This window comes from Symphalangus syndactylus, chromosome 20 (assembly GCF_028878055.3).
Source record: "Symphalangus syndactylus isolate Jambi chromosome 20, NHGRI_mSymSyn1-v2.1_pri, whole genome shotgun sequence".
Taxonomy (NCBI): domain Eukaryota; kingdom Metazoa; phylum Chordata; class Mammalia; order Primates; family Hylobatidae; genus Symphalangus; species Symphalangus syndactylus.
Genome location: NC_072442.2, coordinates 27310474 through 28405698, shown reverse-complemented (window position 1 = coordinate 28405698; position 1095225 = coordinate 27310474). Strand labels below are relative to the sequence as shown.

General features: G+C 42.4%; 14 protein-coding genes, 1 long non-coding RNA gene, 4 other non-coding genes and 5 pseudogenes across 61 annotated transcripts; 13 read left to right on the top strand and 11 right to left on the bottom strand.

Annotated features, from left to right (window-relative positions):
- Positions 1 to 18082: 18082 nt before the first annotated feature.
- Positions 18083 to 26326, top strand: CRYBA1 (crystallin beta A1). Its single transcript, XM_055257503.2, has 6 exons — positions 18083 to 18201; positions 20506 to 20570; positions 21557 to 21675; positions 23918 to 24059; positions 25485 to 25627; positions 26039 to 26326. Exons 1-6 carry the CDS (start codon positions 18171 to 18173, stop codon positions 26184 to 26186), a joined length of 648 nt encoding a protein of 215 aa, XP_055113478.1. The 5' UTR covers positions 18083 to 18170; the 3' UTR covers positions 26187 to 26326.
- Positions 26327 to 27976: 1650 nt separating this feature from the next.
- NUFIP2 (nuclear FMR1 interacting protein 2) lies at positions 27977 to 66359 on the bottom strand. The gene is made up of 4 exons (XM_055257480.2): positions 65956 to 66359; positions 57834 to 59555; positions 39734 to 39766; positions 27977 to 36702 (listed from the first exon to the last, which is right to left on the bottom strand). Exons 1-4 carry the CDS (start codon positions 66230 to 66232, stop codon positions 36650 to 36652), a joined length of 2085 nt encoding a protein of 694 aa, XP_055113455.2. The 5' UTR covers positions 66233 to 66359; the 3' UTR covers positions 27977 to 36649.
- Positions 66360 to 113030: 46671 nt separating this feature from the next.
- Positions 113031 to 113399, bottom strand: LOC129469627 (large ribosomal subunit protein eL33-like). Its single transcript, XM_055256423.2, has one exon. The coding sequence runs from the start codon at positions 113397 to 113399 to the stop codon at positions 113049 to 113051; it is 351 nt and encodes a 116-aa protein (XP_055112398.1). The 3' UTR covers positions 113031 to 113048.
- Positions 113400 to 165395: 51996 nt separating this feature from the next.
- On the top strand, positions 165396 to 165519 carry LOC129470785 (uncharacterized; annotated as a pseudogene).
- A 1648-nt stretch (positions 165520 to 167167) lies between these two features.
- Positions 167168 to 336362, top strand: TAOK1 (TAO kinase 1). Of its 2 annotated transcripts, XM_055257474.2 has the most exons (20): positions 167168 to 167844; positions 233284 to 233508; positions 251267 to 251338; positions 259212 to 259313; positions 261202 to 261247; positions 261790 to 261886; positions 263797 to 263910; positions 265610 to 265701; positions 273560 to 273653; positions 276013 to 276094; positions 279769 to 279936; positions 282542 to 282745; positions 287035 to 287169; positions 292751 to 292987; positions 295721 to 295849; positions 302944 to 303147; positions 307745 to 307984; positions 315852 to 316064; positions 317716 to 317898; positions 326739 to 336362. In XM_055257474.2, the coding sequence occupies exons 2-20, from the start codon at positions 233377 to 233379 to the stop codon at positions 327198 to 327200; spliced, it is 3006 nt and encodes a 1001-aa protein (XP_055113449.1). In that variant the 5' UTR covers positions 167168 to 167844; positions 233284 to 233376; the 3' UTR covers positions 327201 to 336362. The 2 variants fall into 2 exon arrangements, with proteins under 2 accessions (XP_055113449.1, XP_055113450.1); XM_055257475.2 differs by lacking the exons at positions 167168 to 167844; positions 233284 to 233508; positions 251267 to 251338; ... (2 more) ...; positions 261790 to 261886; positions 263797 to 263910 and having other exon boundaries at positions 265611 to 265701; positions 276039 to 276094.
- On the bottom strand, positions 227138 to 227238 carry LOC129470793 (uncharacterized; annotated as a pseudogene).
- Positions 327801 to 327986, top strand: LOC129470777 (U2 spliceosomal RNA). The gene has a single exon (XR_008653312.1). It is a non-coding gene; the product is annotated as a U2 spliceosomal RNA (small nuclear RNA).
- Positions 336363 to 344555: 8193 nt separating the features above from the next.
- On the bottom strand, positions 344556 to 351428 carry ABHD15 (abhydrolase domain containing 15). The gene is made up of 2 exons (XM_055257499.2): positions 350063 to 351428; positions 344556 to 347068 (listed from the first exon to the last, which is right to left on the bottom strand). Exons 1-2 carry the CDS (start codon positions 350941 to 350943, stop codon positions 346543 to 346545), a joined length of 1407 nt encoding a protein of 468 aa, XP_055113474.2. The 5' UTR covers positions 350944 to 351428; the 3' UTR covers positions 344556 to 346542.
- A 539-nt stretch (positions 351429 to 351967) lies between these two features.
- TP53I13 (tumor protein p53 inducible protein 13) lies at positions 351968 to 357101 on the top strand. 5 transcript variants are annotated; one of them, XM_063628715.1, is made up of 7 exons: positions 351968 to 352021; positions 352228 to 352438; positions 352981 to 353049; positions 353281 to 353322; positions 355540 to 355668; positions 355806 to 356006; positions 356091 to 357101. In XM_063628715.1, exons 3-7 carry the CDS (start codon positions 352984 to 352986, stop codon positions 357018 to 357020), a joined length of 1368 nt encoding a protein of 455 aa, XP_063484785.1. In that variant the 5' UTR covers positions 351968 to 352021; positions 352228 to 352438; positions 352981 to 352983; the 3' UTR covers positions 357021 to 357101. The 5 variants fall into 5 exon arrangements, with proteins under 5 accessions (XP_063484785.1, XP_063484784.1, XP_063484783.1 ...); XM_055257500.2 differs by lacking the exons at positions 351968 to 352021; positions 352228 to 352438 and adding an exon at positions 352456 to 352793 and having other exon boundaries at positions 356091 to 356646; positions 356756 to 357101; XM_063628714.1 differs by lacking the exon at positions 351968 to 352021 and having other exon boundaries at positions 352057 to 352438.
- A 354-nt stretch (positions 357102 to 357455) lies between these two features.
- On the bottom strand, positions 357456 to 373955 carry GIT1 (GIT ArfGAP 1). Of its 2 annotated transcripts, XM_055257478.2 has the most exons (21): positions 373614 to 373955; positions 367826 to 367959; positions 366912 to 367024; positions 366685 to 366790; positions 365913 to 366130; positions 365728 to 365822; positions 365323 to 365365; positions 362944 to 362970; positions 362712 to 362760; positions 362280 to 362352; positions 361628 to 361725; positions 361118 to 361229; positions 360847 to 360980; positions 360506 to 360658; positions 360204 to 360434; positions 360062 to 360115; positions 359797 to 359883; positions 359615 to 359688; positions 359277 to 359459; positions 359066 to 359129; positions 357456 to 358901 (listed from the first exon to the last, which is right to left on the bottom strand). In XM_055257478.2, exons 1-21 carry the CDS (start codon positions 373663 to 373665, stop codon positions 358689 to 358691), a joined length of 2313 nt encoding a protein of 770 aa, XP_055113453.1. In that variant the 5' UTR covers positions 373666 to 373955; the 3' UTR covers positions 357456 to 358688. The 2 variants fall into 2 exon arrangements, with proteins under 2 accessions (XP_055113453.1, XP_055113454.1); XM_055257479.2 differs by lacking the exon at positions 362944 to 362970.
- A 110-nt stretch (positions 373956 to 374065) lies between these two features.
- Positions 374066 to 399994, top strand: ANKRD13B (ankyrin repeat domain 13B). Of its 2 annotated transcripts, none has more exons than XM_063628683.1 (15): positions 374066 to 374169; positions 392672 to 392807; positions 392917 to 393041; positions 393126 to 393171; positions 393784 to 393927; positions 394019 to 394208; positions 394288 to 394354; positions 395611 to 395692; positions 396569 to 396633; positions 396866 to 396996; positions 397106 to 397263; positions 397390 to 397542; positions 397644 to 397807; positions 397879 to 397955; positions 398344 to 399994. In XM_063628683.1, exons 4-15 carry the CDS (start codon positions 393147 to 393149, stop codon positions 398570 to 398572), a joined length of 1485 nt encoding a protein of 494 aa, XP_063484753.1. In that variant the 5' UTR covers positions 374066 to 374169; positions 392672 to 392807; positions 392917 to 393041; positions 393126 to 393146; the 3' UTR covers positions 398573 to 399994. The 2 variants fall into 2 exon arrangements, with proteins under 2 accessions (XP_063484753.1, XP_055113452.1); XM_055257477.2 differs by lacking the exon at positions 374066 to 374169 and adding an exon at positions 377424 to 378036.
- CORO6 (coronin 6) lies at positions 399965 to 406435 on the bottom strand. Of its 13 annotated transcripts, XM_063628705.1 has the most exons (11): positions 406176 to 406435; positions 404634 to 404756; positions 404044 to 404173; positions 403774 to 403955; positions 403033 to 403152; positions 402485 to 402604; positions 401923 to 402027; positions 401687 to 401832; positions 401267 to 401324; positions 400933 to 401163; positions 399965 to 400845 (listed from the first exon to the last, which is right to left on the bottom strand). In XM_063628705.1, the coding sequence occupies exons 1-11, from the start codon at positions 406371 to 406373 to the stop codon at positions 400720 to 400722; spliced, it is 1539 nt and encodes a 512-aa protein (XP_063484775.1). In that variant the 5' UTR covers positions 406374 to 406435; the 3' UTR covers positions 399965 to 400719. The 13 variants fall into 13 exon arrangements, with proteins under 13 accessions (XP_063484775.1, XP_055113462.1, XP_055113464.1 ...); XM_055257487.2 differs by lacking the exon at positions 402485 to 402604; XM_055257489.2 differs by lacking the exon at positions 402485 to 402604 and having other exon boundaries at positions 399965 to 400842.
- LOC134735224 (uncharacterized) lies at positions 404792 to 411361 on the top strand. The gene is made up of 2 exons (XR_010118077.1): positions 404792 to 404964; positions 411167 to 411361. It is a non-coding gene; the product is annotated as an uncharacterized lncRNA (long non-coding RNA).
- On the bottom strand, positions 411203 to 726307 carry SSH2 (slingshot protein phosphatase 2). 10 transcript variants are annotated; one of them, XM_055257466.2, is made up of 16 exons: positions 725999 to 726304; positions 642607 to 642687; positions 586996 to 587039; positions 490835 to 490938; positions 481301 to 481365; positions 470329 to 470450; positions 463737 to 463802; positions 462884 to 462949; positions 458012 to 458206; positions 452479 to 452572; positions 452216 to 452344; positions 440662 to 440708; positions 435741 to 435887; positions 433051 to 433251; positions 421226 to 422060; positions 411203 to 418200 (listed from the first exon to the last, which is right to left on the bottom strand). In XM_055257466.2, exons 1-16 carry the CDS (start codon positions 726059 to 726061, stop codon positions 416110 to 416112), a joined length of 4350 nt encoding a protein of 1449 aa, XP_055113441.2. In that variant the 5' UTR covers positions 726062 to 726304; the 3' UTR covers positions 411203 to 416109. The 10 variants fall into 10 exon arrangements, with proteins under 10 accessions (XP_055113441.2, XP_055113440.2, XP_055113443.2 ...); XM_055257465.2 differs by having other exon boundaries at positions 463737 to 463805; positions 725999 to 726303; XM_055257468.2 differs by lacking the exon at positions 642607 to 642687 and having other exon boundaries at positions 463737 to 463805; positions 725999 to 726302.
- Positions 426399 to 426509, bottom strand: LOC129470804 (U6 spliceosomal RNA). Its single transcript, XR_008653332.1, has one exon. It is a non-coding gene; the product is annotated as a U6 spliceosomal RNA (small nuclear RNA).
- LOC129470836 (uncharacterized) lies at positions 565591 to 565716 on the top strand (annotated as a pseudogene).
- LOC129470093 (large ribosomal subunit protein uL6-like) lies at positions 649553 to 650248 on the top strand (annotated as a pseudogene).
- Positions 678198 to 678301, top strand: LOC129470861 (small nucleolar RNA U13). The gene has a single exon (XR_008653381.1). It is a non-coding gene; the product is annotated as a small nucleolar RNA U13 (small nucleolar RNA).
- EFCAB5 (EF-hand calcium binding domain 5) lies at positions 725928 to 897446 on the top strand. 10 transcript variants are annotated; one of them, XM_055257459.2, is made up of 24 exons: positions 737602 to 737899; positions 738301 to 738363; positions 739664 to 739748; positions 765778 to 765846; positions 766135 to 766354; positions 790118 to 790274; positions 793240 to 793288; positions 796820 to 796890; positions 831928 to 832083; positions 839375 to 839474; positions 841599 to 842432; positions 844213 to 844290; positions 844389 to 844481; positions 846006 to 846220; positions 847894 to 848050; positions 866437 to 866726; positions 868294 to 868463; positions 868952 to 869180; positions 871086 to 871238; positions 874206 to 874309; positions 877537 to 877790; positions 878987 to 879273; positions 879955 to 880051; positions 896828 to 897446. In XM_055257459.2, the coding sequence occupies exons 1-24, from the start codon at positions 737858 to 737860 to the stop codon at positions 897016 to 897018; spliced, it is 4164 nt and encodes a 1387-aa protein (XP_055113434.2). In that variant the 5' UTR covers positions 737602 to 737857; the 3' UTR covers positions 897019 to 897446. The 10 variants fall into 10 exon arrangements, with proteins under 10 accessions (XP_055113433.2, XP_063484713.1, XP_055113437.2 ...); XM_055257454.2 differs by having other exon boundaries at positions 737698 to 737720; positions 737815 to 737899; positions 765778 to 766354; XM_055257458.2 differs by lacking the exon at positions 737602 to 737899 and adding an exon at positions 725928 to 726029 and having other exon boundaries at positions 765778 to 766354.
- On the top strand, positions 856780 to 860762 carry LOC129470514 (syntaxin-18-like; annotated as a pseudogene).
- Positions 897447 to 903721: 6275 nt separating the features above from the next.
- Positions 903722 to 978620, top strand: NSRP1 (nuclear speckle splicing regulatory protein 1). Of its 5 annotated transcripts, XM_063628700.1 has the most exons (8): positions 905791 to 905825; positions 906263 to 906293; positions 907029 to 907122; positions 964114 to 964170; positions 969937 to 970065; positions 970958 to 971165; positions 972780 to 972888; positions 976766 to 978620. In XM_063628700.1, exons 4-8 carry the CDS (start codon positions 964162 to 964164, stop codon positions 977823 to 977825), a joined length of 1515 nt encoding a protein of 504 aa, XP_063484770.1. In that variant the 5' UTR covers positions 905791 to 905825; positions 906263 to 906293; positions 907029 to 907122; positions 964114 to 964161; the 3' UTR covers positions 977826 to 978620. The 5 variants fall into 5 exon arrangements, with proteins under 5 accessions (XP_055113460.1, XP_055113458.1, XP_055113457.1 ...); XM_055257485.2 differs by lacking the exon at positions 906263 to 906293 and having other exon boundaries at positions 903722 to 905825; XM_055257482.2 differs by lacking the exon at positions 907029 to 907122 and having other exon boundaries at positions 905757 to 905825.
- Positions 978621 to 986363: 7743 nt separating this feature from the next.
- Positions 986364 to 1025508, bottom strand: SLC6A4 (solute carrier family 6 member 4). The gene is made up of 14 exons (XM_055256147.2): positions 1025345 to 1025508; positions 1014072 to 1014538; positions 1011271 to 1011405; positions 1010599 to 1010818; positions 1009648 to 1009786; positions 1008567 to 1008701; positions 1008096 to 1008199; positions 1005167 to 1005294; positions 1003764 to 1003876; positions 1002972 to 1003103; positions 1001576 to 1001675; positions 1000192 to 1000292; positions 995671 to 995838; positions 986364 to 990770 (listed from the first exon to the last, which is right to left on the bottom strand). The coding sequence occupies exons 1-14, from the start codon at positions 1025392 to 1025394 to the stop codon at positions 990696 to 990698; spliced, it is 2067 nt and encodes a 688-aa protein (XP_055112122.1). The 5' UTR covers positions 1025395 to 1025508; the 3' UTR covers positions 986364 to 990695.
- Positions 1025509 to 1041128: 15620 nt separating this feature from the next.
- BLMH (bleomycin hydrolase) lies at positions 1041129 to 1086539 on the bottom strand. Of its 2 annotated transcripts, XM_055256152.2 has the most exons (12): positions 1086154 to 1086539; positions 1085656 to 1085853; positions 1083746 to 1083855; positions 1082158 to 1082299; positions 1081163 to 1081251; positions 1079753 to 1079845; positions 1067852 to 1068007; positions 1066552 to 1066710; positions 1066372 to 1066439; positions 1065087 to 1065204; positions 1060732 to 1060801; positions 1041129 to 1042093 (listed from the first exon to the last, which is right to left on the bottom strand). In XM_055256152.2, exons 1-12 carry the CDS (start codon positions 1086164 to 1086166, stop codon positions 1041942 to 1041944), a joined length of 1368 nt encoding a protein of 455 aa, XP_055112127.1. In that variant the 5' UTR covers positions 1086167 to 1086539; the 3' UTR covers positions 1041129 to 1041941. The 2 variants fall into 2 exon arrangements, with proteins under 2 accessions (XP_055112127.1, XP_055112128.1); XM_055256153.2 differs by lacking the exons at positions 1083746 to 1083855; positions 1086154 to 1086539.
- On the bottom strand, positions 1082428 to 1082534 carry LOC129470813 (U6 spliceosomal RNA). The gene has a single exon (XR_008653340.1). It is a non-coding gene; the product is annotated as a U6 spliceosomal RNA (small nuclear RNA).
- Positions 1086540 to 1095225: the final 8686 nt, after the last annotated feature.

Genomic DNA, 1095225 nt, shown 5'->3' with positions numbered 1-1095225 from the left:
TGTGTGAATTTGAAATATAGATCTGGGAGCCACCAGCACAAAGTAGTTATTGAACTCTTGGGAGTAGATTAGATTACCTCAGGAGAGTATAGAATGAGAAGCTAAAAGAAGGCCAAGAACAAACCCTGAGCAAGACTGACATTGATGGAACTGGAAGAAGAAAAGGAGTGGACAAAAAACAGTGAGCGGGAGCAGCAGAGAGAGGTGATTTGGAAGTCAAGGGGAAAGAGGTTTCTAAAGAAAGAAGTGTTCAATAGTCTTAATGGTGTAGAGATATTACATATAAGAAAAACTGAAAAAGAGTCCGTTGGGTGTGGCAATGGAAGTCACTTGTCTTCCCTACCAAAGCCGTTTCGGAAGAGTGGGAAGAATAGAGATACGAATGCTATGATTGAAGACTGAGTGGCCGATGAGGACATTGAAATGGCCACCATTCTTTTAAAGCCTGGGGCTACGAAAGGCAGAGTGAGAATGGATGATTCCCCAGAATCACCTTCCGGAAAGGGAATTAGAGTCTTTGGTGGGTTTTATGTTTCATTTTGAGATAAAAGAGATTTAAGCATGTTTACAGGCTGAAAAAAAAGGATCTTGAAAAAGGATCAGTAGAAGAAAGTTTAAAATTGCAGGAATAGATCGTGGAGACCAAAAAACAGAAATTCAAACTAGTAGATATAACTTCTTAGATCTTTTTTTTTTTTTTTTTTTTTTTGAGACGGAGTCTCGCTCTGTCGCCCAGGCTGGAGTGCAGTGGCACAATCTCGGCTCACTGCAAACTCCGCCTCCCGGGTTCATGCCATTCTCCTGCCTCAGCCTCTCCGAGTAGCTGGGACTACAGGCGCCCGCCACCACGCCCGGCTAATTTTTTGTATTTTTAGTAGAGACGGGGTTTCACCGTGGTCTCGATCTCCTGACCTCGTGATCCGCCCGCCTCGGCCTCCCAAAGTGCTGGGATTACAAGCGTGAGCCACCGCGCCCGGCCAACTTCTTAGATCTTTAAGACGAAAAGCGAATGGGAGTCTTTAAGGAGGGGCCATAACTCACCATTCCGTAAGTGGGGGCTGTGCACGCTGACTTTCTTCCAAAGAAGGCAGTAAAAAGGAAGAAAATAAAGTAACTTTTTAAGTGGAGAAACCTGACAAACTACCTCACACCAGCGATAAGTCACTTGATAGTACGTATCCTTGACATGATGTGATGTGATATGATGAGAATGGCTCTTTCTGTCTATGATCTTCCAAAAACATATTATACCCTAGTCTAATCATGAGGAAAACAACAGGCAAATCTTAATTGAGAGATAAAAATATACCTGACCAGGCCAGGTGCGATGGCTCATGTTTGTAATCCCAGCACTTTGGGAGACTGAGGTGGGAGGATCACTAGAGGCCAGGAGTTCAAGACAAGCCCGGGCAACATACTATTACAAAATAAAAACAGGCCGGGCACAGTGGCTCATGCCTGTAATCCCAGCACTTTGGGAGGCCAAAGAGGGCAGATCACTTGAGGTCAGGAGTTCAAGACCAGCCTGGACAACATGGTGAAACCCCAGCTCTACTAAAAATACAAAAATTAGCCAGGCATGGTGGTGACACCTGAGGTTCCAGCTACTCAGGAGGCTGAGGCATGAGAATCCCTTGAACCTGGGAGGCGGGGGTTGCAGTGAGCCAAGATCACGCCACTGCATTCCAGCCTGGGCGATGGAGTGAGACTCCATCTCAAAAAAGAAAACAACAGCAAAAAAATAAAAACAATTAGCCAGCCAGCCATGGTGATGCACTCCTATAATCCCAGCTACTTGAGAGGCTGAGGCAGGAGGATCACTTGAGCCCAGGAGTTCAAGACTGCAGTGAGCCGAGATTGCGCCACTGCACTCCAGCCTCGACAACAGAATGAGACTCTGTCTCAAAATAAATAAAATAGAGATGTCTCTATTTTATGAGACATCTAATAATGTCCTCCTTTGGGAGGCCAAGACGGGCGCATCACGAGGTCAGGAGATCGAGACCATCCTGGCTAACATGGTAAAACCCTGTCTCTACTAAAAATACAAAAAAAAAATTAGCCAGGCGTGGTGGCGGGCGCCTGTAGTCCCAGCTACTCTGGAGGCTGAGGCAGGAGAATGGCGTGAACCCGGGAGGCGGAGCTTACAGTGAGCGGAGATCGCGCCACTGCACTCCAGCCTGGGCGACTGAGTGAGATTCTGTCTCAAAAATAAATAAATAAATAAATAAATAAATAAATAAATAAAATAACAGATTGGCAAAAGAGTTTGTGACAGAGAGAATTATGGCCCTCTAGAGATGTCCACATCCTAATCCCTAGAATTTGTAAATATGTTCTTATGTGGCAAAAAGACTTTACAGATGTGATTAAGGAACTCGGGATAGTGAAGCGAGATTGTTCTGAATTATCTTGATGTGTAATCACAAAGATCCTTATGAGAGAGGCAGGAAGAAAGGTCAGCGTCAAAGAGATTGAAATTTGAAGATGCTGTGCTTTGAAGATGCTTTGGAGGTGGAGGAGTAGGCCGTGAGCCAAGGAATGCAGGCTGCTTCTAAAACCTGGTAAAGGCAAAGAAATAGATTCACCCCTACAGCCTCCAGAAAAACAATGCAGTTCTGCTTCTAGAATTGTAAGATAATAAATTTGTGAGGTTTCTTGTGTTTCTTTGTTGGAGACAGAGTCTCGCTCTGTCACCCAGGCTGGAGCACAGTGGCACAATCTCGGCTCACTGCAACCTCTGCCTCCTGGGTTCGAGTGATTCTCTTGCCTCAACCTCCCAAGTAGCTGGGACTACAGGTTTCCGCCACCACGCCCAGCTAATTTTTGTATTTTTAGTAGAGGCAGGGTTTCACGATGTTGGCCAGGGTGGTCTTGAACTCCTGACCTTAAATGATCCACCCACCTCGGCCTCCCAAAGTGCTGGGATTACAGGCGTGAGCCACTGTGCCTGGCCAATTTGTGTTGTTTTAAGCCACTAAATTTGTGGTAATTTGTTTTTAAATTTTTTTTTTGAGACAGGGTCTCACTGTGTTGCCCAGGCTGGAGTGCAATGGCTCAATCTCGGCTCACTGCAGCCTCGACCTCCCAGGCTCAAGCAATTCTCCCACCTCAGACTCCTGAGTAGCTGAGACCACACTCTGGGACCACAGGCATGCACCACCACACTTGGCTAATTTTTTTTTGATGTTTTTGCTTTTGTTTTGAAATAAGGTCTTGCTCTGTTGCCCAAGCTGGAGCGCAGTGGCGTAATCTCAGCCCTACCAGTCTTTTTTTTTTTTTTTTTTTTTTTGAGACAGAGTCTCGCTCCGTCGCCCAGGCTGGAGTGCAGTGGTACAATCTCAGCTCACTGCAACCTCCGCCTCCCGGATTCAAGCAATTCTCCTGCCTCAGCCTCCTAAGTAGCTGGGATTACAGGCACCCGCCACCACGCCCAGATAATTTTTGTATTTTTAGTAGAGACGGGGTTTCACCATGTTGGTCAGCTGGTCTCGAACCCCTGACCTCGTGATCCACCCACCTCGGCCTCCCAAAGTATTGAGATTACAGGTGTGAGCCACCGCACCCGGCCTACTGCAGTCTTGACCTCCCAGGCTCAAGCAGTCCTCCCATCTCAGCCTCTCAAACAGCTGGGATTACAGGTGCGAGCCACCACAACTGGCAATTTTTTTTTTTTTAAGTAGAGACAAGGTCTTGCTACATTACCCAGGATGGTCTCGACCTCCTGAGCTCAAGCAGTCCTCCCACCTTGGCCTCCGAAAGTGTTGATATTATAGGTGTAAGCCACCATGTCCAGTCATTTTTTTAATTAAAAACTTTTTTTTAATTTGAATAGCTTTTAAGGTACAAGTGATTTCTGGCTACATGGATGAATTGTAAAGTGGTGATGTTAGTGCACACATCACCTGAGTAGTGTACATGGTACCCAATATGTAGTTTTTTTATCACTCATCTCCCTTCCACCCTCCCCCTCCTGAGTGTCCGTAGTCCATGACATCACTCTGCGTGCCTTTGCATATCCACAGCTTAGCTCCCACTTCTAAGCGAGAACATACAGTATTTGGTTTTCCATTCCTGAGATACTTGACTTAGAATAATGTCCTCCAGCTCCATCCAAGTTGCTGCAAAATACATTATTTTGTTCTTTTTTATGGCTGAGTAGTATTCCATGGCTGGGTGTGGTGGCTCATGCCTGTAATCCCAGCACTTTGGGAGGCCGAGGCAGGAGGACTGCCTGAGGTCAGGAGTTCGAGACTAGTCTGGCCAACATGGTGAAACCCCGTCTCTACTAAAAATACAAAACAATTAGCTGGGTGTGGTGGCGTGTGCCTGTAATCCCAGCTACTCGGGAGGCTGAGGCAGGGGAATTCCTTGAACCAGGGAGGTGAGGATTGCAGTAAGCCAAGATAGCGCCACTACACTCCAGCATGGGTGACAGAGTGAGACTCCTGTCTCAAAAAAAAAAAAAAAAGAAAAGAAAAAAGAAATCTCCATACTGTTTTCCATAGAGGTTATACTAATTTACATTCCCACCAGCAGTGTGTAAGTGTTCCCTTTTTATGGGGCAATTTGTTTTAGCAGCAATAGGAAATTAATAGGGGTTAAAAGCTAAATCAAGGAAATCTCTTAGAAGTCAGAAAAAAAGGCTGAGAGCGGTGGGTCATGCCTGTAATCCCAGCACTTTGGGAGGCCCAGGCAGGAGGATCACTTGAGCCCAGGAGTTCGAGACCAGCTTGGGCAACATGGCAAGACCTCCATCTCTACTAAAAATACAAAAATTAGCCAGGCACGGTGGCGTGCACCTGTGGGCCCAGCTGAGGTAGGAGGATCGCTTGAGCCTGGAAGTGGAGGTTGCAGTGATCTAGATCGCGCCACTGCACTCCACCCTGGGCAACAGAGTGAGACTCTGTCTTAAAAAAAAAAAAAAGGTCACAAAAAAGACAAAGACACTTAAAACAGTAGAGATATGTAAGAAAACTGGAATATCATTTCAGGAGGTCCAACATCCAACCAATAGAAGTTGCAAAAAAAAACCATTAAATACAAGTGAGAAAATGATTTTTAAAAAAATTACAGGACTATTTCCAAGAATTGAAGAACATTGATTTCCTAAGGTTGGAAAAGTCTACTAAATGCCCGGAAAAATAAATAAAATATGATTTTCACCAAAGCATAGCCTCAGGAAATTCAGATTTTTAGGGATTAAAAAAAATCCAAAAACTTTTAGAAAGAAAAAAAATCTTACACAAAGAATCAGAAATCAAAATGGCATCATACTGGCCAGGCGTGGTGGCTCACTCCTGTAATCCCAGCACTTTGGGAGGCTGAGGCGGGTGTATCACCTGAGGTTGGGAGTTTGAGACCAGCTTGACCAACATGGAGAAACTCCGTCTCTACTAAAAATACAAAATTAGCCGGGCATGGTGGCTCATGCCTGTAATTCCAGCTACTCGGGAGGCTGAGGCAGGAGAATCGCTTGAACCTGGGAGGTGGAGGTTGCAGTGAGCCAAGATCGCGCCATTGCACTCCAGCCTGGGCAACAAGAGTGACACTCTGTCTGAAAAAAGAAAAAAAAAATAGCATCATACTTCCCAATAGCAACATTGCACATAGAAGACAAAGGGGAAGTATTTTAACAATTTGTAGAGTACTGTTACTGTACTCTATATCCAGCCAAACCTTCGATCAAATGCTGCTGTACAAAAATACATTTTTAGACATTCTGATCTCAAAAAAAGTATCTCTATGTACCATGTCTCAGGACACTATTAGAGAATGTGCTTTACCAAAACAAGAAGATAAACTACGAAAGAGGAAGATATAGAGTTCAACGCTGAAGGCAAGCAAAGGGAATGCCCAGGACATCAGTCAAGAGAAATCTCTGGGCAGTAGCTATGCATAGGGAGTAGCATAGGGAGAAACTTCCCCAGATTGGAACCAAACAGAAGCTTCCAGGCTAGGCGTGGTGGCTCACACCTATAATCCCAGCACTTTGGGAAGCCAAGGTGAGCGGATCACTTGAGCCCAGGAGCTTGAAGCCAGCCTGAGCAGCATGGCAAATCACCATCTCCACAAAAAATTCAAAAATTAGCTGGGCATGGTGGCATGCATCTGTAGTCCCAACTACTTGGGAGGCTGAGGTGGGAAGCTTCCTGAAAGGAGGTCTCCTGGGGGAAAAATGGAACTGAGACATGATCTGACAGGTTCTAACGTAGACTATCATATTAGAAGTATTTTTTTTTTACCTTTTTTTATTATTATACTTTAAGTTCTATGGTACATGTGCACAACGTGCAGGTTTGTTACATATGTATACCTGTGCCATGTTGGTGTGCTGCACCCGTTAACTCATCATTTACATTAGGTATATCTCCTAATGCTATCCCTCCCCCTTCCCCCCTCCCCCCACCCCACAACAGGCCCCGGTGTGTGATGTTCCCCACCCTGTATTGGAAGTATTTAATGAAGATGCTGGGAAACTGAACCTACGAAAAACATTAGGCATTTTCTTAACTCCAGAAAAAGCAAAACATGGTTCAAGAAAGGAAATGTTATTAAATTTTACTTGGTCAGCAGTGAACAATATTTACAAACTCATAGGCAAGGAAATGCTGAATATGGATTTAAGTAAAATTTATAATACATCCATAGGATGGTGGGGAGGGGGAGAGAGCCACAAAAAGGATAAAATCTTTTTTTTTTTTTTTTTTTTTGAGACAAGAGTTTGGCTCTTGTTGCCCAGGCTGGAGTGCAATGGCGCGATCTTGGTTCACCGCAATCTCCGCCTCCTGGGTTCAAGTGATTCTCCTATCTCAGCCTCCCGAGTAGCTGGGATTGCAGGCATGCACCACCACGCCCAGATAATTTTTTTGTATTTTTAGTAGAGACAGGGTTTCTCCATGTTGGTCAGGCTGGTCTCGAACTCCCAAGCTCAGGTGATCCGTCCACCTCGGCCTCCTAAAGTGCTGGGACTACAGGTGTGAGCCACCGTGCCCGGCCCTTTTTTTTTTTTTTTTTTTTTTTGAGACAGAGTCTCACTCTGTCACCCAGGCTGGAGTGCAGTGGTGCCATCTCAGCTCACGCAACCTCTGTCTCCTGGGTTCAAGCAATCCTCCTGCGTCAGCCTCCTGAGTAGCTGGAACTATACGAATGAAACACCATGCCTAGCTAATTTTGTTTTTATTATTTGTAGAGATGGGGGTCTCACTATGTTGCCCAGGATGGTTTCAAACTCCAGGGCTCAAGTGAGTCTCCCACCACGGCCTCCCAAAGTGCTGGGATTATAGGCATGAGCCACCACGCCTGGCCAGAGGGATAAAATCTTACCTGTCAAAACCTATAATATATAATGTCAAAATCGATGAATACCAGAAAAAAAGCTTAAAAAGTTGAAAATGGTAACCTCTGGGCAGAGTAGCTGCTGGGTTTTGTTTTGTTTTGTTTTGTTTTTATTGAGACGGAGTCTCGCTCTGTCGCCCAGGCTGGAGTGCAGTGGTGCAATCTCGGCTCACTGCAAGCTCCGCCTCCCGGGTTCACGCCATTCTCCTGCCTCAGCCTCTCTGAGTAGCTGGGACTACAGGCGCCCGCCACCACGCCCGGCTAATTTTTTATATTTTTAGTAGAGACGGGGTTTCACCGTGGTCTCGATCTCCTGACCTCGTGATCCGCCCGCCTCGGCCTCCCAAAGTGCTAGGATTACACGCGTGAGCCACCGCGCCCGGCCGCTGCTGGGTTTTAAAAAAATATGTAGGCCAGGTGCGGTGGCTCACACCTGTAATCCCAACACTTTGGGAGGCCGAGGTGGGTGGAAGATCATTTAAGGTCAGGAGTTTGAGACTAGTCTGGCCAACATGGTGAAACCCTGTCTCTACTAAAAATACAAAAATTAGCTTGGTGTGGTGGTGGGCGCTTGTAATCCCAGCTACTAGGGAGGCTGAGGCAGGAGAATTGCTTGAACCCAGGAGGCAGAGGTTGCAGTGAGCTGAGATCGTGCCATTGCACTCCAGCCTGGGTGACAAGAGAAAACTCTATCTCAAAAAACAAAAAATAAATAAAAATAAATAAATAAATAATATATAAACATATACATATATTATATACCTTTGATCACCAAATATTTATTACACAAGAAAATATGACTTCTTTTTTTTTTTTTTTTTTGAGACGGAGTCTCGCTCTGTCACCCAGGCTGGAGTGCAGTGGCGCGATCTCGGCTCACTGCAAGCTCTGCCTCCCGGGTTCATGCCATTCTCCTGCCTCAGCCTCTCCGAGTAGCTGGGACTACAGGCGCCCGCCACCACGCCCGGCTAATTTTTTGTATTTTTAGTAGAGACGGGGTTTCACGTGGTCTCGATCTCCTGACCTCGTGATCCGCCCACCTCGGCCTCCCAAAGTGCTGGGATTACAAGCGTGAGCCACCGCCCCCAGCGACTTCTTAAGTTATACATAATTTTCTAACGAAATATAGTAGTTGCTTTTTAAAATACTAGATAAAAGGGGGCTATTGATTAAATGAAGTTCCTGAGATGGTAGGAAGGTATATAATCCAGGACAGGAAGTGCTGATCATCTGGAGCTGGAGATAAAGAGGTGAGGTGGGTGTGGTAATAGATACTCCTGCAGGTATTGCAGGTTCCAGGGGCAGAAAGTTGAGGAAATCCATGCCTGATGAAATAGGTTGTAATGTCACCTGCTGGAAGCAAAGGGAGTCTAGGCGTTGAGCAGCTTGAAGACAGTGTGAAGGAACACACACATGGAGCAGGATGTTACTGTGGAAATTTCAGGCTGGGTGTGGTGGCTCACACCTGTAATCCCAGCACTTTGGGAAGCCAAGGCATGAGGATCACTTGAAACCAGGAGTTTAAGACCAGCCTGGGCATCATAGTGAGATCCTGTCTCACAAACATTTTTAAAAATTACCCAGGCATAGTGGTGCACACCTGTAGTCCTAGCTACCCAGGAGGTTGAGGTGAGAGGATCGCTTGAGCCCAAGAGTTCGAGGCTGCAGTGAGCCATGATCGCACCACTGCACTTCAGCCTGGGTGAGATAGCAAGGTCCTGTCTCTAAAAAAAACAAAAAAGAAAAATTGGCTGAGTCACCAAAGTGGTAGATATTAGAAGCCAAAGTAGTGAGTTGTGCAACAGACCATTATGCAGAAATTTCTTTTTTTCTTTTTCTTTTTTTTTTTTGATACACAGTCCATTCTGTCACCCAGGCTGGAGTGCAGTGGCGCGATCTCAGCTCACTGCAACCTCCACCCCCAGATTCAAGCCATTCTCCTGCCTCAGCCTTCCCAGTAGCTAGGATTACAGGTATGTGCCCCCATGCCCTGGCTAATTTTTGTATTTTTAGTAGAAACAGGGTTTCACCATGTTGGCCAGGCTGGTCTCCAACTCCTGACCTCAAGTGATTCACCCGCCTCGGCCTTCCAAAGTGCTGTGATTACAGGCATCAGCCATAGCGTGTGGCCTACCCTTCCTTCTTATACCAAGAATATAAAAGAATTGGAGACAGGCAGAAAGAAAATTTTGGGAGATAGCTGTGTTGTGAATCCCACTGCCCTTCACGGGAAGGGGTGAAGGAGCTTTACTGCAAGGCAAAGGAGAAGGCTACAAGGGGCCGACTCTGAAAGCTTAAGATGTGTCCCCTGCAGTTTAGAATCTAAAGGTCAGAAGTTAGGCTGGGCAACTGCTGAGGGATGAGGCCAAGCAAAGGAGGCTGATTGAGTAAGAACAAGCCCACATGCCAGAACTGGCCACAGCAAAGCATGTGTGAGTGCTTCCCATGGATGAGAGGGAGGTCATGCCTGAGAGGGAGCTGGAATGGGGCTGTAGCGACTCAGACCTGGAGGACTGATGTGTCCTTAGTAGAATGACACTGGAGGTGACCACCAGGTGCCTAGGAGCTGTAGAAGGAACAGGTAGCTAGAGTGGAGATGCATAGACCTAGATCAAAGTTATTGCAAGTGGGGGCTCTCCCAGGAACCATTAAGTGCCCACAAGACTGACAGCTGTGAAGAGTTGCCAGATACAGAGAGTGTGAAGCCATCTAACCACAGGACCAGTCAAGGAAGAAATTTTCTGCCTCTTCCTCTCTTGTTCCTTCCACTCCTGGAAGGGTCAGAAACTGGTGAAATAGTGGGAGAAAGAAAAAAGGTTCATGCTGGGTGCGGTGGCTCACGCTTGTAATCCCAGCACTTTGGGAGGCCGAGGCAGGCGGATCACGAGGTCAGGAGACTGAGACGACGGTGAAACTCCGTCTCTACTAAAAATACAAAAAATTAGCCAGGTGTGGTGGCGGGCGCCTGTAGTCCCAGCTACTCGGGAGGCTGAGGCAGGAGAATGGCGTGAACCCGGAAGGCGGAGATGCAGTGAGCCGAGATCGCACCACTGCACTCCAGCCTGGGCGACAGAGCGAGACTCCGTCTGAAAAAAAAAAAAAAAAAAAAGAAAGAGAAAAGGGTTCACTTTCCCTGGGTCCCTGGGTCCAGGATTTCTGCCTAAAGCATGTCCTGTCTGGGATTACAAATAGACGACTTACTTTTGAATGGAGATTGAAGTTTTGGTTGCTACCACCATACACTGAACATACGCATTTAAAATTGAGGTTGTCTTTTTTGTGATTTAAAGTAACCATCTAGGCCCAGTTGAGGTGACTCAGGCCTATAATCCCAGCATTCTGGGAGGCCGAGGCAGGCAGATCACCTGAGGCCAGGAATTTTGAGACCAACCTGGCCAACATGGCAAAACCCCATCTCTATCAAAAAATACAAAAATTAGCCAGGCATGGTCGTGGGTGCCTGTAATCCCAGCTAATTGGGAGGCTGAGGCACAAGAATCACTTGAACCCAGGAGGTGGAGGTTGCAGTGAGCCAAGATCACACCACTGCACTCCAGCCTGGATAACAGAGTGAGGCTCAGTCTCAAAAAAATAAAATAAAATAGGCTGGGTGTGGTGGCTCACACCTGCAATCCCAGCACGTTGGGAGGCTGAGGCGGGCGGATCACCTGAGGTCAGGAGTTTGAAACCAGCCTGGCCAACATGGTGAAACCCCATCTCTACTAAAAATACAAAAATTAGCCAGGCGTAGTCGTGGGCGCCTGTAGTCCCAGCTACTTGGGAGGCTGAGGTGGGAGAATCACTTGAACCCAGGAGGCAGAGGTTGCAGTGAGCTGAGATCATGCCATTGTGCTCCAGCCTGGGTGACAGAGCAAGACCGTCTCAAATAATAATAATAATAAAATAAAAATAAAATAAAAGTAACCATCTAACTTTTTATTACCAACAAGTGTCCAGAAAAGCCATGAGACCATCCAAATTTACATCCAAGGCAAAGAAGAGAAACTAGCCCCACCAGAAAAAGAAAGAAATAAAGGGGCCGAGGAGATGAGAATAAAGTTGCTTTTCTGGCTACTCTGTTGTTCACACAAGTCAAGAGGAAGAGGGACGCCTATAAGCAACATGATAAAAAGATACAGATTTTTGAAACAAGGATAATTGAGTTTGTAATGTGGCTCTGCCACCTCCTAGCTATGTGGCCTCAGGTTGATAACGTAAGTTCTCTGAGTCTGTTTTCTGCATTGGAAAATGGAGCTAGTTAGGCATATCTCCCAGGGTTATTTGGGAGCACTAAACTAGATAACATTTGGAAAAAGACTTAAAAACATATTGGTTTTCTTCCTTTCTCCTGTTTGTTATAGGATGCTGTGTTTGGCTGGTTGGCCTGGGTAAGCCAGGGAAGATTTCCTGCAGGTGGTGACTCTTTACACTGTCTTCTCCTAAGGACAAAAGAGAAGCAGATTGGCAGAGGCGGATCATGGGATGCTCCAGACAAAGGCAAGGGTTGGCAGATAAAACACAGGATACATACCCAATTAAAGTTGAGTTTCAGATAAACAACAAATAATTTTTTTTTTTTTTTTTGAGACGGAGTCTTGCTCTGTCGCCCAGGCTGGAGTGCAGTGGCACGATCTCGGCTCACTGTAAGCTCACACCATTCTCCTGCCTCAGCCTCTCCGAGTAGCTGGGACTACAGGCGCCCGCCACCACGCCTGGCTAATTTTTTTTTGTATTTTTAGTAGAGACGGGGTTTCACCGTGGTCTCGATCTCCTGACCTCGTGATCCGCCCGCCTCGGCCTCCCAAAGTGCTGGGATTACAAGCGTGAGCCACTGCGCCCGGCCAACAAATAATTTTTGAGTAGAAAAAAATGTTTGAGATCTACTGATACTAAAAAAAAAAAGCCATTATTTACCTGATATTCACATTTAATTTAGTGTCCTATATTTTTACTTGCTCAGTCTAGCAACCCTGAATGATACAGAGTTGGACTGCTTGGCTACAGTGGAGAGAGTGGGCTGAGTGTCACACAATAGGACAAGTCTCATCCTTGTATCTACTTTTCTAGCTGTTTCATAGGGGTTCTAGTTGAGAGGAAGTGACTAAATCTGCAGCATTGAGAAATTCACTTAGACTGAGTTGAACTGAGATGCTCTGAGTCATTTACACACAGAGCAAGCAGGCTGTGGAGGCTGGGCCCTCAGGACAACAGCTCTCCCAGCAGGTTGGCATCCTTTATTGCCTGGAAGCAGAGGAATGGATGACCTCAGAAAGCGTTCAGAAAGAAATGGAGGCAAGTTCTCCCCCAGTGCCTGCCCTACTGCCTTTTCAGGCCCAGCCAGGCCCTGGCTCCCCTGCCTGTTTAAAGAGGTAGAAAGGCACAGGGCAGAAAAACAAGATCCTGCAGCAGCAGCCCCTCATGGGGGAGGTGGGTGCAGGCTGAACGCTGACTGGGCCCTTTGCTTTGTACCCATCCTGCTTATTCCCACACAACAAAAGTGCTGCTCAGCCGCCTGGCCAGCTCCATTGTGCACTTACCACAAAGTGCTGAGCCCAAGGGCTTCCCTGGCCCCATGACCTCACTCCCTCTCCCCCGGCAAAGAGGCAAGGCCAGGGAGTCCAAGCCATCCGCAAAATTCCATTGAGCATCTATGCTGCTTGGCATGTAGCCCTGGTGTCCAGAAGCCCGAGGTTCGAACTGCCCCAGTTACATATGGGGAGCTGTCATGGTCCTCTTAATGTCAGATATCACCTCTAAATCTAACAGCGCACCCCGCTGGACAGCCAGTTGTCTCATTCAGTTGTGCAATGAGTGTGCAGGCTGAGAACACAGTTTGCCACCTGTGTGTCCCCAAAAGATCCATGCCCTCTAGAAAACTAGACTGACAGAATACGCTGCTAAACTTTAATAAAGAAAAATATCGGAAAACAAGAAAAATGGAGTGAATTTTCCAAATTCAAAGGAAACATTTTTTATCCGAATTTTTTTCTAAAATCTGTGCTGCTTGCTCCCACCTGTCTCTATGAGAATCTGGCAAAAGATGGTATCTGACTTGGCACAATCAGTAATGCAATTACCATGTGGTGATGAGTTCTGAGTACCTAGCATTGCTCTAAATCCCTTTATTTCCCTTCATCTGATAGCAGTGGTTAAGGTAGATATTATCACCCTACTTTGTGCCAGGAAGAAAGAAGATGGGCTTTGCAGTCAGATAGACATGTACTGAAGTCCCTGCCAGGTTCCCTGGCCCAGAACTTCCCTGGCCTCTCAGAACCTCAGTTAGCTCATCTGTAAAATGGGTATTATTATCTACTTCACGGCATTGTGGTAAGGATTACAAAGGCACTATCTGGTTTTGCAGTCAATTCTCAGTAAGCTGTAGTTACTATTAATAAGGATGAACAGGAGAGACCCAAACTCAGCCTGGGAGAAGGGATTCCAAGCTGGTTGCTCCCTTCATTCCCACTCCTTGAGTGGCTCTGCTTTAACTTTCCTGGAACGAGATGGGGCTGGGGGCTGCCACAAGGGAAGCAGCAGTGCCAGACAATGTCAGAGGGGGAATCCGCTGGAACACTGTTAAAAACTATATCGAGTTGATATTTGGAAGGCTTGGTGGTCAGTACTGGAGAGCTGAGAATCTTCAATCTTTCGTGAGTTAAGGGGATTGGGAAAAGTGGATTGAGGCCAGATGAGGACTTATGACTCCAGGAATGTATGATGGATATTTGTAAATTGTTCGCACAATAACCCTGATTCCCACCCGACCCCCACTATAGTTCTGTGCATGTGTGTTTGGGCTTTTCAATCAAACGTAAAAGCCCCACTTCTCTGCAAAAATTAAAAATTAGCTAAGTTGGTCTCCATGTACTAGCAATTCAGTAGGATGTAAAGCCCCTATATTACGATGCTGAGGGTGTGTGAAGTCCAAGCAGGCCAGCTGTGGCTGGGCTGAGGCCAAACTCAGTCCTCATTGCTAGGGTGCTCCTAGCAATAAGGACTATGCCACCGGAATCACAAACCATTCATTCATTCATTCATTCATTCATTCATTCATTCATTCATTCAGAATATACTTATTGAGCTAGAAGTTATGCTTAGAGCCGAAGATGTAACAATGAACCAGGCAGGGTGCAGTGGCTCACACTTGTAATCCCAGCACTTTGAGAGGCTGAGACCAGCGAATCCCTTGAGTCCAGGAGTTCGAGACCTGCCTGGGCAACATGGCAAAACTCTGTCTCTACAAACAAATACAAAAATTAGCTGGGCATGATGGCGTGCACTTATCATCTCAGCTACCTGAGAGGCTGGGGTGGGAGGATCGCTTGAGCCCGGAAGCTGCAGGTTGCAGTGAGCCATGATCGTGCCACTGCACTCCAGCCTGGGCAACAGAATGAGACCCTGTCTTAATAAAAAAAAAAAAGAGAAACAACCAAAAAAAAAAAAAACCCAGTGAACTAGACAGATGAGGCTCCTGCCCTTAGAGAGCATGGAGCCTAGTGGAAGAATTTGATAGGTAAACAATGTTTTATTTTTTAAAATCACTTTGTTTTAATAGAAGATATTTTCCCAATGTTCAAAATTTAAAGATTACAGAAAAATATACTATGAAAAGTCTTGTCCTATATCTGAGGCCCAAGTGCCTCAGTTTCCCCCAACCTTTGGAAACCAGTACTTCTAGTTCCTAAAGCAATTTCTGCAGCATGATCAATGTGATCTTGTGTAACTGGAAAAGCACAGGATGCCATAAGGACACACTGTGAGGGCCTAAGCCAGCCTGAGTGGATGATTGAAAAAATGACTAAATGAGTGTTTCCCAAAGACCCTAATTTTGAAGAGGAAAGGAAGGAGGAAGAGAAGGGAAAGGAAAGAAGAATCACCAACCATAGACAGCTAGTGCTTTAAGCCCTTGCACAGCCACCAGGTGGCCAGAGCATGCTATGATACCAAAAGCAACTCTGTCCCCTGCCAGACATCCGTCCAGACATCACAAATTAATCAAGGCGTCAGAAACATCCTTGGGGTGATGTGCCATGCTTAGCATCAGATTTATATGTCTAACAGCAAGTTTGTCCAACCAGCAGCCTGTAGGTGGTATGTGGCCCAGGACAGTTTTGAATGCATCCCAACACAAATTAATAAACTTTCTTAAAACATTATGAGATTTGTTTTGCAATTTTTTTTTTTTTAGCTTATCAGTTATCATTAGTGTTAGTATATTTTATGTGTGGGCCAAGATAATTATTCTTCTAATGTGCCCCAGGGAAGCCAAAACTCGAATACATACCAGACCTCACCCCCTGATTTTTGGTTCTGAAAAAAAGGGGGCACTGATGAAACTTGAGTCGGGGACTGGAGAGATTGCAGAGGAATTGGGAGAACTTTCTTCTTCTCTCCAAGCTGCTATGAAATTTTCAACAGTATCTTTCATTAGAAAGAGAGTAGGGTAAGGAATCATAAGCCTACAATGTATCAGGCAGATATTCTCTCTATTTTTGAGGTTGAGAGAGTCTGAGTGACTTGCTTCAAATCTCCCAGCCGGGAAACTGAGATTTGAACCCACATCTGCCTGGCTCAAAGCCCTCCACATCCATTGCAGCCTCTTGCTTCTCACAATATCTGTGATGTTTGAAGAACACATCTTCCCCTTCAGGGCCCCTGGGGAGGCCCACGATTCCCCTACCTTACCTTCATCAAGTGTCCTGAAGTTTCTGGGAGAAGTCATTTTACACTTTAAGGTACTATACGCATAGTAACTTGGGCCTGTGAGATTTCCAAAGACCTAAAACAATACAGAAAAACCTCAAAATTGGCCAGGCGCAGTGGCTCACACCTGTAATCTCAGCACTTTGGGAGGCCAAGGCAGGCAGATCACTTGAGGTCAGGAGTTCAAGACCAGCCTGGCCAACATGGTGAAACCCTATCTCTACCAAAAATACAAAAAAATTAGCTGGGCATGATGGCAGGTGTCTGTAATCCCAGCTACTCAGGAGACTGAGGCAGGAGAATCACCTGAACCTGTGGGGTGGAGGTTGCAGTGAGCCAAGATCACACCACTGCACTCCAGCCTAAGCAACAGAGCAACACTCTGTCTCAAAAAGAAAAAAAAAATTGGTTTTGAAGGTGTGGATGGCAGGAATTCTCGCCCCTGGCCTGGGTGAGCTAGAGGGGAGAAGCAAGGACATCTAGGTCCCTATCACCGCTTGCCTAGACAACTTCACGGGAAGGCCCCTGGGAATCTGAGATGGAGCAGGTGAACCCTTTACATCTAGATGGTGAGTCCAAAGGAGGTATTCAGAGGGTTGCCTTCTTCCCCTTCCTACTGCTGCCGAACGATGACCCGCAGGCTGAAAGAGCCCTTTCCTCCTGGAACCTGGCCTGTTTGGGAGCAGAATGGTGAAAGGAATTAACATGGAAGACAAAGGGACAGGCAGCCAAGATCATTTGAGGAGGAAAAATTGCTTCATTTCTAGGCTCCTTCCCCTTTTGAAACAGATAAGTTACATCCATTATATGCTCAGTGTTTATATTCAGAACTGCAGTTCTAGCCAGGGGGGTCTCTTTCCTCTCCCGGAATTTTTTGGGCCATTTATGCATTACTCCTGAGGGAGGGGCAGTGCAGGACAGTGACTTTGGTGTTGGTTAGAACTGGATTTGAGTCTTGGCTCTGCGATTATAAATATTGTGACCTTAGGCAAGTCACTTGATTGTTCTCTGTCTTAGTTTCTTCATCTGGAAAATGGAGGTGAAAATAGCACTGTTGTGGTGGCTGTGGAAAAGTATTTCTTTCTTTTGTTGTGGAAAAGTATTTAATTCAAACTTTTTAAGTAAAGCACTTAGCACATGTCTAATATATAGGAATTATTCAATAAATGGTTTAATTCTTTTTTTAAAAACCCAAAAGTTATAGCTCCAAAATTTTAAAAGAAAATTGCAAAATTAAAAGGAATATTTAATAAAATAGCTACAGAGAGACTCATGTCTGCTAGTCAACTATAATTGAGGTCAACTCTTTTTTTTTTTTTATTAATTTTTTTTGCATACAAAAACAATAAACATTTTCTAAAAATACATACAAACAAAAAGATGCGTATCAAACATATTAGGAAGGTTGCACATGGGAAGTCGGGGAATAGAAATGGGGGTGGGAGTTAAAATAAATGAGAGAGGGACTTTATATGGATCAGTGATAATAACTCAATCCTCTATTTGACAAAGAAGAGGGAGAAGGAAGAGGAAGAAAAAGAAAGTGGGATAAAGGATCAGAAAGGGAGGAAAATAGAAAAAATTAGAGTATGTAATTGAGGTCAACTCTTACATAGTTATATATAAATACAGCATAATAAAGATTCCCAAGAATATAATGAACCATTTTTTCTCATATTGAGTTTAGAATTACAATAATTCTTTCACATTTTTAAACAACAAGAAATGCACATCCTGTATGGAAGTGAGGTGCATTTTGATGTGTTTTATATGACATGGGGTCTCCCAGGGTCTTAGGGTCTTAGGAAGATCCCAAGGTGGTGTGAGGAACCTGGGGAAGGACAAGAGACAAATACTCATGGCAGAGACCTCTGTCCTCACCCCCTAGCTGCTCTGAGATTAAGAAAGGCTAGAGCAGCCAAGGCCTGCAGCAGCCAGCCATGCCCACAACAGAGGGGCCTCTCTGGATTTCTGTATCCCTGGTTTAAACAAAGGCCCGAGCAAGCTGAGCCACCAAAGCTCTGGGGATCATGAGGAACAAAGGCAGAGGGAGAGCAGAGTGCTGACAGGGCCAGAGGCCAGAGGCCGCAGGGCTATAAAGAGGAGAGCCACAGAGCAAGTGGTACCAGATGGAGACCCAGGCTGAGCAGCAGGAGCTGGGTGAGTAAGGCCCTCAGGGTGCCCTTGCCCTTCCTCTCCTTGCCCTGCAGAGACATGCCCAGGAGAGGGCCCAGTTCTCCTGCCTAGTGTGTAGAGCCTTCTAGGGTGGCTGGAGAAGAGTGGGGCACTCTGGCGGAAGGCAGCCTTCTCTTGTCACCCCAAGAGGAGTCACTTATATAGCAATAACCACTGCCCTAGCAACTAAGGCTGGGGGATGGGCATGGGCCCCCAAGAAATGAGCAGGGAGAAGGTGTGGGGGCAGGACCTGGGAAATGTTGCTTATTCAGAGATTCAGAATGGAAAAATATATTACAGAGTTTACATGCGTCATTCCTGGGCCCAATACCAGCCAGGAGGAGGGCCATGAATATCTGTCCTAAGAAACCTAATACACACCTGCCTGTCTTCCTTCTTCCCTTCCTCCGCCCTCTTTTCCTTCCTCTTTCTTGCTCTGTCCTTCCTTTTTTTAAACTCATCCTACCATCTTTACTATCTACCTAACCTCTGTGAGCCTCAGTATCCTCATCTGTAAAATGGGGATAATGATAATTCTTAATTCATAGGCTTTATGTGAAGATTAAATGCGTGAATGCATGTAAAGCATTTAAAACAGGGCTGGACATGTGGATAGCCATTGTTGAGTGTTAAGCATTGTAACTCTTTTCTTCTTCACTTTCCTTCAATAAGTCTTTTTCAATGTCCCCCAATCCCTCATCCCCACATGTGCTCAGCACGATGCTATACCAATCCCCCAGAAGACCCAGGCCTTGCCATTGAGGTGCTCACCAGGACATCCAACCAGAACACAGATTGGTACTGTGATGAGTGCTAGAAATCAAGAAAGCAAGCAAGTGGCTGTGGGCTGGAGAAGGCAGGAAAGCCTGAGGAGGCAAGGTCAAGGCTGGGTAGGATCTAGGAGATAGAAAAGCAGAAAGGAATGGCAGGGCATGGTGGCTCATGCCTGTAATCCCAGCACTTTGGGAGGCCAAGGCGGGCAGATCACCTGAGGTCGGGAGTTCAAGACCAGCCTGACCAACATGGAGAAACCCCGTCTCTACTAAAAATACAAAATTAGCTGGGCGTGGTGGCACGTGCCTGTAATCCCAGCTACTAGGGAGGCTGAGACAGGAGAATCTCTTGAACCTGGGAGGCGGAGGTTGCGGTGAGCCGAGATTGCGCCATTGTACTCCAGCCTGGGCAACAAGAGTGAAACTCCATCTCAAAAGAAGAAAAAAAAAGAAAAAGAAAAGCAGAAAGAGGCCAGATAAGGATGAGACCGTGAAAGGTTATGAGGGAGTTTGGGGCTTGGGATCCTGGCATGGCTGGCTGTTTGGCCAGTCACATGAGGGGCCTGGCCTAGGTGGTTGCCAAAGAGTTTATATTGCGGACAGAGGCAATGCTATCATCTGAAAGCAAATGAGAGGACAGGGTCACAATGCTTGTCAGTGCTTTACCTGCATTATTGTTTCTGATCCTTGTTTTGTTTTTGTTTTTGTTTTTTTTTTTGAGATGGAGTCTCACTCTGTTGCCCAAGCTGGAGTGCAGTGGCATGAACTCAGCTCACTGCAACCTCTGCCTCCTGGGTTCAAGTGATTCTCCTGCCTCAGCCTCCCGAGTAGCTGGGACTGCAGGTGTGTGCCATCATACCCGGCTAATCTTTGTATTTTTAGTAGAGACAGGGTTTCACCACGTTGGCCAGGCTGGTCTCAAACTCCCGACCTCAGGTAATCCACCCGCCTCGGCCTCCCAAAGTGCTGGGATTACAGGCGTGAACCACAGTGCCCGGCCTATTATTTCTGATCTTTACAATAACTGCATGTCGAAGCTTTACCAATGGAAAAACTGAGGCTCAGGCTGGGCGCGGTGGCTCACGCCTGTAATCCCAACCTTTGGGAGGCCGAGGTGGGTGGATCACTTGAGGTCAGGAGTTCGGGACCAGCCTGGCCAACATGGTGAAACCCCCATCTCTACTAAAAATACAAAAACTAGCTGGACATGGTGGTGCACGCCTGTAGTCCCAGCTACATGGGAGGCTGAGGCAGGAGGATCACCTGAGCCCAGGAGGCAGAGGTTGCAGTGAAGTGAGATTGCCCCACTGCACTCCAGCCTGGATGACAGAGCAAGACCCTGTCTCAAAATAGCAACAACAACAAAAACCCCAAGGCATAGCTAGTGAGCAGCAGAGCCAGAATTCCAACCAAAGTCTGTCTTGCAGACTTCAAGTCTCCTTTACCTTTCGAGGCATTCCCTCACCTCACCCTCCTCCCCAGAGGCCACATCATTCGTGTGTGCTCTGTCTTCCAGAAACCCTTCCGACCACCAAGATGGCTCAGACCAACCCTACGCCGGGGTCCCTGGGGCCATGGAAGGTAAGCCCACCCCCATCACATCCAACAGGGCAGGGGTGAGATGCTGCACAGAGCAGGCCCCAGGCCTGTGCTCGTCCATAAGGCAGTGACTGACCAGAAAAACCCCAGTTTGTAGGGGAAAGGTCCACACAAGCTCCAGTGCTGTCGAAGGAAGGATCTCTCTGTGGACGCCAATGATGAGTGGGAGATGATACCTAGTTTCCTAACTCCTCTCTCCTCCCCACTAAAGTCATCTTAAAATACAGCAGCCCAGCAATGGTTATGTCCATGGAGAAAATGAGGGCCCATAAAGATAGCGAGACTCCGTTTCAAAAAAAAAAAAAAAAAAAAAAACAAGATATTTACTACTAGATCCCAAATAAATTACAGGACTCAGCCTCCCAGCCTGAGGTTGGCTTTAACCATTGGCCGAAGTGGCTGACCCTCAGGCCTCTCATTGGCCTCTCTCCAACACTCCCCACTCTCCTCATTGGGTCAACCCTGAGGCCAGCTCACAGCTTTGGGAGTGGTCCTCTGGCCAGGTCCACAAGCCAGGTTTTAGCTCAAAGTACAAAAAGCGTTGACCATAACTCTCCTTTACACTCTAGGTTTCTGTAGGGGGTGTGGCTGGAGAAGCTAAGAATCTATAAGGAGCTCCTGGGACTCCCAGAATCCTGGCCTCTGGGTCATGCTTATGAAGGAACTGTGGTGGAATGGGAGCCCATAAGTCCTTGGCCTGTCCATTGGTCTAGATATTATCCCTGGCAGACCATTTCTATCATAAACCAATCCTCCCTCCACCTCATCCCTACTCTGGGCAAATGAACACCAACTAGTGGCATTAATTCAAACCCCTTCCTGCCCTGTCTACCCTGGAAGAGACCCCATCAGGCATCCCGGGCTACAGCTGGTAACCAAGCAAAGAGTCAGACTTAAGTTAAGCTGTTGACCTGGGCCTCTGTTTTTCCTGATGTTCTAGCTCTCTTGCCCATTCAATCTCATTTCAGATAACCATCTATGATCAGGAGAACTTTCAGGGCAAGAGGATGGAGTTCACCAGCTCCTGTCCAAACGTCTCTGAGCGCAGTTTTGATAACGTCCGGTCCCTGAAGGTGGAATGTGGCGCGTGAGTATGGACTTCTGCAGAACCGCAGCCCCTTATTTCAGGTCCCTTCAGACATGGGACCATAGAGTGGGGATAGGGGAAGAAGGATGTTCCCCTAGGCTCTAGTCATTTCTCGGAGAGAGGCCTCGAAAGAAATCACTACATGCATAATTTAGTAAGCCAAAGCTAGAAGGAACATGAGGTTCTCAGTGGCATGGTACTAGATTTCAGGGGCTGGATAAAGAAATACATACAATGGGGTGGGGCAGTGGCAATAATCAAAATTTTGCTTCTGGAGCTCACAGGCTGCTACCTCGGGTGCCCTCAGAACAGCCACAAGACCCTTGAGTTTTTCTTGCCTGCAGAAAATTGGTAGAGAAGAAAGTGTCAAGTGGCTGCCTTTTCTTTTTTTTTTTTTTGAGACGGAGTCTTGCTTTGTCGCCCAGGCTGGAGTGCAGTGGCGCGATCTCGGCTCACTGCAAGCTCCGCCTCCCAGGTTCACGCCATTCTCCTGCCTCAGCCTCTCCGAGTAGCTGGGACTACAGGCGCCCGCCACCACGCCCGGCTAATTTTTTGTATTTTTAGTAGAGACGGGGTTTCACCGTGGTCTCGATCTCCTGACCTTGTGATCCGCCCGCCTCGGCCTCCCAAAGTGCTGGGATTACAAGCGTGAGCCACCGCGCCCGGCCAAGTGGCTGCCTTTTCATGGCTAACTCTCCTCCTGCATATCCCAGAGCAGACACTGTTAGCTAATTTCTTTATGAAAAGAAAACCTTAACCCCATGACTCCAGAGACATATTAGCTCCTGATTCATCTTTCAGGCAGTTTCTTGTTGATGGTTAATCTTGGTGAGGGAGACCCTCTCATTTTTCTCCTCTGACTCTTGGCAGAGTAGTTGAGGCCTTTATCATTAGCCTGAAAATACCTAAGGAAAAGACTCCTCCTTGACTAGGCAGAATTGGCCTTGCATGTGGATAGGCTTCCACAAGTTACTTGCCACCAAAATTAAGCTCTTCAGTCCTTTAAAAGATGTAACACTTTAAGGTGTCATCACTAACTGAGACCCAATTGTGAAAAACTGAGGTGAACTCCATCTTCTTGCCCTGAAAGTTCTCCTGATCATAGATGGTTATCTGAAATGAGATTGAATGGGCAAGAGAGCTAGAACATCAGGAAAAACAGAGACCCAGGTCAACAGCTTAACTTGAGTCTGACTCTTTGCTTTGTTACCAGCTGTAGCCTGGGATGCCTGATGAGGTCTCTTCCAGCGTAGACAGGGCAGGAAGGGGTTTGAGCTGAGTGTTTCAAGTTTTAAGTATAGGTATGGGGCACTAGGAGAAAGAACTCGCAAGTCACAGGAAAAAAAAAGACTAGTAATCCATCAGTTGCTTGTTCATCCCTGTGCTTTCTTAAGAAGAAGCCAACAGGTTTGGCTTGAGCCAAAGCAATAGTCCAGGGGTGTCTAATCTTTTGGCTTCCCTAGGCCACACTGAAAGAATTGTCTTGGGCCACATAGAGTTAACAACAACAACAAAAAACTCATAATGTTTTGAGAAAGTTTACAAATTTGTGTTGAGCTGCGTTCAAAGCTGTCCTCAGCTGCATGCAGCCCTTGGGCAACAGGTTGGACAAGCTTGCAATAGTCAGTCACTAGATCCTGAAACAGGTAGAGAATAGGTGATTTGGAGAAAAAGAAAAAAAAATGTTTTTTTGAGACGAGGTGTCACTGTTACCCAGGCTGGAGTGCAGTGGCACAATCATGGCTCACTGCAGCCTCCACCTCCAAGGCTCAACCCTCAGCCCCCTGAATAGCTGGGACTGCAGTAGTGGGTCACCACGCCTGGCTAATTTTTGAGTTTTGTAGACGGGGTTTCGCCATGTTTCCCAGGCTGGTCTCCAACTTATGGGCTCCAGCGATCTGCTTGCCTTGGCCTCCTGAAGCGTTGGAACTACAGGCGTGAACCACCACACCCAGCCAGGAAATATAATTTTAGATTGGCTTTGCTAATACACTTCACTCAGACCAGTGAAGTAGATAGACCCTTTCAGTGATAATCCCCAAACAAATATTACATTCACTAACCTGCTTAGTATACCTGTCAACTCATTCCTCAATTCTTGTGACAAATTACTTCGTACAGCTCTACTAGGATTGGCTTGATATTTTACCCCACTATTAACTTATCTAAAACAAAAGATGCCTTCTCCCCAAGACCATATAGGCTTCGAACACCATGAACAAACACTACATGTCTTTGGCAGCTGGATTGGTTATGAGCATACCAGCTTCTGTGGGCAACAGTTTATCCTGGAGAGAGGAGAATACCCTCGCTGGGATGCCTGGAGTGGGAGTAATGCCTACCACATTGAGCGTCTCATGTCCTTCCGCCCCATCTGTTCAGCTGTGAGTCTCTGAAATTTCCACTTCTGTGCATATGAGGGATGGGACAAGAGGGTGTGGACAGACTGACGTTCATGCTATTTCTCATCAGTTATGCTGAATGTGGCAGGAAAAAAGACAAAAGTAAAAAAAGAGAAAACATCACTTTATTCTCTAAGCCTGCTATTTGATTTTTCTCCACCAGGTGGTACTTCCCTTAAGCTAAAACTAAGGGTCTTACAGGTGGCAATAAGTGGATATTCAAGAGCCCAGTAAACTTGTGAAACACTAGTAAATGAGTGAAAGTGCTTACCCTGTAGCAAAAAGTAAACCCTTGGCCAGTTAAATTTCAATCTGTGTAACATTTTTACTGCAGAAACAGGAAAACGCTGAAGTAACCTTTCAGTAAGTGGGAATGATTGAAGAAATAGGCAAGTCTTCCAGTATCGATCTACATTGATTGACAATAATCTTCTTGTTCTGCACACTTAAGTATTACTCAATAATGCATCAGGCTGGGATGTTTCTGGTCTTTGGAAATAGTTCAAGCAGAAAGCAGGATGACCTTAAGGGGTGTGTTGAAAATGATCCCTGTATTAGGAGTTAGGTTGAGTTAGAACCTTTCCAAATATTCAGTCTATGTGTGAGTTTCTCGTGATTTTGGTTAATAATCTCACCTTGGTTCAAAGTCTTGCCAAAATTCAACTGGTGGAGAAGTTAACCTAAATAGCTCTAATCCAAATAAATAGTTCCCTGTCTGGAAATTATTTCAATCTCACTTTTAAAAACATTTCATTTGCCCACCCTAAGGTATAACTGACATACAGTAAAATGCACAGATCCTAAGTGAATATTCTCATGAGTTCTGAAAAATATATAGATCCATGTAACCAACACCCTAACCATATAAAGAACATTTCATCATAGTTCCCTGGTGTCCCTTTCCACTCAATTGCTCCCCTATCACTTTCTATTACCAAACAGTTTTGTCCATTTTTTAAGTTCATACAGGTTAGTCTCTGCCTTTTTAATGCTGTGTAGTATTCATGTCCCCTACTGGACATACAGGTTATTTCCAACAACACACATACACACGCAAGCGCACACATACATATTTGGGCTTACTTTTTGTATTAATTTGTGAGATCTTTTTTCACATTAGTGAATATTAATCCCTTGGTTGGCTGCATTTTGTTAGTACTTTTCCTCACTGTCAAATCCTCTTCATTGTTCCAAAATAGTGTATCAGTTATTTGTACATTCTAAATGTTATGGTATTTAAACTGGAATAAACAAAATTATGGGTAACTTTTTTCTCACAAATCTGTTGCCTTTATCTTTTTATCATGTGCTTCCTTGTGTAATCCAAAAAAGTGTTTCAATTTTGAAACATATGATGATAGCCATAGCACTAGTACTAAACATTTTTAAACAATTTCTGAATTACAGAATCATAAGGAGTCTAAGATGACTATCTTTGAGAAGGAAAACTTTATTGGACGCCAGTGGGAGATCTCTGATGACTACCCCTCCTTGCAAGCCATGGGTTGGTTCAACAAGGAAGTCGGCTCCATGAAGATACAAAGTGGGGCGTAAGTACAAAAACAGGGTTGGAATATATTTCAAAGTAACTCCTGGGGTTGCATCAATGGTTATGTTTTAATCAGATTTCATACGTATCGGTATAGATGTCACATTCTAGTTCTACATAATTTTGAATCTCAAGTTATTTATACCAACTACCACTTAAGGTTGCAGATTTATCTCCCCCAGACATGCCTCTATGCAAGAATTTACGTTTACTTATACCTCTTTTGATGATTAAGGCTAATTAGCTATAGCCATATTATGCTTACAAATAGTGCCTGACACATTTAGGATGGCTATTTTTTTCTAAGCCTAAAAGCATCTCATACCATTGTGTTGAGTAAAGAGGCTCAGGTTTTGGGGTATTAACCAGATTCCTAATTAGTTTTAATAAAAATGTACTTTGAATTTCCTAGCTGGGTTTGCTACCAATATCCTGGATATCGTGGGTATCAGTATATCTTGGAATGTGACCATCACGGAGGAGACTATAAACATTGGAGAGAGTGGGGCTCTCATGCCCAGACTTCGCAGATCCAATCGATTCGCCGAATCCAAGAGTAGCTGATTAAAAGCTCCAAGTACGATAATTCCTCAAGCATGAGACCTTGCTAAGCACTCTAGAATAAGTTTTATGTTCTGCTCACAGACATTGCTTTCATGTTAGCTGCTGAAATCCACAATAAACGTCATTTAAAAAAAAACTTTGTAGACTGAATTAACTACCATGCTTCACATAAATCACACCTAAGTGGATGAGAATTTTTTTATTTTTTATTTTTTAGATGTTTTGCTCTTGTTGCCCAGGCTGGAGTGCAATGGCGCTATCTCGGCTCACCACAACCTCCGCCACCCTGGTTCAAGTGATTCTCTGTCTCAGCCTCCCGAGTAGCTGGGATTACAGGCATGTACCACCACACCCGGCTAATTTTGTGTTTTTTTTTCTTTTTGGAGACGGAGTCTCGCTCTGTGGCCCAGGCTGGAGTGCAGTGGCGCGATCTCAGCTCACTGCAAGCTCCGCCTCCCAGGTTCACGCCATTCTCCTGCCTCAGCCTCTCCGAGTAGCTGGGACTACAGGCGCCCGCCACCATGCCCGGCTAATTTTTTGTATGTTTAGTAGGGACGGGGTTTCACCATGGTCTCGATCTCCTGACCTCGTGATCCGCCCGCCTCGGCCTCCCAAAGTGCTGGGATTACAAGCGTGAGCCACTGTGCCCGCCCTAATTTTGTATTTTTAGTAGAGATGGGGTTTCTCCATGTTGGTCAGGCTGGTCTCGAACTCCCGACCTTAGGTGATCCGCCCGCCTCGGCCTCCCAAAGTGCTGGGATTACAGGCGTTAAGCCACCACGCCTGGCCTGTGGATGAGAATTTTTTTTGTTGTTGAGACAGGGTCTCACTGTCACCCAGGCTAAAGTGCAGTGGTGTGATCTGGCTTACTGCAGCGTCGATCTCCTGGGCTCAAGTGATCCTCCTGCCTCAGCCTCCTGAGTAGTTGGGACTACAGGTGCCTGCCACTATGCCTGGCTAATTTTTGTACTTTTTGTAGAGATGAGGTCTCACTGTGTTGCCCAGGCTGGTCTCGAATTCTTGGGCTCAAGTGATACACCCACTGTGGCTTCCCAAAGTGCTGGGATTACAGGTGTTGAGCCACTGCACCCACCTGGATGAGAATTTTTTAAGTCAAGCTTCCATAAAACTCCACATTCTCTTTTGTGTCCTTGCAAGTCACTCACCAGGCCAAGGACAATTATTCCTTATCTCAAAGAACAATAAAGCATATGACCTAAATGTTATCAATCTCTATAGTGACTGACACTTTTGGTAAATGTTTTTATGTCCTTTCCTCCCGTCTCCCGCTCTTTCTAATAATGTTGAAGTTGGCATTGATTTTCCTTTCACCTTGTGACAAATCAGTACTAAAGAAACAGGAAGTTTCTCCAGTGTGTACTGCCACATATTTCAACATAAAGTTATGAATAAATCCAGAATCTTGGCAGCTTAACATTCTAGTTGCTCAACTGCTTAGCTCAATTTTGATTTATTTCAATTGGAAGAGCATAAGGCTTAATGTCCTGCAAAAAGGCAGGATAGCTCTGGATTTTTCAATAAACAAGCTAATTCTAAGCACTGTAAAAACCTGTATGGTTAAAAAAATTTAAAAAAAATCACAGGACCATAGTACACTTAAGACTTAAATTCTTCACATATTTGACCCTTTGGAAAAAAATCATTATCAATGTCACAAACTTAGTTTTCAGTTTTTTTTTTTAAATTTTTTATCAGCTGAATTTAAGATTAGTCAGTAAAGACTTTTTAAAAAATTAAAGCACACAAAAGATAACAAACACCTCAGAAACTTTAAAATTTTTTATTCAACAATGTACACTTATTGTCTCTCAATTTGATCTACAAATTTCTCAAGTTTTTTTTTCTGATAAAATAAGTAAATCTGGGTATGGTTGTAGAGTGTTTGTAATTTATATTTTTAAAACACTGAACATGATGAAGACATCAGTAAAGGAAGATCATCACGTAACTGACACTTCCTCAGAATCCATGACATCAGAAACAGCTACAGCAAATACCTAAGCATTTAGCAAAAAGGAAAATTTCTGGTCACTGTTCTTATATCTAGAAAAGATCTATATTTTTGACTGGGCAAAACAAACATTGAAACTTTTTTTTGAGGGGGGGAACATCCTTTAACATAACTGTACTCCACTTATTATCCATTCCCCCAGATTAAGAGGTAACTCAGCTCCTAAGCGCCTCTGCACAAGACAGAGAAATTACTTTGCTCTTCCAATAGGTTCTAAGACTGAACATAAAGAACTACTGACAGATGCGGAAGAGGAACCATAGCCATCTAAATGCCTGCTACACTCCTGCATTTCTGCCTCTTAAGGCCATGCAATTAATTATGGGTCACCTTTTGAGTCTTAACTGGATAACTTAGTTTTTAACTGCCACTATCAATGAAGATACATATAGAAGGGTTTTGCTGTGTCCTCAAAGGCAACAATATACTTGATGAAGAAGTAACCCTCTTCTGTATATTGAAAAAGCTATAAAATTGAAATATTTATTTTATATGTAGGAGCATAGGGAAAATGCTATCAGTAATATCTTCTACTTAAACATATTAGCCTCTCCTACAAAGGTTCTGAAGCAATTAAAAAAAAAAAAACTTTAAAAAAGATGATTTGACAAAACCTGGGTAGTACATCTACACATTATAAGTACACATACACAAAGTAAAGCTATTTAGTACATGCAGATTGCAGCACTTGAACCAAATGTACCCAGTTTCTAAACTTGTTCTAATCAGCTTGGGCAATTTTTTAAAAGATACACGTTATCTTTAAAACAACCTGTGCTTTGATCTTACAAACAACTGAATAATTCTAATCTTAAACCCGTCAATTCAGTAAACCAAATTTATGCTAAAGCCAAGGTAAAAGGCTATCCTACCTTTAAACCAGCTTAAAGACATAAAATCGTCACCAAGTTCCATATGACAAAAAAGGGTCTTTCAGTTTGAATTACTTTCCATTTCTATTTGATCAAATAAACCAAAATATTACTAAGGAAGAGCATCCAATGATTTGTAAAGCTGATAAAACTGCCCTGTTTCAAGAAAAGCCCTTTAATAGATACAAGTCAAGCTCTCGTTTAAATTGAACTTTATTAAAATAGGTGCCAGTTTTCCTCTCTCCTAGTTCCACTGATGAGCTAACCCAACTGTAACTTTGAGCCAAGTTTCCAAAGATGGTAAAGCTAAGAACAGCAAAGTATTAAGGACAAATCGGTCACTTTTGGTAATGACACACAAATTAAACTTTCAAAACATGTGCATAGCTTTATTCATCTACTTAGATCTAACCTTTTCACGGAGCTTCGGCAAAATTCAAGTGTGCAAAATGCATTTCTAAAACGTAATGCAAGCAAAGCTTTCACATTTACACTGGCAGGAGATACAGAGAGAAACTAACAAGTCACATTAGGGAAAATTCAGATCTTTTTTTTTAATGACAAGAATTGCACAGTTTATTATTTTGAGACAATTGTTGCAGACATAAATATTTAAAATTTTCTAAGCAAGGTGCTTTTAACAAAATTTTTAAAGTTGGAAAGAGCTGATAACTTGGATTATAGCTCACACAGAATTCCAAATTAAAGTGGACTCCATTATCTCCCTATATTTTGCAAACAATGCTTTGTATAACACTTCTTTAAAACACTAAGAAACAGCAAGCTGAAACTTTTTTCAAAGCACACAAGAAATGTTTACTTGAAGAAGGTGCCGAGGGGAGAAGAAAAGGGAGTGAAGAATCCTTTTACTATTTCCCACTACAGGACAGCCACTAACAGACTAAGAACAAAAAAGATACAACAAAAAAAGTAAATCACTTCCCCAGCTTATAAAATAGTTCCAGTTTGACAAGATCTGTAACTTTAAACAGAGAGCACCAGTTGGGCAATAGAATGAGCATTTCATACTGCATAAAAATTAGTGAGGTGGTAAGAACCATCAACTATCTCAGGTATTACTACATGGCGTTTCCAAATTTTTTTTTTTAATATACATGCAAGGCACATTGATATAAAAATAGATCTCTGGCCAACAAATATATTAAATAAGCAAATTAAAATTTTGGCTTTGCGATATTGGCAACATCAAAATATAACCAGACAGCTTTGGCCCACACATCTTTCTCATATTCCTCCACCTCATTTGGTGTTTCCCACCCATTATTTTGGGTTCAATCACCTTCAAGTTTGGGTATGTGCTTGAGAAATGACTTTTCTTCTTGTCAAGTAGCATTAACTAAAGTTTTCCTTTGCTAAGTAACAAGACAAGAGAAACAGATAGTTGGAGTTTTGACTGATTTGATTTAAACTAAATCTGATTGGTTCAGGGCAGTATTATTTCTCCTCTATATACAAACAAAAAATAAGTCCCCAGCTTACATAGACAAATGTTTTCTAAAAGATCAGCAACAAATCAATGACACCACGTCCTTTAAGCCATTCTTCCCAATTCCTCTTTCTGAGGCAGAGAGAGGGAGTAATAGAAACAAAGCTAAGATTTAAACTATTTTCAGTAGTAGAAGACATTTAAGGCCAAAAAGTGTACTATTAACAGAATTCTTATATTCCTAAGTTATTGTCTTTCATAGGACAATATCAGCTAAGAATTAGTTACTTGTACTGATTCCCTCCCAAAGAGAATTTTATAATTCACTCACTCTTGTTAGTGGCTGTGCTACACGAAAGGTATCAAAGCAACCTATGGTATATGTATGGTATATAGTAATGTAAAAAGTGCATCACATTCTTGATTTTCAGTTTCTCATAGCAGCAGCAGGATTAATCTAAGACAGAAAACAGTTGTATTTTCATTCTTAAAATGCAACAATATCTAATGAAATGTATTCAAGATAATGAAAGGATCCTCCTCTATGAAGGATAAATGAAAACAGATTAATAATAATAGACAAACAGGGTAAACTAAAGGCATTCATTCATATTTACATATTAAAACCACTTTTGTTAACACCAAATCTTTACATCTAGCAAAAGAAATAAGCATTTTAAGAATAAAGCAGACATCACTAAAGCAGTATCCATTTTCAGAGCCTTTGATTAGCACCTGAGGAAAAAAGGGTACATGGAAAGCTATGTAATTTGCCCTCAAGTTAGTTTGTTGGAAGAGTACAACTTTGATATGCACTGAAAGTAAAACTAAATTGGAAAATAAATGTAGTTAGTTTAATAAGGCTGTAGAAAAGAGATACTTGGCCGGGCATGGTGGCTCACACCTGTAATCCCAGCACTTTGGGAGGCCGAGGCGGGCAGATTGCCTGAGGTCAGGAGTTCGAGACCAGTCTGGCCAACATGGTGAAACCCCGTCTCTACTAAGAATACAAATTAGCTGGGTATGGTGGTGTGCGCCTGTAATCCCAGCTACTCGGGAGGCTGAGGCAGGGGAATTGCTTGAACCAGGGAGGTGGAGGTTGCAGTGAGCCAAGATTGTGCCACTGTACTCCAGCCTGGGCAACAGACAGTCCGTCTCAAAAAAAAAAAGGGGGGGGGGGGACACTGCAGTATTATAAAATGGCTTTACAACTCTGGACATAACAAAATTGTATGGATAAATAGGGAAGTCTGAATCAGCAATCCCATCACATATGAGGATGGCTATTCCATAGTTTCTAGCCCATAACTGATTTACCATTCCCAATAATGCAAGAGCAACATACCAATCATGCTGCACTGGGTGTTTTTATTATGCAGACAACCGAAAATTCTATTCGCACTATTGCTGGCATCCTTTAACTACTTTAAGACCTTTCTTGAGCAGCAAAACAGTGTGAAATTTAAAACTCAGTAAAGCAGTGCTTTTGAGTGGAGCCAATGATTCATCACTCTCCCAGGTGGTCCTGGTTCTCACACAGGTGATGTATATTTTAAAAGAAACATTTTAAGATACCAAAACAGAAGCCCACCCTTTTCACCATGAAAGAATCTTGGCGCTCTGTTGATTAATTACATTAGTAAAAATAACATCGATATTAAGAACTGATGTTAAGCTATGTGCCTCTGGCAAACTTAGAGCAGCTATTTATGCTTCTAGTCTTTTCCTCTGCCTCTCCCTTTTAAACAAATAATCAAAATTTTGTGGCAGGTAAGGGGAGAAGAGCAAATCCTACGTTTTCCTTTCAAATCCAACAGTTAAGTCATGGGTAGGGTTATTAAGATACTGCCCTATTAGACTCTACCTTGACTGGTGTGGCATCAACCGATCTGACCCTAATGACCATTAATATTTGTCCTATAACATAACTGTTCTGCACAGTTAACATACAAGAGGGATCAGCTGTTATTTGAGGATGTGGCCCAATGGCATAACTATACTAATACCTGGAAATTGGACTTTTAACCTATTTCTCTGAAGAGAGCCTTGCAGGAATGACTCCCTCCTTATTTACAATGGAATTAAAATTGAGTAAAGTCCATTTCCAATAGCCATTTGCCAGTAGCCATTTGATACATGACGATTTCACACTAAATGGCTTATTTAAAAAAGTTTACAGCAATTACAAAAGATAAATCATTAGATGCCTCTGATGTGGGGAAGCAACAAGCCTAACAACCAAGTATGATATTATCACTATGTAACGTTTTTTCAAAATTTTTATTGTGGACAACTCCCATAGTTGAGGTTTGTCATATTTGCCCTACAAACTGTTATTTGTAAAAACAATGCAGCACTTTTCCTTTATGAAGTTTCTGCAGATTAATAACTAGGTAAGAGACGATTAAGGAGGACAACAAAATTCTAAAATGGAGAAACTCTCTGGCCATTTATTTCAAAGAAAAAAAAAATCTGTCATTAAATTCCTAGTTACTGGCTATCCCCTCCTAGAAAGTAGAGGAGGAAGGGCTGGCTACTATAGATGCTGTACACTTTACGTGAAGGTTCATTACTAAGGAGGTTAGAAGAAAGGCTATGTAATTAACTTCAGTTCAGCAAAGTGGGGGTGAATAAAGAGAAAGATAATACACCCTGTGTATTTTGTGGGAAAAGGGGATTATTGAGGACACCTACAAGAGTGGTATGTGACACAGAAGCCTACAATAATCAAAACAGATTTAAAAAGAAATCTTCACCCATAATTAGTATCTTCATAGCTATTAAAAAAATAGGTCATAATTTCATTCTTAGTGCCATTTTTCAATACTACCCTTTTAAGGATTTAAACCACCTGACTTTTTTCTGTGTAATGAAAACAAATGGCACAAAATAAATACAAGTTCATTCTCTGAATACTAATGTCTTATACACATTCATTTACTAATTTTTAATATCTCCATCTTTTCCTCACACACACTCAACACACACATACACACACACACACACCCCATTTTCAGTCTTTATAATGGAGGGATGTTAAAAATCCCCTCTAGACTGTATTTGGTTTATGCTACAGTACTAATACTCTGAGTTGAAGGAAAATTCTTTATACCAAACAATAACACGTTATTTAAATGTGCTAAATTGATCACAGCTGAAGTTTGTTTAGAAGCTTACACAAAATAATCAGAAAACAGATCAACTCTTAAGATTTTTTTTTTAATAAGTGCTCTGTAAGGAATTGTGTGAGGACGTAAGGAGAAAAATTGCAACAAATAGAGTTAAGTGTTACCAAACAGCACAAAGAGATTTGTCCCAAAGTCCTGCTTGTACCTAGGCAATTAAGTCTATTAACCTAATGCCCCCAAAATACTGACAGTTAATATGATGGGGCACTAGGGTTCTCAGAAAGTTAACAGACATTCCTAACTACATACCTCTAACCATATGATCAAGGAAATTTCAGTGGAGAAATCAAAGTGAAATGTTGCATTGTTTCATTTAGAAGTGAGACTCTCAAAAACCTTTGGACAGACAGAGAAGTGATACATTCTTTTTGGCTTCTCTGAACACTGAGGCCTGAGGGATATGGAAGGAAATTAGAAAAGCAATAGCTTTCTAAAGATGTTTAATCAAGTGTTGCTTCTAAGTTAAAAAGCCCAATTCAGGTGGGGGCTGGGTTTGTTTTTTGTTTTTTCCTTTTCAAATATATATTCATTCAACATCTGTATGTCACAAACCCAGAAAGTTTCTTGTGAGTTGTGAGACAGAAGAACTTTTAAAATTCCAGGCAAGCAAAATGGACATTTAAAAAAAGGGGACTGGAGAGGGGAATCTGGCCCTAAGGCGACAAGTGGTTACACAAGGCAATTGAACACACAGCAGAACTTTAAAACCTGTAAAACAAACTGGAGCCTTTTTTCCCTTTAATCAACCTTATATGTCTTTTTTTTTTAACTTTTTGAAAATTTTTATTTAAAAAAACACAAAAACACAGACTTTTTTCACTTCAGTTATGTGGTATGTTGCATTTTCCAGTTTGTTCAATGCTTTAAAGCTCAAGGATGCCTCTGCTTTCAATTGTACATGGGCCTGAAGCATCCTAGCTTTTGGCAAGCAGGCAGGAGACTCAACAAAAATCAAAATAGGAACAAGGCAGACTAAATGCAGGGCACATCTGTAAACATATTATACATTTGAAAATTACAATATCAGTAAAAGTGATACAGTTTACAGGTGAAATGAAACTATCTGGAACTGGCCTACCACAAGTTTCTGAACCTGGACTGATACAATAAGTTATTATATATATATATATATATATTATGTATAAAAAGTTTTGTTTACATCAAGTGGAATTGGCAATCCATGCTTATACTTTTAAAATCTAAGCAGGGCAGAAATCCAGACTAAAAAGATAGTTACTCTACTCTATGTTGAGTCCAACAGCTTCTTTCATGAACTACTTGTTTTAAAAGCCTCAAATAATCAACAAAACAAGAAAACCCATCCATACTACAGTCACTCAAAACTGGACATTTCTAGGGGTAGAGCAAAAGTAGTTACTTTCTCCCCAAATACCCCAGGGGATCCAGTCTACTTTTATCAGAAGACTACAACTCTTTATATAAATGCCCTGATATTTTAACCTGTATTTGACATACATGGATATACTAATTTCTGTGTGTGTGATGTGATGCTGTGTCAGGCCAGACAACTTGTTATTATGCTACTAACATCACCCAATCTCAATTGGACCCTTAATTTCTGCACACACACACACAAATTTATTTTAGCATGCTATACACAAGCTGCAGTGCAACAGGATGGCAATGTAATGATAAGACAGGGCTAATGTTTTTCTCTGCCCCAAAGAAAATTTCCAGAATTTCACATTATTTTCCTTAAAAACCCATCTTGCTCTAGTAATAAAATATATTTATTAAGATATAATTAGAAGCTAACAAGCTCAGAAGTACAGTTTGCATGAAAACACACCTTCTACAGTCAGGGTTTATTACCTTCTCACTGGCTAAAAACATGAAAAGTTTTAGTTTTCACGGACTTTTTTCTTCCCCTTTTAGATTTTGCTGAGAAATTAAAAGATAATTTACAGAAAGGTCTAAGTTTGTCTTAAATGGTTGATGAAAAACAAGGAAAACAGCACATTTAGTGTTAGTGACAGAGAGCAAGTCTGGAGCACCTACAGTTGAAAAGCAGAATATATTTTTGCTCCCAGTTATACAATTACATTAAAATATGGGCACAGGAATATTTTTCCAGATTGTATATCTAAGCCAATTGCTTGTTCTGAAACTTTTCTTTAAATGACACGCATAGATTCTTCAGTTGTTAAAGTCCAATATGTAACCGAAGCCAAGTTAACTATGTACCATCAACTATTCCAGAATTGTAGAACTTCAATGCCCTCCCCTATCCCCACCCCACAAAAAATAAATGGAAAGAAATAAAGTATTTCCCCAACACCCCACAGAGGCCGCTTAACTCCTGGCAAGACATGCAAATCATATTCGCTAAAAAAATACACCCTGCTAACTTCAAGGCATTTATCCAGCATTCTCGCAGGGCTTAAAAGTAAAACCAAAAAGATCAAGGGAGGAGTGGGGGGAAAATGTTGAATCATTCTGGGTTCCCCGTGATTAGTGTATCACTTCAGTCACAGAACAAGATACAGAAATCTTTTAAGTGGATTTGCCTTTCCAGTGGGTCATTTGTTGCCCAAGTTGATGACAGCAGGAACTTTAGAACCACACTTGTTAAGTCTGTATTCATTAATCACTTGCATTCACACTTAAAAACAAAAACTAACAGAAGAAAAAAAACCTATTCAGTACCGGAGATTAAATAACCATGTGTAGTCTCTTGAAATAAATTTGATTCCTTAAGAAGTCTAATTACTTTCAGTTGCCTTTTTTAAATAACTATATATATATATATATGTATATATATATATTTGTATATATTATCCTGTGATTCTACTTATGGTTCCTCTGCTGCGTTGAAGATCTAGGAGCATAAAAGCCTTGTGTCCCCCATGAACGATGGCTCTAATGCTGCAGAAAGGTTACAAATAGGCAGTCTGGTCCTTCATTGATCTGGACTATCCATGGCTTCATTGTAAGTGATTATCCTTTTGGGATCTAGAAAGGTTAAAAAAATAAATAAAAATAAGGTCTAGAATCTCAAAATGCCCATATTCCAATAACAATCCCAAATAACCATCATTTAAACTGCCCAATTTTTTTATGAAAACAGCACTTCAAGCCCATTTCCTCTTTGTACTAACACATGTATGATCCAGTTTCTCAACCTGGAAGTAGCTATTTGGAATTCCAATGAATTCCAAGTACAGGGTCCTCTAGCCAGTGAGAGCCTCAACTCCTACAGATCAGAGATGGTTGAGTTCACTTAAGGGTTTTATGTACTTCTACTGATTACAAAAGCAGTGTATTTGAAAACAGCAGCCAAAGAAAAAAGCTTGTCACCAATAATCCAATATTAAAAGAAACACTTGGATTTTTCTTTTGCTGTTCTCAGCAAATGAAGTCAAAATTTATTTTAACCAGTGTGGGAACTATCTAAGTAAAACCTGGCACCAAAACTTGACGTTAAATTAATTAGCAAAACTACCAATTCAGTCCTAATCAAGACTTACTCAATCTCCCACAGTAACACCAGCCTTTATTCTCAGCACTAACAAACGACTATGGATCTTTCAGATTCAGAATATAAAACTGTTAGAATGTGTCTGGAAAAAGACTCCAGGGTTATTCTAAATTCTTACTATTTAGCTGCATGCTCCCTTCTTCTGGAGGGGCACTGTTTTTATTATATATTATTATATATATTATATATATATATATATATACACACACACACACATATATAATTTCTACCTATCCTAAGAACTTTTTCAAGTATACATGCTTTAAAAAAAAAAAAAGGCAGGCCGGGCATGGTGGCTCACGCCTGTAATCCCAGCACTTTGGGAGGCCGAGGCGGGAGGATCACGAGGTCAGGAGATCAAGACCATCCTGGCTAACACGGTGAAACCCCGTCTCTACCAAAAATACAAAAAATTCACCGGGCGTGGTGGTGGGCACCTGTAGTCCCAGCTACTCAGGAGGCTGAGGCAGGAGAATGGCGTGAACCCAGGAGGCGGAGCTTGCAGTGAGCCGAGATCGCGCCACTGCACTCCAGCCTGGGAGACAGAGCGAGACTCCGTCTCAAAAACAAACAAACAAACAAACAAAAACAACAACAAAAAAAGGCAAGAGTCAATACAACTGGTCACCCAATGGAAAATGTTAAAGGCTTGAAAATAATATCGGAAAAACTCAAGTCCACTTCAGCTAAGAATCAATCCAGTTTAGTCCAGAGATAATAATATCCTTTCTGGGATTCCTAGGGCCACCCACTGGAAATCTGCCATGAAGAACATGCTCATTCCTAAGAGTTAACGGCCATTTTACAGTAAAGACAGGTAGGTCTACTTTGCAGGGTATATTTTCTTTTCCTTTTTTTTTTAGACGAAGTTTTGTTCTTGTTGCCCAGGCTGGAGAGCAATGGCGTGATCTCAGCTCACTGCAACCTCCATCTCTCGTGTTCAAGCGGTTCTCCTGGCTCAGCCTCCCTAGTAGCTGGGATTTACAGGCATGTGCCACCACGCCTGGCTGTTTTAATAGAAATGGGGTTTCACCATGTTGGCCAGGCTGGTCTTGAACTCCTGAACCTCAGGTGATCCACCTGCCTCCGCCTCCCAAAGTGCTGGGATTCCAGGCGTGAGCCACTGTGCCCAGCCTGCAGGGTGTATTTTCTAGTCTACGTTTTTCTCATTTGCATGGTAAGATACACAGAAAGTAACTCCAAAAGAAAGAGCAATGTTGGGAAATCAGGGGAACCTACATTCTAGTCCTGCCACTTTCTAGTTTACAGGAACCTCACTGGACCTCACTTTCCTAATATGTAAAATAAGAGAATTTCTACACATTTCAAGTCCTGAAATTCTAGGAATTTCACATCCATCTGAAATTCACTTATATTAATTAGCAAAGTAAATGAGGAATAGGATACAATTCAGTTACATGGTTCTAAAAACCCAAATCTACTGTGACTACTACAAAACTCTCACTTTATTTCATGTATTCCACAATAATCATATTTTAATATATTCAAGAAGAAGGCACACAATAATCAGGATAATCTATTTTAATTTCTAACCATCTTTTCAGAGAATATCCAGCCCAGATAAGGCTCCTATAACAGCTAATATTTTTCTGAACTATGAATTTCAATTCTTAGGCTATTTGTTGTCTACCACACAAATACAGAGAAAGACCAGCCAAAAGTGGAAATACTTATTCATGTTGGTTTCCTACATTAATAACATTTATGGCTTGTCTTACTTTCATAACCAGGAGGGGAAAAGAAAACATTCATGTCTTCATCTAGTAGGTAAATAATACTTTTATCTGTTTTTTTCACTTACAGTATTGCCCCATCCTCACCAGTCCTGGTACGGTAGTGTCTTTTTGTTGCTGTTTTCTTTTTTCATATTCACTCTTAATACTATTTTTTTTTTTTTTTTTTTTTTTTTGAGACGGAGTTTTGCTCTTGTTGCCCAGGCTGGAGTGCCATGGCACAATCTCGGCTCACCGCAACCTCTACCTCCCGGGTTCAAGCTATTCTCTTGCCTCAGTCTCCCGAGTAGCTGGGATTATAGGCGCCTGCCACCACGCCCAGCTAATTTTTGTATTTTTAGTAGAGACAGGGTCTCACCATGTTGGTCAGGCTGGTCTTGCACTCCTGACCTCGGGTGATCCACCCTCCTCGGCCTCCCAAAGTGCTAGGATTATAGGCGTGAGCCACCGCGCCCGGCCCTACTTTTTTTTTTTTTTAATTTAAAAAATAGAGACGGGGTCTGGCTATGCTGCCCAGGCTGGTCTTGAACTCCTGGACTTCAGCAATCCTCCCACCTTGGCCTCGCAAAGTGTTGGGATCACAAGCATGAGCCACTCTGCCCAGCTGCTAGTGCCTTTTCATTGCAGTTATTAAATAACTCAAAATACAAAGTCTATTTGGTAAATTACCACCCATCTGTTAATCCCACCCAAAAATAATGTCCAGTTGGTTACTTATTAGTGACATCTTAAGTAATCTAATCATTCTTACCTTGCTTCTGCAAATTCCAAATAGATTCCATTTCTGCAAAGAAAAAAAGAGAATTACATACTAAGTTTTGGTGAGCAAAGTCTGAAGCGATGCTTTTCATTTTAAATCTAAAAATCCTAGACTGATTACTGCCAGACTGGAGGTAGGGTTGAAAATGGCAAAATTCTATGAAGTTCAGACAAAGCATTCACATTTTCCTATAATTTTTTTTTTTTTTAAAAGAGACAGGGTCTTGCTCTGTTACTGCAGCCTCAAACTCCCAGGCTCAAGTTATCCTCCCACCTCAGCCTCTCAACTACAGCCGCATGACATCACACCCAGCTAATTTTTTTTTTTTCTTTTGGTAGAGACGGAGTCTGTTGCCCAGACTGGTCCTCCTGCCTCAGGCGTGAGCCTGGCTCCTGTAGTTCTTCTTTTGACCTCAAGTGATCTGCCCACCTCAGCCTCCCAAAGTGCTGGGATCACAGGCGCGAGCCACTGTGCCAGCCTGGCTGGCTCTTATAATTCTTAAGTGTCATGTAGATTATTATTATCTGAAATCAAATGCCAGCATAATTTTGTCTTCACAAATGGCAAGGATATGCAAGACACATGCTACAGATAAAATAATACTTCTCATAACAGCTCATCATTATTTAAAAAACACCAAGTATTTCTTGGTAATCCACTGACTCCTCAATGAGGTGCCCAAATTTTTTGAACAAAGCATTCATCAAGTTTGACTAATTAAAATTGATGTTTAATTAGTTTAACCATTCAGGCAAATGGTTCTAACCTCTAAACCACACCTCTTTTTTATTTTTATTTATTTATTTATTTATTTTTACCCCCGACATGGAATTAACTCTTGTTGCCCAGGCCGGAGCGCAATGGCGCGATCTCGGCTCACCGCAACATCCGCCTCCCGGGTTCAAGCAACTCTCCTGCCTCAGCCTCCCGAGTAGCTGGGATTACAGGCATGCGCCACCATGCCCAGTTAATTACGCCCAGCCCTAAACACACCTCTTATTTTAACCTTTAAGGTCAGAATGCCAATCCACATCTATTATTAATGGCACACAATCATTTGTTCTAATTTCATCCAAAATGTCTACAATGTGCTTAGTTTGGCATCTTAAAATGAGAAAATTATGTACATGTACAAATTATAGTGACATACACAGAGAATGCAGTTAAAAACTCTACCTGCGATACATGAAAGCTTCGGGGGGCTGTATATAGTCAACAGTAATTGACTATTACACAAGAACCAAAGAATTGGACCTTGAAAGGAAATATTCTATCTGGAGATTAACACAAACTACTTAGTAATACAAATGAACTATAACAAACGTTAAGGATAAGTAGTCTTCTGTGGTAATAAAACTATCATTTTGGAAGGACAAAAAGATTATTTTAACCCTGCTTAACTATTATATGTAACTACATTCCAATTTAACAGCAATCAATTATTAAAGAAAAGTAAAAGTGAAACTCATTAAGATGGGATACATCTAGACTAGGGTTACAGTTAAGGCACAACATAATCCCTCCGTAGGACAAAATAAGATACAGATCTAAAATTATTATTTTCTGATTGTATGTGTATAAATAGGGGTAGGGAATGGTAGAATCATATTCCTATCTCTCTCCCTACTCCCCTAGCAAAAATTAAAACTCTATGTAAAAACCATTTTTTTTTTTTTTTTTGCACAGGGGGACAAGGTCTCGCTCTATAGCCCAGGCTGGAGTACAGTGGCATAATCATGGCTCACTGCGGCCTCAATCTCGTGGGTTCAAGCGATCTTGCCTCAGCCTCCCAGGTAGCTGGGACCACAGACACATGCCATGTGTAGAGATGGGGTCTTGCTATGTTGCTCAGGCTGGTCTTTAACTATTGGGCTCAAGCAATCCTTCCACCTCAGCTACCAAGCCTGGCACTTTTTTTTTTTTTTGAGATGGAGTCTCGCTCTGTCGCCCAGGCCGGAGTGCAGTGGCGTGATCTCAGCTCACTGCAAGCTCCGCCTCCCAGGTTCACGCCATTCTCTTGCTTCAGCTTCCCGAGTAACTGGGACTACTGGTGCCTGCCACTACGCCTGGCTAATTTTTTGTATTTTTAGTAGAGACGCAGTTTCACCATGTTAGCCAGGGCGGTCTCGAACTCCTGATCTTGTGATCCACCCGGCTCGGCCTCCCCAAGTGCTGGGATTACAGGTGTGAGCCACTGCGCCTGGCCAAGCCTGGTACTTTTAAAAAATATTTTTTACAGTACTCTCAGCTTTTTGAAAATTTGTCAGATCCATATACTGGGATCAATTAATAATTCAGGATGAACAAGATAATTATCCAGATAAAATCCCATTCAAGATATCAGAGTGATGAAACCAAATCTGGGAGTATGCAGTAAAGGTGCCAATTGTCCAAGCTTAGTTGTATGGTATGTCCATCAAATCTCTGCGGAGACACCTATCCAAAGAAAGGCAGGAAAATTCCCTTTCTCCTGAGATGTCTAAAAAGGGGAGAACTATAATCAATCTAATCTGGAGAAAAAAAAAAAAAAGATGATGCTCGGGAATTCTAGTCACAGAAATCACACTTAACACTCCAATATAATTTCTTATTCCATTAGTTTCAAACAATGAGGAACAGTTAAATGGTCTTTATTATCTTACAAATTTCTGGATTTCAGAATGGCTTATTTTAAAAAGTCCAAATATAAGCCTTCTCTTGGTTGACCTACTGCAAAAAAAAATTAATCCAATACAACCAATATTTTTTATTTTAGTTAAAGCACAGAAATTTCATATTTTGTAGCAAATAAATTCCTGAAGAATTCTGTATATAGTAATAACTTGATATTCACTTTGTCTACTGCAAAGATAAATCTATATTTAGTCATATGTTGAAAAAAAAATAATTGGCCAGGTGTAGTGGCTCACACCTGTAATCCCAGTACTTTGGGAGGCCAAGGCAGGAGGATCACTTGAGGGACCAGCCTGGGAAACATAGGGAGACCCTGTCTCTATTATTAAAAAATAAATAAAAAAGAAAAAAAGTTAATCCAACTTTTCATGTTAACCACCTATAAGTAACATTTCCTTTTTTCTTCCCCACTGGAAACTCAACCTGTCCCTGCACTTTCCCCTTTTTTTTGAGAATACACTTCAGTTACAGTAACAACACTGTTTTAAAAACAAAGCAAACATACGCATTTTAGAATAAAGAAGACAAAACAACTATTTGCAAACACCCAAGTTGAAGATACTTCTTTACTGCAGCTTGAGGTTTTATTCAAATATTATACATTTAAAAATGATTTATGATAAAATGTTATTACCCTTAAATGTGAGCTCTAGAGTAGTGAGTTTGATCATGACTTCTAAGGGGGAAATAGGGATGTATGATGTACCTATAAAACTAGCTATGAAGCCAAGCTTCTAGCAAAGAAATCAATCAGCATATTCCCGGTGCAGTAGGGCTCACACCTGTAATCTCAGCACTTTGGGAGGCCGAGGCAGGCAGATCACGAGGTAAGGAGTTCGAGACCAGTCTGGCCAACATGGTGAAACCCCGTCTCTACTAAAAATACAAAAATTAGTCAGGCATGGTGGTGCACGCCTGTAATCCCAGCTACTGAGCAGGCTAAGGCAGGAAAACTGCTTGAACCCCGGAGATGGAGGTTGCAGTGAGCTGAGATCGTGCCACTGCACTCCAGCCTGGGCGAAAGAGCAAGACTCCGTCTCAAAACAAAAAAAAGAAAGAAATCAGCATTATCAGAAATGCTGAACTAAGAAGTGAATGCAATTTCCCTTCATGTTACTTAATATTAATTACTTCTTTGACTACTAGCAACTTCATTTACTTGATCAAAATTTAAAAGTTTCCCTGAAACTCAGACAAGGTTAGGATCAGAAAGGGAAAATTAATCAAATAGCATTTGCATGATGCTATGCTTAACCTTAACAAGACTAACAAGAAATGACATGGCCGGGCGCGGTGGCTCTCGCCTGTAATCCCAGCACTTTGTGAGGCCAAGTCAGGTGGATCACCTGAGGTCAGGAGTTCAAGACCAGGCTGACCAACATGGTGAAATCCCATCTCTACTAAAAACACAAAAAACTTAGCGTTAGCCAGGCGTGGTGGTGGGCACCTGTAGTCCCAGCTACTCGGGAAGCTGAGACAGGAGAATCACTTGAACCCGGGAGGCAGAGATTGCAGTGAGCCCAGATCACACCACTGCACTCCAGCTTGGGCAACAGAGCGAGACTGTCTCAAAAAAAAAAAAAAAAAAAAGAAAGAAAGAAAGAAAGAAAGGACATTATCAATAGAACACACAGGAAAGGGATGACATTACATTCTGTCCTTTTAGGTTATGAAAGTCTCAATTCAGATTTTAAATATGAAATGTGTTCATTTGTGTGTTTTTTTTTTTTTTTTTTTGAGACAAGAGTCTTGCTCTGTCACCCAGGCTGGAGTGCGTGGTGCTATGTCAGCTCACTGCAAGCTCCACCTCCAGGGTTCATGCCATTCTCCTGCCTCAGCCTCCCAATAGCTGGGACTACAGGCGCATGCCACCAAGCCCAGCTGTATTTTTAGTAGAGACGGGGTTTCACCGTGTTAGCCAGGATGGTCTCGATCTCCTGACCTTGTGATCTGCCCACCTTGGCCTCCCAAAGTGCTGGGATTACAGGCGTGAGCCGCTGTGCCTGGCCCCTCGTTTGTATGATTTAATGTTTTGACTATCCCTGAGAAGGAAAACAAGTGAATAGTATAAAGAAGGCTAAGGAAGGCAATTTGAATTATACAAAATCATCATACACATACGAGTATCCTTATCTGAAATGTTTGGGACCAGAAGTGTTTTAGATTTTGGAATGTTTCTATCATATTATTGGACAAGGAGCATTTCCTTTTTGAATATCTGAAAAATTCTGGATCTCTAAGCATTTTGGATCTTAGATTCTCAGATTTGGGATGGTCAACCTCAGTAACTGATTCTTTTTCTTTCTTTTTTTTTTTTTGAGAGAGTCTTGCTGTCGCCCAGGCTGAAGAGCAGCAGTGGTACGATCTCAGCTCACTGCAACCTCCACCACCTGGATTCAAGCGATTCTCCTGCCTCAGCCTCCCAAGTAGCTGGGATTACAGGCACATGCCACCAGGCCCAGCTAATATATATATGTGTATATATATGTATATATATACGTGTGTGTGTATGTATATATATATATATGTATATATATACACACACACACGTATATATATATTGGAGACGGAGTCTCACTCTGTCGCCCAGGCTGGAGTGCAATGGTGAGATCTTGGCTCACAGCAACCTCTGCCTCCCAAGTAGCTGGAACTACAGGCGAACGTCACCATACCCAGCTAATTTTTGTAGTTTTAGTAGAGATGAGGTTTCATCATATTGGCCAGGCTGGTCTTGGAACTCCTGACCTCGTGGATCCACCCGCCTCGGCCTCCCAACGTGCTGGGATTACAGGCGTGAGCCACCGCGCCCGGCCAATTTTTGTATTTTTAGTAGACACGGGTTCCGCCATGTTGGCCAGGCTAGTCTCAAACTCTTGACCTCAGGTGATCCACCCACCTTGGCATCCCAAAGTGCTGGGACTACAGGCGTGAGCCATCGCGCCCAGCCTTGATATTTTAACACTGCTCTCTTCTACACACACACACACACACAGCACAAAATCTAACTTGCCAGTTCTTTTTGAAGAGTGATCACAGCATCTAATTATGCAAATATTTATTGAGAAATGCCCACAAGGCCAGACTTAATAGAATCTAAGTAAAAGTTTTTGCTCTTAAGATATACCCAAGTAGGCAATTAGACCTAATAGAACCTAAGTGAAAGTTTTTGCTCTTAAGATATACCCAGTAGGCAATTTTGTCAAAATTCTGTATTTTAAACCACTACCACCACCCAATCTGAAATTTCTTTATATCAAAACTTATATTTAGCTATGCCACTCAAATGAAAAGTTAATGTTCAATTTCCTAGAGCAGACTTTCTACATAATACCTCCCTATCACAATGCTTCCTATAGCGAAATGTCCAGTTATCCACAAGTTCTTAATTCCAAGTTGATTGAAAAAAAAAAATACTACTCACCAGCTCAGGGTATAGATGCAAAACCAAAGAGTCTGCCCTCTGTGAGCTTACTCTAGTAAGCAACTTCATTGGGACGGTGGGTTATCAGTAGGAGCATTAGCAATAAACAAAGGTCGGTGGTATGTGTGTGCTTTAACAAGGTGTGTTTGAGCAGGGGTGAAAAAACAATTACTATGCAACATCTGTTTTTGCAAATAAAGTTTTAATGAGGGCCTGTGCTGGTTCACACCTGTAACTGCAGCACTTTGGGAGGCAGAGGTGGGAGGATCACTTGAGACCAGCCTTAGCAAGATGGTGAGACCCTATGTCTACAAAACATTTAAAAACTAGCTAGGTGTGCTAACAGCACATGCCTGTAGTCTCAGCTACTCAGGAGGCTGAGGCAAGAGGATTGCTCAAGTCCAAGAATTCAAGGAGGCAATGAGCTATGATCATGCCACTGCACTCCAGCCTGGGCAATAAAGTGAGACAACCGTGTCTTAAAAAACGACAACAAAAGTTTTAATTGAACACAGCCACACCCACTGTATATGTACCATCTATGACTGCTTTTGAGCTACAATGCAGAACCAAGTATTGAGTGGTTGCAACAAAGATGCTATGGTTCACAAAGTCACTAAGAATGAGAGATTTAGAGAAAGAACATTATTCAGGGGACAGAGTAAAAAGCTACATATGAAGTAAAGTTTGTTATTCAATTATATAGGTGAAGGGAAGCCACTGAAGAAATCTAAGGTTATTGTACTAAATAGTGATGATTCTTCCAGGTAATGAACAGAACAGATGAAGTAACAATACACAGAGGGTCCAATAAATGTTAAGAAGACATGAAGACAGTATGCGAGATAGAAAAAAAATGGAGATCTTAAGAGAAATGGTCCATATCATCTAATGACAAAAAATTGGGTTAATGCTAATTCACTAAGAGCAGGAAAGAAAAAGCAGGTTTTGGAAGAGAATGAATTCAATTTAATATACATAGAATTGCAGCAATGATATGGAATATATATGGTCTGAACTCAGTTTTTTTGTTTGTTTGTTTTTTTGAGGAGTTTCACTCTTGTTACCCAGGCTGGAGTGCTCGATCTCGGCTCACTGCAACCTCCACCTCCTGGGTTCAGGCAATTCTCCTGCCTCAGCCTCCCAAGTAGCTGGGATTACAGGCATGAGACATCATACCTGGGTAATTTTTTGTATTTTTTTTTGTACAGACAGGGTTTCACCATGCTGGCCAGGCTGGTCTCGAACTCCTGACCTCAGGTGATCCACCTACCTCGGCCTCCCAAAGTGTTGGGATTACAGGCGTGAGCCACCACACCTGGCCTCTGAAGAAGTCTTAAGCCTAGTATATATAGTAACAGAACTGGACGAGATTATCTAGGGAAATTGATGTAACATGAAAAGGGAACTCAAGGAACAACATTTGAGACACAGAGAATGACCCCAGGAGGGTTATAGTAAAGGTGTAGGATATAAGAGTGGGTAGAGTCAAGGAAATTCAAACTAAGGAATTTACAGAGGCAATGTTTAACTCTGGTAAATCTTAACCAAAGGTAAGACACTTGCAACTTTCTAGTTATCTATCTCTTTTTCTCTAGCCCAATGTCATTGCCCTGGCTCAAGCAGTAGTATCTTTTGAACGTTTATGCAGTTGCCTTTTAACTGGCCTCCTTTGCCATTACTCAGGCCTCACTTTCTGTCTTCTACAACCGGGCTAACCATTCTTTTCCTTTAAAAATGTAAATCTGACAGCCGGGTGCAGTGGCTCACATCTGTAATCCCAGCACTTTGGGAGGCTGAGGCGGGCAGATCACTTGCCATCAGGGAGTTCGAGGCCAGCCTGACCAACATGGTGAAACCCTGTCTGTACTAAAAATACAAAAATTAGCCAGAAGTGGTGGTGCGCGCCTGTAATCCCAGCTACTCAGGAGGCTGAGGCAGGAGAATCGCTTGAACCCAGGGGGCGGAGGTTGCAGTGAGCCAAGATCGTGCCACTGCACTCCAGCCTGGGTGACAGAGTGAGACTCCGTCTCAAATATATATCTGAAAGTGACCACATTGCTCAAAACTTTTCAATGGATTCTCACTGCTTACAGCAAAAGCTACTAGCACTGTGAAACTGAATTTGTGTCTCCTAGCACTTGACACAATAGCTAGTACATCAACAGATTAATTAGATAACTAAGTTAAAGGACTTTAAACTTGTACCATTCACCTTCCTTTAAACAAACTGAATGGCTGGCAATCTTCAAACACTATTATTTCCCTCCACCGAAAGTAATCTTACTCTCTGGGCACAATAAACAGACTAACGCCCACTTCTTTTTGGAATCCTGACTGCCCTTCCCTCAGCCTGCCCCCATCTTAGGGGTTCCAATTACACTTGACACAATCTTGGCTCGCTGCAACCTCCACCTCCCAGGTTCAAGCGATTCTCCTGCCTTAGTCTCCTGAGTAACTGAGACTACAGGCACGCGCCATCATGCCCGGCTAATTTTTGTGTATTTTTTTTAGGAGAGATGGGGGTTTCACCATGTTGGCCAGGGTGGTCCCTAACTCCTGACCTCAAGTGATCTGCCACCTTGGCCTCCCAAAGTGCTGGGATTACAGGTGTGAGCTACTGGGCCCAGCCAACAATAGTAATACATTTCTTTCCATATGTTTCACTATTAGACCAAGTTTCTTAATGACACGAACTCTCACCTTTCATCTATTTATCACTACTGCTTCCCACAGGGCTTGGTGCAATAAGCGGATACTGATTTGAACAAATACTATTCATAAGTCAGCCAGGAAGTAATAATATAACTGTAAACTGTATTAGGCAGACCCATTTGGCATTGCTCACACTCAACTTCTTCTGACCTACAAAAATAGCAATTTCATATAGTCAAACTGAACAGATACAGCATTTAGTTATTAAATCCCTCAAGGAAAAAGACTGAAGCTAAAAGGGCTAAAACCAACTAGAAGCTTATTTTTTGCATTTAAAAATGAATAATACTATTGTCTCAGCTAACAGAACATTTTGTTTGTTTGTTTTTTGAGACAGTCTCGCTCTGACGCCCAGACTAGAGGGCAGCAGCACAATCTCGGTTCACAGCAACCTCCGCCTTCCAGGTTCAACAGATTCTCCTGCCTAAGCCTCCGGAGCAGCTGGGACTACAGGCGTGTGCCACCATGCCTGGCTCATTTTTGTATTTTTAGTAGAGACCGGGTTTCACCACACTGGCCAGGCTGGTCTCGAACTCCTGACCTCAGGGGATCTGCCCACCTCAGCCTCCTAAAATGCTGGGATTTGCATGTGCCACCGTGCCTGAACCTAGAACATCTTTCAACAATTAACATCTAAATTAAATGGCTCCACCAGAGATAGATAATAAACCAACATAATGCCAAACAGACTGACTCCCACAACTGAGAACCCCCAAATCAATTTATCACTAATCATGCCTTCCAACCCCTTATTAAGCCATTTTGGATCAAATTCTGTAAAATTCGGCAAGGATGGTGACATGGTAAATTAAAATTCTGCTTTTCCCCTCCTAATTCAGATTTGCCCATTTTATGGATGATTACAGGTTATTATACCATGTTTTGCTATTCTGATTTCCTTTTTCTTAACCAGTCTGCCATACTTGCCTATTCTTTTACAAAGAAGCTTGTCAGAAATTTCTACCACCCCTTTTCAATTTGACAATACCCACAGAGAAATATAGCATGTTTTCAGGCCAGGTGCGGTGGCTTACGGCTGTAATCCCAGCACTTTGGGAGGCCGAGGCAGGTGGATCACCTGAGGTCAGGAGTTTGATACCAGCCTGACCAACATGGTGAAACCTCAGTTTCTACTAAAAATACAAAACTAGCCAAGCGTGGTGATGCAAGCCTGTAATCCCAGCTACTCAGGAGGCTGAGGCAGGAGATTACTTGAACCCAGGAGGCAGAGGTTGCAGTGAGCCGAGATCGTGCCACTGGACTCCAGCCTGGGCAACAAGAGTGACTCTGTCAAAAAGGGAAAGCGAAAGGGAAAGAAAAGAAAAAGAAATACAGCATGTTTGCAAGTAATTCTGAATTAAGGTAGTTAGAAGTCACCACCTTTTCAGTAAACCTCTTAATGAACTCTTCTCTGAAGCTACAACAAACCAGGATAAGAAGAATTATCCAGACTACTCCTAAATAGAAACTTGGAACTCAAGTTGTTTTTGTTATTTTTCTCTTTTCTACTGCTCTACTTATTCTAATCCCGTATACTTTATTATTATTATTTTTTGAGATGGAGTCTTGCTCTGTCGCCCAGGCTAGAGTGCAGTGGCACGATCTCGGATCACTGCAAGCTCCACCTCCCGGGTTGGTTCACACTATTCTCCTGCCTCAGCCTCCCGAGTAGCTGGGACTACAGGCCCCCGCCACCACGCCCGGCTAATTTTTTGTATTTTTAGTAGAGACGGGGTTTCACCATGTTAGCCAGGATGGTCTCGATCTCCTGACCTTGTGATCTGCCCGCCTCGGCCTCCCAAAGTGCTGGGATTACAGGTGTGAGCCACCACACCCGGCCCCCCATGTACTTTATAAGGGTAAAAGTTGCTTGGAATGAAACTGCTACTACTATGATAGTAATAAACAATTTCTGGTTTTGCTACTATCATTATAGTAACAGTGTCTGCTCTTCTTACAGCATAGATGGTTATTTCCCTCACACTCAGGACTTAAGCTAGTGAAATTGGAAGTTAAATTTTAACTTCCAAAAATTCCTTACAAGTGATCTTTCACCAGTATCAAGGTAAATTTATTATTACTGTATTCATAAAGCAGACATCATGAAACATCAAGCAGTCAGTATGGGTGCTAAACAGCCAGTATAAGTTCTCTCACTGGGAGAATGGGGACCTTATCCCCTATTAGGAATTATTTGTTACATTCATTCCTATATGTCCCACATTATTATATCCTCATAAACAGGTATCCTTTCCAAATCTAGGGAATCCAACCAGGGCTAAAATCAAGGCAAATCTTAAAATTGTCAAATTTGCAGGCGCACACTAATAAAATTATTAGAAAGACAGCTGTGATGCCATAGGCATTCAGGAAGCAATTGCAATAAAATGCAGTAAACGTGAAAATACTTATTCACATTGTGTTTAGAAGAGAAAATTTAATATTCAGATCCTTCTTCGAACAAATGTCCAAACTGTATACCTAGTCCCTGTCAATTTTATGGATTAATCATAATTTGTCTCTTCATATCCTGTTTCCCAAATCTTGTTATGTAATCTTATCTGTTCCCTTATGCCCTTTCCCAATCTAAAAGCTTTTTAAAAAAATAAATTATTTTTAAAAATTCAGATCATTTACATGGTTGAAAATACAAAGCAGAAGACCTTTATTATACCTCTACCTGCACTATTCCAAGAAACTGATCTTCTAGTCAACAGAAAAATGGCTTCCAGTCTACCCAAATTGGTGCCATATTAATCTACCTCAACACAGATCTGTAAGCAATTGCTTAATACCGACTGCTTTATGTTTTTGAGACAGGGTCTCACTCTGTTGCACAACCTTGAGTGCAACAGCATGATTATGGCTCACTGCATCTTTGACCTCTTGGGCTTGGAGATATTCTCCATCTCAGCCTCCACATGCCACCATGCCCAGCTAATGCTTAAAATTTTTTTGTAGAAATCAGGACTCGCTGTGTTGCCCAGGCTGATCTCAAACTCCTGGGCTCAAGTGATTTTTCTGCCTCACTTCAAAAATGCTAGGATTACAGGCGAGAGCCACAGTACCCAGACTATTTTTAATTTTTTGAGGTGAAGTCTTGCTCTGTCTCCTAGGCTGGATAGAGTGCAGTGGTGCGATCTCAGCCCACTGCAACTTCCACCTCCCAGATTCAAGCGATTCTCCCACCTCAGCTTCCCAATTAGCGGAGACTACAGGCCTGTGCCACTATGCCTGGCTAATTTTTGTATTTTCATAGAGATGGGGTTTCGCCATGTTGGCCAGGCTGGTCTCAAACTCCTGACCTCAGGTGATCCACCCACCTCGGCTTCCCAACGTGCTGGGATTACAAGTGTGAGCCATGTCTGGCCCCAGCCTATTTTTAAATGAATATTCCAAAATGTCAGCATTTCAAATGCTTCATATCCTTCAGTGCCATAATAGCCATGTAAGACAGATCAACCCAGTTTAAATTGGCACTTTGACCAAACACACAACTCATATCAATTATTATTTCCAAAGACTTGGCTTCAAATGACTTTCAACCATTTCAAAATCAAAAGTTTACTTCAAAGAGTTAGGATCTAGTGTTCAAAGCTTTTAAAGTCAAGTCAAAGAGAGGCTTGCTAAGCATTCTGAGATAACTACTTTTAAGAAGGCACAGTTATATGCCCCAGGTATGTACACTAAGAGCCATCACAAGCTAAGCATGGTGGCTCATGCCTGTAATCCCAGTACTTAAGGAGGCTGAAGCAGAAGGATCACTTGAGGGCAGGAATTCCAGACCAGCCCAGACAACATGGGTGGTAGCGCGAACCTATGGTCCCAGCTACACAGGAGGCTGAGGCGGGAGGATTCCTTAAGCCCAGGAGTTCAAGGATGCAGTGTGCTAGGATCGTACCACTGCATTCCAGCCTGAGTCACAGGGTGAGACCCTGTCTCTTAAAAAAGAGCCATCACAGCCAGGTGTGGTGGCTCATGTCTGTAATCCCAGCACTTTCCGAGACGGAGGTGAGCGGAGCACTTGAGGTCAAGAGTTCAAGACCAGTCTGGCCAACATGGCGAAACCCCGTCTCTACTAAAAATACAAAAAAATTAGCTGGGCACGGTGGTACACGCCTGTAATCCCAGTTACTCGGGAGGCTGAGGTAGAATCGCTTGAACCCAGGAGGCAGAGGTTGCAGCGAGCCAAGATCGCACCATTGTACTCCATCCTGGGTGACAGAGTGAGGCTCTGTCTCAAAAAAAAAAAAAGGAAAAGAAAAGTTAGGACAGGCATGGTGGCCCATACCTGTAATCCTAGCACTTTGGGAGGCTGAGGCAGGAGGATCCCTTGAGGCCAGGAGTTCAAGACCAGCCTAGGTAAAATACACAGACACCGTCACTATATGTGTGTATATATATATATATATATATATATATATATATATATATAAAATACAAAAATTAGCTGGGCAGCTGGGCACGATGGCTCATGCCTGTAATCCTAGCTACTAGGGAGGCTGAGGCAGGAGAAATCGCTTGAACCTGAGAGGCGGAGGTTGCAGTGAGCTGAGATCACGCCACTGCACTCCAGCCAGGGCGAAAGTGCGAGACTCCATCTCAAAAAAATAAAAAAATTAGCTGGGCATTGCGGTCCCAGCTACTCAGGAGGCTGAGGCAGGAGGATCACTTGAGCCCAGGAGCTCTAGGCTACAGTGAGCTATGACCACACCACTGTACTCCAGCCTCAACAACACAGCAACACCCTGTCTCAAAAAAAAAAAAAAAAAAAAGAAAGAAAAGTTAATGGCATAACATATAACATATATAAAAAGCTAAAAGAGGCCAGGCATGGTGGCATACACCTCATACACCTGTAGTACTAGCTACTCGGGAGGCTGAGGAAGGAGAGCTTGAGCCCAGTTCCAGGCTGCAATGAGCTATGATAGTGCCCACTGCACTCCAGCCTGGGTGACAATGAGATCCTGTCTCTTTAAAAAACAGCTAAAAGGAAAATCCCAAGAATTAGAATCCACACAAATCCCCCACCCCTCTTTTTTTTTTTTTTTTTTTTGAGACGGAGCCTTGCTCTGTCGCCCAGGCTGGAGTGCAGCGGCACAATCTCAGCTCACTGCAACCTCCACCTCCCGGGTTCATGCCCTTCTCCTGCCTCAGCCTCCCGAGTAGCTGGGACTACAGGCGCCCGTTACCATCCCGGCTAATTTTTTGTATTTTTAGTAGAGACGGGGTTTCACCGTGTTAGCCAGGATGGCCTCGATCTCCTGACCTTGTGATCCACCTGCCTCAGCCTCCCAAAGTGCTGGGATTACAGGCTTGAGTCACCGTACCCGGCACAAATCCCCTTTTTATGCTCTACTGTATCTTTACTTCATACCCTCAATTGTACTTAACACTCAAATTTTTAAAAATCCATAGTACGCTTAAGGTTCCAAGTAATTGCTTAATCTAAAAACTTCCTGTATACAAAAAAGCCCTTGCCAGAAGCTGCCGCCATGCACTTTGACTTCCCAGCTGCCAAAACCTTGAGTCAAATAAACACCTTTCTTTGTTGGGTGCAGTGGCTCACACCTGTAATCCCAGCACTTTGGGAGGCCAAGGCAGGTGGGCTCACAAGGTCAGGAGACCAGCCTGATCAACACGGTAAAACCCTGTCTCTACTAAAAATACAAAATTAGCCAGGCGTGGTGGCGTGCACCTGTAATCCCAGCTACTCAGGAGGCTGAGGCAGGAGAATTGCTTGAACCCAAGGGGCGGAGGTTGCGGTGAGCTGAGATTGTGACACTGCACTCCAGCCTGGGCGACAGAGCAAGACCCCATCTCAAAAAAAAGAAAAAAAAAAAAAAAAAAAAAAAACACCAAAAAACAAAATAAACACATCTTTCTTCATATAAATTAAATAAATAGCGCACCATTCTTAAAGAAGTGGCATAATGCACTCTCTTACCCACTATTTCCAAATTAAGTTGCTGAAGGGCTTATTTTTGAAGTCAGGAGAAATGCAGAGAACTTCCAAATCCTAAGCCCAACTTCAACTACTCAGAGATTACTACTGAACACTTGAAAACTACACTAAAGCACAAAGAAAATAATACAGATGTTCTTAAAGGATATTCCAGTAGCCCAACTGATTATTACTTCTTTTAGAGTTAACTTAAAAAAAAAAAAAAGCCTTCACTTACAAAAGATCTTCAAATCTAATTCAAGTAAAGAAAAATGAGTGGCCAATGGACCACTAATGGACCAATCAACATTTGGCAGGAATTCAAAGAACTTACTACTCTGGAACCTAACTGAACTGAGTATTATTTATTGTTCTAGAGGGGTAAATATTTTGATACCAATCTAATTTCCAATCATGTCCAAATACAAAACTCAAGATGACACTTTACCTAAAGCAAATTTTTTCATTAATACCAGCAAAACTAAATATAACTGCACCCATATAGGGGTATTCAGCTTATCTAAATACCACTGATTTCATATTCAGTTAGCTCATGGATAGGGAAAATGCATAAAGAGTAAATTCAAGTTAACATTCCCATTTAAACTATGGCCTGCAATTCCACATAATAGAAATTATACATAAAAACTATTAACCAGTTACCTAATGGAACATATCCCACACATTTTGTTGTTTTGTTTTGAGACAGGGTCTCACTCTTTTGCCCAGGCTTGAATGCAGTGGTGCAAACATAGCTCACTGCAGACCTGGATCTCCCAGGGACAAGTGATCCTCCCTCCTAAGCCTCCCAAATAGCTGGGACTACACATTGTTGCCCAGGCTGGTCTCAACTCCTGAGCTCGAGTGATCCTCCCACTTCAGCCTCCCAAAGTGCTGGGATTACAGACATGACCCACCACACTGGGCCTCCCAAAATATTTTGGAGGTGGTAAGAGAACATAACACAACCAGATATCCTCTCAGGCTCACACAATGATCACCAGTGCAAAATACTTCGGTAAACATTTTCCAGTAATAGTCTCTAGAGGGCAGACGGCACAGAAAACAATACCAAAAAACCCAACTCTCCTGGCAGAGGTTAACTAATGTATAATACATGTCTTAAAAAACAAAGCATTTATCTTTTTGCCCTAACATTCCTAAAAACAACCAACTCCTGTATTTACCTCCAAAGAGCAGAGCTGGAGAATAAGTGAAATCAGGTAAATGTTATCTGTGAGGATTCCTGTTCTTAAACTTCCATTAAGTAATTCTACTACTTCCATTTTTAAGGAAGTAAAATGATATTAAAAGGACATCTATTTATTATACTCAATGTCTTCCAGCTTGCAGATAAGGAAAGGTATGCAGACTAGGAAATTTGCTTAAAAGTCACATAAATCGCTTTGTTATTCATCCCTGAGGCAGTATTTCTTCCAGAGAGAATATGGTAATTACCCAGTTCCCACAATCTGGTATGGTCCCCTTTCCCTGCAATTCCAAGTCACTGCCTAAATGAGCCATTGTTAAAATGGGAATGTGCACTATGTATTAAGCGTGCACATGCATGCATGGAGTATGCATTTCTGTTAGAGAAAGGAGGAAGAGGTAGGAAAGTACGGGAAGACTGAAACCCACTGTTCTCAAAAGCAAAAGGATATAAACATCATCGTTAAACCTCATTATTTGCTCTAAGGATTTAGATTACAGTTATGTCATACAGCGAATTTTGCTTTAAGACACAAATCACATTCTAAGAAAGTGATTAACGTGAGGCCTGGCACGGTGGCTCACACCTGTAATCTCAGCACTTTGGGAGACCCAGGTGGGTGGATCACTTGAGGTCAGGAGTTTGAGACCAGCCTGGCCAACACGGTGAAACCTCATCTCTACTAAAAATACAAAAATTAGCCAGGCCTGGTGGTGGGCACCTGTAATCCCAGCTATGTGGGAAGCTGAGGCAGGACAATCGCTTGAACCTGGGAGGTGGAGGCTGCAGTGAGTCAAGATTGCGCCACTGCATTCCAGCCTGGGTGACAAGAGTGAGACTCCATCTCAAAAAAAAAAAAAAAAAAAGAAAAGAAAAGAAAGTTATTAGCATGAAACTCGAAAGATACCTGGTTCCCTTTAAACTTGGGCTTTAGGGCTATGAAAAGGAGAATCCCAAGAGCCTGGTCTCAACTATGCTAATCGTACTTGACACTGTAATTTGTCTAACTTATTTTCCAGTTACAAACTGGCATCCATTACTCCTTCTAAGACTTATCAGACTCCTCTTCAAAAACAGTGCTTCTACTCATTTTAATCAAATTAGAACTATTAAATGAGCTCACTAATAAAGACGCATATGATATAAAAAGCAAAGGAGAGGCTGGGCGCAGTGGCTCACATCTGTAATCACAGCACTTTGGGAAGCAGAGGTGGGCGGATCACGAGGTCAGAAGTTTGAGATCAGCCTGGCCAACAGGGTCCGTCTCTACTAAAAATACAAAAATTAGCTGGGCGTGGTGGCACATGGCTGTAATCCCAGCTACTCGGGAGGCTGAGGCAGGAGAATCACTTGAACCCAGGAGGCGGAGGTTGCAGTGAGCCGAGATCGCACCACTGCACTCCAGCCTGGGTGACAGACTGAGACTCTGTCTCAAAAACAAATAAACAACTGGGCGTGGTGGCTCACACCTGTAATCCCAGCACTTTGGGAGGCCAAGGCAGGTGGATCACAAGGTCAAGAGATCAAGACCATCCTGGCCAACATGGTGAAACCCCATCTCTACTAAAAATACAAAAATTAGCCAGGCGTGGTGGTGCCTGCCTGTAATCTCAGCTACTAAGGAGGCTGAGGCAGGAGAATCACTTGAACCTGGGAGGCGGAGGTTGCAGTGAGCCGGGATTACGCCACTGCGCTCCAGCCTGGCAAGAGAGTGAGACTCCGTCTTAAAGAAAAAAAACACAAAACAAACAAAAAGGCCAAGACAAAAAAAGCCACGGAAGGAGAACATATGCTCAATAAAATTTTTTTCAAGCACTCAGTCAGGAGAAAATATAACATCAACAAACTTTAAGCAAGTTCTCCTCACTTCTATTCTTTGAACCAGGTAGGTCAATTATGTTTGTATTTTTTAAAATCCTTTTAAGTTGGAAAAGTGAACATTTCTTCTAAATTTTAATCATACTAGTTCCAAGGACCCTGAATTAGTTTGACGCCAGCTGCTTATCCACATTGTCATTCTCTTAAAATACTCTTAATATGAACAACTAATTCTCTTAAAATTCTCTTAATATAAACAATATACTAAATTGGCCAATAAAAATCTTTGTATAGGAAACAAATGAGTTACCTTTAGTGTGATATACAATAGCAGCCCTCAGGTCAAAAGAACCCCAGCTATCATTCCTTTCTAGGCCTCTCTGGTATCTCTGTTCTTTGGCAGAGCCTAACAAAGTGTTCGTAGGAGAGGCCAGAGGATTTTGACTTTCTATCTCGTAGTCCTTTGAGAGAAACACTAAAGCACCTTGACTACTGGTGTCTGCTTTCTGCAGGTCACCTATATGACTGGGTTCCAAGGATAAGGCTCCACTCTCACTAGTAGTCCCAGATTTTAGAATGCTACCCAGAACTTGAGGACTAGTCCGTTTCTCCAGCTCGTAAGCCTTGGGAAACACAGGATGCTCAGTTCCTGAGGGAATTATTTCAGCACCCTGTGAGACCAAAGCGGCAGGATATTCTCCTTGAAATGTCACCTCCATCACTTTATGCTCTGATGACTTCCCAATAACAGTCTCAGGGCCAGCACTGGGCTCATTTATAAATGATAAACCCCACTGATTCTGGAAGATATCCCCCAGGTTTTGCTGATCTGTCTGAGAGGGCAGATCCACTTGTGCTGTGCTCAACAGCATAGTTTGCATATTTGAAGGATAGATAAAAAGGCTAGTCTTAATTTGTTCAACAGCTGCTGAAGTTAGACTCATGTCCTGGAGAACTGAATCTGTTCCAGAAGAGATGGGTGTTAGAGTACTAGCAGCAGTAGTTAGCAGTGGCTGACCCCCTGGAGGATAAACATTTGCATCAGTCCCTGCTAAAACAGGCCCATTAGAAAAGTTGGCAGAAGTAACAGATTTCAGCGCTGACATAGGGACCTGGGATAAGCGACTTGATGATTGGGTCTGAGTTTCCCCAGTAGATGATGATGATGAAGATGAAGTTGGTGACACAGAAGAGTTCTGTATAGTTTTGTTGAGGTTTTCCTTAACTTTGCTTGCATAACTTATTTTAGGAACTATTTTAGCACTGCTATTGTCCACTGGAAAAACTGGGGGTGGTTTAAATAGGGTCCACGAGTCCTCTTTGGAGGCAACAGCTGAAGCATGCTTTCCTTTGGGCCGATCATCAAACTTTTTGCTGCTCACACCAGGTTTACTATCTGAGCTTTTCCGAAGCATATCACCCACAGCAGGTTTTCCTCGACTTCTTCCTCCAGGCCCAGTTTCATACTTCCAAATGGGCTTCGAACCATCTACTCGATTTCCCTTTTGTTCACTATAGTCAGGCTTGAAAGTTTCAAGTCCCTGTTTTAAGGTTGGGACACTGGTCTCTTGTTGCATTATTTTGTCCTGCACTATATTAAGGTTTTCACAACCCTTGGCACTATTGCGCCTAGCTTTCCTTTTTTTAGGAGTTGTATATCCGCTCTCAGATCCACTACCATCATTATCTGCTCCTTTACCCATATAACCATTAGTAATATAACCAGAATTATTCGTTACCACACCATTTGGAATTGGTATAGTATCAGACTTATCTACAGACTGATTCTCTCCAGATTTATTTTCATAAGACTTCCCATTCTTTTTGTCCATACTGTTTTTCTGAATGAAATTCTTGGTTTTAATTCCTGCTTTCCCAAAGGTGTTGGCCTTTACAGTCTGCTTCAGGCTAGTGTCTACAACTTGCTGGTTGCCATTGAGGACCCTGGAAATAGGGTTGGTGGCTTCATCAGAACTCAGATTCTTTAAAGATATTTCTCTTTCTCCAGCATTACCGTTTAGTTCACCATAGCCTAGGGGAGGGGAAAAAAAAGGGTTTATTAAAAAAAAAATCACAACATGTAAATTACACTAATACCTAACATTTAAGAACTGTTTATTTACTGTATGCTAGACACTATGCTATGAGCTGTAGCTTTATATTATTTAACATCTCTATGAGAAGACACCTGTCAGCCCCATTTTCAGACTAGGAAATGCAATCTACTGCTAAGTAAAGCAAGAGGTAGAACTCAGCCAAGATTCAAACCAAAGTCTGAGGCCAGAGAAAACAAGACCTCTTAAGCGGTATGCCAAATACCTCTCATCTAACAGAATCAATCTACCCATCACTCTCACGAGGCTGTTATAAAATTTTCTTTTTCCGAGATGGAGTCTTGCTCTGTCGCCCAGGCTGGAGTGCAGTGGCGCTATCTCTGCTCACTGCAAGCTCCGCCTCCCGGGTTCACGCCATTCTCCCGCCTCAGCCTCCAGAGTAGCTGGGACTACAGGCGCCCGCCACCACGCTTGGCTAATTCTTTTTTGTATTTTTAGTAGAGACAGGGTTTCACCATGTTAGCCAGGATGGTTTCGATCTCCTGACCTCGTGATCCGCCCATCTCGGCCTCCCAAAGTGCTGGGACTACAGGCACGAGCCACGCACCCGGCCTAAAATTTTCTTTACAATTCAGAGCAGAGATGCCCTCTGGGCAAAAATCAAGTTTTATTGAAACAGTATTACAAGGAAATTAAAGACTTCATTTCTACAAAACCATAAATAGCTGGTAGTCACTATCAGCAGTTTCCAATGCATCTATCAGACAAATATCTAACACTTGTGAACTTTTTCTAAAGTATTCTTAAATTGCATTTTGACATTTCCCAGATATTGGATCATATTGTTAATATGTGAAACCAAAATATCTATGTACCAAGGTTTCCAACCTTTATAAAACATATTTTCTTCATTTTACATTCGGACAAACAGACTTTAAGAGAGATGAAGTAAACTGCCAGAGTCAAAGTGACAGAACTGGAAATCTGAGCTCCAGTCTATCTGCAATCCATGGTTTCCTACCGCTATGCAATACTGCCTTGACTCAAAAGATGCAATGAGAAAATATTTACTAACAAAACTACAATAAAAAGCATCCAATTTTTTAGTGTTATGGTATTCAGGTTTAATTAAAAATCTTCAACTGCCAGCCTGGGCGCAGTGGCTCACGCCTGTAATCCCAGCACTTTGGGAGGCAGAGGCGGGCGGATCACGAGCTCAGGAGATAAGACCATCCTGGCTAACATGGTGAAACCCCATCTCTACTAAAAATACAAAAAATTAGCCTGTCTGGTGGCGGGCACCTGTAGTCCCAGCTACTCGGGAGGCTGAGGCAGGAGAAAGGCGTGAACCCGGGAGGCGGAGCTTGCAGTGAGCCGAGATTGCGCCACTGCACTCCAGCCTGGGTGACAAGAGCGAGACTCCATCTCAAAAAAATAAAAAAAATAAAAATAAAATAAGTATCTTCAACTGCCAGTGGATCATGTCTGTAAACATAGCACTTTGGGAGGCCAAGGCAGGCGGACTGCTGGAGTTCAAGACCAGCCTGGGCAACATGGAGAAACCCTGTCTCTACTACAAATACAAAAATTAGCTGGGCGTGGGGCATGTGCCTACACTCCCAGCTGGGGGTGCTGAGGGAGAAGAACAGCTTGAACCCAGGAGATCGAGGCTGCAGTGAACATGCACTGAGATGCCACAACTGCCTTCTAGCCTGGGTGACAAAGTGAGACCCTCTTTCAAGAAAAAAAAAAAAAAAAAACCTTCAACCACCATAAAAAGTCAATTCTATTATAGGTGATTCAAATAGTTTTCCACTGTAACAAAATGGTGCTATTAGTTATCTACCTTTTTATGAAATGTTCACAAAAGCATCTTGAGCTCAAGTCATTAGCAACAGATATACAGGCCGGGTGCAGTGGCTAACGCCTATAATCCCAGCACTTTGGGAGGCCAAGGTGGGTGGATCATTCGAGGTCAGGAGTTCGGGATCAGCCTGACCAACATGGTGAAACCCCGTCTCTACTAAACATATAAAATTGGCCAGGCATGGTGGTGCACGCCGTAATCCCAGCTACTTGGAAGGCTGAGGCAAGAGAATGGCTTGAATCCGGGAGGCGGAGGTTGCAGTGACCCCAGATTGGGCCATTGCACCCCAACCTGGGCAACAAAAGCAAAATTCCGCTTCAAAAAAAAAAAAAAGAAAAGAAAAAAGAGAGATACACAATAGACGGACACTCCACACACATTTAAGGCAGCAGAAATGAGGAGTCTAATAGGAATACTGCTATTTTCATAAGTCTGAGAACCATTGTTCCAAAATAAGTTAATGTAGAAGTCTATTAGATTCACAACAGGACTTATTCATTCTACATTAGAAAAAAAGGTACAAATACTAAAACTGAACAAATAAAGGCATTTTCTTCTACTGTATTAAAGTAACCCAAGAAAACATACTCAAGGCATAATCATTCCTAAAACAGACTGGCACAAAACTTGTACCATGAGAGAATACATCTTGTAAGAGTTTTTTTTTTTTTTTTTGAGACAGACTCTCGCTCTGTGGCCCAGGCTGAAGTGCAATGATGTGATCCCAGCTCACCACAACCTCCGCCTCCCAGATTCTCCTGACTCAGCCTCCTGAGTAGCTGGGATTACAGGCATGCACCACAATGCCCAGTTTCACCATGTTGGCCTGGCTGGTTTTGAACTCCTGACCTCAAGTGATCCGCCCGCCTGGGCCTCCCAAAGTGCTGGGATTACAGGTGAGAGCCACCACACCAGCCCCTTCAATTTCTTAGAACTCTTAAGAGTTCTTAGATTCCACAGGGTTACATTTTTAAAAATTTTTTGGCTGCTGGAAAAGCTATGATAGCCAATCAAATCAAATTTTTGGTGGCACAGTTTTAACTATGAAACAGGAAGAAAGAGATGATTGCTTAGGATGTTTTCTAAAAGCTTTTTTCCTCAGAAAAATGCCAGATGCAGTGGCTCACATCTGTAATCCCAGCACTTTAGGATCCCAGGCAGGTGGATCACTTGAGGTCAGGAGTTTGAGACCAGTCTGGCAAACATGGTGAAGTCCTATCTCTACTAAAAAAAAAGAATTAGCTGGGCGTGGTAGTGTATGGCTGTAATCCCAGCTACTCGGGAGGCTGAGACAGGAGAGTCACTTGAACCCAGGAGACAGAGGTTGCAGTGAGCCGAGATCATGCCACTGCACTCCAGCCTGGGCCAGAGTGAGACTGTCTCAAAAAAAAAAAAAAAAAGAAAAGAAAAAGAAAAAAAGAAAGAAAAGCATAAAGTTCCTAAATAAAGGCTCTCATCATTTTTAACAGATGTAACTTTATCTCCTTACCTAACTCTGGAGGGAATACAAGACCTACCTATATCATTTAACATGCTAACAGGTTAAACAAAGGTTTATATCCTTGGGCCCATTAGTCACAACTTTTCAGATTTCAATTAAAGATGAGCAATCTGAAACAGCAAAAAATCCAATCTCCAAACTGAGCTGAACCAAAGCTAACTAGAATAATTCTTCCTAAGATTACTAGTATGTAGTGACTCAAGATATTGGAAATCACCAAACAATGCAAAACCGGCTTAGAAGCCACTGTGCTCCCACCCGCAAGTTTTAATAACAACAAAAAAAAGAAAATCTCGTTTAACTACATCAAGTTTTTCTCATAACAACCTTGTTGATATGTATGAAGTATGCCAGAAAGAAATTTTCTTTTTAAATAGTAGATATTTAAGAAAAATGTAAACATTATAGAATGAATTTAAGAAATTAAAGGACTCCTAGCACTTTTATTATTTAGGGCTGCTTATACTAACCCGACTTCCAAAAGACTCAGCGAAACTTGAGTCCTGATAAATCCAGCTTTTCAATTAGAAACAAATTACTCAACACATTTGGCCGCCTCTTGCGCCCTCTTCTGGATAAAACAAAACTGTTCCTCTTTAGGTTTGTGAGTAATGGATTACCAAAGCCTACCTCAACATGTTACAGATAAATTTCAAAAATATTGTAATGTTTTCTTGGTTATTAGCATTATGCATGTCAAAGCAACAGTACTGTGACCAAACCATACATTCGCCCCAAATTGTTTACATTCTGTCAAAACTGCTAATTCCAGTTTCCTCCTCTTTATTCACCCCTTCCAAGATAAGAAATATTTGGAGGAATACCACCTTGAATGGTTCAGGGGTTGCTTCTTTATGTAGAGAGAAGTCCGGCAAGAGTATATTAACCTGACCGATGAGATACAATTTTTCAATCTCAACAGTAATATTGCCTTATGCAGCCATAATATGGTAGTATTTTCTCATCTTTTGAACAAGATCTAATGCTAAAAAATCTAGTTATACAGTCCCTAACAGTTTTTAAACTGTTCCAAATCTTTAGGATTAAACACCTAACTCGCGTGTATGTGTTCACTTCTATTGCATACTATCGGGTCCCTACGAAGTCCCAAGATGGAAAATCTGACATTCTAATTTCAGTCCTCAAGTTACAATCTGCAATAAAAAAGCACTTATTCTCCAGCTCTCAACAATTCCTTCTATCAAATTCGATATGCTGGGTTTAACATACGCTTTCTTACACTTCATTTCTCTTCAATTTATAAAGAGCCCTTATTTTTTAAAATCTGCATGTGTTATAAACTTTTAAACTCACTTCTCGTGAAATACCTTCTTACATGACTTTTACCCTCAATTTCTCGTTTGTTAAGATTAGTTTGGGGATCAATATCGATTTTAAAATACAGAAAACACCTTTCTAACACGGAGAGAAGCCTCATCCGAGGCAAGATGGTAGTAATCTAACCTCATGGATGAGCCACTTGGGTTCACCCTTAAGGACAAGAAAGAGGGGTCAAAAAGCTCGCACTCTTCCCCATTCTAGCATTTTTAAAAATCCCTCACCTCAAAGACACTACCCAAGCTCAGAAGGTAAGTGCTGGGTGGGGAGGGGAATGGAACAAGGTTTTTGGATTTTTTTTTTTTTTTATAGAAAATGAGCTGCTAGGAGGAAAAGGCCCAAGTGAAAGCCTCAGAGGCGGAGTCGTGAGCGAACCTGGCAGGAGAAGAGGTTCCTGTGGCAGAGAAACTCGTGACCGGGGAGCTGGGTTCCCGCTGGGTACCCCACCCGGCCTCAGGCACCGCCTCTACCCAAAATGAATCCCCCCGCCGCCCCCCCAGGCCTCCTGCCCTAGGAGCGCCACGGCCGCCGCCCGCGGCCTCCTTCCCCCTCAGCTCCGCTTCGAGGCCGGCTCCCCGGCCCAACTGCCCGCGCCTCCCGCCGCACCCGGGAGCGGGAAACGCGGCCGCTGGCGCGCGGGGCCCTGTGCAGGCCGCTCCCCTCGTGGCCGCTTCCCTCCCCCACCCCAACCACCCCCGCCCCTCACCCCAGGGACCCGCCCGGGGCCGCGCGCCGCCACCGGGTTACACAACCCCGGCCGGCGACGGGGGGAGGGGCGGCCGCGGAGCGGGGGGCGCCGGAGCCCCCGCAGTGCACAGGGCGAGGCTGCGGCCGGTGGTGATCCCGGGTCACCCGGCTCCGCCGCCCCGTGTGGCCCTCGACACCCTTCCCCCTCCGCTCCTCAGTGGGCCGGAGTCGGTGACAGGAATCGGCTTCCAACATGGCGGACAGGAAGCGGCCCCGCGAGGAGGAGAGAACATTCCAGCCGCGCCGGCTCTGGGGGGAGCGGGCGCGGGGTGCCGGCCTCGGGAGGAGCCGCGGGACAAGACTGCGGGGTCTGGCGCCCAAAAAGGGCGTTTAGTGGTGGAAATGACCCATGAAATGAGGGGTCCCAATAGCCCCCCCCCGGAGACGGGGAGCCCCAAGGCCACAGGTGGGCTTGGGGTGGCGGGTGAGGGGCACTTCCTCAACTCAGCCTACCTACCCACTCCTCGACGCCTGCAAAAGGGTCTCGCGACACCATCCGAGTCGGGATTCGCTAGGCCTTCCTGAGTTACACCTCGAGGGATTTTTTTGGGGGGTAGGTTTACCCCATCTCACGGCCCCCAAATTGAGGTAACTCCAGGGACGAAGGGAGGTGAATGAGAAAAGAATAATGAGGTTGGACTTGTAAGGCCGACCCAGCGGGTCTCCCTTCAGCCGGGGCCGGGGCCGGGGCCAGGAAGGTCACGCTGGCCTGGCTGGGCCTCTCCCATGCTGGAGGGAAGGAGAGGGCGCTGCAAACCCCATTGCTTAGCCGGAGCTCTAGAATGAAAGGGGCATCCCCAGAGCCGGAGGGGACACACACACACACACCCCGACCCCGTCCGCGCTTTTCGGATCCAGCCCCCACCCCCATCTCCCCTGTCCTCCACCCCCAACCCCCTTCCCCCACCCGTCCTCCCTCCCAGACCTGTTTTCTTCTTCGGCGTTTCCTGGTGCTGCTGGAGGGTGTGTTTCTGCTCATGTTTCAGCGGCTTTGGCTGGGCCTTGGGGCTGCCCTCGGCTCCATGCTGCAGGTATTGGTGAGGCTGCTGGTGGTGATGGTGGTGGTGGTGGTTGTGGCTGTGGTTGTAGAAATAATAATGGTGGTGGTGGTGCGGCTGCTGCTGCTGCTGCTGAGGGTGATGGTGCGGATGGTGGTGGCTGTGATGGTGCTGAGGCTGTGGCTGGCCGGGCTTCTCCTCCATTGAAAGCGGCTGGGACTCCCTGGCTGAGACTGCGGGCTGCTGCACCGTCAGGATCTGAGACTGCTTCTCAGGGTTCACTCAGTATATCTGAGCGCGTCTCGCCAGCGCACTGGTTAACCGAGCGATTCTGCGAGATTGGCAGCCACGATCCAACAATCAGGAGCCACGCTGTGCCGCAAGCCCCGCCCCCAGCTCAAATCCTCTTTCCTTCCCCTTCACCGCTGCCGCCTAGCCAACGCCACTTACCCTGTGCAACCTCACAGGGCCGGGCCTTCAACGTCAGCACTATGGCTCTCTTTTCTGTCGCTTTCTCTCCTTCACCACGCAGTCTGTGAACAGCACTTTCTACACTCCTCGCCGGCAAGCAAGCTCGTGTCGAGGGTAGCAGATTCCACTGGCGATTCCACTGGCGCTGTGAGCCATCTGCTGGCTTTGCACCTCTTAGAATCTGGTGTTTTTTTGTTTTTTGTTTTGTTTTGTTTTTAATCCTTTTCCGGGTAACCAGAAAGGGAAGCTCAATTCCCTTAACCCCGAGACCACTAAAGGGGCAATATAAAAAGAGGAAATAAATACATTTTTAAGCATACAAGAGCTTCACAATCCAGTAGATCATTTTGTATTCTGGATTCATTTTGCTTTGTATTCATATGCTAATCTCTTCCTTTCCACGAAGGGATTATAGGGTTCCACAATGGGGTATCTGTGTAATTTTCTAAAAGGGCACAAAGGGTTTAAATCATTGTTTCTTTGTAGTTGGAGGCAAGGGAGAGCGGGAGGAATGAAAATTTACACTGAAGGGTTTTTTTGGTTTTTTTTGTTGTTGTTTTTGTTTTTTTTTAATTAAACTCTGCAGGTGAGGTCAACTGTGGAACCAAAATAGGTTTTAGAATGAGAAGTTTCAAGAGCAAAGGAAGGGGAGAAAGAGCACTTAAAAGTTATTAAGTGGGGCTTTTTTTTGGCACTTATGGAAAAATTGCAATTAAAAGAAATATTCTGTAGCGTTTTGTAGTGTAGATTTAATTTATCCTGCATTACCGCATCACAGTATGATTTTCAAAAGCAAATGTTAGAGCCATGATAGTGGTTACTCAGGAAGGAAGAGGGTTGTGATGGGGAAGGACACAGGTTACTCTGATAATATTTCATCTTGGGGGCGAGGTGGTGATTATACATATATTTGCTTGGTAATTATTTGTTAAACTGAATATACAGGTAAAATGCACTTTTCCCAATGTATGTTATAGATTGGGGGATTTTTTTAATCATAAAATATTCATAATATAAAATTTACCATCTTAATATTAAGTGTACGGTTCAGGTGCATTAGGTACATTCGTATTGTTGTAGAACCATGACCATCGTCTATCTCCAGAACTTTTTCATCATTCCAAACTGAAACTTCATACCCAATAAAAATAAATGTCCTTTCCCTCCTCCTTCCATCCCTTGATAACCACTGTTCTGTTTTCTGTCTGTACGAACTTGACTATTCTAGGTACCTCATACAAGTGGGATTGTACTGTATTTGTCTTTTTGTGACTAGCTTTTTTGCATAATGTCTTCAGAGTAGCATACATCAGAATTTCCCTCTTTTTTAAGGCTAATATTCCATTATATGTATATACCACATTTTGTTCATTCACTCAGCAACGGACATATGGACTGTTTCCTCAATGTATGTTACGTTTTTGAGTTTTTAAAATGTGGCTTGAATTCCTACAACAGGACAACATTAAAGGAACAAGAAGCTTAAAAGCAAAAAGTCTATGCTATGAAATTAATGAATGTCAATGCAAAAGCTTATTTAAAACATAAAAGCTGGTTTCCAACAACAAATGTCATCAAATCCTGAAAACCATGACCAAATTTTGGCATGTTCTATATAGTGAGAATTTGTATTGCCTTGCTAAATTTTATTTTATTTTATTTTGAGACGGAGTTTTGTCCTTGTTGCCCAGGCTGGAGTGCAATGGCATGATCTCAGCTCACCGCAACCTCCGCCTCCCGGGTTCAAGCGATTCTCCTGCCTCAGCCTCCTGGGTAGCTGAGATTACAGGCATGCGCCACCGTGCCAGGCTAATTTTGTATTTTTAGTAGAGATGGGGTTTCTCCATGTTGGCCAGGCTGGTCTCGAACTCCTGACCTCAGGTGATCTGCCCACCTCAGCCTCCCAAAGTGCTGGGATTCATGAGCCACCAGGCCCAGCCAGCCTTGCTAAATTTTAAAGAAAAACCTCTTTGGGGGTACATTTACCCAATTTTGAGAATGAAAACCCTAATAATAATATATCACAATAAGTCTTTACCATTGGATAATATTCTGCCACGTTCCCAATTATTAAAGAAAAAACAGGTCAGATGTGGTGGCTCACACCTGTAATCCCAACGCTTTGGGAGACCAAGGCAGATCAGTTGACCCAGCAGTTAGAGACCAGCCCGGGCAACATACAGAGACTCTCTCTCTACAAAAATTTTTAAAAATTAGCCTAGCATGGTGGTGTGTGCCTGTAGTTGGGAGGCTGAGATGGGAGGATCACTTGAGCCCTCAAGGTGGAGGCTGCAGTGAGCTGCGATTGTGCCACTGTACTCCAGTCTGGGCAACAGAGCGAGACCCTGTCTCAAAAAAAAAAGAAGAAAGAAAGAAAAGTATATATACAATTTTGGATTGTGTTGGTATTTTTTGTTGACTTAGACATTTAGTTGGAAGGCTTGAATTTCTGAGTTCCGACTTCCCTGTCTAGGTTTTCTACATTATACTTGCAGGCAAACCAAAACCACTCATTCTGTATTTCTGATTTATCACACTTTTGCCTGCCTTAGCTTTTCACTTGCAGTTGTACTGACTGAGTTTAAGAAACCAAATCTTGGCCGGGCGCGGTGACTCACGCTTGTAATCCCAGCGCTTTGGGAGGCCGAGGCGGGCGGATCACGAGGTCAGGAGATCGAGACCACGGTGAAACCCCGTCTCTACTAAAAATACAAAAAAAAATTAGCTGGGCGTGGTGGCGGGCGCCTGTAGTCCCAGCTACTCGGAGAGGCTGAGGCAGGAGAATGGCGTGAACCCGGGAGGCGGAGCTTGCAGTGAGCCGAGATCGCGCCACTGCACTCCAGCCTGGGCGACAGAGCGAGACTCCGTCTCAAAAAAAAAAAAAAAAAAAAAAAAAAAAAAAAAAAAAAAAAAAAAAAAAAAGAAACCAAATCTTATTCTCAGACGCTCTAGTTACTATGAATGTTGCCTTAGTAGTATGCAGTGGTATGGAGAAAGGCTGATGATATAATGTAAGAAAAAATGCAGAATATTGCATTCTTGTATACATTAGAATCATAATCTTGAGGAACAAGAATTTTAAAAATAAGAATGGAAATACAACAGTAAAACATAGACCTTTTTTTTTTTTTTTTTTTTTTTTTGAGACGGAGTCTCGCTCTGTCGCCCAGGCTGGAGTGCAGTGGCGCGATCTCGGCTCACTGCAAGCTCCGCCTCCCGGGTTCACGCCATTCTCCTGCCTCAGCCTCTCCGAGTAGCTGGGACTACAGGCCCCCGCCACCACGCCCGGCTAATTTTTTTTGTATTTTTAGTAGAGACGGGGTTTCACCATGTTAGCCAGGATGGTCTCGATCTCCTGACCTCGTGATCCGCCCGCCTCGGCCTCCCAAAGTGCTGGGATTACAAGCGTGAGCCACCGCGCCCGGCCTATAGACCTTTTTTCTTCTTGATTTTTCTGAAGTTGTTTTATATAAAATATAATTGGGATTTGCCATGAATGTGAAATATTCCATTATAATAATGCCCTAGGCCGGGCGTGGTGGCACACTGCTGTAATCCCAGCACTTTGGGAGGCCAAGGAGGGTGGATCACGAGGTCAGGAGATCGAGACCATCCTGGCTAAAATGGTGAAACCCCGTCTCTACTAAAAATGCAAAAATTAGCTGGGCACGGTGGCACATGCCTGTAATCCCAGCTACTCGGGAGGCTGAGGCAGGAGAATCGCTTGAACCAGGGAGTCGTCGGAGGTTGCAGTGAGCCGAGATTGCGCCACTGCACTCCAGCCTGGAGACAGAGCGAGACTCCGTCTCAAAATAATAATAATAATAATAATGCCCTAACACTAAACTTTTGTGAAAAGAAAATAACTGGGTCTACTTATTTCAAGCATGTTTTTATAAAATGGAATCTGCATTAATGAAGAAAACACAAGAAGGGAATATAGCATAAGTCTGATGAAATTATAGGTGCCTTTTTTTTCTTTTCTCTGTTTTCCAAATGTTCTGTAGTAGTTATTACTTTTCACATACAGTTTTTTCTCTTTTTTGAGACGGGCCTCACTGTGTTGCCCAAGCTGGGTGCAGTGATGCCATCACGGCTCGCTGCAGCCTTGACCTTCCTAGCTCAGGTGATCCTCCCACCTCAGCCTCCCAAGCTGGGACTACAGGCACATGGCACCATGCCTGGATGATTTTGGGGGTTTTTTATTGTTTTGTTTTTTGGTTTTTTGTTTTGTTTTGTTTTGTTTTTGAGACACAGTCACATTCTCTCGCCCAGCCTGGAGTCCAGTGGCACAGCCTCGGCTCACTGCAACCTCTGCCTCTGAGGTTCAAGTGATTTTCCTGCCTCAGCCTCCCAAGTAGCTGGGATTATAGTCATGAGCCACTGCACCTGGCCTTGTGAAAATTTTAAAAGTAATCTATTTTTATATTTTTTAATTTTTCCCCAAAGATCTCACAAGTCAATTTTTTTTCTTCAATTTCTGCTGACCAGAATCCAGAAGTCATTAGAAATTTTTGCATTTTTCTTTTTTTTTTGAGACGGAGTCTCGCTCTATCGCCAGGCTGGAGTGCCGTGGCACATCTCAGCTCACTACAGGCGTTGCCTCCTGGGTTCAAGTGATTCTCCTGCCTCAGGCTTCCAAGTAGCTGGGACTACAGGTGCATGCCACCATACCCAGCTAATTTTTGTATTTTTAGTAGAGACGGGGTTTCACCATGTTGGCCAGGATAGTCTCCATCTCTTGACCTCATGATCTGCCCACCTTGGCCTCCCAAAGTGCTGGGATTACAGACGTGAGCCAGCGTGCCCGGCTACATTTTTTTTTCTTAATGAGAGTTCCCCAAAACCTGGATTCACCTCTACTTATAGTCATTTTGGAATTCGACTTAGAAGTATTGTAATTGCAGTAAGTACTTTAAAGGATTATATTTCCTAACAATACGGAAGAATGTGGACACCAGTAACTCAAGTACAAAAAGCAAAGCAACAAATTATATGTATGTAGTATGACTGCATATAAACTATAAATTCAGGCTTGGTGCGTTGGCTTAGGCCTGTAATTCCAGGATTTTGGGAGACTGAGGCGGGCGGATCACTTGAGTTCAGGTGCTCAAGACCAGCCTGGCCAACATGGTGAAACCCCGTCTCTACTAAAAATACACAAATTAGCTGGGCATGGTGGCGGTACCTGTAATCCCAGCTATTCAGGAGGCTGAAGCAGGAGATTGCTTGAACCCAGGAGGCAGAGGTTGCAGTGAGCCGAGATCATGCAATTGCCCTCCATCCTGGGTAACAAAAGTGAAACTCCATATAATAATTATATGTATATATATAATTTCAGCCAGGCACAGTGGGTCATGCCTGTAATCCCAGCATTTTGGGAGGCCAAGGTGGGTGGATCACTTGAGCCCAGGAGTTGGTGACCAGCCTGGGCAACATGGCAAAAACCCATCTCTAAAAAATGCAAAAAATTAACTGGGTGTGTTGGCATGTGCCTGTGGTCCCAGCTACTTGAGAGACTATGGTGGGAAGATCACCTGAGCCTAGAAGGTCAAGGCTGCAGTGACCCATGATTGCACCACTGCACTGCACTCCAGCCTGGGTGTCTCAAAATATATACATATATATTTTTTATTTATTTTTTAAAGTATATATAAATATATATATATATATATATATATTTTTTTTTTTTTAAGGACCATGAGAGAATTTGAAAAATGGAAGCAATTTTTTTTTTTGAGAGGGAGTCTCTCTCTGTCACCCAGGCTGGAGTGAAATGGTGCAATCTCGGCTCACCGCAACCCCCGCCTCCTAGGTTCAAGCAGTTCTCCTGCCTCAGCCTTTCGAGTAGCTGGGACTATAGGGACTACAGGCATGTGCCACCATGCCTGGCTAATTTCTTTGTATCTTTTAGTAGAGACAGGGTTTCACCATGTTGGCCAGATTGGTCTCGAACTCCTGATCTCAGGTGATACACCCCCCTCAGCCTCCCAAAGTGCTGGGATTACAGGCATGAGCCACCATGCCCGTCTGTAATAAATTGTTTTATTCATTTGTTCACTCACAAATATGTATTATGCAACTTTTATGTACCAAGTATTATATTTTTTAATTTTTTTCATTTATTTATACAACTTTAGAAATTGGTTAAGTATATTTGCAAGACTGTCTCAATTATCAAATGAAAATTTTCACAGGCCATTAATCTTATACTTTGTGTACTATGACAACCTGCAAGAGACAGAAATGTTTAACTCTCTGGGCTTCAGTTTTCTCATCTCTAAAATATGGAGGATGAGGTAGGTGGTCTCTAAATTTGTTTCTACTCTAGCATTCCATGGTCATATTCTCTGCTCTTTCTTCCCAAACCAGGCATTTATTTCATTATAATAAAACCATACAACCGCAGGACATTTTGCTGAAAAAAATCTAGTTTTCAACAGTAACAATTGGCTATAACTTTACAGAAATTGTAATCAGAAACAGTATTATGTAATTTTATATAAATGGAAATTGGCTCTCTGATGATAGTTCCAGTTTCAAAATGAGGCAAATCACTGGTAACATTCACTGTTTTATTTCAGGAGGAAAAGAATTTTATTAATGTATATTTCTTTTAGATCTTAAAATTTTTGCCTAGAAACACTAACTTCAAAAAATTTCAAAGGAATGGTACAGAGGTGTGGATAAATTAGGTTGGTCTTTTAATAACTGGAATCTGACGATTTTTCTGACTGAAAGTTTTTTTAAATGACATTTTGCATTTATAAAAAGTATAATGGGAAAAAGTTTGAGGGAGAAACTACAGCAGAGTGGTGTGAGCATAAGTTTTATAGTCAAACAACTGAGATGGAATCCCTTTCATGAAACTCCTCATTTTTATGAGGGTTTCACCATGTTGGCCAGATTGGTCTCGAACTCCTGATCTCAGGTGATACACCCCCCTCAGCCTCCCAAAGTGCTGGGATTACAGGCATGAGCCACCATGCCCGTCTGTAATAAATTGTTTTATTCATTTGTTCACTCACAAATATGTATTATGCAACTTTGGGCAGATTACTTAATCTCTCTAAACCTTAGTTTACTCATTTGAAAACTGAGGGTAATCTTATTACCCAACACACAAGGTTCAGTGAGGTTTAAATAAAATAATGGAAAAAAGTTGTCTAGTATAGTGCTTATGACATCAGTAAGTGGTACTAATTTTTTTTTTTTTTTTTTTTTTTTTTTTTTTTTTGAGACAGGCTCTGGTTCTGTTGCCCAGGCTGGAGTACAGTGGTGCAATCTGGCTCACTGCAACCTCTACCTCCTGGGCTCATTCAATCCTCTGACCTCAGCCTCCCTAGTAGCTGAAACTATAGGCACACACTACCATGCCCAGCTAATTTTTGTATTTTATTTTATTTTATCTGTTTATTTTTTGAGATGGAGTCTCGCTCTGTCGCCCAGGCTGGAGTATGGTGGCGTGATCTCGGCTCACTGCAATCTCCGCCTCCTGGGTTCAAGCGATTCTCCCGCCTCAGCCTCCTGAGCAGCTGGGATTACAGGTGCCTGCCACCACGCCTGGCTAATTTTTTTTTTTTTTTTTTTTTTGAGATGGATTCTCACTCTGTTGCCCAGGCTGGAGTGCAGTGGCATGGTCTCAGTTCACTGCAACCTCCGCCTCCCAGGTTCAAGCGATTCTCCTGCCTCAGCCTCACAAGTAGCTGGGAGTACAGGCGCCCACCACCACCATGCCTGGCTAATTTTTTGTATTTTTAGTAGAGACAGGGTTTCACCATGTTGGCCAGGCTGGTCTCAAACTCCTGACCTCATGATCTGCCCACCTCGGCCTCCCAAAGCGCTGGGATTACAGGCGTGAGCCACTGCACCCTGCTCGCCTGGCTAATGTTTGTATTTTTCAGTAGAGACAGGATTTCACCATGTTGGCCAGGCTGGTCTCAAACTCCTGACCTCAGGTGATCCATCCACCTCCACCTCCCAAAGTGCTGGGATTATAGGCGTGAGCCACCGCGCCCAGCCTAATTTTTGTATTTTTTTTTAAGAGACAGGGTTTTGCCATGTCGCCGAGGCTAGTACTAAATCTTAAATGTTTGTGATACTGAATTATTAGAGATTAGATATATAAAGCTAAGCTTTCAGATATTTCATTAAGGAAACTGAGTTTCAAAGAAATCAATTATCTGTTTAACCAAGGATAGAGTGTTTTCCCAAGTTTTGAAAGGAAAGGCAAATGCTGTCAACTGAAATTCAAGAGCACATTCAGGACGGGCACGGTGCTCATGCCTGTAATCCCTCCCTTTGGGAGGCCAAGGCAGGCAGATCACCTGAGGTCATGAGTTCAAGATCAGCCTGGCCAACATGGTGAAATCCCATCTCTACTAAAAATACAAAAAATTAGCTGGCCATGGTGGTGGGCACCTATAATCTCACCTACTTGGGAGGCTGAAGCAGGAGAATCACTTGAGCCCAAGAGGCGGAGGCTGCAGGGAGCTAAGATCATGCCACTGCACTCCAGCCTGGGTGACAGAGTGAGACTCCATCTCAAAAAAAAAAAAAAAGTACATTCAATCTCAATAGCAGTCCTCTCTAAGTGTCATATTCAAAAGTGACTTTCGGCCAGGCACGGTGGCTCACACCTGTAATCCTGGCACTTTGGGAGGCCAAGGTGGGTGGATCACCTGAGGTCAGGAGTTCGAGACCAGCCTGGCCCACATGGTAAAATCCTGTCTCCACTAAAAATACAAAAAATTAGCCAGGCATGGTCGTGGGCCCCTGTAATCCCAGCTACCTGGGAGGCTGAAGCAGGAGAATCACTTGAACCCAGGAGGTGGAGGTTGCAGTGAGCTGAGAGCACGCCATTGCATGCCAGCCTGGGCAGCAAGAGTGAAACCCTGTCTCAAAAAAAAAAAGTGACTTTCACTTTCTTCTTTTTGTTTGTCTATTTCTCTAAATGTTGAACATTAAATATGTATTTCTTTTCTGTAAAAAGAAAAAAGCATTTTTAAAGAATGAATTCAGCATTCAACTGTCTTATAAACGTTAATCTAAAATAAAGAACAAGGGGTTGGGCATGGTAGCTCACACCTGTAATCCCAGCATTTGGCGAGGCTGAGGTGAGAGGATCACATGAGACTAAGAGTTCAAGACTAGCCTGGGCAACATGGTGAGACTCATCTCTACAAAAAACTTTTTTTTTTTTTTTTTTTTTGAGACGGCGTCTCGCTCTATCACCCAGGCTAGAGTGCAGTGGTGCAATCTTGGCTCACTGCAAGCTCCGCCTCCCAAGTTCATGCCATTCTCCTGCCTCAGCCTCCCGAGTAGCTGGGACTACAGGCCCTGCCACCACGCCCGGCTAATTTTTTGTACTGTTAGTAGAGACGGGGTTTCACTGTGTTAGCCAGGATGGTCTCAATCTCCTGATCTCGTGATCCGCCCACCTTGGCCTCCCAAAGTGCTGGGATTGCAGGCGTGAGCCACGGCGCCCTGCTACAAAAAACTTTTTTAAGATTAGCCAGATGTGGTGGCCTGCACCTGTAGTTCTAGCTACCTGGGAGACTGAGGTGGGAGGATCACTTGAGCCCATGAGTTCAAGGCTACAGTGAGCTATGATTGTGCCAGCCTGGATGCACTCCAGCCTGGGTGACAGAGCAAAAACCTATCTCTAAAAAAGCAAACAAAATAAAGACCAAGGGAATTAGTATGCCATTTTGGATGCCATTTTAAATCTCCAGCAGACGTGATGAATTTATATATGAATGAATCAGCAAATATTTAGTTGTCAGCAGGTATACGCAGTATGTTGGAATCAATAGTCAGATGCATACAGAAGTTTGTCTAGGCCGGGCGCGGTGGCTCAAGCCTGTAATCCCAGCACTTTGGGAGGCCGAGGCGGGCGGATCACGAGGTCAGGAGATCGAGACCACGGTGAAACCCCGTCTCTACTAAAAATACAAAAAATTAGCCGGGCGCGGTGGCGGGCGCCTGTAGTCCCAGCTACTCAGGAGGCTGAGGCAGGAGAATGGCGTGAACCCCCGGGAGGCAGAGCTTGCAGTGAGCCGAGATTGCACCACTGCACTCCAGCCTGGGCGACAGAGCGAGACTCCGTCTCAAAAAAAAAAAAAAAAAAAAAAAAAAAAGAAGTTTGTCTAAAGGTGATCCCTGAAAGTAAAACTAGTAAGACTCAACATAAACTGGATTAAATTAGCCACTAATAAGAATCTAGTCTGTATGATTTGATGTCTAAGAAGCTATAAAAAAAACTACAACCTATTGGCCAGGCATGGCGGCTCACACCTGTAATTCCACACTTTGGGAGGCGGAGGCGGGTGGATTGCTTCAACCTAAGTGTTCGAGACCAGCATGGGCAACATGGTGAAAACCTATCTCTAAAAAAAAAAAAATACAAAAATTAGCTGGGCATAGTGGTGTGTGCTTGTAGTCCCAGCTACTTAGGAGGCTGAGGTAGGAGGATCACTTGAGCCCAGGAGATGGAGGCTGCAGTGACCCATGATCACACCACTATAGTCTAGCCTGGGTGACAGAATGAGACCGTGTCTCAAAAAAAAAAAACCCACAAAACTACAACCTATTGAATTTATTTCCTTCCTCTATTCTATTTTAATGCTTCAAATTAGTATTTCACATCGTATGATTGGTATTGTTAGTTATTGCTACTAACAATTTACCCCAAAACTTAGTGCCTTAAAGCAACAAACATTGACTGTCTCACAGTTTCTGTGAGTCAGGAATCTGGGTGCTGATTAGCTGGGTGCCTCTAGCTCAGGGTCATTCATGAAATCAGTGGAAAGATCTACTTCCAAGCTCACCCATGGTTCTTGGTAGGACTTAGTTTTCAACCCCATGAGGTGTTGGACTGAAGAACTCAGTTCCTCATGACTTTTCACTGGAAGTTTCTCCATAGGGCAGTTCACAACATACCAATTGTCTTTCCTCAGAGCAAAGAACAAGAGAAAGTTTTTAAGAAGAAGCTACTGTCTTTTTGTAACTTAATCTCTGAAGGGGCATCCTGTTATTAATACTTCTATATCCATTTGTTAGAAGTGAGTTATTTAGGCTGGGCACAGTGGCTCATGCCTGTAATCCCAGCACTTTGGGAGGCCGAAGCGGGTGGATTGTTTGAGGTCAGGAGTTCGAGACCAGCCTGGTGAAACCCTGTCTCTACTAAAATACAAAAATTAGCTGGGCGTGGTGGCACACATCTGTAATCTCAGCTACTGGGGAGGCTGAGGCTGGGGAATCGCTGGAACCTGGGAGGCAGAGGTTTCAGTGAGCTGAGATCTCATCACTGTACTCCAACCTGGGCGAGACTCCCCTGAAAAAAAAAAAAGTGAGTTATTCAGCCCAACCTATATACAAGGGGAGGGGATCACACAAGCTATAAACAGTAGGAGGCAGGGATCATTGGGGGTCATCTCACAGGGGTCAAACCCTACTACAGGTATAAAAGCATTCATTCATCAAACTTACTCTGCTTGCTCTGATGTCATCACCATATTCTGAATGTAATTTTATTTCATATATGAGTTGTCTACAGGGAGAGGGAGTATACTAACCAGCACACAGGTGTTCCTCATCATTTATTAAATTAATAAATATTTTTATATGCTTGAATTTTGTCATTTGCTAGACTTGTGATTTTGGTTACTGTGATTCGATGTCCCTACTGCTGGTCAGTATCTGAAACTGAACTTATGACCAGATCCAGGACTATAGTTCTGCCTTGAGATGGCCTACCTGAGCAGATAGGAGGCTGCTCTGGGCAGCAGAAATGACAATATAAAATGCATACATGAAAAAAAATGCATACATGGGCCAGGCAGATAACTTAACTTGAGCTACATTATTTGTGTTTAAGCAAATTTCGGTGTAAGAAACATTTCTCCCAACACAGCATCAAATTCTATAGTTCTATTAAAATAAATACCTGTGTACCTTAAGAACTAGATGACTTAATTTCTCAGCACAGTATCTGCGAAAAGATAATGCACACACAGACACAGACACACACAAATAAGTGCATGTGTAACAGGTAAAATCTGAATAAGCTCTATAGATTATACCAGTCTCAACTGCCTGATTTTAATATTGTGCTATAGCTGTGTAAAATGTCAACATTTAGCTGGGCGTGGTGGCTCACGCCTGTAATCTCAGCACTTTGGGAGGCCATGGTGGGCTGATCACTTGAGGTCAGGAGTTCGAGACCAGCCTGGCCAACATGATGAGACCCCCGTCTCTATTAAAAATAAATAAAAAAAAAAAGCCAGGCATGGTGGCGTGCGCCTGTAAACCCAGTTACTTGGGAGGTGGAGGTAGGAGAATTGCTTGAACCTGGAAGGCAGAGGTTACAGTGAGCCAAGGTAGTGCCACTGCACTCCAGCCTGGGCGACAGAGTGAGACCACGTCTCAAAAAAAAAAAAAAGTCAACATTTACAGAGGCTGGAGGAAGCATACATAGGAATTCCCTATATGTTTCTTTGCAACCTCCTGTGAACGTGTAACTATTTTTTTTTTTTCCAAGATGTAGTCTCACTCTGTCGCCCAGGCTGGAGTACAGTGGCTGGATCTCCGCTCACTGTAACCTCCACCTCCCAGGTTCAAGCAATTCTCCTGCCTCAGCCTTCCGAGTAGCTGGGATTACAGGCACATGCCACCACGCCTGGCTAATTTTTGTGGAGACGGGGTTTCACCATGTTGGCCAGGCTGGTCTTGATTTCCTGACCTCGTGATCCAATTGCGTCAGCCTCCCAAAGTGCTGGGATTATAGGCATGAGCCACTGCGCCTGGCCCAAAATGAAAAGTTTTTTGAAAAATAATCTGTTCCCAAAGTAAATTTAGCCCTCAACCTCTTCTGTAATTTATTTATTTATCTTTAAATGTAATTATATTGTAAAGCCTTACTTGCTGCCAGGCGCAGTGGCTCACGCCTGTAATCCCAGCACTTTGGGAAGCTGAGGTGGGTGGTCAGGAGTTCGAGACCAGCCTGGCCAACATGGTGAAACCCCATCTCTACTAAAAATACAAAAAATTAGCTGGGTGTGGTGGCATGCACCTGAAGTCCCAGCTACTCGGAAGGCTGAGGCGGGAGAATTGCTTGAACCTGGGAGGCAGAGGTTGCCGTGAGCCGAGATCGCGCCACTGCACTCCAGTGTGGCAACAGAGCGAGACTCCGTCTCAAAAATAAAATAAAATAAAATATCCCTCTCCTTAAAAAGTTTCTTTTAAGACAAAGAGATATGAATACTTATGGAGCATTTTGTCAAGCATGAAAGTTATGTCTACATACTTACATAAGGTAAAATGAAACTGTTTAGATCAAAGTCACTGTTATGTATCAAAAGGAAAATCATGGGTAACTTAGGAGTACAGCATGGAAATTTCCACAGGTGTTTGGTAAAAGCAGATTTACCATTTGTCAGTTATTTAGTAAATGTTCCTCCCTCTATATATCCGTCTATTGTTCCATCCATCAATTCATCCAACCATGTCTTCTATCTTGAATTTGCAGACCATTGTCATTTCTTCTGTCCATCAAATCTCCCTCTGACTCACTCTTACAGACACTTGTCATTGGATTTAAGGACCACCCAGATAATCCTGGACAAGCTCCTATTCTCAAAATCCCTCATCACATCTTTTCACATAAGGTGGTATTAACTCTTTTGCCATATGAGGTGATATCCATTGGTTTGGGGGATTAGGACATGGACATATCTTTCTAAGGACCAGCATTCAGTCCACTATAGGGGCATTATCTATAGAGAATTTTAGAATAATAGTAAAACTGACTAAAAGTCCACCTACTTTTTATTATCACCATGTGCAGGTAATTTTATTTATATTTTATTTGTTTATTTATTTATTTAGAGACAGAGTTTCACTCTTATTGCCCAGGCTGGAGTGCAATGGCATGATCTCAGCTTACTGCAACCTTCCCTTCCTGGGTTCAAGTGATTCTCCTGCCTCAGCTTCCCAGATAGCTAATTTTTGTATTTTTAGTAGAGATGGGGTTTCTCCATGTTGGTCAGGCTGGTCTCGAGCTCCCGACCTCAGGTGATCTGCCTGCCTCAGCCTCCCAAAGTGCTGGGATTACCGGCATGAGCCACCACGCCCGGCCTACTTTATTTATTTTTGTTTATTTATTTGGAGAGAGGATCTTACTCTGTCACCCAGGCTGGAGTCCAGTGGTGCAATCTTGGCATACTGCAGCTTCAACCTCGCAGGCTCAAGAGATCCTCCCATCTCAGCCTCCCAAATCATGGGGCACCATGCCTGGCTAATTTCATTTATTTATTTATTTTTTTTTGGAGAGACAAGGTCTCACTATGTTGCCCTGTCTGGTATTAAACTCCTGAGCTCAAGCAGTCTTCCTGCCTCGGCCTCCCAAAGTGCTGGGATTACAGGTGTGTGCCACCTGCCCAGCTAGCAATTTTATTTATTTATTTATTTTATTATTATTATTATTATTTGAAACAGAGTCAGTGAGATGGAGTCTTTCTCTGTCACCTAAGCTGGAGTGCAGCAGCGGGATCTCAATCTCTGCTCACAGCAACCTCTGCCTCCCAGGTTCAAGTGATTCTCTTGCCTCAGCCTCCCTAGTAGCTGGGATTGCAGGCATGCTGCACAATGCCTGGCTAATTTTTGTATTTTTAGTTGAGACGGGGTTTCGCCATGTTGGCCAGGCTGGTCTCAAACTCTTAACGTCAAGTGATCTGCTGGACTTGGCCTCCCAAAGTGCTGGGATTATAGGCCTGGGCCACTATGCCCAGCCTCCAGCTGGTAATTTTAATTGTCAGTGATAAAATATTCCCCATGGGAGCAGATCACTCCCAGCCACCCCACTTCTTGGTGCGCCACTACTGAATATTCCAATACAAGCTATTTGGCCTGCCTTAGCTTTTCAGGGCCAAATACTGCAAAAGACAATTTGGTTGCTCATCACCCCCTAATCTTGGTATGACTGACTCCCTATCCTTCACGAATCAGTAAATGTCACCTCCTCAAGGAAAGTTGCCCTAAATATCCTATCCAGACCCTAAGTACCATCCCCTGCTTTTTTCCTGTGTTTGTTTCTTTCACACCACTCACCAAAATTTGTAGTTATTTTATCTGTAAGTTAACTTTTTTCCATCTCCCTTACTAGTTTATAAGCTCCTATACTTGTCTGTCATGTTCTGAGTTATTCCCAGAGCCTAGCACAGTGCCTGGCACATGGTAGATGCTCAATATATGTCTATTACCATTGTGTTCTCCTCAGTTTCTGTGCTGCCAGCAAAGTGCATTTGCTCAACATTGGACAAATCCTTCTTTCTTCATCTCATGTCCATTACTAAAATAAAATAGCTGCTTGTTGTCTAAGATTGGTGAAATAGAAAGCCATTTAGCAGCATAATTCAGAAACAGCTGCAGCATCATGGATCTTAGTAAAGTTGTTTTCTCTCATTCCAGACTCCAACTCAGGCGTGATTAGGGATGTTTTATTCTGAAAATTCATGGACATACAATAAGACTGAATCATAAAATAAACTATAAATGTAGCATTAACATTTGAAAAGGGACCTATATATTTTGCTCAGGCACCACACTAGGAACGACAGGAACCCAGTCAGGACCCCAAACTTGTCAAGTTCCAAACATAAATCATCAATTTCCTCTCTAAACCACATGCTCCTCTTAATTTCTTTCAGCATTTCTTTTCAGTAACATAACTGTTCACCTGGTTAGTTCTCCAGGCTCAGTTCTGGGACTTCTTTTCTTTCCTTTTTTCCCTACCCTCTCATTGGTGCTGGTATGGGCTCTCTTTTCTACTCTCTACATTGTCTTCCTAGGAGATCTTACCCATTTCCAGGGCTAAGATATTATCCCAGTAGTGTTCACTCCTAATATATGTCCTCAGTCCTCTCCTCTGAGCTCCAGACATGCAATTGTCCAGTTGTGATACCTTTTTAGATACATCACAAGCATTTCAAATTATCATGTCCAAAGCCAAACTCTGGCCAGCCGCCGTGGCTCATGCCTATAATCCCAGCACTTTGGGAGGCTGAGGCGGGCAGACCACTTGAGGTCAGGAGTTTGAGACCAGCCTGGCCAACGTGGTGAAACCCCGTCTCTACTAAAAATACAAAAATTAGCTGGGTTTGGTGGCACGTGCCAGTAATTCCAGCTACACAGGAAGCTGAGGCAGGAGAATCACTTGAACCCGGGAGGCAGAGGTTGCAGTGAACTGAGATCATGCTACTGTACTCTAGCCTGGGTGACAAGAGCAAAACTCCATCTCAAAACAAAACAAACAAACAAAAAACTCAGTTTTTCTTCTCCAAATCCCTTTCTCGCTGGTCTTCACCATCTGTAATGATACCACCATTCCCCAGTGACCTGCTCTAGAAACTTGGGAGTCATACTTGTTTCTTCTTTTTCTCCCACCCGCCAACTAGTTTATTGATAAGATCTATCAACGGTATTTACAAATGTATACTAATTGGATTTTCTTCCTTCTATCTCTCCTCTACATTCTAGTCTAAGCTACAATAGTCTCCTAATAGGTCTCTCTACTTTCATTCTTTTTTTCCCCCTCAGTCTTGCTGTCATCCTATCTACTTTCATTCTCAAACTCCTACCCGTTCCCCCACAAAACACATGGAGTAATCTTAAAACATAAATCTAATCACTCCATTCCACTCTAAACTCATTTTATCTCACTCTCTGCTTGACCACTGTGTCACCACCATTCATCATGACTTTTAGGTCTTTGCACAAGTCAGAGCCTTAGCACATTCTGTTTATTCTGCTCTTCCCATAGTAGATTCCTGCTCATCCTAAGGCTTGATTTAAGTGTCACTTCAAATAATCTTTTCCTTCCTGCCCTGTCAAAGTATTTCTTGCCTCTCCTACTCTTATTTGCATTTATTGTATCCTATACATTTTCTTCATAACACCTTATGTAATTAATATATTTGATTAATTTTCCTCCCTGGGAACTATGTGTTGTCTGCTCATGTTTATCTAGCTCCTAGTGCAGTGTCTGGCATACAACAGGTATTTAATCAGTTGTTGAACAATTAAGTTGTCCTATTCTGTTTTGGCCTATAGGTTACAAGTGTGATACATTTGCACAACATTGCACGGAAGGAAGAAAAAAAAATTTTTTGAGACAGAATCTCACTCTGTTGCCCAGGCTGGAGTGCAGTGGGGCAGTCACAGCTCACTGCAACCTCCACCTCCCCAGGCTCAGGTGATCCTCACACCTCAGCCTCCTGAGTAGCTGGGACTTCAGGTGCACACCACCATGCCTGGCTGATGTTTTCTATTTTTGTAGAGATGAGATCTCTCTACATTGCCCAGGCTGGTTGCAAACTCCTGAGGTCAAGTGATCCACCCGCCTCAACCTCCCAAAGTGCTGAGATTACAGGCGTGAGCCACTGAGCCCAGCCATAAGGAAGAAATTCTTATTCCTTCATTTCATGTCCATCGCTTCTAAAAAGTCACATGTCTAAGACTAATGACCGAGAGAGCCACTTATCTCCATAGTGCAGAAATAGCTGCAGTGTCATGGATCTTAGTAAAGATAGTATCTTTTCCCACGATTAGGAAAATTCCATACTGAATCTTATAGAAATTTCATTTAACAATTGAATCATAAAATACAGGAAGGATTAATAGCATAAGGGGGGTAGAACAGAAAAGTTTTACCTGGCACAATAAGATATTTTCTTTAAACTTCTGAGATAACCATACAGATGTTTCTTTTTGCACACTTTCAAATCATCTCACAAAAATAGACAACATCTGTGGCCTGTGCTAGCCAGAAGTACGAATGTTGTTTACAGAGGCATAATTAACCCACCAAGAGGCCTTCATTTCCATAAAGAGGGGAGGCAAACTAATTTCAGATAAATCTGGTGTAGTAATTTGACCTAACAGAAAAGTGAGACTACATTTACCACTGTCTTTTTTTTTTTTTTTTGAGACAGAGTGTCGCTCTGTCAGCCAGGCTGGAGTGCAGTGGCACAATCTCGGCTCACTGCAACCTCCGCTTCCCGGGCTGAAGCAATTCTCCTGCCTCAGCCTCCTGAGTAGCTGGGATTATAGGCGTGTGCCACCACGCCCGGCTAATTATTATATTTTTTTAGTAGAGACGGGGTTTCACCATGTTGGCCAGGCTGGTCTCGAACTCCTGACCTCAGGTGATCCGCCCACTTCAGCCTCCCAAAGTGCTGGGATTACAGGCGTGAGCCACCATGCCCGGCCAACCACTGTCTTGAATCTTACCAAGATGACAGTGTCCAAAGCAGTGTCTCTACCCCAACTATACTTCAGAGCTGTTTTGCATACCAGGGCTTCCCAGCAACCAGGCCTCATCTGCTATCCCTCAAGCGCACACTCTTTGTGCTAGCTCTAAAGTGCTCAAAGCTATAATAGCATTCAAACAATAACAAAAGCCCTCAGATTTCCTTATTGTCTATCTTTGAACAGTTCAAAGAGCTTCCACATTTATTTTTTTCATAGTGCTTTCTCTGTCACACTATGACGTAAGAAAATCTAAGATTAGAGAATCTGAAGTTCAAATGGTTTGTTCAAAGCTGCAGTGAAATGAAATTACATATCATAATCAGAATCCATTCTCTCAATTCCCATGAGACCATGTAGCTTCCCAAGAGATTTGAAACCTTTTATGAAAAAATGTTAAAACTACATATAATTATGAGTCTTGAGCATTTTTTTCTAACCTTCTTCACACAGAAAAAAAGTGTTATTTTGTGGTTTTTAAATAAAATGGCTTTGCGAGGACAGGCTTCTAAATTGCCTCATTCTAAATTCACATTGAAATGATCAAAGGAATAAAAATAGAGGGAAAATTTTCCATATGCCAGAAACTTTGAGGAATTTCTGCTAGTTAGAATGTAGAAGGTCCCAATTAGAAGGAGAGGTCAGATCAAGATTCTACTTCTATAAAATATCTTATCACCCCATTAGAGTTCTATGAACACCCTATTACTCAGGGTAATGTGAGGGCAGTGGAAAGGGGATATACTAAGACCCATTCCAGTTCTTTTTTTTTTTTTTTTTTTTTTTAAGACAGAGCCTTGCTCTGTCGCCCAAGCTGGAGTGCAGTGGCACGATCTCAGCTCCCTGCAACCTCCACCTCCCAAGTTCAAGAGATTCTCCTGCCTCCGCCTCCTGAGTAGCTGGGATTAACAGTCATGCACCACCACACCCAGCTAGTTTTGTTTTTGTATTTTTAGTAGAGACGGGGTTTCACCTTGTTGGCCAGACTAGTCTGAACTCCTGATCTCAAGTGATGAGCCTCCCAAAGTGCTGGGATTACAGGCGTGCACCACTGTGCCCAGCCACATTCCAGTTTCTAATAGAATTCACCGCAATCTTCATTTAAGTATTATCGAAAGCTGGACAAGCATAGACCTCTTTATGTTAAGATGAGCAAGTGGTGGCCAGGCTCAGTAGCTCACGTCTGTAATCCTAGCATTTTGGGAGGCTGAGGCAGGAGGATCGCTTGAGGCCAGGAATTTGAGACCAGCCTGGGCAAGATAACGAGACTCTGTCTCTATGTCCCAGCTACTTAGAAGGCTGAGACAAGAGGATCGCTTGAGCCAGGAAGGTAGAGGCCACAACGAATCATGATTGTGTCACTGCACTACAGCCTGGGTGACCAAGAGAGACTATCTCAAAAAAAACACGGAGAAAAATCACAGGACTATGAAAAGATGCTATAGGCTGGGCACAGTGGCTCACGCCTGTAATCCCAGCACTTTGGGAGGCTGAGGTGGGCAGATCACTTGAGGCCAGGAGTTTGAGACCAGCCTGGCCAACATGGTAAAACCCATCTCTATTAGAAATACAAAAATTAGCCGGGCATAGTGGTGCACACCTGTAGTCTCAGCTACTCACGTGACTGAGGCATGAGAATTGCTGAACCCAGGAGGCGGAGTGCAGTGAGCCAAGATCATGCCAGGCGACGGAGCAAGACTGTTTCAAAAAAAAAAAAAAAAAATTATCTCTAAGGAACAAAAGTCAAGCTGGCCTCAGAATTCTGCAACTCTGTTTTTTTATTTTATTTATTTTATTGAGACTGAGTCTCCCTCTGTCACCCAGTCTGGAGTGCAGTGGCGTGATCTTGGCTCACTGCAACCTCTGCTTCCTGGGTTCAAGCGATTCTCCTAACTCAGCCTCCCCAATAGCTGGGACTACAGGCGCCCACCACCACGCCCAGATAATTTTTGTGTTTTTAGTAGAAAGGGGGTTTCACCATGTTGACCAGGCCGGATTTGAACTCTTGACATCAGATTATCTGCCCACCTCAGCCTCTCAAAGTGCTGGGATTACAGGTGTGAGCTACCAGTCCAGGCAGAATTCTGCAACCCTGTAAGCCACAAGTCATTAAAGCATGTAGTACAGAATTCTGAGGGTAATTTAAGAATTCTACATTCAGCTAAGTTGTCATGCAATTGTGAAGACCTCAGAAATAAGTACTCAGATATAAAAGACTCAAAACTGATACCACCCAGGTTATCTGTTCTGAAAGAAAACTGCTCAAAGATATACTTCTGCTGAATGAGAATTTAAGAATAAAAAAGAACTGGCCGGGCGCGGTGGCTCACGCTTGTAATCCCAGCACTTTGGGAGGCCGAGGCGGGCGGATCACGAGGTCAGGAGATCGAGACCACGGTGAAACCCCGTCTCTACTAAAAATACAAAAAATTAGCCGGGCGTGGTGGCGGGCGCCTGTAGTCCCAGCTACTCGGAGAGGCTGAGGCAGGAGAATGGCGTGAACCCGGGAGGCGGAGCTTGCAGTGAGCCGAGATTGGGCCACTGCACTCCAGCCTGGGCGACAGAGCAAGACTCCGTCTCAAAAAAAAAAAAAAAAAAAAAAAAAAAAAAAGAATAAAAAAGAACTATAAAAGAGGCTGGGCGTGGTGGCTCACACCTGTAATCCTAGCACTTTGGGAGGCTGAGGTGGGCGGATCACGAGGTCAGTATATCAAGACCATCCTGGCTAACACGGTGAAACCCTGTCTCTACTAAAAATACAAAAAATTAGCCAGGCGTGGTGGCGGGCGCCTGTAGTCCCAGCTACTCGGGAGGCTGAGGCAGGAGAATGGTGTGGACCTAGGAGGCGGAGCTTGCAGTGAGCCGAGATCATGCCACTGCACTCCAGCCTGGGTGACAAAGCGAGACTCCGTCTCAAAACAAAACAAAACAAAAAAAAAGAAACAAAAAAGAACTATAAAAGGACTTATACATAATAGAACTTTACTTAAATGTCCAAAATAACTTTTGTAAGAAAAAATTGTAATGTAAAAAAAGGAATGTCTTTTTCCAAGAGGAATAATAAAGGTTTAAAAGGACAAATAATATTAATAAAACCGAGCTGGGGGAGGTAAAGAATGAGGGAAAATAAAAGTATGCTAAATACCCCAATCATACACAGGAGAAATCAACAGCTGCTATTTCATTTTAATATTGAAAATAGGTGGGGTTCTTTAAAATTTAAAGGTAAGCACTTTTAGAATAAAACCCAGATGATTATCTTTTGAAGTAGACAGCATTTTAAAAGCAAAGAAAACAGTTCTTATAGAAAGAGACAAAAGGCCAGGTGCGGTGGCTCACGAGGCCCAGGCGCATGGATCACGAGGTCAGGAGATAGAGACCATCCTGGCTAACACGGTGAAACCCTGTCTCTACCAAAAATATGAAAACTTAGTTGGGCATGGTGGCACGCACCAGTAGTCCCAGCTACTCAGGAGGCTGAGGCAGGAGAATTGCTTGAACCCGGGAGGTGGAGGTTGCAGTGAGCCGAGATCGCACCACTGCACTCCAGCCTGGGTGACAACGTGAGACTCTGTCTCAAAAAAAAAAATTAAGATGATTAAAGTAATCTCAAACATCAGAACATCTATCCAATCTAGGCTATACCAGTGTGTGTATGTGTGATAAACAATATCTTATTAATTCATTTATATTCCTTAATCTTATAGATCATAAAGTCATGAAAATTAAGTTAGTAAAACATATGAAATGCTGTAAGAACCGGGCGTGGTGGCTCACACCTGTAATTTCAGCACTTTGGGAGGCTGAGATAAGTGGATTACTTGAGCCCAGGAGTTCCAGACCAGCCTGGGCAACATGGTAAAACTTCATCTCTAGAAAAAAATAGCCAGGCGTGGTGGTGCGTGCCTGTAGTCCCAGCTACTCGGGAGACTTTTTTTTGGAGAGGGAGTCTCGCTCTGTTGCCTAGGATGGAGTGCAATGGTGTGATCTTGGCTCACTGCAACCTCCGCCTGCCAGGTTCAAGCGATTCTCCTGCCTCAGCCTCCCGAGTAGCTGGGATTACAGGCGCCCGCCACTACACTCGTCTAATTTTTGTATTTTTAGTAGAGACGGGGTTTCACCATGTTTGTCAGGCTGGTCTCTAACTCCCCACCTAAGGTGATCCACCCACCTTGGCCTCCCAAAATGCTGGGATTACAGGCGTGAGCCACCGCGCCCGGCCTACTTCGGAGATTGAGGTGGGAGGATTGCTTGAGCCCAGGAGGTTGAGGCTGCAGTGACCTGTGATTGCACCACTTCACTCTAACCTAGGTGACAGCGCAAGACCCCATCTCAAAATAAACAAAATTATTTCTATGGTAATTCCGGTTTGATTTAAAACATAGAAATGTACACACAGCTATATAGCATAATGATTGAGATTATAGACTTTTAGATCTAGATTTGCATCTCAGATCTACCATTTACTAATGACATGACCTTAAGCAAATAAATTGATACTCTCAGCCTCCGCTTACTCATTTGTAAAGTAAGAATAAAAATATCTTCTCATATAACTATTGAGAGGATTACAAGAGGGAATATATTTAAAAAGGAAATAAAGTTTCCTGGCATATTCAGTAAATAACTAGTATATCCTTATGTATGTGATAATTTTTTTTGAGACAGAGCCTCACTCTGTCACCCAGGCTGGGAGTGCAATGGTGTGATCTCGGCTCACTGCAACCTCTGCCTCCCTGGTTCAAGAGATTCTTGTGCCTCAGCCTCCTGAGTAGCTGGAATTACAGGCATGTGTCACCATGCCCAGCTAATTCTTTTAGGAGAGATAGGGTTTCACCATGTTGGCTAGGCTGGTCTCCAACTCCTGGCCTCAAACAATCTGCCCACTTTGGCCTCCCAAAGTGCTGGGATTACAGATGATAACTATTATAAAGATATGTGTGCACCTACCCAAACATACACATAGAAATAAGGCTGAGCTTGCCAGGCACGGCGGCTCACACCTGTAATCCTGGCACTTTAAGAGGCTGATGCAGGCAAATTGCTTGAGCACAGGAGTATGAGACCAGTCTGGGCAATATGGTGAAACTGTGTCTCTACAAACAATGTAAACAATTAGCCAGGCAGCTGGGTGCATTGGCTTATGCCTGTAATCCCAGCATTTTGGGAGGGCAAGGTAGGTGGGTCACTTGAGGTCAGGAGTTTGAGACCAGGCTGGCCAACATGGTGAAACCCCATCTCTACTAAAAATACAAAAATCAGCCAGGCAGGTGGCATGTGCCTGGAATCCCAGCTACTCAGGTGGCTGAGGCATGATAATCACTTGAACCCTGGAGACGGAAGTTGCAGTGAGCTGAGATGGTGCCACTGCACTCCGGCCTGGGTGATGGAGTGAGACCCTGTCTCAAAAAAAAAAAAAAAAAAAAAAGATTAGCCAGGCGTGGTGGCATGTGCCTGCATTCCCAGCTACTCAGGAGGCTGAGTGGGGAAGATTGCTTGTGCCTAGGAGGTTGAGGCTGCAGTGAGCCATGATTGCACCACTGCACTCTAGCCTGGGTGACAAAGCAAGACCCTGACTCAAACAAAAAAACAAAACAAAAAAAAGAGAGAGAGAGAGAAAAGAAATAAGGCTGAGAGAAACTATATACCAAAATGTTAGCAAGGATTATCTCTAATGATGAGATTCTGAGTGATATTTTTTGTTTCTTTCTACTTTTTGCTTCTCCTTCATGCTTTTCTGTATCTTCTAAAATTTCTACAAAGAACATACTTGTTTTTACAATTAGAAAGAATACATTATTAAACTATATAATACAAAGTTTGTAGGATATCAGTACAAATAGAAATAATATATTATTTAGGCCGGTCGCAGTGGTTCACGCCTATAATCCCAGCACTTCGGGAGCCCAAGGCGGGCGGATCACGAGGTCAGGAGTTCAAGACCAGTTGGCCAACATAGTGAAACCCTGTCTCTACTAAAAATACAAAAATTAGCCGGGCATGGTGGCGCATGCCTGTAGTCCCAGCTACTCAGGAGGCTGAGGCAGGAGAATCGCTTGAATCCGGGATTTGGAAGTTACAGTGAGCTGAGATGGTGCCACTGCACTCCAGCTTGGGCAACAGAGTAACACTTCATCTCAAAAAAAAAAAAAAAGAAAGAAAAAAGAAAAGAAAAGAAATATTATGTCCATCCAAAAACAATGCCCACTCTTGGATACCTAAAATGCACAAAATTATCTCTAAATGCAGCTGTGTCTTTCATATAGTTTAAGTTCAGTTTTAGCAAAACAAAACAAATGTCTTTTCCTTCGCATGGTGAATGCCTTGGAGTTACTCCAGAATAACATTGAATTATTCACATTGAATGGTGAATGCCTGGAGTTAATCCAGAATAATGTGAAATCAAACTTTATTTCAGTAAGAACCTCTAAGCCTAAAATCCTGTAAACTGAATCAGTCTTGGTACATGTATCTGTTTCAAAAACTAGTCTCCAAATATACAGAGATTAGGGCTTGGCACTAGGAGATTAGATGTGGTAGACAAATGCTACTTGATGGTGAGGGTAGAGATGGGGTAACGGTAGAGGATGCTTAAACCCAACATCAATCATTTAAATATTGTTAGTAACATTTATTTCTACCCCAAGCTATCCTTTACCAGAGTAGCATGTGATAAACAACATTTCATTCATTCATTCATTTATTCTCTCAATTAATATGTATTTAAGAGCCTGCTATACATGCAGCATGCAGCACTGTGTTAGGCATTGGGTTAACATGAAGAACAAACAGATGGGGGGCCGGGTGCAGTGGCTCACGCCTGTAATCCCAGTACTTTGGGAGGCTAAGGCGGGTGGATCACTTGAGCCCAGCAGTTTGAGACCAGCCTGGGCAACATGGTGAGATCCTACTAAAAATACAAAAAAAAAAAAAAATAGGCCAGTTGCAGTGTCTCACACCTGTAATCCCAGCACTTTGGGAAGCCGAGGCAGTGGATCACCTGAGGTCATGAATTCTAGATCAGCCTGGCCAACATGTTGAAATCCCATCTCTACTAAAGATACAAAAAATTAGCTGGGCATGGTGGCGGGCGCCTGTAATCCCACCTACTCAGGAGGCTGAAGCAGGAGAATCGCTTGACCCCGAGAGGTGGAGGCTGCAGTGAGCTAGGATCATGCCACTGCACTCCAGCCTGGGTGACAGAGTGAGATTCCATCTAAAACAAAAACAAAAACAATAACAAAAAAATAGCCAGGTGTGGTGGTGTGGTGGTGTGGTGGTGCACACCTGTGGTCCCAGATACTCAGGAGGCTAAGGTGAGGTGGGAGGATCGCTGGAGCCCATGGGGTGTGGATGTGGAAGTTGCAGTGAGCTGAGATCACGCCACTGCACTCCAGCCTGGGTAAGAGGGCAAGACCCTGTCTCCAAACAAACAAAACAAAACAAAAAACAAAAAACAAAACAAAAAGACAACAACAAAAACAGATGGTATCCCTGCCTGCATAGGGCTAAGAGCCTGTTAGAGAAGACAAATACATACACAAATAGACATATAATTGCAAATTGTGATGAGTACTCTGGAGGAAAGTATAAAATACTGTGAAAGAGAATGAAGGAGGTAGGGCAGGAGAGGGATACCCAAACAGTCTCTCTGACATCTCAACCAGGACCCAAAAGATAAGAGTTAGGGGAAGGGCCAGGCATGGTGGCTCACGCCTGTAATCCCAGCACTTTGGGAGGACGAGGCAGGTGGATCACGAGGTCAGGAGTTCAAGAGCAGCCTGGCCAAGATGATGAAACCCTGTCTCTACTAAAATGCAAAAATTGGCTGGGTGTGGTGGTGGGCGCCTGTAATCCCAGCTACTTGGGAGGCTGAGGCAGAGAATTGGTTGAACCTGGGAGGCAGAGGTTGCAGGGAGCCAAGATCGCACCACTGCACTCCAGCCTAGGTGACAGAGCAAGACTCCATCTAAAAAAAAAAAAAAAAAGAGTTAGGGGAAGGATGGAGAAGAGTATTCCAGGAAGAGAAATGGCATATACAAAGGCCATTAAGATAGAAAAAAGGCTTGGAGGCTTGGTGTAACTGAAAGAAGACCAGTGCAACCTCTTATGGAAAGGCATGTGTAGGCTTCACTGTTCCTCATCCCAGTAAAAACAGAGCACAGTGCAATGATACAATGCACAGATGGCAGCAGCACAGGTCTTTCTCAGGTCTGACACCTAACTTTAACTTTATTGCTGGGCCTTGTTTCAGCATCTTCAAAATGAGAATAATGGATTTCCTTCCTGAACCCCTTGTGAAAATTCATTCTATTTCATCTGTACAATACTTGCCCTTTTTATGATGTTACATAAGCATGTATGTCATGTAATAATCAACAAAATGTGGCATTTTTACTATTAAAATGCACATTCTGAGAAAGAAGAGTAGAAACTCCCTACCAGTATAGGAAGTGAAAGGAGAGAATTATATTCATGCATTAGCAATTGTCATTCAATTCCAGAAGGCTAATTATGATCATGAGCTAGGTCACCTATTTTTGTGAAAGTAAACTGTTATTTGCAAGGAAATGGTCTATTTGAAGTTTCTCAACGGGAATCCACTGGCTTAGCCTGAGAGTTTTCTTGTAAGTTTTCTAGATCTTCATGGCTTTCACTTAAACTCTTGCTTTGAGCCATGTGGTACCTGGATAAGCGTCAGAATCAAACTGACAAGAATATATCCAGAGCGAGTCTCACCCCAACCTCTACCACCATTCTGCATTGGTCCTTAACTCCCATTTGGTAGCTCTTATTAAATAGTAGAAATGTAATACTAAAGTATCACCCCTTTATCACCTTATGTAGCTTTCCGTAGAATTTTGCTACCATAATTTGTTTGTTACCATAATTTGCTGAACACTTGCATGCAATAGTTTAGTTAAGCCTGCAACAACACTATGTATGAGACAGTGAATTATTGTTATTTTTAGTAGTTGTATTTTTTGTTTGTTTGTTTTGAGACAGAGTCTCGCTCTATTGTCCAGGCTGGAGTGCAATGGCGTGATCTCGGCTCACTGCAACCATTGCCTCCCGGGTTCAAGCCATTCTCCTGCCTCTGCCTCACAAGTAGCTGGGATTATAGGCATCTGCCACCATGCCCGGCTCATTTTTTGTATTTTTAGTAGAGACTGGGTTTCGCGATGTTGGCCAGGCTGGTCTCAACTCCTGACCTCAGGTGATCCACCTGCCTTGGCCTCCCAAAGTGCTGGGATTACAGGTGTGAGACACTGTGCATGGCCTATTTTTAGTAGCTGTATTTTATAAAGTATCCATGAACACTGAATAGCAAGCCATTGCTCCTAGGGGATACACAGGGTTATGTTCCTTCGAGCCTCTCATCACAATATTTTCTTTATTTTTTTTTTTTTTTTGAGACGGGGTCTTGCTCTGTCGCCCAGGCTGGAGTACAGTGGCGCAAGCTCGGCTCACTGCAAGCTCCGCCTCCCCGGTTCATGCCATTCTCCTGCCTCAGCCTCCCCAGTAGCTGGGACTAAGGTGCCCGCCACCACGCCTGGCTAATTTTTTTTTTGTATTTTTAGTAGAGACGAGGTTTCACCGTGTTAGCCAGGATGGTCTCGATCTCCTGACCTCATGATCCGCCCGCCTCGGCCTCCCAAAGTGCTGAGATTACAGGTGTGAGCCACCGCGCCTGGCCTCTGATAACAATATTTTCATCAACCAATCAAAGACATTATGTTCAATACATACTGTTGACTCCTTAACATTAAACCCATGGCTGGGTGTGGTGGCTCATGCCTGTAATCCCAGCACTTTGGGAGGCTGAGGTGGGAGGATCCCTTGAGCTCATGAGTTTGAGACCAGCCTAGGCAATATAGTGAGATTTCATCTCTAAAAAAATTAAAATTAAAATTAAAAAAATCATCGAACTCATGGCCAGCAGCATTATAACTCATGCTTGAATGAAGCTTATCTAACACACATCTTTTTTCCATCTTTTCTCCATCACAATTTTCTTGCACTTAAGAACTGTAGACAGAACTTCATCAATACACTTGGGGGCCATTTTAACAGTGAAATCACCAATAAAAAGCACAGAAATGTAAAAAGCATGGCACTAAATAGACCACAACGAGGATACTTGTTACAGTATGAGAGCTAAAACAAGAAGGCAAAGCATTGCCTTGTTCCACCTTGGCTAGGAACATGCATTTTGGGCAGCTCAAATGTTTTCCTCTTCTGTAGTGTCAAGCAATGAGTGAAAAAACATCATGAGTATTGATTTTGGGGTTACAAATAAATGTTGGCATGTAAGCAAATTCACAAATACAGAATCTGCAAATCATGAGAATAAATTATAGGTTAAGGATTTTCATAATTCAGATGAAAAAATTGAAGATGAGAGAGGTTAAAGTCACTTACCCAAAGTTACTCTGATAATAAATGATAAAGATGGGATTTAAACAGATCTGCCCAACACCAAAGCCAAATGCACTTGACCACTATTATCTTCTGAAGTCCTTTAATAAGGAACTAAAATTATGGTAGTAAAATTCTACGGAAAGCTACATAAGGTGATAAGTGGGTGATACTTTAGTATTACATTTCTACTATTTAATAAGAGCTACCAAAAGAGATCTTAGATGCTATACAAGGAATTTTCTATTTATTTCTTACTTGATTCTCACAGTTACCCTACGAAGTAGGTGCCATCAGAATTACCATTTAATGGATTAGAAAACTGAGGCACAGGCTGGGTGCAGTGGCTCACGCCTGTAATCTCAACACTTTGGGAGGCTGAGGCAGGCGGATCACTTGACGTCAGAAGTTCGAGGCCAGCCTGGCCAACATGGTGAAACCCTGTCTCTACTAAAAATATGAAAAGCCAGGCATGGTGATGCGTGCCTGTACTCCCAGCTACTCAGGATGCTGAGACAGGATAACCACTTGAACCTGGGAGTCGGAGGTTACAGTGAGCCAAGATTGCACCATTGTACTACAGCCTAGGCAACAAGAGCAAAACTCCGTCCCCCCTCAAAAAAAAGAAAAAGAAAAAGAAATAAAAGAAGAATCATTTCATTCTGTAGGTGTCTTATTACTAGCATGAAAAATCTTTCCTCAAAGACATTCTCACTCCCCCCAGCAGACCTGTTTTTATATATCATTAGCCATAATTATATCACATGCTCATGCCTAAACCTTGACTGGCTTAGACCAATGAAAATTCACCTCTTGGAGATAGGGAGGACCCAGATATCTGTATCTTAATAAAACTGGGATTCTGTTAGAAAGAAAAAAGTGGGAGGAGGTGTCTGGGCATGGTGGCTCACACCTGTAATCCCAGCACTTTGGGAGGCCAGGGCGGGCAGATTATGAAATCAGGAGATCGAGACCATCCTGGCTAACATGGTGAAGCCCCACCTCTACTAAAAATACAAAAAATTAGCCAGGCATGGTGGCACGCGCCTGTAGTCCCAGCTACTGGGGAGGCTGAGGCAGGAGAGTTGCCTGAACATGGGAGGCAGAGGTTGCAGTGAGCCAGATCATGCCACTGCACTCCAGCCTGGGCCACAGAGCGAGACTCCATCCCAAAAAAAAAAAAAAAAAAAAAGGAGGAGGGAACAATAGTTGGGTAGGCAAACAACAAGTGTCTATCATACTGCCCAGTGCAGTGGCTCATGCCTGTAATCCCAGCACTTTTGGAGGCCAAGGTGGGGCAGATCACTTTAGGTCAGGAGTTCAAAACCAGGTTGGCCAACATGATGATATCCCATCTCTACTGCAAATACAAAAATGAGTCAGGTGTGGTGGTACATGCCTGTAGTCCCAGCTACTCAGGAGGCTAAGACAGGGAACTCTCTTGAACCCAGGGGGCAGAGGTTGCAGTGAGCCGAGATCACACCACTGCACTCCAGCCTGGGCGACAGAGCAAGACTCCATCTCAAAAAAAAATGAAAAAATAAAAAAATAAAGAAAGAAAATATACTGCATGGGTACTAATATCCTATACACATTATAGATGTCATTGATTAATAATGGTGCTCTTTAATGAGTTATATATTCAACATCACAAGTTCACTTTTTTTTACAAGAATACTATAAATAACTTTCTCCGCAATTTACTTGGATGAAAGTTGACAACATATGTCCCATTACCCACAAATACAGTATGTAATTAGAGTGTAATTCCTACAAACATAAATATTCTCCTACATAACCACAATACAATTATCAAAATCAGCAAATGAACACTGATACATTACTACCATCATTGTCCCTTTAATGCCCTTTGTAGCTATAGCATTCAACCCAAGATCATATGTTGCATTTAGTTGTGTCCTTTTATCTGAAACAGTAGTTCCTCAATCTTTCCTTGACTTTCAATATCTTACACTTTTGAAGATTACAGGCCAATTATTTGGTAGAATACTCCTCAGGTTTGTCTGATGATTCTTCATGAATAGAGTCAAGTAATTTATTTTTGGCAAGATTATCACAGGAGTGATGCTGTGTTTTTCTCATTACATCCTATCAGGTGGTACACAATTTCAATTTGTCCTGTTAGTGGTAATGTTAACTTTGATCACTTGATTAAGGTGGTATCTGCCAGGCTTCTCCACTGTAAGGTTATTTTTTCACTTTGAAATTATGAAGTATTTTGAGGGGAAGTATTTTGAGACTATGCAAATATTCTGTTCCTCATCAAATTTTCACTCACTAGTTTTAGCATCCACAATATTTCCTGGCTGGTTTTTTGTGGATTTGTTTGTTTGTTTTGAGACAGAGTCTCAATCTGCCTCCCAGGCTGAAGTGCAGTGGCACGATCTCAGCTCACTGCAACCCTTGCCCCCTGGGTTCAAGCGATTCTCATGCCTCAGCCTCCCAAGTAGCTGGGACTACAGGTGCACGCCACCACACCAGGCTAACTTTTTGTATTTTTAGTAGAGACAGGGTTTCACCATATTGGCTGGGCTGGTCTTGAACTCCTGATCTCAAGTGATCTGCCCGCCTCAGCCCCCAAAGTGTTGGGATTACAGGCGTGAGCCACCGCGCCCAGATTCCTATTTTATATAATTCATTACTATATTATTTATTCTGATGCTCTTATTGTCCCGAATTTAATCCCATAGAGCTAGCTTCTGTGTTGTTTGACATGCTCCCATTATTCTTTGAATACTGTCTTATTTTGGCACAATATATTGTTCCAAGCTTATCTTGTACTTTTCATATCCCAGACCTGGAATAAGCTGTATTTCCCAGCATCCTTGATATCTTTTAACAGAGTACTATATAGAAACCAAGATATCGGCTGGGCAGTGCGGCTCACACCTGTAATCTCAGCCCTCTGGGAGGCCGAGGTGGGTGAATCACTTGAGTCCAAGAGTTCAAGGCCAGCCTGAGTAACATGGCGAAACCTCGTCTCTACAAAACAAAAACAAAAACAAAAAACAGAAACCGGCCGGGCGCGGTGGCTCACGCTTGTAATCCCAGCACTTTGGGAGGCCGAGGCGGGCGGATCACGAGGTCAGGAGATCGAGACCACGGTGAAACCCCGTCTCTACTAAAAATACAAAAAATTAGCCGGGCGTGGTGGCGGGCGCCTGTAGTCCCAGCTACTCGGAGAGGCTGAGGCAGGAGAATGGCATGAACCCGGGAGGCGGAGTTTGCAGTGAGCCGAGATTGTGCCACTGCACTCCAGCCTGGGTGACAGAGCAAGACTCCGTCTCAAAAAAAAAAAAAAAAAAAAAAAAACAGAAACCAAGATAAGGGCACTTGGTGTGCTCATTGATATTGGGTTGTTGCCACTCCCAGACCGTATATGAGCTAAAGGATATATATCTGCTATACTCTGAATATATGTGTCCTCTCAAAATTCGTATGTTGAGGCTCAGCATGGTGGCTCATGCCTGTAATCCTAGCACTTTGGGAGGCCGAGGCAGGCGGATCACTTGAAGTCAGGAGTTCGAGACCACCCTGGCCAACATGGTGAAACCCCATCTCTACTAAAAAATACAAAAAGTAGCCAGGCATGGTGGCGTGCATCTGTAGTCTCAGCTACTCAGGAGGTTGAGGCATGAGAATCACTTGAACCTGGGAGTCTGAGGTTGCAATGAACCGAGATCACCACTGCACTCCGGCCTAGGCAACAGAGCAAGACTCTGTCTCAAAAAAAAAAAAAAGTATATGTTGAAATGCTACCCCTAAGGTCATGGTATTAAGAGGTGGGGCTGGGTGTGGTTACTCATGCCTATAATCCCAGTGACTCAGGAGGCTGAGGTGGGAAGATGGCTTGAGGCTGGGAGTTCAAGATGAGCTGGGCAACATAGCAAGACTCTGTATGTAAAAAACAAAAAAATTAGGCCCAACACAGTGGCTCATGCCTGTAGTCCTAGTACTTTGGGGGGCTCAGGCAGATGAATTGCTTGAGCCCAGGAGTTTGAGACCAGCCTGGGCAACATGGCAAAACCCCGTCTCCGCAAAAAAATACAAAAATTAGCCAGGCATGGTGGTGTGCACATGTAGTTTCAGCTACTCAGAAGGCTGAGGCAGGAGAGTTGCTTCAACTTGAGAGGTTGAGGCTACAGTGAGCCATGATCATGCCCCTGCACTCTAGCCTGGGCAATGAAGCAAGACTCTATTGGGAATAAATAAATACATAAATGAATACAAATTTTAAAAAATTAACCAGGCAAGGTGGCTCATACTTGTAGTCCCAGGTACTTAGGAGGCTGAGGTGGGAGGATCACTTGAGCCCAGGAGTTTGAGGCTGCAATGAGCTGATTACACCACTGCGCTCCAGCCTGGGCAACAGAGTGAGACCCTGTCTCTAAAAAAAAAACAAATGACAGAGCCCTTGAGAATGGAATTAGTGCCCTTATAAAGAAGGCCTGAGGGAGCTTTTCGCCCTTCTGCCATGTGATGACATATAGAAGGTGCCATTTCTGAGGAACAGGGCCCCTTGCCAGATGTCAAATCTGCTGGCATCTTGATCTTGGGCTAGGAAGCCTCTAGAACTGTGAGTAATAAATTTCTGTTTTTTATAAATTACCCAGTATCAGGTGTTTTGCTATAGCTTCCCAAACACATTAAGACAGTGTCTCTTATACATTTAAATTTAAATAAATCACAACACTTAAGCTAGAGCCTCGCTACTCCACAGACCAGTATCATCAGTATCATCTGGGATCCTGTCAGGAATACATGACCGGGCGCGGTGGCTCACGCCTGTAATCCCAGCACTTTGGGAAACCGAGACGAGCAGATCACACGAGGTCAGGAGTTCCAGACCAGCCTAGCCAACATGGTAAAACCTCGTCTCTACTAAAAATACAAAAATTAGCTGGGCGTAGTGGCATGCGCATGTAATCCCAGCTACTTGGGAGGCTGAGGCAGGAGAATTGCTTGAACCAGGGAGGCAGAGATTGCAGTGAGCCAAGGTAGTGCCACTGCACTCCAGCCTCGGTGATAGTGCAAGACTGTCGAAAGAAAGAAAGAAAGAGAGAGAGAAAGAGAGAGAGAGAAAGGGAGGGAGGGAGGCAAGGAAGGAAGGAAGGGAGGGAGAGAGGGAGGGAGAGAGGGAGGGAAGGAATCTCATCCCACACCCTAGACCTACTGAATCAGAATCTGAATTTAACAAGATCCTCCCAGGAGATTCATCTTCATATTAAAATTTGAAAAGGATTGAGGGCTGGGAGCGGTGGCTCACATCTGTGTAATGCCAGCACTTTGAGAGGCCAAGGCGGGAGGATCACTTGAGCCCAGGAGTTTGAGACCAGCCTGGACAATATAGGGAGACCTCATCTCTACAAAAAAATAAAAAATAAAAAAATTAGGCCGGGCGTGGTGGCTCACGCTTGTAATCCCAGCACTTTGGGAGGCCGAGGCGGGCGAATCACGAGGTCAGGAGATCGAGACCACGGTGAAACCCCATCTCTACTAAAAATATAAAAAATTAGCCGGGCGTGGTGGCGGGCGCCTGTAGTCCCAGCTACTCGGAGAGGCTGAGGCAGGAGAATGGCGTGAACCCGGGAGGCGGAGCTTGCAGTGAGCCGAGATTGGGCCACTGCACTCCAGCCTGGGCGACAGAGCGAGACTCCGTCTCAAGAAAAAAAAAAAAAAAAAAAAAAAAAAAAAATTGAGCCCAGGAGGTCAAGGCTGCAGTGAGCCATGACCGTGCCACTGCACTCCAGCCTGGGTGATAGAGCAAGACTCTGTTTCAAAAATAAATAAAAATAAAAATAAATAAAAAGCACTGAGTTAGAACAGTCACCAGCTAGTAGCAAAATCTACTCCGGGTTTACTCACAAAATGTAGGTAGTAAAAGTTCATCTCTTCTAGCCCTAGAAGTCAAGGATAAAAGTATATACTCCTAGCCAGGTGCAGTGGCTCATGCATGTAATCCCAGCACTTTGGGAAGCTGAGGTGAGTTGATCACTTGAGATCAGGAGTTCAAGACCAGCCTGGCCAACATGGAAAACCCCGTCTCTACTAAAAACAAAAAATTAGCAAAGCCGTGGTGGCACACGTCTGTAGTCCCAGCTACTCAGGAGGCTGAGGCACGAGAATTGCTTGAACCTGGGAGGCAGAGGTTGCAGTGAGCCGAGATCACGTCACTGCACTCCAGCCTGGGTGACAGAGCAAGATTCCATCTCAAAAAAAAAAAAAAAAAAAGTAAATACTCCAGCCAGCAGTGGCATGCACCTATAGTCCCAACTCAAGTCCCAAGGCCAAGGCAGGAGGATTGCTTGAGCCCAGGAGTTCAGGTCCAATCTGGGCAACATAGCAAGACCCTACCTACTAAAAAAAAAAAGTGAATATTGTATCTTATTTCTTCCCTTGTACTACTATTTTTATTCCCTCACTTTCTTCTTCTCTTCCTATCTGTCTGCCTGCCTCATCCCTTCCTCCTCTCCTTTTTAAATGCCTCCTTCCCCTAACTAGGTGATACACAGCTTTACAATAAGAACCATTTGTTCTGCAAGTTTACAGTGTAGTAGGCAGATATCAAAAAGTCTGGCTAGTGATTTACACACTAACTTCAGGGGAGCTATATCTAAAGAGTACAATGAAATAAAGCCCAGTTAGATTGCTCTAGTTTCAGAATTAGCTCCAAATCAGAGGATAAATTATTTTTCATTATTTTTCTTACTAGAAAATGTTAGCATTTCAATTCTGGAATCAGATAAACCTGGATTCGATATCATTCTTCAACTGTGGGCTGTGTAATCTTGAGCAAGTCCCTTAAACTCTCTGAACTTACATTTCTATTTTTGGACTGCCTAAGCTCGTGAGCTTTGTAATTAGAGGGACTAGCTTTCAATCCTGCTTCTTCTTCTTCTTACTTATGCAGACTTGAGCAAACTATTTGCTCTTGATAAAATACAGACCTAGGCCGGGCACAGTAAAATACAGACCAGGCCAGGTGCAATGGTTCACACCTGTAATCCCAGCACTTTGGGAGGCCAAGGCAGAAGGATTGCCTGAGCTAAGAAGTTTGAGACCAGCCTGTACAACATAGTGAGACCATGTCTCTAGAACAAAATTTTAAAACATTAGCCAGGCGTTGTGGCACATGCCTCTAGTCCCAGCTACTCCAGAGGCTGAGGCAGGAGGATTGCTTGAGCCAGGAGTCTGAGGCTGCACTGAGATATGATCACACCACTGCACTCTAACCTAGGTGACAGAGCAAGACCTTGTCTCTAAAAAAAATAAAAAATAAAAAAAATACAGACCAGGCAGGGCGTGGTGGCTCACATCTGTAATCCCAGCACTTTGGGAGGCCAAGGCAGGTGGACCACTTGAGGTCAGGAGTTCGAGACTGGCCTGGCCAACATGGCGAAACCCCATCTCCACTAAAAATATAAAAATTAGCCAGATTGGGTGGTGTGCGCCTGTAATCCCAGCTACACAGGAGGCTGAGGCAGGAGAATCACTGCCAGGAGGTGGAGGTTGCAGTGGAGCCGAGATCACACCACAGGGTGACAGAACAAGACTCCATATCAAAAAAAAAAAAAAAAGAAAAAAAAAAAATGCAGACCTACTTCAAGGTTTATCGTGGGAAAATGTATATCAAGTACTTAGCACAGTGCCTTGGCACATATCACATGTTCAATAATTATTAACTTTATGTTCTTTTCTTCCATTTCAAAATAAGAGTAATAAAAATCTAGAGCAAAAGTGCTTGTGAAGACTTAGATGAGATGACACACAGTCTGAAAAGTATCTGGCACAAAGTAAGTGCTCAGTAAATATTAGCTATGATAGGCACACAGAGTTGTTGTGAGGACTCACTGGGATAAGATGTATGATACTCATACTCATTGTTGTCCTCTCCTGACAAGGGGAAATTCTCACCCTCAGTTCAGATAATTTTGACTATACTGTTTTTTGTTTTTTGGATTTTTTTGAGATGAGTCTCTCTCTGTTTCCCAGGCTGGAGTGCGATGGCGCAATCTCAGCTACTGCAACCTCTGCCTCCTGAGTTCAGGCAATTCTCCTGCCTCAGTCTCCCGAGTAGCTGGGATTACAGGTGCCTGCCAACATACCTGGCTAATTTTTTTTTTTTTTTTGAGATGGGTCTCACTCTGTCACCAGGCTGGAGTGCAGTGGCGTGATCTCGGCTCACTGCAACCTCCACCTCCTGGGCTCAAGTGATTCTCCTGCCTCAGCCTCCCAAGTAGCTGGGACTACAGGCACGTGCCACCAAGCCTGGCTAAGTTTTTGTATTTTTAGTAGAGATGGAGTTTCACCATGTTAGCCAGGATGGTCTCGATTTATCGACCTTGTGATTCACCCTCCTCGGCCTCCCAAAGTGCTGGGATTACAGGCGTGAGCCACTGCGCCCAGCCTAGTTTTTCATATTTTTAGTAAACATGGGGTTTCACCATGTTGGCCAGGCTGGTCTCGAACTCTTGACCTCAGGTGATCCACCCACCTTGGCCTCCCAAAGTGCTGGGATTATAGGCATGATCCACCACACCTGACCTTAACTATACTGTTTATAACCTGCGTGGGGTTTTAAAAAGCCATTCCAGGCTGGGCACAGTGGCTCACGCCTGTAATCCCAGCACTTTGGAAGGCCGAGTTGGGCGGGTCACCTGAGGTCAGGAGTTCAAGACCAGCCTCAACATGGAGAAACCCCGTGTCTACTAAAAATACAAAATTAGCCAGGCGTGGTGGTGCATGCCTGTAATCCCAGCTACTCAGCAGGCTGAGGCAGGAGAATTGCTTGAACCTGGGAGGCGGAAGTTGCAGTGAGTGAAGATCAAGCCATTGCACTCCAGCCTAGGCAGCAAAAGCGAAACTCCATCTCAAAAAAAAAAAAAAAGCCATTCTACAGCTTGCTTAATTCCTACACTTACCACTTATTTACATCCTGCGATGCTCTAGAAGTCAGCAACTAGGCATTTCATTTCAGACCAGTCTTGGTAGTATCCTTTTGATCCTAAGGTCCTGCTCCTGAAATGGCTGGTGCCATCCAGCTCTTCCCAGATGAATGGCTGGACCAGACGTCACAAAGAGAAAAGGAAAAGCAGATGGAAAGGAATGTTCCAAAATCTTTAAGATAAATGGCAAGGACTACGTCTGCCTGGGAAACCACTTTAAAGGCCACGCAAAGGATAAAAGGAGGACCAGTGGAAAGAGCAGTATCCAATTGCTATGGCAACTGAAATTTTGCAAATAAATACTTCAGCATAGCTTGTTTATCAAACAAACTGACCTATTCTTTCTGTTCTTTGGTCCCCTCCTTCTTCCTCATCCTTCCTTCATTAGTATACACCCATTCCTACCATACCTTGGGACAAAAGGAAAAGTACTCCCTCTGAGCCATTCCCCCCCACCAAATAAAATCTAGCAGTATATTGTTTGTTCATATACTGGAACAGGAAGTGTCTTTACTATATATCATGAACTCTGTCCCTTTACGGGTGTTGTCATATTGAGCTCCTAGGAAGTATGGTAAGCCAGGAACCTTTTCAAAATCCTGACGATCAAAGCCACACTGGTCTACTGATGACTAGCTGAGCCACCAAATTTCTCTAAGCCTCCCTTTCCCTGTGTGCATGAGGGAAATACTGCTCTAAATTATAGGAAATATGGGCAAGATTTGGGTCATTTGTATTCTCATTCAACTGACCCAGTTTGGGCCCAGTCTCTCTTTCTAGCCTAAGCTCTCACTGGTCTCCTGTGCCTTGGCCAAACACGTCTACTTGTTCCTGGCACACACAATTCTGTGCCTTGGCTCTTGTCATTCTTTCTGCCTGGAACGCCCTCTCTCCTTCTCTCCATTTCCTCCTTCTATTTTATTAAACTCTCGTCTGTCTTCCTATATGTCTCAAACCAAATAGCACCTCTTCCACAAAGCCTTCTCTGATTCTATAGCTGGTAGAGATCCTGCTTTTCTTATTTGTGTGCTTTTCTGGCATTTGTGGTTGCTTATGTGCATCTTTCATCCCCCCTGCCACCCCCAGAACAAATGAACACCTTGAGAGCAGAGACCATGTTTTTGCCTTGAGCACCCCAAATTATAAGTGGCCTTTTAATTAGATTTATCCCTCCCCAATTAACCTTTGACTTATAAGCTCTTTGGGACCAAGAGCTACTTCTTGTTCCCTATTATCTACCCAGCACCTAGCTCATTGCTTGGCACATAATTGGTGCTCCAAAATTATTGGTTAAAGTAATGAATAAAAATAGATGCTTTGTGGGAAAATGAAGTAAATTAACTTGTAAACTAGAGTGTTAATGGGAAAAGTATGTTGAGCAGTTACAGCTGTATGGGATTCATTCATTCATTCATTCATTCAGCAGTGATCAAGCCAATTTTTTTTTTTTTTTTTTTTTTTTTTAGATGGAGTCTCAGTCTGTTACCCAGGCTGGAGTGCAGTGATATGGTCTGGGCTCACTGCAACCTCCGCCTCCCTAGTTCAAGCGATTCTCCTGCCTCTCACAGCCTCTCGAGTAGCTGGGATCACAGGCACGCACCACCACACCCGGCTAACTTTTGTATTGTTAGTAGAAATGGGGTTTCACCATGTTGGCCAGGCTGGTCTCGAACTCCTGACCTCAGGTGATCTACCCGCCTCAGCCTCCCAAAGTGCTGGAATTATAGGCGTGAGCCACTGAGCCCAGTCGGCAATTTTTTTTTTTTTTTTTGATACAGAGTCTCGCTCTTGTTGCCCAGGCTGGAATGCAATGGCGCTACCTTGGCTCACTGCAAACTCTGCCTCCTGGGTTCAAGCGATTCTCCTGCCTCAGCCTCCCAAGTAGCTGGGATTACAGGCATGCACCACTACACCCAGCTAATTTTGTATTTTTAGTAGAGACAAGGTTTCTCCATGTTGGTCAGGCTGGTCTGGAACTCCCAGCCTCAGGTGATCGGCCGGCCTCGGCCTCCCAAAGTGCTGAGATTACAGGTGTGAGCCACTGCACCTTGCTGAAATTTTTTTTTTTTTGAAACGGTCTCACTCTGTCACCCAGGCTGGAGTCCAATGGCACAGTCATGGCTCACTGCAGCCTCGACCTCCTGGAGCTCAAGCGATCCTCCTGCCTCAGCTGGGACCAAAGGTGCATGCCACCCAACAGACTAATGTTATGATTATTTTTTTTTTAGTAGAGATCGGGGGTTCTCATTTTGTTGCCCAGGCTGATCTTGAACTCCTGGACTCAAGTGATTCTCCCACCTCGGCCTCCCAAAGTGTTGGGATTACAGGCGTGAGCCACCGCACCTGGCCACAAATGAGCAATGAGAATCTTGACTTTATGAAACTTATATTGAGGCCCGGCGTGGTGGCTCATGCCTGTAATCCCAGCACTTTGGGAAGCAGAGGCAGGATTCCATCTTGAAAAAAAAAAAAAGAAACATACATTGTAGTGGAACAAGTAGAGAATTAACAAATAAGAAATAAATAAATTCACATTGTGAATAAATAAACAGGGCAATGAAATAGAGTCATTTTCAGAAGGATGTTATTTATAGTATTGTTTTTAGGATTTCCCAACCTCTGCACTATGGACATTTTGGGCTAGATAATTCTTTCTTGCAAGGGGCTGTCCTGTGTACTGTAGGATATTTAGTAATATCCCTAGAGGCATGTAGTGGCCTCTAACCACTACATGCTAGTAACAAACAATCCCTAAGGTTGTGACTATCAAAAATCTTTCTAGAGATTGCCAACAATCTCTGGGGATCAAAATTACCCCTACTTGAGAACTACTGTGTTAAAGGGGTGCCTCTTTGAGTGAATGACATGAGCTGAGACCTAAAAGACAAGACAAAAAGAAACCTTCAACACTAGTGAAGTGTATTCCAGGCAGGAAAGTGGATAGCAACACAAACAATGGGAGCACCGTGGCCGAAGATAATGAGTGAGGAGGGGAGTGATATATGATGAGATTGGAGACAGAGGCAAGGACATAATCACATAATTGCTTGGAGCCATATAAGGAAACTTAGATTTCATTTTAAAGCAGTGGAGGCCATCAGAGTTTTGTGTGTTTTTGTTTTGTTTCGTTTTTCTTGAGACGGAGTCTTGCTCTTGTCACCCAGGCTGGAGTGCAGTGGCACAATCTCGGCTCACTGCAACCTCTGCCTCCCAGGTTCAAGTGATTCTCCTGCCTCAGCCTTCCAAGTAACTGGGATTAGAGGGGCATGCCATACAAAAATGGCTAATTTTTGTATTTTTTTGTGGAGATGGGGTTTCACCATATTGGCCAGGCTAATCTTGAACTCCTGGCCTCAAGTCATCTATTCGCTTCAGCCTCCCAAAGTGCTGGGATTACAGGCCTGAGCCACTCACTGCACCTGGCTGACAAGCTTAGTTTACTTAGCACAATGTCTTCAAGGTTCATCCACATTGTAGCATATATCAGAATTTCACTCCTTTCTTGCATCTGGGGGACCTGAGGCAGGAAAGGAAAAGAATTTCATTTTAAGGCTGGATAATATTCTGTGTATATATATATATATAATATATGCACTATATTTTGTTTATTCATTTATCTGTCCATGGACATTTGAGTTTCCACCTTTTGGCTATTGTGCATAATGTTGCTATGAACATGGGTGTACAGATATCTCTTCAAGACCCTGCTTTCAATTCTTTTGGGTCCTAAAAGTGTAATTGCTAGACCATATGGTAATTTTATGTTTATGTTTTTGAGGAGCTGCCATACTATTTTCCATAGTCTCATACCATTCTACATTCCCACCAGTAATGCATGAGGGTTCCAATTTCTCTACAATTTGACCAACATTTCTTGTTTTCTGTTTTTTGGTAATAGCCATCCTGATGGGTGTGAGATGGTATCTCATTATAGTTTTTTGTTTTGGTTTGATTTTTTTTTTTTTTTTTTTGAGACAGGGTTTCACTCTGTCACCCAGGCTAGATTGTAGTGGCATGATCAAGACTCACTGCAGCCTCAACCTCCTGTGCTCAGGTGATCCTCCCACCTCAGCCTCCTGAGTAGCTGGGGCACTAAGTGCATGCCACCATGCCCAGCTAACTTTTATACTTTTTGCAGAGACGGGGTTTTGTCATGTTGCCCAGGCTGGTCTCCAACTGCTGGGCTCAAGCGATCCACTCATCTCTGCCTTCCAAAGTGCTACAATTACAGGCATGAGCCACCACACATGGTTGACTTGTATAGTTCTTCATAGATTGGAAATATTAATTCATTATTCAATATATAGTTTGGAAATATCCTATTTTGTGGATAAGATGGAAATTTTAAGATTTAGTGCCTGATTAAGCAAATGCTGTGAAACAACTTCACCGAAACAAGCTCTAGTCTTGTTTCAGCTTGCTCTGGAGGTCTGGGTCAAGGTGATATTAAATAGTGGCTTAAAATAGTTCATGACTGGACACAGTGGCTCACACCTATAATCCCAGCACTTTGGGAGGCCGAGGCAGGCAGATCGCTTGAGTCTAGGAGTTCAAGAACAGTCTGGCCAACATAGCAAAACGCGTCTCCACTAAAAATACAAAAATTAGGCCTGGCGCAGTGGCTCATGCCTGTAATCCTAGCACTTTGGGAGGCAGAGGCGGGTGGATCACTTGAGGTCAGGAGTTCGAAACCAGCCTGGCCAACATGGTGGAACCCTGTCTCTACTAAAAACACAAAAAAATTAGCCAGCTGTGGTGGCGGGTGCCTGTAATCCCAGCTATTTGGGAGACTGAATCAGGAGAATCGTTGAACCCGGAAGGCAGATGTTGCAGTGAGCTGAGATCGCGTCACTGCACTCCAGCCAGGGTGACAGAGTGAGACTCCGTCTCAAAAAGAAAAAAAAGAAATACAAAAATTAGCTGGGAGTGGTGGTGCAGGCCTGTAATCTCAGCTACTCTGGAGGCTGTGGCATGAGAATTGCTTGAACCCGGGAGGTGGAGGTTGCAGTGCGCCATGATTGTGCCACTGCACTCCAGCTTGGGAGACAGAGAGAGACTCTCTCAAAAAACAAACAAACAGTTCATATCTACTCCAGAGAACCCCCCTGAGAAGCTGGTTGTGTTTCACGTTTACCCCCTAGATATTTTATTTTCCTCCTTAAAGATCAAAGAATCAAGGCAGAGGAAGCCATGAATGAGAGAGTCAAGGTAAGGCTGGAAATAGAAGACTGTCCTATTCTTATCACAGCTGGAGTATTCTCTTATTTTCTAACTCAGTCTGTAAGTTTCTTGATGGCAGGTACTGCTATATAAATTTAAAACCAATATTCTATTCAGCACCTAGCACATCAGCCTTTACATGGTAAATGCCCAATAAATTATTGTTTATTGACATTAATTGATTAGCAATTCCTATAATTCTAGAAGATTGTCATGAAGTGGTCTATATTGTCTCATATGAATAATAACAGATTGCATTCTTACTTGAATATTTGATATCAAATAAATATTTGTATAGAGTATTTATAAAATTATAAAATAAAGATATGCTACAAAGCCTCTTTTTTCTTTTTCCTTTTTTTTTTTTTTTTTTGAAATAAGATCTTACTCTGTCCCCCAAGGCTGGAGTGCAGTGGCACAATCATGGTTCACTTCAGCCTCGACCTCCTGGGCCCAAGCAATCCTCCCACCTCAGCTTCCCAAGAAACTGGGAGTATCTGGGACTACAGGTGTGTGCCACCATCTCTGGCTAATTTTTCTGTAGAGATGGGACTTCGCCATATTACCCAGGCTGGTCTTGAACTCCCAACTCAAGTGATCTGCCCACCTCGGCCTCCCAAAGTGCTGAGATTATAGGCGTGAGCCACCATGCCCAGCTAAAATTTATTTTTAAATTCAATAGACATGAGGGTCAGGCTCAGTGGCTCACGCCTGTAAACCCAGCACTTTGGGAAGTAGAGCAGGCATTGCTTGAGGTCAGGAGTTTGAGACCAGCCTGGCCAACATGGTAAGACCCTGTCTCTACTAAAAATATAAAAATTAGCTGGGTGTAGTGTCACGCGCCTGTATCCCAGCTACTGGGGAGGCTGAGGCATAAGAATCACTTGAACCTGGGAGGCAGAAGTTGCGGTAGGCCAAGATCGTGTCCTTGCACTCTAACCTAGGCAAAAGAGTGAAACTGTGTTTCAAACAAAAAACAACTTTGTTAATGACTAGACCTGTGATAGATTGGGAGGATTCAAAGGTAGACAAGGCAAATCCGTTGAAGAATGTGCAGTTTCATAGTTAAGTAGACAATAAGCAGCAACCATGCCATGATAATGGAGTGCTATAATACAGGTAAGCACTGGATGCCATGGGGCAGAACATAAGGAGCACCTAACTCAGTTCATAATTGGAAGAAAGGGAAGTTGGAAAGGTTCCTGAGCTGCTTCTTAAAAATAAGTATGGGCTGGGCCGGGCACGGTGGCTCACGCTTGTAATCCCAGCACTTTGGGAGGCCGAGGCGGGCCGATCACGAGGTCAGGAGATCGAGACCACGGTGAAACCCCGTCTCTACTAAAAATACAAAAAATTAGCCAGGCGTGGTGGCGGGCGCCTGTAGTCCCAGCTACTTGGAGAGGCTGAGGCAGGAGAATGACGTGAACCCGAGAGGCGGAGCTTGCAGTGAGCTGAGATTGCGCCACTGCACTCCAGCCTGGGCGACAGAGCGAGACTCCGTCTCAAAAAAAAAAAAAAAAAAAAAAAAGTATGGGCTGGGCACAGTGGCTCGCACCTGTAATCCCAGCACTTTGGGAGGCCGAGGAGGGTGAATCACCTGAGGTCAGGAGTTTGAGACCAGCCCTGCCAACATGGCAAAACCCTGTCTCTACCAAAAATACAAAAATTAGCCAGGTGTAGTGAAAGGTGCCTGTAATCCCAGCTACTTGGGAGGCTGAAGCAAGGAGAGTCACTTGAACCTGGGAGGCGGAGGTTGCAGTGAGTCGAGATCACGCCGCTGCACTCCAGCCTGGGTGACAGAGTAAGACTCTGTCACAAAAAAAAAAAAAAAAAAAGTATGATCAGTTCTTATGAGTACAGAAATAAACTCTCGCATTTATGGTCAATTGCTTTTCAACAAATGTGCCAAGATGATTCAATGGGGAAAAGAAAAATCTTTCCAACAAATGGTGCTAGGACAACTAGATATCCACATATAAAAGAAAAAAATTGGACCCTTTTCCAACACTATACACAAAAATTAACTCAAAATAGACCACAGACCTAAATGTAAGAGCTAAAACAATAAAAATCTTAGAAGAAAATATAGAAATATGTCTTTGGGAACTTGAGTTAGTTAAAATCTTCTTAGATATGAAACTAAAAGCACAAAGCAGCAAAATAAAATAAACAAAGTGAATTTCATCAAAATTAAAAACATTTGTTCTTCAATGAAAGGCATCCAGAAAGTAAAGACACCTCTCAAAATAGGAGAAAATATTTGCAAATCATATATCTTTTTTTTTTTTTTTTTGAGACAGAGTCTTATCCTATTGCCCAGGCCGGAGTGCAGTGGTGCAATCTCAGCTCACTGCAACCTCCACCTCCCCAGTTCAAGCGATTCTCCTCAGCCGCCTGAGTAGCTGGAATTACAATCACACACTACCACATTCGGCTAATTTTTGTATCTTTAGTAGAGATAGGGTTTCCTCATGTTGGCCAGGCTGGTCTCGAATTCCTGGCCTCAAGTGATCCGCCCACCTCAGCCTTCCAAAGTGCTGGGATTACAGGCATGAGCCACTGCACCCAGCCATGCAAATCATATATCTTAAAAGGGATTTATATTTAAAATATCTAAAGAATCTTAAAACTCGATAATAAAAGACAACCTAATTAAAACATAGTAAAGGGAAGGATGAAATAAAATCATCTTTGTCACAGATGACATGATTATGTAGAAAATTGGAAATGACAAAAGAAACACTTGGAACTAATAAGCAATTATAGCAAGTGATGATAGTTGCAGAATGCAAGGTTAGTGTACAAAAGTCAGCCAGTTGTGGTGGCATGAGCCTGTAATCACAGCTACATGGGAGGCAGAGGCAGGAGGATCAGTTGAGCCCAGGAGTTCAAGGCTGCAGTAGGCTCCATGGAGTGGTTCATGCCTGTAATCTAAGCACTTTGGGAGACTGAGGAGCACAGATCACTTGAGTCCAGGAGTTTGAGACCAACGTGGGCAACATGGTGAAATCTAGTCTCTACAAAATATACAAAAATTAGCTGGATGTGGTAGTGCGCACCTGTAGTCCCAGCTTCTTGGGAGACTAAAGCAGGAGGATTGCTTGAGCCTGGGAGGCGAAGGTTGCAGTGAGCTGAGATAACACCACTGCATTCCAGCCTGGGCAACAGAGTGGGACCCCCATCTCAAAAAAAAAAAAAAGCCAATGACTTTCCTATATTTTAGTAATGAACAAGTGAGCAAGACTCCGTCTCAAAAAAAAAGAAAAAAAGAAAGCAAGCACAATTTCATTTACATTAGGCACCCTCCACCCTCCAAAATGTTTTTTTTTTCTCATATGGAGTTTCGCTCTTGTTGCCCAGGCTGGAGTGCACTGGCACGATCTCAGCTCACTGCAACCTCTGCCTCCTGGGCTCAGGCAATTCTCCTGCCTCAGCCTCCCAAGTAGCTGGGGTTACAGGCATGCACCACGACACCCGGCTAATTTTGTATTTTTAGTAGAGACGGGGTTTCACCATGTTGGTCAGATTCACCCGCCTCGGCCTCCCAAAGTGCTGGGATTACAGGTATGAGCCCCTGAGCCCGGCCTGAAATGCTTTTTTACGAGAGCACAAATCCACTTTTATTTATTGACTTTTCATTAGTTTAAATCCTTGAAGGGTACAGCATGCGGGTACAGCATCACTTGGATTCTGTGTCCAATAGCCTTAGCAGGAAGATTGCTTCGGAATTTGGCACAAGCCATGCCACTGTTTCTGTGGGCCAGAGTTACCTTTCCCCAGATTACTCTGGTTTTGTTTGGTTTGCCGCCAGAAGTCACTTTGTTGTTCTTTGCTTTGTATACATAAGCACATCTCTTGCCCAAATATAATTCTGTTTCATCTCGGGCATAAACACTGTCAATTTTAAGGAAAGCTGTGTGCTGTCTTTGGTTCCGGAGACACTGCTTATAGCCAGCAAAAATGGCCTTGGACCACAGCCTTCCAGACATATTTTCTTTTAGAAGTCTTGTTCCACGCAGGATCCAAGATGGCAGGAAAAACCAAAATGAAATATTTTGATATAAATATATATATTTTTTGAGACAGAGTCTTGCTCTGTTGCCCAGGCTGGAGTGCAGTGGTGCAATCTTGGCTCACTACAATCTCTGCCTCCTGGGATCAAGTGATTCTTCTGCCTCAACCACCCGAGTAGCTGGGATTACAGGCACCTGCCACCACACCTGGCTAATTTTTTTTTTGTATTTTTAGTAGAGACAGGGTTTCACCATGTTGGTCAGGCTGGTCTCCAACACCTAACCTCAAGCAATCCACCCGCCTTGGCCTCCCAAAGTGCTGGGATTACAGGCATGCACCACTGCACCTGGCCTATATTTTGATTTAAATCTAACAAAATATGTTTAAGATCTATGAGGAAAACTAAAAACTCTGATTTTAAAAGATCAAAGAAGAACCAAATAAATAGGGAGATATTCAATGATTGGAGGTAGGAAAACTCAATTATCAAGACATCAGTTCTTCACAACTTGATCTATAGATTTCAGTACAATCCCAATCGAAATTCCAGCAAATGATTGTGTGGATATCAACAAATTAAGTCTATAGCCAACACAATACTGAAGGAGAAGGCAAAGTTAGAAGACTGACAAGGTCAGAGGACTGATATTACCTGACTTCAAGACTTACTATAAAGCTACAGTAATCAAGACAGTGTAGTATTGCTGAGAGAATAGACAAATAGATCAACGGAAAAGAATAGAGACCAGAAAGAGCCCTGGCAGAAAAGTAGAGGGGGAGGGTGGTAGGATGGGGAAGGGAAGAGGGTGGAGAGGAGCTAAGGGTGGGGAGGGGAGGTGGAGGATAGGTAGAAGATTGAAAATGGATAGAAGTACGATGCCTGGAATACAAACCAGGATGTGTTCTAGAGCACTTATGGATAGGCCTGGAGAGCAGGCAGGACTCTTTTTCCTTTGAGACTGGGGGGAAAGATGGAGACTGCTGGTAAGACAGAGATAATTTGTTCAGAGGCAGGGCAAGAAGTTGAGGGAATCCCTGACTGATATAACATGTTATTCATGCAGCAAATGTTTTTTGGGCAACATTTATGTGTCGAGCCCTAAGCCTAGTGCTAGAGTTTCAGAGATGAATAAGATAAAGCGCTTGCTCTCTCAGAACTTAGAGTCTGGCCAGGCATGGTGGTTCACTCTTGTAATCCCAGCACTTTGGGAGACCAAGGCAGGCAGATCACTTGAGGTCAGGAGTTGGAGACCAGCCTGGCCAACACGGTGAAACCCTGCCTCTACTAAAAATACAAAAAATTAGCCAGGCATTTTGGCGTGTGCATGTAATTCCAGCTACTCAGGAGGCTGAGGCAGGAGAATCGCTAAAACCCAGGAGGCAGAGGTTGCAGTGAGCAGAGATTGTGCCACTGCATTCCAGCCTGGGCAACAGAGCAAAACTCTGCCAAAAATAAAAAAACTTAGAGTCTAATGGTCTCTACTTTCTTTCTTTCTTTCTTTCTTTCTTTCTTTCTTTCTTTCTTTCTTTCTTTCTTTCTTTCTTTTTTTTTTTAAGAGAAGATCTCACTCTGTCACCCGGGTGGAAGTGCAGTGGCATAATCTGGGCTCACTGGAGTGATTCTAGTTGCAGGATATAGACATCCTGAGGCTCATGCGATTCTCCCACCTTGGCCTCCAGAGTAGCTGGGACTACAAGCGCCACAGCACCTGGCTATTTTTGTAGAGACAGGGTCTCACTATGTTGGCCAGGCTGCTCTCGAGCGATCTTCCTGGGCTCAAGCGATCTTCCCACTGCGGCCTCCCAAATGCTGAGACTACAGGCATGAGCCACTGCACCCAGCCCTCTACTTTCTTTATGAAGTAGAAGATAAAGTTTTGCTGGAAGGAGGTAAGTGGGAGAGGTAGGGGACTTGAGTAGAGTGGCGAATATTTAGAAAAGCCAGGTCTTTTTTTTTTTTTTTTTTTTTTTTTAAGACAGAGTCTCACTCTGTCGCCCAGGCTGGAGTGCAGTGGCGCGGTCTTGGCTCACTGCAAGCTCCGACTCCCAGGTTCACGCCATTCTCCTGCCTCAGCCTCCCGAGTAGCTGGGACTACAGATGCCCACCACCACGCTCGGCTAATTTTTTGTATTTTTAGTAGAGATGGGGTTTCACTGTGTTAGCCAGGGTGGTCTCGATCTCCTGACCTTGTGATCCACCCACCTCGGCCTCCCAAAGTGCTGGAATTACAGGCGTGAGCCACCATGCCCGGCCTTTTCCTACTAAATTTCAATAGCCCAGATGAAGTAGCAGAGGAGATTGAGGGATAGATTCACCTAGAATTGGAGGTTTATGAGGCAGTTGCAATAGAAGGACAAGGAAGAGAGAGAGTTGACAGTGCTGGCAAAAGAAGAATTGAGCTGATAAACTACTGGATGGGACATTAGTCTCTTTCAGTTGGCAAGAAGCAGAGATACCCTTAGTTCAGGTTATCACAAAGGCTGAGGTAGAAGATAATGACACTGAAGTAGAAGGCAGGAAGCCCAGGAAACTTGCTCCAGAGACAGGCATCGGGGAGAAACGAAAAAATGCCTAGAATAGGATGCAATAGAAGTTCTATTCTACTGAATAGAAGTTCACCCTAATGTCAGCTCTAATCATCTGGTTTGCTTCTACTCTCTCAGAAGTAAATGCCCATTTACTCCTTTTTCCAGGAATTCTCCCATATTCATAACTCAGCTTCTTACTGTCTAGTTTCTCTCTCTCTTCTTCTGCACATACTTACTACTTCTCCCTGTTGGTATTAATTTTTCTGTGACTTGCATCCAAATTCCCCCAAAAGAGGACTTATTGAGCCAGTTAGGTTCATCCAATATGGACCACGTTAAAGACTTCTGGTCTTCCCTTATGTTGAACCTATAAATGTTTATCTTCTGCTATTTTATAGATTTCTGATCTAATCAGCCACAACCAGGGTAACACAATGATGGTGCTGGAAAAAGGTCCCAACCCAGACCCCAAAAGAGGGGTTCTTGGATCTCATGCAGAAAGGAATTCAAGGCAAGTCACAGAGTGCAGCAAGAAGAGATAATTTATAGAAAGCTACTCAGTTACAGAGTAGGGCATCCTTAGAAAGCAAGCGGAGGAATGAGCACTGTCTTTGTTTTGTTTTGTTTTGTTTTGTTTTTGAGACAGAGTTTCGCTCTTGTCGCCCAGGCTGGAGTGCAATGACGCAATCTCAGCTCACCGCAACCTCCGCCTCCTGGGTTCAAGCGATTCTCCTGCTTCAGCCTCCTGAGTAGCTGGGATTACAGGCATGTGCCACCATGCCCGGCTAATTTTGTATTTTTAGTAGAGACAGGGTTTCTCCATGGTGGTCAGGCTGGTCTCAAACTCCCGACCTCAGGTGATCCGCCTGCCTCAGCCTCCCAAAGTGCTGGGATTACAGGTATGAGCTACCGCGCCAGCCTCCTTGTTTTAAACTCTTCTTATATAGAGGTCTTATCTATGTAAAAGCTAAGCTATGTCTACATGCAGGTAGGCTGACAGCATGACAACATTTATTAGTTTGTTGATTTAAAGATAGTTATCCTTGGCATTTTAGTGCGTAAGTACATCAAAGCATGACTATAATCATCTTAAAAGCATATATTGTTATGTGATATCGGGGCATCTGGACATTCTGTGGTTGCAGGAGTTTGTCCTTGCAGGCATTATTAAGCTGCTTTCTTAGCCGTAAACATCTTGTGACCGTGGGTCATGAACTGGTGAGGAATGTGCTTTGCTAGCTTTAAGATGGAGTATATTTTAAAATGGTGTCAACCTTGCTCTCTGATACTCCTGTTTCCCTAACAATTATATAACATACAGCATGGCCACCCCAGCCTACTTTTCTCAGAAAGGAATTGTGAGTAGAGCTTCACAGACCATGGAGGACTGCATCATAGAAAAGGAAAGAAAAGCAGGAGGGGGATTGATGGCCAGGTGTGGTGGTGTGTGCCTGTAGTCTCAGCTACTCCAGAGGCAGAGGTAGGAGAATCGCTTACGCCTGGGAGCTTGAGGCTACAGTGAACCCTGATCACGCCACTGCACTTCAGCCTGGGTGATGGAGCAAGACTCTGTCTTTAAAAATGTGTGTATATACATATATAGCTCCATAATCTTAAAGAACCGGAGTATTAGGAGTGGGGAAATGAAAGAGCTAGAAGGAACGATAAGGAATTTCAGATTGTTAGAAGAGTGAAGATAATGGGATGGTATAAGCCAAAAAATGTTGAGGACAGAATCTTAGGTGGCTCATCCACATGAATAAAGTTACACAACTCAGAAGACGACAGATGCTAGGTTGAAAAAAAGCCAGATTACCGAAATTTGCAACAAATGTAGAGGCGTGTCTTGGAAGTCAATACAAAACAATGATCAGGAGAGATAAAAGGTAAGGTGAGGAAAGCATGGACTGCAAAGGAGGATAGTGTAGCGGTTGGAAATGCATCTGAGGAATGATGACATAATCTCTCATCCCGAAGATGCAGGGGACATGAGGGAATGCATAGGGAAACATGTATGTTATGTAAGACAAAATTAATGCATAGTGTATATTAGGAGGTGCAGTGATCTGTAAAGTAAATATATAAGACACAGAAAGTACCATTCCATTGTTTCACAGCTTTTGTCTGAAATTAGTGTATGTGGTATAAGAAACATTAAATTGGCCGGGCACGGTGGCTCACGCTTGTAATCCCAGCTCTTTGGGAAGCCGAGGTAGGTGGATCACCTGAGGTCGAGAGTTCGAGACCAGCCTGATCAACAGGGAGAAACCCTATCTCCACCAAAAATACAAAACAATTAGCCAAGGGTGGTGATGCATGCCTGCAATACCAGCTACTCAGGAGGCTAAGGCAGGAGAATCGCTTGAACCCGGGAGGCAGAGGTTGCAGTGAGCCGAGATCGCACCATTGCACTCCAGCCTGGGCAACAGGAGCGAAACTCCATCGCAAAAAAAAAAAAAAAAAAAAGAAACATTAAATTTTAAAATTAATGTTTACTTTGCTAATAGTGTTAGAGATGAGGTAATTGAGCATCCTCATTTTACAGAAAGCTTCAAAAGGTTTCGTGATTTCCTTAAGGCAGGCAGGTAATTAAGGCCGCCCAGGCTGGAGTGCAAGGGCTCGATCTCAGCTCACCGCAACGTCCATCTCCCGGGTTCAAGGGATTCTCCTGCTTCAGCCTCCTGAGTAGCTGGGATTACTAGAATTTAGAAGTATTTTTAAGCACCTTGGCCTCCCAAAGTGCTGGGATTACAGGCATGAGCCACCACACCCGGCCTAGAACTTAGAAGGATTTTATGGGGAGGATGATATTGTTGGCCCAGACCTGTTAAACTGTTAAAGTGTTAAAGTTTGATTTGATTTTTTTTTTTTTTTTTGGGGACAGAATCTCGCTCTGTTGCCCAGGCTGGAATGCAGTGGCGCAATCTCGGCTCACTGCAACTTCCACCTCCCGGGTTCAAGCCCAGATTTTTGTGCCTCAGCCTCCGAGTAGCTGGGACTACAGGTAGGTGCCACCACGACAGGCTAATTTTTGTATTTTTAGTAGAGATGGGGTTTCGCCATGTTGGCCAGGCTGGTCTCGCCTGGCCAGGCTGGTTTGACAATGTTGGCCAGGCTGATCTTGACCTCAGGTGATCCCCCTGCCTTGGCCTCCCAAAATGCTGGGATTACAGGCATGAGCCACTGCGCCTGCCCCGTTTGTTTGTTTTTTTTTTTGTTTGAGACAAGGTCTCACTCTGTTGCACAGGCTGAAGGGCATTGGCACCATCACAGCGCATTGCAACCTCAACCTCCCTGGTTCAAGTGATCCTCAGCCTCCCAAGTATCTGGGACTACAGGCATGGGCCACCACACCCAGCTCATTTTTATTTTGTAGTGATGGGGTCTCCCTGTGTTGCCCAGGCTGGTCTAACTCCTGGACTCAAGTGATTCTCCTGCCTTGGCCTCCCAAAGTGCTGGTACAGGTATGAGCTACAGCACCTAGCCCTCTTTGTTTTCTTCTTTTTTTTGAGACAGAGTTTTGCTCTTGTCACCCATGCTGGAGTGCAATGGCACGATCTCAGCTCACTGCCACCTCCGCCTCCCAGGTTCAAGTGATTCTCCTGCCTCAGCCTCCCAAGTAGCTGGGATTACAGGCGCCCACCACAATGCCCGGCTATTTTTTTTTCTTTTTTTGAGATGGAGTCTTACTCTATCACCCAGGCTGGAGTGCAGTGGCGTGATCTCGGCTCTCTGCAACCTCTGCCGCCTGGGTTCAAGCAATTCTCCTGCCTCAGCCTCCTGAGTAGCTGAGATTACAGGCAGCTGCCACCGTGCCCGCCTAATTTTTGTATTTTTAGTAGAGATGGGGTTTCACCATCTTGGCCAGGCTGGTCTTGAACTCCTGACCTTGTGATCCACCCGCCTCGGCCTCCCAAAGTTCTGGGATTACAGGCGTGAGCCATCACACCCGGCCAATTTTTTTTTTTTTTTTTTTTTTTTCCAGACGGAGTCTCGTTCTGTCACCCAGGCTGGAGTGCAATGGCACAATCTCAGCTCACTGCAACCTCTGCCTCCCGGGTTCAAGCGATTCTCCTGCCTCAGCCTCCCAAGCAGCTGGGACTCCAAGTGCCTGTCACCATGCCCAGCTAATTTTTTGTATTTTTAGTAAAGACGGGGTTTCACCATGTTAGCCAGGATGATCTCGATCTCCTGACCTCGTGATCCGCCCACTTCGGCCTCCCAAAGTGCTGGGATTACAGGCGTGAGCCACCGTGCCCGTCCCAATTTTTATGTTTTTTTAGTAGAGATGGGGTTTTGCCATATTGTCCAGGCTGGTCTCAAACTCCTGACCTCACGTGTCTGGGAGGCCTGCCTTGGCCTCCCAATCTTTTTTTCTTAATAAACTTCCTTGTAAACCAGAGTACAGTTTTCAAGACCAGCTCCAGCTCCACTCCTAATATTCTAGTTCTGAGTAGCTCCAGCTACTCAGGAGACTGTGGTGGGAGGATCCCTTGAGGCTATGATTGCATCACTGCGCTCCAGCGTGGGTGACAGAGTGACATCCTATCTCTAAAAAATAAAATAAATAGGCCGGGCGCGGTGGCTCACGCTTGTAATCCCAGCACTTTGGGAGGCCGAGGCGGGCGGATCACGAGGTCAGGAGATCGAGACCACGGTGAAACCCCGTCTCTACTAAAAAACTACAAAAAAATTAGCCGGGCGTGTTGGCGGGTGCCTGTAGTCCCAGCTACTCGGAGAGGCTGAGGCAGGAGAATGGCGTGAACCCGGGAGGCAGAGCTTGCAGTGAGCCGAGATTGCGCCACTGCACTCCAGCCTGGGCGACAGCGAGACTCCGTCTCAAAAAAAAAATAAAATAAAATAAAATAAAATAAAATAAAATAAAATAAAATAAAATAAATAAATAAATAAATAAATTTCCTTGTAGCAAAGAGATACAGTCAAAATCAGTCTAATGATCTTCAAGCTGTTTCTAAAATTAGGAGCTACATAAATATGGTGGTTGATGATTATGGCATTTCTCCCATGGAAGGCATATTTTAAAGTAATGGTTGATGAAATACATCTCCCTTTCTCTTTCACTTTCCTCCTCTACACATGCAACTCTTGGATGACAACTTAAGCCAATCACTATATCTCGTATTCCTTTAACTCCTCTCACTCCCAGATTGGTTCAGGAACAGGAATGTAATCATATGACCCAACTAAGGATATTCAGTGCTAATAAGATTTAATTTTTGGAACTTTTTTCCACCTATCAGGGAAATTGAGTCTCTTTTCTACTGGATGGGAGTACATGCAGCCAGCTTGGCACCATGAAAGGAGAGCCTGCCCAGAAACAGAGTCATCACCAAGGAAGAAGATGTCATTTGAACCCTGGATCAAGTTTCTTTCAAGAAGAAGCAAGAATATGAGCTTGACTGGCATATGAGCAATAATAAACTCTTTGTTGTTGTTGTTGCTGCTGCTGTTAAATCAGTTCTAGTTGGATTTTCTACCATTTGTAACATACAGCCCTAACTAATACAGGTAAGTTCTGGTATACAAAACCATAGTAACCATGTTTCTTTTCTTTTTTTTTTTAGATGGAGTCTCACTCTGTCACCCAGGCTGGAGTGCAGTGGCGCAATTTCAGCTCACTGCAACCTCTACCTCCCAGGTTCAAGCGATTCTCCTGCCTCAGCCTCCTGAGTAGCTGGGATTATAGGTGCGCACCACCACGCCAGCTAATTTTTGTATTTTTAGTAGAGACAGGGTTTCACCATGTTGGCCAGGCTGGTTTCGTACTCCTGACCTCAAGTCAGGCCCACTTCGGCCTCCCAAAGTGCTGGGATTACAGGTGTAAGCCACCACGCCTGGCCATAACTATGTTTCTTAATACAAGTCTGCATTGCAACTAGCTATATACAAAGATACAGTTTTAAACTGTGATTTTTGGAATTCTTGAGACTCTTAACATGCCATCACTCCACTTCACACTTCATTGGAAAACCGTCAAAAAAAAAAAAAAGGCCATGTCTTAAATACAGATTTTAAAAATCTATTCAAATAATTCTATTTACCTGTATCTTAAATACAGATTTAAAAAATCTATTCAGGCTGGGCGAGGTGGCTCACGCCTGTAATCCCAGCACTTTGGGAGGCCGAGGCGGGCGGATCACGAGGTCAGGAGATCGAGACCATCCTGGCTAACACGGTGAAACCCCGTCTCTACTAAAAATACAAAAAATTAGCTGGGCGAGGTGGCAGGCGCCTGTAGTCCCAGCTACGTGGGAGGCTGAGGCAGGAGAATGGCGTGAACCCCGGGGGGTGGAGCCTGCAGTGAGCCGAGATCGCGCCACGCACTCCAGCCTGGGTGAAAGAGCGAGACTCCGTCTCAAAAAAAAAAAACAAAAAAAAACTATTCAAAAAATAATTTCCTCTCAATAAGATGGAAATCACTATATCCCAAAGTCAATTCAATGGTTGCAACAGATAAAGGATTTCTTTCCATTTTCTCTACTTTGCTTTCACCCAAACTTAGATTCAAATTTAAACACAGATGTTTTAAGTGATACATTAAAATACTGCTTCATATTTGCTAAGATAGATATAAAATCAATCTCTGACTTCCCATATAGTACTGTGCTTGTTTTATGCAAAAACTGGAAATAAAGAAGTAAAAAGTGGTTTTAAAAATGCGATATAGGTAGGTCTTAAATAAACATTGTTAAGCTGAGTAGTATAATACAGTAAGTGTCATAAAAGGGATATACGCAAAATGTTTTTGGAAGCCTAGAGAAGGGTAAAGTAATACCGGCACAGCCAGAGAGGAAGTGACATTTGAGCTATGCTAAAAGATGGGGAAGGAATTTGCCAGGCAGAGAAGAAGAAAATAGTTATACTATACAGGAGGAAGAGTTATGGCGTTTTCTTTTTTCTTTTTTTTTTTTGTTTTTTGTTTTGTTTTGTTTTTGAGAAGGAGTCTCACTCTGTTGCCCAGGCTGGAGTGCAGTGGCACAATCTCGACTCACTGCAAGCTCTGCCTCCCGGGTTTATGCCATTCTCCTGGCTCAGCCTCCGGAGTAGCTGGGACTACAGGTGCCTGCCACCACGCCTGGCTATTTTTTTAATTTTTTAATTTTTAGTAGAGACAGGGTTTCACCGTGTTAGCCAGGGTGGTCTCGATCTTCTGACCTCGTGATCCGCCCACCTCGGCCTCCCAAAGTGCTGGGATTACAGGTGTGAGCCACCGCGCCTGGCTGAGTTACGGCATTTTCAAAGTCTGTTACATAGCTAAACTTTTCTCTGTCTTAGAAGCTAAGAGCTGAAAATTTACCTATTATTATTTGGGTCTGGGGTTGATGACTGTGAAGGCAATGTAGAATATATAGATTGGAAGCTGCAATGCCTTTTATGACCCAGTCTCTGAACTCAAATACCATCACTTCTGCTGTATTCTTTGCATTACAAGCAAGTCACTAAGCCCAGCCCACACTCAAGAGGAGTGGGATTAAACTCAGTCACTTAAAGGGAGGAGTATCAAAGATTTCTGTGGACATATTTTTAAACCACAACAAATATCTAGCACACTGTTGCTCCTTGAGGGTAATCTTGGACACTCTTTTCTTCTCTATTAATCTTTTCTTTTTCTTTTTCTTTTTTTTTTTTTAAATGGACTCTCACGCTGTTACCCAGGCTGGAGTGCAGTGGCACAATCTCAGCTTAACCTCAACCTCCACTTCCCTGGTTCAAGCCACTCTCCTGCCTCAGCCTCCCAAGTAGCTGGGATTACAGACGTGCACCACCAAGCCCAGCTAAATTTTTTTTTTTGTTTTTTTTTTGAGACGGAGTCTCGCTCTTTCGCCCAGGCCGTAGTGCACTGGCGCGATCTCGGCTCACTGCAAGCTCTACCTCCCAGGTTCACGTCATTCTCCTGCCTCAGCCCCTCAAGTAGCTGGGACTACAGGCGCCCACCACCGCGCCCGGCTAATTTTTTGTATTTTTAGTAGAGACAGGGTTTCACCGTGTTAACCAGGATGGTCTCGATCTCCTGACCTCATGATCTGCCCACCTCGGCCTCCCAAAGTGCTGGGATTACAGGCGTGAGCCACTGCGCCCGACCAATTGAGCCACTGCACCCGACCAATTAAATTTTTTGTATTTTTAGTAGAGATGAGGTTTCACCAGGTTGGCCAGGCTGGTATCAAACTCCTGATCTCAAATGATCCACCCTCCTCGGCCTCCCAAAGTGCTGGGATTACAGGCATAAGCCACCTGCGCTCAGCCTGTTTTTTTGTTCTTTGGTTTGTTTTTTGAGACAAGGTCTCAATCCATCAGTGGTGTGAGCCACCATGCCCACCTATTTATTTATTTGTTTGTTTTGAGATGCAGTCTTGCTCTGTCACCCAGGCTGGAGTGCAGTGGCATGATCTCGGCTCACTGTAACCTCTGCCTTCTGGGTTCAAGCGATTCTCTTGCCTCAGCCTCCCAAGTAGCTGGGATTATAGGCGAATGCGTCACCACACCAGGCTAATTTCTGTACTTTTAGTAGAGACGAGGTTTCACTATGTTGGCCAGGCTGATCTCAAACTCCTGACCTCAAGTGATCTGCCCATCTCGGTCTCCCAAAGTGCTGGGATTACAGGTGTGAGCCACTGTGCCCGGCCTTCTCTATTAATCTTGATTTTCTTCCAAGCCTGGTTTTCCGTTAGCTTTCCCCTTCTTGATAAATGACACTACCTCCACTTAGTTATTAAAAGCCACAGTCATTCTTGATTCTTTTCTTTTCCTCAACCTCCATTCCCTAATAAATCCATCAGCAAAGATAAAGAATATACCATGTTCCTTGGTGTCTGTGGGGGACTAATTCCAGGTACCCCTTGGATACCAAAATCCATGGATGCTCAAGTCCTCCATACAAAATAGCATAGTATTTGCATATGGCCTACACATATCCTCCCATATACTTTAAATTATCTCTAGATTGTATATAATACAATGTAAATGCTATGTAAACAATTGTTATTTACAAGCATTGTTTACAGAGTAATGACAAGAAAAAAATGTCTGTACATGTTCAGTACAGATGCAATCATCCATTAAAAAAAAATTTCCATTCACAGTTAGTTGAATCCAGGGATGTAGAACCCACAGATATGGAGGGCCAACTGTATATGTCATTTGTGTATTCCCTCTTCTGGCCATTAATCCATGCTACCATTAACTCTTGCTTACTTCAGTGGCTTCATAACTTGTCTTCTTCTACTTTTGCCTCCCTACTGTCCATCTCCACACACCAGCCACCTTTTTTTTTTCAGAGACAGGGTCCTCCTCTTTTGTCCAGGCTGAAATACAATGGCAAAATCATAGCTCACTGCAGCCTCAAACTCCTAAGTTTAAGTGATCCTCCCACCTTAGCCTCCAGAGTAGCTGGGATTACAGGGGCACACCACTATGCCTGGCTAATTTTTAAATTTTTATACTTATTTTAATTTTTATTTATTTGTTTATTTATTTATTTTTGAGACAGGGTCTGGCTCTGTCACCTAGGCTAGAGTACAGTGGCGTTATCTCGACTCACTGCAACCTCCGCCTCCCAGATTCAAGCAATCCTCCCACCTCAGCCTCCTAAGTAACTGGGACTAGAGGCGCATACCACCACACCTGGCTAATTTTTGTATTTTTTTGTAAAGAAGGAGTTTCACCATGTTGGCCAGGCTGGTCTCTAACTCCTAAGCTCAAGAAATCTGCCCACCTCAGACTCCCAAAGTGCTGGAATTACAGGCATGAACCACCACACCTGGCCTAATTTTTTAATTTTTTGTATAGATGACATCTCATTATATTGCTGATCATAGGTGTGAGTACCAGTCTAGCCTGGCCAGTCAGCATTTTTGTTTGTTTGTTTTAAGACAGACTCTCACTCATTGCCTGGACTGAAGTGCAATGGTAAAATCATTGCTCATTGCAGCCTCAAATTCCTAAGCTAAAGTGATCTTCCTACCTTAGCCTCCCAAGTAGCAGAGACTACAAGTGCATGCTACCACACCTGGCTAATTTTTTTTGTAGAGAAAGAGTTTCTTCATGTTACCCAGGCCGTCCTTGAACTCCTGCGTTCAAGTGATCTGCTTACCTTGGCCTCCCAAAGTCCTGGGATTACAAGCATAAGCCACCACATCTGGCCCAGCCAGCCACCTTTTATTAAGCATGTACTTTGGGCTTTGCAGAACAATAAGTAATTTGCATGTATCATCTAATTTAATCATCACACCTGTCTAAGAAATAGTTATTACTATTTAACACCCTTGCTTAAACACCTGTTTTCACTATTATAAAGACAATGCATCTTCACAAATATATTTTTCCCTCTCCTGTTAAATTATTTTTCTTAGGATAAATTTTAGGAAGCAGAATTACTAGGTTAAAGAATATAAAGATTTTAAAGCCACCAATAACGCTTTTTCTATTCTTACTTGGAGGACTTGTCAGTTCTCTTTCTTTATATTTAATTTTTCACGGTGGTGGGGGGTGGTCCTCCATTTTCTGATGTCCTGTCCATGAGTAGATACATGTTCCTGGAAAATAGTCTAGAATAGCAGTTCTCAAGTTCAACTGCACATTACAATTACCTAGGGAGCTGTTAAAAATATCAATGCCAAGGACTCTAGATATTCTGACTTAATTAGTCTAGGGGAGCATGAGCATGGACTTTTTTTTCTTTTTTTGAGGCAGAGTCTCACTCTGTCACCCAGGCTGGAGTGCAATGGTGCCATCTTGGTTCACTGCAACCTCTGTCTTAAAAATGTCCATGCTTGGCCAGGTGCGGTGGCTCACACTTGTAATCTCAGCACTTTGGGAGGCCGAGGCAGGCAGATCACTTGAGGTTAAGAGTTTGACACCAGCTTGGCCAACATGGTGAAACCCCGTCTCTACTAAAAATACAAAAATTAGCTGGGCATGGTGGCAGCTGTCTGTAATACCAGCTACTTGGGAGGCTGAGGCAGGAGAATTGCTTGAACCCACGAGGTGGAAGTTGCAGTGAGCTGAGATTGCGCCATTGCACTCTAGCCTGGGCGACAAGAGCGAAACTCTGTCGAAAAAAAAAAAAGAATATCCTTGATGAAACAGAAAAAAATACATTGGTTTTATTAGACCCCTCAGAACATGTTTTTAATTATTTGGTATGACAAGATATGTATGCATGAAGCACTTCTGTTGCATATCAAAGAATGATTGGTGGTTGTCTTGAGGAAAACCGTTCTCTAACTCATTGAGCTATGAGCTGACCTTTTTCATTGACCACTATTTTTACTTGAAAAAATGACTAACAGACAAACTATGGCTATCAAAACTTGGGTATTTGGCTGAAATTTCCCCATAATGAAGAAAGTGAGCTTGCATGTCAAGAAAAATAACTGATAAACTGATATTGTTTCTTGCCAATGACAAAATTTGAGTTTTCAAACAAAAATTAGAATTTTGGAAAACTTATATCTACTATCATGAGCTTGACAGTGTCCCAATACTTAAAGATTTTCCTGATGATAATAAATGTGTTTTTTTTTTGGCGGGGGGGGACATCGTATAATGAAATGTGTCAACATTTGGAAGATATGCATATCTCAAGGAATTAATATTTTTCAAATGACTAGTGCATATATTAAATCATGCATGGGTAAAAGATCCATTCAAAGAGAAAGACAGACCAGTGGATTTTATTTTATTTTATTTTATTTATTTTTTTGAGATGGACTTTTGCTCTTGTTGTCTAGGCTGGAGTGCAATGGCAAGGTCTCGGCTCACTGCAACCTCCGCCTCCTAGGTTCAAGCAATTCTCTTGCCTCAGCCTCCCGAGTAGTTGGGATTACAGGTGCTCACCACCATGCCTGGCTAATTTTTGTATTTTTTTCAGTAGAGATGGGGGTTTTACCACGTTGCCCAGGCTGGTCTCGAACTTATGACCTCAAGTGATCTGCCCGCCTCGGCCTCCCAAAGTGCTAAGATTATAGGTGTGAGCCACTGCACCCAGTTCCAATGGATTTTAATGAAACAGAGGACAAAAGGTTCATTTAATAAGGTTTCAGATTCTACACTGCAACTAATTTTTTTTTTTTCCTTTAAAGACATCAGATCTCACTATGTTGCCCAGGCTGGACTCAAACTCCTGGGCTGAATTAATCCTCCCACCTCAGCCTCCTGAGTAGCTGGTTCTATAAGCCCACACCACTGTGCCTGGCTGCAACCAACCTTTAAGAAATTACCATTTGTTGGCCCGGTGCGGTGGCTCATGCCTGCAATCCCAGAACTTCAGGAGGCTGAGGCAGGTGGATCACGAGGTCAGGAGTTCAAGACCAGCCTGGCCAACATGGTGAAACCCCGTCTCTACTAAAAATACAAAAAAATTAGCCGGGCGTGGTGGGGCACACCTGTGATCCCAGCTACACGGGAGGCTAAGATAGGAGAATCACTTGAATCTGGGAGGTGGAGGTTGCAGTAAGCCGAGATTGCGCCACTGCACTCCAGCCTGGGACAGGGTGAAACTCCGTCTCAAAAATGAAAAGAAATTACCGCTTGTTGCATTTCCATGTAGTATCAAAGAATAACCATAATGGTCAGAAAAAACTATCTAAAAACTTCTTCCAGCTACATATCTGTGTGAAGCCAGATTTTCTTCATATCCTTCAACTAAAACAACATATTGCAACAGACTGAATGCAGATGCATATATGAGAATCTATTAGCTAAAGCTGACGTTAAAGAAATTTGTAAAAATGTAAAACATTGACACCCTTCTTATTATATTTTTTGTTTTGGAAAATATAACTGTTTTTCAGAAAAATATTTATGTTAATGTACAATAAGTTTGCTGTTATTTAGTTTTAAATTCTAATACAGTAATTGATAATACACATATCCCACATAAATGAAAGCTCATTAGTTTTTAAGACTTCTTGGTTTGAGAACTACTACTCAAAATTTTTTGTTTGTTTGTTTTGAGAGAGGGTCTCTGTTGCTCAGACTGGAGTGCAATGGCACAATCATAGCTCCCGACTATAACCTCAACCTCCTGGGCAATCCTCCCATCTCAGCCTCCTGAGTAGCTGGGACTACAACACCTAGCTATTTTTTTTTTTTTTTTTTTTTTTTGAGACGGAGTCTTGCTGTGTCACCCAGGCTGGAGTGCAGTGGTGCGATCTCGGCTCACTGCAAGCTCCGCCTCCCGGGTTCAGGCCATTCTCCTGCCTCAGCCTCCCGAGGAGCTGGGACTACAGGCGCCCGCCAACACGCCCGGCTACTTTTTTGTATTTTTAGTAGAGACAGGGTTTCACAGTGTTAGCCAGGATGGTCTCGATCTCCTTACCTCGTGATCCACCCGCCTCGGCCTCCCAAAGTGCTGGGATTACAGGCTTGAGCCACCGCGCCCGGCCTGCTATTTTTTTTTAAATTATTTTTAGTAGAGATAAGGTCTTGCTATGTTGTCTGGGCTGGTCTCGAACTCCTGAGCTCAAGTGATCCTTCTGCCTCAGCCTCCCAAAGTGCTAGGATTACAGGTACGAGCCACTGGGTCCTTCCTAGAAGTTTTACTAAATTTTAGAGGCCTAAAATCTGAAATAGTTAAGAACCACAGACCTTTGAAAAGGAATAGATGAACTGATTGCATATTCTCCATGAAGATTATTTTTCTCAGTTAAAAGCTTTTGAAAAGTATGAAATGGCAATGAGTTCTAGATTCTATTCCTGATAAGAACTTGCCAACAGCTCTGACATACCAATTAACTGCTGACCCTTACTATTAATGGGTTTTAAACAACTCTTAGATGTTCAAATCCCAATTCCTTAATATGATATACAAAGCATCCTGTATAAACTGTGCTTTCCAAGAATTAACTGATTTAATTTGTGACAACTCTATGTAGTAGGTACTGTTATCACGTATGATTTGTACATTCTGTTGAACAAATGAATGAATACAATGAGTAAATAAAATTAAGAATTTTTTTTTTTTTTTTGAGATGGAGTCTTGCACTGTTGCCCAGGCTGGAGTGCAGTGGTGCTATCTCGGCTCACCGCAAGCTCCGCCTCCTGGGTTCACGCCATTCTCCTACCTCAGCCTCCCAAGTAGCTGGAACTACAGGCGTCCACCACCATGCCTGGCTAATTTTTTCTTTTTTGGATTTTTAGTAGAGACGGGGTTTCACCGTGTTAGCTAGGATGGTCTCGATCTCCTGATCTTGTGATCCGCCTGCCTTGGCCTCCCAAAGTGCTGGAATTACAGGTGTGAGCCACCGCGCCTGGCCAAAATTAAGTAATTTTTATTTTTATTTTTTTGAGACCGAGTCTTGCTCTATCGCCCAGGCTGGAGTGCAGGGTGCGATCTCAGCTCGCTGCAGCCTCTGCCTCCCGGATTCAAGTGATTCTCCTGCTTCAGCCTCCTGAATAGCTGAGATTACAACTGCATACCACCATGCCTGGCTAATTTTTGTACTTTTCAGTAGAGACAGGGTTTCACCATGTTGGTCAGGCTGGTCTCAAACTCCTGACTTTTTGATCCGCCAGCCTCGGCCTCCCAAAGTGCTGGGATTACAGGCGTCACCGCGCCCGGCCTAAGTAATTTTTTTTTTTTTTTTTTTTTTTTGAGACTGAGTCTTGCTCTGTTGCCCAGGCTGGAGCACAGTGGCGCGATCTTGGCTCACTGCAAGCTCCGCCTCCCAGGTTAACGGCATTCTCCTGCCTCAGCCTTCCAAGTAGCTGGGATTACAGGCGTCCACCACCACGCCCGGCTAATTTTTTCTTTTTTTGTATTTTTAGTAGAGATGGGGTTTCACCATGTTAGCCAGGATGGTCTTGATCTCCTGACCTCGTGATCCGCCTGCCTCGGCCTCCCAAAGTGCTGGGATTACAGGCATGAGCCACCGCACCTGGCCAGTAATTTTAAAATCTAGATGTAAGTCCAGTTTAGAAAAGAGAAGCATTCTCAACTACAGCTCTGTTCATTCAATTAATGATCACTTCCTGTCTCTTTCCTCATTATTTGCCTATCTGCAGTTTTCTTCTGTGTTTTTACTGCCACCTGCCTCTTCTCTGTTTCATCTCTTCAAAAGTCTCACTGTTAATTCCTTTCTTTCTTGGGATTTTAGATCCCTCTAAATCTGCATGCACCTTTTGAAAACAAATACAGACATCACAATCTTTACCAACTAGTCTCATAAGAACTAACTTTCATGGAGTAATCACTATGTGATACATGCTTTACTGCATGACGTTACTTAGTCTTCATTGGGTAGCTATGGTACTATTTTTATCATCCCTATTTTACAGGGATGGGAAAACAGAGGTTAACAGAACTAAAATAACTTGGCCAAATCTCACAGCTAGATAGTGGTAGAGCCAGGATTTGATTTAAACCTGTGTCTTTTCCTCCTACAGCTTTAATTAGAAATAATTTATGAATTATAAAATTCACCTATTGTAAGTGTACAGTTCAATGCTTAGTAAATTTATAGAGTTGTGCAACTATCACCACAATTCAGTTTTTAGAATATTTTCCTCACCCCAAAAAGTTCCCTCGTGCTCATTTGCAGCCAATTCCTGCTCCCACCCCTAGCCCCAGACAACTACTAATCAGCTTTGTGTCTCTATAGAGTTGCCTTTTGTGGAACTTACATAAATGGAATCCTACATTGCATGTAAATGGAATCTTTGTGTCTGGCTTTTTTCATTTAGCATGATGTTTTTGAAGTTCACCCATGTTGTACAGTGTGTCAGTCATTCATTCCTTCTTATTGCTGAACAATATTCTGTTGTACAAATATACCGTGTTTTGTTTATCCATTCACAATTTGGGTCGTTTCCAGTTTTTGGCTATAATAAATAATGCTGTTGTGAACATTCACATACAAGCTTCCGTGTGGTCATATATTTTCATTTCTCTTGAGCAGTACCTAGGAGTGAAATTGCCGAGTCATAGAGTAAGTTTATGTTGAACTTTTTTTTGTTTTGAGACGGAGTCTCACTGTATTGCCCAGGCTGGAGTGCAGTGGCGCAATCTCGGCTCACTGCAACCTCTGCCTCCTGGGTTCAAGCAATTCTCCTGCCTCAACCTCCCAAGTAGCTGGGACTACAGGCGTGTGTCACCAGGCCCAGCCAATTTTTTGTATTTTTAGTAGAGATGGGATTTCACCATGTTAGCCAGGATGGTCTCGATCTCCTGACCTCGTAATCCACCCGCCTCGGCCTCCCAAAGTGCTGGGATTAGAGGCTGGAGCCACCACTCCTGGCCTATGTTGAACATTTAAAGAAACTCCAAAACTATTTTCCAAAGTGGCAGTATCATTTTATATTCCCACTAACAATGCATGAAGGTTCTAATTTCTCCACATCCTCATACACATTTGGCATTGTCGGTCTTTTTAATTATAACCATTCTAGTGAATGTGAAGTGGTATCTCTGTGGTTTCAGTTGTTATTTCCCTAATGACTAATGCTGTTGAATATCTTCTACATTTGTTAGCCATCCATATATCTTCTTTGGTGAGAACTCATGACTACAAAGTAAATGCCACTCAACCAATGTTTCCCAAACATGCCATACTCATTCTTGCCTCTCTGCTTTTTATCTATTTATTTTTTTGAGACAGGGTCTCCCTGTATCACCCAGGCTGGAGTGCTGTGGTGCCATCACAGCTCACTGCAGCCTCAACCTCCTGGGCTTGAGCAATCCTCCCACCTCAGACTCCCAAGTAGCTGGGACTACAGGTGCCCGCCATCAAGGCTGGCTAATTTTTGTGTTTTTTGTAGAGATGGGGTTTCGCCATGTTGCCCAGGTTGGTTCGAACTCCTGAGCTCAGGCAAACTGTCTGCCTTGGCCTCCCAAAAGGAGACCTCCCAAAGTGCTGAGATTACAGGCATGAGCCATCGTGCCTGGCTACCTCTCTGCTTTTATGTATACTCTTCTTCTAATCTAAAATGCTCTGTTATTTTATGATCAAAATTTACCATTTCAAAAAATTTATCGGCCAGGCATGGTGGCTCATGCCTGTAATCCCAGCGCTTTGGAAGGCCGAGATGGGTGGATCACCTGAGGTCAGGAGTTCAAGACCAGCCTGGCCAACATGGTGAAACCCTGTCTCTATTAAAAATACAAAAAATTAGCCAGGAGTGGTGGTGCATGCTTGTAATCCCAGCTACTCAGGAGGCTGAGACAGGAGAATTGCTTGAACCTGGGAGGCAGAGGTTGCAGTGAGCTGAGATCGTGCCATTGCACTCCAGCCTGGGTGACAGAGTGAGACTTCCTCTCAAAAAAAAAAAAAAAATATATATATATATATGCATATATATATATATATATATATATGCATATATATATATATATATATGCATATATATATATAAACTAGCCAGGCGAGGTGATGGGCATCTATACTCCCAGCTACTCAAGAGGCCAAGGCAAGAGAATCATTTGAACCCGGGAGGCAGAGGTTGCAGTGAGCTGAGATCACTCCACTGCACTCCAGCCTGGGCAACAGAGTGAAACTGTCTCAAAAAAAAAAAAAAAAAAAAGTAAGGCCAGGCACGGTGGCTCATGCCTGTAATCCCAGCACTTTGGGAGGTCAAGGTGGATGAATCACGGGAGGTCAGGAGTTCATGACGAGGTGGCCAACATGGTGAAACCCTGTCTCTACAAAAATACAAAAATTAGCTGTGTGTAATCCCAGTTACTAAGGAGGCTGAGGTGAGAGAACTGCTTGAACCTGGGAGGCAGAGGCTGCAGTGAGCCGAGATCGTGCCACTGTACTCCAGCCTGGGCAACAGAGCGAGACTGTCTCAAAAAAAAAAAAAAAAAAAAAAAAAAAAAAAAAAAATTATCCACAGATTCTCATCTCCTGTAAGAGTAATGTTGGTCCAACCCTTTACACTTCCTATCTGTCACAGTATTCTGCAAATAGCAATAAGACAATAAATGTTAAGTTTATGAATGAACTTTGACCTGGTTAAAACATACAAATTCTATTCCATTTCTGAGCAGAACAGATCGTCAATATATATTTCTTGAAAATGGGTACTATAGAAGATACAAAGACAAATAAAGCAAAATAAAATATAAAAATGCTTTATTGGCCGGGTGTGGGGGCTTATGCCTGTAATCCCAGCACTTTGGGAGGCTGAGGTGGGTGGATCACAAGGTCAGGAGTTCAAAACCAGCCTGGCCAAGATGGTGAAACCCTGTCTGTGCTAAAACTACAAAAATTAGCCAGGCATGGTGGCAGGCGCCTGTAACCTAGCTACTTGGGAGGCTGAGGCAGGAGAATCATTTGAACCTGGGCGGCAGAGGTTGCAGTGAGCCAAGATCACGCCACTCCACTCCAGCCTGGGTGACAGAGTGAGACTCCATCTAAAAAAAAAAAGTTTTATCCTCTAATACGATGCACAGATATGGGTCCTGCTCTGACTTGAATGTGTTCCCCAAGGAATACATGTTGGAAACAGTCCCCAACGCAACAGTGTTGGGAGGTAGGGCCTAATGAGAGGTGTTCAGGTCATGAGGATGGAGCCCTCATGAATGTGTTAATATCCAATTAAAAAGGGCTTAAGTCTGTGAGTTCTATGGCCTGCACTCACCCTTTGCCTTTCACTTGCCAAGGGATGACACAGAAAGAAGGCCCTCATCATAGGTGGGTCCCTAGAACTTAACCTTCCCAGCCTCCAGAAATAAATTTCTTTTCTTTGTAAATTACCCACTCTGTGGTATTCTGTTATAACAACACAGAACAGACTAAGACAGGCCCAAATGATGCAAAAGTATATCCTCTGCAATTGTATTACCACTTCGGGCCTAAATAAGACCCAAAGGCCTAGTATCCATTTATCTATTAATTTGTTTAACAATCATTTATTAAGCATCTTTAATGTATTTGCCGCTGTGTAATTGCTATTGTTAGAGGGAGAATAGAAGTAATAGATATGATCTTTCTATTTGTTCATAGAAAGATGAAGAGAAGTGACAGGTAATCAAATAATTTTAATACAATGATAAGTGCTATAATAAAGGTAGCTTCAGCCAGACACGGTGGCTCACGCCTGTAGTTCCTGCCCTTTGGGAGGATTAGGCAGGCGGATCACGAGGTCAAGAGATCAAGACTATCCTGGCCAACATGGTGAAACCCCATCTGTACTAAAAATACAAAAAAATTAGCCGGGCGTGGTGGCCCGCACCTGTAGTCCCAGCTACTCGGGAGGCTGAGGCAGGAGAATCACTTGAACCCGGGAGGCAGAGGTTGCAGTGAGCCGAGATCATGCCACTGCACTCCAGCCTGGTGACACAGTGAGACTTCATCTCAAAATAAATAAATACATAAATAAAGGTAGCTCCATCTGTAGGACTGCATATGTTATCACAGTGTCACAAAAGAAATGACTTTGATTTGGTTCTTTAAGAAAGAATATTAGCCAAATGAAACACAGGGCTTCCTGGTGTCATTCTGGCCCAGCTCTGGGTTTTTCCCTCACCACAAACTGTCAAAAAGCCTGATCCAATTTTGTATCAGTAAAATAATCAAGACATTCGAAAAAGTGCTGGACTGATCTGGGTTCCTGGGGTTATTGGGATAATGTCAACAATAGCACTTCCTCCCACGTTTCCCCTTTTCTGGACTCATTTCTAGGTATCATCCTGAGTTTTTAAGACACTTAAATAGTTTTAGAAATCAACAAGGGTAGTCTGGGTGCGGTGGATCATCCCGTAATCCTAGCAATTTGGGGGGCTGAGACCAGAGGATAGCTTGAGATCAGGAATTCGAGACCAGCCTGGGCAACATAGCAAGACCTCATTTCTACTAAAAACCAAAAGAACTAACTGGGCATAGTGGCACATGCCTGTAGTCCCAGCTCTTCAGGAGGCTGAGGTGGGAGGATCACTTGGGACCAGGTGATGGAGGCTGCATGAGCTATGATCATGCCACTGCACTCTAGCCTGGGCAACAGAGCAAGAACCTGTTTCAATACAAAACAAAACCAAAAAACACAACACACAACAACAACAACAACAACAACAACCAAAAAAAAAAAAAAAGGAAAGAAAAAAGAAATCAATAAGGGTAGGAGGACTTGAGGACTAGATAAAAAATGAACTTCTTGAAAAAGACTGTCTTTAGCAGTCTGATCTCTCCAAGCCTGGAGGAGAGCCCAAGAGCTGGAGGTGAGCCAAAGAGCTGGAGGCTCTGTATTGTAAATAGGGTTAGTTGTTCCCAGGTAAACCATTAGGTTTTTAGATCCCCAAATTCTGCCCATTGGTATTGCTCAGTTGTTGTTTGGTTTTAGCCCATAAGGCCTTTTATTTAAACCTCCCTTGGAGGGCTTAATCTGGAAAGCAAAAATGGATGATGGCCAAGGAAACAGAGAAAATATGGAATAGTAATATTTGTCCTGGGCATCACCATTCTGAATAACAGGAAGCTATTTCTGCGGCCATCAACCTGTTGTAATGAAAGACATTCAAATTTCAGTCATAATTTGAATACTGACGCTGAGACCTTGTTCAAACTACTCAACACTATTAAATCAGAAGCTCTTTAACAGAAAAATAATCTACTTTAAATTCTTTGGTGAAAATTAAAAGAAAGTATGTAGCAACCCCTCGTTATCAGTTTGATAATGGTGATAATACTAATACTTCTACTACTCACATTTATAGAGCATTGTCTATGCACAAGGCAGTGTTTCAGAGTGCTCTGTATGATAATGATGATTTGTTGAATTTCTAAGTCTCAGTTTCTAGTATTATATCGGCTCCCCACTACGCCTGTATGAAAGACCAGTATATTGTGGATCACTTGTGGACAGGAGTTCAAGATCAGCCTTGCCAACATGGTGAAACCCCGTCTCTACTAAAACTTCAAAAAAATTAGCTGGAAATTGCTTGAACCTGGGAGGCAGAGGTTGCAGTGAGCCGAGATCGTGCCATTGCACTCCAGCCTGGGCAACAGAGCGAGACTCCATCTCAAAAAAAGAAAAAAGGGCCGGGTGCAGTGGCTCACGCCTGTAATCCCAGCACTTTGGGAGGTCGAGGTGGACAGATCACCTGAGGTTGGGAGTTCCAGACCAGCCTGGCCAACATGGCGAAACCCCATCTCTACTAAAAGTACAAAAATTAGCCAGGCCATGGTGGTGGGCACCTGTAAACCCAGCTACTCAGGAGGCTGAGGCAGGAGAATCGCTTGAACCCAGGAGGTGGAGGTTTGCAGTGAGTCAAGATCGTGCCACTGCACTCCAGCCTGGGAGAAAAGAGCGAGACTCCGTCTCAAAAAAAAAAAAAAGCAAAGCAAAGCAAAAAAGAAAGACCAGAGTGTTGCTGTTTGTCTTAGGCAGCTTGAGGTGCTGTAACAAAATACCATAGACTAAGTGGCTTAGACAACAGATTTTGGCCAGGCGCAGTGGCTCATGCCTGTAATCCCAGCACTTTGGGAGGCCAAGGCGGGTGAATCACCTGAGGTCAGCAGTTCAAGAGCAGCCTGACCAATATGGTGAAACCCCATCTGTACTAAAAATACAAAAATTAGCCAGGCTTGGTGGCAGGCACCTGTAGTCCCAGCTACTTAGGAGGCTGAGACAGGAGAATTGCTTGAACCCGGGAGGCAGGAGTTGCAGTGAGCCGAGATCACACCATTGCACTCCAGCCTGGGCGACAGAGCAAGACTCTGTCTCAAAAACAAAAACAAAAACAAAACAGATTTATTTCTCAAAGTTCTGGAGGCTGGGAAGTCCCAGATCACAAGGTCAGCATGATTGGGTTCTTGGTAAGGGCCTTTGCCCTGGCTTGCAGATGGCCAACTTCCGGCTGTGTCCTCACATTGTGGGAGAGAGACACACACACACACAGAGGTCTGGTCTCTTCCTCCCTATCAGGACACTAATCTCAATATGAGGCTTTACTCTCAAGACCTCATCTAAATCTAATTACCTCCCAAGGTCTCACTCCCAAAACCCACCACATTAGGGGTTAGGGCTTCAACATACAAGCTTAAGAGGGGCATATTCTGTCCATAACGTCATTCTAAGAACTGCTTCTCCAACCTGGCTGCACATTTTATCATTCAGGGAGGCTTTTAAAAAATACCAATGCCTATATGCTAAACCAATTAACTCAGAATATCTGGAAGTAGAGCCTAGGTCCTCTTTGTAGATTGAACGAGAGTTAGAAAAGGGTAACTAAGGCCAGGTGCGGTGGCTCACACCTATAATCCCAGCACTTTAGAAGGCTGAGGCGGGCGGATCACCTGAGGCCGGGAGTTCTTGACCAGCCTGGCCAGCATGGTGAAACACAGTCTCTACTAAAAATACAAAATTAGTCGGGCATGGTGGCGCATGCCTGTAATTCCAGGTACTCGGGAGGCTGAGATAGGAGAATCGCTTGAACCCAGGAGGTGGAAGTTGCAGTGAGCCGAGATCGCACCACTGCACTCCAGCCTGGGTGACAGAATGAGACTTTGTCTCAGAAAAAAAAAAAAAAAAAGAAAGAAAGAAAGAAAGAACAGGGTAGCTCACATTCACATTTTCCCTAAGTAAGGAGCATCCGACTTTTTTTCTTAAAGCCTTAGTGGTCAAGCCCAAGGAGCCCTGATTTCACTCAATTTTCACTCAGTTTCTGGGTTTCTGTTTTTCCATGTGGGAAGAAGCTTCTTTGAGGATTTCTATGTTTTGTTTTAAGACCAGGTTTTGTTTTGTCACCCAGGCTGGAGTGCAGTGGCATGATCAGGGCTCACTGCAGCCTCAGCCTCCTGGGCTCAGGTGATCCCCCTACCTCAGCCTCCCAAGTAGTTGGGACTACAGGCCTGCAACACCATGCTGGCTAATTTTTGTAATTTTTTTTTAGACGGGGTTTCGTCATGAGTTCAGGTTGGACTTGAACTCCTGGGCTCAAGTAAGCTGCCCCCCCGCTTGGCCTCCCAAAGTACTGTGATTACAGGCATGAGCCACCGTGCCTGGCCAATTGCTTTTTTTTTTTTTTTTTTGAGACAGAGTCTCACTCTGTTGCCCAGCCTAGAGTGCAGTGGTGCGATCTCAGCTCACTGCAACCTCTGCCTCCCGGGTTCAAGCGATTCTCTGGCCTAAGCCTCCTGAGTAGCTGGGAATACAGGCGTGTGCCACCATGCCTGGCTAATTTTTATACTTTTTAGTAGAGACAGGGTTTCACCATATTGGCCAGGCTGGTCTCGAGCTCCCGACCTTGTGATCCGCCCGCCTCGGACTCCCAAAGTGCTGGGATTATGGGCGTGAGCCACCGCACCCGGCCACCTGGCCGATTTCTATGGTTTTTAAAGAAAAGATGTTTCTGAGGCATGATTAACACAGTATTTGCCTTTTCTCTTTTTTTCCTTTTTATTTATTTATTTTTTTGAGACGGAGTCTCGCTCTGTCGCCCAGGCTGGAGTGCAGTGGCGCGATCTTGGCTCACTGCAAACTCCGCCTCCCGGGTTCACGCCATTCTCCTGCCTCAGCCTCCAGAGTAGCTGGGACTACATGTGCCTGCCACCACGCCTGACTATCTTTTTGTATTTTTAGTAGAGACAGGGTTTCACCGTGTTATCCAGGATGGTCTCGATCTCCTGACCTTGTGATCCGCCCACCTTGGCCTCCCAAAGTGCTAGGATTACAGGCGTGAGCCACCGCGCCCGGCCTTTTCAGTATTTGCCTTTTCTCAGAGTCCTATCAGGTCTCTTATTATTAGTTTCTGGGATAACTTGTGTTTTTCTTTTAAAGATACTCTGCCCTGGATTTACTAATTTGCTTACTATATATTGACTGCATTCCATGCATCAAGAGCTGTACTGAGTGGTGGGGATTTAAAGAAGATAACAAATCTCTTATCCCTAAATAATTCACTCTTCAGGGTAAGAGACTCACACAAATAACATATAAAATGTGAAAAGTTAAAAAGTATTGTGAAAGGCTCTGGGAAGGGAACAGTTAATTGTGGACTATCAGGGAAAACTAAAAAGGGAATGCGCTTGCCCTTTGAGTTGAGCTTTAAGGACAAGATGACAATATGGGATGGGAAGTAGAGGGAGTAGAGGGGGGCATTTCTGGGAGAGGAATAGTGCAAACAGTGGGATGGAGGTGTGATGGAATGTTAAGTGGTCCAGTTTAACTCAAACTCAGAGCATTTAAAGAGATTATAGAAAATGAGAATAGTGGCCCGATGCAGTGGCTCACTCCTGTAATTCCAGCACTTTGGGAGGTCAAGGCAGGCAGATCACCTGAGGCCAGGAGTTTGAGACCAACATGGTGAAAACCTATCTCTACTAAAAATACAAAAAATTAGGCCGGGCGCAGTGGCTCACGCCTGTAATCCCAGCACTTTGGGAGGCCGAGGCGGGTGGATCACGAGGTCAGGAGATCGAGACCCTCCTGGCTAACACGGTGAAACCCCACCTCTACTAAAAATACAAAAAAAATTAGCCGGGCATGGTGGCAGGCGCCTGTAATCCCATCTACTCGGGAGGCTGAGGCAGGAGAATGGCATGAACCCGGGAGGCGGAGCTTGCAGTGAGCCGAGATAGCGCCACTGCACTCCAGCCTGGGTAACAGAGGGAGACTCCGTCTCAAAAAAAAAAAAAAAAAAAATTAGCTGGGTGTGGTGGCGGGCAACTGTAAACCCAGCTACTCTGGAGGCTAAGGAAGGAGAATCGCTTGAACCTGGGAGGTGAAGGTTGCAGTAAGCCAAGATTGCACCATTGCACTCCAGCCTGGGCAACAAAAGTGAAACTCCGTCTCAGAAAAAAAAAAAAAGGAGAGAGAATAAGATAGTAATTTCTATCTTATTTTAAGGAGGTAAAGATTAGAGGAGGATGTTTGAAGAGAGTGGTATAGCTTTGAAACAGCCATTTTGCAGAATGAAAAAGGGAGTTCACTAGGAATAATGACATCAGCTACCATTTATGAGTGCTTACTATGTGCTAGGCATTCTGCTAGGTTCACCATATATCTTGATGAACTAAGCAGCCATGGTCCTTGTTCTCATATGGAGCCTACAATCTAGTAGGGGAGATAGAAAACAAATAGGTATATTCTTTTTGGGGGGTGTAGGGGGACAGGGTCTCATTCTGTCACCCAGGATAGAGTACAGTGGTATGATCACTGCTTACGGCAGCCTTGACCTCCAGGGCTCAAGCGATCCTCCTGCCTCAGCCTCCCAAGTAGCTGGGACCACAGGTGGAAGCCCCCATGCCTTGCTAATTTTTTATTTACTTATATATATATATATATATATATTTTTTTTTTTTTTTTTTTTTTTTTTTTGAGACGGAGTCTCGCTCTGTCGCCCAGGCTGGAGTGCAGTGGCGCTATCTCAGCTCACTGCAAGCTCTGCCTCCTGGGTTCACGCCATTCTCCTGCCTCAGCCTCTCCGAGTAGCTGGGACTACAGGCGCCCGCCACCACGCCCGGCTAATTTTTTTGTATTTTTAGTAGAGACGGGGTTTCACCGTGGTCTCGATCTCCTGACCTCGTGATCCGCCCGCCTCGGCCTCCCAAAGTGCTGGGATTACAAGCGTGAGCCACCGCGCCCGGCCTTACTTATATATTTTTTTGAGACAGAGTTTCGCTCTTGTTGCCCAGGCTGGAGTGCAATGGCATGATCTCGGCTCACCGCAACCTCTGCCTCCCAGGTTCAAGCGATTCTCCTGCCTCAGCCTCCCTAGTAGCTGGGATTACAGGCATGTGCCACCACACCCAGCTAATTTTGTATTTTTAGTAGAGACAGGGTTTCCCCATGTTGTTCAGGCTGGTTGCGAACTCCCCACCTCAGGTGATTGGCCTGCCTTGGCCTCCCAAAGTGCTGGGATTATAGGCATGAGCCACTGCTCCCAGCCTGCTAATTTATTTTTATATTTTGTAGAGAGAGGGGTCTCCCTATTTTGCCCAGGCCGGTTTTAAACTCTTGTTTTTTTAGACAGGGTCTCACTGTGTCACCGGGCTGGAGTGCAGTGGCATGATCTGGCTCACTGCAGCCTCAACCTCTCGGGCTCAAGCAATCCTCCCACCTCAGCCTCCCAAGTAGCTAGAACTACAGACATGCACCACCACATTCAGCTAATTTTGTTTATTTTTTGTAGAGACAAAGTCTCACTATGTTGCCCAGGCTGGTCTCCAACTCCTCAACTGAAGTGATTCTCCCACCTCGTCCTCCCAAAGTGCTTAGGATTATAGGTGTAAGCCACCTTGCCCGGCTTAGATTAGTATTTTTTTTTTTTTTTTTTTTTGAGATAGAGTCTGGCTCTGTCACCCAGGCTGGAGTGCAGTGGCTCGATCTCGGCTCACTGCAAGCTCCGCCTCCCGGGTTCACGCCATTCTCCTGCCTCAGCCTCTCTGAGTAGCTGGGACTACCAGCGCCCGCCACCACGCCCGGCTAATTTTTTGTATTTTTAGTAGAGACGGGGTTTCACCGTGGTCTCGATCTCCTGACCTCATGATCCGCCCGCCTCGGCCTCCCAAAGTGCTGGGATTACAAGCGTGAGCCACTGCGCCCGGCCTAGATTAGTATTTTTTTACATAGGTCTCAAGAGGAGACTATGGGCCAGCCGCGGCAGCTCACACCTGTAATCCCAGTACTTTGGGAGGCCAAGGCGGGCAGATCACCTGAAGTCAGGAGTTCAAGACCAGCCTGGCCAACATGGAGAAACCCCATCTCTACTAAAAATACAAAAATTAGCCCAGCGTAGTGGTGGGTACCTGTAATCCCAGCTACTCAGGAGGCTGAGGCAGGGAGAATTGCTTGAACCTGGAAGGTGGAGGCTGCAGTGAGCTGAGATCGCGTCACTGCACTCCAGCCTGGGAGACAAAGCAAGAAAAAAAAAAGAGGAGACCTATGGAGTTTTGAAATAATAAGATATTGAATAAAATGGCATTCATTGGGCAATTGTCTCTTATACAAAATGCCTAAGTAGGGTCTCTGTAAAAAACTGTAATTAAAGGGGAGTGAAAACAAACACTTTGCTTACAGTTTCAGTGGGTTTAATGAAAATTTATTTATATGGATGAGCCAGTCCACCCCACATGCAATTTGTATCTAATGTATTTGGATTTAGAGTTCTTGCAAACAAATTCGAAAACACTAGAATAGATTCATTGTCTCTCCTCTTTTCTATAAGAGAGGCAGTACAACCTAATTGTTAAATTGAGGGCATTGACATTAGACAGACCTGGTTTTGATTCTTGCTCAGCCACTTCCTAGCCCTGGGACCTTAGGCAAGTTATTCAACCTCTCTAGGCCTAGTTTCCTCATTAGTGCTGTGCAGATAACAAAAGAACCTATTTCAAAGGATTGTGTTGTAAATATTAAATGAAAAAATTAAAGCATTTAGCCCAGTGCCTGGAAGGCAGTCACTGACACATTCCATTGCAGAAAGACATAATAGAAACAATATAATATCAAACACTTATTATGCCAGCTACTGTGCTAAGTACTTTAAATTCATTATTTCGTTTAATCCTTTGAGATAGGTGTTATTTCTTATTCGCATTTCACTTGAGGAAAGGGTGGTTTATGGAATTTCAGTAATCAGAGAACTATACAAATATCCAGTTAGCACAATCACCCTCAGGTGTGCACGTGTAATTTGATGCAAACATATGCATGCATACAAATGCAAGAATATTTACATACCCATTATTGCCTGACCATGTTTCCTGGCACTTCCACCTGGATTGATGGTGCTGTAATAACATAGTGGCATTAGTGGAACTGGCTGGAGGAGCACCCACTCAACCAGAATGGGTGTTTTATTGGAAAGAGTGATGTATTGCAAACGGCCCAACTCTGTTTCTACCTTGCCCTCAGACCTTGAATAAGTCATTTAACTAAATCTTTGGGCCTCAGTTGCCTCATCTGTAAAATAAGGGGGCTGGCTCAGGTTACTCTAATCAGCTCTGAATCAAAAGCAGCCCTCAATCCTGCCACGTTGTATAGGCAGTTCTATACAAACACACTCGCCCCCATGGCAACGGCCACTCAGCTCTCAGAAGCACTGGTATGCCGCTCTACTCCAGCCAACAGTACTATTTCCATCGCAAATTCCTGGGTAAATAGAGGGCTTGGATGGGGGAGGGATCTGTTCATCAGTAATCTTAAAGCCCCGGCATTAAAAGAAAGTCTAGAATAAATTGTCTGTGGGTGGTGCATATGTGCTAAATCAGAAACAGCATCAGCATTTAATTCACAATATTATCCTTCTAGGAGGTGGAGGAGCTATCTTAGCTGAGGTGAAATTTAGAGGGTCACTTTGCCACTGAAGTGCTGAGTCAATGAGTGGAGGAAACTGTGACCCAAGTTATTTAAAATTGGGGAGGATGCCAAAAGAACATTGCCAGAGGGTGCTTAAATCAATCTGGATTTTTGAGAAGCAATTCCAGTGTTTATTTCCAAGCTACATAGATAGACTCTCTTTTTATCTTATTACAGCAGACATTTATCAGAACTCCATCTTGGAAGCACAGAGGCTCTAGGGCAAAGGGACTGAGAGTAAAGATGCAAGAAAAAGAGAACATCTCTTTTCAAAAAAAGGAGGAGATATCCTTGAGAAGGCTGCCCTATATCTGCCCTACCCTCTATTTTCAAGCCTTCACCAAGTTGTTTCTAGAGTCTGTTGCTGATAATGGTGAAATGGTGACGATGACAATGATGAATTCATGGCAAGGATTAGCTCTTGCCTTTTCTTCCTCCACATTGCATAGATTTGAGCCAAAGGGGGCACTATTCTTTTATAACTCAGATGAAAAGTAAGCGGTTGCTCACTAAGATAGAGTTTGAATTGTCTTTCTCAGAAGGAGTGGTTCCAGGAGAACTGTAATAGGCACTACACTAGGTTTCCAGCTGAGGGCAGCCGTGTTAGCCTTTGCTGACTCCTTACGGCTGCCTACTGAGAGATCTGCAGAGGAAAGGCACTGAAAACAGGCAAACAATGTGAAGGTGGACTGGGAGTTTGGGAATCAGGCTGGTGAGAGTTCCCAGAAGAAGGCTGTCTGTAGTTAGAGACAGACCTGTGTCCATGAGCTGGGGGAATCCCGGAATGAATGGATGGTCTTTGCTGAGGATTGTATGAGCAGCAAAACTTTCTGAGCTATGAGGGGCAGGGCAAATCAAAGCTAGCTTTAAAAACCTGTGGAGTTGGATTTGCTATTTTTCCTCTTGCCACTAGAGGGTAGAATATGAAAAGAAGATTAGCGTATTTTCATCCTTGCCTAGTTAGCCCTGTAGGAATTCTAAGTGTTAAAGGATAAGAAATCTTGATCTTGCTAACACATATATCTGTCCAAGCTATTTCCTGGCTTACACATGTTCAATGGCTCCCTAAAGTTTCCAGAATAAAGTCTGAGTTGATGAGAATGGCATACAAGCTCTTCCCAAATTCGCCTTGGTCTTCCCACATAACTCTGCCCTTTAGTCCCCTGCTCTTCATCTAAAATACAAATCCTTGGGGAAGTAGTGTGGTGGAAGGAACACAGGTGTCGGAGACAACTGGAAGTCAGTTAATCATCCCAGACCACTTATTTTCCATCAGTACCACATGCAACTCACCACTAATTCCTGTCTATTCTATCTCTTAGAGAAACTCTTTGAGGGCAGGGACCATGTCTACCTTGCTCAAATTTATATCTTTTTTTTTTTTTTTTTTTTTTTTTTTTCAGACAGAGTCTCGCTCTGTCACCCAGGCTGCAATGTGCAGTAGTGCAATCTCGGCTCACCGTAACCTCCGCCTCCCGGGTTCACGCCATTCTCCTGCCTCAGCATCCTGAGTAGCTGGGACTACAGGCGCCCGCCACCTCACTCGGCTAATTTTTTTTATTTTTAGTGAGACGAGGTTTCACCATGTTAGCCATGATGGTCTCGATCTCCTGACCTCGTGATCTGTGCGCCTTGGCCTCCCAAAGTGCTGGGATTACAGGTGTGAGCAACCGCGCCTGGCCTCAAATTTGTATCTTTAGTGCCTAGCACTCTTCATGGGAGCTCATTAAATATTTATTGATCAAAATAATACATGAATGATTACATCCATAGCACTGTTGTCCTCCTAGTCCAAGTTAATACCATCTCTCACCTGGTCTGCAGTGGGGTCCCAAGTGGTCTCCCTACGTCTCCTTTTGCTCATTACAATCCATTTTATACTCTGCAGCAAGAATGATCTTTCCCAAATGCAATTTTGCTTTAAAACCCTTCAATGGCTTCCCATTGCTCTTAAAATAAATACCGTTATATTCTGAATATGACCCACAAAGTAAATATAATTTCATTTATTAGAGTTTGGCCACTTGCTAGTTATGTGATTATTAGAAAATTAGTAAATCTCACTGAGTTTTGGTTTCCTCATCTTAAAAACGTAAACAGTAGGCCGGGCACAGTGGCTCACACCTGTAATCCCACTTTGGGAGGCTGAGGCAGGCAGATCATTTGAGGTCAGGAGTTCGAGACTAGCCTGGCCAACATGGTGAAACCCCATCTCTACTAAAAATACAGAAAATTAGCTGGGCGTGGTGACAGGTGCCTGTAATCCCAGCTACTAGGGAGGCTGAGGCAGGAGAATCACTTGAACTTGGGAGATAGAGGTTGCAGTGAGCCGAGATTGTGCCACTGCACTCCAGCCTGGGTGACAGAGCGAGACTACATCTCAAAAAAAAAAAAAAAAAAAAAGAGGCCTGGCGCGGTGGCTGGAGCCTGTAATCCTAGCACTTTGGGAGGCTGAGGCAGGTGGATCGCCTGAGCTCAGGAATTCGAGACCAGCCTGAGCAACAGGGTGAAACCCTGTCTGTACTAAAAATACAAAAAAAGAAAAAAAAAATTGGCTGGGCATGGTGGCACATGACTGTATTCCCAGCTACTGGGGAGGCTGAGGCAGAAGAATCGCTTGAACCCAGGAGGTGGAGGTTACAGTGAGCCGAGATTGTGCCATTGCACTTCAGCCTGGGTGACAGAGCAAGACTCCATCTCAAAATGTATATATACATATATATATGAACAATAATTATTCCTACCTCATTGAATTGTTGAGAGGATTAAATAAACTAATACATACAAAATAATGAGCACAGTGTTCTGTGTTCAGTAAATGGTAACTACAGTTTTTAGCACCTGGATGACATAGTCCCTGTATATCTCTTGCTTTCCCCCTCATTTTCTGGCAGTCTCATGTTTCTTTCAGATCCTGGAATCCCATGCTCTTTTTTTTTTTTTTTTTTTTTTGTCCAGGCTGGAGTGCCATGGCAATGGCGCGATCTTGGCTTACTGACTGCAATTTCCATCTCCCAGGTTCAAGCGATTCTCCTGTCTCAGCCTCCCAAGTAGCTGGGATTACAGTAGCCTGCTACCACGCCTAGCTAATTTATTTATTTATTTATTTATTTTTGAGATGGAGTTTCACTCTTGTTGCCCAGGCTGGAGTGCAATGGCATGATCTCAGCTCCTTGCAACTTCTGCCTCCTGGGTTCAAGCAATTCTCCTGCCTCAGCCTCCTGAGAAGCTGGGATTACAGGCATGTGCCACCAAGCCCGCCTAATTTTTTGTTTTGTTTTGTTTTGTTTTGTTTTTTGAGACGGAGTCTCCCTCTGTCGCCCAGGCTAAAGTGCAGTGGTATGATCTTGGCTCACTGCCACCTCCACCTCCCAGGTTCAAGCGATTCTCCTGCCTCAGCCTCCTGAGTAGCTGGGATTATAGGCACATGCCACCACGCCCAGCTAATTTTTGTATTTTTAGTAGACATGGGGTTTCAACATGTTGGTTAGGATGGTCTCCAACTCCTCCCCTCGTGATCCACCTGCCTCAGCCTCCCAAAGTGCTGGGATTACAGGTATAAGCCACCGTGCCCCCAGCTAATTTTTTGTATTTTTAGTAGAGACAGGGTTTCACTATGTTGGCCAGGCTGGTCTCCAACTCCTGACCTCAGGTGATCCGCCCACCTTGGCGTCCCAAAGTGCTGGGATTATAGGTGTGAGCCACCGCACCCGGCCTGCCATGCTCCTTTTTATTCCTACTTCTCTATCTGGTCCCATGTGGAGTTTCTTTCGTCTAAGAAGCCTTTCTTGACATCCCATGTCTTGTTCGGATGGCCCTGCAATGGGCTCCCATGGCATCCTAACACTCATCAAAGCATTTGTTATCTATTCCTTACATAGTGATTGACATTTAGCAATCCTTCAGTAAATATCTGTTGAATCAACTCCAGACACTGCGTTTCTCTTTCCCATGCTCTTTGTACATGTTGTTTCTTATTTCTGTTCTAGACAGAACATCGTGACTGCTACATCCACATTTCCTTCCCAAGGAAAACTTTCCCACCTACAGCCTCTAGGTAGCCATAGTCATGTCCCTTTTGCCTTAGCTGACTGGACCAGAATTGGCATCTGATGCAATGGTGGATAATCCAGGACCTGGCTAGCAATTTCCAACATATCTGGCAATCAAAAAGGAGTAGGTTAATCAGACACTGTCTCTCCTTTTAAAAACATTATTTTTAAAAAATATGTGAAACGGGCCGGGCGCGGTGGCTCACGCTTGTAATCCTAGCACTTTGGGAGGCCGAGGTGGGCGGATCACGAGGTCAGGAGATCGAGACCATGGTGGAACCCCATCTCTACTAAAAATACAAAAAATTAGCCGGGCATGGTGGCGGGCGCCTGTAGTCCCAGCTACTCGGAGAGGCTGAGGCAGGAGAATGGCGTGAACCCAGGAGGCAGAGCTTGCAGTGAGCCGAGATTGCGCCACTGCACTCCAGCCTGGGCGACAGAGCGAGACTCCGTCTCAAAAAGAAAAAAAAAATGTGAAACGGGGTCACACTGTTTTGCCCACGTTGGTCTCGAACCCCTGGGCTCAAGGGATCCTCCCCACCTTGGCCTCCCAAAGTGCTGGGATTACAGATGTGAGCCACTGTGCCTGGCCCAGATTCTCTTTATTTATTTTATTTTTATTTATTTATTTGTTTTTTGAGACGGAGTCTTGCTCTGACTCCCAGGCTGGAGTGCAATGACGCAATCTCGGCTCACTGCAACCTCCGCCTCCCAAGTTCAAGCGATTCTCCTGCCTTAGCCTCCTGAATAGCTGGGATTACAGGTGTGTGCCATCACGCCTGGCTAATTTTTGTAGTTTTAGTAGAGATGGGGTTTCACTATGGTGGGGTCAGCCTGATCTCGAACTACTGACCTCGTGATCCGCCCCCCTCAGCCTCCCAAAGTGCTAGGATTACAGGTGTGAGCCACTGCGTCTGGCCTATTTATTTACTTATTTACTTATTTATTTATTTTGAGACAGCGTTTCACTCTTGTCACCAGGCTGGAGTGCAATGGCACGATCTCGGCTCACTGCGACCTTTGCCTCCTGGGTTCAAGCAATTCTCCTGCCTCAGCCTCCCGAGTAGATGGGATTACAGGCACCTGCCACCACACCCAGCTAATTTTTGTATTTTTAGTAGAGATGGGGTTTCACCATGTTGGCCAGGCTGGTCTTGAAGCCCTGAGCTCAGGCAATCCCCCTGCTTTGGCCTCCCAAAGTGCTGGGATTACAGGCATGAGCCACTGCACCCAGCCTCTCTTAATGTTTAAATTTTGAGTTAGCAAAAGGAGAGAATGCAGCTTTTTTTTCTTTTTCTTTTTTTTTTTTTTTTGAGATAGGGTCTCACTCCATCACCCAAGCTGGAGTGCAGTGGCACAATCTTGGCTCACTACAACCTCCTCTGCCTCACAGGTTCAAGCAATTCTCCTGCCTCAGCCTCCCATGTAGCTGGGATTACAGGCACCTGCTACCACGCCCAGCTAATTTTTGTATTTTTAGTACAGATGGGGTTTCACCATGTTTGCCAGGTTGGTCTACAAACTCCTAACCTTAAGTGATTCACCCACCTCGGCCTCCCAAAGTGCTGGGATTACAGGCATGAGCCACCGAACCCAGCCCGAGGATGCAGCTTCGAATGATAAGAACAAAAGCTGAAATGATACCTAAAGAAAAGCTATTAATATTAAAAATTCAGAGCCATGAGGAATCAAGGAAACCTACAAGGAAATAGAAACTATGAGGTAGAGAACATTCATCTGAAAGGAAAAATAAGGAATCATTTAGTACTGGTGGAAGAGGCCCTGCCAGGAGGAAAATAGCTAAGTCATGCTAATGAGTGAACATCAGAGTGAAAATATTAAAAATATCATCTCTTGCTCTTCTGGGCTCTTAGTTTTCCTGAGTTTCTGTGACATAGATCCTTAAAATAAAATTGTTGAACTAAATGGAGCAAGTTATTATTTGCAACCCAGAGTTCCTAACTGATATACCATTTCTCTGTTTTGGGAAAACACAGCCATACTTTAAGGGTAAATTTCTGGCTCCCTCCTCTGTTTTGTCTCTTCATTTAGAGAAGCACTTGTCACATTACCTACATATTGGTTTGTCTCTCTCTACCCAGAGAATATCAGGCTGTGAACTCTTTGAGGACAGGTTCCCTTGTCTGTGTTTCCCAGCAGCATACTGTGTCTAGTAGTAAACTTGATATACAAAAGATGCTCAGCATATAAAACCATCTACTGTTTAAGCACTTCATAGATTTGAATTTATTTAATCTTCCCCAAAATCCTCTGAAGTAGCTACTCGTATTTTCCTCATTTTACAGATGGGGAAAGTGAGGCACAGAGAAAGGCTTACGAAAAGTAGTAAAGTAGAAGATTCAATCCAGGAAATTTGGCTCCAGAGTCCCAGAGCTTAACTACTATACTATACAGCCTGAACTAAAGGGGAAAGAGGACAGGGAATACTAGTTAATATGAATATTTGAGCACTTATCTAAAAGCACTTTCACACGTATTATATGAGGCCATCAAGAGTCTCCTCATTGTGGGAAACTAGCCAGAAGTTCTATCCCTGAAATACCAAATACCCAGATTCTTCCTATAGGCACAGAAAAATGAAAATCAGTAAAGGGCACATGCAGACTTATTTTGTAAAAAATGCCATGGACACCTGGTAGGTAGGTTTGATTTATAGGCTAATGTCTAAAGAAGGAATTGTATTAGAGTATGAAAATCTTTCAGGCCAGGCGCGGTGGCTCACGCTTGTAATCCCAGCACTTTGGGAGGCCGAGGCGGGCGGATCACGAGGTCAGGAGATTGAGACCATGGTGAAACCCCATCTCTACTAAAAAATACAAAAAATTAGCCAGGCGTGGTGGCGGGCGCCTGTAGTCCCAGCTACTCGGAGAGGCTGAGGCAGGAGAATGGCGTGAACCCGGGAGGCGGAGCTTGCAGTGAGCCGAGATTGCGCCACTGCACTCCAGTCTGGGCGACAGAGCAAGATTCCATCTCAAAAAAAAAAAAAAAAAAAAAAAAAAAAAAAAAAAGAAAATCTTTCATATGAGGCAAAGCAGCTACTTTCTCAGCTATTCCAAGAACTGTGAGTCTCTCCCTAAAGCCAACAAGTGAGGGTGTGTATGTGGGGTGGTAGGGAGGGTGGATATAGTGGTGATTCCCTAGTGTATTATTGTTTTTAAAGGAGTCTGGCTTTAGGGAGCTCTTGCAGATGCCTTTATTGGCAGTGTCAACCGTTTCTTTTGAGTTGCCATGGCACCCAAAAGACAAAGTTGGGGGGCTGTCTATTAGTGAATGATTAGGAGCCAAATAAAAAGGAAAGTTCTTTGAGGGAAGGCTGGGGTTGTTTGGGGAGTGGGGTGGAGCTGGGTGTTTAGGTATTGGTATAGGGTTAATCCAGACAACTCTTGGCATGACCCATACACAAGCAACAAAGACCAGAACAAACAGGAAGGCTACCTAGGAGCTTTCTAGCATGGTTTCTTCTTCCTAATTGCCTATGTCTAAGAGATCTGAGTAAGTGACCAGAGGAGAGGTCTGAAGCTAGCAACTGTTCAGCACTGAAAATGTTAAGAATTATTAATGGTGCCTTGTAGGGACAAAAAGAGTCTTTGGGCTCCTCAGAAAGTGAGGGAACAGCAGGAGCTGCCTGTACCTGAATAAAATTCACCAGGGAGGTGAGATTTCTGTTTGGGATGAATTCCTGGTGACACAGCCATATGGCTTTTACTGACTGCCATCCTCCAGACAGTATACTCTTTTTGGGGAGCAGCTAAAGTATACAGAAGATTGTGCTTTCCTCACTGTCATCTTTAATCCCTCCCCCATCATTAGCTGGAACTCTTAAATGAAGACTCAAGTGCCCCAATCTATCCTTCCAGCCTGAATTCCTGCCCAAGATCAAGGGTCCTCCTTCCCTCTCCCCAAGCCACTTCCCCACATCTCTGATTTTCTCCCTAGAGTAGGAGGCTCCAGGGGACCACAGCTGACTCTGCCAGGCACAGAGGGTTGAGTCATTCTGCAGGCGTCAGAGCTGTTAGCAACAGCTCTGCTGATCTGTATGCAGCTCCAACTCCCTCTCCAGTTCAGAGTTTTGGAGCCGTCTTGTTCAAAAGTAAAGAACAGAACACAGATGGCTGGTAACAGGATCCCACAGGGGCCTCCTTTCCCACTGAGCCCATCCTGCTAATCCTTTTACAGAAGACAAAATAAATGGTGAGTGGAGAGAAAGGAAAAAAAAAAAGAGTATCGGCTTCTGCACTGTTCTGTGGGTCCTGGTGGAAGGTCTCTGGTAACAAACCCAAGCTACTCACTAAATTTCCCAGGCATATTCCCTTCCTGATCCTTCTTTCTCTTCATCCACTTCATTTCCCTTCCAATCTCCCATTCTCCAACCAAGTTGCCTTTTCTCTGTAGTATCTTTTAATCTGATGGAGTATTTTGCCCAAATGCCTTCTATCTGTGCCAGGCAATTCTAATCCTTATGTGTATAGGACAATCAAAAGTACTAGGAGTTCTTGGCTGGGCGCAGTGGCTCACGCCTGTAATCCCAGCATTTTGGGAGGCTGAGATGGGCAGATCACGAGGTCAGGAGATCGAGACCATGCTGGCTAACACGGTGAAACCCCATCTCTACTAAAAATACAAAAAATTAGCCGGGCATGGTGGCGGGGCGCCTGTAGTCCCAGCTACTCATGAGGCTGAGGCAGGAGAATGGCCTGAACCTGGGAGGCTGAGCTTGCAGTGAGCCGAGATAGCGCCACCGCACTCCAGCCTGGGTGACAGAGCGAGACTCCGTCTCAAAAAGTAAAGAAAATAAAAAAATAAAAACAAAAGTACTGGGAGTTCAGAGTCGCTCATTTCATCAACCTTATCTCTTGGGAGGTCCCCATAGTTCCTTCTCTTCTACTGAGGTAGCACTGTGCATTATAAAGAACACAGACTTTAGGTCAGGACGGTGGCTCACACCTGTAATCCCAGCACTTTGAAGGCCAAGGTGGGTGGATCACTTGAGGACAGGAGTTTGAGACCAGCCTGGCCAACATAGCGAAACCCCTTCTCTACTAAAAATACAAAAAAATTAACTGGGCGTGGTAGTACACGCCTGTAATCCCAGCTACTCAGGAGAATGAGGCTCGAGAATCGCTTGAGCCCACGAGGCAGAGGTTGCAGTGAGCCAAAATAGTGCCATCACACTCCAGCCTGGGTGACAGAGTGAGACTCCAAATCCTGTTCTAAAAGATACATAAACAGGCCGGTCGTGGTGGCTCACGACTGTAATCCCAGCACTTTGGGAGGCTGAGGCGGGCAGATCACGAGGTCAGGAGATGGAGACCATCCTGGATAACAAGGTGAAACCCCGTCTCTACTAAAAATAAAGAAACAAAATTAGCCGGGCGTGGTGGCGGGCGCCTGTAGTCCCAGCTACTCGGGAGGCTGAGGCAGGAGAATGGCATGAACCCGCGAGGCGGAGCTTGCAGTGAGCCGAGATTGCGCCACTGCACTTCAGCCTGGGCGTCAGAGTGAGACTCCGTCTCAAAAAAAAAAAAAAAAAAGTACATAAATAAATAAAAAGTTAAAAATTCTGCTCTGCCATTTACTAAAGATGTGAGCTTGGGCAATTTCCTCAAACTCTCTGAACTCCAGGTATGGCATCTGATGATATCTATAGTAGCATCTACTTTGCCAGTTGGCTTACAGATTAGATAGAGGTAAAACATACTATCTGGAATATAATAGGTCCCCAATAAATATTAATTCTCTCTCTATCCCCCTGTTGCTGTAAGTGCCAGGTCTTTTTTTTTTTGAAACGGAGTCTCGCTCTGTCGCCCAGGCTGGAGTGCAGTGGCGTAATCTCGGCTCACTGCAAGCTCCGCCTCCCGGGTTCACGCCATTCTCCTGCCTCAGCCTCTCCGAGTAGCTGGGACTACAGGCGCCCACCACCACGCCCGGCTAATTTTTTGTATTTTTAGTAGAGACGGGGTTTCATCGTGGTCTCGATCTCCTGACCTCGTGATCCGCCCGCCTCAGCCTCCCAAGTGCTGGGATTACAAGCGTGAGCCACCGCGCCCAGCCCAGGTCCCTGTTTTCAAGAACTGGAAAAAAAAAATCTCCCACTGAGAAAGTTAGCATTCACACTCAATTGCTGCTGATACAATTGAGGTAAGAGAGTGAGAAGTGTGGGTGAGTCTTTGTAAAAACTAGCATGTGAATACACTAATGTTGGTTTTCCCCAATATAGGGATTCTTGGTGAAGAGCGCTGGTTTCCTCATGTTGGTGCTGCAGCATGGTCGATACTAATTTATTTTCCTTAGAAAATAAGATGCCGAGGCCGGACACGGTGGCTCACACCTGTAATCCTAGCACTTTGGAAGGCCGAGGCAGGTGGATTGCCTGAGCTCAGGAATTCTGGACCAGCCTGGGCAACACAGTGAAACCCCGTCTCTACAAAAATACAAAAAAAAAAAAAAAGAAAAGAAAGAAAAATTAGCCGGGTGTGGTGGCAGGTACCTGTAATCCCAGCTACTCAGGAGGCTGAAACAGGAGAATTGCTTGAACCCGGGAGGCGGAGGTTGCGGTGAGCTGAAATCGTGCCATTACACTCCAGCCTGGGCAACAGAGTGAGAGACTCCATCTCAAAAAAAAAAAAAAAAGAAAAGACAATGCTGGTTTGCTGATTGTGTGGCTTTAGGTAAGTTCTTATCCCTCTCTGGGCTTCACTAGAACAAAAAATCACTGCTCCTCTTCACTCCAGGAAATTAGGAGGATTCGTTGAAGTTTGTGTAAACTCCAGGTGAAAAGTTAAGTACAGGATGGTATTATCCTTGGCACTGAGAATCCCGGAAGTGTTTTTGCACAATCAGGTCAAATGCCATTGTTCAGTTTATGTGATTACCAAAGACTCAGCTGACACAGAGTTATGGTTTGACATGGTTCCTTTGTTCCGGATAATAAACATGTGTAATGTCAATTATACTAATGTGTTTTGTTCTAGTCGAAACAAGAAGGAGGCTGGTGATGAGGCTGGGATATCATACTTCATTCTCTCTGACCAGGCGCATTCTGACAACACGTTTTTCCTGTCTCTCTTTGTAACTGGTAATTAGGTTTTCAGCTGAGCTGTTAGGAATCTTGATAGGTTTCCCAGGCAGTCACCATCTGACAATTTACAACTTTGGGCTTTTCACAACTGGCGTGTTCCCTTCCAGGGAACGAAAGTTTCTCAATCCTATGTTCCTCCTATCATTCAAAGAGTCTGATCTGAGAGAAATGCTAGCTTTCTCAATGCATTATCTAATTCCAAAGCAGACTGTTGGGTCTCTTAGCAGTGATGGGGAAAATCTCTGTGTTCATGTGTGTCCTGAGCAATAAGGGCTGCCCCTATGGTGTGATAATGGAGTGAAAGTCATCAAAGCCAGAAGTGGGACAGGAGTATGGGAATTTAACATAGCCTTTCAAAAGGAGAGGAAATAATAGTAAAAATTAGTACAGATGCTTTTTCTTTCTTTTTAAAAATAGACAGATCACGAGGTTAGGAGAGCGAGACTAATCCTGGCCAACATGGTGAAACCCCGTCTCTACTAAAATACAAAAAATTAGCCAGGTGTGGTGGCGCACAGCTGTAGTCCCAGCTACTCAGGAGGCTGAGGCAGGGAAATCGCTTGAACGTGGGTGGCAGAGGTTGAAGTGAGCTGAGATCATGCCACTGCACTCCAGCCTGGCAATAGAGCAAGACTGTCTCAAAAAAAAAAAAAAAAAAAATAGAGACGGGGGCCGGCCACAATGGCTCATGCCTAGCATTTTGGGAGGCCGAGGTGGGCAGATCACCTGAGGCCAGGAGTTCAAGACCAACCTGGCCAACATGGCAAAACCCTGTCTCTACTAAAAAAATACAAAAATTAGCCGAGCTTAATGGTGCCCACCTGTAATCCCAGCTACTCGGGAGGCTGAGGCAAGAGAATGGCTTGAAACTAGGAGGCGGAGGTTGCAGTGAGCCAAGATCGCGCTATTGCACTCCAGCCTAGGTGACAAGAGTGAAACTCCATCTCAAAAAAAAACAAAATAATTTTTTTAATTTTGTAAAGGTGTGATAATGATATTGTGGTTATGTTACAATAAAGGTCTTTGTTACAGATACATACGGAAGTATATACAGGTGAAATGTTATGCTGATTTACAAGAGGTTTATTTAAAAATACTCCAGGGGCCTGGGTGAGGTGGCTCACACCTGTAATCCCAGCACTTTGGGAGGCTAAGGCGGGTGGATCACAAGGTCAGGAGTTCGAGACCAGCCTGGCCAAGATGGTGAAACCCTGTCTCTACAAAAAATACAAAAAAATTAGCTGAGCATGCTCTACTAAAAACACAAAAAAATTAGCTGGCATAGTGGCGCATGCCTATAATCCCAGCTACTCGGGAGGCCGAAGCAGGAAAATTGCTTGAACCTGGGAGGCGGAGGGTGCAATGAGCTGAGATTGCGCAACTGCACTCCAGCCTGGGTGACAAAGTGAGACTCTGTCTCGAAAAAATAAATAAATAAAAATACTCCAGGGGGTGTTGAGTGGGTATGATGGCTCATGTCTGTAATGCCAGCACTTTGGGAGGACAAGACAGGAAGACTGCTTGAGTTCAGTGGTTCAAGAGCAGCCAGAGACACATAGTGAGACCCCTATCTCTACAAAAAAATTTTAAAAATTAGCCGAGCATGGTGGCACACACCTGTAGTCTTAGCTACTTGGGAGGCTGATGGGGAGGATTGCCTGAGCCCAGGAATTTGAGGCTGCAGTGAGCTATGATTGTGCCACTGCACTCCAGCCTCGATGATAGAGCGAGACCCTGTCTCTAAAATAAATTAAAAAAATAAACAAACACCAGCAGGGAGAATAAAGGTTTATGGGAGAAGACGTAAAAGAGAATGATAAAGTGTTTATACTAGTTGAAGCTAGGTGATGGACATGTGGAAGTTTATTATTTATTGCACTCCTTTTGAATGTTTGAAATTTTCCATAAAAAATTTTAAAAATACTAGGGAAAGCCTGAATCTCTTTCCACTCCCAAATGTATGAAATAACTAGAAGAGAACATTCTTGCTATAACAATTTCAGGAAAAGAGATCAGGATTGGAGGGGCATCTTTTAAGGGGTAGGTGAAGGAAGAGGACCCTGCCAGGACAGGAAGGTGGAAGGAAATCTGGTTTTGGGTGGTGTTGAAAAAGCCAAGGAGGAACACAGTTTCAAGATGGAAGGAGTGTCAATGATGTCAAATATTGCAGATGACAGGAAGAAAAGTATTAAATGACTTCACTAGACATTGCAACCAGGAAGTCAGTCTTGACCTTGGCAAGATCAATTTTAGTAGAGGTGGGTGGGAAGATAGATAATTTGGAATTCCAAGAAGCTTGGCTGTAGACAGGACAGATGAAAATAATCGTTCTTTTCTCCCCAAAGAAGAAGAAACTAGGGCATGTTTTTAATGCTGAGGGGGAGCTGCCATTTGAGAGTGGCTGACAACATAGGTGAAGAGAGGAATGACCAACTCAAAGAGCAAGGACCCTTACTACAAGAGGTAGTATTGAGAACAAATCATATACACATCCCACTGAAGCAGATAGCTTGCTTTTCTGATCCTTAGAGTTAATTTTTGTTTTTTTATTTTCAAGACAGAGTCTCACTCTGACGCCCAGGCTGGAGTGCTGTGAGCCACTGTGGCTGGCTGTGAGCTTTTAAAACAAAAAAAAAGCAGGTTTGGTGCAGCGGCTCACACTTATAATCCTAGCACCTTGGGAGGTGGAGGTGTGAGGCCTGCTTGAGGCCAACAGTTTGAGACCAACCTGGCCAATAAAGCAAGACCCTGTCTCTATTTTTATTTTTTATTTTTGGAAACAGAGTCTCGCACGGTCACCCAGGCTGGAGTGTGGTGGCACAGTCTCAGCTTACTGCAACCTCTGCCTCCCGGGTTCAAGCAATTCTCCTGCCTCAGCCTCCTGAGTAGCTGGGACTAGTCGCACATCGCCACGCCCGGCTAATTCTTTTGTATTTTAGTAGAGATGTGTTTTCACTGTGTTGCCCAGGCTGGTCTCAAACTCCTGAGCTCAGGCAATCCGCTTGCCTCGGCCTCCCAAACTGCTGGGATTACAGGCGTAAGCCACCAAGCTCAGCCTTTTTTTTTTTTTTTTTGAGACAGAGTCTTGCTCTGTTGCCCATCTCACTCAAACATGTCTACAGAAGGATGCCTGATAGAAGTGTGGTTTTACAGGCTGGAAAATAAAGCTGATCATGTACAGAGTTGCTTCTTGAGCTCTATATTCTCATATAATGTGATCCATTTTGTGAAAATCTTTTTAAAATGCCAATCCTTTTAAAACGCCCTGCACATGGAGGCAGCATATTCTTCTATTTTAACCCACGAGAATAGATAAATACTGGGCCAAGGTACGCAACAGTTGGTAGAATACAATTCAATATAAGAAAGTCCCAACCTAGGCCGGGCGCCGTGGCTCAAGCCTGTAATCCCAGCACTTTGGGAGGCCGAGGTGGGTGGATCACAAGGTCAGGAGATCGAGACCATCCTGTCTAACACGGTGAAAACCCATCTCTACTAAAAATACAAAAAAAAAAAAAAAAAAAAAAATTAGCCGGGTGTGGTGGCAGGTGCCTGTAGTCCCAGCTACTCAGGAGGCTGAGGCAGGAGAATGGCGTGAACCCGGGAGGTGGAGCTTGCAGTGAGCCAAGATAGCGCCACTGCACTCCAGCCTGGGCGACAGAGCAAGACTCCGTCTCAAAAAAAAAAAAAGTCAGTCCTGACCTAAAGACCTTTGAGTAACAAGTATCTATCAGATAAACATCTGCATCAAGCCATTAATAAGTTAAAAAAGCCACCTCAGGCCAGGCGCGGTGGCTCACGCCTGTAATCCCAGCACTTCGGGAGGCCAAGGTGGGCGGATCCCGAAGTCAGGAGATCAAGACCATCCTGGCTAATACAGTGAAACCCTGTTTCTACTAAAAATACAATAAATTGGCCAGGCGAGGTGGCGGGCACCTGTAGTCCCAGCTACTCAAGAGGCTGAGGCAGAAGAATGGCATGAACCCGGGGGGCAGAGCTTGCAGTGAGCCGAGATGTTGCCACTGCACTCCAGCCTGGGCAACACAGCGAGACTCCGTCTCAAAAAAAATAAATAAATACATAAAATAAAGAGGCCACCTCAGAGTCCAAAATAAATTCAGCCCTGAAGAAATAAAACAGTTGATGGAAAAGTAGTACAGTACAGCAGCAGTTAAAAACATTGACTTTGGGCCGGGTGTGGTGGCTCATGCCTATAATCCCAGCACTTTGGGAGGCTGAGGTGGGTGGATTGCAAGGTCAAGAGATCGAGACCATCCTGACCAACCTGGTGAAACACTGTCTCTACTAAAAAAAAAAAAAAAATACAAAAATTAGCTGGGTGTGGTGGTGTGCACCTGTAGTCCCAGCTACTTGGGAGGCTGAGGCAGGAGAATCACTTGAACCCAGGAGGCAGAGGTTGCAGTGAGCCAAGATCACACCACTGCACTCCAGCCTAGAGATAGAGTGAGACTCAGTCTCAAAAACAAAAACAAATTGACTTTGGGTTGGGCATAGCGGCTCACTCCTGTAATCCCAGCTACTCAGAAGGCTGAGGTACGAGAATTGCTTGAACCCAGGAGGCAGAAGTTGCAGTGAGCTGAAATTGTGCCACTGCACTCCAGCCTGGGCGACACAGTGAGACTCCGTCTCAAAAAAAAAAAAAAAAAGACACTGACTTTGGAGTTCCACTTCCACTTACTAATGTCAGTAGCTGCCCTTACTTTGTGTCATCCTCATAACCAAGCTGAGGATTCTTTCCTTTATCTGTAAAATGGGGTTAATATTACCTTCTTCAGAGGGTTGTGTGAAGATTAAGTAAGTATGATTAAGTAACATGTAAGGTGCTTAGCACCATGCCTAGTCCATGGAAAATGTTTTAAAGTGTTAGCTATTACTGTGTATGTGTAAGGAGGTAAATATTCATCCCACTTCTCTGACACTACCCTCTGGCAGGCATCCCATGATCAGTGCATCATGGTGGATTGTCTGGGACATCTGTGACTATAGGAAGGGTTGGGCAGCATGTTTGCGGACTGAGAGGTTTTTGGAATGTATCTTCAGGACCAGTTGGCGATTTTGTTATGCCCTTTGCTTTGGCTGACATCTGCCAGGATTTAAAAAAATCTACATGAATTCCTACCAGATTTCTGCCACACATCATATGAAACACAAACAGCTGGCAATCAAAACATAAAATAAGTTAATATTTTATTGGCTTGGGATTTTCTTTAGGCTTCCTCTTTGGACTTCTCTTTACTAAATAGGAATAATATACTAGTAGGAAGTCTTGGGGCCAGGTGCAGGGATTCACGCATGTAATCCCATGACTTTGGCAAGCCAAGGCAGGAGGATCGCTTGAGGCTAGAGTTCGAGACCAGCCTGGGCAACATGGCTAGACCCTGTCTCTACAAAAAATAAAAATAAAAAAATTATCTGGGCATGGTTGTGTGTGCCTGTAAGTCCCAGCTACTTGGGAGGCTGAAGCTGGAGGATCCCTTGAGCTCAGGAATTCGAGGCTGCAGTGAGCTATGATCACCACTGTACTTCAGCCTGAGTGACAGAGCAAGACTCTGTCTAAAAAAAAAAAAAAAAAAAAAAGAAGAAGTCTTGTGGTTGAAGGTGACAATTCAAATCAGCTTTTTTTTTTTTTTTGAGATGGATTCTTACTCTGTAGCCAGGCTGGAGTGCAGTGGCATGATCTCGGCTCACTGCAACCTCCGCCTCTTGGGTTCAAGCCATTCTCCTGCCTCAGCCTCCCAAGTAGCTGGGACTACAGGTGTGCGCCACCAAGCCTGGCTAATTTTTGTATTTTTAGTAGAGGCGGGGTTTCACCATGTTGGCCAGGCTGATCTCGATCTCTTGACCTCGTAATCCGCCCGCCTCGACATCCCAAAGTGCTGGGATTACAGGCGTGAGCCACTGTGCCCGGCCCAAATCAGCTTAAGGGTGGGAAAAAGGAAATACATTAGGCCTTGTAACTGAAAAATCAGTGCCACAGGAGCTTAAAAACTTTTGTTAAGTGTTTGACTCTGTCTCCCTTTTTTCTGTCTCTCCACACCCCACACCCAGCTCCCAATCCCTGGGTATTTTTCTCTATAGATTGGGTTTTGTTATAAAGTTGAGGGTCCATATTGGGGCAGGGGATACAGCTGGTGAACTGGGGACTTGGGTGCTTCCCACTGCTGCCAGCTAGTTTAATACACCTCAACACTGAATGCTGCCATGGATACTGTCTACACACAGGAAATGAATCAGGAAAATTTCTAATATCTGTTTTAATCAAATGCTTCCTTTGGCCAGGCGCAGTGGCTCATGCTTGTAATCTTAACATTTTGGGAAGCCAAAGTGGGCAGCTCACTAGAGGCCAGGAGTTCGAGACTAGCCTGGCCAACATGGCAAAACCCCTTCTCTTTCTTTTTTTTTTTTTTTTTTTTGAGACGGAGTCTTGCTCTGTCACCCAGGCTGGAGTGCAGTGGCGCAATCTCGGCTCACTGCAAGCTCCGCCTCCCAGGTTCACGCCATTCTCCTGCCTCAGCCTCTCCGAGTAGCTGGGACCACAGGTGCCCGCCATCACGCCCGGCTAATTTTTTGTATTTTTGGTAGAGACAGGGTTTCACTGTGGTCTCGATCTCCTGACCTCGTGATCCACCCGCCTCGGCCTCCCAAAGTGCTGGGATTACAAGCGTGAGCCACCGCGCCCGGCCCAAAACCCCTTCTCTACTAAAAATAGAAAAATTAGCCCAGCGTGGTGGTGCATGCCTGTAATCCCAGCTACTCAGGAGGCTGAGGCACGAGAATTGCTTGAACCCGGGAGGCAAAGGTTGTGGTGAGCCGAGATTGTGCCACTGCACTCCAGCTTGGTCAATAGAGTGAGACTCTGTATATATATATATTAAAAAAAAAATCAAATGCTTCCTTTACTGATATGTTGTATTATACCCCCTAGAGACAGTGAGTGTCTCAAAGTTCAGGTTTTAAACAACCTCTCCTACATAACCTGCTCTCTCCTACTCACTGTGGTGACCTCTCCTACATAAACTGCTCTCTCTTACTCACTGCCCAGAAACCCGTGAAGAAGGGACAGAGGTCTGGCCCGGTTATCAAATGGCACCATGTAAATGGTTATCATGAAACTTGCCCTTTATTTCTCCTCTTCATAAATTTACTCAACACAGAAATGTTAGAATATTGTAAATGTAGAATTTGAAGGCATTTGAGACTTTGTGAGGATGAGATCAGAACTTGGAGCTTATGAACCATAGACATGCTTCTATAAGCAATTTAAGCAGGCTTCACATAGATCATATGGAGGAAAGCTTGCATCTTGGTAGTTTATTTTATGCAACAGAGGGATGCTGGATGAGGGAGATGGGGTCTGTGTGGGAGGAACTCCATAGAAAGTCTAGATTTACATCATCCCAGTTTATGAGCCCAAAGGCAAAGCAAAACTTCTCACTCTCACAAAGCAGTATATAAAATCCAAATGAACATCTCTGAGTGGTCCAGCTTGGGCTCTGGGTCATGTACCCTTCCCTGGTCCAGTCGCTTCACCAAGGGGTGAGCTATTTTGGTTGCCCACGCTGTGACGGTGTGCCCATCTGTAGCAAGAGGCCCAGAGTAACAACCCCACAAGAACTCCACAGAACAACAGACAGGAAACTTCTCTAAGAACTGTAGAGTACTTAAAAAAAATTTTTTTTTTTGAGACAGGGTCTCACTTGGTCACCCAGCTTGAGTGCAGTGGTGTAAACAGGGCTCACTGCAGCCTCAACTTCCCAGACTCAAGTGATCCTCCCACCTCAGCCTCCCTAGTAGCTGGGACTATAGGTGCACACCAGCACACCCAGCTAATTTTTGTAGAAACAGGGTTTCCCCATGTTGACCATGCTGGTCTCAAACTCCTGAGCTCAAGTGATCTACCTACCTCAGCCTCCGAAAGTGCTGGGATTGCAAGTGTGAACCAACACACCCGGCCATAGGGTACTTTTTGCCAGAAGAAGAGGGAGAAATTTGGGACAGACAAGAACAACAGATGTTCACTACAAGTGGAATAGAACTGCTAGTGAGGCTAACTGATATGTTTTTTTGTGGGGATGCTAGCTAGAGTAGAATATATTAGCACTTGTGGTCAGGTGAAATAAAGCAGCTATCACCTGGATACAACAGAACTTTCATATCCAGACAGGATCTTCACCATAAGTCTGAGACATGGGTAGGGCATATTCATTTTACAGTATATACTTTTGGGAGTCAAGAGACACAGAGAAGCATAACAGAAAACACATCATTTACATGACAGGACCGGCTATAACTCTGATATGTACATCAGTTTGGGAAGCAGGTGACTTCCAGACATTCTTAGAACCTTAGACAATCCTGAAAACATCTGACATGTGTAAGACTTCAGAAATACCCATCGGCCAGGTACATAGCGCCAAACTGACAGTAACCTCCAGAGAACTCTAGCATGTGTGTACATCTTTTCCTAGAGTTCTCTGTCACACTAACCTTTGCAGCAGCTATTCTTCCATACACTCTAGGCAAACAGCTTTCATTCACTCACTCTTCTTGACATCTCCCACACCTAACCCAATTTCTGACACATAGAAGAAAATGTCTGCAGAATTATTGAACTGATAGCAAACATTTGTTGAATGTCATTATGTACATTACGCTAAGTTTGTGGACATAGATAGAAATAAGACAGACATTCATATGCTTGTGAAGATCACAGCCTGGTGGGAAAGGCCAAAAAATAAACAGTTCTGTGTGAGGACTATTTGGTTGCAAACAAAAGGGAACCAGACCCAACGTAGCTTAAGAAAAATGGGAATGTTTTAGCACACAAATGCTAAAAACTCCAGGGTCAGGACTGACTTCAGACAGAGTTAGTTCCAGGGCTTCAGTGATCTGGTTTTATCTCCAGAATGTGTTTCCCACTGAGTTGCCTTTGTTCTGGGGCTTCACAGCAAAAGGCAATAGCAATTCCAGTCCTTACATTCTCTCAAGTAAATAGAATGTAGTGGCTCTGAGAATTGCTTGAACCCGGGAGGTGGAGGTTGCAGTGAGCCGAGATCGTGACACTGCACTCCAGCCTGTGCAACAGAGCGAGACTCCATCCCACCCACCAAAAAAAAGAATATAGACCGAGCACGGTGGCTCATGCCTGTAATCCCATCACTTTGGGAGGCCAAGGTGGGTGAATCACAAGATCAGGGGTTCCAGACCAGCCTGGCCAATACGGTGAAACCCCCCGTCTCTACTAAAAATACAAAAATTAGCCGGGCGCAGTGACACGCGCCTGTAGTCCCAGCTACTCGGGAGGATGAGGTAGAAGAATTGCTTGAACCCAGGAGGCAGAGATTGCAGTGAGCTGAGATCGCGCCGCTGCACTCCAGCCTGGGCGACAGAGCGAGACTCTGTCTCAAAACAAAGAAAAAAGAAAAAAAAGAAAAAAAGAACATAGTGGCTCGGGGTGAAAGCTGAATTTGACAACTGGCTTCACCACAAACTGGCTATAAGAACTCTGACAAGTTAATCAAAATTCTTCTCTGTGCCTCAGTGCCACTCTTTCTTTCTTTCATTCTCTCTCTCTCTCTCTCTTTCTTTTTGACAGAGTCTCATTCTGTTGGCCAGGCTGGAGTGCAGTGGCACGATCTCCTCTCACTGCAACCTCCGTCTCCTGGGCTCAAGCAATTCTCCTGCCTCAGCCTCCTGAGTAGCTGGGATTACAGGCGTGTACCACCATGCCCAGCTAATTTTTTTCATCATGTTGGCCAGGCTGGTCTCTAACTCCTGACCTCAGGTAATCCGCCCACCTCAGCCTCCCAAAGTGCCGGGATTACAGGCGTGAGCCACCGCGCCAGGCCCAGTTCCACCATTTCTAAAAGGGAGTAATAATTGTACCTACCCAGTATGGTTATTGTGAGGAGTAAATAAGTAGATTGTTTAGAACTCTGTCTGGCATATAATCGGCACTCAATAAATATTAACTATTTCACTATTTTTGTTATTATCATCATCATCAAATTTCAGAAACTGCACAGTGGCAGTATTGTAACCAATGAGATTTATCCGAGGTGTGATTATTGCTCATTGAAAAATCATAGGCTGGGCACAGTAGCTTACACTTGTAATCTTAGTACTTTGGCAGGCTGAAGCAGGCAGATCCTTTGAGGCCAGGAGTTCAAGACCAGCCTGGGCAACAAGGCGAAACCCATCTCTACAAAAAATACAAAATTTAGCCAGCATGGTGGCATATGCCTGTAGTCCCGGTTACTTGGGAGACTGAGGTAGGAGAATCGTTTGAGCCTGGGAGGCAGAGGTTGCAGTGAGCCAGGATCACACCACTGGACTCCATTTTGGGAGTTCAATGTATATATTACATTTTTGGGAGAAAATAAGAAAGTTTCTTTCCCAAAAAGCCAGAGAAAATCTTATTGCACCCATCGGCTCTAATTGGATCATGTGCTCATCCCTGAGCCAGACTGGAGGAAGGTCATACATACACTGTATACACGGATTGCTTAAGCTTGATCAACGTGCTTCTTCCCTGGAGCACAGATCTACTATGGCCAGCCTGGTCTCGAACTCCCGACCTCAGGTGATCCGCCCGCCTCAGCCTCACAAAGTGCTATAATTACAGGCGTCAGCCACTGCGCCCGGCCCAGAGTTAATTTTTATTCATGAAACTCATATAACAGGTTTATTTATTTGAGTCGTTTTGTTGGTTAAAGAACCAAGATTTTTTATGACTGTACTTTGTGTACACTTTTAGGTTCTTTTTTTTTTGAGACGAATCTCGCTCTGTCGCCCAGGCTGGAGTGCAGTGGCGCAATCTCGGCTCACTGCAAGCTCCACATCCCGGGTTCACGCCATTCTCCTGCCTCAGCCTCCCGAGTAGCTGGGACTACAGGTGCCCGCCACCACGCCCGGCTAATTTTTTTCTATTTTTTAATAGAGACGGGGTTTCACCGTGTTAGCCAGGATGCTCTCGATCTCCTGACCTCGTGATCCGCCCGCCTCGGCCTCCCAAAATGCTGGGATTACAGGCGTGAGCCACTGCGCCCGGCCTTACACTTTTAGGTTCTTGAATAAGTACTGAAGGAGTTTTCCCTAAAAAAAAAAAAAAAAAAGTTTTGAGATAAAAGAATATAAACTCTACTTCTTCTCTGCATAGGAGTCTTTAGTTTGTTTGCTGCTCTCGTTCCAAAACTTCTCATTACTCAACCTACTAAACCCACAGACACTTTTCAAGAAGTTATCTCTTTTCTACATCACCAATATATAGGGTGGCTTAGATCTGTATTTCCAAGTCTTACTGTCGTTCCAAGAATTACTATCAACTATTAGAATCTCAAAAACTCAACTGCATACTGATTGCGCTGCCCAGTGTACCTCTGAATCCCACGGGCGAGGGGGTGTCGAACCAAGTTGTGCAGGAATGGGATATTCCACACTCCAGGGCAAACTTATTCGCAGGATCAGTGGCGGGCTTTGAAGGTGGGAAGCGGGAAGGAAGGGGAGTGCAGATAAACTCTTCTTCAGATCTCCGGGGTGAAATGAATGCACCTGACGCCCGCGTGGCATTAGAAGCTCCGCGAACTCAGTGAGGCCATGCTGGACAGAGGCTGGGACTCCGGACCACCGGGACAACTCCGTCCGTAGCAAGCCTTGCGCGCTCCTGTGAGGGCGCGCGCGCGCGCGCATGTAGTCGTGTCTCGCGCAGGATCCCGGCCTGTCAGGCGGGAAATCTCGCGAGATCGGCGACGGGGGATGACGGTCGGGAGGAGGGGAGTGGTGTCGGGGAAAGGGGGGGAACCTGGGCAGCGGCCGGGCTCTGTGGCTTCAGGGCTCAGGGAGAGAGAGGGAGGGTGGCAAAGAGAGTGAGTCGGTGCCGCCGCCTGCCTGAGGAGAGAGGAAGGGTCCCGCTCGCCCTGCGCCCTTCGCAGGCCGAAAGCACTAGGCACTCGCGAACGTCTGAGGCCTCCCGGCCCCGGGGGACCCCGCCCCGCCGTCCGCCGGCCGGCCCGCGGCCTCTCTTCCCTTTGTGAGCGCCCCCTTACCAGGGGTGGTGTTGGTGGCGGAGGGCTGCGCGTGGGCCCGCCCGCCGAGGGGCCGCGGCGGGGGACCGAGAGGGCCTCGGCTGTGTGAGGACTAGAGGCGGCCGAGGCCCGGGCCGGTTCCCCCGAGGCGGCGACGGCGACGGCTCCTGGCACTTCCCCGCGCCATCTTAACTGAGCCCAAGCGCTGAGGGCGCCTCCTCGACCCCGGTCGTCCCCTCGCCCCCCCCGCCGCCGCCGCCGCCGCCGCCCCTTGTTGCAGAGCTTGGGCTGGGCGGCTTGCTGGGGCTCGCGGGGGGGGGCGGCGATCTGTCGCCGGGCCCCCTCCTCCCCCTCACTCCTCACCCTCCAGGGTAGCGGCTACCGGAGCGCTGCAGGGGGCTGCGCCTGCCTGCTCCGCCCCAGACCTGTCGGCGAAAGGGTAAGGGCACCTCTGCTTTGGGAAAGGGGGATATGGAGGGGGACGGGGAAATTTGGCCCACTCGGGCCTGTGTGTGGAAGAAGGGATGTGGGAGTGGGTTGGGGGAGGGAGACAAGGAGGGTCTGTGATTCTGTGGGTGGGGTGAAGAAGCTGGTGAGCTGGGCGCCCTCCGGTTTTAAGGGGCGAGAGCAATTCCATTCCTTTTTCCTGAGGGTCACCGGAAGGGGTGGTGGAAGGGGGATGTTTCGAGGAAGGTGTGGCCCTCACAGGGAGACTGGGTTGATGTGCACCCCGGTTTAAAGGCGCGAGGTCCCTTTCCCCTCTGGTGCCTTTGCTCCTCCCGCTCCTTCTCCTTTGTAGTGTCTGTGTATTCTTGGGAAGGGAGACTGCTCTGGGTGGCTTGCTGGGTGGATTCCACCCCCTAGCACAGGAAATCTATACCCCTTTTCTGTAGGGGTGATGGAAGCGTTTCTCTCCCCGTACCCTTCCCCCTTCCCCATCCTCTAGTCTGCTGCAATGCTGCAGAAGTCCAAAGCAGTTTCTTCATACACAGACCCATGTATACACAGAAGGGAGGGGGAGCAGGAGAGGGAAGTAATGGCGCTTCCCTTGAAAAGGTTACTCTTTTTCCTTTGGTTTTAAATCGATGACAGTACCGTTTTAATACTCTTCCCCTGAGATCTGGCCATGGGAAGTGTATCTGTTCTGGTATTATTGTTGGGGGATATGGCCTCTCGAGAGGGACCCCTCTCCTGTTAGAACAGTTTTGATGTCTCTCTTTTTGAGAGATGTCTGGATTGACATTTTTTTGTGAGCAGGTTGGATTTTAGTTAGAATTCAAATAAAATAGTTTTGTACCTCCTCATCCTCGTTTCCCTTTTCTTTTTCTATGACTTTTGTAGTTCATGAGGAATTATTGACCGGGCGCGGTGGCTCACGCCTGTAGTCCCAGCACTTTGGGAGGCCGAAGCGGGCGGATCACGAGGTCAGGAGATCGAGACCATCCTGGCTAACACGGTGAAAGCCCGTCTGTACTAAAAATACAAAAAATTAGCCGGGCGTGGTGGCACGCGCCTGTAGTTCCAGCTACTCGGGAGGCTGAGGCAGGAGAATCGCTTGAACCCGGGAGGCGGAGGTTGCAGTGAGGCTAGATGGTGCCACTGCACTCCTGCCTGGGAGACAGAGCGAGACTCCGTCTCAAAAAAAAAAAAAATTATTAACAATTATTACATACAGACAGCCTGTCTGATGGGCATTTCTCCCTAAGCTGTGAATATTCAGGGTTAACACTGTTTCGCATAATATTGAAATTGGAATTTTTTGAAAATGGTTAGGTTACAAACCTTTCTGCAGCTGTTTCTTTGTTCTTATTAATCTGCCTAATTATTCTATGATCTATTTTCTGTAGTCAGTCATTTTTCACTTCTTTTGCTACCTATCATATTTGTCTGAAAGCAGATCATCTTATCTGGTTAACAGTAGTACTTGTTGGTTTTGTTCTTAGTTGAGTAGAAATAAATAAAAATTTAAACATTCTGGAAATGTGCTGCCAAGTGCTTTTTGTGACCAAAGAGTAGTTTTCAAGTCTCCATGTACTCATGATACATTTTTTTCAAGTGTTCAGTAAATACTGGTGATGTGATTTCAAAATATTCCACGTGTGACTATTAATAGAATTAAATAATTTTTTCCCAAAGTGAAGAAGACTAAAATGTATACAGATAATGGTGTATTTAGTGTTTTCAGCTCTACTTAGTGTCTTATTTTTAAATACTTCTAATGCCATCTACATTTTATGTTGTCATTAAATGTTGTCCAATAGAGCTTTTTTGGTGTGTTTGTTGCATTTTGAAACCTGTTTTAAGATAGGGATTTAAAGATGTTAGTAGTAGCGCTAGGCACTAACTTAGTTTCTGTCATTTTATATCATGATTTTGATGTAGGAGACATCGTATGTTAAATAAGTTTTATTATTTTTTTTCTCAGAAGATGAATTCTCTTTGCTTTCTTTATTCCCTTTTAATGGTCATCTCAATTCATTGAAATAACACTATTCATTTGAGTATTTATTTCATGGGACAAAGCTGCATGTTGTTGATATGTAGAGTTTTCTCCATTAATGGCAAATTATGCCGGGAAGTCTAATTCTCCGTATTATGGCTTGTTGTTGATAATTATTTCATATATACTAGCATGTGTTGATCGAAGCATACTGCTCAGTAAAGAGTGACTGCTTTTACCTTGAAAAGTTGTAGACAGAGAGGATTTATCAATAGAGGCTACAAAACTTAAAGGATTTACATAGGGTGTAGGTTAACTATTTACTTGCTATATTTCAGCATGCTATAACTAAGGAGTGTTCTTTAGGACAACCGAAAAAAAAAACCCCTCTTTTTCATAGCTAGTAGGACTGTTGCCTAAAAGTGGAAAAGTATGTTCATGATCAATTATATAAATACATTATTAAGGAAAAATTGCCTGAGGGTTATTTCAGATGACCTCTAATGCCACTGTCAGAAAGAAAATGCTGAGAGCTGTTAGTCTGAGTTGATTCCAGATTAGTATGGCACTTCTTATGTTTCTAAATAGTTCATCTACAAAATGGCAGTGTACATCACTTCCTGTTCTTTCACAACTGGCTCTTTCACTGGATTCTCTTTTAATGACTTAATTTTTGGCATTCTGATATCTGATTTGTTAATTTGGTTATAATTCTCATGTTTTATAGGTGGAAGACTTTCTGAGAATCAGCTGGATTTAAAGACTTTTAATAGTTTAAGATTATCTTGACAGTAACAAAACATTGCTTCCAAACTAAAGGATAGTATTGCAAACAAATTTAAACTCTGAGAGGTGTTAAAGAAGTACAGCAATGTACAGAATCAAACGTATGAGTGCACTGAATAGAAAATAATTATCGTATTTTTTATAATGTCAATTTTGGGAGAAGTGAGGATATGGCAAGTAATTGAATGGGTGTTGATATAAAATAAACTTTCTGTATAACAAGGTATATACATGATATTTGGGGCCATGTTACGATAACATTTTAACAGTAAGAAAGCAACTCATTAGTTACAGGATACTAGAAAGACAGGATGCTCATAACTCACCATGAGTATGATTTATTTTAATAATTTGCCAGTTTTTTTTTTTTGTTTTTTTTTTTGTTGTTGTTGTTGTTTTTGAGATGGAGTCTTGCTCTGTCGCCCAGGCTAGAGTGCAGTGGCACGATCTCGGCTCACTGCAAGCTCCGCCTCCCGGGTTCACGCCATTCTCCTGCCTCAGCCTCCTGAATAGCTGGGACTACAGGCGCCTATCACCATGCCTGGCTAATTTTTTGTATTTTTAGTAGTGACGGGGTTTCACCGTGTTAGCCAGGATGGTCTCAATCTGACCTTGTGGTCCGCCCGCCTCGGCCTCCCAAAGTGCTGGGATTACAGGCTTGAGCCACTGCGCCTGGCCAATTTGCTGGTTCTTAATAGACATGAATATTTAGTAAATCCAGAAGTTATCTAGGGGTCAGTTGTTGGCATTGAAATTAGAGTTGAGATTAATCTGTCTTTCATGTCTTTCACCTGGAAATAAATTCTGTGTTTTGCATTTGGCTTATTTGTATATTAAAATCACTTAATTTTTCATTTGTATCTCTGTTTTGTTTTCACTAGTCTCTTATAACAATTAATTGCACTCATACTAATTTAATCTTTTAGAGATGAGGAGCATTTTTGGTACATATTAGTTGAGGGTTGCTGTTCGGATGAGGATCATATGTGAATGAATCCCTTCAAAAAAGTGTTATTTCTGGGCTGGGTGAAGTGGCTCAGGCCTGTAATCCCAGCACTTTGGGAGGCTGAGGTGGGAGGATTGCTTGAGGCCAGGAGTTCAAGAGCAGCCTGGGCAACATAGCATGACCCTGTCTCTACAAAAACGAATTTTTTTTAATTAGCAGGGGATAGGCGTGGTGGTTTATGCCTATAATCCCAGCATGCTGGGGGCTGAGGCTGGAGGATCACTTGAGCCTAGGAGTTTGAGGCCAGCCTGGGCAACATAGTGAGACCCTGTCTCCAAAAAATAAAAAATGAAAATATCAGTGGGGCGTGATGGTGCATGCTTGTTCTAACTACCTGGCAGGCTGAGGTGGGAGGATTGCTTGAGCCCAGAAGATGGAGGCTGCAGTGAGTTGTGATCATGCCACTGCAGTCTAGCCTGGGTGACAGAGTGAGACTGTCTAAAAACAAAACAAAAGCCGGCGTGGTGGCTCAAGCCTGTAATTCCAGCACTTTGGGAGGCCAAGGTGGGCGGATCACCTGAGGTCAAGAGTTCGAAACCAGCCTGGCCAACATAGTGAAACCCTGTCTCTAGAAAAATAAAACAAATTAGCTAGGCGTGGTGGTGGGTGCCTGTAACCCCAGCTACTGGGGAGGCTGAGGCAGGAGAATCACTTGAACCCAGGAGGTGGAGGTTACAGTGAGTTGAGATCGCGCCACTGCCTGACAGCCTGGGTGGCAGAACAAGACTCCATCTCAAAACAAAACGAAGCAAATAAAAAAGCGTTATTTCTCTAGTAAAGTTTCGCATAAAATTGAGATGTTCATTAAGCAGAGTACCAACATATGCTCACCTGCCTTTAGGTATGTGTACTTTTTTTTTTTTTTTTTTTTTTTTTTTTAATTTGAGACAGGGTTTTTGCTGTGTCGCCCAGGTTGGAGTGCAATAGCGCAATCACAGCTTATTGCAGCCTCAGCCTCCCGGGTTCAAGTGTTCCTCCCACATCACCCTCCTAAGTAGCTGGCACTACAGGTACATGCCACCACGTTTGGCTGATTTTTTTTTTTTTTGGGTAGAGATGGGGTTTCGCCGTGTTGCCCAGGCTGGTCTTGAACTCCTCAGCTCCAGCTATCTCCCTGCCTTGGCCTCCCAAAGTGCTGGGATTACAGACATGAGCCCCTGCACCCAGCCCGATTTCTGTACTTATTATTAATGGCTGGATTTTAAAAATTATTCTTCAGGTTTTCCTATTATAAAATATGAGAGGATACAACTTGTATTAGTTCATTCCATTATATTCCATTCTTAAAGTATTTTAGTTTTTAGTAATAAAAATTGATGTTTAATTTCATTAAAGATGTCTCATACCTTCTAAAAATCTACATGAATTAAAAAGTTGTGTGGAGGGACTAACAACAATTATTTTCAGTTGAGACGTTTCTGTCATCATTTGGTAACAGTTATTTCTATATCAGTCTATTTGTGCCAGAAGCAGACTTTTTGTTCTAAAATACAGTCTAAGGCTATACCTTTTTGATGACAAAATTAAGTATCCTATAAAAGTTGGAAGAGTTTTTAAAATGTTAAGTACCTGGCATGTAAATAAAGTAAGTAAAAGTATAAATTATTAAGTGCCTTGCATAGTAGATATACTGCAGCCTCCTAAAAATGCCAATGGCCGTTATGCTGTAGGTTGTTATTTAAATATAACGACACTTAATTACTGTCTAATTTATCTTTAAAGCTGAGAAGGGGCTAATTTTTCCATTTGATAAAATTATTTGATCAAATAGTTTTATGCAGGTTTAGAAGTAGATGAATTACTGTAACATTTAGAAAGACATTCAAAGTTTAGTTTCTGAGAAATATTATCAAATAATAGGATGGAAAAAACTTTCTGGTTTGCAGCTACCAATAATAAAATTGGCACTTACTATATATTAATGTTGACTGGGTGTGGTGGCTCACGCCTGTAATCCTAGCACTTTGGGAGACCGAGGTGGGTAGATCACTTTAGATCAGGAGTTTGAGACCAGCCTGGCCAATGTGGAGGAACCCTGTCTCTACTAAAAATACAAAAAATTAGCTGGGCGTGGTGGCGTGTGCCTGTAATCCCAGCTACTTGGGAGGCTGAGGCAGGAGAATCGCTGGAACCTGGAAGGTAGTGGTTGCAGTGAGCTGAGATTGCACTACTGCACTCTAGCTGGGCAACAGAGTACAACTCTGTCTCAAAAAAAAAAAAAAAAATGCTGGGCGTGGTGGCTCATGCCTGTAATCTCAGCACTTTGGGAGGCTGAGGCGGGTGGATCACCTGAGGTCAGGAGTTCCAGACAAGCCTGACCAATGTGGCGAAACCTCGTCTCCACTAAAAATACAAAAATTAGCCGGGTGTGGTGGCACGTGTCTGTAGTCCCAGCTACTTGGGAGGCTGAGGCAGGAGAATCGTTTGAACCTCGGAGGCAGTGGTTCCAGTGAGCCAGGATCGCGCCACTGCATTCCAGCCTGGGTGACAGAGCGAGACTCCGTCCCAAGAAAATAATAAAAAAGTAAAAATGGCTGGGTGCTGTGGCTCGCGCCTGTAATCCTAGCACTTTGGGAGGCCAAGGTGGGCAGATCACGAGGTTAGGAGTTCGAGACCAGCCTGGCCAGCATGGTGAAACCCTGTCTCTACTAAAAATACAAAAAATTAGCCAGGCGTGGTGGCGCGCACCTGTAGTCTTAGCTACCCAGGAGGTTGAGGCAGGAGAATTGCTTGAACTCAGCAGGCAGAGGTTGCAGTGAGCTGAGATCTCGCCATTGCACTCCAGCCTGGGCAACAGAGTGAGATTCCATGCCCCCCGCCAAAAAAAAAAAAATATATATATATATGTATGTCACTGTTTACTAGTGTAAATGTGTAACTTTTTCAGTTTTTGTTTTTTTGAGACGGGGTCTTGCTGTGTCATCCAGGTGTGAGTGTAGTGGCACAGTCATGGCCCACAGCAGCCTCTACCTCCAGTGCTCAAGCTGTGAGTAGCTGAGACTGCAGGCCTGTGCCACCATGCCTGGCTTATTTTAAAGTGTTTTTCTAGAAACGGGGTCTCCATGTTGCCCAACCTGATCTCAAACTCATGGGGGCTCAGGCAGTCCTCCCTCCTCAGCCTCCCAAAGAGCTGGGATTACAGGCATGAGCCACAGTACCAGGCCTGTGGTAACTTCTTTATTTAACTGTTTATGCCTCACCTTTTCTTTTCTTTTTTTTTGAGACGGGGTTTTGCTCTTGTTGCCCAGGCTGGAGTGCAATGGCATGATCTTGCTCACTGCAACCCCCACCTCCCAGGTTCAAGTGATTCTCCTGCCTCAGCCTCCCAAGAGCTGGGATTACAGGTATGCGCCACCATGCCCAGCTAATTTTTTGTATTTTTAGTAGAGACGGGGTTTCTCCATGTTGGTCAGGCTGGTCATGAACTCGTGACCTCAGGTGATCGCCTGCCTTGGCCTCCCGAAGTATTGGGATTACAGATGTGAGCCACTGCGCCCGGCTTCTTTTGTTTTCTTCTCTTTTCTTTTCCTTTCTCTTTTCTTTTTTTGAGACGGAGTTTTGGTCTTGTTGCCCAGGCTGGAGTGCAATGGTGTGATCTCGGCTCACTGCAACCTCGGCCACCCGCGTTCAAGTGATTTTCCTGCCTCAGCCTCCCCAGTAGCTGGGATTACAGGCATGTGCCACCACGCCTGGCTAATGTTTTTGTTTTTTTTTTAGTAGAGACAGGGTTTTGCCATGTTGGCCAGGCTGGTCTTGAACTCCTGACCTCAGGTGATCCACCCGCCTCGGCCTCTCAACGTGCTGGGATTACAGGCGGGTGTGAGCCACCACACCCTTTAATGTGAAGGTAGTATATACTAGGTTGTTTAAATAGGATAATGCTTGCTAAGTACTTAACTTACTGCCTGATACATGCTAACACTCAATAAATTGCTGGCTATCACACACTAGCTGCCTAATATAAATGTTTATGAGTACATAGAGATTTTTTTTTTTTTTTTTTTTTTTTTGAGACAGTATCTCACTCCTGTCACCCAAACTGGAGTGCAGTGGCACGATCTCGGCTGACTGCAGGCTTGACCTCCCGGGCTCAAGTGATCCACCCACCTTTGCCCTCCAAGTAGTTAGGACTACAGGCAAATGCCACCACCTGGCTAATTTTTGTAGTTTTGTAGAGATGGGGTTTTGCCATGTTGCCTGGCCTGGTATCGAACTCCTGAGCTCAAGTGGTTCCATGTGCCTCAGCCTCCCAAAGTGCTGGGGAGAGTCTAATATTTAAGGATGAGTTGCATTATATAATTTTGATTCGATACTGGATTTATTTTTATTTATTTATTCATTTATTTTGAGACGGAGTCTCACTCTGTCGCCCAGGATGGAGTGCAGTGGCATGATCTTGGCTCACTGCAACCTCTGCCTCCCTAGTTCGTGCCATTCTCCTGCCTCAGCCTCCCGAGTAGCTGGGACTACAGGCGCCCGCCACTATGCCCGGCTAAATTTTTGTATTTTTAGTAGAGATGGGGTTTCACTGTGTTAGCCAGGATGGTCTCGATCTCCTGACCTCGTGATCTGCCCACCTTGGCCTCCCAAAGTGCTGGGATTACAGGCGTGAGCCACTGTACCCGGCAATATTGGTTTTATATATCTGGAGTCTGACGTATATTTTTGAAAGAAATAGTTAGAATATCAAGGTAGCTTAGTAACTTTTTGCACCTATAATGGACTACTATGTAGTACTTAATGGGAGTTTTTTTCTTTCTTTGGGATAGATTCTCGCTCTGTCACTCAGGTTGGAGTGCAGTGGTGAGATCAAAGTTCACTACAGCCTCAGTCTTCTGGACTTGGTGATCCTCTCCCCTCAGCCACCACAGCAGCTAGGACTACAGGCGTGCACCACCACACCTGGCTAATTTTTTTTTATTTTTAGTACAGATGAGGTCTCACTATGTTGCCCAGGTTGGTCTTGATCATCTGAGTTTAAGTGATCCTTCTGCCTTGTTCTCCCAAAGTGGTGAGATTATAGACAGAAGCCACTGTGCCCACCTCTGATGGGAGTTTTTAATTCATCACAGGTTTTCTTTTTCCTTTGCTGGATATAAAGCCTGTCTTAAGAAATGACATTTCAGGCCGGGCGTGGTGGCTCAGGCCTGTAATCTCAGCACTTTGGGAGGCCGAGGCGGGTGGATTGCTTGAGGTCAGGAGTTCGAGACCATCTGGCCAACGTGGTGAAACCCCCGTCTCTACTAAAAACACAAAAATTAGCTGGGTGTGGTAGCAGGCACCTGTAATCTCAGCTACTCGGCAGGCTGAGGCAGGAGAATCACTTGAATCAGGTAGAGGTTGCAGTGAGCCGAGATCGCGCCATTGCGCTCCAGCCCAGGAGACGAGCAACACTCCGTCTCAAAAAAAAAAAAAAACAAAAAAGAAATGACATTTCTTTTCCAGTACTTACTTTGTTTATTTAAGAAAAATTTGGTATCCCTCTTCTACCTCCTGGAGCTCTTTTTAGCGTCCCTGTCTTTGAAGGGATTCAGAGTACCCATGCTCTTCTAAGCGTTTTTATTTAGGTATCTTTTGTAGGTATGTCCTTACCTTGAAAGTGCCTTACGTTCCAAAATGTATTAATTCAACAAACTTTAAGTGATTATTATGTGCCAGATAAGACAGTATTTCAGCCCTGGGAGAATTCCACCTTCTGAATAGTTTTCTCAAGCTAGATATTCATAGGAAAGCAAGACTTTCGTATGATTTTTAGTTCCTCTAAGCCAGTGCTTTCAAACTTCAGTTTGTGATCCATTAATGGTTTGTAAATTCAATTTAGTGAGTCACAATAACAATTTTAAAAAGTAATGGGGAGTGTCAGTGTGGTGCATAAAGTAAGGGTAAACATTATTATGGGAAACTTTTGTTTGCCTCTTTTTTTTTTTTTTTTTTTTTTTTTTTGATGCCAGGGTCTTTCTCTGTTGCCCAGGCTGGAATGCAGTGGTGTGATCATAGCTCACTGCGGCCTCCACCTCCTGGCTCAAGTGATCCTCCCATGTCAGCCTCCTGAGTAACTGGGACTACCAGTGTGCACCGCCACACCCGGCTAATTTTTGAAAAAATTTTTTTGTACAGACAGGGTCTCGCTATGTTGCCTAGGATGGTCTCAAATTCCTGAGCTTAAGTGATCCTCTTGCCTTGGCCTCCCAAAGTGCTGGTATTACAGGTGTAAGCTATTGTGCTTAGCAGTTTGCCACATTTTTATATGTTCTGGGTACCCAGTTACACTGTTACAAAGACATACCTGAGACTGGGTAATTTATAAAGAAAATAGGTTTAATGTGCTCACGGTTCTGTGGGCTATACAGGCATCTGCATCTGGGGAGGCCTCAGAAAACTTACAGTCATAGCAGAAGTGGAAGTGGGCATATTTTTCCATGGTTGGCAGGAGAGAGAGAGGGAGAGTGTGCAGGTGCGTGGACACGCAAGCGAGTGAAGGGGGAAGTGCTATAAACTTTCCACTTTCCAACAACAGTAGCTCTTGAGAACTCACTATCAAGTAGAACAGCAAGGGGGAAATCCACCCCAATGATCCAATCACTTCCACAAGGTCCCTCCCCCAACTTTGGAGATTACAATTTAACATGAGATTTGGGTAGGGACACAGAGCCAAACCATATCACTTTCTTTTTCTTCTCTCTTTTTTTTTGAGACAGGGTTTTACTCTGTTGCGAGGCTGGAGTGCAGTGGGGTGATCATGGCTTGCTGAACCCTCTGCCTCTTGGGCTCAAGCAATCCTCCCACCTCAGCCTCCTGAGTAGCTGTGCCACCACGCCTGGCTAATTTTTGTACTTTTTGTTAGAGACGGGGTTTCGCCATGTTGGCCAGGCTGGTCTTGACTCCTGGCCTCAGGTGATCTGCCCACCTTGGCCTCCCAAAGTGCTAGAATTATAAGCGTGAGCCACTGTGCCTGGACTAAAATTTCTTTTTTTAACTCATCCCTTTTACTTCTAATCTTCTGTCTGTGAAGTATGCTTGCTTTAGTTTGCTTTTTCCTTTTTCTTTCAACAACTGTCCTTCAATCTCTACTGATTCATCTATAGTCTATTTAGTCGTCATATTGGGTATATTTACCTTTCCTAAATTTCAAAGCTTGGGAGGTAGCAAGGACTTTGCCTAAAAGATCCTGGGCAGGGTACCAGTAGTTTTGGGTAATCATGGTAACTTCTGAGGTTTTTGTATTAAGGAACATGTGTTATCAGATATCTAATGTCACACCCTATGTGTGAGTGCAGTTTCTCATGAATTGCAGAATTTTAAAAAAAAGAAGACTTTTTATTTTTTATTTAATTTTTTAAGACGGTCTCAGTCCCCTTCCCTATGCTAGAGTCCAGTGGCACACGATCATGGCTCACTGTAGCCTCTACTTCCTGGGCTCAGGTGATCCTTTCACCTTAGCCTACCGAGTAGCTGAGACTACAGGCATGCACCACCATACCTGACTAATTTTTTTGTATTTTTTTTTAGAGATGAGGTTTTGTCACATTGCCCATGCTGGTCTCGAACTCCTGGGCTCAAGCAATCTGCCTGCCTCAGCCTCCGAAAGTGCTGGGATTACAGGTGTGAGCCACCATGTCTGGTTGAAAACTTTTTATTTGGAGTATATTAAGAAAATATCTTTTACTTTTATTTTATTTGGGGACATATATAGATTTAATTTAATTTAATTGAAATATGTCTGTTCATAAAATTATTATGTGACTAATTAAGTATATTAAGTATATTTAAAAAATACCAGGCCGGGCATGATGGCTCACGTCTGTAATCTTAGCACTTTGGGAGGCCGAGGTGGGTGGATCACTTGAGGTCAGGAGTTCAAAACCAGCCTGGCCAACATGCTGAAACCCTGTCTCTACTAAAAATACAAAAAAATTGGGTCTGGTGCGGTTTCTTACGCCTGTAATCCCAGCACTTTGGGAGGCCGAGGTGGGCAGGATCACAAGGTCAAGAGATCAAGACAGAGCAAAACTTAGTCTCAATTAAAAAAAAAATTAGCTGTGCATGGTGGCGGGCACCTGCAGTCCCAGCTACTAGGGAGGCTGAGGCAGGAGAATTGCTTGAACCTGGGAGGTGGAGGTTGCAGTGAGCCAAGATCGTGCCATTGCACTGCAGCCTGGGTGACAGGGTGAGATTCTGTCTCAAAAAAGAAAAAAAAAAAAATCAGTGTGCTGCAATGTGTTACATCTAACCATGATATTTATGTTTTAGTTGATGTTTTTAATTCACTCATGGTAGTAGTTGTAAACCTCTAGTTTGTATTTTGGATTGATTTGTTGCAATTTATTCCCATTGAGACTGAGAAAGAGGTTTCAGAAAAAGTTGATGAACAGCATTACTAAACAAGGTCAAGGTTTTTCCGTTTTTAGACTTGGGAAATTTAGTGTTACTGAAAATTGGAAAAGCTTTGTCTCTTTGCCAAAGCCATCCATATCCTTGATTGTACTTGATAAGGAAACTTTGCTCTTCATTGTTGTACAGAAACTTTGTATAGTATATGTTGTTTTATTTAATATGTAGTATTTAGGTAATTTCCTGCTGCATAAATGGTGGATGATGATGATGTTTTATAGGGCTCATTACTTGATAGGAGTATGGTATTTAAGTTGGTTTTATTTACTGGAATTAGAGTTTTGAGTCCCAGATAGGCAATATAATATGCTCACTTTCAGTTTCTTTTTTGTTTTTTGTCTTTCTTTTGAGACAGGGTCTTGCTCTGTCACCCAGGCTGGAGTGTAGTGGCACAATCACAGCTCACTGCAGCCCTGACCTCCTACACCGAAGCAGTCCTCATACCTCAGCCTCCCAAAGTGCTGGGATTACAGGTGTAAGCCACCATGCCTGGCCTAGATTCTTTACTTTGACATGTAGTTATTAGTGATAATGATTTTTTAATTCTCTAGAAAAGAACAAATAATTTGAAAATGGAGTAATTAAAAGATTATTTTATCTTCAGCTTAGGTAGTGAAAAAGTATTTTTGTATTCTATGTGTGAATGTCTAGTTCTATAAAATAATGCCATTAATCTTTAATCAAGAATAAAAAAGTTGGCTGGGCATGTAAAAAATAAAACAGTGTTGAGATATGAAATATTTCTCTCTGTGTGTGTGGGGGGATTTTGTTTTGTTTTGTTTTTGAGACGGTCTTACTCTTTTAAGAACCTATTGTAGGACTCCAGACTGGAGTGCAGTGGTAGGATCACAGCTCACTGCAGTCTTGACCTCCTGGGCTCAAGTGATCCTCCTGCCTCAGCCCCACAAGTAGCTAGGACTACAGGCCTGTGCTACCACACCCAGCTAATTTTTTGTATTTTTAGTAGAGACGGCTTCACCATGTTGCCCAGGCTGGTCTTGCATTGCTGGACTCAAGTGATCCACCCAGCTCGGTCTCCCAAGGTGCCAGGATTACACAGGCATGAGCCACCACACCTGGCCTGAAATATTTGCTAAAATAAGTAAAATAACTATGATATAAAAACTTTTGGCTAGGCATGATACCTTCCTCTTGTAACCCCAGCACTTTGGGAGACTGAGACAAGGGGATCGCTTGAGCCCAGGAACTCAAGACCAGCCTGGCAACATAGTAAGGCCTCATCTCTACTAAAAATAAAAACTTAGCCAGGTATGGTGGCATGTGCCGGTGGTCCCAGTTACTCAGGAGGCTGAGGCAGGAGAATTGGTGGAACCTAGGAGGATGGAGTTGCAGTGAGCCATGATTGTGCTACTGCATTCCAGCTTGGGCAACAGTGAGACCCTGTGTCTAAATAAATAAATAGGTAAGTAAAAACTGTTTAATTTTTTGACAATATGTTAAAATACACTACCATTCTGTATTTTAACATAAATTTTATTAGATTAAAGTTAGGTGAAATGATAGCCTAGATTTTAGTATCCATTATTTTACTCTGTTTTATTCAAATGGCACTATGATATGAGTTCAAAAAATTTTTGAAACAGTGTCCTTTGTTTTGAGATGGAGTTTCGCTCTTGTTGCCCAGGCTGGAGTGCAATGGCATGATCTCGGCTCACCGCAACCTCCGCCTCCCAGGTTCAAGCGATTCTCCTGCCTCAGCCTTCCAAGTAGCTGAGATCACAGGCATGTGCCACCAGGCCCGGCTTATTTTTGTATATATATATTTTCAGTAGAGATGGGGTTTCACCATGTTGGTCAGGCTAGTCTCAAACTCGTGACCTCAGGTGATACACCCGCCTTGGTCTCCCAGAGTGCTGGGATTACAGGTGTGAGCCACCGTGCCCTGCTGAAACAGTGTCCTTTTAAAAATCCTTTCGGAGCACAGTCATTAAGCCAGTTGGTTTACTCATGCTGCAGTAAATTTGGAAATAAATTTCAGTTTAATACTCTTTTGAGATACTCACATAGTTATAATTTGTAATTTGTTGGTATATACTATGAAAACACCAAGTCAAGATAGTGATTGATGGAATTTGCTTTTAAAGACCACAAGTTTAGGCCAGGCGTGGTGGCTCATGCCTGTAATCCCAGCATTTTGGGAGGCCGAGGTGGGCGGATCACCTGAGATCAGGAGTTTGATACCAGCCTGGCCAATATGGCGAAACCCCGTCTCTACTAAAAATGCAAAAATTAGCTGGATGTGGTGGCTCTCGCCTGTAATCCCAGCTACTCGGGAGGCGGAGGTAGGAGAATTGCTTGAACCTGGGAGGCGGAGTCTGCAGTGAGCTGAGATCGAACCTCTGTACTCCAGCCTGGGAGACAGAGTGAGACTCCATCTCAGAAAAAAAAAGACAACCAGTTTAGCCAGTAAGTTATGTAGCTTTCATATCAAAGTAAGATTCAGCAATGACATACGTATTTCTTATATTTTTTGAGTGCAGCGTTCTAGGCAGTGTGGTTATTAAAATAGGTTCAGTAATGACACATCTGTATTTATTAATACATTTTTTTGGTGAGTTATTTTGTAGATACTGTGCCAGTATACAGAAATGAGTAAGACTTGATCCCTCCCATTTTGTAGTTTAGTAGGGATACAGGCTTGCAAGTAAATACATACAATAGTGTAGTGCAGGGTTTCCCAACTGTGGTAGTATTGACATTTTGGGTAGGATAATTCATTGTTGTGGGGATCTGTGCTATGCATTGTAGGATATTTTGCAGCATCACTGGCTTTTACCCATTAGATGCCAGTAGCGTCACCCCCGGTTGTGATGATCAAAAAATGTTTCAGGTATTACCAAATGTCCCCTAGGGAGCAAAATCACCTGATTGAGAACCATTTATTTAGCTGTTATACAGGTAGAGTTAAGGGGTGTTTAGAAGTAGTGACTCCTGAGGGAGTGAGATTTTATATGGGTCTTGAAAAAAAATAAAAGTGCAAAGGGTATTAGATACCTGAGAGCATGAATGATCAATATTGAAGAGGGTGATTACTGATCATTTGTGGCTATAGGTTATTTATGTGATTTGGGATGGGTATTTGGTAAAATGAAGCTGAAAAGGTACTTTTGGGCCATATCTTTTTTCTTTTATTTTTTCTGTTTTGAGACTGGATCTCACTGTTTTGCCCAGGCTGGAGTGCAGTGGCACAATCACGGCTCACTGTAGCCTTGTTTGACCTCCCTGGCTCAAGCAGTCCTCCCACCTCAGGTTCCCAAGTAGCTGAGACCACAGGAGTCCACTACCCACCCCCCCCAACTAAGCAGCTGGGAGACTACTGGCGTACACCACCATGGCCAGCTAATTTTTGTAGCGACAGGGTTTCTCCATGTTGCCTAGGCTGGTCTTGAACTCCTGGGCTAAAGTGATCCTCACACCTGGGCCTCCCAAAGTACTGGCATTACAGGTGTGAGCTACCATGCTTAGCCATTTTTCTTTTTTTTAAACTGTTTAATTGAGGTATAATTAATGCAGCAAGGTGCATAAATATGAAGTGTAAGCCTGTTGAATTTTTACAGATGTATATGTTCATGTAACCATCACAAAGAACAAGTTAGAGAACATTCCTAGTACCTCTTACAGTTCTTTCTTTTTTTAGATACAGGGTCTTGCCCTTTTGCCCAGGCAGGAGTGTAGTGGTGCCATCATAGCTCACTTCAGTCTTGAACTCCTGGGCTCAAATGATCTTCCCATCTTAGCCTCCTGAGGAACTAGGACTGACTATAGGCACATACAGGAATGGGGACTTGCTGTGTTGTGTAGGCTGGTCTTGAACTCCTGGCCTTAAGCCATTCTCCTGCTTTGGCTTCCCAAAGTGCTGGGATTACAGGCATGAGACACCATGTCTGACTGTCTTTCTTCTTAAAATTTGTATTTTACTGGTTCTTTTTTACTGCTTTTAACAGTAGGTGTCTCTCAACACAACGCTCTTCTCTGTCTCCCTCTCTTCCTGCTGTCTCCCTAACTCCGTCCTTTATACCCAATTGCCTGACGGAGATAATCTTTTTTTTGTTTTTTTTTTATTTTTATATTTTTTTGAGACAGAGTCTCACTCTGTCACCCAGGCTGGAGTGCAGGGGCATAATCATGGCTCACTGCAACCTTGACCTCCCCAAGTTCAGGTGATCCTCCCACCTCAGCCTCCCTAGTACCTGGGACTACAGGTGCCCACCATTACACCTGGCTATTTTTTATATTTTTTGTAGAGATGGGGTTTCGTCATGTTCCCCAGGCTGGTCTCGAACTCCTGGGCTCAAGCAATCCACCTGCCTTGGCCTCCCAAAGTGCTGGGATTACAGGCATGAGCCACAATGCCCAACCAAAAAGGTATCTTCCTCTTTTTGAAGACACGTTGGGGTGAACATATCTAAATTGAACTCATCTTCTGAATCTTTTGCAAAAGGGTCTCCTTATTTACCTACCTATTTCAATGTTAATAACATGTTTTGTTTAGTTTTGTTTCTGAGGCAAAGTCTGGCTCTGTCACCAGGCTGCTGGAGTGCAGTGGCATGCACTGCAGCCTTGAACTCTTGGGCTTCCGTGATCCTCCTGCCTCAGCCTCCCAAATAGCTGGAACTGCCGGAGCATGCTGCCATTCATTCCTGACCAATGTTTTGATTTTTTGTAGAGATTTTCTAGATACTGTGCCAGGATACAGAAATGAGTCAGACTTGATCCTTTCCTAGCCTTGCCATATTGCCTAGGCTGGTCTCAAACTCCTGAGCTCAAGTAATACCCCGCCTCAGCCTCCCAAAGTGGTGGTATTAAAGGTGTGTGCCACAGCACCTGGCCGTAAGGTTTTTTTGTTTTTTGTTTTTGAGACACAGGATCCTGCTGTGTCCCCCAGGCTGGTGTGCAGTGGTGCAATCTCAGCTCACCCCAACGTCTGCCTCCGGGGCTCAAGCTATCCTCTCACCTCAGCCTCCCAAGTAGATGGGACTACAGGAGTGCATCGCCACACCTGGCTAATTTTTGTAGAGATGGGGTTTCGCCATGTTGCCCAGGCAGGTCTCAAACTCTTGACCTCAAGTGATCCACCTGCTTTGGCCTCCCAAACTGTTGAGATTACAGGCATGAGCCACTGCGCCTGGCCCATAACGTTTTTTCAATCAGTTTTACCAAGCTATAATTTATTTATAGTAATTTCACAAATTTTTAATGTACAGATCAGTGGCTGTAACAATCACTTTAATAATAGAGTAATTTTTACTTCCCCCCAAAATTTCCTAGGCCCCTTTGCAGTCTCTTTTCAGTCTTATTCCTGTGCAGCCGCTGATGCGATTTCTATTTTTTTATTTTTTTGGAGATGGAGTCTCACTGTGTCACCTAGGCTGGAGTGCAGTGGCACAGTCTTTGCTCACTGCAACTTTCGCCTCCTAGGTTCAAGCAATTCTCCTGCCTCAGCCCCCCAAGTAGCTGGGATTACAGATGCATGCCACCACGCCTGGCTAATTTTTTGTATTTTAGTAGAGACGGGGTTTCACTGTATTGCCCAGGCTGGTCTCGAACTCCTGAACTCAAGCAGCCCACCCGCCTCAGCCTCCCAAGGTGCTGGGATTGCAGGCATGAGCCACCACACCAGGCCTCTGATGTGATTTCTATTGCTGTAAATGAGATTAGTCTTTTCTAGAGTTTCATATAAATGAAATTATACAGTATGCAATTTTGTGTTTGGCTTCTTTCTCTTGGCATAATAGCTGTGATATTTATCTATGTTGCGTGTTTCATTAGGTCATTTCTTTTTATTGCTTAGTAATAGTCCAGTGTTTGGATATATCACTGTTTGTTTATGTTCACCTGTTGATTGATAATTGAATTATTTCCAGTTTTTGGCTATTATGAATAAGATTGCTAGCAATATTTGTATATAAGCCTTTTTATGGTCATATATGTATATATGTATGTGTATATATATATATATATGTTTTTTTTTTTTTTTTTTTTTTTTTTTTTTTTTTTTTTGAGATGGAGTCTCGCTCTGTTGCCCAAGCTGGAGTGCAGTGGTGCAATCTTGGCTCACTGCAAGCTCCGCCTCCCGGGTTCATGCCATTTTCCTGCCTCAGCCTCCCGAGTTGCTGGGACTACAGGTGCCTGCACCATGCCCGGCTAATTTTTTGCATTTTTAGTAGAGACGGGGTTTCATCATGTTAGTCAGGATGGTCTCAATCTCCTGACCTCGTGATCCGCCCGCCTCAGCCTCCCAAAGTGCTGGGATTACAGGCGTGAGCAACCGCACCCAGTGTATGGACATGTATTTTTATTTCTGCTAACCCTAAGTCTTTTAAATTAGAAACTTTGGGATTATTTTTGATTTGTTTAATCTCTTTTCTCACCTATATTCACACAATAGGTTATGAAGTCGTGGGATTTCTTCTTTTGAAATGTGTTTCATTCTTTGTTCTCTTTTCCAAGTATCTGTAACATTCTTGTGAGAGGGTGTGTGTGTGTGTGTGTATGTGTGTAGCCTTATTTTAGGAGTAGGGGATGTAAGGATGATTGTGCAGATGATATATTTGCTCAGTGAGGTTTAAAGTCAGGTAGGGATGCTGACATTCAATTTATAGGATGGGGAAAAGGGCTATTGCTGTTGGAAGCACTCTATCCGTAAAAGTGTCATTTTAGTCCCTGTTATGTTCTAGTCTTATTATTGTTGCTATTTTTAGTTTGTTTTTGTTTTGTTATGTATTCATGGATATGTATGTGGTGTAAAGTGGTGAAAAAGTTTATCGTCATGGATGTTCTCATTGCTATGTGAGCCTGGGCAAAGCACTTAATCTCTGGGCCTCAGTTCATTGTCTGTAAAATGGGAATAATAATACTTTCCACATAGTGTTAAAAGGATTAGATGCATTGTTGTTAGATGTATAGCTCTTAGTTTTGTTTTTTGAGACGGAGTTTCGCTCTTGTTGCCCAAGCTGGAGCACAATGGTATGATCTTGGCTCACCACAACCTCCGCCTCCCAGGTTCAAGCGATTCTCCTTCCTCACCGTCCCGAGTAGCTGGGATTATAGGCATGCACCACCACGCCTGGCTAATTTTTTTGTGTTTTTAGCAGAAACGGGGTTTCACCATGTTAGCCAGGCTGGTCTCGAACTCCTGACCTCAAGTGATCCACCCGCCTCTGCCTCCCAAAGTGCTGGGATTACAGGCGCTAACCACCACACCTGGCCTATATGTATAGCTCTTAGAATAGTACCTGGCATATTGTGTTACATAAGTGTTAGCTAGGGGTTTTTTTTTTTTTTTTTGAGGTGGAGTCTTGCTCTTTCGCCCAGGCTGGAGTGCAGTGGCGTGATCTTGGCTCACTGCTGCAACCTCTGCCTCCTGGGTTCAAGCGATTTTCCTGCCTCAGCTTCCCGAGTAGCTAGAATTACAGGCGCCCACCACCACGCCTGGCTAATGTATTTTTTTTAGTAGAGACAGGGTTTCACCATGTTGGCCAGACTGGTCTTGAACTCCTGACCTCAGGTGATCCACCCGCCTTGGCCTCCCCAAGTGCTGGGATTACAGGCGTGAGTCACTGTGCTCGGCCAGCTAGTACTGTTATCTTAATTCCACATTACTTAAAAGGCTGTCTTTTTCTCTCCCATTTCAGTTCCCCTTACATATTGGTATAAGACTTATCTCCTTCTGTAGTATCTTATTTTTTACTTCTACAAACCTACAAAAGTACTTTCTTTTTACTTTTTTTTTTTTTTTTGAGACAGAGTCTCACTCTGTTGTCCAGGCTGGAGGGCAATGGTAGGATCTCAGCTTACTGCAACCTCTGCCTCCCACGTTCAAGCAATTTGCCTGCCTCAGCCTCCCAAGTAGCTGGAACTACAGGCACACACTGCCATGCCTGGCTAATTTTTTTTTTCTTTTTTTTGGTAGAGATGGGGTTTCACCGTGTTGGTCAGGCTGGTCTCAAACTCCTGACCTCAAGTAATCCACCTGCCTCTGCCACCCAAAGTGCTGGGATTACAGGCAAGAGCCACTGTGCCTGGCCTACAGAAGTACTTTCTGTATCATAATCTGGCAACTATTTGTGTCTATTTTTTTCAGTTGTGATGTACAAACCGTAAAGTACTTAAATGAATTTTTTTAACCAATGTATCTACTAAGAGTAAGTTATGGAAAGTTTCCAGCATTCCTGAAGGCTCCCTCGTGTCCCTTCTGCCTTAATAACTAATCTTCCATATCTGTTCTGACTCTTTACCATAAATAATTTTTGCATGTAATTGTTTTTATTGTTTTTTAAGATTATCTTTGATTGACCCCTCTATATCTATGCAGCTTGCTTTTCCCTCCCTCCTTCCTTCCTTCCTTCCTTTCTTCCTTTCTCTCTTTCTCTCTGTCTTTCTTTTTTTGAAACAGGATCTCACTCTGTCACCCAGGCTGGAGTGCTGTTGTGCGATCTCAGCTCACTGCAACCTCCATCTCCCAGGTTCAAGCGATTCTCCTGCCTCAGCCTCCCAAGTAGCTGGGACTACAGGCATGCACCACCATGCCTGGCTAATTTTTGTATTTTTAGTAAAGACGGGATTTCACCATGTTGATCAGGTTGGTCTCGAACTCCTGACCTCAAGTGATCCGCCTGCCTTGGCCTCCCAAAGTGGTGGGATTACAGGTGTGAGCCCCCACGCCCAGCCGATACAGCCTATTTCTGATTACTGCCCAGCACACACTGCCTATGTTCATGATGTCTCTTTTAGTGTCCTTTTGGTCTCTTCTCTTCTTTCTCTCTGTCCATTCAAGTCCTCTTCCACTCAAGTCCTTTTCCATGAAGTTGTCCCCAACTGCTTCAGCTTATACTGTCCTTGTTCTTCTCTAAGTTCTTTTTGGCTCATTTATCAGTGTCCCAGTTTAGTACTTAATGAGATATTTTCCTTTTTTTGTAAGTACTTAATTGTCTTAGCTTTTACTAGGACTATGGTTATTTTGTGTCCCTCCCATTTAATGCCTAGCATAGGACATACGATATTAATTGTTGAATAGAATCTAATTGAATTTTTAAAGTTTAAGTTCTTTAAGTGTTGGGTAGCAACTAGCAGTTATAGTAGAGAATTTGGCAGTGAACTAGGGCAACTGTTTATACAACAAAAGTAAAAAGCACAGCATAGCTTCATGAACCCATGTAAATGTTGATGCTATTCCACTGTATTAGACCGTAGTAGAATCAGAAATGCTGAACCCATGGGAATTGCTTGTGTGGGTATTGCACGGGAATTGCACAGTAGGTCTATGAACTTCCTGAGGTTGTGTACAAATTTGGTATGAATATGCACATGTGCATTTTTCTAGGGTAAGAATTCATACCTTAATTGAGTCTTCAAAAGTATCTGTGACTAAAAACATTAAGATCCTGTGATCTAGCAAAAAATGTCATTTTACGGATGAGACAACTGAGACTCAGAATTAAGACACAAGAGGAGTGGCTTACTCATAGTCATTGTTATACATAATGGTGATCCTGAGTCAACAGGAAATATTAATTAGGTTCAATGTGGTCTGCCTTATAAAAAGGGAAATAAGACTCCATGGAAGTGTCTAAATACAGTTAGGAAATATTTCCATCCCAAATAGTTAAACTTAAAAAAATTGAGGTGAAATTCACATAACATAAAATTAACCATTTTAGGCCGGGTATGGTGGCTCATGCCTGTAAGCCCAGCACTTTGGGAGGCTGAGACCGGGGGATTGTTTGAGCTCAGGAGTTCAGACCAGCTTGGGCAACATGGCAAAATCCTGTCTCTACAAAAAGTACAAAAATTAGCTGGGCACGGTGGCATGTGTCTGTAGTCCCAGCTGTTTGGGAAGCAGAGGTGGGAGGATCACTTGAGTCCGGGAGGCGGAGGTTGTAGTGAGCGGAGATCACGCCACTGCACTCCAGCCTGGGTGACAGAGTGAGACCGTGTTTCAAAAAACAAAAACAAAAACAACAACAACAAAATTAACCATTTTAAGGTAAACAGTTCAGTGGCATTTAGTACATTCACAGTGTTGTATAGCTACCATATGTATGTTCCAAAGCATTTTCCTTAACCCTCAAGCAAACCCTGTACCCATTTATTATAGCAGTTGCTCCCTATTTTCCTCTCTTCCGTCTCTGATAATCACCAGTCTTTGTTCTATGTCTATGGATTTGCCTATTCTGGATACTTCATAAAAAAGGAATCATAGAATATTTGACCTTTTGTTTCTGGCTTCTTCTTTTTCTTTTTTTTTTTTTTTTTTTTTTTAAGATGGAGTCGCTCTATCGCCCAGGCTGGAGTGCAGTGGCGTGATCTTGGCTCACTGCAAACTGCGCCTCCTGGGTTCACGCCATTCTCCTGCCTCAGCCTCCCGAGTAGCTGGGACTATAGGCGCCTGCCACAACGCCCAGCTAATTTTTCTGTATTTTTAGTAGAGACGGGGTTTCACTGTGTTAGCCAGGATGGTCTCAGTCTCCTGACCTCATGATCCGCCTGCCTCAGCCTCCCAAAGTGCTGGGATTACAGGCGTGAGCCACCGCGCCCAGCCTGTTTCTGGCTTCTTTTACTTAGCATAGTGTTTCTGGAGCTTCATCCATGGTGGAGCATGTATCAGCACTTCATTATTATTTGAATAATCATGCCAGGCTGGAGTGCAAGTGGCATGATCCCAGCTCACTGCAACCTCCACCTCCTGGGTTCAAGTGATTCTCCTGCCTCAGCCTCCTGAGTAGCTGGGATTACAGGCACACGCTACTGTGCCTGTCTAATTTTTGTATTTTTAGTAGAAATGGGGTTTCACCATGTTGGCCAGGCTGGTCTTGAACTCCTGACCTCAAGTGATCCACCCGCCTTGGCCTCCCAAAGTGCTGGGATTACAGGCATGAACCACTGTGCCCAGCCCAACACTTTATTTATTTATTTATTTATTTGAGATGGAGTCTCGCTCTGTCACCGAGGCTGGAGTGCGGTGGCACAATCTCAGCTCACTGCAACCTCCGCCTCCCGGGTTCAAGTGATTCTCCTTCCTCAGCCTCCTAAGTAATTGGGACTACAGGCACGCACCACCATGCCCAGCTATTATTTTTGTATTTTTAGTAGGAACGGGGTTTCACCATGATGGCCAAGCTGGTTTTGAACTCCTGACCTCAAGTGATCCGCCCGCCTCGGCTTCCCAAAGTGCTAGGAGCCTCCCAAAGTACGTGAGCCACCACACCCTTCCTACTTTATTTTTGTTTATGGCTGAATAATATTCCATTATATTTATGTACCACAGTTTGTTTTCCCATTCATTTGTCGATGGACATGTGAGCCGTTTTATACCTTTTTTTTTTTTTTGCACCGGGGTGGAGGAACAGAATTTCGCTCTGTCACCCAGGTTGGAGTGCAGTGGCGCAATCTTGACCTAGGCTCACTGCAACCTCTGCCTCCTGGGTTCAAGTGATTCTCCTGCCTCAGCCTCCCAAATAGCTGGGATTACAGGTGCGTGCCACCACACCAGGATAATTTTGATATTTTTAGTAGAGATGGGGTTTCACCATGTTCCCGGGCTGGTCTGAACTCCTGAGCTCAAGGGATCCGCCTGCTTCAGGCTCCCAGAGTGCTGGGATTACAGGCGGTGAGCCACTGCGCCCAGCTGTTTTATACTTTTTGGCTACTATGAATAGTGCTAATTCATACTTATACATTAATATGTACTGTTTTCAGTTCTTTTGGATGTATACCTAGAAGTGAAATTGCTGGGTCATATGATAATTATGTGTTTAACTTTTTAAGGAAACGGCCACCTATTTTCCATAATGGCTGAACCATTTTACATTACCACCAAAAATGTATGAAGGCTCCAGTTTCTCCACATCCTCTCCAACAATTATTTCCCGTTAAAAAAATTTTATAGCCATCCTTGAGTGTAAAATGGTACTTCTTTGTAGTTTTGATTTGCATTTCCCTGGTGACTAATGATGTTGAGCATCTTTTCATGCACTCATTAGCCATTTGTTTATCTTCTATGGAAAAATATGAAATAAACTTCTAATTCTCAAAGAGGTCTGCTTCAGTTAGCAAGAAAAATCTTTGAAGATGTAAAGTATTTGGTGTTTTATATAATTAAGTGCCAAACTGGTACAAATATAAAATACTATGGTAATTAAAAAGAGAAGATATGGTGAAACTGGTTTAAACTTTGAAAGCAAGTGTTTAAGAACCCGTCTACCATTATGTACAGTTATAAACTGTAATGCAGATAAATTGATTGGAGGTTTTTCTTGCTTCAAATATTCACATATTACCCTTTGACTTGACATTGAAAGATGTCTATTCAATTTTCTGCATTAAAATAGAACAGTTTTGCCGGGCATGGTGGCTCATGCCTATAATCCTAGCACTTTGGGAGGCTGGGGCAGGCGGATCACCTGAAGTCAGGAGTTCGAGACCAGCCTGGCCAACATGACAAAACCCCATCTCTACTAAAAATACAAAAAATTAGCCAGGCATGGTGGCAGGCACCTGTAATCCAAGCTACTGGGGAGGCTGAGGCAGGAGAATCGCTTGAACCCAGGAGACAGAGGTTGCAGTGAGCTGAGATTGTGCCACTGCACTCCAGTCTGAGTGACACAGTGAGACTCCGTTTCAAAAAATAAAAAAGATTATTTACAGGGATTTTATTGCAACATTATTTATTTTTATTTTTATTGGATAGATTTAGAAGTCTGATTTTTTTTTGCTCTTCTTCATTTCAAAGCATAGAGAGAAATAGTCACATGGAAGATTCACAGTACCCATTAGATTTAATGGGAAAAAAAGCTAGTCTTAAGACTTCTCAAAGAGAAGTCTTAGAGAAATTAATTGGATCATCGGAAAAGGGGCAGTTATACATTGGAAATGTATACAAAAAATTAAATATTACATTAAATAATACAACAAATTAAATAGAACACATTGAGTGGCTTCTTTCCTTAATGCAAGCTGAAAGTGTGTATTTGCCATCTTTTAGGCTTGTTTAATTTCAAAACTTTGCTGAGTAAAATATTTTTAAGTAAAACTTGAGATTTTAGTTTTCCTCCTTGGAATTGTATTCAGTGTCATGTTTGATACTACCATAGAGAGGCAAAATTTGAACTCATTAATTTTCTAAAAGGGGTGATCATCTTCAGGGCAGGGATATCTTTTATTCTTTTATATCTTTTAGTTTATTTAATCAATATTTGTTAAATGCAATTACAATCAAGTTTTTATCATGTTTTCCCCTCCCACTTAATTATTTCTCAACCCAGCATCTAGGACAGTGCCGGGGATATGGTAAAGGTCTGGTAAATATTGAATGAATTATCCTTATTTTAGTTTACCAGTTTTTTTGAGATGGAGTCTCACTCTGTCGTCCAGGCAGGAGTGCAGTGGCACTTTCTTGGCTCACTGCAACCTCTACTTCCTGGGTTCAAGAAATTCTGCCTGCCTCAGCCTCCTGAGTAGCTGGGATTATAAGCGTCTGCTACCATGCCTGGCTAATTTTTGTATTTTTTATTAGTGAGGGGTTTTGCCATGTTGGCTGGGCTGGTCTTGAACTCCTGATCTGAGGTGATCCACCTGCCTTGGCCTCCCTGAGTGCTGGAATTACAGGCGTGAGCCACCGTGCCTGGCCCCTTCCCTCCATTTTTAAGTTGGGTTGTTTGTTTTCTTATTGTTTAGTTTTTAATTCTTTATGTATTCAGGATAAGCCCTTATTAGATGTGGGTTTTGCAGATATGTTCTTTTCGCTTATGGCTTTTTGTTTTTTTCCACAAAAGTTTATTCTTAAATGTACAACAGGCTCCATTACAACACTTCAGTCCAGCTATAGGTGGCAAAAGATGTTATATTAGGGAATGAAATCAAGGGTCACCATCGCCTCAGGCACATGGAACAGCTTACTTTTTGCCAGATTTCTTAATTCCACCTGTGGCCAGGGGCCCCTTCCCCGTAGTTTCTTCTGGTCCTCTTTTTGTGTCTACTTGAAAGCCTTGCCTTCCTTGTATATCTCCTTGGCCTGCTTTCTGGGCTGTTTCAGGTGTTTCTTCCTGCCATCTTTGTGGCTGGACATGGCACCTGCTGCCCCTTCCCCAGACCCTGCCACTGGAAATCCAGTTATGGCTTTTAGAATTTTTTCTTAATGGTATCTTTCACAGAGTAGAAGTTTTTAATTTTGATAAAATCTAGTTCTTTCATTCTCTTCTCTTTCTTTCTTTTTCTTTCACAGGGTCTTGCTCTGCCACCAAGGCTGCAGTAGAGTGGCATGATCACAGCTCACTGCAGCCTCAAGTTCCCAAGCTCCAGTGATCCTTCTACCTCAGCATCCCAAGTAGCTGGGATCACAGGCGCACACCACCACACCCAGCTAATTTTTGTATTTTTAGTAGAGACGGGGTTTCTCCATGTTGCCCAGGCCGGTCTGAACTCCTGAGCTCAAGTGATCCGTCTGCCTCAGGCTCCCAAAGTGCTGGGATTACAGGCATGAGCCACTGTGCCCAGCTTCTTCGTTTTGTTTTGAGACAGGATCTTGCTTTGTTGCCGAAGCTAAAGTGCAGCGGTGTGATTATAGCTCACTGAAACCTCAAACTCCTGGGCTCAAGTGATCCTCGCATCTCAGACTCCTTAGTAGCTAGAACTGCAGGCACATGGCACCGTGCCTGGCTAATTTTTAAACTTTTTTTTATTTTTATTTTTTGTAGACATAGGGTCTTGTATGTTACCCAAGCTGGTCTCCAACTCCTAACCTCAAGTGATCCTCCCACCTTGGCCTCTCAAAGTGCTGGGATTACAGGTGTGAGCCACTGCCCCTTGGCCTACACTATCTTGATTATTGTAGCTTTATTTATTTATTTTTTGAGACAGGGTCTCACTGCGTTACCCAGGCTGGAGTGCAGTGGTGCAATCTCAGCTCACTGCAGCCTTGACCTCGTGGGCTCAAGCGATCCTCCTGTCTCAGCCTCCTTAGCAACTTGGGACCACAGGTGCATACCACCATGCCCAGCTAATTTTGTGTGTGTGTGTGTGTGTGTGTGTGTGTGTGTATTTTAAGACACATATATGTATATTTTAAGGCACATATATATTTTAAGACATATATATATATTTTAAGACATATATATATATTTTAAGAAAGAGTCTAGCTCTTTTGCCCAGGCTGGGGTACAGTGGCATGATCTCGGCTCACTGCAACCTCCACCTCCTGGGTTTAGGCAATTCTCCCACCTCAGCCTCCTGAGTAGCTGGGATTATAGGTGTGTGCCACCACGCCTGGCTAATTTTTGTATTTTTGATAGAGATGGGGTTTCACCATGTTGGCCAGGCTGGTCTCCAACTCCTGGCCTTAAGTGATCCTCCTGCCTTGGCCTCCCAAAGTGCTAGGATTACAGGTGTGAGCCACTGCACCCAGCCTATCGTAGCTTTATATAGTCATTCCTTGGTATCTGTGTGGGATTGATTCCAGGACCCCTGTGGATACAGTCCATGAATGCCTAAGTCACTTATATAAGATGATGTAGTGTTTGCATATAACCTACACACATCCTCCTGTATACTTTAAATCTTCTGTAGATTACTTACAATACTAAATGCATTCCCTACACATCACTTCATTCTTCTGGATTCAGTGTACTACTTGGTGCATGGCAAATTCAAGTTTTGCTTTTTGGAACTTTGTGGAATTGTTTTTTTCTGAATATTTTTGATCTGAGGTTGACTGAATCCAGGAACGTGGAACTAAGGATACAGGGGGCTGACTATAGTAAGTTTTGGCATCAGTTAGCATTCTTCATGTTTATTCTTTTATTCAAGTTGTTTTGGCTATTCTGGATGCTTTGGTTTTTTTTTTTTTTTTAATGTATGTCTTAGAATCAATTTGTCAGTTTCTTCAAAAAAGGCTGCTATTTTTTTGGGATTTTGTTGAATCTTTGGATCATTAGTGGGACCATTGATACCTTGACAACACTGAGTCTCCCAGTCTATGAATTTAGTATATTTCTTCATTTATTCAGGTCTTTTTCTTATTTTCCTCATCAGTGTTTTGTAATTTTCAGCATACAAATCGTGCACACATTTGTTAGATTTATCTCTAAGTATTTTGTAAATTTTTTCTTTTTTTTTTTTTATTTTTAAGATGGAGTTTTGCTCTTGTTGACCAGGCTGGAGTGCAATGGCATGATCTCGGCTCACCGCAACCTCCGCCTCCTGGGTTCAAGCAATTCTCCTGCCTCAGCCTCCCCAGTAGCTGGGATTACAGGCATGTGCCACCACACCCGACTAATTTTGTATTTTTAATAGAGACGGGGTTTGTCCTTGTTGGTCAGGCTGGTCTCGAACTCCCGACCTCAGGTGATCCACCTGCTTCGACCTCCCAAAGTGCTGGGAATGTGAGCCACTGTGCCTGGCAGTTTTTTTTTTTTGTTTTTTTTTTTTTTTTTTTTTTTTTTTTTGAGATGTAATCTCTCTCTCTCTTGTCTAGGCTGGAGTGCAGTGGTGTGATCAAGGCTTACTGCTGTATTCATCTCCCAGGCTCAAGCGATTCTCCCACCTCAACCTCCTAAATAGCTGGGATCACAGGCACACACCACCACGCCTGGCTAATTTGTTTTGATTTTTAGTAGAGATGAGATCTTGCTGTGTTACCCAGGATGGTTTTGAACTCCTGAGCTCAAGCGATCCTCCCACCTCAGCCTCCCAAAGTGCTGGAAGTATAGGCATGTGCCACTGAGCCCAGCCATGATTTTTAATTTTATTGAAAATGTTATCTCCCCCCCCACCAAATTTCAGTTTCATTATGAGTATGTAAACATATGATTTTTGTTTGTTTGATTTTTGAGACAGCGTCTCACTCTGTTGCCCAAGCTCGAGTGCAGTGACAGAATCTTGGCTCACTGCAGCCTCAACCTCCTGGGCTCAAGTGATCCTCCCACCTCAGTCTCCCAAGTAGCTGGGACTACAAGTGTTGCTGCAACACCTGGCTAATTTTTTTTTTCTTGAGATGGGGTCTCACCCTGTCACCCAGGCTGGGGTACAGTGGTATGATCTCAGCTTACTGCAACCTCTGCCTCCTGGGCTCAAGCAGTCCTTCCTCCTCAGCCTCCCAAGTGGCTGGGACTACAGGTGCATGCCACCACGCCTGGCTTAATTTTTTATTTTTTTAAGGGTGATTTCTGCATGTTGCCCAGGCTGGTCACAGACTCAAGCAATTCACCCGCCTCGGCCTCTGAAAGTGCTGGGATTACAAGAATGAGCCATAGTGCCGACCATAATTGATTTTTTTGATAATGACTTTGTATTCTGCAACCTTGATAAATTCACTTATTTCTGGTAGCTATTTTGTAGACTGGGATTTTCTGTGTACACAATTATGTTTATTAGTACAGTTTTATTTCTTCCTTGCCGGTCTGAATGCCTTTTTTTTTTCTTCTTGCCTTGTTGCACTGGCTAGCTCCTAAAGTACAACGTGAGAGTGGATATCCTTGTCTTATTCCCTATCTTATGAGGAAAATACTTAATCTTTTTTTTTTTTTTTTTGAGACAAAGTTTCGCTCTTGTTGCCCAGGCTAGAGTGCAATGGCGCGATCTCGGGTCACTGCAACCTCCACCTCCCGGGTTCAAGCGACTCTGCTGCCTCAGCCTCTCGAGTAGCTGGGATTACAGGCATGTGCCAGCATGCCTGGCTAATTTTGTATTTTTAATAGAGACGGGGTTTCTCCATGTTGGTCAGGCTGGTCCCGAGCTCCTGACCTCGTGATCTGCCCGCCTTGGCCTCCCAAAGTGGTAGGATTACAGGTGTGAGCCACCACGCCCAGTCGGAAAATACTTAATCTTTTATCATTGCATATGATACTAGCTATAGGGATTTTTTTTTTCTTTCTTTTTGAGGCAGTGTCTTGCTCTGTCATCTAGGCTGGAGTGCAGTGGCTCAGTCTCAGCTCATTGCAACCTCTGCCTCCCAGGTTCAAGTGATTCTTCTGCCTCAGTTTCCCAAGTAGCTGAGATTACAGGCACCCACCACCACGCCCAGCTAATTTTTGTATTTTTTGTAGAGACAGGGTTTCCCCATGTTGGCCAGGATGGTCTCAATCTCCTCGACCTCGTGATCCGCCTGCCTTGGCCTCCCAAAGTGCTGGGATTACAGGCGTGAGCCATCGCATCCGGCCAGTTATACTTTTTTAGACTAATAAAGTGAATTATATGGATTAATTTTTACTCCTGAGAGGAATCCCATTTGATAATGATATATTCTTTTTATAAACTTTCAGCATTTATTTGTAAATGCTTTGTTGCAATTTTTGCATTATATCTGTTTAAGATACTGGTGTATAGTTTTCTTGTTGATATCTGGTTTTGGTATCATGGTAATGTTGACCTTATAAGATAAGTTGGTAAATGTTTATATGCTAGAAGAGTTTATGTAGAACTGGTATTATTTCTTCTTAAATATTTGATAGAATTTCCCTGTGAAACCGTCTGGGCCTAGAGTTTTCTCTAGGCAAGGCTTTTAATTTTGAATTATATTACTTTAGTAGAAACAGTGAGTTAGGTTATCTTTTTTTGTTTGTCTCGCTGTGTAACCCAGGCTGGAGTGTAGTGGCGCCATCACGGCCCACAGAAGCCTTGATCTCCTGGGTTCAAGTGATCCTCCTGCATCAGCCTCCCAAGTAGCTGGAACCACATACACATGCCACCACACCCAGCTAGTTAAAACATTTTTGGGGGGTAGAGATTGGGTTTTGGCATGTTGCCCAGGCTGGTCTCGAACTCCTGGGCTCAAGTGATCCTCCCCACTCGGCTTCCTATAGTGCTAGGATTACAGGTGTGAGCCACTGTGCTATCCTCTATTTATCCTTTGTTTTTTTTTTTTGAGACGGAGTCTTGCTGTGTCGCCCAGGCTGGAGTACAGTGGCACGATCTCAGCTCACTGCAAGCTCTACCTCCCGGGTTCACGCCATTCTCCTGCCTCAGCCTCCCAAGTAGCTAGGACTACAGGTGCCTGCCACCACGCCCAGCTAATTTTTTGTATTTTTAGTAGAGACGGGGTTTCACCGTGTTACCCAGGATGGTCTCGATCTCCTGACCTCGTGATCCACCCGCCTTGGCCTCCCAAAGTGCTGGGATTACAGGCGTGAGCCACCGAGCCCGGCCTATCCTTTTTTTTTTATTTATTTTTTGGGATGGAGTCTCGCTCTGTCGCCCCAGCTGGAGTGCAGTGGCGCAATCTTGGCTCGCTGCCATCCCCACCTGCTGGGTTTAAGCGATTCTCCTGCCTCAGCCTCCTGAGTAGCTGGAACTACAGGCGCGTGCCACCACACCCAGCTAATTTATTTTTTTTATTTTTTATTTTTAGTAGAGACTGGGTTTCATCATGTTAGTCAGGCTGGTCTCGAACTCCTGACCAGCATCAGGTGATCCGCCCGCCTCAGCCTCCCAAAGTGCTGGCATTACAGGCGTGAGCCACTGCTCCCGGCCCCTCTATTTATTTTTGAATGAATGTCGATAGTTTGTGTTTTTTCGGAGACTCTCCATTTCATGGGAGTTATCAAATTAACTGGTAAAATTACTCATAATAATCTCATATTTTTCTTTTAATGTTGATAGTGTCTGTAGTGATATCACCTCTTTAATTCCTGATACTGGTAATTTGTTTCTTCTCTCTCTTTGGCATTAGTTTATCTACAGAGTTACCTAGCTAGCTTTTGAGGATAGGCGTGCTACTGCACGCCTATAATCCCAGCACTTTGGGAAGCAGAGGTGAGTGGATCATGAGGTCAGGAGTTCGAGATCAGCCTGACCAACATGGTGAAACCCCGTCTCTACTAAACATACAAAAATTAACCAGGCGTGGTGGCAGATGCCTGTAATCCTAGCTACTCAGGAGGCTGAGGCATGAGAATCACTTCAATCTGGGAGGCAAAGGTTGCAGTGAGTTGAGATCGCCTCATTGCACTCTAGCCTGGGTGACAGAGCAAGACTCCATCTCAAAAAACAATAACAACAAAAGCAACAAAAATCTAGCTGTTGGTGTCATTGACTTTTCTTTATTGGTTTCTTTTTCTTCCCCCATTTTTTTTTACTTTGGCTCATTATTTCCTTTTGCTGTGTTGTATTTAATTTGCTCTTCCTTTTTTTTTTTTTTTTTTTAAGTTTCTTAATCTGGATGCTTATATTTTGGTACTAAATCTTTCTTCTTTTCTTTTTTTTTTTGAGACAGTTTTTTTTTTTTTAAGTTTCTTAATCTGGATGCTTATATTTTGGCACTAAATCTTTTTTATTTTCTTTTTTTTTTTTTTTTTTTTTTTTGAGACTGAGTCTCACTCTGTCTCCCAGGCTGGAGTGCAGTGGCGCGGTCTTGGCTCACTGCAAGCTCTGCCTCCCAGGTTCACGCCATTCTGCTCAGCCTCCCGAGTAGCTGGGACTACAGGCACCCGCCACCACGCCTGGCTAATTTTTTTCTATTTTTTAGTAGAGACGGGGTTTCACCGTGTTAGCCAGGATGGTCTCGATCTCCTGACCTCATGATCCACCTGCCTCGGCCTCCCAAAATGCTGGGATTACAGGTGTGAGCCATCGCGCCCAGCCTCTTCTAATATAAGGATTTAATGTTATAAAATTTTCCTGTGTCCCTGTATTTCAATTCAGAATATTTTCCAATTTCACTTTTATATTTCTCTTTGACAAACCATGTGTATTTAGAAGTGTGTTGTTTAATTTTTAAATATTTAGGAATTTTCTTGATATTTTTCTGATTTTTGATTTCTGATTTAATTCTGTGTGGTCGGAAAACATACTGTCTGAATTTAATTCTTTATTTATTAAAACTTGTTTCAAGCTGGGCATGGTGGCTCACACCTGTAATCCCAGCACTTTGAGAGGCTGAAGCAGGCGGATTGTTTGAGGTCAGGAGTTCGAGACCAGCCTGCCCAACATGGCGAAACCCTGGCTCTACTAAAAATACAAAAAATTAGCCAGGCGTGGTAGTGGACGCCTGTAATCCCAGCTACTCTGGAGGCTGAGGCAGAAGAATCGCTTCAACCTGGGAGGCAGAGGTTGCAGTGAGCCAAGATCGTGCCATTGCACTCCAGCCTGGACGACAGAGTGAGACCCTGTCTCAAAAAAAAAGCAAACTTGTTTCATGGCCCAGTATATGGTCTATTTTGGTTGTTCTGTACATACTTGAGAAGAATATGTATTCTTGATTTGTTGTGTACAGTGTTCTATAAATGAGAATTAGGTCAAGTTAGCACTTTGGGAGGCCGAGGCGGGCAGATCACAAGGGTGGGAGATCGAGACCATCCTGGCGGCCGGGCACGGTGGCTCACGCTTGTAATCCCAGCACTTTGGGAGGCCGAGGCGGGTGGATCACGAGGTCAGGAGATCGAGACCACAGTGAAACCCCGTCTCTACTAAAAATACAAAAAAAATTAGCCGGGCGTGGTGGCGGGCGCCTGTAGTCCCAGCTACTCGGAGAGGCTGAGGCAGGAGAATGGCGTGAACCCGGGAGGCGGAGCTTGCAGTGAGCCGAGATCGGGCCACTGCACTCCAGCCTGGGTGATAGAGCAAGACTCCGTCTCAAAAAAAAAAAAAAAAAAAAAAAAAAGAGACCATCCTGGCTAACACGGTGAAACCCCATCTTTACTAAAAATACAAAAACATTAGCCGGGCATGGTGGCGGGCGCCTGTAGTCCCAGCTACGTGGGGGGAGGCTGAGGCAGGAGAATAGTGTGAACCTGGGAGGCGGAGCTTGCAGTGACCCAAGATCCCGCCACTGCACTCCAGCCTTGGCAACAGAGTGAGACTCCCTCTCAAAAAAAAAAAAAAGCAAATAGAGACACAGTAACATTTGCTAAGGAAAGAAAAGAAATAATGGGCAGAGAAATAGGAAGACTCATCCACTTCTCCTTGGTTGCTAAAGTATAGAAGTTGGGTGACCTACATATCTTTCTTTGGAAGTTGTGCTTATCAGAAAAAAGGAGGTCAATAGTAGGAGATGCCTATTTTTGTGTCATGTGTTAGATTACTTGTCAGAAGTTTTCTTTGTTGACTGCTGATCTTTAGTTTCTCTTTTTGCTGTTTAGAAAATAGTTTGAAGTTTTGTACAACTTACATAAGTTTAAAATTTTTTTTAATGGAACGTTTCACGAATTTGTATGTCATCCTTGCTCAGCAGCCAGGCTAATCTCCGTATTTCCAGGTTTTTAGTATATGTGCTGCTGAAGTGAGCACATGTAAGTTTCTTTTGGAATATTTTAACAATTTTGGGGGGATTGTCATTTTTCATTATAGATTATATACAAAATATATTACTCTACCTGTACTAAAGATTAATGTGCTATTGAGATATACTACTTTGTCTCCATTATAACAACCAGATAGTTAGCAGTACAATTATTTAAAAGTTAGACCATTAAATTTATTAGTAAATACTTACTGGTTTGGGTTTTTTGAGGTAGAATCTCACTCTGTCTCCCACGCTGGAGTGCCGTGGCACGATCCCGGCTCACTGTGACCACTACCTCCCAGGTTCAAGGGATTCTCCTGCCTCAGCTTTCGCAGTAGCTGGGATTACAGAAACACACCACCATGCCCGGCTAATTTTTTTTTTATTTTTAGTAGAGATGGGGTTTTACCATGTTGGCCAGGCTGGTCTCAAACTCCTGACTTCAAATGATTCGCCTGCCTTGGCCTCCCAAAGTGCTGGGATTGCAGGTGGGAGCCACTGTGTCCGGCCCATTTTTGTTCACTTTAAAACTTATATCCAGGCTTGGTGGCTTCTGCCTGTAATCCCAGCACTTTGGGAGGCTGAGCTGGGTGGACAGCTTGAGTTCACGAGTTTGAGACCAGCCTGGGCAGCATGACGATACCCCATCTGTACAAAAAATATAAAAATTAGCTGAGTAAGGTGGCGTGTGCCTGTAGTCCCAGCTACTTGGGAGGCTAAGGTAGAAGGATGGCTTGAGCCTGGGAGAGCTGAGATTACACTACTGCATTCCAGCCTGGGTGGTAGAGCCAGATCTTGTCAAAAACAAAGAAACAAAACCAAAAAAAAAAAAAAAAAAAAAACAAACTTTTTACTTTAGTAAGGGAGATATTGAAAGATGATAAATTGTTTGAAAATATCATTCTTGTAATCTAAGATCAAGTGAAATTAGATTCTGTTAAAATTGATAGGTAATTTAAATATTGTAAAATTTATTTTAATGCATTTTACGTAAGAATGAATCTTTTTTTTTTTTTTTTTTGAGACGGAGTCTCACTCTGTTGCCCTGGCTGGAGTGCAGTGGTGTGATCTCGGCTCACTGCAAGCTCCACCTCCCGGGTTCACGGCATTCTCCTGCCTCAGCCTCCCGAGTAGCTGGAACTACAGGCGCCTGCCACCATGCCTGGCTAATTTTTTGTATTTTTAGTAGAGACGGGGTTTCACCGTGTTAGCCAGGATGATCTTGATCTCCTGACCTTGTGATTCACCCGCCTCGGCCTCCCAAAGTGCTGGGATTACAGGCGTGAGCCACCACACCTGGCCAAGAATGAATCAGTTTGATTCATGGTTACATTGATTTGGCACCTACTATGTTTAGGTGCTACATAGTAGGTGAAAATGTAAAGGTGAAAAAATGTGACCTGTATCTGCAGAGAGCATATTGTTCCAGGGTAGGAAATCAATGGAGAAAATAAGTAATTATAAGCTAGTATGATAAGTGCAATATCAGAGATATTTTTATATTACAGAAACACAGAAGAGGGTTCTGAATCCAAATTAGAGATTAGGGAAGAGAGTAAGTATAGTAGTCTGGGAGGACATCTAGGAGATAGTTGCTGAGCCAAAGGTAGGAAAAAAGACATTCTGAGATGCAGTAAAAGGCTAGAAGAAAGAGAATATGGGAAGTATGTGTGGCTCTGAGCCAGGGGCATCTGTCTAAGGGGCTAGTGAGGACTGAAATTCAGCCTGTGCTATGCTATCCATTATCCATGTCTTGTGCTTATGGAGTTGCATATCCTTAAAAGGAGTCCCTTTTTCAAATTTCTTCAAAGGTTCAGTAGCTTAAGAGGCCCCTCATGTGGGACCAGCTGTTGGTACATTGTATGATTTGTTATGGATTTTGAATTTGATTTTCTATGCCTGTTATTCTCTAACTTAGATCTGAGCAACTTCAGGGTGTTTTGGAGTGGCATCCTGGTGAGATTAAGGAAACGCCTAAATAGCTTCTTATATTTTCCTTGAATATTTTATAGTAAAGCAAAATAGATTATGTGCTAGAGCTAAGCTGTCCAATATGGTAGCCCCTGGCTACCATAAATTTAAGTTAAACTTAATAAAAATTAAATAAAATTCAGTTTCTTAGTTGCACCAACTGCATTTCAAGTGGAATTGGATGAGAATTGATATACAAGGGAACAATGAAATAGATTCGGAAGGATGGGTAAGATTTGTAGGCAGACATGGGGGTTTTGTGGATAGCATTCCAAGTGGAGAGAATAACATTAATGAATGTAATGCCATTGCTGGAAAATAAGTTTAGAAATGTAGTTTGGACCGAAATGGGGAGAACCCTGAAAACTTAACCTGGAGAAGATTATATAATATTGAGAACTTGTAGGTTAAAGTTTTTGAGCAGGAAGATTGAGTGATTCTTTAGAAGTGCTTTAGAGATCTTGGCTGGGTGTGATGGCTCACACCTGTAATCCTAGCACTTTGGGAGGCTGAGGCGGGTGGATCACTTGAGGTCAGGAGTTTGAGACCAGTCTGGCCAACATGGTGAAACCCTGTCTTTACCAAAAAATACAAAAATTAGCCAGGTGTGGTGGTGCACACCTGTAGTCCCAGCTACTTGGGAGGCTGACGCAGGGGGATCACTTTGAACTCTGTCTCAAAAAAAAAAAAAAAAAAAAAGCTTTAGAGATCTTATTTGAGTTAGTGATGTATCTGTTAGGGTTTTTGGAAGCAGAGAAGTGATACCAACTATCTTAAGAATTTTCTTGGCCAGGCACAGTGGCTCACGCCTGTAATCCCAGCACTTTGGGAAGCCAAGGTGGGCAGATCACTTGAGGTCAAAAGTTCCATACCGGCCTGGCCAACATGGTGAAACCTTGTCTCCACTAAAAATACAAAAATTAGCTGGGCGTGGTGGTGGACGCCTGTAATCACAGCTGCTCAGGTGGTTGAGGCACGAGAATTGTTTGAATCCAGGGGCGGAGGTTGCAGTGAGCCGAGATTGCACCACTGCACTCCAGCCTGGGCAACAGGGTGAGACTGTGTCTCAAAAAAAAAAAAAAAAAAAAAAAGAAGAATTTTATTATAAGACTATTAAGTTGCTCATAGACTGAAAACGAAGGCTGGAGAGAGTCTAGGATAGCTCTCAGGGTCTTGATACAAGGAATGAATAGACAGTTTCATCAGGATGCCACCCAAATGAGTAAGTGCCAACCATTTTTTTCCAGACTTGTATCATTTGTTCAAGATTCAGAATTTCCAAAAACCAAGTACATGTTTCCTAGAGGGGAATACCTAGGCAGAGGAGAGGTAATATCTCAAAAGGAAATCTAAGGCCATTACTAAAACATCCTCATAGATGTTGGGAGGCTGAGCAAGAAGCTGTTCTTTACAGGTGTACAGAATGGACTAAAGGGAATAAGACCTAGAGATTGGAATGCTTGAGAGGTGTTTTGCTGTAGAACAGAAAAGAGGTAACAGAGACCTAAACAAAAAGTAGTGGCAGTGGGATTGGCAGTGAGGGTTTTGATGTGAAAAATGCCGTGAAGGTAGAATCTGTAAAATTTAGTAACAAATACTTCTTTTTAAATACACAGATGACTGTAGAGTGCCTAGATAACCTAGAGAAAGTTGATGATGAGGTATGGAAATCTGGCTCTGTTACTTAGTAGCTATATGATAGTGAGCAAATTACTTACATTCTTTGAACTTCAAGTATAATTTGAGGTGATAATTATTTTAAAACAGTTGTGAGAATTATATATTTTTTTATTTTTTGAGACAAGATCTGGCTGTTACTCAGGCTGGAGTGCAGTGGGTCAACTGCAGCCTCTGCCTCCTGGGCTTGGGGGATCCTCCCACCTCAGCCTCCCAAGTCGCTGGGACTGCAGTTGCGCACCACAATGCCTGACTAAATTTTTTTGTTTTGTAGAGAGAGGGTTCCACCATGTTGCCCAGGCTTGTCTCGAACTCCTGGGCTCAAGTGATCCTCTGCCCTCGACCTCCCAGAGTGCTGGGATTACAGGTGTGAGCCACTGCGCCCACCCCAGTTATGAGAATTAAATAAGCAAAATGCCCGGAATATAGCGAGAAGTCAATGAGTGTTAGTTCCCTTCCCTATTAAACAGAAAAATAGAGAATATTTCTTTTGATTGCTTTTTTGTTTGAGGGTGCTGCAGGCGGGTGCTATAGTTTGTTATCTCTGTATACCTGGTTTTAGAACTTAATGCCTTTCTAGATGGGTATTCTTATGGAAGCAGATGGGAAGTATTCTGGATTAGAAATCAGTTTCAGATTTAGAATTTTAAAATAAGCCTTTTGTTTTTAACTTAATAATTTCAGATGTACAGAAAAAGTGCAAAGAAGATAGTACAGAGTTCTTGTATACCTTTCATCTACTTTCCTCTGATTTTTTTTCTTTTCTTTTTTTTTTTTTTTTTTTTTGGAGAGTCTCACTCTGTCCCCCACACTGGGGGACACTACACCTTCCGTCTCCTGGGTTCAAGTGATTCTTGTGTTGCAGCCTCCTAGGTAGCTGGGATTACAGGTGCACGCCACCAGGACCGGCTAATTTTTGTATTTTTTAGTAGAGACAGTGTTTCACCATGTTGGCCAGACTGGTCTCAAACGCTTGACCTCAAGTGATCCGGCCACCTCAGCCTCCCAAAATGCTGGGACTACAGGCATGAGCCACCATGACAGGCCTTTCCTCTAATGTTAACATTTTAAATAACCATGGGACATTTGTCAATGCTAACAAGTTAACATTGTTACAATATTATTAACTAAACTACCAATTTTATCCAGATTTTCCACTAACATCCTTTTTCTGTTTCAGGATCTAATTTAGGATACCACTTTGTATTTAGTACCTTTAGGTTTTTTAGTTACAGTTTTGTTATTAACTGTGACCTTAAGCACGCCATCCAACCCTTCAGGCCCTTTTGTCCATCTAAGATACCTTTTATCTGTGAAGTTTTGAGTTTGTTTAATATCTGTCATACAGTGTGCCCTATTTTTATTTTGAAATAAATAAGACTATAAGATCTAATCAATACACCTGATCTTGTTGACAGTAAAATTTAATTTTTATCTTGTAATTTTACTTTAGTATTAAAGGAAAACTATAATAATGTTGAGTTTTGGGAAAACTCACAAGAGCTTTTTCTTCCATTTGAATCAAAAAGATAAAAAGAGAGGGCTTGTATTTTTGTCACCAGTAGAGGGTCATGACTCCAGGTTCTTGGCATTTTGGACAAAGAATTGGTGAAAATGTCCAGCAAAGCAAAGAAAGAATGAAGTAACAGAAGAACGAAAGCAGGGATTTATTGAAAATGAAAGTACACTCCACAGTGTGGGAGCAGACCTGAGCAGCGGCTCAAGGAGCCCAGATGTAGAATCTTCTTGGGTTCAAATACCCGCTAGAAGTTTCCCATTGGCAACTTCATGCTCACCTCATGTAACTGAAGTGGTAGCCTGCAATCAGTCTGATTGGTTGGGGAAAGCAGCCCACCAGAGGCTGATGTGAAGTTACAAAGTTCACACTCCTGTGCAAACGTCTGATTGGTTTCAAAAACTTTGTAACTTCGCATCTGCAAAAAGCAACCAATCAGAGGCTAGGGTGAAGTTACAAAGTTGCAAACGAAGACTCCACCAGCCATCAGTCTGATTTGTTGGGGACAGCCAATATCCCGTCTGCAGTGCTCAGGAAAGGTCAAAGGGAGTCGCCTCTGGTCCTTTTGTTACTTAGGCATGGAAAGTTAGGGTTTTCCTTTCAATTTAGTTCTGGGAAGTTGGCATGAAACAGCCTTAGGTTCCCTGCCTCCAGATCCTATTCTCCTGCCTCATCTTCCCCCGAGAGACGTGATCCCCATAAATCTTTATGGGAGGTAGAGGGACTGAAGGTCTTTCTTCTGTAACTGCTTCATGCTGATTTGGGGCATAGTCCCTACCTGTTGGAGATCACGGAACTCTCACCCTGTTCTGTCTAGTGGAAGGAGGGTAGCTTTTTGATGGCCAAGGGTGGTGTCTTCACCTGGAACTGGCTGGAACCTTTGCTGCATGATATCTGAAGTTTGGTGGTCTCTAGGCGAGGGGAAATGAAATTGATTAAAAGACTTAATGGGAATTTTGGGAGTAGATACCTATGCTGTTACAGAAATTTGCTGGAGAAAAAACAAAACCTGGTCTGTTCTAGAATCTGTGTGTTTCCTTAAAGTCTTAGCACAAGTAATTCCATTTTGGTTTGGTTTGTTGGGGCCTAGTGCATGAGCTTAGTCCAAAATGATGACCTCCCAGAATTTTGTTTAAAAAAACTCCCCCTTTTTGGTCAGGTTCTCACTTAGGTGAGAGTGCTTGAGCTCTGGAGTTTGAGGCCAGCCTGGGCAACATAACAAGACTTTGTCTCTACTAAAAATAAAACACATTAGTTGAGCATGGTGGTGTGTGCCTGTAGTCTCCGCTGCTTGGGAGGCTAAGGTGAGAGGATCACTTGAGCCCAGGAAATCAAGGCTGCAGTGAGCTGTGCTTGTGTTACTGCACTCCAACCTGGGCAACGGAGCGAGACCCTGTCTCTAAATAAATAAATTAAAAAAAAAACTTAGGTTTTTGGATTACTAAATTGGATACATTAGTGTGACACACTTTAATTTTATAGGCAACTCAGAAAGAAGATTGGCTTGAATGACTAGATTATTTTGAGTTAGAAATTTCTTTGAGATATTGAGGTGGAGACATCATACGTTTTTTTTTGTTTTTTTTTTTGTTTTTTTTTTTTGAGATGGAGCCTCACTCTGTCACCCAGGCTGGAGTGCAGTGGCGCAATCTCAGCTCACTTCAAGCTCCACCTCCCGGGTTCACGCCATTCTCCTGCCTTAGCCTCTCCGAGTAGCTGGGACTACAGGCGTCCGCCACCACGCCCGACTAATTTTTTGTATTTTTAGTAGAGACGGGGTTTCATCATGGTCTCGATCTCCTGACCTCGTGATCTGCCTGCCTCGGCCTCCCAAAGTGCTGGGATTACAAGTGTGAGCCACCGCGCCTGGCCCATCATACGGTTTTATAAGTAAATAAGTGTAAATAAGTATGTTTATAAGTTAAATTTTTTTTTTTTTTTGAGACAAGAGTTTTGCTCTTGTCACCCAGGCTGGAGTGCAAATGGCGTGATCTCGGCTCACTGCAACCTCCGCCTCCTTGGTTCAAGCAATTCTGCCTCAGCCTCCCAAGTAGCTGGGATTACAGGTGCCCACCACGATGCCTGGCTAATTTTTTTTTTTTTTTTTGCCCAGGTTGGATTGCAATGGTGCAATCTCAGCGCACTGCAACCTCTGACTCCTGGGTTCAAGCGATTCTCCTGCCTCAGCCTCCTGAGTAGCTAGGACTACAGGTGTGAGCCACCACACCCTGCTAATTTTTGTATTTTTTAGTAGAGATGGGTGCCGAGACCAGCTCCGTGTGCCGAGACCAGCTCGGTCGTGGAGACCCTAACCCAGCGTTGCTAGAGGAATTAAAGACACACAGAAATATAAAGTGTGGAGTGGGAAATCAGGGGGCTGACAGCCTTCAGAGCTGAGAGCCTCAAACAGAGTTTTACCCACATATTTATTGACAGCAAGCCAGTGATAAGCATTGTTGCTATAGATTATAGATTAACTAAAATGGGAAACAAAGGGATGGGCCAAAACAAAGATATGGCCTCTGGCTAATTATCTGCAGCAGGAGCATGTCCTTAAGGCACAGATCACTCATGGTATTGTTTGTGGCTTAGGACCGCCTTAAGCAGTTTTCCATCCTGGGTGGGCCAGGTGTTCCTTGCCCTCATTCCGGTAAACCCACAACCTTCGGCGTGGGCATCGTGGCCATCACGAACACGTCACAGTGCTGCAGAGATTTTGTTTATGGCCAGTTTTGGGGCCAGTTTATGGCCAGATTTGGAGACTGTTCCCAACAGACGGGGTTTCACCATATTGGACAGGCTGGTCTCGAACTCCTGACCGTGATCCACCCGTCTCAGCCTCCCAAAGTGCTGGGATTACAGGCGTGAGCCACTGTGCCCGGCCTGCCTGGCTAATTTTTGTATTTTTTAGTAGAGACGGGGTTTCACCATGTTGACCAGGCTGGTCTTGAACTCCTAACCTCAGGTGACCCACCCACCTTGGCCTCCCAAAGTGCTGGGATTACAGGCGTGAGCCACCACACCTGTCTAAATTTTTTTTTTTTTTAGAGAGAGAGAGTTGTGCTCTGTCCCTCAGATCATAGCTTACTGCAGCCTTAAACTCCTGTGCTCAAGGGATCCTTCTGCCTTAGCCTCCTGCGTAGTTAGGACTGCAGGTGTTTGCCACCACACCTGGCTAATTTTTAAATTTTTTGTAGAGACAGTGTCTTGCAATGTTGCCTAGGCTGGTCTTGAACTTCTGGGCTCAAGCATTCCTCCTGCCTCGGCCTTCCTAAATGTTGGGATCATAGGCATGAGCCACTGAGTCTCCAGGGCCTTACCATAGTTATCTTTTTGAATTACTGGTAATGCAAGAGAATGTAATTAGAGTTTGAGTCTCAGTTATAGGGCTAATAAAAGAATGTAGCCAGGTGCAGTGGCTCACGCTTGTAATCCCAGCACTTTGGGAGGCTGAGCCAGGCAGATCACGAGGTCAGGAGTTCAAGACCAGCCTGGCCAACATGGTGAAACCCTGTCTCTACTAAAAATACAAAAATTAGCTGGACATGGTGGCGGGCACCTGTAATCCCAGCTGCTCAGGAGGCTGAGGCAGGAGAATTGCTTGAACCCGGGAGGTGGACGTTGCAGTGAGCCAAGATCACTGCACTCCAGCCTGGATGACAGAACTAGACTCTGTCTCAAAAAAAAAAAAAAAAAAAAAAAAATGTAAAAAGATTCTTCACTCGGCCGGGCGCGGTGGCTCAAGCCTGTAATCCCAGCACTTTGGGAGGCCGAGGCGGGCAGATCACGAGGTCAGGAGATCGAGACCATCCTGGCTAACACGGTGAAACCCCGTCTCTACTAAAAATACAAAAAAAAAAAAAAAATTAGCCAGGCGTGTTGGCGGGCGCCTGTAGTCCCAGCTACTCGGGAGGCTGAGGCAGGAGAATGGCGTGAACCCGGGAGGCGGAGCTTGCAGTGAGCCAAGATCGCACCACTGCACACCAGCCTGGGGGACAGATCAAGACTCCTTCTCAAAAAAAAAAAAAAAGATTCTTCACTCTAGAAATCAACTAAGGCAGCTCTGTTAGCATTGCAGGACTTTTCCTTAGTTCAGCTAAAGAACTTGTCCGTCCCATGGCCATGAAAATTCAGGCTTGCAGACACTTTAAAGGGTGAGTAAAGCAGAGAGTTTTATTGGGTGAAAAGGGAAAAAAAGGGGAAATAGGGATACTCCACAAGGCCAGTCTCCTGCTAGAGCACTTCCCACCCTGCCATTCAAATCTCAGGTTCCACACAGGAAGAGGAGGGGCCAGACTCCTCCCCGATGCAAATTGCATGAACCTCCTGAGACTCAGCTCCAGGGGGCAGGCTTGTTGTAGTTTCTCTGGGGACCCCCTCCCACCTGGCTATCTAATTTCCCCTCTGATCTAGCAATTGTTAGATTAAGGACGTGGACGAAGACCAATCTTAACTGCTTCCTGCTGACAGAGGGCTGTTTTGGGGGAAACAGCAGTCAGAGCTCCCTAAGAGGCCTATTTAGGGGTTCCCAGCAGAAGGGGCCACCATCAGAGGCTCTGGTTGCATGACCATTTGGAGTTTGATGGCCTGAAGGCAAGAACAGACAAACCGGGTTATTAGAAAACATGCATCAAAACGAAACAAGGGGAGGGGTAAGGAGAGCTGAAAAATTCTGAGGCCTTTTACCAATTTTCACAGGGAGAGGGAGGCCAAAAACCCGACTGGTAAAGAAACTTTACCCTTTTGCTGGCATGTTGGGCTTTTGGGTTCCCTTCCTCTGAGCCCAATCCTAAGCCAACCAGTTGAAAGTTTGGGAAATTAGCTCTTTCTAGTTCGGAGGATGCATTTGAGGGGAGTGTCTTGTAGTACAGAAACACAATTATCTATTAGTGAAGAGAGAACTGAGGAGAAAGGGAAAAAGTCTCCTTTTAAAGGAGTCCCAGAGGTTCAGGATGCATTTGAAAGGGGTACAGATTGAAGATGAACGGCTACCAATCTAGAAAGAGGGAAGCAGGCCTCCCTGGTTCCCTTATTTTCCTAGCAGATACCCAGGATACATGAGAGTGAGAGGAAAGAGTGTCCTCTTTCAGTCTTCTGTCCTTGCATCCCCGAGTTCTGGCGACCTTGGCAGCTGCCACCATGAGTACCAAAGTGGCTTGCACCCATGAAGCAGGGGCGTCTAGACAATAGGAATTATTTGTCTCACCTATGTCTCTTTCCAAGTTACTGTCAGTAGCTTTGGAGTTCCCTAGGCCTCATTTATGCCATCGATATTAATGTGGCCTTTATTCATGAAACAGGAAGCTTGGAGTTGGCTTAATCAGCAGGAGTCAGCCACGCTCACCTGCGATATGCCTTTTAACCTCTGTTGTCATTTGCCTCTGGATCCCTGAGATCCAGTTTTTTTCCTAGGTCTTTGACCTGCAATTTGGAATTGAGTCTGGGACAAAGATGTTTCTCAGGGGGGTTGCATGGACTCCTTATCATAAGCCAAATGCTAAGCCAAATGTAGAACTGAGTCCTCCTCCAGTAAGGGAGAGGAAAGGATGTCTTGTGACACACCCAGATAACTGGTGGCTCTAGTTATGCTTGCTAGGATTTGGGTGCATGGTGCTTGGCTTTGGTTAGCTCCCTTGGTCTTACTTTCCCAAAAGGAAACCTGAGTGATGGGCATCCTATGTATTCCCATCACCTGGAAGAATTTGAAGGATAATTGCTCAGAACTAGAATATTGGTCCAGATTTTTACATTACCCATCCCTGTTGTTCTTTCTGAGATGCAGCTGGAGATTGCTGGTTAGTTCACAGGAACAAGCAGGGTTAGTCTAAAATGTAGGTGAAAACTTAAAAACAACTAATGAGTTTAGAATTTAATGACAAATGTATGATAAAGTTTAGAACATGATTTCTCTCTTTCCAGTCCTCATTTTTGTTAAAAAATCATGATAGGACTGAGTGGTTTGCAAAATCCCTTAGCCCTATACTTGACCTGATTATTTGCCTAAAGTATAGCAAGAATAATTATGTCTACATAGGCCTTTTAGATTGGCTTTGATGGAACTCTGTTCCCCAAGGAATCTCAGATAAGACCTTGAAACACCTATGAGTTGGGTGATCCTCTCCTCTTAAGGTCCCAAGATAAACTTGGAGCTCCTAGACCTCTTAGAAAGTGACATTCTTTACTGACCACAGGTCAGGAACCCTGTACAAGGACTGCGAAGATGACGGTATTAGGTCAGTTTCTCCATGGGGCTTTTATTGGTTCTGCAAGTTCGACTTCGAGCTTGAGTCCTTAAAGGGAAGCATACCCTTCCAGTAAAAGCCTTGTTAAAATAACCATTTTCTCCAGTTGTATCCTGTTACAAAAGAAAAATGGATTCTCATTGCACTGTTGCAAACACTTATATTGCCATATGAATACTCACAGATAGACCGGGTGTGGTGGCTCACGCCTGTAATCCCAGTACTTTGGGAGGCCGAGGTGGGTGGATCTCCTGAGGTCAGGAGTTCGAGACCAGCCTGGCCAACATGGTGAAACCCCATCTGTACTAAAAATACAAAAAATTAGCTGGGTGTGGTGGCTGGTGCCTGTAATCCCAGCTACTTGGAAGGCTGAGGCAAGAGAATCGGTTGAACCCGGGAGGCAGAGGTTGCATTGAGCTGAGATTGAGCCATTGCACTCCAGCCTGGGCAACAAGAGTGAAACTCTGTCTCAAAAATAAATAAGTAAAAAATGTTTTAAAAATTTAAAAAATCAAAAAATTAAAGAATACTCACAGTTTCCAAATTTTAGAGGCACCAGGCAGAGAGAAACTTACATGCTCCAAAGTTTTTTTTCATAGGAATATACCTTATTCAATTATTAAAGGCCGTAAATAGTTCAAAATGAGTTTCCTTGACTGAAAAACCAAACAAGGATCAGCAATATTCTAACCAAAAGTCAAAAAGGTTGCTTCAGCTTTCTGAGTTCAGTCCATTTAGTTAACTCTTGTTTTGCTTGATATTTGTAAACATTTCAGCTCTTCATGAGTCCTGTTCATTTTCCTTTGTTAAAATGTTACAATCTCCAAAGTTATCTGAAGTCTGTATTTGAGATCACTTGTTAAAGTCTTACAGTCTATTATAAACCATCTTCTGAAAAGGATTAAAACAAGAGAACAATCATCTGTGAATAGCCAAGTGGTCAGGGTAATTACAGTCAGAAACACAGTTGGCAAAGAAGTTTGGTTATCTCCATGGTTTACAATAACTTAACAACCTTAATTATGATTGATAGCAAATACGGAGACATTAGAATTTTAGAAATCCCATGCAATTTTGGAGCATACATCAGCATTATTTACTAAGATATAACCTAAAGAAGATTGAACATCATTTTGGCAATTCCGTGTACCTAAACATGTCACATAATCCTGTTTGCCTTTCTTTTCCAGACACTTCAGGGGCCCTCTGAAGTATCTGAAAAGCCAGGTGCCAGGGAAGACAATTTTGAAACTGAAGTTTGATTTTGGGAAGGCTGCGAAATGTTTGAGGTTTAAAACACTTGATATTATAAAATAAAATTTGAGATTACTGCAAGTTACTTATTTTGCCAAAATGATGACTCAAAAAGTTTAAAGAAGAAAAAAAACCTTTTTTTTGTTGTTGTTGTTTTTTCATATGGAATGTGGCACTGTTGCCCGGGCTGGAGTGCAGTGGTGTGATCTTGGCTCACTGCAACCTCCTCCTCCCGGATTCAAGTGATTCTCCTGTCTCAGCCACCCGAGTAGCTAGGATTACAGGCACCCACCACCATGCCTGGATAATTTTTTTTATTTTTAGTAGAGATGGGGTGTCACTATGTTGGCCAGGCTGGTCTCAAACTCTTGACCTTGTGATCTGCCTGCCTTGGCCTCCCAAAGTGCTGGGATTACAGGCGTGAGCCACCGTGCCTGGCTGAAAAAACCTTCTATAATACTTTACAAATTTTGCCAAAGAGCAGATTAGTGCCTTAGGAAAACCTTGTGCTTTTATTTCAGTGCTCAATTTACAGAAAAACCATATAATACCCTTTTTTGAATTTCATCACTATGTACACAGAGAGAACTTCTTCTCCAAGATTAATTTTTACAATTCTTCCACCACTTCTTTCAACCTTCAGCTTTTTCCTAATTTAACTCAATTCTGTCACCCTAGACATTTCCATGTGTTCTTATAACCTTTTGCTAAAAAACACATTTCACTGTTCTTACTCACCTTGCATGTAAATCTATTTCTGGTAGTTTCAGTTAACTGCTAGCAATTTTTAACTTTAAGGTAAAACTTGGTAAGTTGCTTTAAATGTGTGCTAACTGCAGCCAAGGTTTGCTTTCTTACTTAAGGGTGTGGTTAGTTCCATGTGTCCCCAGGCCTTAACAGTTGTGAAGCAGGCAAGACAGACAGCTCTCAAAACCCAAAAAGCAGTTTGTAATCTCAAAACACTTAGGAAACTTTGGATCTGACTTGCATTTTACCATAGTCTTTAGGGCTGTTTTTGTTTTTTTCTTTCTTTCTTTCTTTTTTTTTTTTTGTTGAGATGGAATCTTGCTCTGTTGCCAGGCAGGAGTGCAGTGGCACAATCTCAGCTCACTGCAACCTCTGCCTCCCAGGTTCAAGTGATTCTCCTGCTTCAGCCTCCCGAGTAGCTGGGACTACAGGGGCATGCCACCACGCCCTGCTAATTTTTGTATTTTTAGTAGAGACGGAGTTTCACTATGTTGGTCAGGCTGGTCTCGGACTCCTGACCTCTATTCTTATGCAAGTGGTTCCTCCACCAGGGACAAAAGTTTAATTTCTGTCCCACAGAGTTGAAACCCCTTGGCTGGGGAAGGGGAAGGCTGCCCTGATGTGTCTGGGAACCAGTCTGCTGGCTGTGTCGGACCCTTGGGCCATGCATCCCGGTCCTGGCATGGAGGAGATAGTGGCTGGGACCTGCTGCTCCCTAGTTCCTCCTGAAAAAGGAACAAAAGACCATGAAAAGGCCCCCGACCCCCCAAGAAGCGACAGGGTGGGGGTGCAGTTTCGCATAAGCTCAAGTCCGAGCATGAAAAGGCTTAGAAACCACAGCTAGAGGTTTTGAGTTCCCATTTCACTCACTTTCCTTGAGCCCCATGCTGGGCGCCAAAAAGTTGCAGGACTTTTCCTTAATTCAGCTAAAGATGGGATTCTTGTCCATCCCATGGCCGGGAAAATGTAGGCTCCCAGATGGTTTAAAGGGTGAGTAAAGCAGGGTTTTTTTGGGTGAAAAGGGAATAAAAGGGGAAACAGGGATATTCTGCAAGTCCAGAGTCCCTTGCTGGAGTGCTTCTCACCCAGCTGTTCAAATCTCAGGCTCCACACAGGAAGAAGAGGGGCCAGGCTCCTTCCTGCTGTAACGGGCATGAACTTCATGAGGCTCCACTTCAGTGGGCAGGCTGGTTGGAGTTTATCCAGGGACCCCTCCCACTTGGCTGTCTTATTAGGACAGTTCTTCTTTGGAGATGACAGAACCAAAATACACCCTGGGAAAAGACCAGTAAAAAGAGGTCAAAAAGGACAAATCTAAATTGAAAATAACAATTTAAAAGCAATATCTTTTGCATATTGGATTAAATATTTGCTTTCTTTTGGTAATAATTCTTTTTTTTTTTTTTTTTTTTTTACTTTTTTATTGAGATAGTGTCTCTGACACCTAGGCTGGAGTGCAGTGGCACAATCTTGGCTCACTGCAACCTCTGCCTCCTGGGTTCAAGCGATTCTTGTGCCTCAGCCTCCTGAGTAGCTGGGACTACAGGTGTACACCACCACGTCTGACTAATTTTTGTATTTTTAGTAGAGATAGGGTTTCGCCATGTTGGCCAGGCTTGTTTCAACCACCTGACCTCAAGTGATCCACCTGCCTTGGCCTCCCAAAGTGCTGGGATTACAGGCATGAGCCACCACTCCCGACCCCTTTTGGTGATAATTCTTGCCTTACCTAAACTATAGTTAACCAAGTTGTTGTACATGTACAATGAGAACAGTTATAACAGAAGGAAAATATTTTTTTCTTGATTTCTCCCATCATATTCATTTTATGTTGCACTGCTAAGTTACCATATTATAATATTTTATACATGTGAGTATCTTGGGTATTTTAATTATTACCTTTAAATTTTCTTGAAAATCAGAAGTGGTGTGACTAAGATTTGTTTTTCTTTTTTTTTCTTCTTTTTTTTTTCTTTTTGAGAGAGTGCCTCTGTCACCAGGCTGGAGTGCAGTGGCATGATCTTGATCTTGGCTCACTGTAACCTCCCCCTCCCAGGTTCAAGTGATTTTCATTTCTCAGCCACTGGAGTAGCTGCCACCATGGCCAGCTAATTTTTTTTTTTTTTTTTTTTTTGGTATTTTTTCATAGAGACAGAGTTGCACATTGTTGGCCAAGCTGGTCTCAAACTCCTGGCCTCAAGTGATCCTCCTTCCTCGGCTTCCCACAGTGCTGGGATTACAGGCATTAGCCACTGCCCCCAGCTGGTTATTAGATTTTGATTACTGAGCTGAGTTCAGTAGTTTGATTTATCAGAAAATATGTTGTCATTCTTGAAAGTACTGCTACGGAACTAATAAGACCAAGCTTTTGATGTAGATTTTATAACTTGTAGGTATTTGTAATACTGGTATTTGTGTTACTGATAGTTTTTAATTCTCTGGAAAAAATAGTTTTAAAAGTACTTCATGTATAACTAGAACATAAGGAAGATTAAAACCATTCCTGATTTTACTACCTGGAGATCATCAGTGTTTTGGCATATTTCCTTTATTATTGCTTCTCTGCATTTTTACTGTATAGGCAGTATATAGTATAGTAGTTAAGAAGAGATTTTCTAGGATGAAACCCCTTGGGTTCAGATTTCCGTTCCACCACTTATTAGGCAGTGTAATCTTAACAGATTGCTTAATGTCTCTGAATTTTGAGTTTCACATCTATAAATTGGGGATAATAAAAGTAGATGATATTGTTTCCTGTATGTCAGGTACCTTGCTAGGTATATTATGTGTAAAATCTTACTTATTCCTCCTGACATCTTTACTTAAGTAGTACTTAAAAGTGCCTTTAAGAGGATCAAATGAAATGTAATGTACTTGGTGTAGGAGTTTTATGTATTTCCTTTTTTTTTTTTTTTTTTTTTGAGATGGAGTCTTGCTCTATTGCCAGGCTGCAATGCAATGGCACAATCTCGGCTCTCTGCATCCTTTGCCTCTCAGGTTCAAGCCATTCTCCTGCCTCACCCTCCCGAGTAGCTGGGATTACAGGCATGCACCACCACACCTGGCTGGCTGGTTGGCTGGCTTGCTTGCTCTGTCTGTCTGTCTGTCTGTCTGTCTATCTATCTATCTATCTATCTATCTATCTATCTATCTATCTATCTGTGGATCTGTCTGTCTGTCTGTCTGTCTGTCGTCTGTCTGTCAGTCATCTGTCTGTCGGTCGTCTGTCTGTCTACTTACTTACTTACTTAACAGAGTCTCCCTCTCTCGCCCAGGCTGGAGTACAGTGGTGAGTCACCCAGACTGGAGTACAGTGGCGAGATCTCAGCTCACTGCAACCTCCACCTCCCAGGTTCAAGCAATTCTCCTGCCTCAACCTCCCAACTAGCTGGGACTACAGGCGCCTGCCACCACGCCCGGCTAATTTTTGTATTTTTAGTAGAGACAGGGTTACACCATGTTGGCCAGGCTGGTCTCGAGCTCCTGGCATTGTGATCCGCCCGCCTTGGCCTCCAAAAGCACTGAGATTACAGGTTTGAGCCACTGTGCCTGGCCTAATTTTGGCATTTTTAGTAGAGATGGGGTTTCATCATGTTGGCCAGGCTGGTCTTGAACTCCTGACCTCAAGTGATCTGCCTGCCTCAGCCTCTCAAAGTGTTGGGATTACAGGCCTGAGCCACCGCGCCGGCCTATGTATTTCTTAAAATTGGTTTTATAGAGTATATATAACCTATTATTAACCTATTATTAGAACTTATTTCTGATTAAACTCATTAATCCATGTCTGATTAATTTTGGCATATAATGTATAAGATATAATAATGTAACTTGGCTTTTTGAAGTAGAAAACCTGGAAGTGGGAAATAAGTTTTGCATTCTATTTCAATTCTGATAAAATGAAGGAGTACTTATGCCTTTGGAACTGCCTTTATATTCTTCTTTTTTTTTTTTTTGAGACGGAGTCTCAGTCTGTCACCCGGGCTGTAGTGCAGTGGTACAATCTCAGCTCACTGCAACCTCTGCCTCCCAGGTTCAAGCAATTCTCCTGCCTCAGCCTCCCGTGTAGCTGGGATTACAGGTGCCCAACGCTACGCCCAGCTAATTTTTTGTATTTTTATTAGAGATGGAGTTTCACCATGTTGGCCAGGCTGGTCTCGGCTTCCTGACCTTCTGATTCACCCGCCTTAGCCTCCCAAAGTGCTGGGATTACAGGCGTGAGCCAGCGTGCCCCGCTGTAACTGCCTTTATATTCTATGGGGAAAATGGTGTGGTGGATCAGCAGTGTCTTTCTTCCATAGGTATAAGAGGATGGTATGGAGAAGACTGTTACAAAACATTCATATATGTAAGCCCAAATTTAAACATTGTTCCAATATTACATTTTTTAAATTTATTTTTATTATTTTTATTTTTCGAATGTTCCAATATTACTATTTGAATATTCTATTGAAAATACCATTTTTATATGAATTTAGAGTAAAATTAGTTTGTGGATTTTTCTTTTTCTGTTCTGTTTACTATTAGAATTATGTGAGCATCAAAACAAATTTAAAAGTTTCCTACTTTTCTGTGTTGAAGTTTGCAAATACCTATAAAGCTATCTGGTTCTGGCTGGATGCAGTGGCTCATGCCTGTAATCCCAGCACTTTGGGAGGCTGAGGCGGGCGGATCACATGAGCTCAAAAGTTCGAGAATAGCGTGGGTAACATGGCAAAACCTGTTGTCAAAAATACAAAAATCAGTTGGGCGTGGTGGCACATGCCTGTAGTCCCAGCTACTTGGGAGCTGAGATGGGAAGATCCCTTGAGCCCAGAGCTCAGGAGGTCGAGGCTGCAGTGAGATCGTGGCACTGCATTTCAGCCCGCATAACAGAGTGAGGAGATCTTGTCTCAAAACAGACAAACAAATAAAGCTATCAGATTCTAAAACATGATTAGAAGTAACAGTTTGTTACTCTTTCTAATTACTATCTAACAGGAGACAACAGTCCCACCTCTTGAGCGAGTTTTAGTAATTAATTATTTAGTTTACTGTTGTTGGACTTTAGTAATTATTTAGTCTACTGTTTAGGACTTTCCAACTTTTTATTTTGAAAAATGTAAAACTTATTGAAAAGTTGCAAGTTTAGTAAAATGAATAGCCATTATACCTTCATGAAAGCTTACCAATTCATTAACTTATTGCTCTGTAACATATATTGCTGTTACATAGACACATTTTTTTTCCCTGAACCATTTGAATTAGTTGCAGAATCATGACCCTAAATACTTCAGTATGTATTGCTCAAGCACATTTTCCTGCTAAGCACAATATAATTGTGATAGGAAATTTAGCAGTGATATAGTATTCTTATCAAATATACAGTCTGTTAGATTTCCTCAATTTGTCATGATAATTTCTTTCTTTTTTTTTTTTTTTTTTTTTTGAGACTGAGTCTCACTCCTCTGTTGCCCAGGCTGGAGTACAGTGGGGTGATCTTGGCTCACTGCAACCTCCGCCTCCCAGCTTCAAGCAATTCTCCTGCCCCAGCCTCCTGAGTAGCTGGGATTACAGGTGCGTGCCACCATGCCTGGCTAATTTTTTTGTATTTTTAGTAGAGATAGGATTTCACCATGTGGTCAGGCTGGTCTTGAACTCCTGACCTTGTGATCTGCCCGCCTCGGCCTCCCAAAGTTCTGGGATTGCAGGCATGAGCCACCGTGCCCAGCCGATAATGCTTTTTAAAGCTGGAATTTTTTTACCCAATCTGGGATTCAGTCAAAGGCCATACATTGCATATTGTTGTCTTGTCTCTTTAGTCTCCAGAACAGTTACTTGTGTATTTTTTGTCTTTAATGACGTTTTGAAGAGTCCAAGCTAGTTGTTTTACAGAATTTCTGTTTTGACAGAAAATAATTCTTGTTAGATTTTTTAGTGTGGAGTTATAGATATCTAAATAGTCCATAATTACAGGGCGAGGACTACCAATCTGTAGTCCCAGCTACTTAAGAGGCTGAGGCAGGAGAATGTCTTGAGCCCCAAGAGTTTGAATCCAGCCAGGGCAACGTAGTGAGAAAGACTCTGTCTCTTAAGAAAAAAAAAAAAAATTTTTTTTTAAGATAGTCTATAATATAATAGTGGGGAGTTATAGGTATCTAATTTGACAGTCCTACTTCCACTCCTCATCCTCACCCTAAAGGTAATCTTTTAGGAGAATGTCTTCCAGTGTATGCGTGAAATTTTTAAAAATGAACAAAAATCTTTCTACTTTGCAAAGTTGTAACACTTACAGATTTTGAGCTATGATATTAAACTTAAAAAATTCCTGCTTCACCCCTGTCTTGCATTTACCTTTCTGACATTTGAGAATAGTCACAACTCTATTTTTTTAACTTGCATTTTTAAAATTCACACGAGCAATGTTAATTTTAAGCAAAATAAACTAGAAAATTCTGATAAGGAAAATGATGAAAATAAGTCTTATATAAGTCCTAGCACTCACATAGAAAAACTGTTAACATTTTGGGTCAATACTCTTTCAAACTTGAAGGAATGTAAGTGCTTGTGAGAGAGACATTACAAGAATTTTGCGTCGTATTGTAACTCTGTGTTGTAGTCTGCTCCACAACCCCCCAAAAGTGGCTACAGTATTAAACAATGAAAGCATGGAAAAGTAGAGGTACCATATGAGCTTATTAAAAGGAAACGGCTGGAAGGAGGGGCTCTTGTCTTATCAGTCAGTATTTAGATACTTATCATATACTGTAAATAATTCTTAATGGTTATATCAATTACTTTTCTTTTTTTTCTTTTGAGACAGAGTCTGCTCTTTGCCCGGGCTGGAGTGCAGTCCCGTGATCTCAGCTTACTGCAGCCTCTGCCTCCTGGGTTCAAGCAGTTCTCCTGCCTCAGCCTCCTGAGTAGCTGGGATTACAGGCATGTGCCACCTCACCCTGCTAATTTTGGAATTTTTAGTAGAGATGAGGTTTCACCATGTCGGTCAGGCTGGTCTCGAACTCCTGACCTCAGGTGATCTGGCCACCTTGGGCTTCTACAGTGCTGGGATTACAAGCATGAGCCACTGGCCCAGCCAGTTGAGTGTTTTTATTATGAAAGTGTGTTGCATTTTATCAAATGCGTTTTCCACATTTATCGAGATGATTGTGCGTTTTTTTCCCTTCATTTTGATAAAGTGATATATTACACTGATTTCATATGTTGAATCACCCTTGCATTCCTAGAATAAGTGCCACTTTATCATAGTGTATAATCCTTTTAACATGCTGCTGGATTCAGGTATTTTTGTTGAGGATTTTTGAGTCTATATTCATAAGGGGTATTGGTCTGTAATTTTTTCTTCTTGTGATATCTTTGTCTGGCTTTGGTATCAAGGCACTACTGGCCCATAAAATGAGTTAATTCTTATTTAAATATTTGGTAGAAGTCTGGCTTGGTGGTGCATGTCTGTAGTCCCAGACTTGGGAGACTGAGACTAGAGGATCACTTGAGCCCATGAGTTCGAGTCCACTCTGGGCAATATAGCGAGACCCCCTTCTTTAAAAAAAATTATAGAAGTCATGAATGAAGCCATCTCATTCCAGGCTGTTTCCTCTGATAGTTTTCTGATTACTGCTTTATCAATGTCTTTACTTGTTGAAATTAGATCTAGGTCAAATGTTCTGTTTTCTTGAGTTAGTTTTGATAGTTTGTGTGATTTTAGGAATTTGACCATTTCATCTAGATTACCTAATTTGTTGGTTGTTCATATTATTCTCATATCCTTTTTATTTCTGTAAGTTTGGTAGTAACATCTCTGCTTTGGCCAGACACGGTGGCTCACACCTGTAATCCCAGCACTTTGGGAGGCTAAGGCAGGCGGATCACGAGGTCAAGAATCGAGACCATCCTGGCCAACATGGTGAAACCCCGTCTCTACTAAAAATACAAATACTAGCTGGGCGTGGTGGTGCGCGCCTGTAGTCCCAGCTACTCAGGAGGCTGAGGCAGGAGAATCGCTTGAACCTGGGAGGCAGAGGTTGCAGTGAGCCAGGGTCGCCGCCACTGCACTCCAGCCTGGTAACAGAGCAAGACAACGTCTCAAAAAAAAAAATCTCTGCTTTCATTACTAATTTTAATAATTTGAGTCTTCTATCTTTTTGATGTTTTCTGTCTGGTTAATAGGTTTGTCTGTTTTGTTTCAAGAACCAACTTCTTGAAAGTTGGCTTTGTTGATTTTTCTGTCTTTTTTTTTTTTTTTTTTTTTTTGAGACAGAGTCATCCAGGTTGGAATGCAGTGGTACAATCATGGTTCACTACAGCCTCAACCTCCCTGGCTCAAGCAATCCTCCCACCTCAACCTCCTCCCAAGTAGCTGGGACAACAGGCACATGCCACCACACCGAGCTAATTTTTTGTAGAGATGGGGTCTCCCTAGTTTGCTTAGGCTGGTCTTGAACTCCTAGGCTCAAGTTGTTTTCCCACCTAGGCCTCCCAAAGTGCTCGGATTATAGACCTCACCACTTACTGAGCCACTGCGCCCAGCCATTTTTTCTCTTTTTATGGTTTTTTTTTTCTGTTTTTTTTTTTTTTTAATATTTTCTATTTCATTTATCACAGTTCTGCTAGCATATTTTTGTAAGTTTAGTGGCCATTTGTAACCTTATTCTTTGAATTGCCTATTTATGGAACCTATTTTTGTTATTGTTTTTTGTAGAATGCTTTATGTATTGTGGCATATGTTAACAGCACCAGGATCTCTGAACAATGTTGAATAATAAAGGTTTCTTCTTGACTGTAATGTAAATGTATTTCACCATTAAATAGGATAGTATGGTTAAGAAAGTTTCTTCATCTTTCTAGTTTACTAGGAGTAGGTAATTGTGATGTATAAGTTTCCTACAAAAATCTAGTGGTATATCCATACAATAGGATACTACTTAGCAATAAAAATGCTCACAACAGGACTGGCGTGGTGGCTCACACCTGTAATCAAAGCACTTAGGGAGGCTGAGGTGGGTGGATCACTTGAGCCCAGGAGTTTGAGACCAGCCTGGCCAACATGGTGAAACCCCGTCCCTACTAAAAATACAAATATGTAGGTAAGCCTGATTCGTCCTATAATGTCAAATTTCTTGCTGGTATTTCTCAGTTGTGTTTATCATTTCACTTATTGTTATAATTACATATGTGTGTGTGTTTGTGTGTATCTATCGAGGGAGGGTATAGTAGATAGTATAATCTCTACCAATTCAGTGTAAAGAAGCAATTTTCTTTCTCTAAAGGGACTGCACATTTTACTAAATCGGCTGTTTTCTAAGCCTGAACACTTTGACTAACAGATGTATGGAAAAGAGCTTTATAATGTTAAATCAATTGCTTAGGACCAACAATGTCCTTTTTGTGAAAATCTGAAGGTTCTTAAAAGATGGAATGCTATGACATTATCATTGTTGATTCAAGGAGCATTCCTCAAGTAATACTGAATGTGCTGTAATTGTCAGTACCTTCCCCCATCTTCTTTTTGTTGCTCTTAAATGATGTTATTGTCAATTATTTGACTATGTTTTGCAAATTTGGAACAGTTACTTAAATTCTGAAAATCCTACTTTGGTCTGAGATTTTAAAATAAATTATATTGGATTTTATTCTTGTTTTATCAGCTTTCTTGGAGATGTTTGGGTTTATGATTGGATAAAGTGACACCACCCACAAAAATTATGTATGCCTTTCACATTTGCAAGTGTAAATAGCCTAAAAAGTGCTAGGCTTCTCTGGTCTACTTTTGTGGAACCAGGAATAAATTAGATCTCATTGGCTGTTGATGTGATTGTTAGTTTCTTTTTATTGTTCACTTTATTAGGAAGGATATGGTAAATTGCTTTAATGATATTTTCCTCTAAGAACAGATTAGATAATTTTAAAAATGTAATCTAATAGACTTTTTAAATGAAAATCATATATGCTGTTTCATAGTACCTTTAAAAATCTTGTTACAAATATTTATATTTTTAAAACCTGATCTAGTCTGGGCATGGTGGCTCACACCGTGAGCCCAGTACTTTGGGAGGCTGAAGCGGGCAGATTACCTGAGGTCAGGAGTTCGAGACCAGCCTGGCCAACATGGTGAAACCCCGTGTCTACTAAAAATACAAAAATCAGCTGGGCATGGTGGCACACACCTGGCAATCCCGGCTACGTGGGAGGCTGAGGCAGGAGAATTGCTTGAGCTCGGGAGACGGAGGTTGCAGTGAGCCAAGATGGCGCCCCTGCACTCCAGCCTGGGTGACAGTGTGAGACTGTCTCAGGAAAAAAAAAAAAAAAAAAAGCCTGATCTATAGTTTATACACTTATATTAATTCTACATTTTGTTTGGGTATTTATGTATGTGTATTTAGCAGACTAGAAGAATTATGGAGTCTAGGATTGCTGTGAAAGCTCCTTGCTGCTGTTTCTTTCCTGTAGTTTTTTCATGACAGCTATTAAAAACGAACAAGACCTTTCTTTGTTAGTTTACATTGACAGCTGTTATAGCAATATTCTGAATAGGTGCAGGGCAACCAGGATGGTGCTAATTTTTAATAATAAAGTACTTTCAGGAACTTTAGTATGTATAGAAAAGAAGCAGTTATGCACTGGATGCTGTTAACTCTAGTCTAACAGTGTAATGATGTATTTCGGGATTGTCTTTTGGGGGTTCTCGTGTATTTATATATTTTATTTTTTACTTTTTCCTGTCTTCTAACAATCCAAACAATATACATAGGTGTTATTGGATCTTCAGGTAATGTGAATTCTTCACCTTTATTCTTTTTAAAAAGCTATTTTGGCTTCTTTGGAGCTTTTGCTTTTTCATATACAGGCTAGAATCAGTTTGTTGATATCTACAGAAAATCCTGTTGGACTTTTGAGATTGTGTTGAATCTGAATCATTGAATTTTTGGATCAGTTAGAAGAGAATTACCTCATAACAATATTGAGTCATTCAGTCCATGAATACAGTACATGTCTCCATTTAATTAGGTTGACTTTGATTTCTTTCACCAGATTTGTATTGTTTTTGCTGTATAAATTCTACCCATATATTATTAGACTTACGTTTACTCAGTTTTTTTCCCATTGCTATTTTGTACATTTTTGGGATTTTCTCTGTACACAATAATATTGTCAGTAAGTAGAGACAGTTTTCTTTCTTTCTGTTATATATGCCTTTTAGTTCTTTTTCTTGCCATATAGCACTGACTAGAACTTCTAGTACAGCATTGATTAGGAGTGATTAGAGTGGATATCATTGCCTTCTTTTTAAATTTATTTTTTACTTTTAATTTTTGTGGGTACGTAGTAGGTTTATATATTTATGGGGTACATGAGATGTTTTGAAACAAGCATGCAATGTGAAATAAGCACATATGAAGAATGGGGTATCCATCCCCCCAAGTACTTATCCTTTGAGTTGCAAACAATCCAATTATACTCTTTAAGTTATTTTAAAATGTACAAATATGGAACACTTTACAAATTTGCATGTCATCCTTGTGCAGGGGCCATGCTAATCTTCTTATTCCAATTTTAGCATATGTGCTGCCCAAGCAAGCACCCTTTGTGTTATTTCTAATCTTTAGAGGAAAGCTTTCAGTCTTCAAGCATTAAGTATGATGTTAGCAGCAGATTTTTTGTAGATACCTTTAATAGGTTAAGGATGTTCCTTTATATTCCTAGTTTGAGTGTTTTATCATGAATGGATGTTATCAATTTGATTTTCTGCCTCTGTTTATATTCTTTAGTATGTCTAGAATGGAGTATGACAATGATTTTTCTAATGCTGAACCAGCCTTGCGTTTCTAGATAAATCCTGCTTGATTGTGCTGCGGTGTCATTTTTATATATTGCTGAATTTAATCTGCTAATTTTGTTGATGATTTTTTGCTTTTATGTTGATGACTTTTGCTTTTATATTGGTCAGAAATCTTCAGTTATTGTCAGTGTTCTGAAGTCATCAGTGTCATGATGGCTTCCTAAAATGAATTGGGAAATGTTCTCTCTTCTAAGCTTGAAGAATTTATGTAGAATTGGTATTATTTTTTTCTTTAATGTTTAATGGAATTTGATAATGAAACTGTCTAGGCCTGGAGTTTTCTTTCATATACATATGACTAATCGGGTTACTTTCTTGAGTGACTTTTTGGGAGTTTATATCTGTCAAAATAATTTGTCCATTTCATCTGTGTTGTCAGATTTATGAGCTTACAGCTGTTCATTGTATTTCCTCATCTTTTTAATGTTTATAGGGTCTGTAGTGATATACTCTCTTTTGTTTGCATTATTGGTAATTTATGTCTGCTTGTTTTCCTTTGCTAGTTTGGCTAGAGGCCTTTCTGTCTTACTAACTTCCTTGCTTCCTCCCAAATAACCAATTTTTGACTTGATTTTTTTCTCTATTGGCCTTTTGTTTTCTATTTCACTGATTTCTATTCTGTTCTTTAGTATTTCCTTCCTTATATTTACTTTTAGCTTAACTTGCTTTTTTCTTTCTTTCACACCATTCTCCTCCCTCAGCCTACCGAGTAGCTGGGACTACAGGTGTGCACTACCACGCCCAGCTAATTTTTTGTGTTTTTAGTAGACAGGGTTTCACCGTGTTAGCCAGGATGGTCTCGATCTCCTGACCTCGTGATCCACCTGCCTTGGCCTCCCAAAGTGCTGGGATTACAGGCGTGAGCCACCGCACCCAGCCTGTATTTTAGTTTTTATTCAGTTCATAATCTTTTTCTAATTTTCCTCAAAACTCCATTATTGACTCATGAGTTACTTAGAAGTATGTCATTCACTTTCCAAATGCAGTCATGCACCATGTAACGATGTTTTCAGTCAACAGTGGACCACACATACAACCATGCTCCTATAAGATTATAGTAATTGTATTTTTACTGTACTTTTTTTTCTTTTTGAGACGGAGTTGTGCTCTTGTTGCCTAGGCTGGAGTATAGTGGCACAATCTCAGCTCACTGCAACCTCCACCTCGCAGGTTCAAGCAATTCTTCTGCTTCAGCCTCCTGAGTAGCTGGGATTACAGGCGTGCACCACTATGTCTGTATAATTTTTAGTATTTTTAGTAGAGGCAAAGTTTCACCATGTTGGCCAGGCTAGTCTCAAACTCCTGACTATGGATGATCCACCTGCCTTAGCTTCCCAAAGTGCTGGGATTACAGGAGTCAGCCACTGTGCCTGGCCTCTTTTTTTTTTTTTTTTTTTTTTTTTAAGGGAAGAGGTCTCACTTTGTTGCCCAGGCTGGAGTGCAGTGACTATTCGCAGGCATGATCAGAGTGCACTACAACCTCACACTCCTGGGCCCAAAGTGATTCTCCTGCCTGAGCCTCCTGGGTAGCTGGGACTATAGGCACCTACCACCGTGTCTGGCTTCCCCCGTTTTTAGTAACTACATTAGGGGTATTAGGATGTTGTCCATTTCTTCTCTGTTTTTCAAAACTCCACATTGTTAAGGATATTAACTCTTATGTAAGTTTCAAACTTTTTAAAAGTGTATCTTACTATTTGAGACAGGGTCTCGCTATGTCACCCAGGCTGGAGGGCAATGGCACAGTCTGCTCACTGCAGCCTTCACCTCCCGGATTCAAGCAATTCTCCCACCTCAGCCTCCCGAGTAGCTGGGACTACAGGCATGCACTACCACACCTGGCTACTTTTTGTATTTTTAGTAGAGACAGGGTTTTGCCATGTTGGTCAGGCTGGCAGGCTGGTCTCAAGCTCCTGACCTCAAGTGATCCGCCAACCTTGGCCTCCCAAAGTGATGGGATTACAGGTGTGAGCTACACCCGGCCTTTTTTTTTTTTTTTGAGACAGAGTGTTGCTATGTCACCCAGGCTGCAGTGCAAGGACACGATCTTGGCTCAGGGCATCCTCTGCCTCCTGGTTTTAAGCAATTCTCCTGCCTCAGCTTCCCGAGTAGCTGGGATTACAGGTGCTTACTACCACGCCCGGCTAATTTTTGTATTTTTAGTAGAGACAGGGTTTCCCATGTTGGCCAGGCTGGTTTCGAACTCCTGACTTCAGGTGATCCACCTGCCTCGGCCAAAGTGCTGGGATTAAAGGCATAAGCCACCGCACCCGGTCTTTTTTTTTTTTTTTTTTTTTTTTTTTTTTATTTCTTACAGATGTACTTCCTGCTTTCATACCAAGTTTATCTGTTTTTTTATTATTTTTGGTGTCTTTTACTGCGTTCCTCTCAAGCTTTCTTTTTTATATTGTCAAGTATGTTTTTTTCTTACTGCTTTGCATGTAGATCATAGATAAGTTTCTTCACACTGGTTACAAAGAAATTTACTCATATTTCCTCCCAGTACTCATATAGTTTCTTTTTTTATATTTGTGTATCTGATCCCTATGTAATTCTGATGTTCAGTTTGAGGAAAAGGTATAATTTTTCTCTCACATGGCTATTAGGCTCTCTCAAAAACACATTTTTATCAAATCAATCTTTTTCCCATTGATTTGAGATGCCTTTTTTAGCCATTTAGCAGTAATGTTTATGGTAAGATATGTGATAGGCATATAACTTTTTTTTCCAAATGGATTGTCAAGTTTTCTCAACTTTTATTTCTTCTCCTTTAACTGTGTGTGTTAAATTCCAAGATAGACATACATGGGTTTGTTTCTGGGTCTTTTAGGTTATTAATTTCCTTGTCTTTTTGTTTTAGTATTTTACTCTTGTGATGGCGATAGTATTGTGTTATCCTTTGGTCTTTGGTAGAACAAGTATTTCAATTCCCTAATTATTTCTTGTCTCTCTGAGTTTCTGGAAGTTGCTATCCTGCATTTTCTCTGTTCTTAACAACTTTAAAGTTTTTGTATATCATAGTCTTATGCATACTGTTTGTTCTGTAAGTATTTGTGGAAGTGAAATCATTTTTAGGAGTTACATAGAAGATAAGTATATTGTTTTATTCAGCAATATTTGTATAATAACTGTAGATGGTAAGGGGTAGAAGCTGGAGAGATGATACAAAAATGAATGAGACGCATTGTGCCTGCTTGTTTAGGAAAGAGAGAGTTAAATAATTGCAATGTAATACGGTAAATGCTGCAAGATGCTTTGGGGGGAGCATAAAGGGAGAATGACTGACTCTTCCTAATAAAGATTTTGCAAACATTATGACATTTAATCTAAATCTTGAAAGACTTTGGGAATTTGTTAGGTAGATAAGAAAGAAGATGCAGATCATGGACCCAGCTAGAAAATTTTAATGTAAAATAATTCTTTTAATAAGGGTACTAAAACTTAATCATTCAAAATTCTTAACTACGGTCTTAAGTAACACTGAAGTTTGTTTTTTTTTAATGGTTTGATTAATTGAAAATTAATACTTTATATGGAATTTAGTTCAGCTTACTCAGTTTAGGGATGAGAAGTTAAGTGACTTTGCTATGGTCACATATTCTTGGAAGAACTGTGATTGAGACTGCTCCAGGGAACTTCTAGAACAGGGAAATTGGTAAAAGTATATGGGGCAGCCTTGGATATATATTAGAAATTGAATGCAAATTAACAATTTATATATTTTTTATTGCAGTGTGGTGTTAATTTAGGGAGGTACAAAAGACATATAAATGTATTTTATATAGTTACAAAGAAGTTTTCTAGCAAGAATTAAAATTGCTTCAGTTACTTGACAAGAATTGGTTGGAGCTGTTTTTTTCTCTTAAAAGTCTGATGAAATCAGGCCAGGTGTGGTTTCTCATGCCTGTAATCCCAGCACTTTGGGAGGCCGAGGCAGGCGGATCACTTGAGGTCAAGAGTTCGAGACCAGCCTGACCAACATGGTGAATCCCCATCTCTACTAAAAATACAAAAATTAGCCGGGGGCGGTGGTGCACGCCTGTAGTCCCAGCTACTTGGGAGGCTAAGGCAGGAGAATTGCTTGAACCTGGGAGATGGGTATTGCAGTGAGCTGAGATTGTGCCATTGCACTCCAGCATGGGCGACAGAGTGAGGCTCCCTCTCAAAAAAGGAAAAAGAAAAAAGCATGATGAAATCAGTTTTGAAGTTTTTAAAAATTGTTGAATTTGAGCAAGTTAAAAGAAAATAGCTAACACTTACTATAGTGCTTATTATGCCAGAGTATTACTCTATGCTTTCATTTATTAACACATTTAACCCTCCCAATTACACTGTGAAGTAAATCATTTCCTCCTTCCTTCCTTTCCTTTTCTTTTCTTTCCTTTCCTTTTTCATTTCCTTTCTCCTTTCCTTTCCTTTCTTTCATCTAACAAACAGGGTCTGTCTCTCTCTCTTGCCCAGGCAGGAATGCCATGGGGTGATCATCACTCACTGTAACCTCGAACCCCTGGGCACAAGTGATCCTCCCACCTCAGTCTCCCAAGTAGCTAGGACTATAGGAGCATACCACACCACCCAGCTAATTTTGTAATTTTTTTATGTGGGAAGATCTTGCTTTGTTGTCCAAGCTGGTCTCAAGCTCCTGGCCTCAAGTGATCCTTGCACTTTGACCTCTCAAAATGCTTGGATTACAGGTGTGAACTTTCATACCTGGCCTATATTCATTTTACAGATTAGGAAAATGATACTACCTAATTTCAGAACTAGTGTTGCTGGGATTCCTATCCAGCAGTGTCATTCCAGAGTCCAGGTTCTGAAGCCTCATAATTATGACATCCAGTTTTGTTTTGTTTTGTTTTGTTTTGAGACAGGATCTCACCCTGTTGCCCAGGCTGGAGTGCAGTAGTGTGATCATAGCTCACTGCAACTTTGACCTCCTGAACTCCAGTGATCCTTCCGCCTTAGCCGCCGAAGTAGCTGAAACTATAAGTGCATGACACCACTCTTGGCTAATTTTTTAAATTTATTTTTGTAGAGACAGGGTCTTACCATATTACCCAAGCTGGTCATGAACTCCTGGTCTCAAGCGATCCTCCTGCCTTGACCTCCCAAAGAGCTGAGATTACAGGCATGAGCCACTGAGTCTGTCTATGACAGCCAGTATTAAAACTGGGTAATCTGATATAAAGGAATTGATAGGACAACTGCCAGGAAATTTTCTGGTTATCTGTATTTCTACTTATTTAATGAAACTGTTGATAAAGGGCATATTTTAATGTGAATCAGGTGAATTAAGTTTATGGAGAAACAGTTGTCTGTGTGAAATACATTACTTTCTCCCACTATATTTTTCTTTGAATGTCTGTTAGAGTTGATTCACTAGCGTACGGTATCTGAAGAGAAAAGGAAGTTTTCTGTTGTCAGAAATACTGTGGGCACATCTTGTGTTATTGTGTATTTTAAAAATAGTCTCTTTTATATTATCTTCTCTATTGATGAGATAACTGCATCAGAAGTGGATAAATTTTTAAGTATTGACTTAGAAAACCTCCCAAGATACAAAGATTATCTCATTTTTTTGAAGTGCCGTATAGTAGGAATCTGTTTTTGAAGTACTATGGTGTTTATGATGATGAAACAGGTTTAGGAGCTACTGCAGTAGTACCCACACTGCCTTTTCAGTGAAATTCTAGACATGAGATAAATTTGTAGATCAGTATATGACCTTATACTAATTATTCTTAGCAGTTTTTGCCTTTTCTGACTTTTTTTTCTATTTTTCTACAGTAGTTTATGCCAACGTGACTTCATTCATACAGATGAACCAAGGATCGGGATAGCAGTATAAAATTAGAATCAGACAGCTGACTGCTCAGCAGGATGCCATCAACTAACAGAGCAGGCAGCCTGAAGGACCCTGAAATTGCAGAGCTCTTCTTCAAAGAAGACCCAGAGAAGCTCTTCACAGATCTCAGAGAAATTGGCCATGGAAGCTTTGGAGCAGTGTATTTTGTAAGTGTTAACGGCTTGATGTCAGCGACTAGCATTTACTTAATATCCACTCCTGACAGAGCAAAATATAGTAATGAAAAGAGATACAGGCCATAGTCATTTTATAGTCACTTGCATAGGGGGAAGAGAGAGAGAGCGCGAGAGCAAGAGCATGGGTGAGTGTGTGTGTGTGTGTAAAATTCAAATATGAAAATAGTTTTATTTATTGAACTTCTTGGATTATTGAAAAAATGAGAAAGAATATTATTTTGTAGGCCAGGCTTGGTGGCTCACACCTGTAATCCTAGCACTTTGGGAGGCAAGGTTGGGTGGATCACTTGAGTCCAGGAGTTTGAGACCACCCTAGGCAACATGGTAAAACCCTGCCTCTACAAAAAATACAAAACTTGGCCAGGTGTGGTGGTGCACACCTGTAGTTCCAGGTACTCAGGAGGCTGAGGCCAGAGAATCACCTGAGCCCAAGAGGCAGAGGTTGCAGTGAGCCGAGATTGTACCACTGCATTTCAGCCTGGGTGACAGAGCAGATCCTGTCACAAAAAATAAAAAATAAATAAACGAATGAAAGAAAGAAAAAGAAAAAAATTATTTTGCTTTAACTTATGTGTTACTTTTTTAGAATTCTTAGCACACCTTTTTTATGAGTCTCATGGCTTGCATTGCTATAGAGTTAAATACTGCAGAACACAGACTTTCACTGATTTCTACTTCTGTAAAGTCCCATTCAGAGTCAATCTTAGTCTTGTGGAGGTCTAGGATTATTATTTCACAGATATACCAAAGTCTGTTTCTTTTATATGCATTTGCGTGTGCGTGTGAATTAAAAAAATTTATCAAGTTTGCTGTTTTATTTTTTAACATTTGCACAAACATTACCACCATCTACTTCTAAAACATTTTCATCACCCGAAATAGAAACTATATCCATTGACAGTAACTCCCATTTCACCCTCCACCCATCCCCTGGTACCTGTAATCTCCCTTCGTCTCAATGAATTTGCTTAGATATTTCTAGATATTCATAGAAATGGAGTCAAACAATATTTATTCTTTTCTTTCTAGCTTATATTATTTAACTGATTGTTTTTGAGCTTCATCCATATTGCAGTATCTGTGAGAACTTCTTCTTTATAGCTGAATAATATTCCATTGTATATATAAACCATAATTTGTTTATCTATACATCTGTTGATGAACACATGGGTTGTTTCCACTTTTGACTATTGTGAATGATGCTGCCATGAACATTGATGTGTATCTGGTTGAGTCCCTGTTTTCAATTTTGAGTATTTACCTAGGAGTGGATTTGCAGGTTCCTACAGTATTCTGTGTTTGTTTGTGGGACTGCCAAACTGCACCACAGCAGCTGCACCAGTCTTTGTTCTATGTCTTTGGATTTACCTATTCTGGATACTTCATAAAAAAGAAATTGTACAATATTTGACCTTTCGTTTCTGGCTTACTTTTTTTTTTTTTTTTTTTTTTTGAGATGGAGTCTCACCCAGGCTAGGGTGCAGTGGCGCGATCTCGGCTCACCACAAGCTCCACCTCCTGGGTTCACGCCATTCTCCTGCCTCAGGCTCCTGAGTAGCTGTGACTACAGGCACCCACCACCATGCCCGGCTAATTTTTTGTATTTTTAGTGGAGACAGGGTTTCACCATGTTAGCCAGGATGGTCTCGATCTCCTATAGGCACGTGCCACTAACCCCTGGCTAATTTTTGTATTTTTAGTAGAGACGGGGTTTTGCCATGTTGGCCAGGCTGGTCTCGAACTCCTGATCTCAAGTGATCCTCTTGCCTTAGCCTCCCAAAGTGCTGGGATTACAGGTGTGAGCCACCACACCTGGCCTATTCTGAGTTAGATTTTTTGTTTTGTTTTGTTTTTGTTGTTTTGAGACAGAGCGTCGCTCTGTTGCCCAGGCTGGAGTGCAGTGGTGCGTTCTTAGCTCACTGCAACCTCCGCCTCCCGGGTTCAAGCAATTCTCCTACCTCAACCTCTCGAGTAGCTGGGATTACAGGTGCATGCCACCATGCCTAGCTATATTTTGAGTTAGTTTTTATATATGGTATGAGGTAGAGGTCTAACTTCATTCACTTAGTTTTTTTTTTTTTTTTTTTTAGACAAGGTCTCTCACTCTGTTGTCCAGGCTGGAGTGCAACAGAGTCATCACGGCTCACTACATCCTCAGCCTCCCTGGGCTCAGGTGTTCCTCCCACCTCAGCCTCCAGAGTAGCTGGGACCACAAGTGTGCACCACCAGGCCCAGCTAATTTTTTTGCTTTTTTTTTTTTTGGAAATGGGGTTTTGCTATGTTGCCCAGGCTGGTGTTGAAATCCTGGGCACAAGCAGTCCACCCACCTTGGCCTCTCAAAAGTGCTGGGATTATAGGTGTGAGCCACCACTCCTGGCCCCAACTTCATTCTTTTGTGTGAGTAAATCCAGTTTTCCCCGTACATCTGTTAAAGAGACTGTTATTTCCCCCATTGAATTGTCTTGGCATCCTTGTCAAATCAATTGATCATATTTCGTAGATTAATTTCTGATCTCTTAATTCTATTCCATTTATCTATATGTCTATCTTTATGTAGTACCACACCATTTTGATGATTGTAGCGTTGTGGTAAGTTTGAGATCAAGAGGTTTTATTCCTCCAACTTTGTTATTCTTCTTAAGGTTTGCTTCAGAGCTCCTTGAAATTTCATATGAATTTGAGGATTGGCTTTTTATTTATTATTATTACCACTTTCCAGTTGCCATGGCTTTTTTATATCTGCAAAAAAAGACTTAGAATTTTGATAGGGATTGTGTTGACTGTATAAATCACTTTTGGTAGATCTATAGCTCACTATCTTAGTAATATTAAGTCTTCTAATCCGTGAACACAGAATGTCTTTCTAAACATTTATTTATATCTTTAATTTATTTGAGCATTACTTTGCATTTAGTTGCAACTGTTTCACCTCCATGCAACTTATTCTTAGGTTTTTTTTGTTTTGTTTTGTTTTGTTTTGAGATGGAGTCTCTCTGTCGCCCAGGTTAGAGTGCAGTGGCATGATCTTGGCTCACTGCAACCTCGGCCTCCCGGGTTCAGATGATTCTCCTGCCTCAGCCTCTCAAGTAGCTGGGACTACAGGCGCATGCCACCACGCCCAGCTAATTTTTTATATTTTTGGTAGGGACGGGGTTTCAGTGTGTTAGCCAGGATGGTGTTTTTTGTTTTTTGTTGAGACAGAGTCTTGCTTTGTCACCCAGGCTGGAGTACAGTGGCACGATCTTTGCTCACTGCAACCGTTGCCTCCCAGGTGATTCTCCTGCCTCAGCCTCCTAAGTTGCTGGAATTACAGGCACACACCACCACACTCGGCTAATTTTTGTATTTTTAGTAGAGACAGGGTTTCACCATGTTGGCCAGGCTCTTCTCGAACTCCTGACCTCAAGTGATCTGCCTGCCTCAGCCTCCCAAAGTGCTTGGATTACAGGTGTGAGCCACTGCATCTGGTCATTCCTACCTATTTTATTCTTTTAGATGCTAGTGTAAGTGGAATTACTTTCTTAATTCCGTTTGAAATTGTTCATTGCTGATGTATAGAAACATAGCTGTTTTTTGTATCTTCATCTTGTACCCTACAACTCTGCTGAATTTGTATGTTCTAGTATCTTTCTGTTGGATTCTTTGAAATTTGTACATACAATATTATATCATTTGCAAATGGAGATGGTTTTACTTCTTTCTTTCCAACTTGAATGGCTTTCGTTTTTCCTGTCTTAATACCCCAGGCTAGAACTTCCAGTACAGTGTTGAACAGCCTTGGTGAAAGTGAGCATGTTGTCTTGTTCCTGATAGTAGTGAGAAAGCCTTTTCAGCCTTTTACTATTGAGTATGGTGTTAGCACTGGGTTTTTAATAAATACCCTTTATCATGTTGAAGAAGTTCCTTTTATTCCTATTTTTTGAGTGTTTTTATCATGAAAGTATTGGATTCTGTCAAATGCCTTTTCTGCATCAAGCTGGATCATATGTTTTTTTTTCCTTCATTTTATTAATGTGGTATATCAAATTGATTGATTTTGTTAGGTTAAATCACCCTTACATGTCTGTGATAAATCAGACTTCATCACGGTTTGTAATTCTTTTAATATGCTCTAGGTTTCTGTTTGCTAGTATGGTGTTGGGAATTTTTCATTCCACATTTGTAAGAGATGCTGGTCTGTAGTTTTCTTGTGATGTCTTTATCTAGTGTTGGCATCAGGGTAGTACTGGCTTCATAGGGTGAGTTAGGAAGTGTTCCCTTCTTTTCTATTTTTTGATAGAGTTTGTGAAGGATTGGTATTAGTCTTCTTTAAATGTTTGGTAGGGCCGGGTGCGGTGGCTCATGCCTGTAATCCCGGCACTTTGGGAGGCCAACGCAGGCAGATCACCCGAGGTCAGGAGTTCGAGACCAGCCTGGCCAACATGTCGAAACCCCATCTCTACCAAAAATACAAAAATAAGTTGAGTGTGGTGGTGCATGCCTGTAGTCCCAGCTACTCGGGGGACTGAGGCATGAGAATCGCTTGAACCCGTCCGTGAAGTGGAGGTTGCAGTGAGCCAAGATCATGCCACTGCACTCCAGCCTGGGGGATAGAGCGAGACCCTGTCTCAGAAAAAAAAAAAAAAATGTTTGGTAGAATTTACTAGGGAAGCCATTTGGTTCTGAACTTTTCTTTCTTGGGAGGTTTTTGATTACAGATTCAATCTCTTTACTTGTGATAGGTCTGTTGAGATTTTCTATCTTCTTGAGTTAGTTTAGTTTGTAAGTTTCTAGGAATTTGTCTGTTACAGGTTGAGCATCCCAAATCTGAAAATCCAATGCTCATTGGAGCATTTCAGATTTTGGATTTTCAGACTGGGGATACCCAGCCAGTAAGTATAATGCAAATATTCCAAAATGTGAAAAAATTTGAAATTTGAAACATTTCTGGTCCCAAGCATTTTGCACAAGGTATACTCAACCTGTAATGTTCTCATATAGTTCTATTTCTTTTTTTTTTAGACGGAGTCTTGCTCTGTCACCTAGGCTGGAGTGCAGTGGTGCGATCTCGGCTCACTGCAAGCTCTGCCTCCTGGGTTCACGCCATTCTCCTGCCTCAGCCCCCCAAGTAGCTGGGACTACAGGCGCCTGCCACCACGCCCGGCTAATTTTTTGTATTTTTAATAGAGACGGGGTTTCACTGTGTTAGCCAGGATGGTCTCAATCTCCTGACCTTGTGATCCGCCTGCCTTGGCCTCCCAAAGTGCTGGGATTACAGGCGTGAGCCACCACACCTGGCCATATAGTTCTATTTCTATAACGTTCTCCATTCTTTTCTTCTCTTTTTTTCTTTTTCTTTTTCTTTTTTTTTTGAGACAGAGTCTCACTCTGTCTCCCAGGCTGCAGTGCGGTGGCATCATGATCTTGACTCACTGCACCCTCCGCCTCCTGGGTTCAAGCACCTCTCCCACCTCAGCCTTCCAAGTAGCTGGGAATATACAGGTGCATGCCACCATACCTGGCTAATTTTTGTATTTTTTGGTTGAGATGGGGTTTCACCATGTTGGCCAGGCTGGTCTTGAACTCCTGACCTCAAGTGATCCGCCCACCTCAGCCTCCCAAAGTGCTGGGATTACAGGTGTGAGCCACTGCACCGGGCCCCCCATTCTTTTCTGATTTACTTACTTGCATCTTCTCTTTAATTCTGTTTTGAGATTTTCAGTCAAAGACTCTTAGTAAACTTATCATGTTCATGTAAAGGTAACATATCAACTTTAAAAACAAAATCATTAAAGGAAAGAAACCATTACTTGTAATTATTTTCCCTTCAGATAACCACTGATGATATTTTATTTTATTATTTTTTTCTTTTTTTACTTTTTTTTTTTTTTTTTTTTTTTTCTGTTTGAGATGGAGTCTGGCTGTGGCGCCTAGGCTGGAGTGCAGTGGCATGATCTCGGCTCACTGCAACTTCTGCCTCCCAGGTTCAAGTGATCCTCGTGCCTCGGCCCCCCACATAGCTGGGATTACATGCGTGCGCCACCATACCTGGCTAATTTTTGTATTTTTTGGTTGAGATGGGGTTTCACCATGTTGGCCAGGCTGGTCTTGAACTTCTGACCTCGGGTGATCCAGCCGCCTTGGCCTCCCGAAGTGCTGGGATTACAGGTATGAGCCACCGCGCCTGGCCTCACTTTAAATCTTTTCAGCTTTTGACATAATATATAAATATCTCCTGTCATCCCAGTTTGACCAGGACCCTCCTAGTTTTAGCAGTGAAAGTCTTATGTCCTAGAAACACCTTAGTCCAGGGCAACCTGAGATGGTTGGTCACCCTATATATAACTGTAACATATAATGTTTAATGTGTATTCTGTCATTAACTATTTACTTTCCAAAACAGAAGCAAACAGTATTGTTATGTATGTTGCTGTATTGCCGTTTGTTTTCTATTTAATCTATTATATGTATTTGATATACCATAATTTGCTTTTTGTCATTTGATATGATTAGATATTTAGGCCATTCCTCCCCCCAACTTTTTTTTTTTTTTTGAGATGGAGTTTGGCTCTGTTGCCCAGGCTGGAGTGCAGTGGCGTGATCTCAGCTCACTGCAAGCTCTGCCTCCTGGGTTCATGCCATTCTCCTGCCTCAGCCTCTCGAGTAGCTGGGACTACAGGCGCCTGCCACCACGCCCGGCTAATTTTTTGTTTGTTTTTTTAGTAGAGACAGGGTTTCACTGTGTTAGCCAGGATGGTCTCGATCTCCTGACTTTGTGATCCGCCCGCCTCAGCCTCCCAAAGTGCTGGAATTACAGGCGTGAGCCACCGCGCCTGACCAGGTCATTCCTCCCCCTTTTTTTGCTATTAAAAGTAATGCTGTGATGAACATCACTGTATTTCCCCCTTATGGACACTTTTGCCACTTTGGAGGGAAAAGGAAGAAAAGGAGAGTAAGGCAGTGTGAATAACCTAGAAAATAATGTAAAAGGATATTACACAGGAGACAACTAAAGGGAGCTTTGAACTGTCAGTTATTAAGAACTACAACACAGTTAAGTAAAGCCATATGTATTAATGCCCAAATAGGCAAAGAGAAGAGTGAAACAGAAGAGTGTAACCAGAAACAGTAATAGTACAATATATTAATTTAAAGAGGCTTTTTTTTGGGGAAAATATTTTGTTGTGTGTGTCCATTTGGTAGTTTCTTATGCAGGTACACACACACACATACACACACGCACACACAGAGAGAACAATTTATTTACTTAACAGGAATTAGCTCACTTGAAATGTGGAGACCCAGGGAGGAATAGTGCTGTTTGAGTCCAAAAACAGTCTGCTGCCAGAATTTCCTCTCCCTCAGCGGGAGGTCTGTTGGTTTCTTAAGGCTTTCAGTTGATTGGATGAGGCCCATCCACATTATGGAGGGCAATGTGCTTTACTTAGAACTTAACGATTATTTATTTTTTTATTTATTTTTAGACAGAGTCTCACTCTGTTGCCCAGGCTGGAGTGCAATGGTGCAATCTCGGCTCACTGCAGCCTCCACCTCCCGGGTTCAAGCAATTCTCATGCCTCAGCTTCCCAAGTAGCTGGTAGCTGGTAGCTGGTAGCTGGGATTACAGGCGTGTGCCACCATGACCAGCTAAATTTTTTTTGTTTTTTTTTTTTTTTTTGAGACGGAGTCTCACTCTGTCACCCAGGCTGGAGTGCAGTGGCGTGATCTCGGCTCACTGCAAGCTCCACCTCCCGGGTTCACGCCATTCTCCTGCCTCAGCCTCCCAAGTAGCTGGGACTACAGGTGCCCGCCACCATGCCTGGCTAATTTTTTGGATTTTTAGTAGAGACGAGGTTTCACCGTGTTAGCCAGGATGGTCTTGATCTCCTGACCTTGTGATCCGCCTGCCTTGGCCTCCCATAATGCTGGGATTATAGGCGTGAGCCACCGCGCCTGGCCTTTTTTTTTTTTTTTTTTTTTTTTGAGATGGAGTGTGGCTCTGTAACCCAGGCTGGAGTGCAATAGTGTGATCTCGGCTCACAGCAACCTCCACATCCTGGGTTCAAGTGATTCTCCCACCTCAGCCTCCCGAGTAGCTAGGATTACAGGTGCGCGCCACCATGCCCAGCTAATTTTTGTATTTTTAGTAGAGACGGGGTTTCACCATGTTGGCCAGGCTGGTCTTGAACTCCTGACCTCAAGCAATCCACCCGTCTTGGCCTCCCAAAGTGCTGAGATTACAGGCGTGAGCCACTGTACCTGGCCTGAGTTTACTCATTTAAGTGCCATCCAAACAATGCTTTCACAGAAACATATAAATAGTATTTGACTAAAGATCTGGATGCCATGGCCTAGCCCAGTTGACAGATAAAATTAACCATAACAAAAGGCCGGGCATGGTGGCTCACGCCTGTAATCTCAGCGCTTTGGGAGGCCGAGGCAGGCAGATCATGAGGTCAGGAGATTGAGACCATCCTGGCTAACACGGTGAAACCCTGTCTCTACTAAGAATACAAAAAATTAGCCGGGTGTGGTGGCGGACACCTGTAGTCCCAGCTACTTGGGAGGCTAAGGCAGGATAATGGCTGAACCCGGGAGGTGGAGCTTGCAGTGAGCTGAGATTGCTCCACTGGGCTCCAGCCTGGGCGACAGAGTGAGACTGTCTCAAAAAAAAAAAAAAAAAAAAAAAAAGTAATTAACCATAACACTGTTATATGATTACTCCACAGTTTGTTTTTCCATTCTTCTGTTGGCAGAAAGCTCTACTGTTTACGGTTTTTGGCTATTATGAATAAAATTGCTGTGAACAACAATTCATGCACAGTTATTTTTTATGGATGTTTTGATTTCAGTAAATATCAAAGATGGGGTTGTTGAGTCATCAGGCAAGTTTGTTAGTTTTATAATCAATTCCCAGATGTTTTTATCAAGAGATAGAAATTTTACAATCCCATCAGCAGTATATGAGAATTTGGTTTGCTCTTTATCGTCTCCAACATTTGGTATTGACAGTCATTTTAATTTGCATTCTGGTGGGTGTGTAGTAGTATTTCAATATGGTTTTTTTTGTTTTGTTTTGTTTTTGTTTTGAGACGAAGTCTCGCTCTCTTACCCAGGCTGGAGTGCAATGGCACAATCTTGTCACACTGCAACCTCTGCCTCTGGGTTCAAGTGATACTCCTGTCTCAGCCTCCCTAGTAGCTGGGATTACAGACGTGCGCCACCACACCTGATTAGTTTTTTGTATTTTTATTTTTTGTTTATTTATTTTATTTGGTTTTTTTGTGAGACAGAGTCTCACTCTGTTGCCCAGGCTGGAATGCAGTATTGCGATCTCGCCCCACTGCAACCTCCACTTCCTGGGTTCAAGCAATTCTCCTGCCTCAGCCTGCCGAGTAGCTGGGATTATAGGCATGCACCACCACGCCCAGGTGATTTTATTTTATTTTTATTTTTAATTTTTTTTGTATTTTTAGTAGAGATAGGATTTTACCATGTCGGCCAGGCTGGTCTTGAATTCCTGACCTCAAGAGATCCACCCGCCTTGGCCTCCCAAAGTGCTGAGATTATAGGCATGAGCCACTGTGCCCAGCCTAATTTTTGTATTTTTACTAGAGATGGGGCTTCACCATGTTGACCGGTTACTTAAGGAGAATTTGTAGATTTTTGAGCTTCTGCTTTTCAGCTTCCTTTTCTGAGATTGTGCTTTCGTTAGCTTCTGACTCTGGCTTCTGTCTCCTCAGCCTGGCTTTCTTCTTGGACTCTGTTTTCCTTTCACAAGTTCAGAGATGAAGCTAGGGTAAATTTGGAGTTCATTTTGCATACTGTTGTTTTTTTCAAGGATTGTAGTCTCTAAAGTTATGCCTGCATTTGTTGCTCTCTGGTAATTTTATATGATTGTTTTACATATATTGCCTGCTTTGTCAGCTCACTGCAAACACCGCCTGCTGGGTTCAAGTGATTCTCCTATCTCAGCCTCCCGAGTAGCTGAGATTACAGGCGCCCACCCCCACACCCGGCTGTTTTTTTTTATTTTTAGTAGAAACGGGATTTCACCATGTTGCCCAGGCTGGTCTCAAACTCCTGACCTCAAGTGATCCACCTGCCTCAGCCTCCCAGTTACAGGCATGAGCCACCACACCCAGCCTCATTCTCTTCTTCATAGTGGTTGTGCTAATTTACATTCCCAACAGTGTACGAGGGTTCCCTTTTCTCCACATCCTCACTAGTCATATTATTTGTACTTACCTGGGCTTTTCATATATCCTTTTGTAAAGATGTGGTGTTTTGGAGCAGTTGGTCTTTCTTTGTTATATTGGAAAGTTTTGAATTTCAGCAGGTTTTCCTCAGACCTCTTTAGGCCTGCCTGTATGATCTACAAAGTGGTGAAAGTAATGTTTCTTGCCCTTTTCCTTTTATTAAAGAGACTAAGTCCCATCTTGGCAAAATATCAATGATTTAACTTTTTCAAAATAAAACTATAAAATTGCATTATCCCAATTCTAGAACTTTGTCAGTAGTCTTTTTTTTCTGAGACGGAGTCTCACTGTGTCACCCAGGCTAGAGTGCAGTGGCACGATCTCAGTTCACTGTAACCTCCACCTCCCGGGTTCACGCAATTCTTCTGGCTCAGGCTTCTGAGTAGCTAGGATTAAAGGCATTTCCCAACACACCTGGCTAATTTTTGTATTTTTGATAGAGACCGGGTTTCACCATGTTGGCCAGGCTGGTCTCGAACTCCTGACCTCATGATCTACCTGCCTTGGCCTCCCGAAGTGCTGGGATTACAGGCATGAGCCACCGCACCCGACCTGTCAGTAGTCTTTTTTGACGAGTATGACTGAAGTTGGTATGTCTAGGATCAAGGGTATAGTAGGAACTGAAGATGTAATGGGAGAAAAGAAAGATAATCAAGGGCTCTTGAAATACCTGCTACATTACACTAAAAAATATGGGCTTTATTCTGAAGTCTTCAGGGAACCACTGAAGTACAACAGAAATATTTTATTTCCATTTGTGAAATAAAGTTTACTCTTGTATTAATGTAGAGGAAAGGTTGGCATGTGTCAGAGATCGAAGCAGAGAGACTGATTAGGATGCTTTTGTAATAATTTAGGAAAGGCGGAGAGCTTAGTTAATAGCAGTTAGAGTAGAGAGGTGAGTAAACAGTTGAGAAAGAAAGTTTAAATCAGTAGAATAAAGAGCATTTATATTCTGATAAGATAAGGGGTGCATGTGGTAGTGTCTCACTCCTGGAGTAGAATTATTAAAGAGAGTAAGAGGAAGTGATTCTCTGTTGTTTGCACCTCCTTATGTAATAATTGCTAAGATTCTTCTACCCAAGCTGGATTATTTCAGAGAGCTGTAGTTGAAGGTCTCATAGTCTCAGAAATAAGATTCTAACAAGAAAACAAAAACAAATTGTTCTAAGTCAGATATCTCGAGCTGGTTTAGGAGAGACTCGGAAATTAGGCATAATGTGTGATCCTGGATTAGAAAAAAAATTCCTGTAAAGAGCATTACTCAAACGTTGGTGAAATTTGAGTGCGTACTATGTATGCATCTGGATAATGATATTATATCAGTGCTGAATTTTCTAAATACAGTAATTGTACTTTGGTTATTCATGAGAATGTTCTTGTTCTTAGGAGATACCTGAAGAAGTGTTTTAGGACTAAGGATCAGAATATTCTCTAATGGCTCTTTAATTATAAAATAATGATAATGATAACAAAATGTATGTTTAGACAGAAAATTTCAAAAGGAAATGTGGCAAAATGTTAACCAAGAATTTTTCTATAGACAGGGCCAACAAACTACAGCCCTGACACCAAATCCAACCTGTGATGTGTTTTTGTTCAGCTCCTAAACTAAGGACAGTTTTAACATTAAATAAAGAAGAATATGCAACATAGATTGTATGCGGCCCATGGAGCCTGAAATTTCTACTACTTGCCCTTTGGAGAAAAACTTTTTTCACTTCTGATCTAAAGGAAGGCATAAGAAGGGTTCACTGTGCTGTGCCAACTTTGTCATATGTTTGACAGATTTGTGTAATAAAATATAGAGAGGAAAATTTTTTTTTTTTTTTTTTAAATGCTGATTTAGGAGGCCAGGAAACTCTCCAGTTCAGGTTAGGACCATCCCAGAAACAATTGAATGAAAGCACAGAGGAGTCAAGGTTAATTAACTCAAAGCAGGTTTTTCTGTTACGTTTATTGATGTGTGGGAAACATGAGCATGTAGATGAGGAAAGTTTGAATGTAGTCCAGAATTGAATCTTTTTGCTGCAATTCTATTTCTGGGTCACTAATCTTCATATTTTGTGGTATCAGAGAAACCCATGCACACACTGTTCTGTTGTTACATTTCCTCTCATCCCCACTCCATGACAGGATGAAATGTGCAGTGTTTGTTTATAGACTATCTAAAGGAAGGACCCTCTGGTCAAATTTTTTTAGGTGGCTAAAAATAGCTCTTTAACACACTTCTGAATTTTAATTAATTGGCAGTTAGGGTTCACCTTAAATTAAAAAATACTCAAATTGAGTCAGCCAGCATGGCTGTTTCATCAGGCAAGCTAATCAAGGACTGGTATCGTAGTGAGTATTTGAAACTAAACCAGAGAGTCAGATGTCCAAAAGGATCACTGTCTCTAGATTACCAGGAAGATAAACATAATCTTTTAGTTTCCAGCACCTTAAATAGAACCAATGTGATGTCAGCAGATGGGTCACACAATAAGAAATATAATATAAAAGCCAAAGGGAACACTGGCTTGGGAACCAGGCAGATTGCTAACAAATATGGTAGACCATGTATGGTCCCAGCGAAATCATTTATTTACTTTCTAACAAAGTGGGTTTTTGTTCATTTCTTGAAATGGGATGTAATATTTACCTCTTGTTTCCTAGTATAAGATTTTACTAGTCTGTGTTCTTTTAGCAGGTTTGCAAGTTTTATATTTTCAGTGATTACAGTAAATTGTTTGGTGTTATTCACATTAGTCTCATAAGACCATTTATATATAATTAATTGATACAGTGATTTCAGATCATTCTTATGAATTTATTAAAATAGATCCCAAATGTATCTTCACAGACAATTTCCTAGTTTGAAACAAAATTGTTTATTATATGTATTTTCTTTTTCCTACTCTTTCTGTTCCCGTTTTTCTCTCAACAGCATCTAGTTTGTCTTTAGGACTACAACTTATTTTGTTTTTGCTCTTTTTCTCTCTGGAGGTGAGAATAGATGATCTGTAGTATTGTGTTCTTCTTTAGTTACTTATAGTTCATTGGGTTCTGTTCTACACAGTATTTTATTATGTAAACAAATGCTTTTGCGAGTTTTTCTTACTGTTACCTTACTTTCTACTAGAAGAACATCCCATCTTTTTTTCTTTTTTTTTTTTTTTTTTTTTTGAGACGGAGTCTCGCTCTGTCGCCCAGGCTGGAGTGCAGTGGCACAATCTCGGCTCACTGCAAGCTCCGCCTCCCGGGTTCACGCCGTTCTCCTGCCTCAGCCTCTCCGAGTAGCTGGGACTACAGGCGCCTGCCACCACGCCCGACTAATTTTTTGTATTTTTAGTAGAGACGGGGTTTCATCGTGGTCTTGATCTCCTGACCTCGTGATCCGCCCGTCTCGGCCTCCCAAAGTGCTGGGATTACAAGCGTGAGCCACCGCGCCCGGCCCATCTCATCTTTTTTTCAAGTTCATTTGTTAATATTCTATCATGTCAAGTAAAATGTAGAAATTATTTACCCCTTTCCATATTCTTTATGCTATTCTTGTCATATGTATTGTATCTACATATATTATAAACATATAATACAATGCCATAATTTTTGTTTTAGGTAATTTTTTGCTTTGTAAATGCAAAATAATGAAATTAGACTGCTGCCTCATACTATATATAAAAATTAACCCAGGCCAGGCACAGTGGCTCAAGCCTGTAATCTCAGCACTTTGGGAGGCCAAGGCGGGCAGATCACCCAAGGTCAGGAGTTCGAGACCAGCCTGGCCAACGTGGCGAAACCCCGTCTTTACTAAAAAGAAAAAAAATTAGCCGGGCGTGGTGGCATGTGCTTGTAATCCCTGCTACTCTGGGGGCTGAGGCAAGAGAATCACTTGAACCCGGGAGGTGGAGGTTGCAGTGAGCTGAGATCACGCCACTGCACTCCAGCCTGGGTGACAGAGCAAGACTCCATCTCAAAAAAGAAAAAAATTAACTCAAAATAGATGAGAGACATAAGTTTAACAGTTAAAACTATAATACTCTTAGAAGAAAATGTAGGGATAAATCTGCATAACATGTTTTGGCAAAGCCTTCTTAGATGGGACATTAAAAGTGTGAACAACAACAACAGGATAAATTGGACTTCATCAAGATTAAAAACTTTCCTGCTTCAAAGCAGTGAAAAGACAACAGGAGAAAATATTTGCAAATGATATATCTGACAAGGGACTTGAGTCTTGAATATACGAAGAACTCTTACAACTCAATAATAAAAAGACACTCAATTTTAAAAATAGGCAAAGGACCTTGAATCAAGATTTCTCCAAAGAAAATATACAAATGGCCAAGAAGCACATGAAAAGATCCTCAACCTCATTAGTCATGAATTTTGACATTATGCTAAATGAAAGAAGTCAATTACAAAGGACTACATATATGATTACATTTGTATGAAATATCCAGAATGGGCAAATCTTTAGGGACAGAAAGTAAATTATTGCTTAGGTCTGGGAGGTAGGTAAGGAGACAGGAGACTGATAGCTAAAGAGTTTATGGGCCAGGCACGGTGGCTCACACCTATAATCCCAGCACTATGGGAGGCCAAGACAGGCAGATCACGAGGTCAGGAGATCGAGACCATCCTGGCTAACACAGTGAAACCCTGTCTCTACTAAAAAAAAAAAAAATACAAAAAAATTAGCCGGGCATGGTGGCGGGCATCTGTAGTCCCAGCTACTCAGGAGGCTGAGGCAGGAGAATGGCATGAACCTGGGAGGTGGAGTTTGCAGTGAGCTGAGATCGCCGCACTGCACTCGAGCCTGGGCGACTAAGCGAGACTCCGTCTCAAAAAAAAAAAAAAATGTTCTGCAATTGACTGTTCGAATGGTTGCACATATCTGTGAATGTACTAAAGGTCATTGAATTGTGTACATTAAAATGGGTAAATTGTATGGTATATGAATTATTTCTCAATAAAGCTGTTATATGACCTTTTAGTCCTATTAATCAAAATCAGGGGGCTCACAGGTAGGTGAATAGAGAACATTTTGGAAAAAGAAATTCATATCTAACAAGACTTATGTGGATAGATCTACTTCACCCTTTACAGTAAGTGGTACAGGTTTCCATTAACCAATCCACTGGCAGTTGAAATTAAAATGTCCTTAGTTCTTCACTGTACTCATGTAGCAGAACACAGATAATAAGCTCTGTCTTTTTTTTTTTTGATACAGGGTCTCCCTCTGTTGCTCAGGCTGGAGTGCAGTAGCGCAATCTCAACTCACTGCAACCTCTGCCTTCTGGGTTCAAGTGATTCTTGTGCCTCAACCTCCCGAGTAGCTTGGACGACAGACATGTGCCACCATGCCTGGCTAATTTTTGGTAGAGACAGGGTTTCACCAAGTTGACCAGGCTGGTCTGGAACTCCTGACCTCAAGTGATCCACCTGCCTCGGCCTCCCAAAGTGCTAGGATTATAGGCGTAAGCCACCGCGCCTGGTCTTATTTAATTTTTTTTTTTTTTTTTTTTTTTTTTTTTTTTGAGATGGACTCTCACTCTTTCGCCCAGGCTGGACTGCAATGGCTTGAGTGCAATGGCATGATCTCAGCTCACTGCAACGTCTGTCTGCCGTGTTCAAGTGATTCTCCTGCCTCAGCCTCCTGAGTAGCTGGGATTACAGACGGGCGCGACCACACCTGGCTGTTTTGTATTTTTAGTAGAGACGGGGTTTCACCATGTTGGTCAGGCTGGTCTCGGACTCCTGACCTCACAATCCACGTGTCTCTGCCTCCCAGAGTGCTGGGATTACAGGTGTGAGTCACTGCGCCTGGCCCTTACTTAATTTTTTAAAACAACCTTTATTGAGGTATAATTTTACAGCTGCTGTCCTTTTAAAAAAAAAAAGGTTTTTGAGGTATAATTTACATACCATAGGTCTACCAGTTTTAAGTGTACATTTCAATTATTTTTAGTAGATACAAGTTTTGTAGCCATCACTACAATCCACTTTTAGAACATTTTGTCTTTGGGAATTCATTAGAGCCTGAATTGAAAACGAGTTCTTGCACAGATGATTTGAGATGGTTTCTAACCCTTTTACTAAACTCATTTTAAATATTTCACAGCTATTGCCTTGTACTTTCTTAATAGTTTTTTTTTGCGTATAGTGAGAGTTTCGCTCTTGTTTTCTAAGAGTTAACTGTCATGTTTCTGTGGGGTTTTTTTTTTTTTTTTTTTTTCAGATTTTCCACAACAGTATTAAATAATCATCATGACAGCATTTTAAGGAGTCTGGTCTTGATCCTGAGTAGCAGTTGTTTTCAATAGACAGCATATGTTGAAGAATTACCTTGCTAATTTTGTTTTTCTAAGAGTTTGGCCTTCTCTACATTTGAATACATTTAGCGTTAGGCCTATCTCACATTTTCAGCATTTATTGAGAGTTTATATCTATTTTTCCCCTTGACTTTTAAAAGATGTGGTGAATTATGAAATGTTTTCTAGTTTCAAAATCCTTTGCATTCCTGTGTGTTTTGTTTTTTGAGACAGAGTTGCTGTCCAGGCTGGAGTGCAGTGGCACGGTCACGGCTCACTGCAGTCTCCGCCTCCCAGTTTCAAGCGATTCTCCTGTCTCAGCTTCCCGAGTAGCTGGGATTACAGGCATGCACCACCACACCCGGCTGATTTTTATATTTTTAGTAGAGAGATTTTCACCATGTTGGCCAGGCTGATCTCGAACTCCTTACCTGAGGTGATCCGCCCGCTTCACCCTCCCAAAGTGCTGGGATTACAGGTGTGAGCCACCACGCCTATCCTGTAATAGTATATTTTATCCAAAGGAAAAATCTTTTAATGCTCTGTAAAATTTGGTTTGCTAATTTTAGAGTTTTCCCATCTATATTTACAAATGCAATTGGTACCTAACTTTCAATTTTGTACTCTCCATGAGGTTTTAGTTATAGGGTTAAACTGCCTTTGTAAAATTAATGGGATAGCTCTTCTATTTTTCTCATATATTCTGGAAAGTTCCTTTGGTAAAACTGTTTTTCACTGAAGACTATGTTAAAGATCATTCATTGGTATTCTTTTCAATCTGCCATCATTGTTTTACTCATGTTATTGTCTTTAGGTCAGTTTTAGTAATTCTTCCCTAAAAAGTTGTCTGGTTTCATTGCGATTTCAAACTTTATTAGCATAGACTTTTATACACTTGTATTGCATTGTCTCTTTGTTGATAGTACTACTCAAATTTCTGTATTTTTCTTCTCAGATTACTCAAAGGTTTATTTTCTTATTTTTTTTTACTTTGCTTTATTTTCTTTTTAAAGTACTAGCTCCAGGATAATTTTATAAGTATTGCTGTATAGTGTTATTTTTAAAATTTTCTTTAAAAGTGATTTTGATGTCCTTTTTGACATGGTAGTTTACAAATGCTTTTATATTCACGAAGAAATAGTTGCCTAGATTTCACCTGTTAATTTTTACAATGCTTCTTTCTTTCTTCTTCTTTAGGCACGAGATGTGCGTACCAATGAAGTGGTGGCCATCAAGAAAATGTCTTATAGTGGAAAGCAGTCTACTGAGGTAGGTTAAATATGTACATTCTTGTTTTTTCTTGTATTTATCTCAGAATAAAAATATACATTCTTCTTGTTTTTTTTTTTTTTTTTGAGACTGAGTCTTGCTCTGTAGCCCAGGCTGGAGTGCAGTGGTGCAGTCTTGGCTCACTGCAAGCTCCCCCTCCCAAGTTCACGCCATTCTCCTGCCTCACCCTCCCGAGTAGCTGGGACTACAGGCACCCACCACTGCACCTGGCTAATTTTTTGTATTTTTAGTAGAGACGGGGTTTCACCGTGTTAGCCAGCATGGTCTCGATCTTCTGACCTCGTGATCTGCCTGCCTTGGCCTCCCAAAGTGCTGGGATTACTGGCGTTAGCCACCACGCCCGGCCAATATATACATTCTTATTAGTATGTTAGAGGAAGACATAATTTTTAACTAGGGAGGAAGAGTGGGAATTTCTTAAATGTTAACAAGTGAAGTATACAAATCTTAAGTGTATATCTCAATGAATTTTTTTTCACAAACTGATGTACCCATTTAACTCTAATAGTACTGAGAGCCATAAACAGAGCATTATTGGTATCTCCAAAGCCCCCCTACTTGTGCCTCCTGCTTTTAATTATTTTTTTTGAAATAGAGTCTCGCTCTGTCACCTAAGCTGGAATTCAGCGGCACAATCTTGGCTCACTGCAACCTTCGCCACCTCTCAGGTTCAAGCAGTTCTCCTGCTTCAGCCTCCAGAGTATCTGGGATTACAGGTGTGCGCCACCACACCTGGCTAATTTTTGTATTTTTAGTAGAGACAGGGTGTCTCCATGTTGGCCAGGCTGGTCTCAAACTCCTGACTTCAGGTGATCCGCCTGCCTTGGCTTCCCAAAATGCTGGGATTACAGGTGTGAACCACTGTGCTCAGCCTGCTTACAATTTTTTTTTTTTTTTAGGAGGAGTCTCGCTCTGCTGCCCAGGCTGGAGTGCAGTGGTGCGATCTCAGCTCACTGCAACATCTGCCTCCTGGGTTCTAGCAATTCTTCTGCTTCAGCCTCCTGAGTAGCTGGGACTACAGGCGAATGCCACCACGCCTGGCTAATTTTTTGTGTTTTAGTAGACACAGGGTTTCACCATGTTGGCCAGACTGTTCTCAAACTCCTGACCTCAGGCAATCTGCCTGCCTCGGCCTCCCAAAGTGCTTGGATTGTAGGTGTAAGCCACTGCTCCCAGCCTTAATTTTTTAAACTGTCATTTTCAGTATTCTCTGTTTATCTTGGAAGGATTATCAGTTTCTAAAAAATTAAAGTAAAATAAGATGTACTTGACAGTAAATTATATTGGATATGATCTTTTTTTTTTTTTTTTTTTTTTTTTTTTGAGACAGAGCATCTGTCTGTCCCCCAGGCTGGAGTGCACTGGTGCGATCTTGGCTCACTGTAACCTCCACCTCCCAGGTTCAAGTAATTCTCCTGCCTCAGCCTCCCAAGTAGCTGGGATTACAGGCGCCTGCCACCACACCTGAATATTTTGTATCTTTAGTAGAGGTGGGGTTTCACCACGTTGGCCAGGCTGGTCTTGAACTTCTGACCTCAAGCAGTCCACCTGCCTTGGCCTCCCGAAGTGCTGAGATTACAGGCATAAGCCACCGCACCTAGCCTATGATCTTTAAAATGGTTTAAACATTGTTTAATGCCTGTTTTAAACAAACTTTAATCAACATGAATGTGTATCTAGTCTGAGAAACGAGCAGTGTATAACAATTTGAAAAATTAAAAAGTGAAATTATTGCTACATTGAATGTACTTTAGTTCACTAATATTCTAATTAGTTCTCTTCAGATTATATTCTACCTAATTTCATACATTTATTTATGAAATATAGTCTGCTTTTAAAAATCTATAATTTTTCCCAGCACTGTGGTTCATACCTGTAATCCCAGCACTTTGGGAGGCCGAGGTGGGTGGATCATTTTGAGCCCAGCAGTTGTTCGAGACCACCCTGGGGAACATAGTGAGACCCCCTCCCCGGTCTCAGTCAAAAAATAAAATATTTATAAATGGAAAAAGAAAAAGAAACTCTAGAATTCTCTTTAATCTTAAAATTTTTTTAAATTATTTTTAATTGTGGTAAAATATACAACATAAAATTTGCCATTTTAACTATTTTCAGTTCCACATTTCAGTGGAATTAAGTACATTCACATTGTTGTGCAACCATTATCACCATACATCTAGTATACAACATTTCTTAAAGTATTCTATTTATACTGCTTTCCTTGCCATTAAGAATATGGCCCAAATCAGTGATAAAACTTAAAATAATTAAAAAGAGCAAAAACAGATTTCTAGTCCTCCTCTTACACCTACTAAATCTGTGGAATTTCTGGGTATGGACCAAAGGATCCATATTTTTAGGGTTCTTGAGTTGCTTCTTAAGAGTAAATATGTTTAGGATGTGGCCTAAGTATGTAAGGTTGTCATGAAGTAGCTTAAGACCAAAGGTTTATCTGTATTTCCTGATAGGTATAGGTATTAGTGAATAAGACTCTTAGTAAACTATGTAGGAGAAGATTTTTGTACTGCGTGGTTTTTTTCTGTGAACTTTTCTATATAATAGCTAATTATTCACTAGCATTTTAGAGTCTGCATTTAGGAACTTAAATCTCAGAGGAATTACTTCATTTGAGTTAAAAACAAAAACAAACCCTAACATTTGGTAATAGAAATAAGCCAAAAACACAACAGGTGAACTTTATGGTGTATAAATGATATATCAATAAAACTGTATTAAAAAAAGAAAGGTTGTACTTTTGAAGAAAAATCACTGAATATGGTCTATAGTTATCAACATGATTGGTGTATGGTTGTGAAATTTTAATGAGTCATTAATGATAAATTTTATCAAACTCAAATTTGTCTTACCTACCTTGAGTGAAATAATTTTGTAAATTATATAATTGAGTTGTAAACTATAGGTGTGCCTTGGAGATATTGTGGGTTTTGTTCTCAACCGCTACAATAAAGCAAATATCATAATTAAGCAAGTCACATGAATTTTTTGGTGCCCAGTGCATATGAAAATTATGTCTAGGCCTGGCACAGAGGCTCACGCCTGTAATCCCAGCACTTTGGAAGGCCAAGGCAGGCGGATCACTTGAGGTCAGGAGTTTGAGACCAGCCTGGCCAATGTGGTGGAAAACCCTGTCTCTACTAAAAATATAAAAATTAGCCAGGCGTGGTTGCACATGCCTGTAATTCCAAGGTACTTGGGAGGCTGAGGCAGGATAATCACTTGAACCCAGGAGGCAAAGGCTGCAGTGAGTCAAGATTGTGCCACTGCACTCCAGCCTGGACAACAACACAAGACTTCATCTAAAAAAAAAAATATATATATATATGTCCATGCTATACTGTAGTACTGTAGTCCATTAAGTATGCAATAACATTTTGTCTAAAAAAGACATTGTACATACCTTAATTTTAAAATATTTTATTTCTTTTTTTTTTTTTTTTTTTTTTGAGACGAAGTCTCACTCTGTCGCCAGGCTGGAGTATAGTGGCACAATCTTGGCCCACTGCAACCTCCGCCTCCCAGGTTCAAGTGATTCTCCTGCCTCAGCCTCCCAAGTAGCTGGGACTACAGGTGCCTGCTACCATGCCTGGCTAATTTTTTGTATTTTTAGTAGAGACGGGGTTTCATCATGTTGGCCAGGATGGTCTCGATCTCTTGACCTTGTGATCCACCCACCTCGGCCTCCCAAAGTGCTGGGATTACAGGCATGAGCCACTGCGCCTGGCTTAAAATATTTTATTTCTAAAAAAAATGTTAATGATAATTTGAGCCTTCAGCATGTCATACTATTTTTGCTTCTTGAGAATCTTGCTTCCATGTTGATGGCTTCTGACTGATCAGGGTAGTGGTTGCTGAAGGTTAAGGTGGCTGTGGCAATTTCTTAAAATCTGACAACAGTGAATGAAGTTTGCCCATCAGTTTTCTCTTTCACAAAAGATTTCTCTGTAGAATGCAGTGATGTTTGACAGCATTTTACCCATGATAAAACTTTCAAAATTGGAGTCAATCCTCTGTAACTCTGTTACTGCTTTATCAACAAAGTTTATGTAATATTCAGAAATTACTTTCTTTGCCCATCTAGTACAGTGTCTCATCCACTCAAGTTTTATCATGAAATTGCAGCAGTTTGGTCACATCTTCAGGCTCCATGTGTAATTCCAGTTTTCCTGCTGTTTCCACCACATCTGCAATTATTTCCTCCACTGAAATATTGAACTCCTCAAAGTCATCCATGAGGGTTGGAATCCACTTACTGCAAACTCCTGATAATGTTGCTAATTTGCCCTCCCATCAGTCGGAAACGTTCTTAATGGCATCTAGAATGAATTATTTCCGGAAGGTTCTCAATGTACTTTGCCCATATCCGTCAGACAAATTGCTGTCTACGGCAGCTATAGCCTTTGTGTTTTTTTTTTCTTTTTTTTTGAGATGGAGTTCACTCTTGTCGCCCAGGCTGGAGTGCAATGGCATGATCTTGGCTCACTGCAACCTCCACCTCCCGGGTTCAAGCGATTCTCCTGCCTCAGCCTCTCAAGTAACTGAGATTATAGGCCTGTGTCCCCATTCCTGGCTGATTTTTGTGTTATTAGTAGAGACAGGGTTTTGCCATGTTGGCCAGGCTGGTCTCGAACTCCTGACCTCAGGTGATCCACCTGCCTCGGCCTCCCAAAGTGTTGGGATTACAGGCGTGAACCACCGTGCCCGGCTGCTATAGCCTTTCTTTTCTTTTTTCTTTTTTTTTTTTTTTTTTTTTTTTTTTTTTTTTGAGACAGAGTTTCGCTCTTGTTGCCCAGGCTGGAGTGCAATGGCACTATCTTGGCTCACCACAACCTCCGCCCCCCTGGGTTCAAGTGATTCTCCTGCCTCAGCCTCCCAAGTAGCTGGGATTACAGTCATGCACCACCACGCCCGGCTCATTTTGTAATTTTTTAGTAGAGACGGGGTTTCTCCATGTCGGTCAGGCTAGTCCTGAACTCCCGACCTCAGGTGATCCACCCGCCTCGGCCTCCCAAAGTGCTGGGATTACAGGCGTGAGCCACCGTGCCCGGCCAGCCTTTCTTAAATAATAAGGCTTGGAACTCGAAATTATTCCTTGATCCATGGGCCGCAGAATGGATGGTGTATTAGCGGGAATGAAAACAACATAAATCTCCTTTTATATCTCTATCAGAGTTCTTGGGTGGCTAGGTACACTGGCAAAGACCAGTAATATTTTGAAAGGAATTTTTCTGAGCAGCATATCTCAACCGTGGCCTTAAAATATTCACTAAACCATGCTTAAACAGATGTACTGTCATCCAGGCTTTGTTGTTTCATTGAACAAGCACAGGCAGAGTAGGAGTTTTGGAATGGTAAATGTGCATTGACTTCAACTTAAAATCGCAAGCTGCATTAGCCCCTAACGAGAGTCAGCCTGTCCTTTGAAGCTTTGAAACCACGCATTTCATAGTTGCTCTGTAGCCATCAAAGTCCTAAATGGTATCTTCTTCCAATATAAGGCTATTTCATCTACACTGAAGATTTGTTGGCCGGGCATAGTGGCTCACACCTGTAATCTCAGCACTTTGGGAGGCCAAGGTAGGTGGATCACTTGAGGCCGGGAGTTCAAAACCAGCTTGGCCAATATGGTGAAACCCCGTCTCTACTGGAAATAGAAAAATTAGCCAGGTGTGGTGGCAGGAGGAATGCTTGAACCCAGGAGGCACAAGTTGTAGTTAGCCAAGATCGTGCCACTGCACTCCAGTGTGGGTGACAGAGTGAGACTCAAAAAGAAAAAAGAAAATCTATTGCGTAATGTAGCCACCTTCATCAATGACACATTGGCTAGATCTTCTGGATAACTTGCATGTAGCTTCTATATCAGTACTTGCTGCTTCACCTTGCACTTTTCTTTCTTTCTTTTTTTTTTTTTTGAGACAGAGTCTCTCTCTGTTGCCCAGGCTAGAGTGCAGTGGCACTATCTTGGCTCACTGCAGCCTCCGCCTCATGGGTTCAAACGATTCTCCTTCTTCTGCGTTTCCTCCCTAGTAGCTAGGACTACAGGCACGCATCACCACACCCGGCTAATTTTTGTGTGTTTAGTGGAGATGGGGTTTCACCATGTTGGCCAGACTGGTCTTGAACTCCTGACCTCAAGTGATCTGTCCGCCTTGGCCTCCCAAAGTGCTGGGATTGATTATAGGAGTGAGCCACCGTGCCAGTCTACCATGCATTTTTATTTTATGGAGATGATTTCTTTGCTTAAACCTGATGAAGCAACCTCTACTAGCTTCCAACTTTTCTTCTTCAGCCTCCTTAACTCTCTCAGCCTTCGTAGAGTTAAAGAGAGTTAGGGCCATCTTCTAGATTAGACTTTGTTTTATGGGAATGTTGTGGCTGATTTGATTTCCATCCAGGCCATTAAAGCTTTCTTCACATCGACAATAAACTTGTTTTACCTTCTTATCATTCATATATTCACTGGAGTAGCACTTTAAATTTTCTTCAATAACTTTCTCTTTGCATTTACAACTTGGCTATTTGGTTCAAAAGGCCTAGCTTCAAAGCCTGTCTCAGCTTTTGACATGCCTTTCTCACTAAGCTTAATCACTTGTAACTTTTGAATTAAAGTGACAGATGTGTGAGTATTCCGTTCACTTGAACACTTACGGGTCACTGTGGGGTTATTGATGGCCTAATTTCAACATTATTGTGTCTCAGAGAATAGGGAGGCCCAAGGAAAGGGAGACAGACCGGGGAATGGCTGGCTGGTGGAACTGTCAGAATACATGTTTATTGATTAAATTCACCATCTTATATGGGCACAGTTCATGGCTCCCCAAAACAATTACAATAGTAATGTAAACAATTACTGATCAGAGATCACCATAACAGATATAATAATAATGATGAAAAAGTTTGAAATATTGTGAGAGTTACCAAAAGGTGACACAAAGACATCAAGTGAGCCCATGCTATTGGAAAAATGGTGCTGGTAGACTTGCTTTGACACAGGATTGCTACAAACCTTCAATTTGTTTAAAAAAAAAAAAAAGTAATATCTGTGCAGTACAATAAAGCAAAGTGCTGTAAATTTAGATATGCCTGTATATGAATATTATTTATTTATTTATTTATTTATTTTTGAGACGGAGTTTCGCTCTGTCACCAGGCTGGAGTGCAGTGGCTCGATCTCGGCTCACTGCAACCTCCACCTCCCGGGTTCAAGCTATTCTCCTGCCTCAGCGTCCTGAGTACCTGGGACTATAGGTGCATGCCACCACGCCCAGTTAATTTTTGTATTTTTAGTAGAGACACAGTCTCACCATGTTGGCCAGGATGGTCTCAATCTCCTGACCTTGTGATCCACCCGCCTCAGCCTCCCAACGTGCTGGGATTACAGGAGTGAGCCACTGCGCCCGGCTGAATATAATTTATTTAAACTTTTTAATTTTGACATTTTATCTAAAAATGACTGTATTTTGGGAGGCCAAGACAAGTGAATCACTTGAGGTCAGGAATTTGAGACCAGTCTGAGCAATGCAGTGAAACCCCATCTCTACAAAAAATAGAAAAATTAGATGAGCATGGTGGTGTGTGCCTGTAGACCCAAATACTTGGGAGGCTGAGGTGGGAGGATCACTTGAGCCCACGAGATGGAGGTTGCAGTTAGCTGAGATCGTGCCACTCCACTCCAGCCTGGGTGAAAGAGCGAGACCCTCCCAATAAATAAGTAAAACCAAGCAAAGTTGCATGTTCTTGTTAACTCTTCTAAATTTAGTAATTACTTTTATTCTTATATAACTTTCTGAGGAAAAGTCCTGTTCATAATTCTTTACCTTTTTTCTCCCCACAGAAATGGCAGGATATTATTAAGGAAGTCAAGTTTCTACAAAGAATAAAACATCCCAACAGTATAGAATACAAAGGCTGTTATTTACGTGAACACACAGCATGGGTTGGTATTTGTTCTCCCCTTGTTGCAATTTTAGCTGATTTTGGTTTATAATGAATTAATTCAGAATATCTCATACTGGTGGTGAAACGCATGCAAAATCACCTGAAATGTTAGTTCGTACTGAAAGAAAACAAGCAATATTTCCTAGAACTCGCAGGCAGTAAGAGATAATAGAACTTTTGCAAGTCTTACTGCAGAGATTTTTCGGAATTCTGTTGACCTTTGTATGTATGATAAAATGTCCTCTGACAGTTTTAGTAGTACCATTCAAACATTGTGAAAACAATCATGTTAATTGAGGTTGAAAGTTAGCATATATTTTCTTGACATTAATGTACTGTAATGCATTTAACCAGAAAGATCTTGGTGAAATTTGGGTGAATCCTGGTGAAATTTGAGCTGATCGTGATTTCTTGGTCAAATAATACTAAAAATAGAGAATTGTTGCACTTTATTATAAGAAGTAGAAATTAATTTTGCCCTTTTGTTACCAGGAATGGCCCCTTATTTTGAATAATTAATAAGCCACAGCTAAGTATCATTTTAGTATACTTACTGTAGATTTAGATTTGTAGTGTTTGGTGCATTTTTATCCAGTTTGTTTTGGTAATGGTAGTGGTGACTTGTAAAATTGAGGCTATGATTAAAGAAAAAGTAACATTAGATGGGTAACCTCTCTGCCTCTCAGGGTTCTCCATCCATAAAACAAGGATACTAGTAGGACCTACCTCATAAGATTATTCTGAGGATTAAGTTGGTTACTATATAAAAAATACCTGGCACATAGGAGGTGCTCTGTGTTTGCTTTCAAAGAAATAGCTGTAACCTAAGCTTTGTATAGTTTTTCCTCAGTATTTATGGGGGATTTGGTTCCGGGACACCCACCCCCAGGATACCAAATCCCTTCTATAAAATGGAGTATCTGCACATAACCTGGGCACATCCGCCTATTATTTTTTCGGTCATCTGTAGATTAGTTATAATACCACAACATGAATGCCATGTAAATAGTTGTTACATTGTATTGGCTTTTTGTTTTATTTTTATTGTTATATTGTAATTTTTTTTTTAATTTTATTTATTTTTTTTTTTTGAGACAGAGTCTCGCTCTGTCACTCAGGCTGGAGTGCATTGGCGCAATCACAGCTCACCGCAAGCTCCGCCTCCCAGGTTCATGCCATTCTCCTGCCTCAGCCTCCTGAGTAGCTGGGACTGCAGGCACCCGCCACCACACCCGGCTAATATTTTATATTTTTAGTATAAACGGGGTTTCACCGTGTGAGCCAGGATGGTCTCGATCTCCTAACCTCGTGATTTGCCTGCCTCGGCCTCCCAAAGTGCTGGGATTATAGGCATGAGCCACCTTGCCTGGCCAATTTTTTTATTTTTTCAATTATTTTTGATACATAGTTGGTTGAATCTACAAATCTAGAACACACAGATGTGAAGGGCTGACTATACATATAATTCTAGAGAACACAGTTTTCTGTCTTCTAACAATGATCAATATTGTTACTATAGGTTTGTAGTAATGGAATAGTACATTTTTAAGAAATGGTGTATTTCTTTATAATTTTAATTAGTAATTATATATGAAATACACATCTTATAGAAGTGATTATATGTTGGCATTATTAAAAGATTAATGTATCATTGGCTTGACTTTATGCATTTAACAAATCACTGAATACATAACTATTTTTTATTAAAAAATTTTAAAAATATATTATTCTGAGTAATATCTATATAACTTTTTTTAAGGTAAATGGTGACTAGAATTTTACTTCAAACTATCTTCTTGATCTACTGTGTGAACTTATTTTATCTTAAATTTATATTAAATCTTTATAATAATATATTTTAATGCTTTTATAATTTTTCCATGTAGCTTGTAATGGAATATTGTTTAGGATCTGCTTCAGATTTACTAGAAGGTAAGTTTCGTTTGATTATTTTTTAAAAAGTATTCACAGAATAAAATGATAATTTAGTTAGACATTATTTAAATGATATTAATACCAAATAATGTAAAACTTTCCAGAAAGAGCAGATCTGGTTCAGATTCTCAGCATAGTGTATGCTGTCCTTATTAAATATTATATGTTATACAGTAGCTTAAAATAGTCATGTTTTCTCTCATTGTCACTTTACAAATATTTCTCTGAATTATCTGTCATTCTGCTCCTCTTGTTCAAAACAAAGATAAGTGAGAATAAAGAGAGAACTCTGTTACTATTGTTTTTACATCACCAAATAATTATTTAATATCGTTAGCTAAGAGAAGAATTGGCTATGAACTGTACTTTAATAACTGACACAACTGCATACAAGTTATAAAGTTTAATAATCTTTATCATCTTGGAAAATAAATCTCTTCTTGCTAAGTATCAGTTTTTAAAAATTGCCCCATGTATTAGATATGTATTTTTTTAACAAAAATGTTCTGTGTATTAATTATTTTCAAATAAATTTTAAGTTCACAAAAAGCCATTACAAGAAGTGGAAATAGCAGCAATTACACATGGTGCTCTCCAGGGATTAGCCTACTTACATTCTCATACTATGATTCATAGGTAAGTGCTTTGGAAATTATCATATATTGATAAGTAAATGGCTTGTTGCATACACCAACTTTAGAATTTATTAACCCTAAAGTTTTTATTGGTTAAAGTCAAATAAAATAAGCTCATTTTTTTTAGATTTTTCATGTCCTAAAATGAACATAGTTGTATACTTTATCTCACTAGGATAATTTTTATCTTTGCCTGTATGTGCTGCTGGACCTTGTAAAAGTATGTATACTTTCTAGATTTGTGGTAGAAATTTTGCTGTAGAATCATTTAATTTGCAAACTGGAATGGGCATTAGAGAATCATACAGTTTTTCTTTCTCATTTTACAGGTAAAATCACTGATGTCTCAATTTGTGACTAATTTCCTAAAGGTTGCAAAGCTCAGTAGATAGAGCTAGAACTAAATCTAGATCTTTTGTCTTCTTGGTAACTGATAATGACATATTTATTCCATTGATTCTATGACATGGACCAATAAAAGCTGCTTAAGGCTAGGCGAGGTGGCTCACACCTGTAATCCCAGCACTTTGAGAGGCCTAGGCAGGTGGATCACTTGAGGTCAGGAGTTCGAGACCAGCCTGGCCAACCAATATGGTAAAACCTCGTCTCCACTGAAAATATGAAAATTAGCTGGGCTTTGTTGTGGGCATCTGTAATCCCAGCTACTCGTGAGGCTGAGAGAAGAGAATCGCTTGAGCCCAGGAGGCGGAGGTTGCAGTGAGCTGAGATTGTGCCACTGTACACACTGTACACTGTGCCACTGTACAGCCTGGGTGACAGAGTGAAACTCTGTCTCAAAAAAAAAAACAGAAGCTGCTTAAGACTCTTTATGCTTTTAAGCTGTGGTCCTTGATAATCCTTGATAATGGATAGTAACTTTGAAGTTAAAACATTTTATAATGTATTTTTGGCACTGGTATTGGTTCTAGCTGTTTTAGAAGAAAGTTAGCATTTTCTTATTACATATATGAACCAGGCAGTACATTTTAAGCTATATAATAGAGTCATTGTGAGTTAATGGATTATCATTTTTTAACATGAGGATAAGATCTGAGAGATACCCACAAGCTAGTAAATAAGTGAGTGCCATAGTTGGAATTTCAACCTAAGTTTTTCTCAAATTTAAGATACCTCTCCATTTAAAAAAATCAAATGGAGGAAAAATAGATTCACTTCGTGTTATGCTCTAAAATATTATAGTAAGAATTAACAAGGGCTTGGAAATTCAGCACTTTAATTTCTATTTTAATTTTTGAATGATTAAATATATATTATAATGCTAATTAGATGGACAGACTTATTATATAAATACCTGTTTTCTTAGTTTATATAGACAGTATGTTTGCTGTTTCAGAAAAGTAAATTTGGGATCAATGATACTACATTATCCATATATTTCAGTTTTTATTTTATATTTAGGAAAACTATGCTGATGTTTGGAAATGATACGAATACATCTTTATTTACTTTGAATAAGTCTTTTAAAAAGTTTGGAGAATAAGGTTCTTTTATATTTTCTTTTTTGTTTTTACGTTAAGTATGGATGCTCAGAAATCTTACGTATGACGAAGAGGTTGTTTGCTAATTGCAATATATTTTAAAAACCATTGTTTCTACCAATAAACAGAAACTAAAATATAAACTATGCTCCAATGAACTAATTTTCTTTTTTTTTACTGCTGTTTGTCTTCTCTTTTAGAAAATTATTACTATGTGTTTATTTGAATTCTGTAGTTTTTTGTTTTCTAATTTGAATATTAATTCTCATTATCCCAATTGTGAGATTACCCCAGCACTTAATTATTTTGATTTCTCCTTCTCTATCCTATGAATTCTTGTTTTATTTTTATCATTTTAAACATAATCTAATGAGGGAAAAGTTAAGTAATTTTCTGTATTCCCTAAACCTAGAGATATCAAAGCAGGAAATATCCTTCTGACAGAACCAGGCCAGGTGAAACTTGCTGACTTTGGATCTGCTTCCATGGCATCACCTGCCAATTCCTTTGTGGGAACGCCATATTGGTAAGAATAGTTAAAGCAGTCAGCAGCCGTTTTAAGTGTCTGTCTATGTTTAACATGAAATACAAATGAAGTGTAAGGTAAAGTACTGTCAGGAATGTTAAAGTTGGCCAGGTGCAATGGCTTACACCTGTAATCCCAGAACTTTGGGAGGCCAAGGCAGACAGATCACTTGAGGTCAGGAGTTTGAGACCAGCCTGGCCAACATGGTGAAACCCCATCTCTACCAAAAAATACAAAAATTAGCCAGGCGTGGTGGTGCACGCCTGTAGTCCCAGCTACTTGAGAGGCTGAGGTGGGAGAATCACTTGAACACAGGAGGCAGAGGTTGCAGTGAGCCAAGATTGTGCCACTGTACTCCAGCCTGGGCAACAGAGTGAGACCCTGTCTCTCAAAAAAAAAAAAAAGAAAAGATTAAAATTTTTAAAAAAGAATGTAGGACACTAACTGAAGACTTGAATTAGTGATTAGTGCTTCATTTACAAATAAGATGCCCATAAGATTGATAATTGTGTGATTGAGTTGTAAGCTGCCCTAGCCACTTTTATCATGGAGCACCATTTTTATTTGAAAGAAAGACACAAACAAACTATGATTATTCAGTCTTGGTTATTGTGGCAGATAATTTTCTTTAATAAATGACATGAGCTTATAACTTCAAGGAAAACAACTGACAATACTTGTTGCCAGTAGTAAAATTCAATCTTTTAAGCAAAAATTAGACTTTTTTTTTTTTTGAGACGGAGTCTTGCTCTCTCGCCCAGGTTGGAGTGCAGTGGTGTGATCTCGGCTCACTGCAACCTCCGCCTCTTAGGTTCAAGCGATTCTCCTGCCTCAGCCTCCTGAGTAGCTGGGATTACAGACAGCAGCCACCACGCCCAGCTAATTTTTGTATTTTTAGTAGAGATGGGGTTTCACCATGTTTCTCAGGCTTCGGGAACTTCTGACCTCGTGATCTGTCCGCCTTAGCCTCCCAAAGTGCTGGGATTACAGGTGTGAACCACTGCGCCTGGCCAAAAAATAGACTTTTGTAGTGGGATCCTGAGACCAAAATATTTGAGAACCACTGGCCTAAAGGATATGAAATATTATAATCTGCAAACTTGAGCAGAGGCAGAATATAATTCTGCCTTGGGAGCCTCTTTCTTTTGGGGTGGCTGTTACATGATAATGACGGATAGTGAGAATAAATCTCACACTATAGGCCAGGTGCGGTGGCTCACACCTGTAATCCCAGCACTTTGGGAGGCCAAGGCGGGCGGATCACCAGGTCAGGAGATCGAGACCATCCTGGCTAACATGGTGAAACTCCGTCTCTACTAAAAAATACAAAAAATTAGCCGGGTGTGCTGGCAGGCACCCGTAGTCCCAGCTACTCGGGAGGCTGAGGCAGGAGAATGGCGTGAACCCGGGAGGTGGAGCTTGCAGTGAGCCGAGATGGCGCCACTGCACTCCAGCCTGGGTGACAGAGCGAGACTCCATCTCAGAAAAATAAATAAATAAATCTCACACTATATATGCATTGCTAAATATTTACCTCACAACCTGTAATGCACTTAGTTCCCGTTATAAAAATTCTTATGTCCAGATATATTGGCTAGAATTCAAACCCGTGATCTCCATGTAGATGACAGTTACATTCTCAAAGAATAGTATACTTTTTAAAAAAAAATCTGTAATTTAAATGAACGTTTTGTTCTAGGATGGCCCCAGAAGTAATTTTAGCCATGGATGAAGGACAATATGATGGTAAAGTAGATGTGTGGTCTCTTGGAATAACATGTATTGAACTAGGTAAGCATTGTTCTTCATTACTATGGATTAAGTTTTGATCAATGTTTTACCTCAATTTCTGTACCAATCTATAAAAATTATAGATTTTTATCTTAAATGTCACTTTATAAGGGGGGGCAATACATTTATTAAGGTTTTCACTTTGGTAAGTTTTATTTATATTAGAGTTACCTATATTATATTTGCTCTGTTCCATTATATCTAAAATAATTTTCCTCTGTGGTTTTAAGTTTGAGGAATCTATGTCTAACATTAATGAGTATTTGTTAAACACCTAGAATATGTTTATGATTACCAGATTTACCAGCTATAGAAGATCTGTAAGGCATTCATAACTAGCTGGGGTAGTTACTACTTTTTTTTTTAATTTTTAATTAGGGATGAAATTAGATGTCAGACTGTCATATCTACGTACCACTTTGTAACAGTTTGATTATATATATATATATATATATATATTTTTTTTTTTTTTTTTTTTTTAGACGGTAAGGCTGACTTTATTCAACAGGGGCCATGATCCATAGGTATATGGATCACTGTAGCAGGGTCTTGCAATGAGAGAGAGAGATTGGACTCAATTTCCTGTAGCAGTTTGATTTTAAGCACACATTTTGTTAAGTTGCTCATAAATGGAACTGTGCTAAAAACAGTGGACCATCATAACTTATGTGAGCCAATAAACTGTCACTGTAATTGAAGATGCTGGCCATCTTCTTGCTCTGGATTTCCCAACAGAGGTCTACCAGTCCAATAGTCTTTTCCTTTTTATCTTCTTATAAGAGCATTGCATTAAATTTTACTTTTTTATTTATTTTTGAGACATGATCTTGCTCTGTCACCCAGGCTGGGGTACAGTGGTGCAATCTCAGCTCACTCTAACCTCTGCTTCCTGGGATCAAGCAATCCTCCCACCTCAGCCTCCCACATAGCTGGGACTGCAGGCATACACCACCACACCAGGCTAATTTTTATATTTTTAGCAGAGACAGGGTTTTGCCATGTTGCCCAGGCTGGTTTTGAACTCCTGGGCTCAAACTGTCCTCCTGCCTCAGCCTCCCACAGTGGGGGGGATTTCAAGCATGAGCCACAGCACTTATCTAAACCATTCTAAATGGAGTGACTAAGGATGGAAAATAATACATTAAAAGTAAAATCTATTGGTAATTTTGATTAATCATTATCTACTCGAGTTTGTCAGTAGTTTTCTAAAATAAATATAGGGAAAATGAGGTAAAATGAAGGTAAAATCTTGCTTATTATTGCACAGTAGATTAAAGTTACGATTTCTATTACAACCAGACTACCTTGCAGTCCAGTTTTTTTTCCCTAAAATGTAATCTTTAAGTATTTTCACTTTTATTGGAATTCCTCTGTTAACTACTCCCTTCAAGCTCCACATCCTGCTGTTTGTTTTATAGTTTAACAACATCAACAAACAGAGATTTGGAGATTACCATGTCATACTTGTGATTTCTTTGTCTTAATTTGAAGTTTGCAAAACTATTTCTTCCATTTGAAAGTACCTTTAGGTGTCCTAAACTCTAATCTCTATTCTTTTACCTATGATTCTTTTTCCTACCCATAGATCCTAATTAATTTCTTAAGAAGCCTGGGTATACATGTAGAGAAGCTGGTTAATGTACTCTTTGCCCATGGGGTCCTTTTACATTCTTAATGCTGGCTGATGCATACATGTGCCCCTCAGTGATAGTGAAATTGCATTAATGGACCTATTAGATTTCATTGATATATTTTAAGATTTATTTGATTAGAAGATATTTGTTGGCTCATTGTTGTGCTTAGAACAAAATCTACCTAAACTTTGTAGTTTTTGTGAAATGGCTTCTTCTTTCTAGCTTCTTTTTATTCTACTTCATAAAAGAGTTCCTTCACAATAGAAGTTTTTATACTTAAAGCAACTTTAGATGTGACTGCCTTTAAATAATTTTACATGGGAGAAATATTTGAAATAATTTCTTAGAATTTTAGGCATTCATTTAGTATCTTCACTTTTGTAATCTTTCATAATAACTTTAAACATTTTACTTATAAATGTTTTGAATATTTTGAAGTGCTAAGTCAGGAACTATATTTTAAGCCTGATTATGGTTCTAGGTGAAAGGTCTAAAGTAGCACAGGCCAGGAAAACTTTCTGCAATGAAGGAAGTGTTCTGTAGCTATGGCTTTTCAGCTAAAGGAGTGAATTTTCTAAAATTTTATTTAAATACGTTTGCATTTAAATAGTCACATGTGGCTAGTTAGCTACCCTTTTAGATAACGCAGGTCTAGAGGTATGATTTTCGTTTTTTTTTCTTTTCTTTCTTTTTTTGCAGGGTGGGAGGGAGACAGAGTCTCACTCTGTTGTCCAGGCTGGAGTGTAGTGGCACAATCTTGGCTCACTGCAACCTCCACCTCCTGGGTTCAAGGGATTCTCCTGCCTGAGCCTCCCAAGTAGCTGGGACTACAGGCACCTGCCACCAGCCTAGCTAATTTTTTTATTTTTAGTAGAGGTAGGTTTTCACCATGTTGGCCAGGCTGGTCTCCAACTCCTCACTTCAGGTGATCCACCCACCTCAGCCTCCCAAAGTGCTGGGTTTACGGATGTGAGGTATGATTCTCAGTGCAAATCCGAGTCAGTCTTGGGACACATATTTATTATAATATGCTTTTCTACTTTGGAAGAGTTAAGGATAGCAAATTAAAGCAAACTATTTTCTTACAGTATAGGTAATAGAAAAAATTTATATCAATTTTACCATTGATAAACATAGTTGTGAATAGATATGACTGTTCCTTGCTTTAGTGTCACAAAGGTTGAAATTACTTGGTTATGTCTTAATACCAACAAATCTTATAATACATAATATTTCATGAGTGGGTTTGTTTACATGTTTCTTTATAGTTAATCTGATGAAAATTCTTTTTTTTTTTTTTTTTTTTTTTTTTTGAGACGGAGTCTCACTCTATCGCCCAGGCTAGAGTGCAGTGGCGCGATCTCGGCTCACTGCAAGCTCCGCCTCCCGGGTTCACGCCATTCTCCTGCCTCAGCCTCTCCGAGTAGCTGGGACTACAGGCGCCCGCCACCGCGCCCGGCTAATTTTTTGTATTTTTAGTAGAGACGGGGTTTCACCGTGGTCTCGATCTCCTGACCTCGTGATCCGCCCGCCTCGGCCTCCCAAAGTGCTGGGATTACAAGCGTGAGCCACCGCGCCCGGCCGAAAATTCTTAGTTTGTTGTTATTCAAGCTGCATGATTATATAATCTTTATAAAAATATAATTTACCATTTTTAATTACATAAATATATGTTTAGGGTATAAAATTATAGAAATACAAAATTAGTGAAAAGAAAATAAATTATGCATAGTTCTACTCTCAGCTGGATACAGTGGCTTACATCTGTAATCCTAGCACTTTGGGAGGCCAAGGCAGAAGGATTGCTTAAAGCCAGGAGTTTGAGACCAGCCTGGGCAGCATAGCAAGACCTTGTCTCTACCAAAAACAAGACAAATTAGCTGGGCATGGTAGCCTCACACCTGTAGTCCCAGCTACTTGGGAGGCTGAGGTGGGAGGACCCCCCTTTAGCCCAGGAGTTTGAGGCTGCAGTGAGCTGTAATTACGCTGCTACACTTCAGCCTGGGTGACAGAGTGAGACCCTTTCTAAACAAACAAATTAATTAAAATAAAACAGGAAACAAAAGTACACATAGTCATTTTTCCCATTGAGAGGAATAAATGAAAATAGTAAAATTTGAACCCATTTATCTCGCCCTTTGGTGATTACTCTTCTGTATAAGTATATATAATTTGAACTCTTTCTCTGAAAATTTTATTGTTGGACATTGTTTCTGAGATTTACTTTCTAGACCGTTCAGTTTTTCTATCTCAGTTTCATCTAATTTCCTCATGAGTTTTGGAGGTATTAATTTTACACAAGCAATCCAAATTTATGGGTAGAGACATTTTAGAAACATGCACAAAATAATAAGAAATAGTATCTCTAACTTAAAATAAATTTGGTTTAAAATTAAGTGGTGGCTTATGCCTCTAATTGCAGCACTTTAGTAGGCCAAGGTGGGAAGATCACTTGGGCCCAGGAGTTGGAGACCAGCCTGGGCAGTATGGAGAAACCCCGTCTCTACAAAAAATACAAAAAAATTAATTTGGCACGGTGGCATGCACCTATAGTCCCAGCTGCTTGGGGGCTGAGGTGAGAGGATCACTTGAGCCCAGGAGGTCAAGGTTGCAGTGAGCTAAGATTGCGCCACTGCACTCCAGCCTGGGTGATAGACCAAGACTTTATCTCAAAAAAAGAAAAAAAGTTTAGTAGTAGCTTATAAAAATTTGAGATAAAATATATTTGGCCGGGTGCAGTGGCTTATGCCTGGAATCCCAGCACTTTGGGAGGCCAAGGCTGGCAAATCACTTGAGGTCAGGAGTTTTAGACCAGCCTGGCCAACATAGTGAAACCTCATCTATACTAAAACCGCAAAAATTAGCTGGGCGTGGCAGCGCATCCCGGTAATCCCAGCTACTTGGGAGACTGAGGCAGGAGAATCTCTTGAACTGGGGAGGCGGAGGCCGCAGTGAGCTGAGATCGTGCCACTTCACATTGATCTGGGTGACAGAGTGAGATCTGACTCAAGAAAAAAAACGTTATTTGAATTTATGAGAGTCTAACACATTGTAAATTTGGTGAATCTCTTCTGTGATTTTTAGCCAAGTTTAATGTTCTTTGATAAAATTGAGAGATTTTTAATTTAATAGTGAATGACAAAATTAAAAAGATATGTTCTAGTTTGATACAGGTTTGATATATTGATGGTATACCATTTAAAAGGCTTAGTGACCAAGAGGTGAAGTGGAATGGGGATTCAGAATTTGAACAGAGAAAGGAGGGCATCTGCTTAAGGAGAGAGAAGATGGTCACAAAGATGGGATATTGGTTACATAGGAGGAATTTATCAGATAGAAAAATATATTAAAGGCCAGTTGTGGTGGCTCATGCCTGTAATCCCAGCACTTTGGGAGGCCAAGGTGGGCAGATCACCTGAGGTCAGGAGTTCAAGACCAGCCTGGTCAACATGGTGAAACCCCGTCTCTACTAAAAAACAAAAATTAACCGGGCATGGTGGTCCATGCCTGTAGTCCCAGCTCAGGAGGCTGAGTCAGGAGAATTGCTTGAACCTGGGAGGCACAGGTTGCAGTGAGCCGAGATTGTGCCACTGCACTCCAGCCTGGGCAACAGAGCAAGACTCCATCTCCCAAAAAAAAAAAAAAGTGTTAAGGATAATGAGAGCAGGGTTTCTTTCATTGTCAGAGGACTTTACAAATATGGAAAGAGAAAGCTAGAAATAAACATTATGGTGTTGGATTGGAATTTGAGATATTGTAGTAAATTTATTGTTTTCAAATATAAGTATTTTATATACATCATATATTTGTACACATAGGTGTATAAATGTATTATGGACATGTATATATTCCAAACTCTGTTCATTGAGCGTGTCTGAGAGCAGTGACACCCCAGTAGCAGTAAGTACACCTAGCACAACAGCCCCTTGGAGAAATGATTGATCCAGGGTCTGGGCTAGAGAAAGCACAAGATGAAGCTAGGACATCTTAGTGTACCAGAAAGCAAGAAAGTAACCAAATAATAATGGGGCCATGTCCAAAAGACACAAGCCAGCTTAAAAAGATTTCTACTGTTCAAATATGGGATAATTTGAACATCAAAATAAAGGATATAACTTATTAAATAAAATAAAAATCTATGACTCCATACAATAAATAAATGAAAGAATAAAGTTGAAAGTTTCATGAGAAGCAGAATATTTATGTAGATTCAGACTACCATCTTACAAAATGCTTATTAATTACAAAGGAGGAAAGAGAAACTTTATCATGAAGAAGACTGGCAGACATGGGCCTTAACCAAGTGATCAAAGTGAATACCATCAGTAACAGAACTTCTCAAAATCATGTGCTGCCTCATAGGATATAAATTATAGCATTACCTCTGTGATACTCCTGCCAAAGGTATTTAGCCTAACTCTAATAATAGGAAATGTCAGAAAACCTCAAACTGAGGAACATTCAAGAGTCCTGTATATCTCAGTATCTTCAGAGGATTGGTTTCAGAACCCCCTCAGATAACAAAATGTGCAGATGCTTAAGTCTCCTATAAAACGGTGTAGTTTTTGCATATAACCTATGCATATCCTGCCATATATTTTGAATAATCTCTAGATTACTTATAATACCTAATACAATATAAATGCCATGTAAGTAGCTGTCTTAAAAATTTGTGTTTTTGGCTGGGCGCAGTGGCTCACACCTGTAATCCCAGCACTTTGGGAGGCTAAGACGGGCGGATCACCCAAGGTTGGGAGTTTGAGACCAGCCTGATCAACGTGGAGAAACCCTGTCTCTACTAAAAATACAAAATTAACCAGGCATGGCAGCACACTCCTGTAATCCCAGGTTCTCGGGAGGCTGAGACAGGAGAGAATCGGGAGGCTGAGACAGGAGAGAATCGCTTGAATCGGGGAGGCAGAGGTAGTGGTGAGCCAAGATCGTGCCATTGCACTCCAGGCTGGGCAACAAGAGTGAAACCACATCTCAAAAAAAAAAAAAAAATTGTTAATTTTTTAATTGTTAAAAAATTTTTGTTGGTTTTTTTTTTTTTGCGCCAAATATTTTCAGTCTATAGTTGAAATATTTCAGTTGGTTGGTTCAGTCTGTGGACGCAGAACCTACAGATACAGAAGGGCGACCATACTTCAATTTGTCAAAGTCGTGACTTCAACTTTTACCTTAAAAACTGAAACAAAGAGCAAATTAAACACAAAATAAGCGGAAGGTAGAGGATAATAAAGATCAAAGCAGAAATCAGTTGAATAGAGAACTGAAAAACAATAGAGAAAATCAGTGAAACCAAAAACTAGTACTCCGAGATCAATAAAATTGTTAAACCTCTAGCCAGACTAATCACAAAGAAAATGAGAGAAGACACAAATTTCCAATATCAGGAGTAAGAGATTATAATCACTATAGATTTTACAGATATTAAAAGAGTAATGGGGAAATATGAACAATTTTATGTCAGTAAGTTTGACAACTTGGATAAAATAAATTCCTTGAAGACTGCCAATACTTAAAGCTCATTATTGCTACACAGGATATTATTGGGACATTTGAATGAAACTCGAATGTAGTTTGGGGATTAGATGGTAGTCTTATATCACTATTAAATGGCCTGATTTAATGGCTGTATTATGGTTCTTTAGGAAAATGTTCTTCTTTATAGGAAATATACACTCAAGTATATATTAAGGATGGTGAGGCTTCAGGTCAGCAATTTATTCTCAATTGATTCACTTAAAAAAGTTCTTGGAGGCTGGGTGCAGTGGCTCACACCTATAATCCCAGCACTTTGGGAGGCCGAGTTGGGAGGATCACTTGAGCTCAAGAGTTCAAGACCATCTTGGGCAACATGGTGAAACCCCGTCTCTACAGAAAATACAAAACTTAATTGGGCATGGTGGTGCACACCTATGGTCCCAGCTACTCGGGAGGCTGAGGTGGGAGGATTGCTTGAGCACGGGAGGTCAAGGCTGTAGTGAGCCGAGATTGTGCCACTGCACTCCAGCCTGGGTGACAGAGCGAGACCCTATCTCAGAAAAAAAAAAAAACAGAAAAGAGAAAAAAAAGCTCTTTGAACTCTATTTGCAATTTTTTGTGTAAGTTTAAGGTTGTTTCAAAATAAAATCATTTTAAAAAAAGAAAAAGAAAAACATGCCCAGGACTTGAGTACCCCTGGAACCTATTTTAACAGGAATGTTTCCTTTCTTTTACAGCGGAAAGGAAGCCTCCTTTATTTAATATGAATGCAATGAGTGCCTTATATCACATAGCCCAAAATGAATCCCCTACACTACAGTCTAATGAATGGTGAGTATTGTTAATATATATATTGCTCAATGTTGAATAAATGAAATGCTTTTTCATAATCTGTTATCAAAGTCATTTAATTTCAATTAGGTAAAATGTATCACCTTATAAGATATTAAAATAGATGTATTTTACCCTTTTAAATATATTTATTCTTTATCATGTTTCCATTTCATAGCATACGTATAACTGAGTTCAGAAAAGGATGGATGATGTCACATGAGTGCAAAAAGTATTCATTTTATAAGAATTTGTATTTTACTTTAAATTTAGGAATACCTAATGCTAATTAAATAATAAATAGCCTTTAAGCATTAATATTTTATAACTAAAATATATCTATTATTACAACCTATAGTGATACTTGATTGGAGGATGGTTTATAATTTATATGATATAGGCCAGGCGCGGTGGCTCACGCCTGTAATCCCAGCACTTTGGGAGGCCGAGACGGGCAGATCACGAGGTCAGGAGATCGAGACCATCCTGGCTAACACTGTGAAACCCCGTCTCTACTAAAAATACAGAAAAAATTAGCCGGGCGCGGTGGCAGGCGCCTGTAGTCCCAGCTACTCGGGAGGCTGAGGCAGGAGAATGGCGTGAACCCGGGAGGCGGAGCTTGCAGTGAGCCGAGATCGCGCCACTGCACTCCAGCCTGGGCAACAGAGCAAGACTCCGCCTCAAAAAAAAAAAAAAATTCATATGATATAAAAATATAAGTAAAATGATTTGACTTTATCAAAATTACCGGGTAATTAAAATTTTGGGATCACTCTACTTATAATATTTGTTACTCAGTTTTGTCTGATATTCCTTCTAGGACTTCCTTGATTTGATAAAATTTAGTTCATTCATATAAAGAGGTTTACGGACAACTGATTGACAATTTTAGAAAACTAGGATTTTTGTCAACAGTATAAAACTGTAGTAGAAAATTAACTCCTCAGGTGTACCTAGCATTCGATAAATTCTAGGGGGATATCTAGCATATTTAATAAATATTTTGAAATTCACAGATATATAAATTAGGGGTACTTAATTATTTAAAGAGTACATAATTATGGCACATTCATATAAGTTTTTGCCACTTAAGAATTTGCCATATAACTCTACTAAACTAATAATACTAAAACTCTGTGCCAAAAGATTCTTTCTATATAACTCTACTTTGTGTTTAGAATTATATAGAACAAATCTTTTGACACTGAGTTTATTGTTATGGTATGGTTTAGTACATTTTGTGCTGCTGTAACAGAGTATCAGAGGCTGGGTAATTTATGAAGAACAGAAATTTATTCCTCACTTTCTGGAGGCTGGGAAGTCCAGGACCAAGGCACTGGCAGGTTAGGACCTGGTCCTCCTGCTTACAAGATAGTGCCTTTAACTCGCATCCTTTGGAGGGGAGAAGCATTGTGTCCTCACATGGCAGAGAGCAAGAGAGAGAGAACCCTCTCCCACAAGCCCTTTTTATAGCAGAATTAATCCATTCATGACCTGAACAACTCCCATTAGGCCCCACCTCCCAACACTGTTGCACTGGAGATTAAGTTTCAACATCAGTTTTGGAGAAACAAAAACATTAAAACCATAGTTGATACATATAAGTAATAAATATATTGAACACAGACTGTCTTTACACTGTGTTTGAGACTTGGGGATTTATAAAAGAATTCTTGCCTACGAGGAACTTAAAATCTTATTTGAATACTGGAGACAAACATTGATGGAGTAATTATTTACTGCCTTACTGAACTCTTGTCAATAACACTATATAATAATGTATTACGGACTTCTGACATTTTTAAAAATATCTTAATTGGTTTTCTAGGTTTAATGGAAGTCTTATCCATTTGCTTAGGGGCACCAAATACTCAGGTATAAAAACACTCTCTCCAGAGCAGATGGAGTGATATTCTGAAACATCCTATATAGAAGACGATCCAAGGGGCAAATAAGAAAGAGCTTATTATAAGAAAGAGCTTATTATAAGAAAGGCTTAGCAAAAAGGAAAAAAAAGGGAAATAGAAAGGAATGTTATCTTGGGTTTGAATGCAAAAAAAAAAAAAGTAGATAGGCTTCCCTCATTTTGCCTCAATATAGTAATATGAGTTGTGATATTTAAATATGTAGGAGCAGGATTTTAAAGTAATCTGTGTGAATTTATCTTTGGAAAATGGTGAACATTCATTGGTTGCTTTAGATAGATCTTCATAGACTTATATGAAACTATATAGTCTCTGCTTTTTTTTAATCATTCCCTTTCCATTTCCCCTCCCACCAATAGGCACGTGCCTTGATTTGTGGATGTATTTTTAAAGGAAATAGCAATGTGTTCACTTGATACTTTCCTTTACAATAGGTCTGATTATTTTCGAAACTTTGTAGATTCTTGCCTCCAGAAAATCCCTCAAGATCGACCTACGTCAGAGGAACTTTTAAAGGTCAGTTCTATTATAGTTTATTTGTTTATTTTATTTTAAGACAAGGCCTCACTTTGTCACCCAGGCTGGAGTGCAGTGGCACAATCACGTCTCCTGCAGCCTTGACCTCCCAGGCTCAAGCGATCCTCCCACCTCAGCCTCCCAAGTAGCCAGGACTACAGACACATGCCACTAAACCCGGCTAATTTTTGTATTTTTGTTAGAAGTAGGGCTTTGCCACATTGCCCAGGCTGATATCGAACTCCTGGGCTCAAGCGATCCACCTGCCTCAGCTTCTCAAGGGCTTGGATTACAGGCGTGAGCCACCAGTTCCATTATACTTGAAATTTATTCTTACTCCTAAGAAATGATTGTAAAGAATGTGTTTTATTATTTGACTCTGAATTAGTATTAAGTATACTAGTTTTTAATAAAATACTAGTTTTTTATACTGTTGTTTCTGATAACTTTTCTTGATACTAAATTTTTGTATTTCATTTTTCAAATTGATTAGCTGCTCTTACCGTGTCTAAATAGAATATATAGTTAAGTATTCAAATAACTCAATATGTGCAAGAATATAATCATGAGTTATAAATTTTAATTCATGTGGAACAATGTCTTATTTCAAAGTTGATAAAACATACTTTAGCCGGGCGCGGTGGCTCACACCTGTAATCCCAGCACTTTGGGAGGCTGAGGCAGGCGGATCATGAGGTCAAGAGTTCGAGACCATCCTGGCCAACATGGTGAAACCCCCGTCTCTACTGACAATACAAAAACTAGCTGGGCGTGGTGGCACACGCCTGTAGTCCCAGCTACTCAGGAGGCTGAGGCAAGAGAATCGCTTGAACCCGGGAGGCAGAGGTAGTGGTGAGCCACGATTGCACCATTGCACTCCAGCCTGGGCAACAAGGGTGAAACCCCTTCTCCAAAAAAAAATAAATACATATAAGGTTTTATGTTTTTGGATAAAACGATATTGTAAATAGTAGGCCGGACACAGTGGCCCACGCCTGTAACCCCAGCTCTTTGGGAGGCCGAGGCGGGCGGATCAGTTGAGGTCAGCAGTTTGAGACCAGCCTGGCCAAAATGGTGAAACCCTGTCTTTACTAATAATATAAAAATTAGCCGGGTATGGTGGTGGATTCGTGTAGTCCCAAATACTCAGGAGGTGGAGGCACAAAAATCGCTTGAACCCCAGGAGGTGGAGGTTGCAATGAGCCAAGATCACGCCACTGTACTCTAGCCTGGGCGATAGAGTGAGACTGTGTCTCCAAAAAAAAGAAAGAAAGAAGAAGACAATATTGTAAATAGTGGTACACATCAAACTAAAGAAAAAGGAAGAATGGCCGGGCGCGGTGGCTCACTCCTGTAATCCCAGCACTTTGGGAGGCTGAGGCGGGTGGATCACCTGAGGTTGGGAGTTCGAGATCAGCCTGACCAACATGGAGAAACCCTGTTTCTATACTAAAAATAGAAAATTAGCCGGACGTGGGGGCACATGCCTGTAATCCCAGCTACTCAGGAGGCTGAAGCGGGAGAATCGCTTGAACCCAGGAGGCGGAGGTTGTGGTGAGCTGAGATCACACCATTGCACTCCAGCCTGGGCAATATGAGGAAGCTCCATCTCGAAAAAAAAAAAAAAAAAAGAAGAATGTGACTAGCTTCTTCCATTTGCCAAATAGAAGCAAAAGAAGCCTTTCTAACTCATGTAGTAGTAACCCAGCCCACTGGTATTTGGTGATTAGATCCTAAGTCTGCATATATTAATAGTATTCATTTGCCTGGCCCCTAGTATATATTATCACAGCCCTATTTGAAATGATAGGAAATATTTATCATCAGCTTCTTATCGTTTGGACTAATTACATTTCTGTTGCAGTCTATCATAAAGAAAAATACTAATAAAAAATTTTAATGTATGAAGCTATTTATCATGGAATTAAAAATTAGAAATAGCTGCCCCAAATTAGAGTAATGGTTAAGTGATTTGGGTACAAACATTTGATGAAATATTCTACAGGCATTATGTTTATGAGTTTGAAATAATAATAATTATTATTTTTTTGTTTTTGAGACAGAGTCTTGCTCTGTCACCCAGGCTGGAGTGCAGTTACATGATCTCAGCTCACTGCAACCTCTGCCTCTCAGGTTCAAGTGATTCTTGTGCCTCAGCCGCCCGAGTAGCTGGGATTACAGGCCTATGCCTCCACGTCTTGCTAATTTTTTATATTTTTAGGGTTTCACTGTTGGCCAGGCTGGTCTTGAACTCCTGGCCTCAAGTGATCTGCCTGCCTTGGTCTCCCAAAATGCTGTGATAACAGGTATGAGCCACTGTGCCCAGCTAAAATAATAATACTTATGACTGTGAAAATTGAATAAAATATTGTATAGAGGCTGGGCACAGTGGTGTAATTCCAGTGCTTTGGGAGGCCAAGGTGGGAGGGTCACTTGAGGCCAGGAGTTTAACTCTTACCCCCTGCCCCCCAAAAAATAAAATAAAATTAACTGGACATGGTGGTGCACACCTGTAGTCCTAGCTGCTTGAGAGGCTGAGGTGGGAGGATTGCTTGAACCCAGGAGTTTGAGGTTACAGTGGGCTACGATTCATAGTTACAACTCTTTGCATAAAAAAGAAATAAATTTGAGCTAACAAAGGAGGTAAAAGTTGTCTTAAGAATTCAAGGATAGCCAGGTGCGGTGGCTCACGCCTGTAATCCCAGCACTTTGGGAGGCCGAGGCGGGCGGACCACGAGGTGAGGAGATCGAGACCATCCTGGCTAACACGGTAAAACCCTGACTCTACTAAAAATACCAAAAATTAGCCGGGTGTGGTGGCGGGCGCCTGTAGTCCCAGCTACTCGGGAGGCTGAGGCAGGAGAATGGTGTGAACCCGGGAGGCAGAGGTTGCAGTGAGCTGAAATCGCGCTACTACACTCCAGCCTGGGCAACAGAGCAAGACTCTGTCTCAAAAAAAAAAAAAAAAAAGAATTCAAGGATATTTTGTGGAACTCAAGGGATGGCAGAATATGTCTTTCTGGAATTTACATGCTAACTATGTATCTACAAAACATTTTATACATAGAAAATTTCTGAAAAGAAGTATATTACAATGTAACTGATCATCATAATGGTGGAATTGTTTTTTCTACTTTTTGTATTTGATAAAGTGAAATTATATTAAATGCTAGTGATAAAAAAAAGTAATAATTTAATGGCTTTTAATCTGTGTTAGTATTTTATAAAGCATATTGTTCACGCAGCATGTAAAGGAACCCAATATCTAATATCTAAATTCATCTTTCATAATTTGCCATCATTAAATACATTCCTGTTGAAACAAATATGACTCAGAACTGAACATGTCTTTTGTGTGAAATCATCAGTTCTTAGAATATGTAAACCTTGAGAGCTCTGATTGGACTTAATTCTTAGTGTTTAGACCCTTCAGTTATTTTAACTCTGCATTTTTAGTTGGCCAACAAAAATACTATGTTCAAATAAAAGAAAAAGAGTATGCACAGAGTATATGTATGTAAATGATAATTTTATAAATAGAAGAAATTTAACAGAATTATGTAGCTATAGATTGTATGCATTATCTATCATAGGATATTATCTCTAGGGTCTGAGAAGGAGTACCTTGTTACTAATTGAAAAAAAATCAACCTTTTACCTTCTACCCTATCTAGCACATATTTGTTCTTCGGGAGCGCCCTGAAACCGTGTTAATAGATCTCATTCAGAGGACAAAGGATGCAGTAAGAGAGCTGGACAATCTGCAGTATCGAAAGATGAAGAAACTCCTTTTCCAGGAGGCGCATAACGGACCAGCAGTAGAAGCACAGGAAGAAGAAGAGGTAATAGATTAAAAAATGACTCCAATATTGAATTTTCACTATTGGTTTCTTTCCATATGCAGCTTGCCCTGCCATAATTTACCTTATATACCAAGGGTTTCCAGGTTGTATTTTCTTAACACTGGTCCTATAAAATCCCAGTTAGGAATTTAAAAAGATCCTTTTTTCTTGGAGAAATAAGAAAAATTAAAAAAAAAATTTTTTTTAAATCTTTGATCATGTTAGATTGCATGCTGTAAATCCAACCCCTTTATGGTACACAATGTCATAATGAAGGTTCTGAGAAGTCCTTTGTTAAAGAAACTTGTTCACCTTTGTTTAATCTAGTCCTTCTCTAATTTCTTGACCACCGAAACTGTTTTTTTTTTGTTGTTGTTGTTGTTTTTTTTTGAGACAGAGTTTTGCTCTTGTTGACCAGATTGGAGTGCAATGACATGATCTCGGCTCACTGCAACCTCCACCTCCCTGGTTCAAGCGATTCTCCTGCCTCAGCCTCCCGAGTAGCTGGGATTATAGGCACGCACCACCACACCTGACTAATTTTTATTTTATTTTATTTTTTGTGTTTTTAGTAGAGACGGGGTTTCACCACATTGACCAGGCTGGTCTTGAACTCCTGACCTCAGGTGGCCCACCCGCCTTGGCCTCCCAAAGTGCTGGGATTACAGGCATGGGCCACTGTGCCCAGCCTGAGCCCTTTTTTGACTGATTATCCAGTTCCATGTGATGTGCTTTTGGAAGTTCTTGAAATTACAGAATGTGAAGGTTGAATGTACTCTCTCAGAAGTCATGAGAAAGTAGGCATTCTACTGTGTCACCCAAAGAAACTTGATTTCATTCCATCTACACTGTTCTTTTTTTTTTTTTTTTTTTTTTTTTTTTTTTAGACAGGGTCTTGCTCTGTAGCCCAGTTTGGAGTACAGTGGCGCAATCTTGGCTCACTGCAATCTCCACCTCCCGGGTTCAAGCGATTCTCCCCCTTCAGCCTCTCAAATAGCTGGGACTACAGGTGTGCCACCACGCCCAACTAATTTTTTGTATTTTTAGTAGAGACGGGGTTTCGCTATGTTGGCCAGGGTGTTCTCCATCTCCTGGCCTCAAGTGATTCATCTGCCTCAGCCTCCCAAAGTGCTAGGATTACAGGTGTCAGCCACCGCGCATGGCCTACACTGTTCTAAAATACTCATTTTACAGATACCAAAAGCAAGGCTCAGAATAAATTAAGTTGCTCACTGTAGGTAAAGGAACATGGGTTCAAATTCATACCTCTTTACTCTCAAGGCCAAGTTCTGTGTTGCCTCTTAGGGAAAATGGAAATACAGATTTGCTATAGAAGTATTACAGAACTTCCTCATGAAGAAATATACATATAAAGTATATTATGTGTAAAGCTATTTTTCCCTCTAAATATTTTGTTTCTTCTTTGCCCCATCAGAATTCATAAAATTTTATTCTTTTCTGTTGCTTTCTGTCGAGAGAGACCACTTTGTATTCTGAAACCATGTGTAATAGTTTCTTTTCACTTTTTAATATCACTAAATAAATAATGAACTGTCAAATATAAGACTATAAACTTACAATTTTTGGTTTGGGGATTATTTTTAGTTCTTAATGATAGTCACTAGAAAATTAGGATGATTTCAGATATGTGAAATATTTTAATAAAGTGAAAGTAATAAAATTCTATGTAGTTAAATTGTTAACAACATCTGTGTTAGTCTAGGGATGTAAGAAAAGTCCCTATTTACATATGTGTCTGTGTTTATTAAATTCTGCATATCTTAAAGAATTCTGGTATGGTAAGACTACTGTAATGTTAGTGCCCAGATTCTACAGCTGCCTGTTTACATCAGAAAAACATTCTTATGATTATGATTTGAAATAATATAATATGTAATTGTTAGTTTACACTAGAAGAGGTAGGAATTAATGTTAAATTATTTGGTGGTAAAAAGATAATCTAGAGTTCCCCAAAAACCTATTGAAATACAAAAAAAAAAAAAAAAGAAAGAAAGAAAGACAAGAAAGGTAATCTAAAGACTATGTTTCCCAGAAGAAAGAAGAATCTACTTATGAAAGGCTGATTTAATAAAGAAGAATAACAACTACAATGAAGTTTCTAGTACTTTATTTTTTTTTAAATGCTCCTTATGGAGCAGGGCTACCCCATAGGCACTGTGCCCGGAATAGCCAGTACTTTTTTTTTTTTTTTTAAAGGAGAGATTTGTATTAACCAAGAATTATTGAGAAATGAGCAGGATCTCTATATATACCCCATGAGATGTATTGTAGAAATGGTTATTTTAAAATATCAAGCAATTTACATAAAATATCTTACTTTGAAAATCACCCAAAACTGATCAGCTGACTTTGTTTTAGACAGTTGGTTGAATTTTTTTGTGATTTACTTGTTGGTCATTTTTGTTTTTCAATAAACTAACAGTTGATAAACTTCCTGGTCTTGGAAAATAAAAGCAATTTCTCGTGATAGACCAACTTTCTGAGATTGTCTGCCAAGTGGTATGTTAGGTGCTTATAATCAAGAATTCAGAAGAGAGATATATATATAAATATTTGAACTGAACTGAATGTCCTTTTCTCTTAGGAACAAGATCATGGTGTTGGCCGGACAGGAACAGTTAATAGTGTTGGAAGTAATCAATCCATTCCCAGCATGTCCATCAGTGCCAGCAGCCAAAGCAGTAGTGTTAACAGTCTTCCAGATGTCTCAGATGACAAGAGTGAGCTAGACATGATGGAGGGAGACCACACAGTGATGTCTAACAGTTCTGTTATCCATTTAAAACCTGTAAGTATTTGGATTTCAATGAAAAAAATTCAATGTTGGTAAACTGTTTTCTTCATCTATTACTTTAAGAGAAGGAAGAAGGAAGTGTCCCGAAGTTTGGAACATGGCTTGGCGCAGTGGCTCATGCCTGTAATCCCAGCACTTTGGGAGGCCGAGGCGGGCAGATCACTTGAGGCCAGGAGTTCAAGACCAGCCTGGCCAACATGGTGAAACCCTGTCTCTACTAAAAATACAAAAATTAGCCAGGCATGGTGGCACGTGCCTGTACTCCCATAGACCCAGCTACTTGGGAGGTTGAGGTGAGAGAATCGCTTGAACCTGGGAGGTGGAGGTTGCAGTGAGCCAAGATTGCACCACTGCAGTCCAGCCTGGGCGACAGAGTGAGACCCTATCTCAAAAAAAAAAAAGAAGTTTGGAACATTTTTGTAATGGAAAAAGCCTTGTTAACTCCTAACCTGTTATCTCCATTTGGAAAATTCATGTTTTGAGAATACAAAAAGAATGTGGAACTATTTCAAAATATTAGAAGAAAAAGTACAGAAACTTCGTATTATTTGACATTATTTACATGAAAAATAAAATACTAAAAAATAGGAAGGATACACATAAAATTCATGATAATGGTTGCCTTTGGGGAGTGAGAAATGGTTAGGATGAGTGATGATCAAAAGTGAATTTTATGTTATCCATAATGTTTATATCTTTTTTTTTTTTGAGATAGAGTCTCACTCTGTCACCCAGGCTGGAGTGCAGTGGCCACAATCTTGGCCCACTGCAACCTCCACCTCTCAGGTTCAAGCGATCCTCCTGCTTCAGCCTCCTAAGTAGCTGGAATTACAGGTGCGTGCCACCCTGCCTGGCTAATTTTTGTATTCTTAGTAGAGATGAGGTTTCACCATGTGGGCCAGGTTGGTCTCGAAACCTGACCTCAGTTGATCCACCCGCCTCAGCCTCCCAAAGTGCTGGGATTACAGGTGTGAGCCACTGCGCCAAGATGTTTATATCTTTTTTTTTTTTTTTGAGATGGAGTTTTGCTCTTGTTGCCCAGTCTGGAGTGCAGTGGCGTGATCTTGGCTCACTGCAACCTCTGCCTCCTGGGTTCAAGCAATTCTCATTCCTCAGCCTCCTGAGTAGCTGGGATTACAGGTGCGCGCCACCACGCCCAGCTAATTTTTTGTATTTTTAGTAGAGAAGAGGTTTTATCATGTTGGCCAGGCTGGTCTTGAACTCCCAACCTCAAGTGATCACCTGCATCAGCCTCCCAAAGTACAGGGATTACAGGCACGTGCCACTGCACCCAGCCTATATCTTAAAAATAAAGCTGAATGTAATTGTAGAAAACTGTAGATTCTGGGTTTAGGAAATGTGGGTGTTTGCTGCATTACTCTTTACCCTTTTGAATATAAAATGTTAAATCTTCTGAAAAATACTGGAAAGTCAGGTAACTCCTTTTAACAATTAACAGGAATGCTAAGGCTGGGAGTGGAGGCCCACCCCTGTAATTCCAGCATTTGGGGAAGCTGAGGCAGGCAGATTACTTGAGCCTGGAGTTGGAGAACAGCCTGGGCAACATGGTGAAACCCTGTCTCTACAAAAAATTTAAAAATTAGCTTGGCATGGTAGTACATGCTTCTAATCTCAGCTACTCAGGAGGCTAAGGTGGTAGGTTCACTTGAACCCAGGAGGTAGAGGTTTTCAGTGAGCCAAGATTGCACCACTGCACCTCAGCCTGGGTGACAGAGTGAGACTGTATCTCAAAAAACAAACAAAAATAAGAATGCTTCCTTTTTCACTTCACAGCTTGTGTTATTATCTAAAAGTAATAGGTACAATGGCTAAAAGATGGAAACAACCCAAATTATTCATCAACGGATGTATTAACAAATTGTGGTTTATAGGCCAGGTGTGGTGGCTTACGCCTGTAATCCCAGCACTTTGGGAGGCCGAGGTGGGTGGATCATGAGGTCAAGAGATTGAGACCATCCTGGCCAACATGGTGAAACACTGTCTCTACTAAAAATACAAAAATTTTAGCCAGGCGTGGTGGCACACACCTGTAATCCCAGCTACTCAGGAGTCTGAGACAGAAGAATCACTTGAACCCAGGAGGCAGAGGTTGCAGTGAGCCGAGATCATGCCACTGCACTCCAGCCTGGCGACAGAATGAGACTGTGTCTCAAAAAAAAAAAAAATTGTGGTTTTTACATCCAGTAGAATATTATTCAGCTATAAAGAGGAATGAAGTTCTAATACATGCTGCCATATGGATGAATCTTGAAAACATGTTAAGTGATAAAAGCCTAGACACAAAAGGACAAATATTGTATAATTAAACTTCTATAAAATATCTAAAATAGGCAAATTCATAGTGACAGAAAGTAGGTTAGGAGTTACCAGAGACTGGGTGGAGGTCAAAACAGAGAGTTATTGCTAATGGATGCAGAGTTTCTGTTTGGGTTGATGAAAAAGTTTTGGAAGTAATAGGTGATAGCTGTACAACATTGAGAGTATAATTAATACCACTTAAAAATGGTTAAAATGGGCTGGGCACTGTGGCTCATTCCTATAATCCCAGCACTTGGGGAGGCTGATTCAGGAGTATCACTTGAGGCCAGGAGTTCAAGACCAGCCTGGGCAACATAGGGAGACCCCATCGGTTAAAAAAAAAAAAAAAAAAGCCAGGTGTGGCATATGCCTGTGGCCCCAGCTACTCAAGAGGCTGATTAGTGGAGGCCCACTGAGTAGTGGAGGATCAGTTGAGCCTGGGAGATCAAGACTGCAGTGAGCCTTGATCGTACCACTGCACTGCATTCTGGGCAACAAAATGGAGACCCTGTCTCAAAAAAAAAAAATAAAAGATTATTCCCACAATTAATTGGTTGCTACTTAACTGATGTTCTCTTCAGCTAACAAATTGAGTTCAGGGAAAGATATCAGTCCTTCAATTTTTTACAACTGTTTTTGTTTTTGCTTATTTTGGACAGATGGCAGAAGTATTATAAAGATAGCTCCATTGCTTCCAAAACCCAAGAGCCTTCGAGCAATTAATTTTCTGCTACTCCTATTTAAAACATTGACTATATTGGCTACATGTTTCATCAGCTTTGTTTTCAAGTTATGTTAAAGCTTTTCAATTTTGCATATAATCGGTAGGATATAAATCTAGTCATGTGCCAGGCACAGTGACTCACACCTGTAATCCCAACACTTTGGGAGGCCAAGGCAGGCAGATTGCTTGAGCCCAGTAGTTCAAGACCAGCCTGGGCAACATGGCAGAACTCCATCTCTACAAAAAATACAAAAGTTAGCTGGGCATGGTAGTGCATGCCTGTGGTCCCAGCTACCTGGGAGGCTGAGGTGGGAGGATCGCTTGAGCCCAGGAAGTTGACGCTGCGGTGAGCCATTGAGTGTACCACTGCACTCCAACCTGGGTAACAAAGTGAGATCCTGTCTCAGACAACAAACTAATCAATCAGTCAATCTAGTCATGTGCATTTTCTTATCCTGAGTCTGTGTACTATTTTATGCCCTGTACAAATAATTTCTTCTAATTCTAATTATATTTAAAATAAAGCTGGACATGTTGGCTTCCACCTTTCATTCCACTGCACTTTGGAAGGCCAAGGAGGGAGGATTGCTTGAGCCCAGGAGTTCTAGACCAGCCTAGTCAACATAGGGAGACCTTGTTTCTAAAAAAATAAAATTAGCCTGGCCTGATGGCCCGTGCCTGTAGTTCCAGCTTCTCAGGAGTCTGAGGTAGGCAGATCGTTTGAACTTGGATGGTTGAAGCTACAATGAGCTATGGTCACACCACTGTACTCCAATCTGAGTGACACAGTGAGACCCTGTTTCTTTTTTTTTTTTTTTTTTTTTTTTGAGACAGAGTCTCGCTCTGTCGCCCAGGCTGGAGTGCAGTGGCGCAATCTCGGCTCACTGCAAGCTCTGCCTCCCGGGTTCACGCCATTCTCCTGCCTTAGCCTCCCGAGTAGCTGGGACTACAGGCGTCCGCCACCACGCCCAGCTAATTTTTCTTATTTTTAGTAGAGACGGAATTTCACCGTGGCCTCGATCTCCTGACCTCGTGATCCGCCCGCCTCGGCCTCCCAAAGTGCTGGGATTAACAAGCGTGAGCCACCGCGCCCGGCCGAGACCAGCATTTCTACTTTTTGGTTTTGCTTTATAAATTATGTCTTTGAGATTTATTGATCAAGTTGTCTTTAAGCTTTAATTTCCATAAAGATTCAAAGAAACTGTTCACCTTACATAGTATTGTCTTTTTTTTTGCCTAGGAGGAAGAAAATTACAGAGAAGAGGGAGATCCTAGAACAAGAGCATCAGATCCACAATCTCCACCCCAAGTATCTCGTCACAAATCACACTATCGTAATCGAGAACACTTTGCTACTATACGGACAGCATCACTGGTATGTACTTCCCCGAATTAGAGATAAATATTTTTCATGTGGGACCTTGGCAATAAACTCAAGTATAGCTATATATTGTTTTGTATTTGGGTTTTATTTTGCGAAATACTCATTTAATATTTAAGTGCCTATTATGAGAAAGGTGTTATTCAAAGAACTCTGAGAAATGTTAAACTAACAATGTCTTCATGACATGTACACAAAAAACGAGTATGTTAGAATATCTTAAATACTTAAGATAACTACAAGGCACTAAACAGGAATTTAGATAACTTTTGATTAGGAGCATAAATGAAGTATTTATGAAATAAATAGTTTGAGTATTTAAAATTAGTTGGATTTAGGCACAGCAGGGAGAGGAGAAATGAATGGTATTTCCATATAAGAAGAATGTGGGCCAGGCGCAGTGACTCACACCTGTAATCCCAGCACTTTGGGAGGCCGAGGCGGGCGGATCACGAGGTCAGGAGATCGAGACCATCTTGGCTAACATGATGAAACCCCATCTCTACTAAAAATACAAAAAATTAGCCAGGCGTGGTGGCGGGAGCCAGTAGTCCCAGCTACTTGAGAGGCTGAGGCAGGAGAATGGCGTGAACCTGGGAGGCAGAGCCTGCGGTGAGCAGAGATCATGCCACTGTACTCCAGCCTGGGCGACAAAGCAAGACTCCCGTCTTAAAAAAAAAAAAAAAGAATGTGGACAGTAAGGAAATATATTGTGTGAGGCTAACCAGAAAGAGGGGAATATTGGAAATGGTAAGCAGTGCAATTTGTTATACTCTAAATGTCATTCTGATTTTCCAAATAATATGGATTATCTGTTCATTACAAGGATGCTATAATGGGGCACTTAAAATCCTAATCAGACAGATAAGTAAAACCAAAGCATGATAAAGGATACTAAGGATACAACGAAATTACATTAAGATACCATAAGAAAAGTAGGCTATTAGAAAACATAATGGAAAGGCTGGGTGTGGTCGCTCATGCCTGTAATTGTAGCACTTTGGGAGGCTGAGGTGGGCTGATCACTTGAGCTCATGAGTTTGAGACCAGCCTGGGCAACATGGTGAAACCCCATCTCTACAAAAAATACAAAATTCAGGCGGGGTGCGGTAGCTCACACCTCTAATCCCAGCAATTTGGGAGGCTGAAGTAAGTGGATTGACTGAGGTCAGGAGTTTGAGACCAGCCTGGCCAACATGGCGAAACCCTGTCTCTGCTAAAACTAGAAAAATTAGCTGGGCATGGTGGTGTGCGCCTGTAATCCCAGCTATTCAGGAGGCTGAGGCTGGAGAATCGCTTGAACCCGGGAGGCGGAGGCTGCAGTGAGCTGAGATCGTCCCTCTGCACTCCAGCCTGGGTGACAGAGGTAGACCCTATCTCAAAAAAAAAAAAAAATTTCAGCTGGGTATCATGGCATGTGCCTGTAGTCCCATATACTTGGGAGACTGAGTCAGGAGGATTGATTGAGCCCAAGAGATGGAGGTTGCAATGAGCCGAGATCACGCCACTGCACTCCAGCCTGGGTGACAGTGCCAGACCTGTCTCAAAAAAAAAAAAGGAAGGAAAGAAAAGAAGAGCGAGAGAAAAGAAAGGAAGGAAGGAAATGAGGAAATGAGGCGAGGCGTGGTGGCTCACACCTGTAATCCCAGCACTTTGGGAGGCTGAGGCGGGTGGATCAACTGAGGTCAGGTTTTGAGACCAACCTGGCCCACATGGTGAAACCTCATCTCTACTAAAAAATACAAAAATTAGCTGGGCATGATGGCGGGCACCTGTAATCCCGGCTACCTGGGAGCCTGAGGCAGGAGAATTGCTTGAACCCAGGAGGCGGAGGTTGGAGTGAGCTGAGATCGCACGATGGCACTCCAGCCTGGGCGTCAGAGCGAGACTCTGTATCAAAAACTGAAAAATAAAAAATAGAAAAGAAAATATGATGGGGGAAAAAAAGATATGATAGCTATCTGACTTCTCAACTATGTAATAAGCAGATGTTATAAATCCTATGCTGTAGTTCATGAATCTGTATGACATGTGGGGTCGGGAACGTAGTACCTTACCATAAGTCAGGTTATTCCTACTATTCTGCAACATGTAAATAAGACTTTGAACAGAGCAAATGGTAAAGATTGCTTAATTTTTGCATGACTGTTTTGATAAATATGTTGAGAAGGACCAGCTCAAAGGAAAACCTCTTGGTAACTTGGCATAAGTTAAATGTTTCCCAAGAAAGTGTTCTCTCCCAAAGTTTGGCTTCCTCATATCAATTAAGGGCATTTTAAATTTATGGATTTAATGAATCAAAAATCTGAAAAAGATTTATATTTTTAAAGCCAGTAGTTTCATTTACTTCACTTAAAATATTCAGAGCATAAGTAGTTTTTTAATACTACTTATATTATAAGTAGTATTAAATATTAAATATTTATGTTAAATATAAGTAGTATTAAATATTAGTATTAAATATAAGTAGTATTAAATATAAATAGTATTAAATATTAAATACTTATATTAAATATAAGTATTTAATACTACTTATATTATTCATTATAAGTGCTATATACCATAACTTAGTCTACCTTCTTCTGCCTTGGATTTTTTTCATACAATAAAATGCACAGATCTTAGGTACTCAATTTGAAGAGTTTTTACAATTCTATACACCTGCCTTAATCGTCTGAAAGAAGGTACAGTTATCCCTCAGTATCTGTGAGGGATTGGTTCCAGGACCCTCCACAAATCCCAAAATCCACCGATAACCCAAGTCACTTATATAAAATGGTGGGACGGGCAGAGTGGCTGACAGCTCTAATCCCAGCACTTTGCGAGGCCAAGGCAGGCAGATCACTTGAGGTCAGGAGTTCGAGGTCAGGAGTTCGAGACCAGCCTGGCCAACATGGTGAAACCCCATCTCTACTAAAAATACAAAAATTAGCCGAGCGTGATGGCAGGCGCCTGTAATCCCAGCTACTCGGGAGGTTGAGGCAGGAGAATTGTTTTAACCTGAGAGGCAGGGGTTGCAATGAACTGAGATTGTGCCATTGCACTCCAGCCTGGGGGACAAGAGCGAGACTTCATCTCAAAAAATAAAAAAAAGAAATCAGGAGTTCGAGACCAGCCTGGCCAACATGGTGAAACCCTGTCTCTGCTAAAAATACAAAAAATTAGCTGGGTATGGTGGTGCATGCCTGTAGTCCCAGCTACTCAGGAGCCTGAGGTGGGAGAATCACTTAAACCTAGGAGGCAAAGGCTGCAGTGAGCCGAGATCGTGCCACTGTACTTCAGCGTGGGCAACCCACCAACCCTGTCTTTGAAAAAGAATTGAAAACGTTATCAACAAGATGAAAGATAACAAGTATTGGCAAAAAGGGGAACTGTTACACATTGTTGTGATAACCTAAATTAGTATGGCCATTTTGGAAAATGGTGTGGAGGTTCCTCAAGAAACTAAAAATAGAACTACCGGCCGGGCACGGTGGCTCACGCTTGTAATCCCAGCACTTTGGGAGGCCGAGGCGGGTGGATCACTAGGTCAGGAGATCGAGACCACGGTGAAACCCCGTCTCTACTAAAAAGATACAAAAAAATTAGCCGGGCGTGGTGGCGGGCGCCTGTAGTCCCAGCTACTCGGAGAGGCTGAGGCAGGAGAATGGCGTGAACCCGGGAGGCGGAGCTTGCAGTGAGCCGAGATTGCACCACTGCACTCCAGCCTGGGCGACAGAGCGAGACTCCGTCTCAAAAAAAAAAAAAAAAAGAACTACCATATGATCCAGTAATTCCACTTCTGGGTACATATTTAAAGGAACTGAAATTAGTATGTTGAAGGGATATCTGCACTCCCATGTTCATTGCAGCATTATTCACAATAGCTAAGTCATGGAATCAACCTAAGTGCCTATCAGTGGATGAGTGGATAAAGAAAATGTAGCATATATACACAATGGAATACCATTCAGCCTTAAAAAGGAAAAATCCTGTTATTTGCAAGAACATGAATGAGTCTGGAGGATTATGCTAAGTGAAATAAGGCAAGCACAGAAAGACAGATACCACATGATCTCACTTTTATGTGGAATCTAGAAAAATAAAGTTGAACTCATAGAATAGAGGTAGAGAGTAGAGTGATAGTTACTAGAATTTAGGGAGAGAGAGAAATGAGTTGTTGATCAAAATGTACAAAGTTTCAGAAAGATAGGAGGAATAGGTTTGGAGATCTTTTGCATGGCCGGGTGACTATAGTCAACAATAATATATTGAATATTTTGAAATAACTAAAAGTAAATCTCAAATGTCTCACCATAAAAAATGATGCATAAGGAATGTGATGGATATGTTAGATTGATTTAATTTAATATGTTGAATACGTATATCAGTATATCACATGTACTCCATAAATGTATACAATTATGATTTGTCAATCAAAACATTAACATTTTTTAAAGCCATTGAAAACAGGTACTCAGACAAGTGCATGTACACACAGTCACAGCAGCAGTTTTCACAGTAGCCAAAAGATGGAAAGAACACAAATGTCCATCAATGGATGAGTGGATAAACAAATTGTGCTATATATGTACAGTGGAATTTTATTCAGCTATAAAAGGAAATGAAATACTGATACATACTACAAGATGGATAAACTTCAAAAACATGCTAAGTGAAAGAAACCAGCTATAAAAACTCATATATTATATGACACTACTTATATGAAATATGCAGAATAGGTATATCTATAGAGACAAAAAGCAGATTGATGGTTACCAGGAGGGGAGAATGGAGAGCAACTGCTTAATAGGTAAGGGATTTTCTTCTGAGGTGATAAACATGCTTCATAACTAGATAAAGGTGATAGTTGCATGGCCTGGTAAATATACTAAACATATTGAATTGTTCATTTTAAGGTGATTAATTTTATGTCATGTGTATTTTATATTGATTTTTAAATTTTGGTTTGTTTTTTTTTTTCTTTGTGGTCAGTGTTTTTTGTGTCCTGCCCAAGAAGTATTTGCTTACTCCAAGGTTATAAAGATATTTTGTGTTTCTGCTTTCTGATTCTGGGTTTTACATTCAGGTCAAATGATCCTTCTCAAATTAATTTTTATGTATGACATAAGTGATATAGGGAGTCAAGGCTTATTTGTTTTTTTCTACGTAAAGAGCCAGTTGTTTCAGCAGGATTTGCTAAAAACACTATCCTCTGAATTAACTTGACTTTCGTGGTAGAAAAATCAGTTGAACATATGTGGATCTCTTTCTAGTCTTTATTCTATTTCCTTGATCTAATTAGCCTATCTTAAAGCCAGTACCACGTTGTCTTGATTACTATAGTGCTTCATGTCCTCCAAATATTTTTTTTTCCTCAAGATTGTTTTGGATATTCTATGTTCTTTTATATCCCCATATAAATTTTAGAACCAGTCAATTTCTTTAAAAGACTTGTTGGAAATTTCCTTGGAATCTGCTAACATTGGGATATTTTACACTAATTCCCTACTTAGTTAATATAGAATGGTCTAAAACGCTTTTCAAAGAGGAATGTTTTATTTTCTTCTTTTCCTTCCATTATTTGTATGTCTAGGTTACAAGGCAAATGCAAGAACATGAGCAGGACTCTGAGCTTAGAGAACAAATGTCTGGCTATAAGCGAATGAGGCGACAACATCAAAAGCAACTGATGACTCTGGAAAATAAGCTAAAGGCTGAGATGGATGAACATCGCCTCAGATTAGACAAAGATCTTGAAACTCAGCGTAACAATTTTGCTGCAGAAATGGAGAAACTTATCAAGAAACACCAGGCTGCTATGGAGAAAGAGGTGGATTATTCAGTATTATTACTTTGCTTATTTTAGGTTTTGAATGTCTCAGAATTAACCAACATGGCAGTTTGATGTTAGTGTATCTGTTCCTATGAACCAAGCAAATTGGGGAAAAGGAGAAGCATTTATGTGACTTATATAAAGGTTTCTGTAAATTGATATTACAAAAAAGGGTGGCACCTGTGTGTTTTATCTCTCACTAATTTTGTGTGTGCATCATTTAAAACAAATCAGTCTTAAAAGTATTCATTGGAGTAGTCCACTTTATAGTTTTTGTAATAGCCAACAAAATTTTGAGTCTGAAAAATTGATGTGTTTTAATATCAAGTACTAGGTCTGGGAACTAATAAGACATGGGACCATTTCCTGATTCTTGATAGTTTTATAGTGTCACAATAGGTAAGTTACTCAGTTATTTTAAGCTTTTCGTTTCCTGATTATCTGAGGAGTTTGCTAAATCTCCTATCATTAGGTGATTTAGGTCTCAAAAAGTCATTTTTATTCTCTTTTTTGTATTTTTTGGAAACTACCCTTGAATTTCTGGCAGCATTTTAATATCAGAATGATTTAAGATTACTGTAATAAATACAGATAATGTTGGAGATTATAAGTTATGAAAGATTCAGATTCAGATTGAGTTCATTTGGTTATTGACAAATAATTGTCATTATTTTACATGATAAAAGTTTAGTTTTTAGGATTTTTGTTATGTGAAACCTTTTCTTATAATGTTTTTGGTGTCCCATTATTTTACTTTTTTTTGATAGCCATGTTTGTCAAGTAGAAGGTAGACTTCTCAGTAAATTCACACAATATCATTAAAATATGTCTTGGTAGTCTGCAGTGAGGCATTATTTATCATAGCTACCCTCTTCTCCCTTTTCACAAAAAAAGAACCATTCTTATAGTAGTAGGGACTTTGACAAAATAATTTATAGTATAAATAAATATTTGATTTTGAAATAATTTGATGAAACAATGTATACATATTTAAAATCCTCTGGGCATTGGATATTTTCATTTTTTTATTTTTTATTTTATTTTTATTATTTTTTGAGACAGAATCTCCCTCTGTTGCCCAGGCTGGAGTGCAGTGGCGTGATCTCAGCTCACTGCAACCTCTGCTCTCCAAGTTCAAACAATTCTCCTGCCTCAGCCTCCCAAGTAGCTGAGACTACAGGTGCATCTACCATGCCTGACTAATTTTTCATCTACCATGCCTGGCTAATTTTTATATTATTTTTATTTTAGTAGAAAAGGGGTTTCACCTTGTTAATCAAGCTGGTCTTCAAATCCCTGACCTCAGGTGACCTTCCCGCCTTGGCCTCCCAAAGTGCTGGGATTATAGGTGTGAGCCACCACACTTGACAGATACTATTTTTAATAGCTTGGGAAAAGGCGATATGAACATATTTAGGAAAACAGTTCCTGAAGCAGATATGCAATGTGGTAACAAATTTGTTTTAAAAGTATATAACCAGGATGGGTGCAGTGGCTCACACCTGTAATCTCACCACTTTGGGAGGCCGAGGTGAGAAGATTACTTGAGCCCAGGAGTTCAAGACCAGCCTGGGCAACATAGGAAGACTCTGTCTCCACAAAAAAAAAAATAAATTAGCTGAGCATGTTGGCATACGCCTGTAGTTCCAGCTACTCAGGAGGCTGAGGTGGGAAGATCACTTGAGCTCAGGAGGAGGCTGCCATGAGCCATGATTGTACCACTGCACTCCAGCCTGGATGACAGAGTGAGACCCTGTAACATATTTTTTGAGACAGGCACTCGCCATGTTACCTAGCTGGTCTTGAACTCCTGGGCTAGGTGATCCTCCCACCTCAGCCTCTCAAAGTGTTGGGATTACAGGTATGAGCCACAATACCTACTTAATTATATACATACAAATATATGGGTGTATGTGTATGTGTGTGTGTTTGAGACATGAACATTTATAGAAAAAATTAGAGGCCGGGCACGGTGGCTCACGCCTGTAATCCCAGCACTTTGGGAGGCCGAGGTGGGTGGATCACCTGAGCTCAGGTGTTCAAGACCAGCTTGGCCAACATGGCGAAACCCCATCTCTTCTAAAAATACAAAAATTAGCCAGGTGTGGTATCACACACCTGTAGTCTCAGCTACTCGGGAGGCTGAGGCAGGAGAATCACTTGAACCCGGGAAGCGGAGGTTGCAATGACCGAGCTCGTGCCACTGCACTGCAGCCTGGGTGACAGAGCAAGACTCCATCTCAAAAATAATAATTAAAAAAAAAAAAATTACAAAAGATATGCACCAAAATGTTTACATTAGTTATCTCTGGATGCCAAAATTATGTAAGATGTTTCTTGTTTTTCTGTATTTTGTCAATGTTCTACAATGAACATGTATTGCATATAGAATCAGAAATAAAATATAGCATTTGTTTTGTTTTACTGAGGGATCGAGGGTTGGGAGGAGGGTATACTTCTGTTAAATGAAATAAAAAGTCGACAACATTTTTGACCCTGTAAGAGATCAACATTTCAAAAATGAGTTTCATCTTACTGATTCTATGAAGTTCAAATGATAAGGATGCCAAGTAGCACGTTTATAATTTGGTTTAGTCTTTTATTTTGGTAATGTTTCCACTGATTTCTTGTTCTTGGAAAATATAAGATATTCTTAGTGATGTGTATTAAACCGCTACTTTAAATCTATCTACTTAACTAAATTTGATTCATTTTTTAAACTTCATATAGGCTAAAGTGATGTCCAATGAAGAGAAAAAATTTCAGCAACATATTCAGGCCCAACAGAAGAAAGAACTGAATAGTTTTCTCGAGTCCCAGAAAAGAGAGTATAAACTTCGAAAAGAGCAGCTTAAAGAGGTACTTATGTCACAAAACTTTTCAAGTAAATTTTCTGCTTATTAATTATATCCAATGGTGACCAACTCATAGAAGCATTAGGATAAAATTATCTTTTGTTGTTTGTGGTCACTAAATGGGTATTAGTTTAAATGATGACATTGATTATAATCAGTTACCCTTAACTGAGTTATTTAGTTGAGTAGGATCTAAAATGAATCATTTCCTGAAAATGTACTTTTTTAATTTTTTTTTTTTTTTTTTTTTTTTTTTTGAGACGGAGTCTCGCTCTGTCACCCAGGCTGGAGTGCAGTGGCGCAATCTCAGCTCACTGCAAGCTCCGGCTCCCGGGTTCACGCCATTCTCCTGCCTCAGCCTCTCCAAGTAGCTGGGGCTACAGGCGCCCGCCACCACGCCCGGCTAATTTTTTGTATTTTTAGTAGAGACAGGGTTTCACTGTGGTCTTGAGCTCCTGACCTCGTGATCCGCCCGCCTCGGCCTCCCAAAGTGCTGGGATTACAAGCGTGAGCCACCGCGCCCAGCCAATGTTTTTATTTTATATTCATTTATTTATTTTTGAGACAGAGTCTTGCACTGTCACCCAGGCTCGAGTGCAGTGGCGTGCTTTCGGCTCACTTCAAGCTCCGCCTCCTGGGTTAATGCCATTCTCCTGCCTCAGCCTCCCGAGTAGCTGGGACTACAGGCGCCTGCCACCACGCCCGGCTAATGTTTGGTATTTTTTTAGTGGAGACGGGGTTTCACCATGTTAGCCAGGATGGTCTCGATCTCCTGACCTTGTGATCCGCCTGCCTCAGCCTCCCAAAGTGCTAGGATTACAGGCATGAGCCATCGCACCTGGCCTTATGTTTTTATTTTTATGTATTTTTTGAGACAGTCTTATTCTGTTCCATGGGCTGGAGGGCAGTGGCACAATCATAGCTCACTGCAGTTTCAACCTCCCATGCTCAAGCAGTCCTGCCTTAGCCTTCCAAGTAGCTGGGAACACAAGCACGCACCACCACTCGTGGCTGATTTTTAAATTTATTTTTTGTAGAGACAGGGTCTTGCCATGTTGCCCAGTCTGGTCTCAAACTCCTGGGCTCAAGCAGTCTGCCTACCTTGGCTTCCCAAAGTGCTGGGATTATAGGCATAAGCCACCGTACCTGATCACATTCATTACTTTAAAAGTAAACAATAATGTCTTACTTTTGGATCAGAAGATTATAATAAATTGTTTTTATGCCAATTTAAATGTAGAATAAGAATAAGGGGGATATATGCTTATCAGGTTTTTTTTTTAAGTAGAATATGCTGATTATTTCTTTGTGGCTACAGGGTTTCATATTTGTTTGCCCTTTCTTGTGCTGCCTGCCCCCCTGTTTTTTTGAGATGGAAGTCTCTGTCATACAGGCTGGAGTGCAGTAGTGTGATCTTGGCTCACTGCAGCCTCCCCTCCCCCCAGGTTGAAAGGATTCTCCTGCCTCAGCCCCCTGAGTAGCTGGGATTACAGGTGTGTGCCACCATGCCTGGCTAATTTTTATGTATTTTTTTAGTAGAGACGGGGTTTCACCATGTTAGCCAGGCTGGTCTCAAACTCCTGACCTCAGACAATCTACCCACCTCGGTCTCCCAAAGTGCTGGGATTACAAGAGTTAGCCACCATTCCCAGCTCTTGTGCTGCTTTTTGTTTGTTTGTTTGTTTGGTTGGTTGGTTGGTTTGGTTGGGTTTGGTTTCGTTTGGTTTGAGATGGAGTCTCACTCTGTTGCCCAGGCTGGGGTGCAGTGGCATGATCTCGGCTCACTGCAACCTTTGCCTCCTGGGTTCAAGTGATTCTCCTGCCTCAGCCTCTTGAGTAGCTGGCATTACAGGCAACTGCCAGCACGCCTGGCTGACTTTTGTATTTTTAGTAGAGACGAGGGTTTCACCATGTTGGCCAGGCTGGTCTTGAGCTCCTGACCTCGTGATCCACCTGCCTTGGCCTCCCAAAGTGCTGGGATTACAGGCGTGAGCCACAACACCCAGCCGACAACTTTTTTTTTTTTTTTTTTGAGACAGAGTCTTGCTCTGTCACCCAGGCTGGAGTACAGTGGCACAATCTCAGCTCACTGCAAGCTCTGCCTCCCAGATTCACACCATTCTGCCTCCGGCTCCCGAGTAGCTGGGACTACAGGCACCCGCCACTACGCCCGGCTAATTTTTTGTATTTTTGGTAGAGACAGGATTTCACCATGTTAGCCAGGATGGTCTCGATCTCCTGACCTCATGATCTGCTCGCCTTGGCCTCCCAAAGTGCTGGGATTACAGGCGTGAGCCACCGTGCCTGGCCCGACAACTTCTTAAAGAGGATCATTATTCAAGATAGTCACTAGGACAGAAAAATGATATGTCTTTTAATTTACCCCCCTGTCTTACAGGATGATTGAAATTTTTAGTTCATATAATTAATTAGCATACTGTGATACATCAATCGATTTTGATAAAATAAGTATAATCAATTTGATATTAATGATTTTTGTTTGTGTAGGAATTTGCCTTATAATCAGATATGTATGTCTTGTTGTGTACATATTGGTGGCACAAAGACTTGCTCTATACCTTGCCAAGTGAGCTTCATTGATAAGATTTTTCCAACTCTAAATGGTATAATTTGCAGTATATTCCCATGACTGTAATTCAAAAGCCAAACTCTATACTGGAAGTTTGAGTTTGAAACAATAGTAAATAGAGTTTCCAACTATAAATAAATCTCCAACAAAATGCAGTTGTTTTGTTTTCCAGTGAAATGAGACTTCAGCTTTATGGATTAGTTTGTTTAGATAATCCTTTAGGCATATACCATATAGTCAAACAAATAAATTCATTTTCTTTTAGAAGCTAAGTTTTTATGTATGTATTTGTGTTCATTTAGAATAATGATTCTCAGTAGAGAGGAAGGGACATATCAGAGTCTTGGAGGGGAGAGTTCCCTGGCAGAAGATTTTGAAAAAGATACCCAGGTATGGCCAGGCACGGTGGCTCACCCCTGTAATCCCAGCACTTTGGGAGGCCGAGGCAGGCAAATCACAAGGTCAGGAGTTTGAGACTAGCCTGCCCAATATGGTGAAACACCATCTCTACTAAAAATACAAAAAAATTAGCCGGTCATGGTGGCACATACCTATAATCCCAGCTACTCAGGAGGCTGAGGCAGGAGAATTGCTTGAACCCGGGAGACAGAGGTTGCAGTGAGCCGAGATCGTGCCACTGCACTCCAGCCTGGGTGACAGAGCGAGACTCTGTCTCAAAAAATAAATTTAAAAAAATAAAAAAATTAGATAGGCATGGTGGCACACAACTGTCATCCCAGCTACACAAGAGGGTGAGGCAGGAGAATCCCTGTAACCTGGAAGGTGGAGGTCGCAGTGAGCTGGGCCACTGCACTGCAGCCTGAGCGACAGAGCTAGACTCTGCCTGGAAAAAGAAAAAGATAACTAGATATATAGTCTACATGTATGCCCATGGTATTCTTTTCTCTTCCCATAGCGTGCATACACATAAACTCTTAAGTACTAATTTATGTGCTTTTTATTTGTATGTGTTTGAATATTTTATTAACTAAAGAGAAAGACCATGAATGAGGTCTAGTAGTCTCTGAAAAATGATCCTATACGAAGAAAGATGAGCTATTAGCCGGGCGTGGTGGCTCACGCCTGTAATCCCAGCACTTTGGGAGGCCAAGGAGGGCAGATCACGAGGTCAGGAGATTGAGACCATCCTGGCTAACATGGTGAAACTCCGTCTCTACTAAAAATACAAAAAATTAGCCAGGCGTGGTGGCAGGCACCTGTAGTCCCAGCTACTCGGGAGGCTGAGGCAGGAGAATGGTGTGAACCTGGGAGGCAGAGCTTGCAGTGAGCCGAGACTGTGCCACTGCACTCCAGCCTGGGCGACAGAGTGAGACTCCGTCTCAAAAAAAAAAAAAAAAAAAAAAGAAAAAGAAACGAGCTATTTATATTCTGAACAATGTTGATGATGTTTTGTTTTGTTTTTTTGAGACAGGGTTTTGCTCTGTCACCCAGGCTGGAGTGCAGTGGCACAACACTGCCCACTGCAGCCTTGACCTCCCAGGCTGAAGCAGTTTTCCCGCCTCAGCCTCCCAAGTAGTTGGGACCACAGACTCACACCACCATGCCCAGCTAATTTTATAATTTATTTTTTGTAGAAACAGTGTTGCCATATTCTCCAAACTGGTCTCAAACTCCTGGGCTCAAGCAATCCTCCGGCCTTGGCCTCCCAAAGTGCTGGGATTACAGACGGATGTGAGCCACCAAGCCTGGCCACAGACAGAATGCTAATACTAGTATATTTTTTACCAAAAGAGTATCAAGGCCAGAGTGTGGGTGGCACATGCTTGTAACAGCACTTTGGGAGGCTGAGATGGGAGGATCGCTTGAGCCCAGGAGTTCAAGACCAGCCTGGGCAACATGTTGAGACCCTGTGTCTAGCAAAAAAAAAAAAAAAAAAAAATTCATTAGCCAGGCGTGGTGGGACACACCTGTGGTCCTAGCTACTCAGTAGTCTGAGGTGGGAAGATCACTTGAACCTGGGAGGTCCATGCTGCAGGGAGCTGAATTCGTGCCAGTGCATTCCAGCCTGGGTCACAGAGTGAAATTTGATCTAACAAAAAAAAAAAAAAAAATTCTACAGTTTGCTCCATTGAGTATATTGCCAGTTTTTTCACATTGCTCAATATAAATGCATTCTTATTGAGATAGTTTATGAGCTGGTATGTAAAACAGTGTGGAAAATCATTAATTTTGATTTGTTCAGCAGTTGTTAATGCTGAAAATTAAATACCATTCATAAAGTAGGTCTCTATTCTCCCATGGTTTTGTTTATTTTCCATATAATTTCCAGTTTTCTTATGTTGAGTCCTTCCATAATTTTGCCAAAAACTTAGCATCAAGGATGTCAAAAACCAAGAAGCAAGATGTTTAACTGTATTTGTGTCCTAGTTCACTCGTGATTTTTACCTGAAAGTACTATCTTCTGTCTCTTCTTGGGGAGGTTTTAAAGAAGGGTGTGTTTTACTTTATTAATCAATCATTGTGTACTTCGAAGTTAGGAACCATCAGAAACGTGGCTGTGCAGAGACAAAAGGTACACATGTTTTCTGGTGTACATATCTGTCTTTCCTTTCCGATTGAGTGGGTTACTCAAGAAAGATCTGAAGGCCGGGCACAGTGGCTCACACCTGTAATCCCAGTACTTTGGGAGGCCGAGGTGGGTGGATCACGGGGTCAGGAGATCGAGACCATACTGGCTAACATGGTGAAATCCCATCTCTAGTAAAAATACAAAAAATTAGCTGGGCATGCTGGCAGATGCCTGTAATCCCAGCTACTTGGGAGGCTGAGGCAGGAGAAATCACTTGAACCCGGGAGGTGGAGGTTGCAGTGAGCCAAGATCGCACCACTGTACTCTAGCCTGGGCGACAGAGCAAGACTCTGTCTCAAAAAAAAAGAAAGATGTAAATACTACTTGCCTTCTAGAGGTCATTGCCCTGCCTGAGCATTAGAGAAGAAACACAATTAAGAAATTTATTTATTTATTTTAATTTTTATTTATTTATTTTTAAATTATTATTATTATTATTTTTTGAGACAGAGTTTTGCTCTTCTTGCCCAGGCTAGAGTGCAATGGCGTGATCTCGGCTCACTGCACTGCAACCTCCGCCTCCCAGGTTCAAGTGATTCTCCTGCCTCAGCCTCCCGAGTAGCTGGGATTGCAAGCCTGCACCACCATGCCCGGCTAATGTTGTATTTTTTAGTAGAGATGGGGTTTCTCCATGTTGGTCAAGCTGGTCTTGAACTCCCGACCTCAGGTGATCTGCCCACCTCAGCCTCCCAAAGTGCTGGGATTACAGGCGTGAGCCACCGTGCCCAGCCAAGAACTTTTATTTAAAATTTACTGATGCAAAATGATAATATTCATGTAGGTAATTTTTATGGGGTTTTTGTTGTGTTGTTTTTGTTTTTTTGAGACGGAGTTTCACTCTGTCACGCAGACTGGAGTGCAGTGGCACAGTCTTGGCTCACTGCAACCTCTGCCTCCCAGGTTCAAGCAACTCTCCTGCCTCAGCCTCCCAAGTAGCTGAGACTCCAGGCATGCGCCACCACACCTGGCTAATTTTTTTTTTTTTTTTTTTGAGACTGAGTTTCCCTCTTTTTGCCCAGGCTGGAGTGCAGTGGTGCCATCTCAGCTTACTGCAACCTCCACCTCCTGGGTTCAAACGATTCTCCGCCTCACCCTCCCAAGTAGCTGGCATTACAGGTGTGTGCCACCATGCCTGGCTAATTCTGTATTTTTGGTAGAGGCGGGGTTTCTCCATGTTGGTCATGCTGGTCTCAAACTCCCAACCTCAGGATCTGCCCGCCCCAGCCTCCCAAAGTGCTGAGATTACAGGCGTAAGCCATTGAACCTGACGCCTGTTTTTTGTTGTTGTTGGTGGTGGTGGCTTTTTTGTTTTGTTTTGTTTTTGAGATGGAGTCTCACCAGAGTGCAGTGGTGTGATCTTGGCTCACTGCAACCCCTGCCTCCCGGGCTCAAGCAATTCTCCTGCCTCAGCCTCCTGAGTAGCTGGGACTACAGGCCCATGCCACTGTACCCAGCTAATTTTTTTTTTTTTTGAGACAGAGTCTCGCTCTGTCGCCCATGCTGCAGTGCAGTGGCGAGATCTCGGCTCACTGCAAGCTCCGCCTTCCAGATTCACACCATTCTCCTGCCTCAGCCTCCCGAGTAGCTGGGACTACAGGCACCCGCCACCACGCCCGGCTAATTTTTTGTATTTTTAGTAGAGACGGGGTTTCACCGTGTTAGCCAGGATGGTCTCGATCTCCTGACCTCATGATCTGCCCGCCTCAGCCTCCAAAAGTACTGGAATTAACAGGCGTCAGCCACCGCACCCAGCCTAATTTTGTATTTTAGTAGAGACAGTTTCGCCATGTTGGCCAGGCTGGTCTCAAACTCCTGACCTCAGGTGATCCGCCCATCTGAGCCTCCAGAGTGCTGGGATTACAGGCATGAGCCACCGTGCCCAGCCTGTTTTTACCTGAGTTGTTTTTTATGTTGCCAGGAGCTAAATGAAAACCAGAGTACCCCAAAAAAAGAAAAACAGGAGTGGCTTTCAAAGCAGAAGGAGAATATACAGCATTTCCAAGCAGAAGAAGAAGCTAACCTTCTTCGACGTCAAAGACAATACCTAGAGCTGGAATGCCGTCGCTTCAAGAGAAGAATGTTACTTGGGCGTCATAACTTAGAGCAGGACCTTGTCAGGGAGGTAAGTTTGAGTGATGAGAAATTTTAAATCCTTTATCAAAAGAATCTTTCCTGAAAATATTCCAATTCCATTCTAGTCTCAGGGACTTTGCACTTATACTTGCCTCTGTCTGAATCATTCTTCCCCAGATATTCACATGGATTGTTTGCTCCCTGTATATCTTTACTCAGATGTCATTTCCTCAAAATCTCTTTCTTAACCACCAAAAAAATTTTTTTTCAAGACAGAGTCTCTCCATGTCACCAAGTATGGAGTGCAGTGGCTCCATCTTGGCTCAGTGCAACCTCCATCTCCTGGGTGCAAGTGATTTTTATGTGTCAGCCTCCCAAATAGCTAGGATTACAGGTGTGCACCACCACACCCAACTAATTTTTGTATTTTTGTAGAGATAGGCTTTTGCCATGTTGGCCAGGCTGGTCTCAAACTCCTGGCATCATGTGGTCTGCCCATCTCAGCCTCCCAAAGTGCTAGGATTACAAGCATGAGCTGCCATGCCTGGCCTTCACCACATTCTTCTGCTTTCTTTAAATATTCTTTGCAGCCAGGTATAGTACCTGTAATCCCAACACTTTGGGAAGCCAAGGCAGGCAGATCACTTGATCCTAAGAGTTTGAGACCAGACAGGGCAACATGACAAATCCCTGTCTCTACAAAAAATATATGTATACAAAAAAATTAGCTGGGTGTTGTGGTGTGCACCTGTAGTGCCAGCTACCTGGGAGGCTGAAGCATGAATATTGCCTGAGCCCAGGAGTTTGAGGCTGCAGTGAGCCATGATCATGCCACTGCACTCCAGCCTGAGCTACAGAGCAAGACCCTGTCTCAAACAGACAGACAACTAACTAAATACATATGTTCTTCTTTGCACTTCTCTTTCTCACATGAACATGTGTGTGTTCACAAAACCATGTGTTTCTGCAGGGTAGGGAGGTTGTTCCTGACTCCCTCACTACAATGGAAGTTGTATGAAATCACAGAATTGATGCAATTTTTTATATCTCCAGTTTCTGATTCATAGTAGGCATTCAATAAATATTAACCAATCCACAAATGAAAAGTTAAAAATGTTGATTTTTATTTTTTATTTTTACTTTTATTTATTTATTTATTTTGAAACAGAGTCTCGCTCTTTCGCCCAGACTGGAGTATAGTGGCAATCTCGGCTCATTGCAACCTCCACCTCCCAGGTTCAAGCAATTCTCCTGCCTCAGCCTCTCAAGTAGCTGGGACTACAGGCGTGCATCACCACACCCAGCTAATTTTTGTATTTTTAGTAGAGACGGGGTTTTGCCATGTTGGCCTGGCTAGTCTCCAATTCCCAACCTCAGGTGATCCACCCTCCTCGGCCTCCCAAAGTGCTGGGATTACAGGCGTGAGCCACAGCGGCCAGCCTTGATTTTTACATATGAGGAAATTCACTGGGCAGTTTTTGCTTCTGACCTGAAATGGGTTCCATGAAGTGTATGTTGCCCTTAAATACATTTTTATCATCATGTAATTATTAATTGGGTAAATGTTGTAGAAACTCTTCTGCCAATGAAAACAGTTATTCTTGGCTGGGTGTGGTGGCTCATGGCTGTGATCCTAGCACTTTGGGAGGCCAAGGCAGGTGAATCGCTTGAGGTCAGGAGTTTGAGACCAGCCTGGCCAACATAGTGAAACCCCATCTCTACTTTTAGTAGAGATACAAACAAATGAGCCAGACGAGGTGGCGGGCGCCTATAATCCCAGCTACTCAGGAGGCTGAGGCATGAGAATCAACTGAACCCAGGAGGTGGAGGTTGCAGTGAGCTGAGATCGCGCTGCTGCACTCCGGTCTGGGCGACAGAGCAAGTCCGCATCTCAGAAAAAAACGAAAAGAAAAGAAAAAAATTATTCTCATTATTAGGATACCTGTGAGTATAGATAAATTTATTTCTGAGAGTGTGTTGAAATAAGCTTGTAATATAGCATAATTGTGCGAGTTTACTAAATAAATTCAAACAGTTGCATCCATTATGTAAGAAAAATGTAAAAGATTGATACATTCAATCCTAGTAATGGCATGTGTTAACAGACACTACTAGTAAGAATATAAATTGATATTGCCCCTTTGGAGCATGATTTAACAGTTGCTTTTAAAATTTAATACTCACATAGCATTTATCCATCAAATCCACTTCTAGAACTCTATCCTACAGAAATAATAACATGATTCTATGATACAGTATACATAGGTATTTATTGAAACTTTGTTTATAAAAGTGAAACATGGGCTGGAGCAGTGGCTCTCACCTGTAATCCTTGAGGTCAAGAGTTCGAGGACAGCCTGGTCAACGTGGTAAAACTCTGTCTCTACTAAAAATATTTTAAAAATGAGCTGGGTGTGGTGGTGCACGCCTGTAATCCCAGCTACTCAAGAGGCTGAGGCATGAGAATTGCTTGAACCTGGGAGGCGGAGGTTGCAGTGAGCTGAAATCACACCACTGCACTCCAGCCTGGGTGACAGAGTGAGACTCTGTCTGAAAAAAAAAAAAGTGAAACATGGAAAAACAGCTTAAATGTCCAGCCACAGAGGAATGATTGAAAGAATTAAGGCGTCACAAAGCAGTAGGTTACAATGAAACTTTAAAAATTTCTATGTACTGGCTGGGTGCAGTGGCTCACACCTGTAATTCCAACACTTTGGGAGGCTGAGGTGGGAGGATCACTTGAGGCCAGGAGTCTGAGACTATCCTGGGCAACATCGCAAGACCCTGTCTCTACAAATTTTTTTTTTGAGACTCTGTCGCCCAGGCTAGAATGCAGTGGTGTGATCTCAGCTCACTGCAACCTTTGCCTTCCAGGTTCAAGCCATTCTCCTGCCTCAGACTCCCAAGTACCTGGGACTACAGACATGCACCACCAAGGCCTGGTTAATTTTTGTATTTTTAATAGAGACTGGGTTTCACCATGTTGACCAGGTTGGTCTTGAACTCCTGACCTCAGGTGATCCGCCTGTCTCGGCCTCCCAAAGTGCTGGGACTACAGGCGTGAGCCACCGTGCCCAGCCAAAAAAATTTTTTTTAATTGGCTGAGCAGGCCGGGTAGTAGTGGCTCACGCCTGTAATCTTAGCACTTTGGGAGGCTGAGGTGGGCAGATCACGAGGTCAGGAGATCGAGACCATCCTGGCCAACATGGTGAAAACCTATCTACACTAAAGATACAAAAATTAGCCAGGCTTGCTGGCACGTGCCTGTAGTCCCAGCTACTCAGGAGGCTGAGGCAGGAAGAATCACTTGAACTCAGAAGGTGGAGGTTGCAGTGAGCCAAGTTGGTACCATTGCACTCCAGCCTGGTCGACAGAGTGACACTCAGTCTCAAAAAAAAAAAAAAAAATCTTTTATGTACTGGTCTGATCCAGATACGTGTATATTATATTATTACATGAAGAAAGCTAGTTATGTGCCTAAAACATATATTGTTGTTCAGTTTTCAAAACTGTATGTTTTTGTAAAATAGACTAATCCGAATAAACTTGGGGAAGGTTGAGAAGCACATGCACTAAACTGTTGGCCTCTGGGGAGAGAGTCTGCAAAGGCAAAAGGAGCAAGTTTGACTTTCACATTATATATGTATGTGTTTACTTGCTTCCAATATGAAACAAAATTTTAGAATCTCTTTTAAAAAATTTTTAGACCCCTGTGAGGTCTAAAATAAAGGAATGACATTTATTGAGTACCATGTGCTAGGTATTATTCTGAGAACTTTTTGTTTATTAACTGATTCATCTTCACATTAAATCTGTGAAATGGCTATATTATTATATGCATTTGAGAAATGATGAAACTAAAGCACAATTAGTTTAAGTGAAGGTCTCACTGCTCACAAGTAGCAGAGCCAGAATTTAGAATACAGGCAGTATAGCTCTCTACTGTCCATGGTTTTTTTCTTTTGAGAGGGAGTCTCGCTCTGTCACCCAGGCTGGAGTGCAGTGGCATGATCTCAGCTCACTGCAAGCTCCGCCTCCTGAGTTCACGCCATTCTCCTGCCTCAGCCTCCCGCGTAGCTGGGACTACGGGCGCCCGCCACAATGCCTGGCTAATTTTTTGTATTTTTAGTAGAGACGGGATTTCACCCTGTTAGCCAGGATGGTCTCGATCTCCTGACCTCGTGATCCGCCCACTTCAGCCTCCCAAAGTGCTGGGATTACAGGCATGAGCCACCGCGCCCAGCTGTGTCCATGTTCTTAATCACTACACTAACCAGAGTAGACTGCGTGTAAAATAATTGAATAGAATACTCTGAAGGAATTGAAAGGATAACTTAGGAGCCCTCTTCAAATATAAAATTAGGAAGTATACAAAAGAAGAATGTTAAACGTCTTGATATAGATTTAGTCTTAAGCTAATGGCAATACAATAATATGAATAAACAGTAAATGAATATGATAAGGAAATTTGTGCTACTAATTGCCCATTTAAAGAGGTAAAAGTCACAACCCTAATATTTACTATGCAACTATAATTGAATAACAGGGTTAATTACATCTGTTTACTGGTTATTCTGTTAATTAGGATTTTTTTCTGGCATTATACAGCAGTAAATTATACCTTTGTCTTTTGTGTTATGGATTAGGAGTTAAACAAAAGACAGACTCAGAAGGACTTGGAGCATGCCATGCTACTCCGACAGCACGAATCTATGCAAGAACTGGAGTTCCGCCACCTCAACACAATTCAGAAGATGCGCTGTGAGTTGATCAGATTGCAGCATCAAACTGAGCTCACTAACCAGCTGGAATATAATAAGCGAAGAGAACGAGAACTAAGACGAAAGCATGTCATGGAAGTTCGACAACAGCCTAAGAGTTTGAAGGTATGGTTAGCCCTTTTTGACAACAGGGAAGAGAATGAAAAGGTATCCATGTAAACAGGAAAAGTCTTAAGATGATGTCTAGTCATAAAGAAATTAACTAAGCTTCTTTTCATTTTTAGCATCTTTGGTTGACTTTAATGTTAAATGCCTGTTGCTACAGTCTTTTGCTTATGTATTTCTCATCAGAGTACAAAAAAGTGGCCAAAACTTTTAACCATGGGAAGTGCCCGTAGATAAGAATCAAGATTCTTGTTTTAAACTTACCCAAGGGCATGGTGCAGTGGTTCACGCCTGTAATCCCAGCACTTTAGGAGGCCAAGGCGGGTGGATCACCTGAGGTCAGGAGTTCAAGACCAGCTTGGACAACATGGTGAAACCATGTCTCTACTAAAAATACAAAAATTAGTTGGGTGTGGCGGCACATGCCTATAGTCCCAGCTACTCGGGGGGCTGAAGCAGGAAAATCCCTTGAACCCAGGAGGCAGAGGTTGCAGTGAGCCGAGAACACACCACAGCACTCCAGCCCGGGTGACAGAGCAAGACCCTGTCTCAAAAAAAAAAAAAAAAAAAAATTTACCCAAATGTCCAAGGCCAATATTATATTCTACATGTCAACAAGCTTACCATTTGGCTTCTCTCTGTTGTTCTAAGTAAAATTTTAGAACCCTAATTTGCTGTAAATATGACTTGCACAAGATTTAAAAATATGAAAGTGCATTATAAAGTAAAAAGTTTAAAGCTGCACAGCTACTAGTTAGAAAAAAAAAAAACAAGAAAAAAGTTTTCTTCTCTATGCTTGTTCCTCCAGCCACCTGGTCCATCTCCCTCCGTCAAAGTCAACTGCAGTTAACAATTCTGAAGTTTTTGTTGGTTGGTTTTTGAGACGGAGTCTCGCTCCATTGCCCAGGCTGGAGTGCAGTGGCGTGATCTTGGCTCACTGCAAGCTCTGCCTGCTGGGTTCACGCCATTCTCCTGCCTCAGCCTCCCTAGTAGCTGGGACTACAGGCGCCCGCCACCATGCCCGGCTAATTTTTTGTATTTTTAGTGGAGACAGGGTTTCACCGTGTTAGCCAGGATGGTCTCAATCTCCTGACCTCGTGATCCACCTGCCTCGGCCTCCCAAAGTGCTGGGATTACAGGCGTGAGCCACCGCACCTGGCCCACATGAATCTTAATATACAAAACCACCCACTATAGTCTGTCATCGATGATAAGCACCTCAATTGCTCTGTACATATCCGTACATTTTAAACTTTTATTTATATTCAGTAAAGTCCAGTTTCCACAGTATTTCCTATTTAAAGCTTCCCCTGTACTCCTACCCAGCCCTTTTTATAAGCTATTTGATATTTAAACTATAAAATGGTTCTTGGTTTTACTCTGAATAACTGTGCTGGAGTACAATGAAATTCATTCACAGAGGTAATCAGTGTCAAAATCTAGAAGCTATAACACACTCAATGGTATTCCCAATGCCCACCCAACTCCATTCAAACAAGCTGTCCTGAACAAAATATAGAAACAATGTTAAGATGCTTTATTGTTTTCATGTGAATGTGAGTAAAATTTCACCTTGCTATGTCTTCAAAATAGGTGATTATTATTTACAGAGTAGTTATGTTGACTACTAACATAGCCTTCCTTAGTTAATGCTTAGAAAAATTAGAATTATAATGATTTTTTAGATTTATTTTGTTTTTGCAGTGGGGAGATACATAATCATTTAACTACAGAATAGACAATCTCCCATGAAAAGATTTTTAAACCAACATGTCAGCAAAATCGATTAGGATTTTAAAGCCAACAGCACCGAGGAATAAACTGAACTGAAAGTCATACCGTAAATCTGATATGACTGCATTTCTGTGGGGCTTGGGTGATGGATAGGTGTTTGACATTTAACCGTTTCTTTCTGTCATTAGGACCTTTCCGTTTTAAAGCTTGTAAACTGTAATCCGATTCTCTCAGATAGTACGTTAAAAGTGAGGAGAAAATAAAGCTTCATTATCATAGTCAGACTTTAAATAAAATGCCTTTCTGATTACAAGTGAGCTCAAGGTTTCCTGTTAGGGAAGAAAAATCACCATTTTCTTCATATTTACATGTATCTATTTACTTAGTCAACTTGAACATTTTAACACCAAGTCATCACATTTCTATTTACTTAAGTAATCGTTGCCTCTTTCAATTTTCTCCTTTAGTAGCGGAGGCAGAATTTAGAATATAGCATCAACTGTGTTTGATAGAGGAGAGGAGACTGCAGTTGGAACATTTTATTTATGTTGATTAGGATTTGTGGGGGTGGGGTGCTGTTTCTATGGAAAGGGTCGGGTGAAAATCTGCTGCCTACTCCGCTGTTTCTTCAGCTGCCATCCAGATGATGCTTTGTCAGCACTAAATGAGTAGAAATAACTATAACTTGCATTCATCTCGCTTTCACTTGAGTCACACATTGAGGGATATAGTTTATTCTTAGTATAAGCATTAATTTTACTCTTGTTAAAGAAAAATTTTTCAGAGTTATTTTTTCTCATTAGGCAGGGATGTGGAATGATTACAGTATTCCTGGCACAATGTTTTTTGTTGTTGTTTTGTTTTGTTTTTGAGCTGGAGTTTCGCTCTTATTGCCCAGGCTGGAGTGCAATGGCACGATCTCAGCTCACCACAACCTCCGCCTCCCAGGTTCAAGCAATGCTCCCTCCTCAGCCTCCCAAGTAGCTGGGATTACAGGCGCACACCACCATGCCCAGCTAATTTTTGTGTTTTTAGTAGAAACGGGGTTTCACCATGTTGGTCAGGCTGGTCTCGAACTCCTGACCTCGTGATCCGCCCACCTCAGCCTCCCAAAGTACTGGGATTACAGGCATGAGCCACCATACCCGGCCTTGTTTTTTTTTTTTGAGACGGAGTTTCGCTCTTGTCGCCTAGGCTGGAGTGCAGTGGCATGATCTTGGCTCACTGCAACCTCCGCCTCCTGGGATCAAGCGATTCTCATGCCTCAGCCTCCCGAGTAGCTGGGATTACAGGCACCCACCATCACGCCCTCGTATTTTTAGTAGAAACGGGTTTCACCACGTTGGCCCTGCTGGTCTTGAACTTCTGACCTCAGGTGATCCACCCGCCTCAGCTTCCCAAACTGCTAGGATTACAGGCGTGAGTCACCGAGCCCAGCCCAACACAATGCTTTAAAAATAAAAACTTTTGGCTGGGGCAGTCACTCACACCTGTAATCCCAGCACTTTGGAAGGCTGAGGCAGGGGATCATGAGGTCAAGAGACCATCCTGGCCAACACGGTGAAACCTCGTCTCTACTAAAAATACAAAAATTACCCAGGCACGGTGGCATGTGCCTGTAGTCCCAGCTAGTTGGAAGATTGAGGCAGGAGAGTCCACTTGAACCCAGGAGGCGGAGGTTGCAGTGAGCCAAGGTCGTGCCACTGCACTCTAGCCTGGCGACAGAGCGAGACTCCGTCTCAAAAATTAAAAATAACGTCCGGGCGTGGTGGTTTATGTCTGTAATCCCAGTACTTTGGGAGACTGAGGTCGGGAGTTCAAGACCAGCCTGACCAACATGGAAAAATCCCATCTCTACTAAAAATACAAAATTAGCCCGGTGTAGTGGCGCATGCTTGCTCTCCCAGCTACTTGGGAGGCTGAGGCAGGGGAATCACTTGAACCCAGAAGGCAGAGGAAGATGGAGGTTACAGTGAGCCAAGATCGCGCCATTGTACTCCAGCCTGGGCAACAAGGGCAAAACTCCATCTCAACAAATAAATAAATAAATAAAAATAAAACCTTTTAAAAGAATGGATGCTTTTTACTGAGGGAGAAGATACTATCTAAATTTCATTGTTCCATTTCTGTGTAGAAGCACTTGGAACAACTTTGTTAACCATGAATGGTTTTTTTGTTTGTTTTTGTTTGTTTGTTTTCGCTCTGTCACCCAGGCTGGAGGGCAGTGGCGCAATCTCGGCTCACTGCAACCTCTGCCTACCAGCTTCAAGTGGTTCTCCTGCCTCAGCCTTCCGAGTAGCTGTGATTACAGGCATGCAGCACCACACTGGGCTGATTTTTGTATATTTAGTAGAGAAGGGATTTCACCATATTGACCAGGCTGGTCTTGAATGCCTGACCTCAAGTGATCCACCCACCTCAGCCTCTCAGACTCTTGGGATTACAGGTGTGAGCCACCACACCCGGCCTAAGAATGGTATTTTAAAATGGTGCTACTCAGCCTGAGCAACATAGTAAGACCCTATCTCTAGAAAAAATTACCAGCCTGGGCAGCATAGGGAGATCTCATCTCTTAAAAAAAAAAAAAAAAAAAAAAAAAAAAGCCAAGCACGGTGGCTCACGCCTGTAATCCCAGCACTTTGGGAGGTTGACGTGGGCAGATCACGAGGTCAGGAGATTGAGACCATCTGGCTAACAGGGTAAAACCCCATCTCTACTAAAAATTTAAAAATTAGCTGGGTGTGGTGGCATGCACCTGTAGTCTGAGCTACACAGGAGGCTGAGGCAGGAGAATCGCTCGAACCAGGGAGTCGGAGGTTGCAGTGAGCTGAGGTAGCGCCACTGCACTCCAGCCTGGTGACAGAGCAAGACTCTGTCTCAGGGGAAAAAAAAAAAAAAAGAGGCTGGGCATGATGACATGCCTGTGGTGGTCCCAGCTACTCAGGAGGCTGAGAGGCAAGAGGATCACTTGAACCCCAGGAGATTGAGGTTGTGGTGAGCCATGATCATGCCACTGCCCTCCAGCCTGGGTGACAGTGAGACACTGTCTCAAAAAAAGAAAAGAAAAAGATTAAAAAGCCAGACCTGGTGTCTCACACCTGTAATCCCAGCTACTTGGGAGGCTGAGGTAGGAGGATTGCTTGAGCCTGGGAGGTCAGGGATGCAGTGAGCCATGATCATGGCACTGTACTCCAGAGCCTGGACAACAGAGTGAGACTATCTCAAAAAAAGCAGTGCTACTAACCATAGCTAAACTAAGAGTTTCTCTTACTAGCTAGACATTTCTTGACCCCTCACAAAATAAAGACGTATTACTAGGGTCTAGTGCCTCAGATGGTGAAAAATACAGAAAGGTATATTTAATGTTGTAGTATTGAGGGGAGTACTTTCTCTTAGACAAGTGTGTAAATTTGGTCACATATCCATTTGTTGCATGATGAATCAACCAACCAATACCTGGCAGTATTTATATTAAGGTAAAATAATTTCAGCAATAGGTTCTGCCTCAGTGCAGTAAATGAATGTGTTCTCACTTGTAGGATAAACTGGTACACCTTACAGAAACAGATCTCATCTTATTAAAGCTTTTTAAAACCTGAGTTCATAGAATACCCAGCCTACTGATTAACCAAACACTAAAGCCAAAGATCTTCTGTCTCTAAACTTAAATATTTTCATCTCAGCAATGTTTATATACCGTAGTTCATGTCTGTTACCCCAAGAAGAGGGTTGTCTCCTCCGTTACCACATAAGTTGTTTAACCTTTGAAAGATTAGTTTTGTTATTTTGTTTGTTTTGTGTGTGTGTGTGTGTTTTTGAGACAGAGTCTCGCTCTGTTGCCCAGGCTGGAGTGCAGTGGTGCAATCTTAGCTCACTGCAGCCTCCACCTCCTGGGTTCAAGCAATTCTCGTGCCTCAGCCTCTTGAGTAGCTGGGATTACAGGCACGTGCCACCACACCGGGCTAATTTTTGTATCTTTAGTAGAGACAGAGTTTCGCCATGTTGGCCAGGCTGGTCTCAAACTCCTGACCTCAAATGATCTGGCCACCTCAGCCTCCCAAAGTGCTGGGATTACAGGCATGAGCCACCATGCCTGGCCAAGATTAGTTAACTTGACTGACTTTTAAGTTTTTGCTTGTGTTGAAGAGTAAACCATTGCTAAGTATATCTCTACCTAGTTTATTCTCTTAAGGAAAAGACTATTGTAATAACAATATTAATAATTCCTAATAGAGATTTCCAAGTCAGCCTCATGTTTGGTACATAAACTGTATAGTTAGAGTTGAGAGTGTCATGAAAAGAAATTGGGGGCAAGGCACAGTGGCTCATGCCTGTAATCCCAGCACTTTGGGAGGCCAAGGTGGGCAGTTTGCCTGAGGTCAGGAGTTCAAGACAAGCCTGGCTGACATGGTGAAACCCTGTCTCTACTAAAAATACAAAAATTGGCTGGGCATGGTGGTACAAGCCTGTAATCCCCACTACTTGGGAGGCTGAGGCAGGAAAATCGATTGAACTCAGGAAATGGAGGCTGCAGTGAGCTGAGATCACACCACTGCACTCCAGCCTGAGCGACAGAATGAGTCTCTGTCTCACAAAAAAAAAAAGAAATTGCAGCAAAGTGTTTCTAAAACGAACAGAATAAATGTGCTTTATTTTCTGTCTCTAGATCTGATAAGATATTGTCTCACCAATAAAGTGCTTTTATATCCTTTTTTTTTCTTTTTTTAGAGACCATTGTCTCACTCTGTTGTTCAGCCTAGAGTCCAATGATGCAATCACGGTTTGCTGCAGCTTTGAACTCCTGGGCTCAAGTGATCCTTCTGCCTCAGCCTCTGTAGTAGCTAGGACTACAGGTGCACATCACCAAGCCTGGCTAATTTTAAAAATTGCTTTGTAGAAATGGGGTCTCACTATGTTGGCTCAGGCTAGTCTGGAACTCCTGGCCTACAAACAATCCTGCCTTGGCCTCCCAAAGTACTGGGATTACAGGCATGAGCCACCATAACTCTATTATGCTTAATTCATGAGAAAAAATTTAATTTTCTAAGCCAGGGACAGTGGCTCATGCCTATAATTACTGTACTTTTAGAGGCTGAGGTGGGAGGATCGCTTGAGACCAGGAGTTTGGAACAAGCCTGGGCAACATAGGGAAACTCCACTAACAACAACAGAAATATCCAGGAGCTGGGTATGGTGGCTCACACCAGTAATCCCAGCACTTGAGGCCAAGGCAGGTGGATTGCTTGAGCCCAGGAATTTGAGACCAGCCTAGGCAACACAGTGAAACCCTGTCTCTACGAAAAATACAAAAATTGGCCAGGTGCAGTGGTTCACGCCTGTAATCCCAGCACTTAGGAGGCCAAGACAGGCAGATCACTTGAAGTCAAGAGCGTGAGACCATCCTGGCCAACATGGTGAAACCGCGTCTCTACTAAAAATACAAAAATTAGCTGGGCATGGTGGCACATACCTGTAATCACAGCTATTCGAGAGGCTGAGACAGGAGAATCGCTTGAATTCAGGGAGGCGGTGGTTGCAATGAGCCAAGATTGCGCCCTTGGACTGCAGCCTGGGTGACAGAGCGAGATTCAAAAAAAAAAAAAAGAAAAAATTAGCTGAACGTAGTGGCGCACACCTGTGGTCCCAGCTACTCAGGAGGCTGAGGTGGGAAGATTGCTTGAGCATAGGAGGTTGAGGCTACAGTAAGCCATGATTGCACCACTGCACTCCAGCCTGGGTAACAAAGTGAGACTCCATCTCAAAAAAAAAAAAAAAAAAAAAAAAATGTAATTTTCTGTCATGAATATGCATAGTAATCAAAGCTAATTTTAATATCTACTCAGGTCACTAACTTTATTAGTGAAACAACAGATATTGTTACAAGTCCTATCATAAATGGGGTTGTTTATGCCCTAATGTTTTAAATGAGGTTTTTTGTTGTAAAACTGCATAAAATTCAATCAGCAGTTTGGCCAAATAGCCAAGTGCAAAAAGTACCTGCAACCTGATGATCTCACCTGCTTGGCTTTCCTCTCATTTTTTTCCTAATAGCCTTTATTTTCATGTATGTAAGCATACCATATACCAAATGCCTTTTGTTACAACTTACATAAATGTAATTTTTTCTTCCCAGTCTAAAGAACTCCAAATAAAAAAGCAGTTTCAGGATACCTGCAAAATCCAAACCAGACAGTACAAAGCATTAAGAAATCACCTGCTGGAGACTACACCAAAGAGTGAGCACAAAGCTGTTCTGAAACGGCTCAAGGAGGAACAGACCCGGAAATTAGCTATCTTGGCTGAGCAATATGATCACAGCATTAATGAAATGCTCTCCACACAAGCCGTGAGTTTGCTTTTTTTGGGCAAAACAAGTTTAGTGCCCCTTTTCTTCCACCACCTGAATGAAATCACAGCAATTAAAGTACTAGTTGGAAATGATATAGCTCTCCTGCAGCTTGGGAAATGTGGTGGTGGTTCATTTTCTTCCTGTTCTCAACATTGCTTGAAAATGTCACGATGCATGTAGAATTCTCATCGATACATTTAGACATGAGGTTCTAAATAGGCTCCCTGCCAGCACAGATCCCAACACCTTATTGAGATTGGAATAGCAGCTTTGGGAAGCAGTGAGCAAAAGGTATGATTATAATGGGAATAAAAATGGTTGTGTTTGAGTACAAATACAAATTTTTTTTTTTTTTTAAGATGGAATTTTGCCCTGTCACCCAGGCTGGATTGCAGTAGTGCGATCTCAGCTCACTGCAACCTCCACCTCCTGGGTTCAAGCGATTCTCCGTCCTTGGCCTCCCGAGTAGCTGAGATTACAGGCGCAAAATATTTTCTATATAAGAGCTTTATAAACTTTTTTTTAAAGGGCCAGATAAGGCTGGGCGCAGTGGCTCACGCCTGTAATCCCAGCACTTTGGAAAGCCTAGGCGGGTGGGTCACCTGAGGTGAAGAATTCAAGAGCAGCCTGCCAAACATGGCGAAACCCCATCTCTACTAAAAATACAAAAATTAGCCAGGCGTGGTGGTGGGCGCCCATAATCCCAGCTATTCTGGAGGCTGAGGCGGGAGAATCACCTGAACCCGGGGGCAGAGGTTGCAGTGAGCCAAGATTGCGCCATTGCACTCCAGCCTGGGCAACAAAACGACACTCCGTCTCAAAAAAAAAAAAAAAACAGGGCCAGATAAGACTTTTTAGGCAGGAGGCAAAAACTAAGGCTATTATGTGGGTACTTATATAACTGCTTAAGATGTAACCCTTTCTTTTTTTTTTTTTTTTTTTTTTTTGAGATAGAATCTCTCTCTGTCACCCAGGCTGGAGTGCAGTGGCACGATTTCAGCTCACTGCAAGCTCCGCCTCCTGGGTTCACGCCATTCTTCTGCTTCAGCCTCCTGAGTAGCTGGGACTATAGGCGCCTGCCACCACGCCCGGCTAATTTTTTGTGTTTTTAGTGGAGACGGGGTTTCACCCTGTTAGCCAGGATGGTCTCGATCTCCTGACCTCGTGATCCGCCCGCCTCGGCCTCCCAAAGTCTGGGATTACAGGCGTGAGCCACCGCGCCCAGCAATATGTAACCCTTTCAAAATGAAAACACCATTCTTAGCTCATGGACTGTAAAAAATAACAACAAAACAGGCATCTGCCCATACTTTGCTTGTAGACTATAGTTTGCTGGTCTTTGTTCTATAGTTATTTCCACTAGAGAGGAAGAGATTCAGAGATCTAATGAGATTCTAGGTTTTTCTTAAGAAAAATTTGGTTATTCAGGCATCTTCCAAATAGCTTATGATAGCTTTATCTTCATAACGATATTATTGGTTATTCTGCGTTTCTTTTTCAGAGATGTTTACTCCAAGATACAAGACAGAAGAATTGTCTAAACTAAAAAAGAGTAGTCTATCTTCTAACCTCCTCCTTTCCATAGGTCATGAATTGATAGCTAACATTAGGATATATCTGGTTTTTTTTTCTCTCTCTCTCGTCTCAGCTGCGTTTGGATGAAGCACAGGAAGCAGAGTGCCAGGTTTTGAAGATGCAGCTGCAGCAGGAACTGGAGCTGTTGAATGCATATCAGAGCAAAATCAAGATGCAAGCTGAGGCACAACATGATCGAGAGCTTCGCGAGCTTGAACAGAGGGTCTCCCTCCGGAGGGCACTCTTAGAACAAAAGGTATAAGTAATGGGAAAATCATTGTTTTCGAATTAGCTTTTGTCAAAAGCGTTTTATAAATATATTTTCATGTTGGCAGAGGTCACATTAGATTTCTTTCACAATACCACATTTCCTGAATTCTAGTTATGGCAGCAGATTTTTCTTTAAAATTACTGATTCACTGATGAACCTTATCATTAGTGAGCTCCAGAAATCAAGGGAATATAATTAAGTAGTAATTGCTAGAGAAAAGATATGGGTGTGTGAAGACAGTCAGGTGAATTTGAGAGTAGCAGATCTGGCTCCATTTTCCTCACTTCTGTGTTCCTAGCTTGCTCTACCTAAGGAGGTTGGAGAAAGACTTAACTAGTGGCCGGGCGCGGTGGCTCAAGCCTGTAATCCCAGCACTTTGGGAGGCCGAGGCGGGCGGATCACGAGGTCAGGAGATCGAGACCATCCTGGCTAACACGGTGAAACCCCGTCTCTACTAAAAATACAAAAAATTAGCCGGGTGTGTTGGCGGGCGCCTGTAGTCCCAGCTACTCGGGAGGCTGAGGCAGGAGAATGGCGTGAACCCGGGAGCCGGAGCTTGCAGTGAGCCGAGATCGCGCCACTGCACTCCAGCCTGGGCAACAGAGCGAGACTCCGTCTCAAAAAAAAAAAAAAAAAGACTTAACTAGTGAAGAAAGAGAGCTGCATTAATTGCCTGAGAGAGCCAGGGACAAAGGATCAGGAATATATACCTTACTCATACATCCTTGGCCTGGAGCTATACAGATTGGTAGAGGATTACTGAGGGACAGAAGGTAAAATCAGTTCCACACAGGTGAAAAGTCAGGCTGAAAATATGTTATTTCTAGATGCACATCTTTACTTTTTCTGAATTATTCTTGTCAGATATATTAGAAAATAGAAATAGAATCCCCAAATTTCCATCCTTCAGGATACTAAGGGGTATGTGTGTGTACTAGGGAAGGGGCAATGGACAAAAGATTTTGAGAGGTAGAGAAGAAAGGCATTTGTTGCAAGAAGTGGTAGATTAGACTGGGCTTAGGCCTCCCAGCACTTTGGGAAGCCAAGGCAGGAAGATCGTCTGAGCCTGGGGGTTCAAGACCAGCCTGGGCAACACAGGGAGACCCTATCTCTACAAATATTTAAAAATTAGCTGAGTGTGGTGGCTCGCTCCTGTGGTCCCAGCTACTTGGGAGGCTGAGGTGGGAAGATGGGTTGAGCCTAGAAGGTTGAGGCTTCAATAAGCCATGGCTGCACCACTGCACTCTAGCCTGGGCAACAGGGCAAGATACTGTCTCAAAATAAATAAATAAATAAATAAAACAATGGTCGATTATCAGTTGTTTCCAGGATTCAGAGATACATTCCAGAACTCTCGAGTCTTAAATTCCCAACAGCTGATGTAGTCTTAGGTCCGTCGGTTATTGCATTCAGTACTTACCTAATGATCTTCCTAAAGTTGTCATTGTTTCTGGACCATAGGCCTGTAGATTTTTCCTCTATTTCCTATAGTTCTTGTGATAAAAATAGAATGCCTTATTAAAGTAAAAAATATCTTTTAAACTAGGTGTTGTGGCTCATGCCTATAATCCCAGCACTTGGGAGGCAGGGGCAAGCAGATTGCTTGAGCTCAGGAGTTCAAGACCTGCCTGGGCAACATGGCAAAACCCTGCCTCTACAAAAAATACAAAAATTGGCCAAGTGTGGTGGCACAAGCCTATAGTCCCAGCGACTAGGGAGGTTTAGGTGAGAGGATCGCTTGAGCCCAGGAGGTTGAGGCTGCAGTGAGCTGAGATCATGCCACTGCACACCAGCCTGGGTTACAAAGCAAGACCCTGTCTCAAAAAAAAATAAAAATCTTTAAAAAAATCACCTAAATAAGATATAAGATGTTACTATTTCTCTAGCACAGCTATCTTTATTACTGGCTTCTTTGAGAGGTATTTGCGTCTAAATATTATCTCAATTTTATTTCTCATTCAAGATGAGAAAGATAAGGCCAGGCACAGTGGCTCACGCCTGTAATCCCAGCACTTTGGGAGGCCGAGGGGGTTGCGGATCACCTGTGGTCAGGAGTTCAAGACCAGCCTGGCCAACATAGTGAAACACCACCTCTACTGAAAATACAAAAATTAACCAGGTGTGGTGGCAGGCGCCTGTAATCCCAGCTACTCCAGAGGTTGAGCCTGGAGAATCCGTTGAATCCGGGAGGCAGAGGTTGCAGTGAGCCGAGATGGACCACTGCACTCCAGCCTTGGTGACAGAGCGAGACTCCGTCTCAAAAAATAAGATGAGAGGCCGGGGCGTGGTGGCTCACGCCTGTAATCCCAGCACTTTGGGAGGCTGAGGCGGGTGGATCACGAGGTCAGGGGAAATCAAAACCATCCTGGCTAACATGGTGAAACCCCGTCTCTACTAAAAATACAAAAAATTACCCGGGCATGGTTGCGGGTGCCTGTAGTCCCAGCTACTCAGGAGGCTGAGGCAGGAGAATGACGTGAATCCGGGAGGCGGAGCTTGCAGTGATCCAAGATCACACCACTGCACTCCAGCTTGGGCAACAGAGCAAGACTCCATCTCAAAAAATAAATAAATAAATAAATAAATAAGATGAGAAAGATAGGAACATAAATTTTGAAAAATATAGTTTGTCCATGTGCAAATTTCCTAAATGTGTGTCATTCAAACTTTTTTTTTTTTTTTTTTTTTTGAGACGGAGTCTGGCTGTGTCGCCCAGGCTGGAGTGCAGTGGCGCAATCTCCGCTCACTGCAAGCTCCACCTCCCGGGTTTATGCCATTCTCCTGCCTCAGCCTCCTGAGTACCTGGGACTACAGGTGCCCACCACCACGCCCGGCTAATTTTTTTGTATTTTCAAAATACAAAAGTGTTAGCCAGGATGGTCTTGATCTCCTGACCTCGTGATCCACCCGCCTCGGCCTCCCAAAGTGCTGGGATTACAGGCGTGAGCCACAGTGCCCGGCCGTCTCATTCCAACTTTTATATTTAAAATTTAATCTAAAGTTCTCTCTTAGGATTCAGTATTATCACTAAATGGAAAACTCCCTATAATATTTCAAGAATGGTGTTATGAGAGAAATATCGGCACATTAAAGTATGGTTGTAATTTTAGCCCCACCTAGTGGTTAACAGTTAAACAGCACTAATTAGCATCAGTCTTATTTAATATCCTAACCAAAAACTGCATGTTAATACAAAGCCATTACAATGCAGGCATAAAATCAGTACTCATTGGTGAAGGTGCAGTGACACTTTTATACAATGCTAATACATCTTGGAAAGCAATTTGGAGTTGGGTGTATATATACTTGTTTGTTTTTTTTCGAAGTGTCAACAGCGTCTCACTCTTGTTGCCCAGGCTGGAGTCCAGTGGTACAATCTCAGCTCACTGCGTTCTGCATCTCCCAGGCTCAAGCGGTCCTCCGACCTCAGCCTCACAACTACAGGCGCACCACCATGACCACTGATTTTTTTTTTTTGGAGGGGGCAAGGGTAGAAATGGAGTTTCTCCATGTTGCCCGGGCTGATCTCGAACTCCTAGGCTCAAGCAATCTGCCCACCTCGGCCTCCCAAAGTGCTGGGATTACAGGCATGAGCCACTGCGCCTGGAGTTGTATATTTAGCCTTGTAAATGTTAAGTGTTTAAAACTTTGAGGAAAAGAAATCCAAATTACAGAAAAAAAGGAAAAGAAATCCAAATTGCAGGAAAAAAAAGGAAAAGAAATCCAAATTGCAGGAAAAAAACTGCATAAATATGTTAATTATAACAACTTTATAATAATTTAAAACAACTTAACTATTTAAAATAGAGATACGGCTGGGTGCGGTGGCTCATGCCTGTAATCCCAGCACTTTGGGAGGCTGAGGCAGGCGGATCACGAGGTCAGGAGTTCAAGACCAGCCTGGCCAACGTGGTGAAACCCCGTCTGTACTAAAAATACAAAAATCAGCTCGGCATGGTGGTGTGTGCTGTAATTCCAGCTACTTGGGAGGCTGAGGCAAGGGAATCGCTTGAACCTGGGAGGCAGAGGTTGCAGTGAGCTGAGATCACGCCACTGCACTCCAGCCTGGTGACAGAGCAAGACTCCATCTCCAAAAAAAAAAAAAAAAAAAAAAAAGTAAATATGGCCAAGCCAATAAAAAAAATCTTATTCAGCCATTTAAATGATGTCTGCAAAACCAGTATTAATATGGAAAAATGTTGATGGTGTATTCAACAAAATTTTAAAAGACAAATCCTACTGGAAGTAATGTTAGTAGTGGCTATGTTAATGTGATAGGTTGATTTTTTTCTGTTTCTTTTTTTAAATATGGTTTTATTCATTTCATAATGGAAAAATGCATACAATTATTTAGTATTTAAAAGAGTAAAAGAACAATAGGATGGTACATCTATAGTACTTCAAGATGTTACTTGGTTTTTATGGCTAATATTTTGCCTTTCAAGCGAAGTATGTGACTACAAGGCAGGCTGGGGTCAATTAGTAATCACTAAGACCCTGTACCTCTCTACAAAAACTTTGTAAAATCCTAAAAGATGTGATTTCTGCACTTTCTGCTTGCTGGTTGTACATACAGATAAGAAGGAGACATCTGAAAATAGAAATGGAACTGGAGTGAATGTTAGTTGATTCTAGATGAAAAATCATTCTGTTTGAAGATTGTTGTAAATCTCCAAGTGAATCAAAAATTGTTCATTTAGTTTGAGACAAACAAAATGAGCCTCACATGTACATGAATTCTTGTTTCAATGTTTCTCATCCTTCATTTACATTAAATTTTTAGATAACACAACTATAAATGTTAAATTATATGTGAAATATATATATGAAAAGTAGTAGCATTTCCAGAGTATAAATGACCTTTTTTTATCATCTCATTTAATTTTCTCTCAAGATTTCACTTAGTATTAACATCATGGTTAGTAGTGTTTTTAAGTAAGAATTAAAATTTGGGGGTGGGTGCAGTGGCTTACACTGTAATCCCAGCACTTTGGAAGGCCGAGGGGGGGCAGATCACTTGGTGTTCAGGAGTTTGAGACCAGCCTTGGCAACATGGCGAAACCCCGTCTCTACAAAAAAAAAAAAAAAATACAAAAATTAGTTGGATGTAGTGGTGTGCACCTGTAGTACCAGCTCCTCTGGAGGCTGGGGTCTGGAGGATTGCTTGAACCTGGGAGGTAGAGGTTGCAGTGAGCCAAGATTGCACCACTGCACTCCAGCCTGGGCAACAGACCAGACCCTGTCTCAGAAAACAACAAACAAACATATTTTTGCCTAGGAAACAAAAAACTGCAGAAGAGGCTGGATCGCTTGAGATCAGGAGTTTGAGAGCAGCCTAGGCAACATGGTGAAACCTCCTCTCTACCAAAAATACAAAAAATTAGCTGGGTGTGGTGGTGCATGCCTGTTTTTTGTTTTGTTTTGTTTTTTGTTTTTTTGAGACAGAATTTCACACTTGTTGCCCACGCTGGAGTGCAACGGCACTATCTTGGCTCACTGCAACCTCCGGCACCTGGGTTCAAGCAATTCTCCTGCTTCAGCCTCCCGAGTAGCTGGGATTATAGGCATGTGCCACCATGCCCAGCTAATTGTGTATTTTTACTAGAGATGGGATTTCTCCAGGTTGGTCAGACTGGTCTCAAACTCCCGACCTCAGGTGATCCTCGTGCCTCAGCCTCCCAAAGTGCTGGGATTACAGGTGTGAGCCACTGTGCCCGGCCAATTTTTGTATTTTTAGTAGAAATACCCAGTTACCCAGGAGGGTAAGGTGGGAGGATAGCCTGAGCCTGGGAGGTGGAGGTTGCAGCAAGCCAAGATCGCGCCACTGCACTCCAGCCTGGGTGACAGAGCAAGACCCTGTCTCAAAAAAAAAAGCAAAAATTGTGGTAGAATGTGGCAAAATATAATAACAGATGTATAAAGTATAGCAGAAATACAAAAGTATAGGAGTGATTTACTCTATAACGGAGGAAAAGTGGGGCAAAGAAATCTCAGGGAGATGGTATAAAGAGTGCTTTCTGAAGGAAGAATAGGTTAACCAGAAACACAAGGAATGTGTAAAGGCATGGAGAAATGATAAAATAAGAAATGTTTGGGAGAAATTACAAACAGGCCAGGATGGACTGGGAGTAAGAAGAGTTTGAAAATTGTTATTCTAAAACATGTTATTAAAGAGGCATTAGGCATTTTATATGAAGGTTGAAGGAGGACTTAAACATGGAATATTCTTCTCAGGGAAAGATACCAAATGTCTGTATGTCTGTACCATCTTCTTTGAGACTTACTTGCTCCACTTTTCCTCCCCTATAGAGCAAACCGTTCAATACTTTTTTTTTGTTTTTTGTTTTTTGTCTTTTTTGAGACTAAGTCTCACTCTATTGCCCAGGCTGGAGTGCAGTAGCCCGATCTCGGCTCATTGCAACCTTCGCCTCCCAGGTTCAAGTGATTCTCCTGCCTCAGCCTCCTGAGTAGCTGGGATTACAGGCACCTGCCACCACTCCCGGCTAATTTTTCTTTTTGTTTTTGGGTTGTCTTTTGTTTTTGTTTTTATTTTTGTTTTGAGATGGAGTTTCACTCTTGTTGCCCAGGCTTGAGTGCAATGGTGCTATCTCGGCTCACCGCAACCTCCACCTCCCAGGTTCAAGTGATTCTCCTGCTTCAGCCTCCCAAGTAGCTGGGATTACAGGCATGCGCCACCACGCCCGGCTAATTTTGTATCTTTACTAGAGACGGGGTTTCTCCATGTTGGTCAGGCTGGTCTCGAACTCCCAACCTCAAGTGATCTGCCCGCCTCAGCCTCCCAAAGTGCTGGGATTACAGGCGTGAGCCACCGCGCCTGGCCAATTGTTGTATTTTTAGTAGAGACGAGGTTTCACCATCTTGGCCAGGCTGGTCTCAAACTCCTGACCTGAAGTGATCCACCTACCTCGGCCTCCCAAAATGTTGAGATTACAGGCATGAGCCACCACGCCCGGCCTCGATACATTTTTTATTTCTGTAGTACCTTATAAGTATCTTAACCCATTCTATTGCAATTTTTTATCTGTATTTGCTTCCCAGGAAAAAAATTTTTGTTTTGTTTGTTTGTTTTGAGATGGAGTCTCAGTCTGTCGCCCAGGCTGGAGTGCAGTGGTGTGATCTCTGCTCAGTGCAGCCTCCGCCTACCAGGTTCAAGTGATTCTCCTGCCTCAGCCTCCCAAGAAGCAGGGATTACAGATGTGTGCTACCACGCCTGGCTAATTTTTGTATTTTTAGTAGAGATGGGGTTTCACCATGTTGGCCAGGCTGGTCTTGAACTTCTGACCTCTAGTGATCTACCCACCTCAGCCTCCCAAAGTGCTGAGATTATGGCCTTGATCCACCGTGCCCGGCCCAGATAGGACTTTTGACTTTAACGTAATCATAATTCCACTGTGATATCTAACAGAATTCATAATAATTTTTAAATGCATGTTTAAATTTCCCCTATTATCTCAAATCCTCAATCCCAGCACTTAGGGAGGCTGAGGTGGGAGGATCATCTGAGGTCAGCAGTTCAAGATCAGCCTTGCCAACATGGTGAAACCCCGTCTCTACTAAAAATACAAAGTAGCTGGATGTGGTAGCACATGCCTGTAATCCCAGCTATATGGGAGGCTGAGGCTAGAGAATCACTTGAACCCAGGATGCGGAGGTTGCAGTGAGCTGAGATAGTGACATTCCACTCCAGTCCAGGTGACAGAGCAAGACTCCGTCTCAAAAAAAAAAAAAAAAAACATTTTACACATTTTAAAAATATAAATTATGCTGATTCCTAAGGGACATCTCGTTTTATTTATTTTTTTATTTTATTTTTTATTTTTTTTGTGAGACAGAGTCTCGCTCTGTCACCCAGGCTGGAGTGCAGTGGCGCGATCTCGGCTCACTGCAAGCTCCACCTCCCGGGTTCACGCCATTCTCCTGCCTCAGCCTCCTGAGTGAGTAGCTGAGACTACAGGGGCCCGCCACCACCATACCTGGCTAATTTTTTGTATTTTTAGTGGACACGGGGTTTCACTATGTTAGCCAGGATGGTCTCGATCTCCTGACCTCATGATCTGCCCCACATCGGCCTCCCAAAGTGCTGGGACTACAGGCGTGAGCTACCTCGCCCGGCCTTGATTTTTAAATGTATATCCATAGCGTCAAATAATAGACACTAGAGACTACAGAAGGTGGGAGGGTGGGAGATGAGTGAGGATTGAAAAATTACCTATTGGGTATAGTGTTCCCTATTCAAGTTATGAGTGCACTAAAAGCCCAGACTTCACCACTATGCAATATATGCATGTAAAAAAATCTGCAGTTAGGCCGGGCGCGGTGGCTCATGCTTGTAATCCCAGCACTTTGGGAGGCCGAGGCGGGCGGATCACGAGGTCAGGAGGTCGAGACCACGGTGAAACCCCGTCTCTACTAAAAATACAAAAAAATTAGCCGGGCGTGGTGGCGGGCGCCTGTAGTCCCAGCTACTAGGAGAGGCTGAGGCAGGAGAATGGCGTGAACCCGGGAGGCGGAGCTTGCAGCGAGCCGAGATCGCGCCACTGCACTCCAGCCTGGGTGATAGAGCGAGACTCCGTCTAAAAAAAAAAAAAAAAAAAATCTGCAGTTGTACCCCCGAATATATAAAAACTTTAAAAATTTTTTAATAAATTAAAGGGAAAAAATTTAAATAAAATTTGAAACTCATGGACAAATGTACATCCATAAAATAGCCACTTCAAAGCTGAATAATTATTGCTTCCTTTATTTATAGACTTAAAAATAATAAATTGGCTTTCATTTTTCTTCCTTCGTCCAATCTCCAACAGATTGAAGAAGAGATGTTGGCTTTGCAGAATGAGCGCACAGAACGAATACGAAGCCTGTTGGAACGTCAAGCCAGAGAGATTGAAGCTTTTGACTCTGAAAGCATGAGACTAGGTTTTAGTAATATGGTCCTTTCTAATCTCTCCCCTGAGGCATTCAGCCACAGCTACCCGGGAGCTTCTGGTTGGTCACACAACCCTACTGGGGGTCCAGGACCTCACTGGGGTCATCCCATGGGTGGCCCACCACAAGCTTGGGGCCATCCAATGCAAGGTGGACCCCAGCCATGGGGTCACCCCTCAGGGCCAATGCAAGGGGTACCTCGAGGTAGCAGTATGGGAGTCCGCAATAGCCCCCAGGCTCTGAGGCGGACAGCTTCTGGGGGACGGACGGAGCAGGGCATGAGCAGAAGCACGAGTGTCACTTCACAAATATCCAATGGGTCACACATGTCTTATACATAACTTAATAATTGAGAGTGGCAATTCCGCTGGAGCTGTCTGCCAAAAGAAACTGCCTACAGACATCGTCACAGCAGCCTCCTCACTTGGGTACTACAGTGTGGAAGCTGAGTGCATATGGTATATTTTATTCATTTTTGTAAAGTGTTCTGTTTTGTGTTTACTAATTGGGATGTCATAGTACTTGGCTGCCGGGTTTGTTTGTTTTTGGGGAAATTTTGAAAAGTGGAGTTGATATTAAAAATAAATGTGTATGTGTGTACATATATATACGTACACACATACACATATATTATGCATATGGTGAAAAGAATTGGCTAGATAGGGGATTTTTCTGAACACTGCAAAAATAGAACGCAGCAAAATGGCTTCAGTTATCACTTTTGGGTGTCTGTATCCTAAGAAGTTTCTGAAAAGATCTAAAGCCTTTTTATCCCATATCCCAAATTCTTATGAGCCACTCACAGCAGGCAGCATATGTTGAAATAAGTTATTACTGGTACACACCTGCATCCCCTCACCAATGTATTTATTTGTTATTAAATTGATCTGACTTCTCAGCCTCATTTGGACTAAAAAAAGAAAGCAGAAATCCATGAACACATTGCTTCTCGGCCTTTTGGCTAAGATCAAGTGTAGAAATCCATGAACACTAAAGGACTGCATTGACTTTTTCAGAGAGTAGAAAACAACTTAGTTTTTTTTTTTCCTGAATGCGTCATAGGCTTGTGAGTGATTTTTGTCCATTCAATTGTGCCTTCTTTGTATTACAATAAGATGGGGGTACTTAAGGAGATCACAAGTTGTGTGGGGATTGCATTAACAAACCTGTGAGCCTTCAGTGGGGAAGACCAGAAGGGTGAGAGGGGCCCTGAAAGTTCATATGGTGGGTATATCCCGCAGCAGAGTGAGGAGATGAAGCTTACATGTCCTGACGTTTTGTTGCTTATACTGTGATATCTCATCCTAGCTAAGCTCTATAATGCCCAAGACCCCAAACAGTACTTTTACTTTGTACAAAAACAAAGACATATAGCTAATACAAATCAAATGCCAGAGGTATTTGATGCCATATTTGCAAATTGCCATCTATTGAAATTCTCGTCACACTACATAGACATAATTGTTATCTCCTTTTGGCTTACGTGATTTTCTGTTTACAAGTAGAATAGCCAATTATTTAAATGTTTAGTTGCCACAGTGAACCAGGAGTCACTGAGCCAATGACTTTACCAGCTGCTGACTAATCTTCATCACCACTGTAGATTTTGCTGCATGTGCAGGTCCTCTATTTTTAATGCTGTTTTCGTTGCTGCAGTACTTTACAAACTTCTAGTTCGTTGAGACTTAGTGACCATTTGGCATCAAGTTAACATCACACAATAGGAAACACCACTTTGACAAGTCTCAAGCCTCAGTGCTAAAGTACTACTGAAAAGGAACTAGGAAGTTTGGCCAATTAAAAAAAAAAAGTAAAAGTAAGTTATAGTGGTCAGGGAATCTCTTGACGAAAGCTAACTCTTTTTTTTTCAGGGGGCACGTGTTTTGTTTCGTTATGTTTTGTTGTACAATGAAGGATGAACCCAATGCTAAAAAGTCAGTTATTTTCTTGGTTTTCCATTTCTTGTATAGAAATTGAGTTGGAGGTGGGTAGGAAGCTGTGAGTATGACTTGAAGAAAAATATCCTTTTCAGTGACAAATCAGAGTTTCTTACAAGTTATTGTCCTGCTCCCTTCCAAGTTGTCTTGAAGAATCCTTGCTGCTAACTCTGGATCCTGCTTTTCCTATAGTCAGAGGGCTCCAAGGTAGAACTCTCTAAGTCCCTCTCAGTGGCACTCTTTTCCTAGACCAAACTAATGACCAAATAATAATCAATCTATCACTGTTGAAGTCCTGGTTTTCTCAACCAAATTTTAAGTCTTTCCCAGGTATGTCAGTCGAGTTGCCATGAATCCTCACCTGTAGGATTTTCTGAGATTTATTTTAAGGAAACTGGAAGAAAATTAATGTTTTAATGTAAATGTTTTTAAAACCAAGATCACCATAGAGTTCACACAAAATTTTAGGCAGTGTTTCAAGAAGCACTCTTATGTGTTATTCTTTCGGCCCCTGCTCCAGGTCACCAGTTTTTAGGTAAACATGACATGTACTTGTAATATCAGTGAAAGGGGCTTTTAGTCGTCTCAGTATCTTTTTTGCATTCAGGTATTACAGCGTTTCCAACAAATTGAGAAATCTACCTATTTGGTGTAAAATGATAAGAGAGAGCCTTAGAATTTAATAAAACGTCAAAAATATAATTTGATACCCTTAAAAATTATTCATAGATCTGGCTGCTCTGTACTACTGGATGGGTGGAATAGGGAAGCAGATCACTTTTGCATACAAAACTCTTTCAAACCCAAAATACTATTGGTGGTACATTTTAAAGTCCAATTGTGGACTTAAATAAGTCAAATTGAGAGTTCCTGAGTCCATTCAGATCTCCAGTAGGGTTTTGTATCCGATGTATTTGTTTGGCCACCAGTTTTACATGTAGGTCATGACTATACCTGGATTTTATCATTAAGTTAACTTTAAAGTATATACAGTTTGCAAAAAATGATTCAAATTAATTGGTTTGTATATGTTTGTGAGAACTAGCTTCTGAGGAATCTCATACATAGTAGGAACCATCATAGAGTAAAGCTTGTAGCAGAAAAATTGGAAAGGTTTTGAGATATCCTAGAGAAAGAGCAAGCACTTTCTGAATCAGTGGACAAATATCAATATTTGATCAAATTAACACTACCTCCTTCCCAGTGTTGGTGTTCACTCACTATGTCTTTAAGAAAATTAAAAGTATGGAAAATTTGTCTAGCATATCAGAAGTTGTAAATGCTATATCTGGTATCCAGAGGCTGGCTGTAAAAAGTTCCTTGGGGTCACTCTATCTCCCATTTTTTTGGTTAGCATTTTAAAAATGCAAAGCCACATACTTTGAAATATATTATTCCAAATTGAGCTCCCTTCCCTTTGCACATATTTTTCTTCCCCTTATTGAAGTCAGCTCTAACCCCAAATTCTAGTATCCAAAAGTATTTTTTTTTTTTTTTTTTTTTGAGACGGAGTCTCGCTCTGTCGCCCAGGCTGGAGTGCAGTGGCGCAATCTCGGCTCACTGCAAGCTCCACCTCCTGGGTTCACGCCATTCTCCTGCCTCAGCCTCTCCGAGTAGCTGGGACTACAGGCGCCCGCCACCACGCCCGGCTAACTTCTTGTATTTTTAGTAGAGACGGGGTTTCACCGTGGTCTCGATCTCCTGACCTCGTGATCCGCCCGCCTCGGCCTCCCAAAGTGCTGGGATTACAAGCGTGAGCCACCGCGCCCGGCCCCAAAAGTATTTTTATTTGTATAATGTTATCTGAAAAATGTGTTTACATTGTATTTTCAGAGCTGCAATTCTTATTCGCCATTTCAATACCTAGAGATAAAGAGTCTTATATTTGAAGCCACACACACTGGTGTAATATGCTTAGTACTCTAGGTCAAGGATTTGTTGGTAAATGGAACATTTTAGCATAGTCATTATGATTTTTGGTTGCCTAGACATCGGTAAACATTCAGTACACTAAAGAAACTATCCTGGACACTCCCTCCTGCTTCCACCAATTTTTTTCTCACCCCCTTTTCAAAAATTGAAAACTCTATGAGTGTCTTTTTGAGACCATAAAGCAGACTTTAGTAACTTTCTATTTCTGTAAGTACTAAATGTCTGGCATTTTAAACTTTTGTAGAATACATTGTGTTGGACACTGGAATAATACTATTTATTTTCACCTGTGAAAAATGACTTCATTGTACTTGAAACACCTCCTTTGCATTTCTCCATTTGTGCCATTCACTTGTGGAAATAAATTGTATTATACCATGATCTACTGGCTTTTTAAAACTGTGTTAAATATGCACATTTTTGGTATAGCTATTATCATTTGTATGTATATATTGTATATACATATGAGTGTCTATATGTGTGTATAGATAGATGGATGGATGTAACTCATACTGTACATTTCCCATCAGGGCACTTAAAGTTCTGTTATTTTTGTTTGGTTTTGTTATTTCAGTCCTCAGTTAAGGCAAGAATGCATGTGTTTCTTAAGAATGAGTACTTTGCGTTGATGTTTATGAGAAGGTGGTCATTAGATGCAGTCTTTTCCTTTTTAATCCCCTCTTAGCACTTGTGTGAGTGGAGAGGACGTTAAGTAAAATTTGGAATCATAAGTTGCAATGCAGTAAAATGGTGCTGGGGAAGGAGCCAGTTAGTGTTTCTGTGAGTTTGTGTTGTGATGCAGTAAAAGATAAGTAATGCAGAGAGAAATGAACCATGGAAAGTAAGAACACTGATGGTGATTCCTCTGCAAAGATGATAAAAAAAAACAATCACACAATCTTTATGTGCTTTCTATTTGTATTTCTTAGTAGTGATACCATTGATCCTCTTACTTTTTTTACTCCATTAATACTAATAATTATATACTTTGCTGAGGATCAAAACAGCCAAGAAAGGAATTACTGCTAAAGCATCTAAGATTCTCCTAAACTGTAAAATCAACAGGAAATGGCCACTGGGAGAGAAGGATTTGGTATTGGGTGAGGGGCTTTCTCCCTTTACCTGCCTCTTCTTGCTTGCTAATAGTAAGTTCTTTGTGCACCTTCCACCACTTCTGAGCCACTACTATTCAAATAGAGATTTGCCCCAACACATTAACTTTTACCTTGGAGATTTATATGGTCCTGCATTTTGTTCTGTGCTCACAATGTGAAGTGTCTTCTGTATTCAAATCAAAAAATAATATATTTAAGGTATATAAGTGTGAATCTCCTATAATGATGGACGAAGAGGTTCTCTTGTCTTAGATAGAAAAGAGCCTTCTCCAAGAGCAATGTCAAAACTTGGGCTGTCATCTTTGAGCTGTTTACCAAAATACAGACCATTATTGAAGAAAAACAAATTATCTATTTTGTTTTCCCCCATCTAACATGATAGTGCCCCCAACCAGTTTGTAGCATTGCCTTTTAAAAGAGACTCACTCACTCTTAGTTTTTAAGAACTGGAAATTTCCCATCCTCAGATTCCTTAAAGGATGAACAGTTGGCTGTACACTTAGCGGACTTGCCTCCTGTATGCAAGGACTACTGATTTGAAGTCTGTTTTGCTGTGTCTGGTTATGTTGTCTGCACTTTTATGAAATCACTACAATAGGTCTGCATTGGAAATGACTATTAATTTGTAAAGAAGTAAGTTTTATTAAACACTGTCTAGAAAGTGAAGCTGAGAACTCTGCCTTTATTGTGCATTTATATTTTCTGCTGAATTCTGGTCGTTCCCTTTAAAGTCACGTTGACTAATGTTTTCCTCCTTGTTCGTATTCAGATTTCCAAAATTTCACTCATACAAGGGAAGAGACTCCATTTAGCTTAACAGTAGTCTTTAGATCATCAGAAATATATAAATTAGTATGCACCTTATCTGCCTGTTGTGGGTTTCTTAAACTTGCACTTCCTACCCACCCAAAGATAGATATCCTTTAAAGAAAATAAAGGCAGAGAATTAAAACTGGGGAGCCATTTACTATGTCACCATCACTGTTAACTGTTTCCCAGCAATCTAAACTTTTTGAAGTTTCAGAGGTGTATTTTTTTTTTTTTTGTATATATGTCTGTGTGATTGTATTGTTTTGTTTTTAAATATACAAGGAATTCTTTAAATAGAGAAAAAGGTTAATCCTCACTGAAACACCAGGATGCCCACTGGATATACTAATCTGAACATCTGTAGGTAGTTTGTCATGAAAAAGTGGAGAGAAGATGAGACTTTTGAATGAATGAAAAAGGGTATCTTGATGCCCAGAATTCCCCCACAAAGTACGGGTAATTCAACCTGCACAGTTTTCTTTCACTCAAAGTGTTTAGCACTTGTGAGTGAAAAATCATGTAATTATCTGTAAATATGTAGCTAACAAATTGACCTAGTTTCTGTATTTTTTTGTTTTTGTACTAAAGTTTATAGGTCTGTGCCAGCTAGAGAGAAGTTGCTGTCATTACCAGTTGTGGTCCTAGCATCTAACCCTGAAACCATCCTAGGTGACATTTTTAGAATTAATACTTAAGTGTTAAACAGGGGGAAATGAAGCTTAATCATTGGTCAGGTTTGAGATCTTTTGCAGTGAAATAATTTAATATAAATGATCACATGTCCTCAATCATGAATGAGGTAGGGAGCCTCTCTCCCCCAGTGGCCATGTTTACAAAGGTGTGTTTTGTCTATAAAGTGCAAGTGTTTTAATGTCTATGTAAATTATGCAGGTGATAACATGGTTTGGAACTGTTTATTGGGCTCTTTAACTGAATTTTCAAATGAAATGAACTATGCTTATTGCTGGCACATTGATCCCATTTCTGGAACGTTTTTCCTATTTCCAGAGTTACATATGTTCTTTTGTCATTACCCAATTTAACCTCCCTTTCTCTGATATGCCTTGTAGCCAGAGTATTAAAGGCTGATGAACATAGACAAGGGAAATGCATTTCTTAGAAATCCGTGAACCCTCAGTTGTATGCTTTCAGTACTCGTGTTAATATGTTTCTATGGCAACTCTGAGGTCAGTGGTTTAGAAATGAGATACCAGTGTTAATGAAAAGTGTGTGCTCTTTGCTTTTGCATGGCTTGGCTTAGTATCCAAGGTATATTAGGGCCACTTGAAAGCATGAAGACCAGTTATATAGGGAACAGGTTTCTCTCAGTGGCACATTTTGCTTTTTCTGAGCCCCAAATACATTGCCTGGGCATGAATTGCACATGGTCATGGACTGAATTATGTGACTTTAAAGGATGTAACTGCCCAACATTTGCAGATTCTGGGTGGTCTTTGTGACCATTTGGCTCGTATCCAAAAACCCCGGGGCTATTGGAACCCTTCCAACACTTTTTCCTTTGTCATAGACAAGTGTATATATAACTTATCAAGATATTGGCTGTTGTGGTGTATTGCCAGACAGCTCTCTTTTGGTTCCCATTCCAAATGTGCTGCTGTCCTTCTTTGCATTTCACAATATCAAAGAAACCACCACCCTTCTTCCTAACAGCATTTTATGCCTTTTATTCCACATTAAATGGGAATTGTGCCTACTTAGGAGTGCCCCTCCAATTAATTACATGTGTCCAAGAATAATCCAAGCCAGAGACACAAGGTGGGAAAACATTTCAAAAAAAAAAAAAAAAAAGTCCTCTTAAGGCCAGTAATTTATCTGAAAAGGTATTTTATCACTCCTTGACACGTTATATATGAGCCTATTAGGAGCTGCAGGTGGTTTCATAGGGTAAAATCCAAGAAAAGAGAAGGATGTGTGGGGTTTCTATTAGAAGATAATTTTGTTCTCATTTTACCTTTTCTTTTATGATCCTTCTCTGCTAGAACAGGTTAATTCTCCAAATTTGTTTTGTTTTTTTTTTTATTTTTTAGGGAAATTTTTGCAAAAGCAATGGTCGGATGTAAATAACATTTAAAGTATAGTGCACATAACTTCCCCGGACTGTTCCAATCTGATAATTTGTAAATGCTTTAGAGTTTTTTAAATTAACACTTGTGTTGCTAAATCCTATTTATGTAAGTCTGCTAAAGTTTTTTAGCCCACTTAAAACTTAAGACAACCATTTAAATAATGGATGGGTTACTATGAGCAATTTAGCTTTCAGAACCCCCTTGTTTTAGTATATGAAAAAGCCTAATGCGCATTAATGAGGTTGAAGAGACTATGAGAAATATGTATAGTGTATATTTTAAAACAGCTTTGCTTGTATTGTGAAGATTTAAAAACAAACTTGAGATTTTTAACGTAACTATTAACACAGTTTTAACGTAAGTTATCCCACTGGGTTTAAGAGCATCTTGAATGTATAATCCTTTTTGTAACCCAGGTTGGTTTCTACTTTTACCAGTCACCCAAACATATTTATGTTTTTAGTTTTATATACTCATTTCCCTTTGTTTTCCTCAAACAGCATGATTTTTTTGCACATGTAGAAATTTTTTGAAAGAAATTAGTACATCATTTTCTCTGGATTTTCTTCACTTCCCTCTTCCTTTCTACTAACCCCTTCCTTAAAGGCCATATCACTCCATTTGCATTATTTGTGCAAATGCCAGGGTTGGTTTTTATTTTTTATTTTTGCTATTTACCTAAAAAAAGAAAATGCTTCAGTCAATTGCTTTTTTATTTAAAAAAAAAAAAAGAAAAGAAAAAAAGCTGTAACCTTATCATTTCTGAGTAGACCATTGAGCGATGAATGCACACCTGTAATAGCCCAGGACCAGCTGTGGTGGCTAAAGGGAATATGTTAATTAAGCAAGAGGTTCTTTTCTAAAAGTGGTATCTGTTATCCACAATGTATTTCAGTTATTCCCACAAGTCAGGGGTCCAGATAAAATGAGGGTTATCAGCTAACTGATATGCTATCATTGAGGTTCATCAATGAATTTGTACATTTCTAGTTCCCTTTGGTGAAGGGAAAAATGATGATTTTGCAAGACCTAGATTTTGGCTTGGTTTCTTGCCTCCTTTTTTGGCAGCCTTCATCTTCTCATCTCCCAAATCCCCTGAGCCTGTAGGGTTTTCATAGTGGACAAAGAACTTGTGGTCTTTTAAAATTGGGACTGATATTTTTTTGAGAGAGTATCGTGTCGAAAGGGTGATGTTCTACCACTTTACCAATAACTAATTTTAAATACACATTGTCCTCTCGATTTTTGGACCAAACAGACGCTCACAGTGGAGGCTTATCAAGGGTTGCATTGGGGAAGAAGCCTCTCCCTCTCTGTCAGCACCAGCTGGTAAAGGTGACTGTACAGATGTGCATTTTCCTTTTGGTATAAATGGTCCACAGCACTAACTGGTAAGGCTTATTGTACAGTATATTGTCAGTATTCTTCTGGTTCAGCATACCTTATAGTTCATATATAACCTGTATTAATTGTATAGATTGTGCATTTAAAGCTGTTACCAAGTTGTCAGAACATAAGAGCGAAAACAAGGTCATATGTAATATTTTGTTTGTAAGTATCCTTTGTATCATAGCAAAGGAAATGTTTAAAAAAATCAACTGTAATAAAGTAATTTTAGTACACAGTGTCTGTCCAGTTTTTTTAAGCAATTTTATTCCCATGAAGATAAACTCTTTCTATTGAGTGACTATTGGATAATTACTGAACCTTAGGCAGTGTGCTGAATGTTGGGGTTACAAAAATGGGATTACCACTCAGATGGTAAGAGTGTACCATCTGATAAAAGACATAAACCCTCGTCCGGGTGCGGTGGCTCACACCTGTAATCCCAGCACTTTGGAAGGTCAAGGTCGGTGGATCACCTGAGGTCAGGAGTTCGAGACCAACCTGGCCAACATGGCGAAACCCTGTCTCTACTAAAAATGCAAAAATTAGCTGGGTCTGGTGGCGGGCGCCTGTAATCCCAGCTACTCGGGAGGCTGAGGCAGGAGAATTGCTTGAGCCCGGGAGACAGAGTTTGCAGTGAGCCGATATCATGCCACTGCACTCCAGCCTGGGTGACAGAGCGAGACTCCGTCTCAAAAAAAAAAAAAAAATAGACCTAAACCCTCTAGTCTAATTGGCTCGCCTTCTGTCTGCCCAGAGTGAAGTGGCCTATTGTGTTCGGGGTGTGAGATTATTCTAGTTGAAATTCTGACTGTTTGATGCAAGTTCTTAGGTTTTATTTCTTCCTGGTGGCCTGCATAACTACAACGCTGATACACAGAGCCATAAATGTAAGCGGCTCTCTTGGGTCTTGTGTAAAGCCTCAAAAGGTAGTCTTATCTGGGCTTATCTCCCTAGATTTGAAAAATCATCACATTTTAGCCCTATGTGGGGCAGTAAACCATCGAATCAAGGCCTGTTTAAAACACTGTGACTTTTTTTTGTCAGAAGACTAATTCAGAGGGGGAAATGCTCAGGGGCTGGGATTTATGTTTTTTAATTTAAAAAGAAAATAGGGCCGGGCATGATGGCTCAACCTGTAATCCCAGCACTTCGGGAGGCTGAGGCAGGCAGATCACCTGAGGTCAGTAGTTTGAGACTAGCCTGACCAACGTGGTGAAACCCCGTCTCTACTAAAAATACAAAAAATTAGCCGGGCGTGGTGGCGGGCGCCTGTAGTCCCAGCTACTCGGGAGGCTGAGGCAGGAGAATGGCGTGAACCCGGGAGGCGGAGCTTGCAGTGAGCCGAGATCGCGCCACTGCACTCCAGCCTGGGTTACAGAGCGGGACTACGTCTCGAAAAAAAAAAAGTATAAAGTATAATTTAGGTTACCTACCATATTGAAAAGAAGACTTAAAGTGGCAGTTTTTTAACTCCTAGAATGTCGATATTTGAACTATTTTGAGATTAACATTTCTATAGTGTTTAATTTGCTTGCCTCAAACAGCTGTGTGGCAACCAGGTGCAGTGGCTCATGCCTGCAATCCTACCACTTTGAGAGGCTGAGGTGGAAGGATTACTTGAGACCAGGAGTTTGAGACCAGCCTGGGCAACATAGTGAGACCCTATCTACAAAAAAATAAAAATATTAGATGAACATGGTGACACATGCCTGTAGTCCCAGCTACTTGGGAGGCTGAGGTGGGAGGATCGCTTGAGCCTGGAAGGTTAAGGCTGCAGTAAGCCATGATCATACCACTACATTCCAGCCTAGGTGACAGAGCTAGACTTTGCCTTGCACAGCCAGGATTAGATCCCAAACCTCATCTCCAGTATTTTCAATATACCCACCTGAATTTGGAGTAACTCAATGGGATTAAAAAACAAGATTTCTAGGGCATAGAGGCTCATGCCTATAGTACCCCCCTACTCAGGAGGTTGAGGTGGGATGATTGCTTGAGCCCAGGAGTTTGGGGTCCAGCCTGGGCAACATAAGGAGACTCCGTCTCTAAAAAAAGATTCTTTTGTTTTCTCCTCACAGTTGGGTTCTTCGAATTACAGTGGGAGGAAAGACTCGAGTTATGTTTAGAATTTAAAATCTATCCTACCTGACTATAAAAGAGATTTGAACATAAAATTAGTCATGGGAGGTCAGGCACGGTGCCTCACGCCTATAATCCTAGCACTTTGGGAGGCCAAGGCAGGCGGATCACTTGTGGTCAGGAGTTTGAGACCAGCCTGGCCAACATAGAGAAACCCTATCTCTACAAAAATACACAAATTAGCTGGGTGTGGTTGCACGTGCCTGTAGTCCCAGCTACTTGGGAGGCTGAGGCAGGAGAGTTGCTTGAACCCAGGAGGCAGAGGTTACAGTGAGCTGAGATCACACCACTGCACTCCAGCCTGGGCAACAAAGTGAGACTCCGTCTCAAAAAAAAAAAAAATTAATCATGATGGTCAGCTAGCTTCACAGCCCCTATGCCATCACCTACATCACATTTCACCAGCTGCAGAATCAGGGTCTTCCTGTATGTGTCCTGGGCAATTAATGACTTTACCTTTTGCTACCCTATTTTCAGATACTTGTTCTTAATGGATACAGGGAGAGAAGGCTGCTGAAGATGTTAGCTCTGTGCAGGCTGTGCAGTGAACTTTAAAGGGTGCCATTTGTAGATAATGTGCATGGTTCCCCCCAGGCAGTTGTGCACCCCAGCAGCTCTGAAGAGAGATTCCCTGGAACCCCCACCCTTTTGTTAAAATCCTTTACATTTTGGAGTCCAAAATGGACATTGTTTAGTATCATCTCAGACAGTGATTATGCAAAGGCAAATAATGTATGGCATAAAGAGCACTAATTTGGATCTGGTCTTAGCCCCATCACTAACTGTGAGATCTTAAAAGTCACATCCTCTCTGACCTTCATCTGTAAGAAATAGAAATGCAGATGGTTTTTGACGAAAATTGATGTGAAACCGATTAGCTGTGACATGGTATCAGTGTGTGTGTACATATATGGGGGTGGGGATGGGGAGAGTTTGTCCTCAACTGGGCAACCCAAATCCAACCTGTGAGGCTCAAAGGTGCTGCTCTTCCAGGCCTTTCCCAACTTTGCAGTGCAATTAATAATTGGAACTTCTTAGCCTTATAAGATGTTGATCAGAGAATAAAGACTGTGATTTGAAAGCAGATGCCCCTTCATCATGGAGGTCTTTGAGCTCTGGTTGAGGAATTAAATAGAGTCTTAGAGAATGGCATCTGTATGCTATTAAGTATCTCATTATATCCTAACAGACCTTATAAATTAAGGCCTATACACATTCCCAATCTTTTCATATGGAACAACTCATAAAATAACTTTCTCAGGGTCACTTAAGTCATAGATGAAGTAGAAACTGGAACCCACATCTCCGAACTATTACTTCAGTATCCTATCAACACACAAACACTATTTGCCCACTGAATAATATATTTGTTGTAGGTACCATCAATGATCAGGGAATTGTGCGCCTGCTGGGAAATTATTAGCCCAGAACAGGAGACCTGGTTATTGATTAAACAGAGCTGCCACTGGTTAGTGTTAGGCCACACAAGGCTAGATCTACAAAAATGAGGCAACATCCAGTGGATAGACAATGTGCACTGAGGCTCTGCTAAACGCCACAGCAGGCAAGCATGGCTTAGTACACAGAGGACTTCAGAAGACAAACAGCACATATTTGTTTCTGGAGATTTAAAAAATAATATTCCAGTGTTACTGGGAGACTGATTTACTATTCAGAAGCAAATAAGTTGGAGAGAAATTTTTTGTTCAACCATACTAAATACTAAGGCAAGGTATTGCATTATTACACGGTAAGACTAGAGGGACTAGAGACTTACTTTTGACGCATGAGTGTCTTATTGTTTCAATGAAGTATCATTTTACCTTCAAAACTTTAGCTCCGGCCGGGTGCCATGGCTCACTCCTATAATCCCAGCACTTTGGGAGGCTGAGGTGGGCAGATCACGAGGTCAGGAGATCGAGACCACAGTGAAACGCCGTCTCTATTAAAAATACAAAAAATTAGCCGGGTATGGTGGCGGGCGCCTGTAGTCCCAGCTACTCGGGAGGCTGAGGCAGGAGAATGGCGTGAACTTGGGAGGTGGAGCTTGCAGTGAGCCAAGATGGTGCCACTGCACTCCAGCCTGGGCGACAGAGCGAGACTCCATCTCAAAAAAACAAAACAAACAAACAAAAAAAACTTTAGCTCCTCTGCGCAATTGCAACTACAGCATAATCACTGGCCATCTTAAAAATATACTCTGAGGCCAGGTGTGGTAGCTCACGCCTATAATCTCAGGCTTTTGGGAGGCCTCAGTGAGCAGATCCCTTGAACCCAGGAGTTTGAGACCAGCCTGAGTAACATAGTAACAAACCCTATCTATACAAAAAATACAAAAATTAGCTAGGCATGGTGGTGCGCACCTGTAGTCCCAGCTACTTAGGAGTCTGAGGTAGGAGGATCACCTGAGCTCGGAAGGTCGAGGCTGTGGTAAGCCATGATCACACCACTGGGCACTCCAGCCTGGGTGACAGAGCAAGACCCTTTCTTTAAACAAAACAAAACACTCTGGGCTGGGAGTGGTGGCTCATGCCTGTAGTACCATCACTTTATGAGGCTGAGGCGGGAGGATTGCTTGAGCTCAGGAGGCTGAGGATGCAGTGAGCCAAGATTGCACCACTGCCCTCTAGCCAAGGTGACAGAGCAAGACCTTATCTCAAACAAACAAACAAAAACCACAGACACACACACTCACTCTGGTCACTTTGGCAGCGTTATTTTCATTAAAATTTATGTTATCTCTCAACTCCCAGGATCCTAGTCAGGTCTGTGGTTTTCTGATCCTTGAGCCCAGAAACCCACCTTAAGTTGTTACAAACACTAAGATCATTAGCATTTATTTTAATTCACAGACCTTAGATGAGAAGAAACTGGATATCTGATCTAGTTCATCCTCATTTCTTGCCATATGTTCTTTCCATGATATGTGCCAAGGGGCAGTCTAGCCCGAATATCCCACTGATGATGTGGGACTTACTGTTTCCTGAGGCATTCATTTAATCTCTGAGTACTTGGACACTCCCTGTGTATAACTTCTCAAGCCTTCCTGAATGCACTCTTATCTCTGCAAATTGTGATAATGAGTCAAAGCAATTTCTGGTGTCATCCTTTCTGGCTTGACTGAAGAATCACAAATACTCCTTTTATTGGCATTGTTACCAAGTTCTACCAGAGTGGCCAAGTGCATCTGCTTGTTTAAGCAGGGAGAGGAATTCATGCTAAAGTTCATCTCTAAAGGAAGATACCTTGGCATTCATTACTAAAAGTGACTGATTGAGAAAGGACCAGGCCGGGCGCGGTGGCTCACGCTTGTAATCCCAGCACTTTGGGAGGCCGAGGCGGGCGGATCACAAGGTCAGGAGATCGAGACCACGGTGAAACCCCGTCTCTACTAAAAATACAAAAAAATTAGCCGGGCGTGGTGGCGGGCGCCTGTAGTCCCAGCTACTCGGAGAGGCTGAGACAGAAGAATGGCGTGAACCCGGGAGGCGGAGCTTGCAGTGAGCCGAGACTGCGCCACTGCACTCCAGCCTGGGTGACAGAGCGAGACTCCGTCTCCAAAAAAAAAAAAAAAGAAAGGACCTTGTGGTTTGGGATGGAAGATGAGTACAGAGGAGTTTCTGACTCTAGGTGGTTCTGAGGTTATGTATAAAGCCAAGGTGATACTTCCTTGTTTTGAGACCTTTTCTCTTTCCTTTTTTTGAGACAGGGTCTTGCTCTGTTGCCCAGGCTGGAGTGCAGTGGCGTGTTTACAGCTCACTGCAGACTTGACTTCCTAGGCTCAAGTGATTCTCCCACCTCAGTCTCTTTAGTAGCTGGGCCTACAGGCATGCGCCACCATACACAGCTAATTTTTGTATTTTTTGTAGAGACAGGTTTTCACCATGTTGCCCAGGCTTGTCTCAAACTCCTGGACTCAAGCGATCCACCCACCTCAGTCTCCTAAAGTGCTAAGATTACAGGTGTGAGCCACCATGCCTGGCCAAGGCCTCCTTCTTTCCTTCCTTCTTTCCTTCCTTCCTTCCTTCCTTCCTTCCTTCCTTCCTTCCTTCCTTCCCTTCTTTTTCTTCTTTCCTTCCTTCCTTCCTTCCCTTCTTTTTCTTCTTTCCTTCCTTCCTTTTTCTTTCTTTCTTCTTTTTTTCCTTTCTTCTTTCTTGCTCTTTCTTTCCTTTTTCTTTTTCTTTTTTTTTGAGATGGAGTTTTGCTCTCCTTGCCCAGGCTGGAGTACAATGGCATGATCTTGGCTCAACGAAACCTCCACCTCCCGAGTTCAAGTGATTCTCCTGCCTCAGCCTCCCAAATAGCTGGGATTACAGGCATGCGCCACCACACCTGGCTAATTTTGTGTTTTTAGTAAAGAAGGGGTTTCTCCATGTTGGTCAGGCTGGTCTCGAACTCCCGACCTCAGGTGATCCGCCTGCCTCGGCCTCCCAAAGTGCTGGGATTACAGGTGTGAGCCACTGCGCCCAGCCAAGGCCTATTTTCTATCAGTATCCAAGTCTTAGGATATCATCACTCAAAACAGATGATGTCTTCTCAGAGAATTTAGTGCTGTATTTTTTCATACTGTCATCTCCAGCCAAGCCACCCTGGAAATCTATGTATAAATACATAACATACTAAATTATGAGAATTAAGTTATAGCTTAGCACAATCTTGATGTCAGAGATCAGAACTTAGAACTCACAGAAACTTTCAGAAGCAGTTGTCTGCTTTCTGCATTCTGATCCATGGCTAGAGACAGAGGACTCAATTGCCACTTCTGAATTAATGCCTCCCTTTAGTCATTGGCTTTTTGTTTTTGTTTTATTGTTTTCATTATTATTTTGAGACAGGGTCTTGCTCTGTTGCCCAGGATGGAGTGCAGTGGCGCAGTCTCAGTCCACTGCAGCCTCTGCTTCCTGGGCTCATGCAATTCTCTCACCTCAATCTCCCAAGTAGCTGGGACTACAGGCGTGTGCCACCACACTCAGCTAATCTTGTATTTTTTGTAAAGATGGGATTTCACCATATTGGCTAGGCTGGTCCTGAACTCCTGGACTCAAATGATCTGCCTGCCTTGGCCTCCCAAAGTGCTGGGATTACTGGACTTTGCAGTGAATCACTGCACCTGGCTCGTTTCCTTATTTGTATTTATTTTTTTATCTTACCATTTGAAGGTGTTGGTAAATAATGGACACCAAAAAGGAGGCAAGCAAGTAATGAGGCCTGAAGATCACTGAAGACCCACCACCTGGAAAGTCTAACTCGGTGGTTCTTAGGTGCTTGGGAGGGGCTCACTGAAGTCTCGACCTCCAGGGCTGAAGCAATGCTACCGCCTCAGTCTCCCGAGTGGCTGGGACTACAGGGTGCACCACCATGCCTAGCTAATTTAATTTTTTGTAGAGATGGGGTTTTGCTATGTTGGCCAGACCAGTCTTGATCTCTTGGCCTCAAGTGATCCTCCCACCTCAGTCTCTCAAAGTGCTGGTATTGCAGGTGAGAGCCACTATGCCCCGCCTGTTGGTTGGTTTTGTTGTTTGTTTCTTGCTTCCTCAAACTCATAACTTGCCATTTTGTTCAAGGGCCACCCATTCGCAGAACAGTGTGCCTGGGGCTCCTCCAGCTGGCTTCACTCAATTAGCTATTTATCAAAGCAGAATTCACCCGTGTGATTCTTGAATCATTAGGCTAAAGGACAGGGCCATCCAAATCTTTCCTGCTTGAACAGAAACTACACTTTCTCAGCAAAAAACAGGCATTTCAGCCCTAGTCTTCAAGTAGTAATGGGAAAATGAAAGAATGTTCTTGGGATATGCAGTGGGTGCATCTGGCACAAGGGCCACAGAAGAGAAATACTTTAGGGTTCAGGTCACTAGAGTTCAGGGTTCAAAGGGATTAATGGAACCTGAACTGGGGCTGATTCTGCCATTCTTCTGACTGTAACTACAAAGTTTATACATTTCTCTCCCTGGAAAACTTTCTTTCCTATCAAAAGGGAAAGGAAAACCAACCACTATTTTTCCAAAAGCTATTCTCTTGAAGAACCAGGGTCCTGCGTTATCTGGATAGTTTCTAGAGAAATGATGCTGATTTTCACCCTTAGGGACTCTTTAAGCCTTAGGGTTTAAAAACCACGAGGCTGCTTCCCATTTTGCAGGGCAACTGGGACTGCAGGACCCTAATTAACTGAAATCCCCACTGTACCAGATGTGGAGGGCAGCTGGTGGTAGGGGACGGCCAGATGGCAGTAAATCTCCCTCACCAAGCCTTACACCAAGGCTGTTGTTCACCAGCAGTAGAGCAGCTTAATTTCAGTTCCTTTTTATTTATCCTGCTTAGAAATGGCAAAAGAACGTCAGATGAGGAATATGGAGGAGAAACAAGAAGTGGGGAGGAGGGAGATAATTTTTTTTTTCTTTTTTTTGAGACAGAGTCTTACTCTGTTGCCCAGGCTGGAATGCAGTGGCGCAATCTCGGCTCACTGCAAGCTCCGCCTCCCGGGTTCACGCCATTCTTCTGCCTCAGCTTCCCGAGTAGCTGGGACTACAGATGCCCACCACCGTGCTCGGCTAATTTTTTGTATTTTTAGTAGAGATGGGGTTTCACTGTGTTAGCCAGAATAGTCTCGATCTCCTGACCTCATGATCCAGCCACCTCGGCCTCCCAAAGTGCTGAGATTACAGGCGTGAGCCACCGCGCCTGGCCAGGAGGGAGATAATTTTTCACAACAAGATAATGTGCCTTAGATTATCGAGTGCTGTCTACATTTCAGTGCAGATTCTTGGAGTTATTTCAAAGTTTCTTCTGATTTGATCTAGAACAAGGTTGGGCAAGATTATCCAAACCTGAAATCATGGCCTCAGGAATACCTTATACCAAGTCTTGGAATGTGAGTTTTGGTATAAGCAGCTCTCTTCTTTAGAACTGCTTTGCTCTTTGTGAGGTCAGAACAGGAGCCCTCTTTCTCAATGACGATTAAAATAAAACTTCAGGGCAAAGTTTTTGAATCTTAGCAACACATGGAAACATATGTCCTGTTGCCAAAAAAATTTTAATTGCCTAATCCAAACCAGAATATTTAGATCAACCTGTATACTATATATTATCTCTGATATACTGTATCTCTAGTCTTCAGCATTATTCTTCATAAGACCAAATACCCACTGAGTGGCCAGATCTAAGAGGAAGCTTTTCTGCCTTTACAGGGATGGACTTTTGAATAATTGAGCAGACAAAGCATTGTAATGTGAAATATTTGTAAATCACTGGTCAGCTCTAGTCATCCTCTTGGTGCTTTTGTTTCCTCTGGTCCCAGATGTGTCTCCTGGCTCTGGAAAGGGAGAGGCCAGTAGTAGCATCAGAAAAGGGAGCAACTAACCAGAAAACACCTAAGTTATGAGGTTTGTACTTTTCCTGACTTAGAGAAAGTCCACATCTCAGGAGATAAACAGCTCTGGCTGCAGCTCTCTGGAGTAATCCCCTGAAATGGTGCCAGAGGGAACATGTAGGGTAGCCAAGATTCTGACTCCTTGAACCATGGTCTAGCAAAGCCCTCAGATCCTGCATGAGAGCGCTTCCTATTTGTAAAACACCCTTGGGATCTCTTCAGTGAGGCTTGGGGGCCAGATCAGCCCCATTCCCAGCTGAGACTTGCAGAGCTCCTCTGAGAGATTGGACCTTTGCATTCCTTGAGATGGATGTTCACATTCTCTACCTGCTCGGCCCTCAGCGAGCCAGCCCCACTGCCTCTGCCGTCCTTCTCACACACACAGGCCTGCTGCTGCAGCTGCCAGAGCATTCGGTCAAAGCAGGGCGCCACAACCACAGAGCAAATGAGGGAAGTGGGGCTGAGACACAAACATCCTGTCCTCATGACATCAAATGACTCCAGCTTGAGAATCGGGGTCACTGCCCGGTGACATACACAAACGTCTCATCCCTCTAGCCACTGCCAGTAAGAGGGCATTTTTTCCTGAGTCCATGGATTGAAAAAGTGCTATCTTTTGGCTTGTGATGTCAGTGACAGGAGACAGTGACTGGAAGGCCCTGCTGCTGACCGGATGAGTAGGGACATGTTGAGCAGAGGCCAGGCAGGAGTTCTGCTGCGGGTGAAGTGAGTGCAGGCTCGCAGGACGTTCCTTCTCTTTCAAGGCACCGATTTAAGAGAGAGGGACTGAATGAGGAGCACAGAGCTGGAGCTCCCTCTGTTCAGTCCGCCCCATCTTTCCAGGACTCCCCCTTGCCCAGCTCTGTTTTTCTTTGCAGGACTTGGGGGTTCTCGGGCCAGGTCTCTCACCTTGTGTATGATCGCTTCCAGTTAAAGATCTCCTCCAGGTTGGAAGAGGAAGAGACTTCCCGCCTCTGCAAGCCTCCCCCACGACGACGGCCCCCAAGGAAGGAAGCTCTGTGCCTGCTCAGCCCTTTCATCCTCTCCTCTGTTCGGAAGAACTCAGTCAAGGCCCGGAAGGACTCCAAGATGACCTCATGGCTCCAGGCTGGCAAGGGCTCCTGGCGCAGGAAGCCACAGTGGCCTCCGTGGCGACTGAGCAGGAGGAAGAAGTAGGGGTTGCTGTGGAAGAGTTCAGTTGTCAGAGTGTGGTCTGGGGGTCCACACACGGGGTCGTCAGCACTGCAGATACACAGCACAGGCACGGCCGCCTCATCCACATCCCGGAGGGGGTCGTTGCGGTCCCAGTAGGTATCCCAGCTGATGGGGAAGCTTTTGGTGTGGCAGAAGAGAGCCTCCTCAAACTCTCGCAGGGAACGGCTCCTGAACAGTCTGCTGGTGTCCACAGTGTCCTCCAGGGCTGTGGCATACCTGGCAGCGAGGCGTTTAGTGGGGAAGGTGGGAAAGAGAGGGAAGAATGAGAACATCAGGTGACAGCAGATGAGACAGACAGCCCGCAGGCCAGATCTGTCCACAGAGGCTTTCTTTGGCCATTTAGGGCTTTGAAAACATTTCATTTCATGGCCATCATTTAAAACCAGATAAGGCTGGTTGCGGTGGCTCACGCCTGTAATCCAAACACTTTGGGAGGCTGATGAGGTGGGTGGATCACTTAATCCAGGAGTTTGAGAACAGCCTGGGCAACATGGCAAAAACCCATCTCTAAAAAAAAAAAAAATTAGCTTGGCATGGTGGCTCAGTCCCAGCTACTCAGGAGGCTGAGGTGGGAGGACTGCTTGAGCCTGGGAGGTCAAGGCTGCAGTGAGCTATGATTGCACCATTGCATTCCAGCCTGGGTGACACAGAGAGACCCTGTTTCAAAAAATAAACAAAATAAAATAATACAAAATAATAAAATTGGCCAGTTGAGGTGGCTCACGCCTGTAATCCCAGAACTTTGAGAGGCTGAGGCAGGTGGATCACGAGGTCAAGAGATTGAGACCATCCTGGCCAACACGGTGAAACCCCATCTCTACTAAAAATACAAAAATTAGCTGGGCGTGGTGGCGCACACCTGTAGTCCCAGCTACTTGGGAGGCTGAGGCAGGAGAATCACTTGAACCCGGGAGGCCGAGGTTGCAGTGAGCCGAGATCGTGCCACTGCATTCGAGCCTGGTGACAGAGTGAGACTCCATCTCAAAAAATAAAATAAAATAAATAAATAAAATAATAAAATTAGAAGATTTCACATAAAACACAGGTGTCTGGCTTCTCTCGGGAAGTGGGAAGATCCAGCCACATGGGTGGGCATTTCTTAGCACAACAATGGGTTCCTCCCTCCTTCCTGTGTGATGGTGCCCACTAGGCCTGTCATTCACAGCATCACTGCACCTGTCTATGTGCTCTAGGGGCAGCATTTGACTTCACAGCTGCTGACAGTTCTCCTAACCTCAACTTCTGGCCCTCTGTGGAGAACTTGCTATGAACTGTAACCTCCTGAACTGCTCCTAGAAGAACTTGCTGGCTCAGAGTATCCAAACCAGCAGGTGACACCTCTGCTAATCATTCACATTTGACTTTAGGTTGCATTCATTGTTTTTATTTTTGTTTTTTAAACTAACATCCTGTCCTGGTAATGTCACATGAGTGTGATGTTGATCAGGTATACCTGGGGCAGATATTCCTAGAGAGTGTGCTGCCTGGCAGAGGAAGCAATTGAGTCCATAATTAATTTACTGGGTGGATTCCTAAATGGGGACCTCAGAACAACTGCTTTGGGTAACAGGGAACATCTTTGCTGTTTCTAGCCCCCTGGAGAGGGCTTGGCATCCTGACAAGGAGGCCAGGACGGGCAGCTCCGTCTTTTGAGTAGCTCAATCCAGCCTCAGACAGTTGAAATTAGATGTTCATCTCTGACCAGGCACAGTGGCTCACACCTATAATCCCAGCACTTTTGGGAGGCCAGGCGGGTGGATTCCCTGAGTTTAGACATTCAAGACCAGCCTGGACAACATGGCACAATCCCATCTTTATGAAAAATACAAAAGTTAACCGGGCATGGTGGCATGTGCCTGTAGTCTCAGCTACTCGGGAGGCTGAGGTGGGGGTCTGGCCCCCACATCCCAGCTCTTTCTGCTACACCACGCTGTTGCCATAATGACTTCGACCTCATTCTGCCATCTCCTAAGAAAGCCAGATTGCAGGCTGGGAATGTCACCTGAGCCCAGGAACTCAAGGCTGCAATGAGTGGTGATTCTGCCACTGCATTCCAGCCTGGGCGACAGAGTAAGATCTTGCCTCAAAAAAAACAAACAAGCAGCTGGGCACAGTGGCTCACACCTGTAATCCTAGCACTTTGAAAGCTGGGGCAGGCGGATGACTTGACGTTAGGGGTTCCAGACCAGCCTGGCCAACATGGAGAAACCCTGTCTCTACCAAAAAAAAAAATTAAAAATTAGCTGGGTGTGGTGGTGCACGCCTGTAGTCCCCAGCTACTTGGGAGGCTAAGGCAGGAGCATAGCTTGCACCCAGGAGGCGGAGGTTACAGTGAGCCGAGATCATGTCACTACACTTCAGCCTGGGTGACAAAGTGAGACTGTCTCAAAAAAAAAGAATTAAAAAATAATAATTTTAATCAATGCCTACATATATGTGTGTGTGTGTGTGTATAAAATTTTTTTTTGAGACAGGGTATTGCTCTGTCACCCAGGCTACAGTGCAGTGGCCTGACCAAGGCTCTCTGCAGCCTCGAACTTCTGGGCTTGGGTGATCCTCCCGTCTCAACCTCCTGAGTAGCTGGGACCACAGATGCATGCCACCACACCCGGCTAATTAAAAAAAGAAATTTTTGTAGAGACAGGTTTTCCTATGTTGCCCAAGTTAGTCTCAAACTCTTGGGCTCAAGTGATCCTCCTGCCTTGGCCTCCCAAAGTGCTGGGATTACAGGCGGGAGCCACTGCACCTGGCCTCAAATGCCACCATATTTCTGATTCCTGTCACCTCCAGGCTCAGAGACTGCGAGTAAACATTCTGGGCAGATAATCGTTTGCAATTGCTTCCAGAGTGCTCTTTGCTGAGTTGTCAAGCTGTGGGCTAAGTGGTAAATGTCAGGTATCTCTGCTGTCGTGGGCCAGGTGCTCAAATTGCTAGGATACAGCAGGGGGTGCTGAGATGAGGCAAGGGGCCGGGGCAGGAGTCCCTGCTCTAGCACAGTGATACTAGCTGAGTCCATCGATGACCTTTAAACCCGCTTCCCCGGTTCTGTCTAGATTACAGGGTTTGGAAGGCTTTGGAAGATGTGTTCAGAGAACTTTGCCCAAACTGGCCCAAGCCTGTTTGTTCCAATGCTATGCATAGCTGTTTCTGTTTCTTAGCCAGCTCAGGCCCTCTTTCCTTCCATGCTGGACTGCGGCCTCCGTTACCCACCTGCTGAGGGCGATCTTCTGGTGGAGCAGAAAGCCCCGCTCGTAGGGCCAGGGCAGGCCGGCCTCGAACCACTCTCGGCAGCGCAGCACGGGCGAGATGCAGGCGGCGCCTGTCACGTAGCTGGAGGAGCCGCACTCGCCCAGATAGGACAAAAGCAGCGCCGAGCCCGAGCCTTCGCTCACCGCGAACAGCGGCGCCGCCGGGTTTCGGAAGCGGATGTATGTGACCGCCTCCTTGAGGTCGGACGGGTCTCCGAAAGGCTGCAGCCGGGGGCTGACCAGCGGGCAACCGTGGTGGCCGCGGCGATGGAAGATGACCGGGTAGTAGCCGCGCTCCAGGGCGAGCAAGCAAAGGCCGAGCACGTTGCGGGTGAGGCGACCCCACGCATTGGGGATCACCAGAAGCACCGCAGGAAGGCCCCCGGCGCTGGTGATCCGGCGGCCCCGAACACAAGGTCCCACCACCCAGTCCAGGGCCACTAGCCCATCATCCGCCAACTGCAGGTACTCCCGGGCCAGCTCAGGCCCAGGCGCTACGGGCAGGACGAAGTGGCAGAGGGTCTGCAGGTGGGGCCCGGAGAACCAGGAGCGCGGGCCGGGCTCCAGCGCCTCCGAGCGCCGCAGGGCACGCAGCAGGCACTGGGCCAGGGCCGACGGCTTGCAGACAAGGCTGCACCCTCCCGGCAGTGGCTCGCGCCCGTCGCTGAACTGGTCCGCCGGGCCTCCGCCGTCCGCCTCCTCCCCATCGTCCCGGTCTTGGGCCCCCGGCAGGGTCCTCTCTCCGACGGCGCGCCCCCAGGGTCCCCGGAGCCTCGGGCCGAGCAGACTGAGCAGGGCGAGCACGGCCAAGATGAGGGCGAGGGCGGCGCCCCACGGCGGCATGGCGAAGCCGGAGAGCCCCGGCGGGCAGCGGGCGGCGAGCTCCGCGCTTTGCCCGCGGCTCCGCCCGCCGGCGGCGGCTTCCCAGGGCCCTCCCGCGCGGGCGCGCTCTGGATTGGCCGTGGCCCGGCAGAGGCAGCCAGTTCAGGACCGGCTGCCCTCGCCCGCCCCCAACCTCCGCCCCGGCCCTTTGTACAGCAATTGCAACAAGTGGGAGCAGAGGGTGAGAGGAGCCGGGGCCACCAGGGAGGGAGGGCGCGCCGGCAGCCGGAAGGGAGTGGGGAGGGCACGAGCCGGGGAGAGCGGTGTTGGCCATAGAGACGTGGGGAGACTGGAGGCCGAGGCTTGGGGACTCGACTGTCATCAGGGTCTTCTGCCAGACCCTGGGCGCTGAGCCCTCAGAGGCCGATGAAGAGAAGCAGAAGGGAGAGGTGAGTAAGTCGCAGCTCCGTGCGCCGGCTCCCGGGGCCCCGTGGGGCGGCGGCCGCGCGCGCGCGCTCTGCCCTCGGGCGGCCCCGCTCTCCCCCGCCCGGCCCCGCAGCCCCACAATAACTTGGCTGGGAGGGGTCCGGCACCGGGCCAGAGAGGTCGAGCGCGGCGTCTGAGCCGCTGGCGGGATGCTGCTGCTTCCCCGCCTGCATCAGTGCGGGTCCCGCGGACTCCTCGCTCCCGTCCCCGCGAGCTCGGGGCTCCACATCAAGGAAATCCTCAGCCCGGGAGTGGCTTCGCCAGAAGCAGCAGCCCCAAGCCTCCGAGAGTTAGTAGGAGAAAAGGACACACTCGGGCGCCCTGCGACAGGGATGCCCGTCCGACCTACAAGGAACGCCTCGTAAACCGGGATGCATGGGAGACCACGGAAATAACACGTTCTCGCTGTTTCCAGGCTTTGGGATGGGCATCTCAACCCTCGCTCTCTACCCACGTTTTTCCCCCAAATCCTGGAGAGGGAACCAGAACCAGCGCCCCGCTGCGGGGCGGGCCGGCCAGCGCACCTCCTGGGGGTGAGGCCTGTGGCTTCCCCATCTCGCGGCGACCAATCTCTTTCTAGACGCGCGCCTGCCACCGCTGGGCGACGGCGGAGGTGGGGAACACAGCAGCCTCTCGGCTGGCTCCAGCCTCCCGGGGCTTCTGGGTTTGGAGAGTTTGGGGAGCGGAGACACCCCCCGAGGCTCCTCTGCGTTCGGACCCTATTGCGAGGGCGGGAGTGGGGCGAAGCTCCAGAGGTGGGACCCTCTCCCTTCAGCAGTTCCTCCTGACTTCATGATTCTGCCCCTCTTCTCGTTGCAGGTCACACCGACAAATCCGAAGCGGGTTTGCCAGGGGAGTGTACCCGTCTCCCCGGCCTGGGGAGTGTACCCGTCTCCCCGGCCTGGGCCACCCGGCCCACAGGGATCCCATTTCCGGCCCTACACTCCGCTGCACGATCCCATCCAGGCGCTGCAGCTGTGCAGCTGCTCTGCAGGCTGCAGGGACGCGCTGAGACTAATCCCCAGACGAGGCAAGGGGCCCCCGCCTGCCCTACTGAGCCTTGCGCGCTGACCCGGTTCTTACAGTTAACTTTTCCGGCCTCGGGTTTAGGACGCGTGCGCGCACGCTCAGCTGCTGTGGGCGGGCATTGGGGCGGGGCGATACCGGTGACCCACTGTCTGGGGAGGGGCGAGCGCGAGCCCAGGGCCAACGGACGCGCGGGCGGCGCGGGGGCGCTGGGGGCTCTGGGGCCAGAGGGGCGGGACGCGCGCGCTCCCTCGCAGGCGGGGCGGCGGGCCGGCGGGCCGCCTGGAATGGCGCTTCCTCCGCCTTCGCCCCAACTACTTCTCCTGGCAGCCCTCGCGAGGCTCCTGGGTCCCAGCGAGGTAAGGTGACCCGCTCCTGGGAAGGCCTCGGCCCGGGACCTCAAAGCGCTTTGCCAGAAGTTCGTCCTGGAAGGAGTGGCGCGCCGAGGAGGACGCAGAGTTCTTCCGCTGGCGGGCTGGGCCTGGGGAGAGAGAGGGCAGGGCCTCGCCGTGTCCAGCGCCCCAGCTCTTCGCTTTGGACCCACAGGTGATGGCTGGACCGGCGGAGGAGGCGGGAGCCCATTGTCCCGAGAGCCTGTGGCCTCTGCCCCCGCAGGTAGGAGCCCTGGAGGGCCCAGGGAGAGAGGGATGTGAAAGGCTAGCCCAGTCCCGCTCCGTTCTCGCCGCACCCTCCACAGTCACCATCTGGGGACCTCTGCCGGTTCCTCGGTCCTCAGTAGCCAACTTCTCCATCCCAGCCTGGCGTTTGGGGCCTTCCGTCCCCTCCCTACCACACACACACGGAGTCCCCCAACTGCCCTAAGCTCTGTTCTTTCCCCATGTATAGGTGTCACCTAGAGTGACCTACACACGAGTGAGCCCAGGGCAGGTGAGTACAAGCAGGGGCCCACCACTCTTGGTGTCCACGCCTGGAGACAGGCGCTCCTAGCAGGCTTCCCCGCCTTGTCCGCTGATCGGCCCCATTCCTTACCACTTCCCTCAGGCAGAGGCAGGGTTCTAGTTCTCTGCCCCACCTCCAAGCCCAGGACAGATCAGCACCAGGACAGATGGCTCAAAGACAGTGAGCCGTAGGCCTGTCATCTGCAATGCTATGTCAGGATGCTGTTGGGTAGCTGGCTCTGTGGACAAGTGGCTGTGAGTGGAACTCTCTCTGAGAGTAGCTGGAAAAAGCCCAAGCTCCAGCTCCCTGAGGAGACAGCGGGAAGTCTCCTGACTTTGTGGGCCCCAGCTTTCTGTAGGAGAGGATATTAATTCTATCTATACGTGTGAGCAGCGAGGGAGGGTATGTGCCAGCACCGTGGACAGTACAGAGCTGCATCGTGGAAGGAGTGTGCCTCCAGTTGCCAGGCTCCACAATGCGGGCTCAGCTTCCGTGGCAGCTTCTCCATCTTCATCGCCAGCTCCTCTGATTTTTCCTTTGAAATACTTACTATTATTTGAAATGGAGTCTCACTCTGGCGCCCAGGCTGGAGTGCAGTGGCACTCACTGCAACCTCTGCCTCCAGGTTCAAGCAATTCTCATGCCACAGCCTCCCGAGCAGCTGGGATTACAGGCATGTGCCACTTAGCTTAGCTAATTTTGTATTTTTAGTAGAGATGAGGTTTCACCATGTTGTCCAGGCTGGTCTTGAGCTCCTAACCTCAAGTGATCTGCCTGCCTCAGCCTCCCAAGTGCTGGGATTACAGGCGTGAGCCACCATGCCTGGCCTGAAATACCTAACTTAAATTGGCTGGGCACAGTGGCTCACGCCTGTAATCCCAGCACTTTAGGAGGCTGAGGTGGGCGGATCACCTGAGGTCAGGAGTTCAAGACCAGCTTGGCCAACATGGTGAAACCCTGTCTCTACTAAAAATACAAAAATTAGCCGGGCGTGGTGGCACACCCCTGTAATCCCAGCTACTTGGGAGGCTGAGGCAGGAGAATTGCTTGAGCCCAGGAGGCAGAGGTTGCAGTGAGCCGAGACCGTGCCACTGCACTCCAGCCTGGCCGACAGAGCGAGACTGTCTCAAAAAAAAAAAAATTCTCTGTAATAGCTCCAGGCCAAGAGTCGTTGCCTCATGCCACCTACCAGATTCCTTTCCTCAAACAGCCCTTTCATGAAGTCATTCCTCTGTTCACAAACTGTCAATGGCTCCTTATTTCCCACCTTATCATGGCCATACTCTCCGGCCTGGCTTTTCAGGCCTTACTTAAGTAAGCTTCGTCTGACGTCTCCACATCCTTGGTTCCTCTCCAGTTGTGTCGGGCTGTTTGCCACACAAATGAGTGCCAGCCTCGCCCTCACCACATCCCCTTTGCTCTTGTTTATTCTCCTCCACACCTGGCCTATCCTGACTCGGAGAGTGCAGCTCCCTGCCCTCCTGCCATACTCCCCCAGCCATCTTCCCAGCCCCAGCAGGAGTCAGCTCCCCCTGAGACATTGCCCGATGGCATCAGCCTTTATTCCTCCCCTCCTCCTCTGAATCTGTCTCTGATAATTTAACGACTAATCACTAAGTTTTATTAGTTTGCTCTTCTATTTGCATTAGTTGTTTCCCTGAGTTTCTTGTACATTCCTTGCAAGCAGAGTCCAGGAGTTCTTTGGCATCTCCCACAGCATCTAGCACAGCACCGAGCAACAAGTCAACTCAATCAAAGAGTAATGAATGATTGATGGAGTGTTTCCATCCTGAGATTGTGCACCTGCTGCCTGCCTGCCCTGTATTTGGATGCTCTTGGGAGATTGTATAGATTAGACTGTTGGTCTTCATTTAGGGGATGCTTAGGGCTTGGATTGTGGACCTGTAGAGCCATCATTACACCTGCAGGGAAATATGGCTAGAGTGTGGTCTGAGTCTGGCAGGATTATCCAGGCATGCTGTGAGCTTTGAAGGGTGGCACTTGATGGAGAGGAAGGGTGAAAGGAACACTCAGAGGCAAGAGCGGGTACATGCCAATGCCCTTTGTCCTTTCCTGGGCCCTGAAGGTAGAAGAGCCACCCAGCTATCCTGGGAGTACCTTTAAACTGGCCCCCTGGATGGGAGAACTTGAGATTCTCTGGGAGGGCTCTGGGCCTGCTTTGATGTCTCTGTGCCTTTCCTCCAGGCTGAGGATGTCACCTTCCTCTACCACCCCTGTGCCCACCCCTGGCTGAAGCTCCAGCTTGCCCTCCTGGCCTACGCTTGTATGGCTAACCCCTCCCTCACCCCTGACTCCAGCCTCACGCACGATCGGGTATGTAGCTGATGAAAGGCGCTTGCCTGGCCCTGGCAGAAGGCTATGGCCCCGTGTGCAGGGAAAGGAAAATTCAAGGGTTTCGTCTTGCTTGTCCCCACCTTCCTCGTAGCTCTAACAGTTACCTCCTCTCATAGCCCCTGGTACTGACTGCATGGGGGTTGGCGCTGGAGATGGCCTGGGTAGAGCCAGCCTGGGCTGCCCACTGGCTGATGAGGAGGCGGAGGAGAAAGCAGAGGAAGAAGAAGGCATGGATCTACTGTGAAAGCCTTTCAAGGCCGACTCCCTCCGAGCCAACCCCCGGTAGAGGGAGGCTGTGCCAGAGAGGGTGTGTGCAGGTGAGAGGCGCTGGGCCCAGGCTTGTTGGCCCTCGGGTTCTCTGAGAGGGGCAGCAGGGTGATTGCTGTCTCCTCTCTCCTTAGGCCCTGGCTCTGGCCTTCGCTCTGCGGAGCTGGCGGCCTCCTGGCACAGAGGTGACATCTCAAGGGCCCGGGCAGCCCTCTCCCAGTGGTGCCAAGAGGCGGAGGCTGCGGGCTGCCCTTGGTCCCCAGCCCACTCGCTCAGCCCTGAGGTTTCCTTCTGCTTCCCCAGGGAGCTTGAAGGCCAAGCAGTCCATGGTGGGAATCCCTGGTAGGGAGAGTAATGGCCCATCTGTGCCCACTGTCTCCTTGCTGCCGGGGGCGTCTGGAGGCAATGCCAGCTCCAGGACAGAGGCTCAGGTGCCCAACGGGCAAGGCAGCCCAGGGGGCTGTGTCTGTTCAAGTCAGGCTTCCCCGGCTCCTCGCGCAGCAGCGCCTCCACGGGCAGCCCGGGGCCCCACCCCACGCACTGAAGAGGCCGCCTGGGCTGCCATGGCCCTGACCTTCCTGCTGGTGCTGCTCACCTTGGCCACGCTCTGCACACGGCTGCACAGAAACTTCCGACGCGGGGAGAGCATCTACTGGGGGCCCACAGCGGACAGCCAGGACACAGTGGCTGGTGAGGAGTTCCCTCCCTACCCGAGGCCCCCGCCCCACCTCGCGTCGCCCGCAGCGCCCCATAGCTTCCCTGCCCTCCTGCCCTTGACTGCTCGGCGCCCGGCCCACAGCTGTGCTGAAGCGGAGGCTGCTGCAGCCCTCGCGCCGGGTCAAGCGCTCCCGCCGGAGACCCCTCCTCCCGCCCACGCCGGACAGCGGCCCGGAAGGCGAGAGCTCGGAGTGACGGCCTGGGACCTGCCACTGTGGCGTGCGGCTCCTCCCCGCGCCGCGAGGCCGCGACCTCTGCCACGTGGACCGCGCGCGGGGCGCCCCCTGGTGGCGGTGGCGTGGCACTGGCCGGGCACCGCGGGGGCTTTCCTCCTCGTTGGTTGCTGAGTGGGCGGCCAAGGGGAGAAAAGGAGCTGCTTTTGCCTCCCTTGCCAAAACTCTGTTTCTAATTAAATTATTTTTAGTAGACTTTGGAGTTGAGCTTGTGCATCTGCCGCACAGAGACACTCCCACCCGGACCCTAGTCCTAGGCCATGGAGGTGGTGTTTGAGGCAGGGGTTTACTAATCAGATTGGCCACCGCCAGCCCGCCCCCGCTGGCCAACCTGTCCCTGGACATGGGGCTTTAGGAGTGTGCTCGTGGGAGGGTGGCGTTATCGTCATACATGTTAGCTTTGTTATTCCCAAACTAACTAACTCTTCCACTAGACAAGACGTTCCCAGCACAGGGGCTTCCCTAGGGCGGAGGTCCTGGGGCACTTGCAGTCACCCTTCATGTCTGCCACCTCCCTCCAGCCCCCATTCTCTAAGCATCAGAAACAGCTCATGGTCACTTCTTTATTTTTGATACAAATGTACATGACACTTCTTGACAGTCAGCCCACCCACCACCACACAGGTAGGACCTGGCCCCCAGGGAAGAAGCGGGTTGGGGAGAGAGCTGGTGAGTCCCACCGTCTGCCTTTCCAGCCTTCCCAGGCTGCAGCCAGGTTCCCAGGCCTCCAGAGGGTGGGACCACAGCAGGTGCAGGTAGTGATGGCAGGTGCTGGCCTTGCAGAGGTTACGGGGAGGGGACTCAGCTCCACAGCCACCAGCTGAGTCGGGGACCCCGGGGAGCCAGCCCCAGGCTCAGGTGCTCAGTCCTCCACCCTAGCCAGCACACATTCTCCCTCCACACAGGAGTGGGAGGAGATGCAAGGAAGTGGTTTTTAAGTTCATAGAGAAGGGGCGAGAGTGGGGAGGGATTAGGGAGGCAGCGGGCAGGACCAAAACTGGCTACCCGGCCAGTCCCTGGCTCCAGGTGGGGATGGGAAGCTGACCCCCATGCTGGTCCCACTGCTCTGGTCCCCTCACCCCTCAAAACTCCAGATGGACCAGGCCTCTGGAACGGCACTGCCGCCCACACACTCAACACGCAGGCACGCGGGGGCACTCAGTTACCACAAAGTTAAAATTAAGGGGTGGGGAAGAAGAAAGAAAAAAAAAAAAAAAACAACAGACTTTCCAGTGTTTGCTGCTGCGGACCCCAGCACACAGGTTGGGGCCTGTGCCCTAGGCAGGGGCCGTATGGCATTAAAGGGAGAGCAGCAAGGGGCTGGTGGCTACAGGGCAGGGACATCCATAGAGACTATGTACAAAGGAGGGGATGCCCCCGCTCAGCCCCCAATAGGGCTGAACTGGCTCATGGGGGTGGGGTGCATGTACGGAGAGCTGCCCCACTTGGAATGTCCCCACCCGCCCCTTTGCTGAGGGTGCCCTAGAAGGCGAGGGGCTGGGAGTGATGCCTTGCAGGCCCCTGCTCACTAGGAGGGGGGAGATGCTATATACAGAGAGGAGGTGCATGGAATGTGGGGGACAGCAGCTCCTGCCCCCCGACCTCCCCATCCTTAGGGGCTCGACAGGGGTGGGCACCAGGGCACCTGGCTGCCAGGGAGAGCGGCAGCACTAAGGGCACTTGTGCCAGTGGCTCTGTTGGGGTGGGGATTAATGTCTGGAGTGGCCCAGCTCCTATGGCCAGTGAGGTCCTAGGGTGCAGGTGAGGGTGTGGGGAGAGAGGTCACTGCTTCTTCTCTCGGGTGGTGATGGTGACCAGCTGCTTGGCAGCCTTGGCGATGTCATAGGCGCACTGGATCACCTGCTGAGTCAGCAGCTGGAAGTCCACTGGGGCGCCGGGCTCTGGGGGCACTGTCTTCCGGCACTCACTCTGCAGCCGGTAGGCGCTGGCGTTGAGCAGCCGCAGTGAGCTCCGCACTGGCTCCAGGGCTGGCCTCTGGAGGGGGCAGGAGTGAGGCTGGACCTTGTACTTTAAGCCACCAGCTGCGATCAGGGCCCAGTTTGTCTGTGTCTCCACCCGGGGAGCGATCAGATGGGATTCTCTATACCTGCCCCAGCTCGAGGCCCTCCCACTCCTGGTCCTCTCTTTGGTCCCTGTACCTTTGGGAAGAGGGAGGCCATCTCGGTCACAGCCAAATGGATCTTCTCTGAGCAGGGCACGAAGCTGTGGGGAGAAGGGAGGGTATAAATCAGGGGGCTCTCAAGGGAGGTTCCCAGGGACAGCAGAACCTAGGGCCCCTCATGCCCTCTGCAACATCCTAGAAGCCAACAGGAACCGCATCCCCCCCCCACCTCCCCCTCCACTCAGTACCTGTCATGCTTGAACTCCTGGGCTGCCCGCAACAGTTCCTGAATGTTCTTGGTGACCTGCTCTGTCTTCAAGATGACATCCTCTGTGCTGGGAAGCCCAGGATCTAGGTCTCCATCCAGGCTTTCCAGCTCTGGGTGGAAGTCTTCCTCTTTGCCCAGCTCTAGAAACCTCTTCCCTTCCAGCCTGAGGCCCAGGTCCGGAAAATAGAGACAAAGATATATATAAAGACACGTTCCAGCCTTGGAGCCGCCCACCTCGGTCCTCACACACTGGGGGCCCTCTCAACCTCCCCGCCTTGGCATGTGAGCAGGCTGGACTAGAGACCCAGGGAGCCTCACCCCAGCAGTGGGTCCCCACTTTGCGTGTTCTCATAGTCACTGTCGGCTCCGCTGCCGTGGCGGGAAAGCTTGCTCTGGAGGGCGGAGGGAAGGGGCTGTGAGCGCCGTGTTCCTGGACCCCCACAGCCCCCAGCCCACACAGCCCCCAGCCACCCTGTGGGCACTGGGCATAGAAACATTACCGTGTGGCGGCTTCCTTCCTGGGAGCAGGACAGCAGTGGGGAGGAGGGAGTGAAGGGTACAGCTGAGGCAGACACCCCTTTCCGGATCTGAAACCCAGGGCAGCGCTGGATGGAGTCAGTGTGCCCCATTGCCCCCTGCTCACCAGCAGTGCGGCAGGGACCAGGTCAGTCTAATCATCTTAAGCCCCGCATTCAGCACAGAGCCCAGAACCCCCTGGGGCTCAGAACCTACTGGCTAAGATGGACACGCCTTCCCCAGGCTTACCCGATAAAGGCCAGTAGGGATGTGCACTGAATAGATGGCGTCGTCCTCTAGCTCCTGGGGATATTAGCACAGTGAGCATCATGGTGGACCCTGCGGCAGCCCCACCCATCTCCCCACACCTTGAGACCCACAGGTGACTCACAGTGCTGTGGAAAGGCTGCAGCCGAGTAGTGAGCTCGTCCCCAGGGGGGCCTCCGAAGGGCTTCAGGGCAGAGCCAGGTTCATACATGGAGAAGGCCTGGCGGTCCCTGCGGTGTGTGCTCCCGCCTGGAGCCATGGGTGTGTGTTCCGCCCGTTCACTGGGGAGTGGAGGTGTGGGCACCGGCCCTGTTGGCTGCCGGAGCTGCAGGTTCTCCGCCTGCAGCTTGTGGATCTATGGGTGCAAAGCGCTGTCAACCCCCTGGAGTCCTGGGGCTCCCCCTCCCACCGAGGCTGCACCCTCACCTCTCGCTGCAGCCTCCGGAGCTCGTCGCTCAGGCTACTGTTGACCTTCATGAGCTGCTGCACCTTTGCCTCCGATGTAGCCAGGGCCTTCTTCAGCTCCAGGTACTCCTGCAGCGTCACAGCCCCATCAGACAAGTCCGAGGAGTCCATGCTCTGCAGAGAGAGACCTAAGCCGGTCAGCATCTGGGGGCAGAGAGGCCAACACTCGCAGGGGGCAGTTATTGAGGCTAGGAGCAGCCCGTCTGTCCCTCAGGCCCCTGGGCTACAAGAGGACAGAGCTGGGCCTCGGTGAAGGCCTGGGTCGGGGCACAGGGGAGTGGGAAGGAGGGTGGGACTCGGACCCGGGCGCGGTTGCTCCGAGTGGCGCCGGTGCTGCGCAGGGGCTCCTGGTCTGTGTCCTCGTCAGAGGCCACGCTGTCGTAGTCGTGCTGGTCGTCGAGGTCACTCTGGCTCCGCAGAGACAGCTCGAGGTTGTCTGAGGACACAGGGGTGTCACTCAGGCCACACTCCACCACACAACCCATCTCTCAGGCCACCACTGGCAGGGAGAGCCATGCAGGAGACCCCTGGAGCCCCGCCCACTTCCCGCACCCTCCCAAACAACCCTCCCACCTGTGGGGCTGCTCAGGCTCTTCCCCTGCTGTCTCCGCTTGGCCTCACTGAGAATGTCGATGATCAAGGTGGCAAACTCTCGGGCATTAAAGCGGGCCAGCTTTTGTCGCCCCTGCAAGGCAGAAAGGGCCAGGCTGGCTCCAGGGGACCCCTTATGACTGACGCAGGGCGGCGGGGACCAAGCAGCAAGGCATGGCCCTGCCATCTAATTTAACCCCAGCTAAAGCATCCCAGCCTAGCTTCACCTGGCCAGTCAGCAGCCGAGGCCACCCGGGGCAGGGTATGATAGAGTAGGGTGCCTGAGCAGAGGCCAGAACACCCACCGGAGCTGCTCACCAAGTGCTCAAAACAACAGCCTCCTGACCCTTCCCAAATCCCAGTGCCAGCTGTGCTCTGAGGGAGGCCCTGGCAAATGCTGGAAAGCTGGCTCAGGCCCCAGCCCACTGCCGGATGAGGAGGGACCACAGGGATGAAGGAGACCACCCCAGGCCCCCAACCCAGCCCCCTCACCTGATTCCGCGTGGCTGAGTATTCCGGGTTAACAGGCAGGAAGGGCACGGCACTGCGCTCTGTCACCAGAGTGCTGTGGTTTTGGGTAGCCAGCCACACTGTAGGGGAGGGACAGGAGCAGATCAGCCACGGTGGCCAGGCCCCCAAGGTGGGGGTGGGGAAGCACTGAGCCCAGCCTTCCTAGCTGCCCCCATGCCCACTGAGCACTGGTGTTCAGAACAGAGGTGGTCTTTGGACACGCAGAGCTAGGCCGGGCCAGGGCAAGGCTGGGCGCGGCTGGCTGGGGACAGACAAATGGAACAAGGCCAGTCCCACTCATCCAGACCCAGAGTTTGGGCTGGAATCCGGCTGTGGCCAGGAAGGAGTGATGCAGGGGGGCGGAGTGGTACCAGAGAGACAGCCAAAGTGGGAGGCTGCCAGAGCGAGAGGAGCCCCAGTCAGGCAGGGGGAGGAGCATGCTAGCCGCCTCCCCCTCAGCACTCTACCCAGCCTGGGACGCTGCCCAGGCAGGCTCACAGCCAGCAGGGGCTCATCTGCAGGCCTCTGAGCAGCCCCAACCCCAGGCACCCCTTCTTAGCCCAGTAAAGGACCAGAGACCCATGCCTGGGCCGCGCGGGTCCTCCACACCAGACACTCCTGCTCCCTGACTCACCTGCATCATTTTCTCTTCGATCCACCTCATCATACACGTCCATGGCGAGTTCCTCAAAAAGCCGGTTGCTGAGCTGGAGGAAGAGAGGGGCCCAGATTTCGTCAGATGCATCGGCTCCCAGTGCCAAGGCCAGCTCCCCAGCATGTTGTGAGCCTTGGGGAACCGGTGGCCTTCCTTGTGCTGCCCAGCCCCTACAGTCTCAGAATGGGCAAGTGGGAAGGGATCATGTTCCAAACTCCAAGGTGGGAGAGAAGGGACCAGTCCATCCCCTTGTAGGGAAGTCAGGGAAAGGGGACTGCTGAGGCCAGTGAGGTGGCAGGTCAAAGACTTGGGAAAGGTCATCGAGTCAGAGGCAGGGGAAGCAAGAGCAGAGGGTGGGGGATCAGAGAGGGGCCAGCTTCAAGTGTCAGGGCACGGTTGGAGCAGACTTACCGCCTGCAGCTTCTTCTTAGCAGCTTTGGCCAATTCGGATAAGTCCAGGCTGAGGGCAGAGGGAGATGGGAATTGGGAGGAGAGGAGAGACCTGAGAGGTGGCCAGGCCCATGCCAGCAACCTCCCCAACATGCAGGGATCCCAGGGAGATGGTACCCCAGATGCTGCATACCAAATGCCTCCCCGTCCTACCCCACCTTCAGGCCTGCTGCCCCCGGCAGGCACCATATACCTCTGAGACATGCACTTTTGCCGAGATCTAAGTCCAGAGGAAGGCAGCAGAGGGAAGAACAGGACAGAGGCAGCAGTTACCCAGGAGCAGGGCAGCACACGCCTTTTCACGTCAGGCCCAGACCCATCTCCACGCACACCCGGCCCAGAAGGGACAAAGCTGAACTCGTCTCACCGCGTCCCCCACCCCTCCTCCTCTGGCTTGCTCTTCCTCTCAGTGACCTGTTCGTCCAGCACCAGTGTCAGCCACCTGGCAGTCACCTGAAGCCTCCCTCACCCTCCAGTCCTAGTGAAGCTCCCCAGGTTCCTCAATCACTTGTTGCCTGGGCTTTGTAACAGTTTCTTAATCTCCCTCCTTCTAGTCGTGTCCCTACAATCCTGTTCCACCCAGCAGCCAGGGCGATTTTTTGGATACACCTGGCTGCACTACCCCTTGCCTTAAAGCACTGCAGTGATAACAGGTGCACATGGCACACTCCAACCATACTTCATCAGAATACCCTAGGGCCGGGCGCAGTGGCTCACACCTGTAATCCTAGCACTTTGGGAGGCCAAGGTAGGAGGTTCGCTTGAGGCCAGGAGGTGGAGACCAGCCTGGGCAACACAGAGATACAAAAGCAATTCAAAAATTAGCTGAGCATAGTGGCATGTGCCTGTAGTCCCAGCTACTCAAGAGGCTATGGTAGGAGGATCGTTTGAGGCTGCGGTAAGCTATAATCAAGCCACTGTACTACAACCTGGGCAACAGAGCGAGATCCCAACTCTTAAAAAAAAAAAAAAGCTAAACATTTTGCACACATTATCTTATCTAATCCTCTCCTCCCTGAAAAATAGATGCTGTCATCTCCATTTCCAGGAGAGGTAACCAAGGCTCAGAGAGGTCAGGCAGCCTGCAAGTCACACAGCCAGTAAGCAGCAGAGCTGACTTCACACTTCTGCGCCTGGAACTCTCTGCTCTCGGGATGGTCACTGCTCCTGCTGATGCTCTCGAGCTGTTCATTCTCCTGCTCGTCTCTATCCTAGTCTTGCTCGTAAGGTTCCCTGCCTCCCATGCTGTGCTCCAGCCCGGGGGCTGCCTCCATTCCCGTGCAGCACTTCTACCCTCCATGCCTCTGCCTCTCTTGCTGCACTCCCCCATGGAGACTAGAATCACCTGCCTAGGCTGCCTCCCCAGCTAGACTGTGAGCTCCTTAAGGGCAGGGATTGTGTCTCAGGTGCCTCTGTGCTCCCAGTGCCAAGAGCAGTAGCTGGCTGCGGGAAGGTGCTCAGTTAATGTGCTGTTGAATGGAGCCCATATGTGGGTGTATTTACCATACACACGCACGCATGCACACACAGCCCAGGTAGAATCAGACCATAGAAGTAGGAGCCTTGGGGTCTTGAAGAGGTCTAGGTTTAGGATCTGAGTCGCCCAGGCCTGGCTATGCCCATCTGCTCACACAGGCCCTTGGGGAGGAGAGCACCTCCTCTCTCCAGATCCAGGCCAGCAGGCACAGTCTGGCATGAGGACGTGGCCATCAGAGGTGGCCACCAGGTGGCACCAGCATCCATCTTACGTGCTGAGTGAGTGGCAGGGGGTGTCCCACACTGCCTGGGCACTTGGGGCCTCTCAAACGAAGCAGAAACACCTCATTCAACCAGCCTCAGGGCACCTGACTAATTTCTGAGCACGCTAGAGGCCTAGCCAGCAGTCACAAAGTTAGTCACATCCCTGAAGCCCACCCATCTTTTCCGTGAAGAGCAGAGGCTTCTCTAAAGACAGTGGGGTCAGTGCCACTGGGACAGAACCCAGTGGCCCACCCTCCCAGCAGGAGGGAGCTTCTTTTTTTTTTTTTTTTGAGACGTAGTTTTGCTTTTGTTGCCCAGGCTGGAGTGCAATGGTGTGATCTCGGCTCACCGCAACCTCTGCCTCCTGTGTTCAAGTGATTCTCCTGTCTCAGCCTCCTGAGTAGCTGAGATTACAGGCATGCGCCACCACGCCTGGCTAATTTTGTATTTTTAGTAGAGACAGGGTTTCTCCATGTTGGCCAGCCTAGTCTCGAACTCCCGACCTCAGGTGATCCGCCCACCTCGGCCTCCCAAAGTGCTGGGATTACAGGCGTGAGCCACCGCGCCCAGCCCACAGGTAGCTTCTTACACCCAAGCCCTCCATGTACTTGACAGTCACGGGGCTCAGGCTGTGCTGGCCACATACGGAGCTGACATTTTTTACCTGCCTTGGGGCCCAGCATTAGGGACTGAGGACTAAGCTGTGCCTCTAGTCTCTGGGGGGTAGGGAGCAGCGTCCTAGGCCCCTGAAACCTGGGCTGGGAGCTCTGGGGGTCAGCCGCCCACATGGCATCCAACAGCCTCTGGAAAGGGGCATCAGGTGGGCACTCACCTGTCAGCCATCTGTGGGATGATGTAATGCCCATTCTTGTGATCTGAACAAAAATAAAAATGCCAAGTCACTCACTAGTGCTGGGTGGCCTCAGCAGCTGGGAGCCCACCTCACTGCCATGAGCAGGGCTGGCACCCAGAAGTGTCAGGGGAAAGTGGGGAGGGCGGGCCACTCCCAAGAATGCTGGGAGCTTGCGGGAGGATGCAGGATGCCCACCCCCACTCCCTAGCCCCAGCGATGCTATGGCCCACAGCCTGCAGCAATTTCACAGGAGCCAGTTGCCTAGCAACATTGCTCCCCAGCCGCTCTGTCACCATGGCACCTGCTGCCGGGTGTGTCCAGGTCCCACCTGCCCAGCCCCAGCCAGGCCTGCCCCAGCCAGGCCCCCCCACAAGCTCTGCTCACCCGGCTTGCGTCCACAGAGGTAGAAGGCCAGCCGGTCAGTGAGCTCATATTGGCACTCAACCAGCCTTTCTGCCAGCTCATGGTGCCCTGCCTGCCTGTGGGGAGGGGGTATGGCTCAGACCTGCAGCAGCAGCCCTCAACCACACCCCCACCCACCCACACTGCACCCTTCAGCCGACCCTCACCTGGCATAGTCAATGGGTGTGCGGCCATTAACATCAGGGGAGCCAGGGTCAGCCCCATACACTACAAGCAGCTCGGCCTGCAGTGTCTGCCCTGCCTTGGCAGCCACGTGCAGAGGTGTGGTGCCCTTCTCTGGGTGGAAGAAGTTGGCTTGGGCACCCAGGGATAGCAGGCGCAGACATGTCTCCAGGTTGCCTGTCCGCACGCTAGAGTGCAGTTGCTAAGAGGAGCAGAGTGTGCAGTGAATACACATGTGCGTGAGGCGCACCTCCCCACCCACAAGCTGCACCCTGGCTGCCCTTGGGACACCTAGCAGCTCCAAGGAGGCCTGCCCAAACCAAGCTATGTCGGGAGGACAGAGGCTTCCCGCTAGGGGTTAATACCAATTAATAAACGCTGCTGTCACTCACCATCTACTACGTGTGCTATGTGCCCTGCTTAGATACTATTTATGAAGTAGATGCTGTTATTTCTTTCCCATTTTACAGATGAGGAAACTGAGGCTATGAGAAGCTAAGCAACTACCCCCAAGTTTTCCCAGCTTCTGAGTGGCAGTTATGGGCTTCTAGCCTTGTGTGTCCACTTGGTTGCTGGGGAGCCTCAGCCACACACTTCCTGACCTAACAATCTGCTCTCTCCATCCTGCCTACTGTTACCTCCTGATCTGGCTGCCTTGGGGCCCAGGGCTCAGTGGGGACAAAGGAGAGGCCTTCAGAGAGTCGTGGGTGGGAAGAAGAGGAGGGGGCCACCCATCTGTTGTAGGGCCCCTCAAACCTTGCTGAGGTCTTTGGCGGTGACCCCATCATCATCCCGGCAGGGAAGCTTGTGCACAAACGCCAGCATCTGGTACTTGGCCCTGATGAACTCTGACTTGATGGGGCTGCAGGGGGCACACAGGAGGAATGGGGAGCACGGTGGGAGACAGTGGTCACCTTGCCACCTCCCAGGGCCCTGTCCCAGACTGCGCAGTCTCTGCCCACCACCCCTCCAGCCCCACTCACTGGACTTTGTCTTGGGGGTTGGCTTTACGCCGGCCGCTCTGCACTTGTGCGGGGTCCAGCAGGGAGTGCTCCCAGATGGAGTTGGCCCCGTTGCTGGCAAGCGTGTGCACCATCTGCAGGGAAGAGATGCCAAGTGAGAGAGTGCCCACTGCATGCTAAGCACTGGGGGAAACACCTCCTGAGCGCCTGCTGTGGCTGGCGTAGCTGGAGACAGTACTAAGGGGGCCTACTGTGTGCCCGCACCACCACACCTCCATCTAGTCCAGCTGCCCAAACACAGATTCCATGTAGCACTTCAGGTCACATGGTCAGTGTGCCAAGGCTCAGAGAGGTGAAGCAAATCGCCAGGCGCGGTGGCTCACGCCTGTAATCCCAGCACTTTGGGAGGCCGGGGCGGGTGGATCACGAGGTCAGGAGATCGAGACCACGGTGAAACCCCGTCTCTACTAAAAATACAAAAAAAATTAGCTGGGCGCGGTGGTGGGCGCCTGTAGTCCCAGCCACTCGGGAGGCTGAGGCAGGAGAATGGCGTGAACCCGGGAGGCGGAGCTTGCAGTGAGCCAAGATAGCGCCACTGCACTCCAGCCTGGGTGACAGAGCGAAGACTCCGTCTTAAAAAATAAATAAATAAATAAATAAATAAATAAATAAATAAATAAATAAAAAGAGAGGTGAAGCAACTTGCTCAATGCTACAAGACCACGTTGATAAGCGGCAGAGTGGGGGTGTGAGCTACTCTTCTGCATGGAGTAGATGGGAAGAAAGGGTCAGGATTAGGCTCTGCCCCAGGGGGGTGCTGCCCCTTGGAAGCTGCAGATTCCAGATGGGGGTGTATGTGGGTGAGGGGGAAACACCCTCATGCTCAGCATACTCTGCCTGAGGGGAAGGAAGAACCACCCGACTGAGCCCTGTACCTGCAGCAGCGTGGGAGGCCAGGCGCTGTGGCGAAGGTGCTTGACAATGGAGATGTGGCGTCCCAGGCTCCGGTGCACGCTGCAGCACTCGTCACACACCAGCACACCCCTGCTGATGGATGCCCAGCCAGGGTCTGCCAGGGTGAGGGCAAGGGTCAGCCGGAGCCAGATGATGGGCCAGACCTCCTGAGCACCTGCTCTAGCCCATGCCAAGCCTAGTACTCTCCACACATTCACTCACTCAGTCCCCAACAGCCTAGGAGCTGGGACCATCACTACGGCCAGGTTACCAGCGAGGGATCTCCCCAAGAGCTCACAGCTGGGGGCTGACAGAGCCATGCCCTTTCCTACATCCTTACCCCTTTGGGACATGCAGTCCCCAGGGCCCATTCAGCAGGTGCAGTTTCCTGCCCTGCAGCCACTGCTACCAGTCTCTCAGCCTTTTCCCAGGAAACAAGGCGTCTGCCCCAGCCCGTCCCAATGGGAGGAAGGGAGGAAGGGATCCCCAAGGGGATGCAACCCAGATGCTGCTGTGTGCCAGATGCTGTTGAAACATGCCTGACAGATCACAGTCATCCACAGGTCCTGCCTCTGGCCTCCTGCCAGCAGGTAAGGTCCTTTCATGCTGGAGCCTCCTGCCATCATCACTGAGGGTGTGAGCTGGAGCCCTCTTAAGGAGGACGGACAGAGCAAAGGAGCTGGGCTTGACTGGGCACCCACTAGGTACCAGCTGGGTACATTATGTATGATGCTGCTTGCAGCTGTCAGGCAAGGTAGGACATGCTACCTCTGTGATGAAGAAACAGTGGCTCAGAGAGGTTAAAGGGCTTATTCAAGGTTGCAAGGCTAATGACTAGAATTGCCAGGATGTGGCACTTTGATGCCTGAGACCATGCCATGTCCACACTTGCTGCTGTCCCTCTGCCTCTATAGCCTGCTCTCCACTCTTTTGGGAAAATGAACTTTGGAAAGAAGAAGCAGGGCCAGGACTGGGTGGGAGTTCCGGGGTCCTTCTCAAGGGCGGAGGAGATGCCACCCATCCTAGGCCCCTTGGGAGACAGCTGCATACGACTCAGGCTGCGGAAAGGTCACGGGGGAGAAAGCAGCCATTGTGTGCCGCCTGAGAGTGGGGGCAGGGCGCCTCTCTCCCAGGACACTCTGCTCTGCCCAGCGGCCCCCGCCCTGTCTCAGGAAACTCTGTCCTGGGGCGGGGGTGGGGGACTGGCTCTCTGCCTTGCCCTGTATCGCTCAGGGTGTTCAGAAGTGTCCCCACCAGGGGAGGGACAGGCTTAGGGGGATAAGAATCTCTCCCAACTAGAAGGCAATTCTCAGGCCTTTCCCGGAACTCTAAGGACGTCCACCAAAGTTCCCAGGAAAATTGAGGAGACTCTGAGTCAGGGGCCCAGCCTGAGCTCTGCCCACAGCAAGTGACCCCCACTGAGGCATGAAAACAGGAAGTAAAGGAGAGAGGCCTGTCTTTGGGTTTAGGCTTTTTAAGGGACCCCCTCCCAATCAGTGCAACAGAGGGATGCCCAAGGTGACCGCCAACACCTTCCTGGGGGGCTCACTCCAGGGCTCAAGAGGAAGGGACCAGCCTTCTTCGCCAAGAGGGGGAGCCCTAGCATGCACTTCTGTGCTGGCTTTACCCAAATAGTGAGTCACCCCAGGTGTGGAGAGCTCCCTCTCCCCACTCCAAACACCACTGGGTCAGGGGGCTGCCAGCCAGCCACCTCCGGCAGCCCAGGCAGGAAGCCGGAAATGATGCAGCCCAAATTCCTCTTGGTGGGGTTTCCTGTAAGTGGGGAGCCGCCCAGGGCAGGATCATAAATGGCCTGACCTGAGGTCTGTGGTCCTACCAGAGAAGCCAGGCGTGGAAGGTTGACTATATATCCACGGCCAATGGCTCCAGAGCCCTAAGCCATGGACAGACCAGATGTGGTGAGTGACCCTGGATATGGCAATAACCAAGACCAGGATGCAGGAATGTGGTCCAAGGGTTTGCCTGGCACTTTCCCCTAGCCTGGGGGAGGGGTTCTCCCTCTCCTCCAGGTGACCTGAGAGGAATGGTAGGCAAAGGACACTGTCCTGGTCTGGGCAGCCGACATTGGTGTCGGCTCATTTCTGGATGACACAGATGGGACGCCCACCCTAACCATTCTGTCTCCTCCCTCTGTGCAAGTGCCCTTGGGTCTACCCAGATTGTAGTTTAAGGTGAAGGGATCCTTGCCTCAAGAGGCTCCTTAGACCAAACCTGGGACGGAAAGGACAGGAACTATAAGGGAACTCGTCAGCCCTGCCCCTGGGCTTCTGGCTCCACTGGCAGGGTATGGGTCTGTATGTGTGGAGAGGTAGCAGGCGTGATCCTGGGATCACGTTAACCAGTGCCAACCCCATGGAGGCCTCTACTACGGTGAATTCCTGCCACCACCTGAAGCCATCAGCGGCCTCCAGGGCCAGTAGGTTTGCACATACAGGCCAGCCTCAGGCCTCCCTCCCCTGAGCTAAGGGCCAGATCCCCACTAGACTAAGGGAAAAGCCCACATCATGAAGGTAGGCGAGAGTAGTCCTTGGGGTAGAGTCAGAATGGTGGTTACTTCTGGGGTGCACGGACTGGGAGGGGGTACTTGGAAGCCCCCTAAGGTGATGGAAACGTTCTATAACATGCTTGTCTAACCTGCAGTCCGTATGCGGCCCAGGCAGCTTTGAATGTGGCCCAACACAAATTCATAAACTTTCTTAAAACATTATGAGACTTTTTTGTGATTTTTTAAATTTTTTATTTTTTTTGCTTGTTTTATTTAGCTCATCAGCTATCATTAGTGTTAGCGTATTTTAGGTGTGGCCCAAGAAAATTATTCTTCCAGTGTGGCCCAGGGAAGCGAAAAGATTGGATACCCCTATTCTATAACATCATCAGAGCGGTAGTTACACGGGTATACACACATGTAAAAGCCCATCAGGATGAACATTCAGGTGCAGGCATTGACACGCACAAGTTCTACCTCCATAAGGGAGGAAGAGGAGCCCAACATTTGTCCCACTCTACAATCTACACTGTGAAGAGACAAATCAGCCCGTAGCTTGTCCTGTAACATGTCCCCAGCCTTGCTCACCAGAGATACCTACACGACAGGCATCTTGAGGCCTTCACTCTCACCCCTAGGGTTGCCAAAGTGGAAAAGGCTGAGATAGAAGCCCATGGGGTGAGGAGAGGCCTTTGACTGAGACCGTGTGGCAATGTGGGCCAAGGCTAAGGAAAGGGGAAGATGCACATTCTCCAGGGCTTCCTGCCCCCTTCCTCTCTTGGACTCCCCAGGCAGGCAGGAACACACACGGTGCCTGACGAGGTGGCACAAGCTGCCAGAGCAGCCATGCCATGTCCAGCTGCCTAGCAACACACTCACACTTGTCTTGTGTGCCCAGGCCCGGGAGCAGAGGGAGGATGGGGCTCTCTGGGGACAGGCTGCATCTCACCTCTGACCTCCATGACCCCCCAAATTAACCAAGCACAAAAAGTCCCTGGCCCCACTCCTGTGGTTGGGACTGCAGGGCTCCTATCGCAATAAAAGAAGCCTGTGACCCTGGGGTGGAGCGATACACCATGGGGCTGGCACTGGATCTGGACTCCAGACTGCTGGGTACCCTCATGCCTCTCTGCCTGAGATGCCACAGGACCCAGACCAAACATGCCACTGCATGCCAGGGCCAGCATCCTAGGGTCCAGATGTGGGATAGTCCCAAGCAGCCAGCCAGGGTCCTGACAAGCAGCCAAACACTCAGGGAGTGCCTGCCATGTGCTGGACACCTCGCTGGGTGCTAGGTGGGCTGATGAGTAAGACTGTCCACATCCTCCCCACCCCACCATCCTCACCTTCTCACCACCTTCCTGACCTCTATTGTGAATCAGGGGAAAGGAGGCATCTGGGGTACAAATTCCTCTGACGGATGAGGACCTGGGAGTAGGAGCTGGGCAATCCAACACATCCGATGCCCACCATTCCTCCCTGAGCCCACTGGGCATCCAGAGGCTTTGGTCAGACATTCAACGCAACACAGAAAGCACAACCGCCTTGCTGGTGCTGCCCTTCACCCCTCCACCCCAGAATCAGACCACAGATTCGGAGATGGCAGCCCCCCCAAAAACCATTTCTACTCCAACTTCTTTGCCTCTGAATTGAGGAAACTGAGGCCCCCACAGTGAGTAAAGTCTTGTTGGGGTTACAGAGTAAGCTGGGAACAAAGGCAACACTAAGCCCCAGACTCATCCGACAGGGCGCCTGCTAAGCCTCTCCTCCACATGCCATGCCATGCTCACCCCAGGGAGGTGCGGAACAGTGGGCAGACATTTATAAGGCAAGGTGCATCCTCAGCCCTGCCATCCCCAGACCTGCCTGCAGCTCAGGGAATAGAGTCACAGTTTCTTAGGGGTACGGACCCTCAACCCCAGGGCCCTCTAAACCATGATAAGCTCCTAGGAGGCCTTGTTCATAACCACCTATCGAGTATTTCGTGCCCAAGCCCTGCTAGGTCATAGTTCCCAAATACTCTAGCTTGGCACCCCCAGAACCACCAGAGCATCTGTGAGGCTCAACCTGTGGGGTCCTGGGCCTGCTCAAGGGGTGGCTGAAAGTTATGGGCCCACAAACCAGCACCCCATACTATCACTCTTAATCATGCCCACAGCCCCGCTAGGGTTCACAGACCTCCGAAGCCTGCCCAGGGGCCTACCAGGGAGATAGCTCCTTTTCTAAAGGAAGAATGGATGTGGGCTAGAGCTTCCTTCCCAGGCCAGCTGCAGAGCCCCGCCACTGGCTGTCCTCCCTCATCAGAAGGGAGCAGGCTCTTGGATCATTACCCCTGACTTCCTCAGCAGGCCTGGGGGGTTTCACTCCAGCCCAGTCCTAACTCTGTTAGGAAAAAGAAGGGAACCACCATGTAAATACAGCCAGGAGGCAGGCCAGGAAGCCAGCAGGATACGGGGAATCTCGGCAGGGCCTCCCACCCGTTTCTGGCCAGACTGGGCTAGGGGACAGGGAGGGGCCCGGGCCCAGGATAGCTTGATGCCAAGCTCACTTTCCCAAGCAGGCCTTACCGGTGAACAGGAACAGCAGGGTCCAGCCGAGCTGTTCCCAGTCACCACCAGCAGGCCTGGGGATGCCTCCCGAGAAGCCACCCGGGTCTAGACTGGCCCTGAACGCCAGGCCCCGTAAGGCGCGCTAGCCTTAGGAACCCGAGGCAGGGAGTCCTGGGAGTAGCCACCGCTCATCTGCTCCTGAGGAGACGGTATCCAGGCCCCACTGGCGCATCTGCCCGGCCCTCTGCTCCTTGCCCTCCACCACCCCGGCAGGCGTGCCGACCACGCGAGCAGCAGGTGCAAGACGCGGGGGTGGCACTGAGATGACACAAAACCACACTCGCCCCCACCTCCCAAGCCCTGACGGCCTCCACCACGGCCCTCCTGCCACCCTAGGCTGGCGCTTCCGTCGGATACAGAGATGGAGGTGGAGGGGCAGCCAGCTGCCCGCCTCCCTCAGACCGAGGAGCGGGAGGCGGCGCCGGGAACGTCCTTCCTTGCTAGTCCACGGCCTCCAGGGAGCATGGGCACCCCAGGCCGGCCCTCCCGCCAAGGGCGCAGCTCCGCAGCGGCCGGGGCGGGGGCCGAGCCTGGAGGCCGCAGCCCCCCGCCCCGCCCAGCCCTCCGGCCCCGCACAGCGCTCTCGCCAGGCCCCGGCGCCCGCCCGGCGGCGGCCTGGCTGTGCGGTCCCGCCCCCGGCCCCGCCGCGCTTACCCGGGGCGCTGCAGTCCGCACACACCTCCGCTCGCGGCCCCTTTCGGGACATCCTCAGCGGCGACGCGGCCGCAGCCCTCTGGGCCAGCGTGGGGGGCGCGGGCGGCGGGCCCGGGCGGCGGCGGCGGCCCCTGCTGCCCGGCCCGGCTCCGGCGAGGCCCCGGCGAGGCTCCGCGCGCCCGGCCAACCGTCCGCCCCGGGGCTGGCCCGGAACCCGCCGTGCCCGCCTGCCCGCTCGCCCTCGGGCGCCCTCCGCCCCGCGCCGCCCCGCGCCGCCCCGCGCCGCCCCGCCGCCGCTCGCGGCTCCTCTCTCCGCCCCCTGCGCGGCTCCCAGCCGCTTCTGCAGGAAGCGGCGCAGGCCCTGCCCACAGGGGGAGGGGCCGCACCCCCGCCCCGCCGCGCGCTGCCGGCCGCGCCCCCTAGAGAAAGGAAGCCCGGGCGCGGGCGGGAGGGGGCGGGGGCGCTTAAAGGGGCCGCGGCAGATGCCCGGCCCTGGAGGGCAGCGTGGCCTGCGGCCCTGGCCTCTGCTGCAGTGCTCGCCTGGCCCGGAGGCAATGTGAGTCACCCTCACAGCCCCCTCCCCTTCACTTTCCGTGTGGGGTGGACCGGGGGACGCTGGGCCCAGGGACGGCGAGGGCGGGGATTAGGGAAGAAGGACTTGGAGGCCCAAGTCCCGCTCCAGGTCAAAGGGGCTGTGCCTTGGGGTACCCGTCTATCTCTGGTTGGGGTGAGGTGTGCGTCCCTGTCCCGTAGGTGTCCACATCTGTGTGTCCAGGTGTGTGTGTGTCACACTCTTGCTGAATACGCCCACTGCCAACAATATGGACGCCCAGGTGCCAGAAAGGTCAGGCAGTGTATTCCCCTGCCTCCGGACTAAAAATATATCTATCTCTCCATGCATGCTTCCACCCAGAAAGGAGAGAATCTGGGCGGTTTTTAAAGACCTCCCGAGGAGTGACCACTGTGCCTGTGTGCACTCACATCCACTTGTCATCCGCCTTACACACACCCACGGTGTTTCTGGGCCACCAGAGGTGTGTGTGTCCAGAAAGGGCGCATATAACATAGAGGGGCCGTTTCAGGTGACGGCCTTTCTTCCTGGACTTCACAGGACGAGGCAGGCAAAGGCAAGGCAGGTGAGGGACGTAGGTGGGCTGGGGGGCAGGGAGCCTAGGTGGAGGCCGCACATAAGCGCAGCCCCCGCACTGAGCATGCTCCCCCATACACGTGTGCCGCGCGTGTACCCAACCCCCAATCCCTGCAGCAGCAAAACGCCCGGGCACTCTGCTTGTGGGGAGAGGGCAGAGGTCCCCAGGGCCAGACCTGGGGGCCAGGTCAGTGGTGAGGGGGGGTTCTCCAAGAGTCAGAGACTCCTGCTTGTTAAGATGGGGGCAGTCCTTTGGCAGGGGTGCTCAAGTTGGTCGATTTATCCCAGCGGTGCCAGAGAGGCAGTGACTTGTGGGTGGGCAGGCTCCTTCCCTAGGGGAGACAAGTAATGCTCATGAGTCACACCACCCGAAATACATGCAAAGCTGCCTCCATCGCCTTTTGCTGCGGCCCAGATTGACAAGTTTGTTTGAAATCGCGATCCATGGGCTTTATTTATAATTGCACCTTAAAAAAATCTTGCAGGCCTCCCCTCCCCCGACAGCCAGCCGCTCAGCTGGTGAGGCTTTTGCAAGCAACGATACCTAGCTGGTGTGTAGGGGGGTGCACCACCTGCCGCCCCGAGCTGCTCTCTCACTAAAGAGTCCGTGGGCTTGGTGGCTCCAGTGGGAAGGGGGTAAGGGGCGGGGGGAGTGAGACGGGGGAGTGGCCAGGCAGCCAGTGCCGGGCGCTCAGTCCGCGAGCGGTGGCCGCTCGTTCACCCCCGATCGACCCCCAGCTATGGAATTTCATTTATTAAATATCGAGGAGGCTGCTGGCAGCCCTGCCGCTTGGCTGTCTTTGTTTCTCCGCTGTGTGGGCGCGTCTCGAGCACGTGGCAGCTGAGAGCGCGGACCGAAGCGCAAGCGACCTGGATCCAGTGTCTACCGCCGCCTGGCAAAAAAAGAACCCGGCCGCCCAGGGGACAGCTCCCCACAATCGACAGCTCCCCACAATCCATCCTGAACTCCCCGTGTCCTCGGACTCCTGGGCTTTGCTGGGGAAGAAGGATGATTCACTCCGCTTACCCCCCCACCCCACTCCCCATCTCCTGGTTGGCTCTGAGACTACCTGGGAGTGGCCCTGGCGCGGACACAGCGTCCAAACTTTGTTTCCCCCAGCCCCGTCACAGCCAAACTTCTGGGCCTGGGACTGGAGATAAAAGGGTTTCTGGATTCCCCCGTGGAGATGTCACCACCCCAGGAAGCAGGACTGCTACAGTGGAATCACACACAAGGTTCTAAAAACAATTTAATAAGGAAATGCACAGGCATGCTCCCGGCCACTCCTAGATGCCCCTCAACCGCGCCAGCCCCCTCCCCTGCACCGACTGCAGCCACGACACTCTGCTGACCCCTGGTGGTGTAGGCGGGCAGCGGTCCCGGGCCGCCGGAGACGCCAGCTGGCTCCTCCCAGGCTGGAGAAAGGGGCGAGGCAGACCGCTCCTCCCTCATCTCTTCCCGCCGGGGCCTGGCACCGCAGGGTGTGGAGGAGGAAGGAGGGAAGACCACACAAAGAAACCTGAGAGAGTTTGCAAGCTTTTGCTGGCACCTCCCACACAAACACTTCTTGGATTGTTGTTTTAAGTAGGGCCGGTGTGGAATCCCTTATTCCTGCCTTGTTCTGAGGTGGGCTCAAGAAGGCACCGTGCCTGGTCCCGCCACCTGTCTCGGCCCGCCTGGTTGGGGGAGGGAGGCGCTGTTTCCAGGGCAGTCATTATCCTTAGCTCACCCCAGGAGGTAGTATCTAGATTCTCATTTTGAAGGGGAGTGAACCGAGAAAGTCGGAAAAATTAAGCAGTTTGCTCTTTTAAGGTCAGGCAGTTGGAGGTATTCGAACTCTGGTCTCTCTGACATCACAGTCCCCTCCCACCAGGGACTGGTCCAAGCCTCTTGGTCCTTCCAGGCCTTGCAATTGGCGCCTGAGAGGCCAATTCAACTTTTACCACACCCTCTGCAGGGACCATTCTGGAAGTACCTCTTCACCCTGGGGTCATTCAGGAAGGAGAGTCTCTGGAATCAGTCACTTCCCTTCCTGAAGGGCCAGCTGGGTGGAGGAGCGGAGCTGCCACCTGCTGCTTTTTCTGTCCAACCTCACTCTGGTTCTTGCTGGGGACAGTGTGTGGGGGGGAAAGGGACCGTCTTTCCCGCCTTACTGGACATTCTGTTTCCAGTGACATGTGTGGAAGATGGAGTTTAATTTTCTAACAGGGCAGGGAAGACTCCTCAGAAATGTTCCATGGGCCAGACCGCTGGCTGCTCCAATGACCCTTGGTACTGATGCCCCACACCTTTCTCAGGAGTTCCCCATCAGTCACTCTCTTCTGGGAATCCGGATCCTTCTTCACGCCCCTGGGACCCAAGCTCAATTCTGAAGACCACACCTCCACCCCGTCTCCCAAACGCTCGACCTAGGCCCGTGCCCCCCCCTTCCCCAGCAAAAGGCAAAATGCCAGCGGGGGAGGTGCGCCCCAGCCCACCTGGCGTCAGGGCCCCGCCCGCGTCTGGACCAGGCCTGACTCCCCGCCCACTCTCCCACGAGATCCGGGGACAGTGCAGACCCTCTCGGGCCACCTGCCACCCCCAGTTGCACGAGGCGGACTACAAGCCCCATGATGCCGCGGGGCTGAGCTGACAAGCTCTACCCGGGGCGCCTGGTCCCCTTCCTCTCTCCCCATCATCCCCGCATCCCCGCATCCCCGCATCCCGCGCCGGCCACTCGGGCTGAGGGCCGGGCTATGCAGCTGCGGGGACCCGGGGTCTGCGGGCGCGCGTCCCTGCGGCGGCGTCCCCGGGGCCCGCGCCCCGTGCGCCCCCGCGCCCGCTGCGGGCGCCTGCTCCCTCCGCCGAGCGGCGTCTTTGTGTGCGGGGGTGTGGGAGGCGAGCGCGAGTCCGCGCCGCGCCGCCGAGTGCCCGCTCCCTCCCAGGGCGGGTGGGGGCCTCTCCGCGCCGCCCGCCGCCGCCGCCTCGCGAGGACGCCAGTCGCCCGCGCCGCCCGCACCGCGCCGGGCGCGCCGCCCCCGCCCGCCGCCGCTCGCACATGCCCGAGCCGCAGCCCCGCGAGCAGACAGCGCCGGCCCCCCGCCCCGCGGCCCCGGGCCCCGGCTCCGGCGCCGTCCCTCCTCCCCGGCCGGGCGCCGCGGCCCCGGCATGAGGAGCGGGCGATGATCCCCGCCAACGCCTCCACCAGGAAGGGGCCCGAGGGCAAGTACCCGCTGCACTACCTCGTGTGGCACAACCGCCACCGCGAGCTGGAGAAGGAGGTCCGCGCCGGCCAGGTAGGAGCGCCTTCGGGGCGCCGCAGGGACCCCGCGGCCGGGCACGCCCGTCCGGCCTGGGGAGGGGGTGCGGCGAGGGCTGTCCCGCCTCCCTGGCGAGTTTGCGGCGCGTCTTTGTTTGCGGCCGCGGCTTTTGTGCTTGTTGACCGAGAAAAGGTGATGGGAGCGGGCCCTGCCCGCCCCCCTCCGGCCGGGACGGGCGGGACCACAAGTGTTTCGGACTCTCCTAGATGAGGGTAGAGGCCGCTGTGCCCCTCCTCCGCCGGGGCAGTGAGGGCTGCAGGGAGGGGCTGCGGGCTGAGTCGGTGTTCCATGTGGTGGGAGAGTCCGCCCCAGCCAGTTGAGCGGTGACACCTCCCGAGTGAGGGTGCGGAGGTGGGAAAGGCTTGCGTGGGGAGGGGGCCATAGGTCAAGAATGGAGAAGAGGCCGTGTCACACTCCCAGGCACCCCAGCCCCACCCAGCGCCCATTCCCCAACGGTGAGCGCTTTCTCTTTTAGCTCTCAAACTGGGCACATCCTTGGATCCCTCAGACCCCAGCCCCAGCTCAGGAACGGGGAGTGGAGAAAGACCCTCTTGGGAGGCCCCAAGGGCCTTGTCCAGGTGCTGAAAAGCGCTCTCCTGCCCTCTGGTGCTGGGGCCTGGCTTCTAGGCGCAGAGGAAGCTGGGGGGCCCTGGCTGCTGGAAGGACTTGAGGTTCTGCACACCAGGTGGGCTCCCTGGTTTCTGCTGGTCAGTAAGGCCACGTGGGTCACCAGCTTTGGGCTGGGCAGTGGTCTCCAGAAAACAGGGGAAGGGGGGATGTCTTCTGGCCATGCTTCAGAACAAAGGCAGGCACAGGTCACAGATTGCCACTTCTGCCCTTGGCACCCAGGCCACAGGTAGGCACTCATGGCAGAGCTGACCCCCCTCCAGCCTCCAGGGTGGGCTGCAAGAGCCAGAGCTGGGCCCGAGCCCCATGGCTTGCTGCATGCTGAGAACCCCAGTTTTGGTCTGGGTCTGAGACCTTGGGGCCATGGGCTGGGGATGGTTAGCATAGTTGCCCACTGTGGGAATTTACCTTCTGAGGGCTGCTTATTGAGTCACGAGAAGTTCAGTCTGAGGAGCTGTGCAATCGCCAAGGGAAGCATGGAGGTGGAGGGCAGGCCATCGGACTGAGCAGGCTGGGGGTCAGGATGTGTCTCTGAAGTCCCATGCTGAGCCAGCCCCCAGGCCTGCATGGTATCCAGCTCTGCATGGCAGTCCCTGTAAATATCCGAGTGCCTGCAAGCCTCTGGGCCGGTCTGGGTGGCCACTTCGTGTTACCTGTGCCTACGCCAGCACTCTCCAAGTTTCTCCTCAGACTGAACTCCTCAGACCCTGTCTCTGTTTATCTATCATAAAGGCAGTGCCCTGCAGCCACGAGAGGCCTGTTAAAGAAAGTGGGTCACAGTTCCCCCGGGAAACAGATGAACAAACAGGGCACCAGCCCCTGCCTTCAAGGAGTCTCTGTTCTGGTGAAGCAAGTGTGAACAGGGAATTCCAGGGTGACGTGCAAAGTGCTAAGACATGGCCAGCCAGCCTCTGCTGGCTCTTCTCTGCTTTCCTTCCCTGAAAGCAAAAGAAGACAAGCCTCATGTGGGAAGAACTTCCCAGGGGTCCAAGGATCACTAGGCAGAAGGCTGAATCTCCAGAATGCCTCAGTCCCACTCCCTTGCCTGAGGGTGGGTGGTCCTTTTACTGCAGAGACTGGAGAAAGGCAGAATGCCCTGGGAGAAAAGACTTCTCCAGCAGGCCTCTCTGCTGATAGTCCCGAAGTGGGTGGCCATCTTGCTGGGGTAAGGTTGGGTTGGGGGGCACCGGAGCCGCTGAAGGTAGAGGTGTTGGGGGCTGCTCATGTGTTTCTCTCTCCCACCCCTCTGGCTGCCTCAGAAACAAGGTCCCAGGTTCACCCCTACCCCTGCCCCAGTGAGTTAATGTCTCCTTGAAATGGACACTGCCTGCCCTGGATCCAGGCCAGGGGGAATATAGGGCAATGGTGGAGGTTAACCCTTGTTCAACCACAGAGGAGCCAGGCCAGTCCTCTCCTTCCCTCGGGTGTGCCAAAAAGAGGAATGCCACTCCGTGTGGGTGGGAGAGTTCCCTAGCTGTCTCCCCTCTCGAGGACCGGCCCAGAGTGAGGCTTGTATCCAGATGTACGCTGCCTACTCCCCAGGGCACCAGGCTCTGTTTTCTGCAAGGGGGACCTGGGGACAGCCACCTAACATCATGAGAAAAGCACTGTGGAACCCTGGCATCCCAGCCAGGGGTCCCTGGCCTCTAGTCCCCCTGGTACCAGCGGCCAGAGAAACAGCTTGGCTTTCCTCAAGCACTCAGGAGCCGGGTTTCCCTGGTCTTGGCTTGGCATAGCCGCCGCCTCTTCACTCCAAGAAAGACCCGCAGAGGCCCTCCGTGGGCAGGCTTGGCAGTGCAGCTGGCTGAGGAGGGGGCCAGTATGGCCACCTTCAGAGCAGGTTAATGGGCTTTGCTCAGCCCCTAATTGCTCTGCTGGAGGCTGGAAGCAGGGAGTGGTGGGCAGATAGGAGGTACCTGGTGAAGGGAAGGGGCACCCAGCAGTGCTGTAATGCCGGCGCGGTGCCCTGCTTGCTGCTATGCATGTTCCCTGCCAGATCGGGGGGGACAGGGTTGTAGGCCAGGGAATGTGCCAGTTCCGCCTTGCCTGGCATGGCCAGCTGGGCATGGCCCTGGTTCTGGAGTCACGAGTTCCTGGTGTTCCCTGGGGAAGGGTTAGCCTGTGTGGTTCCCGTGGGAGGGACATGTGTGGGCCGGGCCTGGGGAGCAGGACTCTGCCCCTGGCAACCAGAACCCTGAAGTGGGCAGATTGTGGTCCCAGAAAAACATTTTCCTTCTCCCTGGGGCGTTCTCCACCATGGGCTTGCTTCCTGCTTTCCCTGTTCACCCTTCTGACCTAGAGGCAGGGGAGATGGGTTGTGGGGCCTAGAATGTGCAGGGAGCACCTCAGACCCCTCCCTTTGCCTACAGTGGGCAGTCCTGGATGTGGGGCATCACCACAGCTGGTAAGCTAGGAAGCTCGGGAGAGGGAGCCGCAAACCCCAGAAACCAAAAATCAATGTGTTCTGGGATGACGGGGAGGGGCTGCAAGGGCAGGATGGGAGGGGTGACATGGAGGGAGAAGTCCAGGGTACGGTCCCCACAGCCCATGGCCTCCTATGCAGCTTGAGGATGCATCCTGCCTCCCTCCCCTTGAATGAGCTCAGGCAGACCTGCCCCTGCACCCCGCGTTGGGCAGGAGAGGTCAAGCAATGACCACACCAGACTCCTGCCTTCCTCCCCGTGGGCTGGGGAAGGGGCTGAGCAGGCACCACCTCGAGCACAGGCTCTGCGTCCCTCACCTACCTCGAAAGCACCATGTTTAGTCCATACATTAGGTGTATGCTTTTCTTACTTCCCTTAACAAAAGGATTCTGCTCTTGCTAAAGGAGTTTGGAAAGTACCCTGCTAGTGCACGTGGGTGTGAGGGGTGTTCCTGTGCAAATATGCTGGCAGCGTGCACACACGTTACACAGGAGTGGACTCCTGCAGGGCCAGAAGGCAGCTGGGCATGCATGTGCTTGTACACTTAAGGGCACATGTGAGTACCTATGAGCGTACGAGTGTGTATCTGTGTGGTACCTGTGTGTACTAGAGTGTGGTGTGTGTGCCTGAGTGGAGGCAAGGAGGCTCTCTGCCCAGGGAGCCCCAGCTACGAAACTCCAAAGGCCCCAGCTTTTGACTGCAGCTGAGGCCTGCTGGGATAAGGAATCTCCATTCTCTTGGTGGGGAGGGCTGGGTGTTGGGTTTCATGGGAAACCTTTTCATTCCAGCAATTAAATAGCTAGAGGCCTCTGCTGAGGAGATTAATGAATTCTCCTACCTGGGCCCAGGGCAAGTGCCAGTTACACTGCAGGCGGCACTCTGGGCTTGTAGGGAGAGCTGCTCTGGGGCTTGGCTGAGCGTATGGGGTTCTGCATGGGGTGTATGGGGTGCTGAGCCATCCAGGCCTCCCTGGGGAGGCGTGCTGGGGAGCGCTCCTGAGGTGTGGAGATGGGGAGGGGCACCCTGCTTGCAAGGGAGTGCCAGCCTCTCTCTGGAGCCTGGAGCTGAGACACCTGAGGGGGAGGCGGAGACAGCATCTGGAGCCCTGAGGCCAGGCAGGGGCCCTGCCAGCTCCCCAAGGCCTTATTAGCTGCAGCAGCTGCGGCTGCGGCATCTGGGGCAGGGCCAGGAGGCCTGGATTGCTCAGCACTTCCCCAGTCAGCTCGGGCCCTGTGGCCCTCTCCCACTCCCCCTGCAGGACTCAGGACTCCACCCACGTTGCAAGCCCGGGAGTCCAGCCCAACCTGGATTGGACAAGAGTAAACAGTGCTCCCCTTCTCTGTGGGGGGCCACAGTCAGAGGCCAACAGGGGCCAGGCCCACTGGTTTTTTTGAGGCTCCCAGTATATTGAAAAATGAAGAAATTCCAGGACAAGGCTATAAAAATTATATAAATAATCTTAAATTATTTAAAATGTTTCATTTTTGACAATGGAGTTCATGGTCATGCTTTAAAATATTTAACTGTTGCTAGAAGATGCATAATGAAAAGAATGAAAAGCGTTGCTCCTTGCTCCACCTCTCCCACCTCCTCTCCCACCTCCCCAGCGCTCTGGACTCCTTCTGTCATTTACCTCCCTAATTATAAACAATATAGTTCCTTCTCCTCCCCTCCCCCCTCCCCTTCTCCTCCCCTCCCCCCCTCCCCTTCTCCCTCCCTCCCTCCCTCCCTCCCTCCTTCCCTTCCTTCCTTCCTTCCTTCCTTCCTTCCTTCCTTCCTTCCTTCCTTCCTTCTCTCTCTCCCTCCCTCCCTCTCTCTTTCTTTCTTCTTTTTTTTTTCTTTTTTAATGAGACAGGGTCTCACTCTGTCACCCAGGCTGGAGTGCAGTAGTGTGATCACAGCTCAGCGCAGCCTCTGCCTCCCAGGCTCAGGTGATCCTCCTACCTCAGCCTCCCAAGGAGCTAGGACTACAGGTGGTGCCACCATGCCTGGCTAATTTTTGTATATTTTTTGTAGAGATGGGGTCTTGCCATGTTGCTCAGGCTGGTCTCGAACTCCTGAGCTCAAGTGATCCGCCTACTTTGGCCTCCCAAAGTGCTGGGATTACAGACGTGAGCCCCCCGGCATAAACCATATACTTCTGCAATGATTTCTTGGTTAATTACCTTCCCCTGCTTGTGCCCCCTCAGCCTAGTACTCTGTGCATTTGTCTAGCAAATATTTATGTGCCAGGTGCTGCCTGGGGAGTGGGGAACCAGCAGTGAGCAAAGCAGATGGGGACCTGGCTGATGGGGCTTCTGTTCGAGGTGCAGGAAGTGCTAAACAGGCACTTGGATGGGCAGTGGATAGAGCCATAGCTGCTGTCACCTCAGATGGGCTGTCAGGGCAGGCTTTTCTAAGGAGGTGATATTTGGGCAGCAGCCTGAGTGAAGGGAGGGAGAAAGCTTTGGGGCTCTCTGGAGGATCCTAGAGAATGTTCCAGGGAAGGCCGTTGGCGAAGGGTGGAACAAATGAGTTCAAAGAGAAGTCTGGGGCCATTGGATTCCCTGCTAACTACGATGGAAAGCCACTGAAAGATTTTTTTTTTTTTTTTTTTTTTTTTTTTTTTTTGAGACGGAGTCTCGCACTGTCACCCAGGCTGGAGTGCAGTGGCGCGATCTCGGCTGACTGCAAGCTCTGCCTCCCGGGTTCACGCCATTCTCCTGCCTCAGCATCTCCAAGTAGCCGGGACTACAGGCGCCCGCCACCACGCCCGGCTAATTTTTTGTATTTTTAGTAGAGATGAGGTTTCACCGTGGTCTCCATCTCCTGACCTCGTGCTCCGCCCGCCTCGGCCTCCCAAAGTGCTGGGATTACAAGCGTGAGCCACCGCGCCTGGTGAAGATTTTGAACTAAAGAGTGTCAGGACCTGAGTAACACTTCACAGGGTAACTTGAGTGCCATAGGTGAAGTGGACAATAGAGCCTGGGAACCAGGGGAGCAGCAAAGAGACAGTGGGGGGCTGCCAGTGAGAGATGGGGTGGCAACAGCTGCAAGGTAGTGGAAACTGGGAGGCATCTAGGTCTGTTTCGAAGGCAGAGCGTACAAGTTTTTCTGATGGGTTAGATGTGGAGGGTGCGGGAAAAAGAAGAGATGAAGACAGTTTCAAAGTTGGTTTTTTTTCCACCTGAAAATGAAGTAAATTCAGGCGATGTTTACCATTTACGGGGGCAGGTGCAGCTGTCCAGGAATGCAGAAAACAAGGAAAAGTTAAGAAAGTCACTTCCAGAATGAAGAAGGCAAGAGAAAGGGCAGGAGACGTCATGGAAAGCCAGGCTGTCCCATTTTGTTTCATGAATTCAATGATCTTTTTTTTTTTTTTTTTTTGAGACGGAGTCTCGCTCTGTCACCCAGGCTGGAGTGCAGTGGCGCAATCTCGGCTCACTGCAAGCTCCGCCTCCCGGGTTCACACCATTCTCCTGCCTCAGCCTCTCCGAGTAGCTGGGACTACAGGCGCCCGCCACCACGCCCGGCTAATTTTTTGTATTTTTAGTAGAGACGGGGTTTCACCTGGTCTTGATCTCCTGACCTCGTGATCCACCCGCCTCGGCCTCCCAAAGTGCTGGGATTACAAGCGTGAGCCACCGTGCCCGGCCGAATTCAGTGATCTTTTTATATTTTCCTGAGGACGTAAATTACTGTTTTCCCCCAAAGAGTTTTCTTTTATTCCCTGCATCAGGAGAATTTCCTCTGGATTCTTAGCATCAATTTTTTTTTTTTTTTTTAATACGGAGTCTCGCTCTGTCCCCCGGGCTGGAGTGCAGTGGTGCAATCTCGGTTCACTGCAAGCTCCGCCTCCCGGGTTCATGCCATTCTCCTGCCTCAGCCTCCCGAGTAGCTGGGACTACAGGCACCCGCCACCACGCCCGGCTAATTTTTTGTATTTTTAGTAGAGATGGGGTTTCACCGTGTTAGCCAGGATGGTCTCAATCTCCTGACCTCGTGATCCGCCCGCCTCGCCCTCCCAGAGAGCTGGGATTACAGGCGTGAGCCACCGTGCCCGGCCACCTTAGCATCTAATTTGTATGTTTTGGTTTATTTCACATGGGAAGCTTTCATCAAGTGTCCAGTTTCTCCTGGCTGTTGGGTCATATTTAATAATGGGGCTGTGGAGCTCAGGGATGTGTGGGTGCTACTGTAAAGTGATCAGGTGGCAGGCTGGCCTGTTCATTGTAGGGTCACCAGATGTCTGTATTCTGAGGTCTTTGGGACAACTTCCTACTCGGGTGGATAGGGTGGTGGTGGTGTGGCCTGGCTGCCAGTGGTTCAGGACCCAGGTAGGGAAGGGGCTGGGGTTTCACGGATCACTGGCTTTCAGCACCATGCCTCATCCTCTGCTGTGGCCAATGCTCCTGAGTCCAGAGCATCTCATGCCCAATTTCTACAGAGAATAAACCCCTGGTGTCCTGTGGTGAGGAAGGGGGGCATCTCCCAGCTTAATGAGGCTAGGAAGGGGACCAGGGGGTCCTGAATTGTAACCAGATTCCCTGCACTCAGCTCTAGCTTCACCTCCACCTCTGCCGTCCCCACTGCCTGCAGGTCCTACCTACACCTTTCAGGGGGGCTGGGGGTCACCTGGCTTGCTCCTTCTGCGGACGTTTCCCTCTGTGGCTGCATTAGTTTCAGCTTCCTCTGCTCCCCTAAGTCAGTTGTGAGGCCCCAGCCACTTTCCATGTTCTAAAGTTGTGTTGAAGTTTCTCATCTGCTAACATCTCTTCTCTTTATTCTTGTGAGTTTTAAATATTTTATTGACTTTTTTTTTTTTTTTTTTTTTTTTTTTGAGACAGGGTCTGGCTTTGTTGCCTAGGCTGGAGTGCAGTGGCGTGATCTTTGCTCACTGCAACCTCTGGCTCCCTGGCTCAAGGGATCCTCCCACCTCAGCCTCCCAGTAGCTGGGACGATAGGCATGCACCACCACGCCTGGCTAATTTTAGTATTTTTTTGTAGAACAGAGTTTCACCACATTGCCCACGCTGGTTTCAAACTCCTGGGCTCAAGTGATCTGCCCACCTCGGCCTCCCAAAGCTTACAGGCATGAGCCACTGCGCCCAGCCTGACATTCTTTTTTTTTTTTTTTTTTTTTGAAACAGAGTCTCTCTCTATCACCCAGGCTGGAGTGCAGTGGTGTGATCTCTGTTCACTGCAACCTCCACCTCCCAGGTTCAAGCGATTCTTGTGCCTCAGCCTCCCTAGTAGCTGGGATTATAGGAATCCCCCCACCACGCCCAGCTAATTTTTGTATTTTTAGTAGAGATGAGGTTTCACCATGTTGGCCAGGCTGGTCCAAACTCCTGACCTCTGGTGACCTGCCCGCCTCGGCCTCCCAAAGTGCTGGGATTACAGGCATGAGCCACTGTGCCTGGCCTCCTGACATTCTTATACATTTAACATTTTTTGGCACTCTTCAGTCCTTTGTACAGATTCAAGTTTCCATCTGGGATCATTTTCTTTCCACCTGAAGAACTCCCTTTAACATTTCCTGCACATCTGGCAATAAATTCTCTTAGTATTTGTTTGTCTGCCAACATATTTATTTCTTCTTCATTTTTGAAGAATATTTTCACTGGGTATAGAATTCTAGGTCAATACCAGTCATACTGGATTAGAGAAAAAAAAAAAGAATTCTAGGGTGAAAGTTTTTGTTTTTTTCCCCCAGCACTTTAAAGATTTCATTATATTGTTTCCTGGCTTGCATAGTTTCTGATGAGAAGAATGTAGTATTTCCTGTATTTGTTCTTCCAAACATAATGGACCTCATTTCTTTGAATGCTTTTAGGATTTTCTTTCTACCACTAGTTTTCAGCATTTGATTATGATGAACCTTGGTATAGTTTACTTCGTGTTTGTCTTACTTGGGGTTCATTAAATTTCTTGGTTCTTGGCTTTATCTTGGTATTAGTTTCCACAACAAATTACTACAAACTACGTGGGCTAAAACAACAAATATTTGGCCGGGTGCGGTGGCTCACGCCTGTAATCCCAGCACTTTGGGAGGCCGAGGCGGGTGGGTCACGAGGTCAGGAGATCGAGAACATCCTGGCTAACACGGTGAAACCCTGTCTCTACTAAAAACACAAAAAATTAGCCGGGTGTGGTGGTGGGCGCCTGTAGTCCCAGCTACTCGGGAGACTGAGGCAGGAGAATGTCGTGAACCCGGGAAGTGGAGCTTGCAGTGAGCCGAGATCACGCCACTGCACTCCAGCCCGGGCGACAGAGTGAGACTCTATCTCAAAAAAAAAAAAAAAAAAAAAAAAAAAAATTATTCTTTCACAGTTTGGGAGATATAAGTACAAATTTAAGATGTTGGCAAGGTGGCAGTCTCGCCAAAGTCTCTAGGGAAGAGTCCTGCCTTGTCTCTTTCAGATTCTGGTGACTGGGTCACAACCCTCTTGGCTTGTGGCTGCCGAACTCTAGTGTCTGCCTCCGTCTTCACATGGCCTTCCCACCTCTCTGAGTGTCTTAGAAAGACACCTATCATTGGATTTAGGGCCCCCTGGGTGATCCAGGATTATTTCATATTGAGACCCTTAACTTAATTATGTCTGCAAAGACCCTTTTTTCAAATAAGGTCTCATTCATAGGCTGTGAGGGTCAGAATGTGATGTGGACATGTCTTAGGAGGGGCACCATTCTTCAACCCACCATAGTAGTTTTTATCAAGTTTGGAAAAATTTTGGACATTCTTTCTTTCTTTTATTATTTATTTATTTATTTTGAGGCGGAGTCTCCCTCTGTCACCCAAGCTGGAGTGCAGTGGCACAATCTCAGCTCATTGCAACCTCCTCTTCCCGGGTTCAAGCGATTCTCTTGCCTCAGCCCCCGAGTAGCTGGGACTACAGGTGCCCACCACCACGCCTGGCTAATTTTTGTATTTTTAGTAGAAACAGGGTTTCACCATATTGGCCAGGCTGGTCTCAAACTTCCGATGTTGTGATCCACCCGCCTCGGCCTCCCAAAGTACGGGGATTACAGGTGTGAGCCACCGCACCTGGCCTATTTCTCTAAATTTGTCTTATTTGTCCTACTTTTTTATTCTATCCTTTGGGATTCCAATACATATATGTTAGAATGCTCGATAATGTCTTACAGATTATGAGACTCCATAGAGACAGAGTCTTGCTCTATTGCCCAGGCTGGAGTGCAGTGGCGTGATCATAGCTCACTGCAGCCTCGAACTCCTGGGCTCAAGGGATCCTCCTGCCTCAGCTTCCAGAAGAGCTGGGACTACAGCTGCTTGCCATCATGCCCAGCTAATGTAAAAGTTGTTTTTTGTTTTTCTTTTTTTGTAGAGACAGGGTATTGCTATATTGCCCGGGCTGGTCTTAAACTCCTGAACTCAAGCCAACCTCGTGCCTTGGCTTCCAAAAGTGCTGGGACTATAGAAGCCCAGGCAACTTTATTTTTCAGTACTATTTTTCTCCTCTGTGCTTCAGTTTGGAAAGTTCTATTGCTGTCTTCAAATTCACTGATTTTTTAATTGTGCAGTATCTAATCTGCTGTTATTTCCATTCAGTGAATTTTTCATTTCAGTTACTGTACTTGTTATCTTTAGATGGTCCACTGGGTTCTTTTTCATACCTCTCATTCCTCTCCTCATGAACATCTTTTTCATGTTTTTCTTTAAACTCTTGAGTATATTGAGCCATCTATCATCTTTATCACTTCTGAGTCTTGTTTCTATGAAATTATTTTTCTCCTGATTATAGGTTATATTTTCTTTTTTTTTTGAGATGGAGTCTCACTCTGTTGCCCAGGCTGGAGTGCAGTGGCGCCATCTTGGCTCACTGCAAGCTCAATCTCCTAACCTCATGATCCGCCCACCTCAGCCTCCCAAAGTGCTGGGATTACAGGCTCACGTGAGCCACCGTGCCCCACCTATAAGTTATGTTTTCCTGCTTTTTGGCATATCTAGTAATTTTTAACTGAATGTTGGACATTGTAAATATGATGTTAAGCATCTGGATTTGTTACTGTCCTTTAAAGAGTGTTGGGCTCTGTTCGGGCAGACTAGGTAAATTACTTGCAAATCAGTTTGACCTTTTCGATGCTTTTTTTTTTCTTTTTGAGACAGAGTCTTGCTCTGTCACCCAGGCTTGAGTGCAGTGGGGCAATCTCAGCTCATTGCAGCCTCATCCTCCTGGGCTTAAGGGATCCTCCTGTCAGTCATTGAGTAGCTGAGGCTACAGGCACATGCTACCATACCTGGCTAATTTCTTGTAGACATGGGGTTTTGCTATGTTGCCCAGGCTGGTCTTGAACTCCTAGGCTCAAGTGATCTGCCTGCCTCAGCCTCCCAAAGTGCTGGGATTAGAGGTGTGAGCCACTGTGCCCGGCCTTTGATGCTAATTTTTATTTCGCTTTTTCTTTTCTTTTCTTTTTTTTTTTTTGAGATGGAGTCTTGCTCTGTCACCCAGGCCAGAGTGCAGTGGTGCAGTCTTGGCTCACTGCAACCTCTGCCTCCTGGGTTCAAGTGATTCTTGTGCCTCAGCCTCCTGAGTAGCTGGGATTACAGGCACCCATCACCATGCCCGGCTAATTTTTTGTATTTTTAGTAGAGATGTGGTTTCACCATTTTGGCCAGGCTGGTCTTGAACTCCTGACCTCAGGTGATCTGCCCGCCTCCGCCTCCCAAAGTGCTGAGATTACAGGCATGAGCCACTGCACCCGGCCTGAGGCTAATTTTTAATTTGTTGGGGTTGGTCTAGGTGAGCCTTTTCTCTAGGGATAATTTAGTTGTACTACTAAGGCATGACCCTTCTGGGGTCTGATTAAATACGCATCTCCACTCTGGGAGGCTGGAGCTTGATTATCTCCCTGCCGTTGGTGAGCTCTGAGAATTTACCATTTTATTGCTCCTTTTTGTGTGGCCTTACTGAGTTTCACTATATACATGTGAAGTTTAGTATTCAGGAAGACTTGAAGAGACCCCTATGCAGATTTCTGGAGTTTTTTGAGTAGTTTACTCCTTTCCAGAACTGTGCTCTGCTGCAACCTTTAGTACCTTGGTTTCCCTGAATCCTGTCTCCATCTTCTCAGGAAGAGCACCATGCTCTGCTCGGGCTTCTCCTCCTTGAATTACAGTCTGGAATGTTCCTCCAGGCAGAAATCCAGGGATGTTACAGAGCTCACCTTGTTCATTTTCCTTACTTCAGGGATCACAGTTCTGGACTTCTAAAAACAGCTGTTTCTCTTTACATATATTTTCTATATAGAGAAATATATATACACACACATTATATACAAACACTTATATATATACATATATACACACACACACACACACACACATATGTATATATATATATTTGAGACAGGGTCTCACTGTGTTGCCCAGCCTGGAGTGCAGCAGTATGATGATACTTCATTGTAGCCTCAACCTCCCAGGCTTAAGTGATCCTCCCACCTCAGCCTCCGAGTAGCTGGGACTACAGGCACAGGCCATCATACCCGGCTAATTCTTTTGTATTTTTTGTAGAGATGGGGTTTTGCCATGTTGCCCAGGCTGATCTCTAACTCCTGGGCTCAAGCAATCCGCCAACCTTTGCCTCCCAAAGTGCTGGGATTACAGGGGTGAGCTACTGTGCCCAGCCTTCATGTATTTTGCAGCAATAATTTTCTCACTGTTTATGGTGGCAGAGTCATTTCATTTATTATGGTAGGAGTAGAAGCCTTTTTACTGGTGTTTTAATCAAGTTTTGAAGAGAAGAGGAGGGAGTTACATGCATGTGGTCAGTTGACTGTTCTTTTTTTTTTTTGAGACGGAGTTTTGCTCTTGTCGCCCAGGCTGGAGTGCAATGGCACGATCTCGGCTCACTGCAACCTCCGCCTCCCGGGTTCAAGCAGTTCTCTTGCCTCAGCCTCCTGATTAGCTGGGATTACAGGCATGGGCCACCATGCCTGGCTAATTTTGTATTTTTAGTAGGGATGGGGTTTCTCCATGTTGGTCAGGCTGGTCTCGAACTCCCAACCTCAGGTGATCTGCCCGCCTTGGCCTCTCAAAGTGCTGAGATTACAGGCGTGAGCCACCGCTCCTGGCCTGTCAGTTCACTGTTCTTAACTAGAAGTCCTAGACTCTTGAAATATATTTAAATACTTATGTTTAAGGCCAGGCATGGTGGCTCACGCCTGTAATCCCAACACTTTGGGAGGCCAAGGCAGGCGAATCACTTGAGGTCAGGAGTTGGAGACCAGCCTGGGCAACATATCAAAACCCCGTCTCTACTAAAAATACAAAAATTAGCCTGGCATAGTGGTACTCGCCTGTAATCCCAGCTACTCAGGAGGCTGAGGCACAAGAATCGCTTCAACCTTGGAGGCGGAAGTTGCAATGAACCAAGATGGCACCACTGCACTCTAGCCTGGGTGACACAGTGAGACTTTGTCTCAAAAAACAAACAAACAAACAAACAGACAAAACTTATGTTTAACAAACATGCTTTCTAAGCCAGGTGCAGGGGCCTGTAATCCCAGCTGCTTGGGAGGCTGAAACAGGAGGATTGCTTAAGCCTAGGAGTTTGAGACCAGCCTGGACCCTGTCTCAAGTAAAAACAAACAAACAAACAAACAAACAAAACCTTTTGTCTGGGCGCTGTGGCTCACACCTGTAATCCCAGAACTTAGGGAGCCCAAGCCAGGTGGATCACCTGAGGTCAGGAGTTCAATACTAGCCTGGCCAACATGGTGAAAACCCATCTCTACTAAAAATACAAAAAATTAGCCAGATGTGGTGGCGAATGTCTGTAATCCCAGCTACTCGGGAGGCTGAGGCAGGAGAATCGCTTGAACCTGGGAGACGGAGGTTGCAGTGAGCCGATATCATGACATTGTACTCCAGCCTAGCCAACAGAGCGAGACTCCGTCTCAAAAAAAAAAAAACACAAAAAAAACCAAGAAAAAGCTTTAATCACTTTTGTCACACAACAAAAATCTCATGCAATGTAATCATGTTATTCACAAAATTATAGGATTTGTACAAATTTTAATGCATAGTGTCCCAGCAGCACAGGACATGGTTGTGAAATTGTATTAATACCATGAACTTGTTATTTCATTCCTGTCTGTGTATTACTGTAACCGTTTGTTAAACCTCACTCAGTGATAATGTCAGTGATCGAAATTGGTGGCCCTTCCTGAAGGTGGTCTGGGACCCTTAGGGTAGGTCTGGTCCCAGTTGAGCTCCTTGGCCAACAGCCTCTTTGCCACCCCACTTCAATCCCAGGCTTATTCTTGGCAGGCAGGCCATTGGGCCCTGGAGGAGAGGACCCAGCCAGGGGCCCTTGCTGGACAGGAAGGGAGGAAGCCCTCCCTCTTCCAGAGTCACTTTCTGTCCTGTCTTCTAAGCCCCTTTCCATCCACGTGATCCCAGCTCATAGTGTCTGTCTTTCCATTGCCTTGTGAGGTTGGCGAGGCAGAGCAGCCCCAGCAGGGGGTGGGGGTTGCTGCCTGCTCCGGGGCTGTCTGGCTCCGGAGGGCTGCCTCCGACGTGACTGGGGCTATATATTCCACTCCTCCTCCTTCTCCAGGTGGACATTGAGCAGCTGGATCCCCGCGGCCGGACTCCCCTGCACCTGGCCACCACGCTGGGGCACCTTGAGTGTGCCCGTGTGCTTCTGGCGCACGGCGCAGACGTGGGCAGGGAGAATCGCAGCGGCTGGACAGGTGGGCAGCCCTGGCTCACCCCGGTCCCACAGCCGGGGCCTCCCCAGCATCATAGACCTATGGTTGGCTGAAGGGTCCTGCCATGTGACCTTGCCTCCCCCTCCCCCAGTGCTCCAGGAGGCTGTGAGTACCCGGGACCTGGAGCTGGTGCAGCTGGTTCTTCGGTACCGGGACTACCAGCGGGTGGTGAAGCGGCTGGCAGGCATCCCTGTGCTCCTGGAGAAGCTTCGCAAGGTGAGGCCCAGCCTCTCAGCCACCACGGGAGCCCTTGAGCCCTTCTCCAGTGCAGACTTAGCCTCTCTCCCCTTCGTCCTCCAGGCCCAGGACTTCTACGTGGAGATGAAATGGGAGTTCACTAGCTGGGGTAAGCGGGCTGCAGCAGGTCGCTTCTGGGCTCTCTCCCACTTTAGGTCCTGTGCTTGCTCCCCTGCCTGGAATGTGTTCTCATAGCTCTTCTGGCGGTTCCCTCCATCCCTTAGCTCAGCTCAGGGCCACCGCCTCAGCTAGGCCTTTCCAGATTGCCCCAGATACTGTCTTGATTCCATTATTATTCTCTTCACTCTGTCATGATTTGCTTACTGTATTCATGACCTGCTGCTCCTTGTTAGAAGGTAAGCTCTGAGAGGGTAGGAGTCCTGTCTTTTTCACTGTTGTATTCCCAGTGGCTGGAACACTCAGTAGGTGTTTCATAAATATTTGTTGAAAGAATGGATGAAAGAGTGAGTGAATGAATTAACAAATGGTGGACACTAGGGACTTAGTGGTGACAGAAACATGCCCATCCCAACCTCAGGTTGCTCTTCTGCATGAGTATGGTCTACACTGGCCAGGGAGGGGGTTTCGGAGGAGAGGCTGCTCTCTCATCAGTTCCCTCCCCTGTTCCTGGCCACACGGATCCCAAACCCCATGCCCTGAGCTGGCCCAGGCCGGGTAGGCCAGACCAGTCAAAGCCACCTCCAACCTCCGCTTCCACCAGTGCCCCTGGTGTCCAAGATCTGCCCTAGTGACACCTACAAAGTGTGGAAGAGCGGCCAGAACCTGAGGGTAGACACCACACTCCTGGGCTTTGACCACATGACCTGGCAGCGAGGGAACCGCAGCTTTGTCTTCAGGGGCCAAGGTCAGGCAGGCAGGAAGTGGGGCAGGGTGGGGACGATGGGAGGCAGCCCCAGGCCACCCCTGATCCCCCTGTGCTGTTCCGTGGCTGGCAGACACAAGCGCCGTGGTCATGGAGATTGACCACGACCGCCGGGTGGTGTACACAGAGACTCTGGCCCTGGCTGGGCAGGACCGGGAGCTGCTGCTGGCTGCCGCTCAGCCCACCGAGGAACAGGTGCTGAGCCGGCTTACCGCGCCCGTCGTCACCACGCAGCTTGACACCAAGAATATCTCCTTTGAGAGGTGGGTGGGCATGGCCTTGGTCACCCTTGAGCCAGCCTGGTGGGGTGCTTGACTCACCTGGACCACTCTGCTTCCCCAGGAACAAGACTGGCATCCTGGGCTGGCGCAGTGAAAAGACGGAGATGGTGAATGGGTATGAAGCTAAGGTGAGGCTGCAGCTCCCAGCTGCCAGCCCAGCTGCACTCTTGCCTACAGCAAGCTGTACAGGGGATTCTGACCTCCCTTCCCCAGCCCTGGAGGTACAGAAGCAATGCAGCATGGTCGAGCACTTATATTTGGGTTCAAGGCACTTCTCTGGTGTTTTATATGGATGTATGGATGTATACACAGGGCACGTGCACATGCACACGCACACACACATTTATTCCTCACAGCAACCCTTTCTGGTAGGTGCTGTTCTATTAGTATTCCCATTTTATGCATGTTTGTTGAGTCCTTTCCTTGGCATCCCATTTAGTCTTCACAACGACCCCAGGAAGTAGGGATGATCAGTCCATTTTATGATGAGGAAATAGAGGCTTAGAGTGGTTCTGTGACCTGCACAAGGTCACACAGCTGTAAAGTGGCAGAGCTGGAGTTCAGATCCTGGCTGGCCTGACCCTAGAGCCAGGCCTTTATCCCTAAAAAGACTGCCTGGCCGGGCATGGTGGCTCACGCCTGTAATCCCAGCGCTTTGGGAGGCCGAGGTGAGCGGATCACCTGAGGTCAGTTCGAGACCAGCCTGGCCAACATGGGGAAACCCCGTCTCTACTAAAAATACAAAAAATTAGCCGGGTGTGGTAGCAGGCGCCTGTAATCCCAGCTACTCAGAAGGCTGAGGCAGGAGAATCGCTTGAAACTGGGAGGCGGAGCTTGCAGTGCGCAGAGACCCTGCCACAGCACTCCAGCCTGGGCAACAGAGTGAGACTCCATCTAAAAAAAAAAAAGAAAAAAGGCTCTGCCTATGACTCTGGGACCCCTATGTTGCCCACGACATGAAAGCAGGAGCTAACAAATGCCATGGGTTTTGTGTGTGGCATCTCCTCTGAAAGCCTCCCCTGCTTCTGTAGTCTGGGAAGGCCTCTGTGCTACCCCCACCAGTGCATGGACCATGCTGTTATAACTCCATTTTATTGTCTCCTTATTGTACGTCTCAGGAGGGCAGGGATCATGTTTGGCTTGTTTACTGTATCCCTGATGCCCACCTCAATGCCTGGCACATAAAGCCTCCTCAAAAAATGTTTGTTGAATGAATAAGTGAATGAATGAATGAATGAATGACCTCATATATTTACTTACCCAAAGGCCTGGAGCAGAGTCTCTTCAGGACCCTTTGCTACAGGGAGTGTTCCCAGTACCCTTAGGTGTAAGACACAGGGTAAGACCAGAACTGCCTATGAGCCCTTTCTTCATCTGTCCCCAGGTGTATGGGGCATCTAACGTGGAGCTCATCACCCGGACACGGACAGAGCATCTTTCAGAACAGCACAAGGGCAAGGTCAAAGGTAATGAGGCAGAGGTGGATGGGGAGAGGTGTTGCAGGACTGCGGGAACCAGCACCCACTTCAGTGCTTCCATCAGTATTCCCACTGGCATCCTAGCAAGAGCCTGGATGCTTTATTCAGGCCAATAGATTTCAATTCAGGTGCCAAGCCCTAATGATGGGTAGTGGCTGCCTAGAGTACTAAGAAGATTCTAAGGACTCATCTGGGTTCAGTGGAGAGGCATGCTGCAAGTGATTACTAATGTTGGTGTTGAATTTGGGAGGGGAGAGAAATGCCATGTATGCCATTTATTGGCCATTCTAGTCTAGTGGGACATATCCTAGGTAGAAAGTCAGGGGACCTTGCCACAGATTCTGTATGCCCACTGATGCCACACCTGATTCTCTGGGTACCAGATACCGTGTCCGAGGTGAAAAAGCATAATTTCTACCTCACAGGGGAACAACATGAAATCATGCCTATGGAAGTGCCTGAAGCAAACACACACGCACACGCACACCCCACAATGCCCACCTGGGTGCCTGTGGAAGTGCCTGAAGCAGAACACACACACGCACACGCACACACCACAGTGCCTACCGGGGCAGGCGTTGTACTGTCCAGGGTCACCGAGCTGGAGAGGAGCACTTTTGGAAGTTGCTTCTGACCTCTAGGCCTACTTTTTACTGTTTTAAGCTGTGCACACAGAGGCCCTGGCCCCTGGCCCTTGGAGCCCTCAGTCCCCTTCAGGTGAAGGTGCCTGAGTATGTGGTTGGGTGAGCAGGCATCACCCCAGGAACCGGCCTCCTCCCTAGGTCTTGGGTGCTGTCACCTCTGATGAGGTGTCCAGGTGTGTGTGGAGCTGCAGTGTCCTCTGAGATGCCACATTTCTTGTAGGCTGTAAGACACCTTTGCAGTCCTTCCTGGGAATCGCTGAGCAGCATGGGGGCCCCCAAAATGGGGTGAGTGTGTGCAGGGGTACCCGTAAGTGGAGGGATGTGGATGTGGCTCAGGAGGAGGCTTGGGAGGCGTCCTGCTTAGCATGGCCTATGTGGACCTCCTTTCCACAATGCCCAAGGCCATGTCAGCACCACAATGGCAGAGGGGGCAGCTTGGGGGCCTTGTGACAACAAATGAGCTGGCCTGGCATTAGGAACTGAGGGGAGCTCCTGGGCCCCTCCCCATGTGGTACAGACCCTGATCACTCAGACTCTGAGCCAAGCCAACCCCACTGCCATCACTGCAGAAGAATACTTCAACCCCAACTTTGAGCTGGGCAACCGTGATATGGGCCGCCCCATGGAACTGACCACCAAGACACAGAAGTGAGGCCCCTGCCGGTGCTGGGAGGGTGGGGGGCCAGGGCTTCAGGAGATGCTGGGAGGCCATGGCTTCCTGCAGTGTCCCTTACCCCTTGGGATCTGGTGGGGGCAGGTTCAAGGCCAAGCTGTGGCTGTGTGAGGAGCATCCCCTGTCCCTGTGTGAGCAGGTGGCCCCCATCATTGACCTCATGGCCGTCAGCAATGCGCTTTTTGCCAAGCTCCGGGACTTCATCACCCCGCGTCTGCCTCCTGGCTTCCCAGTTAAGATTGGTGAGACCGCACGCCATTTCTCCTGAGCCCGTGGGGGCGGACCGGGGTTTAGATGAGGTCGGGGTGGGGCTGAGGCTGAGGTGTGAGGGGCTGGGTGGTGGGGCCTGATGGTTTCCTCATCCTCAGAAATCCCGATCTTCCACATCCTCAACGCCCGCATCACCTTCGGGAACCTCAACGGCTGCGACGAACCGGTGCCATCGGTGCGAGGCAGCCCCAGCAGCGAGACGCCTTCCCCAGGCAGCGACTCCTCCAGCGTCAGCAGCTCCAGCTCCACGAGTGAGGGCCCCTCCCTGCGAGAACGCCTGCCCCTCGGCTCTCCCCGGGGTAGGTGGGCGGGGCGCGCCCGGCCGTGCCTGACCCAGCCCCCGCGCCCCCAGCCTCCTGCCGCGGCTGCGAGATCTCCCCGGCGTTGTTCGAGGCACCGCGCGGCTACAGCGTGATGGGCGGCCAGCGGGAGGCGGCGACCCGGGACGACGACGACGACCTGCTGCAATTCGCCATCCAGCAGAGCCTGCTTGAGGCGGGCAGTGAGTATGACCAGGTGCGTCTCCGCGGGCGCGCGGGGCCACGGGACTCCGCGCCGCCAAGGCTAACGCCCACGCCTCCCTGCAGGTCACCATCTGGGAGGCGCTAACCAACAGCAAGCCAGGCACCCACCCCATGTCCTACGAGGGTCGCCGACAGGACAGGTCAGTGCCCGCTGGGCCGGAGAGAATCCTCCGGAGAGGATCCTGTCTCCCCTAAGCCAGGACACAGCCGGAGAACCCGCGGGCCCTCGGCAGGGACCCTCCTGGTATCGGGATGGCTTCTGCCACCACTCCTGCCTCTGAGGCGGCAGGCAGGGGTAGGGATCGAGGCTTCACCGCGGAGTTCAGACTCTCCCCAGGCATTGACGGGGAGAACTTGGTAGGGTCTGGGCTCCGCCACGATCAGGTGGGGGCCAGGACTCCGCGGGACTGACCGCCTCCACTAGAGGGTGGTGGCCGCGGGCCGCCCTGGAGCCTCCACACCGTGTCCTGGCCCCGGCCGGTGGGTGGGTGCGCCCGGGAGCCCGCGACATTCCTTCCCCACCCCCAGGAGCGCCCCGCCCACGCCGCAGCGCCAGCCTGCGCCCCCGGCGTCAGTGCCCAGCCCTCGGCCCAGCTCAGGGCCAGGTTCCGGCGGCCATGTGTTCCGGAGCTACGACGAGCAGCTGCGGCTGGCGATGGAGCTGTCGGCGCAGGAGCAGGAGGAGAGGCGGCGGCGCGCGCGCCAGGAGGAGGAGGAGCTGGAGCGCATCCTGAGGCTCTCACTGACCGAGCAGTAGCGCCCCCTGCCGGGACCCTCGCCTGCGCCACGCGCGCCACGCCCAGGGCCAGGAGCCAGACAAACCCCGGCCTGCGCGCCTACAGAGGGGCGGCTGGAGACTGGAGCCACCGCCTCGCGGGTGCAGCAGTGCAGCAGGCACGGTTCGGGGAGGGATTCGGCATGGCCGCGGGGTACCTTCCCAGGCCAGGGCCCTGGAGGCAACTGGCACGGCCTGGTCCCCCTGCTTTGCTGTATCCTGATACCCCAACCCGCTCCCCTGGGCTCAGAGCTGTCCTGTCCTAGGGTGGAACCAGGCGGTCCTGAGGGGGGAGATGAATCCTTAGAGGAGCGCTGTCCCTATCCCTTGCTCCTTCTGGCCGGTCCGCATTTCTGTTCACTAACCCCACTCCAGGACACTGCCCCTGAAGCCTTTGCATCTCTGCTCTTCACTCCCGGGGGGCAGCTGAGGTCCCCGCGTGCTGTGTCGCTGCTTTGTCCCAGACACAAACCAGCACGTCTAGGGCCCAGCCCCTCCCCCACCCCGGCATTTCAGCGTCAAGTGCACTTAGCGGGGTACCCGGCTCCCCCAGCCCCCACACTCGTCCTGGGTCTCAGGGTGGTTCCAGCTTCTCCTTGAGCAGCCAGAAGTTGGAGTCCCATCCCCCAAGGCACATTTTTTTTTTTTTTTTTGTGATCAGGGAGTGTGTCCAACGTTGCCCCCTGGCCTGTGCAAGCCCTGACTCCCTCATGGTGCCTCGGAGAGTGGGGAGCATACTGGGCTGGGGTAAGCACTAGACCCGAGTAGACTGGACACAAAGGGCTCGCCCAGGGCCCTGGCGCCACCCCCACCCCTTCCCACCAGCTGCTGCTAGCCTCTGTGGTTGTACATCCCACTTGCCCCCCACACGGAGACTGACTCTAAAACCTTTCATCCAATGGTGCTAACCCCCGGCTCTCCCCTGCCCCACCTCACCCACCAGAGAAGCACAGACCCCGCCAGGGGCAGGGGCCCACCGCACACCCTTGTCCCGGGCCTCTCTGGGACTGGCCTTCCCGGCTCAGCCAGTGAGGCTCAGAAGGGACACAAAAAGGGATGGAAGAAAAGAACAAAGAGAAACTTTCTCCCACCCCCTTCCCTGATGCCAGGGGCACCAGACTGATTCTGAGGCACAAATAAAAGGGGCTTCATACCGGAGGCTTTTGCTACCCAACTTTACTTGGGGGAACGCCTACGGTGTGGGTTGGGGTCCTTCTGAACCTCAGAGTGGAGAGAGCTCTAGGGTAAGAGGCTGCCTGATGGGCCCTGAGCCAAGGAGTGCGTCGCCAGGTCTCGCAGGAGCCTGGGGGTAGCATTTGCAGAGAGGCTGGGAGTCTCGTTCCCCTCACTCCCACCCATGCAGGAGGCACAGACTGAACGCTTAGTAAAATGTTTCATTCAGTACGTCTTGTTTTTCTGAGAGAGGCAACGGCCGAGGGTTGGGGGCAGCGTGTGTGTATTTGTGATGAACCTAATTCCTCATGCCAGATCTCTCGAGATTTCTTCGCGGGGGCTGCCGCGAGGAAGCAGCCCTCGCCCCTGTCGGTGGAAAGAAGGAAGAGAGCTCTCTACCACAGACAGCTGTGGGTGTAGCCACTGGGTTCGGCTCTGCAGCAAACGGGTTGTGTATGTGTCTGCAGAACTGGGGTGACGCCCGTCTGGTTTACCGCTCAGGGTGATGGAATCCAGTGAGCTGATTAGGAGAAGCGCTGTCATTTTCCCCAGCCTGGGGGGACCCATGAAATCGCCACCCGTTTGAGGTCAAGCTCAGGCTCCAACATCCCCAAGCATCGCGCTAATACTAAGCACTTTCCCTGCCCTGGGCGGAGGACAAAGGGGGACACCACCTCGCCGTGCAGCACCATTGCTGAGCCCCCCAGGTTACCCCAGGCCTCCCCAGGCCAGCTCCAGCCGAGTCCCAGACGAGGCTCGCAGTCCAGCCTCCGCCGGACCGACGTGGGTCTCCCCTAAGCTCCAAGAGTTCTGGTCTCCCGCGAGGGGCGGAGTTCCCTTCCCAGTCCGGACCCCGGCCCCAGCCCAAGAAGGCGGGGTCCGGAGATCGGGACTAAAAGCCGGGGCGGGGCCGAGCTTGTGCGCCCCGCCCCGCTCCGCCAGCCGGGCGCGCGGGGCTAGTCCGTGCAGTCCACCAGCTCGCACAGCATGTTCTCCAGAGCCGTGATGCGCTGCTCCTGGGCCTGCACCCGCTCGCGGAGGGCCTTGATCTCTTCCAGCAGCGTCTCCAGGGTGTGCTGCTGCTGGGGCGGAGGACAGAGAGGCCGTGTCGTATAGGGGCGGTAGGGGGAGACGTAGATTGGGCCAGAGTGCATCAGGGCCGATCTTACCGACAAGGGGGCGTCGCTGGCCGACTGGCTGCGGCGGGGGCCAGAGGGCGGGCGCACGTCCAGGATGTTGCGCTTCGTGACCCGGAGCTCGCGGTGCTTAGGGGGCACGTAGCCGTCCCTCAGCGAAATGAGCACGGGTTCGGCGTCCTGGCCGGATAGCCATTCGTCCGCTTCTAGGGCCGGCTCCGGGCCCGGCGTATCCGGGTACAGATCGTCCTGGAACAGGTCTGACTGTGGGGGTGGGTGGACAGGAGGACCTGCGTGAGAGGGTGCGGGGCCTGCTCCGCTCTCTTCCGCCTCGCAGCCCTGCCCAGCCCTTCTCCCGGCCCCTCACCTTGCGGGGCACAGTCATGATGATAGGTTCACACTTTCTTTCGTGTAGCTTGTAGAACCTATAAGGGAGCAGGGTTCAGCACCCCCGCAGACTTCCATGTCCTTAACTTCTCCTGTCTAAGACCAAGGGGTTTGGAGGCCAACACTTGCTGAGCGCCTACCATGCATATTGCACATTACACACATTATTGGTTCTGTAGTAAAACACCAATGATGGTGTGTTCATCATCTTATAGATGAGGAAACTGAAGTTGAGAATGTAAGGCTAGTGAGCGGTGGGTCTGGCACTGAAACAGAGCTGTCTTATCCCCCGCCCCGGTTTTCCAAAGCACTGCATTACTGGGGAAGCCCCGTGGCTAGGACCCGACATGAGTGGGGGACAGAGGCGGGCTGGTGTTCAGGAGGGGCCAAGGCTGCTGACCGGGCGATCTCACACTTGCTGACATCCAGTCCCCTTTTGGGCATGAAACCCATGCCCCGCTGCGGCTCTTTGCTGCTGAACGTGTTCAGGTAGTGCACGAAAGGCGGCTCGTCGGTAATCTCAAAGTACCGAATGCTGCTGTCGCCCTGCAAAACCAGTCGGTTCAGGGGCGCGCCCGGACAAGGCCCTCCACATCTCCATCCAGCCCCCTGTTCTCCCTGCCCGGCCGTGAGCACCTTGCCACACAGGTAGACGATGCTGGAGTCGGGATCGTAAAAGGGCAATAGGACCCCGTTGCTTGTGTCCATCTCCTGCAGTGCCACTGGCTCCTCGAAGTTGTTCTGCCCGAGCACAGGAGGCGTGACCAGCCCTGCCCCACCCTCCCGTGCTACTTCGGGACCCCCCGAAGCCCCTTTACCCTTCCTGGCCTTCCCAAACCGTATGCTCCAAACCTCTAGTGACCACAGTTGCAGTCCCCTCCCCTGGGCACATCTCTCCTCCTCCCCTGCGCACATAGCTCCTCCTCCCCTGCACATATACCCGCTGCGCGCCGCATGCAGTCACAGCAAACCACCCCCAGGGACTCGGCATCACCAGGTGGGGGCGCCAGCGCAGGATCCTTCACGCGACGCAGCAAAACTGGGCAGAGGGGTGGGTGTGAGAATGGCAGGCGCTGCAGAGGTGGCAGCAGCCTTCAGTCCTGTCCAGGTGGGCATGCCCTGCGGGTGGGGGGCGCCTGGCCACTCTCCCGTGATGCCAGTCCCCGGGGCACACACCCCAAGCCTCCAGCTGCGTTACCGGGTCCCACAGGCCCAGCTCTCGCTGGCTCATGCGGGTGAAGCCCGTGGTGAAGATATGGCCCTGGCGCGTGAAGACGGCCCGCATGGGCCTCATCCCCTCGTGGGCCGCAAACCTCTCCTGGGGGGAGGGGGAGACAGGGAGGGACATCACCCAGCTGCCTGCCCTGAGGAGCATGGAGGGATGAGCAACCAGCTTGCTGACTTGGGTGTCCGGGGTGGAGGAGCGGATGCGGGGAAGAGACAAATAGGGCCTAAGCACTCAGCTTCCTGTGGGGCCACGGCTGGCCCCTGACCTGGAGAGCATCCGGGCCTGGAGAGAGCAGGAGGCACGCGGCTCTCAGCCGATCCCGAACCCTTAAGCGCGCTCAAAGGCCGATCCCTAGAGCAGGGGTGTCTGCTGGCTCCCCGGAGTCGCAGCAAGGCTTTTCCCGAATGGGATGTCCCCGTTCCGCTCTGGCCTCTTGGGCGCCAGCCACAGCCCGGGAAGGCGCTCCCGGCGGACCCAAAGAAGGAGCGAGCTAGCGCGCCCGGCGCGGCCTGGCCTACCGGGTCCCAGAGCGCGAGTTGCCGCTCACTCATCCTGCTGAAGCCGGTGCTGAGCAGCTTCCCGTCTGCGGTGAAGACAGCCCGCAGCGGGCGGGCGCCCTCGTGAGGCCGGGCTCGCTCCTGCTCGCGGGGTTAGTGGGTTAGAGCGCCCCCGCGCCAGCCCCGACCGCTCTCGGCGCGCTTGCTCCACGCAGACATGCACGCGGCCCACGCACCCGCACCCCAGGTTAGACTGAGGCCGGCGAGGCCAGGGCCGCCGCCCTCCCAGGGCACCCGGCTGAGATAAGCAACGCGCGAGGGTTGCCCCCAGCCCCCGCCCAGCGGGTCCACAAGGAGAAAGGGCCAGCCCTCGAGCCAGTGTCAGGCCCCAGACCCTGGAAGATGCGTCTGGGTGCCGGCTGAGAGGAGAGGGGTCCGGGAGCTCAGGTTTCATGCAGGTTCTGGTGGGAGGATGGAGTTTCCAGCTTCTCCCCTCCTCAATCCCAAAGCGAGGAGCCCTTCTCTGAGCTTCTGAGATGCAAGGGAGGGGAGGGAACAGGAGCCGGGCAGAGAATTGCAGGCTGGGGGCTTACTTAGGGCAGAGACCTGTGATTGCAGAGACGGGGGAAGGGGGCTAGTCTCTGGAGCAGGGATGCGACAGGTGAAAGCCGGGACCAGGGTCTCTGATAATGGTGGGTGCAGGGTGCTGACAGCTGGCCACTGGTCAGGGGGTGCTGGGGAGTGGCCAGGCCAGGCACTCACCGCCACCACTTGGCCTTTTCTGGGGTCAATGATGCGCAAGGTCTTGTCCTTGCAGGTGGTGGCTAGCAGGCTACCGTTGCTGTTCCAGCACACACTGTGGATGACGTCTGGGTGCATATCATCCAGGCTCAGCAGCACCTCCCCGGTGCCCACATTCCAGATGATGATCACATTGTCACCACCTGCCCAGAGTGGCCAGGCATGGTCACCTGGGTCCCGCCTTTGCCACCACCCACCCATCTATGGGGAACCCCTCCCTAGCCCCCAGACCTGCACTGAGCAGGACATTCCTGGCAGTAGGGTGCCAGGAGAGGATGCCCACACGCTTGGAGTGGCCCTCAAGTGTGATGATAGGTTCCGTAATGTTGCGCATGGGGGTATAGTCTGGAATCTGCCACACCTGGGTAGGAAGAAAAGGCATATGGTGGGTGGAATGAGGAGCCACCCTGTCCCTTCACTCCTTCCCTACCTTTCTTTAACCCTACTGGCTCTCTTGAGTGGTTAAGGGTCAAATACAGGGCAAGATGTGGTGGTGCATGCCTAGGGCAGAAGCAGCTGGGAGCCAGGAGGGGGCACTGCCAGCTCTCCAGAGACCTCCCATTCACTCCAGCAGGGAGACTTCAGAGCACTGCCCTGCTGCTCTCCAGGCACCAAGTTGGCCATGGCTATAATTAGTCCTAAGCAGTGCATCCTGGGAGGGGGTGGGCATGTAGCTAAAAATAGTCCAGGAGCTGGGCAAGGCAGGGCCCTGGGACTCAGCACCTCTCTTATTACCACCCTTAGCACCTTCCCCAGCACAGGTGAGGCAGCCTTCCCTGCTCCCCTGCTCAACTGCCCAGCAGTAGCCACCTGGCTCCTACCATGATGGTGGTGTCGTCTGAGGCACTGGCGATAACGTTGTCATTGTGTGGACACCAGTCAATATCCAGCACAGGGGCAGTGTGCCCAGTGACCAGTGGGTAGTTCTTATCCACTCGCCCTGTCTGAGGGGTTGGAGAAGAAGATGTGGGGCTACTCTCTTGTGTGTTTTTTGGGGGGTGGGTAGCAGATCTGCTTACATCTCGATTCCCTATTATCTATTTTCTCTTTGCAGATCCGTCTCCGCACTTCTAACCCCATCCAGTCCACTTCCTGCACTTTACTGAAGGCAGAGTTGAAATAATTGAATATTAGGGACTCTGACACAGAGAGGTAAGATGGTCTCATCAAGGACACACAACAAGATACTTGTAGAGCTGAGATTTGAACTTTCCAGCCCAATGCTCTTCCAAAGACACCTACTTGGAGGAGGCTGTTCTTCAGCCTGTTCTCCTATTGAAATGTCTGTGGGAATCTCCTGGTGGAAGAGGGCAAGGTGAGGTAATAGTGTAGTGCTTGACAGCCCTTTCCTGGCCTCCCTTGGCAGATCTCTTCCTTGTGAACCACTTTCACCTTGGAACCACAAGCAGCAAGCAGTCCTGGTGCCTACTATCCCCAAATGGGAGCTGGGGGCCCACCTATTTTTTGGTCTTCACAGGCTGCTTGTGGGGGTTCTGAGACCTCTGCAGGGGCAGACACTGGTCCAGACCAGGCAGCGGGGGAGAAGGTGGCTATGTGGTACTGAAAGAGCAGACGTATTGGGGGAGGAGACAGCTCCAGCTGAAATTTGAGCCCTGGGGCTGTGTCCCAGGATGGTGTCTGCATTGTCTGGGGTGAGTCACTGGCTTTGTCAGGCCTCTTCCTGACCCCGCCACCTGTGGAGCCTACCCTAACAAGGTGTAGGGGCCAGAATCCAGGTCAAGTCATACCTTGGGGATGGGGGGAGAGTCATCCTTGGGATGTGGATGGTCAAGGAGCTTAAGGTTATGAAGCTAACATGGCAGTCATTGCCTGGTCCCCATCCTGGGGGTAGGGAGGGCTCTGGCCTTTTGTGTCATGTCCCCCCTTCCTTTCCCTTCCCTTTCTTTCTACTTCACTGCAAGTGTCCTTGGAGGTAACCAGGGACTCTTTGGATAGAGCCTGACCCTGTCCTCAGTTTGCTGCTCTGGGATGTGACTTAATCAAATAGTCATCTTGGGCTAGGGAGGAGGTTCCCCACACCCCAAACATGAGGGGATGCGGCATTAGGAGAGGCAGTGATGGAATCTGGTCAGGCTTGGCTGTACTATGTCCCAACCATCTCCATCACCCGGCACCCCTCCTGGTCCCTGCTGGGAATGGGGTGGTGCATGAGAGGTGGGAGGGCTAGGGAGTGGGAGTAGGCCTCCCCTCTGGTCCTTGAGGGCTTGGGGAATAGGTAGGAGCCAATCCACACAGATGCTTCTCCTGACTGTGGAATGGAACTAGGTGAGAACAAAGGCTCGGGAATTCCCAGGGGCCCCAGCTAGTGTCCTCCCGCTTGCTTACTTTCCCTGATCCCTCACCTTGGCCAGAGGCAGGACGATGAAGGCACCCCCGCCTCCAGCCTCCACAATAATGGCCAGGAATTTGGGGTTGACGGCACAGAAGGAGCTGTCCCATGTGACCTTGGACACACGGATGTCCTCGTAGGCCTGGTCGGCCTTTGCTGCCTGCCCAAACACATGGCGGAACTTGCTTTGCCGAACCACACGTCTGCTCATAGTTGCGGGCAGAGAGGTGGGATCTCAGTGCCCAGAAATGCCTTTGGTCCTTAGTCCTGTGAGCTGTGGGAGGGAGGAGGAGTGGAGGGGTGGCTGATGAGAAGGGTTATGTGGTCAGGAGTCAGGTATAAATCCATATAGTGTCTGGTCCTAGAAGCAGGGAGCTTTCTTCAAGGTGGTCAAAGTATGGGAAAGTTATTTTGCTGTGTAAAATGCTGTTTTTTTTTTTTTTGAGACGGAGTCTTGCTCTGTCGCCCAGGGTGGAGTGCAGTGGCGTAATCTCGGCTCACTGCAAGCTCCGCCTCCCGGGTTCACGCCATTCTCCTGCCTCAGCCTCTCCGAGTAGCTGGGACTACAGGCGCCAGCCACCACGCCCGGCTAATTTTTTTGTATTTTTAATAGAGACGGGGTTTCACCGTGGTCTCGATCTCCTGACCTCGTGATCCCCCCGCCTCGGCCTCCCAAAGTGCTGGGATTACAAGCGTGAGCCACCGCGCCCGGCCGTAAAATGCTGTTTAATGTAAGGGGCTAGGATTTGGGGCCTGACTTCTCCATAGAGACCCAGGCTGAGGGGATTGTGAAGACTAACGGACTGAAAGCTTTCTGGACGTTGGAATGTTTTTGGGAGGAGCCTCAATGCCACACTGCCTGCACCCCCCGCACCCCCGCCCCCACCACCGCCAGCCTTGATGAGCATCTCGTCTCGGACATCGTTGTAGCTCCCAGAGGCACCCTGTTCAGAAGCAGAAGCCTTGACCATGGGATCTTGGCTTAAAGCCACGTATGGGGCCAAGACTGCAGCCACCACAGGATCCCGAACTCGCATCTCTGGAATAGTTCAGGCAGATGGGGTTTTGCCCTTTCCTAAAAATTTGGCAAGGGGAAAGTTCCTCCTGTCAGCCAATTTGAGTCCTTTCTGCTACTGTTTTCATCCCATGCCTTGTGGGGGGACGGGTGGCAGCACAGAGTGAGGTGGATCCCTCTTCTCCTACTCCTCTCTGCACTGGCTTCTCCAGGAAGCCCTGATCATGGTCTTCTGGCTTTTGCCTACCACACGCTTGTCCGGTTTCTCCTCCGGGTCCTCTGCCCTGGTTGGGCCTTCTTCCTAGTGAACTCTTCTAGGGGTGGGGTCCTCAACCCCATCCTCCACCCCTGCCCCCGCCACGGCCAGGCCAGATTTGCAGGAGTGGGGAGGGTGAGGTGCCTTTTCTCCAGTAGGGCCTCTCTAGAGGACACACTGAGCACTCCCAAAGCCCCAGCCAGTGGCTCCTGCCCCACCCCAGCCCCAGCATCCGTGTGCCCTTCAAGGCGCGTCTGCGGCCCCGAGCCTGAGGCCCGGCCTCCCCGCACCCTTCTCCAGCCTCCTGCCCTGGCACTGCGTTCTTGCGAGACGAGGTGTCTGTGCCCTCCGGGAGCGCTGGCTGCTGTCCGGCCAAATATAGACACCACGTCCTCCCCGCCCGAAACCGAATTTGGCGGCGCGGGGGGAGGGGGCGCAGACCTCTGCCCCTCAGGGACCCCGCCCGCTCCGCCGGCTGCGGTGGAGGCCAGGTGTGGGGGGCTGGGTACCTGGTCCTGGGCGGGCTGCGGGGCGCTCACGCTGCGAATCCTCTGCGGAGGGGGCCCGAGTGCGTAGGGGGCCGAGGAAGGCGTCAGGGCGAAGCAGCCGCCTCTCCGGTGTCTGTAGTATCTGGGACCCGGGTGTCCGGCTCCGCACTCTGGCCGCTGCCTGCGGCTCTCCAGGGCCGGGCGCCGCTGCAGCCCCAGCTGCCGCTGCCATCAACCTAAGGGGGCGGGGCCTAGCATAGGGGCGGGGCCAGAGCCGAAGTTGCCCCGCCCCCTCCAGCGGCGGGAAAGTCGAGAGCCCCCGACTCCTCTCCGAGCTTCCGCCGGCCTTGGAAAACCATCAAAAATAAGTGTGCCGCTGTGTGCTGGGTGCGCACGCTCCTTCCCTCCCTCCGTGACTCCCGGGGAGGCTGGGGAGGCTCGGATTCGCAGACCCAGAGCAGGACGCTTGGAGAGGCAACGGGCGAGGGGGCGTGCGCCCCTAGACCGGGCAGCCGTGAGAGATCAGGTGCCTCCGCCCGCATTCCAGCCGCAATCGCACTCCCAATTTAGCTGTCCCGACCGGCCGGGACTGCGGGACTGCACGTCCAGGCCTCCCTGGGGGAAAGAGGCCCTAGAGAATGAGGACTCAGGCTGATCCTGATCTAGGGCAAGTGCGAGGGCACCCGACACAGGGCTGTGAATGTTAGTTATTGTTATGAATGGCAATAGCGATCATTGAGAAACCTAAAATGCTGGCTGTGTGCTAGGCATTTCACCCCATTAGATGGGATTCCATGGAGGAGGGCAGAAAGCAGCTGAAAGACCAAGGAGAGGACCGAGTGTAAAGTGAACCCACCTTGACACTCCCTCCCCTCCCAGATGCAGGGGGAAGAGGCTGGCACAGGTCTCTAGTCACATTTTAGGGGTCAGAGAAGCCAGCTCAGAGGCCAGACTCCTAATGTTTTCTGGGCCTTGTTTGAATTGGTGCCCGACTCTGTTCCAGGTAAGCTTCCACCCCGTCTCCCCCAATATTCACAGAACTGAACGTTGACCGAGGTCAAGGAGATTAAAGATAACCTGATCAAAATACAGCCAGGGAAGACCAGCCAGTCCCGTAGCTCCAGTCTACCCAGTGTCTGCACTTTGCCTGGATTTCTTCCCTTGGATCATAAGGGCATCTGGGGCCAGTTATTACTTCCCACTCTCCAGGGCACACCTGGGAGTGAGTGAATGGAATACAGCCTTCCAGAGGGCAGAAACCAGCACTGGGGAGAAAGGGGAGGGAAGGTGGTAGAAACCATGAAGGGCCCCACAAGGCTCCTTTGTTTCTCAGCAAGAGTCCAGGTGGCTTGTAGGGACAGAATCAAATCAAGAGTCAGTGGCTTGTAGGGGAACAGAATAAAAAACTGTTACGAGTGCTCCAGAAATAACTCCTGGCATAGAGGTGCGGGGGCAGTGTATGAGGGTATGTGAGTCATCTCTCTTTTACCTAAAGATTCCAGGCACATGATTAGGAGGAAAATACCTGAGTGACTCAGTTGCTCCTTTACAACAATAACCCATGCTTATGTGATAGGCACTGGCACTAAGGGCTTTATACGTATTAATTTCATACTCTTAACAATCCTCTAGGCTGGTCGCAGGTGGCTAACGCCCGTAATCTCAGCACTTTGGGAGGCTGAGGCAGGTGGATCACCTGAGGTCAGGAATTCGAGACCAGCCTGGCCAACATGGCAAAACCCCGTCTCTACTAAAAATACAAAAATTTGCCAGGTGTGGTGGTGCACACCTGTAATCCCAGCTACTCAGGAGGCTGAGACACGAGAATTGCTTGAACCTAGGAGGCAAAGGTTGCAGTGAGCTGAGATCGTGCCACTGCCCTCCAGCCTGGGTGACAGAGCAAGACTGTCTCCAATAAAACACACGCACAAAAAAACAAAAAACAATCCTCTAAGGTGGGTACTGTTGTTATTCCTATTTAACAGTTGAGGAAATGGAGCCACAAACAGTTTAGGTGGCTCACCCATCACAACCTCAACTGGTAGTTGATGTAGCTATGATTCTTACCCACGTGTTCTGGCATCTGGTCCATGCTTTTCAGCAGCATGCATTTCTGTCTCTCCCTGAAGGACAGTGCCACTTTATCTCACAAGTGCTGAGCTAAAGCATAACTGAGAGTTTATACTGTGTGGCACAGAGGAAAGGATGCCTGGAATGAATTAAAAAACTGGTTCCAGTCCTGGCTCTATGGCCATATTTTTACAGCTCTCTGAACAGGATTGGGTCAGATTCTTTCCAACTCTGCATCACTCCTTAGCAGAGTAGGGATTTTATGTGCTGCCTCCTCTGAAATGGCATCTCCCCTACCCCCACCCTCCTTCTCTTTAAAGAGAACAGGAGACTCCCTTCTAGAGGGAAGGGCTTGGGACTAGGAAGCAGGAATCCTTCAACGCATGCTCCCTTCAGTTCCATCATCTAGGAAAGGCAGTGCTTTCTCGGTACAGGGATTCAGATATTTGCTTGGGCCTGGCGTAGCTCAGCCCTGCCCTCTAGCCTTCTTCTGGCTGCCAAGGCCTGGCAGAGCTGTGAGTGGACAGGGTTAAGGCAGGAAGAACCAATCAGGGAAAGAAGCTACTTGGGCTTGGTGCCTCCCTTTTGAACTGTTAGCTCTGAACGGCAACCCACAGAAGGCAGCCATGGATTTCATCTTTTAGGAAGCCATTTTCTGGATGAGGTAGCTGGCAACTTAGCCATGATTTGGTCCATCTGCTTTGGCTAGAAAACCAAGACTGAGTTTATCTAGATTGGTCAGGGATCCCAGGGATCCTTAGAATATTTTGTGAAAGACCTTACCTTCACCATCATGCACTCCAGCTAAAGACCAGCACTGTGCCCTTCCCACTTGATATGGATGATTCAGAATGAAGCAGGCTGACTTTAGTTCAAGGCAGTGGTTTTTTTTTTTGGCGGGGGGCGGGGGGGGAACTTCAGCAAATTTTGTTAGCAATTGGCAACTGGAAACTGAGCTCTCCCTAGATGGTAGCCCTGCCTTGTATGTGATGAATGGCACCACTAAATATCTCATGATATTCACGTCCCATTTCTAGAAATTTTTCAGTGGGCTGAGGTGTTTCATTTATTTCTGGGGACTCAGCTCTCTCTTCAGGGTGACATGACTGGGATCAATCATTGGAAACTACTGGTGTTCACTGTGTTTCCTCTTCTGACCCTCCCACCTTCTCCAGCACCTCCCTCCTTTGTTGCATCTGATGAAGTACACGTTTCATCTTCAAAATAAAAATTTATTCAATCTGTAACAAGAACATTGAATCTGCACATTTGCGCACAAGTTCACATTTAAAAACAGTGGAGCACATCAGTCATAAAAAAATCTATGATACAAGTGGAACATCCCAACTACCAGGAAGATTAAGGAAGGAGATGAGACCACTCTATATTCTGCTTCAAATGCCTCAAAAAGGTCCCAGAGATTCCAGGGAGCACCTGCTTTAATAAAACGTGAGCATAAAAGTTTGGGGTGGCTTGGGGCAAAGGTAACAGTCAGAGGAGAGTCTCCTGGACTTGTTTTCCATGTTAGAACAAGTCCTACAAAACAAAGCAGAAAGAAAAAAAAAGAAAAGGCACCTTTAGATATGCCAAGCAAACCAAAATCCAACACAACATAAAAATCAAACATTTCCCTGTGGGCTTACTGATTGGGAAGCACTTCAGGGCCAGTTACCCAGTTTTTAGTTTGGGTATTAGCTCTGCATGTGTACACAGGACGCTGCCACCAGCATTGCTTTGAGGACACAGATGGCAGCACCAGTCAAATGCCTCTTAAGGGATCTTCAAGGTGATTAAGGATTATTCCAGTTTAGAAATCCTACCCTAGATCTCTGGGGCACTGAGAAAATGAGGCTGGTTATCTTCTCATAGCAGGAGCCAGGGCCAGTCACCCTCCATTTCCAGGCTGGAAAAGTACAGAAGCACCTTGCAATAGCTCTTCATGACGTCAAGGGACCCCACACCCTGGGAGAAGGGTTAGGAGTGTGCAGCTTCCTGCTTTGGTGGCAGGCCTGTTCCTAATATGGGTGTCAGAGGAGTTGAGGCAGCAAATATGCTTGTGTCTAATACATGCCTTGATCTTTTAGTTTGGAAGGGAAAACAAAGTCCAAGATGCTTTTAAGTTGGATTGATGCTGAAACAGCTAAAATTTCATCTTATCCACCATCAAAAAGCAAAACAAAATTAAACAAAATGACACTAGCCATTCACCATTACAACCATCACTATAAGACACACCATCACTGAGGAAATGACAACTATTTCCATACAGAGTGCTGGATGGGAGGGCAGGACAAAGATGGACGTCAGCTTCAGGGTATACCCACTTATTCACAAGAGCTGACCATGATGGCCCTGCTCTGCATGAGGACTCATAGGACAGCTAGGGCATTGATGCCTGCAGGACTGCCTGGCTGACAAGATGATGCACATTTTATTATTCAAAATGTAAACAAAGTATCCACAAATAGTCCAAAAAAGCCAAAGAATGGCTTTATTTAAAAATTTTTAAATGCCCTTAAAAGTGATTTTGCATAATGCTTTCTTAAAAAAAGAACTCTCACAAAAACATTTTTACCAAACATGCCTAGATCACTTCAGAACTGAAATCCTCAGATGAAACAGGTGAACACTTCTGTGACCTGCTACATCTCAGAAGCTTCTCATAGGACGCTTTGGGTTTACCCAACAGCATCTGTCTGGGGCCTGTGAGCAGGGGACCTCAGAGCCTGAGGCACTGGGATCTTCAGGCTGTCCTTGGAGCTCTGGGTAGTTTGTAAAATGAGAAAGAGGAACTATCAGTAGGGATAAAGACACAGAACCAGGAAATCCATAACCCTGTCTCAAGCCTCCTCAGAACCAGGAAAATACTAAAGATCCTGAAGAGACTAAGATGATAGGAATGATCCCAAACATTTAGAATCTGAAAGGCAACTAAAATGAGGAGAGATGAATATTACGGTACTATAGTACCACATGTCTACTACAGTATCCATTACTCCTGGGTGTCTCCAAAAATCAAGAAAGGGTTGGGGTTTCCCTTTCTACTGACCAGGTTCAGCTCAAGTTCTGTATGCTCCTGGGGCTTTTACCCCATACACCAAAACATCAACTGTTTTTATGTATGTACCTATGTGTACACATGCACATACACTCCTCCAAAATAAGTGAGAGTCTATGGTGGTTTAAAAAGAGAGAGAGACAGAGAGAAAGAGAGAGAGAGAGAGGAGAGAGAGAGGCAGGCAGGCACTGGGCAAGAGTCAAAGTTTTTCCTATTCATCTTTGCCAGTCTTATCAAATCTGCTGTTTCAGGTCAGGTCATGAACAAAAGAAAAGGGAAAGATGCCACTGGAGATTATAAAAGAGTCAGAAGAGAAGACAGTGTGGAAAGTCCTTGACAGTTCACTGCGCGCCTCCCCTGGACACTGCTCAGCTATGTAAATAACCCAGGAACACTCAATTCTGGGAGTCTGAAAAGGCTGGCACAAACTCCTTGGCGTGGTTGAATGACAGACACTCTGTAGAAGATGTTTATTTAGGCAGGTAAATTAAATGATAAAAAAATGTAATTATAAAAAGGCAGAAAGACTTTCCTCTGCTCTTGAAAATGTTTTTTTCCCCACAGCATTAGTGGGTTTTGTCCCATCTTTGTTGTGACTTAATGCAGTGAGTGAACATTAAACACAGGTGAGGGAGAAGAAGGAACAGTACAAAACTTTGGTCCTGCTTGTACCTCTTAGTGTGTGGGATGTCATCATCGTAAGGGGTTACCACGAGTGGATGCCACTCTCTTAACTTCCAGGCAAATCCTCTCCCCACCCTGCCACAATTTCCTGCCCTTCCCCATCATATTGGTGGTTGAACTGCTTCAGGAAGGCAGGGCATTCTACATGGAAGAGCCCTGGAAATCCATAACCCTGTCTCAAGCCTCCTCACATTGGTTCACACCACCTAATAAAACACTTTACAACACACAAATATCCAGGAATCACAAAACTGTGTGGATATACTTGAACATTCAAGGAAACTACTGAGCAACAGCACAGGGTACACATAATCACTACACCATAGAGACGCTTTTAGCAAGTGGTTTCTGTCCAACCTGCCTCCTGGCAGGGATGTCAGACCCAACCTCGGCTTCCACACAACTTCACAGCTCCTCTTAAGCCCCAGTCTACCTTTTCTGCATCTTTTGGGTTGCCCTGCCATCTGCCCCCACCAAACTCTGGCCTCTGACATCACGCTGACAGTCTGTGTGCATTTGTATTTTCCTCAGTGCTGTGATGAGCCAAAAACCTGTCTCCAGTCTATATTCAGTCAATCCTCAGTAATGTGGACATCAACGAAAGCAAATCTGCAAGCCTCTTCAGTTTTAATGAGCTGCAGAGGTGTTTCATGCTAGACTAAATCTGTTTTCTGTAAGAAGCTACAAGAGGCTTGTTTATGGCAGGTGCTGCTGTGTTAAGGATCTCCACAACAGTAGCACAATGATAGCATCTTAAATGGAGTCACTGTGGGCACTTGCGCCTGGCTGAGGGCTCCCCTGTGGCCTTTGGCCTCTACTAGGAGCTTCCACTCTGGGCAACTCACATATACTTCCTGACTGTGGTTGAGATACTGGCAAACAATGTTCTGGGATTTCAGTCTCACAGAGAGATCAGCTTTCAGTCACACTGTGACCTAATGGGAGCCTTTAGGAGTGTCTCTGAGGAAGAAGTTACTAATGCATAATTTGGCAGGAGCTGGTGATTGGAGGTCTCCATTTAAACAACTACAGCCACCATCAACATATTGTACAGATTCCTAGCAACACCCAACACTTTTATTTCTGGTGTCTGTGTGTTTTCCAGTTGCAACTCTACTCCTTCTTAAAAAGAATAAATCAAAAATACCCTACAACATGAACAACAAGACACTGTAAGACAGTGACAATATTATGTACATAAATACTGTGTACAAACTTTAGAGAAATGACAAACCTCCCAGGAAAAGGAAAAAAAAGTGTTAACAGTGATAATACCAAAAATAAAATGTTGCATTCAATGGATGTTAAACATATGTAACAATTCAAATATAATCTATGAAATTTAAAAAAAATAGGCAGCATGGGGACAACAGCATGGGGAAGGAAAATAAACTGGAAGAAAATATGGCCATTAAACTCAGAAGGCCCAAAGAATTATTCAAGTAATGGAAGGGTTAAAACCCTACATACGTATTCATTTTACAAGAACACACTGACTTTCGACTGCTGCTTTTCAAACATGTCATTGTTGTTTTCAGTTGGGAGGACACTGCAGAGCACATTTTTCTGGCAGGGAGAGCCAAGATGCCCATCTGTGTGGATCCCACCAACCCAGCAGTTTCTGGGCAGCAGCCTCTCCACCCCCAACTTTATGTCTTCCTCCTGTTATCATGCTTTCCTCTACAGAAGACCACTTGGATTTCATTTGGGGTCCTGTTTTAATTTCAAAAATAATTTTCTTGGGAAAAAAACTATATGATAAATTTGCAGAGCCAGCCATTATCATGCCTTACTGTAATGATACACTCTGGATACTGGAAGACCCTCTTTTAAAGCAAAGCAGAACCTGCCTCCTTCAGGAACTCTAAAGGGCTGCTGCTGGATGAAGGCTGACAGCCCTCTGACTTCTGGCTGCCCTTTAGCCCATTCGATGCCTCAGGTCTGGAAACCAAACCATCATCACAAAGGCAGGGGAACGTTTCCAATCCCCAGCTTTATCTCCACCCCTCCGAATCCGCTTCCTTCCCTCAATCAAGAAACCATGTCTTTTCTCAGAGGACAAAGTGGGAAGCAGGTGGCAGCTGACTGAAAAACAGCAATTTGCCTTTGATAAAGGTGTTCTCTGAAAATGAGTTTTTTGAGGTTTGATTTTTTTAAATAAAAAATGATAAACGGTCTTGCCATCCAGATCAATCTCTCTTTCCCCTTACATATACACACACATACACACTGAAAAACCCAAACCCTGCATGCGCCAGAAACAGTAAAATGACCAAAATATTATAAAATTAACCAATAAAGTGCATGTTCCTTACATATTACACCTGCCCCTTTTACAAACATTTCTTCTAGAAAGTCACATGTGTAGGCTCAGAATCACATGGTATTATAGAAGGGGTTGGTTGTCCGTTTTTTGTCATTTGCCTTTTTCAGTCTCCTAAGGGGGTGAGTTCTGCCGTGTTGCTGACGGGGTGCCACGGCCAGCCCTGGAGCTGGCCATGCACACTGCAGTCCCTGGGTCTGTAGCACGGGAAGGCCTCCTTCAGAACTAGTCAATTCAGGTCCTGCCCTGGGGAGCAAACACTGCTGACTAGAACCAAATTCTTTGGCATACTGCACAAGGGGCCTCTCCACTGGCTTGCTCTGCACAATACACTCTGTTGTCGCGAGCTGTTCTACAAAATACTTGGTGGCCTCTGGGTTGTGGGGGGCACCTGGGTTTTCTAGGGACTCTTGATCCTCCATGGCGTGCATGCCTGAGTCTGTTCTGACGAAAGGCTGAAGCAGTCTGAGATGAGGGGATTCACAGGAGGCAGGCTCCCTCTCTGGTAAGCAGTCTTTACAGAGGTCCAAGTAACCTAATTTGGCGAGAGAAGCTGAACGCCTCATTTGGGATGGTTTGGTGAGCCCTGCCTGGAAAACCACTCGAGACTCGATTTCTTTAGCACGCTCCTTCACCACACCTGGGCTGTGGCCGAGACTCTTTATGTTTTCACTACTAGCGCTAAGTGGGAGTCGACAGGCTACAGGCAATGGCTCCATTTTCTCCTGTAACTCCCCAGTGTTGTCACCAAGTTTGTTAATTAAACTTATGTCTGCGCTACTTAGCTCGGAGTCCTTATATGGCACCTCACTGCCACTGGAGAGAGGGCTCTCCTGACTTTCCTCCCAGCTAACCTGTTCTGCGGAGGGCTCATCTGTGGTGCTGCTCTGCTCTGTGAAGCCCTCCAGGTGAACCATAGTCTGGGGATGCAGGTAATCCAAACTGGCAGACAGTAAATGGGTTGTATGACTGACAAAAGGTGCTGCTGTCTCCAGGGCTGTGGACAGGCTGTTGCCTCTGTCTTCAGGGCTACTCAGGATGGAGGTCGGATGGTCAGTGGGCCTGTTGTGCTCAGGGGAGGAAGAATGAGGCAGAGGTAGCACTTGGGGGTGCAGAGAAACCTGGTTGGGGTCCAGAGTCCTGTTTAGATTTTCATCCAGTGTGCAGAGCACAGTGACAGATTTTTCCACGTTCACTTTCCTCAGCCCTTGCTCTCCGGTCTTCTCACCAGTGGCTATTTCACTCCCTGGCCCAGTGTGATTGGGTGATGTAACTATGTGGGTATACTCAATGATTTCTACCCTCTTGGGAAGGGGAAGAGGGACTCCCTGTGTTTCAGACTCCTGGTATGGAATCACAGTCCTCAGATCCTTCAGGACTCCTTCCTGCTGCGTTCCAGTATCTGACCCTGGGCCCTCCTGAGGAGCTGGCAAGTGGTCAAACTCCAGCACCTTGGGAGCTGGAACAGTGGCATTCTGCTCAGAATGGGACAGTGAGCCAGCCTCAGACCCACTGTATTTCCCTTTGCCTTTGCTCATTTCTGGTTCCTTGAGGACAAATGAATGTTCTGGGGGGGCTTCATCACTTTTCCCTTTTGGTGCTAGGTCTGCCACAGAAGAATCATTCTTTGAATTCTTACGAGTGGACAGTGAGGTACACGTTGGGGCAGCACCATGATGCTCTTGCTCCTGCCGTAAGCGCTCTTCGAACTCCAAGGTGGCTCGCCTCACAGACCCAGGGTACCACTTGGCACCTGGATGCATCCCTGAGCCCTGGAGCTCTTGTTCCCCCTCAGCTGATTCCCCTTCTTCCAAGTCTGCTGTAGATGAGTGTGTGGTTAGGCAGCCTTCTGGGTTGCACATCCCTGAGTCTTTGGCTAGTTCAGGCTGGGTTGTGCAGGAGCCCTCGTCTTGCTCCATATGTCCAGGTTTGTTCTCTGGGGTCTGGGCCCTCTCAAGGAGCAGCTCATGGATGCTGTTCTTCTTTGGTGTATGGCATGGGTTGGGTAAGATGTCTCCTTTCAGTTGAATCTGCCCAACTCCTTGACTGATGGACTCAATTTCAGTGACAATTTCTTTGACTGAAATTGCATTTTCTGAGTGAGACTGCATGAAGATGTCTGGGCTGACCAGTTCTGAAATTGCCTAAGAAGAGAAAGTAGTGAGAAGATTATGGTGAACTGTAGTCTAATTGAAAATGCTGGATTTTCTGCTTATTAATCCTCTGATCCAGGACAACCTATCTGACTATCAGAATACAAATCATGGAGTGCCTGGGACCATACTCTGCCCATCTGTTTTGTCAGACTACAAGAAAAAAACTGGATTCATCAAGGCTAGACATAACATTTGTTATAGGTTGTGTTACTCTCTACTGAACTTTCTGTTCTGTTTACTCAAGCAGAATTCCAATCCAATACTTTGCTCCCAAATGAACAGCAAATATTTTTGGAGGCTCCTATAATCTATATTTTCCTAAGACTATGAGCCTCCAGGATTCAGGCCATACTGTAGTAAATGAAACCTTTCCCCCATGGCCTACCAACTTCTAGTTTGATCCTAACCTATCTGAGGGAAACAGTTCCATTTAAGGGCTAAGATATGTCCTTACATATGTCCCAGTGATAGAGCAAGATGGACGAGGCTATCATCTGATGTCTGATTTGGAGACTCACTGCTCTCTTCACTCCTCTGTCTCGCTAGCTTTCACCCACATTCTCTCACTGCTTCCCCTAGCAGCAACATCCCAGTACCTACAAGCAGGGAGAATGCACTGTCTGACTACACAATCTCTAAGTTTCACATGGTTCCTTCTGGGAAAGGTTTACTTGGCTTACACAGCCACATGCCTTAGCAAACTTAGAAACCATAACTCTCTAATATTTTACTATTTTACCAGCTATAAATTCCCAGGTGGATTTAGAACAAGCCAAAAGAATACTGACCAATGTAAAATCAGGTCCTACTGTAAAAAAAACAAAAGAATCTCAAAATCTGGGAATAGCCCTTGGACACCCCCTAAAGTAGTATCATTATGAGTATCAATCTAGTTAACATTTTTATAAGCCTTCAAAGTATACTTCTCTGGAACTGTTTTGGTCTTTCTCCCTCAAAAGACAGTCAGAGTTAGTAAGATCTAACAAGGTCAGTAATGCCTTTGGGGGAAATGTGCCATGATATCAGGCAGAGGCAAACTTGCCATGAATGGGAGAGAAGCCACAGTGGGCCCAGTATGTGCATGGGCCATGGAGGGAGGGCTCATATGACCAGGGACTTTGCAGAAAGGCTATTTCTGTCAGTGCTGCTACAGTCACTGGTCCAGAGGAGAGCACAAGCATCCTGCCTGCTCAGTAGAAAGGAAACAGAGGCACGGCTTTGCGCGTGGTGAAAAGACAGAAGCAAAGGCAAGAATCACAGTGGGGTAGTTAAGGAGAGAGAACAAATCATTAACGGACAAAGTGGTAAATATAAGCAGACAGACATCAGGAGACGCAAAGAATCTGTGACTAGCTCCACTAATCATTAAGTGAAGTTTGGTATGTTAGAGTAAATCTGTCACAGTTTATTCCCCAATTACTGTATTGCATTGATTTAAGACACTGCTGTATATAAGATATCAGAAGTGTCAAAATATGAGTAAGTGTGAGTCTTAGAATTGATGCAATATAGTGATTCTTTTCCTGGTTTGAGATGGCTTGTAAGAGCTCCTATGCCACAAAGAAGAATCTTAGGATTCTGTCTGCTGGCAAATTCATTTCCTTTTGATTACTATTATTATTATTTTTTGAGACGGAGTCTCACTCTGTTGCCAGGCTGCAGTGCAGTGGCATGATCTCAGCTCACTGCAACCTCTACCTCCCGGGTTCAAGCGATTCTCCTGCCTCAACCTCCCAAGTAGCTGGGACTACAGGTGCGTGCCACCACGCCTAGCTAATTTTTGTATTTTTAGTAGAGATGGGGTTTCACCATGTAGGCCAGGATGGTCTTGATCTCTTGACCTCGTGATCCACCTGCCTCAGCCTCCCAAAGTGCTGGGATTACAGGCGTGAGCCACCGCGCCTGGCCTTCCCCTTGATTCTTGAGTACCACAGCATTGGAGATGAAGAAGTCAGGTACATTATTATGATATTGTTTGAGACAGTCACACTCTGTCATCCAAGCTGGAGTGCAGTGGTGTGACCTTGGCTCACTGCAACCTCTGTCTCCCGGGTTCAAGTGATTCTCCTGCCTCAGCCTCCTGAGTAGCTGGGATTATAGGCACGCGCCACCACACCCCAGCTAATTTTTGTATTTTTAGTAGAGACAAGGTTTCACCATGTTGGTCAGTCTGGTGTTGAACTCCTGACCTCGTGATCCGCCCGCCTCAGCCTCCCAAAGCGCTGGGATTACAGGCGTGAGCCACTGCGCCCGGCCAGCACATTATTAATAGCAGGAACTCAGCATGGGAAGCAGTTGCTACTCTAACAACTACTCACACATGTCTAGACTTTGACTTTTCTGAGACAATAAGAATTTCCCAAACAAATCTATCTTCTCAGTCAGGCAGCATCTGAGTCCCTGGCATTTTTTTGGTAAGATCTGATATTAACTGCGTATGTTTGGACTTCTTTTTTTTTTTTTTTTTTTTGAGACGGAGTCTCACTCTGTCGCCCAGGCTGGAGTGCAGTGGCGCAATCTCGGCTCACTGCAAGCTCCGCCTCCCAGGTTCACACCTTTCTCCTGCCTCAGCCTCCCAAGTAGCTGGGACTACAGGCGCCTGCCACCAGGCCCGGCTAATTTTTTGTATTTTTTTAGTAGAAACAGGGTTTCACCGTGCTAGCCAGGATGGTCTCGATCTCCTGACTTTGTGATCCGCCCACCTTGGCCTCCCAAAGTGCTGGGATTACAAGTGTGAGCCACCGCGCCTGGCCATCTTTGGACTTCTCGTTGTTCAGCCAGGACACTTGTTTTTGGCTCACTCCTTCCTCTGTCATCCCCTCTTAGAAGTGCTTCCAATGACACCAGAAAGGTAAATTCCCAAAAGGCAAATTATTTAAAAAATAGTTAAACCCTAAGTTTTCAAGGAAAACCTCAGCCAGACTCTCCATCAAAAACAAACATAACAGAATCCCAAATACTTTACCTTTGAAGAGAACTTCATTAGGTGGAAAACTATAAAGACAGTTTTTACCTTTGACTGTTCCTCATCCATTGAAGATTCTTCTGATGCATGGGGAGTATTACTCAAAGAGCTGCTTCTCTGGTCATCAGCTGTCACTTTGGAAGGGGCTACTTCTACCACTGACAGTCGACAGCTCTCACTCCTTCCTCCACCCAGTTCCTCCATCCTTGAATGGGAAAAAGATCGTGACCGGGTTTCTTGGGAGAGCTCCACAAACTTCTCTAGGGCACTAAAAAAGTCAATGCGATCTGTACTGAAATCTGAGATTTCAGTCTGGCAACTGGGTTGGGGGCTTGGTGACTCAGGATCAGGGGACATGGGGAGGTCTTTCAGTGGAGATGTCAATTCTTCCATAGGCAGTAGGTGGACATTCATGTCTGCTTTCAGTGCATCTGTCTCCAAATCTTCCACTGTTAAGTCTGGAAACTTGTTGGCGATTTCTGGGACATGTCCAGGCTGAATTAAGGCTTTGGATGCATGGCAGTTGTCAAGAGGAAATTTTGATTCATTCAGACAACACCCTGATGAGCATCCATTGATGTCATTTAAGTTTAATTCATCCTCAATCTGTCCGGCATGAAATTCCCTAGAAGTAAACTCCAAGCAGATCATTCTTTCTTTGGTACACAGGCCTTTCTGATTTGCATCTTGTGGGACCATATGTTCCACAAAGACAGGAGGTATGGGTGGGTGACTCTCCATGGTCTTCACCTCAGCAATCTGGTCTGCTGAGGTGGTGATCTCCTTCTTGTTGAGTTCTAGCCCAGGTTTGCAGATGGGTTCGTGGTGGTCTGAAAGGTCACTATCTGAATGAGATCTCCATAGTTTGTTATGCCGCTGTTTGCTGTGGAGGACATACACAGGAAATATCTTAATCTGGTTTGTAAAGATAATCAACACCCTCCCAGGAGAACACTCCCAGATAAATCTTAACTTGTAAAAATGCTTTGTTATTGCTCAATGGAACTAGGCAATAAACGTTTGAAAAGAAACTCAATTTAATAGCAAAAAACAAAGCAAACAACAACAAATGAGTGTGAGTTTTTTTTTACCTATCAGTCTGACAGGAATTAAAATGGTTGGTAACAGCCAGTGTTGACGATGGTATGGCTAAACAAGCCCTCTCATACACTGGTAGGAGGAGTGTGAATTCAGAATTCTTGTTTTTTGTTTTTTTCAGACAGAGTCTCACTTTGTTGCCTAGGCTGCAGTGCAGCGGCATAATCTCAGCTCACTGCAACCTCTGCCTCCCAGGTTCAAGCAATTCTCCCACCTCAGCCTCCCGAGTAGCTGGGATTACAGGAACATGCCACCACGCCTGGCTAATTTTTGTATTTTTACTAGAGACGGGGTTTTGCCATGTTGACCAGGCTGGTCTTGAACTTCTGACCTCGAGTGATCTGCCCACATTGGCCCCCCACCACACCCAGCTGAATTGTAGATTTTAAAGACTGAAATCTGGCAATAGCGCTCCAAATTTAACCCTTTAACCAACAATTCTTCCTTAATAAATTTTTCTTGGAGGAATACTACTACAAGTGCACACAGATATCCATATGGCCAGGTGAGGTGGCTCACGCCTATAATCTCAGCACTTTATGGGAGGCCGAGGCGGGCGGATCGCTTGAGCCCAGAAGTTCGAGACCAGCCTGGGCAACATGGTAAAACGCCATCTCTACAAAAATATAAAAAATTATCCAGGTGTGGTGGCGTATGACTGTAGTCTTAGCTACTCAGGGGGCTGAGGTGGGAGGATTGCTTGAGCCCAGGAGGGTGAGGATGCAGTGAGCTGAGATTGCGCCACTGCACCCAGCCTGGGTGACTGAGTGATACCTTGTCTCAAAAAAATAAATAAATAAAAATAAAGAAAGATATATAAAGATATTTACTGGCCGGCTGCCGTGGCTCACGCCTGTAATCCCAACACTTTGGGAGGCTAAGGCAGGCGGATCGCTGAGGTCAGGAGTTCGAGACCAGCCTGGCCAACATGGTGAAACCCCGTCTCTACTAAAAATACAAAAATTAGCTGGGCGTGGTAGCGGGCACCTGTAATCCCAGCTACTCCGGAGGCTGAGACAGGAGAATTCCTTGAACCCGGGAGGCAGAGGTTGCAGTGGGCTGAGATTGCACCAATGCACCCCAGCCTGGGTGACACAGCGAGACTCCATTGCAAATAAACAAACAAATAAACAAAAAAAGATATTTACCATGACACTATTTGTGATACTAAAAGATGAGACACCAAACAACAACAAAAAAAGGATTTACATTATAATCCATACAACTATATGCTCTGAAGCTGTTAAAAGCTGTCAGGTCTACAGAAATCTTCTGTGATAAGAAAAAAAAAATTAAAACAAAAAGGAAAAAAAACCTGTCAGGTATTTTAGTGGAATGATATACAAGGTATACTATTCAGCAAAAAATAACCTCAAACACATTTGAAATTAGTGTCTATGTCAGAATAATATAGGAAAAAATCTGGAGGAACATCACCAAACTGATAATAGTGATTCTTTCAAGAAAGGTAGAAATACTTCTGGGGAAGGCTTTTACTTTCTATATTTTACACACACACACAGAGAGAGAGAGAGACAGGGTCTCACACTGCCACCCAGGCTGGAGTGCAGTGAAACGATCAGAGCTCACTGCCGCCTCAACCTCCCAGGTTCAGGTGATTCTCCTGCCTCAGCCTCCTCAGTAGTAGCTGGGACTACAGGTGTTTGCCACCATGCCTGGCTGATTTTTTATTTTTTTTTTGTGGAGATGGGGGTCTCACTGTGTTGCCCAGGCTGGTCTTGAACTCCTGGGTTCAAGTGATCCTCCTGCCTTGGCCCCAGGGATTATTGGAGTGAGCCACCAAGCCTGGCCTCTGTATTTTTATAATTTTTGAATTTAAAAAATGGGCATGTTTAACAATTATAATCAGAAAAAACCCCACTAAAATCAAAACATAGAAGTAATACAAAGGGAATACTCTGTTGGAACCTATTACCAAGTCCTCATAACTGGGATGAAGAACTGATGTAGAATTAATGACTGACATGGGGGCGTGAGGAGCATGGTAAGCATTCTGGAATCAGAAAGCAAAGGAAGGGCTAGTAAATTTGGAGCGAAAGCTTAGTAACAGAATGAAGGGAATAGCATAAAGGATAGGCCCTTTCAGAAGAATCTCTGGGTAAAAATCATTAAGCTAAGGAGACACGTGGAAAAGCAGGTAGGCCAAAGGAAGACTCCCCTCCACCACCCTTTTATGAAAGAGTTCTGAGGTAGGGAGGTGATTTCATTTCAAACCACACACTCTTAAACAGTTCCCAAAACCCCAGCCAAAAAGAGAAAGGTGGCCCCCCTGTTGTTGGTCAGGTTCATCTGCCCAGGAAACAGGTCACTAAGTATGGTCCTTGGGGGTGTGGTCTCCATGACTTACAAGCTGATGAAGAGTTACCAAACCGCAGGGTGGAATGGGAAACTCAGCCCAAAACAACTTGCCCTGGGCTCCGGGCCACGCCTGGGCTCTGCCGAGTCATGCTCAGGCGCCTGTACTAATGTGACCCCCTGTTTGTTCTCAACTCTGCACCTGCTCTCAGCTCCCCCTGCCTGTCTGCTGCTTGGGTGGGGCTCTCTCTGACTCATGCCTGCACAGCAGAGGGGTGCTTTCCTGGGAAGGAGCAGGTCAATCTTTTTATGAAGACAAGCTGTAATCAATCAGCTGGGTATAAGATGGGGTTTTCACCCTTTCCAAGCTGCATGAGCTCCAGCCACCCCTAGGAGGAGACAACATATCACACATCTCAAGTGAGTGGCTGTGGGGAGGGGCAAGCTGACTGTTTGGATAGGTGGGGCCTAAATTGTACATTATGACCAACTGAGGCCAGTGGTTTCCTTTTAAAGTTTCTTCTCTTATATGCAGACATCCTTGTTTCCTGAAATAAATATGAGTGTATTCTCCAATTTCTATCCCTCACCTATCATGAGGATGTTCAAACCTGCACCAGCTTCTCTCACCCACCATAGTAGGACAATGCCTGGGATGCAAATCACTGGGAAGACCCCTCGGGGGGGAGTGGCTGTTTTCACTCTTCTAATAACAGAACAGGCAAATGAAGTTTCATGATCCCAAGAATCCTCCAAAGTATGTTTGTTTTTTTTTGAGACGGAGTCTCGCTCTGTCGCCCAGGCTGGAGTGCAGTGGCGCGATCTCGGCTCACTGCAAGCTCCACCTCCCGGGTTCACGCCATTCTCCTGCCTCAGCCTCCCAAGTAGCTGGGTCTACAGGCGCCCGCCACTACGCCTGGCTAATTTTTTGTATTTTTAGTAGAGACGGAGTTTCACTGTTTTAGCCAGGATTGTCTCGATCTCTTGACCTCGTGATCCGCCCGCCTCGGCCTCCCAAAGTGCTGGGATTACAGACGTGAGCCACCGCGCCCGGCCGTTTTGTTCTTAATACTGCTTTGTTTTGCATGTCTTGAACTTTATATAAATGGTATCCCACTGTATGTATTCTTCATCAATGGATTTTTTTTAAAGATTCATCACTGTGTATAAAGGTAATCCACAGAGTGTAATGCGTATGCCACAATTTATTTCCCTTCTGTTGGTTCAAGCAATTCTCCTGCCTCAGCCTCCAGAGTAGTTGGAATTATAGGCATGCACCACCATGCCTGGCTAATTTTTGTATTTTTAGTAGACACGGGGTATCACCATGTTGGACCAGGCTGGTCTCAAACTCCTGACCTCAAGTGATCTGCCCGCCTCGGCTTCCCAAAGTGTTGGCATTACAGGTATGAGCCACCACGCCTGGCCTCATCATGTTTTAGTCGGTTACACTAAACTGTTTTCCAATGAAGCTTTGTCCTGAGACAGTTTATTCTAACACTTCATCACTGGCAGGAATAGATGTAATACATTAGATCATATCTATTATTTTAAACTGTTAAATTTTAAACTCGGCCGACTCCCCACCTCCCACCCACTTCCAGGCAGGCAGCAAATAAACAGCTTGCCAAAAAAGGAACTTCAGAGTTGGTCTATATTCTGGATGATATAACCAAGTCTCAGATCCTTTTCCCCCTTGAGTGGCCTCTGACCTGAATTTGGATTCATATAAAGACACAGACATACATAAGGTGATTAGGTCATTCTGGGAAAGAATTGGCCTTTTACCTAGTTAATGAACAAGAGGAAATTTTATTTTTATTTTTAAATATTTTTAAGTTGTCAGCCTTGTGTAGGGGCCATGCCAATCTTCTCTGTACAGTTCCAATTTTAGTGTATGTGCTGCCCAAGTGAGCACAAGAAGAAGGAAATTTAAATGACAGATGCATAAGGCATCCCATTATCTTGCCTCCACTTTCATATTGTTACATGTTTGGTGAAACATCAACTCTGAGAGTTATATAAAGGAAAAGGCTGCTAAAAACGGAGTACTTGCGCCTATAATCTAGCTACTCAGGAGGCTAAAGCATGATAATCATTTGAGCCTAGGTGTTGAGTGAGACTAGCCTGGGCAATATAGACATTGTCTCTTTAAAAAAAAAAAAAAAGAGGGCCAGGAGTTATAGTAAAATCAGGCTGTCTACAGTTACTTTTTAGGGTATTAGGCAGCCTGTATAAAGGAAGAGAAAAAGCATTATCTGAATTTTTTTTTGTGTGATATGCTTTAAGATTATTTAACTGGAAAGCTAGTAAGAAAATCCTTTTAAATCTCCATTGCTCTTGGCTGTCACCTGACCAGGAGTTCATCTCTTTCCTTCTCAGGTTGCCTACTGCCAGCTGACCAATGTGCATCAGCTAACTAGACCTCAGTGTCTCCACCAGCAAAGCCAGGGTAAAAGACAACCCAGCCTCCTCTGGCCCTTGTGACAGGGGCACTCAAAGAATCAAAACTGACATTTCTGAGGAACCATGGCACAGACTCTCCCTGGTCACCACCCAGTTTTTTTCCTTGTCCCCTATACACTGAAACCTAACACCACAGACACACGGTCCAACTTGCAAATGGTCTGTTTGAAATCTAAACCTGTCTAATGGAACATAAATCTGCCAGATACCTGCATGATCAGAGCGCAGAATAACAAACAGGGCTGCTGGCAGTTTAATGGAGTTTTAAAACACAGGCACACACACAGACACACACCCCCCTCTCTTGTTTTGCTCCCATCCCCCATCTATAAAAACAGAAAAAATAACATCAGATATGAATACTAAGTAGCTTTATGATACCCCTCTTTTTAGGTCTAAAGGGAAATATTAAACATTAGCCTTCTCCAGGCTCTTAATGATATACTGGGAGGTGCAAAAAGCCCCTTGTATTTCAGAGGGGCTTGGCCCATACCCTCATACTCTGATGAAGACTAACCAATTCACAAATCAGTACAGGAGCCTGGTGTCACTTTGAAAACTTCTCTTCTACTAAGGCCAAAGCACTAAGTGAGTGCCCTCAAACAGAGAGCTGCCACCTCAAATTAAATACCCAGGGCCACCCTGAATAACCATAGAGCTAGCGAATGCTAGGATCAGGGCTCTGCCTCTTTGAGAAAACCACCACAGGCCTCTTGGGATAAAATATAAAATGCAAGATCTAAACACTTGGACAGGAAATGGACTTTCTCTACAAACAATGAGTGAGATTTTTCTAAGGATTTTCCTCTCCTGCTTACCTAAATTGCAAGGCTTGATAGAGCTTCATACAGTCATAGGAGTCTGGGGATTTTTTTCTTTGCTCTTCTAAGCAGGCAGATCTGGAGTGGTACTTCGGTGCCGGGTGAGTCTGCTGGGCCTATTCACTTGGCAGTTAGCCTACAAGTGCCAAGGTGTCCTGATAACACATCATAGATTGCAGACCCTAACAGCTATATATCCAACAGCCATTTTTCTTACTACTGTCAGAGGCCTGATTTGATTTGGGTGTTCACTGTCCCATGGGTTCAGGAAATGTGGCACTTCCCTAGATCCAGGGGATAAATGTGAATACGCTTTTTTTTTTTTTTTTTTTTTTTTTGAGACGGAGTCTCGCTCTGTTGCCCAGGGTGGAGTGCAGTGGCATGATCTTGGCTCACTGCAAGCTCCACCTTCCGGCTTCATGCCATTCTGCTTCAGCCTCCTGATTAGCTGGGACTACAGGCGCCCACCACCACACCCAGCTAATTTTTGTATTTTTAGCAGAGATGGGGTTTCACCAAGTCGGCCAGGATGGTCTTGATCTCCTGACCTTGTGATCTGCCTGCCTTGGCCCCCAAAGTGCTGGGATTACAGGCTTGAGCCATTGCACCCAGCCTTTTTTTTTTTTTTTTTTAAGGTAAGAGTTTTGCTCTTTTGCTCAGGCTGGAGTGAAGTGGCATGATCTCAGCTCACTGCAACCTTTGCACCTTGGGTTCAATGATTCCCCTGCCTCAGCCTCCCGAGTAGCTGAGATTTGTAGGCACCCACCACCACGTCTGGCTAATTTTTGTATTTTTACTAGAGACGGGGTTTAGCCATGTTGGCCGGGCTGGTCTCTAACTCCTGACCTCAAGTGATCCACCCACCTCAGCCTCCCAAAGTGCTAGGATTATAGGCGTGAGTCACCGTACCCGGCTGTGAATATGTTTTATCCAGTCCTGGAAATTCTATTTTCTTGGCCATATGACCCACTCCTAGGCAATGGGTGGGGGGCTTTTGGGGAAGGTCTTCCTATCCAGTTTAAATGCCCCTTTTCTTCAGCCAGATGCTGTACAATTTACAGATGCCTAGAGATGTGGCAGACATCTGGCAATTGTCAGACAGCCTCAAGGACCAAGTGTTAACTAAGGAAGGTGGAACAGAAAGCTGTAGAACACCAGAGTCCATGATTACATTACCACTGAGCCATTACAGAGACTACTTTTTTGTTTCTTTTTAAAGGAGATGATAAGTGGTACAACTTTTATCTTTTATTTGCCCCTGCAGGGTCCACTCTTCAGCTTCCCCACCCTGTTTGCTGCTGCGGAGGCAGCACAACAACAGGCCCCCTAGTTTTCTGACTTCCAGAGGGTTTGGCTATTGGGGAGCTCTGGAAGGAGACTGGAAGAAAGAGTGAGGGCAAGGTATTTACTCTCCTAGCTCCCTCAGCATGGGGCTACCTCGGGCTAGCTGTGTCCCTCTGACAGAAAGTTATTGCTTGTCTCTGAAAGTGCCTTTCTCTAACAAGAGTCTCTTTCCAGGTTCTAGTAACTGCTTCCTCTCTTTTTGGGTCTAGGAGCTGTTTCCAAACAGCCCTGCTGATACAAGTCCCTTGATTCCACTACAATGCCACACTTGTAAATAGTCCCTTTAGAAAAACCCTCCTCAACGGCCAGGTGCGATGGATCACGCCTCTAATTCCAGCACTTTGGGAGGCCGAGGCAGGCAGATCACGAGGTCAAGAGATCAAGACCATCCTGGCCAACATAGTGAAACCTCGTCTCTACTAAAAATACAAAAATTAGCTGGGCATGGTGGCGCGCGCCTGTAGTCCCAGCTACTCAGGAGGCTGAGGCAGGAGAATCCCTTGAATCCAGAAGGCAGAGGTTGCAGTGAGCTGAGATCATGCTACTGTACTCCAGCCTGGCGACAGAGTGAGACTTTGCCTTGATAAATAAATAAATAAATAAATAAATAAATAACCCTCCTCAAATAATCCTAATCTGAGTCTGCTGTTTCTTGCTGAGATCCTGATTGAGGTATTTGATTACTTGCAGCCAAAAGCAGCCTAAGTGACATCCCTAGCACTAGATAGTACTTAAAATCCAGAAAACACCACAATATAGGAAATTCTAGGAACACTTTCCATTTCAGTTTTTAATGGAATATGTCTGTGGGTGGCAGGAGGCAGTAGTGATGTCATGGAAGAGGAAATAAATGGCACATACGTGTGTCTTCTGGGTAGCCTTGGAGGAAGATGAGAATCATATCTGAATAACTCTCAACAATACATAATAAACATTCAAACACATTTTTATTCACAATAACCCTGTGAGATGGATCTCTTGATTTTCATTTTATAGATGGGGTCAGGTAAGGATGAGAAATGTGAAGTAACTTCTCAGGGTTGCAGCAAGGGGGTGAACCAGGAATGGAAACCAGATCTACTGACTCAAATTCTGTGCTTTTCTTTCCCCATGGCTTGTCCCTCCCTCCATGAATCAAGCCTAGGAAGTTGAGATGGAGCAAAAAAAGGAAGGGAAAGGGAAGAAAAGGTGATTTTGGGTTTATACTGCCCTTCTTATCCTCATCTAAGATTTTTCTGAAATTCCTTCAACAACTAAGGAAAACCACACACATTAAAAAAACCCAACCCAACAGCTTGCAGAAGCCTGGGATTCCAGAATAAATACTAAAATTGGCAGGACACATAGTATCCTTCCTCTCAGTGGGTCACGTGAGGACACTGCCCAACATCTGTCATGTGTGTCTAGGAATATATATTTATTTCTTGCTGAATGCTCAGATGCCTCTTTCTTGTGCCAAAAAGAACTGCTACATCCTACCTTCTGATCTAATCTAAAAATGCCATCAAAATCTGGCCCCAAAGACCTACAAATTATTTTAAACACAGGACGCTTCAGTATCCTCCCAGCCTCCTAAGAGAATGGTTCAGATAAAATCATGCCAAATGTTGAGTAAATGGGAGGGGTTTTTAGTGGAAACCATAATGCTATGTGTGGCCACATTTTCACAATACTTTGGGGGCGGGAGGGTGATCCCTCTGCCTGGATAGGCTGGAAGGCTATGTAACATTTTGTTCAGGGGAAACACAGTCCAGATTCAAGAGTCAAGACCAAATCATAAGACTCACTGGAGTCAAACACTGGCAACAGCCCCAACTGCTTCTAGACAGCTGTGCCTTCATCCTAACAAAACCACCTAGAATATACCTACATGGAAAAAACAAAGCAGAATCTAGAAATCCACAGAATTTCAGCATGTAGCATCTCAGGAAACTGATCCTTAAATCACTTAATATCTGATGCTTGTTCCCAAGAGCTGCTGAAGGTGGCTTTAACCACCAAAGGGATAATAATGTAGTGCAACTAATTACTCATTTTATAACTAATTACCAAATTATTATTGAAAACAGCTGGTTCTTACCTACAGAAAGAAAGCTGGTTTTCTTAGACTACAGAACAGTTTTTGTGGCGAAAACAGCCACCAAAATATGTGATAGAGTAAAACACTGAGAAACAGGTAATGTCAACTGCTGCCTGTGTGTATTGAGCTCATAAATTATTTTTTCCTTTTGCAATTTTCTGCATTTTTGAAAAGCATATATAATTGGATTAAATTTTTTTTTTGAGACAGAGTCTCACTCTGTCGCCTAGGCTGGAGTGCGGTGGCACGATCTCAGCTCACTGCAACCTCTGTCTCCCGGGTTCAAGCGATTATCCTGCCTTAGCCTCCCAAGTAGCTGGGACTACAGGTGCCCGCCACCATGCCCGGCTAATTTTTGTAGTTTTAATAGAGATGGGGTTTCACCATATTGGCCAGGCTGGTCTCAAACTCCTGACCTTGTGATCTGCCCGCCTCAAGCCTCCCAAAGTGCTGGGATTATAGGTGTGAGCCACCATGTCCGGCCAAAATATTTTTTAAATAAGAAAGAATTGTTTCTAGGAAGTGCTTTCATACCTCAACGGAGTTATACACATCCCTATTCTGCTGATTTGTCACATGATCAAAATTACTGGAGAAGGCTCAGTGAAACCAAGCACTGAGGTAAAGAAATACCCAAATTAGCAGATGGTACTTATTTTTTTTTAAGAGTCGGCCAGGCTGGGCACGGTGGCTCACGCCTGTAATCCCAGCACTTTGGGAGGCCGAGGGGAGTGGATCACGAGGTAAGGAGATCGAGACCACGGTGAAACCCCGTCTCTACTAAAAATAGAAAAAATTAGCTGGGCATGGTGGCGGGCACCTGTAGTCCCAGCTACTCAGGAAGCTGAGGCAGGAGAATGGCATGAACCTGGGAGGCGGAGCTTGCAGTGAGCCAAGATCGCGCCACTGCACTCCAGCCTGGGTGACAGAGTGAGACCCTGTCTCAAAAAACATAAAAAATACAAATAAAATAGGAATGAATGAATGGGCCAAAAAATTTCCAAGAATTTTAGCTAAGCCTCGCATTACCTTGGGAGTCATTGGTATCCATTTTTTTTTTTTTTTACAAGGCAGCTGAACCTAGTCTTATAAGATGTTGAAAAGTGGTATTAATATTTAGTATTTTCATCCTTTAGTTTAATTATATCAGTCTGAAAGATTAAACGCTTAATCTTCCATACTACTCTTTTTTTTTTTTTTTTTAATTTTTTTGGTACTGCTCCTTATGGGGCAGGGCTATCCCATTGGCAGTGTGTCCAGGGAAATCTTTTTTTTTTGTTTGTTTGAGATGTTGTTTCACTCTGTTACCCAGGCTGGAGTGCATGGTACGATCTCAGCTCACTGCAACCTCTGCCTCCCAGGTTCAAGCGATTGTCCTGCCTCAGTCTCCCAAGTAGCTGGGATTACAGGGGCCCACCATCATGCCCAGCTAATTTTTGTATTTTAAGTAGAGACGGGGTTTCACCATGTTGGCCAGGCTGGTCTCGAACTCCTGACCTCAAATGATCCGCTTGCCTCAGCCTCCCAAAGTGCTGGGATTACAGGCGTGAGCCGCTGTGCCCGGCCAGCCCATACAAATCTTAAATGCTTACACTTATGTTTTGAAAACTGGATTGATAGAGAAATAAGTCTTTTTTGAGAAAATATCACATCCAAATCAGCTTGAGAAGTAGCTACAGAGAAGGACACTTCATCTTGCTTTAGGGAACTTAAAAGGAGGGAGAATCGGAGAAAGTCACTTGACTCACCTTGCCAACAAGATCCCCTGATACTCTTCCAGTTGTCTCATGAAGCTGGGGTTGGGCTTGGTCACTGTTCGTCTTTCTTTCACATAGTCATAGGCTCGGTCCAGATTCCAGCCATATTCCTTCATTGCATAGGCAATCACAGTGGAGGCTGAGCGACTCACCCCCATTTTGCAGTGCACAAGGCATTTAGATCCATGTTTCCTTGTTTGGGAGATTGAGGTAAAGAATAGAGGAAAATACAATAGTGGGGATATTTTAAAAGTTGGGTTCTAGATTTTTCCAAGTATCCTGTCCTGCCCTTCCATTTTCTTGCTATGCAATCTCTCCACTTTGGTACACTCGTATACATTTATAATCAAATGTGTGGGTAGGGTAGAGTAGGGGAGGCAGCTCTAGTGTATTCTCAAACAATATTCAATGTTAATATTATGCTTCTTTAATCCATTCAGCAAACATTTACCAGGCATTTACAATATGTGTAAGGCAATGTGCAAAGTGCTGGGATGCAAAGGTAAGTAACACACAGCTTTCATCCTAAAGGGTAGGATTCAGTGGGAGAAACATACCATTAAAATGCAATATGGGGCTGGGTGTGGTGGTTCACACCTGTAATCCCAGGACTTTGGGAGGCTGAGGCAGGTGGATCACTTGAGGTTGGGGGTTCGAGACCAGCCTGGCCAACATGGTGAAATCCCGTCTCTACTAAAAATACAAAAATTAGTTGGGCAGACTGGGCGCGGCGGCTCATGCCTATAATCCCAGCACTTTGGGAGGCTGAGGCAGGTGGATCACGAGGTCAGGAGTTCATGATCAACCTAGACAAGATGGTGAAACCCTGTCTCTACTAAACATACAAAAAAATTAGCCAGGCATGGTGGTGTGTGCCTGTAATCCCAGCTACTCGGGAGGTCGAGGCAGGAGAATTGCTTAAACCTGGGAGGCGGTGGTTGCAGTGAGCTGAGATGGCACCACTGCACTCTAGCCTGGGTAACAGAGCAAGACTCTGGCTCAAAAAAAAAAAAAAAAAAAAAATCAGGGTCCTGATTAGGATGAGACATAGGAGCATTTAAAGAGATACACACTCTTAGGTGCTGATTTATGCTTGCAAAACCCTGAGAGTGAGTGCCCTCAGTTGTGCCTGGGTGCCCCGTACATCTCTCCGTAATCCTAAGTAAAATTAGCCTTTCTTTTCACTGGGACTGGGGCCTAACCTTTTCCTTATAGAATTAGACTATTCCAGTACCCTTGGATTCTGAAATGAGACAAGCTTTTTTTTCCCCCTAAACCCAGGCTCAAGTGCATGGTGCGACCACAGCTCACTGCAGCCTCAACCTCATGGGCTCAAGCGATCCTCCCACCTCCCTCAGCCTTCCAAGAAGCTGGTATCACAGACATGCACCACTGTGCCCGGCTAATTAAAAAAAATTTTTTTTTGTAGAGATAGGAGTCTTGCTCAGGCTAATCTTGAACTCCTGGGCTCCGGTGATCCTCCTGCCTCAGCAAGATCTTTGTTCAAGTTCTATCTTCACCACTTATTTGACCTCTCTGAATGTTGACAAGATCTGCCCCTCTGGATCTTAGAAAATACTACATGAGAGAACAGTAAGCATGCCATGAATGGTATTATTACTGGGAATAATTTATTAACAGAATTAAAAAATATAAAACACTCTTTCAGGTACTTGCTGAGAATAAAGGAATAGGCTCAAAGCTACAGTATGAGGATTTAGGGAAACTAAGAGGAAGAACTTCCTGACCATGAAGGTCCTTAAGAGAAGTGTGAAATTATTTTTGAAGGAGTTTAAATACAAAAGCACTTCTCATCTGCCAGGGATGGTTTGAACATGGTCCTACCCGAAGGGAGATGTGGCAAACAAGCTCGTTTATGGTTCTCTCTAGTAAAGGAATCAATAGGATTGGCAAGGAAATCCCCAAGGACTTAAAAAAAAAAAAAGCAGTGTTGACATTAATACCAAACACTAAGTTAATACAAAATACTTTCACTAGAAGAGCCAATTAATTTAAGGAAGACATCAACAGAAGGGCCACAGAAAAATTTCATCATTTAGAGTATCATAAAAATAAAGTAAGAGAGTAGGAAAAGATTTCCAAAGTTTGTCTCCTTATCTTCAGTGGGGAGGACCAGTATTCTATCTATCTGAAGTAATTTCTACGATATAACTTAAATCTCCCCCGTTGTGGGGTGGGGGGAGGGGGGAGGGACAGCATTAGGAGATATACCTAATGCTAAATGACGAGTTAATGGGTGCAGCAAAACAACATGGCACATGGATACATATGTAACAAACCTGCACATTGTGCACATGTACCCTAAAACCTAAAGTATAATAATAAAAAAAAATAACTTAAATCTCCCCACTGGCAACTTAATTTCATTCAGAATTTCTTACTTCTCTCATTTCTGTATCTTTTACGGCAGTCTAAGTCTATTTTCTTTAATTCTGTGCTCAATGGAAATAGCCAACATGAGGTTACTTTCTCCTAGGGGTTTACTTTACTTAAAGTGAGTCACTAGCCTTCTGCCTAGGATTAAAAAGATTTCAGTCTCCTCCTTTCCTTAGTTCCTTTTTCCTGAGTACCATCAGTAAGTTGTCTATAGCCCTCAGGACCCAGCCATGTGTGGGGCAAGTGGAACAGAAGCCACAACATTGTGCAGGACTATTACTCACTTTGCTTTAGAGATGAATTTGTAAGTGTCATTCCAGTAAGCCAGGAGATCCGTTGCCTCTTCATCATATACCCGAATGTTATGATACTCAAAGACTCCTGGGAAGAAGTTATCTATTTCTCGAGTGACATTCAAGATATACCGTACCCTGCAAGGAAACCAAGGGAGAATATGTGCTCTACTATTCAGGCTAAATCCAATTCCCAGCACTGTTTTTTCTTACCTAAAACTTGTTTATTCCATAGGCTGAAATTAAATACAAAAATAATGAAGACAGCTAAAAAAACTAAGAGGTTATATTTATTTATTAGAGAAATTATACAACAGGGTTCCTGGGCATAACTGGGCACCAGGGAATTATTCAGCAAAAAGTTATCCACCATGTTCAACATCTAAATTCCATTTTCAGTTTATGTAGTTACATAATCTCATCCTTGATAGTATTCTGAAAATATGCCTCATATTTTACTCCAAAGAATCAACTTGAGTCCATAATCAGACACTTTCTGTTACTAAAATTGTCAGCAATACAATTTATTCTCTGAAAGTCATCTGTATAAAATCAGACTACTGACATGTACCCCAAGGGAAAAAAGAGAGAATGAATAACGATTTCTTCCTATTTTTCTAAATGCCAGATTGTTAGGCTTTGTGCAATTACTCTCTCTAAACTACATGAAAGGCAAATAAGGACAGAACTGGAAGGGTCAGAGAAAAGCTGGACTTAAAACTCCCTTAAACTCATCTGACTGCATTACTGGCTGCTATGGCATCAATGTATCTGAAGATTCTTCTACACTAAGATGCTTGCAGAAGAGAGTTTCTCTCTCAAAACAGTCTTCTATTATCTTTCTCACTGCACAATCTCAATAAACGCTTGAGTTCCATTTACCAAATGTTATCTTTTCTTAATGCTGTGATTTAGACATAGCTGGATGTCTAAGTTTACTCCAACAATACAACATGGACTCACTCATTTCTCTCTGAGACATTGCTTCCTTCTCAGCACAAATGTGAAGTTCTATAAACCCAAACTCTGAAATCAATGAAATGAATACAGAAAAAGAAAGCAGCCATAGCTAACCAAATCTGTGGTTAAGGTCAAGTGGCCAAAAATTTTCTCAGACACGAATTGAATCTGTTTTAACTTGACATCAAAGCTGATAACTACAATTTTTTTAAAAATTTAATTTAAAAAGTGAGCTTGGCCAGGCGCAGTGGCTCACGCCTGTAATCTCAGCACTTTGGGAGGCTGAGGTGGACGGATCACCAGAGGTGAGGAGTTTGAGACCAGCCTGGTCAAGATGGTGAAACCCCGTCTCTAATAAACATACAAAATTAGCTGGGCGTGGTGGCACACGCCTGTAATTCCAGCTACTTGGGAGGCTGAGGCAGAAGAATTGCTTGAACCCGGGAGGCAGAGGTTGCAGTGAGCCGAGATTGCGCCATTGCACTCCAGTCTGGGCAACAAGAGTGAAACTCAGTCTCAAAAACAAAAAAAAAGGGTGCAATTGCTATGGAAAACAGTACAGCAGTTTCCCCAAGGGTAAACACAAAATTACCACAGGACCCAGCAATTCCTTTCCAAAGAATAAATCCAAGAGAAATAAAAACATAAGCCCACCCGAAAACTTGTACACAAATGGTCACAGCAGCATTATTCAAAATAGCTGAAGAGTGGCTCTTTGTTAGCTGATGAACATTAGTGATTTCTAGGGATTGTTGGGGCAGGGGTAAGAAGAAAAATGGAGGTGACTCCTGAAGGGTACAGGCTTTCTGAGTTGAAAAAATGTTCTAAATGGATTGTGGTGATAGTTGCACAGCTCTGTGAATATACTAAAAATCAACAAATTATACATTTAAAATGGGTGAATCGTGAATTGTATGGTATGTAAATTATATTTCAATAAAACTTTTAGAAAAAAAGGCAACACTCCAGCCTGGGTGACAGGAAAAAAAGGAAAAAGAAAAAAAGACAGGCAACACACTTTCCTTATTTATTTATTTATTTATTTATTTATTTTCCCCAAGATGGAGGCTTGCTCTGTCGCCCAGACCTGGAGTGCAATGGCACGATCTTGGCTCTCTGCAACCTCTGCCTCCCCTGTTCAAGCAATTCTCCTGCCTCAGCCTCCTGAGTAGCTAGGATTACAGGTGTGTGCCACCACTCCCACCTAATTTTTGTATTTTTAGTAGAGATGGGGTTTCACCATGTTGGCCAGGCTGGTCTCAAACTCCTGACCTTGTGGTCTGCCTGCTTCGGCCTCCCAAAGTGCTGGGATTACAGGTGTGAACCACCTTGCCCGGCCTCCTTATTTTATTTAAAATAAAAATGAACAATCTCCCACCTCTAATCCCATACCTCATAATAAATTATGGCACTATCTTTCTAGAGGCAGGACACAGCTTCCCAATCCTTTTCATTACAAAGCTGTAGGCAGTCACTGCCAATTGGAACTGAAACTCCTTGAAACTTTTTTCCCATCTCAGCACCAAATGACTCTACAGAGTAACATTTTACTTTGGGTAAAGTTCTCAAGTCAGTAGATTGGATGGAAATGGCCTTAATGTCAAAATTACCCTTGAAAATCCCATTAAGTCATCTATAGGCAGCAGTATATGTGGTTTTGTGTACAGATCCCTGAACTATAATTCTTCACATATTAAAATTTAACAATCACTGAATTTAAGAAACAGGATCTAAGTAGCTATCTGGGAATTTGACCATACTGTTTTTAAAGACAACTAGATATAGTTAGTTGCATTTTATAATTTAGCCTTCTAAGAAGCAAATGATATGATGGGTCTAATCTCCAGCTGGGGTTATATTCTAAATTCATATGTATATATGACATGATTCCAGTGCAGTTGGCAAACACTGCTATACCTCATCTCAGACTTAATATTAAACACTGTATCTAGGTTTCCCAGAATTACAGATTTTTTTTTTTCCCCGACAGAGTCTCACTCTGTTGCCCAGGCTGCAGTGCAGTGGCATGATCTCGGCTCACTGCAACTGCCACCTCCCGGGTTCAAGAAATTCTCCCGCCTCAGCCTCCCGAGTAGCTGGGATTACAGGCACCTGCCACCACACCCAGCTAATTTTTTGTATTTTTAGTAGAGACAGGGTTTCACCATGTTAGCCAGGCTGGTCTTGAACTCCTGACCTCAAGTGATCCACCTGCCTTCAGCCTCCCAAAGTGCTGGGATTACGGGCGTGAGCTACTACGCCTGGCCAGAATTACAGAATTTTTAAAGCTTGATGACTGGAGAAGTTTGTAAAAAACATTGTCCCACTCCTAAAGAAATCTTAAGGAGACTCTTGTATATAAAGCAGATGCAATGTTATTAATCTTGTTGAACTATGGGGTCCTTATGCTTCAGGGGCATTTCCAAATAAGGCAAATGGCAGATATAGGATTAGAACTGAGGTCTCTGAATTCCCAACACAGTTTGCTAATTGATTTTCTCTCCTTATCTGCCATCAGCCAAGTCACAGTGTTCAAATATGTGTGAACATACCTATCATTCATTCACATTCACTGAGCACCCTCTTGTTATACAGCTCTGAGCTAGGTAGATAGTAAGCTATAAGCAAGACTAAGATACAGTCTCTGCCTTGAAGAACTCTAGACTTTCTTATTAAGTTTTCCAAGTTTTATTTAACTTCAAATTTTAAATTAAGCAGATTCCCCTCCCCTGCCCCGGAATTCTTTGTATAATCATTTGGCTTAAGTCCTGGTCCAAGTTCATTTTGCCAATTATGAAATACTTTTCATGTGGGGAAAAAGTAGGGAGTATTTATCCACTAATGGTAAAGATAACCAGGAGGCTTATGGCTAAGAAAACAGGCAGCCAGCAACCATCACTACCTCTTGAGTCTCGGCTGCTCTTATCTCTTTCCACAATGAGTTAGCATGGCAAATTTCAGACCTGATTTTCTCTTTTCTTATTGGGATTATCTGACCTCCTAAAGTTAATGAACTTCAATAAGAAACTTAGTAGGCATCAGCTAAGGGAAAAATGGCAGCTTTTTACTTGCTGAATGTTCACTGTAGTCTCTATTGTTACAATCAAACTTAATAACCATGCTGCTTAGGGACAGTTTTCTTAATATAAGATAGGTCCTCTTCAATTTCAGAAGCTTGTCCAGTTCACATCCATAACCTAGAGTCTTTAAGCAGCTTACTACACAGGATAGGGACTGAGTCTTAATTTATCTGTGGATCCCCAGCACCTAGCACTTTGTCCCACAGAAGACGCTCAATGAATGTTGAATGAACAGCTCTGTGAACCCAACATATGCAATTCTATGTATTCTTGCATAAAAATAAAAATTTGATTTTAAACGTCACCAATGGTTTGCACATTTGTTCTTCAAAGCCCTTCAATAAAAGCAGCTGATATTTCTTGGGAGGTGGGGGGACGAAACAGAGGGAGAATAGCTGTTTTTTTTTTCTCCTTTTTCTTTTTTTTTGAGATAGCGTCTCGCTCTGTCACCCAGGCTGGAGTGCAGTGGTGTGATCTTGGCTCACTGCAAGCTCCGCTTCCCGGGTTCACGCCATTATCCTGCCTCAGCCTCCTGAGTAGCTGGGACTACAGGCGCCCGCCACCACGTGGGCCTGGCTAATTTTTTGTATTTTTAGTAGAGATGGGGTTTCACCGTGTTAGCCAGGATGGTCTCGATCTCCTGACCTCGTGATCCACCTGCCTCGGCCTCCCAAAGTGCTGGGATTATAGGCGTGAGTCACCGTGCCCGGCCCAGCTATTTTTATTTTTCTTAGATTACATCTGATTAGAATCAGTCAGATGCAACTCTTAAGATTAAAGTTACCCACTGATACCTCTTTGATGGGAAAATGAAAAGATAAAACAGGGACTTCTGTCACACAGGGGTGCCAGCTATTGCTTTGTGTGCTTACCCTCGATTCTGTAAGTCCTCTAAGTTGGAGGCATTCCATTCTGAGCCCTATGGAGCCAAAAAGACAAGGTTAAGGAGTATTAGCAAACCAACCAAACAATACTTGAAAAGGAGCAAGGGAAGGAGAAGAACTTTCAAAAAGAAGACTAATAACATCTACCCAGTGCCCTTTAAGTTGCCAGGCACTTCATATGTTATCACATTTAGTTTTCACAAATGATAGAGCAAGAATGTTATTTTCATCTTCATTTTTACAGATACAAAAACCAACTCATAGAATTCAAATAATTTTTGCCCATGATCATAGAGCAGGAGAGGTGTCTTTAACCATCATCCAATCTAAATTAGATGTCTTCTGTCATTCTTGCTCATAGTAATCTCCTATTTTCCTCAACAGCATGTATCACAGTTTGCACCTATATATTTATTTATGTGCTTACTTTCTTTTTTTTTTTTGAGACGGAGTCTCGCTCTGTCGCCCAGGCTGGAGTGCAGTGGCGCAATCTTGGCTCACTGCAAGCTCCGCCTCACAGGTTCACGCCATTCTCCTGCCTCAGCCTCTCCAAGTAGCTGGGACTATAGGCGCCTGCCACCACGCCCGGCTAATTTTTTGTATTTTTAGTAGAGACGGGGTTTCAGCGTGGTCTCTATCTCCTGACCTTGTGATCCGCCCGCCTCGGCCTCCCAAAGGATTACAAGCGTGAGCCACCGCGCCCGGCCTTACGTGCTTACTTTCTAACTACCTTTAATACAAGCTCCTAGAGGTCAGGAACCACCTCTTTTCTCCCCTATGGAAACCCATGCACCTTGCACAGTGCCTGGCACCTGGCAGGTGCTCAATAAACATTTGCTGAATTTTTATAGATACAAAAGCAGCATTATTATGCATTGAACTACACCTTATTCCAAAGCTCTGACTTTTTTTTTTTTTCTGGGACAGTGTCTCGCTCTGTTGCCCACGCTGGAATGCAATGGCCTGATCTCGGCTCACTGCAACCTCTGCCTCCCGCGTTGCAGCAATTCTCCTGCCTTAGCCTCCTGAGTAGCTGGGATTACAAGTGCGCGCCACCATGCCCAGTTAATTTTTGTATTTTTTAGTAAGAGGCAGGGTTTCACCATGTTGGTGATGCTGGTCTCAAACTCCTGACCTCGTGATCCACCCGCCTCAGCCTCCCAAAGTGCTGGGATTACGGGTGTGAGCCACAGCGCAGGGTCGCTCACACTCTTTTTAGTGCATTAAGTTGCATCTCAGTTAACGGACAGAACTTGTGTGTGGCAGGAGAAGAGAGTGAAATAGCAGCTTCTGTCAAACAAATGAGGGAAGCATTACATGTAAAATTTTAAGATAGGGATAAATGGCAAACTTTGGGGGAGGAGGTTCTGCCGATGATCTGGAGGACACAATTATTAATATTTTGCCATATTTGCTTTCTTTCTTTCTTTCTTTCCCTTTTCTTTCAGTACATATCATACTTTTCCCCCGAACCATCTGAGAGCATTTTGTGCACCATGACATTTTATTTCAATACTTGAGTATGTATCATCTAAGAACATTTTCTTACATAATATCATGATCATACCAAAGGAATGTAACATTAATACAATAACCTAAAACACTATACATATTTGAATTTCTACAAATGTCCCCAAAATGTCCTTTATACTTACTCAATCAAGGATAATTCTTCACATTTAGTTGTCATGTCTCTATCCTCTAGCTACATTTTTTTTTTTTTTTTGAGACGGAGTCACCCAGGCTACAGGGCAGTGGTGTGATCTTGACTCACTGTAACCTCCACCTCCGGGGTTCAAGAGATTCTCCTGCCTCAGCCTCCCGAGTAGCTGGGATTATAGACACGCATCACCATGCCCAGCTAATTTTTGTATTTTTAGTAGAGACGGGGTTTCACCATGTTGCCCAGGCTGGTCTTGAACTCCTGACCTCAAGTGATCCGCCTGCCTTGGCCTCCCAAAGTGCGGGGATTACAGGCGTGAGGCACTGTGCACAGCCTACTTTCTTTTTTCTGAGACAGGAGTTTCACTCTTGTTGCCCAGGCTGGAGTGCAATGGCACAATCTCGGCTCACTGCAACCTCCTCCTCCGGGGTTCAAGCGATTCTCCTGCCTCAGCCACCCAAGTAGCTGGGATTACAGGTGCCTGCCACCATGCCCAGCTAATTTTTTGTATTTAGTAAAGATGAGATTTCACCATGTTGGTCAGGCTGGTCTCAAACTCCTGACCTCAGGTGATCCCCCTGCCTCGGCCTCCCAAAGTGCTGAGATTACAGGTGTGAGCCACTGCGCCCAGCTACTTTTTTTTTTTTTTAGAGACAGAGTCTTGCTCTGTTGCCTAGGCTGGAGGGCAGTGGCACACTGCAGCCTTGAACTCCTGGGCTCAAACCATCCTCTTGCCTCAGCTTCCCCAGTAGCTGAGACTACAGGTGGGCAGCACGATGCCTTGCTAATTTTTTTACTTTTGTTTCTTAGAGATGGGGTCTCACTATGTTGCCCAGGCTGGTCTCAAACTCTTGGCCTCAAGTGATCCTCCCCACCTTGGCCTCCCAAAATGTTGGGATTGCAGGAGTGAACCACCACACCCAGCCTAGCTTTAATCTAGAACAGTACATCTTCTGCTTTCTTTGGGAGTGTGGCAGGGGGTCTTTCATAATATTGACATATTGACGTTTTTGTAGACTCCACATCTGTTATCTTGGAGAATTCTCCACAATCTGTATTTTTTTTTTTTTTTTGAGACAGAGTCTCACTCTGTTGCCCAGGCTGGAGTGCACTGGCACAATCTCAGCTCACCGCAACCTCTGCCTCCTGGGTTCAACTGATTCTCCTTCCTCAGCCTCCTGAGTAGCTGAGATTACAGGTGCACGCCACCACGCCCAGCTAGTTTTTGTATTTTTAGTAGAGATGGGGTTTCTCCATGTTGGTCAGGCTGGTCTCGAACTCATGATCTCGTGATCCGCCCACCTCAGCCTCCCAAAGTGCTGGGATTACAGGCATGAGCCATTGTGCCCAGATGTATGTCTTTTTTTTAAGAGGCGGGTCTTGTTATGATGCCCAGGCTGGAGCTCAGTGGCTATTCACAGGTACCATCATTGTGCGCTATAGCCTTGAACTTCTGGCCTCAAGCGATCTTCCTGCCTCAGCCTCCTGAATACCTGAGACTACAAGTGCATGCCACCATACCTGGCTTGTATTCAATTTTAGAGTACTTTTTCTATCCTTTTCCATTTAATATTTTGGGCATACAAAACTTTTATGTGATTAAAAGTCAAAAGCTTATTAAAAAGTAAACTTAGAGGCTGGGTGCAGTGGCTCACATCTGTAAACCCAACACTGGAGGCCGAGGCGGGCGGATCACCTGCGGTTGGGAGTTCGAGACCAGCCTGACCACCATGGAGAAACCCCGTCTCTATTAAAAATACAAAATTAGCCGGGTGTGGTGGCACATGCCTGTAATCATAGCTACTCGGGAGGCTGAGGCAGAATTGCTTGAACCTGGGAGGTGGAGGTTGCAGTGAGCCGAGATTGTGCCACTGCACTCCAGCCTGGGCAACAAGAGCAAAACTCCGTCTCAAAAAAAAAAAAAAAGTAAACTTAGAAGTCTCACTCTCACTCCTATTGCTTTAATTCCTATTGGTGACATTTTCATTAGTTTCTGATTTATTCTATTTTGAAAAAATATAAGCAAACATATACTTATTGCTACTTCTTACTCATATTACCAATTCTTACACGAAAGTAATATGCTACACATAATTTTTTATTAATTGCTTTCATTTTACATATATTTCATTTTATATATCCTCAAAACCACTAAATGTAACAGTTCATAGAGATCTCATTCTTTCCTACATCTGCATAGTACTTCATGAGTACTGATATAATAGTTCATTCAACTAGTCTCCTATGAACGATATTTCTTATTTGTGGAAGTAGGTTTGCTAGGTCAAAGGCAGAATACAGTTTTGTTAAACACTGCTAAATTTCCCTCCATAGAGGCCAAAAACAATTCTGTGGTCCCACCAGCAATGCATGAGAGCACCACTTTCCCCACAGCCTTTCCAATAAACTGCTTGGTTAAGCTTTTGAATTTTTGCCAACCTGATAAGTGTCTCAGTGTAGTTTCAATTTGCATTTCTCTTAGAAGTAAAAGTGAGCAACTTTTCATTGTTTAAGATCTATTTTCTATCTTTGAGCTATCTGTTCATATCTTCTGAAAAGGCGGACATTTTATTTTATTTTTTTTTTGAGACGAGTCTTGCTCTGTTGCCTAGGCTGGAGTGCAGTGGCACCATCTTGGCTCACTGCAAGCTCCACCTCCCGGGTTCATGCCATTCTCCTGCCTCAGCGTCTCGAGTAGCTGGGACTACAGGCGCACGTCACCACGCCCGGCTAATTTTGTTTTTTGTATTTTTAGTAGAGATGGGGTTTCACCGTGTTAGCCAGGATGGTCTAGATCTCCTGACCTCGTGATCTGCCTGCCTCGGCCTCCCAAAGTGCTGGGATTAAAGGCGTGAGCCACCGCGCCTGGCCAGACATTTTATTTTATATATATTTTTTGAGACGGAGTCTCGCTCTGTCGCCAAAGTGGAATGCAGTGGCGTGATCTTGGCTCACTGCAATCTCCACCTCCTGGGTTCAAGTGATTCTTCTGCCTCAGCCTCCAGAGTATCTGGGATTACAGGCACGTACCATCATACCCAGCTAATCTTTGTATTTTTAGTAGAGATGGGTTTCACCATGTTGGCCAGGATGGTCTCAATCTCCTGAACTCGTGATCTGCCCGCCTTGGCCTCCCAAAGTGCTGGGATTACAGACGTGAGCCACCACGCCTGGCCAGGGCAGACATTTTATAACAAGAGTTTACTCTTTCAGAATTAAGAGGCATTAATGGAATTTAGCATTACAAGACTTAGGTTCAAGTTCTGACTGCCCTTCCTACTGTGGGTGGGGACATTAGGGCCAACTGCCTAACCTTTTTTTTTTTTTTTTTTGAGATGGAGTCTCGCTCTGTCGCCAGGCTGGAGTGCAGTGGTGCAATCTCGGCTCACTGCAACCTCTGCCTCCCAGGTTCAAGCGATTCTCCTGCCTCAGCCTCCCGAGTAGCTGGGACTACAGGTGTGCGCCACCACACTCAGCTAATTTTTGTATTTTTAGTAGAGATGGAGTTTCACCATGTTGGCTAGGATGGTGTCCATCTCTTGACCTTGTGATCTGCCCGCTTCAGCCTCCTAAAGTGTTGGGATTACAGGCATGAGCCACTGTGCCTGGCCAACCTCTCTGTCTTTATCTGTAAAATGAAAACACTCTTCCCGCCCCAGTCGTATATATTTAATGGGTACATTTCCCTCAAATTATACATGCAAAGTTTTTCCCATATTAAAATGGAAAACCCCTCTCTCTGTCATAAATCCTCCTGCAGACTCTGTCCTTTCTCCCTTTCCTTCATGGCTTCATAGAAATAAAATCGAATACTCACTTTCTGGATGGGTGCAGTGGCTCACGCCTGTAGTCCTAGCACTTTGGGAGGCTGAGGTGGGCAGATCACCTGAGGTCAGGAGTTTGAGACCAGCCTGGCCAACATGGTGAAACCCCGTCTTTACTAAAAATACAAAAATTAGCCTGGTGTGGTGGTGCGTGCCTGTAATCCTAGCTACTTGGGAGGCTGAGGTATGAGAATCACTTGAATCCGAGAGGCAGAGGTTGTAGTGAGCCGAGATAGCACCATTGCACTCCAGCCTGGGCAAAAAGAGTGAAACTCCGTCTCAAAAAAAAAAAAAAAAGAAAAGAAAAGACTCACTTCCTCATTTCCCACGTTATCTCATCCATAGCACTTGGGCCTCTGCCCTCATCACTCTTGCTGATGTTACTAATGACCTCTCCTAATTGTCTTATCACCACTGTATCCTTATTCCATTGGCCTTCTCTGAGTATCTATCTGATATGGCTCATCATGCTCTCCTTCTAGAATTAGATCAGACTGTACAAGTACCTAGTCTCATGCCTCACACAATAAAGAGGATCGACAAATGTTTGTTAATTGGAAGATCAAATGTGACCAGTAAATGAAGCACTATGAAAATTGTTTAGTGTTGTGTAAGTACTATCATATTACAGGTGATCTGTAATCTGGCCGTTGAACTGGGAAAGCTCAAGGACACTGTGCTGAAGTTCCATTTAGGAAAAGGTCAGTAAGTGATGTACAGGCAAGGGCCCTGCTGGCTTGTTTTAAAAAAATATGGGAGGCTCTGAAGGCTCTGCTCAACCTTAGAAAACAAGCTTCTGCACCAAAGAAATAGCCAAGAACTACAAAGGACTTCAAGGAGACAGATGCCAAACAACAGGGGCTGAGAAGTTAAACTAGAGCCAGCGAAATGTGACCACCTCACTTCTTAATTTAGAAATCTAAATCCTTCGTGGAACTCTGTCCAGTTAGATGAAAATAACATTGATGTGATGGATAAAGTCCCTAGTTTTCATCTACCTGTCCAGAGAGAGTTCAACCTGACAATGTGAACTGATACCTATCCATTGGCAAATGAATTAAAGGCACTGGTTACTGACTCACTGAAGCCCATACAAAGTGACTTGGGCTACAGTTAGGGCTGCTTCAGGTTCAATCTGAAAGACCTGGAGACCACGTGGTATAATTACTTTTCTGTCCTCAATACAAATGCCATGTATATTAGACTTCTGGGGCCCTTCGCAGACCCAATTTCCTCCCCCATGCTTCACAGGCTTATGGTAACATAATTCTACCGAGGTTTCCATTATGTTCTATGTAATTATGCAAAGCATATTCTAACTTTACTGAAGTGTAAAATGAAACCTTTGGACTATAATACATTTTAAAGTAAGTTCATTTCCATCTTTTACTCTGGTTCCCTTGCACTGTACGCTGTCCCAAAGACCCAAGTAACTGATTTCTTTTCATGCTACCCTCAGGAAATAGCCTTGCTGCAGTCCAACTGTCCAAGGAAAATAGAAGACGACAGCACATTTATAGCAAATAAGGACTGTACTGTGGGAGTTCTGCTGAGATAAATATAACTTGACATAATATCCAAGGACTGGTATCTCTGTCCGTATTTTATCATATCATTCCTATAGCCTCAATACTGTAAGTCACATTACTGTGGCAACCAGGCATAAGCTGTTTATTAACTTTTCCTTCTAAAAGAAGTTTATGCCACACCTCCTATTCAGGGACAAAAATCATCAATGTGATAAAATAATCCTTTCTATTACTGTCTCACCTATTTACACACTGTTTCTCTTCATCTACATTAAAAGTAACCAATTTGAGGATTTTTTTTTTAAATTTTAAGTTCAGGGGTACATATGCAGGTTTGTTACATAGCTACACTTGTGTCATGGGGGTTTGTTGTACAGATTATTTCATCACCCAGGTATTAAGCCTAGTACCCATTAGCTATTTTTTCCTGATCCTCTCCCTAGGATGAATTTTTCTATGAAAAGGAAACACTTTCCCAAAAGATGTCAAATCTTGTAATGTCAAATCTTGAAAAAGATAATCAGCAGTAAAAGTTCTATTTTTTAAATTCATGAGCAAAATTACTGGTTACATGTCCAATATACTTGTTTGCCTGCTTTTCTGCAAAGGGTCTCTATCAACATCTAGCTTTTTCTCAGCCAAATCGGACAGCCTCCAGGAAAGCTGTTGATACTGAAACAGTTGGGCAAAGGCTTCCAGCTCAGAGAAGTGATATGCTTGTAAGGGTGTAGAATCTCTTTTTCTAGAAACACCCTGGCTTCCCACCAATCAATTCTCTCTTCTCAATGCAGCTTTTATTTAAGCTATAATCTACACTTTCTCACTCCATACCAGCTGGATACTTTTCCTAATAAACAGATCTCTGTGCAGTACACTGCAGAGCTGAGCATTCTTCCAAAGGGAAGGAGAAATCCTGTTGCCTCTCTTTACTCAATCTGGTTGAGCTCCAGGCATGGCAGCTATGCACAAGATAAGATGACGCTGCAGAAAATCAACACCACCACTCGCAGCTAGAATGCCTCTTTTTCCGTGTCAACTGCTAGGAAAGCCAGCAGGGCAAAGACTCAATGGAGAAGAGATAGGGATTTGGACATAGGATATGGCAGTGTAAACAAAGGGAGGAAGCCACCAAGGAACAAGTATAATAAGATGTTTAGACAACCTGTTCACGCATTTACTTTGTTAAGTAGGAGTTAAATTACAGTGTTCCTCAATTTTGAAGTTTTTTTTTTCCCCAAATAAATATTCACAACAGAAAGAAAATGTCCATTTTCTAGAATACAGAATTATACCTGAAGCTGAAGAGATTTTCCTTTGTTCAAAAATATGTACATATATACACAATGCTGATGTGCAAAAAAAGTACATAGATGTGTATTTAAAAAGTAAAAAACTCTATGTAATACTCCAATAGTGAATATATGTAATAAATTTGTCCAAATCCATATAATGTACAACACCAAGAGTGAACCCTATTATAAACTATGGGCTTTAGTTTATAATGATGTGCCAGTGTAGACCAATGAGCTGTAACAAATGTTACACTCATTTGTTACACTCCACTCTGGTGGAGGATGTTGACAATGGGGGAAACTATGCATGTGTTGGGATAAGTTGTATATGGGAAATCTCTATACCTTTTGCTCAATTTTGATGTGAACCTAAAACTGCTCTTTAAAAAAATAAAGATGATGTATCATACCTGTGTGTGTATACACAAAAATATATATGTACATCTATAAATAAAATTTAAAAAGATTGGGGCTGGGAGCAATGGCTCATGCCTGTAATCCTGGCACTTTGGGAGGCCGAGGCGGAAGGATCAGGAGTTCAAGGCCAGTCTGGCCGACATAATGAAATCCCGTCTCTACTAAAAATACAAAAAATTAGCCGGGCGTGGTAGTGTGTGCCTGTAATCCCAGCTACTCGGGAGGCAGAGGCAGGAGAATGGTGTGAACCTGGGAGGTGGAGGTTGCAGTGAGCTGAGATCAGCCTGGGCGACAGAGCGAGACTCTGTCTCAAAAAAAAAAAAAAAAAAAAAAAAAAGATTGGAAGGCGATATTATATAACAAAAGATGATGGTGATTATCAGTCTTGATGATTAAACAAATATGATAATCTGTTGACTTCTAAAGTTTTTTAAAATGAACATGGATTATCATTATTTTTAGACAGGGTCTCTCTTTGTTGCTCAGGGTGGAGTGCAGTGGCATGATCATGGCTCACTGCAGCCTCGAACTCCCAGGCTCAGGTGATTCTCCTGCTTTGGCCACCCCAAGTGCTGGGATTATAGGTGTGAGCCATCACACCTGGCCAGAATTATTTTTTTAATAAGAAAAAAACTCAGGACAGAAGATTACACCTGACGATAATGAAATCATGGTATTAATCTACTGGCACAAATGCTCAAATGCATTTGTAGTTGATTGGGGAAATGTAATTTTGGGGAAATTAGATTGTTTTTTCTGCTTACAATACTATTAAAATTTGCTTGCATGGCCTAAAATATACCATTTGAGGAGTAGTTCTTGAGTGGGTGGCACCAGAGACACAGGGAAGCATGCATGAAATAAAACAGGTTGATCAGTCAGAAACTGACTGTATTTGATATTTATCATGTCTATATTCTTTTACGTGTTAAAAGTCAAGCTTAATGGGAAACTTGATTCCCAAGTTTGCAGCTTCAGTCACATGAGCTCTTTTTGACTACAGATATTTGTCCTTCATAAAAATTAGTCTCAGGGAAACAGTTGGGAGGGCCCCATAGAATCAGTGACTCACAAGTTTTCTATAGATAACACAAAGATTCTTTCCAATAATACAAGAGCAGGATATATCTGAATCCTTGTGGAAGTATACATAAGAGACAACAAAGCCAGGTGTCTTGCAAATGGAAAAGCCAATGACAGTTTTGTAGTATGATCTACAACCAGAAATGCCAACACATATTGGTCAGTTAAAGTAATGGAAAAGAAGTCCGCCTCCCAGCTCACAGCTTTTCATGAGTAATTTCATTGCTAATATACCACTATGAATCACTCTAGACACATATATCGCAGAGTGTCAACAAGTTATTTCAGGGCACAAGCCTTCAAAGGCATAGTCTGAATGCCTCATGAAATAAACTCTTGAATATTCAGAGTGAGGTGGATCCAGTTTAGTCAGTTCCTGAGCATTTATTCTCCTTCTCTTCTGTTTCCCAGCTTCTAATCATTTCACAGTTCATAAACATCCTCAAGAAGAGAAAGGAAGTGAAATTCAAACCAACTGATTTACTTCCTTGTAAGCATTTTTGTGAAAGTGTGTGGGAAGTGGACACAAAATGAGGTTTTGGCATTCTCCATTGATTTTAATTATTCTTGTTAACTTTGTTCCCACTACGTGTACAGATAAGAACTAAAACTTTAACATTTGAGAGAAAAAGAGATTTTAGAAGCTTTCAAAATCTACCTGTCAGAGAGGTCTCCTTGGACTAATTACAAAAGGTCACTAAATGTTCAGGAACCATGAAGAACAATTTTTAGTCACCAATTTTTTGGTAATCATAAAAGTAGGGACTCAAAGTGTAGCTACAAGGTTTCATATGTTTGAAAGTCCAGTAGTCTCTTGTCTCTCAGTTATATAGTAGCTCCCACCAGCTCTGCTCAGATATATCAGACCTTAGACACATTTGGCAGATTTGAGAGTGACCTTAAAGGATCATCCTACTTGGGGCCAGGTGAGATGGCTCATGTCGGTAATTTGGGGCCAGGTGTGATGGCTCATGCCTGTAATCCCAGCACTTTGGGAAGGACTAGGTGGGCGGATCGCTTGAGCTCAGGAGTTCGAGACCAGCCTGGGAAACATGGTAAAACCCCATCTCCACAAAAAATACAAAAATTAGCTGGGGGGTGGTGGCAGCACACGCCTGTGGTCCCAGCTACTCAGGAAGCTGAGAAGGGAGAATCACTTGAGCCTGTGAGGTTGAGGTTGCACTGAGCCGAGATTGTGCCACTACACTCCAGGATGGGCAACAGAGCGAGACCCTGTTTCAAAAATAAAAATTAAATTAAAAATGAGGGCCGGGCATGGTGGCTCATGCCTATAATCCCAGCACTTTGAGAGGCTAAGGCGGGCAGATCACCTGAGGTCGGGAGTTCAAGACCAACGTGGCCAAGATGGCTAAACCCCGTCTCTACTAAAAATACAAAAATTAGCTGGGTGTGGTGGTATACGCCTGTAGTCCCAGTTACTCGGGAGGCTGAGGCAGGAGAACTGCTTGAACCTGGGAGGCAGAGATTGTAGTGAGATGAGATCATGCCACCGCACTCCAGCCTGGGCGACAGAGCGAGACTCTGTGACACACACACGAACACACAAAAAAGTAATAGAATAATTAGGAAGTGATGAGGTTTGAGTACTTATCACTTTTGTCTTTAAAGTAAGTTACATTTTATTTATGTATAATAAAATTTAACAATTACCCCTGCCCATGAGTCCATATGGGCTAGCTTTAGCACACCACTTAAAGTGGTCTTAAAACTTACCAAGAACACATGCTCAAATATCTGTGTAGGGCTATCCATTTGACCAAGGATCACTATCATTTCATTGTCTATAAATTCCTTGAATTCCCGCAAGTTGCACACCATTTGCATTTCCAACTCTGTTCTTATCTGAAACAAAGATGATATATTGTACCCATCTCTTAAAGTCCCTCTGTACTTTCATCCATGCACTATTTCCAGCCCCACACCTACTGTTATCCCACTGCTAGCCTTGGAACAAACAAGGACTCAAGGTCTCTTACCTCTTTGGATGTAATATTCTCCAAATCTTTCTGCATCATGATCTCCCTTAATTTGGTTTTAATTAGCCTTTCTGTTCGTTCACGTTCAGTAGGTCTGAGAAGAGAGAAATAACGATTACTCTTAAGCAGGAATTTGATTAAGTTAATGAATGTACCATTTGATTAGGTTTCCAATTTAGCAAACCTTGCCTTTATTACCCTCAAATTCATATTGTGGAAGCATGGCAAAATAAAATTGTATTTTAAAAAGCTTATTAATTTTCAGAACGTACAGAATTTAAACATGTTAGAAATTATTACTTTGAAGAGTTTATATGTGTCTAAAGCCCTAAATACATTCATGTATACAGATCATGAGGGAGCAAAGACAATTTGGGTATACTGATTGTAATACTTTTTTGTTTTTGTTTTTGTTTTTTGAGATGGAGTCTTGCTCTGTCCCCCAGGCTGGAGTGCAGTGGTGCGACTTCAGCTCACTGCAAGCTCCACTTCCTGGGTTCATGCCATTCTCCTGCCTCAGTCTCACGAGTTGCTGGACTACAGGCGGCCGCCACCATGCCCGGCTAATTTTTTGTATTTTTAGTAAAGACAGGGTTTCACCGTGTTAGCCAGGATGGTCTCAATCTCCTGACCTCGTGATCTGCCCGTCTTGGCCTCCCAAAGTGCTGGGATTACAGGCGTGAGCCACTGCGCCCGGCCGATTGTAATACTTTAATGGAGGACCATACCCATACTTTTTTCTGTAAGTATTCTTGGGTATTACTTACTGAGCTCTTATACCCAGATGGCTACACCAGTACTATGACCTACCATGGAACTAAGTCTTCTGTGGTTTAAAATGCCACCTTATGCCGATAAGTCAATGTTGTGGTTCTAGAAAATGGGAAAGAAAGAAGAATGATCCTGTCTTCTTCAGTAAGGCAAATCCTCTCCCAAAATCGGTTCTAGAGATCAACACCTTAGAGCATGGGTCCCCAGTGGGTACTGGTCAGTGGCCTGTTAGAAGCCGGGCAGCAGAACAGGAGGTGAGCAGCGGGCAAGCATTACTGCCTGAACTCCACCTCCTGTCGGATGAGTGGCAGCATTAGATTCTCATAGGAGTGCAAACCCTATTGTGAACTGCACATGCGAGGGATCAAGGTTGCGTGCTCCTTATGAGAAGCTAACTAATGCCTGGTGATCTGAGGTGAAACAGTTTCATCATGAAACCATCCCCACTCTACTGCTCCATCTGTGGAAACTGGTCCCTGGTGCCAAAAAGGCTGGGGACTGCTGACTTAAGAGCCCTTCCATCCAGAATGCTTTCCTTTTAATGACAACTCTCACAATATCTCTGTGAAACACTTATCCTTGTTTTACAGGGAGAGGAAACAAACAACTGAAAAGCTAAATGACATGCTGATAACCACGCTGGGGCAGGAGAATTAGAACGCTCAGCCTAGCCTAATGCTCTACCTGAAGGATTATGTCACTTCCTTTAGTCTTCTGACTCTCTTGAAAATAAAATCACCCTTGGAACCTTAATATGAAATCAAACTCGGTAGCTGACTCTCCAATTATTAGAAAGGTAGTGGTTCAATGTAACTGGATACTCCTACTCTAAAGCATTATTTCAGATTATGCAGAATTTGAATGAGGTTGACAGAGAGTACTTTGTTTCATCTCCTCCCCAACTCCCACCATCTATTCAAGAAAGGTATCTGGCTCTGCACCTCCTTATTTGGAGATGAAAATGGACTAAGCTTTCAGGCATCCTGCCTGCCCTTGCTGTCTACAGCCTTATCGCTGGTTGCAAAAATAGCTTTGGTAATCTCCAAAGATGGATGCTCTAACCCCACAACCTTGGGGCTTCCCACCACTTGGACTCTTAATTTCTCATGAACCCTACAGAATACAGCTAATACCTGAGCTGTTTCTCTTCAACCAGCCAAGGTATTCCTGTCTTAACTAGGATTAAAATTCTTATCCATGCTTTATTTGTCCTAAACATAGCTAATGGTAGAAAATAAATGTATAATTTCAGTCTTCCATTAAAAATAAATATTGGGCCAGGCGCAGTGGTTAATGCATGTAATCCCAGCAATTTGGGAGGCCGAGGTGGGTGGACTGCTTGAGCTTAAGAGTTTGAGACTAGCCCAGGCGATTGGCGAAACCCCGTATCTACAAAAAATAAAAATAAAAAATTAGCCAGGCATAGTGACACACAGCTGTAGTCCCACAGCTACTTGGGAGGCTGAGGTGAGAGGACTGCTTGAGCCCCAGAAGTGGAGGGTGCAGTGAGCCCTGATTGCACCACTGCACTCCAGCCTGGGTAACAGAGCAAGACTCTGTATCAAGGTAAAACAAAAAGGTAAAAACAAATTTTAGTACCTGTGTTCATGGGTCAGATTCCCTAGTTCCTAAGCAGTTTTTCCCTCAATCCCTCACAGGTGTTTGAGGCAGAGTGGCTGGGGAGTAGAAAGACCTAGGTTTTAATCCCAGCCCTGCTATTGGTGGTGTGACTTCTAACAAGTTCCTTCTCTTCCCTGAGCCTCTGTTTCCTTTTCTATAAAATGAGTAGAGCAGGCCAGGTGTGGTGGCTCACACCTGTAATCCCAGCACTTTGGGAGGCTGAGGCAGGTGGATCACCTGAGGTCAAGAGTTCGAAACTAGCCTAGCCAACATGGTGAAACCCCGTCTCTACTAAAAATACAAAAATTGGCCGGGCATGGTGGTGGGCGCCTGTAATCTTAGCTACTTGGGAAGCTGAGGCAGGAGAATTGCTGGAACCCGGGAGGTGGAGGTTGCAGTGAGCCGAGATAGTGCCATTGCACTCCAGCCTGGGCCGACAACAGTGAGACTCCGTCTCAGAAAAAAAGAAAAAAAAGAGTAGAGCAAAATACCTGTCTTATGATATTCTTATGAGGATTAAACAACATGTATGAAGTGCTGGGCATAACACCAGATGTGTATCCCATATATATATATTCCCTTCTTCCTCCTTTCTTTGGATTTGAAAATATATTTACTGCAGAGTATTTCAGTCCATTTTGGCACACATTCTCCCTGTATTCTCAGCTTTGTTTTATAGGCTTTTCTAGTCAACTTAGGGAGGAGGAGGAATGGAAAAAGCATTACAACACACAAATCTGCCTTTTCCTCTTCAATTTCATTGGATAAAAATTTGGAAAGTCCATAAAAATATAAAGTAAATAAAAACCACTCAAAATCCCTCTACCGAGATAATTATTAACACTCTGGCCTACAGCTTTCATGTATTCTTTTTCTGTAAACAGACAGAAGTTCTTAAAATATATCTTAAAATTAGGGTTATTATTGTACGTACTAAGAACTAACAGTTAATAAGCCTCTATCATTTGCCAGGGACTGCCTTTATGTTTTTTGCTTAGGGATATAAAGAGAGTAAGAGCAGTATCTTTCTTCCTCTCTTCTTTTTGTTTGTTGTGTAGTGTCAAAATCTTCTCTAATAAAATCTTTTTTTTTTTCTTTTTTGAGACAGAGTCTCGCTCTGTCGCCTAGGCTGGAGTGCAGTGGCGTGATCTCAGCTCACTGCAACCTCCACCTCCTGGATTCAAGTGGTTCTCCTGCCTCAGCCTCCTGAGTAGCTGGGATTACAGGCGCCTGCCACCATGCCTGGCTAATTTTTGTATTTTTAGTAGAGACGTGGTTTCACCATATTGGCCAGGCTGGTCTCGAACTCCTGACCTCAGGTGATCCACCTGCCTTGGCCTCCCAAAGTGCTGAGATTACAGGCGTGAGCCACCGCGCTCGCCTGTCCCTAATAAAATCTGGGAAAAATGGGAAGAAAAGTTACCTCTCTCTCATGTAAGTCTGGTTTAGAACGTGCTTTTTTGAGCTAGATGAGACATCCATTTCTCTGAAACCCATCATCCAGCTGTAAAGCATGAAATCACCAGTAACATTTCCCATGAATCTTTATCTTTTCAATTACTGTGAGATCTTGAAAAGACCAAGGCTACTGAAAAGAAGGTCCTAGCAGCAAAAACACTCTGTGCAAAGAAAGATTCCACTGCTTTTTTGACTGTTCCTTTCATACAGTTTTTGGAAAGTTCACCTTTTCTAGTAAAGAGCATTTTTTAGGGCAGGCGTGGTGGCCACGCCTGTAATCCCAGCACTTTGGGAGGCCGAGGCAGGTGGAGATCAGCCTGGCCAACATGGTGAAACCCCATCACTACTAAAAATACAAACATTAGGTGGCCGTGGTGGCATGCGCCTGTAATCCCAGCTTCTTGGGAGGCTGAGGCAGAAGAATTGCTTGAACCCGGGAGGCAGAGATTGTAGTAACCCAAGATCATGCCACTGCATTCCAGCCTGGGCGACAGAGTGAGACTTGGTCTCAAAAAATAAAATAAAATAAATTTATTCTGTTAAAAAAACAACAACAAACAAACCATGAACTGTTTTGGCATGACTTTAGGAATCTAAAGGAGAATCCTGTTTGTAAAGTCAGACAGTAACTAGCTACTCTTCTTTCCCTGCTGTAGAATACCTTGGAAGTGCAGAAAGATCAAATTAGAGCAAAAGAAACATCATGACGAATTTACAAAGAAGGCACTAAGTGTAAAAAAATTTCCAAAATAGTCACAGAAGTTTCAACACACAGACCTAAAAAGGAAATAAACATCAGCTTTACCTTAGGCCTTTATCTAACCCACAGTACACTACGGAGATTTAATTAAATCATACTGATAAGGACTTAACAAGGCAAAGGTAGAGCAGAATGACATCTGAATGATAAAATATTAAAAAAAAATTTTTTTAAGTTAAAAATTAGCAGGCTGGGTGTAGTGGCTCACACTTGTAATCCCAGCACTTTGGTAGGCCGAGGCAGGAGGACTGAGGCCAGGAGTTTAAGACCAGCCTGGGCAACACAGTGAGACCTCATCTCTAAAAAAATAAAAATTTAAAAATTAGCCAGGTATGGTGGCACATGCCTGTAGTCCTAGGTACTTTGCAGGCTGAAGTGAGAGGATCACTTCAGCCAGGAGTTTAAGGCTGCAGTGAGCTATGATTGTGCCACTGCACTCCAGCCTGGGTGACAGAGTGAGATCCTGTCTCTTAAAAAAAAAATTAGCTTATTAGTTAGGCATTCTTTTAAGTTGACTGGAAACATCTTGTTTTCTTAAGTATTACAAACATGACTCTGAAAGCTTCTTTATATCACTAATATGCTTACTAAAATGATTCTTTCAGATAATGCAAACTCAAACTTCAGCCCAACTCCTTTAAACTCAAATTTCAAATTAGTGGAATCTGAATAATGAAATTTTATGGTATTGCAGTTTTTGACTATGAAGACTCTATTGTGTCTTGGGGTGAAGCTTCTCAGATCTTTGCAGGCAACAGCAAGAACAGGATTCTTCATATGTGGTAGACACGTGCTACTGACAGTGACTAATATTCCTAGGTAAGATTAACTCCCCAAGAGAAAAGATTAGGGAGGAACATGCTTCTTATGACTCCTCAGGACATAATGGAGACAACTTCCATAATCCTTAGCAAACTGACTTACATGTCGGTGAAGAGAGCTGGAGAGTCAGGCCGGTGGGACTGTACATCTTGCATAGCATTCCATTCATTGACTGAGGATTGATCTGAGTTGATATGGCTCTCATAATAACTCACCCAAGTGAGAAATAGGCTGCCTGGGTAGTAGTTATGCGCTCTGGCGACTTCACAAGCCTTGTGTAAGCTCTGTAGTGCAGACCTGAAAGATATGCTGGGAAATGAGCACCACAGAACTGTGGGGTGCCAAAGGCCAATAACCTGTGTACCCCAAACTCTTCTAGTTTTTAAATTCTATAGAATTTGTCCTCTGGACAATCTACTCCTTGAAAGTCAAGATTCTCCAATTCTGATTATACCATATTATCTATCCACAGCAATGGACAAGACATTTGCTGAAAGATATGATGCATCATTAAGGTAGGGAGAGGGCAAGGAAGGAGAGCTGACAACTCACCAGTGAAAAATAGGTCCAGGTGCCTATGGAGCACATGATCCTATAGTTGGAACCATGCGGTGACTGCCGTATCATTAGAAAACTAAAGATCTGAATAATTTGCCATATAAAGATTTGCTTCCCTCAGCACAGGATGTTACAGCATACATTTTCTGTAATTCTTAACAGGCTTCACAAAGATCACACAGATAGATGTCCCTAAGCCTGGAGGACATGTCCTTTAATGTCCAGGAGGTATTGATCTAATGATATTTATTATTCCTGCTACCTTAGTCTCCTAGTCTCTTTAAATCCATGAGCTACTTTCTAAGAACAGATCTGGTTATTCTTTTTTGTTGAGACAGTGACTCACTCTGTCGCAGAGGCTGGAGTGCAGTGGTGTGATCTCTGCTCACTGCAACCTCCACCTCCTGGGTTCAAGTGATTCTCATGCCTCAGCCTCCCGAGTAGTAGCTGGGATTACAGCTGCATGCCACTACACCGGGCTAATTTTTGTATTTTTAGTTGAGATGGGTTTTTGCCATGTTGGTCAGGCTGGTCTCGAACTCCTGGCCTCAAGACATCTGCCCGTCTTGGCCTCCAAAAATGCTGGGATTAGAGGCATGAGCCACCGTGCCTGGCCTAGCTCTGGTAATTCTGAGACTAATTAAACCTTCTGGCTCTGTCTGAACTCAGGAACCCAAGAAGAGTAAACAAATTGAAAAGTATGTTTTTCATTATATATGTGGGAAAAGCTTAAGCTAGAAATGCTAGGAAGTTATACAAGAGCAAGAACCTTTCTACATTTTGTTTACCCAAGTGACTAAAAGAATACCTAGTTCACGAGTGGAGCTCAATTAGTATTTGTTGAGTGAAATGTCATTAGCTATAAACTAATGTCTCCCTAAGAAAAAAAGACATTATGGCCAGGCACGGTGGCTCACGCCTGTAATCCTAGCACTTTGGGAGGCCAAGGTGGGTGGATCACTTGAGGTCAGGAGATCGAGATCAGCCTAACCAACATGGTGAAACCCCATCTCTACTAAAAATACAAGGATTAGCTGGGAACGGTGGCACATGCCTGTAGTCCCAGGTACTTGGGAGGCTGAGGAGGGAGAATCGCTTGAACCCGGGAGATGGAGGCTGTAGTTAGCTGAGATGGTGCCACTGCACTCCAGTCTGGGTGACAGAGTGAGACACTGTCTCAAAAAAAAAAAAAAGTATTTTTGTTTCCCTCATAACAAAAGTGATCCATGCCTACTTTAGAAAATTAGGGACCTCAGAGAAAAGGCAGAAATATCTTGTAATCCTGCCACCCTGAAATAACCACTGTTAAGGTTTTAGTGTAGATCTTTCCAGTCTTTTTGGCTATGCATAGATGTATAATAAACAAAGATATGACCATATTCTCCATATCATCTATAACTTGCTCTTTTGCTTTACAGCCTATCATCAACATCTTTCCACGTCAAATATTTTTCAACTGGATCATTTTTAATGGTTGCATAATATTTAATGATATAGATGTACCATATTTACTAATTCTATTTTTCAATCATTTAAATTGTTTTTCATTTTTTGCTATTATTAGAACACTGACAAACATTCTTACAGCTAAAATCTTTGCACACATCCATGTTTACAAACTTAGAGTAAATCCATAGAAGCAGAGTTACTAGGACAAAGATCATGCAAAATGATAAGGCATATTGGCAAATCACTCTCCAGAAAGGCTGCTCCAGTTCATTCTTCCACCAATAGTACATCACAGTGTTTGTTCCTTGAATCCCTGTCAACCCTATACAATGTAAATTAAGAAAACAAATTTAAACCAATTTAATAAGAGGAAAATGTGTCAGTCCATTTTTATTAGGAAAACACATTTTTCCTTAAAAACAAAGTTGCAGAGTCTTTTAAAAATGCTTTCTATTATTCAAAGTAAGCCAAAGTCTCAAGAGAATACTCTGAGAATTTCAGTTTCAGTACACAGATTCAAAGGTAAGAGCCAGCTTAGTGTAACTTACAGGATGCCTAATGCATGTTTCTTCATCTAGGAAACACATGCTCCAAAAGCATATGCCACAGAGTCTGGTGCAACTGTCCTAAAATACACTCAAGGCCTAGCCACCTCAGATACTCCAGCTGCATCGGAGTGGGAGGCTGCAGTAACTATCTTCCTGTGAAGGAAACACCTGGTCTAAATGTTGCTTTGATCCACACATCATCTATTTTTTTCCCCCTGTGACTTCAACTCACTACTCCCTATAAGGCACATCAAGAAAAGTTTATTTTGCAATAAGAGCTAGGACCAGTCAGTTTACTTTTACAGCGGTGTCCAATTTTTTGGCTTCCCTGGGCCACATTGGAAGAACTGTCTTGGGCCACACACAAAATACGGTAATGATAGCTGATGAGCTTAAAAAAAAATTGCAAAAAAACTCATCATATTTTAGGAAAGTTTTATGAATTTGGATTAGAATTTTAGGAAAGTTTTATGAATTTGTGTTGGGCTGCATGCAAAGCCGTCCTGAGCTGCATGTGGCCTATGCGCCACGGGTTGGACAAGCTTGCTTTAGAACATCAAAGCTTGATTTCAGGTTATTACTTGAATTAAGACTGCTCTGTACTCTTCCCCAAAATATACCTGAAAATGCTGTCATTTATCGTTGTTACTGCTGTTTGGTTTTACTTGTTACTTAGGAATAGATAAGTCAATTGTCTTTAACTGAGCCTTAGTCAAAGGAGGTCGTAAATTTCCTGTTTTCCATGAGAAACTTACCTGCAAAATATGCCCTAACTCTAAAAATCTGGTCTAAACACATGACCTGAAACTGTCCTATCTCAATCACTGCAGGAAATGATAAGACTTAATTTTTCAGTGAGTCTTTGGACTCCACCCACCTCCATCCTATCAATTCTGTTTTCAGGGTTCGATTATCTCCCTGGGGTCTTTTTCAGGCTCTTTTATTTCTTATTTTGCTTGCATTCTATCCATCCCACTCCTCATGGGGACTTCTACTACCTAACAGGCAGCTGAATAGGAAACTGAAATTCAAATCCCTGACTGGGGAATGGATTCTGAATCTTAGTCACATCATTCTCTGGTTATATTAGATAATTTTCTAGATAATCTAAAATAAGAGAATAAGAGGCCAGGTGCAGTGGCTCACACCTGCAATCCCAGCACTTTGGGAGGCCAAGGCAGGAGGATTGCTTCAGGCCAGGAGTTCAAGACCAGCCTGGGCAACACAGAGAGGCCCCCACCTCTACAAAAAAAATTAAAAAAAAAATTAGCCAGGTGTAGTAGCACATGCCTGTAGTCATAGCTGCTTAGGAGGCTGAGGTAGGAAGAACACTCAAGCCCAGGAGTTGGAGGCTGCCATAAGCTATGATTGCACCACTGCACACCAGCCTGGGCGACAGAGGGAGACCCTGTCTCTTTAAAAGAGGGAGAGAGAGAGATATCAGAGAGAGAGAGAGAGAGATCTATCCTGTCTAAATGTAAGAAATACTCTCAGGGCAGTTATGTAACCCATCCAAAGCATGTTTTCTCACCCATAATAAAGGGCTAATATTATTTTGGGGGCTTGGTATGATGATTAAATATAATCCATGCAAAGCATCTGGCATGTAGTAAATAGCCCTGAAATGTCCATATGCCAGCTGACGGTTATTAGCAAGTATAATGTTTTCTCTAGGCTTTATTTGCATTGTGCAAATAGCCACCAGCAGTTTAAATGGAAATTTATCTATGCATAAAGTAACAAATGCTATCCCTGGTTACCTTAGGAAATAGCTAATGCAGGCCAGGCGCAGTGGCTCACGCCTGTAATCCCAGCACTTTGGGAGGCCAAGGCGGGGTCAGGAGTTCAAGATCAGCCTGGCCAATATGGTGAAACCCTGTCTCTACTAAAAAATACAAAAAAATTAGCCAGGCGTGGTGGCACATGCCTATAGTCCCAGCTACTCGGGAGGCTGAGGTAGGAGAATCGCCTGAACCCGGGAGGCAGAGGTTGCAGTGAGCTGAGATCGCGCCACTGCACTCCAGCCTGGGCAACAGAGTGAGGCTTCGTCTCAAAAAAAAAAAAAAGAAAAAAAAAAGAAATAGTTAATGCATAGCAGTCTTAGTCCACTAAGTAACTAACTTAGTCAATATGTCCCTAATAAAACTCAGTATCAGCTGGCTTATCTAAACCGTTAAGTCTCTGCCAGAGCCTAAGAATAGGCTGAATTCCTCTGAATTTCACTTGTTCACCAATACTCAAGGCCTTCCAACTGTAACAATTTGAATATTGCATTTCTAGGTCATCTTTAACTACGATGGTTACACAAACAGGTCATTTAGCATTTTCATAGCAAATTGTACCATTTCAAACACTTCTTACAAAATATTCCTCCAATAACATTAAAACACTTTTGTAGAGATAGTAAAAGTCATCTTACCACATTGCCTGCACAGATACAGGTTTGAATATGTGAACTCTGTTATCCGTCGATACACTGAACCCACTAAGGACAAATGAGAACAAGACAAAAATCCACAAATTAGGGTAGGTTATTTGAATTGTGAGTTTTCATGGATGTATCCCAGGCTAAAAACAACTGGCTCCGTTGAGGGAATCATCAGGCATTTCATATAGAAGTTTTAACTAGAGTGTAAGACTTGACCAAAAAGCTTTGACAAATTGTCTGACTTCATCTATCAGGCAAAATGAATGGATTCCCATATTGGAGTTAGGGAATTAAATACAGTTTCCCAGCTGTAGCTATGGACAAACTGTTCTGTATATTTCTATTTGGAAGTCTTGTGGGTTCTTAGCAAACCTGGCCCTGGTTTTATAAACTGGAGCAAACATCTTGGTCTCTTGGGGACACATTCTAAAAACATTAGGAGGTAGGGTAGGGGTGGGGTCATTGGAAGGAACTGGCACAGGAAAGGGGTTATACTGTAGGCTGACAGCTGGCAGAGGCAGCAAGAGGTTATTTGAAACAGAACACATCATCCTTTGGGAGAGTATTGCAACAGTCCCACATGCTCAGATTAAAGAGCCAACAAACTAGTTCTTCTTTGTCTTGATTCCTACCACAGTCGGCCTAGAAGAACACAAGTGAGAGACCCTGGCAAGTCGTATTTTTACTCCACTTTACAAAACAGGAGTTTAAAAGGACTCATTCAGCTGTTGACATGAAAGTTCAGTTGGCACACTGGGCCACCCTTTCAGCTGAATGAATGTGCAGTAAGATGGGGCCCCACCCCTTGGCTTTCTGTAACAGAATAAAAAAGGAAATCTCTTACCCATCACCATCCAAATGAATTAGCGTGTCGCTCCAGAGAGGCAAAACTAAGCCCATGGTACAAGTGCTACTGCAAGACAAGAAATAGTCCACAAGTTACTCCCCATTACTCTGGGAAGCAGTCTTTTGTTTACTAACTCTTTCAACACCAAGGATAAACCCTTAAATTTTAAATTCTGGCATAAGTGTTACAGTGAAGAAATTTCTATCATATTATTATTAATCTTATGTATGTCCTCAGGAGCTGTTTTAAAGAGATAGTGAGTCAGTTCCTTAAATATTTAATGAAGAAAACTTACTGACTCCCCTTCCTACATTGTCATCTTGCAAATGGCCACTATCTAAAAAATGCAGATGATTGCTGCTGACTTGCATTTGGCAGGTCTTAGCACAGAGTACAGTGTCCAACTCAACTCCAAGGATTTTTTTTTTTTTTTTTTTTTGAGATGGAGTCTTACTCTGTTGCCCAGGCTGAAGTGCAGTGGTGCAGTCTCGGCTCACTGAAACCTCTGCCTCCCGGGTTCAAGCAATTCCCCTGCCTTAGCCTCCCCAGTAGCTGGGATTACAGGCGAGCGCCACCATGCCCAGCTAATTTTTTTGTACTTTTAGTAGAGATGGGGTTTCACCATGTTGGCCAGGCTAGTCTCGAAGTCCTGATCCACCCACCTCAGCCTCCCAAAGTGCTGGGATTACGGACATGAGCCATGGTGCCCAGTCCCAAGGATTGTTTTTAATGCCAGTAACTGTTGCTGGTTGCTGGAGAGCTTGGGATGTGTGATTTGCCTATAATTCTGAGGTTTACACAGATTTACTTAACACCAGAACACACTCAATAGTCTAAAAGGCAAAGGGAATTAAAAAATGTAAAGAATTGTTAATAGTTTGTGATCAAGATAGGCGAAATGGACATAACACAACTTAAATGAATGAAACACTGCTTTGTGACTGTGCACTGAACTAGCACTGCTGAAACACAGTTAATAGAAATGTCAACAACCAACAAAAGGGTAGCCCTAGTATGGTATTTAAAAATACTATTTCTTTTTTTTTTTTTTTTTTTTGAGACAGAGTCTCCCTCTGTCGCCCAGGCTGGAGGACAGTGGCATAATCTCGGCTCACTGCAACCTCCACCTCCTGGATTCAAGTGATTTTCCTGCCTCAGCCTCCCGAGTAGCTGAGATTATACACATGTGCCACCGTGCCTGGCTAATTTTTGTATTTTTAGCAGAGATGAGGTTTTGCCATGTTGACCAGGCTGGTCTCAAACTCCTGGCCTCAGAGTGATCCACCTGTCTCAGCCTCCCAAAGTGTTGGGATTACAGGCATGAGCCACTGCACCCGGCCTAAAATGCTATTTCAATCTCACACTAGCCCAGGAAGGGCTCTAAGTTAATGGAAGAGGTTGGTACAGAAAGCCACGGACCCCTGACTGTATGCTCTACCACATCTCTTCTCTGGGAAACAGTAACCTACCCTAGGCCACTGCCACTGTCTCTCCTTAAGGCTGCTGTAACTGCTTTCCCACTCTGGCTAGTCTCCGAAAGGCTTGTATGATGCTCCATGCCAATCTATCTAGAGCGGCAGCATGGTGTACTAGAAAGAATCTGGCATAACCATACTGTGGAAAACCACAGTATGGTTAAGAGCTCTGGAATCTGTGTTCACAGTATGGTTATGGGCTCTGGAACCTGGTTTCTTGCACTAACTGTATAATCTTTTTTTAAAATTTATTTTTATTTTTTTTTATTTTTAAGATGGAGTTTCGCTCTTGTTGTCCAGGCTGGAGGGCAATGGTGTGATATCGGCTCACTGCAACCTCCACCTCCTGGTTCAAGCGATTCTCCTGTCTCAGCCTCCTGAGTAGCTGGAATTACAGGCATGCACTACCACGCCCAGCTAATTTTGTATTTTTAGTAGAGATGGGGTTTCTCCATATTGGTCAGGCTGGTCTTGAACTCCCAACCTCAGGTGATCCACCCGCCTTGGCCTCCCAAAGTGCTGGGATTACAGGCGTGAGCCACCGCGCCCAGCAACTGTATAATCTTAGGCAAATTACTTAATTGTTTTGTGCCTTAATTTCTTCATTTGTAAAACTGGGATAAAAATATCTTCTTCATTGCACTGTTTTGAAGATTAAGTAACAAATAAAAGGGTAAAATAGTGTCTAAGTGCCTAAAATGTAATAGTCATTACCACTTATTGAACATCTACTATGCCAAAAGATCTGGGATTGATTTCCTTCAGTATTACAACTTTTTTTAAACAAATTATTTAACCTCTCAGCCTTAATTTCTTCATCTTGAACTGTGAATAATAAAACCTATTCTCATAGGTATAGGTATAAAGACATAATATACTTAAAATAAAACAATATATGTGAATGTACTGTCCTGTAAAACAAATGTTGAATATGAATCTGTAATGGGTGCTCTAATATATCTGAAAGTGATTGGGGGAAGGGGAAAGCATTATACTTTAAAAACAACATAATGAATACCAAACTTTAACTGTTAGTCACTGCAGGGCTAAAGGAGGCTAGCCCTTAGTTGGACTTTCCACTACATTTGCTGGCCTGTGCTACTTAACACCTTAAGAGTGATTCCAGGCCAGGCATGGTGACTCACGCCTGTAATCCCAGCACTTTGGGAGGCCGAGGTGGGCAGATCACCTGAGGTCAGGAGTTCAAGACCAGCCTGGCCAACATGGCGAAACCCCGTCTCTACACTAAAAATATAAAAATTAGCTGGGCGCAGGGGCAGACAGACGCCTGTAATCCCAGCTACTCGGGAGGCTGAGGCAGGAGAATCGCTTGAACCTGGGAGGTGGAAGTTGCAGTGAGCTGAGATTTGCGCCATTGCAACAAGTACAATTTGGAGTATAAATATGATGGGTTGGTAGCCCAATGACAAACCTAGAAATTAACTATATAAAAAGATACAGAAGCTGCAAAAGAGTGTGATCTATAAGCTTGTGACCAGATTTTGGTTAACCTTTGGACAAGTGACATTGATATACAGGAATCGACATTACATTTTTGGCTTGTATTCAGGCCAGAATGCTTTTTTACATTAAGAAGTAGCTTTCTCAGCAGGGCATGGTGGCTGTAATCCCAGCACTTTGGGAAGCAGAGGCGGGCGGATCACGAGGTCAAGAGATCGAGACCATCCTGGTCAATGTGGTGAAACCCCGTCTACTAAAAATACAAAAATTAGCTGGGCATGGTAGTGTGCGCCTGTAGTCCCAGCTGCTCGGGAGGCTGAGGCAGGAGAATCGCTTCAATCCAGGAGACGGAGGGAGGTTGCAGTGAGCTGAGATTGCAGCACTGCACTCCGGCCTGGCCACAGAGTGAGACTGTCTCAAAAAAAAAAAAAAAAAAAAAAGTAGCTTTTTCACACAACAGGAAGGAAAGGCCTGAATAAGGCACACTTGGTATTTTTATTCAGGTTACCTCAGTCTCTCAAGATTTTTCTCCATTAAAGTATAACTACTTATTTTAGTAAATATTCAACTCATTCAATAAAAATTTATTTAGTGCCTACTATGTACCAGACATTTCAAGGTGTTAGGGGTACAAAAAGAAATGGAAAAAAAAAACCCAAAAAACCATGAAGCTCTATTATTTTATAACTTAAAATATATGTTACACTTTAGAAACCAAGATTATGCTGCATATTAAAAAATTATTAAAACATAATACTCAAAGAACTTGTAAATGGGCTAAATGAATTGGCTGCAACGTATTATTAAGAACTATTTGTACTTGTCATAATCTGGGTTCCACTTTGGCTTAATATTATTTTGAAGCATTAACATTTACATTCTCAGATATGAAATGATACAAATTCAAATTCCTTCAACAACAACTGAGACAGAAATGATTTTAGATTACCTGAGCATCTGAGACTTCTTACTGTTCAAGGAACTCATTAAAGCAGAGGATGTATGGGAATTTCATAATAGCAAGTTTAGCAAACAGAATGAAAACTAGTTTCTAGCTTTTCATGTCTTAAATTTGTCTTCTATAAACTATAATTTCCTTTGGCTAGTGACACTGGTCAGATATGATTCAGACAGGGCCATTGGCAAAAGATAGATATAATTTACTGAGTATAAACTACTGGGTACCTATATTAATATGCATTCTTTCTGGTAAAGTTTAGGACAAAGTGAAAGAGAAATGATTAGACATGTGCTTGCTCATATTCTGGGTCAAGAGAATCTGCAGTTATTGTCTTCTGTCTCTAGGGGAAGATTCAATTGAAGCTTCATGAGGTTCCTGTTCTTGTTTTATAGGGTTTTCAAGGGAGGGGGTCAGGGAGAACTGAACAAAGGAAATATGAGCTGGAACAGTGCTGTCCAACTGAACTTTTTGCAAGAATGGAAAATGTTCTATACATGTACTGTCTAATACGATAGCCACTAGCACATACGGTTACTGAATACTTGAAATGTGACTAGTTAGAACTGAGGAATTGAAATTTCATTTAATTTTAATCTATTTAAAAAGACACATGCATGCTGTATGCAGTGGCTCATGCCTATAATCCCAGCACTCAGGAAGGCAGAGGCAGGAGCTCAGGAGTTGAGACCAGCCTGGGCAACACAGAGAGACTATGTTCTTCACAAAAAGGAAAAAAGAAAAGAAGAGAAAAGAAAGGAAGGAAGATGAAAGAAGGAAGGAAGGCAGGCAGGCAGGAAGGAAGGGGCACATATGGTTAGTGGCTACTATACTGGACAATACAGATCTAGAAAGATTAAAAAACTAAATTAGAGGTCCTAAAATCCTAATGAATGTAAACAAGGTAGGTGCTGTTATAGGAAAATGCTTACTGAAAGCTCTGTTGCTGAATCAGAAGTTAAAACCATGCAGGAGAAAGCTTCCTAAATGTGGTTTACAAGCCTGTGTAAATTCAGGGCCTACAATTAAATGCTGTTAAGTGGTATACAAGCTAATAACTTTGGCTTTGGGAATCCCTGTGAACCCCCAAGTCATTTTCAGGTTGACTTCTATATAGCAATAAGGTAAACATTGGTTTGGGAAACTTTCTAGTGACAAAGTGATTTTTTCCCCTCAACCTCAGGACAATTAGAATCATTCCCAGGCTCCTCCTCTCTTTGTGACTAAATTTCCCTAGGCCTGGGTCACACCCCTAGCTACCCCATAGTTCCATTCTAATCCTGAACCAGGAAGTCAATGCTTTGAGACATCTGGCAGGATTTCCTGAGGCTGATTATCCAGAGCGTAAAGATCTGCTTAGCAGCCACATTCCAAAGTCTTCCGAAGGTTTCTCCAGAAAAAGTGGGAAAAATAAAAAAGGAAAGCAACAAACCTTAAGGACACACAAAAAGGCCAGGTGTTGTGTGTTATCTTTCATCATAGAATGTAAAGTACAGCTAAAGCCAAAGGTACATAAAAAGTTCTGCTTTGAGTTTAAGTAGCCATCCCACACCACCCATCCCCGCCCCCGCACCATCCTTTTTACTCAATAGAAGGAAAAAGGAGGCATAGCATTTGGTAAAAGCAAGGTTTAAGGACATGGATAAACAAAACAGATTGTAGTTTAAGTGGGATCTCTTTGAATCTGGGACCACTGGTATACAACCACAAAGGGTAGGTGCCCTAGAATCACCAAAGTGAATCATTACTGACTACAATAGAGTAGGCCAGGTGCAAGGCTCATGCCTGTAATCCCAGCACTTTGGGAAGCCAAAGTGGGAGGAACGCTTAAGCCCAGGAGTTCAAAGACCAGCCTGGCCAACATAAGGAAATCTCGTCTCCAGAAAAATAAGGAAAAAACAAACAAACAAAAAACCCAAATAGCTGGGTATGGTGGTGCATGCCTGTACTTCTAGCTACTTAGGAGGCTGAGGTGGAAGGATTCCTAGAGCCCAGGAGGAATTTGAGGCTGTAGTGAGCTGTGACTGCATCACGGCACTTCAGCCTGGGCAACAGAGCGAGACACTGTCTCAAAAAAAGAACTAAAAAGGCAGCTTTTTTTCCCTGGAAATGTAACTTTGAAACCACTTGCTTTATATTGTGACTATCTAAAGATCAGATGAAGGTATGGAATAATGGTAAATTAGAAACACACAACCAAAGACATTCACTAAACATTCTTGTTTATCAAGACTGTGGCTAAGATACTTATGTTCTTTAGTTTTATGTCTTGTACTTTAACAGCAGAACTGCACAAGATATTTTTGTGATAAAAGGCAACTGGGGCCAGGCACGGTGGCTCACGCCTGTAATCTCAGCACTTTGGGAGGCTGAGGCGGGTGGATCACTTGAGGTCAGGAGTTTGAAACTGGCCAATTAGCAAAACCCCGTCTCTACTAAAAATACAAAAATTAGTTGGGCATAGTGGTACACACCTGTAATCCCAGCTACTCAGGAGGCTGAGGCAGGACAATCGCTTGGACCCGGGAGGCGGAGGTTGCAGTGAGCCGAGATTGAGCCACTGCACTCCAGTCTGGGCAACAGAGTGATGACACTCCGTCCCCGCCAAAAAAAACCAAAAAACAAAAACAAAAAAAACAACTGGAACAGGTTACTTAAAAAGCAGTTTTCACATTTTGAAATGGTACCACCATACCTGTCATTAGAGGAGAAATCCATTCCTAGGACGATGCTTTCTTCAGTGTCTTGTCTACCATTAGTTGAAACCACTACCATATAGCGTGTTCGATTCTGGTAAGTACTTTCCAGTCTTACAGCCTGGAAGTTAGCAGACAACAGAGAAATTATGAAATTTAGGACATTAATTTCAGATCATTGCAACCCTTTTTTATCAACATCTTAAAGCATACTCAGGAAGGCAGCAGAGCCAGTAGTTAGGAGACATAAATTAAAATCTCAGCTCGTATACTAGCTGTAAAACCTTTGGTAAGTTACTAAATTAATTGGAGGGAGATATAATAATACCTGTCAGGTTGTTTTAAGAATCTTATAAAATAATACATGTAAAGCACAGTGCTTGGCACACAGTAAATGCTCAATAAGATGTTTGTTATTAGCGTAATTTGTACTAATTACCACAGTGTGTAATAATGACTGAAGAGGGAAATGTGAGGTATATGAATGTGAGCATTGGTCTCAGAGATGCAATTCCCACAATTATAATATGGAGCAAACTATTAGCATCATCTAAGGGGAGTACTGACTTTGCTATACTGAATTCCTGCATGTTAATGCACTATAAGAATTTCTTTAGTTTCAGTGATAATTAAAGGAGATTGCATTTTCAGGAACTTCTCATTTTTTGTCAAAAGTTTTAATTTATTGCTTAATTAAATTTTAAAAGGACCCTCAGAAAATTTGAATATGGACAGGGTCTTAGATGAAATTAAGGATTTACTGTTAATGTAATAACAGCATTGTGGTTACTGTGACTTTTTCTTAAGTACCTGGAGTGAAATGACATGGTTTCTGAGTTTTACTTTAAAATGTTCCAACAAAAAAATTTAACAGGGAGTGGGGACAGATGAAAGAAATCAGACAAAAGGTTGATGGTTATTAAAGCTGAGTAATGGCCAGGCACGGTGGCTCATGCCTGTAATCCCAGCACTTTGGGAGGCCAAGGTAGGCGATCACCTGAGGTCAGGAGTTCAAGACCAGCCTGGCCAACATGGTGAAACACTGTCTCTACCAAAAATACAAAAAGATTAGCTGGGCGTGGTGGCGCACACCTGTAATCCCAGCTACTCACGAGGCTGAGGCAGGAGGATCACTGGAACCCAGGAGGCGGAGGTTGCAGTGAGCTGAGATCACGCCACTGCCCTCCAGCCTAGGCGACAGAGTGAGACTCTGGTTCAAAAAAAAAAAAGCTCAGTAATGAGTTTATGAAGATGTACTTTCTTTTCTTTTTTTTTTTTTTGAGACAGAGTTTCGCTCTTGTTGCTCAGGCTGGAGTGCAATGGTGTGATCTCGGCTCACCGCAACCTCTGCCTCCCAAGTTCAAGCGATTCTCCTGCCTCAGCCTCCCGAGTAGCTGGGATTATAGGCATGAGCCACCACGTCCAGCTAATTTTGTATTTTTAGTAGAGACGGGGTTTCTCCATGTTGGTCAGGCTGGTCTCGAACTCCCAAGCTCAGGTGGTCTGCCCACCTCGGCCTCACAAGATGTTGGGGTTTACAGGCGTGAGCCACCGCGCCCGGCCTTCATAAGTTCAAAAAGGTATCTTATAAGCCTTAAAAATAAAACAACTACAGGGAACACATTCAAATATTTATTACACATATATTATATATACAATAACAATGCCAAGTGCTGAGGATTCAGTGGTAGAAGAGAGAGACATGATCTATGCCCTCATCGAGTGTATAGTCTAGGCTACTCTTCTTTCATTTGTTAATAATAGTTTAAAAATGACAGGCTTTTTTTTGTTTTAAGAGACGGAGTCTTGCTCTGTCTCTCAGGCTGGAGTGCAGTGGTGTGATCTCGGCTCACTGCAACCTCCACCTCTCAGGTTCAAGCAATTCTCCTGCCTCAGCCTCTTGGGTAGCTGGGACTACAGGCACATGCTGCCACGCCCAGCTAATTTTTTTTTTTTGTATTTTAGTACAGATGGGGTTTCACCGCATTGCCCAGGCTGGTCTCGAACTCTGAACTCAGGCAATCCACCTGCCTCGGCCTCCCAAAGTGCTAGGATTACAGGCACGAGCCACTGCACCCAGCCTTTTCTTTTTTTTTTTTTTTTGAGACAAGGTCTCCCTCTGTCACCCAGGCTGGAGTGCAATGGCGTGATCTTGGCTCACTGCAACCTCTGCTTCCTGGGTTCAAGCGATTCTCCTGCCTCAGCCTCCCAGGTAACTGGGATTATTACAGGTGCATGCCACCATGCCTGGCTGATTTTTGTATTTTTATAGAGACAGGGTTTTACCATGTTGGCCAGATGGCCAGGCTGGTCTCGAACTCCTGCCTCAGGTGATCCACCCACCTCAGCCTCCCAAAGTGCTGGGATTACAGGCATGAGCCACCCACCTGGTAAAATGACAGATCTTTGAAGCCAGAAAAATGTGCTCTGGAGGCAAATTCTTCTGCATAAAATAACCCCTATTCCTTAGAGAAACAGAATTCTAATCCATCAACTGGCTCATTTTATTTGTCAGAAATTTCTATTTGGAATTTTTTTTTCAGTGCTGCTGTTCTTGCAGTCTCCCTCTTAACTCTGTCACTATTCCAAAATGGCCAGGCCAAGGGAAAAAGAGGCATAGTTACACGGCTCAAATGACCCATTTAGCAAGGCAGAGGTGAGACTCCCATGGCTATCTTTTTGTCTCTATTCTGATACTCCTAGGAAAAGCTAGGGAAGCACAAACGGCAGAAGTGGCTACATTAAATCTTGTTTCTAATAAGAATGGATATAACAAGAATGTAATGCTTACCATTCTGATGCCAAATGCGTAAGATAGAGAGCTGTACTTTTGACTTCACATTCCATGAAGCAATTGAGCATTTAAAACCAAATTCACTTATAAGAAGCTAGGCGGAACTAACATTTAAATGGACTAAGATCTAGAAGGCTGGGATCAAGGGTGGGACATTATACACAAAGAACAATGAATAAATAGTAAATGTACATGTGGCAGACCGGGAGGCAGTACTGACTCTTTCTCTGATTGTAGAAACACTCTACAACATGTTAATTAATCAGAAATCCTGGTGCAGGTAAACTGGATTTTCTTATAAACAAGATCTTGCATATTATTACATATTTATATTTGGGCCTCCCTTGGCCCAAGTTTCCTGAATGTGTTAGAGGCTCTTTTATTCTCTGTCAATGCTCCAGGAATTTCTGGCAAGGCTCAAATACAAATGGCCTGGGAACAACTGAACTTTGTTTCTGACAATTTATCTACAGCTCCTACACCAACTGATTGGCTAAGTCAAAGCTGATAAAAGGAAAAATATAACTTTCATAAGTATTATCTATAATGCAAGTTACCAGCCAAATTAGAAGTGGGCTGCAAGAGTTTCTTTGTAAGTGATATTCACTGAAAACATTAGTGTTTTCTTTTGTTTTTTTTTTTGAGATGGAGTCTCACTCTGCCACCCAGGCTGAAGTGCAGTGGTGTGATCTTGGCTCACTGCAACCTCTGCCCCCCAGGTTCAAGCGATTCTCCTGCCTCAGCCTCCCAAGTAAACGGGATTACGGGCACCTGCCACTGCGCCTGGCTAATTTTTGTGTTTTTAGTAGAGATGGGGTTTCACCATGTTGGCCAGGATGCTCTCCATCTCTTGACCTTGTGATCCACCCGCCTCGGCCTCCCAAAGTGCTGGGATTACAGGTGGGAGCCACTGCGCCCGGCTAGTTGTCTCTTTAAAGTTTATTTTATAATATCAAAAGCATTTCAAATGTTTGGCTCTCCCTTGCTTACTCAAACTGTAACAGAAGTTCCCAAACCTAATGAGAAGGGCCCCAGAGATTTAATACTGACTTAGGCTTGAATAACATGCATATCTCAGATCTGTTCAATTTTAACCTTCTTTTTTGTTTTTATGTTTCACTCTGTTACCCAGGCTGGAATGCAGTGGGGTGATCTGCAACCTCTGCCCCCCGGGGTCAAGCAATCCTCCCACCTCAGCCTCCCGAAGAGTTGGGACCACAAGTGCCCACCACCATGCTTGGCTAATTTTTTGTATCTTTGGTAGAGATAGAGTTTCACCATGTTGTCCAGACTGGTCAATTTTAAGCTTCTTAAATGGAAGAATAGCAGTTACAAGTTCCTGGAATTTGATCACAGGCCTCTAGACAGTACCTACAGTATTAATTCAACACCTATATCCTAATTAGAAGGATGAGATAAAAATCTTTGAAGAAAAAATTCTGAAATGTGAGGGGATAAACCCAAGACTTTAAAGTTCCTTTTAGGCCGGGCGCGGTGGCTCACGCCTGTAATCCCAAAACTTTGGGAGGCTGAGGCTGGCATATCACTTGAGGTCAGGAGTTTGAGATCAGCCTGGCCAACATGGCAAAATCCTCTCTCTACTAAAAATACAAAAAAAATTAGCTGGGTGTGGTGGCGTGTGTCTATAATCCCAGCTACTCAGGAGGCTGAGGCAGGAGAATTGCTGGAACCCAGGAGGAGGAGGTTGCAGTAGGTTGAGATCACGCCACTCCACTCCAGCCTGGGTGACAGGGCAAGTGAGACTCTCAAAAAAAAAAAAAAAAAGTTCCTTTTAGGCTTCAAGATTCTAGGTTAAGGAATTAAAAATCTATGTGCCACAGCCATAAGGAAAAGTCTAACGCCCATCCTGGTTTGAGGTTTATTTCATATTCCTCTGCTGGAGATAAGATTAAGCAAAATCTAATAATTTAATTTATTAACACAATCAAATAAATTTAAAATGGCAATTTTTTACATAATATCCTAATTTTGAAAATGACAGCATTTCCAATGTTTCTTCAGTCTCCAGAACCTACATTGAAATCAATGACCGGAATAAGACAATAATTGAGATGCATTTGATTAATCAACTAAAGTTCTCCTTGAAAAGGACACTACTGAAGTCCATTTTAATTGTCTAAACAAAACAATATTCTGGATTTTAAAACTTGGCAGCAATAGTAACTGAGATTATATTTCCAAGAAACTATATTTACTGCCTCAATGTGGAAGCCTATTACAAGTTACAGGTGAATTGGATCCAGCAATCTTAGGACTGAAGTAGGTCTGAGAAGCCATCCCCTGCCTCTTTATTCCTGAAGAACCCAACCTGTTTTCAAAGCTCATCTATTAAAGAATAATGCTATTCCCTCGGCATCCAATTTAAATGCTTAACCTAATTACAAGCAGTTTACAAACACCACCTGATAAAAGAGCGGCTCTTGGCTTACAGCGGTGGCTCACACCTGTAATCCCAGCACTTTGGGAGGCTGAGGCGGTGGATCACTTGAAGTCAGGAGTTTGAAACTAGCCCGGCCATGATAGTGAAACCTGGTCTCTACTAAAAATACAAAAATTAGCGGGGCATCATGGCATGTACCTGCAATCCCAGCTACTCAGGAGGCTGAGTCATGAGAATCGGTTGAACCCAGGAGGCAGAGGCTGCAGTAAGCCGAGAACACACCACTGCATTCCAGCCTCGGTGACAAAGCGAGATCCACCTCAAAAAAAAAAAAAAAAAAAAAAAAAAAAAAAAAAAAAGAGCTTCTCTCCTCAGGATCATCTAACATCAGGAAATACTCCTCCTTAAGCTTAAACTGTATCTTTGCCTTTAATTTCTTTTCACTGCTGGACGCAGTGGCTCACGCCTATAATCCCAGCACTTTGGGAAGCCAAGGCAGGCAGATCACCTGAGGTCGGGAGTTCGAGACCAGCCTGACCAATATGGAGAAACCCTGTCTCTCCTAAAAATACAAAAAATTAGCCAGGCGTGGTGGCGTATGCCCGTAATCCCAGCTATTCAGGAGGCTGAGGCAGGAGAATCGCTTGAACCTGGGAGGCAGAGGTTGTGGTGAGCCAAGATTATGCCATTGTACTGCAGCCTGGGAAAGAGTGAAACTCTGTCTCAAAAAAAAAAAAAAAAAAAGACTTAATTTCTTTACACCAAGAGTCTTACATGCATGCCCCTGTGTGCATGATGTAAGACTCTTGGTGAAAAGAAATTAATTACCCCCAGTAAACTACATTATAAAGGCCCAATGTCTAAGACAGGCAGTTCACCCAATCCATCAGAGAGAAAGGTTCCAAAAGTAGGTAAATATTAAATGCTAGTCAAAAGAATGAAGCAAAATCAATAGCCAAAATTAAAACAGGCTTCACTTGTGACACTAGTAAACTAAAGAACACTGTCTTCAAAAGAAAAAGATTAGAGATTGAGGAAGTCTCTGAATTTTTTTTTAAATCAGTCTGTCTCTATGAAATTCTTAAATATTAATTATATTCTGTGTAGCCATTAAAAACCATGATTTATTTATTGACATGGAAAGATATCCATGATATAAACTATGAAGAAAGTAGGTTACAAAAAGGTATTTCTATTTTTATCACATTTTCGTAGAAACAAAACAATGCTCTTCCTCTCACTCTTTACACACACGCACACACACACACACACTCTCTCTCTCTCTCTCTCATATATACATATTTAAAAAAAGAGTGGAAGGATACTTATCCAAATTGCTGAGAACGATTTTCTCAGAATGTAGAATAGAGTGATTTTTACTTTATTTATACCTTTTTGCATTGTTTGGGAGAAAAAAAACCCCACATAATACATTTATAGCTAGAAAAAATAAACCAATTTCCATTTTAGAAAGCAACATATGATGAAAACCAAAATCATAAAGTTCTCATTTTCTTAAATTCTCCTGCAAAGTACTCAAAAAAGACCTCTTTGTACCTTATTAACACTTCAGCTTTAGTTAAGAACATCAATTGAAAGTTACTTCAAATGTCTTGAAAATTCTTAATTTCTCAGATTAATGTTTAATTAAATGGTTGATCTTTGGTAACGTGCAAGAGTACTATAAAACCACTTCCTTTATTTTACTAGCTACAGTTTTCCTAAGTACTGCAGTTAATGCTTGATGCCTGTATTTGGAACACAGAACTTCCCTGGAGGGAAAGATTGGCTTCGTCCTCTTTTCTTTCTTTTTTTCTTTTTTGAGACAGAGTCTAGCTCTGTCGCCCAGGCTGGAGTGCAGTGGCGTGATCTTGGCTCACTGCAAGCTCTGCCTCCCGGGTTCACGCCATTCTCCTGTCTCAGCCTCCTGAGTAGCTGGGACTACAGGCGCCTGCCACCGTGCCCGGCTAATTTTTTGTGTTTTTAGTAGAGACGGGGGTTTCACCGTGTTAGCCAGGATGGTCTCGATCTCCTGACCTCGTGATCCGCCCGCCTCGGCCTCCCAAAGTGCTGGGATTATATGTGTGAGCCACCGCACCCGGCCTATTTTCAATGCTAAAGCAAAATGTGTGGTTTGGTTGGGTTATTTAAAAAATAAAGGCAAGACTTTCAGCCGGGCGCGGTGGCTCATGCCTGTAATCCCAGCACTTTGGGAGGCCGAGATGGGCAGATCACTTGAGGTCAGGAGTTCAAGACCAGCCTAGCCAACATGGTGAAAGCCTGTCTCTACTAAAAATACAAACAATTAGCCGGGTATGGTGGCGGGTGCCTGTAATCCCAGCTACTCGGGGGGATGAGACAGGAGAATCACTTGAACCCAGGAGGCAGAGGTTGCAATGGGCCGAGATCGAGCCACTGCACACCAGCCTGGGCAACAGAGCAAGACTCCGTCTCAAAAAAAATATAAATAAATAAAAAATAAAAAAAAAAGCAAGTTGACTATCAAACTTTTAACCTTCTGCACAAATCTTAAGAGTTTCAGCATTCCAAATTTAACTCAAAACAAAAGCCTTTGCTTTGAGTCTACAAATGCTCCTTTCAGTTAGAGAAGTGCTAATTTGTCCAAAGTCATACAATGCATTGACTCATTTTCTTGACGATGACTCACTCAATAATCTGAAACATAATGACTATGTGTTTGTAACAACTCAAAACAACTGTAAAACGGCTTGTCATTTGAACTTTGAATTCAGAGGCATCATTACATTTTCTGAATTTGTATTTCATAAATGTAAAGCAGCTGAAGATGCATATTTTAGTAAGAAAAGAATTGCCAGCTCTGCCTTCGTAACTGCTTCCTTCATGTTCTTCCAAGTCTCTATGTAGTTAAAATTATTTTAATATTTAGAGGTTCAAACCAAATTCCAGGTTATCAATGAGAAAACGATAAAGTGATGTTAGATCTCTTTAAAGCTTTAGCTTTACCAAAACACACAAATGTTGAAAGCTATCAGTAAATATTTATTGGGCATCCAGTATGTGCAAGTGACTGTTGTTACGGGTTTTCAAAGAGGTGTACTCCAAGTGTGATTCCTGGATCAGCAGCATCAGCAGTGTTTCAAAACTGGCTTAAAAATACAAATTATCTCTGCTTCCCCTTTACTAACCAAACTCTGCGTGTGGAGTCCACCAATTGGTGATTGAACAAAGCTCTCCAGGTGATTCTGATTTACTTTAAAGTTTGAGAATCATTGCTTCAGATGATGATGATGATGATTATTTAGAGGGTCTTGCATGTTGCCCAGGTTGAGGGCAGTGGTGTGATCATGGCTCACTGCAGCCTTGACCTGCCAGGCTCAGGCAATACTCCTACCTCAGCCTCCCAAGTAGCTGGCATGTCACTATGCCCAGCCAATTTTTTACTTTTTGTAGAGACAGGGTTTTGCCATGTTGCCTAGGCTGGTCTTGAACTCCTGGGCTCAAGCGATCCTCCTGCCTTGGCCTCCCAAAGTGCTAGGATTACAGACATGAGCCACCACACCCCAATCACTCCAGATTATTAATACTGTAAGAATGGCATCCCCCCGTTCCCTTTTAAATAACAATAATAACATTATTATTATTTTTTGAGACGTAATCTCGTTCTGCCGCCCAGGTTGGAGTGTAATGGCGCAATCTCGGCTCACTGCAACCATCACCTCTCGGGTTCAAGTGATTTTCCTGCCTCAGCCTCCTAAGTAGCTGGGACTACAGGTGTGTGCCACCACAGCTCGCTAATTTTTGTATTTTTAGTAGAGACGGGGTTTTACCATGTTGGCCAGGCTGGTCTCGAACTCCTGACCTCAAATAATCTGCCCACCTTGGCCTTCCAAAGTGTTGGGATTACAGGCGTGAGCCACTGTGCCTGGCCTTAGATAATTATTTAAGAAAGAAATATATCAAGAAATACAGACAAGATTTATATAAATGTATAATGTTACTTTTGGTTAGGACATAAAACATTTAAAAAATTAAAATTAAGATAAAATAACTATGAAAGGATTCCTTTAAATTTTTATATATTCTAATCAAAGGACTCATTACCACATACCTAGATTACTGCAATAACTACCCTAGCAGGCCTCCCTGATTTAAAATGATCTTTTCCTCCTCTCTATTCTGTATTAGCTTCTGAGGAATCTTCCCTAACTACTATAGCTGTCCCATGGCATTCTTTGGCTCAAAAACCTGTAATGTTTCACAACTGCTTATTGAAAAGGGAGAGGTACTACCTTTAGTTAGTAATCTGGAGCAGGCAGCAAGCTTGTGAAACCTGTGGCCTATGGGTCTCACATGTGGCCCAAGATGGCTTTGAATGTGGCCCAGCATAAATTCATAAACTTTCTGAAAACATTATGAGATATTGTGATTTTTTTTTTAAGCTCATCAGCTATCGTTAGTGTATTTTATATGTGGCCCAAGACAATTCTTCTTTTTCCAATGTGGTCCAGGGAAGCCAAATGATTGGACACCTCTGAGAGGCTCAGATGGGAAATGTAAACAAGGAAAGTAAGCCACGTGAATATTGAATGGGTAGAAATACTTTCCAATTTCCACAAAGAAATATGCTCATCTCAGTTTTGTTTTCCTAGTTTTATTGGAGGTACTACTACAACAGTGCAGGAATGATGACAAATGGTGACACTTGACTTAAGAAGACAATAGGGGCTGGGCACTGTGGTTCACGCCTGTAATCCCAGCACTTTGGGAGGCCAAGGTGGGTGGATCACGAGGTCAGGAGTTTGAGACCAGCCTGGCCAATATGGTGAAACCCCATCTCTACTAAAAATACAAAAATTAGCTGAGCATGGTAGCATGCGCCTGTAGTCCCAGCTGCTCGGGAAGCTGAGGCAGGAGAATTGATCGAACCTGGGAGGCGGAGGTTGCAGTGAGCCGAGATTGTGCCACTGCACTCCAGCCTGGGCAACAGAGCAAGACTCCGTCTCACAAAGAGGCTTATGGTAAATTAAGAACCCATGCTAGACCTCACCTAACTTTAAAATTCTGGCTTACATTTTTTTAAAAAAACACTGTGATCCAAAGAAAATGTATCTCTGGCCTATACACCGCCAGTTTGAGACCTCCAGTTTACAGCACTAAATCGGTATTTGCCTGCCTTGTTTTCTAGTCTCTGTCTTACCAATAATAATAATAATCCCCATACTTAGACAGCATTTTGCACTATGCAGTACGTTTTCATGTCCAGTTGACCCTCTCAACGTGAGAGGTAGTCAGGAGATGAGGAAATGGGCACAGATGGGGTAAAGTAACTTGTCCAGTATCGTATGATTAGTAAGGACCTAAGTCCATGTCTCCTGAGTCTGAGGCCAGCATCAATCTTTGGCCATTTCACTCCCCCTCCTTATCCTTCCCTATGTGTGTTTTTGCTTGTTGTTAAGTCCTTATCTAGAATAATTTCTTTCTACCAATCCAAATCTCATCATCTTTCAAGAGTCAGCTCAAGCTCCACTGACTACATAAACCTTCCTAATCTAGGTCAAATCCCCAAGGTTTTTCTCCATTTTCTGAACTTCAATTGTTATTATAGTTAATAACTTACAAATTGGTGCTTACCAACAGTCTTAAACCATCAAATTATTTCATAACACTCCACATTATCTTCTCTCTTACTTCACATAGTTCTCAGCACTGTGTTGGGATGTAAAAATGACTGTTCAATTTTGGCTATCTTAGATAGTCTTTTGAGGAGAAAATTATGATGACACCACTAACTTACCAGCCTGATGTTGTCTTCTGGGCGGAGTAATATGAACATTGCTTGGAGATGCTGTTGGAGATCACCTGGTGAAATTTACAAACCAAAGGATAATTATTCTCCATTCTAATGTTGACAGAGAGGATTCCTTCTACCTTAGTGACTTTTGTAAAAGAAAGTTCTGATTCATTAAAGGACTCTAATTAGACATAGAAATTAAATGATTATTGACTTCTTTTAAAATGGACAGACTGCTAGACTGCATTTTAATACATTTGCTTTTAGTCTATACTACATTAAAATTTATGTCTGTCCTATGAAAGGTACACTTGAGACCAGTCTCAGTTTTTTATTATGGTGGATGTTGATGAGAGACTTGTTGGTGAGATCTGTTAGGCAGAGGTAGCACTCACTGGCTGTTTTCAGGCCCACTGAAGGTAGCAATGAGGGCACTTTGAAAATGGGTGTAGTAGTGCAGTGTTAGACAAATTATCCATAACTTTTAAAAAGCTAACCATTTTTTCATTCCTATTTCTATAATCATATGCTTTGGTTGCATTTGACCTAAGAAGACTTTTGGATTCTCCCTAGAATAAGGTCAATAGTTTAAAACGATTTTCATATTAGTGACTGATATTATTAATTTTTTTTGAGATGGAGTCTTGCTCTGTCACCCACGCTGGAGTGTAGTGACTGATATTATAATGAGAGTATATATATACACACACACACACACACACACACGTATCTATGTATATATATATACAGAGCAAGACTCTGTCTCAAAAAATATATATATACACACATGTATATATGTATATACATATGCATATATGTATATAAATATACATATATATACACATATATGTGGGTATACTCTCATAATATCCATATATATAAATATATACATTCATATTTATACATATATTTATACATAAATATATATATTTATACATATATAAATATATATATTTATACATATACATACATATAAATATATATATGTGTGTGTGTGTATGTGTGTGTATGTATATATACTCTCATAATATCAGTCACTACACTCCACTGTGGGCGACAGAGCAAGACTCTGTCTCAAAAAAAAATTAAAACCCATGCTAGAGCTTGCAGAGCTGAGATCACGCCACTGCACTCCAGCCTGGGCGACAGAGTGAGACTGTCTCAAAAACATACACACACATACACACACACACACACACACACACACGTATGTATATGTATATACGTGTGTGTGTGTATTTTTTTTGAGACAGAGTCTCGCTGTCGCCCAGGCCGGCGTGCAGTGGCGCGATCTCGGCTCTGCAAGCTCCGCCTCCTGGGTTCATGCCATTCTCCTGCCTCAGCCTCCCGAGTAGCTGAGATTACAGGTGCCCCCCACCATGCCTGGCTAATTTTTTGTATTTTTAGTAGAGACGGGTTTCACCATGTTAGCCAGGATGGTCTTGATTTCCTGACCTTGTGATCTGCCTGCCTCAGCCTCCCAAAGTGCTGGGATTACAGACATGAGCCACCGTGCCCGGCCAATGAGAGTATATATTACGTATGCCACATAAGGGATATATATTCTCCTGAATATATTATTAGGTTCTTTAAAATGGCCAACCATTATTTGAATCTTCACTTGTTCTTATACATTTTGTCAGACTAAGTTGAAATTTCTTTGTTTTAACTATTATAAATTTCCTCATATTCCTAGGAAATCTGAGGCTTTAGATAGCAGGAGATAAATAATGTACTATCATAAATTATGAAAATCTGTGAACAAAAAAACCTCATTCTTGCCCACTCAGATCTTGCCCTTATTAAAGTCTAAGGTGACTGACATAGTCACATAACCATGAATGCCAGTATAACTTGTTCTCACATTGGTCTTGAAATCTACATAATTTTCCTTCAGTTAACTAAGAGCTGTTAATTATGAGATGAAATACTATTATGTACAAGAAGTGGATAGAGGCAGGAAGAAAAAAAGTAGGTTGGCAAATGGGTTGGTGCATTTGTTTAAATGGTCAGCAAGTCTGAAAGCCTTTCCTTTCTTCTCCCTCTTTCCTTCTCATACAGAACAGTTTTCTTAATCTCAGCACTTCGGGAGGCTGAGGCGGGGGACTGCTTGAGGCTAGTGAGCTGTGATCATGCCACTGCACTCCAGCCTGGGTGACAGAGCAAGACCTTATATTTAAATATAAATAAATAAACAAAAACCAAACAACTTCCCTCACCCCAAACCAAAAAGGATGGTTTTCACTGCTGGCTTCTGACCAATTAATTCCATATTGCAGAATCTTTCAATTTTCAAAATTAAAATGGAGAGTCATTATGTTTGGCCAGATCCATTCTACTACATTTCAAGGCCAGGGACACAATCTAAGTCTTATATGCATAAACCCAAGAGAAACGAAAACATATGTCCACCCACAAAGTTGTACACACATGTATATACAGCATTATTCATAACAGCAAAAAAGTGGAAACAACTCAAATGTCTATCAAATGATGAATGGATAAATAAAATGTGGTATTATCCACAAAATGTAGTATTATTTGGTCATAAAAAGGAATGATGTACTGATACATACTATACCATGGATGACCTTTGAAAACATGCTAAGTAAAAGGAGCCTAACTCAAAAACCCATTTATATGAATCCATTTACAGAACATCCAGAATAGGCAAATCTATAGAGACAGAAAGTAGATTAGTGGTTGCTTAGCGCTGGGAGAGAGGGTGAGAGAAATAGGGATTGCCTGCTAATGGATATCAGCTTTATTTTCAGGGCGATAAAAATGTTCTAAAATTAGATTGTGGTGATGGCTGTACAACTCTGTGACTATTCTAAAAACCAATGCATGTACACTTTAAATGAGTAAACTGGGTGAATTATATGATATGTAGATTATATCTCAATAAAGCTGTTAAACAAAAAATAAAAGAACAAGTATGAGGAGACAAAGTGCTAGGTATAAACAGTGAAAAGCTACCAGAGTTACAAGTTGCAACTGAATTAAGCAGCTGAGGATACTTTTTATTTTATTTTTTTTTCTTGAGACAGGGTCTTACTCTGCCACCCAGACTGCAGTACAGTGGTGCTATCACGGCTCCCTACAGCTGTGACCTCCTAGGCTCAAGCAATCCTCCCACCTCAGCCTCCAGGGTAGCCAGGACTACAGGTGTGCACCACAACGCCTGGCTAATTTTTTGTATTTTTTGTAGAGATGAGGTGTCACCATGTTGCCCAGGCTGGTCCCGAACTCCTAAGCTCAAGCAATCTGCCTGCCTTGGCCTCCCAAAATGCTGGGATTACAGGCACAGACCACTGCACCAGGGCTGAGCTTCTTTAAAATTAAGTTTCCTTCTGTCCTACCAGTAGAAATAACCAGAGGAAAGGATTTTTAGGATGGAGAACTTCTGGAGGAGAACCCTAAATAGTAGCCCAAAGTCCCCACTCCAAACACTACTGGACCAAAGATTCAGCTGTCTTATTTGAAGCTCAGACAAAAATCAGGAGTCCTACTCAAGTATGCCTTCTTATGTGAGTCGGAAGCTCAGGTTTGTTAGCTGCAAAAAGTACTGCTCTGAGCAAACTGCGTATCATTTCCTACTGGGCAACCGTTCTTCACAGAGTCTAACAGAAGGCAATATATTGATATAGCATTAAGATAACCTTCTCTACATTTCCCCACCATATACTTCATTTCTAGGAGCTAAATTTCAAATTTCTATTGGATTTTATAGACTTTTCATTGTTTCCATTTAAAATACTGGCAGACATTCACCCATAATACCCTTCTTTGATTGCAAAATAGTATTTGGATATTTCAAATGCAGCCCAGTTAAAAAATTCTAACTAGTTCAAGAAACATGCATAAGGAAGTACAACTAGACAAGGTAAGCCCTTGATCTGCTCTCAATTCTGCCATCAACTTGCAGTTACTGTGGGCTTGGCCAAGGCAGCTTCAGTTTATGTGACAGCCTGGCTTTTATAAGCTTCGTTTATACTCGCACTGCCTCATCTGTTCCGGTCTGGATCACAAATCAAGTCCATTCAGCTTGTGTTAAATCTGCTTTTCTTTTTAGTATGAGGAAAGCTAAGTGAACAATGTCAAGTAGAAACCTGGGTGGCAGCTGAATGTAGAAGTCTGACCAAAGAAAAATGCCAACCAGTGCCAGGAGCTTTAAAAGCCACTGACCCCATTAACTATTACATGCCATAGAGTAATTTGCCCAATATTCTAGTCAGACAAACTGGATTTAAACCAATAATTTGTCTTTTTACTGTAAGGGACAAATATCCACACTGAAAAGAAATAAAAAGCTTAGCAGGCATACTTCTTCCGCACATTCAAGTATTTTGGGGAAGCGTCCTCCCCTACCTGACCTCTGGTACTGGGCACTGGGGAGGAAGGTTTTAGAAAGTGTAATCCAAGCTAATTTCCAAAATAGGTTATTTCTTCCCTTACTCTAAAAAATTTTCCATGGCTAGAAAGTTCTGGTAGGAGGAAAATATTGTCCAAACAAAACGGATTACAATTCTCAGCTGCCACAGTTGCAACTAGGTGAAGGCCCAAAAAATTAGTAGGGCAGCCACTAAAATAGCCGAGATTATCTTGACTAAAGCTATGCTCAACTACTGGCTCAATGGGATCCAATATTTTTGGCTTTTACCTCTGACCTAAACACTTAAGGTTATCGTAGTCTTTGTTCCTTTCTTAGTAATTACAATTTTTTTCACTCCTGTAGATCATAAGTGGTCAAAGTGGCACATTTATGACAACAAGCAATCACCTCTTTCTATACTATTGATCAGGATTAGTGTCCTAAGGCTGACTTTTATTTTTTTTCCCCAAAATGATAAATAAGGTCTGCCGATAGAAGAGAAGCATCAGGTTATCTTCTTAAACTGTGGGTATCCTATACCTGGAGATCTCTCTCCCTAAAACACATTTTTTTTTTCTTTTTTTTTTATTATACTTTAGGGTTTTAGGGTACATGTGCACAATGTGCAGGTTTGTTACATATGTATCCATGTGCCATGTTGATTTCTTGCACCCATTAACTCGTCATTTAGCATTAGGTGTATCTCCTAATGCTGTCCCTCCCCCCTCCCCCCACCCCACAACAGTCCCCGGAGCGTGATGTTCCCCTTCCTGTGTCCATGAGTTCTCATTGTTCAATTCCCACCTATGAGTGAGAACATGCGGTGTTTGGTTTTTTGTCCTTGCGATAGCTTACTGACAATGATGGTTTCCAGTTTCATCCATGTCCCTACAAAGGACACGAACTCATCATTTTTTATGGCTGCATAGTATTCCATGGTGTATATATGCCACATTTTCTTAATCCAGTCTATCGTTGTTGGACATTTGGGTTGGTTCCAACTCTTTGCTATTGTGAATAGTGCCGCAATAAACATACGTGTGCATGTGTCTTTATAGCAGCATGATTTATAGTCCTTTGGCTATATACCCAGTAATGGGATGGCTGGGTCAAATGGTATTTCTAGTTCTAGATCCCTGAGGAATCGCCACACTGACTTCCACAATGGTTGAACTAGTTTACAGTCCCACCAACAGTGTAAAAGTGTTCCTATTTCTCCACATCCTCTCCAGCACCTGTTGTTTCTTTTAAAACCTCATCACCACAGGTGTTCCTGATTTTAGAGAAATCCAATATAAAAGAATACAATGCATATACTACTGTTAGTTGATATTTCAAAACAAGAGTCTTTTTTTTTTATTTATTTATTAAGTTGTTTCAAAGTTTTTAATGCTGGGGCATTACAAAGAAAACTAAAATTGGGAGTATACTAATCAATTTGTTCAAATGTCTCTTCAATCTATCATAGCTAGAAAGCATGCTTTATGGAAATATTTGATGGTTATTTGTAAATGAATCATCTCATTTATGAAATTTATATAAACTTTTGTTTCTTTGCTCTAATTTCTGCATTTATTTTATTTTATTTTATTTTATTTTGCACACAAAACAATAAACATTTTCTAAAAGTACATACGAACAAAAAGATGCATATCAAACATATTAAGAAGGTTGCACATGGGAAGACGGGGAATAGAAATGGGGGGTGGGAATTAAAGAAAATAAATGAGAGAGGGACTTTGTATGGATCAATGATAATAACTCAATCCTCTATTTGACAAAGAAGGAGAAGGAAGAGGAAGAAAAAGAAAGTGGGATAAAGGATCAGAAAGGGAGGAAAATAGAAAAAATTAGAGTATGACTCCAGGGTAGACCTGTTTTGTTGTCGCTTGGTTCGTTGGTTGGTTTGACAGTTGTATTTTTCATATGTTTCGCCATGTTGGCCAGGCTGGTCTCCAGCTCCTAGACTCAAGTAATCAACCCGCCTCAGCCTCCCAGAGTACTGGGACTACAGGCGTGAGCCACCACATCCAGCCCCCACATTGCTTCTGGCCTCCATGACAGACCTCCCAGACGGGGCGGGCGGGCAGGGGCGCTCCTCACTTCCCAGACGATGGGTGGCCAGGCAGAGACGTTCCTCATTTCCTAGACGGGGTGGCGGCCGGGCAGAGGCGCTCCCCACCTCCCAGACGGGGCGGCAGCCGGGCAGAGGCTGCAATCCCAGCACCCTGGGAGGCCAAGGCAGGCGGCTGGGAGGCGGAGGCTGCAGCGAGCCAAGACCACGCCACCGCACTCCAGCCCGGGCAACACCGAGCACCGAATGAGCGAGCCTCCGTCTGCAGTCCCAGCACCTCGGGAGGCTGAGGCGGGCAGAGCACTGGAGGTCAGGAGCTGGAGACCAGCCTGGCCGACATGGCGAAACCGCGCCTCCAGCCAAAGGAGAAAAACCAGGGAGGGGTGGTGGCGCGCGGCGGCAATCCCAGGCAGCCGGCAGGCCAGGGCAGGAGAATCACGGGAGCCGGACGCAGGGAGTCTGCAGCGAGCCGAGTTTACTCCAGCCTGGGCCACAGAGGGAGGGAGGGAGGGAGGGAAGGAGGAAAGGAAAGAAAGAAAGAAAGAAAAAGAAGGAAGGAAGGAAGGAAGGAAGGAAGGAAGGAAGGAAGGAAGGAAAGGAAGGAAGGAAAGGAAGGAAGGAAGGAAGGAAGGAAGGAAGGAAGGAAGGAAGGAAGGAGAGTCTTATACTCATTCCTATGTGAACATTTGATGATTCCTCTGGGTTAAATTTCCAGCCTTTTAGTGTATACATTCAAGTAGCAGACACTGGCATTTTAATATGTGACATAATGACTCATTATCACAGCAAAAAGTTTATCTTAGTATATTCTGTATCATTCTCCTCCTCATACCATCACTAGATAGCAGAAAGAAATCAGAAATTGAATCTTTGATTAGCTGAAGTAACTCTGAATAAGATTCAAGGGAACAGTTAAACTTTTTTTTTTTTTTTTTGAGATGGAGTCTCGTTCTGTCGCCTAGGCTGGAGGGTAGTAGCACAATCTCAGCTCACTGCAACCTCCATCTCCCAGGTTCCAGCAATTCTCCTGCCTCAGCCTCCTGAGTAGCTAGGACTACAGGTGCGCGCCACCATGCCTGCTAATTTTGTTTGTTTGTTTGTTTGTTTTTTTTTGAGATGGAGTCTTACTGTGTCGCGCAGGCTGGAGCACAGTGGTGCGATCCCAGCTCACTGCAAGCTCCGCCTCCCGGGTTCACACCATTCTCCTGACTCAGCCTCCTGAATAGCTGGGACCACAGGCGCCCGCCACCATGTCCGGCTAATTTTTTTTTAAATTTTTAGTAGAGACGGAGTTTCACTATGTTAGCCAGGATGGTCTTGATCTCCTGACTTTGTGATCGCCTGTCTTGGCCTCCCAAAGTGCCGGGATGACAGGCGTGAGCCACTGTGCCTGGCCTAATTTTTGTATATTTTGTAGAGATGGGGTTTCGCCATGTTAGCCAGGCTGGTCTCAAACTCCTGACCTCAGGTGATCCACCTGCCTCAGCCTCCCGAGGTGCTGGGATCATAGGTGCGAGCCATGCCTGGCTTTTTTTTTTTTTTTTTTTTTGAGACAGGGTCCCACTCTGTCACCAAGGCTGGAGTGCAGTGGTGCAAAGATGGCTCACTGCAGTCTCAACCTCCCAAGCTCAAGTGACCCTCCCACCTCAGCCTCCGAGGTAGCGGGGACCACACGTGTACACCACCACACGTCACTAATTTTCTTTTTTTGAAGTGGAGTCTTGCTCTGTTGCCCAGGCTGGTGTGCAGTGGCATGATCTTGGCTCACTGTAACCTTTGCTTCCCAGGTTCAAGTGATTTTCCTGCCTCAGCCTCCAGAGCAGCTGAGATTACAGCAGTGTGCCACTACGCCCAGCTAATTTTTGTATTTTTAGTAGAGACAGGGTTTCACCATGTTGGCCAGGCTGGTCTCGAACTTCTGACCTCAGGTGATCCGCCTGCCTCGGCCTCCCCAAATGCTAGGGTTACAGGTGTGAGCCACTGCGCCTGGCCACATTTGGCTAATTTTTTATTTTTATTTTTTGTAGAGATGGGATTTCACCATCTTGCCCAGGCGAGTCTCAAAGTCCTCGACTCAGGCAATCCTCTTGCCTCAGCCTCCCAAAGTGCTGGGATTACATCTGTGAGCCAATGTGCCTGGTCCACCTGAACATTTTCAACCTGAACACTCAAAACCTTAACTGAAGGCCACGCGTGGGGACTCACGCCTATAATCCTAGCACTTTGGATAACTGAGGCGGGTGGATCACCTGAGGCCAGGAGTTCGACACCAGCCTAGCCAACATGGTGAAACATCATCTCTACTAAAAATACAAAAATTAGCTGCATGTGGTGGTGCATGCCTGTAGTCCCAGCTACTTGGGAGGCTGAGGCAGAAGAATTGCTTGAATCCAGGAGGCAGAGGTTGCAATGAGCTGAGATTACGCCATTGCACTCCAGCCAGGGCGACAGAGTGAGGGTCTGTCTCAAAAAAAAAAAAAACAACAACCCTGGCCGGGCGCGGTGGCTCAAGTCTGTAATCCCAGCACTTTTGGAGGCTGAGGCAGCTGGATCACCTGAGGTCAGGAGTTCGAGGCCAGCCTGGCTAACATGGTGAAACCCTGTCTCTACTAAAAATACAAAAATGAGCTGGGCGTGGTGGTGGGCGCCTGTAGTCCCAGCTTCTTGGGAGGCTGAGGCAGGAGGATCGCTTGAATCCAGGAGGTGGAGGTTGCAGTGATCTGGGATTGTGCCACTGCACTCCACCCTAGGTGACCCAGCAAGACTCCATCTCAAAAAAACAAAACAAAACAAAACAAAACAACCCCAATCTTAACTGAGAAGTTCCATATAACTTCATTGGAATATTTTGGTACCGTCTTATTATTATTTCAACAAAAATGTATTGCACATCTACTATGTGTAAAAGGCTTTTTGCGAAGTGCTAAAAAAAAATGGTCTGTGAGGGTAAAAGTCATTACAGCCCAGTACAATGCTTTCTTTCACCATTAAAGAACTTCTGAAGAGATGGGGATGAGGTAGTCAGCCTTTTAGAATGTAACGAAAGATATAGTTACCAAGAAAGAAATAGTGTATATGCGAGCATTACCTGCATGCTTGTTTCGTCTGTGGCTGATTCTTGGTGTGGATGAGCCATTTCCCCGGGGTAGAAAAAGGGCAGCACCTTTGACAGTTAGAAAGCTCTCGCTGATGCTAAAAGGAAAAAGTCAAAAGAAAATAAATTACTTAGGAAAGGAAATCAAAGAGTAGGAAGGATAACCACTTTAGGATTCTCTCTTCTCTATTCCAAAGTCCCAACTTCACGGAATGAAGTAAAAACATAATCAAGAGAGGCTGTGGTTACTCACTCATACGCTCCTGCCTACTCTAGACAAGTTTTCTTTCTTTTTCTTTTTTGAAAGGGAGTCTTGCTCTGTCGCCCAGGCTGCAGTGCAGTGGCGTGATCTTGGCTCACTGCAACCTCCGCCTCCTGGGTTCAAGCGATTCTCCTGCCTCAGCCTCCCGAGTAGGCTGGGATTACCGGCACCCACTACCACACTCAGCTAATTTTTGTATATTAGTAGAGAGAGTTTCATTATGTAAGTCAAGATGATCTCAAACTCCTGACCTCAAATGATCTGCCCACCTCGGCCTCCCAAAGTGCTGGGAATACAGACGTGAGCCACCGTGCCCGGCCTCTAGACAAGTTTTCTGAAACAAAACTTACAATATTCTTTTCTTTTTTTGTCTTTTTCTTTTTTTTTTTTTTTTTGAGATGGAGTCTCACTCTGTTGCCCAGGCTGGAGTGCAGTGGTGTGATCCTGGCTCACTGCAACAACCTCTGCCTCCCAGGTTCAAGTAATTCTCCTGCCTCAGCCTCCTGAGTAGCTGGGATTACAGGAGTGAGCCACCACGACCAGCTAATTTTTGTATTTTTAATAGAGATGGGGTTTTACCATATTGGCCAGGCTGGTTTTAAACTCCTGACCTCATGTGATCCACCCTCCTCGGCCTCCCAAAGTGCTAGGACTACAGATGTGAGCCACTGCGCCCAGCCAAAACTTACAATATTCTATATACATTACATAGCAGCAGTTAAGAGCGGAGTCTCTGAAACTAGAATGCCTGAGTTTGAATCCTGGCTTTACTTCTTCCTACCAGAGTAGGCCTAAATTTCCTTATCTGTAAAACAGGGATAATAAAATGAAGTTGTTGTGAAAAGCCAATGAGAACAGAGCTTCTTAAAGTGGTGCCTAGTATACAGTAAAAAGCCCTTAATAAATATTAGTTATTATAAGTAGATTAGTAGAAGGTTATCAGTAATGATGTTTCAATACTGTCCTGATTAGATGTGAGGTATGTTACAATATTTAGCTACTAGTAATAGGTCCAAAGTTTGCAAAAAAATTTACGTGTAAAATATACACAACAGTAAAGTGTTACCTCAAAATTTTACTACTGCCAACTTGTATCCCCATACTCAGTGAAAAGAAGTAGTAGGCAGGAAGTGTGTTTAACCTACTGGAGTTTGTCATTCACAAGATGATAATATAGGCGGAGAATTACTGCTGAGGATAGCGGCTATTCAAAATACAATTACTGGTCTGGTCATAGTGGTTCATGCCTGTAATCCCAGTGCTTTGGGAGGCCAAGCAAGAGGATTGCTTGAGTCTTGGAGTTTGAGACCAGACTAGGCAACACAGTGAGACTCCATCTCTAAAAAATATTTTTAAAATATTTTAAAAGTAGCTGGGGGTGGTATCACATGCCTGTAGTCCTAGCTCTTCAGGAGGGTGAGGTGGGAGGATCACTTGAGCCTAGGAGTTCGAGATTATAGTGAGTTATGATGGCGCCATTGTACTCCAGCTGGGGCGACAGATCAAGACTCTCTCTAAAAAAAAAAAAAAAAAAAAAGCAAAACACAAAAACTAGTGGATACCTACAAATAACCAGAAAATAAATCTAAATTATTTCATATCAATAAACTAAATAAGCCTTTCAAGTTATCCATCAAGTTTCTCACAGAATCTTAAGGGATAGAACTTAACTCACGAATGGCCAAGTTTAGAAATACCTAATAGAGGATTCTAAATTGCTTTTGAGTATAGTACTGCTATTAAAGGTTAGCTAGCGGATTGTAAGTGACATTGTCTATTCAATATTTCCACTTGGAAATCTTAATTGGCATGTTAAATTGATGTTGACAAAACTAAATTCTCGAGCTCCCCCACACTCAAGTCAATCTCTGGCCTCGTTCTCCAGCCTCATTCTCCCAGTTGTTTAGGCAAAACACCTAATAGTCATCCTTAGTGTCTTTCCTTCCTATAATATATATCTAATCCATTAGCAAGTCCTGTGAGCTTTACTTTCAAATATATCTTGAACCTGCCCACTTATCCCTATCACCACTATCACACTGGTCCATGGCACCATCATTCCTTACTTGGACCACTATTTAAAAAGTTTTTCTTAAGCCTTTTATTACAGAAAATTTCAAACATACACAAAAGTAGAGGGAACACTATGATAAAGCCCCCATGTTCCCATCACATTTGAGCTTTAATTTGTGGCAAATTTTGTTTCTTCTACATCCTCACCCATTTTACCTTGCTCTAAAGTGAAACAAACCCCAGGTGCTGTATCAAAAAAAACCTTCTTAACAGGTCTATCTGCAACCACTTCTGCCCTCGATTATCTACTCACCAAACAGCAACCAGAGTGACTTAAAAAACATATAGATCATACAGTGTCACTTCCCTGCTTAAAACCCTCCAAAGGCTTCCTTTTGTACTTATAAATAAAAAAAAAACCAGTCTTTAGCTTGGTCTTCAAGGACCTGTAACATCCTACAGGACTACTCCTCTGATCTTATATCATCTCCCTTTTGTTTACCATGATCTATGATTCTTCTTTCTGTTTCTTCGATGTTTGAGGGCCTTTGTGCTTTCTGTTCTCTACTTGGAATACTTTTCTTGTGGCCTATCATTATGTGAGTCTCAGCTCCAATATCACTGCTCCTTCCCCCAATTCCAATCATACTCTATCCTGTTCTGTTTTGTTTCCTTCAGAATATTAATCACAAACTAAAATTATATTTATTCACGTGTATACCTGTTGTGGTTACCTTCCTATAGTAAAATATAAGCTCCAAGAGGGCAAGGACTTAATTTTGTGCATCACTGTAGCCTCAGCACTGGAAATAGTGTAAGGCACATATTAGCTGCTTGAACAATAGGTGATGGATGAATGAATTTATCCTAGGTCTTTGCCACACTGTATGTCTGTCCTGTCACTGTAGCAGAAATTGTAATTTAGGACAAGTCTGACATGTAAAAATAATCATTATATAACTCAATATATGTGGCAGATTAATGGACTTTAAAATGTTTGATGATAGATTAGCAAATGAAGTTAAATCACCTCTATAATGTTATCAGACATTGATTCAATTTTATCCTTTAATAAAGTCCATGAAGCTAATAAAACCTTTGAGGTAACCTGCCAAATAGACTGAAACACGTCTTCTAAAAACAAAAGAATCCACAGATGTCACTTTGAAAATTTTCATGCTGGCTGGGGGTGGCGGTGCCTTGATTTTATTTTGTTTTCATCTTTAAATAAAGCATTACTCTCTTGTGGTCTGTTGCACAAGCCTTGTCTCTTGTTACATCCGTGGTGTTCACATGCCACCCTACTGTGGGTCACTCTGTTCCACTCACATTACAGGAACAACCTAAAACAAAATGTCTGAGTGACAGGATGAGTGGGCTACACCACAGACAGGAAATGAAATTCACACTTTTGCCAACACAGCAACTGCTGCTTTACTAAATGAAAACATTTTAAAAATAAAGGCTAAATATTCTACCTATTCACCAGGCAAAGTAACAGCTTTGGACACTGTGGGTTCCAGTAAACAAAGCAGTTTGCTACATCTACAAAAGAAGTGTGTGTATTTGTTGAAGAGTTTAAAACAACTGAACATACTTCAGTCACTCCTTTTGTGAGATAGGTAGTTTCTCTTTGACAAACACTATTTTAAGAACTTCCTGGTTTTGGGGGTTCAGCAAAACTGTTTTTTTATAGATACATTTGTTGCTTATGCTTTAAAACATATGTAAGTACATCTTGCTTTAAAGCATATCTAAATGTGTTATTTAAAATGAATGCAGGGCTTTCTCAAAGTAAGGGTTAAGGAGCTGGACAAGGGCTGTTGGTTAGTTCAAAGCCACCTGGACTCCAGAAACTCCTTATTATAAAAGAAAGGCCAGGAGTCAAACTCACATATAGTGTAAGTATCACAAATTCACATATAAGAGAAAAGAGCCTTTCCTATTTGAAACACAAATGTCAATAAACTTTTCTGATGGAACAAATTGCACAAGGTAGGCCAAGAGACTACTATTTTTTTTTTTTTTTGAGATGGAGTCTTGCTCTGTTGCCCAGGCTGGAGTGCAATGGTGAGATCTTGGCTCACTGCAACCCCTGCCTCCCAGGCTCAAACGATTCTCATGCCTCAGCCTCCCGAACAGCTGGGACTATGGGCATACGTCACTATACCTGGCTAATTTTTGTATTTTTAGTGGAGACGGGGTTTCACCATGTTGCCCAGGCTGGTCTGCAACTCCTGACCTTAAGTGATCCGCCCACCTTGGCCTCCCAAAGTGCTGGGATTCCAGCTATAAGCCACCGCACCCGGCCCGAGATTACTATTTAATACTATTATAATAGGTGCGGTATAGGCTCCCAGAGACTCAGGGCAGACAACCTGGATGGTACAATCAATCCTCTTTATTCCGGGGCCCCAAGTTATGACCCCTCAGTTATCAAAAAAGGGACATTCTGTTGGTCACAAGGGGACCAGAAATAAGTGTGTGGCTGATTACAAAAATCTCTTATCATAACAGAAAAAAATTCATAGCATGGAAGTGATAAAACAAAATTTATAACCACCACCAGAGTTTAGGTAGATAAAATTCCACTTGAAAATTAAATGCTTTATTTGCATATCAAGAAAATTACATGTAAATTTAATCACATATACTTTTGTGTAAGGTAAAAGGTTGGTGTATCTTGCCAGAATAGTAAAAGATTTATTATGTAAATATGCCTTCCTGAAACAGCTGCTTAAAAATTCAATTGACATGGAGTTGTCAATTGTCTAATTAAAAAGTCTGTTCTTGCTAGGCGTGGTGGCTCACGCCTGTAATCCCAACACTTTGGGAGGCCAAGGCGGGCAGATCACCTGAGGTCAGGAGTTCGAGACCAGCCTGGCCAACATGGCGAAACACCGTCTTGACTAAAAATACAAAAAAATTAGCCAGGCATGGTGGCGGGCGCCTGTAATCCCAGCTGCTAGGGAGGCTGAGGCAAGAGAATCGCTGGAACCTGGGAGGCAGAGGTTGCAGTGAGCCGAGATTGTGCCACTGTACTTCAGCTTGGACGACAGAGTGGAACTCCGTTTCAAAAAAAAAAAAAAAAAAAAAAAATCTGTTCTTTAGAAAGGCAGGTGAAAACTTTTTCACGTTTCTGAATTGACTAGTTCTGTAGAGTCTGGCACAGAAATAGAACTGCAGTAAACTCTATGAAGTCATTTGTATGTGATTACAGATACCTAAGTTAAATATAACCCCAAAGGACTTAAGAACCCCCACAGTAAGGAATGAATGAGATAAAGATAATATTATTTTCTTGATCTAAAGAGAATAATTAGCTGCTTGATACAAAAATGACAGGCTCACCTTTCTAATAGAGCACTCGTGACAGTAAAGTTCTCCAAAGTCTTTATAACTTAAAAACATCTATGCTTCTCTTTGCCATAGATTGCTTGCTCAACGAGGGGAAAGTCATCCCTGGTTAAGAAATTATATACATATATATATATATATATATAATATATATATAATGAGCTAAAAATAGCTAACTCAACTACTGTATGCTAGGTGCATTTTACATTACTTTATTTAACTTTCCTAACAATTCTATGAAGTAGGTACTATTTTTACCTCCAATATACATGTAAGAGACTGAGGGGTCAGAGATCATAAGTTACTTGCCTAAAATCATACAGCTAGTAAGCCTCAGAGCAAGGATTCAAACCAAGATTTGACTTGAAAACTTATGCTCCGAATCATTCTCTACCATGCTGTTTTCGCTTTATGATATAGTTTATGGTGGATGAAATACAATGTCTTACCTACACACCTTTTCAACAGAATAGAATTTAAAAGTAGAGTACAGGGGCTGAGTGTGGTGGCTCACACCTGTAATCCCAGCACTTTGGGAGGCCGAGGAGGGTGGATCACTTGAGGCCAGGAGTTCAAGACCAGCCTGGCCATCATGGTGAAACTCTGTCTCTACTAAAAATACAAAAATTAGCCAGGTGTGGTGGCACACATTTATAATCCCAGCTACTTGGGAGGCTGCAGCAAGAGAATTGCTTGAACTCTGGAGGCGGAGTTTGCAGTGAGCTGAGATCACGCCACTGCGCTCCAGCCTGGGCAACACAGCGAAACTCCATTTCAAAAAAAAAAAAATGTAGAGTACAGGAGTGAGAGAAAAGTACTGAAATCCATTTGGATTCCAACTCTACTCATTTTCCCCACCCCTTCCCCAACAAGGCCATAGACAGAAAGACTACACTGAGGGGGATAAAGAACATGTTTGAGATGAATCCAGCTGGGCTGGACAGTAGAGCAAGTTGTAATATCTGTTGGGAATGACAGTGGCATCTCAGTCTCAAAAAATGGAGGAAAGAACACTCGGCTTCAAATATATTTGGGAAAGTGCTCTGTGACAATCCTTTCTGATCAAAATCACTTCCTAAAGTATGACATTTGTTAACTGGTAGTTTCTTCTTGGGCAAAGTGTGAAGGAAAAGGTCAACTAAGGGAAGAAAATATTTAACTGTTCTGAGGTTGAAATAATCTTTGAAGAATGTGGCCAGGGTGATCATCCATGACCAGCAGGAAGGTCAAGGAAGCAAAACAAAGCAACAACATACTTGGCCTAACTGCTGAACGTCAGTTGGATAGAAATTCCACTGTTCCACATGCACACATACAAGAAGAAATGGCTCATTTACTATGAGAAATCAAGTGGCAGAAAGTAGATGTTATACTAAAATGAAGGAAGCAGATTTTCATGTTTATGTTTGTAATGCCAAACTCTGGAGTTGGTTTGATATTTCTGCTTGAAGCCAAAATTAGCAGGCAAATTATTGTGTAATATTGACTGCATGCAGTATTATTGCACAAAGTGAGTTGGTTGGTATTTATGTTAAATTCAAGTACCACACATAATCTGAACTCATACTTTCATCTTGAAGAATACTCATCTAGCAAAAACTTTCAAATACATTCCACTCTCCCAATATTTTCCCCCTCCTGATAAGCTTTCTCTGCTTAGTTGTTTAATTTTCAGATTCAAGGTGCTAGGACAGCTTCTGTCAACCCCACTAGGTGGAAAGGAATTCATGTTCCCACTTGGTGTGACCACACCACAGACAGGGAATTTCATAATAAAAAGTTTCAAATATCAGACCAGAGTTCAAGGAACTACACAGCTATCAATACTAATGCCTAATGAAAAAATCTGGCCAAACCCCTAAAACTGGAAGGAAAAAGTAATTGTTCTTTGATGTATGCAACCTGGCTTCAAAAGTCAAAAGTACACCTCTAGGTAGTGAAGAAAATGTGATTCTGTAATCCTAAAGGAATTTAGAATACAACAGGAGAAAATCCAAACTCATATATCATAATGTTCTATGTAATTAGACATTCTCACCCTACCCCCACAGCATGACCAAACATTGAATATTAGAATGCCCAGCCATACCTGGAACCCTCTCCCTGAGGGCATTGACTTCCCAGACACATGCCTCTGAATGCAAGTGTCAGGATTATTTCTCTCCTTAACACCAGACAAGCAGAGACTGGGCCACATAAGTAAACCAATTACTGGCCGAAGCAGAGAAGAGCTTAGGACTCTGGTTCTTACTCATTAACGATAACCATCAGACTCAGTTCCAGCTAATCTTCCACTTAAACTCTGTTGCACAATGCCCAGCACAACTACACTAGGATGCAGCTATCTGTTTTTCCCCTTTCCTAAAACTGAAGGGGGGAAAAAGGATCTGTTTGTTCAAGATTGAGAGACAAATTCCAATCTGGACGAAACTTCCTGGTCTTTTCACTACAGATCATCAATGGAAGGCAAAAACAAAACAAAAAACCAAAATTACTTGTTCTGTTCATTTTGAATGTTCATTTACTGATACGATCTTCTAATTCCATTTTTGCTTTAACCATGTGCATCTTAGAAATGTCTGACAGAGACATAATTTAGGATCAATAATTTTACCACTGGTCATACAATTAACCTTCTAGTTTTTACAGATGGGGCACATCTGCTTTGACATTTGTTGGTTTTGGCTGTTCAGCAATAGATTTATCTTTTTCAATATCACCCTACTGTCCTTCTGGGGAATCCATTCAACTGTGGTTCTGGTGGCCTCCAACTCTGGAACTGCAAGGGGTTTTGTAGGAAGCTGGAATGTGGCTTACATCTGGCAGTTGGAAATTCTCCCCATGGAATCTGAATCTCCCCTGGAAACTCTCCCCTGGGAACATACCCCATTATTCGTACTGCTTTAGATACATGGGGAGTGTCGAGGTATGGGACACTCTGCTCCTGCTCCCTGGTCTTCCCTGAATGACCCTCGCTCTTTCCTTTGAACCCCAAATATATGAGACAGGTCTCGGTCAATTTAGGAAGTTTATTTTGCCAAAGTTAAGAATGTATGCCCGTGACACAGCCTCAGGAGGTCCTGACGACATGTTCCCAATGTGGTCGGGGCACAGCTTGGTTTTATACATTTTAGGGAGACATGAGACATCAATCGATATATGTAAAATGTACACTGGTTCCGTCAAGAAAGGCGAGATAACTCGAAGTGGAGAGAGGACTTCCAGGTCATAGGCAGATACAAGACGAATGGTTGCATTCTTTTGGGTTTCTGATTAGCCTCTCCAAAGAAGGCAATCAGGTTTGCATTTATCTCACTGGGCAGAGAAGGGATGACTTTGAGTTCTGTCTGTCCTTTGTCCACAAGGAAATTCCTTGTGAGGGATGTATGTAGCTTTTAAAAATCTTAGTAGCTATCTTTTTAGGAATAGAATGGGGGGCAGTTTTGCCCTAAGCACCTTCCCAGCTTGACTTTTCCCTTTGGCTTGGTGATGACTTGGGTGATGATTTTGAGATTTCCTTTCATACGTCTGTTCTCTAAGTTTGGTCCTCTAGCCTCCCATTAGGATGTCTGACATCTTTCTGACAAATATTTTACTTATGATAGTTAAAATTCATTTCTGGTCAAGCACGGTGGCTCACGTCTGTAATCTCAGTACTTGGGGAGGCCAAGGTGGGCGGACCACTTGAGGTCAGGAGTTCGAGACCTGCCTGGCCAACATGGTGAAACCCCATCTCTACTAAAAATACAAAAATTAGCCGGGCATGGTGGCATGTGCCTGTAATCCCAGCTACTCGGGAGGCTGAGGCAGGAGAATTGCTTGAATCTGGGAGGTGGAGTTTGCAGTGAGCCAAGATCACATCACTGCACTCCAGCCTGGGTGACAGAGTAAGACTCTGTTTCAAAAACAAAACAAAACAAAACAAAACATTTATGAGCTTGTAACAGAGAATCTAATATATCAACTGAAGCCCAGAGAAATTACTGATTTACCCTAAAATCACATTGCTAGTTAGCAGTAGGGCCAGGCTTAAGCCCCCATGTCATCTGACACTCTGGGTAGCACTTTAACCCTTTATTCTGTGTTAGATGTTATTACAACAGGACATATCGCTAAATAATAGCTTAAACAACTAGCAGTTAAAAACACTGCCAGTCGAGGCTGGGCGTGGTAGCTTATGCCTGTAATTCCAGCACTTTGGGAGGCTGAGGCGGGTGGATCATGACATCAGGAGTTCGAGACTATCCTGGCTAAATCAGCGAAATCCCGTCTCTACTAAAAATATAAAAAATTAGCCAGGTATGGTGGCACGCGCCTGTAATCCCAGCTACTCGGGAGGCTGAGGCAGGAGAATCGCTTGAACTTGGGAGGCGGAGGCTGCAGTGAGCCGAGATCGTGCCACTGCACTCCAGCCTGGGCAACACAGCGAGACAGCGTCTCAAAACAAACAAACAACCCCTCCCAACCCTCCCAAAAAAAAAAAAACACCACTGGTCAGTTCATCTGAAGAGAACAAAGGCAGGATTTCACTGAAAGCTTGGTATGATGCTTGTTCTGTTTCTCTTTTTCTTTCTTTCTTTTTTAGCTTTTAGCTTTTGGTTTGAGTTTTAAATTACTACCAAATCATGAAAGATCAGAGCTGGAGGGCCTTTAGGGAGTCTAAGGCAGGGCTCTAAATGGAAGTAGTTGGGCCTAATTCACCACGTCTTGTGAGACCAAGCACAGATCTAAAATAATTTTGACTTCTGAATACCTTTGAAAAGAACACACCTTATCCCATTCCTCCAGGTAGCCACCATTCTTGGACTTACACCAAGCAGCCTTGCTACAAAACACTTCTGAGTTTGAGCTAAGACCCAAGAGACAAGACCTTCTCATGACACCACTGCTGTCTTCTTGTCTTCCTCTGTGCAGCCACCTTAGCAAGGCTCAGCCTCAGTCTTGCCTCCAGTCACCATCCAAAAATAACCACCACCTCCCTCATCCCCAAACAAAAACCTAGGTGCCCAGGAAAGGAACTGGTCTCAAGCAACTTCCCAACACACAACTGACCCAGGTCCTCCTGGTGACTGACAGTGGTGGAGAGTTTTGTTTTTGAGAAGGTCCTCCTCCAAAGAGAGGAGAAACTGCCTCAGCTCAAAGGAACCCATTTCCCTTACAGACTGAATCAACAAAGCTTCTTGGTCCTGCAGCCCTCAATTCTAGATTTAAATACTTTTTCAAAATGGAAAAATTTAAAAGCTGTCTGGACTCAAAAGTAAATGACCTGAAAAGTTCTTTCTTAGTATTTTAAATGCTGGATGTCTTGGTTACTAAGAGACATGATGATGACCAACATGTCTCTTAGTAACCAAGACATGGCACCAAGTTTAAAATAGTTGGGAATAAACAAAACAAAATGAAAGGAGATTAACTCAGAAAAACTGTTCCGCACTTAAAAAATAATTTCCTTTGCATGATTCGACAAACACCTTCCCAGGTATTTAAAAACACACCTGCAGAAGAAATGCAAATTAGGCTTTCAAGCATTTGGCCTAAGTGTCAAACCCTGCTTTCAGACCATTCTCTTCCACCCTTGGCAATGTGTCTTTGGGGCTAAGGTCATATTCTGTTCTTTGTTGCTGTTACCTTCTGATATCCTTGTCACTCTTTTTTTAACCCCTTATCTTGTCCAATCTTCTTTTCCCAATTCCCCAAATCCTACTATAATCTTAAGATATTTCAGTGTTCATACAGATGAACGTCCAACAACTTTGTCTCAAAATTTCTCATCCTCTTGGTCTTCAAAGACCTTCACTCCTTTTAGACTTCTAATTCACAGGGTCCCTCTGGAAGTCATGAGTTCTTGATGGACTTAATTTCAGAAATTAAACTCACTTTCTGATTACAACTCCCTCTCCTTGTAATGTGTTCACTCCCTCTTCAAGCTGAGGGAGACTCCTAGACCCCTGATTCCTGAATTTTTTCTTTCTTTTTTTCTTTTTTTACACACTTGATCTTAGCCAAAAGGCCGAGAAGCGATCTTTTTTTCTTTTTTTGAGACAGAGTCTTGCCCTGTCACCCAGGCTGAAGTGCAATGGCGCAATCTCGGCTCACTGCAACCTCCGCTTCCTGGGCTCAAGCAATTCTCCTGCCTCAGCCTCCAGAGTAGGTGGCATTACAGGAACACGCCACTGCGCCCAGCTAATTTTTGTATTTTTAGTAGAGACGGGGTTTCACCATGTTGCCCAGGCTGGTCTTGAACTCCTGACCTCAGGTGATCCACTAGTCTCGGCCTCCCAAAGTGCTGGGATTACAGACGTAAGCCACTGTGCCCGGTGATTCCTCAGTTTTTTCTAGCTATCAACCTCCTTTTGGCTTTTTCTTCCCTAACCAACCTAGTCCCATGTCCTCTCTCCCTCCCTCCCTCCCTTCCTTCCTTCCTTCTTTTGAGATGGAGTCTTGCTCTGAGGCTGGAGTGCAGTGGTGCGATCTTGGCTCACTGCAAGCTCCGCCTTCCGGGTTCATGCCATTCTCCTGCCTCAGCCTCCCGAGTAGCTGGGACTACAGGTGCCCGCCACCACACCCGGCTAATGTTTTGTATTTTTAGTAGAGATGGGGTTTCACTGTGTTAGCCAGGATGGTCTCGATCTCCTGACCTCGTGATCTGCCTGCCTCAGCCTCCCAAAGTGCTGTGATTACAGGCGTGAGCCACTGCACCCGGCCTCCATGTCCTATTTCTTAACTGGTTTCCCTACAGTCTATTCTCTTTGCTCCTGATTTCCCTTCATAATACTACAGCTTAAAATGGTATGGTTATTTGATGTGTTATTTATTATTATTATATGTCTGAGCAGTAACTCTCTATTGTTTAGTACATTACCTGACACTAAATAAATGTTTAGCAATTATAGTAATTATATGTGGAATAAATGAAAGAAAAGCAGCTGAACACTTAAGGAGATAAGAAACCATGTCTGGATACCACAGCACATTCACGGTCTCAGTGCAAGGATATCAGAGACGACAGCAATGACAATGACTTGACTCAGCAGGGCACTTAACACCTCTGGACAGCTCCCTCTCCTATTCCTTTCCACTGTTATTCCAAACCCTCTCTACTCTCCCAAAGTCTCATTGCAACTTGTGTTTCCTTCAACTTTCCAGTTAACTTGGCCTTCTATACTATCAAGAAAATGGAGGCTAGCTAGTGTGATTTCTCTCAATTACTTTCTCTCACCTGCAGACTTATCTCCTTTCTCCAATCTGAGAGAATGATGTGACCTATGTCCTTGGTCCCATTCCCTCATCTCCTAGTTTTCTCTCTCTAGTGACTATTTCTCCTCAGCCTGGAAACATGCTCAAGTCTGGTCTCTCATACCCTTAAAAGAAAACAACATCCATGCCCCCAAACCTTAACTTGATCCTGTGTTCTAAGTTCTTATTTATTTATTTATTACAGTTGAACCCAGGTACCTTTCTCTTTGGCTTCTTTTTCTGATCATTTTCCTTCACGTGTTTCAGGAAGCTGTCTTGACTCTTCGAGTGCTTAATGTGCTCAATACACACATTAATTCTCTTGGCAAGAATCTTGCCCTTGTTTGTTTACAATAAGGCCAGCAGCATGCTGGGGAATATTGTCCACATTGTAGACTCCTTCAGTTTTGCCATGGGGACACTTGTGGTGCATTCCTTTTTGAACAGTACCCATTCCCTTGATGTCTACATTATCACCTTTCTTATAGATTCGCATATACGTGGCCAAAGGAACAACTCCATGTTTTCTAAAAGGCCTAAAGAACATATATCGGGTGCCCCTCCTCTTTCCCTTTGTGTTCGTTATTTTGGTGAATTACTGGAAGATGGCAGTTCCAGCTGAAAGTCTAAGTTCTCTTTATTAAGAAGGACGTCTATACTTGCTGTCCCCATTTTCTTCCCTTGCCAATTTTTCTACCCACTGGCATCTTGCTTCTGTCTTACTACTCCTCTGAAACTCCTCCCCCACTCTAAGTTTGCCAATGATTTCCCCAGTGATAGATCCTAAAGACAAAGACCTCCGGTCTTTAGCTTAGCATCAATTTCTGCTCTTCATTTAATACCTGATGTGCACCGGCAAATCACTTTCTCCTTTTTGACTACCCTGCCCCTGCTCCCCTCAGTTTCTAAGACATTAAGTCCCTCTGGTAACTCTCTGACCATTCCAGTTCCATATCCTTTGTCAGTAACCCTACCCTATCCACTGCCCTTAAAACAGAGAGTCTGTTTGGCCTTCAAAGTGCTTTGAAACATAAATTTATTGACAATTTTTTTTTGAAGCAGGGTCTCACTCTGTTCACCCAGGCTGTAGGGCAGTGTGGTGTGTTCATGGCTCACTGCAGCCTCAACCTCACAGGCTCAAGCAATCCTGCCACTTCAGCATCCTGAGTAGCTGGGACTCCAGGTGTATGCTACCACGCCTGGCTAATTTTTTAATATTCTATAGAGATGAGGTCTCACTATGTTGCCCAAGCTGGTCTAGAACTTCTGGACTCAAGCGATCCTCCCACCTTGGCCTCCCAAGGTGAGGAGATTATAGGTGTGAACCACTGCGCTCAGCCCATTGACAATTAATTGTACTTAAAAATCCAGCTTCTTTTGAAAAATAATAAAATTTGAACACACATGTCCATCTAGCAACAACTGGCCAGAGATGAGCAGTGGCTGCCATTTTAGACATGAGATGGTGTTAAGTGCTATGGAGTAAAATGAAGCAGAGAAAGAGTAACAGGGAGTGCTGCTGTGTATACTTACTTGTGTTATAAGCTATGGCAGGGAAAATATCTTCACTAAGCTGACATTTAAACAGAGATCTGTAGGAATTAGGGGAGGGAGGCATGCAGCTGTTTGGAAAAAGAACATTAAAGGCAGTGTGGGGAGCTGGGCATGGTGGTGTGCACCTGTAATCCCAGCTACTCTGGAGGATGAGGTGGAAGGATCACTTGAGCCCAGGAGTTTAAAACCAGCCTGGGCAACATAGCTTGTGCTATCTGAAAAAAAGGTAGTGGGAGCAGCAGATATAAAAGGCCCTGAGGCAGAAGAGTAACTGGTTAGCTTGGGAATTAGCAAGGAGGTCAGGGGCACCGAAATGTAGTGAGCCAACAATGAGTGGTAGAAAATCAGACCAAAGAGGTAGAGAAGGGCAAGTGGTGTAGGGTTTCAGTGTTTCTACTTCCTCATTTGTAATTCACTCTCCAATACATTGTAATTGGGATTTTCTTTTGCTTGTAAAATCCAATGAACATTTTCTCAGTCATTATCAAATGCCTGACCATTTGATATTGTTAACAACCATCCATCTTCTTGAAACTTTCTTATTATTCCTTCTATGTTTCTGACTATTACTTCACATTCTCATTGGTGGGCTCCTATTCTTTTGCCAACTTCTTAAATAGGATGTCTTCCATGATTTCGTTACCACTCCTCTCCTTGTTCTATATACACTCTTCTGAATGTCTTTAGCCACACTTATGGCTACCACCATCCTATATGTTGATGACTCCTTATTAGTTATCTATTGATGCATAGCAAATTATCCTAAAACTTAAAAGCCTAAAACAACAAAAAACATTTATTATCTCACACAGTTTTTGAGAATCAGGAATTCAGGAACAGCTTAGCTGGGTGGTTCTGGCTTAGGATCTCTCAAGAGGCTACAGTCCCGTCCTGGCTAACATGGTGAAACTTTGTCTCTACTAAAAATACAAAACATTAGCTGGGAGTGGTGGTGGGCACCTGTAGTCCCAGCTACTCTGGAGGCTGAGGCAGGAGAATGGCATGAACCCGGGAGGTGGAGCTTGCAGTAAGCCGAGATCGCACCACTGCACTCCAGCCTGGGCGACAGAGCAAGACTCCATCTCAAAAAAAAAAAAAAAAAAAAAAAAAAGAGGCTGCAGTCATCTGAAGCCTAGACTGGGACTGGAGGATCTGTTTCCAAGATGGCTCATTTACATGGCTGTTAATAGGAGACCTCAGTTCTTTACCATGTAAATTTCTCCTCTGGGCTGCCTGAGTGTCCTCATGAAGTGGCAGCTGACTTTCCCCAGAATGAGTGATCCCAGGGAGAACAAGGTAGCAGAACAATGCTTTGCAACTTAATTTTGGAGGGCACACACCATAATTTCTGCGACATTATACTGGGAATATAGGTCAGCCCTATTTAGTGTAGGAGGGGACTATACAAGGATATCAATACTGGGAGGCAAAAACCACTATGGACCACTCTGGAGGCTAGCTGCCACAACTCTCTAACTGGCTCTCTAAAAGATCAGATCTAACTAACATCAGAGCCCCAGACCTATAAAATCAGCTGCCTACTGGATAGCTGTTATTTATAATGGCAAGAACTTTACCATTACTTCCGAAACTTCCAATTGTAAAAACTCAGAATCTGTTACAATGGCACGTCCATCAATGTTCTCTTTGGGAGTTGTGTGATGGTCATGGTAGTGGTTAGGTGTTGGCTTTGAGCACTGTGAAATAAAGTTAAAGAGGAGTTTGGGCCCGGTGTGGTGGCTCACGCCTGTAATCCCAGCTACTTGGGAGGCTAAGGCAGGAGAATCACTTGAACCCGAGAGGTGGAGGTTGCAGTGAGCCAAGATCGCACCACTCCAGCCTAACAGCCTGACAGAGCAAGGCTGTCTCAAAAGAAAAAAAAAAGAAAAAAAAGGGGGACTTTGTGACTATCATTTATTGAGTACCCACCTGTGTTAGGCATGATGCCTAGTACTTTACAACCACTATCTTAAAACAACTCGATGAACAGAAGTTCTTCTTCCCATTTCACAGATGAGAAAACAAAGGTTTTGAGAGTAACTTGCTTAAACTTACCAATTACACAACTAGTAAATTACAGAGCAGGAGTCAAAATGTAGGCTTCTTTTCTTTTTTTTTTGAGACAGTTTTGCTCTTCTTGCCCAGGCTGGAGTGCAATGGCACCGTCTCGGCTCACTGCAACCTCTGCCTCCTGGGTTCAAGTGATTCTCCTGCCTCAGCCTCCCGAGTAGCTGGGATTACAGGTACCTGCCACCACGCCTAGTTAACATTTGTAATTTTTAGTAGAGACGGGGTTTCACCATGTTGGCCAGGGAGGTCTCAAACTCCTGACCTCAGGTGATTCACCTGCCTTTGCCTACTAAAGTGCTGGGATTACTGGCATGAGCCACTGTACCGGGCCTATAGGCCTATTTTCAAGTTTTGTTGTTTTTGTTTAAAACATCATTCCCTGGCTCTCTAGCATTTTGAATTCTTTGCCTGTTGTGTACAACAAGGACACCACAGTCCCATTGTAGCATATCCACCAATGTACCAATAGGGTTCTAAAAGTGAATTCTCAAATACTAGAACACCAAGGAGTTTCTTTGTTATTTAAAAAATTGAGTCAGTTCAGTGCTACTTTATTTCAACCTTACCAGTAATTCTCAAAATTTGCTGGCCACAAAAACTGAACTCTATCTGCAAAACAAGTTTCTCAATTTTCCTTACCAAACCATCTCTTCTATGGTTGTATTCTACCTTACTAGGCTAAACATAAAAAATATGTTGCCAGTAGAACCTCTTAAAAGTTCCTCAAAGTTACTAATTCCCAAATATCAAACCACCGGGAACAGAGAAAGGCATCATAAAGTATGTTGAATCTCTTTTAAATCTACTGCCTGGTTTTCTCTACTACCGCTGGACTGCCTGACTTTTTAAAGTCCCTGGACAAATTCTTCTTTTCGTAACTGTTTAAATGCATATTACAGATCCCTTGGGCCATGCACTAATGCACAAATGAAATCTAGGAGGGGCACTGCTGCCAGTGCTTAGGTTCTGACACTTGCAAAAGCAATTAACTTTTGTTAAAAAAAAAAAAATTAATGATGATGGAGGAAGAGGAACAGGAGAAGGAAGAGAAAAAAATAGCAAAAGGCAAAGTCCAAATGACAATTTAAGGAGCTGTCAAAGAAAAGGGAAAAGAGAAAGCAAGTAGAAGTCACTGTCCTTAATTACCTCACAATTTTTCACCCATCCAGTGTTCCCTGCTTCCTAGTCTTTTTCCCCTTATAGAATCACTACAGAATTGTAACACCATTACAGATGAAAAATTCACTCTATTGGTTTCTTGCAAATTTAATTTATTAAGCTTTCTTGATGTCCAATCCAATGTTTAACAGTTCAAATTCACCAAATGCACATTTTAAAATAAATTTATGAAGACGCAATGATCCACAGCTCTTGGGGAGCTGGGGACAAAGAGATCACATAGTAGTATTTTGCAGTACTCTAGAGTGCGATGTGAAATAACGATAATTCCAAACATTTTAGTTAGGGTTTAGAAAAAGAGGAAAACATCCTTATCAAAATGATCCGAGAGTAAATTTAACTTTCATATGTGTTTTAAATGTATTAGAGAAAAGAAGTTAAGATTCACTATATATTTGCTCCAGCATAGGAACGGACATTGCAGTATAATCCCACACTTGTTCCCCGGATTCCTTTTAGGTTTTGGTTGAGCTAGGTCTTATAACCTACCCCAATGGCAACTCAGGACCCAGGAAAACAAGGGAAAAAGGAAAAACTTTTAACCACCGGTTTTACTACTAAAGGCAAAATTTCTCTGCAATGATTGGAAGGAAAGCTACAATTCTGTGGGTCTTTTGTTTTCTCACACAGTGACAGCTAGAAAACCTGTATGTAAGTCCTGCAGACTTCCTAAGTCATCAGGGGACCCTAGACACCACAGGTCCAACCCTTCAAATGTCTAAGTATCGGGGATTACGGTTTCTGAAAGGAAGGTGGTTGAAGATATTCAATAGCGAACTGTCTACCAAAACAAGGAAACATGGTCCATTTTGTTCTTTTTGTCAAACAAGAAAGGGAAAATGATGAGGAGGCATGGATGTGTCCTTATTCACCATTAAGAAGACAAAGGGTGAGACATAATAGCTCTGAAAAGGGAGACAACCAGTTACAAGTGAAACACTATTACTAACAAGATTAGTCAGGTATTGGAAGAAATGAGGCTTGCAACTCAACAAAGGGCAGAAAAGTATAGACACGTGTTTTTCTAAATGAGACTGTCCTTGGGTGGACAGGGTAATGTTTCTTGAAAGTCATTGTAATTTGTAAGGCCGGGTGCGGTGGCTCACGCCTGTAATCCCAGCACTTTGGGAGGCTGAGGCGGGTGGATCACGAGGTCAGGTGTTCAAGACCAGCCTGGCCAAGATGGTGAAACCCCATCTCTACTAAAAATACAAAAATTAGCTGGGCATGGTGGCTGGCACCTGTAATCCCAGCTACTAGGGAGGCTGAGGCAGAGAACTGCTTGAACCCGGGAGGTGGAAGTTGTAGTGAGCCAAGATCGTGCCACTGCACTCCAGCCTGGGCAACAGAACGGGACACCATCTCAAAAAAAAAAAAAAAAAAAAAAAAAGTCAGTGTAATTTACAACAGCAGTTTCTAAATATTAAAAAATCCTTCACACGTTATATGTCTTACTTTTAAAAAGTTGGATCTCAGCCATACTTTAAATACTGGAGTACTTGGGTTTCAAAAGTCAGAAAGGAAAATAAAAATAAGGATTCATTGACGGAGTACTGATAAGCTGCAATGCCCTTTCAGTAACTCAAGACCAAAAACCAAAAGATAATGCCAGGAAAAAAACAGGGAAGTGGCTAAATGACAAAGTATCTGAACTTCTGCTTAAGACAAAGGGCACAATTACGCAAAAAGCTATGCATGGGAAGATAACATGGCAGGAATGAAAACAGCTATCAATAAGGATAGTAATATTGTGGGTGATTTTTTTCTTTTTGAAAATTTTCTTAAATTATGTTATTATACTGTGTTTTCAGTTTTTAAAAAGGACCAAAAAGTGGGGAGGGGCAGTACAGGAAAACACACCGTGGGAACAGAGTCAAGCACACAGATGTTTTGCGTAAGCTAAATTTTCAGACATCTGCCTTTGTGCAAGACTGGAAAAAGTAGAGCTGCTGTCAACAAGTTCTTCTCTGCAGTGAGAGAGGGGTGGAGCCTGAGAGAAAGTGAACTGTGAAGAAACCAACAATCCAAAGCCACAGGGCTGAAGAACAAATAGTTTCTTAGATTAAGTTCCTCATTTATGAGCTACCCCTCTTCCCAAAATGCTTTGCCATCGGCAATGTCTACTATTCAAATAAGGAGACCTTAAGCTGCCCATACGTCTCCACTTAAGTGACTGAGGTTCTCTGTCAGTAGCACTACTTAGCTCTATGCAAGATATCTCATCTCTGTGGGAGATGAGATATGGTACAATATACAGTATACAAATCTGGGTGAGATGCAAATGGCCCCAAACCTCCCTTCATTTTCCAATTCCAAATAAAAAAAAAAGCTTATCATGTACAGAAAACTCATGTAAAATCAAAGATAATACAGTTGTTCATCTGCTCTACTGCCTTGCTTTGATATATGTTTAACTTTATTTGTTTAGTTAAATGAATACTCCTAGGCCTATATTGTTTGCTCTTGCATGTAAGGCAATGAAGGGAAATTGCCATTCACACTGCTTTATATAGTGCCCAGTGTAACACTATATACACAGTGCTTAATGAATGTGATCTGAAAATGGTAATAGGGAAGCTGAAGACTCAAGCACACTTTGGAAGATAATAAAGTGTAGAAGATACTACAAAACCTCTTCTCTGGTACTTGTGAAGAACAGGAAGGTAACATGGTAGGAATGGAAATGGCCCTAAGTAAGGAACTTAACATTGTGGGTAATTTTTTCTCTTTTTGAAAATTTTAATGATATTATTCTGTGTTTTCAATTTTTATAAAGGACCAAAGTGATTCTGGGGTGGGGGATAGGGCAGCTCTTCTGGCAGGTGAGAAAGCCCACATCTGTCATACAAACCACAGGAAAGGCCTTATTTGTTCTTGTTTGCAGCCTTCAATCAGGCCTCATGCTAGGGGGAACTTCTTCCACTTGAAAAGGAACTTTCAATTTACTTGCAAAGTTCTATCTGGTGTTCTGTCTTGAACTTCCCTTTTCTGAGAAGTTGGGTGTATTGTATGGGATACTCCCATACATCTACCTTCTGGGCAAACTGACTACAAAAGAAATGGTAAATCTCTTGTTCAAGCACAGTAGCCTCTCTTAGGTCCTATATAAGCTTCTCTTCCTGAATTCTCATCAGTCAGTTAATTCCACATAGTTCACAGGACCCATATTTTCCTGCTGGTGACAGCAAAAGCTACAAAGACCAAATTATAATTTAATCACCTAGATACAGATTTTAACTCAAAGGTGTAACACATGCAAAACAGAGGAAGATGCCTGTTCTTTCTGTACTCATATAATCTAACTGAGGTTTTGAAATGTGGATGTCAGAACCTATTCTAGCCGGGCAGGGTGGCTCACGCCTGTAATCCCAGCACTTTGCGGGAGGCCGAGGTGGGTGGATGGCCTGAGGTCAGGAGTTCAAGATCAGCCTGACCAACATGGTGAAATCCCATCTCTACTAAAAATACAAAATCAGCCGGGCATGGTGGCACATGCCTGTAATCCCAGCTACTCGGGAGGCTGAGGCAGGGGAATCACTTGAACCCGGGAGGCGGAGGTTGCAGTGAGCCAAGATCGTGCCATTGCATTCCAGCCTGGGCAACAAGAGTGAAACTCTGTCTCAAAAAAACAAACAAACAAAAAACAAAAAACCCTATTCTAAGGACCCAGATTTGGTAATTTTTTTTTTTTTTTTTTTTTTTAAAGAGACGGAGTCTCGCTCGTTGCCCAGGCTGGAGTGCAGTGGTGCGTTCTCAGCTCACTGCAACCTCCACTTCACGGGTTCTAGCAATTCTCCTGCCTCTGGCTCCCGAGTAGCTGGGATTACAGGCACATGCCAACATGCCCGGCTAATTTTTGGAATTTTAGTAGAGACAAGGTTTCACCGTGTTGCCCAGGCTGGTCTCAAACTCCTGAGTTCAGGCAATCCATCCACCTCAGCCTCCCAAAGTGCTAGGATTACAGGTGTGAGCCACCGTGCCTGGCTGTTAATTTTTTCTGAAGGTGTTCTAGTTGATTCTGAAACTCAGTTTGGTTTGCAAACTTTTCAAGAATACATCACAGATTTCATTCAACAGGTATTTGTTGAGAGCTTATTATGTAGCAGGTCCCATTCAGGGCACTGGAATACAGCAATGAACTTTTATAAAAGTCAGGGAATTGGCCAGGCATGGTGGCTCACGCCTGTAATCCCAGCACTCTGGGAGGCCGAGGCGGGCAGATCACGAGGTTAGGAGATCGAGACCATCCTGGCTAACATGGTGAAACCCTGTCTGTACTAAAAATACAAAAAATTAGCCGGGCATGGTGGTGTGTGCCTGTAATCCCAGCTACTCAGGAGGCTGAGGCAGGAGAATTGCTTGAACCCAGGAGGCGGAAGTTGCAGTGAGCCAAGATTGCACCACTGTACTCCAGCCTGGGTGACGAAGCAAGAATCAGTCTCAAAAAAAAAAAAAAAAAGAAAAAAAAAAAAAGCCAGGGAATCCCATTACTGGGTATATACCCAAAAGATTCTAAATCATTCTACTATAAAGACGCATGTCACATGTACATGTATGTTTACTGCAGCTGCACTTACAATAGTAAAGACTTGGAACCAACCCAAATGCCCATCAATGATAGACTGGATAAAGAAAATGTGGCACATATACACCATGGAATACTATGCAGCCATAAAAAAGAATGAGTTTATGTCTTTGCAGGGACATGGATGAAGCTGGAAAACATCATTCTCAGCAAACTAACACAGGAACAGAAAACCAAACACTGCATGTTCTCGCTCATAAGTGGGAGCTGAACAATGAGAACACATGGACACAGGGAGGGGAACATTACACACTGGGGCCTGTCGGAGGGCTGGGGGCAAGAGGCGAGAGAGCAGTAGGACAAATATCTAATCCATGTGGGGCTTAAAACCTAGATGATGGGTTGATAGGTGCAGCAAACCACCATGGCACATGTATACCTAGGTAAGAAACCTGCATGTTCTGCAAATGTATCCCAGAACTTAAAAGAAAATTTAAAAAAAGCCAGGGAATCAATAGATTTGTGACAGTGGAGGTAGAGAGAGACAAATAAGTAAAATGTTAGGTGATAATAAGTGCTGTGAAGTAAGCAGTGGGTAAGAGGCTAAAAAATGACAATGTGCACTGCTGTTTTCGGTAAGGAGGTGGTCAAGATGATATTCGAGCAGGGACTTAAATCAAACAATAAAACAAACACACTGACCGCCCTCTCCAGAAGAGAGGGGAGGCAGAACTCGTCTTCCTCCATGGAAGGACATCTATTTAATCCATTCTGGAGCCTGGGTAGGCATCAGTCAGGTGAAAGGAGGTTAGGAGGGAAAAGAAAGGATGTTTCAGGCAGGGGGAGCAGCATGTGCAAAGGCCTGGTCAGAGGGACAGAACAACTTCAACCCTATTGTATGGGGAAACAGTGGAGAGAGGGCTTCAGTACAGATGGGGAGAGGTACAGATTTGGTAGGGTTTTCTATGGCTTGCTAAGGAATCTATACTTTATTCTGAGGCTAAGAGAGAGCCAGAGTTTGCATTTCTAGAAAGATTCCTCCAACTACAATATGGAGAATGGATTGGAAGAGGGGTGAAACTTAGAAAAAGGGAGATAGATGTCACTTTGGTATTCCAGGCAACAAACAAGGGTGGTCTGATCTGAGCTAACGAGAATAAAGAGAATACAGATACCATGGGGGCTGTTTGTCTAGTTTATTTTTTAGTACAATGGTAAATCTACTCCATGAAGATATTCAAATTATAAGAAAAACGCGAGAAATGTTTTGGTATGTGAAAATCCCTTGCATTCATAAAGAATGTTTTTTCTTTGAAGTTCTTGATTCTTCTGACAGATCCTTGTCTCTAAAAAATTCCAAGGCTTTGAGTCACCCAGCAGGGTCAAAAAAGAAGTCTATCTACATGGCTATTGCCTTTCATACCATCTGCCTTTGCCCAAACTTTTCTCAAAATAGATTTTTTCCACCATCTCAATTTTGTCTTAAGTTACACTTGTGAATCCTCAGATTTGGATATCAAATCTCCCTTAACCTATCTACCGGCTGCCAGCCAATCATCCTGGACAAGCCAGGGAAGCTAATTCTTCCTTATGTCATTTTGTTATCATACATGTCTATATCATTTCCTGCCAGGCACCAAACTTACAGCATTAGGGAGGAACAGCTGAAGAGAATGCTTTTACACAAAGGACTTCCCTCCTTCCTTACCCTCCATTCAGCAGATATGACAGTATACTAATGGGCTCTAGTCAAGTGAACAATAACGCAGATAAGTTCTGAAACTACCATTTTAAACCAATAATAGACAAAGAAAGTTCAGTTTACTGAACACAGTAACAAGGAAAAGATGAATCGGAAATCTGAAGCCAGCTTCGCTCAAAAGAAGACAAGTGAATTTTACAAATTCATCTGTATTACATTACAATAGGATGTTAGTGAAGAACTGGCAAGCAGGTAATGCTAAATTTCTTTGACTCTCAGCTAAATTAAGTAATCCATTATTAAAAAATATCTATGAGAAGGCAGTTTTCAGGAACTTGAATTTCCCTAGTTCTAAAATCAGTAGTTGTGTAAAACATGGCTGCTGGAGAATGAAAAGATAATTTACATTAAAGATGAACCACAGGCGGCTGGGCGCGGTGGCTCAAGCCTGTAATCCCAGCACTTTGGGAGGCCAAGGCGGGTGGATCACGTGGTCAGGAGATCGAGACCATCCTGGCTAACACGGCAAAACCCTGTCTCTAATAAAAATACAAAAAAAATTAGCCGGGCGTGGTGCTGGGTGCCTGTAGTCCCAGCTACTCGGGAGGCTGAGGCAGGAGAATGGCGTGAACCCGGGAGGCGGAGCTTGCAGTGAGCCGAGATCGCGCCACTGCACTCCAGCCTGGGCGACAGAGCGAGACTCTGTCTCAAAAAAAAAGAAAAAAAAAAAAAGATGAACCACAGGCTATCCCTAGGAAATAACTGGTGGAGTAAGTCCAGAGAATAAGATTTGATCCAATATATATCTTAACCACAGAAAAGCTGTCATATTTTAATAGGTGACTAACTTTGCTTCTTACCTCTCTTCTATAAATGCAATTGTAACACTTAAAAAGATGTTAGAACCCATAGCTAGTAAGTCACTGAATGGGGAAAAATGGAAAACCCTTCCTCTAAGATCTGGAACATGACAAGGATGCTCGCTTTTACCACTGTTATTCAAAACAGTGATAGAAGTCCCAGCCAGGGCAATCAGACAAGAAAAGAAACAAAGAACATCCCAATTGGAAAGGAAGAAGTCAAATTATCCTTGTTTGCAGGCCAGGCGCGACCGCTCACACCTGTAAGCGTGTGGGCAGATCACAAGAGGCCAGGAGTTCGAGACCAGTCTGGCTAACATGGTGAAATCCCTTCTCTACTAAAAATACAAAAATAAGCTGGGTGTGGTCTCAAACTTCTGGCCTCATGATACACCCGCCCCAGCCTCCCAAAGTGCTGGGATTACAGGCATGAGCCACTGTGCCCAGGCAGATGATATGATCTTATATTCGAAAAAAACCTAAAGACTCCACCAAAAAACTATTAGAACTGATAAATTCAGTAAAATTGTGGGATACATAATCAGCATACAACAATCAGTAGCATTTCTATATGCCAACAGCAAACAATCTGAAAAAGAAATTTAAAAAGTAATACCATTTACAGTAGTTACACATAAAATGAAATACCTCGGAATTAACCAAAGAAGTGAACAACCTCTATAATAAAAACTATAACACACAGGTGAAAGAAATTGAAGAGGACACCAAAAAAGGAAAAGATATTCCATGTTCATGGATTAAAAGAATCAATATTGTGAAAATGTCTATACTACACAAAACAATCTAAAGATTCAATGCAATCCCTATCAAAAAACCAGTGACATTCTTCACAGAAATAGAAAAAATAATCCTAAAATTTACATGGAACCACAACATGCCCAGAATAGCCAAAACCATCCTAAGCAAAAGAAACAAAACTGGAGGAATCACATTATCTGACTTCAAATTATATTACTGAGCTATAGTAACCAAAACAGCATGGTAATGCCATAAAAAGAGACACATAGACCAATGGGATGTAACAGAGAATCCAGGAATAAATCCATACATCTACAGTGAACTTGTTTTTGACAAAAGTGTCAAGAACATCCATTGGGGAAAGGACAGTCTCTTCAATAAATGATGTCGGAAATACTGATGTCCATATGCAGAAGAGTGAAACTAGCCTCCATCTCTTGCCATATACAAAGTCAAATCAAAATGGATTAAATACTTACATCTAAGACCTCAAACTATGAAACCACTACAAGAAAACATTGGGGAAACTCTCCAGGACACTGAACTGGGCAAAGATTTCTTGAGTAATACCCCGCAAACACAGGTAACCTAAGCAAAAATGGACAAACAGGATCACATCAAGTTAAAAAGCCTCTGCACAGCAAAGGAAACAACAGACAGCCCACAGAATGGGAAAAAATATCTATAAACTACCCATCTGACAAGGGATTGATAATCAGATTAATATAAGAAGCTCAAACAACTTTACAGGAAAAAAAATCTAATAATCTGATTTAAAAATGGGCAAAGGGTCTGAATAGACATTTCTCAAAAGACGACATTGAAATGGCAAACAGTTACATGAAAAGGTGCTCAACATCACTGATCATCAGAGAAATGCAAACCAAAACTACAATGAGATATCATCTTATCCCAGTTAAAATGGCTTTAATCCAGAAAACAGGAAATAATAAATGCTGGTGAGGATGTAGAGAAAAGGGAACCCTCATATGCTGTTGGTAGGTATGTAAACTAGTACAACCACTATGGAAAACAGTTTGGAAGTTCCTCAAAAAACTAAATAGAACTACCATACAATCCAGCAATCCCGCTGCTGGGCATATACCCAAAGAAAGGAAATCGGTGTAGAAAGAGATAACTGTACTTTCATGTTCTTTGCAGCTCTACTCACAATAGCCAAGATTTGGAAGAACCTGTGTCCATCAACAGGTGAATAGATAAAGAAAATGTCATACATTTATACAATGGGGTACTATTCAGCTATAAAAAGAATGAGATCCTGTCTTTTGCAACAACATGGATGGACTGGAGGTCATTATGTTAAGTGAAATAAGCCAGGCACAGAAAGACAAACTTCACATATTCTCACTTATTTGTGGGAGCTAAAAATGAAAGCAATTGAACTTACGGAGCTAGGGAGTAGAATGATGGTTACCAGAGACTGGCAAGGCTAGTAGTTGTGGAGAGGAAGTGGGGATGGCTAATGGGTACAAAAATATAGTTAGATAGAATAAGACATAGTATTTGATAGCACAACAGGGTGACTAAAGTCAACAACAATAATTTATTGTACATTTAAAATAAGTAAAAGAGGCCAGGCATGGTGGCTCACACCTGTAATCCCAGCACTTTGGGAGAGTCTGAGATGGGCAAATGGCTTGAGCTCAGGAGTTCGAAACCAGCCTGGGCAACATGATGAAAGCCCATCTCTACTAAAAATACAAAAAATTAGTTGAGTGTGGTTGCATATGCCTGTGGTCCCAGCTACTTGGGAGGCTGAGGCAGGAGGACTGCTTGAACCCAGGAGGTTGAAGCTGCAGTGAGCTGTGTTCACTCCAGCCTGGGTGACAAAGTGGGACTCTGTCTAAATATATATATATATATGTATACATAATTATATATATATACACATAATTATATATATATACATAATTATATATATATATAATTTTTTTGTAACACAAAGGAAGGAAAAATGCTGGAGGTGACAGATACTCCATTTACTCTGATGTGACTTGACTTTTTTTCTTTTTTGGAGACAAGGTCTTACTCTGTCACCCAGGCTGGAGCAGAGTGGCATGATCACCGCGCACTGTAGCCTTGACCTCCAGGGCTCAGGTAATCATCTCACTTCAGCCTCCCAAGTAATTGGGACTACAGATGTGTGCCACCACACTCGGCTAATTTTTTTGGTATTTTTTGTAGAGATAGTGTTTCACTATGTTGCCCAGGCTGGTCTCAAACTCCTGGGCTCAAGCAATCTGCCTGCCTCGGCCTCCCAAAGTGCTGGGATTACAGGCATGAGCCACTGCATCCAGCCTAATGTGATTATTACACATTGCATGCCTGTATCAAAATATCTCTTGTACCCCATAAATATATATACCTACTATGTACCCACACAAGTTGTTTTTAAAATTTTAAAAAGATATGAAAATAAAATATGATGAAAAATATGATAAGGTGACTTACATTCAGAATACGGCTATTTGCGAAGGGGCTCATCACTGGAAGTTCAAAATATCTCTACGTCAAATCTTTCCATAAATGGACTTAGAGTTCTCAGATCATGTTTTCATTGACTTGATAGAGGCATTAAACAGTAGGTACACATTTGGCTAAGACTCAACTGACCAGGATTTTCTAATCACACTTCACTTATGTCTGGGTGCCTTTGAGTCAGTTTTAGCATTTTAGGCAGTTTCTCTATTTACATGAGATAAGGGTAGTTAGTAACTGAACATTTAAAGGCAGATAGGAAAAACATGGAATAGAAAGGTGACCTGGAGTTCTTGCTCTGTCACTAATGAATTATATAATATGCGGTGAGACAACCCAGATCTCGTTTCCTCATATTAACATTATAAATTCTTAAAGTTCGTGATTTTAGATTACCACTGGGGACCTTAAAAGCACTCTATTAAAGATGAGATCACCATATTTCTATAGCATTAAATAAGCAAAAATACCAACTAGATTTTTCATAGCAGAAGTATTATTTATTTATTTATTTATTTATTTATTTTGAGATGGAGTCTCACTCTGTCATCCAGGCTGGAGCTATTTATTTATTTATTTATTTTGAGATGGAGTCTCACTCTGTCGTCCAGGCTGGAGTGCAGTGGCACGATCTTGGCTAACTACAACCTCTGCCTCCTGGGTTCAGGCGATTCTCGTGCCTCAGCCTCCTGAGTAGCTGGGATTACAGGCATGCGCCACCACACCCAGCTAATTTGTGTATTTTTAGTAGAGATGGGGTTTCACCATGTTGGCCAGGCTGGTCTCAAATTCCTGGCCTCAAGTGATCTGTCCACCTGGGCCTCCCAAAGTGCTGAGATTACAGAAGAAGTAATTCTTAAAGAATGCCTCTAAAGGTTATGTCACAATGGACTGGGCTTCTCTGCAAATGTGACTGTTCAGACCCTATAGGGTACTAAACCCTATTTACTAATGAAATGATTAATTTGTTCATTCATTGGATCCTTGCTTCCACTGGAAATTTTTTCTGCAGACAGAATCCTGTCCCTCCAACCCCCTCACCCTACAACCCCAGTGCTGGTCAATTAAAAAAGAAAGGGATGGAGGGAGAATTTCTCCCACAAAAATTCTTGTAACAGAGAGCCTGCTTGGGTGATTTTATGCTCACAAAAGAGGGTAAAAGACAGCTGCCTGAGATAAAGCGTGGTGAAGTGATATCTCCTGCATTGGTTATATTACTGATTCACTCAGTCCCCTAGAAAAGTCATTTTACCTCTCTGCATCTGAGTTTCTTCATTTGTAAAACTAAATTAATGATATCTACCTTGTCTCATATACTTGGGGATAAAATATTTTCTTTCTTCTTAGTAGGCAAAAGTTTGCAGAAGCATTCTAAAAAGTAGCAAGCACCAGGAGTATATAAATGCAAATTGTTATTCTAAAGAACATAAGGTACATGAAAAGTTTAGGCTTTACCTTTCACATTTGGAATAAATGTTGAATTCTGGACAATGAAATAGAAACAGAAGCCACCCTCCAGGCATGTTTTCATGTGGAATTAACTTCTGGCTTCTTTCTGAAATAATTTGCTTTGGCTTTTAAAACAATTTTTTGGTCTAGTGCAAAAAACTTTTTACCTAAGGAAATTGAGCAGCTGGAAAGAGCATTTCAGCCTAAAAGCAGAACAAAAAGTGTTCCTATTTCATTAAATATAATTCTAACAGTAGAAATGGAGACCAGCTAAGGTCATTTTACTGTCTCTCTCTATATCAGCCAAGTCACACCTTGCTATATTTAGGCAAGGTATGCACACCCATTAAAGATAGAAGGAGGCTTAGGCTCATAGCAGTGAGGTCATTACCTCAGCTGAGGGGAAAAGACACTAACAGGAAAACTGTATTGATGTGTTCCTTGGAAACCAACAGAACAACCAATGATCAATTTTATTTCATCCTTAATAGATAAATGTATAATCTCTAATATGCACTGAGCAATCTCTACCACACATAACTCTGGTACAGTCATGCCTAAAGCAAAGCAGCAAATATCTTTCAGGTAACTCACTTTCCAGGACTGCCTGCCGTACCTTAGCCAGAGACAAGAGCTACCCAGGTCAACAGGGTAAAATGTTCAGCAGTTTAGTCTCCTGAGAAATGGAAAAAAACAGGTTTTCAACCTGGGAATCATCATTGTATCAATTAACACCAGGGTCTAGCTGGGAAGAGTCTTCCAGCAGTCTTTTAGTTGACAGCTTCCTGGATCCAGCATCCAGCAAAGGAAGAACCAAATGGGGACAGAGCTCACTTACAGATTTAGCAAAAACAAGGAAACAAATAAAAAACAAAACAAAAGCAAATCTTGTGGAACGTGGATTTTCTAATAAAGATTGTGTTGAAGTGAGTCAGGCACAACAGGTGCCCTCAAGAGGAAGCTAAGAAAACCCCACTAACAACCAGATGTTTTTGGAACCTCCTCAACTGTCAGGGGAAACCAATTAAACATATTGAAAGAATGCAGTAAACATACTTCTGAAACATAAGTATAACAAATAGAAATGTTTATCTTCATTCAAAGAAACTGCATGTTGCAATTATGAAATTTCTTCTGCAGGAAAGTTAAACAGATGTTCGATGTTTCCCCAAAGGTTTTCTAATGTCACTAAACAGCATTATGAAATCTGCTGTACTTTTTTTTCAAATCAGCAGTTAGTGCTATAAAGGTAATATTTTGAATGTTTTACTTTCCTCTTCATATTTAAACAATAGTTACCAAACAGAAACTTAACATACAGTTTATATGCATTTATGTATTCATTTTCCAATATTTACTTCTAAACCAAAAGTTGTATAAATAGTTCATAGTTCAATACTTTAAAAAGGGTGAATTTTGAAAAATCTCATCTTGTTTCTTCTGTATTAAAAACACTACTTAATGAAAAATGTCTATCTAAATATTCTCATTTAACACTAAAAAGCTGAAATAATCCCCTTGGAGGAAAAAATTCTAAGATACATAAGTCTCTTCTTTATAGAGTGTTTAATTTCTTTCTTTTTTTTTTTTGAGATGGAGTCTCACTCTGTCGCCCAGGCTAGAATGCAGTGGTGCGATCTTGGCTCACTGTCTCACTGCTACTTCCACCTCCTGGGTTCAAGCGATTCTCCTGCCTCAGCCTCCCAAGTAGCTGGGACTACAGGCGCCCGCCACCATGCCTGGCTAATTTTTGTATTTTTAGTGGAGACGGGGTTTCACCATATTGGCCAGGCTGGTCTCGAACTCCTGAACTTGTGATTCGCCCACCTCGGCCTCCCAAAGTGCTAGGATTATAGGCATGAGCCACTGCACCTGGCCTAATTTCTAAGAGAGAGAAAATGGTCTGAGTTTTCTCAAGGCTTTCAAGACACAGAAAGGCTTTCTATGCCTTGAGAAAGCCCAGAAATTGCCAGCGCAAATAAGCAAATGGCAAGTTGGCAAAAATGGCACATAAAATGTGGTTGCTCACACTTCCAAAAATTCATAACTATGCATAGTAGGCTGCAGAAATCAGCCTTAGTAGCAAAGAATGGCTTAATGGGTTGAATTCTTGGCCCTCAGTGCACAAACAGTTAAACAGCACATTCATTTCACTAAATATCCAAGCCTAGGGCAGTGGTCTTCATCCCCAAACCTCCTAACAATCTCTTTATAATTAATTCAATAGGTACCTATACTAAAAGCAATTAGAAACTCTCCAATTGCCTCTCAAACTTTTTCTTGAGAGTTACTACCTTAAATCATTTTTGCCTCCCTGGAATAGTTCAAGCACTAGCAATATTTTACCCTAATATAGCTTCATTTTATTACCACATAGGTTGTGCTGAGAAACACAAATATTCAGGCTTTATTGTAATATTCCAAGTTTTCTTTAAACAAATACCATTCTTGGAATATCACTCTAAGATTATTAAGAAGGAGAGGGTATTCAAAAGGCTGCATAATCCTTCTCAATAGAGAGAAAATATTAGCTCACATTCTCTCAGCTTGGGGAAATCATGAGTGATTGTTTAAAAATGGATAAATAAATCTCAGTGGTTAAGTTCAAAGAGCTTAAAAAGAGTTTACTTGGGTTTCTAAATCAAATACCTAAAGCAGTCTATTCAAGGTTCATAATTGGGGGTGAGGGAGATGTTGGGGTAAGGTCATTAGATTCCTTTGAGAATCAGATAAAAGCTATGGCCTTTTCCTCCAGAAAAAATTAATGTTCTACTCATATATAGGCCCATATTTGCATATTATTTCAGTGTATTCATGAATTTCCTGGTCCAAAACTCTGGACTAAAGGAACCTGATAAAGGCCCTAAAGAAATTATGGGTAGGTAAGAATTCATAGTCTCCCCACTACTACCCCTCACTTTTTAATAGATAACAGCTCACCTTTAACAAGAGGTAAACACTGAATGATTTTTGCTTGGCTTTAATTTTGAAACCAGAGGAAACACAATGAATGGGAGTTTCACAGGTTCTTCTGTTAATACTGTGGACTCATTTTAAAGCATACTACAGGGCCAGGTGCAGTGGCTCATACCTGTAATCCCAGAACTTTGGGAGGCTGAGGCAGGCACATCACTGGAGGTCAGAAGTTTGAGACCAGCCCGCCCAACATGGTGAAACCCCATCTCTACTAAAAATACAAAAATTAGCTGGGCATGGTGGTGCATGCCTGTAATCCTGCTACTCAGGAGGCTTGAGACAGGAGAATCACTTGACCCTGGGAGGTGGAGGTTGCGGTGAGTCGAGATCGTGTCACTGCACTCCAGCCTGGACGACAGAGCAAGACTCTGTCTCAAAAAAAAAAAAAAAAAAAAAAGTAAGTAAATAAAATAAAGCACACATCAGGCAAATCCTATCAAGACCCTCTACCTGTCCCATCATGCTGTCTCCTTCACTCCCCATTTCTGAAAAATACCTCTACAATAAACATTTCTAGCTTGTAATCCCAGCACTTTGGGAGGCTGAGGCAGGCAGATCACTTAAGCTCAGAAGTTTGAGACCAGCTTGGACAATGTGGAGAAACCCCATCTCTACCAAAGATACAAAAATTAGCTGGGTGTGGTGGTGCGTGCTTGAAATCCTAGCTACCTGTGAGGCTGAGGCACAAGAATCACTTGAATCCGGGAGGCAGAGGTTGCAGTGAGCCAAGATTGCACCACTGCTCTCCAGCCTGGATGACAGAGTGACACTATCTAAAAAAAAAAAAAAATTCTATATTACAAAGATTCCCAAGCATTAAGTGAGAGTTGACTTACTGAAGCCCTACAGTACTAGACATAACAGGATTTCAGTATAATAAAGGATTTTGGATAAGATTTTGAAATTCATTAAAATTAAATCTGACCAGCAAATGAGGTTTTACACTTCTCTGAACCTGTTGGACACTCTAGAAATGTCAACAGCTACCCAGAGCATGCCATTTGATGACAGTACTTATTTTCCAGCAGTGTGAGAAATCTAAGATCTTATGCAAAAGTGATTCAGCATCAAAGGAAATGACTAGATTTAGGGCTTTACTGATCTTGATTTTATAATCCATGCTACATGGGAAAAAAGATTAAACATAAGGTATAACAGTTACTACAAAGGCTAATTTTTTGGCTGGGCGCGGTGGCTCACGCCTGTAATCCCAACACTTTGGGAGGCCAAGGTGGGTGGATCACAAGGTCAGGAGATCGAGACCATCCTGGCTAACATGGTGAAACCCTGTCTCTACTAAAAATATGAAAAATTAGCCAGGCGTGGCGGCATGCGCCTGCAGTCCTAGCTACTCAGGAGGCTGAGGCAGGAGAATTGCTTTAACCCAGGAGGCGGAGGTTGCAGTGAGCCAAGATCGTGCCACTGTACTCCAGCCTGGGTGACAGAGCAAGACTCAGTCTCAAAAAAAAAAAAAAAAAAAAAAAAAGGGCCGGGCACGGTGGCTCACGCCTGTAATCCCAGCACTTTGGGAGGTCGAGGCAGGCAGATCACAAGGTCAGGAAATCGAGACCGTCCTGGCTAACACGGTGAAACCCTGCCTCTACTAAAAATACAAAAAATTAGCTGGGCATGGGGGCAGGCGCCTGTAGTCCCAGCTACTCAGGAGGCGGAGGCAGAAGAATGGCATGAACCCAGGAGGCGGAGCTTGCAGTGAGCCGAGATCAAGCCACTGCACTCCAGCCTCGGTGACAGAGCGAGACTCTCTCTCAAAAAAAAAAAAAGGCTAATTTTTGTAACAGTTAACAATCCTCATCTATTTTCATTATGTCTATAAATGCAGTGGCCTTATATTAGATTATCTGTTATATATACCTAAAAGTCGACTTACACATTTACATAAAATGTCTACACTTTCGTTTGTGGTTCAAGTAACAGTTTAACAGTCTTCTGACCATTTTCTCTGAAACAGTCTCTGCCTCCCAGCTTTCTTTCTGTCCTGCATTATTTTTTCTTTAGAGCTATATCAGCAGCTAATTATTTATTTATAATAATTTATTTACAATCTGGAATGTAAGATCTAGAGCTGTGACTTGGTATTTTTTTGTCCACTGATGCATTCCTAGTGCCTAGAACATGGTAGGTGACCAATAAATAAATGAATATTTACTAAGTAGGGATATGAAATTAACTACAGACAAATAAGGCACAGTACAAAAGCATGGGATATAAAGTTAGAAGACCTGAATTTCAGTCACTGCCCTTTCATCTTCAACAAGTCATTTAATCTCTTTGAACCTCAATCTTGTTCCTTTAAAACGATGCTGAAATACAACAACACAGGGTTATTCCAAGGGTTACTGCAAATAATAGAAGTGAAAATTTGTAGTATTACTCTAACCCAGCAGTTATTCTCAGAACACTAGCAAAAATTCCATAAAGTAGATTGATCTTGAGAAAGCAAGATATTCTGCCACCTTACCTTTGATCTTACAGAACAGTAAAGGCAGAAAGAAGCAGTTAGAAAAGTCACAGGCTTGAACTTCACTTACCAGCTGGCTGACCTTGAGAAAGTCTCTTTATTATTTATTTATTTATTTTATTTTATTATACTTTAAGTTCTAGGGTACATGTGCACAATGTGCAGGTTTGTTACATATGTATACATGTGCCATGCTGGTATGCTGCACCCATTAACTCGTCATTTACATTAGGTATATCCCCTAATGCTATCCCTCCCCCCTCCCCCGACCCCACAACAGGCCCCGGTGTGTGATGTTCCCCACCCTGTGTCCAAGTGTTCTCATTGTTCAATTCCCACCTATAAGGGAGAACATGCGGTGTTTGGTTTTCTGCCCTTGTGATAGTTTGCTCAGAATGATGGTTTCCAGCTTCATCCATCTCCCTACAAAGGACATGAACTCATCCTTTTTATGGCATAGTATTCCATGGTGTATATGTGCCACATTTTCTTAATGCAGTCTATCATTGATGGACATTTGGGTTGGTTCCAAGTCTTTGCTATTGTGAATAGTGCCGTAATAAATATACGTGTGCATGTGTCTTTACAGCAGCATGATTTATAATCCTTTGGGTATATACCCAGTAATGGGATGCCTGGGGCAAATGGTATTTCTAGTTCTAGATCCTTGAGACCTTGAGAAAGTCTCTTAACCTCTCTGAGGCTTAATTTTCTTTCTTTCTTTCTTTTTTTTTTTTTTTTTTGAGACAGAGTCTCGCTCTGTTGCCCAGGCTGGAGTGCAGTGCTGCAATCTTGGCTCACTGCAAACTCTGGCTTCCGGGTTCACACCATTCTCCTGTCTCAGCCTCCCAAGTAGCTGGGACTATAGGCGCCTGCCACCATGCCCAGCTAATTTTTTTGTATTTTTAGTAGAGATGGGGTTTCCCTGTGTTAGCCAGCGTGGTCTCGACCTCCTGACCTTGTGATCTGCCCGCCTCGGCCTCCCAAAGTGCTGGGATTACAGGCGTGAGCCACCGCCCTCGGCCTCTGAGGCTTAATTTTCTTATCTATAAGATGAGAAGAAAAAATACTAACTGCCTCAGAAGCCTAATTGTTTGAATCAAATGTTATATGAATTGTGAAAACACTTTTAAAACTGTAATGTGATATACATATTTAATTAAATAATCACTTTCCTAAAAACAACACTCTAATCTTGATTGCTACACCAGCCAAACAGAAGGAAACACTATCGCAGAAGTTCTCACATGGACTAAGAAAATAAGTATACATACTCCTAATTCTTACTGCAGGTTCTCCAACTTTGGTAAGAGGATAGACTACAACAAGAAAAGTTTTATAGGAAGATAAAAAACAGAGAAAACAGGGGTTCAGAAACAACATAAACAAGTAGCAGAGTTCTAATCGAATCCACTATCTATTTAACTTCACATCCTAGTCAGGGATGGACTTGTGACCTGTACAGGGTTTTGTGCTTGAAGGGTCCCAGAATTGGTTTAATGCTCTGCTGTCTTGAAATTCTTGTTTCTGAACAACAGCCCCTGCCTTTTCACTTTGCACTAGGCCCTGAAAATTATATGGCTGTCCTGCTCACAATCTTTTTACTAGACTAGAGGATAAGGACAATAGCTTAGCTTAGTCTCTCAATGATTCTATATATAAGGACCACTGCTAACTTAAAGGATATTCCCTAAAAAGGAAACTTTGAATCAGGCTGAAGATTATATATTTGTAGTATCTGAATTCTAAAGTTAGCCAAATACTTAGTAAAAGCCAATTTAATCAAAAAGTGTTAGCCCTAATAATAAATGCAAATATGACTTGCCTTTCTTTCCTAATGCTCCATCAGATCCTAATAGGGCAAAAGGTGATGTTAGTATATGAAATACCTGAATCTAATCTAATTGACTTTCCATTAAAAAACCCAATAAAAGGCCCTAGTGATTGTAGTTTACCTTTGGCTTTTTTATTTGATATCTGCGTTATCACAGTAAGCAAAGCAACACTCACACAGAAACCATTTCTGGAGAGAAATCTCCAATACATCACAATTTAATTAAATTGCATCCTTTAAAAAAGTTTCCTTTTCTGTTCCTGCTGACTGCAGAAACAGCTAGTGATTTTTCTTTGACTGGAGCTGAAAGGCCAAAGCTGATGAACTGAACATCTCTCTGGCTGCAATTCAGTTTTTGATGCCTCCATGTCAAAACAACTGCTTTCTCCTTAAAGCTGGATTGACCTCACACTATCTATTTTGACCTCTGAACTCCTTACCAGTCACCTTTGGTCTCTGACAGTAGGTAGACAGGCCAACCACAGAGGTCCACTCTCCAGTGAACAAAGGCTTGCTATGTAAAACAGATGAGCTGCGGGCAGAGATCCGATCTGAAGAGAAGGTGCTGAACTCATCCTCTGTTCCAGCACCATGTTCAGAACTGCTGCCACTACAAAAAGTAAAACTTCACCCAAAAGCACTTTCCCTGTCTGTGATTTAAACACACACCTTCATTAAAGAAGCATTGCAATCTCGAAGAGAGGCAGGCAACCAACACTACAGAAGCCAGCAGTAATAGACAAGAAACCTCCTTCCCGTCTATTCTTTTTCTTTTATTTTATTACCCCTTTTTTTTCAGTAAATTTGCCATAGGTCCCTATGGACACTGTTTAGATCTGCTGGTGACATTTAAAGAAAGAGCCTTTGAGAAACATGCATACTTTTCTCTTTTCTCCTATATTCAATACTCATATAGCCTAAAAGATGGAAACTGGTTCAAGAATTTAAATGACTTGTTCCCTAAAAAGTTAACCTCCTCACCTTTGTGAAATATGTCAAGTGCTTTTTATAAATAAGGGCAGGAAATGCTAACTTCATAAGCATAGTCCTAGTCATTAAAATAATTTATTTGATCATCTTCTAAAATTTAAGTATGATAGTAAGACAACAATATGGGAAATCTCAATATACTTAACACTTTCTAAACAGCACAATGAAATGTTGTTCAAGGTCTGAATTAATGTGCTACAGGACCTAAGCAAGTCTGTTTGCTTATCTTTTGGCTTTAAAATTCTTTAAGTCTAAAATGGTGATAATTTTAGAATAAACTGACAATGTGGGGAACAAACTTAAATTCACAAACACTACCCATATGCTCAAAAACTCTCTGGGATAATTAGTTTCTTCATTGTAACTATTGATGTACTATTATTTCATTTTTCCATTAGTTCTACTCAAATAGCTCAAAAACTAAAGCATGTTTCACCAGTACTTAGGTATGAAACAGGGTCTTGATAACAAAGACAAGTGAGAATCAATTTTTCTGGGTCTTCAAGTAGCTCAGGTGAACTGAAAGATAGAATCGTATTTTTAAAAACTTTTATTTATCATTTCAGAAGCATTAGAAATATGAATTACTACAACTGTTGATGGGAGTGTGGACTGGTCCAACTGGTGAGCAAACCAGCAGTCTGTATCAAAAGCCCCAGAAATATGTATGTCCTTTGTCCTAGCAATCCCAGAATTGACCTTTAGGATATGTCTTTTAGGGACATGGGCAAAGATTGAAGCATAAAGATGTTCATTCAGTGAGGTTTTGTTTATAACTGCAAAAAACTGGACATAATCAAAATGTTCAACCATCGGACTGAATATGAATCAGTCTTATGGAAAACAAACCAGTTAAAAGGATAGGAAAGAAATGCATTTGGGGACAATGGCAGGATGTTCTCAATATGCTGAAATGAAACTAATGAGGCTGCAAAGCAACAGACACGAAACAATCCCCACCCCTCCTTTTTTTTGAGACGTTGTTTTGTTCTTGTTGCCCAGGCTGGAGTGCAGTGGCGTGATCTCAGCTCATTGCAACCTCCGCCTGCCGGTTTCAAGCTATTCTCCTGCCTCAGCCTGTGAGTAGCAGGGTTTTACAGGCGTCTGCCACCATGCCCAGCTACTTTTTGTATTTTTGGTAGAGACGGGGTTTCACCATGTTGGCCAGGCTGGTCTTGAATTCCTGACCTCGTGATTTGCCCGTCTAAGCTTCCTAAAGAGCTGGGATTACATGAGTGAGCCACCGTACCCGGCCGACAATCTCATTTTTTTTCTTTTTTTTTTTTTTTGAGATGGAGTCTCGCTCTGTTGACCAGGCTGGAGTGCAGCGGTGCGATCTTGGCTCACTGCAACTTCCGCCTCCCGGGTTCAAGCGATTCTTCTGCCTCAGCCTTCCAAATAGCTGGGATTACAGGCACATGCCACCATGCCCGACTAATTTTTTGTATTTTTAGTACAGACGGGGTTTCACCATGTTCAACAAGATGGTCTCGATCTCCTGACCTTGTGATCCGCCTGCCTCAGCCTCCCAAAGTGCTGGGATTACAGGTGCGAGCCACCGGCCCGGGTGCTTCACTGATAAGACTAGTTCCGCTAAAAACAAACAAACAAACAAACAAACACAAACCACTCACCCAGGACAAGTTCTTCGTTTGTTTTTTGAGACAGGTTCTTGCTCTGTCACCTAGGCTGGAGTGCAGTGGCACAATCACAGCTCACTGAATCCTTGACCTCCTGGGCTCAAACAATCCTCCTGGGTCAGCCTCCTGGGTAGTTAGGACCAGAGGTATGTGCCACCACACCCAGCTATTTTTTTTTTTTTTAATTTTTTGTGGAGGTGAGGTCTCACTATGTTGCCCAGGCTGGTGTTGAACTCTTGGGCCCAAGCAGTTCTCCTACCTTAGTCTCCCAAAGTGCTGGTATTACAGACATGAGCCACTGTGCCTGGTTAGTTCATTTTTTGTTTTTTGAGATGGAGTCCCACTCTGTCACCCAGGCTGGAGTGCAGTGCCATGATCTCACCTCACTGCAACCTCTGCCTCCCAGGTTCAAACAATTCTCCTGCCTCAGCCTCCCCAGAAGCTAGGATTACAGACCTGCCCACCACGCCCAGCTAATTTTTGTATTTTTTTTTTTTAGTAGAGACGGGGTTTCACCATGTTGGCCAGGCTGGTCTGGAATTCCGGACCTCAAGTGATCCGCTGACCTCAGCCTCCCAAAGTTCTGGGGTTATAGGCGTGAGCCCCTGTGCCCGGACTTCTTTTGATTTTTTGAGACAGAGTCTCATTCTGTCGTCCAGGCTGGAGTTCAGTGGCGCGATCTCAGCTCACTGCAACCTCTGCCTCCCGGGTTCAAGGGATTCTCATGCCTCAGCCTCTCGTGTAGCTGGGATTACAGGCATGTCCCACCACGCTGAACTAATTTTTGTATTTTTAGTAGAGGCGAGGTTTCACTATGTTGGCCAGGATGGTCTTGAACTCCTGGCCTCAAGCAATCCAAAAGTGCTGGGATTACAGGCGTGACCACCATGCATAGCACAGAAGTTCATTTTTAAGCTGAGTTCATTATCAACTTTATTGTATATAACGGTAGAGAGTTTTTTTTTAAATGCCTATGGGATTCTCCATTTGGAAATTTCTCCTAAAGTTATTTATAAGATTGCCATAAAGAAGAGCACTGACATTCAATATTTATTTGTTAATTTTGATTCTAATTGAGGAAGAGACTAGATTTGTTTTTTTTTTTTTAAGCATAACAAACTTTTTCATTATGACACTATCATTTTCTGACAAATGGGGCATATGGCCTTACTGAGAATTTCTCCAAGCATCTAAAGTAGCAACAAAACAAGAAGAGAAAATTCCAGTAGAATGGGCATAGTAGACTACAATAACTGGGACTGACTACGGGAGAGCCACAGGGGTGGATAAGCCCTGGCACACTAATAACCAGGATTAAAGCATGTTCTTAATAGATGTACTCAAGCACTTCCAAGGGGAAACAATAAAAAAAGTATGATTAACGCAATAGTTTTTCATCTTTACATTAGAGATAACTAGCTAGTTTACTACATTATTCATTTTTAATTTTGAAAAAAATTATACTGGGTTTAAATTCATTTGGTTAGAATCACTAAATGTTATGAAATATGCAGTTTCTCTTACCTAGTTTCAGTATGCCATTTTTCTTGGCATAGGCATTATTAGGGCATAATTTCTAACTTTTTAGTAGCTGCAGTATCTCTTTTTTGACTCAATATCATTAAATTATCATTTGGGCTTAATATAATATGGCATTTATATAGTTCTTGATCTTTACTGATAATGTATAATCACTGGCTTACTATTTGTATGGAAGATTCTCATATCCACTAGGGTGATTTTCATGTGTATTTGACTTAGAAACTAAAGAGTTGTACATTGCTTATATAGAACACTAAATACATTAAGCCATTAATTGGCAACTAGACCATTAAACTAGTAACCAAGCCAATAATAACAAGGAAAAATAGCTATCAGCACACCCTTCCCCTTATAGCTCACCCCACTGTAAATATTATAAGCCCTCTGTGTCATGGGAATAACCCTGCCTACCATGTGATGCTGATGTAATAATAATATCTAAAGCTAAGCACCTGGAGGAAGAAGAGAAAAGTTTTGCTTTGGATTACTTGGATTACTTGAGAGTGTGTGTGTGTGTGTGTGTGTGTGTGTGTGTTTAAATAAACAAACCATAAAGCCACTAGCAGATAGTTTAATGATTTCTGTTCTTGTGTTGCCTGTGGGGATTTCACATTGTGCTCACAGTCACTGGTACTGATTCAATAACAATGGCCTTGCAAAATTGGCAACCTTCCTAAATAAACTATGTAAAATCTGCAAACACTGGTTACTGTGCTGTGTGCCTAGTAGATACTCTGGATGCTCTGCCCATATGATATACCCAAAGTATGCTTAAAGTAATTTTCTTTTCTTTTTGTTTTTCTTTTTTTTTTTTTAAACAGAGTCTTTTTCTGTCACCCAGGCTGGAGTGCAGTGGCAGGATCTCAGCTCACTGCAACCTCTGCCTCCCGGGTTCAAGCGATTCTCATGCTTCAGCCTCCCGAGTAGCTGGGATTACAGGTGCCCGTCACCACACCCAGCTAATTTTTGTATTTTTAGTAGAGACGGGGTTTCACCATGTTGGCCAGGCTGGTCTTGAACTCCTGAACTCAAGTGACCCGCCTGCTTCGGCCTCTGAAAGTGCAGGGATTACAGGCGTGAGCCACTGCACCCAGCTACAATGATACCCTTCTGCTCTCTGAATTTCTAAAGCACAAATTGTACTGTTCATCTGACACTTAGCATGCAATAAATTGTGCTCTTATTTATCCTTTCATTGACGTCTTATTTCCTCAACAAACTGAGTATCCTGACTTCAGGAACCATGTCTTGTACTTCTTTTTTATCTCTTACTTCTTACACAGAATAGATGCAATTTAGGATAATGATGGAAATGACAGAATGTTTACCATCTTGCTAGGGTGCCACTCTAATTCTTTCTCCTATAACCTGGCTCATATCAAAAGAGCAAAATGAGCAAAAATTTAAGCTACCATATCGTATTTAATCCTCATAGGTATTATAAGTTCCATTTTACTGATGAGGAAACTAAGGTTTAGGGTGATTAATATGTTCAAAGTCACACAGATAATAAATGATGAACTCTGGAGCTCAGGTCCATTTCATTTCAAACACTGCACTATTACTATTAGGTACAATAACAAATGGCAAGTAGTTATTCTGAATGTGTGACCCAATAAATCTTTTAAGAGTTTTTAAAGAGAATGTTTAAGGAACGGGATACTTTAAGAATTAAATGTGAGATTTTATTGAGGAGGGAAGGGCATCACAGAGGTAGGATTAACACAATGATAGATATCAAGTCTGTTCAAAGGGACTTCAAAGAGGTTCAGTTTTATTTGTTGTTTGAATCCATTTATTTCACTCATCTCTTAGGAAGAGAGATTTACATTGAGAATTCACATCCCGCCACAGAAACCCCAACTTTTCAAACTAAAGCTCCCCCTAAAAATAGATGAGGCCAGGTGCGGTGGCTCATGCCTGTAATCCTAGCACTTTGGGAGGCTGAGGCAGGCAGATCACCTGAGGTCAGGAGTTCAACACCAGCTTTGCCAACATAGCAAAACTCCGTCTCTACTAAAAAAACAAAAATTAGCTGGGCGTGGTGGTGGGCACCTGTAATCCCAGCTACTAGGGAAGCTGAGGCAGGAGAATCCCTTGAACCCGGGAGGTGGAGGTTGCAGTGAGCCAAGATCATACCACTGCATTCCAGCCTGGGCGACAGAGTGAGACTCTGCCTCAAAAAAAAAAAAAAAAAAAGGAAAAAAAAAAGAAAAAATGATACAATTATGGGAAATTAAAACTTTTGATGTTCATGAGAACTGTGTATATTAATATTAAGAGAAAGAGTTAACTTAAAGGGACGTGGGACAGAGGAGAGTCCTGAAGAAATGGCATCTCTCAAGAGCTCTGTTGTAAGTGCTATTTATTTAAAATCAGAGAAAAAACACTCTCATTCAATTTAGCCCTCATGGAGACTAACTGGTTTTTATGACACAAAATTCAGAGAACAGCAGAGACACAAATGCACCGATAAGATGCTAAGCTCATAAACCTGACCAGCTTTTCGCCGGGGTGATGAAGTATGCTTAAAGTGGTGCTTAAGTTGCAAACAGATAAAGCCATATGTAGCATAAACTTTTCCACAGTCACTACAGAAGACAATCAATATAAAGTCCACAATTAGAATGCTCAGGACTTGAAATATCCTGTTATGGATCACAAATATCCATGTAAATTTTGATGGATAAATATTAAGTACAGATGATAAAAGAAACAACCATAACTGGAATTTTTATTGTTATTTCTTGTGAATAATTGTCTCACGTGATATCCAAAATGTCCTGAAATGAGGCAGATACCATCCTCAAACAAACATATAAAACAAAGTTGATTACCAAAAAAAATCAAATAATTCTACTTCTTCTACCCTGGAAACCTAAACTGTTACAACTTTTTAAGAAAGCTTATAATTGGCTAATACTGAGGCTTCTCTTTAGAGGGGTCATACCCCTCTAAAAATAGATTAACGCAGAAAACACAAGTTGTTAAATTCACACAACATGCAAGAAGGGGGAGCCCAAATTTGCCCTTTGGTGTACAAAAATAACAATCTATTTATAAATTATTGGCTACATCCTTTCCAAATTACAGGAACACCTAAAAAGGCCTTGATGTTCTTAGCATATTTATTTAAGGTAAACTTAATTATGTTAGTTATACAGCAACCATACTGTATCATTCAACAATGCAAAGCTAACTCTAACCCTAACTAAAAATAGTTAGGATACTGATTTTTTCTTCCCACCTTAGAAATTGAAAAAGTATGTGAAAGATTCAGAAATTACGTGATAACATCTACATCACTGTTCTTTAGCCCCAAGGCAGTTTAACATATGGTAGATTAAGAGGACTCACATTTACTGGAAGGACCCAAGAACAGATGTGAGCAAGATGATCTACAGCAGTTTCAGCCTCTCTATCATTCCTAGACCCAACAGCTCTTGGAAACAGAGACTGACAACAGCTTTAGTTATTTAGCTTTGGGCAGTGTTTATCAGTGTTAAGTCTAGAGACATTTTCCAATTTCAGGAGTAAATATAGGTGAGCACAAAGGCAAACAGTAGTAATTTAGAAAAAAAAAAGAAATCCATTCTAGACTTACCAAAAAGAAATCTTGACTTGAGCACATCACTACCTCAACATTCTTGTTCATCTTCATTGTGCAGATTTACTTTTCAGTTAACTTGGCTAAGCAGGATTCCAAGAAAGCCAAAGTTGAGAGCTCTTTTTTTGTACGCCTCAGTTATAGGTTAATTACTGCTCTGCTGATTTTAAACAATCACAAGTGTGGATAAAGCCACAGAAAGTTACCACTAATAATAAAAACACAAATGCATCTTTATACTTTGACAGGGGATCATTAACTGTTCCTTCACATTTGAAGGCCATAACACCCACAAGATTCACTAGATGTAAACCAATTTGATCACTTTCTTAAAAATATTCAATTTTAAGGCTATATTCTCTAAGGATCAAAAATAACCACAAAAAGTCAGTATTAATTTAAAATCAAAGAGGCATCATCTCATACCTCTCTTAAATATTAATATTAGTCTCTTTATCCACCAAAAAGAGAAAAAAAAAGCCCTTAAGCCATAAATGAATGCCTGGTTTCAATTACTCAATTATCAATTACTCAGTTATGTTTGCCCATTTCTGTAGAAGACAAGATCTAGATTTTAAGAGCATCACAGATGATAATTACATTTATACAATGCAAACATGGAAATTTAAAAATGTGAATGGTAAAAAAAATTTCATAAAATAAAAAACACTTAGAATAAAACTTCTTGGTTCTAAGCTTTAAAATACAGATAATCTTACTACAGAGCTGTTTCAGAGCACAGAAAAAAATGAAAAACTACCCAAATCATTCTGTAAATCAGACATAAGCTGAACAAAGACAGCCAAGATTCAATAAATATTTAGATCCCTAAATGCAAAACCTTAAATATTTGTAAACCAAGCCTAGCCATATGTTAAATGAATAATGCAAAAAGGGTGTAGTTCAGTTACGTAAGGATGATCCAACTTCAATAATTCAATGTGTCATTACATTACCAGTAAAGGGGAAAGTATTATTCCACAGATATAAAAAAGCAGTCAATAAAATTCAACTATACCTAACTGAAAAATCTTTGCAAATTAGCAATAGTAAGAAATGGCCACAGCTTGATAAACGATCTATGCCAGAATGTACACCCCACAGTATACTCATTTACAACACCTAAGAAGCCTTCTTTTCACATAAGCCCACTAGTATCACACTACTTAACATTAGAAGGCCTAGCCAAAGCAATGAGAGTTATAAATACAGTCATGCATTACTTAATGACAGGAATACATTCTGAGAAATTCATCATTAGGCAAGTTTATCATTGCGTGAACATCATAGAGTATACTTACACAAACCTAGATGGCACAGCCTACTACACACCTTTGCTGGCTATGTGGGATAACCATATAGGTGAAAAACCTGTACAGCATGTTACTATACTGAATACTGTAGGCCAACTGTAACATAATGTTAAGTATTTGTATCTCTAAACATATCTACGCATAGAAAAGGCACAGTAAAAATGTGGTATAAAAGATAAAAAATGGTACACCTGTAAGGGGCACTTATAATCAATGGAGCTTGCAGGACTGGAAGTTGCTCTGGGTGAGTCAGTGAGGGAGTGGTGAGTGAATGTGAAGACCTAGGACATGACTGTAACTACTGTGGACTTTATAAACACCATACACTTAGGCTACACTAAATTTATTTAAAAAACTTATTTTTTCTTGTTTGTCTTTTGAGATGGAGTCTTACCCTGTTGCCAGGCTGGAGTGCAGCGGCGTGATCTCAGCTCACTGCAACCTCTGCCTCCTGGGCTCAAGAGATTCTCCTGCCTCAGTCTCCTGAGTAGCTGGGACTACAGGTGCCCGCCACCATGTCCGATTGATTTTTGAATTTTTAGTAGAGGCAAGGTTTCACCATGTTGGCCAGGCTAGTCTCAAACTTGAGGCTAGACATCAAGTGATCTGCTCACCTTGGCCTCCCAAAGTGCTGGGATTACAGGTGTTGAGCCATTGCACCCAGCCAAACTTTCTCTTTTTTCAGTAATAAATTAACTTTATCTTACAGTAACTTTTTTACTTTATAAACTTTATAATTATTTTAACTTTTTGGCTCTTCTGTAATAATACTTAGCTTAAAACACAGAAAAACTGGCCAGGAGGGGTGGCTCATGCCTGTAATCCCAGCACTTTGGGAGGCCAAGGTGGGCGGATCACTTGAGGTTAGGAGTTCGAGACCAGTCTGGCCAACATGGCAAAACCCCATCTCTACTAAAAAATATACAAATTAGCCAGGTGTGGTGGCACACACCTGTAATCCCAGCTACTTGGAAGGCTGAGGCAGGAGAATCACTTGAACACAGGTGGCAGAGGTGGCAGTGAGCCAAGATCACGCCACTGCACTCCAGCATGGGCAACTGAGTGAGACTCCGTCTCAAAAAAAAAATAAATAAATAAATAAATAAATAAAAATAAAAAACAGGAAAATTGTACAAATATATAAAAATATTTTCTTTATACGCTCCTCCTCCTTCTTCTTCTAAGAGATAGGGTCTCCTCCATTGCCCAGACTGCAGTGGCACAATCATAGCTCACTGCAGCTTCAAACTCCTGGGTTCAAGTGATCCTCCTGCCTCAGCCTCTAGAGTAGCTGGGATTATAGGCACAAGCTACTGTGCATGGCTATATCTTTATTCCACAAGCTTTTCTATTTTTAAAATGTATTTTTTTGGCCAGGCGTGGTGGCTCATGCCTGTAATCTCAGCACTTTGGGAGGCTGAGGCGGGCAGATCACCAGGTCAAGAGATCGAGACCATCGTGGTCAACATGGTGAAACTCCATCTCTACCAAAAATACAAAAAAAAAAAAAAAAAAAAGTATTTTTTTTTTACTCTTGAAACTCTTTTGTTAAAGACACAAACACACACACTAGCTTAGGCCTAAAGAGTCAGGATCATCAAGATCATTGTTTTCCATCTCCATATCTTGCCACACTGGAAGGTCTTCAAGGGCAATAACATACATGGAGCTGTCATCTCCTATGATAACAATGCCTTCTTTTAGAATACTTCCTGAAGGACCTGACTGAGGCAGCTTTACAGTTAACTATTTTCTTCAAAGTAGAAAGAGAGTACACTGTAGGCCGGGCGCAGTGGCTCACGCCTGTAATCCCAGCACTTTGGGATGCCGAGGTGGGTGGATCACCTGAGGTCAGGAGTTCGAGACCAGCCTGATCAACATAGTGAAACCCCATCTCTACTAAAAATACAAAAGTAGCCAGGCATGGTGGTGCATACCTGTAATCTCAGCTACTTGGGAGGCTGAGGCAAGAGAATCATTTGAACCCAGGAGGTAGAGGTTGCAGTGAGCTGAGATCGCGCCATTGCAATGCAGCCTGGGCAACAAGAGCGTAACTCTGTCTCAAAAAAAAAAAGAAAGAGAGTACACTCTACAATACTGATAAAATGTTCAATACAGTAAATACTTATCAGCAACATAGTCACTTATCAAGTATTATGTACTGTACATAACTGTATGCGCTATATTTTTATACAACAATGTAGGTTTGTTTGCACCAGCATCACCACAAACACATGAGTAATACATTATGCTATGACATGACAGCTACAGTCACTAGGTGATTTTTCATCTCCATTATTATTCTTATGGGACCACTGCTGTATATGTGGTCTGTCATCGACCAAAATGTTGTTATTTGGTGCATAACTGCACTCAGAGAGATAAAACTCATTTACAGATAATATAATCATCCACGAAGAAAAGTCAAGAAGATCAAGTAAAAACATATACTAGATATTAGAACCAAGTAAGGGTTTTAGCAAGGTGGTCTGATATAAAAGCAAACATCAAAAGTGATAGTTTTATGACCCATCTGCTGTAACTAATTAGAAAACGTCATGGGAAAGTGGAGCTTATTCACAAGAGCAACAAAAACCTTATAAAATGCTCATGAATATACCTAATAAGAAATGTGTGATTACCATATAAGGAAAACTGTACAATTTAAATGAAGAACATTTAAAAAACAGTGAATAATAGATCCACACATCACATTCTTCATTGGGCAGGCTCATTTTGTAAAACTGTTAATTTTCTCCAAAATTAATTCAGTAAAATTTCAATCAAAATCCTAATACAATTTTTAAAAGTGAAAATTGATAAGCTGATTCTAAGATTTATCTGGAAAATAAAATAAAAATAGTTAGGACACTGAAAAATACCAACAAGGAGGTAAAGCACTGGCATACATTTGTCCACTAAATCTGTAATAAGTAAAATGAGTACTGGCGTATGAACAGAAAAACATGAACAGAACTTAAGAGTACAGAAGTATACTCCAAGCATCTGTAAGAATTTAACATATATGTAGCATTTCAAATTAGTGAAGTAAGAATGTATTAAATAATGGTATTAGAATAACCATCCAATTGAAAAAAAACTGTTAAGCTAGATTCTTCCCTCACACTATACATAAAAATAAATTCCAGATGTTTTAAAGAGTCAAATATTTAAAAATGTAAACATGCTAGAAAAAATATAAAATAATACTTTGATAATCCTGAGGATGAATGGCAAGAGGTTTTTAAAAAGCAAGATGCAAAATCTTGAAATCATAAGATAAAATACAACAGATTTGACTATATAAAAATGTAAAACTTTTATATGGGCTGCAAAGTTAAAAGGCAAGCAATAGGCTAGGAGAAAGTATTTTTGCCACATACTCAGAATATATAGAGAACATAAAAAAGAAAAAAGCCAAATATCAATAGAAAAATGGTTGGAAGCACACTCAAATCACAGGAAAAAAAACCCAAAAAGATCAGTAACACATAAAAAGATGCTAAACTTCCATAGTAATAAGGGGAATTGTAAATAGAGAGGTATTTAAGAGCAGGCACTCTGGAGTCAGACTGCCTCTGTATGCATCCTGGCTGGATAATCTCAGACAAGTTAACCTCTCTGTGCCTCTCTTCTGTAATTGAGGATAATATCTAACTCATAAAGTTGTTAAGAAGAGAGAATAAAATATATATTCACTGCTCAAAACAGTGTCCCTTAGATAGTAAATGCTCAGTAAAAAATTATCTGCCTTTTAAAAATTTTTTGAGACAGAGTCTTGCTCAGTCGCCCGGGATGGAGTGCAACAGCATGATCTTGGCTCACTGCAACCTCCGCCTCCTAGGTTCAAGCGATTCTCCCTCCTCAGCCTCCCGAGTAGGTGGGATTACAGGCACTCACCATCATGCCTGGCTAATTTTTGTATTTTTGTAGAGATGGGGTTTCACCATGTTGTCCAGGCTGGTCTCGAACTCCTGACCTCAGGTGATCCCCCTCCACCTCAGCCTCCCAAAGTGCTGGGATTATAGGCGTGAGCCACCGTGCCCAGCTTATCTGCTATTACGTTATTAATATTATTGGGGGTGGTGAAGATATAGGGAAAGATATGCTTACACACTGCCGGTTAAGAGCAAATTGGTAGCCGGGTGCGGTGGCTCACGCCTGTAATCCCAGCACTTTGGGAGGCCGAGGCAGGTGGATCACGAGGTCAGGGGTTCGAGACCAGCCTGACCAACATGGTGAAACCCCGTCTGTACTAAAAATACAAAAATTAGCTGGGCGTGGTGGCGGCGGGCGCCTGTAATCCCAGCTACTCAGGAGGCTGAGGCAGGAGAATTGCTTGAACCTGGGAGGCGGAGGTTGTGGTGAGTTGAGATCGCACCACTGTACTCCAGCCTGGGTGACAGAGCGAGACTCCGTCTCAAAAAAAAAAAAAAAAAAGAACAAATTGGTATAGTCTTTTTAGAAAGCAATTTGGCTATATGTATCAAATTTTAACATATATACAACATTAGGTCCAGAAATTCCACTGCTAGAAATTTATCTAAAGAAATGTTTAAATATGTATACAAAGATGTGTGTATCAGGATTGTGAGTGCAGCACTATAGGAGCTCTGGATTCAGAGACAAAAAATGCTTGTTCTAGTTTCAGTTCTACCATCAAGCCATGTAGCCTTGTGCAAATCACTTCAGCATTTTGATTCTCTAGTTTGTTATGCTATAAAATGTGGACGATGACTTGCCCAATCTGCCTCAGAGGAATATTTTAATTAAGGTAGGGTCCTTAGGCCATCATCATCAGCATCATCTAGGAACTTGTTAGGAATGCAAATTCTCCAGCCACATCCTAGACTTACAGAATCAGAAACTCTGGGGACTGTGGGTAGCAATTTGTGTTTTAACAAGCCCTCCAGGTGATTCTGATGCAAGCTTAAGTTTGGAGATGAATTCATGTGAAACCCCTTGTACAACTACAAAGTGGAACTGAAAGAGCATTAGTACTATTACTAATACAAAAAATAAGACTTTCTACCTTTTGATTTCATGAAAAGGTACATTTTGGATGAACATCCAATATGATCCTCTACTGCTGACGCTGAGCCTTAGAAAGCACTGATGTGCTTCTAGGAAGTCAAGTTCATATATGAACCAAGTAAATAAATAAAAATATTTTAGGTCAAGTATAAAAAGCTTAAGATAACCTCATTAGCAAATCAAACAATGTTTCAGTGCCTTAGTTTCAACACAAGACTTTTTTGATCAGAGGTTTTCATAATGGGAATATTTTATTTTATTTTATTTTTATTTATTTTTGAGACAGCGTTTTGCTCTGTTGCCCAGGCTGGAGTGAAGTGGCACCATCTCGGCTCACTGCAACCTCTGCCTCTCTGGCTCACACCATCCTCCCACCTCAGCCTCCCAAGTAGCTGTGACTACAGGCACGCACCACCATGCCCAGCTAATTTTTTGGAAAGACCGGGTCTCCCTGTGTTGCTCAGGCTGGTCTTAAACTCCTGGGCTCAAGGGATCCACCTGCTTCGGCCTCCCAAATAACTGAGATTATAGGCGTGAGCCACTGCACCCAGCTGGGAATATTTTAAATGGTAGTCTTTGCCAGCATTTTATCTAACAATTTTTATTCTTCCCTGAGCTTTTTAGGACACAAAAATGGCCGCTTGTTTAGTATATAATGATATCACTAACACCTTGCCTCCTTGCTTAGTGACTACTTCCCAGGGACTGGATAATAGCTCTCTAAAAAATAATACAGGCTTCCATATTTTTCAGAAGTTCAGCTTTTTGTTTTACTAAAATGCATGTACAGACCCTTAAAGGGTATGAACTTTTTATGATCATTCTCATCAGTCTAATCCAAGACTCTTGAAGTTTGACCGAATGATTCTGAGTTGCTCATATATATTTTTTTTCTAGTAGAATTAAGACTTAACAGTACGATAGTAACTATAGTTTATTTCTGGAATGATTTTGATCATTTATTAATGTTCTTCATTGACAGGTAAAAAATAATACCATATTTGGTGAGTTTTATACAGCGGCAAGGGTAGACCTTAATCTAATAATGATGACATAATTACCAATAAAACCAGTAATACCCCAGCTATTCCATAATTTCACCTATTATATATATAACATAGTTGAAAGTAATAAGAGCCTACGAAATTACCAAAATAGATGCCCAAAAGCCACACTCCAAAAGTCATAAAGTTTCCTTCCTAGGAGAGTCCATAGGATCTCACTTTGGTCTATTCACTTTTTCTTTTTTTTTTTTTTTGAGATGGAGTCTTGCTCTTTTACCCAGGCTGGAGTGCAGTGGCGCCATCTTGGCTCACTGCAAGCTCCGCCTCCTGGGTTCACGCCATTCTCCTGCCTCAGCCTCCTGAGTGGCTGGGACTACAGGCACCCGCCACTGCACCCGGCTAATTTTTTGTATTTTTAGTAGAGATGGGGTTTCGCCGTGTTAGCCAGGATGGTCTCGGTCTCCTGACCTTGTGATCCACCCACCTCGGCCTCCCAAAGTGCTGGGATTACAGGCGTGAGCCACCGCGCCAGCTAAATTTTATTTTCAAAGAGATAGAGGCTGGGTGCGGTGGCTCACGCCTGTAATCCCAGCACTTTGGGAGGCCGAGGCAGGTGGATCACCTGAGGTCAGGAGTTGGAGACCAGCCTGACCAACATGGAGAAACCCCGTCTCTACTAAAAAAAAAAAAAAAATTAGCCAGGCGTGGTGGTGGCAGGAGAATCGCTTGAACCCAGGGGGCGGAGACTGTGGTGAGCCGAGATCATGCCAGCCTGGGCAACAAGAGCAAGACTCTGCCTAAAAAAAAAAAAAAAAAAAGAGACAGAGAGAGAGTCTCCCTCTATTGCCCAAGCTGGAGTGCAATGGCACGATCATAGCTCACTGTAACCTCGGATTCCTAGGCTCAAGCAACCCTCAGTCTCTTGAGTAGTTAGTACTACAGGCATGAACCACTACACCTGCCTGCCTGCTTGCCTATCTGTCTGTCTATCCATCCTCCTACTCACCCACCCATCCATCTATCCTCTCTCTTACCTATCTATTTATTAGAGACAGGGTCCTGCTACATTGCCTGGGCTGGTCTCAAACTCCTGTCCTCCCAAAGTGCTGGGATTACAGGTGTGAGCCACTGCCCTTGGCTCCAATTTACTCTTTAACACAATTCTCACAGGGTTTGTTTTTTGGTGTTTTTTTTTTTTTTTTGAGATACAGTCTCACCCTGTTGCCCAGGTTGGAGTGCAGTGGTGAGATCTTCGCTCACTGCAACCTCTGCCTCCCGGGTTCAAGCAATTCTCCTACCTCAGCCTCCAGAGTAGCTGGGACTACAGGTGCGTGACACCATGCCTGGCTAATTTTTTTGTATTTTTAGTAGAGATGGGGTTTCACCATGCTGGCCAGGCTGGTCTTGAACTCCTGACCTCGTGATTCACCCACCTCAGCCTCTCAAAGTGCTGGGATTACAGGCGTGAGCCACCCTGCCTGGCTTGTTTCTTGATTTCTAAACCCACAGCAAACCTGAGGGCAGCAAATGAGAAAGGGCAAAAAGCTCTTTTGAGAGGGTTCTCAGCAGTGATGAGAGAACCACTGGGCTAAGTGTACTCATGTATCAAGGTACCCCCTCCCCCAAATACAAAATCTTTTGAGTCAGCCTTCACTTAGGACCCTAAATCTGAATTGTTGAGCTGCTCCCACTAGTTATTGCTATGTACATATCTGTACCACAGGGAAATGCTCACAGCAGTTGAGGTTTACAGAATCAGGTCTTAGAAATAACACTTCCCTTTAGGAAAGAGCTTCTTAATCTTTGTTGAGATCACAGATCACTTTGAGAATCTGATTTTAAAATATATTTATTTACTCAACATTTTCATATAATCTCAAGGAGTTTGACTTTTTGAAGCCAATCCATAGACCTCTAGGTGACCATGGACCTCAAATTAAGAACTTCATTAGGTGCTAACAGTGGGTATATTTAAGTTCATAAAGTTTAGTAGTTTACTCAGAATGATTCCTAATAATTTTTTTAATGATGATAAGCTGTGCAACACTATAAATGCTAAATAAACATGACCTCTAAAGTAATACTAATAAATACAGTTTAGAAGAAGTGAATATTATAGCAAGTCTCTTTAAAGAAAAAAGAAGTGGCTGGGCACGGTAGCTCACTCCTGCAATCCCAGCACTTTGGGAGGCCAAGGCAGGAGGATCACTTGAGCCTGGGAGTATGAGATCAGCCTGGGCAACAAAGTGAGATGCTGTCTCTACAAAAAAAAAAAAAAAAAAAGAGAGAGAGAGAATTGCTTGAACCCGTTGGGGGGTGGTGGGCGGGGGGCCGGGGTTGGGGGCGGCAGAGGTTGCAGTGAGCCGAGATCATGCCACTTCACTCCAGCCTGGGTGAAAGAGTGAGACTCGATCTCAAAAAAAAAAAAAAAAAATTAGCCAGGTGGGGTGGCATGTGCCTGTGGTCTCAGCTACACAGGAAGTTGAAGCAAGAGGACTGCTTGAGCCCAGGAGATGGAGACTGCAAGTGAGACATGTTCAAGCCACTTCACTCCAGCCTGGGTGACAGAGCAAGGGCCTGTCTCAAAACAAAACAAAACAAAACAAAACAAGAAACAAAGAAAAAAGAAGTGGGAAAATAGAGACAAAAATAAAAGACAAATATTCCAAATATTCTTCAAAAGTTTGTCTTAGTAGCAAAACTCAGTATAGCAAATATATTTTTCAGGAAGCTGAAGATTTCAGCAGTCAAAGATAATTCCTCAGACTGCCAAGTCTCAAAAGTGACCTTGCAACTACTAAGACAAAATATCATTTTTATAGTGGTTAAGGGCAGTGGCCTAGGAAATAGATCTGGATTCTAAGGACAATTTTGTCACTTACTACCTATATGGCCTTGAGTACCTACTTATCTTCTCTAAGCCTCAGTTTCACTATCTGTAAACAGAACAAATTAGTTCATAAGGTTGCTATGATGATTAAATGAGACAGATGTACATTAAACTCAGCACAGTGAAAATGGTCAATAAATGGCAGCTATTAGTTATTAATTTCAATTAAATTTTTGTGTAGAGATTTACAGTTCACAAAGTGTTACCAAATATATGATTTCTTATGATCTTATGGGGTAAAAACCACTGTATCCCCATTTGACAGTGGAAGAAACTGATGTCAAATTATTTACCCAAAGACACTAATCAGTAGGAAAAAAAATTTGGACTTGATTGACCAGAAAACATGATTCACAAATCCTTTCCCCCCAAAAAAGCTTAGAATCCCTGCCTTTTAAAAAATTATTTTATTATTATTATTTAAAGAGGCAGGATCTTGCTCTGCCACCCAGGCTGGCATGCAGTGGCACACTCATGGCTCACTGCAGTCTTGAACTCCTGGGCTAAAGTAATCCTCCCACCTCAGCCTCCTGAGTAGCTGGGACTATAGGTGTGTACCACCACACTCTGCTAATTTTAAAAATTTTTCACAGAGACAGAGTCTCAGTATGTTACCCAGGATGGTCTTGAACTCCTGGCCTCAAGTGATCCTCCTGCCTCCCAAAGTGCTGGGATTACAGGTATAAGCCACTGTGCCTGGCCTTTTTAATTCTTTATTTTTTTGAGACAGGGTCTTGCTCTGTCACCCAGGCTGGAGTGTGGTGGAATGACCACGGCTTACTGTAGCCTCAACCTCCGAGCTCAAGCTATCTTTCCACCTCAGCCTCCTGTGTAGCTGAGACTATAGGCATGCGCCACCACACCTGGCTAATTTTTTCTATTTTTCTTAAGACAGAGTCTCACTATGTTGCCCAGGTTGGTCTCCAATTCCTGGGCTCAAGCGATCCTCCCACCTCAACCTCCCAAAGTGCTGGGACTATAGGTGTGAGCAACCACACCAGGCCCTTTTAAATTCTTTTTATTGTGCTTATTAGGTTGGTGGAAAAGTAACTGCAGTTTTTGCCATTACTTTTACTGGCCATGAATATACATAGCATAAAATTTACCATTTTAACCATTTTAAGTGTACAGTTCTAGGGTATTAAATACTTTCACACTGTTGTGCAACTACCACCATCCATCCCCAGAATTTTTTCATCTTCCTCAAATGAAACTTTGTACTCTTCAAATACAAATTTTCCACCCCTTCTCCCTCAACCCCTAGCAACTACCATTCTACTTTACTTCTCTCCGAATTTGACTTCTATAGATAGGTACCTCATATAAATGAAATCATATAGTATTTATACTTTTGTGACTGGCTTATTTCACTTAGAATAATATCTTCAAGGTCATTCACACTGTAGCATATGTCAGACTCCTTCCTTAAGGCTAAATAATATTCTACTATATGTACATACCACATTTTGTTAATCCATTCATCCGTCCATGGACACTTGGGTTGCTTCCACTGCCATTTGTAAAGTACTGTTAACACTATTATTTTCATACTGCTTATCAGTGTCAGATTATTCACCCATTAACTTCTTCACTCCATGACCGTTCCCGTTTTTAGACGGAAAATGCAAGTCAGTTTATTTAATTGTGGAGCTTTTACAGTACAGGGCAGTAAAACAACTTTTGTGATTTTTTTCTTTTTTTTAGAAGCTCCACCATGAATCAACACACAGGGGAGAAAAAAAAGAAACTCAAACGAGTTTAATTCGATTTGGTAGGATAGGAGGGCAAACCATCTATGAAAATAATAAATCAGTTGTAAGATTATCTAGAAATCACCTTACATGCTATTCTCTAGATCTTTAATAAGGGATAATGTAAAGTTTCTGTTGTTGGACATTAAAAAGTTGACCTGGGAGGGAGACAGTAGCTTTGCTTAAGTGCAAAGAGTCTAGCAAAATCTCAGCAGGTGACTCCTCTGAAGCCAGTTGGAATGAGTGTCAATACACTAACACAGACCAAACTGCTGCTATCTAAGTAACCTTACACCACTGCATTGATTTAAGGATGGAACCTGAATAGGAAAAGTTCCTCTACTTGATAACTGTGAAGTCAGATTAACCACAAGCTTCAGCACACACACTTCTCAGAAACAGCTAAACCACAGTGGAATGACAACTCTCTAGAGACTTCAGAAACAGTGACGATTTAAAGATGCACTTGCACTTTGGTGAATGAAGGGGTGCGTTCAGGCTTGGGCTGTGAGCACGTACCAGTAGTACAGGAGGAGATAAAATAGAAACTACCGAAATCTAGCCTTCTGGAATCACTCCATACTACAACCAGCAGGAGCGAAGAATGGCCTTTCTTTTTGTAAATGGCTAGCAACAGAAACTTATTTAAAACAAACAAAACCCATAATCATGGAAAGCTGCTCACCAGCAGGACTCACAGGGACTCCCGCTTCCGATTCTGTCGACCACCCTTCACCCCAGTCTTCCAAGTGCCAAACAGCTCAGCTGTTACTCGGTCACCACAACTTCTGAGGGACAACCCGCACTTTCAAAGTCCCTCAAAGTTAAACGGAAATTCTCCCAAGGGATTCTTCCGTCCACCCCCACCCCGGGACACTCTCCGCCTCCATGAATCCCCCCACCGTTCTATCCCAGCATCCTTCCCTCCAGACGCCCGGAGACCTCCAGGCACGCAGGATGCGCGCTCGCCCTCGCTTGCTTGTTTGCTCCCCAGGATGCTGGGGAAAGCGGCTGCTGAAAGAGCAAACTTTCTGAGCGTTCGCGGAGGCGGAGGGCGCGCGGCGGACTCACAGCTGGTTGATGGCGTTCTGCGAGATGACCGCGTTGGCGGAGAAGTAAGGAATCATGTCGGGGCCACAGAGGCTGCAGGTGCAAGCGAGGGGCGCCTTCCTCTTGCGGGCCAACGTGCTCAGGGTCATGGGGCCGGCTCAAAGTGCACAACTCAGCATCCTGGCCTCTGCTCTACTCCGGCACGAGGCGCAGGCGGTGCGTGCACCCGGCGGCGGAGGCGGGCCCGCCGGGTCGCGCGGAGGCAGCCGCCGAAGCCCCGGGGCTCGGCAGTAGAGTCCGGACTGACGGGCGCCGCCAGCAGTCCGCCCCCACCCGCGTCCGGGGCGGGACAGGCGGGTCCTGAGAGCGGAGAGGGTAGGCCCGGCCGGCGCCCCGCCCCAGATCTCGGGACGCCCGCGCGGATCCCGCAGCGCGCGTCACAGCCTTTAGGGCATCCGGCGGCCCCAAGACACCGCTGCCTCGGTAAGGGAGTGAAGCTAGTCAGGGGTGGGCGAGAAAGGCTTGCATTTCTCTAAAGGAGGATGTTTCAACAGAAAAGTCCTGCCTCTTAAAGATTGGCTCTATACATTGTACCGCAAACCCGTTTTTGAAAGATCTTAAAAAATGTAAAGGCCACAAATTAACAAGTGCAACAAATATTTATCAAAGACTTCCTATGTGATTTGGAAATTCAGAGACTACACTCACATACGTGTGTGTGTGTGTGTGTGTATATATATATATATTTTTTTTTTTTTGAGATGGAGTTTCTGCTATTGTCGCCCAGGCTGGAATGCAATGGTGCGATCTTGGCTCACTGCAACCTCCGCCTCCCAGGTTCAAGCGATTCTCCAGCCTCAGCCTCCCGAGTAGCTGGCATTACAGGTTTGCGCCACCACGCCTGGCTAATTTTTGTATTTTTCGTAGAGATGGGGTTTCAATGTATTGGCCAGGCTGGTCTCAAACTCCTGACCTCCGGTGATCCGCCCATCTCGGCCTCCCAAAGTGCTGGGATTACAGGCGTGAGCCAGGGCTCCCGGCCAGATTTTTTTTTTTTTAAACAGTTGAAGTTATGGTCAAACAAACAAAAAACAATTTAGATTGCCGATAACATCTACTAATCTTTGTAAGTAAATCTATAGAGGGCTTTCTTAGCCATCCTCCAATCCACAGATTCACAGCCGTAGCTGCACATAGGAATTACTTGTGGTAGGTTTAAAAATCTCAATGCCCAGGCTGCACCTTAATAAAATTGGAATCTCTGGAAGGTGGGATTTAGACGTATTTTTCAAAGCTCCCCGGGTGATTCCAAAGTGCAGCCATCGTTGAGACGGCAGAGTAGAGATCATATCTTCATTTTACAGATACAGTAACATTTAAGGTCTAAGCAGATGACCTCGTTTATAAATAATGTCACTCAGGAACCCAGGTTTTATGACATTTGATCTAGGGCTTTTACCTTCAAACTGTATTCCCTGACGCCTTTACAGTTTTAAGCCCTTACCATGTTCCTTCCAATTCACCGAGCAGTGCCTTTCACCTGACCAGGGACCAGCTCTTTGTAAAATATGACTGCGCTCTCTCTCTCTCCTGCATGCTGTGCTCACAACAGGGGCTGGCACGGTGCAGGCATTCAATAGAAGTTAGCTTCCTTTTATTTTACCTTTCCAGTCTCATTATGCTACAGCAAATATTTTCAGGTATCAGCATTTTCAGCATTTTTGAATACTAGACTAAAATATATATCACTGAAGCTGCCTTAAGAATTCTGGAGTCAGAAATTAATAATTTCTAAAAACTTCACTAACCAATTAGAAAACAGATTAAAATTAGGAAGAAGTCACTTTAAGACTCAACATGCTATAATCAAGATAAGAATAAGCCTTTGTTTTATATAAATATTCATGCTCTTTTCCCATTGGAAAGTTTGGCAATTTTCAAGATACTAGTAATGAAATAATCAATCCAAATTATAAGATCTATGCCTAAAACCAGAATTACTCGTTAGTTGATTCTTCTATAAAACTTAAGGCTGTTGCCAAAGCACCTTGAGGGACTTGAAATACTGCAAACTCATGCTGTAAATAATTATCTAAGTTTCTGAGATATCTGGTAATAGGAAAGCACCAGGTGGCAAGTGAAGAGTTAACGGAAGGTCTGGATCTTGGAGTTCATCATCTTCATCCATCTCTAGGAAGGAAAATGTTTGAAAGATTTATTCAGGCTGTGTCAGCAGGCACCCAAATGGTAGTGTAAAAAAAAATCTGCTGATACACCCCAAAATAAATTGCTTAAAATATCTGGCAAACTTGCCAGTTTGAAACTTCTTCCAGACTGTAATTTATTACAGCCTCCTGCTGTGATAAAAAAAAAAAAAAAAGCAGCAGGCGCGTTAGAACAGCACTGTTAAGGTGAGTCCAGTTCCTTTCATGACACAGCAGAGAGAGGATTTCATTGAAGTCAACACTAAATGATGCCATTTAGGACAGATAATGGCATGGTAATCATCTGTATCTGTCTGAAAAAGCAGGAAATGTATATTATTCAATTCATACTTAATATCTCTTGCATTTAAAAATGCCAGAGATAAAGATTTCATAAATATGTATCTTGTCTTTTATAAATAGGTTCCTATAGCGACACCCCAGAAGTGCACAGTCCTTTCCTTTCTCCTCAGAAGACCTCTGTCAGTGTCTGTTCAGCTAAGGAGGCTATGTTAACATCCCTATCCAGGCTTTTTTTCAAAAGCTTCTCAAAGTTAAATTCTCACTTTGAACTGTAATATAGGAAATTGAGAAAGTGCTAGAACATGTCTCCTGCTTTTTTTTTTTCCCTGAGACAGAGTTTCACTCTTGTTGCCCGTGCTGGAGTTCAATGGCGCGATCTCAGCTCACTGCAACCTCCACCTTGTGGGTTCAAGTGATTCTCGTGCCGCAGGTTCAAGTGATTCTCATGCCTCGGCTTCCTGAGTAGCTGGGATTACAGGTGTGCGCCACCATGCCTGGCTAATTTTTTGTATTTTTAGTAGAAACAGGGTTTCACCATGTTGGCCAGGCTGGTCTCGAACTCCTAACCTCAGGCAATCTGCCCGCCTTGGCCTCCCAAAGTGCTGGGATTACAGGCGTGAGCCACTGCACCCGGCCTGTCTCTTGCTTTTTTAAGAAAAAAATTAAATCATCTTTGCAAACTGGGATACCTTTAAGAAAATAGTTCTTTCTGCTACTGTCTGTTTTTAAAAGTTGAGCAAATTCCTTTTCTTTGCACAGTGTGCAGAGTGTCAAAATGCCAATCAATTTAGTTTCAGCTCAATTTAATTCTTTACTCTCCACTGTCGGGAAACAAGGCTCTAGGGAGCAAGCTCTCTGTACCCACGCATCTAGGAATTCAAAAATGATTTCAAATTAGATTGAGCAGCATGAAATAAACTAAGTTAGTTTTCTACTCTACATGAAGTCAGAAGGGGCTTTCTGTAAAAAAACAAATTTTGCACAAAGGCCCTGAAGAAAAACTGCTGCCTTTCTTTACATTCTTGCTTGAGTTGGAAGATTTGAAATTAGCTTTGTCATGTCATTTGCTGACCATTTCAAGATTCAAAATATGAATATTCTAAAATGTTGGCTCTTGACAACATTAGCTATGACCAAATTAAGTTTTTGTAGGATGACACATTAATAGTATTAAAAATGCTTAAGTAGAAATTGCTTGAGGTACTTCCATTACTGTGTATCTATGTATCCCTTATGGTATAATCACTGTAAAACAGTGAAAACTGGGCCGGGCGCGGTGGCTCAAGCCTGTAATCCTAGCACTTTGGGAGGCCGAGGTGGGCGGATCACGAGGTCAGGAGTTCGAGACCATCCTGGCCAACATAGTGAAACCCTGTCTCTACTAAAAATACAAAAAAATTAGCAGGGCGTGGTGGTGGGCGCCTGTAGTCCCAGCCACTCAGGAGGCTGAGGCAGGAGAATGGCGTGAACCCGGGAGGCGGAGCTTGCAGTGAGCTGAGATGGTGCCACTGCACTCCAGCCTGGGGGACAGAGCCAGACTCTGACTCAAAAAAAAAAAAAAAAAAAAAAACAAAAAAACAGTGAAAACTGGAGACTTACATGCTGACCTAACTGTATTCCAGGACAGACCTGAAGGTGTGCTGAAATGCGAATGAAGGATGTAGTAGATATGTTTTTGCTGCTGTGACAAAATTTCTTGGTGTTTTTTTTTTTTTTTTTTGAGACAGAGTCTGGCTCTGTCGCCCAGGCTGGAGTGCAGTGGCACGATCTCAGCTCACTGCAACCTCCGCCTCCCGGGTTCACACCATTCTCCCACCTCAGCCTCCCGAGTAGCTGGGGACTACTGGCGCCCACCACCACGCCTGGCTAATTTTTTATATTTTTTAGTAGAGATGGGGCTTCACCGTGTTAGCCAGGATGGTCTCGATCTCCTGACCTCGTGATCCGCCCGCCTCAGCCTCCCAAAGTGCTGGGATTATAGGCGTGAGCCACTGCGCCCGGCCTGACAAAATTTCAACATGAGTAAATCACTTGAACTGATGCCAAAAGCAATGTGCTATAAGCCGGGGGACCTAGTCTGTAGTTCTAACATGGTCACTTAGAATAAACTAAGACTGGCCAAGTCCCTTCATCTATAAAATGGGATAGCAAAACCCTAAGGAAATGTCCCTAGATCTGTTCTTATGAGAGTTGGGAAATTTTGAGAAAGGAATCTCATCCTTCTGGAGAATCCTGAGAAAATGTATTTAATCCAGTTAAGATAAACAGTCACCTAATGCAAAGCAGTAGAGCCCAGTAGTTAAAAACTCTGGCCTTGGAATTAACAGGCCAGGTTTGGATCATACTGCAACCATTGGCTATGAATTTCAGTTACTTAGTCTTTGGCTCAGTACTTGGCACTTAATTTAGGAAGTTATCGTGAGGATTAATTAATTTATATAAAGTACTTAAAAGAGTGCCTGGCACAAAAATTTACTCTTTCGCTTTAATGTCTGGCAGCTTGAAGGTAAGACTCACTGTGCACCTTAGTTTATTCACTGAGAAAATGAAAATGTTTAGATTAGAGATTATCCTCTATGCTCTTTTCCACAAATCTGAAAAATAGCTAAAGTGGACAACATTAGAAAGTGGCAATGATGCTGATATCAGAAGTTCCAGATTCTAGCTGCTTTGTCTATGGGCAAACCTTAATCTATCCTAGCCCTATTTTCTTTAATCTTAAACAGAGGTAATGTTTACCTCATGGGCTGATTAAGATACAGGGACAAAAGGCTGGGCATGGTGGCTTATGCCTGTAATGTCAGCATTTTGGGAGGCCGAGGTGGGTGGATCACTTGAGGTCAGGAGTTAAAGACCAGCCTGGCCAACATGGTGAAACTCCTTCTCTATTAAAAATATAAAAATTAGCCAGGCGTGCTGGTGGGCGCCTGTAATCTCAGCTACTCGGGAGGCTGAGGCAGGAGAATTGCTTAAACCTGGGAGGTGGATGTTGCAGTGAGCCAAGATCGCACTGTTGCACTCCAGCCTGGGTGACAGAGTGAGACTCTGTCTCCACAAAAAAAAAAAAAAAAAAAGATACAGGGACAAAAGTACTTTGTGAACAACACCAAATTCAAATTTATTATTATTATTATCATCATCATCCATAAATTGGTCAGTCAGCTTTCAATAATAGAAAGCTAATCCTATTTGTTTTCTTTCATTACCCTGAAGTTGACAAATGAATGAATGAACATTAAAATACCTGTCTGGGCACAGTGGCTCACACCTGTAATCCTAGCACTTTGGGAGGCGGAGGCAGGAGAATTGCTTGAGCCCAGGAGTTTGAGACCAGCCTGGGTAAGATAGTGAGACCCCGTCTCATTAAAAAAATAAAAATAATGCAGGAGGCTGAGGCAGGAGAATCGCTTGAACCCGGGAAGTGAAGGTTGCAGCGAGCCGAGATCGTGCCACTGCACTCTAGCCGGGGCAACAGAGTGAGACGCTGTTTCAAAAAAATAATAATAATAATAAAGAAAAAAATATATACAAATTTCCCCTATGTACCACCATTTCATCCAGGAAGTCTTTACTAGGATTGTTTGCCAGATAGTTTTACGTTAACTCAGTATTACCATCTGTAGTAATGTGAGATGTGCAGTGCTTAATTTTTGTATTTTTAAAGCTTTCATGTAATAGCTTTAACTTACGTAATTTTAGTTTTAAAATACTTAGTCATAAGAAAAAATGATTATACCACAGGACCTATTTGTATTTTTATGTTTTCTCTAAGGGCGTGATGTAGAAAAATAAACAGTAAGTTAATCCCCTGAGTATCAAAAGGAAGAAAATCAACACTTAGAATTACAGAGTAATGCAACATTCTGTCTCCTGTTAATCTGTAAAACACTAGGACAAAATGTCAAGATAATATCTGAATTTTCACCAAGAGGTATCTTACTACACTTAGTCAATGGCATTCTTTATATAATACAATAAACCAAACTCTGTAAACAAAGGCATTTAAAAGCAATCATGTTTTGCAATCACCATGTGGCTAATTTTTTAAAAAAGAATATCTGACCATAGTTTTAAACACTGGATTAAGCAATGTCACTGAAACTTTATAGTCTTTTCCATGGAACTTTTCCTCCATAAGAGCAATGGAAAACACTGAAAAGATCTGCCTATCAACTCTAGGAGAGGTGATCTCTAAGGCATTCATCCCCTCTTTGGTCTTAAGCACCATATGCTCCTGTAGGAAGAGATGCTGAAATGCTGCTTTCTTCAGGTTACAAAAGCCCCAAACTCTATTGTTTAGTAAAAATAATAGGTATTTACAGATCACTTTTCACATCAAACACACTTTACAAAACATTTAACCATTTAGTCCCCACTTTATCTCTTTAAACATTTTCTTTTTTCTTTTTATTTTTTTCAGACCTCTCAGGGATGAAACATTTTATTTTTTAAACTAGTTTTTTTAAAAATAACATTAACGCATGCTGAATGCTTAAATCTTTATAGAATTCGGAAAGGTAAAATGAAAGTCACCATTCTCATTCTCATCGTCTTACTCCCAGAGATGATTGTTATTAATGTTTCCAGAAATTTTGCTTGTATATGCAAACAGCAATATATTGTAGCTGCTCTTTAAGAAGCACACATGCACACACACACACACACACCCACACACACACACACACAGAATTATACATATTATTCTGCTTGCATTTCCCCCTACTTATCACTATACCTTAGACGTTTTTCCATGTTATTGTAAATCTCCCTCATTCTTTTAAAGGAGTATAAGGCATTTTATTATACAATCATATATAATCTATTTAAATAGTCCTTTACTTATGGGCATTTAAGTTGTTTCCAGTCTTTACTGTTATATACAATATCACTATGAACATGTGTTTGTATAATTTTTGTTCATGTCATGACAAGGATATTGAAAAAAATATTTGTGCATACATGTGAATATACTTGTTGGATCAATACCTAGGGGTGGAATTGGCAGTTTGAAATATTTTAAACATCTTAGGACTTGGTAGATATTATCAAACTGCCTTCCTAAAGAGTTTAGTTTTTTATTTTCCTGTGCGTTATTAGTGTCTCCTGCTACTCCATGATCTATTAAATTAACTCAGCGCCCAAGATGCTCTTCTATACCCCGTCTTTTACACATTACATTAAAAGCTAAAAATATATATATTAGAAAAGTAAAATATGCTTATGGAAATAAACTAGAAAATTGATAAAGAAAAATATTATGAGGAAGTATATTATGGATTATTTTTTCCAAAGAACTACTTAAACAAGATAAATGTAAATTTTTTTTTTTTTTTTTTTTTGAGACAGGGTCTCGCTCTGTCATCCAGACTGGAGTGCAGTGGCGCAATCACAGCTCACTGCATTCTTAACTGCCTAGCCTCAAGCAGTTCTTCTGGCTCAACTTCCAAGTAGCTGAGACTGCGGGCATGTGACACCACGCCTGTTGAGACGAGGTCTTGCCATGTTGCCCAGGCTGGTTTCAAACTTCTAGGCTCAAGCGATCCTCCTGCCTTGGCCTCCCAAAGTGTGGAGACTACAGGTATGAATCATCATGCCTGGCTGGTAAATGTAATTCTTAAGCTACTTTGAAGATAATATAATTTTAAATTCAGAAAATTTTAAAATTATTTACTTCTATTTTAGGAATATATTGGAGCTTTTCTATAAATTCAGAAGATATTTTAAGATCTGTTCAATGATAATGTTGTAGAACTTATTAACATTATAGGTGAATGAACCTAATGTGGCCTAATACCATCAGTGTCCTAGAATGTAGTAAGACAGAGATAGAAAAATGGGAAGTGATTTTGGCAGTAACAAAGAATGGAGGCTAAAAGAGCCAAGAAGGTTTTGAAAATAAAATAACTGAAATTTTTGAGCTGACATTCAGTGTGTGTCAGGTGCTCTATTAAGAGTTTACATGGCCAGGTGTGGTGGCTCACACCTGTAATCCTAGCACTTTGGGAGGCAGAGGCAGGAGGATCCCTTAACACCAGGAACTGGAGACCAGCCTGGGCAACATAGGGAGACCCTATCTCTGTAAAAAATAAAAAATAATAAAAAAATAGAGTTTACATGCACTATCTCACGTAATTCTTATAAACAATCCTATGATTCTATTATTATCTCTGTGAGGCTCAGAGAGGTTAAATAATTTGCCTAAGCTTATACAGCAGTATTTCAAATCCAGCCAGTTATTCTGGCTCCAGAACCTTCTTTCTTAAACAGTATTCTATATTGTCTCCATGATGATGGAGGTTCATTACAGATTTAAACTGAAAAGGTCTATTGCCAACAGGGAGAAAGAACTCTTGGGGACCTTAAATACCTACCTGACTGCACCTGGTATTTTCTTATCTACTTGATCCTACTTATGCCTAGCAGGTTCTGACAATAATAGGGACATAACCTGGTACTAAATATAGCAGTAAGATGATCTTTTGGCTGCTATATACCATCCTCTTGCTACCAGATCCTTTAGAACTCTGTATTTCAAACTTGTATTCATCACATTTTCCAAAGCACTTATATCTAAAGATATTTTTGTTTTTGTAGTTTTTACACAACATCCTACATGAAGGAGGCATTTAATGTATTTGTGAATGATGATGGCATCACCATCATCATACTTGATGTTTAAAATAAACCTACTAGCTGGGCCGGTATTATCATTCCTTGTTATAGTTAAGGAAAAAGATGAATCAGACTAACATTGAGTTGATAAGAAGCCTAGATTCTAGGTTTATCAGATATGTCCAATTCATTCTACATATTATTGACAGATTAACTAAATTCAGTTTGACTAATCTTGAATACCTGTATGCCAGGCACTATGTTACATGCTGATTATCAAAATGAATGAGTTAAATAACTTTTACCCTAATTCCCTACTCAAACTCCCCAAATACTTCTCTATTCCCTTTCAGATCAAGTCTAAACTCTTCCTTCTAGCCTTCAGATCCACCATAATTTAAATCCTACTATAATCCAGTCATTACAGCATATAATCCTCAACTTCATCCTTTCTCTAACACAGTGTATCAGTGTAACTACCTTTCTAAACAAATTTTTGCTATATTTAGTTTTTTTTTTTTTTTTTTTTTTTTTACAGAGTCTCACTCTATTACCTAGGCTGGAGTACGGTGGTGCGATCTCTGCTCACTGCAACCTCTGCCTCCTGGGTTCATGCCTCAACCTCCTGAGTAGCTGGAATTACAGGCTGGAGCCACCACCCCCGGCTAATTTTTGTATTTTTGGTAGAGACGAGGTTTCGCCACCTTGGCCAGGCTGGTCTTGAACTCCTGACCTCCAGTGATCTGCCTGCCTTGGCCTCCCAAAGTGCTGGGATTACAGGCGTGGGCCACCTTGCCCAGCCTAATTAGATTATTTCTATCCTGTCCTTCTATATTCAAGTCTCATTCTCTTTTTTTATAATTAAGTCACTTTTTCAAGATGGCTTGCTCTGTCACCCAGGCTGGGGTGCAGTGGCATGATCTTTGATCACTGCAACCTCTGCCTCCCAGGTTCAAGCGATTCTCATACCTCAGCCTCCTGAGTAGCTGGGACTACAGGTGTGCACCACCATGCCCAGCTAATTTTTGTATTTTTAGTAGAGATGAGGTTTCACCATGTTGGCCTGACTGGTCTCGAACTCCTGACCTCAGGTGATCTGCCCACCTTGGCCTCCTAAAGTGCTGGGATGACAGGTGTGAGCCACCGTGCCGGGCCCAAGTCTTATTCTCCTATGTTCAAATTGTTCCCATTCTGAGACCACTTCTATTCAGCCTTTCAGGTTTTCCATGTATAACATATTTTTCAGACCTAGTTTAATTCTCAGCTCTTTCAATAATCACAAACTTTACAGTGTTTTCATATCTATCTTCACTTAATTCTAATTAAAATCCTGTGTAAGTAAGGAGAGCTAACTAGGATTATCAGCTTTATTTTACAGATGAGGAAACTAAGGCTCTGAAATTAAGGGACCTGCCCAAACTTACATAGTAAGTGTCAGAGCTAGGATTTGAACCTACGTCTTCTGATTAAGTCCAGTGATCAATTCCTGGTTTATAGTATGCTGTGACACTTTTCTAAGTCCTCTAGAATTTATAATCTATATTACGTTATTCAAAGTCTTATTTTCTATCCTCTATTTTGTGGCACATAATGCATATTTACATAGACAACAATTAGAGCATATTTATTTGTTGTCCTCTAATTGCTGCCTATATAACTTATCTCTCTACTGGAGCAAATCAGACACTGTAACTGTTTTGTGGACTTTATATAGCCTAGCACAGTGCTATGTGGGTCATAAGCACTAAATACATCCTGGTTAGATGACTGATCCTTTGCACTACATCACTTTATATCTTTCTTAAGATATATCATCTTTCTTTCACACACACATTATGTTCTAGTAAATATTTCCTTAAAGAATCAATACATTAATAATGGAAGTTCTTTTTCCCCGGGAGCACTGCCTCACTAAATAAGGAGCAGCCCTTAAGACTCCTTTTCACCGCCTTTCATCTCTCTCTTGCTGCCTCTTGTTCTTTGGATAGATACCTCCTTCACACACAGAATTCAGTAGAGGGCCTGAAACACAACCTAGTAAGTAGGTAAGGGTTTTATTTTTATTTTCAAGCCTGCTCTAGACTTTCAGGAGCCAAAAGTTCAAATCACAGCAGGATTGATTCAGCCCTTTCACAAGAGAATTTAGTACTATGCAGTTTGTTTAGGATGGTCAAGTTTCCAGGCCCTGGCAGAGCAGCATCATTATCTCTCTAAGCCTTCGTGTATCAACTTCCCTGGCCATATTTCACTTTCTATGTCTTTCTTCTCTGAAATCAGGTGAACATGCAAAATCAGACACTTACACAATTATACACTTTTCAACAACCACGTCAAATATGTTCAAGAATTTACCACAACATTGGAAGTTGTTTTTTCTCTCTGGATTAGATAAAACCAACAAGTATGCAAAAATTAACTCCTCAATCCTTAGTAGAAAGGGGGCACTATTTATCATTCTTCAGCTAGTACATCAACTAACTGAGAAAAGATGTTTTTTCTTTTTTTTCCAGATTCTATTCAGTCCACCTCACAGCAACCTAAAAGGATAGATGGGCAGATGTTATCCTCAGTTTACAAAATGAGGAAATTGAGGGCTACCATAGTGTGAGGTGAGACGGAACTAAAATCAGGTCTTTTTTTTTTTTTTTTTTTTTTTTTTTGAGGTGGTGTCTCGCTCTGTCACCCTGGCTGGAGTGCAGTAGCGGGATCTCGGCTCACTGCAAACTCTGCCTTCCGAGTTCACGCCATTCTTCTGCCTCAGCTTCCCGAGTAGCTGGGACTACAGGTGCCTGCCACCATGCCCGGCTAATTTTTTGTATTTTTAGTAGAGACAGGGTTTCACCGTGTTAGCCAAAAGTCAGGTCTTCTTACTCTTACTTAATTGCTCTTTCTCTCTGTGGTGGTTAATTTTAGGTATCAGTGTAACTGGATTACAAAATACCTACAGAACTGGTAAAGTATTACTTCTGGGTATGTCTCTGAGGCTGTTTCCAGAGAAGATTGGCATGTGAGTTGGTGGACTGAGTGGGGAAGATCCAGTCTCAATGTAAGCAGGTACCAACCAATCTACCTGGGCCACGGGCCGAGATAGAACATAAAAGGAGAAAAAAGCTTTCCTCTCTCCTCCTGGAGCTAGGATACTCTTCTCCTCCTGCCTTTGGACATCAGAACTCCAGGCTCTCTGGACTTGGGACTCCAGGACTTACTCCAGTGAACCCCTCCAGGTCTTCAGGTCTTTGGCATTTGACTGAAAATTACTCTAAAGGCTTCCCTGGCTCTGAGGCTTTTGGACTTGGACTGAGCCACACTACCAGTATCCTGGTGTCTCCAGCTTGCAGATGGCCAGTCATGGGACTTCTCAGCTTCCATAATTGCGTGAGCCAATTCCCCGTCTGTCCGTCCGTCCGTCCATCCATCCATCCATCCATCCATCATCCACCCATCCATCCATCCATCATCCACCCATCCATCCTATTAGTTCTGTCTCTCTGGAAAACTCTAATGTATCCTCTATTACTCTGCTGGACGTCCAGACTTCCCTTGATGACCCCTTTGTATATAAAAAGAAAATCAACACTGCACACTTGGAATCCTACCTAACTAAACAGGAAGACTAAATTGGAACTGAGTTTCTATCCATAGAAATAATATTACAATGTAGAAAAGAAAAGGGGTCCTATTCCTTGTCATTACACAGTAGAATAGAAAATATATATTTAAAACTCATATACATTTTTTTTGTTTAATTACATTTTAAAAAACATTTTAATTTTACCTGGGAAATCTTTTGTTTTTCAGAAATCTTGTTTTCTAAGCACCTCATGAAAAGATGGCAAACATTTTGACTCTCTTTTCTGAAGACCAATATTCTACAAATAATACTAATCTTCAACATCTTAGTTTTATTAAATGCTCTTTAATTTCACTTTGTAAGATTTCTCCATCAGATGGTTTACACATCATCTTTTGAGATTATTAAATATGAATTTTGTTAAAGTGATATGAAGATATTGGCAGTTTGAGAGATCATTTGGGTTACTTTTATTTATTTATTTATTTATTTATTTATTTATTTATTTATTTATTTATTTTTAGATGGAGTTTTGCTCTTGTTGCTCAGGCTGGAGTGCAATGGCATGATCTCGGCTCACCACAACCTCCACCTCCTGGGTTCAAGCAGGAGCAATTCTCCTGTCTCAGCCTCCCGAGTAGCTGGGATTACAGGCATGTGCCACCACGCTTGACTAATTTTTAGTAGAGATGGGGTTTCTCCATGTTGGTCAGGCTGTTCTCGAACTCCTGACCTGAGGTGATCCATCTGCCTTGGCCTCCCAAAGTGTTGGGTTTACAGGTGTGAGCCACCGTGCCCAGCCATTTGGGTTATAATAGGAATCTTTCCATAGTGTCTGTTTCCTTTAAAATATATTTAAGACATAAACGTATGCATAAGGAGCATATACATACGTTTCAAGGTGAGAAAAACCATGTATATAAGGAGTTCCTAAAGTTTATACTGTTTAAACTCATAAACATAAGATCAGAAGAGACAAAAAACAAAAACTTGACCTTATACTAAACTCAGCAGTTCTGAATTGTGTTCATAATAAACCTTTCCTAATAGCCTTTTACTTTTTCATCCAAAACAAGTAACTTGTAGTGAACAAGAAGGAAAGTACGTTAACTTAATTTTTTTTTTTTTTTTTGAGATTGAGTTTTGCTCTTGTTGCCCAGGCTGGAGTGCAATGGCGGGATCTTGGCTCACTGCAACCTCTGCCTCCTGGGTTCAAGCAATTCTCCTGCCTCAGCCTCCCAGGTAGCTAGGATTACAGGTATACACCACCATGCCTGGCTAATTTTGTATTTTTTAGTAGAGACGGGGTTTCACCATGCTGGTCAGGCTGGTCTTGAACTCTTGACCTCAGGTGATCCGCTCGCCTTGGCCTCCCAAAGTGTTGGGATTACAGGCATAAGCCACTGCACCCAGCCTATTAACTTAATTTTTTAAAGTTTCCTGCATACTTCGTGGAGGAAAGTGAGATTCTGATTTTGGGGGTTGGGACTGGAGAGTAGAGAAGTGGATAAGAATGATGGGCAAAACTTTGGTTCTTATATATATGCTGCTGCTTTTTTAAAAATGAAGTTTTTATTCAGTTGGGAAAATCATACTGGGAGAGGGTAACAGTACTATAAAAAGTTAATCATCCGGTCATGAATTACATTTAAAACTGTAAGGTCCAGGATGGCAAGAGCAGCAAGAAGATCAACATTGCCAACTGTGGACAACTCGAATAAGTTTGACTTGTGTTTCACCTTAACCACCACATCATTCCTTCTGTAGCTCAGGAGAGCACCCCTCCACCCCATTTGCTCGTAGTATCCTATACTCGTTGTGCTCTCACTGCAGTTCCCTCTGGGTTCCATGTTTTCCTTGTTCCCTTCCATGCCTAGCTGGATTGCAGAGTTAAGTTTATGATTATGAAATAAAAACCAAATAACAAACAAAACAAAACTGTAAGGTGCCTATTGCTATACAAACTTCCCTAGTTTCAATTTATACATTTATCACTCATTTACTCAGTAATTTAACAATTAGGTAATTCATGCCTATTAATTGCCAGGGCTTGGATTGGACCTTGAAGATAAAAAATGAAGAATGCATGAGATCTGGCAGCCTAGAAGGGAGGCAAACTGGAGTGTGAAAAATGAAGTCCTTCTTTCCTTTTCTTTCTTTTTTTTTTTTTTTTTTGAGACAGGGTCTGGCTCTAGCGCCCATGCTGAAGTGCACTGGTGCAATCTCGGCTCGCCTCAACCTCTGTCTCCCAGGCTCAAGTGATCCTCTTGCCTTAGCCTCCCATATTATGAACTTTTCATTAGTAGATTTATTCACCAAATTGATATACAACAGAACTGCAAATAATACAGTTCTAGAACAGAATTAGCAGCAAATTCACTAAAACTTTTTTCTTTTAATCAGTGAGGAAACCATCCTGTGAATGTCATTTTTTGAGGATGTATAGCTGTCTTTTATTTGTAGGTTCTGGTTTTCTTTATTCATAGAAAAGAAAGTCCTCTCCTGATCTGAATGTATGCATTCAAACTTATTCCTTAGGTTTAACGTTGGCGGTTTCATTTTGTAGGGTAGGGACTTATCCTGAGACAATGGTCTTGTTAAGTTGGTAAAGCCATTCCATTACAAGTCATCAGTACTCTATCTGTGCCCTTGAGTTTTTCACAACATGAGTTGGTTTTAATTTTAAACATAATCTGAAAAAAATTCTTCAAATGCTTCAAATACTCTGCATTCCAGGGAAGACATCAGACCTAGCAGGAATCTGGATCATGAGCAGCTTCTAGAATCAGGCTCTGGCTAATAGAATCCACATATCTGCCTGTGTAGACTCCTTCAGTAGCCCCTTGGCATGGTTCTTGCCAAGGTCCTCTGGAGCACTGCTGCTCTGTTGCCCTAAAGGTTGAAGGCCAGTTCAGTACTGAGGAAGGTTCTATTGGTGGTCTCAGCAAAAAGTGATAGCCCAAAGCCCAGCGACTCCTCAGGGTTGGCTCCTTTCATGTGATCCATGTAAATAAAGTAAGAACTTGTTGAGCATGCTCCTCAAGCATGCTGTGATTTAGTCAGCCATCTGAGGTGATACACCTACGGAGTATGCTATTCCTCTAACACTTTGGATTTATCTAGGATCTGTGAGCTGAATAGGTCTCAAGATCTTCCTTCAGGACGTGAGAAAAATATTTTACCACCTCTATGAGGCATGCCCAACACACCGTCTTTAGCTCAAATAATTTACCAACAATCCCAAACTATTTCAGCAGAAGGTTGTGGTCATAAAGAGCCAAGCAAAGAAGGTTTCCAAGTAAAGCTTCCACTGTGATGGACATTACAGTTGTGTTCCACAGACCCACCATACAAAGGCCTACTTAATAATAAAGGGTTGTTCTTGTTTGGTTTATTTTCATTCAAGAATCATTAGTTTTTCTGTCCACCAGCCTTGTAAAGTTGACTTCAGAATCTCTGAGGCCTGCATTGTGGTCTTCGCATGGATCTTTTGGAATTTGATGGGGCGAACAGACACTGACACAAGAAGTTGCAGCCTACAGAGCTGAAAAAGTGGATCTGCATTGTCATGTGGGTGCCATGGAGTTACAGGGGGCTATCAGTGAAGCTTGGAGGTGATGCCACAGCATGGAGCTGTGGCTTCAGTTCCCTCTTGCAGTCTTCCTGACTATGCCTTTTAAAATGGATTAACTTTTAAAAGGATATTTGTACAGCATTTTGCAATTACTGAAAGTAGCCTTTTAATTCAAAAAAGTACAGAAACCACATCTTAGATTGTGGCTAAAATTTTAAATTTATGGCTGGGCGTGGTGGCTCACCCCTGTAATCCCAACACTGTGGGAGGCTGAGGCGGGCAGATCACCTGAAGTCAGGAGTTGAAGACCAGCCTGGCCAACATGGTGAAACCTTGTCTCTACTAAAAATACAAAAATCAGCTGGGCGTGGTGGTGCACATCTGTAATCCCAGCTACTTGGGAGGCTGAGGCAGGAGAATTGCTTGAATCCAGAAGGTGGAGTTTGCAGTGAGCCGAGATCTCACCACTGCACTCCAGCCTGGGTGACAGAGTGACAGAGCGAGACTCCGTCTCAAAAAAAAAAAAAAAAAAATTTAAATTCATTATGATTATCAGCTATTTAATCATTAAATCTTATACCTTACAGCATCAAGTTCTTATTGGAAAGGCCTCCTTGGCTTTAGTAGTTAACACATACATACTTATGGATTATTGAGAATTATTTATTTTGCTGGAGGCAAACTCATATACTTTTAATTACTAGCCCATCCTGTTTAAGGACTCATGCTTTACTTATAAAGTGTTATTCAGGGACAACCTAATAAGAAAATGTATGGTGCATTGAAATAATGAAAATGCACAATTCCGTGGTACCTACATTCATTCTACAAAGAATAAGGACGGAAAGAGAATCTTCCAAGCACCAATCCTTGTCTTTAGAAAATTGAAATGTCATTACAAACAATTCTTTCTACAACCAGCTACTGGTTGATCTTACATTTGATCTGGTGTGCAATGGCTGCAAACAGCAGCCTCCTTGGTGGTGTTTGCAGCCTGTTGCTTGTATGAATTGCCCTAATGGACCTTGGAGACAGCCCTTTCCAATGTATATTCATGCTTCTGACCCTGCACTATCCCCAAACTAGAAAAAACAAAACAAAACCTGATCTGGAGGGTCTTTGAGATAGAGGTCACTGTTGCCACATCCCATCCTGCCTTGCAGCCTGCCATGAGTGAGGGGACAGCAGATGGGAACAGTATCCTCTCAACTGTTCCTCAAGAGTTCTTGACTTTCAGCTCTTTCCCCTCCCATGAAAGGAATTATTCTCTTCTGATATGATTATACTGTTGCCTTTCCCCGTTCCTCTTTCCCCTACTAGAAAAAAAAAAAAAAGTACTGCAATGAATGTGAGAATATTTGTTCTAACATTTTACAGTTTTTCAATGAGAACTGAATTATGAGATATATAAATGTTTTGCATGGTGGAAGAAGGGTAGAGGCCACAATTTCACAGCTACCCAAATCACATTTCTCTTCTAGTAAAGAATTTCTGCCTTAGACCTTTCCCTCTGGAATACAGAATTTCTGCTAAACATTGACCCTGGTAATGAGAGAGAAAGTCCAACTGAAAAGAAAGTATCATGCTCTCTTTTCTCCAAGATGCAATCTGTAAGAATCTATAGTCATAAGTCATGTAGCTGGACAGGCGTGGTGGCTCACGCCTGCAATCCCATCACTTTGGGAGGCTGAGGCGGGAGGATCACCTGAGGTCAGGAGTTCAAGACCAGCCTGGCCAACATGGTAAAACCCCATCTCTACTAAAAATACAAAAATCAGCCGGGCATGGTGATGTGCATCTGTAATCCCAGCTACTCAGGAGGCTGAGGCCGGAGAATTGCTTGAACCCAGGAGGCGGAGGTTGCGGTGAGCCAAGATCACGCCACTGCACTCCAGCCTGGGCGACAAGCGTGAGATTCTGTCTCAAAAATGAAAGAAAGAGAGAGAGAGAGACAGAGAGAGACAGAAAGAGAGAGAGAGAGAGAAAGAAAGAAAGAAAGAAAGAGAAAGAAAGAAGCCAGGTGTGGTGGCAGGCACCTGTAATCCCAGCTACTCGTGAAGCTGAGGCAGGAGAATTGCTTGAATGCTGGAGATGGAGGTTGCAGTGAGCCGAGATCATGCCACTGCACTCTAGCCTGGGTGACAGAGTGAGCCTCCGTCTCCAAAACAAAACAAAACAAAACAAAACAAAAGTAAGTCATGTAGCCAAGAGGATTTTGTTACTACTAAATAATCATTTGAGTTTTTATTAGTCTGGGTTTTCATAATATCCAGGAAAACAACTCTTCCAAAGGTCAATTTGGCAAAATCAAGAATCGAAGGGACATTTACTTTACTTTTGTTTTTCTTATATCATGAATAACATCTAGGGGGGAAAAGTAAAATTATTTACCTACATTTGAAAGATATACCTAATTTTTTTACTAGCGGAAGGAAGGAAGGAAGGAAGGAAGGAAGTGAAGGAGGGAGGGAGGAAGGAAGGCCGGCCAAATTTCATTATGGCTGTGATAATCAGATTTGCTTTTCAAATCAGATTTAAGAAGTATGGCTTTCACAGCCACCAGAAACAGTACACATCAGATAAATATAAAATAGTGTCTGTGAATACATTCTTCAGAAACAAAGAATACTTCAGTGAAATGAAAATTCTTACTGCTGTTAAGTAGCTAGGAAAAGAGCCTTTAAAGGTATACACTTAACCATCCCAGCGAGGCTACTCTGTACGATAGCAGAAATTTAAGAAAATGAGAAGACAGCTCACTACACCCCCTGGTGGCCACCCCCAAACACTTATAAACGGCAGATAGTTCTCTATTCTGTACAGGAAGTGTAACCCACATGGTGGGAGGTGCACAGTCAGGGTGCAGAAAGGCCCGCAGCAAAAGATGAACAGTGGCTGGGCACGGTAGTTTACGCCTGTAATCCCGGCACTTTGGGGTCAGGGGTTCAAGACCAGCCTGGCCAACATGGTGAAACCCTGTCTCTACTAAAAGTACAAAAAATTAGCTGGGCGTGGTGGTGGGCCCTGTAATCCCAGCTACTTGGGGGGCTGAGGCAGGAGAATTGCTTGAACTCAGAAAGTGGAGTGTGCCGAGATCGCCCCATTGCATTCCAGCCTGGGCGACAGAGTGAGACTCTGTCTCAAAAAAAAAAAAAAAAAAAAAAGATGAACAGCTTCAATGTGATCAGTTACAGCCACTTTCTAATAAATAGAAAGCTCTACTTTTGTTTAAAAACAACAACAACAAAACAAAACAACAACTTTGGCTGGGCGCAGTGGCTCACGCCTGTAATCCCAGCACTTTGGGAGGCCGCCGGATCACCTGAGGTCAGTTGTTCGACACCAGTCTGGCCAAAGTGGTGAAATCTCATCTCTACTAAAAATACAAAAATTAGCCGGGCGTGATGGCACGTGCCTGTAATCCCAGCTATTTGGGAGGCTGAGGCAGGAGAATTGCCTGAACCTGGGAGGCGGAGGTTGCAGTGAGCCGAGATCATGCCATTGCATTCCAGCCTGGATGACAGAGAGAGACTCCATCTCAAACAGCAACAACAACAAAAAAACCCTCTGTTTCTCTTTCTAATGTATATTTCCTGTCATAAGTGCAATCAATATTCAGCTTCTCCATGAAATGTTAACATCATCACTCTATTTCTTAAAGAAGAGTGAGGTGAATAGAGCATTTTATTGCCAAATGGCTCAGAAAAAAAGTTCCTTGTATTTGTAATTTCTCTGTAAGTATGAGATTGTTTCAATTTTTTTTTTTTTTTTTTGAGATGGGGTCTGGCTGTGTCTCCAGGTTGGAGTGTGATCTCGGCTCACTGCAACCTCCGCCTCCTGGGTTCAAGCGATTCTCCTGCCTCAGCTTCCCAAGTAGCTGGGATTACAAGTGCGTGCCTCCAGGCCCAGCTAATTTTTGTATTTTTAGTAGAGACCGGGTTTCACCATGTTGGCCAGGCAGGTCTCGAGCTCCTGACCTCGTGATCCACCTGCGTCAGCCTCCCAAAGTGCTGGGATTACAGGTGTGAGCCACTGCTCCCGGCCTAAACATTTTTTTAAAGATAAAAAAGATGAGGATTAAATTATCAGCTCATATTTACAATGGACCTACTTTTTTCCCCACTTTTTCTCCCTTTTTATTTATTTTTATTTTTTATTTTTGAGATGGAGTCTCACTCTGTCACCCAGGCTGGAGTGCAGTGGCGCGATCTCGGCTCACTACAAACTCCGCCTCCCGGTTCACGCTATTCTCCTGCCTCAGCCTCCTGAGTAGCTAGGACTATAGGCGCCCACCACCATGCCCGGCTAATTTTTTGTATTTTTAGTAGAGACAGGGTTTCACCGTGTTAGCCAGGATGGTCTCGATCTCCTGACCTCGTGATCCACCTGCCTTGGTCTCCCAAAGTGCTGGGATTACAGGCGTGAGCCACCGCGCCCAGTCTTTTTCTCCCTTTTTAAAATTTAAGTACAATACTCATATTCTCAAAGTTAATAGAGTCTTTAACTAGAACATGTACTGAGGCAGAAATAAATTTGTCCTCTTTTCACTGCTGAAAGATGGGCAAAATAGTAAATATATTGTCATGATATTTAAATCCATAGAAAAATTATTTCACCAAATAGGTTTGAAAAAAGATGAAGTCCTATCTCAAAGATAAAAAATAAACAGAGCAAATACATGATAAAGAAAACTTGACAAGGTACCACAGACAGAAATCTGGAAGAAAAATTTAGCTGCAAATTATTAACAGTGCCACTGAGAAACCATCTCTTATATAAGGACATGCCCTAATCCTGTGTTTTCTTTTCTTTTCTTTTTTTTTTTTTGAGATAGAGTCTCGCTCTGTTGCCCTGGCTAGAGTGCAATGGTGCAGTCTAGGCTCACTGCCACCTCCACCTCCTGGGTTCAAGCGATTCTCCTGCCTTAGCCTATCGAGTAACTGGGACTACAGGTGTGTGCCACCACGGCTGGCCAATTTTTGTATTTTTAGTAGAGCCAGGGTTTCACTATGTTAGCCAGGCTGATCTCGAACTCCTGACCTCGTGATCCGCCTGCCTCAGCTTCCCAAAGTGCTGGGATTACAGGTGTAAGCCATAGTGCCCGGCCCAATAACTTCTTTTCTCTTTTCTTCTCCTCTCCTCTCCTCTTTCTCTCTCTCTCCTCTCTCTCTCTCTCTCTTTCTTAACAGAGCCTCGCTTTGTCGCCCAGGCTGGAGTACAGTGGCAAAATCTCAATCTCGGCTCACTGCAACCTCTGCCTCCCAGGTTCAAGCAATTCTCCTGCCTCAGCCTCCAGAATAGCTAGGATTTCAGGTGCGTGCCACCATGCCTGGATAATTTTTGTATTTTTAGTAGAGATGGGGTTTCACCATGTTGGCCAAGCTTGTCTTGAACTCCTGACCTCAGGGGATCTGCCTGCCTCAGCCTCCCAAAGTGCTGGGATTATAGGCATGAGCCACCATGCCGGTCCTATGTTTTCTTTTAATGGCCTTCAAACTGTTTCTACTTGAATACTGCCCTGTTGTTTCACATATCCAAAGGCAAACTCTTCATATGGTTTCTGACAGAGTTCCCTTTCTTAACTAATATTATTTCTAGTACAGTAATCAATATTCTTCTATTCCTGTTCATTCACTAAGCATTTACTGAGTGCCAACTACATGCTAATTGGATACCAAAGTAAAAGACATAATCCCTGTCCTCAATGCTGCTCTCATATAGGAACTAGCCATTTGCCTGAATTACTACAACAGCTTTCTTGATAGTTTCCTTGCCTCCCCTCCCCTCATGCTGTATAATACTGCCAGACTTCTTCTGGAAGTCATGTTATACATTTTTTCTTTTTGTTTTTTTTTGTGCGAGACCAGAGTTTTATTATTACTCAAATCAGTCTTCCTGAAAACTTGAGGATCAGAGTTGTTTTTTGTTTTTTTTTCTGAGATGGAGTCTTATTCTGTCGCCCAGGCTGGAGTGCAGTGGTGCGATCTCGGCTCACTGCAACCTCTGCTTCCTGGGTTCAAGCGATTCTCCTGCCTCAGCCTCCCGAGTAGCTGGGATTACAGGCATGCGCCACCACACCTGGCTAATTTTTGTGTTTTTAGTAGAGACAGGGTTTTACCATGTTGGCCAGGCTGGTCTGGAACCCCTGACCTCAGGTGATCCACCCACCTGGGCCTCCCAAAGTGCTGTGATTACAGGCATGCGCCACTACACCCGGCTAATTTTTGTATTTTTAGTAGAGACAGGGTTTCACCATGTTGGCCAGGCTGGTCTGGAACCCCTGACCTCAGTTGATCTTCCCGTCTTGGGCTTCCAAAGTGCTGTGATTACAGACATGAGCCACTGCGCCTGGCCTGGATCAGAGTTTTGGTATAAAGGATAATTTGTTGGGTAGGGGGCCATTGAATTGGGAGTGCTGATTGGTTGGCTCAGAGATAAAATCATAGGGAGTTGAAGCTGTTTTTTATGCTGAGTCAGTTCCTGAGTGGGGGCCACAGAACTGGTTGGCAGGTCCAGGTGGGGTCATTTGGTTGTTAGAAATGGAAAAACCTTAGGTATTAGTCAGGGTTCTCTATAGGGACAGAACTTTATATAATATATATATTTATATATTTATATAATTATATAAATATATAATATTTATATATTTATATAATTATATAAATATATAATATTTATATATATAATTATATAAATAATATTTATATATATAATTATATAAATATATAATATTTATATATATATAATTATATAAATATATCATATTTATATATATATAATTATATAAATATATCATATGATATATTTATATAATTATATAAATATATAATATTTTATATTTAGGAGAGTTTTTTAAGTATTAACTTACACGATCACAAGGTCCCACAATAGGCTATCTGCAAGCTGAGGAGCAAGGAGAGCCAGTCTGAGTCCCAAAACTGAAGAAGTGAAGAACTTGCAGTCCAATGTTTGAGGGCAGGATGCATCCAGCATGGGAGAAAGATGTAGGCTGGGAGGCTAGGCCAGTCTGTCCTTTTTATGCTTTTCTGCCTGCTTTATATTCGCTGGCATCTGATTGGATTGTGCCCACCAGATTAAGTGTGGATCTGCCTTCCGCAGCTAATCTCTTTTGCAACACCCTCACAGACACACCCAGGATCAATACTTTGTATCCTTCAATCCAATCAAGTTGACACTCAGTATTAACCATTACATCTGAAAAGGCATCTCAAAAAGCTGATCTTAGGTTCACAATAGTGATGTTACCTTTAAGAGTAATTGGGGGCTGGATGTGGTGGCTCATGCCTGCAATCCTGGCACTTTGGGAGGCCAAGGTGGGTGGATCACCTGAGGTCAGGAGTTCGAGACCAGCCTGGCCAACATGGTTAAACCCTGCCTCTACTAAAAATAAAAATAAGCTGGGCGTGGTGGCACGCACGTGTAATCCCAGCTACTCGGGAGGCTGAGGCAGGAGAATTGCGTGAACCTGGGAGATGGAGGTTGCAATGAGCCAAGATTGTGCCACTGCATTCCACCCTGGGCGACAGACCAAGATTCCATCTCAAAAAAAGAGTAACTGGGTGCCGAGACGGGTGAATCGCTTGAGGTCAGGATACAAAAATTAGCTGGGTGTGGTGACGGGTGGCTGTAATCCCAGCTTCTTGGGAGGCTGAGACAGGAGAATCACTTGAATCTAGGAGGCAGAGGTTGCAGTGAGCCGAGATTGCACCCCACTGCACTCCAGCCTGGGTGACAGAGCTAGACTCCTTCTCAAAAAAAAAAAAAAAAAAAAAAGAATTATTGGGGAAGTTGTGAATCCTATGACCTCCTGAATAATGGCTGGTAATATTTAGAATTAGTCATGTCATTCTTCTACACATAGATCTATCAAATCGAAACTCCTCTGCTTTTAAGGTATAGACAGTTAACTTCTTTCTGTCCTAAAACACATTAGCGCCTATTTTCAGACTTTTGATGATATCCTTCCATTCCCCCCCTCCATGTTTGGAATGCTACCCTTTTCTTCTGTTCTCCTATCTAAATCCCATTCATTCATCATGACTCAGCTCTTCCAAGAGGTTTTATGAGACTTCTCTGGCCCACATTGCTTTTTTCCTCTCCTCTGCTGCAAATTTTATTTTCATTGCTATCTTTGAAACAACTGAGAAAAAGACTGAATTTTCTTTTTGTTTTGTGTTTATTTTGCTTCATTTTTCCCTTATAAAGACCAAATTTTCAAAGGTGAAGAATTTTTTGAGCAGATGGTGAGTAATTTTTTATGTCCACGAAAGACTAAAGAGGAAGAAACTAGGCTTAAAAATAGGGGAGGGTTTCAGCTGAATATGAAAAATAATTTCTTCATTTTCAGAGTAATTAAAAAAATAAAAAGTATAATATATTATATGTATTGCCTGAATTGAGAGAAGAAATGTAAAACTCCTTACTTTATACAATTCTTATCTTGGGGTTGGCACACACAAGAATGAAAGAATTCTACTATAATTAAAATTAAATTAAGATCTCAAAGTACCATACCATAACTATTCACTATTCACCTTAAAAAAGGTGTCCTGAGATTGCAAAGATATATTTCAGTGCAATCTTGTTCATTTTTATTTATCATCTTATAATTGTATTAGGTTGACCCATATGAGACAGCTGTTTACAGTTAATATGGTTGAATATTGGCGTTTCATTTTTTTTTTTTTTTTTGAGACAGAGTCTTACTGTGTCGCCCAGGCTCTGGAGTGCAGTGGTACCATCTCTGCTCACTGCAACCTCTGCCTCCCGGGTTCAAGCGATTCTCCTGCTTCAGCCTCCTGAGTAGCTGGGATTACAGGCACGTGCCATCACACTTAATTAATTTTTGTATTTTTAGTAGGGATGGGGTTTTGCCATGTTGACCAGGCTGGTCTCGAACTCGTGACCTCGTGATCCTCCCACCTCGGCCTCTCAAAGTGTTGGGATTGCAGGCGCGAGCCACCGCACCCCAGCCCGTTTACTTTTTTTTTTTTTTTTTTTTGAGACGGAGTCTGCCTGTGTAGCCCAGGCTGGAGTGCAGTGGCGCGATCTCGGCTCACTGCAAGCTCCGCCTCCCGGGTTCACACCATTCTCCTGCCTCAGCCTCCCCAGCAGCTGGGATTACAGGCGCCCGCCATCATGCCCGGCTAATTTTTTGTATTTTTAGTAGAGACAGGGTTTCACCGTGTTAGCCACGATGGTCTCGATCTCTTGACCTGGTGATCCACCCGCCTCGGCGTCCCAAAGTGCTGGGATTACAGGCGTGAGCCGCCGCGCCCGGCCTCGTTTACTTTTATAGTTATCTTCCTGGCTATTCCCCGGTCAGCAAAGTGGGTCATCACACAAGAAAAAGCTGAGTTCATAAATATGCAAAGGAAATACTGGCATCAAATTTCATCCATTTATCTTTTGACCAAATAGTGAGACAGACAGGTTGGAAAGGTTCCCTGGCAAAACTCCAGCCAGCCTGCATACTGAGGTGGAGCTTCGGGAAGTTCGCACAATTTGCATGGGGAGGAGGCTGGCCCCTCCTCTTCCTTTGTGAAACCTGGGATTCAAACTGCAAGGCAGGAAGGAACCAGCAGGAATTGTAGCCTTGAGGGAAGTCCCTGTTCCCCCTTTGTTTTCCTTTTTGCCCCCTAAATCCCATTATTCTCACCCTTCAATCATCTGTGAGCCTAAATTTTTGTTGCCATGGGACAATAACCCTGTCTTTAGCTGAACTAAGGAAAAGTCCTGCAACAATAGTTAATGATATAAAACCTGATTTTCTGTAATTGTGTTATCTTTTTATGCCTGTGTTCTGAGAAAAAAAAAATATTGTTGGAGTTTAAATATCACAGAAATGTGGCCAGCCATGGTGACTCACTTGTAATCCCAGCACTTTGGGAGGCTGAGGCAAGAGGATCACTTGAGCCCAGCAGTTTGCAACCAGCCTAGGCAACATAGGGAGACCCTGTCTCTACAAAAATAACAGAAAATATTAGCTGGGCATAGTGGTGCATGCCAGTGGTCTCAGCTACTTGGGAGGCTCAAGTGGGAGGATTGACTGAGCCCGTTACTGTATCGCTGCACTCCAGCCTGTGTGGCAGAGCAAGACCCTGTCTCAATCAATCAATCACAAAAAGGGGCTAGTATGGCATAAACACGTTGTTTCTGAATTCTGCTAAAATAAACATAAAAATTTCCATCTTAACCACTTTTAAGTGTACAGTTCACTGGCATTAAGTACGTTCACAATGTTGTGCAATCACCACCACTATCCATTTCTAGAACTTTTTTCATCTTCCAAAACTGAAGCTCCGTACCCACTAGGCAATAACTTCCCACTCCATCCCCCAGTCACCACAATTCTGTCCGCATGAATTTGATTATTCTAGGTATCTCATGTAAGTGGAATCATACAGTATTTGTCTTTTTGTGATTGGCTTATTTCACTTAGCTTAATGTCCTCATTTTTACCTATGTTGTGGCATGTCAGAACTTATTTCCTTTTTAAAGGCTGAACAATATTCCATTGTACATATAATACCTCATTTTGTTTATCCATTCATCGTTGATGAACACTTGGGTTGCATCCATCTTTTGGCTATTGTGAATAATGTTGCTATGAACACAGGTGTATGAATCTCTTAAGACCCTGCTTTCAATTCTTTTAGGTATCTACCCAGGAGTCCAGAAGTGAAATTGCTGGATCATATGATCATATTCTATTTTTAATTTTTTGAAGAATCACCATACTATTTTCCATTGCAGCTATGCCATTTTACATTCCCACCAATAGTGCACAAGGCTTCCAATTTCTCCATATCCTCACCAATGCTTTATGTTGATAGTGGCCATCCATCCTAATGGGTATGAGGTAGTATCTCACTGTGGTTTCAATTTGCATTTCCTTAATGATTAGTGATTTTGAGTTTTTTTTTTTTTTTTTTTTTTTTAAGAGACAGGGACTTGTACTCTTACCCAGGCTGGAGTGCAGTGGAACCTTCTTAGCTCACCACAGCCTTTAATTCCTGGACTCAAGCAATCATCCCACCTCAACATTCTGAGTAGCTGGGACAGGTGTGTGACACCACACCTGGCTAAATTTTTTCGTCTTTTGTAGAGATGGGGTCTTGCCATGTTTCCCAGGCTGGTCTCAAACTCCTGGGCTCAAGCAATCCTTCCTTCTCAGCCTCCCAAGTGCTGGAATTACAGGCATGAGTCACTGCATTTGGCCTTGAGCAATTTTTCATACACTTATTGCTTATTTGTTTACCTTCTTTGGAGAAATGTCTATTCAAGTTCTTTGCCTATTTTTTAATTGGGTTGTATGATGGTTAATTTTATGTGTCAACCATCAACCTGACTGGGACACAGGATGTCCAGTATTTGATTAAATATTATCTTGGCTTATCTGTGAGGGTGTTTCTGGATAATATTAATCTTTGAATCGGTAGACTGGGTAAAGCAGACTGTCCTCTCCAGTGTGGGTAGGCCTCACTCAATCTATTGAAGGCCTGAATAGAACAAAAGTCTGAATAAGGGAAAAGCTACTCCTTCTGCCTTTGAGCTAGGACATTGGTCTTCTATTTTCGGACTCAGACTTGGACTCAGCAAATGGTGGACTGAGCCACCATTGGCTCTCCTAGTTCTTAAGGCTTTGGACTTGGACTGGAACTATACCATTAGTTCTCCTTGGTTTCCAGCCTACAGATCTTGGGACTTCTCAGCCTCAATCATGTAAACCATTTACTTAGAATCAATTTCTTTCTTTTCTTTCCTTTCTTTCTCTCTCTTTTTTCTTTCTTTCCCTCCCTCTCTCCTTCCCTCCCTCCTTTCCTCCCTCCCTCTCTCTCTATATATATCTATCTATCTCTATGAGATACCCTTTTAGATTCTATTTCTCTAAAGAACCCTGACTTATACAGACATTGGTCCTGAGAAATGGGGTGCTGAGGCTTTGAAACCAGGTAATGGGTAGAAGAGTTTTGAGGTGCATGCTAGAAAAAGCCAAGATTGCCATGAAGGGACTGCTAAAGGCAATTCTGGTGAGGGCTCAGAAAGGATAGAGGAGATCTGGAGAAAATGCTTCCATCTTCTTAGAGAATACATAAAGAACCACGAACAGAATATTTGTAGAAATATGGATGGAAAAGCCCATTCTGACGAAGGCTCAGATGGAAACAAGAAACATATTAGTGGACAATGGAGAAAAGGCAATCCTTGTTACAAAGTGGCAAAGAACTTGGGCTGGATTGTGTTTGTGTTCTAGTATTTTGTGGAAGGTAGAACTTGCAACAGTGGAATTAGACATTCAGCTACAGTGGTTTCTAAGCAAAGTGGTGAAGGAGTGGTTTGGCTCCTTCTGGCTGCTATAATAAAATGCAAAAAGAGAGAAATGAATTGCAGAAGGAATTGTTAAGCAAAAGGGAACCAGAACTTGTTTGGAACATTCTCTGCCTGTGCATATTGCAAAACATGAGAAAGCATGTTTGGAAGGGAACACCAACAGTATGGCTGACCGACCATATAAGGAGGGTAGTGTTGGTGTGAACCACAGGCCTAATCAGCTGTCTCAATAGAAGCCAGGATAGAGAAGGGATTATGCAAACAGAAATACTGCCAGCTAGGACTAAGGGAAACAGAGAAAATGAAATGGAATAAAGGAAGACTGTGACTATGCATTATCCTTCAAGAAGGGGGAAGAAGGATCTCCAAAGGCAATTCAGTGATGATCATCAGGGCTTCTATTCTCATCACACCCACTTTGGGTGGCAATCAGGGAGCAAGGCTGTCTTCACTTCAGTTTCAAAGACTAGGACCACTGGCAAGCAGAGTTGTGTGGGCAGGGCTCTTGCAGAGAGCCATGTGGATGGCACTACACTGAGCTGAAGGGGCAGGGCCACCACATGAAGCAATGAGGGTGACGCTGCCACTCAAGTGCATCTGGAGAACAGAGCATCAAACCAAGAAGGATTATTTTCAAGTCTTAAGACCTAAGGGGATTTGCCTTGCTAAGTTTTAAACTTAATTGGGACCTATCACTCCTACTTTCCTTCTGATTTCTCCCTTTTGAGATAGGAAATCTATCCTATGCTTACCTCACCATGGTATTTTGGAAGTGCTTAATTTACCTGGTTTCACAGGTTCACAGCTGGAGAGGAATGTTGGCTCAGAATGAATCATTCCTGGTCTTACTTGTATCTGATTTAGATGATATTTAGATAAAACTTTGGACTTTAGGCTTCAGAATTGATGCTGGAATGTTTTGTCTTTTGAGGATGTTGAGATGGAATGAATATATTTTGTATATGAGAACATGAATTTTGTGGGTTCCCGGGCAAAATATTATGGACTTAATGTTTGTGCCCCCTGCTAATTCATATGTTGAAGCCCTATCCTTGAAAGTGATGGTATTTGGAGGCGAGGCCTTTGGGAGGTAGTTAGGGTTAGATGAGGTCATGATGGTGGAGCCCCCATGACATGTCCTTAAAAGAACAGGAAGAGACCAGAACATGCTCACTCTTTCTTTCTCCCCACCAAGTAAGAACACTGAGAGAATGTGGCTGTCTGCAAGCCTGGAAGAACACCCTCACATGAACATGCCGGCACCTTGATCTTAGATTTCTCAGCCTCCAGGACTGTGAGAAATAAATGTCTGTTGTTTCAGCCAAAATACCCAGTCTAGGTATTTTGTTATAGTGGACTGACTAGGGTTTTGTTTTTGTTGGGTTGTAGGAGTTCTTTACATCCACATTCTGGATATTAACCCCTTATGATTTGCAAATATTTTCTTCTGCTCCATGGGTTGCCTTTTCACTCTATTGATAGTGTCCTTTGATGCACAGAAGTTTGAAATTTTGATGTAGTCTAATTTATCTATTTTTGTAGTTATGATTGTTATCTGTGAACAAAGCCATCATAGTTTGGTCTAATTGTACTGAAAGATTTTTTTTTTTTTTTTTTGAGACAGAGTCTTGCTCTGTTGCCCAGGCTGGATTGCAGTGGCGCAATCTCAGCTCACTGCAACCTGTGCCTCCCGAGTTCCAGTGATTCTCCTGCCTCAGCCTCCTGAGTAGCTGGGATTACAGGCTCATGCCACCACACCCAGCTAATTTTTGTATTTTTAGTAGAGACCAGGTTTTGCCATGTTGGCCAGGCTGGTCTCAAACTCCTGACCTCAGGTGATCCACCCACGTGGCCTCCCAGAGTGCTGGGATTACAGGTGTGAGCCACTGCGCCTGGTCTGAAAGATTATTTTTATGACTTTGTCAATAAATGGCATTTGGCTAAGATTTTATTATTATTATTATTATTTTAATTTTTGAGACAGAGTCTTGCTCTGCTGCCCAGGCTGGCGTGCAGTGGCTCGATCTCGGCTCACTGCAACCTCCACCTCCAGGATTCAACCAATTCTCCTGCCTCAGACTCCTGAGTAGCTGGGCTATAGGCATGCACCATCACACCCGGGTAATTTTTTGTATTTTTTAGCAGAGATGGGATTTCACCATGTTGGCCAGGCTGGTCTTGAACTCCTGACCTTATGTGATCCATCTGCCTCAGCCTCCCAAAATGCTGGGATTACAGGCATGAGCCACTGCCCCCGGCAAAAATAACAGATTATTAATGTAATGTCTTCTTTGTTACCTGGAACTGGCCTTTAGTTTTAATGATAAGCTGTTTACTATTTAATTTCTTACTACAAGCTACATTTGAACCCACAAACTGACAAGATGAGTTCAGGCATGCTTAATGAAACGATTCAATGCTGGTTTATTCTGTGGTGAGTGATGGAGAACTCTGAACAATCTGTAACAGTCAAACATACAAAAATCAATCTCTTACATACCATATAGCTACAAGGGGCATTCAACTGGCAGGTAAGATAAGTTTCTTTGCTTCGAGTTGGACTAAAGCCTTTAGATTTAGAAATAGCTTGGCAAACACATTAAATGTAAGACATTGTAACAGATTAGCAAATTTTGATTTTTTAATAGTTGCTACTAGGTTTTCTTCATTTCTTATTTCTATAAGTAATCCTTCTCTTGTGAATAGAAGAAGCCTGCAAAAACCCTCTGCTGGTCAAAGTGACAAAGTATTGCCAAAAACTTTTAAAAACAGGTCTTTATGGTTCTTCTTCTTCTTTTTTTTTTCTTTTTTATTTTTTATTATACTTTAGGGTTTTAGGGTACATGTGCACAATGTGCAGGTTTGTTACATATGTATCCATGTGCCATGTTGATTTCCTGCACCCATTAACTCGTCATTTAGCATTAGGTGTATCTCCTAATGCTGTCCCTCCCCCCTCCCCCCACCCCACAACGGTCCCCGGAGTGTGATGATCCCCTTCCTGTGTCCATGAGTTCTCATTGTTCAATTCCCACCTATGAGTGAGAACATGCAGTGTTTGGTTTTTTGACCTAGCGATAGTTTACTGAGAATGATGTTTTCCAGTTTCATCCATGTCCCTACAAAGGACACGAACTCATCATTTTTTATGGCTGCATAGTATTCCATGGTGTATATGTGCCACATTTTCTTAATCCAGTCTATCGTTGTTGGACATTTGGGTTGGTTCCAACTCTTTGCTATTGTGAATAGTGCCGCAATAAACATACGTGTGCATGTGTCTTTATAGCAGCATGATTTATAGTCCTTTGGGTATATACCCAGTAATGGGATGGCTGGGTCAAATGGTATTTCTAGTTTGAGATCCCTGAGGAATCGCCACACTGACTTCCACAATGGTTGAACCAGTTTACAATCCCACCAACAGTGTAAAAGTGTTCCTATTTCTCCACATCCTCTCCAGCACCTGTTGTTTCCTGATTTTTTAATGATGGCCATTCTAACTGGTGTGAGATGGTATCTCACCGTGGTTTTGATTTGCATTTCTCTGATGGCCAGTGATGATGAGCATTTCTTCATGTGTTTTTGGGCTGCATAAATGTCTTCTTTTGAGAAGTGTATGTTCATGTCCTCTGCCCACCTTTTGATGGGGTTGTTTGTTTTTTTCTTGTAAATTTGTTTGAGTTCATTGTAGATTCTGGATATTAGCCCCTTGTCAGATGAGTAGGTTGCAAAAATTTTCTCCCACTCTGTAGGTTGCCTGTTCACTCTGATGATCGTTTCCCTTGCTGTGCAGAAGCTCTTTAGTTTAATGAGATCCCATTTGTCGATTTTGGCTTTTGTTGCCATTGCTTTTGGTGTTTTAGACATGAAGTCCTTGCCCACGCCTATGTCCTGAATGGTATTGCCTAGGTTTTCTTGTAGGATTTTAATGGTTTTAGGTCTAACATATAAGTCTTTAATCCATCTTGAATTAATTTTTGTATAAGGTGTAAGGAAGGGATCCAGTTTCAGCTTTCTACATATGGCTAGCCAGTTTTCCCAGCACCATTTATTAAATAGGGAATCCCTTCCCCATTTCTTGTTTTTGTCAGGTTTGTCAAAGATCAGATAGTTGTAGCTATGCGGCATCATTTCTGAGGGCTCTGTTTTGTTCCATTGATCTATGTCTCTGTTGTGGTACCAGTACCATGCTGTTTTGGTTACTGTAGCCTTGTAGTATAGTTTAAAGTCAGGTAGCGTGATGCCTCCAGCTTTGTTCTTTTGGCTTAGGATTGACTTGGCGATCCGGGCTCTTTTTTGGTTCCATATGAACTTTAAAGTAGTTTTTTCCAATTCTGTGAAGAAAGTCATTGGTAGCTTGATGGGGATGGCATTGAATCTATAAATTACCTTGGGCAGTATGGCCATTTTCACGATATTGATTCTTCCAACCCATGAGCATGGAATGTTCTTCCATTTGTTTGTATCCTCTTTTATTTCATTGAGCAGTGGTTTGTAGTTCTCCTTGAAGAGGTCCTTCACATCCCTTGTAAGTTGGATTCCTAGGTATTTTATTCTCTTTGAAGCAATTGTGAATGGGAGTTCACTCATGATTTGGCTCTCTGTTTGTCTGTGATTGGTGTACAAGAATGCTTGTGATTTTTGTACATTAATTTTGTATCCTGAGACTTTGCTGAAGTTGCTAATCAGCTTAAGGAGATTTTGGGCTGAGACAATGGGGTTTTCTAGATATACAATCATGTCATCTGCAAACAGGGACAATTTGACTTCCTCTTTTCCTAATTGAATACCCTTTATTTCCTTCTCCTGCCTGATTGCTCTGGCCAGAACTTCCAGCACTATGTTGAATAGGAGCGGTGAGAGAGGGCATCCCTGTCTTGTGCCAGTTTTCAGAGGGAATGCTTCCAGTTTTTGCCCATTCAGTATGATATTGGCTGTGGGTTTGTCATAGATAGCTCTTATTATTTTGAGATATGTCCCATCAATACCTAATTTATTGAGAGTTTTTAGCATGAAGGGTTGTTGAATTTTGTCAAAGGCCTTTTCTGCATCTATTGAGATAATCATGTGGTTTTTGTCTTTGGTTCTGTTTATATGCTGGATTACATTTATTGATTTGCGTATGTTGAACCAGCCTTGCATCCCAGGGATGAAGCCCACTTGATCATGGTGGATAAGCTTTTTGATGTGCTGCTGGATTCGGTTTGCCAGTATTTTATTGAGGATTTTTGCATCAATGTTCATCAAGGATATTGGTCTGAAATTCTCTTTTTTGGTTAAGTCTCTGCCGGGTTTTGGTATCAGGACGATGCTGGCTTCGTAAAATGTGTTAGGGAGGATTCCCTCTTTTTCTATTGATTGGAATAGTTTCAGAAGGAATGGTACCAGTTCCTCCTTGTACCTCTGGTAGAATTCAGCTGTGAATCCATCAGGTCCTGGACTCTTTTTGGTTGGTAAGCTATTGATTATTGCCACAATTTCAGAACCTGTTATTGGTCTATTCAGAGATTCAACTTCTTCCTGGTTTAGTCTTGGGAGGGTGTATTTGTCGAGGAATTTATCCATTTCTTCTAGATTTTCTAGTTTATTTGCATAGAGGTGTTTGTAGTATTCTCTGATGGTAGATTGTATTTCTGTGGGATCGGTGGTGATATCCCCTTTTTCGTTTTTTATTGCATCTATTTGATTCTTCTCTCTTTTCTTCTTTATTAGTCTTGCTAGCGGTCCATCAATTTTGTTGATCTTTTCAAAAAACCAGCTCCTGGATTCATTAATTTTTTGAAGGGTTTTTTGTGTCTCTATTTCCTTCAGTTCTGCTCTGATTTTAGTTATTTCTAGCCTTCTGCTAGCTTTTGAATGTGTTTGCTCTTGCTTTTCTAGTTCTTTTAATTGTGATGTTAGGGTGTCAATTTTGGATCTTTCCTGCTTTCTCTTGTGGGCATTTAGTGCTATAAATTTCCCTCTACACACTGCTTTGAACGTGTCCCAGAGATTCTGGTATGTTGTGTCTTTGTTCTCGTTGGTTTCAAAGAACATCTTTATTTCTGCCTTCATTTCATTATGTACCCAATAGTCATTCAGGAGCAGGTTGTTCAGTTTCCATGTAGTTGAGCGGTTTTGAGTGAGTTTCTTAATCCTGAGTTCTAGTTTGATTGCACTGTGGTCTGAGAGACAGTTTGTTATAATTTCTGTTCTTTTACATTTGCTGAGGAGAGCTTTACTTCCAACTATGTGGTCAATTTTGGAATAGGTGTGGTGTGGTGCTGAAAAAAATGTATATTCTGTTGACTTGGGGTGGAGAGTTCTGTAGATGTCTATTAGGTCCACTTTATGTAGAGCTGAGTTCAATTCCTGAATATCCTTGTTAACTTTCTGTCTCGTTGATCTGTCTAATGCTGACAGTGGGGTGTTAAAATCTCCCATTATTATTGTGTGGGAGTTTAAGTCCCTTTGTAGGTCACTGAGGACTTGCTTTATGAATCTGGGTGCTCCTGTGTTGGGTGCATATATATTTAGGATAGTTAGCTCCTCTTGTTGAATTGATCCCTTTACCATTATGTAATGGCCTTCTTTGTCTCTTTTGATCTTTGTTGGCTTAAAGTCTATTTTATCAGAGACTAGGATTGCAACCCCTGCCTTTTTTTGATTTCCAGTTGCTTGATAGATCTTCCTCCATCCCTTTATTTTGAGTCTATGTGTGTCTCTGCATGTGAGATGGGTTTCCTGAATACAGCACACTGATGGGTCCTGACTCCTTATCCAGTTTGCCAGTCTGTGTCTTTTGGTTGGAGCATTTAGCCCATTTACATTTAACGTTAATATTGTTATGTGTGAATCTGATCCTGTCATTATGATGTTAGTTGGTTATTTTGCTCGTTAGTTGCTATAGTTTCTTCCTAGCCTCGATGGTCTTTACCGTTTGGCATGTTTTTGCAGTGGCTGGTGCCGGTTGTTCCTTTCCATGTTTAGTGCTTCCTTCAGGAGCTCTTTTAGGGCAGGCCTGGTGGTGACAAAATCACTCAGCGTTTGCTTATCTGTAAAGTATTTTATTTCTCCTTCATTTATGAAGCTTAGTTTGGCGGGATAGGAAATTCTGGGTTGAAAATTCTTTTCTTTAAGAATGGTGAATATCGGCCCCCACTCTCTTCTGGCTTGTAGAGTTTCTGCTGAGAGATCAGCTGTTAGTCTGATGGGCTTCCCTTTGTGGGTAACCCGACCTTTCTCTCTGGCTGCCCTTAACATTTTTTCCTTCATTTCAACTTTGGTGAATCTGACAATTATGTGTCTTGGAGTTGCCCTTCTCGAGGAGTATCTTTGTGGCGTTCTCTGTATTTCCTGGATCTGAATGCTGGCCTGCCTTGCTAGATTGGGGAAGTTCTCCTGGATAATGTCTTGCAGAGTGTTTTCCAACTTGGTTCCATTCTCCCCATCATTTTCAGGTACACCAATCAGACGTAGGTTTGGTCTTTTCACATAGTCCCAAATTTCTTGGAGGCTTTGTTCATTTCTTTTTATTCTTTTTTCTCTAAACTTCCCTTCTCTCTTCATTTCATTCATTTCATCTTCCATCAGTGATACCCTTTCTTCCAGTTGATCGCATCTGCTACTGAGGCTTCTGCAATCTTCGCGTAGTTCTCGAAACTTGGCTTTCAGCTCCATCAGCTCCTTTAAGCCCTTCTCTCCATTGGTTATTCTAGTTATCCATTCTTCTAATTTTTTTTTTTTTTTTGGTAAGACAGAGTCTCACTTTGTTGCCTAGACTGGAGTGCAGTTGTGTGATCTCTGCTCACTGCAACCTCCACCTCCTGGGTTCAAGTGATTCTTCTGCCTCAGCCTCCTGAGTAGCTGGGATTACAGGCATGCACCACCAAGCCCGGCTAATTTTTTTTGTATTTTTAGTAAAGATGGGGTTTTACCATGTTGGCCAGGCTGTTCTCAGACTCTTGGCCTCCCAAAGTGCTGGGATTACAGGTGTGAGCCACCGCACCCGGCCTTTATAGTTCTTAATGGCTTGACAATTCAGTACTGTGAATAAGAGAATAGACTTCCATTGCCTCATTATTAGGTAATTTTTTGGAACAATATTATTCCAGTGGATATTGAGTCAATATATAAAGCTTGAAATTGACCCAGAGAGCTTTAAATCTGACCTTCTAGAAAATATAAGAATTATTTTTTCATTCTAATGGGAATATGATTATGATGCCTCTGGTACACATTCACCTAAAATTTATTTTGGGTTTCTACCTCTTTAGCCCTATGCAAAAGAAGGACGCTTCTCTTTGCTAAGAGACACGAGAAATTAAGCTTTAAGCCCAAAGTTTATGTGATAACAAGTCAGGAAAAAAAACTGCCAATAATCTCAGTTACTGATGAAAAGGAACTATTTTTATATTAAGTTGTAGTTTACAAGAAGGAGGTATATATCAACAAACACCTGATAATAATAATAATACTTTTTATTATTTTTTGTTTGTTTTTGTTTTTGAGACGGAGTCTCGCTCTGTAGCCCAAGCTGGAGTGCAGTGGTGCGATCTCGGCTCACTGCAAGCTCCGCCTCCCGGGTTCACGCCATTCTCCTGCCTCAGCCTCCTGAGTAGCTGGGACTACAGGCACCCGCCACCATGCCCAGCTTATTTTTTGTATTTTTAGTGGAGACGGGGTTTCACCGTGTTAACCAGTATGGTCTCGATCTCCTGACCTCGTGATCCGCCTGCCTCGGCTTCCCAAAGTGCTGGGATTACAGGCGTGAGCCATTGCGCCCGGCCTGGTAATTATTAAAGCAGCATTCCCTTTAGCCAGCTTCTTCACAATGAGCATGTTTATTGATCCTTTCTCTGTAACATCTAGAATGGTTCATTTGAGTTCAGAGGATACAAGTTTGGTAACATTGAAATGACCATCAAGAACTTACCTGGCCTGTTTCTTGTGGGAGGGAGTTACTTTTAAAAACCCCTTAAAGGAGGTAAAATAAATGTTATTTTATACTTCCTATATTTCTCTCACAATTGTTTTCTTTTTTTTTTTTTTTTGAGACGGAGTCTCGCTGTCGCTCAGGCTGGAGTGCAGTGGCGCGATCTCGGCTCACTGCAAGCTCCGCCTTCCGGGTTCACGCCATTCTCCTGCCTCAGCCTCCCGAGTAGCTGGGACTACAGGTGCCTGCCACCGTGCCCAGCTAATTTTTTGTATTTTTAGTAAAGACGAGGTTTCACCGTGGTCTCGATCTCATGACCTCGTGATCCACCCGCCTCGGCCTCCCAAAGTGCTGGGATTACAGGTGTGAGCCACCGTGCCCGGCCTGTTTTCTTTTAATGTTACTGGGTACTGGCACCCTTCTAACAACATGCCCACTATTCCATGAGGAGGGTAAAAAGGTTTCATTGCATTTTAAAAGATTAGGTAGGTTACTCAGTATACCCTTTGTATAAAAACAAAGTGAAATATTTACCAATCTGCAAGAATTGCCAAAGTTTATCAAATATGAATGACAAATTAAGTACAAAACTGAAGGCTGAAATGTTCTTCAGTTGATATTTTCCTGAAAGGCAAGGAAAATTTGCTTTTTTATTACCCCCAAGATAGTTCCTTGGATGCTTGGGTGAAAATTGAGCCAAAATTGACCTTTCTGCCTCTTTTTAAACCAATGTATCATTTAAAAATCTTCCTGAGTCAGTAACTGGATTCCTAAAGCATTCACTCTCACTCTTTTTTTTAAAAGGGAGGAAGGTCCTGATACGTTGTCTCGAACTCCTGGCCTTAAGCAATCCCAAGTAGCTGGAATTACAGGCACAAGCCACCATGCCCAGCTGCAGTCTGGTTTCTTGAGAGACCAAGGAAGCATGTTGAAAAACATGGATAAGCTAATCTGATAAGACTGAAAAAGAATTAGAGAAAAAACAATAACTACTACAAAAATATCCTACAGCAAAAATGCTGTAGGATATAATGAACAAACATACCTCCTGGGCTGTGACCGGCATTCTTCCTCCCCACTGTCTGCCTCCTGTATAGACAGAAAATGAAAAAAAAAATTAAAACTTGAGGTTTCATATCATAATATCACTAATATAATTTTACTGTTTCACATATTGTATACTTGAACTAAATTACTCATGTTGTATACTTGAACTAAATTGTCTTCAAAAAAAGTGACTTCAACCAACCCAGGAAGTTGATGTCAATAGAACTTACTCCTGGAGGTAACTTCAACAATAGTCCATGAACAAATTTCATTGACAATGAAGTGCTATTCATTAAAACAATTACCTCAGAAAACCAACTAAACATATTATTTTACTGTTATGCTACTTCAGCTTCAAAATGAGTGGCCATTCTGACTACCACCAATAAATCTCATCAATATAACCTATTAATGACTCTGATCCCCAAAGAACAACCTAAACAATGAACACCACTTAAAAGAGTGCTCATGATCAAATCACCATCAACATCAACATAATGGCTACCACTTGTTGAGTACTTACAATGTACTAGGCACTGTGTTCCTCAATTTAAGTACATTACTCTACTTATTCCTTATAAACCCAGAAGGTTGATGGTACCAATTATTTTTAACTTATTCAAATACACACAGTAACATAGGATAAATCAATGTGATATAAAAGCACTGATGGTTAATGACCCACCCAGGGATGCCAAACAATGACAACAAAAAGCACTGAATCATAGTTCAATTACAATATTTATTTCTTCTTAGTGTGGCACATAAAATAATAGAAAGTCTTATAACTTATGGCAATTTAGACTCAATGAATATTTTACAGATAAAGAAGCAAAAGGGAAATAAATTGTCCAAGGAGACTCATGTGGTGAAGAATTAAAACGAAAAAATATTGACTCCCAACTAGCTGAAAAAGCTTATCATTTACCTCTCCCTGCCCTGGGTTAAAAATTAGTATATGTTATGATATCATACTGATCTTCACAGAGGCAAGAATATTGACATGAAGGAAAAGTGAGGAAAGATGGAGAGGCTTTTTCTTTAAATTTGCTCCCTGACAATTTGTATTTGTTCTCTCATCACTTTTGCCCTATCTGGCAAACACAGAACTATTAGGTAGAAGGAGAAAAATAATCTCAGAGAATATGTGTACTGTCTGCCAACAAGCCACCTGCATTTTCATTTATGAAGCCATCCTCACCTACCTTTACATCATTCTGCCTCCTTTCCTGAGCAGCCAAGCCTAGCTCTGTAACTTTCATTCCCATGTTACTTTCATTATTCATTTCAAACATGTCTTTCTCTCTCTCTCTTTTTTTTTTTTCCACGAAGGAAAAACAAAACAAAGATTCTGCTCCCAGAAGGAGTACAGGTAGAAAGTGTCATAGTGTATTACACTCGTTGCATATAACAGAGAGGGTTTAGGTTAGAAAGGTATGCCCTTTAGAGACTGAAAAAAGGTTTAAAATGGGAAATAACTGTCTCTAGAATCAATAATCAGAACGTGGAAAGTTTGCAAGAATGAAAATAAAAGACTCAGATAAACAAATGTAAATGTTAGATTTTTGTGCCTAAAGGAACTGTAATAAATAGAAATGATTTCCTGGAATATCATTTAACAAAGAGTGCTTCAGTACTGTTATTATTAATAGATCTCAAATTATAATGTAGTCTTCACACATTTTTTTCCTTATCTTTTTTTTAGACGTTGTCTCGCTCTTGTCACCCAGGCTGGAGTGCAGTGATGCAATCTCGGCTCACTGCAACCTCCACCTCCCAGGATAAAGCAATTCTCCAGTCTCAGCCTCCCAAGTAGCTGGGACTACAGGTGCTAGCCACCATGCCTGGCTAATTTTTGTATTTTTTAGTAGAGATGGGGTTTGGCCATATTGGCCGGGCTGGTCTCAAACTCCTGACCTCAGGTGATCCACCCGCCTCAGCCTCCCAGAGTGCTGGGATTACAGGCATGAGCCACGGCGCCTGGCCACATTATTTTTTAATTGCATTAAATATTATATAAGAATATGATTAACATATAAGTTATGAGGTACAATAATAAAATGAATACCTATGAACACCATTCCACCTAAGAGCTATAATAGTACCAACACTGTTGCTTCTGTTTGCCTCTTATCTCCCATTCCTCTTTCTATTATGGGACTACTATCCCAAAGTTTATACTTTTTTTGTTTCCACCTCATTTTATTATTTAAAAAATTTCAAACATAAAATTGAAAGATCTTATAGTGAACTTGTATATCTACCATCTAGACTGTATCATTAATATTTTCTATACTTTTTTTTTTTTGAGACGGAGTCTCGCTCTGTTGCCCAGGCTGGAGTGCAGTGGCGCAATCTCAGCTCACTACAACCTCGACCTCCCGGGTTCAAGTGCTTCTCCTGCCTCAGCTTCCTGAGTAGCTAGGATTACAGGCATGTGCCACCATGGCCTGGCTAATTTTTATATTTTTAGTAGAGACGGGCTTTCTCCATGTTGGCCAGGCTGGTCTCGAACTCCTGACCTCAGGTGATCCGCCCACCTTGGCCTCCCATGGCCTAGGATTATAGGCGTGAGCCACCATGCCCAGCCAATATTTTCTATACTTTTTAAAAATCATATGTTTATTCATCTATCTGTCCATCTATCCATCTTATTTTTTGGATGCATTTCGATGTAAGTTACTGATACCAGTACATCTGCCTTTAAATGCAATAATAATTAATTAGAATTCAGTATTTATAGTTTTTTTCCTTTCCTTTTTTTTTTTTTTTTTGTTTAGAGATAAGGTCTTGCTCTGTCACTTAGGCTGTAGTACGTGCAGTAGCGTTAACACAGCTCACTGCAGCCTCAAACTCCTGGGTTCAAGCAATTCTCCTGCCTCACCCTCCTGAGTAGCTAGGACTACAGATGCACACTGCCAGGCCTGGCTAATTTTGTTTTTTATTTTTTTATTTTTTTTATTTTTTTTATTTTTATTTATTTATTTATTTATTTTTTTTGAGACGGAGTCTCACTCTGTAGCCCAGGCTGGAGTGCAGTGGCACGATCTCGGCTCACTGCAAGCTCCTCCTCCCGGGTTCACGCCATTCTCCTGCCTCAGCCTCTCCGAGTAGCTGGGACTACAGGCGCCCGCCACCACGCCCGGCTAATTTTTTTTTGTATTTTTAGTAGAGACGGGGTTTCACTGTGGTCTCGATCTCCTGACCTCGTGATCCGCCCGCCTCGGCCTCCCAAAGTGCTGGGATTACAAGCGTGAGCCACCGCGCCCGGCCTTTATTTTTAAATTTTTGTAGAGATGGGGTCTCACTATGTTGTTCAGGTTGGTCTCAAACATCTGGTCTCAAGCGATCTTCCTGCCTTGACCTCCCAGAGTGCTGGGATTACAGGCATGAGCCACTGCACCTGGCCAGTTTTTTTTTTTAAGGTAAAATTTATATACAATGAAATATACAAATCTTAAGTGCACCATTTAATGAGTTTTGACAAATGTATGTGTCTACGTAATTCAAACTGCTATCAAGAAATGGAACATTTCCATCACCTCAGAAATTTTTCTCATAGCCATTCCCAGTCAAAATGTGGCACCACCCACTCCTGAGGCAACCCTGTTCTGGTTTTCCACCACAGATTTTTGCCATAAAAAATTAGTACAGAGGATATGATTCCATTGTTCATTAAATGGGATTATATACTACGTACTACTTTATGGGAGGATCTTTGAAAAACATTCAGCATGTTTTCGAGATTCATCCCATGTTGTTGCATAAAATAGCAGTTCATTCCTTTTTATCACTGAGGATTCCATCACATGAATATACTAGTTCATTTATTTATTCTCTTATTGATGGATACATTTGGGATATTTGAGTTTTTGCCTATCATGAACAAAGTTATTAGCCAGACATGGTGGTTCATGCCTGTCATCCCAGCACTTTGGGAGGCTGACGCAGGAGGATCACTTGAAGCCAGGAGTTTGAGACCAGCCTGGGCAAAATAGCAAGACACAGTCTCTACCAAAAAAATAAAATAGTTAGCCAGACATGGCACCTGTAGTCCTACTCTGGAGGCTGAGATGGGAGGATCGGTTGAGTCCAGGAGTCTGAGGCTGCAGTGAGCTATGATCACGCCACTGCATTCCAACTTGAGAGACAGAGTGAGACTCTAAAATTAAATAAATAAATAAAGCTATTATGTGAATATTCTTTTGTGAAGTTTTTTTTTCGGGGGGGTTTGACATAAGTTTTTATTTCTTTTGGGTCACAAGACAGATGCATGTATAGTTTCATAAAATTGCCAGGCCTTCTCCCAAAGCACTTACACCACTTTATACCCTCATCAACAATGTGTGAGAGTTATAACTTAACTCTAATTGGCAATTCTTTTCCCCTATGGTTATTGTTTTCAGGTTCTCAGAAACCTTTGCCTACCCCCTAGTCATGAACATATTCTATCATTTTTTCTTTCTTTCTTTTTTGAGAAAGTCTCGTTCTGTTGCCCAGGCTGGAGTGCAGTGGCGGGATCTTGGCTCACTGGGTTCAAGCGATTCTCCTGCCTCAGCCTCCTGAGTAGCTGAGATTACAGGCGTGTACCACCGTGCCCGGCTAATTTTTGTAGTTTTAGTAGAGGTGGGGTTTCACTGTATTGGCCAGGGTGGTCTCGAACTCCTGACCTCGTGATCTGCCTACCTCAGCCTCCCAAAGTGCTGGGATTACAGGCGTGAGCCACCGTGCCCGGCTCAATCTTTTATATTTTAAAGAATGTCTCTTTAAAGAATATCAATAGGCCATATTTTTGGCATATTTGAATTTTTACAGAAAGAACATCATAACCATTATGATTATTATCGTTATGCATATTACATAACCTCATTGAGTGTTTATTCTACACTAACACTGTTCTACAAACATGAGATAGCTATTATAATTATCCCATTTTAGAAATAAAGAAATTGAGGTACAAACTGGTTGTTGCTTTTTGCCCACAGACAGCATTTGAATCTTACTTTATTTTATCCATTATGACAATCTTTCCATTAACTGTGGTGTTTAGTACATTAATATTTAATATAATTTTTGATATTGTTAGATTTGTGTCCACCATTTACTATTTATTTTCCGTTTGTCGCTTGTATTTGTATTCCTCTGTTCTTCCTTTTCTGCCTTCTTTGGTATTATTTGAATATTTTCTGGAATTTTGTTTTAACTTGCCGATTGCGTCTACCTCTTTGCATTATTCCCTTGTTTTTAAAAAAATTACATATGCCTATATTCTTAAACAATGTATTACTCATTTTTGATTGTTTGAGGGATTAAAAACTGTGTTATACTGTGTGTAGTTTTCCCAATATGCTTTTTAAAAACTAAATATTATCCTGAAAAGATTCATCTACTTCATACATATAGCTATAGTTCACTCATTTTTGATGGGGTAAAATTCGAATATATCATAGTTTATCCATTCTGTTTACATAGAATAGGTTGTTTCTATTTTTTTGGTGACATACACAATGCTGCTATCAGCATTCTTGTACGTGTCTTTTGGTGAACATGCAAAATATATCAACAGTATATATACCTATGAGTGAAACTGCAGGGTCATAGAGTAAATAAAGGTTCAACTTTACAAGATAGTACCAAATTATTTTCTGAAGTGGTTGTACTGATTTATACTCTCACCAGAAAGAGTAAGAGTTTTAGTTGATCTAAATTTTAGCCAACACTTAGGATCATCAGATGTTTTCTAGTTTTGCCAGTCTAATGTTTTATCTCATTATGGTCTTAATTTGCTTTGTCTTGAGATTAACTAATGAGGTTGGGCATCCTTTCATATGTTTATGGGCTACTACTAGTTTCATATCCTTGCCCTTATTTCTAAAATAAGCACACCAAAAGAAGGATAATTCAAATTATTTTCAGTTTTTTGGTGGATTTTTTTACCTACGAGAATAGTGATGAGAATATGTGGATAAGTAAAAAGCAAAAACACCCTTGATGCTTTCTTATAGGGCACAAGCAGCCAAAACCAGTTATGTCTACAGGAATGAACTACATTTATTGAGTACTACTATGGGCTAGGTACTTTATACGTTGTTTCACTGAATGGGTACCACACCCTATGGGACTTATTCAAAGTAATAAATGGTGGAGTCAGGATTTGAACGTGGGTCTTTCTGCTATAATCAGCTGCATCTAAACTAAAAATCTTACTTTGATACTTATAACCCAAGATGGCAATTCGGAGGGAGCTGAAGAAGAAGGAATATCTTTTTTCATGGCTTTTAATAAAGTAATATCCTTTGCATCTTTCCTCTATGACTTGTACACTTTAAAGTAGTGCCAAAAGTGTAGAAAATTCGTTTGGCTCCCCAAAAAAGCAAATCAGAACAGTGTTTTTAACACAAGATCCTCAAATAATTTTTTCTTTTTTTTATGTTTCAATAGCCAGCCAAATGAATAATTTGCTTTCTCTTCTGTTTACTTCGAAAAAAAACTTGAGGGAAAAACTCAGCATATCAAGGCATTGTAGGTCTTATGGTAAAATGGATTTAAAAGGAATGAACAAAATGTTCAATTATGTTAATTTCAGCAGAATTCACTGCCAAAAAAGCAGACACAATATTTCTTATTTAATAAGAGTAACTATCGGGTAATGTAGTTATCTTGAACAGTAGCATTCAAATAGTAGCTGAAGGTGAAATGCTTACCATTTTATTATAACAAGTGCAGAAACCAGATATAACAACCTTCCTTGTCAAGTAACTTCACACGTTGTTACTGAAAAATGCCAATCTGTTCAAAACATTGGAAATTACCAGGAGAAAAGTGTAGAGACAGCTCTTGGTTTCTTAGTGAACAGAATACTTTCTGATACATAACGAGAATATCTAATTAATTAAATGACTAAATGTTTGTTGGCTTTTTTATGATCTAATTTCCAAGAGCCCTATTGTTAAATAGCTTTTAAAGAGTATAATTACTACTTACGTTCTTAAGAAAAAATTGACCTAGAAAGAGTAAGGTATTACATTTAAGTTTAGGGTGTTCAGGAACCATTAAGTCTTTTTTTCTTTTTTTTTTGAGACGGAGTCTCACTCTGTTACCCAGGCTAGAGTGCAGTGGTGCGATCTCGGCTCACTGCACCCTCTGCCTCCTGGGTTCAAGCGATTCTCATACCTCAGCCTCCCGAGTAGCTGGGATTACAGGTGTCTGCCACCACGCCCTGTAATTTTTGTATTTTTAGTAGAGATGGGGTTTTGCCATGTTGGCCAGGCTGTTCTCAAACTCCTGACCTCAAGTGATCCACCTATCTCAGCCTCCCAAAGTGCTGGGATTACAGGCATAAGCCACCATGCCTAGCTCCATTAAGTATTAATTGAAAGATTAATGCATTCTTATTAATCTGTTTACTATCTGATCATAAAAACAGGTCACTAAATAAAATATGTCTGGAAAATATAGAAGCACCCAAGTAATATTTGCTGAGAAGTAGGCTTGGCGGAGGGAGATGCTGCCAGCCTTGAACACTGGGCTAGCAGAGTGTTAAGCAATATTTTCCCAAATCTTATCATGCAAGATTCTTTATACTTTCTATTTGCTCCAATCCAAGTCATCTCATTTATCATTCTCCAAACGTACCTATTGACTTCCTTTGTTCATGCTGTTGTATCAACCCTCTCCGATATTCTTTTCCAGTCTTCAAAGCTAGTTTCAAACACTAGTAGTTTGTGACATTTCTTTTATGACCTGACTGATGCTCTCTGTCTCCCTCCAAACCTAACGGATACTGTGCGTCATTTTTGTGGCACTACCAGTTCTGTTTCTGGGTTACAACTGGGTACTTGTTTTATCTCCCATCATCAGATTGTAATCTCCTTAAGGGCAGGAACCATGCCTCATTGCCCTTTGCATCTCACTCTGTGTTTAGCACAATGCCCTATGTGCAGATGGAACTCAATAAAGAGTCGAATGAGTGACTGGAGCAGCTAACTAATGCCATGTGAACGCTTGAAGCTAACTAGCTATACATTTTCTGCTAGTAAGGACTCTATGCTAGTTACATTTTAGCCTTACCACGTTAAAAGAATGGTTTTTGTTGCTCAGGAGTAGCCTGTGGCTAAGATCGGGCAGTAATACCTTAATACCTTACCCAAAGGCTTTCCTTTTGCTTAAGCAGACAGAATCATTTACTTGATCTCAATTTTTAAAAAATATTATTTTTTTTGAAAGATGAGGTCTTGCTATGTTGCCCAAGCTGGTCTTGAACTTCCGGCTTTAAGCAATCCTCCCACTTTGGCCTCCCAAAGTGCTGGGATTACAGGTGTGAGCCACTGCACCCAGCCCACTTGCTCTCAATTATATATTCATTCATTCAACATTCATTGACTACCTATTATGTTTTAGATACTAGGCATCAGGGAATGAAAGTAAGCACAACTGTCCTTATTCTTAAACAGTTCGTATTGTAGTGGGGGAGACAGTTCCATAAAACAGAAATTATAACGATACGTCATTTAGGCCTACAGCAAAAGGACATACAAAATGTTATAGAAGCAACAGAGGAGGAAGTGACTAACTGTGGTGTTGGGAAATCCTTCACAAAAATTAATTTTTTGGCTGGGCTTGAACTAGTGGGTTTTTGTCAGAGGGAAAATAAGAGTATTGGCCAGGCATGGTGGCTCATGCCTGTAATCTCAGCACTTTGGAAGGCCAAGGTAGGAGAATCCCTTGAGGCAGGAGTTTGAGACCAGTCTAGGACACATAGCAAAACACTGTCTCTACAAAAAAAAAAAAAAAGAAAAAAAAAGTAAGTAAGAGTATTTCAGGGAGAAGAACAGGCAAAAGAGCTGAAAACTGTAGAAGAATGAGAGTCTGATAAATTTGGGGAAGAGTGAGCAGCTGTGGATTTTTGAAGCAAAGGTACAGGTATTGGGGGTTAAGGCTATCAAGTAATATTACTGTTACGAGTCTATAATGATGGAAATTCCAAGATAACAGTTCTATGATCAGAAAAGATGGTTATGAATTGTCAATTCACTGGATATCAGATTATCCATCAGTTACCTCAGCCCTTGGAAACAAATGAATAGTAGGAGGTATCTATCAGACAGGAAAAAGGAATCTAGTAGTCTTTCTAAGAGACATATGTGCTTTGAAACTGGAAGAGATAATGCCATGCTTCTGGCTTTTGAAAAAAGCAGATATAAAACACACAGGCTTGAGGAGGAATAAAGGCATCAGGCCTGCCACTTGGCTACTTGAAAGAGAAGGCTTAGATCCACTGCTAGAAACAGAGAAAAAACAGCTGTTTGGGTTATCTATTGCTTCATAACAAATTACTGCTTTATTATATTTCATGATTTTATGGGTCAGAAATTCAAGCAGCACTTGGCTGGGTGATTCTTCAGTTCTATATGGTATTGCTAGGGGTCATTCAGTGCTATTCAGGTGATATTTAGTTAGCATATGAGCTGGTATGGAGGATCTACGCAGCTTCATTCACATGTCTAATGTCATAGCCTAGATGGGTGGAAAGCTGGGCTCAACTGGAAATGTCAACTGGAGTGCCTAAACATGATTTCTAATTTATCTTGGGCTTCCTCAAAGCATGGTATCCTCAAGGTTGGTCTTCTTGAATAATGGCTCAGGGCTCCAAAAGGACTAGTCCTCCTAAAGTCTAGGCTCAGAGCTGGCATAGTGTCATTTCTGCCACACTTTATTGGTGTACCAAAAAAGTCCAACACAGATTCAAGGAATTTGTGAGAGGAATTAGGTTCCCCTTGCACAATAGGAGAATTAGCAAGAATTTGTAGCCATCTTTAATCAACCCTATCGACCCTGGTGATTAATTGAATAGGTAGACAAAATGAACAGGACAGAAAAACAGGTAGTTAATGATAGTGAGTGAAGTGGAGCTCCTAAAGGCTAGGGCCATAGAGCTATTTAGGAGGGCAAAGCAGCTAACTCTTAGGTCAGTGCAAGGTGGACTGAAGGCCATATGGATATTTTTACAGGTTAATGTCTATAAAGAAGGGTTCTCCTTATTGGGAGGCTAAGGACAAGAAAGGACCTGCAAGTGTGGCAGTAAAGACACACAGTATGGTCCAGGACCAGAGTGAATACCTAGGCCCTCATAATCTGAGAAAGCTGGTTTGCAAGAGGCTCAAACATGATCAAATCAGCAGTTCCCATATAATCTGACCTTGTTTTAAAGTCTAATTTAGATCAAGATATATAGTATTGGCTGGAATCAGGAATCAGAGATTCAATTTAATCATATTTTATAGAGATATGACATGCATTAAAGTAAAAATAAAGTCAGAGGATCCTGGAATACTTACAATTAAAATCAAAGTCACATCATGCTCCTATTAATATTATGACAAGGTTTAAGAAACCTTAAATAAACAAACTTTCTTCCCTATAATTTTCAAGCAACAGAAACCTCTGTGAGACACCTACTATTTCTCTAGTGTTTCTTTCAAACTCCTTTAAAATACAAATTCGTGTGAATCACAGTCAGGATGGTCAGCAACAAGAAAGTGAGCTTGATTAGAATTTTGCTGAAATAGCTTTGATTTTAAAGAAAAAAAGTCCTTGGACAACAGCTAATTTAAGAGACATCACAGTCCAGTCAATGCCCTATAGAAAATCTGAGCTCTGGATGTGAAACTGTTACTGGATGTCTATTGTCTTCAATCCTTATTCCACTTTTTAAAAAGTTATTTAATATGTGCAACCTAACTCACCCACTTGTGATAATTTCAGAGTTGTTATACAGTCTTTTCTATAACTAGAGATCAAATTCATTGGTTTTAGAAAGCAACAAGTCGTTGTTGTTGTTGTTGTTGTTTGAGCCAGGGTCATGCTCTGTTGCCCAGGTTGGAATGCAAAGGCACGATCATAGCTCACTATAACCTCAAATTCCTGGGTTCAAGTGTTCTCCCGCCTCAGCCTTCATGAGCTCACAAGTAGCCAGGACTATTGGTGCATACCACCACATCTGGCTTTTTTTTTTTTGGGGGAAGAGATGAGGTCTCACTAAGTTGCCCAGGCTGGTCTTGAACTCTTGGCTTCAAGTGATCCTCCCACCTTGGCCTGCCAAAGTGCTAGGGTTACAGGTATGAGCTATCACACCTGGCCATAAAAGGCAACAAGTCTTACAGTGTTCTGAACCTGTCACATCTGACAGGCATGCAATATGGAAACTTCACAAGTCACTGGTTACCTCTGGGTCACTTTTAGAATTTTTTTGGTAACAAAAAGCTCCAGGCCTCATGCCTATAAATTATTATTATTATTATTATTATTTTCGAGACGGAGTCTCATTCTGTTGCCCAGGCTGGAGAGCAGTGGCCCGATCTTGGCTCACTGCAAGCTCCGCCTCCCGGGTTCACGCCATTTTCCTGCCTCAGCCTCCCGAGTATTTGGGACTACAGGTGCCGCCACCACGCCCGGCTAATTTTTTGTATTTTTTAGTAGAGAAGGGGTTTCACCGTGTTAGCCAGGATGGTCTTGAACTCTTGACCTCGTGATCTGCTCACCTCGGCCTCCCAACGTGCTGGGATTACAGGCGTGAGCCACCGTGCCCAGCCCTTATGCCTATAAATTCTTATTCTTTAGCTCTGACGTTGGTCCACTGGTGTGCTGGAGCTGGCTAGGTTGTTAGATAACAATTGCTACATTTTTAGGAACCTTGTGAGACACATGGGTAGCCAAGGCGGATGTGTTTATCAGCAAAATCAGCAAATGCTATACATGAGCCCCTGCTTAGAATACAGGCTTTTAAACATTTACTAGCATACAAGCTGTGGGGCCTGGGAATCAGTACATTAAAAAAGCTCTGTAGATAACTGATAAGCAGTTAAGACTGAAAACCTTTGGCTTAAAGGTTTGGAGAAACAACATCAAAAAGCCCAGGGCACACATAGCCTCTACCTACTCAAGGTATCTGTGCTAGGTAACTAAGGAGAGCAGGATGATCATAGAAACTCAGCCCTAAAAAGAAAAAAAAAATTCCCTTCCTAGACTGTAAGCTCTGTAGAGCAGGACTATGTTTTTGTAGTGCTAAGCATACAGAAGATGCTCAGTAGATATTAGACAAATTAATAAATGTAGTTCAAGATTTCACAACCAGTAAGTGGCAAAACCAGAAATAAACTTAGGTTACTTTCACTATATTTTGTACTTTTTTCCTCCATTAAGTTATTAGTCGTATACTTGGTTTGCCAATCCAAGATGAGTGCTTAAATATGGGGCAGACAGCATGCGGCACCCATCATAAGATAGTAAGAAGACTCTGCCTCTGTCATTCTCTTGTTTGCCAGAACCAGAAAAGTCAACAAAGTCTCTTCATGATTATTGTCTCATTTGAACCACCCTAGAATGAATGCCATGTAGGTATGATTATAGCCTTATTTTTCAGTTGATGAATCTGCCTCATGGAAGTGAGATAATTTGCTCAAAGTAACCTAAGAGTACACAGCCAAGTCAGGATTCTGTCTGAAAAGGTCAAATAACACCTTGTGCCAGAACAGGTTGCTCCTCTTGTATTAAAGGAATCCTCCAGATTCTACTCCCTTCTATTCAGGTGAAATTCCAGATTCCACTTTCTGAAGACCCTGCACTTGGTCCATTTCCTTCATTGTAGCCTGAGCCCTCAATATGGACATAGAGTCTTACGTTCAGCCAATACATACTGATACAGCTGTACTAACTGTTAAAATATTGAAATAGTGACTGCCTGGAGCCCCTCTGAGCGTGTCATGATCCAGCCACAACCAGGTAAATGCCTAGTGCAGCAAGGGACTTCCAGGTCTTGCTCCCATCTTTTCTGATTGGTTGATGGCTATACCATATTAGTTGTGAAATATTTTGAATATCTCCTCCTCTACTTATAGCCACATCTCTTCTGTTCTCTAAACTTTGGTTTAAAACTCTAAACTGTGATCTTAGCTTCACCTTGGGGATCCTACCTGTATGCCTCTTTTGCCCATATATGTTTTCTTGTTTGTCTGTCCTACCAGTTATACCAATTGCTTAGCCTGGCTTCTGGGTTTAGCACCAGGCCTCTGCTACACATGATTACCACGCTTCCACAAGAAACTTAAACAATGAGAGGCACTCATAACACCTGGAAGAGGCTAAATAAAATCCATCTGTTATGTTTCTTGTAGCATTAAACATTCTAATTGTTCGTGGATATAAAGAACAAGAGGACTAACCAAGGTTACAAAAGGAAACATTATCTAGAAATAAGGACAAAGAACATGTAAAGAAGGATAATGAAGCAACACTGATTACTTAAATACTCCTAAATGAACAGCATAATTTTCTCAAACTTTCTAAAATCACTTTCAAACTACAAAGTAGGGAAATACAGTTAGTGGCCCAAGTAAAAAAGAAATTAGAATATTTAAGATGTAGGTATACTGCCAAGACAGTTTTCATTAGGGGGAAATGAATTGTTACTATGTCAATATGTTACTATTTATATTTAAATCTAGACAATTAGCTTTTCAGCTATCAATAGAGGAAAAGAGTCAGGATATTGAATATCTCCGAACAGCAAATAATCAGTATACTCACTGAGAGCTGCTGGAATCTATAGGGGACACAGAAAAGTGTGAAACAGTACCATACTCAAGGAGTTCATCTGCCTGAAGGGGTAAGGCTGTTTTATCTGAAAAGTTGATCCAAAATATACAGTATAAATGTATGGCACAGGAAGTACATGTCACAGGAATTCGGAAGAGATACGAAGAAAAGGGAAGAGCAGTAGAAATACATCTGACATCTTGGAGTGGCAGTGAACTGACTAGCTGAGTTGAAACTCAGAGCTTTCCTTAAGGTAGGCTGCAAAGATAAGCTGCAGGAGACAGGACTTTGAACCTGATCCTATGAGGTAGCCAGGGAAGGTATTTATTAGCATCTTACAAAATTATAAATATGTTGCTTTGATGGCTTTTTTTTTTTTTTTTTTTTTTTTAAGGAAACACTACAATTTGGAAAGCCCATCGAGAAAAGTTAGGTAGTTTTTCTAAAGCCAGTGACACTGCTAATTTAACTATGGGCCTCCACTAGAGGGCAGACGAGTCGAAGCTTACACTGTGGTTGAACTGGAGAAAGCAGTGCATTCATAGAAAATTCTGAGAAAATTATTTTGTTTAAAGACCATTTTCAGTGCCTTCAAACTTGGACAGAGTCTTTAGCCAGCAGATCAGTCTTTCCCAGAAAATCTTTCTGTGGTATCAAATGCTTTTTTTGTTTTGTTTTTGGGACGGAGTCTCGCTGTTGTCACCCAGGCTGGAGTGCAGTGGCGCGATTTCGGCTCACTGCAGCTTCCGCCTCCCAGGTTCAAGCGATTCTCCTGCCTCAGCCTTCTGAGTAGCTGGGATTACAGGCGCCCGCCATCACGCCTGGCTAATTTTTGTACTTTTAGTAGAGACGGGGTTTCGCCATGTTGGCCAGGCTGGTCTCGAACTCCTGACCTCAGGTGATCCGCCCGCCTCGGCTTCCCAAAATGCTGGGATTACAGGCATGAGCCACCACAGCCGGCCTAACGTGCTTCTTGTTGCAAAATAGACCAGTAGAAAAGTTCTACTTTGGGAATCTGGCTCAGCTGACAGCCACATGTGCTTATACGTGGTAGGCATAACTGGAATGCCAACAACAGCACTCATCACTGACTATCTTACCTCAATCTTCCCCACCCATCTCAGGCACATCCTAACCACCACCCAAGTTGATGTCTAACTATGTGTATAATATCTGGACCATAATTTCAATATAGATTCTCCTTTTCATTTTGGTCAACTGGGGAAGTTCTTTATCCCTTTAAAGTCAGAGGTAAGGTGAGGCCACCAGACAGAGACTCTGATATGTGCATTTGCCTCAGCAGGCTGAGGAGCTGTTATATGGTGGAGTGGGGGTTGGTAGGAGTCTTCAGTTCTCATTAACTAGAACACAAGGTGAATGTTAACAACTAAATAAAAAGGTTGAGAATTTCATTAAACTTTTGAGAGGCTAAGGCTAGATTTTGTAAAGTCCTATAATTTCCTTTTTCTGCTTTGATCTCTTGTCAAAGATGTAAGAGCAGGCTGGGAATGGTGGCTCATGTCTGTAATCCTAGGACTTTGGGAAGCTGAGGTGGGCAGGTCACTTGAGGTCAGGAGTTCGAGACTAGCCTGACCAACATGGCAAAACTTCGTCTCTACTAAAAATAAAAAAATTAGCCATGCATGGTGGCACACGCCTGTAGTCCCAGCTACTCAGGAAGTTGAGGCACAAGAATCACTTGAACCTGGGAAGCGGAGGTTGCAGTCAGCTGAGATTATGCCACTGCACTCCAGCCTGGGCCACAGAGTGAGACTCTGTCTCTAAATAAATAAATAAATAAATAAATAAATAAATAAATAAATATGCAAGAGCAATCTTATTTAGTAGCTTGATAGTCTGCCATTAGCTGGAAGTTAATTTTCCTCTACTTCTCACCAGTGTTAGTATCACAAGCATTTTCTTTTACCCACATCTTAGAAAATGATAACATTTAGTTTCAGATATAGGTACACTTCAACTGCAGGTGAATTTTGCTGTACTTAAAGTCTTGTAGTATTTCTAACATACCACTCCGTCTTGTCTCAGACTTTACTCTTCCCTCTGCCTAGAATACCCTTCATTCCCCCTTTTGCTTGCCTACTTCTATTCATCCTTTATTCCCTCATTCATGAGATGAAATCTAACTCTGTAGCCCAGACTGCAGGGCAGTGGTGTGATTATAGCTCACTGCAGCCTTGAACTCCTAGGTTCAAGCGATTCCCCCACCTCAGCCTCCTGAGTAACTGAGACTACAGGCACACACCACCGTGCCTGGCTCATTAAAAAAATTTTTTTTTAGAGACAGGGTCTCGCTTGGTTGCCCAGGCTGGTTTCGAACACCTGGTTTCAAGCAATCCTCCCACCTCGGCCTCCCAAAGTGCTGGGATTACAGGCGTGAGCCACCCCACTAGGCCTACTTATCTTTTAGATTGGAGCTTAGGTGTCCCTTTCTTCAGAGGCCTTCCTTGATCCCTCTAGGACTGGGTTCCATGGTCTTTCCAAATACAACCATACTCCCTCTACAGTTCTCTAGTGTAGCAGTTCTCACACTGCCTGTTCACTTGTTGGTCTCCATATTATAAGCTTGAAGGCAGGAACTGTCTCTTGATCGCTGCTGTATACTCAGCACCTAGCAATGCTGAATAAAAATTTTGAATAAATGACTAATGTAAAAGAAAGACCAAGTATTGTAGGACAGATTCTCCAACCAAGGTGCCCCATTTTCTATAATGTAGATTCAGTCTGCAAACACCATGATTTAAAATGCAAAAAGATAGTAATTCCTCAAACAAGAATATTCTTAGCTATAGCTATCCCACATTTTCACATACGCAATCATTTTAGAGACTGCACAACAGAATTCTCATAGAAACAAAGATGAATGGGTCAATGTTGTCAATAATAACCATAAATTAGGGAACTAATCATCATCATCTGCTTTTAGAAGTGGGTTCTATTTATTTCATTTTAGATAGTCATATCTAGCAATCTTTATAGCTTCTATTTTTTAACTTGCATATTTAAATAAGTTTCCCAGAAAATAGTTCATTAATTCATCTACAATTTATTGTGGTATATGGTTGAAGATAGAGCTATCTAACTTAATTTTCTCCCCAAATAGTTAATTGTTATTACAGCACTATCTGGCTATTTATCCATTTTCCCCAACTGACTTGAAATTCTACCTTAATCATACACTAAATATTTTCATGTACTAAGGTCTATTTCTGGGCCTTCTAGGCAACATCTGCTATGTTGATCTATTTCTTTCTTGTACACCATGCTATTATTAGCTTATAATTGTTTTCAATATGTGACTGTGAGAATCTCATCTTTTAATTTTAAGTGAGTGCACAATTTCACCCACTTAGTCTTCCAAATGACTTTGTTAGGTTTTCAACACCCTAAAAATCCCTTTAGAACAAGCTTGTCCAACCCGTGCCCAGAATGGCTTTGAATGTGGCCCAACACAAATTTGTAAACTTTCTTAAAATATTATGATTTTTTTTGTAATTTTTTTCTCAGCTCATCGGCTATCATTAGTGTATTTTATATGTGGCCCAAGAAAATTCTTTTTTTGTTTGTTTGTTTTTTGGAGACAGAGTCTCGCTCTATTGCACAAGGCGGAGTGCGGTGGCACAATCTCGGCTTACTGCAACCTCTGCCTCCTGGGTTCAAACGATTCTACTGCTTCAGCCTCCCGAGTAGCTGGGACTACAGGTGCGCACCACCACACCTGGCTAATTTTTGTATTTTTAGTAGAGATGCAGTTTTGCCAATGTTGGCCAGGCTGGTGTTGAACTCCTGGCCTCAAGTGATCCATCCGCCTTAGCCTCCCAAAGTGCTGGGATTACAGGTGTAAGCCACTGTGCCTGGCCAGGAACTTTTTAATATTACATTTGATTATATTATATATTACATAATATATAATGGTTATTGTCAGCAATATAGATTAGCAAATTATTTCTATATATTTATTTTGATATTAACTGGTTTATTAAAGTTTTAAAAAATAAATTTTTATATATTTTTTCATTTAACAACCACTTTTCAAAGAGTAAAAATGTAAAAAGCTATTCATTGAAATTAGGTAAACAAGTGCTTCCACTCACAAATAAGATAGAAATACTTATAAATGAAATGTGAACCACAAGGTTTTTTTTTTTTTTTTTTTTGGAGACAGAGTCTAGGTCTGTTGCCCGGGCTGCAGTGCACTGTTGTGATCATAGTTCACTGTTATCTTGAACCCCTGAGCTCAAGTGATCCTTCCTCCTCAGCCTCCCAACTAGCTGGGACTACCGGTGTGCACCACCATGCCCAGCTAATTTTTATTTTTTGTAGAGACAGAGTCTCACTATGTTGTCTAGGCTGGTCTTGAACTCCTAGGCTCAAGTAATTTGCCTACCTCAGCCTCTTGAAATGCTGGGACAGGCATGAACCAAATAATTTAATGCAAGCTTCACCACCTAATTCTCTAAGAATTTGTATAATCTCAAGTATAAAAATATCTAAAGAGTTTGATTTTCTATCGACTATTTTAATTTACATTTAAATCTATTTATGATTTTTATATAAAAGAGGAGATTACATATATCCAACATAAGAACTCTTGTCAGGGAGCAAGTGGTAGTACTTATCTCTAACCCTCATGGAAAATAAGATAAAAGACTCATTCATTAGACTGTGAACCTTCTGAAACAGGGACTGTGTCTTATTTTTATAACCTGATACCTGGCCATAGTATGTGTTCTTTTTTTTTTTTTAAGTCTTATTGAGGAATAATTCATATCCCATACAATTCACCTATTAAAAGTATACAATTCAATGTTTTTAGTATCTTCACACAATTATGTTTTTTTAAATATATATTTCTGCCTTTTTTTTTTTTTTTTTTGAAGATGGGGTCTTGTTTTGTTGCCCAGGCTGGGGTGCAGTCACACGATTTTGGCTCACTGCAACCTCTGCCTCCCAGGCTCAAGCGATTCTCTCACTTCAGCCTCCTGAGTAGCTGGGACTACAGGCAAATGCTACCATGCTTGACTAACTTTTTAATTTTTTGTAGAGATGAGGTCTCACTCTATTGCCCAGGTTGGTCTTGAACTCCTGGCTTCAAGCGATCCTCCTGCCTTGGTCTCCCAAAGCACTGGGATTACAGGTGTCAGCCACTGCGCCCAGCCTATTTATGCATTTTAAAACCATGCCAGCCAGGCGCAGTGGCTCATGCCTGTAATCCCAGCACTTTGGGACGCCAAAGCGGGTGGATCATGAGGTCAGGAGATCGAGACCATGCTGGCTAACACGGCAAAACCCCGTCTCTACTAAAAATATAAAAATTTAGCTGGGCATGGTGGCGGGCACCTGTAGTCCCAGCTACTCCGGAGGCTGAGGCAGGAGAGTGGTGAGAACCAGGAGACGGAGCTTGCAGTGAGCCGGGATCCCACCACTGCACTCCAGCCTGGGTGACAGAGCAAGACTCCGTCTCAAAAACAAACAAACAAACAAACAAACAAACAAAACCCATGCCATATATTCAAAACCAAAAGTGTATACAGAGAGAGAGGAAAAAATAAAAATAAAAAACAAAATTTAAAGTCCAACGAAAAGATTTTCACCGTATATAAAAGAATGAATTAATAGTCTCAACAAACAAGGAATTCCAATTAGAAAAAGATAAACACCATTAAAAAAATGGGGGCAGGGCACGGTGGCTCACGCCTGTAATCCCAGCATTTTGGGAGGCTGAGGCGGGCGGATCACTTGAGGTCAGGAGCTCAAGACCAGCTTGGCCAACATGGCGAAACCCCATCTCAACTAAAAATACAAAAAGCCGGGTGCAGTGGTGAGCGCCTGTAATCCCAGCTACTTGGGAGGCTAAGGCAGGAGAATCGCTTGAGCCCTGGAGGCGGAGGTTGCAGTGAGTTGAGGTTGTGCGCCACTGCACTCCAGACTGGGCGAGTGAGACTCTGTAAAAAAGGCAAAGACTAGAAGCAGATAATTCACAAAAGAAATACAAATGAAAAGGAAGTGAAAATGTTTAGCTAGAAATTTACAAAACAAAAAATTTAAAAAACAAAAATCCAAATAAGGATGCTGTACTATATTTTCCTTAAGAAAATCAGTTAAGCAGCCGGGTATGGTGGCTCAGGCCTGTAATCCCAGCACTTTGGGAGGCCGAGGCGGGCGAATCTCTTGAGGTCAGGAGTTCGAGACCAGCCTGGCCAACATGGTGAAACACCGTCTCTACTAAAAATACAAAAATTAGCTGGGCGTGGTGGCAGGTGCCTGTAATCCCAGCTACTTGGGAGGCTGAGGCAGGAGAATCGCTTGAACCTGGGAGGTGGAGGTTGCAGTGAGCTGAGATTGCGCCATTGCACTCCAGCCTGGAAGAGACAAGAGCGAGACTTCATCTCAAAAAAAAAAAAAAAATGGCGCGGTGGCTCATGCTTGTAATCCTAGCACTTTGGGAGGCTGAGGAGGGCGGATCACCAGGTCAGGAGATCGAGACCATCCTGGCTAACATGGTGAAACCCTGTCTCTACTAAAAATACAAAAAAATTAGCCGGGCGTGGTGGCGTGCTTGTAGTCCCAGCTACTCGGGAGGCTGAGGCAGGAGAATGGCGTGAACCTGGGAGGTGGAGGTTGCAATGAGCTGAGATGGCACCACTGCACTCCAGCCTGGGGGACAAGAGCGAGACTCTGTCTCAAAAAAAAAGAAAATCATTTAAGATAAAACAATAATATGCAATACTGTTGCAGGATCAGGAAAAATGGGCAATCTGTATCAACAGCTTTAGTATTGACCATGTTTTTGATACCTTAGAAAAATGCATTCTAATAAATCAGATATCATCAAAGGTTTATGCAGACTATTCATAATAGCAAACAAACTGTAAGCCACTTTAATGTACAAAAAATGGGAAGTTGAGTAAATTAAGAAACTGCCACGTAATAGAACTTTATTAAGCCATTAGCTTATATTGCCTAAGTATTATATATTTAAAATAAAAACATGAGCAGAAAATAATAATTACTGGGGAAGAAGCAGGTTTCTTTTGGTATGTGAATTATAAGTGATTACTTTCTTATATATACTTTCTCATCTGTATTTTCTAAACTTCCTACAATGATCATATATTATAATGGTAAAGTGAATTAAGGACATGGGGAAAATGTATAAATTACGTTCCTTTTTTTTGTTTTTTTTGAGATACAGTTTCGCTGTTGATGCCCAGGCTAGAGTGCAATGGTGTGATCTCAGCTCACTGAAACCTCCACCTCCCAGGTTCTAGTGATTCTCCTGCTTCGACTACCCAAGTAGCTGAGATTCCAGGCGCCCACCATCACACCTAGCTATTTTTTGTATTTTTTTTTTTTTTTGAGACAGAGTCTCGCTCTGCCGCCAGGCTGGAGTGCAGTGGCTCCATCTCAGCTCACTACAACCTCTACCTCCTGGATTCAAGTGATTCCCCTGCCTCAGCTTCCTGAGTAGCTGGGATTACAGGCACAGGCCACCACATCCAGCTAATTTTTGTATTTTTAGTAGAGATGGGCTTTCACCATGTTGGCCAGGATGGTCTCAACCTCCTGACCTCGTGATCCGCCCGCCTTGGCCTCCCAAAATGCTGGGATTACAGGTGTGAGCCACCGTGCCTGGCCCCTATTTTTTGTATTTTTTAGTAGAGACGGGGTTTTGCCATGCTGGCCAGGCTGGTCTTGAACTCCTGACCTCAGCTGATCTGCCCGCCTCGGCCTCCCGAAGTGCTGAGATTACAGGCGTGAGCCACTGTGCCCAGCCTGTTCCTTTTCTTAATTAGATGTCTTATGAGGTATTAGGTAGACGAATACACATATCATCTAACCAACGTGTTAAGAGAGACTTAGTAAGTTGGAAGATCATCAACAAGTGAAAGCCTCTGCTGGCAGGTGGCTGGCTACCTAAATAAATGACTCTCCCTTTCCTCCTTCTTTGTACAGCAGATTCTAATCTCCTGCTACAGCCATGTAAACTCAGCTCAAATTCACAATCTTTTCTATCCTATTCAATGTCCTTTTTCTCTAGAGCCCTGATTGTTTATTTTTTATTTTTTTCTGGGGCAGGGGGATAGAGTCTCGCTCTGTCACCCAGGCTGGAGTGCACTGGCATGATCTCGGCTCACTGCAACCTTAGCCTCCCAAGTTCAAGTGATTCTCACGTCTCAGCCTCCTGAGTAGCTGGGACTACAGGCGTGCGCCACCACATCTGGCTAATTTTTGTATTTTTAGTGGAGACAGGGTTTTGCCATGTTGTCCAGGCTGGTCTTGAGCTCCTAGCCTCAAGTGATCCACCCACCTCAGCCTCCCAAAGTGCTGGGATTACAGATGTGAGCTACCATGCCTGGCCTAGAGCCCTGATTTTTAAACTGGGGTACAAGTATCCCAGGGTCATACCTCAGTGTGGTAGGGATTATGGAAGCCAAAGAACGAATATAAAGTTTATTCTCAGAGCATCAAATTTACTTAATGGGAAGTAATATTTTTATAGTAATAGATATAGAGGTAGATCTATAGAGATATATTCATTTACATGAGGCTTAAAATAAACCATAAAAATTCAGGTAATGGGCTCCTTTAAACTTTCTATACCCAGACTGCCAGGGGCTGCCTATTCACTCTCCACTACTGTTACAGAAATTTCTTGTGGAAAGATTTGAGAAGCACTGCAGAGGACTGTTGCATGTAACTTTAAAATCAAGCCTATGTTTAATTAATATTGAACAATTAAGACATAAGCTAAATGTTAGGGGGTATGGTAGGTTAGTAGATATGAAGAGAAGATCAGATGCTTAAGATTCCTAGGTCTAATTCCTTGATCTACTTCTAGGACTGAAGGCATGTCACTTAACTTTATTGGGCTTCCAATACAAAATACTGAAAAAGAAGATTCTGCACTTAAAAAAAAAAACAAAAAACTCAAAGCCTCCATGCTTAATTTACGGAAACGAAGGAGAAAATTTGGAGTCAGAAATCAGAATGTGATCTCATCCCTAATATAAATCAGGCCTAGCTAGTGATCTTTGCTAACACACTGAACATCATAAGGAGACCAATTACTAACAGCCTTTTACAGTTAAACACTCCTGGTTTTATTAATGAAAATAAATGACAGAAGAAAAAATTAATTGGCAACTTAATACAGGAAGATTTTAATTATACTTACAGAACTATTAACCTCGACAACCCACCAGCTCATGTATAATAAGAAAGCACCTCCCTCACTAATATAAATCTAACTAAAACTACACAAATACAAACCATTATATAGAGAAGGGTAAAATCTCCTGAGAAGCACTGTGTCATCTGAATTTCCTCTGCAATTTGTTGAAAATCAGCATCATGCATTGTCAACTTAGAGACCACTAAAGCTACCTCAAAAGCTGCTCAGCTACATATTTAAAACAATACCCATTGTTTTTCTTTAACAACTTCCACACTGTCCTCTCCATTCTCTCCTCCAACCTCACTCTTACTTCCTTAAGGCTCCCATATACCTTACCCTCCCATTTTACACAAGCCTCATGAAGTTCTCTTCTTGGACTTCTCTGAATTTTTTATCTTGAGATTACTTTAGAAAACATTTATGCTCTAAAGTCTGAGAACACTTTATTGATGCATCTTATCCCCTTGAAGAGAGAAGAAACGGTTATAACCAACTTTTCAATACAATCCTTTCCTTCTGCCATCCTCAGGGAGTCATAATATGCTTCATCCATGATACTCAAGGTCATTAGAATTTTTATAATCAAGCTAAATAACCACAGGAAGCCTATGATGATACAGTCATACATATTATTCTGCTAATTATCCTACATTATCTATTAGTAATACACAGTCATCCCTCCATATCCATGAGGGATTGGTTCCAGGACACTCCTTCAGATACCAAAGTGAGTGGATGTTCAAGTGTTTTATGTAAAATGGCATAATATTTGCAGATAACCTATGAACAATCTCTTGTATACTTTATTTATTTATTTGAGTAGGGGTCTCGTTCTTGTTGACCAGGCCGGAGTGCAGCAGTGAGATCATGGCTCACTGCAGGCTCAAACTCCTGGACTCAAGGGATCCTCCTGCCGCCTCAGCCTCCAGAGTAGCTGGGACTATAGGCATGTGCCACCACGTCCAGCTAATTACTATTATTATTATTATATTATTATTTTTGTAGAGACAGGATCTCGCTGATTTACCTAGGGTGGTCTCAAACTCCTGGATTCAAGCAATCTTCCTACTACAGCCTCCCAAAGTGCTAAGATTACAGGCATGAACCACTGTGCCTGCCTCCCATATACTTTAAATCATCTCAAGATTACTTATAATACCTAAAACAATGTAAGTGCTATATAGTTGTTATGCAGTATTTTTATTTGTATTATTTTTTATTATTGTACTGCTATTTTTTAAATTTTCTGAATATTTTTAATCCATGGTTGGTTGAATCTACCATGGGTATTCTTCTTTTTTTTTTTTTTAAGAGACGGAGCCTTGCCTTGTCGCCCAGGCTGGAGTGCAGTTGCATGATCTCGGCTCACTACAAGCTCTGCCTCCTGGGTTCATGCCATTCTCCTGCCTCAGCCTCTCGAGTAGCTGGGACTACAGTTGCCCACCACCACGCCCAGCTAATTTTTCATATTTTCAGTAGAGACAGGGTTTCACCATGTTAACCAGGATGGTCTCGATCTCCTGACCTCATGATCCGCCCGCCTCGGCCTCCCAAAGTGTTGGGATTACAGGCGTGAGCCACTGCGCCCGGCCGGCCAAGGGTATTCTTAAATCTAGATCTGTCCCTCCCTGAAACCGAACAGAACTGGGGAGAAAAAGGAAGAAAAAATGGCAAACAACAAAGAGCAAGATGAGTACACCTGATAGGAAGCCCCCTCCTTTATGTCTTATTCTAATATAAATGAGAGTAACTTTGAAAACATCTATCCTTATTGTCATTAGTTAAATATTTTTTTCATGAGAGACTTGTACAGTCCCAATAGAGAGTTAGCTGTATGTATAAATTAAAATAATCAATAAAAGGCACCAGCTGGCCAGGTGTGGTAGCTCACATCTGTAATCCCAACACTTTGGAAGGCTGAGATGGGAGGACTGCTGGAGACCAGGAGTTCGAGACCACATCTCTACAAAAAAAAAAATGTTAATTTTTTATTTAAAAAAAGGCACCAGTGGCCAGGTGTGGTGGCTCACACCTGTAATCCCAGCATTTTGGGAAGCCGAGGCGGGCGGATCACCTGAGGTCGGGAGTTTGAGACCAGCCTGACCAACATGGAGAAACCCCGTCTCTACTAAAAATACAAAATTAGCTGGGTGTGGTGGCTCGCGCCTGTAATCCCAGCTACTTGGGAGGCTGAGGCAGGAGAATCACTTGAACCGGGGAGGTGGAGGTTGTGGTGAGCCAAGATCGCGCCATTGAAAAAAAAAGCACCAGCAATTTCATAAAAATGCAGTTCCTGGAAGCAAACACAAATATAGAAAAGCATTCCCCAAGCATATCCTGGGGTCAGTAAACACTTTCCTTGAGCAACTAGCAGGAAATGTTACTTGCCTAATTTCCTAAGAAGCATAACTTTCCTGATAAACAATGCCTTTAACAGCCCATGAAAGGAATAACCAAGGCTACTAAGCGTTGGTAAAATGAAACATTACACAAAACTATTTTGTATAAAATAAATAGAGTCAACTGAAAAAATGGAATAAGATAGTAGTTATAAAGTATGCTGCAGATTAAAAAAACTCTCAAACTATCAGAGTAAATTGAGATGGCACACAAAATGGTTTCATTCTATATTTTCTGGAAGATCTAAGACACTAACAATAAGAAAAACTAAGCTTTGAAGAAAATCAGGAATAGCTTTCGGTTCTATCTATGTGTATTATGTGAACACGTGCACATTCATTATCAGTCTGAAGTGCTTCCACAGAGACTCTGCTTTTTATAAAGTGATAATTTCCAATTTTCCTATGTTTGAGGAGTCACAGAATTGAATACTTGGTATGCACAATCCACTGGGAAGTAGGCAGTCATTAATAGACCGTTACCTGGGACAATTATAACAGATATGTAAAAATATTCAGATCTGATCCTCAGCCTTTAGAGCAACTGCATTGAATAGATAATACTTAATCAATGTTGAGTGCATAAATACTTATTTCTTGGCCTGTAATAAGGGTTTAAAATATTTTCATATAAGTAAAATATAAGAAATATTTAAAAACATTTCTCCAGTGAAGTCAAACAAATCTACGTTTTAAATTCTAAATTTAAAAAGGTGTACTCATCTTGCTCTTTGTTGTTTGCCATTTTTTCTATTTTACATGAACCAGTTCCCTCACATTTTCATACCAGGGAGGATGGGCAAATAATTCCAAAGGCACGGTTCTTGTCCTTGTACTGGTTAAAGACCTAATGATAATAATAGCTATGTGAATAATGTAAAGAGTCAAAGTAAATGTGAACTAAAGGGCAGACCACAGATTGTAAACACCTAATTTTTGTTTCATACTTCACTTTAAAAAGCCTGTGTGAGCAAAGAAAGATCTGTTTCTGTATTGGCTCTTAACATTCTAAGATTCTGCAAAATTAATTCACCACAGGAACATGGGACATGTCCATTCATTCAAGAGCTATCTCTTAAGTTTCTCCAGGCACTGTGCTAGCTGCTGGTATAAAACAGATCCAGTCCTTGCTTCAGTCTGATGAAAGAAGCAACCAAATGAACACATAAGCAGAAGTAAAATTACAACTATAAATAGGAAATACAATACTACTACTGGTGTTTGTCATGCATACACACTGACAGCATACCCCATGTCTAAACTCTTATGCTATCTACAGTAAAAACTCCCTTCTAGAAAGTATTCCTCAGCTTCCTTTCATTCCTCATCATCTGTTTACAGAATAAAGCAAATTTAAACAAAACACGCACACTGAATTTCTGATACAAAGAGTGCTACCCTGGAGACCACCTCAACCAGAGGCCATGAATGTAGACTTTAGATTTTTAATTCTAAAGAACTCGGCTAGAAAACTAGCTAGAAAAAAAAATTCCAATACATATGAAGTGCAGATTCCATTAAACTCAGCCCGTTGTCACCTCTCTCTTCCCAGGGGTCCTTGGACTATGCAGAAATTTCTGCCTCTTCTACTTGGGGGAATCAACTATGAGAACTCCAGACACTTTCATTTTTCTCATATGCCCTCTAAAAGCATCTGAAGAGTCCATGAATTCCAAACCATATCAAGTTATTCTTAGCACTGCATCCCAGGGAAATATCTCAGTCAAAAACATATTTTTCTTTGACCCCCTTTCATCAAAGACTTGGCTCCTGCTTTTCAGGAAGAAAAATAATGCAAAATTCAAAGTCTCTCATCTTCAACTGGGTATAAGCCCTCTTCCCAAAGTCCTGTTCTTCCTTCTCGCCTTTATCTTCTTCCTTGTATTATAAATTACATGCATTCACATCTTATTTATTTATCTATTTATTTGTTTATGAGGGAGGTCTCACTCTGTTGCCCAGGCTGGAGTGCAGTGGTGCAATCATAGCTCACTGGAGCTTTGAACTCCTGGGCTCCTCCTGCCTCTGCCTCCCAAGTAGCTGGGACTCCAGGCCTATGCCATCACACCCAGCTCCATATTTACTAAGAGTAAAGCACTTAATGGGTACTTAACAAATATTTATCGAACAAGTGAGTTATTGGAGCAAATAAATTATGAAAAAAATTCTAAGTAAGGAAAGGGAAAAATGAGTAAGGACTTAAAAATGATGAAAAACCATGGAGTAGGAAAACTTCTGATACAGTATACAGCTTTTAAGGAATAAAAATCCAACCAACCAACTAACCTGATAACCAAGCCAATTTTTTATTTTATTTGAGGTGGAGTCTCGCTCTGTTGCCAGCCTGGAGTGCAGTGGCGCGATCTCGGCTCACTGAAACCTCTGCCCCCCGGGTTCAAGCAATTCTCCTGCCTCAGCCTCCCGAGTAGCTGAGGTTACAGGCACACGCCACCACGCCCAGCTAATTTTTTTGTATTTTTAGTAGAGACGGGGTTTCACTATGTTGGCCAGGCTGGTCTCGATCTCTTGCCCTCGTAGTCTGCCCACCTCGGCCTCCCAAAGTGCTGGGATTACAGGCTTGAGCCGCCAAACCAAGTCTATTTTAAGAATCAAAAGAATATCTATAAACCTTGGAATTCACGGTCATAAGAAACTGGAAACATGAGCTAAACAGTAACCTGGGTCAAATTTGTAGCTAAGTAAGGGCAAAGGCCACACTTAATATGATCACAGATAGAACCATGTTCATCAGTGTCTTATCATTCAATGCATTCGTCCTGTGAATTCAAAGATGCTGCTACCTCTGCGTACGCTAGCCCATCCCCTTCAGCATCTCCAGTGATAAGTGACTTACCAGGTCACCTGAGACTGGCATTTAGTAAATGAGTACTGCACTTCCTTGGCTTCATTAAGTTAAGCAAATTTGAAGGTATGAAAAGGTATTTCTAGATATGAGAATCTACTGTTAAAATAATATCATATAATCATTGAAAAAAACTTCATATGAGCCAGGGACCCCTTTTTTTTTCTTTCTGAGATGAGGTCGCACTCCATCACCTAGGCTGGGGTACAGTGATACAATCATAGCTCTCTGCTGCCTCGAATTCCTGGACTCAAGGTATCCCCCTGCCTCAGCCTCCCAAGTAGCTGGGACTACAGGCGTGTATCACTACGCCTGGCTAATTTTTAAATTTTTTGTAGAGACGGAATCTCGCCATGTTTCCCAGGCTGGTCTTGAACTCCTGGGCTCAAGTGATCCTCCCACCTCAGCCTCCCAAAGTGCTGGGATTACAGGTGTGAGCCACCTCATCCAGCTGAGCCAGGGACTCTTAAACTTTCCTTTCTTCTGGTCCTAGTTTCCTCCAAGTCCTATTTCCACAAAAGCAACTTCAATGGACAGTACTCTTGGCTTTCCTGGCTCTAGTTCTACAAATATCACGATGGGAGCTAAGACTGACCATATTTATCACTAATAAGGTAGGGCTAACCTTCACTACCTAATCACATCTGCAAAGTGAATTCACTGTACTGTGCTGTGGTGTCAGTATTAGCGGTGAACTGAAAATTTTGTTTACAAAACTCAAAGAGTTTGGGAGGGATAGCAGTGTGCCTGATATTTTTCCCTCAAAGTACAATTTTTATCAGATTGCCTTTGAAACCTAAAAAGAGTACCAGAGAACAGTTGTGAAAAAATAAAATTCTTTAGTTCTATTCCACTGAAAATTAAAATAAAAAACATCTATATAGATGAAAGGCAGTATAGATTATAATTAGTAAAATGTATACATTATAGAAAATAAACTGACTTTCTGTGATGGCAAAGTTGCTTTAATCAGAAACGTCTTTGAGGAGTTTCATATAATATATTCAAATAAATAATAGTTTCATATTTTTTAAAAACATATGAGGCATTGGAAATATTAATTTTGTGACAGTTTACAAAATGAAATACAGGTATATTTTGGGTACATATGATTATAAACTTATAGAAGAGTTTCCAGAACAGTATAAAGCAGGTATTTTCTTCACCCAACTCAGACTTTGACCCTTGCACTGGGCTAATGTTCCTCTGTGTGGATGATGCCTTCCTCACAGTCCTCCAGCTCTAACACCCCACACTGGGCCACCCTCTAATCCCTTCTCTCTGCAGTAACTCCCTCACCCTGCTTAGGCTCTAACATCCAACTCCAGGGTACCTCCCCCATGTGGATGCCCTCCTCACCCACTTGGGCGCCAATATTCCACACTGGGGTCGAGTGCGGTGTCTCACGCCTGTAATCCCAGCACTTTGGGAGGCCGAGGTGGGCAGATCACTTTGAGGTAAGGGGTTCCAGACCAGCCTGGCCAACACGGTGAAACCTCATTGCTACTAAAAATACAAAAATTAGCTGAGTGTGGTGACACGTTCCTGTAATCTCAGCTACTCGGGAGGCTGAAGTAGGATAATTGCTTGAACCCAGGAGCCAGAGGTTGCAGTGAGCCGAGATCATGCCATTGCACTCCAGCCTGGGCAACAGAGTGAGACTCTGTCTCAAAAAAAAAAAAAAAAAAAATTCCACACTGGGCCTTGCTGCCCACTCAAAGACATCTATTTTGTTTAATCCCATCTAATGGCTTTTATACTGAATTGTTAGAGAAGAAACATGTTTTATTTTTTAGTGCTTACATTACAAATACAGAAAACTGAGCTTCAACTATGTGCAAGGCACTGTTCTAGGTCTAGTGGAACTATATAGCCCTCTAAGAGCTTCTTTCATGACTGAAGAACTCACAACATCTCTACTTATTAGTCATGATATTTTTCAGTCACAAGTGGTAAAAACAAAAACAAAAACAAAAACAAAACTACCTGAACATGCCTTAAATAAGGAAAACTATCATCTTACATAACAAAAGGACCACAGTTGGTTACTTCAGTGGCTGAACTTTATCAAAGATGCAGTTTCCCTATCTTTGTGCTATGCCATCCTGATTGTGTCAGCATTGCTCTCAGGCTAATATGGCATCACGATGACTGCCATAGTCAAGGTTCATCACATACATTCCCAACAGCCCCTGAGAAAAACAGACCCTCCCCTATGTCTTTTTAAGTGCAAGGAAAATTGTCCCAGAAGCCTCCCAGACTCCCAAGCTTCCCCTCTCATTTCACTGTCCTGAAGTGGATCACATGCTCATGCCTAAGCCAGCCTCTGGCAAGGGGATGGCACCCTCTGACTGGCTGGGTCTAATCGGGATTCATGGGATAGGGCTGGGTCAGTTTCCCTTGAGGTATTCCGCTACCTGGAGGAAATGGATACCTACCTACCTGAATAAAACCGAGTTTTTAGGAATGGCAGTAGAGAATGGTTATAGGGTATTCAACCTGCTGTGTCTGCTACAGACAACTGTGCCTGTAGTATAGTTGTACACTTTACAACTTTGAATTTATATGTAATGAACATTTGTTGTTTTTGCCTGCCCCATCAATTCCTCTTCTGATAATAACTTATTTTCTTGCAGGGAACCATCCTTTTGTGTTCTCCAGCTAGAACTACTGAAGAAAAAGATATCTTTCCATTAGGGTGGCTTAGCTGATAAAATGTACAACTAGAGTTATAGATGGCTGTTTTTTTCACTGCCTTATACGGACGGCCTGCACAAAAATGAAACCAACATAGAAAAAAGCAGAAGTACGTGGTAAAGAGAGATTACCTCAATGAAATAATTTGATGCCCTGAATCCAGTCATACCTTAAATTTATCCCTTACACTTCCCAGTTACATGAACCAACAAATCTTTATTTTCCTATGGACAGTTTCTATTACTCTCAATCAACAGTCATAACAAATACATTATATACCACATTTTCCTATGTGCACAATCAAGGAGAGGTAGGAGAGGAAGAAAAACGTTTATTTCCTTTTAGAGGCAGAGAAATTAAAGTACCCAAAGGTTAAATGACAGGTTAGTATGTTCTGCCCATGAGAATATGCTATCCTTCATGTAAGCTGGAGAATCCAACACAAAGATTATAATAATTATACAAATATTTAGCAAAATATTCCATAAAATTTCAGTAAACAAATTTAATACATTGCCTTTGAAGTCCAGGATTGCAGAAGTGGGAGAAAAGATGACATGTTTTATGTGGCATGAACAAATGGCATTGCCCGTAATACTCTAACATGGCTTAAAGAAGATGTTCATGCCCACAGAGCTCACCGCTGTCTGTAGTATATACTTACTTTGAAGACTAGAGGGACCTTCCTTGATGGTTATCTGACAAGGGCTGTTAATTTCAAGGCCTCAATACTGATACTATATGGCTGCAAATCAGGCTTTTGTTTAATCTGTCCTTAAACCATTTCTCTATTCTCAGATAGCAAGGCCTGGTCGGAAGATGCCATCATTGTCCTGCCCACATAAGAGGAATTGTTATGGGCAAGGCTAGAGTGCTTACATAGTGTCTGAGTTTTAAACACCTGTCATTATAGACTTTGTCCTGCCACATGATATCAAACAAGGCAAACTATAATTTGGTCAGAGGTCACAGCCCTAAAAGCAGGTTTAGTTCCTGTATGGTAAACCAAGAAATACTGCTGCTTACCTCTAGCCTACTCTTAATTCTGAACAAGAATAGCTACATATATTAAATATTTTAATAACCTAATTCTGTAGACATTCATGTTTTTAGGTGTTGTACTAAAATATTTTTTCACCTGAAGTGTTTAGAAAAATGTAATATAGAAAAATGTATTCCATACAGGTATTAGTCAGAGGGGCTGCAAAAACACACAGCATCAAAATCTTAGTGACTGAAAACAACAGTTTCTCATTTATGTTACATGTCCATCCTAGGTTGGTGGATATTCTGTTCCATGTTGTTCTCTCTCATCTCGACTGGTCACTGTGACAGGGAGAATGGAATATAATGAATTATGCATCAGCTCTTAAGCCTTAAAAGCTTCCACCTAAAAGTGACAAAAACCACTTATATTTTGTTTGCCAAAACAGTCACATGACCATGTCAGTTCCCAAGGAAATATAATCCTACCAGTATGAAGAAAGAGAACCAAAAATATTGACAAACACAAACGATGACTACGGTCATAGATAAGGATATTGTATTATACAAGATGCTTTCAGTTGCAAACAATCTGACTCAAGAGAAACAAAAAACGTAGTACTTTATTTAACTGGTAAATTCAACAGGGATTCAAAAATGCATTGATGCTGTTAGGTCTTTATTTTCCACTCTTTCTCTTTGACTTTGCTTTCTTCTTATTCTTAGGCAGACTGTCTCTGTGTGGTGGTAAGATGACCACCTACCACACTAAGCATGTATCATCCTTTTAAGCAGAGTCCAGAAAAAAATTAACCCTTTTTACCTCAAGAGAGACCTATACCCATCTCTCAAAATGACAGTGGCCCTGCTTGGGTCATGTACCACAATAATATCCAGGGAAAAGGAGTGCTTTGATTGACCAGCCTGACATGGGTCTATGGACATACGACCATCCAGTGGTAGAAAAGCAAGGCCAAGTGATTCTCGGCCCTACCAGAATCAGATGGAGTAAAGCAGACACAATTCCCAAAAGGAAAAGATGAAGACTATACCAAAAGGTAGTAGCTACCTACCAAGAGAGCTCGATTTTTTCATTTCCTTCATCATTCCCCTCAACTCTGATGACATGTATGAGACTAAATTCCATAAATATAAACCTATGTAGTCTTGGTGTCATACTACAAATTGTTGCTGATGTTAAGACAGGTCAATTGTAAAAACACACACTAGGGAACATATATGGGTAAATGCTGGGACAAAATTTCTTTAACTTATTTTGCATAAGGCACTTCTGAGTACAAATCCAAGCAAATTACAAGGAAATTCCCTCTTGCAGAATGAACTGCTAACAAATTATTCTGGAGATGCTTATACAAATGATAAAATGGCAACATGATTATCAGGCTTCTTACTAGTAAGAGGCTCAAAGAAGATAAATGACTTCCCAGTCACAGACAGCATATAGTAGTGCTAGGATTTAAATCCCAGTTTGATTCTTTCCTTGGCAGGGGCAGAGCGTGAAATGGTTAACAGGCATCAGATTACTAACTTCAAAGGACACCAATTTTTGTTTTTGTATCTCAAGCAACTAGAACAGTGCTTGGAACATACTAAGTTAGTGATAAAGAAGCCCAAGAATTAAGCTCCTTTTCCTATTTTAAGTAATAGTCAACAGCAATAAAAATAAATTTGGTTTTCTCACTTTGTCATTCTTCTAAAACTTGGCTAAACACATTTCCACAGGAATAAAATGCTTGGTTTCCAGGAAGTTCCAGGTAATATGCATTATGACTTGGCATATCCCTCAGTATAGCTTTTTGAAGCTGGGAAGGACAAACACAAAACAATGAAGAAATAATTTAGGGAAAAAAATAAATAGAATGAATGAGTACAGAAAAAAAAAAACCCAGCATAGCTACAACATCTGTAATGTGAATGTTTTTCTAAATCAATATAAGCCTTAGGTTTTAGTAGTAATACTATCTAATACATTTCTTAACCATTTTAAAGAGGATAATTACATATGATAGAACCTCTGCTTATCTTCCTGCAATAGCTGGGTTAAGCTGTATTTCTAGCCAATTCCTAACACTCTCCTAATTACTAAAACAATTTAGCTGATGCTTTTGCTTCTTCACTTAGAGAACTAAGTAACAGAAAAGGCAGCCATGGAGGTAGAGCCATCATGTTAGACTAGATAAAGGATAAGATACAAAACTCACTTGTATTTTAAAAAAACAGAATTATTGACCATCTGTGAACCCTGCTATCACAGGAAGTCTTTAACAAATTCAGTAAGTGATCTTGATTGCAATGAACTCTCATTGACTACACAAGAAACTTTTAATTTTTCCTTTTGTAGCACTTGGCAGCAAAACCCCCTTAAGAATCCTGCTCTTTTATCTTCTTAAGCTACACGACAAATTTAAATACAAAGTAAAGACTTTCTCAGCAGGGTCTGAATCCACTGTGAACTTTTAGAATAGATTCCCAACCACTCAAAACTCCCTAGATCTCCTACAGAAAGATGGCATGCTTTAATCCCTCTTCCTAGTTCCACAAAATTGGATCAAAAGCAGAAATGTGTGTTTTAGAGAAAAGGCTAAAGACAAAAGTCAGGCACTGAGAATCCCTGGAAGCAAGTGATTTGGCAAACTTTAAAGCAGAAGAGAAAACACATTTTCTGGGTACCAATTCCTTAGAAAATATTAAATCAGAAGATCCCAGTTTCCAGGCCTAGAATTACATATTGCTGAATGAAATAAATCAATGGTATTTAAATCTTTTGTGAAGCTAGAACAATCTATTTTGGTAAAGCAGTTTTTGGGGAGACATTATTAACATTTCAAAGACTGTCAACAATTAACCTTGATCAACCTGAAGCTTTGTTCAGCAGTATAATTACAGTCGTTACCTAGTATTGTGGGAAACAAAGAGACACAGATGTTTCCAAGCAACTAACTACATTCTGTCATTTCCTGCAAGTGACAGAACCTTCTCACTGGTGTTTGTGAAAAGCCAGCTTCAAAGCAAAACCCCAGTGGGGTTAAAGTAAGCAACCCTTCTACTTCCATTTCCATCTCCAAATGACATTTGTAAAATTAAACCATATACATGTTTCTCTACCATTTGAGTCTAGAGTCCTAAAGTCCATTAGTGTAGGCTAGACAAGTCCACATGTGACCCATGAATGGAGTGCTACTCCATGAGCCACAAAAAGTGGGTGGATCTCAGAGGGACATCTGAACCCTTCATGAGATTGTTAGATTGTAATAGTGGCTGTTTATGAAAGGCTAACAATGTGCCAGGCCTTAGTTGAAGTGCTCTGCAACCATTATCTCATTTAATCTTCACACTAATCCTCCAAGGTAGGTATACTATTTATCATTTCCATTCCTTGGATGAAGAAATTAAGACAGAAGAAAAGTAACTTAACTAGGGTCATATACATGCTTTACCACCACACCATAACAACATACTACCATTCTGTCAACTTCCCTTTTATTAAGAGCTCCATTCCCTGACAAGTGATTAACCAAACTAAATCACAGGGATATGAAGCCCCAACTGTCGATGGCTTGTGTGTGTGTGTGTGTGTGTGTGTGTGTGTGTACATATATATATGGAGAGAGGAGAGAGGGAAGAAGGGAGCCTGGGTTCTTCCTTCGCTGCTGTATTCATGTTTCCTTGCCTGACCTCTTTCTTCAGGGTATGACTTTAGCTTCCATTTATTGTGTATATGTTACCTATTACTCATTTATTCTTCTTTTAACCAATATGTACAGAGTACCTCCTATGTGCTAGACATTGTACTGATTGCTGGGGGAAATAGTTGTGCTCATATAGAAGCGCATTCTCCATAGCAAAGACAGGCAAATATTTTTTAAAAATCTCAACCTGGTCACTCCCCAGCTGAAAACTCTTCAGTGGCTTTTTGTCGTCCAAGGAATAAAGATCAAGATTTTTTTTTTTTTTTTGAGACAGAGTCTCGCTCTATCGCCCAGGCTGGAGTGCAGTGGTGCAATCTCGGTTCACTGCAAGCTCCGCCTCCTAGGTTCATGCCATTCTCCTGCCTCAGCCTCCCGAGTAGCTGGGACTACAGGCGCCTGCCACCTCACCTGACTAATTTTTTGTATTTTTAGTAGAGACGGGGTTTCACTGTGTTAGCCAGGATGGTCTCGATCTCCTGACCTGCTGATCCGCCCGCCTCGGCCTCCCAAAGTGCTGGGATTAGATGTGTGAGCCACCGCACCCGGCCAAGATCAAGATTTTTGACTTAGTTTATAAGGCTGCAGCATCTGGCCTTTTGCTGACTTTATCAGCACCAGCTTGAGTTATTTTCTCCCTTATTTTCTTTGTTCCAGCCTTACTGACCTTCTGTCAGTTCCTTGAATGTGCCAGTTTCCCGATCTGTAAGTTTTTTCTTCGCGTCTTCCCCACCTAACTTTTCCCTGGTTGACTTCAACTCATCATTAGAGTACAACTCAAAATACCATTTCCCCAAGAAAGCTTTCCCTTGACCATGAACCTTAACATCACTTTTTCCCCCAAGCCAGGTTAGGTCCCTGATTGCTATATTCTCATAGAATTGTATACTTTCCGATTTGCAGAATTGGTCATAATTTAAAATTTCACTGCATAATTAGCTGTTTAATCCCACCTTTCTCCACTAGAGTGTAAGTTTCAAAGGGAAGAATCATGTTTATGGTTTATCACATGCACCACTATATCCTCAGCAACCAGTGCAGTGTCTAGCACATAGGAGGTACTCAGCACATATTGGCTAAAAGAATAAATGAGTGAAAGGTAATCATATACATAAGAAATGGGAGCTAAGGTCATGCCCTTAAGACATAGGGGTCAGGCAAGAAAGAGTAAACACAGTCAATGAAGGAAGTACCCAGGCCAGTTCTGCTCTCCTTTTGGTATTATGCCTGGTACAGCTGCTCCAGTCTGAGCCAGTTTAATTAGTTCAAGATAGAGATGTAGAACCAGACTAGTGGAAACCACAAATGGGGAAGGAAATGAAGCAGTAGTGCTTTAATGCATGACAATGAGAGATGGAGGCTGATCATAAGTCCTGGGCATAACTTTGCATGGTAGAATTTAAATTATTACTACATAGCAACATTACATTTGATTAATGTGCCAGTGGATTTTAATTTTTACTTGTTATATGGAGCTTATAACAGGATGAGCCATAAATTCTGGGTGCCAGAATTGTTTGATATAGTTGTGGCTGCTTTGCAGCTCACCTTTAAGGCATCTAGCAGACCCGGGTGAGGGTCTGCTAGTGTTAAAGAAATTTGAGAAGGAAAAAAGCAGTTACATGTAGAAAGAAACCTCCCCCAAAGGACAATGAACACTTCTGTGGACATAACCTATATGCTACTCAGTTCCAAGGCTCTTCACAGTAGCCTGCAGAGATTCAGACTTAAATTGAGGGGGGAAAAGGTAGAAGAATGTGTGTGATAAAAACCTCTTTCTCTCCTGTATTAACTTAGGGCAAATACAGTATTTCCTATATTTTCATCTTTAAGATTACAAATAAGAGACGCTAATCTAGACGTAAGACTCCAAAGAATCCCGGCTTATTTTTAAGTCTAAAGTGAATTTTAAAATTTTTCACTATAAGATACCAATAAAACAACTTTGACACCTCTTGGCATCTCACCAACAGAATGCAACTGTTTTTTTTTTTTTTTTAAGACGGAGTCTTGCTCTTGTTGCTCAAGTGCAACGGTGCGATTTCGGCTCACTGCAACCTCCGCCTCCTGGGTTCAAGCGATTCTTCTGCTTCAGCCTCCTGAGTAGCTGGGGTTACAGGCATGTGCCACCACGCCAAGTTTTTTTTTGTTTGTTTGTTTGTTTTTTGTATTTGTAGTAGAGATGGGGTTTCACAATGTTGGCGAGGCTGTCTCCAACTCCTGACCTCAGGTGATCAACTAGCCTTGGCCTCCCAAAGTGCTGAGATTACAGGTGTAAGCCACTGTGCCTAGCTGCAACCGTTTATACTTAAGGCCTCTTTTGTGTGTTTTCATTCCTCTTTTGTTATTTATTTATGTATAGTTTTTATGTGGTTGTAATCAGAGCGTATATGTAAGTTTTGCTCATTTTTCAAATTTGGCAAGGAATGGACTATTTTCTTCTTGTGCTGCAACTGTACCTATTATACACATTTTCTCTATTACTGTACTTACCACACTGTATTTCAATCATCTTACTTATAAATCTGTCTTTCTAGGCTTTGGGCATTTGAGGATAAGAGCTATCTTCTTTCTGTTTTTTTTCGACATGGGGTCTCGCTCTGTTGCCCAGGTGAGGGTGCAGTGGTGCTATCACAGCTCACTGCAGCCTTGAATTCCTGGACTCAAGGGATCCTCCCACCACCTTAGCCTCCTGAGTAGCTGGAATCACCATACCCAGCTAATTTTTTTAATTTTTGGTAGAGATGGAGTCTCCCTATGCTGCTCAGGCTGGTCTTGAAGTCCTGCGCCCAAGTGACCCTCCTGCCTTGTCCTCCCAAAGTGCTGGGATTACAGGCGTGAGCCTGGCCCTGTTTTTCCTTTAAGTAATGTTTGAATAAATGAATGATGGCTATAAAATTTTGTTCTACCCATTTGTTTCAAGAAATTTTAAAATTTCTTTCTTAACTGCTTCATTGACCTGCTGGTCATTCAGGAGCATACTGTTTAATTTCCATGTGTTTATATAGTTTCCACAGTTCCTCTTGTTACTGATTTCTAGTTTTATTCCATTGTGGTCAGAGAAGATACTTGATTTCAATTTTCTTTGGTTTTCTAGTTTTTTCTTTCTTTTCTTTTTTTGAGACAGTCTTACCCTGTTGCCCAGGCTGGAGTGGAGTGGCATGATCTCAGCTCACTGCAACATCCCCCCGGTTCAAGCGATCCTTGTGCCTCAGCCTCCCGAGCAGCTGGGATCACAGGTGTGCACCACCACACCCAGCTAATTTTTGTGTTTTTAGTAGAGACAGAGTTTTGCCATGTTGGCCAGGCTGGTCTTGAACTGCTGGCCTCAAGTGATCTGCCTGCCTCGGCCTCCCAAAGCACTGGGATTACAGGTGTAAGCCACAGAGCCCAGCCATGTTTTTTCTTTTATTTTGTTAAGACTGGTTTTGTGGTCTAACATATGGTCTGTTCTTGAGAATGCTCCATATGCTGAGAAAAAATGTGTATTCTGTAGCCATTGGAAGAAATGTTCTGTAAATATCTATTAGTTCCATTTGGTCTATAGTGCAGATTAGGTCTGTTGTTTCTTTGATTTTCTGTCTGGATCATCTTTCCAATATTGGAAGTGGAATGATGAAGTATCCAACTATTATTGTATTGGGGTTCATCTCTCTCTTTCACTCTAATAATATGTGCTTTATATATTGGAGTGCTCTAATGTTGGGTAAATATATATTTACAATTGTTATATCCTCTTGCTGAATTAATTCCTTTATCATTATATGATGATCCTCTTTCTCTCTCTCTTTTTGAGACAGAATCTCGCTCTGTCACCCAGGCTGGAGTGCAGTGGCGCAATCTCGGCTCACTGCAAGCTCCGCCTCCTGGGTTCATGCCATTCTCCTGCCTCAGCCTCTCCGAGTAGCTAGGACTACAGGCGCCCGCCACCACGCCCGGCTAATTTTTTTTTTTGTGTTTTTAGTAGAGATGGGGTTTCACCGTGGTCTCGATCTCCTGACCTCGTGATCCGCCCGCCTCGGCCTCCCAAAGTGCTGGGATTACAAGCGTGAGCCACCGCGCCCGGCCTCTCTTTGTCTCTCTTTATAGTTTTTGTCTTGAAATCTATTTTATCTGATATCTTGCTCTTTTTTGGTTTCCATTAGCATGGAATATCTTTTTCCATCCCTTTATCTTTATGTGTGTCTTTATAGGTGAAGTATGTTTCTTATAGGCAACAGATCATTAGATCTTGTTTTTTCTCTATTAGGTTATTCTATGTCTTTTGATTGCAGAGTTTAGTCCATTTACATTCAATGTTACTATTGATAAGTAAGGACTTACTGTTGTCATTTTGTTATTTGTTTTCTGGTTGTCTTTTCCTTCCTTCCTTCCTTCTTTCCTTCCTTCCTCCCTCCCTCCCTCCTTTTTTTTTTTTTTTTTTTGAGACGGAGTCTCGCTCTGTCGCCCAGGCTGGAGCACAGTGGCGCAATCTCGGCTCACTGCAAGCTCCACCCCCCGGGTTCAGGCCATTCTCCTGCCTCAGCCTCCGGAGTAGCTGGGACTACAGGCGCCCGCCACTGCGCCCGGCTAATTTTTTGTATTTTTAGTAGAGACGGGGTTTCACCGTGGTCTCGATCTCCTGACCTCGTGATCCACCCGCCTCGGCCTCCCAAAGTGCTGGGATTACAGGCGTGAGCCACCGCGCCCGGCCTCCCTCCCTCCTTCTTTCCTTCCCTCTCTTTCCCTCCTTCCCTCCCTCCCTCTTTCCTTCCTTCCCTCCTTCCCTCTCTCCCTCCCTTTCTTCCTTCCCTCCCTCCCTGACTCCTTCCCTCCCTCCCTCCCTGCCTCCCTTCCTTCCTTCCTCCCTCCCTTCCTTCCTCCCTCCCTCCCTTTCTCCTTCCCTCCCTCCCTCTCTCCCTTCCTCCCTCCCTGCCTCCTTCCCTGCCTCCTTCCCTCCCTCCCTCCCTCCCTGCCTCCTTCCCTTCCTACCCTCACTTTTTTGAAAGTTATTTTCTTTGATGTTATGTTTTAATGTCTTGCTTTATGTTTTTTGTGTATCTATTGTAGGTTTTTTGATTTGAGGTTACCCATGAAGGTTGCAAATAACATCTTGTAACCCGTTATTTTAAACTGATGACAAATTAACTTGATATAATATTTTTTAAATATCAGAAACACAATAGAAAAATACACAAAAGAAGTTAAACGACTTTCACAGAAGAAAAAGATATACAAATGGCTCCTCAACATTTGAAAAAAGTATTCAATAGTTCTCATATCTAATACATTGTTTTTACCTCTCAAACAGGTAAAGATAAAAATAAGTTTGATATCACATTGAATTGGTATGTAACAAAGAAATGATGAATGCTTGAAGTGATGGAAACCCCATTTACCCTGGCGTGATTATTACACATTGTATGCCAGTATCAAAATACCTCATTTACCCCATAAATATATATACCTACTATGTATACATAAATATCAAAAATTTAAAAATATTATAGAACACATTATGTATTATAGAAAATAGTTCTTTGTCATGTGTTGAAAGTCTTTTTCCCAACCTGTGGTTTTGACTTTGTTTGTAAGATCTTTTAATGTAGATTTTTTTACTTTATGTACTTGAATTTAGCAATGTTTTCTTTTATTGTTTCTGGGTTTTGTGTCATAAAAAGATCCTCCCTACTCTAAGATTATAAAAAAATTCTCCTACATGATCTTCCTTGTGGTGACCAATTTTTTACACTTAATTCTCAGATCCATCTATATTTTGTCACAGAGTGAGGTAGAGAGGCAACTTAATTTTTTTCCATTTATTTAATATTAATTATAAAATTTCTCATGGAACTATATAGTTTTAATTAAGTTTTTCACTTTAATGGCTTCATTATGTTACCATAGTTTACTTAACCATTCCCTCCTCTCATTACTAACATATTCATTAAAATTTTAGTACATATCCTTTTTGAAAAATATTATTTCCTCAGAGGAAATATTCAAGAGTTAGATTTCTGGGTCAAAGCATTTGATCATTATTATAACTCTTGATTAAAATGTCACATTGCCAGGATTAAATCAATTTATAATCTTTACAACCAATCATCAAGTAAGATGCATATATGAATATAGTATATGAAACCTTTCCAAACAGAAATTCTCACTAGGCATTATTCAAATCTAAGCAGGTTTATAATCCAGAATCAGAAAAACTGCATCACACTTCTACAGAATCTGACTAGCCTAAGAATTGCTGTTATTTCTTTGGGGCAAAAAGAGTAAGTGGACAGATTCTTTTGGAGCAAAGGGCATTTCAGAAGAACTCTGTTGGAAAACCCTAAAACAACAACAACAACAACAACAACAACAACAACAACAACAAAACTTAGCTAAAACGGCATTGCACTGGACTCAGAAGAAGACCATAGCATTCAAATTCAAGGTTGTATTTCATTGTTCACCTTGGTCCTTTCCCTTACCAAGAGCAGTTTCCCTTTCACCCACATTCTTTCCAGATACCTTAAGATTCTAACCATCATCAAACACTTCATAGTCAGCTTCCTCCATGAGCAGTCTTCTGCTCAGCTCCTGGACCAGGCCCTGCAAATTAAGTTCAAGTAAGATCAGGAAATAAGATGTTGATCCAAAGTGGAATTTCCAGCCCCAGCTCATGCATGATAGGAGGGCACTTCCTCATGCAAATGCACCTAGTGCAGCTAGAGCAGATTTTCAGCTTCTTTGGAGCTGTGTCTCTCTCTAAAATTTACTGAAATTCATATACTGTTTATAGCCCTTTCTTCTCTTTCCCTTGTCCCTGCTGCCTCCTGGGCTCTCCTTAAAGAAACATTTTACCCTATCTCTACTAAAAATACAAAAAAATTAGCTAGGCGTGGTGGCGGGTGCCTGTAGTCACAGCTACTTGGGAGGCTGAGGCAGGAGAATGGCGTGAACCCGGGAGGCGGGGCTTGCTGTGAGCTGAGATTGCACCACTGCACTCCAGCCTGGGCAACAGAGCAAGACCTCGTCTCAAAAAAAAAAAAAGGAAGCACTTTAGGAGACATGTTTCTTTTCAAAGAATTATTATTAATAATTTATTATTTATAAATTTTATAATGCCTCTTCTGAAAATCTGGTACAGAGTCGTGGTATGAATGCTTATATGACCAGAGATGTGAGTCACAACCCTGGGGTGGATTCCAAGTACATATCAGACAGGCAAAATGGCATGGTGAACATAGCCTTGGAAATCAGACTTGAACTTCATCACTTAATAGATGTGTGATCCTAAGCAAATCCCTTAAATATATCCCTTAAATATATCACCATGTTAGAGAGGCCCTTCTTGAACATCCTTTATCTAAATGATAAATCTTATCATCCTTTTTCCATTTGAATTTTTCATAACATTATCATATTCTGTAATTGAATATTTGTTTTTTATTGTGCCTTCCCCAATGGACTGTAAATTCCATAAGGGCAGAGTTTGCTTTGTTCATCACTGGATACCCATTGCCTAGTGTAGTGCCTGCCACAGAGTAGACTTAAATAATTGTGGAATAAATAAGCTCAGTTTTCTCAAAACTCAGAAAACAAGAATATCTCTTTTAGAACAGGGATAATACTACTGACATCAGAAATGTAATGTGAAATAATGTACATACGAACATTTGTTTTTACTAATCAGGCACATGGTAGTGCTCAAGAAATGTTAGCCATCTTTTCAGTTATTTTTAGTTTTAACAGCAAGTCATGGCCTTTGTAACTCTACTTTTCTAATTATAAAGTGAGAGGAAAAATTACTACCCCTTTTGTACTGCCAAAGCACACTGTTGAGATTACAGAAAATATACAAAAGGCATTAGGAGTGACTCAGCAGACAGGACCCACTGAGATGAAGAATTTGTTAAATTTACAACTCTCATGACATTTGTCTTAATCGGGGTCACCCATTGCTCTCTCCAAGGTTAACACTTCTTGCCTAATAGCTTTGAAATTACAGCTTCACCAGGACTTTACATTCAGCACTAAGAAAACAGACATCTTAGGCTGGGCGTGGTGGCTCATGCCTATAATCTCAGCACTTTGGGAGGCTGAGGAGGGCGGATCACCTGAGGTCAGGAGTTTGAGACCAGCCTGGCCAACATAGTGAAACCCCTTCTCTACTAAAAATATAAAAATTAGCCAGGTGTGGTGGCAAGCACCTGTAGTCCCAGCTACTTGGGAGGCTGAGGCAGGAGAATCACTTGAATCTGGGAGGCAGAGGTTGCAGTGAGCCGAGATCATGCCACTGCACTCCAGCCTAGGTGACACAACACAGTGAGACTCTGTCTCAAAAAAAAAAAAAAAAAAAGAAAACAGACATCTTAGATAGCAAACTAGGGTTCAGAAAGATTGTGCTGGAGTACAATAGTGGCAGCACTCCAGAAATTCACGGAAAGAATGGAAAAAATTAATCTGGCTATAAAACACCCCAGTAATATCCAATTTCCAGTGATAGATACCATCTTACTGGTGGCAGCGGTGGGCCATCCATTGTAGCTGCCAGCTGTAGTGGGGAGGCATGGGTGGTGGCAGCAGGAGCAGCTATGGGAGCAGCAGTGGTGGTGGTGGGACCCCTGTGGCCCATGTCCCCGAGGCAGCCAACTGCACCACCCCACCCTTGCACGGCTGGACAGGACCCACTCTCCCAGGCCCAGAGCCTCTGCTGTGGCCTCAGTCTTGCTCCCTGCCACATCTCAGGAGCCTGTGAGAACCCAGACAAAGGCACAGCCAAGACTTGCAGGGCTGGTCCCAGGAGCATCAGGTTTGTTTGCACAGGGTTGGCTGGGGTCACTGTGCCACTTGCATCTTGCCTGCTGCCACTGCAAGGGAAACGCAAAGAGGAGGCATGGCCAGGGCTGCGCACTCCATGGAGCTGGGGGGACCTGGGGAAAAGCGGAAGCCCTGTCCCTTCCAACCTAGCAGGGTGGGAGCTCCCCAGGCACAACTGCAGCTGCAGGAGCCGAGGCTGCAACCTGGGCACCCCTGTGCTCTTGGGAGCCTGGAGCAGGCAGGAGCCCTGCCCTCCCAGGCACAGCTGCAGCTGCCCAAACCTCGGCTGCAGACCCAGGCATCTGTATACTTTTGAGGGCCCAGGAAGGCCCCTCCTTCCCCAGCAGGCTTCGAAGTGCCTACTCTCACTGTCTGGCTTCTCCTGGCTGTTGGTGCCCACTCTGATCATGGAGCAAAGCTGAGGCTGAGCCTGGGCACTGGTGCAACCCGGCCAGGTGTGTGCACGCTCGAGGCAGTACTGACATGCCAGCCACCTGGCACCCTGATCCCTCCAGACACTGGGTTTGGGCACTGACAAGCATGAGACGGAGGCTGAGGGGGCAGGCCAAGGGCAGCTTGGTGTTGGCCTGCAGGTGCCCCTTGGCATGAACAGCCTGGGCACCATGAATGGAAGCAGGATGCAGGCAGGCTCCTAGGCAGACGGTGGTCAGTCCCTGGTGAAGTCCCACCTGCAAGCCACGAAGGACCTGAAGCATGGAGGCCAGGCTGCTGGTCCCGTAGACTGCAGTGGGAATTTGTAGTGCTTTTTCTGGGCTGCCCATGTCCACTCATGAACCAATTGGCATGCACTTCCTTCCCTCTGAGGCCCATGAAAAGCCCCGGACTCAGCCAGACCAGAAGAGAGGACGGGATGATCTGCCTGCAGAGAGGAGCTACCCTCTCTATTGAAGCTGAACACTCATCGGGATGACCTGCCTAGCAAAGAGGGGCCACCCTCTCCGCTGAGAGCTGAACGACACCCTGGCTATGAAGAGGAGCTACCCACTGTGGGTCTCCTCTGAGCTGTTCTATCGCTCAATAAAGCATCTCTTCACCTTGCACACCCTCCACTTGTCTGCATACCTCATTCTTCCTGGACACAGGACAAGAATTCGGGACCTGCCGAATGGTGGAGCTATAAGAGCTGTAACACAAACAGGGCTGAAACATGCCCCTTGCTCACCATGTTGCAGGTGACAATAAGGAGAGAAGAGCTGCGGCCCTTTGGGGAACCCAGACCTAGGAGCTCAATGAGCCAGGATTGTGACACCCTCTTTAGGGATCTGTGGTTCCTGGCATCTCTAAGCTTCCGGGAGACATCACGTTCCCCGGTGTCAGCCGTGGAAGCTGCTTATGGTATGCCAGGCCTCCATCACCATGCCAACAGGGGCTGATGTCATACCAAGCCAAAAGATCAGGCTCTGCCTCTCCCATTGCAGCCAGCGTGCCTGGCTGTGCACAGTCGCTGGACCCTTGCTTACACACCCCCAGCCACCCCATGCCTGGCTCGCCCTTGGCAGGTATGGGATCCAGGCCGGTAGCGTGTAACCTGCCAGGCCGAGTGGGCGGAATGAGCCCAACAGGCCAGAGCAAAAGTTGGGCAAAGGTGCCATTGGCCACAGAGGTTTCTGGCTGGCAAAGCAACACCCCAAGGATCCTGTAACATTACCTCCTGAAATAGGAAACTTGATTATTAAGCTAACTCTTTCTTCCCTGTACTTCCAATAACAATGTATCTTTACAATGTTCCAAATTCAGTCTTCAGATGCCCCCAGATCTGTAATCTTATAATTCCCCACTAGGGAATTTCTGAGAATTGTGATTTTCAACTCTGGCACACAATCACCTATGGACCTTTGTGAAGAAGAAATATGTCAGGTCTCATTTAAGACCTACTGAACAAGAAACTTCCTAAAGTGAGACTTAAGTTTCTATATTTTTAAAATAAACTCTACAGATTATTCTTGTATAAAACTAGAGTTGAGAATCACTACTGCATTTGACCCTGACCTCCTAGCACCAGAATAACAACATTACATTCAAGGGCAAAGGCGATCCAGCATAAGTTTTGTTTTTATTTATTTATTTATTTTATTTTTTTTTTTTTATTATACTTTAGGGTTTTAGGGTACATGTGCACAATGTGCAGGTTTGTTACATATGTATCCATGTGCCATGTTGATTTCCTGCACCCATTAACTCGTCATTTAGCATTAGGTGTATCTCCTAATGCTGTCCCTCCCCCCTCCCCCCACCCCACAACAGTCCCCGGAGTGTGATGTTCCCCTTCCTGTGTCCATGAGTTCTCATTGTTCAATTCCCACCTATGAGTGAGAACATGCGGTGTTTGGTTTTTAAAGAGCTCAGGCTGCCAGTGTCAGGCAGACTTAGCTGTCACTACCAGCATGGTCACATACCTTAAGCAAGCCTGGTTCCTCACCTTTAAACAGGGACTACTAAAAGTATTTGCCTCAAAGACTTGGATTCAACACTAAACTGTATAAAAAGCATTTAGCACAATGAGTGTCACATGGTAAGTACTCATAGTAAGGGGTCCTTCCCCTCCCCCACCCTTTCCAAACGGTAAATTTTTCCCAAACTATAATCTTAAAAATCTGAGAAAACCTACAACTCCTCCTGTTTTCCTTGGTCTCCCAAACCAAAATAAGAGGACAATATACCTGAGCAGGACCTGCCTCAGATTATAGAATAACTCAACTAGTTGGAGCTTTTATTTGGTTAATTTTGCAAATTTGGCCGAGGCTCCTTGTTTCTGCCTACAAATTATTTCACTGCCACCTTCTGCATTCTTTGAAACATGCCAGATGTTTCAAAAATACAACTCTGGTAAAAAGAGGGATCAGGAGCCAGACCAATACAAATCCAGCACAGGAGAGCATGGTGTGTCTAAAGTATCATTTTAGATTCCTTTAGCCAAGGCATCAACTATGTGCAATTTACAATTAAATCACCGTGCTAAGAGCTATTGATAATATAAAGACGTATAAGAGAATATTTTTGGCCTTTCAATAGCCATTTCATGTATTTGAATAATATATTTTAGAAGCTGTCACAAGTTAGCCAAGCCACAAGCCAAATTAGGGATGGTGAAGAAAATGGAAGATTGTCAGGATGCCCACTTTTTCTTCTTCCTTTTCTCCAGAGCTGAAGTATGAACTTCATTATGTCTGCAGACAACAGTGGCACTGCCTTGACTCTGTTGAAAAGCTGGTGACATGAGGGAATCCTGCATCTGCCTTGCTCTCTACTTGGCACAGATAATGCACCAGGCCCTCTAAGCACTTTACATAAGTTATCTCATTTAATTCCAACAACTCCATGGGATAGGTACTATTATTATTCCCATTTTATAGATGGGGAAATGAGGCTTAGAGTGAAGTCACACAGTAAGTGGTGAAGCTGGGCTCCGACCCAGGTTGTCTGAACCTTGAACTTGAGCTCTTTAACTACTACATGATGCTGAGCCCTTGATTCTGAAAGTCTGAGAGAGCCCTTTAAAGAGCGTAGCCTGATCGCCACATTAAAATCACATGGTCAAGAAGTGGGGAAAGTGGTTATTCCTGGTGTATGATGGCTGGGAGGGTGAGTCAGTAGTGACTGAAAGGAGCAAGGAGGGATTGGCAAAAGGGGAAATAGTACTGGGGAGTTGTAATATTCCATTTTCTGATCTAGGTACAGGTTACATACTTCGGGATTGACCTGTGTTTGTGAAAACATCAGTTGGTGAAAATTCATTGTTATACATAAAAGCACAAGTGCACTTTTCTGTATGTATATTTTACTTCAGTAAAATTATAATATACAAAGTATAAAGTGATCTTTAATTATTTTTTCTTTACTCCAGCTCCCTAGCAATGTTGACACAGGAAGAATAAGTCTTTATACCCTTTATACCTTATGGAAAAGGCATGGAAAACCTTACCCTTCACTGACTTAAGTTTATACTAGATTTGGATTATCTCATTTCAGTATCTTGCTTTTAACAGAAGACTAGCCAAGGAATTTCACTGAATAGAAAGAATATAAGTTAATTGTGTTGTACCTGAGTAATCAAATGCATACAGCCAACTCCTAAAAAATTGTAGTCTATCTCACATTTTATCCTGCTGCTCAAGGAACAGATGTTACAATGTTACAAATGTTGCAGATTAGATTTCTAATATGGAGGTGCAAAAACTAGCATAGCTAGAGTTAAACCAGTGTTCTTTTTCTGTTTTTTCTTTTCTTGAGACAGGGTCTCATTCTGTCACCCAGGCTGGAGTGCAGTGGCATAATCCTGGCTCACTACAGCCTCAACCTTCTGGGCTCAAGGGATCGTCCCATCTCTGCTTCCCGAGTAGCTGGGACTATGGGAGTGCACCACCCCCTTGGCTAATTTTTTTTTTTTTTTTTTTTTTTTGTAGAGACGGAGTTTTGCTTTGTTGCCCAGGTTGGTCTTGAATTCCTGAGCTTAAGCGATCCTCCCCCCTCAGCCTCCCAAAGTGCTGGGATTATAGGTGTGCACCACTGTCCCCAGCCCAAACCAGTGTTCTTAACCCTTGATTCACATTAGAATAATCCTGGAAGCATTTAAAAAATACCAATACCTGGGCCCTACTCACAGAGATCCTGAGTTAACTGGATGGGGGTGAGACCCTCTTATTAATTTAAAAGATCATTCAGAGCCAGGCACGGTGGCTCATGCCTGTAATCCCAGCACTCAGGGAGGCTGAGGCAGGTGGATCACCTGAGGTCAGGAGTTCAAGACCAGCCTGGCTAACATGACGAAACCCTGTCTCTACTAAAAATACAAAAATTAGCCAAGTGTCATGGCAGGCACCTATAATCCCAGATACTCGGGAGGCTGAGGCAGGAGAATCTCTTGAACCTGGGAGGCGGAGGTTGCAGTGAGCCAAGATCATGCCACTGCACTCCAGCCTGGGCGACAGAGTGAGACTCAGTGTCAAAAAAAAAAAGAAAAAGAAAAAAAAAAGATCATCAGGTGATTCTATCTAATGGGCAGCCACAATGAGAACCACTGAGTTAAATAAGGCTAATTTCAAAAATAGCCTTTGTACCCAAGATTACTACAAATCTTATTTCTCCTCAAATGTCACTCAAGAGCGTAAGATTTTTAAAAGAAAATTATTTCTCATAATAATTATTCTGGGATAAAATCATTGAGCTATGCTTTCTTACATCTTATCCTGGAACAAAATAAGTTTAACATCATATTCCTATTAGTGTAAATTTGCATCAGACCCCTTCCAAAGTAAAAAATAAGGATATTGTTCATGGTAAAACTATGTTTGCCACTAGCAACACTTTTTTATCTTTTGTCTGACGATGGGCCCTAACAATCTCTCTACAATGCAGCAGAGGTGATGCAGAAAAAATTCAAGTAATTCTAAACTCCTGTGGGGCAGCTGTTTGCTATTGGCCAACTGGCCATTTGAAACTCATAATAAAACTCATCTTCTTAGCACCAAATTTCCCCTTTTTTCCCCTCTTTTTCTATTTGTGTATGTTGGCTACTGAAATGTGTTCTGCAAATGAGTCTGAAAAAATAAACAGAAAATACACATGGTACAGAGAGCAGAAACGAAGAGGGTAAATACAAATTATCAGGAATGACAGGACGTGCTTGCTGTAGGCTTAAACACCATCCCCACATTCCAGCTAACCAGTTTGTTGTTGTATCTGGATGTTCATCCACTACTATTTTGTTTTTGCTTATAATCTCTAGAGATTTACAAAAGTAGATTTAATTACTATAGCAGGCTGGGCACGGTGGCTCACACTTGTAATTCCAGCACTTTGGGAGGCTGAAGTGGGTGGATCACTTGAGGTCAGGAGTTCGAGACCAACCTGGCCAATATGGTGAAACCCCGTCTCCACTAAAAATAAAAAAAAATTGTTAAAAATAAAAAAAATTAGCCAGGCATGGGTGGCGCACGCCTGTAGTCCCAGCTACTCGAGAGACTGAGGCATGAGAATTGCTTGAATCCAGGAGGTAGAGGCTGCAGTGAACTGAGATCGTGCCACTGCACTCCAGCCTGGGTGACAGAGGGAGACTCAGTCTCAAGAGAAAAAAAAAAATTACTATAGCAGTTTCCCCCTCCTAAGTGTAGTTTTCCTTTCTGAGCTAACCATTCATTGTTTTGATCATTCCATTACACTACATTCCAAAACTTAAAACATACAAGAACAGGATATCTCAGAAGAACCCTGAGAATTGAAGTCCGTTCTATCTTCAATCTATAAGGACTGGCTACTCCACATCAGGCCTTGAATTAGGGTTTACCCTAATGTTGATAACTTTTAAAAATTCTTAAATCCTTCATCTTGAACTATTAGGCTAAATCTTCTATCTCCCTCGAGCCATTTTTCCACTCCTCAAATGACTCCATGTTAAAAATCCCATAGAAGCTGATTATCAACAAGGATATTGTATTCTGAGACACTGTCCTTCCCTAGAAGAGAATGCAGATCTATAGTCTAAAAATGTAAAAATATTCTAAACCAAATAATTCTTACATTTTAGACTTTCCTTTCTTTGCATCTGCCTTTTCCACATTTGATTCTAGGGGGTGGCTTTTTCTTTTCTTTAATAACACAAAAGGCTAACATCTCTTCCTTTCACTGGGCTATTCAAACATAAAAGCTTTTTTTTGATTGCACAGAGTGTAATATTATATCCTTCAAGAATATAATAAACCAAGCAAAGGAATGAAACAGACCATAAAAATAGTATGACTATTCTATATATGACCTTCTGCCTGTTTGGTTGGGTAGGGGTTGGGATGAGAAGACCAGGGAAATGAGATAAATAAGTTTTATTTTTAGGAAATAAACTAATAGAACAAATATTTTCCTGACCACCAGGCTGGGGAAGAAATAGCCCTACAATGGTAAATGAATCCAGTTGTTCGTAGGTGACCACCCATAAGCACAATAATTGGAATCCCAGCTCATTCAGAGCTTCTTCCTCCTTTTAGGTAGGATAGCAGTGGGTACAGGAGAGGGAAATGAAGAGAAGCCTCAGGAGTCTCTGCCTGTTGCAGTCACTAGCATCCCAACCTGCTCTAGTCACTGCCTACATTCCTTCTTATCTGAAGCCAAGGTGAAACTCCTGCAGCTAAAGCCAGTATCTTCTTTCTCTGTGACCTCTTCCAGTCACACTGTCACCTTTCTCTGGGGGCAGACAGATCCTCGCCCCATTATGGAGACCTCTAACAAACCTGTGCACAGTAGAGGGAGCAAGTAGCTGCTTCTATCTATTATCTGGTTTACTGGAGACTGAGTGGGATCAGAAAAGGGGCAGGGGCCTCTCTGCACTCCTGCCTTCTCTTCCAGGAAAGCCCCAAGAGATCTAAGGCAGCCAGCCCTCCAGCCAAATTGGCCTCCGGCCAAATTTGTTTCCACTTATCCAGATTTCTTCTCTTCTTCCCACATACTGCATGTAAAGATTTTCTCCTCTCCTTTTCAGGGCTTTCCACGAATAGCCATAAAACTAATTTGTGAAGTGTAGATTATACTTTCTCTAAGGGCCCCTACTCCCCTGGGCCCAGTGATTTGCACATGAGTCAATCAATACTTGGTGAATGAATGAATTATGCAGAAGCAAATGAATGAATAAAACTAACGAAAGTTCATACTTCTGTTATCCCAAAATTGAAGAGAAAGTTCTTCCATGATTGACTTTATCTTCTACTCTTCTTCTTTACATCAGTATTTCTACTTCAAATAGTTATCAAGATCCCATACCACTTCCTTTGCAGAAAATTAAGTAATGGAGATTTCAATCATTTTGCTCTGCAAATAACTTCCCCCCACCCCACCCCCAAGGTTAAGGCTTCAAATTACGAAGAAGCTTTTCAATTCCATTTGACATGGGGGTGGGAACAGGGAAGTGAGAAAAGGGGAAAAAAAAAAGTGTGGGAAATACCCCCTGAACAAACAAAACAGGAGGAGGATCTAACACCTTTAAAAAGCCAGCCAAGTACATGAAACAACTTGTGTCTCTTGAGGAAAAGACAACAACAAATCTGACTTAAATGAATTAAAGGCTTGGCAATAAAATAAAGCAACCCAGAGTAATCTGTAAATACATATACCCAACTAATTATTTATTTTTTTTGGAGACAGTCTGACTCTGTTGTCCAGGCTGGAGTGTAATGGCGTATCCTCCTGCCTTAGCCTCCCAAGTAGCTAGGACTACAAGTATGTGCCACCATGCCCGGCTAATTGTTTTGTTTTTTGTAGAGACAAGGTCTTGCTGTATTTCCCAGGCTGCTCTCGAACTCCTAGGCTCAAGTGATCCTTTTGCCTTGGCCTCCCAAACTGTTGGAATTACAGGCATGAGCCACCGTGCCTGGCCCCAACTAATTGTTTCTAAGGGAGAAAAACCATTAAAACTAAAGTTACCTTTTCCCCACACGTCCAACTTCATGAAAATATACTTCATGTAGATTCCCATGCACTAGTCTCTTTGAGACAAAATCAGTCGAAACAATATGCCAGTATAATAAGTCCAGAGGACTCCACTGCAAACTGAACAAAATAATTTTTTTTTTTTTTTGAGATGGAGTCTTGCTCTGTTGCCCAGGCTGGAGTGCAGTGGTGCAATCTTGGCTCACTGCAACCTCCGCCTTCTGGGTTCAAGCAATTCTCCTGCCGTGGCCTCCCAAGTAGCTGGGACTACAGGCAGGCACCACCATGCCCGGCTTTTGCATTTTTAGTAGAGACGGGGTTTCACCATGTTGGCCAGGCTTTCTCAAACTCCTGACCTCAAGTGATCCGCACACCTCAGCCTCCCAATGAGCTAGAATTACAGGCATGAGCCACCGTGCCCAGCCTGAACAAAATAAATCTTATATAGGATACCATATAAGGAGACTGGTACATATTCCATCAATGAGGTTGCCCACTGGTGACGAGCTCATGATGGCTATCAGCTGAGATTTGATGTCAGCACTGCTCCTGCTTATCACACGACACTAGACAAAGATTATAACCTTTCACCCTCAGTTTGTCATCTGCAAAATACTGATAATAAGTGTTCACATGGATTCATCAGTTAACGTTTGCAAGCACTAGGAAAATGAACACCACTCCAGCTATTAATGAATCACAATAACTTAACTCATGCCATTCCAGATTCATCAACACTGAATGAAGTGCAGTTGCATAAATAAATAGGTGAGTGACGTCCTGAAATGGTAACTGCATTCACTGTGACATGAAGATGAAGAAGCCAGCCTAAGTGCAGGTAGTAATATGGTGATATACTTGAGACACATCTTACTTCAAGAGATAGTTTCCATTAGTGAAACTTCAACAATATTTATGGAGTGCTACTATGAGCAATAAATATCCTGATACAGGCAGAATTCATTTTTTATGGTCAAGGTTTGTAGAACCTAGTTTTAGTGACGGCTACGTGTTGGAAGAGATCAAGTCAAGTAAAGTTATATAAAATAATCAAATCTGTAAAAAAAATACAGTTTTGAAATGTGTTATAATTCGGTTTATATAAACTCTACTTTTTAAAATTGTGAAGTAGGATTCATTCTATAGCAAGACACAGAAAAAAAATGTCCAAGTGGGAAAAAGGTTTGCTATGTTTCTAAACCTCAGTTTGATACAAGGCCATCTTGAACTTCTCATAAAATAGAGGGGAAAAATTCCAAGAGCAGCCCAGTCTCCTATGGCTACAACAGTCCAAAAATATGCTTGAATAAAGTCTTTCCTCACAGTGCCATCCCTAATCTGCACAAGCTTCGCAGTAAAGGGCAGTACACCTTAAAAAAAATCAGGTGGCACCAAGTCTTCAACTTAGAGCCAGTGAGAAGCAAATAGATAAAAACGTCAGGCATCTGGGCTGAAAGGAGAAGCAGTGGGCAGAGACCAGGGCCTCTCACAAACAGCTGGTCCTCTCTATTTCTAATTTTCATTAATACAACTGGGACGGTGTCTGCATTTTTGTAGCCGACCCCCTCAGGTTTTTTTTGGGGGGCGGGGCGGCGCTCAATAGGAGACCGTTATCTAAATGACAGTTGGAGAGCTCATTAATTTTCCTGACCCACAACTCTTCCCTTTACTTCCCTCCAAAATACTTCCAACACCCCTTTAAGGTAGAATAATGTGTATGAACTAATGAGGCAAGAGTCCAGCAGGACTTGTTTTCTGGTCACAACACTGCTGAACAAAGTAGGATCTGTTCCAGATGGGATAAGGCGAAGAAACTGGCCAAAACCAGCAGATTGTGACAAGGGCAATCCCTGGCTGCCCTTATTGCTCATTAGCATGGACACTCCCACCAGCATCATGACAGTTTATAAATGCCATGGCAATGACCCAGAAGTCACTGCCCCTTTCCTAGAAAGTTCTAAATAACCCACCCCTCAATTTGCATTAACCTGCCACTTAATTACATGTAACTGAAAGTGGGTATAAGCGAGTATATATACAGTTGCCAAGAGCCCACACGTTGCAGACTCTGGGTACACTACCTATGCGTTAGCGCTGTTCCACAATGAGCAGTACCGTTCAATAAAAGATTGCTGTCTAACACCACTGGTTTGCCTTTGATTTCTTTCCTGGTGAAACTAAGAATCCTCCTGGGCTAAACCCCAATTTGGGGGATTACCTGTCCCGCATCACTACTAGGCCATTCAATACTCAGGGAGAAGTTCACTTATATCTCAAGATATACTGAGAATTTCCAGTGCTCACTGCAACACACAAAAGTAAGTCAATTTAAGTTGTTCTCTAACTTCAGCCTGACTCTGTGGGTAAGTAAGCTGGAGGTCAGAAGGGGTAAGTAAAATTTATAACATCCCATGAAATGTAGTTAGATAAAGTTCTACATTTAAGATGATCAGGTTGAGTTTCCAGTCCAGTGATTGTAACACTATTTGGCTTAATGTTATCAATAGCTAAGACATGTGAGGCCCATGTATGTGAGGAATAAAGGCCCTGTGGCAGCACCAATACCATAGCAGTTGCCACAGGGAAAAGAATAATACTATTGACCATTAAAAAAATGTGTACCTGAGGGGAAAAAAATCCCACAAAAACAGTCACATCCTTTATTGAAGGAGACTCACTCAAGGTTCCAAGATGTCATATTTTTTCTACTTCGATAAATAAGTTTTGAGTGGTCATTGCCATGGCATTACACATATAAATGTACCATACTGTTTATATATACACTCATTCTAAGCCACCTATTTGCCTTCCCAGACTATTTGGCTGAATGGGGTCAAATAGATAAAATAATAGGCACTATATCAGTTGCATTTAATAGCCAAATTTACCCAAGAAGATTTTACTTGAATCACCAAAGTCTGTATAAAAACATATACCTACGTACATTGGAATCAATAAAGATTTCTGATTCTTCACATTCACAGCAAAGTAATGCTGCTGATTCACTGTCTTCCAAATGAGAGCTCTGTAATACAAACAAGATCATTTCAGAGATCCAAACGAATGGGCCCATAAGCACGAGGGGAAAAGCAAGCTGAAATCACTGAGTCAGTGGTGTTAGCTCACAGGTGAGAAGCTGCAATTCTGATTAGTGATGGCTGTTTTGAGAGAATACCGCCAACAAGGTGACTGGTTAGTTGATTGAGGAATGCTTGATCAAGTGAAGCATTTCCTGTGGTTTCCCGATTTGGGGAAAGAGCCAGCACATCTTTTTCTGTAAAGATGGTGCTGCTAGCCAGGCACAGTGGCTCACGCCTGTAATCCCAGCACTTTGGGAGGCCGAGGCGGGAGGATCATGAGGTCAGGAGATCGAGACTATCCCGGCTGACATGGTGAAACCTGGTCTCTACTAAAAATACAAAAAATTAGCCGGGTGTGGTGGCCAGCGCCTGTGGCCCCAGCTACTCGGGAGGCTGAGGCAGGAGAATGGCGTGAACCTGGGAGGCTGAGCTTGCAGTGAGCCGAGATCGCGCCACTGCACTCCTGGGCGACAGAGCAAGACTCCATCTCAAAAAAAAAAAAAAAAAAAAAAAAAGATGGTGCTGCTAATCCTTTATAGTATGTACTCTGAACTCTTCTCAGCCTGGGGATAGATTTGTGTTCATTTATCTTCACATCCAAAGACACACATTTGATGTATTTGTTTAGAGATAGGCTATAGAATATAGCATAGGGCCTGATTAGGGGATCTAACTCTTAGCCTAGCCTCATTAGCTCTCTGCTGCCAAGTGTTCATATAAGCCAAGAGACAGGCCGGGCACAGTGGTTCATGCCTGTTAATCCCAGCATTTTGGGAGGCCGAGGTGGGCAGATCACCTGAGGTTAGGAGTTTGAGACCAGCCTGGCCAACATAGTGAAACCCTGTCTGTACTACAAAAAATATATATATATCTCTATCTATCTATCTATCTATCTATCTATCTATCTATCTATCTACCTATCTATCTTAGCCGGGCGTGGCAGTGTGTGCCTGTAATCCCAGCTACTGGGGAGGCTGAGGCAGGAGAATTGCATGAACCCAGGGGGCGGAGGTTTCAGTGAGCTGAGATCACGCTATTGCACTCCAGCCTGGGTGACAGTGCAAGATTCCATCTCAAAAAAAAAAAAAAAGAACCAGGAGACATGCCCTACCCAAGTCCCCCAACAGGCGCCAGAAAACAATTTAAAACCTGTCCTTCTGTTCTCTAATCTCTTTCTAAAAATCTGTCTAGAAGACAAGGAAAATAAGACAAAGGAGTGAAATAATCAGCTGGTAACATAGGAGTATTTTTCCCTATGACTAACAACTCAAAAAAGGAAACAGAAAAGGCTCCAACTCTGACTCATTAGATTCTATTCAAATGTTTGCTGTTAGCTAACAGCAGCTGGAAACTGAGTTATCCCTACATGGATCAATGATGCATAAGCTTACGTCATTAAAACTTCTCACTACCAGTGGCTGAAACTTATAACTACTTTATGGCTATCCTAGTTGATTCCTACTTTAATTTTTCACAGGTAAGTGCTGTGTTTCATCTGAAGTATACCCTCAGAGATAAGAGTTTTAGAGTGCAAAGAAACTTAAATGAAAGAAAGTAAAGCTCAGAGTTACTCTTTCTGATAACAGCCTTGCTCCTGGTTTACTTCCTTCTCATTTTTTTTCTACTCTGACCCTTTGTCTACTTTTAGTTTTCTGTCTTAAAACCAAGTCTCATCTGGCATTGTCCCTCTCTCTTCCTCTTTTAGAAAATAATCAGAAATAACCAAATATTTAAAATCATTGTTGGCCGGGCGTGGTGGCTCACGCCTATAATCCCAGCACTTTGGGAGGCCGAGGCGGGTGGATCACGAGGTCAGGAGATCAAGACCATCTTGACTAACATGGTGAAACCCTGTCTCTACTAAAAATACAAAAAATTAGCCGGGTGTGGTGGCGGGCGCCTGCAGTCCCAGCTACTCGGGAGGCTGAGGCAGGAGAATGGCGTGAACCTGGGAGGTGGACGTTGCAGTGAGCCAAGATCACGCCACTGCACTCCAGCCTGGGCTACCGAGCGAGACTCCATCTCAAAAAACAAACAAACAAACAAAAATCATTGTTAAAAATCCTACAAATGTAAAGTCTTTTTAATTCTTGTTCTCTTATATTTTGGAGGGGGGAAAATAAGAACATTTACTCTCCATCTAGCTTAAAAAATATATAAAATATTTGAAGACCTCTGGAACTCGTATTAGGAAAGCTAAAGGCTTAATAATAAATATTTGAAAGAATTAAAATGGTAGAGATCAGAGCTGCTTTCAATCTTCCCAAGCTGTCATACTACAACAGATACTAATATAGATAATACTAAGCACATCAAAAGTGGCTTGTCACTGTCACAGTATAAAAACTAGAGAGAGGCTGGGCACGGTGGCTCACGCCTGTAATCCCAACACTTTGGGAGGAGGGTGGATCACCTGAGGTCAGGAGTTCAAGACCAGCCTGGCCAATGTGGTAAAATCCTGTCTCTACTAAAAATACAAAAAATTAGCTGGGCATGGTGGCGGGCACCTGTAATCCCAGCTACTCTGGAGGCTGAGGCAGGAGAATTGCTTGAACCCAGGTGGTGGAGATTACAGTGGGCCAAGATCATGGTCACAGCACTCCAGCCTGGGCAATAAGAGCAAAACTCCATCTCAAAAATATGAATAATAACAATAATAATAATAACTGGAGAGAGCTTGAGCCCAGGAGTTGGAAACCTACCTGGGCAACATAGTAAGACCCCATCTTCCTGACAAAAAAAAAATAATAATAATCAGCCAAGTATGGTGGCACACCTCTGTAGGCCCAACTAGTTGGGAGGCCGAGGTGGGAGGATCACTTGAGTTTAGGAGTTCAAGGCTTCAAGTGAGCCATAATTGTGCCACTGCCATCTGGCCTGGGCAACAGAGCTAGATCCTGTCTCCAAAAACAAAACAAAACAAACCTGAAGAGAGAAAAGTAGAAATTAAACCAAATTACACTAGTTAAGATGTTGCAGCTTTCATTCTTATAAATATTTCAGATGTCCACACTAGCTCTTTCAAAATGACCTTTCGGCCGGGCACGGTGGCTCATGCCTGTAATCACAGCACTTTGGGAGGCTGAGGCGGGTGGACCACCTGAGGTCAAGAGTTCAAGACCAGCCTGCCCAACATGGTGAAAACCCATCTCTACTAAAAATACAAAAATTAGCCAGGTGTGGTGGCGCTCAATTGTAATCCCAGCTACTGGGGAGGCTGAGACAGAAGAATCACTTCAACCTGGGAGGTGAAGATTGCAGTGAGCCAAGATCACGCCACCAGAATGGGTGACAGAGCAACACTCTGTCTCAAAGAAAAAAAAATGACCTTTCAAGAAAGAGGTCCTGTAACCACACTTGCATTCCTAAAGTTATTTTAAGACTTTATATATATATTCATCAATTGAAACAATTCATTAAGATACAAGGTATCCATTAAAGTGGGCTGATGGCATTACAACATAATTGATTCATGGAACAAGTGTTTACTTGCAACCAACATATTTAGTTCTAAATTAAATTCTGAGAAACCTAAAGGAAGACAAAGGACAAAGGTCAAGTTCATTTCCCTGCCTTCTGAGACCTGGTAATTATTATTATTATTATTATTTTTGAGACGGAGTCTCTGTCACCCAGGCTGGAGTACAGTGGCGCAATCATGGCTCTCTGCAACCTCCGCCTCCTGGGTTCAAGTGATTCTCCTGCCTCTCCCGAGTAGCTGGGACTACAGGCACGTGCCAACACGCTAGCTAATTTTTTGTATTTTTAGTAGAGATGGGGTTTCATCGTGTAGAGATGGGGTTTCATCGTGTTAGCCAGGATGGTCTCTATCTCCTCACCTCGTGATCCGCCCACCTCGGCCTCCCAAAGTGCTGGGATTAGAGGCGCGAGCCACCATGCCCAGCCAAGACCTGTAATTCTAATTCCTGAATTGTTTCCGGGTTCTGCAGAGTGAACAGTCTTTCTCATGAGGATATGGCTTATTCCAAGATTTCAAGGACGAATTAATATTTAGGACCTCTACTAAACTACACAATTATTTAAATAGATGCTAAAAAGCGTTTGACAAAATAGTCATTTCTGGTTTCAAACATTTTTAATAAGCTAGGAATACAAAATGCAGCCTTAATTCACTGCAGAGATTTTTTTTTTTTTTCCAGAGTCTCACTCTCTGTTGCCCAGGCTGGAGTGCAGTGGTGCAATCTCGGCTCACTGCAGCCTCCGCCTCCCAGATTCAAGTGATTCTCCTGCCTCAGCCTCCCGAGTAGCTGGGATTACAGGTGCGCACCACAACGACCGGCTAATTTTTGTATTTTTAGTAGAGACAGGGTTTCGCCATGTTGACAAGGATGGTCTCCATCTCCTGACCTTGTGGTCTGCCCACCTTGGCCTCCCAAAGTGCTGGGATTACAGGCATGAACCACCGTGCCTGGCCTAGGTGGGCTTAATTATATATAGCACCTCTCAGTGGTAGGCCTTTACCTCAGCCTCATTGCCTGAATTTCATATTGTAAATTCCCTCAATGTTTCTTCTAGCATGAAGGTGGTGATCTTCCCCAGTTTGTAGTGCAGATACCAATTCTCTTTTCTTTATTTTCTTCTTTTGCGTGTCCCTTTGGCAGGAATTTTGAGGAGGGCAAAGTCAAACTCATATTCTTGCATTGGATGTATCAAGCCCAAATCTTAACTAAACTGAGTTCATATCCTGGTTCTGCCACTTACTAGCAGTGTGATTTTGAGCACATTCCTTAATTTCTTTGAGCTCAGTTTCCTCATCCATAAAAATGGGCACAACAATAACATCTATCTATTAGGGTTGTTGGAAAGATTGTATGAGAGATAACACAAGAAAAGCATTTAGAGACTTACAGCCAGGTGTGGTAACATGTGCCTGTAGTTCTAGATACTCAGCCGCTCTAGAGGCTGATGTGGGAGGACTTGAGCCTGGGAGTTCAAGTCCAGTCTGCACAACATAGCAAGACACCTGTTTCTACCAAAAAAAAAAGTAATAAAAAAAAGCATTTAGAATAACTTAGCTTCTGATGTTGCCACTATTACTGCTGCTTCTAATAATAATAATAGATATTACTATAATAATATTAATCTCCTTCCTAGATGTAAAAGGCTTATACATTTGGGTTAAAATTTTCTTTCAAAGAAACTTTTGTCTTCAAGGGAAATTTTGCTTATATCAAGTCTTAAGTGTTTTTCATTCTTAAAGACAAAATCATATTCCCTACATAACCTGGAAGCAACTGAGCTCACAATGAGCCATTTATTGTACCCCTACTGTGTATTAAGCACTTTTCTGGGTGCTGAATTATTAGTAGCTAAGGTAAAACACCAAACAAAAAGGGAAAGGTAACTGAACAGGTTACAAAAACAGTTTTTTGCTTTTTATGGGGACACAAAAACTACAAAGATAGGATATGACTTGGGGAAACATGTCCCTTTAGCTAAGTATTGTGTGGAGAAAAATAGGGGTTAAGATTGTTGGTAAGAAAAACATCCGCACCATAACAAGAAGTTTCAATCCAGAACAGCTTCTAAGGAACAATTATAGTAATAAAATGTTGCAATTTTTATATGGACTGTATGATGCAAGAACTCATGTACTAAGAAGGAGGTTTTCAAGAGTGTTAAAATCTAACTTGTGCAGTTACCCAACAATTTACAAGCAGAAGTCTTAAGAAATAATCCCACAAGAGGCCGGGCATGGTGGCTCACACCTGTAATCCCAGCACTTTGGGAGGCCGAGGCAGGTGGATCACCTGAGGTCAGGAGTTCGAGACCAGCCTAGCCAACATGGCAAAATCCCATCTCTACTAAAAATACAAAATTAGCTGGGTGTGGTGGCAGGTGCCTGTAATCCCAGCTACTCGGGAGGCTGAGGCAGGAGAATCATTTGAACCCATGAGGCAGAGGTTGCAGTGAGCCAAGATTGCACCACTGCACTCCAGCCTGGGAGACAGAGCAAGGCTCCATCTAAAAACAAAACAAAACAAAACAAAAAAAAAGAATAAATAATCCCACAAGAGTCAAAACCTGTTGCCCTGTTGTTACTGTTAAGTCTCTTTTACCCTATTCTTGTTATAGATTATATGGTTTTAAGAGGCAGAGAACATTTACTATTTCTTTCCTCTTTCCCTTTTTCTTCCATCTTTCATCCTCTCCTTTTTTTTTTTTAATTTTTTTTGTGGTTCTAAGTGAATACATTGCAGCTGTACTTAAAGAAACTAGTGACTCTGAAAATGTACTATTAGACATAGGCTGGGCGTGGTGGCCCATGCCTGTAATCCCAACAATTTGGGAGGCTGAGGCAGGCAGATCACTGGAGCCCAGGAGTTTCAGACCAGCCTGGGCAACATTGGCAAAACCCCGTTCTCTACTAAAAATACAAAAAATTAGCTGGGCATGGTGGCGTGCACCTGTAGTCCCATCTACTCGGGGGGCTGAGGTCAAAGGATCGCCTGAGCTCAGGAAGTTGAGGCTGCAGTGAGCCGAGATCACGCCACTGCACTCCAGCCTGCACAATAGAGTGAGATCCTGCCCTCAAAAAATAAAAACAAAAATATACTATCAGACATCAAACAATAAAATATATTTATACCCCAAAGCCCAGCAACTTTGGGAGTAAGAGCTTTTAATCCTTTAAAGGCTAAGACATACCCTGGCACTTAGGTATAACTGCATTGACAAAGCAATTTCATAGTCTGTGTCTGATCCAACTAAGGAAATTCTCTAAAGTCTTTGTGCAAATTATACATTTAAAAACAATTATTTCAATTCTTTGCTGTATTTACTGAGAGAATGAAGACCATTCTTGGCGATCAGACTATTGACATTCCAGAAAATGCAGGCATCACTCTGAAAGGATGCACAGTTATTTTGAAGAGCCCCAGAGAAAGTTAGGGAGGGACTTCAATTACATCAATGTAGGATGCATTCTCCTTGGAAAAGAAGAGGCGCTAGGTCGACAAATGATTGGGAAATAGAAAGGAAGTGGCTACTGCTTGCACGATTTGTAATCATGTACAGAACATGATCAAGGGTGTTACACTGGGCTTCCATTACAAGATGAGGTCTGTGCATGCTCCTTTCCCCATCAACTTAGTTATCCAGGAGCATGGGTCTCTTGATGAAATCCAAAATTTCTTGGGTAAAAAATACATCTGGATGGTTTAGATAAGGCCAGTGTTGCTTATTCAGTTATCTTAAGTCCAGAAAAATGTATTAATCCTTGAAGGAAATGACACTGAGTTTGTTTCAAATTCAACTGCTTTGATTTAGCAATCCACAACAGTTAAAAACAAAGATAACAGAAAACTTTCAGATGATCTGTATGTCATTGAAAAAGGAACAGTTTAGCAGGCTAATAAATAAGATCTAAGAGTTGTCCAGCTACAGAAACAAGATACTGTATGGTTGCTAAGACCTGTTTGTGATATTTTAATGATGCATTAAAAGACCTCTATTACAGCTGGGCTTGGTGGTGCATGCCTATAATCCCAGGTACGCAACAGGCTGAGGCGAGAGGACCACTTGAGCCCAGGAGGTTGAGGCTGCAGTGAGCCGTGATCCCACCACTGCACTACCGCTTGGGCAACAGAGTGAGACACTGTCTCAAAAAACAAAAACAAACAAACAAAACCCTCAAAAACAATTATTTTAGTATGTAACACATATATGTGGTAAACAACTAAGAAGGTGTCAAAGAGTATTTTTAAGTCTTCCTCCATCCCCGTCCTCCCACCTACCACAACCCCATTCCTAGAAGTAATCACTATGCCAGTTCCTAAGGAATCCTTTCAGGATTATTCTGTGTACATACATGCATTGTATGTGTAGATGTTCTTTCTCCAAAATACACAAATGAAAGCACACTGCACCTATTTTTCTGCCCTTGCCTTTTAAACTTAGTATCTTTGTTTCACTACTTTTTAAAAACCACATAACATAAAAAATGACATAACATAAAATTTACCCATGATTCAATTACCCCCCACCAGGTCCCTCCCACAACATGTCAGAATTCAAGATTTGGTTGGGGATGCAGCCAAACCATATCATTCCACCCCTGGCCCCTCCCAAATCTCATGTCCTCACATTTCAAAACCAATCATGCCTTCCCAACAGTCCCCCAAAGTCTTAACTCATTTCAGCATTCTACTGGTACCAATTTACTGTATTAGTCTGTTTTCACGCTGCTGACAAAGACATACCCAAAACTGGGCAATTTACAAATAAAGAGGTTTAATTGGGCTTACAGTTCCATGTGGCTGGGGAAGCCTCACAATCATGGCAGAAGGCAAGGAAGAGCAAGTCACATCTTACATGGATGGCAGCAGGTAAAGAGAGAGAGCTTGTGCAGGGGAACTCCTGTCTTTAAAATCATCAGATCTCATGAGACTTATTCACTATCATGAGAACAGCATGGGAAAGACTTGCCCCATGATTCAGTTACTTCCTACCAGAGTTTCCCTCCCCCAACACATGGGAATTCAAGATGAGATTTGGGTGGGGACACAGTCAAACCATATCAACCATCTTAACTGATTTTTTTGAGACAGAGTCTTGCTGTCACCCAGGCTGAAGTAAAGTGGTGTGATCATGGCTCATTGAAGCCTGGACCTCTCAGGCTCAAGCGATCCTCCCATCTCAGCCTCCCTAGTTGCTGGGACTAAAAATTACGACACCCAGGTAATTTTTAAATTTTTCTGTAGAGATGGGGTCTCACTATGTTTCCCAGGAAGGTTGCAAACTCCTGGGCTCAAACAATCCTCCTGCCTTGGCCTCCCAACGTGTTGGCATAAGCCATCACACCTGGCCCCATCTTAACTATTGTTAACTGTACAGTTCAGTATGTTCACATTGTTGTACAGTCAATCTCTAAAGCTTTTTCATCTCAAAGAACTGAATCTATATCCATCAAACAACTCTTCATTTCCCCCTATTCCAACCCTTAGCAACTACCACTCACTTTGTTTCTATGAGTTTTGACTGGTCTAGATAATTCACGTAAGTGGAATCATACAGTGTTTGTCTTTGACTGAGTTATCTTACTTAGCATAAGGTCCTCAAGATACATGCATGTTGTAGCATGTGTCAGAATTTCCTTCCTTTTTAAGCCTGAATAATATTCCATTGCACACATATATGACATTTTGTTTATCCATTCGTCTGTTAAGACATTCATTTCATTGTTTCTGATTGCTGCATAACATTTCATTGTAGAGATATCCCACGATTCAGTTAATCAGCCTCCTACTAATAGATTCAAGTTACTTACAATTAAACTCATTTTCTAATATGCTGTAACAAATTACCACAAACTTGATGGCTTAAACAACATACATTTATTATTTTACAGTCTAGAGGCAAGGAGTCCTAAAATCAAACAGTTGGCAGACCTGTGTTCCTTCTGTAGGATCTAGGGGAATGTTACAGGCTAAATTGTGTCCCCCAAAATTCATGTTTAAGTTTCAATCCCCAGTACCTCAGAATGTGGTTGTATTTGGAGACAGAGCCTTTAAAGAGTAATCAAGTTAAAATGAGGTTTAGTAACCTAGGGGTGGTTCCAATATGGGTGGGCCCTAATCCAATATGACTCATATTCTCATAAAAAGAGATTAGGGCCACATGTACTGGCTCATGCCTGTAATCCCAGCACTTTGAGAGGCCAACTCAAGAGAATCACTTGAGGCCAGGAGATCGAGACCAGCCTGAGCAACATAGCAAGATGCCATCTCTACAAAAAAATAAAAACAAAATAGCTGGGCATGCCTGTAGCCCTAGCTACTCGGGAGGCTGAGGCAGAAGGATTGCTTGAGCCCAGCAGTCCAAGTTTACAGTGAGCTATGATCACACCACTGCATTTTAGCCTAGAAGGCAGAGCAAGACCCTGTCTCAAAAAAAAAAAAATAAAATAAAATGGAAAAAGAGATTAGGACACATATACACCCAGAGGAAAGACCATGGGAAAACAGAGGGAGAGGACAGCCTTCTACAGGCCATGAAGGTCAGCCTCAGAAGAAATCAACCCTTGCCAATACATTGATCTTTGACTTGCAGTCTCCAAAACTATGAGAAAATAAATATTTGTTATTTAAGCGATCAGTCTGTTTAAATGGCTTATACTTGTTATGGTAGCCCTAACTATTTTTAGGATAATCAATTTCTTTGCCTTTTCTAGCATCTAGTGGCTATCTGCATTCTTTGGCTCATGGCCCCCTTCCTCTATCTTCAATATTGGTAAAGGTGGGTTGAGTTCTTCTCCTATCGCATCAATCTGACCTCCTTTCCTGGGTTCCTCTTCCACTTTTTTTTCTTTTTCTTTTTTTAACTTTTAAGTTCCTGGGTATATATGCAGGTTTGTTATATGAATAAACTCATGTCACAGGGGTTTGCTTTATAGATTATTTCATCATCCAGGTATTAAGCCTAGGACTCATTAGTTATTTTTCCTGATCCCCTCCTTCTTTGCACCCTCCACTCTCTGGTAGGCCCTGGTGTCTGTGTTCCCCTCTATGTTTCCATGTGTTCTCATCATTTAGCTCCCACTTATAAGAACATGTGGTATTTGGTTTTCTGTTCCTATGTTAGTTTGCTAAGGGTAACAGCATCCAGCTCCATCCATGTTCCTGCAAAGGACATGATCTTGTTCTTTTTTTATGGCTGCATAGTATTTTGTGGTGTATATGTACCACATTTTCTTTATCCAGTCTATCATCAGTGGGCATTTAGGTTGATTCCACGTCTTTGCTGTTGTAAATAGGGCTGCAATGAACATATACATGCATGTGTCATTATGATGGAATGATTTATATTCCTTTGGGTATATACCCAGTAATGGGATTGTTAGCTCTGTTTTTTTTGAGATGGAGTTTCGCTCGTTTTCCAGGCTGGAGTGCAATGGCGCGACCTTGGCTCACTGCAACCTCCACCTCCTGAGTTCAAGTGATTCTCTGCCTCAACCTCCTGAGTAGCTGGGATTACAGGTGCCCACCACCAAACCCAGCTAATTTTTTGTATTTTTAGTAGAGATAGGGTTTCACCATGTTGACCAAGCTGGTTTTGAACTCCTGACCTCAGGTGATCCACCAGCCTTGGCCTCTCAAAGTGCTGGGATTATAGGCATGAGCCAGCATGCTGGCGGTAATTCTGTTTTTAGCTCTTTGAGGAATTGCCACGCTGCTTTCCACAATGGTTGAACTAATTTACACTCCCACTAACAGTGTATAAGCATTCCATTTTCTCCACAATCTCCTCAGCATTTGTTATTTTTTGACTTTTAATAATAGTCATTCTGACTGCTGTGAGATGGTATCTCACTATGGTTTTGATTTGCATTTCTCTAATGATCAGTGATGTTGAGCTTTTTTTCATATGATTGTTGGCAACATGTACGTCTTCTTTTGAAAAGCGTCTCTTCATGTCCTTTGCCCACTTTTTTTTTTTTTTTTTGAGACAGAGTCTCACTCTATCACCCAGGATAGAGTGCAGTGGTGCAATCTCAGCTCACTGCAACCTCTGCATCCTGGGTTCAAGCAATTCTCTTGCTTCAGCCACTGCGATTACAGGAGCGTGCCACCATGCCCAGCTAATTTTTGTATTTTTAGTATGGACAGGGTTTCGCCATGTTGGCCAGGCTAGTCACGAATTCCTGACCTCAAGTAATCCACCTGCCTCGGCCTCCCAAAGTGCTTGGATTACAGGCATGAGCTACTGTGCTCAGTCTCCTTTGCCCATTTTTTTTCTTTTTTTTTTTTGATACGGAGTCTCGCTCTGTCCCCCAGGCTGGAGTGCAGTGGCATGATCTCAGCTCACTGCAACATACGCCTCCCAGGTTCAAGCAATTCTCGTGCTTCAGCCTCCCAAGTAGCTGGGACAGGCGTGTGCCACGACGCCCGGCTAATTTTTGTATTTTTTAGTAGAGACAGGTTTCACCATGTTGGCCAGGCCACTCTAGAACTCCTGACCTCAAGTGATCCTCCCACCTCAGCCTCCCAAAGTGCTGGGATTACAGGTGTGAGCCACTGTGTCCGGCCCTTTGGCCCACTTTTAAATGGAGTTTTTTGTTTTTTTTTTTTCTTGTATATTTGTTTAAGTTCCTTATAAATGTTGGATATCAGACCTTTGTCAGATGCATAGTTTGTAAACATTTTCTCCCATTCTACAGGTTGTCTGTTCACTCTGTTGATAGTTTCTTTTGCTGTGCAGAAGCTCTTTAGTTTAATTAGAGTCAACTTTTACTTCTTTGCCATTGCTTTTGGCATCTGTGTCATAAAATCTTTGCCTGTTCCTATGTCCAGAATGGTACTGCCTAGGTTGTCTTCCAGGGTTTTTATAGTTTTGGGTGTCCCTCTTCTACTTTAACAGCCTTTGTGACTGATTATGTTGCATCCTGCCCCGATAATCCAGGGTAATCTTCCTATTTTAAAGTTATATATGATTAGCAACCTTAATTCCTCATTTACTATGTTAAAATAACATATTTACAGGTTCACAGCTAATTAGAATGAGGACTCCACTGGGGGCCATTATTCTGCCCACCACCATAATCTTCTTCTTTTTTTTGTTTTTTTCTTGAGACAGTCTTGCTGTGCTGTCCAGGCTAGAGTGCAGTGGTGCGATCTCGGCTCACTGCAACCTCTGACTGCCAGGTTCAAGCGATTCTCCTGCCTTAGCCTCCCAAGTAGCTGGGACTACAGGTGCCCGCCACCATGATCGGCTTTGTATTTTTAGTAGAGACGAGGTTTCACTATGTTAGCCAGGCTGGTCTTGAACCCCTGACCTCATGATCCGCCCACCTGGGCCTCCCCAAGTGCTACAGGCATGAGCCACCGTGCCTGGCCCATAATCTTCATCTTTGAAGGCTTTACTGGGGAGAACCAATTGTTTTCTAGAATCCAATATTTACACCAATAAACTGGGAAGCAAAAAATTAAGTACAATGGGAAATACAACACTATAGTTATATACTTTGCACATAAAGAGGATCGCAAAAACTTAATATCAGCCACAGAATGTTTGAAATAGCTTTTTCTGGAGAGGTGATGATTTGGATTTAATCCACTCATAGTATTTTATATAGGCTTTTTTTTGTGATAAATGGTACAGATTTGCAAATTGTCTAGTATTAAGGATACAATCTGTGGTTACTGAATTTAACTGAGTCAATTTGAAAATTTAAATCAAGATAAATTGAGTGGTTCCTTCTTCTAGGCATCCACAGTTCCTTGGGCACACATTTTCTAACTCTTAACTCACTACTGTAATTATTGCTATACATGTTCTTTATCCCCCTCTGGACTATGAGCTTCTCAACTTGTATTGCCAGGGCCTGGCACACAGTAAACATTCAATAAATGTTCAATGAATAAGTGACTTAGTATTAGTTGTTGCAATTCTTCCTTGTTGCCATAAAAATAACACAAATTGAAGATAAGTTATAATCTTTGTATATAGGTATAATTAAGAGACCAACAGTCTTGACTCCCCTGAACACATGATATTTGTTCCTTAATTAGTAATAGTAGCAACAGCTCCTACTGTGAAGAGCCAATTGTTACATGAAACACTGCCTCTCTTGGGCTCCAGATCAACATGGAAGCTTTAAGCCAAAAGAGCATCTTTATTTCTCAGAGCCTCTTAGCAGCTTGGCCTGTCAGTGGCTAAGAGAGTCAAGATACTCATGCCACATTACTCCCTAACTCTGGCCTGCAATTAGCCTATTTCATTTGCAAAGGTATTGCTGCTCTTCACTCATTGCACATAAGCATCATAGGCTTGTTTCTCTTCTCACTGTGCCCTTTAGAAGGAACACATCTCTCAGTCCAAATCTCACCCACCCTTCAAAGCACCAGTCAAATCCCAGAATTTCAGGAGACTTCAAAATGATGACTTCAGTCCCACTGAAGTAGGAGATCCCTTCTGAACCTTCCTTGTGTAGGCAGGGGTTGGCAAACTATAGCCTGTGGGCCAAATGTGGCCCATGGTCTGTTTTTATACAGCCAGCAAGCTCAGAACGGCTTTTGCATTTTAAAAAGGATTGTTTGTTTTTTTAAAAAAAGGACAAAGAATGTGCAACAGAGACCATATGTGGCTTTGGTATCTTTAGATGAGGCCTGAAATATTTACTAACTGGTCCTTAACAACAACAACAAAAAGATTGCCAACTCCTGGCCTAGAGCACACAATTCAGCCTAATGATAAATTGCCCAGAACTGTTCTCTAATCTGTGCATAGTCTTGTCTCCCTGGGGCAGTTTCTGTTGTCTACCCAACAGTCATCTCTAACCTCTTTTACCTACCAGTCCCAGTACTCAGGCTGACAATGCCAAGTCCCTGCCTTTTCAGCTTAGCCTCCCTGAAGCCCAGAACAGTCATATATCCTAATACTGGTCTTCAAGGCTTGAGGACAAGTCTGCTGTGGGCTTGTGGGAAAAGTTTTCCACCTTGACAAAGGAGATTTGAGAAAACAAACTGCCCTTTCTATGCCTTTGGATGCAGTTATGCAGATTTGATATCTAGAGCTGTGACAGCCATTTTGTGACCTCAAAAAGAGAGGCCCAAGGACAAAAGGAAGCAAGTTAAAGATGGTAGAGCAGACAGACAGAACTCAGAACCTTGACGACTGCATTAATCAATGTATCAAGTCTATAACTGCCTTGCTCCTGGCCTTCTCATCTTAAAAATTATCTCAGTTTTAATATGGTATTCTGGTACTTTCAAAAGAAAGAATCCTAAATCTATAAGTAGATTTTGTGTGCTTGGAGAATAAGTCTCACATCTTCTATGTCTGCACTTGTATAGATGCACAGGGGTGTAATTGTTGGGATCCAATTATTTTATAAGTAATTACTTTGGATAAAATTTATCACCCTTAAACTTTGAAAAGATTCCTGAGTGTACAAAAGCAACTGAGGAGGCTAGCTTCTATGAAAGTAACTTTGATGGACAGCTACCGTAAGTAAAGCATTTCAGATTTCTTACCTCATTCAATACTAGGCTGGGCGCAGTGGCTCACACCTGTAACCCCTGCACTTTGGGAGGCCGAGGTGGGTGGATCATCTGAGGTCAGGAGTTCAAGACCAGCCTGGCCACCATGATGAAACCTCATCTCTACTAAAAATACAAAAAATTAGCTGGGCGTGATGGCAGGCGCCTGTAATCCCAGCTACTCAGGAGGCTGAGGCAGGAGAATTGCTTGAACCCAGGAGGCAGAGGTTGCAGTGAGCCGAGATTGCGCCATTGCACTCCAGCCTGGGCAACAAGAGCAAAACTCCATCTAAATAAATAAATAAATAAAATATTAAAACAACCCAGCAAGGTTACACACTCCAAATTCATATGAATGAAGTCTAAGCGGCAGAGTAGAGATTTTAATTCAGGTCTCTTATAGATATACTCATACTTTTTCACAATATCTCTCCTTGTCTTTCTAAGTCTTCTATTGCAACTAACAGTGATAAGATTTAAAGATTTTGCCTCTGCCCGGCCGCCCCGTCCGGGAGGAAGTGAGGAGCGCCTCTGCCCGGCCGCCCCGTCCGGGAGGAAGTGAGGAGCGCCTCTGCCCGGCCGCCCCGTCCGGGAGGAAGTGAGGAGCGCCTCTGCCCGGCCTCCCCGTCCGGGAGGAAGTGAGGAGCGCCTCTGCCCGGCCGCCCCGTCCGGGAAGAGGGGAGGAGCGCCTCTGCCCGGCCGCCCCGTCCGGGAAGAGGGGAGGAGCGCCTCTGCCCGGCCGCCCCGTCGGGAAGAAGTGAGGAGCGCCTCTGCCCGGCCGCCCCGTCCGGGAAGAAGTGAGGAGCGCCTCTGCCCGGCCGCCCCGTCTGGGAGGTGAGGAGCGCCTCTGCCCGGACACCCATCGTCTGGGAGGTGAGGAGCGCCTCTGCCCGGCCACCCATCGTCTGGGAGGTGAGGAGCGCCTCTGCCCGGCCACCCATCGTCTGGAAAGTGAGGAGCGCCTCTGCCCGACCACCCATCGTCTGGGAAGTGAGGAGCGCCTCTGCCCGGCCACCTATCGTCTGGGAAGAAGTGAGGAGCGTCTCTGCCTGGCCGCCCCGTCTGGGAAGTGAGGAGCCCCTCTGCCCGGCCGCCCCGTGTCTGGGTAGAAGTGAGGAGCTCCTCTGCCTGGCCGCTCCGTCTGGGAGGTCTACCACGGAGGCCAGAAGCAATGTGGGGGCTGGACGTGGTGGCTCACGCCTGTGGTCCCGGCACTCTGGGGGGCGAGGCGGGTTGATCACTTCGGGCTAGGAGTTCGAGACCAGTCTGGCCAACTTGGCGAAACATGAAGAATACAACAGACAAACCAACCAACCAACTCAATGACAACAAAACAGGTCTACCCTGGAGTCATACTCTAATTTTTTCTATTTTCCTCCCTTTCTGATCCTTTATCCCACTTTTTCTTCCTCTTCCTTCTCCCTCTTCTTCGTCAAATAGAGGATTGAGTTATTATCACTGATCCATATAAAGTCCCTCTCTCATTTATTTTAACTCCCACCCCCATTTCTATTCCCCGACTTCCCATGTGCAACCTTCCTAATATGTTTGATACGCATCTTTTTGTTTGTATGTATTTTTAGAAAATGTTTATTGTTTTTGTATGCAAAAAAAATTAATAAAAAAAAAATTAGCTGGGAAGATTTAAAGATTTTGCTTATCATTCTTTGAATGTTCACTTGATCACATTTCAGATCCCATACAAATGCCACATTACTTGTAGTTGCAAATTCACACCCTCACACAGAGATAATCTGAATATTTACTTAAAAAAAAAAAAAGAAACAACCCTGTCATCTCCTTGAGGTAGTTTTGTTTGTTTGTTTTTTGTTTTTGTATTTTTTCCTTTCTCTTTTTCTAATATAATCAGCTTCCCTAAAAGGGCATGTTTCTGAAATGAGAGAAAAAATCCTCTAAGCAGTGATTCTCAGTGTGGTCTCCAGACCAGCAGAATCACCTGACAACTTGCTAGAAATGCAAATTCTTGGGCCCCACCCCTGATCTACCAAATAAAAATCTGGTGTAGCGCCCAGAAATGTGTTTTTCACAAGCCCTCCAGGTAATTCAGATATAAATTAAAGTTTCAGAATCACTGGTCCGAAGTATTTGCTTCTGTATATAGCACTTAAATCACTGCATTAAAACTGGAATGGTGGAATCATATCACTCCTATGAAAACAGTTAAGCAGTGGGTTTCCAAATTCCAATGACTTCTCCAGGCACTGAAGAAACAGTTTCTCTACAACCAAGTTGAAATAAGAGATAAACGTCTTCTCTATTATACATACTTGACTCAGATACAAAAACAGACTTAATATTCTAAAATGGTAAGTCTACAATGAAAAGAAGTGTAAAGTAATTTCTGCAAGTTAAGATTGATACAGCACAACAATTAAATCACTGCAGCTGTGTGGAGAGATAACATTTATTTTAACATCAGAGCTTGGAGGGAAGAAAGAGAATCAGCAGTTTAAACTCAATTTGGAAATCAGAGATCCCCAGTAGGAAAGCTTTACAACCCAGTTTCCTATCCAGTCTATAAAATAAAGAGGGAGGACTTGGGATTCAACCTCTCCCTGGTAGATAATTTGCTGAGAGTAAAAATGCACTTATCATTTGTTAGGGCTCTAAGGAACTTCTAACCCTAGTTTAAGGAACAATCATGGATACCAAGAATAAATCAGAAATACTCTAAAAAATCATTCCTTGAAGGGGAAGAAGACTTTGCTGACCTTAATTCTTATCACAGATTTCACTGAACCCGAATGGGGTTTGGTTTCATAATTTAACCTATAAAAGACAGAAATAGTTGAAGCTGAAGAGAAAATAGCAATGGGACCTGGAACAAAGTCTAACTGTGATTAATTAAAAATTAGTGTCTTCTAAAGACTACCAGAAGATGAAGAACAATAAATTTACAAATATCAGAAATAACGGAGCAGGCTGGGCATGGAGGCTCACGCCTGTTATCTCAGCACTTTGGGAGGCTGAGGCGGGTGGATTACCTGAGGTCAGGAGTTCGAGACCAGCCTGGTCAACATGGTGAAACCCTGTCTCCACTAAAAATACAAAAAATTAGCCAGGCATGGTAGCGGGTGCCTTGCAGTCCCAGCTACTCAGGTGGCTGAGGCAGGAGACTCGCTTGAACCCAGGAGATGGAGGCTTCAGTGAGCCTAGATCGTGCCACTGTACTCCAGCCTGGGTGGCAGAGTGAAACTCCGTCTCCAAAAAAAAAAAAAAAAAAAAAAAAAAAGAAAGAAAAGAAATAAGGGAGCAAAGGAGACTATGCTGGAAGAATTTGAAACCAGTTTAGAAAAATCAATTAACTGGAAACAAGCAGTACAAAGATCATTTAGAAATTTATATGTAGATATTGAATTATGTTTTCTCACAGAAACATTCCTAACTAATGCTTGGATTCCTAAACTAGCAACTGATAGCAAAACTACCAAAAGCAAAGTGGGGTTATCTCCAGTGAGATGCAAAAGCAGTCCTTCATATGTACAGGTTATTCGGTTTACACAGAGGGCTGCTACTTGTATTTGATCAACACCTATATAGTGTAAAATGCACACTAAGTTAGGTACTATGACAGATTCTGAGAAGTAATCATCCACAAAAAAGAACAAGTTAATAAACAAGTTTATACAGACAGGGAAAAGCCAAGCAGCCAGTGGTAGATGTTCACTCCTATCTGAAAACCCATGAAAAGAACAATGAGAAAAAAATGGCAGCAGCATCTCAGAACTTCTAGACCTAGAATACCAGGACACAAAAGAGAAGCTCTTGGAGTTATGTATCTAGTTGCTAATTAAATGGCTGAGGAGAATTGAAATGTAATTCATAGAAAGGCTGGTTTGTCTCTCCTTAGGCAAACCAAATAGTCTATTATTTTCCATTTTGGGTTAGGCTTCTGCTATTAACAAGTTAGCTGCTTATTTCCCTCCTGTTCTGTGTAGGAGTTTTATTTATTTTATTTTTATTTTTAGAGGCAGAGTCTTGCTCTGTTGCCCAGGCTGGAGTGCAGTAGTGCCATATCGGCTCACTGCAAACTCCATCACCAGGGCTCACACGATCCTTCCATCTCAGTCTCCTGACTAGCTGAAACTACAGGCCATGTGCCACCATGCCCAGCTAATTTTTTGATTTTTTTTTTTTTTTTTGGTAGAAATGGAGTCTCGCTGTTGCCCAGGCTGATTTCAAACTCCTCAGCTCAAGTGATCTTCCTGCTCCCTCCCAAATTGCTGGGATTATAGGCCTAAGGCAACATATCCAGCCCTGTGTAGGAGTTTTTAAAAGATCAGTCCTGTCAACTTCATGAGGTAACAGCAGGCTGGCAAAACAAGGAGATACTGCAAGGTTAACTCTGTGTGTGCTGAAAGCATGCAATTCTTTTGACCTCCATTCACCTGTAAATCACCTTACATATTATTTTTACAGTCTTTAAAACTGTAGCATTCTAGTTATTTATTTCCCTCCTCAGACCAATATATGAGAGCTGTCTGTGGTTTAAATACAACCATCAACTTCCCCCAGCCCCTGCCACACAAACACTTAACAAAAAAAATCTGTGTAGAGGCCGGGCGCGGTGGCTCACGCTTGTAATCCTAGCACTTTGGGAGGCCGAGGCGGGCGGATCACAAGGTCAGGAGATCGAGACCACGGTGAAACCCCGTCTCTACTAAAACTACAAAAAATTAGCCGGGCGTGGTGGCGGGCGCCTGTAGTCCCAGCTACCCGGAGAGGCTGAGGCAGGAGAATGGCGTGAACCCAGGAGGCGGAGCTTGCAGTGAGCCGAGATTGTGCCACTGCACTCCAGCCTGGGCGACAGAGCGAGACTCCGTCTCAAAAAAAAAAAAAAAAAAAAAATCTGTGTAGCTTGATTTGGGACCTGGGCTATGAAAGTAAATTAGGTTTTAGAGATGCTAACGTGTGTATCACGTAATATGATCACTGTATGTGTGCAAAGAGGTAGAGTTCGGTTATTTCCTTACAGAATGAAGGTTTGAACAGCAAAAGGCAGATATTTTAGAGAAACTAAGGAACTTCAGAAAGGCATTTGAAGAAAAGAAGACACTGAGTAAGAAAGGAGAGAAAAGCATCCCTTGAACATTTGTGTGGGGATGTACGCCAGGAAAGAAAGACAAGTGCAGAAAGATCGCTGTTACTTAGAACCCTGAGACTACCAAGTTAGGTGTCAGATGATTGTGAAAAGAGCCTATTTCCTCGCAAGTAAAGAGCTCTATTCCTTCTTTAATAAATAAGAGAACTGAAAGATTTAGCTCTAGTATTAGAAGAGGAACCTAGATTGATACCAAGGAAGGCTAGAGATACTTAAAATTAAGAACTACCAGGCTGAACTGGGGGTAAAGTGAGTGATGGTCTTGTATTTGTAATTAATTTCCTATATAGCATTCTGACCACAAGATGTCCTCACACTGTAAGAAGGTCATTTTTGTATTCTAATTGATTAAGTGCACTATGATGAGAGAAGCTGCCTAGAAGGAGCTAAGTGAAAGCTTGTAAACCTCAGGTATAATCTTTCAAAGAGATTCATTCCCTATTCTTTGGAGAAACAGTTATACCAATGATTAAAACTATCTGAGAAGAATATCACCTGAATAACTCTCTAGGGCTCTTCTTCCCTGATCTAAACCCTTGACATGTACTAAAAACTCATAGTTAATTTTGGGTACAGCAGAGGTAGTACCTACCCCTCAAGATCCTTGAATCCATAAAATTGTTAAAGATGAGAGAAGCCCAATTACACATTTTGTCCTAGTCTGCGTTTCTTCTTGGTCACCCACATTTCAGTAGCCAACACCATAGGGAGGTTGCCAAGCGCCTTGGGGGAACCCTCATGGAGGCAGAAGACAAGGTGCTCACATAAAATTCAGTTCCCGGCTGGGTGCGGTGGCTCATGCCTGTAATCCTAGCACTTTGGGAGACCGAGGCGGGCAGACTGCCTGAACTCAGGAGTTTGAGATGAGCCTGGGCAACAAGGTGAAACCCCATCTCTACTAAAATACAAAAAATTAGGTGGGCGTGGCAGCTTGCACCTGTAGTCCCAGCCGCTCGGGAGGCTGAGGCAGGAGAATTGCTTGAACCCAGGAGGCAGAGGTTGCAGTGAGCTGAGATCGCGCCACTGCACTCCAGGCTGGGTGACAGAGCAAGACTCCATCTCAAAAAAAAAAAAAAAAAAAAAAAAAATTCAGTTCCCACCAGGGAATTCTTGGAAGAAGCCCTGTCAAATATCGGTCATGGGCCTGCAGAATCCTCCCCGTTCCCTTGGACGGGGAGAAAAACAGGCAGACTTTTCAGTCCCTCTCATCCAGCATCATGGAAAATAACCTAGAAAAGTGGGACTTTATGGAATGCTAACAGAGGTAGCTCAAAGCTGATTACAGGTTGAGCAATGTCAGGAAATCAGTAAAGGGATAAGAGTAGAAGTGTTTCAAAAGATTCTAGCCATAAAATAGCAATGCCCCAGAGCCAGAGAACAGAGGAGTGAGAGTGTCTAAAAAGAGATGTTTCTCAAAGAAATGAACATTTTTCTAAACTAGTTTCCATCTTAGGAAAAGGATTTTGGAGATGAATTCAGAAATTGCTTCAACAGACAGAGATTCTAGAGAGATGGTCAACACAAGGGGTCTTACCTACTAAACTATAATTGGGAGGTGTCATGAGAACCACTGGGGTGAGAAACTCCCAAAAGCTAAAGGAGGATCTTAGTAATCTAGGGACTTCAGTCATCAAGGAATGCCTCCTACAATCAAGAGTGTTGGTTGCCTGAAATCCAAGCCAACCATACCTTAAAGAGCAGCTTGCTGGTGAGTCGAAGCTCAAGTTTGAGGTAGGGCTTCAGAGATAGCCACAAGGCTGTCCCCTTGTAGTGTCCCTTGCCTGGGTTGCTTTGTGTCTTTATGGAGGCCAAAGAGAAACACCTTGGGTCTCTAAGCTTTAGGCCAAATGGAAGATTCAGGACAAGAATTTAGCCCTAACTAACAAAAGCAAGAGACTAGAGACCCAAAATAGGAGAGCATCAAGGAAGAGATGAAAGACTGGGGAACTGCCAAGTCATAGGGAAGAATTACCCTGCCCAGGGCAAGAGATTAGCAGAGACCCTTGTGAATAAGACCACCTGATTATTGCCAAAGAAAAGAGTTCCTCTGAAAAGAAAATTGCAGGAAAGAATAAGCTGCTTTTGACAACGGCTTTTTCTCATAAACCATACGAAGTGCAGGAAGGTCGCCTGCAGAAATCAGTCTGTGTTGATCTCTGCACAGAGTGCAGGCCCAGTTGAAATCAGAACTCTCCTCATAGGCAGTAGGAATAGATACTAAAGCGTAGGTGTTTATGATAGTCATTGGCCTGATCCTAGAAAAAAACCTGGAGCTTAGGCATGGACTTCTTGCATGGGATATTGGTCGGTACTATTTTTTTTTTTCAGGTTTGGTTTCAGGATAGGACCTTGGGTCCCATCCTAGCTTTATGTCTATTAAAAATAAAACTATTCCCTTTGGGCCTGCAATTCTATTTCTAGGAATTGATTATAATTATGTTAAATGACATTTTCCCAAGGTTACTCATTGCAGCATTTATTATAATAACGATATCCTGGAGACTGGTTAAATACATTATGGTATATCTATATAATGGAATATTATTTGACATAAATAAAAACAAGGAAGTTGTTGATGTACTAATATGGAAATATTTCTAAGGCAGAATAGGTAAAAAAAAAAAAAAGCAAAATATGCAATATTGTGTATAGTACGTCACCATTAGTGTAAAAGAGAAGAATGTGTGCGTGTATGCTTGCATGCCTATGCATAGTGCTTCTACAAAGAGACAAAGAAAACTATTAATATTGTTTGTGAAGAGGAGAACTGGATGGCCAGGGTACGAAAGTAGAGGATGACTTCACTATATACCCTTTATGAGGTTTTGACTTTTGAACTTTGTAAATGTATTACCTAGTTTAAAAAATTAAACAAAAAATAAATTTTAAAATCAAATAATAACAAAAGAACGTCTTTAGCCTTTTAGCAGTAAGTAAGTCCCAGGAAAAACCAGATTTGATTAAACTCTGACATGTGAGTGAGGATACCGACAAGTGTCACACAGGCATCTACTGGGGTCTGTGTGAACTTGTTTGGGGATCTGGAATACTGATATCATAAATCTAAAATCTGTACACGAAATCATTCAGACACTGATTTAGCAAATTTCTACTGAACTACCATGCCTTCATTGTCTATTTGATAAAAATAAGAGTTTTCTCTTAGAGTTTTTCTCTTCATAATCTGTAATTTCTACCTCAATACAAAACAAACAGGCTTTCTTTTAGATGGATATGATACAATTGAAGTCTGCACACCCCAAAGGTCAGAATGGAATCTTTCATGAGTAAACTCTAATTGTAGACAAAGACTCTTCTATATATGACAACATCATACAGGGCCAACTGAAGCAGTACTAAGACTTTTTGAAGTTGTTATATTCCCTTAAGTATTTCTAAAACTTTTCACATGAGAAAGTAAGGAAGCAAAATATGGTATTTTTGGAATGAAACTGGCTAACAGGGTTATGGGGCATCTGAGAAGTCACGGGATAGGTCTAACTTTCTCAGAGGGGAGGCTGCAATTGTTTTTTTTTTTTTCCTTTATTTCCAACATCTGCTCTTAAAATTAGTTCTGCACAAATGTTTGCAGATACAGAGCAGCTGGCAGTCTTGCCTGCATTTTGCCCATTGGTGGATTGTAAGGAAGTCACTGAAGTAGGGCTATTGAATTTTCCATTTGTGTTCCAGTGTTTTCAGAGAACTGGCAAATTTATGCTCTGGAACATTGGACTCAGAATGTTAACATCCTACTGAATATGGTTAGCGTTTGAGATATTCATAGCAGAATTGAAAGTTTACATCTAATCTCTCAAGACAACAAGATTTGAAAATACTGTCTTGCGGCCATTTGTAGGCAATTCTTTTTCATGTCAGTGTGGAATAAAGATATACTATTCTATTTATATTAGTGCTTTCTGATTCATTTGATTTTTAAAAATAAATCAAAAAAATAAACATGCCCTAATTAATTAATAAAAAATGCAAAATAAAACAAGCTCCACTTGTCATCTTTCAGATTGGCAAAGATAAGAGACTATAAATGTTTCCAAACCTGAGAAAAGTGAAAGAGGAACTCTCACATACTAATGGCTGGGAGTGTAAAATAGTAAAATTTTTCTGAAAGTAATATGACATTGTGTCAAAAATCTTAAAGATGTTCATGACCTGTTAGTTGATTACAGAATTTAAAGAAATAGAGAGGTGTATAAATATTTATACAAAAAATATTCCCTATTTTTTTCTTATATTACATGTATCAGCTCAAGTGTTCAACAACAGATGAATAATTACATTGTAGCACACTGAAATGAGTTACTGTCCTTAATACAACATAGGGAACTCTTATTTCAGCCAAATCCTTTAATAAGCCTGATTGATTTTGTTAAATGGAAAAACACTGGTGGAAAGCAGTGGTCTGTTAGACATTATGATTGCTCTTTGTTTTTCAAAGTTATTAAAGGGTTAAATTATTTCTTTTGTATTATGCACGTTTGTTTTTAAACTAACTCCAGCTCTAATTCTTGAAAATGGAGAGTTTACAGCTTTCAATTTGTTTTAGAATCCTATGGAATTGGTGACTATTATTAATATTACCCAGTGGCCATAAGAGCACAGTATAACATCAACATGAACTCTTGGCTCCCATTCAAGAATCAAAATACAATAGTAATATTAAAACGAGTGTATATCCCTATTCCTAGAGACTACATTAACAAAGAAAGAAATCTCCCTCCCTCCCAAAAGAGAATAATGATATTTACAAAAGGTTAAGTGGGTACAGGAACAATAACTAAAGGAGGCAGAGAAGTCCTGGCATGGTGGCTTATGCCTATAGTCCCAGCACTTTGGGAGGCTTGGGGGGAAGACATCTTCAGGCCAGGAGTTTGAGACCTGCCTTAGCAACACAGCAAGACCCTCATCTCTACAAAAATAAAAAATAAAAATAAAAAAAAAGGCAGAGGAGCTAGCAGTCTCATAACAAGGTGATATGGAGTACAGGAGGAGGGCTTATAGGTGGATATTCCTGGTAGCGTAAAAAGTATTTTTTGGGCCAGGTGGGGTGGCTCACGCCTGTAATTCTAGCACTTTGGGAGGCAAGGCAGGTGGATAGCTTGAGTCCAAGAGTTCGAGACCAGCCTGGACAGCATGGTGAAACCCCATCTCTACTAAAACCACAAACATTAGCTGGGCATGGTGCCGCGTGCCTGTAATCCCAGCTACTCAGGAGGCTGAGGCATGAGAATCACTTGAACCCGGGAGGCAAAGACGGCAGTGAGCCGAGATCACGCCACTGCATTCCAGCCTGGGCAACAGAGCAAAACTTGGTCTCAAAAAAAAAAAAAAAAAAAAAGTATTTTTTGGTGCAGTAAGGTGAAAGTAATAGAACTCTGAAGTGCTTCATGTTAGAAAGAATAATTTTTAAAATTAACTTTGGTGAGTTTTAGAGCTACAGAGTTAACAAGGCAAGCAAGCCAACCTGCAAGCAAAACAAAATATCCACAGTTAATTATGGGTTACCTAAAAAGCCAAGAGAAATGGAATTGGGTAGGATTGGTTTTAATATGACTTTTAAAATAAAAAACCTTTAAGATGTACATCTAGCTCAAAAATCTCCAAAGAGGCCAGGCGCAGTGGCTCACACCTGTAATCCCAGCACTTTGGGAGGCTGAGGCAGGTGGATCACTTGAGGTCAGGAGTTCGAGACCAGTCTGGCCAACATGACGAAACCCCATCTCTACTAAAAATACAAAAACTAGCTGGGTGTGGTGGCGCACGCCTGTAATCCCAGCTGCTCGGGAGGCTGAGGCAGGAGAATCACTTGAACCTGGGAGGTGGAGGTTGCAATGACCTGAGCTTGCCCTGCTGCACTCCAGCTTGGGAGGCAGCCAGACTACGTCTAAAAAAAAAAAAAAAAACTCCAAAGAAACACATGGAACAAACATATAGAGACAAGAAATATAAAAAAAAAAAAAAAAAACAAAGCCATAAATCCAGAAGAAAGGTTGAGCTGTAGCATTATCACCTACCAAGGCAAACATCAATCAACTTCTACTATTGGTATAGGACATAGGGCCTGAATAGAGCAAATTAAAATTAATTGGAAATCCCCGTCCAAGGGAAAGTTTCCTTCCATTTTCCATTCCATTTTTAGAAGAGGTTATAGACAAGAACAGAAATTGCTATCAGTGACTGACTGACTTAAACAAGCTTCTAGGGAAAGTTCTTGGCAAATCAGATATTTGGTCGAGTTTCCTCCACCTTCTAAATTTATTTTCCCTTAAGAGGGAAGTGTTCAAAATAATGTTTGGTTTCCAGAAAAGTTTATTAATAGGCTAAAGAAAGATATTTTTATTAAAAGGGGTTTTCAGGCTGGGTGCAGCAGCTCATGCCTGTAATCCCAGCACTTCGGGAGGCTGAGGCGGGTGGATCAGATCAGCTCAGGAGTTTGAGACTAGCCTGGGCAACAAGGCAAAACCCCATCTCTACAGAAAATACAAAAATTAGCTGAGTATGGTGGTGCGTGCCTGCAGTCCCAGCTACTCAGGAGGCCAAGGTGGGAGGATCACTTGAGCCTGGGAGGCGGAGGTTGCAGTGAGCCGCGATTGTGCCACTGCGCTCCAGCCTGGGTGACAGAGCAAGACACTGTCTCAAAAAAATGGGGAGGGGGTGGGTGGGTTTCAGATTAACACATTTAACTTACAAAATAAATTTGGTTTTATAAATATTTTGATATGGTTAGGCTTTGTGTCCCCACCCAAATCTCATCTTGAATTGTACTCCCTATAACCCCCATAAGGGAGAGACCAGGTGGACTTAATTGAATCGTGGGGGCGGCTTCCTCCATGCTGTTCTCACGATAGTGAGTTCTCATGAGATCTGATGGTTTTATAAGGGGCTCTTCCCCGTTTTGCTTGGCACTTGTCCTTCCTGTTACCTTGTAAAGAAGATGCCTTGCTTCCCCTTTGCCTTCCACCATGATTGTAAATTTCCTGAGGCCTCCCCAGCCATGCTGAATTGTGAGTTGATCAAACCTCTTTATAAATTACCTAGTCTTGGGTATGACCTTATAGGAGCATGAGAACAGACTAATACTTTAATTATTTACAAATAAATAATTAAATTGCCTTTAAGAGCTGTGAAAAGAACATGGAGATGCAGAATTCTCTGTGATTGTCAGATAACATCTAAATCAGTCAGAAAATTAAGTTAATTATAATGCTGCAGATTTTCAAAAGATTGGGCTGGTCCTGAGCCCCCTTTTCTCTATCTATAACTTTCCCCCAAGTGATCCCATTAGTCCCAGGACTTTAAATATCAACTATTTGCCGGTGACTCCCAAATGTACAGATGCTCCTCAACTTACGAGGCTCAGTTCCGATAAAGTCAAAAAAATCATAAAGTCATAAAATCATTGAGTCAAACCATAGTAAGTTGGAGACTGTATATCACTCTCTCTAAACTCTGAACTCATATATTCAACTATGTGTCATCTCCAATGGGAGTCTCACAGTCATCTGAAACTTATCATGTTAGAACTATACTCCCCATTTCAACTTCCATTCTCTCCCCATAAGCCTGCCCAGGACTAGTATTCCTTATCTCAGAAAACAATGCAAACATACACCTCAGTTTCTCTAATCAGAAATCTAGAGTGATCCTTGACCCTTTGCCTCAAGCCTCCTGTTCAGCTTATCAGTAAGCCCTGCAGGTTCTATATCCAAAATATGTCTTAAGTTTATCTAACTCTTGTCATCTCCAAATATCACCTCTTGTCTGCAATTGCCTCCCTACTGGCCTCCTTCTTTCCAACTTATCTCCTATAGTCTCTTCTCCACATAGCATCCAAAGCCATCTTTTGAAAGCACAAACATAGTCACTCCCATGTTGAAAACCTTTCAGTTGTATTCCCATAGTTCTTGGGGAGAAAAATAAAAACTTCTTACGTCTGTAAAGCCTCACATGATTTCATCCTTGCCTACTTCTCCATAGTTTCCTCATTCAGCCCCACTACATTATGATCCAGCCACATTGCCCTCCCTTCAACCTCCTCAAACATGCCAAACTTTCTCCCACCTTGGGGCTTTGAATATGCCTTTTGTTTAAATGACTCTTTTCCTTTTATCCCATGCCTGGCTCCTACTTATTCTTCAAACCTCACTCGGTATAACTCCATCATGAAGGCTTTGCCTAACATTTAATCTATGTACTGCTCCCTAGTTATTTCAGTCATAGAATTATCATAATTTGTAATTACAAATTTGTACACATACTTATAATGAAAACTATAAACCACTGATGAAAAAAATTGAAGAGGACACCCAAAAAAAAAGGAAAGATATTCCATGTTCATGGATTGGAAGAATCAATACTGTGAAAATGTTCATAGTACATACACAAAGCAATCTACACATTCAATGTAAGTTCTATCAAAATACCAGTGACATTCATGGAAATAGGAAAAACCCTAAAATTTATACAGAACCATAAAAGACCCAGAATAGCCAAAGCTATCCTAAGGAAAAAAAAAAAGGAGGAATCATATTACCTGACTTCAAATTATACTACGAAGGAATAGTAACCAAAACAGCATGCTAATGCCATGAAAATAGACACATAGACCAATGGAACAGAATAGAGAATCCAGAAAGAAATCCACACATCTATAGTGAACTCATTTTTGGGAAAGGTGTCAAGAACAAAATTGGATTATTAGATTTTTTTTCCTATAGAGTTGTTTGGAGCTCCCTATGTCTTCTGGTTATTAATCCCTCGTCAGATGGGTAGTTTGCACATATTTTCTTCCATTTTGTGGGTTGTCTCTTCACTTTGTTGATTGCTTTCTTTGCTGTGCAAAAGCTTTTTACCTTGATGTGATCCCATTTGTCCATTTTTTCTTAGGTTGCCTGTGAGTTAAACCTCAAGAACATACATTGGGGAAAAGATAGTCTCTTCAAAACGTGTGCTGAAAAACTGAATATCCATATGCAGAAGAATAAAACTAGACCTCTATCTCTCACCACATAAAAAAAAAATCAAACATAAATGGATTAAAGAATTGAATCTAAGACCTCAAACTATGAAACCACTACAAGAAAACATTGGGAGAACTCTCCAGGACATTGGACTGGGCAAAGATTTCTTGAGTAATACCCCACACGCACAGGCAACCTAAGCAAAAATGGACAAATGGGATCACATCAAGATAAAAAGCTTTTGCACAGCAAAGAAAACAATCAACAAAGTGAAGAGAAAACCCACAAAATGGAAGAAAATATATGCAAACTACCCGTCTGACGAGGGATTAATAACCAGAACACATAAGGAGCTCCAAACAACTCTATAGGAAAAAAAATCTAATAATCCAATTAAAAAATGGGCAAAAGACTTGAATAGACATTTCTCAAAAGAAGACATACAAATGGCAAACAGGCATACGAAAAGGTACTCAACGTCACTGATCATCAGAGAAATGCAAATCAAAACTACAATGAGATATCATTTCATCCCAGATAAAATGGCTTTTATCCAAAAGACAGACAATAATGAATGCTGGTGAGGATGTGGAAAAAAGGGAACCCTTGTAAACTGTTGATGGGAATGTAAATTAATACAACCATTATGGAGAACAGTTTGGAGGTTCCTCAAAAAACTAAAAATAGAGCTACCATATGATCCAGCAATCCCACTGCTCAGAATATACCCAAAAGAAAATAAATCAGTATATCACAGAGGTATCTGTACTCCTATGTTTGTTGCGGCACTGTCTACAATAGCCAAGATCTGGAAGCAACCTAAGTGTCTATCAACAGATGAATGGATAAAGAAAATGTGGCCCTTATATACAATGGATTACTATTCAGTCATTTAAAAAATGAGATCCTGTCATTTGCAACAACATGGATGAAACTGGAGGTCATTACTTTAAGTGAAATAAGCCAGGCACAGAAAGACAAACATCTTGTATTCTCATTTATTTATGGATCTAAAAATCAAAACAATTGAACTCATGGAGATAGACAAGGGTGGTTAACAGAGGCTGGGAAGAGTAGTAGAGGGGTGAAGAGGAGGTAGGGATGGTTAATGGGTACAAAAAAAAAATAGAATGAATAAGACCTAGTATTTGGCTGAGCAGGGTGGTTCACACCTGTAATCCCAGCACTTTGGGAATGTGGCAGACTGCTTGAGCCCAGGAGCTTAAGACCAGCCTGGGCAACATACTGAGACCCTGTCTCTACAAAAAATTAAAAAATTAGCCAGGCATGGTGGCTTGTGCCTGCAGTCCCAGCTACTTGGGAGGCTGAGGTGGGAGGACTGCCTGAGTCCAGGAGGTCAAGGCTGCAGTGAGCCAAGATCACACCACTGCACTCCAGCCTAGGTGACAGAGCAAGACCCTGTCTCGAAGATAGCACAAGAGGGTGACTATAGTCAATAATAATTGTACATTTTAAAAGAACAAAGAGGCTGGGCATGGTGGCTCATGCCTGTAATTCCAGCACTTTGGGAGGCCGAGGAGGGCGGATCACCTGAGTTCAGGAGTTTGAGACCAGCCTGACCAACATGGAGAAACCCCATCTCTATTAAAAATACAAAATTAGCCAGGCGTGGTGGCGCATGCCTGTAATTCTAGCTACTTGGGAGGCTGAGGCAGGAGAATCCCTTGAACCTGGGAGGCAGAAGTTGCAGTGAGCCAAGATCACGCCATTGCACTCCAGCCTGGGTAACAAGAGCAAAACTCCGTCTACTGCTACAGATAAAGCAAGCTTCATGAGGGAATTATGCCTGGTTTATTCATCAATGCATACTTATTGCCTAGCATAGTGCGTGACACATAGTTGATGCTCAAAATATATGCTTAGAATAAATAAATCAATGGATGAAGATTTTAAAAAAACAATTGGAGAAATAGATGGAAACAAAGATCAAATAAGTATAGACTACAAATCTTCCTTACTACCTTATTCAGCACTCATATTTCTTCTAGATTTCCACTATAGTAGATATTCCATATTAAATAATGAGTTACTAGTCATAGTATTACCATAAGGCATATGCAAATAAAAGAAAATCCAGCAGTGTCCTATTAAATATACTTATGCTATGATTGTAATAAGCAAATTAATGGTATAATATGAAACTCAAGATCTCAATTGTTTAATTTTCTGAGCTATATAAAAAATGGATAGGCAGAGAAACAAGCTCAAAGCAGCAAGTGAATAACAGAAAAAGTCTAGTTTAAGATTCATTGATATTCTGAAGTCAATCACAGGAAAACTTAACAAATACAGCATTGTGTTATTTGTCATAATTATACAAACTGCACAAATTGGTGGCTAAATTACATGATTTCCCCCCACATCTCATGTCTGTACATTTTACTTTTTAAAATGTGTCCAGAAGTATATGGTTTTAAAATTCCATGGTAAAAAGTCCAAGAGCTGAAATATGATGACCATATTTTCCAAACAAAAAAATCAGAACGTTGACCTATATTTAAACTAAGAATATTGAAAATCTGTAATATAGTTTAAGTATTACCATTTCCATATTATGGATATACATGGACTCAGCCATGTTATCTATCCAAGATGAGTGATAAGTATGAGAGGTAGAATCAGTATTCAAATAGGCTTTTCTTATTCAGAGGCTCATGCTGTTTCCACTTCTCTACAGTGCTTTCTGCTGTTTTTGTTTTTTAATAAACTGTATTTTTTAGAGCCATTTTAGGTTCACAGCAAAATTGAACAGAAGGTAGACAGATTTCCTATATATCCCCTGCCTTCACACATGCATATAGCCTCCCCCATTATCAACATCTCCTACCAAAGTGGTACATTTGTTACAATTGATGTGCTGTTCATTTTCTCATTCATTCCAATATGTACTGAACACCTACTAGGTGTTTTTGTGAACAAATGGATATTAGAAAGAAAATACAACTCATCCCTAAAGTTAATACTCCCCAAATCAAACAAAACCTAACCTGAGAGAACAGACCACCTGAAGCAAAGAAGATCAACTGTCTTTTTCTTTGCAAAGTCTGCTCTAACAGCATGTGACATCCATTTGAGGCTTCCAGCCAATCAGAAAATCATCAAAACAAGATGCGATGTTTCCAAATCCCAGCCAAAGCTCATGAAAATTAAGCTCGTGAAAGCAATGCCACAAATTTAATGTTGGGCATACTAAATTTTGACACCTAAAGATGTAAGAGACTAGACTGTTAAAAAGATAAAAGATGTTTTCAAAAATTTATTGTTATAAAATATTTTGCTCATGAGACTCAAATAAAAAAAGAGCAAACCAATTGCAAAGACAACTCAATATACTGTATACACATGCTGCTAGGATGAAAAGCCTTCTAGTCATTCATTCGATTATCCATCCATCCATTCATCCATCTATTATCCATCTAGCTAGCTGGCCCTCAAACATCGTTGAGGGCCTACTACATGTTTGGCACTCTGCTGAACAGTATACAGGATAGAGTGCAGTGACACAATCACAGCTCACTGCAGGCTCGACGCCCCCTCCAGGCTCAAGTGATTCACCTCAGTCGGCCGTGTAGCTAGGACTACAGGCACGTACCACCATGTCCAGCTAATTTTTCTATTTTTTGTAGAGACAAAATATGTTGCCTAGGCTGGTCTCGAACTATGTTGCCTAGGCTGGTCTCGAACTCCTACACTCCAGCAATCCAACTGCCTCAGCCTCCCAAAGTGCTGGGATTACAGGCATGAGCCAACACACCAGGCCCATTTTTTTCTTTAAACCAGAGGTTGAAAACTGGAAGCTCACAGGAAGAATCCTCCCTGTAGAACTGTTCTGTATAACTTTCATGGTATGTATTTTTAATTAATCTGATTTTTAGACAAGAGAGATACACAGAGACTCCAACAATTCCCTGTCTTATATAGGCCCAATTCATATATTCATGCTTCCCTCCTGGCTTTGGTAAGCAAATGCGTTCTGACTCTTGCTTTACACTGTGCTGCCTTCTCTAATAGTACAGGCTGAATTTAATTAAGAAAGTTATTTCCCTTCCATCCCAATTCTCAAAGGCAAAGGTTTTTTCTTCTCCCTAAGAACACTACCTCATATTTGAGTAATACTTACATAAAAATAACATTTTTTTTGTAGGACATTTTATAAAGATACAAAGATAAATGAATTTGCTCATGGTTACAGCGCCAATTAGGGCTAGACCTGGGGTTTCCTGGCTCAGTTCAGGAGTCTTTTTATTAATATTAAGCCTTGAGCCCAAAGGACCAAACAGCATATCCCACAACAATTCATTTATGGCTCAATTCTTTCTTTTCAGAAAAATATTTATATCAAACTAAAATGAACATATTGAATTCTGAATAACATCTTTCATAGGTATAAGGAAATCTAAAAGATACAGAGTAGTATCTGTGTGCCCATTATATATTCTAAATTGTGATTAATGTCTTCAAATACAAACATGTTAATCAATTATCACAAATGAAATGTAAGAATAACAAAGTGACTAAAGAGTTTTTAAAGAACCAAAGACTAGAAACTAGAATTTGATACACTGCCAGCATCTATACATATGTGAAGTATTGAAGATTTCCCAAACCTCAGTTATAGTAGCTATAAACTAAGTTTGCTATCAGTTGGCCACCAAAGAATAGTAGGATAGTTTTTCAGTGAAAAGGAGAAATCAAAATCCTTATATTAAATGGAGTTAGGGAATTGTGAACAATCTGTAGTGCCTATTTTCCTTCCTTTCTTTCGTTCTTTCTTTAATTCTTTCTTCCTTTTCTTCCTTTCTTTTCTCTCTCTCTGTTTCTCTTTCTTTCTTTCTTTTTTCCTAGACAGAGTCTTGCTCTGTCGCCCAGGCTGGAGTGCAGTGGCACAATCTTGGCTCACTGCAACCTCTGCCTCCCGGGTTCAAGCAATTTTCCTGCCTCAGCCTCCCGAGTAGCTGGGATCATAGGCGCCTGCCACCACACCCAGGTAATTTTTGTATTTTTAGTAGAGATGAGGTTTCATCATGTTAACCAGGCTGGTCTCAAACTCCTGACCTCGTGATCCGCCTGCCTTGGCCTCCCAAAGTGCTGGGATTATAGGTTGAGCCATCACACCCAGCCCACCACTGCGCCTGGCCCTACTTTGTTAACAAAATGAAATAATTATGAAAAGTACACTTGAGAGATGAAATCAGAACTTGAACATTTCCCCAAAACTTTGAAACGAACTCAAACTTTTACAGGCTTCAAGGAGAAAAATAAACAAACAAACAAACATCTCCAAACATTTCAATTGAGGAAAAAACTGCATTATTTGCTTCTTAAGATGTACAGGAAGTCATTTGGTTACAGAACTCAATGGCTGAAAGCTTCAGGGAGATACAAAGATTGATACATAGCTGTCCTATTATACACTGCCAGTCTTAACTTTTTCTAAAATGAGAATGTAATTTTTAATATTTGGAAAATGATGTCTGGAGCATACTCACTGCTATTACTGATGAAAGTGTAATACAACTTTTCTAGAAAGCAATTTGGCACACTTACTAAAAACCTTTCAAAAATTCACAGCCTTTTCTCTAGTAAATTCTTTTTGATGTGCACATTTCTTTCTCCCACTATCATCACCACCAAAAGAATCCAACAAATTTGAAATCATCAAGGATTTATAACTGGCCTTAAGATAATGGCCTGGACTTTTCCCTGCACCTCATTATATACTCAAGGTAGCATTCTATTCTCACATGGAGCTTTACAATACATGCTTTTAAATAAAGATGCTCTGGCCGGGTGCAGTGGCTCACGCCTGTAATCCCAGCATTTTGGAAGGCCGAGGCAAGTGGATCACAAGGTCAGGAGTTTGAGACCAGCCTGGCCAAAATGGTGAAACCTTGTCTCTACTAAAACTGCAAAAATTAGCTGGGCGCAGTGGCAGGCACCTCTAATCCCAGCTACTCAGGAGACTGAGGCAGGAGAATAGCTTGAACCCGGGAGGTGGAGGTCGCAGTGAGCTGAGATCGCACCACTGCACTCTAGCCTGGGCAACAGAGCAAAACTCCATCTCAAAAATAATAAATAAATAAATAAATAAATAAATAAATAAAATAAAGATGCTCCCAGCTGGAAGTCTACCAAGTTATCATCAAAGACAATTTTTTTCTTTTTAAAAATTTTTTTGTAGAGACGGGGTGTCACTATGTCACTCAGGCTGATCTTGAACTCCTGGGCTCAATCGATCCTCTCGCCTCAGCCTCTCAAAGTGTTTTTATTAAAGGCATGAGCCACCATGCCCAGCCCAATGTTTTTCTTAATGGCCAAATCATAATCTTATGCCTAGAATCCTTTTGTGATTCATAAGCATGGTGACTGGGTTTTCATGCTTTTGTGTGAGATGTGCCTCCCTTAAACCTTGTTACAATATCAGCACATTACCTGTCTGATGTGAAAAGAAATAAAATAGAAAAGAAAAAAGAAAAAAAAAACTCTTATGCTTAGTGACAAGTTGAATTCTGGTATGGTAAAAGGCACCTATTAAAAACTGATATTAATTTTTAGAGTTAGTAAGTTCAAAGAATTTAAACTCTGAATAATGAGTACCTTTTATATTTTGGGCTATATCTTTGTAATTCACACATTTTCCAAATCCTATGTTAGGTGTCATTTTATTGAGTGCCCACTATTGCTTAACAGCTGTAAAAAAAAGAAAGAATTTTAAAAGAAACAGAAGACACATTATCCTACCATGTTTCAAAAAGGTTTCTGCTAATCTCTATAGTAGTCAGGGTAACAGATTAGTCTTAACTAAATATACATGACATACTATAATATCCAAATATAAGTTATACAGTATATACATTTTTTTTTTTTTTTTTTGAGACGGGGTCTCGCTCTGTCGCCCAGGCTGGAGTGCAGTGGCACAATCTCGGCTCACTGCAAGCTCCGCCTCCTGGGTTCACGCCATTCTCCTGCCTCAGCCTCCGGAGTAGCTGGGACTACAGGCGCCCGCCACCACGCCCGGCTAATTTTTTGTATTTTTAGTAGAGACAGAGTTTCACCGTGGTCTCGATCTCCTGACCTCATGATCCGCCCACCTCCGCCTCCCAAAGTGCTGGGATTACAGGCGTGAGCCAGCACGCCCAGCGAAATTTTTATCTATGCATGACAAATTGATAAAACTGCACATTGGATACACTTTATAAGTTCTCCTGGAGTAAAGAATGGGAACGTCATCCTGTATAGTAAGGTTAAATCATAACAGGAAATAGATATTTAAGTCACAGAGTTAATTCTCTTCCTGGCCAGCCTAACTTCTTCTGTTCCAGACTAACTCCTTATTTAGTGTTTTAGACCAGTCCCTTGAGACCTGTTCCTATCAATTATCTCCTATCTCGCTTTTATCTTATATCTCTTTCCCCACTGCCATTACTTTGGTTCATTTCCTTTAGCACAGAAACATTTTCAAGTCTACTGCATACTTTAAAAACAAGAAAAATATTTGAGCTTGCATTCCTCCATCTAGATATAATCTTTTTTCTCCTTCTATTCATGAGAACTCTTGTGAAAATGAATACTCTATTTTTACTGTTTCTTTACATACATATATATATGATGAGCGAGAGAGGTTCTTACTATGTTGCCCAGGCTTGTCTCGAACTCCTGGGCTCAAGCAGTCCTCCCACCTTGGCTTCCAAAAGTGCTGGGATTACAGGTGTGAGCCACTACACCTGGCCTATAGTCACAATTTCTGTTTGATCAATTTTCTCTTCAACTTACCTCAATCAGGCTTCTCTGTCCCACCTCTCCACTGAAACTACTCTAGCCAAAGTCACAGGTGGCTTCCACACTACCAACTCATAACACCTTTCTTTGTATTATCAAATTTCTCAGTTGCATTTGACAGAATTGGACCATTGATTTCTTCCTAAAACTTTTGGCACACTATTTTCTACTGGTCTTCCACAAATTGCTTTCTGATTGCTCCTTTCAGTCTGTCAAATTCTCCTTTTTTACTTTTACCCCTTACATATGGGGGCTTTCAGGGTTCTGTCCTTGGCATCTATCTCCATGGGCATTCCTTGAGTGATGTCATCTCTCTCACAGCTTCAAGAGACTACAAACATTACTTTAGGATATTTTCATCACTGGTCTTCTTGGATATCTTACTGCCTAATTGGAACATGTTTGCTAACATATTCCACAGGATTACATACCTCAGCTGGTCCACAACTGAACTTATCTTCCCACTAAAGTTTTACTTCTTGTATTTTTGTTAATATCATCTGCCATCTACTCAGTCCAACCAAGCTCAAAGTCTTCAAGAGTTAACCAGTCTTCTATCTTTATTTCACCTCATAATCCATCATCAGGCCTCTACCACTTCACTTTTCATATTTTTCTGTAATCTATCTCATCCTGTCTATCCCAACCACAACTGCCTTAGTTTGAGTCTACGTTAGTTCCAGGACTTGGCAACTGCAACAATCCACTCTAAATTGTAACTCTGACCTTACATCTCTACATAAAACTTTTATGTTCCTCACTGCCAAAAGCAGTATTTCTTGTGTCAAGGTTACCTGTGGATGCTTGTAAAGATGCATATTCCTGGGTCAATCTGCATTTTTACATATTTTTCAACTTTTTCTGATGCAATGTAAAGCTTGAGTACAGGCTAAAGTTTGTTTAAATTTCTTACCAAGGCATAAAAAGCCTCCAAGGTCTTGGCTCTTGCCTACTTAGTTCTCTAATCTAGCACCTCCCTTTTTCTCCCATCACGTGCTTTATTATCTAGAGTACTGAATTCATTTACACTTATCCAAGTGTTTCTGGCTTCCACGCTTTTGCTGTTCTTCCTCTTTCTTCTCACCAAGTCTTATGCAACCTATTGAGTATTATGCTTTTTTTCTATCAAGCAGGTACTAACTTTTAACTCTTATTAACCAAAGACTGGGGTTTCTTGCTATCGTATCATAAAAAAAAAATCAGGTCTTTTTCCCCAGTTCCTGACACAGAGCTCCTAAAACCCTTGGAATTTCCTGAGTGATAAGAGTAATAGAAGCATCTTTGGTTCTAAGGAAGTGTCTCTTGGCTGGCCCCTAGATAGCTTTAGGATGGGAGCTAGTCACCAGAAACATCAATCCTTAATTAGAAGCTTGTAATTATCAGCTCCATCATGTAACTAGGGAAGGAGTGGAGATTGAGTCAGTTACCAATGACCAATGATTTAATCAATAATGCTTACTGATATGGTTTGGCTATGTACCCACCTAAATCTCATCTTGAATAGTAGCTCCCATAATTCCCACATGTCATGGGAGGGAGCCAGTGGGAGGTAATTGAATCATGGAGGCAGGTTTTTCCTGTGCTGTTCTGGTGATAGCAAGTCTCACAAGATGTGATGGTTTTATAAAGGGGATTTCCCCTGCACATGCTCTCTTGCCTGCCACCATGTAAGATGTCCTTTTGCTCTTCCTTATTCTTCCACCATGATTGTGAGGCCTCCCCAGCCGTGGAACTGTAAGTCCATTACAACTCTTTCCTTTATAAATTACCCAGTCTGGGGTATGTCTTTATTAGCAGCATGAGAACAGACTAATACAGTAAATAGGTACCAGGTAGTGGGGCACTGCTGTAAAGATACCCAAAAATGTGGAAGCAACTTTGGAACTGAGTAACAGGCAGAGGTTGGAACAGTTTCGAGGACCCGGAAGAAGACAAGAAAATGTGAGAAAGTTTGGAACTTCCTAGAAACTTGGAGGGCTCAGAAGACAGGAAGATATGGGAAAGTTTGTAACGTCCTAGAGACTTGCTGAATGGCTTTGACCAAAATGCTGATAGTGATATGGACAATAAGGTCCAGGCTGAGGTGGTCTCAGATGGAGATAAGGAACTTGGGAACTGAAGCAAAGGTAACTCTTGCTATGTTTTAGCAAAGAGACTGGTGGCATTTTGCCCCTGCCATAGAGTTCTGTGGAACTTTGAACTTGAGAGAGATGATTTAGGTATCTGGTGGAAGAAATCTCTAAGTGGCAAAGTGTTCAAGAAGAAGTAGCACATAAAAGTTTGGAAAATGGCCGGGTGCCGTGGCTCACACCTGTAATCCCAGCACTTTGGAAGGCTGAGGTGGATGGACCACCTGAGGTCAGGAGTTTGGGACCAGCATGACCAATATGGTGAAACTCTGTCTCTACTAAAAATACAAAAATTAGCCAGGCATGGTGGCGTGCACCTGTAGTCCCAACTACTTGGGAGGCTAAGACAGGAGAATTGCTTGAACCCAGGTGGCGGAGGTTGCAGTGAGCCAAGATCATGCCACTGCACTCCAGCCTGGGCGACAGAGAAAGACTCCATCTCAAAAAAAAAAAAAAAAAGTTTGAAAAATTTGCAGACTGATGATGTGATAGAAAGTAACCCATTTTCTGGGGAGAAATTCAAGCCTGCTGAAGAAGTTGCATAAGTAACAAGGGGATGAATGTTAATCACCAATTATAGCGCTCCTTCAACCTCTATTACACAGTTCTGAAGACACTTTACCAAGAGTATATAGTATCCTTAAGTGCTAAAGCTGGACAGGACCTTAGAGATTAAAGATTTTTTCTCGGATAAGAAAACCAGGACTAGAAAGATGAAAAGATTGACCAGAGCCAGAGTTAAGTGGTAGCAAAGCCAGATGAATGGCTCTCCTATCGAGCCAATGTAATTTCTTCAACATCATGCAGCTTATACTACTTTGGGGCCACATATCTTAGTTAACTATATCCCTATAGAGGATATTTTGTTAACAACTTCATACCTGAGATCAGTAGTAGTGTTACAAAAGCAAGCTATTAGCATAGAACACAATAAAAAAAAATCTTGGAGCATGCATAGAAATTTTTGTACATCTTAGATATTATAACTATGAAATTATTTAGTGAGGATCAATAGAGGATAAACTTGAGCTTTAGTAAGAATAAACAAAAACAAAACAGAGTACTTTAAGTGTATTTCCTGGGTCCTGTTTCCCAGACCCATCAAAAATGACATGGAATTCAAGACAGGAGTTTAAGACAAGAAGGGTAAGGCAGGCCAATCTTTGGTATGTGCTTTCAAGACAAAGGGGCTCTGAAGTCAGATTGCCTGGATTCTAATCCTGTCCTACCCCTTATCTGTGCCTCAATTTCCTCATCTGTAAAATGAAGATGGTAATAGTACACATTTGTCAGGACTGAATCAGATCATATTGATAAAGAGCTCAGAATAGTGCCTAGCACAGAGTAAGCCAATGTTGGTTGTTCTTATTTCTTTCTCTTTGAAGAGCAGAAACCTGGTCATCATAGTAGAGGGAACAGACCTACTTTTAAATGGTCTTCTGCAGTTCAGGTTAGGGAATGCTATTACTAAATATTAATTTTAGAAAATAAATAAGTGCTTTCAGTTTCTTAATGCAATTTAATGTGAAGAAAACATTTCCTTATCTTTTATAAAAACCAAGATGACCTTACAGAACACAATATAGTTTTTACAGATTAGTATATGTGAAGATTATGAAAGAAACTATGCTGAGGCCAGGCGTGGTGACTCATGACTGCAATCCCAGCACTTTGGGAGGCCAACACAGGAGGATCACTTAAGCCCAGGAGTTTGAGACCAGCCTGGGCAATGTAGTGAGATCTCATTTCTACAAAAAAATTTAAAAGTTAGCCAGGCATAGTGGTGCATGCCTGTAGTCCCAGCTACTCGGGAGGCTGAGGCAGGAGAATTACTTGAGCCCAGAAGGTTGAGGCTGCAGTGAGCCATGATCATGCCACTGCACTCCAGCCTGACCGAAAGAGTAAGATCCTGTCCCATCCACCCTACCCCCAGAAAGAAACTATGTTGAGACAGAGAATGCACTTGACTCTACCATGGAAACTAACAGATAGTGGTGAGAAAAAGCCTAAAATCACGAAGCCTGAGACTGAGGAATCTTTATGGTTCCATGGGATGGCTGGAAAGAGATTTGGAGAGAATCAGGCATTCAGTGTATTTCTTTCCCACTGAAATCCCAAGAAATCCCAAGAAAGCAGAGTTGGAGAAAGCAGAGTTGGAGTTTTATGTATGAGACTTAGTGCCATAGCATGGACAGCTTGGAAACTGGACAACTCTCTGGGATGGAATCCATATAAGTGCAAAGCAAAAACCTAGTAATTTTTATAGGCCAAATATTTTGCTGGTTTATATTACAGTATTAACAGCAACCTTAACCATACAAACAGTAGAAAAAGTCCGTATAAAGAAAGTGACATCCAGGTGCGATGGCTCATGCCTGTAATCCCAGCCCTTTGAGAGGCTGAGGTGGGAGGATCACTTTAGGCCAGGAGTGTGAGGCCAGCCTGGGTAACATGGCAAAATCACATCCCTACAAAAAACTTAAAAAAAAAAAAAAAAAAAGCCAGGTATGGTGGCACACTCCTGTAGACCCAGCTACTCAGGAGGCTGAGGTGGGAGGATCACTTGAGCTCGGGGGGTTGAGGCTGCAGTAAGCCATGATAGCACGCCACTTCACTCCAGCCTAGGTGACAGAGTGAGACCCTGTCTCAAAAAAAAAAAAAAAAAAAAGAGAGAGAGAGAGAGAGACTACTATGTTTCTAACTTAAAATAAAATTAAAGGCATTGTATATAAAATTTGAATTTAGTTTTCTAAAAAAAAAAAAAAAAAAAAAAAATGGTGCTGAGACACCTGCAAAGCCACATGCAAACAAATACCACATACAAAAATTTACTCAAAATGGATCAAAGGCCTAAATGTAAGAGAAAAACCATAAAACTGTCAGAAGAGTCTGGGCATGGTGGCTCACACCTATAATCCCAGCACTTTGGGAGGCCAAGGCAGGCGGATCACGAGGTCAGGAGTTTGAGACCAGCCTGGTTAACATGATGAAACCTCATCTCTACTAAAAATACAAAAATTACCTGGGTGTGGTGGCAGGCGCCTATGATCCCAGCTACTCGGGAGGCTGAGGCAGGAAAATTGCTTGAACCTGGGAGGCAGAGGTTGCAGTGAGCTGATATCGTGCCACTGCACTCCAGCCTGGGTGAAAGAGACAGACTGTCTCAAAACAAACAAACAAACAAAAAACCAAAAAACCCTCAGAAGAAAACATAGGGGTAAATCTTCATGATGTAGGATTTGCCAAATAATTCTTAGATATGACACCAAAAGCATGAACCACAACAAAAAAATAGGTACACTGAACTTCATCAAATTTAAAAATTTTGTGCTTCAGAGTACACCATAAAGAAAGAAAAAAGACAACCCAGAGAATGGGATAAAATATTTGTAAATCACATATCTGACATGGGACTTGTATCTGGAATACATAAAGAACTCTTACAACTTAATAATAAAAAGACAAAAAGTCCAATTTAAAAATGAGCAAAGGCCAGCCTGGGCAACACAGTGAGGCCCCATCTCTACCAAAAAAAAAAAACAAACCAGCCAGGTATGAGATCAGACACCAAGACTGGGGCAGGAGGATGGCTTGAGCCCAGGAGTGCGAGGCTGCAGTGAGCTGTGGTTGTTTCACTACACTCCAGCCTGGGCAACAAAGCAAGATCCCAGTCTCTAAAAAAATTTTTAATTAAAAAAATAAAAAATGGGCAAAAGATCTGAATAGATATTTCTCATGTGAGGAAGATACACAAGTGGCCAGTGAGCACATGAAAAGATGTTCAACATCATTAGCCACTAGGGAAATGCAAACCCAAACTGCAATGAGATAATACTTCATATTCACAAGAATGGCTAGAATCTGAAGTCAGGTTACAACAAGTGTTGATGAGGATATGGAGTAATCAGAGCCCTCATACACTGCTGGTAGGAATGTAAAATGGTGCAGCTGCTGTGGAAAACAATCTGGCAGTTCATCAGTTAAAAAGAGTTATCATATGCTCTAGCAATCCCACTCCTAGGTATATGCCCAAGAGAAATGAAAACATATGTCCATACAGAAACTTGTACACAGATGTGTACAGCACCATTCATAATAGCCAAAAGACAGAAACAACCTAAATGTCATCAGTGGATGAAAGGATAAAACACTATTATTATTTGGCCATAAAAAGGAATGAAGTGCTAACACAGGCTATGGCATGGACAAGCCTTGAAAACATTATGCTAACTGAAAGAAGCCAGTCACAAAGACAACATATGATCCCATTCATAGGCCAGTCCAGAATAGGGAAGTTATAGAGACAGAGATTAGTGTTTGCTTAGGATCGGGTGGGGGGTTGGGTGGGATAGAGTGGTCATAGATAAAGGGGTTTCTTTCTGAGGTGATGAAAATTTTCAAAAACTGACTGTGGTGTTGGGTGCATACATCTGTGAATATACCAAAACCAATGTATTAACTGTATAGCATTTGAATTATATTTCACTAAAGCTGTTTGCTCTGTCACCAGGCTGGAGTGCTGTGGTGCGATCTCAGCTCACTGCAACCTCTGCCTCCTGCGTTCAAGCGATTTTCCTGCCTCAGCCTCCCAAGTAGCTGGGACTACAGGCACACGCCACCACACCCAGCTAATTTTTGTATTTTTAGTAGAGATGGGGTTTCATCATGTTGGCCAGGATGGTCGTGATCTCTTGACCTCGTGATCTGCCCGCCTCAGCCTCCCAAAGTGCTGGGATTACAGGTGTGAGCCACCATGCCCAGCCTGAAAAAAATCTTTAAAGGATCATCCTGTGAGAAGCACCTGAACATCTCTCTGATTTGGGTTCTAACCATGGACACTTTTGCTACAGTCCGTGTAAGGACCAGCCTGGATCAGGCCTAATCACAGGCTGGATTCCCTACACCAGTACTTTTCATATGTTAGTACTTAACAGAATCACCCAAGAGCCTGTTAAAAAACACACAGTCCTGACTATCTCAAGAGAGACTGAGTGGGGCAGAGATGAAACCCACAAATCTACTCTGCTTAAGTTCCCACATGAATCTAGTGCAGGTGGTTAGCAACCACATTTACTACAAATATTTCTCTGCACTGTTATCTAGACAAAACCCATCAGATTAAGCCTTCACTTCTAAATAAATTCTTTTTTTCAAAGCAACGAAAGAAAGAAGCAACAAAAGCACAGATTTACTGAAACAAAAGTACACTCCATAGAGTGAAAGCAGGCTCAAGCAAGCAGCTCAAGAGCCCTAAATAAATTCTAAATTCTAAAATGTTGAATATTGTGTCATAGTAATAGAAAAAGAAAACAAAATAGCCTTCAAACTTCTGACATGTGAAGAGCAGACCAAAGCTAACTGGAGAATTTCCAGACTTCTCATTTGACCAAAAGGGCTATTCAATTATAGACAAAAGAAACATAATTAGCTAAAAAAGTACAGAGCGGAACTGCATCATTATATACTGACCCACTATAAATCAAAAGGTCTCAGTACAGACCACACCATGAATACCTGGTACCACTAAGAATATTTAATCTTGCACAATTTTATGGTTATAAGTCAGAACCTTATGTTCTGACTAGCCCATTAACTTTCCAGATTCTAGTTAAAACCCATCTTCAAACTAAAGAGATTTTGTATAAACAATATATAGCTGAAGATATCTACCACTAAGAAAGAAGCTTTATAAAATTAGGAAAATGGCTTTTAGAATTTACAAAAGTGCACAAATGAAGTAATAGCAGACTTTTTTTTTTTTCTTTTCTTTCTTTTCTTTTTTTTTTAAATTAAAAAGAGATAAGGTCTTGTTCTGTTGCCCAGGTTGGCCTTGACCTCCTTGGGCTCAAGCGATCCTCCTGCCTTATAGTCTCCCAAGTAGCTGGGGACTACAGACATGTGCCACAGCATTTGGCTAATAGCAAACATTTTAAATAGTAAATACATATAAATTAAAAACATCTGAAAGTTTCCAAAGCAGCCCCCACCCCCACCTCACCTATAAAAAGAATTCTAAGTGCAGAAAAGATGCCCCAAAGTTTATAAACTGCTTCCCTGGTGTGGATGAGGGTGTTGCTCTTTAGATCTTCAGGTTATTTACTCTTAATTCCTGAAAAGCCTGGTTTTCTAGTTGGAAGCAGATAGGAAACAGCAAAGTAAAAGTAAAGAGCTACTAGAGAAAGGCACAATGACAGCAGGGAATGTCAACAGCCACCACTGTGACAACGAAGAGGAAGATTCAGTAAAGCTATACAAAGTAGACCCACGTTGGTCTGAAGGTTGTGGGTCACTGTTAAGCTCATTAACATTGTCTCAACCATGACTGACTAGCTTAAAATTTTTTTTTGTAAATTAAAATAAAATAAAAAGTAGACAAAAACAAAAAACATAACAATCCTACTAGGAAAAGGAGTTCCTAAGGGCATTCCTGTACTAGAGCTCAGTGTAATACTATCCGACCTTCCAAATCTCTCTCTCTCTGTCCTCCGGAACCTCTCTCCTCCCATTTCCTCCAGAAACTTCCTCCATGAATCATTCCCTCTTTCCGTACCCTTTTCTTTCCTAATGATCCCTTCCCCTCAGCAGAAAAATATTCTCAAATCTCTTCCAAATAACCAAAAAGAGCACTTCTCTCACCCTAAATTTTCCTCTAGCTACTCTTCCTTTCTTTGATACTAGGTTTCAAAAGAACAGTCTCTATTTGCTACTTTCCTTTCCTCACCACTAATTTACCTTCTAACCTACTGCAGCTGGTCTTACAAAGTTGATCTTACAAAACTCACTAGTATCCTAATTGCCAAAGTCAATGGACTTTCTACTCTTCCTTCTCTTCACCTCCTCAATACATCTGACCCAACAGTGCACACTTCTGTCCTGAAACTCCCTCTTTGCTTAGAGTCTGTGATGCCACACTCACCAGAATTTCATCCTAACTAGAGTACCTAGTCCTGGAATGTCAATGGAATTTAGGCCAGAAAAAAGGGGGTGGGGGAGAATTGCTGTAGTCTGAATGCATCCCCCCAAAATTGATATGCTGAAACTTAATCACCAACATGATAGTATTAAGAGGTCAGGCCTTCAGGAAGTGAGTAAGTCATGAGGACAGAGCCCTCGTGAATGGAATTAATGACCTTATACAAGAAGTGCCATATAACTGTTCACCCTTTTTCCTCTTTTGCTATATGAGGACACCACATTTGTTCCTTCTACATGAGGATGCAGCAAGAAGGCTTTTGCCAGACATCGAATCTGCTGGCAACTTGTCTTGGACTTCCCAGCCTCCACAACTGTGAGAAATAAATTTCCATTATTTATAAATTACCCATTCTGTGGTATTTTGTTATAGTAGCAGGAATGAGACTATGACAAGGGTACATGGTCAAATAGTTTTGGGAAATGTGGTATTAAAGTTAAGTATTTTTCTTTGCTACAGATTTTCTCAGATCTTCAATATACTGAGGTGTATTGTGACTCTACAAGATGAGGTTCTCCAATGTTTTCCCAAATTTCTTGACTATAAAACTCTTCCATCCCTTTTAAAGAACTATCTTACACCACAAATTGAGTTGGGAAACACATTTTGGGTTAACATTGCTCTTGATGTTCTTTTTCAGTCTTATTTGCAGGATTTTCCTTCATTAGCCTCCCAAATGTCCTATTCCCCAAAAGTCCATCTTTAGGCTTCTCTCATCTCACACCTTAGTCACCTTTTAGTTCTCCACTTGTCTCATGTTACGTTCTCCATAAGTGATCTCATTCATATCCTCATGGCTTCAGTACAGCTTTAGAGCCTATAAGTTTCTCTGCCACTTACTGTGTAAGCTTGGATCTTGGTTTCTTAATTTATAAAATGAGAATAATAATAATTCCTAAGTACTAAATGACAGATATAAAGTTTCTGCCACAGTACCTGACATATTTATGCAAAGGCTCAATAAATGGTCACTATCATTTTTTCTTTCTCCAGCCTAGATCTCCTTGCTGAGTAACACATGTATCTATTCAGCTTGGAACTTTCCTTTGCTTGTTTTATGTATAGTCATCTCTTGGTATCCACAGGGGATTCATTCCAGGACCCCTACAGATATCAAAATCCACAGATGCCCAAGTCCCTGTTATAAGATGGCATAGTATTTGCATATAAGCTATGCACATGCTCCTATACACTTTAAATCATCTCTAGATTACTTACGATACCTACTTCAATGTAAATACTATGTAAATAGCTGTTATACTATTTTTTATTTGTATTATTTTTATTATGGTATTGTTATTTTTATTGGGGTTTTCCCAAATACTTTCAATCCACAATTGGTTGAATCTGCAGATGCAGAACTTCCAGCTACAAAGGACTAACTATTTACCCCCAACTCAAGATGTTCACCACCCACTCCCACCACTTAAACTGGCCCTAGTATTCTTTACCTCAAGGTATGGAACCACTATCTACCCAGATGCCTAAATCTGGAACACTGAAGCCATATTCTAGACCCTTCCTTCTCAATTACCATCCTTCCGCCTTCCCCCAATTAAGTAACTAAGTACATCTAGCTCCGCCCCCACCCCCCCAATACAGCTTCAGATGTGCAAATCTGATCATACTTAAATTCTTCCATATTCCTCATGGTTTTCAAGACAAAATTCAAACTGGTATCACATAAGGCTCTTCATGACCTAGCCTCTTGAGTCTCATCTCCCATTATGTGCCTTCTCTGACATAGACTCTCCACTCCAACCATATAAAATCATATGTATTTCTACAAATGGCTATGCTGTCATGTTTTCATACATTCTATTTATAGATAGATGTATTTTATACATTCTATTTTATTTACAGATCAAAGAATGTATAAAATACATTATAAAATACATTATAATGTACAATGTATAAAATACATTATAATGTATAAAATACATTATATATTATATTATATAATTTATAATTATATACTATATATTATATTTTATACATTATATATTATATATAATACATTATATATAATGTAATTTATAAATACATTATAATGTATAAATGTATAAATACAATATAATGTATTTTTAAAATGCATTATGTATTTATAAAATATATAAAATATAATGTATTTATAAAATACATTATAGGGGGGTGGAGCCAAGATGGCCAAAAAGGAACAGCTCTGGTCTACAAGCTCGCAGTGTGAGCGACGCAGAAGATGGGTGATTTCTGCATTTCCATCTGAGGTACCAGGTTCATCTCACTAGGGAGTGCCAGACAGTGGGCGCAGGACAGTGGGTGCAGTGCACCGTGCTCGAGCCAAAGCAGGGCGAGGCATTGCCTCACTTGGGAAACGCAAGGGGTCAGGGAGTTCCCTTTCCTAGTCAAAGAAAGGGGTGACAGACGGCACCTGGAAAATCGGGTCACTCCCACCCTAATACTGCGCTTTTCCGACGGGCTTAAAAAACAGCACACCAGGAGATTATATCCCACATCTGGCTCGGAGGGTCCTACGCCCACGGAGTCTGGCTGATTGCTAGCTCAGCAGTCTGAGATTAAACTTCAAGGAGGCAGTGAGGCTGGGGGAGGGGCGCCTGTCATTGCCCAGGCTTGATTAGGTAAACAAAGCAGCCTGGAAGCTCAAACTGGGTGGAGCCCACCACAGCTCAAGGAGGCCTGCCTGCCTCTGTAGGCTCCACCTCTGGGGGCAGGGCATAGACAAACAAAAAGACAGCAGTAACCTCTGCAGACTTAAATGTCCCTGTCTGACAGCTTTAAAGAGAGTAGTGGTTCTCCCAGCACGCAGCTGGAGATCTGAGCACAGGCAGACTGCCTCCTCAAGTGGGTCCCTGACCCCTGAGCAGCCTAACTGGGAGGCACCCCCCAGTAGGGGCAAACTGACACCTCACACGGCCGGGTATTCCTCTGAGACAAAACTTCCAGAGGAACGATCAGGCAGCAGCATTCGTGGTTCATGTAAATCTGCTGTTCTGCACCCACCGCTGCTGACACCCAGGCAAAGAGGGTCTGGAGTGGACCTCTAGAAAACTCCAACAGACCTGCAGCTGAGGGTCCTGTCTGTTAGAAGGAAAACTAACAAACACCAAAAACCCATCTGTACATCACCATCCTCAAAGACCAAAAGTAGATAAAACCACAAAGATGGGGAAAAAACAGAGCAGGAAAACTGGAAACTCTAAAAAGCAGAGCGCCTCTCCTCCTCCAAAGGAACGCAGTTCCTCACCAGCAATGGAACAAAGCTGGACGGAGAATGACTTTGACGAGTTGAGAGAAGGCTTCAGACGATCAAACTACTCCGAGCTACAGGAGGAAATCCAAGCCAAAGGCAAAGAAGTTAAAAACTTTGAAAAAGAATGACGAATGTATAACTAGAATAACCAATACAGAGAAGTGTTTAAAGGAGCTGATGGAGCTGAAAGCCAAGGCTCGAGAACTACGTGAAGAATGCAGAAGCCTCAGGAGCTGATGCGATCAACTGGAAGAAAGGGTATCAGCAATGGAAGATGAAATGAATGAAATGAAGCAAGAAGGGAAGTCTAGAGAAAAAAGAATAAAAAGAAACGAACAAAGCCTCCAAGAAATATGGGACTATGTGAAAAGACCAAATCTACGTCTGATTGGTGTACCTGAAAGTGACGGAGAGAATGGAACCAAGTTAGAAAACACTCTGCAGGATATTATCCAGGAAAACTTCCCCAATCTAGCAATGCAGGCCAACATTCAGATTCAGGAAATACAGAGAACGCCACAAAGATACTCCTCGAGAAGAGCAACTCCAAGACACATAATTGTCAGATTCACCAAAGTTGAAATGAAGGAAAAAATGTTAAGAGCAGCCAGAGAGAAAGGTCAGGTTACCCACAAAGGGAAGCCCATCAAACTAACAGCAGATCTCTTGGCAGAAACTCTACAAGCCAGAAGAGAGTAGGGGCCAATATTCAACATTCTTAAAGAAAAGAATTTTCAATCCAGAATTTCATATCCAGCCAAACTAAGCTTCATAAGTGAAGGAGAAATAAAATACTTTACAGACAAGCAAATGCTGAGAGATTTTGTCACCACGAGGCCTGCTCTAAAAGAGCTCCTGAAGGAAGCACTAAACATGGAAAGGAACAACCAGTACCAGCCACTGCAAAATCATGCCGAATTGTAAAGACCATCGAGGCTAGGAAGAAACTGCATCAACTAACGAGCAAAATAACCAGCTAACATCATAATGACAGGATCAAATTCACACATAATAATATTAACTTTAAATGTAAATGGACTAAATGCTCCAATTAAAAGATACAGACTGGCAAATTGGATAAGGAGTCAAGACCCATCAGTGTGCTGTACTGAGGAAACCCATCTTATGTGCAGAGACACACATAGGCTCAAAATAAATGGATGGAGGAAGATCTACCAAGCAAATGGAAAACAAAAAAGGCAGGGATTGCAATCCTAGTCTCTGATAAAATAGACTTTAAACCAACAAAGATCAAAAGAGACAAAGAAGGCCATTACATAATGGTAAAGGGATCAATTCAACAAGAAGAGCTAACTATCCTAAATATATATGCACCCAATACATGAGCACCCAGATTCATAAAGCAAGTCCTGAGTGACCTACAAAGAGACTTAGACTCCCACACAATAATAATGGGAGACTTTAACACCCCACTGTCAACATTAGACAGATCAACGAGACAGAAAGTTAACAAGGATACCCAGGAATTGAACTCAGCTCTGCACCAAGCGGACCTAATAGACATCTATAGAACTCTCCACCCCAAATCAACAGAATATACATTTTTTTCAGCACCACACCACACCTAATCCAAAATTGACCACATAGTTGGAAGTAAAGATCTCCTCAGCAAATGTAAAAGAACAGAAATTATAACAAACTGTCTCTCAGACCACAGTGCAATCAAACTAGAACTCAGGATTAAGAAACTCACTCAAAACTGCTCAACTACATGGAAACTGAACAACCTGCCCCTGAACGACTACTGGGTACATAACAAAATGAAGGCGGAAATAAAGATGTTCTTTGAAACCAACGAGAACAAAGACACAACATACCAGAATCTCTGGGACACATTCAAAGCAGTGTGTAGAGGGAAATTTATAGCACTAAATGCCCACAAGAGAAAGCAGGAAAGATCCAAAATTGACACCCTAACATCACAATTAAAAGAACCAGAAAAGCAAGAGCAAACACATTCAAAAGCTAGCAGAAGGCAAGAAATAACTAAAATCAGAGCAGAACTGAAGGAAACAGAGACACAAAAAACCCTTCAAAAAATTAATGAATCCAGGAGCTTGTTTTCTGAAAACATCAACAAAATTCATAGACCGCTAGCAAGACTAATAAAGAGAAAAGAGAAAAGAATCAAATAGGTGCAATAAAAAATGATAAAGGGGATATCACCACCGATCCCACAGAAATACAAACTACCATCAGAGAATACTACAAACACCTCTACGCAAATAAACCAGAAAATCTAGAAGAAATGGATAAATTCCTCGACACATACACCCTCCCAAGACTAAACCAGGAAGAAGTTGAATCTCTGAATAGACCAATAACAGATTCTGAAATTGTGGCAATAATCAATAGTTTACCAACCAAAAAGAGTCCAGGACCAGATGGATTCACAGCTGAATTCTACCAGAGGTACAAGGAGGAACTGGTACCATTCCTTCTGAAACTCTTCCAATCAATAGAAAAAGAGGGAATCCTCCCTAACTCATTTTATGAGGCCAGCATCATCCTGATACCAAAGCCAGGCAGAGACACACCAAAAAAGAGAATTTTAGACCAATATCCTTGATGAACATTGATGCAAAAATCCTGAATAAAATACTGGCAAACCGAATCCAGCAGCACATCAAAAAGCTTATCCACTATGATCAAGTGGGCTTCATCCCTGGGATGCAAGGCTGGTTCAACATATGCAAATCAATAAATGTAATCCAGCATATAAACAGAACCAAAGACAAAAACCACATGATTATCTCAATAGATGCAGAAAAGGCCTTTGACAAAATTCAACAATGCTTCATGCTAAAAACTCTCAATAAATTTGGTATTGATGGGATGTATCTCAAAATAATAAGAGCTATCTATGACAAACCCACAGCCAATATCATACTCAATGGGCAAAAACTGGAAGCATTCCATTTGAAAACTGGCACAAGACAGGGATGCCCTCTCTCACCACTCCTATTCAACATAGTGTTGGAAGTTCTGGCCAGGGCAATTAGGCAGAAGAAGGAAATAAAGGGTATTCAATTAGGAAAAGAGGAAGTCAAATTGTCCCTGTTTGCAGATGACATGATTGTATATCTAGAAAACCCCACTGTCTCAGCCCAAAATCTCCTTAAGCTGATAGGCAACTTCAGCAAAGTCTCAGGATACAAAATCAATGTGCAAAAATCACAAGCATTCTTATAAACCAATAACAGACAAACAGAGAGCCAAATCATGAGTGAACTCCCATTCACAATGGCTTCAAAGAGAATAAAATACCTAGGAATCCAACTTATAAGGGATGTGAAGGACCTCTTCAAGGAGAACTACAAACCACTGCTCAAGGAAATAAAAGAGGATACAAACTAATGGAAGAACACTCCACGCTCATGGGTAGGAAGAATCAATATCGTGGAAATGGGCATACTGCCCAAGGTAATTTATAGATTTTCAATGCCATCCCGATCAAGCTATCAATGACTTTCTTCACAGAATTGGAAAAAACTACTTTAAATTTCATATGGAACCAAAAAAGAGCCCACATTGCCAAGTCAATCCTAAGCCAAAAGAACAAAGCTGGAGGCATCATGCTACCTGACTTCAAACTACACTACAAGGTCACAGTAACCAAAACAGCATGGTACTGGTACCAAAACAGAGATATAGACCAATGGAACAGAACAGAGCCCTCAGAAATAATGCCACATATCTACAACTATCTGATCTTTGACAAACCTGATAAAAACAAGAAATGGGGAAAGGATTCCCTATTTCATAAATGGTGCTGGGAAAACTGGCTTGCCATATGTAGAAAGCTGAAATTGGATCCCTTCCTTACACCTTATACAAAAATTAATTCAAGATGGATTAAAGACTTACATGTTAGACCTAAAACCATAAAAACCCTAGAAGAAAACCTAGGCAATACCATTCAGGACATAGGCATGGGCAAGGACTTCATGTCTAAAACACCAAAAGCAATGGCAACAAAAGCCAAAATAGACAAATGGGATATTAAACTAAAGAGCTTCTGCACAGCAAAAGAAACTACCATCAGAGTGAACAGACAACCTATAGAATGGGAGAAAATTTTTGCAATCTACTCATCCGACAAAGGGCTAATATCCAGAATCTACAAAGAACTCAAACAAATTTACAAGAAAGAAACAAACAACCCCATCAACAAGTGGGCAAAGGATATGAACAGATACTTCTCAAAAGAAGACATTTATGCAGCCAAAAGACACATGAAAAAATGGTCATCATCACTGGCCATCAGAGAAATGCAAATCAAAACCACAGTGAGATACCATCTCACACCAGTTAGAATGGTGATCATTAAAAAGTCAGGAAAGAACAGGTGCTGGAGAGGATGTGGAGAAATAGGAACACTTTTACACTGTTGGTGGGACTGTAAACTAGTTCAACAATTGTGGAAGTCAGTGTGGCGATTCCTCAGGGATCTAGAACTAGAAATACCATTTGACCCAGCCATCCCATTACTGGGTATATACCCAAAGGATTATAAATCATGCTGCTATAAAGACACATGCACACATATGTTGATTGTGGCACTATTCACAATAGCAAAGACTTGGAACCAACCCAAATGTCCAACAATGAGAGACTGGATTAAGAAAATGTGGCACATATACACCATGGAATACTATGCAGCCATAAAAAATGATGAGTTCATGTCCTTTGTAGGGACATGGATGAAGCTGGAAACCATCATTCTCAGCAAACGATTGCAAGGACAAAAAAACCAAACACCGCATGTTCTTACTCATAGGTGGGAATTGAACAATGAGAACACACGGACACAGGAAGGGAAACATCACACACCGGGGCCTGCTGTGGGGTGGGGGGAGGGGGGAGGGATAGCATTAGGAGATATACCTAATGTAAATGACGAGTTAATGGATGCAGCACACCAACATGGCACATGTATACATATGTAACAAACCTGCACATTGTGCACATGTACCCTAAAACTTAAAGTATAATAATAATAAAAAACAATGGTTTCTCTCTCAGTAAGATGAAATTTTTTACTTAAGAGTTAGATTAGGATAAAACTCAATCACTATCAACATAAATTCCTGTTTCTAAACAAGTGACAAGTTTTTGTATTCCTCTCTTGTAAAGCCTCACAGTATAACAGGATGTGGGCATACTTAAATTTTAAGTAAAAATTCTATGTAGTCAAAAAGGCAAACATTAGAATATTCAGGAAAATCCAGCAATATATGCTCATGAATACAATATAGGTTTGTTGAGTCTAAACATCCCATTTCACAAACGTTCTTTGACCTCTGATTAACAAGAAATGGTTCTTCCTCTAAACTGCTACGAGAGAGAAATGAACTTTAATCTTACTAATATGTCTCAGTGTGTTGAGGCTCCTTCCTTCCTTCCCCACTCCCTTCCTCCCTCCCTCCCTCCTTCCTTTTCTTTCTTTCTCCCTTCCTTTCTCCCTTCCTTCCTCTCTTTCTTCCTCCCTCCCTCCCTCCCTTCCTTCCTTCCTTGTTAAGAGACAGTGTCTTTCTGTGTCGCCTAGGCTGGAATGCAATGGCATGTGATCATACCTCAATGCAGCTTTGAACTCCTGGGCTCAAATGATCCTCTCACCTCAGCCTCTCAAGTAGCTAAGACTATAGGCACATGCCACCATGCCTGGCTAATTTTTATTTTTTTTTTTGTAGAGACAGAGTCTCCTATCTCTTGCCCAGGCTGGTCTTGAACTCCTGGCCTGAAGGGATCCTCCTACCTTGGCCTTCCAAAGTTTTGGGATTACAGGCATAAACCACCCTGTCTGGCCATGGGCTCTCTTTTTTATAGCAGCTTGGCCTATTCCTTAACTAATAAGGCAGAAATGGCAATGAATGTACACTACTTTCTGAAAGATATGATACATGAAACTTAAAAATTAGTTTCCAAAATTCACATTTAATATGCTGTAAGGTCTCTTCTTTACTCAATTGCAAAGTAAAATACAAACTCATATAGATGCATAAAAGCAGCCTTTGTTATGAGTGTGTCATAACTACTTTAAAACAGCAACCCCATGAATGTTCACCTTAGATTGTTTTCTAGAATCCACATCACTATGGTAGCCATATACCCCAGTCTGCCCGTTCTACTTAACACTTGTTGCACAGTGAAATGATCACTAGCATTCCTTTTATTCCATTATTATCCTGGTTTGAATAGCAAATTATAAGTTCACCCTACCTATCATCTACTTTCTGTTGCCCTTAAAAAAAAAAACTCTCAATAATTTGTCTTTTCATTCTGGAGGTCAGTTTCTATCATTTAACATCTTTAATATCTTTAGGAAAAAAAGGCATCCAGTTTTAACTACTCAGTCTCTGAGAGTAATTGGCTAAAAATATTATTCAATTTTACTATTACTATACCCCTTCCTCCCTCCCTTACCCCCATATTTGCTGTGAAAGAACACCCTTGCCTTCTTTAGCTCAGAAATTTTTTAAAAAGGAGATTGTAGAGGCATCTAGGAAAGGTAGGAAAAATGGACCAATTCTATATTAATTTTCCATGGTGAATACTTTTTGAAACTATCTCAAGGTAAAAATAGAGAATTCAATTTAAGTCTATAAAATAATAAACTGTCCAGGCACAGTGGCTCACACCTGTAATATGAACACTTTGGGAAGCCAAGGTGGGTAGGTCACTTGAGGTCAGGAATTCAAGACCAGCTTGGCCAACATGGTGAAAACCCGTCTCTACTAAAAATACAAAAATTAGCTGGGCATGGTGGCGGGCGCCTGTAGTCCCAGCTATCCAGGAGGCTGAAGCAGGATTGCCTGAGCACAGGAAGTAGAGGCTGCAGTGAGCAGAGATGGTGCCACTGCATTCCAGCCTGGGCAAAGAGCAAGACTCTGTCTCAACTTAAAAAAATATATATACACACACATATATGTATATATATATATTTATATATTAAAATATATTTATATATTTAAAATATAATCTTAAAACATTTATATATTTAAAAATATAATTTCAAAATATATTTTAAAATATATATATAAATTAAAAATAAACTAATGAATATTTCTTTTTTAACCAACACAACAGAATATATATTTTTAAATGTGTTCCCTTCAAATAGTCATTTTGAGAAGTTCTATGATATACCACAACTTGAAGCATTTTCAGAATATCTGCTTGGAAACTGTGTTTAAGCCAGTTCATGATTTACAAAAAAAAAATCATTTCACTAACTTATAGACAAGCCTATTTTTACTGCCTTTCCTTTACTAAAATTATTAATTTTGTGAATAATTCTCCATGGCCGAGAGCCCCTTCTCTGTTCTGCATCTCCCTGATAAATCCTTTAGTCTTTTGATGTGCCATCTGCCCCAGTGTTATATATCAACCATTCCGCTACAGCTCTGAAAGCAGGAACTGATTATTTCGCTCTTTTTCTCCTAGGGGCTGAAATACAAAAGACACTCAATTAAGATGTTTGGGATTGATTAATTAATATTCACTGAATATGGATACAAGTTATTTTTGGCTATTTCCAAAAATCAAATTCACCTTCAAAGGAAGATTTGCTACCCTTGGAAATATTTAAAAGAACTCTGCCAGAAAAAGGAGCTCCAAAGATGCTAAACAAATGTTGCATCATTTGCATAAATACATTGTCCAACATACACCCTCCTGAGACTGAACCAGGAAGAAAATGAATCCCTGAATAGACCAATAACGAGTTCTGAAATTAAGGCAGTAATAAATAGCCTACCAACCAAAAAAAAGCCCAGGACCAGATGGATTCACAGCTGAATTCTACCAGAGGTACAAAGAAGAGCTGATACCATTCCTACTGAAACTATTCCAAAAAATTGAAAAGGAAGGACTCCTCCTTAACTCATTCTATGAGGCCAGCATCATTCTGATACCTAAACCTGGCAGAGATACAACAAAAAAAGAAAACTTCAGGCCAATATCCTTGATGAACATCGATGGAGAAATCCTCAATAAAATACTGGCAAACTGAATCCAGCAGCACATCAAAAAGCTTATCCACCATGATCATGTTGGCCTCATCCCTGGGATGCAAGGTTGGTTCAACATACGTGAATCAATAAATGCGACTCATTACATAAACAGAACTAAAGACAAAAACCACATGATTTTCTCAATGGATGAAGAAAAGGCCTTTGATAAAATTCAAAATCCCTTCATGTTAAAAACTCTCAATAAACTAGGTATTGAAGGAACATACCTCAAAATAATAAGAGCCATATATGACAAACCCACGGCCAATATACTGAATGGGCAAAAGCTGGAAGCATTCCCCTTGAAAACCGGCACAAGACAAGAATGCTTTCTCTCACCACTCCTGTCAACATAGTATTGGAAGTTCTGGCCAAGGCAATCAGGCAAGAGAAAGAAATAACAGGTATTCAAATAGGAAGACGGGAAGTCAAATTACTTTTGTTTACAGATGACATGATCATATGTCTAGAAAACCCTATTGTCTCAGCCCAAAAGCTTCTTAAGCTGATAAGCAACTTCAGCAAAGTCTCAGGATACAAAATTAATGTGCAAAAATCACTAGCATTCCTATACACCAACAACAGGGAAGCAGGGCCAAATCATGAATGAACTCCCACTCACAATTGCTAAAAAAAGAATAAAATACCTAGAAATACAGCTAACAAGGGAAGTGAAGGACCTCTTCAAGGAGAACTACAAACCACTGCTCAAAGAAATCAGAGAGGATAGAAACAAATGGAAAAACATTCCATGCTGATAGATAGGAAGAATCAATATCGTTAAAATGGCCATATTACATAAAGTAATTAATAGATTCAATGCTACGCTCACTGAACTACCATTGACATTCTTCACAGAATTAGAAAATCTATTTTAAAATGTATATGGAACCAAAAAAGAGCCTGAATAGCCAAGACAATCCCAAGCAAAAAGAACAAAGCTGAGGCATTACACTACCCAACTTCAAACTATACTACAAGGCTACAGTAACCAAAACGGCACAACACTGGTACAAGAACAGACACACAGATCAATGGAACAGAATAGAGAACTCAGATATAAGACCACACACCCATGATTGATGGTGGCAACTGCTCCAGTCAGCCTGCCATCACTTGCCCAGCAGTGAGGTGTGGCTGGGGCTGCATGCTCCAAGACGCAGGCAGGAGCCCTGCTCTCCTGGGTGAGGCTGCAGCCACCCAAGTTGTAGCTGCAGATCTGAGCCTCCTTGTGCTTTTGGGGAGCTGGGAGCAGGCAGGAGCCACCACTGCTCAACCCAGATGTGCCTGCCCCTGCTGTCTGGCTTCTCCCTGCTGTCCACAACTGCTCAGATCTTGGAGCAAAGTCAGGTGAGCCTGAGTGTCACTGAACAGCAGTGGGAGGCAGACAGAGTGCCAGGTGGAAGGGGGCGGGTCCCTGGTAACGTCCCTCCCACAGGCCAGGGAGTGCCTGTGGGCTGGGGGCTGGGCTGCCAGTCTCATGGACCAGAGTGGAAACTGGTGCCTTTTCCAGGACTGCCCATGGGCCAATCTGCATGCACTTCCTCACCTCTGAGGCCCATAAAACCCTGGGCTCAGCCAGAGCTGAGCAGACAACTGAACTGGATGACTAACTGCAGAAAGGAGGTACCCTCTCTGCTGAGAGTTTCAGAGACCTGCAGAGATCCCCAAACGACCTGCCTACAGAGAGGAACTACCCTCTCCAGGGCCTCCTCTCTGCTGAGAGCTGAACACTCGATGGATGACCTGCCTGCCTACAGAGGGGAGCTACCCACTGCGGGTCTCCTCTGAGCAGCTGTAACACTAAATAAAGCTCCTCTTTGTCTTCTTCACTCTTCATTTGTCTGCATACCTCATTCTACCTCATTCTTCCTGGATGGACAAGAACTCAGGCAAAGGCACCACTGGCCACAGAGGTTTCCGAAAATTGACACCCCAAAGATCCCGTAACACAACCATCTAAACTTAACCTGACAAAAACAAACAATGAGGAAAGGACTTCCTAGTTAATAAATGGTGCTGGAAGAACTGGCTAGCCATATGCAGGAAATTGTAATTGGACCCCTTCCTTACACCACATGCAAAAATTAACTCAAGATAGATTAAAGACTTAAATGTAAAACCCAAAACTATAAAAACCCTAGAAAAAAATCTAGGCAATACCATTCAGGATATAGGCATGGACAAAGATTTCATGACACAAATGCCAAAAGCAAGTGCAACACAAGCAAAAACTGACAAATGGGATCTAACTAAAGTGCTTCTGCACACCAAAATAAACTATAATCAGAGTGAACAGACAACCTATAAAATGGGAGAACATTTTTGCAATCTATCCATCTGATAAAAGTTAATATCCAGAGTCTACAAGAAACTTAAACAAATTTAAAAGAAAACAAACAACCCCATTTAAAAAGGGGCAAAGGACATAAACAGACAATTCTCAAAAGATGACATACATGTGGCCAATAAACATATGAAAAAAAGCTCAACATCACTGATTGTTAAAGAAATGCAAATCAAAACCACAATGAGAAACCATCTCATGCCAGTCAGAATAGCTATTATTAAAAAGTCAAAAAACAGATGCTGGTGAAGTTGTGGAGAAAAAGGAACATTTTTACACTGTTGGTGGGAGTGTAAATTAGTTCAACCATTGTGGAAGACAGTGTGGCAATTCCTCAAAGACCTAGAGGCAGAAATAAAATTTAACCCAGCAATCCCATTACTGGTATATACCCAGAGGAATATAAGTCATTCTATTATAAAGATACATGCACATGTATGTTGACTGCAGCACTATCCACAGTAGCAAAGACATGGAATCCATCTAAATGCCCATCATTGATAGACTGGATAAAGAAAATGTGGTACATACATACCATGGAATACTATGCAGTCATAAAAAGGAATGAGATCATGTCTTTTGCAGGGACATGGATGGAGTTGGAAGCCATTATCTTCAGCAAAGTCACACAGGAACAGAAAACAAAATACTGCATGTTCTCACTTATAAGTGGGAGCTGAGTGATGAGAACACGTGGACACATGGTGGGGAACAACATACACTGGGGCCTGTTGGGGGTGGGGTGGGGGAGGGAGAACATCAGGAAGAATAGCTAATGTATGCTGGGCTTAATACCTAGGTAATGGGATGATCTATGTGGCAAACCATCATGGTACATGTTTACCTATGTAACAAACCTGCACATTCCTGCACATATATCCCTGAACTTAAAAGTTGAAGGAAAAAAAGAAAAAAAAAATACATTGTCTATTTTCCTTAGGCACTAGAGAACAGTCTTTCGAATATACAAGCTCTGTTATGTTTAAGGAATGAGTCTCATTGCCCCATGGCCTAGAGCTCCTTAACTAACTGAAATCTTCCAAATAAAGAAAGAAAAAACTCAGTCCAGAGCCAAACTGGCTACTCTTCATCAATATCTGGCCTTAAAAGTGTTCTTACTTTTAAAGACTCTCTAATTCTTTTCTCCCAGATAAAACTGCCAATCAGTGTCAAAATGCATCAACCCTGACAAAACATTTTTTTTTTTTTTTTTTTTTTTTTTGAGACAGGATCTCACTCTGTCACCCAGGATCTGGGTTTCAGCGCTGTGATCATGGCTTACTGCAGCCTTGACCTCCTGGGCTCAAGCAATTCTCCCACCTCAGCCTCACGAGTAGCTGGGACTATGGGCATGTGCCACAACCCTGGCTGTTTTATTTTTTGTAGAGATGAGGTCTCACTATGTTGCCCAGGCTAGTCTTGAACTCCTGGCCTCAAGTGATCTTCCCACCTCGGCCTCCCAAAGTGCTGGGATTTTGGCGTGATCCACTGTGCGCAACTCTGACAAAACCTTAATTACTTTATAATCCTTTCCCTATAAACGTTTCCCCAAGGCCAGGTAATCCATCTGTAATGATAGCACTTTGGGAGGCTGAGGTGGAAGGATTGCTTGAGTCCAAGAGTTCAAGACCAGCCTGGGCAACATAATGATAACTCATCTCTCCAAAAAAATAAAAAACAAATTAGTCAGGTATGGTGGTACACACCTGTCTGTAGTCCTGCTACTCAGGAGGCTGACGTAGGAGGATCACTTGGGCCCAGGAGATCAAGGCTGCGTTATACAGTGAGCCATGATTGTGCCATTGCACTCCAGCCTGTGCAACAGAGGAAGACCTTGTCTCTTAAAGAAAAGTTTCTCTGGCTGGGCGCAGTGGCTCATGCCTGTAATCCCAGAACATTGGGAGGCTGAGGCGGGCAGATCAATTGAGGTCAGGAGTTCCAGACCAGCCTGGCCAACATGGTGAAACCCCGTCTCTACTAAAAATACAAAAATTAGCTGGGCATGGTGATGTGCGCCTGTAATTCCAGCTACTCAGGAGGCTGAAGGAGGAGAACTGCTTGAACCTGGGAGGCAGAGGTTGCAGTGAGCTGAGATCACGCCACTGCACTCCAGTTTGGGCGACAGAGCAAGACTCTGTCTGGAAAAAAAAAAAAAAATTGGCTGGGAGTGGTGGCTCACGCCTGTAATTCCAGCAATTTGAGAGGCCAAGGTGGGTGGATCATGAGGTCAGGAGATCAAGACCATCCTGGCTAACACGGTAAAACCCCGTCTCTACTAAAAATACAAAAAATTAGCCAGGCGTGGTGGCGGGCACCTGTAGTCCCAGCTACTCTGGAGGCTGAGGCAGGAGAATGGTGTGAACCCGCGAGGCGGAGCTTGCAGTGAGCCGAGATTGTGCCACTGCACTCCAGCCTGGGTGACAGAGCAAGACTCCGTCTCAAAGAAAAAAAAAATTTCTCCAAACCTTAGCTTTAAAGGATTTATTATTAAAAACTATACTCTACCCTACTGTAAAAATAGCTTGGGTTTAAGTTTTAACATGACTTCTCTTATAGGAAATTAGAAAAATCTCTGAAGATATTTAACTAGGAGAATATATTTCTATGTATCTTTCTAATTAACTAGACCTGTCCCCCTTTTTACTAACAAACAATATTTCCAGGTATCATGGCAATGTTTATATAGCTATAAAAATGCCAAAATCAAATTTCCACGAGACCTAGTTCTATAACCACAGTAAGATTAAAAAAAAAAAAGCTCAGTAGCTGAACTTAATTAACTTTAAATGAATAAATCATCCAATCACAGATGAATGAGTCTCAAGGGGCAGTAGAAGAAAAATAATCACAGGTAAGGGAGACTGCTCGATATTTAAAGACTTTAAAAAGCATAAGCTAATTATAACTCAGACGTTATAAATGCCATACCTTAAATTTCCATGATCACACAGTAGTGAAATTTAGCTGTTCTTACTATTAAGACTGACGGTGGAACCAGGTTGTACACACAGATTCTTAGGAATTCCCAAATATAAGAGTAAATTATATGAAAAAGTTACCAGTATTTGTTATTTCCAGTGCTTACACTGAGCAAAAAAAGCCACCCCATTACCAACCTACCACATCACTACATGAGTCACCTTAAAACAAGATTTTCCTCCTTTGTTAGAAACAAGACAGTCTTATACCTAGCAACAAGTGATATGGTACAAGTACGACTTTATTTTCAGTAAAGTCAGCACCTGACAGCACTTGAACAAAAGCATATTACTGTTCTTAGAGTTTTATTCTATCACTGTTGTTGTTGTTATTGTTGTTGTTGCTGTTGTTGTTATTTTTAGAAATGGGGTCTCACTCTGTCACCTAGGGTGGAGTGCACTGGCATGACCACAGCTAACTGCAGCCTCAACCTCTTGGACTCAAGTAGTCCTCCTGCTTCAGCCTCCCAAGTAGCTGGGACTACAGGTGTGTGCCACCACAACTGGTTAATTTTTTTATTTTTTGTAGAGACGAAGTCTTGCTATGTTGCCCAGGCTGGTTTCAAATTCCTGGCCTGAAGCAATCCTCCTCTCGCCTTGGCCTCCTAAAGTGCTGGGATTACAGGCTTGAGCCACCATGCCCAGCTCACTGTTATTCTTACTTTTAAATGCTGGATCCTCAAGAAAAATGTTCAGAGGGTACACCCCTGCCCATTGTAACCTGTAAAATAAACATTTCCTTTAAGAAAAGGAAGGCCCTATTTGTCTTCCTGTATGGCAATGCTGCAGATACCTAGGCGATATTTATGCCTTACTCTACATATGATTCATTAATTTGAGCACCACAATCTGACCCAAGCAACTGAATTCCCAAAATAACAAATACACGTTTATTCAGAGAGTAAGTGTACAAAGATTATATTATTATATACATAATAGTTTTTGTCAATAGTATAAGATCTTGTTAGACATATGTGTCAACACTGTAAAACAGATTATTTGTAACTGTTTATGGTTGCATAAGCTTTGGATGAAAATGGTTAACATCCTTGATGAATGACTCCCAGATGAATTTTATCATTAAGGTTTCCTGATATCTTGCATTCTACTTAATACCACTTTGTCTTTTGAAATCTTTACATCATCAGCTTAAAACAAAGCATTATTTTTTGCTTTTGAAATCAAAATATTCATTTGTGTGAATGATATACTTTGCAATTCAAACTGAAAAAAAATAAAATTTGCATATTATTTGTTTGGGATTGTGTTAATTTTGGCCCATAAACTTGGAAGCAGTTATGTTAGCATTTTCCCTTGAAATACAATTGATAATTCTATATCCTTATCTCTGAAATGGTGACATTATTCCCTTGGCCATATTCATCTCTTAAAAATCTTGGCTGATGTGGCAGAAAAAAAATCATCATTGGTCCATGCTGTTGAGCCCTGGACAACCTCCCTTTCTTCATCCTCAAATATCACATGCTGCACCTATGGTAACTGTAACAGTTAACCATTTATTGAAGGCTTAAAAGGGCTAGGTTCTATGCTAAGCTGAATATGCGCTGGGTAGAAAATAAACATGAATAAAAATGTAAGTTATATTTTAGTGCGCATGATCTTACCTGCCATTCCACTCAACAAGTGTAGGTAACAAAGTAAGCATGAGATGGAAGAAACTGTGTCCCCTCAGACAGTCTCAGTTACAGAGTTGTATGCCCAAAACCATTTACTTTGTTCTTTGTGAGGGATTTAAGAGATTTTTTTAAGGATAATTTTTACTATATTTGATTTTTGCCCTATATGGTCACTTTAGAATCCTAAGGTGGGACTTCACTGTATCACACTTGGCCCTCATAAAAGACTACGTAAGGTAGTATACAACTATAAGCCCCATTCTACAGAGACGGAAACACCAAGAGAGGTTATGCAACTTGCTTGGCAGAGACAGGATTCCAACTTAGGTCGTTCTGATTCCAAAACCTCTGCACTTAATTACTATGCTATATTGCAATGTTATATATCAATTTTCCAGATAAGAAATGGGAGGCTCAGAAAAATTAAACAAACTTACCCCCAAAAAACACTGCTAACAAGTCTCTATACCAGGACTTAAACTCAAGCTTTCTAATTTCAACTTCCTTGGCAATATAATAAAATGACTGACAGAAGCTAAGAATCAGTAATAGAGTAATGAAACGGAAGGAAAATATATTGTTTATAGTGTCTACACATTGGTGACTAGCTAAATCTGGGCCTCAGATATGTTCTGTTTAGCCTTCAAGATATAGTTCTTTAAATCTGCATTAGTTGTTATACAAAGTTTGACAATAGCTACTCCAAACATTCTTATCCCTTGCTGTCACTCAATGATTAAAATGGAAAGCCATATACTTGCTTTCCCAGGCTCTATTGCAACTAGAGTAGGCCATGTAACCTAGTTCTGGTAGGAGACTTAAACAGAAATCTACTGGGAATGAGCAGCTGATTTCTGGGAAAATTTTTGCTTCCTAATGAATGGTACAGTCACTGCTGGCACTGTACCTTTTACCCCTTTCTGCAACAAATATGGATATACTGCCAGAGCTACCATAGCCATCTTTTATGTAGAAAAAAGCATAAAGATGGGAATCAAGTACACTATTAATGGCAAAACAGAAAGATATAAACAACTTAGATCTTTATGGTATTGCTGAGCTGCTAAGTTAGTCCTAGACTATATGTATCTTCAAATTTATTGTTAGATAAACCATAAATATTCCTACTGTTTAAATTTGGTCTTCTGTTACTTACAGTCAAAATAATTTCCAGCCAATTCAGTTGCCAACATTTAAAAATCAGAGGATTTCAGACAGGCAAGAGTGGCTCACACCTGTAATTCCAGCACTTTGAGAGCCTGAAGTGGGAGAATTGCTTGAAGCCAGGAGTTTGAGACCAGCCTGGACAATATAGTGAGACCTCATCTCTACAAAAACTAAGAAAAAATAGCTGGGTATGATGGTATACACCTATAGTCCTAACTACTCAGGAGGCTGAGGTGGGCAGATTGCTTGAGCCCAGGAGTTCAAGGCTGTAGAGAGCTACGATCTTGCCACTACACCCCAGCCTGGGAGACAGAGTGAGATCCTGTCTCTAAAGTCCACCCCTCCCACCAAAAAAAATCAAAAGATTTCATATAATCTGCTAAATACTAATGTTTCTCGAGGTATAAGACTTTTCTGGCAATACTGGGTCTATACAGAGTCACACTGGCAGCCTCTGAAGATAGAGCTCATAGTGTCCTACTTACCACAGATCCTATTTGGCCAGCTTCACTAATGTATGTCATCTACCAAATCTTATAGCCACACTTAAATGTACAACTTCCTGTATCTCAATCTAAGTCTGGTCTAGAATCCAAGTGGCCATCTGAACACCTAGCATTAAAAAGAAATCTCCAGCCAGACACAGTGGCTCACGCCTGTAATCCCAGCACTTTGGGAGGCTGAGACAGACAGATCACCTAAGGTCGGGAGTTCGAGACCAGCCTGGCCAACATGATGAAAATCCATCTCTACTAAAAACACAAAAATTAGCCGGGTGTGGTGATGCACATCTGTAATCCCAGCCACTTGGGAGGCTGAGGCACGACAGTCGCTTGAACCTGGGAGGTGGAGGTTGCAGTGAGCCAAGATCACGCCACTGCACTCCAGCCTGGGTGACAGAGCAAGACTCTGTCTCAAAAAAAAAAAAAAAAAAAAAAAAAAAAAAATATATATATATATATATATATATATATATATATATATAACCAATTTCTACTAAAGATGTGGTAAACGGCTTTTACACTAGCAAAAGCTCTCCTGAAACTGCCCAAGAGATAAGCTGTTCTGACCTTTATTCTTGGAACCAAACTCTGGCAATTATTTAACAGTAAAATGGGCAATTAAAGTAGTCAATTTTCCAGTTATGAAATTCTGTGAACCCCTAGGAAGCAATATTTATGAATAAATCCCAAGATTCCAATAATAATCATGAGTCCACGAAGCTTCCTATATTTCCTTTCTTTTTTTTTTTTTTTTTTTTGAGATGGAGTTTCACTCCTGTTGCCCAGGCTGGAGTACAATGGCGCAATCTTGGCTCACCGCAACCTCTGCCTCCTGGGTTCAAGTGATTCTCCTGCCTCAGGCTCCTGAGTAGCTGGGATTACAGGCAAGCACCACCACGCTGGCCTAATTTTGTATTTTTAGTAGAGACAGGGTTTCTCCATGTTGGTCAGGCTGGTCTTGAACTCCCGACCTCAGGTGATCCGCCCGCCTCAGCCTCCCAAAGTGCTAGAATTACAGGCGTGAGCTACTGCTCCCGGCCAGCTTCCTATATTTCTTACATAGAAGTGGCAAGGCAATATAAAACCACAGCATCTAAAATCCCCCAAGCAAGAAAATAAGGTTGTCATTTGGTAGTCACGGTAGCAAAGTAAGCTGGTACCACCATTGCACAGTCCTAGTGAAGGGTTTAGGATTCTTGTATCCAAAGCTATCTTAAAAGTGTATATCTTATATACGAGGCAGACCTTACAAGTCACAGTTGAGGTGATGTTTTTGAGACATTTCAAGGAGACTGTCATTTAGGATAAACAATACAGACTTTCACTACAAGCAGTTTCAAGAAATGACACACCTATCTCAACTGCCAAAAGACTATTTCTGGCCAGGTGTGGTGGCTCACACCTGTAATCCCAACACTTTGGGAGTACAAGGCAGGATAATTGCTTAAGCCAGGAGTTTGAGACCAACCTGGGCAACACAGCGAGACCACATCTCTACAAAAAATAAAAAAAGTAGCCAGGTGTGGTGGTACGCACCTGTAGTCCCAGCTATTTGGCAGGCTGAGGTGGTAGGATGGCTTGAGCCCAGGGGGTTGACGCGAGCTATGATCATACCACTGCACTCCAGCCTGGGTGACAGAGAGAGACCCTGTCTGAAAAAAACAAAAAACAAACAAAAAACCCCAAAGAGTATTTCTTGTCAGTTCTTCAGACAAACATTTATAATTTAAATGATGAGCCAATTATTTTAAAAATCACTCAACTGTGCCCAGTGAGCATTAAATGAGGATGCAAATGTCCAATGTAAAAGTTCATTGCATCTCTATCTAAAAAGAATTTTAATAGCTTTAATGGTAGCTGTAGATAACAACAAACAGTTCTATCTTCAAATATACTTCATTACACGACTTCATTACCATTACCAAGATGGTCATGCCAATTTCAATCCAAGGTGTACTGTATACAACTTCTCATAAAATAACACGAGAGAAATATGTATTTGACACAATTCCATAAAGACCAAAATATATCACCTATAATAAATATGCATTGGAAGCACAGTTATCATAATTTTTTAAAAATTAGGTACCGTATATAATATTGTGCAGAAAGCAAAAAATTAAATCTACTTAACATTAGCAATCACTAGCAGTCACTGAACACTCATTATGCAATGGTATCAGACATTGTGCTAAGCATTCATCTAGTTCTTTCATGAAAGCCAACAATAATCCTATAAGATATGTATTAGAATTATCTGTACTTTACAGATAAAGAAACTGAGGCTTAGAAAAGTTAATTTGTACAAAGTCAGACACCTAGTAAGTGTTGGAGCTGGATTTTTAACTCCAGAATCCAAAGCTTATGCAACCATAAACAGTTACAAATCATCTGTTTTACCTAACCAAACTTCCTTTACAGTCAATACAGTTTCCTTTAAAATTTAATGGAAAACCACGGAATCAGCATAAAAATGCTGAGTTGTGAAAGTTTCAGTTTGTATAGACAGGTCAAGAAGACAAATCAGCATATTATGTTCACAGAAAACTCAGTATCATTTTTTTCAGTACTCAAAGAAGAAATAGATTGTTTCTGTTTTTTGATAGGATTCAATAAAAACTGTAATCTAAAAGCCAACAAAGCCTGAACCAAAGACCTCTTGTTATATCATATGTGAGTTCATTCACATGTTCTCCTATTGTTGCTTCAGACACTTATAGAAAAAGCACATTCAGTTGCTTTGGAAATGCATCTAAGAGCAGCATTCAATTTCAACTGCCAACTGCTCGTAATAGCTGGATTAGACAGATCATTCTTCTCACCTATTGTTTCCCTTTACAAAGATATATTTAAACCCATGAATACACTCAGTGTCTTTGGATCTCCATATTTTAAAAAAATATCTGGCAATTTCTATTTTGCCACATGATTTATAGTCTCAATCACTAAAAATACCAACACATTCATTCTATGATTTGACTATACAAAGTGACCACTTGCAACAATCTGTCCTACTATATTGAAAAACATTCAACAGATTAATATGCTGCTAAGCATAGCCTATTAAATTGATAAACTTTCAAGGGAAGAAGAATTTTAAAGATTACAGTTGGATTAATCATTCTGTATGGTGCTCCAGGGTCATCACAAAATCAAACACAAAAGACTTTGCTGTGGAAATTGGCAACTAAAACGAAGATTCTCTAATTAAAAAAATAGAAGCCATTATGAAATAACAAAAATTTATTTTTTAAAAAATTTTATATAAATATATTTTTATTATACTTTAAGTTCTAGGGTACATGTGCACAATGTGCAGGTTTGTTACACATGTATACATGTGCCATGTTGGTGTGCTGCACCCATTAACTCGTCATTTACATTAGGTATCTCCTAACGCTATCCCTCCCCCATCTCCCCACCCCACAACAGGCCCCAGTGTGTGATGTTCCCTTTTCTGTGTCCTCATGAAATAACAAAAATTTTAAAAGCGATAAAGAGAAATTAAACTCTGAAATAGGCTATCCATGTGAATTACATTGTCATAAAAAAAAACTTCCCCACCAAATTTATTATAATGAAAAAATTGCTTAATAACCAAATAGCAACCCTAAATCACTATCATTACAAAAATGACTAATACTTTGTGAATACATGTTTATTTGGTGCCAGGCATGGTGCTAATGCACTCCCTGGCTTAACACTAACAATATTTTTGTGAAAGAAGTACCATATTGCCCCTATTTTACAGGTGGGCAAACCAAAGCATAGAGCAGTTAAGTGACTTGTCTAAGTCTAGTAAATTATAAAGTCAGGATTCAGATTTAAGCAGACAGTTTTCCAGACCCTACACTGCCACTGCATCATGTTGTTAAAGATTTTTTTTTTCTTTCTTTTTTTTTTTTTGAGACAGAGTCTTGCCCTGTCACCCAGGCTGGAGTGCAGTGGCGTGACTCACTGCAACCTTGGCCTCCCAGGCTCAAGTGATACTCATGCCTCAGCCTCTGGAGTAGCTGGGATAACAGGCGTGCACCACCATGCCCAGGTAATGTTACAGGTATTTTTGAAGGCCTAAGGAGAGAAATAAAAATACTTTTAGGGCTTCTCCACCCTCATAAGGCTTATGTTAGGATAACTGGCAGGTAACATTTTTATTCTAAATCACAATCACTTTATCAAACCCCAAAGAATCAATGAGCTTCCTTAATAGATTAAGATAATGTATTACAAGATGCTAACACGTGGTTTACCCTAATACTTGCCTGAGACGTGCTAAATATTGTAATTATGAAGAAAGGGCTATCTCAAATTCCTACTGTTTCTATTTGTGTCTGATGCAACAATAGAAGAATCACTGCTCCAATCAGCAAGCTGCATGGAGGTGTCTTCTTTAACTTCAATAAATATAATTTCTTACATTTCCTGATCTGTCCGTAGCAGTAAAAAAAAAAAGTTTGTCAGGTTTTTTCCTTTTTCTTTAAGTGAGGAAAAGTACAGAGGTGGGAGAGCAAAGAATAGGCGAGGGGCAAAGTAATACCCACAAACACACACTTTCCAAACACAGAAGTTTCAAATCTGGCTGCCATGTCTTAGATAACAGTATCTTACAATAATCATTCAGTAGAAAAAAAAAAACTGGCTTCTAATTATAAATGAAACTGAAAGGAATTAATATCTAGATGGAAAAAATTTATCTCATTTTGCTAACTGCAAAGATATTTTGCTCCTCCATCTTTTCCAATTTAGTTTTTTCCAAATTCCCTGACCATTATCTACCCTTTGGAACTGATGTCTTCTTCACATGTACACATTTGGTTTGTGCCTTTCCTACTGCTCACCATACGAGGCAATTATACATGCTTAGTTTATAGCTGACTTCCCCACCAGTCTTGTAAATTTGAAGGCAAAGGTAATGCCTTATATCATCCCTCAGTGTTTGAGAAGCCTCTCAACAAACTTCTGCTGAACTGCCTTCATATCAAGTACTAAGGCAGGAGTAGCAAAATGACACAAATTGCAATGATTCAAACTATGGCAGGGCAAATGTAAAACTAAATGATTAAAAAATAGAATAAATCCCATCCTGGCTAACATGGTGAAACCCCATCTCTACTGAAAAATACAAAAAATTAGCAAGGCGTGGTGGCGGGTGCCTGTAATCCCAGCTACTCGGGAGGCTGAGGCAGAAGAATCCCTTGCACTCAGGAAGCAGAGGTTGCAGTGAGCTGAGATTGCGCCACTGCACTCCGGCCTGGGCGACAGAGCAAGATTCCATCTCAAACATAAATAAATAAATGAAATTTAAAAATAGACTAAATCAGGCCAGGTGCACATGGCTCATGCCTGTAATCCCGGCACTTTGGGAGGCTGAGGTGGGAGGACTGCTTGAGCCCATGAGTTTGAGACCAGCCTAGGCAACAAAGTGAGATCCCCGTCTCTACAAAAAATAAAAAAAATTAGCTGGGCATGGTGGTGTGAGCATCTGTGATCCCAGGTACATAGGAAGCTGAGGCAGAAGAATCCCACTTGAGCCCAGGAGGTTGAGGCTAGAGTGAGCTGTGTTTGTACCACTGCATTCCAGGCTGGGTGACAGATGGAGATCCTGTCTCAAATAATCAATCAATCAAACAGTACTTTGATTGACACTGAGAAGGTAACACCCAAGGGCAGGAGGGTGGAATTTAGTAGTTGCTTTCTGACTCTGACGAAGTTCAAATCCCAGCTCTGCCATTTCTAGCTGGGGGAGTCTAGACACCTCCCTGAGACTCAGTTTCTTCATCTGTAAAGTGAGAACAATAATAGTACTACTTCCAATGGTTATTGTGATGCCTATTTAGTGCTGAACCCAGTGTCTACAATCACAAATTTGCACAGTCACTTTAAAGAAAAGCCAACTGTATTTAAGGTAAAAATAAGGGTGCAGATGTTAAAATTCAGAAGAAATTATCTTTACTTCTCCAGCCTTATTTTCTGCACTTTACATGGCATCAGCACTGTACTGCCTGTGGTTCCCAGCATATATCATGCTATTTGTAGCCCTGTGCCTTAAGTTCTTGCTTAATAATGTTTCTTTTGACCGGGCACCATGGCTCACGCCTGTAATCCCAACACTTCGGGAGGCTGAGGCAGGCGGATCACTTGAGGTCAGGAGTTCAAGACCAGCTTGGCCAACATGGCGAAACCCTATCTCTACTAAAAATACAAAAATTAGCCAGGTGTGGTGGCCTGTGCCTGTAATCCCAGCTACTCGGGAGGCTGAGGCAGAAGAATCGCTTGAACCCGGGAGGCAGAGGTTGCAGTGAGCCAAGATCGCGCCACTGCACTCCAGCCTGAGCGACAGAACGAGACCATCTCAAATTAAAAAAAAAAAAAAAAAAAGAATGCTGCTTTCCCTCCTGCCACTCACCCTAACCCTCTGTTTGCTGACCAATTCCCACTCACTCTTCAAGGCTCAAGTTATAAGTCCTTGCTGGCCTTCTTCCTCTTTCTCAAGGCTTATGTATTTGTGAAAACTACACTGTAATCTACTGACCTATTTAATATCAATCTTTCTACTTCTACTGTAAGCTTCCTGAGGTTAGAGACTAACTGGCTGCTGGATCACCAGCAGTGGTATAAATGAGTAAGTAAATAAATATGTCTCAGACACAAAAAAGGTACTAAATAAGTTTTTCAGAAAATTATATCAAACAGTTACATAAAAACTAAGCTGGAACAGAGTATTATCTCTCCCCATCTGTTTCTAAGCACATCCTTTCCCACTCAATAAATGAAGTACTTCCCTCTATCTTTCAGGAAGTCTAGGGAACCATGGGACCTTTCATTACATTTCAGAGCCACGAGTACCTCACCAGGCTTTACCTTGACAGGAAAATGAGGGGCACTGTGATCAGTAGCTTTGCTGCTCAGATGGGCAAGAAAATGCAGGGCAGTTTATAAAGGTATCTGAAGAGAACTCAGTGCTGAGAAACAAAGGAAGGGAATGTATGAGATCACCTGCACAAAATAGCACTCACTAAATACTTCTGATTAACAAGATTCTTTACTCATGTACATCCAGCCTCTGGCATATTTCAGGTTGAGTAAAGGGGCTCATCAAGAATTACACTTTTTTTTTTTTTTAATTGGAAATACTTTCCCTACTACTAGGTTTACTGAATGGAAAAACTACAGCTAGGTGTTTTTGTTTTTTTAATGGATTAACAAATAAACATAAAACATGGACATGTGAATAGCTTCAAAAGGCTAGGCACTGCTGCAGACAACACTACAGCAGGCATTAACGGAAAAACAGTAAATCTTAAGCTGCTGAAACCAGGAGTGATTTTTTTATTTTTTTGAGATGGAGTTTCCCTCTCATTGCCCAGGCTGGAGTGCAATGGCATGATCTCAGCTCACCGCAACCTCCGCCTCCCAGGTTCAAACCATTCTGCCTCAGCCTCCCGAGTAGCTGGGATCACAGGCATGCGCCACCACACTCAGCTAATTTTGTATTGTTAGTAGAGACGGGGTTTCTCCACGTTGGTCAGGCTGGTCTTGAACTGCCGACCTTATCTGCCCACCTCAGCCTCCCAAAGTGCTGGGATTACAGGCGTGAGCCACCGTGCCCAGCCACCAGGAGTGATATTTAATGGTGCTACCTAGGAAGGCAGTGCTGCACAGTGTCTTTTTCAGCATGAGCATAATCTAGAAACTGCTCCCTCTCACTTAAAGCCAGATAGAAAGATGAGAAACCTGAAGATACCTTTTGAGGACCAAAGGCCTTCTCTTTCTCTGGGCTTCCCAGGTACTTGAGTGAAAATTCAAAATGTAAGCTAGTTTAAAGTTTATTTTCTATGCATGCAATTTAATAAATACTAAGCAATATATGCTAAACTAACTAAATTCCTATGAGACTTGCAATGGAACTTCAATGGAACACCTTATACCTGAATTAAGAATTTGGGAATTTAGTACTTCCCAAGGAGGAGTTACACACCATTGGAAAAAAGGAGTGACTGTTTCATATAATGAACTAAGAAAAGCTGCTATTTGGAACAAAATAAACATAATCCTTACTTCACATCATGTAGTAAAATTAATTTCAGACAATTAAAAGATATAAAAATAATACTATAAATAGCTTTAAAACATATAGGTCTAAATTTTTTCAATAAGTAGAATATTTCTATCCTTACTGATGGAAAAGTGAACTAAGAAAAATAATTTTAAAAACTCACACACAAGACTGGATTGATGGCATTAAAATTTTGTAAATGTCTGTATATACAAACAAATGAAATAAAATAAACAAAACAAAATGGCAAATGAAAAACCAGAGGAAAATTTGCAACATAAGAGAAAAAGGTTAATATTCTTAGTATATAAAGAATACTTACACATCAATATGAAAACAATAAATAGCCATGAAGAAAGCTGGGCAAAGAACATGAACGATTTACAAAACAAGGAATATATAATAAAACATATAATACCAAATATTTGAAAAAATGTTTAGCCTCTAATTTTTAAAAATGTAAATTAAAACAACAATAAAATACTAGTGATTAAGAGAAGGGGTTGTGAGGTCAGACACCAGGCCTATAATCCTGGACAATTCATTTCACTTATCTGAGTCTGTATTTTCTTGGTAAAATCAAGAGAATAATAATGCTTACCCCACAGGAGTGATGTGAAAATTAAGCAACATGATGCACATAAGATACTCCACACAGTGTCTAGTATACAGTAAGCGTTCAATAAATATCCCTATGATGATGATGCTACTTAAGGCTGTGAGAGTACACTGAAACATTTTTATACAATGCTTATAAACAAAGATTGATTCAGCCTTTCTGCTGGATAATTTGGCAACTTGTATCAAAAGTCTTAAAAGTGATCATATCCTTTGGGCTTCTCAAGATATCTGTCTATGCTTAAAAACAGTAGAAGAACTCAAAATAGAAAAGATTGCTAAATATGACTATATCTATTGATCATCCATTGATCCATGTGTCAAATACTTTTTTTTTTTTTTTAAGAGGGAGTTTCACTCTTGTTGCCCAGGCTGGAGTGCTATGGCGAGGTCTTGACTCACTGCAACCTCCGCCTCCCGGGTTCAAGCAATTCTCCTGCCTCAGTAGGAGTAGCTGGGATTACAGGCACCCGCCACCACATCTGGCTAATTTTTGTATATTTAGTAGGCTGGTCTCAAACTCCTGACCTCAAGTGATCTGCCTGCCTCAACCTCCCAAAGTGCTGGGATTACAGGCGTGAGCCACCGCGCCCTGCCCCCATGCGTCAAATACTTTTGAGCTCTGATAATACAAAAATATGCAAATGACGCAGTCCCTGACTTATAGGTTAGTGGGGGAGATAAGTAATAAAACAAGTACAGTAGAAAGATAAGAGCCACCATGGGTAAGTATAGGGTGCTATGCTGTGCGTAGAAGGAGCACCTACCATGGTCTGAGGGGGTGGAGTCAGGGAAGCTTCCCAGAAGAAGTGACATTTAAGCTGAGACCTGAAGGATGAGTAGGAAATAGGTAGAGAGATGAAGGAAAAGTGTTCCAGGTAAAGGAAACAGCGTGTGCAAAAGCCTAAAGACCAAAGGGAGCATGGGCATGTCAGCTTAACAGTGAGCAGTGTGCAAGGCAGGGACTTGGGAAGAGACAGGGCTGAAGAGGTAAGCAAGGCTGGATCATTTAAGGTCTCACTAGCAATTTGAATTATAGACTTTATTCTAAGAATAATACAAACTGAATTAAAAAGCAAATAGTTTGTAACAAATATAATCGTTAATATTTGTAATACATCGAGGGTACACAAACTGAAAAGAATAGCTCATAAAAAGGAAATACGATTGAAGTGTTGCACAACTCTGTAAGTTAACTAAAAATAATTGGATTGTACACTTATTAAAACAGGTACATTTCAGAGTTTGTAGATTACACCTCAAAAAATATATCTTTTCAAAAACTTTAATGTAAATGCCTAATAAGCATTTGAAAAATACGTGACCTAACAATAAAATACAAATCAAACCAACTAGGTACTACCCTTTATCCTAAAAAATTAGTAGTGATTAAAATAAAAATGAAATGAGGCTGGACACTTGGGTGTGTGTTTATAATCCCAGCTACTCAGAAGGCTGAAGTGGGAGGATTGCTTGAGCCCAGGAGTTCAAGACTAGCCTGGGAAATAACAAGACACCAATTCAAAAATGAAAATGAAATGAGAATATTCAGTGTAAATAAGGTTAGGAAAAATGAGCATTCTTATACTATGCTAGCTGGAATAAACATTAATTGGAATAACTTTTCTAGAAAGTATAAATATATAACAGAAGTCTTTAAAAAAATTGTTTTTTTTTTGACGGAGTCTCGCTCTGTTACCCAGGCTGGTGTGCAGTGGCACAATCTTGGCTCACCGCAACCTCTGCCTCCTGGGTTCAAGCAATTCTCCTGCCTCAGCCTCCCAAGTAGCTGGAACGACAGGCATGTACCGCCACACCCAGCTAATTTTTTGTATTTTTAGTAGAGACAGGGTTTCACCATGTTGGCCAGGCTGGTCTCAAACTCCTGACCTTGTGATCCGCCCACCTTGGCCTCCCAAAGTGCTGGGATTACAGGTGTGAGCCACCGTGCCTGGCCTTAAAATTGTTTATACCCTATAATCTAGTAATTGAATTTCCTGAAATCTTAATAAATGTTCCAAACGGAGTCAAATATTTATAGCCAATGATGTTCATTGTAATGTAATTTATAATAGAAAAAAAAGGGCTGGGTGTGGTGACTCACATCTGTAATCCCAGCATTTTGGGAGGCTGTCGTGAGAGGATTGCTTGAGCCCAGGGGTTCAAGACCAGCCTGGGAAACAGGATGAGACCCCATAGCTCCAAAATATAAAATATTTAGCTGGGCATGGTGGTACATATCTATGGTCCCAGCTTTTTGGTGGGGCTGAGATGGAAGGATCACTTGAGCCCAGGAGGTCAAGGCTTTAGTGAGCTGTGATTGCACCACTACTCTCCAGCCTGGGCAACAGAGTGAGACCCTGCCTCAAAAAAAAAAAAAAAAAAAATCCGGGGGCAGGGGGGTTGGAAAAAAACTGAATGCCAACCAATAATGGAATGGAATAGTTAGAATGAGTTAAAACTACTGAATGGAGCCGGGTGTGGTGGCTCACACCTGTAAGCCTGTAACTTCAGCCAGGCGTGGTGGTGCACGTCTGTAGTCCCAGCTACTTGGGAGGCTGAGAAGGGAGAATCGCTTGAACCCAGGAGGGGGAGGTTGCAGTGAGCTGAGATCATGCCACTACACTTCAGTCTGGGCAACAGACTGAGACTCTGTCTCAAAAAACCAAACCAAAACAAACAAACAAAAACTACTGAATGCGGTCATTTAAATGATATGGCAATACATCTGTGACAGACACCAAACTTCTAAAAAAACAAAGATATAAAATTATATATACAGCAGCACTTCAGCTTTATAAAATAAATGGCACATGTCTTTTTTTATCTTTTCTGTACTTGTCTGTATTTCTGGATTTCCTACAATAGTCATTTCTAGAGTTTACAAAAATTTCTAAAGCTGTCTTCAAAAAATTCAAAGGCATCACTTTTTTTTTCTCTGTCACTGGTGCCTAAATAAGGAAAAGCATCACTTGTGTTTATACTTAATAGAAATCAATTTCATATCTGCCTTGGCTTTATTTTCTCAAGCTAGGGAGAGAGGTGTGCCATATTTAATCCATATGTACATATAACTTAATAATATTTATTCAGCATCAAGAAATAAGATGTATATGTAAATTGATTTACCCATTAATTAGAATGTGCACCTTAAATGTCAAAACTTTGGTGAAACTTAGATGGACATCTATCTAAAAATATACCACACTCAATCCTGATTTCTTAAATCAAGATTTAAAACAAGAGTAAGCCTTCTTATGATGATTCAGAATCATCATTAGGAACATATAATAGTAGCTCTCAGGAACTACTGGGTCCTAGAGGGCTATCTGTCCCTATATTACTTAGGCACGAATTGCTCAATTTTTTTATTATGCCAGCTACTTGTGGGTTTTTTTTTTTTTCTTTTTCGCTTGTGGCAAAACCAACAGCTATCCTTTCCCAGCACTACAGGGAACCTGCCTTTAGCAGCACCTGTAATTTTCCATTCTTATGTTGCTTTTGGTAATCTAAGAATAAGGAAACTTAATATCCAAATTTATAAGATTTATGTATGAAGTAAGAGTTAATAGGCTTCAAACAAAGCTATCACCTAAAATGATTTGCACAAACTTAGATGATTCTGTTCTAGGTAGTCAAGGTTGCAATATAAATGATCTCCAAAGAGAGTGTGAGTTCTTGATTGTGCCTCATATCTTGCACCTTTACTGAACTGGCAGTCAAGTCTCAGGAACAGAAACCGCATATGCTGTTTCTCTTATCACATCATGGAAAGAGATATAAACCAGGAGCCAAGGAACTTACTTCTATGCAGTTATTACACCCACAAGTTTTGTCACTTTCAGCCAAGTCTTTAAACTGTGGTACCTGTCCTGCATAACTTTTGGGGCTGCTTGAGAATTAAATTAGATCACAAACACACACACACCAAAAACCACTCTGAAAAGTATAGGGCACTACAGAAAACTAAAATATTATTATAGCATTGTACTGTGTTTATTTAACCCTGGATCAATATAGGTATCAATTCAGAAAATTCACACCAGATTGGGGATTGGTGGGAGAATGGGGAGGAGATGATGGTCAAAGGGTACAAAGTTTCCATTAGACAGGAGAAGTTATGAAGAGCTATTGTACAATATGGTTTCTATAGTCAATAATAATATATTGTAGACTTGAAAATTGTAGCCGGTCACAGTGGCTCATGCCTATAATCCCAATTCTTTAGGAGGCTGAAACAGGAGGATCCCTTGAGGCCAGGAGTTCAAGACCAGCCTGGGCAGCAAGACCCCAAGCAAGTCCCCATCTCTACAAAGAAAAAAAATTAAAATTAGCTGGGCAGTCCCAGATACTCAGGGGGCTGAGGTAGGAGCATCACTTGAGCCCAGGAACTTGAGGCTGCAGTAACCTATGATTGTGCCCCTGCACTCCAGCCTGCGCTACAGTGAGACCCCATCTAAAAAAAAAAAAAAAAAGAAAGAAAGAAAATTGCTGTGAGTACATTTTAAATGTTTTCACCACAAAAAAAGCTAACTAGGTGAAGTGATACAAGTTAATTAGCCTGACTTAATTATTCCATAATGTACACATATATCAAAGCATCATGTTGTATATTATGTTTTGTCCATTAAAAATTAATACATTTTTTAAAATAAAAGTTTAAAAAAAGAAAATTTATACCAGAAAGAATCGAAAGAGACAGAGATGATTCTTATATTGCCCTCTAATAATCAGGAAACATCTATTATCTAGTTAGAACAGTATCTATCCTAAGAGTTGGCATCTCTGATCCCTCCCCACAAATCTAATCAGTTCCCAAGTATTTTCCACAACCCCTCACATCTGTCTCTTTCTTTCCTTTACCACATCAAAATCCCAGTTTGGGCATTTATTACTTCACACCTGGGCAGCCTCTCACTGGCTCCACTCATGGCCTCTCTCTCGTTCTCAAAGCCCTCTGGCTCATATCTACTAGATCAATTTTCTTAAAATAGGCCGGGTGTGGTGGCTCATGCCTGTAATCCCAGCACTTTGAGAGGCCAAGGTGGGCAGATGGCTTGAGCCCAGGAGTTCGAGACCAGCCAGGGCAACATGGCGAAACCTCATCTCTACAAAAAAAAAAAAAATACAAAAATTAGCCAGGTGTGATGATGTGTGCCTGTAGTCCCAGCTACTGGGGAAGCTGAGGTGTGAGGATCGCTTGAGCCCAAGAGGTGGAGGTCGCAGTGAGCCGAGATTGTGCTGCTGCACTCCAGCCTGAATGGCAGAGTGAGACCCTGTCTCAAAAAAAAAAAAAAAATCTTAAAATACCACTGTGATCATATCTACTCGAAACCTCAGCAGACTCTCCATTACCTTCTCCATCAAGTTCAGACTGCAAACTCCCAAGCTCAGTAGTCCCTGTGCAGCCCTAGCTGCCTCCTCGCCTTTATCTCTTACTACTCCCATACAAATCCTTCCTCAAACTGGTCTATTTAATTCCTTCAGATATGCCCTGTACTCTTCTGCCTCTAAGTTTTGGTGTACACAATTTCTCTTCACTTGCAATACTCTCTTCTTCACAGCTTGTCTCTTGGCCTATAGAAATTCAATCCATCCTTCAAGAACTAGTTCGAGAGCCACCTACTAGGCATACTTTTTGATCACCAAGAAGGAAAAGATGGCAGATTCTAAAGTTAGACACATCTGGGTTTGAATTATAACTCCAGTCACTTACTGGCTGAGTGACACTGCGCATATTCCTTAATAACTCTGCCTCAGCTTCATCTTTAAGATGGGGATAAGAGCAACTTCCCTAAGGCATATTGTGTAAAGTAAATGAATTAATTCATGTAAAGCACTTAACAGGATGCCTGGCATAGATGAGGACCCAAGAAATGTTAGATATTGTTATACTGTTATTATTAACATTGCCATTAGTGAACTTATCTTAATCTGAATTCAGACAATACTTATGGCCATCACAAACTCTTCACGTACCTACAGTATCATTCCCCTCCTTCTTCTTTTCCCTCTTACCTCATGTTTGTTCTTCCTCCAATGCCCCAGCCCCCTAGATTGCAAGATCCTGATGAACAGGTCAATTTCTTATACATCTTAGTATAGTAGTGACAATGGTCACTCACACCTAGCATATTGTTTAATGCCTAATGAAACAACACTAAAGAGTTGGCAGTATTAAAATGCCCTGCATCCTATAGTGCAAAAGTATTAACAGAGTACTTAAAGTGATTAATTAAAAAATGTAAATTTCCAGCCTCACAGAATTAAATCTCTTCTTTCATGGTCCTCTAGGTTTTTCTTGCTCTGTATTTTAAAACAAACAACCCAACCTATTCATATAGCAAGAGATAGAACAGCAAAATATATGGAGGTCAGACAGCAGCCAAATGCTAGAGTACAAGGACCTCGAAACAACTCAGCTGAACACAATTCTGGGTAAAGTCCAATAGGAAGACAATTTAAAGGGAAAGGAAGCTGGCTTATCACTTATGCTAATGATGTTGATTGTTACACCAGCCTTAGGATTCCTTTACATATAGGGCCAAGTATAAACAACTGAAATAACCAGGCTAGTAGATATAGAAATATTAGTGATTTTGCTCAACAACTGAGCTTATTACATGATCAATTTAATTACCTATGTCAAAAGTGACTATTAACATACCTCAAGATTCTAAAGTAACTCAAGTTTTGGCTAATGAAGTCATATCAAATGTACACGGTCTTACTGTATACTAATCATTCACTTCAAGTAAATTAGTATGATGACAACTTGATATACATATATTATCATAGCATAAACTATTTTCAACAATGCCCAAGGAAAATAAATGTTACTATAGTACTGATTTCTAGTTTATTTGCATGACTCTACTAACTTTCAATCGATTTCTTCAAAATCAGGCCTAGTAACCACAAACCAAAGAGTTTACTAGTGGAGTGAATTAAGAAGGTTTGATGGTATGTTAATGACTTTCCAAAAACTAGCATAAAGTACTACACATAAGAATAAATTATATTAAAGTTTTATTCCTATGATACTTGTCTTCAGATGACCCTAAAATGTTTTACCAGCTTTGAAGTATAAGTATTCTCAAATCACAAAATCTTAGATTAGAAATAGTCTTATAAGTCCCCCACTGCAGGAATTCTTTATACCACCTCCCAGGCAAAATGTTCTCCAGCCTTTGCTTGAATATTTCCAGCAATGTGCCCTCACTATTTTGCAAGGCAGTGCAATCCACTGTTACAAATTCTTCCTTACAATCACTGGAAATCTGCCTCCCTGAACCAAGAATACCAGTTCTGCTCTCTGAAACAACACAAGATATGTTAACCTTTGAAATAAAATCACTTATTAAGATATAGTTGTCAATTTGATCACACAAAATGCAATTAAAGCTCAGAAAAGAAGAACCCACAACCATACACAACAAAACTTTGAAATTCAGGAAATTATACTGAAATGACAAGCCAGCAAATTTCAGGATATCAAAGCTCACACCTCAGTTAACATACAAATATTGAGAGTAACCTGATTGATTTTTTTACAGTGGAAAGTGGTACAGTGTTTATTAAATATCTTTTTTGCAACCTGATACTACTAAATCCACCAACACCGTTTTTAAAGTTATAGTTCTGTAGGAAGTTCAAGGTGGTTTTCCCAGTTGCTCGCATTTTCATTCAGTCTATTTCTCTCTAAAACATCTGGATGTTTGTTTTTTAAAGCCCATTTGCCCCACTGGTGCAATATATTGTTTTTAAAAACAAATATTTTCAAAAACGGAGGCCAAGAGAATGGAGTGTAAAAGAATGGGGGTGGGGCGAGGAGAGAAGGCAAAGACGGGCCTAGCGGGGAAAGGCTGGTTACTGGGTATTTTCCTTCTGAGAGCACGCTTCATTGGCATAGGCATCTGAGGTAACGAGCCATACAAACACGACCTTAGAACAAGAATGATCATGAGCAATGAGTGTAAGGCATAAATATCTGTAAGACGGAAATAATTTGGCACTGATCACCAAGCAGCACCAGATGCTTCGGGACCTCATAAAGGAAAGGTAAGAGGTCCAGGAAACATTGATCATTGCCACCCTTTGGGGTGGGGGGCAGGCGGGAGAAACCAAGGAATAACTACCGTTGGGCACCAAAGCCTGAACAGTACAGAGCAAAAGAAAGCCAGCAAGTGACTAGGGGAAGGTACACACCCTGGCGAGTCCAAAGAAGGGTGTGCAGTGTGCAAATACTGAACAGGTCTATGAAATGGTGTGGGTAAGAGATGTGGGTGTGGGTAAGGGGCAACGCAGGAGGCTCACGGTCCCCTCCCTGCAGCAGAGCAACAGAAGGTAAAAGAAGGGGGAGGGTGAAAAGCAAGAATGACTCATTACCAAAAGGAAGTGCTCAAGCCATAGGGAGGCATTCCACAGGGGATTTCAGGGCGAGGATTGTGAGGAGCTAGGTGCTCAGGATGATGGGGGCAAAAATCAACGTCTTGTAGTTCCTGCTGCTAGTCTTTAAGATGGGGGTGTGGGGGGTTCGCGGCAGCCGAGTGCCAAGGCCTGGGAAGCGGCGCGGCGCGTGCGCAGTGGCCTTCGGCGGGACCCGCTGAGGCAAAGCGGAGCCGCAGTGACAGAAGCAAGAGGAGCGGCCGCCAGGAAGGACTCACCGAGGCGCAGGGGCTGGAGGTGGTGCTGGGGGTAGGTGACCGCTGGACCGTGACCAAAGCCATCTAGGCGCTGCTGGGTTGTTCCGGGCAGGGCATTCTTGTCCTGAGTGTGGGGGGCGGGAGGGTGACGGAGCCGGGATGGGGAAAGGGGTGCGGGGTGGGGGTGAAGGGAACGGGGAGGAGGAGGAGGCCGCGGGAACGGCCGCAGACTCCGCACCCACCACCAGACTCTCGCCGACTGACGCGCCGAACGGGCGGCGGGCGGGCGGTTAGGCAGCTGCGGGGCACAATGAGCGCTCCCAGTGCGCAGGCGCCACCTGTCAGCTACCGCCTCTCCCCTTGGCGCGCGCCGCCGCCTGGTCGTAACCCTTGAGTTGCCGGAAGCCGGCCGAGTGCGTGCGCCTCGGGCCGCCGCACCCTCCTGGGTTTCCTCCTTCGCGCTGGAATCGCGCGGTTTGCCAGCGCTGGGTGCTGTGGAGTGGAGTGGGGAAAGGGGCCGAAGGGAGCCAGCCGGGTGAGGGGTCCCAGGGCGGGGGGCCGCTGGAGTCTTCACTCCTGAGAGACAACCATTTTATGAGGTGGGGCGGCGCACAGCTTAACCAACCTTAAAAAAAAGCAGCTGAGATGAAAATCCTGAAGCAAACACGTTTTCTATTGGGAAAGGGCTCCGCGGAGTTTCAAACCCTCTCACTTGGCGCAGACACGACTGGGCTAGACCAGTTTACTCCCTTCACCCCGGCTCTCGGGGGCTTTTTCTCGACTTTCCCACCCTTCCGTCCATGTTTTATGATGAGACTTCTGGAAAGAAAACCATTTTCCGTTTGATACCCTGGAAAGGTTTGTGGTACCCTCATGCTTCATCTATTGCCTGTCTAAAGACTTATTCATTATTCCTGAGGAGAAGAGAAGCTGAGCGCGCCCGGGAGTCCGAGGAAGCCGGGCTTGCTGTGTTGTGAGGGTCCAGCCTGCTATTGACCTCTCACTTGCCTCCTGCTGTGAAGACATTCTTTTAATTAAACAGGATTTGCTCGTTAAGCTTTCTTCTCCTTCGTCTCTAAATGTCATTCTTTCATAGACCTATGTAAAAATGTAGATTAAAAGATATTTTAAGGGAATGGTTTTCTCAGGGATAAATTGTCTGCAGAACATAAGCAAACAATGTAATGGAAAATCAAGATTAAAAAGGAAAAAAAACTGCACAATGCAAATATCACTGATTATTTACACAAAGAAAGAGAGTTGACAAGGCTATTGCTCAGCTTGAGTGGATGAGCTGGTAAATACCACCGTACATATCAAAGCTGTAGAAAACACACACACTCGGGAGTTTGCAGTTATTAAAACCCACCCCCTCCTGTTTGTCACTCAAACACTCTTGGATCTCATTGCTTCTTTTAAACTGACAGGGCTGTCATGAGCTCTTTCTGGCTGCTGTACGGTTAAACGCCACAAGAGTCCTCTGTGCTGAGCCTTTGTTCTCTCCCTGGGGCCCTGTGGTTGAAATAATTAGCAGGGAGGTTCCATCAAGAATCAGACACTGAGGGTCCCTGTACTGTACAGTCCTATGTAGAGTGTAGTGCAGAAGCCAGCTGGTAGGCTTTTGCCCCCTGGTGGTGATCAGGAGTGCCTGTGAGACAAAATTAAACAAAGATGTATGGTTCACAGATTAAACAATCTGACTGTGTTTTTCCCAGAGCTCCGTAGTAAACAGGAAAAGAGAAGGCAAGGTTCAGAAGTAAGAACTTTGAACCAATGCATGGGAGACCAAAGAGGAAACTAGATACATAGCCAAGAAATACACATAGCTAGAAGCTGAATGAACTCAAATAAATGAAATATATGTGCTTTATGAACCAAAGTATCATTCTAGAAAAAGTAATATTCAAATCTGTGGGTCTTGGTACTTGTATGTTGATTCTCTGACTCAGGGAGGGCAACAATGATGATCTACTTTTTCATGGTAACATACTCTTCAGAAATTCTTTTGGAAGATGAAAGGCTTAAGTCCATTAACCTTGCAGTGAGAAAGAGCACTGCCATAGGAATCAGAAGACCTGGTTTCCAGTTCCAGCTCTAAAACCTTATTATGGCTTGAACTTTTTGAGCTTCAATTCCTTTATCTCTACAATGGAACCCTAACTGACAGGATTCTTGAGATAATGTATAGTAAAATGCAGAATAAACTGTAAAACCCTCTATGCAATTAAGATAACTTTTTTTTTTTTTGAGACGGAGTCTCCCTTTGCTGCCCAGGCTGGAGTGCAGTGGTGCAATCTTGGCTCACTGCAACCTCCGCCTCCCGGGTTCAAGCAATTCTCCTGCCTCAGCCTCCCGAGTAGCTGGGATTACAGGGGCCTGCCACCACACCCGGCTAATTTTTGTATTTTTAGTAGAGACGGGGTTTCACCGTATTGGCCAGGCTGGTCTCGAACTCCTGTCCTCAAGTGACCTGCCCACCTTGGCCTCCCAAAATTCTAGGATTACAGATGTGAGCCACTGTGCCCGGCTTTTTTTTTTTTTTTTTTTTTTTTTTTTTGACACGGAGTTTTTGCTCTTGTTGCCCAGGCTGGAGTGCAATGGCACGATCTCAGCTCACTGCAACCTCCACCTCCCGGGTTCAAGCTATTCTCCTGTCTCACCCTCCTGAGTAGCTGGGAGTACAGGCATGTGCCACCACGCCCAGCTAATTTTATGTCTTTTTAGTAGAGACGGGGGTTTCACCATGTTGGCCAGGCTGGTCTCAAACTCCTGACCTCATATGATCCACCTGCCTTGGCCTCACAAAGTGCTGTGATGACAGGTGTGAGCCCCCGCACCAGGCCATCATTGTTTTTTGTAATAGTAGAAGTAGATTAGTGGTCAAGACATGTTTCATCTGTAGGTAAGTGTGGAACATTTTTGTTCCACATATCTAAGGTGATAAAATCCTGATCAAAAGTGAATTATGAGATGCCAAAATTCACATTGTTTGTATCAGGAAGTTAATTTATTAATTTTCAGGGGAAATATCTCTTCCTGGTATATACCTTTTAAGGAAAGTAAGATTTGGAACTTATTGGTGCATGTTCATTAATTTATTTACTAATAATTGAGAAAATATTTATTGAATGTGTATCATATACTAGACACTGCTTTAAGAACAAGACAAATGTTTATCTACCTCTTAGGGGCTCAAAGCCAATTAATAGGGGAAAACACATCAACAAATAATTAGAGCATAGTTTAGTGGTACTATGGCTTCTGTCACCTCTGCTAGGTGTGAAAGGAGGTATATAGAAATATAAGAGAAGTCTATATACGTACAAAGTTCTATAGAAACAAAGGAGAGAAGGTCTGGACAAATGTGCTCTTTATGATATTGGCTTTCAGGCTTTGTCTGCAGATCCCAATACAGTCACTTTGTGAACAGAGCTGGACCACAGTAAGCATTTGATGAAATCTACGCTCTGTGCCCCATTTATACCTAATTTCCCTAGTCTCCACCCTGGTTCCTGCTAGGTCTTCTGGTGAACTGAGAGAGGAGATATTTTCTAATAGAGTGAAGGTCCTAGGATCCTCTTACTATTCTAGCTGAATTTGAGGAGAGAGAGGCCAAGAGCAGGATTCCCAAAAGAGGGAGCCAAAGAGACAAAAGTCCTCCTAGTTCTATTTATAGCACTTTCACTCTTCCCACCTATGATGCTGGAGGCCTGGTTGTACCACTGGAGTCCATTTAACCCTTAACTTGTATCAATATTTCTTCCAGGGTGAAATTATAGGGGAGCTTGAAATCTCTGAGGTTAACTGGTTCTTAAGCTTTGAGAACCTGATGAAAACTATTGACCTTCTCTCCAGAAAAATGTACTTGCATATTTCTCATACCTACTAAAACCTATCAAGGAACCAAGGTGAAGAATCCTGATCTAAATGTTAAAGGGGTGGTTCTCTACCTTTTTTTTCCACATCATGACATCCATAGAAATAATATTTGTGCAGCACACTGGGATAAATTAAAGGGGAATTGGAGGCAACTAATTACATGGGGCTTGGTGAAAAAAATTGTTTTCTTTATATTACTTTTAATGAGAAAAATAAACATATTAAGGATGACACTAAATATTGAATTTGTATACATTTCCAAACAAAGTTGTCTAAAAATTTAATGAAAAACCTGAGATTGCTTCTATAAACCTAACATTTTTTATACAGGATTTTATGATTGAAATGACTGCATGCAGTTCTTGAACGAGACAGTTTAACAGTGATCTCTTCAAATTCTTGGTAGTCATTATTGATGAGAACTTAGTTTATTCAAGTAGGTGATAAAAAAACTTCTAAACAATTTTCACAACAATTCAAAATTTAAAAGTATAAATTATAATTGATAATATATCCACATTACAACAGGGTATTTCCTCATTACATTTGCCAATGGGAATTTCCCCATCTACCCAAACACTTTTCATGTCAAGCATCTATTGCAAAATATTGATAAAGGTCTAATTTGCAGAGTATGATTGTGTTATTAGTTCAATAATTCTGCATCTAACTTGAACATAATTAAAAGGGCACATCAGGTATAAACAAAAGGAAGAATGCTATATATATATATAAAAAGAGAGATTGTGAGCTGAGTTCATCAGGAGTACCTAGCAGGCCTCCCTGCGTTTCCTGGCCTTATCTGAGGCTGTAAGTCCTGCTCTTTTGGTACCTGGAGCATCCTCCAAAGCTCAGTGTTTATGATAGGCAGCAATGTGTACTACAATTGTCTTGTGAAAGTGATGACTTGGTGGTAGAATACTTCTTGGCTTTGCTTGGCAAGAACTTCACTGTGCTGTCCACCAGTGGAACCATGGGCATACTAGGGTGGGTATTCACACCCTGATTTTGGGGGGCTGCTGAGAATCTCTAGATCACACTGCTTCTTGCCAGGAGTGAATTACCTAGATTTATCAACCACTCCAGTTCTTTTAAGTAATTCCTCAGACTGAATAGATCCCTATCTTGCAATATATCTATAACTCATTCATTGCATACCAAATGAAGTATTTCACTTAAAAGATTATGGCTTATATAGCTAAGCTTAAGAGAGAGCAAAAAAAAAAAAAGTGAGTCAAAAAAAGACACAAGAAATCATGGTCCTATCCTTGATAATCCAATCCCTTATATTTGAAACAACTTGGGCATAATTATAAGTATAAATTAACATAGCACAGATATATAAGAGCTGAGAGTAACTGCAGTATTATTGAGTTGTGTTGTTTTCACTTGGTTGTTTTTTTTAAGTTTTATAAAAACTTTAACTTTTACTAACTTCATTTGACTGTGTCCTGACAGGAGACAGAAAGAAGACCAGCTTGGGTGGGGTGTGGTGCCTTATGCCTGTAATTCCAGTACTTTGGGAGGCTGAGGCAGGAGGAGTGCATAAGGCTAGGAATTTGAGAGCAGCCTAGGCAACATAGTAAGACCTCATCTCTCCAAAAAATACCAAAATTAGCCAGGTGTGGTGGTACACACCTGCAGTCCTAGCTACTTAGGGGGCTGAGGTGGGAGGATTGCTTGAGCCCAGGAGGTTGAGGTTGCAGTGAGCCATTACTGTGCCATTATACTCCAGCCTGGGTAACAGAGCAAGACCTTGTCTCAAAAAAACAGAAACTCTACCAGTTATTTGCCAAGAAATTTTAACAAAGAATTAATAACTAGATATAAAGTTGTTAAGTAGATAACTAAAAAAGTAAAAAGAGAAATCTAAAGTATCACAATGGTGAGTAATTCCTCCCACCTTAAGGGCTAGAAAACAAAAAAAAAAAACAAAACAAAACAAAAAGAAACGAAGCAAAGGGAAAAATTTAGAAATTTAGAGGATTGGCCCCACAGAGCTAAAACTAAGGTCTCTGAAGAGAAAGTGCTGCTCAGCTGGTGTTAGTGCCTCTGAGATTAGAGGAGGGTCTTCATGGCAGCCAGGGTTCTGGGACACAGACTTCTGAAGCAGGAGCACTGACTGGCTGGTGGTGGTGCCTTAGAGTAATGAAAATTATAGAACTATAGAAAAACTACTACAAACTGGATTCAGCTGTTGCTACAAAAAGGAAATACTGCTACCAGGATGAAGAAGCATTACTAGGTAAAGCACACAGGAACCAAAAGGCCACAAGAAGCAGTCAGGGAAAATGTGGCACATATACACCATGGAATACTATGCAGCCATAAAAAAGGATGAGTTCATGTCCTTTGTAGGGACATGGATGAAGCTGGAAACCATCATTCTGAGCAAACGATCGCAAGGACAAAAAACCAAACACTGCATGTTCTCACTCATAGGTGGGAATTGAACAATGAGAACACTTGGATACAGGAAGGGGAACATCACACACTGGGGCCTGTCGTGGGGTGGGGGGAGAGGGGAGGGATAGCATTAGGAGATATACCTAATGTAAATGATGAGTTAATGGGTGCAGCACACCAACATGGCACATGTATACATATGTAACAAACCTGCACGTTGTGCACATGTGCCCTAGAACTTAAAGTATAATAATAATAAAAAAAGAAGCAATCGGGATAGACAAGAAGGAGCAAGTCTCTTGTCTTCCCTTCAGGTGTGGGATGTCCCTCTGGTGCCCCCAGTTAGCATAGTATAACAAAGCCAGCTGGCAAGGCAAAGAAATGTGATTTTCAGGGTCTCAGCTTTAGCAACAAAGAAGAGTAAAAATGGGTGAATTTGGAGATGAGACAATAATTTAATAACTGGCACTTGATTGATATGGAAATTGATGCCAGAATGGAATTTATTTCCCATCCTCTGGTTTGCATATATCTCTTAAAGACAGTTAAAGATCTTGCTACTTCCTGCTCCTCAGATACAATCAGCATACTTTCATCAATGTAATGCTGACTGGGAAGTCAAGATGCTCAATATCTCTGTAGACTATATTATGGCAGAGAGCTAGAGAAATGATGTAGCCCTGAGGCAAGACTGTGAAGGGATATTGTTGGCCCTGTCAAGTAAAACCAAACTGCTTCAGGTGTTTCTTGCCAATTTATATGGAGAAATAGGCATTTTATGGGACAATAGCTACATACCAGGTGCCAAGGGCTGTGTTTATTTGCTCCAATAAAGATACTACGTATGGAAGAGGAGGTGCAAGTGGAGGCATAATCTGATAAAATTTACAGTAATCCACAGTCATTCTCCAAGATCCATCCACCTTCTTTTTCACAGGCCAAACAGGCAAGTTAAATTGGTGTGAGGTAGCTTTCATCACTCTTGCTTCATTTTTTTTTTTTTTTGAGACAGAGTTTCTGTCGCCCAGGCTGGAGTGCAGTGGCGCGATCTTGGCTCACTGCAACCTCTGCCTCCCAGCTTCAAGTGATTCTCCCACCTCAGCCTCCCAAGTAGCTGGGATTACAGGCGTGTGCCACCACGCCCAGCTAATTTTCAGATTTTTAGTACAGACGGGGTTTCACCATGTTGACCAGGCTGGTCTCAAACTCCTGACCTCAGGTGATCCACCCGCCTTGGCCTCCCAAAGTGCTAGGATTACAGACGTGAGACACTGTGCCCAGCCTCACTCCTGCTTCTTTCGGATCTTTACTGGTTTCACTAATCTCTGTAATCCCCCATCCTCCCAACCCCAAGGAAGCAATATTTTTGTTTACTGTCCTGGTGTGTTTGAAGGGGGTTTGAGGGGAAGTTTTCAAAGCCTTCTACTTGGCCCTTCCTACTGTAATAGTCCTTATTCCAGAGTCAGAGAACAGATATAGAGATCCTGCCAGTTACCAGTATCTCTGTTCTAATTATATATTCAGGGACTGATGAAATCACCACAGGATGGTTCTATAGCCCTACTAAACCACTGTGATTCAAACTTGAGTTAAGACTCCATCTGGCCACTGCAAACCCCCACTTAACCTTATGGACTGAAGTGGTGTTTTGGATCCCCAGGATTAACATCAGTTTAGAATCAGTGTTTAGATATCTCTGAAAAACCTGGATATTCCTTTTCCCTAACACAAAGCCATTTTAGGAAATGGCCATCAATCTCTGTGGAAAAGACTTAGAGGAAGATTTTTCAGTATATACTAGTGGCAATGCTACAGAGCTCTTTCTCAAAGGGACCCACCTTTCAATTAAGGAACTGGGTGAAAGGTTGGAATTCTCCATTGTGATGACTAAAATTATATTTTTGGCCCTCATACAGGCAGACCTTGGAGATATTTTGGGTTTGGTTCCGGACCACTACAATAAAGAGAACATCACAATAAAGTGGTCACATGAAGTTTTGGTTTCCCAATGCATATATAAAAGTTATATTTATACTATAGTCTATTAAGTGTGCAGTAGCATTATGTCTAAAAAATGTACATATCTTAATTTAAAAATACATTTTTGCTAAAAAATGCTAACAATCATATGAGCCTTTATCCACTCAAAATCTTTTTGCTGATGGAGGACCTTGCCTCGATGTTGATAGCTGATAACTGATCAGAGTAGTGGTTGCTGAAGGCTAGTGTGGCTGTGAAAATATCTTAAATTAAGACAATCAAGTTTGCCACATTGATTGACTCTTCCTGTCTTGAATAATTTCTCTGTAATGTTCGATGCTGTTTGATAACTTTTTACCCACAGTGCAACTTCTTTCAAAATTAGAATCAGTCCTGTCATATCCTACCACTGCTTCAACAACTAAGTTTATGTAGTATTCTAAATCCTTTGTTGTCATTTCAGTGATGTTCACAGTGTCTTCACCAGGAGTGATTCCACCTCAAGAAACTGCTTTCTTTGCCCATCTATAAGAAGACACTCCTCATTCATTCAAGTTTTATCATGAGATTGCAGCAATTCAGTCACATCTTCAGGCCTCACTTCTAATTCTAGGTCTCTTGCTATTTCCATTACATCTGCAGTTACTTCCTCCACTGAAGTCCTGGGGCCCTCAAAGTCATCCATGAGGGTTGGAATCAACTTCTTCCAAACTCTGTTAATGCTGATATTTTGACTTCCTTCCATGAATCACAAATGTTCTTAATGACATCTAGAATGGTGAATCCTTTCAAGAAGGTTTTCAATTTACTTTGCCAAAATCCATCAGGATAATCACTATCTATGGAAGCTATAGCCTTATGAAATGTATTTCTTAAATAAGACTTGAAAGTTGAAATTGGTCTTTTGATCCATGGGCTGCAGAATGGATTCTGTATTGGCAGGCATGGGAACAACATTAATTACCTTGTACATTTCCATCAGAGCTCTTAGGTGACCAAGTGCACTGTCAATGAACAGTAATATTTTGAAAGGAATCAATTTTCCTGAGCAATAGATCTCAAGGGTGTATTTAAAATATTCCTTAAGCCATACTGTAAACAAATGTGCTGTCATCCAGACTTTGTTTTTCCATTTATAGAGTACAGGCAGAATAGATTTAGCACAATTCTTAAGGGTTAAGATTTTTGAAATGATAAATGAGCATTGGTTTCAACTTAAAGTCACCAGCTGCATTAGCCCCAAACAAGAGAGTCAGCCTATTCTTTGAAGCTTTGAAGCCAGACGTTGACTTCTCTCCAGCTATGAAATCCTAGATAGCATCCTCTTCCAATAGAAGGCTGCTTTGTCTGCATGGAAAATCCATTGTTTAGTGTAGCCACCTTCACTGATGATCTTAGTTAAATCTTTTGGGTAACTTGCTGCAACTTCTACATCAGCACTTGCAGCTTCACCTTGCACTTTTAAGTTATGGAGATGTCTTCTTTCCTTAAACCCCATGAATCAACTTCTGATAGTTTTCAGCTTTTCCTCTGCAGCTTTCTCACCTCTCTCAGCCTTCACAGAATTGAAGAGAAGGTAGGGCCTTGCTCTGGATTGGGCTTTGGCTTAAGGGAATGTTGTAGCTGATTTGATCTTCTATCCAGACCACTAACACTTTCTCCATATCAGCATATCTGCTATATGAATTCTTCAAACACTTTTTGAACCTAGAGTGTTTGTTCCTTCTGTTTCAAATTTCTTACTAGTCTTTTACTATCCAGCTTCCTTTGTGAAAATGTCCCTAACTACCCTGGGAAAATTAATTGCTTATTTCTCTGTTCCTTAACATTTTGTGTGTACCTCTACTCTTGCACTTTGCAGATTGAATTGCATCTCTTTCCCTCACTGAACTGGGAACTCTTTTTTTTTTTTGAGACGGAGTTTCGCTCGTTGCCCAGTCTGGAGTGCAATGGCATGATCTTGGCTCACTGCAACCTCCGCCTCCCAGGTTCAAGCCATTCTCCTGCCTCAGCCTCCTACGTAGCTGGGATCACAGGCACCCACCAACACACTCAGCTACTTTTTTGTATTTTTAGTAGAGATAGGGTTTCACTATGTTGGCCAGGCTGGTCTCGAACTCCTGACTTCAGATGATCCACCTGCCTTGGTCTCCCAAAGTGCTGGGATTACGAGCATGAGCCACTGCGCCCGGACTAAACTGGGAACTCTTTAAGGCAGGTCTTATTCATCCTTTTAAGCCCCAGCATTTGCCTGCATATAGAAAGCACCTAATAAAGTCTTATTGAGTTGAATTTATCTGAGTGCATCCAAACCAAATAGATTTTAAAAGAAATGGAAGGAAGCTTCTCAGCAATTTCAGGAGATGGACACCATAAGCAAAGAAATGAGGCTGTTGAGAATATACAGTTGGGAGCTATCATATAAATTTATTTTCTATTATTTATTATTTATTAAGTGCTTCAAAAAGGCTTTGAGGCAGCTATTTTTAAATGTTGGAAACTCTTCTCTCCAAAGGCAGTACGTTTGGTTTATTTAGCTAGAACATGTGTTATGTTGATAAAAAGAAAAGGGAATGGCCAGGTGCGGTGCCTCACACCTGTAATCCCAGCACTTTTGGAGGCTGAGGAGGGTGGATCACTTGAGGTCAGGAGTTCAAGACCAGCCTGGCCAACATGGTGAAACCCCATCTCTACTAAACGTACAAAAATTAGCCAGGTGTGGTGGTGAGCACCTGTAGTCCCAGCTACTCGGGAGGCTGAGGCAGGAGAATCACTTGAACCCAGGAGGTGGAGGTTGCAGTGAGCCGAGATTGCGCCACTGTAGTCCAGCCTGGGCGACAGAATGAGACTCTGTAAAAAAAGAAAAGAAAAGAAAAGAAAAAAAAGGGAATACGCTAGAGCGTTAGATACATACTATTTCAAATTAGAGTCTCTAGACTGTAACTGTCCTGGAGGCAGAGACTGTGTGAATGTAATTTACTCTTTACACAACACCTAGCTCATATATATACAAACTCTTAAATGATTTTTGGCATGGCAGTGATTTGATAATCTGTGACAGTCATTTGCAGTAAAGTGGGGATCTGGTAATTATTTATTTTAATACCTCAATATAAATAAATAAACCAGATAAGTCACATTCTTCTGGAATTCTCCCTTGCCAAAAAAATGCTTTTTGAGATATTATTATTCTATTCTCTATCTACCTTTCTTGCATGAATTAGGTAGCCATAAAAGTTTCACTTTACCTCACCTTGTTATCTCAAAAATTAATGAGGATTACAATCATGTTAAAAATATAATTGCATTACTGTTGCTGTATTTTTTTTTAATGATAGTAGTAATGATTACTATGGTGAGTTTTCTTGTCTCCCTGAGCAATGATCTAGCTTTGGTCAGTAGCAACAGTCATAACAGTAATACAGTTGGAAAAGTTCAGCAGTTGAGAATTTATCATTCAATAGAATTGTGGGGTGAGGTGAGGGCAGGAGTGAGGGAGATTTTTTAACTTCTGGAGTACTTTGTGATGTTTATTAATATTTTCTTTCTTTTTGTTATTAATACTGGTCTAGTAATATTCTTCTATACCATTTGGTGATACCTTTTGGAGTCCAAATGAATGAGTCAACATCTCAAGAGGAACTCAGACCTGCTCAGGTTCTTGTCCTATATAGGTTTATTACATTTATGGGAAGATTTGAGATTCAACATTCTTGGGAAAATTGAGATATAATATCACAGTCTATCATTTAATTATTTCTCTTTTTGGTTGAAGTATTCTGCATCAGGTTTTGACAGAAATGCTGAAAAGGGGGTCAAAATAACAGTTGAGTCATGGCGACCTGCTTCTAGTTGGTTGGCATTCCTTGATTATATATAAAAGTCTGTTATTGTTTGAATTTGTTTATACAACTACTTTGTGTAATTTTATTTGGCATGATATTTACTCATTATGTGAAATTTTTAAGAATTAAAACCTTACTGTATTAAAGTATAAGACAGTAGTTTAATCCACAGCTCTTTTTGGATGCCATTTACTAACACTGTTTCCATTTCAGGAAAATGGAAAAGAAGACAAAGAGAGGAAATGGAACTTAACTGAAGTGAAAGAGCTTCATGAGGTAGAGGTGGCATGAATAAATCAGATATTAATGCTGGAGAATAAGCTAGATAAATCAATTTTCTTATGATAAAAGAAAAGATGTGGGTATTCAAAAAGATAACTAGAATTGCAAAAGGAAAAGGACAAACTCATGTTGATTATTAAGCTGATTCATTTGAGTAAGTTGCAGGAAACTTCCATAGACAGGTAAATTATTTGTGAAGAACTGTTATAAATTACAGATAAATAAAGACTGCTTTCTAAAGTTACCCTAAAAACTGTAACCACCAGCTTTTAGGGTCACTTTACTATCATGCTGAAAATGTAATTTCCAGGTTAATCATTTAAGTAACTTTGTGTTTAAATAAATACAAGACTACAATAAAGAAGAACATTTCATAGAAAAGGGGAGGCAATTAAAAATAGTCCTATAGATTCACAAGTGAGTTGACTAATGCGAGTTTTTAAAATATCCTATTGATTGTCGATGGCTCACACTTGTAATCCCAGCACTTTGGGAGACCGAGGTGGATCACTTGAGGTCAGGAGTTCGAGACCAGATTGGCCAACATGGCGAAACTCCATCTCTACTAATAATACAAAAATTATCTGGGCCTGACGGTGCATGCCTGTAATCCTAGCTACTTGAAAGGCCAAGGCAAGATAATCACTTTAACCCAGGAGGTGGAGGTTGCAGTGAGCCGAGATCGTGCCACTGCGCTCCAGCCTGGGCAACAGAGTGAAACTGCGTCTCCAAAAAAAAAAAAAAAAAAAAAAAAAAAAAAAAAAAAAAAATATATATATATATATATATATATAGTCAGATTTTTAAAGTATGTTAGCATGTATACAAAAACTATTTTGTTGCTATTCATAAAATTGATCTTTAATTTCCTCAATTAAGATTAAATGCTTTTTCTTTTTGCCACAAATACAGAAAGTGATTCTAGTAATGAAACAGTAGCATTTCCAAAGGTCTGATTTCCTTATGCTATGGTCTCTAATCATGTTTCTATAAAGTATTGTATAATTCAAGAATTAGTGTACATCTAAAATGATATTCCTAGCATATTACTTTGTTAGTAATAGGAAGATGTGATGACATTTTGAACCAACACATTTTATCTTGTAAATGCAGAAAATACACTCTGATTACCTCTTCACCTCTAATATACAGCATTAGATCCCAGAAAAATTAACTAGGAATGTTTGGTTAACCCTTACAAAGCAATTAACTTTCCTTTAATTGGAATAATTTATAGAAGTTTGTAAAAAATCAAGTCACACTGAAATTGGTGATTTTTTTCCTCTTTTCAAAGACTTTACAGAGTGTGCCAGATGTTCCTGTAAAAGAGGCCACCAACAATGTGGTGGAGAAAGCAACAGATGAAATGAAATCCCAAGGTAGAGAACTAGCCTTTCTCTTATACAATAGAATCTAAAACTGGCTGGGCATGGTGGCTCAGGCCTGTAATCCCAGCACTTTGGGAGGCCGAGGCAGGTGGATCACCAGAGGTCAGGAGTTCGAAACCAGCCTGGCCAACATGGTGAAACACCATCTCTTCTAAAAATACAAAAAATTAGCTGGGCTTAGTGGTGGGTGCCTGTAATCCCAGCTACTCTGGAGGCTGAGGCAGGAGAATTGTGTGAACCCGGGAGGCGGGGGTTGCAGTGAGCTGAGCTCGTGGATTGCACTCCAGCCCGGGCGACAGAGCACAACTTCATCTCAGAAAAAAAAAAAAAAAAAAAAAGAGTCTAAAACTATCATTAAAATTTTCCTGGGGATGCATTCTTCAAGATTTTGCATTTTAAAGATATAATTTCAGGGGATATTTTATTTTATTTTTATTTTTTAGAGATGGATCTTGCCCTGTCACCCAGACTGAAGTTCAGTGACACGGTCATAGTTCACTGCAGACTCAAAGTCCTGGGTTCAAGTGATCCTCCCACCTCAGCCTCTAGAGTTGCTGGGACTATGGGTGCACATTACCTCACCCAGCTAGTTTTTTATTTTTTATTTTTGTAGAGACAGGTTCTTGCTATGTTGCCTGGTCTGGTCTCGATCTCCTGGACTCAGGTGATCCTCCTGTCTCAGCCTCCAGAGTCACTGAGATTATAGGCCAGAGGGTATTTTAAATGCAGTTGGGGAAATAATTTAAAATGTATTTCATTCACCTTCTATTAATGCTTTTGAGGCAATTTATGATTATTCATCTTGCACTTAAAGAGAAAATTTATCTAAGAAAGCTGACTGACATCTAGCAGGCAACCCACTAATACAATAATAAAATGAAGAACTCCAGTGATTTGGGCTGCTTATTGTCCTTGGCCCTGTTTATTGTTTTTGGGTTTTTTTGTTGTTTTTTGTTTTGTTTTGGTTTTTTTTGAGACGAAGTTTCGCTCTTGTTGCCCAGAGCAGAGTGCAATGGTGCAATCTCGGCTCACTGCAACCTCAGCCTCCCAGGTTCAAGCGATTCTCCTGCCTCAGCCTCCTGAGTAGCTGGGATTACAGGCATGTGCCACCACGCCTGGCTAAGTTTGTATTTTTAATAGAGATGGGGTTTCCCAATGTTGGCCAGGCTGGTCTCGAACTCCCAACCTCAGGTGATCTGCCTGCCTTGGCCTCCCAAAGTGTTGGGATTACAAGCTTGAGCCACTGTGCCTGGCCGATGCTGTTTATTTTTTTTACTCATGTACTTGACCACATATTTATTCCATTTGACCCAAAGCTTGACTCCTAGCCCCATCCTTAACCCAAATTCCACATAATTATGCAGATTGAAAATTTATAGGATTAAAAAGTCTTCAAAAAAGTAGAGAAGACATTGATCTCTTTCATTACAGCTCTTTTAACTCCAAATACTTAGTGAAATCCATACCACCAGAAATTCTTTACAATATTTAAAATTTAATAATTTTACTATAATTTTTCTTCAATTTACAAGTATTGAATGTTTAATATATGCTAGGCTGAGCTAGGACTGAAGTATAATAATATCAAAGTGTTTTCTAAACTATAAATTGATATATAGATGCTAGTTGTAATTTTTAGGTGCTGGGTTTTTTTTTTTCCCAAAGTGTTCTTTCTTTTTAAACCAACTAAGAGTAATTATTTACTATTTCTTCCTAGTAATACACGTTGTAATACATATTCATTAAAACCCTAACTTTCACTTGTTGTGGTGGCCTATGCCTGTAATCCCAGGACTTTGGGAGGCTGAGATGGGAGGATCATTTGAGGTCAGGAGTTCGAGACCAGCCTGGGCAACACAGCAAGACCCAATCTCTAAAAAACAATTTTTTTTAAGAGAAAAAAAGGAACCAAACTTTCCTTCAAATTATCCTACAAGGCTATAGTTCCTGAAATAGCATGGTACTGGTATAAAAGCAGACACACAGACATAATAGAGAACCCAGAAATAAAACCAAATACCTACAACCAACCTTGACAAAGCATACAAAAACAAACTGGGGAAAGAATACCCTATTCAATAAATGTTGCTGGGGAAATTGGCTAGCTACATGTAGAAGAATGAAACTGTATCCCTATCTCTCACCTTATACAAAAATAAACTCAGGATGAATCAAAAACTTAAATCTGAGACCTGAAACCTTAAAAATTCTAGAAAATAACCTAGGAAAAACTCTTTTGGACATTGGCTTAGGCAAAGAATTTATAATGAAGATTCCAAAAGCAAATGCAATAAAACAAAAAATAAATAAATGGGACCTAATTAAACTAAAAAGCTTCTGTACAGCAAAAGAAATAACCATCAGACTAAACTGACAACCCACAGAATGGAAGAAAATATTTGCTGTGTGTCCAACAAAGAACTAATATCCAGAATCTACAAAGAACTCAAACAAATCAGCAAGAAGAAAAAAATAATTATCCCATCAAAAAGTGGGCAAATGACATGAACAGACATTTCTCAAAAGAATATATACAAATGGCCAATGAACATGTGAAAAAGTGCTGAACATCACTAATCATCAGGGAAATGCAAATTAAAACCATGATGAAATACTACCTTACTCCTGCAAGAATGATCATTATTAAAATGTCAAAAAACAATAGATGTTGGCATGGATATGGTGAAAAGCTAATGCTTGTACACTGCTGGTGGGAATGTAAATTAGTATAACCTTTATGGAAAAGAGTATGGAAATTTCTTTCTTTTTTTTTTTTTTTGAGACAGAGTCTCGCTCTGTTGCCCAGGCTGGAATGCAGTGGCATGATCTTGGCTCACTGCAAGCTCCGCCTCCCAGGTTCACGCCATTCTCCTGCCTCAGCCTCCCGAGTAGTTGAGACTTCAGGCACCTGCCACCACGCCTGGCTAATTTTTTCTATTTTTTTAGTAGAGACGGGGTTTCACCATGTTAGGCAGGATGGTCTCGATCTCCTGACCTTGTGATCCGCCTGCCTTGGCCTCCCATAGTGCTGGGATTACAGGCGTGAGCCACCGCGCCTGGCCGAATATGGAAATTTCTTAAAGACCTAAAAGTAGATCTGCTATTCAATCCAGCAGCCCCACTACTGGGTATCTACCCAAAAGAAAATAAGTCATTATATTAAAAAGACACCTGCATATGTATGTTTATTGCAGCACAATTCACAATTGCAAAGATATGGAACCAACCTAAGTGCCCAGCAACCAATGACTGGATAAAGAGCACTTCAGAAGGCCAAGGTGGGCAGATCACAAGGTCAAGAGATTGAGACCATCCCAGTGAAACCCCGTCTCTACTAAAAATACAAAAATTAGCTGGGTGTGGTGGCAGGTGCCTGTAGTCCCAGCTACTTGGGAGGCTGGGGCAGGAGAATTGCTTGAACCCAGGAGGCAGAGGTTGCAGTGAGCCAAGATCACGCCACTGCATTCCAGCCTGGCAACAGAGCGAGACTCCATCTCAAAAAAAAAAAGAAAAAGAAAATGTGGTATATATACACCATGGAATACTACTCAGCCATAAAAAGAATGAAATGATATATATATATATATATATATTTTTTTTTTTTTTTAATTATACTTTAGGGTTTTAGGGTACATGTGCACAATGTGCAGGTTTGTTACATATGTATCCATGTGCCATGTTGATTTCCTGCACCCATTAACTCGTCATTTAGCATTAGGTGTATCTCCTAATGCTGTCCCTCCCCCCTCCCCCCATCCCACAACAGTCCCCGGAGCGTGATGTTCCCCTTCCTGTGTCCATGAGTTCTCCTTGTTCAATTCCCACCTATGAGTGAGAACATGCGGTGTTTGGTTTTTTGTCCTTGCGATAGTTTACTGAGAATGATGTTTTCCAGTTTCATCCATGTCCCTACAAAGGACACGAACTCAGAAATGATATATTTTGCAGCAACTTGGATGGAGCTGAAGACCATTATTCTAAGTGAAGTAACTCAAGAATGGAAAGCCAAATACCATCTGTTCCCACTTAGAAGTGGGAGCTAAGCTATGGGTATGCAAGGACATGCAGAGTGATATAATGGGCTATGGAGACTCAGAAGCGGGAGGGTGGAAGGAGGGGCAAGGGATTTTAAAAAAGTACCTATTGGGTACAATGTACACTACTCAAGTGACGGGTGCACTAAAATCTCAGACTGCACCAGTATACAATTCATCCATGTAACCAAAAATCACTTGTACCCCTGAAAATTTAAAAAATTTTTTTAAAAGAACCAAACTTTCCAACACTCATTCTGTCTTTCTTATAAACTTAGTACTGTTTTCACAGCTTCACTAACTTCTAAAAATTTTCTTCCTGGCAAGTCTTTACTTGTCCTCTTCTACCTGTCCCCACCTCCTGTTTTTCTGATTTTACTTCCTTATGCCAAACATCTACCACCAGCACCACATACATATTCTTTGCCTTTACCTTAATCTCTTGGGCCAGGTTTATAAATTAGCTCATTCATTTTATTTTATTTTATTTTTTGAGATGGAGTCTTGCTCTGTCGTCCAGGCTGGAGTGCAGTGGCGCAATCTCAGCTCACTGCAACCTCCGCCTCCCGAGTTCAAACGATTCTCATGCCTCAGCCTCCCAAGTAGCTGGGATTGCAGCCACCTGCCACTATGCCCATCTAATATTTGTATTTTTAGTAGAGACGGGGTTTCACTATGTTGGCCAGGCTGGTCTCAAACTCCTGACCTCACGTGATCCACCCACCTCGGCCTCCCAAAGTGCTGGGATTACAAGCTTGAGCCACCGTGCCTGGCCTAAATTAACTCATTCATTTTAAAGATGCCAAACAGAATTTTGATCTAGGTAATTTGTTATAAATTTAATTAGGTATTCACTTTAATTAGTTTGTGGCCACATTTGCACCTACAAAACTGTACATATGTATTCCATCAGGTAATTTTTCACCTCCCCAGGAAACATATCAAGCAAGAGTTTGTGGTCTTTCCTCTTCTTGTACTTTCAATTTCTCTTATTGCTTTTCAATGTATGGTAGAGAGAAATGTGTTTTGTTTAAATCTATCTCAGTATATGATATGTACTGAAAACATTGCAGTTGCTTATTCTGATATCAAACACAATGCAGTGTACTTATTTATTAAATAATCAGTCACTATGAAAACTTTTTACTTTAAATCCCTCATTTGTGAATGTGTGTGTATATGTGGGTATATACAAAGTAGGTAGAGGATCTGTTATTGCAATTTCAACAGGTCAGAGGAAGTGTCTTCATCCTTGTTATATACTTGTCAAAATTAAAGTCATGTTACCTTGATAAGCAGCTCCCAACATGCACTCAAATACATATCGTTGCATAGAAAATACTGTGGTTAAATACATCATGTCAATTCCTCATTTATTTACCCTTGTTTTTCTACTTTTCAGGCTGAGCTTAACTTGCATTTTGAGAATTTTTTTTTTAACTGTCAGTTTGCTCAGTTCTATTCTTATTACACAGCCCTAAGATTAACAATGTTTTGTAGGAAACTGCCTTTTCCTTTATCTATTGAATTTTAATTCCGGTGGTGTTTAGTAATACTTCTTTACTTCCTTCCTTTGCAGCAGTCATTCTACATCATGTGCCAGTGTTAAGAAATCCTGATAATAAGGACAAAGCAGCTGAGTTTCAAACACGGCCTGTGTTTAAAGAAAACATCATACAGCTTAAGTAGCCCTGCTGGGTCGATTTTCACCAATTTAATCAGCAACCAGACCCACTAATGTTATATGCCTCCTTGTGAAGAAAGAGCCTGCTAAGACTTATTATAATATGAATTATAATTCATTCCTATTTATGTCCTTAAATAGGCTTTGTACTGCGGCTCTGCCCAGCAGTGGGCCATACACTGAGAGCCAAAAATGATAAAAGTCACTTATAAGGCTAGACTTTTCAAAATGTGTACAAGGAATTATTTTGTGTCCCTACTTATTTAGTTGAAAGCATTTATGCTCATAGTGCCTGGATAGTTCTTTTTATATTAGAAGATAGACCACTAGAGTGGTGAAGATGCACGTATTGGGGGCAGAGCTTGAAAGGCTCTTGATTCTTGGAAAAGTTTAGGAAGACGATCCTGAAAAAGAATTCCAGTGCCTGGCACACAGTGAGAAATTAATAGTTATTTATTGAGTGAGTATATAAAAGAATGAATCAATCAATCTTAAAAGGTTTAGGATGTCCAACCAGAGACCTGCTAAAAAATCCAGTACATCTTTGAAACTATTCAATTAAACCTCTGAATTAAATTGCCCTTGGGGCAGTGCTGTAATTTGTAATCCATGAATTCAGAGGTCACTCAGTCAAAAGACAGCTTCACATAGGCTTGTTCAGAATCCTGATTTATTGACCCTGCTGTTGCTGTGCTTCTTTTTCTTGTTTTTGTGGCTCTAAGAGAGAAGTGTTTGACTACAGTGGTCACCAAACACATGTCTACTTCCATTCTGTACATCAGTGGGGACAATGCAAGCACTAAGATTATTGCTTAGCAACCTATAATAGCCAAGTACACTAGAAGAGCACTAACAGGCTGCAATGAAGATGGAGAATGCCTTAGTTCATGTGTGAGTTTACTAATGAGCCGTGGCAGATGGGTAGATATTAAGTTGCCATATATCCTTGATGCAGGAGGAGGAATTGTCTGCCTTGGGTTATGGGAGACAGGTTAAAAAGAAAGAGTACAGTTGACTCTTGGACAACACAGTTTGAATTGCATGGGTCCACTTATACACAGATTTTCTTCCACCTCTGCCACTCCAAAACAGCAAGATCAACCCTTCCTCTTCCTCCTCTCCTCAGTCTATTGAACATGAGGACAATGAGAATGAAAACATTTATGATGATCCACTTCCACTTAATGAATAGTAAATATATTTTATCTTCCTTATGATATCCTTCCTTCCCTTCCTTCCTTCCTTCCTTCCTTCCTTCCTTCCTTCCTTCTTTCCTTCTTTCCTTCCCTCCTTCTCTCTCTCCCTCCTTCCTTCCTCCTCCCCACCACCTCTCTCTTTCTTTCTTTTAAAAAAAAATACAGATACATGGTCTCACTCTGTTGCCTAAGCTGGAGTATAGTGGTGCAGTCATAGCTCACTGCAGTCTCTCCCTCCTGGGCTCAAGGGATCCTCCTGCCTCAGCCTCCTGAGTAGCTGGGACTACAGGCATGTACACCACACCCACCTAAGTTTTTAATTTTTTTTTGCAGAGACTGGGTCTTGCTATGTTGCCCAGAGTGGTCTTGAGCTCCTGGCCTCAAGTGATCATCCTGCCTCAGCCTCCTGAAGTGCTGAGATTACAGATTACTGCACCTAGCCTCTTATGATTTTCTTCATAACATTTTCTTTCTCTAGCTTACTTTATTATAAGGATACAGTATATAATACATATACAAAATATGTGTTAATCAACTGCTTATGTTTTCCGTAAGGTTTCTGGTCAACAGTAGGCTACTAGCAGTCAAATTTTGGGGGAGTTGAAAGTTATACATAGCTTTTTGACTGTGCAGATATTGGTTCCTCTAACCCCTACGTTGTTCAAGGGTCAACTGTACATTAGAACCTATAGACTTGAGTGAATTCCTTTCTTTTTACACTTATTTAAAAATAAAAATAAAAGCATTATATATTTATGAGCATTGTGACAAAACAGAAGGGAAACACACTTTTCCCTCTTTCCCCACCCAAAACAGTTAATAAGTTTGCAAATCCAACTTAGAGGTGAGGGGAAGCATTGTACTACCCTCTTTACCTTTCCCATATTGGAATAAGAGAAGAGGCCAAGGAAGAAATCAAAACTTGGGAGAGAGATTGATAAATACTATCCACTATTAGATTTAAGACATTCTGTAGATGAAATGTTGGCTTTTCAAGGGTTTCTTCACAGACCAATTTTTCTCCTGGACAGAAAGATGGATACTATCTAAATAGAATTTAAAAGTATTCTTCAGGATATTGTTTTCTTCTTTTTGTTTTGTTTTGTTTGGTTTTGAGACGGCATCTTGCTCTGTCTCCCAGGCTGGAGTGCAGTGGCGCGATCTCCGCTCACTGCAACCTCTGCCTCCTGGGATCATGCCATTCTCCTGCCTCAGCCTCCCAAGTAGCTGGGACCACAGGTGCCCGCCACCACACCTAGCTAATTTTTTTTTTTTTTTTTTTTTTTTTTTTTTTTTAGTAGAGACGGGGTTTCACCGTGTTAGCCAGGATGGTCTCGATCTCCTGACCTTGCGATCTGCCCGCCTTGGCCTCCCAAAGTGCTGGGATTACAGGTGTGAGCCACTGCACCTGGCCAGGATATTGGTTTTTAAACTTTTTTAAAGCAGAAAAACCTTTTTTTTTTTCAAAGGAAAATTTCCTGTGCTCTACAATTCTGTAAAACAAATTGAAGCATAGCTGTTCCAGTCACAAACAGTACAAGGGGCTTAGAGTCCTATGGCCTTTGAAACTCCCTCTTGGGACCCTGAGAAACATAGTTCAAAAACCACTGCTCCACAGTAGGAACTCTTATTCTTGCAGGTGGTGACATAAATTGGAACCAATCACTCTGGGAAATAATTTAATAATATCTCCTTAAGGTGAAATGCACATACCTATGACCCTGTGCCAGTCTGTTCCTGCTGCTATAACAAAATAGCACAGGCTGGGTAATTTATAAACAGTGTAAATTTAGTGCTCACAGTTGTGGAAGCTGGGAAGTCCAAGATCAAGGCACCAGCAAGTTTCATGTCTGGTGAAGGCCTGGTCTCTGCTTCCTAGATGGCATTGTGTCCTCCAGAGGAGATGAACAGTCCTCATATGGCAGAATAGATGGAAGGGCAAAAAAAGGGAGGTTCCTAGCTAGTTCCCTCTAGCTCTTTTAGAAAGCTACTGTTAATCCATTCTTGAAGACAAAGCCCTCATGACTTAATCACTTCCCCAAAGGTACCACCTTTTAATACTATCACATTGGGTCTTAGGTTCCAACATATGAATTTTGGAGGAACACATACATTCAAACCATACCACCTACAATTGAAATCCTAGTAATTATATACCAGAGAAGCCCTCACATGTGGACACAAAGAGACATATGCAGTACTTTTCATAATAGGATTGTCTTTATAGTAAAAAAAAAAAAAACTGGAAATAACCCAGTCTATCTAAAAGAGAATGAATAAACACTTTATTATACAGTTATATTATGCAGCAGTGAAAATGAATGAACTAGACCTATACCTTTCAATATAGATGAATTTTCCAAATACTAAGTATAAAAAAGACTGTAGAATATATATAGTATGAAATATTTTATGAAATTAAAAAACAAGAACAATATTATATTGCTTAGATATAATAAAAATAAGTGCATGGAAATGATAAACATGAAATTCAGAATAATCTCTCAAAGTAGCAGTCTATGGGAGGCTTTAATATATAGGTAATTTTTTTCTTAAGCTAAGAGTAGATACAGGCCACTTATTATATCATCATTATACTTGCAGGTCTTTAATATTTTGTAATAAGTAAGGTTAAAAAACACTGCTTTAGAGTTATAAAGATTCTGGTCTCTTGCTATTATTACATAATATTATTTATTGAGAGTTATTAATGATTGAAGCACATCTTAATAACTACTTTCCAGTTAAGGTTAAAAATAGCTAGTTTACCTGGCCAGAGCAATCAGGCAAGAGAAATAAATAAGGGGCACCCAAATAGGAAGAAAGGAAGTCAAACTATCCCTGTTTGCACACTACATGATCCTATATCTAGAAAATGCCATATTCAGCCCAAAAGCTCCTTAAAGTGATAACCTCAGCAAAGTCTCAGGATACAAAATCAATGTACAAAAATCACTAGCATTCCTATACACCAACAACAGTCAAGCCAAGAACCAAATCAGGAACACAGTCCCATTCACAATTGCCACAAAAAAAATAAAATACAGCTAACCAAGTGATATGATTTGGCTGTGTCCCCATCCAAATATTGAATTATAGCTCCCATAATTCCCATGTATCATGGGAAGGACCCAGTTGGAGGTAATTGAATCGTGGGGAGCAAGTCTTTTCCATGCTGTTCTCATGATAATGAGTAAGTCAAGGGGAGTTCCCCTGCACATGCTCTTTCTCTTACTTGCCACCATGAAAGACCTGACTTTGCTCCTTCTTTTCCTTCCACCGTCATTGTGAGGCCCCCCCAGCCACATGGAACTGTGAGTCCATTAAACTTTTTTTCTTTATAAATTACCCAGTCTCAGGTATGTCTTTATTAGTAGCATGAGAACAGACTAATACAGTAAATTGGTACCAGAACTGGGGTGCTACTGTAAATATACCCGGAAATGTGGAAGTGACTTTGGAACTGGGTAACAAGAAGAGGTTGGAACAGTTTGTAGAGCTCAGAAGAAGTCAGAAAGTTGTGAGAAAGTTGGAACTTCCTAGAGACTTGTTGAATGGCTTTGGCCAAAGCGCTTATAGTGATATGGACAATAAAGTTCAGGCTGATGTGGTCTCAGATGGAGATGAGGAACTTGTTGGGAACTGGAGCAAAGGTGACTTGCTGTGTTTTAGCAGAGACTGGCAGCATTTTGCCCCTGCCCTAGAGATCTGTGGAACTTTGAACTTGAGAGATAATTCAAGTTATCTGGGGGAAGAAATTTCTAAGCAGTGAAGGGTTCAAGAGGAAGCAGAGCATAAAAGTTTGAAAATTTTGCAGCCTGACTACTATGCAATAGTACTATGTGTAGTACCATGCAATAAAAAAGAAAACCTCATTTTCTGGGGAGAAATTCAAGCCAGCTGCAGAAATGTGCATAAGTAACAAGGAGCCACATTTTAATCACGAAGACATGCAGAAAATGTCTCTGGGGCATGTCAGAGACCTTCATGGCAGCCCCTCCCCCCTAGTCCAGAGGCCTAGGAGGGAAAAATGGTTTCATAGGTCAGGCCCAGGGCCCCCTTGCTGTGTGCAGCCTTGGGACTTGGTGCCCTGCATCCCATCCACCCCAGCTGTGGCTAGAAGGGGCCAATGTACAGCTCAGGCCATTGCTTCAGCAGGTGCAAGCCCTAAACCTTGGCAGCTTCCACATGGTGTTGGGCCTGTGGGTATGCAGAAATCAAGAATTGAGGTTTTGGAACCTCTGCCTAGATTTCAAGGGTGTATGAAACTCCTGGATGTCCAGGCAGAAGTTAGCTACAGGGATGGAGCCCTCATGGAGTACCTCTACTAGGGCAGTGTGGCAAGGAAATGTGGAGTTGGAGCCCCCACACAGAGTCCCTGCTGGGGCACCATCTAGTGGAGCTATGAGAATATGGCCACCATCTTCCAAACCCCAGAATGATAGATTCACTGACAACTTGCACCGTGCACCTGGAAAAGCCAGAGACATTCAATGCTAGCCTGTGAAAGCAGCCAGGAGGGGAGCCATACCCTGCAAAGCCACAGGGGCAGAGCTGCCCAAGGCTGTGGGAGCCCACCTCTTACATCAGTGTGACCTGGATGTGAGACACAGAGTCAAACGAGATTATTTCGGAGATTTAAGATTTTACTGCCCTGTTGTATTTTGGACTTGCATGGAGCCTATAGCCCCTTTGTTTTGCCCAATTTCTCCCATTTGGAATGGATGTATTTACCGAATGCCTGTACCCCCATTGTATCTAGGAAGTAACTAACTTGCTTTTGATTTTACAGGCTCATAGGCCTTGTCTCAGATGAGACTTTGGACTGTGGACTTTTGAGTTAATGCTTAAATGAGTTAAGACTTTAGGGGACTGTTGGAAAGGGATGATTGGTTTTGGAATGAGGGAACATGAGATTTGGGAGGGGCCAGGGGCAGAATGATATGGTTTGGCTGTGTCCCTACCCAAATCTTGAACTATAGCTCCCATAATTCCCATGTGTCATGGGAGGGACCTGGTGGGAGTTAATTGAATCATAGGGGTGGGTCTTTTCCATGCTGTTCTCATGAGAGTGAGTAAATCTCACAAGATCTGATGGTTTTATAAAAGGGAGTTCCCCTGCGCATGCTCTGTCTCTTGCCTGCCGCCATGTAAGACATGACTTTGCTCCTTCTTTGCCTTCCACCATGATTGTGAGGCCTTCCCAGCCACGTGGAACTGTGAGTCCCTTAAACTTTTTTTTCTTTATAAATTACCCAGTCTGGGATATGCCTTTATTAGCAGCATGAGAACAGACTAATACACCAAGGAAGTGAAATATCTCTACAAGGAGAACTACAAAACACTGCTCAAAGAAATCAGAGATGACACAAATGGAAAAACATTTCATGCTCATGTATAGGAAGAATCAATATTGTTAAAATGGCCATACTTCCCAAAGAAGTTTATAGATTCAATAAAATTCCTATTAAACTACCAATGACATTCTTCACAGAACTAGAAAAAAAAACTATTCTAAAATTTATATGGAACCAAAAAACAGCTCGAGTAGCCAAGCAATCTTAAGCAAAAAGAACAAACCTGGAGGAATCATGCTACCTGAGTTCAAACTATATACAGGGCTACAGTAATCCAAGCAGCATGGTACTGGTACAAAAGCAGACAAATAGACCAATGGAACAGAATAGAGAACCCAGAAATAAGGCCACACACCTACAACTATCTGATCTTTGACAAAGCTGACAAAAACAAACAATGGGGACAGAGTTTCCTATTCAATAAATGGCGTTGGGATAACTGGCTAGGCATATACAGAATATTAAAACAGTTTTTTAGGGAATAGCCAAATCTGGAATCTATTAAATTGTCTATCAACAGTAGAATAAATAAATTGTAATATAGTTATACATAATATACTATGTAGCAATGAATAACAACTGTTAAAAGAAAAGCTTTAGACAAATTGAACAGAGTTTAATTGAACAAAGAACAATTCAGGAATCAGGCAGCCTCCAGAACCAGAAAAGGATCAGAGCAACTCCAGGGCTATCACAGGGTCAGATGACATTTACGGACACAAAAAGGAAAGTGATGTACAGAAAACAGAAGTGAGATGCAGAAACAGCTGGATTGGTTACAACTGGGCACTTGCCTGATTTGAAGCTGGTTTGAACAGCTGACTGTCTGTGATTGACAGAAGTTTGGCTGCTGTGATCGGCTCACACTAAGCTACTTGTTATAACAGTAGGTTATGGTCTTTTTACACATCAAGTTTGGTTACAGTTCACTATATATGGAGAAACCTTTAGGCCAAATTGAAAATTTGTGTGGATGCAGCTTTAGACCAAAATTGATTTAACACAACTAATGCCACACATGACCCTAAGTTGTTATGTTGTTGAGTAACAACAGATACAAAGGAGCACATACTCTGTGATTTAATATGAGGTTCAAAAGCAAGCAAAATTAACCTGTAGTGTTAGAAGTCAAGGGAGTGATTGAAAGAAGGAAAGTGGGCAGGGAGGGAGAGAGAGAAAGAGAGAGAGAGTGGGCTGGAGAGAGAGAAAAAGAGAAATCCTGCAAATAAGGATAATTTGACTTCTTTCTTTCCATTTTGGATGCATTTTATTTCTTTCTCTTGTCTGATTACTCTAGCTAGGACTCCAGTACTATGTTGAATAACAATGGTAAAAATGGGCATCCTTATTTTGTTCCAGATCTTAGAGGAAAAGCTATCATTTTTTTTCCCATTCAGTGTGATACTAGCTGTGGGTCTGTCATATATGGCTTTTATTCTGTTGAGGTATATTCCTTCTATACTCAGTGTTTTGAGGGATTTTATTATGAAGAGCTGTTGAATTTCATCAAATGCTTTTTTAGCATCAGTTGAAATGATCATATGGTTTTTGTCTTTCATTCTGTTGATATGATGTGTCACAGTGATTAACTTACATATATTGAACCATCTTTGCATCCCTTGCATCCCTGGCATGATGAAGGATTTTTTTTCAATTTTTATTTTATTTTAAGTTCCAGGATACATGGGCAGTACATGCAGGTTTGTTACATAGGTAAATATGTGCTATGGTTGTTTGCTGCACCTATCAACCCATCACCTAGGTATTAAGCCCCACATGTATTGGCTGTTTATCCTGATGTTCTTCCTCACCCCACACCCCCCAACAGGCCCCAGTGTATATTGTTCCCCTCCCTGTGTCCATGTGTTCTCATTGTTCAGTTCCCACTTATAAGTGAGAACATGCGGTGTTTGGTTTTTTGTTCCTGTGTTAGTTTGTTGGGGATAATGATTTCCAGCTCCATCCATGTCCCTGCAAAGGACATGATCTCATTCCTTTTTATGGCTGCAAGTATTCCATGGTATATATGTACCACATTTTCTTTATCTATTCTATCATTGATGAGTATTTGGGTTGATTCCATGTCTTTGCTATTGTGAATAGTGCTGTAATGAACATATGTGTTCATGTATCTTTATAACAGAATGATTTATATTCCTTTGGGTATATACTATATACCCAGCAATGGGACTGTTGGGTCAAATGGTATTTCTGGTTCTACATCTTTGGGGAATCACCACACTGTCTTCCACAATGGTTGAACTAATTTACATTCCCACCAACAGTGTAAAAGTGTTCCTATTTCTCCACAACCTTGCCAGCATCTGTTGTGGCTTTACTTTTTAATAATCGCCAATGAATTATCTTTTTAATGTGTTGTTGAATTTGGTTTGCTAGTATTTTGTGGAGGATTTTGCTTCAATGTTCATCAGAATAAAGAAATATCTGACTACAGAAATATTGGCCTGTAATTTTATTTTATTAAGAAAAAAATATTGTAGCTGAATATTGTTATCTTTTTCTGGAAAATTTTCTGTTTTTATCCTTTTAAATAAACTTTCTACCCAAACCTCTCTCTCTACCTTCTCTTTAAGGTCAATAACTCTTAACCTGGTCCTTTTGAGTCTATTTTCTAGATACTGTAGTCATGCTTCATTCTTTTTTATAGTTTTTTCTCCTCTGACTGTGTATTTTCAAATAGCCTGTCTTCAAGCTCACTAATTCTTTCTTCTGCTTGATCAATACTGCAATTGAGGGAACATCATACATTCTTCAGTATGTTAATTGAATTTTTCAGCTCCAGAATTTCTGCTTGATTTTTAAAAAATATTTCAATCTCTTTGTTAAATTTATCGGATACGATTCTGAATTCCTTCTCTGTGCTATCTTGAATTTCATTGAGCTTCCTCAAAACAGCTATTTTGAACTCTCTTTCTGAAAGGTCAAATATCTCCGTGACTCTGGGATTGGTCACTGTGTTCTCTTACTTTGTTTGATAAGGTCATGATGTTTGTGGATGTTCATTGATGTCTGGGCATTGAAGAATTAGGTACTTACTGTAGTCTTCACAGTCTGGGCTTGTTTGTACCCATCCGTCTTGGGAATGCTTTCTAAGTACTCAAAGGGAATTGAGTGTTGTGATCTAAGCCTTCAGTCACTGCAGCCACATCTGCATTAGAGGGCACCCCAAACCCACTAACACTATGACTCTTGAAGCCTTGTAGAGGTACTGCCTTTGTTGTCTTGGGTAAGATCCAGGAGAATTCCTGGGATTACCAGGCAGAGACTCCTGTTCTCTTCCCTTACATCTCCCCAACCCCCTGCCAAAATGGAGTCTGTCTCTCTCTCTGTGCTGAGCTGCCTGGACTTATGGGAAGAGTGACACAAGTCCCGCTGTGGCCACCAGCACTGGGACTGTGCCAGGTCCAACCTGAAGCCAGCACAGTACTGGGTCTCACCCAAGGCCTTTGGCAACTATTGTCTGGCTACTGCTGATGTTTATTCAAGGCCCAAGGGCTGTTTAGTCAGCAGCTAGTAAATTCAGCCTGGCTTGTGTCTTTCCCTTCAGGGTAATGAGTTCCTTTCTGGCCCAGAGTGGGTCTAGAAATGCTGTCCAGGAACTAGAGCCTAGAGTTGATAAATTTAGAAATCTACTTGGTGTTTCATTTTACTGTAGCTTAGCAGGCACCCAAGTTGCAAGACAACATGCTTTTTACTCTTCCCTCTTTTTTCCTCAAGCAGAAGGAGTCTTCCATGACCACCACAGCTGGGAGTGTACTGGGTCATACCTGAAGCCTGCACGGCACTGGGTCTCACCCAAGGCAGTGAGTACTGCTTGGCTACCACTGATGTTCATTCAAGGCCCATGGGCACTTTAGTCATCAGGTGATGAATCCTACTGGGTCCTTCCCTTCAAGAGAGTAGATTCCCTTCTGGCCCAGGATGTGTCTAAAATTGTCATCTGGGAGGCAGGGCCTAGCACGCGGACTCCAGGACTCTGCTTGGTACTTTATTTTACTGTAGCAGAGCTGGTATCCAAGTTGCAAGACAAAGCCCTCTTTACTCTCCTCTATCCTTTCCTTAATTGGAAGGAGTCTCTGCTGAAGCTACGAGCTGCACTGTCTGGAGTTGGGGGAGGGGTGACAACAACTCCCTTGGCTGCCCTAGCTGGCGTCTCACTAGGTCATGTACACCCCAAGTCCACTGGCTTTGAGCACAGTACAGCACCAGGACTTGCCCAGGAACTACAGTCCTTATAGCCTAGATTTCCTTTCAAGTTTATTTAGAACCCCAGAGCACTTTAGCCCTCAGTGGTGGGCTAGCTGGAACTCAGGTTCTGACTGCTGGGATGGAAAATTCCCCTCTGGCCAGGGCTGGTCTAAATGCTCCCTCTGTGGGCACCAGCTGAATTCCGCCCCATGTTGCTTTCCACTGTGACAGGGCAACACTGCGTGACAATGCAAAATCCCACAGTCACTGTGCTGTCCCTGCCCCAAGCATCATATTCTGTCTCTGTACTATGAGGCCACTGCTGGGGGATGCAGGAGGGGTGGTGTAGGCATTTCAAGACTGTCTTTCCTATTCTCCTCAGTGCCTCTTTCCTTGATATGATATTAAAACCAGGTATTGTGATCACTCACCTGATTTTTGGTTCTTATGAAGGTGCTTTCTTGTGTGGATAGTTGTTCAATGTGGTGTTCCTGTGAGGGGGATGATCACTGGAGGGTTCTGTTAGGCCATCTTGCTCTGCCTCTCTCAAAATTTCATTTTTTAAAATATTTTAAGTTCTGGGATACATGTGCAGGATGTGCAGGTTTGTTACATAGGTAAACATGTGCCATGGTGGTTTGGTGCACCTATCAACCCGTCACCTAGGTATTAAGCCCCACATGCATTAGCTATTTATCCTGATGCTCTCCTTCCCCTACCCCCAAAATTTCATGTTTTCAATGGGTGAATGATATTTCATTGTACATCTATACCTCATTTTGTTTATCCATTCATCTGTGGATGGATGCTTGAGTTGTTTCCACCTTTTACTGATCGTGTATACTGCTGCCATGAACACTGATGTGCAAGTATCTGAGCCCCTGCTTTCAATTTTTTTGGATGTATACATAGAAGTGGGATTGCTGGGTCATATGTTGTTCTAGGTTTACCTTAAAAAATTAAACTATGTTACTATTATTGATTATTATTGTTATTTTTTTAAGAGACAGGGTCTTGGTATGCTACCTAGGCTGGAATTGAACTCCTGGGCTTAAGCAATCCTCCCACCTCAGCCTGCCAAGTATCCGGGACTACAAGCACATGCCACTGTACCCAGCTCTGTGTTTAATGTTTTGAGAAACCACAACAGTTTTCCACAATAGCTGCATCACTTTGCATTCCCACCAGCAAAGCACGAGAGTTCCAATTTCTGTACATTCTTTCCAACACTCATTATTTTCTGAGTTTCTGTTTGTTTTTGTTTTCTTATAACCATCTTAGTAAATGTGAAGTGGTATCTCCTTGTAGTTATGATTTGCATTCCCTAATAACTCATAATGTTGAACATCTTTTCATGTACTTATTGACCATTTGTATATTTTCTTAGGAGAAATGTCTGTTCAAATCCTTTGCCCATTTTTGAATTAGGTTGTTTTATTGTTATTGAGTTTTAGAAGTTCTTTATATATTCTGAATATTAATTCCTTATCAGTTATATGCTTTACAAATATTTTCTCTCATTTACTACATCATCTTTTCACTTTTTGACATAATTCTTTGATGTATAAAAGTTTTTTAATTTTAAAGTATATTTTATCTTTTTTTGTTTGTTTTCTGTGCTCTTGGTGTTATATCCATGAAGTCATTGTTAAAGCCAGTGGCATGAAGATTTTCCACAGGTTTTCATTTTTCATCTAAGAGTTGTATGATTTTCTTTGTTTGTTTTTAGAGACAGAGTCTCACTCTGTTGCCCAGGGTAGAGTGCAGGGGCATGATCATGGCTCACTGCAGCCTCGACCTCCTGGGCTCAAGTGATCCTCCCACCTCAGCTTCAGAAGTAGCTGGGACTATAGGTGTGCATCACCAAGCCTGGCTAATTTGTTTTTTTAACTTTTTGTAGAGACGCAGTCTCACTATGTTGCCCAAGCTGGGAAAGTTGTATCATTTTCTCTCTTCAGTTTAGATCTTTGATTTGTTTTCAGTTCATGTTTGTATGTAAGGTAAAGGACCAACTTCATTCTTTTACATGATATATCAGGTAGTCTCAGCACCACTTGTTGAAAAGATTATTCTTTCCCTTTGAATGGTCTTGACACCCTTGTCACAAATCAATTGACTATATGTGAGAGTTTATTTCTGGCCTCTCTATCCTATTTTATTGGTCTACATGTCTGTCCTTACTCTAGTACTGTTTTATTTGTTGTAGCTTTGTAGTAAGTCTCAGAGTTGGGTAGTGTGAATCCTCCAAGTCTATTCCTTTTTTTTTTCAAGATTTATTTTGGCTATTCAAGGGCCCCTGCAGTTTCATATTAATCTGAGGATCACTTTTTCTATTTCTGTGAAAAAGACTATTGGAATTTTGACTGCATTGAATCTGTAGATCACTTTGAGTAGAATTGATATCTTAACAATGTAAAGTATTCCGATCTATGAATAGGGACATCCTTCTATTTATTTATGTCTTCTTTAATTTCTTTCAGCAATGTTTTATAGTTTTTAGCATATATCTTTCACTTCCTTGGTTAAATTTATTCCTAAGTATTCTATTCTTTTAGCTGCTTTTATAAATGGGATTGCTTTCCTTTTTCCCCGTTTTTATTTTTTTAGAGGTAGGGTCTCACTCTGTTGCCCAGATTGAACTGCAGTGATGTAATCATGGCTCACTGCACCCTTGAACTCCTGCGCTCAAGCAATTCTCCCACCTCAGCTACCAACAGCTGGGACTACAGGTACATGCCGCCATGCCTGGCTTTTTTTGTTTGTTTGTTTTATAGACAGGGTCTCGGTATGTTGCCCTATTGAATTTGTTCAATAGCTGTAGTAGCTTTCTTATGGATTCCTTCTATATATAGGATCATGTCATCTGTGAATAGAGACAGTTTTACCTTTCTTTCCAATTTGGATGCCTTTTATTTGTTTTTCTTTTCTTATAGCTCTGGCTAGAACTCTGGTATGATGTTGAACAGCAGTGGTGAAAGTAGGCATTCTTTTCTTGTTACTGATTTTAGGGAGAAAGCTTTCAGTGTTCCATTACTGAGTGTCATGTTAACTGTGAATTTTTTATTTTTATTTTTGTTTTTGTTTTGAGATAGGGTCACTTTCTATCACCCAGACCAGAGTGAGTGGCATGATTATGGCTCACTGAAGCCTCAAACTCCAGGGTTCAAGTGATCCTCCCACCTTAGCCCCCCAAGTAGCTGCGACTATAGGCATGTGCTACCACACCCAGCTAATTCTTAAATTTTTTTAGAGACAGGATCTCACTATGTTACCCAGGCTGGTCTTGAACTCCTGGACTCAAGCAATCCTCCTACCTCAGCTTCCTAAAGTGCTGGGATTACAGGCGTGAGCCACCACACCTGGCCAACTGTGGATTTTTAAATACCTACCTTTACTATTTTGAGGAATGTTCTCTCCATATGCATTGATTATGTGGCTTTTTTCCCCTTCATTTTATGAATGTGATGGATTACATTGCTTGATTTTCTTATGTTAAGCCACCTTTGCATTCCTGAGATAAAGCTGGAAAGATTTCATGTTGAAAAGGCTTTTACTATGGTCTTGGATTTGATTTGTTAATATTTTGTTGAGGATTTTTGCATCTATGTTCATAAGGAATATTGGTCTATAATTTTACTGTGATATCAATCTAGCTTTAGTATCAGAGTAATTCTATCCTCATAGAAAGAATTAGGAAGTGTTCCTACCTCTTCAATTTTTACAAGCATTTGGTAAGAATTCATTTCAATTCTTCTTTAAATATTTGATAGAAGTCACTAGTGAAGCCATCTGATCCAAGACTTTTCTTTGTTGGGAAGTTTCTGATCACTGATTCAATCTCTTCACTTGTTAGAGGTCTGATATGGTTTGAATGTGTGTCCCTTCCAAATCTCATGTTGAAATGTGACCTATGATGTTGGAAGTGGGCCTAGTGGGAGGTTTTTGGGTTATGGGGTGAATCCCTCATCAATGGTTTGGTGCTGTTCTTGCAGTAATAAGTGAGTTCTCACTCTATGAGTTCATGTGAGATCTGGTTGTTTAAAAGAGCCTGGTACCCCTTCCCTCTCTCTCTCTCTTGCTGCCTCTCTCACCATGTGATATGCCAGCTCCCCCTCTGCCTTCCACCATGATTATAAGCTTCTTGAGGCCTCACTGGGAACAGATGCTGGCACTGTTTCACACACAGCCTGCAGAACCATGAGCCAAATAAACCTCTTTTCTTTGTAACTTACTCAGTCTCAGGTATTCCTTTTTTTTTTTCAGGTATTTCTTTATAGCGACACAAAATAAACTAACACAAGATCTGTTGAGACTTTCTACTTCTTCTTGAGTCAGTTTAGGTAATTTCAAGGAATTGGTTCATTTCTTCTAGGTTATCCAATATGTTAGCATATGATTGCTCATAGCATTCTCTTATAGTCATTTTTGTTTTCCAAGACAGAGTCTTGCTCTGTCGCCCAGAGCTGGAGTGCAATGGTGTGATCTCAGCTCACTGCAACCTCCACCTTCTGGGCTCAAGCAATTCTCCTGCCTCAGCCTCCCAAGTAGCTGGGATTACAGGTGCATGCCACCACACCTGGCTAATTTTTGTATTTTTAGTAGAGATGGGGTTTCACCATGTTGGCCAGGCTGGTCTCAAACTCCTGACCTCGTGATCTGCCTGCCTTGGCCTCCCAAAGTGCTGGGATTACAGGCATGAGCCACCACGCCCAGCTTATAATTTTTTTTTTTAATCTCTGTAAGCTTGGTGATAATGTCCCCACTTTCATTTCTGATTTTGGTTATTTATGTATCTTTGCTAATGTTTTTGTCAGTCTAGCTCAAGGTTTATTCATTCTGTTGATTTTTTCAAAGAACCAATTTTTGGTTAAATTGTTTTTCTCTACTATTTTTCTATTCTCTCTTTTGTTTATCTCTACTTTAACCTTTATTATTTTCTTTCTTTTGTTAGTTTTGTGTTTAGTTTGCACTACTTTTTCGAGTTTCTTAAGGTGTATAGGTTACTTATTTGACTTTCTTTTTTTTTTTTTTTTTTTTTTTGATATGGAATCTCGCTCTGTCGTCTAGGCTAGAGTGCGGTGGCCCAGTCTTGGCTCACTGCAAGCTCCACCTCCCGAGTTCACACCATTCTCCTGCCTCAGCCTCCTGAGTAGTTTGGACTACAGGCACCCACCACCACATCTGGCTAATTTTTTTTTTTAATTTACAGAGATGGGGTTTCATCATGTTAGCCAGTATGGTCTCAGTCTCCTAACCTCAGATTTGACTTTTTAAAATGTAATCACTTACAGCTATGTTTCCCTCTGAATCCTTTTTTCACTGCATCCTATAAATTTTGATATGTTGTGTATTTATTTTCATTTGTCTCTTATTATTTTCTAATATCCCTTGTGATTTTTTTGACCCATTAGTCATTTAAGAATGAGTTGTTTATTTTCTGTAGCTTTGTATGTTGTCTAGTTTTCCTTTATTGATTTCTAACTTCATCAAGTTTTGTGCTCTTCATTAAAGAGCAGATATTTTATATGGTATCTATTTTTTTTAAAATCCATTGAGACTTGTTTTGTGGCCTAACATATGGTCTCTCCTGGAGAATGTGCCATGTGCACTTGAGAAAAATATGTATTCTGCTGTTATATTGAGTAGACTATTGTATATATGACTGTTAGGACTAATTATAATTTTCATATATGGTGTAAGGTAGGCATCCAGATTCATCCCTTTGCATGTAGATATCAGTTGTCATGGCACCGTTTGTTGAAGAGACTGTTTTTTCCATGAAATTGTCTTGGCACCCTTGTCAAAAATCAATTGGTTTCAGAGTAGAAGAGAAACTTTAAAAAATATAATCAATTGGTCATAGATGTATGGGTTTATTTCTGGACTCTCAATTTTATTCCATTGATCTATGTGTCTATCCTTATGCCAGTACTACTTCAGTAAAGTTTTATAGCTTTCTTCATCTTAGTCTGACACATTTCTGTTTAGTTTATTTCTAGATATTTTAAATTTTTGTTGCTATAATGAAACGAAGCTTTATAAAATTATATTTTCATTGATAACTAAAAATATAAAATATTTTAAATTGGTTATTAATTGGTAGTTCCAAGGAAATAAATTTACTTTTGTATTTTAATCTTGTATCCTGTATTTATTTGGTAGGCTTTTAAAAAAATCGTGGTAAATACATATATCATAATATTTACCATTTAAACTATGTTAAAGTGTACAATTCAGAGCCATTAAGTAAATTCACAATGTTATGTAACCATTACCACTGTCTAGTTCCAGAAAGTTTTTATCATTACAGATAGAAACTCCATTTAGTAAGCCTTTCAAAGCTGAAGACTTGTGTCTTTCTTCAGTTCTGAGAGATTTCTTACATTATTTATTTGAATATTTCATTATGTCTAACACTTGGCTTACACCTTCTGACACTTTTATAAGATTAATATTAAATGTTCTGGATTGACTAGGCATGGTGATTCATGCCTGTAATCCTAGCACTTTGAGAGGCCAAGGTGGGTGAATCACTTGAAGCCAGGAGTTCGAGACCAGCCTGAGCAACATAGTAAGACTTTGTCTTTACCAAAAAAAGAAAAAAATACAAAAATTAGCTGGGCATGCTGGCATGCACTTGTAGTCCCAGCTACTAGGGAGGCTGAGTATATGCTGTCATATACTCATATACATACACATATGGGTATATGGTGTCAACATGATGTGTTACTGTTGATGTTAATAATGATCATTAGGCTGTGATAGTATTTGTCAGGTTTCTCTACTGTAAAGTTATTTTCCCTCTCCCATTTCCATATTGTACTCTTTGAGAGGAAGTCACTATATGCAGTCCGCACTTAAAGAGAGGGGAGTTATGCTCTACATCCTTGAGTGTGGAGTATCTACATAAATTATTTGGAATATTTCTGCACAGGAAATTTGTCTTTTTACTTATTTACTATAGTTTTTTTTCAGCACTTCCTTACTTTCTGGCACTACAAGATATTCCAGGCACTACAAGATATTCTTGTATATATTTCCTATATACAAGATGAGCCCAATCCTATAATCAGCTGTATCTCCAAGGAGTTCTGATTTTTTTTAATTGGAGAGTGATATTAGAAACCAAGGTGTGGGCCGGGCACGGTGGCTCACGCCTGTAATCCCAGCACTTTGGGAGGCCGAGACGGGCAGATCACGAGGTCAGGAGATGGAGACCATCCCGGCTAACACGGTGAAATCCCGTCTCTACTAAAAGTACAAAAAATTAGCTGGGTGCAGTGGCAGGCGCCTGTAGTCCCAGCCACTCGGGAGGCTGAGGCAGGAGAATGGTGTGAACCCGTGAGGCGGAGCTTGCAGTGAGCCGAGATAGCCCTACTGCAGTCCAGCCTGGGCAAAAGGGCGAGACTCCGTCTCAAAAAAAAAAAAAAAAAAAAAAAAAAAAAAAAAAATGAAACCAAGATGTGAACACTAGATGGTCTACATTCTCTTAAGTGTTCTTTTTAATAACTTTAAATTTCTTCTACTTTCTCTGCTCTGAGGATATTCTTTTAAAGACTCCTTACATTTGTTCTATTTAATCATATTTCCTTGGGTGTCATTAGTTATTCTGTTTGTTAAATTTAGTCATGGGGACGATTTTTCTTAAACATTCTGTGAATGTGTGCTTATATTTGAATTTGAGATTCTCTATTTGCTTTCCTATAGAGTTACTGTTTTCTATAGTCTGATGCCAGTGGGGGAAGGACAAGATGTGCAGACAGTGAAGCTGTCAATAGGTCATTTTCTCTGTGTGTGGAAATCTTGCTTCTCTGGCCTACACATCTATATATCTTAACTCAGTGCAGGGGAAAACACTTCTGGTGCCTGATGATTAGCTCAAATGGGAATGAAGATATACAAAAAGGTCAGTCTTTCCCCTGTGACCCATATCTACATCCTCTAAACTTGGGGTGCCTCAAATCTGCTCCCAAATTTTACAGTGGTCTCCACCGTATCTTTTTTTTTTTTTTGAGACGGAGTCTCGCTCTGTCTCCCAGGCTGGAGTGCAGTGGCGCAATCTCGGCTCACTGCAAGCTCCGCCTCCCGGGTTCACGCCATTCTCCTGCATCAGCCTCTCCGAGTAGCTGAGACTACAGGCGCCCGCCACCACGCCCGGCTAATTTTTTTGTATTTTTTAGTAGAGACGGGGTTTCACCGTGGTCTCAATCTCCTGAGCTCGTGATCCGCCCGCCTCTGCCTTCCAAAGTGCTGGGATTACAAGCGTGAGCCACCTCGCCCGGCCTCCACCATATCTCTTTAATCCTATAGTTTCTTCAATCAGTTGAATTCCCCTGCTTTACATTTTTCAGAGATCTTCAAAATTCCTGACTCCTGAAGGCCCCCTTCATGATTGTAGTAGTATTATGCATTTTTTAAATTTTAAAAACATACACACAACTTTTCCTGTCATTGCTAGAGATTTTCATAGGGGAGGGGATGTAGGTGCCTGTTCTCAGCCTGCTGTCTTGGTCTAGTATCTCCGTCCTGCATTTAAAAAATGAAAACATAAAGGAAGCTGGGAATAAAATGAAGAGAAATGTATTTAAATATACATATGTGGTAGACTCTTTGCTTACTTACCACACATTTCTTCACCTTTTTTTTTTTTTTTTTTGAGACAAAGTCTCACTGGAGTGCAGTGGCATGATCATGGCACACTGCAGCCTCGACCTCCAGGGCTCAAGTGATCCTCCCACCTCTGCCTCCTGAGCAGCTGGGACCATAGGTGTACGCCACCATGCCTGGCTAATTTTTTTATTGTTTGTAGAAACAGCATCTTCCTAATGTTGCCTAGGCTGGTCTTGAACTCCAGGGCTCAAGCAGTCCTCCTGCCTTGGCCTCCCAAAATGTTGGGATTACAAATGTGAGCCACTGCACCCAGCCTTCCCTACCTTTTTGCCTGCCAACTGAACCTCAGTGTTGTAGCAGATGAAAATCACTTGTTATCAGAGAATTTGATCCAAACCGTGACACCAAGAAATAAATTATAATTTGTCCATACTATTTATAGTAATCCCATTTCCCTTTAGCAGCGATTGGTCTGGGTGTGGGCATGTACCCTAGTTAGGGCCGATGAAATGTAAAGGGAAGTCTTAGAGTGGGGAGTCTGGGATCTTCTCCTCTCGGATAATAAAACAGAGCCTCAAGAGGAGAAAAACCCTTTGTCCTCTATGCTTTTTTGCTGTGAGGAAGTGATGGCTGGAGCTGTAATAGTCATCATGTGATCATGAGGTACAACCAAAAAAATGAACGAAAATAAACAGAAACAGCCTACGCATTTAATGAAATCACTGAACTGCTGAATGGCTTCTGATTAAGTCAACAATAAATGTCTTTATGGTTAAAGTCACTTTGTCTGATTTTCTGTTATTTTCAGCTGACATTCTTCCAATCCACTGTGTAAATGGATATAAAAATTTTTTCAAATATTATTCTAAAGTCACATAGATTAAAATTTACTTCTAACATTTCTTACATTTCACTTTTTTTTCCCCTCAGAATTAAACCTGGAGGGGCAGCGAAAAATTTCACCTGGTTCAATAAAGGACTCTAAAACTGAAGCCTCAGGTAATATTGCAATTAGAAAATCTGCAAAAGTGATTTTTGCTTTAGATGAAACTGAACTGAAATCAAAGCTAGAGCACACATGGAAGAAAAACCTTTTTGAAAGAATGGAGGCAAGAGCCCAAGCAATGCAGCAGAAAATAATAGATAAGGAAAATCTGAAGAAGGAACTAGAAAAAAAGGCTGAAAAAAAACTCCCTAGGGATAATTTGGCCAAAGAGTGGTTTAATACTGAAAGCATGACACTGAATAATCGTGCATATTTGCTTGACAAACTTCTACCCACCTTAGTTCCTGGAGTAGAAAACATGTTAACTCAAGTAGAAAAGATGAAGGTTTTGACAGAAGCTGATACTCCAAGCAAGTTTGACCCAATTAATTATTTGGGGGAATATTTAATGAGAAACAATCCCAATTATATCAAAGACCCAGGAATGTCTGGTTACCAGAGGGTGATGAAAGAAGTCACAGAAGACCTGAAGATATATGTTCCTGACACTATCTGCAACAGGTACAATCTGTTATAGTTTCAGTTCATGATCTGTCTCCTTACATTGAAAAACTAGTAGAAATAATGACATAATCATAGACAGGACTTAAAGGAAGTGATTCTACAGTTATTCAGAAAGTATTTATTGAGCTGCTAGTATGTGCTTCACTCTTTTTGAGGCACTGTGAAGACTAACTAAATAAGTTCCTTGTATTCATAGATTTAATTATCTCACTATGACTGCAAGTGTATATTGATTTGTATTTTTATTTATCTGCCTGCACTGGAAAGTAAGCTATATGAAAGTTGGAACTTTTTAAAAATTTAACTTTCCATATAGGCAATCTGGTTTAAAGGCCAATATGTAAAAAAAGTTATATAGTGAATAGTTTCCCTCCCATTCTTATCTTCCATCTACCCAATATTCCACCTCCACCATGAATAACTACTATTCTTAATTTTCTATAGATCCTTATAGAATTTCTTTATACATACATAAGGAAATGCAAACATGGATTATTAGTTTTCTTTCTTTTACACAAAAGCATGTGATATGTGTTACAAATACCCATTTTTACCTGCCATTTATCTTTTGTCATGTAGAAGATTTTTTATTTCTATATAGTCAAATTTAAATTTTCTTTTATGGCATCAGGATTTTGAGGCAGTGTTACACTTCAAAATATTAAAAGAATTCTTCCATGTTCTCTTCCAGAATTATTATTATTTTAATTTTCATTTTAAATATTGGCTCATTTGGAATTTAACCTAGTGTAACATGTAAGGATTCAACTTTATCCTTTTTCAAATGTCTACTTAGTGGTCCCAATAAGAGTTGAGTAGTCTATCTTTGCCCCACTGGTTTGGGATTGAGCCTTTATTAATAAATTCATATATATTTTGGGGTGTATTTCCGGATTTTTCCATCCTATTCCATTGGTCAGTCTCCCTTTCATGCATTCGTACCACACTGCTTTAATAATTGAGACTTTTAAATATATTCCATAGATCTGACAGTGCTGGTCCCCACTATTTGCTCTTCTTCTTTTCTGATGTTTCCAGGCTATTTTTGTTTGTTTACTTTTTTAATATGAATTATGGGAGTAACTTGTCTACTTGAAAAAAAATGGGGAGGGAAAACGAAAAAACAAACCTTACAGGAATTTTTATTGAAATCTGATTACATCTATTAATACTCTTAGAAAACCAACATCTTCAAGGCTGCAATTAGCCAAAATTACACCACTGCACTCCAGCCTGGGTGACAGAGCCAGATCCAGTCTCAAAAACACACACACACACACACACACGCACACACACACACACCAGAAAACCAACATCTGTAATAATGATGAGTGTTTCGGGGTGTCTTTCCATTTGCTTATCTTATTTTGTATGAATTAGTGTTGTCCTAAAGTTTTTTTGCAGCTGGGCATGGTGGCTCACGCCTGTAATCCCAGCACTTTGGGAGGCCAAGGTGGGCTGATCACCTGAGGTCAGGAGTTCGAGACCAGCCTGGCCAACATGGCAAAACCCTGTCTCTACTAAAAATGCAAAAATTAGCCCAGCGTGGTGATGCATGCCTGTAATCCCCGCTACTTGGGATGCTGAGGTGGGAGAATCACTTGAACCTGGGAGGCGGAGGCTGCAGTGAGCTGAGATGCACCACTGCACTCCAGCCTGGGCAACAGAGTGAGACTCCATCTCAAAAAAAAAAAAAAAGATTTTTATGTAGGTTTTGTATCCCTCTTATTAGATTCATTACTAGTTATTTTTATCGTTCTTTGTTGCTATTTTAAGCAGGGCTTTCTTCTGTTACTATATTTTCTATCTGGATGTAGTCTGAAGACACGAAAGCTACCAATTTCTATATATTTTTGTACCCTGCTACCTTACTGAGTTCTCTTACAGTAACAGTTGATTTCTTGGGTTTTCTAGGGAGGTAACCATTGTCTGCAAATAATAGTAGTTTTCCTTCTTCCTTTTCAATTTTTATACTAATATGCTACTACCTCCAATACAATATTAAATAATAGTGGTGATATGGGCATCCTTGTCTTTTTACAACTTTAGTAGAAATGCTGCTTCTGTTACTGCTTCATTATGGGCAGTTTTTATATTACTAGTTCTATTCCATTTGGATATGAAAAACATTTTATCTCAATGGGAAAATGTACCTAACTTCTACCTTTCAGAGTGATTTTTAAAAATTAAGACGATTTTATCAAATGCTTTTTCAACACCTATGAAAGTGATAATATGATTTTCACCTTAGATTCCTTAATGATGAATTTTATTAATAGATATCCTACTATTCAATTATCTTAGAATTCCTGAAATAAATCCTGCTTAGTTGCTATGTATTTGGGTACACTGAAATATGCTTTCTACTTGTAAGACAGAATAAATATATCTTTCCTTTTAATTACAGATTTTTCAGAATATGGTATATATCTATCTACCTATCAATAGTCACCGCTAGTGGCAGCAAATGAAAAATATTTTCCCCTTTTGGGAAGGGGTTCCTTTTTCAGTATCATCATGGATGCATGTATTTTAATATATATTCAATATATTTTAATCAGTTATAGTAATTTTTTTTTCTGTTAGATGCTCAAATTGCACCAACTTAGGCTTCGGTGTTCTGACATTACCCCTTTAGTCTTTGAAAACTTCATGCATTTTTTTTTTTTTTTTTGAAATGGAGCCTTGCTCTGTTGCCCAGGCTGGAGTGCAGTGGCGCAATCTCGGCTCACTGCAAGCTCCGCCTCCCGGGTTCACGCCATTCTCCTACCTCAGCCTCTCTGAGTAGCTGGGACTACAGGTGCCCGCCACCACGCCTGGCTAATTTTTTTTTTTTTTTTTTTTTTGTATTTTTAGTAGAGATGGGGTTTCACTGCCTTAGCCAGGATGGTCTCGATCTCCTGACCTCGTGATCCACCTGCCTCGGCCTCCCAAAGTGCTGGTATTACAGGCATGAGCCACTGCGCCCGGCCCATGCATTTTTAAAATGGATTCCTGGCTCCGTTTAATAGGGATCACTCACTTGAGAGCTAGGAGTGCTCATAAATACTGTGTAGTCATTGTTTCTAGGCCCTTCAGTACTAAAACATATAATTTTTAGAGTCAATGGCCCGTCACCAGACGTCACCTGCAGCCTCTTTGGGTGTGCCACCACTGCCGGGCCTGCTGTACGACCCGCGGGCTCTGGGCCATGACTGCTCTTGCGCCCGGCTCAGGAGGACCCTTCTTGATCCAGGAGTGGACCCTGGTCTCACTGAAGCCAGTTGGGGTCTTGTGGCGGCCTGTTAGGGATGTGATCCAGCACTTTGGAGGCAGGGCTTCAAGCTGGTAGGGATAGGCCATAAAGCGTCCTTGCTGAACACTACCAGGATCTGCGAAGGAAGCCCTTCTACCCAGTCCTCCTTAGCTATGTGAACTCCAGGCCTGTTGATGGCCATGGTCTGGGAAGGGTACAATGTGATCTACGCCTCGAGGGCTATGATAGGATACACTGACAGGGTTGAGGCTGACTCTGTGACCATAAGGGGAGACTTCAGCGACTTCAGTTCCACAGCAGCAGGAACATCATTCACACCAGCTATTCAGGGCAGGCGGTCAGAAAGAGATCCAGCTGTGGTTTGAAAGCAGTGAGCTGGTGAACTAGCTCCCCTAGACAGGGGCCACCGCAGGAGCATCTTCCCAGCCAGAGGGCTCAGGCTCCCCTTGGCCACCCCAGCCTTGGTCCACGAGGACCAACTACCTCTGTCACAGGAACCCAAGCCCACACTCCTACAGGTCTCTCCCAAACCACTTCCCTGTGCACGTTCTGCCCCACCCCAGCCCGGAGGACTTTGAGCCACAAACTTTATGTGCCTTTCTGTATCTTAGCCAGCACAGGATTGGGCCAAATCCTTTCTGCACCAAACTGCCAGACAACCTTTGGGGTGTCTTCAAAAGTGGGTAAGGCAACCTCTCCTCCCGCAAAAGGGAGACATTAAAATTCGCTGTGCTGAGAAAAGAAATATATAATTTAAAAAATGAGTTAATATTGACAGTTGCATGTTAAATATAATGTTTCAGGTCTTCATCTAATTTCTTTAATATTTATATTTCCTTTTTCCTTTTTTTTTTTTTTTTTTGAGACAGAGACTCGCTCTGTCACCCTGGCCGGAGTGCAGTGGCGGGATCTCGGCTCACTGCAACCTCTGCCTCTGGGTTCAAGCAATTCTCTGCCTCAGCCTCCTGAGTAGCTGGGATTACAGGCGCCTGCCACTATACCCTACTAATTTTTTTATTTTTCATACAGACAGGGTTTCACCATATTGGCCAGGCTGGTCTTGAACTCCTGACCTCGTGATCCACCTGACTCGGATTCCCAAGGTGCTGGGATTACAGGCGTGAGCCACCACGCCTGGCCTGTATTTCCTTTTATCTTACACAGAAAATCTTGGTTCCTAATGACATTGACATAATTACTGATTTGTTTTATCCTACAGTTTACATAAAAGCTTCAAAATGGCCCAGTGCAGTGGCTCAAGCCTGTAATCCCAGGACTTTGGGAGGCCAAGATGGGTGGATCACCTGAGGTCAGGAGTTTGAGACCACCCTGGCCAACATGGTGAAACCCCGTCTTACTAAAAATACAAAAATTAACTGAGTGTGGTGGCATGTGCCTGTAATCCCAGCTACTCGGGAGGCTGAGGCAGGAGAATTGCTTGAACCCGGAAGGCAGAGGTTGCAGTAAGCTGAGATCATGCCACCTGCAGTCCAGCCTGGGTGACAGAGTGAAACTCTATCTAAAAAAAAAAAAAAAAAGCTTCAAAATAATAATACCAACAAGCTTACTAATAATAAAAATATTAAACAAGGCTTTACATTTATTTGCAGTTTTTTTGTCCTTAGAATATACCCTTGCCAGGTGCAGTGACTCACACCTGTAATTCCAGCACTTTGGGAGGGATCTCTTGAGCCCAGGAGTTCGAGACCAGCCTGGGCAACATAGCAAGACCCTGTCTCTACAAATAATAATAAAAAAAATTAGCTTGGCTTGGTGGCACATGCCTACTACTGCCAGCTACTCCAGAGTCTGAGGTGGGAGGATCACTTGAGCCTGGGAGATCAAGACTGCAGTGAGCTGGGTCATGCCACTGCACTCTATCCTGGGTGACAGAGCAAGACCCTGTCTCAAAAAAAAAAAAAAAAGAAAAAAAAAAAGAATTTGTCTCACTAGGTATATATATGTAAAAATAGAGCCATGCAAAAAACTAGAAAAAAACAGGGATTAAATCCCTTTATGCTGGAGATAATCCCAAGATCATGGAAATTTTGAAAAATTTCATTACATAAAAAATGAAAGTGTTTTGCCTGGTAAATTGAGTCACAACTTCTCAGTTCTGCTGTTGTAGTGCAAAAGCAGTCATAGCATATATGTAAATGAGACAACATGGCTGTGTTCCAATGAAACTTTATTCGTGGATACTGAAATTTGAATTTCATATAATCTTCACATGGCACAAAATATTATTCATCTTTTGATTTTAAAAAATGATTTAGGCTGAACACAGTGGCTCACACCTGTAATCCCAGAACTTTGAGAAGGTGAGGGTAGGAGGATTACTTGAGGCCATGAGTTCAAGACCAGCCTGGGCAACACAATGAGACCCTATCTCTAAAAAAAATAAAATAAATAAAATAATAATATTTTTAAAATAAAAAACTAAAAATATAACAACCCCTCAGCTTTTGAGCCATACAAGACCAGTCAGTGGGCCAGATTTAGCCCCCAGGTTGTAATTTGCTGACCTTTGTCTAAATGGTATCTATTAGGTCTCTTCTAGGTGTAAAACAAAAGCGATACACTTTTCCTTTTAATATCTTCTGACATACAGACCTACACTAAATTTTCTTTCTTTTCTTTTTTTTTTTTTTGAGACAAAGTCTCACTCTTGTCCCCCAGTCAGGAGTGCAATGGCACGATCTCAGCTCACTGCAACCTCAGCCTCCTGGGTTCAAGCGATTCTCCTGCCTCAGCCTCCCGAGTAGCTGGGATTACAGGTGTGTACCACCATGCCCAGCTAATTTTTTGTATTTTAAGTGGAGATGGGGTTTCACCATGTTGGTCAGGCTGGTCTCGAACTCCTGACCTCAGGTGATCTACCCACCTCGGCCTCCCAAAGTGCTGGGATTACAGGCGTGAGCCACTGCACCCGGCCCACCTACACTAAAATTTATAATTCCTTTTGACTTGTTTTAGTGTCCTTCCTATAGGGTAAACAACTAATTAGAAGCTTTAGAATAGTAATTCTTTTGGAATTAGGCACAGATATCCCTCTGGGATAAAGTAAGAGATATGTGCAGAACTCTTGTTTTATGTGTGATTATGAAATTTTTATTTTCAGTTGAAACAGGCTTTCTAAGATCATGGTTGTCTATCAATGACACCAGAATCACCTGGGGTGCTTGGTTAAAAGTGCAGATTCCTAGATCCTTCCTCAGATCTGAATCAGAACCTCTAGGAATGCATTTAAAACAAGTTCCATAAGAGGTTATTATTGCACACTAAAGTTTCAAGACCAAATTAAAAAGAAACCAAATTAAGAGAGTTTTAGTACTAGTGAAAACTTTCAGTAGCATGCAGGAAGAAGTTTCATTAAATTTAATAAATAGCTTAAGGAACATTCCCGCCCACCATCTGTTCTGGCGATAAATTAGACTGTATTTAGATCTATTTCCACTAAAAATACTTACAATCTGTGAACTGATGTTGTCTGTAAACAAATATATTGACAAACACTTCCTCTTATTACAGATATGTAAATCTCAATGGGTATGTAAAACTCTAGACATTCATTAATGTCTATAATAAGATAGTAATAAGCACACTAGGTCATTGGGTTCCATGACACAGGAGAATTAGGTTGTTTCACTGATGTTTCTTGAACTGGGAGTTTGATTTCTTAGGGTCATTTGAGGCTTGGTAAAAGTTTTAGTTAATGGTTGCTCTATTGGAGCAACACTGTTGCAGGAATTTCATGAAATAATTAATCAAAGTTGCTTTGTTTACCTGGATTGTTAGAATTGGGGCTTCATCTTTTTCTGGCAAAAATCCAAGATCTGTATGTCAACAGATGACAGTGTCAGGCATTTGTAGAATATTCAGAAATCCTAAGGATGTTTTACAACAGTGTGTTCTACTCCTAATCCCTATCGACTTAAAGCTTGTATACCCAGCGATATTAGTAAAAACAGTCCTGCTTTGAAATTCTCAGAACTATACCATTGTTTGTGTTACCTTCAATCCATTGCAAAGCCTTAGAAAAGTCCATTCACTTTAGGAATGAAATTTTCCTGAATTATAGCCAAGAAAAAAAGTCAAAGAAAATGTATTTGTTTTAATTAGACTCTATCTTCTTGTGGTAATGTTTAAGTGTTCATTTGATTCAGCTTGATCCAAAAAGCTTTTGTCTGCCTACTTTCTAGGACAAAAGGGATTCATCTCTGTGAGGTCTCTAAAAACAACAGATAGAGAAGACACTGCTTACTTATTTGGAACAATTTTTATAGTGGTAGCCACTATATCTGAAAAATACAGTATCACTGCTCTTTGTAGGTTTTATATGTGCAATGTAATTTACTACTTTTCCTTGGGGTTCTTGAAAGACACAGATATAGAATTAAAGTGGACTTTAATTCTTACATGCAATTTTGGACAACTGTAAAGTAGGTTAAGTTTGTATCATTCGCTTTTCTTCATCTTTTCTTTTCTTTTAGTATGCTTTTTAAAAAGTATCTTTTCCCTCTGACTCTTGATTTCTCCGGTGTTTGGGATTGCATATTTGAAGATCATTACCACCTTATTATGATCGATAATGAAAAATATTTGCTCCTAAAATAGGATTACAAACTTTTAATAGCCTAATTATGATGGTGGTTACACATACTCATATATGTTAAAATTCGTAAAACTGGCCGGGCGCGGTGGCTCACGCTTGTAATCCCAGCACTTTGGGAGGCCGAGGCGGGCGGATCACGAGGTCAGGAGATCGAGACCACAGTGAAACCCCGTCTCTACTAAAAATACAAAAAATTAGCCGGGCGTGGTGGCGGGCGCCTGTAGTCCCAGCTACTCGGAGAGGCTGAGGCAGGAGAATGGCGTGAACCCGGGAGGTGGAGCTTGCAGTGAGCCGAGACTGCGCCACTGCACTCCAGCCTGGGCGCCCGAGTGAGACTCCGTCTAAAAAAAAAAAAAAAAAAAAAAAAACAATTCGTAAAACTATGTGCCAAAGAAGGTAAATTTTACTGTATGATATGTTTTAAAATATAAAACTTTTAAGCAGTAAAAAAGGAAAACTGTTAATGTTAGAATTTCAGACTATTCTACTTTACTACAAATTTCCTCTCTTTTCTCCACTAGTCTTGAACCATAATAACCTAGAATGAGTTCAAACAAACCGGAAAGTAGATCTAAGAGACCCAAAACAGAAGCTTGTATCTTTTCCTGTATAATGCATACCCAGTTCTGCCTTGGTAGTGATTTCTGATAATTGCATATTCGTTATGGGGTCTGTGTTGCAGTTTGAGATATCTTTCGGGCATTTTTCCTGTGACTCCTCTTTATTAACCTTATGCATTAATGATGGAACATTTAATCCATAAACAGAGAGAAACACAAAGAGGTATTTCAAAGAATTACTTTCTCTACCACAGCTACATACAAGAGAAAAGCAAGTTAGTATAAATACTCAAGCCTTAAGGATACACAAACCAAGTAAAATTTCAAGGAGCGAGGGACACCAGCCTTTATTTTATTAATTTCTTGCATATTAACTCGCGTTGTGTTCAAGGAATTTATGTAAACTATGTGACAAAAATCTATTGTGTGTGTTTCTATTGGAATGTGTTATTTGCAGAGTTCTCAGATCTGCTTCAAAGTACTTTTTGTAATTTTTTTTTTTAAAGCTTCAAAATGCCTTACTCATCCTTACAAGATGCCAGCAGTAGGACTTGGCAAGACAGAGGGAATGTTTCATCCTTGATATGGGTCTTCCTGAGTTGCCATGAGACAGTGGCTTCCTAGACAGCTGTCTGCTCATACTCTACACCAGCTGCCACCCATTTACTGAGCCATGTGCTTATATTATGCTAGGAAAACCCACAGGTGCTTCTGCACAGGTGATATTAGTAATATTAATCATCTTGTCGATTTATATGAATATCAAATTTTATCAATCCAGTAAAACAGATTATGAGTGATGTGAGTGAATGGGCAAGGAAAATATTTTTGTAGTATTCAAATGACTGTTACATCCAATGGAATGGTGGTAGGACTTTATCCAAACAGGTTCTACTCTTGTTCAACCTGAAGCATAATGACAATTTATGTACACTGACTAGTTTCATGTCCATCTCTAAACCTTACTCTGTTGTGTATGTATACGTCCCATGATTAAATACTTAAGAAATTCAACCGCTTATGGAGTGCAAGATCATGGTCTCCCTGGATGACATCCTTGTATTCTACACCCTACCCTGCAACTTGATATTAAATGAGTCTCTGGTTTGCTTCAATGACATAGAATGTTCCTAATGTTAGAGACTGAGGTAGAGTCCCTGAGTCAAGTTCTCTCCAGCTAGGGCTGGGTATCTGGTACAATGCCTGACAAGGTGTGGTTGTCCTGAAGTAGAAACTCCTAAGACTATCGAGGATGTCCAGAAATTCTTAGGATTTTCCGTATAATTCCATTGATTCATTTAAAAGTATCCAGTGACAGCCTCAAAAGATGATAACTTGTCTGTTCATAGAGGAAGTTCTGGCCTTCTAATGGCTGAAGACCTTATATGCAATTGCTTTGGTTTTTACATCCTCTGCGCTAACTCAGTCTTTTACCATCGAAACAGATGCTTCCCAGCTTCCCTGGGGCAGGGGGAATCGGGGGGCTGGGGAGTATGCTTACTCTGTTGGCCTCTGCCCTGCTCTTACTTTTCCAAAAAGGTGGCTCAATTGGAACTCAACTCACCTCATTCAGAAATAGGAAATCCTGGCTGGGCACGGTGGCTCACGCCTGTAATCTCAGCACTTTGGGAGGCCGAGGTGGGCGGATCATGACGTCAGGAGTTCAAGACCAGCCTGGCCAACATAGTGAAACCCTGTCTCTACTAAAAATACAAAATTTAGCCAGGTGTGGTGGCACGCACCTGTAGTCCCAGCCACTCGGGAGTGGGAGAATTGCTTGAACCTGGGAGGCGGAGGATGCAGTGAGCTGAGACCACACCATTGCACTCCAGCCTGGGTGACAGAGTGAGATTCCATTTCAAAAAAAAAAAAAAAAAGAAATCCTCACCATTGAGGCCAGCCGTAAAGCTTGGAGGCATTATATCTGAGCTACCCAGCATATAGTGACAATGACCACTAAGCCCTGATTTAGTCCATCCTGGCCAGATAGGCTGCATTATTTATGCATAACAGTTTTACTACCATACATATTAACTAATCAAAACCACCAGCCAAGTGTCCTCTTTGGGAATCCAGAGTACCAGCTTTCTCTGTCTAAAACATCCCTCCCCTTGTTTCTTTAGCTGGCTAAGTTCTCCTTGTCCTTCAGTAGTCAGCTATAGCACCACTTTTGTCACAGTTGGTCTGGATTAAGTACTTTTTCTATATATTTCTTACATTTCTGAAACACCTGTAGGCTCATGTCAGCCCCCTTAGCACACTGTAATGTAATCGTTATTTACCTTCCCATAATCCCTTTGAAGACAAGGGCTGTCTTCTATTATACCTATATTTGAAACTGAGCACAATGCCTGGCATGAGCTGGGGCTCAATAAATGTTAGATGAATTAATTAATAACTTAAACTTACTAGCCGGCCACGGTGGCTCATGCCTGTAATCCCACCACTTTAGGAGGCCGAGGCAGGTGGATCACCTGAGGTCAGGAGTTCGAGAGCAGCCTGACCAACATGGTGAAACCCCCATCTCTACTAAAAATACAAAATTAGCTGGGCATGGTGGTGCATGCCTGCAATCCCAACTACTCGGGAGGCTGAGGCAGGAGAATTGCTTGAGCCCGGGAGGCAGAGGTTGCAGTGAGCTGAGATTGGGCCATTGCACTCCAGCCTGGACAACAACAGTGAAACTCTGTCTCAAAAACAAACAAACAAAACTTAAACTTACTGAGGAAACTTTACTCAATTAGTATTTATTGCATAACTACTGAGTTCTCAGTGGTGAGCTATACCTTATAGGGAAAAAACACAAAATTTGATTTTTGTCATGAAGAACTTATACAGTCTATTTGAGGAAATATAACTAAAACAGCCAATTTTATCAAAAGCAGTTGTCCATATACACTATCCCCACTTCCCACGCATTTTTTAACCTGTTACTTCTGGCTTTTGTGCCAGGCTTTCTCTAATAAATGGCACTTGCCAAAACCACAATGTTTTCCATGCTTCTAGGCTCAGTAGAAAGTTTGCCATTTTTATCTTACTTGACCTCTTAGCATTATTTCCATCTTGAAATACTTTTTCCCTCCTCTTCCATGATATCATACTTGTCTAGCTTTCCTTCTATTTCTCTATTTAGTCCTTCTCAGTGTCCTTTTCTGGCTCATTCTCTGCTACTTGATCTTCAAATATTAAAGTTCTTTAACCTGTCACTCTATATTCCATCCCTGAGTGATCTCATTCCAACATGACTTAAGTTACCATCTATACATTCATGACTTTTAGATTTATATCTTTGGTTCAAACACCTTCTTTGAGCTCTATCCCGGTACATCCAACTATTTATTCAACATCTGCACTTGTATGTTTCATAAGCACCTCAGTTTCAAGAAGTCATTGTCCTCAAGACAAAAACTAGCAAATCAACCTGTACACCTTCTGATGATCTCTCACTGTTCATTTCTAATCAGTCATTAAGTCCTGGTGATTTCACCTTCTTTTCTTAAATTTGTTCATTTCTGACCATCCCCCACTGCTTTCATCCTAGTCTGAGCTACCATTATCTCTTGCCTCCACTACTGCAATAGTTTCCTAATTGGTATGTTTACATCCAGTTGCCTTCTTCCAATCTATTCTTCATCCGTAACAGAAGTGATTTTTTTAAAGGCTAATCTTACCATGTTGTTCCCCAATGTGAACTCTTTCAATGGTACCCTTTTACCCTCAGAATAAAGAACAAAATTCTTAACTAAGCCTATGAGACCTTCCTTGGATGACCTAGTCCTTGCCTGCTTTTCCAGCCTTGGCTCCTGCCTCTCTCCCCACACTATACTCCAGGCATAGAGGGTTTCTTTCGTTCTTAAACATACTGTGCTTCTCCCTACCTCAGGGTCTTCACATATGCCATTCCCTCTGCCTATACCACTTTTCTTCCTCTTTACTTAATCCTACCCATCCTTTAGAGTTCAGGCTCAGATACCATTTCATCATGAAATTGGGTCGGGATCTTCCCTTGTGTGCTCTCATAGCATCCTGTGTTTCTCCTTCATTGCACTTATCACAGTTGTGGTGGTGGTTTCCTCTGCTACAATATAAGCAGGAACTATGTCTGTCATAGTCACCACTGAATCCTCAGCATCTAACACTGTGCCTTATGAGTAATGCTCAATAAATGTTTGTTAATTAATTAACCTATTCCAGTCTGCCTTAATGATGAAAGTTTTCTTTTGTTTTTATTTTATTTTTGCTTTTTTGTTTTTAGATACATAAGATTATTATGAGATATGTCTTAATGCTCAGTAACTATGGGAGAGTCACCTCATTTTCTCACATCCCTTAATTTAGAGTAATTGAATTTTTAACTTTGAAATATCTGGAATTAATCATCACTATTTAATGAGGATGCTATGATAAATGTTCTTTATCATTTTATAAAATTCTGAAGAGGCCTAATTATTCATCTACTTAAATATTATTGATTAATTACTTAGATTTTTCTTAAATCATTAAATTATATCTGCATCCTTATTTATGTAGTAAGATATAAATTGAATAAACAAAGAGAAAATAAGTAAGTGTAAGAAGTAAGTAGGCATATATTTCATATATGAATTTTTAGTAGGAATACTTATCATGGGACTAATATGGACATACTCCAGGAATGGCAAGAAATTCAGTTTAGTGGCTGGGCATGGTGGCTCATGCCTGTAATCCCAGCACTTTGGGAGGCTGAGGCGGATGGATCACAAGGTCAGGAGATCGATGCCATCCTGGCTAGCATAGTGAAACCCCATCTCCACTAAAAATACAAAAAATTAGCCGGGAGGCTGAGGCAGAAGAATCGCTTGAACCTGGGAGGTGGAGGTTGCAGTGAGCCAAGCACCACTGCACTCCAGCCTAGGCAACAGAGCAAGACTCTGTCAAAAAAAAAAGAAAGAAAAGAAAGAAAGAAAGAAAGAGAAAACAAGAAAGCAATTCAGTTTAGCTTTGTGGAACTAAGACCACCAGAGCTTAAAAACACCTTCAAACAAACAAACACTGAGTTTATTAACTTGCCAGGCAAAGGAATATATACCAGTGAAGACTTCACTGAATGGTTTGTGGAAGGGGAAAATTCAGGGGCTTTTAATTGTTTTATAATAGCTATACTTATAAGAACTAAAAACTTATCACATTGTATAGGACAGAGTGAGTCCATAGATCTGTACATGATTGATTAAAATAAGTCCCAGTTTTTAGTGGTCAAGAAAGGGTCTTCAGTTAGGTATAGCAATGATCTAGTATACTGAGGTCACTCAAAGTTCACAGTCAATTATCCACTTAAGCTGATTAGAACCAATTTTGATGTAATACAACTTTCACTTTAATCTAGGCAAATGTTTCTGTAAATAGAGATTTTCCTTATACAGCTTGAACTGATGGATAGAATTTGGATTGTCACAACTAGGTGGGGAAGCATTTTTGCTTCTACTCTTTAATCAGGTTTATATTATGCTTTTCTTTAAAAGATCTCGAAACACTCATTCATACAGGAAAACTGTTTTCTTAGTTAGCTTTTGCTGCATAACAAAATACTCCAAAACTTCATGGCTTAAAGCAATAGAATTTATTTGCTCATGATTTTGTAGATTGGTAACTTTGGGCTGGGCTCATAGCTCATCTCTGTTCCACATGGTATCAATTAGACTCACTCATGCGATGCAGTAAGATGAAACCTTTCAATGATATCCCTTGACTTTCAGAATAACAACCAAAAGTGATGACCTCAATCACTTTTGTAGTGGTTGGCAGTCTCTTTGCAAAAGCAATGGAAGTAACTGGATCATCATCCAGCAGGCAAGCCCATGCTCATTTCCATGATGGTATTGTAGTGGAAGGGCTCCCAAGTTCAATAAAAGAGGGCAAGCCCCAGTGTTCAAGTACTTTTCAACTTTCTGCTTACATTCTGTTTTCTAATGGCCCACTGGCCAAAGCATGTCACGTGGCCAGAGGCAGACAAGGAGTAGAGGAACAAACTCCACTTCTTCATGGGAGGAGCTGCAAAGTTATGTTGCATTCATAGAGACATGCATACAGGAATGGGAATAATTTATGACTATTTTTGCAATTTTTCCATAATGTAGTTTTTCTTCCCTTCCAGTCCCCTTATACTTAGGATGAATCTGCTTATAGGTTATGTCTACCCTGTACTGCCCAAATTAAGAGTTTTGGATGCTTTAGAATTCTCTGGATTAATGTAAAGTAAACATCTTCATGAGATAATGCAGGCTACAGAAGATAAATTTTATTAATTCCCTGAATAGGTGACACAATCAATTTAAAATCCATTTGGATTATATTTTGAGTCTCATGTACAGTGGCCCAGAAGCACAAAAGTAGATTTTGTTTCTAGAGATGGACATCAATAAATGGGAGGAAATGATGTCTGAGGTGAGACCTAAAGCATTTGCAGGATCTAGTCAAGCAAAGAGAGGGAGAAAAATACTTCAAGCAGATGGGAAAATGACAGAAAACCAATTCTGTGAATTCATTTTTGTGTCATATGAGAATCTGGAGACCCTTAGTACTTACCGTAAAATATCGTTTACTTATCTGTTCTGCCATTGGACCCTAAGCTTTATAATGGCAGAATCCATAGTAGGTGCCGAATAAATATTTATGTAATGAATGAGTGAGTGAGTGGCTTAGTGAGTGAGTGCATGAATGAATAATGCAAAAGAGCTGGGTGAAAAACACAGATACAGAAGACAGAGCCACAGAGGAATGAAGACAGAAATTGAGAAGAATCCTGCCTAGAGATGAGGGGGAAAGAAAAAAACAGCAGAGGATGAAACAGATAAATAGCAGAAGGGGAGCCAAGCAGAAGAAGCAGAAGAAGACAAGCAGACAAGCTCTCAGAACTTTGGTAGCTGACGGGTAGAGCTGAGCAGTAGAGATTTGGTTGGTTAGCGATTGCATCAGAGAAACTTAGCACTCCTTTAAAATACTTATTAAGGCCAGGTGTGGTTGCTCATGCCTGTAATCCCAACACTTTGGGAGGCCGAGGTGAGTGGATCACGAGGTCAGGAGATTGAGACCAGTCTGGCCAACATGGTGAAACTCTGTCTCTACTAAAAATATAAAAAATTAGCCAGACATGGTGGTGGGCACCTGTAATCCCAGCTACTTGGGAGGCTGAGGCAGGAGAATTGCTTGAAACTGGAAGGCAGAGGTTGCAGTGAGCCAAGATTGTGCCACTGCACTCCAGCCTGGGCAACAAGAGCGAAACTCCATCTCAAAACAATAAAAAAAAAAAAAAAAAAATACTTATTAATCTTCCAGCAGTTCAGACCCAGCCCTTTCTGTACTACTAAACTGCCTGTCTGCTTTTATTTTCAAACTTCAAAGTTCATTTTTGAACACTTGTTTTTCTAGAGAATTTTGAAGGCCTTCTATAGGCATAAGGTAATAACTTAGATTTTAGTAGTTTCTTTGGGTTATCAGATGTATCCAATTTACCAGTTCCCACTGAAAATCTTTTTGCATTTTAAAATATGTCAGATTGTCTTAGTCTTTCTTCTTTGAAAGATGAAGACTTGCCTCCAACATTGTTGGGAAAAACTTGTACTTGAAACCAGTGACTATTTTTTATTATTCTGAGCCATTGTATTTGATGTCAATCAAAACCAGTTTGGGGTTTTTGGAGTCCTAACAGGAGTGATGCACATAGGTACAATTAAAAGCACAGTTTTTCCCCCATTCTCAACCTGGGTGATGCAGTTCTGGCTGCAAGAGTAACTCTTATGCTCAGGACTTCAGCAGTGGCTGGCAAAGCATGAGACTTTGACTAGATAAAAGTAATTAGCTGAGATATACCCCTAGAAAGATTTCTCAGAAGTTTGATCCAAGGCATCAGGATGACCTGACATGCTTGTTATAAATGCATCTTCTAGGCTTCCACCCTAGACATGAATGCTGAGACCAGCTCAGTTGTGGAGACCCTAACCCAGTGGCACCAGAGGAATTAAAGACACACACACAGAAATAAAGTGTCGAGTGGGAAATAAGGGGGCTGACAGCCTTCAGAGCTGAGAGCCTGGAACAGAGTTTTACCCACATATTTATTGACAGCAAGCCAGTGATAAGCATTGTTTCTGTAGATTATAGGTTAACTAAAATGGGAAACAAAGGGATGGGCTGAAACAAAAGGATGGACTCTGGCTAGTTATCTGCAGCAGGAACATGTCCTTAAGGCACAGATCGCTCATGCTATTGTTTGTGGCTTAGGAACGCCTTAAGTGGTTTTCCGCCCTGGGTGAGCCAGGTGTTCCTTGCCCTCTTTCTGGTAAACCCACAACCTTCAGCATGGGCATCATGGCCATCACGAACATGTCACAGTGCTGCAGAGATTTTGTTTATGGCCAGTTTTGGGGCCAGTTTATGGCCAGATTTGGGGTCCTGTTCCCAACATGTTCCCCATTTTTGTTTTTGCAAGACAATAAAAGCAAAGGTGGCTTTATCACAGTGAGCTACTTCTTTCAGGAGTCAGGATCCACATCTACAGACTATACAAAGACAAACAACACAGATTAAAAGCACAATCATCATTGAAATCACAGAGCTTCCAAGTGTTTTTATCCAGTCTAATGGTTAATAGCTGCTAATCCATCTGTAGCTCCTTCAAGCACTCCAGTTCCTGGCATTAAGATCAGGTGTGCCTGGGATACTTTAAATATTTGTTCTTTTAATTTCGCAATATCCAAAGACAAGTTTGTAGAGTGTCCTTCTAGATGTTTTTTATTCTTTCCCAAATTTTGATCTTATTAAGAGCCATGAATAGTTTCCACAAGTCCTTATGTTTAGCTCCTACAGCAGGCCATATCATTTGAGGTTGAGGTGCCACTATATGGCCATGTTTCCAGATAATAGGAACTCTTGCCGTACTTCTTACCATTTCTACCATCTGACAATTTTGTTTAGACCAGATGAACATAGTGTGGCCGTGGCATGCAGACTGAGAGGTGCAATTCAAGGTAAACATCCCCTTAGGGGACCAATCAATAATGATTCCATAGGAATCATTGTGCAGCACTTCTGCCTGTTCTGCAATGCAATCTTCCCAAACAAGTACATTCATTATCTCTGGCCAGGTCCAATTCTGTTTACAAATAGGTTTTTGAGGGTGGTATGCCTCCATTATAGGAGTAGATTCATTTTGGTAAATCCTGAGACCAGAAAGCATGTGTAACTGTGACATAGAGTGATTACATCCAGGCATTATTGCCAGCCAAGATTGATAAATATGCCCAATAAGTATAATTGTTCTCTGTGTCAGCCCTTGTTGAAGGAATACTCATGGCAGTGGTGATCACCGCTATCATAGCTATCATTAAATTACTCATTGTGATTGGTTATCCCGCTTTCCTCAGTTTTTCTTCTGCCATCTGTGACACCTTCTTGATCTGTCCCCAGGTAGGTGACTGTGTTCGACAGGTGTTGCTCTTGACAGTTGGAGTCTTCCACAGCATCAGTCTTGATATGTCTGCAACCGGTGGGTCTTTGGGATCTTCCCAAAACCTCTTCCTGGGTATCTGGCTCTTAGTAAGGCGTTAGATGTCTCCATGGCACCCAAATTGGCTGTTGATTCGGTCCTGGAGAAATACAAGCATAACCTCTACCCCAAGTTATTATTTTACCTATTTTCCAACTTTTTGTTATGGGATCTCTCCACCAAACCAGTTGTTCTGCTTCTGTCTTTGCAGCTGGTTTCTGTAGATGCTGTTCGGCTGCTGATAGCATCTGGTCTTTAGGCAGGCTAAAAAAATTTACAGTCAATAATGCTAGATTTAGTTGCATATGTAGTGTCCCATAGTCCCTGTTTTCCCCCCTCTGCTTTTGCAATTGCTGTTTCAGGGAGAGATTCATTCTTTCCACTATGGCTTGTCCTTGAGAATTATATGGGATACCAGTAATGTGTTTAATATTCCATATAGAGAAAAATGTAACTAGAGCTTGGCTAGTATATACTGGGGCACTGTCTGTTTTAATAGAAGCTGGAATGCCCATACCACAAAGCACTGCCAAAGGTGATGTTTAACACAGGCAGAAGACTCTCCTGATTGGCATGTAGCCCAGACGAAGTGAGAAAAGGTGTCCACACATACATGTACATAAGCTAGTCTCCCAAATGAGGGAACATGTGTGACATCCATTTGCCAAATAGAATTAGGCTCCAATCCTTGAGGATTAACTCCTCCTGTGAAAGATGAGGAATGCACCATTTGGCAAGTTGGGCATTGCTGGGTAATGGCTTTAGCTTCTTTCCAGGTAATGCTATATCTGTGTTTGAGACAAAAGGCTCAATTTAACATGGGTTAAATTGTGAAAGTGTCTAGCATTAGACATTGCAGTAGCAACTAGGTGATCAGCCATTTGATTCCCTTCAGTTAAAGGTCCTGGAAGAGGTGTATGAGCCCTACTGTGAGTGATGTAAAAAGGGTGCATTCTACTCCTAACTGAGCATTTTCAATTAATTGTGTGGAATGAACCACGTATGAAGAATCAGAAATCACATCAATAGGCATATTAAAAGCAGTCAATACCTCAATTACAGCTACAAGCTCCACTTTTTGAGCTGAAGTATATGGTGTCTGGAAAACTTTACCTTTCGAGCCAGAATAAGAAGCTTTACCATTACTAGACCCATCTGTAAAAACATTCTCAGCACCTTCAATTGGTTTAAATTTAGTTATTTTAGGGAGAATCCAATTAGTTGATTTCAAAAATTGAAACAGTTTTGTTTTTAGGAAAATGATTATCGAGAATACTCACAAAGTCAGCTAAATGGGTTTGCCAAGTAAGACTATTTATAAAAGCTTGCTCTATTTGTGCCTTTGTGAGAGCGACAATAATTTTTCCAGGATCATATCCATATAATTTAACAATCCGAGTTCTCCCATTTCCTATCACAGTAGCGATTTGATCCAAATAAGGAATCAGAGTCCATGACTTAGTATGTGGAAGAAAAAGCTACTCTACAAGATCTTGCTCTTGAACAATAACACCAGTAGGTGAATGCTGAGTTGAAAATATTAGCAAATCTAGAGTCTTCTCTGGATCTATTCTATTTATTTGAGTCTTATGCACTTGCTTTTCAATCAGCTGTAACTCTGCCTCAGCCTCCTTTGTTACTTGCCGAGGGCTAGTGAGACTAGAATCTCCTCTAAGGATAGAAAATAGATTACTTATGGCATAGGTAGGAATGCCTAGAGTAGGCCGTATCCAATTAATGTCCCCTAGTAATTTTTAAAAGTCATTTAATGTTTTCAATTGATTCCCTACCTATGGTTACTTTCTGTGGCACTATTGTAGGGTCATTTACTAAGGTTCGTCAAGTAGGAATAAGTCTGAATTTTGTCAGGAGCTATAATTAAACTGGCCTGAGAAATCGAGTTTTGCAAGTGATCATAACATTGGAGTAATATTTCTTGAGTGGGGGCAGCACAAAGTATATCATCCATATAATGAATAATGTAACACTGTGAAAACTTTTTACGAGTAGGTTCAATTGCTTGCCCTACATACGTCTGGCAAATTGTTGGACTGTTTAACATGCCTTGTGGCAACACTTTCCAGTGAAAACGCTTAGCAGGCTGCAGGTTGTTTACCACAGGAATTGTAAATGGAAACTGTTCACAGTCTAGCTCAGCTAAGGGAATAGTAAAGAAACAGTCTTTTAAATCTATGACTATTAAAGGCCAATTTTATGGAATCATAGCAGGAGAAGACAGTCCTGGCTGCAGTGTGCCCATAGGTTGTATAACTGAATTAATGGCTCTTAAGTCAGTTAACATTCTCTATTTACCTGATTTTTTCTTAATTATGAAAACTGGAGAATTCCAAGGGGAAAATGTTGGAGCTATGTGTCCATTTTCTAATTGTTCAGTAACTAAGTCCTCCAAAGTCTCCAGTTTCTCTTTACTTAGCTGCCATTGTTCTATCCAAATTGGCTTATCTGTTAACCATTGTAAAGGTATAGGTTCTGGAGGCTTAACAATGGCTGCCATAAAAAATGATATACTAAACCTTGGCGGGAACTTTGTCTTTCCACTTGAAGCAGTTCCTTCAAAGCTTGCAAATTTTTTCCTAATCCTACACCAGGGACACACCCCATTTCATGCATCGTATGTTGACTTTGAGGACTATATCATTGCTCTGGAATTAGAACTTGTGCTCCCCATTGTTGTAATAAATCTCTCCCCCCAAAATGTATAGGTACAGAAGTTATAATTGGTTGAATAGTCCCAAGTTGTCCACTGGGACCTTCACAATGCAAAATATAACTACTTTGATATACTTCAGGGGCTCTACCAACTCCAACTATGTTAAATTGAGCGGGTTGAATTGGCCACGCAGATGGCCAGTGCTGTAGAGAAATGATTGAAATGTCTGCTCCTGTATCTAACAAACCTTTAAATTTCTTTCCCTGAATAGTTATAGGATGTTTATCAGTAATTTGATTCACCCAATAAGCTGCTTTGCCTCGTTTATTAGTGCTTCCAAATCCTCCTGTTCGTTTAATTTCATTTCTCCCCATTCCCACATATGGCACAATCAGGAGCTGTGCTATACATTCTCCTGGCTCTGCTTTCCAGGAAACAGAAGTAGATATAACAATTTGAATTTCCCCATAGTAATCTGAATCAGTGACTCCTGTATATACTTGCACTCCCTTAAATTTAAACTAGATCTACCTAGAAGTAATCCTATCATCCCCACTGGCAACAAATGACTGGAGACAGCAACATTCTTTAACAGTCTCATTAAAAAAAGAGAACCTGGTCCATATTGATTAATAGCTTGTTTAAATTCTTTGAGTAATTTAAAAGGAAAAGGGTCAAATGTAGCTACAATATTTCCCTGTTGATCTGGTGGGTGTATCCTAACAGAGACCTGCCAGGCTTCTAAATCATCCTCTCTTCTAGCTTGCTGAATTCCTGCCTGAATAGAACTGAGAGCAGTCACTCGAGGTGCTGCTCGAACAGTCACTGGGGCAACTACTTTTTGCCCAGTGTCCTCCAGAAAAGAAAGATCTGGAGGATCAGACCACTCTTTTTCTTCAAAATAATGAGGGGGTGCAGAAGGGTAGGGATAAACCTCTCCCTCCTTTGCCGCTTTAGCTTTAGCTGGCAAACAAACCTGCTCTGTCACCTCTTCAGTTACTTCATTATACTTTCCTTCCTCCTCATTATCAGTGTGAAAAGGTTCCAAGGTGGAATGAACCAGGGCCCAAGCTTGTCCCATTGTTACCCTGATGCTTCCGAGCTCCCCTTCTTACTCACCATGGGGACTGCTTAAGAGTACTCGGGTGTCCTCCAGCTTAGTTCCACGTTCTTCAACTGTCACTCTGGCGACCCTTCAACCCAGGTTCCAGTCCCATGTATGGGCACCATTTGCCGAGACTCGCTTGGTCATGGAGATCCTACCCAGCAGCACTAGAGGAATTAAAGACACACACACAGAAATATAGAGTGTGGAGTGGGAAATCGGGGCTGACAGCCTTCAGACCTGAGAGCCTCGAATAGAGTTTTATCCACATATTTATTGACAGCAAACCAGTGATAAACATTGTTTCTATAGATTATAGATGAACTAAAATGGGAAACAAAGGGATGGGCCGAAACAAAGGGATGGTCACTCTGGCTATTTATCTGCAGCAGGAACATGTCCTTAAGGCACAGATCGCTCATGCTATTGTTTGTGGCTTAGGAATGCCTTAAGTGGTTTTCTGCCCTGGGTGGGCCAGGTTTCCTTGCCCTCATTCCAGTAAACCCACAACCTTTAGCATGAGCATCATGGCCATCACGAACATGTCACAGTGCTGCAGAGATTTTGTTTATGGCCAGTTTTGGGATCAGTTTATGGCCAGATTTGGGGGCCTGATCCCAACACCTGAAATCAATCCCTTCAGATGATTTCTATGTCCAGGGAAAAGAGAAGCTCACTACCCTAAGGCCTTATTGCATCCAACCTTGCCTTTTCAGTATATATAGCGGCTTCTAGAGCTATTTTTACTACCTGTTTTTTAAGTTGTAAATCAATATCTTATAATTATATACATTTGCAAGGTCAAATAATGTTATAATTTGTGAATACAATGTAAAATAATGAAATCAAACAAATTAGCATATCTATCACCTCAAATAAGTATCTTTTTTTGTGGTGAGAACGTTTGAAATTTACTCTCAGCAATTTTGAAATGTACGCTAAAACTTATTCATCTTGTCTAAATAAGATTTTATACCCTTAGACAATCATCTCCATTTCCCCCATTCCCAGCCTCTGTAACCACCATTCTATTCTCTGCTTCTATGTGCTTGTTTGTTTTATGTTGCACAAGTAAGTGAAAACTTGTGGAATTTGTCTTTCTGTGCCTAGCTTTTTTCACTTAGCATAATGTTCTCCAATTCCATTCATGCTGTCAGAAATGACAGAATTTCTTTCTTTTTAAAGGCTGTATAGTATTCGATCGTATTTATTTATTTATTTATTTATTTATTGAGACACAGTCTCACTGTGTTGCCCAGGCTGGAGTGCAGTGGTGTGATCTCGGCTCACTGCAAGCTCTGCCTCCTGGGTTCACGCCATTCTCCTGCCTCAGCCTCATGAGTAGCTGGGACTACAGGCGCATGCACCACGCCCAGCTAATTTTTGTATTTTTAGTAGAGATGGGGTTTCACCGTGTTAGCCAGGATGATCTTGATCTTCTGACCTCGTGATCTGCCTGCCTCAGCCTCCCAAAGTGCTGGGATTACAGGCATGAGCCACTGCACCTGGCCCCTCCATTGTTTTATAAACCATATTTCCTCTATCCATTTGTCTGTTGGAGGACACTTAGGTTGGTTCTATCACTTGGCTATTGTGAATAGTGTCACAGTGAACATGGAAGTGCAGCCATTTCTTTGAAGAACTGATTTCAGATCTTTTGGGTAAATATCCAGAAGTGAGACTGCTGGATCATGTAGTAATTCTGTTTTTAGTTTTTTGAGGAACCTCCCTACCATTTTCCACAATGGTTGTACTAATTCACATTCCTACCAATACTTCTTAAGTCTAGTATTTAGCTGGGTAAAATAAGGCCTACCTCTATAAAAAGTCAAATAGTAGAAAGCACTCTATGATTAATGCCAAATTCAATAAGTGGTTGTGGAAGAAGGGTTCACTACAGGCCTGAATCAAAGATTTTATGGAGAAAAGACAGGCAAACATTTCCAAAGAGCGTCTGAATTCCTGTGTTCCAATCTGGACCAAATCCAAGGGTATTAATTCAATATTTTTTCTATATCTACATCCTGCAGAGTATCCAAGATGAAGGAGAATGTTAAACAGAATAGAAAACAAAGAGAAAGCATAGACAAAATCAAAGTCAAGGTGGCCAACACACGGAAACAGGCTCTGCAGGAGCAATTCGATGAATGGATTCTAGACCCTAAAGGAATGATTCCTAAGTCAGTGGTAAGAAAATTGGGGGTATATGTGAAAGGTAGTTGGGGTAAGTGGTAAAAGGGCAATTGCTAGAATACTGAGTAGCATACTAGAAGCCTCCCTTGAAATTTTCAGTATTGCTGAGGTAAGTCTTGACCTGTCTGGTCCGTGAGTGTTGATTCCTTCAATTTCTTTTGAGCATTACAAAAAAAAAAATTCTAGCTAGATTTCTAAAATCTTGACTCTGGCTGAGGTTCCCAAACTCATCATTATAAACCAACATATATTTCATTTGTTTGCTTGTTGTGTGTGCGTTTGTATGTGTGACTACTTCAGTGAGACCTGCAAGACCGTCTCTTAGTGCTAAAGAGCAACTGTACTCTGAGAGTTAAATGCTTTCTCTTAAGTGTATATGGATTTGGAAATACTTTTTCATTAGATACAATGCTAAGCATATTTTCAGTTTAAAGTGAATGATTAAAAACAGATTAAGGAAGACAAGCCACAGACTGGGAGAAAATATTAGCAGAAGACATATCTGGTTGGGTGTGGTGGCTCACACCTATAATCCCAGCATTTTGGAGGCCTAGGTGGGAGGATTGCTTGAGGCCAGGAATTCAAGACCAGCCTAGCCAATATAGGGAGACCCTACTTTTAGGAAGAAATTAAAAATTATCTAGGCTGTGGTTCCAGCTTCTTGGGTGGCTGAGGTGGGAGGATTGCTTGAGTCCAGGTGGTCGAAGCTGCACTGAACCATGATCATGCCACTGCACTCCAGCCTGGGGAACAGAGAGGGACTCTGTCTCTTAAAAACAAAACAACAACAACAACAACAAAATATATATATATATGTGATATATATATCACACATGCACGCACACACATGGTGGGGGAGCTCTTTGTACTTTCTGCTGAATTTTCCTGTGCACTTAAAGCTTCTCTAAAAAATAAAATGTTTTTAAAAATGGACTAAGAAGAACTTGGAAATTTCATTTTTAGTAATTGAAGAATGAGAAAGTATAGAGGATTCTTTGGATGGCCAAAGTGCTTGCCAAAAGTGCCTTAGCTCCATCACGCCGTGTCTGAGAGTTGCTAGAAATGTCCCTTGGAGGGGGCAAAATGGGGTCACTGTGAGCATCCAAATCCTAATCACACAAAAAGGTTGGGAATCATTGAGAATATATGTGTAAAATAACTTTATATACCCTTAAGTATTCTAAGAGGAGACTTCAAAAACTGTGTGGAAAAATTGAATTAAAAGATAATAAAAAATATAAACTTTGTATCTCAACATAAGCTCCATCAGGCTGGGCGCCATGGCTCAGGCCTGTAATCCCAGCACTTTGGGAGGCTGAGGCAGAAGGATCGCTTGTGCCCACGAGTGCAAGACCAGCCTGGCCAACATGGTGAAACCCTGTCTGAAATACTAGCTTGGTGCAGAAGTAATTGTGGTTTTTGCCATTACTTTTTAAATGGCAAACAAATAAATAAAAAGAGGCTCTATAAAGTTTAAGACACTTGTAAGTGATGATACCAGCCATTTAGTCCATCCCTAAAGAACTGAGGGTCCTAGGAATTTAACCATTTCAATGCAGTCTTTTTTGCATTATTAACTGATGAAAAATAGGTGTCCTTTAATGATTTTTTTTAAGATTGGAAAATAAAAAGTCAGAAGGAGCTAAATGAGTACTGTAAGGTGGATGCCTGATGATTTCTCATTGAAACTCCCACAAAATTGTTCTTGTTTTGTTAGTGGAGATGGGTGTTGCTATTTTGTCCAGGCTGGCACAAACTCATAGTTCTTCTACCTTAGCCTCTTGAGTAGCTGGGACTACAAGTGTGTGCCACTGTGCTCAACTTGCCCTTGTTTGATGAGAAGAATGAGCAAGAGCATTGTTATGGTGGAGAAAGACTCTCTGGTGAAGCTTTCCCAGCATTTTTTTTGCTAAAGCTTTAGCTAGTGTTTCTCAGAACACTCTTATAGTAAACAGATGTTATTGTTCTTTGGTCTTCCAGAAAGTTAATAAGCAAAATGCCTTGAGCGTCCCAAAAACTGTTGCCATGACCTTTGCTCTTGATCAGTCTGCTTTTGCTTTGACAGGACCACTTCCACCTCTTGGTAACAAACTGTTGCTTTGATTGTGCTTTGTCTTCAGGATTATACTGGTAAAGCCATGTTTCCTCTCCTGGTACAATTCTTGGAAGAAATGCTTCAGGATCTTCATCCCACTTGTTTAAAATTTCCATTTGAAGCTCTGTTCTTGTCTGCATCTGATCTGGGTGCAATGGTTTTGGCACCCATTGACTGGAAATTTTTTCAACTTTAATTTTTCAGTCAGAATTGTGTAAGCAGAGCCAACTGAGATGTCTATGTGTTGGCTATTGCTTCTGCTGTTAATTTTTAGTCCTCTTCAATAAGGGCATGAGTAAGATGATTTTTTTTCTTGCAAATTGGTGTGGATAGTCTGCGCCATAGGCTTTATCTTCAACATCATTTCATCCTTTCTTAAAATGAATTATCCATTTGTAAACTGCTGATTTCTTTGGAGCATTGTCCCCATAAACGCTTCATAAAACACCAGTGATTTAACCATTCTTCCCGCCAAACTTCACCATAAATTTAATGTTTTTGCTTCAATTTTAGCAGAATTCATGTTGCTCTAATAGGGGCTCTTTTCAAACTGATGTCTTATCCTTTTTAATTCTTCAAGCTAGATCTTGTTCAGATACAACAAGTTATGACAAGTTTATTTTGGTGCAAAAAAAATTGAAATCCATGCATATTTTTTTCATAATACACATTTTCCATGAACTTTTTGAAGACCCCCTTGTAGAAAGTACATGTGACTTATTACTATTTCTGTCCTTGGGTTGGAAAGATCACCCAGTACTAAAATAGAAAGACTATAGATGGCTTTTAGTCTAAAATAACAAATATGTGGTAACTGAGGAGTGGCATATGGTTTCTTTCTTTTTTTTCTCTTTTGATTTGCAGATTCAGAATGTTCTTCATGAATTCTTTCAAAATCCAGATTTCAAGCTTGGTAAGTCTGCCTATTACTCTGACATTTTTATTTTTATTTCTTTTTTGGGTGGGGGACACTGAATTCAGATGAAGATTCAACATGAGACGGATGTTATTCAAAGCTCTTGCAGGTGCAATTAGACTCTTCCATGCTGTCCAGATACAGAATGTATAACAGCAGAAAAGCAATCTGTGATTCTCAATCCTTTTAGTCTGGTGTCCATTTTATTACCAGTACTCTGCAATACTCTTTTATTATCCTATGACATTCCTAGAAAATATTTCTTACATACACAGAATTTTAAAAGAAAGATACGATGTCATAACTGTGATATAAAGGAGAAATAAAAGTAAAAGCATAAGAAAATTATATGCACTGGCCAGGCGCGGTGGCTCATGCTAAGATTTACCAGAGTTAAACATTGCCTCCGTAAATTCCTTAGTTTGAATTTCCTTGACTCTACCCACTCTTATATCCTACACCTTTACTATAACCCTCCTGGGGTCATTCTCTGTTTCTCAAATGTTGTTTCTTGAGTTCCCTTTTCATGTTACATAAATTTCCCTGGATAATCTCATCCAGTTCTGTTACTATATATACTAGGATTAAGACTTCTTCAGAGGCCGGGCACAGTGGCTCACGCCTGTAATCCCAGCACTTTGGGAGCCCGAGATGGGCGGATCATTTAAGGTCAGGAGTTTGAGACCAGCCTGGCCAACATAGTGTAAGACTGTCTCTACTAAAATACAAAAATTAGCCAGACATGGTGGCAGGTGTCCATAATCTCAGTTACTTGAGAGGCTGAGGCAGGAGAATCACTTGAACCCAGGAGGCGGAGGTTTCAGTGAGCCAAGATCACTCCACTGCACTCCAGCCTGGGTGACAGGTTGAGACTCCTTCTAAAAAAAAAAAAAAAAGAAAGAAAGAAAATTATATGCACTGTATTTCAATATATAAATGCTTTGTTACAACTTCACTAGAAGACATAATAGAGTAGTCAGACATTTCTACCTACTTATAATGTACCTTTAGATATAAGAAAAGTAAACTTATATACAATTGACCATTTTATTTGTTTTTGACATTTTGGAATAGGGCAAAATGAATATATATACATAGAATTCCCAGAAATGCAGACTGACACAGGTGTGTTGTATTAGAATTCAGATACAATTTATATTACTCCCTGTTACACAAGTCCTGAAATGGTGAACAACTCTTGGCAAAGTTCCAGAATTAAACAAAGTATAATTCTCCCTCAAATTTTCATAGAAGTTATATTCTTGGAAAATTCCACAGCAAAATTATATTCTGCATTTATATGTAAAATAGAGTTGGGTTCTAGGTTCAAAATTATTATAATCAGGTTTTTCATCTACTTGAATGTCCTGCAGAAGGGGGAAAATCTATTGTGCAGGAATTACATGAGTTCTGCCTCTGCTCCTATTCCTCATCATTGTGGCAATAAAAACTCACCCAAAAAATTCCACCATGCTCCCTGGGAGGAAAGGAGGACAGCACCACCCCTATGGAGAGTCACAGATTTTGATGCTTTTGTTTTCAGAAAGATTTCCCTATGTGAAATTAGGTGGGAAAAAAAAAAAACCCTCACTTGTCCCATAGGAACGAGAGTTTGGGTTCTGAGATTTACATAATTAATATCCAGTAGATTTTTTCCAATTGATTATTTGACTACTTTTGTTACATTGACAACAATACACTGTCTGAAGTCTGTTGTTACTTTTAAAAATAAAATATGCTTCCCGTCTTCCTGATCACTGATCTCCAAGCATGATTTGGGCCTTACTGACAACCTTTTCTCCTTCTACCTTTTCTCACATTTTCCAAAAACCGTAATTCTTCAGTCAGCTCATCCTTTACTCTTGTTTCAAAAAATCATTGAAATAACTTCATTTATTTTTGAATGAGGGTACAGAAGGAGTGAGTTAAGAGAACTCAATTTGGGGTCCTGATAAAATTACAGAAATTCCAGAGCATTCCAATTGACAGTGATTGTTTCTTCTCTCACCTCCTATACTACAGTATTTATTTTCTGTACTATTCATTCGGTCAATATTCATTGAGCTCTCACTTAGTTCCAGACACTGTAATGAGTTAGAGAATGCAAAGAGGACTGACAAGACATGTTTCCTACCCTTAAATTGCTCAAACTCCAGTCAGAGACAGACAGACAGGTATACTTAATAGCAACTGTTACGTTTGCATAATCATCTGGAGCTTGGGGGAAGGTCTGGGATGGAAATGTCTGCATCTAATGCATAAGTTTATATGAAAATTTATATGGTCCTCCTATGGCCACAATAACTGATATCTCATAATTAGCACTTACCAAATTCAAGAGTGATTGAAAAATCTTTCCTATGCCCTTGTGCCAACCCATGATAGGCAGGAAGAGTTACTATTAGAAGTAGGAGAGGAAGCCAGTGTATAGTTCTTTCATCATGAGCTTTCATACAATTTATGTATTTTTCTCTTGTAAGGTCAATAAGGATTACATAAATTGTCATATCAAATGAAGGTTTAAAAATCTGTATTTGAACTAACTGTTATATTCATCATTACTGATCACTTTAATTTATGAAACTCTTTTTTCTTGGTTTTTGTGATATCATTCTCTTGATTTTTTTCTTCTATTTTTGATCACCTTTTAGTGTTTTTGTTTCTTGACTCTTCTTTTGCTCGCACCTTAAATTTTGTTTTCCAGAGTTTCCTTTTAGGCTTTCTTGTCACTATACACACTATACACATTCTCTGGGTTTTCTTATTCAAGTCCATGACTGCAGCTGATGACTCCCAATCTATATACACATTACAAACTTTCCCTGAGCCCCAGATCCTATTTGAAAAAAAGCTACTATGAGTGGTAAATGAAAAAGCAAGTTGCACATCAAAATGATCATATTTATAAATCGAAAAACAAAAGGTACATATATATATATATGCATTTTTATACATACAGAAATGCATAGAAAGGTTGCTGGAAGGATGATAAACTGTTGACAGTGGTTACCTCTGGGGCAGAGAGGAGTGAGAGTGCTGATGGGAAGTAGAGAAAAAGGAAGATATTCATGTTTTGTTGCTTATATTTTTGTATTATTTGAATTTGTTAACGAAAAGAACATTTTTATGCGTTATTTAATTTAAGAAACATTAAAGAAAAAATAAAGTTTTTAAAAAGAAAGCTTGCAGAAGTGTTTTGTTTTAGGACCTGCTAGCATAAATCAACAGAGATGTTTTTGTAGCCTTTTATACTATTGATGTACATATTTATTTCTGCTTTATCCAAATCCAGACATTAAAAATATAGGCTCTTTTTTTTTTAGTACTTGGTTTGCTTGCTCAGCTAGGAAAAGTAATAATTTTGTAGTATTTGGTATGTTACCCAACTATATGTAATTCTCCTTATTGTAATTATGGATAGACATTAGCTAATAAATAATTTTATGTTCTTTTAAAGCACTATAGTATAAATATCAAACATATATTACAACCAAACTAACTAGCAAACAATCTTCATTCCATAAATAGGATCACACTGCAAACAACTGGATATTACTGACTCAACAGAACCAAGATTGAACAAAATGGAATTTACAGAAGTAAGAGTTACATTATTTAATGTTTGAATTGAATTATTTTGCCAGTCTCAATTGTCTGTTGGTGGCTGTCACACATCATTAAATTAGTATTAAATGAAAGCACAAAACTTATTTTATACATTCTAAAATATGTACTTTAAAATATTTCAACTCCTCTGAAATTTTACAATTTCTTTCAATCAGTATCACGCATGATGTGAGAGTATAAAAAACTTCCACTGACACCTTCTGGTAAGATCAAGAAAAACCAGCATCTTATATTCAGTGAAATCTGGTTATTCAAACAATAATGAGATCTAAAACTTACAAAACCTTTCCTATGGGCTAGGTATCATACATGAACTTGGTTAACCCTCTCAGCAACACTTTCCTCTGCTTTTACAGATGAAGACACCAAGATGTAGAAAGGTTAAATAACTTGCACACTGCTTCACAATTAGTAAAACTGGGGAAATTTGTATTCAGTCAGTTTGGTTTCAAAATCTACAAAATATTGCATATGAAAAAGTATGATTCTATTGTAATAAGAATCTATTAATCTGTAATAAGAATTCTATTAAAATAAGCAATTTAATGGTACCAGAGTCCTAAATCTTCCATAGCCCACTTATATATTTTTTTCATGTTTCTCCATTTCCCCTTGTTTTTCTCTGATGAGTCAAGGTAACTTTCTGTTTCTCTTTTCATACATCTTTGCACGATTGAAAGTGAAGATTATGCACTATATACAGTTTCAAAGTTCTGTATGAGGGATTTCTGGAATTCTTTTAAAAATTATTGTATAGATAAGAATTTGGCAAATTCTACCTCAGTTATGTTCTAACTGTGTTTTCTTAGATTGTGTGTTTGTCTATTTGTCATCCATTACTCACAAGGCCAAACTAATGGCCAAAGTTGTTTATTATTCCCCTGTGATCCAGAACCCATACTATGAACCATCTCCTTACTAATTCTCACACACTGAGCTAATATTTCTCCTGCTCTAAATCAACCCAGGACCAGGTACCAGACAACCAGAGATAGCCTTTGTGCCTCAGAGTCTGCCAGAATTATTCAAACCAGCCAATCCTCAACTGTTTAATCTGTCGTGGCTTACATTTCTGGAAACTCCAGTAAGGATTCTGGCTTAGGCTGTCCCTTTGCTCCTTTCTGTTCTGCCTCCTGACCCAAACCTGGTGCTTCCCCTGTGGCCCTGCATGGTGTGGTATGCTTTCTTCACTCAGAAGTCTTAAGTAATAAAAATTTTTTTTCAGTGGCATTAGCCTCTCCATGTCATCACTCAGTCACCTCCATAAATTAAAATTCCACAGATACAAATGAGACAAGCTACTGGAAGAAAAATACACAGAGGAACAAATGATAGTATTAAAATTGTTCATGAAAAGTCAAAGCTTTATCTCTTTAATACAGTAATAAACATAACTTACATTTCTTTGCAAGGGACTGATGTTCAGTGGTACTTGCCTATTTGTCTTATATTAGTTTCCCTAAAAGTGCGCAAGTTAGAACATTTTCCTATTTTTTTCATTATAAAAGTAGGCTGGATGCGGTGGCTTACGCCAATAACTAGGGAGGCTGAAGCAAGAGGATTGCCTAAGGCCAGGAGTTTGGGACCAACCTGGGCAACACAGTGAGACCCTCATGTCTAAAAACAATTATAAAATATATTAATTTTATGATATGTGTATTATGTCTCCATAAAAGATAATATAAGTTCATTATAGAAATTTAAAGACATAAAAATGTAAAGAAGTAAAAAATTTTAAATCCACAATTTACCACCAATAAAAGCCACTGTTAACACTATTTTTTTGTATAATAATAATAGCTAACACTTTTTACCCCTTTTTATGTGCCATATTGTGTACTGAGGTTATTACATGCACTTTCTTGTGTAATTGTCACACAACTCAGTTATTATTATGTTCATTTTGCAAATAAGACGTAAAAAGATTGAACACTTTCCTTGAGATCACACAGTGCGTAAGTGACAGAGCTAGACTAGACTCAGGTCAGCCTGACTTCAAAGCTCATCATGGTCTTGACCCTTGTGCTTTATAGTGTCTATTATATTCATAGTGAGACATGTAAGGTTTTAGTTTTAATTTTGTGGTTTTTCCATATAGATTTTTGGTTATGCCTAATATCCTACTTGTTTCACTTAATATCATCTCTTGATCATTTCTCTATGTCAATAAATATTCTTTAAAACATGTTTTAAAATTTATTTATTTTTAAATAATTATATATTTATAAGAAGTTGCAAAGATAGTACAGAGAAGTCCCATATGCCCTTCATCCAGTTTCCCCAAAGGTTATATTTTGCATGACTTTAGTATAATATCAAAACCAGGAAATTAACATTGATATAATGTGTGTGTATAGTATTATGTTATTTTAGCACATGTAGATTTCTGTTACCACCACCAAAATTAAGATACAAAACTATTTCAGTACCACAAAGGTCTACTGGGTCTACTGGTAATGACATTTTGCCAGTTCAGGAGAAATGTAGAAATCTTACCTTCCTTTAAGTCATTTTCCACTTTGCCACTTAAAACATCATTGTCTTAAATATTTCCCATACATACATCACATCAGGCACTGTTACACTTTGTTTCAACTGTTAAACATCATTTAGAAAACTCAAGATGAGAAGAAAAGTCTGTTGTATTTACCTGTGTTTTTTGCTTTTTTCATTGTTCTTCCTTCCCGATGTTTCAAGACTCCTTCTTTTATGCATTCTATTTAGAGAATTTCCTCTAGCCATTCTTTTAGAGCAGATCTACAGATGAGACAAATTCTATTAGTTTTACATTGTCTGAGAATGTCTTTATTTTCCCTTTATTCCTGAATGATAATTTCACTGGATATAGAATTCTTGATTGAAAGTTCTTTTATTTTAGCCCTTGAAAATGTTCTATCATTTCCTTCTGATCTCCATGGTTGTTGATGAAAAATCCACTTCATTCAAATTAATTTTCCTCAATAGGTAAAGTATTGTTTTTCTCTTGTTGGTTTGTATTTAGTGTTCTGAACTCTGAAGACATGAATGTTAGATCTTTTATTATAATCCCATGCGTTGCTGAGACTCTGAGATTCTGTTATTTCTTTTTTCCTCTTTTTTTTTTTTTTTTTTTTGGTCTGTTATTTCCTCTGTCGTTCGGGTAAATTCTACTGTTCTGTCTTCAAGTCCATTGATTCCTTCCTCTGTCTTCTCCACGCTGATGCTAAGCCCATACCTTGAGCTTTTTATTTCAGTAGTTTTTGTTGTTGTTGCTCTTTTTCAGACGGGGTCTTGCTCTGTTACCCAGGCTGGAGTGCAGTGTCATGATCACGGCTCACTGCGGCTTCAACCTCCCAGGCCCAAGCCATCCTCCCACTTTAGCCTCCCAAGTAGCTGGGACCACAGTCATGCACCATCATATCAGGCTAAATTTTATTTGTGTAGAAACAGGGTCTCCCTATGTTGCCCAGGCTAGTCTGAAACTCCTGAGCTCAAGAGATCCTCTCATTTCAGCCTCCCAAAGTGCTGGGATTATAGGCGTGAGCCACTGTGCCCAGACTTCTTGTTGTTGTTGTTGTTTTTTTAAGAAATGTGGTTTTGGGGAGGGGAGAAAAAGAAAAAAAAAAAAGAGATGTGATCCTCCCGCCTCAGCCTCCTGAGTTGTATTCTTCAAAATTTTTATTTTTCTTAATGTCTTTTATTTCTTTGCTGAGACTTTTAAGGTTTTAATTTATTTTAAGCATGTTCATAATTGCTTGTTGAATTATTTTTATAGTGGCTGCTTTAAAATCCTTCTCAGATAATTCCAACAGCTGCGTCATCTCAGTGTTGGCATCTGCTGATTAAATTTTCTCATTCAAGTTGAGATTTTCCTAGTTCCTCATACAATATGTGATCTTCTATTTTGTCTTGGACATTTTGGTTATAATGCGATTGATGCAGGATTTTTTGCTCCTTAGTTCAGCTGAAATCCAAGTTCTTGTCTCACAACTAGAGAAATGAGGCACACAGACACATTGAAGGGTGAAGATGGATTTATTAGGCAAAAAGAAAGCTCTCCGCAAAGAAAAAGAGGGTCCATCCAACAGGCTCTCACTTCACAGACTGAATACCAGGTCACCACATGGGAGCTGAAGAGGCCTGGCTTCTCGCCTTGCATAAGGCATGAATTATTGGTGGCTTGGCCCCATTCTCCCAATGCACATGTGGACCCCCAGTCTGTTGCAGGCATGCCCAGGCAAGACCCTGTGCAAGGTTTCCTTAGCTTCTCCTGCATCTATCACTATGAGACTGGGGATCTTATTTGCATCTTCTTTTAAAAAGCTTCATCTGATACCATGCTGGTGGAAGAAGGGAAGTGCCACCTCTCTACTGCCAGGTGGGCATAAAGATCCAAGTTCCCCATTCAATCTCCGTTGACATTTTGGAGGCAGGGGCAAGGTGCCTTGTTATTGCTCAGTGGAGGCGAAATTTTCTGATTTCTCCAAAGGCTAGATAAAAATTTAGTTTTAGTTTAGTGTTGTGGAACCTCAGTCTGAGTTACTCCATTTTGATTTTTAGTCTGGTCTGTTGGGCCTGGTTCAGGAGCTTAGTCCAAAACAACTGCCTTCTATAATTTTTATTCAATAACCCTCACCAGATACTAACTCTGTGGGCACTTTTTTTTTGAGATGGAGTCTTGCTCTGTTGCTGAGGCTGGAGTGCAGTGGTGCAATCTTGGCTCACTGCAACCTCCACCTCCCAGGTTCAAGTGATTCTCCTGCCTCAGCCTCCTGAGTAACTGGGATTACAAGAGCGTGCCACCACTCCTGGCTAATTTTTTTTTTTTTTTTTGTATTTTTAGTAGAGACAAGGTTTCACCACGTTGGCCAGGCTGGTCTCGAACTACTGACCTCGTTATCTGCCTGCCCCAGCCTCCCAAAGTTGTGGGATTACAGGCATGAGCCACTGCGTCTGACCTCTGTGGACACCTTGATTTGGACTTTCCAGCCTCTGGAGCTATAAGAAAATAAATCTCTGTTGTTTAAATCACCCAGTCTACGGTATTTTGTTATTGCAGCCTGAGCTAAGACACAGTTTCAGTGTTAGAGTAGAGTCCCAGAAATGGAACAAGTGTGTCAAAGAATAAATATTTGAGGTTTTAGTATCTATTTGTCAAATTGTGTTCCTGGTTGTACTGATTTATTCTCCTCAGCAATGCATGATGGCTCTCAAGGCACCGTATTATCACCAACAGTAGGTATTATTGAGTATAAGAAATCTCTGTGGTGAAGCCAAGTCAGGATTGCATGAGCCCAGGAGTTCAAGGCTGCAGTGAGCTATAATCAAGCCACTGCACTCCAGGCTGGATGACAGAGCAAGACCTTGTCTCAAACAAATAAAAGTAATTTGATGGCATTTTGTTTTTTAACTCTTATCTTTGTGATTTCTGGTGAGATTAAAGATTATTCTGGGGGGTGGAGCCAAGATGGCCGAATAGGAACAGCTCCGGTCTCCAGCTCCCAGCCCCAGTGACACAGAAGATGGGTGATTTCTGCATTTCTGCTTGAGGTACCGGTTTCATCTCACTAGGGAGTGCCTAACAGTGGGTGCAGGACAGTCGGTGAAGCGCACTGTGCGTGAACCGAAGCAGAGTGAGGCATTGCCTCACTCGGGAAGCGCAAGGGGTCAGGGAGTTCCCTTTCCTAGTCAAAGAAAGGGGAAACAGACGGCACCTGGAATATCGGGTCAGTCCCATCCTAATACTGCGCTTTTCCAACGGGCCTGGAAAACGGCACACTGGGAGATTGTGTCCCGCACCTGGCTCGGAGGGTCCTATGCCCACGGAGTCTCACTGATTGCTAGCACAGCAGTCTGAGATCAAGCTGCAAGGCGGCAGCGAGGCTGGGGGAGGGTCGCCTGCCATTGCCCAGGCTTGCTTAGGTAAACAAAGCAGCCAGGAAGCTCGAACTGGGTGGAGCCCACCACTGCTCAAGGAGGCCTGCCTGCCTCTGTAGGCTCCACCTCTGGGGGCAGGGCACAGACAAACAAAAACTCAGCAAGAACCTCCACAGACTTAAATGTCCCTGTCTGACTGACAGCTTTGAAGAGAGTAGTGGTTCTCCCAGCACGCAGCTGGAGATCTGAGAACGGACAGACTGCCTCCTAAAGTGGGTCCCTCACCCCTGAGCAGCCTAACTGGGAGGCACCCCCCCAGTAGGGACAGACTGACACCTCATTCAACTGGGTACTCCTCTGAGACAAAACTTTCAGAGGAACTATCAGACAGCTGAATTTGTGGTCTCACGAAAATCCGCTGTTCTGCAGCCACCGCTGCTGACACCCAGCCAAACAGGGTCTGGAGTGGACCTCTAGTAAACTCCAACAGACCTGCAGCTGAGGGTCCTGTCTGGTAGAAGGAAAACTAACAAACAGAAAGGACATCCACACCAAAAACCCACCTGTACAGCACCATCATCAAAGACAAAAAGTAGATAAAACCACAAAGATGGGGAAAAAACAGAGCAAAAAAACTGGAAACTCTAAAAAACAGAGCACCTCTCCTCCTCCAAAGGAACGCAGTTCCTCACCAGCAACGGAACAAAGCTGGATGGAGGATGACTTTGATGAGTTGAGAGAAGAAGGCTTCAGACGATCAAACTACTCTGAGCTACGAGAGGAAATTCAAAACAATAGCAAAGAAGTTAAAAACTTTGAAAAAAAATTAGAAGAATGGATAACTAGAATAACCAATGGAGAGAAGGGCTTAAAGGAGCTGATGGAGCTGAAAGCCAAGTTTCGAGAACTACGCGAAGATTGCAGAAGCCTCAGTAGCAGATGCGATCAACTGGAAGAAAGGGTATCGCTGATGGAAGATGAAATGAATGAAATGAAGAGAGAAGGGAAGTTTAGAGAAAAAAGAATAAAAAGAAATGAACAAAGCCTCCAAGAAATTTGGGACTATGTGAAAAGACCAAACCTACGTCTGATTGGTGTACCTGAAAATGATGGGGAGAATGGAACTAAGTTGGAAAACACTCTGCAAGATATTATCCAGGAGAACTTCCCCAATCTAGCAAGGCAGGCCAGCATTCAGATTCAGGAAATACAGAGAACGCCACAAAGATACTCCTCGAGAAGGGCAACTCCAAGACACATAATTGTCAGATTCACCAAAGTTGATATGAAGGAAAAAATGTTAAGGGCAGCCAGAGAGAAAGGTCGGGTTACCCACAAAGGGAAGCCCATCAGACTAACAGCTGATCTCTCAGCAGAAACTCTACAAGCCAGAAGAGAGTGGGGGCCGATATTCAACATTCTTAAAGAAAAGAACTTTCAACCCAGAATTTCCTATCCCGCCAAACTAAGCTTCATAAGTGAAGGAGAAATAAAATACTTTACAGACAAGCAAACGTTGAGTGATTTTGTCACCACCAGGCCTGCCCTAAAAGAGCTCCTGAAGGAAGCACTAAACATGGAAAGGAACAACCGGTACCAGCCACTGCAAAAACATGCCAAATTGTAAAGACCATCGAGGCTAGGAAGAAACTATAGCAACTATCGAGCAAAATAACCAACTAACATCATAATGACAGGATCAGATTCACACATAACAATATTAACGTTAAACGTAAATGGGCTAAATGCTCCAACCAAAAGACACAGACTGGCAAACTGGATAAGGAGTCAGGACCCATCAGTGTGCTGTATTCAGGAAACCCATCTCACGTGCAGAGACACACATAGACTCAAAATAAAGGGATGGAGGAAGATCTATCAAGCAACTGGAAAACAAAAAAAGGCAGGGGTTGCAATCTTAGTCTCTGATAAAATAGACTTTAAACCAACAAAGATCAAAAGAGACAAAGAAGGCCATTACATAATGGTAAAGGGATCAATTCAACAAGAAGAGCTAACTATCCTAAATATATATGCACCCAACACAGGAGCACCCAGATTCATAAAGCAAGTCCTCAGTGACCTACAAAGGGACTTAAACTCCCACACAATAATAATGGGAGATTTTAACACCTCAATGTCAGCATTAGACAGATCAACGAGACAGAAAGTTAACAAGGATATCCAGGAATTGAACTCAGCTCTACATAAAGTGGACCTAATAGACATCTACAGAACTCTCCACCCCAAGTCGACAGAATATACATTTTTTTCAGCACCACACCACACCTGTTCCAAAATTGACCACATAGTTGGAAGTAAAGCTCTCCTCAGCAAATGTAAAAGAACAGAAATTATAACAAACTGTCTCTTAGACCACAGTGCAATCAAACTAGAACTCAGGATTAAGAAACTCACTCAAAACCGCTCAACTACATGGAAACTGAACAACCTGCTCCTGAATGACTATTGGGTACATAATGAAATGAAGGCAGAAATAAAGATGTTCTTTGAAACCAACGAGAACAAAGACACAACATACCAGAATCTCTGGGACACGTTCAAAGCAGTGTGTAGAGGGAAATTTATAGCACTAAATGCCCACAAGAGAAAGCAGGAAAGATCCAAAATTGACACCCTAACATCACAATTAAAAGAACTAGAAAAGCAAGAGCAAACACATTCAAAAGCTAGCAGAAGGCTAGAAATAACTAAAATCAGAGCAGAACTGAAGGAAATAGAGACACAAAAAACCCTTCAAAAAATTAATGAATCCAGGAGCTGGTTTTTTGAAAAGATCAACAAAATTGATGGACCGCTAGCAAGACTAATAAAGAAGAAAAGAGAGAAGAATCAAATAGATGCAATAAAAAACGAAAAAGGGGATATCACCACCGATCCCACAGAAATACAATCTACCATCAGAGAATACTACAAACACCTCTATGCAAATAAACTAGAAAATCTAGAAGAAATGGATAAATTCCTCGACAAATACACCCTCCCAAGACTAAACCAGGAAGAAGTTGAATCTCTGAATAGACCAATAACAGGTTCTGAAATTGTGGCAATAATCAATAGCTTACCAACCAAAAAGAGTCCAGGACCTGATGGATTCACAGCTGAATTCTACCAGAGGTACAAGGAGGAATTGGTACCATTCCTTCTGAAACTATTCCAATTGATAGAAAAAGAGGGAATCCTCCCTAACACATTTTATGAAGCCAGCATCGTCCTGATACCAATACCTGGCAGAGACATAACCAAAAAAGAGAATTTCAGACCAATATCCTTGATGAACATTGATGCAAAAATCCTCAATAAAATACTGGCAAACCGAATCCAGCAGCACATCAAAAAGCTTATCCACCATGATCAAGTGGGCTTCATCCCTGGGATGCAAGGCTGGTTCAACATATGCAAATCAATAAATGTAATCCAGCATATAAACAGAAGCAAAGACAAAAACCACATGATTATCTCAATAGATGCAGAAAAGGCCTTTGACAAAATTCAACAACTCTTCATGCTAAAAACTCTCAATAAATTAGGTATTGATGGGACGTATCTCAAAATAATAAGAGCTATCTATGACAAACCCACAGCCAATATCATACTGAATGGGCAAAAACTGGAAGCATTCCCTCTGAAAACTGGCACAATACAGGGATGCCCTCTCTCACCACTCCTATTCAACATAGTGCTGGAAGTTCTGGCCAGAGCAATCAGGCAGGAGAAGGAAATAAATGGTATTCAATTAGGAAAAGAGGAAGTCAAATTGTCCCTGTTTGCAGATGACATGATTGTATATCTAGAAAATCCCATTGTCTCAGCCCAAAATCTCCTTAAGCTGATTAGCAACTTCAGCAAAGTCTCAGGATACAAAATTAATGTACAAAAATCACAAGCATTCTTGTACACCAATAACAGACAAACAGAGAGCCAAATCATGAGTGAACTTCCATTCGCAATTGCTTCAAAGAGAATAAAATACCTAGGAATCCAACTTACAAGGGATGTGAAGGACCTCTTCAAGGAGAACTACAAACCACTGCTCAATGAAATAAAAGAGGATACAAACAAATGGAAGAACATTCCATGCTCATGGTTTGGAAGAATCAATATCGTGAAAATGGCCATACTGCCCAAGGTAATTTATAGATTCAATGCCATCCCCATCAAGCTACCAATGACTTTCTTCACAGAATTGGAAAAAACTACTTTAAAGTTCATATGGAACCAAAAAAGAGCCCGCATCGCCAAGTCAATCCTAAGCCAAAAGAACAAAGCTGGAGGCATCACGCTACCTGACTTTAAACTATACTACAAGGCTACAGTAACCAAAACAGCATGGTACTGGTACCACAATAGAGACATAGATCAATGGAACAGAACAGAGCCCTCAGAAATGATGCCGCATAGCTACAACTATCTGATCTTTGACAAAAACAAGAAATGGGGAAGGGATTCCCTATTTAATAAATGGTGCTGGGAAAACTGGCTAGCCATATGTAGAAAGCTGCAACTGGATCCCTTCCTTACACCTTATACAAAAATTAATTCAAGATGGATTAAAGACTTATATGTTAGACCTAAAACCATTAAAATCCTACAAGAAAACCTAGGCAATACCATTCAGGACGTAGGCGTGGGCAAGGACTTCATGTCTAAAACACCAAAAGCAATGGCAACAAAAGCCATAATCGACAAATGGTATCTCATTAAACTAAAGAGCTTCTGCACCGCAAAAGAAACTATCATCAGAGTGAACAGGCAGCCTACAGAATGGGAGAAAATTTTTGCAACCTACTCATCTGACAAAGGGCTAATATCCAGAATCTACAATGAACTCAAACAAATTTACAAGAAAAAAACAAACAACCCCATCAAAAAGTGGGCAGAGGACATGAACAGACACTTCTCAAAAGAAGACATTTATGCAGCCAACAGACACATGAAGAAATGCTCATCATCACTGGCCATCAGAGAAATGCAAATCAAAACCACAGTGAGATACCATCTCACACCAGTTAGAATGGCCATCATTAAAAAATCAGGAAACAACAGGTGCTGGAGAGGATGTGGAGAAATAGGAACACTTTTACACTGTTGGTGGGACTGTAAACTAGTTCAACCATTGTGGAAGTCAGTGTGGCGATTCCTCAGGGATCTCGAACTAGAAATACCATTTGACCCAGCCATCCCATTACTGGGTATATACCCAAAGGACTATAAATCTTGCTGCTATAAAGGCACATGCACACGTATGTTTATTGCGGCACTATTCACAATAGCAAAGAGTTGGAACCAACCCAAATGTCCAACAACGATAGACTGGATTAAGAAAATGTGGCACATATACACCATGGAATACTATGCAGCTATAAAAAATGATGAGTTCGTGTCCTTTGTAGGGACATGGATGAAACTGGAAAACATCATTCTCAGTAAACTATCGCAAGGACAAAAAACCAAACACCGCATGTTCTCACTCATAGGTGGGAATTGAACAATGAGAACTCATGGACACAGGAAGGGGAACATCACACTCCGGGGACTGTTGTGGGGTGGGGGGAGGGGGGAGGGACAGCATTAGGAGATACACCTAATGCTAAATGACGAGTTAGTGGGTGCAGGAAATCAACATGGCACATGGATACATATGTAACAAACCTGCACATTGTGCACATGTACCCTAAAACCCTAAAGTATAATAAAAATAAATAAATAAATAAATAAAAGAAGATAGATTTAATATGAACAAAAAAAAAGTTTATTCTATGTAATTTAAAATTTTCTTCTTATGTAAATTATGCATTCAGATCCTTTGGCCATCTTACCTGATATTTATTTTTTCTTATGGAATTGTAAATGTTCATTATATATTAAAGACATTATTATTTATGATCACAAATTGCATATATTTGTAAACTAAAAATATAATCCTAAGCCTTCCGCTGACTGAACAGACCCCCTCTTAGCCAAGGGAATCCCAGAAAAACCTTAAAAACTGAATTCCCTGCCATGACAAGAAGGGAGGTCAGGCATGCCTCATTGTATCTCCTCCCCTTTGGAGTTTAGGCACAATAAGTGACCATTGTTAATGTTAAAATACAGATCCTAAAACTGACAAAACAGACTCTTTTTGGCAATAAGATACTAAGTTATAAACAAGACCGAAGGCCATGTCAGGTAAGGGTTAAGTCAAGCCTGTAGGCCATCAGTCTTGCCACATGGCAGCCTTATCTTTACTTAAAACATTCCTTTCTGCTGACTCCAAGTTTTAGACAGAGCCTTACTCCTTTAAACAATTGCAAATTAAATAATCTCTGAATCCACCTATAACCTGCAAACCCCTGCTTCAAGATATCCCATCTTTTGGGGCCTAACCAATGTATACCTTCCATGTATTGACTTATGTCTTTGCGTGCAAATTCTGCCTCCCTAAAATGTATAAAACCAAACTGTAATCCGACTGCCTTAGGACCACTTACTCCAGGCTTCTTGGGTTTGTGTTTTCCTCAGGCTGTGGTCACTTATATTATCTCAGAATAAACTTCTTTAAAATATTTCATAGCATTTGGTTTTTCTGTTAACATATTTTTCAACTTTTCTCAATTGTTTTAAAATTTTGATGGTTTCTAATTTACAGAAAAATTTTTAAATTTTATGCAAACAAATTTATAGATTTTTTTGGAGATCTTTTTTATTGCTCCTATGCTTAGAAGGTTCTCTTCTTCCCAAATCAGTTAAATATTCACCTAGTTTTTTCTAGCTCTTTTTACTTTTTAAAATTAACTTGAAAATTTTTTTGATAAGTAATAGAAGGTGAGAATCTAACTTAATTTTTCCCCCTAAAATGGCTAGCAAAGCATATCACTATGTTTATTAAACAAACCTTCTTTTTATAGGTAGCTAATTTTCCAAATAAAAGTTTTTCTACGTTACTATTTTCCTCCTTTCCAATGGAAAATAAAACTAGAACATTTAACAAAATTTGAATTACTGAGATTTTATCTTATGTTTTTGAGACAGAGTCTCGCTCTATCACCCAGGCTGGAGTGCATTGGCACAATTTCAGCTCACTGCAGCCTCAACCTCCTGGACTCAGGTTATTCTCCCACATCGGCCTCCCGAGTAGGGGGGATGCCACTTTGCCTGGCGCATGCCACTTTGCCTGGCTAATTTTGTTTACTTTTGTGGACATCAATCTCCCTATGTTGCCCGGGCTGGTCTCAAATTCCTGGATTAAAGTGATCCTTCCACCTCTGCCTCCCAAAGTGCTGGGATTATAGGTGTGAGCCACTGCGCCCAGCTGAATAACAGATTTTTTTAGTGCCCATGTAAATTTGATTTTTGCAGAAAGAAGAGTATAGCATGAATTTTTTCAAGAATGTATATATTTTAATACAATACCTATTGTCCTGTTGATATAAGATAAATCAAAACCAGAAGGATAGAAAACAGCCTTTTTTGTTGTTGTTTTTGCTTTTAGCAAACTCGGCTGCAAATAGCATACACAATATTAGGTAAAATTTTTTCAGTCATCCCAAGATTTATTAGGGGAAGAAATGGGTAGACAAGCAGTGGATAAATTAGAAGTGGTAAGAAAACCCTAGTTCCATGTGGCTTCTGCTTACTTTGTCTGCTGTTGATGAAGCTGTCACCCCTCCATTATCTTTCATATTTATTGGGAAAGGCAATTTAATCTGCCAGACTGAAATGAAAAGATAAATCGAGTATGACTTCTTATTCTTGTTCAATTGGGAATAAATTTATTCCATAGTCTTATTTTACTCATAAACTGCCCAAGTAACATCATTGGAATAAATTTTTAAAAATTACACAAACTATTATTAAGAGAATATTGTAAAAATGAACCCCTCGTTCTTCCCAATTTATAGAGACAGAGGTCTTCTCAGACCATGTCATGTTAAAATGTAACTTTTTCTATTCTTCTGCATGGTTGCAGACTTCTAAACAGGAAGTCCAAACAATCATATTTCCATAATTCCAAGATGAATGGTTTTCCTTTTGCATCTCTGAAATCAAGGTGCATCATTTAGCCCAGAGTGGTGACCCACACCTGTTATCCCACCATTTTGGAAGGCCAAGGCAGGAGGATCGCTTGAGCCTAGGAGTTGAAGACCAGCCCGGGCAACATAGTGGGACCCTGTCTGTACAAAAAATTAAAAACACAGCCAGGCATAGTGGCTCACGCCTGTAATCCCAGCTACTCAGGAGGCTGAGACCTAGGAGGATTGCTTGAGCCTGGGAAGTCAGGCTGCAGTAAACCATGATTGCACCACTGCAATCTGGGCAACAGAGTGAGACCCTGTCTCAAAACAAAAAAACAAAAGCTGCGTCATTTGATAAAGCAGTATGTTTTCCTCTCTTCTCCAATCCCCCTAATCTATTAAGTCAATAGCCCATCTAATGATTGATGGGTTTTGCTGATTAAAAAAATAAAAGCTGTACTATATGCATTTTATAAGCTAAACATCTGATATAAAAGGATGAAAAAAGATGAAAATAAGAAAATTGTTAAAGGAATAACAGATACATTAAATAAACAAGTAAATAAAAAAGCAGATTTCAAGGTTAAAAATCATTTAATGAGATCAAGACTATTTTTTATATTTGTAAATATGAAAATTTTATATTTTAAGGCTGGGTGTGGTGGCTTACGCCTGTAATCCCAGCACTTTGGGAGGCTGAGGCAGGCAGACCGTTGGAGGTCAAGAGTTCGAGAACAGCCTGGCCAACATGGTGAACCCTGTCTCTACCAAAAATGCAAAAATTAGCTGGGCATAGTGGCATGTGCCTGTAGTCCCAGCTACTCGGGAGGCTGAGGCAGGAGAATTGCTTGAACCCAGGAGGCAGAGGTTGCAGCGAGCCGAGATGATGCCACTGCACTCCAGCCTGGGTGACAGAGCAAGACTCCATCTCAAAAAAATAATAATTTTTTTATATTTTAAAATTTAAAATTAATGAAGTTAATAGGACTCTCTTAAGCTTTATAAGTTTATAGCACATTGTAATAGAATATATAGAAATGGAAATGAAAGGTAAAAAATGCACAATAATTGTGCAGATTTTTAAACTTTTTTTGGTAGCAGCTTTATTCAGATATAATTTACAAACTGCATTTATTTCCTATGGCTGCTGTAGCAAATTACCGCAAACTTGGTTGCTGAAAACAGCAGACATTTATTTTCTCACAGCTCTGGAGGCCAGAAGTCCAAGATCAGTATCACTGGGCCAAAATGAAGGTGCTGGCAGGGCTGCACTGCTCTCAGGAGAGTCCGTGGAAGAATTTCTTCCTTGGCTCTTCCAACTTCTAGTGGCTGTTGGCATTCCTTTACTTGTGGCTGCATCACCAGTCCCTGTCTTTGTGGTCACATTGCCTTTTCTTCTCCTGTCTGAGAAATCTCCCTCTTAAAAGGATATATGTGATTGCATTTTAGGGTCCACCTAGGTAATTTAGGATAATCTCCCCATCTCAAAATCCTTAGTTACATCTGCAAAGACTTTTCCCATATAAGGTAGCATTTACAGATCCAGGGATTAGGACTTTACATCTTTGAGAGCCATTATCCAACCTACTATACCTACCTTATACCCAGTTAAAGTGTACAATTGAATGGGCTTTAGTATATTTGCAGAGGAGTACAACCATTAAAACAATCCATTTTAGAACATTTCTACCCCCAAAAGAAACTCCATACCCATTAGCAGTCACTCCCCATTTCCTTCCAAACCTCCAGCCCTAGGCAGCCACAAATCTCTTTCTGTCTCCATAGCTTTGTCTATTCTGGACATTTCATATATATGGAATATACAATATGTGGTCTTTTGTTTTTGGCTTCTTGTACTTGTCATAATGTTTTCAAGGTTACTGCATGTTGTAGCATGTATCAGTACTTCATTTCTTTTTATTGCCAAATGATATTCCTTTTTATGAACATACTACCTTTTATTTATCCACTCATCAGTTGGTGGACATTTCGGTTGTTTCCATTTTCTGGCTACTGTAAATAATACTACTATGAACATTTGTGCCCAAGTTTTTACATGAATATGTGTTTTCTCTTGGGAGTGAAATTGCTGGGTCATGTGATAACTTTGTGTTTAACCTTTTGAGGAACTGCCAGATTGTTTTCTTTTCTTTTTTTTTTTTATTATACTTTAAGTTCTAGGGTACATGTGCACAACGTGCAGGTTTGTTACATATGTATACATGTGCCATGTTGGTGTGCTGCACCCATTTACATTAGGTATTTCTCTTAATGCTATCCCTCCCCCACCCACTGACCCCACGACAGGCCCCAGTGTGTGATGTGTCCTGAGTCCAAGTGTCCTCATTGTTCAATTCCCACCTATGAGTGAGAACATGCGGTGTTTGGTTTTCTGTCCTTGCAATAGTTTGCTCAGAATGATGGTTTCCAGCTTCATCCGTGTCCCTACAAAGGACATGAACTCATCTTTTTTATGGCTGCATAGTATTCCATGTAATATATGTGCCACATTTTCTTAATCCAGTCTATCACTGATTGACATTTGGGTTGGTTCCAAGTCTTTGGTATTGTGAATAGTGCCGCAATAAACATACGTGTGCATGTGTCTTTATAGTAGCATGATTTATAGTCCTTTGGGTATATACCCAGTAATGGGATCACTGGGTCAAATGGTATTTCTAGTTCTAGATCCCTGAGGAATTGCCACACTGTCTTCCACAATGGTTGAACTAGTTTACAGTCGCATCAACAGTGTAAAAGTGTTCCTATTTCTCCACATCCTCTCCAGCACCTGTTCTTTTGCTCTTGCTTCTCTAGTTCTTTTAATTGTGATGTTAGGGTGTCGATTTTAGATCTTTCCTGCTTTCTCCTGTGGGCATTTAGTGCTGTAAATTTCGCTCTACACACTGCTTTAAATGTGTCCCAGAGATTCTGGTATGTTGTGTCTTTGTTCTCATTGGTTTCAAAGAACATCTTTATTTCTGCCTTCATTTCGTTATGTACCCAGTAGTCATTCAGGAGCAGGTTGTTCAGTTTCCATGTAGTTGTGCGGTTTTGAGTGAGTTTCTTAATCCTGAGTTCTCATTTGATTGCACTGTGGCCTGAGAGACAGTTTGTTGTGATTTCTGTTCTTTTACATTTGCTGAGGAGTGCTTTACTTCCAACTATGTGGTCAATTTTGGAATAAGTGGAATGTGGTGCTGAGAAGAATGTATATTCTGTTGATTTGGGGTGGAGAGTTCTGTAGATGTCTATTAGGTCCGCTTAGTGCAGAGCTGTGTTCAAGTCCTGGATATCCTTGTTAACCTTCTGTCTCATTGATCTGTCTAATATTGACAGTGGGGCGTTAAAGTCTCCCATTATTATTGTGTGGGAGTCTAAGTCTCTTTTTAGGTCTCTAAGGACTTGCTTTATGAATCTGGGTGCTCCTGTATTGAGTGCATATATATTTAGGATAGTTAGCTCTTCTTGTTGAATTGATCCCTTTACCATTATATAATGACCTTCTTTGTCCCTTTTGATCTTTGTTGGTTTAAAGTCTGTTTTATCAGAAACTAGGATTGCAACCCCTGCTTTTTTTTGCTTTCCATTTGCTTGGTAGATCTTCCTCCATCCCTTTATTTTGAGTCCATGTGTGTCTCTGCACGTGAGATGGGTCTCTTGAATATAGCACACTGATGGGTCTTGACTCTTTATCCAATTTGCCAGTCTGTGTCTTTTAATTGGAGCATTTAGCCCATTTACATTTAAGGTTAATATTGTTATGTGTGAATTTGATCCTGTCATTATGATGTTAGCTGGTTATTTTGCCTGTTAGTTGATGCAGTTTCTTCCTAGCCTCGATGGTCTTTACAATTCGGCATGTTTTTGCAGTGGCTGGTACCGGTTGTTCCTTTCCATGTTTAGTGCTTCCTTCAGGAGCTCTTGTAAGGCAGGTCTGGTGGTGACAAAATCTCTCAGCATTTGCTTGTCTGTAAAGGATTTTATTTCTCCTTCACTTATGAAGCTTAGTTTGGCTGGATATGAAATTCTGGCTTGAAAATTCTTTTCTTTAAGAATGTTGAATATTGGCCCCCACACTCTTCTGACTTGTAGGGTTTCTGCTGAGAGATCAGCTGTTAGTCTGATGGGCTTCCCTTTGTGGGTAACCTGACCTTTCTGTCTGGCTGCTCTTAACATTCTTTCCTTCATTTCAACCTTGGTAAATCTGACAATTATGTGTCTTGGGGTTGCTCTTCTCGAGGAGTATCTTTGTGGTGTTCTTTGTATTTCCTGAATTTGAATGTTGGCCTGCCGTGCTAGGCTGAGGAAGTTTTCCTGGATAATATCCTGAAGAGTGTTTTCCAGCTTGGTTCCATTCTCCCCGTCACTTTCAGGTACACCAATCAAATGTAGATTTGGTCTTTTCACATAGTCCCATATTTATTTGAAGATCAAATTAATGAAATGAAGCGAGAAGAGAAGTTTAGAACAATGCCAGACTGTTTTCTACTGCAGTTGCACCATTTTACATTCCCACCAGCGGTTTACAAGGGTTGCAGTTGTTTCACATCCTTGCCAACACTTATTCTCTGTTTTGTTTTGTTTTGTTTTTTATTATAGCCATCTTTGTGGGCATGAAGTGGTAGCACATTGTGCTTTTGAAATGCATTTCCCTGATGGCTAAAAATGATTTTGAGCACCTTTTCATGTTCTTATTGGTTATTTCTTTTTTTTTTTTTTTGAGATGGAGTCTCGCTCTGTTGCCCAGGTTGGAGTGCAATGGTGCAACTGGCTCACTGCAACCTCTGCCTCACTGCAACCTCTGCCTCCCAGGTTCAAGCGATTCTCCTGCCTCAGCTTTCCAAGTAGCTGGGATTACAGGTGCTTGCCACTAGGCCCAGCTAATTTTTGTATTTTTAGTAGAGACAGGGTTTTACCATGCTGGCCAGGCCGGTCTCGAACTCCCAACTTATTGGTCATTTCTGTATCTGCTTTGGAAAAAAATGTTTGTTCAGATCTCATTTTAAAATTGGGTTGTCTTTTTATTATTGGATCATAACTGTTCTTTATATATTCAATCCTTTATCAAATATGTGATTTGCAAATATTTTCTCCCATTCTGTGGGTTGTTTTTTAACTTTCTTGGTGGTGTTATCTGAAGCACAAAAGTTTTAAATTTTTATGAAGCACAAAAGTTTTAAATTTTTATGAAGCCCAATTTGTCTATTTTTTTTCTTTTGTTGATTTTGCTTTTGATGTCATATCAAAAAACCATTGCCTAATTCAAGGTCATATATTCCTGTGTTTTCTTCTGAGAGTTTTATAGTTTTAGCTTTTACATTTATGTCTGTTTAAGTCTTTGATCCACTTTGAGTCAATTTTTGTCTATGGTGTGAGGTAGTAAAACTTTTTAAAAGTCTTTGATAAATTGAAGAGGTAAGAAACAAATAAGAATATAAAGAACCTATTAATATCAATAACTCATTATATGTGTATATTGAACTTTAATCCTTACAGTGACCCTCTTCCAATTTTCATAAAATTTTGGTCAAAATTCTTTGAAAATAGGCCACCAAGAATGCCTTATAAGTTCCAAAAGGCAGAAATATGACATGGTATATTCTTTTCTTATTATGTAATACAATTAGAAAACAATAAACTTAAAAATTAAGTCCAATCATTTGAAAATATTTAAAAAACTCTCCTTAATAACTTTTGGATCAAAATCTTATATCTAATTTTATGGAATGCTACTAAATGTGTACTCAGATGAGAAATTATAATCTTAAAACTTTTAAATGAGATAGGATGAGGAATTTTTGAAACACAGATAAATACAAAACAATAGAATAACAGCCAGCCACAGTGGCTCATACCTATAATCCCAGCACTTTGGGAGGCCTAGGTGGGAGGATCTCTTGAGCCCCAGGAGTTTGAGACCAGCCTGGGCAACATAGGAAGACCTGTCTCTACAAAAAATTTAAAAATTAGCCTGGCACAATGGCACGCACCTTTAGTTCCAGCTACTCAAGAGGTTGAGGTGGGAGTATCGCTTGAGCCCAGGAGGTTGCAGCTGTAGTGAGCCGTAATCATGCCACTGCACTCCAGCCTGGGTGACAGAGTGAGAACTTGTCTCAAAAAAAGAAAAAAAAAAATCCAAAAACCAACCAACCAACAAAAAAACACACAAAAAATAGAATAACAATATGCATATTACCATCATCCAGAATTAAATCTTCTTACTTTGGCATATTTTTCTAAGGAAAATTATTCAATTTTGTAAAAATGATACAGGACCATTAAAAAGAATCCAAACAACACATAAAAGTACAAAGATGAGAATTTTTAAATCATCATAAATTTCTTAGGTGAACATCAAAACAGGTTTATATACTATGCCACTGCAGATAGATGGGTACATAGCAAGTAGATGACCATAAATAGTTACAAGCATTTGATTACTTAGAAAATAAAAATATAATTGTACTTGACTCCAACAGAGGAAAAAGACACTAAAGTGAAAATAAGGGAATTACTGAAATTAAATATACCTTCACAAAATTTATTCTAAAGACATTCTAAGAAATAACTATACATATCTGTATATCTCTATAGAGATATATATCACAAAAGAGTGCAGTCATTTTTTAAAACCACATATTTTAATTTTGGAAATAACAATTGATATCCTACTCTAAAAGAAGAGAGTATTTAATATTTCCTCATATCTTTCTTTTTGTCTATTTCCCAGTTTTAGTTATTTTATAATTTTTATTTTATCCAGATTTACACTATTCCCCTTCTTTTCTGTAATTACAATTGCCATAGTTGATTAATCTTAATTCAATATTTAAATGGATCCAAGGCTCATTTCCTGTCCTTTTACAATGTGTTTTGCTATTCCCAAATTATTTATTTTGATTCATCTCTTACTTGGCTGAATTTATTGTAGATTTTTAAGAAGATCACAGGGGTGCTATGTTTTCTGAGTTCTTATATATTGAGAATGTCTGCTTACATAGTGCCTTTATACCTAAACCATACCTTGGGTGGTATACTGTAATTGGGTCACTTTTTTTTTCACCTAAAACAACATAAACATTGCTTAATTGTTTCCTGGTATTGAATGTTGTGGAGAAGTCTGACGTCAGTGTTTTTTTTTCTTCATTCATTTTAATTAGTTCAAAAAATATTTTATTGATTGCCAGGCATTGTTCTATGTTCTGTTATTAAAACACTGGAAAAAAAGAAAACAGAAAACAGAAAAGTCAGTGTCTTCTTGTTGCTTATCTTGTAGATGACTTGGTTGTTAGCTAGGATACCTTGAAGTTCATCCTCAAAGTTAAAGAGTTTAAGGAGAATAGTCTTGGTATAGAGCATTTTGTTTTAAAAATGTATTGAATATGGTGTGATCTTTTTATTTTTTATTTTTTTTTTCATTTCAGGAACATTTTCTCATGTCTTTGAATACATCTTACATTCTATTTTTGGACTGCCTACATTAGGGAAGCCAAATATCCTTATCTAGGATTAGATTTGTTCTTTCTAATTTTATTAATTTTCTTGTCTTTTCACCTGAATTCACTGTGATAATCTAAATCTTTCTCTCTGTCAATAATTCCATTTTATGATGCTTGTGCTTTTAAATTTCGATGCTCAATTTGGCTGCTTACACCTAAACTCTACCCTTTTATCTCATTCTGCTGTTTCATCAGCTTGTCTTTGAGTTCTTGTCATATTGAATCTGTGTTCCTATTAAGTTGTTCTATAGCTTAAAGCAATGGTGAGGAACTTTTTTTGTTTTTTAGCTATTTTTTGCTAGATTGAGTTTATCTATTTGCTTTTATTCTCCCTGTGTTGTTTGCACAGTTGTCACAATCCTGTGTCACTTCTTTTTGTAGGCCTTGTGCTTGCATGGTCCTGCCCTAATTTCTATTTATTCTGATATGGTATGGATGCTTTCTTGACTTTCTTCCTAGCCTGACACCAGTTTGTTTTCACTTTGAATCTTCAGTTTAGAGGCTTGACATTTCCTTTTCTGGTGACTCTTCTGATTCCTCCTGTTAGAGTAAGAGAGGAAGAGAAGACGAAAGTGCCTCTGGAATAAATGCAGTCTTTGTAAGCATGCCTGGGCTTTGTACTCTCTTTTATTCCATCCATTTATTCATTTATTTATTCAATAAATATGTTTGCTCTTATTTATAATGAACATTCTGATAAATACCAAGTATAAGAGTTTCCCTCTATGCTTAATTTAATTGAGTGTTTTTAAAGCAAAAATTGATTTTGAGTATTATCAAAAGGCTTATTTTATTTATTGAGTAATCATATGATTATATTGATTTATTCTATTAATATAATGAATTATATCAACAAATTCCCAAATATTGGACTATCCCTCTCTCCCTCTCTTTCTTGTTTTTTTTTTGAGATGGAGTTTCACTCTTGTCGCCCAGGCTGGGGTGCAGTGGTGCGATCTCAGCTCACTGCAACCTCCGCCTTCCTGGTTCAAGCTATTCTCCAGTCTCAGCATCCTGAGTAGCTGGGATTACAAGTGCCTGCCATCACACCTGGCTAATTTTTGTATTTTTAGTAGAGACAGGGTTTTCCCATATTGGCCGGGCTGGTCTCGAACTCCTGACCTCAGGTGATCCACACACCTCGACCTCCCAAAGTGCTAGGATTACAGGCGTGAGCCACCGTGCCCAGCCCATCCCTCTGTTTCTAGAATAAGCCTCAGTCATGCATATTTTAGAAGAATTCCTAAAATCAGTCTTTTAATTCTCAGTTGTAGCTTTTGTTCTTCATCTATTGTCCAGTGCCTCTATTTAGTTTAATTTATTTTTATCAATATTTTAATTGACAAATTATAATACATGTATTTATGTACAACGCAATGTTTATATATATATAATGTAGAATGATTAAATTAAGCTAATTAACATATTCATCATCTCACATCATTTTTCAAGATTGCACATATGTGAGATCATGTTGTATTTGTCTTTCCGTACTTGGCTTATTTCACTTAGCATAATGTCTTCCAAGTTTATCCATGTTGTCACAAATGACAGCATTTCCTTCTTTTCTAAGGCCAAACTATATTCCACTGTATATATACACCATATTTAATCTACTCATTGTTAATGAATACTTACGTGGTTCCATATATTGGCTATTGTAAATAATGCTACAAAGAATATTAGAGTACAGATTTATTTTTGGCATAGTCTCTATTTAGTTAAAAATTGTGTTATAATTGTTATTTCTAAGAATATTTTCCTTCTTTTGGCTTAGTTTAAGTTGGATTTTACCTATGCACTATTCTTTTTTTTTTTTTTTTTTGAGACAGAGTCTCTCTCTGTTGCCCAGGCTGGAATGCAATGGCATGATCTCGATTCACTGCAACCTCCGCCTTCCAGGTTCAAGCAATTCTCCTGCCTCAGCCTCCCGAGTAGCTGAGATTACAGGCGTGTGCCACCATGCACAGCTAATTTTTGTATTTTTAGTAGAGGCCAAGTTGGCCAGGCTTGTCTCAAACTCCTGACCTCAGGTGACCCACTCGCCTCAGCCTCCCTAAGTGATGGGATTACAGGCGTGAGCCACTGTGCCTGGCCCACCTATGCACTATTCTTAAAGTCTGTAGTATGTAGTCTTGTTTATAAATATGCTCTGAGACCCTATGAAGAGACATCCCAAGATAATATGAATTCATCTTTCATGTGATGGCAGTTGACTCTCATCCTCCACAGCAGGCTCAAGTCTGACCTTCCAATAAGGTGACTCTGAACCAATGCAATTAAATTTTTTGGACCCCATTATGGTCACTTTCTAATGTGTATGCCAGCTGTTGGGGTTACAGAGGCAAGTGAGGAGACAAACAGGCAAATAATTACAAATTATTGTAATAAAGATTACACTAGAAGATATCAGCATGTCAGAGGAGGAGCATTAACAGAGTAGGTGAGCCAAGATGTCTCAGATAATATATATAGCTGGGTCTTAATATATATATATAGCTGGACAGATGTAGGAAAGGCAGAAAGGCTTTCCAGGAAGGAACAACATGTAAAAAGACATAAAGGTCTGAAAGAGTATGGTTTGTCTACATGGTAGGAAATAATTTTTTTTTTTACTAGGATGTGAGGGATATGACTGGGGAAGGATGAGAAATAAGAGAGGAAAGTTAGGTTGGAACTCCATCTACAAAGGTATTATATAGAATGCTAATGAGTTTATTTAAGTACTATTAGGTATAGATCACCCTTACCCCATTTTCTCCTTTGTCATTTTTTATATATATAATATATAAATATTTAATAAATATGATATATGTAAATATATAAATATTTTTACATTTATATAAAATATAAGCATGTATTTGTGTGTTGTTATATATAATATAATGTTTATTAAATATTTATGTATAAATATATATAATACATGTATATAAAACAACACACAAATGAGAAAATGGAGTGATATACATCATTTGTTTTATATATATAAACAAATATAATTTTGTTTTAATGGATGGCTTGAGCTAATTAATATTAGTTTTCCTGAAATTTCCCAACTTCTCTTCCTGAAGTGCAAACAGCACACAGTCAGACACTTTCATTATAAAGAAGAGCTGTTACCTGAACAGAAACAAGAACGTATTTCTTACATAGAAATATTTATTGAAAGTTTTTAGTTATCTCACCAACAAATCATTGGGCCATCCCATATGACACAGAAGTAGTGTTTGGAGCACTTGCTTTCAAAGAGATTGCTTTAAAGCTATCTTATCAGTACTCATTTAACGAAACTGGAAGATAATGTAATAATAAATGTTGGGCTTGAAGTAGAGATGTTACACACAGGTGCCGCCTAGTGGAGATACTATGTCATACAATTGCCCCTCAGATCATTTGTAAAGAGCAATGTAATTAGTACTCAGGATGGAGTATGGAGAAAACTGAGTCACTGAGTAGTAATTAATATAGAGAAAAAGAGAAATGGAGGGAATGAATGTCACAGATGCCTTCATATTCCTATCATTTTCCTAGCATATCTGTTTTCTGATGGATAAATGAACAGGTGATAATCTCTTTGTTGACTGTGACCTCTCTCACTTTTCATCTGTTTTATCATAGTAAACAAAGACCCAAAGTAACTACTTTAGAATGTTTACTTCTGGTCTCTTAGTTATTAAGAAAATAAAAAATATTTACTCAATACAGTAATGCATTGTTGTATGGGAGTGTGTCTGTAGGTATATGCAGGAATTTATTTCCCCGTCTGAGGGTTGGAGACACGTGTGCACAGACATACTGGATTGGACTAGGGTAGAACCAGAGAAGGAGAGGATCAAAATATTAACAAATTAAGGACACACGCAGGCACACACACACGCACGCGCACACATACACACATACAATTACAAAGCAATGAACAGACGGCAATGAACAGATGCAAACATTATAAACTAGTATATTCATTGCTGCTGAGGGATGCATAGCAGAAGAGAAGTGAGACTTCAGCAGGGTAGGTTAAGTGTAGGAAACTTGTCTGGTGGTCGTGAGTTTTAATTTTCTTCCACCTTCCACTTTGTTTCCTTACTTCAGAAAGAACCTTAAGAACAATGTTTTCAACATTCATATACTGACGGAAACAATTTAAAAGGTAGAATATACTGGTTTATTTTGTTTTGTTTTATAAGTCAAGTGTTTAGAAATATGTTTTAGGACTGTATCAGGTTTGTTTTAAATTATCAGAACACTTTGATCCCCAAAAGACAACTCATTCCAGGAGACAAAACTTAACAATTTGTATCACTTTTAACACTGGTGCTGAGTTCCCTATACAACTTTGAAAAGACATAGAAGTCTTAGTCCTTAGATTTCAGTGGCCTTCCATTAGAAAAACAAACTGCATTGTCTTGTGTTCAGGCCAAGAGTATGCAGGTGTTGTTAGGCGGATCCTTTCTGAAATTCCCATCATTTAATCCGACAGAGGCTCTACTCTTTCATTTCATTATCTAGTTGGTTAATTTGTTTACCAACAAAAGAAAACCACTATAAAAGTATATTTGTTTTATTCAAACGTCATTAATGTAGTTATTAAAAATTTAATTAACTTTTTAGGTAGGAGAGTTCTCTTTTATTTCCTGGACTTTTTTAGTTGTACATGTTCCTCTCATTTTATTGTTCTAACAAGGTCCATACAGAATTCTCTTGGTTTCAACTTCCCATCCTTGATGATAAGAATATTGCTTTCCTTCTAGTATAGAGAGGGCATCTTTCTTTTGTGTTTTAATTTTTTTGTAGAAATGGGGTCTTGCTATGTTGCCCAGGCTGGTCTCAAACTCCTGACCTCAAGTGATCCTCCTACTTCAGTCTCCCAGAGTGCTGGGATTTCAGATGTGAACCACTATGCCCAGCAGGAGGCATCTTTCACAAGAAAATTTCATCTTCTGCTTTTAAAAAACAAAAGATCAGAATGATTTTCTTGTACCTTTTTGTGTGTGTGTGTGTGTGTGAGATGGAGTCTCGCTCTGTCACCCAGGCTGGAGTGCAGTGGCGCAATTTCGGCTCCCTGTAAGCTCTGCCTCCCTGGTTCATGCCATTCTCCTGCCTCAGCCTCCCAAGTAGTTGGGACTACAGGTGCTCGCCACCATGCCCGGCCAATTTTTGTATTTTTAGTAGAGACGGGGTTTCACTGTGTTAGCCAGGATGGTCTCAATCTCCTGACCTCGTGATCCGCCCACCTCGGACTCCCAAAGTGCTGGCATTACAGGCGTGAGCCACCACGCCCAGCCACACCAGTCTTTTTTTTTTTTAAGCGCCTTTAGCTCGGAATAATTCTTATGGCAAAGTAGCATATTTGGGGGTGGCATATTCTGAACTTCTTCACATGTATACCACAGAATATGAACTCTATATACTTTATTAGGTATGGTTGTCCCAATGGAATGATGATAGAAAGATGCTGCAGACACAGCTAAAGGCTGTAACGTTTCTTTTATGGCAAAGGATACAGATATAGAGAGTTTGTTATATAAAGCAGGATACAACACAGCATACGTCCAAACAGAAAGTCTCCCAAAGCTGTCCACAGGGATTATACCACCAGCATGCATTGAGGTATGGGGTGTCAAGCCATCCTGGCTTGCCTGGGACTGAGGAGTTTTCGGGAACATGAAACTTTCTGTGTTAAAACCAGGTTTTTAGTTCCAGGCAAAGTGAGGCACTTGGTCACTAGATTTGAGAAGTTTACTTGGCTATACTTACTTGCTATCCAGACCTTACTGCTCACCTGATTGTTGTAGAGACTCTAGCCCCACGTCTACCTGCTTACCAGGGGCAAGTGAAAACACCCAATACATTCTTTTTTACTATGAGACTATATAAAGCAAAGGTCAGTTTCCCAGGTGCATTCTTCAGTAGACCTGGGCCTCAAGCAGTCTGAGGTCCACTCCTGAATCATATAATGGGTTTAAGAATCATTATATGCAAAACTACAAATACTAGAAAGTATGGGATTCAGATATTGACTTTTGATTCTGCTACACCGAGGAACTGTTTTATCCCTTAGCCAGGAGGAATAAGGGCCATGCCTCTGCCTGGATTCTCTTTTTTGGGACCCATTCTCTTCTTGCTCAGTGGTGGTCCACTCTGAAATGGTCACTTCCTTATGGGATTGTTTAATAGCAGTCATACAATCTGAGGCCTTTAAACTGATGTGGCTCCAAGTTCAAATTTTAAAGAAAAAGACTTCGTCAACTGTACTCAAAGATTCTGTCTTTCCTTTAATATACTCTACTAAATCCAGGCTGTGCATTTTTCTTACAATGATATTTATCTGAATGGCTTTCTATTCTGTCTCTAGTTCATCTGTATCCTGTATTTTTGGCTTGTTTTGCTCATTTAGTTTTTTATGTACTTTGAGCTGTAGCATGGAAAGACAGAAAAAATAATCACAGCTTTTGGTGAGGTTGAGGCAGCAGTATGTTGTGAAAATATATGAGAAAACCTTGGGGAAAAATGAGAGAATTCTAAGCCGAGAAAATAGGTGAACTACCCTCCAATTGGATGTGTCTCTTCCTAGGCAGTCTTCAGCTGTAGGAAACATAAATCAAGGACCCGTCTGATCAGCAAATCCTTATTGGCTGTATTGGTTTGCTAGTGCTGCCATACCAAAGTACCACAGATTGAGAGGTTTAAACAACCGAAATTTAATTCCTCACAATTGTGGAAATTAGAAGGCTGAGACAAGGTGTTGGCAGGGTTGGTTTCTTCTGAGGGCCTCTCTCATTGGCTTGTAGATGGCTGATTTTTCCCCTTGTCTTCATAGTCTGTACACTCTGTACATGTCTTTAAGTCCAAATTTCCTCTTCTTTAAGAACACTAGTCAGATTAGAGCCCACCCTATTGACCTCATTTTAATTTAATTACCTCTTTAAAGACCCTATTTCCAAATACAGTTATATTTTGAGGTACTGAGGGTTAGGCTGTCAACATATTAATTTTAGGGAGTAAAACTTAGCTTATAACATTACCTAAGCTATCGTTCATCATCAGAGGCACATTTTTAATTTGTCATTTTTATTATTACTAGATAATAAATGTGGCCTTTGTTCAATTCATTTGTTAAGCAAAGTTTTGAAAAATCAGAAGAGTTGGCCAGGCGCGGTGGCTCATGCCTGTAATCCCAGCACTTTGGGAGGCCGAGGCGGGTGGATCACGAGGTCAGGAGATCGAGACCATCCTGGCTAACGTGGTGAAACCCCGTCTCTACTAAAAATACAAAAAAATTAGCTGGGCGACGTGGCCGGCGCCTGTAGTCCCAGCTACCCGGGAGGCTGAGGCAGGAGAATGGCTTGAACCCCGGGGGGCGGAGCCTGCAGTGAACCAAGATCGCGCCACTGCACTCCAGCCTGGGTGAAAGAGCAAGGCTCCTTCTCAAAAAAAAAAAAAAAAAAAAAAGAAAAGAAAAATCAGAAGAGTTAAAAGTATGTTACTACTTTGTTAAGTACAGATGCTCTTTGACTTATGATGGGATTACATCCTGGTAAATTCATTGTACGTTGAAAATATCTAAGTAAAAAATGCATTTAATTCATCTAACCTACTGAACATCACAGTTTAGCCTAGCCCATCTTTTTTTTTTTTTTTTTTTTTTGAGACGGAGTCTCGCTCTGTCGCCCAGGCTGGAGTGCAGTGGCGCGATCTCGGCTCACTGCAAGCTCCGCCTCCCGGGTTCACGCCATTCTCCTGCCTCAGCCTCTCCGAGTAGCTGGGACTACAGGCGCCGCCACCACGCCCGGCTAATTTTTTGTATTTTTAGTAGAGACGGGGTTTCACCGTGGTCTCGATCTCCTGACCTCGTGATCCGCCCGCCTCGGCCTCCTAAAGTGCTGGGATTACAAGCGTGAGCCACTGCGCCCGGCCTAGCCTAGCCCATCTTAAATGTACTCAGAACACTTATATTAGCCTACAGTCACAAAATCATCTAACAAAAAGCTTATTTTATAATAAGGTGTTGAGTAGGTCATGTAATTTATTAAATATTATACTGAAAGTGAAAAACAGAATTGTTGTATAGGTACTCAAACTACAGTTTCTACTGAATGCATATCACTTTTGTGTCATCATAAAGTGGAAAAATTGTTCAATCGAGCCATCATAAGTCAGGGACTGTCTGTATATAATTAGCACTAATCTTTTTTTTTTTGTTAAAGTTTCCTCCCTAAAACTGGAAAGCTAATTTTCTGCCCACAGGCTGTAGGAACACACCATTTCTTCAGTGATAGATAAGAAATATAACCTGAGTACTTCAATATTCTGTACTCCTTGTTTGCACTCCTCGTATACTACCAGGGCTTACAAATACCATTTGGAAGTTAATACCTAAGATAGATGTTTCCAAACATAGTTTTCTTCCTATTGCTCTTATATCACCCACTTCATCAACTCTTCAGTATGTCTACAATTAAATAAGTATGAATCCCACTGGCCCAGAGCTATAGAATCTTATAATAGTTTTAAATGTGATATTTACCACATTCTCAGCATTAAGTCAGAAAGGAAAATCCCAGAATTCATTATATTGGGACTTAGCACATAGAGATAACTTGACTAAGTACAGTTCAAATGTTTAACATCTCACACAGATATTAACTGAAGGATATTGGTAATTATATTCTTAAATTAAGCAATCATTCCTTGGAAAGGTATGAAAACACAGAGGCTCCCATCTATTTTCACCTTTTTCTGTTTTTACAAGAGACATTGGCAAACTTCTGTAATTATTTGGAATTTGATTTGTAGTTGATATTGCCAACTGTTAGTCTTTATGTCAGCTAGCCTAAACTTACAGAACAATCAGAATATGCTAACTCAGAAAACCCACAGACTATAGCTCCAGAATATTTTTTTTTCCTTCAGAACTTTCAGGAATGAAAAATCCAGAAGTGTCTCTCAGAAAAAGGTTTGTTTGTTTGTTTGTTTTGAGACAGAGTCTCGCTCGCTCTGTTGCCCAGGCTGGAGTGCAATGGTGCAATCTTGACTCATTGCAACCTCTGCCTCCCGGGTCCAAGCAATTCTCCTGCCTCAGCCTCCTGAGTAGCTGGGATTACAGGCACCCACCATTATGCCTGGCAAATTTTTTATTTTTAGTAGAGACGAGGTTTCACCATGTTGGCCAGGATGGTCTTGAACTCCTGACCTCAGGTGATCCGCCCACCTCGGCCTCCCAAGTGCTGGGATTACAGGCGTGAGCCACTGTGCCCAGCCCAGAGAAAGGTTTTTTAACTAATTCTTTTTTTTTTTTTTTTTTTGAAACAAGGTCCCGCTCTGTTGCCTAGGCTGGAGTGATGTGATCATAGCTCACTGAAACCTTGAACTACTGGGTTCATGTGATCCTCCCACCTCAGTCTCCTGAGTGGGACTACAAGCATGCACCACCACTCTTGGATAAATTTTTAAATCTTTTGTAGAGATGAGGTCTTCCTATGTTGCTCAGGCTGGCCTCAAGCTCTTGGCCTCAAGTGATCCTCCTGCCTCAGCCTTTTAAAACTAATTATTGATTCAATAGCATTCCCACAGCCAGAAAACTCATATGGCTTTGAAGTCAATTCCCAAACATTTAATTTGAAATTGGTATTCTTCCAAATACCAATTTTTTTTCAGCATTAGAGGACTGAGCTACAATGTTGCCAGAAAATGTCAATTATTCAATAATTCTAACTTATGAGTAATATAGAAAAATACCTACTAGTCAAGTAAAAAGTCATTAAGGATCAAACAACAGGATCTTAGGATATGGGTCTTATCAGGACCAGATACCCCAGATCATGTAGTTCAGTGGTTCTCAAACTTTAACGAGCATCAGAATCACCTGGGAGGCTTGTTAAACTATAGATTGTTGGGCCCTACTCCCAGAATTTCTGATTCAGTAAATATAGGGTGGGGCTTAAAAATTTGCATTTCTGACAAGTTCTCAGATGATGATGATGCTGTTGGTCTAGGGATCGCACTTTGAGAACCGCTGATCTTGTTGGGTTTTCTCCTAAAGTTGTTTATCAGCAAAGAGGACTGTTTATTTAATGAAGAAGATGTTCTTGACCAATTTCTTACCTACCTCAAGAGTAGACAAACACAATGGCTGAAGAGAACTTACTACGTGAAACACCCAGATCGTACATACCATAACTCAGTGAGGTAACTACTACTGTGATAACCATTTCACAAATGAAGGGACATGAGAACAGGGAGTTGAGCCCAGACAGGCTTCAGAGTGAGTTCTTAACCACTTCCACTACTCTGCTTCCCATGGTAACAGCTAAGAACTTAACTGTGTGCATTGATCCATCAAGAATAATGACAATGATGCTGGGTACAGTGGCTCATGCCTGTAATTTCAGTACTTTGGGAGGCTGAAGCAGGAAGATCACCTGAGCCCAGGAGTTTGAGACCAGTTTGGGCAACACAGTGAGACCCTATCTCTACATACACACTTTTTTTTTTAATTAGCCAGGTGTGGTGGCTTGCACCTGTAGTCCCAGCAACTCAGGAGGCTGAGGTAGGAGGATCACTTGAGTCTTGTGATCAAGGCTGCAGTGAGCCATGATTGTGCCGCTGCACCATTGCACTCCAGCTTGGGCAAGAGTGAGACCCTGTCTCTAAAAAAATAAAAATAAAGATTATATGTCAATGAAATACACCAAAAACATGTTCCATTTTAACAAATTACTAAAGTGGAACATGATTTTTACAAACCATGTTAAATACATGCTAATTACAAGAACCAGAAACCAACCTGAGCTGTACAACTGAATATGAAATGTGCACAATCCAAGGGCTTCAGGAAGAGACTAGAACAAGGACTTGGAAAGTGGTAAGACTGTTTCTCTCTGCTTTCCATTTCTTCCATTTCTCTCCGCAACAGACTTTCCCAACAGTCTCAGTTCACATGGAAGAATCTGGCCACCCCAAAACTCTTAAATTTACATTTGAAGGGTGGCAAAATATGCTACCCTGAAACATTCCACTTTGGCATAAGGATTACTTTCAGCTAAAGGCACTTGAAAAATAGATACAAGAAGTGCATTCTAATCTCTCTTTTTCTTCCGGAAAATAGGAAGTTAAAATCTCCGATGTGAAAGATGTCCTCCTTGTATCAGGAGAAAGGAAACATTATTCAACTGGGAGTCTTAGCTGAGAGAATTCTCTACAAACAGACCCTGTTAAAATAATTATTATCTTCCTTTTAGTTTCCCAACATAATTTAGTTACTTTTCCACAATTGCCTCTCTTTGTTCAACCCAATATATTAATAAAAGCATGTAGTTTTTGCCATTTCTTTGGGTCTTCATTTCTTTATGACAGCTCCTATGTCACATAAAATTTATATTAAATCTTTATGCCTTTCTCCTGCTAACCTATCTTATGTCAATTTAATTCTCAGGCCCAGCCAAAGACCCTAAGAGAATAGAGGCAAAGTTTTGCCTCGACTACACATTCACAAATTCAGGCCCACTCAGATTAACTGGCTGTTACTCAGTTCTAATCCCCAATTCCTAGTGGAGAGAATCTGAATGGCCTTAAGTGTTCCCCCTGGTTCAATCATTTATGGCTATGGAAGTGGGGTCATGTAGTATAACTTTGGCTACCTCTGTGCGTGAGGCAGGGGAGGAAATCATCGGCTGTGAGCTGAGCTCACACTTTTTTTTTTTTTGAGACGGAGTCTCGCACTCTCGCCCAGGCCGGAGTGCAGTGGCGCAATCTCGGCTCACTGCAAGCTCCACCTCCCGGTTTCACGCCGTTCTCCTGCCTCAGCCTCCCGAGTAGCCGGGACTGCAGGCGCCCACCACCACGCCTGGCTAATTTTTTGTATTTTTAGTAGAGATGGGGTTTCACCGTGTTAGCCAGGATGGTCTCGATCTCCTGACCTTGTGATCCGCCCACTTTGGCCTCCCAAAGTGCTGGGATTACAGGCGTGAGCCACTGCGCCTAGCCAAGCTCACACTTTAAAAGGAGTGCACTTAGAAATTCTTGCAGTGCTTGATCACTTCTATCACAGGATACCTTCTATCTCTTATAGTAAAGTGTAGACCAAGAATGTAATTCGTTCCTGACCTATCAAATTGGCAAAAACCCAGATGCCAATACACACTGATGGTGAGGCTGAGAAGAAATAATCACTCATGCATTAGTGATAGGAGTGCAAAAGGGGGCAAGCCTCATGTCAAATCTACAAAATATTCAGGTGCATTAATCCTCTAAGCTAGAAATTCCACTTCTGGGAATCTACTCAACAGGGATCAAGAGAAATGGCTGAAGAGTATAGATGTTTTCAGTCCCTATACTTTAAAAGAAGATCATATTTTTTCAGTGCTCATCATCACTGGCCATCAGAGAAATGCAAATCAAAACCACAATGAGATACCATCTCACACCAGTTAGAATGGCCATCATTAAAAAGTCAGGAAACAACAGGTGCTGGAGAGGATGTGGAGAAATAGGAACAATTTTACACTGTTGGTGGGACTGTAAACTAGTTCAACAATTGTGGAAGTCAGTGTGGCAGTTCCTCAGGGATCTAGAACTAGAAATACCATTTGACCCAGCCATCCCATTACTGGTTATATACCCAAAGGACTATAAATCATGCTGCTATAAAGACACATGCACACGTGTGTTGATTGTGGCACTATTCACAATAGCAAAGACTTGAAACCAACCCAAAAGTCCAACAATGAGAGACTGGATTAAGAAAATGTGGCACATATACACCATGGAATACTATGCAGCCATAAAAAATCATGAGTTCGTGTCCTTTGTAGGGACATGGATGAAACTGGAAACCATCATTCTCAGCAAACTATCGCAAGGACAAAAAACCAAACACCGCATGTTCTCACTCATAGGTGGGAATTGAACAATGAGAACACATGGACACAGGAAGGGGAACATCACACTCCGGGGACTGTTTGGGGTGGGGGGAAGGGGGAGGGATAGCATTAGGAGATATACCTAATGCTAAATGACAAGTTAATGGGTGCAGCACACCAGCATGGCACATGTATACGTATGTAACAAACCTGCACATTGTGCACATGTACCCTAAAACTTAAAGTATGATAGTAAAAAAAAATTACTCAACAAAAAAAAAGATCATAGACAAAGGATATCTTATTGCAATATCAAAAAACAAAAAGCCACCCATGATCCTTGTCGCTTACACTCCAGTAATTAAATGCAGCCAGTCTTGCAATACACGTGCTTTTATATACCATATACCATAGAAAAACTGCACTCAATTTTTAGAACTTTTAATTTGCAGGTAGCATTTTACAGGCAACTACTGCTATTTCATACTGTGAGGAAAGTCTGCCCTATATAATGTTGATGTGATATAGAGGGAAATTGCTCCAAAAATATCTAGTCCCACTGATGTGTGGTATTGGGGACTGCATTAGTTACCTCTCTCTGCATCACAGATTTTACAGCAGCTAACATGAAAATGCTTCATCTAAGTGATAAGCAAATCATATGGAAATATTTTACAGCCAATGTATTTCATGCACATTTGTTGAATCCTGGGGAAAATCCAAGTAGAGCATGGTTTTAAGTCAATCGTTTATCTTCTTTTTTTTTTCCCCTGTAGTACATCTCTTCACATATTAAAGACTTGAAGAGTGAAATGTTTGAGGAACTCCTTAAGCACCTTTGCCACTCTGCAGATGAATTCCGGGAGGTCATAAAAGCTGACATGCGGAGGCAGATGTTCGCTAAACTCTTCCTACATTGTGACCATGGGAAGGTGGGTTAAGACAGTTAAATAAATGCCTCTTGGCCAGACACTGTGGCTCACGCCTGTAATCCCAGCACTTTAGGAGGCTGAGGCTGGTGGATTGCTGGAGCCCAGGAGTTTGAGACCAGCCTGGACAACATGGTGAAACCCCATCTCTACAAAATAGATACAAACTTTACTGAAATATATTTGTTTATGAACTTTATATTTATTTGTTTGTATCTCCATGTCCAGAAAGAATTTAAGTAAGCTCACAAGAATAGATAAGATGCAACAACAAAATGTAAACTAAAAGTAGGATGAAAGAAGAAAAAAATAAGAGAGGGGATAGTAAATGAAGCTGGGAACAAAGCCCCAAAATGCATAACATAATGACCTAAATAGTCGTTGTGGGTTGTTTACAAGTTTGGATCTAAGCTTCCTAGCAGTGGGAATGTGAAAAGGGAAACATGACCAAACACCCTATTAACAATGTTTATAAGATAATTACAAACAATTGCTAAGAAGCACAGGAATTTGGGGTTCAAATTATAGTTAGGAGCTTCTCTTTATTAAAGGGGCCCTTATGTGCTGAAGTGAAAATCTTTCATGATGGGCCTGTAATAAATTAAACAATGACTTTTTTAGCGCAGTTTCTTATAGTTACTTCAAATGTAGGCAAACGATGCCACGCTGGACTGCAATTCATAAAAAGCAATTCTTAAAAGAACCAATGTATTGCAATCTAGGTTCACAGATTCTTGCTAATTTGAATGAAGTCAGGAATATATTTTATAAAATATGAAATGTCTATGTGTCTTTCAGTCAATCCTTATTGAATATTGCTTCTTTTAACAGAGCTTGTAATAAATACTGGGTGACAAGTGTCAAAGTTTTACTCCCTGGTATTATGCCTGAAGGACAACTATTCTCTGTTGGCCAACTTAACACCAATTTGTGTGCTGTAACAAACATAGTGGGATAATATTTAGAGCAATTAATTGAGGTTTGCTTTCATTCTTTGCTTTTCTTCCCATCATTCAAGCAGCAGTTATATGCCGATATTGGAAGTGCAGGGGCAGAAAAACTACACTTCCATCCTCGTAGGATCCCTGCTGGGTCTGAGCATTAAACTGACATAAGATAGAATAACAGGAGAAAACCATACAAATTTAGTTACAAGTTTTATATGGCACAGGAGTCCTCTTAAGGAAATGAAGACCCGAAGAAGCAGTTAGAGTCAGTTACTTATGTACTGGATTGGACAAAGAACAGTAAACCATGAAAATGTGACTAAATTATGTGGGGAGTCTTAAAAGATAAGAGTTATTCTAACAAGGTCTGTATAGTATTCTGTTGGTCTCAACTTCTCATCCTTGAAGATAACAATTATGCCTTTCCGTATAGTATAGGGAGAGTTACTTTCACAGGGGAATTTCATCTTCTGCTTTGAAGAAACAGCACGAAGATCAAGTGATCTTCTCATATCTGTTGCTTTTCAAGTGTCTTTAACTTGGTCAATATGCCAGAGTAGCATATTTTAACCCCTTCAGAGGAAAGATAGAGTCTCAAAAAAAGAAGTTAGATGAGTTTCTGAATGAAATATATATCTGGGAACAAAGCCCCAAAATGCATAACATAATGACTTATATGTCTTATACACACACACATGCATATAACTATATATTTATATATATTTAATATATAAATATATATGAGGTACTCTATATATAATATATAATATATTTTGCATTCTTCTTTACTTTATGATTCTCCATTGTTTCTTAAGAGCCCAGCATTTTCCATTTAAAGTCTGGGCTTTTAGAACTTTTGTCTCAGCTGCTGGTTAAAAAGATATATTCGAGGCTGGATGTGGTGGCTCACGCCTGTAATCCCAGGGCTTTGGGAGGCCAAGGTGGGAAGATCTCTTGAGCCAGGAGATCAAGAACAGCCTGGGCAACATAGTGAGACTCTGTTTCTAAAAAATTTAAAAATTAGCCAGGCATGGTGGTACATGCCTGTAGTCCTAGCTATTTGGGAGGCTGAGGTTGGGGGATTACTTGAACCCAGAAGGTAGAGGCTGTAGTGAGCTATGATCATGCTGCTGCATTCTAGCATCTGCATTATAATATATATAATAAATTATATATGTACATATATATGTATGTACAAATATTATATATTATATTATATGTATATTATATATACATGATGTATGTGTATATAAATATATAATATACATATATAATTATATATATATATATATATATATATATATATATAGAGAGAGAGAGAGAGAGAGAGAGAGAGAGAGAGAGGGAGATTGCGCCTGTGACAGAGACAGCCTCACTCTATCACCCAGGCTAGAATATTTAGAGGGAATATGGCAATTTGGAATTGCATTTGGAATGCTGTGGCAATTCAAACAGTAAAATCATATTATAGTTTCCTTGAGTTTTGGAGCAAAGCTCTGCCCTCTACTAAAGCTTGTGATTCTCTTTGAGAAAGTGTTCCTGTGTGTTTTTTTTATTCTGATAATTCATAAAACCATACTTAGGTTTTGTGCACTTTTCTGTGTATAGGGCATATATATATTTTAAAAGGTTTAGTTAAAAAAAATTTAGATGGAAAAATCAAGGTTCAAATACAGCAAAAATAATTACAAATGAAAAACAAGTTGGGGAGCATTTCCCTGATTTTTTTTTTACTTTTATTTAATTAATTAATTAATTTTATTTTTTGAGACAGGGTCTCACTTTGTCACCCAACCTGGAGTGCAGTGATGGGATCTCGGCTCACTGCAGCCTCCACCTCCCAGGCTTACGCCATCCTCCCACCTCAGCCTCCTTAGTAACTGGGACTACAGGCGTGTGCCACCATGCCCAACTAATTTTTTTATTTTTCGTAGAGATGGGATTTTGTCACATTGCCCAGGCTGGTCCAAACTCCTGAGCTCAAGTTGTCTGCCCACCTCGGCCTCCTAAAGTGCTGGAACTACAGGTGTGCACCACCTGCCCGGACAACTTTTATTTTAGACTCAGGGGTACATGTATGGGTTTGTTATGTACGTAAATTGTGTGACATGGGGGTTTGATGTACATATTATTTTGCCACCCAGATAATAAGCACAGTACCCTATAGGTAGTTTTTTTTACCCTCTTCCCTCCTCCCTCCCCTGACCCTCAGATAGGCCTTGGTGTCTGTTGTTCCCTTCTTTCTGTCCATATGTACTCGTGTTTAGCTCCCACTTATAAGGGGAAACATGTTGGTATTTGGTTTTCTGTTCCTGTGTTAGTTCACTTAGGATTATGGCCTCCAGCTCCATCCATGTTGCTGCAAATGACATAATCTCATTCTTTTTATAACTGCACAGAATTCCATGGTGCATATGTACCACATTTTCTTTTACATTTTTTTTTGGAGACAGGGCCTTGCTCTGTCACCTAGGCTGAGTGTAGTGTGATCACAGCTCATTGCAGCCCAGGCTCAAGTGATCCTCCCACCTCAGCCTCAGGACTAGCTAGGACTACAGGTACATGCCACCATGCCAGGCTAATTTTTTATGTTTCTGTAGAGATGGTAACTCACCGTGTTACCCAGGCTGCTCTTGAACTCCTCAGCTCAAGTGATCCTCCCTCCTCGGCCTCCCAAAGTGTTGGGATTACAGGCATGAACCACTGTGCTTGGCTTGTACCACATTTTCTTTGTACAGTCTACCACAGATTCATATTTAGGTTGGTTCCATGTCTTTGCTATTGTGAATAGTGCTGCAATGAACATACGTGTGCATGTGTCTTTATGGTAGAACAATTTATATTCCTTTGGATATTTACCCAATAATAGGATTGCTGGGCCAAGTGGTAATTCTGCTTTGAGTTCTTTGAGAAATCACCAAACAGCTTTCACAATGGCTGAACTAATTTACATTCTACCAACAGTGTATAAGCATTCCCTTTTCTCTGCAACCTTGCCAGCATCTGTTATTTTTTGACTTTTTAATAATAGCTATTCTGACTGGTGTGAGATGTATCTCATTGTGGTTTTGATTTGCATTTCTCTAATGATTAGTGATATTGAGCATTTTTTCATATGCTTGTTGGCTGCGTGTGTGTCTTCTTCTTTTTTTTTTTCTGAGACAGGATCTCACTCTGTCATTCAGGCTGGAGTACAGTGGCAAGATCACAATTCACTGCAGCCTCAACCTCCTGGGCTTGAGCGATCCTCCTACCTCAGCCTCCTGAGTAACTGGGACTATAAGCCACACCACCAGGCCCAGATAATTTTTGTAGAGATGGGGTTTCACTATGTTGTCTAAACTAGTCTCAAATTCCTGGGCTCAAGAGATCTGCCAGGCCTCCCAAAGTGCAGTGATTACAGGCACCAGCCATGTATGTCTTCTTATGAAAATTGTATATTCAGGTTGGGTGTAAACAGACAAACAGGAGATAGTTTATTTTGCTGTGCAGGAGCTTATTTTTAAAATAAACTCATATTAATTAAAATAGCTTTGGCTTTAGTACTGGAATAGACAAATCAGTGGAACAGAATATTAGATCTGGCATCAGATGCAAGAGCATGTGGGAATTTAATATATAACACAGGTGGCAATATAAAGCATTGGGAAAAGGAGTAATCAATGAGTTATACTAGGACAATTAATTTTCCATATTGGGAAAAATATAAAAGTAGATTCCACCTTCATTAATGAGGAAAAGTGAGTTCTATATAATCAGAAACCTAGATGTGGAAAACAAAATTTTTAAAATTTTAGAAGCAGCCAAGTGTGGTGGCTCATACCTGTAATCCCAGCGACTCCTGCTGAGGCAGGAGGAGTGCTTGAGCCCAGGAATTTGAGGATGCAGTGAGCTATGGTCATGCCACTGCACTCCAGTTTAGATGACAGAGGGAGACCCTGTCTCAAAAAAAAAAAAAAACAAAGCAAATTTAGAGCATATATTTGGAACTCAAAATGGTTTGTGCTTATTTGGAGTATTCCTTAGGAGTATTCCTTAGTGAGACCCTGTCTTAAAAAGTTTTAGAAGCAGCACACCTGGCTGCTTCTAAAATTTTTCAAATTTTGTTTTCCACATCTAGGTTTCTGATCAGATATAACTCACTTTTCTCATTAATGACAGTGGGTCTACTTTTATGTTCTTCCCAATATGAAAAATTAATTGTCCCAATATCATTCATTGATTTTTCACCGTATATCAAAAGGAAATGATTGATACATTTGACTACCTCAAAATTAATGTATATCCTCAAAATTAATGGATAACATTGATATGGCTAAACTCACCAAAAGTTAAATGGAAAGATAAGAGATAAACAGGGAAAAAATATTTGCTATGTAAATAAAAGAATGGTCACTCTCAAAATTTTGCAAATTCATAAGAAATAGACAACTGGGTGGGGCGCAGTGGCTCACGCCTGTAATCCCAGCACTTTGGGAGGCTGAGGCGGGCAGATCACGAGGTCAGGAGATTGACATCATCTTGACTAACACTGTGAAACCTCATCTCTACAAAAAAGACAAAAAATTTAGCCGGGCATGGTGGCAGGCGCCTGTAGTCCCAGCTACTCAGGAGGCTGTGGCAGGAGAATCACTTGAACCCGGCAGGTGGAGGTTGCAGTGAGCCGAGATTGCGCCACTGCACTCCAGCCTGGGTGACAGAGTGAGACTGTGTCTCAAAACAAAAACAAAAACAAAAACAAACAAACAAAAAAAACAAAAGAAATAGGCAACTGGTCCCAATTGAAAAATGGGAAAAGGATATGAAAAACCCATTCATAGAAGAGGAAAAACCCAAACATATAATAAGCACATGAAAATATATGAAATCTCACTAGTAATCAGGGAAATGCAAATTAAAATAATGGTACCATTTTTATCTATCAAATTACAAAAAATAATAAACTCTAACAATATCAGGTATTGATGTGGATATGGGGAAATAATACTGTCATTCAATGCTGGCAAGAATGTAAATTGGTATGAACATTTTGTGAAGCAATTTGGCTATAACTAATAAAGTTGAAAATGCATACATTATACAATCCAGTAATTCCACTTCTAGCTATTTACTCTAGAGAAATGTTTGCGTATGTACACAAGGAGATGTGTATAAGGACATCCATCACAGCATTACGTTGATATCAAAATACTAAAAATAATCAAAACGCCCATCAATAGAGGAGTTTTTTTTAATTACAGTGTTTTCATATTGCAGAGTGCCTTATTGCAGTTAAAAAGTATAAAATATATTTCTTTACAGATATGAATTAGATCTCAATGTTGAATAAATAAAAGCAATTTGAAGAAAGACATATGTACTATATCAGGTATTTTTTTTCTTTTTTTTTTCTAAGATGGAGTTTTGCTCTTGTTGCCCAGGCTAGAGGGCAATGGCATGATCTCTGTTTACCGCAACCTCCTCCTCCTGGGTTCAAGTGATTCTCCTGCCTCAGCCTCCCGAGTAGCTCAGATTACAGGCGCCCGCCACCATGCCCAGCTAATTTTGTATTTTTAGTAGAGACATTGTTTCTCCATGTTGGTCAAGCTGGTCTCAAACTCCCGATCTTAGGTGATCCACCCACCTCGGCCTCCCAAAGTGCTGGGATTACAGGCATGAGCCACCGCACCTGGCTTATGTCAGGTTTTTTTGTTTTTGTTTTTGAGACAAGGTCTTGCTCTGTCAGCCAGGCTGGACTGCAGTGATATGATCATAGCTCACTGCAAATCAAGCTATCCTCTGACCTCAGCCTCTGGAGTGGCTAGGACTACAGGTGTACACCACCATGCCTGGCTAATTTTTTATTTTTTGAAGCAATGGAGGTCTCGCCGTGTTGCTATATCAGGCTTTTTGAAGCACATACACAAAATGTTAATAATCATTATTTCTGGGTGTTGGGAACACATACGTTAATTCCATCATTTTCTAGAATTAAAAAAATTTTTCAAAAATAACAATGGAAAAAGGGCAAGTAGAGAGCAGTAAATTGTTTCAAGTGACATACTCAGGTGAGGTAAGATAAGAACTGAACATTATACATTGGATTTAGCCATCAATAAGTCAGTCACAAATATTCCTTAAACATTTACTAAGTAGAGCTCATTTTGACATGTCACAGAATGGGAAAGTAGAGTATAAGCCTAAAGGCAAGATATAACTTTCCTGATTTTGATGCTGCAGCTTTTATTTACATGATAATGATTGTTGTGGTGGTAGTGATGATAAAAGCTTCAAGAAGCCATGTTCCAACTGCATAAAAATCTTAAATCTCCTGTAACAACTAATCACAAACTTTCTTCTTTGCTTAGGTAGGGTTTTTGGATCGGCAGAGGACATTGGCCCTGCTGGAATTGTTCTATGACCATAGTTCACAAATGCTTAGGAGTTTACTTCGAAACCCACGACAATGTAAGTGCCACTCAGAGGGAGTGTGTTCGAGCTGGAGTGTCACAGTACACTGATATGTACTGATATGATACACTGATATGTACTGATATGATACACTGATATGTACTGATATGATACACTGATATGTTAACACAAGATTATTCTACCACCATGTAATCCCTTCACATAATAGCTCTCTTAGATCGTGATAACTATATCTAGTTGTTTATTCCTTCCACAAAATTCACTCTTCATCACAATAGATGTATTTTTCACCACAGTGCAATACTCAAAAATTTTATATCAGAACTCAGCTAGAACTCAATTTTAAATTCATTCAAATGAAGAAATGCTTTAGTGACAGTCTGAATGTTTTGGAAATTAAGTTAGTAATGGTAATTCCATTTTATTAACAAAAAAATTTTTTTGAGACAGAGTCTTACTCTTCTTACCCAGGCTGGAGTGCAGTGGCATGATCGTGACTGACTGCAGCCTCAACCTCCCAGGTGGGAGATGATTCTCCCACCTCAGCCACCTGAGTAGCTGGGACTACAGGTGTGCACCACCATGCCCAGCTAATTTTTTGTATTTTTAATAGAGAGAAGGTTTCACCCTGTTGCCAAGGATAGTCTCAAATGCCTGGGTGCTGGGATTATAGATGTAAGCCACTACACCCAGCCTGGTAATTCCATTTTTAATGCCCAACTTAAAATTGTAAGATTTATAAGAACAGTATTTCCTTTTCCCAAGCAGTTACTTATACAGTAAAATATCCTTTTTATGTTATTTCCAAAACAAATAACAAAAAACAAATAACAATTATGGGGTTTATTTTTATGTTTATTTTATTTTATTTTATTTTACTTTTTCAGAGATGGGGTCTTGCTATGTTGCCCAGGCTGGCTTCAAACTCCTGGGCTCCAGCAATCCTCCTGCCTCAGCTGCCAGAGTAGCCAGGACTACAGGGATGTGCCGCTGTCCTCAGCTTATTTTCATTTTTTTTAAAGAGAAGGTATTGTACTGGCTGAGTTTCCCAGAGAATGTCTTTTTTTTTTTTTTTTTTTTTTTTTTTTTGAGACAGAGTCTCACTCTGTTGCCCAGGCTGGAGTGCAATGGAGCGATCTCAGCTCACTGCAACTTCTGCCTCCCGGGTTCAAGCAATTCTCCCTGCCTCATCCTCCCAAGTATCTGGGATTACAGGCGCCCACCACCACACCCAGCTATTTTTTTGTATTTTTAGTAGAGACGGGGTTTTGCCATGTTGGGCAGGCTGTTCTCAAACTCCTGACCTCAGGCATCCACCTGCGTTGGCTTCCCAAAGTGCTGGGATTACAGGCATTGAGCCACCACACCCAGCCAAGAATGTCAATATTTTATTTCTGTGTGAAGATTTATTAATTGGATACTTACAAATCTGTGGGTGATATACTTGGAGTATTTCTGAAAATTGTGAGAATTGCAATTTTATAGCTTACCACTACTGTTTTGGGAGAAGTGGGTACAGTCTTGTGGCATGATTTCCACTCTTTATAGTACAGACACCAGGGTTTTATTGTTGTTGTTTAACAGTGGGATTCTGTGAATACTATCCAATTTTCCCTAGTATTCTGTTCTAGGTGTCCACATAAATGTAGAGGAAAATAATTGAGGAATGAAAAACAAAGAAGAGGGAAAGAAATAGGGGGAAAAAATGAATGTTGGAAAAACATAGCCTCATTGAAAGATTGTCATGGATAAAGACTTGCTTTTTATATTGCAGATATTGAAAATATATTTGAGATAAAAGATGTGTCCCTTTTCCCATCCCTATGCGATGCTTATTGTAGGAGACCACAAAGGTAGAGGACAAATTCTATTTGCCTTGGCAGTCTAAGCAACACTCCAAGTAGCAAAAGGAGAATCCTGTTTATTTCCAAAATCATACCTTTTAGGAAGGGATGATTTCTAACTTATGGTAGTATAAGTTCTTTGGGGTACCTTTTTACTTTTTATTGTGTTGCAGCCAAAGATAACTGATATTTATTTAGAGCGATAGGCCTATATTACAATCTCTGTGCTCAATGCTTTTCTTTGCATTAATTTAATAGCTCCAATTCTGCATTATAAGATCAATTGTTTCAGTGAATATTTTGTTTTCTGCATTAGGGCCATTCATTGAATTTGAAGAGATAAACTTGACTGAGTTGTGGGGAGACATGGATAATCAGAAACACATTTATGAAGGTTTTGACAAAGTGCTCTTGGAGATGAATACATTACTTTCTGCAAAACATGCTAGCAAAACCCAAAGTAAATTATTAGAAAGTCCAGATCAACCTAAACTCGATGAACAGAGAACATCAACACCACCACCAAACCCGCCAGAACAGCGGAGAGGAGGAACTGCAGAACAAGGACCACAAAGAATTTCAACTGAAGAACAAGAACAAGGCAAAAAGCCAACTGCAGAACAAGAACTGTACATAGAATCAGTAATAGAACCAGGAACACACACAGAGTCAACTCTAGAACAAGGGTCAAGTAGAGGGTTACTAACAGGACAAGAAACACACAGACAGTCAACTACAGAACAAGGACAGCACAAAAGGTCAATAGAAGGACAAGGACCACGCATAGTGTCAGTTTCAGAACAAGGATCAAGCAGAGAGTCAGTTGCAGAACAAGGGTCACGCAGAATGTCAGCTGCAGAAGAGGGATCACTCAGAGAGTCAATAATAGAAGAACCATACCAAAAATCAGAACAAGGACGTTATGGAGAGATAATTTCAGAAGAGCAAGAAGACATAGGCTCAACTTCACAATCGAGAAAAGATAGTATATTAAAAACTACAAAATATGGGGAATCAATACCCTCTGAGTACATTGAAGTCCCTCTACAGGAAAAGAGGTCTTGGGAACAAACATATGAAAAGGAAATATTCCTGAGTTCTGAACTGCAAAAGGAAGTTCCAACGTTAAGTAGAAAAGATCACTTTTCAGGTAGTAATGCAGTTCTTCTACAACATCAGCTCCCTGTTTCGTGGAATTGTTTTTAAAGTCTTTTCAGAAAATACTCATTTAAGTTAGAATTTTTTTTCTGGCATATCAGGTCATGCAAACCTCAGGCATATTTTGCTGCTCCACGTGAGTCTAGACCTTGAACAATAATCAATTAAGTTAATTACGTTCACCAACGAAATGCAAACCAGAATGTTTGTATTGTCAATTAACATATAATTTCCATTGCACTAGATTATAGAAGTGTTTTAATTGGGTTTCTGAAAAGGAAGTAGAAGCCCTTTTGTTTTAAATGTAATGTCTGATATTAGAAACCACTTTAAAAATTTTCTTTTATTTCAACTGTAAATGGGTCTCGCTTTTTTCAGTTAAATATAAAATACATGTTCTAGAAGAGTTTCTGAAAGTCATATTCAAGACAGACTGCACCCTGCATTTCAAATATTTATGCTCATGTCTTTGGTCAGAATTTAGGCATACAGTAGTTCCCCCTTATCCATGGTTTTGCTTTCCACAGTTTCAGTTAACCACAATCAACCACAGTCAGAAAGTATTACATGGAACATTCTAGAAATAAACAATTCATACATTTTTAATTGTGCACCATTCTGAGTAGTGTAATGAAATCTTGCACCTTTTGTTCAGTATGTCCATGTTGTCTATGTTACCTGCTCATTAGTCACTTAATAGCTGCTGGATTATCAGATTGTCATTATGTTGCAGTACTCTTGTTCAAGTAACCTTTATTTTACCTAATAATGGCTTCAGTCACAAGAGTAATGGTGCTGGCAATTTGGATATGCCAAAGAGAAGCCATAAAATGCTACCTTTGAAGTGAAAAGGTGAAAATTCTCAGCTGGGCATGGTGGCTCATGCCTGTAATCCCAGCACTTTGAGAGGCTGAGATGGGTGGATCGCTTGAACCCAGGAGTTCAAAACCAGCCTGAGGAACATGGCGAAACGCCATCTCAAAAAAAAAAAAAAATTAGCTGGACATGGTGGCATGCAACTGTAGTCTCGGCTACACAGGAGGCTGAAGTGGGAGGATCACCTGAACCTCAGGAGGTTGAGCCTGCAATAAGCCATGATTGCACCACTGCACTCCATCTAGCCTAAGCAACAAAATGAGACCCTATCAAGAAAGAAAGAAAGTAGAGAGAGAGAGAAAGAGGAAGGAAGGAAGGAAGGAAGGAAGGAAGGTAGGAAGGAAGGAAGGAAGGAAGGAAGGAAGGAAGGAGGGAGGGAAGGAAGGAAGGTAGGTTCGTTCTCAACTTAGTAAGGAAAGAAAGAAAATTGTATTCTGAGGTTGTTAAAATTTACAGTAAGAACAAATCTTTTACTTATTAAATTGTGAAGAAGGAAAAAGAAATTCATGCTACTTTTTCTGTCACACCTCAAACTGCAAAAGTATATGTACTATCTGCAGTTTCAGGCATTCACTAGGGATCTTGGAACATATCCTCCCAAGGTTAAAAAGGGGGCTACTGTATAGTAACACCTAGCTGTGAGGGTGGCTGAGAAATGTAGCCCTCATTTTGCATGGCCAAATTGGATACAAAATAGCTTTTGCTATAGAGCTGCTTTCAGAACTTCAAGTTATTAAGTGACTTCACTGTGGTCGATTGCAACACTGCATATATGGGAAAGTACTTAGAGTTTTTGGTGTTCTATGTGCAAGGCATTTCTATCACTTATTAACTTTAGAATAGCTAATGGAATATGTAATGTCTAATTCATAAGCATTTTCATTTGTACCTTTTAGAAACTACAAAAAAGGAAGTTCAGAAAGACAAGTCCTGTGAACCCAAGTCCCAAAAAATAGAAGGAAAGTCATGGTCAGGTAACTCCTCATTTAATCCTCCTTTCATTTGTATCCTAGAACAAAAATATTGTGAAAGCGAAGTTTGATTGGCTATGTTATGGGATATGTTTTTACAGGTGAATTTTTTACTTGTAACTGGAAAATGAAGTATGTCACATTTGAAGATGAGGAACAGGCAAACTTAATCTATGGTAACTCCAGGTTCACAGGTACATGTTAAAAATGAAAGTAGGAAGAATAGATGGCAGTCCAATAGATGGATGTAATTTACTGTGGTACTCGATGATAAAGACCGAATTTAGCTAAGGCAGAATGGGAAGGTGTTCCTTGCATTATTTTGTCCTTGAGCTGGTGAATCTAAATATATACCAGATAGATATATTTGGTGGTGATGTGCTATTGATGGCAGCATGTGCTATTGATGAATGCTCTTCTGCTTTAAAACTTATGGCATTAGTATCCATTTTTTAACCATGATATGGCCCTACCACTGCTTTAAAGCTATGATCTAAGCATACAGAGAAAATCAGACATTAGATACTAAAACTCAATAGAAATCATTTCAGCTATTCCTTTCCCTGGTAGGGCCACATCTAAACATATGAGACAAGTGAGAATCTATCTTGTTTTTGAAGACTTGCAAAGAAAGATCTACTCAACAGAGCAGAGTAGTTTCTGGCTTTCCGACAAAGCATGTCTTTAAAGTGGTTGTTCCAAAAGCACTCATATTTCACTAAAATGCTATTATATTGTTTTGCCTTTCACATCAACAAGTTGTAGAAGTAAATTAGATCAAGATTATCTTCTTCCTACCTGCCAATTTTTCTCTCATTTAAGCCTCAAATAACAAACTTTCTATCCTCAAATTTTCTGGTGAAAATGCATGGCATTGGTCAACTTCTTGCAGCCTGCTAGTTCATGTTCTTCTTCTTAGTCATCTTTATATCAATTTTGCTTTACCAATGTATGTAAAAATTGTGAGTAATCTTTTTTTTGAGTCACATCAAATCTCATATAGAAGGTATAAGGGCATGAATGATTGAATCCATGAATAAATCAAACGGAAGTCACTTTGCTGACATTTTGTGAAATATACTTCATACTGTACTATTGAGCCAAAAGGTAAATATATTAGTCAACACTCTTGGAGGAAGGAGTTGTGGTGGTGGTATTTAGTCATTTATTTAACTAGAAAGTTCAGAGTGCAGCTGTTTTCAGGCACAACTAGATTCAAAGGCTCAATGATAGCAGCAGGATACTGTCTGTCTTCCTCTGAGCCCTGTTTTTCTGTGTCACTTTCAATTGAGACAGTTTTCTCCATGTTGTGACAAAAATGGCCATGAAAGCATCTCTAAGCTTATATTCTACTAGTTCAGCAATCAGAGTACAAAAAGAATGAGTCGTCCCTAATAGTTCTTCCAAAAGTTCTGAGGCTAACTCTCATAGGCCTATAGTAGGTTACATTGCTATTATATATATGAATTGTTAGCCAGACGTATATCACATGACCATCCATGGCACAAAAGTGGGAGGCACAGTATGACCTGACTCATCTGAACTGACAATGGAGAGATGTTTTTCCAAAGAAAAAAGGAGGATGCTGTCCTCATGAAGGGAGCATGGATTCCTGACAGGCAAAAATAGCAGGTATTCATTACAATAGGCACTCATTTATTTTCCCTAACTGAAAGAATTGTTCACTTTACTGCTTGGTAATGTTTCCTGCTTGACAGATTTACACTCAATTATCAGAAATATTCAGTCTTGCAAGGAGGTAAAAGGCAGAACTGCCTTCAATGGAGTTTCATTCAATCTGCTCCAGTTTGTGCAACTCCTGGAGACATTTGTTGGTGAAGACGCTCCCTTGAGTGTCAGCGAGACTCTCACCTCCTTTTTTAAGGAGGGCTATGTTGAAACAGAACAAGAGAAAATGAATGCCTTAGAACAGGTAGGTAATATTATTTATTAATGATACAAGTGAGGTCACTATTATAAATAAATCTCTCAACCTCAGTTGCTCCCGATGTGGCTAGTGTTAAAAAATGTACAACCAAACTGATCACTTTCTTTCAACAAGCATAGCCATTAAAGATTCTATTTTATCATCAAATATTCTAAGATCACACCCCAGAGAATTCATTCCCCTAATAATAACATGATTGCTCCTGGCAGAAGATGGTTTATTGTACAGCTTTATTCTTTCTCTGAAGCTTTTTGAGAAGCAGATATGGATATATGCAAAGATGTGTGTGTGTGCATTATTTGCCTGTGTGTGAGTGTCTGAGTGTCTTTATGAGTACACACACCTGGGGTATGATTATGGCCTGAGTATATATTTTTACTCATGAGCACCCAGGTAGTACATATTTCCTAAGAACTTACTACTTACTTGGGTGACAGGTAAGTGTGTACACACTAGCTTATATAAACAATTTATTCTCTCTTATATGAAATATGTAAATTACTTTCACTAAGCTTATTCAGTAATCATCAGCCTTATGAGTCTTTTCAACCTAATTCTAGACAATTCCCTTTACCTTCTCAATTCCAGTTCTTCCTACTAAATCAAAAGGTATATATTCATTTTATTTTTGCAATTAAATCTATCTAGATGTTAATTCAATTACTATCTCACTAATCTAATTAACCTAGTGAAAACTCTAAAAGATAAATAAAATTAATGTCAAATATAGCCAATCTTCAATATAAAAAAAGAAGTTTTAAAACACAGCCATTTTTCATTATTTAAACACTGCCATTCATTTCCCTTCACTCAAAACATATCCCTTAGGGCCAGGTGCAGTGGCTCATGCTTATAATTCCAGTGCTTTGGGAGGCTGAGGAGGGAAAATCTCTTGGGCTCAGGAATTTGAAGTTACAGTGAACTGTAATTATGCCACTCTATTCCATCCTGGGTGACATAGCAAGACTCTGTCTCTAAATAAAAATAATAATAATTTTAAAATACACTCTGTGTATTTATCACATTCCTGAACAACTAGAGAAGGAGTGGAAAAGAATGGTCAAAGATTCTTAAGGTTTGTAGAAGAAATTTGCAAAAAAAAAAAAAAAAAAAGATTCTTAAGGAATACTAATGCAGAGAATGCCTGCTATTGTTTTTTTCCTTCAAAGCCAGTCAAGTTTAGCAGTGGGAGGTTGTACACCAACTTTAGTGACACTAATGTTAATAAGTTCTGATAACCCCCTACCATGGGACCAACCACGAATGTCTGTTTTTGTTTTGTTTTTTGTTTTTGTTTTTGTTCTGGCCTAGAGGTAAAACAGAGAAATGGTATTTAAGGGATTAAAATTAATCACTGCATTTTCTTTTCTAAAAAATTAAAAAAAAATTTTTTTTTAAGACTGAGGTCTCACTGTGTTGCTCAGGCTGGTCTCCAACTCCCGGCCTCAAGCGATACTCCTGCCTCAGCCTCTTGAGTGGCTGGCTTTACAGGGATGCGCCACTGCTGAATCACTGCATTTTCCATTAATATCACGCTTAGCCCCAAAGTAAATCTGTTTTAATAAAAGATGCTGGACTTTTTTGGGAATAAACACAGAATGCTAGCTAGCACAATGAACATGTCTCTTCCGTGCTTTATTATCCTGTTTGTATCCTAGTTTAGCCAAAATGCTTTCCAAGTCCGACAGAGGCTTCTCCTAGAAGCCATCTTTCAGAAGTGGGACAGTGATGGCTCAGGCTTCCTGGATCTGAAGGAAGTTGATGAACTCTTGTACACATACAAGGAGGGAATGGAAAAAGAATCTATGAAGAAAGGTAAAATATAAGAATGTTCTTATTTAACTTGTGGTAATTAACTTGGCTTCAAGTTTCCCAGTACACCTATACAATTAAAATACTGGTTATGCGAAAACCACGAGATAACCCTTCATGTCTACTAGTATAGCTATACATTTATCTTATTTATTTTTAATTTCTAAAAATAGAGATGGGAGTATCACTGTGCTGCCCAGGTTGGGCTCTAATTCTTGGGATCCAGTGATCCTCCCACCTCAGCCTCCTGAGCAGCTGTGACTGCAGGTACCTGCCACTGTGCCCAACTCTGGCTATAATCTTTTAAGTGGAAAATAACAAGTGTTGGCAAGGATGTGAAAATATTAGAAGCCTTGTGCATTTGTCAACACAGTCAGAAGTGGAATATGTTGCAGAATGCTTTGTCCAAAATCTTAAATCTATATAGTTAGATTCCTTCTGTATACCTGGCTACTCTCACTTTTAAGGTTAAAAGAATTCAAGCCATTCCACAGTTCTGCCTGTTGTCTCTTCTTGTTTTATCTCTTTGTCTTCACTGGCTTGCAAATTTCTTCTTCAATTTACTAACTTCTTATTCTCCTTAGTGACTTTTTATGTATTATATTTTTCTCTTATGACCAATATTTACCAGTCAAAAGCCACTAAAATTCTCATTCCAGTATGATAAATTCCTTTCTTCATTTTATTAGATCTTAGTTTAAATTATTTTTCTCCTCACTGGGTTTAAAGATTTATCTGGCTAACTTTGGTGTACCAGATTTTCAGTTTTTAAAGTATATAGTGTACAAGGGAAAGAATTGTCAAGGTTAGTTAAGTTCTTCAGCCCTTTCGAAAATCATTGTATTGGTTGAGCTTCAAATGTTCCTAAGTTTATTGATCGTCATGTTCTCTTCAGTAACTATGTCTTCTACAAACTTTACATTATACTACCTGGCTTGTCTTAGGATACATCCAAAGAGAATTTACTTAATGAAATTCCAAAAGGCATAATGATGTGATTTTCACTTACAAAATGGGCAAATTTCGTAACACAAAACCACATCCTACAGAGAACACTAGACAGTAGTTATAGCATCTGGGTTCCAATACTGGATCTTCACTAAATGATCCCGTGATCTTTGGCAAGTTCCTTAACTTCCATAGACCCAGGTCTCCTTGTTTTTAAAACGAAGGCTTTAGATATGAAGAATCCTAGAATTCAAGGAACCTAAGGGTAGTGTTATAAGGAAGTCCCATATATTCGATGATATGGAATCCAATTATGTGGAATTATATGGGATCATATATATGAGTAAGGTATAGCAATAGGGACACATAGATAGCATAAAATGTGAAGGATTAAGCCCAGCAAATGAGAACAAGGACAGCAATGAGGAGGCAGAATCTGCTGCCAGATAAAAATGTCTGCAAACAAGAACAATTATTCTCTCCAAGGGCAGGCTTATACAAAATGACTCTCAATAAACACATATTGGTAGCCATTTGGTCTGAGGAGATGATTGCTGAGCTGATGGCCGTATGGAAGAAGAAAAGCAGATTTATCCTCTTTAAAAAGGAAGAAGATTCTAAATTTCAAGCATTGCTAATAACTGATTGGCAAATCTTCAAACAGCTCTTTTGTTTGTTTGCTTGTTTTGGTCTACTCTTATTGCTTCTTTGTCCAAGATTTAAAAGTGGGATTTAAATAGCATAAAATCATAGGATTAGAAGTTTTTAGAAAGGTTTCTGCTAGTGTCCTCAAAATGAAAGATTTCTATATGGAAGAGGAAACTTGAAACTTTTAGTCTGTCATCCCCCTCCCCACCTTTTTTTTAGAGACAAGGTCTCACTCTGTTGCCAAGGCTGGAGTGCAATGGCATAATCATGGCTCACTCCAGCCTCTGTCTCCCAGGCTCAAATGATCCTCCCATCTCAGCCTCCCGAGTAGCTAAGACTATATAGGCTGTGCCACCATGCCTGGCTAATTTTTTTTAAGACAGGGTCTCACTATGTTGCCCGGGCTAGTCTTGAACTCCTGGGCTCAAGAGATCCTCCTGCCTCAGTCTCCCAAAGTTCTGGGATTACAGGTGTGAGCCACTGCACCCAGCCTCATTTCCGCTTTTATTCCTGTCTAATACAGCCTAATCTTTTGGGCAGAAACATCACAAATAAAAAGCTATAGAACATGTGACCTGTCTGCATCGTTGAATTTAATGGAATAAGTCATTTTTTCCCCATTACTTTTCATAGGATAGCTATTAACATTATTGGCTATGCCTTTTTTCTATTTAAATGACTAAATTTGCTTTAATATGTTCATTTCTATTCCAGTAGGACATTTAACTCTTTCATAATTAAAACATTTTGGAAACATTTATTTTGGTGACATCAGCGAGATGGCCAACTAGAAGCTCTTAGGGCCTGTTTCCCTCACAAAGACAAGCCAGAACAACAAATAAACAATTACATTAAGAAAAATAACTGAGGGAGAGTGCCATCTTGCATCAGAGGAGTAGCAGAAATCCTGGTCAGCACAGAAGCTCAAGATGGCCACATAGAGAATAGAAGGCGATGCCAGGTCTCCACTACCCCATCCCCCAATCAGGATCAGGTGGGAACTGGGAAGAACTTCTACCTATGAAGTGGAAGTAAGCAAGAGGATCCCAGCAACCCCCATCGACACCTTGGACACCTACACAGCTCACTACTGGGGTCCCCTGCAGTCCTCACAGGCATTAAGCCTAGCTGAGGGAGCTGCCTCTAGACCACATACCTGTGCTCACCCCAGAGAAGAAGCTGACATAGTGCCCTGACCCTTGTGGCCCGTGTGGCTACTGCACTACACCAGCTTGGGATTGGAACTATGACTACTCACTAGGGGTGAGTAGTCACGACACCCCTTCATCCCTGGGGCTAAGCCACCACCAAATCACCTCAGGCCAGTGGCCCAGCATCCTCAAGTGGAGCTGCAAGCACTCTTCCACATGAGGCCAAGTGGAGGTGGAGTCACTCCATCTACCTCTCCCCTCATTCCCTTGGGCCAAAGCTGAGGCACTACTCTGCCTCCTAGAAAAACAATTCCTTGGCCACTCAAAGCAGTCATTCCTCCACAGTGCCTCAGATGAAGAAACTCCCTGCATCCCAAGAAATGGTGCCTCGGCCACTCAGAACAGTCACACCCCCAGCCTTGAGCTGAAGCAGCACATTGCCCTCTGGGAATTGGTACCCTGGCCAAACTGAACTGCTAAACATGCCAGTGCTGAGTTGATGTAGTAACCTGTGTCCCAAGGAAACAGAGCATTGGCTGAGCTAAGGAACTCTGCCCTACAGTCCAAACAACTCTAGTACCTGGCTTCTCTGGAGCTGTACTAGACCCTTAGAGTCTGAGTGGCTGAAATACCCCTCTCCCTGGGAAGTGGAGTCACTGCTATTCTTTTCCTTGTACTCCCTAAGGCCCAAACAACAGCTGTGCTCTGCCTTTCTGGGTTACTTGCTGCCACCGTACCTGGTCTTACAGTGTCTTGGGTAATGCTGAGCCCCACCATTCCATGGTCTTGTGTCGCTACTACACAGTGCCTCATGCCCTGGGACCTGAGTTGCCTTTGAGTTTTATTTGCTTAGGTTCCCATGTTGCAACCATATCCTCCTGCTGGGCCCAAACCTCCAGAGCAAGCCTTCTCTCTGGAGTCAGGCCAGTGCTGTGCCCTGCCCCCCAGGGGTAGAATCACAGCTACAGCCCAGCCTCCTGGGCTCAAGCTGCTAGGGAGTGCCTCAGAGTCACAGATCCTGTGTCTATGGGCAACCTACACCCAACCCTGCCACAGAAAGCAAACCTGCACCCCAAGACTCAGGAGCCACAATGAGTTTGGGAGATCCTGTGCTTAGGACCCTAACCCCACACCTGCTCTGAGCACCTGCACCTGGAACCCAGTGCCACTGCAGCTGCTTATAGGCCAAGTCAGATCTGACACCAAGAGGGATCCCCCTCAGCTAAGTTTCCCCATTGTGGGGAAAACAAGAATAACAGGACTCCAAAAGCCCTCAACATCAAGGACATTAATAACATATGCTGCTGCTGCTGCTGCCACAAACTTTCTACTGCCTAGGCCACTGAGGTGCCCACAGGTATTGCTGATGTTGAACACAGCTGAAGAAACTGCACAGAGACTATACCATTTCACCTATCTGGAAACAATGTCGCCACGTCCATCCCAACTAGCACACAAAATTTCAACTACAGGTGAAAATCTTCCTCTATAAAAGCCACTCTAGAAAGATTGGAAGAGGCAGTTGTTCCACCAAATAAACAGACATCAACACAGGGACACAGGAAACATGATAAAGCAAGGAAATATGGCACTACCAAAGGAATATAACTCTCTAGTAACAGACACTGAAGAAAAGGAAATTAATTAATAGCCAGGAAAGGAATTTAAAATAATGATCTTAAGGAAACTCAACAAGACAAGAAAATTCACATCGACAGTTCAACAAAATCAGGAAAACAAGTCCTCTTATGAATGAGAAATTCAACAAAGAGATAGAAATCATAAAAAAGAAGCAGACAGAAACCCTGCAGCTGAAGAATTCGATGAATGAAATAAAAATACAATAGAGAGATTCACCAGCAGACTTATTAATCAAGCAGAAAAACTAATCTCTGAACTTGAAGATAGGCCAGTCAGAGAAAGAAAAAAGAAATAAGAATGAAAAAGAGTGAAGAAAACCTACAATTATCACTATTAAGTGAACAAATACTTGTATTGTGGGACTTCCAGAAGGAGAAGAGAAGGGAAAAGATGTTGAAAACCTATTTAACAAAATAATAGCTGGAAATTTCCCAAGTCTGGGGAGATATATGGATGTCCAGATCCAGGAAGCTCAAAATTTCCCAAATAGATACAGCCTAAAATTCCTCTCCAAGGCAAATTAAAGTCAAATTGTCAAAAGTCAAAGACAAAGAGAGAACTCTGAAAACATCCAGAGAAAAGTATCATATAAGGGAAAGCCAGAGAAAAGTCACATAGAAGGGAATCGCCATTAGACTAACAGTGGAGTCCCCATTAGAATAGCAACAGATTTTGTTGCAGAAATCTTATAGGCCAGAACAGAATGGGATGATATATTCAAAGTGCTGAAAGACAAAAAAAAATGCCAACCAAGAATAGTATACCCAGAAAAACTATCCTTCAGAAATGAGAGAACAATAAAGTCTTTCACAGATAAGCAAAAACTTGAGGGAAATTATCACCACTAAACTGGCCTTACAAGAAATGCTCAAGGGAGCCCCATATCTGGAAGTGAAAAGATGATAATCACTGTCATGAAAACATGCAAAAATATGAAACTCATTGGTAGAGCAGATACACAAAGGAGAAAGAAAAGAATCAAATCTTATCACCAAAGAAAACCAACACACTGCAATAATAATAAGAGGGGAAGAAAGGAACCAAGGATATAGAAAACAACCAGAAAACAATTAACAAAATGACAGGAGTAAGTACTCACCTATCAATAATAGCTTTGAATATAAATGGATTAAATCCCCCACTTAAAAGATATAGATTAGCTGAATAAATTAAAAACATGACCTAACTGGCCAGGCACAGTGGCTTATGCCTGTAATCCCAGCATTTCGGGAGCCGAGGCGGGCGGATCACAAAGTCAAGAGACTGAAACCATCCTGGCCAAAATGGTGAAACCCCGTCTCTACTAAAAATACAAAAATTAGCTGGGTGTGGTGGCATGCACCTGTAGTCCCAGCTACTCAGGAGGCTGACGTGGGAGAATCGCTTGAACCCAGGAGGCGGAGGTTGCAGTGAGCCGAGATTGCGCCATTGCACTCCAGCCTGGGCAACAGAGCCAGAGTCTGTCTCAAAAAAGAAAGAAAAAAAAAAAAAACATGACCTAACTATATGCTACCTAGAAGAAACTCAGTTCACCTGTAAAGACATATATAGACTGAAAGTGAAGGGATGGAAAAAGATATTTCACATGAATGGAAATTGAAAGCAAGCAGGAGTAGCTATACGTAGACAAAACAGACTTTAAGTCAAAACTGTAAAAAGAGAAAAAGGTCATTATATAATGATAAAGGGATCAATTCAGCAAGTGAACAATTCTAAACATATATGCACCCAACATCGGAGCACTACGATGTTATAAAGCAAATATTATTAGATCTAAAGGGAGAGATAGACTCTAAAACAATAATAGTTGGGGACTTCAACACCCTACTCTCAGCATGGGATAGATCATTTAGACAGAAAATCAATAAAGAAACATTGGATTTAAACTAAACATTAGACCAAATGGACCTAACAGGTATTTATAGAACATTTTATCCAACAGCTAGCTGCAGAATACACCTCTTTTTTTTCAGCCCATGGAACATTCTCCAGGATAGACCACATGCTAAGTCACAAAACAAATCTTATCAAATTTAAAGGAATTGAAATCATATCAAATATCTTTTCTGACCTCAATGAAATAAAAATATAAATCAATAACAAGAGGAACTTTAGAAGTTAAACAACATGCTCCTGAATGAGCAGTGGGTCAATGAAGAAGGGAATTTAAATTTTTTTTGAATTTTTACTTTTTACTTTTTAATTTATTTTTTAAATTTTCTTCTACTGAGGTCCTATGCCATCATAAAATTTCTTGGAACAAATGAAAATAGAAACACAATGTACTAAAACCTATGGAATACAGAAAAAGCAGTATTGAAATAGAAGTTTATAGAAATAAATGCTCACATCAAAATTGTAGAAAGCTTTCAAATAAACAATCTAACAATGCATCTCAAGGAATTTGGAAATCAAGAATAAACCAGACCCAAAACTGGTAGAAAAAAAGAAATAATAAAGATCAAAGCAGAAATAAATACAATTGAGACAAAAAAATACCAAAAAATCAACCAAACAAAAAGTTGGTTTTGTAAAAGATAAACCATATTGCCAAACCATTAGCTAGACAAACCAAGAAAAAAAAGACCCAAATGAATAAAATTAGAAATGAAAAAGGAGACATTACAACTGGTACCACAGCAATACAAAGAATCATTAGTGACTATTACAAACCATATGCCAACATAATAGAAAACCTAGCAGAAATGGAAAATTCCTGGATACACACAACCCACCAAGATTGAAACAAAAAGAAATAGAAAACCTGAACAGAACAATCATAACTGACAAGATTTAATCTGTAATAAAATGTCTCTCATCAAAGAAAAGCCCAGGATCTGATGGCCCCACTGCGGAATTCTACCAAATGTTTAAGGAATATCTAATATCAGTTCTTCTCAAACTCTTTTAGAAAATTGAAGAGGAGGGAATTCTTCCAAACTCATTCTATGAGGCCAGCATTACACTAACACTAACACCAGACAAGAACACAACAACAACAGAAACGGGAATTGTAAGCCGGTATCCCTAATGAACATAAATGTAAGAATTCTCAACAAAATGCTAGCAAACTGAATCCAGCAACACATTAAAAAGATCATTCACAGAGAGAATAAAAGAAAGGCTGGGTGTGGTGGCCTTTACCTCTAATCCCAGCACTTTGCGGGGCCAGGGCAGGAGGATCACTTGAGCGCAATAGTTTGAGACTAGTCTGGGCAACATAACGAGACCCTGTCTATTTAAAAAAAATAATAATAATAAGGAAATAAAAGATCATTCACCCTGATCAACTGAGATTTATCCCAATAATGCAAAGATGATTTAACATACAATAACCATGATACATCCCATCAACAGAATAGACAAAAAATTACATGACCATCTCAATAGATGCAGGAAAAGCATTTGATAAAAATTCAATATTCCTTCATGATAAAAACTCTCAACTAGTTAGGTTTAGAAGGAAAATACCTCAACACAAGAAAGGCCATACATAACAAAGGCAACATCATACTGAATGGGGAAAAGTTGAAATCTTTTTTTCTAAGATCTGGAATGAGACAAAGTGCCTACTTTCACCACTTTTACTCAACATCTGTTTATTCTAGATGTCTTAGCCAGAGCAGTTAGGAAAGAGACAGAAATAAAGGGCATCCAAACTGGAAAAGAGAAAGTCAAATTGTCCCTGTTGGCAGATGACATGATCTTATACGTAAAAAAACCCTAAAAGCTCCACCAAAAAATTATTAAAACTGATAAACGAATTCAGTAAAGTTGCAGGATACAAAATCAACATATGAAAATCAGTAGGCCGGGCGTGGTGGCTCATGCCTGTAATCCCAGCACTTTGGGAGGTGGAGGCGGGTGGATCACCAGTTCAGGAGATCAAGACCATCCTGGCTAACATGGTGAAACCCCGTCTCTACTAAAAACACAAAAATTAGCAGGGCGTGGTGGCAGGCGCCTGTAGTACCAGCTACTCGGGAGGCTGAGGCAGGAGAATGGCGTGAACCCGGGAGGCGGAGCTTGCAGTGAGCTGAGATCACGCCATTGCACTCCAGCCTGAGCCACAGAGCGAGACTCTATCTCAAAAAAAAAAAAAAAAAAAAAAAATTCAGTAGCTTTTCTATACACTAGCAATTAACTAGAGGAAAAAGAAATGTAAAAAGTAACACCATTTATAGTAGCCACAAAAAAATACAATACATAGGAATAAATTTAACCAGGGAGGTGAAAGATGTCTACAAGGAAAACTATAAAATGTTGATGAAAGAAATTGAAAAGAACACCAAAAAATGGAAAGACATCTCATGTTCATGGATTGGAAGAATTAATATTGTGAAAATGACCATACTACCGCTGTCACCAGCTGCTGACATGGGTATGTCCCTTGTGGGGCTGCTGGTGTGGGTCGCTAGGGCGGTGGACATCACGCTGCTATTCCAGGCCAGCGTCAAGACCGTGAAGATGCAGAACAAGGCGCTGGGAGTGGCAGTGGGTGGCGGAGTCGATGGCAGCTGGGATGAGCTGTTCCACCGGCGTCCCTGGCCCAAGGGCAACTTCTCCAGCTGGGCCCGCGAAGTGATTTCTCACATTGGCAAACTGAGAGATTTTCTTCTGGAACACAGGAAAGATTATATTAGTGCTTATAGCCATACCATGTCTGAATATGGGAGGATGACAGACACAGAACGAGACCAGATAGACCAGGATGTCCAGATATTCATGAGGACCTGTTCAGAAGCAATTCAACAACTACGAACAGAAGCTCACAAGGAGATACATTCCCGGCAAGTGAAGGAGCACAGGACTGCTGTTTTGGATTTCATTGAAGATTACTTAAAAAAAGAGTGTGTTAACTTTACTCAGAACAAAGAGCCATCCAAGTTGAAAGAGTGGTGGATAAGAAAAGATTATCTAAGCTGGAACCAGAACCAAATACAAAGACAAGAGAATCCACATCTTCTGAGAAAGTTTCACAGTGTCCTTCAAAAGACTGAAGAAAACCCTGCCACTGAAGAACATCCAGAAAAGATTTTGACTGAAACCCAACCTGAATTGGGAACCTGGGGAGATGGCAAAGGTGAAGATGAGTTATCCCTAGAAGAAATACAAATGTTTGAACAGGAAAATCAGCGACTAATTGGGGAAATGAACAGCTTGTTTGATGAAGTGAGGCAGATCGAAGGGAGAGTGGTTGAGATTTCCAGACTTCAAGAGATATTCACGGAAAAGGTTTTCAACAGGAAGCTGAGATTGATAGCCTTCACCAGTTTGTTGTGGGGGGCAACTGAAAATATCAAGGAAGGCAACGAAGACATAAGAGAGGCCATTAAAAACAACGCTGGCTTCCGCGTGTGGATCCTCTTCTTCCTCGTGATGTGCTCCTTCTCCCTGCTCTTCCTCGACTGCTACCACAGCTAGCCTGGGCCGCGGGGGCCCAGCACGAGAGTCTGATGGGCGCTCACAGACTGCGTACTCTCATGTACCCCCGGTGCTGGAGCATGGTATGACCACATTTTATCACAGAGCCATTTTAAGAGAAAGGGGTTCAGACAGACAGACATATTCCCCAAAAAGGGATACCCAGGCCGATGGTGTTCAGCCTATTTCGCAGCTGAAAAAGAAAACAGTGCACACCAATGGGAAGTGGCCTATGTAGCTATCATAAGGCTAAACAAACTGAATGCTGGAGCCGGTGATTAGCTGCTCCTGAACTTGAGGCCGCCTTGGCAGGGGGTGCTGCTTCAGTAGCAGGGGCACAGCAGGCCTCCAGAGCCCCCAATTGTCTCAGGGTTCAAAGGAAGTCACTGACCTTTCCCATCCCAGTAGCTTCAGGGAAGAACGTAGTTAATAACGTCTCTCAACAAATGATTACTTCTTTGTTTCCTTGTGGCTTCTTGTCTGTCTGAGTCAACCAATACACAGACTCACTGGATTATAGAAAAGAAAATTCACATTTGCCTTGTTAATCTAATAAATACAATTACAGCCCCTTAAAAAAAAAGAAGAAAAAGAAAATGAAAATGACCATACTATCAAAAGCAATCTACAGATTCAATACAATCCTGATCAAATACCAATAGCATTTTTCATAGAAATAAAAAAAATTCTAAAATTCATATGGTATCACAAAACGCCATGGATGGCCAAAACAATCCTGAACAAAAAGAACAAAGAGGGATCACATTATCAGACTTTAAAATATACTACAAATCTCTAGTAACCAAAACAGCATGGTACTGGCATAAAAACACATAGACCAGTGGAACAGAATAGAGAACCAGAAAGAGATCCATATATTTACAGCCAACTGATTTTCAACAAAGTTACCAAGAACATTCACTGGGGAAGGGAGAGTTACTTCAACAAATAACGCTGGGGAAATTGGATGTTCATATGAAGGAAAATAAAACTAGACCCCTATCTCTCGGGCCAGGCACTGTGGCTTACACCTGTAATCCCAGCACTTTGGGAAGCCAAGGCAGGTGGATCACCTGAGATCAGGAGTTCCAGACCAGCCTGGCCAACATGGCAATACCCTGTCTCTACTAAAAATACAAAAATTAGCCAGGCATGGTGGCACGTGCCTGTAGTCCCAGCTACTCGGGAGGCTGAGGCAGGAAAATTGCTTAAACCCAGGAGGAAGAGGTTGCAGTGAGCCGAGATTGCGCCACTGCACTCCAGCCTGTGTGACAGAGCGAGATTCTGTCTCAAAAAAAAAAAAAAAAAAACAACTTAAAATGGATCAAAGACTTAAATGTAAGACCCCCAGACTATGAACCTACTGAAGAAAACATAAGGGAAACACTTCAGTACATTCGTTTAGGCAAATATTTTATGGGGAAGACCTCAAAAGCACAGGCAACAAAAGCAAAATTAGACAAGCGGGATTATATCAAACTAAAAACTTCTGCACTGCAAAGGAAACAATCAATGGAGTGAAGAGACAACCTGCAGAAGGGAAGAAAACATTTTCAAACTATTCATCTGACAAGGGATTAATATTCAAAATGTACAAGGAACTCAAAGCAATAGCCAAAAAAAGAAAAAGAAAAATCAAATAATTCAAATTTAAAGTGGGTAAATAAGCTGAATAGACATTTCTCAAAAGAAAATAAAAATGGCCAATAGGTATTTGAAAAAATGCTTAACATCACTAATCAGGGAAATACAAATCAAAACCGCAATGAGGTATTATCTCACCCTGGCTAGAATGGCTATTACTAAAAAGACAAAAAATAACAAATGCTGGCGAGGATGCAAAGGGAAACTCTTATACATTGTTGGTGGGATGTAAATTAGTACAGCCACTATTGAAAACAGTATGGAGCTCCCTCAAAACACTAAAAACAGAGCTACCATACGATCTAGTAATCTCACTCAAAGTATATATCCAAAAGAAAGGAAATAAGTATGTTAAAGAGATTTCTACATTCCCATGTTTATTGCTGCATTACTCACAATAGCTGAGATATGAGATCAGCCTAAGTGTCTATCAACAGATGAATGGATAAAGAAAATTTGGTCTATATACACAACGGAGTAGTATTTAGCCACCAAAAAGAAAAAAATCTGTCATTTGCCGCAACATAGATGAGCTTGGAGGGCATTATGTTAAATGAAATAAGCCAGGCACAAAAAGAAAAATATTACATGTTCTTACTCATATGTTGAAGCTAAAAAAGTTGAGCTTATTTAAGGAGAAAGTAGAATAGTGATTACTAGAGACAGGGAAGGTTAAGCGTAGAGGGAATATCCAAAGGTTGGTTAATGGATACAAAAGTACAGCTAGATATGAGGCGTAGGTTATAGTGTTCTATAGCACTGCAGAGTGACTACAATTAACAGCAATTGGTTGTATATTTTCAAATAGCTAGAAGAGCAGATTTTGAATGTTCCCAACACAAAGAAGTGACAAATGTTTGAGGTGATGAATATGCTCATTATGCTGATTTGAGTATTATATATTGTGTACATGTATTGAAATAACACTCTGTACCCCATAAATATGGACAATTATGCATCAATTAAAAATAATAAAGGCAAAAAATACAGTTGGAAGTAATAAAACATTTATTTTAAAACAAAACAACAACAACAAAAAACACTTTGGTGATACTTTTTGTCACAAAGTTACAGAAACCATGAAAATTAAGAACCATAGTTATTTAAAAGTCTCATTGAAAAGCACACAAGAGTTTTTTAAAGAAACTGAAAACTAGATAAGTAGCTAGCATAAAACTCCTGATGCTATTCCTTTGCTCTGGAACTCTGGAATAAAGAATCTCTAAGAAACTCTTCCATCTTTCTTTGATTTCCATAACCTTGACACTTTTGAAGATTATAAGTTGGTTGCAGTATGTCCTTCATTTAGATTTATCTACTGTTTCCCCATGATTAAATTCAGGTTATTCATCTTTGTCAGAAATATATCACAGAAGCAGTGCTGTGTTCTTTTTATTGTATCTTTTCAAAAGTCCTATAGTAATAACGTTGACCAATTGATTAAGATTATATCTGTCAGGCCCCTCCACTTTAAAGCTACTTTTTTCCCCTTTGTGATTAATAAGTATTTAATGGGTGTCCATTGAAACCATATAAACCATTCTTCCTTTTTGTCAACTTTTCATTTATTCATTTATAGCAGTATGTATTCATGGTTTCCTTTCTTATTCAATGGGTTATATTCCAATATTATCCCTATTTGTTTTGATACTCATATTGTCCCAGTTTTAGCAATGGGAGTTCTTTCACTCTGCACTCTGGCTCCTGTGTCCTCCCCTCCCCACGCCCAACCTTTTTTCTTTTTGAGACCAGGTCTCATTCTGTCGCTCAGGCTGGAGTGCAGTGGTGCAACTGTAGCTCACTGCAGCCTCCAACTCCTGGACTCAAGCGATCATCCCATCACAGACTCCAGAGCAACTGGGACTACAGGTATGCATCATCATGCCTGGCTAATTTTTCTAATTTTTGGTATGGATGGGGTCTCTCTGTGTTGCCCATGCTGGTCACAAACTCCTGGCCTTAAGCAATCGTCTCACCTCAGTCTCCCGAAGTGCTGGGATTACAGGCATGAGCCACCATGCCCGACCTCAGCATTTCATTAGGAAAACTGTCAAACATGGCAAAGCTGAAAGAGTTTTACAGACAGTACCTATATACCCACCACATAAATTCTATCATTAATATTTTACCTCACTTTTTAATCTGTCTGTTCATCTCTCTATCCCTCTATCCTTCCATCTCTCTTATTTTTGATGCATGTGGTCCATTTTAAGTAAATTATAGAAATCAATACATTTCTCCCTAAATACCTCAGCATGCATATCATTCATTAGAGTTCGATATTTGTTAACAGATTTTTCTTTCTTTTTGCACATAGGGAAAGAAGGAAGTTTTTTCCTCTTGAGACCAAATTTCCATAAAATGAGATGCAAAAATTTGAAGTGTATATTTGCTGAGTTTTGACAAATACACGCCCTGTGCACCCCATACTCCTATCAAGATACAGAACAAAGAGCACAGTGACACTCACCTGTAATCCCAGCTAATCGAGAGGCAGAGTCAGGAAGATCACTTGAGCCCAGAAGTTCAAGATCAACCTGGGTAACATTGCAAAAACCATCTCTTAAAAAATAAATAATAAAAGATATAGAAAAAAAAGGTCGTCACGCCTCTTTCCCATTCAGTCGTCCACCTTCCAATCCCCAAAGCAACCACTTTTCTATTTTCTACCATAAATTGGTTTTATCTCTTCTGGAATTTCATAAAAATGAAATTATACAGTATGCACCTTTTTCACAGAGTTTAAACTCCATGTACTCTTTTGTGTAAGCCTTCTTTCACTCAGCATAATTTTTACTTTTTTTTTTTAACTTTTTGGGGGAGACAGAGTCTCACTCTGTTGCCCAAGCTGGAGGGTGGTGACATGTGATCATAACTCACTGCAGCCTTGAACTCCTGGGCTCAAGCAATCCTCCCGCCTCAGCATCCTGAGTAGCTGGGAGACTACAGGTGCACACCACCATGCCTGGCTAGTTTATAAACCTTTTGTAGAGACAAGGTCTCACCATGTTGCCCAGGCTGGCCACTAACTCCTGGCCTCGAGTGATCCTCCCTCCTCAGCCTCCCAAAGCTCTGGATTACATTCATAAGCCACTGGGCCTGGTCGATTCAGCATAATTTTTCTTGAGAGTCTTAATATGTTGCTACATGTATCAGCAATTTGCTTCTTTTTATTGCTGAGTAGTATTCCATTGTATGAATATACCATGGTTTGTTTATCCATTTTCCTATCTATGGACACTTGGGCTGTTTCCAGTTCTTAGCTATTATAAATAAAGCTACTCTGCACAATCTTAAGTAAATCTTCTGGTGAATATGTTTTCATTTCTTATTAATAAATACTTAGGAGTGGAATTTCTAGGCCACAGGGTCTATATATGTTTAGCTTTATAAAAAACTGCCAATTCTCTGCATCCTTTTAACATGTATCCCTCGTTCTTTGAGCACGCCCTCATTCTTTGAGCACGTCCTTGCTTTCCGGCACAAAGAGATCTTCCAGGTTGATCTTATATTTTCCCTGCTTTCACCCTGGAATTATTCATCCCCCCAAGCCAGCATCTGGGTTCTACATGTGCTCATTACCCATGAGTCTCCTCTCTCAGATTTCTCAGTGGACAGATGTAGAAACTGTGTGTGTGTGTGTGCGTGCACACGTGCACGCACTCATGCGTGCCTGTGCATGTACATGTATGTACACATTTATATCTGTACATATCTTTCTGTCTACTAATATTAAAAACCATGAGTTCACACTGGTAATTCCAAGTCCAATCCAACACAGCAGGGTTCATTCTAGTTTCTTCTCATTCCCTTTTGTAGTTCCCTTTTCTCTGGCTTGTGTTATCCTAAATACATTTATTTATTTGATCAATCCCCCAATGAATCCATTAGTTCTATATGGAACTAATCTCCCATCACTGTTGCTGTCCTCTCTTCCACACTGATTTCCTTCTTACTACATTTAAGTTCTAACATCTTGTGCTAATTGGCCCTTCCCATATGGCTATCCTCCTTACTCTGCTTAGGTTGTGACATCCCTCAACAGACCACCCCCTCCGAGTGGATGCCCTTTACATAGTCCTTAGGCTCTGACACTCCATGCCAAGGCACATTTTCATGTGGATTCCCTTGTCAATTCACTCAGGCTCTGACTCCTTATGCTGAGCTGACCCCCAGCCTATGTGGATGGCCCTTCCATGTAGACACCCTCCTCACCCTGTTTAGGTTCTGACTTCCCAGGCCAGGCCATCCCTCGATTTGGATGCCCTCCTCACCCTGCTCAAGATTAAACACCCCATGTTGGGCATCCATCTCATACAGATACCCTGTTTGTACTGCTTGGAATCTGACACCCAAGTTAAACCACCTCTTTGTAAGGCCAGCCTCTTTACCCACATGGACTGAAGATTGCCCTTCCACATGGATACCCTCCTCGCCCTGCTCAGGCTCTGACAACCCATGCCCAGCTAACCCTGCACAGATGTGGGCCCTGATACCCTGCTCGGTGCCACATTGGCTTCACCTGACCAGGAACAGATGCTTACCTTGCTCTGCCCCATCTAATGGCTTTAGGGTCAAATTGTTCAAGGAGGCAAAAGAATGAAAAGGGAAAAAGAAGAAGAAATGGAAGATGAAGAATCCACAAGGCACTTTTAATCTAATTGAGGATTGTACTAGTTAGGATCCTTTTCGCTCAAGTAATAGAGAACACAACCCAAAGTGGTTACACGTAAGAGGAATTTATTGGTTCATACAATGAAAAAGTCCAGTACTAGTTTAGGACACAACTAGATTTGGGAGTCCAAATAATGACATCAGGACAGCTGTCTGGTTCTTTCTCTTTCTCTTGCTCTCTTCTGTTTTAGCTGCACTATCATAGAACCTCTACCTTTGTGGTAACCAGGTCCAGTGTCACATGCTCACAGTTTCATTCAAGTCCAGTGGAAATAAAAAAGAAAGTGTCTTCTTCCTAACCATTCAATCAAAAAATCTGGCATTAGTCTGTACTAAACCAACCACTCTGGCTAAAGGAATAGGATGTCGTGACTGGCTTAAGCCTAAGGCACATGCTCCACCCCTAGAACTATGAGTGGAACCCCATTCAAGCACATGATCAGAGATGGGAATGAAGTTGTTTCCCCAAAGCAAAATTAGAGATAAAATTACTAAGAGAAAGGTGAGTGGATGCCAAGAAGCAAAAAATCAATAAATGTTCAACTACAGAAATGAGAAACTCACACATGATGTGATGTCTGCGAGTGCCAGGTAGTATTTGTTAATTGTCAAATAAATGGTGTAGAAGAGATGCTATTGTCTTTCAAGAGAAGGAAAAATCACAACAGCAGTCTTTTTGAGGGAGGAGGAACTTTGAACTATACTTTAAAGGGGGAAGGGTACATACCCTGTGACTTACAAATTTATAACTGTCAAAGAATCTTGCACATATGCACCAGGAGACATTTACAAAATGCTCATAACACTGTTCATATGAGTAAAATATTGAGAATAACAGAAACACCCACTGACAGTAGAATAAATCAGTAATGATATACTCATATAGTAACATACACTGGTGGAAATGAATGAATCATAGCCAGAGTAACAACATGGAAAGATATGTTGAAAAGATAAACAACATGGAAGATATGTAGCATAGTGTTGAATAAAAAAGCATGTCCCAGAAAACTACACATAGTTTGCTAAACTTTTTCTAAAGTTTATAAACATGCAAAACTGGCTGGGCACAGTGGCTACACCTGTAATCCCAGCACTTTGGAACTCTGAGATGGGCAGATCATCTGAGGTCAGGAGTTAGAGACCAGCCTGGCCAATATGGTGAAACCCCACCTCTACTGAAAATATAAAAATTAGCCAGGCATAGTGGTGCACATCTGTAATCCCAGCTACTTGGGAGGCTGAGGCAGGAGAATCGCTTGAATCTGGAAGGTGGAGGTTGCAGTGAGCCAAGATTGTGCCACTACACTCCAGCTTGGGTGACAGAGCTAGACTCTGTCTCAAAAAAATAAATAAATAAATAATGCAAAACTAAACCACATATTGTTTAGAAGTGTGTGTGTTCATATGCGTGCGTGTGTGTGTGTATGTATAGAACACGTATATTGTTATGTAACTATAATAACTTTGGGAAAAATAAAAGAAAGGTAAAGATAAAGCCAGGCTCAGGATATCAATGGGAGGTGTGGGGAGGCAGGCAATGGAATAGGGCAGATCACAGAAGAATATATGTTACTGGTAATGTTCAGGTTTGGTAGTAGGTTCATGATTATACAATTACAAAAATAGAGAAGAGATGTGAATACAGAAGTGTGCAAGACATGGACAGGGACCATGAGCTGAATGGAGATACTGCAGCAAATAATTCCTATATGGCATTACGGGAGGATGTGATTGGAAATAGACTGGATCCAAATATGGTAGGACTTTGAACCAGGGAATTGCATAATGCAAGTTGTGTTTTAATTTAATTTTACAAACATGTATTGAGAATTTACTATTGTTAAGTCAATTACAAAGTGGTAAACGCTGGCTTTGGGGTTATGAAGGTATGAAAGGAGAGGTATGGCCACACTGCCAAAGAGTAACAGGATAGAATTAAGTGGTTTATTGGATATGGAAGGCAAAAGGTAGGGAAGGAGTCAAAGCAAACCTTGAGGTTTCACCAGGCTAGGTGGTAAAATTAAAACAAAAGAAAACAAAACAAAAACAAAGAAGCTGACACAGGAGTCATATTGAGTTCAGCATAGAAATTCATTGTAACATATTCCACTGGGCTCAGAGATGCCTTTGATATACTTGGTTTTCCAGGAGAGCAGCTGTCCAGGGCTTCAGTTCACCATAAGAGGAGAATGAAAATTCCCCCCACCAGTGAGTGAACTTTTGGTTAGTTCTTGGTTTTGTGTTTGTGTCTTTTAGCTAAACTACACATCCAATTTCCAAAGCCACACCCTGGTCAAGAAGTGAGATTGTCTTCAAAACAATTTCAGAATTACATGGAATTGGTTGTGTCTGAACTCAGAGGCAATGAAGACCAAGTGCTGGAAAGTGTTGTGGAATTTCTGATGAATGCTTTAGAGAGGAGCCACATTGAGAGTCTGAGGAATTGTGCCAGGCGGAAGTGGCTGCGCCAAATCCAACGTGCTGCAGAGACAAGTGGGGTCTCCCTAGAGCCGGTGTATAGTGAGACCTTTAAGGCCCTCACACAGGTACGTTTCCTAAAGCAGTAGGTAAGGGGAAACATTTCCTCAAAGTAGGCGATGTTCAATGTTTGCAAAAGAGGAGCATCCTGAATTCTCTTGAAAAATCACTGGGTGCTGCTATAGATATTTTATTCATTCCAGTCCATTACAAATGGCCCAAAGCCTAGGAGAGATGCAACAGGAGTGACTGCTGGTTGACAAGACAGAAGCAGAGGAGAAATGTAGAAAAGACAAATATAGAAATGATGTCTTGGGATTTCTAATTTCATTTCTGCTGAGAGTCAAATAAGCCTAGAATGGGCAATAGACAGATTATGAAAAATATCAGTAAGGAGATGTACAAGCAGTTCAAGCTACATTTCCCTTGCATGGTATTTTGGGAGTCAGTTTTAAAAGGAACTATTTAAATCATAAATTCATTATCGAGTCTGACACCACACAATATTTCACAGCATTGCCTAGAAGCAAGCTGAGACTACTGCAGAATCCTGTCACTTAGAACACATGGCCCTGAGGGGCCACTGCCTACAGCCTTGCCACCTCCTCAGAGACTCTCAGGTTGCTGCTGTTCACAGGCAGAAAGAGCACAGCTGCCTTCTACATGTGTCATAGATTCCACTGATCCAGGGAACCTATGCCAGTCATCTCAGCTAAAAAGCGGCACTTGCTCAATTGAATCATCTCCTGAATGGCCAAATTTTCCAGTGTAGTTGGAAATGGGGCACCGGGACCAAAAGACCGCTCAAGAAAAAGAGGCATTGTTCTAACTTGCTTCAGAGGTCTGTGGTATCCTAAGAGAAATCTCACTACATATTTGTTAATGACTCCATAGATCTTGTATGTGGAAAGAAGGAATAAAGGCAAAAGAAAAGGGCATGGAAAGCAAACCCAAATATATAGAAAGAGGAGAAAAATATCAAGAAAAGTGTCTCACATGTCCCCAATTTATGGATATGTTTAATGTATGTAATGACACATAATATTGTTAATAACATAATAAAAATATTTAAGGTACAGAGAATTTATAGTTGCAGAAATAGTAGTTGCAGAAAGTCTGCAATCTTGGACCCCAAAAAAATCCTTCCTGAAATCACATAGATCAAATATACAAAGTGTGTTAAGAGTTCCTTGAGAGCATTTTTTTTCACATTCACATCACAGTCGATGGTCAAGAAATATGAGTGAAGTGAAGGCATCTTCTTGGCCCAGCTCTCTCTCTCTCAAATCAACACTTTTAATAGAAACACAGACAATCTGACTGCAGGTCAAAGGAATCCAAGTTTTAAACCTCTAAATTTGAGTAGACTTGAGAGTTTTTAGTTTTGTTTTTCTTTTCTGGTAAACCAGTCCAGTTGGCATGGAAGAAACCCACTATACTCACTAAAACTCAGATTTATGGGATAGCTATGGTGTCAACCTTTTCCCCACTGCCCATGAATAGTAATATATGCATTCTTTATTCAGGAAAATGAAACTACTGGGGCAAGATGCATGAATTAACTAGTGAGGGGGACATGATTAGGGGAGTTCTTTGGCTGTTGGCAAACACATGGTCGGAAACGTTTTGCTGTAGGATGCTGAAGCCCATGGAAATAAAAAGATCAGTGCTCACATTTCCCTCTTAGAAGAAAACCTACTACTGCCTGAGAAAGGGAATGTTCTATTGAGGAATGTGGCTTGTACCTTAGATGATGCTCTATTTGTACTGAACAGAGTGCTCTACAGGGACATGAAAGGAATCAGGTAAGAACTTCTTGAAGAGATTGGTTTTACCCTCCTAAAAAAATAATTCCCTTTCTGAGTAAACTGGCATCAAGATCCCAGCTAGCTGCTCAAAAGAGATGTGCCTCAAGTCACCAGTGCTTCGGGAGTAGAATCCTGGATGATTTCACTTATTTCTAGAGCTCGCTCTTTGGTAATGATTCGCCACATGGGGACTCTACGTCACAATATCATCTCAATTATTTCTGCCTGCTCTCTAAGTTATGTCTCTGGAGTCCTGTTTATATTTGTTTTCTACGTCCACATCTAAGCTTGTTTTTTTTTTGTTGTTTTTGTTTTTGTTTTAGTCTTTCTCAAGTCAGACCTCTAAACTGGTCATCTTACCTGAGTCCACTGCTCGGTCATATAATGCCACAGATTGTGAATAGAGAATCGCTCTAGTTTCCTCCACGGTTTAATCTAAATCTCTCCCTGTGCCTTTCTTCCATCCTCATCCTCTTTTTCCTCAGCTTTACAGTAGTGGATGAAGGGAAGCCAATCCATGTTCCCCAAGTTCAGTACCATGGGAACATCTTCTTCTGGAACCAGTCCCGTAATAAGAATGATTATAATGGGTCACTCCTGGCTCTGCCTCTTCAAGATGCATATATGAGGATCTTTGGGGTCTTGGCTGTTGATACCCTTAGAGATCCCCAAAAAATAAACATCTTTCTACCTCATGAGATCAGATTCTATCAGGTAAGTCATAGAAGTCTTCAAGGGCAATGGTAGGATGGCCTCTCCTTCTAATACTTTTTAAAGAGTGAAACCTGAAATCCGATGAGAGTAAAGCTGTGTATATAGATAACATCATCATACTTGCTCCTGTTCCCTGAATGTATGTTTCAGTCTTTTGAGAAGTTCCCCATTACTTATGGAAGGACTTTCGGCCTCAGTTCATATCCATGCCTCAGCCTCATGTGTCCCATAGCATTAATCACAGGAATAGAATTTTATGCTACAGAACAGAAATCCAACCATTAGACCACTAAGACCCACAAAGTGGGAATGAACTTTTAGAAGGGACGTATTCGTGTTTTACTAATAGTGGTATCTGTCTAGAAATCTTTTGTACTTTCTACAAATGGTACTAACTCTGATATGCATCCCCATAGGTCTTGATTTCAGTGTTATAATTTTTGAGGATGAAAAATAAAGAAAAAGGCCTAAATGTTTCTTGAGTATTCATGTTTTTAAATTAGATCACAAAATGATAGGCACTTTTAAGATCATGAAATAGCTAGACCATTTCTACAAGCATTTTTATTTGATTTATGGATAGAACTTGCAATAAAAGAAGATCAAAAGCCGTTATGGAGACAATGAACTGTGCAGTCTAGCAGCAAGTTAGGAACTTGAACTTGCTATGCCCTTATCATTTGCTGCCCTGTAAGCCTTTGGCTCTTTAAGTTTATTTACCATTATTTTTCACTTTCTCTTCCCATTTATTGGGTGGATAATTGAGGAAAGTGGTAGAACCTCTTTCTTTGTACGTATTTTTAATAATAAAATTCATTCTCATCTGACACAAGAATTATGTGAAGATGTTAAAATGGAGGAGTATGGAGTTATCAGTAGGTGAAGTATATATAGTCTTGTTAGAGAGCTTTTCAAAATGAATTATACATTGGCACTCTAGCCCTTAGAGGTAAAGGCTTCTGGGTTACCCGTAGATGCCTTGAGTCCTAATATAAAAGGCATATAATTTTGAAGAGTTTGTGATTCCTAGAGTTTCCTGACAACAGGCCCACATATGGGTTCTAAGGATTTCCCATCCCTTCTCTGTGGAACAGGGTCTCCTTATGCCTATAAGAGGACTATGTAATCTAGCACACTGTGGGTCTTGGAACCAAACATGTCCTATACGGTCGATCTGATGATAGTGGCCATATCTGCACAGAAGCAGGCATTAACATTGGCATCCGATCAAGGCAGCTCCTACCCACCTGCCTAAGATTGGCGATCGTTCTTGGCTTTTAACATTTTTTTCTCATTTCAAAGTTTATCTTGTTCCTTTGATGCTATTCTCTAATAGCACATACCACAGATTTCACTGGATGACTATCAAAAGCATAAAAAGGTATGTGGGCCTCTCTCTTTATACCTCTGACTATTTGTGTGTGTGTGTGTGTGACTTGCTCTGTTGCTCAGGTTGGAGTGCAGTGGTGCAGTCTCAGCTCACTGCAACCTCCACCTCCTGAGTTCAAGCAATTGTCCTGCCTCAGTCTCCTGAGTAGCTGAGATTACAGGTGTGCACCACCACGCCCAGCTAATATTTGTATTTTAGTAGAGACAGGGCTTCACCATGTTGGCCAGGCTGGTCTCAAACTCCTGACCTCAAGTGATCCTCCCTGCCTTGGCCTCCCAAAGTGCTGGGATTACAGGCGTGAGCCAAGGCACCTGGCCTATAACTTTGATTTCTTGATGATCCTTTTTTTAATAGTAGAATCTGGAACACTGCCCTTTGAGAACTGCTGAATAATTTGTAGGAAGTAGATTATCATGAAGTAATTAAATTACTGGTAAAGGTAATCCAATTACTATATTACTAATTATTTTTCTATTTTAAAAAGAATAGGCTATTTGAATTTTCTGTCTCTACAGGGGGTTGCTAATGCCTTTAGCACTGCCTATCACTACGTCCACAGCCGGGAGCACATTCTGCATATTGTGATCACTGGCATCGGCTGGCTCTATGACGTCACATCCAGCATCACCTCCATCACTACGTACTTTGTAGAGCCTAGCCCAGCCCAGGTAGGCAAGGCTCAGTACTGGTAGATCTCTCCAAGGTAGCCAAGTGTCTAGATGTTATTTCTTGCTAATATTTGAAAACCATATTAATTAGCTATTAGTCTAACTGAAGACAGATTTCCCAATACAAGACCCTTGGTTGTGAGTGACAGGAATCCATCTCAAATTGCCTTAGGCAAAAGAGAGAATTAACTGACTCACGTGACCAAAATGAAGACAGGGAGGGAGTCAAGCTGTCTGTCAGGATGGCCAGATCCAGGGATTTGAAGCCATCAGGGCTCTTTTGTGTTCATCTCTCCACTTCTCATGTTTGTTTCCTTCTGTACATTGGTTTTGTTCTTCCAGCTAAAGATGGGCTTTTTCTGCAGAGCAAGTCAGATGCTTACTAAAAGCATCCCGTAAAAAGTTCCAGTTTGGAAAACCCAAGAAAGAAGACGGAGTCTCGCTCTTGTTGCCCAGGCTGGAGTGCAATAGCGCAATCTCAGCTTACCTCAACCTCCGCCACCCAGGTTCAAGCGAGTCCCCTGCCTCAGCCTCCGGAGTAGCTGAGATTACAGGCATGCGCCACCACGCCCAGCTAATTTTGTATTTTTAGTAGAGACAGGGTTTCCCCATATTGGTCAGGCTAGTCTTGAAACCCCGACCTCAGATGATCCAGCCACCTCAGCCTCCCAAAATGCTAGGATTACAGGCGTGAGCCACCACGCCCGGCCAGAAAACTCTTTTTGACTTATCCTGAGATATATACCCCTGGCCAGAGTGTGGAGTTTACAGTAATGGGCAACACTCACCAGAATCAAATGGGTGGAGTGGGAAGGGACTAGGAGCTGCTGTTTTGGAAGGACTCAGTTATATGACACCAATTTTTTTAAGCCCTCCTATCCATAATGTCATGAATTCTTGCTGACTGTTTGCTTTGCTTCTTTATACTTTGTGTTAGGATTTTGCATATGATGAGAGTAGGTGGAAAGGTTTTTCCTTTCAGAAAGGCTGAATGACTCTGGGAGGTGCTTGGTCGGGTGGTAGTGTCACCTGGTTGTCTCCCAGTCCCTTGGCTGGCCCACGCAGGCATGTCCACACTTCCCTCCGGACTACTTCTTTCCTTTTTCCCACCAAGTCCCTACTTCCCTCCCTCAGTGGCTGGGTCAATCTGATGAGGTCTTGGTCAATGAGGGCAGAATCATGGAGCTCTCTTGTGGGGTGGCCAGGCCATGGGAGCCTCCAAGGGCACTTAGGCCTGGGGCAGAGCACCCTGTTTGAAGGGCCCCAGTTACAGTGGCCCTTCGAAGCACATGGGGCCCCAGGGAAGATTCAGAAGAATATTGTCAGGGCCTTAAGAGAAACAACACATAGGGCACCATGGAAAAACAGGAAAGTTTTGGCTAAACATTTAAACCTAGATACACAGGGTGAGATTTAAAAATATATATATTTTCAGTCTAGTATGTAACACTAAATAACAAACCATGAAAGAAATAAATTTGGAGGCCAGGCACGGTGGCTCACGCCTGTAATCCCAGCACTTTGGGAGGCTGAAGCGGGCGGATCATGAGGTCAGGAGATCGAGACCATCCTGGCTAATATGGTGAAACCCCGTCTCTACTAAGAATACAAAAAAATTAGCCTGGCGTGGTGGCGGGTGCCTGTAGTCCTAGCTTCTTGGGAGGCTGAGACAGGAGAATGGCATGAACCCGGGAGGCAGAGCTTGCAGTGAGCCGAGATCACGCCACTGCACTGCAGCCTGGGCGACAGAGCGAGACTCTGTCTCAAAAAAAAAAAAAAAAAAGGAAAAGAAATAAATTTGGAAAGAAGCTAGAAGCCCAATTGTCAATGTGGGATAATCTTAACAGTTTTCCAAGGATAATGTTGACAACATTTCCCTTCTAAAGAGTTTGGAAGAACCCTTGATGTCATGCAGTATAGAGGCAAGAGGAAATTTCACATTACAAAGCAGCTGTTCCTCTTCCAAGCACCATTCAACATGCAGCCCCTATGGATCCTCTTATCATATTTTTTCTTTATTCCAATAATTAGTTATCTTTATTTTTATTTTTTTAGAGACCAGGTCTCATTCTGTTGCCCAGGCTGAAGTGCAGTGACATGATCAGAGCTCACAGTAAACTTGAACTCCGAGACTCAAGCAATCCTCCTGCCTCCTACCCCGGAGGGGGTAGCTAAGACTGCAGGCATGCCCCAAGAATTTTTTTTTAAAGGAATGATTCATAAAAACCCCTCTTTACATCTCTTAATTGAATTTGTGTTTCCTACAGTTACTGTATTTACAGAATATGTTAATATACGTTCCTATAAATAAACTAGTTTCTATGAAAAAAATATTGATCAAGACTCATTAAAATATTTTCACAACCCACATCTAAGTTGTGGGTTGACCTACAGTTTGAAAACTTCTTAGAAGTAAGGGAGATAAAGAAGCAAGGAGAATGAGGATTGTTTAGTGAGGTAGAAAGAGAACCAGGAGAGAGTGTCGTCCCGATAGCGAAGTGAAGAAAGTAAATCGGCCAGACGCGGTGGCTCACGCCTGTAATCCCAGCACTTTGGGAGGTCGAGGAGGGTGGATCACATGAGGTCAGGAGTTCAAGACCAGCCTGGCCAACATGGTGAAACCCTGTCTCTACCAAAAATACAAAATTAGCTGGGTATGGTGGTGCATGCCTGTAATCCCAGCTGCTTGGGAGGCTGAGGCAGGAGAATTGCTTGAACCTGGGAGGCAGAGATTGTGGTGAGCCAAGATCGTGCTATTGCACTCCAACCTGGGCAACAAGAGTGAAACTCCATCTCGAAAAAAAAAAAATTATCCTGTTCTCTAATGGTACTAAGTAAAATGTCACTGTCCTTAAAGCCAGAGGTCATCTAAGCTTTCCTATTTTTTTTCTGTTTATCTGTCCCCAAAAGCTTTAATGGGAATATGAGGTCTAATTACTCCTAATGAAACACCTTCCTCTTTTCAAGGACTCAGACTATGTTTTACGCAAAATGATGGTTACAGGACAGCTGGGTCTAACAGAAATCCACAAAAATCCTCCTACCATCCACAGGAAGTCATGCATCTTCAGGTTAGAGACATGTCTGTTTTGTTTGACTGCCAGAACACATCCTTCTGGTACAATAGTGGACCTGAAAGACACAGCTTCTGACTCTTGCTCATACACACTGACTTTTATTCTTTCTTTTTAATTTAATTTAAGTTCCGTGATGCATGTGCAGGATGTGCAGGTTTGTTACACAGGTAAACTTGTGCCGTGGTGGTTTGCTGCACCTATCAACCCATCACCTAGGTATTAAGCCCCTCATGCATTAGCTATTTTTTCCTAATGCTCTCCCTCCCCTCGCCCCCTTGACAGGCCCCAGTGTGTGCCCTTCCCTGTGTCCATGTGTTCTCATTGTTCAGTTCCCACTTATAAGTGAGAACATGTGTTTGGTTTTCTGTTCCTGTGTTAGTTTGTTGGGGATAATGACTTCCAGCTCATCCATGTCCCTGCAAAGGACGTGATCTCATTCCTCTTTGTGGCTGCATAGTATTCCATGATGTGTGTGTATACCACATTTTCTTTATCCATTCTATCATTGATGGGCATTTGGGTTGATTCCATATCTTTGCTACTGTGAATAGTGCTGCAATGAACATATGTGTGCATGTATCTTTATAATATAACGATTTATATTCCTTTGGGTATATACCCAGTAACGGGATTGCTGGGTCAAATGGTATTTCTGGTTCTAGGCCTTTGAGGAATCACCACACTGTCTTCCACAAGGGTTAAACTAATTTGCATTCCCGCCAGCAGTGTAAAAGCGTTCCTATTTTTCCACAGTCTCGCCAGCATCTCTTGTTTTTTGACTTAAGATCACCATTCTGACTGGCATGAGATACCTCATTGGGGTTTTGATTTGCATTTCTCTAATGATCACACTGAATTTTATTCTGATTGACTTTTAAAGAAAAATTTCTGCAGAATGTTTTCTGCCTGGGACATATTTACTCTTTTTTTCCCAAATCCTTTTTTCTTGAGAGATGGGTTCTCACTATGTCACCCAGGTGGGAGTGCAGTGCTATGATCATAGCTCGTGGCAGTCTCAAACTCCTGGACTCAAGCTAACCTCCTGCCTCTGCTTCCCAAATAGATGGAACTACATGCATTTGCTAAGCCCAGCTCATTTAATTTTTTTTTTTAAGAGACAGGGTCTCTTTATGGTGCCCAGCCTTCCCGAGTCCTTTTTAAAACAGATTTCATTGGCATTTTATTTTAAAATTGCATGTTTTAAAGCATGAAGGTATTTTCCATGAATTTCCTTGTAAATATGGAATTCAACAAAAACCCACCATGATTATGAATAATACATTCACATCACTCATCAGAGCTCATCTGTGAATATTAGCAAGGCTGTGAATGTCTTTTTTATTTAAAGAAGACATGCAGAGTTGGAGAGGAGGCAGAGCATGTTGTATTTAATAAGTACTCGGTTCTAAGTTACTTAGAATGACTCTCACTTGTCAAATGCAAGGAACACTACTAAAATGTGTACAAATATAAACAGATCTTAACTGAGAACACACCTATTGCAAAAGGGAATGACTGCTTCTTAGGGGGTCACTGTTGTTGAGTAGGCGGTAACTCAGTAATCCCAGACCAGTAGGCTAACTCAACATTTAATTACATATGTCAATTAAATTTTAGTTTGGCCTCATGCCAGAATGTTGGTTCAATCTCAAGCTCTTTTCCACATAGTTATTCCTTGTGCTGGTCAAAAGTTTTACAGAAGTCCTTGTAATACGCAGACTCATAGCCCTGGATTCTCTTTTTTATGTATTTTTTTATTATACTTTATGTTCTAGGGTACATGTGCACAACGTGCAGGTTTGTTACATATGTATACATGTGCCATGTTGGTGTGCTGTGCCCGTTAACTTGTCATTTGCATTAGGTATATCTACTAATGCTATCCCTCCCACCTCCCCCACCCCACGACAGGCCCGGGTGTGTGATGTTCCCCACCCTGTGTCCAAGTGTTCTTATTGTTCAATTCCCACCTATGAGTGGGAACATGCATAGCCCTGGATTCTTGTGTGTAACTTAGAACAGATGTCTTTGGAGGAAGTCAGTTGACCAATGGGTTCTATTGTTATTCCTGGAAAGCCTAGTATGATGCATTATTGCTGTGGCACTCATCAAGACGCAACACAAAGTGGTGGCTCAGCAGCAGCAAAAGGGGTGGGAATAGCAGAAGGACATCATCTTACCTGTCACTGTAGGATTGATATAGAAACTATAAGTGCACTTTTTGAGGATGCAAAGTACCAATTTTTTACAAATACCTTAAAGAAATGGCATATCAGAATTAATGTAGATGGGGAAAGGGAAAGAAAGAAAAAGAGGTGTGTCTGTGCCTCACCAAGAGAAAGAAGCAGCCACTACATTTCCATGAAAGTCTCAAGTCTCTCACTGAAGCAGATGCTATAGACGCTCCACCCAGATCCCCAAAATGCCTTTCACCAGCTGCTGTAGGCACGGCCTGGCTCACGCCGTAACTTTCTCTGGAGGAGGGTCCTTGAGCGATTGGAGCTCTTCACCAGGAGTTACCTAAGAGATGTGTAAACACTCCCCCAGCCCCAACTGCCCACACACACCCAAGGCAGCTTACGGCCAATGATTGACTAGTGCTAGGATGCAAAAGACCCCTCCCTTTGCCTCAAGGTGGGACAGATTCTTTGGTACAATTGACCTTCCAGAGCTCCCCTTGGGATCAGGCCGAGGCTAGACTTCATGTGAAACTACATTCTAACTTAGCTTCTTCCCCTTGCCTGTCCTGCTTCCCTCAGTCCCTCACAGGTTTCTCCAGGGAACACTCGCTCGGTAAATCACTTGCATAAGGATCCCTGTCTCAGGCTCTGCTTCTAGGGAACCTGACCTAACATACTCATCGTTTCTGCTAGCACTCAACCAAAGCATAATGGACAATAGGTAAACAAAAAATGAACACCTTCAGATAAGCCAGGACAATGAAGCAGAGTATCACGATGGAGAGTGGCTTGGGCGCTGCTTGAGACTGGGTGGTCAGGGACGCCTTCTTTGCTGAGGGGATGTTTGAGCAGAGACATGAGTGAGCAGACAGACAGCCACATGAAATCAAGGGCTAGAATGCTCCAGGCAGATGAAACAGCAAGAAGGGCTGGCATGGTGGAAGTGAGGTAGGCACAAGAGAGTAATTGAATATGTTTCGGTGGAATGATGTGAACAGACAGATGTTTAATATCCTCGTGTTTATTTGGTTTTGATTTCAGAGATTTCCTCTTTAAATGTACTGACAGTTCAGAAGTCGTTCTGGCCTCTGCCTGTGGAGAAACGCACATAGTAGTTCCACTTCGTGAGAGAACAGGAGAGGCTCTGGGAGTCCTTGATTTTAACATCGGCCAAAATAGAATGTTGTTGTGTCAACAATATAAAGATCTACAGAAAATGATGAAAGTGGTCCAAGTGGCCTGCTATGAAATACTTGGCGAGTTCTCTGGAGAGATAGACAAAAAGTATATCTTAGGTATCGTTCATGTGGCATCAGTCTAAATTCACAGGTTTAATAGGTTTTGGGGAAATCACAGGCAGTGCAATGAAATATGCACTTTCTAAAATGAATTGTTACAATATACAGATCTTTTCATGTAAAAGGAATTCCCTTATGCAGTCTTGTGCTGATGAGTAATGTCTACAAATTAAAGGAAACAGCCTGGAATCACATTCTCTTGGCTAGATTCATACAGTTTTAGAACTGGAAGGGCTCATAAAGGCGAGCTAGAACTAGCATGTATTAAATACCCCCATTATGTGCTTCAGATATTATTTCATTCAATCCTTGCCATAACCCTATGAGATGAATAGTGATACCCCATTTACAGGTGAGGAAAGTAAGCAAATTGCCCCCAGTCACACAGTTAAGAAATGGTGAGGGCTGCATTTGAACCTAGGTTTGGGTGCTCTTCCCACTATGTTATACAGCATTAAGTAATCAGAACATCTCGTTTTACAGATAGAGATGCTAAAGACTGCAAAAGCAAAGTGGATTATCTAAGGTCCAATAGCAAGCTGGTGGGAGAGCCAAGATTAGACTTTAGTTTTTGTGATTCCACATCCACTAGGCTACTCTCAGCGCAATGCCAGCTGGAGAGAGGGAGGGAGGAAGAAGGCATGGAAACCTTTGGCTTCCTAGAATGAAGTGAATAGAATTAGAAGAGTAACACTATGTGGGATTGAGCCAAAAGATTTGTAACTATGTCATAGAGTGGGATAAGAAGAAAGGAGAAATTTCATGTCTCCTAAGTGTTCACTATGTGTAATGCCTGTAACTAAGCACTTTTACATATATCATCTTCTCTAATTCTCACAGCTAACCAAGGAAGTAGGGATTAAGCCCATTCTCACAGAAGAGGAAAAGGATATTCAGAGAGACAGTAGACTAATAAGGGTGACAGCGTGTGTTCAAACCAGGGTCTAACTCTAAAACCCAAGTTTTTGCCTTTTCTCAAAGCCTCTTTCTATGAGCTTCACCAGGAGTAATTTCATGTCTTTCTTTTGATTTCATGGCTAGAGAAACTGAGATTGTTTAAAACCAAAGGATATGGTCTGCTTTTTCTTGCCAAAAACATTTACTATAATATGTTCAGAATCCTATGAAAAAGTAATGTACAGCAATGTACATTAGACTGAACAGCAATGTGAGCTATCATTTTGTTATTCCAGAGATTGAAAACGTCGGGGAAGTCCAGCGGGCAGGAATTCTCTTCTTCCGAATCATGCTGCTCGAGCTACAGGAAAGCATCCAACTACTCAGTTCCATGGAATTTGTGTCATTGTTGCTCTATGACCATACTCTTCTAACAGAGCCAAATTCTCCTCAAGACAGCAAATCTATGGAGTTGGAAGCTAACGTGAAACTAGTGCGTGACGTCCTGAAGGCGGTTATCTTGTTCTTTCATCCAGAGTTGGAATTTTCAAGTGACTTTGGAAGTTGGGATAAGTGTAAATTTGTAAGTTTTTTTTAAAAAGCACCTTTTAAATTGAAGAATCGCCTGAACAAATTTAACTGTATAAATCATAATTGCATAAATCGTAAGGGTACAAATGCAAGAATTTTTACTGAGTGGAACACGTTCACGTAACCAGACCTAGATCAAGAAATTGAACATTTATGGAATCCCAAAAGCTCTCCTTTGTACCCTTCCTCATCATCCCTTCACCCTACCCACCCCAAGGGTAACCATCATCTTTTTTTTGAGACGGAGTTTCACTCTTGTTGTCCAAGCTGGAGTGCAATGGTGCGATCTCGGCTCACTGCAACCTCTGCCTCCTGGATTCAAGCAATTCTCCTGCCTCAGTCTCCCGAGTAACTGGGATTACAGGTGCCTGCCACCACGCCCAGCTAATTTTCTGTATTTTTAGTTGAAACTGGGTTTCACCATGTTAGCCAGGCTGGTCTCGAACTCCTGACCTCAGGTGATCCTCCCACCTCGGCCTCTCAAAGTGCTGGGATTACAGGCGTGAGCCACCGCGCCCAGCCATGGGTAACCATCATCTTCACTTCTAACACCATTGATTGGTTTTGCCTATTTTAAAATCTATATAAATGGAATTATGTAAGCTGTTGAACTGGGCACTGTATTTCTGCTTGCTGGTGATCCCATAAATTTTCTCTTGTTGTTTGTTCACAGTATGTTAACAAATATTTAGTCAACAATATTTGTGCCTTTGATCCAACTGCCAAGCATGTGGAAGTTAATGTACAGCTTATTGATGAATATATCAGAGGTAAATTTCCACTTAATTACAGCCTAAATCTATGCCAATAGCAATAAAACACAGTTGTGATTTTTATTAGGATAAAGCAAGAGGGTCATAAATTCAGTTTTTAGGAGAAAATAGTTATAAGTCTTCTAAGAGGAGGGACACTATATAATCTATTGCATCATTCCCCAAAGTCACTGTCTATGCCACACATATGAGAATTCAAAAGCACATCTATCTCCCACTTATTGACTACATGTGCATTATTTATTTTTAAAAATGCAAATGGAGCTGCAATGAGAATGGAAATGTTAAGCAAAAATGCTATCTTTAGCTTCAATAAATAACCAAAGAAAATAATAGATATTTTCAAGGAGGAGAATCACCAAGAATGGAGAGCAGCGAGGCTCTCAGATTGGAAAAGACGATTAGCTGTTTGGCCACAGGGAATAGGCCACATATGAGAGTAAATATACAAACAGAGGCTCGAGGTCCTCCACTGACCTGTATTCTCCCACCAGAGGCCTCAGGCTGTGATGAGGAATTCATTTATAGTTTGTTTTTTCTTTGTTATGAAAAATAATCATAATTGGGAAAATGGCTCCGTAGAAATTGCTCACTAAATCTATCCCTTTCCTCCTCTTCCCGCTCTCCTACTATCTGTGGAGGCTCTAGACCAACGCAGAAGGGTTTCTGGATTAACAGGGAACTATCCTAGCTGATTCCTGAGCAGCCTTGACCACCAACGCTCCCCACCACTTTCTGCTTTCCAATAGTGCCCTCTGGTGGAAGAAATACTAATTGCAGTTAACGGAGCCCGACTCAGCCAGAAAATAGCCCACAGGCTTCCCAATCACCGCCGCCAAGCCTTTAGTGTTACCACAGTCTCCGCAGCAATCAAGAAAGTTCGTAGGTCACCCAGATACCAACCCTCTCTCCCTCCGATGCAGTTATATCAGGAAATTCTAAACTTCCAGCTTAGGGGAAGGGAGAGGAATTCTTCTTTGGGGTGCCTTTCTGTTTGTGCCAGAAGGAGAGGAGTCTTCAGGCAGGGCAATCTGCTGCTGGAAGTTTACCTGGCCTAGCAGCTTTAAGTAAGGGCCCTACTCCACGAATCTACCCAGAATGAAACGTCACCAATAATACCTGTAGGTTCAGCCTGTAACAGGCAGAGACTGCTAGACTATATAGCATAGCTCCTAACCCACCATGCCTTCCAAACTATTATTTTACTAAAAGGGTAGAATTAGGACTGGTAATGTGCCCATTCTTTCTTAGGGCTTCTGCTGCCAACTCTCACCCCCACTTCATCCTAGTTCAAGAAAAAGGTATTTCCTAATGTAAATGAAGAGTTGATGGGTGCAGCAAACCAACATGGCACATGTATACCTATGTAACAAACCTGCATGTTGTGCACATGTGCCCTAAAACTTAAAGTATAATAATAATTTTTTTTTTTTTTATACTTTAGGGTTTTAGGGTACATGTGCACAATGTGCAGGTTTGTTACATATGTATCCATGTGCCATGTTGATTTCCTGCACCCATTAATTCGTCATTTAGCATTAGGTGTATCTCCTAATGCTGTCCCTCCCCCCTCCCCCCACCCCACAACAGTCCCCGGAGCGTGATGTTCCCCTTCCTGTGTCCATGAGTTCTCATTGTTCAATTCCCACCTATGAGTGAGAACATGCGGTGTTTGGTTTTTTGTCCTTGCGATAGTTTACTGAGAATGATGTTTTCCAGTTTCATCCATGTCCCTACAAAGGACACGAACTCATCATTTTTTATGGCTGCATAGTATTCCGTGGTGTATATGTGCCACATTTTCTTAATCCAGTCTATCGTTGTTGGACATTTGGGTTGGTTCCAACTCTTTGCTATTGTGAATAGTGCCGCAATAAACATACGTGTGCATGTGTCTTTATAGCAGCATGATTTATAGTCCTTTGGGTATATACCCAGTAGTGGGATGGCTGGGTCAAATGGTATTTCTAGTTCTAGATCCCTGAGGAATCGCCACACTGACTTCCACAATGGTTGAACTAGTTTACAGTCCCACCAACAGTGTAAAAGTGTTCCTATTTCTCCACATCCTCTCCAGCACCTGTTGTTTCCTGATTTTTTAATGATGGCCATTCTAACTGGTGTGAGATGGTATCTCACTGTGGTTTTGATTTGCATTTCTCTGATGGCCAGCCTGTAACAGGCAGAGACTGCTAGACTATATAGCATAGCTCCTAACCCACCATGCCTTCCAAACTATTGTTTTACTAAAAGGGTAGAATTAGGACTGGTAATGTGCCCATTCTTTCTTAGGGCTTCTGCTGCCAACTCTCACCCCCACTTCATCCTAGTTCAAGAAAAGGGTATTTCCTAATGTAAATGAAGAGTTGATGGGTGCAGCAAACCAACATGGCACATGTATACCTATGTAACAAACCTGCATGTTGTGCACATGTGCCCTAAAACTTAAAGTATAATAATAATTTTTTAAAAAAGAAAGAAAAGGGTATTTTTGGCCAGGCACAGTGACTCACACCTGTAATCCCGACACTTTGGGAGGCCAACGTGGGCAGATTGCTGGAGCCCAGAAGTTGGAGACTAGCCTGGACAACATGGCAAAATCTTGTCTCTCCAAAAAAAATACAAAAACTAACTGGGTGTGGTGGTGCATGCCTGTAATCCCAGCTACTCAGGAGGCTGAGGTGGGAGATCACTTGAGCCCGGGAGGTTGAGGCTGCTGTGGAATGTGATCATGCCACTGCACTCCAGCCTGGGCAACAGAATGAGATCCCGTCTCAAAAACAACAACAACAAAACGGAGGTACTTTTTTTATTCTGATGGAACTCTAGGCAGCTGTGTCTTGCCTTTAGATTGAGCTGGTCATCTGTGAAGTAACATTGGGTAGCTTTGTTGAGCAGGCCTGGCCTCCCAAGACTGTGCCATTGCAAGTGAGTGCTGCTGACATACTTCCCTGTGGGGGACCCTCAGACTCCAGTGAGCACTCCCAGACAGCTGTGTATGCAGTAGTACGTCAATAGCTTACTATTCTCTGTCACTTTGCCAAAGATACTCCTAGTAGTTGGTCTCTTCTACCTGGAGATTCATGACTTGACCAGCTTCTCAAGGACCTATTCTCCCCACTCCACTTTGGACTTCTGCTGCCAGCCTCACCTGGTCATTCAGGATGCCCCATATCTGCTGCATGTCTCCCTCCCAGGAGTTTTAGACAGATGTTGCCTGCTTGGAAATGTTCTTAGACCCAGAGGCAAGAAGAGCTGTCCCCTACTGCAAGTATAACCAGAATCACTTTTCTGTCTAGAACCTGGGTCTCTGCCAAGTGACCATACCTCCTCCCCTAAATCCAAGTGTTTACAAGTCCACAGACATTGGTCTTGGCAGGAGTGCCCCAGGCCCTCCACTTCTCCTACAGGGGTCCCAGAGCTCCAACTCTGCCAAAGCAGCCAGAGGGTCAGTGCTGTCACCATTTGTAAAGAAGCCCACCAGCTTCCTCAATAAAATGACACCATGACCCTCTAAGGGTGACAATGAAGGAAGGTGCCTTCCCATCAGCAGGGAAGGACTGCTGGACTCACAGACCTAATTAACTTTTATCTTCAAGATTCGCCTTCCCTGGGAGATCGTTCCCTAACTGCTACTGCTTTCATCGTGGTGGCTTTCATAGGTGCCACGCTCCCTGCAACTCCATTACAGAAATGGAACATGACTCATTCCTTAACTCCCCACTGCACAGCTAAGGACCTGACAGGAACCTTGATTCTACCGACAATCCAGAAATGACAAGTAGGAAACAGCACTGGATCTGCAACTCTGAGGACGTGCCTTTTTCTTTGAAATGGGTCAAGGGTCAAGCCAAAATGGACACCCAGACACCAAGAACACTGTTCTGTCCTATGCATTTAAACCTTCTGTGTGCGAACATTGGTTTGGATCCAATTACGGTTCTCTGCTGTCTTTTTGGACTCAGTCATCTTGAATGGGAATTGTTGGCTCCCTCTTATAGGAAAAAACTTGCCATCGCAGCTAGACTTGGGTTTAATAGAGAGCTAAGAGTGTGCCGTTTATTTACAAGTTGCTCACAGATTTTAGGCCGTGGAGGAGGAAATATCAGTTCAGCTTGAGAACAGATTTCCTTTGTCCTGGCAAGAGCCCCTTAAAAAGCCCTTTTATTTACGAGTTATGATATTAGACAAGTACTCACACAATGCACAAGAGAAGGGTATAACTCTGTTCTGGATAAAGATCTCAGGCCTGGATGTTTGACCTGTTTCCCGTGCATGCAAACCCCCTGCCTTTTCAGTTCCAAGTTATTCAGAGGAAAAAAGACAATCGAACCAGCCATTCTCTTTATGTTTCTTATCACTTCTTGTGATTTAAATTTTGAAGTTTTCTAACAGTAGTTATTAAGAGGAACAACTAAACACAGTTTTACATGTATAGATAACATTACTGCTACTTTCATATCTGATTAAAGACTTTTAAAAATGAGCTTGATGAGAAGTGGAGCATGGTGGCGTGCACCTGTAGTCCCAGCTACTTGGGAACCTGAGGCACAAGGATTGCTCGGGGCCAGAAGTTCAAGACTGTAGTGCACAATGATGGTGCCTGTGAATAGCACTGCACTCCAGCCTGGGCAACAGAGTGGATGCCGTCTCTAGAAAAAAAACTTGGTTTAATAAGAACGTTTTTCTATTTAATTTGACACTCATCTTTTTAAATTTTAGTGGCTGTTAAAACTGTCTTTTATCCTGAAAGGACATAAATATTTTATATATATGTATATGGATGTATAAATATGTATATGGACGTATATATATGTATATGGACGTATATATATGTATATGGACGCATATATATTTATATGGACGTATATATATGTATATAGACGCATATATATGTATATGGACGTATATATATGTATATGGATGCATATATATGTATATGGATGTATATATATGTATATGGACATATATATGTATATGGACATATATATGTATATGGACATATATATATATATATATATATTTTTTTTTTAGATGGAGTCTTGCTCTGTCATCCAGGCTGGAGTGCAGTGGCCCAATCTCAGCTCACTACAACCTCTGACTCCCGGGTTCAAGAGATTCTCCTACCTCAGTCTCCCCAGTAGCTGGGATTACAGGCACGTGCCACCACACTTGGCTAATTTTTGTATTTTTAGTAGAGATGGGGTTGCACCATGTTGACCAGGCTGGTCTCGAACTCCTGACCTCAGGGGATCCACCCGCCATGGCTCCCAAAGTGCTGGGGTTACAGGCGTGAGCCACCACCCCGGTCACAATTACATATACATATACACATACATATACATACATATATATATATATATATTTTTTTTTTTTTTTTGAGATGGAGTTTCACTCTTGTTGCCCAGGCTGGAGTGCAATGGTGCGATCTCGGCTCACCGCAACCTCTGCCTCCCAGGTTCAAGTGATTCTCCTGCCTCAGCCTCCCGAGTAGCTGGAATTACAGGCATGTGCCACCATGCCCGGCTAATTTTGTATTTTTAGTAGAGACGGGGTTTCTCCATCTTGGTCAGACTGGTCTCAAACTCCTGAGCTCAGATGATCCGCCTGCCTCAGCCCCTCAAAGTGCTAGGATTACAGGCATGAGCCACTGCGCCAGCTTTAAATTTTTTATTAAAGTACTTGAAAAGGTCACATAGAACTAAAAGCCTAAAAAGAGTCACTAGCCCTTATCTTTCATATCTTTCATTCTCTTCAGTCCCCCTCGCCAGAGGCAACCATGTTTTGTTCTTTCACTGTTTCTTCTTGGCATTTGCACATCTATTTCTATTATGCACATATTGCTATTTTTGATTCATCAATTTTAAACCTTATCAGTCAATTTCCTCTGATTATAAATGAAGATTTTGTTCTGTTATACCACCATTCTCTGACCCCATCCTCCCAATGTAGTTATATTTATAATTTGGGATTAAAGATGCAATGTTTACCTGATTTTGCCTGTGCAAATTATACACAGCTGAGGATTGTAGCATATTTTGATTCCTCCTTTTTTTTGTTTTTCCCGAAGTAAATAATTGTCTTTTATTTTTCAACTTTCTTAGTTTTATTTGTACTTCTTGATAATTCCCACCCCTTCCATTTGTCTCTCCCATAAGACAGTTCTATCAGGTAATTTATTAGTTCTAATTTATTTTCTTTTCCCAAAGCCATCTCTTCTAGAGATCTCAGTTCCTCTGTTTTTGTTTTGTTTTGTGTTTTGAGACAGGGCCCCACTCTATCACCCAGGCTGGAGTGCAGTGCCACAATCACAGCTCACTGCAGCCTTGACCTCCCCGGCTCAAGCAATCCTCCGGGGTCAGGTTTCCAAGTAACTGGGACTATAGGCCTGTGCCACCACGCCCAACCAATTTTTTTATTTTTTGTAGAGGTGGGTGTCTCACTATATTACCAGGCTAGTCTTGAACTCCTGACCTCAAGGGATTCTCCCGCCTCGGCCTCCCAAAGTGCTGGGATTACAGACGTGAGCTACCATACCCAGGCCTCAATTCTTTCTCTATCAGTGGCTCATGCCTGTAATCCCAGCACTTTGGGAGGCTGAGGTGGGCTGATTGCTTGAGCCCAGGAGTTCAAGAGCAGCCTGGGCAACATAGTGAGACCCTGTCTCTACAAAATCTTGGGGAAAAAAAAAAGCTGGGAGTAGTGGCATGTGCCTGTAGTTCCAGCTAGTCGGGAGAGCTGAGGTGGGAGGATCACTTGAACCCAGGAGGTTGAGGCTGCAGTGAGCCATGTTTGCACCACTACACTCCAGCCTGGGCCACAGAACAAGACCCTGTCTACAGGAAAAAAAAAAATACTCCTGGGCTTAAGCTGTCCTTCCACCTCAGCCTCCCAAGTAGCTACTACAGGAGTGCTGCCACAGCACCTGGCTTTCCATTGTCTTTTTTTAAACTGAGACATAATTGACATGCCATAATTTTTTTTTTTAATTTATTTTTTTTTTTGGAGACGGAGTCTCGCTCTGTCACCCAGGCTGGAGTGCAGTGGCGCAATCTCGGCTCACTGCAAGCTCCGCCTCCCAGGTTCACGCCATTCTCCTGCCTCAGCCTCTCCGAGTAGCTGGGACTACAGGCGCCCGCCACCACACCTGGCTAATTTTTTGTATTTTTAGTAGAGACGGGGTTTCACCATGGTCTCGATCTCCTGACCTCGTGATCCGCCCACCTCGGCCTCCCAAAGTGCTGGGATTACAAGTGTGAGCCACCGCGCCCGGCCAACAGAAATATAAATTTCACCCTTTGTACATTTTAAAGTGTAGAATTTAGTGCTTTTGAATATATATCCCAGATTCTGCAATTACCACCACTATCTAATTTTAGAACATTTTCATCACCCCAAATAGAAACCCTGTACCCATTAGCAGTCACTTCTTCTTTCCTCTCCCTCTAGCTCCTGGGAGCCACTAATCTACTTTTTGTCTCTATGGATTTACCTATTCTGGACATTTCATTTACATGGAATCACATAATAGGTAGCCTTTTGTATCTGGCTTCTTTCACTCAGCATAATGTTTTCAAGGTCCATCTATGTTCTAGCTTGTATCAGTACTTCATTTTTGTGTGTGTGGCTGAATAATATTCTATGATAGACCACATTCTGTTTATTCATCTATCAGTTGATGCACCTGTAGGTTGTTTCCACTTTTTGGCTACTGTAATTATGCCTCCATTAACATTTGTTTACAAGTTTTTGTGTAAACATGTATTTTCAGCTCTCTTGAAAAAACATGTATTTTCAGCCCTCTTTACATACCTTTGAAGTGCAAACATAGGGTAGCTGTGTTTAACTTTTTGTGGAAAAGACTCCATTGTCATCCAACTTTAAAGATTGCTGTTGACAGCCTGGGCAACATAGTGAGACCCTGTCCCCACAAAAAAATGAAAAACTTTGCCAGGTCTGGTGGCACATGTCTGTAGTTCCAGCTACTCAAGAAGCTGAGCCCAGTTAAGGCTGCAGTGGGCCATGATCATGCCACTGCACTCCAGCCTGGGCAACAAAGTAAGACTTAATCTCTTAAAAAAAAAAAAAAAACGCAAAGATTGCTGTTACGAAGTCTGAAGCCTTTCTAAATCGGTGTGACATTTCTTTGTTTTATATCTCTCCAGAAGCTGTAGAATCATCCCTTCATCCCCAAAGTTGCAAAAATTTCATAATGATATGCCTTTTATGGGTCTGTTTTCATCCATTTATCTGGGTACTGGCTGGGCTTTTTCAATTGTGAAATCTAGGTTGTTAAGTGCTGGATGATTTCCTCCATGGCATCAAGATTGCTACTTAGAGCTGTGCAGTTTGTACACTGCACAAAGGTGCTCTGCTGAGGAGGTGGGCGGGGGCCAAAATGTATCCCGGATTCCATTCACTGGACTGTGTGCCTTAACCTGAAGCTACATCTGCTTGGAGGAGGAGCATCTTTTTCATTCACCAAGCTGTGTGCCCACAGAGCACGTTCCCTCACAGTAGGTGTTTTTCTCACCTTTACACAAAGGTGACCTATAAGGCTGGTGGTGGTCCTGCCCTCTTTTTTTTGTATTCACTCTTTGGAATTCCTATTATTCAGACATTGGATCTCCTAGATTCAGTCTTCAAAATCCCTATATTTTCTCTCCTCTTTCCTAAACAGCTTTAACAAACCCTTCTGAGCCCTTTGAGGATTGTGGGATATACAGAAGGTTGGTTCTAGGCTTTCTCCACTGCTGATTTAGGATTCCACTTTTCTCCTGTCTGCTACCACCTCTTCATCTGCTTTATATTTCTCAAGTTTTGTTGTTCTGTCTTCACTCAACTAAAATTATCTCAGTGCTATCCATGTGACAGGCCCTATTCTAGGTTCCTAGGGTACAGTAGTGAACGACATAGAACAAGATCCCCGCCCTCAAGAAGCTTACATTCTAAAGGGGAGAGCAGAGGATGATAAGCAATAAACATAATAAATTATACACTATGGTAGAAAATAAGTGCTATGGGGGAAAAAGCAAAGTAGAGTAAGGCAGTGGATGCAAAGGTGGGAAGTAGGGAAGAGGCACGGGCTGCAAATTTAAACAGAGTAGTCAGGTAGGCCTTATCAAGAAGGTGAGATTTAGGCCGGGCGTGGTAGCTCACACCTGTAATCCCAGCACTCTGAGAGGCTGAGGTGGGTGGATCATCTGAGGTCAGGAGTTCAAGACCAGCCTGGCCAACACGCGAAACCCCATCTCTACTAAAAATACAAAAATTAGCTGGGCAAGGCCGGGCGCGGTGGCTCACACTTGTAATCCCAGCACTTTGGGAGGCCAAGGCGGGCGGATCACGAGGTCAGGAGATCGAGACCACAGTGAAACCCCGTCTCTACTAAAAGTACAAAAAATTAGCCGGGCATGGTGGTGGGCGCCTGTAGTCCCAGCTACTTGGAGAGGCTGAGGCAGGAGAATGGCGTGAATCCGGGAGGCAGAGCTTGCAGTGAGCCGAGATTGCGCCACTGCACTCCAGCCTGGGCGACAGAGCGAGACTCCGTCTCAAAAAAAAAAAAAAAAATTAGCTGGGCATGGTGGCAGACACCTGTAATCCCAGCTACTCGGGAGGCTGAGGCAGGTGAATTGTTGCAACCCAGGAGGCGGAGGTTGCAGTGAGCCAAGATCGCGCCACTGTGCTCCAACCTGGGCAACAGAGTGAGACTCCATCTCAAAAAAAAAAAAAAAAAAGGTGAGATTTAAGCAAAGATCTGAAGGAAGCAAGGGAATCAGCCATATGAATGTAGAAGGAATACTCCAGGTATTGTTTGATGCTACTTTATCCTAAGAAAAGAAAAAAGAAAGAAAAGAAAAAGAATATTCCAGTCAGAGAAAACAGCCAAAGCAAAGGCCCTAAGGCAGAAACAACCAGTGTGTTCAAATAGCAACAAGGAGGCCACTGTGTCAGCAGCAGTGTCAGAGAACAGGAGGTAAGTAAGGAGATGAGTTCAGGAGACAATGGAGGACTGAATCAATTAGGGTCTTGAAGACTATCATAATGTCTTGATTTTATGGCTTATGGTGATCTTCCTGCCTTGTCCTCCAAAGTGTGGGATTACAGGCATGAGCCACAACACTCAGTGAATTAGAGCCATTGCAAGGTTTTAAGCAGCGGAATGATATGACCCATGTTTTAAAAGGATCGCCCTGCTGCTGTAATGAGAAGACACTTTGGAGGTCAAGAAGAGATGCAGAGAGACCAATTAGAGGACCTGTTGCAGGAATCCGGTGGAAATGGTGAAAAGTGGTCATATTATATATATCTGAGAGGCAGAGCCAAAATATATCTTGACAGTTTGAGTGTGGAATGAGAAAGAAACAGAGAGGCCAAGGTTGACTCCATGGCTTGGAAGGATGGAGTTACCATCAGCTGAGATGGGGAACATGTAGGTGGAGCAGGCTTTGGTCGGGGGAGATGAAGTGTTCAGATTTTGACATGCTGAGTTTGAGGTATCTATTAGATATGGAAGTAGAGATGTGAATATGTAGATGGTTAAATAAATCTGGAGTTTTCGAGAAAGGTCTAAGCTGGAGACATAAAATCGAGATTGGTTGTCGAATAGATGATTGGCAAAGAGAGGAAAGTCTCCTCGGTGGGCAGACTGAGTAGAGACAATTCTGAATGTTTTGCCACAAAGGGGAGCAAAGAATGGTGTGGTAACCGGAGGAGGAAATGGGGTCAAGGTTTTGTTTTGTTTCTCAGATGGGAGAGATAACAGCAGGTTTCATTCTGATGGGAAATCCTGTAGAAAGCAAGAAGTTGACAATGTTGAAGACAGAGAATTCCTAAACAATGTCCTCAAGCACGTGAGAGAGGATGGGCTGTTGTCAGAGTAACCACACATTCTATGTTTACCTTGGAACAGCCCAAGTTTTTGCTTGTTATTCTGGTGACTTGTCCAGTTAGCAACCTCTTTCTCTCTCAAGTGTACCAATTTGAACAATGAATTATTTGACTACCCTGGATCTACCGCACCAAGGGAGGAATTGGCTTAAGACAGCAAGAGGACAGAGAACATGGGTGCAGATGAGAGTGAGTGGGTAGGTGTGCTGGTGGGAGTCTACAGAAGTTGCCTTCTGATTGCATCAATCTTACAGCGAAGCTGAAAGCAGAGTCATCAGCCAGAGTGAGGATGGGAGAGGAAGTTGTTGGGACTTTGAGGCAATGGGAGTAGGAATTAAATATTGGTGTTTATTTTCTCCTGATCTTTCTATCATTGGTTTTATGTCTTCTTTTATTAATTAATTAATTAATTATAGAGGCAGGGTCTGTCTTTGTCACCCAGGCTGGAGTGCAGTGGTGTGATCATGGCTCACTGTAACCTCGAACTTCTGGGCTTAGGTGATTCTCCTGCCTCAACCTCCTGAGTAGCTGGGATTACAGGCATGAGCCACCATGCCCGGCCCTTATGTCTTCTTTTTCTTTTCTTCTCCTCTTTCTTTTCCTTTACATTAGTCTTAGTAGGAATTTCAGATGTAGCAAAATTGAATGCATGTTAATCATCTAGAAAAGCATTATCCATTCAATGTCTTTCATATTTTAACTTGGTGGTCTCCAAAGTTAAGTGGAAGCACCCCAGAAGATTTTTTTAAAAACTGTCTCTGGGGTGCAAGAAAAATAGCAAAGATGATTCTGTTGAGACATTGAAAGACAAAAAGAAAGAAAGAAAGAAAAATTGCAAAGATGATTCTGTTGAGACATTGAAAGACAAAAAGAAAGAAAGAAAGAAAAATACCGAAGGATTAAGGACTTTTCTTGTTTTCTTTCTTTCTTTTTTTGGAGACAAGGTCTCACTCTGTCACCCAGGCCGAAGTACAGTGGCACAATCTTGGCTTACTGCAACCTCTCCCTCTCAGGCTCAGGTGATTCTCCCTCCTCCCACCTGAGCCTCCCTAGTAGCTGATACTAGAGGCCCACACCACCATGCCCGGCTAATTTTTGTATTTTTTGTAGAGACAGACCATGTTGCCCAGGCTGGTTTTGAACTCCAGGACTCAAGCAATCCACCTGCCTTGTCCTCCCAAGTGTTGAGATTACAGGCGTGAGCCACTGCACCCGGCCAAAGGACTTTTCTTTATAATGGTTTTAACTCATTGTTAATTTCTATTTTTTGTTTAAAATGTTTTAAAATAAATAATTTATATATATATATATGTGGGCACATGCTCAATGTTTGTTACTGACAGAGGTACATGATCAAAAGAGTTTGGAGGCCACTACATTAAACTATGAATTTTGTAAATATAATTTGCATTGATTTCAATTTACACATGACTTGATTTATAGCTACATCATTTAAAAAGACACTACATGTGATATTGTATAGAAATTATGTGATGTACAGAAATTATGCTTGTGACACTGTACAGAAATATGCTTGCAATGGGAATGAAACTGATATACATGCGAGAACTCAGCATTCATCCTGGAACAAACTTCCCCCCCAAACTTCGATTACTAGAGAAAAATGTGTTTTTAACTCCCCATGTAACACTGATATTTTTCCTGATAAATCTGGGAGGCAGTACACTACAGTGCCTTTGGGACCATATTAAATTAACAATGACATATTAAGTGCCTGATTGCCATGGCAAATGTAAGTTCTCCTGCCTATAAAAAAAATTGATTGAAATTTGCATACATGACCAAGCACGGTGGCTCACACCTGTAATCCCAGCACTTTGGGAGGCCAAGGCATGTGGATCACCTGAGGTCAGGAGTTCAAGACCAGCCTGGCCAACGTGGTGAAACCCCATCTCTACTAATAATACAAAAAATTAGCCAGGCGTGGTGGTGCATGCCTGTAGTCCGAACTACTCAGGAGGCTGAGGCAGGAGAATGGCTTGAACCCATGAGGCGGAGGTTACAGTGAGCCAAGATCAAGCCATTGCACTCCAGGCTGGTCGACAAGAGCAAAACTCCATCTAAAAAAGAAAAGAAAAGAAATTTGCATACACATACCCTTCTATTGCTGCAGGGACCTTCAGTTCATTGTGTGTGGCTGTCATGTTAAGGAGTGACTTGGGGTATGTGAAGCAATAGAAATGAGAACTAAAACTAAGAGAACTAATGAAGGAGAGGAACATCAACAAATGCGGCTGATCTTGGATTGTTAGTTGAAAGGAGCAGTTACATTTTAGCTTTTGTACTTGAAGCTTAAGTACTTCTTTCTTTTTGCTTTGCCCATCTATACTAATTATCCATCATTCCCAAAAGATTTAACTTTATTAATCCCGTGTTAAAAGCAGGGATCCATAAACGGAGTTTTAATTCAGAAATGTCCTACTATAGCCCAGTGTTTCCAGCATAATGAATTCACTATGTAATTAAAAGTTTGATTAAACTAGAACCTACAAAAATATCATGTTTCTGAACTAATGTCCATAGATAGACTCAAAGGTCACCCAGTACTCTCTATAGCTTAGATATATTCAAATAATTTACTATACACTTTTCCAAAGCAATGCAAAAAAAAAAAGCATTATTTCTATGGTTATAAAAGAAGCGTTTATCTGCTTGAAAAAATTACTAAGTCTGTGTGAGTGGGGTCTGTCGTGAGTCAAGCTGCAAAGATCCGGCCTGTATCTACCACAAGAGGGCAGTAGCACTCTACCGTTAATAGGGAACCCAGCAGAGCGCTGGAGGCTCGTTAGAGGAATCGTTAGAGCCCGTCGTTAACGCATCAGCCTCTGGAAAGGACAGGGAAACAGGAACCACCGTCCAGACACTTTCGGAGCTTCTGTCTCGGTAACAATAAGACAGGAAATAAGCAACAGGGTCTTGTGAAAGAGAGCGACTTCGCTCACCATCCTCGTGTCGTTGAATCACCATGGAGATGGCGACTAGCTTATAGCTCAATAATGGCTGCAGATGGGCGTCTGCTCATGTGGATGTTCAGATAAGAACACTGTGGCAGGGGTCAAAGGAACAGAGCTCTTCATGGGCATTAGGGAAGGGCGGAAGAAAAGCTGAAGGGAGCAGCAGGGCTGTTTTGTCTCCGAAAATTAGGACTTTTAGGAGTGTCCTAGGGTGAATTTTATTTAGCTTCATAGCATTGAGACATGAAGATTATCTTTGGAAACCTGTATCATTTACCTTGCAGGGTTTCCAGGAAACTAATTATTAAACAGAAAGAGAGATGAATTGGCCGAGCGCAGTTGCTCACGCCTGTAATTCCAGCACCTTGGGAGGCCGATGCGGGCGGATCATCTGAGGTCAGGAGTTCGAGACCAGCCTGGCCAACATGATGAAACCCCGTCTCTACTAAAAATATAACAATTAGCCAGGCCTGGTGATGGAAGCCTGTAATCCCAGCTACTTGGGAGGCTGAGGCAGGAAAATCGCTTGAACCCAGGAGACGGAGGTTGCAGTGAGCCCACAAGGTGCCACTGCACTCCAGCCTGGGCGACAGTGAGACTCCATCTCAAAAAACAAAACAAACAAACAAAACAAAACAAAAAAACAGAAAGAGAAATGAATTATAACAAATGCACTTTCAATATTTTAAGTATGTATGTCGATTGGTCTAGAATTGCCCATAAAATGAGATGAATCAGGTATTTTGAATGTGATCTCATGACCAGCATCTGTTTTTGTTTTTATTCATAATTCTCTCTAATGTTACTGAGCTATAATCTGGAAAGAATTTTAGTATTTGAGAAACCTAATTCATTATTCCTTAATTTAATATTTCAATTTAACATTTACTGAACACTTATAATTGAATGAGAAAAGACAATGCCAGGGTGGTGTGTGTGCGTGTGTGTTAAAACAGAGAATTTTAGAAAATTAACTTGGATCCATGCTTTAAAGTCATCTTCAAATAAAAATTGAGACTTGTGAATGTTTTCCACATTTTACGTGCCTTTCCTATCCCATATTATACCTTTTGTTGTATAGTTCCTTCCAAACCACAGGAAAGCTAAACCTAATTCAGAGAATCTTGTTCCTTTGTGTTGATAAAATAAAATAAAATAAAATAAAATATGTTCTGCTTAGCAATTCTAATAGATCGTCATTACTGTTAATAAGCTATTGGATAGAAGACTTGATATTTAAAAGCTTTTACTCATTTAAAAAAAAAAAAAAGCCAGGTGCAGTGGCTCATGCCTGTAATCCCAGCACTTTAGGAGGCCGAGGTGGGAGGATTGCTTGAGGCCAGAAGTTCAAGACTAGCCTGGGCAACATAAGACCCTGTCTCTATTATTAAAGATAATGAATAAATTATTTATAATTATTAATAAATAAATAAATAATAAAGCTTGAACTCAATTATAACCAAATGATTTACTCAAATCAGCAAACATGTATTGGGTTAGGCACTGAGTTAGTCACTAGGAATAACAGAAATGAATAAAATAGACTTGTGGATGAGAGGCATCTGAAAGAAAGGGGGTAATTATTATTATTATTATTTTTTGAAATGGAGTCTCACTTTGCCACCCAGGCTGGAGTGCAGTGGCACAATCTCAGTTCACTGCAACCTCCACCTCCCAGGTCCAAGCGATTCTCCTGCCTCAGCTTCCTGAGTAGCTGGGATCACAGGTGCCCGCCACCACACCTGGCTAATTTTTGTATTTTTAGTAGAGATGGGGTTTCACCGTGTTGGCCAGGCTGATCTCAAACTCCTGACCTCAAGTGATCCGCCTGCCTCTGCCTCCCAATGTGCTGGGATTACAGGTGTGAGTCACCATGCCCAGCCGGTAGTTAATATTTTTGAGCAACTACTCTGTGACAGATCTTCACATATATTTTCTCAGCCTCTGGTCCCAGCTACTTGGGAGGCTGAAGTGGGAGGATCACCTGAGCATGGGAGGTTGAGGCTGCAGAGAGCCATGATCGTGCCACTGCACTCCAGCCTGGGCAACAGGGCAAGACCCTGTCTCAAAAGAAAAAAACAATTCTTACAATTTTGTTTTATGGGAGAAGTAACTGAGGCTCAGAGCAGTTAAGTGACAAAACTCATTGGTATAGAGCCAAGATCTGTTCAACTCTATATAGTCTTTCCATTGGACCATTCTATTTGAATATTAGTCATTGACTCCTGGGAAAAAGCAACTTTTATGAATGACAGTTTGTTTTCAATTTAAGAAACTTAAAACATATAATGGTGTGCGGTTACTATATAGCTTTAAATAATTTTTAATTAGGAAATATTTCAAACATGCAAGTATAGAGAATAACACCTGCATAGTCATTATGAAGCTATATTCTATATCCAACCTTGACACTATATTTGAGTTAGACTTTTTGAAGAAAACATTATGGGAACAGTTGAGGATTTCTGTCCTTCCTCAATCCCACTGTCTTCTCGTCTTTCCCTAGAGATAATACTATCATGAATTTGGTAGTAGTTTCATGCATGATTTCTTATTTTTACTATATACTAATGAATCCATAAATAATATAATACTATCTTGCAGGTTTTAAAACCGTTTAATTGTGCCCCAAAGTACATATTATTCTATAACTTACTTTTTGTATTGAATATTTTGAGATTTATTCATGAATACAAATAACTCGAATTCTTTGTTAACTGCTGTTAAGTATTCCATTGTATGACTATACCAAAATTTATCCATATTCCTGTAGTTACATATTTACACAAGATTCTGCTTGGTTTTGACTCAAAACATGTCTAATGAACTTTAATCATAATATTGGAACTTATAATTTTAATAGTAAAGTGCAAAACTATCCACTCTTACTTTTTTTTTCCTGATGCAGGTCATTCCCGAACCGAAGTATGGAAATTTAGTAATGTTGTCATTGAACATCTGTACCACTGGATACACATCTGTTCAGCTCTCACGAAGATAACCAAACAACTAAATAGTGCTATCACACCTCCGTTGCCCTCCAAGACTGACAATTATATGTATGCAGAAGTGCCAGGGCAAGGTTTGCAAGAGAAGTGATAATGGATGATAAAGGAATTGATACTGTATTTAGGATCCCTTGTTCATGTTCAGTTTTGTTTGTTAACTATAAAATATTTTCCATTGGAAAGGGGTACCTATAAATGTCTTCTGCTGCTAACATTTATCTCAGCACTTTCTAAATCCAAAAGTGCTACCTAAGAAGAAATTTAGCCACAAAATACCCAGCTAAGGTAGCCATAGCCAAGTGTATTTAAGTATGTTATAGAATATATTTGAAAGCTTCCTTTCAGTTTGAGCTTTGTATCTGCTGTGGAACTGTTATGGTTGATTGGGTAGTTATTTTTCATTCTTATATGGTTCAAAGTAACAACTGAGGATTTAGAAAACAAGAATACCAAATAGAATACCAAATAATAAAGATAAACCAAAAGAATACCAAATAATAAAGACTTTTAAGAAATGGACTGAGAATGGTTTTTCTAATTTTTCAAAGACTTATCTAAACATCACCTCTTCCCCCTCTCTGCCCCCATACTCCTGCCTTAACAACTCAAAAGTTGCTTTTGGTTTTTAACTTTTTACTTTTTAATTTTTGTGGGTACATAGTAGGTGTACATATTTATGAGGTACTCAAAAGTCATTTTAATGAACAGAAATTCTTGTGGGAAAACGTCCATGACTCATGGAAAAAAGAAGACACTTTTTTAATGATAAAAACCTCTTCAGTTCAAAAGTACAAAAAGAATTTATATTTGTTTAAAGCTTGTTTTTATGACAAACTTTACTGCTCTGTGGTGAGATTTCATCTTTGCAATAAGATATCTGATGACAGAGTCCAGTTTTAATAAAATTTTGGGAAATTAAACTTTATTTTCTTTATTAGATTGACAAAATGTGATGTGTCCAAATATCTTATAATTTGAGATTGGCTGTCCCTTTTTAACCTTTTCTGATAAGAGGGCAGTATTATTACCAGTCCTCCTCTCTCGGATGGTCACATGCCAGTTTTAACCTATATGCCTGTTTCATATTTGGAAGAGGGCTTTTTAGGGCATTCACAGCAACATTTCAAGGAACAATGTTCTTGAAGATATTAAACTGATAACCACAAATCCTGATGGCTTCAGAGCAAGTTGAGAGTTCACTGTGAACACAAATGGCATTTTAGGTAGCAAGGAACGAAAGATTTTGCAGAATGCTATGTTTGTAACCATTATCCTGGAAATTAAATTAACTAAATGACTTCTAGCTTGATAAAAAATATCATACATTTGCATGGCACTTTAACTTGAAGTGTTTTCACATACTAGCTTATTTGATTCTTCCAATAATCTATAAAGTGGGTAGTCCTGATATTATCTCTATTTTATTTTATAAATGAGTTGCCCAGTTCACAACAGGCATAAGAGGCAGAGCGGACCTAGCACCTAATTTCTGGTTTATTGCCCTTGCCAGCACCCTAGAAATCTCACTAACACTTTCCAACTTTCTTACTAGGCTAATGACCATGCTGTCAGTCTTTTGAAAACTACTTTAAAATTTGCAGCCAACAAGCCAGATTGGTTAAATTTATTAAATAATCATTCAAGTAAAATACTGTCCCTTAACCTTAGGAGCTTATATTTTGAGTGAGGAAGATGTTATTTATACCTGACAAAGATTAGATACAGACTTATATCTAAATCCATTTATTTCACTGTTAATAGATTTATTTATTTACTTACATATGCTTCAGAAGCTTGGACTTGATTAACTGAATTTGTTATTGGCTCTTTCCTCATAGCTCATAGGTAACAATGACACTGTACAGTGTAGACCATCCAGACCACTTTCTTTCCTTTGCTTTCTTTTTAATTTTTTTAAGTGACAGGGTCTCGCTCTGTCCCCTAGGCTGGAGTGCAGTGGCTTGATCATAGCTCACTGCAGCCTTAAACTGCTGGACTCAAGTGATCCTCCCGCCTCGGCCTCCCAAAGTGTTGAAATTACAGGCATGAGCCACTGTGCCCAGCTTCATTTTCTTTTATACTTTTGGCTTGTCATGACTCAGGAACAACATGAAGTATCAAGATAATGACAATGGAATCTCAAAAAAGCTCCAATTGCCTTTTTAAACAGCTTTACTAACATATCCACATACCATAAAAGTTACCCATTAAAGTGTAGAATTAATTTTTTTGTGTGTGTGTATTCAGAGTTGTACTACCCTCACCACAATCAACTTTAGATTTTTTTTTTTTTTTTGAGACAGAGCCTTGCTCTGTTGCCCAGGCTGGAGTGCTGTGGTGCATCTCGGGTCACTGCAACTTCCTGGGCTCAAGCCTCCTGGGTTCAAGCGATTCTCCTGCCTCAGCCTCCTAAGTAACTGGGATTACAGGCGCCGGCCACCACGCTCGGCTAATTTTTTGTATTTTTAGTAAAGACGGGTTTTCCCTATGTTTGCCAGGTTGATCTCGAACTCCTGACCTCGTGATCCGCCCACCTTGGCCTACCAAAGTGCTGGGATTACAGGCATGAGCCATCGCGCCCCACCAAACATTTTGATCATCCCAGTAAGAAACCACATACCCATTAGCAGTCACTCCCCACTTTCCCCTACCCCCAGCCCTAGGCAACCGCTAATTTTTTTTCTCTACCGTTTTGCCCATCTGGACATTTTGTATACAACATGTGGTCTTTTGTAATTGGCCTCCTAATCCCTCTTTTTTTTTTTTTTTTTGAGATAGAGTCTCACTCTGTTGCCCAGGCTGGAGTGCAGTGGTGCAATGTTGGCTCACTGCAACCTCTACCTCCCGGGTTCAAGTGATTCTTGTGCCTCAGCCTCCCAAGTAGCTGGGATTACAAGCATGCACTGCCACGCCTGGCTAATTTTTGTATTTTTAGCAGAGACAAGTTTCACCATGTTGGCCAGGCTGGTCTTGAACTCCTGGCCTCAAGTGATTGGCCCCCCTCAGCCTCCCAAAGTGCTGAGATTACAGGCGTGAGCCAGTGCACCCAGCCAATTTCCTCTTAATCTAAATATGCTTAAGCGACCAGATGCCCTGAACTTCTAGACATTCTCAATCTTCTAACTTAGAAGACCATTTGTAGGTAATTTAAGAATTGTGCAGGCCGGGCGCAGTGGCTCATGCCTGTAATCCAGCACTTTGGGAGGCTGAGGCGGGCGGATCAACTGAGGTCAGGAGTTCGAGACCAGCCTGGCCAACATGGAGAAAACCTGTCTCTACTAAAAATACAAAATTAGCCGGGCATGGTGGCACATGCCTGTAATCCCAGCTACTCGGGAGGCTGAGGCAGAAGAATCACTTGAACCTGGGAGGTGGAGGTTGCGGTGAGCCGAGATCACGCCATTGCACTCCAGCCTGGGCCACAAGAGCGAAACTCTGTCTCAAAAAAAAAAAAAAAAAAAATGTGCATTCCTCTCATATATGAGGTTTTATGCAATGCCACTCCCACAAAACCTTGCCCCACATCATCAATGCCATGTTCTTACTCTCCTTCCACAGAATCTTGTTACAAAGACCTCTCTCAGGATCAGAAAAAGTAACTATTGGATACTAGACTTGGTACCTGGGTGACGAAATAATCTGTACAGTGAACCCCCATGACACAAGTTTACCTATATAACAAACTTGCACATGTACCCCCGAACCTAAAAGTTAAACAAATTTTTTAAAGCAAAAATAAAAATTTTAATTAAAAAACCTCTCTCAATTGACAAGATCAGTGAATTAAATATTGCCTATTTCACCTGTTTTCTGGTTATAAATATAGCTCACCACTTTGCAAGAAGGGCCATTGTGAACCATCTTTGGTCTAGAATGCTGTCCAGTCCCATAATCTTTTTCTTGGTCAAATTTGTGAAATTTATAAATAAATAAATATTGCCTAATTTCTCTGCCCTTAAACTTGGTTATTACCCTCAGTAGGTGTACCATCTCCTAGTCATTAACCGTATTTAACCTCTCCTCCATCTACTGTCTGAGCTTAGACTGTCCTGCCCAAGGACTTCAAGTGATGAGGCAACCCTAGGTGGCCATTACGTGACTAACTCTGTAGCTACAGTTGTTTGAATTAGGGGTGACCCCTTACCAAGGTGAGAGCAATTTGTGAAATGGCCTAATATAAAAAGCACCCAAACCATGGACAAGCCAAACTGGGAAACAGCAATGGCAGCAGTGTCTAAAAGGAAATTAAGGCCGGGTGCGGTGGCTCACGCCTGTAATCCCAGCAATTTGGGAGGCCGAGGCGGGCGGATCACCAGGTCAGGAGTTTGAGACCAGCCTGACCAATATGGTGAAACCCCATCTCTACTAAAAATACAAAATTAGCCAGGTGTGGTAGCACGCGCCTGTAATCCCAGCTACTCGGGAGTCTGAGGCAGAAGAATTGCTTGAATCTGGGAGGTGGAGGTTGCAGTGAGCCAAGATCATGCCACTGCACTCCAGTCTGGGCAACAGAATGATACTCCATCTCCAAAAATAAATAAATAAATAAATAAAAATAATAAAAATTTAAAAAATAAAAGGAAATTAAGTGCTTAGAGAGGCCAAAGGTGTCATGACAGGCCTTGAAGGAAGTTGGTGCATACTGCCTTCAAGATGCTACAAGTTAGCAGAAACTATAGGTAGAGAAAAGGTGTGAGTAGTTGGTTGGGGAAAAGATTGGGTGCAAAGAGAAGAAACTGAAAGTAGTGAAGTTAACATTAGTAACACTAGTGTCAAAAGATTAAGTGGAAGATCCAAGGGTTTCGGTAATGGATCCAATTTAGTCAACTGTTCTGTTCTGGAAGTTTAAGATGATTGGAAATTTCTGTTGTATAACAACCATGAGGATGGTAGTGATGATATCTTTTACTGGTTTACCCAGCTTGTCCTTACAGCATTTCTTGTTAAAGTTTCAAAAGCTGGGTTCTAATATGTTAGGAGGCTTCTCTGTGCCCTTACTCACCGCTGCAGTTACCACCACTGCTGCAGACTCTACAACACTGCATCTGAGAAATTGTCCCTTCTAGCCTAGGGAAAATCCCATGACTGCTTCATTAAAATGTCCCAAAGGCACTAGAAGAATACAGAATATACCAGTTGAAAAACTCAAATTATCTAGGATATTGAGTTCTCCCCTGGGTAATTATGGGTAACCAATTCCCCATTCAGTCTCTTCAAGCAAGAGGCAGGCAGCCCTGGTAGGGGGCTTTATTTTTTACTCTTTATTTTAGCAAAGTAACACACACTCATAAAAAGTCATTCAGTTATACAAGGTCTGTTGAGACCACAGCATTTCCCAGCCCCACCTTACCTCTATTTTCCTTGCTTCTGAGTCAGCTACTTTCAATTTTTTGCTCAGGAGCTGGTAAACAGCCCATTGGCCAAATCTGGCCAGCTGCCAGGTATGGTAAATAAAGTTTTATTGGAATAGCTATGCCCATGTCTATGGCTGCTTTTACATTACCAGGGCAGAGTTGAGTAGTTGCCACAAAAACCGTATGGGTCACATGGACTAAACTATTTGCTATCTGACTGCAGAAAAAGTTTGCCAACCCCTATTTTAGCTGTGGTTTTGACATTTACCTCTATATTGTTAAATTACATGCTTGTGTGGCTACTTTTGTTTTTCCGATTTAGGCAATACCTATTAATCTCCCAGTATACAATACAAAGATATAGCTCCTTCCTCAGCATACATACACACACGCTTCCCATCCATTCTTCCCAATATTATTACATGGTAATTTAATCAGAATAGATCAATATTCAGTGTTTATATTATAATGATTATGTATGCTATTTAGAGCTTAGCCATGTTGTAAATTACAATTATTTTCCATTCCTGTACATCCTTTTGCTTTCCCTAGATTTAATGTCAAAAGAAAACTGGAGTGCTATAATATCACACAAGTAGATTTCACAGCAAAGAATATTATAATGACAAAGGTTATTTGATAATGAAAAGTCGATTAAGAAGACATTACAATCTTAAACCTAATAACAGAGCTTCAAAATACATGAAGCTAAAACTGATAGAACTTCAGGTCTATAGACATAAAATGGTTACCCAGGACTGGGGGATTTGGAGGAAAATAGGAGTGACTAATAGGTACATGGTTTCTTTGTTGGGTATTAAAAATAATCTAAAATTGGCCAGGCGCAGTGGCTCACACCTGTGATCCCAGCACTTTGGGAGGCTGAGGCGGGTGGATCACCTGAGGTCAGGGGTTTGAGACCACCCTGGCCAACATGGAGAAACCCTGTCTCTACTAAAAATACAAAAATTAGCTGGGTGTGGTGGCGAGCACCTGTAATCCCAGCTATTTAGAAGGCTGAGGCAGGAGAATTGCTTGAATCCAGGAGGCTTGAACCCAGGAGCTTGCAGTGAGCTGAGATGCACCATAGCTCTCCAACCTGGGAAATAGAGCAAGGCTCTGTCTCAAAAAAAAAAAAAAAAAAAAAAACACTAAAATTGATTGTGGTGAGGGTAGTACAACTATGACTATACTAAACATACAACTTGACTATACTAAACACCACTGAATTGTACGCTTTAAATGAATGAATTGTATGATATGTGAATTATCGCTCAATAAAACTTTTTAAAAATATTTTAAAAAATATTATACTAGATAGAAATCTGAATCTATACAAAGACATGGAAACACCAGAAATGATAAATACGTGGGTAAACATATTTTTCCTATTCAAAGAAATCTTTTTAAAAACGAAGTTACTTTTTATAGCAAAAACAATTTATTGTGCATTTATGACAGTGACAATAGCACAAAACTAGGAGATAAAATGGAAGTATACTTTTCTAAGCTTCTTATACTATGCACAAAGTGGTAGATTCTTACTTTAAGGCAGATTGTGATAAGTTTAAGACATCTATTAGAAACCCTAAAGCAACAGCTTAAATAACAAGCAAAGAAGTATGGTCAGTAAACCAACAAAGGAGGCTGAAGCATGAAAATCATAAGCTGAATCACAGTTGGGAAAAATAGGAAACAAATAGCAATCATACTTTTTTTTTTTTTTTTGAGGTGGGGTCTGGCTATGTTGTGCCTGTTGGCCTCAACCTCCCAAAGTGCTGGGACTGCAGGCCTGAGCCACCCCACCCAGCCTGCAATCATAGTCACTTTAATGAAAATGTTCTAAGCATCCAAATTAGATGGAAGAGACTGTCAGACTGGATAAAAAAGCAAGACCCAAATATTTTCTGTCAACAAGTGATCCAATTTGAATATAAATACACAAATAGATTAAAATGGTTTGAAAAAGATATACTATGCTAGCATTAATCAAAAGAAAGCTAGTTATATTGATAGCAGACCAAGCAGACAAAGAAGAATAAAGGAATAAAGAGGGCCACTTCTTAATGCTATAGAGGTCAACAGAGGTTAATGCAAGAGAACGCAACAATCCTAAATGTTTACATACCTAACTTCAAAATACATGACACGAACTGATAGAATTGAAAGGAGAAGCAAATTCACAATTATAGTTGGAGATTTCAACATCTTTATCGCAGTAATTGATCTCTTTGGCTGCTCTGAGACTAGTTGGGAATGAACCAAGAGTGAATGAGTGCACAGATGTGGGTAGAGTTTTCAAAAAGGTATCATATATGGGCCAGGCACAGTGGCTCACGCCTGTAATCCCAGCACTTGGGGAGGCTGAGGCGGGTGGATCACATGAGGTCAGGAGTTTGAGACCAGCCTGGCCAACATGGTGAAACCCTGCCTTTACTAAAAAAATACAAAAATTAGCCAGGCATGGTGGCGGACGCTGTAATCCCAACTACTCAGGAGGCTGAGGCGGGAGAATCGCCTGAACCTGGGAGGCGGAGGTTGCAGTGAGCCCAGATCGCGCCATTGCACTCCAGCCTGGGCAACAAGAGCGAGACTCCGTCTCAAAAAAAAAAAAAAAAAAAAAAAAAGTATCATATATGATCTTGATTCCTATACCCAATGGCCCGTGAACAGTATTATTAATAATTTTGGTCCTTGGGCCGGGCGCGGTGGCTCATGCCTGTAATCCCAGCAATTTGGGAGGCCGAGTCGGGCGGATCACCTGAGGTCGGGAGTTCGAGACCAGCCTGACCAACATGGAGAAACACCGTCTCTACTAAAAATACAAAATTAGCCGGGCGTGGTGGCTCATGCCTGTAATCCCAGCTACTCGGGAGCCTGAGGCAGGAGAATCGCTCGAACCCGGGAGGCGGAGGTTGCGGTAACCGAGTTGGCGCCTTTGCACTCTAGCCTGGGCAAGAGCGAAACTCCGTCTCAAAAAAATTTTTTTTATTTAAATAATAATTTTGGTCCTATATAAGGTATTATTAATACACAGATTTTCATTTTTCGCCTAATTATCCTGAACCAGTTAAAGTGAACACTTGGAAGGGGGTAGGGGGATTATCGATAGCCATGGCAGTGGTTTTCAAGCTTTATCAGAATTACCCGCTGGTTAAAATTCAGATAACTCGCTCCACTCCAAAGTTTCTGATTCGGTAGGTTTGGGGCGGGGCCCGAGAATGTGTCATTTTAACAGTATCTCCGGTGATGCTGATGCCGCTGGTCCCAGAACCACACACTGCAAACAACTGGCCTCGAACGTTGTCATTCTTTTCTCCTACAGATTTTGAGGCAGCCGGTGGGCTCCGAAACAAAACAGAAGTCACTGGATCCGATTCCCAGCACCACAGAAGTGACTCAAACCAGCGATTCAACCCGACAAGCAGGATCCGGGCCACCCAAAGCCGCGCGAGAGTTTACGTGACGTCATCGGCGTCAGCGTCACGGAGGCGTCGGCCGCGTTCAGCGGACACGGGAGCAAGATGGCGATTCCGGGCAGGCAGTGAGTGATCCGGGAGTTAGGGTCAGGCTGGGGGATGAGAAACTACGGCGACTGTGTCTTTGGCCGAGGAGTTTTAAATGCGCTGGAAGTGAAGGGACTGTGTCGTCAGGGGTAGAGACGGGAAAAAACGAGAAGTCCTGAGGAACATAGATTCCCCTCCCCCGTAATTTTCCAGGATGGAAGCCCGAAGTTTGAGGGAGAAACTTGTGAGGAAATAAAGGAAGTTAGGCTGAGGGGCAGAGAGCGAGACTTTTCTATTTTCCAAAAGCTCGGTCTGAGGCCCCTCAGTCTTGCTTCCTACCCCGCGCTTGAGTTTCTCCCCGCTTGGATGCTCTCAGGGGCAGTGTGAAGAGAGACAGTTCCTGGCTTCCTTAGAGGGCCTTGTTCTCCTTGGCAGAAGCTCAAGTCCTGATTCCCGCCCTTCCTTCTCGTTTTAGGAATATTGTTCTGAGAAGCCACAGAAAAAGGGTAGGCATATAGGAAATTGGGGTATACGTTGCCGCAAAAGAGACAAATACTGTACGTACTTGAAAGTTTTACCTTTGATGTGTAATCCTTACTTTTGATGCGGCCTCCCGTGATCTCCGCATCTTAAAGGCCAAAACGTGAGAAACTAAAGGAGTTGGATCTGATGGGATGGTTCTCTCAGATGCTCCGAGGCAAAGCACGTGATCTTAATAAAGTGTAATGCGAACTTGCCCCATGGCTACTTGGGTTTCTCAGTTAATCTTTTAAAAATTTTCGTGAGTTACACTATCCAGTCAGTTCTTAGAAACTATGTAAGTACACAGTAGGGAAAAAAATCTAGCCATTTTCTTGACTGTTTAGACCGCAAGGATAGTTGAAAGCATTTTAAAATCTTCAGTGGACATGAACTAAACTTTCCACTACACGTTTTTTTTTTAAAATGTTACTGTCACTTCGCCATTTTAAAACATTTCTGAACTTTTCATTTACTTCTCTGATAAAAATGGTATTCGAGTTTAGCCCGTGTCCACAAATGATCACTTAAGAGTAGTAATTATAGAATCTTACGGCATGTTAGAGTTTTGAGATCACTGAGAAGCAAAAACAGTCTATTATGTGTTCATAAAGCTTATGGCATGTTTTGATTTGGTAGCTTCATGTGGAAGAGGTAGTAGATGTGTTTGTTAACATTTAAACATAAAGGTTTAATTTCTATTTCAAAAAAAATATATGCAGGTATGGGCTTATTTTGCCAAAGAAAACACAGCAGTTGCACCCTGTTTTGCAAAAACCATCAGTGTTTGGGAATGATTCTGATGATGATGATGAGGTAAGGAAACCTGTTTTACTCGTGCATGGTTGGAAATGTAAATTTTTAAAATATTGAACTTGTGACTCTGATACCTTTGCATTTCTTTGTCAATACAGTGGAGTATAATTTACAGAATTGTCAAAAAGGAAGGTGTAAAGAAAGCAGCTTCACCGATTTTTTAAAGATTTTTTTCCCTCTAAAAGCTGCAAACTTTACCTTTAAACAAATACACGGTCTTTTCAGACTGCTGAAATTGTCATAACAAAATTGTTCGTGTAAAGATCCCTAGGTATGAGTTATTAAGATGTCACCAATTTCCTACACATTTTTATTAGCAAAGCAGTTTTTAATTTGTTAACCATGAGCTAACATCACTATATAACAGTTCTTAACAATACTACTTTTTTTTAAATTCAGTGTCTGCCAAATGTAATTGCTCAGTTATAATCGTGGTAGTGAATAGTTACCCTTGATAGTACTACAATAACATCTAATATAAACATTTTCTATTTTAGCAGCCAAAACTTTTTCTGTAAAGCCCACAGTTATATATCAGAAACAACCCCAAATGTGTGCTTTTCTTTTCTTTTCTCTCTTTTTTTTTTTTTTTTTTTGAAACAGAGTCTTGCTCAGTTGCTCAGGCTGGAGTGCAATGCCGTGATCTCGGCTCACTGCAAGTCCGCCTCCTGGGTTCAAGCGATTCTCTTGCCTAAGCTTCCTGAGTAGCTGGGATTACAGGCATCTGCCATCATGCCCAGCTAATTTTTGTATTTTTGTAGAGACAGGGTTTCACCATGTTGGCCGGGCTAGTCTTGAACTCCTGACCTCAGGTGATCCGCCTGCCTCAGCCTCCCAAAGTGCTGGGATTACAGGCATAAGACACCGCACCCAGTAAATGTGTGCTTTTCTAATACTCCCATCATGTTTTAATGTTTTTCTCTTTCTTTTTTTTTTTGAGACAGAGTTTCGCTTTTGTTACCTAGGCTAGAGTGTGATGGTGCAGTCTTGGCTCACTGCAGCCTCTGCCTCCTAGGTTCAGGTGATTCTCCTGCTTCAATCTCCCGAGTAGCTGGGGTTACAGGTGCCTGCCACCATGCCTGGCTAATTTTTATTTTTATTTTTTTTTGTATTTTTAATATTTTTTGTATATTTGGTAGATTTTCCTGCCTCAGCCTCCTGAGTAGCTGGGATTACAGGTGCCCCATCACCACGCCCAGCTAATTTTTATATTTTTAGGAGAGACGGGGTTTCACCATGTTGGCCAGGCTGGTCTTGAACCTAACCTCAGGTGATCCACTCGCCTCGGCCTCCCAGAGTGTTGGGATTACATGCGTGAGTCACCGTGCCCAGCCTCTTTTTTTTTTTGAGATGGAGTCTCCCTCTGTTGCCCAGGCTGGAGTGCCGTGGTGCGATCTCGGCTCACTGCAACCTCCGCCTCCTGGGTTCAAGCGATTCTCCTGCTCAGCCTGCTGAATAGCAGGGATTACAGGAACACACCACCACGCCTGGCTAATTCTTGTATTTTTAGTAGAGGTGGGATTTCACCATGTTGATCAGGCTGGTCTCGAACTCCTGACCTCAGATGATCCACCCACCTTGGCCTCCCAAAGTGCTGGGATTACAGGCATGACCCACGGTGCCTGGCTGTTTTTCAGTTTTTATTATATAATAGCATTGGTGGATAATTGAACATATTTGATATTTCTTTGCTACTTTTGAAGACATTGGCTCTGTATGGCTCACAGTTTTTAAAAATTGAGGTATAATTTACATATAAAATTCTCAGATTTTAAGTGTACAGCTTGATGATTTTTGTCAAATGTATATGCCCCAATCAAGATTTAGAACATTTCCCTCTCTCCCAAAAGGCTTTCCATACCCTCCTGCAGTCAGTCTACCTCCCCACTTGCTACCCCAGACAAATGCTCGTATTTCTATCACTAGATTAGTTTTGCCTGTTACAGAATTTCATATTAAAAAAAATCATACAGTATGTACTCTTTTATGTCTGACTTACTCCACTCAGTATAATGCCAGATTCATCCATGTAGCTGTAGAATCACATTTTTCTTAAAATGGATTTTTTCCCCCTTAACAGTGACTTAAGTTTTTCTTCCATTTTTCTGTTTTTATTTCTTCATAAAATATTAGAATAATTGACCGTAAGAAATGAATCCAGGTTCCTAGTTAAATCTCCATTTCTGCATAGCCAACTAGAATATTTTCAAATGGAATATTAAGGAAGTTACTAATTATAACTTTTGAATTTTTAATTATGTTGTTGCATTAATAAATAATACCTACAATAGGTTAAGAGTTGATCGGTTTTGCACCTGTAGCCTATGTACTTTTTATTATGTGGTACCCTTTTAATCGTTTTTTTGGGGACCATATATAGTGTTGCTTTCAACCAGTGTCTAGTCTAGTGGGGAAGACAGACATGTGAACATGAATATAAAGCAGACTGAAATTTGAAAACGAAACTAATATACTGAGGATTCCTGTGTGCTCATTATACTTTATTTGATCTTCAGGATCACTCTGTGATGTATTACTATTCCCATTTTACAGGTCAGAAAATTGAAGCTCAGGTTAAGTAATTTGTTCAAGAACATGTGGCTGATAAATCAGTGGCAAGATTGGGATTTGAACACAGGCCTATCTGACCTTCAAACCTATACTATTCTTCTGTCTTGCCTTGTTTTAACAGTAGTGTTACAGAATGTGAATGAAATGTAGAGAATGAAATGATTCACTTTGTTGCAGGAAAATCAAGGCAGGAATAAGCATTTAAATAACATTCAAGGCTGGTTTAGATTTAAATAGGCAAAAATAGAGGTGAAATAATTTCGTTTGGGAGAGAACAGCAAGAAATACAGAATGGCATACAAGTACAGGGCGTTTTTGTGGAATAATGTGGCTGGAGAAGAGGGTATGTAGGAAAAAATGTTGCAGATGAGGTTGTAACAGGGTTGGGCCAGATTGTGGAGTACCTTAAATTTTTCGTATAAAATTTCAACTTTATATGTTCAAGTAGTTTTTGAGTAATTCGGTGATATTATCACACTGTTGGGAAGGTAACTCTTGAATTGTAAAGCAAATAAAGGGAGAAATGAGAGATAAGTTTCAAAATGCTTGTTAGAAGGCTTTTTTAGTAGTTCAGGTGAGAGATCTCAACCTAGGTTGAGGTCAGTGGGAATGAATGGGGAAAAATGTGAGAGATATCACAGAAATAAGTAGGACCTGACAGCCACATTGAATATATGGGAAAGAGATGAGTCCTGATGCAAGATCTTTTTTTTTTGGTCATCATTTTCCCTCGTTAAAAAAATATATAATTCACACACTGTATACTTTACCCTTTTAAAGTGTACAATTCACTCTGTGTGTGTGTGGTGTGTGTGTGTGTGTGTGTGTGTGTGTGTGTGTGTGTGTGTGTGTGTGTTTTGAGACGGAGTCTCTGTCACCCAGGCTGGAGTGCAGTGGCGCCATCTCGGCTCACTGCAACTGCAACCTCCACCTCCCGGGTTCAAGCAATTCTCCTGCCTCAGCCTCCTGAGTAGCTGGGATTGCAGGCGTCTGCCACCATACCCAGCTGATTTTTGTATTTTTAGTAGAGATGGGGTTTCACCATGTTGGTCAGGCTGGTCTCGAACCCCTGACCTCGTGATCCACCCGCCTCGGCCTCCCAAAGTGCTGAGATTACAGGCGTGAGCCACCATGCCCGGCCAATTCACTGGTTTTTAAGAGTTGTGCAGGCATCACCACTGTTTAGAACATTTTCCTCACCCAGAAAGAAACTGTGTACCCATTACCATCGCTCCCCATTCTCCCCACCCCTAAACCCTGGCAACCACTAATTTACTTTCTGTTTCTATGGGTTTCCCTATTCTGCACATTTCATATAAATAGAATCATGCAATAGGCTTTCTTTTGTGTCTGACTTCTTTCACTTAGCATGATGTTCTCAAGCATGATGTTCTCATGATGTTCTCAAGTAACGTGTCAGTACTCTTTATTTCTTTTTTTATTACTGAATAATATTCCATTGTATGAATGTACCATATTTTATCTATCAGTGGTAGGCATTTGGGTTTTTCCCAACTTCTGGCAATAATGCTGCTATAAATACTTGTGTATAGGTTTTTTGTGTGGATATGTTTTCATTTCTATTGGATATTCTATTGGATATGTACCTAGGATAGAAATTTCTGGTTCATATGATAACTCTGGTTTTGTTTATATATATATTTTTGAGACGGAGTTTTACTCATCACCCAGGTTGGAGTGCAATGGCGTGATCTCGGCTTATTGCAATCTCTGCCTCCCTGTTTCAAGCAATTCTCCCACCTCAGCCTCCTGAGTAGCTGGGATTACAGGCATGTGCCACCATGCCTGGCTAATTTTGTACTTTTAGTAGAGATGGGTTTTCACCATGTTGGCCAGCCTGTTCTCGAACTCCTGACCTCAGGTGATCTGCCCGCCTCGGCCTCCCAAAGTGCTAGGATTACAGGTGTGAGCCACCACACCTGGCCTGGTTTTATTTTTTGTGGAACTGCTAGACTTTTTCAAAATGGCTGTACCATTTTGCATTCCTGTCAGCAATGTATGAGGGTTTTGACACTTCCACATCCTAACATTTCTTTTTTATTGTAGCCATATAGAAGGTGTACAGTGGTATCTCATTGTGGCTTTGATTTGCACTTCCCTGGTGGCCAATAATGTTGGACACTTTTTTGGTTTTGGAGAAATGTATATTCATGTCATTTACCTTTTTTAAAAAAAAATTTAAAATTGAGATGAGGTCTTACTATATTGGCCAGGCTGGTCTTGAACACCTGGCCTCAAGCAGTCCTCCCGCCTCAGCTTCCCAAAGTGCTGGGACTACAGGTGCAAGCCACTGTTCCCAGCCACATTTATCTGTTTTTACTTTATTTTATTTTTTGAGACAGAGTCTCGCTCTGTAGCCCAGGCTGGAGTGCAGTGGCGTGAACTTGGCTCACTACAACCTCCACCTCCTGGGTTCAGCCAGTTCCCCTGCTTCAGCCTCCTGAGTAGCTAGGACTATAGGTGCAGCTGGGATTACAGGCATGTGCCACTACGCCCAGCTAATTTTTGTATTTTTAGTAGAGATGGGGTTTCACTATGTTGGCCAGGCTGGTCTCGAACTCCTGACCTTGTGATCTGCCTGCCTCAGCCTTCCAAAGTGCTAGGATTACAGGCATGAGCCACCACGCCCGGCTTTACCTCTTTTTAAATTGGGTTGTCATTTTATTATGGATTGTAAGAGTTCCTTTAGTATCTTACTAGATATGTGGTTTGTAAGTATATTCTCCTGTTCTGTGGGTTGTCTGTTCGCTTTTCTTGAAAATATCCTTCGAAGCACAAAAGTTGTTTTGAGGAAGTCCGTTTTTTGCTGCTGTTGCTGGTACTTTAGTGTCCTACCTAAGAAACCATTGCCTAATCCGAGGTCACAAAGATTTCCACTATGTTTTCTTCTAAGAATTTTGTTGTTTTAGTCCTTAAGTTTAGGTCTTTCATACATTTTGAAAAAAAAAAAATTTTTTACATAATAAGAGATAGGGGGTTCAACTTCATTCATTTGCATATGGATATCCAGTTGTCCCAGCACCTTTTGTTGAAGACTGTTTACCATTAAATTGTCCATCGTCTATTTACCATTAAATTTTCTAGCACCCTTGTGGTTTAATATACAAATAATTATAAAAATCACTTACTATGGATACAACAGAAAGACTGGACATGCTTATCTTGCGTTTCATATTAAAGCACACTGGTATACTGTGTAACACAAAGCATCATGGCCGGGCATGATAACTCATGCCTGTACCCTCACACACTTTTGGAGGCTGAGGTGGGAGAATCGCTTGAGGCTAGGAGTCCAAGTCCAGCCTGGTCAACAGCGAGACCTCGTCTCTATAAAAAAAAAAAAAAAAAGTGTGGTGGCACACACTGGTAGTGTTAGGTACTTGGAAGGCTCAGGTGGGGGAGAATTGCTTGAGCCCAGGTTTGAGGCTGCAGTGAGCTAGGATGGTGCCACTGCCCTCCAGCCTGGGCAACAGAGGGAGATCCTGTCTCTAAAAGAAAAAGCAAAAGCAATATGAAATGACCACAACATACCACAGTTTGAGAAGGATGGGTTTACACAAGTAATCTAGAGAGTTTTTTGACGTTACTGCTGTTTCTTTTCCATTGTGAAATGAGGCTGGTGTTAGCTAGCCAGTGGGTACACTAGAGTCAGCAAGGATAGGCCTGGGCCATTTTGTGCTAGCTTTCTCCTTCCCTCCTGCTCTTCTTTTCCTCCTTCCTGTAGTGGAACTTTAATACAGAGAATTGTTAACATAGGTGATGGAAGACTTGAGATGCCAAAAAGGGGATGATGAGGCAGTCGAGAGATTAGCAGCAGTAAGAAGCAAGTAGTGATATATAGAGGGATACAAGTAGGAGATGGTTCTTGGAGGCTGGGGACCATAGTTACCTGGTGGGAACTGGGCTTGTCCAGAAGGAGCAGAAACATTTGGGAGATTCAGCCTTAGAGAGAAAGATTCTCCTACCTTCCAGTCAAAGCCAATGGACAAGGGAGCTGCAGCTTATTTCTTAGTGAACAGAATATAAAACCATTCCTTAGAATAATTTCCTTACCTATAAAAAAATCAGTCCGGTTAATTCCAGCTTGTCTTTTTACTGAGAAGTAAATTTATTGAGTATATTTAAATATTTGTGAGATTTGGCCAGTCATGGTGGCTCAGGCCTATAATCCCAGCACTTTGGGAGGCTGAGGTGGGCAGATCACTTGAGATCAGTAGTTCAAGACCAGCCTGGCCAATATGGTGAAACCCCATCTCTACTAAAAATACAAAAATTAGCTGGACATGGTGGTGGGCACCTGTAATCCCAGCTACCTGTAATCCCAGTTACTCAGGCTGAGGCAGGAAAATCGCTTGAACCCTGGAGGCAGAGGTTGCAGTGAGCTGAGATCAAGCCACTGCACTCCAGCCTGGGTGACAGAACGAGACTCTGTCTCAAAAAAAAAGATTAAAAAAAAATTGTGTGATTTGGCTATATATTAAAATCTCTTTCATAATTAGTCAACAATTTAGGCAACAATTAAATTATTAGTGCTGTGGAAAATATAGAAGAAAGATAATTTCTTATTCCCCTCCTGAGGAGAGCATTTGATACACCTGGAAAGGAGCTGCTATGAAGCCAATTTATCTGTTCTTTTTATCAATTCAGCAGCTTAAATTTAAGATCAGATTTTCTCTCTAGTGGTTCAACAGAGGGAGCCCTAGCACATGAATTGTTTTCATTTTGTGCTTGCATCCAGGGTTAGTTTAGTGGGAAAGTGGTAGTCTATATCTTTTAATTATAATTTAAGCAGTTCCTCCTTTCTTTTTTGAGACAAAGTCTGGCTCTGTCATCCAGGCTGGAGTGCAGTGGCGCGATCTCGGGTCACTGCAGCCTCCACCTCCCAAGTTAAAGCAATTCTTGTGCCTCAGCCTCCCAAGTAGCTGAGATCACAGGCGTTTGCCACCAGGCCCAGCTAATTTTTGTATTTTTTGTAGAGATGGGGTTTTGCCACGTTGGCCAGGCTGGTCTTGAACTCCTGGCCTCAAGGGATCTGCCTGCCTCAGCCTCCCAAAGTGCTGTGATTGCAGGCATGAGCCACCATGCCCGGCCTAGTAGATCCTCTTTTTCAAATTGTCAGAATAAGTTAGAAATAATTATCATTTTGTTCAAGGTGGGAGAGATGGTTTGGGAGGGTGAAGGTTTTTACACCATGTGAGTAAGAAAGCATATTCTGATGCTGCTGTCAGTTCATAAGTGAGTGGTTTTGCTGTCATAATAACATATTTAATCTATTTTTTTTCCCAATCCATCCTCTTTTCCGGTCTCACTGTCACCATGTTCATTCTTTTCTGTTGGATTATTTTGTTTCATAACTAGTTTCCTTATTATCTGTCTCCTCAAATTGTTTATGATATTGTCAGATTGATCTTCCTAAAGCACAGTTATAATCACTGATCCTCAGTCCTGAACGTAATTATATTTAAAATCTAAACTGCTAATCTTGACTTTGAAAACCTTCTCTATGCTTTGCCCCTAGAATGCTTACTAGCATTTTCTCTTAACTGTTCCTCCATAAAAAGTACACTGTCATGCATGCAGTTTTTCACAGCTCTGCTTTTCTTTACACTGGAAGTCTTCTCCCCATTTTTTTAATGTCCAAATTATAGCCATCCTTCAAAACCCATTGCAAAAGCTACTTCTTTCAAGATACCTTCTTTGATTTTCCTCACTGGAAAGAATCTCTTCCTTTTTCTTACACTCTTTACCTTTCTTATTGCACTTAGCTTTTAACAGCTTGCATTATAAGTTATTTACATACATGCCTTGTCACTGTACTAGATAAAGTATGAGCTCTATGAGTTGGGATCTGGCCATCTAGCCTAGCTTCGTTTTTATTTTTTGAAACAGAGTCTTGCTCTATTGCCCAGGCTGGAGTGCAGTGGCGCGATTTCGGGTCACTGCAACCTCCACTTCCCAGCCTGAGCGATCTTTTAGCCTCCGCCTCCTGAGTAGCTGGGACCACTGGTGCGAGACACCACTCTCGGCTCATTTTTGTATTTTTTTGTAGAGACAAGGTTTCGCCATGTTGCCCAGGCGGGTCTCAAGCTCTTGAGCTCAAAGTAAAATGCCCACCTTGGCCTCCCAAAGTGCTAGGATTACAAGTGTGAGCCACCATACCTGGCCTAGGCTAGCTTCTAAAAATCAGTAAGATTATTTATTCAGGTGTTTTAGCTGTCTGTATTGTAAAGAGCCAGATAGTAAATGTTTTAGGCCTTGCAGGGCAACTGCACAACTTCGGTCTCAGTGTGAAAGCAGCCATTAGGCAATATGTAAATTATGAGCATGAGTAATAAATGTGTTTTAATAAAATTTTATTTACAAAAATGGAGATGGGCTGTATTTGACCCATAGCCTATAACTTGCTGACCACTGGTCTGTATGATTGTTCTCAAAAGTATTTTTGATAACAAATATTTAACGAGTGTTGTTAAGTGACCAAAATGGTTAGATGTTGCATGACAGATTAAACATAGAACTCCTTTTTAGATGTTTATCTATGATAAATGCCTGCCCATTTTGCAGAGCATAATGAATTTTCCTTTTAATGTCGGCAACTGAAATGTTTATTTCTAAACAATGGATACTTGTGAAATCTAGTTTTGTAACATAATTTATATGCCATTAAGAGATACGATGTATACAGTCTGAAAATTGTTGCACTTTTTTTGGAGACAAGGTTTTGCTCTGCTGCCCAGGCTGGAGTGCAGTGATATGATCATGGCTCACTGCAACCTCGACCTTCTGGGCTCAAGTGATCCTCTCACTTAAACACTCCAGTAGCTGGCACCACAGGGATATGCCACCACATCTGGCTAATTTGTTTATTTTTTGTAGAGACAGGGTCTCCCTCTGTTTCCCAGGCTGGTCTCAGACTCGTGGCCTCAAGTGATCCTCCTGCCTCAGCCTCCCAAAGTGTCGGGACTATAGGTGTGAACTGCTGTAACTGGCCTAGTTGTTGCTTTTGGATAAAGAGACAAAACTTTTTAACCACTTTAAAAGAGAGTATTAAGTTTAGATAGCTAAAATTTATTAACTTAGTTTTACATTTTATTTACATTATTTATTATTATTATTATTTTTCATTTTTTGTGACAGGATCTTGCTGTTTCACCCAGGCTGGAGTACAATTTGTGCAGTCACAACTCATGGCAGCCTCAACCTCCCAGGCCGAAGCATGCCCCCCACCTCAGCCTCCCAAGTAGCTGGGACCACAGGCACACACCACCATGCCTGGCTAATTTTTTAATTTATTTTTTGTAGAGACAGAGTCTCACTGCGATGCCCAGGCTGCTCTTGAACTCCTGGGCTCAAGTGATCCACCTGCTTTGGCCTCCCAAAGTGTTGCGATTATAGGTGTGAGCCACTGCACCTGGCTGTGAACTTAGTATGTATATATATGTATATGAAATTTTATATATATATATAAAATCATATATATAAAATTACTCAGAAGCCATGGTATAGTCCTTTTATAGGTTAAGCATTTATAGAAATTATAAGGGAAACATTAAAACCCTAGCAGAAAAAAAAGAGGAAAACACATTTAGAGACAAATATAGAAAAAATAGAACTATCTACTGAACACTAAAAATACTCAATTTTGCTATAAGAAATGTAAACTGAGGACAATAGTGAGCTACCATTTTTTGCCATCATATTAGCCAAATACTTTTTAAAAATGAAATGGCAAGATGTTTGTGAAATTGCACTCGAATTTTTGTTATAAATTGACGCACATTTTTGGAAGCAGATGGACCTCTTCTGGAAAGCAATTCCAAAAATTAGTATAAATCTTTTAAAAGTTGACTATTGCTTACCCAATGTTACCAGTCAGGAGACTGAAACCTTGCCAATATTTTCCTTTCTAAAATTTTGTCTTGGAATTGTCAGAAATTGATATAAAATATTTTTAGGTATTCAAAAGCATTTATCTTGGGTTTCTTTATGATCGCAAAAACTTAAGACCAGTCCAACTTTCAACAGTGAAAGCATGAGTAAGTAAAGTGTGTGCAATACTATGGCTATTATATTCATCATGAAATAACATTTAGTGAAAAAAATAGACAAATTTGTTATAGATAAAAGGAAAAAAGACAATAAAGAAAGCATTTCATAATATTAATGGTAGTTATCTTTGTATGGCAGACAATGAGTGGTTTTTTGTTTTGTTTTTTTTAATTTGTAGAGATGGGGGTCTCGCTATATTGCTCAGGCTCATTTTGAACTCCAGGCCTCAAGTGTTCCTCCTGCCTTGGTGTCCCAAAGTGCTGGGATTACAGGTGTGAGCCACCATGCCTGGCATGGTTATTTTTTTTTTATACTTTTCTATATTTTCAGCTATTTCTTAAGAAAAATTATGGTGACTTTTAAGGATTTCCCATAGTGTATTTAGTTTCCAAATCATATTAAAATGTAAAAAGAAATAACACATTTTATCTGATAGAAGACTAGGAGAGAAAATATTGGGACATTTTAAAAGCGTGAAGTAAGATGAAATAAGCAGGATACAAAATTGAATACTTAGGTTGTACAATGCTATAGGTGCACAGATAAGTAAAAAATAATAAATGAAAATGGTTACTTTTTAGCATGGTAGTGTGAGTTTTTTTTCAAAATCATATTATTATTTTGTTATAATTTTGACGAATACAAGGAAGTGAGTGCTTAAAAAAAAAGATAACCATAATTGTGTATTCCCAAAGTAAGAAGCATTAGCAAGTTACAGGATTACATAAGTGTATACACTTCTATTCCTTTCACTATTTCTTAATATTTCTCCTCTTTAATCTTTTTAAAAATTTTCTTGAAAAAATAAGTTGAAGGTTTGGTTTTCCTAATGAAAAATTAATCTTATTTTAGCTGGAAGCCTGTTTGGCTTACTATTGGTAAGAAAAAGTTAAAATTTTAATCTATCTGAACATTATAGTACATCCAAATCAATGATATGTTTTAGTTGTGGTTTTTCATCAGTTTTAATCAGATAATGTCTTATTTCTCTAGATATAGTCTAATATAGTTCAAATAAAAAGACAGTTGTACATAGATAAGACAAAGCATATTGTGAAAATGTTGGGAAATTTAGGTTATTTTAATGATGGCTAAGAATTTGTGAACTTTTCTCATGCTATTAAACTGAATTAGTAGTAAATTCATGGTACCGAGTGTATCAGAGTATAAACAGTGAGGGATTTAAAGTAATTGTGCAGTTTGCTAAAATTTCATCCTTAACCTACCGGCTAAGAGTGAAAAAGCAAGAAGAGAGAAAAGGAAAAGGATGGAACTAAGACAATTCTATTAGAAGTGGGGAGATGGCAAGAGAATTCTGTCCTCCTTATTTTTCTTTTTCTTTTTTAAAATATTTCATTTTGAGACAGGGACTCACTGTTGCCCAGGCTAGAGTGCAGTGGCTCAGTCACAGCTCACTGTAGCCTCAACCTCCTGGGCTCAAGCAATTCTCCCACCTCAGCCTCCCAAGTAGCTGAGACTACAGTCATGCACTACCATGCCTGCCTAATTTTTTTTAATTTTTTTTTGTTGAGACAGAGTCTCACTGTGTTGCCCAGGCTGTTCTGGAGCCCCTGGCTTCAAACGATCCTCCTGCCTCAGCCTCTCAAAGTACTGGGATTAGAAGCGTGAGCCACCATGCCCAGCCTCCACTAGTCTTTTTAACCATTGTTTTCCGTTTCTGAGGTCTTTGACTTAATTTCATAGTTTTTCAACATGTGCTCATTGGGGCATTATTTCTTAAGTTTTTGATTTTTTTTTTTTTTTTTTTTTTTTTTTGAGACGGAGTCTTGCTCTGTCACCCAGGCTGGAGTGCAGTGGCGCGATCTCGGCTCACTGCAAGCTCCGCCTCCCGGGTTCACGCCATTCTCCTGCCTCAGCCTCTCCGAGTAGCTGGGACTACAGGCGCCCGCCACCACGCCCGGCTAATTTTTTGTATTTTTAGTAGAGACGGGGTTTCACCGTGGTCTCGATCTCCTGACCTCGTGATCCGCCCGCCTCGGCCTCCCAAAGTGCTGGGATTACAAGCGTGAGCCACCGCGCCCGGCAAGTTTTTGATTGTTAAAGAATGCTTGCCCATTGCTTTTATCACTTAAATATCTACTTGATTGGGTGTAATATTTCTAGAATAACAATTTATTTCAAAATATTACAGACATTAGTCATTTTTTCTAGTACTTAATGTTCTTATCAGGAAGTACAACACTATAATTTCTTTTATCCCTACTTCTAGACTTTTTTTAATTGGCTTGGACTACTGGAGAGTATATTCTTTATAGCCTTTTTAATTCAATGTGTCTTGCTGCAAATAATGTTGAATTGTTTTTTCCAGGAGTACATTGTTGCTTTTTCTCTGAATATTTAGCCTTTTCTTCATTTCATTGAAATTTACTGTCATCCATGTGCTGGGTTATCATTTTGGAGGGTCATCTTTGTCTTTCATATCATCGTCATGCATTTATTAATGCATTCAACAGATATTTATTGATCACTTGCCCTGTGCCAGTGAAACATAACAAAAGCCACTGCCTTTGTGGCACTTATATTCTCAAGGTGGTGGTTGGATGGGGGGGTGATAAGTAATTAACATAACAGATAAGTAAGTTACACGTGAATTTAGAAGGTTACAGAGCTGTGAAAAAGTAGAGCAGGGTAAGGAGAATTAAACAGGTATTTAGGGAAATTAGTCAGTCTATGTCTTTTTCTCTCTACTAGCAGATTAAACTTTTGTCAGTGTTTCAGTTATAGCTTTTCTGTTTCTTACTGTTTCTAATTTATTTATTAGCTCTATTTGTGTTATTTTAGTCTTCAATATGTTTTCTTTAGCTCTGTAGTTTTTCTGTCTTTTATTGTCCTTTCATCTGAATATTAACTTTTAAAATTTAATTAGTAATCTTATTTTGAAAGACTTTGACAGAGAAGAGAGAGAGGAAGAGATGGAAATGATAGTTCGAAGATACACAGGTATACCTCACTGATATTGTGGGTATGGTTCGAGACCACTGCAATAAAGTAAATATCTCAGTAAAGCAAGTCATGTAAATTTTTTGTTTCCTAGTGTATATAAAAGTTATGTTTATGCTATGCTGTAGTTTTTGAAGTGTGTAATAGCATTATAGCTAAAAAAAAATGCCTATACCATAATTTTAAAATACTTTATGCTAAAAAATGCTAATGATCATCTGAGCCTTTAGCCAGCAATAATATTTTTGCTGGTGGAGGGTTTTGTCTCAATGTTTATGGCTGCTGACTGATCAGGTGGTGTTTGCTGAAGGCTGGGTGGCCATAGCAATTTCTTAAGACAAAAATGAAGTTTGCTGCATTGATTGACTCTTCCTTTAATGAATTATTTCTCAGTAGCATGTGATGCTGTTTGGTAGCATTTACCCACGGTAGAACTTTAAAAATTGGAGTCAGTCCTCTCAAATCCTGCTGCTGTTTTATCAACTAAGTTTATGTAATTATCTAAATTCTTTGTTGTCATTTCAACAATGCTCATGTCGTCACCATGAGTAGATTCTATATAAAGAAACCAGTGCAAGGCCAGGCGCGGTGGCTCACGCTTGTAATCCCAGCACTTTGGGAGGCCGAGGCGGGCGGATCACAAGGTCAGGAGATCGAGACCATCCTGGCTAACATGGTGAAACCCCATCTCTACTAAAAATACAAAAAATTAGCCGGGCATGGTGGTGGGCGTCTGTAGTCCCAGCTACTCCGGAGGCTGAGGCAGGAGAATGGCATGAACCCGGGAGGCAGAGCTTGCAGTGAGCTGAGATCGCACCACTGCACTCCAGCCTGGGCGACAGAGCAAGACTGTCTCAAAAAAAAAAGAAACCAGTGCAGTGGCTCATGCCAATAATCGCAGCACTTTGGGAGACTGAAGTAGGCGAATCACCTGAGGTCAGGAGTTCAAGACCAGCCTGGCTAACATGGTGAAACCCCATCTCTACTAAAAAATAAAAAAGTTAGCCAGTTGTGGTGGCACACGCCTATAATCCCAGCTACTCAGAAGGCTGAGGCAGGAGAATCACATGAACCCAGGAGGTGGAGGTTGCAGTGAGTCAAGCATGCCACTGCACTCCAGCTTGGGCAACAGAGCGAGACTGTCTCAAAAAGAAAAGAAACCATTTTCTTTGCTCATCCAGTAGAAGAAATTTGTCATCAATTCAAGTTTAATGATGAGATTGTCATCAATTCAAGTTTTATCATGAGCAGTTCAGTCACATCTTCAGACTCCATTTGTAATTCTAGTTCTCTTGCTATTTCTACCCCATCTGCAGCCACTTCATCTACTGAAGTCTTGAAGCCCTCAAAGTCATTCATGAGGGTTGGAATCAGCTTCTTCCAAACTCATGTTAGTGATGTTTGGCCTCCACCCATGAATCACAAGTGTTCTTAATGGCTTCTAGACTGTTGAATTTCTTCCAGAAGGTTTTCAGTTTACTTGCCCACATCTATCAGAGGAATCACTGACTGTGGAAGCTGTAGAGTTTATGAAATGTATTTTTTTTTTTTTTTTTTTGAGACAAGGTCTCACTTTGTCACTGGCTGGAGTGCAGTGGTGTGATCTTGGTTCACTGTAACCTCTGTTCCCTGGGCTCAAACGATCTTCCCACCTCAGCCTCCCGAGTAGCATGGACCACAGGCACTCACCACCACACCCAGCTATTTTTTTTTTTGGTAGAGACGGGTCTCATCATGTTGCCCAGTGTGGTCTCAAACTCCTGAGCTCAAGCAATCTACCTGCCTTGGCTTCCCAAAGTGCTGGTGTTACAGGTATGAGCCACCACACCTGGCCTTGAAATGTATTTCTTAAATAAGACTTGAAGGTCAGAATTACTCCTTGAACCATTTGCTCCAGAATGGATAGTGTGTTGATGATAGGCCTGAAAACAAAATTCGTCTCCTTGTACATCTCTGTCAGAGCTCTTGATAACCCGATGCATTGTCAGTGAGCAGTATTTTGAAAGGAATCTTTTTTCAAGCAGTGGGTCTCCAAGACAGGATTAAAATATTCAGTAAACCAAGCTGTAAACAGATGTGCTGTGATCTAGGCTTTGTTGTTTCATTTATAGAGCACAGGCAAGTAGATTTAGCATAATTCTTAAGGGCCCTAGCGTTTTTCAAATTGTCAATGAGAGTCAGCCTTTGAAGCTTTGAAGGCAAGCGTTGACTTCTCTTGGGCTTTGAAAGTCCTAGATGGCATCTTCTTCCAATAGAAGGCTGTTTTGTCTACACTGATAATCTGTTGTTTAGTGTAGCCACTTTCATTGATGGTCCCGGTTAGGTTTTCTGGATAACTTACTGCAGCTTCTAAATTGGCTTAAGGGAACATTGTAGCTAGTTTGATCTTCTCTTCAGACTACTAAAATTCTCTCCATATCAGCAATAAGGCTGTTTGCCTTCTTATTATTCATGTGTTCACTGGAGTAGCAACTTTTAATTTCCTTCAATAACTTTTCCTTTGCATTCAGAACTTGACTGTTTGACTGCAAGAAGCCTAGCTTTGGGCCTGTCTTGCCTTTCAGCATGCCTTCCTTAATCAGCTTAATCATTTCCAGCTTTTGATTTAAAGTAAGAAACCTGCTACTCTTTCTTTCACTTGAACATTTAGAGGCCATTGTAGGGTTATTAGTTGACCTAATTTCAGTATTGTTGCGTCTTAGGGAATAGGAAGGCCTGGGGAGAGGGAGAGAGGAGAGAGGAGAACACCGGTTGGTGGAGCAGTCAGTCAGGAAACACACAACATTTATCAGTTAAGTTATCCATTTTATCTGGGCATGGTACATGGCTTCCCCAAACAGATACATTAATAACACCAAAGCTTGTTGATTACAGATCATTGTAACATGTAATAATGAAAAAGTTTGAAATATTGTGAGAATTACCAATATGTGACACACTGACATGAAGTGAACACATGCTGTTGGAAAAATGGCACTGATAGACTTATTCAATGCTGGGTTGCCACACATCTTCAATTTGTAATAAAACATCTGTGAAGCACAATAAAACAACGAATGCCTATAATGGTACGGTCACTGTAATTTTCCTTTTTGTTGTCTTAGGATAGAGATAATTTGTGCAGGTTTTGGCTGAAAGAGAAGCAGCTAAGGAAAAATGAGAGATTTTACAGCTAAGAAAACTAGGATGTCAAGAAGTTAACTGGTCCATAGCACACACAGAGTACTTAGATAATAGAGCTAAATTTTGTTTTTTTTTGTTTTTTTGTTTTTTTGTTTTTTGGAGACAGAGTCTGGCTCCGTCCCCCAGGCTGGAGTGCAGTGGCACCATCTCGGCTCACTGCAAGCTCCGCCTCCCGGGTTCACGCCATTCTCCTGCCTCAGCCTCCCGAGTAGCTGGGACTACAGGCGCCCACCACCACGCCCTGCTAATTTTTTTTGTATTTTTAGTAGAGACAGGGTTTCACTATGTTGGCCAGGATGGTCTCGAACTCCTGACCTCGTGATCCGCCCACCCTGGCCTCCCAAAGTGCTGGGATTACAGGCGTGAGCCACCGCGCTCGGCCAATAGAGCTAAATTTTGAATCCAGGTCTGCCTGATTCAAGTCCATGCTTTTAAACAATGTAATGTACTCCCTCTGAGAGTTAGTTTGTTCATAATGGAATTTCCAAAGTTTCAGAGAATGGATTTCAGAAAAAATAGAGAAAGGGTTAGTAGGGGACTGGCAAAGATCGGGTTGACTTCAAAGGGTCAATCTTGTTTATTATTTGGAAAGGGAACACAAATAGAAGTTGTGTTCAAATGTGCTTTTTATCATGTGAAATTACACAATTTTGCCTTCCAGTGACCTAGGAATATTTTGAGGAGATTAGGCTATATTTAATTTTCAACAAAATTGACATCCCATTGTCTGGATATATATATATATATATATATATATATATTTTTTTTTTTTTTTTTTTTTAACAGTCTATCCCAAGGGTTTTCAATGGGTATATTGCTACTTCAAGAGGAGATTCAGAAATTTGTGGAGTGGGTTTTGCTTATCATAATTGTTGTATTTATTTATTTATTTATTTGAGACAGGGTCTTAACTCTGTCTCCCAGGCTGGAGTGCAGTGGTGCAGTCACAGCTCACTGCAACCTCTGCATCCAGGACTCATGCGATCCTCCCGTTTTAGCCTGCTGAGTAGCTGGGACTACAGGCATGTGCCACCATGCCCAGCTAATTTTTGTAGAGACAGGATTTCACCATGTTGGCCCAGGCTGGTCTTGAACTCCTGGGGCTCAAGTGATCTGCCCACTTCTGCTTCCCAAAGTGCTGGAACTGTAGGTGTGAGCCACCATGCCTGGCGCTTATCAGAGTTAACTTAGGTAGGGTGTTGTTGGCACCAGTTTTTTGTTTTGGAGACAGAGTCTTACTCTGTCGCCCAGGCTGGAGTGCAGTGGCGCGATCTCGGCTCACTGCAAGCTCCACCTCCCGGGTTCACGCCATTCTCCTGCCTCAGTCTCGAGAGTAGCTGAGACTATAGGCACCCGCCACCACGCCCAGCTAATTTTTTGTATTTTTAGTAGAGACGGGGTTTCACCGCTGACAGGATGGTCGTGATCTCCTGACCTAGTGACCTGCCTTGGCCTCCCAAAGTGCTGGGATTACAGGCGTGAGCTCCCGCACCCGGCGTTGGCACCAGTTTTTGATGAGGACCAGGGGTGGTAGATACTGTGCATCTCATGCCCCCATTAATATAGGTGAAATCCCTCTGAACAATGCATATAGATGAAAAACTGCTTATTTTATTTTATTTTATTTTATTTTATTTTTGTGATCATGGCCCACTGTAGCCTTGATGTCCCAGGCTCAAGTGGTGGCTCATGCCTGTAATCCCAGCACTTTGGTAGGCCAAGGCGGGTGGATCACCTGAGGTCAGGAGTTTGAGACCATCCTGGCCAACATGGCGAAACCCCGTCTCTACTGAAAATACAAAAATTAGCTGGGTGTGGTGGTGCACATCTGTAGTCCCAGCTACTCGGGAGGCTGAGGCAGGAGAATTGCTTGAATCTGGGAGGCAGAGCAAAACTCTGTCTCAAAATTAAAAACAAAAAACAAAAAAGAGTATTGGGTATGATACGATTGAGAACTACCAGTCTGGGCTTTCCCCACTGACATAAAATGGCTCATTTATTATATATTAAATTTCCATAAATATGTAGGTTTGTTTCGTTGGACTATTCTGTTTCATTGATTTTTTTTCTTTAATCCTGCTTCAATACCATATTATTTCAATTACTCTAGCATTATAATCTCTTTTAATATGTGATAGGACAAAGAATAAGAAAAGTTGAAGTTTATTGAGCACTTTGTTTATGTTAGGTATGGCTTTACGTGTTTGATATGAATTATCTCGTAATTATGTTAATTGGTTTACCATATTTTATCAAATCTAAGCTGCTTTGATATTGATGCTTTCTTGGTGTTACCAGAAAGTGTCAATGAAAACTTTTCATACAGAGCATCATTATTGCTTCCTGGGTGACAGCATTTTTTTAATAAGTCACTGATTTCTGAGAGATTAAAATATGAAGAATCTGTGTTTTAGAATCAGAGAAATAAGATGTCATTATTCTCATTTTACAGTTGAGGAAACGGGCAGAAAGTTTAACTTGCCTGAGATTACACAGCTAATTGACTTAATAACCCATATGATTGGTTGGGATCTTTTAAAGTTATTACATTTTCTAAGCGTTTATTGCTGATACACAGCAGTAGTGATTATACACAGCAGTAGTGATTATACACACACACATTTGTACATATGTCATATTTTATGTATATATCTAAGGATTTTTTTTGTATGTGGATATAGTATCTGAGCACCTTGCTGAACTCTTTTATTAGTTGTAATAATAGGTTAAAATCCTCTGGATTTTCTGAATAGGTAATCATATTACCTGAAAATGATTTTAATACTAATTTTTTTTCTGGTCTAATTGCATTGAGTAGAACCTCAAGAGTATTCTTGAAATACAGTGGTAATAGCAGGCATCCTTTTCTTGTTTCTGACCTTACGAAGATATTTCTAATGTTTCACCATTAAGTATGCTATTCACGCTAGGTTCATGGTAAATATCCTTTTTCAAATTAAGGGAGTTTCCCTGTATTGTAGATTTGTCATTCACAAATCTTCTTATTTACAACTATTCGGCAATCCTCTCTACTGAGTTTGTCTCTATAATAGAGTCCTTCTACCAGGTGCCCCTCCCTGTGAGAGAATATACTTCCTACCTTCTTGATATCAGGCTTAGCCATGAGGCTTGCTTTAGCCAGTGGAAGTGATGTATGCTGTATCTGAGCAAAACTTCAGGAGTCATTGCCTGATTAAGTCATTGCTTTTACCCCCTCGGCCATATGAACAATATGTTGCATATAGGTACTGTGCCTTCAGCTTCAGTCCTAGAATGAAGACAGTGAGGAGCCACAGCCATCCACAATGGACATATAGCATGAGCAAGAAATAAACGTTTGTATTGTAAGCCTTGAGACTTTGGTGGTATTTGTTAACACAGGATCAGTTATCAAAATTGACCAATAACTTTAGGTGCTAAACATTTTAATTAGGGATTGAATTTTGTCAGCTCTTTTTTCAGCATCTGTTACTATTGTAAATTACATTGATAGATTTTTTTCAAAAGTGAAACCACTCTTTAAAATACTAGGATAAACTGTACTTAGTCTTGGTGTATTATTCTTTAAATGTGCAACTGGATTTTATTTGCTGTTTTTTAAATTGTAAAATATGCATAACATAAAATTTACCATTTAAGCATTAAGTGTGTAGTTCAGTAGCATTAAATGCATTTACACTGTTGTTCAACTATTACCATGGTATATTTTGAGAACTTTTTTATCTTCCCAAACTGAAACTGTATACTCATTATATAATAACTCCCCTTCCGCCATGCCCTGCCCAGCCCTTAGCAACCACCATTCTACTTTGTGTCTATAAATTTGACCATTCCAGATACCGCATATACATGGAATCATATAGTATTTGTCTTATTGTGATGGGGTTATTTCACTTAGCATAATGTCCTCAGGGTTCATCCATGGTATAGCATGTGTCAGAATTTCCTTCTCCATTGTATATGTGTATCACATTTTGTTTAATCTGTTCATCCATACCTGGACCTTTTGGCTGTTGTGAATAATGCTGCTATGAACATGGCTGTATAAGTAACCGTTTCATTTCCTGCCTTCAGTTCTTTTGAGTGTACAGTTGTCCCTTGGTGTCCGTGGGGGACTGGTTTGAGGTCCTTCCTCCCACAGATATGAAAATCTGTGAATGCCCAAGTCCCTGATATAAAATGGCATAGTATTTGCACATAACCTATGCACGTTCTCCCATATACTTTCAATTATCTCTGGATTACTTGTAATACCTAATACAATGTAAATACTGTGTAAATAGTTATACTGTATTGTTTAGGGAATAATAACAAGGAAAAAAAGCCTATACATCTCCAGTACAGGCACAGTTTTTTTTTTTTTCCAAATATTTTCAAACCATGGTTGGTTGGATCCACATAGATGGAACCCACAGATACAGAGGGCCAACTGTATACTTTGGGGGGTGGTGGGGGAATTGTTGGATCATATTGTAATTTCTGTGTTTAAGTTTCTGAGGACTGTTTCAGTCTTGGGGAACCACCACAGTGGCTGTATCATTTTACATTCCTACCAGCAATACACACAAGTTCCAATTTCTCTACATCCCTTCGCAGCACTAGGTATTGACTGTTTTATTTGATAATAGCTATCCTAAGGGGTATGAAGTGGTATCTCAAGTCTTAGCCTTTTTTTTTTTTTTTTTTTTTTTGAGATGGAGTCTCGCTTTGTTGCCCAGGCTGGAGTGCAGTGGTGTGATCTTGGCTCACTGCAAGCTCTGCCTCCCAGGTTCACGCCATTCTCCTGCCTCAGCCTCCCGAGTAGCTGGGACTACAGGCGCCTGCTACCATGCCTAGCTAATTTTTTGTATTTTTAGTAGAGACGGGGTTTCACCGTGTTAGCCAGGATGGTCTCAATCTCCTGACCTCGTGATCTACCCGCCTCAGCCTCCCAAAGTGCTGGGATTACAGGTGTGAGCCACCGCGCCCAGCCGTCTTTGCCCATTTTTTAATCAGGGTTTTTGTTTTTGTTGAGTTGTAGGAGTTCTTTTTTCAATCCGTTATCCAGATACATGATATGCATATATTTTCTCCTTTTTGTGGGTTGCCTTTTCACTCTGTTGAAAGGGTCCTTTCCTGCACAAGTTTTTAATTATGCTGATTCAGTTTATCAATTTTTTTGTTGCCTCTGCTTTTGGTGTCATATCTAAGAAATCATTACCAGATCCAATTTCATTAAGTTTTCTGTTTTCTTTCAAGAGTTTTATAGTTTTAGCCCTTATGTTTAGGTCTTTAATCCATTTTGACACAAAATTTTTGTGTACAGTGTGTTTGCTATTAAGTCGCATTGGCCTATAGTTTTCTTGTGCTGTTCTAATCTGGTGTTGATTTTGCTCTCCCTCTTTTTTTTTCCTGTAAAACAATGGCTCTACAGGTGTGAAATGGGGGTAGCCCTTGGGAGTTACTTAGGATCTGCAAAAACAAAACTTTTTCACAGGAATACTGAGACACTATTTGAGGCCAGGCATGGTGGCTCATGCCTGTAATGCCAGCACTTTGGGACGCTGAGGTGGGCGGATCACGAGGTCAGGAGATCAAGACCATCCTGGCTAACAGTGAAACACTGTCTCTACTAAAAATACAAAAAATTAGCTGGGCGTGGTGGCAGGCACCTATAGTCCCAGCTACTGGGGAGGCTAAGGCAGGAGAATGGGGTGAACCTGGGAGGCGGCGCTTGCAGTGAACCGAGATCGCACCACTGCACTGCAGCCTGGGTGACAGAGCGAGACTCCATCTCAAAAAAAAAAAAAAAGACATTATTTGCTTTTTACTCTCATAGTCTCACAAGTATACGGTGTTTTCCAGAGGCTGCTTACATGTAATATTGTAATTGAACATAGAGCACATACGAGAATCCAGCAATCATTTGTTAACAGATTTGCAAAAATACAAAATACTCCCACTTTTCTAATTTTTTTGAAACTAGTTATTTTTCATAACTAAGTTTTATAACCTTTGATAAGAATGTTGTTAGCATGAAATGGGTTATTTTATAGTGAATTAATAACTTAAAATTTTCTCTTGTAATTTCCACTATGGTAAATATTGACAGCTAAACCCATGCATATAAACAAAAGCTGTTTGGGTCCTCAATAATTTTAAAGAGTATAAAAGAGACCAAAATATTTGTGAACCTCTGTTTTAGGACAGTTTACAGAAATTTTGTTAAAATGAAAGGTAATATATTTGGAATTGGTCGTTCACTATTTCAGTTTCTGATGTTTTTTTAATTGTTCAGATTTTACTTTTTTTTTTTTTTTTGAGATGGAGTCTCGCTGTGTGGCCCAGGTTGGAGTGCAGTGGCGTGATCTCGGCTCACTGCAACTCTCGCCTCTCAGGCTCAGGCGATTCTCCTGCCTCAGCTTCCTGAGTAGCTGGGATTACAGGTGCACACCACCATGCCCAGCTAATTGTTGTATTTTTAGTAGAGACAGGGTTTCACCATGTTGGTCAGGCTGGTCTCGAATTCCTGACCTCGTGATCCGCACTCCTCGGCCTCCCAAAGTGGTGGGATTACAGGCGTGAGCCACTGCATCTGGCCCCAGATTTTACTTTTTCAGCTTATTTTGGTTATTTACATTTATTTAGAGACAGGGTCTCACTGTGTAGCCACGACCTCCTGGGCTCGGGTAATCCTCCCACCTCAACCTCCTGAGTAGCTGGGATTACGGCATGTGACACCACGTCTGGCTAATTTAAAAGAAAAAATTGTTTTGTAGAGATGAGGTCTTGCTGGTTTCCAGGCTGATCTTAAACTCCTGGGCTCAAGCAGTTCTGCTTTGACTTCCCAAAGGGATTATAAGCATCAGCTACCACACCTGGCTAGAATCAGCTTTTTGATTATTCATTGTCCACTATCTTTTAGTTTTCTATTTTATTACTTTTTTCTTTTATCTTTATTATCTCCATATAATCTTTCTTTGATATTAGTTTATTGTCTTTTACAACTAATTTTTTTCTAAGAAATTTATTAATAGCTGTAAATTTTTCTTCAGTGCTGCATTGAGTGCATGCCACAGGCTTTTATTTAGTGACCACATTGTATATTTTTTAGACATAATTTGTAATTTTTGTTTTGATTCTCTGTTTTTAATATAAAACATTTAGAATTATGCTTTTAATTTTCAAATATTTGGCCTTTTTCCTCCACTTTTTGCTGTTAATCCTAATTCATTTTGTCTATCAACATGTCCATGGCCCATGTGACTTCTGTTTTTTGTAGTTTTTTTACATTTTCTTAGTATCTTAATACATGGTCACATTTTGTGACAATTCATGTATATTTGAAATGAATATTTTCCCTGTTTTCTTTAAAGTACTATATACCTTTACATATGTACGTTTGAATATATATCTGTGTGTATATTTGTGCTTTAATTGGTCACAAGCAAATTGGTTGTCGTGACAATTTTTAAAACTTTAAAAATGTGAATATTGGCCAGGCGCAGTGGCTCATGCTGGTAATCCTAGCACTGTGGGAGGCCAAAGTGGGCGGATTGATTGAGCTCAGGAGTTCAAGACCAGCCTGGGCAATGTGGTGAAACCTCGTCTCTACTGAAAGTACAAAGAATTAGCTGGGCATGGTGGCCCACACTTGTAGTCCCAACTACTCGGAAAGCTGAGGTGGGAGGATCGCTTGAGCCCAGGAGGTGGAGGTTGCAGTGAGCTGAGATCACGCCAGTGCACTCCAGCCTGGGCAACAGAGTGAGACTGTCTCAAAAAATTTTTTAAATGTGAATATCTTTAGGTGGGGCATGCTCATCTTTGATAGCTGTAGTTTCTTCCACTCCCTACTGTATTACAAGAGGCTGTATCTCTGTACCTTACAAACAATTTGAGTGTGTATCTCTTGTCCAACCTTAATTCTGTTATTCACATCTATATCCCTTCTCACTGGTCTACATGATTTTTTTATAAGTGTGGTGTGATAGTTTTCCACTATGGTTATAGTGTTTTAAATATCTCTCTTTTGAAATAAGTTTTTTCTTTATGTATTTCGAAACTATGTTAGATATGTAAAGACTCATTACTTTTTAAAAAATGTATTTTTTTAGAGATGGGGAGGGTTGGGTTTTGCTTTGTTGCCTAGGCAGGAGTGCAGTGGCTCTATCATAGCTCACTGCAGCCTCGAACTCCTGGGCTCAAGTAATCCTCCCACCTCAGTCTCCAGAGTAGTTGGGAATATAGGCATGTGCCACCACTCCTGGCTAATTAAAAAATAAAAAAAATTGTAGAAATGAAGTCTTGCTATGTTGCCCAGGCTGGTTTGGAACTCCTGGCCTCAAACGATCTTCCCACCTCAGTCTCCAAAGGTGCTGGGACCTCACCCGACTTAAGTATTAGAAATAGTGTATCTTAAGTGTTTAGTCCAGTGCATAACACAGAAGTGCAATAAGTGGTAGCTATATTGTTACAATAATAATTATATCTGTGCAGTAATTACTATTCATCATTAGTGGTCTGAAAGTTTCCTGTGTTGTCTCCATCCCACTTTGTGTTTGACTGTCGTATTTGATATCCTGGCTTTTTTGTGACCTTTTAATAGTCTTGATCGCCAATTTGGGTTTGTGGCCATTCACTATGCACCATTATATTAGAAAAATTCCATAAATAAGGCAGTAATGTCCATAATTACATTTTTGAGTTATTGTTTTATTTGGTTTGTGTACAATCTCATTGCACTTTTTTTACTCAACCCGTTTGACAGTTTCTAATTGGAAGATAATATAAGCTTAACTTCCAAATTTATGAAGTTAAATAACAAAATTAGCTTTCTGTTTCTCCAAAACCATACACATCTGCTTCCATATACTGACAGGCTTTGATATTACCCATTCCAACTTTACCATAAAAGTCATTAAAAAAAAGTTTTTCTTTTATTTTCATGTTGTGTTTCAGTGTGTGTTGTCAGACAGAAAGCAATAATCCCTCATCTCACTCTTGAATTTATCAAAAGCTGAAAATAAAATAGATCAAATCACTTTCTGAAACAAAATTATTAGTTTAGTAATAATTTGAGGTTACTTTAAAGATAAGAAGCAGCATTTGGAAGGAGATTCATTTCCTGCCTTTGGGCTTTATCTGCAAGAACTACATCTTTAGTGTCAAGAGATTGTGTATTTGTAACAACTCTAATAAAGTCTGTACTGGGGACACTGCACACCTGACTTGGTCATTGTGATTATATATTAGGTACCAAACTATTGCTTGTCTCTTGAAAAAAAATACATTACCAAGTGTTTTTCATTAAAATTTGCCCTGTGTAGAAAAGGTTATAAGACCTTTGACTGTTCATTATAAGTGTGCTAGTTGTTACCAACATAGTTAATGATGTTCCTTTTGAAAATAAGTTTGTGTTTCTAACTGAAATGAACTTACGGAGTTTTTCTTTTATTGGTTAATTAAGCAATAATTGGAAAACATGTCATTAATTCTAGTATATATGTTTTCATTAAAGCTTATTAAATATTTGCATTTCCGATAGCACAGTAGGGTGACTAGTCAATAATAACTTGTATATTTTAAAATAACTTAAAGAATGTAATCAAATTGTTTGTAACGAAGTATAAAAGCTTGAGGGGCTGGATAACCCATTCTCCATGATGTGCTTATTTCACATGGCATGCCTGTATCAAAACATCTCATGTACCCCATAAATGTATACATGTATCATGTACCCACAGACATTTTAAAAATAATTTTTAAAAAATTATAAATATTTTTCTACCACTATTTTTGGCTAACGCTACAGAATATTGAAAACCATATTCTGATTTTTTCCCTTTAATCAGTATCTTAGACTATACGCGAGTGTCAGGGAACTATACCGTTTTCCTTATGAGCAATCTAAAATTACCCTCCTATTCACAACCCCTTTATGCTTCTCCCACCTTTTGCTATGGTTTTTGTTTTTTGTTTTTTAATCTCAGAGAAATTATCACACAAGGCATGTAAGATTATTATTATTATTACTATTTTGCTTAGGCTGGAGTGGAGTGGCACAATCTTGGCCCTCTGCAACCTCTGCCTCCCAGGTTCAAGAGATTCTCCTGCCTCAGCCTCCTGAGTAGCTGGGATTACAGGCATGCACTATCATGCCCAGCTAATTTTTGTATTTTTAGTAGAGACATGGTTTCTCCATGTTGGTCAAGCTAGTCTCAAACTCCTGACCTCAGGTGATCTGCCCACCTCGGCCTCCCAAAGTGCTGAGATTACAGGAGTGAGGCCACTGTGCCCAGCAACGTAAGATTATTTTCGAACTGCATCCTTCATGACATTTATATGTGTATTTGCAACTGTATTTGTATGTATATGTATAGACACACACATCCCTATGTCTATATAGATATCTTTCTGGAAGTACGACATCTCTTTTACAAAGGAAAGAACTGTTATGCCTGTGCATACAATACACTTCTTTTTTGAAACATGTTCAGAGAATTGTTAGTCCCGCTCCTCACTTCAAGGCGCACTCTCCTATCATCAGCCTAGCCTGCATAAAGCTCTTTTCTTCTTTATTAATTTTCCTCTTCTGATCCCCTCTCATTCCCGTTTAAATATATATATGTGCTGCTTGGATATCTGTGTTTGATATATGTGCTGATGTGTTTGATATATGTGCTACTTGGATATCTGTGTATACTTTTAAATTATATTTTGTTTTGAGTACATGATTTTATAAACATAAATGTTACTGCATTATCTCATTTTTTTAGTCAACACTGTATTACAATATGTATACCTAGTTAATTGTTTTTAACTACAGCATATGCGTCTACTGTATTTTATCTATCCTATTCCTTCTGAGATAAACACTTAAGTTACCTTAAGTTCCCTGCTACCACAGTGATGTTATTTTAAAAAATTCTCATACATGTCCCAGTAGAAACCCGTGCAAAAGTTTCTATGGGGATATATATTCAGGAGTGGGATTTCTAGATCATAGGATATGTATATAAATTATTGCACTAAGGCCGGGCACGGTGGCTCACACCTGTAATCCCAGCACTTTGGGAGGCCACGGTGGGTGGATCACGAGGTCAAGAGATTGAGACCATTCTGGCCAACATAGTGAAACCCCATCTCTACTAAAAATACAAAAATTAGCTGGACGTGGTGGCGCACTCCTGTAGTCCCAGCTACTCGGGAGAGTGAGGCAGGAGAATCGCTTGAATCCGGGAGGTGGAGGTTGCAGGGAGCCGAGAGATCACACCACTGCACTCCAGCCTGGCAACAGCGAGACTACATCTCAAAAAAAAATTATTTCACTAAGTACTGATAAATCACTTTCTGAAATGGCTTTATCAGTTTACGATTTCATTGGTGGCCACTGTTCTTTTTCTCATCAGCACTTTATTTATTTATTTATCTTTGTTTTTGGAGACAATTTTTACAGTACCATCCACAAATAGTGGATGCATTTTTTCCTGATTTGTGGGTCATCTTTATTATGTTGTATTTCCCTATATCCATGAATCTGCTGCTAAGCTTTCCTGTTTAATTTTTATATGTTGCTGTGCCAAAACATTGTTTTGTTTTAGACAAGGACCCACTCTGTTCCTCAGGCTTGAGTGCAGAGGCATGACCATGGCTCACTGCAGCCTCAATGTACAGGGCTCAAGCAGTTCCCCCACTTTTGTCTTCCGAGTAGCTAGGACTGCAGGTGCGTGCCACCATGCCCAGCTAATTTTTGTATTTTTGTAGAGTTGGAGTTTTGCCATGTTACTGATGCTGGTCTCAAACTCCTAGCCTCATGCAGTTCTCTTTCCTGGGCCTTTCAAAGTGCTAGGATTACATGTGTGAGCCACTGTGCTTGGCCAAAACATCATTTTTTAAATTATTATAACTTAGTATATCTAGTTGAGTGAGCCCCCTACTCTACACTTCTTTTTCAAACTTGATCAAACTATTCGTGGACTTTTATTCTTATATAGATAAAGTTTGTGAAATTCCTTCAAAATTAAAACTCTTCTGAGATTTGTATTAGAACTGCCTTGGATTTATAAGTTATATTAGTCTTTAAGGAACTACATATAAGTGTGGTATAGTTCTTCCTTCATTTAGACTTTTTAAATTTTAAATAGAAACAGGGTCTTGCTATCTTGCCTATGCTGGTCTCAAACTCCTGGGCTCAAGTAGTCCTCCCACATTGGCCTCCCAAAGTGTTGGGATTACAGTTGTGAGCCACCACGCCCCTCCTAGACTTTTTTTATGAGGTAATTTTTTACCCCATTAATGTCCTGTGCCTTATCTGTAGTTTAATTCCTAGATACTTCATTTTGTAGCTATTGTGAGTGGTACCATATTTTCAGGAATATATGTATTTTTAAGAATCTCGCTCTGTCCCCCAGGCTGGAGTACAGTGGCGCAATCTTGGCTCACTGCCACCTCTGCCTCCCGAGTAGCTGGGATTTACAGGTGTGCAGCACCATGCCCAGCTAATTTTTGTATTTTTAGTAGAGATGGAGTTTTGCCCTGTTGGCCAGGCTGGCCTCAAGCAATCTGCCCACCTGGGCCTCACAAGGTGTTGGGATTACAGGCGCGAGCCACCACACCTGAGCCTAATCATATTTACTGTAATAGTTTGTTTAAACCATCTGCTTCATCTCTTCTAATCCTTATACCTCTATTTCTTTTTCCTGTTTTACTTTATTAGACAAGTTTTCAGTAGTATGTTGAAAATGTCCTTAGTGGGCATTCTGACCTGTCTATCCTAAATGATATCCTAAGCTTCTGAAGTTTTTCCATTAAGTTTGATTTTTGTTATTGGCTTTTGGTATATAGACTTTTTCTTTTTCTTTTCTTTTTTTTTTCTCGTGACGGAATTGTGCTCTTATTGCCCAGGCTGGAATGCAATGGTGCGATCTCGGCTCACTGCAACCTCCACCTCCTGGGTTCAAGTGATTATGCTGCCTCAGCCTCCCGAGTAGCTGGGATTATAGGCCCCCGCCACCATGCCCCAGCTAATTTTTGTATTTTTAGTAGACACGGGATTTCACCATGTTGGCTAGGCTGGTCTTGAACTCCTGACCTCAGGAGATGTGCCTACCTCGGCCTCCTAAAGTACTGGGATTACAGGTGTGAGCCACTGCACTCGGCCAGACGTTTGTTTGGTTGGTTTTGTTTGTTTTGTTTGAGATGGAGTCTCGCTCTGTTGCCCAGGCTGGAGTGCAGTGGCACAATCTTGGCTCACTGCAAGCTCCGCCTCCCAGGTTCACACCATTCTCCTGCCTCAGCCTCCCAAGTAGCTGGGACTACAGGCCCACACCCGGCTAATTTTTTGTATTTTTAGTAGAGATGGGGTTTCGCCATGTTAGCCATGATGGTCTCAATCTCCTGATGTCGTGATCCGCCCGCCCCAGCCTCCTAAAGTGCTGGGATTACAGGGGTGAGCCACTGCGCCCGGTCCCGGCCAGACTTTTTTAAGTTAAGAAACTCTTCTATTCATCACTGACCAACTTTTTTTTTTTTTTTTTGAGACGGAGTTTCGCTCTTGTCCCCCTGGCTGGAGTGCAATGGCGCAACCTCAGCTCCCTGCAACCTCTGCCTCCCGGGTTCAAGCAATTCTCCTGTCCCAGCCTCCCAAGTAACTGGGATTACAGGCATGTGCCACCATGCCCAGCTAATTTTTTGTATTTTTGGTAGAGTTGGGGTTTCCCCATGTTGGCCAGGCTCGTCTTGCGAACTCCTGACCTCCAGTAGTCCGCCCGCCTCAGCCTCCCAAAGTGTTAGGATGACAGGCGTGAGCCACTGTGAATCACAAATAGGTACTAAATGCCTTCCTGAATTTATTGAGCTAGTTAAGTCATTTTTCTCCTGTGGTTCATTAATATGGTTTATTAGATTGATACATTTTTAAATGTTAAACCATTCTTGAATTTCTAGCTTAAATCCTTTTGAGCAGGATGTATTATTTTTAATATGCTAGTGAACTCAATTCACTAAAACTTGATTTAGGGTTTTCAAACATCTATGTCTATAAGTGGAAAAGGCTTTGTTTATTGTCTAAAAATGTCTGTAGGATTTTAATTTATGGAGGTGACAAATGACATATTGAGACTAATCCCCTTTAAAAGAAGATTATTGTTATGTACGTTTACTGACAGGAGAAGACATGCCATTTCATTCAGGGCTACATAGGGAAGAACTAGTTTGGATCAGGAAAAGCGTGGTTCAGAGTCTATTGTATTTTTCATGGGAAAGGAAGGGAAACAGTTTAGGATTGGCTAGTTTGAATCTTGTCAGTTGCCTCTGGGCTGTAGTGGCGATCACCAGTTTTTTCGTATCCGGCCCTGGGCAATGAAGGCAGAGGACTATTGCTTCCTGGCTTGTAGGGGCCAGAGGAGAGGGTTCTAAGTTTGGGCTGTGGATTGGCTGATTTACAGTTTTTAGAATATGTATCTGTTCTGCCCAGGTTTTCAGATTTAATTGTTCACGATAGTAGTTCTTAAATCTTTCATCTACTGTTATTTGCATCTCTTTACTTTTCTTGATTAATCTTGCCAAAAGTTTGTCTATCTTATAAAATCTTTTCAAATAACTAGGCTTTGATTTTGTTCATCTATATTTTGTTGGTTTATTCTCTGATTTCTGCCCATATCTTTATTGCTTCCCTGGGTTATTTTGTCAATCTTCCTAAGTTTCTTTTTGAGTACCATTTTAGCTGTATCTCACAAGTTTTGGCATGTAGTGTTTTCACTGTTACACATTTATAAATATTTTGTAATTTCCTTTATGATTTGTTTAACCTGAAGACTTACAGGTATAGCTTTTAGTTTTGACATACAGGTTTGGTTTTCTCAAAGATATTTTTATTGCTGTTTCTATGCTTTTATTTAATTTTTACTTAAAAAAATAGAGATGGGGTCTTGCTGTGTTGTCCGGGCTTGTCTTGAACTCTTGGTCTCAAGTGATCCTCCAACCTTGGCCTCCCAAAGCGTTGGGATTACAGGTTTGAGCTACTGCACCTGACTGCTGTTTTTATTCTTATGTTTTATTGTGTTATGACCAAAGAACATAAGATTATCTGATGTTTATTTTTATTCTTGATCTGTTTGTTTCAGAGAGGAGTAAGATTGCTATCTAAAATGGTTGCCGTCCTTATATTTCTGAGAGTTGCTGCTTTTTATTTATTCATTTATTTAAACAACTTTATTGAGATAAAATTCACATAGCAAGGCCAGGTGCAGTGGCTTATGCCTGTAATACCAGCCCTTTGGGAGGCTGAAGCAGGAGGATTGCTTGAGCCCACGAGTTCAAGACTAGCCGGGGAAACATGGTGAGACCCTGTCTCTGCAAAAAATTTTAAAAATTAGTTGGGCATGCCTGTCGCACATGCTTGTGGTCCCAGCCACACAGGAGGCTGAGACAGGAGCATCACTTGAGCCCAGGAGGTCAAGGCTGCAGTGAGCCATGGTCAAGCCACTGTACTCCAGCCTGGGTGACAGAGCAAGATCCTGTCTCAAAAAAAAAAAAAAAAAAAAAAAAAAAAAAAAAAAAAAAAAATCACATACCAAAAGCTCTGTGGTTTTTAGTATATTCACAATATTCACAGAGTTGTGCAGCCATCATCACTATTTTAGAATTTCATCACCCAGAAAGAAACTGATCATTAGCAGTCACTCCTAATTCTTCCCTCTACTCTGCCCTTGGCAATCACTAATTGACTTTATGTCTCTACAGATTTACCTATTTGGGACATTTCAAATAAATGGAATAATATAATACAATACATGTTGTAGAGATCTTTTTTTTCTTTTTTTGAGATGAAGTCTTGCTCTATCGCCCAGGCTGGAGAGCAGTGGCGCAATCTCAGCTTACTGCAACCTCCACCTCCCGGGTTCAAGCAGTTCTCCTGTCTCAGCCTCCTGAGTACCTGGGATTATAGGCAGGCACCACCACGCCTGGCTAATTTTTGTATTTTTAGTAGAGGTGGGGTTTCACCATGTTGGTCAGGCTGGTCTCGAACTCCTGACCTTGTGATCTGCCCGCCTTGGCTTCCCAAAGTGCTGGGATTACAGGCGTGAGCCATCGCGCCCGGCCAATATGTGGTTTTATGCAGTCACAAAACATGGCTTCTTTTACTAAAGTAGCTATTGTTTTCAAGGTTCAGCCATGAGATAGCATTTATCAGTACTTCATTCCTTTTTATGGCTGAATAATATTCCATTGTATGGATATACATGTCATATTTGATGTTTCTACTTTTTGATTATTATTCTTGAGTAAGGCTACTGTGAACACTGGTGTACAGATTTTTGTGTGGGTATATGTTTCACTTCTCCTGAGTGCATAACTAGAAGTGGAATTGCTACTTCATATGATAACTCTACATTTAACCTTTTGAGAAATTGCCAGAATGTTTTCCAAAGGGGCGATACCATTTTACAATTCCACCAGCAGGGTACAAGGGCTCCCATTTTTCTGCATCTTTTTTTTTTTTTTTTTTTTTTTTTGAGACAGAGTCTCGCACTGTTGCCAGGCTAGAGTGCAATGGTGTGACCTCGGCTCACTGCAACCTCCCGAGTAGCTGGGACTACAGGCGCATGTCACCACGCTAATTTTTGTGTTTTTAGTAGAGACGGGGTTTCACCATGTTGGCCAGGATGGTCTCGATCTCTTGACCTTGTGATCTGCCCGCCTTCACCTCCCAAAGTGCTGGGATTACAGGCATGAGCCACCGTGCCCGGCCGTTTTTTGTTGTTGGTTTTTTTTTTGTGGCGGGGGGGTGTCTCATTCTGTCACCCAGGCTGGAGTTCAATGGCGTGATCTCGGCTCACTGCAATCTCTGCCTTTTGGATTCAAGCGATTCTCCTGCCTCAGCCTCTGGAGTAGCTGGGATTATAGGTGCCCACCACCATGCCCGGCTAATTTTTGTATTTTTAGTAGAGATGGGGTTTTGCTGTGTTGGCCATGCTGGTCTTGAACTCCTGACCTCAGGTGATCTCCCTGCCTTGGCCTCCCAAAATGCTGGGATTACAGGTGTGAGCCACCACACTTGGCTGTTTCCACATCTTTATCAGCATTTGTGACTCTTTTATTTTAGTCATCCTGTTGGGTATGAAGTGGTATTTCAATGTGGTTTTGATTTGCATTTCCCCAGTGGCTAATGATGTTGAGCTCCTTTTCATGTGCTTTTTGGCCATTTGTATATCTTCTTTGAAATAAATTTGTATTTCTTCTTTGACAAAAGTGTTCAACTCCTTTGTCCATTTTTTAGTTTATTTGTCTTTTTATTGTTGAATTGTAGGAATTCTTTATGGGCTGCAAGTTCCATAACAGATACACGATTGCAAATACAGTTGATTCTTGAACGATATGAGGGTTAGAGGTACCAACACCCGTGCAGTTGAAAGCTTTTGACTACCCCAAAACTTAACTACCAGTAGCCTATTGTTGACCAGAAGCCTCGTTGATAAACAGCTAACACACTTTTTGTATGTATTACGTACTGTATTCTTACAGTTAAGCTAGAGAAAAGAAAATGTTATTAGGAAAATCATAAGGAAGATATATAATAAAATATATTTCCTATTTATTAAGTAGAAGTGGATCATCATAAAGGTCTTCCTGTTCATCGTCATCTTCACATTGAGCTAGCCGAGGAGGAGAAGGAGGGATTGGTCTTACTGTTTCTGAGTGCCAGAGACAGAAGAGGTGGAGGAGGTGAAAGGTGAGGCAGGCACACTGGGTATAACTTTTACTTAAAATCTACATATAGGTGTGCCCATGCAGTTCAAACTTGTATTGTTCAAGAGTCAGCTGTATTTTTTTCCCATTCTGTGGGTTGTCACTTTCTTTTTTGAGATGGAGTTTTTCTTTTATTACCTAGGCTGGAATACAATGGCGTAATCTCTGCTCACCGCAACCTCCACCTCCTAGGTTCAGGTGATTCTCCCAAGTAGCTGGGATTACAGGCATGCGCCACCACGCCTAAGTAATTTTGTATTTTTAGTAGATATGGGGTTTCTCCATGTTGGTCAGGCTGGTCTCGAACTCCTGACCTCAGGTGATCCACTCGCCTCAGTCTCCCAAATAGTGGGATTACAGGCATGAGCCAACACACCTAGCGTGTTTGTCACTTTCTTGATGGCTTTTGAAGCAACAATTTATTTTGATGAGATTTGAAATAATTTTTTTTTTTTTTTGAAACAGAGTCTGTCTCTGTTGCCCAGGCTGGAGTGCAGTGGCACGATCTCGGCTCACCGCAACCTCTGGTTCCCGAGTTCAAGCGATTCTTCTGCCTCAGTCTCTCGAGTAGCTAGGACTGCAGGCATGCACCACTGTGCCCGGCTAATTTTTCTTTTTAGTAGAGACAGGGTTTCACTCTGTTGGCCAGGCTGGTCTTGAACTCCTGACCTCATGATCTGTCTGCCTCAGCCTCCCAAAGTGCTAGGATTACAGGCGTGAGCCACCGTGCCCAGCCTAAGAATTTTTTTTTTTTTTTTTTTTTTTTTGTCATTTGGACTTTTGGTTTTAGCTACACAGATTTTGTCATGTGTCTAATTCAAGGTCACAAAGATTTACTTGTATTTTTTCTTCTATGAGTTTTATAGTTTCAGCTAAATGTAAACGTTTAGATTAACTCCATTTTAAGTTATTTTTTGCAAAGGGGGTAAGGTAAGGGCCCAACTTCATTCTTTTGCATATGCATATGTAGTTGTTCCAGCACCATTTATTGAATAGACTGTTCTTTCCCCATTGAATTGTCTTGGTGTTTCTTTATTTACTTGGAAGATACATTGTTAAAAGCATAAATGTTTATGATTGCTATTTCTTCTTGATCTGTTCCTCAGTATCTAGTACCCTACTTTGTTCTTCACATACATTTCTCTTTAATTCTATTTTTTCTGATTTTATAATTACTATCAAGCTTTTGATTCATACTTGCCTTTTGTATTTTTTCCCACTCATTTATTGTCAGCTTTTTTTTTTTTTTTTTTTTGGAGACTGTTGCCCAGGCTGGAGTATAGTGGCATGATCTCAGCTCACTGCACTGCAACGTCTGCCTCCCAGGTTCAAGTGATTCTCATGCCTCACCTCTCCTGAGTAGCTGGGATTACAGGCATGCGCCACCACACCCTGCTAATTTTTGTATTTTTTTAGTAGAGATGGAGTTTTGCCGTGTTGGCCAGGCTGGTCTCAAACTCCTGGCATCAAGTAATCCTCCTGCCTCAGCTTCCCAAAGTGCTGGGATTACAGGCATGAGCCACTGTGCCTGGCCTATTTTTGGCATTTTTACATCCTGTTGTATTTAGGCTCTTTTTGTAGACCTCCTATTTCTAGATCTTTTAAAAATCCAATCCCAAAGTTTGTTGTCTTTTTTTCTCTCTTTCGTTTAATAGGTTGAATTTTCTTTTCCTAGTTTGAAATGTACACATTTCATTGTGCTTCAGTTAAAATTTTGGTCATTATCCCGAACCAATCTATGCTTAGATTTATATGTTTGGTTTCTTTTGTTGTTGTTATAAGTATCTTTATATCACTCACTGCCTTCAACATAAGTACCCTGGCACACTCTGTCTACCTTCTAGTTGTCTTCTCTCCCTCTCTTCCACCTGCTGCTTGCCTTGCCATTGTGTTTACATCATCTAGATGAGGTGTTGGCAAACTATGTCTCGTGTTGGCATCCTGTTTTAAAATAAAGTTTTATTGGAACACAGCCTTGCCATTTGTCTGTCTGTGGCTTCCTTTGTGCTACATGAGTAGATGCAATAGGCCACATGGTCCACCAGCCTGTATATTCATCATTTGTCCCTTGAGGAAATTTGCTAACCCCTGCTCTGGATCTGTGCTAATATGATAGCCAGTAGTCTTAGAGGCTGTTTTAGCTTAAGTAAAATTTAAAAATTAGTTCCTTAGTCACATTAGCCACATTTTGTGTGTTCTATAGCCACATGTGACTGGTGGCTAACATATTGGACAACACAGGTAAAAAATATTTTAGTCATTTCAGAAAGTTGTATAGCCCTGCCCTAGATTTTGTCCTGGATTTTTATGGTTGTTTTTTGTCTCATTTTAAAAGATAATATTAGGGCCAGGTGTGGTGGCTATCACATGTGCTGTAATCTCAGCATTTTGGGAGGCCGAGGCAGGAGGATTGCCAGGAGGGAGTTCAAGACCAGCCTGGGCAACATACTGAGACCCATCTCTACAAAAAGTAAAAAAATAAGCCAGGTGTAGTGGCAGGTTCCTGTGGTCCCAGCTACTCGGGAGGCTGAGGCGGGAGAATTGCTTGAGCCTGGGAGCCTGAGGCTGCAGTCAGTCGTGATTGTACCACTGCGCTCCAGCCTGGGCAACACAGTGAGACCCTGTCTCAAAAAAAAAAAAAAGATATATTAAGTTTTACTAAGTTATATATTTACCTTTCATGTATCTCATAATATTATTATTGGGAGTACAGGTTGAGTATCCCTTTCTGAAATGCTTGGGGCCAGGTGTGGTGGCTGGCACCTGTAATCCCAGCACTTTCTGAGGCTGAGGCGAGAGGATTGCTTCAGCCCTGGAGTTCAAGAACAGCTGGGCAACACAGTGATACCCTGTCTCTACAAAACACTAAAAAATTACCTGTGTGTAGTGGTACATACCCGTAGTCCCAGCTACTCAGAGGCCAAGGTGGGAGGATCGCTTGAGCCTGGGAAGTCAAAGTTCCAGTGAGCCATGATCGTGCCACTAAACTCCAGCCTGGGCAACAGAGTGAGACCCTGTCTCAAAAAAAAAAAAAAAAAAAAAAAAAAGAAAGAAAGAAATGAATGCTTGGGACCAGAAGTGTTTCAGATTTCAGATTTGGGAATATTTGTATTATACTTAACAGCTGAACATTCCTAATCCGAAAATCCAAAATGCTTCTCTGAGCATACTGTTGACACTGGAAAAGTTTTCGATTTGGGATTGTTGGATTAGGGATATTCAACCTGTACTTCCTTTATTTTCAAAGAGGGCTTTTATGAGGCAGACCTGAGATTTTATGTGCTTAAAACATCTTTAGTTTTGATGATAGTTTTTCTGGATATATACTTTTTAGTTCAAAGTGCTTTCCATCAGCACTTTAAAGTTACTCCATCTGGGTAATGTTAATTAAGATTTACTACCTTTTTTTTTTTCTTTTTTGTGAGTGTGAAGTAGATGTATATATTTATGGAATATGTGAGATATTTTGATACAGGCATGTGGTGCATAATATGGATTACTTGTTCTTAAATCCCAAGTTGCTGATGAGGTATTTGATGACATTCTGATTGTACTCCTTTATAGGTGACCTACTCTTCCTTGTTGGAAACTCAGAATTTTCTTTTTGTTTTTGATTTTCTTAAATTTCATTATCATGTATCTAGTTGTTGTATATGCAGGTGTGTGTGTTTTATTTATCCTCTGTCCTCTTTTGCATTCAAAACCTGTTCAATATGATATTTTTCTCCAATTCTGGAAAATTACCAGTTGTTCAAATATTTCTTTGAATCTGTTTAGTTTATATGTCTTCCTCTGGGTCTTCTGTTACATAAATATCTTTCATATCACTATACCTTTTTTTGTTTTGTTTTTAAGAGATGGGGTCTCACTATATTGCCCAGGCTGAAATGCAGTGGCTATTCACAGACATGATCATAGTGCACTATGCCTCAAACTGCTGGGCTCAAGTGATCCTCTCGCCTCAGCCTTCTGGCTCTAGCTAGGAGTACAGACATACATCATCATATGGCTTTTTTCTTTTTTTAAGCTTTTTACCCTTTCCATGTGTGTTCTAGGAGTTTCTTAGCCTAGTATTCTAACTTATTAAAACATTTTTTTCAGCTATATCCATTCATTCATTTACCCATCTCTTAATTTTATTTTATTTATTTTTATTTTTTTGAGATGGAGTCTCAGTCTGTCACCCAGGCTGGAGTGCAGTGGCACGATCTTGGCTCACTGCAACCTCCACCTCCCAGGTTCAAGCAGTTCTCGTGCCTCAGCCTCCCTAGTAGCTGGGATTACAGGCACCCACCACCAAACCCGGCTAATTTTTATACTTTTAGTAGAGACAGGATTTCACCATGTTGCCCAGGCTGGTCTCAAACTGCTAACCTCAAGCGATCTGCCCGCCTCGGCCTGCCAAAGTGCTGGGAGCCACCGCACCCGGCCCATCTCTTAATATTTTTATTTTGACTATATTTTCCATGTACATTATTTCAAATAGTTTCTGTTTACCTTGTCTATCAGGACACCTTGCAATAAATCCATCAGGAAGTTGCTGTTTATCAAGCACAGACCCTCATGGAAGTTCATTGAGCAAACAGATGAGGGCTGCCACCTCAACCTGGCTAGACTGCTGCTCTGATGTTACCTTCAGCACTAGGTTGGTGTTGCTTTTTTGCCTCAGAGGAGACTAAGGAGAGACAAGAACATTTCTGAAAAGCTCTCTTTCATCCTGCCCACCTCACCCCTGCCTCAAGTGGTGTGCCCTGTACTTTTCAACCCTGGGTTGCTACGCTACCCTACATCCATTTACACAAGTGAGCTTCTGCCTCCCCAGGGGTTTTTACAGTTTTATGTTTACTTCTCAAATCCAGCCTCCCTGACTTGTAGAACCACTTCAGAGGGAGGGAGCCTGACTTAAGAGGAATTGGAAGCTGAGTATAACTAATTTTTTATATATATTTGGCCTTTGAGTACATAAGATTTATTTCCACAAATTTACTAATTATATTTAAACTTTTACTAGTTGTTTTGTATTTAGTCATCACATGTTCTCTTATTAGTGGGAGAGGAACACAAGAGAGTCCCTGGGCAATGGAAGTAAACTGGTCTAGAAATGTGATAATTCAAAAAGTGGAGAATTCCGGTTTCAGTAAACAAATTTTGTTATTGATATATACTATTTGTACATATTTACAGGATACATGTGATGTTTTTACATGCATAGAATGTGTAATGACCAAGTCAAAGTATTTAGGCTATCTGTCATCACTAGCATTTATCATTTCTATGTGTTGAGAACATTTCAACTCCTCACTTGTAGCTATTTTGAAGTGTACAGTACATTGTTGTTAGCTATACCCTACTCTACTATTAGACATTAGAACTTACTTCTCTAACTGTATGTTCGTACCTATTAGTACCCGTTAACCAACCTCTCTTTATCTCTCCCCTCCCCCAAGTCCTTCCCAGCCTCTGTTCACTATCATTCTACTCTCTACCTCTATGAAATACTTTTTTTTAGTTCATACATATGAGTGAGTACATGAGATAGTTGTCTTTCTGTGTCTGGCTTATGTTACTTAAGATAATGACCTTCAGTTTCATCCATGTTGCTGTAAGTGACATGATTCCATTCTTTTTTTTTTTTTTTTTTTTTTTGAGGCGGGGATTCACTCTTGTTGCCCAGGCCGGAGTGCGATGATGCAATCTCGGCTCACCGCAACCTCCGCCTCCTGGGTTCAAGCGATTTTCCTGCCTCAGCCTCCCAAATACCTGCAATTACAGGTATGCACCACCGTGCCCAGCTAATTTTGTGTTTTTAGTAGAGACGGGGTTTCTCCTTGTTGATCAGGCTGGTCTCGAACTCCCGACCTCATGTGATCTGCCTGCCTCGGCCTCCCAAAGTGCTGAGATTACAGGTGTGAGCCACTGTGCCCGGCTGATTCCATTCTTTTTTATGGCCAAATAGTACTCCACTGTGTAAATATGCCACATTTTCTTTGTCAATTCATATGTGATGGAGACTTAGGTTGATTCCATATTTTGGCTGTTGTGAGTACTGCTACAGTAAACATGAAAGTGCATGTATCCTTTTGATATACTGATTTTCTTTCCTTTGAGTAAATACCCAGTAGTGATATTGCTGGATCTTATGGTAGTTCTGTGTTTAATTTTTTGAAAAATCTCCATACTGTTTTCCATAATGGCTATACTAAGTTACATTCCTACCTACAGTGTATGAGAGCTTCTTTTACTCTGCATCCTTGCCAGCATCTGTTAGTTTTTGTCTTTTTGATAATAGCTATTCTAACTGGGTAAGATGATATCATTGTGATTTTGATTTGCATTTCCCTGATAATTAGTGGTGTTGGGCATTTTTTTATATACCTGTTGGCTACTTATATGTATTTTGAGAAATCTCTATTGCCCACTTTTCTCCCCTTTTATTGATATATAATTTACATATTTATGGTGTACATGTGAGTGTTTGTTACATGCAAAGAATATGTAATGATCAAGTCAGGGTAATTGGGGTATCCATCACCTAGAATGTTTTATCATTTATGTATGTTGGTATCATTTCAAGCCCTCTCTTCTAATTACTTTGAAATGTACATATTATTATTGCTAAGTATAGTCACCTTAGTCTGCTATCAAACATTGGAACTTATTTCTTCTATATAACTGTGTTTGGGTACATAAGAAATAAGTTCCAGTGTTGGATAGCAGACTAGGGTGACTATACTTCTTATAGTCTTTGTCTCTCTCCCCTCTTTATCTCCTCTCTCCTCCTCCCCTTCCCAGTCTCTGTTATCTATTATTCTATACTCTGTGTCCATGAGATCAAGTTTTTTAGCTCTCACATATGAGTGAGGACATGCAGTATTTGTCTTTCTATGCCTGGCCTATTTCACTTAAAATAATGATCTCCATTTCTATCCATGTTGCTGCAAATGACATTATTTCATTATGGCCAAATAGTATTCTATTGTTTAACACACTTTATCCATTTATCTGTTGCTGGGCATTTAGGTTGATTCCATATCTTTGCTATTGTGAATAATACTGTGGTGAACATATGAGTGAGAGTGTCCTTTTGATACACTGATTTCTTCTTTGGATAGATACCCAATAGTGAGATTGCTGGGTCTTAATGGTAGTTCTAATTTTACTTTTTGAGAAATCTCCATACTGGTTTCTTTAGGGTTGTTGTACTAATTTACATTCCCACCAGCAGTGTATAAGAGTTCCCTTTTCTCACCAGCATCTGTTATTTCCTGTCTTTTTAATAATAGAGGTTCCAGCTGGGGTAAGATATCTTACTATGGTTTGGATTTGCATTTCACTGATGATTAGTGATTAGCATTTTTTCATATACCTGTTGGCCATTTGTATGTCTTTTGAGAAATGTTTATTTCATGTCCTTTGCCCACATTTAATGGCATTTTTTTTTTTTTTTTTTTTTTTGCTATTGAGTTGTTTGAGTTCCTTCTATATTCTGGATATTAGTCACTTGTCAGGTGAATATTTTGTAAATGTTTTCTCTCATTCATCAGGTTGTCTCTTCTGCTGAGGGTTTTCTTTGCTGTACGGAAGTGTTTTGGTTTAATACGGTCCCATTTATCTATCTTTGTTTCCTGTGCTTTTGGGATCTTGGCCATAAACTCTTTGCCTCAACCAATGTCCCTGGAGCATTTCTCCTATGTTTTCTTCTAGTAGTTTTATGGTTTGGGGCCTTATGTTAAATCTGTAATCCATTTTGTTTTGATTTTTTATATGGTGAGAGACAGGGGTCTAGTTTTATTCTTCTCCATGTGGATATTTAGTTCTCCCAGCAGCATTTATTGAAGAGGGTGTCCTTTACCCAGTATACATTCTTTGCACCTTTGTCGAAAATCAGTTGGATATAAATATGTGGATTTATTTCTGGATTCTCTATTCTGTTCCATTTTGGTCTATGTGTCTGTTTTTACATTAATACTATGCTAGTTTGGTTATGATAGCCTTGTGGTATATTTTGAAGTCAGGTAGTGTGATGCCTCCAGCTGTTCTTTTTGCTCAGGATTGCTTTGGTTATTCAGGCTCTTTGTAGTTTCATGCAAATTTTAGAATTGTTTGTTCTACTTCTGTGAAAAGTATTATTGGTATTTTGGTAGAGATTGCATTGAATCTGTAGATTGCTTTTGGTAGAATGGTCATTTTCACCATATTAATTCTTCCAATCCATGAACATGGGATGTCTGCATTTTTTTGTGTGCTCTTTAATTTGTTTCATCAATGTTTTATAGTTTTCCTTGTAGAGGTCTTTCACCTTGGTAAAATTTATTCCTAGGGTTTTGGGTTTTGTTTTTAGTTTTTGGAAATATGATTGCTTTCTTGATTTCTTTTTTCCTCTAGTTTGTTGCTAGTATATTGAAAGTTATACTAATTTTTCATGTTGATTTTGTGTCTTGCAGCTTTACTGAATTTGTTCATTAGTTTTAAGAGGTTTTTTTTGTGTGTGTGTGTGGAGTGTGGAGTCATTTGGTTTTTCTAAATATAAGATCATGTCATCTGCAGAGAGGGACAGTTTGACATCTTCTTTTCCAGTTTGGATGCTTTTAATTTCCCTCTCTTACCTGATTGCTTTGGCTAGGACTTCCAGTATTGTATTGAATAAGAGTGGTGAAAGTGGGCATCCTTGTCTAGTTCCAGTTCTTAGAGGAAAAGCTTTCAGCTTTTCTCTGTTCAGTATAATGTTAGCTATGGGTTTGTCATATATGGCCTTTATTATGTTGAGGTATGTTCTTTCTTTTTATTTTTATTTATTTATTTATTTTTTTGAGATGGAGTCTCGCTCTGTTGCCCAGGCTGGAATGCAGTGTCACAGCCTCAACTCACTGCAGCCTCTGCCCGCTGGGTTCAAGTGACTCTCCTGCCTCAGCCTCCCAAGTAGCTGGGACTACAGGCATGCGCCACCATGTCCAGCTAACGTTTTTTGTATTTTTAGTAGCGATGGCGTTTCACCACGTTGGCCAGGCTGCCCTCAGATTCCTGACCTCAAGTGATCTGCCCGCCTTGGCCTCCCAAAGTGCTGGGATTATATGTGTAAGCCATCGTGCCCGGCCAAGGTATGTTTTTTCTGTGCGTAGTTTGTTGAGCATTTTTATCATGAAGGGATGTTGAGTTTTATTGAATGCTTTTTCTGCCCCTATTGAGATGATCGTATGGTTTTTGTCTTTCATTATGTTGATGTGATATATCATATTTATTGATTTGCATATGGTAAATTATCTTTACAACTCAGGGATAAATCCCACTTGATTGTGGTATATTGTCCTTTTGATGTACTGTTGGATTTGGTTTGGTAGTATTTTGTTGAAGACTTTTGTATCTGTGTTCAACTATGGCCTGTAGTTTTTTTGTTTTGTTTTGTTTTGTTTTTTAATGTTGTGCCCTTGTCTGGTTTTGGTTTCAGGGCTTCACAGAATGAGTTAGGAAGAATTCCCTCCTCTTTTATTTTTTGGAATAGTTTGAGGAGAATTGGTATTCTTTGTAAGTTTGGTAGACTTTGGCAGTGAAGCCATCAGATTCTCAGCTTTTCTTTTTTAGGAGACTTTATTACTGATTCAATCTCATTACTCGTTATTTGTTCAAGTTTTCTGTTTCTTCCTGATTCAATCTTGGTAGGTTTTATGTGTCCAAGAATTTGTCCATGTCCTTTAGGTTTTCCAGTTTGTTGGTGTATAGTTGTTCATAGTAGTCTCTGATGATCTTTTGTATTTCTGTAGTATCACTTGTAATATCTCCTTTTTCATTTCTGCTTTTGTTTGAGTTCTTGGTTGGTCTAGAAACATAATTTTGTAAAATGGTTTTCTTGTTAAACACTTGAACCATCATTCTTGATCATCTGGTGTGTAGAAGACACTGTACTGGATACTACTGGTAATAAGTAGAAGGCTGAATAAGACAGATCTGTGCTCTCAAGGAGATTTATTATACATTATGAAAATGAATTTATAGATAATTCAAGTTAAAACTAAAATATCTTCACTTCTGAGAGAAGCTAAAATTTCAGAAGCTACTAAGGGGCTTTGTTAGGATTAGGGCCTTTTCTCATTGCATAACCAGGAATAAAAGACAGCCTTACTTTGAGAAGACCATAAACAGGTGAATGGATAAACAATTTGTGCCATATTTATACAGTGGAAACACTACTTAGCAAGAAAGAACAGACTTGATACATGATGTGAATTAATCTCAAGCTAATTATGCTGAAAGAAGTAGATAACTCCCCCATACAAAGTATATATGTTTCTGGGTTTTGGCTATTACAAGTAAACTGGCTATAAACATTTGTATACAATTCTTTATGTGTACATAGGCTTTCATTTCTCTTAGGTAAATACCTATGCATGGAATGGCTGGGTCGCTTAAGGTATCTGTTTAAATAGTCATTTTTCTAATTATTATAAATGTCACTTCTTTCTTATACTAGTTTTCTATATATGCTTGTGTTCATTTTTGGCTCTTGTCTGTGGATCTGCTTTGCACTGTATTAGCACTATTATATATACTGTTTTAATTTCTGTGGCTATATTATAAAGCCACATATTATTAGATATTATATCTAATGCATATTTTGGGAAAATTTTTACGCTGTTGCTTTCCTATGGAATTGTTTCAAATAAACACATTTTTAGTTTATTTGCATATTCCTCAAAACCTAAATGTTTGAATATTAAAGAAAAATGTGGAAAACAGAAAATTTTCCTTTTATGATGAGGTACAGTATTGTAAGACAATTAGATTATGAGAATCTTGTCCTGTGTATGGGATTTGAGTCATCAGTGGTGAACTGTTGAAATAAGACTTGTCAAAAATGATACATTCAGATCCTTTTGGATAGGAAGTATAATTTTTCTTTTGTTCATATTTAGAACCATTCTAAAAAAACAGCTATGGATGAAATGATCTCTCTAACATTTTCTCTGTCACATTTTTATGTTGTAAGAGTATGTCTTTGCTTGCCAGTATACCTTGCCAGGGTTGAGTAATACCATTTTTAAGATCTTTACCAACATGATAGGTGATAAAAGTTAACATTTTTATTTTCACCTCTAGTTATTGCTAAGATTGAACATTTTTAATATAGTTAAGAGTCATGTATATTTTCTCTTTTCTAAATTTTCTCTTCATAGCCTCTTTTTTTTTTAAATTTTGAGACGGAGTCTTGCTCTGTCACCCAGGCTGGAGCGCAGTGGTGCAATCTCAGCTCACTACAACCTCCATCTCCCAGGTTCAGGTGATTCTCCTGCCTCAGCCTCCCGAGTAGCTGGGACTACAGGCGCGTGCCACCATGCCCGGCTAATTTTTTTTTTTTTTATTTTTAGTAGAGATAGGGTTTCACCGTTTTAGCCAGGATGGTCTTGATCTCCCGACCTCGTGATCCACCCACCTCGGCCTCCCAAAGTGCTGGGATTACAGGCATGAGCCACTGCACCCAGCCAGCCATGTCTATTTTTTTCTGTTGTAGTGTTTGTCTTAGGTCTGAGCTTATATTATATAATGAAAATGTTAGGTACTCATCACAGCCCTTAAACTTTGTACTTACAAGAGTTGTGAGAATGTGGACAAATAAAGCCCCTAATAGAGATTGCTGAGTTGTAAGACTTTTAATAAATGATCTGTTGCTAAGTTTAAAAAAGAAAAAAAGAACAGGAAGTTCTCAGAGCACGACAGAAAATTTTAGCTGTGAGCCATTTGAAAGAAAGATTGGTTCTTGAACTGTTTTTGTTTAGCTAAGAGCCATTTTGGATAATTGGGTAGGTGCAACTTTTATTTAAGAAGGAATCTCATATGTCCCATTGTGCTTTATTAGTTATGGAATAATTATTTCTGCAAAAAGAAAAAATTCAGAACCCTTTACTAAATTTTTATATTAAAATAAATTTATGATTGAAGGAAGGTAATTTAATAATATAAATAATGGTCTAGTACCTATACTTTTTTCAATGTCATTAGACTATATTTTGTTTCCTGGTGAAGGAGTACCAATAATACAGACGTAATTCCTTTTTTTTTTTTTTTTGAGATGGAGTCTCACTCTGTCATCCAGACTGGAGTGCAGTGGCACGATCTCAGCTCACTGCAACCTCCACCTCCCAGGTTCAAGCGATTCTCCTGCCTCAGCCTCCTGAGTAGCTGGGATTACAGGCACATGCCACCATGCCTGGCTAATTTTTTTTTGTATTTTTAGTAGAAACGGGGCTTCACCAGGTTGGCCAGGCTGGTCTTGAACTCCTGAGCTCAAGTGATCTGGCTGCCTTGGCCTCCCAAAGCGCTGGGATTACAGGCATGTACCACCACATCCGGCTAATTTTTTGTTGTTGTTGTTGTATTTTTAGTAGAGACACGGTTTCACCATGTTAGCCAGCCTGGTCTCGAACTCCTGAGCTCAAGCAGTCCACCCTCCTCGGCCTCCCAAAGTGCTGGGATTACAGGCATGAGCCACTGTGCCTGGTCCTAATTCTTTTCTGATGGTTACTACTGCCCAGGAGGTAATCGATTTAAACTTGTATAGTGATGCAACAAAGGTACATAGTCATGTATTTTCTCTTCGATTTATCTGAGCTAACCGTAAAGATTTTTTATTTTTTTGTATGTCTCCCTTTTAGGTCATATCTGACTGCTATTCAAAATGAAGCAAATATGGCTGGGCGCAGTGGCTCACGCCTGTAATCCCAGCACTTTGGGAGGCCGAGGCGGGCGGATCACGAGGTCAGGAGATCGAGACCATCCTGGCTAACATGGTGAAACCCTGTCTCTACTAAAAATACAAAATATTAGCCGGTTGTGGTGGCGAGCACCTGTAGTCCCAGCTACTCAGGAGGCTGAGGCCGGAGAATGGCGTGAACCCAGGAGGCGGAGCTTGCAGTAAGCCGAGATAGTGCCACTGCATTGCAGCCTGGGCGACAGAGCAAGACTCAGTCTCAAAAAAAAAAAGAAGCAAATATTAGATTGATCAGATTGATTAAATAATTTTTATTCTCTACACAGAACAATGGAGGGAGAAAAAAACTAAGAAATCTAGTTGCAATGTTTTTCTTAATTCTACAGTTTATGGTGCCTATACTTTGACCACTTTCTTTTTTTTTTTTGAGATAGAGTCTCCCTCTGTCACCCAGGCTAGAGTGCAGTGGCGCGATCTCCGCTCACTGCAACCTCCACCTCCTGGGTGCAAGCAATTTTCCTGCCTCAGCCTCCCCGAGTAGCTGGGACTACAGGCACGCGCCACCATGCCCAACTAATTTTTTTTGTATTTTTAGTAGAGGCGAGGTTTCACCATGTTGGCAAGGCTGGTCTTGAACTCTTGACCTCAGGTGATCTGCCCTCCTCGACCTCCCAAACTGCTGGGATTACAGGCATGAGCCACCGCACCCGGCCAATGACCACATTTTTACCCCTTATAATGTGTATGTGTGTGTGCGTGCATATGCGTGTGTGCAAAGTATTGTTTTATGTTATTTGTGTTTGTAAAATAGACCAGCCACTTTCTTCCCTTTTTTGTGGGTTCCTTTCTTATTTGGAATTAAAGCTAACTGGAACCTACCAACTCTTAGACATAAATTTAAATGTTGACCAAATAAGGCTGCTTTCCTACTAGATTATAATCTTTTTGTAGCACCTAGCCTAAATGCTGTACACATATTAGGCTGTCAGCATGTTTACTGAATTAAGTTAAAACATTTGGAAGGAGCTACTACTTCAGGTTTTTGAAAAGGTATTTTCCTGAGATTTTGATAAAGAACCTATCTTGAAATATTAGTGTGTTTTTTGTACTTTTAGAACAGTTCTAATGTTTGCATTTGAACCTGTTTGTTTATAAGTTGATTTTTTTTTCCTTCGAGATAAAGTCCCTTGTAGGAAGTAAATTTTGTCTCCCTAAATTTAAAACTAACGATTTTATTAGAAGGCACCATTGGCTGAGCATGGGGCTTATGCCTATAATCCCAGCACTTTAGGAGGCAAAGACGGGAGGATTGCTTGAGCCCAGGGGTTTGAGACCAGCCTGGGCAACAAAGTAAGACCCTGTCTCTACATAAAAATAAAAAAATTAGCTGGATGTGGTGACACACATCTGTAGTCCCAGCTACTCCAGAAGCTGAGGCAGGAGGATTGCTTGAGCCCAGGAGGTCGAAGCTGCAGTGTGCTGTGATCATGTCACTGCACTCCAGCCTGGACAACAGAGCAAGACCCTGTCTCAAAAAAAAGAAAAAAGAAGCCAGTTTTAAGGAATATTCTCCTGTGTTACACTGCAAACTGGTCCTCAGGCATAGAATTAGAATAATTGTCTACCTACTAATTTTGAAATGAGTCAATGACTTTATTGTGTGGTTTGGTCACTCACATTCAGCCTTAATCTTTTTTTAAACAGCTGTTTTTCCCTAGGTAACTTGTAAGCTAAGATTTTTGTGGCAAGAACGAAATGTTTTTGCGATATTTATACTAAGCAAAACACAAAATATCCTTGAAAGTAATGCTGATAGAAAAGAGCCAGTCTCAAAACGGTATACTGCATGGTTCAATTTATTTAACATTCATCGAACACAAAGATAATGGTTGCCAGGGATTAGAGATGGAGGAGGAAGGATGAGTATGGCTTATAAAGGAGTAGTGCAAGAAGTATTGTGGTGACTAGTACAATTAAGTATCTTGATTGCGGTGATAGTTACTTGAAGCTCTATGTTATAAAATGGCATAGGACTATGCACATACATGCACAGATGTGTATGTGTAAAAATGGTGAAATCTGAATAAGCAGTGTGGGTGTACCAGAGTGAGTTCCCTGGTGTTGATATTGTACTCTATGCAACTTACTAACATTGGGAGAGGTTAGGTAAAGGGTACACAGTACTTAACTGTACATTTCTTTGAAGTTTAAAAATACGCTTTTTTAAACAAGCACTTCCCCTTCTCACCCTAAACCAGGACAATTATTAAAGACAAACATCTGTTCATTTGGTGTGTCCCTGGTATCTTGCCATTTGATTATAGCGCACAGCAGAGGATACCCTCAAAGGACGATACTCTCTCATCTACTCATGCTTTGGGGGCAGTGTATTTTTGTTCACGAATAGTTCCTACTAAAGCCACTATCAGTTCTAGAAAACCCATTTCTAGTTATGCTATAGCTCCCATGGCTAATTAAGGATTGAAATGTATGCATCCTACATTTTCCTGTTTATGGACATACTGAATATAAAACCTTAATCAACACAAAAGAAAACATATACAGCCTTTTAAATATTCAGCGAATAGATTTTTCTAATTCAGTGAATGGAAATATAATTATATTAATGTCATTTCAAATAAATACCAACCTTACATTTTATTAAGCACACTGATAAATATACTATAAAGAGGAATATTGTTTGCATGCTTTTCTGGTGAATAATTTTAACTATAATACTCCAAGAAAAAAAAAGTACAGCTACTGTGTTCTCATAACTTAGTTTTGATTTGTTTAAATATAAGCATTTCTTCAGCCATATATTTTTAACACAGGAACATAATAATAACAAAAATGGTAGCTAACCTTTGTGAGGTAGGTACTAATATATGGAGGAGGAAACTGAAACAGGAAGAAATTAACATACCTAGAATAACAAGCTAGCAAGAGAGAGAACAGTTGTAGACTGTTTCTGAGTCTACACTTGTGAACGTTATTTTGTAAGTTCTCCTTATGCTATACAGTATAGGAACTCTGAAGTTAGAGATTAATAATCTTTGCAGTTATTATATAAGTTTTGTTTTATTCACAGGGCACATATGAAATCTATTTTTTCTCTTGCTGAGTTCAATAAGATCAACCCTTCCCTGATTTATGGCAAGAGGATCTGCTTTTGTCATGTTTACCTTCTTGAATATCCTTTCTTTTTATGAAAACCAGACTAAATTAAAAGTTCTCTTAAAATTTGTGTTAGTATTTGAAAAAATTTTATACAAATTTATGGGATACTTGTGAGATTTTGTTACATGAATGTAATGCTTAGTGATCAAGTCGGCAATTAGTGTCTGTTACCCAAGTACAACACGTTTTTGTTAAGGATAGTCACCCTGGCCAGGCGCAGTGGCTCATGCCTATAATCCAAGCATTTTGGGAGGCTGAGGTAGGCAGATCACTTGAGGCCAGGAGTTCGAGACCAGCCTAGCCATCATGGCAGAACCCCATCTCTACTAAAAATACAAAAAAAATTAGCCACGTGTGGTGGTGCACACTTGTAATCCCAGCTACTCGGGAGGCTGAGGCAGGAGAATCGCTTGAACCCGAGAGGCAGAGGTTTCAGTGAGCTGAAATCACACCACTGCACTCCAACCTGGGCAGCAGAGCAAGACTCCATCTCAAACAAACAAAAAGGATAGTCACCTTACTCTTCTGTCAAACACTGAATATATTCCTTCTGTCTTACTGTATGTTTGTACCCTTTAACCAGCTTCTCTTCATCCTCCCCACTTCCCTCACTTACCCTTCCCAGTCTCTGTTATCTACCTTTTCACTCTACCTCCATGTGATCAAATTTTTTATTTTAGCTCCCACATGGAAGTGAGAACATACGATATTTATCTTTTTGTGTGTGGCTTATTTTACTTAAGATAATGACCTCCAGTTCCTTCCATGTTGCTGTAAATGACATGATTTCATTCTTTTTATGGCCAAATACTATTCTGTTGTGTATGTATACTGTATTAGTATTTTAAGGATACCACTAAAAACATAAAAAGCCTTGACCTTTAAAAACATAAGATCTGGCCGGGCGTGGTGGCTCACATCTGTAATCCCAGCACTTTGGGAGGCCAAGGCAGGTGGATCATGAGGTCAGGAGTTTGAGACCAGCCTGACCAACATGATGAAACCTTGTCTCTACTAAAAATACAAAAATTAGCTGGGCATGGTGGTACACGCCTGTAATCCCAGTTACTCAGGAGGCTGAGGCAGGAGAATCTCTTGAACCCGGGAGGCGGAGGTTGCAGTGAGCCGAGATGGCGCCACTGCACTCCAGCCTGGGCAACAGAGTGAGACTCTGTCTCAAAAAAAAAAAAAAAATAATAAGATCTTACTGATCTGCTTTTAATTGTAGTAGTTTGTTTTTTCTCACACATAAATATATGTATTTATTTTAAGATATTTGTTAAAAAGAAAAATATTTTCCCATTCATGATATGACTACAATGTATCTGAAGGAATCTGGTTTTTTTTTCTTCTTTTTTTTTTTGAGACAGAGTCTCACTGTCACCCAGGCTGGAGTGCAGTGGCGCCATCTCAGCTCACTTCAAGCTCTGCTTCCCGGGTTCACGCCATTCTCCTGCCTCAGCCTCCTGAGTAGCTGGGACTACAGGCGCCCGCCACCGCACCTGGCTAATATTTTGTATTTTTAGTAGAGACGAGGTTTCACCGTGGTCTCGATCTCCTGACCTCGTGATCTGCCCGCCTCAGCCTTCCAAAGTGCTGGGATTACAGATGTGAGCCACCGCGCCCGGCTAGGAATCTGTTTTTCATTGATATTGTGGAGTAGATGTAGAAACAATACTTAAAATATCAAATACTAAATAGACTCGTTTTTCCTTTAATGTTAATAACATTCTGTGTTTTCATTTTATGTGACTTTCCACTCTGATGGTCAATAGTATATGTAGAGTTATAATAATACTTATGTTACTCTAGTAGATGCAATCATACCTCAGCTTTATGTTTTCAGAGGAATCATCTCAGTTGGTGAATTTCCAATAATAGCAACATAGGACACCGCTCAATATTATAAAGTTTAAATCAGATTTATGCTATAGGCTATTTGTACCTTTCCATGCCTTTTAATTCTGTGTTGTCTTGAGGCATTTCAGTGTATATTCAGTACTGGTGTTTAAAGGAAAGTTATTAAAGTTTGGAATAAGAGTACCTGAATTGGAATCTTGCTTTGCCATTCACCAGCTGTTTGTCCTTAAATTCTCTCTGGTAATCTGTAGCCTTAACAATTAAAGGTGACTTCTGTATGTCATTTAGCTTACTTGGCATCCATTATTTCTGAAGTTGTTAGGATTATTGTAACTACTGTTGTTGTTACTATTTTTAGATTAATATATTTCCTTTCTAGATTTCCATTTAAAATATATTTAAAGAATCATAAAAATTAAACACAAGCAACATCCTTTTATATTCTGCACAGTTCTTAGGAGAATTATAGATTCAAAAAGACACAGAATAGGCCACAATACATGTGCCAATTTTTGTTCTCAGTCTTAAAATTACATAGTATAATTATTATGGTTATCTGAAAACAATCACGTTGTGCATATGTACCCTAAAACTTAAAGTATAATAATAATAAAAAAATAAAAATAAAATAAAAAGAAGTATCTGCTCTTTTATAAGAGGAAATTGTTTTTAATTGTAGTAGTTATTTTTCTGTCTGATCTGAATCTAGATGAGTTTTTTCATGTTATATAGAAGATCATTTTATATATTTTTATGTAGGGTTACTATTATAGAAAAAAGTAAAGGTTTTACTGCTACTCTTTTAAGCTTTTTGTATTTGTTTAACAGGTTTTTGGCATTTTAATCGTCATCCTTAGTAGTCATTGTTAAAGTACCTTTATTTAGAAAATTGAGAATCAAATGACCTTCAAAAGGAGATCATCAATCTTTGCTGACTTTTTCAGGTTACGTTCAGAGTTATCCACTGATGCTGTTGAATTCTAGGGATATAAGTTTATGAATAGAATTTGTAAAACTATTGCACTCCTTCCATTATGTTACCTTCCTGTGTAAGTAGTAACAGCTTGTTTTTTCAACGGTCATACTTCATTCTTCTAAACAGCTATAAACATAGAAACAAAATCTTTTGAGATGTCTCAAAATAGATATAGTTTACATTGGAAAGGCCTTTCCCAGTCTGCTTATTCTATACTTTATAAAAGTCTGAAAAGGTATAGCCTTGTGTTTTTCTTTCCCAAGTTTTCTTTTTAAAAGTTATTTTATTTCTCTGAGTATCTTCCATAACAACCAAGTTACATAGTTTGGATTGAAGCATCCAGTTTGAAAGGCAGCAGGTAAACTCTGACAGACTAAAGGAAGAGATAGGAAAAAATAATAAAAGCAAGTAAAAGAGGAAAACATCCAGCATTTGGAGATGTATTCTTCTCAGTCAGTCCTGAAGACATCATTAACTCAGTGGTCAAGAAAAATATTTTTCATTTATACTAATTAGAAATACAGACATGAAAATACATTGGAAATATTTACTATTACTTTCAGTTTTGGTATTTAAAATTGATATTCTAGTGAATGAAAGTTTCATATTACATGTAACAAATTTGGATTAAATTAGTAATACATGTAATACACAACTAGTATACTTAGCATAGCACCTAGCTCAATAATGTTAACAGCTATTACTGTTTTTGTTATCAACATCTTTCCCCCAGTTAGGGTCAGTTTACCATCATCTAAAATGTCTTTAGTTCTTTGCATACTTATTTAATTTATTAAATATGTATTATATGACCTTTGTGTATTAAATGGATTTGTCTGTGGTCATAGAGAACTATTTTGTTCTGGTTATTTTATTTTTTTTTTTGAGACGGAGTCTCACTCTGTCGCCCAGGCTGGAGTGCAGTGGCACAATCTCGGCTCACTGCAAGCTCCGCCTCCTGGGTTCACGCCATTCTCCTGCCTCAGCCTCTCCGAGTAGCTGGGACTACAGGTGCCCGCCACCACACCCAGCTAATTTTTTGTATTTTTAGTAGAGACGGGGTTTCACCGTGGTCTCGATCTCCTGACCTCGGGATCCGCCCACCTCGGCCTCCCAATATTCTGGTTATTACCATGAAAAAAAAAAGCACCAATTGCTGATACAATACAACTGAAGATAGCAAGTGTTAATAGGCTGGACTACTGTAATTCTAGAGCTGAGGGTTTTATGTACATATATATATTTAAAACTTACACATATGTTTTTATGTATATTTAAGACTTCGTTTTTTTTTTAAACAGCAGTTTTAGACTGACAGCAAAATTGAGACGGACAGAGATAACCCATGTAGCCCTTGCCCCCACAAATGAAAGAATTAAAAATTCATTAGTAGCTTTATTTTGGCTTTTTTAAAAAGATGTAATTCACATAGCATAAAATTCACCCTTTTATACAATTCAGTGTCAGTATATTTGCAAATCCTGATACTTGAAAAAAAATTATTGTGTATATTAAGGTATATAACAATTATGGGATGTAGATGGTAAAAAGTTTACTACAGTAAAGCAAATTAACATGTCCATTATCTTACATACTTTTTTTGTTTCTGTGGCAAGAGCAGCTACAATTTACTCGTTTAGCATGAATACCATATATAGCACAATTTTGTTACCTATTGCCCTCATGTGGTACATTAGATCTCTAGACTTGTTCATCTTGTTACATACCTACCTCTCCCCATTTCCTCTCACCCCACCCCTAGTAACCATTGTTTTTAAGTTATCTCTGTGAGAGATTCCACTTACAAGTGATGTCAGGTACTATTTTTCTTTTTGTATCTGGCTTACCATGTAGCATAGTGTCCTCCAGGCTCATTCATGTTGTGGCAAATGGCAGGATCTCCTTTTTAAAGGCTGAATAATACTCCATCATACGTATTTACCACAGTTTCTTTATCCATTCATTTGTCAATGAACACGTAGGTTGTTTCCATACCTGGCTATTGCAAATAATGCTGCAATAAACATGGGAGTGAAGCTACCTTTACTAGGTGGTGAGTTCATTTCCTTTGGCTATATGCCAAGAGGGATTGCTAGGCTGTATGGTAGTTCTATTTTTAATTTGTTTATAAACCTCCATACTGTTCTCAATGTTGACTGTACCAGCCTACATCTGCACCAGCAGTATATAAGAATTCCCTTTTCTGACACACATGCTAACCTTTATTATTTTTTGACTTTTTTATAATAGCCATTCTAACAGGTGTGAGGTGTTATCTCTTAGTGGTTCTGATTTACATTTCCCTGATGATTAAAGCCTGTACTTTTAAGGAAACATATTTTGCTTAAGTTTTTTTTTTCTTAGCTGTATGTAATCTTTACTTTTGCCCATGTGATGACTACTTCCTATCTTCCTCTTGCATTCTTTTACATTTTTATTCTCTTTGATTCTGGTCTAATGTCATATCTCTTTTGGAAAGGGATTCTTGATTCCTCATATACATTTAGTTGCCTTCTCTGCCCTAGGCTCCCACAGCCCTTTGTTTATTCCTTTATTATATTGCTTATCACATTTATATTGTAATTGTCTTTTTTTTTTTTTTCTTTTGAGACGGAGCCTGGTTCTGTTGCCCAGGCCGGAGTGCAGTGGCACAATTTAGGCTCACTGCGACATCTGCCTCCCGGGTGCAAGTGATTCTTGTGTCTCAGCCTTTCAAGTAGCTGGGATTACAAGTGTGCTCCAACACTCCCGGCTCATTTTTGTATTTTCAGTAGAGACGGGGTTTCACCATTTTGGCCAGGCTGGTCTCAAAACTCCTGGCCTTAAGTGATCCGCCCGCCTCAGCCTCCCAAAGTGCTGGGATTTACAGGCGTGAGCCACCATGCCTGGCCATATATTGTAATTATCTCTTTAATTGTCTTCCCTTTCAGACTTTATCTGAAACAAGATCTTGTTTTATCTTGCTTTTTCACTATCCGCAGGACCTAAACATGCTTTTCGGTACGTAGTTTTTGATTATTGCCACGAATAGTTACTGCTGTCCCTAAGCCTTAAACATAAACTGAGAGCTTGATACACTATATTGAGTGGTGAATATTAAAATAATTTGCTTTTTGTAAGCTGGGAATCATACCATTTTAGTGTTGGAAGGTACCTGAAATATTATCTAGACCAGTCTTTCCCCATTTCTCTCTCTCTCACACACACACACAGACACTCTGTCTCTCTCTCTTTCTCTCTCATATGTTCACATGAAGCAAATTGAAATCTGTAAAGGTTGAATGACAGTAGTGAATTTAGGACTAAAAATTCATGTTTCCTCAGTTTTTCCTGTACCATTCTATTTTCTCTGATACCTTATAATCTATTCTGAGGATTTACAATGCAAATTCATTTATTTCCTGAAGTTTAGGGAACAAACCCTGAAAATGTTAGTTTAATTCATATTATTGTCTTTTTACTTTTAACTATAAGGCACCATTGCCAACCAGAAAACAGGTTGAGCATCCCAAATCTGAAAATCGAAAATCCTAAATGTTCTAAAATCTAAAACTTTTTTGAGCACTAATGTGAAGCTCAAATGAAATGCTCATTGGAGCATCAGATATCAGATCTTCAGATTTGGGATGCTGAACCAGTAAGTATTTTAAAAATCTGAAATACAAAACACTTCTGGTCCCATGTATTTTAGATAGGGGACACTCGTACTGGAAAAGAAATTTTAAATTTGTTTAAAAAATGACAATATATTTATGTTTTACAGACCTCTGTGAGTGAAAGCCTTCAGAGAGAAGCTGCTAAGAAGCAGGCCATGAAACAGGTAAGGTAGAAGAGTGGGATAAGTGCATTCAGTAAAGCATTCTGGCTCATTTTTAAGCATCAGTTTTGGTATCTAGGTGCTGAGACTATAACAGAATAGATTTAAGGAAAAACACAATGAAGAATTAGCTCCTTATTGCTGTGCTATAGATGAAACCAGTTCTTCTTGTAGATGACTCATTAGTCTAATAATGGATTGTTTGGCCTATTGTTATTTACTATTAAATTCTTGCTAGTGAGCTTACTTGGGGGAAAAAAAAAACCTTTTCACAACCAAAATGGTTTCACAAACTTATAATTATTTGAAACTCATCTGCCAAGAAAGAATATCAGAGATAGATATAAATATATAGATATATAGATTTTTTTTTTTTTTTTTGAGATGGAGTCTCGCTCTGTTGCCCAGGCTGGAGTGCCGTGGTGCACTCTCAGCTCACTGCAGTCTCCATCTCCTGGGTTCAAGCAATTCTCCTGTCTCAGCCTCCCGAGTAGCTGGGACTAAAGGCGCATGCCACCACGCCCAGCTAATTTTTGTATTTTTAGTAGAGATGGGGTTTCACCATGTTGGTCAGGCTGGTCTGGAACCCCTGACCTCAGGTGATCCACCCGCCTCAGCTTCCCAAAGTGCTGGGATTACAGGCGTGAGCCACCGTGCCTGGCCCGATAATTTTTAAAAGACTTGCTAGTACCTTAGTGTTTCCAAGTGCTTTTTACATACATTTATCTTTTACAATTCTCACAAACTTGCCCATAGTTCTGATTAAGAATCTGAAACTCAGAAAGGATAAAGTGCTCCTTAAGATCATGCTACTAATTATCAAACTAGGCCTGAAGGTTTACTAACTTTTCTACTGTTATAGACTAGTATACCTTAGATTTTCTGCTATAGAATGTAATGAAATTAAACAATAGCAAGGTGCCTTTCTTTTTCATTTTGAATTATTTATCCTCCCCATTAGCTTTATAACTTTCGGTCCTATTTCCTCTTGGTCTAACTGGAAACCTGCATAAAGATGAGTTTATTAAGCACTTTCTACGTGCCAGGCATCATGACAACTGTTTTAAGAATGATCTTTAATTCTTACAATAATTCTATGAGATAGATGCTTTTATAATCCTTATTTTATAGTTAAGGAAATGAAGGCAAGAAGAATTTTTGTGACTTGCATGAGACCACATAGTTCATAAATGGTAGGGCTGTGTTCAAAACTAGACCGTGAAACCTCAGAACCTAGGCTTTTAACCACTGTGTTTCACACCCTCTCGGAGGAATTGGCACAGAAGGATATATTTAGTCATTTTAAGATAATGTCACATTTTCACAGTGAAATATAATGTGTAACTCAGCAGCCTCAGAATGATTTAATATACACATAAAACATAAAAGAGCCGGGCGCGGTGGCTCATGCTTGTAATCCCAGCACTTTGGGAGGCCGAGGCGGGCGGATCACGAGGTCAGGAGATCGAGACCACGGTGAAACCCCGTCTCTACTAAAAAATACAAAAAATTAGCCAGGCGTGGTGGCGGGCGCCTGTAGTCCCAGCTACTCGGAGAGGCTGAGTCAGGAGAATGGCGTGAACCCGGGAGGGGGAGCTTGCAGTGAGCCGAGATTGCGCCACTGCACTCCAGCCTGGGCGACAGAGTGAGACTCCGTCTCAAAAAAAAAAAAAAAAAAAAACATAGACAGTGATTATTTAACGTAAATACTGGAGTGCTTTGAGTCAGAATTTTGGAGAGACCATTAAGTTCAACTTCCTCACTATATAAATGGGAGACTTAGTTCTGGAGAGTTGGGTAACTTATCCAAGGTAATACAGGTACCTTGTTTTCCAGGATTATTTTAACATTTTTGTGCTGCCTTTTTTCTTCACTTAAAGCATGAATCCCAAATCTGATTTTATTCTTAACTCTGTCTTGTTCAAGCCACTTTATCTGTTTAGTGGGACTTTTTCATAGTTTGCTTGGAAATTAGGAATGCTGCTACAACTCTTATACCTTTCACTTGCTTTCTGCTGAGTTTTTCTCGCACCTATATTACATACTTTTCCCTTTGTTCCCCACTTGATTGATTCAGCTCGTCGAATGTCTTTATCCATACGAATTGAAACTATCTTTCATTTTACTATGAAGAATACTAGCTTGATTGCATTTACTAAATCTTAGAGAAAATGTTTTCAAAACGGGGTACTTTAAACTATTTTTTTCTTCTATCTGGACCTCAAGTTTACAGAACTGATGATGGCAACATTATTGTCATATTCCCTGTTTCATTGGGAAAACTTTCAGTATGTCATCAGTAAATAAAACATTTGCTGTAGGTCTCTGGTAGATATTTGTTGCTAATCTAAGGAAATTATTTTCTTAGTTTGAGGGTTTTGTTGTTTGTTTATTTGTTTAAATGGTGACTATATGCAAAAAGGATACTGCTTCATGACCATATTGGTTTTATACCAATAATGTAAAGTCAGCTTAACTTTAGAAAATCAATCCTTGTAACTTCACATAAGTGGTATAAACCTAACATAAGCATAAAATGTTACCTTTTTCATATATTGTTGCATTTGGCTTACTCAGGTTTCATTAAGAGTTTTTAAGTATTGAAGATTTTTGCGTCATAAGTGAGACTGGGCAGAATAGGATGGTTTCCTTTTCTTTCGCTGTAATTATCCAGATTGAAAAAGTCTGATGATAACAAGGTTTGGCGAGCCTTATACAATGAGCTAATATGATACTGTATACATTTTGTTTGTTTCTACTTCGTTTTCTGTCCTGACAGATCAGTGTTTTCTTCATTCTATTTTCTTTGGGTTTATTTTGTTATTTTTCTAACTTTTTGAGATTGGTGCCTAGCTCTCTATTTTCTGTTCTTTCTCTTTTCTAATATACGCATTTCAGGCTGTATGTTTCCCTCTAAGTACTTCTGTAGCTGCATCTTACAGATTTTGATAGGCAGTATTTTTGTTGTTTCATGCAAAACATTTTCTGGTTTGCATTATGATTTCTAGTTTGACCCATGTATTATTAATTTCTGAACATAACGGAGGTTTTTGATTACCTTTTTGTTATTCATTCCTAATGTGATTACTTTGGTTTTTTGCTTGTTTGTTTTTTGGGGTTTTTTGTTTTGTTTTGTTTTTGTTTTTGTTTTTGAGATGGAGTCTTGCTCTGTACCTAGGCTGGAGTGCAGTGGCACAATCTTGGCTCACTGCAACCTCTGCCTCCTGGATTCAAGCGATTTTTCTGCCTCAGCCTCCTGATAGCTGGGATTACAGGTGTGCATCACCACACCTGGCTAATTTTTATATTTTTAGATGGTCAGGCTGCTTTCCTGACCTCAGGAGATCCACCCGTCTTGGCCCCCCAAAGTGTTGGGATTACAGGCATGAGCCACCACACCCAGTCCCTAACATGATTATTTTGGATTCCAAGACACTGCACTGTATTGTTTCATGCCTTTAAAACATGTAGAGGTTTACTTTATGGTCCAGTATATAGTCAGTTTTTATAAATATTTCCTCTGTGTTTGAAAATGTTCTGTATTGATACAAAAATTAGCCGTGCATGGTGGTGTGCAACTGTAGTCCCAGCTACTCAGGAGGCTGAGGCAGGAGAATTACTTGAACACAGGAGGTGGAGGTTGCATGAGCCAAGATGGTGCCACTGCACTCCAGCCTAGGCAATAGAGCAAGACTCCGAACCCAAAAAAAAAAAAAGAAAAAAGAAAATGTTCTGTATGTGTCCATTGGGACAGTTGTGTTAATCCATATATATCCATACTGGTTTTTTTGTTGTTGTTTGTTTGTTTGTTTTGTTTTGTCTATTCTGTTACTGAGAGGCATGTTAAAATCTCCCACTGTGATTGTGGATTTGTCCATTTTTCCTTGGATATCTGTTCAATTTTTGCTTTATTTATGTTGCAACATATTTAATAGTAACATATCTACTCAAGTGCTCCTGTACAGCTCTCCTCCCAACATATACAAAGGCATGTCATCAGTTTAAAACAGCCCTGGCCAGGTGCAGTGGCTCATGCATGTAATCCCTGTACTTCGGGAGGCCGAAGTGGGTAGATCACAAGGTCAGGAATTCGAGAACAGCTTGACCAACATAGTGAAACCCCGTCTCTACTAAAAATACAAAAAATTAGCCAGGCATTGTAGCAGGTGCCTGTAATCCTGGCTACTCAGGAGGTTGAGGCAGGGGAATCGCTTGAACCCAGGAGGCGGAGGTTGCAGCGAGCCAAGATCTCACCACTGCACACCAGCCAGGGCAACAGTGCAAGATTTCGTCCCCCCGCTGCCCCCCAAAAAAACAGCCCTCGGTCTCCCTTTTCCCTTGCTTTTTATTATTGTAGTGGTGATTATTTCTTAGATTCCATGTTTTCCTCTTTGTGTTATCCAGGCTGGTTTTGGGGAAGGAGCAGGAGTGCCAATTCAATATCTAGGCAGGAGAATCTTTCACTTTCTAAAGGTTGAGAAGTGAAAAAAATGAATTTCTTAGTATTTTAAACAATATTCTAGAAAAAAAGTTTTTTCAGTTAGCATGTGCATTATTCAGTTTAAATGTTGGTATGTAAAAACCCTAATCTATCAGATAGATTCTTTTGAATAATTATATCATCCTATCACTTAAAAAGGATCCCTCTTGGGTTCTACATTAGCCAATCTAGCAATTCAGGAAAAAATCAAAGTGTGTAGACTCTGTACCTCAGGAATTTACAACCGGGGGCAAAAGTCTAAGATTTGTAAAACAGGAAGTAAAAACGCCCATGCCTGGCATGGTGGCTCACGCATCTAATTCCAGCACTTTGGGGTGCACTGAGGTGGGTGGATCATTTGAGCCCAGGAGTTCAAGACCAGCCTGAGCAACATGGTGAAACTCTGTCTCTACAGAACATATAAAAATCAGCCAGGCATGGTGGCACACGCCTGTAGTCCCAGCTACTTGGGCGGCTGAAGTGGGAGGATCACTTGAAGCCTGGGAGGCAAAGGTTGCAGTTAGCCAAGATCACACTACTGCACTCCAGCCTGGGCGACAGAGCGAGACCCTGTCCCTTTAAAAAAAAAAAAAACAAAAAAACTAGTGTCAATATTGCAGAATAGAATGTTCCTCAGAGTTTAGAAGAAAGATCATTGGGGTAGTTAGAGACCTCAGAAATGGGCTCATAGAAGAAGTTGGGCTGGCCCTGAAACACTGGATAAGATTTTGATAGCTTGAAAGAGGAGAAAAAAGCATCATTTAAGATGGAAGGAACATGATAAAGGCAGAGACTTTATGTTTAACAACTCTAAAAATGATAATGAAAGTTTAATATATAATACAGGCCTCTCAAAACCAAGGTTAGGTGTTTCCATCGTACCTTTTGGCCTTTTGATGGGGATAATTATATACAAATGAATAGATGATAATAATAGTTGATGTTTATTGAATACTTATTCTCTATCAGGCTCTAAGTGTTTTAAGTTTAGTCATTTAATTATAACAGCTTAGAATGTAAATATAATCATTATTCTTTCTCTTCTAGATGAGGAAATTAAGGTACCAAAAGATTATAAACAAACTTGCCCAGAGTAATTAGTAAGTGTAGAGCCAGGATTCATACCCAGGCAGCCTGGCTCCAGAGTTTATTTGTATTTCCTATCTAAAAATGTGATTGCAATTTTTATGATATATTTTCAATTTATGAACCATTCTCAAAAAAACATAGACTTTGTTATATCTATTGGCTGGCTCATATTTTTGAAACATGTTTAATTATTTTTTAAGACCAAACTGGAAATCCAGAAGGCCCTTGCAGAAGATGCTACTGTGTATGAATATGACAGTATTTATGATGAAATGCAGAAAAAAAAGGAGGAAAATAATCCCAGATTGCTTTTGGGGAAAGACAGAAAGGTTTGTAAGCTGAAATAAACTTTCTTTGACCTTGACCTACATTTTGTGTCTTAATCTTACTTTAACATGAGAATGATCTGAGAAAAAGCTTTTAGGTATGTGAGGTGTGAAGAGTCCCTAATTCCAGATACTACAAATTTGATTGTAGGACTCAAGAAGCACTACATATTATCCTAACAGGCCAAGTGAATTATCTAACGATTTTGTTTTTTGCTTTGAAACCTTTGCAAATAGTTTTTTGAAAACTTTTCCTTAGAATTCTAATGTACCAAATTTGTACTGCTCCTGCCCTGTGCATGTTTGTTTGTGTTTTATTACCCTCTCATTTTTTTATTTCTTCCTAGCTGGTAACTGAATCATCTGCCTGCACCTATTACGATTTTATTTTCAGTGAGAAAAAAATTTGGGAGGGGTAAAAACTGAAATAAGTTCAGATTTTCTTTCTATCAACTCTTGTTCTTTCACAAGCACAGGCTGATTTTTAAGGGCATTTGCATCTGACAGTTATGTACTAGTAGAGTGATGGTATAAAATTATATTAAAGCTACTATTTTAAATAGTCATATTTCTACTAAATGTGAAAAACTAGCAGGAACTTTTCTGATTTTTTTTTAAATTAAGAGAATACCAGAAAAAAGAGAAAAAAATTTATATTTAGTTTGATGTTTTATTAAAGTTAAATCGCATTATAAACAATTTCTGTCTCTGCTACACCTAAATTTTTATTGAAAACAGTTTCAATATTAATCTTGCTAGTAAGATTATATTGAATATAGGGAAGACAATCTTATTTGGGCCCATCATTTCTATCTTAATGAATTTGTTATAAAAATTATAATATTAACAATTACTATTTTTTTACTCTTTTCCTAAATCTTTTTTATTTCCTTAGCCCAAGTATATTCACAACTTGCTAAAAGCAGTTGAGATCAGAAAAAAGGAACAGGAAAAAAGAATGGAAAAGAAAATACAGAGAGAACGAGAAATGGAAAAGGGGGAGTTTGATGATAAAGAAGCATTTGTGACATCTGCATATAAGAAAAAATTGCAAGAGAGAGCTGAAGAAGAAGAAAGAGAAAAGAGGGCTGCTGCACTGGAAGGTAAAATGAAAGAGTGGGAAAGGCACAAGGAAACAGTAGCAGAATCTCTCCCCTGTGGTTAGCTGTTTGCTCTGTCACTGAACTTTTGGGTTATGAGTTTGTGATCATAATTTATATATAGGAATTCAAGACACAAGGAGTATGGTATTATATAGTAGTATAAAACAGAAAGGAAAGTTTAACTAAAAACACAGTTGAACTCTTCAGTAACTATTATTTCTACTAGACTTTTCTCTTAGTTCTCATTTTGTGGCTTTTGCCTTAGAACATGAACCTGAAATGTAAAAACATTTATTACAAAGTATAACACCAAAGCATTTGTCAGAAACAATATAAATATAATTTTAAACCCTAGTTATATTTTTCTGGGATGAGAAAATAACTAGAGTAACACCACTCAAGGAGGATCAATGAGGCAATTAGAAAAAGAATAACATTAATTGAAGAAAGAATAAAAATTGGATGAATTAAGAATATCTTAATACTTTAGAGCTTTCTACTCATGATTATTTCTCAAGATCTAAGTAGAATATGTACTTATAAAATACTTTTTTTTTGAGACTGGGTCTCTGTCACCCAGGCTGGAGTGCAGTGGCTCAGCCATGGCTCACTGCGGCCCTGACCTCTCAGGCTCCAGTGATCCTCCCACCTCAGCCTCTTGAGTAGCTGGGACTATAGGAACATACCACTATGTCTGGTTAATTTTTGTATTTTTTGTAGAAACGGGGTCTCACTATGTTGCCAGGGCTGGTCTCGAACTCCTGGGCTCAAGCAATCTTCCTGCCTCAGCCTCCCAAAGTGTTGGCATTACAGGTGTGAGCCACCATGTCCAGCCCTGTAAATACTTTAATTGACAAATGCTCATCAGCTTTTTGGACAGAGTCTCGCTCTGTCGCTCAGGCTGGAGTGCAGTCTTATGATCTTGGCTCACTGCAACCTCTGCCTCCCGAGTTCAAGTGATTCTTATGCCTCAGCCTCCCAAGTAGCTGGGATTACAGGCATGCACCACCACACCTGGATAATTTTTATATTTTTATAGAGACAGAATTTTACCATGTTGGCCAGGTTGGTCTCGAACTCCAGAGCTCAGGTGATCCACCTACCTCAGCCTCCCAAAGTTGTAGGATTACAGGCATGAGCCACTGTGCCCGTCCTCTTCAGCTTTTAAGTAGAAGAAAACCAAGTCTATAACATTCTGTCTAAGCTTGTACTATGTGTTTAGAGTGCCAGTCGGCAAAATTTCTGTAAAGGACCAGATAGTATTTTAGTATTCATATTTTAAGACTTTAAATTTATAAATTCATATTTATGAATGCCGGATCATATTCATACTTTAGGGCTTTTTGTATATATGATCTCTGTCACAGTTACTGAGCTCTGCCTTTGTAGTACAAAAGCAGTTTTGGACATTACATAAATGAACAGAGCTTTGTTTCAATAAAAATTTATTTACGAAAACAGGCAACAGGCCAAATTTGGCCTGCAGGATATAGTTTGCCAACTCCTGATCCAGTGAATAGTTTACACACTGTATGTTATATACTGTACGTCTGTAAAATGAAACTGCACTGTGCCTTATTGAATATATTGTAATTTTTGCTTTCCCTGTGTTAGCATGTTTGGATGTAACCAAGCAGAAAGATCTCAGTGGATTTTATAGGCACCTATTAAATCAAGCAGTTGGTGAAGAGGAAGTACCTAAATGCAGCTTTCGTGAAGCCAGGTGAGGAGACGTGTATCAAATATTTTGAAGAAAGATACTGTTAATAATCTGTGGTTGTGGGGTCATTTTAACCCTCTGAAAGATGGAAGATTACAGCATTGCATATTGTGTTGTCAGCCAGCCTTACCTAATTGAATGAATGGCTAGAAATTTGCAGTTTCTTGATTTTAAAACCTACAGATTTAGTTTAAGATCATTTTTATTCTGCATTTCACAGAAATTGTTACATTAAAACATAGTGATTGAGTTTAATATTGTTGTAAAACCAAAAACAGACTTTAATGTATAAAGTTTCTGAATTTTTAAGTGATTTACAGGTCTTAACAAGGGAGAGCAAAATCTTCAAGGGAAAGCAAAATCAAATTGTGGTTGGTTTTTTTTTTTTTTTTTTTTTTTTTTTGAGATAGAGTCTCACTCTGTTGCCTAGGGTGGATGGAGTACAGTGGTTCAATCATAGCTCCCTGCAGCCTTTGCCTCATGGGCTCAAATGATCCTCCCAAGTAGCTGGGACTAGAGGTGCAAGCCATCATGCCCAGCCAATTTTCTTTTTGTGTTTTTTTTTGTTGTTGTGTGTGTGTGTGTGTTTGTTTTTTTTAAGATGGAATGGAGTCTTGCTCTGTCACCCACGCTGGAGTGCAATGGCACGATCTCTGCTTACTGCAACCTCTGCCTCCCAGGTTCAAGCGATTCTCCTGCCTCAGCTTCCTGAGTAGCTGGGACTATAGGCGCATGCACTATGCCCGGCTAATCTTTGTATTTTTACTGGAGATGGAGTTTCACCACGTTGGCCAGACTAGTCTCGAATTCCTGACCTCAGGTGATCCACCCACCTCGGCCTCCCAAAATGCTGGGATTATATGCGTGAGCCACCACGCCCAGCCTCTTTTTGTATTTTTGTTGTAGAGATGGGGTTTTATGTTGCCCAGGCTGGTCTCGAACTCCTGGGCTTGAGGGATCCCCCCATCTCACCCTCCCAAAGTGCTGGGATTACAGGTATGAGCCACTGCACCTGGCTGCTTTTTTTTTTTTTAAATAGGAATGTAGGTATTCCTCATGATCCTTAAAATGATTGGTGCCTGGTACCTTAAAATGATTTTGCTGTCAGAATTAAGGAGAAAGTTGGAAAGAATTAGGTGTCTACAAGGTAAGTCTTATATACGTGTTCAGATAGTATATTAAAAGGAAAGTGGTTTATTTTCATAAATAAGACCCAGCCTTCATAAAATGTAAGACTTACATATCGGGGCTAGAACTGCACTGTTCAGTATGTAGGCACTAGTCATGTGTAGCTACTTAAATTAATTTAAAGTAAATAAAGTAGGTTGGGCACAGTGGCTTACGCCTGTAATCCCAGCACTTTGGGAGGCTGAGGCAGGCGGATCATGAGATCAGGAGATCGAGACCATCCTGGCCAACATGGTGAACCCCTGTCTCTACTAAAAATACAAAAATTAGCTCGGCATGGTGGCACATGCCTGTAATCCCAGCTACTCGGGTGGTTGAGGCAGGAGAATTGCTTAAACCCAGGAGGCAGAGATTGCAGTGAGCTGTGATAGCACCACTGCACTCCAACCTGGTGACAGAGCCAGACTCCATCTCAAAAAATAAAATGACCGGGCACGGTGGCTCACTCCTACAATCCTAGCACTTTGGGAGGCCGAGGCGGGCAGATCACGAGGTCAGGAGATCGAGACCATCCTGGCTAACACGGTGAAATCCTGTCTCTACTAAAAATACAAAAAATTAGCCAGGCGTGGTGGCGGGCGCCTGTAGTGCCAGCTACTTGGGAGGCTGAGGCAGGAGAATGGCGTGAACCCAGGAGGCGGAGGTTGCAGTGAGCTGAGATTGCGTCACTGCATTCCAGCCTGGGTGACAGTGCAAGACTCTGTCTCAAAAAATAATAATAATAAAGTAAATAAAAATTAAAGTTTTAATCACAGTGGCCACATTTCATATACTCAATTGCCATATTTGGCTGGTGGTTGCCATACTGGGACAGCTCACATGTGAACATTACCATTTCTTGAGGCATTTCTATTAATGCTGATCTAGAAGGTAAAGGATTAGAGGATTTTTGAATAAAGTTATAAGGTATTATAGGAATGGTGAGATGATTATGCCATAATTACGTAGTTGAAGGTAAAAGAGTGTGTCCTAAGAAAAAAAAAAAAAAAAACTTTTTTTTTTTTTGAGACAGAGTCTCGCTCTGTCACCCAGGCTGGAGTGCAGTGGCGCGATCTCGGCAAGCTCCACCTCCTGGGTTCATGCCATTGTCCTGCCTCAGCCTCTCCGGGTAGCTGGGACTACAGGTGCCCGCCACCACGCCTGGCTAATTTTTTGTATTTTTAGTAGAGACGGGGTTTCACCGTGGTCTCGATCTCCTGACCTCGTGATCCGCCCGCCTCGGCCTCCCAAAGTGCTGGGATTACAAGCGTGAGCCACCGCGCCCGGCCAAAAAAAAATTTTTAACAGGAATGCTCTGGGTAGATCTGAGTCTGTGTTGCTAAGGAAGGGAAGAGGTAGGAGAATAGAATTAAGGTGAGGAGTGGAGGTTTATGCCCCACTCCCTCCCTATGTGCCCTACTCCCTATATGCCCCGCTCCCTCCCTATGCTGCTAGGCTTTGATTATAAAATTGGTGAGAAGTATGAACCTAAGAAAATGTATTTGAAGATTCAGGTTTTGAATGGAAATTATAATACATTATATCTTTGTATTAGAGTTTCATCTGGAATATTTATCAGGCTGCCGTAAAACTCTGTAATGTCGTTGACATAGTTGTACTTCTCAGAGTCTAATAATCGAATTCCTGTTAGTGGGTCCTTTAGCCAAGATAGTTCTGCCAGTAATTCCTGGAGAACCAAAGTTGTTGCACCATTAGTGTGATTAGTAAGTGATTAGTAAGAATCACTGAGTGATTCTTATTTACATTGTACTCATAGTATAAAGTTAACTGTACTTGCCAGCTGGAACAATGAAGGTAATATAATTTTAGTATTGTTGATTCTAATGGACAAATTAATATATTTCCATTTTGTTGTGATAGGTGCCAAGGAGTGTATCAGGATACACTCATGAGAGAGAGTAAATATTTAAGATTACATTTGCCACTGTTTTGCTGTGCAAAGATTATCTTCATGTATTTCTAGGACTATTTTTATAATTTTTTAAAAAGAAAAAGGCCAAGCATGGTGGCTCACACCTGTAATCCCCGCACTTTGGGAGGCCAAGGTGGTTGGATCACCTGAGGTCAAGAATTTGAGACCAGCTTGGCCAACATGGCAAAACCCCGTCTCTACTAAAAATACAAAAATTAGCTGGGCATGGTGGTGCGGGCCTGTAATCCCAGCTACTCGGGAAGCTAAGGTGAGAGGATCACTTGAGCCTGGGAGGCGGAGGTCGCAGTGAACCGAGATTGTGCCACTGCACTCCAGCCTGGGTGACAGAATGTCTCAAAATAAATAAATAAGAAAGGAAGCAAAAAATCCAAGAGTCACAACTTAAGCTTCTTCATGTTGTGAAAATAGAACTTAGATTCAGAACATATATTACTTTTCCCAATTATTCTTTGTCTTAGGCTTACCAAAAAATGAAGACCTGTACAGACCCTTGCCTGTAGGTTCTAGTAGTATAGTAGACAAGGGCTAATTTTCTTTTTTCACTTCTACAAATATTGAAAATATTCTGAATGGTATGAATTTGAAAATACTAGTTTGCATAGACATCAGGACCTTTTCGCATTTGGATAATCAGACAATATATATCACTATGGGTGTATTGATTTGAGTATTGATAAAAATTATATGAACCCTTCATTTGCTTATTACAACTGATAATGTGGCATTTTTTTCTGCCCTTTTTTGTTTTTTGTTTCTAAGATCTGGTATAAAGGAAGAAAAATCAAGGGGCTACTCCAATGAAGTAAGTTCAAAAAACAGAATACCACAAGAGAAATGCATTCTTCAAACTGATGTGAAAGTAGAGGAAAACCCAGATGCAGACAGTGACTTCGATGCTAAGAGCAGTGAGGATGATGAAATAGAAGAAACTAGAGTGAACTGCAGAAGGGAAAAGGTCATAGAGACCCCTGAAAATGACTCCAAGCACCACAGGAATCAAAACCACTCTCGGTCACCTAGTGAAGAAAGAGGGCACAGTACCAGACACCACACGAAAGGATCACGAACGTCGAGAGGACACGAGAAAAGGGAAGATCAGCACCAACAGAAGCAATCCAGAGACCAAGAGAACCATTACACTGACCGTGATTACCGGAAAGAAAGGGATTCTCATAGGCACAGAGAGGCCAGTCATAGAGATTCCTACTGGAAGAGGCATGAACAGGAAGATAAACCAAGGGCGAGGGACCAAAGAGAAAGAAGTGACAGAGTATGGAAAAGGGAGAAAGACAGGGAGAAATATTCCCAAAGAGAACAAGAAAGAGATAGACAACAAAATGATCAGAACCGACACAGTGAGAAAGGAGAGAAGGAAGAGAAAAGCAAAGCAAAGGAAGAGCATATGAAAGTAAGGAAGGAAAGATATGAAAATAATGATAAATACAGAGATAGAGAAAAACGAGAAGTAAGTGTTCAATCTTCAGAAAGAAATCGAGACAGAAAGGAAAGCAGCCCAGATTCTAGGGCAAAGGATAAATTTCTTGACCAAGAAAGATCCAACAAAATGAGAAACATGGCAAAGGACAAAGAAAGAAACCAGGAGAAACCCTCTAATTCTGAATCATCACTGGGAGCAAAACACAGACTCACAGAGGAAAGGCAAGAGAAGGGTAAAGAACAAGAGAGACCACCTGAGGCAGTGAGCAAGTTTGCAAAGCGGAACAACGAAGAAACTGTAATGTCAGCTAGAGACAGGTACTTGGCCAGGCAGATGGCGCGGGTTAATGCAAAGACCTATATTGAGAAAGAAGATGATTGATGGCTACCCCAAGAGAAAGATTTAAGGAAGCACAGAAAACTAATTCCTGGAACCTGCTGCGTAAAACCATAAAGGAGTGTGTTACCAGTAGTTTGGAGGGCATTTTTAAAGTTATTTTCAAAATTTTAAGCTAAAATCAAAAGTCAGTCTCACAGCTTGGATGTTTGGATGTGGACGTTTGGCTGAATTTATATATAGTATGTACTCACCAATATCACATTCTTTGTTGTATTCAAGAACCGTAAGAGTGTGCTAATTCCCTGTAGGTACATAATGAGGAAAATTGGCTCCACTACAACCATTAAAAAATAATTTTGGCCAGATGTGGTAGTTCATGCCTGTAATACCAACATTTTGGGAGGCCAAGGCAGAAGGATATTGAGGCCAGGCATTCAAGACCAGCCTAGGCAGGATAATGAGACCTTGTCTCTATTTAAAAAAGCCTAGCGTGGTAGTGCATGCCTGTAGTCCCAGCTGTTCGGGAGGCTGAGGCAGGAAGATCACTTGAGCCTAGGAATTTGATGTTACAGTGGGCTGTGATCATACCACTGCACTCCAACCTGGGCAACAGAATGAGACCCTGTCTCTAAAAAAAATTTTTTTAAATAATTTAACTCTTCTAATAATGTTTTGTTGCAGGAGCTGTATTTCAGATAAAATATGGATTTGAAAAATAGAAAATATACTTTATGTTCTGAAATTTGTATTAAAGTATAAAATGTGAATCATCTTGTCTAAATAGCTTACAGCATAGTTGGCTTAAATGAAAATAAAATGATATGCTTATATATTTTATTTATGCATTTATTTTAAAGTAATTTTACTCATGTCACAATTCATCTTTTTGCTTTTAGTAGAAATTAATTTGTAATTCTGAAACCTTGACAAGTTAGTAAATTGGTTATGTATGTAAATCACTTTTAGTTAAAGGTGAAGCTGTGGATACATTAGCCTAAATGAAATTAGCTAAAGATCCAGATGGCCTATTTCTAAACATGTCTTGTTTCACATACTCTGAAAAAGATAGTGCAGTTTATTACAAGTTCCACTTGTGTATAAAAATAAAACTAGTATCTTCTGAGTCTTTGAAATGCAGGAGAAATAATTTTACACTGTAAATATTTTATTTATGGGGAAAGATGAATGCTGTGGAGAAAATAGTTCTCTATTAGGTCTTCCCATTAAGAAAATGCTGTTCATATATCTCACAATACTTTATCATAAAGAGCACTTTCTTATTTTTAGAAGGATAAACTTGGTTTAATAAGAATGCTGACTAGATGAAAAACATATATTAAGGGTCAGATTTAGAATTTGTAAACCATTTTATTGTACCTTTAAAACCAGAAGGGAAAAGTCACAGGAAAGTTAACACCCAAATCTCTGACTGATACATTAAATGTCAGTTACATCCTAATACTCTGAAGTCAATCAGTGACAGTGACAAACCCCCAAAATCACTGACTTGGTGTACAAAAAGGGAGCAACATAACATCAGTATGGAAAGGTAAAAGGGTGACATCATGGAAGGACCATGAGTGACAGACAAAATCTTTAACTTTGGTGGGGAATATGGTTTCTTTCTTAGGATTGTTTTATAACTAGAGCCATGCATTGGGAAGATTAATGTGATCATAGTGTGCAAAGTAGTCTAGGAGGAGAGACTGATGTCAGAGACATCTGATGATAAACTCAGTTTCCCTCTCCCAGAGGGAAAAGCTCAGAGACTTTTACAAAGCAGCTTGGATCCTTAGATAGGAAAGCTATAAATTACTTTTATTAACCTACTTAATTTGACATAAATCAGGATGAGAGACTGTAAATGAAGAGTTTTCTTCTGTCTCCTTCTCCAAATATACAGAATGTTGGTTTTGCCTCTCTGGCATTCATTCCCTCTTTTCCTGGTAACAGCAGGATTTGCCCTTGAGAAAACACCTTTACTACTCTTAGTCCACGGGTTCAAATGGGGCAGAATAGCCTACAGGAAGGGTATGTGACTTGAGCTAGGCTGATGCTGGTCCTGTTGTCAGAATTTACAGAAAGATGTTTTCTGTTGTCGTTGCTGATTATGGCGATGAGGTAAGTCTGGAGTTTCATGGAGAGTGCCTTGCTGCCTGGCAGAAAAAAAGCCCACAACAAGAAAGCCAGACAGAGAGAAGAACAAAAAACCTGATGATGGCTTTTGCATCTCTGGCTCTAGTGTAGCTTTGTTTTTTTAAAGACATTTAAACCAATACTTTTCCCTTTTTCTGTTAGGTTAGTTTGAATTGGATTTCTGCTGTCACAACCCAAAAAGTCCTATTTGATACAAGGTTCCTTTCCTGATAGCTCTGTGCCAAAAGTTACCAGAACACTCAGTAAATTTTTTTAATTGTAGTAATAACGTTTAAATTGCACATGGAGTTTAAGCTTAATGGATTCGCACAGTACACGTAGTTTAAAAAGACATTACCTGTGCCATAGAAGCTCTCCTTAAACTTCTCTCCCAGCCTACTCTTTCTGATTTTTAGCACCAAAGAATAGTTTTGCTTGTTTTCTAGATTCTTTACTACTACATTCTGTTGATGGACATTGGTTATTTCTTTTGGGGGTTATGAATAATAATATCTTCTAGGTAATGTATTTTCTAGGTACATTCTTGCGCTTGTCTTCTAGTACGTACATGTATGTTTTGGTTGGGTAATTCTGAGGAATGGAATTGCTGATTCATAGGGTGTGCTCACGTTCAGCTTTAGTAGTTAACTACCAATCAGTTTTTCAAAATATTTGAACTAAAAGGCACTCCATCAATGTGTGTGAGTTCCAGTTGCCCCACATCTTGCTCACACTTGCTATTTGTCTTTTGGCTTTTTGGCTTTTAGCTACTCTGGTAGGTGTTGTGGTGTCTCATGGTTTTATTTTGTGATTCCCTGATGGCTCTTACATCTTTATTAACATTTAACATTTGAGTATCTTGGCGGGGGGTGGTATTTGTTTTTGAGACAGGGTCTTTCTCAGTCACCCAGGCTAGAGTGCAGTGATGCAATCATGGCTCACTGCAGCCTTGACCTCCCAGGGTGAAGTGAGCCTCCCACCTCAGCCTCCCAAGTAGCTGGGACTACAGCTGCATGCCACCACACCTGGCTAATTTTTTGTAGAGACAGGGTTTTACTGTGTTGTCTAGGCTGGTCTCAAACTCCTAGGCTCAAGCGATTTCGCCTGCCTCAGCTTTTCAAAGTACTGGGATTACAGGCATTAACTACCTTTCCACTCCCTGCTTTTTTTTGAGGGGGGCGGGGGGTGGAGGGGAACTTATCTGCCTTTTCCTTAATCCAGTACATGTTTTGTTTTTGAGACGGAGTTTCGCTCTTGTTGCCCAGGCTGGAGTGCAATGGCACGATCTCGACTCACAGCAACTTACACTTCCCAGGTTCAAGCGATTCTCCTGCCTCAGCCTCCCAAGTAGCTGGGATTACAGGCGCCTGCCACCACACCTGGCTAATTTTGTATTTTTAGTAGAGACGGGGTTTCTCCATGTTAGTCAGGCTGGTCTTGAACTCCCGATCTCAGGTGATCTGCCTGCCACGGCCTCCCGAAATGCTGGGATTACAGGCATGAGCCACCTCGCCTGGCCCCAGTACAGGTTCTTCAGATATTCTAGGTACGAGTTGTTTGTAAGGAACTTCTCCCTCCGCTCTGTGGCTTTACCTTTTCACTCTCTTAATGGTATTTTTAATGAACAGATATCTCTAATTTTACAAAGTTAATTAAAATTAATAAAATTTAAAATACAGTTCTTCAGTTGCATTACACATTTCGAATGCTCAACATGTGGCTGGTGGCTGCCACATAGGACAGTGCAGGTTTATAGAACATTTCTACTGCAGAAAGTTATACTGGACAACATTTTCTAAAAGCATTATTGCCTACATTTCCCATTTAGATCTATAATGCACTTGGAATTAATTTTTGTTTGTGGTGTAAGATAGGAGTTAAGACTTTTTTTCCATATGGATATCAAATAGACTCAGCAGCAAATGACAGTTTGTTCAGATTAAAACCACAGTGAATACCATTACACATCCACAAGGATGGCAAAATGTTAAGAGTCATAATATGAAGTGTTGATGAGGACACGAAGCAACAGTATATTTTTTTTTTTTTTTTTTTTTTTTTTTTTTTTTTGAGTTGGAGTCTTGCTCTGACGCCCAGGCTGGGGTGCAGTGGCGCAATCTCAGCTCACCGCAAGCTCCGCCTCCCGGGTTCACGCCATTCTCCTGCCTCAACCTCCCAAGTAGCTGGGACTACAGGCGCCCGCCACCACGCCCAGCTAATTTTTTCTATTTTTAGTAGAGACGGGGTTTCACCGTGTTGGCCAGGATAGTCTCGATCTCCTGACCTCGTGATCTGCCCTCTTCAGCCTCCCAAAGTGCTGGGATTATAGGCGTGAGCCACCATGCCCGGCTCTCTCTTTTTTTTTTTTAAGATAGTCCTGTTCTGTCGCCCAGGCTACAGTGCAGTGATGCAATTTCAGCTCACTGCAACCTTTGCCTCCCGAATTCAAGCAGTTCTCCTGCCTTAGCCTCCCGAGTAGCTGGGATTATGGACGTACACCACCACGCCCGGCTAATTTTTGTATTTTTAGTAGAAACGGGGTTTTGCCATGTTGGCCAGGCTGATCTTGAACTCCTGGCCTCATATGATCTGCCTGCCTTAACCTCCCAAAGTGCTGGGATTACAGGCGTCAGCCACTGCACCCAGCAGCAACAGTAATTTTTGTGTGCTGCTAGTAATAGGTGAACTGGCACAACCCTTTTGGGAAAAGTTTGGCTTTACCTAGTAACTGACACTGCATGTTTCCTGTAGCTCGTGTTCCACAGTTGCACTAGGAATATCTATAATACATTTTTCATAAATGACACAACCTAAATCTCCATCAGTAGTAAAGAATATATAGCTAGGCGTGGTGCCTCACGCCTGTAATCCTAGCACTTTGGGAGGCCAAGGCGGGCAGATTGCCTGAGCTCAGGAGTTCGAGACCAGCCTGGCCAACATGGCGAAATCCTGTCTCTACTAAAAATACAAGAAATAGAAATTAGCCAGGCATGGTGGTGCGTGCCTGTAATCCCAGCTACTAGGAGGCTGAGGCATGCGAATCACTTGAACCCAGGAGGCGGAGGTTGCAGTGAGCTGAGATCACGCCATTGCACTCCAGCCTGGGCGACAGAGGGAGACTGTCTCTAAATATATATATATCATATATGATATATATATGATATATCTATCATATATGATATATATATGATATATCTATCATATATGATATATATGATATATCTATATCATATATGATATATATATATCTATATTATTTATATATATACACGCACAGGCAATACAACAGTTAAATGAATACACTAGAGCTATACCCAACTTGGATGAATTTCAGTCTTGTGAGAAGAGGTAATATATATATATAGGGGAAAAAAGGCAAAACTATATTAAAAATACATGGGTAGGTGGTAAAAGGGGTTATAAATATGGAAAGGAAGAAAATCAGAATGAACTTTGTAGTGTTGGGTTGGAATTGGAGATATTGGTGTGACCTCATGGTTTTTAAGATAGAGAAATAACTACTAAATGCAAATTATGTATACACACACTTCTGTCCAGTGAGAGGGCTGAGGATCAGTGCCAACTCAGTAGCCATAGAATACCTAACACCTAGATCGTGGTTTCTAAATATGCTCTTGACTGAAAGGAACCAGGGCTTCTTGGAGATATAGCTGATTTCAGAGCTGTGGCAGAGAAAGTACAAGCTGGTCCTGAAACATCTCACTCTGGAAAACAAGGAACTGTTCCAAGAATGATGGGGACATGTCAAAAAGCACACAGAAACCAGCTTGAAGGGACTCTCTCACTGGCTAAATATAGGACAAATTGAGCATCAAAATTAATAATGGGGGCAGGTGCTGTGGTTCACGCCTGTAGTCCCAGCACTTTGGGAGGCCAGAGTTGGAGGACTGCTTGAGCACAGGAGAACTGCCTGGGCAACATGGTGAAACCCTGTCTCTACACAAAATACGAAAGTTAGCCAGGCATGGTGGTATGCGCCTGTGGTCCCAGATACTCAGGAGGCTGAGGCAGGAGAATCAGTTGAGCCCGGTCAAGGCTGTAGTGAGCTCTGATTGCACCGCTGTACTCCAGCCCGGGCGACACAGCGAGACCCTGTCTCAAAAAAATGAATGAATGAATAAATGAATAAAATTGATTATAATCCATTGGATAAAACAGGAATCTATTTTTAAAAATAAATGGATTGATGAGGACAGGATATTTGCACAGTGTCAGAATAACTCCATCCCCCAAAATATTAATGACAGAAAACGAACTTTACAGTGGAAAGCCCGGTAGACACCACCTTAACCAAGTGATTGAAGTTAACATCACCAGTGAGGGGACAAATCAAAATCACGCTCCACCTGGTAGGATGCAGGGAAAACAACACAGCACCATTCCAGTGATAGTCCTGCCAGAAATACATAGCCTGGATTTAATCAGCAGGAATTGATCTTCAAACAAATCAAATTGAGGGACATTCTACAGAATAACTTGCCTATTAACGTCAAAGCCTTCAAGGTCGTGAAAGTAAAGGAAAGACTGGAAAATGGTTCTAGACTGAAGAAAACAAAAGAGACATGAAATTAAATGAAAATGATTCTGGACTAGATCCTTTTTCCTAAAGATCATTGAACAGGGTCTAAAGATGAGTTGACAGTCATGTAGCAGTGTTACTTTCCTAACTATGATGGCTTAATTGTGGTTACGTAGGAGAATGTCTTCATTTGTCAGAAACACATCCCTCATTTTCATTTTTGTAGTTAGAATCTATACTTTAAGATATATTCTACTCTTTATTCAAGTCCGTTTATTCAGATCTCAGCATTAACTATCCTCTCCATCATTTTACATATTGAATTTTTTAGTTTATAAAAACCATGTCACTGGGTGCAGTGGCTTATGCCTGTAATCCCAGTACTTTGGGAGGCCGTGGCAGGCAGATTGCTTGAGCCCAGGAGTATGAGACCAGCCTGAGCAACATGGTAAAACTCGGTCTCTATTAAAAATGCAAAGAATTAGCCAGTCATGGTGGTGCATGCCTGTAGTCCCAGCTACTCAGGAGGCTGAGGTGGGAGGATCACTTGAGTCCAGGAAGTCAAGGCTACAGGGAGCTAAGATCACGCCACTGCACTCCAGCCTGGGTGACAGGACACTTTGTCTAAAAAAAAGAAAGAAAAAAAAATGTGTAAAAAAAAATACTGGTAATCATTTTGAGATCTTTAGTTATTACTTAGTGATATGTTCCAAAACTGGAGCTGAGAGTCCAAAGAGAATCCTGTAATTGAAATATTACACTTTAATACTGGAGTTGCCCTAACTCTCTATAAAGCACTGACAACATTAGCATTTATTTTAAATAATAACAATATCCCTGGAAAAGCAGCAGCACCCAGAGTGACCACTAAGCCTTAGTGATAATAAATGGCATCTCACATCTGGATGAAACAGTTATCTCTAACGAAGCCTAGGATCAGATTTGTGGCATACCAACGGCACATGTGAAAGTCATTCTGGTGTGACATGTAGCCTCATTTCTGGTCCCATTTTATTTTCTCACTCTTATTTTTCTTTCTTTTTGTCACCCGTCTTTGGCTTATGTTATCCTTTATTTTGGGAATCCCTACCTTAATACCTCTTTAAACAAGTCAATGTAAATCAATTAATTTGAATCTAGTGCAAGGATTAGATCAGTGTGGCGATGGTAACTGGAGAGTCTAACTGTAGGGCAGGAGGTCTGTTAGGAACTGGGCCACCCAGCTCATTACCACCTGAACTTCACCTCCTGTCCCATCAGCGGCAGCATTAGATTCTCACAAGAGTGTGAACCCTGTCGTGAATTATGCATGCGAGGGATCTAGGTCGTGTGCTTCTTAGGAGAATCTAATGTCTGATGAACTGAGGTGGGATAGTTTCATCCTGAAATACCCCTCTGCTCCCCACTATCCATGGAAAAATTATCTTCCATGAAACCGGTCCCTGGTGCCAAAAAGGCTGGGGACTGCTGCTGTAGGATACGCGCACATGTAACGATATATCAGTAACAGTTTCTTCCCCTGTGTTAATTATTCTTCCCTATCACACTTTAAAATGAGATAGAACATCCTTGCAGTTTAGAAAAAAACCCATTCTGCAGTTGAATACTCTTTGGATTTCTCAAGCTTCTATGGATGCTAATTTTAAAGCTAAACATGTAAATAACCTTTGGGTTGGAATTAGAAAACCTATAGGCATAAAGCCTGTCCTGGAACGTTCCAAGTGTGTGAACTTGGGCAAATCAATCAGCCTCTTTGAGCCTCAGGCTCCTCATCCCACCCCCATCCTCACCTGGGAAAATACATCTGTCACCTAGACCTCTGGTGATCCCATGAAATATATGGGGAAGAACATTATAAACTAAAGTTCTTCACAAATTACAAAGAATTATATTAACTTATTTAACTTTATGGAAATTGAATACATCTAATTAAATGTAGTTTTTGTAAGAGCTGTGCAGTGATGTTTAGGGAGATGTTTAAATATTTTGACTATATGGTTAAGATTTTTAACCTTAAGAGTTTAGAATTTTGTGTTTTTTTAATGATACAACAAATCATGATATTAAGAGTTATTACAGTAACAGTTCACAGCATAAATCATTTACTAATATCTCACAATCTAACTTGAAATATGTATAAACACTGCATAAATGAATACAAGGGCACTATATGAATTTTAGAAAGGGGACTCTTTTATACAAATAAATTTAGGTTTAATTCTGCCAGATAAAATTAACTTTCGATATGTCCAGCACACAATCAAAAGTATTCTGAAAAGTTGTATATAAATCAAATCATAGTTTAAATGACATTCACAAAATAACTGTAAATTCCCCAATTTTATCTTTTAAAATATGAATTTTTCATATATCATTTTCTTAAGATAAAGTACACTTTTAATTTTAGAGTGTAAATAAGAGTAATCTTTCAAAATGCGGTTTAAAAAATTAGTAAATGCTCATATTTGTTTATGATATTTAAGCAAAAATATGGGACATCCTTCCTCACCAAATATTTTTGTTTGGACTGTCAGTGTTTAAAAATTGCTAGACACAGTTCCTATCTACTATAACTGGGGTCTTCAGTTACAGAATTGAAGGACTGATGCCATCTATTCTCTCCCCCAAACGACAAAGTTCTTCTTAGTTCAGTAGACATTCAAACTTATTCTGATGAAGTCCTTCACCAATGCACACTGTCTCCAAATTAGAGTTGGCTGGTGAAGAAAGTTTATTTTAGTAGCTTTAAAAAAATACTTGCATTGGTGGTAGAGCAGCTTGACATAGATTCTGTGAGGTGTTGGTAAGGGAAATACCACCTGACATTCCAACTGAAATATATTGTGAATCATTTTCAACAAAAGAGCTTTTCTGTTGCAAAGGTGACTGTTTTTGAAACACCCAATGTAGAAACAATACTGAATTGATTTCAACTATATGAAACAAAAGGACAGACATATTTAAGATTCCATCCTAAAATATTTATCTTTTCTATCGTGGTATTAAACCAACTGAGAGGGGTTTTTTTGTTTTTGTTTTTGTTTTTTAGATGGAGTCTTGCTCTGTCACCCAGGCTGGAGTGCAGCGGCACAATCTCAGCGCACTGCAACCTCCGCCTCCCGGGTTCAAGTGATTATCCCACCTCAGTCTCCCAAGTAGCTGGGATTACAGGAGCATGCCACTATGGCCGGCTAATTTTTGTATTTTTAGTAGAGATGGGGTTTCACCATGTTGGCCAGGCTGGTCTCGAACTCCTGACCTCAAGTGATCCGCCCGCCTTGGCCTCCCAAAGTGCTGGAATTACAGGTGTGAGCCATTGCGCCTGGTGGAGAGGGTATTGTTTCATTCTAGCAGAGGAAATAAAACTCCAGTTCACCTGTCTTTAGCGCTCTCAATAACAAAGAAATTAGCTTGGTCCCCCAGGTTCGTCTCTGCCTCTAATGGCATTATCTGACCTTTAAAATATTATATCATTAAAATTTAGAGACAGTTAAGCAATGAAGCGGGGAAAGGGCAATACTACAGAAAATAAAGAAGACTTAAAGCTTCAGAAGATGCTTTCCATGGAACTAAGCATAGCAATTTTTTTTTTTTTTTTTTTTTTTTTTGAGACGGAGTTTCGCTCTTGTCATCCAGGCTGGAGTGCAATGGAACATTTGGCTCACTGCAACCTCCGCCTCCTGGGTTCAAGCGATTCTCCTGCCTCAGCCTCCCAAGTAGCTGGAATTATAGGCGCTTGCCACCACACTCAGCTAATTTTTTGTATTTTTAATAGAGACGGGGTTTCGCCATGTTGGCCAAGCTGGTCTCGAACTCCTGATGTCAGGTGATCCTCCCACCTCAGCCTCCCAAAGTGCTAGGATTACAGGTGTGAGCCACCGCACCCGGCCTCTTGGGTATTTCTTACTGATACAAGAAAAAAAAATTAACTTCAGTCCTTAAATAATGTTACAATTCAATTCTATTTTTAGTTTTTATTTTTCTATAAATGCTACATACAGATGTAAAAGATCTTTAAAATATTATTTTAAAATCCACCTACCTACTCTTAAATTTTCTTTTTTAAAAAAACCCATAGTAGTGTTGATAAATAGGGGTCAAATAAATGCATACTATGTGGAACAGACAGAGATTTTCAATTTTTTTTTTTTTAGTTTAATAAAGTTTGAAAATTTTCAAAGCTCCTGTACAATTCCATTAATATCAGGCTTGGAAAACTCTAATTCTGTTTGAAAAGGTGTTTTTTTAAAAGTAGTATATTTGAACAATGTCTAAGTATGTGGGGCGGGGAGAATCCATATCCAAATATCTTCATAAAGCAAGTTCTTAAAATTTGCAAAGCTATTAGGTTGGTGCAAAAGTAATCACGGTTTTTCTTTTGCACCAACTAGTATTTACCACTGAATACGCTGGCATTTAGATCACTTCCTTCTTTCAGCATGCTAGACAGTAAAGAGAATGGGCATGAGGCGGCAGGAAGAATGAAAGAGTGAAGATAATGGAGTTAGATCAGTGAGGGATATTTCTAAATTCCCCGCTTCTTTTCCTCTAGCAATTCTGGGAAACTTCTCAGCAGCTATCATAAAAGGAAAGTATCTCGCTAGGAGAAGCAAAGAATCAGAAATAGCAGGGCGTGGGGAGAATGCAGGAAGTGGGCCGGGGTAGACAATGCTGGGGAAAGGAGGCCAAGAGGGGGAGACCTAGAATTGGACAGGACGTTTCCTCTGCTGTCTGGACCTTCTTTTTATAAGGTTGTTAGAATTAAATTTCATTTATACAGAGAACTGAAGTGATAGGGGGCCAGATGATAAAGTCCTTTTGTCTCTGATGAGGATTTATTCCCCTCAAAATTCTGATAAGGAATTCCCATGCTACAAATATTAATTTGCTCCTCTACCTATGCCTCTGAGAGTCACGAGACACCAAAGGCCAATTTACTCATCTATATTAAGGGCTTTATGTGAAATGAAAGGTGATTTACTTAGCTGACCATTTCCCAAGCAGCCTTACTTAGACTCAGTCTTAAAAATTATCTGGAGGGCTCACAATCGTGACCACCAGTAAGCGGCGAGGTCCACGTAAGGCTAACCCAGACTCTCCAACTGCTCTTGGAGTGAAGATGCCTTGGTTTAGGTTAGGGTTCCAGATCTGTATACCCCAGGGCTAAGCGAGAATCCGATTTACCCCCTCTTCACCGAGCAAAGCAACCTGGACAGTCAAACTCAGTCACGTAAGGCAGACAGAGCTTAAACCAGAGGGCCAGGTGAACACTGAAGGGGCATGCGACAAGATCCACCTTCAACGTACTTCACAGCCAAGCCACGGTGACTAATGAAATAGGCCAAATCTGCCTGTGGAACACTGTCCTGAATGTTTAGCACAGAGAGACAGGAAGGTGGCAATGAGGTGCAGCAAACGCCAGAGGCTGGCCTTTAAAGGAAAGTGTGTGGCTCAAGTAGTGTCGCTGGAAAAGGAGTGGTGGCAGAGCATGTTGTAGTGATTGTACCCTTCAAATAATAACCTCCATACACAATTCAGTCGGTAGAATTTGTTAATGTAAGAAAAATTTGGGGAGATTCATACATTTGTAATGGGCCCAAAATATTGGACTAGAGATAAGAATACACTGAAACAACAACATACACAGACTCACAAGCTTACATGGACACATTATTTTTCATTTTAGCTTCTTACATCTTCCTTTCCTGATGCCACAGCAGCACATGGATTAGAAGGTTCTAGTAGATTCCAGCAATAAAATTCTATATGCTACTCAGAAAATATATGGCTAGCGAGATAGCATCCCTGTTCTCTCCTACGCAGTTTACGTATTCATGAACAGTGAAACCTTTCGAAGCAAACAGATATCAGATACCAATGATCATACCAAGAAATGATACAGGAGACTTTCACAGACTTGATTCTAAACCTAATCCTAACTGATGATAGGGTGGTTTTCATCACCTCCATTCACATCCTCACACGTCCAAAATAGGCCAGCTCAGCTGCGTCACAGTCTACCGTGGGAATATGTCCAGGGGAGTCCATGGAAATAAGTGGCTGGAGGCCTTGAGTCTGGGCACCATCGTCTCTTGGGACTGTGTCCCTGTGGAGAAGGCCCTTCCATCATCAGGCTTAGCTGGAAACTCATTCACTTGGAGGGGAGAAGGCCGGCGTGGCTTGTCAGAACTGGAGGAGGAGGTTGTGAAGAAGCCTTTTTCCTCTCAGTGAGTGTGTTACACAGCATTCAAGCGGATGCCCCCACAAGGAATTTCTGTTGGTGTTTCTGGGGTAATACTTTTAATAATACGCTATTGGGAAGAAAATACAATGTTATAATCATCCTTGTAATTTTTAAAACTTGCAAAAATAGTCAACATTAATATTAAAACGAAGCTTAAATAACACTTTAATAACATCTAAGAGCGAGTTGGAATAGTCTCATTGACATTCCTTAGGAAAAGATTTCCCGATTTATTTATTCTCAAATATGAATTAAAATGGTATATTCAGAAACTATACCATCTGTAAACTAAGAAAATCATTGTAACACTAATGGAAGAAAATGATGAGCCTTCAATAGAATCTCTGCTGGCCAATAACATGCTTTTGAAGGACTTGGGAAAGGGTACCCTTTTCTCTGGACAGAGGAGACTTCTGCAGCCACACAGGGCTTGGGGAGCAGAGTAATTGCTGGGTTTTGGCCCCTATCCCCTCACCCAGGCTCCTTGTCCCCTGCAGACACACTACAGCCATACTGCCCAGTGCTATCAGCCACTGTAACAGCCAGGATGTTACTAATTTAATGAATTCACCTGTAAAGCAATACTGGTTAGTTCATACAAGAGTGTAAATTATCACATAGTTAAATTGTAAAAGACGCGATTATTGAAATCATCACTTCTAATGCAACATTTTGTTGATGTAGTACTCATCACAGAGAAGTGGCTGAGAAGGTCTACTATAGAAACAGCTGAGGTACACAGAAGCTTTAAGATGGATCTGAAATATACTTGGGCTTAGGTATGAAATATACAACCGGCCTTGTAAAACTCAGCATCAGAGTGGCAAAAAGCAGCTCAGGGATATGGAGAGAAAAAAAAAAACAGACGCACTGCAAAGGCTTCGAAAAATCTTTATTAAGTTGCTTAATAAAATCTTTGTTGGCCAAAAGTCTGTGTGTATCATAAGCAGACAATTTGGATCTGAAAGCATCCTTTCATTTACTGATCTTTAGGCGAAGTTCTGCTCCTGTCATTTTTATTTTGGACTGAAAACGTCTGGAGTTGCCTTCAAGCTTTTCTATTTTCTCATTCTGGGAGTTTGTTCTTTAAGGAATAGGGCCTATAGAATTCAAAAAGTTCCAGTCCTACAGTTAATGAAATGCACTATAGGGCAAAATGCACAAAATTGCACATTTTGTGCTCCTCATGACCTTAGTATCTGTGAACTGAACTCTCACACTAGAAATCCGTTTAAAAAGGAGTCATTGCAGGGCTCATCAGCTACCAGAGCATGCTGAGTCATGGAAAGCAACCTGTCAGAAACCACGCATTCCCACAGATTAACATGTGAACTACACCTGATTAAACAGAATTATGGCTTGTTAGTTGAGAACTAGACACAGATCACTATAACGAGTCCTTTTTTTTTTTTTTTTTTGTAAGAGTCAGGGTCTTGCTCTGTTGCCCAGGCTGGAGTGCAGTGGCACAATCATGCCTCACTGCAGTCTTGAATCCCTGGGCTCGAGGGATCCTCCTGCCTCAGCCTCCCAAGTAGCTGGAACTACAGGTGCATGGTACAATGCTCGACTATTAGAACTTGTCTTAGGCCGGGCGCGGTGGCTCACGCTTGTAATCCCAGCACTTTGGGAGGCCGAGGCGTGCGGATCACGAGGTCAGGAGATCGAGACCACGGTGAAACCCCGTGTCTACTAAAAATACAAAAAAATGAGCCGGGCGTGGTGGCGGGCGCCTGTAGTCCCAGCGACTCGGAGAGGCTGAGGCAGGAGAATGGCGTGAACCCGGGAGGCGGAGCTTGCAGTGAGCCGAGATCGCGCCACTGCACTCCAGCCTGGGTGACAGAGCGAGACTCTGTCTCAAAAAAAAAAAAAAAAAGAACTTGTCTTAAGTGGAGCTATCACCATAGCTCAGAGAGAGAAGACATCACCGAGGTGTTTGGTGGGGCAAGGCCTGCAATGAACAACCTCATGAAGTCAAACACTTGCTTTTTGTGCCCTAACCTACCCACATGGGCTGCCGCCCTGTTGGTGACTGACCACCCAGGATGCCAGGCCCACATCTGTTTTCCGTGCTTTGCCAGCATTCTAGTTGCCAGGCTACTGTTGCTCTCAAAATTTGCCAGGCCCTGGCCTTCTGCAAGATGATAACAAGTTAATCTAAGAAATGGATTCCTCTTGATATCTTCATAAACGTGTACTCATTAGGAACCATTTTCCAGTATCTTTGGGTGGATTATTAGTAGTTTCTGCAAAAATGACCTAAGCCAGTGGATGACTCCAACCGCAAGACTTCCAGACTGTGGGTGTGTGTGGTACCCTTCAAATTACACCAGTAAGCGGTGGCTCACTCCACAAACTCCAACCTTGCATATGGCCAGGGCCCAAAAGGATTTCATATGAGGCTTCCCTCCCTCACACACAGAAAGTTACAGACTAGCAAGTCTGGTATTCATAAAGAATTGTGAAGAATTCTAGACCTTTGGCAAAAAAACACAGCATGCTTTATTCTTCTCAGAGATTAAACATGCACATGGGCATATTAAAGTTTTTTTGAGAAGTCCTGAGGTAAACAAAACTGTTTATTTATTTATTTAATTTTTTTGAGACAGAGTCTCGCTCTGTTGCCCAGGGTGGAGTGCAGTGGCTCAATGATCTCAGCTCACTGCAATTTGTGCCTCCCAGGCTCAAGCAATTTCCATGCCTCGGCCTCCCGAGTAGCTGGAACTACAGGTGCCCCCGCCACCACACCCGGCTAATTTTTGCATTTTTAGTAGAGACGGGGGTTTCACCGTGTTGGCCAGGCTAGTCTCGAACTCCTGACCTCAGGTGATCTGTCCACCTCGGCCTGCCAAAGTGCTGGGATTACAGGTGTGACCCACTGTGCCCAGCCAAGAAACCTGTTTAACTTGCCTTAGTCCTGCAGTCTCCAAAAATTACCTGACTACGTAAACTTTTTCTCCAGCAGTAATACCTGTGACAGCCCCTGGAACACACTTTGGGAAATGTTAATATGGTCAAATGAGCACATTTGAAAGGGAGGAAACCGAGGCCCAGATAAGATGAGTATCTGCCAGAGCTGACTAGGGCCTTTTCCATGGTCCTCACCGACAGGGGTGTATCACACTGCTTCCGGGTAACCCGCTGCTCCCCGTCTGGTGGCCCCTCGTGAAGATGCCCTACCTACAATTAGTCTTACCTCTATTGCTAACAGACCTGAGCTCTGTGACACACTTTTGGGTGGCATTCCCTTGTGACTAACTGGGGGAATTTGTGAGAAAGATGGCCAGGATCTGAGGTGTAGCCTGTGACTGAAGAATGACATTTATTAACCTAACACAGTTCCCACCTCCAACCTTGGCCTCTGCATTTGAAGCAACAGAGCTCATGGATCATCACAACTGCCAAGACGGACGACTGGAAGGAATGCGTTCAATGACTCTGGGTAGGAGAGTGTGCGGGAAGCAGCACGGGACCCAAGGCTCTTTAGGGGGAGTGCGGTCATGAGAGGGCTGGTTTGGCTGTAGGAAATTAGTAACTACAGAGCTCAGAGTTCTGTTCACCCAGAATTCAGTCTTCCTGTTTCAAAAAAGAAATGAACCCAGTTGTTCTCAGAAAGGGCTGGTATTTGGCTGGGTGCAGTGGCTCATGCCGGCAACCCCAGCACTTTGGGAAGCCGAGGCAGGAGGATTGAGCTCAGGAGTTTGAGACCAGCCTGGGCAACATAGTGAGACCTTGTTTCTATTAAAAATTTAAAAATTTAGCCAGGTGCCTGTAGTCCCAGCTACTCAGGAGGCTGAGGTGAAAGGATCGCCTGAGCCCAGAAGTTTGAGGCTGCAGTGAGCCATGATCACACCACTGCACTCCAGCCTGGGGTACAGAGTGAGACCTTGTCTGAAAAAAAAGAAAGAGCTTATGTGTAATTGCCTATGTTCTCTTGCTTCTCATTTTTTATGAAATGTCTTAGGATGACTACTGTGATGGTCTCATGTCTAAATTTTGCTGTAAGATCTCAAATTAGCCCACCTCCATTCTCAGGCTAGTATAGATTATGCTGAGTAGCTGGGACTACAGGCACGTGCCACCATGCCCGGCTACTTTTTGTAATTTTAGTAGAGACAGGGTTTCACCATGTTGGCCAGGCTGGTCTTGAACTCCTGACCTCAAGTGATCTGCCTGCCTTGGCCTCCTAAAATGCTGAGATTACAGGTATGAGCCACCATGCCCAGCCAGAAATAAGGAAACTTCGAGCAGGATTATTCCCCACCTCAGTGTCCTTGTATGGTAATAATGCCTGCCCGTTTACCTCCCAAGGTACTTTGATAACAGAATAGGATAATCGACATGCAGATGCTTTGAAAATGGCATTCGTACAAACTGTAAGGTACAGTTATTAACGTTTCTACAGCACATTCGTTACTGAAATGAATCCTGCCATCCTGGCAAAACATTTTTACTCCAATGGCTTGAGCTAAAATCATGCTATTGTTAGAAAGCTAACAATTTTGATCTAAAACTATGATACTGTTGCAACATCCTTATTTTGTGATGATTTTCAAAATAGTACTCGTCACATTGCTGTTAGAAAAGTGACCATGGACATTTCCCACCATAATCGCCACTGAACATTTGTGTATTGCTCCAGACATCACAGATCTGATGTCCATGCCCAGTGGCAAGCAGGAGGCAGGGTAGTTGTCTGATAAGTTTGAAAACCTATGCACAGCCCAAGCTGAAGGCTCTGGTGCACCCAAATGATCACCTCACTCTTTTGCCATTTGAGGCTTTGGGAGATGCCTTAAGATAACAGTGACAGCCATTAGAGGTCTTCGCCATGGCGCAGGTACATACATATATAGGGTTGTGTGCCCCCTGGTGAATCTCATTTTGAATAGAGGATAACAAGACAATCCTTTTCTCCCAAAACAATTAGTAGTCTGAACACACACATATACACACTAACTAGCACGTACCTCCTTAAATGTCCCTGGAGTGATGATCAACCGATAAGCTATATATGTGGGGATGCAAATGAAAGATGAGGTTCCTATGCAGTAACCCAAGATGATACTCCAGTAGGGATAATTATATTGGAAAAGTCGTAGTTGTGGCGGGCTCATCAGAAAACTGCAAATGATGAACTAAAACAGAAATTCCAAGAAACATTAAAAACCTTAACAATATCCACTCAGATAGAGACATTTCCGATACCACAAACACCAAATGCTAAAGCTAAGATACTTTCAGGAAATTCCCAAGATGTGATATATCCTGGATTGAACTCTGACACACGGAATAACCAACTTCTGTACCCAAGCTGCAAGACTACACGAGCCAGGTGCCTTCCCTGATTTTCCTCCCCAGCCCTCACTTCCTATAGGGGAATGTTGCAGCAGCCCTACAGCTGCCCCTACAGTCGGGGCCGAAGCCTGCAGCTCCCGCTTCAGCACAGGCCTCTGCCCAGGCGAAGAGACTGGCAACCTTGAGAGCGATTTGGGCCTTGTCTTGCCAGAAGGCAGAGGAATAAACTGGGTGATGTCTCCGCAGCCCCCGCCAGGCCCCAGGCTTCATATTTCTCTCTGCTTTGTTTTCATTGCCTTGCGTTTCTGGCTGTGGTTGTTTTTCGTCAGACGGAAGGTGCCCGATGTCCAGGAAAGATAAGAAGGTTCTCAAGACCCAGAGAGGACTCAGGCTCCTGGGGGTGTGCCCTTCTCCCATTTTCCTGAGCTCTCTGCCTTCTGCATTAAGCTACATCACCTGGGGTTTCAACAAGGATGGCTCTGCCACTGGGCATCTCGACAATGAATGACTGCCTGTCACAGGTCCTCATCATGAAGGGAATTACGGAAGGAAAAAAAGCAGCTTAATACACCTTTCACTCGAACACTCTGTGAGAATTTTGACCAAGAAAAATTCCACAGTGTGCTCCCAACATCCAGTTTATGAGTTTTCTTATTTCAATTTGGTTTCCAGATTTTGCCTGGTAACCACTGTGCTGAAATTGTTATTGCTCTTGATTTAATTTTATTTTATTATTTCATAGTCATAAAGAAGACAGTAATGTGAATTATTTGTGTGGTTAAACATCTATTTATGTCTGTTTTTTCTTTGTCTGCAGGTAATAAAATGGGAAATTGCTAAACACGCATCCGTCTTCTGAGCGGTGCTATCTTAAGTCTAGGAGGAAGCCTTCAAAACAGGAGCCTGGTCAATTGCAAACCTTCCTCCTAACCCAGGCTCCTCATCCCCAGAGGCAGCTATGAAGAAAGATGCTTTGGGAACAGGGAAAGAGGATCTGGTTAGGAGCCATCCCGGCCGCTTGTGTCTTAATGTCAGGTGTGTGAACTCCCACTCAGTCATCGGGGGGCTCAACCTCCGGTTGGGACAAGTGCTACTTCAGAAACCCCCTCACACATCCTGGCCTCTACTCATACACAGTACTTTCTTTTTTTTAATTTGGCTGCAGTAAAAAAGAATATTTTTAATAAGCTACTTGTTGCTTACCTAAAGCAGCCTTAAGAAGCCCAGGGCAGGGGATCTGTTAAGTAAACGTAGAAGTGGAAGATAGATTTGCCTCTCTCGGGCACTAGGGCACTTGGCTGTAGAGGGGTGAGTATGGCAAACATCATGGGAATTAGGCGTAGTGCGCCCACATCCAAAGCTGCACGTGGGTTTTCCTGGGCAAAGAAACTCATTGACTGTGCACCAAGAGTTTACCCAGTCTGACAGCAAGAAATTGACAGAAACGAACAGACCCAAGCCCCAGGGCACGTGGAGGCACTCACCTCAGGCACAACATTTAAGCAGGAGCCAAAATCAAAATGAATAATATTTTATTACAATTTTTTAAAAGACAGGATCTAACAGGGCCAGATTAGGGTAAAGCGAGTGAAGTAAGACCTACAAGCACAGGGCTGACTCCTGTGGTTATTGAAAATGTTGATATTTTGTTAATCATGGATCTTTTTGAATTAATTTTTATTTTTAAAAAATATTGTGTGAAAACAATATTTATCCTGAGTCCTGAGCTCTTTGGTGCCTTCTTAAATTTTATACCCACAGTGAATGTTTCACTTGCCTTCAAGTCGCCCCTAGACGTCATTACCTCACTGTGTGGGGAATAAATATGGAAGTAAACAAACAAACAAACAAACATCTTTCTGCCCTCAAGGAATTAATCCAATGACTCTTCTTCCTTTGAAAAACAAATGAAAACATTTAAGTAGATTATTGAGAAGTACTGGTAATAATATAAATTAATAACCCATTTATGTCAGGGCTTCTGCTTCTGGTAGGATGGGCTAGGCGATTTCCAACAACCCTCTCACTGAAAACAACTAAAACTTCTGGATTTAAAAACACATGCACTTTAAATGTGCCTAAATGCATCAGCAAGCGGATAAGGTCATAAGGAGCTCCGAGGCCAACATCTCAGGAGCCCAGAGCTTGCACCAGAGTCACTGCAGCCTGGGAACATGTGCTGCTTGGTGCAAACACTGGCTTTGATTTTGGAAACCTCCAGGGTCCGGGGGAAAGGAAGTCAAAGAGGAATTCTGGGGTACAGAGAGACACATGCAGTGTCACAGAAGCAAGAACAAGCATGTTGTCCATCATAGATAAGTTAATGTCAAGATGTGTGGGTACAAAAGAAGTACAAAAAATAAAGGGCTACCCCAAGAAAGTCAGCACACAGAATACAAAAAGGGTTGTTTTCGTGTTTGTTTTTTTGTTTGTTTGTTTTTTTAGACTGAGTCTTGTTCACGTCCTGCTAATTTTTGTATTTTTAGTAAAGACAGGGTTTCGCCATGTTGCCCAGGCTGGTCTTGAACTCCTGACCTCAAGGGATCCACCTGCCTTGGCCTCCCAAAATGCTGGGATTACAGGTGTGAACCACTGCACCCAGCTGTTTTGAAAGGGGACACAGAACAGCTGGATGCCAAAGAGATGTCCTAAAACAAAATGGGATAGCCCATATACTCCTAATAAGCTGCAGGTGGACTGAAGGAACAATCTAACAACATTTCTGGCTCTAAAAGATAAAAAAGCAAAAACAAAAACAAAGTTACAGATAAATGAAAGAACTGAAGAATAGTGCCTGCTGGCGTGCATGACATCAGTTTACCCCAGGCTACCTCAGCACACACTTGGGAGGCCAGCAGGCTGTCATCCATCTTGGACAGGGGCATGTGAACCAAAGACAAAGGGAATATTGAACACATCTCAACACGTGGACAACCCTTGGGACTCAACTTTCTCACCCAGGTCCTTTGGTAATAAATGGACTCTACTTTTGACGTGGATTTTTGCTTAGAGAGCTTTGTACCATCTTGAAGAAGATGCATACAAAATGGTAAACACAAAAGTACTAGTACCTCACCCAGGGCCCCCATGAAGAGCATAGCAGATCCTTCCCTGGTCTCGAACAGTTCTTTTGGTTATGTGACTTTGGACCCTTCACTTTACATTGCTAAGCCTCAATCTCCTTTTTTCTTTTCTTTTCTTTTCTTTTTTGTTTTTTGAGACAGAGTCTTGCTCTATCACCCAGGCTGGAGTGCAATGGCTCGATCTCAGCTCACTGCAACCTCCGCCTCCCAGGTTCAAGCAATTCTCCTGCCTCAGCCTCCCGAGTAGCACCCAGTACCACGCCCAGCTAAGTTTTGTATTTTTAGTAGAGACGGGGTTTCACCATGTTGGCCAGGCTGGTCTTGAACTCCTGACCTCAGGTGATCCGCCCACCTCAGCCTCCCAAAGTGCTGGGATAACAGGCATGAGCCACTGCACCCAGCCTCAATCTCCTTAAATGTAAAATGGGAGTGCCAGGACTATAACCACTTCATAGAACTGTTGTGAGGATTTATAGAACAGTGAGTGTAAGTTGAGCCTTAAGTCCGGCCTGGCATTTAGTGCTCCATAAATGTTATGCACCACTATCACTGCCAGAGTGACTGAAGCCCAGACTACTCCATGGTGTTAGGAGTCAGAAGGGTGCGGAACCATGGTGGGCATAGTGGCTGGGACGGGGCACAAGAGGGGCTTCTGAAGTGCTGGTCATGTTTTTGTCTCCTGGTATAGTTTTGGCTACATAGGTGTGCTCAATTTATAACATTTCTTTGAGATGTACACTTACGAGCTGTATATTAATACTTTTCTGTATATGTTATTCTTCAATACTATTTATTTATTTTCTGAAATAGAGTCTCGCTTTGTCACCCAGGCTGGAGTGCAGTGGTGCGATTTCAGCTCACTGCAACCTCCGCCTCCTGGGTTCAAGCGATTCTCCTGTCTCAGCCTCCTGAGTAGCTGGGATTACAGCTAATTTTTGTATTTTTTTAAGTAGAGACGGGGTTTTGCCATGTTGGCCGCTTGCCTCAGACTCCCAAAGTGTTGGGATTACAAGGATGAGCCACCGTGCCCAGCCGTTACAATTCATTTTTTATGTGTCTGGGGGCAAGTCTTTCGCCAGGGCAAGGAGGAGAAGGGAAATGGCAACTCACCAGGAGAAACAGAGGGCTGATGGCCACCCAGCAGATCCTCCAGAACCACCCCGGGCTGAAGCCGAGCATTTCCTTCACGTCCCTGCAGAACTGAGTGATGCCTAGAACCGCCCAAGGGGAAGAGAGGCAGAGACTGAGAAAGGACACGGGCTGTGCTGCTGTGCCCTGATTCTCTGGGAGAGTCAGAGTCACAGGATCAGCACTGAGAATGACAAGGGGAAAGGACAAGCCGGAATTCCTGCCCCGGACACACAGGGTAAATCTGGAATTTCTCTCTAGGTCCGAAAGTGGGGCTGGGGGACTTGTCACAAAACTCCATTTTTATAGCAAGCAAGACTCTTTCTACATAGGGTGCGAGGACGGATGGGCATCTGGAAGGATGGACGGACATCTGGGAGGATGGATGGGCATCTGGGAAGAGACGCACACCCCCTTCTTGGTGCCGCACCACCTTCCTGAGAGCTGAGTGTGTATCTGATTTCATTGTTATTATTAAAAAGTTGAATTTTGTCCAGGAATGGTGAACCCGCCTAACAGACACTGACTTTGACCATGACACTGGAAACTTTCAAGGGAAATTTTTAACCATAATATTGCCCATTCATATGCCAGATCAAGATCAAGGTTCTTCTATAAAAAGTAACTGGTAAGGAAGTGAGAACTGAAAACTCCCAAAGAAGAGTGAGAAATTGAGAAGGGGAAGGTGCTCTGTGGTTGCTTCCCCGAGTTTCCAGCAGTTCCTAGGGCAGGTCTGTGGAGATTCACACACTTGAACTTGGTCCTCCGAATTGCCAAGGAGGTGGAAAGATTTCTTCTTTAAAAACAAACAAACAAACAAAAAACCGGGCCTGTGTGCAACCCAAAATGTGCCCCCTCCTTGATAATATATGTAACAAATAACGTGCAAAAGTGGTTTATTTTTGTTTGTTTTTGGGTTTTGTGTTTGTTTTGAGACTCTCACTCTGTTGTCCAGACTGGAGTGCAGTGGCACGATCTTGGCTCACTGCAACCTCTGCCTCCCAGATTCAAGCAATTCTCCTGCCTCAGCCTCCTGAGTAGCTGAGATTACAGGCCTGAGCTATCATGTCTGGCTAATTTTTTTTTTTTTTTTTTTTGTATTTTTAGTAGAGATGGAGTTTCACCATGTTGGCCAGGCTAGTCTAGAACTCCTGATCTCAGGTGATCCACCTGCCTCAGCCTCCCAAAGTGCTGGGATTACAGGCGTGAGCCACTGCGCCTGGCCGAGACTCTTTTACAGACCCATCATCGGGAGGTCACATCTTGTAAACTGCCCCTCACAGCCTTTTTTGGTGAAATCAGCCCTTTGCTATTGTGCTGGCTGATGGTGTAGCAGGGATCCAGCTGGCTGAAGGAAGCATCTTACCATAGAACCAAGACACAGCGACTGCTTCGATCAGCGCGACAGTGAGCACTGCGGGCCCCGTGGCGTACTCCTCCAGCAGCTTCACCACATAGGCCCCTCCCTGGAGGGGAGAGCAGAGCCTGGGTGAGGGCCCTCCAAGGAGCCACCCCTTCCAACTACAGAGACCTGCAAGGGCTTCTTCACTTAGAATCATTCTGGAAAAATCCCACCTGGGACCGAACGTGAGTACCCCAGAAACTGCCTCTTGGGCTAGGTGCAGTGGCTCATGCCTGTCATTCCAGCATTTTGGGAGGCTGAGGCGGGCGGATCACCTGAGGTCAGGAGTTTGAGACCAGCCTGGCCTACATGGTGAAACTCCATCTCTACTAAAAATACAAAAAATTTACCCAGGTGTGGTGGCACGCGCCTTTAATCCCAGCTACTCATGAGGCTGGGGTGGGAGAATCGCTTGAACATGAGAGGCGGAGGTTGCAGTGAGCTGAGATAGCACCACTGCACTCCAGCCTGGGGGACAGAGCAAGACTCCGTCTAAAAAAAAAAAAGAAAAGAAGCTGCTTCTTGGACTGGCCTTTGCAGTGGCAGTTTGGGCAGGTTTTACCCACTCAGACGCCTCTTCCCATCCTATGTAGTTCATTCTTCTCATTTCCTCTCCCCACTAAATTTTAAGAGACAAACTCCAAACGGCCTTGGGATCTATTTTAAACTTTCTTCAACTCATTGAACACCTGCTGTGGACACGACCCTGGAGAATCCCTGCCTCTAAAGACTGAATCCAGAAGGGCCCAGGATACCAGACACATTAAGGGCCTTGGTCACAGTTTTGCTTTTCTGTCCTAAATCCTGACTCACTGGGGTTCCACTCAGTCCCCTTGACCCCCACTCCAGGGCCATCGGGGTCAGGGCTTAAAGATGCACATCTGCAAAATCTGCCTTAGAGTATTTGCTTCAGCTACCAAAAAAAAAAAAAAAAAAAAGGATCTCTAGAGAGGGTGTGACTTCTTTACCATTGCAAATTCTGGAGGAGACCAAGCGGCATTACACACATGATGTGCAGAACATCAGGGCAGTAACCCCATGAAAGCAGCTCTAAAGAGTGGAAATAGGCTGTAAAAGCAAATCCTAATTTTCTCCAGATAGTTTTTGAAGCCTGAAATCTAGTGGGATCTACTGTAAAACGCTGACAGCCCCTGGATACTATGCACGGAGTCTACAAGTAGATGTGCAAGAAACAACTTTTCTTCTCCTTGATGACAAACTTTTTAATGGGAGTAACAACCTCCCCTCCTTTGGTCCCAAAGCCAGGGCACCGTGTGAGATGCAAAGAGAGGAACAGCTTCCTGTAGCGTTCTGTTGCCCTAGGGGAGGCCAACTCAAAGCTGAGGGGTGTGATACTCACGAAAGTCAGGGTGACCAGGGATCCAAAGAAGCAGGTGATGACCACGGCGAGCACAAACCACTCCCGGCGCTTGGCCCAGATGTGTGGGAACTCATCCAGCACAGCTGTGATCACCCCCTCCAAGCCTGCAAACTGAGAGGTACAGGGAAGAAGTCACGGTGGAGGCTTTGGGACAAGGCTGTGGCCTTCAGGACAGTGAATGGGAGGGAAGGGTAAGGTTGCTAAGTGACTGGTCAAGCTGATCATCACCAGTTCCCCGACTCACTGGACCATGTAAGCATCTCAAAGAGTATTTCCCTGTTTTACACTGTCATTTAAAGACCATCACTAAGGAGAGCCAGGAAACAAAATAGCACACGTGGACAGAACTTCAATATATGAGGTCTCTCAGGGAGACTCTGTTTGCACCAGAAAGGCCAACTCAAAGCTGAGACTCACTCCACACTAATAATTCCAGGCCCTAAACTGAACCCTTGGCAAAGCAGAGACCCAGGAGAGACCTCACCCTGGCCTGTAGGCGCCATAATTGGGCCAAGGGACAGTGCTTAATAACAGTTCACATATGTGAGCCTTGGGCCTGTGCCAGGCGCTTGACCCACATTATCCCATTAATGACTCGAATATACCAGAGGGTGGTAAATGCCGAGGAGTCAGCCGGGGGTCTGGAGCACCAGAAGGGAGTAGCCAAAGCTGCCTGGGATGGCCAGGGATGGGAGGGAATTGAGTCCAGCTGCGTCCTCCTCCTTTCCTCTTCATCCTCCCACAGCCCATTTCCCCTTCCCATTTCCTCACCGTGCTATCCAAGCCCAGCGTGATTAACATCAGAAAGAAGATGATGGCAAAGAAAGTGGACGCTGGCATGTTGGCTATCGCTTCTGCATACGTGATGAAGAGGAGGCTGGGACCTGAGACAGAGGGGAGAGAGGAGAAGGTGGTTGACAAGACCTGTCCTACAAAGATGTCACCGAGGAAAACTCAGCCACAACAACAGTTACAATTCTCATCACAAGACCTTATGCGTGAATCAGGTTTTGACACACACCGAGTGCTTCCTCACACTCTACTCCGTCTGACGTGGACACCCCAGTTCCTGGGAGGCAGGAAGGGTGGGGCTTCCATCCTGAAAACTGTGTGCCCTCCATTAACCCTGGGGGTGGGTAACAGACCCAAGACCCAGAGACTGGCAAAGCTGCACACGAGAATAAGAGTTGCCACCATGTAACAATTCCATGGGATTTTTCAGGACCAGGACTGATATTTCTGAAGTCCATGGCAGTTAGCCCCTCTGATGTCTTCAGCTGCAGAACGGTAGGAAATGTTAAATTGATTTCCGTAGAGTCACAGAGGCCTTGGAATAAAGACCTCTTTCTATTTTAAAGTCCCTTTTGATAGTGTGAGGGACATGTCTTCAGCCTCTCATGGGTTAGCTAGGGGTGCCGTCGTTTGGGGTATGGGGTTGGTCGAAGCACCGAATCAGGCCAAAGATACAAGCGTGTTGGCAAGAAGGCCCTGGGACCTCGCCCACTAGATGCCATCCCCTGTTTTTTCTACCTCTGTCGCTCTTTTCTTTTTCCACAAAAACTTCACAGTAAAATAGAGTGGTCATATTGGCTAGATTTTCTTTTTCTGCAAGGGGCAGTTCTAAGGATAAATGATTATTTGCTTACTAGACTGAGCCATCACAGGAAGCAAACCCACTGGTTTTAAAGCCATCATCAGAGTCATCATTTCAACCCCATAGATTTCGGAGGCCCCAGAACTGGGTGTCAAGGGAGTTGCCCTGTCCCTGCATGGCCTGAACACATGGAAGGATCCCCAAGGCATCAAGCTTCTTTCAGATCTTTGAATAAAAAATGTTTTGGAGACAGGGTCTTTTTCTGTCACTCAGGCTGAAGTACAGTGGTGTGATCATGGCTCACTGTAGCCTTGACCTCCCAGGCTCAAGCGATCCTCCCACCTTGGCCTCCTGAGTAGCTGGGACTACAGGTGTGCACTACCACGCCCTGCTCATTTATTTTTTTATAGAGGCAGGGTCTCACTATGTTGCCCAGGCTGATCTTGAACTCCACCATGCCCAGCCTTCTTTGGAAAATGTCAGGAACATTTAGAAATAAATCAAAAGTTAGATCTTTAAAAGATTCAAAGCAAAGCAACTCAGTAGGAGCAAGGGACCTGCCCAGAACCTGAGGTCATACCCGCATCTTTGGCCACCTCAGACACATCTTCATTCCTCATCTCAGCCATGTAACCGAGCACTGTGAAGATGACAAATCCCGAAACGAAGCTCGTCATGCAGTTCACCACGCTGGTCACCAGGGCATCTCTGGAGGGGAAAACCCAAGGGGCCACCTGAGACAGTTCCAAGATCAGGGGTCTAAGGAGCATCTGTCCGTGTACCTGCCCTGGCTTAGATAGGGCGGCCACAGCAAGGACAAGCAGGCTGAACTCAAGGAACCTCAAGCCTGTCCCGGAGTCCCTTCGCCTTCTCCCAGAACCCAGCTGCCGAGGCCTGAAGCTCTGACTGCCATGACCACCACACGTGGTGGAGGGAGAAGAGCAGTCAGGGGTGCTGTAAAAGGCGATCCTGCCAGCACAGACCTCTCCATTTCAAACCAGCCTTATTCTGGAGCAGGGCCCGGTTTGGAGTAGGAGCCAGCACAGGGCCTGAGCCTCACATTTGTGAGATCCTCAGATTTAAACTTTGACTTCAAACTAAGTCACAGACTGCCAGCCAGAGCGATACCCTCATATTTTTCTTTTCTTTTTTTTTTTTTTTTCTTTTTTTTTTTTTTTTTTGACACAGAGCCTTGCTCTATTGCCCAGGCTGGAGTGCAATGGCTCGATCTCAGCTCATTGTACCCTCTGCCTCCCGGGTTCAGGTGATTCTCCTGCTTCAGCCTCCCAAGTAGCTGGGATTACAGGCGCCCACGACCACGCCTAGCTAATTCTTGTGTTTTTAGTAGAGATGGGGTTTCCCCATGTTGGCCAGGCTGGTCTCAAACTCCTGGCCTCACACTTTTAAATGACAGCCTCATCATACAACTGCAGGGTGGTGTCCCAGTGCAAGGCCACATTGCTTAGGGTACATGTGAATCTCCCTCCCACCTTTAAAAAAATCAGTTCTACATTTATCTTATGCATAGCACAAAGAGATTGCTGGATGCTGCCATCTGTGATCAATCAAAATCAAGTCTAAAGATGATGGGTGATATTTATTTATTTATTTATTTATTTTTGAGATAGGGTCTCCCTCTGTTGCACAGGCTGAAGTGCAGTGACATGAACACAGCTCACTGCAGCCTTAACCTGCTGGGCTCAAGCAATCCTCCTGCTTGGGCCTCCTGAAGAGCTGGGACCATAGGCATGCACCACCACACTCAGCTAATTTTTATATTTTTTGTAGAGATGGGATCTCACTATGTTGCCCAGGCTGGACTCAAACTCTTAGGCTCAAGTGATCCTCCTGCCTCAGCCTCCCAAAGGGCTAAGATTACAGGTGTGAGCCACCGCAGCTGGCCCAATGGGTGATATTTAAAACCATAATTGGTGTAATACTTCCTGTTTTGTTAAAATTTCTGAAATAGGATTTTGTTGCAAAAATTATGGCATTTTGGCTGGGCACAGTGGCTCACGCCTGTAATCCCAGCAGTTTGGGAGGCCGAGGCAGGCAGATCACCTGAGGTCGGGAGTTGGAGACCAGCCTGACCAACATGGAGAAACCCCATCTCTACTAAAAATACAAATTTAGCCAGGCGTGGTGGCGCATGCCTGTCATCCCAGCTACTCAGGAGGCTGAGGCAGGAGAATTGCTTGAACCCGAGAGGTGGAGATTGTGGTGAGCTGAGATCGTGCCATTGCACTCCAGCCTGGACAACAAGAGCGAAACTCTGTCTTAAAAAGAAAAAAAAAAAAAGAAAGAAAAGAAAAGAAAAATTATGGTATTTTGTGTTAGTCAAAATAATGTGATCATCATACTTTTTGTTTATACATAATACAAATAATCACATTACAATTTTTGTTGTTAAACACATTGACTAGTTAAACCTAACTACGTAATTGTATGTTGCAGCTTTTTGTAAACTTGCTTTGTAATTTCTCTTTCTTTCTTTCTTCCTTTTTTTTTTTTTTTTTGATGGAGTCTCGCCCTGTCGCCCAGGCTAGAGTGCAGTGGCGCGATCTGGGTTCACCGCAATCTCCGCCTCCTGGGTTCACGCCATTCTCCTGTCTCAGCCTCCTGAGTAGCTGGGACTACAGGCGCCCGCCACCACGCCCGGCTAATTTTTTTGTATTTTTAGTAGAGATGGGGTTTCACCGTGTTAGCCAGGATGGTATCCATCTCCTGACCTTGTGATCCACCCGCTTTGGCCTCCCAAAGTGTTGGGATTACAGGTATGAGCCACCACGCCCCATCTCTCTCTCTCTCTCTTTCCTTTCTTTCTTTCTTTCTTCCTTTCTTTCTTTCTTTCTTTCTTTCTTTCTTTCTTTCTTTCTTTCTTTCTTCTTTCTTTCTTTCTTTCTTTCTTTTTTTTTCTTTCTTTCTTTTTCTTTCTTTCTTCTTTCTTTCTTTCTTTCTCTCTCTCTCTCTCTCTCTTTCTTTCTTTCTGGAATCTTGCTCTGTCACTCAGGCTGGAGTGCAGTGGCAAGATCTCAGCTCACTGCAGCCTCTCGTACCTCAGCCTCCCAAGTGGCCATGCTTACAGGTGTGCACCACCACCATGCCTGGCTAATCTTTGTATTTTTAGTACAGACAGGGTTTCACCATGTTGGCCAGGTTAGCCTAGAACTCCTGACCTCAGGTGATCCACCCGCCTTGGCCTCCCAAAGTGTTGGGATTACAGGCGTGAGCCACCACGTCCAGCCTCTTATTATTTTTATATAGAGGAGCGCTGACAAAACCGAAGGGCCTGGGGCCCCTCTCAGCCTCTGAGTGGCCTAGGCGAAGCCACGGCCTCGATGAGTGCTCTGGCCATGGGTGAGCTGGTCAGGGGCCTGCAGCACCCCTGAGGGGCAGTGGCATCAAGGCCTAAGCCTGGCCAGATTTGAGGCCGTCAGTCCAATCACCTTCCTCCACACTAGCTGACTCACGCCACTTTCAAGCTTTGCTTGGGGACCCCAGATACTCACTGGTAGCAGTTGTTGTTGAACTTGTTGTAGCTAGCAAAAGCCAGCAGGACCCCAAAGCCCGGACCAAGAGAGAAGAAGATCTGAGCGGCTGCATCTATCCACACCTGGAACACAGCAGGGGTAAGGGCATGGGGTGAGGGGGAGACACAGGCTGACCCTGGCACCAACAGGGTCACCTCTCCTGCCTCCATGTGGCTAAATGCAGAGGCAGAAAAACAGCTTTTAAGGCTCATTCCAGGCATAGTCATAAATCAAGTGCCAACAAATGTGATTTCTCTTCCTATCATTCAGGTATATACCCATCCAGTGGCCTCAACTGTACTTTAATGCTTGTATTTCTTGGTTAAAGTATCATTGCAGACTTGCACACTGAAGCCACATTTCAGTTGTCCCTACTGTCCTATTTGGAGGAGGACTGGCTTCGTTTAGTAAAATGACAGACAGGTACACATATTTCCCTCATTATCTTACCCCTGTCTCCAGGAGTTTCTGCCAATTGGGTTTCAAGTAGAAGAGAACACCCCTCCAGGCTCCAGGGAGGGTGGCACCCCTCACCAGCAGGACAGAAAGGATGATATAAGGGAAGGTGGCTGTCACCCACACCACCTGTAAGGAAGAAGGGTTGTCACCATGCTGTTCCAGGGAGGGGAGGGGAGGGGAGGGGAGAAGAAGAGGGGAGTGGGGGAGGGGAGGGGAGGGGAGGGGAGGGGAGGGAGGTGGGTGGATGGATGTCAGTGTCTTTTATTCTTGAAGACCTTGAGAAAGGAGGGCGAGGTGGAGTGGCAGAAAGATCACAGCCCTTGGAATCACACAGGGATCGGATTCAGGTTGGCCAGTAGAACTACCTCTGAGCCCACTACACATCTGTAAGGTTGAGGGAGTATCAGCAATAAACAATAGCACTGGCCAGTGTATAAAAAGCACTGAACATGGTCCATGATGGGTTTCCAGTAAATTATTGCCACGATTATTAATTGTGGTACTACCAGTGGGTTAAAGGAGTCTTGAAAAAAAAAATCATGTAATGGTTCTTGGCATTGGCCCATTTCTAGAAAATATTCTTTTTTCTTTTCATTTTTTGTGTGTGTGTGTGTGTGAGACAGAATCTCGCTCTGTTGCCCAGGAGTGTAATGGCATGATCTTGGCTCACGGAAACCTCCACCTCCCAGGTTCAAGTGATTCTCTTGCCTCAGCCTCCCCAGTAGCTGGGATTACAGGCGCCTGCCACCACGCCTGGCTATTGTTTTTTTGTTTTTTTTTTTTTTCAGTAGAGATGAGGCTTCGACATGTTGGCCAGGCTGGTCTTGAACTCCTGGCCTCAAATGATCCACCCACCTCAGCCTCCCAAAGTGCTGGGATTAGAGGCGTGAGCCACCACGCCCAACCCACTTCTAGAATTTTCTAACAAATGTGGTGAAGAGAGAGAGGGTGCATCATGGAATGTGTTTGGTGTGGAAGGAAACAGTGCTGTCTGTCCAGGCTACTGGGTTTTGAGTTTGAGAGCTTGTGGGCCCCTGGGCAGGCCTGGATCAGCAGCCAGAGCCTTCCTCACCTTGCCGGAGGTCTTGACGCCTTTCCAGATGCTGAAGTAGATAACAGTGAAGATCAGCATGATGCAGAGGGCCAGCTGCCAGCTGATGCCCCCCAGGTCCTGGAGCCCCTTAGACCGGTGGATCTGCAGGACGTGGCGCCTGGGGTGAAGGAGAAGGAAGGCCCCTGAGAGGCTCTGTAGAGTGACCTGGGCACACATCTGTGCTGCTCCTTTGAGGGTGCCCAGGACAAATGGACACTGTGCTGCTAGGACCAAGTGGTCACTGAGGCCCAGGAAGAGCTGGGATTAGCCCTGCCTGTCCTGAAGGACCACAAAGCATATTTGGCCAACACCCTGGGAAGAGTGTTCAACCTAAAGGCAGACTTCCTGGATTCTCCTTTGCTGGCTGGGACCTGAACTCGTTTGACCACTGTGACTGGCTTTTGGGAACATGAGGGATGTGTAAGTGTGGGGAATCGGCTCCCTTCCCTACCCCAAAGTAGCTCTCTCTTTGGGCTGCCATTGCCTGAAATTCCAGCATTAAAGAATACTACCTTCCTCAAGCGTCTTCTTCCAAAGGGTAGATCCCACTTACGAAGTTGACACATTAAACCATTTGAATAGTTTTGAACTATCAAAGTACTAGGATGTTTTGCCTCCATGACATTTGGCTGAGAGGAGGACCCCGGAAGAAGGAGAGTAATTTTGGAATGTGAAGGGAGAGAGGGGCTTGGGCGTGTTGGAGCAACCTGGCTGGGCGCGTGAGAAAGTGCGAGGAGGCACAGCAGGGCCGGGCCGTGGAGCACTTGAGGTAGAGTTTCCCAACTCCGAATTCTGCTACTCCCACCCCTGATGGCTTCATCTCTCAGAAAGGGGTGAGGAGCCCTTGACCCTGGCCTTCTTTTTAAGAAGCCAAACCCCAGGGGTGTGGCCTGCCCCTAACAGGCCAACCCCTCACTTACATGCACTTACGTGTAAAATTCTTCAGCAGGGGACGTGGAATGGAGGGTCCAGGTGACGTTGTCCTCGGAGAAGTAATTGGTGCAGTTGCCAGTGTTCCAGGAGTTCTTGCAGCTGGTCCAGGGCAGCCGGTCCGTGAAGGAGGAGATGAGGTAGTAGAGCGCCCAGGCCATGATGGTGTTGTAGTAGGAGGCAATGTAAAAGGCAATGATGCAGATGGCATAACCAATCCCTGGGCAGCGGGTGAGACGGGGAGACAGAGGCCGAGTTTAAGGGTGGCCCAACGACAAAAGGCTGAAACGGGGCACCAGAGAGCCCCACAGCCCAGCAGAGGGGTACAGGTGGGTGCTGCCCTCCAAGGACTCCAGGCCACCGTGGGAAAAGCGGCCCTGCCGTGAGTCACTCGTATGTATTTGCAAGGTAACATGTTTTAGAAAATGTGTACATGTCCTGTTAATGCTTTAAAACGTTTACATTAGTTTACTTCTCGTTGCCGTTTATTCTGTTTCTCTTTAACAATTTCACACCACTTACTTACGCAGTCAAAACTTAATTACTCAAGCCATCTCCCAGGGATGCCTAAGGCCTGACTGATTCCAGAAGAAGGTCCCCAGCTCCCACCCATTGACGGAAATCCCTTCCTGAGAGGCTCCACTTACCCACCCCACCGAGCCCTTCGGTTACCTTTGAAAATCGGGCAGATTTTCCTCCATATTGAAATGCATCCATTTCGGTGGTACTGGCCCAGTGCGAGCTCCATGTAAAAGAGCGGGATTCCCCCAAAAATGGCCATGATGGTGTAGGGGAGGAGGAATGCCCCTGAGGCAGATGAAAGACAATTTCACTCCCTGCCCACATCTGTCCCAGGATAGCCCAACCAATCTGTGACTCTGAGAATCACATTCGCCGGATGATGTGAGTGTCACGGGGCCACCCTGCGCTGAGTGGCCTCATGCTGTGCTCCTCTGGTCTCAGTGCTTTGCTAGAAGCAGTCGTAGGGGGAGCACCATGACTAAAATGAGGTTTCAGAGGAGGCCAAGGAGCAATTGGGAAGAAAGCCAGGTTTAGGAGTGAACAGAACAGGCAGGATCACGTCCACTTCTGACTACCTGGAGAACCCTGGGCCACTTCCCCTCTCTGAGCCCCAATTTCCTCCCTATAAAAGAACACAGTTGAGGAGAGCTGAGTTTCCCAAATGTAGCCACACATCATAGTCACCTAGATTCCTGGGTCTACCCCAGACCTCCTGAAGCAGAATCTCCAAGCAATGGGCACAACACAAAAATTGTGTTCAAGCTCCCTAGGTGATTCCGATGCAGCCAGTACCTGGGACCCTTGGAACAGGTCACCTGTGACAATCTGTAGCAACAGCTGCAACCCTCTGTGAGTCACCAAATCAGTATCTTTGTTCATCAGTATTATTCATGGCTCCAGACACATGATTATTGATATTTGGCTACACTTCCATAATTCCATTGAGCCAGAATGCTCCCTGACAAGCGCCGTTTGCAGAAGTGGCTGGACAGGGTAGTTTTTCACAGAACAAGAAAGCACAGAGCTGCTACCTAACTGGAGATGCTGGTGTCTCCTGGATCTTGTGGCTGAGGCTGAATTTAAAAATACCAAGTTGGGGATGCTAAGCTGCAGCCTGAGTTTTTAGCCTAAAGGGTGGATCAGCTGTGATTTTCCCTAATTTTCCCTGCTGTAAAATGCTCTGAACCCAGAAACCTGAGGTCTGTGCAAGTCAGAAAGGTCCACGTAATTTACAGTCACACTGGGTAAACCCGGCTCGAGAATAAAACCATGTGTTCTCGTGATGGCCTTCCTCCAAAGAGTTTGCTTGATCAGCTTTACGCTGGGGAATGAGTGTCGGGGAAACGTCACCAGTGACCCAGCCCCTTACATAACACTCAGGTTAAAGGTGAGTCCTCTGGAGCAGGAGATAAGGTGATTATGACTTTTGCTCCTCCTAGGCAGGAAGCGTTGAGCTTCCCAGGGGCCCCCTGGAACTACCTTTGCAGCTGCATGGACAGAAATCTTTAAAAGAGAGTAAATCCAGGCCACTCTCTGTTAGGTCACGGGAGAAGTGAGAGTGACACAAATGGATGATCCCCAAACCTCTTTGTAGCTGCCCTCCCAAATCTGTTGTCAGAGCTCCCATGAAAATCAAGCTTGACTCATTTGACACCCACTTCTTGTTATTTTCCTGTGCTGAAAACAAGTCCAGAGGCCCCAAACCCATTCACTTTTCCCCACTGCTCTGCTCTCCCCCAGGTTCCCATCTTCATGCCTACAGTCAGCTACTATTTTTTATAATCTACAAGTCAACTACTTGAGAGGCTTTAGGGGTACAAGGAACAAGATAGGGCCTCTGGCCTCAAAAATCTAACATCCCAGGAAGAGACAGGAGGGCCAGCCATGCGTGGTTTGAGGATGGCATTAATGTCATGCTGTGAATCTAATCCAGCTTAAATTCTGCCCAGACTGGTAATTAAGACTCAGGACTTACGTTGATGCCCTTCTCTGACCTCACACAGGTCCAAAGGATCAGAAGCATCTGGGACTCTGAAGCCACCTCCGAATTTTCCCTTACGCAGGCCTACCCTCCTGGACTCTTCCCAGCAGAACTTGCCAGCAGGAGTGAAGGGACTCAGCACAGGGCTGATGGCCATTCCCTCACTTCTGGCTGGGGGAGGACAGAGCCTGGAGAATGCAGGATGAGAAGGAGGCCCTTCAATAAATGGAGCGCTAATGATGCTGGAGGTCTGTGAGGTCAGGTTTTGGGGGGCTTCACCCAGCCTCACAACCCAGAGAGCCTCAGACACGCTGCCTTCAGCTTTTGGTTTGCTGGAGAGCTGACTTTTTGTTTTTTTTTTGTTTTTTGTTTTTTGTTTTTTTTGAGACAGAGTCTCGCTCTGTCGCCTAGGCTGGAATGCAGTGGCACCATCTCGGCTCACTGCAACCTCCACCTCCCAGGTTCAAGTGATTCTCCTGCCTCAGCCTCCCAAGTAGCTGGGACTACAGGTGCCCGCCACCATACCCAGCTAATTTTTATATTTTTAGTGGAGATGGGGTTTTGCCATGTTGGCCAGGCTGGTCTTTAACTCCTGACCTCAGGTATCCGCCTGCCTCAGCCTCCCAAAGTGCTGGGATTACAGGTATGAGCCACCACGTGTGGCGAGATTTGACTTTTCGGCCAGCTCGAAAGTCTAAGTCATCATATTCCTAGACTTACACCAGTGAAGGCTGAAAAGACATGATCTGTCTTCTGGCCTCTCAAGGGGACCTATAGCCCACCCCAGGTCACAGCCCACCCCAGGTCACAGCCCACCCGGGTCACAGCCCACCCCAGGTCACAGCCCACCCTGGTCACAGCCCACCCGGGTCACAGCCCACCCCAGGTCACAGCCCACCCGGGTCACAGCTCACCCCAGGTCACAGCCCACCCTGGGTCACAGCCTCTACTTGCAGCCTGTGATACTGACCCCCTCCATTCTGGTAACATATGTAGGGGAAGCGCCAGACATTGCCCAGGTCCACAGCATAGCCAATCACTGACAGGAGGAAATCCACCTTCTTGCCCCAGGTCTCCCGTTCCCCTTGATGAAGCTCAGCCACTAGGGTGGTGGTGGCCGCTGGGATAGAGTGCCGCGTGTCATCTCCCGCACCAGGACTTGGAACTGCTGAGTACCCATTGGATATTTGCCCCGTCTCCGCTTTGTCCCCTGGGATGGGAACAACCTGCTGTAGAACTCCGTTTTCCTGACAATCTTCTCCATCCTCACACGCTGACAGCTGCTTCTGAGAATTTAAGGGCGTGGTCTCCATCCTGCTGGTTAGTAAACGACACTGATGTCCATCTGCCAAGGATCCCAACTGAACTCTGCGTGCTTGGATTTGTGGATCACCTCCGAGCTCTCTATCGCCGCGATTGACACGTGCAGGATTGACTCTGTTGGAAAGACACACAGATGAAGGAGAATCAAGTTAGACATTTTACTCGTCTTTGGTATTAACTCATCATACATCTTAAACTACATTAGTTAACGGGATTACAAATGCATCTGTTAAATGTGAGACATCCTATTTGCTACATGGCAGTCCATAAATTCAACTAAATTTCTCAACCTGTACAGGGCATCAAATTACAATCAAGTAATTTCAAAAGGAAACAATAAAGCCAACAAAAATAGATAGCAAATCACCAAGGTTTGCACAGGCTGGACTGGAGAGCAAAGCACTCGCTTCCCTTTGAGCCACTGGACTCTCATCTTGTGGTTTGCCAGCAGCTCAGAAGAACGTGAGAGAGGCTCCAAAGCGTCACAGAGCACCCCCTTTGTCTCGGATGCTATGTTGGGGAAACAATGACAAGCAAAGGCGTTTCTGCCTTTCAGCAGGCAAGACAGTCCTCGCCATCATTTAAGCTGCACACCCGAAGTTATATTTTATATCAACTACAGATATGATTTTAAAAGGAAAAAAGCAAAGGACAGAGGTAAAAAGGCCACCCTTCGTGGGGCACCCCAGCTCCTTAGCTACGGACTCTGTCACTCGTCTTTTAGCCCCTAGGAAGGTTGGGGCAGATTTGAGCTGCCTCTGGCTGCGTCCAGTCTATCTGCACATGGCCTTTCTGCGTTCCCATTATGCATTTGCAAGCCCGACTGGTCCTTAAACGGCACTGCTGCTCACCATTTGTTCTTGTTTCCACTTGCCAGCAACTCCTGTGGCTAAGCCCCTTGTTATTCTGCAATCGCGGGCAAGCAAGGTCACCTTGCCTCCAGGAGACTCAGGGAGAAGAGCGTGCAGGTTACTGATGCTGGGGTGGTTGGTGTCACTGTCCCCCTGCGCCTCCCTTGGGAGGGCCCGGCCGGGGCTGCTGTGCCTTCATTTCACCGCCGTGGCCTGGGTGCAGGGAAGTCAGCTCAGCTCTGGATTGAGGTCTGAGTCGTCAAACATGGGGTAGAAATTTGAGCCCTTTTGGACTTTAAACCTATGGCCTGTTATAAAGTTGTAAGCAGCAGTTGTAAGACTGTTCAACTGCTCACTCTGTTTCTTCTGGGCCTGAGCTTTTCAAATTCTTGAAACAGTTTGGGAGTTGAAATACTAGCTGAGTTGAAATTTCTGCCTAGCTGGGATGACATTGGACCCTTCTGGAAAAGATAGCCAGGAATGGACTATTTATAACTGCAATGATCTGAGGCTAACTCTCCAGATCCAACAGTTAGGAGGATAGCTAGGAACTGGCTAATAGAAATGGCACATGGATGTCTCCTACCTATTTGGGGTTTTCGGTGACTGCAACTTAGGTATCTCCACATGTGAAGACAAAAACACAGTAAGTGAAAAATCAGGACACAAAATAGTAGCTTCACATGGATGACTATGTCTGTAAACACGAGCAAGGATCAGACATGAACGCCAGGGAATGTCAGTCACTAGGGTCCTGCGTTTGCTGCATTTTTTCTGTAAAGTGGAAAATAAAAATTTTAAAGGGATCGACTGTTGCCAAAAATATCTACAGCAACAAGAGATAAATCAGCTCCATGTAGCTAGGGTGTGTGTGTGTGTAAGGGGAGGTAGATGTCTTGGGCTGTACCGCACTGGTTGGGCCCTCCGCCACCCACCCCAGGCTCAAGGATGCAAACACCACTCAGAGGACATGAATTCTGACAAGAGGGATGGATCTCCATAACCTACCCTGCTCACCATTTATGCTACTGCCTGGCCTTGGCCTCCCCCCACTTCCCCCTTCCTTGAGTCCTCAACTAGGCTTGATAGGCTTTTAAAATAACCACACATCCTCTCACCCACCATAGGTAACCATTTACCAGGCCAAGAGATATTATTATTATTTTATTACATGATGAGATGTCAACATATTTAAATATTCAGCTAAATTAAACCTGAACTTGGTGGTCAATGGTTGTGTTGTTTAAGAAGGCCTCTGTACTTCCCTCTGGCCTATATCGATGACATGTTTTGTACGTTAAACAACTGACGGACTTGAAGGCCAAATGGCAGGGAGGAAGAGCTTTTCCCTGTGCGGCTGGAGGGCACCGAGTTGACAGAGCTGCTCCTTCCCTTGCTCTTCCTCCCACTGGCCCCACAGTTTTTGTTTGTTTGTTTGTTTGTTTTAGACAGAGTCTTGCTCTGTCACCCAGGCTGGTGTGCAGTGGCACAATTTTGGCTCACTGCAACCTCTGCCTCCTGGGTTCAAGCGATTCTCGTGCCTCAGCCCCCGAGTAGCTGGGACTACAGGCGTGCTCCATCATGCCCAGCTAATTTTCATATTTTAGTAGAGATGGGGTTTCACTATGTTGGCCAGGATGGTCTCAAACTCCTGACCTCACATGATCCACCTGCCTTGGCCTCCCAAAGAGCTGGGATCACAGGTGTGAGACACCATGCCCAGCCTGGCCCCACAGTTTTCTGCAAGAACCTCTTCTATTTTCAGTACTGCCACTTTCCTCTCACTTACATAGAAGCTCCAGTTGCATCACCCAATCCTTCCCTGGCCTCTCTACCCAGGCCCAGAGGGTCTACGGAAGGGAAACACGGTCCATCTCAGAAGCAGTACTTTGGGGAGAGGAAATAGACACTTAGCCGCAGCAGTGAGCAGTTACCCTCCTGCCTCAGGGGCCAAATGATTTGTTCTGGATCTTGTTTACTTTCTCCCTTGAGGCGTCCTGCAGAGAGGGTAGAAAGTGTGTGCAGGTAGGTAGATTTTTGGGGGCAACGTGTGTTCTCGGGAGTCCTCAGGGGTTCAGCCCCAAAGGCATCCAGTCCTGAATTCCTGGCAACTATGGTGAGCAGCTCCTGGAAGAGTAATACGCTGTTTCTATTTGTGTTCTGAGCCATTACAGAGGTCTTGTTTCCTGAAATATCCCCTAGTTCTTTTTAATTTTTTTAATTAAAAAATTTTATATCAACAGGCTGAAATGGCCCCAGTGCAAGAAAACCCAGAGCATCCCTCAGACAACTCATGACCGGGCAGCCTCTCCCCACAGGCTGTCTCTCTCTATCCAGCTGTGCTTTCTGGGGTTCTCCTACTGAGCCCCCACCCCTCATCATAGAATCTGGGGTGCAAACAGAAAGTTACAGCCACTCAAAGGAGACACACATCTTTTCTTAACTTACTCCTCTGCCTCTGCCAGGTAGAGGAAAACTCCTCTCGGTGACTAATCAGGTCTGCCAGGAGCAGATGCCATATGCCCGGGGCCCTTTCTGCCTGCAAGTCCTGCCTGTGGAGCCCCAGACTCTCTTCCTATTTCTTCTGATTCTGCAGAGCGCTGGCTGGCTTTTTCTATCAAGACTTGCACATAACAATGGCTGAAAACAAGCTGGCCCAGGAATAGAGAAGTGTGAGTTGTTAAGAAGGTTGGTTTCTGAGAATGCCCTCTTCTAAGCTTTCTTTTTTTAAAAGGTATTTTTATCCTGCTGGGTGGAAAGATTACAAACGAGGTCAATATTACAGCTGTGACCTTCTCCAGGCAGCCTTTGAGTTTCTCCATGGCCAGAAAAAGCCCCAGAAGGAAGCCTTCCTTTGCATCTTGGATGTGTGCTGTTGTTCCAGGCTGAGCTGGTGACAGGCTGAGGGTGGTGCCACGGACCCCATCTCTGCTGTGGGATGACAGCTGGCAGACAGGAGCCTCGTCCCCCTAGGTCTCTGCACATGAGGGGTGCAGTTGACCAGCCAATGGGAGTGGCTGACTTTCTCTTAACTCTCCTGAAGCTAATGCACTCCATTCCCCCAATCCCTGACTCCAAGTAAAAAAGGACTGTTTCTATTTAAACTTCTCCTGATCAAATCTCCATTCCTCTTTCCACACGCTCTGTCTCTATAGCCAGGAGCAACCCTTACCTGAACAAGCATGTAATTATCACGATTGGTCATAAACACCCAGCCCTTTGGCAATGCCTGTGACGCTCCATCTACTTGATGCCTATCAGTGCCTTCTAAGCAGAAAGACACCACAGAAATGTTGAACTTTGACTTCATGTGTCAAGATCAAAGTGAGTTCATTTCTCAGGAAACTCAACTTTCTTTTTCAAAACAAACAAAAACAAATGAACTGTGGGTTTAACGCTGAGATAGGATTAGTTACAGGTCATGGAGCCAACTGGCGGTTCGTATTCTCTATTCAGAGGGAGGCTGAAGTTCCCAGGGCATCTCCCATGAGTGATGGGAATTATGGAACGCTGGTGCCGCCTGAAGCAGTAAACATGGAATCTGGCCCTCTCCATGGAGAAGCACTCCCTCAGCAAAGATGTGCGTAGGCCCACATGTGCTAGGCTCCTCAGAAACAAGGCAGGTGGGCCAGGCCAGCTGGCTCACGCCTGTAATCCCAGCACTTTGGGAAGCCAAGGCGGGTGGATCACCTGAGGTCAGGAGTTTGAGAACAGCCTGGCCAGCATGGTGAAATCCTGTCTCTACTAAAAATACAAAAAGTAGCTGGGTGTGGTGGTGGGTGCCTGTAATCTCAGCTACTTGTGAGGCTGAGGCAGAATTGCTTGAACCCAGGAAGCGGAGGTTGCAGTGAGCTGAGATCGAGCCACACACTCCAGCCTGAGTGACAAGAGTGAAACTCTGTCTCAAATAAATAAAAATAAATAAAAATACAAAAAATTAGCCAGGCGTGGTGGTGCATGTCTGTAATCCCAGCTACTCAGAAGACTGATGCATGAGAATCGCCTGAACACTGGAAGCAGAGGTTACAGTCAGCCAAACTGTGCTCCAGCCTGGGCAATAGAGTGAGACTCTGTCTCAAAAAAAAGAAAGAAAGAAAGAAAAAAGAAACAAGGCAGGCACAGCCCTGCCTGCATGGAGTCATGGAGTCCACGGGCCAAGCCTAAAATCTGAAAAAGAAGACCAACTGCTAGGAAAAACACGATGCTTCTGGAGAGGCTGGTGCTGCCGCACATCCCGTGGTGAACGGAGGCTGCCGCTGGCTTGCCACGGCGTGTTTAGATAGCTCACATGTTTTGCACCACAGTTGCCCCCAGGCTTCAAGTCTTCCTTTGCTGCTATTGCACAGTTTCTGTCACAGGACCTTGGCTGTTGGCTGATCCTTCCTTGCAGGCTCTGCAGTGTAAAATGGGTGCTCACGTTTGCATCTGCCGAAGGCACTGCTGTGTTCCCAAAGTGTGCAGGGTCATGGGGGCAGAGGTCGGAAGCCACAGGGACTACTGGCTTGCCTTTCCAATGAATTGAAGGGATTTCATGATAGAAATGAAGAGAATAGAGAAACTCTGCTTGTTTTTTTTTGGACAAAAAGGGTAGAAATGAAATCCACTATCACAGCCATCTCCTTATCCAAAGGATTCCTTATATGACAGAGTCAAACAGTTTAGTGTTTTTTCTGTTTCTTTGTGTGTGTGTGTGTGTGTGTGTGTGTGTGTTGTTTTTTTTAAAAGACAGAGTCTTGCACTGTCATCAAGGCTGGAGTGCAGTAGCATGATCACGGCTCTCTGCAGCCTCAACCTCCCGGGCTCAAGGAATCCTCCCACCTCAGGCTCCCGAATAGCTGAGATTACAGGTGTGCGCCACCACACCCAGCTAATTTTTTGTATTTTTTTTCAGAGATGGGGTTTCACCATGTTGCCCAGGTTGGTCTTGAACTCCTGGCCTATGAGCAATCCTCCCGCCTTGGCCTCCCAAAGTGCTGGGATTACAGGCATGATCCACTGCACCCAGCCTGGTTTAATTTTTTGGAGAGGAGTTAAATAGAATAAAATCCTCAGGGCCATTTGGGCCAGTTATCATGAGAAAGGAAAAGAATTTCTGTCCATAGGCCGGGTGCGGTGGCTCACGCTTGTAATCCCAGCACTTTGGGAGGCCGAGGCGGGTGGATCATGAGGTCAGGAGATCGAGACCACGGTGAAACCCCGTCTCTACTAAAAATACAAAAAATTAGCCGGGCGTGGTGGCGGGCGCCTGTAGTTCCAGTTACTCGGAGAGGCTGAGGCAGGAGAATGGCGTGAACCCGGGAGGCGGAGCTTGCAGTGAGCCGAGATTGCCCCACTGCACTCCAGCCTGGGTGACAGAGCGAGACTCCGTCTCAAAAAAAAAAAAAAAAGAATTTCTGTCCCTAACTTTCCCTGCCTGGGAGAGGATAGCCCTGGGCTTCTCTCTACACAGAGTATAAAATCTAGAGGATATGCCCCTTGTGATGGGGTCAAGGTCCCCCCGAGAGACTGGCCAAAAGGATGCTGGATTACTCATTTTGACTTTACTAGAAAGAAATGAATTTAGCACAGTAGACATGAACAGCCCTCCTCCAGTGAACATAAACAGCCAAGCCCAGACTAACTTCCTTCCAGAGTCATCCTTCATTAGTTCCTGTGTTCACAACCCATAGCTCTCCTTTCTGTTTCAGGTTTGCACTGGAATCCCTGGTCCACCACTTACTGGCTGTGTGACTTTGAGTAGGTCACTTAACCTCTCTTAGCTTCCATTTCCTCCTGTGTAAAAGCAGATTGTTAAAACTGCTACTTCCTAAAGGCTGTCGTGGGAATTAAAGTATGACACATGCTTAACTCAGTGTCTAGCACAGGGAAGCATCAATAAATGACAGTGAGTTGATGTCACTGTCACCACCACACATCCGCAACCCATTCTGCCTTTCTACTTCACACCCTAGTCAGGGAAACTGAGGCCCACAAGACTTGGGACTTAAGTGATCTGTGGCTCCCAGCACGGGCCTCACTGGGTCATGCTTGTTCCTCTCAATCAGTGCTTGGGGTCACCTGGGAAACAGACTCCTGGGCTGCTCTCCCAGAGATTCTAATTCAAGAGATCCACGTGGGCACTCAGGGATCTGCAGTTTTTAACAAATACCGCAGGTTACTCAGGTGCCAGTAGGCACCGACAGTGCCGTGTGCATCCCCACCCTGTAGCTTCCCTTCCTCTAATTATCCTGCATCTTCCAAGGCCTGGCATAAGCTTCTATCCACCTCCTCTCACCACTCCAGCCCAAGATACACTCTTTCTACTCGATTCTCATTTGTCACTCGCCATTGATTACCAGGCATCATTAGTTATCCTTTTATGTACATTTGCTTCGTGTGCCCCTGGAAGCAGGGGCTATGGCTACAGGTCCCTGAGTCCAAATACTTGCAGACTGGAGCACGCCCTGTACAGCTCTCAGCACGGAGGGCTTGTTTTGGGTTTCCTGGCTGGGCAAGGGTGCCAGCAGATCTGAACTCCATGTGAGGTGCTGCTCTTTCTCTCCTCCCTGGAGTTAAGTCAAATGGGATCAGGGTTCTATCCTAAGGGGCCCTGTCCTTCCCTGCCTCACCCATTGGGAAGATTGGCTGTGCATCTTGTGGGCAGAGGAGGAGGGCTGCCTTAACAGTCGTTTTCATGGACTATGGACAGGAAGAGACTGACATGCCCAGGATTAAAGAGCCCAGGATGGGCTTTCAGACTTTGAAACAAGTACTGGCAGGCACACCCATCAGCGGTCTGGGCTCCAAATGTTCACCTGTGAGCTGGTGGTTTGGAACTTGGAATATATTGCCTAACCCACAGAAATAAACGTGATAAACTAAAACATCTGAAACGAAAGCTGTAGAACACAGCGTTGTTAAGTGCTACACGACGGCGTAGGGGTGGGGAGAGGGCTGACAATGAGACTGATCCGAAGTTCTTTCTTTCTTTATTTTAACCTTCTTTTTGGTTCTTAAGGAAAACTAAATTTAAGGAAAGAAGAATAAGGAGCAGGGAGATCCTTGTACAGATTCCACGGAGGTGTCTTTTAGGCACTTTTGAGCTCTTTAGTTTTGTTTGTTGTTCAATTTAAAAATACACAGTAGAGATGAGGTCTCACTATGTTGCCCAGGCTGGTCTTGAACTCCTGGACTCCAGCAATCCTCCTGCCTCAGCCTCCCAAAGTGCTGAGATTACAGGCATGAGCCACTGCACCTGGTCCAGGTTCTTTAGAAGTTGATGACATGGGCTGGGCGCAGTGTCACACGCCTGTAATCCCAGCACTTTGGGAGGCCAAGGCGGGCAGGTCACCTGAGGTCAGAAGTTCGAGACCAGCCTGATCAACATGGAGAAACCCTGTCTCTACTAAAAATACAAAAATTAGCCAGGCATGGTGGCGCATGCCTGTAATACCAGCCTTTTGGAGGCTGAGGCAGGCAAATAGCTTCAACCCAGGAGGCAGAGGTTGTGGTGAGCTGAGATCGGGCCATTGCACTCCAGCCTGGACAACAAGAGCAAAACTCCATCTCAGAAAAGAAAAAAAAAAAAAGAGAAGAAGAAGAAGGAGGAGGAGGAGGAGGAGGAGGAGGAAGAAGAAGAAGAAGAAGAAGAAGAAGAAGAAGAAGAAGAAGAAGAAGAAGAAGAAGAAGAAGAAGAAGAAGAAGAAGAAGAAGAAGAAAAAGAAGAAGAAGAAGAAGAAGAAGAAGAAGAAGAAGAAGAAGAAGAAGAAGAAGAAGAAGAAGAAGAAGAAGAAGAAGAAGAAGAAGAAGAAGAAGAAGAAGAAGTTGTTGATGACATGAATTGCTTGTGGCACGTAATTTCACAACTTACAACTTTTTGCAGAAAACAAAACTGCTTTTACTCTGTTACCGTAGTATATTTAAATGTGGACGAGGCTGGGAAAGGGACTTGAGAAACTCAAAACAGATGATGTGTTAGATTAAGCAGGATTAGGAGTGTCACTTACACCTTCCAAACACTCCTTTGCTGTTGTGATAAATACAATTTATGCAATAAGTAAAAATCAAGATAAAACACATTGGAACATGTCCACACACAGCTTTCCTTTTCCTTTATACAGGTATGTTACTAAGATTACCTTTGTGCAAAACAGACATGATTGGGCCCACAAAGGGACCCAAGACAGAGAGAAGAGGGGAAAAAACAGCCCCAGGGAGGGGGTGCTATGAAATAAGGGTGGATTTACCTGTGGCTGCTGAGCAAGGTGGAAGAGGGAAGTGGGGAAAAAGGGGTTTGAAGTGGAATTACAAAATAAAATGGGAGTGGAAAAGAGAAAAGAGAGGGGAAACTGGTCCATTTCTCTGGGTGGGGCATGGAGGGGAGAAGCAGAGGTGAGGTCAGGTGAGGTGAGGCTGCTGGAGGAGAGGGGTGCATCCAGGTGGAGAGGGGGCACAGAGGACACGTGCGACCACCTCTTCAGCCACAAGGTGTTTGGAGTTTGGCTGTTGCTGCTCAAAGGTGCCTATACTCTTAGGTCAAAAATTTCTGAGATGCACTTTAGTGTGAGTCACACAGCTGGGGACACTCATGAAAAATCAGTTCATCCTCACACATCATTGCACCAATCTAGTTCTCAGATATGCACTGAGATGAGGGCAAGAAAAACTTTCTGACCCCTAGTTTACAGTCTCACAAAGTAACACTGTAAGCTAGAAAGGACATCATTGAGATGGCGGGGGAAATGGGAATATGAGTGTATGTGCGATAACAGTATTGCATCCATCTCCAGTTCCCCCAGCATGAAAGTGGCGCTGTGGTTATGTACGAGAAGGTCCTTGTTTGTTGGAAATGTATGTTGAAGTATTTAAGGAAGAAGTATCTGGAAGTCTGCAAACTCTCAAAGGTTCAACTATATATATTAGTTGAACCTATATATAGAGTACATATATCTGTATGTATACATACAGTTATATAGATATATATAGTGTATATATATCTGTACGTATACATACAGATACATATAGTTTATATATACATATAGTGTATACAGATACATATACATACTATATGTATCTGTATGTATACATACAGATATATATACACACTATATATATCTGTATATATACATACAGATATATATACACACTATCTATATCTGTATGTATACATACAGATATATAAATGGCATAATTATATTAATGATCTTATATATTACACAGAATATATCAAATTATACACATACTGCATATGCAAAAATTAGATATATGCATAAATAAAGTGACTTTGTACACAAATTGGCAAAATGTTAACTGGTGAAAATGGACCATATCTCTGATTTTTCAGTTGAAAATTTTCAAAAGAAAAAATAATTCTAGCCCTCAGCCAGTGCTGGGAAACTTCCAGTCAGCCAAAGCTCCCTGCTGGCCAGATAGCTTATCTCCCCTCTCCCCTCCAGGCTCTTCCCTCCCTGTTCCTTTGGCCCAGCTCCCCAACTCTGAAACAAGAGAAAGGGCCAGCTAATTTGATTCGCCTTTTAAAGACGACATGCTCATCATTACGGAGGGAAGAGAAGAGAGCAGAAGTACAGGAGACTCAAGTTCTAGGCCTGGCTTTGTCCTCAAGAGCCGTGGGTGAGCTTGAGCCAGCCACGCACAGAGCTACGGGGAGCAGAACCCCTCCCTGGTCCTTCCAGGTCTCCCACTCTCTAATTCTTGGCCCCTTAGAGGAAAAATTTCCCTTAGAGAAAACAAATCAGTTTATTTTATTCAACAGTTCAGTAACAAAGGAAATGAAATGCCCTTTTTTCCTGTATACACACAGAAAGATCACACCAAAACCCAAGATGGCAAAGGCCCACGTACTTGCCCCCTCCTGCCAGCTGCCCATCCAGCTTGGGGCTCCGGGCTCTCCCGAAGCACACAATGGGCTCGCTGTGTCCCCAGCTTGGCTAAGTGCTCGTCCAGATCACCACCTGGTCTCGTCACAACCCCTCCTGTCACCTCTGCCCTCCCTACCTCAAAGAATGACCTGAAGAACTGGACATCACCATCCCAGGAGACCCTCCCCTTGCCGCCTGTCACTTGTCAGTACCTGAAGACCCTGGGACATTGCTTTTCTGTCTCCACATCACTGGGGTTCATCTCTCCTTTTGCAGCCCAGGGGCTTCTGGGATTAATGGAGGTCCATCCAGTTCTGGGTGCTAAAGAGCCTGTGGCTTAAATCCCATTAACAAATCCCCTTGGTTCAGGGTTGGGATAGAAGCTGGGGAGCTGCTGCCAGGTTCCAGGGGGGCCAAAGAAAAGATGGAAATAATAATAAGGCAGTCAGACTGCCTCACACCCACCTTATCACTACTCATTTTGTCACCTCATTAGACACAGGGCTGGGAAAACACTTGCTCCCATTTAAAAGCGCGTTGTTGACATTCAGTAAATGAGCATTCATCTTCCCAGTCACCCAGAGCGAACAAAAGTCAGGCTGAAGGGAGCAGCCCCTGCAGAGACGTTACTCACAGAGCAACATTTCTGAATGTGAACCAAAGTCAGCACGGCGAGCTCCACCTGGAAGTACGGGGCTGTGTAGGCCGATGATGGAGCCCGTGCCCACCCAGAAGAGCAACTTGCCTTCCTGCTCAGGGAAGATCACTGATGCCAGGTTTCTGCTAAAGGCTAGTTTCATCTGTTTTCCCCTTGGCCCCTCCTAAAAAGATGGGAGTTTTCTTCCCTTGGAATGTCATTTTGCCTAGTTAAGCCCAGAAACAGATTCCCTGTAAGAGCAAGGGAGTCCGCCTCACTTATCCCAAGTGTGGAGAAACAGGCGCTTTTATGCGATGTTTCACTCCACACCCACGTATGTTCCACGGAACACCGCAAATATCAGGGGAATGGAGGTGGCTGTTAATAGCCCAGGGACTGGACAGGAAAATCGGCGCAGCCCAAATTTGTGCTGCCTGGGGGCCATTTCTACCGCACCACACCCCGGGCATCTTGCAAAGGGCATTTGGGCAGCTGGGGAGTTGGGTTATTGGGCCCCTGTTGGTTGGATGTGGTTAAGGTGCAGGGGTTAACTTACGTGTGTCGGAGTGTGCAAAGCCTCTGCCTTACAGTGAAACCCAAGGGGATCCCCAGGAGACCCTGATTTGAAGATGATATCTGGGTACAGACTACTGGCCGGCCGGCATTTTTGCACCATCATTTCAACTTATGTTTTCTTAAAGTGGAGAGGTTAGGGTCACGGTTGCAGAGGGAGTTGGAGGGGACTTGGACATCGTGTTAGGCAGTCCTCCCCACAGCCCCTCATTTAGAGCTGAGGACCACGAGGAGCTGATATGTTACTGGGAATAACTAAGGTCTGAGTTACCTTCTCAACAACAACCAAAAGTGACTGTATAATTTTTGCTCTGGCTGTCCAGACATCTTTAGAAAAAGTCAAGTCATGACCATATCCTGTTGATTCATGAAGCCAAATTAAAATTAAGCTTCTTCAGGAAGCCCTGCCTTCTATGTTCTCTCCTATTATACCATTCATTCCACAAGTAGGAAGGAGAAGGAGCTGCCATGTATTGGCTTAATGTCTGGAGTTACCTGTGTTTCTGCTTGGCAGGGGACATCCAGGGTGTTTGGGAAGCAAGCACCTGCTGTAAGAAACAGCCTGATCCATGCTCCTAAACCCCCCTCCAGCCAAGCATCCCCATTCCTCAGGCACCTCACCCGTTTGCAAAACTCTTCAACATGCCTCTCCAAGTTTCATCAAAATGCTCAGACGACTCTAAACATCCCCGCAGAGGAATTTCTGAGGTCTTTCGGATTCCATTAAAACATCAACATTATTCCCCCATCCCACTCCTAGTATATTTATATTTCTTAAACAACGGGATTGAAAAAAATGGGTTTGAATATCTGTGCTGGTGGTTACATCTCTGAGAGGTCTTAGGTGGATCACCAGAGTGTTGAGGGGACTTTTGATTAATTGTGAAGCAGTTTCAATCTGTTCTTTAGTGGGAAAAAGAAAGAAAGAAAAGAGGAAAAACCCATGCCCCAAGTGGCTTGCTCAATTTGCACAAACCTCATAAGAACCTGCCTCTCACTCATCCATGTTGGAACGGTCACTGCCACCCCAGAGTGTGTGGTAGGAAAACCCGAACTCTGGGGCCTCAGTGGCTTCACACAGAAGCAAGTAATGGGACAAAGAGTCAAAGCTGTGTGCTCCCTGCGCTCCTAAAAACCCAACACTGATGCTGCCCACAGTTCTCTGTTTCATTAAACACAAGTCCCAATGTCACCTTCTTAGACATTTTTCCTATGTAACTGAAGGCAAAACACATTAAATATTTGATCTCATCTTCCTACGATGAGAGTTAGCTGGCAGGCTCATAAATAATCCATTGACCTGGTTCACTTTTCTGGACAAAACTGATCATAAAAATACATACACAAAGTCTTTGTAATGTCTGATTCAGAAATTCTACCCCTCTCAAATTCTTCAGAGTCCCAAATGGAAAAGGAACAATTCAATATGCAAAAGCCCCAGTTCAGAAGAAAATCTGCTCCTTAGCCCAAGACCCAAATCCATTCTTGAGTTCCAGAGAGCTTTTTTTCAAGAACAAGTTTGAATGCACACAATTTTCAAGCAAATGATGGTCATACCCTTCAACCACGTAGCACAGTCGTTGGAGTTGGAGTTTCACATACATTCTGAATGGCCTGTGAGGTGTCTGTCTGAGCGCGCCTCAGCTCTGACAGTGAAACCACCCAAGCGTACGGAGACTCGGCCCACTTAAGCGCCACTCAGAGATTTCTCTAGCTGTCTGGGCATTTGTGTCAACCAGAACTCTCCCTTTGCATAAAGCCACCTGCACGCGATGACAGCAAAGTAAAGATCAAACACAAGCCATGGGTTGAAACGAAAGCAACTTTTCCCAAAGCGCAGGACAGCACTTTGCTCAAGACCCTCTTTAAGGGGTCTTTCGCGGGTCCTCAAGAGGTTGCAAAGCCTCTGCAACAATAGACAAAGGAGCCCCCTACGCCCGCCCCCCTTCGAGCACTCCACGTTCCTCGTCTCCCACTCTCGCCCGTCCGCTTCAGCTCTGGCTCTTGCTGAGCGTGGAGGGCGCAGGGGCAGGATCCGACGCCCACCGCTGGGGCGCATGCACGTCCTCGCCTCCTCGCAGGGCGGTGGGGCGCAGCGGTTCTATCCCCCTCCCCGAGGCGGGGAAGAAGTTCTGGTAAGAAACGTGGGTTCGAGGCGGAGAGGAAAAGCTGACCCACCTGCCGGGCTGCGCGGGGAGGCTGGTCCCGGGCTGGGGAGGCGGGCGGGCCTCGCGCCCTCGAGGCACCCGGCGGCGCTGGCTGTGCGGAGGGGCGCCGGCGCGGCCGTATTTGTACCCGCGGGCCCTCACATGGTCTGATCTCTAGATAGCCGCCGCCAAAGAGCTCTTGAAGAATTTTTGCGTCACTTTGAGGCGAATAAACTTAATGCTTCCCCGCGGTCGCGGCTCGGCGCTCCCGCTGGATGGGGCTGCGCTCGCCCGGGAGGGGCCGCACTACGGGGCGGGGTGCGCGCCCGACCCCAGAGCCAGGAGGGGAGGGACCCCCCCCCCCCCCCCCACACACACACACACACACACACGCTCGCAGGGAGGAGCGGAGCGCGGACAGCCGGCAGGGCAGGGCCGAGCGAGGAATCCTGACTTTCCTGCTCTTTAACTTTGCGGGAGGGGGGAGGCTGCACAAAGGGGCGGGTATGCGCCTGCCCTGCCGCCCCCCGCCCCCAGGACAGCACACAGGGGTCTGCTGGTGCCGCTTCCTCTTGACCTCGGACACCTCCCCATCGCCCCCATCCCAAAACCTGGTCTCCCTTTCTTCCTGGGACGTAACAGTACTTGGTACCAATGCGTTTATCTGACTGCCCGGCTGGGATGTGAGCTCAGCTTAGAGGCCCTTGTCTAATTCCTCTCCGTCCCCAGAGTCTCACAATAAAGACTTCCACAATGAAGGAATGAAGAACTGGTTCTCATTTTGTTAACCAGCTACAGTTCAAAGCTGCGTCAAAAAGGAGCACAGTGCTTTGGGAGGCTGAGGCGGGAGGATAGCTTGAGCCCAGGAATTCAAGACCAGCCTGGGCAACACAGCAAGACCCCATCTCTAGAAAAAAAAATTTTTTTAATTAGCCGGGCGTGGTTGCTCGCGCCTGTGTTCCCAGCTACTCAGGAGGCTGAGGTGGAGGATCAGCTGAGCCCGGGAGGTCGAGGCTGCAGTGAGCCGTGATCGAACCACTGCACTCCAACCTGGTGACAATTTGAATTATCTGAAAGGGCCCAACAGGACCCTATTGTTTTGACCCATGTGCATGTTGTTTTGATAATTTTTTCAAAAAGTTTAAAAATGGATTTAATGTTAATATCCTTTTTGCTAAAATTATTTAAAACTTTAAAAAGGGCACATGCAGTACTTGCTGTGGGTTGTCCCTGAGGCAGAGAGGAGAGGGCTCTACCTCTCCCCAAGAGGAGGCCAGGAAAGATAGGAAGTAGAAGACCAAAAGGAAATAGCAGTGACAAGTTTGCAGCTCCAGAGAAGCCACCGCCCCTTGTACTTGGAGGAACTGACCCCTGAAAACTGTGCGGCCGGTTGGGCTGAGCGTCTAGAGGAACTGAGCTGGACAACCACGGGCAAGCGAGGGCGGCTCCCAGCGGGAGGGGTCCCCGCGGGATTCTGGTGCCACCTAGACGCCAAGGCGGGGACCGCAAGGTGGGCGGGAGGCTTGGAGGCCGGGATGCAGGGGGATACTGGGAGGGTGCAAGGGGAATGTTGGAGGGGTGCAGGGGGGATGCTGGGGGTGCAGGGGGGATGCTGGGGGGTGCAGGCGGATGCTGTGAGGGGTGCAGGGGGGATAATGGGGGTTGCAGGGGAGATCCTGGGAGGGGTGCAGGGGGATGCTGGGGGTGCAGGGGAGATGCTGGGGGCGCTGCAGGGGGGATGCTGGGGGGTGCAGGGGGATGCCTCGAGGGGTACAGGGGCATGCTGGGGGGTGCAGGGGGGATGCCGCGAGGGGTGCAGGGGGGATAATGGGGGATGCAGGGGCGATCCTAGGAGGGGTACAGGGAGATGCTGGGAGGGTGCAGGGGGGATGCTGAGAGGGCTGCAGCAGGGACATTAGGGGGTTAGGTGTGGCATTCAGAGCAGCAACGCCAGGCGGAAGAATTGCCAACAAGCTTGGGAATTTCATCCCCAGGGGCAGCGCCTGCACGGGGGTGGGGGCTCCTCCTTTCAGATGAACACAGTTGTCTGCTGCCTCCCACGTTCCACTTCTTCTTCTTAAATGAGCATGTTTATGCTGTATAGGCAAGAGCAACAGAAAATGGAAGGTGCCGTTTCCAGGAGGGCCAAAGGAGGGGGGCAGGGACGCTGGCAAGAGGCGCCAAAGCGGAGGACGGCTGCAGGGGTGACTTCAGCGCTTGGCCACCAAGACCGGGTCTGTCCAGTGTGACTTCTTAACACTTCTTAACTGTGCAGTCTCGTGAACTTGACCTCGCCACTTCTGGCCTTCCTTCTAGACTCTTTCTAGCTAAAGATGCATTCCTACCCAGAGCGCAGCCCCTCCCTATGGCACTGCCCTGTTCTGTGCGGGTGCTGCCCAGAGAGTGGGCACCCTGTGGACCTGGGTCAAATCCTGGCCCCCACCCTGTACTGTGGTGTGGGCTTGGCCAAGCTCCTTAACCTCAAGTTGTCTGGCCTTTGTGTCTCTGTCTGTGAAGTAGGGAGGATGATCTCGGTGGGCACTGCCCAGCTGTGGGTGGGGAAGGGGCCAACTCCTTGCAGGCCCTGTGCGCTGGGCCCTTCCTCCAAGGGGGCCTTCGACCCCTCCTTTCTCTGGCTGGGTGGTCCCATCTCCTCCCCTCTTGCTCCCTGGCTGCGGGCATCCGCCATTAGCAAATGACATTAGAATTACACAGACGGCCCCGCCCTGGTTCCCCCTGCCTCCATGGCAGAGTCCGCACCAACTGGCCCAGACACTCCCCCTCTCTCTAAACAGGTGTTTCTCTTCCTCCTGCCCTGGGCACCATCCCACAGAGAGGCCAGGCCCACCTGCAGGTCCTCACCTTCACAGAGCCAGCCCCTCTCGAGCAGCTCCGCTCTGCCTTCTGATACTCATTGCCACAAGCACCTTGTCCTTCCTTGGCCTCCCACTCCCTCCCTCTGAGCCCGCGCCCCGCTCCCCTGCCTGGCGGTCAATCGACTGCCCCTCCCCGCCTCCAATTCAGGTGGATAGTCTTCAGCGCCCACCACCGGGGAAGAGGCAGCCCCGCACCCGTGCCTCCCCCCACCTCTGGGCCGCTCCTTCCCAGCCTGAGCCTGACCGCATGAGGAAGGCCCAACCTCTGCTCCAGAGACCTGGGGAGGCCGGGAGGCCCTGTCCTGGGCGTGGAAGGCAGGAGGGAGCCCTGAGCGTGGCAGGAGGGAAGCAGTGCTTCAGGGGAAGGATCTAATGGCTGTGACCTGCGTGGGCTGCAGGTAACAGCGCGGGGAGGGGGGGTGTCGTGGTGGTTGGGACAGACGGGTTCCTTAGAATGTGAATGCAGGCGTCAGCTGGTGGCCGCAGGGAAGGGGTGCAAGCCAGAAACCCAGCAGGCACCTGCAAAGCTTGGTGCTGGTGGTGTATAGGGACAGCCATGGAGATGTCAAGGGCGACAGGTCCTGGGCAGCTGGGAAGAGGCTGCCTGGTGATCACCGCACAGCAATACTTTTTCTTTGTTCACCTGCTTGAGCCCAGAAACAATGGGGCTTAGAAGCTGCTCTGGGGCTCAGAATAAACACAGGCTTTCACTTTAAGAGGTAAAGAGCACATAAATACTTACACCTGCCCCAAACACCACCAAGAAAACCCACTTCCTGGAAGTCTCAAAGGCCAGCAGTGAGTCCCCTGTGGAGCCAGCCAGAATCCAACCATGTGAATCCCAGGCTCTCCCTCCGGAAGCCCTTGGTGCCATCTGTCTGTCCTGCCTCTGCCCTGTTTATACAATAACGGAAGAAGGAGGCCCATCCCTCCTTGTGGGCTTTTTCTCAGGCCCAGGAAAATGCTGACAATATTCAGTCCTTAGAGCGTCATCTTGCTCCATTCCCACCAGCGCCTCCGCGACACCCCCGGTTTTTCCTGGGATCTGGCATGGTTTTGGTGACTCTACATTCGTGTTCAGTGGCGCCTCCGAGGCAGGACTTGCTGCCACTGTGAACCCTGGGCTCATCTCTACAGAGGCCTCCATGGGAGCCCCTAGCAGGCCCGCCCCATCCAGATGAAGCAAGCTAAAGGGAGCTCCAGGCAAGGTCCCTCTGGGAGTGCGGGGGGTGTGGGGGAGGAACAGATCAGGTTCAGCCCTAAGAAAGGCCAGGAACATTTGGAAGTAGGTTCATTTTGTCATTGGTCACTTTTCCTAGCTCCTTCCCCCCATTCCTCCAGAGCCTTCTGCCTTTGCTAAACCCTCCTCCTAGCACCCCATCACCCGGTCTCCCACCTCCCTCTCCCCAGCCCCACCATCCTCTCGACTTGAACTCCCATTATCCTGTCAGGCATTACAGCAGCAGCCTCACCACACCACCGGCTCTATGATAGCACCCCAAACCCTCCCAGAAGCATTTGCTGGGCAAATGCTAATGCCAGTAACAATAACGAAGACTTTTATAGCGCTTTCTATCTAAGTCCCATAATTAATTCCCTCAGTCTTCACCACGGGCCCCTGCTGCTTCCACAACCCCATTGAGAGGCACAATAATTGTTTAAAATCAGTAAGTATTTGTCAGATTAGCATCGATGTAAGTTTCCGTTGCTACCCCTGCTTAACTCATTGTATATTCAGACTTCACGGATAATTTTTTCTAAAAGAGGAGAAAAGGCGGGAGTGGCTGATGTGGAAAGGCCCAGCTTGAAGGATACTCACACATGAGGAGAAATAAGGGTGTAGGCGACACCCCAGACTTTACAGATACTATGACTACCCCATGATCTATCTGCAATCTCTGTGAGCCATGGTGTAGCAGGACGAGCCTCAGACAAAACCCTTCAGACGCCAGGTTGAAGAAGGAAATGGCTTTATTCTGCCAGGAGCATCAGTAGACTCATGTCTCAAGAACTGAGCTCTCTGAAAAAGAAATTCCTGGCCTTTTTAAGGGCTTACCACTCTAAGGGGTACACGTGAAAGGGTCGTGATAGATCGAGCAAGCGTGGAGAAAGTGACTGGGGGCTACATGCATCAGCTAACAGAACAGAAACTTTTGCAATGCTTCCTCATACAATGTCTGGAATTTACAGATAACACAAGTAGTTTAGGTCAGGGGTTGATATTCTTCTTCTTCTTCTTCTTCTTCTTATTATTATTATTTTTTTTTTTTTTTTTTTTTTTGAGATAGAGTCTTGCTCTGTTGCCCAGGCTGGAGTGCAGTGGCACAATCTCGGCTGACTGCAAGCTCCTCCTCCCGGGCTCACGCCATTCTCCTGCCTCAGCCTTCTGAGTAGCTGGGACTACAGGCGCCCGCTACCATGCCGGGCTAATTTTTTGTATTTTTAGTAGAGGCTGGGTTTCACCTTGTTAGCCAGGATGGTCTCGATCTCCTGACCTTGTGATCCACCCACCTTGGCCTCCCAAAGTGCTGGGATTACAGGTGTGAGTCACCATGCCCGGCCTATTATTATTATTTTTTAACCACCAGGGCCGGGTGGTGGCGCCAAGGTCGTCTGGCTATTTATCTTCTGTTTTTTTTTGACTTTTTGCTTTTTTCCTTATCTTCTGTCTTATAAACTAGGCGGGTCGGAGGGGAGGGGAGGAGGGCAGCAGGAGAAGTGGTGGTCTCCTTCCTTAAGGGTTTCTGATTTCTACTTCCTCCCTAGGGGATTCCCTTCCCTGACTTTATCAGCCAGGGCCACACTCCAGAGGGCAGCTGTTTTTCCTTTCCACCTTGGTGGAGATGTTGACGCCAGAAGCACAGAGAACCAGGGAGGGCCCCGCCACCCTGTACACATACAGCTGCTGGAGCACCTTGGTCCCTCTCCGAATTTCCCAGGCTCTGGGTTCCCAAGGGACAGGGTGCTGCCTCTCTCCACGCTTCAACACCTGTCAGTGTGTGGGCACACAGCAGGCTCCATAAATGTACACACCAGCAATGAAGGGCTAGGAGGATGCCTGTGACTCTTACCAGACTTAGTGCCATAAAACCGGGGCCCCAGTGGCATATCCACCAATGGCGTACCATGCAGCAGGTAAAAAGAGTAAGGCAGTTTTCTATGGGCTGATCTGGGGAAGTTCTCAAGATTTATTGTAAATGGAGGGGAAAAAATGCATAGAACAGGTGTTACTCCAAATTGTTGAAGGCAAGGCGTGGGGGCTGATATGTGTATTGAAATCTGTAAGAACACAGAAGAGACTGGGAACGGTAGGTGCTTTGGAGGGAGAGGACATTAGGGTGGAGGGAAATCCCCTTTGTCAATGTCTATCCTGCTATACTATTTAAATATTTGCCATGTGCAGGTGATATTTTTATGAAACTTTTTCAGAAAACCATTTTTTAATTATAAAAGGCAAAGAAAGAAAGGGGTAAGGGCGGAAGGGAGGGAAAAGAAAGAAAAGAGAGGAAGGATAAAAAAAAGATGTTCTAAGGGGCCTCAAGCTTCTCACAAAGGAGGGAGGAGCCCTAGGGAGTTCAAAGGAGTTCAACTCCATGTTACACCAGATGCACTACCCACCAGATGGTGCCACATTACACATCACCAGTGCTGTTCACTTAAGGAGGATTTTTTTTTCCTATTTATTAGCAAAGATGCTGGGAGCCAAGAGGTGAAGTCCAACGCTTTGCTCAAGATCTGATCAAAGAGCTAGACCTACTCTTAGAATTCAAGCCCTCTGCTCCCAGCTCCTGAAGCCAATCCTCTCTCCTGTACCCCATTTCCATTTTTCTTTCTCCTGCTCAAGTTTGTAAGACACTCACCCTCTCTTTGGCTCTTCTTCCTCTCAGCAAACTTCAGGGTTAACTTCTGCCTCTCCATCTAGGAAGGGCTTCCCTTAGTTTCTTCTTGGTGAGCTGATCACCCTCACCCTTGACATCTGTGTTCACTGTGGGTTGAAGTTACTTTAAAACAAGTCAGCACGTCTTGTTCTCCAACTTCAAGCCCTTTCACAATTATTACGGAGTTTACTGGAAGACCTCTCTCATATAAAGTCACCTTCTTTTTCAACTGGTTCATGTATAAACATGTTATTTTCCCAAGTAAATGAGAAATTTGGTTGGAGAGAAGGTTATTGTTTTAACTCCCAGAGGGGCTGCCACAACCACATTGAAGAATCTCCATGAGAACTGTTTTTAATAAAAGCTGCCATTTATTGAGCCTCTGCTAGGCACATTATATGCATTATCTTCTGTCCTTTTTCTACCATATGGGAAATATGCAATATAAACTGGTATTATTTTTGGATAACTATATGTTATCAAAAAATACAGTTTTCCTCAGCCAGGTTTCAGGCTGAGTTCTCATATTTAATAATTTTTTTTTTTTTTGAGATGGAGTCTCGCTTTGTCATCCAGGCTGGAGTGCAGTGGCATGATCTCGGCTCACTGCAACCTCCGCCTCCCAGGTTCAAGCAATTCTCCTGCCTCAGCCTCCTGAGTAGCTAGGACTACAGGCACCCACCACCACACCCGGCTAATTTTTGTATTTTTATTAGAGACAGGGTTTCACCATGTTGGCCAGATGGTCTCGATCTCTTGACCTCGTGATCTGCCCACCTCGACCTCACAAAGTGAATAAATTTTAATATTGTTTTTCAGCAAAGGAAGCATGGAAACGGAGGCTGAGAGAGCTTAAGTAGCTTCTCCACAGTTATACAGACTTGCCAGGTGTAGGCGCTTAAATGCTTGCCAAGTGGCAAGGCCAGCATATCTGAGTCCAAAGGCCCTGCTCTTCCCGCTGTGTTGGGCTGATTTGAAACAAAAAAGGTTCAAGCAGTGAGGAAGCCAGGTAAGCCTCTGTGGTTCTCTCCCTACCTATTCTCCCCACTGCCAGGCACCTGCATGAAATGAAATCTAGAGCTTAATGTGAAATGTTGAAATACAAAGATCTCCGGGGGCTTTGTTCTTGTTCTGCTTGTCCCTATCGCGCAAGTTATAGTGAAGCTGACTTCAGGTCTATGTAAAAACTGTTCGTTAATTATAGCTGTCAGAATGGAGGGTGTGCTCAGTGTCAGCCTACCCTATATTTCCTGTGAGCCAGGCACTGAGAATACAGTCACGAGCAGGACAAAGTTCCCGCCCCTGGGAGCTGACGGAGTAACTGACTTTGGGGAAAACAGACAATACACATATAAATACATCAGTACCTCCAGAAAGTGGTAAGTGCTGTGAATAAAATAGACCCTGTAACAGCATGGAGGTGGCAGAGGCAGTAGGAGGAGGAAGTTGGCTCCCTAGGTAAGGTGGTCGGAGATGGCCTTGACACTGAAGGCGTGACCCGAATGAGAAGCCAGTCATGCAAAGACCTGAGGGAAGAGCTTTAGGTAGAAGGAACAGCAAGGAGGAACAGCAAGGAGGCGGAGATGAGTTTGGTGTGTCTGAGGGACAAAGTGCGGGACAGGGTGGGAGGCGGTCAGTGGTTGGCTGATGCAGAGTGTACAAGAAGGGGAGTAAGTCGAGTCTGGAGAGGTGGGCAGGGGCCACAGTGAGAGGCTGTGTGTTCCCGTCAATGTGTGCAAATAGAACTTAAAAGACTTACTCGTTTTGGAGAATTTTGGACTAGGTTAACCCATAAGGTCTCCGCCAGGTGAGACGCAGGGATGCTGCGATGCTAAGTCAAGCACCCTCCCGTACTCTCCACCAAATAGCCACCCTGCCTTGGCTGCCCTAGCCTTCTGCACAGCAGCTGATTTTTAAAAAACAAACAGCTGTCATGGGGTAGCCTGAAAGATGGCTCCAGAACTCATTCTGTCCACTTCAAGACGTGCTACCAAACTAGAGTTTTTCCAGAGAAGTCAGCAAGAGGGAAAGCACTGAGTATTCAAACAATATCCAGGAAAGATGATATGGAGGGTTTCCCATATGCACACAATCTTCTTTCCAAATAGCTACAGCTAGCCGGATGCAGTGGCTCACACTTGTAATACCAGCACTTTGGGAGGCCTAGGCGGGCAGATCAATTGAGGCCAGGAGTTCAAAACCAGCCTGGCCAACATGTCGAAACCTTGTCTGTACTAAAAATACAAAAAAAAAAAAAAAAAAAATTAGCTGTGGTGGCGCATGTCTTGTAATCCCAGCTACTCTGGAGGCTAAGGTGGGAGAATTGCTTGAACCCAGGAAGTGGAGGCTGCAGTAAGCCAAGATCGCGCCACTGTACTCCGCACTCCAGCTTGGGCTCAAAAGAAAAAACAAAACAAACAAAGACCAAATAGCTGCAGCTGTTGTGAAATGAACATTCCCTCCCTATTTCCTTTCCCTCTGCAATAACGTGTAAAGGACTTGGAGTTTGAAAAACAGAAAAACCCGGCCAGTTTAATCCTAGTTTTCAACCCATTTGTGTCACAGACCCCAAGAAGGAAGCACTGGCTTCATGAGTATCAACAACGGTTCTGAACAAGTTGTCCTAAATATGACCATGTTCATCTGGAATCACTTTAAAAAGTATCTAACTGAACAAATAACTAACTAGAGCCACAGTGGGCAACGTGCTCACCCACACCACACTAGAGGAACGAGACTTCAAGTCCAAGTGCCCTGGTGCCGCCAACAGCAAATCAGAATTAAGTTGCTCTTTAAGGACAAGCCAAAGCAAGCAGATGGGCCACACCACATCCCGAAGGCATGTCTCATTATCATGCCTTGGCTTCTTGGACGTGTAGAGTCACCACTACTCAGGCCAGGACTTCCCAGAGGCCAGAGTCATGAAGCTCTCCTCTGCTGACACTGTATGATTCAGAGTTAAAGCAAAAGACAACTCCATGTCTTCCCATTTCCTACCTCATTCGTCACCCAAATACTAGCGGTTTCTTCCAACTGAGACCTCCGGCTACAACTTCAGCTCATTTCCCTGATCTCTAGCAGAGAAGATAAACCCACCATGCTTCATTTCTCCCCTCTGGATCCTAAGTTCATTTGAAAAACGGCTTTCATTAAGTATTTGGTAAGGAAGATTATCTTTTTTACATATTGCTGCATTTGGTTTAGGACTTTTGCATCCATGTTTATGGGTGAGGTTTACATGTATTTTTTTCACTATCCTTATCAGGGTTATGCTAGCTTCATAAAATCATTCTTTAGGCCATAAAGTCGTTTTTTACGTCTTGCCTATTGAGCTAATCAAGTTGCTCCTGAGAAGACTTCCAATTTCCTGGCTACTAGAGTTCTAGCAGCCAAGGATGGCAAGAAGATTCAGAATGTAAATGCTCACTTAGGGTATTCACCTGACGCCTAGACTACACACTTTTTCTCTCTCCAGAAAAGAAATCTCTAATGCGCTGTTGGAGGAAGGGCATCACCAAGCTGGTCGGTATAGGAAGGGGACCCAACAGACATTCAACTCTTTGGTAACCCTCCCTTCACCCCCAATTCCAGAATGCTTTCTGTTGCTACCATATCTACGCTTTTCGGGGGGTTATGCACTGTAAATTGATTTACTTATCACTGGCTTTCTCCACCACTGGCTCAGTGAGATTCAACTTTTTCAGCTCTGCTAAATCTTCCAAGGTCTCCATCTGCTTTCTCAGTTCAAATTTCATTGACTCCTCTCCTGGTCTTCCCAAGCTTGTGGATTTGTCTTCTAAACAAATCCCTTTACTGTTGCTTTTGAGAAAGTTAAGAGTATCTTCTATTTTTCTAATATTTGCAGCATCTATAATATCCTTTTAATTCCCTGTGTACTTAAAAAAATTAATATTTGTCAATTTTTCTTTAAAAGAACCAACTTCTGGCTTTGTTGATGCTATGTTTAATTTCTGTGCATATCTACTTCCTTTAGGTTTATTTTGCTGTTCTAATTTCTTGAAACAGATGTTTAGCTCAATTTTCAGCCTTTATTACATCCTAGTATAATTTTTATAGATTTAGAATTTACATTCTATTATTCAGAACTAATTAAAATTCTATAATCTTAATACATTAATGTAATAATTTAATGCTGTAAAAACTTTAAATTACTGTTGCAGCTACATCCCTCGTTTTGACATATTTTTATTATTGTTCAGGTTAAATTTCCTTCATTTCTTCTTGGACCCATGAGTTAATTTCTAAACATATAGAGGTCGTCTTGTAATCTTTTAATTTTGGTTTCTAACTTAATTGCAGTGTGGCTGGAGTGTGGTCTACGTGGTAACAACCCTTTCAAATTTGTTGACTCTACTGTCCAGTATGTGGTCACTTTTTGAAAAAGTTCCATATGTGATCAAAATGAATGTGCAGTTGTTAGGTGCATTTTTTTTTTTTAACAGGTTTATGCTCGGTCATTGGTTTCCACACATCTGTGCTTTCAGGACGAAGATGTGGTCTTCTAAACATGTCCATTTTACCAAACTTGCTAAATGTTTAAATCTCTTATATACTTACCTGAATTTCTTGTTGCTTGGTCTATGTGAAGTATATTAAAATCTCCCACTATGATGTTGGATTTCTTATTTTTCCACACAGCCGTTGTTTCACATGTTTTGAGGCAATGTTATTAGGTGCATAACTTAGAATCTTTGTTTTTCTGAAGAATTGGGTAAGCATATCATTATGTAGTGGTTCTAGCTGTAGTAATGCTTTTTGTCTTAAAGCCTATTTCCAGGGCTGTGGTGTTCCACAGCTTCAGGGAGGACATTCACATTACGGTTTATGTGAATAGCATACCCTGGAATTAGACAGGCTGTTTCGTTATTTGGAGTGGCCTTAATTTTGTGGGTTATGCGTATAACTTCTCAGTTTTATTTTGGTTAGTATCTGCCTGATGTATCTTTTCCATCCTTTCTTATATTCTAGGTTGCCTATGTCTCTCTCTTGTCATTACATATGGCTGGATTTCTTTTAAAAAGAGTTTGGCATTTTTTTTTCTTTCTGGAACATTTAGTCCATTTACATATAACTACTGGCACATTTAGATTTCTCTCTACTATCTTATTTTGGATGCTCTATTTGTCCTGCCTTTTCTTTCTTTACCCTATCTTGTCTTCTTGACTGATTGCTTTTTTCCGTTCTATTTATTCTTGATTGGAAACTGTATCCTCTGCTTATTTTTTGTAGATACTATAGAAGTTTTTGGCACAGGTTTATAGACCAAAGTCTGAAGTTAAACAATGTATTTATCTTCTTCCTGAAAGACACAAGGATCTTAGAGTATGTTCATTCCAATTACCTCCCCTCCCTAGTTATCTGCTACCTTCATGGATTTTAGTTTTATCTTTTTTCCAACCCTGTAAGACTCATCTACAGCTGCTTTTTGTGTAGCTGATCCACGTAACAATCATGTTCTTTATTCTACATTCCTTGATACATTTCAACCCTTCCATAATGATCACTTCCCTTCTGTTGGGGCAAACTCAGTTTTTTTGTGTGTGAAAATGTTTTCTATTTCACCCTTGTTCTTGAAAGGGTGGGCCAATCTCAGTAAGATAACTTACTGACCTATTCTAAGGCTGGGCCCAACAGAGCCTCACTCCCCACCCTAGTAGGGACCCTGGATCTGGGTAGAACATTTACACCGTAGGGGAACAGTCCTTCTTAAATAGGCGCTTGGAAGCCCTTTGCAGATGCCAGTGAGAATCGGCAGTCTGGGAAAGAGCACACATCTTGCAGAGAAGCTGAAGAGGGAATGAGCCACCTGGCTGCTTTCTTTTGTAGTTAAAACACTTCTTAGACAGATCACATAAATCAGCTTATTCTCATTTAGCAAAGTTTTTATTCAAAAGCTTCTCAGCACCATCTAGTTATCAGAAAGAATGGGTATCACCTTTTCCTGCCCACCCAATCCCCAGTTCCAAAGGCAGAAGTTAAACCACTTGGCTAGAGCTCCCCCTAATGATTATAATTGAGACCATTGTAAGATTTTGGTTGTTCTCACCCAACTGTCTCTAAGCCTCTACTCAAACCTGACTCAAGCAGAGATGTGCACCCCACAGTTCAGAACAGGAAGGAATCATGTCAGATCTGATCAACCTCCAATTCTTGGGCTACTAGAGGCACAAGAAATTACCTAGAAAAAATGGAATTCAGTGACTGCCATCTAGGAAAGACAGTGATACTGTCCAGCAGCATGCAGTTCCGAGAGCTCAACTCTTAGGCCACCCTCCCTCCACGCTACTCTAGGAACAAGGAGCATTAGGTCTGTTTTCTCTCCATACACCTCAATCGCTCGTCCTCTCTTGTCTTATTAAAACACAGACACAGAACCAAACTTTTTGACAGTTAAAGACAAACAATTACATCTAATTAAAATGCTAAGAGATCCTGAGCTGTTAGAGATGAGGAGAGTAGATAGTATGACCTGATCTTTCCCCCCTTTTCTTTTCTTGAACAGTGTTCTGTTTCAGCATAAAGCACACTTTCTGAAGAGGTTCCTGGTGGAGACTGGAAATCTGACTGTGTCCTGTGGCAACACACAGTCCCTTGCATAACTTTGGCTTCAGTCCCTGGATCTGTCCTTTGCAGCGACGTCAGGTTCCACGGAAGGAGGAAAGAGCTGGAGGGCAGTATCACTCAGCCAAAGCTCCCATGGGGTCCCATGCTGGCAGGATAATGGGTTCCTGCTCTAACACAGCTAGCACCTCTTCAGGGACATGCTTCCTGTCCACCACCACTTCGTAGACATACTCAGAGAACCACTCATCTGTCATGCACAGGTAACCTGGAGAAAAGAACAGAAGACTTATGAGTCCAGAGGGCAAGGGACAAAAAGCAGAAACCCTTTTTGTAGGATAAACCTTTTACAAAACTAATATTCATACATATTTTTCAGCTTTCCCATCTGTAATTTCATTTAATCTAAATCTTAGCAATTCTGTGAAGCAGATAGGACAGGCATGGCTCTATTTTTAGAAAAATTAGAAAACCGGGTCTTGGAGTAACTAGGTGATGTGCCCAGGTCACATGGTGAGGTTCGGAGCTGGGCCTTGGACCTAAGGCTAACACCAGATCCTGTACTGATGCTCTCTTCCTCCGCGCCTTGGTGATGGTGAGTGATGACTTGTATACTAGTAGGGAGGCAGAAAAACTTCTCATTCATACAGCCACACCTAGGGCATAAATCTCTAGGGTCAGAAGGGCAAGCACCCCAGTTCCCTTCTTACCCTACCAGTGTCAATGGCTGCTCTCCCCCATTCCTTTCTATCACACACTCCTACAACAACCAGGTGGGCTGCTGTGAGCATTCTGATGGGGCCAAGTCATCATTCCTAGGTACGCACTTATTTGCAGATGATACTGTGGGAGTCAAATGATCAAACAGTCCTTGTTTTCCTAGGAGGAAATCTATGATGAGGATCAGGCAGAACTAGAAGACTGAGACATCTGCTTAACCTGTTCTCCTCAGGAAGGCCTCTCCGGTGGGTTAGGACTATACAGAGGTGCCCTGGCACTAATGCCCCATTTAAGGTTGAAAGCTCAGATGAGAGAAAAAATGTGGTGTCATCGGGCACCCATCCTAGTAATCGTTGCCTTCCATAAGGAGGATTAACCTGCATCTCAGGCTCCACTAGGCCAACACAAATTCCCCTTCAGAAACCAGATCCTCATCTCTCACCTTACACAAAAATCAACTCAAGATGGTCAAAGGCTGAAACCTAAAACCTGAAACCAATACAAGTTCTAGAAGATAACATCGGAAAAACTTCTAGACATTGGCTTAGGCAAAGAATTCATGACTAAGACCCCAAAAGCAAATGCAACAAAAACATAAATAAATGGGACCTAATTGAACTAAAAAGGCTTCTGCACAGCAAGAGAAATATCAGCGTAAACAGACAACCCACAGAGTGGGAGAAAATCTTCGCAAACTATGAATCTGACTAAGGACTAACACCCAGAGTCTACAAGGAACTCAAACAAATCGGCAAGAAAAAAACAAACAAAAAAACCAAATAATCCCATCAAAAAATGGGCAAAGGACATGAACAGACAATCTGAAAAAGAAGATACACAAACAGCCAACAAACATACGAAAAAATACTCAACATCACTAATTATCAGAGAAATGCAAATTAAAACCACCATGTGATACCACCTTACTCCTGCAAGAATGGCCATAACTAAAAAGCAAAAAAATTATAGATGTTGGTGTGGATGTGGTGAAAAGGGAACACTTTTACGCTGCTGGTGGGAATATAAACTAGTACAACCACTAAGGAAAACAGTATGGAGATTCCTTAAAGAACTAACGATCTACCATTCGATCCAGCAATCCCTCTACTGGGTATCTACCCAAAGGAAAAGAGGTCACTAAATGAAAAAGACACATGCACACGCTTGCTTATAGCAGCACAATTCACAACTGCAAAAACATGGAACCAACCTAAGCGTCCATCAACCAATGAGTGGATAAAGAAAATGTGGTATTTATACATCATGGAATATTACACTCAGCCATAAAAAGGAAAAAAATAATGTATTTTGTAGCAACTTGGATGGAGCTGGAGGCCATGATTCCAAATGAAGTAACTCAGGAAAGGAAAACCAAATATCGTATGTTCTCACTTAAATAAGTTGGAGCTAAGCTATGAGGATGCAAAGATGTAAGAATGATATAATGGACTTTAGGCGCTCAGGATGGAAGAGTGGGAGGGGGGAGGGATAAAACAAAGACAACATACCAGTGTATACTGCTCAGGTGCTGGGTGCACCAAAGTCCCAGAAATCACCACTAAAGAACTTATCCATGTAACCCAAACCCACCTGTTCCCCCAAAAACTACTGAAAGTTAAAAAAACAAAAACAAACAAATCTGTTCTTTCAGGAACAGATCTCCAAAAAACTTAAATGGGAAAAAAATGCTTCACCCGAGCCATTGCTAATAAGAAGAGCAAAATTAAAGGGAGAGACTGAAGTCCGTATATTTAAAACAAGAATGGGCTGCTGGGCCACAGACAGAACACAGAGCAAACGATGTGTACTGAATCAAGAGAAATGCGGGCACACACATCCAAGGGCTCCCGGACTAGCAATGGCCATCAGCACCACGACTGTCATCTGACTGTATCTGATACTTGTTTCATAGTAAACACTGGAGCCATTTTTCTCTGAAAGTTTGTATAAACCTAGGCCTGTGCTATACCATTTCCCACTACACAGGACCAAGAGAAAGGAGACGCAGGTGTTTCTACCAAGAGGGTCCCCTAGTGCAGCAGTTCTCAAGCCTCTTGGCCTCAAGCCCTGCCCTTTACATTCTTAAAATTACTAAGGACCTAAAACATTCTTTATGTGGACTAATATTTATCATTATTTACTATATCAGAAACTAAAACAGAAAGTTAAAAATATTAATTCATTTAAAAATAAGTATGAAAAATGAATATACACAATATATTTTAAGGAAAAAATAATTATATTTTGTAAAAAAATATTTTTAGTTAGAAAAGTGGCATTGTTTTACATTTTAATGTCTAGATTTGTAGAAGACAGCTGAATTCCTGTATCTGCATCTGTGTTTAATCTGTTGCAATATGTTGTTCTGGTTGAAGCAGATGAAGGAAATCCAGCCTCACACAGGTATGTTGCTCAAGGGCAGACCCTGCACACTCCCTGAAAGGGCCCTAGGGACCCAAAGATCACACTTTCAGAACTGCTGCTCTTGAGGCAAGACTGGATTAAATAATTAAAAGGCAACAATAGTGGTTAAGTCTAATTCTGTATGCTAAAACGTATGACAAGGGGCATTATTTAACCTGAAAACACAATTGATTTGGTGAAGTCATCTATGCCCAATCCTGTTTTTCACCTGACAGAAGTCAAAGACAGATCATCCTGACGTGGCATAGCATACGTTTACCCTCAAAAACACTCTGAAGGCCAGGTGCAGTGGCTCTCACCTATAATCTCAGCACTTCAGGAGGCCGAGGCGGGTGGATTGCTTGAGCCCAGTTGTTCAAGACCAGCCTGGCAACGTGGCAAAACCCCATCCCCACAAAAAAATAACAACAACAACAACAAAAATTAGCTGGTGTGGTGGCCTGAGCCTGTGCTTTCAGTGAACCAAGATCACACCACCGCACTCTAGCCTAAACAGAGTGAGACCCTGTCTTGGGGATGGGAGTGGTGGGGGTTGGGAGTGCTCTGTAAAAGTGTTCAAATGCTCCGACCAAGGCAGGCAAAGGAATGCACCCTTGTCTCCTGATAAGCTGGCTTCCTGGATCCAGGGCCCCTACTTTCAATAGACGAGAGAGATGGAGGACGGTACAGGCCCATTCTGTAGCCTGTGCTACTTCTGGCTTGTCTTGATTATATATTCCAAACTTCCTGGCTTTGCTGGTGTCAGGACCTGGCCCTCAATTAACATCACCCACATCAGTGCCACCAGGTTCTAGCAACAAAAGTTCTGTCCGCTCAAAGGTCAACCCGTGCGTTATTATTTACAACTAAAATACTGCATCCTAAGTGAGTGCTTCCTGAAAAACTAAGCATCTGCCTTCCCAAAAAGGAGCTTTCAGCAAGCAGGAGAGCAGACTAGGGAACACCACACTGTTTGAGACATTAGTCATCCCTTCCCTCACCACAATGCAGGCTGAATAAATTCCTGCAGTGGCCCTGGGCAGTTAGGCAGGTGAAGGATAGAAGCAGATTCATGTAATAAAATTCTGTGTCCTTTCAACAATACTATCACCATACAATCAAATGAATCTTCAAAGAATGCTCCCAGAAAATGGACAATAAGTACATCTACACTATCTTGTTCCAAAAGCATATCAGATTAAGTCCTCACAAATTAAAATTCCTATCAATTGTAATCCACCCTTTCAATGTCCCTGCCAAGAGGACCCGCCTTGATTAGTCTCTCTCTTCAGGATATGAGTTCTTTGGGGACCCACAAAAACCTCACAGTCTAGGTAGCTGCCAAGTAATTGCGCCCTATGTAGATAATGAACTTGTGGCTGCCGTAACTGTTGACACTGTGTGTCTTGGAGTTTGACTGAGAAGATTAGGATCAGTGTGTCTGAAACCTGTGTAGGAAGCAGCAAAGCACTGGCTCAGGCAGGATTCGGGTGGCCCTTTTGATTTGCGGGAAGGTGCAGCTCCTAACCCTTAGGCACACTGGCCATAAGACACAAGCATTCCAAGGAAAAAAGAAAAGAAAACAAAATAAAAACCTGCTCCAGGGATCCCAAGGTTACACTGAGGGAAACATAGATAAATAGCTAAAGAAAGTCAGCTTTAGGAACTACTGTGAAATTAAATTTTGTTTAAACTTTAATGTCTTGTTTATATGCAATGAGAAAGAAAGAAAAGTGAACAGTCCTCAAAACAAAATAAAACACCTCAAACCAACCAACCAAAAAACACTAGCAACGTTTCTGTATTTTGTAACAGAAAGGGAAGGGTCGGTCTGTAAAGGGAAAAACAGTGTCTGTGAATATAGCTGTAGACAGGTTAGGTGAAATTCATTCAGAAACAGAAGAGTTTCAAATGGGCTAGTTTAAGGGAAAAAAGACGCTTTACCTAAGAAAACATTTTTTTCTGAAATCCCACCAGAAATGTAAGATTTAAGCCTTTCAGACTAAAGAATACAAAGAATATAAAATATTTATATTTTAACATATTAGAAACATTTTATATTCTTTGTTGTCTTTGTTCTATGAGGTATTTCACCTCACTAACTGTATGTGGCTATTATTTTTTGCCATTTTTAAAAAAGTTATGACAAAATGAAGGTATCTGTTCTGCTCTGACGGTCTGGCAGCATGGAACTAAGAAGCTGGACTACCAAGGCCTCATTCAGTCACTGCCAATCTTTCACCTGGCGGCCATAACTCAAGGTTGAAGAAAGGCTCCCAGAAAGGAAAGCAGAAGTCTCACTGGCACTTGTCTTATATTTCAAGCTTCCTAATCATCAGGGAGAAACCACCTCACAGAACAGGAATCACTTTATAATGAAGTTGCAAAGACTGTGTAGCAACATGAAAAAATGTTTAGGTGATAAAAAATAGATTACAGTGGCATATCCTGTATAATTACAACTATGTTACAAATATAGATGCACATAAAAAAAAACCATGAAAAGCAATAAAAAATGAAAATTTTATGCCATGGGATAGATTTTCTCTCCAAAATTTCTGAAATGTTACACTGCTTTTTAACTCCTTAAAAATTACCCAAACTCATCATAAAAATTTTTGGAAACATGAAAGGAGGAGAAAGAGAAGACAAATATTAATTTTTAAACTGCCTACAATCCCACCACCTTGGGACACATGTTCAAGCTCTGTCAAATTTTACATGTATCCTCGATAAAGTTTCTACATGTACTAGACGCTTTAATTTCATAAAAATGAGACCTCATACATGGTGGTCTTGTATTACAAAGTAATACACATACTGTTTTCCAATTAATCTCTTTCCTTATTGATAATGAAATACATCTATCTACATCATCATTTTTAAGTACTGAATCTACATGATTAAATCAAAACACATTTAATCAGTCCTCTATTGTTGGAATCCGGATTTTTTCATGCTTAGAAACAATACTGTTATAAATATTTCTGTAAGTAAATCTTCGTGCACACCCTTAATCATCTACATTAATGCACTGTGTAATGACATTCTGGTCAACAATGAACCATATATATGATAGTGGTTCTGTAAGATTGTAATACGGTATTTTTGCTGTACCTTTTCTATGTTTAGATACACAAATAACACTGTGTAGCAACTGCCTAGAGTACTCAGTACAGTAACATGCTGTACAGGTTTGTAGCTTAGGGGCAATGGGCTATACCATCAAGGTTTGTGTAAGTACACTCCATCATGTCCACACAATCACAAAATCACCTAATGATGCATTTCAGAAAAGATCCCTGTCGTAAGCAATGCTTATTAATTTTATTAATAAATGTATTAAATTTCCTTATATCCTAATCAATATCTGGTATACATAATTACTAACTTTCTTCTTGGATCCAATTTGAGCCTTTTCTCCTTTTATGTGTTTGCTTGCTATTGACAGTTTTCTTTTGTAAAGTGTCTGTCTGAGAACTCTGTTCATTTTTTAAAAGACAAGGTCTCGCCAGGCACGGTGGCTCATGCCTGTAATCCCAGCACTTTGGGAGGCCGAGGCGGGCAGATCACGAGGTCAGGAGTTCGAGACCAGCCTGGCCAGCATGGTAAAACCCATCTCTACTAAAAATACATAAAATTAGCTGGGCATGGTGGCACGTGCCTGTAGTCCCAGTCACTCGGGAGGCTGAGGCAGGAGAATTGCTTGAACCAGGCAGGCGGAGGTTGCAGTGAGCCAAGATTGCGCCACTGGACTCCAGCCTGGGCGACGGAGTGAGACTCCGTCTCAAAAAAGAGACAAGCTCTCACTCTGTTACCCAGGCTGACTGACACAATCATAGCTCATTGCAGCCTCAAACTCCTGGGGACATGCGATCCTCCCACCTTAGTCTCCCAAGTAGCTAGGACTACAGACGTGCACCTCCTCACCCATTTAATTTTTCAATTTTTGTAGAGATGGGGTCTTGCGATGTTGCCCAGGCTGGTCTCGAGCTCCTGGGCTCAAGCAATCCTCCTGTTTTGGCCTCCCAAACCTGTGGGGTTACAGGGGTGAGCCACTAAACCTAGCCCTCTGCACATTTTAAATTGGAGCTTTTTTCTTTTTCATAGTGATCATTACAGTACACTCTATATTTTATATTGGTTGCAAACATTTTTTTCCTGTTATGTAACTGGCCTTCTAATTCAGTTTATATTTTCTAGCCTACTAACAATTTTTATTGTTGTTTTGAGGCAGAGTCTTGCTCTGTAGCTCAGGCTGGAGTGCAGTGGCGTGATCTCAGCTCACTGCAACCTCTGCCTCCCGGGTTCAGGTGATTCTCCTGCCTCAGCCTCCTGAGTAGCTGGGAATACAGATGCCCACCACCACGCCCAGCTAATTTTTCATATTTTTAGTGGAGACGGGGTTTCGCCACTTTGGCCAGGATGGTCTTGAACTCCTGACCTCAGGTGATCTACCCACCTCGGCCTCCCAAAGTGCTGGGATTACAGGCGTAAGCCATCGTGCCCGGCCCACTTTTTGTTTTTATTAAGTCAAATTTATCAATCTTTTTCTTTTGGTTTTTAACTGGTGTTACGCTTATAAACATTTTTCTGCTATTATAATGAAAAAAAAAAAAAACAAGAAAAAAGGATAAGTGATAAAAAAACATCAGAAACAAGACTCTCAATGAAAAACTCCATTACTCGCTAAGGCCTTGGCATAGTCCCCAACTATGAACACAGATAATTTCAACAGATAATTAAGTAGTGACAATTTGTCAGCCACTTCTGTTAGGTATCCACTGGGTGAAGCACGACCCAATACCTCGTTGAATTTGTACAGGGTATGTTACAAATGTGCAAAATGACACAATGCCTATGGAATGGTGTCCAGAGATGTTGGATCTGTCCTTTTCAGTATCTAGAAAAATTACAGATGCATTTACCCTCTTCATTAAGCAGTGTCATTTCTGGGACTTCATCCTACAGATACACAGTACTTACATGCATACAATATCAATTTATGTGCAACAAAGCTAATATTTATTCGGCACTTACTATGTGGCAGGCACTATTCTAAGCACTGTACATATATATAGTAACCCACTGCAATACTGTTTGTAATAGCAAAAGACTGGAACAACCCAAGTCCCACTAGTAAAGGAAATGGTTAAATAAACTGTGGTAGATCCAGACAATGGAAGATAATGAAGCTGTACTGATGTACTGATAAGGAAATGTCCCCAGGATACGCTGTAAGTGAAGTGAGGACGAGATGCAGAGCAGGCGACCTAGTGTGCTACCACTAGTGTAAGAAAAGGAGGCAATAATATACTTACATATGTGTATATTTGTACTAAAAAAAATAAGGAAAGACATACCAGAAATAGAAATAATAACCTAAGAGAGAGGCAGGAAAATGAAGAGTGACAGAGATGGAAACAAAATTCTTTTTCACATACCTTTTTATATTTTGATTTTGGAACAATGTAATTTCATTATCCATTAAAAGAATTACATTTCAGAAAACAAAACAAAAAAATGCACATATAGACCCCCAAAACCCTGAGGAGCTTACACTTCACAATGCAATTTCATGTCACTATCCTTGTTTTGATTTTTATCCTCACAACAATGCTGTGAGGAAAGAGGGCAGTAAGTAAAGCCAACATCAAACCCAGGTCTTAAATTCAAATTCCATCTTTCTCATAGGGCTCAGCTTCCTCCAGTTGAGCACTCTGTGGGCAAAGAGACTTGGGAGGTAGTTATGGCTTCAGCAACAGATAGCATTTAGTCTAGCTCAGGTACCTAACTTTGAAACAAACTCCATCTGCTTAAAAACCCCATATCAACAAACAGGAACCCTATTTTTGTTGGGTCCATTTATAACGTATTTTGTATCTTTTATTTATTTATTTTTTAGAGACAGAGTCTCACTATGTTGCCCAGGCTGGACTTGAACTCCTGAGCCCAAATGATCCTCCTGCCTCGGCCCCCTGGGTAGCTAAGACTATAGGTGCATACTACCATGTTTGGCTCGCTATTTTGTCTGTTTAAATCAAAGAGACACCATGCGTTCTAAGTGCATGTATTTAGAAAGATAGGTAACAGGATGGGTTGGATGTTTAAAAAAAAAAAAAAAGCCAGAGGAAGGGAACCAAAACCACCCCTTATAATTATGACTGCCATTTGAAACAGTGATCTGAGAAGAGGCTTCTTTTTCCTCCAGAGAAAACATAAAAGTCTGGCTATGTGGTGAGGACACATTTACATTCATAAACCATTTGCTGATAAAAGAAGAGATACTCTTATAGCCGGATATTACTTGCGGCCTCTTTCAGAAACAAACGTTAGAAGGTACCGTTTCCCTAGTAAATATACTAGGAAAAATGCAGGGTGGAAAATGTGATAGAGAAAAGGGGTTGTTTTGGCTTGTGGTTTGTGTTTTTTAAACCATTAAACCACCACAAAATTCAGTCAGCAGAAGTGTCCACAGCCCAAGAAGTGCCCCTCTACTAAGGAGCCCAGAAGAAGCCTGTTCACCTCCCGGTTGACTTCTTTCTCTAGACCAATGAGCATGAGCTAGGCAGCCCTGAGGGCATACACAGCTCTCCAGGATCTGTAAGGGTGAACCCGGAGACGAAGGCACAAATTTAGATGCCATCCAAGGGTCTTGTTTTCCCACTGAAACTCAATGACTTTTCTCTCACCCCAAACTATCGCTACTCCTATTTGTTTCAGACAAAGTCTGCTTGTCGGTCATTCCTCAAAAGCTCTGTGAATGGCAAGCCACATTATTCCTTGGCTTCACTCCTCTGACCTGTTCAACGCATGCTCCAAATGTCAAGAGCTGCACTTCTCAGCCACCATTTCTCTGGCTGGCCTCCCTCTCCCTTTTCAGAAAAAAAGCTACAGCCCTAACATCCTCCCTAAAGAGGGTCACCCTTGAAGAATCCCTAAGGAGGCCTCACAGTTACAGTGACTGACCAGCTCCCTTGCGGTTTATCCCATGTGTGACTCTGTGCTTATTCTTGTGTTTATGTTTTACATATTTGTTCTTACAACAGGTTACAAACGCCATATGGGGCCAAGATTTACAGCCTTAATTGTCCCAGCTTCAATTCCTTGCAACCCCACTGTACGTAGCCTTTGAAGGAACGAAGTACGGACATGCTGCTGATGGAGCATAATAGGACAGCTGGGCTTGCACCCTGACCCCTCCTAAAGTTTCCAGAAACTACCCTAAGTCCAACCCAACAGCCTTTCTCCTTGACCTATTTTCTGTCTGCTCTGCTGTTCCACTATTTACCACCATGTTCTTCCTGACACCCTCTAGTCCTGGGCTTCCAAGGCGCTCTCTCCAACCCCTCACCCTTTTCAATCACCTCAGCTTCCATGTCTTCCTATTGTCTCCCCACTGAGGGGAGGTACTCCCTAGTTCTTCTTCTGTTAACTGCCTTCTTGGAAAAAAATCATCCCTCCTCTGCTTTTCTCGGTCTATTTATCCTTTATCTTACAGTCTGAGGAGCACACCATGAATGCCACTTCTGTCACATCACAGCCCTCTTCAAGTCCCTTTCCTGTGTCACAGGTGAATAAGTATAAATTCCTCTGAGGGTCAGAGACATTCATTCCACCATGGCCTATGCACGGTTCCTTGCATCCCATCAATAAATGTGAGTTGATGCTACTGCTAATGGTTTTTCCTCAGCACTAAGTTTATTCACCTCCACTGCTTTCTCTCACGACACTAAGCCCACACTATGGGTCATCTGCCCACTACACTGGTCATGTAGCATAATGATCACACTAGTGCACTGAATTTTTAGAGATCTGAAACTGGAACCATGGGGCAAGTTAGATGCCCTCCTCTAGAAGGGAAAGGTTAGGGAGCTTCATGTTCTTGTTCTCTTGCCCTCGGTCTATAGATAACATTAACAACAGTAGCAATGGGAGCTAATATTTCTAAGCATTTCTTATGCGCCTGGCATGGTTCTCACAACAACCCTATGAGATAGGTCCAATTATTATCCCCATTTTACAGATGAGAAAGCTGAGGCTCAGACAGGTTAAATGCCAATGACCAGTGTTACACAGCCAATAGGTGGGTTAGCCAGGATGCATACCCAGGCAGTCCGGCTCCAGATTCTGTGCTTAACCTCCATCCTTCTTAAACCAGTGCAAACACCTTGGAGACAATCTGGTGAAAATTACAGATCCTATCAACAGGTAAAAACATATCTATACACAAAACTCTACATTCCGTATGAGGAGATTTCTCCCTGAAGCAGATGCCTCATTGCAGGTTAGGAGCTCTGTCACATAGTCTATCCTTGCCCACATAATGATAGCCCTCTCTGAGTCACACACTTTGATCAGGAAGCACCAGTGACACCAGTGAACTGGAGAGTACATGCTTCCTCTATTCCATCTACATGCACTGTTTCTCAGCCAAAGTCATGCAGGCTTTTTGGTTAATAAAGATGGATGGTGAAAAGCCCTTCTGAGAGGGCCGGGCGTGATGGCTCACACCTGTAATCCTAGCACTTTGGGAGGCTGAGGTGGGCAGATCACTTGAGGTCTGGAGTTCGAGACCGGCCTGGCCAACAGGTGAAACACCGTCTCTACTAAAAATACAAAAAAAAAAAAAAAATAGCTGGGCATGGTGGCAGGCACCTGTGATCCCAGCTACTCAGGAGGCTGAGACGCGAGAATCGCTTGAACCTGGGAGGCAGAGGTTGCAGTGAGCCGAGACCGCACCACTGCACCCCAGCCTGGGTAGACAGAGCAAGACTGCATCACAACAACAACAACAACAACAACAACAACGGCAACAAAAAGCCCTTATCAAAGAACCCAGAATATAGATTTAATGGTAGCAGCACTTTTCCCAAGCCTGGAGAGACATGAAACCCTCTGAGGTGACAAAACAAATTTGCATCTTGCCCCTTTCTTGGAAATCAGAAACCTGTGCTTTTAAGTTCTACAATTCACTCTTGTTTCAGCAAGTCTGGCCCAACATTGCCTATAGTTTCCATTATTGTACTAGAGATCCAGAACTGAAACTCAAACAGACCTGCAAACAACTGATTGTCTTTTGTAAGTAATATATACTTTTAGGGAAGCTGTCTGTGTCAAATTAAGAGATTTGAATTCCAATTCTATCTCTGATTCTGTGCAACCCAAACAAGACACAACTGTAAGTTTTAGTTTCTTCATATGAAACCTGGGTATAATCACCCATGTTCACATCCTGAGTTACTCTACTCTGAAGTCATGAGGAGAAATAAATACAAATACATTAGCGAACTTTGAATTCTCATGAAGCAAGATGCCCTGTAGCTTTATGTCCTGAGTACCTCCAACAGAAATATGGGCTGTTCATAACTCCTTAGATTTATATAATATACAGTTTGAAAAATGCTTGCATACATTATTTCATTTGATGGCTACATACAAACTGTAGGAGCTCATAAAGAAACAAATTGTCCCCCTTCCTGTGTCCATGTGTTCTCATTGTTCAATTCCCACCTATGAGTGAGAACATGCGGTGTTTGGTTTTTTGTCCTTGCGATAGTTTACTGAGAATGATGGTTTCCAGTTTCATCCATGTCCCTACAAAGGACATGAACTCATCATTTTTTATGGCTGCATAGTATTCCATGGTGTATATGTGCCACGTTTTCTTAATCCAGTCTATCATTGTTGGACATTTGGGTTGGTTCCAAGTCTTTGCTATTGTGAATAGTGCCGCAATAAACATACGTGTGCATGTGTCTTTATAGCAGCATGATTTATAGTCCTTTGGGTATATAACCAGTAATGGGATGGCTGGGTCAAATGGTATTTCTAGTTCTAGATCCCTGAGGAATTGTCACACTGACTTCCACAATGGTTGAACTAGTTTACAGTCCCACCAACAGTGTAAAAGTGTTCCTATTTCTCCACATCCTCTCCAGCACCTGTTGTTTCCTGACTTTTTAATGATGGCCATTCTAACTGGTGTGAGATGGTATCTCATTGTGGTTTTGATTTGCATTTCTCTGATGGCCAGTGATGATGAGCATGTTTTCATGTGTTTTTGGGCTGCATAAATGTCTTCTTTTGAGAAGTGTCTGTTCATGTCCTTTGCCCACTTTTTGATGGGGTTGTTTGTTTTTTTCTTGTAAATTTGTTTGAGTTCATTGTAGATTCTGGATATTAGCCCTTTGTCAGATGAGTAGGTTGCAAAAATTTTCTCCCATTTTGGTAGTTTCTTTTGCTGTGCAGAAGCTCTTTAGTTTAATTAGATCCCATTTGTCAATTTTGGCTTTTGTTGCCACTGCACTCCGGGGACTGTTGTGGGGTGGGGGGAGGGGGGAGGGACAGCATTAGGAGATATACCTAATGCTAAATGACGAGTTAATGGGTGCAACACGCCAACATGGCACAGGGATACATATGTAACAAACCTGCATATTGTACACATGTACCCTAAAACTTAAAGTATAACAATAAAAAAAAGAAACAAATTGTCCATGTTATTGACATAGAAATGTGACACTACAATAAGCTAAATTACTGCCCAGCATCTAAAATCAAGAATTATTAGTAACTGTCTCTCCACAACTCATCTGGTTCTACAACATAGCATTATATGAAGAATATGTTGATTTTTGTGCCTAGCTTTGAATATACCATCTCCAAAATCACTTGTGGCAGTTTGGCTGGTGAGACAAAGGTCATAATGTTGGTTTTTAGGAAGCAGCAGAAATCTGCATATAGTCTGAATTGATAACATGTTTCTTTCTAATCTCTAACATGCCAAAGTCTCTTTACCTGAAACCATTTAGAGGCTCCTTTCTAGAAGGAAGTCTGAAAATTTTACTAAAATGAAAGAAATCAGGAACAGAGAGGCTCATTTGTAAGAAAAGATTAAAAATGTGCGTTAAAAACAATTTCAAATGTTCATGTATCTGAAAGGAACAAAAGTAATGTGAAAAATGGAAAAACTCACCTTGGTTCAAAATGAAAATCAGGAAAGACAAAATTTTTAAAAGGTAAGTATTTTCCTTCAGTGAACATTGCAGAATTAGAAAATATCCTCCATATCTTCACTTAAAAGTTGTTACTTATCATATTGAGAAATTGGACCAAATAAGCATTAAGAACTATATTATGATAATTCCACATTTAGAGTTCTGCTGTGTCAGGCTCTAGAAATGGAATACAATCTCATAACTAAGTGAACCAATCACAAAGAAGTAAAGTTTCATAGTAAGACTGGTTCATTAGAAAGACCATCTAGGGATTTAATTTATTGACTATCAAATACACTATTATTTGCATGACAGAATATTGATAACTACTGAAGGTGGGTGACAGGCATATGCAGGGTTCTTTAATACAATCCTGTTTACTTTATATATGTTTACAATTGTCCAAGATAAAAAGTTAAGAACTAAGTAACCTTGGCCGGGCGCGGTGGCTCACGCCTGTAACCCAGCACTTTGGGAGGCCGAAGTGGGAGGATCACAAGGTCAGGAGATCGAGACCATCCTGGCTAACAGGGTGAAACTCTGTCTCTACTAAAAAATACAAAAAATTAGCCGGGTGTGGTGGGGAGCACCTGTAGTCCCAGCTACTTGGGAGGCTGAGGCAGGAGAATGACTTGAACCTGGGAGGCAGAGCTTGTAGTGAGCTGAGATTGCACCACTGCACTCCAGCCTAGGCGACAGAGCGAGACTCCGTCTCAAAAAAACAAAAACAAAACAAAACAAAAACTAAATAACCTTATTATAAAGCAGCATGGACAAAATTCAGGGAAATTTTGGGTGGCTGCATAGTTTCTGACTTGCCTAAGTCACAATGTGCTAACATGTGACAAACCCTCACAGAATGCCCCAATCTCCACTCTTTACTCAGATTCCCAGCCACAAATGATGCTCTAGGGGCCTTTTCTCCCAACGTCAGACATTGACATAACATCTCCAGGTCCTTATATCCCTTCATCCACTGTTTCTGGTCACCAATGACCATGAACTGACCTGTTATTTCTTGAGTGGATGACATGCTACTAGAACAGGGAAGGTGAGAGAAAGCACAGTTTAGTGGTTAAGAAAACTGGCTCTGGTGTCAGGCCAACTGGGTTATAATTCCGGCTCTATCATTTACTAGCTAGGGGATCTGCAGGTCACTTTGGCTTAAAGATTAAGCTCTTCTCAGATGAATTTCTGACTAATAATGAAAGGAATCAAAGGTGACTTCCTTGATTTTAAATTCTTAAATATTTTATAAAATATTTTTATCAACTTTTCAAAATGAAAGATATATCAAATCCCAAAGTCGTTCCCTCACCTAATTGTGAAATTCATTTCTGATATGATCCATCAACAAGGTACAAAATGGATAGTCAAGTATTTTAAGAAGCAGGGGAGAAAAGAAACCCAGGTTGGTATTACATGTTAGATATGCATCCAATTTTCAGTACAACTGACTATGAATACCAGAATTCATCAACTTGAAGTAATCCAACTGGTACAGTAAGGCAAAAGCTAATTTCTCCTTTTATGTCCTCCTGCTCAGAAGAAACCTTCTGTCCATTTTATGCAATAGTCAGGTTATGTGTTACAAAACAGTTTCTGGGCAGAAGGGCCATGAACATGACCAATGGGGAGAACCAAAGCCAGGGCTGGGCAAAGGGGAAAGGCAGCTTGCCCAGGTATCTTTGCTCTGTTTATCTCCAGCATGTATTATCAACACTGCTTTTTCAGAAACATCAATCTTAACAGTCAGAAATCCCAAAGAGAATAGCAACAAACTGTTAACAATGTTATCCACAGAAACAAAATCCCAGCAATGCTTCTTAAGGTTGTCATGTCTCCTAAGAGAGCATAAACAGAAGTCCTGCCTCAGACCTGCCAGCCAATGTCCACTAGGATGACAGACAAGAAGGCCCTGCTGGGGTAAACACATATTGCCAACATAATAACATACTATGCGCTCTCCTAAGGTCAGGCCAAGTGTGCCAATTAAATTAGATCATGTTTTCTTTCCTTCCTTCCTGTTAAGTTAGAAAGAACATTACCAAGAAATACATGAGAATAATTTATTTTGGCTTGAATGAACGACTCCCTACCCCCACTTCAGTTCTATTTCTTAACTTTTGGCTCTCTACTGAAATGCTTTGCTGTGTATAATCACAGGCATTTCAGTTATTTGAGAACAACAAAAAAGTTAATCTTTACTAGATAGCTGCAGATTTCACTAAGAAGGATTACAGGAGAGTTACAGGGATAGCAAGATCCCATATTTTACAGTTCTCTCAGCATAATAATGAAATGAGTAAGTTAGCAGAAGCAAAACTTTTATTGAGTAAAAAAAGTAAAGAGGTAAAGCCAAATGGAAAAATTATATACAGTAAAGTGACCTAAAATTATCTTTAAGTATTTAGGTTCAAAATAATAAAGACATTAACTCACACTACATAAAACACATTTTCCTGATTTTACAAGTGTTTATCCTCTCTTAACCAGATAACACTATCTTCAAACTCACTATTACAGATGGAAAAATATCGCAGCAAGCTGATGGATCCGGGCTCATCTAAACAAATATAACTTTAGTTCTTTTCCTAGGTGCTAACCTTATGATAACAAATCCAATTACAGGAACCAAATTAGACCAGAAATGAAACAGAAGCTGCACGGGGTTCATTGGAAGCAACAGGAAAACTTTAACTCAGTATCTTATGTTTGCTAGAAATAATCAAATCTTTCAAATTTAAGACAAGTATCCATCTCTTAACTATCACCAACTTACAGATATAACTAAATTGTGAGTTATTTTTACTCTGCTAACTTTGCTGAGGCTTAAACCCTTCTCTACTTGACCCTAATGTGTATCTGTCTTAAAATAAAATTCACCTTACAAGAAACCACCAATTTTAAAATGTTGTATACTAATTTGTAGTAGTTAACTTAATAGGCACCCCTGAAATCACAGAACAATTATAGAAATGACAGAAGGGAGACATGTAACTATCCGATGATGAAGAGAAATGCAGTAACAGCACTTGTATTTGTTTACATATAAACACTGGGCTGCTGAGTTTCACAGCAGATTCCAGGGACAGTCAGCCAAAATCCACCAGTGATTATTCTCATAGGGAGATGAAAAGCCCTCGAATGACAAATAAATGGTCTTCAGATTCTGGCTATCATATACAAGCCTGTGCTGCCCAATCAGCATACTAAAGTGCTGTCAAGTTCAAAACTCAGCTTAACAGGCTCTTCTAAAACAGCGGTGTTCAAATACGAGCTATGGAAGTCCCATATGCTCACGTCCAAACCTCCACACCCCCTCCTCTACCTTTTACCCTTGGAAATCCTAGGGCTGTGAAGAACATAGCTGGAAAATCACTACTCTAAACACAGAGAGGGGCAACAACAAAGAGTTGCTAAAATCTCTTTTTCTTTCTTTTTTTAAAAATAAAATGTCTGGCTAATTCCTGTTGGGTGAAATGTATGCTCAAGTTTGTTTCCAAATATCTCTGAATGTCACTTCTCTGGCTTCCCTACCTGGTTCTTCTCAGTCTTCTAACTAGTCTACTAAGCTGCGGTTAATGTTTTTCCTAGCCAGAATCCATTGGCTAAAATAAAAAGGGACTCTGGGAAAGAGCTGGCTACAAAATGCCCCCAGCACACATGCATCTACATGCTCACATGTACACATATGCCATGGTGATCGCCACTTTTGGTTTGGAACCCTAAAAATTAAAGTGTAAAATCTCTTTCAAAAGCTATTACTAAAGACAGTCTTTAAAAATGTGGTCTCAAAATTTTACAATAATATACCCTAAACTGTTAATCAACAGTGATCTTTAGGTGGTTGGATTATTAGAGACTTTTTATCTATATTTTAAAATTTTTCTACAACTCATATATTACCTGTGTTATTTTGTTTAGTCTACTTAGTATAAGTTATGACTTCTCCCTAGGTTTTGATTTCTCAGTATAAAGAAGTTCTAAGTGGTAAGCAAAGTGTTCATTTCCACTTTAGGTATGGTAACTCCTTCGAAGGAGTCTCTAATAAATGCCTAAAGAAAGCTTCTTGCCAGTCCCATTCTCCCACACAGAAGGCTTCTGACTTTCTAGAGTACTGATGTAGTAGATGAAAATACATCCAGGCTGGGTGCAGTGGCTCACACCTGTAATCCTTGCACTTTGGGAGGCCGAGGCAGGCAGATCACGAGGTCAGGAGATCGAGACCATCCTGGCTAACATGGTGAAACCCCGTCTCTACTAAAAATACAAAATCAGCTGGGAGTGGTGGCGGGCGCCTGCAGCCCCAGCTACTCGGGAGGCTGAGGCAGGAGAATGGCGTGAACCCGGGAGGCGGAGCTTGCAGTGAGCCGAGATTACGCCACTGCACTCCAGCCTGGGCGACAGAGTGAGACTGTGTCTCAAAAAAAAAAAAAAAAAAAAAAAAGAAAAGAAAATGCATCAATTGCCATATAGCAAGTGTCCTGGCAAGGGTACTCAACCTCCTCACTAGCCAAGCAGTCTACAAAGAGGTGAGGGGTCAACATAGTTTGCAACAAATGCAGCACGTCGCAGTCTCAGAGTCAACCTGGGAGTTCAGGCATGCCATAATGGTCAGGAGAATCCTGGGGGCAAATCAGATCCTCAGATTTCTCTGTAGAAGTCTAGTCAGTGGAGCCAATTACTGAGAAATCCTCCACACTAGAGCAGCTTGACACCCAGAGAGGCAGAGTAGAGCAGGTCCAGTCACCTGGAGTTAGTATTACCAAACTGAGCTCACCTTTGTGGCCATGGTCTTCACCCCATGAATTCTCCACTCTCCATTTTGTGAAAGCACCATCCTGATCATCCTGCAAAAAAGTGGATGATGGTGAGTAGTCTGAAGCCAGATTCTCCCTGCTGAGGTGTCACTTAATTTTAGCTCTTCTGTAGCCACTTGAAAGAAACAGCCTGCTCTATACAGGCAGCCTGCTCTAAACAGTACTTGGTCAGGGCTATATATTTCCTATGATCACTAAAGGGATACTCCAGTAGAAATGGAATTTGAATGTCTTGGGGTAAAAACATAATAAACTAACAAAGCAATAAATACTATTTCATCCTTTCTATTGTATTGTATACATAAAATAGGCATGTAAAAAATGCTACTTGACTAAGAAAAACTATATTAACCTACTAAAAGCAGTAAACATTTGAAGCTGGGGATTCTTGCTTTTAATCAATCAATATTGATTAAAGCAAATGCATCCTACTTTATTTTAGGAATAATTCTAAAACTTGGTCAGAGTCTTTTTTACACAAAACAAAACAAACTCATCATACTGCCTGATTTTCTACCTGGGGAAACCAAATAATGATACTCTCCAAATGCATTCTTTTACTGATCCAGTTACACAAATATTGAATTTCAAAGAAGAGACTGAATGGCAAAGCAAAAGTAAAAAGACCATTTTCATAAACAAAAGCCAGGCACTTCTAGTGTTCTCCTTCCTCCATCTTCATTATTAAAATAAGCTCAATTTTCGTCTTCTTAAAGGGACAGTGATACTCATCATGATAACCTTCATTTACAGCCTTTACTATAGTGACACAGAGAGGAACAAGAGGAAGGCTCCATTTGGGAAAAGACTTTTCTCTTTCATGTTTACCCAGGACATTTACTGATGTCAAAGCAACTTAAATCTTTGTAGCATGAGAAGAGCACTGACCCCTGTATTATCGCCTAATGATTTCATCTGTCAACTCCCACTTGCAAATAACTATATGATGAGTCTCATCTATATGGGATTTGGTTCTCTTTGGCTCTGCTAACCCAAACACTCCACTCTTGGCAGTTTTCTTGGATCTCGGTAATTTTCTGTCTCACAAATAGCGCCAACAAACTCACAAGTTTTAAACACCCTTACCTGTACTAATCCTTACTCTTTGCCCCCAAATCCTTTAAAACCATATCGTTATATACTATACATTCTGCAGCTGGCATATTATATGTCTGTTTTGGTTTTCTATTCCTCCCACTGTAGTCCAACTTTCCTTTCCTTTTAAATATCACTGTTAGAATCGATGCCACCTAAAGTGACACAGTTACTTGTTACTCTAAGTCTGAAAATGTTTCCTATGTTTTCCCCTTGGCCAATGAATTCCTGGAGTGACCTAGATCAAATTGTTCTCTGGGTCACCTAAAATTACAAAATGATTAATATCTGGAACTCCCTTATAGGGATTCCATGATATCAGCAACAAAAGAAAAAAAATTGTGGAAATATAACCACGAGTATGCATTTACCTCTGTACTATTACTCAAGTGTAGTTCAAACTCGTTTTTGGGATCGAAAACTCTAGTGGAATGAAGAGAAAATGTTCAATATAAAATTCCAGTTATAATAATATAAATTCTGCTTTATACTATTAGCATGTAAGGTAGCTCCATTTTCCTAAGGAAATAAAGCATGCTAATAAAAGAATGGAAGTTCCCAAGAAAATGACAGTGGTATTCATTATTTTTATTTCTGAAAAATAGGAATATTCTATAATAGAGACAGAAATGATAAAAAGCTGAATTTCTCTTGGAAATTACAAGTTTTTGTTTAAAAAAAAAAAAAACAACCAAAAAAAACCACCAAACTCTTGGCTGGGCACAGTGGCTCACGCCTGTAATCCCCGCACTTTGGGAGGCCAGGGCAGGTGGATGCTTGAGGTCAGGAGTTCAAGACCAGCCTGGCCAACATGGTGAAACCCTGTCTCTACTAAAAATACAAATAAAATAAAAAAAAAATTAGCCAGGCTTGATGGTGCACGCCTGTACTCAGGAGGCTGAGGCAGGAGAATAGCTTGAACCCAGGAGGCGGAGGTTGCAGTGAGCTGAGATTGTGCCACTGCACTTCAGCCTGGGCAACAGAGCAAGACTCAGTCTCAAAAAAAAAAAAAAAAAAAAAAGAAAAAAAAAAACTCTATATAGTTTAAAAATTTATGTAAAGAACTTTAGTTTAGTTATAAAGCACCCTTATTTGAAAAACCTTTTCAAGTATTTTATTTATTTATTTATTTATTTTTGAGACAGAGTCTTGCTCTGTCACCCAGGTTGGAGTGCAGTGGTGCAATCTTATCTCACTGCAACCTCCACTTCCTGGGTTCAAAGGATTCTCCTGCCTCAGCCTCCAGAGTAGCTGGAATTACAGGTGCACACCACCATGCTCAGCTAATTTTTGTATTTTTAGTAGAGACAGGGTCTCACCATGTCGGCCAGGCTGGTCTTGAACTCCTGACCTCAGGTGATCCTCCCGCCTCGGCCTCCCAAAGTGCTGGGATTACAGGTGTGAGTCACTGCACCCGGTCTAAAATACCTTTTATAACCTAACTTTATGTTTTGTTTATAATTCAAATGTGAGAATCTTGTTAAATTGGGGTGATAACACTTTTAAATCACCTTTTGCTGTTTTAAAATGGCTTTTCCTGATCTACATAAGTAATGCAAATTATACTCCACACATTCTCCTGGGTAACCCGAAAAACCTGTTTCTTGGTGTGGGAGTCTCGCTAACTACAGAGCTGAGATTATCAACGAATGGAATAATGAGGAAAACAGCTCGCTGGTTTACAAGACCTCAACCTTTACATTTATTTATGAAAACTACATGAGGATCAGGAATATCAGCATTAAGACTGCCTATTAAGTTCAGGGCACCTTTACACCATACTGTGTTTGATCTCATATAAAACTGAGAATACCTCAGAGTTTTACTACTTAAAGCACTAGCCTTATAATTTGCAGGAATGTAATTAAACCTTTAAGACCAAGTTTTGAATACAGAGAGAGCACAGGGATCTTAGATGCTGTGGGGTTGAAAGGGAACCCTTCAAGTGAAGTAGTTGGAAGAGGTGAGAAAAAGGTACAGAGGGAAAACTCCATCCCACTCACAATTCTGCATAGAGTATAAAAAGCAAATCAGGACTTTTAGATAGGCTAGTTAGGAAAATGTGGCATAATGATATGCTAAGATATTTCTAAACATTTTAAAGATCATAAATCTAGTGGATAGGAAAGCAAAAACAATTCTCTATCAAACTATTTTCTAGCCGGGTGCGGTGGCTCACGCCTGTGATCCCAGCACTTTGGGAAGCCAAGGTGGGCAGATCATCTGAGGTCAGGAGTTCGAGACCAGCCTAGCCAACATGGCAAAATCCCATTTCTACTAAAAATACAAAAAATCAGCTGGGTGTGGTGGCGGGCGCCTGTAATCCCAGCTACTCGCAAGGCTGAGGCAGGAGAATCTTTTGAGCCCAAGAGGTGGAGGTTGCAGTGAGCTGAGATCACACTACAGCACTCCTGCCTGGATGACAGAGTGAGACTCCGTCTCAAAAAAAAAAAAAAAAAAACCCAAAATGATTTTCTAGAACAATTTATACAAGGTAGTTATTCTGTGACTTTCCAGGAATTAGGCTAGAAAGAATATTTTTGCTTGTGGTGATAAAGAATTAAAGTAGTTCAAGTTCTTCCTTCCTGATGATCCCTGAGCACGGAGGGGAAAATATCTATTTTTACTGACTGGAAGTGAGGAGTTTATTTGTGAAAGATAAAATTTCATTTGTTTCCAACTCTGTATCCTAGAAAAAGCGGTATTACTATACACACTATTTCACAGGAAATTCAAAATACTTCACATCTAATTTCCTGAAGCTCTGCATACAACTAGAAATGGGTATGGAGTCCACAAATTACTGTTATTGACATTTTACTGCAGAAGAATCTGAATGACAAATGAAGGGAAATCTGAACATAGGTCATCAAGATATGAACACTTTCAGGGCACATTTTGGTTCCTTATAAAGTAGAAGTTATCTTCTCTCAAGTTCCCTTGCTGACTTCTCTTCAAACCATGACCTTCCAAAGTTACAGAAACAGTTACTTGGTCGCTCCCTGCTGACCCGAATTCTCCTCATAGAAAGTTCCTATTTTTATATTACCTCTAAGCATGCAGCCAAGCCCCAAGTGACGCAGGTACAATGTCTTACTTGGAAACTAACTTTTAACAGAAATCATATACACTATGAATGAAGCTTTGTTGGGTAAACAGTCTGCAGGAGAATGTAGATCCATCTGTGCAAACACTCGAGCAGGCATGCTGAGGGTCATACCTTCTCTGAGACAGCAGTGAAGGTCATGGCGTGGGTCATAAGTGACTCACCAAAAGTCAGCCTTTCCGCTTTATTCATGTTCTTCAAGGAGACACCAAACACTAACTCATGGTCATAGCTGTAAAAAGAATGATAGTACAAAATAAAGGGAGTACGATCATGGGGAAAACTGGCTTTTGGTTGTAAAAGGAATTCAGAAGAAACTGAAGGGGCTCAACAGCTCCAAATAAATAAGGCTCTAGCTGTAGCTCTTCAGAAAGAATATGGAACATGAAGAACTTAGTCTCTTAGTGGGAGCCCATTCTCTATGTGTCACAAGAGTATGCAGGAAAAAAAGGAGATGATTAAACATAAATTCTCCACATCAGAAGCTGACAAGTTTACATTGTCCTTTAGGCAAGAAAACTTTAAAAAATAATGAAAAAAGCTTTTGAAGTAACTTCTTAGAAAACTGATCTCTTTTGAGCTAGTGGAACCAACCAGTTTCTGAATTTATTTAAATCATTGCTGATAAAAATTTAAATAAATAATGCCCAAAATATTGGGGAATATTTTTGCATAAGCACTACACTCACATTGTTAAATACAAAGAAACAAAAGGCAAAATACATGTGAGAGAGGTCCCTGCATGTTCTAGTTAGTGTGAGAGACACACTTGGAAGTTGCATGTACTTGTTTTCAAAAATTTTTTAAACCTCATTCTCTTTTTAGCAGATTTCTCTATCAAGATATTTACTCAACTTCCTACAAGTAACAACTATTTATAAGTAACCCTAAAATGGAGAATGGTGAACAGTCAAGGAATCCTATATGATTTAGTTTACAAATTAACCTTCATTGTCATAAATGACCAGGAGGAATGCTTTAAAGTATGCATGCAAATTAGTCCCACTTGTCACAAAGACAAAATACAAAGTTACCAAAGTAACATAGCAAACAGGAGCTCTAGAAAATCTTTCATTACACTCCCACATGCACTGAACGCATTTACACAGTAGTCAATTATTTTTTTAAAGTGTCTTTCTCATAGAGGATGGCTTTTTAGGAACACCCAACGATTTCCACTCATATAGACAGTGTGATCTTGATGTCCTGGGTTAGAGTATTTAAGTATGTGGAGTTACTGCTATGAGTCCTCAAACTCTACAGGATGCAAAGAAAGAGACGCGCCCTTAGGCCAACCTTCATCTTTGGATGAACCTCGGCAGAGTCATTTTGTACCAAGAGCACACTCCAACAGCAACAACCCACAAATGACTTTCTATTTTACATTTCCTGCACTCACAGATTCATGTCACTGAGGCCCAGCTTGCCATTGAAGTGTTTTCCAACATCACAGCCAAACCACACAGCCTAGAAACAGAAGAAAGAGGAAGAAAGTCAACATAAACCCCATCTTCCTATTATACCAAAGAAGTAAAAGATGTTTTAACCCCAATGCGCAAAACACAAAAACGATACCAACCTCTCCATCTTTGATGGAGGCAGCAACCATCTTTTTCAGGAAGTCAATGGGCTGGTTGTTGTATAGAGTTTTTCTCCCTCCAACCATATTGCTTAAGTATTCCACTGTGTAAAGTTTGTTGTACTTGTGCTGGGGCCTAGGGTCATTCACTAAACAAATCTATTGAGATCAAGAACATATTGATTAGGGCACAAAACCAGGTATGTCAAGCAACACACAGCTCTCCTCTAGGTTCATGTTTCCATCAAGCTCATCATCTCTGCCTACAAGCTAAGTACTACAGCCACATTGTTAAGTAACAAAGAAACAAAAGGTGGCAAAATACATGTGAGAGAGGTCCTTGCTTATTCTAATTCATGTAAGACACAATTAGGAGGTGCATCTACCTGTTTTTCCTACTAGCAAGAACTGCTCCAAAAGCAATTTTTTTTTTTTTTTTTTTGAGACAGAGTCTCGCTCTGTCGCCCAGGCTGGAGTGCAATGGCACCATCTCGGGTCACTGCAACCTCCGCCTCCCAGGTTCAAGTGATTCTCCTGCTTCAGCCTCCCAGGTAGCTGAGATTACAGATGTGCACCACCACGCCTGGCTAATTTTTGTATTTTTAGTAGAGACGGAGTTTCACCATGTTGGCCAGGCTGGTCTCGAACTCCCGAACTCAGGTGATCCACTCACCACAGCCTCCCAGTGTGCTGGGATTACAGGCATGAGCCACCGCACCCGGCCCTCAAAACTCATTCTGAAAAATAACATGCACTGAGTAAGAAAAATTGGAGAGCTAATCACAAGGCCCCTGTTCTCAAGTTACAAGACAGGCATCTGCTTGGAAGAGGATCAAGAAGCCAATAAAAGGAAGAGGCTCTGATCATCCTACTAGGCAGATGAGGAAGACCTAAAGGGAAGAGGAAAAACTAAGATTACTCCTTTCAACAAGAGAGTTCCCTGAGGGGACCTCAGTGCAAACATGCTCTGAATCCATGATAAGAAAAACCCAATACACTTTCACTGTCTTTGCACTTGAGAATGATTCTGGTCCTATACAGGGGCGTATGTGGGAATTAAAATGACTGCTGGCTTACAGTTTAAAAAGTCTCTGAAGAGGAACATTGGGGAAAGGCTGATAAATCCTGACACCACCAACTTCATTAGCTGCATAAAATACTCCAGAGGAAGTGGGGGAAAATGTTTGTTTGCTGTCTAATTTGATACTCATATATGCTAACCAAGAATCTTATACAATTCCCTGTGGTTAACAGCCATTTGAAAGTAAACAGCCAGTGACTATTAGTGCCATTCACCAACCTTATCTTCCATATTGAAGAGTGGCTTGACGTGTTCCCTGTAAAACTCCAAGGGTGTTATGGGGCCAATCTTCTGATAATTTTTATCTTTGTCTCGATACTCCCAGGTGAATGTCTCTGGTGGATTACCCAAACAGATGCACACCACTCGGAATATCTGGAAGAGAGGAGGAGGAAAGGCGAGCAATGGTTAGGGGGAAATGTTATTTTTTTCACCTCTTCATTTTCCTTAAGCTTAGGAAACACAAGAAGTTAGTGGCTAAATTCAAGCTAAAAATTTCACAAGAAATCTAATACTGCGTCAAAAACTGGAAAGCTGATGTCTGAGATTTGGTATCAGTCAACTTATGAGTTCTCAGATAAACACTGTGAACAATGCAATTCTGAAATGTTAACATTTAGTGCTTAGTACTTGTCCTGAAAATTTAAACTTCCTTAGCCAAGAATCTGTCTGCCACTGATACCCAGCAAGATCTGAGTTGCGGCACTGCTGATTATTTTTCAAGTAACAAAAAAATGACAAATTTTATAAATGGATTTCCTTCCCTTTATACATTGATGTTTTCCTTATTACCACAGGGGTCTCTAGTCATAGGAAAGTAACTAATTTTTCAGCTGGAGTTGGATGACAATGCCTGTTAAAAGTATTATTAGAAGAGGGCCAGGTGCAGTGGTTCATGCCTGTAATCCCAGCACTTTGGGAGGCTGAGGTTGCAGGATCGCTTGAACCCAGGAGTTCAAGACCAGCCTGGATAACATAGTGAAACCCCATCTTAAAAAAGAAAAAAATTAGCTGGACATGGTGGCTCACGCCTGTAGTCCCAGGTGCTCAGGAGGGTGAGGAGGGAGGATCGCTTGAGCCCAGGAGGCAGAGGCTTCAGTGAGCCATGATTGTGCCACTACACTCCAGCCTGGGTGACAGAGCAAGACCCTATCTCAAAAAATACAAAAATTAGGGGCACATGTTCTCAGGATCTCCTGAGGGCTGAGTTATGGTTTAAAAAAAAAAAAAAAAAGTACAAAAATTAGACAGGCGTGGTGGCCTGCGCCTGTGGTCACAGCTACTCAGGAGGCTGAGGTGGGGTGACCACTTGAGCCCAGGACGCAGAGGTTGCAGTGAGTTGAGATCACACCACTGCACTCCAGCCTGAGTGACAGAGTGAGGACTCTGTCTCAAAAATAAGAAGAAGTGGAGTGACTTTTAGTAATAAGGTATAATTTTTTGGGTTGTGAGACAACATATTTTCTAACAATATCACAACACCTTCAAGTTAACATCATTACAATCCAAGGATATATTTTATATTATTTTCATTTTATAGAAATGCAAAAATAAGGCCGGGCGCAGTGGCTCACACCTGTAATCCCAGCACTTTGGGAGGCTGAGGCAGGTGGATCATGAGGTCAGGAGTTCGAGACCAGCCTGGCCAACATGGTGAAACCCTGTCTTTACTAAAGATACGAAAAAAAAAAAAAAACTAGCTGGGCATGGTGGTGTGAGCCTATAATCCCAGCTACTTGGGAGGCTGAGGCAGGAGAATCCCTTGAACCCGGGAGGCAGAGGTTGCAGCGAGCCAAGATCATGCCATTGCACTCTAGCCTGGGGGACAGGGCAAGACTCCATCTCAAAGAAAAAAAAAAAAAAAGAAAGCAATGCAAAAATAGAAAAACAGATACACCCTGCACAAGGACAGAATAAAGAAAGTATTTCATCTTCTATATCAAATGTCCTTGTCTTTTTAAAAACATAACACTATGATCTGCCTGTCTCTTTTGCACCCACAGTCAGCACCCTGATCCAATCATCTATTACCTGCATTATTTATACTACACATTTGTATCTGCCATCACATTCAACAGAAACAGATTTTATATTTACCAAGTGTGCCTATATTGTGCTAGATACTATGTATTTGCTAGGTCCACACAATTCTCATAATACCCTCTCAAGGTATATTTCCCTCCACTTTCCCTTCACCTTTTTTTTTCTTCTTCTTTTTTTTTTTTAAATCAGAGATTGAGACACAAAGAAACCAAGTAATTTACTTAAGGTCACACAGCCAGCAAGTGGAAAACCATAATCTAAACTGAGGTCACATGCTGTCAACAACAACAACAACAACAACGAAGTATTGCTCCTTGGCTACAGGATTTAAAAAGGGAAGATGTACTGACTGTCTACTTTGCTGTACTATCTTTCACTACCATATTTCTTAAGCCTCTCAACAAAGATGGTGGATATTATCCCCCTTTTACAGATAAGGAAATCAAGGTTCAGGGAAACAAATCACTTTCCTGAAGTCATAGAGCCAGTAAACGGCAGAATTAGGATTTGAACTTAGGGCTGACTTTAATATGCTGTTTCCAAAACTCCTTCTATTTACCATTTACTGTAACTTTCTAGGTTTCATATAACTTGTTTCCCATAAAAGATTATACACTTCTTAAAGATAAGAACTAGATCATGGATATTTTGTGTCCTTTATAGCATCTAGCAGTGCTGGCGACATGACACAGATATACCAGTTGATCTGAACATTGTTCCATTCTCCATATCACCACAGGAGAATTTGAAAAGCACTACTTTTCTCAACTCACATCCCTGTTGAAGATCCAATGTTTCCCTATTACCTCCCACAACAAATCCCAACTCCATGACCTAATTCCTTTTTCTTTTTAACTTAGACAAAACATATGTTAAGTGTGTAAAACACACTAACAATTCGTTTTTTAAAAACATACATATATACCCATGTAACCATCATTCACATCAATATACATAACATTTCCAGGCTCTGGAGGTTCTCTGGCTCCTTTGCTGTTAAGTAACCCACAACTTCCACCAGATAACCACTATTTTTACTTTATAACCATTGATTAGTTTTCCCTGTCCTTTAACTTTGTATAGAAGTATTCATAGAACATATTATCTTTTGTGTCTGGCTTCCTTTGGCTGACATAATGTCTGTGAGATTCACACACATTGCTGTGTATATGAGCAATTTGTTCACTGCTGTGATTCTATCTTAACAGAAGCAAGTTAACTTAGAGAAGAAGTTATGCTTGCCTGTCATTTTGTTTTGTTCTCTTTTCCAAGAGAGAACCTTCCTTTATTAAGATTTACTGTGTGTGTTATGAGCCTGAACATCTGGTCATTAAACCATCTCTCTTTTAACATTGTATCCTTCTCATGTTGGTTTCTACCACAGAAAGAAGGCAGAGTACCACATAAGCAACTGTAACTGAGTTACTCTAGCCAAGGATTAATGAGCTCTGTTTGGGATTCACAGTCATTTTGCGTTTACTCAGTGCCAAGGCTACAGATGACAACTTCAGGCATCTGTCATTATGAAGGCGTTGCCACTGGTAACTGTGGTCAAGTCAATGACAATGAAGGTGCACAGTCAGAACATACTTACATTAGAAAGGCTTCAAAGGCCTAAATGACGTGTATTTTCAACTAGTAACTACTGTTACATGTGTATCTACATGTAGTAGTGGAACCATTTCCATCAATTCTCAGTTATCCAAGGGTGGTAAACTGAGCTCAGCCAGGCCCTGGCCAAAAAAGGAGAGGCAATGCCAGACCCAACTAAGATGAAGATAACTAAGTGAATTTCTGGTTACTTTTAAACATATTTTAAAGATAAATACAAATGTTTTACACTATAATTTGCAAAATACCTTATTATGTACTTGACTCCCTATTTAAAGTAAAAAGTGTTAAATTCCTCCTTCTCCCAAATACATTAGAATATGCATTTCTGCTATCTAAATTCTATAGTGAGTCCTTTTATAAAACAATACTTATGCCCTTCACATATATTTTATAAATCTGAATTTTAATAAAGTTATAATTAAGGCATAAATACGGATAAGGGTGATATTTCTTTCTTTTAGATTCTAGTAAAACTTTGTAACTTGAGACATGTTGCATTGTTTTATACTATTTGTTTACCATGACTATAAATTATCCAAAGTCATTAATATTTAAGTCAGTCTGTAACACTTTGGAAGGAATATCTGACTCTGAGCCAAATAACAATAGTTAATTAAATAAGCTCTCATTAAAAAAAAAAAAAAAATACTCCAAAGAATAATTTCCATGGTCTCTGACACTATATTTTCTTGATAAGAGACTCTGCAGTTCTGAAGTAACATTCCCTGGGCAGTGAGCTTTAGATATCCAACTCTGCTCTCTGGTGGGCAACACTGGAGTGTCACCTGCTTCTCACAAGATCTACTTGGCATCCAGGAGAAAAAGATACTGAACAGTGAACACAAGAGATTATACAGAATTGAGTAAAGTAAGAGTACAACCATATCCCTCAAAATATAATTACACATTAAATTAATATTAAAACCAACAATTAGCCCATTTAGGGAAATGTATTGGTGACTTCCCATCCCAGTACTTCACATCTTTTCTCCTTTACTTTTCTCCATTGCACTTCTGGCATATTATACTTCTTATACACTTTGTCTTTCCCTACTAGAACATCAACTACACAAAGGCACGTATTCTTTTCCGTGTTGTTCACTGTTCAATCTCCAATGCCTAGAATAGTGTCAGATACATATGTTAAGAAATATTTACCGAACACGACTTTTTTTGGGGGGGGGGAGGGAGCGGGGGACACAGCCTCACTCTGCACCCAGGCTGGAATGTGGTGGCACGATCTTGGCTCACTGCAACCTCTGCCTCCCAGGTTCAAGCATTTCTCATGCCTCAGCCTCCCAAGTAGCAGTGATTACAGGCATGCACCACCATGCCTGGCTAATTTTTTGTATTTTCAGTAGAGACAGGGTTTCGCCATGTTGGCCAGGCTGGTCTTGAACTCCTGGCCTCAAGTGATCTGCCTGCCTCCCAGAGTGCTGGGATTATAGGCGTGAGCCACCACATCCAGCCCCACATCCAGCCCCGAGCACTTCTGTCATTTCAAACCAAATTTAGAACCAATCTGATAAAGGCGGTAGACTTGGAATATGAGCTTTCCAAAATGCTGGAAAGCTGAAGGCAAAGATATACATGGCTCAATGACACCTGGCAACTGATTCTGCTTTTCCTCAACTCCTCAAATGAATAATGATGTGATCCTACTAATTCTGAATCTGGTTTAAAAAGAACAGAAGCAGCCAATGTTTCTAATTATTCCCTTCAATATAGATTACTGAGAAAGGTCCCCTAAAATTGTGATATGAGTCCCAGAGTATAAAGGGCAGCCTGCCCAAAATTGAGCTAAATTTTTTGATCAATGGAGACCCTTTGCTTGTACCCTGGGGGCAGGTGTATGTCAAGGGAAGCTACACTGAGTGCATCTGTACTTGCCTCTTGGGGCCATTTGTCTTCTGATTAAGATTTTATATCATTAGCTAATTAAATAGGGAACTTAAACTAACTTACAACAATGTGGATTATATATAGTCCCTTTCTAGCAACCTATAACTAGAAAAACTGCAGCTGGTGCCAGAAAGGTCCAAGCCCTATTTCCAGTTTAAAAATATTTCATGGCCGGGCGCGGTGGCTCACGCTTGTAATCCCAGCACGTTGGGAGGCCGAGGCGGGCGGATCACGAGGTCAGGAGATCGAGACCACGGTGAAACCCCGTCTCTACTAAAAATACAAAAAAATTAGCCGGGCATGGTGGCGGGCGCCTGTAGTCCCAGCTACTCGGAGAGGCTGAGGCAGGAGAATGGCGTGAACTCGGGAGGTGGAGCTTGCAGTGAGCCGAGATCGCGCCACTGCACTCCAGCCTGGGTGACAGAGCGAGACTCCGTCTCAAAAAAAAAAAAAAAAAAAAAAAAAAAAATTTTCATAAGAAGGTGAATTATAAAGAAGGGTTCTACCTCTCAAGTCTCATTTTATAAAGGACCTCCATTGTAACTGATCTCTAAAAATATTTTCAGGCCAGATGCAGTGGCTCACACCTGTAATCCCAGCATGTTAGGAGGCTGAGGTGGGAGGATAACTTGAGCCTGGGAGGTTGAGGCTGCAGTGAGCTGTGATCGTCCTAACACTGCACTCCAGCCTGGGCAACAGAGCAAGATACTATCTCAAAAAAATAAAAAAAAAATCTCCCTAGTGGAAAGATCTGTTTATTTTAAATGACTTGCTGAAGTGTAACATGGTAAAAGAAACGGAATCAGGAGAGAAAGGTAAAAGAATGAGACATGAAATAAGGGGAAAGAATGTGTAGATCCCAATTTAATGAGAAATGGTATGGGCCTTAGTTAATTCCCACGCCCATGACAGACATCAAGTGAGAGGAAGAAGGGAAGATGCAGCAGTTGAGAGTCAGTCATAAATCTTAGAAGCGTGAGAACCTTAAACAGTTTTTAAGGCAGCTACAGGCAGACACAGAATGAAGGAGAGGTTAGAACAGTAAGGTAGTTCGAAGATAACAACCAAACTACTTGAAAGAGAGCAAAACTTCATACAATTCTTCCGCTCAAAAATCTTCCTGACTTCTCATTGCCTGTTGAATTGGGGCAAACTCTCATGCTAGTATTCTAAGTTCTTATTATCTATGTCTAATTTTACCTTTCCACTGTTAAGGCTAGAAGATTTCAGTGCTTGAAACCACTGCAGAAGAGACAGAATCTTAGTCCTCATTTGTATTTGCAATACTGGGTTTTTGAGAAAGTAGTACGGTAAAGTCTAAAGCACTGTAAAAATATTAGTTACTTCTATTGTATAAAAATGCAAAGCCCTACAATCATTTACCCCAACTTCTTTTTATTTTTTTAAGAGACAGGGTGGGCCAGGCACGGTGGCTCACGCTTGTAATCCCAGCACTTTGGGAGGCCAAGGCGGGTGGATCACAAGGTCAGGAGATCGAGACCATCCTAACACGGTGAAACCCCGTCTCTACTAAAAATACCAAAATTAGTCGGGCACGGTGGCAGGCGCCTGTAGTCCCAGCTACTAGGGAGGCTGAGGCAGGAGAATGGCACGAACCCGGGAGGTGGAGCCTGTAGTGAGCTGAGACTGCACCACTGTACTCCAGCCTGGGCGACACAGCGAGACTCCGTCTCAAAAAAAAAAAAAAAAAAAAAAAGAGACAGGGTGTCACTCTGTCACCCAGGCTGGAGTGCAGTGGTGCAATAACAGCTCACTGCAGCCTTGAACTCCCGGGCTCAAGTGATCCTCTTGCCTCAGCCTACCATGTAGCTAGAATTACAGGCACACACCACCATATCCAGCTAAATTTTTCATTTTCTTGTAGAGATGGGGTCTCTCTGTGTTGGCCAGGCTGGTCTCAAGTTCCTGTGTTCAAGTGATTCTCCTGCCTTGGCCTCCCAAGGCACTGGGATTATAGACATGAGCCACCATGCACAGCCTACCCCAACTTTTTTTAGTTTTACTGATGGAGAAAGTAGTCTCAAAGGTAAAATGACCTATTGATCAAAGAATAGAAAGGTCACGAGAACACTAAAGCAGTCACAGAAAACAGCTCAACATTGAAAACAGTTCAGTGCCGTGGGTAAATGAGCTAGTTATAGGAGAGAAGGAGTAAGGAACCTACCTTAGTGACTGTTTATTCACAGAGGAAGAGGAGAAGGGAAGTCAGCTCTCTACTACTTTCTGGTAGGGAATGAAAGAAGGGCAAAGATCTGTTTTTTTGTTTTTTGTTTTTTTTTTGAAGTAAAACACCCAAGCAGGCAGAAAAGCAGATGCCTTCTGGAGGCATTAAATATGTTTTTGGGCACAGAAAGACATAAAAAGGTACACTTTAAAAGTATGTGCACTTCTGTGATGTTAAAGAGAATGAACTCATATAGATGATAACTAATAGTTAAATAATGATCTTGAGATTACTTCTAGAGGTGTTTATATCAAAGAAAGAAACAGAAATGCGGACTATCTGGCCCCACCCCACACCTACTAGATCAATCTGCATTTTAACAAGATCCCAAGGTGATTCATGTGCACATTAAAGTCTGATGGCACTACTTAAGACCACATCTATTCTTTCCCTCTTCCAAAACCTTGCTTCTTCAATTATTACTTCTCTCATTCACACCTGCTATCCTTTTCTACACACTGGTTCCCTCACACTGCCCTAATTGCCAAAAAGCCTTCTTTCCTATCTGTAAGTTCATCCTTCAAGATCCCAGGACGTTATCCCAATACTTTTCCTTGTCCTCTACATCCAATTCATCAGCAAGTCCTGACACCTTCACTTCCAAAATATATCCTGAAAAATTTTTTGTTTCTGAGATGGGGTCTCGCTCTGTCACTCAAGCTGGAGTGCAGTGGTGACAATCATAGCTCACTGCAGCCTGGAACTCCTGGGCACAAGTGATCCTCCATCTCAGCCTCCTGCTAGCATATGCCACCATATCTGAACATTTTATATATTTGGTGTTAAAAATATATTTTTTAATCAAAGATGTCTTTAAAAATACAGATAACTAGGTTCTATTCTAGAGAAACTAACTTTGTGGGTCTGGGACAAGTTAGGCCTATATATTGTTTTTAATAGCTGAGAGCCACTGCTATAGAATTTCCTAAGTCAATCATAAATGGCTTCTTTTCCCTTTTTGTGGCACTGACAAATACTGTTTTTGGTCTTTCATTGACTGATTGATTTTAGAAATGAGGTCTCACTATGTTGTCCAGGTAGCACTTGAACTCCTGGGCTTCTGGACTCAAGTGATCTGCCTTAGCCTCCCAAGTAGCTGGCACTACAAGTGTTACCACCATGCCTGGCTATGTTTTGCTTTTTAACAGGTTTTTTTTTTTTTTGAGACAGAGCCTTGCTCTGTCACCCAAGCTGGAGTGTAGTGGCACAATCTTGGTCTCTGCCACCTGCGGGGTTCCGGTGATTCTTGTGTCTCAGCTGCCCAAGCAGCTGGCATTACAGGCATGCACCACCATGCCCAGATTTTTTTTTGTATTTTAGTAGAGACGGGGTTTTGCCATGTTGGCCAGGCTGGTCTTGAACTCCTGGCCTCAAGTGATCCACCTGCCTTGACCTCCCAAAGTGCTGGGATTATAGGCATGAGCCACTGCGCCCAACTGAGAATACATTAATAATCTTAAGGGGATCTGCGGGCTCAAAAAATGGACACAGAGATAACATTGCAATAGAGGTAACTACACATCTCCAAAACAGATCTGCCTTGCCTGTCATCTCAATAAGCAGCCTGCACCTCACTTCTCAGTAAGAATGCCTTTAGCATAAACACATTTTATTCAAAGCTATCTGAGCTTCATGGCTGTTGATTAAGCCATTATTTTGACTTGCCTACAAGGTTACACAAATCATAGGTACTAATTTGTGGCTTTAAAACTGCAGCTAGGTTCTTCATTACCAAAGAGTCAGGTTCAATGAAAAGAAGTCATTTGGGGGATTGTAAAAATTTAAAAACCTTATACACAGGGCCGGGCATGGTGGCTCACACTTTATAATACGTGCAATCTTTGGGAGGCTGAGGTGAGAGGATTGCTTGAGCCCACGTGGTGGATATCGGCCTGGGAAACATAGTGAGACTGAATCTCTACACAATTTTTTTAATAAATGAGCTGGGCATGGTGGCATGCACCTGTAGTCCCAGCTACTTGGGTGGCTGAAGCAGCACTTGAGCCCAGGAGTTGAAAGTTATAGTAAGCTATGACTGCGCCTCTGCACTCCAGCTTGGGCAACAAAGTGAGACTCTGTCTCTAAGGGTGAAAAACCCTTACACACAGAATTCTGTAGTAAATAGTTTAGGTAGAATCATTAACTAAATAAGCCTATAAAACATTCCTACTCAGGATTTGGTAAAGTTGGATCTTACTATTTCTCTGAGGCAGGAGTAGGGGAGGAAAAAAATATGTGAAACATATCTGCCCTAACTCTTACCAGCCAATTACCATGCTCTACCAATGATGAGGATATCAATCTAAGACATATCATCAGTTCAAAGATTAAAGCAACCATCAAAAGCCAAAAGGATGCTTATTATCTACAGCAAGTATTATCTGGGCCCTTTTCCACAACTGTTCGCAGAACCTTCATTCCTACTATACCTCCATTTTTTTTTTTTTTTTTTTTTTTTTTTTTTTGGAGACGGAGTCTCACTCTGTCGCCAGGCTGGAGTACAGTGGCACAATCTCGGCTCATTGCAAGCTTTGCCTCCTGGGTTCAAGTGATTCCCCTGCCTCAGCCTCCCGAGTAGCTGGGACTACAGGCGCACAACATCACGACCAGCTAATTATTTGTATTTTAGTAGAGACGGAGTTTCACCATGTTGGTCAGGATGGTCTTGATCTCCTGACCTTATGATCTGCCCACCTCGGTCTCCCAAAGTGCTGAGACTGCAGGCATGAGCCACCGTGCCTGGCCCCCACCATCTTAATCTAACCCTAAATAAAGGCAAATTATGTAGCAGATTTAGCCTCTGCAAGACAGATCATTCCAAGCAAGAAGGGAAGAAGTAACATTTACAGAACTCCTGCTATGTGCCAGGCACTATGCCTTGTATGCTTACATTTAATCCTTGATTCCCCAAAAATCCAGTAAGGAAAATATTTCAGATCCTGAACTGAATCTCAGACAGGTTAAGTAACTTACCTAGGATCACAGACTGTTAAGTAAAAGAGTCAGAATTTAAACCCATGTATGTCTGACTCCAAAGCCTATTTTTTCCTACTATACTAAGATGCCTCTCTTCCATAAGAATTTAAGAGATAAAAATGAGATTATTTAAATGCATTTGGTAAATGAAATTTCTGCATTCGTCCACTCAACAAATACTTAAGAAACAGCTATTGTGCCAAGCACTAGGCTAGATATGTTAAACATGAACTGAGCCTTTAGAGCTTAGGGAACTTGTCCCAGGATATATGGCTATTAAGTAATGAGAAGACTAGAACTTAGATAGCCTGACTTCAGAGATTACACACTCCACTACTTCACTATGCTGCATCTCTAAAATTTAAAGGAAAACACGAGTGAAGCATTAGTGTTTTCCATCGCAGTGAAAAAAAGTAGGCCATTTTAACTCCATACAGTCTTGAAAGGAAGTCTAATAAAGGGCCCACTGGCTGACAAAGGGAAACATTTATTCTTTCCTCAAACCAATTTCAGTTTTATGCATATTCATTCTGGACATGATTAGTATTAATAATAAAGTTTCTTAACTGTCTTGATCATAAATAATATTACCACCTCATACTTTAGTGCTTTTTACATTTTCCAAAATGTTTTTACATACGTTATTATAACAAATATAACCATCAATAGCTCCCTGTCTTTATTTCTACAGAAAGAAGCCAAATATTCTGGCATCTATCCAACATCCCTGACATCTCTGCCTTTCTAGCTTAACCTGCTACCCATCATACATGTTTCAGCCACGATTCCCTGAAGGTTCTATCTTTGTTCATGGCGCTGTTCATACAATTCCTTTTGCCTAGAATGGTCTTGTGATCTACCTGGTAAATTCTGACTACTCTTTCAAGAGCTATCTTCCCTATGAAAACTTCAGCTCACTGAGCTAATCACTCCCTCCTCTACGACCAACAAATCAGTTTTTACACATCTAGCATAGGAGTTATTATCATTATAGATGGGTTTTCTTTTTCCCAAGAGACTGAGCTCTTTAAGAGCAGTGACTATATCTTTCTCATCTGTTTCCTCAGTGCCAAACTCATAGAAGGTATTTAATATTTATGAAATGATAAAAGAATGATTATACAGACCACTAAACTAGGAATTAGAAAATCTAAGTCCAAGTCCTACACTAAAAGGCAAAGTAAGTTTTAAGCTCAGTTTTTTCAGTGTAAAATAAGTAATTTTCAATTCAATTAAACATTCGTTGCCATGACTAAAGCTTCCTAATCATTAATTTAACAGATGGGAATATTCTGAGAGTTCTTTAGAAGGGTCACAAAAAATCCAAATTTTGTTATTACCTCCTCCATCATGATGTCCTGTGTGGCCAAGATTTCTCCTTTGGTTGCTCCACTGTGTACCAGGTTCCGCAGTCGTATACAGAATTCTCTCATCTATGACAGAAACTTATTCAGCACTCCAAGTTACCCAAATTCAATTGTAAATGACTCTCACAGACCAACACAAGTTCTATTTTGAAGTATAACTCAGGCCAGACCCATGACAGAGTTCATAAAGGCAAATGTGTTTTTCTTCAACTTGTCCACTTAAACACATAGCTAAAAATGCTTTCCATAAGGAGAAAAGGCATAAATTACTCCTCCAAAATACTAGATGGAACTGCTTCTTCTCTGCAAACATCACATAAAGATGTTTTATGTGTCTGGGCATGGGGAAAACATGTGATCACATAATGCCTATCACTCAGAAAAAGCAGGAGACAAGATAATTATGCCACTATGTTACTCTCGTAGAATTTCAATAGCTGTCCATTTTTCCTTCTCTGCCAGCTGACTATGACCATGGTTATGCCAGCCCCCAATAAAATTTCCATTTTTTCATTTCATTTTTTCACCAAGATAAAGGTAAGTCTGAAATTTAACCACAGTGCTAAAGAGGATGTTGCTCTGACTTCCAATGGAATCAAATGCCATACTATTAATGATCTTTTAGCCTTTGGAGAAGAATCCCCAGCGTTTCCAGGGTGGAAAATAGTCTACTAATGTTGGGGAGACACACCTATAGTTTATTTTAAAATGTAATCCTTCTCCCAGAGAGATGAAAAATCCAATTTTAGCCTCATGGATTAGGACAGCAGATTCTGGCAACTCCCAGTTCTCAAAAACCACGCCTGGCTAGCAAAGCAGCATCCCTGTAGGAATTATAATTCTCCTCGGGAAAACTGGTTATGTAGAGAAGACAAAATGATTCATTAAGATAACTGAAGCAAATAAAAAGCAGTTCAATAACTACAACAAATCTTAAGTGGGTGGATAAACCACATTGATGTGGTCTGGGGAAGTCTCAGAACACATCACCCTCTTTAAGGGAATCTTGCGAATATTCTTTTTGGTTTTACTAGCACATAAAGCAGTCCTAGCCTGCCTCCACTAGAACCAAGTGAGAGACACAGCACCCTGAGTGCTTGTGGCCAATATTAATTGGACATGGGACTTTATTTCCTAACTATCCCCCTAAGAAAACATTAACATCAACAGAAATAAAAGTGGAAGTTTTTTAAAAGGAAAAACCCTCTAATATTAATTATTTTTAAAGTTATTAAGTAGCTACATTGCTTTTGACAAACATTGACATTGGTAGTTATCTCGTACACAAACTGTATACACTGAGATACCCAGGAACCCCTTTTAAAAAATAAGTTTTAAGGAAAGCACACTAAACTCAATCTAACCCTGCTTCATGTATTGTACCTTGTGATTCAGAATATCATTCATCCTTCTGGTTGCCTCTGTTGTATAAGATTCAGGGAAGCATTTCTTAGGGATAACACCATATTTTTCTAAAAGAAAACAAACTCTAGTGTTAAAGAAGGTAAAAGATTAGAAACCCTGGCAAAAATAGTGATTCTTTCAAAAAATAGGCGGTATTTTCCTGGCTTACTTCAGAAAATCTTATACCTCATATTATGAAGCAGGGTTTTTTTGTGTTTTTTTTGACAGAGTTTTGCTCTGTCACTCAGGCTGGAGGGCTGTGACACAATCCTGGCCCACTGCAGCCTTGAACTCCCAGGCTTGGCCTCCTGAGTAGTGGCAACTATGGTGCATGATACCATGTGCAGCTCATTTTTTTATTTTCTGTAGAGACAGGGCCCCACAATGTTACCCAGGCTGGTACTGAACTCCTGGGCTTGAGCAATCCTCCTGCCCTGGTCTCCCAAAGTGCTAGGATTATATGCCTGAGCCACCTTACGCAGCCTAAGTAGGTTTTTAACGTGCATATTTATCTGTCTGTGTTAGAATTAATTCTATTCTTTTTATCTACTATACTTGGTCACTTCTCAGCCTTGTGGTCAAGATCAAATGTATCCATCATACTTTTGTAAAGTGCTCAGCATGACGAGATTTTCCAAAAGATGTTTTGAAGACATTTTAACACAGCTCCAGTTTTAATGTGTTTCCTGATTACATCAATGGATAAGAAAACAATTTTTTCACAGAAAATTAGTTCTCCTTAATACTACCTTTTCTTTTCCAACCCATCCTTCACAGTAGCTCTCTCCTTAATCCTCATTTAAGAAGGCACTTTATAGGTGAGAATGTGAACTAAAGGTCCTTAGAAATAACTATATATCCTTCTCAGAGACCAATTCTACTCTGTACACAACCACCAAAGAACTGGCCCATGCCTAACTACAGGCTTACTTAATCATGCTGAGTTTCAGTTCCATTAAAGAAAGAACTTTTACCAACAATATTGACAAGCATATCCCATTGGCCACCATCATTTGCAGGGTTCGTAAGCAAAAACTGCACCAGCCTCCCATCCTCAGGCTCCTTTCTCTGGGCTGTGTCCACAAAAGCATTCAAGAAGAAATAACAGCGTTCAACCTAAAGAGCAAAGAAAGTTAAATAAAATTAAAAGAAAAAAGTGTCAATAATTTCATTGGCATTATCAACAGAATGGGAGTCTTGGAATTACCATGGAATCAACATAATAGTTTTTTTTTTTTTCTTTTTAAAAACATGAACCCTTCATGAATTTGCATGTCATCCTTGTATAGAGACCATGCTAATCTCTTCTGTATCACTCCAGTTTGGGTATTTATGATGCTGAAACAAGCACCATAATAAGTATTTTTAAACTAAAACTGGTAAATAAACATCAGTATCTGACTTCATCAGAATATCTGAAGTTTCTTCTTTTACCTGTGTATGTATCCTAATATATTGTGTATATGTGTACAGTGTTTACATTCCAACGCTAAAACAAAACCTGATATTTAAAGTCTTTAATCGATGAACGTTTAATGAACACCTATGTAATATATATTTTATTTACTTATTTTTAGACAGGGTCATGCTCTGTTGCCTAGGCTGGAGTGCAGTGGTGCAATCTCACTGCAGCCTCAACCTCCTGGGCTCAAGCAATCCTCCTACCTCAGCCTCCTGAGTAGCTGGGAGGACAGATGTGCACCACACATGGCTAATTTTTGTACTTTTTGTAGAGACAGGGTTTCGCCAGATCCAGACTGGTCTCGAATTCCTGGGCTCAAGCAATCCTCTCACCTCAGCCTCCCAAAGTGCTGGGATTACAGGCATGAGCCACCAAACCAGGTCAGTAATATACATTTTGAAGATTAGGAAATGGAATATGGCCAGGAGTGGTGGCTCACACCTGTGATCCCAGCACTTTGGGAGGCCAAGGCAGGCAGATCACTTGAGGTCAGGAGTTCGAGACCAGTCTGGCCAACGTGGTGAAATGCCCTGTCTCTACTAAAAATACAAAAATTAGCTGGGCGTGGTGGCATGTGCCTGTGATTCCAGCTACTTGGGAGGCTGAGTTGAGAGGATGGCTTGAACCCAGGAGGCAGAGGTTACAGTGAGCCGATATTGTGCCACAGCCCTCTAGCCTGGATGGCAGGGTGAGACTGTCTCAAAAAAATAAATAAAGAAACAATGAAATAAAATTATTTACTGTTTTTCAGACAAGTTCTTGAGAAGGGAAATTAGGTCCTAGAAAAGAACAAATAACCTAAAAAGATGTTAAAAAGGGAGATATATTGAATATTGAATATAAAATTTAAAATTTTAAATAGACAAGCGAGCAGTAAGATGAGTAGTAAACTTATTTCATTGCAAAAAAATGGTCACCTACCAACCAAAAACAGTTCTGCCTTTGAAAGAGTCAACTTTTGATACTCTGGAAGTCAGAATAAAAGGTGTCTCACCTATTATGAAAGGGCAGGCTATAACTGGAAAAGCAACAAATGAAGAGGCAGTCCCTACCAAGGCTGGTATCGACACAAAAAGAATCTTGCCAGATCCGTCCCATACCTTGTCCCAAAAAAACAGGTAAGATTGACTAAACTCAAATTCTTCAATATTTAATTTTTTCATGAATGGAAGCCTCATAACATTCAGACAAGAAAAGATCCAGCATCGCCCTGAAACAAGAAAGCACATCAAGAAATTATGAGGGTTCACATAGACTGCACTGCTCCAACTGTATTTCCCACCAATGAACTCACGACAAGATCTGGACAATTCAGAAAGAGTAAATCAGAAAGAGCAGAAAGATTAAAAACAAAACAAGAAAGGTGGTAATTATTATTAGCAATATATATGCAAAGGTTTAATATCTTTAACACAAAAACACTCTTTACATATCAAATAAAGAATCCATTTTTCAGAGTAATGCCTTCTCCAAATTGTACTCTACTTCAAAATAAATTAACTGAGAGCGCCATTAGAAAAGTCTTTCAAGGTCTTAAATATAGGGAAATTATCTCTTTTCTGAAGGAAAATTCTGAGGGAAAAACTTTGACTTGTATTGGGTATAACTTTTTTACCAATATGAAAATGTTTATAATATACTGGTAAGTGAAAAAGATAGGTAGCTTACATAACAATGTATAAGATATCAATGCATATTTACACACACAAAGACTTGACAAATATACAGGAAAAATATTCACTTGGTATTTGCAAATTATATTAAACAAAAATAATTTTGTAACAAGAAGAAAACTCTAGTTAACTACAGTGTTTTTTGAAAGTCACTAGTGCCTATTAGTTCGTCTTTACCTTAGATTTACCTGTATGTCACCTCTCTCCTATACGCTATATATTTCTAGTAGAGGGGATCTGGATGCGCTGGTGATGTGAAAACTGCACGAAAATAAACTACACAGCTCACATGCTATTTGGATCTTTTGTATATAAAAGTGACACTACAAAATGTGTAAGACCTGACCTGTTCCCTAACGGGTCACTACAATCTAAACTACGTAGGACCACTGTGACATTACTAACTGGATCATCTGTAGCCTGAGAGCCCACAGCACTCCCAGCACTTTCTTCTAGAGCAAAACATTAATTATTGTAAGGTCTTGACTTTTTCCTTAACATTTAAAAAAATCAATTTTATTCAGGTATAATGTACATACAATAAAATGTACTCACGTTAAATGTGTGCTTTGTGAGTTCTGACCGACTCTAAACAAGCACTGATGTGCTTCCTGTCCATATAGATAGACTGGGAGGTCGTTTTTAAGTACAGAAAGACTAAAAATTCCTTTTAGTACAATTTTGTTGTAAGAATGTGCTCCTTATTTAAATCGCTGGATATCCAATCTTTCACTATACCTGTTTTTTTCTGAGAGTGGTGCTAGAAAGCAGACAGCAAAACGAGACTTCTTGACCAGTAAGGCATGAGAAAAGAACTTTTTTCTGTATTACAAACTGATCTACTGGTGGGAACTGAGCCCATCAGCACATTAGCTTCAGTTGTAACCAAGAAGCATATTTAAAAGTAACATCTGATGACATTTTAATGTCATTACATTGTATCTTTTCTATTTCATAGTATAGGGGCTTCAGGGCATTTCTGGGGAGTCCTCCAAGGATATGAACATTTTCACATGTTCTGTTTTGTGACCAAGACCATACAGCTCCAAGACATGGGCTACAAACCACATAACATTGGAACATAATATAGTCAATTACACTCAAACGTATACTCATGGACATGTCACTTTTGTACTCTAACCGCATGTGCTAACAAGCCACAGAACACCAAAACAAACCACATGGGTAATGTTCGTAGACCTGCCTGTACCTGTGCCTCATTCTTTACGAATTTACGACCAGTTCTTTCAGTACGCATTTAAGACCACTCTTAAATTAGACACCAAAATGGGACGCTGTCAGGTCAAGGAAAGTATGGGAGAAGTGGAAGCCCACACCTGAGCTCTTCTGGTTGGTGACTGGCTTGCCCTCCTGGGGCACGGCGTGCTGGAACACATGCTGCGCGCGCTGCACCGTGGCCCGCTTCAGACAGATGTCCAGCAGGTCGTGGGTGGTCCCGACATTCTGGGCAAGTACGAACTGGGGGTCGGAATTCAGTTTCTGTATCAGAGCAGCTACCTTCTCCGAATTCAGTCCTGTTGGGAAGCCAAACGGGATTTTAACGCCAAAAACGGGGGAAAGGGCTGATCTGGGGCTCCCGCGTCTCGGATCTAACTTCGTAAGCGCATCCTGGGGTGCCTGCTGCAGCGGGGAAACCCATGAGCGGCGTCCTCCTCCAAGGCGCTGTCTCCCTCCAGGCCGCTCCAGCCTGCCCCGAAAGCTCCCTCCCCGCCATCGCCCAGGGTTCCAGCCCCCGGCCTTCCCCACCGCCGGGCCTCACGGGGACCGCGGAGCTCCTCCAGAGAGGACCGCGGCGGGGGACGGCAGGACCTCACCCGCGCTGCTCATGGCGCCCACGCTGCCTGGCGGGGTAACGGTAGCTTCCAGGGTCCTTGGGCGAGCGCCGGGGTTGCGCTGCGGCTCGCTGCCTACGGGGCTCGACTTGTCTCTCGCACTCGGAGCGCCGGAAAAAGGAAACCGGCTCAGCGGCGGCGGCGGAGAGGCTGAGGCCGGGAGAAACGGGGTCCGCGGAGGGACAAAACTCCCCCCTCGCGTTGCTGAGTCAGCGCCGTCGGGGCTGGCCCCGCCCGGGGGAGGGCCGACGGGGGCGGCCTAGCTGAAGCTCTGGGTCAGCCAGCGCCCGGGGGCTGAGGCCGCTCCTGCCCCCGCGCACGACCGCGCAGTTGATCTGCGCGCCAGGGCGGCGCCGGAGCCTTCGCCCCTCCCCGCCCCGGGTTCCCGCCTCCGGGCCGCGCGGGCGCCCTCCCGGGATCAGGCCCGCTCCGAGGAGGGAAGCTGACGGGTTCCCTATGGGCCCAGACCCCAAGTACTCTAGCATCGGGGAATCGTCCCCAGGAAGCCTTGTGAGAAGCCAAAAGGGAGCTCGAGGCGGGAGGGAGGAGCTGAGAGGTCCCATAATTAAGCGTCGGGCTTAGGACGGGTCCATATGTCACAAGGAATGCACCCGAAGGCTCTTCCTGTAGGCTTCGTTTGCTGACCAGTCACTGCATTCTCAATGGCAACTTGTTGCTTGGATTCTCATCAGAAGCAAATAATTGTCTTTGAGGGGAAATTGGAACCAAGCTCTTTCCCACCCACTCCAAAGCTACTACCAGAGTTCTACAAATAGACATCTGCTCATTTCAAGAACACTACCCATCTGGTCTTCACGGAGTCCACGAGTGTCTCCTGTATAGTCCAGCATGTCCCGTTGGGTTTAACTAAGGAGGATGACAGAGGCTAGCCTTATGCATCAATATTGTTCCGCCGAGTTCTCTACAAAACTAACTGATGCTCCCCCTCTAGGCTTTCAAGATAACTCAACAGTTTCCCGAAGTTTTGAGATTGTAAAAACCTTGTTTTTGTTGATTCCATTTTTCATGCCCTGAAATCTCAGCCCTTAGTAAGATGTTGGGATAGAACCCACAGAGGGTAAAACAAAAACACTGAAACCCTGTATCTGCTATTCAAAACAATGAGGTTGTGTGTGTGTGTGTGTGTGTGTGTGTGTGTGTGTGTGTGTGTGTAACCTGGAATCTAGGTCTTCTTAGATTGAAAATCATCGCAGTTCTAAGGAACTCTGATATCTGGAAAAATCCATACTCAGGCACCAATCAGTCATTTGAGAAAGCACAGTTTCTATGTCCCTAGAGAGACTTGGCTAAAAATTGGGGCTATAACATAGCAACTATTTTAAGTGGGCCCATCAACCATCCTATTCTGAGGTTCTTTCAATATCTGAAAAAGAAGAGGCTGAAAATTATACAGAAAGAAATCACTGGTCCTTTCACAAAATGATGTTCAAGCATCCTGCCCAATTCAAGTCATAAATTTTTATTCAATATCTAACATGTACTAACTAGGCACTGGACAAACTGCTGATGACATAGAGACGAACGAAGCTTAATCTTGCCCTTAAGAAACGCAGTGTAGTAGGAAAGAGATGCAAAGCAACTTTTAGACTATCTGTAGTAGCATACCAGTAGCGCTGTAGACTGTAGAAGCAATGAGGAGAGCACTGTCAATCAGGGCCAAAGGGTGCCTGAAAATAGAAGTGACAAGAGAGCATGATCTTGAAGAGTGGATGAGATTTTTACAAGTCAAAGAACAGGAGAAGAGCATTCAAGGCACCAGCGAAGGCGCAGTGACTAAAATCATGTTCAAGAAAGGGTGCATCATAATCGGATGTGGCTAAGAGCAAGGCATGTTTCGGGAGCAGAGGCAAGGTGTAGGACTGGAAAAGTTTTGTAGTTCGGGCCAAGATATAAAGGGTTTTATTTGCAATGCCTGAGCATCTAGACTTTATCTTGTGGTTAATTAGAAGACAAAATGGGTTTTGAAACAAAGGAAAAATATGTTCAAGTCTGTGTGAAAAAAGAAACCTGGTGGCAGTGGGGAGAGTGATTTGGAGGGGAGAGGCTCTGGAGATAGGGAAACTGGTTAGAAGATTCTTCCAGTAGTGAACTTGGGAGAGGACAAAAGCCTTAAATTGCGGAAAGGGAAGAGGCATTGATAATCTTGAAGTTTTCAGCGGAATAACAAGATGGAAGGTGGTGTCATTAACCAAGAGAGGGCATACAGAAAAATAGGCATATTTGCATATTTGCAAGTGTGCAGATCTGAACTGAGTTTGGGCCATAGCAAAATTAGGATGCCCCACAGGACACCCAGGAAGAGAAGTTCAGGACGTAGATGAAAAGATGTCTAGAGATTAGATGAGACACATAGGTTCGAGTTGGAACCATGAAAGTCAGCAGGGTTACAGAGGGAAAGAGGATAGAGCAAGAAAGAGATGAAGACCACAGATAGTGCCCTGGGCTGCAATGTGCAGTTGCACAGGGTGTTCATGGCACAAGGGCACCAGGCTGAGCGTGGTGAGTAGGGACTAAAATGCAGTCCAGGCTCTGCTTGCCAAGCCGTGCACCCTGGCCGAGGCTGTGCACAGAGTATGATGTACCTTTCGCTACCTTTTTTTTTTTTTTTTGAGACGAGTCTCGCTCTGTCACCCAGGCTGGGGTGCAGTGGCATAATCTCGGCTCATTGCAACCTCCACCTCCTGGGTTCAAGCAATTCGCCTGCCTCAGCATCCTGAGTAGCTGGGATTACAGGCGCGCACCACCATACCCGGCTAACTTTTGCATTTTTAGGAGAGACGGGGTTTCACCATGTTGGCCAGGCTGGTCTTGAACCCCTGACCTCGTGATCTGCCCACCTCGGCCTCCCAAAGTGCTGGAATTAAACGCATGAGCCACCACGCCCGGCCGCTTTCACGACTTCTTATAAGGATGCCATATGGGGGTAGCATTAGCTCTGAAAATGATAATGTTTGAAGTATGGGTGAAGACAGAGGAGCCAGCAGAAATAGAGCAGTCAGAGAAGTAGGAGACCCGGGGAGTTATGTCCTGGAATCCCAGGAAGGCAAGGAGAGGACAGTGAATTGAACTAAAAGCTGCAGAAAGTCAAGTAAGATTGGTTTTGGCAACTGGGTTACAGGCAACCTTAGAGAGGGCAGTTTTAGTGGAAGGGAAGGGTGGGCAGAAGCCACATTGTAGTGAGTTGAGAGGGAGGTAAATATTAGGGAAGCTGTTTGGGGAGAAAGGGTAAATTTATTTCTACTGGAGGATGAGAGGAAGGAACCAGTACAGATGAGAGATTACATATATGTCAGAGAGGATACAATTGCAAGAGTAAGAGCTCAGGAGGAGATAGAATCACTGGGGAAGGTGGAGGGGACCAGTTTTACAGCTATTGCCACCCTTTCCACGCTGGCAATTACATTTCTCCACCCCATGCCCAGAGATTTCTATCATCATCTCTTTGCTGGCCTCCTGCTCTGTCCTCATCATCAGGGTGGCACCCTTATTACCAGATTTCCACCCAGCAATTCACACCCATGCACTCAGCCCCCATGTGGGCATGGTGAGGAGGTACAGAATAAAACTGGTTTCCCAGTGGGTTGCCCCCAAATGACCTATCCAGGAAGACATTTCTCCAAGAAGAAAATTCTGTGTTCTATCCCTCTTATTCCAGCCAGAAGAGATGTTGTACAGCCCAGTGACACTTCGTGGGACAAAGCAACCAGAAACGGAATTCTAGTATGAAGTCCATAATATTAAAAAAGAAAATATTACCTGTAATCCCAGCACTTTGGGAGGCTGAGGTGGGAGGATTCCTGCCTCGAGTCAAAGGCCAGGAGTTGAAGACCAGCCTGGGCAACATAGTGAAACTCCACCACTGAAGAAAAAAAAAAAAAAGAAAGAAAGAAAAAGTTTTATAAAAAATTAGCTGAATGTGGTAGCAGATACTTTTAGACCTAGCTAGAGACTGAGATGGGAGGATCACTTGAGCCCAGGAGTTTGAGGCTGCGGTGAGCTATGATCACACTGCTATATTCAGCTGTCTCTAAAAAGAAAGAAAAGAAAATCTTTATAAATCCTTTGAGGTAGCATCATCTGCCACTGCAGATATGCCTTCTGCCTATTGCTTCCATGCCACTCTACCAAGTTAAAGCAAACAAGGCCAGTCTCAAGGCAAATTTTCCACCCTGTGTCTCCTCCTTTGCTGTCCACCAATCTTCGACATGTGTTTGTCAGCTACTTCTTTTTTTTTTTTTGAGATGAAGTCTCGCCCTTGTCCCCCGGGCTGTAGTGCAATGGCATGATCTCGGCTCACTGCAATCTCTGCCTCCCAGGTTCAAGCAATACTCCTGCCTCAGCCTCCCAAGTAGCTGGGATTACAGGTGCCTGGCCACCATACCCGGCTAATTTGTGTATTTTTAGTAGAGACGGGGTTTCACCATGTTGACCAGGCTGGTTTCGAACTCCTGACCTCAGGTGATCTGCCTGGCTCGGCCTCCCAAAGTGCTGGGATTACAGGCATGAACCACTGTGCCCGGCCACAACTACTTCTATTTCAATAGAAAAGACCAGGTTTTTATGTTGAATGGAAGTCTAGGCTAGAATCTAACACAAACATTCTCCAATTCTATGAAACTCATTCATACTTGTGTTGTCCCCACTAACTCCAAGATTTGCCTTGGTCAGGAAACCTCCTTATATTTCACCAGATGTGATAGTCAACTTCAGAGTTCACACATTGGTAGCCTACTGGAGCAAATTCAGCTTTGAGATGTTTTGTTTGGCCTGCGTGGTAATTTAAAATTTTTGAGCTGGCCAGGGCAGTGGCTCATGCCTGGAATCCCAGCACTTTGGAAGGCTGAGGCAGGCAGAATGCTCAGGAGTTGGAGATCAGCCTGAGCAACATGGCAAAACCCTGTGTCTATAAAAAATACAAAAATTAGCCAGTGTGATAGTGTGCACCTTAGTCCCAGCTACTTGGAAGTCTGAGATGGGAGGGTTGCTTGAGTTTGGGAGGTTGAGGCTGCAGTGAGTCATGATCATGCCACTGCCCTCCAGCCTGGGTGACAGAGCAAGACCCTGTCTCAAAAGAAATTTTTTTTGAGACAATATTTAAAATTGGGAAGTTTTGGACCCAAATCTGGGTAGCTGGCTTCTCTTTAAAATATTGTTGTTTTGGCTGGGTGCAGTGGCTCATGCCTACCACTTTGGGAGGTCGAGGAGGCCGATCACTGGAATCCAGGAGTTCAAGACCAGCCTGGGCAACATGGTGAAACTGATAGTGATAGGAGGCAGTCAAACACCTAGGCAATAGGGGCGGGTCCCTGGTGAAATCCCACCTTCAAGCCAAAGACAGTTTAAAGCCTGAAAGCCAAGCTTCAAGTCTTGGATGAATCTGTGGACTGGATTGAGAACTCCTCTTCCTGTTTGGCATGCTTTCCCCTGACTAAGCCCCATCCTTCACTTAATTTACATATACCTACCCTTCCCTAATTGATTTTTTACACTGCTGTGCCTTTGTTTTAGCCTTTTTGCCATAACCACAAACCAGTCAGCACATGCTGCCCCATTCTGAGCCCATAAAAGCCCCAGACCCAGCCACACTGGGAGAGAGACCACCCAATTTCAGGTGGCGGACCATTCTTGCATTCCTTCTCTAGTGAGAGGTATTTCATCGCTCAATAAAACTCTTCTCCGCCCTCCTCACCCTTTGATTGTCAGCATAGTCTCATTCTTCTTGGACATGGGACAAGAACTCAGGACCCTGCTGAATGCAAATACGAAAAGGCAGTAACACTGTAGCCCTCTGCCCCGCATTGGCACCTGGCAGCTGCCCCACACTATGGTAGGGCTGGGGCAACCCAGAGCCATGGGCTAGAGCAGGGCAGTGGGACTGATAGAACTGTTAACCCCAGACTAAAAGAGCTGTTAGCATGTTGTAACACCCCCTCTGGGGCTTCAGGGTCACAGGCTTCCCTGTTTGGGCACCACCACGTTCCCCTCACCTGGATGCCAGAGTCCACCGCAGGAGTCTCTTGGGACAGGTGCGGTCCAACTGCAAGCCCCACATGGAGCCTGCTTCTATGCCAGCACTTGGGGCTGCTGGCCAGACCCTGCACTCGCTCACCCACACACCCCTTCCCACTGGGAGCTGAGCATGCAGTTGTGGTGCCTGTGCGATCCATGCTGGAGCACAAACCAGGCACAGCCTATGGGCCGAGTGGGCTGGGTGCCTCCTGCAGCAAGCCCAGTGCCAAGCAAGGCCTGGACAGGGGCATCACTGGCCGGAGGTCTCTGGCTGGCAAAGTGGCCGAGAAAAATCCCATGTCAAAACCCCATCTCTCCCAAAAATACAAACATTAGCCAGGCATGGTAGTGTGTATCTATAGTCCCAGCTACTACCCGGCTGAGGTGGGAGAATGGTTTGAGCCTGGGAAGCAGAGGTTATAGTGAGCAGAGATTGCACCACTGCACCCCAGCTTGGGCAACAGAACTGAACCCTGCAAAAAAAAAAAAAGAAAAAAATACATTGTTTTCCCATGATAGTAATTTCTCCATCAAAAGAGGGGAAAAAAGTGTTACATTTATTGCCTATGGATATTTGTGTTTTCAACCCCTGATTTAGAATGACCTGGGTGGAGTTTGGGAAAATTATTTCTCCTCTTCCACTCTCATCCCCATTCTTATCCTTATAATTCCCGCCTCCCTGAGATGAGCAAAGCCAGCAGGTGCTGACCCTGCCAAAACTTTGAGATACTGGATCCTGGGGCTTTTGGGGCCCACAGGAGCCTATATCCCTTCACTATAACTTTTCTCCAGAATGTGGCGTGCACCCATCTGTGTCCAGGAGAACTGGCAGCTTTCTGACTTCCACCTTCCCTGCCACTCCTAAACTCCATGTGGGCTTAACCCAACCCTGTGGCCCCTCCTTCAGCCCAAAGAACTTTAGATTCAGGTTTTAAATGGTTCAGCATATTCAACATTAGTTGTAGATTATTTTTGGGTTTTTTTTGAAACACGATCCAATGTTCTTGAATGTTGTTTACACCCACATTATTCTCACCTCTGGATATGACATTTCTGCCGGTCACTGCTCTAGGTGCTAGCACTTCACAGAGCATTCTAGGCAGAGGAAACAACATATGCAAAGGTAGAGGCATGAATGGCCCTGAGTCTGATTCAAGAACAATGAAAACGTTTGAGTTTTATGAGCATTTGAGTTACGCAAATTTGAAATCATTCATTATAAACCATTAATAATGCTTCATTATATACACAAAATTTGAAGTGGTGTGAAACCTTTGTAATATTTAATATTTGTCAGGAATTGCATACTTTCAAACCTGGTGGTGGTAAAGTGAATTAGAAACTGTTTATGCTAGTGCCACATGGTGGAGCCATTTTAGCTGGAAAAATAGTATCTTTCCTTCAGTAAATTCACATTTATTGCTATGAGAAAAATAGTCTTGGATTTTGAAAGTTTTAAATTTTATGTGAAGATTTCAGGAATGTATCCCTTTCATAAAATTCGGCTGCTCTAGAATTTGATGTGGCAGTAGCATAGAGTAAATGGCAGGGGAAAAAATGTATATAGGAGATAAGAGATGAGGTTGAAAAAATGGTTTATAGTCAAATCATGAAGCCCTTTGAAAGGTATGCATGTTTTACTCATTGGAATATGACTGTACTCACAAAATTCTCCTATATCGGTAAGAAAGAAAATGAGAGAGAATCAACTTCAAATTATATTTCCCATAAAGGGAATAGGTTGACATTATATTTTCCCCAAATTTCTCTCTTTCATTCATTTATTTAACTGCTCGTTGAACACCTACTGATTGGCAGCAACTGTACTAGGCACTTGAAATACAAAAAATGAAGACTAGTCCTTGACCTCAAGAAGCTTCAATCTAACAGGGAAAATGAACACAACAAAATTAATCATTATTTTTTGATTAATACAAAAGAATTCAGCCGGGTATGGTCGCTCACACCTGTAATCCCAGCACTTTGGAAGGTCAAGGCGGGTGGATCACTTGAGGCCAGAAGTTCAAGACCAGCCTGGCCAACATGGTGAAACCCCGTCTCAAAAAAAGAGAAAAAAAAAATTCACTGAACATTATTACATGTCAGGCACTGTATTAGATACAGAAATACACAGGAAAACCAGATAGACAAGGTCTCTCCCCTCTGGTGCTTGCATTCTAGTGGGGGAGTTAGACAATAAACAAATATATGCAGATAATTTCAAATAGTGACATAAAGAAAATAAAACACAATGATGTGATAGTGACTGGCCAGGGGGAGTAGTGGCATTAAAGTCCTCTTTAAGGAGGTGACTATTTGTCCTGAAACTGAATGGCAATAAAGATCTGGCTTTGTGAGGACCTGTGAGAGAAAGCAAGGGCAAGGGCCTTGTAGAAACAAGCAGCACTTAACAAGATCATTGGGTTCATTTTGCCTGCTGCCCAGATAGAGCCAATTTATCACAACAGGGGAACTGCAATAGAAAAAGGGTTTAATACACGCAGAACCAGCTAATTAGGAGACCAGAGCTTTATTATTACTCAGATCAGCCTCCCTGAAAACACAGAGGCTAGGGTTTTTCAAAGACAGTTTGGCAGGCAAAGGAATGGGTTCAGCTGATTGGTTGGGGATACAGTCATGGGGATGTGGAAACCCCAGTCCTTGTGTGCTGAGTCTTCTTCTGGGTGGGGGCCACAGGACCAGTTGAGTCAAGAGTCGTGGGTCTGGGTGAGGCCATCTGGTTGTCAGAAACGCAGAAGCCTGAAAAGACATCTCAAAAGGCCAATCTTAGGTTCTACAATAGTAGATGTTCTACAATAGTGATGTTATCAGTAGGAGTAACTGAGGAAGATGCAAATCTTGTGACCTCTGTAATAATGGCTGGTCATTGTTCACACCTAGATCTTAGCAGAATCCATGCTCCTCTAACCCTCCTAACTTGATGATCTTTCATTAGTTTTACAAAGGCAGTTTAATTTGGGGAAAGGCTATTATCATTTAAACTATAAACTAAGTTTCTCCCAA

Excerpts from the sequence above, each read along its gene's own strand:
- CRYBA1 (XM_055257503.2), top strand. The coding sequence starts at position 18,171 with ATGGAGACCCAGGCTGAGCAGCAGGAGCTGG. Across the intron at positions 20,571-21,556 it reads GGTCCCTGGGGCCATGGAAG|ATAACCATCTATGATCAGGA; the intron begins GTAAGCCCACCC and ends ATCTCATTTCAG. Across the intron at positions 21,676-23,917 it reads CTGAAGGTGGAATGTGGCGC|CTGGATTGGTTATGAGCATA; the intron begins GTGAGTATGGAC and ends TGTCTTTGGCAG.
- NUFIP2 (XM_055257480.2), bottom strand. The coding sequence starts at position 66,232 with ATGGAGGAGAAGCCCGGCCAGCCACAGCCTCAGCACCATCACAGCCAC. Across the intron at positions 59,556-65,955 it reads AACGCCGAAGAAGAAAACAG|GCTATGGTGAACTAAACGGT; the intron begins GTCTGGGAGGGA and ends CCCCTCCCCTAG. Across the intron at positions 39,767-57,833 it reads TATTGTATATCACACTAAAG|AAATGGAATCTATTTGGAAT; the intron begins GTAACTCATTTG and ends TTTTCTTTGCAG.
- LOC129469627 (XM_055256423.2), bottom strand. The coding sequence starts at position 113,399 with ATGTCTGGAAGGCTGTGGTCCAAGGCCATTTTTGCTGGCTATAAGCAG.
- TAOK1 (XM_055257474.2), top strand. The coding sequence starts at position 233,377 with ATGCCATCAACTAACAGAGCAGGCAGCCTGAAGGACCCTGAAATTGCA. Across the intron at positions 263,911-265,609 it reads TTTGTGGGAACGCCATATTG|GATGGCCCCAGAAGTAATTT; the intron begins GTAAGAATAGTT and ends GTTTTGTTCTAG. Across the intron at positions 279,937-282,541 it reads AAGCACAGGAAGAAGAAGAG|GAACAAGATCATGGTGTTGG; the intron begins GTAATAGATTAA and ends CTTTTCTCTTAG.
- ABHD15 (XM_055257499.2), bottom strand. The coding sequence starts at position 350,943 with ATGCCGCCGTGGGGCGCCGCCCTCGCCCTCATCTTGGCCGTGCTCGCC. Across the intron at positions 347,069-350,062 it reads CAGAAGATCGCCCTCAGCAG|GTATGCCACAGCCCTGGAGG; the intron begins GTGGGTAACGGA and ends CCTCGCTGCCAG.
- TP53I13 (XM_063628713.1), top strand. The coding sequence starts at position 352,722 with ATGGCGCTTCCTCCGCCTTCGCCCCAACTACTTCTCCTGGCAGCCCTC. Across the intron at positions 352,794-352,980 it reads GGCTCCTGGGTCCCAGCGAG|GTGATGGCTGGACCGGCGGA; the intron begins GTAAGGTGACCC and ends TTGGACCCACAG. Across the intron at positions 356,007-356,090 it reads GCCAGAGAGGGTGTGTGCAG|GCCCTGGCTCTGGCCTTCGC; the intron begins GTGAGAGGCGCT and ends CTCTCTCCTTAG.
- GIT1 (XM_055257478.2), bottom strand. The coding sequence starts at position 373,665 with ATGTCCCGAAAGGGGCCGCGAGCGGAGGTGTGTGCGGACTGCAGCGCC. Across the intron at positions 360,659-360,846 it reads CTCGGAGCAACCGCGCCCGG|AGCATGGACTCCTCGGACTT; the intron begins GTCCGAGTCCCA and ends CTCTCTCTGCAG. Across the intron at positions 359,460-359,614 it reads AGTGGGGACCCACTGCTGGG|GCTGGAAGGGAAGAGGTTTC; the intron begins GTGAGGCTCCCT and ends CCTGGGCCTCAG.
- ANKRD13B (XM_055257477.2), top strand. The coding sequence starts at position 377,497 with ATGCAGCTGCGGGGACCCGGGGTCTGCGGGCGCGCGTCCCTGCGGCGG. Across the intron at positions 378,037-392,671 it reads AGGAGGTCCGCGCCGGCCAG|GTGGACATTGAGCAGCTGGA; the intron begins GTAGGAGCGCCT and ends CTCCTTCTCCAG. Across the intron at positions 392,808-392,916 it reads GAATCGCAGCGGCTGGACAG|TGCTCCAGGAGGCTGTGAGT; the intron begins GTGGGCAGCCCT and ends CCCCTCCCCCAG.
- CORO6 (XM_063628705.1), bottom strand. The coding sequence starts at position 406,373 with ATGAGCAGACGTGTGGTTCGGCAAAGCAAGTTCCGCCATGTGTTTGGG. Across the intron at positions 403,153-403,773 it reads GAAAAGGCCAAGTGGTGGCG|GAGCGAGCCCGGCCTCACGA; the intron begins GTGAGTGCCTGG and ends CCCCGCGAGCAG. Across the intron at positions 401,325-401,686 it reads AGCAAGTGTGAGATCGCCCG|GTTCTACAAGCTACACGAAA; the intron begins GTCAGCAGCCTT and ends GCTCCCTTATAG.
- SSH2 (XM_055257465.2), bottom strand. The coding sequence starts at position 726,061 with ATGGCTTTGGTCACGGTCCAGCGGTCACCTACCCCCAGCACCACCTCC. Across the intron at positions 642,688-725,998 it reads CCTCCAGCCCCTGCGCCTCG|AGCTCTCATTTGGAAGACAG; the intron begins GTGAGTCCTTCC and ends TTTGTATTACAG. Across the intron at positions 458,207-462,883 it reads GTATCTGTGCAGGCAATGTG|GTCTGCACTACAGAGCTTAC; the intron begins GTAAGATGACTT and ends CATATCTTTCAG.
- EFCAB5 (XM_055257454.2), top strand. The coding sequence starts at position 737,858 with ATGAATGAGTCAACATCTCAAGAGGAACTCAGACCTGCTCAG. Across the intron at positions 874,310-877,536 it reads AGGAAGTCATGCATCTTCAG|AGATTTCCTCTTTAAATGTA; the intron begins GTTAGAGACATG and ends TTTTGATTTCAG. Across the intron at positions 879,274-879,954 it reads GTTGGGATAAGTGTAAATTT|TATGTTAACAAATATTTAGT; the intron begins GTAAGTTTTTTT and ends GTTTGTTCACAG.
- NSRP1 (XM_055257485.2), top strand. The coding sequence starts at position 905,806 with ATGGCGATTCCGGGCAGGCA. Across the intron at positions 970,066-970,957 it reads TTTTGGGGAAAGACAGAAAG|CCCAAGTATATTCACAACTT; the intron begins GTTTGTAAGCTG and ends TTATTTCCTTAG. Across the intron at positions 971,166-972,779 it reads GAGGGCTGCTGCACTGGAAG|CATGTTTGGATGTAACCAAG; the intron begins GTAAAATGAAAG and ends TCCCTGTGTTAG.
- SLC6A4 (XM_055256147.2), bottom strand. The coding sequence starts at position 1,025,394 with ATGAACCCCAGTGATGTGGAGACAGAAAAGCAATGTCCCAGGGTCTTC. Across the intron at positions 1,010,819-1,011,270 it reads AATCTGCCCGATTTTCAAAG|GGATTGGTTATGCCATCTGC; the intron begins GTAACCGAAGGG and ends CCCGCTGCCCAG. Across the intron at positions 1,003,104-1,003,763 it reads CGCTGGGCTTGGATAGCACG|TTTGCAGGCTTGGAGGGGGT; the intron begins GTGAGGAAATGG and ends TGTACCTCTCAG.
- BLMH (XM_055256152.2), bottom strand. Across the intron at positions 1,083,856-1,085,655 it reads CACCAACCAGAAGAGCTCAG|GGCGATGCTGGATCTTTTCT; the intron begins GTGTGGGCTTCC and ends TTCTTGTTTCAG. Across the intron at positions 1,065,205-1,066,371 it reads GGCCTCAGTGACATGAATCT|CTATGACCATGAGTTAGTGT; the intron begins GTGAGTGCAGGA and ends TTCTTTTTACAG.